Here is a 1,115,000-nt window from a genome sequence, read left to right as displayed (position 1 = left end):
CACACTTTGTCGGTCTCTCTCGCTCTCTTTTAGCCATCTAACTTGAGCTATCGTCTTCATTCAGTACAGCCTTTGGAAACCCAGTCGGCGATAGTGGACTGTTGGCAGTCCGAGTAGTCCAGACAGAGGATGTAGTATTTCTACAACTGACTTCAGAGATCGCTGCATACGACTTAATACGTAATGACTTAAACGACTTAATACATAATGTCTTCATCACACACTTTGTCGGTCTCTCTCGCTCTCTTTTAGCCATCTAACTTGAGCTATCGTCTTCATTCAGTACAGCCTTTGGAAACCAGTCGGCGGTAGTGGACTGTTGGCAGTCCGAGTAGTCCAGACAGAGGATGTAGTATTTCTATATAGTACTTCTACAACTGACTTCAGAGATCGTTGCATACGACTTAATACGTAATGACTTAAACGACTTAATACATAATGTCTTCATCACACACTTTGTCGGTCCAGCTGGCGCCCTGTTGCCGGTTGGGATTGCTCCTCCATGGCCTCTTGCTGGTCTCTTCGGGGGGTTGCTTCGGGGGCGGGTCTTGGGGAGTCGGCCCTGGCTTTGCCCACACCCACGGGGCCGGAGGATCTCTGGCGGTGGGGGCTTGACCTGGCTGCGCGGGGCGGGGTTTGCTGGGTGGTAGAAGGCAGTCTCTCTCCTTTTGTCATTCTCAGTGACAATTACACATTCACACACTCGCATTCACATACACAACACACCTCCATATGGGCACTCACAGCACATGGGTGCTTCTCTATACAATCTACTCTCTTATCCCTGATGTTTATATAGTATTGGTATGCTATTATTACAGTAATAATGATGTCAAGCAATGAGATTTTAATTACTGTAACTGTATGGTTGCAATTGTGTTTACTATCATGGGTCATGTCCCCATTGTTACTATTGCTACTGGTAAGTTGGACTGTTTCATTTCACTGATATCATCTCCAGTGTGACCCTTAGCCATCATTGACATTTAACTGTTCTGTTTGTCACTGTTGTTGTTTTGGGAATTCTTGTTGCTGCTGTTTTTGTCCCTCCCTCTACTCCCCCCCCCCCCCCCCGACCCCACCTTTCTCTTCTCTCTTCTTCTTTTCTGTTCTTCTTCTTGCTCCGGTCCGGTCGTCCCAAATGGCATAACAAAGACATCAAATAACGGCAAATAAAATTTCATGGTACAGGGAAGTTGTAGCCAACACCTTTCCTGACACAGAGCAAATCTGTCTAGCATGTAAGGGCATTTAGATCAACAATACTATCTGCCCCATTGGCTGGACGGGACAAAAAAAAAAAAAAAAAAAAAAAAAAAAAGAGATCGCTGCATACGACTTAATACATAATGACTTAAACGACTTAAACATAATGTCTTCATCACACACTTTGTCGGTCTCTCTCGCTCTCTTTTAGCCATTTAACTTGAGCTAACGTCTTCATTCAGTACAGCCTTTGGAAACCAGTCGGCGATCGTGGACTGTTGGCAGTCCAAGTAGTCCAGACAGAGGATGTAGTATTTCTATATAGTACTTCTACAACTGACTTCAGAGATCGCTGCATACGACTTAATACATAATGACTTAAACGACTTAAACATAATGTCTTCATCACACACTTTGTCGGTCTCTCTCGCTCTCTTTTAGCCATCTAACTTGAGCTATCGTCTTCATTCAGTACAGCCTTTGGAAACCAGTCAGCGATAGTGGACTGTTGGCGGTCCGAGTAGTTCAGACAGAGGATGTAGTATTTCTACATAGTACTTCTACAACTGACTTCAGAGATCGTTGCATACGACTTAATACGTAATGACTTAAACGACTTAATACATAATGTCTTCATCACACACTTTGTCGGTCTCTCTCGCTCTCCTTTAGCCATCTAACTTGAGCTATCATCTTCATTCAGTACAGCCTTTGGAAACCAGTCAGTGATAGTGGACTGTTGGCGGTCCGAGTAGTTCAGACAGAGGATGTAGTATTTCTACATAGTACTTCTACAACTGACTTCAGAGATCGTTGCATACGACTTAATACGTAATGACTTAAACGACTTAATACATAATGTCTTCATCACACACTTTGTCGGTCTCTCTCGCTCTCCTTTAGCCATCTAACTTGAGCTATCATCTTCATTCAGTACAGCCTTTGGAAACCAGTCAGTGATAGTGGACTGTTGGCGGTCCGAGTAGTTCAGACAGAGGATGTAGTATTTCTACATAGTACTTCTACAACTGACTTCAGAGATCGTTGCATACGACTTAATACGTAATGACTTAAACGACTTAATACATAATGTCTTCATCACACACTTTGTCGGTCTCCCTCGCTCTCTTTTAGCCATCTAACTTGAGCTATCGTCTTCATTCAGTACAGCCTTTGGAAACCAGTCAGTGATAGTGGACTGTTGGCGGTCCGAGTAGTCCAGATAGAGGCTGTAGTATTTCTACATAGTATTTCTACAACTGACTTCAGAGATCGCTGCATACGACTTCCAAAACTGACAACTTCCACCTCACTTGTCCACGTCACAACTGCAGTCTAAGCATCATGGGAAATGTACTTTTTAGCCATGGGGTTCAAAATATGAGAACAAAGTAGTGGCATATACACCAGAATTATGGTAATATACAGTATTTAAAGACAAAGCTTTGTGTTGCTAGTTTTTAGTATCAACACTTCCCTTTTTTCTTAATACATTATTACCTCTTGGCTCTACTTTGTCCCTTTTTCTGTGTTTATTTTTGGTTTCATTGTTACAATTGTTACACATTGTTGAAAAGGTGTGATGTTGCAACTGGATCTTATCCACATACAGTACTACAAAAGTCACTTTTATTGCAAATATTGACCCAAGATCAGAGGAGAAGGCGTTCGTGGAGGTTGGCTGTACGTCCTCTGTGTTGGGGTTTTCAGGAATGTTTGCAGATCTGCATTTCAAACAACCTCCTCTTGAGAAATCTGACTTTATGAACCGGAATAAGTGAGTTGAACGATGAGAAATGTCATTTAGTCAGAATTGTGGACTGGTGGCATCTGTCTTTTTAGCTCCTTGACCGGTTGGATTTCTCGTTGGCTCTGGGAAGGACAGATCTGTCCAAAGCAAACTGAAGACATGATTATCCCTCTCCCGTTTCAAGTTCCCCATTAATCTCCTTCTTGTCCTCATTAGACTCGTTACATTCTCAGACAGAACGTTCTTTTGATGCCGGGAGAAGGAAGACATTGTTTCCACAGCCTGGCGCTGCCCTGTATCTCCAGCGACGCCTCTGAGCAGGTTAACAGCTCGAAGAGACGAACTCCTTTTACCTATTGCTCTTTTTCGACTTATCATCGTGAAGCAGAAAAGGAAAAAAAGGGCCTATCAGAAGGTGCAGCCTTCCTTCTGTGTCCTTGCCCTCCTTTGACTTAGTGTGGCATGGACAATGGATGAGTCTGCTTCAGCGTGTGGGTGGAAGACCTTGTCCACCAAATAAGAAAAGTACCATCCATGGTCATTGTCATTGGTCCATTGTCATTGGTCTTTCAGATGGATTTTCTCAAGGTAGAGGCCTACAAAGTCTAAAAATGATGACCCCCCCCCCCCCCCTCCCCATACGTATTACCAGCTTCGTTCATTCATTGACGCATCGCTATGGCGGCACGTGTGACTGCGATTTAAATATGCATCACGCTTCACGACCACATCATTTTTCGATAATATCCCACGACGTTTGCACGTAATCCGATGTGACAGCACAATTGGATGCTACAAAATCATAAAATTACCATTTAACCCCTCGGATTAGACCGGGGCACTTTCAATTCCAATTATTATTGGGATTGGCATCTAATTCTGTGGAAATGTTTGAATCCATCCCGATAGAACTGCACCACATGTGGTTTGAATCCGGAGGTGAATTGTTGTCCATTCCGCCGTGGCATGACGTTGTATTGGTTTTTTTTTTTTGAAATACTAAATATATTTATGATCACGAGTGCGGCAACGTGTTTAAAGGGAGCCGACAGTGACTTCCTAAGATCCTTTTTCAGTTTTCTTTGTCTTTGATCGGTTTTCACACTCGTGCATTGTCCATGAGGTATGATTTTTGCTTCTGAATAACTTCATATAAAAAGTACATGTCTCGGTTTGCATCGGTTCTCCAGCGATATCTTTAATGAAAATGTGGACGGACTATTGCTTGTTTATTCAGCCATCTTGGATCGTCCAGCCAATAGAAAATCTCATATTACTTAACTGACGCCAGATGAGCCCAGCTGGAGGCTGACGTCATCGCAACGCCTCATGCCGATCGGGAAACTTGTATCGGTACATGTTTCTACATTGCTGGGGTATACTTCTGGAGTGTTCCATTGGTGATTAAGTTAGTGTTCTACGCACGATGACATAATTAATAGTACTTAATTGATAGAATACTAGGGTCTCCTGTAAGGCATATTCATTTGGCGAACTCACAACAATGTTTGCCACATCAACAATAAGTTCCATCCTAGTGGAGAAAAACAGGGAAGCTAGTGTAGCCAAACGGGTCAAATATGGCATCAATAAGGGTGCCAATATGCGGGCACATAAAAACCACAATCATTGGGATTACAAACAAGAGCATTCGTGACGAGAAGTCATGTAAGATCAGTGCAAAAATAGTGAGTACAGTCAAAGATGTATTTCGGAAAACCCAATAACTAAGATATTGCCATACAGGGCAAAGAAGTCGAGGAAACAACCAAAAAAACATCTTAGGGAACGTCTATTTGAAAGAAAGCAGCTGGGCGTCCATCTTTGTATACGCTATGCGTGCTTGGATTAACTTGCAAATGAAAGGCAAATATTGAACAAAGTCACTCAATCTCCGTGTTTTAAACAACGTACACGGAGAAAAGCGGTATATTTTGAAAGGCGGACATGTTACACCTGATCAATGCACACCCTGACGGACACGCTGCTGTTGTTATTAAAGGCTGGATTACATCGGAGAACAAAGTACGGGACACAAAGGAAACAGCTTGGTGAAAGGACTATTGCCAAGGTCAAGAATACATTTCACGCTGAACATAATCAGCATTCAATAGCACGAGTACTTTATTAGCTAAACCTTCGGATAAGGTTAATTTTGAATCATTTCGGCTTTGGTAGCCTGGTGAGAAGACTCCATATCTTCACGGATTCATGGAGCTGCAGCCTGAAGATTGCTTTACTTGGCCTAGCATTCATCCAGCACAAAACTGTAAAATAATATCTTTTTATGCTGGTAAGGATAGCAGATGGATATGTGGAATAGTATCACGGAAACCAAAGACCTCGGCCAAAGTTGAAATAGTCAAGTAGTAGCAGAAGTAAGGATTCTGATGGTCGGCACCTCGGCGGCCTCGTCTTCTTCTAGAGACACGGAATGTCATCAATCTGGCAGGAAAAGACCAATATCCTGGTCAAGCTACGTCCCTATGGCCAGGAGCTTTGGGAAGGTGCCCAAAAAAACTCCGATCATATGGGTTCCCTTTGTAGGGGGGCCTGGAATTGCCTTTACCCATAGGATAGGAGCGAAGACCGTCCAGGAAAGATTCATAGTCTTTGATTGGTTTTCGGAAGTCCAGCCCGGAGTAAACTTGGGGGCAGCCCTAAGACTTAAAACTGGCCTGGGAACACCATTCCACCATGCATTAGAGCATTCGTGCCCATCAAGATGGACTCTGAATACTTTGTATCGGATGCATACCAAAATCACCTTTCATGAGAAGTAATCAAGATTTTTGCCGATTCTTGTGTGTGTTTCTGGGGGAATTAGGTAATGGTAATGGTAATGGTTTTATTTCATTTGAACATGCATCAGATTCCAATTGAGTGCATCCCATAATCAGTTCCCAGTTCCACATGTCCAAAAGGAGTAGGAAGAAGCAAAGCTTATTAAATCCTACCCCTCCATCTGGTACTTTTACAATCACTAACTGTTACATTTGTTCACTTCCTGCTTTCCTAATATAATTTAAGTTTTTTTTTTAACTTTATTTTATAAATTTTTGTTTTTATAAATTTTTATAAAAAAAATAATTAATTTTTATTTTTTAATTTTTTGGATTTAAATTTTTTATTTTATTTTATTTTTTGTCACATACCGAAGTACTCGGTGATATGAGCATCCAATGCCATAATGTGTACCATAGTAAGTGTCAATATAGTGATATATATAGCACATCATGACTGGTTCAAGACTCTTCATCCTTGTATTTAGCAAACATCAACTGCTTGTATTGTTTCTTGAATTGGCTCATCGTTGTGCATTGTTTGATTTCCTTACTCAATCCATTCCATAGTTTGATTCCAAATACTGAAATGCTATGGCTAGCATAACGTAGTCCTAGCATAGAAGTGTTTCAAATGTACTTCTTCCCTGAGATCATATTTCTCCTCTCTTGTAGAGAAGTATTGGATGACATTTTTAGCTAATTGCTTATTTTTAGCCTTATGCATTATTTTAGCTGTTTGAAGATGAACTATATCAGCAAGTTGAAGTATTTGTGATTTTAGAAATAAGGAGTTAGTATGTTCTCTGTAGGCGGCATTATGAATTATCCTTACTGACCTTTTTTGCAGTACATTTAGCCAGTGAAGATTGCTTTTATAGTTATTATCCCATATTTCCACACAATAAGTAAGATATGGTAGAACCAGAGAGCAATAAAGAGTGTGGAGTGATTTCTGATTGAGAACAAAATTTTGCTTTGTTCAATACTGAAATATTTCTGGCCACCTTATGTTGTATATTTGTAATATGAGGTTTCCAGATCATATTTTCATGTATTGTGATCCCCAGAAATGTATTTTCGTTTACCCTTTCAATGTCTACACCATCTATTTGTATTTGCTGGTGTCCTTTCTGCTGTTAGCAAACAGCATGATTTTAGTTTTATTTAGGTTCAAGGACAATCTATTATCATCAAAGCATATTTTTAGTGTGACTAGGACTTGAATAGTGGCAACAAGATCAACAATACATTTTTTGGAACTGCATTTGCACCAAAGAGTGATATGTTTTATTCCCTCCACAAAGTCTAACGGAAGTGTTGTTTTTGCTACTACAGTAAACCTCGGATATATCGGACTCGGATATATCGGAAATTCGCTCACAACGGACAGATAAAAAAGAACCGATTTTTCTGTAATGCATTTCCAATAAAAATTCATTGCATATATCGGATTTTTTATAACGGATTTCGCCTATTTCGGACAAAATCTCCAGTCCCGTTCCAATGCATTTCCATGAAATTTCCCTGGCATATATCGGATGGCCGCATCGTGGCGCTCCGATTCGCCGAATCGTGACAGGCCGCTATACGACGTCATTTGCAGCGTTGCCTGCGTGTCCAGGTACATTGGAAACATAGTCAAGGAAGTGCCTTTTTATAACGGATAAAATCCCATTTACGCATATACCGGATATAAATCCCATATATGCGTAAAACGGACATTTTCCGATACACGCATATAACGGATTTCGCTTATATCGGACAAAACCAGTGGGAACAATTGAATCCGATATATCCAAGGTTTACTGTACTTGATGTCTGGTTCAAGTACTTGCTAGCAAAGCTTCCACAGAAAAGCTGTGGCTCCGGCTCTTAAATGTACATGTTGCATCATACAAAAGCCCTGTACTGCGCCATTGTAATATATGAAGGCCAAATTGCGTCACGACTGGCTGATGTAAGCCGGCGAGCACAAAGGAAACGACTCCATCCATTTGAGCCGACTGCAGCGCTGCCCTCTTGGCTAACATCATTACTTCCGTCGTTCTTTTATCCTCTCTATATGGCCCAGTCGAGACCAGCAGGATCAAACCCAAATACGCAAGGACCGCACGGTGCAGTCTGCAGAAAGCATCCATTAATCCAAAGAAACGGGACAATTCAAATCCAGGAACATGGTGGGTGGTGGAGTTCTGAAGCTTTGGATACAGATGTCTCTACCACTGATATCCATGCCAAATTCCGGGATCCATCTGGGAAACAAAAGCTGGCACCATCTCCTGATCTGAATTCAGTGTCATGGAAAAAAAAAAAAGTGGGACATCTAATTCATGTGAATCCCAACCAAACCCGCTGAACTTCAATGCCAGATTTTCCATGTCAGAGAATTATTGAGGGAGCGTCTGCATTTTTTTCCCTCCAATTTCTTTCTCCTTTTCCAGACTTGCCAACAGGAGTGAAAGTCACAATCAGTTTGGAATTAGAGGATGTTTGTTCGCTCCTTCTTCCTGGGAGTTCTCTGTGGAGTTTGTGTACTTTTGGCGGCCCCCCAGGGAGCGACGTTAGCTCACCAACTACAAACACGAAGACTTTCCTTTAGATGAAATAGGACAGAGCATAAAAAGCTGCATGTCCGACTTGAAAGGCAGTAAATTCCAGACTCGCCACGTTTAGAGAAAGAAACAGACTTGTTCTTATATAAGACACACCGGTGACCAAGCTGCATGCCCGTGTCATAAAATGTGGCGTGCGTGCGTCCGTGAGGACCAGTCGATCAAAAGCTACAAAAAACCTCAACAGCCCACTGGAAATTGCAGGCGGTCATTACTCCATGTTACTCAATATAATACCAAAAAAACACTAAATTCATCACACAGCAACTTTACACTCAAGAGGTACCTAGTAAATATACATGACATGTACAATACAATACAAGTTTTAACTAACAAACAGCAGCTATTGCAGGTCATTGGAGGACAAGCGGCATAGATGGATGGGGCTGCCCAGAGGGAGGCTGACGTCATTGCAGCGCCTTATGCCTATGAAAAAGTGTTTAAAAAAAAATCTCTCTCTGAATGTTTTAAACTCCTGTTTCTATTCCAGCGTCGACGATGCTGTCCGAGCGTCGGCGTGGATTTAGCTCAACTCGTGTTTTTGTTGTTAAAATTGCAACATCGCCTGGCCTCCGTTGCGTCTCAATTGCTTCAAGACAATCAATTTCGCTTCACGAATGACTGGAATTGACCCCCCCCCCCCCCCCACCATCTACTGTACATGTGTGTGGGATTTAGTGTCTGGCGTGTGTGTACCATGAATTAGTTGGAGGTTCAGATAGATGGAGTTGGTAAAACCCAGCTTTGGCACCGGCATGCAAGAGAGCGCGTGCACGAGCCCGGCCCCCGTTCTGCAGCGGGACGGCTTGCAGATAACCCGGTGACGTCACAACCTGAGTCAGGTCTGCTATCGCTCCCCGACAGCAGGGCCGTGCGTCATTCCTTTCACGCCTTTCAAGTCGGTGGGTGAGGGAGGGGTTCCGCGGGACAGGACGGGTACGGATTATTTAGTGGAGGCGAGCGGGGCCAGGGTGACTTTAAAGTGGGGGTGTTTTTAATAAGAAAAGGGAGGAGAAGGGAGAGTGAGATATCATGGAGTGTAAACTTTCCTATGAGGTATGAAATACCAAATTGCATGAAGCGGAAGGAAAAACCAAATGAAGGGAGGTTAGACTCCGCAACACAATCCACGTTCAATCCCTAAAGATGCCTTATTAAACTCATCTGAACTATAAAATTAACAGGTACTCTCCACTGAAGATAATGTAAAGTCATCAATGCACAGATGAAATGGGCGTGGCCTTTAGCGTGGTCGCCAGGCCAGTGCTCGAAGCCAGCAGTCCAGTGACGACTTAACGCATATACGCTTAACATATATAGTATAATACAGTAAACCTCGGATATATCGGATTCAATTGTTCCCACTGGTTTTGTCCGATATAAGCGAAATCCGTTATATGCGTATACCGGAAAATGTCCGTTTTACGCATATATGGGATTTATATCCGGTATATGCGTAAATGGGATTTTATCCGTTATAAAAAGGCACTTCCTTGACTATGTTTCCAATGTACCTGGACGCGCAGGCAACGCTGCAAACGCTGCAAATGACGTCGTATAGCGGCCTGTCACGATTCGGCGAATCGGAGCGCCACGATGCGGCCATCCGATATAAGCGAGGGAAATTTCATGGAAATGCATTGGAACGGGACTGGAGATTTTCTTCCGAAATAGGCGAAATCCGTTATAAAAAATCCGATATATGCAATGAATTTTTATTGGAAATGCATTACAGAAAAATCGCTTCTTTTTTATCTGTCCGTTGTGAGCGAATTTCCGATATATCCGAGTCCGATATATCCGAGGTTTACTGTATAAGGTTTGCATCTGGTGCTTTCAAGGACCACGGAACAAAGTGTGAAATCTCAGTGATGAACTCATTCAAAACCAAAAAAGATGTGTTGATGCAACCGCACACTAAAAGATGTCCCTTTTAGGGCACTTTTAAAACATGAAAATGTGTCAAAGTGAAAAGCATAATAATATAAATTAATAATATAATAAAAATTATATAATATAATGAAAAATATACAATATAATAAACAAATAAGGAACAAGAACTGGGATATAACGTTCCCACTTTTGGACAGATAGTGTATTATTATTACTATCATCATTATTCTTCTCCTGATTATTACTACTACTAAGTAGGCTAGTATTAGCCTGCTTTCCCCTTTTATATAAAATTTGTAATTTTTTCTGTAAAAATAAAATCAATTAAAAAAAATAAAAAATATCAAATTATTCAGGGGGGCTTGAGAACATTTTAGGGTGGCTAAAACCCGCATAGAGAAAGGATGTCTGCAGCCTGCTTTTGCCCTATTATACAAAATTTGTCAGATTTTTTTTGTTAAAAAAAAATCAATAACAAATATCTAATTATTTAGGGGGGGCTTAAGAACATTTACATAATTTTATAATACAAGAGTATTTTTCTCATTTGGCTGTTAATACTGAGCATGGCGAAGGGAGCCAAACAAAGAGACTGAAGAGCCACATGCGGGGTTGCTGACCCCTGATATAGCCATTTATACAGTAAACCTCGGATATATCGGACTCGGATATATCGGAAATTCGCTCACAACGGACAGATAAAAAAGAACCCATTTTTCTGTAATGCATTTCCAATAAAAATTCATTGCATATATCGGATTTTGTATAACAGATTTCGCCTATTTCGGACAAAATCTCCAGTCCCGTTCCAATGCATTTCCATGAAATTTCCCTGGCATATATCGGATGGCCGCATCGTTATGCTAATCTTGTTGATGTCACTGGCTATTGTCTTTCTCCTGGCTCCAGATTTAGGACAAATATAAAAGTGAGTGACGTCAATAATACTAGCACAGCAGTGAATGAGATCTTAACCTCACTATTGGAAATAACGTAGGCCTGACGGGCGTAACAGGGCCTAGCTTAATTAACAATTTGTTATGCTCAGACTCCAATAAAGTTCAATTCTCATTACCTTACGTCTCTTTTCATTGCCCAGTCCAGGTACATTGGAAACATAGTCAAAGAAGTGCCTTTTAATAACGGATAAAATCCCATTTACGCATATACCGGATATAAATCCCATATATGCGTGAAACGGACATTTTCCGGTATACGCATATAACGGATTTCGCTTATATCGGACAAAACCAGTGGGAACAATTGAATCCGATATATCCGAGGTTTACTGTACAAGTAATGTAATTCAGGTTACCAGGCAGTAGCGATGAGACAAAACACTGAGACATTACCTTACATGACATTACCTTAACACTGCATGAAATCAGCTGTGGCATGTCCCACATGAAAGGTTTTCCTCCGATCATGTGTGGAAGTGGTACATTTTTAGCTTAGGTTTAGAAGACATACTGTACATTCAAGGCTAACTGATTAGCTTGCTAGCTTGCAGCACTTCCTGCAACATGAGTAGAGCAATGTGTTGTCGACAAAGAATAATGAGATGTTTTATATCTATATATTAGCATTTGAACCAAACTACCAAATGAATAAACGGTATTTTTGCAAAATAGTCCTTATTTGAAGACGGCAAGTATTGCCAATGGTTTCTTACTGTTGCTTTTTCCGGTATACGCATATAACGGATTTCGCTTATATCGGACAAAACCAGTGGGAACATTTGAATCCGATATATCCGAGGTTTACTGTACTATATATTAAATATCAGGGGTCAGCAACCCACGGCTGTACATATAAGGTGTTCTGTGTCTATCCACAGAACGCCTTGAAAAATCAGTCAGAATGGTCTTAAATGTGTTTGGTTACTGAAGGGGTTGCCTTTGGAAAAACGGCTGATTGAATAAAGTAATGAACAAACAATGATGAACAGTTGTGCGAGGATGCTGTACATTTCACATTTATAAATGACGATGAATGAGATGTGTTCTCTGTGGAAAATGAAAGGACAAGAAGCAATGAAGTCTGTAAAATTAAATAATTAAAAATAAAAAATCACAAGATTTTTAACTATAATGATGAAAATGGTAATATTAATGATGATTATAATAAAATAAAGATTATAACAATAATGATAATAATAATAATAATAATATTACAATGAAAATAATAACAGGGGAAACAAGACAGTGGCATGAACATGAATATATCCTGCAAAAAGGGGTAGGAATTTATAAGCTTTTGCTTCAGCCTACTCCTTTTGGGCTTGGGATCAGATAGTTGAATACAAATGTAAATAATGGAAAGTTATATTTTCATTGATGTAAGAAATGCACTGTAATAATTCACATATTTGCCCCAAAAAAAAAAAATATGGCGGAATTTTTAAAGGAATATTTTTTATAATAAATTTTGATGGCTTGCAGGCCCATAAATGCTGATTTCCAGAGGAGTGGCGGGTGGCACAATGACAGCTGACTGTGTAACAATGATACAAGACAATATGATCTGAATCTGGGGCAAGGTTCGACACCCCACTGAAGTGCGGCTCCTCTAACGACGGCCATTGTTGTTTGCTAATCACATTCAGGCCCGTCTCTTTTGAAGAACACTTCTTCTCCCAAAGGATTTCTCCCCCTCCATGTTGCCCCAAATCAGCGCACCACCACAAACATGCTTTTCATTACCGAGAGGGAAAGGAGGCTGTGAGAGTGCGGCGAAAGCAAATAGGAGAAATATGTGAAATCGGAGTCCGGCGAAAGAAAAAGTGGCAATTACTCATGATATTGGTGACATATCATTTCCGCGGCAATGTTTGTGTTTGTGCAAGTCAGATATGTGTGATGTCAGAGGGAGATCAGGATGAAACCGCAGGCTGTAGGAGTGTAAACTTGACCCGAAAAGAGCAGAACAGGATGTAGTACTTGATATAGTTAAAAGAAGCTCGGATGCGAAAAGGAGCGGGTAGATGGCATGAGCTCATGATGCATTACGGCCGAGTGCGGCGCTTGTGTAAACCACAAAAGCTCAGCATTTCCAAATTAGTAGAAGTCAAAATATGAGCCAAATTGCCAAGCGGACACCATAATTACGATGAAGTGTCGAAGCAGCAATCCTTGAAGCACGGTCGCGGCCACAGACGTTTCTAGGAGATGTTTGGGAGAGGCTGACACAAACAGCAGCGACGTTGCATGAAAGGCTGACTGAAGGTTGGCTAGCTGAAGGGTTAGCCCATCTGTGCCTTGGCCGCTTGGTTTCCAATATAATAAAACACAACCACACAAACGTTGTGATCGGGCAACCTGAACTGGGCAGCTGCTGATTGATTCATTACAAATTTGCGGGGCCGTGAATTGCCAATGCATGGGGGCCCACCGTAGTTGGGTCAAAAACTCCCAAAAACCAAATAAGGAATAAAAACCGGGATATAACATTCCCACTTTTGGACAGATTTAGTAGAGATACTCTTATACTATTGTTTTAGGCCACCATTAAATGTACAAAAGTACACACAATGTACACTGCAAAACTGCTGCTCAAGCTCTGCAACCATTCTGTCCAGTGGACAGTCATCAATTAAATAAGAATCATCATTGTATTATTAATTAGTCTATTATTGTTACTATCATTATTATTCTTCTTCTGATTATTACTACTACTAAGTAGGCTAGTATTTGCCTGCTTTTGCCCTATTATATAAAATTTGTCATTTTTTTCTGTAAAAAAAAAATCTATAATTTTTTTTTTTTTAATATCAAATTATTAAGGGGGGGGCTTAAGAACATTTTAGGGGGGGTAAAACCCGAGAAGAGAAAGAATGTTTGCAGCCTGCTTTTGCCCTATTATATAAAATTTGTCCGAGATTTTTTTTGTAAAAAAAAAAAAAAATCAAATTTAGGGGGGCATAAGAACATTTTAGGGGGGGGGGCTAAAACCCGCATAGTGAAAGCATGTCTTCAGCCTACTTTTGCCTTATTCTATAAAATTTGTCAGAGATTTTTTTTTTGTTAAAAATAAATAAATAAATAAATAAAAAATAAAAAAAATCAAATTATTTAGGGGGCCTTAAGAACATTTTAGGGGGGCTAAAACCCGCATAGAGAAAGAATGTCTTCAGCCTGCTTTTGCCTTATTCTATAAAATTTGTCAGAGATTTTTTTTATCGATAAAAAATAATAAAAAATCAAAAAAAAATATCAAATTATTTAGGGGGGCATAAGAACATTTTAGGGGGGGGGGCTAAAACCCGCATAGAGAAAGCATGTCTTCAGCCTGCTTTTGCCTTATTCTATAAAATTTGTCCGAGATTTTATTTTTCTTTAATTGATAAAAAAAAAATAGAAAATCAATAAAAAATATCAAATCATTTAGGGGGGCTTAAGAACATTTTAGGGGGGCTAAAACCCGCAAAGAGAAAGGATGTTTGCAGCCTGCTTTTGCCCTAATATATAAAATTTGTAAATAATACATAAAAATAAAATTAACATAAAAAATAAATTTAAAATAAATATAAAATTTCAAATTATTTAGGGGGGCTTAAGAACATTTTAGGGGGCTAAAACCCGCAAAAAATCAATAAAAAATAATAATAAATCAATAAATAATATAAAATTATTTGGGGGGGATCAAGAGATGTCATTCAAACATGAGGAGGTTCCTCGTTCAAAAAGAATAAATAAATTGATTAATCATTGGTAAAGGGGTCAAGTGGTTAGCGCGGCCTCACAGCTAGGAGACCTGAGTTCGATTCCACCCTGGGCCATCTCTGTGTGGAGTTTGCATGTTCTCCCCGTGCATGCGTGGGTTTTCTCCGGGTACTCCGGTTTCCTCCCACATTCCAAAAACATGCTAGGTTAATTAGCCACTCCAAATTGTCCATAGGTATGAATGTGAGTGTGAATGGTTGTTTGTCTATATGTGCCCTGGGATTGGCTGGCCACCAGTCCAGGGTGGACCCCGCCTCTTGTCTGAAGACAGCTGAGATAGGCTCCAGCACCTGCCACAAAGATAAGCGATGAGATCGACCGATGTTTTTTTTATCCGGGCTGATACTGATGCCGATGCCGATACTGATCAGTTGGTAAACTGAATCGATAAAGAACTTGATCATTTCGATGTGGAAAAAAAAAGGTTGCGGCGTTCCCAATATGGCATTTTCATGCTGAGATCCCGAGTAGAAACAAACAGTTGAATCTTTATTTTGCTAGGTTTCATGTTGACATCGCCATAGGACACAATATTGTGTATAATATATAAAAATAGGGGCCAACTTTGGACAAAAGTCCGGTATGGAATGAGTTAATTGTTACCATGTGAATGGTAACCATTGATTGGTAACCAATGATTGGTGAACGTGGCCTTCGAAAAAAGCAAATGGCGTACGCCTTTAAGGCCGTGTACACTAGTGCATGTTGAATGGATCCTGACACTCCATTAAGGCCGTTTTCATTCAGAGAATTAAGGGGGGGGGGGGGGGGGTTGTTACTTCCCTACTCCCTTTAAAATATTCATCTCCGTATCTCTTTCCTTGCCTTTTCTTACAAATTAATTCATGCATGAGGAAAGGGGGGGGGGGTGCTATTTTTACACCTGAAAGGGATGTTTTAGCTGAAACACAAAGGCTGGAACACTGCGTGTTGTGAAGGCGCAGCGAAGCGCATTAGAATGACGTGAATGTTGCACGGGGAGTTTATTTGTTGGCTGAAGAATCAAACTATTGATGAATTTAAAAAAAAAAAATGTTTATTTGAGGAGGGGTGTTTACGAGATGAAAAGGTGACGTGTGTATTGCGAAGGCAGAAATTTCGAAAAGGACGCCGTCCGGACGTCAAGGGTCCCAGCAAATGTAGACAGGAGAAGGAAAACTAGAAGCGGAGCGTTTGTCTGCTTTTCGGAACATCTGGGAGCCATCAGGGAGCCAGGAGGGAAAACGCTGGACTCAGCTGAAAGCCACAGCTCTCCTTGTTGTATTGCCTGCTGCATGTCCAGCTTACACCCCCCCCCCCCCCAAAGACACAAACAGGAGGAGGGCTGCAGATCCTTTTACACACCAACACAGACTAGCCAGCGATGGAGGCATTAACGCCGCCATATTGATGTCTATGTGGGAATAAGACGGGCACAACGGACGACTTCCAAGGCGACGCCGGGTCACCGTATCCACTTTTTCATCATCTTCCGTGGATTTCTCCGTTTCTCTCTCGATTTGTCACTCATCAGGAGGTCATTACTCATGGTGTCATAAAGAAAGAAAGATAAAATCATCACACAGCAACTTAACACCCCTAAAGTAGTTATAAATATACAAGACAGGGACCAATACATCGGGCGCCAAGGCCCCAAAGCTCACGTGCGCCCTCTTTTTTTTTTGTGAAAAACCGGGCAGCTCTTTATGTAACAGGAGCCAATCTTGTGCCAATCTAGCTTGCCAACCCTTTGGAAATCCCAGGAGGTCATTACTCATGGTGTCATCTTAAAAAGAAAAATAAAATCATCTCGCAGCAACTTAACACCCCTAAAGTAGTTATAAATATACAAGACAGGGACCAATACAAGTTAAAAATAAACAAAGGCTACTTTAACTTCTATTCATAATGCATTAATTGACCAACAGCTGCTGCCGTCGGGGGCCAAGACCCCAGAGCGCGGCGCTCAGGTGCACCCTCTTTTTTTTTCAAAACCAGGCAGTTCTTTATTTAACAGGAGCCAATCTAGCTTGCCAACCCTTTGGAAATCCCAGGAGGTCATTACTCATGGTGTCATCTTAAAAAGAAAAATAAAATCATCACACAGCAACTTAACACCCCTAAAGTAGTTATAAATATACAAGACAGGGACCAATACAAGTTAAAAATAAACAAAGGCTACTTTAACTTCTATTCATAATGCATTAATTGACCAACAGCTGCTGCCGTCGGGCGCCAAGACCCCAGAGCGCGGCGCTCAGGTGCACCCTCTTTTTTTTTTCAAAACCAGGCAGTTCTTTATTTAACAGGAGCCAATCTAGCTTGCCAACCCTTTAGAAATCTCAGGAGGTCATTACTCATGGTGTCATCTTAAAAAGAAAGATAAAATCATCACACAGCAACTTAACACCCCTAAAGTAGTTATAAATATACAAGACAGGGACCAATACCAGCTTAAAATGAACAAAGTCTACTTTAACTTCTATTCATAATGCATTAATTGACCAACAGCTGCTGCCGTCGGGCGTCAAAATCTCCCGTGCTCACGTGTGCCCTCTTTTATTTTTGAAAAATCGGGCAGGTCTTTATTTAACAGGAGCCAACCTTGAGCCAATCTAGCTTGGCAACTCTTTGGAAATCCCAGGAGGTAATTACTCATGGTGTCATCTTAAAAAGAAAAATAAAATCATCACACAGCAACTTAACACCCCTAAAGTAGTTATAAATATACAAGACAGGGACCAATACAAGTTTTAAATAAACAAAGGCTACTTTAACGTCTACCCATAATGCATTAATTGACCAACAGCTGCTGCCGTCGGGCGCCGAGACCCCAGAGCTCACGTGCGCCCTCTTTTTTTTGTTTTTTCAAAACCAGGCAGCTCTTTATGTAACAGGAGCTAATCTAGCTTGCCAACCCTTTGGTAATCCCAGGAGGTCATTACTCATGGTGTCATCTTAAAAAGAAAAATAAAATCATCACACAGCAACTTAACACCCCTAAAGTAGTTATAAATATACAAGACAGGGACCAATACAAGTTTAAAATAAACAAAGGCTACTTTAACTTCTATTCATAATGCATTGTCGGGCGCCCTGTGATTGGCTGGCCACCAGTCCAGGGTCTACCCCGCCTCTCGCCCCAAGTCAGCTGGGATAGGCTCCAGCATACTGTGAGAACAAGTGGCAAAGAAAATGAATAAATGAAAAACCTGTTGATGTCGACTTCAGCGGGCATGTCTTAAAATATCATAAACGTGGGCGCGGTAAACAGGTTCCACTGTACCGATGTTGTGTAGCGGGCGACCCACAGTGGAAGTCCTCCACCTGCCATCTGTGACACTTTGAGTGTGAAATATCTGAAAGCGATGCGTCAGCACCAACGCCAGAAGACAGCCGCCACTTTAGCGCCATAGATGGTCATGGAAGATTTGACCTCTGCCGGCTTTCTCTCGAAAACACAAACAGACACGGCGTTTCCCGTGTGGTCACAGCAGTCGGAGCACATGGTGGCGGTCGTCCATGTCGGCACTAAAATGGCACGGCTCATGTGATGGCATTAGCGGAAATGTCAGTCACCGAGTCCCAGTGGTTGCGTAAAGGCCAGTGGTCCCTTTCTCAATGGGCGCCGAACGCATGCAGCGTCCCTGTTAGCATGGCTACATTTCAGTGTAAAACGCACAGATGGACGCACGTGCATGAGCGGGATGGGTTTAGAACCTTCAGTCTCTTTGCTGGTTACATTTGATTTTAGTGAGGGAAGTCGTAAAGTTAAAAAATAATACCAAAAATTGTGTTTTTAAATGAAACTTTTGCTTAGTAGAGAAAAAAATCCAACCCTACATATGTGAAAAAGTCATAAAAGTCCGTTAATACATAACTAGACTGCAATTAATTGAACTCTATCAGTCTGGAAAATACTGTAAAGCCACTTCTAAAGCTTTGGGACTCCAGCCAACCACAGTGAGAGCCGGAAAAGTGTTGAACCTTCCCAAGATTAGCGAGCGTTACAATAAAATGTAGATACAATTATTATAGCGTTAATTATCACCCTTATATCCATTTGCATAGACCAGGGGTGGGCAAACTACGGCCCGGGGGCCACATGCGGCCCACTAAGTGTTTGAATCCGGCCCGCCAGTTGCTTTCTATGGTCACGGTTTTATTTCATTTGACCATGCATCAGATTACCATTGAACGCATCACATAATCAGTTCACAGTTCCACATGTCCAAAAGGAGTAGGAAGAAGCAAAGCTTATTAAATCCTACCCCTCTATCTGGTACTTTTACAATCACTAACTGTTACATTTGTTCACTTCCTGCTTTCCATAATACAGTTTAAGGTTTTTTTTTTTTTTTTTTTAATAATGTACCTCGTACCGAAGTACGAGGTGATGTGACCCTACAATGACATAATAATTTGATCACTTCCTGCTTTCCTAATATGGTTTAAGGTTGTTTTTTTTTTGTTTTTTTGTTTGTCACGTACCGAAGTACTCGGTGATATGACCATACCATGGCATAATGGGTACCATAGTAACTGTCAATATAGTGATATATTGTATTTATTAGTGATTATTTAGCAAACATCAACTGCTTCTAAATATTTCAAATTTTAACAATTTTAACAACAGCTGGCAACATAAGTCAAGTCGGATGTTTGATTCAGAAAAAACAAAACTGTGAAATTAAATTTGGTAATTTGCTGTGGTCTGATAGTGACAGCTGATAGTATGATTTACAGATAAAATTAGACTAATAATTCAATGCGGACTGTCAGAATTATAAGCGGAAAATAGTGTGTATTAAATATATATTCTGCCCCCCCCTCCGGGACAATTTTGTTAAATCAAAGTGGCCCGCGAGTCAAAAAGTTTGCCCACCCCTGGCATAGACAATAGAAAGTGTTTGAATGCGCTGAAGAAGAAACGTTCCCGTGACCCTGATCAGAGACCCCAAGCGACGTCCTGGAGGTGCCTGAATGCACCAACAGCGACTCTGCAGATGTTCATGTTAATACTGCAAGAATGTGCCAAGATAAGAACTCATCAGTCACTGGGTATGTGGTTTCACTCTCCTCGCTGCGAGTAACTTTGAATATTGTTGTCCGTCTCTTCTGTATTGAAGTGTTTTTACAAGTGTCACAGGAGTTTGAACCTGAGAGCCGGCCAACCGACCAAAATGACCCCAACAGCGCAGCAAAGACTCAACCAAGGGGTCACAAAAGACCCCACAACAACATCCAAAGAAAGGCACCGGCCAAACACGGTCTGCATGGCAGAGTTCCAAGACCAAAACCACCACTGAACAAAAATAATAATTGTCGCCATTTTGTCAGAAAACATCTTGTGGTCTCACCAGACAAAAGTTTTTGGACCGTGTGTGTGTCCCATTCCATCTGGCATAAACGCAACAGTAAAATACGGTGGTGGTAGTGTGATGGTCTGGGGCTGTTTTGCTGCTTCGGGACCTGGAAGACTTGCTGCTATCAATGAAAGCATGAATTCTGCTGTCTAGAATATCCGCCCATCTGTTGGTGATGTCCAGCTGAAAAAAAATTAAATTTCATATTTTTTCTGCTGTTTTTTATTATGATATTATTTTGGCATACTTTTTTTTCGCAACATACATTTTTATTTGTAGTTGTGTCAGTTTTTCCTAATCAGAAACATGTAATATTTCAACTTCACGCTACTAAATTGGTTATTTTTTCTCATCATATCCCCATTATTGTTATAAAATTATGACTTTCTTTTTAGATTTCAACTTTTTGCTGTTTTTATTATTATTATTATTTTTTTTTTTTTAGAATGTACGCTGTGGCAGTGCCGCTGTGTTTAGATCAGGGGTGGGCAAACTACGGCCCGGGGGCCACATGCGGCCCACCAAACATTTGAATCCGGCCCGCCGGTTGCTTTTAAGTATTTCAACTTTTAACATACCAGCTGGCAACATGACTTTCAAGTCGGATGTCTTATTCAGTAAAAAAAAATAAAAAAAAATCGTAGTTTGATGTGGTCTGATGTTTAAAGTGCTCCTGAAAAAAAGGAAACAAGAACATATAGCTGATAGTATGACAATTAAAATTAGACAAATAATTCAAGGCGTAAAATTATTAAAAATTATTCAAATGTATTAAAAAATATTACAAATTATTAAAATTATTAAAAATATTAAAAATATTAAAATTATTAAAATTATTAAAATTATTAAAATTATTAAAATTATTAAAATTATTAAAATTATTAAAATTATTAAAATTATTAAAATTATTAAAATTATTAAAATTATTAAAATTATAAGCGTAAAATCATGTGTGTTAAATATATGTTCTGGCCCCCCGCACAATTTTGTTAACTCAATGCGGCCCATGAGTCAAAAAGTTTGCCCACCCCTGGTTTAGATCGTTGATAGATGATCTAGTTTGAGTGGAGTAATAAAAATATAACATTAACAGATGACGCTAGTAGAACTTAGGTTAGCTTAGCTTAGCTAAACGGCGGCGTACATGTTTGACAACCTGACGCCGACAACTTGGCATCATTATTCACGTCAGGCGCACAAAATATATTTCTTCAGGGGCCATTTTACCAACGCCACTTTCTATCAAATCTCCAACATGTCCAATTTCTCTGGGTAATTCCGCTCTGATGAAATACATTGATATGTAAATTGTTGTTTTTGCAGCAGCTGAATGGCAATTAAAAAGAAAATGAAATGAAGTGAAAAAGTCACCTAAGCAGTGTTATTTTCTAGAAAAAATACCACCACCTGTACTTTATTTCCAACACTTTCATGTACATAAATGATGTAAATGTACCCCGCAGTGTACTGTGGTTCCTTCCGCAATGGAGACCAATCTCCTCTCCTTTCCGTACAGCTTTGTTGGAAGCTAACCACGGGTTATGTTCCATACGATGGATGCTCCATCCTTTGGGACGTCAAGAATAACGTTTTCATAAAAGGTAATGAAATAAAAGTACTGATTATGAATTATCGTGGTGCGGTTTTAGATCAATTTCTGTTGGTTGTCATGAACACGGACCTTAACTGAGGCCTGCGCTTCTTTGGATGTTGTTGTGGGACCTTTCGTGACCTTTTGGATGAGGCGTGGCTGCGCCCTTGGGGTCATTTTGGTTGGCCAGCCACTCCTGGGAAGGTTTATCACTGTTCCATGTTTTCACCATTTGTGGACAATGGCTCTCACTGTGGTCAGCTGGAGACCCAAAGCTTTGAAAATGACTTTCGAACCTTTTAAGCGCCGATAGATCTCAATCTGTCATTTTTGTGTCCCTTAATAATAAAAAAGCTTAATTAAAAAACTGGATTTTATTGTCGATATTTTAAACTGGCTAATTCATTGACAAGCAAGTTAAAAGTTACAAAACATACTTTTAGACTTGGACAATGGTTAAGATAAGCGTCAATAGTGAATGAATAATGAACTTCAGAATAATTAAATTCTATAAAATTTGTCAGAGATTAAAAAAAATCAATACAAATTTTTAAAAATATCAAATTATTTAGGGGGAACATTTTAGGGGGGCTAAAACCCGCCAAGAGAAAGGATGTCTGCAGCCTGCTTTTGCCCTATTATATAACATTTGTCAGAGATTTTTTTTGTAAAAAAAAAAAAAAAAGATACGAAAAAAAAATCAATAAAAAATGTTAAAAAATCTAATTATTTAGGGGAACTTAAGAACATTTTAGGGGGGGGGGGGGGGGGGCTAAAACCCCGAAAGAAAAAGGATATCTGCAGCCTGCTTTTGCCCTATTATATAAAGTTTGCCAGATATTTTTTTTGTAAAAAAAAAAAAAATCAATAAAAAATAATAAAAAATATCAAATTATTAAGGGGGGCTTAAGAACATTTTAGGGGGGGCTAAAACCCCTAAAGAAAAAGGATGTCTGCAGCCTGCTTTTGCCCTATTATATAAAGTTTGCTAGAGATTTTTTTTGTAAAAAAAAAAAAAAAATCAATAAAAATAATAAAAAATCAATTAAAAAAAAACAAATTATTAAGGGGGGCTTAAGAACATTTTAGGGGGGGGGCTAAAACCCCTAAAGAAAAAGGATGTCTGCAGCCTGTTTTTGCCCTATTATATAACATTTGTCAAAGATTTTTTTGTAAAAAAAAAAAAAAAATCAATCAAAAATAATAAAAAATCAATTAAAAAAATCTAATTATTAAGGGGGGCTTAAGAACATTTTAGGGGGGCTAAAAACCGCATAGAGAAAGGATGTCTGCAGCCTGCTTTTGCCCTATAAATCACCTTTGATTTCTTTCTGCGTGGTCTTAACTTTCATTTTCGTGATATTGAAGCTCTTACTTGGACACATTCTGACAGTCGGGAATTAAAAAAACATTTTGCCAGCTTTCTAAAAAGCCCAAAGCCATGCCTCGACACCAAAATGGTTTAATGACAGCTCACATTTACGTTGGGAATTTCTATTTTAGGTGTTATAATAAAAAAAAAATCCCGGAATACGGAATGAAGAAGTTCAGAGATTGCTGAGGTCAATCCTGGTATCATCACATGCTTAAATTCTGATACGTTTTTTTTAATAATTCCGATTCCCACACTAAACCCCCACACTCTTTACAATCTGGGCCCACGAAACCTCGCACCTGACCCCCCCGGACCCCGGCCTGGGAAGTCGGAGGAAGAAACCCGGACATCGTCCTCATCAGCGAGATGAGGAGAGCCAAACTTGAGCCGTGTCCGTCCCCATCAGGCTGGCTGACAGTCACAAACGCATCTCTTATTCACTCCACTCATCAATTATACACAGGCCAAAGGAGCCCTGAGAGGCAGGAGGCTACAAAAGGTCCCTCTGCACGCGCCTCCTCATCATCGCCGTTCTCCTGCGCTCCCTCTGAGAGCAGGAGGCAGCTTGTCATGCCGCTTTTATCCGACGCTGATATGCGCACACGTCGAGCATTTCATGCGGAGGTGAAGGTTACATAACCTGGTCGGCAACGACACGACGCCTGGAACCCTGGAACGCCATCCATCTGGGGACTGGACACTGTCGAGACACGCCATGTTCTATTTAAATGTCACTCCGTTGCTTTCATGCTGCTAATACAAACATTACCGACGCCGTCAAGTCATACGAGAACACGTTCGAGTCCAAGACCGTTGTTCCTTGACAGACTTGGAGTTTTTGTCGCATGTAGCTGTCGTTGAAGTGTTTAAAAGAGAAGGCAGCAACCAAAGATTTGTGGTGACGTGTCCGTGTGTGTTAGCGATGCGGCGACAACAAGCGGTCGCCAGTACCTTAGGTAATCTTAGCAGCGCAGGCAGCCAAACGCAAACCCATGACTCAGCTGCCTCCGACGAGCTCGGGCCAAAAACTTCATTTGCACGATATCTGACTGGGACCGACTGAGCAGTCTGGCAAAAGTATTTCTTTTACTTATTTACAGTATTTTGGAACTTCAAAATATTTCACTGCCATATTTATTCCACTTACGTGTACAGAAAGATCGGTTTTGGCATAATTTGTTTTTCCAAGAAAATGTTGGCACATTCGGTTATCATACGATATTTCACAGAAACTGTCGTGTTTTATGGGCGCTACACACGAGAGGTGACGTCGCCTAGTCCAGCTACGAGATTTAGGCAATTATCGCAAGGAATTCGGGAATGTTACATTTTGGCGATCCCAGCACGGGAAGACCAAGGACTGAGGACCAATCAGCGGGTGTTTCATTGAGCGACCAATGAGCGGATGGATTCGTTGCTCTCTGGCAGGTCAACATGGAGGGGATTATCGCAAGAAATTTGGGAATGTTACATTTTTAAAATGGTAAATGTTTTTTTTTTAATCTAAAGCGCTTTACAATACATGCCTCTCAGTCACCCATTCATGCACTGATCAGTGTCTTGCTCAAGGACACTTTGACATGGTCAATGGAGGAGCCAAGGATCGAACCACGAACCTACTGGTTATTGGACGACCATGTCATCATGTGTACAAATGCTGGCGATCCCAGCGCGGGAAGACCGAGGACTGAGGACCAATGAGCGGGTGTTTCATTGAGCGACCAAACCGATGAACGGATGGATGCTATTCGTTGCTCTCTGGCAGGTCAACATGGAAGGGATTATCGCAAGAAATTTGGGAATGTTACATTTTTAAAATGGTAAATAGGGCTTTTTTTTTAATCCAAAGCGCTTTACAATACATGCCTCTCAGTCACCCATTCACACACTGATTTAGTGTCTTGCTCAAGGACACTTCAACATGGTCGATGGAGGAGCCGGGGATCGGCTGGCGATCCCAGCACGGGAAGACCGAGGACCAAGGACCAATCAGCGGGTGTTTCATTGAGCGACCAAACCAATGAACGGATGGATGCTATTCGTTGCTCTCCGGCAGGTCAACATGGAAGGGAAAATATGACTTGCGGTGTCAGATTTCCCAGAGCGAGTTGACATTCCTCGAGAAATAAGACAGATATAAACATAAAAAGCAGCGGCATGGGAGTGTGTTGGCGCCAGAGTAAACATATCAGGTACGTTTACATGGATTACGTGGATATTTATGGAAGTTCATCTCCCATAGTAGCAAGAACCCTAGCTGCCTTTTCTCCTAGTACAGTAAACCTCGGATATATCGGAAATTCGCTCACAACGGACAGATAAAAAAGAACCGATTTTTCTGTAATGCATTTCCAATAAAAATTCATTGCATATATCGGATTTTTTATAACGGATTTCGCCTATTTCGGACAAAATCTCCAGTCCCGTTCCAATGCATTTCCATGAAATTTCCCTGGCATATATATCGGATGGCCGCATCGTGGCGCTCCGATTCGCCGAATCGTGACAGGCCGCTATATGACGTCATTTGCAGCGTTTGCAGCGTTGCCTGCGCGTCCAGGTACATTGGAAACATAGTCAAGGAAGTGCCTTTTTATAACGGATAAAATCCCATTTACGCATATACCGGATATAAATCCGATATATGCGTAAAACGGACATTTTCCGGTATACGCATATAACGGATTTCGCTTATATCGGACAAAACCAGTGGGAACAATTGAATCCGATATATCCGAGGTTTACTGTATCAACTATTTTGATACTAGGGGTGCCGATATGAGGAATTATGATGTCTAAGGTGAGCAAATCAAGCGCTCCTTCTTGGTGACGCACAGTTGGCATTGAACTCATTCACGGCCAAAGACATATTTGGGTTTTTTTCGACCCAATGCCCGATCCCAAAGATGTATTTATAAATATAAATAAAGAGAACATTTTCTGGTATCATCTCTTATGTTAACGGGTCGGTTTTGACCCGTGTATTAAATCAGCTATAAAATACACTAAAAATAATAAGTTACCATCAGATTTGCTTCTCATGTCTTGGTTACCTTCTTAGGCTTCCTCATCCATGAAAATGTTGCTTTTAATACTTTTGGTGTGGGCATGTAGGCCTTTTTTTGTCACTATACCCCTCCATTTCTATTTACAAAAATGGTCAAATAACCTCAAAAGAATCATATTCATAAATTGAAGGTTCTTTTGTTAGCTGGCTATTACTGAGGGCTATAGAACATATCTCTTAAATCAATTAGTTTGATTTATTTTCTCATTTTAGCATTAATCACTAAAGGTGACCTTCCCACCTTTTTTTTCACCTTCAAAAAACAAAAAAAAAACACTCTGTTTTTACGCAACTCTATTTTTATTTCTTTTTTCTCTACTGTAAAGAGTACTCTGAAATGCGCTATACAAATAAAATGTATTATTATTATTATTATTAAAACTAACAAAGAAACTGCATGACCGACAGGAGGATTCACTCACTCCATTCATTCTGCTATAGAACCAACACGCCCCAAAGTGAACTCTCTTCTCATCCAGTCTGTTTTTACGCAACTCAATTTTTATTTTTTTTCTCTACTGTGTCTTTGAGTACTCTGAAAAGTGCTATACAAATAAAATGTATTATTATTATATATTTTTTAATTATTATTACAAAAAAACTGCATGACCGACAGGAGGGTTCACTCACTCATTCATTCTGCTATAGAACCAACACGCCCCAAAGTGAACTCTCTTCTCATCCAGTCTGTTTTTACGCAACTCTATTTTTATTTTTTTTCTCTACTGTGTCTTTGAGTACTCTGAAAAGCGCTATACAAATAAAATTTATTATGATTATATATTTTTTTATTGTTATTACAAAGAAACTGCATGACCGACAGGAGGGTTCACTCACTCATTCATTCTGCTATAGAACCAACACGCCCCAAAGTGAACTCTCTTCTCATACAGTCTGTTTTTACGCAACTCTATTTTTATTTTTCTCTCTACTGTGTCTTTGAGTACTCTGAAAAGCGCTATACAAATAAAATTTATTATGATTATATATTTTTTTATTGTTATTACAAAGAAACTGCATGACCGACAGGAGGGTTCACTCACTCCATTCATTCTGCTATAGAACCAACACGCCCCAAAGTGAACTCTCTTCTCATCCTGCCTTTTTGGTAAAGAGAGGAGAAAAACAAAAATGTATGCATGTGAATCGAGGCTGGCAAAATGATGAAGTTCGATTTAATTTATCGTGCGGTCACTTGATTTATTGATCACCGTGACAGCTGTTAGTTCAATCAAATCGGGACAGGCCTCCTCAAGTTGCCTTTCTACTGCGTATCGCTGGTGTCTACGAAATGCTGGCATTAAAACGTAATTTCACAGCACATCAGACGGCGGTGAGGTTATACGTTTATCTATTCTTTGTGATTGACAGTTATGGTTTAGCTCAGGTCCGTATGAAAGACACAACAAATGGTGTGAACAAGGCTGAGCATCGCTGCCTGAAAACGTTCCAAGACGATAACAACGACACGAGGGACAAAGCGATGAGCATGTCGAAACTCTCACAAATCGCTGAAGTGTATAAAATAGGAGGCCGTAAGCGACGGACGGACAGCGGGCCAATCGCATTTGAAGGATACGTTTATCTAATCATCTGAGAGACGAGCGGTCCGGTTCAGCCAGCAGAGCAACTCTAGACAAACTCCACTTGTACCTCAGTTACATGGAGATAAAACTGATCGATACAAGTCAATACGTAGGAATTGACTCCATGTCGTTTTTGCTGCATACCGTAGTAGAAACACACTGAAGTACATTTGAGTTTGCCTGAAGCTACACAAGTGTTGAAACAGACGCAGCAGCAGCACGTTATTCACACTTGGTGACCTCCATCCTTAGAGTACAACGCTACATTGTATTTGTTTGATGTGACTCAAAGTAAACAAGAAGCTGATGTTGGCCGTGGTTAATATAATATAATATAATATAATATAATATAATATAATATAATAATAGAAAATTCCTGCGGAAATTTTGATGGGCTTGCCACCTGTGCTGTGAACCTCGGGCCCGGTGCGCCAACGGCTACCGTGCTAGCACCTAGCAAGACAGCCTCAAGTACCGAAAAGGTTGATGCAGTCCCATAGTGTCCCGACATCATGCCATGTGTCTGTTTGCCTTTCGACATGAGTAAATTAGCTTAAATACTAACATGCTAACAGTCATCATGCTAGCACCTACCAAGAGGGCCTCAAGTTTAGAAAGTGCCAAGGTTGTCCTATAACCTTCCTACATCATGCCATGTGTGTATTTGCCTTTAGACATGAGTAAATTAGCTTAAATGCTAACATGCCAACAGTCATCATGCTAGCACCTAGCAAGAGGGCCTCAAGTTTAGAAAGTGCCGAGGTTGTCCTATAACCTTCCTACATCATGCCATGTGTGTATTTGCCTTTAGACATGAGTAAATTAGCTTAAATGCTAACATGCCAACAGTCATCATGCTAGCACCTAGCAAGAGGGCCTCAAGTTTAGAAAGTGCCAAGGTTGTCCTATAACCTTCCTACATCATGCCATGTGTGTATTTGCCTTTAGACATGAGTAAATTAGCTTAAATGCTAACATGCTAACAGTCACCATGCTAGCACCTAGCAAGAGGGCCTCAAGTTTAGAAAGTGCCGAGGTTGTCCTATAACCTTCCTACATCATGCCATGTGTGTATTTGCCTTTAGACATGAGTAAATTAGCTTAAATGCTAACATGCTAACAGTCATCATGCTAGCACCTAGCAAGAGGGCCTCAAGTTTAGAAAGTGCCAAGGTTGTCCTATAACCTTCCTACATCATGCCATGTGTGTATTTGCCTTTAGACATGAGTAAATTAGCTTAAATGCTAACATGCTAACAGTCATCATGCTAGCACCTAGCAAGAGGGCCTCAAGTTTAGAAAGTGCCAAGGTTGTCCTATAACCTCCCTACATCATGCCATGTGTGTATTTGCCTTTAGACATGAGTAAGTTAGCTTAAATGCTAACATGCTAGCAATTAGCATTTAGCCACAGGGAGAGTTGAGAAGTTTATCGAAAAAATGAGCCGTTAATCACGTTTCTACGTGGCCATATGGCTGTGCTACAAGGCTGTGAAAAGTCTGTAAATTCTCGTTTTCCCTGGAATGTGGCTGTTCTAAAAATAGAACAGGTGTATCTAATCTAGTGGCCCATTTTTGAACGTTTTGGTGAATAGCGTCGCCATGCTTACACAAAACGTTCCAAAAAATAAATACCGCTGTAGTCCTGAGCGTCAGGATTCCGGCGGTGTAACGTGTGTGGGGGTCCTTCTTGCGGTTTTGGCCGCCATTACGCGCACAAAAATGGGAAGATTAAGATATAATAATAGCTAAACATCACAAGGAATAACAATATGGGCTGGCTCAGTAATGCAAGCCCCATAGACTGCTGCTTAGCATATAATATGCCTTCACCAATTACCATGACTGACGGTCTGACAATCAGGTTGTGTACTACGGCTTCGCCACTCCACTTATACGTGATAATACAGTACGTTAAGTGCTTTACGCAAACCTTGCAATGTAACCTTCCTCGGTGTTCCCAGCGGCAGAGAGTGGCCTATGGATTTTTTCTGTTCCTTCCGAGTTAAACAGCTGCTTGCTACTTGTTGGTGTTCATTCTACGTTTGATCAAATCAACTGAAATATTTGTCAGATCAACCCACGTAGATGCAAGTTCAGTGAGGATTTTGTGCAGAAAAATAAAAATTAAGATATTTGAGAACAGTGGAATGTTTTATCAGAGCTTTTATTGTAGAAAATCGGAACCAAAGCACTGAAAAAGTTTGTATATTTTTCTGTTTTTTAATTTTTTTGCTGGAAAACCTGATCTGGCCAAGCCTTGCCCAGACCCTAGCTCAGGGGTGCTCATTAAGTCGATCGCGAGCTACCAGTCGATCACGGAGGTGGTACTGGTCGATCGCTGGTCGATCGCGGCGTGACATTAAAAAAATATCATCCCAGCATCAATGCCGTCACTTGATTGATATACAGGGCAGCCATTCAGATGACAACTGAATGTTGCCCTTCGGGCGACCAATCAAATCAAACAACGTCTCTAAGTGCAGCAGAACTTACGATGTCAGCCTATCATCCATCCCCGTTACTTGATTGACATACAGGACAACCAATCAGATGACAACTGAATTTTGACCTTTAGGTCACCGCTCATGCGTAAACAACGATGCAAAGTGCTAAGCTAGTCGGCGAATTGCGAGATTTTAAAGCCCTCGCTAAAGTTTATGGTCACTAAAATGAGTGAAGGAGCTGGACCAAGTAAAAAGGCAAAAACTGGACCAAGTAAAAAGGCAAAAAACATATCACTTCCATACGGATATGGAATATTATACGGATATTATGATACGGATATTATCCATGACTGATAAACATTTGGAAGTGTGCTTGAGGCTGGCTATCAGCAGCTACTGTCCGGACTATGCATCCCTGGCTGGTTCAATTCAGTGCAAGTCATCAAAGTAAACTCAGGTAATTACAAAAAATGTTAATAGTTAATTATGTGTGTTTTGCAATATTGGCTCATTTGGTTATGTAAGGTACATCAACATACATTGTACGTACAAATAATCCTCAATACATTTGAAAATAAATAGATGTTTTGCATTTTTGTAGTGGGTAGATCATTTTGACTCGGTCATTTTAAAAGTAGCTCGCATGCTGAAAAAGTGTGAGCACCCCTGCCCTAGCTCCTGTGGCCCCCAGGTAAATTGAGTTTGAGACCCCTGCTATAGACAGGCACTCAGGTGAGAATGAATACGTGTGAGAAAAATCTGTGAGCAATGACCGGTTTTCCAAAGTTTAGCAGGACTTTAGAAGTCCGAATGGAGTCAAACAAACGCAAACACAGCTCGACTTGTTTGGTTTCACGAGGTTTCACCATCAACTCCATAAGCCGACGTTTCGATAAAGTCCAATTGAGAGCAGCAAGTGGACGAGCGCAACGCCACAGCAGACCTTTCCGTGAACTCCGCTTTCAGCCGAGGCCGACAGAGGCTGAGCCTGCTGGCCTAGTCATTAGCTTCTCGGCCGCGTGGTCCCAAAGCTTGTTTCAGCGAGTGGATGCCAAATAAGGCAGCCGAGCCTGCCAATGTAAACACGAGGAACTCATTGGAACCACAACACAAAGTGTTGCTTCTTTTTTGGAACTTCTGCACTCCCATTTTCATCTGTAAAAACAACCTGATGTATATTTGTCAACTTGTGTCACGTCCCTTTGTTTTATTAGAAACACAAACACCCGCTGAAACGGTACAACAGTTAGAAAACAAAAGTAGCTTAAAAAGGCTTTGAAGTGCTGCCATGGCTGACAAGGAGGATTTACACAATGTACAAGCAGGGAAGGGGGGGGCAGTTTGGAGTGGGGGTGCTTACCAGTCGGCCATCCAGACGACCGCATGGCTCAGGGTTCCAAAAAAAAACCTAGTACGCTTCCACCAAACTTACCCAGATTACGATAAGGTAGAAAAAAATAGTACATCATTAATGAGGAAGGAACCTACCATAAACCGATCCCGACCACTACTCACTAGCTCAGGGGTGGGCAAACTACGGCCCGGGGGCCACATCCGGCCCGCCAAGTGTTTGAATACGGCCCGCCCAATCTTTCCAAAGTATTTCATTTAAACTCAACATACAACCTGGCGTCATGGCCTGAGCCAACCTTTTGATGGTTGTATCAATTCCGTTGTTTGACATGGTCTGTTGTTTACAAAGTGCTCCTGAAAAAAGAGACACAAGCGCATAATAATAATAAAAATTAAAATAATAATAATTATATTATTATTATAAATATTATGATTATTATATTTATTATATTAATGCTAATTATTATATTAATTATATATAATAATATTGTTATATTTGCATATTTTACATAATAATAATATAATAATTATTATTTTAATTTTATTTTAATTATTATAATATTTTATTATTTTTAAAATATTTAAATATAAATATAAAATAATAAATAATAATAGCAGATTGCATGACAATTTTACAGATACAATAATACCAAGTGGACTGTTACGTGCAAATTTTGTTATATCAATGCGGCCCGCAAGTCAAAAAGTTTGCCCACCCCTGCACTAGCGCATTCATTAGTTTTTTTAGTAACTACTCTAAATGTATGTGACTTAGCGCCTCCGTAACTACTCTAAATTCAAACGAAAACTTTATTCGTCCCCAAGGAGGCTATTCGTTTGTAGCTTAGCATCTATACATCCATCCGTAATCACGACAGATCAACAACAACAATAGAATAAAGATCAAATGAAGTCAGGAAAATCAATCAATTTTCGTTAGATCAAATATTCACAACAATCGTCTCTAAAAAAAAAAAAAAAGAGTTCCGTCTGAGTTTAGCAGCTTTAATAGCGGAATTCTTCAGGCATTAATTCCTCATTAGTTCCTCATTAGTTCCTCAGTAACTACTGTAGTTTTGGCTACCTTATTGGAAAGTGAGACAAAAAAGGGAGAATTTCCTCTGGAAAAGAACCAAGTTGCATGGTGGGTATTCACGGACGGAACCTACGTAGATTACAAAGAATCATTTGACCCGGGTAAATAAGTTCCTGGTAATAAAAGCTCCTGGAAATGTTAGCGGGCTTATGAAGGCTGGACGCTCGTTTCCCATCAGCGTCGTTATTGCTTCCGTAACATGTGGACATCCTTCTATACACGGGTTCAAAACGGCATATTGTATTTTTAAATCGGGGGGGGGGGGGGGGGACTTTGTGACTTTTTCGCGGGCCGCATTGATTTAACAAAATTGACGGGGGAGCCAGTCACACCTGGTATTATTGTATTTGTAAAAATGTAATGCAATCTGCTATTATTAGTTATTATTTTATATTTAAATATTTTTTAAATATTATATATATATATATATATATATATATATATATATATATATATATATATATATATATATATATATATATATATATATATATATATATATATATATATATTCATGTATTTATTTTTATTTGTATGTTATTTATATTTTATATTTATTTTAAATAAATATATTTTATATTTATTTATTTATATTTTTATTTTTTTATTATTTTTATTTGTAAGTTAAATAAATATTTTATATTTTTTTTTTTATTTTTTTTATTTTTTTATTATTATTAATTATTATTATTATTATGTGCTTGTGTCCTTTTTTTCAGGAGCACTTTGTAAACAACAGACCACGTCAAATAACAAAATTGATAAAACCATCAAAAGGTTGGCTCAAGCCATGATACTACTTTGGAAAGAACACTTTGGAAACACTTGGCGGCCCGGATGTGGCCCCCAGGGCATAGCTTGCCCACCCCTGGTTTAAATAGTAATACTGTATGGACTGGTTTCACACACACACACACACACACACACACACACAAAAGTGTCCCGTAGCTTATCACAGTAATTTTATTGAAAATGCTCACATCCATCCACAATACCTTTGTTGTTATAAAAAATAAGTTACAAATTTGCATATATGATTGACACAAAACAGTACAAAGTATCGTTTAGACAAGGTCGCACCAAAGTGTTTTTTTCAGTAGAAAGTATCAGGAGATTTTTCTCTTTTGTTTTGTGGTAAAAAAAAAAATCCAAGTTCAAGTTTTTTTGATGAAGAGAAAATAAAAAGTGTTCACGTTGTTTCCTGTGTGAAATATTCCCATAAAGTTGGTATCGTCACCACTTTGCTTGTCAGCAGAGACAATGACGAGTGTCCCATCCCAGTGAGAAAAAATTATAATAAAAAAAAAAAAAAGTCCAGAGACGAGTCCTTACAAGCTGAGTGTGAGAGAGAACGCAAGAGATGCTTTTAGTGACGTCAAAGTGAAAACCGTTACGGACATTAGATCACTTTCTAGGAAATTATGGACTCAAACATGCGTTTCAAAGGCACTCATTAGCCAACTGTTGAAGTCATTGTGTATATAAAGTATATATATATTGTTATTTATTTTGCCGTGTATACCTTTTGGGGCAAAGAACTTTCTTGACATGGTTTTGTGGCGCGACAAGGAAATCATTTTACACGCTCTCTCAGACGCGAGCGTGCAAAATGATACAGTAGATCCCCGCTTTTCTGGTCAACATTTGCTCTAGAGCCCTCATCAAAAGGTATACCTCAGAAATATACAAACATGTGCCAATATGAATGTAAAATGAAAAAGAGAAAACCACTTAATTGGAGGATAAGCAGCATACGAAATGGGGGGGGGGGTGGCAATGTTGCCTCTGTCCACCAGATGGAGCCAAATGACCCCGAGTGAAGAGGGAGGCTGATGTCATTGCAGCGCCCCAATGAATGTGTTGCCTTATGGGGAAAAACATACAAATATCGGGTGTCTCGCCACAACAGTGGTGTGTTCAAGGACCGCCAAAGAAAGTGTGAAATCTCAACGCTAAAGACATAAACATTTGTTATGTATTGTTTATATCATGGTAAATTATTACGACTTGGGGTGAGTGGGTGGCGTGGCAATGTTGCCTCTGTCCACCAGATGGAGCCAAATGACCCCGAGTGAAGAGGGAGGCTGATGTCATTGCAGCGCCCCAATGAATGTGTTGCCTTATGGGGAAAAACATACAAATATCGGGTGTCTCGCCACAACAGTGGTGTGTTCAAGGACCGCCAAAGAAAGTGTGAAATCTCAACGCTAAAGACATAAACATTTGTTATGTATTGTTTATATCATGGTAAATTATTACGACTTGGGGTGAGTGGGTGGCGTGGCAATGTTGCCTCTGTCCACCAGATGGAGCCAAATGACCCCGAGTGAAGAGGGAGGCTGATGTCATTGCAGCGCCCCAATGAATGTGTTGCCTTATGGGGAAAAACATACAAATATCGGGTGTCTCGCCACAACAGTGGTGTGTTCAAGGACCGCCAAAGAAAGTGTGAAATCTCAACGCTAAAGACATAAACATTTGTTATGTATTGTTTATATCATGGTAAATTATTACGACTTGGGGTGAGTGGGTGGCGTGGCAATGTTGCCTCTGTCCACCAGATGGAGCCAAATGACCCCGAGTGAAGAGGGAGGCTGATGTCATTGCAGCGCCCCAATGAATGTGTTGCCTTATGGGGAAAAACATACAAATATCGGGTGTCTCGCCACAACAATGGTGTGTTCAAGGACCGCCAAAGAAAGTGTGAAATCTCAACGCTAAAGACATAAACATTTGTTATGTATTGTTTATATCATGGTAAATTATTACGACTTGGGGTGAGTGGGTGGTCTGGCAATGTTGCCTCTGTCCACCAGATGGAGCCAAATGACCCCGAGTGAAGAGGGAGGCTGATGTCATTGCAGCGCCCCAATGAATGTGTTGCCTTATGGGGAAAAACATACAAATATCGGGTGTCTCGCCACAACAATGGTGTGTTCAAGGACCGCCAAAGAAAGTGTGAAATCTCAACGCTAAAGACATAAACATTTGTTATGTATTGTTTATATCATGGTAAATTATTACGACTTGGGGTGAGTTTTCTGTGTAAAAAGGCATATTTTTCAGATTTTAAAAAGCAACAAAAAGAACATTGATAAATACAAAAAAGGTATAGATACCCCCCCACCCCTCCCAACTCCCAAAACTGGGACATTTGTGAGGTGGCAAATGCTGAACTGCGAGGATCTACTGTAACAGGAATAATTATGTAAGAGTTCATGTCATCAACTTCATGAGTTTTCCATGATAAACATTTTTTTTATGTACCAGTTTGTGAATGTGGTGATTGTAATGGTTTCATATATTACCTTACCTATGCCTTACCTGACCCTTCCGTATGCCTAAAAAACTTCTAACTAATGATAAAGTATCACAGAGTGGATGCAGCTTACCTCTGCTTCTTTCTCTCCCGTGGAAGTGCTCTGGAATGACAATTGTTTTGAAGAAGTTTAACATAGGATCGTACAGTAAATAATATAAATAAATGTGTGTTGTCGTCAATAATCCACTAATTTGACCCAAAATATTATGGAGGACCAAAACTGCCAAAATAATAAATAAATAAATAAATAAATAAATAAATAAATAAATAAAAGTGAAAATAAAAACAAAAATTAAAAAATTAAATACACAAAAATAAATATAAATGGAAATAAAAACAAAAATAAAAAAATATATACATAATTTTACAACTTTTACAACAATGCCATTGAAGAAGTTAAAGGTGACTTCAAATTTATTTCAGCCAAAAGGCGCTAAATCCGAAAAAAAAAAATTATTTAAAAAAATATATAAAATACATGGTGTGTGCAGGATTTTTATAGCATGCATTTTTATGACCTATATTGATAGCTCTTTCATTTGCAATATAGACTTGATGACCAAATAGATTGATATGTGCGTAGTTAAAAATCATTGATTTTCTCGAAATCAGTCAAAATGGATTTAGCGCCTTTTGGTTGCAAGCTCTTCATTTAGTGGAAGGCTGTTATCTTGAAGACACAGGCTGCGCATTTACACACGATATCATATTTTGACATATCTATATATATAATTGTCATCCTCAATTGAACAAAGTAAAAATAATTCATGAAAGCAAGTCAGCCTTTTGATGAGTGGCGATGCCGTCGCTGCCACACGAGCCTTAGCGCCCTCTGGTGTTCCAAACTGCACACGCGGCCCAAACCCTGCACGCTAACTCCCTGACTCCAAAATACGTCCAGGCTTCTTATCACATGGGAAACACGTGTTTATCCTCTTTCTATAATGTATAACGTCTCACCTGTATATGTATGGGTCCAGCAGCGGGGCGGTGTCCCGCGGCAACTGAGATAAGTGAACCAACTTCGTCTTCAGCTGAGATCGCTCTGTTTCACTCACCCACTCGTCAGGCAGACTGTAAAAAAAAAAAACACATCCAGAGAACATGTGGTCACGGGAATGAGCCGCATTGAGGAGGTCAAGAAAAGGAGGGATGATAACTGGGCCAACATGAGTTCGAGATGGCAGGGCTCTGCATTAAATACAAAAATGACTTCACCCATGGGGAATCCTTAAGGTGAGAACTACATGCTGATAATTCATCAGATAATAGTACTGATGCGTATTGTTGTATTTGGAGGAATATCTGAAACGTATTTTTAACATGGCATGCCATACTACCTTACACATGGTAGTCGTAGTACGCGGTGATATAATTGTTTTGAAGAAGTTTAACATAGGATCGTACAGTAAATAATATAAATAAATGTGTGTTGTCGTCAATAATCCACTAATTTGACCCAAAATATTATGGAGGACCAAAACTGCCAAAATAATAAATAAATAAATAAATATATAAAATATAAAAGCAAAAATAAATACAAAAATAAAAAACAAGATTCAAAAATTAAAAATAAATACAAAAATAAACAGCCACAGCAAGAGGAAGTCACCACACCACTCTCAATGGCGGTAAATATGGCTGCAATCTCCAGCTCGGACACAGACTTCCTGGTGGACCCCGCCATTATTGTCCCGGTAAATGTATACTTTTCTCCCTGTATACTTCCTCTTGCTGTGGCCGTTTGCAGGCATACCTAGTCGATTTTCGCACTCACATGTCGATCAACCAATAGGCGAACAGTTCAACCCAAGACACACTTAGGACCGCCCCCTCATTTGAATAGTTTTTCCTTCTGCATTTCAAGATGACATTGTCTGCAGCATGAAATAAATACATATGAGAGCAGAGTGCTTTTATTTATTTATTGATATGTAATTCTATTTATATATTTATTTTTGTATTTATTTCTACATTTATTTTTGTATTTATTTTTAAATCTTGTTTTTTATTTTTGTATTTATTTATGTATATATTTTTTTATTTTTGTTTTTATTTCCATTTATATTAATTTTTTTGTATTTAATTTTTTGTTATTTTTTTCATTTTTGTTTTTATTTCCACTTTTATTTATTTATTTATTTATTATTTTGGCAGTTTTGGTCCTCCATAGTTGGCAGGGACGCCATGATAGATGTTTTCCTAGTCAAACCATCGCCGATTGGTTGATCGGCAACAAGAACGGGTGAAACGCGGACTAAATCTAAACGATTCTGATTGGTCCATTTCAAGATTTGCAAGGATTGGTTTGCAAATGACCACCGGAATTCCGTGTTTTACCAACAAGAACCGCTTTTAAAAAAACTCAACAAAGTGTACTTGCCCGACGGGAATATCACTGATTGGATTTACTTGCCCCAATTTTGTTTTAACTTGCCCCGGGCCATCGGTACATCGTTATTGTGGAGCCCTGGATGGACAAAGAGACCCTTTGCTAGCAAGGCCAAATGACTGCAGACTTTGCATACACCGGAGAGAACAAAACCTCTGTGTCGTTCTACTTACAGTATGTGCATGCATTTAGCCGCGCTATCTAAATGATGCATTATGGGAGCAATTCCACATATGAGCCAAGTGTCATCTTCAAGACTGAGATACAGGGCGGTGTCAAACACGCACACACACACACACACACATATATATATATATATATATGATGTGCTGCAGTGCTCGGCTGCACCTTACTGTACCCACGTCAGCATGATCCCCTTAAAAGGAGGGAGGGTGCGAGCACTCGCGTGGCAAGTCAGGTTGCAGAAGATGGAAACAAAGAGCTTAGCGAGTCGACCGTGCCTCACCCCCCCCCCCCCCCCCCCCCTCGTCTCCACCCCCAGCATTCCCCTCGTCACTATGTGCGTCATCGCTGGAGCCCCCTGAGACAGACAGACAGACGCACACACACACACATTGGCTGACACCCTGCCAAATGGCTTATTCACATGCTTAATCAGTGCGTTTGCTGAGATGGCGTGAAGGTAGTTCACATGCAGTGCATTCGAGCCGCTGCAGGAAAAAAAATTGTAAAAAAAAAAAAAAAATGTATTAAGGCTTTGACCAAGGTCAGGAAAAGGACAGGAGACGTAAAGCACATATAAAATATGACCAATTATTTTATGGCTTCTTCATTTCTACAAGCCAGTCAAGCAACATCAAAGCATAAAAAAAATATCTGCATTTACTATGACGCAAAGAAAGTAGATATCAATAACCCAATCTATGACCATGCATCATAATCTGACTCAAACCTAAGAAACTCCATCTGGTGTCTTTTTTCGCACTTTGTTATGGATGTGGAAGGAAAAGGCCGCTATAAAACGTGTGCAATACGGAAAAAAAATTACAATATTACAAAATGAAATTCCTCCTCAACATTCAACATTCCATCATGACTGTAAGTCGGTTTTAATATTTGCGATTGTAATAAAAAACTACCTGAATCAATGTTGAAATATCCTAGTCAAGCGTTGAAGGAGGATCCAAACTAGCAACCATCAAGTGGTTGAGCCACGCTGCCACACTGAATGAGCTGAATGTTTTTTTTTTATGTCGTCCATCCGTTTTCTATGCCTTTAAATGCCTCATTAGGAAGGGTATGCTGGAGCCTATCCCAGCTGACTTGGGGGAAGAGGCGGGGTACGCCCTGGACTGGTTGCCAGACAAACAACCATTCATACCTATGGAACAATTTAGTCGGCAATTAAGCTAAAATAGGATAGAATTCACGGGAAGATGCCCAAGCGGAGACTCCAACCCAGGACTTCCCCATCTCCCGATGGTGTGACCAACACGCTAACCACTCATCCACCGTGCAGCATGTGCTGCAATGTCATTTTTTTTTAGGGGAGACATGATGACAAAGAGCATTAATGTTGGGTTTAGTATCCTTGTGCAAAGTATACTTCACAATGTTTACTGCCAAGTTTTAAACATGCAGTACACAGTGTTTTGAATGATTTTGTTCAATTCTGGAGTCGCCCTAAAAGTGCCACTTTAACCAACACAATCACTCCATCCTGTACACACTTGACACTAAACCAAATCAAGACAAAAGGGATGTCATTTCTTTTCCAGGGGAGAATCTCATTTGTCTTTATTGGCGAGGCAGAAACGCATATTGTGAGTGAGGTCTCTTGGTGGGGGGGGGTGGGGTCTGCCATAGGGAAGCCCGTACTTCCAATCCGGACTGATGGCTGCCGCCAAGGCTCGTTGACAGGAGCAATAAGTTCAACACAAAGCCGCAGTGTAAATGAAATCGCAAGCACATTAAAAAGGCTTTATTTGGAACTGGGCAGAATCCAAATGTCATTTGAAAAGACATCTCACTGCAAAGCGGAGAGAAGCAGGTCAGAGTCGAGTGCGGAACGGCATTTCGCACCAAACAATCATCTATGAAAAATATTTATGGTATTAAAAAGTATAAGCCGCTACCTTATTCTTCAACTTTGAACCCTGCGGTTTATAGAGTGGTGCAGCTCATTTATGGCTACGTCCCAACACGGTGGATCATTTTTTTTGGCAGAAGCTTCACGAGCTATCGGTGCACTGTCACCCTCCTGCTGGACGTCATTATATATATATATATATAACAACATAACAGTCTGACTCACAGTGTCATCGTCGCACAGCAACTTAACGCTCAATACGTATACCTCAGAAGCATACAAACATGTACCAATACGAGTCTTAAATTATGTTTTTCCCATCCTGCTGCAATGAAGTCAGCCTCTCTTTGGGTCTTCTGGCTCGCTCTGATGGACAACCACCATTTTTTTTTTCAGATTCTTGTCTTCCAATGAAATGCACCATGGGAAAACTTACAATTTTGTCCCTCCACTCCACCCTATTTTAAACTTGTTTTGGTACATGTTTGTATATACGATATTTCTGATGTATGCCTGTTGAGTGTTAAGGTGATGTATGATGAGTTTTTTTGTTTGCACATGTTCTGTTATATGTTATGTAATGTTCACGATGAAAGCTTCTACAATGTCATTTCATGTGTTGTTCGGTGTGTAGGGTATGTGTGGGGGTGGGGTGCAATGTTTTACAGTGCTCAGTAGGATGTCAGCGCTCACAGTGGTTGATAGCCTTCAGTTACTCGTTAATCCAAACACAGTTAATGAGTGCCAGTCACAATGTGAAAGGCTAACAACATGGCCGCTCACATTAGCTTGCTAAAAATGGCTTCGGTGGCTCTTGAGTCTGGCCTCGGCAGTGAAGGTCGTGACACTTGGTCGCCTATTATATCGGCCATTCTTCTACCCACAGCTTACTACTACTACTACATCATCCCCTACGGATGCGTGTACCTTTCCGGTATTTCTTCCCTTCCAGTCATTGTGATCTTTCTGCTTGCTTCTACATTTTTCTCCGGTTCACATCCTTCTGCTCCATGGCAAAAGCTTTCATGGGAGCGCAGTATAAAAGCAGCAACCCAAACTGAGCATCGCAGTAGTCTGTGAAGCTTACTTGCAAGGACATGATCCCCGTTCGGAAGTGGCCCAATCGGCCCAATCGGTCAATGAGCTGGCACCAAGGTTCCCCTCCATTGAGCTGTGGATGCTGTGTGAAACTAAGCTGGGAACACCAATGTTCATGACCTGCTAGGAATTTTAAGAGTACGGTCTTACCATTCCAAATCAAACAGTACATTTGCAGCCATACTTATACTTATACGTATTACCATGGGTATTTGGCAAAGATTCTAATACTTCCAGTTCCACAAAATGTAGTGGTGTATGGAGGACCAAAACTGCCAAAATAATAAATAAATAAAAGTGGAAATAAAAACAAAAATCAAAAAATTAAATACTAAAAAATTAATATAAATAGAAATAAAAACAAAAATAAAATATATACATAAATAAATAGATAAAAGCAAAAATACAAAAATAAAAAACAAGATTAAAAAATTAAAAATAAATAGAAAAATAAATGTAGAAATAAATACAAAAATAAATATATAAATAGAATTACATATCAATAAATAAATAAAAGCACTCTGCTCTCATATGTATTTATTTCATGCTGCAGACAATGTCAGCTTGAAATGCAGAAGGAAAAACTATTCAAATGAGGGGGCGGTCCTAAGTGTGTCTTAGGTTGAACTGTTCGCCTATTGGTTGATCGACATGTGAGTGCGAAAATCGACTAGGTATGCCTGCAAACGGCCACAGCAAGAGGAAGTATACAGGGAGAAAAGTATACATTTACCGGGACAATAATGGCGGGGTCCACCAGGAAGTCGGTGTCCGAGCTGGAGATTGCAGCCATATTTACCGCCATTGAGAGTGGTGTGGTGACTTCCTCTTGCTGTGGCTGTTTGCAGGCATACCTAGTCGATTTTCGCACTCACGTGTCGATCAACCAATAGGCGAACAGTTCAACCCAAGACACACTTAGGACCGCCCCCTCATTTGAATAGTTTTTCCTTCTGCATTTCAAGCTGACATTGTCATTTTTGTATTTATTTCTACATTTATTTTTGTATTTATTTTAATTTTTGAATCTTGTTTTTTATTTTTGTATTTATTTTTGCTTTTATATTTTATATATTTATTTATTTATTATTTTGGCAGTTTTGGTCCTCCATAGTGGTGTGTTCCATTGCCATCGAATATGGCAAAGGATGCTTTTATTTTGAAGGAGTGAAGTTTTAAGGTTACGACGAGCTGGGTGCGAGAATAAATGTGCCTCTCGTCCTTATTTCACTCGGAACTTGCGCGACATCAGCAGGCATGGTAAAATGCTTGTTTACCGGCACAAAATAAAAAAAAAAACAGCAGGGTGGAAAAAACACTCATACGGCCTCAGTCACACACACACACACACACACACACACACACACACACACACACACAACCCTAGCAATAGCATGCTCTGCCAAACTAGCTAGCTTCCATTCACACTCCAAAATAGAGAGAAAAGGGAGTTTCAAAGGCTTTTTGCCAACTTCCCCCCCTTTATTACAGCCCGCTGTAGCCACGTTTAGTTCGGGAAGGGGGGGGGCGTTTGTGATGTCCGCCGTGAAAATGCTTCCCCACGCAAACGTTCCTTCTCATCACAATGACAGCGTTACATTCACATGATGTACATTTCCTCTAGATTCTGCGTTTCACAGTAGAAACTGTTTTTATTGGCCGATTCCGTGATTCCGCTAACCCGGGAATCATAGGGCCCTAGACGGGGTTGAGTTCCGTACTCGCACGCAAGCTCTCTTTTTAATAGTTCCTACATGCACAATGCATTTCTAGGCGCATATGCGAGTGGAAAGCCGGCACTGTCCAGCCGTGAAAGCTCGATTTTTTACCGTCCACCTTTCACGTCTTACAGAGCGCCATATCGGTTTCTTCTTCTTCTCGTATCTCCATCCTCGCCATCCGGTTTCTGTCTTATTTCCCTGTAACTCTCACACATTTCTCCGTGCTCCCGCTCCACACCCACCACTCGTTACTCTCCTTCGTTTCTGTCTGTATTTAGAGTGGAAACGTTTAGCGCCAGGAATGCACAAATTCCATTGGCAGAGCACAAACTGGTCATTTCCTGATGCGAAAGCTGCGCCAGACAAGATAAAATTGCCCCAGCAAAATCGTGGTCTTCATCCCAATATTGTTATTATCAGCGTATTGTAACGCTGTCACTGTAAATATTACGATATATATCAGGGGTCGGGAACCTTTTTGGCTAAGAGAGCCATGAAGGCCAGATATTTTAAAATGTGTATCTGTGAGAGCCATATACATTTTTTTTAAACATTGAATGCAATAAAATGTGTGCATGTTTATGTAAGACCAACAGTTTTAGATATAATGGGCTCTAATTACGTAGACCAGGCACACTACCCCACGCCAAGGGGGTGTGGCCAGCACACTTTCGTGAGCAGCGCAGTGTCTAATAATAAATCTAATACTTGCTGCCATTAATGCAACTTCTGCTGCTGCATGGTTTTGAACCGTATTCAGTACACGTATTTCCATCTTTTGGCCATCTTCGTCAGAAGGCTTGGTTCTGCAGCTTTAGCTAGGTGACTATTTGACTAAAAGAGGAAAGTTTACATTTACATGTTGACATCTCAATGACCGAGGTAGACTACCGCATTACCCAGTAATAATCGAGTTTTGGTGTTTGACCTGGAAAATATCATCAGGAAAGATAGATATGGTCGGCCGTATTGCAGCAGAATATAGATGGACGAATTAAAATGCATAAGAAAGTTGTTGATTTTGAATATTATTTTTAACAGTCATTTCTGTGATGGTTTACTTTAAAATGTTAGCAAAAATACATTTTTATTGTGGTAAGAAACGCTTGAGAGCCAGATACAGTCATCAAAAGAGCCCTACCTGGCTCCCGAGCCATAGGTTCCCTACCTCTGATATATATTATTAGAGTACTCACATGTCTTCAGGCGTCCAGCGTAAAAGGACTTTCACCTTTCCCGATTCTTCTGTCCTCTTGGCGAGCACCTACACAGATACAAACGGACACAAAAAACCATCAACACTTTACAGGTCATTTGCTACGGCAAAGGTATCGTTTTGGTTTGGCTAATAATCGGTCATCTGCATCATCAATAACAAACGTGAACGAGACACTTTAGAGTTGATGGGACATTTCAAAGCAAACTGTGATCCAAAATGACGCCTGCAGAAGTCCCACTGGTTCATTGAGACCCATCTTCAAAGGCATGCCCCCCTCATGGTCCTCACATGAATAACGAGGCTTCATATGCAAACATCTCACCGAGTGATACGCGGCCTGATCATTAACGCTAATAAGCAATGTGAGAGCGCTTAATAATGCACGCACAAGCAATGTAGCCTGGTCCGTGTCGCGCTGCAAGGCATTTGAAGAAATTCTATTCAATGACTGAATTATGAATTATCATTTTTTTTCCATGTGAATTTGAATGCCAATTAAAACATTAAAGCTCTAATTGAAATGAATGAAAATAAGCCAGCGCAACAGATGGGGGTCACATAGTCGTCAGGATTCCTGGCCTCCATTGCTTCCTGGTTCTTGTGGAGAAATACGAACATGTAGACGGGGTGATACATGAATATATCATATCATATGATACAGAATATCACAAAAGGGAGACATTTTTATAATAGTATGTCTTCCCAAGGAACAATACTTCATCCACAGACTCGAACAAATAGCCACAAACACCAACGAAGAAGCAGCCGGTGAGCACCAAGTTTCGTTTCTGTAGTATTGCCCCTTCAGGAGATACCCTAAGATGGTTGCTGACATGTGAGATACTGGTACTGTAACTAAGAAATCACATTTACATGCGTATTCACAGCCTTTGCCGTGAAGCTCAAAATTGAGCTCAGGTGCATCTTTTTTTCCACTGATCATCCTTGAGATCTTTCTACAGCTTAATTGGAGTCCACCTGCAGTAAATTCAGTTGATTGGACATGATTTGGAAAGGCACACACCTGTCTATATAAGGTCCCACAGTTGACTGTGCATGTCAGAGCACAAACACCAAGCATGAAGTCAAAAGAACTGTCTGTAGACCTGCGAGACAGGATTGTCTTGAGGCACAAATCTGGGGAAGGATACAGAAAAATGTCTGCTGCTTTGAAGGTCCCAATGAGCACAGTGGCCTCCATTATTCGTAAATGGAAGACGTTTGGAACCACCAGGACTCTTCCTAGAGCTGGCCGGCCTTCTAAACTGAGCGATCGGGGAAGAAGGGCCTTAGTCAGGGAGGTGACCAAGGCCCCGATGGTCACTCTGTCAGAGCTCCAGCGTTCCTCTGTGGAGAGAGGGAGAGCCTTCCAGAAGGACAACCATCTCTGCAGCAATCCACCAATCAGGCCTGTATGGTAGAGTGGCCAGACGAAAGCCACTCCTTAGTAAAAGGAACATGGCAGCCCGTCTGGAATTTGCCAAAAAGCACCCGAATGACTCTCGGACCATGAGAAAGAAAATTCTCTGGTCTGATGAGACAAAGATTGAACTCTTTGGTGTGAATGCCAGGCGCCATGTTTGGAGGAAACCAGGCACTGCTCATCACCAGGCCAATACCATCCCTACAGTGAAGCATGGTGGTGGCAGCATCATGCTGTGGGGATGTTCTTCAGCAGCAGGAACTGGCAGACTAGTCAGGATAGAAGGAAAAATGAATGCAGCAATATATAGAGATATCCTGGATGAAAACCTGCTCCAGAGCGCTCTTGACCTCAGGCTGGGGCGAAGGTTCATTTTTCAGCAGGACAACGACCCGAAGCACACAGCCAAGATCTCAAAAGATTGGCTTCAGAACCACTCCGTGAATGTCCTGGAGTGGCCCAGCCAGAGTCCAGACTTGAATCCGATGGAACATCTCTGGAGAGATGTGAAAATGGCTGTGCACAGACGTCTCCCATCCAACCTGATGGAGTTTGAGACTTATTGCAAAGAAGAATGGGCAAAACTGCCTAAAGATAGGTGTGCTAAACTTGTGGGATCATATTCAAAAAGACTTGAGGCTGGAATTGCTGCCAAAGGTGGATCAACAAAGTATTAAGCAAAGGCTGTGAATACTTATGGAAATGTTTTTTGTTTTCTATTTTTAATAAATTCAAAACATGTCAAAAAAAACCTTTTTTCACATTGTCATAATGGAGTATTTTGTGTAGAATTTTGAGGTAAGAGATGAATTTAATACAGTTTGGAATGAGGCTGTAACATGACAAAATGTAGAAAAAGTGAAGCGCTGTGAATACTTTCCGAATGCACTGTACATCACTGGAATCATAAGATGCATGATCATACATGTCATCCAGACTTCTTTGCATAACATCATTCCATCCATCCTGCTGTCTCAGTTTACAGTAAAACTAGCACGGAATTCACACAAATATTGTCGGTAGGAAGAGCGAGAGCTGGGAAAAATAACCTGGAGTATCAAAAATAGCCACAGATATATAACCCTCACGCGTCAATGGGCTCTTTCATGTTGGGAAAAAGTCTATTTTTGGGACGCTGAATGAGCTCACAACAGTTCTTACGCACTCGCATATCTGAAATTATTTTTGTTACTCCAGAGACCGGCCGGGGCAGGGATGGAAAACTGCTTGGAGGAGAACATGGAGGACAAACAACGCAAAAGGCGTGATTTTGAACTTGTCACTTTTCACCCCCGGAATGATTTTCTTGACTTTTCCCAAACATCTGGACAGAGAGTATTTCAGCTGCAGTGTTAAGGTTTACATTATTGGGGGTGGGGCATTTAACATAGTCTACCTTGTCGGGGACAGGAAGTGATGCTGCGGGTTCAGAGTTGAGTTTTAGCTTGTCCCGTGTAATTATGATTATGATTACTCTTATTATGATTGGTGACGTGACCGCCCCAGAGAAGGAGGAAAAGGGAGGCGGGGAGGTAGCGAAAGGGGGGGGGCCGCGCTGTGAAAAGAACACCAGAGTGGCTCCAAAGCAGGCATGAAAAGTGCAGAAGCGAAGCCAGGGGAGGGCAGGCCTGTTCTAACTGGGTGCCTGTCTTGTGTCAGGGGGGGGGTGAAGCGCGGAATGACGCAGATTGGCGCAATAACAAAAAATATCCCATCATAAACATGGCCGACTCGCTCCAGCGTGTCAGCGGGGGCTCACTGGCCAAACTCCACCGAAACCCCCCCCCCCGCGGCTCTGCTCCGTCCCTGGCCTGGAGGAGTCCACTGGGGCCCGTGGTGCTCCTTCTCACCCACAAGTCTCTAGGGCGAGGAAGGAGAACATATACTCATCTAGATCTTCCGATTCCATGACCCGGACGTTCACCTCAACCCCGTTTCCCTGTCCTTTTTCTAAAAGCGTCCATCTTTGTATTTGTTACTCTCCCACCGCTGGCTGGCGGTTGGTCTTCTTCCGTTCAAGCTTGTGACCGAAAGTCTCCATCGCCTCTCATGCCGTGTTGTGTGTTTACTTGCACATACGGATTAGCACCGCAGTCCGCTACCAATACATCCGAGCCGCCGTGAATGGATTTGTGCATCGTAACTCCAAATTCCCATATGCCACGCATACGTCATGTATTTACTCAAGTATTGGCTGCGGCAGTGGACCTCCAGAAGCGTGCAGCTCATGGCGGCCATAGCGCGAAGACAACTCTCCCGTTATTTGATAACAATTAGCCTTCCCGGTGCAAAACGTAAAACAGGGTGTCCAAAATGTACGGCCCGGGGGCCAATTACTGACCATAGCTTGTTGTTTTTATGGGCTTGTGTCAGGCTAAAGAAATAAAACCAAATTGAAAATGGAAGTGGAACGGTCACACTAATTTGCACATGCATCACGGCCAACGATACGAATTCAATGACCTCATCTAAAATTCCTAATTCCATTGATCAGTCAGTATTTTAAATCACAACTACACTATACATTACGTCACACTTTCATATCTGCCGATGGTGCACAATGCAGTAAAACCATTGTTATGTGTACTTGTACATACAACCATACAACAAAACAAAAAATAAACAAAAAAAAATGCAGCTTTTCCGCTTCATATCTCCAGCTCCATTAGATGCGATGCTACATTACAAGATCAAAAGCACCTCAAGGAGATGGTTGCCACTTTTCCCTTGGAGGGTAAACATGGATTTTACATCTCATGAACACGCTAATTGTTTCTGCAAGGTTAGCCAGCAGTGGCATGCAACAGCAACATAGCACAATTAAAATGTATAATGAGATCAATTAACTGATTGAGGGGGAAAATAAACAATATGCTAAATAGCATTCATTCAAGGCGACGATTCAGCCTCAATTCGTCATGGAATTGCGGTCACTGGAATGTGACTACATGCTGCACTGACCGGGTCGTTGTAGTATTGAAGAGGGCGCAAGGTCACCGGGAAAGGTCGTGTGAAGGTCGGTGACCCCTGGTCTAGTGGAACAACAAGGAATAGCGCAGATGTTCATTCATTCATTCATTTTCTAACGCTTATCTTCACGAGGGTCATGGGGGTGCTGGAGCCTATCCCAGCTGTCTTCTACACCCCGGACTGGTGGCCAGCCAATCACAGGGCACATATAGACAAACAACCATTCACACTCACATTCATACCTATGGACAATTTGGAGTGGCTAATTAACCTAGCATGTTTTTGGGGGAAAGCGGAGTACCCGGAGAAAACCCACGCATGCACGGGGAGAACATGCAAACTCCACACAGAGATGGCCGAGGGTGGGATTGAACCCTGGTCTCCTAGCTGTGAGGTCTGCGCGCTCACCACTCGACCGCCGTGCAGACCCGGCACAAATATAAGCATCAAAATGTTACAGTTATACAGTAAAACTTGCCTATTTCACGGGTGTCAAACTCAAGGCCTGGGGGCCAGATGCGGCTTGAGAAGAATGTGTGTCAATGCAATTTTGACCCCAAAGAACATTTCTAAAACTAAGCCTTCAATAAAAATATATTGGACACTCCTGGCCCATTTGGAGATCACTTATAAATGAAATTGTGATGAAAACTGTATTTCCTATGCTTATATTTACAAGACTAATGAATAATCCATTGCACACTGCGCTAAGAATGGTAGGGGTAGCATACACATATACTATACTATACGCACAATACAATTGTCTTTCTTGTGAGGTTTGATTCAGAGAACAAAACCACCAAGCCTTCAGGCAAAAAAAAAAAAAGGTTCACTTAAAGTGCAGAGTTTAAAAATAAAAACAGCAGCCTGAATGAATGTTTCCAAAAGTGAAACTCTAACACCCCCTGGTGGCCAAAAATAAAAGGAGTGAATAGATGGAAACGCAGCATATTAAAGTCCTTTCCTTTTCGCTCCCAAATGTTCAAAGGTAGATATTTATAAAGTGTGGCTTCATCCTTCCTGTTTTAGCTAATCGGTTTGGAGTTTTTAACAAGATGAGGAAACGCCGACTGAAGGCGAGAGACTCACCGTGCTGTTAAAGACCACGCTGTGGCCGTTGCCCAAGCTTTCGATTTGAGTAGCGAGGTTGAAACAGATGGCTCGGTGACGGATGGCGTCCATGGTTTGGGCATCAAAGAAGTCATGGGGCCTCGCTGGTGGGGTGGACAGACAGTGGGGGTCAAGCATCGAACCAAAACGAGCATCGTTCTCGGTCGGTTGGTGACATGATGATGATGACGGCTGCTCAAAATGTTGCCGGACACGGGTAAATTGTTTCTATGGTTTAACGTTGATCTCCCATGTTTCTACTCGTTTGGCTGGGTCATGTGATCTGAACATGGTGGACCAGGACTCGATGATGAGTGACGCCATGTTTGTGTAGTGCGTATTTTGGTTTACGTACGTAGGGAGCACCTGCTTTTGTTTTTGAGTTTCCTCCTCTTGTTGAGGCCCGCCTTGGAGGGGGACTCCTCCTTGAGTTTGGCCTGGCTGGCCATTTTAGAAGAGCTCTGTTGGCTGAAGTGACTGGGAACGTGGCGAGCCAGCCCTCCTTGGGAAGCGAAACTTGCGTTGCAGCCACCAACCACACACTGCGGCACAGAGCAAGACAAGGTTGTGGGTATTTACTGCAGCCTGGCAGACAAAACACAGGTAAACACGTGCCGCCTTGTGCTTCAAAACGTCAGTCGTGATGATGAATGAATGATGTTTAGGGGGCGTGGCTGAAGCACGTATGGACTCAAATGGATGCAACCCCCAATTTTAATCCCCCCCCATTTATTGCGGTTACTTATTCCAGACGCAACCTTCTTCAATGAACTTCCATGAAGTTGTATTACTTACTTATGTATCACTTAATAATAATAATACTTTCATAATAAAAGCATAGTAAACCATTTTATGACCTTCTAAATACATTTTAACACTATTAGAGCCACCTAGAAAGGGAATAGCACCCCTATAGTCAAAGTTAGACTCGTATTATTTCTTACTTGTTTATAAATTGAGTACTTTCATAATAAAAAGCATAGTAAACCTGTTTACAACCTTCTAAATACATTTTAACACTATTAGAGTCACCTAGAAAGGGAATAGCACCCCTATAGTCAAAGTTAGACTCATATTATTTCTTACTTGTTTATAAATTGAGTACTTTCATAATAAAAAGCATAGTAAACCTGTTTACAACCTTCTAAATACATTTTAACACTATTAGAGTCACCTAGAAAGGGAATAACAGCCCTATAGTCAAAGTTTTACTCATAAATAAATGGAATTCTTTCATAATTAAGAGCATAGAAAACCTGTTTACAACCGTCGAAATACATTTTAACACTATTAGAGCCACCTAGAAAGGGAATAGCACCCCTATAGTCAAAGTTAGACTCATATTATTTCTTACTTGTTTATAAATTGAGTACTTTCATAATAAAAAGCATAGTAAACCTGTTTACAACCATCTAAATACATTTTAACACTATTAGAGTCACCTAGAAAGGGAATAGCACCCCTATAGTCAAAGTTAGACTCATATTATTTCTTACTTGTTTATAAATTGAGTACTTTCATAATAAAAAGCATAGTAAACCTGTTTACAACCGTCTAAATACATTTTAACACTATTAGAGTCACCTAGAAAGGGAATAGCACCCCTATAGTCAAAGTTTTACTCATAAATAAATGGAATTCTTTCATAATTAAGAGCATAGAAAACCTGTTTACAACCGTCTAAATACATTTTAACACTATTAGAGCCACCTAGAAAGGGAATAGCACCCCTATAGTCAAAGTTAGACTCATATTATTTCTTACTTGTTTATAAATTGAGTACTTTCATAATAAAAGCATAGTAAACCTGTTTACAACCGTCTAAATACATTTTAACACTATTAGAGTCACCTAGAAAGGGAATAGCACCCCTATAGTCAAAGTTTTACTCATAAATAAATGGAATTCTTTCATAATTAAGAGCATAGAAAACCTGTTTACAACCGTCTAAATACATTTTAACACTATTAGAGCCACCTAGAAAGGGAATAGCACCCCTATAGTCAAAGTTAGACTCGTATTATTTCTTACTTGTTTATAAATTGAGTACTTTCATAATAAAAGCACAGTAAACCTGTTTACAACCTTCTAAATACATTTTAACACTATTAGAGTCACCTAGAAAGGGAATAGCACCCCTATAGTCAAAGTTTTACTCATAAATAAATGGAATTCTTTCATAATTAAGAGCATAGAAAACCTGTTTACAACCGTCTAAATACATTTTAACACTATTAGAGTCACCTAGAAAGGGAATAACAGCCCTATAGTCAAAGTTTTACTCATAAATAAATGGAATTCTTTCATAATTAAGAGCATAGAAAACCTGTTTACGACCTTCTAAATACATTTTAACACCATTAGAGCCACCTAGAAAGGGAATAGCACCCCTATAGTCAAAGTTAGACTCGTATTATTTCTTACTTGTTTATAAATTGAGTACTTTCATAATAAAAAGCCTAGTAAACCTGTTTACAACCGTCTAAATACATTTTAACACTTAGAGTCACCTAGAAAGGGAATAACAGCCCTATAGTCAAAGTTTTACTCATAAATAAATGGAATTGTTTCATAATTAAGAGCATAGTAAACCTGTTTACAACCGTCTAAATACATTTTAACACTATTTGAGCCACCTAGAAAGGGAATAGCACCCCTATAGTCAAAGTTAGACTCGTATAATTTTTATTACTTTTTCATGAATGGAATACCTTCATAATTCGAGCATAGAAAACCTGTTTGCGACCTCCTAAATACATGTGTTTTTTACGTTTTCCAGTCTTTAATGATCAGCAGTAGAAGATAGCTAAGTTTCAGGAAAATATCAGTTCCCGACTAAAACGGAGAAAACCAGCTTTTTGTGGAAAAAGATCCATTTCAAGCATAACTTTGACTTGGACGCAAATATCTTGTTATAATTATCTAAACAATAAAAATAAAAACAACACATAAAAGGGTTATTTTACATGTAAATAACAAATATTACAGTATGAAGTATTTAGAGTGTACTACTAGCAGTAGTAGTAGTAGTAGGCTAGTATTAGTATTATTACTGGCTTGCTTATTAGCATGCTTTTGCCCTATTATATAAAATGTGTCAGATTTATTTTGTAAAAAAACAAACAAAAAAATCAATAAAAAATATCAAATTATTTAGGGGGTTTTAAGAACATTTAGGGGGTCTGAAGCCCCCCTAAGATAGTCCCAATGACGCCACTGGAAAACAGGTTTACCACCTTCTAAATCAGCAATTTTAGACATAAATAGTCGGCTCATGATTGTTTGTCGCTGTAAATGTGTTCAAGCAGGGGAGCCGAGTGGCGGGCGGACAGGAAGTGACGTTGACGGTTCAGGGTTGAGTTTTAGCTTTGCGCGGGTTAAAGGTGCAACAACCGCCTGCGTTGGGGATTATTGTGCCTGTTGTGAGATCATTCAGTAAATATGTAAATAACAAATATTACAGTATGAAGTATTTAGAGTGTACTACTAGCAGTAGTAGGCTAGTATTAGCCTACTTATTGGCTTGCCCTGTGCTTTTGCCCTATTATATAAAATGTGTCAAAAAATTAAAACAACACATAAAAGGGTTGTTTGACATGTAAATAACAAATATTACAGTATGAAGTATTTAGAGTGTACTACTAGCAGTAGTAGTAGTAGGCTAGTATTAGCCTACTTATTGGCTTGCCCTATGCTTTTGCCCTATTATATAAAATGTGTCAAAAAATTAAAACAACACGTAAAAGGGTTGTTTGACATGTAAATAATAAATATTACAGTATGAAGTATTTAGAGTGTACTACTAGCAGTAGTAGGCTAGTATTAGCCTACTTATTGGCTTGCCCTATGCTTTTGCCCTATTATATAAATATAATGTGTCAAAAAATTAAAACACATAAAAGGGTTGTTTGACATGTAAATAACAAATATTACAGTATGAAGTATTTAGAGTGTACTACTAGCAGTAGTAGTAGTAGGCTAGTATTAGCCTACTTATTGGCTTGCCCTGTGCTTTTGCCCTATTATATAAATATAATGTGTCAAAAAATTAAAACAACACATAAAAGGGTTGTTTGACATGGAAATAATAAATATTACAGTATGAAGTATTTAGAGTGTACTACTAGCAGTAGTAGTAGTAGGCTAGTGTTAGCCTACTTATTGGCTTGCCCTATGCTTTTGCCCTATTATATAAAACGTGTCAAAAAATTAAAACAACACGTAAAAGGGTTGTTTGACATGGAAATAATAAATATTACAGTATGAAGTATTTAGAGTGTTTACATTTGGAACTAAACTGTGTGTGTGCGCATGTGTTTTTGTTCCCACTTTTGTTCCACTTCCTGCTTGTGTGTTTCTACCTGCCAATGATCCACGCATGCCATCTTTTAGCCAACTCACTTGCGCCCCCTTGTGGCCATGACATCCATTACTGGGCAGTTGCATGTCTCTGACTAAAAATGATAAAATAGGTAAAAATACGCTTTAGGGATGGGGTGTTTGTGTTTATAAAAAGCTATGGCTAGGTGATTGGTATTGAATGAGAACATTAAAATATTCTTGAAACACATGGAAAGAGTGGAGCCGGTAAGTCGGAACCGAGGCGCGGAGAAGAAGGAGCGTACGGGAGCGGAATAATGTTGAGTGTTGAAGGATCACCTTAAAGGGTTTATCCCCACTGTGGGTCAGCATGTGTCTCTGGAGCCAACTCTGACTGGTTGAGGGAGTATTGTAGACCTTGCAACCTTTCCAAAGACACACAAACACCTGAAAGACGGAGACAAGGGTTGGCGGACATCTTGTTGGATGGCGGATTCATTCAAATCAAATCAAATCAAAAGTGAAAGTTCATGATGACTGGCTGAAACATCTCCATTCGTGTAGCGGATTCCCAACATGATTCCCTGTGGGTTAAAATGACTTTGACAGAACACACGGGTGGTTTGAAGTTGCACGTGCAATGTTGAAATCTACTGACCTCGCCTCGTTGTCCATCCACGTGGACGCCCCGGATATGCTCGGCGAGATCAGGACTGGAGTTGAAGTACTGCAGACAAAGGTCCCAGCAACAAGAGTAAGCCACCGTCTTAGCAGCAGAGGAACCGGCGCTGCTCTGACCGTTCATCATGGCCGGGGTGGAGCGGCCGCTGGACACCGTGCTCTCCATCTCCATCAGGGTGCTGCTGATGCTGCCGAGGGAGCCAGAGATGCGGGGGAAAACCGAGGATCAGGCGTCAGTTTACTGCTATTTTAAATAAGTCTAAAATGTCTCACAATAGTGGATTTATCCCTCATTTATCATGCTTCCCGAACCGTGATAAGTGAATTTCCTCAAAGAACGATTCCTCCTTAAAATAGTTATTATAGTTGGAGCACAGAAAACATCAGGGGGGTCACTAGGTTCTGAGGACAAGGGGGGGCTTAGCCCCCTGGAGATGCACAGGATACGAATGAATGTAGTAGACAAAAAAATACAAAAATAAAAAAAAATACAAAAAACAAATAAGAACCTATTATTACTATCATTCTTCTTCTTCTGATTACTACTACTACTACTAGTAATAGTAGTAGGCTAGTATTAGCCTGCTTATTGGCTTGCATATTAGCATGTTTTTGCCGTATTGTATAAAATGTGTCAGATATTTTTTTGTAAAAAAAAACAAAAAAAAAAACAATAATTGTTTTTACGTTTTCCATTCTTTAATGATCAGCAGTGGAACATAGCTAAGTTTCAGGAAAATATCAGTTCCTGACTAAAACTGAGAAAACCAGCTTTTTGTGGAAAAAGATCCATTTCAAGCAGAACTTTCACTTGGACGCAAATATCTTGTTATAATTATCTAAACAATAAAAATAAAAACAACACATAAAAGGGTTGTTTGACATGTAAATAACAAATATTACAGTATGAAGTATTTAGAGTGTACTACTAGCAGTAGTAGTAGTAGTAGGCTAGTATTAGTATTATTACTGACTTGCTTATTAGCATGCTTTTGCCCTATTATATAAAATGTGTCAGATTTTTTTTGTAAAAAAACAAACAAAAAAATCAATAAAAAATATCAAATTATTTAGGGGGTTTTAAGAACATTTAGGGGGTCTGAAGCCCCCCTAAGATAGTCCCAATGACGCCACTGGAAAACAAGTTTACCACCTTCTAAATCAGCAATTTTAGACATAAATAGTCGGCTCATGATTGTTTGTTGCTGTAAATGTGTTCAAGCAGGGGAGCCGAGTGGCGGGCGGACAGGAAGTGACGTTGACGGTTCAGGGTTGAGTTTTAGCTTTGCGCGGGTTAAAGGTGCAACAACCGCCTGCGTTGGGGATTATTGTGCCTGTTGTGAGATCATTCAGTAAAAGCTGTTTGTTGGGGTGAATGAACCTTCGCCCCAGCCTGAGGTCAAGAGCGCTCTGGAGCAGGTTTTCATCCAGGATATCTCTATATATTGCTGCATTCATTTTTCCTTCTATCCTGACTAGTCTGCCAGTTCCTGCTGCTGAAGAACATCCCCACAGCATGATGCTGCCACCACCATGCTTCACTGTAGGGATGGTATTGGCCTGGTGATGAGCAGTGCCTGGTTTCCTCCAAACATGGCGCCTGGCATTCACACCAAAGAGTTCAATCTTTGTCTCATCAGACCAGAGAATTTGGTTTCTCATGGTCTGAGAGTCATTCGGGTGCTTTTTGGCAAATTCCAGACGGGCTGCCATGTTCCTTTTACTAAGGAGTGGCTTTCGTCTGGCCACTCTACCATACAGGCCTGATTGGTGGATTGCTGCAGAGATGGTTGTCCTTCTGGAAGGCTCTCCTCTCTCCACAGAGGAACGCTGGAGCTCTGACAGAGTGACCATCGGGGCCTTGGTCACCTCCCTGACTAAGGCCCTTCTTCCCCGATCGCTCAGTTTAGAAGGCCGGCCAGCTCTAGGAAGAGTCCTGGTGGTTCCAAACGTCTTCCATTTATGAATAATGGAGGCCACGGTGCTCATTTGGGACCTTCAAAGCAGCAGAATTTTTTCTGTATCCTTCCCCAGATGTGTGCCTCAAGACAATCCTGTCTCGCAGGTCTACAGACAGTTCTTTAGACTTCATGCTTGGTGTTTGTGCTCTGACATGCACAGTCAACTGTGGGACCTTATATAGACAGGTGTGTGCCTTTCCAAATCATGTCCAATCAACTGAATTTACTGCAGGTGGACTCCAATTAAGCTGTAGAAAGATCTCAAGGATGATCAGTGGAAAAAAAGATGCACCAGAGCTCAATTTTGAGCTTCACGGCAAAGGCTGGGAATATGCATGTAAATGTGATTTCTTAGTTTTCTATTTTTAATAAATTCAAAAAAAGTCAAAAAAATACTTTTTCACATTGTCATAATGGAGTATTTTGTGTAGAATTTTGTGGTAAGAGATTAATTTAATACAATTTGGAATGAGGCTGTAACATGACAAAATGTGGAAAAAGTGATGCACTGTAGAATACTACACAGTCTCTGAATGAATGCCTTGTATTTGGATGCTACTATGACACAATACAAACACACTTAAGGGTTCCATTGACGGTGTCGGTAAATAAACTGCATACATTTGTTTCCAGTTAGAGTGGGCGTATTTGAGCGGACGATTTGCGGACACCCCCGGTTCCAAACTTCTTACCTGTCTTCGGAGTCCATACGGCTGAGCGGTTCGCCGTCCGACGAGGAGATCTCCAGGCTGGGTCGCCTCTTCTCCCCCAGCTCCCCATCGCCGCTGTTCACTTTGTCGTCTTCGCAACTCGCTTTGCTCTTGTCGCAGTTCATACCCGAATATCGGCTCTCCTCGCCGGGCTCTTCTTTAGCTCCTTTCGGCTTGTCAGTGTTATCTTCCCCGGAGTTCTGCTGCGGGTCTGACGGAGGCATCTCAGTATCCTGGGCAGCGGGTGTCACCTCCAGAGCCGGCGCCTTGCTAGCGGCCTGCTCCGCCGCCTCACCGGCCTCCGCCATTTTCGGCTCCGCTGAGACGTCCGTTTCCTCCGTTTCCGCGTGTATTCGGCCGTCGAGCTCGGTGTCGTTCTCGACCGAAGCACCGCTCGCGACACCCACCGAAGGGCTGGCCTCGGTGGCGGGTGCCGCCATTTCAGTGGCAGACATACCGCGCCGACACTTTCGCTATGCAAATTAGACAGTCAAGGGCGTCAGTGAAAGGGGCGGAGTGTCACACAAGATGCCCTGTGATTGGACAGCGGCGGCACTGGGCGGAACGTTGACTTGCCATTTAAACGCACCACGTGTTACTGTCACTTCCCACTATTTCATGACACTTCCTGTTGAATATACACAATATACATATATCACTTTACCTCACACTTTGTTGCCTTTTGTTCTCTACAAGCCTTTATAGTTATTATGTGATGTTTTTCTCTTATGTTTGGGCCTTTAACGGTATGAATTTAAAAATTTATGTCATCCCAAATAGATTATAACTGGAAAAGTTTGATAAGAAATTTAAAAACTGCCATAAATACTATTGCAGCGAATGCGTATTAAAATGATAATTAAATCATTGAAATTTTTCTGGGTACCGGGTTAGTATTGTACGTATGACCAGCTTGTTGTTAGCTAAGTGACCAGCAGAGGGCGCAATTTCATTATATTTAAGTCGTTATGCTTGTTTTAATTGGTTTATTACTTACTCTTTGAGATGCCTGAATGACTTCTTCAGTTGTCAAATTAATTCAAGATAACGAGGCATAAAGACCAAAAACATTTATTTATCGTGATATAAAACAGATGGGATTATAACATTGGTAAATTAAATTTAGTATGTAACCACAGGTTGGATACATGCTCCCATCCTGCCGTAGCAAGAACGTTATATACATAGTCAGCCTCTTAATTACACTTTGTACACAGACAAAAATGCAAGCCGGATTCAGCAACTCTTCCATTATTGCTTTGAACATGTGCTTACATCGTTCTCCGGCCTAGGGCCTACAAAACTATTATAAAATAGAGCCAAACGTACACGTTGCATCTCTCAATTTAAATATATCTCTGAACACAAAACAAAGCCAAGAGTGGCTCAAGCCGTAACATTCAACGCGAGTGTCATCATTTGAAATGATTCCCAACATCTTCATCTGCAGGAGCAACAAATGTGTCCACATGAAATGGTTAAATGTTAAAATAAAGACATCAATCAACTAAAAGCTCAAACAGGCTGTTAAATGATATAAATAATTTAAAATGAAAGTAATGAAAGGTGAAAAAATAAGAATAAAACCAGTGTGGTGGGGGGGGGCGGGTCAATGAGAAGGACACGCTGTCGGTGGTAGCAACGTCAACGGTGCTTCAAATGTCACAGTGATCACACACAAGTCGGGTTACGACCTTGGGAGACAAGATGGTCATGTCCTTGGGTCTGTCCCCGCTCTTATTTCCTTCATGTGTAGGTTTTGACTGAAGCCAGAGCTTGCGCTGAGGAGAGAAAGATTCCAAATGAGGGCAAATGACACAAAGCGTAGACGCAGGAGGATGTAGAGCCATCATGGTCCAGCGTTCATGGTCTGGTCTTAAAGAGAAAGGCATCACATGCAACAAACACGTCGATGATGATGATGATGAAAGCCCTTACTGGTGCTACTACACACACATGAAGTGAGACCCGTCAGCGAGCAGAGGGGGGGTGTTAGGAGGCGGCGAGAGGGGTGGGGAGGATGACGACGACGACGGGCTTTTCACTGCAAACAAAACAGAGCAGCAAGTTGAACACAACAACGCCGCACCCCTCATAAAAAGGCACAGCAAAAACAACACACACATCATGTTGGTGGATGGATGGATGGATGGATGGATGGATGGAAGGATGGACGTCTTCGGGTGAGATGTTACGATTGGAAGCACTGAAGGACGTCATTGGACGTGAGGCATCGTGGACGTGGACATTACTCAATATAACAGTTTGACTCACGGTGTCATTTAAAAAAAAACATTAAACTCATCACACAGCAACCTAACAATCAAAAGGTACAGAACAAATATAATTATGTTCTGTAATTATATAATATAATATAATATAATAATTAGTAGCTACTTAATCATCTACCCATAATCCGTTATAATCAAGAGCCCAGAGGGAGGCTGACGTCATTGCAGCACCCAATGAATACGTTCAGACACGACAGACTATGGGAAAACTTTTAAAAAAAATTTTGTCATTACAAAATCATACTGGTTCATGTTTCTATGTTTTTCAGGCACACCTTTTGAGTGTTAAGTTGCCGTGTGATGAATCGAGTGTTGTTAGTAAAGTGTTCTTAGTAAGCTGATAGTTCCGTGAACACTTCAGGCACGCCGACGTGGGCTTCCTTTCCCCACTTTGACTACAGCAACGCGCGCGTCTAACCAGTGACTGATGGTGCGGTTACAGCGAGAGCATCTGTTTAGTTTCTAATCGGCATCCCTCGCTGATTCGAAATCTCTTGTTCTCGCATCTGCTGCCATGACCGCTCATCAGCCGTGGATCGGACGCCAGCTCTGAGCACGGCGAGCGGTTAGTCATGGCGGCGCAGACGCTTTCAAGTGGGCAGCTGTGACGTCATGGAGAAAAGGAGCCACGGTCGTGCTCCGAGGGCGGCGAGTGCTCGTTCAAGTCCAGAGCAGCTATTCTGCATCAATGACTAACTCTATGCAAAGTTTAAAATGTACAGTAAACCTCGGATATATCGGATTCAATTGTTCCCACTGGTTTTGTCCGATATAAGCGAAATCCGTTATATGCGTATACCGGAAAATGTCCGTTTTACGCATATATGGGATTTATATCCGGTATATGCGTAAATGGGATTTTATCCGTTATAAAAAGGCACTTCCTTGACTATGTTTCCAATGTACCTGGACGCGCAGGCAACGCTGCAAACGCTGCAAATGACGTCGTATAGCGGCCTGTCACGATTCGGTGAATCGGAGCGCCACGATGCGGCCATCCGATATATGCCAGGGAAATTTCATGGAAATGCATTGGAACGGGACTGGAGATTTTGTCCGAAATAGGCGAAATCCGTTATAAAAAAATCCGATATATGCAATGAATTTTTATTGGAAATGCATTACAGAAAAATCGGTTCTTTTTTATCTGTCCGTTGTGAGCAAATTTCCGATATATCCGAGTCCGATATATCCGAGGACACAGCAGTTCACACGGATTTTAGAAGTCCTAATTGAAATACACCCACCGGACACTTTATTAGGTACATCTGCACATTCACAATAATTAAAACCCAATTGAACAATTCCTTTATTCCTGTAGCGTCTTTGATGTTGACCTTTTTTATTTGTAAAAAAATAAAAATAGGCGGACATCAGTACAGGTGGTCTACAGGTTGCGGGTTACGATGAGCATCTTGTTTACGAAGCGAAATGAGGTTTTGAATGAATTTACGGGAGCGCGGCTGCGACACGGAACGTAGTAAACGTCTTTTTAAACTAAACTGTAACGCTAAAAGTCAACTTTTAATGCACTTTCACGCCACTAAAGTGTACGGTGAGTGTACTATTCTACTATATCCTACTGCTAGCTTGTTAATGCAACAGGATAGAGAAGTAAGCGAAGGAATCTCGGCGTTGTTCTAAAATATCCAGGACGTACCGTATATATAAAATACTGCGTCTCGATTCTTTCTTACCTGCAACCAGCTTGCTGCGTTTGGAGGCTTCTGCTGCGAGCTCGTAGGAGATGTTAATGATCTTCTCTTTCTCCTGGAGGCTGACGTCCTCTTCCGTCTCCACGGGGCTTAAAGCTACGTTGGGGATCACATTCTGCATGCTGCGGGATGGGGGGGGTACACAGAGTTGAATGGATTCAAAACTGAGCTTTTTCAGTGACATCTAGGGGTGTGTATTGGCAAGAATCTAGCGATACGATACGATATATCACAATATTATCACGATACTGTAACAAGGCAATATTTTTTTTGTTAAAGATTATTTCCTGGAAAAACTGAATGACACCAGCAATATGCACTTACTAAACACATTTGTATTCCATTAGAACAGAATGTTATGCTGTATCACAACCTTTCCTCTGTAAAAACTTAAAGTGTATAGTTTATTTGGATAAATAAAGCTTTAACATCCAGCTTTAAATTTAAAAAAAACATAAAAAACAAATAGATTAAATGATGTCTCAAGATCTTGCTCAAATGTTCACATTTTATTATCTGTGGAAAAAAAACGCAGAGTATACAGTCCCTGACTTATCCACCATTAAAAGAGTATTTTTGTGGAACAAAGTAACTAACATCAGTAAAAAGTCATTTTAGGATGCTTGAAATAATATTATAATAATATTATTATTATTAACAATATTAATAATTAATAATATTATTATTTATAATAATAATAATTAATTATTAATATTATTATTATATAAAATATAATAATATATAATATTATTTAACAAAATAAAAAAACAAAATACGTGCAATATCACAGTACTACTTTTGTTTTATACAAAAGGACCTTGGCATTGCTTGCTAGCGGCAGGTCCTCATGGTGTCTCGCTAAGTGGACTCTCAAAACCCACCTCTTTAAATCTGGTTTTAATGTCTAACTTTTGATACCTGACTGCTGTGCCCCGCCCCTCCCCGCTTTTACTCATGTTTTAACTGTGTATTAACCAATCAATGTTGTATTTGAATGTATATTTACTCTGTTTACTTGCTTTTATTCTACGCCATTCTTCTGTAAAGTGTCTTTGAGTATTCTGAAAAGCGCTACACAAATAAAATGTATTATTGTTATTATTATTATTATTATTATTATGTGTGAGAATGTTTCACTCGTGAAGCTCGTTTAACGTCCTTGCCTAATTGATGCTGCCACCTAACGATCGGAGGTTTAAATTAAAATCAGAAATGAACCTTTGCCGTGCCTAAAAATATGGATATCGATACAGTATCGTGGAACAAAGTATTGCGATATATCGCCGAAACAATTATTTTCTTACACCCCTAGTGATATCGGCCGATACCGACGGGTCATCGATGGATGGGAGCGCCCCAGTTCATACGTAGGACGTGAGTGCAATGACGTGGTTACCTGTTTTTGGCGATGAGAGCTTTGATGCGGTCGACTTTTCTCTGCTTGTCAGCTTCCTGCTCGGGGCTCAGCGCCTCCTCGGGGTCGGACTCCACATAACGTTCGGGTATCAGCACTTTGTCAGGCACAGACAGCTGAAACCGGAGAGAGAGAGCGCGGTGTTCATTTTGCCCGTCAAGAACCTCTCACGCACGCCGCCGTGAAGGTTGAACGCCCGGTGTGGGAATGACTCAGCCGTACTTCTCGGTCCACATTAAAGGAGTTGGAGGCTTCTTTGAGGCGTGCGATCTCCTCAGCGGGTGTCTCCTGCTCCCTCACCACCTCCTGCTGCCTGAGCGAGGCCTCCAACTCCAGAATGTCGGTGCTCATCACCTCATCTCGGCGCCTCTGTTGGGACTGCGGTAAGATATTCACAAAGAGAGCGTCAAAAACAGATTGTTTCCACGTCGATGTGGGCATCCGTTTTCCACACCTGCATATTGCGGAAGTGGTTTTCTTTCGTGAAGGAATTGCTACGAGACAGCGCATTCTCCTCGCTGCTACCACGGACCCGGAGATCTTTCTTCTTCTCCTTCAGGGCACCCTGCTGGTGGCGGCGAATCCTCTCCAGCTGCTCCTCCACGCTCATCCTGGGCCGCCCGCTCTCCAGAGCGCAGAGCTGATGCTCCACGGCGCTGTGTGGACGCTCCTGGGGGGGGCCACGCGGGACAACCGTAAGGATCACACATTGGTGACAGCGCACGGAAATCCATCACATGATAAGCGCTTCATGCGTCGTCAACGTTGACTCGTGCACGCCAGAACGAGAGCTCGGGAGGCAACCTGAATGAAAGGCTGCTGCGCCGTGGCACGCTTCCCTTGGCACTCAGACGCGGGCATTTAATGCCCGAGCATGCGAGGCTGACGTTGACTCCACGCACGGCGCCACGCTAGAGGGAGCTGCTAAATCTGGACTCAGTCCAGCACTGGAGGACGCTACAGCTACTGTCCAGATTGTTGGAGGGCCCGGTACCCACGGGGCCCGAACTGAACTCTGAGAGCCTCTTAGCGCTGCAGGCTACGCAGTTAAGTGGAACAAAGGAAGTACATGCGTGCAACAGACACTTCATGGACGTTCATTCATTGGTGTTAAACATAGACGAGTGCAAACCGAGTGAAAAGGCCACGCCCTGCAGTGGGGCCCACTAATAACACACTTGCTGTGTTTGATAGCGTGCGTGGGTGGGAGCTGTATGAACCGAGCTTCTTATTCATTTTTTTATAATGAGCCGTTTCGGGGAGGACTGGTCACACCCGGGACATGTGGTGAGTGGAGTCCTTGCCGCGCACGAGCTTGAAACCTTTGGCTTGGAGGACCACAACAAACAGTTAGGAGGGCTATTACAAAACTGCAAGTGGTCGGCGGAGTCCCCACGGGAGGAAAATGTACTACAGTAAACCTCGGATATATCGGATTCAATTGTTCCCACTGGTTTTGTCCGATATAAGCGAAATCCGTTATATGCGTATAGCGGAAAATGTCCGTTTTACGCATATATGGGATTTATATCCGGTATATGCGTAAATGGGATTTTATCCGTTATAAAAAGGCACTTCCTTGACTATGTTTCCAATGTACCTGGACGCGCAGGCAACGCTGCAAACGCTGCAAATGACGTCGTATAGCGGCCTGTCACGATTCGGCGAATCGGAGCGCCACGATGCGGCCATCCGATATATGCCAGGGAAATTTCATGGAAATGCATTGGAACGGGACTGGAGATTTTGTCCGAAATAGGCGAAATCCGTTATAAAAAATCCGATATATGCAATGAATTTTTATTGGAAATGCATTACAGAAAAATTGGTTCTTTTTTATCTGTCCGTTGTGAGCGAATTTCCGATATATCCGAGTCCGATATATCCGAGGTTTACTGTATATATTTCTTTTTGTGCTGTGTGGGTATAAAATAAAAATCGACCGATATATCCGGGCCGATATTTGTGTTTTTTCCTTGTATCGGTATCAGCCGACACGTGCATGGGTTCGCTGATGTATTTTTCCACCGCATGATTTACAGTCAGGCATCCGGGGCAACACAACACAAAGCTGCCCCCACTGTTGAATCACATCAAGGGGCGCGTTTTCACAAGTAATAGAGTTAGCTTGCTTTTAACACTTTGCTAAGCCCATCACATTTCACTGGGTGATCGCTGGGCATAACAGTTTAAGTCACGGTGGGACAACAAGAAAGCCCAAAGAAAGCCCAAAAACATCACATACCAACGCAACAGACGTGCGCGTCACGCTGCGGAGGAGCAGTCATCACATGGATGCTAGATAAATTTAAACTACGACAGAAATGTTTTGCACATGGTTGAATATTTATTTCCTTTTAAAGTTGATAATGCCGTTTAAATGTGTTTTTAAGAAAGCTGAATCCTACTGTGTTCAGTGTTTACATTTCAATAAATATTTGTTTAAACATGAGACCTGGAATATTTGTTATCATGGTCAGCTTTTCATGTAAATTGAGCGATCAAAAGCAGTATCGGCCACAAATATCGGCCCGAGCTAAATCTGCCATCGGCTGAGAGTGATGGAAAAAAATCGGTATCGGCATCGGCCCCAAAAAAAACATATCGGTCGAGTATAAAATACAGTAAACCTCGGATATATCGGACTCGGATATATCGGAAATTTGCTCACAACGGACAGATAAAAAAGAACCAATTTTTCTGTAATGCATTTCCAATAAAAATTCATTGCATATATCGGATTTTTTATAACGGATTTCGCCTATTTCGGACAAAATCTCCAGTCCCGTTCCAATGCATTTCCATGAAATTTCCCTGGCATATATCGGATGGCCGCATCGTGGCGCTCCGATTCGCCGAATGGTGACAGGCCGCTATACGACGTCATTTGCAGCGTTTTCAGCGTTGCCTGCGCGTCCAGGTACATTGGAAACATAGTCAAGGAAGTGCCTTTTTATAACGGATAAAATCCCATTTACGCATATACCGGATATAAATCCCATATATGCGTAAAACGGACATTTTCCGGTATACGCATATAACGGATTTCGCTTATATCGGACAAAACCAGTGGGAACAATTGAATCCGATATATCCGAGGTTTACTGTAGTATAAAATACGGTAAGAAACAGGAAACTCTGCAGACTAATATCACCGTGTGTCTAACTTTAGTGACTTACCGTTCTGGAGTCAGGCTTTTTACTCTTCCTTAAGGTAACATAGGAGGCGATGGAGGATGATTCAGGCACTGGGGATCTGGTTCTGGGTGGAACTATGCCTACCGGGTAGGATATACCTGGTGGAGAAAGTCCAAACATCCACATTCAGAACTCCAGCAATGATGCACGAAAATGCATGAAAATTGTCTGATCGCTAATGCTAATGCTACATCTAATTTCCACTGCTGCCTGCTGTGTAACCTCCTGTTGAGGAAGTGCGAATGTGGGTTTCCCGGCATGCCTTGCGGGTTATACATTTGCATAAAATAGTACAGTACACTTCCATTGTGTGTTGCATTGTTCCTTTTGGTTGCACATCATGAGGGAAGTTAGCAGTTGAGTTGATAAGCTTTTGTGCAGACGGGTTTTCCACCCACAAATAAAAACAGATTTGATCAAAAACATGCAAATATGTAGCAGATTAAATTAAATTATTCACAGATAATTATTTAATCTTCAGTGTCCAAGTACTGCTTAGACCAGGGGTGGGCAAACATTTTGACTCGCGGGCCGCATTGATATAACAAAATTTCCGGGGGGGGCAGACTATATATTTTACACGTAACAGTCCACCTGGTATTATTGTATCTGTAAAATTGTCATGCAATCTGCTATTATTATTTATTATTTTATATTTATATTTAAATATTTTAAAAATAATAAAATATTATAATAATTAAAATAAAATTAAAATAATAATTATTATATTATTATATTATCATTTTTATAATTTAATATATTATTATTATCATATTATAAAATATGCAAATATAACAATATTATTATACATAATTAATATAATAATTAGCATTAATAAATATAATAATCATAATATTTATAATAATAATATAATTATTATTATTTTAATTTTTATTATTATTATGTGCTTGTGTCTCTTTTTTCAGGCCATGATGCCAGGTTGTATGTTGAGTTTAAATTAAATACTTTTGAAAGATTGGGCGGGCCGTATTCAAACACTTGGCGGGCCGGATGTGGCCCCCGGGCCGTAGTTTGCCCACCCCTGGCTTAGACCAAAAAGCCATGACCACCTGGTTTAGAAGCTAATCGCCGAGAAAGAGAGACAGAAGTGTGTGGTCTCTAACCTTTGTTAGCAGGGTGGTCGGCAGGTTGTTCGGATCTGTCCTCTCCGTTGCTCTCGTCCACTTCGGCCACTGTGGTGAGCTCCGGTTCGCTCTTGTACAGTCGGTAGTCGGGCCCCTGCCAATCAATCATAAACAGCTGCTTTACTTTTTAAAGTAAAGGGGGAAATATCGCTTTTCCTCCCAGAGAATGACTTCAGAGAGAACTAAAATCATGGACGATGATCCGGCATGATCTGGCAACCCGGCATGGTTTACAAGCTGACGGCATCACAACAAAAAAGCTTGCAACATCCTGACAAGCATGTCTACCAGGTCAAAGCATCCTGGTGGTGAAGGTTTAACCAAATGATGACTGGAAAAACAAAAATATGGAAAAATGAGATCAAATAATAGGGATGCAATCCAACTAAAAGATAACGTGGCCGTCAAAATAAAAGTAAAAAATATCTCCACAACAGGAAGTGACGCAGCTGCAGGCAAGGTCATCAGGTGGACAAGCTTACGCCGTGTGTGCCATTCCTCTGATTAGCCTTCCTCTCCTCGGTTCTTTGGAGGGATGCTGAGCGAACTCCAGCATGGGGGGGCAAAGTGGGGGGGTGGGGCTCGTAGGCCTGGGGTAAAGGCGGCCGTGGGGGTACCACGTCGTCGTCCTGGGGATAAAACAAGGCGTGACAGGAAAGGACGCAAAGTGACACAGCGGTCTGGCCAAGCTCCAACTGGTCCACGGTGAGACCTCCACAATGGGCTGGGAGATTGTGAAGATCGTAAACAGGTTTTCTAATGCCTTAACGACGAAAATATTACAATATACTCAATATTATAAATACTCAATCGATCCCAGACATTTTCGACTGTTGTGACTGATTTATCAAGGCATGGATATATAAACATGGAACCGACCAAAAAACACACATGAGACTCTTTCACTAGAAAAAAAATATTGTTTCTACCTTTTTCTGTTCTTTAGTAATCAGCAGTAGAATATGTGTAAGTTTCAGGAAAAGATCAGCTCCCAACTAAAACATTTTGACACTCTTATCAAATGCACGTCTGCCATATTATAAATACTCAATCGATCCCAGCCATTTTCGACTGTTTTGACTGACTGACTGATTTATCAAGGCATGGATATATAAACATGGAACCTACCAAAAAACAAAGATTAGACTCTTGTCTTTCACTAGAAAAAAAAAAAAATTCTGTTTTTTCTGTTCTTTAGTAATCAGCAGTAGAATATGGGTCTCAGGAAAATATCAGCTCCCAACTAAAACATTTTGACACTCTTATCAAATGCACTTCTGCCACCTTGTGGTTGTTTTTATGGTTTGAACCTGCTCTAAATGTGACATCATTAGGGTGCAGTTGCGTCATCACCTCTTTGTGCGTATAAATAAACTTTTAGGATCGGGCGTTCGGGTTTATAAAAACTTATAAATAGGTCTTTGATATTGAATGAGTTAATATTGAATCCTACTCTGTGGAAACTCGGTTACCTGGAAACAATTAACCACAACAAATGAGGGAAAACTGTACAATTACTATTAATAATAGTATATAATTATCATGATTAATAATGAGCATTTGTATAATTACAGAAGTAGGCGAGGTTTCGAGTTTTTGAATGAGAGGATTTGTGCAAACAGTTGAGTGGTACCGTATAAGATATTCTAAACCTTATCAATATTTAAACTTTTTGCCTTTTTTGTGTAACACAGGGGTGTCAAACATGCGGCCCGCGGGCCAAATGTGGCCCACAGGACACTAGTTTGAGGCCCCCGCCTTGATATGAAAGTTTAATGTTAGTGATTCATGTTCATGTTAAAGGTTAAATAACTGTTAATAGTTATCCTCCCTATCCGTGTGGAAGTGGTAAGTTTTTGGCTATTTAATTTTAAAGGAAATAACTTGAAGGCTACCGTTTAGGTCGCTAGCTCTCTAGTTTGCGAGTTAGCATGTGTCTCAAGACCCTGCAGTTGCGCAATATGTTGTAAATAAAAAGAGTATAAATGTGACTATAGTCGTGTTTTGTCATGTCTACAGGGCTCTAATAATGCTTTGTAATTTTAATCTGAAAAAAAATAATTTGTCTACCCACCAACTATATGTGGTTTCTTAAGTTTTTTCATTTTATTCATTTTATATTGTTTTATTCATTTTTGTGTTTTTAATAAATGCGTTTTTTTTTGTTTTGTTTTTTTTGAAAACCTGATGCGGCCCAGTCTCACCCAGACCCTAGCTCCAGTGGCCCCCAAGTAAATTGAGTTTGAGACCCCTGGTGTAGCATATTCCCTAGGAGCCACAAACGGCCCCCGGACCACACTTTGGACACCCCTGCCGTACAGTGCTCCTGTCGTGGCGGCGCTTCACCTCAGTTCTCTGCTTGCCGAAGTTGGGCCCGTACAAGCCCATGCTGGCATCCGCCTGTCTCTGCTCTTTGTGCTTATTGAGGGCCTCCATCACATCCTGGATCCTCCACAGCTCCTTCTGAATGTGGACGTGCTGCTGGCTGGGGGGGTCCGTCTGTGAGAAGCAAAAGCAGGTGACAAGAGGTTTGAAATGATGCTGGAAGGCCAAGAGATGAGACATTGATGATATTCTCACCTGTGTACTTCTCAGCGCTTCAAGCTGCTCCAGCAAGTCGCTCTTCGCCACGTTCATCGCTCCTTCTAGTTGATCATAGTCCATCCACGACCGCTCCAACTCCTGATGTGGGAAAAACACTTGAACTTTTTCCAGACGGGGAAAAAAAAAAAGCAACTTTGAAAGATTTAGGATTGTATTTATGGGCTTACAGCTGTGACCCGGGATAGCTCTCTGCAGGTGCTGAGCAAGCCGCTCTGCAGTAAGTCTCTCTGCTGGATGACGCTCTGCATGGAAGCCGGGTCGTCTGAGCCCAGCTCCAGCTCCTGGCTGGCCGACAGCAGCGCCGTCTCCAGCGTGTGCTGCAGGGACGCGCGACTTGTCAGTTCCACCATCAGTGCAGAAGCAGATTCATTAATAAACCGTGCTGGTTCGTTGTTCATACAAACACTTTTTTTCAAAACTATATGCTTTTTTGTGGTTGAATATGGCTTATTATTACTAAAACAATATACATATTTAAGCAAAAATTAGATATATTTGTTTGATAAGTCTCTCAGGGAATTTCTGGTGGAGAAGCCGCCAGTCTTTTTTTTTTTTTTTACTTTGAAGTAATACCTCATATTAACTCATATTAACTCACTAGCAAGATCTCATAGTGTATAGACTGGTCATATATTTCATCTCATATTTCATATTATCTTGCAAACTGTATTTGTATATAATTTGTAAAATTGTTCATTTGTTAATACTTGGGTTGTATATATTTTATTTTAATTTAAAAATTTTATTTATTTTTTTGTATTTTATTTATTTTTTATATTGTGTATTTTGTACTGCTTAACTGATTCTGTAATCTTTTATTTTAATTTATTAATTTTATTTTATTTGTATTAAAATATTGGCAGCAATGCGTAACACCCCTATAGGGGTGTTAGATCATGTCTGGAGGGCTCTAACACATTTGGAAGGTGGTAAAAGGTTTTCTCTAGACTAATAAAATGCACTTTTTATGGTTTAAACCTGCACCAAACATGAGCTATTCTATTGTGTAGTTGCGTCAACACCTCTTTTTGCCTCTTACGCAAAAAAACCCCATCAATGAGATATAAATACATCTTTAGGATTTGGTGTTAGCGTTAAAAAAAAATGTCTTAATACTTATTCTTGATTCTAGCTCCAGTGGCCCCCAAGTAAATTGAGTTTGAGACCCCTGGTGTAGCATATTCCCTAGGAGCCACAAATGGCCCCCAGACCACACTTTGGACACCCCTGCCGTACAGTGCTCCTGTCGTGGCAGTGCAGAAGCAGATTCATTAATAAACCGTGCTGGTTCGTTGTTCATACAGCCATATAGGGCCCCTATAGGGGTGTTAGATCATGTCTGGAGGGCTCTAACACATTTGGAAGGTGGTAAAAGGTTTTCTATAGACTAATAAAATGCACTTTTTATGGCTTAAACATGCACCAAACATGAGCTATTCTATTGTGTAGTTGCGTCAACACCTCTTTTTGCCTCTTACGCAAAAAAAACCCATCAATGAGATATAAATACATCTTTAGGATTTGGTGTTAGCGTTAAAAAAAAAATGTCTTAATACTTATTCCTGATTCTAGCTCCAGTGGCCCCCAAGTAAATTGAGTTTGAGACCCCTGGTGTAGCATATTCCCTAGGAGCCACAAATGGCCCCCAGACCACACTTTGGACACCCGTGCCGTACAGTGCTCCTGTCGTGGCAGTGCAGAAGCAGATTCATTAATAAACCGTGCTGGTTCGTTGTTCATACAGCCATATAGGGCCCCTATAGGGGTGTTAGATCATGTCTGGAGGGCTCTAACACATTTGGAAGGTGGTAAAAGGTTTTCTATAGACTAATAAAATGCACTTTTTATGGTTTAAACCTGCACCGAACATGAGCTATTCTATTGTGTAGTTGCGTCAACACCTCTTTTTGCCTCTTACGCAAAAAAAAACATCAATGAGATATAAATACATCTTTAGGATTTGGTGTTAGCGTTAAAAAAAAATGTCTTAATACTTATTCTTGATTCTAGCTCCAGTGGCCCCCAAGTAAATTGAGTTTGAGACCCCTGGTGTAGCATATTCCCTAGGAGCCACAAATGGCCCCCAGACCACACTTTGGACACCCCTGCCGTACAGTGCTCCTGTCGTGGCAGTGCAGAAGCAGATTCATTAATAAACCGTGCTGGTTCGTTGTTCATACAGCCATATAGGGCCCCTATAGGGGTGTTCATGTGAGATCATGTCTGGAGGGCTCTAACACATTTGGAAGGTGGTAAAAGGTTTTCTATAGACTAATAAAATGCACTTTTTATGGTTTAAACCTGCACCGAACATGAGCTATTCTATTGTGTAGTTGCGTCAACACCTCTTTTTGCCTCCTACGCAAAAAAAACCCATCAATGAGATATAAATACATCTTTAGGATTTGGTGTTAGCGGTAAAAAATGTCTTAATACTTTGGTAGGGAATGAGTAAATAATGGAACGTTTACATTTATGGAAAAATAATCCAAGTCTTCAATGGACAGCAACATGAAACAAAACTTCAGTTGTTTTTCTCTCTCTCTCGCTCTCTCGCTCACGCAGACCAAATGGATTAGGCCTTGATGGAATATCTTTAATATCGGACTGACAAAACTTGCTTTTAAGAGTCCCCCCATAGAAAAAGCAACAGCGAGTCATTTAGTGGTGAGTCACCTTCTCTCTGTACAGCTGCTGGAGTTTGTCCTCATGCGTCCTCACCACTTTATCCTGCTCACACAACTGGCTCAGCTTGGCCTGAGGAGGAAACACATGGTGGTCAACACAGCGTATATCTTAAAGGATGGGGGGGGGAGAACGGAGCTTACGTCAATATCACCCTCTTCCGGCATGTAGCGGCGCTCTCTGGGGTCTTCAGGACTGAGCTGTCAATAAAGATCAGATCATCAGACAGAAACACCAAAACGTTATTATGAAGAGACAAAATACTGCGTGGATTTTGCGACACGGCGGTGATGAAGGGCGATAGCACACACCGACAGCGGCAGATCAGTCAAAACCACTTTGTTGGACAATTATGATGTCGGATCACCCACGCCTTCTCTGTCTCTCGGCACAACACGGTGGCTTATGGGAAATGGCAGGTGGCAGCCTGTTGACAATGATGCCGACTAAAAGGGAAAGCTATTCACCCGAGGGATTGTCTGGGTTCGAAAGCAACATTTGCTTTGGTTAGAGTCCGTTTTGGTTTAAGTCCGTTTAATGATGTTAACCAAGGCACCACTGTACATATTTTAATTAAGAATGTCCAATGACATGTCCAATGTTTTTTTGCTGATAATGATTCAGAATAAATAAATAACTAATAATAATAATAATAATACATTTTGGTCTTTGAAAATAATGCACCCGCACCTGAGTAGTAGCACTGATTACTACCAAACACATAACCCTCCACAAATTTTTGGTCATTCATATTTAGGAATGGGTGCCGACTATCTACAATAGAGTGGGGAGGAAGCGCAAAGTGAGAAGGCAAAAACCTACCACTTCATACAGCCATATAGGGCCCCTATAGGGGTGTTAGATCATGTCTAGAGGGCTCTAACACATTTGGAAAATGGTAAAAGGTTTTCTATAGACTAATAAAATGCACTTTTTATGGCTTAAACCTGCACCAAACATGAGCTCTTCTATTGTGTAGTTGCGTCACCACCTCTTTTTGCCTCTTGCAAAAAAAAAAAAAACCATCAATGAGGTATAAATACATCTTTAGGATTTGGCGTTAGGGTTGAAAAAATGTCTTAATACTTCTTTGGTAGGGAATGAATCAATAATGCATTGCTTTCAAACGTTTACGGCTCGTTTACGTTTATGGAAAAATAAGTCCAAGTCTTTTCAATGGACAACAATATGAAACAGACAAAACTTCAGTCGTTTCTCTCTCACTCTCTGATTACTACCAAACGGGTGCTGACTATCTACAATAGAGTGGGGAGGAAGCGCAAAGTGAGAAGGCCAAAACCTACCACTTCATACAGCCATATAGGGCCACTATAGGGGTGTTAGGTCATGTCTAGAGGGCTCTAACACATTTGGAAGGTGGTAAAAGGTTTTTATAGACTAATAAAATGCACTTTTTATGGCTTAAACCTGCACCAAACATGAGCTCTTCTATTGTGTAGTTGCGTCACCACCTCTTTTTGCCTCTCGCGCAAAAAAAACATCAATTAACATATTAACTAACATTAACATATGAAAAAAACGTGACGGCGTGAGAGAGTGATGTCTGAACCGTGACTGTACTGATGAGCCAACATCCAAAAATGGCCTCCACGCTGACATTTGCAAAATGTGAGATGTTTTTCCCCGGTTGGGTCACATGGCAGACAAATACTCCCCACAGAGCATGCAGACGCTCACGTTCACGTTCACGTTTAGCGGCGTGTGACAGCGCGACGAGTGACAAACGGCCAGCAGCTGAACAGGTGACGATGCAGCCGTTGTGAGCGGTTGGGTTGGTTGGGGGCGCTCTTTAGAAAGGGCGGCCATATGTTCCGATCTCCGTGGATAAGTCCACCAACCAGACGCCTTCGATGATGACTTGAAAATCATCCATGATGTCATGATTTATCATGAATTCAAACAAGTCGGACATGCACGAGTGGATACCTTACTCTGCGGTATCCCTCATCTTCACACCGTGATGGGGCTTTTATTCTGAAGAGACATTTCTAAAGTGAACTGTGCCCCAAAAACCATCCCGAGAGGTATTCCGAGCACACGTTCTACTTTGTCAATTTCCAAGTCATGTTCATACGGGCATGACTTTTCATTGCAACACAACAGTCAAAGCAATGAATGGCACAGTTGGCACTGGTGACACAAGCGACAGATACAACCAGTCTTCAGAATGCCATGGAGGACGGAGCATTGCAAAGTTAACACAACAGTCAGCCTCAAGTTGGCCTTACTTGCTGGTAAAGTTGAGGCCTGGGGGCCGAGTTCTCAATCAAAGTGTGAGTCATGATGATTAAAGGGTCATTGTCCTTCATCTAGTCCAGTGTGGAGAGGAGCCATAGTCAGTTCATAGCAGTGCTGCACCACAAAGACGACGCTAACAAGGTTTTTTGCGGCTTGCTGTGGACTGCATGTTTGCCATGAAAAAAGGTACACACACACACACATGTTCATCTGCAGAAAATAGGTGTGGCTATACCAGGGGTGGGCAAACTACAGCCCGGGGGCCACATCCGGCCCGCCAAGTGTTTCAATATGGCCCGCCTGTTTTTTCCAAATATTTCATTTGAACTCAACGTACAACCTGGCATCGTGGCTTGGGCCAATTTTTTGATGGTTGAGGTAGCTGCTTTATCAATTTCGTTATTTGATGTGGTCTGTTACAAAATGCTCCTGTAAAAAGGGACACAAGCACATAATAATAATAATAATAATAATAATAATAATAATAATAATAATAATAATAATAATAATAATAATAATAATAATAATAATAATAATAATAATAATAATAATAATAATAATAATAATAATAATGTCAATAATGATAATAATACTACTATTATATGAATATTGTTGTTAATAATATTAATATAATAATGGTAGTAATATTACAAAATACTCCTGGAAAAAGGAGCACAAGCACAATAATAGTAATACAAATAATGATAATAATACTACTATTATATTAATATTGTTGTTAATAATATTAATATAATAATGGTAGTAATATTATTATAACAAAATAATAATAATAATATAACATTACTATAACTAATAATAATAATAATTCTAATAACAATAACAATAATAATAATAATAATAATAATACATTGAGAAACACACTTTACATCAAATAAATGATTTCAAAGTGCACATATAGCAGATTGCCTGACACTTTTACATGTAAAATATGTGTAAAAATATAGGCGTAAAAATGTTACGTGTACAATACTACATAATCCCCCCCCCGTCAATTTTGTTAAATTAATGCGGCCCGCGGATCAAAAAGTTTGCCCACCCCTAGGCTATACCGAGACCCGCTTTTTTTCCCCCCAAGAGTTCAGTTAAAAGCAGATATGGCTAGCTCGAAAAAATACTCTCCAATAACCAATAATTCATAAAATGCATGCGTGACGTGGTTGCACAAATGAAAATAAAGACTAAGCAAATAAACGATGAGGTCACCATAATGAAATAGGTGAGTGCTGGGGTCAGGATTAGGGTCTAAGTACAGTGGAACCCGCTTCAGTCGACCCCCCCACCCCCTCAGAGTGACTGACTCGCCACAATAAAAGCCGTCGCTGACAACCGTACTTATTTGGGACTTTGGTTTCAGCACCGTGGTGCGTTCATGAACGGAGTGAGCCCTTTTTGTAAGTCATACAGTGTCTTTGTGTCGGTGAGTGGAGGCGGGGCCGGCCTGCGTGCACACAGAGTGCAGAAAAGCAATGTAATATGTGTTTTCATTGATGAGTTGGATGAATCGGGTTCCACTGTGTTCCAATAATGTAAAAAAGGGGAGGGGGGGGGGGGGTCACGTGACCATGCATCGCCCCACCTGTGCGTCCAAATACAAGAGAGTCCTTTGGAGATGATGAGACAGAATATCATTCTAGCATCAGCGGCAAGAAGAAGAAGAAGAATGACAGGAAGTGAGGCACATTGTGTGTTTCTTTCATCTTTCACACATCTTTCACGACAAGCAAAGAGAGATGGGGGGGGGGGTTGATAAGAGGGGGTGACGGGGGGACACTTGGACTTGAGAAATGACTCCATATGACAGCTGGGCTTGGCTTGCGTCGCGGCAGTTTAACGTGGGCTGCACAATTAGTCTGAAGTGATGGCACCCCCCCCCCCCCCCCCCCGCCACCCACCCCACACTCAGCTGACCTACATGAGCCAAATCGGAGTTCTGACATCTTAAAGATGTCCTGATCCTGATTTAATTATATCACGTGTTGCTTGCAGCCAAAACCACGTTAAGCTTCCCGATGGCTTTAGGTTTCATTCCCCTGCCAACATCTGCCTGGACTCCTTACAGAAGCTAAATAACTTCATCAACTGCCCGCCCTGCTAAGATGGGCCTGATGTTGATTTGGGGTCGCTCATGGCTCCTATGAGGAAACTAAACCGTGTCCTGCATCAGACAGGGATGCATATGGAAACTATATCATACATGAACGACAGTCACCAGACCGAAAAACTAAGTATCGGATTCTACTTTTTTACACTTTATTTTATAGTTTGGCTTGTTCAGCTGTATATCAAAATAGCGTATATGGTAATGGTAATGGTTTTATTTCATTTGAACGTGCATCAGATTCCAATTGAGTGCATCCCATAATCAGTTCCCAGTTCCACATGTCCAAAAGGAGTAGGAAGAAGCAAAGCTTATTAAATGCTACCCCTCCATCTGGTACTTTTACAATCACTAACTGTTACATTTGTTCACTTCCTGCTTTCCTAATATAAATTTAGTTATTTTTGTATTATTTTTTAAATAAATTTTAATTTAATAATAATAATTTATATTAATTATATAATATTATATAATATAATAATATAACATATATAATATAATATTATAAGAATGATTTTAATTAATTAAAATTATTTTTAAAATTAAAATTATTTTTAAAATTAGTTAAGAAGCACTGCGCTAGTCAAACATTGCCGCTATCAAATTGTCCTCCAGTTGTAAATTACAGTATTTTTGGTATTTTGTACCAGGTATTTCTGCCAGTTTTGCTGTCATAATCATAACAATTTGTCATGAATTGTATTACATCCACATGTATAGTACATACATATATATACAGTACTATATACAAGTAGTGATTTGTCAGGATGCGTGTGAATGACACCCAAGCCTTTCATCAGGACGTACAGCGGAGGTGGGAGATGGATGGCAGAGACACCACACAATAACAAACATGCCTGCAGAGGAATCCTTTGTGGGGGGGCTGACCTTTGGGTTGTCGCCATCCATGTTTAGTTGCGTAAGCTGTGCTAGAGTGTGCTCCCGGACACTGTTTAACTCTGCCTGCTGCCGCCGCAGCTTTATCAGAAGCAAAGTCAGTTCCTCAGGCTGCAAAGGAGGGAGGGGGGGTGTGGGACGCACAGCCATTACCAAGCAGGGGCAGCGTAGTGGGAGGGGGGGGGGGAGAAGGAGAGAACACAGCAGGATAGGAGATGCACCATAGCCGCCAGGTACTGAATTTCATGCAGATCCTGACTGTGGGAGTAGCCGGGGCGGCGGCGGCGGCGGCATGCATGCTACCCCACTTCCACTCAAGACAGAGAGGCGGTTCGGCATTGCCGACGGGGACTTTCTGAGCTGGCTTAGCGAGCTGTGAGCGACAGCGTCTTCAAATCTCTACAGACGAGCGGCAAGTAAATCGGCACTCTTAATCCCAACGCTTGAAAGAAGAAAGAAGCCAACTGAAGATGCGACTCTTCCCTAACATTCTGTCACGAGGTCGTCTTAAGACTAAAATTGTGTCGACGCAACGTGAAAAGAACCCCAACGAATGGTTCTAGGACCTTGGGCTTGACGCTACTATTTATGATTATCACAACAGTGGGGTGTTATTTACTACGTAAAGAAGATGGAAAGCAACACAAACTAATTAAGACTTACAGTCTTGCCTTGGAGAGACTGGGCGGTGATAGTCTGGACCGGAATTCCTACGGGCATCGACCTTCTATCGGGTGGATAGGCATACTGAAAGAGACAGGAAATAATAGAGGAAAAAGCCTTGCATTCATTTCCTGTACGGAGCGTTGGTTCACTATAAGAACAGCAAAGCCGACAGAAAACCGGAGAGAGCAAAGTGAGTCGGTTGCCAAGGTTTAAAACATTCTTTTATCAACTCAAAGAGAAAAACATTTACTGTGTGACGTTTTTTTAATGACCGAGAATTTAAAAAGATAACTAAAAAAAAAATCTAGGTTAATAGAAACCCACAGAGAAAAAGATGCAAATATAACAACCTTGGCAGAGGTAACAAAGGGACTTGAACACGTCATCCGGTTCTCCACTAACCTTGTGCATTTGTTGCCTCTGCCGTCTGTCAATGCTCATGTCTCTTTGGTAGACGGGAGACGCCATCTCCGAGCGGGCGCTGCTCATGTTGTAGGATCGAGCGTGAGGGTAGCCGCCATACGTGGACAGGGATCCGTGGGAGGGTGAGGGCGGGATGGAGAAGCTCGGCGCTGCGTGCTCCGAGAGGTTGATCATGGTTTTGGGGCTGGACATGTGCCCGTAGGTCCCCGGTGCGGGCCTGGTGTAGGCCTGGCGTTGCTGCCACTCGTAGAGCTGCCACATGGTATCGTTGCGCATGAAGCGGCGTTTCTCGGCCATCGGGGGACCCAGGGCTTGCTCGTACAGCGATGGCGAGATGCTGCAGATGCTGTCCCGCTGTGCCATGCTGTTTCTGGGCATGCTGCGGTAACCGTCGCCGTAACGAGGCACGTAGGGCATCCGGTGGTTTGGCATGTTCCTCGGGAGTGTCTGGTACGATGTGATGCTGTGGAAGAGGAATGGCGGTTTTACTGCGGTTGGATTTCATAAATACAGTGAAGTGGGGCCTTTTCCCGGCTGGGCATGCCCGGAACACCTCACCAGGGAGGCGTCCGGGTCCATGTCCCAAAGAACCAGATTTGGCCGCCGAAGACCAGGTCCAGGCCCGACCACCGCCTGCGAGCACCTCCCCTGGGCCTGGTTCCAGGGTGAGGCCCCGGTATCCTACATCCGGGCGGGGTGCCTTGGGAGACCCTAACAGGGGCATATAGCCCCAGACAACATAGCTCCTCGGATCACTCGGGCACTCCAACCCCTCCACCAGGATAAGGTGGTTATTCACAGAGATTATATTGTTTATTTTTCTATATTGTAGTATTATATTGTATGTAGTATTTTGTACTGCTTAACTGATTCTGTACTCTTGCTGCTGTGCAATGCAAATTTCCCCACTGAGGGACCAATAAAGGCATATCTTATCTTATCTTATCTTATCTTATCTTATCGACAAACGGAAATTGCCACCGACTTATGGTGAATGACATATTAAATATTTGAATCAAAAATTGTTGTGAATGTTTATGAAAGTACGCATAAAAGAATAATACACAATATCAACGCAAAACAATCAAACAAACCTCCGGGTGTCGTCATCCTGGGTGCGTCCCCTTTGGGTGCGAACCCACTGCTCCAGCTGCTGCATGGAGTTGGTCCTGCTCAGCGTCCGGTCTGGCTCGTAGTTCGGACTTCGCTGATGGGGGACGCCGTCACCATCAGAGGGACCCGCTTCAGAAGCTCCGTTGAGCCGCGGGCTGTGGTGTAAGCCGTCTGTCTCCGCGGGGCTTCGTGGTGTCGCAGCTTTGACCGTGACGGCCGCTGCCTGGGCAGGCTGCAGTTTGATACTGTTGATCTTGGTGAGGGGGCGATCGGGGTCCGCGCCATCCGTCTGGAAGCCGTAGCGCTCGGCATCGCGCTGCTTCCTGTCCTCCGCTGTCGAGTGCTCGCGGTCCACCTCGCGGTTGCGCTCGTTGTTCTCGATTTCGGGCTGTGTCAAGGGCGGCTTGTGATTGGCCACATGATTGACCTCCCGAGGTCCACACTGCTCCACTCTTAGCTTGTCCAACCTGACAAAAGCAAAAAAACAAGCAAATTACCTGTAAATCCTAATTCCTTCTCAACAGATGGAAGTCATCTGTTATCAGTCAGGTTTCGAAACAAAGAGGACTGCACAATGTTTCCTCCAGCTGCCAGAGACGACCAGGCGTGTAAAAGGGAACGTGAGATCTCCAAGAAAGAAAAAAAAAAAAAAAACACACACAGCCTCTGCCAGAGCACGTTTCAGCCTCGAGTAATCCATTCGCTGCTCTCTACAAATCTGTACTTCTTTAGGAGGTCTCCAATGGTAATTGACACCAGTACTCACCAGGACTCAAGGTCACAGCTTCAAAGATCAGCAAATTCCTCTTGGCAGAGGGGCTTATTGGGTCAGCGGCGAGAGGGGCATTTGGTGAGGCATTCCTTCAGAGTTTGCGCTTCAACGGCGTCTCCTCCAACCACCCCCAACCACCGACCTCCAAGAACATTCAGCCCATCAAAAACCTCCATTGAAATTCCGCGCTCAGGATGGAAGGAGTGTGTGTTGTTAGTCCGGGTGGACCTTGCAGCGGCATCACACCTTTAAAACCCCCGTTTGGGCTCTACTGCTCGGCTTGAGACAAAGCGCTTGAACGTTACGCCTCCGCTTTGCCCGTGTTTAAAGAGCCGTACAGACGCAGGCTGCTAAGTAACATTAGCCAAAGTATCGCCACTGCTGATCTGTCCATCATCTGTACCAAGTGTTTATATCACGAGTGGGGAAATGTTTTGACTTGCAGGCCAAACTGCTTTAACAAAATTTATGGGGGGGGGCATATGTTACACGTAACAAGCCATGATGCCATGTATGTTAAGTTTAAATTAAATATTTTGGAAAGAACGGGCGGGCCGTTTTTAAACACTTGGCGGGCCGGATGTGGCCCCCGGGCCGTAGTTTGCCCACCCCTGGTTTATATGCTTGTGGCGCTTCTTTGCACGTTGCTCCCTATATATACATATATACATATACATACATGCACACACACAACACCTCATTACTACACATGTCTGAAAAGGAGCAGGAAGAAGCAAAGCTTATTAAATCCTACCCCTTCTGATTTTTTCCCCACACATATAATCACAGAATCTTACACAAGACAAAAAAACAAACGAAGAGTGGGAACATCGGACACCCCAGCAAAACCCCAGGACATTGCCGAAGCACACCGCCAACCCCGCCGGCCAACCCACCTGGCCCCGACCCCCCCCCCAGCCCCTGATCTTCTTCAGCAAACCCAAATGCATGTACAAGCGTTGCCAGTAAAGCCAACCAGCTTAGAATGGGAATAGAATATCACATGACTGGTTTACAACGTTGGCAATGACTGCATGAGTACATGTGGCCGTCGGGGTAGGAACATGTTCCATTCCTAGACTGTCATATAAGTCGAGGTACACCAAAATTCTACTTTAATTACTCACTCAAAACTTTTACCTTCTTAAATTATTGTCCCATGCTAGTCTGGAAGGATTATCTCCTTGTAACAGCGCACTAAATCCATGACCCCTTTAGCATTCGATCTTTATCCTTAATGATGGTTGACCAAAGGAGTAGTGAATATTAGTGGTGAATATGAATATGAATACCATAAAAAATTACAAAAAAAAAACACACTAGTGGATTGTATCGGCCTGCATCTAAAATCTCCAATCTTGTCCCTCCGATCCAAGCCTTCCATTCCATAGTCGATCCAGCAGCATCACTTCTACCACAACCAGGAAGCAACGGGATCACAACATGAGCGTGAGCTGGCGTGGCCGTATGCCAGTATTTTTAGTTAAGTCCAAAAATTTTGGTCAAAAACTTGCCATGCACAAGTTTCCTGCGGCGGCACAGAACCGAGGACCCCCACGTGTATACGTCTTTTACAAACCTTGTGACGGGCTCCGAGTGCACGAGGGCGGCGTCTGTCATCACTTTCATCCAAGACTCCATCTCTTTGGCTGTGTCAGTGCAAAAGTAGTATGTTCGCATGTTGGGGTGTGTCGCCTGTCATGACAATGTACACGGATCTGAAAGAGGAAAAAAAAAATGCATCGTGTTCACCGGGATTTTGAATTGCAACTAATTCAAATAAATAATTTCTTCTATCATAATGCAAACATTGAGAGGAACGGCACTGAGAATATATAAGAGCTGCAAATCAACCTACACTTACCTTGCAGTGAATCATATGGCGGACACGTTGCAACACGGTTGGCCTGGTGCCTCGCGGCCAACATTGTTCAGACACGACAGAGAAAAAGAAGAGTTATTGAACAACCTCAATATACTAATTTTGTCTTTGTGAATGAAGTACCACGACCCCCAAATTACTAACAACGTAGAAGGAAGAATGTGCAGACAAGAGGAGGTCATGCCCTCCTCTTGCATTCCCCTCGCGGCCTCGACTGCCCCTCTGGAAGCATGTGACAAGGTTGGAAAAGAAGCGGGGCGTGTGGTTGGAGATCTTCTACTGACTCCTTGGTGTCTCTGTTTGGTTGGCTTGGCAAGGGAACTTGTTGACTGTCAGGGAACGCAAACTGCACACACACCACGGTGACGGCGTAAAATACTATGACTACCGCCCTGTAAGTCAGGGCTTTCCCTCTAATCACATGACTGATTAATACCTTCTGTATGCGGTGCATACTCGCACATGTGCAAAGTTTTGGTCGAATTTTAATCTCCCTCCCTAAAAAAAAATATTTTTTACACAAAATCACATCTCATTTAACCAGTCAGTAATATTTATAAATCACATATTTATAAATCATAATATCGATTTGGCTGGCATTCCATTTTTTTCTAATAAAAAACATTTTTTTTTATGTTTTCTAAATGTCTTTTGCAAAGTTTTGAGGAAATCCATTGAGATTTAGGGGTGCCACCTCACACATAACGTTTTGTAAAATTTCGGAAAATGTGCAATTTCTAGTCTAATTGCCAAAAAGTTGACCTGGAAATGTTGAGTACAATGAACTTGTATACAGGATCATTTTCTATAGGGTCATCAAAGGGGGCCCAGACCAAAGACCAAGCTGAGACTGCTAGTCTGAAAGGAACTAGTTGTTGAGGGCAGCATCTTAGGAGAGCTGGTGGGTTGTGCTGCACAGTGCCTAAAATAATAAATTTAAATTGAATTAAAATAAATAAAAGTGTGTATCACATTATGTACGACTACAGTACTACTCTCAATAAATATGAGGCATCAGTAATACTGTCTACTCTATATTACCGTTGTTGATGTTATGCTTGCTCAGCTATTAGCTAACTGTCATTAGCAAACTGTAGCTAGCTAATGTTAGCTACAGTAGAGGCAATGAGTACTAAACAGTGCCTAAAATAATACATGGACAAGAGTATATCACATTATGTACGACTACAGTACTACTCTCAATAAATATGAGGCATCAGTAATACTGTCTACTCTATATTACTGTTGTTCATGTTATGCTTGCTCAGCTATTAGCTAACTGTCATTAGCAAACTGTAGCTAGCTAATGTTAGCTACAGTAGAGGCAATGAGCACTAAACAGTGCCTAAAATAATACATGGACAAGTGTATATCACATTATGTACGACTACAGTACTACTCTCAATAAATATGAGGCATCAGTAATACTGTCTACTCTATATTACTGTTGTTGATGTTATGCTTGCTCAGCTATTAGCTAACTGTCATTAGCAAACTGTAGCTAGCTAATGTTAGCTACAGTAGAGGCAATGAGCACTAAACAGTGCCTAAAATAATACATGGACAAGTGTATATCACATTATGTACGACTACAGTACTACTCTCAATAAATATGAGGCATCAGTAATACTGTTTACTCTATATTACTGTTGTTGATGTTATGCCTGCTCAGCTATTAGCTAACTGTCATTAGCAAACTGTAGCCACAAATGTTAGCTACAGTAGAGACAATGAGCGCTAAATACCTATAAATCATTCAAATTACAAAGAAAAAAACACAGATTTGCTGGTAATATGTAATAGGAGTATAAATACCAACAAAAACATAAAGATCACATGAGAGTTCTTGAGCTGCAGTCTTTGCTGACCTCAAATCTCCATGGCGACCATTGAACTGTTCACCACTTTATTCCACAAAAACAGATTTATGGTGGCACCCCTAAATATGTGTTGTTTCGACATATATATTTTTTTAGTTTACTTTTAGTACCCAGCCATATTAAAATTCAATAATTGTGTTTTTTGATGCACCCTAATGTACAGCATACATGTACCATTGTTTACAAATCCTCCATTTTTACCTTAATGTGTTCATGCTTCATGTTTTTTTGTTTTGTTTTTTTTGGGGGGGAGGGGGGCAAAATGGTGTTCCGCTGAAGTACTCGCCCCCGAAACGTTTTCTGGTAAAAGTACTGACCTTGAAAGCGTACTTTCTGTTGATGTGGTCGTCCACAGACAGCATGGATATATGAAAGCTTGGTAGGAGGATGCTGCCAAGTATCCCCTCTTCTTTTTCATCTGCAATAGACAAACGGTGTATCATCATAGCATCGTGGTTGTGTGTGTTTAAAGGATTCAGACAAAAAAAAAAGTAAACTCCAAAGGGCGTGGTCGGATGTAGTTCCACAGTGCAGTTAGCGGAAAAGAAGAGTGTTGATTCCAAATCCTGCACAGCTCTAATCCTCATTAAGTTTGCAGATGAGGCTCCACATTGACAATAAAGCACTCTCCGCAGGGGGTGGGTTGCATTGAGATTTAAGTTTTAAGCCAAGAACTCAACCTCCCATCTTGATACTTGGAATCTGCTGCACACAGCAGAAAGTGGGCAAGAAAACTAAACATATTTTGAATTTTACTGGACATAAGCTAAGACCGTGGGAGATCCTGAGTGCACTTTAATTGTCTGATGAACACCGGAGAGCCGTTGTTTTGGCCGTGATGGACAGGCGAGATTGTAACCACTCTATCCAATCCATGCTGATGGATACAGTTTCTCAACATGCCCATCTGAGTAAATCCTTTCGGTTCACAGCTTCTGCCCGTGGCTTTTGTCGGTCAGTGGGCGGAAAGACGGCAACAGGATTGTCAGACAGCAGAAACAACACAGACCCAATGTCATCCTGATCAGCGGAATGAGAGGCCGGGCATTAATTGAGCAGAATCAGCATCACTGGAATCGGGCTTTTACTGCGTCTGCTGCCTAAACTGACATCGTTGCTGGGACAGCGTGGCTGATCATAACGCAACCATTTCTTTGTCTCGATGTTTTCTACTGACTGATCATCAGAAATGTATCTTTTTTAAAAAATAAAAATATGTGATGCTTATTTTTAAACGCCAATTATTTTTGATAATGGGCTGCTGACATCACATTTTCTACGATTGGGCTATTCTACTAACAATTTCTTTGATTAAATCAGATAAAATATATTTTTGCTTGGTTAAAGAGCGATTCTAAATACTAGTGGTGTCACAAGACACAAGAGTTTAACTTATTTTAAGTAAAAAAACTGCAATCTACTACTACAATTTCTACTATTACACTCTGCTGCACGCTGTGTGTACACAAGCGGCCCCGCCTCTACCCGCCGAGACAAAGAGCTTGTATGACAAAATCGCTTACTCCGTTCATAGCGCTGAAAGAAATGCACAGAGTGAACTCGCTTCTTGTTAGTTTGGAAGCGGGAGATTTTTGGTAATGGATGTACTCAAATTACTCAAAGGAATCATTCATTCATTCATTCATTTTCTACCGCTTTTCCTCACGAGGGTCGCGGGGGTGCTGGAGCCTATCCCAGCTGTCTTCGGGCGTAAGGCGGGGTACACCCTGGACTGGTCGCCAGCCAATCACAGGGCACATATAAACAACCATTCACACTCACATTCATACCTATGGACAATTTGGAGTCGCCAATTAACCTAGCATGTTTTTGGAATGTGGGAGGAAACCGGAGTACCCGGAGAAAACCCACGCATGCACGGGGAGAACATGCAAACTCCCCACAGAGATGCCCGAGGGTGGAATTGAACCCTGGTCTCCTAGCTGTGAGGTCTGCGCGCTAACCCCTAGACCACCGTGCCTCAAAGGAATCATTTCATCCCTAATTCTTAGTATAAGAAATAAACCAAATTTGTAAAGAAATAATTACTTATGAATTATATTACTGTACATATTGTGGAAATAACAAGGACATTTTAGGGAAATTAGGTTTTTGTATTCATGAGAGTGAAACCATAAAGTGTGTGGAGCCAATTAGATTCCAGGATCCTTGTTGAACTTCAGGGTGAAATCCATTTTCTGGCATAGGTTCTCCTTTAAAAGCATGCTTGTACTATCCGAGCCGTGCTTCTTTCACCACCACTTCCGCTGCCTCCTGACATCCTGTACCTGTAGGCTACTCACTGGAGGGACCCGAGTCCATCTGAATGGAAGTAGCCGAGGGCATGGCTTAAGGCTCTGGAAAGTTGAGATGACTCACCTCTGTAGTAGAAGAGGCACAGGTCTGACAGCACAAACCAACGCTTCTTCCACAACTTCATCCCTGTGCTGTCCTGCAAGGACGCCACGAGCACAGTTAGTTTGCAAAGGACAAGAAATGACTATCCATACGGCCAAGTGGGGAACTCGGCAAGCCTGCACAAGGTTTCGTATTTTAAAAAGCCGAACCTACTAAATTTAAAGAGAAAAATAGATGTGTACATACAGTATATATGAGCCGCACTGGACTATAAACCGCATAGGGTCCATGTCATCAGTCTGACTCACGCTGTTATCTTATAAAAAGGCTAAAATCATCACACAGCAACTTAACACTCAAAACGTATACCTCAGAAATATACAAGCGAAGTACCAATAAGAGTTTAAAGGCAAAACTCAATAATAGCCCAAATAGTTCTCATGCTACGAGGTAACCTAGGGACTGTTAATGAAGGTAGGCTTGAATGGATGCAATATATATATATTTATTTTTACACGTTTTACATGTTTTATATGTTTTTAGGCTCTTTTATAGCTTTTATGTATGGTCTTCAATCATGCACTGACTGGCATGCACTTTAATTTTGTTTTATCATAACAATGACAATAAAGATAAAGCTAAGAAACACAGAAACCATTGGCCAATGAACTGCTTCGCTGTGAATAATGCATTATGGGAATATGTTGAAACAGTTGCTATTTTCTATTTAAACATTTTTTTTAAATTGTTATTTGTATTTGTCTTGTATATTTCTGAGGTATATCTTTTGAGTGTTAAGCCGCTGTGTGATGATTTTACTCTTCTTTGTAAGATGACGCTGTGAGTCTGACCTTTGCGTTGCGTTGACGAGGTTGCCGTGAGTTCAGTAGCTCGTAGCTCATGATTGGTTCCTACTGTTTCTTCTACTGTAACTCGCAAGCGGCACAGCTTTCATACAATGAGTAGTGGTACAAAAAAATGTATACACTTATACACCGGGAATTACGGTAATTAGCAATATGTTTCATGAGACGTTGATCAGACTTCACTTGAGAATGAAGAACCGATAGGCTTTTCACGGATCAAGTGAAGTCTTGCAGTGTTTCCATAAGCAAGACTTCAATGGCTTCTAGGTTTCAAAGAGGCAGGGAAATAAGTGGAAATCCAGCTTTTATTCCTGCTAGCAGAATTGTATGTCCTTTCTTGATCTCCATCACCCCGACTGAGCTCCCAAAGAAGCAGCAGCTGGCAGCTCCACCAAAGGAAGCCATCAGGCATTGAAAGGAGGCCGCAATCAAAAGTAAATGAGTCTGCCACTTAGGAAGCCTGAGAGTCCTGTCTGGCAAACGGCCGCCCCGAGCATCCCCTTTTCACCCGGCTGCTGCGAGCGGGAGCCTTGATGAGGGCTTGCTATTCAGGCGCTGCTTGTGCTGCCTGAGTAGCAACACCGGACAAAGAAATCACATCCTGTATGGCATCAAATACGCTTCTGAGGACTATTCACGGAAATCTAGCGGGGACAACTCTTCGTGTGTCTGAATCTTTTCATGACGTCCACATGCATATACTGACCAATACAAATTTCCCGTTAATGATATGCTATGATATTGTTATGATGATCATATAAAACCTTATAGATGGAAGCATAGAAATATACCCTACCTGCTTATAAAGCCAGTTCCTCTTTATAACTGGAGCACTGGGATTCCTCCTAATGGAGTTGGACCTTTTCCCAAAATTATGAAGTTTTTTAGGAGGTCTTGATGCCTAGAAATAGAGAAGTTACTGTTAGGGAGGCTCTGATCAGCATCCATTGATCAGCATCAGCCAATTTCCATGGAAAAGCACGTGATCAACATATGCAGACGCGTTTGTATTCCATTTCAACGGCGATGGTAAAAGCCGATCACCCGTGGCTTGCATTATTGCAGCCTGTGTGTGTATATTGAAAAAAAAAATGTCCACCATTTTTTTAATGGAAAAAAAATGTCCACCATTTTTTTAATGGAAAAAAAATGGCCACCATTTTTTTAATGAAAAAAAAAATGGCCACCATTTTTTTAATGAAAAAAAAAATGGCCACCATTTTTTTAATGAAAAAAAAATGGCCACCAATTTTTAAATGAAAAAAAAAATGGCCACCATTTTTTTAATGAAAAAAAAATGGTGGCTTATACACTGGGAATTACGCTAATTGGATATACAGTATTTCCTGCAAGGAAAATGGTTGAAATATCCGTACAACCTGGTTTTAGACGGACCCTTGGAAACAGATTAATTCATAAAAGTGAAGTTTGGCTGTGCAGTCGTCCCTCCTTTATCACTGCTTTATCTCCGTTTCATGTCTTGAGGCCTCCAATAATGTTAAAAAAAAACGTATTTAGAAGGTTGTAAGCAGGTTTTCTGTGCCATAGCTACAAAAACATTAATTAATATTGACTCAGATCATGCAGAAATTAACTTATTGCGGTTGGTCCTGGAACCAATGACCCGCGATAAATGAGGGACGACTGTAAAAGGACTTATACATTGCGTGTTACCCACCCTTGCTGCCGGGCTGGCTTGGTTTGCATTGCAGTCCGAGCCGCCCGTGTTGTTGGAGGCCTCGCTCATGGTGCTTCCTGGCTGTTCCTTCTTCTCATTCACCGGCACTTTGGCTGCGGATCTAAATATGCAAAGCAAGCCAAACAAGAGCACATGAAGTCCGACTTTGTAATCGGTCGGGTAAAAGGGAAACTGTAAAAGTCAATCTGAATAAAAGGTGGAGAAGAGAAGCGATCCACATCTAGTAACCCCTGAATTTGACCTCGGCGTGGAGCTTGCGGTAATTTTAGAATGTTGGCCTGACACGCTGAAACTGAAACACAGCCACGATGCCTGCCATGTCGATCACGTAACCCATAACACATTCACAAAAAGCTGGCAGTGAGTAGCGCAGCATGTAAATCAAGTTGTGTCTGGCCTTTGGGGGTGTCCTACATTCTTCAGGAGGGGAACAATGTTGTAATCTGGCGGAAACATGACACCGCGCCGCAGCAGGAGCACTGCAACACCGACTCAAGTGTCGTACACGTGTTTTTGGCGGCTGAATGAGTGCACTGCTAACTTTATTTGACTCAAACCAATTTGCTAGTTCGATGCTGGCGAGTGGGCGGCGCGGTGGTCTAGGGGCTAGCGCGCAGACCTCACAGCTAGGAGACCAGGGTTCAATCCCACCCTCGGGCATCTCTGTGTGGAGTTTGCATGTTCTCCCCGTGCATGCGTGGGTTTTCTCCGGGTACTCCGGTTTCCTCCCACATTCCAAAAACATGCTAGGTTAATTAGCCACTCCAAATTGTCCATAGGTATGAATGTGAGTGTGAATGGTTGTTTGTCTATATGTGCCCTGTGATTGGCTGGCGACCAGTCTAGGGTGTACCACGCCTTATGCCCGAAGACAGCTGGGATAGGCTCCAGCCCCCCCCCCCCCCCCCCCCCCCCCACGACCCTCGTGAGGAAAAAGCGGTAGAAAATGAATGAATGGTGGCGAGTCAAACGCATTCAAACAGTGCTAAGGATCGACCGATACATCGGTCAGCTGATATATCCGGGCCGATATTTGCGTTTTTTCCTTGTATCAGTATCGGCTGACACGCGCGTGGGTTCGCCGATGTATTTTTCCACCGCATGATTTACAGTCAGGCACCCGCTTTGTGTTGCCCCAGTGGCAGAAGACCCCACAACACATGTATTCACGAGAAGTCTTTAGCATGCATGAACTTTAATGAACTTTAATGATAATATGGTTGCGCGTCACACTGCGGACGAGCAGTCATCACATGGATGCTAGATAAAATTTAAACTACGACAGAAATGTTTTGCGCATGGTTGAATATTTATTCCTTTTAAAGTTGATAATGCCGTTTAAATGTGTTTTTAAGAAAGCTGAATCCTACTGTGTTGTGTTTACATTTCAATAATAAATATTTATCATGGTCATTTTTTCATGTAAATTGAGGGATTAAAAGCAGTATCGGCTACAAATATCGGCCCAAGCAAAATCGACCATCGGTGATGGAAAAAAATCGGTATCTGCATCGGTCCCCCCAAAAAACCATATCAGTCGATCCCTAAACAGTACCATTCCATCCATCCGTCATTCCCATGAGTCCAAGGTGCTATCCACACGGAAACGTTTTCAAGGCAAAACGGTTTCCAGAGTGTGAAAATCTGAAAACGGCGGCTTGTCGTTTCTGTGTAGACGAGCAAAATTGATGAAAAACGACCCAACCCCACTCGCTCACACTGAATCCGTTTACCCAAAACGTTTCTGTGCCGACAGAACCTGAGGCAATCGCTGTGGGAAAAAGACACTGAAATTCCATGCTGTCACAGTCAAGGTGCACAAACAAAGTATTGGATTAGAAGGAATAACATCGGCTGAGTTGGAAAATGCAGGCACCACTGACACAAGGATTCATCTCATGCAGCACACAACGTACCGGACGTGGACTTCAAAAACAATCACAAAGTTTGCTTACCTGCACTTTGGGAAGAAGTTGCTATTGTTAGTTTGTTAGCTAACAAGACACAGCAGCATTGTTTCCATATCATGTAACAATTTAAGAGTATTCTTTATTTTATTATTTATTACTATTGTACATATACTATCTGTTGATTCATTGATCATACTGTTTATAATTTATATAATCTATATAACCATACTCTACTCTAGTCACTTCACTGCAATACTGTACATATTACTACTATTATATACTGTCATATCCATACTGTTTATAATCTGTATAATCTACAATAGCCATATTATAGTCATTTCCATACCCTAGTCACTCCATTGCAATACTGTATATATTACTGTTATTATATATTGTCATACCCATACTGTTTATAATCTGTATAATCTACAATAGCCATATTATAGTCATTTATATCCCTGTACATATCCTCACTGTATTATAGTCATAGCCTGTATAGTTTTATTTACATAGATCTGTCCATACTAATGTACTTGTAAAAATAACTGCATTTTGTTGCCCTGTACAAGTGACATGAGCAATAACAATAAAGTTGAATCTAATCTAATCTAATCTAATCTATTTATTTCGGCTTTGCCGTCTCCGGGCACGGAATAAATGTTTGATTTCCAGTCTGAGTTGAAGTCCTGTGACGGACAAGCAGCTGACGAATGCTCCTTTGGACACAATTCCCCATCCCTAAATAGCCTCCTAGCAAAAGTGATGAGTGGCCACGAAGATTAGCCTCCTCCAGCTAATGAACTCTGCATATTTGCTGCACTTGCAGGGAAGAGTCAAATCCTAAGTGAACCATAACCGTTGTTGTGCCGTGTTATCGTTTAAAAGAAAACATGGTGGGAAGGCCGGCGAGGAGATAAAGATAATGCTCCGTGTGATGCTCATTTACAAAACAGAACATTCCTTTGCCCCTGAGATTGTGTGTGTGATACATTGTGGGTAATTATAATCAGTGAACAGTCGAGGTGTACTGTGCTAAAAGGCGTGAGAAGAAACAAGGCATCCGTCACAAACGGTATGTTTAGCCACGGCACATTTTTTTACATTGGAAAACATCACTAAGTCGAGAGGAGGAACGAGCTAGGTCAGGGGTGGGCAAACTTTTTGACTCGCGGGTCGCATTGATATGACAAAATTTACAGGGGGAAGTGGGGGGGGGGGGGGGGCAGACTATATATTTTACACGTAACAGTCCACCTGGTATTATTGTATCTGTAAAATTGTCATGCAATCTGCTATTATTATTTATTATTTTATATTTATATTTAAATATTTTAAAAATAATAAAATATTATAATAATTACAATAAAATTAAAATAATAATAATATAATAATAATATAATAATATATTATAATAATAATATAATAATATTATAATAATTACAATAAAATTAAAATAATAATTATTATATTAATATTATGTAAAATATGCAAATATATCAATAATATTATATATAATTAATATAATAATTAGCATTAATATAATAATTATAATAATCATAATAGTTCTAATAATTATTATAATAATCTAATAATAATAATAATTATTATTATTATTATTATGTGCTTGTGTCTCTTTTTTCAGGAGCACTTTGTAAACAACAGACCATGTCAAACAACGAAATTGATACAACCATCAAAAGGTTGGCTCAGGCCATGATGCCAGGTTGTATGTTGAGTTTAAATTAAATACTTTGGAAAGATTGGGCGGGCCGTATTCAAACACTTGGCGGGCCGGATGTGGCCCCCGGGCCGTAGTTTGCCCACCCCTGAGCTAGGTGTTGCCACACGGACCGATATTACATTGCTCTGCCAGTCTTTACACCACAGACACTCCACAGTAGCCATGTTTATATGAGGAGTTTTTCTCTTTCCGAATGACTTTTCCGGAAACGATGGTATCCATGGAAAGGAATATTCCAATCTCTTGTCTACATGCGTCGCGATAATCAACCAGAATAGTTAATAGGGCATTTGTAGTAAAACTTCCCAGAGTTGTTCTTTGTTGGAATAACTCCGTATTGTCAGTTTTTCGTTCAATTCGTTCGTCCAATCTTGAAATTTAGTTTGGATCAAAAACAAAACTTTCCGTCGAAGTCCAGTGCCGATTGCTGGCCTCCATTTTTAAAACTGAAGAACGTCTGGATCTGCGTGTTACGTCATATCTGAGATATAAGCGATATGATAAATTTAACCAAGAAAGGATCAAATTCAAAATTCAACTCGGTACATGTTTTATATAGATATATATTTTCTTTTGACTTATGGACTTATGAATGGCGTATAGAAGGGTTTTAGATTGTGTTCCACAGATGGCGCTAATGCACACGAAAGCTGCTTGCCAACCGCCAATAAACAACAGAAGAAGAAGAAAAACGCACCCTGACAACTTTCCGTTTGAGCGGCTACAAGATACCTCAATCGGATTAGGGAATTCATCCGATTATATATTCATTCGGATTGGCACTATTCTTTCGGAATGAGGCGTATACAAAGTTTAATTCTTTCGGTTTGAGCAAATAAACCAAATGCAATTGGAATATTTGGGTCCACGTATACGTGGATTTTGACATATTTGCAAATGGTGATTAATAAATGTTAATATTATATGGTAAGATGTTAAGATAAATGTTAAGCGTGGGATGGACTGTACAAGGTAATAACTCAATGTCTCGCATTATGAACGGGCATATCTAAGTCCGCGGGAATTGGAGGGCATTGAACCTGAGCGAATATTTTTCATCCTAAAAGGCTTCAAACTGTAACTTGCCTTATCGGAGTCTGGTGACAGCACTTCCGTTAAAACAGGGGTCTCAAACACGCGGCCCGCGTGCCAAATGTGGCACGCAGGACACCAGTTTGAGGCCCCCGCCTTGATATGAAAGTTTAATGTTAGTGCGGCCCGCGCAAGTTTGATATGGATGCTGTATGGTATCATGTACCCAGAAAAAATGATTACGTTTGATTCATGTTCATGTTAAAGGTTAAATAACTGTTAATAGTTATCCTCCCTATACGTGTGGAAGTGGTAAGTTTTTGGCTATTTAAGTTGAAAGGAAATAACTCGAAGGCTACCGTTTAGGTCGCTAGCTCTCTAGTTGGCGAGTTAGCATGTGTCTCAAGACCCTGCAGTTGCGCAATATGTTGTAAATAAAAAGAGTATAAATGTGACTATAGTCGTGTTTTGTCATGTCTACAGGGCTCTAATAATGCTTTGTTCATTTTAATCTGAAAAAAAATAATTTGTCTACCCACCAACTATATGTGGTTTATTAAGTTTTTATTATTTGCCGTTTTATTATTATTATTATATTTATTTATTACTGATTGATTGATTTTCTTTATTCTTGATTTGTTTATTTATTTTTCATCTTATTTTGTGCAGAAAAATAAAAATGAAGATATTTGAGAACAGTGGAATGTTTTATCAGAGCTTTTATTGTAGAAAATCGGAACCAAAGCACTGAAAAAGTTTGTATATTTTTCTGTTTTTAATAAATGCGTTTTTTTTTTTTTTTGGAAAACCTGATGCGGCCCAGCCTTGCCCAGACCCTAGCTCCAGTGGCCCCCAGGTAAATTGAGTTTGAGACCCCTGCTTTAAAGTTAGAGGATACATCATGTGTTCATTGACGAGGATTCACGAGGCTTGTTTTTTTTTATAGTTCATGGCCACGCCATGTCTAGCCCTGCATTGATCGGTCTGAGCGTGTGTGTGTGTGTGTGTGTGTGTGTGTGTGTAATGGGGTCAGAAGAGAGCCTGGGTGCCCTGCGCCGTGTTTTGGAGCACGCCATAGAGACTGGCTGAGAGTGCGTTTTCAAATGACCACACAGCATTTCTAAAGAAAGAACTAACACCTTTGTTTGGCAGGGTAGACCGTACCTTTCTTTTTTTGTTTTTTTTTCCTGTGTGCTGAACAAAAGACTGTCGAGCAAAGGCAAGATAATAACTAGATCAGGATGGACTGCGGAGTAAAGCGATGAAGCACATTTTGCGGCTGTTGAAAGAGCTGAGAGGGTCTTACGATGTGAACGGGGCTCTGTTCCGTTCACGTAAGCAACACGGTGAGCTTAGCTTAAGATGAACAATATCGGTTTGTTTGTTCAGCACCGCGCCAAGATGTGTAGGGCCCTATAAATTCCGCGTTCACGGAATCGCGGAATTGGACAATAAAAACAGAAATTATTTTGAATGCGGAATATCGCGGAAATGCTGTTTTCATGAGAAAGAGGAACATAAACCTGGGGAATCGTTCCCGGAGGTCGGTAATCAATGTGACACAATACCTGCCTACCGCCCTTTTTCAAACATGGCACTCCCCCCGTCTGCGAAGAAGTTGCGCAATACCACGCTAACGCCGAAATACAGAGCCGAGCAGTACCCAGGTGACTTCTATGTATCTGGTGACATGTTTTTTTGTACTTTCTGTCAACACTCAGTTGACTGGAAGCGAAAAAAACAACGCAGAAACGCATAGCGCTAACGCTAGCAGGGAGCCCCGACAGACATGCGTTACTGCCTCATTCAAGTCAGCGGACTTAAGAAAAGACTTCGTCGAGGATTTTGCCTTGTTTTGATGCACTTTATGTACTGTGGAAAAGATTGTTTTAATATGTTCTATGTTAAAAAATTGACTGTGTTTTGTATAAATCAAGTATATTTTCGCTTGAAGAGAAAAGGCTGGTTGAGCGCTTTATTATTTTTTAATATGTCATTTGTTTTCACTTCATGTTTTATTTGAAGTACCTAGTGCAATGTTGTGTTACATGATGCAGTAGTAAAGTATTGAGGAAAAGTGCAATATTGTGTCGCCTCAATGAATGTAAGTTCATTTCTAATTAATTAGTGTGCATTTTATTCATAAACATTATTAAAACGCACTCTTTTGTGGTAAAATGAGTAAAAGGTAAAACAAAAATGGAATTCCAAAAAATTAAAACGGAAAAAACGGAATTTGGGAAAAAATAAAACGGAATTTGGGAAAAAAATAAAACGGAATTTATAGGGCCCTAGATGTGTAATCCGACTGGCGTGCTATCAAGCAACCTCTGCGGAGTCAAAGAACGAGTAGATTTGGTGTTCCCGTGCAAATCAGTACCAATGCAACCGCGGTGACGTGCGCGATGTCGATAAGCGAGATTTACGCAGCGATACGCTCTTTCGGCGAGACGATGCAGTCGGACCCTCGGCTGGGTGATATTTGTGTTGCGAACACGGCAGACAGGACATTGGAATGCAAAGGCATAGCAGGTTATCGCAGGCAGGACGGCATTCAGATCACCCACAGTGTGCGGTTAGTGTGCAGCAGCAAGGCGTGACACCTTCAGATGCTTGACACGCATTCGACACAAATGTTCACAATCACAGTTTTTTTTTTTACCTGCGATACGCCGAATGCAATAATTTTCCACAATTCACACTACAAAACAGAGGAAAGAAAGGCTAGTTGAGAAAGATGACATGTTAGACAACGTCAAGTGCTGGTAGGGACTGGTAGGGACTCGTGGTGTGTCGGTCATGAACGAACGGGTCAAAAGAACCAGCTCTTTTTTGTAAACGGAATGAATGAATGAATGAGGTCACCGCCCCTAAAATACCCGTTCAGTTGCAAATGCTTATTTTTTTTAATTGGGTGGAGAGTCAATTCGTTTAACCCGTTCGTTCATGACCGACGCACCACGAGTCAACACGTATTGTTGCGCTATTGAGTCGGAACGTGAACTCGAGTGAACGGACTGACTCGACACAGCTGACCGGGTCTATGCACGACCAAATGACCGAAATGAATGAAATGAACAGATTTTTTTTACTGAATGAATCGGAATGATCCGGTAGGGACCTTTGGTACGACAGATGATGAAAATATTTTGAATTTTAAAATTTAAATTTAAAAAAAAAAATCAAATTTATTTTTATGTTTAATTTTAAAAAATCATTAAAGGTGTACACAATACATTTTATATTTTGCTTTTTTTTTTTTCTGAACCAACGTACATACCGAACTGTGATTATGGAGAACCCTAACAACGTGATGGAGAATTTCAAAGCGTGTGGTGGGCTTCTCCTGACGTCAGAATACTTGAATACTTAGAAAGGATCTAAGAAAAGAAACCTTCTTGTGTGCCGTTTCTTGGAAAATAAAAATAGATGTCTTTTTCAAACCTGCTGAGTTAACTACCTTAAGTATGGTGGGGGAGTAAACAATATCTGGGATGAGCAGAAAACGTCAAAGTATGCTTTGCCAGAAAATACCATGGATGGATGGATGGATGGATGGATGAATAAATGTCATCTACTGACTTTCCAATGACAGCCTTCCAGGACGGGGGGGTTCGCGTATTTTGTCACCGCTTGAAGGTCAGGCTTTGGTAAACATGTTCACCACATGAGAGGTCTCCAAATATTTGCCGTCAGCATGCTCATGATCATGTGCATGACTAAAAATAGGTTGAAACATGTTACATGTACGGTGACAGAAAGATGCCAGAAAGACGTGGGCGCACGGCCGCTCCGGACCAGAGCAGAAAACAGAAGCGGAAGTGAAAGATATGGAGTGAATCCCGGCGTATTTGCAATTCAGCATTTGCGACCATTCGTAATATCTATAATTATTTTTTTACTCGATTCACCAAAACAACAAGTTTCAAGTTCATGGACTAAGAAAATACGTCTTACACATTAAAAAATGAATGATTGTTGGTGAGAAGTGACATGAGCCACTAGAGCAGAGGTAGGGAACCTATGGCTCGGGAGCCAAGTAGGGCTCTTTTGATGACTGTATATGGCTCTCGAGCGTTTCTTACCACAATAAAAATGTATTTTTGCTAAAATTTTAAAGTAAACATCACGGAAATTACTTAAAAATAATATTAAAAATCAACAACTTTCTTATGCATTTTAATCCGTCCATCTATTTTCTACTGCAATACGGCCAACCATATCTATCTTTCCTGATGATATTTTCCAGGTCAAACACCAAAACTGGATTATTACTGGGTAATGCGGTAGTCTACCTCGGTCATTGAGATGTCAACATGTAAATATAAACTTTCCTCCTTTAGTCAAATAGTCACCTAGCTAAAGCTGCAGAACCAAGCCTTCTGACGAAGATGGCCAAAAGAATGAAATACATGTACGGAGTACGGTGCAAAACCATGCAGCAGCAGAAGTTGTATTAATGGCAACAAGTATTAGATTTATTATTAGACACTGCGCTGCTCACAAAAGTGTGCTGGCCACACCCCATTGGCGTGGGGTAGTGTGCCTGGTAGGGTGGCCCTCTGTAAGGGGGTGAAATTTCAAACGAATAATGTCTACGCTCCAAACCCGGATTCTTGTTCCTTTTGACCCAGAAACGTGCTGTGCAAAGTTTCGTTGAAATCGGAATATATTTAACCGGTGCTCAACGACTCTGAAATTTTACTCAGCGAACGCTAGTCACAAGCACTCCGGGTCCCCCTCTATAAAGTTAAAAATAAGATAAGTTACGATGGAATTGGTCTACGTCAGGGGTCGGCAACCTTTACTATGAAAAGAGCCATTTCACCCACTTGCCCACTAAAGAAAAATAGCCTGGAGCCGCAAAACGTTGTATGTTTAAAACAACATTGGAGGGAAAAAAAAGACGAGTTGGAGTACTCTTGCTAGTACTGGAGATAAACTTTTGTTTTTAAATGAGCTCTAATTTATTTTTTAGAATCGTCAAATAACTCATTAATAATAATTAATAACTCAAATAACTCAAAGTATTACTCATTTCCCTTCATGTTAACCTGTCAGAGAGAACTGGATAGCATCCTGTCTGCTCATTCAGTCACCAGTCAGAACTCAGTCAGGATGCATTCATGGTCTCACACAAAGTTGGATTTTTGTAAACTCATAACAAAGACGTGCATTTTAACCACACGGGTGCTAAAAAATATTCAAGCATTGCAAAGGGAGCCGCAACAAAGAGGCTGGAGAGCCACATGCGGCTCTGGAGCCGCGGGTTGCTGACCCCTGGTCTACGTAATTAGAGCCCATTATATCTAAAACTGTTGGTCTTATATAAAAATGCACACATTTTATTGCATTCAATGTTTAAAAAAATGTATATGGCTCTCACAGATACACATTTTAAAATATCTAGCCTTCATGGCTCTCTTAGCCAAAAAGGTTCCCGACCCCTGCACTAGAGTGAGAAGGAACAATGGTCCAAAGGAGCCATTTTTATGTCTGGCAGCTTTATCCAGTACATACGGTGTGTATTTTTCAATAGAAAGAGTTCATGTTATTTTCTGGCTGCTTGCTAATAAAGATGCTGCCAAATCTGAGTGCAGTCAGTCATTTTCCACATGGCCTCTTTATCCTTGCGGCAGGTAAAATCTCACTATTGTCTGCTTGTTCAGGGCCAATTTTCCCCTTTTACTACTTTTCCTGAACGACAGCCAAAAACTGGCTATTAGCCATGACATTTCCTCTTTTTTCTTGAAAGGAGTTAAATGCTAAATTGTTGTTGATGCCATTTTCTCACCAAAAGTTAAAGCGTACCCGAGTCATATTAGGCTGATGTTCACTGGATGCTGCCAATTTAGATGTCATCTTGCACCGCCGTGCGTTGCCTCCTTCTGTGCGAGGCGTCGGAGAAGTGAGAGTAACACAGCGAGGGGAGGAATGTGTTAAGTGGACGACGTGCGATGCCTCTCGCGCCACAAGCAGCCTGACAAGCGTGTAAAAATGGGTCTTTTTTTCACCTCGGCTAAATGAATATTCGGGGGCCATTCGGGGATTTTAACACAGCAGCACAAATTATAGCGGGAAAATATTTGCCAGAGCCATGAGCGGAGATAATGGATCCTAAGGTCGTACTACTCACCTACTATGCTGAACGCTGAAGACATCTTCATAATACAATGTGACAGCTGAGTTTCTGTGGGGTGACAATTGGGCACCAAAAATGGTCGATATGGAAATGGAACCTAAAGCTACCTTTAAGAGTGAGTGCTCCTTTTCTACTGCACACTGTCGACTCGGCTCTTTTAGAGATTAGTTGAACTTTTTCACGGTTTGGCAGGCCCTGTGACTTGTCCTCGTCGGAACAACAGGCTTCGATTGCAGCAATAAATGATCTCACGACAGGGACAATGATAACATCATAATAAAAACAATAGTCATAACATGGGCGACTGCTGCAGCCGTAACCCATGACAAGCTAAAACTCCATTCTGAACCCCTGTTGTGACTTTCTTACTATGCAAAAGGCTGCAAAGTCTGGCCCCGGTCAAGAGGAACTGAGAGCGGATCATGACATTCCCATAAAGTGATGTAAACACGAAACAATGAGCGTTTTATCATCGTCCGCTATCACGACACTTGGCAGAACAGAAGGACGGAATCTGGAGGACAGAGCTGCAATTAGAGGCCCCCGGATGGAAAGGCATCGGACGTTCCGACAGCAAGTGGTGCTCAAAATGCTACCCAGTGACATTGTGGAGAAAAGGAAAAGAAAGAAAAGCCTTACTGTTCGTTGATGACAAAGATGCAGTTGTCTTGAGAGGGTGAGCCTGAGACGGGATGCTTGCAAGTCACCTTTCGCTCATTGTGACTATGGAAGAGAGAACACGAGAAAGGTAAGGTCTACAGGATCTATAGGAGGCTAAAGAAGCTTTCAAGGTCAATTCATCAACTCTCAACCTTTTACGGCGACGGTACGTTGTGGGGGGGGGGGGCACCAGACATCAACTCAAGACATGAGATGAGATTTTAACATTCATTTTCATGAGATGTCTTTTGAAATGTTGATTTTCTGAGAAATTGATATTGAAATAAACCACTGTTGATATTTACCATTTTCTTAAATATCATAAAAACATTGAAGATTTATTTTTAAAGACAAATCTTTGTGTTTGTTTCAGTTATTAGCATCGACATTCTTGCTTTTTCTAATTAAATGACGCCTTTTTGCTACTTTTGTTTTTGTTGATTTTATTTCTGCAATGAGCCGATGGCCCCCGCACCACACTTTGGACACAAACGCTTGTTTCAGTGCTGAGAGGCAATGGTGGATACTTCAGCTTTGTTGATGGCTTGTAAATATAGCATCATTGTCGCTACATTGTCACATTGTTGTATCTCTTTCTATGTCGGAGATATACTTCAAATATGAAGTAAAATTTATCAAATGTAAAATTCTACTTGGACAAGACGAGTAGCAAGCAGCTGTTTAACGGCGATGGAAAAAAACACTGTGAACACCAAAGTAGTTGGATTGCAAGGTGTACATGGAAAAAAACACTCCACATGACGTGAACACCAAAGTAGTTGGACTGCAAGGTGTACATGGAAACAAACCTCCACATGACAGCGTGAACACCAAAGTAGTTGGATTGCAAGGTGTACATTGGAAAAACTTCCACATGACGCTGTGAACACCAAAGTAGTTGGATTGCAAGGTGTACATGGAAACAAACCTCCACATGACGCCGTGGACACCAAAGTAGTTGGATTGCAAGGTGTACATGGAAACAAACCTCCATGTGACGCTGTGAACACCAAAGTAGTCGGATTGCAAGGTGTACATGGAAACCAACCTCCACATGACGCCGTGAACACCAAAGTAGTTGGATTGCAAGGTGTACATGGGAAAAACTTCAACATGACGCTGTGAACACCAAAGTAGTCGGATTGCAAGGTGTACATGGAAACCAACCTCCACATGACGCCGTGAACACCAAAGTAGTTGGATTGCAAGGTGTACATGGGAAAAACTTCCACATGACGCTGTGAACACCAAAGTAGTTGGATTGCAAGGTGTACATGGAAACCAACCTCCACATGACGCCGTGAACACCAAAGTAGTTGGATTGCAAGGTGTACATGGGAAAAACTTAAACATGACGCTGCGAACACCAAAGTAGTTGGATTGCAAGGTGTACATGGAAACAAATCTCCACATGACACGGTGACCACCAAGGTAGTTGGATTGCAAGGTGTACATGGAAATAAACCTCCACATGACAGCGTAAACACCAAGGTAGTTGGATTGCAAGGTGTACATGGAAACAAACCTCCATGTGACGCTGTGAACACCAAAGTAGTTGGATTGCAAGGTGTACATGGGAAAAACTTCCACATGACGCTGTGAACACCAAAGTAGTTGGATTGCAGGGTGTACATGGGAAAAACTTCCACATGATGCTGTGAACACCAAAGTAGTTGGATTGCAAGGTGTACATGGAAACAAACCTCCATGTGACGCTGTGAACACCAAAGTAGTTGGATTGCAAGGTGTACATGGGAAAAACTTCCACATGACGCTGTGAACACCAAAGTAGTTGGATTGCAAGGTGTACATGGAAACAAACCTCCACATGACGTGAACACCAAAGTAGTTGGATTGCAAGGTGTACATGGAAACAAACCTCCACATGACGCCGTGGACACCAAAGTAGTCGGATTGCAAGGTGTACATGGAAACAAACCTCCATGTGACGCCGTGAACACCAAGGTAGTTGGATTGCAAGGTGTACATGGAAACAAACCTCCACATGACGCTGTGAACACCAAAGTAGTTGGATTGCAAGGTGTACATGGGAAAAACTTCTGAATTGAAATAATACAAATAAAATTATTCTTAAAATAGTAAACTTTATCCCAAACCGAAACAATACTATGTTGTTTATGTTTTTGTGAAGATGTGAAAGCTTTTTTTTTTGTTATGTCCCAAGAGTCCAACGACAGCATTCAAGCTATTCCTATTGCAACATAAGTAGAATTCCAGGATGTCAGCCACACATTCTCACTGCTTGGCGGCAGCTTTGCAGTAAAGTGCTGAGGATTGTGTGCCATGCCGACGCTCGGGGAGGAATAACTGGCTTCATCACGCTCGACTGTTGCTTGTAAATCCCCAACGTTGGCCTCTGAACCAAAACACCGCATGATTGAGTCAATATCAATATCTCGTCATATATTACAAATTATATACTGTACTTTCAGTGTACTGCATTTAGCGGTAGTTTAGTGACTCGGAAGGCTGTTAGAATGAAGTACAGTTGTCGCATTGAAAGCATTCAAGGTCCCACAATTGTGAAAACAGGCAAATTCTTTCCATAGAAAACATCTGATTCTCCATAAGCGAGCCGTGCGTCAAAACCAGGCATTTCAATCAATGACTGATGACGCGGGGATCTACTCTGAGGTCCAAATTCAATGCAGGAGGAATGGACGACATACGTACAGACGTCTCTGCAGCAGCAGCCTCTGCCTCGTGCTTTGCTTTTACGTTTCAACTCGCTCCGGCTGCACCATAAACAGAGGAGAGTCAAACGGCAGTCCAAAAATAACACCGCCTTTAAACACAACCTTCTTGTGTGCTGAAAAGAGCAAATACCGAGAGTGAAATAGGGGGTTGAGTTTCAGTTGAGCATGGAGAGTAATAGTCTCCACAGCTGAGGCCCGTAATTACAGGAGACGGTGCTGGCCATGGAGTTCCATGTGCGGTCGAGGGACAGACCAATGGCACCATTATTGACTGGTATGCCTTCACACGTACGCCTCACATGGACCATAGAATGCAGGGCTCGACAATAACGTTGTACCGATGGCCCGGGGCAAGTTAAAACAAAATTGGGGCAAGTAAATCCAATCATTAATATTCCCGTCGGGCAAGTGCACTTTAGCATGCCGTACTGCCAAGAGTTTTTTTTAAAGCGGTTCTTGTTGGGTGTTGGTAAAACACGGACTGCGTAATTCCGCTGGTAATTTGCAAACCAATCCTTGCAAATCTTGAAATGGACCAATCAGAATCCTTTATTTAGACCGCGGTCCGTAGTCCACAATCCGCGTTTTACCCACACCCGTTCTTGTTCGCGATCAACCAATCAGCGATCGTTTTACTAGGAAAACATCTATCACAGGGCTCTACATTAAAAACCAAAATGACTTGCCCATGGGGAATCCTTAAGGTGAGAACTACTTGCCCGAACTTGCCCCATGTAAAATGAAAAGACTGCCATAATGATATCATATATCAATATATGCTGATAATTCATCAGATAATAGTACTGATGCATTGTATTTGGAGGAATGTCTGAAAACGATGACGATGTTGGCAGGGACGCCATGATAGATGTCTTCCTAGTAAAACCATCGCTGATTGGTTGATCGCGAACAAGAACGGGTGTGGGTAAAACGCGGATTGTGGATTACGGACCGCGGTCTAAATAAAGGATTCTGATTGGTCCATTTCAAGATTTGCAAGGATTGGTTTGCAAATTACCACCGGAATTACGCAGTCCGTGTTTTACCAACACCCAACAAGAACCGTTTTAAAAAAAACTCTTGGCAGTACGGCATGCTAAAGTGCACTTGCCCGACGGGAATATTAATGATTGGATTTACTTGCCCCAATTTTGTTTTAAGTTGCCCCGGGCCATCGGTACAACGTCATTGTCGAGCACTGTATCATGTCGTCCCTGCCAACATGGTCTAATTCTTCACCAACTTGTGAAGGAAAAGAGCAAAAAGTGATGAAGCAGTGTCTCCTAAACAAGTATTTTATTAGCGGTTAGCAAATGAAATGATGGCACAGGTGAGTGAATCACATTGCTGTGACAATTTGAAGTGGTCACAATGAAACACCACCCATTAGATCCAATACCAAGTGCTGATTTTGCACAAGCTACAAAATCTAGCGCTTCCGTTTCTCGGTGGATTTTTATCACAAATTTTTGCTTCACAAATTATTGTTTGATCATTGAGCATTTTTTCTGGATTAAAAACACTTTACTAGTACACAAATGTGTCAAATGTTTCATTGTGGTGCACAACTTATAAATATCACTGCGTACTACGACTACCATGTGTAAGGTAGTATGGCATGTTATGTTAACATACATCTCCACAAATTTTCAGACATTCCTCCAAATACAATGCATCAGTACTATTATCTGATGAATTATCAGCATATATTGATATATGATATCATTATGGCAGTCTTTTCATTTTACATGGGGCAAGTTCGGGCAAGTAGTTCTCACCTTAAGGATTCCCCACGGGCAAGTCATTTTTGTTTTTAACGTAGAGCCCTGGAATGTCTGGCCAGGTTATTTACATGCTCATCGCGTTGCTTGGCAAACGATCGTATGTATCAGCTGTTTGCCTGCATATGTAAATGACCTCCGTTGTGCATATCAAAGATAAAATGTGTCCAAATATTTTCTGATGTTACCGTCCTTGTCAACGCATCTTAAAATGTTTCATCATTCGCCGTTTCTTGGGTTACCAAAGTCGTAATACGACAACTTCCTCCATTTCTCAAACAGGCAGAATAAACACTGATGGATTGATTGCCGATTTACACAAAGGTTCTCCACGGTTCTTCCATTCAAGTTAAACATGGAAGTCTTTGCGGATGTGCTTCCTGACACACGAGCAAGGGTCGGCGTTTTTAAGAGGGGTTGTGCTATACGGACGGAAGCTATTTAAGAAGGTCCTGAACATTCCTCCCAAGCAGCTGGTGAAGCTCAGTGGAAAACACGGAGCTTCTGATGTAACATGATGGTTGAGTGCGGGCCAGCAAAGGCAGGTCAGGAAAAGAAGTGTGTCTTAAAGGGAGAAAGTGGTCCTGTTAGACCACTTTACACTTGACCCAGCAGCGGCATCCCCACGGCAGTGAATGGAAGGCTGTGAGGGAACTTAAAGCCTCCTTTATCAAGGAGCAGAAAAGGTGGAATCCAAATACCGTATGTTGGTGGAAGCGCTAAAATGGAATGTTTACCGTTTCATTCAACCTAATTAGGGATGTCACAAAAATGTAGAAGTCGAACCGCCATCATGGATGGCACCAAAGACAGTTTACCAAGGTACCAATATCATAACCAGAACCTCAAGTTATCGTGACATAGGAAAGATCTTCAAATCAAATAGCGAGGCAATGGGCTAGCTCGGTAGACAGATCATAGCTTATCAATTAGGGATGCACGAGTAAACCACTACTGTATCATTCACCTAAGGAGTGGGCGTGGTTTAAAAAAGAATATTTGGGTTTTTTTTTTTTTTGAAATTATGAGATATTTATTGTTTATTATTCAGCTCCAATATATCTGTACCGTGTATGTGTGTAAGGGATCTGTAAGACTATTAATTACCGTATTTTCCGGACTATAAGTCACACTTTTTTCATAGGTTGGCTGTTCCTGCGACTTATACTCCAGAGCGACTTATAAATGAAAAAAGTGTTTATGTTCCATAAACACTGGACACCTTTTCTGTTCATGTTTATTTTTTGTGTATCTGAATAAGCATTGTGTTAGCATATCTTACACCTATTCAGCCTGTTCTCTATTCTTTTATTAATGTTAGAACTTGCCTTCCAAGATGACATAATGTCTGTTTTGGTCAAGTAGTTTGGAAAATAAATTACCCGCAAAAAATGTGACTTATACTACAGTGCGACCTGTAGCGGCCTGTCATGATTCGGCGAATCGGAGCGCCACGATGCGGCCATCCGATATATGCGAGGGAAATTTAATGGAAATGCATTGGAACGGGACTGGAGATTTTGTCCGAAATAGGCGAAATCCGTTATAAAAAATCCGATATATGCAATGAATTTTTATTGGAAATGCATTACAGAAAAATCGGTTCTTTTTTATCTGTCCGTTGTGAGCAAATTTCCGATATATCCGAGTCCGATATATCCGAGGTTTACTGTACAAACAAAGTTTTCCAACTAACTATAACATCAAATATATACTTGCAAATGAGATTCATATAATACAGTATAAGAAATATTGTTCTATTATTTATGTATTTGAAAATGAATACTCTGATGAAGCAGTTTCCCTATTTTGGGAACTGTGCAATCTTGTTTAAATATTACAAATTGAGTTTTGATGATCATAATCAGGCATTTGTAAGAATAATCTTATTTATTGACTCGAAAAGCAAACAAATTAGAGCGTGATGAGGATGTGGAAACAGACAAACAGTTTTTGACCCTAAGAGGTTCCATTGTATCTTAGCACATACCCTCCTCGAGGCAGGCGAGGACTAATGTGAGTGGATCATCTGATATAGGCGAAGGGGCCTCTGGAATATTCATCCATTACTGGCACGAGATATTATTACAAAAAAACTAACTCATAATGCTGAACGCTGAAGTCTAAAAGTAAATCACTCTCGGAAAATCTGTTTTGAAAACATCCCGGGACTAAAGTTAGCTCCTTCAGCATTTAAAGCGATCACATATGTTGTGAGGGATGTGGTCTGTGGTCCCCACAGTCAGCACTGGGCTACGGTTACTTCATATCATGTGGGTGGAGCACATGGTACCGTTTCTGTACTTCACGACTCGCTCTGTTCCGTAGCATTTTTCAGCGCGAGATGTTGGTTTATGAGGAGGGTCTCCAGATTTCCTCCCTACTGGCTCTTGGGTGGGGAACTAGCAGTAAGAAGATGAGCTGACCACGTCGCAGTGAGGAGGGCGGGTCCTCAACATAATAATTAGGAGTGAACTGTCTCGGGGGTCGACCCCTCCCCGGCTTGGCTTTTATGATTCTGGGTGGGTCTTTGATCCGTTACTCCTCCTCAAGCACAGGTCACACGCGCTCCAAAGGCTCTTGACATTAGAAGTGGCCTGACAACAGAATCGTGTTATTTTAACAGCAGGAGTGTCGGGGCACAGCCTTGGAAACGTCTCTGTGGCAAAACCAAACCAAAGCTGGAACCTGGCCTTTTGTGGGAGGGATTTGAACTGCTCGCATGTGCAACATTGGCCATTAAAACACAAGATTGTCTGTATTGTACACAATACAGTAGGGTGCATCAAAAAACACAATTATTGAATTTTGATATGGCTAGGTACTAAAAGTGTTCCAATATATGTAGAAACAACACATGGAAAATATTTTTCCAATACATGATTATTTAGGGGTGCCACCATACATCTGTTTTTGTGGAATAAAGTGGTGAACAGTTCAATGGTCGCCATGAAATTTAAATACAGTAAACCTCGGATATATCGGATTCAATTGTTCCCACTGGTTTTGTCCGATATAAGCGAAATCCGTTATATGTGTATACCGGAAAATGTCCGTTTTACGCATATATCGGATTTATATCCGGTATATGCGTAAATGGGATTTTATCCGTTATAAAAAGGCACTTCCTTGACTATGTTTCCAATGTACCTGGACGCGCAGGCAACGCTGCAAACGCTGCAAATGACGTCGTATAGCGGCCTGTCACCATTCGGCGAATCGGAGCGCCACGATGCGGCCATCCGATATATGCCAGGGAAATTTCATGGAAATGCATTGGAACGGGACTGGAGATTTTGTCCGAAATAGGCGAAATCCGTTATAAAAAATCCGATATATGCAATGAATTTTTATTGGAAATGCATTACAGAAAAATCGGTTCTTTTTTATCTGTCCGTTGTGAGCGAATTTCCGATATGTCCGAGTCCGATATATCCGAGGTTTACTGTATGTTACCCTTGTGTTTACAATAAAATACAAATAAAATAAAAAAGTGTTTAAACTTTATATGTATGTCAAATATCCATCACTGCTACATAAAATTCAGGGTAAGGCCGTGTGAACATGTCCCATTTACTGCCATTCATTTTGTCAATAGCACAAATGAATGGAGAATCATGAAAGTTGAATTCTGAGAAATACCCAATCTGCCCAAACAGAAAACTAATATATTTACTTTAATAAACCTATAAAAAATGATGTTGTATAGAAGTTCATTGTACTCAACATTTCCAGGTCAACTTTTTGGCAATTATACTAGAAAATGCAAATTTTCCGAAATTTTACAAAAGTTTATGTGTGAGGTGCCACCCCTAAATCTCGATGGATTTCCTCAAAACTTCGCAGAAAACATTTTTATGTTCATTAGAAAAAAATGAAATGCCAGCCAAATTGATATTATGAAATTAAAATTTCCCATTCAAATTTAATGCACCCTACAATAATACAGTGAAGGCAAAATGCTTTTATTGTTGGGCATCACGGATCGATTACGTCTAATAGCTGCTGTTTGAGGTTATAGGGTTACGGCATGAGAGCTGAAACCAGAAACGCGGGTCCAGCCAATCAGGCCGTCCCGTGTGCGTCCCCAAGGATCTGACGGAATGACAGCTACTGCATTGACTGCTTTCTTTAATCGCTACTTCTCACCGTGGGATCGCATCCTTTGTGTCGCTGCTCAGATTTTATGATCCTATTAAATAAGACTAAGGGATATTAAACCAGGCTCCTCGGACCGTCACACCGGACAATTCACACTTTACTCTGTTTTCACACGTGGCCATTTGGAGACGTTTGAATCATCTAATCAGACTTGGTGTGGACATAACGCACATCCTGAATCAGACAGCGGACCCCCAAGGCTATTGTAAAATTAATCTGTATTATCACCCGTTTTTAATGATTACAGACTTATAGTGAACTTGTTTTTTTTTTTTTGTGCAAAAACAAATAAATGTAAATCTGTATAAATCCGACCCCATTAAAGTTGAAGTGGTAGGAGCAGCCATACTAGAAGCTGAAAAGACCTGAAGTGCAAAGGAACTCCTCAATCCCGCATGGACATTGACAAGCGGCATGAATAGCCCTCCTCCTCACAAAGGCTGGGCTGAATAAGCAGAATAGGCAGTTTGGAAGGGGGCATGTGGGGGGGCAAGAGAAGAAAGGGCCAACAAGACAAAACACGGGCTTTGCAGCCCCCGGTAGAGAGCCCACCTAAAATGCAGCGAGTGCTGCCACTGCAAAGCCATGAGCGGTCCCAGAACGTAAAAAGGTGGGAACCCCCCCAAACACGCCATTTGAGCTTTGACTTTGACCTTTGGATATTTCCACTTAACCACACAAAACAGCTGCTCAGTCAAGTTACAAATCACATTTTTTTTTTTTTTGTCCAAATAATTCAATTAGACCCCCCCGGCTCCCCGCCCCCGAGGCAGCCGTGACTGTGATAAAGCAGTGTCAAGGTGACACAGCTGAACAGCCGATTTGAGAGGATTTGAGCACCATGGTGACAAGCTGCTTCTGAGAGAAAAAACACTATTCGCAAAGATGGCGGATACAGTACAGACAACTATGTGCCATCCTATTTTTCTCCGTCGTGTACTCTAGATGCTGTCCTTTCCCGAAATAGAAGTCCAACCGTCTAATCAAGGTCAACTCCTTAAAGAAATAGATGGCGATGAGATAGGACAGTCTCACTTGACAACGATTCATCCAGAAGTGTGGAAATGGACTTGAACTCAACATTGTCTTTGAGTGAAAATGTTCTACAGTAAACCTCGGATATATCGGAAATTCGCTCACAACGGACAGATAAAAAAGAACCGATTTTTCTGTAATGCATTTCCAATAAAAATTCATTGCATATATCGGATTTTTTATAACGGATTTCGCCTATTTCGGACAAAATCTCCAGTCCCGTTCCAATGCATTTCCATGAAATTTCCCTGGCATATATCGGATGGCCGCATCGTGGCGCTCCGATTCGCCGAATCGTGACAGGCCGCTATACGACGTCATTTGCAGCGTTTGCAGCGTTGCCTGCGCGTCCAGGTACATTGGAAACATAGTCAAGGAAGTGCCTTTTTATAACGGATAAAATCCCATTTACGCATATACCGGATATAAATCCGATATATGCGTAAAACGGACATTTTCCGGTATACGCATAGAACGGATTTCGCTTATATCGGACAAAACCAGTGGGAACAATTGAATCCGATATATCCGAGGTTTACTGTATGAAGTCGCCCCTCAGGGTTCGGATATCGGTCCCTCACGCCAACGTGGTTTTTCAAAAATGAATTCATATATGATGGCGGACTATGGCCCATTAGTATGAGTGAAAGACCAGTCATGTTTAGTATTCTGGCCAGTACAGACACAGTACATGAATGACAACCTTACATGACCTTGACACGGACTATACGACATGTACCTCTTTTTTAAGTTTACATGGACCCAAATATTCCAATTCCATTCGGGTTATTTGCTCCAACGGAAAGAATCTAACCTTTGTATACACCTCATTCCGAAAGAAAAGTGCCAATCCGAATGAATACAAAATCGGATTCACAGGGTTGGAATATTCCTTTCCCCAGTCCGATATATCCGAGGTATCTTGTACCCGCTCAATCGGAAAGTTGTCAAGGTGTGTTCTTTCAGCGCACGCTCAGCTGTCACGTAACACGCAGGCGTCTCTCGGGTTTTGAAAATGGCGGCGTGCAGTCATCACTGGACTACAGCGGAAAATTCGTTTTTGATACAAACTTTAAAAGAACTGGACCATCGAAAAACTCACAACTGCGAAAAAGCGTAGCAACTGTCCCGACAACCGTGGTCATCACACTCTCGTCCGCCATCTTCGATGAATCACGTGATGTTGTTTACGTTTTACTGCGCATGCCCTATTGACTATTCCGTTTATTCCGATTATAGCGGTGCATGTAGACAGGAGATTGGAATATTCCTTTCCATGTATACACTGTCATTCGGAAAGATTCCATTCGGAAAGAGGAAAATCTCCTAAACGTGGCTATTGTAGAAATTTCATTAAACAACCCCCCCCTCCCCCAAAACAATGGGGGACAAATGGTGTTCAAGTATAAGTAGTCAGTCAGTACGGACGCAGAACATGAATGACACTTTACATGACCTTGACACGACCTATACGACATGTACCTCTTTTTTAAGTTTACAATAAATCAACTGGAGGCTAACTAGTTAGCTCGCTGATCCCCGCATTAGCAATGCGGTGTAAAAGAGTAACAGAAGTGTGACTATAGGGGTGTTATTCATGTCTGCAGGGCTCTAATAACGCTTACAAATCGTGGCGGTGTCTGGAACCGATTGACCGTGATGAACAAGGGACAAGCGTATTCAAAAGTAGAGGTGCAACAACTGATAAATCAACGATTCGTTAATTTTTCACCGACACCAGCTTTGACGCTACAAACTTTACTCGACTCCAGATCCTCGTCCAGTTTTTTTAGCCTCCTTGTGGCTCCATAAAATATGTTTTGAGCACCCAAATGAGGGAAAAGACCCATTTTTAAAAAACGGTTAATGTTCTGTAAGGCCTTGAATGCATCCTGGATGAGCCTTCCTTCGTTTGTTTAATCGCTGCAACATGACAGAGACCTATTTAACAGGCAATATTTATATTTATGTCCCAAAATGCAAATACTACATGACTAAATGAGCAGTGAGTCACGTACAGGTCAGAGAAGGACTCCCATTCGACAAAAGAGATGATTGGATGAAATTGACCTGTCACTGTTTACCATCTCAGAGGTCCATCGTGACTCAAAGCCTGAAATCGAATGCGACGCCGCCTTCCATCCGCACGATGTGTTGTGCCCCGAAGAGCTGGCCGAGCAATTAGCGGCGCAACCCCACCGTACATCTGTACGGCTGCTAATCTGCTGGTTAATGAGCTCGCAGCCACAAATAGCATTTATCTAGCCATCGAAACAGAACAGAGACATTGGCTTGAGATGATGCTAGGGTCCCAGGCCCCCCTCTTAGCTCCTACACTATTAGCCCCATTGAACACCCGTTGGTGTGTATCATCACAACAGCGTACCACAATAAATAATAGTTTGACATTGCATGATATTAAAGTAATAACTAGGGCGTTCATTTTGACAAACCTCTACTCTGACACACATGGAAACTAATTGCTAGCTGTATTATCCTACTTGGAGCCACGTTTATATGAGCTCAGCTTTGGCACAACAGGCTGATAACATCCAGTATGTCAACACCAGGATCGAGAAAAACCGGTTCAATTGATTTTTGGAAGGAATTCATGCATAAAGCCAACACTATCCACAAAAGTAAACACAAAATACCTTGTAGAGATGTTGCCGAGTGCTTCGAAACTCCCTTTTTCCATTTTTTACTGACTCGGGACTCACGGGTACTGGACTCTGTTAACTCGTTCAAAGGCACCAACGAACGTGTCATTAATGATCAGTCACGTGACTCGTTTGAACAGAGTACCCGTTTCACTTGAGCGAGTGACTCGGATGAACTCGAGTCAGTAAAGGAATCGAGTTTCCCACCTCTATCATACCTTTCCCAGGAGACTCGATGATAACATGGTGATGCGCGCTTTGCGGTTGATTCATTCCAGTTGAACTCTCACGCAGCCAAAAAAAAAAAAAAAGCTTTCAAAGATCGTTCACAAACCGAAATAACTGACTCCAAACGGTCCGATATTAGAATCAAAGGAGGAAAAAACAGTAGCAAATAATGAGACAGAGGGAATGAGACAGCTTCACTCCAAACTATGATACAAAAAAATCAACTGAGCTGCTGTACATGTTGAATCTTGCATCGCAAGAAATGAACGTTGGGCACAAGTAGAAACTACATAGTGTGAAATCGCTGCATTGTTGACCAATATTGAAGATAGTTAAGCACGTCAGAAATGCAGTCATATGTAGCAAACAAACCATACCCGAGTGACTACAATAAAATACAAAACAATATACTGAAGCACAGTGCGTTATCACAAGCAGAGTTTTTTTGTACTTACACTAAAAAGCCTCCTTAGCGTCCAAAGCAGTAAAAAAAAGCCGCAGCAAATACCAAAGTAGAGACGCGAGGAGATCCTTTATCCGTTGTAAAAGCTCTTCGATGAGATGAGCGCGTTATTGTTGTTATTATTATTATTATTATTGTTATTGTTGTTATTTAGCATGCGTGCTCGCCTGCAGCTGTGCTATCGGGTCGTCCTCGTGCTGCTGACTGACGAGCAGCAGCGCGCGCCAGGACTGCAGGCACACTGAAACCCGAGAGGCGGTGACGTCACAGCCCGGAAGTGAAGCAAGGTGCATTAGCGTTACAAAGCAGGCGTGTACGGGCCCATGCCTGGGATGCTGCATGCTACACACTCACACATGCAAGGCGGCCATAGAATGTTGTGTTGCAATGAAAGTAGGGTTTGGTATCGTTTCTACAGTATATTATCACATATTGATGCCACTTTGGAAAGGGAAAACATGCACATTTTGTCTGCATTAAGGTTTTATTTTTATGTTGAACAGAGTAGTACTCCCAATAGACTTCGACACCACTATGTAAATCTGTGCAATACTTTGTTTTTATACTCGGTATAGTTACTCCAGACTCCATTCACTGTGCAATATCTGATCAAGGCTCTAAATACAATAATGTCCCATAATGACCCATAATGTATAGACTGGTCATATATTTCATCTCGTTTCATATTATCTGCATACTGTTTTTGTATATAACTCTGGGTAAAACTGTTAATACTTGGGTTGTTTATATTGTTTATTTTTTTATATTGTGTATTTTTGTACTGCTTAACTGATCCTGTATTCTTGCTGCTGCGCAATGCAAATTTCCCCACTTAGGGACGAATAAATCTTATCTTATCTTATCTTATCTTATTCTCCCCTCTGTAATCAAATCCACAACAGCGGACTACATTTAATTAGCACCAATATCACATTAGCCACGTTTACATGGACCCATATACAGTAAACCTCGGATATATCGGACTCGGATATATCGGAAATTCGCTCACAACGGACAGATAAAAAAGAACCAATTTTTCTGTAATGAATTTCCAATAAAAATTCATTGCATATATCGGATTTTTTATAACGGATTTCGCCTATTTCGGACAAAATCTCCAGTCCCGTTCCAATGCATTTCCATTAAATTTCCCTGGCATATATCGGATGGCCGCATCGTGGCGCTCCGATTCGCCGAATCGTGACAGGCCGCTATACGACGTCATTTGCAGCGTTTGCAGCGTTGCCTGCGCGTCCAGGTACATTGGAAACATAGTCAAGGAAGTGCCTTTTTATAACGGATAAAATCCCATTTACGCATATACCGGATACAAATCCGATATATGCGTAAAACGGACATTTTCCGGTATACGCATATAACGGATTTCGCTTATATCGGACAAAACCAGTGGGAACAATTGAATCCGATATATCCGAGGTTTACTGTATTCCAATTCAATTCAGGCTATTTGCTCAAACGGAAAGAATGTAACCTTTGTATATGTACACCTCATTCCGAAAGAAAAGTGCCAATCCGAATGAATATATAATGGGATTCACAGGGGTGGAATATTCCTTTCCCCAATCCGATATATCCGAGGTATCTTGTACCCGCTCAATCGGAAAGTTGTCAGGGTGTGTTCTTTCAGCTGTCACGTAACACGCAGGCGTCTCTCAGGTTTTGAAAATGGCGGCGAGCAGTCATCACTGGACTACAGCGGAAAGTTCGTTTTTGATTCAAACTTTAAAAGAACTGGACGTAATTTGCAAGACTGGACGGCCGAAAAACTCGCAACTGCGAAAAAGCGTAGCAACTGTCCCGACAACCGTGGTCATCACACTCTGGTCCGCCATCTTCGATGAATCACGTGATGTTGTTTACGTTTTACTGCGCATGCCCCATTGACTATTCCGTTTGATTATAGCGGTGCATGTAGACAGGAGATTGGAATATTCCTTTCCATGTATACGCTGTTTTCTGGTACGTCATTCGGAAAGAGGAAAATCTCCTCACGTAAACGTGGCTATTGTAGAAATGTCATGAAAACAACCCCCTCCCCAAAAAACAGCAACAATGGGGAACAAATGGTGTACAAGTATAAGTAGTCACAGAACATGAATGACACCTTCCATGACCTTGACACGACCTATACGACATGTACTTCTTTTTTAAGTTTAGAATAAATCAACTGGAGGCTAACTACTTAGCTCGCTGATCCCCGCATTAGCAATGCGGCGTAAAAGAGTAACAGAAGTGTGACTATAGGGGTGTTATTCATGTCTGCAGGGCTCTAATAACGCTTACAAATCGTGGCGGTGTCTGGAACCGATTAACCGTGATGAACAAGGGACAAGTGTATTCAAAAGTAGAGGTGCAACAACTGATAAATCAACGATTCGTTAATTTTTCAGCGAAACCAGCTTTGACGTTACAAACTTTACTCGACTCCAGATCCGCGTGGATCAGGAGATTGGAATATTCCTTTCCATGTATACACTGTTTTCTGGTACGTCATTCGGAAAGAGGAAAATCTCCTCATGTAAACGTGGCTATTGTAGAAATGTCATGAAAACAAACCCCCTCCCCAAAAAACAGCAAAAATGGGGAACAAATGGTGTACAAGTATAACACAGAGGTGATTCTAAATACAAACAAACCATCTTTTTACAAAATAAACAATAGCCAAAAGGCCCTTGTGTCCTTTTCCTCACAACATTTTGCTGGAAAAATTTTGGGAACCCTCGCTCTCTGCTGTTGCCGGGTTTGAAATACTTTGGAGACTTTATTTCGCCAGCAGGATGTGTTGTTTCTGGCGTTTAGCGTCTCGTACATAGCGGCAACTCCTTTGGCTCATTCTTCAGCAAGCTCTGACAAAGGGGGCCTGTTGAAAAAATAAATATGGCTGCCCTGGCTGTTAATGGCTCATCCCGAAACTATTTGACTCCCCTTTGATAAAGCGGCTGAAAATGTGTTGCAAGAAGTGCAAGAAACTATGTAGCGTCATTATCTCACATGAGATCCGGCATAGAAAGACACAACATGGGACTCTGTAAAAAAAAAAAAAAAAAAAGTGGAAGCACTTTACAAAGATAACAATGCTGACTGCTTTTGCTTTGACGCTGTTCGGCATTGGCAACCCTGCAAATTGGCTGATTTCTGGTCCAAAAACTTGTCAGGATGTCAGGCCTTGAACGCACCATAAATGACTCTGGTATATTAATTCATAAATCATGCTGTTTTGTGGTTGAATACAGCCTATTAGTCATCTATTATTCATCTAAATTGGTGAAATGAACTCAAATACAAATAAGAGACATTCAGAAAACTAATTCCAAGACATTGTGGTGATATGTACAGTAAACCTCGGATATATCGGACTCGGATATATCGGAAATTCGCTCACAACGGACAGATAAAAAAGAACCGATTTTTCTGTATTGCATTTCCAATAAAAATTCATTGCATATATCAGATTTTTTATAACGGATTTCGCCTATTTCGGACAAAATCTCCAGTCCCGTTTCAATGCATTTCCATGAAATTTCCCTGGCATATATCGGATGGCCGCATCGTGGCGCTCCGATTCGCCGAATCGTGACAGGCCGCTATACGACGTCATTTGCAGCGTTTGCAGCGTTGCCTGCGCGTCCAGGTACATTGGAAACATAGTCAAGGAAGTGCCTTTTTATAACGGATAAAATCCCATTTACGCATATACCGGATATAAATCCCATATATGCGTAAAACGGACATTTTCCGGTATACGCATATAACGGATTTCGCTTATATCGGACAAAACCAGTGGGAACAATTGAATCCGATATATCCGAGGTTTACTGTATTCCAATTCAATTCAGGCTATTTGCTCAAACGGAAAGAATCTAACCTTTGTATATGTACACCTCATTCCGAAAGAAAAGTGCCAATCCGAATGAATATATAATGGGATTCACAGGGGTGGAATATTCCTTTCCCCAATCCGATATATCCGAGGTATCTTGTACCCGCTCAATCGGAAAGTTGTCAGGGTGTGTTCTTTCAGCTGTCACGTAACACGCAGGCGTCTCTCAGGTTTTGAAAATGGCGGCGAGCAGTCATCACTGGACTACAGCGGAAAGTTCGTTTTTGATTCAAACTTTAAAAGAACTGGACGGCCGAAAAACTCGCAACTGCGAAAAAGCGTAGCAACTGTCCCGACAACCGTGGTCATCACACTCTGGTCCGCCATCTTCGATGAATCACGTGATGTTGTTTACGTTTTACTGCGCATGCCCTATTGACTATTCCGTTTGATTATAGCGGTGCATGTAGACAGGAGATTGGAATATTCCTTTTCATGTATACGCTGTTTTCTGGTACGTCATTCGGAAAGAGGAAAATCTCCTCATGTAAACGTGGCTATTGTAGAAATGTCATGAAAACAACCCCCTCCCCAAAAAACAGCAAAAATGGGGAACAAATGGTGTACAAGTATAACACAGAGGTGATTCTAAATACAAACAAACCATCTTTTTACAAAATAAACAATAGCCAAAAGGCCCTTGTGTCCTTCTCCTCACAACATTTTGCTGGAAAAATTTTGGGAACCCTCGCTCTCTGCTGTTGCCGGGTTTGAAATACTTTGGAGACTTTATTTCGCCAGCAGGATGTGTTGTTTCTGGCGTTTAGCGTCTCGTACATAGCGGCAACTCCTTTGGCTCATTCTTCAACAAGCTCCGACAAAGGGGGCCTGTTGAAAAAATAAATATGGCTGCCCTGGCTGTTAATGGCTCATCCCGAAACTATTTGACTCCCCTTTGATAAAGCGGCTGAAAATGTGTTGCAAGAAGTGCAAGAAACTATGTAGCGTCATTATCTCACATGAGATCCGGCATAGAAAGACACAACATGGGACTCTGTAAAAAAAAAAAAAAAAAGTGGAAGCACTTTACAAAGATAACAATGCTGACTGCTTTTGCTTTGACGCTGTTTGGCATTGGCAACCCTACAAATTGGCTGATTTCTGGTCCAAAAACTTGTCAGGATGTCAGGCCTTGAACGCACCATAAATGACTCTGGTATATTAATTCATAAATCATGCTGTTTTGTGGTTGAATACAGCCTATTAGTCATCTATTATTCATCTAAATTGGTGAAATGAACTCAAATACAAATAAGAGACATTCAGAAAACTAATTCCAAGACATTGTGGTGATATGTACAGTAAACCTCGGATATATCGGACTCGGATATATCGGAAATTCGCTCACAACGGACAGATAAAAAAGAACCGATTTTTCTGTAATGCATTTCCAATAAAAATTCATTGCATATATCGGATTTTTTTATAACGGATTTCGCCTATTTCGGACAAAATCTCCAGTCCCGTTCCAATGCATTTCCATTAAATTTCCCTCACATATATCGGATGGCCGCATCGTGGCGCTCCGATTCCGGAAGTGCCTTTTTATAACGGATAAAATCCCATTTACGCATATACCGGATATAAATCCCATATATGCGTAAAACTGACATTTTCCAGTATACGCATATAACGGATTTCGCTTATATCGGACAAAACCAGTGGGAACAATTGAATCCGATATATCCGAGGTTTACTGTAGTACTCACCACTGGTCACTAGGTGTCAGTGATGTTGCTGTAATGTTAAGTGGGACACACAAGCACCAGACTTAATTGCCGGAACAAAAAGTTCTTTATTTTATGTTTCGATCCCTAACACAGGTGACTATAGGGGTGTTATGTACTGACTGGAGGTCTCTAATAATGTGAAAAAAACGTTTTTAGGCAGTCCTAAACAGGTTTTCTATGGCAGTGATATCCAACCAGGGGTGCGCGAGCAAATTGTGGGGACATGTGGAAATCTTTAATTTCCAAGAAGGTAAGTAAATATTCTTCATTGTTTCATATTAAGACACATGAAAGGATTGGCCATGGTTCTTGGTAGGGACACTGGAGACCGCTTTGGGCACAGTAAGCCACCGAGCTAACCGGTTAGCCTCCACTTTATTTATTCTAAACTAATAACAAGATATATCAATCAATCACAGGCGGGTTCGGATCCAAACTCGTTGTTGTTGTCGGCTTTCCTTTCAACATGAACGGAGATGCACTAACTAGGAAATGGGAAAAATACCAAACAGGTTCCGGGTGGGGCCTCCAGCTTTTGAAGACATGAAAGCCCAGACAATGACCTGGCCCCGTACCCAAACGGCGCTCCTGCTCAGCAACCTGCAATTTGCAGTCAACGGAGCTAGTCAAGCCCCTCCCACTGACACACCATAACTACTCGGACCAGCTTTGTTCCATAAATAATGCACCATCTATCCATTACAGAACCAGTCCACCGGCTATCAATGCTCCTCCGGGGAATGCTGGAACCCGGAGACATGGGATTCAGCTCCCGTCTGGGACACCGAATGGACACCAGCAAGAAAAACAAGGGAATGTAATGAATACCTGGAGGATATATTATACGCTATCAAGTGTATGGATCCATGGAAGAAGAATGTGTGGCCACGGAGCTTGTGTTCCAAAGCGGAGAAGAAAAGGTGTCAGAGGGAGAGTCAAAGCAAGCTGCTCAGCCATCTGTGGAAGTGTTGTCTTGCCTCAAGAGAGAATATCTTTCCGGGCAGGATAACCGGAGTCCTTGTTTTGCTATCATTGCTCAAATCCAACACCAGTCAACTGCTTTTTGGGCCCGTTGGGTTTACACTAAATACTAAAAACCTTGGATCGTTAATCAGAATAATTGCAGCGGTACGCCAAATGAAATCTAATGTCTCGATACAATTTAATGAATAGGGGTGCTCATTAAGTCGATCGCGAGCTACCGGTCGATCGCGGAGGTGGTACTGGTCGATCGCTGGTCGATCGCGGCGTGACATTAAAAAAAATATCATCCCAGCATCAATGCCGTCACTTGATTGATATACAGGGCAGCCATTCAGATGACAACTGAATGTTGCCCTTCGGGCGACCAATCAAATCAAACGACGTCTCTAAGTGCAGCAGAACTTACGATGTCAGCCTATCATCCATCCCCGTTACTTGATTGACATACAGGACAACCAGTCAGATGACAACTGAATTTTGACCTTTAGGTCACCGCTCATGCGTAAACAACGATGCAAAGTGCTAAGCTAGTCGGCGAATTGCGAGATTTTAAAGCCCTCGCTAAAGTTTATGGTCACTAAAATGAGTGAAGGAGCTGGACCAAGTAAAAAGGCAAAAACTGGACCAAGTAAAAAGGCAAAAACTGGACCAAGTAAAAAGGCAAAAAACATATCACTTCCATACGGATATGGAATATTATACGGATATTATGATACGGATATTATCCATGACTGATAAACATTTGGAAGTGTGCTTGAGGCTGGCTATCAGCAGCTACTGTCCGGACTATGCATCCCTGGCTGGTTCAATTCAGTGCAAGTCATCAAAGTAAACTCAGGTAATTACAAAAAATGTTAATAGTTAATTATGTGTGTTTTGCAATATTGGCTCATTTGGTTATGTAAGGTACATCAACATACATTGTACGTACAAATAATCCTCAATACATTTGAAAATAAATAGATGTTTTGCATTTTTGTAGTGGGTAGATCATTTTGACTCGGTCATTTTAAAAGTAGCTCGCATGCTGAAAAAGTGTGAGCACCCCTGATTTAATGAATACGGAGAATGATTGCGATTAGATACCATCAGTGGGAGTACTGCCTTACAGATATTTTTAAGGAGGGCCGGACCCGACCAAGGTTACACAAACCCTGCCTGTTCCATCTCCGATCCAAAGTTAACAGCACCCTACCACTTGGCTACACATCGTTGGTCTTTATGACGGCCATGTCAAAACATGTGCTTTGGCTCCAAGACTCCAAAGGCACCAGAAGGCTAAGAATGTTTCATCCTGAAACAAGAAATGTTTGGTGTATTTGTAGGATTAGATACACAAGGAACGCTACACCAGAATCTGGCTCGTGTTCCCACCACAGGGCGTGTAGGTGAGACGGCGGTGGCTGCATTCGCTACAAAAGCGGTGTGACGTCATACCTGTCGCACAATGTAACAAAGACGAGGATCGCAACACGAAAAATAACACAACAATGGAGGTCACACAATAGGGTTTTTGTCTCTGGTGAGTCTTCCATTCCCGTATTCCACTCAGGAGTCATACTTGGGTTTTCAACTGGCACCACTGTCCGTGTTCACTGCCTTTCGACCCAAACGCTGACATTAACAACAACTGTAGAATATTCATTCATTCATTTTCTACCGCTTTTCCTCACGAGGGTCGCGGGGGATGCTGGAGCCTATCCCAGCAGTCTTCGGGCGAGAGAAGCGGGGTACACCCTGGACTGGTGGCCAGCCAATCCCAGGGCACATATAGACAAACAACCATTCACACTCACAATGGACAATTTGGAGTGGCTAATTAACCTAGCATGTTTTTGGAATGTGGGAGGAAACCGGAGTACCCGAGGTTGGAATGGCCGAGATTGGAATTGAACTCGGATCTCCTAGCTGTGAGGCCTGTGTGTTAACCACTCGGTCGCCGTGCAGCCTTGAGTAATTGATACACTAATTGAAATGTCTATTTTTCATTCATTCATTTTCTACCGCTTGTTTGCCGCGGGGGTGCTGGAGCCTATCCCAGCTGTCTTCGGCTGATAGGCGGTGGCCAGCCAATCACAGGGCACATATAGACAAACAACCATTCACACTCACATTCATACCTATGGACAATTTGGAGTGGCTAATTAACCTAGCATGTTTTTGGAATGTGGGAGGAAACCGGAGTACCCGGAGAAAACCCACGCATGCACGGGGAGAACATGCAAACTCCACACAGAGATGGCCGAGAGTGGAATTGAACCCCGGTCTCCTAGCTGTGAGGTCTGCGCGCTAACCACTCGCCCGCCGTGCAGCCCAACTGTAGAATATGTCAACAAATAATGATATAGTTTAAAAAGTACCAATCCAAAAATGCATCAGCTATGCGAGGCCAGCAGCAAGTCCAGGTCTGTCTGGCTGAGTCATCAGGAACTGGTTTTAGATCCAAAGGCTGAATCCGAGCCCAGTTGAAGGGAATTAACCTAAAACCATGCCAGGTTCTGCGATACCTAGAAAGAAAGCCCGAGAACCAAAACCCTGGTTGTATGTAGGGGCAAAGATTCCCCAAATCCCAACCTCGGCCATCTCTGTGTGGAGTTTGCGTGTTCTCCCCGTGCATGCGTGGGTTTTCTCCGGGTACTCCGGTTTCCTCCCACATTCCAAAAACATGCTAGGTTAATTAGCCACTCCAAATTGTCCATAGGTATGAATGTGAGTGTGAATGGTTGTTTGTCTATATGTGCCCTGTGATTGGCTGGCCACCGGTCCAGGGTGTAAAGACAGCTGGGATAGGCTCCAGCACCCCCCGCGACCATCACCATTTCTACCAAAAAGCGGTAGAAAATAAATGAATGAATGAATGAATGAATGCATCAGATTCCAATTGAGTGCATCCCATAATCAGTTCCCAGTTCCACATGTCCAAAAGGAGTAGGAAGAAGCAAAGCTTATTAAATCCTACCCCATCAGTAACTGTTACATTTGTTCACTTCCTGCTTTCCTAATATAGTTTAAGTTTTTTTTTTTTTTTTTTTTTTTTTATGTTTTATTTAGGGGCTGCACGGCGGTTGAGTGGTTAGCGCGAAGTGGTTAGTGGTTAGCGCGCAGACCTCACAGCTAGGGACCAGGGTTCAATTCCACCCTCGGCCATCTCTGTGTGTAGTTTGCATGTTCTCCCCGAACATTTGTTCACTTCCTGCTTTCCTAATATAATTTAAGTATTTTTGATTTTTTATTTTTTTTATGTTTTTTATGTTTTATTTAGGGGCTGCACGGCGGTCGAGTGGTTAGCGCGCAGTGGTTAGTGGTTAGCGCGCAGACCTCACAGCTAGGGACCAGGGTTCAATTCCACCCTTGGCCATCTCTGTGTGTAGTTTGCATGTTCTCCCCGAACATTTGTTCACTTCTTGCTTTCCTAATATAATTCAAGTATTTTTTAAATAATTTTTTTGAATGTTATTTGTTTATTTTTTATTAATTTTAATTGATTTTTATTTTGTAATAAATGTTTTTTTATTATTTATTTTTTTAGTAATTGTTTTAATTAATTTTATTTATATTTTTTTATTAATTTGTATTTCATTCATTCATTTTCTACCGCTTTTAATAATGCACTTCGTACCACAGTACTCGGTGATATGAGCATCCAATGACATAATGTCTACCATAGTAAGTGTCAATATAGTGATATATATAGCACATCATGACTGGTTCAAGACTTCCTGTGTTTCTGTTATGGATCCATCTGAAAGAATAACATTTGAAAGAACGGTTAGTGTTGAGGAAATATTGTATGAAGTACGTTGGTTGTGTCCATGGTTTTTGGTCCATGGTTTTTGGTATCAACCTTGACTATCATTGCACCGTAACGCCATAAAGGGAGACTGGGCAGCATATGTAAAAAGCAAAACACACTAAAAATACGGTCTTGGATCCGATTATTAATAAGCAGTAGGATGTTTTTTTTTCATCTGCGTTGGAGCCTCCATGCGGTCGTCGGTGACAGAAGCACAGGAGAAGCTTTCAGACTCATTAACTACCCACACGGAGTCAGGGAGAGGGGACTCGCTAAGTGTTCACATGTTCATCTCCTCTCAGAGGATCTTTCCTACCAACCCACTCGCTCCGGTCGCTGGCTCTTACCTCGTCCACCTACACTCCCACGCTCTCTTCTTTGCAAGTGAGGAGCAGGTTGTTACCTTGCTGGTGTCGGGAAGAACAGCGGCGCCGCGCGTGGCTGCCGGTTTGAATTCATGACAATCAGCGTGCGCCAGATCGCTGCACGAGCTGCTGTTGCTACTCAGCGATGGCTCCAGCACAAATTGGTCTGTTATTAGCTCGACTTCAGGAAGCCGACGCAAACCGACGTGGGCTAATCTGACCACCCTCTGCCTGTGTTGATGTGTGCTAGGAAAATTAGCCCAGTGATTACATGTTAGACCAATCAGAAGGAAAAAAGACAGTGAAAGAGCTTTCAGAATGAATCTTCAGTTAAGATACATTCATTTTACAGTAAGTAATAAATAATAAACCTTCCCTGTACAATAACACAAATGGTTCGACTCTACATAAATGGTAATGGTAATGGTAATGGTAATGGTAATGGTTTTATTTCATTTGAACATGCATCAGATTCCAATTGAGTGCATCCCACAATCAGTTCCCAGTTCCACATGTCCAAGAGGAGTAGGAAGAAGCAAAGCTTATTAAATCCTACCCCATCAGTAACTGTTACATTTGTTCACTTCCTGCTTTCTTAATATAGTTTAAGTTTTTTTGAATTTTTTTTTTATTTTTATGTTTTTTATGTTTTATTTAGGGGCTGCACGGCGGTCGAGTGGTTAGCGCGAAGCGGTTAGTGGTTAGCGCGCAGACCTCACAGCTAGGGACCAGGGTTCAATTCCACCCTCGGCCATCTCTGTGTGTAGTTTGCATGTTCTCCCCGAACATTTGTTCACTTCCTGCTTTCCTAATATAGTTTAAGTTTTTATGAATTTTTTTTTAATGTTTTTTATGTTTTATTTAGGGGCTGCACAGCGGTTGAGTGGTTAGCGCAAAGTGGTTAGTGGTTAGTGCGCAGACCTCACAGCTAGGGACCAGGGTTCAATTCCACCCTCGGTCATCTCTGTGTGTAGTTTGCATGTTCTCCCCGAACATTTGTTCACTTCCTGCTTTCCTAATATAATTTAAGTATTTTTGAATTTTTTTTATTTTTATGTTTTTTATGTTTTATTTAGGGGCTGCACGGCGGTTGAGTGGTTAGCGCGCAGTGGTTAGTGGTTAGCGCGCAGACCTCACAGCTAGGGACCAGGGTTCAATTCCACCCTCGGCCATCTCTGCGTGTAGTTTGCATGTTCTCCCTGAACATTTGTTCACTTCCTGCTTTCCTAATATAATTTAAGTATTTTTGATTTTTTTTATTTTTATGTTTTTTATGTTTTATTTAGGGGCTGCACGGCGGTTGAGTGGTTAGCGCAAAGTGGTTAGTGGTTAGCGCGCAGACCTCACAGCTAGGGACCAGGGTTCAATTCCACCCTCGGCCATCTCTGCGTGTCGTTTGCATGTTCTCCCCGAACATTTGTTCACTTCCTGCTTTCCTAATATAGTTTAAGTTTTTATGAATTTTTTTAAAAATGTTTTTTATGTTTTATTTAGGGGCTGCACAGCGGTTGAGTGGTTAGCGCAAAGTGGTTAGTGGTTAGCGCGCAGACCTCACAGCTAGGGACCAGGGTTCAATTCCACCCTCGGCCATCTCTGCGTGTAGTTGCATGTTCTCCCCGAACATTTGTTCACTTCCTGCTTTCCGAATATAATTTAAGTATTTTTGATTTTTTTTTATTTTTATGTTTTTTATGTTTTATTTAGGTGCTGCACGGCGGTTGAGTGGTTAGCGCGAAGTGGTTAGTCGTTAGCGCGCAGACCTCACAGCTAGGGACCAGAGTTCAATTCCACCCTCGGCCATCTCTGTGTGTAGTTTGCATGTTCTCCCCGAACATTTGTTCACTTCCTGCTTTCCTAATATAATTTAAGTATTTTTTTTTTTAAATTTGAATGTTATTTGTTTATTTTTTAATAATTTTCATTGATTTTTATTTTGTAATAAATGTTTTTTTATTATTTATTTTTTTTGTATTTTTTTTTATTAATTTTATTTATATATTTTTTATTAATTAGTTCACTAATTTATTAATTTATTAATTTGTTCACTTCCTGCTTTCCTAATATAATTTAAGTATTTTTTTATTTTTATTGATTTTATTTTTTATATTTTTTTATTATTATTTATTTTTTTGATTAATTTTTATTTTTTATTATTTTTATTTTTCATTAATTTTATTTTATTTATTTTTTTATTAATTTGTATTAATTTTGTATCATTTATTTATTCATTTTGTACCGTTTTTTCCTCACGAGGGTCGCGGGGGTGCTGGAGCCTATCCCAGCTGTCTTCGGGCAAGAGGCGGGGTACACCCCGGAGTGGTGGCCAGCCAATCACAGTAATTTGTATTTGTATTTGTATTTTTGGACTACACAGGAAGCCAGTGGCTCCTTGCAAATAACCTGAGCAACTCAACTCTACTTTCCATTTTTTGCTGCGGTGCCACGCATGTGGAAAGCCCACACACCACACCACAAAGAATCAACTCGGTTTTCCATGTGCATCCATCCGTGAGGATGAAACAATAGGCAGGGAAGTCGGCACGAGCAGACAAGCTAATTAGAAGATGAAAAGTAATGCAGCTAATTTAGCACGAGCGAACAAAACAGAGCAATCAATGAGGGAATCGGACTATATTGTGCCCTAGCTGCTCAGACATGTGAGAGAGCTGAACGCTCGACACCCTGCTGACAATAATTACACACTGGAGAAAAAAATCATGTAGAAATGACTCATTTGAAATCAATGGGCTGTATCTAGGACTGCTATCGTACCGTACGAGAGCACAAAGCAGAGCTGGAAGCACCGGGAATGTGCAATCCTGGAGCCGAGCAAAAGGTACTGTATTCCCAAAAGAGGAAAAAGTGAAGACAGACCCGAGGGCAGCAGATTAGTGACGTGCGAGTTATCATCAATCACAAGAGGTCGTTCAAGGGGGACAGAATGCACGACGGGCTCGCATCGCGGCGTCCCGTTTAAGCCTTGGCATCGCCGATTGTCACCACTTCCAAAGTTCACATGCCAAACGCCGCCACCGATTCACTTTAGCGTGAGCCTTCACCCCCCGCAGAAGCAATACAAGCTTAGCCGACCCCCCCCGGCTGTGCCCTCGTCAGGCTTTACTCGCATCTTTTTGCATTAAAGTTGCAACGATTGCAAGAGCTGTAAACTGAATATGTGCAAAGTCGAGGCTTTTTTTTTTTTTCGTTGAAAAGAAAGCTGACGGCACACAGCTGTCAACGTCGTGTTTACATTTCCTGTCGTCGCCGACTCCCTAACGGAGATGCAAACATTTAGTGATGAATAATGGATCTTTCACCATTCAAGTGCTCATTACACGTTCATCTTGTTATTTTTCATGCGCATAAATAATCGTATTTGTTTGGTGTGTACTCTAATGTTGACATATTTGGGTGATTCTCCAGCGAGGTGCATAATGCACAAACTATAAACACTAATAAACACGGGAAACAGTGTCAAATATTTTCGGGTGTGTTATATTTAGAACACAATCCGATGTCAATAATGAGTAAAATGGATACAGCATTATAATATATTTTATATCCCGGTTATTCTGACCTTAAATAGTCCCAAACAGAATAAATCTATTGGTGACTACAAAGGGAAATACTCATTCTCATGACCGACTCCCTCAACTTTCACATCCACCTACAAGTGCAGACACTTCCTCTTGTTCAGGGGTGTCACAAGCGAACCAAATGAATCATCAAGTCTCGTTTTGGCTTGTATTTGCATCTGGTTGCTTTGATAAGGCCAAGCCAACGAGAAAACTGATGTTTACAGTAATGGAGGGAAGAAGTAAAATATTTATTTTCATGCTATTATTCATTTTTCAGGTTGAGACTGATTACAAAAGCAGAGATGGGCGTTCAGGTTTTGGTATCATGTTTTTCCATTATAAAGAAATGACACTTAAACATTACTGACCTATAAACCCACCCCCCCACCCATCCTCAATTTCCACGTCTCTGTTCAACTCAAACCTCCATGGTGTAACATTTCAAACACCCCCGCACTGAAAAAACCTGGAGTTTTACGACAGTGGATTATTTCTTTATATATCATTGTCTTAATCCACAAGAACAGCAACAAACATCTGCACTTGCAAGCAAAGGAATGGAGGAATGGAATCTTACAGCTCCAGAACCGATTAGCAGGTGCACACGTGACCTGTGACCAGAGGAAAGAAAGGGGCGACCTGGAGAATCACCAGTATTTTGGGGACGTAATATTTTTTTATATTTTACATTTTTTTAAATGTTAAAATTTTTATAATGTTTACATTTTGTATTTTTTTACATTTTGTATTTTTTTACATTTTTTTACATTTTTACATTTTTACATTTTTACATTTTTACATTTTTACATTTTTACATTTTCTTTACTTTTTCTTTACTTTTTCTTTACGTTTTTTTTACATTTTCTTAAAAAAAATACATTTCTTTTACATTTTTTACATTTCTTTACATTTCTTTACATTTTTTTTACATATTTAATTTTTTTTGCATTTTTTTACATTTTTAAATTTTTTTGCATTTTTAACATTTTATTTTTTTACATTTTTAATATTTTTTACATTTTTAAAAAATATATATTTTTTTACATTTAAAAAAAACTTTTTTAAAATTTTTTGTACATTTTTTTTACATTTTTTACATTTTTTTTACATTTTTTTTACGATTCTTTACTTTTTTTTGCATTTTTTACATTTTTACATTTTTTTTGTATTTTTAACATTTTAATTTTTTTACATTTTTAATATTTTTTACATTTTTTTAAAATATATATTTTTTTACATTAAAAAATACTTTTTTTTACATTTAAAAAAAATAAAATTTTTATATTTTATTTAAAATTGTATTTTTTTGTCACATACCTCACCCGGCCTTAACGGAGGACTCTGCACATCAACTATGGTCTGTAAAAACAAATGTGATGTTGGTAGCCAACAAAACAGTAAGATTTCTCCTGAAATCTGGAACTTCTCATCTCCAGGTGTATGACGATGGATGATTCATGGTCCAAGCCTGCACTGTAGACTTTGAGGGGATTTGCTGTGCAAACAAAGATGTCTTCATGGAAACCAAGTCCTAGGCTACCACTCACTGTAGTCGACTGTAAGCATTAAGCACTTTATTTGTGGATGGGGGGGTGGGGGGGGGGGGGGTATTATGTGTGGTCAGACCGCTGTGGTAACTATTTATCTATATCGAATGTATATTATTATGACAAAGCTATTTGTTAATTGTTTATGTTTTCTGGACCACTAAATGTCTTTGAATGAGTCAAACAGCAATGGCGGTTTAAGCAGCGTGACATTTTGATGCACCAGTAGCCTTTGGCAATGCCGAGCGTGCTGAGTCGGCTTGCCAGAGGACCCCGGTCCTGCTTTGGCCTACTTCTCTGAAGCACACTGTCATGGAAAGTGTGTGTTTGTGTGTTTGACAGTACAAAGTGGCTTCAATGACATGTCACAATTTATGGTAATGGTAATGGTAATGGTTTTATTTCATTTGAACATGCATCAGATTCCAATTGAGTGCATCACATAATCAGTTCCCAGTTCCACATGTCCAAAAGGAGTAGGAAGAAGCAAAGCTTATTAAATCCTACCCCTCCATCTGGTACTTTTATAATCACTAACTGTTACATTTGTTCACTTCCTGCTTTCCTAATATAAATTAAGTTATTTTTGTATTATTTTTTTAATTAATTTTAATTTAATAATAATAATTTAATAATTTATATATATATTATATATAATAATAATTTTAATTAATTAAAATTATTTTTAAAATTGAAATTATTTTTAAAAATTAGTTGAGAAGCACTGCGCTAGTCAAACATCGCCGCTAACAAATTGTCCTCCAATTGTAAACTAAGTCAGTAACTGTTATGTTTGTTCACTTCCTGCTTTCCTAATATAATTTTAGTTTTTTTTAGTTTTTTTGATATTTTTAATTTTTAATTTTTAATTTTTAATTTTTAATTTTTAATTTTTGAGTTTCGATTTAAAATTTTCAATTTTCAATTTTCAATTTAAATTTAAATTTAAATTTAAATTTAAATTTAAATTTAAATTTAAATTTAAATTTAAATTTAAATTTAAATTTAAATTTAAATTTAAATTTTAAATTTTAAATTTTAAATTTTAAATTTTAAATTTTCAAGTTCTAAGTTCAAGACTCTTCATCCTTGTATTTAGCAAACATCAACTGCTTGTATTGTTTCTTGAATTGGCTCATCGTTGTGCATTGTTTGATTTCCTTACTCAATCCATTCCATAGTTTGATTCCACATACTGAAATGCTATGGCTAGCATAACGTAGTCCTAGCATAGAAGTATTTCTTCTTTAGTTCTTCAAATTCAAATCAGCGTTTTAAACAAACCCATACATCCTCTAGTGATGGACATCAATGGTGCCTATCAGCAATCCTTGTATCAGCCAAACAATCATACCCAAACACAAAGTGACTGATCTTTATCCAACACCACAATGAAAAGCAACGTAGAATCTGTTAAGCTCTACTTCCTCGAGACCCTCCGGCCTTGTTAGCGGCTTGCATGAGCAGCAAGACAGCCAGGTCAGGGTTGCACACATTTGACTCAAGTGATGACCAACAGAAATTAGTCAGCCATGAGGAAGACGCAGCAAGATAGGCCAAGAGAGAAAACAGCCAAGCATGAGAAAATGAAAGTAAATGACATCAGAGGACGAAGCATCCGGGGATATCCAATAGCGCTAAGGTCCTCCATTGTTGTTTTCAGTGATACATGTTCCAAGTCAAATATGTTTTGTCAAAATGGAGGTAGTTTTATGGTTCCTTGTTTAATACCATATGGCCAATAGCACTTATTTATTACAGTAAACCTCGGATATATCGGACTCGGATATATCGGAAATTCGCTCACAAAGGACAGATAAAAAAGAACCGATTTTTCTGTAATGCATTTCCAATAAAAATTCATTGCATATATCGGATTTTTTATGACCTTTTTTGCAGTACATTTAGCCAGTGAAGATTGCTTTTATAGTTATTAGCCCATATTTCCACACAATAAGTAAGATATGGTATGTTCACTTCCTGCTTTCCTAATATTAGGGTTTTTTTAATGTTTTTTTTTTTATTTTATTTTTGTGACGTACCAAAGTACTCGGTGATATGAGCATCCAATGACATAATGGGTACCATAGTAAGTGTCAATATAGTGGTATATATATAGTAAACCTCGGATATATCGGACTCGGATATATCGGAAATTTGCTCACAACGGACAGATAAAAAAGAACCGATTTTTCTGTAATGCATTTCCAATAAAAATTCATTGCATATATCGGATTTTTTTATAACGGATTTCGCCTATTTCGGACAAAATCTCCAGTCCCGTTCCAATGCATTTCCATGAAATTTCCCTGGCATATATCGGATGGCCGCATCGTGGCGCTCCGATTCGCCGAATCGTGACATGCCGTTATACGACGTCATTTGCAGCGTTTGCAGCGTTGCCTGCGCGTCCAGGTACATTGGAAACATAGTCAAGGAAGTGCCTTTTTATAACGGATAAAATCCCATTTACGCATATACCGGATATAAATCCCATATATGCGTAAAACGGACATTTTCCGGTATACGCATATAACGGATTTCACTTATATCGGACAAAACCAGTGGGAACAATTGAATCCGATATATCCGAGGTTTACTGTATCTACACCAGGGGTCTCAAAGTCGCGGCCCGCGGGCCAAACGCAGCCCGTGAGACGCCAGTTTGAGGCCCCCACCTTGATACCAAAGTTTAACGTTGAAATGACAGCTTAAAGCTGTGTGCACACCGGACACAATTAACATGATTTTGCCCCGCCCATACTGTTACCCCACCCTGTTTTGCTTTGGATTAGCAATGAAGCTAAAGGCTTATGACGCTGGGTACAAATAAATGCAGGAAATGATTTGGAATAAAAACGTAAAATACACGTCAAGATAAAGCATCTCATCAAACAGTTAGATGGAACTGAGTACGATGCTAACTTGCTAATTGGGTCAAATTATTAAGTTTCATTAATGTTCATGTTAAAGGTTAAATAACTGTTAATACTGTACATTTGAATCTGAAAAAAATAATTTCTCTACCAACTGTATGTTGTTTCTTACGTTTTTCTTATTTGCTGTTTTATTATTATTGTACTTATTTATGACTGAATGATTGATTTGTTGAATTTATTCTTAATTTGTTTATTTTTAATCTTATTTTGTGTATAGAAAAATAAAAATTAAGAACAGTGGAATGTTTTATCAGATATTTTGGTGTGGAAAACCGAAACCAAAGTACTGAAAAAGTGTAGGGTATAGCAGAAGCAAAAGCATTGAAGATAGTTTTTTTTATTGATTTTTTTCCAGTTTTTAATAAATGCGTTATGGTTTTTTTTTTTGAAAACTGATGCGGCCCGGCTTCACCCAGAACCTAGCTCCGGTGGCCCCCAAGTAAATTGAGTTTAAGACCACTGATCTACACTAAATAATTGTAAAAATGTATAATCAATCCATGTACTTCAGTCCCGGATGATCAGTATCGGAATCGGATTGGTGCCCCCCTACCGTGTACGACACCCCTGCTTCTCATGAGAATAAGAGACGGAAGGGTTAAAGAAGAACCAGAAGTTGGCAGTGACACTAATTTGCAATGACGGTTTGGTTTTCGCACGTTGACACGGGACTACAGAGGCCAGTTAATCCATATCTGAAACGGGGGCAATCAATGCCACGCTACGACAAGCGCTGGGCGGTGACAGAGGAATACGCAGCTGACAAATTGAGGGCAGCTTTCGGAGCAGGCTAGCCAGTAGCTCAATCAATGTGATGCCACTAACTTTCACTTTCTCTCCGTTTGGCTTCCGTTTGGCTTTTATATTCCGCATTCACGTTAAGGCTGAGGTGGGAAAACATTGAGTGCTAATGCAAAGCGTCCCTTTGACAGGCCGTCATTTCCACATTAGCTTAAATTAACCTTTTTATGTTTGTGCTTCATCATTAAGAAAGCTTTGTGTGCTGGTTATTGTGTCGAGCTGCTCTATAGGAGTCAACAACTCAATATGACAGACAGACAGACAGACTTCCTTTTTTGTCATTGCACAAGAACACAGCAGTGAAATTGCCAACGAAATGTTGTTGCCAGGCTCCTGTATATTACCAGAGACAAAAGAAGATAAATAATAATAATAATAATAATAATAATAATAATAATAATAATAATAATAATAATAATAATAATAATGTGGAGAATAAATAGATTGCATCAAATATGAACAACAATGTACAGCGTAAACAGTAAATTATTTAATAATAATTATTATTATTATTATTATAATTCATATAATATAAAAAATATATATAATATTATTATAATTATTATTTAATAATTTAATAATTTTGAATAAATAATATATATAATAACATATATTATAATAATCTAATATAATAATCAAATAATAATAATAATGTGGAGAATAAATAGATTACATCAAATATGAACAACAATGTACAGAGTAAACAGTAAATTATTATTATTATTATTATTATTATAATTTATATAATTATAAAAATAAAAAAATATATAAATATTATTATAATTATTATTTAATAATTAAAATAATTTTGAATAAATAATACATATAATAATATATATTATAATAATCTAATATAATAATCAAATAATAATATTATAATAATATTCATTCATTCATTTTCTACCGCTTATCCTCACAAGGGTCGTAGGGGGTGCTGGAGCCTATCCCAGCTGTCTTGGGGCGAGAGGCGGGGTACACCCTGGACTGGTGGCCAGCCAATCCCAGGGCACATATAGACAAACAACCATTCACACTCACATTCATACCTATGGACAATTTGGAGTGGCTAATTAACCTAGCATGTTTTTGGAATGTGGGAGGAAACCGGAGTACCCGGAGAAAACCCACGCATGCACGGGGAGAACATGCAAACTCCACACAGAGATAGCCGCGGGTGGAATTGAACCCTGGTCTCCTAGCTGTGAGGCCTGATTTAATTTTTTTTAATGACACAAACCAAAAAGTGCCTGTTTTACCCGTCTACCCACAAACACTGAGTTTGTGTTATAGAGTTATCTAGCACCCAACCCCCCCACCCCCCCCACCATGATCACATGATACGCATGCATACACATAATAAATCTGCAAAGCCAAATAAACAAATAGTGCCGTTTCCCTCATAAGTTGCTAGTCGAAGTGCAAGATGCATCTGCTGTCAGCGAGCAGCAGTAAAGTGGAAAGATGTCTTCCTTGTTGGACACCCACTCAGCTGTGAAGACATCAAGGTGAAATCAGCCCAGCCATCCTCCCCCCGCTGCTGGATGCAAGGCCTTTTATCATCCCAATGAAAAATGCACTGAGGTAGAGCTTATCGGCCCTAATGATGGACCGTGCGCAAAAAGGGCCGAAGGGTGGGGAGAATGATTACAGGGAGTGGCGTCACAAAGATATGAGACGGTCCATAAACTCAATCGTTCATTTTAAGGCATGACAAATATTTCATGGACTCTTTCATCCGCTGGTAGGGGATTGAATGTTGGACCAAAACTCAACACTGCCCTCCAATGGCAAATGGGAGACATTACAAATACTACATGAAACACCAGTAGTTTACTCTTGGTTGCTTGGCTGCACAAGTGGTTGGCACGCATGCCCCACAGTTGGGAGACCCGGGTTCAATTCCACCCTCGGCTATCTCTTTGTGGAGTTTGCATGTTCTCCCCGTGAATGCGTGGGTTTTCTCCGGGTACGGTTTCCTCGAACATTCCCAAAAAAATTCTGAGAGGGTGCTGGAGCCTACCTAGAGAAAACCCACGCATGCACAGGGAGAACATGCAAACTCCACACAGAGATGGCCGAGGGTGGAATTGAACCTGGGTCATTCCAAAAACATGCTAGGTTAATTAGCCACTCCAAATTGTCCATAGGTATGAATGTGAGTGTGAATGGTTGTTTGTCTATATGTGCCCTGTGATTGGCTGGCCACCAGTCCAGGGTGTACCCCGCCTCTCACCCGAAGACAGCTGGGATAGGCTCCAGCACCCCCGCGACCCTCGTGAGGATAAGCGGTAAAAAATGAATTAATGAATGTTACTTAAAGGGGACCTTTATGCTCTTTATATTATTATATTATATTATTATATATTATTATAATATTATTATTATCATCAGATTATTATATTTGATGATTATTATATATATTATGATATATATTATTATATTATTATATATTATTATAATATTATTATTATTATCAGATTATTATATTTGATGATTATTATATATATTATGATATATATTATTTATTCAAAATTATTTAAATAATTTGTCCAATTTACTGTTTACACTGTACATCATTGTTCATATTTGATGCCATCTATTCATTCTCCACATTATTATTATTAATATTAATATTATTATTATTATTATTATTATTATTATTATTATTATTATTATTATTATTATTATTATTATTATAGCATTACTATTATTATTATTGTTATTATTGTTGTTATTATTGTCCAAGTGGTCATGTCTGACTGACTTATATAATAACCATAAATCTCATATTATGCTGCTCATTACAATAAAGTGCATACAGTTCTCCCTTGCAACTTTGTGCTTGGAATTCATTTTTTCTGGCTTTTTCATGGTAAAACTCCGCCTATTATTCATCAAACAATATGCACATTTGGCGACCAGTCCAGGGTGTACCCCAAAGACAGCTGGGATAGGCTCCAGCATATTGAAAATGATGAAAATGACAATGAAAAATGATGAACGACCTCTCCACAAGGTAAGTGTGAGTGTTACTATTTTCCAGAAGACGAGTCGGACTTGGACTAACGTCCCCACTACAAATAACCCCAGGAATGTTTTATCCAAACAAAACAGTGGAATGTTGCTCCCAAAGCATCTGCCTTGTTTTCTACATGAATATTACAAATTAAGAATGAATATGCTGCCAGCGGGTTAAGACTGACTGAGCGGCCCCAGAGCTCCTGGCAGTCTTAATCTGTCTTGGAAAAAAAATTAAAAAAAAACAGCCTAATTTCTTGTGAGAAGACATGACTTCTCAAAAGGACGAGCATGAAGACATTTGGTCGGATCAGATCCGCTCACGTGTGCTTTATTTATCCATCTACTTCATCTACTTTTGACTGTTTTGCAGTGTAAAAGGTGAGCTGTGAAAAAGGGACATTAGACCAGGGGTGGGCAAACTACGGCCCGGGGGCCACATCCGGCCCGCCAAGTGTTTGAATACGGCCCGCCCAATCTTTCCAAAGTATTTCATTTAAACTCAACATACAACCTGGCATCATGGCCTGAGCCAACTTTTGATGGTTTTATCAATTTCGTTTTTTGACATGGTCTGTTGTTTACAAAGTGCTCCTGAAAAAAGGGACACAAGCACATAATAATAATAATAATAATAATAATAATAATAATAATAATAATAATAATTATTATTATTATTATTATTATTATTATTATTATTATTATTATTAGTAGTAGTAGTAGTAGTAGTAGTAGTAGTATTATTATTAGTATTATTATAATTATTATTATTATTATTATTATTATAATAATCATCATCATTATTATTCTTATTATAATTATTATAATAATTATTATAAAATAAATAATATTATTATTAATATAATAATAATAATAATAATAATAATAATAATAATAATAATAATAATAATAATAATAATAATAATAATAATAATAATAATAATAATAATAATAATAATAATAATAATAATAATAATTATTATTATTATTATTATTATTATTATTATTATTATTATTATCATCATCATTATTATTCTTATTATTCTTATTATTATTATTATTAATATAATAATAATAATAATAATAATAATTATTATTATTATTATTATTATTATTATTATTATTATTATTATTATTATTATTATTATTATTGTAATTATTATTAGATTATTAGATTAGTATAAAATTATTAGAACTATTATGATTATTATAATTATTACATTAATGCTAATTATTATATTAATTATATATAATATTATTGTTATATTTGCATATTTTACATAATAATAATATAATTATTATTATTTTAATTTTATTGTAATTATTATAATATTTTATTATTTTTAAAATATTTAAATATAAATATAAAATAATAAATAATAATAGCAGATTGCATGACAATTTTACAGATACAATAATACCAGGTGGACTGTTACGTGTAAAATATATAGTCTGCCCCCCCCCCCCCCCCCGTAAATTTTGTCATATCAATGCGGCCCGCGAGTCAAAAAGTTTGCCCACCCCTGCATTAGACAGAAAGCTCGGTGAAGCAGGGCATTTAAAGACACATGACCCACCCTGGAAATGACTTTATAACCTTAGATAAGGTTATCATTGCACACGCGTCTTAGCCATTGGCTAATCAGCTTGTGTACGTATTCCCATTGTCTCTCTGAATGACCAATGAGTCTCCCTCCTCCGTAAATAAACAATAAAAACAAACAAGCTAGCTGAGCGTAAGATCTTACACTTCTTGTTCCACATTTTATGTAGCGGTACCAAAAAATTGTTTGTTGTTGTCTTGATTTCTTATTACTTTGCATGATTGGCACACTTCAATGTTTCAAATCATCAAGTAAATTTAACACTCCTCTTGTGTTCGGGTCGGGTCGACCCGTTTTACATTTTAGTGCATAAAAAGAATCACATAATATTTGTTTATTGCATTAAGGCTTTTTGACTTTGTCAGGAAACTCTATTTCAACAAAATAAAAACAAAAAAATAATTTTTACTACATTTTAAAATGGTCTGTTTGAAATGATGACCACTGTATTGTTAGGGTGGGTTTGGACCCGGTTATAATAATATGACTATAAAGCAATATTTTTGAGCCAAAACTGAAATCATAAGTGTCCAATTAGCCAACACAATGACAACCAGCTCCTCTTCTCATCATGGAAGCTTCAGGGGATTCTCATTTTCATCACCGCTTTTCCAGTACACCAGCAGAAAAACAAGGTCCACACATGTGAGGTGAATTCACTCATTTGATGATTTCACTGATTTCACTTTTACAATTTGGATCATGGAAAGAATGGCAAGAAGTACAGTGAACCAAGATCTGGACCTGGTCTGCTTTTTCATTTCACTTTATACTAAAGTTGTGTTGCTGAAAACAATCACTTTTTATACCTTTTCTTCACATGAATATATATGGGTCAAAATTCACCCCAACACCATACATGTTTCTTTAGTCATTCATACTAAAATGAGAAAATAAATACAACTAATTGATTTAAGAGATATGTTCTATAGCCCTCAATTTATTTATATGATTCTTTTGAGGTTGATTTGACCATTTTTGTAAATAGAAATGGAGGGGTATAGTGACAAAAAAAGGCCTCCATGCCCACACCAAAAGTATTAAAAGCAACATTTTCATGGATGAGGAAGCCTAAGAAGGTAACCAAGACATGAGAAGCGAATTTGATGGTAACTTATTATTTTTAGTGTATTTTATAGCTGATTTAATACACGGGTCAAAACCGACCCGTTAACATAAGAGATGATACCAGAAAGCTAACATAAAAGGAAGTTTAAATTAAAAAAAAAATAAAATAAAATTAATCACTGACAAGACTATTGAACACAAAATGTGTGAAACAGTCACCCCCCCCCCCCACCCCCCCCTTCAAAACATTGAGATTTATCAGTCTGGAAAAGGTAATAAAGTCATTTATAAAGCTTTGGGACTCCAGCCAACCACAGTGAGAGCCATTACCAACAAATGGTGAAAACATGGAACAGAGGTGAATCCTTCCGATGGGTCACAAGACCTTCGGGAAAATATAGTCAGTGTTCTGACCAGACTTTTTCGGCGGCATTTCAACCGCCCAACTGCTGCGACCATTATTATGAATATAGGGTCATGGATTCAGTGCGCTATTACAAGGACATCTGGGAGGAGAACATGAGGTTATTATTCCAGATTAGCTTTTGTGACGACATTTCAAGAAGGTACCAAGGCCTGCAGGACACCCACAGCAGTAAAAGGAAGTTCTTATTCTTTCTTTATTACCGTTTCATTTCATTCTTACCTTTTTATGACCTTACTTTATATGTACTTCATGTGTTCATTATAGCGGTCCTGTCGTCACACACTTGAAGTTGTATTTATTAGAAGCACCAGCAGAGGTCTTACTATCTTACCACTGAGTGGGATTCCTCATTTGAGGAGGAGGAGGAGGAGGGTTGCCTGCTCATTGATTTGTGACAAGACGTCTTTTCTCCTTGCAGAAGCACTTTGGAAATTGACACGACGGAGACGCTTTACGGCCGAGAGCTGATCAGCTATCAGACTGATGGATTGATAAGAGCAATGAAGGTCCTGTCAGATGCCTCCTGACTGCCTCCATCGCTCTTCCTCACGGCCACGCATGATGTAATAAGAGCAGGCTGGTTTTATTTCAGTGTTGCCAGATGTATCTATGTTGATTTTAAACTTAAGGACTGATGTGATGGATGGACTCAACTTGTTAGACTGAAGGCTTGTAATGTTGTGTAATAGTGTGCCCCCCCCCCCCCCCCCCCCCCGAAGGGACTATTAGTCCATGCAGTCAGAAGTGTTTGCTCACAAAAAAAAAGTCAATATAAAGTTTAAATCTTGCAAAATATATAAAACTAGACATTTCACATACAAAGTGCAAGCCTCACTTATTTCTAAAAAATATTTTATATATCTTTTCAGTCAGCAGTATAAATTTACTGTCTACTCAAAATAAGTACACCTCAAAGTGAAAATATCCAAACTGGACCCAAAGTGAGAATATTGTTTTATTATAGCATTATTTATTTTTATTATTACTTAACCTTCCTCTTGTGTTAGCTTTCTGGTATCATCTCTTATGTTAACAGGTCGGTTTTGACCCGTGTATTAAATCGGCTATAAAATACACTAAAAATAATAAGTTACCATCAGATTTGCTTCTCATGTCTTGGTTACCTTCTTAGGCTTCCTCATCCATGAAAATGTTGCTTTTAATACTTTTGGTGTGGGCATGGAGGCCTTTTTTTGTCACTATACCCCTCCATTTCTATTTCTAAAAATAGTAAAATGAACCTCAAAAGAATCATATTCATAAATTGAAGGTTGTTTTGTTAACTGGCTATTACTGAGGGATATAGAACATATCTCTTAAATCAATTAGTTGTATTTATTTTCTCATTTTAGTATGAATGACTAAAGAAACATGTATGGTGTTGGGGTGAATTTTGACCCATATATATTCATGTCAAGAAAAGGTAGAAAAAGTGATTGTTTTCAGCAACACAACTTTAGTATAAAGTGAAATGAAAAAGCAGACCAGGTCCAGATCTTGGTTCACGGTACTTCTTGCCATTCTTTCCATGATCCAAATTGTAAAAGTGAAATCAGTGAAATCATCAAATGAGTGAATTCACCTCACATGTGTGGACCTTGTTTTTCTGCTGGTATACTGGAAAAGCGGTGATGAAAATGAGAATCCCCTGAAGCTTCCATGATGAGAAGAGGAGCTGGTTGTCATTGTGTTGGCTAATTGGACACTTATGATTTCAGTTTTGGCTCAAAAATATTGCTTTATAGTCATATTATTATAACCGGGTCCAAACCCACCCTAACAATACAGTGGTCATCATTTCAAACAGACCATTTTAAAATGTAGTAAAAATTATTTTTTTGTTTTTATTTTGTCGAAATAGAGTCTCCTGACAAAGTCAAAAAGCCTTAATGCAATAAACAAATATTATGTGATTCTTTTTATGCATTAAAATGTAAAACGGAAGAAGAGGGTTAATGCTCTTCGGCATTAGGTTCACTCTAAGTTGCCTCTTCAATGTCGTCCCATGAAAAATGATCATTAAATATTTGCAGAAATATGAGTGGTGGACTCACTTTCATCAGGTTCTAAAGCTCAGATCTCAAACGCAATACACGTTTTCAGTCCGGAATCACGTTTCAGCCAAGTCACCAATCTGACAAGTGAACTTCCGAGAGGTAAGTTTCAATATTAATAAATTGTTAGAGCATAGAAAAAACGTTTATGACTTTCTAAACATAACCTTTACTATTATTAGAGCCCTGTAGACATGAAATAACACCCGGTGGTTAGCCTCCAATTTATTTACTGTATTCAAAGAGTTTAAAAAGGAGTGGGGATGAGAGACAAATAAGCCAAAAATGTACCACTTCCACATGGAATGTGAGGAGAAGGTTGAACATGTCGAACATGACATGGTTGACAATAATGTAAAAACATTACTGACGCCTAGTGGCCATAATACTACAAAGACCTTTGTCATTTTTTTAGGCAAAAAAAGACATGAAAATGTGCTTAAAAAATGACACATTTTTGATTTATAATAATTCAACCGGTCAGCTGGTTAGCTCAACTGGTAGCACCGCTACCAGTTCATGGTGCAGGAGGTCGAGGTTCAATACCCGGTCAGGCACAGTGATTTTGCGGCACGGTGGTCTAGGGCAGGGGTCAGCAACCCGCGGCTCCAGAGCCGCATGTGGCTCTCCAGCCTCTTTGTTGCGGCTCCCTTTGCAATGCTTGAATATTTTTTAGCACCCGTGTGGTGAAAATGCACGTCTTTGTTATGAGTTTACAAAAATCCAACTTTGTGTGAGACCATGAATGCATCCTGACTGAGTTCTGACTGGTGACTGAATGAGCAGACAGGATGCTATCCAGTTCTCTCTGACAGGTTAACATGAAGGGAAATGAGTAATACTTTGAGTTATTTGAGTTATTAATTATTATTAATGAGTTATTTGACGATTCTAATAAATAAATTAGAGCTCATTTAAAAACAAAAGTTTATCTCCAGTACTAGCAAGAGTACTCCAACTCGTCTTTTTTTTTCCTCCAATGTTGTTTTAAACATACAACGTTTTGCGGCTCCAGGCTATTTTTCTTTAGTGGGCAAGTGGGTGAAATGGCTCTTTTCATAGTAAAGGTTGCCGACCCCTGGTCTAGGGGTTAGCGCGCAGACCTCACAGCTAGGAGACCAGGGTTCAATCCCACCCTCGGCCATCTCTGTGTGGAGTTTGCATGTTCTCCCCGTGCATGCGTGGGTTTTCTCCGGGTACTCCGGTTTCCTCCCACATTCCAAAAACATGCTAGGTTAATTAGCCACTCCAAATTGTCCATAGGTATGAATGTGAGTGTGAATGGTTGTTTGTCTATATGTCAATCACAGGGATTGGCTGGCGACCAGTCTAGGGTGTACCACGCCTTACGCCCGAAGACAGCTGGGATAGGCTCCAGCACCCCCCGCGACCCTCGTGAGGAAAAAGCGGTAGAAAATGATCAGCCCGTGTGATGTGTGCGTCTTCGTTGTTAATGGCGATGTGTGCCAGCGTTCCCGCATTCTCTCAGTAACGGTGGCGACGCCATTGTGAGAAAGCAAAGTACAATATCAATCAAAGGCCATATACATGATTCAGTGAGAAGAGTTCAAATATTTGTTCAGGCAGGGACGTGGACATCTGAGAACATCAGAGTGTGGGAGAAGACTCGCAGCAGTGAAGTAGCCCACAGCTGGGCAGTCAAAACAAACAAGTACTACTCATTACTCAAGTATTACTCGTCTCTGGATGCCTTTGTGTCACCCACAAACACAATTAAAGTACTATACATGCCGGAGTGCAGTGATTCCCGACCTATTGGTCTTGGCTCAGTGGGAAAAACACTACTTTAGTGTGTATTCGTGTGTACTGTCAAAGACAGTATGTCTGTTCATGTAGTACTGCTGAATAGCCAAAATCATCCAGTAATTGAAACACATTTAAAGTATAAAATGTATAGGTACTCAATACTAATAAATAGTAATGTAAGACTTGTTTTCTTTCTTTTACAATCAGTAACTGTTACATTTGTTCACTTCCTGCTTTCCATAATACAGTTTAAGGTTTTTTGAGATCATATTTCTCCTCTCTTGTAGAGAAGTATTGGATGACATTTTTAGCTAATTGGTTATTTTTAGCCTTATGCATTATTTTAGCTGTTTGAAGATGAACTATATCAGCAAGTTGAAGTATTTGGGATTTTAGAAATAAGGAGTTAGTATGTTCTCTGTAGGCGGCATTCTGAATTATCCTTACTGGCCTTTTTTGCAGTACATTTAGCCAGTGAAGATTGCTTTTATAGTTATTAGCCCATATTTCCACACAATAAGTAAGATATGGTATGTTCACTTCCTGCTTTCCTAATATAGTTTACGTTTTTTTTTTTAATTTTATTTTTGTCACGTACCAAAGTAGGAGGTGATATGAACATCCAATGCCATAATGGGTATCATAGTAAGTAAGTATAGTATATAGTGATATATATATAGTAAACCTCGGATATATCGGACTCGGATATATCGGAAATTCGCTCACAACGGACAGATAAAAAAAGAACCGATTTTTCTGTAATGCATTTCCAATAAAAATTCATTGCATATATCGGATTTTTTATAACGGATTTCGCCTATTTCGGACAAAATCTCCAGTCCCGTTCCAATGCATTTCCATGAAATTTCCCTGGCATATATCGGATGGCCGCATCGTGGCGCTCCGATTCGCCGAATCTTGACAGGCCGCTATACGACGTCATTTGCAGCGTTTGCAGCGTTGCCTGCGCGTCCAGGTACATTGGAAACATAGTCAAGGAAGTGCCTTTTTATAACGGATAAAATCCCATTTACGCATATACCGGATATAAATCCCATATATGCGTAAAACGGACATTTTCCGGTATACGCATATAACGGATTTCGCTTATATCGGACAAAACCAGTGGGAACAATTGAATCCGATATATCCGAGGTTTACTGTAGCACATCATGACTGGTTCAAGACTCTTCATCCTTGTATTTAGCAAACACTCATTTTCTATTCCAATATGAAGGGAACTATGGCGCTCTCCGAGTGCTTCTGTAGTTAAACATTATTTTTTACCATAAAGCCATGAATTGGTGGCGCCATTAATGCTGAATCACAAATATGTAAGGACGCACTTTATCTGTTTTGAGGCTCAAATTGAAGAAGCCGCAATGACCTAGGAACAATGCACAACGTGCACAACGTGCACTCAAGTCATAGTAAGAGTAAGAGTACTTCTTACAAGCGAATGCACACAGAGTTGACCTCTTGCAGCTGTTCGACTCTGCCTTAAGGTTTTTTTTCTTCTTTATAGAATCTCTTCATACGTGTCATTATTTTGACTTGAATAGCTTCAAGAAATGACCCATAACAAGATAGACATATGTCATGAGAATTAGCGGCGAGCCCAGCATCTTTAGACCCTTTTCTAGAACCTACAACATCCGGTTTGCAGAGATCTGTTATAAATGAGTCGATGCAGAGCAAAATATTAGGGAAACTTTTGCACAGAAACGGACATTTATTACCTCTTAATGCATCCCAGTGAGCCTTCAAACTGCCTGTTTAGATCAGAGATTTGGACCACTTTCCTGAAGGCCTCCAGACGAATGTAATGTCAATAAGCGAATTTGTAACAATTTGTTTCAGGAAGCAGCAGACGGCTCCAAAATGGCTCTGTGCACATTTTAGCACAGCGTTCCAACAGCTCACAGCTGTGGAGCGTTTGGGCAGAGCGATAGCTTCCAAAAGCTGCCTAATCAACACGGACCATCTGGGAAACAACGAGACCGCGCACTGTCCACTGGACGGAGGCAAACAGTGAAGAGAAACAAGGAAGGGATGAAAGAGGAAGTGAAAACATGCTGGCTCGTGGAGGCAAAATAGGACAGCAGTTTACCTTGACAAAAAGGCCAACCTTAAAAAATGGATTTCCCGTCAAGGTGCTTTCTACCAATGAACTGAAATAGCATCTCGGTATGGAGGTGTTTAAAATATAGTCGTCCCTCGTTTATCGCGACCACGATTCGTGAATTTCCATGAAGCAGGATTTAATATTAATGAAATACTTTCATAGTAACAACACAGAAAACCTGTTTATGACTGTCTAAATACATTTTTACCATGGTTAGAGCCCTCTAGACATGAAATAACACCCCTACAGTCAACTTTACATTCCCTGTTATTCTTTGTTTACGCCACATTGTGCAGGCTTGCACAAACATGATGAATGTGTTTCAAAGTAGGAAAGAACGACAAAAAAAGAAGCCAAAAATCAACCACTTCCACATGGAATGGGAGGAGAACTTTTTTTATCGACTCTATTATGTCAGACATGCCAAGGCTGACTCCATGCACTTAAATGCCACATAACTTGTCTTTCAATATTTGACTGATAATACGCCATGGTCAACCTCGAAACATTAATTAATTTTGGAAAAACGACTGAATTAGCTAGCTGCTAATAATTATATTCTGTGGCAAAAATACAATAGGAACTTAGTGCTGTATTTACACCAAACAGAAAATGTGGCAACTCTTTGCCGTACTTTTTTTTTGCATGAAGCGAAAAACATGCTAACCAGGGCGTACGCTAACCAAGGTTCCACTGAACCAGAACACTCTCACACCTTAGGATCAAACGTTGCATGCATTGATCACCGCTTTGTTTTCCACCCTCCAAATATGAGAAAGCACTTAAATGAAAACATCATCATCATTGCTTGGCACTTTGTAGCAAAAGCGCTTTTTAGGATTTGGCACGGATCGGCATAAATTGTGCCAAGTAGATGCGATTCTTCCTGAATAAATACTAAACGGGAATGCCAGTGGAGTAACAGCGCGAGCAACATGACAGCAGCTGTGCTGTCGATTCAACCCGGCACAACATCAGCAACTACCAGGATTACTCAATGCTCTCTCAGCGTTAAATACAAGATAGCGCAAATCTAAGAGGCTTTGGGAGCAAAGAACTACTGTAGGCTAAATGCTTCCCTCCCGTTGGAAGATGGATGCATGGATGGATGCATGGATGGATGCATGGATGGATGCATGGATGAGGTGAAAAAAAACCCAGGAGAAATACAGTATGGTAATCTATCTGGGCGGCACGGCGGTCTGGTGGTTAGTGCGCAGACCTCACAGCTAGGAGACCAGGGTTCAATTCCACCCTCGGCCATCTCTGTGTGGAGTTTGCATGTTCTCCCCGTGCATGCGTGGGTTTTCTCCGGGTACTCCGGTTTCCTCCCACATTCCAAAAACATGCTAGGTTAATTAGCCACTCCAAATTGTCCATAGGAATGAATGCGAGTGTGAATGGTTGTTTGTCTATATGTGCCCTGTGATTGGCTGGCCACCAGTCCAGGGTGGACCCCGCCTCTCGCCCGAAGACAGCTGGGATAGGCTCCAGCACCCCCCCGCGACCCTCGTGAGGAAAAAGCGGTAGAAAATGAATGAATGAATGAATAATCTATCTCTGCAGCATGGCAGAGAGTTAACACAATGGTGCGTTCAAGGACCATCAAACAAAATAGAATGGTTACCGCTCGTAATAAACAACATAAATGCACTATGGGGGAAAAATTTGGAACTGTATATTGTTTTTTTTAAATAAAATATTGGCTCATATGAGTTTACATAAAACTTTATGTAGTCATTACTATTATTATTGATTATTAGTGGGCAGTTTAAACGTTAATATTTGGACACCTGAATTGAAAAAACTTGACTGGCATGTGTTGTTATCGCTATTTCCTGTAGAGGCTAATGCTTCGTGTAACTCGGTGTTTCCGAATAGATGAGTCGGTTTGCAATTTCCACACGTTAAACTCCCAAGCTCCATCCCACTGAAGGTTAACTGTGGAAATATTCTTGCCCGGAGCTGCAATCATGTTTTGAGAAGACGGAGGACTCCATCACTGTGTAAAATTCAAATAAACATTTTTTTTTCTTTATTTTGGAAAGTGGTGCGCTCCCATCAAATGAGCCGCATAGCGCTCTAAAAATGCTCGGTCAATATTTGATTTGATTGGAGCAGCTTGCTAAACGTTGAAAGCAATTAGCTGCGTGATTACACCATCCTCAGTCACATGATTCCCATGCATGGGACGGAATTCCCAAAGTTACGCAATCCAGTCAAGGAGTCCCAATGCAGTCGTTAACACATCCTGGGTGTACGTTTGTGGACTTTAATATCAACGACGTACTGATTCTCCTTTTTGGACTGATACAGGTTTTTAAATCAAAATAACTAATAATGCTATCAGGTACAGTTTTTAAATGAAATGCACATTTTTTCATGGTTTGGTACTGCAATTTATACTCCGGATATACTCCTTAGATATGTTTTTTTTCCACACTGACAGCCATGAGAGGCTGCTGTCGGATTTATGTGCCAGTATCTGCTACTCCTATCATACAAAATTGTGAACTGGAACCACTATCTCACTCACAATGGGAACATGTTCCAATGTTACTAAACCAGTGTGAGTTGCTTTAGCCTTGACTGCTAGTTGAGGTGTGGACAGTGGGGGTAGGGGGTCTCAAACAGGGCTCCAACATGTCCAACATTGAGAAGTTGATCTGCAACGAGTACGTACACTACCGCTCAAAAGTTTGGGATCACTTGGAATTTTGTTTGGGTCGATCTGAGCTATGACTTTTTCTCGGAAGTCCTGCCATGAAGTCTGAAGTCCTGAAGTCGTCGCTTCACTGTTGATACTGACACTGGTGATTGACGGCTACTATTTAGTGTAGCTGCCAGGTCTTTGTCTTCAACTACACACTCTCAGATATTTGTGCATCGTTTTTATGTCCTTGTTAGACCCAGTTTGTGCTACGCTCTGAAGGGAGTCGTTAACAGCATGGTAAGAGATTTTAGTTTCAGTTTAGATTTTTTAGATGGGTTTTCTAATAATCTATTAGCCTTATAAAATGATGAACTTGGATTAGCAGCCATACCAGGAGATTGATGCAAAGGACTGACAGTTTTTGATAGTAAGCCTCTATGCAAAAATGTACATCCTTCTTTGAAAATCATCTAGATAGACGGATGGATGGATGGATGGATGGAAGGACGGACGGACGGATAGACTTTCTTTATTGTCATTGCACAATATCACAGCAGTGAAATTGCCAACGAAATATCGTTGCCTGGCTCCCACATAATAAATAATAATAATAATAATAATAATAATAATAATAATAATAATAATAATAATAATAATAATAATAATAATAATAATAATAATAATAATAATAATAATAATGTGGAGAATAAATAGATGACAAATTTGTACAAATAATTTAAGTAATTTTGAATAAATAATAATAATTTAAAGTTTTGTTTGTGCAGCCATGTTGTTTGATCCAGGGACATTTCCACTGAGGAAAAGACAGAAAGCAGAACTGGAGGTAGCAGACATGCGGATGCTGAGGTTCACATTGGGAGTGACCAGGATGGATAGGATCAGGAACAAATACATCAGAGGGATGTTACTGAGTAGAGATAGTGAATATATTGGTAGAAGGGTAGGTAGGAGACGTAGAGGAAGACCAAAGAGGTTTATGGATGTAGCGAAGAAGGACATGATGGTAGTTGGCGTGAAGGAGACAGATGCAGAAGACAAGGTTGGATGGAGGTAATCGCTTTGCTGTGGCGACCCCTGAAGGGAAAAGCCCAAAGAGAAAGAAGAAGAAGAAAATCTGCAACTTCTATGACTCCTGCACTACTGAAAATTACCAACGTAAACATCAACTTAGAAAGACGGAACGCAAATGCATAGCTAGTCACGTTTTTAGCTTGTTTTCGCCATCTGGTTGTTATGACTATAACTTGCCTTTCAAGATGAAATATCTGTTCTTGGTGTCTGAGCTTAGGAAATTAATTTCCCCTAAAAACAGCCAATTATAGCTCAGTACGACTTCTATCTGTTTTTTCTTCGTTATTGTGCATTTTTGGCTAGCATGACTTATAGCCTGGAAAATATGATTGCCTCATTTTCTGATGTGCGTACACCTTGGACAATTTTCAATAAAGTAAGTATAAATAATAAATTCCCAAGTCTATACAACAGTAGTGACACATCTTTTAACCATAGTTCTGTTCTTAGATATTTCAATCAAACTATGCAGTATTTATTATTCCACAGACAATTCCACGTACAAATCCAATTTGCTATTAAACATTCCAATTATAACAGTTTTCAAAATGGCAATACAGCCCAAGTCAAATGAATATATTAAAAAAAAATTATATTAATCAAAAAAAAAATAATAGCAATAAGAAATTAGCGAAGATAAACACATTTTCAGAAAGCGGTTCACAGCAGCGTCAAGCAACAAAGTCAGTTTTGCGTTGTACTTAAGACGCCACAACGTGACATGTCGTGCCGTTCAATTCCTTGCGAGTACTGAACCGATACCACAGTATCCAACGGTTCAATGCAGATTTATGTTTTGTTTTACCTCCCGATTAAATATGTTTTTCTACTGTTTTACTACATTCTAATGAAGCTATTTATCGCCTAATTAAGAAGAATCACGACTAAGAGTTTTCGTTCAGGTTTTTCATTTGTAATTTCATCAACGGGATACTGTTGCAGACCAACTGATCCATTTCAGAATGATTGCACCGCGCGAACGATCCAAGAGCCAAAGACAGATTTTGGAAATTATCCAAAGTTCAATTTGACATGCTCTTTCTTTCTCAGTTCTGCTTGCTGAATTATGCAAGAGTACAAGCGAACAGCCTGGAAGCAGCGACTGCACAGTGCATTATAACAATATTTCATATTTTATGTGGCGCTTCATGTTGATGCCGCAGCAAATTGCCCACAAAGGACACTGGCGAGAAGTCATTGACTGGGACATAAAAAATGGAATATACCGTAATTCAATTAGACTGGCCTCGAGCTTTGTGACTCCAGCTTTTCATTTTCATCTACGTGACCGACGGCAATTAGATCCATTCTTGCAACGAGGCGCTGTAAACATCCAACGTCAACGGGCAAGAGGCTACGGCTTCAGAACGGGAGGTGCAGATATCGATGGACGTCAGGAAATCCCTAAAGTATCATAAATACATCAACTCTGTGACGGATCCAGACGGAGAATCGTTGTGTAGTCGCGTCGTTCGATGGAATTCATCGAAAGGAAACTCCAAGTGAATCCCAAGGACAGTGAAGCTTTAAAGATTGTGCCGTCTTTTGGACAAAAGGTCGACAGAAGCTCGTGTTAAGACGATCTCGAAAACTTGCCTTCCAAGAGGACGTAATGTCAGTTTTGGTCAAGTAGTTCGTAAAATAAATTACCCGCAAAAAATGCGACTTATACTCCAGTGCGACTTATGTATGTTTTTTTCTACCTAATTATGCATTTTTGGCCTTGTGCGACTTATACTCCGGAGCGACTTATACTCCAGAAAATACGGTATATATCATATTTTCTGGACTATAAGTTGCACTTTTTTTCATAGGTTGGCTGTTCCTGCGACTTATACTCCAGAGCGACTTGTAGTACAGAAAATATGGTATATACTGTATTTTCCGGACGAAAAGTTGCACTATTTTTCATAGGTTGGCTGTTCCTGCGACTTATACTCCAGAGCGACTTATAAATGAAAAAAAGTGTTTATGTTCCATAAACACTGGACACCTTTTCTGTTCATGTTTATTTTTTGTGTATCTGAATAAGCATTGTGTTAGCATATCTTACACCTATTCAGCCTGTTCTCTATTCTTTTATTAATGTTAGAACTTGCTTTCAAGAGGACGTAATGTCCGTTTTTGTCAAGTAGTTTGGAAAATAAATTACCCGCAAAAAATGCGACTTATACTCCAGTGCGACTTATGTATGTTTGTTTCTACCTAATTATGCATTTTTGGCCTTGTGCGACTTATACTCCGGAGCGACTTATACTCCAGAAAATACGGTATATATCATATTTTCTGGACTATAAGTCGCACTTTTTTTCATAGGTTGGCTGTTCCTGCGACTTATACTCCAGAGCGACTTGTAGTACAGAAAATATGGTATATACTGTATTTTCCGGACGAAAAGTCGCACTATTTTTCATAGGTTGGCTGTTCCTGCGACTTATACTCCAGAGCGACTTATAAATGAAAAAAGTGTTTATGTTCCATAAACACTGGACACCTTTTCTGTTCATGTTTATTTTTTGTGTAGATGAATAAGCATTGTGTTAGCATATCTTACACCTATTCATCCTGTTCTCTATTCTTTTATTAATGTTAGAACTTGCCTTCCAAGATGGCGTAATGTCTGTTTTGGTCAAGTACTTTGGAAAATAAATTACCCGCAAAAAATGCGATTTATACTCCAGTGCGACTTATGTATGTTTTTTATACCTAATTATGCATTTTTGGCCTTGTGCGACTTATACTCCGGAGCGACTTATACTCCAGAAAATACGGTATATACCATATTTTCTGGACTATAAGTTGCACTTTTTTTCATAGGTTGGCTGTTCCTGCGACTTATACTCCAGAGCGACTTGTAGTACAGAAAATATGGTATATACTGTATTTTCCGGACGAAAAGTCGCACTATTTTTCATAGGTTGGCTGTTCCTGCGACTTATACTCCAGAGCGACTTATAAATGAAAAAAGTGTTTATGTTCCATAAACACTGGACACCTTTTCTGTTCATGTTTATTTTTTGTGTATCTGAATAAGCATTGTGTTAGCATATCTTACACCTATTCAGCCTGTTCTCTATTCTTTTGTTAATGTTAGAACTTGCTTTCAAGAGGACGTAATGTCCGTTTTTGTCAAGTAGTTTGGAAAATAGAAAAAAAAAAAAAAAAAAAAAAAAAAAAAAGAAAACCCGCAAAAAATGCGACTTATACTCCAGTGCGACTTATGTATGTTTTTTCTACCTAATTATGCATTTTTGGCCTTGTGAGACTTATAGTCCAGAAAATACGGTATATATCATATTTTCTGGACTATAAGTCGCACTTTTTTTCATAGGTTGGCTGTTCCTGCGACTTATACTCCAGAGCGACTTATACTCCAGAAAATACAGTAATTGGTTTCACTTTTTAAGTGCCGTAACGGCTAAATAGCTGGACAAATTCCTCTTTGTCCTGATTTATCCCAGTGAAAACAGAGCCAGAAGGCAGCGGCTTAACAAGGTGTCAGTGCTAATGGGTTAGCAGCTATTGACCCGTTCCTCTGTACTCAATGAGCTATAGCTGATTGTAAAATAAAGACACATAAGACACCGCGGTGTCTACGACCCACGTTTGGCATTGTGCCTTTGGACCGTGAAATACAGTACATTAGTTATGACTCTTTTACAGTCGTTATGTAAGTAACAGAGTAGGTCGGTTGGGTCGTGAATTAGTGATATGTTATGAGAGGGACGCGACAGGTTTGTATGCCTTTGCTGAACGGGAGGACCAACTTGCTGAAAGAAAAAAAGGAAGTACAAAATCAATACTTCTACTTTATATGCTGAACTTGGTGCAAACAATCACCGATCCCAATTACTAGTTAGAAAAATAATCATGAACGTCTGGCTTCTGCAGAGGCAAAGATACTGGACTACACGGCTACACACAGGAGACCACCCGTACTCATTAAAAAAGTCAAGTCAAATATAAAAGTCAAACATATATAAGACTCAATCCTTTAGATCACAACAGGGCTCTACATTAAAAACAAAAATGACTTGCCCGTGGGGAATCCTTAAGGCAGGGGGTCTCAAACACGCGGCCCGCGGGCCAAATGTGGCCCGCAGGACGCTAGTTTGAGGCCCCCGCCTTGATATGAAAGTTTAATGTTAGTGCGGCCCGCGCAAGTGGTATCATGTACCCAGAAAAAATTATTATGTTCATGTTAAAGGTTAAATAACTGTTCATAGTTATCCTCCCTATCCGTGTGGAAGTGGTAAGTTTTTGGCTATTTGAGTTTAAAGGAAATAACTTGGAGGCTACCGTTTAGGTCGCTAGCTCTCTAGTTTGCGAGGTAGCATGTGTCTCAAGAACCTGCAGTTGCGCAATATGTTGTAAATAACACCTTCAAGAGGAATAAGACAGTCAGAGACCGGGAGGGATTTTAGTCTTGTTCAGTCGACTGAGTTTTGGCCCCCTGTGCGTTTTGAAGTTATTCCATGCTGACGTCAAACACAACGATGGTTCAAATTTCGGGCTTTTTGTGTTTATCGTGGAAGACGTGGCTTGAACCGGTACCACAGCTACTTCATGTTTACACCATAGTATGGCAGCAAGTAGTAATCAGATAGCACTGAGCTCCGCAACTGAAAAGAGCCTCTTCACAGCAGGCCGATAAAAACAGCCTGAGATATCTCATTCCAAACTCACATTCCATAATTCCATCCAATTCCGATGGATAGTCGGCACTATCTCACCAATGCCCTGCGTCCGTCCTCCCCTTCAGAGGACAGTCGACGTCAGCACAATCTGCTCCTCCATGCTCACACTGTGTAACCCGATGATGACAAGCAGAAGCATCAGAAGGGCTACGATCCTTTTACAGCTTCCAGAGACGTGTTGGGTCAAAGTGATGAATCAATCATGTACTCCTCTTTCTTTACCGGCTAAAAGATGAATATCTCATCCTATTTGTATTTGTTCATTAATGTTCAAACTCCACAAACATAACAAGTGGCGGAGACTACAAGGTCCTTATACTAACTACTTGTCTGTATTAGGGCCAAAAAGGGAAAAAATATTCATTCATTTATTAATTTTCTACCACGTATTCTCATGAAAATTAATTATTTTTAAATAATTTTGTTGACATCCAAATTGAGCAGAATAATTACTGAAATATTTAAAATTACACAATCGTATTTAAAATAATACAAATAAATACCACAACAAATTCATTCATTCATTCATTTTCTACCACTTATTCTCATGAAGGGTGGCGGTGGGTGCTGGAGCCTATCCCAGCTGTCTTTGGGCAATCACAGGGCACATATAGACAAACAACCATTCACACTCACATTCATACCTATGGACAATTTGGAGTCGCCAATTGGAAAAAAATATTAATTCATTTATTAATTTTTTATTGCGTATTCTCATGAAAATTAATTATTTTAAAATAATTTTGTTGACATCCAAGTTGAGCAGAATAATTACTGAAATATTTAAATTTACACAATTGTATTTAAAATAATACAAATAAATACCACAACAAATTCATTCATTCATTTTCTACCGCTTATCCTCACGAGGGTGGCAGTGGGTGCTGGAGCCTATCCCAGCTGTCTTGGGGCGAGAGGCGGGGTACACCCTGGACTGGTGGCCGGCCAATCACAGGGCACATATAGACAAACAACCATTCACACTCACATTCATACCTATGGACAATTTGGAGTGGCTAATTAACCTAGCATGTTTTTGGAATGTGGGAGGAAACCGGAGTTGCTAGCCACTCTCTCGCGCGTTAGCCACTCTCTCGCGCGCTAGCCACTCTCTCGCGCGCTAGCCACTCTCTCGCGCGCTAGCCACTCTCTCGCGCGCTAGCCACTCTCTCGCGCGCGCTAGCCACTCTCTCGCGCGCTAGCCACTCTCTCGCGCGCTAGCCACTCTCTCGCGCGCTAGCCTCTATGGAAAATTTGGAGTAGCCAATTAACCTAGCATGCTTTTGGAATGTGAAACCGGAGTACCCGGAGAAAACCCACGCATGCACGGGGAGAACATGGTACCCCATAAAACCGGTACCCGGCCCATGCCTGGAGACACGAACACAAGCGAAGAAGATACACGTCCATCCTTAAACCGAAGCGTCGCTGTGAGTTGTCACGTTTCAAAGACACTTGGCGCCATGTGAACGGTTCCGCTGCATTTTCCGGCAAAGCGAGCGTTCCGAGCGTTAGAAAGCAAAATGTTTCTGCTGCAGGTCAGAGGATGTGTCAATCAATTCAATTAGCCGTGACTGAGTTTTAGGAGTATTTTAATTGCAACTGACTTCAGCAAATACGTGGGGCACTCTAGGCTCGCTGTACAACACACACACACACACACAGACACACACATTGGTTGCTATAAACTATGCTACTCACCTGTCATATAATCAATAACACAATCAAAGACGATACAAAGCATTTCAGAATCAATCACCAATCGAACCGTTTTGACAATTCCTGATTATTGATGACTGAGGAAGTAGAAAGTAGCAGGGATTTTGACTGAGCGATAAAAGTGATAAAACACTGGGCTCCCTTTCAGCGTCATCGCCTGACAGCCCCCCCCATGGCGCTGCTAGAATACGGCAGCAAGTCAAAGCAGGAGAGGGAACTCAGGGAGGCGAACCGACACCCTTTCATCCCCTGATATGCTAAGTCATCGTCCTGATTCATTTTACTTCAAATGTTACAACAATAATATTGTTTTGGTATCAAATTGTGGGGCAATTCAGGGTCGCCAAAATCCTGAACATGAATATTTCGACACAATCATGCAACTGCTGTTTGAATTGTGCAGAATAATACTATAGAAAGTACTTTAACGGTGGTATTTTTATACTAATAGTGTCAAATCCTGATTTTTTATTGCTCAGCATTGCTGCTGGTTTTGCGGGACTATTTGTTGTGGAGGGGCTGCACGGTGTTCGAGTGGTTAGCGCGCAAACCTCACAGCTAGGAGACCCCCGTTCGATTCCACCCTCGGGTATCTCTGTGTGGGGTTTGCATGTTCTCCCCGTGCATGTTGTGGATTTTATTTGTATTATTTTAAATATGATTGTGTAATTATTATATTATAACAATTATAATAAAATCATAAAATCATAAAATCATAAAATCATAAAATCATAAAATCATAAAATCATAAAATCATAAAATCATAAAATCATAAAATATGTCAACAAAATTATTTAAAAATAAAAAGGAGTTGTTTTCTCCAACCCTCTGTATGTGGTCGAGTGGTTAGCGTGCAGACCTCACAGCTGGAAGACTCCAGTTCGATTCCACCCTCCACCCATCTCTGTGTGGAGATTGCATGTTCTCCCCGTGCATGTTGTGGAATTTATTTGTATTATTTTAAATACGATTGTGTAATTATTATAATATAATAATTAAAATAAAAAATAAAAAATAAAAAATAAAAAATAAAAAATAAAAAATAAAAAATAAAAAATAAAAAATAAAAAATAAAAAATAAAAAATAAAAAATAAAAAATAATAATATAATATTTCAGTAATTATTCTGCTCAACTTGGATGTCAACAAAATTATTTAAAAATAAAAATGAGTTGTTTTCCATTTTTGAAGTATGGCCCAGTACCCGAGTCGACCAGCCCTCTTCACTATACGCCTCAGTCGTTTCCAAACAATCAATTTATCTATTCATTGATGAATTCCTTCACCCTAATGTAATACTCGAAACTAGACCGTCTCAAGCGCTGATGTTTGATGGGTTGAAAACAGCAGTTGATGATTTAACGTCATTCCAAGTTTTAATACGGGCTGAACGAGGGAGAGTCCGTATTAAAACTTAAAAGAGGAAGAAGAGATAGAAAAGCCGAGCTCTTACATAACATGCGATGCATAGAACGCACAGCATTAGCATGCTGTTTTCTAAAAAGATGAGTGGAACATTCGGATGGAAACCCGATTATAAGAAGCTACTCAGACATATATCCGAGTCTTTAAGCACAGCACAACTGGAGTGTTGGATTGGCTGATCCCATCCATAAAATCATATCATAAAAAGAGCCTAAGCACTATGCACACGTCCGCCGTGTGCTTGCACAATGTTGTTCCATGTGTAATGATTAACTTTTCACAGGCCGCCCCATTACGATATGAGGACTAAAGGTTTCACATTCACTCAAATGCATTGTGGTGGTTAGCTGCCATGGATGCAATGGCTACGGATTCTATGATATGCTGTGATGTGATCATTCTGTCATGCACGTGGGGGAAATGTCACTCACTTAATGAAGCATCGTGCACCCTCAAACGTATATCCTTCTTCCCATCCGGTGGGCAGATCTGCGAAAGAAAGCCGGTTCCATATTTCAGTCATGGATCAAGCACATAGAGGTCGAATGAAATTTGAACACAAATGGACTTTCCGGACATTCCAGTCATGTTCTATGTGGACTCGGAGCCAGTTTAGGAAAACTCTATGGCCTCCTTCACTTTAACAAGAGGCCGTCAAGTGGTCGATTGTTTTTCATGACGCCCCAATTAAGACACCTGCTGACACCCCCCCTGTGTATACGGTATGTGTACCCTTTCATGAAATACAATTCAAATAACAGGCTTCACTACACATCCTAAAAAAAAGCCTGAAAATCTGCCAAGTGAGCGTTATGAGAGCTCTAAAGTCCACAATTTGTTTCAAAAGCACTGATTTGGCACCAAAATTGGATTATATGGATTATATGGTATATTAGGGCCAAAAAGAGAAAAAATATTCATTCATTTATGATTTTTTTACAGCGTATTCTCATGAAAATTAATTATTTTTACACCAAAAAGGGAAAAAAATATTAATTCATTCATTCATTTTCTGTCTCGCGCGTTAGCCGCCACTCTCTCTCGCGCGTTAGCCGCCACTCTCTCTCGCGCGTTAGCCGCCACTCTCTCTCGCGCGCGCGTTAGCCGCCACTCTCTCTCGCGCGCGCGTTAGCCGCCACTCTCTCTCGCGCGCGCGTTAGCCGCCACTCCCTCTCGCGCGCGCGTTAGCCGCCACTCTCTCTCGCGCGCGCGCTAGCCACTCTCGCGCGCGCGCTAGCCACTCTCGCGCGCGCGCTAGCCACTCTCGCGCGCGCGCTAGCCACTCTCGCGCGCGCGCTAGCCACTCTCGCACGCGCGCGCTAGCCACTCTCGCACGCGCGCGCTAGCCACTCTCGCGCGTTAGCCACTCTCTCGCGCGCGTTAGCCACTCTCTCGCGCGCGTTAGCCACTCTCTCGCGCGCGCTAGCCACTCTCTCGCGCGCGCTAGCCACTCTCTCGCGCGCGCTAGCCACTCTCTCGCGCGCGCTAGCCACTCTCGCGCGTTAGCCACTCTCTCGCGCGCGTTAGCCACTCTCTCGCGCGCGTTAGCCACTCTCTCGCGCGCGCTAGCCACTCTCTCGCGCGCGCTAGCCACTCTCTCGCGCGCGCTAGCCACTCTCTCGCGCGCGCTAGCCACTCTCTCTCGCGCGCTAGCCACTCTCTCTCGCGCGCTAGCCACGCTCTCTCGCGCGCTAGCCACGCTCTCTCGCGCGCTAGCCGTTCTCTCTCGCGCGCTAGCCGTTCTCTCGCGCGCGCTAGCCGTTCTCTCGCGCGCGCTAGCCGTTCTCTCGCGCGCGCTAGCCGTTCTCTCGCGCGCGCTAGCCGTTCTCTCGCGCGCGCTAGCCACTGCCACGTGCTAGCCTCTCGTGTGCACTAGCCACTGCCGCGTGCTAGCCTCTCGCGTGTGCTAGCCACTGCCGTGCGCTAGCCACTCGCCCACAGTGCAGCCTGGAAAAAAATACCCCCCATAAAAAGTATTATTACCTTTATCTTGCTGCCATGTTATCAATCAAAGTTTGCCTGAATCAGCAGGAAAGTTTTCATTCTCATCCATTTTGGACTTTATTTGTTCCCCAATGTGGCCCTAATACTCATAATACGTCATAATATGCAAACCAAAATATTGTTGTGGACTTGATGAGTCACTGACATGATGATGATGATGATGAAGAAGAAGTCTACAGCAGCAGATATTTATTATCAGATATTATTATTATTATATATATTATTAAGTAAATACTGCAGCCCTGCAGTTGCAATGGAAGCTGCCGTGTAGTCCTAAACATTTATTAGCAAACACTACATGAGTTAGCAATCACTAATTATGTGTTAGCTAACCGAGGCCACGCAACTAAAAAGAAGATTTAGACTTGGACTTAAAATGTGTTGGCGTCAGGGTAAAAATGTGCGTCACCGGCCATGAGGAAGTGTCAGGGGCAGGTTAGAGGTGGGCTTACGGGGGCTCCGGCTCGGTCCCAGCCCACAGCCCGGGTGGAAGTCAAGGTTCGGTGAAGAAGAACAACACACGGGAATGGCCTCACCTGGAGTTTTCCGGTGTCCGGTTATGACCGCCTCTCCGCTGCGTGGATGCAGCCAGGTTGTACTCTTGGCTTCTTCGCTGTGGACACAAAACGCATTCGCGATCACGCGGCCACTTTGCTGCAAAGACGGCGTTTTCTTTCGTTTTTTTTTTGCCACTCACTTGACGAAGAAGAGCCGTCCGTCACGAGTGATCCCGTAACTCCAGGAAGAAGGCAGACCGCAAACCCACCGTGGCTGGAGGTCCGCCGCCATGTCTGCCAACGGAGGGTGACGCGCGCAGGCTGGCAGGCGGTCGGCGCGTACACGGGAACCTTGGCAACGGCAGCCAGCCTCGCTTCGCTTGTCGACTCCCGGCTGCTGTCATTTATTGGGGAACTTAGCGTACCGGTCCGAAGTGTCTTCCCCTCTGATGTTGCCGTTTGGAGGCGTATTCCAAACAAAGACGGCCCGGCGCGTAAACCACCAAAGGGGGCAGGGCCGGATTAAAGAGCCGTGACGCCCGGAGGGGTGGGGGGTGTGGTGGGACCCCTTAATTGTCAAAAGGTAAAGGCAAGTGGTACCGGTGCGGCTCCTTATCATTCTAGTGACGACTTTTTGTAACATTTAAAATGCAGAAAATGAAGATTACATTTTTTGTTCATGATCGTTCATTGATCCGTTTAATGTTGTGCAGGGGCGTTACTCGGTTCTGGGGTGGAAATCCACAATATATGAATGAATGAATGTAGTACACGTTCAAAAAAAATAAATAAATGAATAAAAATAACAAATAACGAACAAGAACCGGGATATAACGTTCCCACATTTGGACCGATTTAGTAGTATAAATGTACACAAGTACACACAATCTACACTGCAAAACCGCTGCTCAAGATCTGCAACCATTCTGTTCGGTGGACAGTGATCAATTGTATAATAATTATTATTATATTGTATATTATCCTATTATTATTACTATCATTATTATTATTATTATGATTATTACTACGTCGGCTAGTATTAGCCTGCTTATTGGTTTGCTTATTAGCCTGCTTTTGCCCTATTATATGAAATTTGTCAGAGATTTTTTTTAGTAATTTTTTTTATTATTAAAAATGTATTTTTTTTATTAAAAATTATTTTTATTAAAAAAAAAATTTAGAAAAAAAAAATTTTACTAAAAAAAATTTAGTAAAATACTACAAAAAAAATTTTTTACTAAAAAAATTTTTTACTAAAAAAATTTTTTTACTAAAAAATTTTTTTACTAAAAAATTTTTTTACTAAAAAATTTTTTTCGTAGTATTTTACTAAAAAAATTTTTTAGTAAAAACATTTTTTTAGTAAAAAATGTTTTAGTAAAAAAAATTTTATTTTAAATTTTAATTTTTTTGTAAAAAGATTTTTTGTAAAAAAAATCTATAATTTTTATCTATAATTTTTTTAAATTTATTAAATTAATTTAATTAATTATTTAGGCTGAAGCCCCCCCCCCCTAAAATAGGCCTAATGATGCCACTGGTTATGTGAAATGGCAAGAAAAGGTTCACGTAGAATCGAGTATCATCATAAAATATGAGCATATCAGCACTTTCATTTGAAGAATATAATCATGCATCATTATGGCAAAATAAGCGTAAATTATCAGCTAATATAATAATATCATTTCCATTCCAGGAATCTAATATTACCGAGATTGTTAAGAAATTCATTGGAGAATAAAAAAGCTAAAACAAAATGAAGTGAAGCCAGGCTTTCTTGTCAAGCTGAAACCTCACCGACAGCGCCTCTGCTGGTTGCAGCAAAGTACTGCACTTCTTTAGCTTCACTGAACGAATAAACAACTCATTCCACATCCGCCCCAGCACTATTTTTTGTGGGACCCAGAGGAAATGAAAACTCCAAATGAGATCCATTCTTTGTCCGTCCTTTGATCCTTGTCAAGACTGAAAATGAGATTTTGTCCATTTAGTCATATTTCTTAAATGATGTCTCCAAGGAATGGCCCTCCTTTTGGCCAGATCCCATTTGAAGATGATGAAAAGCTCTCTCTTTGTCCTAAGTTATGGAGATACTGAGATCAAACCCGGATGGCGTTGATTAGCGATCTATTTCAATTCTCTAAAAATGTAATGACTGTTTTTTGTAGGACTCTTGGTGTCGTCCTAGCACATGGATGTGTGGCCAACATCCACAACTGTGGATTACCGTAATGTAACAAGAACAGAAGCCCTCTGATGGAAATATAACCCGGAGGTTATTGCTCTCCTCGCCGGTCTGAGCTGTGAAAGTGCAGCGTCAGCGTTTGACGCCAAACAAAGACAAGTCATCCAACACCCTCGTGCCTCTCCTGTTGGTTGACATTGTTTTCTATTGTGTGCTGGACGCACGGCGTCACTCACTGTTGGAAGAGCGGAGCGCCGTGTTGACTGACTGCCGGGAAACGGACACAGCGACCAAATGCTAGGTCATCTACTTTGGAGAATAACTTCGTCAGAAGAGAAAACCTTGTTGTCCGTCCATCAGATGGTTCTAAATATTTGATGCCATTCAAAACATGCAGGAAATATTTTCACAGCAGGGGTCTCAAACATGCGGCCCGCGGGCCAAATGTGGCCCGCAGGACACTAGTTTGAGGCCCCCGCCTTGATATGAAAGTTTGTTAGTGCGGCCCGTGCAAGTTTGATATGGATGCTGTATGGTATCATGTACCCAGAAAAAATTATTACGTTTGATTCATGTTCATGTTAAAGGTTAAATAACTGTTAATAGTTATCCTCCCTATCCGTGTGGAAGTGGTAAGTTTTTGGCTATTTAAGTTTAAAGTTTAAATAACTCGAAGGCTACCGTTTAGGTCGCTAGCTCTCTAGTTTGCGAGTTAGCATGTGTCTCAAGACCCTGCAGTTGCGCAATATGTTGTAAATAAAAAGAGTATAAATGTGACTATAGTCGTGTTTTGTCATGTCTACAGGGCTCTAATAATGCTTTGTTCATTTTAATATGAAAAAAATCATTTGTCTACCCACCAACTATATGTGCTTTCTTAAGTTTTTATTATTTGCCATTTTATTATTATTATTATATTTATTTATTACTGATTGATTTTCTTTATTCTTGATTTGTTTATTTATTTTTCATTTTATTTTGTGCAGAAAAATAAAATTAAGATATTTGAGAACAGTGGAATGTTTTATCAGAGCTTTTAATGTAGAAAAGTTTGTATATTTTTCAGTTTTTAATAAATGTGTTGTTTTTTTTTAAAAACCTGATGCGGCCCAGCCTTACCCAGACCCTAGCTTTGTCTAAAAAAAATTTGTAAAAAATTTTTGTCAAAATTTTTTCTAAAAAATTTTGTCAAAAAATTTTTTAGAAAAAATTTTAGACAAAAAATTTTGTCAAAAAATTTTGTCAAAAAATTTTGTCAAAAAATTTTGTCAAAAATTTTTTTTGTCAAAAAATTTTTTTGTCAAAAAATTTTGTTTTTGTCAAAAAAATTTTTTGTCAAAAAATTTTTTTGTCAAAAAATTTTTTTGTCAAAAAATTTTGTCAAAAAAGTTTTTGTCAAAAAATTTGTCTACCCACCAACTATATGTGATTTCTTAATTTTTAATTATTTACCGTTTTATTATTATTATATTTATTTATTACTGATTGATTGATTTTCTTTATTATTGATTTGTTTATTTATTTTTCATCTTATTTTGTGTAGAAAAATAAAACTTAAGATATTTGAGAACAGTGGAATGTTTTATCAGAGCTTTTCTTGTAGAAAATCGGAACCAAAGCAAAGTTTATTCATTTTTCTGTTTTTAATAAATGCGTTGTTGTTGTTTTTTTGGAAAACCTGATGTGGCCCTGCCTCACCCAGACCCTAGCTCCAGTGGCCCCCAGGTAAATTGAGTTTGAGACCCCTGTTTTACAGCATTTCTAAGGATGCTGATCAAATGTGTGACTTTTTTTTGAAGGACATTTTCAGGTTTAAGCTAAAAACGAGAGCCGAATGTTCAATGACGGACTTGATGTTTCACCACCATGTTGGCCCATACGCCTGGAAATAACTGGATTAGATCCTGATACCTGTATGCGTGCCTGCATACCCGTGGGATCCAGCTAATGTCCGTAAGATGAGTCTTCCGCATTCTCAGTTGGCAATTTCAAGTATCAGCATTTGGCCTATTTGCTGCTAACGACATCCAGCAAATAGAAACGTTTCCCCATGAGATCGGATGCTAACGCTTACTGATAATACGCGTTGATTCTTTTCCCAACATCAACATGCAATTCCTCTTTTGAAAGCAGCCGAGACGTTTCTCACTTGCCGACATGAATGATATATGCCGTACTTGGGATCTTTCCATGGTTACGCAGGCAACCCAATACTATTTAGACTAAGTGGGAACATAATGAGAGTAGGGGAAGGCGGAAGTGGACTCCTAGCATGTGTGGGCAACGATGGAGCCATTATTTCATTACGCTCCTGCACATTTGGCCCTGTTGTTGCCTTTTAGCAGATGTAAAAATGTCATATCTTTGGGAAGGGACATCAATCTACCGACATTGTGTCTTTTGCTTTGTTTTTGTTATGCCTTTTGTTATTGTTTGTCACACTAAAATGTTTCCGATCATCAAACACATTTAAATATTAATTGATGAAAGGCTACTGAACACAAAAATTTTTCATTATTAAGGGAGAAAAAAACAGCTAAACCAGGGGTCTCAAACACGCGGCCCACGGGCCAAATGTGGCACGCAGGACACTACTTTGAGGCCCCCGCCTTGATATGAAAGTTTAATGTAAGTTTGATATGGATGCTGTATGGTATCATGTACCCAGAAAAAATTATTACGTTTGATTCATGTTCATGTTAAAGGTTAAATAACTGTTAATAGTTATCCTCCCTATCCGTGTGGAAGTGGTAAGTTTTTGGCTATTTAAGTTTAAAGTTTAAATAACTCGAAGGCTACCGTTGAGGTCGCTAGCTCTCTAGTTTGCGAGTTAGCATGTGTCTCAAGACCCTGCAGTTGCGCAATATGTTGTAAATAAAAAGAGTATAAATGTGACTATAGTCGTGTTTTGTCATGTCTACAGGGCTCTAATAATGATTTGTTAATTTTAATCAGAAAAAAATCTAAAAAATGTTTCCAAAAAAATTCTGTCTAAAATTTTTTCTAAAAAATTTTGTCAAAAGATTTTTTAGAAAAAATTTTAGACAAAAAATTTTGTCAAAAAATTTTGTCAAAAAATTTTTTGTCAAAAAATTTGTCTAACCACCAACTATATGTGCTTTCTTAAGTTTTTATTATTTGCCGTTTTATTATTATTATTATATTTATTTATTACTGATTGATTGATTTTTTTTATTCTTGATTTGTTTATTTATTTTTCATCTTATTTTGTGTAGAAAAATAAAAATTAAGATATTTGAGAACAGTGGAATGTTTTATCAGAGCTTTTATTGTAGAAAATCGGAACCAAAGCACTGAAAAAGTTTGTATATTTTTCTGTTTTTAATAAATGCGTTTTTTTTTTTTTTTTTTAAACCTGATGCGGCCCCGTCTCACCCAGACCCTAGCTCCAGTGGCCCCCAAGTAAATTGAGTTTGAGACCCCTGATCTAAACCTACAAAGAAAAGCCATTTCTAAAGTGTTGGGACTCCAGCAAACCACAGTGAGAGCCATTATCCACAAATGGTGAAAACAGGGAACAGTGGTGAACCTCCCTAAAAGTGGCCAACCAACCAAAATGACCCCAATGGCCCAGCCACAACTAATCCGATCATAAAAGAGGGGTCACAAAAGACCCCGCAACATCTAAAGAAGGCCTCATTTGCCTCAGTTAAGGTCAGAGTTCATGACTTCTGTGTATTTCGTATGAAATACACTGAACAAGTGCAGTTTTCCTTTACCATCTCTCAAGTTTCTAAGTATGTAACACTTTACAAAAAGGTACACAAAATAGCAGTACTTAATGGGGAGCCAACCTACCTAACCCTCATTGGTTCTTCATTAGTTCCTCAGTAACTACTGTATTTTTGTGTACTTTACTGTAAAAGTGAGATCCTAATGTCACAAACATGATAAGTATTTTGGTATTCCCTGTCAGTATAGTATAGATTTCCTATCCTCTGAAAAGATATAATACACAACATTTCCAATATTGCAATATTCAGGAGGTCTCCACATGAAGTCCTCCCTTGTGGACGCCCGCATCCTGTGTCTGATGGGAAAGCAAAGCCGTGTGGACCACCAGGTCAGGACCATCTTCCATAAGAGCAGCAGGGTCATGTGACCAACAGGGGAAAAGGAATCAAACTATCGACGTCAAGTCGTCAACTCGTTGAAGAGAAGACAACACGAGAACTAAAATGTGGATGTTTTTCTGTTGTTCCCAGAACTACCCAGAACACTTTGACTTTGCAGTATACGGTATTTATACACATATTTATGTATGAACATCTGCTGTTGGGCCTATTTTGGGCGTGTTTTTAATTCAAGGTCACACACGCAAACTACACACCAACACAATCTGTTGCCTCACTTTGGAAGCAACAGATATCCTTGCTTGTTTTATTCTTGGGTTGTATTGTATTGGGTTGTATTGTATTGGGTTGTATTGTATTGGGTTGTATTGTATTGGGTTGTATTGTATTGGATTGTATTCCAGTTCCACTGTGTTTACTCCTGTGGTTGCCCAATGATCTTCTAGTGTAATTATTGAAGTAGTTACTTTCCAAAATAGTAATGGAATTGGGTTGGAATGGGTTTGAAACTGAGTGGGGGGAAGAAGGACAAAATAAGAAACCTAAAGTGTACCACTTCCACACTGAATGGGAGGAGCGTTTTTTTTTCCCCCCAAGGTGTCATGTCGGACATCTGTAGCCACAGCTGCCCTGAGGTAGTGGGGGTGTTAGAATGGGTTTGAAACCGAGTGGGGGAAAAAGGACAAAATATGAAACTCAAAATGTACCACTTCCACACTGAATGTGAGGAGTTTTTTTCTCACTGTGTCATGTCGGACATTTGTAGCCACAGCTGCCCTGAGGTAATCTGAGGTGGTGGTGTGGGGGAGGGGGGTTTGAAATGGGTTTGAAACCGAGTGGGGAAGAAGGAAAAAATAAGAAACCTAAAATGTACCACTTCTACACTGAATGGGAGGAGAGTTTTTTTCCCCCCACTGTGTCATGTCGGACATCTGTAGCCACAGCTGCCCTGAGGTAGTCTGAGGTAGTGGGAGGGGGCTTGAAATGGGTTTGAAACCAAGTGGGGAATAAGGACAAAATAAGAAACCTAAAATGTACCACTTCCACACTGAATGGGAGGAGAGTTTTTTTTCCCCACTGCATCATGTCGGACATATGTAGCCACAGCTGCCCTGAAGTAGTGGAGGGGGAGTTGAAATGGGTTTGAAACCGAGTTGGGGAAGAAGGACAAAATAAGAAACCTAAAATGTACCACTTCCACATTGAATGGGAGGAGACTTTTTTTCCCACTGTGTCATGTCAGACATCTGTAGCCACAGTTACCCTGAGGTAGTCTGACGGAAATGTGGTACGAATTCCTACTTTTCGGCGGTGAGGAAGAAGGACAAAATAAGAAACCTGAAATGTACCACTTCCACACTGAATGGGTGGAGACATTTGTAGCCACAGCTACCCTGAAGTAGTGGAGGGGGGGTTGAAATGGGTTTGACACCGAGTGGGGAAGAAGGACAAAATAAGAAACCTCCAATGTACCACTTCCACACTGCATGGGAGGATAGCTTTTTTCCCCCCACTGTGTCATGTCGGACATCTGTAGCCACAGCTGGTAGTCTGATGGAAACGTGGTGCAAATTCCTACTTTTCGTATGATCTGGTTTTCAATGAGTTTCGCCCCAGTTTTCATGTACCGTCTTGGTTATCGTACGGCCAGAAAGAAGTCAGTTTGTACGCCAGTACGAAGTCAGTCTTTGGAAATGAATGGCCAAACAAAACATCCTAAATGGTGTTTTTCTTTGTTTTTAATTTAGTACGACTACTAAATATTTCTTATATACCGTCAGTTTTCATAATATTCGGTTTTTTTGTCTGACTGTTGGGACAGATTGACAGATTGTCAACGTGAACCAGCAAATTTGTCAAAATAAACAAATGAGAACTGAAAATATCAATCTCAACACGCTAGCATAGGTGAAATATCAATAGTCGAGATATTTGGCTCAATCCACTGGACCCTATCCCTGTAAATGTAAGGAATATAGAAAGCTCATAAGATGAACCAGCACACTAACCTAAAACTTATTCTGGGAATATACCACACAATTTGGAGGGGAAAAACATGAAACTCTGCAAAGAAAACATCTTGTTGTTTATTAATAGCTTTCTATTGCGTTCTATTTTCAGCTTGAGAAAGCGAAAGTGAAACAAAGTAAGTGGCTGCTTGCCTGGTAGAGGCCCGGTAGAGGCCTAGTGACACGTTCAGTTGGAAGACAATCAATGGGTCTGCTGGCAAAGACACAGCTGAGTCCTGTGGAGAACCTGTTCCTGGGCCACTGAACGTATCCATGGGCGGCCACCACCAGTACACGAGGCCATCTGCCTCCTACGCCGGCCGGGCCACCGAGGTAGAGGTAGAGGTAGAGGTAGAGGTCTCGGCGCGGCTGTTCTGTGAATCAATACTATTGATTACTGGCTTATCTTCAGGCACGCCAGCTGATGAGAGGGAATAATGAGGGGAAGCCAGGGAAGGACGTCACTGTGATGGGAACATGAAACATTTGGATGATGTCCGGAAGATCACCGCTCTTTGGGTTGCGTTCCAGGACTGCCAGCGAATTCAACGAAAATCTGCGAGTAACTGGAATGGCCCTCCCTGGAATGGCCGTCCCTGGTGGCCAGAAATATTTCAGTATTGAACAAAGCAAAAATTTGTTCTCAATCAGAAATCACTCCACACTCTTTATTGCTCTCTGGTTCTACCATATCTTACTTATTGTGTGGAAATATGGGATAATAACTATAAAAGCAATCTTCACTGGCTAAATGTACTGCAAAAAAGGCCAGTAAGGATAATTCATAATGCCGCCTACAGAGAACATACTAACTCCTTATTTCTAAAATCACAAATACTTCAACTTGCTGATCTATCCATGTATCTATCTAGATCAGGGGTGCTCATTAAGTCGATCGCGATCTACCGGTCGATCGCGGAGGTGGTACTGGTCGATCGCTGGTCGATCGCGGCGTGACATTAAAAAAATATCATCCCAGCATCAATGCCGTCACTTGATTGACATACAGGGCAGCCATTCAGATGACAACTGAATGTTGCCCTTCGGGCGACCAATCAAATCAAACAACGTCTCTAAGTGCAGCAGAACTTACGATGTCAGCCTATCATCCATCCCCGTTACTTGATTGACATACAGGACAACCAATCAGATGACAACTGAATTTTGACCTTTAGGTCACCGCTCATGCGTAAAAAGTGCTAAGCTAGTCGGCGAATTGCAAGATTTTAAAGCCCTCGCTAAAGTTTATGGTCACTAAAATGAGTGAAGGAACTGGACCAAGTAAAAAGGCAAAAACTGGACCAAGTAAAAAGGCAAAAAACATATCACTTCCATACGGATATGGAATATTATACGGATATTATGATACGGATATTATCCATGACTGATAAACATTTGGAAGTGTGCTTGAGGCTGGCTATCAGCAGCTACTGTCCGGACTATGCATCCCTGGCTGGTTCAATTCAGTGCAAGTCATCAAAGTAAACTCAGGTAATTACAAAAAATGTTAATAGTTAATTATGTGTGTTTTGCAATATTGGCTCATTTGGTTATGTAAGGTACATCAACATACATTGTACGTACAAATAATCCTCAATACATTTGAAAATAAATAGATGTTTTGCATTTTTGTAGTGGGTAGATCATTTTGACTCGCTCATTTTAAAAGTAGCTCGCATGCTGAAAAAGTGTGAGCACCCCTGGTCTAGATGATTTTGAAAGAAGGATGTACATTTTTGCATAGAGGCCTACTATCAAAAACTGTCAGTCCTCTGCATCAATCTCCTGGTATGGCTGCTAATCCAAGTTCATCATTTTATAAAGCTAATATATTATTAGAAAACCCATCAAAAAAAAATCTAAACTAAAACTAAAATCTCTTACCATGCTGTTAACGACTCCCTTCAGAGCGTAGCACAAACTGGGTCTAACAAGGACATAAAAACGATACACAAATATCTGAGAGTGTGTAGTTGAAGACAAAGACCTGGCAGCTACACTAAATAGTAGCCGTCAATCACCAGTGTCAGTATCAACAGTGAAGCGACGACTTCAGGACTTCAGACTTCATGGCAGGACTTCCGAGAAAAAGTCATAGCTCAGATCGACCCAAACAAAATTCCAAGTGATCCCAAACTTTTGAGCGGTAGCGTACGTACTCGTTGCGGATCAACTTCTCAATGTTGGACATGTTGGAGCCCTGTTTGAGACCCCCTACCCCCACTGTCCACACCTCAACTAGCAGTCAAGGCTAAAGCAACTCACACTGGTTTAGTAACATTGGAACATGTTCCCATTGTGAGTGAGATAGTGGTTCCGGTTCATGACCCCCTTGTCCTGTGTGGACGAGACGTTTTTCAGGGTACAGGTACACCCTGGACCGGGGTACATATAGACAAACAACCATTCACACTCATATTCATATTCTATGGACAATTTGGAGTCGCTAACGAAGTCAACATTTTTTGGGAAGAAAGTGGAGAACCCACGCCCCCCATGGGGGGGACATGCACACAGAGTGGCTGCATATCTAAATTCTTGGCTTTTTTAGTATTCTTGTTATTCCACTCCAGAGACATTGCCTTAGCTGCAGGCAAATGGCCATCTGTATAGAAATATATATATATATTAAAATAAAAAACATAATCCAGCAGCATGCATTCACGTCTTTCAAGCATCACAGTCATCATCTTCTGACACGCTGCTGTTGGTGCGGGAGCCCCGCTATTGGGGGAAAAACTGAAGCAAATACAGAGTCCTTTGTTACTCGGTCCAGATTGGATGGAGGAGACAATGAGGGCGCTCAAACCGCCATCTCTAAGAGCCAACGATAAACAGAAGTGCTAAGGCCTTCGTGACGTCACAGCTCCTCTGCATCCTCCCGTACTTTGTAAAAAAAAATGGCTTATCATGAATAAAAGAGATTATGATAATTAGGATGATAATCCCACAACAAAACAACCACTAGTTATTATTTCTTCAAGAAATTCCTGATGAGCCATTGTCATTTTTCTTCATTATTTTTTCCTAAAAAAAAACAACTCATCAAATCTACTTGCAATTAGCTGGATGGGATAAGCTGTCCGTCACAGTGTTTAGCCAATGAAAAGCAAGGATAAAAAAAGATTTTTGTGAAAAGATACTGAAAGACTTGAACACCACCAGCTTTGAACAGTTTTCACATTTGAGTCAGTTCACTCCGACTCAACTGTCGGTCATGAACGAACGGCCCACGAGTGTCGGTCAATCTCTCGGTGTCGGCGGGACGATAGGATAATTCTCCCGCCAATAAAAAAAAAAACGGACATTTTAGGGGCGGTGACCTTGTTCATTCCGTTCATAAAAAAAAAGAACTAGTTCTTTTCACCCGTTCGTTCATGACAGACACACCACTAGTGGGCGTGTGTTATCGTTTCTTTACAATGTGTAACCTTCCTCCATGCTGTCTCACTTCCTACTTCCTTTGCCCCGCCCCCATTTTCCATATATGGGAATTTTGCGTAATCATTTTCAGTTCTTGCATATCAATCATGCTAGTAAATGCTAACTGTTCTTAAATGACATATTGCCTGGACTCGGGTAAACTTTGAAACCGAATGTGAAACACAAGCGTCTATAAAAAGATAATATGAATTAGAGTTTGTCGTATTTTACTTTGATTGGCGGGTTCAACCTCATTACTGTGAATAATAAATTAAAGACACCCATAGGCTGAAATGTGGATGTCTTTGTGTGAAAAACGTTTTTTATTCATTTCAACTCTTCCATCAGTCCAGTGTAAAAGTCCGCCGTACTTCGGCGTCCATCCCTTTTGCCCCCCCCCCCATGCTGTCCCTTTTAAAGGGTTTTTAGTCACCCTTTATCTAACTGCTTTCTGCTGAGCTCAGCAATTGCAGCGCATGAACCATCCGACCAACAAAGCAGCCATTAATCGTCTGCTGTGAAATTAAATTTTTGTCCAAAGGTTTTTTTTTTTTGGTTTCGGCACCCTTATTGTGTATGGGACTGTTTTTTTTTCTTTTTTTAACAATCGGTAATCACTTCCCAGGTTCCTAAGCCCAGCTTTGTCATTCCTTGACATACTCTAGTACCCTGATGGAGATGTTTCACCCTTTTTACATCTTCGTCCTTTACCTTGACATCCATGCTAACGAGTACTTGAACCAGCCCGTCCACAATTAAATACTTTTACATGAGCTTTGTGCCCGTCTCCGCAGCTTGACAACCCGCGACCATGACTCGTACTTAAGGATCCGAACACATTTGTGACTCAGCATTCACAGCCATGAATGAATACAGCATATATGTAATGGTAATGGTAATGGTAATGGTAATGGTAATGGTTTTATTTCATTTGAACATGCATCAGATTCCAATTGAGTGCATCCCATAATCAGTTCCCAGTTCCACATGTCCAAAAGGAGTAGGAAGAAGCAAAGCTTATTAAATCCTACCCCTCTATCTGGTACTTTTACAATCACTAACTGTTACATTTGTTCACTTCCTGCTTTCCATAATACAGTTTAAGGTTTTTTTTTTATATATTTTTTCATTTGTATGTTTTTTATGTTTTATTTAGGGGCTGCACGGCGGTCGAGTGGTTAGCGCGCAGACCTCGCAGCTAGGAGACCAGGGTTCAATTCCACCCTCGGCCGTCTCAGTTTGCATGTTCTCCCCGTGGGTTTTCTCCGGATTCCTCCCACATTCCAAAAACATGCTAGGTTAATTAGCCACTCCAAATTGTCCATAGGTATGAATGTGAGTGTGAATGGTTGTTTGTCTATATGTGCCCTGTGATTGGCTGGCCACCAGTCCAGGGTGTACCCCGCCTCTTCTCGCCTGAAGACAGCTGGGATAGGCTCCAGCACCCTCGCGATCCTTGTGAGGATAAGCGGTAGAAATTTCACAATCCAGTTTGGATTAATCTGATTAATATTAACTGCTTGTGAAATTGATTAAAAAAAATGTTGTGAAATGGAAACAATTGTTTGTGAAATTACACAATTTTTTTTTTCTTTGGAAATCAAAGAAATGATCAAGTGATCCCAAACTTTTAAGCGCTAGTGTAAAGCATAGCACTGCCACCAACGCTGTGATGTCACTTCCTCAAACACACTTCCTGTCCAACATCAGGCATCGCCGCCGTCCGTCGGATCCACGTCTGACTCACGGCTCCGATGAGCCGTGGAAGCCCCAAACGAGCTGGCTTATTGCCGATCCCAAATGCATGTGAACGACACCACTGACGGCAAACACTCCAACCTTAACTGTGTCTGTAGGTCAAAACGTGACGTGGTCCGATTCCCCGGCGGGAATGAGCGATAAAGCGTTGACAAGAACCGGCAGACGACGGTGCGCTGATGCAGAGCCCGGCTTCGTGTTCACTGGCTGGGAATTATCACATCAAACGTGCACCGCCGACGCTTGTGACAGGCTTGGCGTTGAGCCATTTCAGCCTGCTGGAACGCCAGGACTCTGAGCGGCGTTGTGAATCCGGGATTTTCCACCACACCAAATAACATTCCCGTTGACGGACAACCAGGCAGGAAGTTTTTGTCCTGTGAAAACAGTCAGACGCTCATCATCTGCTGTTTTTTTTTTTTTTTTACATTTATTCAATGTGGACTGGACTCAGTGGAAATAGTTCTGCAAAAAAGTCAGTCACACTGCGGCAAAGTCTGAAGCGCACCCTGCAGCCCTGCGCATCCTGCTCTCAGCGAGCACTCCAACAGCTCTTACAGAATCACTTTTTAATCAGGCCATCATGAATATTCACTATTCATTCATTCATTTTCTACCGCTTATCTTCACAGGGGGCGCTGGAGCCTATCAAAGCTGGTGGCCAGCCAATCCCAGGGCACATATAGACAAACAACCATTCACACTCACATTCATACCTATGGACAGTTTGGTGTCCACAATTAACCTAGCATGTTTTTGGAATGTGGGAGGAAATCGGAGTACCCGGAGAAAACCCACGCATGCATTCTTACAAAGAACACTAAACTCATCACACACCAACTTAACACTCAAGAGGTATAATTAAACCAGTTCAACCGAATCATTCATTTATTCATTTTCTACCACTTATCCTCACGAGGGTCACGGGGGTGCTGGAGCCTATCCCAGCTGTCTTTGGGCGAGAGGCGGGGTCCACCCTGGACTGGTGCCCAGCCAATCACAGGGCACATATAGACAAAAAACCATTCACACTCACATTCATACCTATGGACAATTTGGAGTGGCTAATTAACCTAGCATGTTTTTGGAATGTGGGAGGAAACCGGAGTACCTGGAGAAAACCCACGCATGCACGGGGAGAACATGCAAACTCCACACAGAGAAATGGCCGAGGATGGAATTAAACCCTCGGAGAAAACCCACGCATGCATTCTTACAAAGAACACTAAACTCATCACACACCAACTTAACACTGAAGAAGTATAATTAAACCAGCTCAACCCAATCATTCATTTATTCATTTTCTACCACTTATCCTCACGAGGGTCACGGGGGGATTTTAAAAAGTCTGAATGGACTTGGTTGCACGGCGGTCGAGTGGTTAGCGCAGACATCCGTTTGCATGGAGTTTGAAAAGACGTTTTTTTGTATGACAGACCAGTTGGTTTATATTAAAACATAATAATACACAATATTGATATGCATTTGCGGCATTCACAGCTAGGAGACCCAAGTTCAATTCCATACTTGGGCATCTCTGTGTAGAGTTCTGCAGTTCTTCCCATGCATGCTAGGTTAATTAGCCACTCCAAATTGTCCATAGGTATGAATGTGAGTGTGAATGGTTGTTTGTCTATATGTGCCCTGTGATTGGCCGGCCACCAGTCCAGGGTGTACCACGCCTCTCGCCCGAAGACATCTGGGATAGGCTCCAGCACCCCCGTGAGGATAAGCGGTAGAAAATGAATGAAGGAATGAAATCTTGCCAGCTTGTCATTGACATTCTCCTCTGATTTCAGCTCAACATTTGCAATAAAAACAATGTCACCGTGCATACCTTACAACCACAGTAATAACAGTGTCAGCCGAAGCGGAGTATCGCCAACTTGGAATGACATCTCGTGCGGGCGTACCTAATGAAGTGACCGTGGAGGGAGCCGTTTCAAATGAGGTTGTGCTGAATGCAGCCGTTTAACATAAACTGTTCCTTTGGTCCGCCTACAGTGTGGGAATGGGCTGTCGCTATGGTAACCATTGAGCGGTCTTTCCCCTTCGGCTCGCAGCTTAAAAAAGTCAGCTCATGATGTCGACTTTCAAAATAAAACATCCCGATGTTAGGGACGGTGACGTTGCCTTTGATGGCGTAGAACAGCAATCCTGGAGACATTGGCTTGGGGGGGGGGGGGGGGGGGGGGGGCACTGAAAGATGATGTCATCGAGTGGGAGATATATACAAGGCACACGGTTGGCGTACATGCGCTAAACCAGGGGTCTCAAACACGCGGCCCGCGGGCCAAATGTGGCCCGCAGGACACCAGTTTGAGGCCCCCGCCTTGATATGAAAGTTTAATGTTAGTTTGATATGGATGCTGTATGGTATCATGTACCCAGAAAAAATTATTACGTTTGATTCATGTTCATGTTAAAGGTTAAATAACTGTTAATAGTTATCCTCCCTATCCGTGTGGAAGTGGTAAGTTTTTGGCTATTTAAGTTGAAAGGAAATAACTCGGAGGCTACCGTTTAGGTCGCTAGCTCTCTAGTTTGCGAGTTAGCATGTGTCTCAAGACCCTGCAGTTGCGCAATATGTTGTAAATAAAAAGAGTATAAATGTGACTATAGTCGTGTTTTGTCATGTCTACAGGGCTCTAATAATGCTTTGTTCATTTTAATATGAAAAAATCATTTGTCTACCCACCAACTATATGTGCTTTCTTAAGTTTTTATTATTATTATTATTATATTTATTTATTACCGATTGATTTTCTTTATTCTTGATTTATTTATTTTTCATCTTATTTTGTGCAGAAAAATAAAAATTAAGATATTTGAAAACAGTGGAATGTTTTATCAGAGCTTTTATTGTAGAAAATTGGAACCAAAGGGAAGTTTTTTAATTTTTTTTGTTTTTAATAAATGTGTTTTTTTTTTGTAAAACCTGATGCGGCCCAGTCTCACCCAGACCCGAGCTCCAGTGGCCCCCAAGTAAATTGAGTTTGAGACCCCTGGGATAGACTATGGGAACATATGGGAAATGTCCTGGGGATTTAAGGGTAATTCAGGGAAAATGACCCATCAAGATCAAGCCACCCATTTGATTGAATCCCCAAGTCATGCCAGGTGCCAGGTGCATAAGAAAGATACTTTCCAGGACCACGGTCAGTGACAAAAAACATGAGTAATCCATGTCCATGAAAATGTCTATTTTTTTACTTTTTTTTTTTTACTGTCTATCTTTCTCTCATCAATTGCCATTGTTTACTCCTGACATCATCCAGGCTGAAAACCTTAAAATGGCTGACAATCTGTCCAAAAGCAGAGAAAAAAGGTGAGGCATTCGGAGACATCGGTAAAAGTATACATGGGTGAGTATAGTCATCTCGACTCCGCCCATCTGTTTCAGTGATACGTGTAGGTGACTCGCACCCGGCCCACCGGTCCCCGGGCCCCGACGTCAAGGTGCGATGCACCTATTTTTGAACACCGGGATCCGCTTTTGGCATGCAGTTTGTTGTTTGTTCTTTCTAATATTATCAGATCTTCCAATAATAAAAAAAAAATCTTTTCATGAAAAACCTGCGGGGTCAAATATAAGATATCTAATATATATAATATAATATCTAATTGTACAGTAGTTCTCATCGTTAATAATGAATTCATTGTAGTTTTACAGCATTGTGAGGGTCCAAAAACGGCCCTGGGCCGCACCCTGTCCACTTATCAGACTCACTATTTTTACGTAATTCTCCCCCCCATGAATAATTATATCCAAAGACACCTCAGTTTACATCACATCCATGACTTATTAGAAAAAAAAAAGATCTAAAGATATTCCTTTTAGAAAAAAAAACGAAAGCTGTCTTTCTGCGAGGCACCTAGCGCCCCCCTAAGACCGCAAAGACGCCTTTGACACGATGTCGACAACTTTAAAATGATATCATCCTTAAACTTAAAAGATGATGTCATATAAATGAGATAAATTAGAGCTTGAGCAACGAGGGGGAGCTGACTGGCTTTTTTTTTTTTTGGATCAATAGAAAAGCACACGGATCTGTGCCATAGCATAAAATACGCTTAGCTTGCACGTGGAATGAGGTAAGAAACCAAGTAACCACCCGTGTCACTCGTTCATGCCAATCATGGAGATAAAAACGTTTTTTTCTACCCATTCTTAGTTTTTGCTGCCACTGAAGGAACAAAGATGTCCATAACGTCTGAGCTTGTTCGTTCAAGCCAAGGGACTGCTGCAGGTACGAATCCCATTCGCCATTACTGACACTGCTTAAAAGAAACACGGACAACTGCAGAGTTGGCTATCGTTTACATATCATCACACCGCTACTAAATGGTAGTTATGGTTATGAAGGATACGTTACAGGCGGCCAAGTCAAGAGGCTCGAATAGCAACAGAGGAACCTTGGTTAGCGTCATGAATCCGTTTCAGAAGGTCTCAAACTGAAACCGACATTCTCATGAGAAATGATAAAAATCCAATGAATCCATTCTAAATGTTCAAATTCAAAATGACATTTTTGAATTTGAACGCCTGTTGCCGAGTGGAAGTTTGTGTTCAGAACTCGCATTTATACAACCACCGCAATGAAGTCATAAACGTACGATAAAAACTCATAATATTAGGAGAATAAAGTCCTTTAATTAAGAAAAAAATTGTCACTTTGTGAAGGTGAGAAGGGCTAGCCATGCTAATGTTTGTCCTCAACTGCTCTGCTTTGCTGCCACGTTATAAATAAAAATATAAATATAAATACAAAATATAAATAAAAGCCTGCCTGAAGCAGGAAAAAAGTTTTCTATTTTCCTTCTGACATGAAACATTTTTCTTGTAAATATGGCTTTTTTTTCTAGTAAATTTTTGACTTTTTTTCCACGTAAATGTGCAAGTTTTTTCTCGTAAATTCTTCCAATCCAATCCAATCCACTTTATTTATATAGCACATTTTATAAACAGAGTTTCCAAAGTGCTGCACAGACGAGTAAAAATAAAAAGTAATAATCCAAAACTAAAAGAGCATTTAAGAAATAAAATAATAAAATAGATATTAAAATATTAAAAACAAGAAACAAAGCAATAAAAGTATAAAAAATAGAACCAATTACAATAAAAACAAAGAACTAAAAGAGGACCATACGACTCACTCTGAGTTAAAAGCCAGAGAATAAAAGTGGGTTTTAAGACGAGACTTAAAGCTTTTGATATTGGGGGCCTTTTTTACTTGGGAGGGCAGAGAGTTCCATAGTTTGGGGCCGACCACAGAAAAGGCTCGGTCCCCCCTGGTCTTAAGTCTCGTCTTGGGCACCACAAGTTGGAGCTGGCCCTCGGACCTCAGTCTCGTCTTGAACAACCAATGAAGGGAGGCCAGAATTGGGGTGATGTGCTCCCCCGTTTTGGTTCCTGTTAAAAGCCGTGCCGCTGAGTTCTGGACTAACTGTAAGCGGGAGAGAGACTTTTGGCTAATTCCAGAGTAAAGTGCATTACAGTAGTCCAGACGTGATGAAATAAAAGCGTGCATGACTTGCTTAAACTGTTGCAAAGATAAAAAAGATTTAATTTTAGATAAAAGCCGAAGATGATAAAAACAGGATTTTATAACTGCATTAATTTGTTTGTTGAGTTTAAAATCACCGTCTATTATGACGCCAAGGCTGGTGGCTGAGGGACGAATGTTGTTTTGGAGGGGACCGAAGTCTATAGGGGGGCCTTTATAGTTGAGGAGGATAGCTTCGGTCTTCTCCTCGTTAAGCATTAAAAAGTTGTGAGCCAACCAGGCCTTGACATCCCTTAAACACTCAAGAAGGGGTGTCAGGGGGGCATGATTATTTTTTGCGAGTGGCAAGTACAGCTGGCAGTCGTCCGCATACAAGTGATAGGAGATGCCATGCTTTTTAAGTACTGCGCCAAGTGGGACCAGGTAGAGGGCAAATAAAATGGGCCCAAGAATTGATCCTTGCGGAACTCCACAGTCAAGCGGAGCAGTGGAGGAGTAAGATCCCCCAAGTCCCACGGCAAGGCATCTCCCTGACAGGTACGACCTAAACCACTCAAGAGACACCCACACCCACACAGTTCTCCAGGCGAGATAAAAGAATGGTATGGTCCACTGGTCGAACAGTGCACAATTCTTGACTTTTCTCATAAATTCAAAACTTTTTTCCTCATAAATGTACGCCTTTTCGTCTCCTAAATGAACAGGTGAGAAGGGCTAGCCATGCTAATGTTTGTCCTCAACTGCTCTGCTTTGCTGCCACGTCATCAATAAAAATGTGAGGAAAAAGCAGTAGAAAATGAATGAATGAATAAATAAAAAATATAAATAAAAAATATAAATAAATGCCTGCCTGAAGCAAGAAAAAAGTTTTCTATTTTCCTTCTGACATGAAACATTTTTCTTGTAAATATGACTTTTTTTCCTAGTAAATTTTTGACTTTTTTTACACGTAAATGTGCAAGTTTTTTCTCGTGAATTCTTGACTTTTTCTCATAAATTCAAAACTTTTTTCCTCATAAATGTACGCCTTTTCGTCTCCTAAATTAACAGGTGAGAAGGGCTAGCCATGCTAATGTTTGTCCTCAACTGCTCCGCTTTGCTGCCACGTTATAAATAAAAATGTGAGGAAAAAGCGGTAGAAAATGAATGAATGAATAAATAAAATATATAAATAAAAGCCTGCCTGAAGCAGGAAAAAAGTTTTCTATTTTCCTTCTGACATGGCACATTTTTCTTGTAAATATGGCTAATGCTAATAATATAAAAATAATAATATAAAAAATAATAATTAAAAAAATAATATAATAATAATATAAAAATATATAAAAAACATAAATAAAAATATAAATTTTTATTTATAAAAATATTTAACGAAAATATTTTCGTCTCCTAAATTAACATGTTTTTTTTTTCGTTCCTGAATTTGAGTTGAGATTTGAGTTGACTCGTAAAAATGGTGTTTTGCAGATCACAATGAAGAAAAGCAAGGCCCCGTCCACCAGGAGAGGAGAAATCCAGAACCTCTTTCAAAGTTATGCCTCAGGCCGTCCGGTGCTACCAGCCTGCTCCCTACTCAGGTTCCTCCACAAGGAGCAGTCGGAGGTGACTGCCAACGAGGCCACAGCGGAAAGTTTGATCCGGAGATATGAAATTGAGGAGACAGGTGAGAAAAGAGCACCTGTGGGACATTTTTAGATGTTGTTATTAGTGACGGCCTGGAGAGAGGACTGCTTTTGATGTCCGGCACATCTATTTGCTGTCAACCACAACATGTTCTCATCATAATATCGTAATATGGAACATACATTAGTGTTGGGCCATGCTTCTCATTTTGGTGTGGGTCCGATACCGATTCAATACAGGTCCGTTATATCAGTACGGAAAAGGTTATAAAGCCATTTCTAAAGCTTTGGGACTCCAGCCAACCACAGTGAGAGCCATTATCCACAAATGGTAAAAACATGGAAAAGAGTTTTAACATTCCTAGGACGTCATCCGATGGGTCACAAAAGAAAACATCTTGATGATCCCCTAGACCGGGGGGGGGGGGGGGGGGGCATACTATATATTCTACACGTAACAGTCCACCTGGAATTATTGTATCTGTACTTGTATCTGTACTTGTACCATGGTGTACCAAGGTTGTACCATGATGCCAGGTTGTATGTTAAGTTTCAATGAAATACTTTGGGCCGTATTCAAACACTTGGCGGGCCGCATGTGGCCCCCGGGCCGTAGTTTGCCCACCACTGCCCTAGACCTTCGGAAAAAAATACTCTGTGTTGGACAAAAGTAGGACTTTTTGGATTTTGTGTGTTCCATTAAATCTGGCTTAAAGCTTTGGGACTCCAGCCAACCACAGTGAGAGCCATTGTTGACAAATTACCAAAACTTGGAACAGTGGTGAACCTTTCTAAGATTAGCCAAGCAACCCAAATGACCCCAAGAGCGCAGTGACGACTCATGTGAGAGGTCACAAAAGACCCCACAACAACATCCAAAAGAAGTGCAGGCCTTATTTGCCTGAGTTAAGGTCGATGTTCATGACTCCACTATAAAGACACGGGGCAAAAACGTTCCAAAGACCAAAAAACTTTAAGGCTGGTCTCAGTTACCGTCAATGATGACATAGCCTCCACTGGAGGGAGAGGAACCGGCGAAGAACATCTAATTGTGACCTCGTTCGTACTTTCAGCCGCGGAAAGTCAGTGCATGACGTTTGAAGGCTTCCTCCGCTACATGGAGTCCAAAGACTGCTGTCTGTTCGACCAGGCCCACACATCGGTGTACCAAGACATGGACCGGCCGCTCACCAGTTACTTCATCTCCTCCTCCCACAACACCTACCTGACAGGAGATCAACTCGTCGGCAAAAGCCACCTGGATGCTTACATCGGGTAAAGCTAGTTTTCACTCAGGCCTTCAGATCTACTAGAACTAGAAAGTTTCTCGTGTCTTTCTTGGCTCTTTGTTTATAAAACCATGTTTGGCCTGTGATTGACCGGTGACCTTCATCATCCTTGCTACGCCCCTGCACAATTGTGGTCCAGGGCTCTGAGGAAAGGCTGTCGGTGCCTGGAAATTGACTGCTGGGACGGACCGGGTATGGAGCCTATCGTCTACCATGGTTACACGCTGACCACCAAGATATTCTTCAAGGACGTCATCGCCACCGTGGAGCAGTACGCCTTTGAGGTATCGCACTCAGTAGGGCGCTTGACCGATGTGTCATCTTGACATTGCTTGCCACTCGACTCCTTGAGCGGTACTTTTAGCAGCACACGGGAACGTTCCTGGGATTTTGTTTGAATAGTAAATAGCCGCATTCCGTTCACAAAACTGAACGGGTATTTTAGGGGCGGTGACCTCGTTCATTCCGTTCACAAAACTGAACGGGTATTTTAGGGGCGGTGACCTCGTTCATTCCATTCACAAAACTGAACGGGTATTTTAGGGGCGGTGACCTCGTTCATTCCGTTCACAAAACCGAACGGGTATTTTAAGGGGCGGTGACCTCGTTCATTCCATTTAAAAAACTGAACGGGTATTTTAAGGGCGGTGACCTCGTTCATTCCGTTCACAAAACTGAACGGGTATTTTAGGGGCGGTGACCTCGTTCATTCCGTTCACAAAACTGAACGGGTATTTTAGGGGCGGTGACCTCGTTCATTCCGTTCACAAAACTGAACGGGTATTTTAGGGGCGGTGACCTCGTTCATTCCGTTCACAAAACTGAACGGGTATTTTAGGGGCGGTGACCTCGTTCATTCCGTTCAAAAACTGAACGGGTATTATAGGGGCGGTGACCTAATTCATTCCGTTCACAAAACCGAACGGGTATTTTAGGGGCGGTGACCTCGTTCATTCGGTTCACAAAAATGAACGGGTATTTTAGAGGCGGTGACCTCGTTCATTCCGTTCACAAAACCAACGGGTATTTTAGGGGCGGTGACCTCGTTCATTCGGTTCACAAAAATGAACGGGTATTTTAGAGGCGGTGACCTCGTTCATTCCGTTCACAAAACCGAACGGGTATTTTAGGGGCGGTGACCTCGTTCATTCCATTCAAAAAACTGAATGGGTATTTTAGGGGCGGTGACCTTGTTTTCTGTTCACAAAACTGAACGGGTATTTTAGGGGCGGTGACCTCGTTCATTCCTTTCCCAAAACCGAACGGGTATTTTAGGGGCGGTGACCTCGTTCATTCCGTTCACAAAACTGAACGGGTATTTTAGGGGCGGTGACCTCGTTCATTCCGTTCACAAAACCGAACGGGTATTTTAGGGGCGGTGACCTCGTTCATTCCGTTCACAAAACTGAACGGGTATTTTAAGGGCGGTGACCTCGTTCATTCCGTTAAAAAAACTGAACGGGTATTTTAGGGGCGGTGACCTCGTTCATTCCGTTCACAAAACTGAACGGGTATTTTAGGGGCGGTGACCTCGTTCATTCCGTTCAAAAACTGAACGGGTATTATAGGGGCGGTGACCTAATTCATTCCGTTCACAAAACCGAACGGGTATTTTAGGGGCGGTGACCTCGTTCATTCGGTTCACAAAAATGAACGGGTATTTTAGAGGCGGTGACCTCGTTCATTCCGTTCACAAAACCAACGGGTATTTTAGGGGCGGTGACCTCGTTCATTCGGTTCACAAAAATGAACGGGTATTTTAGAGGCGGTGACCTCGTTCATTCCGTTCACAAAACCGAACGGGTATTTTAGGGGCGGTGACCTCGTTCATTCCATTCACAAAACTGAACGGGTATTTTAGGGGCGGTGACCTCGTTCATTCCGTTCACAAAACTCAACGGGTATTTTAGGGGCGGTGACCTCGTTCATTCCGTTCACAAAACCGAACGGGTATTTTAGGGGCGGTGACCTCGTTCATTCCGTTCACAAAACTGAACGGGTATTTTAGAGGCGGTGACCTCGTTCATTCCGTTCACAAAACCAACGGGTATTTTAGGGGCGGTGACCTCGTTCATTCGGTTCACAAAAATGAACGGGTATTTTAGAGGCGGTGACCTCGTTCATTCCGTTCACAAAACCGAACGGGTATTTTAGGGGCGGTGACCTCGTTCATTCCATTCACAAAACTGAACGGGTATTTTAGGGGCGGTGACCTCGTTCATTCCGTTCACAAAACTCAACGGGTATTTTAGGGGCGGTGACCTCGTTCATTCCGTTCACAAAACCGAACGGGTATTTTAGGGGCGGTGACCTCGTTCATTCCGTTCACAAAACTGAACGGGTATTTTAAGGGCGGTGACCTCGTTCATTCCGTTCACAAAACTGAACGGGTATTTTAGGGGCGGTGACCTCGTTCATTCCGTTCACAAAACTGAACGGGTATTTTAGGGGCGGTGACCTCGTTCATTCCGTTCACAAAACTGAACGGGTATTTTAAGGGCGGTGACCTCGTTCATTCCGTTAAAAAAACTGAACGGGTATTTTAGGGGCGGTGACCTCGTTCATTCCGTTCACAAAACTGAACGGGTATTTTAGGGGCGGTGACCTCGTTCATTCCGTTCACAAAACTGAACGGGTATTTTAGGGGCGGTGACCTCGTTCATTCCGTTCACAAAACCGAACGGGTATTTTAGAGGCGGTGACCTCGTTCATTCCGTTCACAAAACCGAACGGGTATTTTAGGGGCGGTGACCTCGTTCATTCCGTTCAAAAAACTGAACGGGTATTTTAGGGGCGGTGACCTCGTTCATTCTGTTCACAAAACTGAACGGGTATTTTAGGGGCGGTGACCTTGTTTTCTATTCACAAAACTGAACGGGTATTTTAGGGGCGGTGACCTCGTTCATTCCTTTCCCAAAACCGAACGGGTATTTTAGGGGCGGTGACCTCGTTCATTCCGTTCACAAAACTGAACGGGTATTTTAGGGGCGGTGACCTCGTTCATTCCGTTCACAAAACTGAACGGGTATTTTAGGGGCGGTGACCTCGTTCATTCCATTCACAAAACTGAACGGGTATTTTAGGGGCGGTGACCTCGTTCATTCCGTTCACAAAACTGAACGGGTATTAGGGGCGGTGACCTCGTTCATTCCGTTCACAAAACTGAACGGGTATTTTAGGGGCGGTGACCTCGTTCATTCCTTTCCCAAAACCGAACGGGTATTTTAGGGGCGGTGACCTCGTTCATTCCGTTCACAAAACTGAACGGGTATTTTATTTTGAGGGGCGGTGACCTCGTTCATTCCGTTCACAAAACTGAACGGGTATTTTGAGGGGCGGTGACCTCGTTCATTCCGTTCACAAAACCGAACGGGTATTTTAAGGGCGGTGACCTCGTTCATTCCGTTCACAAAACCGAACGGGTATTTTAAGGGCGGTGACCTCGTTCATTCCGTTCACAAAACTGAACGGGTATTTTAGGGGCGGTGACCTCGTTCATTCCATTCACAAAACCGAACGGGTATTTTAGGGGCGCTGACCTCGTTCATTCCGTTCACAAAACTGAACGGGTATTTTAGGGGCGGTGACCTTGTTTTCCGTTCACAAAACCGAACGGGTATTTTAGGGGCGGTGACCTCGTTCATTCCGTTCACAAAACCCAGGACGCCGTTTCCGTCTGGATGAGAAGCTGAAACAGTAAAATACTTTGACCTGAAAACCTTTCGGTGTGGTATTTAGGTTTCGTGCAGCATGACACCGACGGTACTATGATTGATTCCTGGCAGGTGTCCATTTATCCGGTGATCCTGTCACTGGAGAACCATTGTTCTAAGGAGCAGCAGGAGGTCATGGCCCTCTACCTCACCTCCATACTGGGGGACAAGCTACTTAATGTCTCCTTGGATAACCCCACCACTGGAGACCTTCCAAGTCCAAATGTAAGTGCATCTTATGCGAACCAGTCCTGGACCTTCTCGGGCTCGATCCCGCCTTACTGATTGAAGAGTTGAGCAGCTCTCGGCGCTCGACTCGTTGTCCTGTGCAGATCTTAAAGCATCAGGGACTGAGGTTTACACAACGTAGTATCACACGAGCTGACGTCCATTGCATAAGATCTTTGTTCTTCACCTTTCCGAGGCGTTTGGACAGTTCTACCCTTCTGCTTAACTTTCAACTCTTGAACAGTTTTGGGAAGACCCTTTTCACAAATGATGACGCGCTCTCGCCTCCATTTGCTAAGCTGTTTTATGTCAAAACGATTCATGTTCGAGCAATGTTTAATTCCGCTCCAGTTCCAGACTTCCAAGCCACTTGAACTTCCTCCAACTTCTCCCGTGAAAGCAGAATCATCCGATGACTTGAAGTCGCCTGGCGGATGCTTGCAGACCCTCTGTAGTACAAAGCCAAAGAGGAGGATGAAGAACGGATGCTTTTGGTGTTCCTTCATATGGAATTTATGGCAATGAAGCATTTTGAGTGTGGGCTTGACTGGTGATTCTTGAGGAAATGTTTCGGGTCTACAGCAGAAATAAAGCATTTGACCTCCGTGTTCCTATCCTCCTGAACGACATTGTATTTGTTGATGACACAATTTGACACTCTGTGTGTCATACAGGACCTGAAGTATAAGATCCTCATCAAAAACAAAAAGCTAAAGCCTCGTGCCAAGATGGAGGCAGGAACAGAAGGAAACGAGACTGGCGATGAGGTCGAGGAGGATGGCGAAGAAGAGGAGGACGACGACGACGATCAACAAAGCAAAGCAAAGTTCTGGTCTCCCAGAAAGACTGGCTCCAAGAAGAAAGTTAGTCAGTTTTCAGACTTGGTATGATGTCATAATTGTGATGATGTGACGACTGTTGTCTCGTCTCTGTCCTCCTCGACGCCGTGAGCAGAAGAAGAAGGTGGTGGTGGCGGACGCTCTCTCCGACCTTGTCATATACACGGTGTCTGTCAAGTTCATCAGCTTCACTCATTCCAAAGACAGCCAGAAGTCCTGTGAGAACACATCATTGGCCGAGAAAAAGGCCCGGAAGTTGGCCAAAGCGACAGGTACTACAAAGTACACCCTCTGTGGGGGCCGACAGGGGCAAACATGAAGCAGTCTAAATTTTTTTATCATTTCATATTCCTGGTATTCCTCAAAAAACACATTTTTGATATCATGACATTCACATTTTTAACTTACCTTTTATACATTTTAAGAAATTTTTGTTTTTGTGTTACTACCCCAACCTTCCATAAGTGGGTCAAAAATGACCCGGTCAGGTTGTTTTCTTGAAATATCTTTGTAATGAAATTTTTTAGTCATTTCATATTCCAGGTATTCCTCAAAAAACACGTTTTTGATATCATGCCATTCACATTTTTAACTTACCTTTTATACATTTTAAGAATTTTTTGTTTTTGTATCACTAACCCAACCTTCCATAATTGGGCCAAAAATGACCCGGTCAAGTTGTTTTCTTGAAATATACTTGTAATGATTTTTTAAAAATCATCTCATACTCCAGGTATTCCTCAAAAAACAAATTTTTGATATCATGACATTCACATTTTTAACTTACCTTTTATACATTTTAAGAAATTTTAGTTTTTGTGTTACTACCCCAACCTTCCATAAGTGGGTCAAAAATGACCCGGTCAGGTTGTTTTCTTGAAATATCTTCATAATGAAAATTTTTCATCATTTCATATTCCAGGTATTCCTCAAAAAACACATTTTTGATATCATGCCATTCACATTTTTAACTTACCTTTTATACATTTTAAGAATTTTTTGTTTTTGTGTTACTACCCCAACCTTCCATAAGTGGGTCAAAAATGACCCGGTCAGGTTGTTTTCTTGATATATCTTCGTAATGAAAATTTTTTATCATTTAATATTCCAGGTATTCCTCAAAAACACATTCTTGATATCATGCCATTCACATTTTTAACTTACCTTTTATACATTTTAAGATGTTTTTGTTTTTGTGTTACTACCCCAACCTTCCATAAGTGGGTCAAAAATGACCCGGTCAGGTTGTTTTCTTGATATATCTTCGTAATGAAAATTTTTTATCATTTCATATTCCAGGTATTCCTCAAAAACACATTTTTGATATCATGCCATTCACATTTTTAACTTACCTTTTATACATTTTAAGATTTTTTTGTTTTTGTGTTACTACCCCAACCTTCCATAAGTGGGTCAAAAATGACCCGGTCAGGTTGTTTTCTTGAAATATCCTCATAATGAAAATTTTTTATAATTTCATATTCCAGGTATTCCTCAAAAACACATTTTTGATATCATGCCATTCACATTTTTAACTTACCTTTTATACATTTTAAGAATTTTTTGTTTTTGTGTTACTACCCCAACCTTCCATAAGTGGGTCAAAAATGACCCGGTCAGGTTGTTTTCTTGAAATATCTTTGTAATGAAAATTTTTTATCATTTCATATTCCAGGTATTCCTCAAAAAACACATTTTTGATATCATGACATTCACATTTTTAACTTACCTTTTATACATTTTAAGAAATTTTAGTTTTTGTGTTACTACCCCAACCTTCCATAAGTGGGTCAAAAATGACCCGGTCAGGTTGTTTTCTTGAAATATCTTTGTAATGAAAATTTTTTATCATTTCATATTCCAGGTATTCCTCAAAAAACACATTTTTGATATCATGCCATTCACATTTTTAACTTACCTTTTATACATTTTAAGAATTTTTTGTTTTGTGTTACTACCCCAACCTTCCATAAGTGGGTCAAAAATGACCCGGTCAGGTTGTTTTCTTGATATATCTTCGTAATGAAATTTTTTTATCATTTCATATTCCAGGTATTCCTCAAAAACACATTTTTGATATCATGACATTCACATTTTTAACTTACCTTTTATACATTTTAAGAAATTTTAGTTTTTGTGTTACTACCCCAACCTTCCATAAGTGGGTCAAAAATGACCCGGTCAGGTTGTTTTCTTGAAATATCTTTGTAATGAAAATTTTTTATCATTTCATATTCCATGTATTCCTCAAAAAACACATTTTTGATATCATGCCATTCACATTTTTAACTTACCTTTTATACATTTTAAGAATTTTTTGTTTTGTGTTACTACCCCAACCTTCCATAAGTGGGTCAAAAATGACCCGGTCAGGTTGTTTTCTTGATATATCTTCGTAATGAAATTTTTTTATCATTTCATATTCCAGGTATTCCTCAAAAACACATTTTTGATATTATGACATTCACATTTTTAACTTACTTTTTATACATTTTTGTTTTAGTCTTACTACCCCAACCTTCCATAAGTGGGTCAAAAATGACCCGGTCAGGTTGTTTTCTTGAAATATCTTTGTAATGAAAATTTTTTATCATTTCATATTCCAGGTATTCCTCAAAAAACACATTTTTGATATCATGACATTCACATTTTTAACTTACCTGTTATACATTTTAAGATTTTTTTGTTTTTGTGTTACTACCCCAACCTTCTATAAGTGGGTTAAAAATGACCTGTATGCATTTTCTGAATATAATACCAAATATCATACAAGTGATTATTCCTAACCAAAATGGCAAAATTGGCATAGAAACGCATTGATTCTAGTATGGGTGATTTTTGCCCCACTTATGGAAGGGTCCAGTCACTCGTGCATCTAAGGGTTAAAAGCTGCTAAATAGATGATGAGCACAAGTGTGAATGTTTGTCTCAGCATTGCATTTGTGCACACTGACTATTCACATAGTGAGTACATGTGGATTTTCACCTTTTCTGTAGGCAAGGATTTTGTTCAACACAATCAGAAGTTCCTCAGCAGGATTTATCCAGCAGGCTCCAGGACGTCGTCCTCTAACTATAACCCTCAGGAGTTTTGGAACGTCGGCTCCCAGCTCGGTGGGTCCAAGGGACTGACTGTAAGCACAACATGGACAGGAAAATGACATTCACATCCATCAGGTGTACATCTCACGGAAATTATGTACAGTACTCCCTCCTTGGTCATAGTTTAATTTACACCAAGCATGTTTACAACCGTCTGAATACAGATTTTAACATTAGAACTCTCTAGTCATGAGTGCGATGTTATATATTCCATATTCATGGACGTTACGTACCGTGACTGTCTGCAAACTCGAGTAACGTATCAATAGTTACTTTTGGCAGATCCCAAACCCTCTAGCATGATTGACATTCTCCAATTTCAGATCAACATTTGCAATAAAAGTAGTTAAAGGAGTAGCTAAAGCTCCAGAATTTAAATGATGAAATCTATAGATTCTCATGATATGATTATAGAACAGGGGTCGGCAACCTTTACTATCAAAAGAGCCATTTTACTCCCTCGCTCACTGAAGAAAAATAGAATGGAGCCTCGAAACAGAATTTAACAGCAGAATATAGGGGCTGCATAGCGGTCGAGTGGGTAGCACGCAGACCTCACAGTGAGGAGACCCGAGTTCAATCCCACCCTCGGCCATCTCTGTGTGGAGTTTGCATGTTCTCCACGTGCAAGAAATGTGTAGCAACATGCTCACATCCAGAGCAAATTGCGAGTCTCCCAAGATTTTGATTGACTGCCAGATTTGGAGGGAATTTTGGGGTATCAAAGTAGTTCAGAGTTGATCAAGTACTCTTGCTAGTATATGGCCTCACAGAAAGTCAGATTTATTTCAAAAGTCATTACAAAGATGCATATTTTCCTCATTCAGGTGTTAAAACAAATATTTGAGCATTGCAAAGGGAGCCACAACAAAGAGGCTGAAGAGCCACATGCGGCTCTGGAGCCGTAGGTTGCTGACCCCTGTTATAGAAGCATAAACATGTAAAACTTGTGGGCTCTTTTCTTTTATGGTGGTGTGGAAATGTGTTTGCCACCTTCCTGAGTTAGTTTTTTTGCATGTTTATACTACTGTATATTACAGTCAATGACAACAATTGAACATGCAGTTTTTAAATGCAGAATACAGTTTTTCATTTTTTTTTTAAATAAGGGAGGAAAAAAAACTTGCATGGCCCCGTATGAAAAAGTGAAAGTACAACTGAACATAACTTAAAACATAACTGAGATTAATTGACATCGACCGGATCGGCTTTGGGACTCCAGCCAACCACAGTGAGAGCCATCATCCACAAATGGTGCAAACAGAGCGCAGTGGTGAACCTTCCCAGCACTGGCTGGCCAACCAAAATGACCCCAAAAAAAGCACAGCGACGACTCATCCAAGAAGTCACAAAAGACCCCACAACAACAGACAAAAAAGTTCACGACTCCATAGGAAAGACACTGGGCAAACCAACTGGTCTGACCAAACAAACGTTGTGGACTTTTTGTAAAGTGAATGTCCCATTACATCTGGCATTTCTGAAAAAACATAACAGTAAAATATGGTGGTGGTAGTGTGATGGTCTGCGGCTGTTTTGCTGCTTCAGGACCTGGAAGAATGGAAGTATGAATTCCGCTGAAGGAGAATATCCGACCATCTATTGATGACCTCAAGCTAAGCCCAACAATGATCCAAAACACACCAGCAAGTCCACCTCTAAATGGCAGAAGAAAAACCAAATAAAGACTTTGTAGCGGCCTAGTCCAAGTCCTGAGCTGAATCCTATTGAGATGCTGCGGCATGACCTTAAAAAAAGCTTCATGCTGAAAAAGCCTCCAATGTGGCTGAATGACAACAATTCCTCCACAGGAAGCTGGAAGAGACTCATTGCAAGATATCACAAACGCTTGATTGCAGTTGTTGAACTTGGTAGCTTTGGATATTTTTCTCCTTTACTAAAATTGTGTTCAATTGTGTTGTCATTGACTGATACAGTAAACCTCGGATATATCGGACTCGGATATATCGGAAATTCGCTCACAACGGACAGATAAAAAAGAACCGATTTTTCTGTAATGCATTCATTCATTCATTTTCTACCGCTTTTCCTCACGAGGGTCGCGGGGGTGCTGGAGCCTATCCCAGCTGTCTTCGGGCGTAAGGCGGGGTACACCCTGGACTGGTCGCCAGCCAATCACAGGGCACATATGGACAAACAACCATTCACACTCACATTCATACCTATGGACAATTTGGAGTCGCCAATTAACCTAGCATGTTTTTGGAATGTGAGAGGAAACCGGAGTACCCGGAGAAAACCCACGCATGCACGGGGAGAACATGCAAACTCCACACAGAGATGCCCGAGGGCGGGACCGAACCCTGGTCTCCTAGCTGTGAGGTCTGCGCTAACCCCTAGACCACCGTGCCGCCCCTTCTGTAATGCATTTCCAATAAAAATTCATTGCATATATCAGATTTTTTAATAACGGATTTCGCCTATTTCGGACAAAATCTCCAGTCCCGTTCCAATGCATTTCCATGAAATTTCCCTGGCATATATCGGATGGCCGCATCGTGGCGCTCCGATTCGCCGAATCGTGACAGGCCGCTATACGACGTCATTTGCAGCGTTTGCAGCGTTGCCTGCGCGTCCAGGTACATTGGAAACATAGTCAAGGAAGTGCCTTTTTATAACGGATAAAATCCGATTTACACATATACCGGATATAAATCCGATATATGCGTAAAACGGACATTTTCCAGTATACGCATATAACGGATTTCGCTTATATCGGACAAAACCAGTGGGAACAATTGAATCCGATATATCCGAGGTTTACTGTATTTGCATTTGTTTGGTGGTCTGAAACATTTAAGTGTGACAAAAATAAGAAATCAGGAAGATGGCATCACCGTGTGCTGGGATCACATTTTAGGAATGATGCGAGGATCCCTTGTCCGTGTTTACTTCCCAGCAAGTATGCACTTCTGAACCTGAAGCAATGAACTCGTCAACTCTTTCAAAAAAGTTCCATATGAAATGCTTGTTAATAAAGTTAAATTTCAAGTGTTCTGATTCGAAGCCTGAAGACAGACAGACTCTTATGTCATGTGAAAAAAGATGGCTTGGGAACATCAAAAGGGAATATCGTAAATTGGCGGTGAAAAGAACATTTCCTTGCACTCCGCAGCCTGACTACCTAATCTGTGTTTTACCTGGAGACTAACTAAAAATGGTTTCAAAAATTGATTTCAGCCGTCCTGGAATGCCTTTCTGTTCTTTTCGCTGTACTTCAGCCGGGTCGGATTCAAACTTCTGCTCTTTGTTCCGAAGCAGCCATCATTTCTTTGAGTAAACTTTGCACCGTTATGTGGATGTGCACGATACGACACAGCGGCAAGCGGGCTGCTTGATCAATGCCGCTGAAATCAGCAGAACATCTTCTGCATCAGCGAGTCCTTATGATGACGTGATTGAAAGTTGGCAATACGATAACATCTGTCGTGTTCTCGTTGCCATCCGCAATGTGTGTTCACCACACACACACACACGTTTGAAGAACGTTTGAATGCCTCCCTGATGCAACACACACCAGTGTTGCAGATGCATTACAAGACATTGTGTCATGTAGTTTCCCTGCTGAACAACAAACCACAGAATTCCAAAACTCAAGACAGTCCTATTTTTTAATTGTTTTCATTCTTCTATTTTGCAGTGGCACTGAATTTCCAGTCCCCGGGATTACCGATGGACCTTAATGATGGCCGTTTCCAAGACAACGGGGGCTGTGGTTATGTCCTAAAGCCTGCGGTTCTCATGTCCAGTGAGAAGAGCTTTGATCCGGGCGGGAGCCAACGCGGTGTGCAACCAACACACCTGCTGCTCAAGGTACAAGCGGACGCACCGACGGGATGAGGGAATTGGATCAGTCCAAAGCAGGGGTGTCCAAGCTTTTTCCACTGATGGGAGAAACTTGATACATTTTCTGCCATTAAAATGCTATAACCAATTCAATATTAACATTTATTTAAAATGAATTAAAAATTGGCTGCACGGTGGTCGAGTGGTTAGCACGGAGGCCTCACAGCTAGGAGACCCGAGTTCAATTCCACCCTCGGCCATCTCTGTGTTTGCATGTTCTCCCCGTGCATGCGTGGGTTTTCTCCGGGTACTCCGGTTTCCTCCCACATTCCAAAAACATGCTAGGTTAATTAGCCACTCCAAATTGTCCATAGGTATGAATGTGAGTGTGAATGGTTGTTTGTCTATATGTGCCCTGTGATTGGCTGGCCACCAGTCCAGGGTGTACCCCGCCTCTTCCCCCAAGTCAACTGGGATAGGCTCCAGCACCCATCGCAATGTATAGAAAATGTATGAATGAATGATATATATGTAATATAGGTGTGTCCAAAGTGCGGCCCGTGGCGGTTTACTGGCACATGGCACCATCGAAAAATACAATAAAGTAATTTTACAAGAATAAAGTCAAAGATTAATTTTTTTTAAAAAAAGTGAATCTGTTCCGGTGGCGCAGACAGGAAGTGACGTCTGGTGCTTGTGTGTCTCACCAAACATTACTGACACCTAGTGACCAGTGTAGAACACTACGTATCATCCCTATGTATGCGTCTTTGGAATGCTTTATATTTGTAGTACCTCATTTAGTTATTTTTATGTATGTGTATTCTGTACACGTACAAATGGTACGTATCAACTGTAGTGGAAAAAAAAAAAAAAAACAGCTTAAGCGATCCTTTCAGTGTGGACAAAAGCACACCAGAGATCATCAAAGAGTAAATCTCCTTGGCTGCGTGTATGAAATATAAATGTGATGTCTTCTGTGTTGGGGGGGGGGGGGGGTTGCATCACCTTTATTCACATTGTCAGCGTTGGTGATTTGATCATTTCAAGGAGAAAGCTTGCAGTCTGGACTCAACGCTGCGGGAATCCTGAACAGCATTCAGTGATGCAATTATTGAAGTCAATTATTCATCTGATCAGGAAAACAATACTAAACCCCCCCCCCCAACCCCACCTCACCCGACCGCGTGCGCTCTACAAGCTTCCTCGCTTATCTTTAGGATAATACTGTCAACTTAAAGTCTGTTTTTGGTAACCATTGACAATAACGTACACAAAATGACAGCAGTTCTTGAGGGATGAACCTCCCTAACCTTCCTAGCAACTACTCCAGGGGTGCTCATTAAGTCGATCGCGGAGGTGGTACTGGTCGATCGCTGGTCGATCGCTGGTCGATCGCGGCGTGACATTAAAAAAATATCATCCCAGCATCAATGCCGTCACTTGATTGATATACAGGGCAGCCATTCAGATGACAACTGAATGTTGCCCTTCGGGCGACCAATCAAATCAAACAACGTCTCTAAGTGCAGCAGAACTTACGATGTCAGCCTATCATCCATCCCCGTTACTTGATTGACATACAGGACAACCAATCAGATGACAACTGAATTTTGACCTTTAGGTCACCACTCATGCGTAAACAACGATGCAAAGTGCTAAGCTAGTCGGCGAATTGCGAGATTTTAAAGCCCTCGCTAAAGTTTATGGTCACTAAAATGAGTGAAGGAGCTGGACCAAGTAAAAAGGCAAAAACTGGACCAAGTAAAAAGGCAAAAAACATATCACTTCCATACGGATATGGAATATTATACGGATATTATGATACGGATATTATCCATGACTGATAAACATTTGGAAGTGTGCTTGAGGCTGGCTATCAGCAGCTACTGTCCGGACTATGCATCCCTGGCTGGTTCAATTCAGTGCAAGTCATCAAAGTAAACTCAGGTAATTACAAAAAATGTTAATAGTTAATTATGTGTGTTTTGCAATATTGGCTCATTTGGTTATGTAAGGTACATCAACATACATTGTACGTACAAATAATCCTCAATACATTTGAAAATAAATAGATGTTTTGCATTTTTGTAGTGGGTAGATCATTTTGACTCGGTCATTTTAAAAGTAGCTCGCATGCTGAAAAAGTGTGAGCACCCCTGAACTACTCATTAGTTCCTCAAAAAATAATGCAATTTTCAAATCTAAAAAAAAAAGTTTTTGGGACTGAAATCTGCAGATTTGTGTCCCACACGCCACAATATCATATCTCGTTTGCCAATACGCAGGTGATCAGTGGTTCCAACCTACCGGTTCCCAGGAGTGGCAAGGCTCTGGACCCTTTCGTCAGGGTGGAGATCTGCGGGATTGCGTCGGACTGCAACAGTAAAACCACACACACGGTCAGAAACAACTGTGAGTACTTCACACACGTTTAGGACTCATCATTTTAGAAGTCTAGACCAAAAAGTCATAAAGTCTAAACAAAACAATTTAACAAGAATGAACTCACAAGGGGACCTATTATGCTTTTTCCATTTTTCTGACATATAAATGTAATTAAAATGTTGTATTCTCATGTCAAAGTTTCAGATAATGAGGTTCGCGTATTCGGAAGTGAGCCCTAAAAGAAGTTTGGTATGGTTCAAAACGCTTGGTTTCAAAAGGCGTGGTAAAACTGTTCCTTTGTGATGTCACACAGGGGCGGACTTTTATATGTAAACTCGCTGCCCTCTTCCAAGCTCTGCTCCGCTGTTTACTTGATGGCAACGCCCCGAAATGCCACATTTATTTACAATTCCTGAAGAGGCAAACATCAGGAACAAGTGGTTGGAGTTTGTGACTCGCTACCAGAAAAAGAAATGCATTTTTATCTGTCAACGGAATTTCACGCTGGACTGTTTTGCGAACATGAGCCACTATGCAGCTGGACTAGCCCACAAACTTGCTGAAGCCCGAGCCTTTCCAACGTTACTTGGTCGTGTGGAAGAGTCAGAGGGGCAAGCAGTGTTTATTGTGCAGTGTTTATTTAGTGTAAGTCATGGAGCAAAAGCGCTTGTCTGTGTAGCATTATAGCATAGAGCAGGGGTGCTCACACTTTTTCAGCATGCGAGCTACTTTTAAAATGACCGAGTCAAAATGATCTACCCACTACAAAAATGCAAAACATCTATTTATTTTCAAATGTATTGAGGATTATTTGTACGTACAATGTATGTTGATGTACCTTACATAACCAAATGAGCCAATATTGCAAAACACACATAATTAACTATTAACATTTTTTGTAATTACCTGAGTTTACTTTGATGACTTGCACTGAATTGAACCAGCCAGGGATGCATAGTCCGGACAGTAGCTGCTGATAGCCAGCCTCAAGCACACTTCCAAATGTTTATCAGTCATGGATAATATCCGTATCATAATATCCGTATAATATTCCATATCCGTATGGAAGTGATATGTTTTTTGCCTTTTTACTTGGTCCAGTTTTTGCCTTTTTACTTGGTCCAGCTCCTTCACTCATTTTAGTGACCATAAACTTTAGCGAGGGCTTTAAAATCTCGCAATTCGCCGACTAGCTTAGCACTTTGCATCGTTGTTTACGCATGAGCGGTGACCTAAAGGTCAAAATTCAGTTGTCATCTGATTGGTTGTCCTGTATGTCAATCAAGTAACGGGGATGGATGATAGGCTGACATCGTAAGTTCTGCTGCACTTAGAGACGTTGTTTGATTTGATTGGTCGCCCGAAGGGCAACATTCAGTTGTCATCTGAATGGCTGCCCTGTATGTCAATCAAGTGACGGCATTGATGCTGGGATGATATTTTTTTAATGTCACGCCGCGATCGACCAGCGATCGACCAGTACCACCTCCGCGATCGAGCGGTAGCTCGCGATCGACTTAATGAGCACCCCTGGCATAGAGGAAGCAGAATTGCTAATAGCCTTTTCCCTGGTTTTTAACTCACTGGTAGTCCCGCAAAACACATTACATGTTACCAATGCTGTACAAAACTTAATGCTAAAATGCTACAGCTACTTACCATTGAGAGACGTCTTGAAGTAACCTCTTCTCTTGAGAATCTTCGGACTGTACAGTGTCCACTTCCGGATCGGATTCGGGATCCAACTCATATGCCTGTTGGTTAAAAGCGGACATGTTAAAAAAAATAAATCGCAGTTTATTTAAACTCAACTCCTACAAAGTTGGCGGCACAAACAGGAAGTCTTTACTGTGTATGCACTCGGCAGTGTGACCAACCACAGCAGAGTGGGCGTGCCTGGAGGCGGGCTGTGAGTGGAATACATTAAAAGACTGTTTTTGCGGGAACCACAAAATCCAAAAGGAATACAGCTGAATAGGTGCTGATTCTGGAAGAACTAGAAAGAGAATAAGCAAAATAGGTCCCCTTTAAGAAATGTAATGTCATTTTATTAGCATAAAGTTTAAATATTTAAGAAAAATATGTTTTAAAATCGGCTGGCGACCAATCCAGGGCGTACCCCGCCTCTCGCCTGAAGACAGCTGGGATAGGCTCCAGCACCCCCGCGACCCTCGTGAGGAAAAATCGGTAGAAAATGAATGAATGAATGAATGAACGAATGTTTTAAAATCGGCTGGCGACCAGTCCAGGGTGTACCCCGCCTCTCGCCTGAAGACAGCTGGGATAGGCTCCAGCACCCCCGCGACCCTCGTGAGGAAAAATCGGTAAAAAATGAATGAATGAATGAATGAACAAATGTTTTAAAATCGGCTGGCGACCAGTCCAGGGTGTACCCTGCCTCTCGCTCGAAGACAGCTGGGATAGGCTCCAGCACCCCCCACGACCCTCGTGAGGAAAAAGCGGTAGAAAATGAATGAATGAATGAACGAATGTTTTAAAATCGGCTGGCCACCAGTCCAGGGTGTACCCCACCTCTCGCCCGAAGACAGCTGGGATAGGCTCCAGCACCCCCCACGACCCTCGTGAGGAAAAAGCGGTAGAAAATGAATGAATGAATGAATGAATGAATGAATGAATGAATGAACGAATGTTTTAAAATCGGCTGGTGACCAGTCCAGGGTGTACCCCGCCTCTCGCCCGAAGACAGCTGGGATAGGCTCCAGCCCTCCCCGCGACCCTTGTGAGGGAAAAGCGGTAGAAAATTAATGAATGAATGAACGAATGTTTTAAAATCGGCTGGCGACCAGTCCAGGGTGTACCCCGCCTCTCGCCTGAAGACAGCTGGGATAGGCTCCAGCACCCCCACGACCCTTGTGAGGAAAAAGCGGTAGAAAATGAATGAATGAATGAATGAACGAATGTTTTAAAATCGGCTGGCGAACAGTCCAGGTTGTACCCCGCCTCTCGCCTGAAGACAGCTGGGATAGGCTCCAGCACCCCCCACGACCCTCGTGAGGAAAAAGCGGTAGAAAATGAATGAATGAATGAATGAATGAACGAATGTTTTAAAATCGGCTGGCGAACAGTTCAGGTTGTACCCCGCCTCTCGCCTGAAGACAGCTGGGATAGGCTCCAGCACCCCCCACGACCCTCATGAGGAAAAAGCGGTAGAAAATGAATGAATGAACGAATGTTTTAAAATCGGCTGGCGAACAGTCCAGGGTGTACCCCGCCTCTCGCCCGAAGACAGCTGGGATAGGCTCCAGCACCCCCACGACCCTTGTGAGGAAAAAGCGGTAGAAAATGAATGAATGAATGAATGAATGAACGAATGTTTTAAAATCGGCTGGTGACCAGTCCAGGGTGTACCCCGCCTCTCGCCCGAAGACAGCTGGGATAGGCTCCAGCACTCCCCACGACCCTTGTGAGGAAAAAGCGGCAGAAAATGAATGAATGAATGAATGAATGAACAAATGTTTTAAAATTGGCTGGCGACTAGTCCAGGGCGTACCCCGCCTCTTGCTTGAAGACAGCTGGGATAGGCTCCAGCACCCCCCACGACCCTCGTGAGGAAAAATCGGTAGAAAATGAATGAATGAATGAATGAACGAATGTTTTAAAATCGGCTGGCGACCAGTGCAGGGTGTACCCCGCCTCTCGCCCGAAGACAGCTGGGATAGGCTCCAGCACCCCCACAACCCCCGTGAGGAAAAATCGGTAGAAAATGAATGAATGAATGTTTTAAAATCGGCTGGCCACCAGTCCAGGGTGTACCCCGCCTCTCGCCCGAAGACAGCTGGGATAGGCTCCAGCACCCCGTGAGGATGTTGAAATTAAAAGATGCATACATCATTTGTGATGGAATCCCACTGACTAGTTCATAAAGTCATTAAAGACGCCGATGACCATTCCAGCTCTGAGTCCTTACTGGGACGCCGACATGAACTTCCGCATCAGCATTCCCGACCTGTGCCTGATCCGCTTCTGTGTCCGCGACCAGACCGGTTTTCTGTCCAGTGTCTTCGTCGGCCAGTACACGCTGCCCTTCCACAGCCTCAAGAAAGGTGAGCCTCAGACGCCAGCGTTGGGGAAGCCTGGAACACGTAAATAAGCGTGACAGATACGCATTCCCAACATCTACTTTATACAATGAATGTGAAGCTCAATCCCAATCCAGGCATTGGGAAGTCTCAGAGGTACTTTATATGTACCCTTGGTATCAATACAATGGGTATTTGGATCAATCCTCCCACCCCGCGGATTAGTTTTAGTAGTTTGATGGGTAAATAGTCCTCTTTATACAATGTTGATTTTTCACACATCCATTTTTTTTACCTCCAGGCTATCGGTGGGTACCTCTCCGGTCCCGAGACGGATGCAGCATGGATCCAGCCTCTCTTTTTGTTTTTGTGTGGTATTCCTAAAAACAGCTCCATAGGGCACACAATACACAAACAATACACAAACACAATAACACACACATTTTGCCAACAGAGCCGCAGCACAACAACAAAAAGATGCAAATAAATCAAAGCAATTGCATTTGCTGAGATATAAATACCAGTTTTATTAGTTGAGAAAACAAACGGGCCAGCTATTTCTGCCTGTGTGCTGCATTGGGGGGACGGGGGGGACGGGGGGGGGGGGGGGGGGGGGGCAGAACACTCCAACAGGGCTGGAAAGCACAGAAAAGCAGCTCGTCTAGAACTGAAAAATCCCCCCCCAGTGAGACTCTACTTTCCTGTGACAAAATGAATATTTGATGCAAGTTCAGTTAATGCCAGCAAAGTCGTTTCCCGCTCTGAACAATAAATGCAATTTTTTTTTTTTTTTTTTTAACATGGGCTGAGACCTACCAAGTGATGCCAGGGTACAGTAACACTCCACTAAAGCACCACTATGAAAGAGCGGCGCTCGGTATTTTTTTTTCCTGCTTCCCTCCCACGTGAGAAACCCTGAAGGGAATAATATAAATAGCATTCACGGAGGTATACATTATTGAACTCAATCCAGTCTATTTCTGTCCTGGTTCATCACTAAATCGGGTAAATGAGAGACAGGAGGATGCTATCAAGATGGACCTGCCTGGGCATTGACAAGGTGTGGGTGGATGAGGGGTGTCACCCAGTCAATCGGGGAGAAGCCACTGATGGAGCACAGTGGAGTCGCTAACATCTTGCATGCATGAGTACTACCGGTGGATACAAAGTATTGGGACACCGAGCTACTCTGAGTTTCTGCAGGATTGTACTGTATGTGTGTGTTGTCATTTCCACGAGTGAAATCAAATGCCTTCAGAATGAGAGCCAGTCAGAAAAACATTTCCAACATTGTCATTTGAACAGCGGCGCCGTGACTCCTGACTTACCTGAGGCCGTCTTTCCGCTTTGTAATTCCATCCTCGGCGTATTTTTCAAACCTGATTGTGCTTTGAAAGCAAAGAGTTTCTCATTGTGGTTGCACCCCCTTCTGGCAGCAGGGCTTTAGCGCATCTGAGGTTAGATGGCGCAGTTTCCGAGTGTAAACCAGGTCTCCTTGTTGAGCAGCTCGTCCTCCAGTTTGATGTTTGTTGCAGCCACAAAAGTCTTTTTGCTCTTCACGCTCACCTCCAGCACCATGCCGTACAGCAGGGGCACATTAGTGTACTCCAACTGCAAACAGCACACACAGTTTTGGAAATGTTGACACAATCGGGGGTGAAATGTTTACATCGAGTCACAAAGGCTTAGACGTGTAGACATACAGTTTGTACTCTATGTGCTATACAAATGAAGCTTGGGTATACTTTAGAGTAGCCATTGTATTGCTTGTCACTCCCAATATTATGATTTTTTTTTTGTAGTAAATTTTACTTTTTTTCTTGTAAATTTCAGGGAAAAGTCGTAAATTTAGGAGACAAAAGTAATATATTTTCTCGTAAATTTCCTACTTTTTTTCTTGGAAGTTTTACAACTTTATTCTAGTAAATTTACTATTGTTGAGACTCTTGATATTTAAAAAAAAAAAAAAAAAGATTAAAGACACACCTTTTTAATCAGGCTTTTAACTAATATTTTTAAACTTTTCTTATGTTTTTATCTTTTTAGTCCTAGTATTTCCTCAAGGGGGGGGTCCTCCACACTGGGAGCTGTGTCGGGTCTGCTGAGAGGGTGCCATCCTTGGGTCCCTTTGACCCAAGGGGGTTCCTCACTTTAATGTGGGGGTCCGCCCGTCTGTCGGAGTCGGGGGGCACGGCCTGCGACTCCTCCCAGTGTGGACGGCCCCAAAGGTGGCGTCTCCCTACTGTGTGTGATTGTGTGTGATTGTGTGTGTCTAGTATGGAGGGTGGGAGGGAGGTGCTTTCTTAGTATTTGTTTTTCCTTTTAATTAATTGTGGTAATTGTTTTTAATTCCGTAAAGCACTTTGTGTTGCATGTCTTTGCAGGAAAAGTGCTATACAAATAAAGTTGATTTGATTTGTCTTGTACATTTCTGAAAAAAGTTGCAAATTTACAAGACAATAGTAGTATATTTACTTTATTCTCCTAATATGAAATAGTGAGAAGTTTACTTTATTCTCCTACATTTACGACTTTATTCTCCTCATAAATTTATGATAATTTTTTAGTCGCACCACCCAACAGGTTTTCTTCCGAGATTGCTCTGTCTCCATTCTCTTCCCCTTCTCTGATGAAGAAAAGCACCACACAGGAAGCGCCACCACGTTGTGACAGTGGAGATGATGCGTTCACTGTTTTGTGCAGTGGGAGTTTTCCTTCACACACTTCGGCCCAAAAATGCAATTCTGGTCTCATCTGACTAGAACACCTTTCTTCCACGTTCGCTGTCGAGACACCTACGTGGCCGTCCCCCATCCTGATGGTTGCCGGTTGCATCCTCGGTCGGTGAATCAACATTCCCGCTCAGTTACGACCTTCCACCTCATAATTGTATACTGCTTTGTGTCTGCCCCAAAAGTGTCTTGGAAGGAATAAGAGTCGTACCAGTTCATTGAAGGTGGGGTTGTCATTATTTCGCACCACTTTAGTCTTCCTCTTGGATTGCCCATGGGGGTCTGGTCTCAGGCATGTGACCACGTACGCATCAGGATTAGAGCCGTTTGCAGTCTTCTGTAATAATAAGAAGGTCTTAGTAGGGAAACTTTAATGCATTCACACACACAGTTTGGTTCCAAATGTGGAAATTGTGTGTGTGAATAAAATATTTAGATGTCAACAACCATTTTTGTATTTTTTATGGTTGTGGTTCATGTGTTTAGATATTTCAGCTGTCATCTCTTAACAAAAAACGCATTTTCTCGTCTTTCTAGTCGTGAAATTTTCCTGAAACTCACCCATGTTCTACTGCTGATTACTAAAGAATGGAAAGTAACATTTAACTGATGAAAAACAAGAGTCTAATCTTTCTTTTGGTAGGTTCCGTGTTTTCAGTGCCTTAAAAAAATCTGTCAAAATTTGTCTAAAATGATTGGATTGGAGTTAAAAGTCATGCCACATTAAGTCAATGCACTTTTTTCAAAATGTGTTTCCCATTCATTCTTCGCTGCGTCTTTTTTAGCTGTTTTTATACCTTTATAACACACATAAGAAAGACATGAGGATCGTGGATGATATTGACTTACGATGTTCTTGAGATGTTTCACCAAGACCGAGAGCTTACGCCCCGTGTAGGAAATGTACAGCTGGATTTCAGGACAGTCCTCTGTAATAGAGACAACACAGAAACGCATGTTTTTGAACGTACACTGGAACCCGTTTCAGACCGACTCAAGCGGTTGACAAAACGTTGCTTACACATTTACTTGTGACTTTCAGCAGAGACAGAAGGAAAACGAGTGATAAAGGAATTCTGAAGTTGGCAGTTTGTTGACATTATCGTTGATATCTGAGCAAGAAGCGCGCTCCACGGAGCAGCAAGCTTGCTCAGCATGTCTACGGCCTGGAATTATTTCCTAGCGTTGCCTTCAGACTGTACACAGACAATGTGTAATGACTGACGAGCACCAATTACACGAGGAGGGGAGGATCGAAATCACTTTATGCAAGTAGCGAGCTGGATGAGTCCGGCTTATCGTTTCACTTCCAAAATGTGCACATTACTTACTACATAAAAATGTGCAGTTTTTCCATTTTTAATGACTATTTTCATCAAAGAGAAATTAACACAAACGGTCACAAGGGCTCGGTCCCGCATCTTGAACCTCAAACCTTTTTGTCTTATGTTGTGGTATACCTAATTAGATATTTGAGCTGTCCCAAAAGCAAAAAAAAAAAAAAAGTCATGCTTGAAAAGTATCTTTTAGTTGGGAACTGAACTTTCCCTGAAACTTACCTATGTTCTACTGCTGATTACTAAAGAACGGGAAAAAGTAGAAACAGTTTTTTCCTGATGAAAGATGAGCGTCTAATCTTAATAATGGTAGCTTCCATGTTTATACAGCCGTAGAACACAATATTCTGTGTGCCTTGAAAGATCAGTAAATCAGATCAGTGACTGAAGGGCTTGAATTGAGGATGGAATGAGTTAAAGAAAGCGTTAACCTCGGTAAGTTTCACCAGTGATATAGTTTGTATAGCCAATGCTATTTAAAAAAAAATAAATGTATGTGCTCGCAATTCCTATCGGTACCGATTTCCCTTGTGGATGATCTGTATCGGTATCGGCAGTATAACACCCTGATCGGAGCATCCATCCATTGATTGGTGTGTGTTGTGTTTAAAAGTGTAAAATGACCTGTTGCCACATTTTCTTGAATCTCCCTCATGGGTCCGTCCAAGAACAAGCTGCACACAAATTCATTCTGAAAGAAAAGAGTTTTGCTTGTGACACCACGAAGGAGAACACCGAGAGAGACAATCCCAACACAACATACTCCCTTGCAGGGGCCTTCAAAAAGCTGTTTCAGGTATTTATTCAACTGAGACACCTTCCTGTTTGGCGTGAATGACATCATGTACCAGCTAGGGAACCTACAAGGAGGAATAAAAACGGTAAGTGTCGTGGCCGGTGAGGCAGGTGGGCGTTTTGGTCTTGACTCACTGAGGCAGAGTAGATTCTATAAAGTGTTTCTGAAGCTGCTTGTGAATCATTTCCAAGTCATCAAATGTCATTTCACTATAGACAAAGCCATCATCAATGGTCACTCTCAGATAATAGATCTGCCAATCAAACATAGACAACAGTACTTATCGTAAAATAGAGACAGGAAGTAAAAAAAAATTAAAACCCTCTGCAGCCTCACCACCACTTTGCCCTTGATGCTGTGGTCATGGATGACAGCATCTTGAATGTTGGTGCTGGGAGCAGGAACGCCATTGCTGATGTGTGCCCCTTGTTTCTTCCCTTGGGCCATGCTGTGTGTTAGGAAGTTTAATTTGGCCGCAACAGAACCCATGCTCTCCTTGATCTTCCTATGCGACAGATCACCACATGAACACAATTTCATATTCAGTAGCATTGGGTTATTGCTATGGTGAATCGTTATATATTATTGGTATAGTACGGGTTTGCCATTCAGCATCAGCATCCACTTTGCAGTACAGTAATGCGTCACCACTTTGTGTTTCAAATAGTGTGGTTTGACTCATAGTAAAATGTGTATTACCACATTTTTGGGTGATGTGTGTTTTGTGTGTATTTATTTACTTTGTAAAGTAGGATGTGGCCTCCAGGTCTGTGTTGTGAGGTCTGAGGTTGTTCTGGACGTACTGCAGGTCGTTTGAGTCCTTCATTTCCGGCATTCCTGCACTGATCATCTGGGGACAAGACATGGACAATAGCCACGTATACGTGGACCCAAATATTCCAGTTGCATTCGGTATATTTGCTCAAAAAGAATGTAACCTTTGTATACACCTCATTCCGAAAGAAAAGTGCCAATCCGAATGAATATATAATGGGATTCCCGGGGGTGGAATATTCCTTTCCCCAATCCGATTGAGATATCTTGTACCCACTCAAACAGAAAGTTGTCAGGGTGCGTTCTTCTTCGTGGTTTTTCTGTTTTTCAGATAAGACGTAACAAGCGGCTCCAGACGTTCTTCAGTTTTAAAAATGGAGGCGAGGAATCGGCACAGGACTGCTACGGAAAGTTTGTTTTTGATCCAGACTAAATTTCAAAACTGGACGAAGGAAAAACTGGCAATACGGAGTTATTCCAACAAGTGAAAAAAAAAAAACTCGGGGAAGCCGGTATCACGTGATGTTACTATGGTACCCATTATGTCATTGCTTGGTCATATCACCTCGTACTTCGGTACGAGGTACATTATTTAAAAAAAAAAAAAAAACAACAAAAAAACAAACAAACTGTATTATGGAAAGCAGGAAGTGAACAAATGTAACAGTTAGTGATTGTAAAAGTACCAGATGGAGGGGTAGGATTTAATAAGCTTTGCTTCTTCCTACTCCTTTTGGACATGTGGAACTGGGAACTGATTATGGGATGCACTCAATTGGAATCTGATGCATGTTCAAATGAAATTAAACCATTACCATGTTGATGTTTACGTTTTACCGCACATGCCCCCATTGACTATTCTGTTTGATTATAGCGGCGCATGTAGACAAGAGATTGGAATATTCCTTTCCATGTATACCATTGTTTTCGGAAAGGTCATTTGGAAAGATTCCATTCGGAAAGAGGTTTGTTGAGACGGCCTTACCAGCTCCAGCAGGCTGAGTACGAGGGCAGATCGCCCTCTGATGATGTTATAAGCCTCGCAACAGAGTTCCACAAAGCGATGCAAGCGCTGAGGCTTCTGCCCGCCACCCGTGATAAAGTGCTGCATCTCCGATGTGAAGATGAACGGTGATCGGTCTCTATCGAAAAAAAGAGAGACAAAGCATGACTGCGATTCAGTATTTGAGTCCTGAAATGACATGAAAGTGTCATAGACTTGCCTTTTGAAGTTTGCGATCTTCTGCGCATTGCCCATGATCTTGCCAAAGTCTATGTGGAACATGTGCCCGCTGTGCTTCAGCATGATGTTGTCGTTGTGGCGGTCGCAGATCCCCAGGATGAAGGTGGCCACGCACCAACCTGCACATGAGTGAATGAAGTTCATCACAGCCTGAAAAACATCACAAGCAAACAACGGCGCAGGTTAATGATCGGTCCCGGTGCTCGACGTGAAGTGGGACTGATCGATCGGGGAGCTGTCACCACCTTGTCATAGTCCTCCTTTGTTTTGTTCCACATGTGGAACCACTTCTCCAGGGTGTCTTGTCGAAGGGTCCCGCCCAGACCCCACTCCTGCTGAATCTTGCCCAAGGTCACCGCCTCAGGAACCACTTCTATAAGGCCTGCCAGTCCAAATAGAAATACACAGCATGCACAGTGATTGTGTTTCCTCATATTAGCAAGAGGAGGTCTTACTCTCTGGTTCTACCATATCTTACTTATTGTGTGGAAATATGTGGTAATAACTATAAAAGCAATCTTCACTCGATAAATGTACTGCAAAAAAGGTCAGTAAGGATAATTCATAATGCCGCCTACAGAGAACATACTAACTCCTTATTTTTAAAATGACAAATACTTCAACTTGCTGATATAGTTCATCTTCAAACAGCTAAAATAATGCATAAGGCTAAAAATAAGCAATTAGCTAAAAATGTCATCCAATACTTCTCTACAAGAGAGGAGAAATATGATCTCAGGGAAGAAGTACATTTGAAACACTTCTATGCTAGGACTACGTTATGCTAGCCATAGCATTTCAGTATGTGGAATCAAACTATGGAATGGATTGAGTAAGGAAATCAAACAATGCACAACGATGAGCCAATTCAAGAAACAATACAAGCAGTTGACGTTTGCTAAATACAAGGATGAAGAGTCTTGAACCAGTATATTGACACTATAACCACTATATTGACACTTACTATGGTACCCATTATGGCATTGGATGCTCATATCACCTAATATTTGGGTACGTGACAAAAAATAAATAAAAATTCTATAATAAATAAATAATAAAAAAAGAAAAAAAACTTTAACATGACGGTGTATACTTGGTATTGGTACATGTTTGTATATTCTGAGGTATACTTTTGGGGTGTTAAGCTGATGTGTGATGAACTTAGTGTAGTCATCAGTAAGCTAACACAGTGAGTCAGACTTTTGTTGTTGTTGGTATGTATGGTACAGTATGGTCATATCACCTCGTACTTCGGTATGTGACAAAAAATGTAAAAAAAATAAAAAAACTTAAACTATATTAGGAAAGCAGGAAGTGAACAAATGTAACAGTTACTGATTGTAAAAGTACCAGATGGAGGGGTAGGATTTAATAAGCTGTGCTTCTTCCTACTCCTTTTGGACATGTGGAACTGGGAACTGATTATGTGATGCATTCAATTGTAATCCGATGCATGTTCAAATGAAATAAAACCATTACCATTACCATTACCATTACCCCACGGCAGAGAGTACCAGTCATCTACAATGAATCCCTTTTATTAGCTGAAAACAGCAATTGTTTGCACATTTCCACATTTCTTTCCCCGGACATAAGGAGAACAAGCGATAAGTACTTTTAAACATTTTAAACAGGACACAGTTTTACCGTCCCTAGCATACATGTACAACTACCGTACTACTGAAACCCACAATATTTACACGTTTTTGTTGTTATGCGTTTTCCTCTCCAGCGTTCAGATTTTGCACTTTATTTGGTTCTTGAACGAGTCATAGTTGTGTGCTCCGGTTATATCGTGACTCCAGTTGCATCTGTATGTACATTATTGTTCATTAGTGGTGAGTACCTACAGTGTATATATGTACTTCTAGTACTTTTGGATATTCACTGGAACCGCAGAGAAAAGTGAGATCTACCGTCTACCTTGCGTTTGGCCGGTGGACAAACATCTATAGGTGACCATTCGCAAGTCCAGTCCCTCTTGGAGCCACACTCTGTCCATCATGCGGACCATCTGAAGTACCAGCATGTCCTGGCGTATGCTATCTCCTGTCTGGGAAGCACATTTGATGGGATCAAATGTCCAAAAAACTTCATTTGGCAAGAAGATGTGGAACTGCCCATCAATTTAGTTCTCCTTGCAGAGGCCACAGAGGATGAGCCGCTCTGCGGAACTCAAATGCTGCTTTGTTACCAACCTTGCAGATCACGTTGATGTTCGTAGCCAGCGGGTCAGTACAGATAAAGGACAACCCCAGAGGAGAAGTATTGGAGTTGTAGAACTTACACGCCTGGAAGCATAAAACACGTTGGAAATACTCCTTCAGAGCATGTTAGCTTTTCATTTTGTATCACGTTTACCTCCAGGTCCACTCCTTTTATACGGACGGCAACATCTAAAGGTAGAGAACAGCTTCTCCCATCACTGAAGAACTTATCAATCTTCCCCTTTTCTTTGTTTAAAATGGCCTGCAGTAAAATTAACACACACAACAAAATATCAGCCTTGCCGCTCGGGCCCAGCCGGCCAATGAGTGAATGTTACCGATACCTTCCGTCTCGTCTTCTCCGACGTGCGAATCTTCTCCGCCATCTGCACAATCACCGCCACCAGGCGGGTTTCCTGATCCAGCTCCTCCCGCAACGCCCGGCCACAACAGTAGCGCAGGGCCGCCTGCACCATACCGAACCAGCTCTGGTAGTGCTCGTCTGTGCGAGCGTCCTCCAGCAGCCTGCCAGTCAGAAAAATGGGCCTTAATGCCATGGGAGAAGCAGTGTTACTGGCTACATATAGTACGTCCTCCTGATAATTGTCTTGCCCGCTTTTTCCTCACGAGGGTCGCGGGGGGTGCTGGAGCCTATCCCAGCTGTCTTTGGGCGAGAGGCGGGGTACACCCTGGACTGGTAGTAATGTTACTGTAATGTTTGGTGAGACGCACAAGCACCTGACGTCACTTCCTGTCTATGCCACCGGAACAGATTAATGGTAATGGTTTTATTTCATTTGAACATGCATCAGATTCCAATTGAGTGCATCCCATAATCAGTTCCCAGTTCCACATGTCCAAAAGGAGTAGGAAGAAGCAAAGCTTATTAAATCCTACCCCTCCATCTGGTACTTTTACAATCAGTAACTGTGACATTTGTTCACTTCCTGCTTTCCATAATACACTTTAAGGGTTTTTTTTGTTGTTGTTTTGTACTCGGTGATATGAGTATCCAATGACATAAAGTCTTATTTTTTTTTATTAATCTTTGACTTTATTCTTGTAAAATTACTTTATTGTGTTTTTAGATGGTGCCATGTGCCAGGAAACCGCCACGGGCCGCACTTTGGACACACCTACGTATATTACATATATATCATTCTTTCATACATTTTCTACTGCTTATCCTGACAAGGGTTGCGATGGGTGCTGGAGCCTATCCCAGCTGTCTTCGGGCGAGAGGCGGGGTACACCCTGGACTGGTGGCCAGCCAATCACAGGGCACATATAGACAAACAACCATTCACACTCACATTCATACCTATGGACAATTTGGAGTGGCTAATTAACCTAGCATGTTTTTGGAATGTGGGAGGAAACCGGAGTACCCGGAGAAAACCCACGCATGCACGGGGAGAACATGCAAACTCCACACAGAGAGATGGCCGAGGGTGGAATTGAACCCTGGTCTCCTAGCTGTGAGGTCTACGCGCTAACCACTCGACTCAGCCGTTTTATGAATATGTTTTCTGTAAAAAGTTCATGTTATATTTTCTGTGTAGCAGCGATTTTTGTAGATTTTGTAGTATGCTCACAATGAAATTGTAAAAAAAAAAAAATGTTAAAGAATGTTAAGTCTTTCTTTGTCTGACTCTTCAGGATCTGCCTCACCCTCTGTACATATTTGAGTGCAGCTGCCCTCTGATCTGCCTCCCAGGGCTGCCATTTGCCTGTGGAATCTCCAGGTATTTGTACCACACTTCAGAGTGTTCCATCGATAATCTAGCGCAGGTGATAATTCTGATCTCATGGCTGTGTATCCTTGCGAGTTGACTCAGGGAGACGATGTCTCGCCGGTTCATGGCATTCCATTCGACTTCATCCAAGTAGAGGAGGATGGCGAATCATTGTTCCGCTTTGGCACCGACCTGGCACTGATCTTCGTTCGAAGCCTATGCAGAACAATATGCCACATTTGCGGCTCACCTGCGCAACTGGCTTTCAATTGGCTCTCCCTTTGTCTCCTGTTGCTGTTGTACAGGTTCAGGCACACCCGACCACGATAAGGGATTTTCCATGAAGTAGGATTCGTTATTTATTAATGGTATATTTTCATAGTTAGAGCACAAACACCTACTAACATGTTTTTTTTAACATTGTTAGAGCCCTCCAGACATGAAATAGCATCCCTATAGTTGGATACCTTTACACTTCTATTGGCAAATACATTCGGCGCAATAGTATGTCAGTAATTTAAGGCATTAAGAAGACCTGTGCTTGTGTGTCGCTGTGAATGCGATCCGGTGCTCGCCGTGTGTTACGGCCAAAACAGTTGGCTTTAACGCTTCAAAATAAGCCCCTCTACCTGCCCACACGCACACGTAAAACTTTATTATTTATTCTAAATTATTTAAATTATTTGTACAAATTACTGTTTACGGCGTACATTGTTGTTCATATTTGATGTAATCTATTTATTATCCACATTATTATTATTATTATTATTATTATTATTATTATTATTATTATTATTATTATTATTATTATTATTTATTATTTATTCATTCATTCATTTTCTACCACTTTTCCTCACGAGGGTCGCTGGAGCCTATCCCAGCTGTCTTCGGGCGTAAGGCGGGGTACACCCTAGACTGGTCGCCAGCCAATCACAGGGCACATATAGACAAACAACCATTCACACTCACATTCATACCTATGGACAATTTGGAGTCGCCAATTAACCTAGCATGTTTTTGGAATGTGGGAGGAAACCGGAGTACCCGGAGAAAACCCACGCATGCACGGGGAGAACATGCAAACTCCACACAGAGATGGCCGAGGGTGGGATTGAACCCTGGTCTCCTAGCTGTGAGGTCTGCGCGCTAACCCCTAGACCACCGTGCCGCCCTTATTATTTATTATTTATTATTTATTATTTATTATTTATTATTTATTATTTATTATTTATTATTTATTATTTATTATTTATTATTTATTATTTATTATTTATTATTTATTATTTATTATTTTTTATATTTAGTTGGCAATTTCACTGCTGTGTTATTGTGCAATGACAATAAAGAAAGTCTACGTCTTCATGGCAAATGCATACAATTTGCTTAAATATGGATTTTTTTTGCTACCAATAGGCCGTATTCAACCATGAAGCAGCATGATTACGGCTCCTACTGTGACATTCAAAAGTGAGGTTTTGACTGTCGCTCACCAGTAGAGCTGCTGTGCAATTCTGATGCTCTTCAGTGATCTCTCCAACAGCAGCATGACGAGAGGTCCATCCAGCTCCCACTCACCCTTCATAGCCTGTACCAAGACACGATGAGCATTCAATGGAAGGTTTACAGTAAAAGATCCTCATGGTGGAAGTCACCGTGCTCACCTGGACTAACTGCGGCAGGAAATGCTCCAGTTCATCATCTGGTATTTGTTGAAAATACTCAACGGCGGTCCTTCGTACTGTCTGGTCAGGGAAACTGCAAAGGACATTTTTTGAAGGTTGTAAAAAAAAAAAAAGTGAAGAACTTGGGATCATCTTACCTGTCCGTGAGAAGAAAGAGGGCCTCCTCAGGAAGATGGATGGCCCAGTTCTCCAAGATGGTATAGATCTCTGTCAGGTCTTCAGGCTGCCACCGGGGGGCTGCACCAAGCAGCAGGTGGAGGAAAGTACTTCCTTTGTCGCCATGGTGACGTTTGCTCCACAGGAAGCTCTTCTCATATTCTGACAGACTGGAGACACACGCAGAAGGTGAGAACATACGCTTGAGAATATTCTTCCACCCAAATATTGCAGTATTTTAGCTTCTTCATAGTCCTGAAAGACCCTGAAGTGATCACTCTGTGTCTGTACGTATATTTTTGGTCCTGTGAGAATTGTTGCTTTCACTTTTCCTTTACTCACAAGCAAACACAAATCTTCTTTGAAACGTGTAACATTTTCTTTTCCAATTCTTCACAAGGTGAAGAGAATAAGATGGACCCGGGGAGCTCGATCGGCCTCCGATACGTCCACTTCACCTGATCTGAAAAGTCAAGCTGCATGGAAACAAAAAGATAAACAATATCATTGTTTAGTTGTTTTTTAACCAGCAGGGGGCAGTGTTGTCTGACTCTACTGACCTGCAGGATGACGCCGTGTCCTCGTCTGTGTCCGTCAAACAAGGCGGGAGATGGAGGCGAGTGAAGCAGGGCGGATGTGGACAAACTAAGCAGGACGGTCCCTCTTACCAAGGTTCTAGACACATACACAGTTTAGAGCAGGGGTCTCAAACTCAATTTACTTGGGGGCCACTGGAGCTCGGGTCTGGGTGAGACAGGGCCGCATCAGGTTTTCCAAAAAAAAAAAACGCATTTATTAAAAACAAAAAAAATTTTAAAACTTCGCTTTGGTTCCAATTTTCTACAATAAAAGCTCTGAGAAAACATTCCACTGTTCTCAAATAACTTACTTTTTATTTTTCTACACAAAATAAGATGAAAAATAAATAAACAAATCAAGAATAAAGAAAATCAATCAATCAGTAATAATTAAATAAATATAATAATAATAATAAAACGGCAAATAATAAAAACTTAAGAAACCACATATAGTTATAAATGATTTTTTTCAGATTAAAATGAACAAAGCATTATTAGAGCCCATTTATACTCTTTTTTTATTTACAACATATTGCGCAACTGCAGGGTCTTGAGACACATGCTAACTCGGCAAACTAGAGAGCTAGCGACCTAAACGGTAGCCTTCAAGTTATTTCCTTTCAACTTAAATAGCCAAAAACTTACCACTTCCACACGGATAGGGAGGATAACTATTAACAGTTATTTAACCTTTAACATGAACATGAATCAAACGTAATAATTTTTTTCTGGGTACATGATACCATACAGCATCCATATCAAACTTGCGCGGGCCGCACTGACATTAAACTTTCGTATCAAGGCGGGGGCCTCAAACTAGTGTCCTGCGGGCCACATGTGGCCCGCGGGCCGCGTGTTTGAGACCCCTGGTTTAGAGCATGTATGCCAACCGTGTGCCTTGTATTGCATCGTACATACCAAATTATTCACCTGTTTGCTTTGGGACACATGAATGGCTTACCTGTTGCTGTAAAGAGGAAGAACAGTCCAAGCCAACAGCTCAGGGCTCTTCCCTCGCTTTGAGCCCATGAGCTGAAATGTCAGCATGCACTCGTAGGGCAACTGATTCACCGTCACAGGAAACACCATCCTAAAAGTTGTATAAAAGAAAAATGTCCATTATCTATATTGCTATTGGGTAAAGAACAAGTTCCATTCCGAATGTATGTTGATTCATGAACTCCTAGGTCAATCACACTGTACGCAGAACATACAAAATATATCAAATACAGGTTAAATACAAGAATGCAATGAAAGTTATAGAAAGAGAACAACTGCTTAATTTTATCCCTGTGGTTGTCTTGCAGGCCTTTCTACCGTCTTAAAATATTGTCCCAGATTGTCATCCGGAAAGACTTGAAATAATTAGTTCAGTAACGAGCTCAATTAGTTCATTTTTGTTGACCATCAATTTTCCATTCGTCCATTGTGTACTGCCTCCTAACAGCCAATCACGCTACACCATTAGTGCATATGAAAAGAAAAGAATAACTCACAAGCGGTTACACTGGATTTTCCTGTCAAAGCATAATGCGGTGCTAATATTTTCCGAAAAAACCGCCGAGCAGATCTGTCTCTCTCCGTACGTCAGCTCACAGGACATGGAGAAGCTGTCGTAACTTGGAAAAAGAAAGAAGAAGTGTAAGAATGTGGTTGTTTTTACAGTGCGTTTACAATGACTCCCATACATGGTCATCCAGGTGGGTTGTAGTTTGTAGAGAGCGGTCATGTTGAACTGGAGGATTGCTTTGTTGTTCTCCACGTCACGAGTCGGCGTGTTGTCGGTGACCACCTCGGGTCTGAAGTTGGACGGGATGTTGTCAAAAAAGATCTGCATGACGGCTATCAGCGCCTTGTGCAGTGCCTTCAATGCTACAAGACACACAGTGATCTCCGTTACAAGCATAGTGGACCCCCACACATTCAGCAATTTTTGGACAAAAAATTGTGTTTTTTTTTTCTACAAAAATTCTGCAGAAAACACACATCTTATTCACCATGTCAGTTACGAGCGATAAGTCAAAGATACAATTTAATGGGCATATAAATTGTGTAAAAACACCCGAAAAATTGGTGCCGTTTATATATAAAAATATATATAATCCTGTACTGTCATTTATTTCAGTAACAATGGACAGCTATGTCATAAAACACACAGAAATGTTGAATGTGAACACCTACATCTAGTAAATCGTATCAGCGCCTTGTGCAGTGCCTTCAATGCTACGAGACACACAGTGACCTCCGTTACAAGCATAGTGGACCCCCACACATTCAGCAATTTTTTGACAAAAAATTGTGTTTTTTTTTTCTCCAAAAATTCTGCAGAAAACACACATCTTATTCACCATGTCAGTTACGAGCGATAAGTCAAAGATACAATTTAATGGGCATATAAATTGTGTAAAAACACCCGTAAAATTGGTGCCGTTTATATATAAAAATATATATAATCCTGTACTGTCATTTCTTTCAGTAACAATGGACAGCTATATCATAAAACACACAGAAATGTTGAATGTGACCACCTACATCTAGTAAATCGTATCAGCGCCTTGTGCAGTGCCTTCAATGCTACGAGACACACAGTGATCTCCGTTACAAGCATAGCGGACCCCCACACATTCAGCAATTTTTGGACAAAAAATTGTGTTTTTTTTTTCTACAAAAATTCTGCAGAAAACACACATCTTATTCACCATGTCAGTTACGAGCGATAAGTCAAAGATACAATTTAATGGGCATATAAATTGTGTAAAAACACCCGAAAAATTGGTGCCGTTTATATATAAAAATATATATAATCCTGTACTGTCATTTCTTTCAGTAACAATGGACAGCTATGTCATAAAACACACAGAAATGTTGAATGTGAACACCTACATATAGTAAATCATATGTATGAATCGACAATCAACTCACCACTCTCACACTCAGACATTTCCTCGTGATTCTGCAAAACAAGATACGTGGAATGAGGAGCGCCGGTTCCCTAATTTGAAAGTCTCCCAACATCCTACCAGGGGGATGGCGTTGACTCTGTTGAGCCTGCCGATGGCGTCCTCCAGCTCGCGACTCGAGAGGCCACACAGGAGTTCAGTAATGGTGCGAACTTTGGTTACCAGCACGTTCACGTTCACGTTCTCCGCCTGCTGTATTCGCGGTGAGAACACGTGCGGACAAGTCGGTATGGAATGACAATTTGGAAAAGTGGTGATCTTTACTGACTCTGTTTCTCATCAGCATGGCCGCCTCTCTGCTGTAGCTCGTTAGCACATTTTGCAGACTCAACCTGAGAAAGAAACAATAACAATGTTAAACACACACACCCACACGGGTGTTTCCTGCAAACACACCCAGCGAGTTGTCGCCATGACAGTCTTACTAGACACCAAACAAACCCTCGTGGGTGTGACTGCTCTTCGTCTTACTTGCACGTGTTGAAGATGCAAATGGGCCTCGCAGGTTCGTACAGATGACCCGTGGGTTTGTCTTCGCCATCCTGTAGTGTGGAATGTTAGAAAAGGCTTGATCGAGTGATATTACTCAAACAGAAAACAATCAGCAGGTATGAGAAAAACTGACCCATTCACTTTATGAGTACACTTTTAGCCACAATATTTGGGATTTTATCTTTACTTTGCACTGAACAGGAAGTCAGACTTTAAAGCTGTGCCACTAGACCAGGGGTGGGCAAACTTTTTGACTTGCCAGAATATAATATTTTACATGTAACAGTCAATTTTTACACGTATATTTCACACACGTTTTTTATGTAAAAGTGTCATGCAATCTGCTATATGTGCACTTTGAAATTATTTATTTGATATAAAGTGTGTTATAAATTAAATGTATAATAATAATAATGATTATTATTGTTATTTAATAATTATTTTTATTTAGTACTATTATTAATTAATATCATTAATATTAATAATATTTTTTAATTTAATATTATTATTAATTAATATTATTAATGGCAATAATTAATAATTTTATTGATTGTATTATTAATATAATTATTATTTATTTAATATTATTGGAAAATATATATTTTTTATATTTATTATTATTATTATGTGCTTGTATCCCTTTTTTTAGGAGCATTTTGTAAACAACAGACCACATCAAATAACGAAATTGATAAACAAGCTACTTCAACCATCAAAAGGTTGGCTCAAGCCACGATGCCAGGTTGTATGCTGAGTTTAAATGAAATACTTTGGAAAGAACAGACGGGCCGTATTCAAGCACTTGGCGGGCCGGATGTGGCCCCCGGGCCGTAGTTTGCCCACCCCTGCACTAGACAGTAGTTGCCGTTTCATGCTGTTGAAGTTTTATGGCGAAATGACGCTTTTGGATCTCAAAAATCATATCGACAAAAGCAGCCCACCATGTACGTTGAAGCCGATTTAGCATTGCTAGCGTGCTATATTAGCATAGTAGAGTTTGTAGCCGTTTTCACTCAAGGTCTGACCACAGCGCACTGTACCATGCTAGGTGTTAGCATGCTAACATTAATAGAGTAGCACTTTTAGTCATTTTTATAGGTAGATACTTATGCTAGGTGTTATGTTCACATGAGCATACTGTCATTTTGTTTGCAATTTTCATAAATATGAACTTAAAGGGCACCTATTATGCTCATTTTTCAGGCCCTTATCTGAAACTTTGGCATGGTTTAACACAATACAACAACATTCTAACTGTATTTATAGGTCAGAAAAGTGGAAAAAGCACAACAGGTCTCCTTTAAAGAGACACTTATTACCATCATGCTAGGTATAAGAATGCTAATGTTAGCATTTTAACATAATTATAATACCATTTTTAATATTTTCAGAGGTAGGCAATTATACAAACACTATACAAGCGCTATTATGCTATTAGCATGCCGACCTTAGCATTGTTAGCATTCTTTAAGGCATTCAAAACCTTCCATGGTATGATTTCAACAAATCTAGATATGCAGATAGAATAAATGTAGGATTAATATTTATGCTAAGACCACAGAAACACAACATATGCTGGTGGCTAGTCTCCAGACCAGCTACCAACGTACTGTTTTTTTTTCAGCGGGGTCTGTGCATGTTAACATAATTATAATATCATTTTTAATATTTTCAGAGGTAGGCAATTATACAAACACTATACAAGCGCTAATGTTCGGTGTTAGCATGCCGACCTTAGCATTGTTAGCATTCTTTAAGGCATTCAAAACCTTCCATGGTATGATTTCATGGTCAACGAATCTAGATATGCAGATAGAATAAATGTAGCACTAATATTTATGCTAAGACCACAGAAACACAACATATGCTGGTGGCTAGTCTCCAGACCAGCTACCAACGTATGCTGTTTTTTTCAGCGGGGTTAGTGCATGTTAACATAATTATAATATCATTTTTAATATTTTCAGAGGTAGGCAATTATACAAACACTACACAAGCGCTATTATGCTCGGTGTTAGCATGCCGACCTTAGCATTGTTAGCATTCTTTAAGGCATTCAAAACCTTCCATGGTATGATTTCAACTAATCTAGATATGCAGATAGAATAAATGTAGCACTAATATTTATGCTAAGACCACAGAAACACAACATATGCTGGTGGCTAGTCTCCAGACCAGCTACCAACGTACTGTTTTTTTCAACGGGGTCTGTGCATGTTAACATAATTATAATATCATTTTTAATATTTTCAGAGGTAGGCAATTATACAAACACTATACAAGCGCTAATGTTCGGTGTTAGCATGCCGATGTTAGCATTGTTAGCATTCTTTAAAGGCATTCAAAACCTTCCATGGTATGATTTCAACAAATCTAGATATGCAGATGGAATAAATGTAGCATTAATATTTATGCTAAGACCACAGAAACACAACATATGCTGGTGGCTAGTCTCCAGACCAGCTACCAACGTACTGTTTTTTTTCAGCAGGGTCAGTACATATAATTATTTTAAGATAGTGACAGTTTGAACCTGGAATGGATTTACTTTTTTTTTAATGAGCAAACCTTTTCCTGTCTGTTCCCTAAATGTCAAAAAAGCCAGGATGTGATTTGTACACAGAACAAAGTCAAAAGGCTGTTTTTTGTTGTTGTTTTTTTTTACAACTACAACAACCCTGTTACGTTGTAGCTGGGCTTCCCCAAACAAAATGGCCTTTCCTTCTTGTCAATGATTACTGCTAGTGACTCACATCCCTCGCCAGGCTGTGTTTGAGGTTACTGGTGTGGAGCAGTCGAAGGGGAAGGTCCAGGTTGAACTTGCAGTGGCTTTGGACGATCTCATGCATGCCCAGCAGCTTCTCACTATGGAGATGCGTGGAGTTCATGTGTAAATACGACAGACAGAGATGAACGTACACCATGAGGTGATGAACTCACTTGTGGAGATACTCCTCAGAGTTGCACGTCTTGAGAACATAATGGCCATTTGTTTTGGGAATGAGGTCCAGCAGCTGAACGATTTTAGCAATGAAGCTTTGCACCGACCTATTCACTAGGAAAATGAAACTTTTAATACGAGGTGGACAGGGAAGTATAGATGAAGGGACGGTTACCGATACCTGGAGTGGGGATGGCAATCTGATTATTACTTTCATCTTCAATTGCCACATTGATTGTGAGCTGGACGTGCAGCCGCAGCGCAGGGTGGATGTCAAAAACTCTCGCCCAAACCATGCCGACGTTGTGAACGCTTTGTGTGTTTTGGTAGCGTGACATCAGACTGCCAGTGGGAATATAATGAAAAAAAAAAAAATAAGACTCAAAGCTCATACATGCAACAATATCATGTTTTATGCATGGTGGTGGTCAAGTGGAGCCCCACTATTCATGGGGTTTGTTCTCTCAGACAACCTTAAAACCTACGCTTCTTCAGCCTGCAATGATCTACCTACGACTACACTTGTACATTAAATGGCTTATTTTCTGTTACGTCGACTATATTGGGCAAGATGAGTGTAAAGTTGACTATAGACGTGTTATTTCATGTCCAGAGGTCTAATAATGTTAAAAAAAAAAAAAACATTTAGAGGGTCGTAAACACGTTTCATATGCTCTAACTACGGAAATAGTCTATTTATAAATAAAGAATGCTACTTCACAAAAATCCTTTGGGTGTAGTACCAATTAACTGCAATAAAGCAGGTTTAATTATTTCACAACAGACAATAATCCCAAACAGTGGCTACTGTTGTAGCCGTAACACGGGTCTTGTGTGTCTACTGTCTACTATACGTATGGTAATGGTAACGGTAATGTTTTTATTTTATTTAAACATGCATCAGATTACAATTGAGTGCATCCCATAATCAGTTCCTAGTTCCACATGTCCAAAAGGAGTAGGAAGAAGCAAAGCTTATTAAATCCTAACTGTAAGTGTAACATTTGTTCACTTCCTGCTTTCCATAATACAGTTTAAGGTGTTTTTTTTTGTTGTTTTTTTTTTAATAATGCACCCCGTACCAAAGTACGAGGTGATATGACCATACAATGACATAATGGGTACCATAGTAACTAGATTGTAACTATATAGTACAGTAAACCTCGGATATATCGGATTCAATTGTTCCCACTGGTTGTGTCCGATATAAGCGAAATCCGTTATATGCGTATACCGGAAAATGTCCGTTTTACGCATATATCGGATTTATATCCGGTATATGCGAAAATCGGATTTTATCCGTTATAAAAAGGCACTTCCTTGACTATGTTTCCAATGTACCTGGACGCGCAGGCAACGCTGCAAACGCTGCAAATGACGTCGTATAGCGGCCTGTCACCATTCGGCGAATCGGAGCGCCACGATGCGGCCATCCGATATATGCGAGGGAAATTTCATGGAAATGCATTGGAACGGGACGGGAGATTTTGTCCGAAATAGGCGAAATCCGTTATAAAAAATCCGATATATGCAATGAATTTTTATTGGAAATGCATTACAGAAAAATTGGTTCTTTTTTATCTGTCCGTTGTGAGCGAATTTCCGATATATCCGAGGTTTACTGTATATATATATATATATATATATATATATACTACTATAGTACTATATAATAACTATATAGGCTAACACGAGTGTAAAGGTGACTATAGGGGTGTTATTTCATGTCTACAGGCCTCTAATTTTGTTTAAAAAAACATTTAGAGGGCTGTAAAAAAAGGATTTTTGTGCTCTTTTTTTTTTTTTTTTTTTTTTTTTTTTGTGGATTTTTGTGCTCTAACTATGGAATTAGTCAATTTATGACTAAGGAATGCTACTTCACAAAAACTCTGTTCAACCGCGATGAACAAGGGAGTACTGTACTTGCTTTTTAGCGGAGAGAAAAAGGTTGTCGTCATTACTTACTTGGATGTTGCCTGACAAAATGCAGCCATGGTTCTGGTGCTGCCCTGCGGAGTATCTATCAGTTTGATGGTCCATGGGTACTGAAGTGGAAGAAGAGATTTCAGGACTTATTCTGACGTTTGATCACCAAATTGTACTCACCACGTCATCAGCGTTTGTGTTGGAGCGGGTGAGTTTTTGGACAGGATTACTCAGGTCACAGGAGAACGTGATCTTGTGGTGCCCGAGTGGGGTATGCTTCCTGGGGATTACCGGAGGGGGCGCCCGCCTGCTAAGCACACTTGAGTTTGGGACCTCTGGGGGTGGGCGACGGGCTCGTGGAGGCTTATTTGTTCCATCACCAACAGCATCTTTGGGACTACCATCAGTCTTGGGGTGGTTTGCAGCGACAGACTGGGATTGGGGACGAGGCATGTACTTCTCATATAGGGCTGAATTTTCCTTGTCTGGAATATCCTCAACATCAATATAATCATACAGGTGCAATTGATTTGTATTCTCAGTCACACAATCCTGTCTTTGGAGAGCTTGACGTGGTCGTGCGGGTGGTGGTCCACGTCGTGATGCTGGGGGGTCCATTGCATTGTACTGAAAATATGTCTGGAATGATACTTCAATTTGTCACTTCATGTAAGGGAACACTGCGAGATAAAAAAAAAAAGACACAAAAGTATCACGTCAGTGCGAAATGTAGGACAGAAGCCAGCGCCTTGTTCAATCGTTAACAGCATTTCAAATCTTAACAGGAAATGTCGCAGCGCGCCAAATGTCTGACCAAAAAGAAATTTTGAAAATAAAACGCTAACATCCAATCCGAGATCGTGTTTCTGTAAGCACATCTATTTGAGTACTGGCACTTGAAAGGAAATGCATTAATTATTAATGTATCGGATTCTTTCACTTATGTGCTCAGCTTGTTCTATAAATAAGCAATCGAATCAGAAACACAACGCATGTGCTGCTCTTAATTTGAAGGTTCAAAGCAAACATCCGCTCCGACCACGGAAATGCAATGCTCTTAAAAGTAAATTCTTTAGCGTTCTCGCTAAAGATTCGTCTTTTTTTACTTTTTTTTTTTCTCCGTGTCCACTCGGGAGCTCAGTAAAAAAGCGACAATCGCATGAATTGTACGATAGTAACACTAACAAAGATTCCAACTTCAATCTCACAATTATTGTCGGCTACAGACTAGCAACATACTCTAACAACAACTAACAGCATAATCCAACGTATGAAAACACTCCAAGATTACAATAAGTAGACATTTGGTGTTCTTAACCTACCATTAAAGCTGTGGTTGGTGTCAGGCCCTTGTTGAGATTAACCACATCATTCACCGCTGAGTGAGTTTTTACCTGAAGACTTCTTGAAAGGTGTTTGTTTTATTCTTCTTAGCCCCGCCCACTTCCCCGGCTGGTACACAACAATGACAGCACGCCCTCTGCTGGAGGACGCCATTATTACCAGTCAAAGAAATAGTTCAGAAATCACAAAGTTGTGTGAATACTCAAGACTTGTCTGACGTATTTAATATTTTGTATTTTGTTTTTTTTGTAACTGTCTATTTACCCATCCAGCTATCCATTTTCTATACTGGCTGTCCTCACTCAGAGAGGGAAGTCTGCGCTTCCCTGTTTAGGCTGCAGCCCCTTGTGGATGCATGGATGGATACTTCCATGTTGAATACAGGAAGTGAACAAATGTGTCATCAATTGGTGCGAACCCAAGAGGCAGTCAGATTAAATAAGCTCAGCTTCTTCCTATTTAACACAAAGCATTCCAATGAAGCTTTGACTGTGAGTGTGATCACTTCCTTGTTGTCAGAGAGCAAAGCAGTCGTCCGCTCCCCCATCAGGAATGTTCTTGAGCAGGTTGAAGCTACAGACAAAAAAAGGAGGACCAACGGACGGTTACTATCACTTTCACAATAAGCAACGTCATTTTAAGTCAGCATCGGTACATTAAAGTGTCATGGAGACGATTGCTGAATGTGTCAAAGGTTCCAGGTGGGGCCCAAACAGGGGGGAGCACATGAAAATGCATCCTAATCAAAACTACTCACATTTGTTACCCACGCCGCTCTCATCCCTTTGGTCGTTGTGACCCAACATGGCACAGGCAAATAAAAAAAAAAAACTTTAAAAAAAAAAAGACAAATGGCCCCCGGGCCACAATTTGGACACCCTGGTGTGGCTTGTGTGTCATGGTGTATAAGTGGACTTGAAACACACCTGTTGCTGCTTGCAAATCAGTGCTTGTGTAACTTGCCGGAGCACCGCAGCGCATCTTCAAGAGGCTGTCGCAACTAAGATGGCCGCACAAAGAAACGGCAGGTGAACAACACAAACGCACGCGGCGTCAACCTGATGTTTCCTGTGACTCAAACATGTGATCGTTGCAGCCTCACGCCGAGCCGGCTGACTTCCATCATGGTGACGGCAGCGCTGCTCTGCCCGGCCTTGAGCCTGGACAGCCTGCGGTGTTACTTCTGCCCCCTGCAGCCCAAGGAGCAGTCGTGCCCCAACGTCACCACCCACTGTACACCCGCCCAGCGCTGTACCACTTCCACGGCTTACTACGGCGCCTACCACGCGCTGTCCTCTCAGGGTTGCGTGGACGCCGAGCTGTGCGGCGCCCGTCAAACGGTGACCTACAAGGGAGTGGAGTTCCGAGTGAGACACCGTTGCTGCTGCAGGGACAAGTGCAACATGGCGCCCGGGTCTAAGGCCATCCTGAAGCTGCTTTTGGGGATGACGGCAGAACAGGCCGAGTACTCCAACATCACGCATGCTCTCAGGGAACAGCTTTGGGGCTCGTGTTCAAACGACCCTAGCACTTCCACATCATCCCCCGCATCATAGGCGTGTTTCCTGCTGGCCGCAGTCACTCACCTGTGTCTCATCACATCGTTGTTATGTGTTTGTTTGTTTTTTAGAGGGTGGGTTCGTCAGCCCTCCTGGAACCTTGCAAACAAATTGATATGTAGATATCGCCATCAGGTGTGTGAGTGTGAAGGCGTGGCCTACACAAGCCTTGCAGTCGACTGTGCAGTCACACCTGATAAAGACAAGCTCTACAAAGCTTTGCTTTCTCAACTTAAAGGTCCCATCTAAGACGAGGGCATGTAAGTTTTTTGTCTTTTTAAAGATGCTCGTTGCCTGGTGGACATTAGGGAAGTTCAATGGAGTATTGGGAATCAGGAAGCTGTGTGCTGGTACATTGTATTGAAGGAATGTTTACTTTGTGAAAATAAATCCCTCGACACACTTGGAAGAACAAAAAAACGACTTATGCTAACTTGTATGCTTCACTTATAAGTCCCAGAAGGCATTGCAATTACTGACTGCAGTACCTGCGTCCTATTGGCTGTTATTTCTTAGCATGTACGTCGTTGCAATCAAGTTTAAGCCGTCATTTTATGGACCTTATTAGTGATTTAGAATGAACATTTGAAATAAGTTATCATACTTGTGCAGATGTTTTAAAGCAGGGGTCTCAAACATGCAGCTCGCGGGCCACTAGTTTGAGGCCCTCGCCTTGATATGAAAGTTTAATGTTAGTGCTGCCCCGCGCAAGTTTGATATGGATGCTGTATGGTATCATGTACCCAGAAAAAATGATTACGTTTGATTCATGTTCATGTTAAAGGTTAAATAACTGTTAATAGTTATCCTCCCTATCCGTGGGGAAGTGGTAAGTTTTTGGTTATTTAAGTTGAAAGGAAATAACTTGAAGGCTACCGTTTAGGTCGCTAGCTCTCTAGTTTGCGAGTTAGCATGTGTCTCAAGACCCTGCAGTTGCGCAATATGTTGTAAATAAAAAGAGTATAAATGTGACTATAGTCGTGTTTTGTCATGTCTACAGGGCTCTAATAATGCTTTGTTTTTTTTAATCTGAAAAAAATAATTTGTCTACCCACCAACTATATGTGGTTTCTTAAGTTTTTATTATTTGCTCTTTTATTATTATATTTATTTATTTATTACTGATCTTATTTTGTGTAAAAAAAAAAAAAAAATTAAGATATTTGAGAACAGTGGAATGTTTTATCAGAGGTTTTCTTGTAGAAAATTGGAACCAAAGCAAAGTTTTTTTTTTTATTTTTTTGTTTTTAATAAATGCGTTTTTTGGTTTTTTTTTTAACCGTGATGCGGCCCTGTCTCACCCAGACCCGAGCTCCAGTGGCCCCCAAGTAAATTGAGTTTGAGACCCCTGCTCTAAACTGTGTAGATATTTACAGCTTGCTACATGACCTCTGCTGCTTTCCATTCCGGTTATGCAACTTCAGTGAAATTGTAAACACGTAGTAATTGACGGGAAGAACCTTAAATGTGAGAGTCTCACTTGTGTCTCGATGTAGGTCGACCATGACGCAGCTCCTGCAAGCCACAGTCTTCTTCCTCTACATCATGCCCCCTCTGCTTTGCGGCAACCTGCGCTGCTTTTTCACGCCCCTTCTGGAGAAAGAGCACAAATACGAACCCGTTGCGACCGAGTGCCCCCCGGATGAGGTGTGCTTCAAAGCAGATGGTCGCTATGGCAACTATAGCGCCCTCAAAGCCATGGGTTGCATGCCAAAAAAAGTTTGCAGCCAGACTCGGGAGATGTCCTACAAAGGAGTTTTCTACACGATGAGCTACGCTTGCTGCAGTCGGCCATATTGTAACACCTGTGTGGGCCTCAAGGCCGCCGCTTTCTCCGTCACGCTTACATTTGTGGCTGTTGTCATGATTGGCTGCTGGTGAACATGAGCATCACCAAGTGTTCATGGTGGAAAGATCACTATATGGTCTGAAGGCACTCGGCTATGAATATGGATATTTTAACCATTTTTTTTTTTAAACGCGTTTTTTAATGTCTGCATTTCCATGAAATGGAAGTTTTTAATAAAATATTGTCACATTTTTGTGTCACACGTCGATTAGCATCCTGTTTTAATTCATTAAAAATGCTAAATATATAATTTTCAAGAGCTGATTCGTTCATGAGAAAGGAGATTTTACCTATTGTCTCGAGACGAGTCTTTGTTTTTTCATAACATTTTTGCCAGTGTTCATTGAGGTTTGAATCATTTTAAAAAATTATATATTTTTTGTTAGTAATTCATTTTAAACAATACACATCATTTGGGAGTCGAAAGAAACTGTTAGTTTTAGTGAGCCGAGACAAAAAAAACCGTATCGCTATAAGGAGGCGAACTTTCCATCACCAGCATACAGAGTAGACTCGGTTGCCTGTGACGCAAATGTGTTATTTTAACGAAGGTGCTTTTATTTTGTGCTTCTCAGGCTGAACCAAGGAAGATTTTTCATTAAAGTGAGGTTAAAAAAGGCTCGGCACCGACAGGTATGTCAATGTTTTGACTGAAATTCACCTTGGTAAACATTTTCTTCTTCGTAGGTACGACAGGCTGGACTCAACAATGGCGTAATGCTGCCTTCCTCAGTTTAATGTGTCTTACTGCAACTCCTTTCTGTCTGTTGATCCCATCGAAATTGTAGAATTCTATTAGCTTTACGTTTTTGCTGTTCCCAATTTAGTACTTTTAATAGATTCTATATGGGTTCTTATTGAGTTTTAGCAAGCTATGTGTACATTAAAACAATTTTGGCGGTGCTTTTAACAAAAACTCTATTTCCCAAAATGCTTAGCGACCCAAACAGGATATCCGGTTTATTCGCGTCACTTCGGCACACGTGGGACACAGCGAAGAGGATAGCCCGTTGGAGTAGTTTTTCTCCCGAAAAAAAAACAATCTAACGTTGTTTTAGGTTTTTTTTGACGCTGTTTGAAACCAGAAACCGTCATCATGTACCTGCAGTATCACCTGGATGAAAACGGAGATAGAGTGTACACTCTGAAGGTAACTCATGTTTACATGTTTTATTAAGCTAGCAGCTAGCTTGATGATAAGAGCCTAGAATACAACTGTCTTGTCGGTGTAATGTGGATTATAAGTGGTTACTAAGGGAACAATTCTGCTTTTAGTCACAATATGGTTCCGTGATTTTGTCTCCAATCTTTGGTAAACATGCTGCATAGCTTCAGATCAACTCAAACGTGTAATCACAACAAAAACACCCCTAAACAAAGATCCGTGGTTTCCAAAGTGCATGCCACGGGCCATTTACAGCCCGGAGCTTGACTGTTATTGACATTATAAAAGATTAATTTAAAAAACAAATCCTAGAAATGCCCCCATAATTGCTTTTCACACCACTGCATTAAGTTAATTAAAAATGCCTCAGGCCTGTTTTTGCTGCTTTTGACGAAGTACGTTTTGCTCTTTCCCCCTCTGCAGAAAGTGGCACCGAATGGGCAGCCCACCAGCTCAGCCCACCCGGCACGCTTCTCCCCGGATGACAAGTTCTCACGACACAGGGTGACAGTGAAGAAACGCTTCGGACTTTTGCTCACCCAGCAACCCATGCCTATTCTGTGACCCCCAAGACAGGACCGGCGAGCAAACGGACCGAGGATGTCAGAATGCGTGGACTTTGGGCAGATGTCAAGCCTTTTTTTTTTTTTTATCCATCCATCACGTGTGAACATTTTTCTTTTCCTATTCTCAAAATTGGTTGTGATGAGTTGCAGGTGTGTTTGTAATGATAAAACCGTGGCCCTTCTTCAGTGTCAGGGTCAACGTTGAATAAAATCTGCAACAGTCAGTGTTATGTTTTCATGAGTCAGCAACTTTCCAGCCTAGAATGATTAAGATTCCAAACACGAGGAAACCTTGCCAGCTGTTTCTCTATTACATTTAGGCATGGGTCAAAGACCATTTAAAATGTGAAAAAATATGAAAGTAAAGACCACAATTGAAGAGAGTTGTATGTTGACCAGTTCTCTGATATTCATTTGAAGAATGAAAACTGCAGCTTTTGATGAAATGTCCTTTGGTAACAGGGATGGACTTTAACATTCCTGCAATTGCTGGCAAATGAAAGTACCCATTGTTAGAGCTCAGAACATTTCAAAACAATTAATTTTGGAATAGGCTTTTTGGGTGTTCCTGATTATAGAAACATTTCAAAAATAATGGAAATGACATACTTCCAAGTACTCAACTTTTCAATAGCGTAACAATACATAGTTCAGAGGAAGAGAGACAACTGGTAAACAGTCATTCATTTTCTACCGCTTTTCCTCACAAGGGTCGCGGGGGGTGCTGGAGCCTATCCCAGCTGTCTTCGGGCGAGAGGCGGGGTCCACCCTGGACTGGTCGCCAGCCAATCATATAGACAAACAACCATTCACACTCACATTCATGGAGTTGCCAATTAACCTAGCATTTTTTTTGGAATGTGGGAGGAAACCGGAGTACCCGGAGTACCCGGAGAAAACCCACGCATGCACGGGGAGAACATGCAAACTCCACACAGACATGCCCGAGGGTGGAATTGAACCCTGAACCTCCTAGCTGTGAGGTCTGCACGCTAACCACTAGACCGCCGTGCCGCCCACTGGTAAATATAAATATGTAAATATTCCTGTGTTTCAATAAAATACAATGCAAATAGACACATTTCAGACATAGTTGCAAGTGGTGATTAATCATGATTAATTCATGTAAAAAATAGATTAATCTGATTCAAATTTGTAATATATATAATTTAAGATACTAGAGCCACAGGTTTGATGCAAACATGCAAACAGCTCCGGTTCCTTGGTAGCGGTGTCAATACGCAAAAGTACCGGAATTGAATCAGTACCGCGCACGCGCAAGGACAACATACATTTTTATGACGGCGCTTTGCTGCGGAAAACCGTTGCGGACCAAAAATCTGCGAGTTTGTGCCGACTGTTTTATTCAATAACTCACCTTTCTAGTTTGTCAAGCTAACGATATTCATTAATAAGTGTTGAATGTTTGCATAAAGAAACATAGTAGAAGCAATCTGTCCAATCTGAGGTGTGGGCAGTTCTTTATTTCCCTTTTGTAAGGCTGCTGGGTCTCCCCATCGTGGATATACATACAGTATATGTACAGGAGTTGGCTATACTGGAGTTACACTGAGGGCAGAGGGTCCATGTTACACAGACTTCAAATAACAACACTTACAGAGCCTCACCTCCATGTATCAGTAATCAGCGGGCGGGTGGAGTGGAGGAAAAGGGGGAACAGCACAAGAGAAGAGCGGTGATGATGCAGTATGAGAACCTGACTCCACTGCCTAATAACTTAACACTTGAAAAATAACATACAGTTCACGCACAGTGCATCTTAAATAGGTCACGTGAAGGCCATATACCATAAATATCTGTATTTTTCCGGAGCCAACATATATAAAATTCGGTTTTTAAATGAACAAAAAGACATTTTTAAGTCTGTTTCTTTTTTTTTTTTTTTTTAAACAATTTCTTTGCCCATTCAGAAAATTTTTCCACGCTGCCCGCACTGGTAAGATAATTGGAGGTAAGGAAGCAGAACCCAGCGCCCCCCCCACTCTTTTAATATCATATGAATTAGTAGAAAACAAACAAATAAACAAACACCACAGTCAATTCTGCACAAAAGAACCCACAGACACACAAGAACACCAAGAACACAGTATTATATTTTTGGACTTTTTTTTTTTTCTGCGTTATTCCTCTTTATGGTCAGCATCCTGGTCCTGGTCTTGGTCTTGCTCCTGGCTTCCAGGCTGGCGGCTTGGAGCGATGCTCCCCTTGGCGGCTCAGTGGGAGTCGGTCAGTTCATCAGTGATATTTTATCTCTCAATTTCACAGTGTGGTTGGAAAAACGAGGGGACGGAGGTGCGGTGCGGTGCGGATGTGGGGTGGGCAGGAGACGGAGCCAGGTGGGAAGAGGAACCACGTGGAGCAACACTTTTAGAAAACAACTACAAACCCTGACCGTCCATGGTAGAAAAGGAAAAGACAATGGCCGCGTCGCTCCTGTCTGCTGACTTTCATTCCCGCCAAAGCGCTGTGGGGGTGCGATGGGGTGGATTTGGCCATGGGAGGGGTGAAGGTGGCTGGGAGGTCGAAAAGGGGGCAAATCCCATCCGCGGTGGTTCAGGCACGTTGCACCAATGCCCGCCGCTTGCGGCTGTAGTAGTGGCGCAAGCCCGTTTGTCTGGCAAAGTTCATCATGTAGTTTTGTTTTCGGGTGCTGCAGAGATCACAAACACAGTGAAAGGGGAAGGGGGGGGGGGGTGTTGATGTTAGTAAAGAAGAACACCGTCGACGGTCCAATGCCGGCACTGCTCTACAGACGTGGGTTTGCTTATGCTGTGCAGCTAAACGTGTTGTTGCTACGACTACATGGAGACACGGGACGACACATGGCACACTCGCACACCGTGGAGTGACGTCAGAAAAAAAAAAAAAGCGCATGGTTGTTAGCAGAAAAAGGCGTGGAAACTATAAGACAAGAGTCAAAAGCTGCTTAGCCTGTTCATTGCCTCTTCCAATCCAGCAGGGCGGCGCCAGTGAGCCGGGTATGCAGCCAGGGGGGTGCGCTCTGCAAAGTGGAGGGTGGGGGCGGGGCGGCTGGGCGGGGTGGGAGGTTGATGGGTCATGATGGGAGGATGGAGCGCAGACGAACGTCCACAAAGAGCCGTGAAAGTGGGGAGGTCCGTCTCATGCGTCTCATGGAAAGACATTTTATCCGTATTTTATCCGTTTCATCCACACGGGAACAACGTTCTGGGTGTCTTCCAACGGTATATTTTCAAAACGGCGACCATGTTGACGGCCAAACCAAAGGATGACGTCACCTACCTACCTAGTGGAAAAAAAGTTTCTCCTCTTGCTCCATGTGGAAGTGGTACAATTTTGTCCGTCTTCCATCTTTCAAACCATTTTATAATAAGTACACTGGAGAGGCTAACTAGTTAGCGTGGTAGCGTACTGTCGCAATGTGCTGTAAATATACGATAATAAATGCCTGTTGGGGTGTTATTTCATGTCTACAGGGCTCTAATAATGTTAAAACCTGTATTTAGAAAGTCAGGTTTTCTATGCTCTAACTGTGAAACTTTATTAATATTAATTCTACTTCGTGGAAATTCACTTATTGCTACCGAGTCTGGAACCAATTAAGCAGGTTCCAGACTGTATTTCCTGGCTTAGATGTGAGCTCAAATTTTGAAATATTTATCCTTTTATTCACCTCCGGTTGCAGAGAGTCTTCTTCGGGAGATTTGAGGAGCAGGAGGAAGTGATGTCACTTCCAGAACCCTTCCTCTCAAAACTACTAATGAAATACAAGCTTTTCATGTTCTGGCGCATTTTATGTTGATTTTATGTCATATATTTATTTACATGTCAGTCAAACAACACTAGGGGATAGATGCTGGCACATAGATTTAGAGTAGTTACCGAGGATCTAAGGCACATTGATTTAGAGTAGTTACTGGGGAACTGAGCATATATTTAGAGTGGTTACTGGGGAACTAAGGCACACTTTGAGTAGTTACAGAGGAATTAATGCACATGGATTAAGAGTGGTTACTGAGGAACTAAGGAGCATATATTTAGAGTAGTTATGAAGGAACTAAGGCACGTAGATTTAGAATGGTTACCGAGGAACATAGATTTAGAGTAGTTACTGGGGAACTAAGGCACATAGATTTAGAATGGTTACTGAGCAACTAAGGGGCATAGATTTAGAGTAGTCAGCGAGGAACTAAGGCATATAGATTTAGAGTTGTTACGAGGAGCCAAGGCACATAGATTTAGAATTGTTACTGAGGAACTAACCAAGGCACGTAGATTTAGAGTAGTTACTTAGGAACTAAGGAACATAGATTTAGAGTGATTACCGATATTTAGAGTAGTTACTGAGGAACTAAGGCATATAGATTTAGAGTAGTTAGCCAGGAACTAAGGCACATAGATTTAGAGTAGTTAGTGAGGAACTAGAACTAAGGCACATAGATTTAGAGTAGTTACTGAGGAACTAAGGCACATAGATTTAGAGTAGTTACTGAAGAACTAAGGCACATAGATTTAGAGTGGTTAGCGAGGAACTAGAACTAAGGCACATGGATTTAGAGTAGTTAGCGAGGAACTAGAACTAAGGCACATAGATTTAGAGTAGTCAGCGAGGAACTAGAACTAAGGCACATAGATTTAGAGTGGTTAGCGAGGAACTAGAACTAAGGCACATAGATTTAGAGTAGTCAGCGAGGAACTAGAACTAAGGCACATAGATTTAGAGTAGTCAGCGAGGAACTAGAACTAAGGCACATAGATTTAGAGTGGTTAGCGAGGAACTAGAACTAAGGCACATAGATTTAGAGTAGTTAGCGAGGAACTAGAACTAAGGCACATAGATTTAGAGTGGTTAGCGAGGAACTAGAACTAAGGCACATAGATTTAGAGTAGTCAGCGAGGAACTAGAACTAAGGCACATAGATTTAGAGTAGTTAGCGAGGAACTAGAACTAAGGCACATAGATTTAGAGTAGTCAGCGAGGAACTACAACTAAGGCACATAGATTTAGAGTGGTTAGCGAGGAACTAGAACTAAGGCACATGGATTTAGAGTAGTTAGCGAGGAACTAGAACTAAGGCACATAGATTTAGAGTAGTCAGCGAGGAACTAGAACTAAGGCACATAGATTTAGAGTGGTTAGCGAGGAACTAGAACTAAGGCACATAGATTTAGAGTAGTCAGCGAGGAACTAGAACTAAGGCACATAGATTTAGAGTGGTTAGCGAGGAACTAGAACTAAGGCACATAGATTTAGAGTAGTCAGCGAGGAACTAGAACTAAGGCACATAGATTTAGAGTGGTTAGCGAGGAACTAGAACTAAGGCACATAGATTTAGAGTAGTCAGCGAGGAACTAGAACTAAGGCACATAGATCTAGAGTAGTCAGCGAGGAACTAGAACTAAGGCACATAGATTTAGAGTGGTTAGCGAGGAACTAGAACTAAGGCACATAGATCTAGAGTAGTTAGCGAGGAACTAGAACTAAGGCACATATATTTAGGGTAGTTACTAGGAACTAAGGCACATAGATGTAGCATTGTTACCAAGGAACTAAGCCACACTTTTCGAGTAGTTACGAATGAACTAAGGCACAATTTTAGAGTAGTTACTGATGAATTAAGGCACATACATTTAGAGTAGTTACTGAGGACCGATTAGTAGTGGTTAGAGTCCGGTAGGTTCATTCCTCATTAACTACTGTAATTTTGCGTGTTACCTGAGTATCAAAGTGCTTGGGCCCTCGGAGGAAAATGTTTGGACACCCCTGTTGCGGGTACTTCAAGTACGGTACGAAAAGTAAATGAGACTCCCTCTCCCACGCGTGAGGCCATGCAGGAGTGGAATGGAGCAGCCCGGTCACGTGAAACTCTCCAGCCAACGTTTGATGCCTCTAAGCTGAGGTGAAGCAAAGTTCCAGGCATTGATCGCCCAAAGCTGAAGCCAACGCGTTGGTTGGCTATTGAATCCAGCAGCTCTTTAATTAGCAACAGACACATGTAAACAGGTAAAGGTGTAGTGATAGACGTACTGTATACACAATGTAAACACAATACTAATACACTAGTACTACATTGTGTCCACTTCAAACTCCTGATAGAGTCCCTCATTTTGTGTTCTTTAATGAAGCTTTTGGGGTTTGGTGTTTTTCCGTTGGAGTTACGGAGCCTCCACCTGGACTGTGTGGGACTGGAGATTTGAGAGTGAGGGCATGGAGATGAGCGGTGATGGTGAGGGTCGTGTGTTTGTGTGTTTGTGTGTGAGAGGAGGAGGGCTGGCAAAGAGGGGAATAATAGGGGTTGTGAGGGACGGGGGTGTGAGGGACGGGGGTGCGGGGGGGGGGGGGGGGGGGGGGGCATTGCGGCATTCAGGAAGAGGCGGTGAACTTACCTGACGCTACAGCCATGCCAGAGGGAGCAGAATACAGAAGAGAGAAGAGGTTAGAGCACCGGAGGGGTGAGGCAGGTGGAGGGGAGTGCTGTCTCCAAGAAAGGTGTGTGGGGGTAGGAGCTGTGGACTGGGGGACGTATGGGGGGGGGGGGGGCAGAGGACCCCCGCAGTAGGAAGCGGAAGGTAGAAAGATAAGAGAGAAGGAAGAAAAAGTCACAGTGGATGGAAAGACGTTGGCTCAGAGAAAGAGGAGACAGCAGTAATCCATCCATCCATCGTGGAGAAGAATGAACGAGGGAAGGATGAAAGGAAGGAAATGAGGATGAGGAGGTGGGATACAAACACATGAAGCAGCAAAAGGGAGCAAATCAACCAAATGGAACGGGAGAAAAGTGGCCAACAGAGAGAAATAAAACACCGTGAGGATCATCATGTCACACTTCGGAGCCGTCGAGAGTTGAAATCATGCAGAGGGTTTTTGCGAGGGAGGCGGGGGGTGAGAGGTCACGGCCACATAGACCAGGGGGGGGGGCAGCTCGGGTTTGGCACTTAAAAGCACGTTTCCCACGAAGCAGTACAGTTCAGTTCAGCATCTCTTGCTGTTAGTGTTTGGTTCCGTGGAGGGTCTAAGAAGTGTTTTTCAACCTTTTTTGAGCCACGGCAAATTTTTTTTTTGTGGCACACCACTAACCAAAAATGTTCCAAAATGTCACCACGACCTCACACGTGCATCAATAAGTCTATCGGAGGAACAAGCTAGGTGTTGCCACACGGACCAATATTACATTGCTATGCTAGTCTTTACACCACAGACACTCCACAGTAGCCATGTTTTTACATCAACACTTTTTCTCTTTCCCTATCACCTTTCTCGGGAAACAATGGTATCCATGGAAAGGAATATTCCAATCTCTTGTCTACATGCACCGCTATAATCAACCAGAATAGATATCAATAGGGCATGCCCAGTAAAACGTAAACATCAACATCACGTGATACCGGAAAGTTTTTCTTCCACTTGTTGGAATAACTCCGTATTGCCAGTTTTTCGTCTGTCCAGTCTTGGAATTTTAGTTTGAATCCAAAACAAACTTTGCTTAGTCCAGTGCCGATTGCTGGCCTCCATTTTTAAAAGTGAAGAACGTCTGGATCTGCGTGTTACGTCATATCTGAGCATGCGCTGAAAGAACGCACCCGGGATCAATTTAAACAGGAAAAGATCAAATTCAATCTTGCTAATATTTTATAATTAAACTCAGGACATGTTTTATATAGATACAGTAAACCTCGGATATATCGGACTCAGATATATCGGAAATTCGCTCACAACGGACAGATAAAAAAGAAGCGATTTTTCTGTAATGCATTTCCAATAAAAATTCATTGCATATATCGGATTTTTTATAACGGATTTCGCCTATTTCGGACAAAATCTCCAGTCCCGTTCCAATGCATTTCCATGAAATTTCCCTGGCATATATCGGATGGCCGCATCGTGGCGCTCCGATTCGCCGAATCGTGACAGGCCGCTATACGACGTCATTTGCAGCGTTTGCAGCGTTGCCTGCGCGTCCAGGTACATTGGAAACATAGTCAAGGAAGTGCCTTTTTATAACGGATAAAATCCCATTTACGCATATACCGGATATAAATCCGATATATGCGTAAAACGGACATTTTCCGGTATACGCATATAACGGATTTCGCTTATATCGGACAAAACCAGTGGGAACAATTGAATCCGATATATCCGAGGTTTACTGTACTATATAGTTACAATCTAGTTACTATGGTACCCATTATGTCATTGTATGGTCATATCACCTCGTACTTTGGTACGGGGTGCATTATTAAAAAAACAAACAAACAAAAAAAAACCTTAAACTGTATTATGGAAAGCAGGAAGTGAACAAATGTTACAGTTACAGTTAGGATTTAATAAGCTTTGCTTCTTCCTACTCCTTTTGGAGTGTGGAACTAGGAACTGATTATGGGATGCACTCAATTGTAATCTGATGCATGTTTAAATAAAATAAAACCATTACTGAGGTTTGAGGTACTGAGGTTTACTGAGGTAAACTGAGGTTTATTGTATATATTTTCTTTTTTAATAAAACTGCACTTGTGAATGGCGTATAGAAGGGTTTAGATTGTGTTCCACAGATGGCGCTAATGCACACGAAAGCTGCTTGCCAACCGCCAATAAACAACAGAAGAAGAAGAACGCAGTCTGACAACTTTCCGTTTGAGCGGGTACAAGATACCTCAATCGGATTGGTTAAAGGAATATTCCATCCCTGTTCGATTCTTTCCGTATGAGCAAATAAACCAAAGTGAATTGGAATATTTGTGTCCATGTATACTATTGACATAATGGCTATTGACATCATATTTGCAAATGATGATTAATTAATGTTAATTATAAAAAGTGATATTGGATAATTCCTCACGGCACACCTGACGGTTTCTGAAGGTACACTAGTGTGCCCGCGGTACAGCGGTTGAAAATCACTGGTCTAAGCAACGAATCTACTCACGGAAACAAGAATGCACCGACCGCTCCGTAAGAAACCGTCATGGCGGTCTGGTATTGCCTCTGTTGCAATGACGGCTTCCTGCGGACCAGTCAGTGGTTACGGTGTAACAACACAGCGGTTACTTCACGGTACTGTACTGCACTGTTTGGAGGAAGCGGGGGGGGGGGCTGAAGTGTGTACGCTAAACATTCAGGGTACGCCTTTTAGTGCATGGGGGGGTTCAGGTCTGATTGCGCAATCCGCACCCGTCACATCCCCGGCAACATGCGGGAATTGCATTCCAACTGCTTCATGGTAACAATACATTTCATTTGCGAGCTAATTAGCCACGATACCTTCAGTGTCCTGCAGAATTGTTGGTAGAATTATAAAAGATTTAACCACAAAAAAGGTGACTCGGGAGGTAAACAAGCATTCATTAGTCGATTCAATCATTTCCGAGAATTTTCCACAAGGCACTGAAAATATGAGGATTTGCCAGCCATCCACAAAGAGAACCCTTGAAAGCATCGCTACTGTAATCTTCCTGCTTGCCTGACACCAGAAGTGACGACGTTCTCTGCACGTGTATGTACTGTGTATGTGGATGCGTATTCCCGTGTGTGTGTGTGTAGACTGGAGTAGAGGAGAAGGTGCTGTTTACACGGGTGATGCAGGATCAGACAAGGGCGGATCTGGGCTCTGGTGGGAGGCCGGGCTGGCCGGGTGTATGGTACTCACAGAACTACTTCCACATGGTCCAACGCCCACTGGTCGCGTCCCACGCCGTCATGGCGTGGCTGCCACCATCGCAGCATCACGCCTTTAACCCTCGCCTCTCTGGAGAAAGTAGGGTATTATATTACATATTACAGTTTATTACAGTTTATTACAGTTTATTACAGTAATAAGCAGTGAGATTTTAATTACTGCAAATGCGCATAACAAAAACATCAAATAACGGCAAATCAAATTTCATGGTACATTGAAGTTGTAGCTTACAAATTTCCTGACACAAAGAAAAATCTGTTTAGCATGTAAGGGCATTTAGACCAGGGGTCTCAAACATGCGGCTCGCGGGCCAAATGTGGCCCGCAGGACACCAGTTTGAGGCCCCCACCTTGATATGAAAGTTTAATGTTTGATATGGATGCTGTATGGTATCATGTACCCAGAAAAAAATTATTACGTTTGATTCATGTTCATGTTAAAGGTTAAATAACTGTTAATAGTTATCCTCCCTATCCGTGTGGAAGTGGTAAGTTTTTGGCTATTTAAGTTTCAAGGAAATAACTCGAAGGCTACCGTTCAGGTCGCTAGCTCTCTAGTTTGCGAGTTAGCATGTGTCTCAAGACCCTGCAGTTGCGCAATATGTTGTAAATAAAAAGAGTATAAATGTGACTATAGTCGTGTTTTGTCATGTCTACAGGGCTCTAATAATGCTTTGTTCATTTTTTTTTATTATTTGCCGTTTTATTATTATTATTATTATATTTATTTATTACTAATTGATTTTCTTTATTCTTGATTTGTTTATTTATTTTTCATCTTATTTTGTGCAGAAAAATAAAAAATTAAGATATTTGAGAACAGTGGAATGTTTTATCAGAGCTTTTATTGTAGAAAATTGGAACCAAAGCACTGAAAAAGTTTGTATATTTTTCTGTTTTTAATAAATGCGTTTTTTTTTTTTTTGACTTTTTGATGCGGCCCAGCCTTGCCCAGACCCTAGCTCCAGTGGCCCCCAGGTAAATTGAGTTTGAGACCCCTGATTTAGACCAACAATACTATCTGCCTCAATGGCTGGACGGGACAAAAAAAAAAAAAAAAAAAAAGGTAAGGTAAGAAAGGTAAGGTAAGAAATGTAACTTTGGAGTACATAAATGTATCCAAGTTTAGGTCCCTTGAGTAAATACAATGCATGGTGTGAAGGTCACTTACAGCGGAATATTATAGGAGACCCTCTGAGCTTTTATGAAGTCTTTGGGCTGATGCTGGGCGATGACGTGCCAGCTGACTCCGTTGGTGACACTGTACTGCAGCAGCACAGCTCGGTCCACCGTGTCGGCAAGATCCAGAGCTATGTTACAACTATCCGTCTGTGCCACGCTGCCAATCTGCAGCACAAACATGATCTTACTGCAGGGAGACACACAAGCGACAAAGTTAAAAGGGAGAAATCGACCTCAAGAGTCGACAGCAAGGTCTGCATCGCCGAGGCACAGAACACGAGTGGTCATGATGTCAGTGAAGACATTTTGCTTGTACCTGTACCTGGCTCGAGTGAGGTCCAGCGGCTTGGTGACAGCCTGCCTCATCTTACAGCCATTGAAATACAACGAGTCTCCGTGGGCATGCGGTGACAACTGTCCGCAGCCACTGCCCACTCCTCCGCCCTGGATTAGTTGCCAGCTCTCCTGAGAGACACTCCCAGACTCAAAGTTGTCCTTGATGAAGCTGGGCAGGTCACTGCTGGAGAGGGAGCAGTCATCGCCTGTTCGGGAGGGAGATGCAGATTGACGGAAATGAGTTTAGGATGCACAATTCTAATCATTTTCTGCTCCACAAAAAAAACAGATTTTCACCACAGGGCTGCAATGTATCTGTGGTGTTGGGTACGGTATCCAATTTGCATAATTGCCCATGACACAAAACTAGTGGTTTGTGGCCCACCGTGGTATCCTTCATCACAGATGCAGACCACCCCGCTAGTGCAGTAGCCGTGTCCGCTGCAGAGCCCCGGGCAGGCCTCTCCAATGTAAACATTGTCCACCCCCCAGCTCTGTCGCTCGCCCGTCCCCTCCATTTGAATCCAGCGGAACTGAGTCGCCCTGGGAATGAAAAAAAAAAACCCAAAATGAAAACAAAAACAAAAAAAAAGCAAATTATCAAATAATCATAACAGTAGTTGTACCCGCTACTACTAATCCTTGACTATAGCCGATTATTAGTGAAAGCCATTGAACGACAAGTCATATGTAATCACATATGTAGATGACATATTACTTCACATAGTAGTACATTGACCCAGTCCGACATGACAGTGGAAAAAAAAAAAAAAGTTATCCTCCTATTTTGTGTGGAAGTGGTACTTTTTTGGCTTCTTACTTTGTCCTCATCCCTCCATTTAAAAACTTTTGGAAAAAAAAATTGGAAAAAAATACATAAACAATAATACAATAATGCTCTAATGACAAAAACATTGCAATTTTTAATACTGAATCCTATTATTATAATGCTAGTATTAATACCGCTTCCACATCAACATTCCATGTGATGTGTATCATCCTTCCCAGTAACCATTAAAATTAAAACATGGTACTTACCCCGAGGAGACGTGGTCGGGCAGCTGGACGGTGACCCTGGTCCACGTTGAGCTGTTGACCGGACTGAAGATGGTGGACTCATGGAACTGGAAGGGAGAGCAACCCACGTTGTTGATGGAGGAGGGGAGGCACTCGGACTGTACCAACTGCCACGAGTCAGACCTGAAAGGGGGGTGAGTGAATGATAAATGCACCATGACCATAATGCAGTCCTCCCTCGCCGCTTTGCATTTCACATTTTGTAGCTTCGCCCTATCATAGTTGTTCAAAAATATATGAATTCATAAATCATGGCTGAATTCTCTGCATTATTATTATTATTATTTATTATTATACAGGAGGCAGGTCCATCCATCCATCCATCCATCCATCCATCCATCCATCCATCCATCCATCCATCCATCCATCCATCCATCTCTCTATCCATCTATCTATCTATACATCTAATTATCCATCTATCTCTCTATCCATCTATCCATTTATCCATCTAATTATCCATCTATCCATCTATCCATTTATCCATCTAATTATCCATCTATCCATCTAATTATCCATCTATCCATCTAATTATCCATCTGTCCATCTATCCATCCATCCATCTATCTATCCATCTAATTATCCATCCATCTATCCATCTATCCATCTATCCATCTATCCATCTATCCATCCATCCAGCCATCCATCTAATTATCCATCTATCTAACCATCTATCCATTTAATTATCCATCCATCTATCCATCTAATTATCCATCCATCCATCCATCCATCCATCCATCCATCCATGTATCTAATTATCCATCTATCTATCTAATTATCCATCCATCTATCTATCCATCTATCTAATATCCATCCATCTATCTATCCATCTATCTAATTATCCATCCATCTATCTAATTATCCATCCATCTATCTATCCATCTATCTAATATCCATCCATCTATCTATCCATCTATCTAATTATCCATCCATCTATCTAATTATCCATCCATCCATCCATCCATCCATCCATCTAATTATCTATCCATCCATCCATCCATCCATCCATCCATCCATGTATCTAATTATCCATCCATCCATCCATCCATCCATCCATCCATCCATCCATCCATGTATCTAATTATCCATCCATCCATCCATCCATCCATCCATCTAATTATCTATCCATCCATCCATCTAATTATCTATCCATCCATTCATCCAGGTATCTAATTATCCATCCATCCATTCATCCATGTATCTAATTATCCATCCATCCATCCATGTATCTAATTATCCATCCATCCATCCATCCATCTATGGCCTAGGAGGCATAATTGCCATGTAAATATTTTACTCTTTTGAACGCATATTGTTTTGACAAGCCTAACTCTACTCCAACAAGTAACCGGAACTACGTTTCTCATCATCAAAATCCGACCAGAACTGGGCTGACGGGACCGAGTGGGTGGTGGGCGAGGGGGGGGGGGGGGGGGGGGGTCTGTTGATACTACATGTCATACAACTACATGTCCAAAAATCCCAACAATCCCTCCCATGCTGAATGGTAAGCATCGGTGTCTACCTTGCATCCTTCCTGTACTGCAGCAGGACGGAATGATGGTCCTCACACGAGTCCGCCTCACAGCCAACAACTATCTACAACGACAGGAGACCAGGAATAAAGTTCTCATACAAAACCCCAAGAAGATCTCCTAAATGAAGCTGGATCGCTCTTTTGCTCCATCACACCTTGAACTGGAGAATATATCCTGGCTGTACGATGAGTTCTCGAGTGGCCAGGATGTTGTGTGTCCTGTCTTGGTTCTTGTTGGGCCAGTAAAGGTGGAACGAGGGGTTTCCACAGAAGCCAGCGGTTCTCACAGCATTCGGGTAGAAACTCCAGCTTTCCTCATGAGAAACACCCTCTGGCAAATAAATAAAAAAAAATGTTTTTTTTTTTTATTAGTCTTTGATTAAAACAAAAACATTTCTCGTACTAACTTACCGTCATCAAAGGTGTCAAGCAGGGTTGATGGATTAATGTCTGACCCCCCAACTAAGATGTTGTCTAAAGCCCACTGAGCTCTTTCCAGGCTGGGGGAGGCCAAGCCGGAGGAAATGGTGAATGGCTGCCACCAGCGTAAGCGAGTGGCGTTGGTTAGCGCCCCCTCTGGCAGGACAATGTAATCTCTCCTCACAGAAACGTACTTGAGATAGTCCATCTCGTGCAGCAGGATCCACGACACGCCTTATAGGAACACAGGAATTCATTTACAACATGGAAGACCAAAAGACGGAAATGAAATGTTGTTGGCACACCTCCATCGGTGGAATAGTCCAGCAGCACGCCCTCTTTTCGACATGTCGGACGGTGGCACATGGACATGTTGTTTTCACTACCAATCCTGGCCCAGTACTCCACGAACCTAAAGCCACAGATGAAGATGAAGATGTAATTACCATAATTTCAACTGTATAAGTTACTCTCCCGAGAGGAAAAACCATTTACTGTAATGGCAGGAGGTCGTCACTCAAAGTGACAGTCTGACTTAAACTTCAACTCATCACACAGCAACTTAACACTCAGAAATGACCTCGGAAAAATACATCATATTTACCAATAAGAGTTTAAAACAGCTATTTTAACATCTATCCATAATGCATTACTGCCAGAAGAGCACTTAATTGGAGGACGAGGACCAAGAGCCCAGAGGGAGGCTGACGTCATTACAGCGCAGCAATGAATGCATTGTTCAGATGCAATGCATGTTGGGAAAATTCAAAGAGTTGTTTTTTTTTTTCATTTCAAACTCATATTGGTTCATGTTGTACATATTTGTCAGGTACACATTTTGAGTGTTAAGTTGCTGTGTGATGAATTTTGTGTGAGTAAAGCGTCACACATAACGACCTCTTGTGATTTCCTATGGGTTGACAAGCTCGTTGTGAGTGCACTAGCTTAGCAACTAGATAGCTTGTGAATTAGCAGTAGTTCTGAAGTAAAGGAGATAACACAAGATTAGAAATTAGCCTTAAATTAGCCACATCCCCGTATAAGCTTAAGAAAAAAGTAGCGGCTTATACGGCAAAATTGACAAGTACAAGTTTCAAAGACTTCAGTACTAACTTGGCTCCACGGAGGTCCATATCAGCCGTAACAGCTTGTCTGGAATCGGCTCCTCCAAAATACAGAGCGGTACCTTCTACCAACACGCCGCAGTCCGTGCAGGGTCGGCCGCCCTCTAGAACCTGCCACTGTGGGCCGGCTGCTCCTTCCCAGTCAAAACGTTCCTTCAAAGATGCCTACGGAAAAAAAGGATAATGAAGAGCTTTTTAAATGGATACTTTTGTTGTACTTTATAGGTCAACAGTGGTACACAGTAGATACCTTCACATTTTTACTAGTTACTAAAAAGTAACCGAGTTACCCCACTACAAAAGTAACTAGTTACTACTTACAAAAAGTAACTGAGTTACTAGTTACTACTTACAAAAAAGTAACTGAGTTACTAGTTACAAAAAAGTAACCGAGTTACCCCACTACAAAAGTAACTAGTTACTACTTACAAAAAGTAACTGAGTTACTAGTTACTACTTACAAAAAAGTAACTGAGTTACTAGTTACTACTTACAAAAAAGTAACTGAGTTACTAGTTACTAAAAATTAACCGAGTTACCCCACTACAAAAGTAACTAGTTACTACTTACAAAAAGTAACTGAGTTACTAGTTACTACTTACAAAAAGTAACTGAGTTACAAGTTACTACTTACAAAAAAGTAACTGAGTTACTAGTTACTACTTACAAAAAGTAACTGAGTTACTCCACTACAAAGGTAACTAGTTACTACTTACAAAAAGTAACTGAGTTACTAGTTACTACTTACAAAAAAGTAACTGAGTTACTAGTTACTAAAAAGTAACCGAGTTACCCCACTACAAAAGTAACTAGTTACTACTTACAAAAAGTAACTGAGTTACTAGTTACTACTTACAAAAAAGTAACTGAGTTACTAGTTACAAAAAAGTAACCGAGTTACCCCACTACAAAAGTAACTAGTTACTACTTACAAAAAGTAACTGAGTTACTAGTTACTACTTACAAAAAAGTAACTGAGTTACTAGTTACAAAAAAGTAACCGAGTTACCCCACTACAAAAGTAACTAGTTACTACTTACAAAAAGTAACTGAGTTACTAGTTACTACTTACAAAAAGTAACTGAGTTACTAGTTACTACTTACAAAAAAGTAACTGAGTTACTAGTTACTAAAAAGTAACCGAGTTACCCCACTACAAAAGTAACTAGTTACTACTTACAAAAAGTAACTGAGTTACTAGTTACTACTTACAAAAAGTAACTGAGTTACTAGTTACTACTTACAAAAAAGTAACTGAGTTACTAGTTACTACTTACAAAAACGCAACTGAGTTACTAGTTACTACTTCCAAAAAAGCAACTGAGTTTCTAGTTACTACTTACAAAAAAGTAACTGAGTTACTCCACTACAAAGGTAACTAGTTACAAAAAAAGTAAAAGGTTAATTGGCCACTCCAAATTGTCCATAGGTATGAATGTGAGTGTGAATGGTTGTTTGTCTATATGTGCCCTGGGATTGGCTGGCCAACTTAATTTTAATACCTTCACATTTTTAGCCAAACATTTTGTCGCGGGTTTTTAATTAGTAAAAAGTAATTTTGAAATGTACAGTGCTCGCCGCTACTCACCATGCCCTCCCTAATACAATGGGAGCCTATCAGCTTATGTTACTGAGTGTAAAGCTAGCAGACATGCTATGGAAAATGGATGGACGGATATTCCATTCATTCCTGTACCTTCAGAGCAGCACTGGCATAGCAGTTTTGCCCAGTGAACCCCGGGTCACAGAGGCAGCGTCGATCCAAACAGTCCCCGTGCCCCCCGCAATGGCTCTCACATGCCGGTCCGATGTAAAAGTTCTCCACGCCCCACTGGATGTCGGAGTGCTGCTGGTAGAACCTGAAGCGCACCGAGCTAAAGGAACAGGAAAAAGACGGTGAATCCCTCGGGTGATGTAAAGAGTTTAGTTAAACAACACGAATTGGCCTTTTTTAAGATTTATACGACAAAAGTTTCAATAATTGATATCGTAACAATAAATAGATCCATAAATAATGCAGCGTATGCATGCCGGAGCGTTAAATATTAACAGTAGTGTATGTTTCACAGCGGGGTGACTTACGTGCCAGCCAGGCCGTCAGGCAGGGGGTACACCGCCCGCTTCCAGGATGCCGCGGGGAAGAAGACCGACGGCCGCGAGACCTGACCACCGCAGCGGGGATCAGCGGGCAGACACTGAGGAACCAGGTACTTCCATGTCACGCCAAAGTCCGCAGAGTACTGGACGTGGACCTGCCTGTCAGCGGCACGATCGGGCACAACGCAGCCGACTGCAATCTAAAGGACGCAAAGCGTTGGTGCAACACTCGCAACGTCAATGAACGGTGCGGTGCCGAGTGAGTCACCTTGAACTGCATGACCCAGCCCTTTTCTGGGATGATGTCATGCGTGACGGCATAGACCTCTCTACCGTCGGCATTGCCACAAACCATCACTCCATCGGGGGAGCTGCAGAAACGTTGCACCGAACAGTCCTCCGAGAACAGCCAATGATCGCTCACTATCAAAAATCAAATCAAAAAACAATATTTTATGTTTAGTTAAGAAGGTTGGAACAAATAAAAACTGGGACAGTCTATAGTCTGCAATACCGATTGGCGTTTCCTCCGCATCACTAACGTCGCTCATTCGTCCTGAGGTTTCATCAGCTGGTGATCTCTCGTGGTTGGGCAATGCGACGCCACCGAATGTGTCCGAAATCTGTGCACGGGTGTCGGAACCCGCGATGAGGACATTATCCAGAGCCCAGTCGCTGTGGTCGACGCCATCGTGCTGAGGTTGCCACCAGCGCACACGCACTCCTTCTTGACGTGCAGCAGGGGGCAGCAATACATTTACAAACCTGGATGGACACATGGCGGTTACACAGCTAGGAGACCAGGGTTCAATTCCACCCTCGGCCATCTCTGTGTGGAGTTTGCATGTTCTCCCCGTGCATGCGTGGGTTTTCTCCGGGTACTCCGGTTTCCTCCCACATTCCAAAAACATGCTAGGTTAATTAGCGACTCCAAATTGTCCATAGGTATGAATACCTATGGGAAACCCTATGGGATAGGCTCCAGCACCCCCGCGACCCTCGTGAGGATAAGCGGTAGAAAATGAATGAATGAACGAATTAGTTACAGTTACCAGTTACTAGTTACAAAAAAGTAACCGAGTTACCCCACTACAAAAGTAACTAGTTACTACTTACAAAAAAGTAACTTGAGTTACTAGTTACTACTTACAAAAAAGTAACTGAGTTACTAGTTACTACTTACAAAAAAGTAACTGAGTTACTCCACTACAAAAGTAACTAGTTACTACTTACAAAAAAGTAACTGAGTTACTAGTTACTACTTACAAAAAAGTAACCAAGTTACTAGTTACTACTTACAAAAAAATAACTGAGTTACTAGTTACTACTTACAAAAAAATAACTGAGTTACTAGTTACTGCTTACAAAAAAGAAACTGAGTTACTAGTTACTACTTACAAAAAAGTAACTGAGTAACTAGTTACTACTTACAAAAAAGTAACTGAGTTACTAGTTACTACTTACAAAAAAGTAACTGACTTACTAGTTACTAGATACAAAAAAGTAACTGAGTTACTAGTTACTACTTACAAAAAGTAACTGAGTTACTAGTTACTAGTTACAAAAAAGTAACCAAGTTACCCCACTACAAAAGTAACTAGTTACTACTTACAAAAAAGTAACTGAGTTACTAGTTACTACTTACAAAAAAGTAACCGAGTTACTAGTTACTACTTACAAAAAAATAACTGAGTTACTAGTTACTGCTTAAAAAAAAGTAACTGAGTAACTAGTTACTACTTACAAAAAGTAACTGAGTTACTAGTTACTACTTACAAAAAAGTAACTGAGTTACTAGTTACTATTTACAAAAAAGTAACTGAGTTACTAGTTACTATTTACAAAAAGTAACTGAGTTACTAGTTACTACTTACAAAAAGTAACTGAGTTACTAGTTACTAGTTACAAAAAAGTAACCAAGTTACCCCACTACAAAAGTAACTAGTTACTACTTACAAAAAAGTAACTGAGTTACTAGTTACTACTTACAAAAAAATAACTGAGTTACTAGTTACTACTTACAAAAAAGAAACTGAGTTACTAGTTACTACTTACAAAAAAGTAACTGAGTAACTAGTTACTACTTACAAAAAGTAACTGAGTTACTAGTTACTACTTACAAAAAAGTAACTGAGTTACTAGTTACTATTTACAAAAAAGTAACTGAGTTACTAGTTACTATTTACAAAAAGTAACTGAGTTACTAGTTACTACTTACAAAAAAGTAACTGAGTTACTCCACTACAAAAGTAACTAGTTACTACTTACAAAACATTTGGTGGTCATGGAAAATATATTCCCTGTACAAATAATAACAATTTTTGTGTTTGATGTGTTTTCCACACAAATTGACGCCATGTAAGAGGAAGTGAATGCTACGACTTCCACATGACAACCACTTGGGAACGAGCCCAAAGATCCAGTTTTAGGACATTGAAAGGGTTAAAACATAAACAGCCACCACAGAGGAACGGATGGCGAAACATGGCGTCCAATTTAAAATGTCCTCCTCACCCGGGCTTTGTGTACAGATCGTAGAAGATCTCAGTCAGCAGATGCCAGTGGATCCCTCCGTTCAAGCTGTACTCCAGGAGCACACCCTGGTTCCGGTTGCTGGGTGGGATCATGCAGCCGTACATGAAGTAGAACTGGATGAACTCCGCATTGGTCAGGTTCAGGTCCACGGTCACCAGCTGACGGCTGCAACTCTGCACAGAGAACAAGAACGAGCCTTTAAACCTTCATAAAGAGTCAGAAAACGCGGGAACCGGGAATGGAGGGGGCGGGGGGGTTACTTACACCGCTAAAGTGCAGAGCAGATCCGGAGGCCACGGCACCACACACAGTGCTGAGTTTCCCGCCGGTCAGTGTGTGCCAGTGGCTGAGGGAGGGTGTCCGACTGAAGCTATCCTTCAGCTGGGAGGGCAGTGGAGCTACTGGCTCATCGCAATACTCGCCCCCCCACTCTGGGTCACACCTGAGAAAGATATGTTTGCTGACGGCTGCCATCACGGTAGAAAGTCGGAGTACTTGCCTGTAGGGTTACTTAGGGTTACTTACACACAGGAACTCTGTTGGCACCGACCATGACCAGAGCACATATCTGGACAACCATCTCCAATGTAGAGGTTATCTAGAGCCCAGGTCTGCTGCTTGTCAAAGGGAGCCTGCTGGAACCATCGGAACCTTGTGGCAGGAGATCTACAAACAAACAATTCGTCATTTTGGATCCACTTTTGCAATAAAAGGGGCTGCACGGTGGACGAGTGGCTAGGGAGACCAGGAGACCAGGGTTCAATTCCACTCTCGGCCATCTCTGTGTGGAGTTTGCATGTTCTCCCCGTGCATGCGTGGGTTTTCTCCGCGTACTCCGGTTTCCTCCCACATTCCAAAAACATGCTAGGTTAATTAGCCACTCCAAATTGTCCATAGGTATGAATGTGAGTGTGAATGGTTGTTTGTCTATATGTGCCCTGGGATTGGCTGGCCACCAGTCCAGGGTGTACCCCGCCTCTCACTCGAAGACAGCTGGGATAGGCTCCAGCACCCCCGTGACCCTCGTGAGCGGTAAAAATGAATTAATTTGCAAGTAGCTGTAGGAGTTGTTATATTAAATTCACCTCTCCAACCCCCCCCCCCTTCTCTCTTCAATTGCCATTGTTCACGAGCATGGTGGCTCGTGGTTAGCATTCCAGATCTGATTCTGGAATCTGGAAGATTGCGACTTCTTCCCACATTCCAAAAACATGCACGTTAGGTTCATTGGCAAATCTAAACGGTCCATGGTGCGTTCAATGACTGCAATGACAGTGACACAAAGTGTCAAATTTATTCAATTTATTCATTTTCCACCGCTTTTTCCTCACGAGGGTCGCGGGGGGTGCCGGAGCCTATCCCAGCTGTCTTCGGGCGAGAGGCGGGGTACACCCTGGACTGGTGGCTAATCAGCCAATCACAGGGCACATATAGGCAAACAACCATTCACACTCACATTCATACCTATGGACAATTTGGAGTCGCTAATTAACCTAGCATGTTTTTGGAATGTGGGAGGAAACCGGAGTACCCGGAGAAAACCCACGCATGCACGGGGAGAACATGCAAACTCCACACAGAGAGATGGCCGAGGGTGGAATTGAACTCGAGTCTCCCAGCTGTGAGGTCTGTGCGCTAACCACTCGACCACCGTGCAGCCAAAGTGTCAAATTTCAAAGTCGGTGCATTTATGGAGAATTGGGAAAAAATGGCCTAAAAACATTTTTTTAAATGATTTTTTTAACCACATTTAAGCCATCATTAATTCAAATGAGTACTTTTGGACGAAAAACTGTAATTGATCTGTGGCGGGATCAATTGCAGATTCCTAAATGACTCCCAAAAGTGCTGACCTTGCATATGATGGGATGGGGAGAGTCACGCGGCCCCACTTATTGTACGTGTCGGAAATGAGAAGCCTCTGCAAGGTGTAGGAGGAGCAGTCGGGGCTTGTGGGTAAACAATCTCGAACAACCGGTTGCCATGTCAGTCCTAAATCCAGAGAGTACTCCAGCTCCACGGCTGGGAAAAGACGAGAAAAACAAGCGCCATGTATCCTCACGTTCTCACGCCAATTCCAAGAACATGTCTTCCGCTTACAGTAACAGGAGTTAGTGACGGAGCAGGAGGCGGAGAAGTCAAACTGGATGAAGGCGTCTGGACCCAAGCTGATGTCGGTGGTAACGGCATAGCGAGTGTTGGACTTCTCGATGAAAGCAAAAGCGGGTCCGTCGGAACCGCAGACTGGCATCCGCGTTCCTCCTGGGTGTAGGAGCCAGGAACGTCCATCGATTGAGGAGAAATCATCTTCCAGAGGCCCCCAGCCACTGGCACTACCACCAACCACCACCTGGAGAGAAAATACCGGTTAGAGGTAGCGAGCTGAAGGTCCTCTAAACGGGAACCGCTGCACCAGGGTAACAAGTGGATTGGTGCATGTCTCCTGCTTCACAGTACCTGGTCAATCACCCAGGGACTGTAGAAATGCCCGTTTTCAGAAGGCTGCCACCAGCGCAGGCGAGTGGAAGTGGTGCGAGCACGCAACGGGATCTCCAGGGCCACCAGGCGAGCCTGGTTACTGCTGTTGCTGAAGAGAAATTCCTGGAGGATATTCCATGTTAGCCCCCCATTCAGAGAGTACTGCAGCAAAACCGGCTGGGAGCGAGGGTCCGGTGCTGCCTTACCGCAGCCCAGGCGTAGGAAGAACTGCACAAACCTGCAGGTTAGCAGCAACGTGTGCAATCAGTTTCCAGGCAACATCTTGGCGACACGGTGCAGGAAGTCATGGTGTTCATCTACTAAGCGTACCTGGCATTGGACAAGTCCATGTCGCTTGTGACCAACATACGCAGCCCGTCCTCGCTGAAGAACAGGTGGTTTCCACTGGACATGATGCCACATTTTCTGGACGGTTTACCACCACTCAACTGTTTAAACAGCTCAACATCCACCGCGCCTCCTGTTCAAAACACAAACAGTGCAGTGGAACCTGTTGGAGTCGGTCTCATCGAATAACCCATAATCCAATAATCCGACAAATCCATCATCGCTACCACTTGTCGTTATGTCTTTGACGCGGGCGGGCCTTTTTCGATTTGACTGTAAGTAGTAAACATTCATTCATTCATTCATTTTCTACCGCTTTTCCTCACGAGGGTCGCGGGGGGTGCTGGGGTGCAAAGAACACTAAACTCATCACACACCAACTTAACACTCAAGAGGTATAATTAAACCAGCTCAAGCGAATCATTCATTTATTCATTTTCTACTACTTATCCTCACGAGGGTCACGGGGGTGCTGGAGCCTATCCCAGCTGTCTTTGGGCGAGAGGCAGGGTACACCCTGGACTGGTGGCCAGCCAATCACAGGGCACATATAGACAAACAACCATTCACACTCACATTCATACCTATGGACAATTTGGAGTGGCTAATTAACCTAGCATGTTTTTGGAACGTGGGAGGAAACCGGAGTACCCGGAAGAAAACCCACGCATGCACGGGGAGAACATGCAAACTCCACACAGAGAGATGGCCGAGGGTGGAATTGAACCCTTGGAGAAAACCCACGCATGCATTCTTACAAAAAAACACTAAACTCATCACACACCAACTTAACACTCAAGAGGTATAATTAAACCAGCTCAACCGAATAATTAATTTATTCATTTTCTACCACTTATCCTCACAAGGGTCGCGGGGGTGCTGGAGCCTATCCCAGCTGGCTGGGGTACACCCTGGACTGGTGGCCAGCCAATCACAGGGCACATATAGACAAACAACCATTCACACTCACATTCATACCTATGGACAATTTGGAGTGGCTAATTAACCTAGCATGTTTTTGGAATGTGGGAGGAAACCGGAGTACCCACGCAGAAAACCCACGCATGCACGGGGAGAACATGCAAACTCCACACAGAGAGATGGCCAAGGGTGGAATTGAACCCTGGTCTCCTAGCTGTGAGGCCTGTGCGCTAACTGTTCACCCACCGTGCAGCCCCTACAGTTAGATTACTGTCTTCCAATATGAAGAATGATTTATGCTCACTATAAACCTTGCAATCCTATTTCCCCAGGTGTCCCAGCATCAGCAGTAGATGGCCGAGGGTGGAATTGAACCCTGGTCTCCTAGCTGTGAGGTCTGCGTGCTAACCACTCTACCGCCGTGCCGCCCCGTAGTAAACATCATATATTATAACGGTGTACCTTCAAAGTCCTCCTTAAGGAAGTCAGGGTTGGGGGTGTCAGGCACAGAACAGTCACTTCCAGAGTAGCCCGGGTCACACAAGCAGTGGGTGCCGCCGACACAGGCCCCATGGCCACTGCACATGTCTTGACACTGAGGACCGATATAGATGTTGTCTAGAGCCCACGTGGGGGGAGCAGATCCACTTGAGAAGAAACCCTGATACCAACGGAACCTCACAGATCTGTCGGGTCAAAAAATGTTCGGGTAACAAAAACGGAAGAGCGTGACGGAAGCGATAAGAGGAGGCGTGTCATGCTCACCCGCAGAGACGCAACTTCCCGAAGTGAATGACCTCTCTCCTCCAGCCGTGGGTGGTGCCCGGGAAGTAGACGCTGGCAGGGTGGAGCTCGGTGGAGCAAAGGGACGACGGTTGTGGGCCGCCAGCACACAGCGGTACCAGAAGGTGCCACGTAGAACCAAAGTCCCGGGAGAACTCAAGGCGCACCGGGTAGGCCGAGGAGCTTTCAGCCGTGCAGCCCACGTTTATCTGGAGAGAGAAGAAGAAAGACGTGATGTACGACCGAGGCTTGTGATTGTTACTTTGGGAAAGAAGACATCACGGATGTGTTTGCGTACCTCAAACTGGATGATTGTGTTCTCGTTGACGTCGATGTCCCTGGTGGTGATGGAGTGCTCCCCCAGCTCGCTGGAGACAAACACCATGGATGAGTCATCCTCTTCTCTGCAACAGAACAGAAAGACAAACGAGTCGAGGTTACAGACGTCCTTTCTGGAGATGCTACCATCACCCTTGGGTCCACCAGTTACAAATACGCAAAGCAAGACTTTGGGAAGATTCAACGTGAAAACGCTTTTCTTACAAGCCGCTTTTCTGGTAGGGGCAGTAGAGGCCCGTGTTGCCCCCCGGGTAGAAGAGCCAGTTGGACTCATTGGGGCCTTCTTCAAAGCTGTCCACCACCACTGGGGGATTGTGTAAGGAGCTGCCATCGATGATGAGGTCGTCAATGACCCACACCTCTTCCTTCTTACCTGATGGACACAGACATGCCTCCATTACCAGACATCACCTCATAAGTCATGGTGGGTGGATGGATGGATGGATGGATGGGTGGATGGGTGGATGGGTGGGTGGATGATGGATGGATGGATGGATGGATGGATGGATGGATGGGTGGGTGGATGGATGGGTGGATGGATGGATGGGTGAGTGGGTGGATGGATGGGTGAGTGGGTGGATGGATGGATGGACGGATGGGTGGGTGGGTGGATGGATGAATGGGTGGATGGGTGGATGGATGGGTGAGTGGGTGAGTGGGTGGATGGATGGATGGATGGGTGGATGCATGGATGGATGGATGAATGGATGGATGGATGGGTGGGTGGGTGGATGGATGGGTGGATGGGTGGGTTGAGTGGATGGTTGAATAGATGGGTGGGTGGATGGATGGATGGGTGGATGGATGGGTGAATGGGTGGATGGATGGATGGATGGATGGATGAATGGATGGGTGAGTGGGTGGATGGATGGATAGATGGATGGGTGGGTGGATGGGTGAGTGGATGGACGGATGGGTGGATGGATGGTTGGATGGGTGGGTTGAGTGGATGGATGGATGGATGGGTGGGTTGAGTGGGTGGATGGATGGGTGGGTGGATGGATGGGTGAGTGGGTGCATGGATGGATGGGTGGATGGTTGAATAGATGGGTGGGTGGATGGATGGGTGGATGGATGGATGGGTGAATGGGTGGATGGATGGGTGAGTGGGTGGATGGATGATTGGTTGGTGGATGGGTTGATGGGTGGGTGGATGGGTGGATGAATGGGTGGATGGATGGATGGATGGGTGGGTGGACGGTTAGGTGGATGGGTAGATGGATTGATGGATGGATGGATGGGTGGATGGATGGATGAGTAGATGGATGGATGGGTAGAAGTTTATCATTTTGTTTTGGATAACATTCATCTCATCCTGTCCCACTCTTATGTGTTACATTGTTACGTTGTTACATTACGTTGTTACGTTGTTACGTTGTTACGTCGTGTATCACATTGATGACCCACCACTGTTGTACGGTTGCCACAGTCTGAATCGGGTGGCGTTGGTTTGCGCGCTGGCAGGAAGAGCCAGGTGGAGGAAGAGCGTATCGGTGGACGCTGGGAAGTAAAACTCATCCAAAAGTAGCCAGCTGATGCCCCCATTCACAGAGTACTGCAGCAGCACGGAGTGAGACCGCTCAGGCACACCTAGAAAATCCAGCAGCACCATGAAAGTCAACCATAGTCCGTGCACCCGTAGACCGAAGAATCCCGAACCTTTAGTGATGAACTTGAAGGAAAACTGAATGTAGAGCGTGTTTGCACAGTCCAGATCCCTTGACACTATCATACGCAGACCGTCCTGCAATGAGGTAGAATTTGCAGAATTTTAAATTTTTTTTATATAAACACGGACCCTTGAAAGACTTTACAAACCCCTTTAAAGATGAGTGCAGCCCCCGATTTAAGAGGCTCGCCGTTCATCGTGCCCCTCTCGGCGCCATAAACCTCAGGCCAGGTCTCCTGCTGCAGATGCTCGTTGAAGTCCTCCCTCAACACGGACGGGAGGGGGGCCGAGGGCACACAGTGGGCACCCTCGTAACCTTTATCACACCTTGGGTGGGAATGCAATAACATCAGTGTGCTACGTATAGTTCACAATAAAGTCGAATTTTAAAAATACCAATGTTCCGTGGTTATGGTGGGTTGGTTCCTTATTAGCTAGCTCATGTTACTATCTCATTCAACAGTCCCGTTTGACTTACACACAGCGTCCGTTGTCACACAGTCCGTGACCTGAGCACATCCACGGGCACCCGGGCGCGAGTAACACGTTATCGAGAGCCCAACCTTCCGCCCCGGGTGTGAAATGGGTCTGGATCCAACGGAATCGAGTTCTTGGCGAGCTGAAGTATCAACCCAATGAATGCAATATCAATATCAAGGACTAACTTGGGGGTTACTTCAAATAGTGCGTACTTAGCGGCGCTGGGCAAGTACACGGTGATCCTTCTCCAGTGCTTGTACTGCGTGGACGTGTAGATGGAGCTCTGAGTATACGCAGCGCAACCGATGGCCGGGGGAACGCACTCCGGCGTGATGAGGGACCAGTGACGGCCACAGTCGATGGAGTACTCCAGTCGCACGCCGTGCGAGAAGGAAGTGGACTTGCTGCAGCCCATGCTCAGTTCAAACTGCAGGAAAGACGAGCCGGAGACCTCAAAGTCCCAGCTCTCGGCATACCTCGGCTTCTCTGAAATAATGCATGGAAAAATGTCAGACTTAAGGTTGCTTTTGGCGTGATACAATACAGGAGGGGGGGGGGGTACTCTCATGCTGTGCACTCCCAAAGAACAATCCCACTAGAAAGCATTATTTACAGGAAGTAGATGTGCTCGCAGCGTGGTGCTCTCATAAAAACAGGCAGGATGTTCAATCAAGTTTGGCCTCATGTATTCACGGCGCCACACTAAATGGGCCTTTTGTGAGTTATGTTGTTCCAGAACTATTTCTCTACTCCGGTCCGCTCAGCTCCGCACGGGAAAAAAAATATAATAGAAATTCCCCTTCGTGTGGTAAGTTTGAGTGACTCACTATCGATGGCTTCAGAGTTGAAGGTCAGCACGGTGTCCAAGGACAAACAGTCCACAGTCACCTCCCCGCCCTGAATGCGGTACCAGTTGTGCCTCAGAGGCGTTGTGCCGTCAAACTTGTCATGAAAACCAGTTCTGGAGCTGTCGTTCATACCAATTAGGACGTCATCCAGAGCCCACTGGGCCGAGTGTTTCCCTGAAAACGGGAATACAAACCACAATTAATAGAAAAAAAAAACTTTTATTATGTTTCGATATTATGATATCTATTATACTGACCTTGCTGCGGCTGCCACCATCGAAAAACGGTGTAAGGGGATTTGGCATGAGGTGGCAGCTCGATGGTTACCACTTGAGGCTCCAGGAAGGAGCTGAAGTCCAACTCCCGCAGGAACTGCCAACGGACGCCATTGTTGGTGGAGAACTGCACAAGGACACCTAGAACAACACATGATGCCAGAACACAATCACAATATAATAATTCACATCATAAAAAGCATGCAAAAGCCTGAGGCCACCACGCTCGTTGTTGACATCGTAAAAACAGAATCCCAGTCATTCGTTACATTTTTGGTCACAAATATGTCAAGTTTCTCTCCAAAAATAGGCTGCTTTTTCCTCAGAATACATATTTCATGCACTATAAGTCAGCAAAAATGTCATTGAATATGTGATAAAATATATCGCTACTGCTAGGAAGCCTACAATTTTGTATATGTTTACGTCTTTATGCGTCACTGATCATGCACACTTTGTCACTGGAATGTCCTTGAATGTGCCGTGCTGTGTGTGACTTGCTAGCGACTCCACGTCATCAGTCCGCCGTGTTGAGTACCGACACCTTTTATACTTTAAACGTGTTTAATAAGTAATGGTAATGGTTTTATTTCATTTGATCATGCATCAGATTCCAATTGAGTGCATCCCATAATCAGTTCCCAGTTCCACATGTCCAAAAGGAGTAGGAAGAAGCAAAGCTTATTAAATCCTACCCCTCCATCTGGTACTTGTTCACTTCCTGCTTTCCTAATATAATTTAAGTTTTTTTAACTTTATTTTATTAATTTTTATTTTTTTAATTTTTTGTACATTTTTTGTACATTTTTTTTTACATTCTTTAACATTTTAAAATGTAAAAAAAAAATTTTTAAATGTTAAAAAAATTTAAATGTTAAAACATTTTAAAATGTTTGAACATTTAAAATTTTTGTAACATTTTAAAATGTTAAAATTAAAATTTGTAAAAAAATGTAAAAAAAATGTAAAAAATGTAAAAAAATGTAAAAAAAATGTAAAAAAAATTGTAAAAAATTGTAAAAAATTGTAAAAAAAAAAAAAGTAAAAAATTGTAAAAAAAAAAAAAAGTAAAAAATTGTAAAAAAAATTGTAAAAAATGGTAAAAAAAATTGTAAAAAAATGTAAAAATTTGTAAAAAAATGTAAAAATTTGTATAATTTTGTAAAGACTTGTAAAAATTTGTAAAATTTTGTAAAGACTTGTAAAATTTTTTTAAAAAAATTAAAATCTTTTCAATTTTTCAAATTTTAAAATTTTTAATTTTTTTTTAAATTAAAAAAAAAATTTCAATTTTAAACTATGGCTTTTTAACATAGTCCTAGCATAGAAGTGTTTCAAATGTACTTCTTCCCTGAGACCATATTTCTCCTCTCTTGTAGAGAAGTACTGGATGACATTTTTAGCTAATTGCTTATTTTTAGCCTTATGCATTATTTTAGCTGTTTGAAGATGAACTATATCAGCAAGTTGAAGTATTTGTCATTTTAGAAATAAGGAGTTAGTATGTTCTCTGTAGGCGGCATTATGAATTATCCTTACTGACCTTTTTTGCATAACATTTAGCCAGTGAAGATTGCTTTTATAGTTATTAGCTAGTTATTAGTTAGTTATTAAAATCGAAGGAGATTTTCATGGGAATATCAATTCCAGGGATTCCAGGATACAAAAAGTTACCTTCATTGCGGGAACGGGGCCTGGTGCAAGTGGGTCCCAAACTTTTGCTGCCTATTCGAATGTAGAACTGCACCAACCTGTAGACCCAGGAAAGAGAAAGATGCATCTGAGAACTGAAGGTCCTGACTTGCTATCGAACGAATGAAAGCGAAATCCACCCACCGAGTGTTGGTGGTGTCGAGGGGAACCGTGCGAGCCTCCCTCCATCCGGGGCTACTGAAGTAAAACGCCTTGCCTTCGCCAATGATGCCACAACCACCTCCTATTTGTCCTCCGCTGAGACTTTGCCACAGAGGACTCAACTTGCCCTCAAAGCCCTCGGTCAGCTCCGTGGGACTGGCTACAGACGGGACGCAGCTATCCTGCTCCACTACGAGAGCGAAAAGGAGCGTTATTACACACTAGCTTTGTCACGCCTGAGTATCATCACCGGGTCACCGGTACCTGTGTATCCCATATCACAGAAGCAGACCCCGGAGATGCAGTCCCCATGGCCGCCGCAGTGGTTGGGACAAGGCTCAGAGATGTACACCCCGTCCAAGGCGAAAGGGGGGGCATCTCTGTAAATGCTGCTCTCCTGGAACCAGCGGAACCGAGTTTTGCTGAGGGAATGAGAAAAGAGGAGGTGAGACAAAAACATCGACGCTCAAATGGACAAAAATATTGGGACATTGCTAAAGTGTTCTGTGGGCTGTCAGAAAGCTTTTGTGTTATGATGTATAGAATAATATGATATTGTTATACAGGCGATCTTTGGGGTTACAGACCAGTTCCATTCCTAGACTATGACCATGAGAGGTCATAGAAAAGGTCATAGGAAAATATGAATCAATTTTGCAAATATTATTTTTTAAATTATTTTTATTGTAAAATATATTTTGCACGATTTAAACAAATATTTATAGGCCTAAGTCATATCCTATTGAGTGTTATTGACCTGTCACAATATTTTAGGAACCTGATACAGTTTATGATTGGAACGTACTCTCTGGTCATCATGCCAGTTATGAATGCAGTTATGAAAAGTATGAGAATTAATTCTGTCTCGTGTGTATACCACAGATTAAACGTTTGGGCTTCCTTTATCCCCCTGCTTTCATTTCAATCCTGAATCTTAATAATAATAATAATAATATATTATATTATATAATAATAATAATAGTAATAATTATAATTATATTATAATAAAATAATTATTATATGTTATATTATATATATTATATGTATAATATATATTATAATTATTATTAATAATTATTATAATAATTAATATAATATAATAATTATTATTATATTATATATATTATAATATATAATATATATTATTAATATAATATCATATATTATCATACTATAATATAATAATAATATAATAATATATTATCATTATATGTTATTATAATATGTAATAATAATTCTAATAAAATAATAATAATGTTATATTATATTACATATTATATAATAATAATAATAATAATAACAACAACAACAACAATAATAACAACAACAACAACAATAATAATAATCATAATAATAATCATTATCATTATTAATAATAATAAATTATTAAGAATACAATTATTAAAAAAATATTATCATTAATAACAATAATTATAATAATAATTATTATTAAAACACAATTGTTATGAAATTATTATTATTATTATTAATAATAATCATCATTATAATTATAATAACAATAATAATAATAATAATAATAATAATAATAATAATAATAATAATAATAATAATAATAATAATAATAATAATAATAATTATTATTATTATTATTATTATTATTATTATTATTATTATTATTATTATTATTATTATTATTATTATTATTCCTTGCTTTGTGATATTCCCACGATCAAATTGTCCAACTAATTTATTTTAATTGAAGGATCGCCAAGGATACTAAATAAAGCCCATATTGAGGGATTAAGAGGTGTCCCAATACTTTGGTCCATAGAAGGTTGAAAGTAATGAATGGCCTCTTGCAGATCCAACTGCATGACTGTTAGCATAGCTACCTAGCGGCCACATTGCGTGGAATGACCACGGTGACTCTGGTCCACTCGTCATAATCGCCGGTGTTGTACACGGTGGGTTCTCGAAGCTCACGGCCACTCCCCTCACAGTTCCCGGCCCCCGGGCTTCCAGGGTAACACCCCTCTCTCACCAACGCCCAGGTACGACCGGCATCGTGAGAGTACTGCAACAGCACCGGTGCCGAGGCGCTGAACTCGGACTCGCAACCGATGTTCAACTAGTCGAGAAAATCAAGATGACAAGCACGTCCAAGCGCACTCAATTCATAAACGATAGTTTGGTCGCTCTTCGCCACGTACCTTAAACTGGAGGGTGTACCCGGGGCGCAGAGCAAGATCCCTGGTGACGGCCACCCTGTCCCCGTCAGAGCGCCCAAACACCATGGAGGAAGCCGTCTGAGCACAGAAGCTGTTGTTGGTGTCCCTCTCCATGCCTTCGTTGCCGAGCATCAGCCACACGCTCATCTGGTTCAGCGGGTAATCGAACGCCGGCTTCTCGTAGAAGTTCTGAGGCAAAGGTTTTACAGGTTATTCACTACGAGCATGCACTGGAAATAATAATAATAATAATAATAATAATAATAATAATAATAATAATAATAATAATAATAATAATAATAATAATACATTTTATTTGTATAGCGCTTATCAAAATACTCAAAGACACAGAAAAATGGAGTTGAATAAAAACAAGTAAACAGAGTAAAAGATGCTGGAGCCTATCCCAGCTGTCTTCGAGCGAGAGGCGGGGTCCACCCTGGACTGATGGCCAGCCAATCCCAGGGCACATATAGACAAACAACCATTCACACTCACATTCATACCTATGGACAATTTGGAGTGGCTAATTAACCTAGCATGTTTTTGGAATGTGGGAGGAAACCGGAGTACCCGGAGAAAACCCACGCATGCACGGGGAGAACATGCAAACTCCACACAGAGAGATGGCCGAGGGTGGAATTGAACCCTCGGAGAAAACCCATACATGCATTCTTACAAAGAACACTAAACTCATCACACACCAACTTAACACTCAAGAAGTATAATTAAACCAGCTCAACCGAATCATTCATTTATTCATTTTCTACCACTTATCCTCACGAGGGTGGTGCGGGGTGCTGGAGCCTATCCCAGCTGTCTTTGAGCGAGAGGCGGGGTACACCCTGGACTGGTCGCCAGCCAATCCCAGGGCACATATAGACAAACAACCATTCACACTCACATTCATACCTATGGACAATTTGGAGTGGCTAATTAACCTAGCATGTTTTTGGAATGTGGGAGGAAACCGGAGTACCCGGAGAAAACCCACACATGCACGGGGAGAACATGCAAACTCCACACAGAGATGGCCGAGGGTGGGATTGAACTCGGGTCTCCTAGCTGTGAGGTCTGCGCGCTAACCACTCGACCACCGTAAGTAGAACTTTTAAGAAAATTTTAAGTTAACTATACTTATACCAGTGGCACGGCGGTCGAGTGGTTAGCAAGACCTAGCATGTTTTTGGAATGTGGGAGGAAACCGGACATGGCCGAGGGTGGAATCGAACTCGGGTCTCCTAGCTGTGAGGCCTGCGTACTAACCACTCGTTCACCATGTAGCCAATTACCATACAGTCATACATAACTACCAGTAAGACATCTGAATAAATACATTCATTGTTCCCTTTGGTTAGCATGCAGACCTCACAGCTAGGAGACCAGGGTTCAATTCCACCCTCGGCCATCTCTGTGTGGAGTTTGCATGTTCTCCCCGTGCATGCGTGGGTTTTCTCCGGGTACTCCGGTTTCTTCCCACATTCCAAAAAACATGCTAGGTTAATTAGCCACTCCAAATTGTCCATAGGTATGAATGTGAGTGTGAATGGTTGTTTGTCTATATGTGCCCTGTGATTGGCTGGCCACCGGTCCAGGGTGTACCCCGCCTCTCGCCTGAAGACAGCTGGGATAGGCTCCAGCGCCCTTCGCAACCCTCGTGAGGAAAAGCGGTAGAAAATGAATGAATGAATGATATATATGTAATATAGGTGTGTCCAAAGTGCGGCCCGTGGCGGTTTACTGGTACATGGCACCATTTAAAAATACAATAAAGTAATTTTACAAGAATAAAGTCAAAGATTAATAAAAAATAAGACTTGTGTATGTTGTAAATCTGTTCCGGTGGCACAGACAGGAAGTGACGTCAGGTGCTTGTGTATCTCACTAACGTCTATTATCTGTTATCTTACCTATCTTACTTACTTATTATCGGATTTAAGTGCCTTAAGATGTATGTAAACTATGTTTTTAAGTTAATCTTACTGAATATAACCATAGTTCAATTTAATAAAAACATTCATTCATTCATTTTCTATGGACAATTTGGAGTCGCCAATTAACGCCAATTAACCTAGCATGTTAATTAATGTTTTTTTGGGAATGTGGGAGGAAACCGGAGTACCCGGATAAAAACCCACGCATGCACGGGGAGAACACGCAAACTCCACACAGAGATGGCCGAGGGTGGAATTGAACCCAGGTCTCCTAGCTGTGAGACCTGCATGCTAACCACTTGACCACCGTGCAGCCTTAATCAAAACATATTAGTTCAAAGTACTCAAAATGTTAAATGAACTCTAACTAAGTTATTAGGACTTTTTAAAGAACTTTGAGTATGAATAACTTCATTTATTTAAGTACTTTGAAGATTCGGGTTTAGAGTCTGGCTTAGACCGGAAGCGATACACCACCTGCGGCAAAGTCGGGTCCGCCATGGGGATGATGTGTTTCTCCCGCTCGGATAGAATAATGACATCATCAATGGCCCACTGGTCGTAGCCCTCCCCAGAATGAAGAGGTTGCCACCAGCGGAATCTCGTGCAGGGCGTCTTTGAGGCCAAAGGAAGCTCATAGTGGACGAAGCTGAAGAGAAACACATGAAATATGATATAAATAACAAAACAATAACAAAACAGCATCGGCGCGGCATCTCTCACCGAGGTTTGGTGAAGTCGGTGAAGTACATCTCGGCGATGAGACCCCAGCTGATGCCGCCATCATTGCTGTACTGCAGCAGAACTCCTTCCTCCCTGCTGTCAGCCTGGTTACAGTCGGCCCAGTCTCCGCCCACGCGCAGGTAAAACTGCACAAACTCCGCCCACTCGGTGTCCAGGTCCCAACTCACCAGCTGCCGCAGCCCAGCCTGGCGGTAATAAATACAGTATGTACAGTATTCACGATAGTCTTAAAGGATTATTGCATAATAATCTCCATAATAATCTCATGTTCTACCTTGCTGAAGTACAGGGATGAACCGGATGACACCACCCCGCAGCCCACGTCAGGGCTGACCACCTCCCCGCCGATCACTTCCTGCCACGTGGCCAGCAGTGCATCCTGGGACTCAAAGTCTGATAGCACACTGGACGAAAGGGGGGAAACGGGCAGGCAGTCCGGTCCGGAGAATCCGTCATCGCACCTGCTGACAGACGCTTTGGTTTACTGTCCTGAGATCAGTCAAGTGTTGATTTTTACCCATCCGAGGCTGACCTGCAGTGTCCATGGTCACACCATCCGTGTCCGTGGCACATGCTAGGACATTGCTGGCCGATGTAAATGTCATCCAGGGCCCATTCGTCCTGCTCGCCGTAGTAATTCTGGATCCAGCGGAACCTTGTGGCGCTGGACCTGAATGCCGACGGTACACAGAGACATCCATTTCATGGTTGATATGTGATGTGTTGTCGTAATGTATGTATAAGTAAATATGGCCGCTAGCTTTAGCTCAACACTTGTTTGTCATGGTTGATGGGTTCCAGACCATGATAAATATATTTGTACAAACTACGATTCCTTATTTGTAAATCTAATATTTTCATACTTTGAACAGAGAAAACACATTTCCAACCTTCCGGACTATAAGTCGCACTTTTTTTCATTGGTTGGCTGTTCCTGCGACTTATACCCCACAGCGACTTATGTATATTTTTTTTCTACCTAATTATGCATTTTTGGCCTTGTGTGACTTATACTCTGGAGCGACTTATGTATGTTTTTTTTTTCTACCTAATTATGCACTTTTGGCCTTTTGGGACTTATACTCCGGAGCGACTTATGTATGTTTTTTTTCGACCTAATTATGCATTTTTGGCCTTGTGCGACTTATACTCTGGAGCGACTTATATACGTTTTTTTCTACCTAATTATGCATTTTTGGCCTTGTGCGACTTATACTCTGGAGCGACTTATATGCGTTTTTTTCTAGCTAATTATGCATTTTTGGCCTTGTGTGACTTATACTCTAGAGGGACTTATATATGTTTTTTTTTTACCTAATTATGCATTTTTGGCCTTGTGCGACTTATACTCCGGAGCGACTTATATATGTTTTTTGTTATACCTAATTATGCATTTTTGGCCTTGTGCAACTTATACTCTGGAGCCATTTATATATGTTTTTTTTTCTACCTAATTATGCATTTTTGGCCTTGTGCGACTTATACTCCGGTGCGACTTATGTATGTTTTTTTTCTACCTAATTATGCATTTTTGGCCTTGTGCGACTTATACTCTGGAGCGACTTATATACGTTTTTTTCTACCTAATTATGCATTTTTGGCCCTGTGCAACTTATACTCTGGAGCAACTTATATACGTTTTTTCTACCTAATTATGCACTTTTGGCCTTGTGCGACTTATACTCTGGAGCGACTTATGTAGTTTTTTTCTACCTAATTATGCATTTTTGGCCTTGTGCGACTTATACTCTGGAGCGACTTATGTAGTTTTTTTCTACCTAATTATGCATTTTTGGCCTTGTGTGACTTGTACTCTGGAGCGACTTATATACGTTTTTTTCTACCTAATTATGCATTTTTGGCCTTTTGGGACTTATACTCCGGAGCGACTTATGTATGTTTTTTTTCTACCTAATTATGCACTTTTGGCCTTGTGCGACTTATACTCTGGAGCGACTTATGTAGGTTTTTTTCTCCCTAATTATGCATTTTTGGCCTTGTGCACCTTATACTCCGGAGCGACTTATATACGTTTTTTTGTACCTAATTATGCAATTTTGGCCTTGTGCGACTTATACTCTGGAGCGACGTATATACATTTTTTCTACCTAATTATGCATTTTTGGCCTTGTGTGACTTATACTCTGGAGGGACTTATATACGTTTTTTTCTACCTACTTATGCATTTTTGGCCTTGTGCGACTTATACTCTGGAGCGACTTATATACGTTTTTTTCTACCTAATTATGCATTTTTGGCCTTTTGGGACTTATACTCTGGAGCGACTTATATACGTTTTTTTCGACCTAATTATGCATTTTTGGCCTTGTGCAACTTATACTCCGGAGCGACTTATATACGTTTTTTTCTACCTAATTATGCATTTTTGGCCTTGTGCGACTTGTACTCCGGAGCGACTTATGTATGTTTTTTTCTACCTAATTATGCATTTTTGGCCTTGTGCGACTTATACTCTGGAGCGACTTATATACGTTTTTTTCTACCTAATTATGCACTTTTGGCCTTGTGTGACTTATACTCCGGATCCACTTATGTATGGTTTTTTTTTCGACCTAATTATGCATTTTTGGCCTTGTGCGACTTATACTCTGGAGCGACTTATATACGTTTTTTTGTACCTAATTATGCATTTTTGGCCTTGTGCGACTTATACTCTGGATCGACCGATATATGTTTTTTTCTACCTAATTACGCATTTTTGGCATTGTGCAACTTATACTGTGGAGCGACTTATATACGTTTTTTTCTACCTAATTACGCATTTTTGGCATTGTGCAACTTATACTGTGGAGCGACTTATATACGTTTTTTTCTACCTAATTATGCATTTTTGGCCTTGTGTGACTTACACTCTAGAGGGACTTATATATGTTTTTTCTACCTAATTATGCACTTTTGGCCTTGTGCGACTTATACTCTGGAGCGACTTATATACGTTTTTTTCTACCTAATTATGCACTTTTGGCCTTGTGCGACTTATACTCCGGCGCGACTTATATACGTTTTTTTCTACCTAATTATGCATTTTTGGCCTTGTGCGACTTATACTCCGGAGCGACTTATATACGTTTTTTTTCTACCTAATTATGCATTTTTGGCCTTGTGCGACTTATACTCTGGAGCGACTTATATACGTTTTTTTCGACCTAATTATGCATTTTTGGCCTTGTGCAACTTATACTCCGGAGCGACTTATATACGTTTTTTTCTACCTAATTATGCATTTTTGGCCTTGTGTGACTTATACTCTGGAGCGACTTATATACGTTTTTTTCTACCTAATTATGCATTTTTGGCCTTGTGCGACTTATACTCTGGAGCGACGTATATACATTTTTTCTACCTAATTATGCAGTTTTGGCCTTGTGCGACTTATACTCCGGAGCGACTTATATACGTTTTTTCTACCTAATTATGCACTTTTGGCCTTGTGCGACTTATACTCTGGAGCGACTTATGTAGTTTTTTTCTACCTAATTATGCATTTTTGGCCTTGTGTGACTTGTACTCTGGAGCGACTTATATACGTTTTTTTCTACCTAATTATGCATTTTTGGCCCTGTGCAACTTATACTCTGGAGCAACTTATATACGTTTTTTCTACCTAATTATGCACTTTTGGCCTTGTGCGACTTATACTCTGGAGCGACTTATGTAGTTTTTTTCTACCTAATTATGCATTTTTGGCCTTGTGCGACTTATACTCTGGAGCGACTTATGTAGTTTTTTTCTACCTAATTATGCATTTTTGGCCTTGTGTGACTTGTACTCTGGAGCGACTTATATACGTTTTTTTCTACCTAATTATGCATTTTTGGCCTTGTGTGACTTATACTCCGGATCCACTTATGTATGTTTTTTTTTCGACCTAATTATGCATTTTTGGCCTTGTGCGACTTATACTCTGGAGCGACTTATATACGTTTTTTTGTACCTAATTATGCATTTTTGGCCTTGTGCACCTTATACTCCGGAGCGACTTATATACGTTTTTTTGTACCTAATTATGCAATTTTGGCCTTGTGCGACTTATACTCTGGAGCGACGTATATACATTTTTTCTACCTAATTATGCATTTTTGGCCTTGTGTGACTTATACTCTGGAGGGACTTATATACGTTTTTTTCTACCTACTTATGCATTTTTGGCCTTGTGCGACTTATACTCTGGAGGGACTTATATACGTTTTTTTCTACCTACTTATGCATTTTTGGCCTTGTGCGACTTATACTCTGGAGCGACTTATATACGTTTTTTTCGACCTAATTTTGCATTTTTGGCCTTGTGCGACTTATACTCTGGAGCGACTTATGTATGTTTTTTTCTACCTCATTATGGAAGCTCTTCTAATGACTTCCATCACTACACGTGTGCAAAGTTGCGTTGGAGTTGTGTTACCATGTCTTCTGAGGCAGAGACAGAGTGATGCGTCTCCATCGTCTGAACTCAGATGGGTGGTAGACACTTGGAGCTGTGAACTCAGAGCAGCTTGGCATGCCAGGAAGACAGGCCTAGGTCGAGGACATACACTGAAGTATTTTAAACTGGATCTAAGGAGCATGGACAGGTGTGTACAGTATACCGGATCAGGAAATATACGCAGGTCCGTACCTCTTTGACCAGGTGCCAAGTGAGGCCGTGATTGGTGGAGAACTCCAGGCGGACCTGAGTGTCGATGTGAGGGGACGAGTCTCGTCCACAGCCCATCACCAGCGAGAACTGGAGGCTGTAGGAGGCTCCGATCTGCATGGACTGAGTCTCCACGTAACGAATACTGGAACCAGGACTGGGCTCACCGGAGAAACTGAAATGAAACGAAGACAAGAAGATGATATTATGTTTCCTTTTGAGGTTAAACTATCGGACATTTTTTACCTGAGGGTCCAGTCGTGCTGGCAGTAGGGCTGGACATGACCGAGGTAGAAGCCAAGACTCTGAGTGACGTCCAGCACGTTGCTAAAGTCCAGACTTATGGTGTTGAACAGTACGGAGGTCATGCTGATTTCATCCAGGGCCCACACGTCATGGCCACGCCCTGAATGGTACGGCTGCCACCATCGAAACTGCACGCCAAACTTTCGAGCGCCGGACGGCAGCTCGACAGACACAATCCTGTTCGGCAGAGAAAAGTATTGCAGTTTCAAAATACTGTCTACTTGGCGGGACTACAGGAAGAACTACATCACGGTCAGGATCAAGGATCATGGATCCGAAGGAGGTTCTAAGTGAGTTTCAAAATGCTAAAGTAAGAAATAGGAGTAAAAACCAAACATATTTATACGCAATGTATTGCAAACAAGTATTAAAGTGAAATAGTAGTACATCAGGGCGTGTACTGTACATGTTTGATGCCAGTACTTCCAGGAGGATCATGGGAATGTTTCTCCAGGTGCTGAAGATCAATGGCATCCGATGTCCATTTATCAAAACCTCCAATGGCAATGGCAATCTCCACAGAGCCAATTAGCCGTTTGACGCCCCTGCACAACATGAATCTCCATTGTTCTGTTGAACAAAACCCAACTTTTTATACCGTTTTTAACCTTGTTTTTAGCTCTGAATGAATGTATGGATGTTGTATTTTCATGCATCTCTATTTTTTATTTCTTTTTTCTTCACTCTAAAGTGTCTTTGACAATTTATCTTTCACAATTGTTCACAATTATTAATATTATTATTATTATTTTTAATATTATGGCACCCTCCTGCTTTGAGCACTCTGAAAAGCGCTATACAAATAAAATTTAATATTAATATTAATGTATTTATGTATTAATGTAATATTCATTTTCATCATTTCAATTTTAATTAATAATATTATTTTTATTATTTTTATTATTTTTTATTATTAATATTATTTTTATATTAATTAATTTTATATTATATTTATATTATAATATTATTATAATATTTTATATTAATATTAATTATTAATATTAATAATCATAATATTAATAATTATTATTTATTTTTTAAATATTATGGCATACCTCCTGCACTGTGCCGTGTGGAAAACATCTCAGGTGGGATCTCCTTGTCATGTTGGAAGCCATCAGGACCATCAAGGTTTAAAAAAACTTTATTTATTATTTTTTTCAATATTATGGCACCCCTAATATTAATATAAATTATTATTATTATTGATAATATTAATAAAAAAACTGGTCCTCTTATGCAAATTCCTAAGAAAGAGTTGACAAGGCCGATGAAGACCTCTTTTCCTTCTGAGCCAAAGATGGTCTCCCTCCCTCCCTCCCTCACTCACTCACTCACTCACTCACTCACTCACTCACTCACTCACTCACTCACTCACTCACTCACTCACTCACTCACTCACTCACTCACTCACTCACTCACTCACTCACTCACTCACTCACTCACTCACTCACTCCCTCCCTCCCTCACTCACTCACTCACTCACTCACTCACTCACTCACTCACTCACTCACTCACTCACTCACTCACTCACTCACTCCCTCCCTCCCTCACTCACTCCCTCCCTCCCTCCCTCCCTCCCTCCCTCCCACCAACCTGGGCTCATGGAAGCCTTGGTAAGCATAATGCTGCAGCAGAGTCCAGGTTATTCCGTTGTCTGTAGAATAATGCAGCAAGACGCCTTCTCCCGGTTGGTCTGGAGCAGGACAGGAGCTCAGGGTGCTTCGGCTGCCCAGTCGGAGGGTGAACTGGAGGTACCTGCACACACCAGAGCAGGCAGGAATCCGTTTTTGATGAATGAGCTAAGCGAAGGAGGCCATGTTGACTACAATTTCAATTAGTGGAAAACCAACCCCGAGGACATTCCCTGTGTCCATAGCTAGGAATATTGTTGGTCAAACCCCAATTCCAAACTTTGTAGATGACCATGACCTGAGTCCTTAATCTTGGTAGACGTCTGGAGACGTCTCCTGGATGTCAATCATAGTTCTTCTGAAAGATTACCTGGCCTGGGAGCTGTCCAGCGGCGCGGTGACTAAGTGTCTCCTGCTGTCCCTGTTGAAGACCAGCGCCTTGCCGCTGGCCAGAACCCCACAGCCGAAGCTGACCTCGGCTCCGCGGAGTGATGAGAAGCTGTGGTAGGACGAAAGTCGCGGGCTGGAGAAACCCTCCGATAGGAACGCCGGGAAAGTCTGGGAAGCGAGCTCACAGGCCGGACCGCTGAAGCCTGGATCGCATCTAAGCAAAGAGAAATGATTATTATGATAATAAAACGGAATCATAATGCATAACCAGCGTATCCTTTCATTACTTGCAGCCAGTCCGGGAACAATGTCCTCTTCCGGAGCAGAAACGGAGGCAAGCAGGCCCGATGTAAACTGACAAACACACACGGACACAAGTTGGAATCAAGTATTTTATGTAAGTATTATATATCTGCTCCTCACCATTATCAATGGCCCACATGTTGCCCACTCCACCACCGGACTGTTTCCAGCGAAAGCGTGTGTTTTCCGTCAGGGCCGCATTGGGAAGCGGAATGGAGATCCTGGTCCATCTGCGGAGATGTTCCAAAATATGTTCTTACAACCGTACGTTGACCGCGTTAGCTTGACGGGTACGCAGTCGTACCCGCTGTAATTGTCGGAAGAGTAGATGGTACTATGAGGTAAGTGAGGACCAGCACACAACTCCGGCAGACACTCGGTGTGAAGCAGAGACCAGGTACGGCCATGATTGGTGGAAAATTCCAGACCGACACTGAAAAAAAAAACAGAAACAAAATCCCAGCTCGTATTTAGTAGTTGAACGTTAGCTAGATTAGCATTTGGCATTCTGTTCTTCTGTTATTGTCATTGCAATTGTTGTTGTTGCTGTTTTTGTCTCTCTTTGTGTTGTTCTCTTCTCCTCCCCATCTGTTTTCTTTTTACTTCTTTTCTATCCACTCCTGCTCCAAATTTGCATAACAAAAGCATCAAATAAAGCCAAAAAATACTTCATATAAGGTGTACTTACTAATCCAGAGCAAATTTTGTCTGGTTCACCATAAGCCAGGGGTCTCAAACATGCGGCCCGCGGGCCAAATGCGGCCCGCAGGACGCTAGTTTGAGGGCCCCCGCCTTGATATGAAAGTTTAATGTTTGATACGGATGCTGTATGGTATCATGTACCCAGAAAAAAAATTATTACGTTTGATTCATGTTCATGTTAAAGGTTAAATAACTGTTAATAGTTATCCTCCCTATCCGTGTGGAAGTGGTAAGTTTTTGGCTATTTAAGTTGAAAGGAAATAACTCGGAGGCTACCGTTGAGGTCGCTAGCTCTCGAGTTTGCGAGTTAGCATGTGTCTCGAGACCCTGCAGTTGCGCAATATGTTGTAAATAAAAAGAGTATAAATGTGACTATAGTCGTGTTTTGTCATGTCTACAGGGCTCTAATAATGCTTTGTTCATTTTAATATGAAAAAAAATAATTTGTCTACCCACCAACTATATGTGCTTTCTTAAGTTTTTATTATTTGCCGTTTTTTTTTATTATTATTATATTTATTTATTTATTACTGATTGATTGATTTTCTTGATTTGTTCATTTATTTTTCATCTTAAGATATTTAAGATATTTGAGAACAGTGGAATGTTTTATCAGAGCTTTTATTGTAGAAAATCGGAACCAAATCAAAGTTTATTAATTTTTCTGTTTTTAATAAATGCGTTTTTTTGTTTTTTTTTTGAAAATCTGATGCGGCCCAGTCTCACCCAGACCCTAGCTCCAGTGGCCCCCAAGTAAATTGAGTTTGAGACCCCTTGCCATAAGCCTTTAGCATGTTTAGCAGGTTACTTTCTATATTGTACAAGTTGTGTATCATTTTGTATTAGCGGCCATTTTGCAATGATTCCAATTTGGGTTGTAAAAAAAGGAGCTGATCCAAAGGTGTCCCACCTGTTGGCAGGCTGGTAGGAGCCACAGCCGAGGTTGATGGAGAACTGGACCACGTGTGTGTGCGTGCCGGGCAGCACGGGGAGAAGCTGCATGAAGTCCACTGCCCACACGTGGCGGTCAGCGCCGCCATGAGAGCGCTGCTCCATGCAAAACTGGGTGACCGCCGTTTGGAGCTCGGTGGGCAGTGCCACGGAAACTACCCCAGGGGTCTAGAGGGAAGACAGAGGACAATGATGTGGATTAGAGTTGCTTTATTCAATGGAATTGATCCCTGATTTACACTACCAGCAAATGTCAAATAATAGACACGCTTATAAAAATTCACTCCTGCTAGCTTGATGTTGACCTCTGATTTCAGATCAACATTTGCAACAAAAGTGATAATTTTCTAATTAGATGAAGCTACGGAATCCTCCTCTTCTTCTCAATTGCCATTGTTCAATATCAATATAAGCCAGCTTACATATTAATGAATGAAACCCACAATAAACAGATGGAATCAAATTCATAGCACACAACTGTGGTGCATTTAAAGACCGCCGGACAAAGTGCTTGACAAAAAAAAAAAAAAAAAAAAACACCAGCAGTGAAGCATAAAAACATAAACATGTATGCTGTACATTTCACCTATAACTTTAATTTATTATTATTTATTCTAAATTATTTAAATTATCCATACTGGATGATCACAAATTTATCAATTAGCATCGATTTGTACCAAGCTAAAACTCCACTCTGAACCCCTGACATCACTTCCTGTCCAGCTCCCATCGTACAGGAAACACATTTAACAGCAACATGTAACTGTATTAGCTTATTTATGTATGTCAAGGTGACTATAGGGGTGTTATGTCATGTCAAGAGGGCTCTAATAATGTTAATTCATTCATTCATTCATTTTCTACCGCTTTTTCCTCACGAGGGTCGCGGGGGTGCTGGAGCCTATCCCAGCTGTCTTGGGGCGAGAGGCGCAGGGGTACACCCTGGACTGGTGGCCAGCCAATCACAGGGCACATATAGACAAACAACCATTCACACTCACATTCATACCTATGGACAATTTGGAGTGGCTAATTAACCTAGCATGATTTTAGATATAAAATTGAACTTGGGTCCACTAGCTGTGAGGCATGCGTGCTAACCACTCAACCACCGTGCAGCCCTCACATTTTTACAAATCTTTACAAATCATTAATTCATTCATTCATTTTCTACTGCTTTTCCGCACGGGTCGCGGGGGTGCTGGAGCCTATCCCAGCTGTCTCCTACACCCTGGACTGGTGGCCAGCCAATCACAGGGCACATATAGACAAACAACCATTCACACTCACATTCATACCTATGGACAATTTGGAGTGGCTAATTAACCTAGCATGTTTTTTGGAATGTGGGAGGAAACCGGAGTACCCGGAGAAAATGTTCGGAGAGAACATGCAAACTCCACACAGAGATGGGGAATCGAACCCTGGTCCTCCTAGCTGTGAGGTCTGAGTGCTAACCACTCAACCACCGTGCCGCCCTCTAATATTCATTCATTCATTCATTTTCTACCGCTGTTTCCTCACGAGGGTCGCGGGGGGTGCTGGAGCCTTTCCCAGCTGTCTTCGGGCGAGAGGCGGGGTACACCCTGGACTGGTGGCCAGCCAATCACAGGGCACATATAGACAAACAACCATTCACACTCACATTCATACCTAATGGACAATTTGGAGTGGCTAATTAACCTAGCATGATTTTGGAATGTGGGAGGAAACCGGAGTACCCGGAGAAAATGTTCGGAGAAAACATGCAAACTCCACACAGAGATGGGGAATCGAACCCTGGTCCTCCTAGCTGTGAGGTCTGCGCGCTAACCACTCGACCACCGTGCCGCCCTCTAATAATGTTAATGTCTAATAAGCTAAGCTACACAATTGATGGATAAGGAACAAGTTGCGGGTTCTCACCCTGTAGGAAGAATACGGAAGGGTGTCCAGCACCACACGTTCCCGCTTGCCCTCCGACCTTCCGAACAGAATCACGTCATGGTCATGTGACTCCCCTGGGTCGCATTCACCACCACCTGCAGAGACGAAGTACAAAGTACTTTCGGTCACACAGAAGATGCAAGACTAGCGTCGGAATCACCCAAAGACAAAGCGTGCTCGATTTCCGTACCCATGGAAAAGTGGAAGCGCAGGTTCCCATACGATGTGGTGTCGATGTACGGCGTGCACACTCTCCTGCGACCTTCCCTCTCGAACACGAGCGCCGAGCCGGACTCGATCTCGCCACAGCGGCTCCCGTAGACGGCTCCCTGAATGTCCCAGCTGGAGGAGGCAAAACCGCAGAAACTTTATCTTCCGTGTAAACAAACGCTACCGACGGCGTTGGGCATGCATCACCTGGAAGACCATGCACATGTCGACATATTTGTGCACAGTGGAGAGAGGATCCTCATTAGCATTGACAGAAGCTAACTCAGTATGTCAGCCCGCTCCCGGGTCTCCTTATGCCCACCCCCCTTTTTTTTTACATTTTCCACAACAGGAGAATAATTCCACCTGCATAGAAGCGAGCCCATGACACCTGACGGGTGTGCATCCTGGTGTGAAGCGCAAGCGGTGGGAAAGCCACACTAGTGTCACGGATGTAAAGGTAATTGCTGTCTCCTCGTACGCGTCCATTTTTAGCTATGGGATAATGATGGGAGCGCGTGGCGCTGCGCTGCGCCGTGTATGCATAAGGTGTCTCACTGCGAGCAGATGGAGCGCTGCCTGCGAAGCGGTCGGAGACGTGGCATTCACCTGTGGAAGTCGCTAAGCTTGGGGCAGCATGTCATGTGAACAATGTTTAAGAATAGATGCGGTCTTTCCATCGGTTCCTTCTCACGAATGTGTGTTCATCAAACATAACACAGATTTTAACCCTTCGATGCACGAGTGACTGGACCCTACACTCAAAAATCACCCATACTAGAATCAATGCCGTTTTATGCCGATTTTGCTATTTTGGTTAGGAATAATCACTTGTATGATATTTAGTATTATATTTAGGACCACACAAGAATGATTTCATGTTAGAAACATCTTCATTTTTCACTTTTTTTACATCTTTGAAAAAGAAAATGACCCCGTACAACAATAGAAAATGGGAGGATCCATTGTGTGTTACATAAAGTTAAGTTAAAAATGTGAATGGCATGATATCAAAAACATGTTTTTTGAGGAATACCTGGAATATAAAATGATTTAAAAAATTTTCATTACAAAGATATTTCAAGAAAACAACCTGACCGGGTCATTTTTGACCCACTTATGGAAGGTTGGGGTAGTAACATAAAACCAAAAATTTCTTAAAATGTATATAAGGTAAGTTAAAAATGTGAATGGCATGATATCAAAAAGATATTTTTTGAGGAATACCAAGATAATGAAATGATAAAAAATTTTCATTACGAAGATATTTCAAGAAAACAACCTGACCGGGTCATTTTTGACCCACTTATGGAAGGTTGGGGTAGTAACACTAAACAAAAATTTCTTAAAATGTATAAAAGATAAGTTAAAAATGTGAATGGCATGATATCAAAAACATGTTTTTGAATGATACCTGGAATATGAAATGATAAAAAATTTTCATTACGAAGATATTTCAAGAAAACAACCTGACCGGGTCATTTTTGACCCACTTATGGAAGGTTGGGGTAGTAACACAAAACCAAAAATCTCTTAAAATGTATAAAAGGCAAGTTAAAAATGTGAATGGCATGATATCAAAAACATGTTTTTGAGGAATACCTGGAATATGAAATTATTTTTAAAAAGTGTCATTATGAAGATATTTCAAGAAAACAACCTGACCGGGTCATTTTTGACCCACTTATGGAAGGTTGGGGTAGTAACACAAAACCAAAAAATTCTTAAAATGTATAAAAGGTAAGTTAAAAATGTGAATGGCATGATATCAAAAACATGTTTTTTGAGGAATACCTAGAATATGAAATGATAAAAAATTTTCATTAAGAGGATATTTCAAGAAAACAACCTGACCGGGTCATTTTTGACCCACTTATGGAAGGTTGGGGTAGTAACACTAAACAAAAATTTCTTAAAATGTATAAAAGATAAGTTAAAAATGTGAATGGCATGATATCAAAAACATGTTTTTTGAGGAATAACTGGAATATGAAATTATGAAAATTTTTCATTAGAAAGATATTTCAAGAAAACAACCTGACCGGGTCATTTTTGACCCACTTATGGAAGGTTGGGGTAGTAACACAAAACCAAAAATTTCTTGAAATGTATAAAAAGCAAGTTAAAAATGTGAATGGCATGATATCAAAAACATGTTTTTTGAGGAATACCTGGAATATGAAATGATAAAAATTTTTCATTACGAAGATATTTCAAGAAAACAACCTGACCGGGTCATTTTTGACCCACTTATGCATCTAAGGGTTAAGAAGAGTTTGGAACGATTCTTCCTTTATCACAGAGAACTAAAACATCCCATCAGGGATTAAACTGAACAGGTTTATCTGTGTAATATGGCTTTGACGCACACAAAGGCTTCTAAGTTCTAAGAACTTTTCGGAATCCCATAAGCTTTTATGTGTGTTGGACCTCCACACCAGCGGAGTTGAACATTCTCGGCCATGATGCTGCTATTGTTTCATTTCATTCATGCATTTGACCTTGGGGCAAAGTCATGCGGAAAACTGTGGAAAAAAAAACATCGATCATATATCCAGGTCTTGACTTACTTTGATGGTGGACTCTCAAAATCCTCCTCCCAATAGCTTCTTCCCTCCTCTCGGTGCAGATCAATGTCTCGACTGGAGGCGAAGCTGTGGCCGGCTCCTTCGCCGCCGTGGAAATACAAAGCGTTGCCCTCAGACTGGCAAGCGTGCTGTGCAACACGGAAAGATGGCGTTAGAAGATGACACGGCAGAAGCAACAGAGACAGTAAAAAAATAAGTAAGCTCAACTCATTGGAAATTGTTATCACTCAATATAACGGCTTACAAAGAACACTAAACTCATCACACAGCAACTTAACACCCAAAAGCAATATAAAAATATGGGGGAAAAAAACAACTATTATAGTGGTAGGTTACCGAGACATAATTCACCCCCGGAACGATTGATAGGGGAGGAGTTGCCACCCGGAGGGGTAGGCGCAAGGGGTGGTGGTTTCCCACTTCCTGTTGTGGTTGAGAGACGGGGCTCTCGTGTCTCACGTAGCAAAGAGTGCAAGTTAATGTTTGCAAGAAAAATAAAGTTTTCTCCCAAATTGGACACTCCGCCTCAGACTCCAGTTCTTCGGCGCTTCACGATGAACATTTTCCCATAATGCATCACATCTGAACAAAGCATTTAATTGGAGGGCAAGCAGCATAGAAACTAGATAGATCAGGGGTGCTCACACTTTTTCAGCATGCGAGCTACTTTTAAAATGACCGAGTCAAAATGATCTACCCACTACAAAAATGCAAAACATCTATTTATTTTCAAATGTATTGAGGATTATTTGTACGTACAATGTATGTTGATGTACCTTACATAACCAAATGAGCCAATATTGCAAAACACACATAATTAACTATTAACATTTTTTGTAATTACCTGAGTTTACTTTGATGACTTGCACTGAATTGAACCAGCCAGGGATGCATAGTCCGGACAGTAGCTGCTGATAGCCAGCCTCAAGCACACTTCCAAATGTTTATCAGTCATGGATAATATCCGTATCATAATATCCGTATAATATTCCATATCCGTATGGAAGTGATATGTTTTTTGCCTTTTTACTTGGTCCAGTTTTTGCCTTTTTACTTGGTCCAGCTCCTTCACTCATTTTAGTGACCATAAACTCAAAATTCAGTTGTCATCTGACTGGTTGTCCTGTATGTCAATCAAGTAACGGGGATGGATGATAGGCTGACATCGTAAGTTCTGCTGCACTTAGAGACGTTGTTTGATTTGATTGGTCGCCCGAAGGGCAACATTCTGTTGTCATCTGAATGGCTGCCCTGTATGTCAATCAAGTGACGGCATTGATGCTGCGATGATATTTTTTTAATGTCACGCCGCGATCGACCAGCGATCGACCAGTACCACCTCCGCGATCGACCGGTAGCTCGCGATCGACTTAATGAGCACCCCTGAGATAGATGGATGGATGGCCCTGCAATGCTGCCTTGGTCCACCAGAGGGAACCAGAGAAGCCTGAAGGGAGGCCGACATCGCCAATGAATGGAAAATGTTCAAATATGTATTTTTAATTTCAAACCGGCATTGGTATCTGTGTGTATATTTATACTTTTTTTACTCATACTTTTGTGTGTTAATTTGCTGTGTGATGAGTTTAGTGTTCTTTGTGAGATGTTGACCTCGTCACTTCAGTGCACTGAAGCTCCAGAGCCAAAGAGCCAAAGTTTCCTCATTGACTTGTGAGCAGCACAGTATTTAAACGATTAGTCGTAGTTCTCAAGTACAGGAGATATCACAAGATCAGAGCTGATCCATAAATTATCCGGAACGCTGTATAAGCTGCAGGTTTCAAAGTTTAAGAAAAAACTAAAAGGCTTATAAAGAGAAGATTCCGGCACAAAAGAAAGCATTAAAGAAGAAAGATCCTTCATGTCGCCGTACCTTCACAGTAGCACCAGGAAAGAAGAGCCAGTTGGCGGTGTCTGGAGGATCCAGGTTGTCCTCCATGAGAGGAGCTTTATGCGCAGCATTGACCAGCAGAACATTGTCCAGACCCCAGCAGGACTCGTACCCGTCTGGACCTTGAGGAGCCTCCTGAGACCAGCGGAGGCGTACGTTCTCCGCCCTGGAGTGTACTGGCATGGGGAGCAGGTGAACGAAGGTGCTGCTGTTGGTCGGAGCTCTGGAGGACCACAATAGGTTTTGAGTTATGTTTAAGGAGCTGCTATGGACTTTAAGGACAATGGGGATGGATTGAAATGAAGACCTGATCTTCTCCAGTGTGATCCAGTCCGAGTTGTTAGCGTTCCCACTGAGGCTGTATGACACAGTGATGCTGGGGTCTGAGTAGCTGAATCGACAGGAGCCTGAACCTGAGGAACAGAAGCAGACAAATTTACAGAATTGGACTAACCTTGGTTAGTGTCATTAGGTGTCTCTTCCGAAGGTCTGAAACATACTCTTATGATGAAATGTTTCCCATAAATTATGTAAATACAATTAATTTGTTGCAGAATGCCAAAAATGTAAACAAATAAAATATCTAATATCTAAAATATCTATCTAAAATATGGGCTAATAACTATAAAAGCAATCTTCACTGGCTAAATGTACTGCAAAAAAGGCCAGTAAGGATAATTCATAATGCCGCCTACAGAGAACATACTAACTCCTTATTATATAAATAAAATAAAATAAAATAAAATAAAATAAAATAAAATAAAATAAAATAAAATAAAATAAAATAAAATAAAATAAAACAAAGTGAAATAAGTTACAAAATTTAAAAAAAAAAAAAAAAAAAAAAACAAGGTCCAAGGCCCAAAACAAAAAATGTAATATTTTTTTCTTTATTTAAAAAAAAAATAAAAAAAATAAAAACAAAAATAAAAACAAAAAAAAACTTAAACTGTATTATGGAAAGCAGGAAGTGAACAAATGTAACAGTTACTGATTGTAAAAGTACCAGATGGAGGGGTAGGATTTAATAAGCTCTGCTTCTTCCTACTCCTTTTGGACATGTGGAACTGGGAACTGATTATGGGATGCACTCAATTGTAATCTGATGCATGTTCAAATGAAATAAAACCATTACCATTACCATTACCATTACCATAAAATGCTCTATCGCAGAGTAGTAACTCATTCACTCCCAAAGACTTACTCATATGTCTTTTACGTTTTCTTATGCGAGAGTGATGATGCAACTCCACAGTTTTAAGCGTAAAAAAAAACAAACACAAGGGGGCAGAAGTGCATTTTATAAGAACTCTTCCTGCATTCCCCTCCATTGAAATGGATGCTGCACAGCAACCGGGAAGTCCAACGACATCTGGCAGAGTTGCACTAAGTAAGCTGTTGCACGCGTGCACGCACGGTGGCTTGTCGGCGTCCCGCTGCATCCCCCAAATGTGTGTACTCGAGCCTGCGTAAATGTCTGAGCATCTTTAAGTGGTAAAATTCTTCCTTTCAAACATTGATGCGTCTTGGAAATGTGTTTGTCTGTGTGCTTTGGGATATGATGGGGTGAAAGGTCACTAATGGAGGATGCAGGAGCTACTGACGACCCCTGATGTTGTGGAGCATCTACGACTTTCCAATGGCATTGCTTCATCCACATCTCCATTGGGAAATATCGTACTATTTATGCCTGAAATGTGGTACTATTTATGCCTGATCATATGAAAGGAAGAGAATAAGGGAAAAATAATATGAAAAAAGGAATACATGATAGATGGCATGTCTGAGCTGCATGGTTTTCTGCCACAGTCCCATGAGAACTTCTGAATGCTTATAAAGTTCATAAAAAATACAACGTATCTAAAAACTCTGCCTTCTAGGTGCTTTGTGTAAAAGATTAATAAGATACCAGAGACAGCATGAGGAAAGCAAAAAAACAACATGAAGCCAAAGATGATTATATTTGAGACCAATGAATGAGACCAATGAATGCAAAGTCAGTCACGTTCAGTCAGAAGGACTCACGGTCCAGATACTGTAAGATGGTACTTGGATGGTCTTGGATGTGCATGTGATACTCACCCAGGGCAAACTGAAGAACAGACGCTGTGCTGGTGTTCAGGGACACGGTGGTCTGCAGGACATAACCACAGGATAGATTATATTCCATATAATCCAAAGACTGGATTTCCTGTGACGCCATTATTCATTCGCTCCTCAGTCACACAACTGGTGGTGGTAAACTATATCTGTAGACACAGCTGCTCTGAGGTCGTCGGAAACATGTCCGCCAATCGACGCCTACAGCCTCTTCAAATACTACCAAATATTCATTTGCATTTATAAACCGGTGTGGGCGGCACTGGAGGTAAGATGGGGGGGGGGGGGGGGGGGGGGGGGTCTTGGCCAAGGATAGGATAGATTAGAAGGATAGATTTTGGCCAATACAATTCAAATTCTAATAATATAAATACTAATACTACTACTATTAATAACAAATAACAAAAAACTACAATTCATTTCGAAAGATTTAAAAAATGTGAAGGCTGCACGCTGGATGAGTGGTTAGCACGCAGGCCTCACAGCTAGGGGACCCGAGTTCGATTCCACCCTTGACTAAATCTAAAATCATGCTAGGTTAATTAGCCACTCCAAATTGTCCATAGGTATGAATGTGAGTGTGAATGGTTGTTTGTCTATTTGTGCCCTGGGATTGGCTGGCCACCAGTCCAGGGTGTAGGAGACAGCTGGGATAGGCTCCAACACCCCCGCGACCCGTGCGGAAAAGCAGTAGAAAATGAATGAATGATTTGTAAAGATTTAAAAAAAAATGTGAGGGCTGCACGGTGGTTAAGTGGTTAGCACACATGCCTCACAGCTAGGGGACCCGGGTTCAATTCCACCCTTGGCTAAATCTAAAATCATGCTAGGTTAACTGGCGACTCCAAATTGTCCATAGGTATGAATGTGAGTGTGAATGGTTGTTTGTCTTTATGTGCCCTGTGATTGGCTGGCCACCAGTCCAGGGTGTAGGAGACAGCTGGGATAGGCTCCAGCACCCCCGCGACCCTTGTGAGGATAAGCGGTAGAAAATGAATGAATGAAAAAAACTAATTAAAAAAATGTGAGGGCTGCACGGTGGATGAGTGGTTAGCACGCAGGCCTCACAGCTAGGGGACCCGAGTTCAATTCCACCCTTGGCTAAATCTAAAATCATGCTAGGTTAACTGGCGACTCCAAATTGTCCATAGGTATGAATGTGAGTGTGAATGGTTGTTTGTCTATATGTGCCCTGTGATTGGCTGGCCACCAGTCCAGGGTGTACCCCGCCTCTCGCCCCAAAGACAGCTGGGATAGGCTCCAGCACCCCCTGCGACCCTTGTGAGGAAAAGCGGTAGAAATTGGTTTAATGAATGAATGGTTTGTAAAGATTAAAAAAAAAATGTGAGGGCTGCACGGTGGTTGAGTGGTTAGCACGCAGGCCTCACAGCTCGGGGACCCGAGTTCGATTCCACACTTGGCTAAATCTTAAATCATGCTAGGTTAATTAGCGACTCCAAATTGTCCATAGGTATGAATGTGAGTGTGAATGGTTGTTTGTCTATATGTGCCCTGTAATTGGCTGGCCACCAGTCCAGGGTGTACCCCGCCTCTCGCCCCGAAGACAGCTGGGATAGGCTCCAGCACCCCCGCGACCCTCGTGAGGAAAATCGGTAGAAAATGAATGAATGATTTGTAAAGATTTCAAAAAAAAATGTGAGGGCTGCACGGTGGTTAAGTGGTTAGCACACATGCCTCACAGCTAGGGGACCCGAGTTCAATTCCACCCTTGGCTAAATCTAAAAACATGCTAGGTTAATTAGCCACTCCAAATTGTCCATAGGTATTTATGTGAGTGTGAATGGTTGTTTGTCTATATGTGCCCTGTGATTGGCTGGCCACCAGTCCAGGGTGTACCCCGCCTCTCGCCCCAAAGACAGCTGGGATAGGCTCCAGCACCCCTGCGACCATCGTGAGGAAAAGTGGTAGAAAATGAATGAATGATTTGTAAAGATTTAAAAAAAAAATGTGAGGGCTGCACGGTGAATAAGTGGTTAGCACACATCCCTCACAGCTAGGGGACCCGAGTTCAATTCCACCCTTGGCTAAATCTAAAATCATGCTAGGTTAATTGGCGACTCCAAATTTTCCATAGGTATGAATGTGAGTGTGAATGGTTGTTTGTCTATATGTGCCCTGTGATTGGCTGGCCACCAGTCCAGGGTGTAGAAGACAGCTGGGATAGGCTCCAGCACCCCCGCGACCCTCGTGAGGAAAATCGGTAGAAAATGAATGAATGATTTGTAAAGATTTTTAAAAAATGTGAGGGCTGCACGGTGGTTGAGTGGTTAGCACGCAGGCCTCACAGCTCGGGGACCCGAGTTCGATTCCACACTTGGCTAAATCTAAAATCATGCTAGGTTAATTAGCGACTCCAAATTGTCCATAGGTATGAATGTGAGTGTGAATGGTTGTTTGTCTATATGTGCCCTGTGATTGGCTGGCCACCAGTCCAGGGTGTAGAAGACAGCTGGGATAGGCTCCAGCACCCCCGGATAAGTGGTAGAAAATGAATGAATGAATGAATAAAAAATTTTGGTTTAGAAACCCCCCAAAAATGATATTATGTTGGTTTTTCATCGATATTTGCAGTACAGAGTAAGAAAAAAAGTACAGGTTTGGTCCCGGAATCGTACTTACAAGCTCTCGCTCTCCAAAAGGCTCACAGAAAGTGATCGCCCGGCCGTGCATCAGAACCCCGCATTGCTCCCCCATCTCACAGTTAGTACACTCCGACCTGCACAAGAGCGCCAATATGGCCGTCACGTGAATGACGACAACATGGTAGGAATTGCAGGAGGCGTCACGGGTACCAAACGGTGGGGTCCAGCTCTCCCTGCAAGTTGGAGTCAAAGTCGTCCCGCAGCACGGCGTGGTGAGCATGGACGTCCACTACGAACACACACAACATAGCATCAACGCCATTTTGTCGATAAGCCAAAACAAGTCATGTGATGAAGGCGGACTTACAAAGACTCGGCCTCAGCGGGGACTCCGTCGGAGCTGAAAAATAAATATGATGATGAATATATAAAGTACATATATTTTACACATATTGTTATATCTTAACCCAACCGGTAGAGGCAGACGGCCGCCCCACAGAGCCTGACCAGACATCATTTTACCGTTTACATGGCTGGAATTTCTGTTATTCTACATAGTGCCGTGGTTCTCCCAAATCCGATGGCTGCCGGTTTGATCCTCAGTCCTCAAGGAATATTTGAAGGACATTTTCATCAATCCGTCTCCAGTTTTTAAGATTACTCTAACTTGAAAACGGCCTAAACGTCACCATTATGTTTATGACACAAGAAGATCCATTGTATGGTCATATCACCTCGTAGTTTGGTACATGACCAAAAAAAAAAAAAAAATGAAATGATAAAAAATAAATACATTAATAAATAAATAAATTTAAATTATATTAGAAAGCAGGAAGTGAACAAATGTAACAGTTACTGATTGTAAAAGTACCAGATGGATTGGGTCTCTTGCTTGAGGCAGCAGGGTTCAAAGATTCAAAACAAAACATAAAATAAAATAAAATTTAATTTAAAAAAATTTAAATTTTTTTTACAAATTTAAAAATTTGGTTTAAAAAATTTGGTTTATATAAAAATATTTTAAAAAAATTAAAAAAAAAACAAAAAAAACTTAAACTATATTATGAAAGCAGGAAGTGAACAAATGTAACAGTTACTGATTGTAAAAGTACCAGATGGAGGGGTAGGATTTAATAAGCTTTGCTTCTTCCTACTCCTTTTGGACATGTGGAACTGGGAACTGATTATGGGATGCACTCAATTGGAATCTGATGCATGTTCAAATGAAATAAAACCATTACCATTACCATTACCATTACCATTACCATTACCATTACTTTTATGGACAGAATGCAGCCAAGGCGTTGGGGGGTTTTGGTTTGGTGGCTGCCAGATTGGGTCTCTCGCTTGAGGCAGCTGGGTTCAAAGGTCCAAAACAAAACATAAAATTAAATAAACATTTTTTTTAAAAATAAACAAATAAAAAAAAATGCAATTTTTTTTTAATTTTTTAAATTGTAATTTTTTTTAATTTCAATTTTAAAACAAAATTTAAATAAAAAAATTTGAACTATATTAGGAAAGCAGGAAGTGAACAAATGTAACAGTTACTGATTGTAAAAGTACCAGATGGAGGGGTAGGATTTAATAAGCTTTGCTTCTTCCTACTCCTTTTGGACATGTGGAACTGGGAACTGATTATGGGATGCACTCAATTGGAATCTGATGCATGTTCAAATGAAATTAAACCATTACCATTACCATTACCATTACCATTACCATTACCATTACCATTACTTTTATGGACAGAATGCAGCCAAGGCGTTGGGGGGTTTTGGTTTGGTGGCTGCCAGATCGGGTCTCTCGCTTAAGGCAGCTGGGTTCAAAGTCCAAAACAAAACATAAAATAAAATTAAAAAAAAATTGAAAAAAAATAAAAAAAATTAAAAGATTTTTTAAAAATGTAAAAAATGTTAAAAAAAAATATAAAATACAAAATATTTAAAAAAAATTTAAATAAAAACAAAAAAAAATTCAACTATATTAGGAAAACAGGAAGTGAACAAATGTAACAGTTCCTGATTGTAAAAGTACCAGATGGAGGGGTAGGATTTAATAAGCTTTGCTTCTTCCTACTCCTTTTGGACATGTGGAACTGGGAACTGATTATGGGATGCACTCAATTGGAATCTGATCCATCTGATGATATAAATAAATAAAAACATTACCATTACATTCCTGGTTGAGTTATACATGACAATAACTGCAAATAGCAAAGCAAGACAGTGAATATTTGCAAAGTTTAACAGATCTACTCAAACATTCATAAGATGTATTTATGATGTATGTATTTAATATGTTGTTAAACCAACCCTAACAACCCCGCACACATACAAATATGGCCTGTGTGTACAAGTACTCTCCAACTATATACAGTCCACATTTCTTAAATCACGTGGAGGCAAAACAAACTTTGTCAGTGTCCCGGCCAGCCGCAGCTGCGGTTTCCTGGCTGCTGATGTTAATTCCTTTCAGCCACAAAGGGCCGGGCGGCCATGATTAACGGTTCACTGCCAATTAACCGCCATACTCCCCGAAGGCGACGGCGTGCTGTAACGCTATAATCCACAACCGGGGCCAAGCCGACACACTGAACCATCCCTCTCCTCGGGGATGAACGACTTAATGAATCAAACATGACTATTTCAAAAATACAGTCTGGGATGTCTTTAAAGTAGTTACACTTGATTTACTGTGTAAGTATGGCTCGGAAAACGCCACGGTGTGTACAATTGGGGATATATTTTTGGTAGTCGAGTAATGAGTACCATGCACTTTTCTCTGCAGGGTGTTATTTGCAGGATTATTTTTATTTGTTTGCTCAATAGGTTGCATTAAGGAATCATCTTATATTAGGGGAATATGTTTAATTTTTAGGCGTATTCAACTGCAAAGTAGCACAATTTATGAATATATTTTTGGAAAACCTTGCTAGCGTGATGCTGTGACATTCTAATTGCAAAGTGCTGAGGGATTACTGTAATATTTTGGAAGTGTGAGGTGAGCATGCTCCTCTTGAAACCCCAGGAGCTTCTTTACTCTGATCCACAAGAAGCCATCAAGACCGAAGAGGAGCAGGATAATCTGTGACATTATTCTCCATCTCGGATGAGTCTCAGCCCTGATAAGAAACACTGAGATAAAACTCAGGGCTTTAAAAGTCAGTCACTTGACTCTACACCTATTTCAAACCAGGGATGTTCATCATTTAAAAAGGAATAATGATCACAATCAACACAGCTCAAAGTAATATTGGAGGATTATAAAAAAAGGTACTAAATAAAGTAAGTGCTGTCCAAAGAACATTATTTGTTTATCTGAAAATGTTTATTCTCATGTCTTGTTTACATAATGTCTTCTAAACACGATTCCATGATAGCAACAAGGCTGCAAATAGTAATGAAATCAAAATGTCGTGTTGCTGCTGGATGTTCATAGCATCCGAGTCATGTCTTGTTTACATTGTGTCTTCTAAACACTATTCCATAATAGCAACAAGGCTGCAAATAGTCATGAAACCAAAATGTTGTGTTGCTGCTGGATGTTCATAGCATCAGAGTCATGTCTTGTTTACATAACGTCTTCTAAACACTATTCCATGATAGTGACAAGGCTGCAAATAGTAATGAAATCAAAATGTCGTGTTGCTGCTGGATGTTCATAGCATCCGAGTCATGTCTTGTTTACATTGTGTCTTCTAAACACTATTCCATGATAGCGACAAGGCTGCAAATAGTAATGAAATCAAAATGTTGTGTTGCTGCTGGATGTTCATAGCATCAGAGTCATGTCTTGTTTATATAACGTCTTCTAAACACTATTCCATGATAGCGACAAGGCTGCAAATACTAATGAAACCAAAATGTCGTGTTGCTGCTGGATGTTCATAGCATCCGAGTCATGTCTTGTTTACATAATGTCTTCTAAACACTATTCCACGATAGCGACAAGGCTGCAAATATTAATGAAACCAAAATGTTGTGTTGCTGCTGGATGTTCATAGCATCCAAGTCATGTCTTGTTTACATAGTGTCTTCTAAACACTATTCCATGATAGCGACAAGGCTGCAAAATCGTCATGAAACCAAAATGTTGTGTTGCTGCTGGATGTTCATAGCATCCGAGTCATGTCTTGTTTACATAATATCTTCTAAACACTATTCCATGATAGCGACAAGGCTGCAAATAGCAATGAAACCAAAATGTTGTGTTGCTGCTGGATGTTCATAGCATCGAGTCATGTGTTCATAGCATCCGAGTCATATCTTGTTTACATAATGTCTTCTAAACACTATTCCATAATAGCGACAAGGCTGCAAATAGTAATGAAACCAAAATGTTGTGTTGCTGCTGGATGTTCATAGCATCCGAGTCATATCTTGTTTACATAATGTCTTCTAAACACTATTCCATGATAGCGACAAGGCTGCAAATAGTAATGAAATCAAAATGTTGTGTTGCTGCTGGATGTTCATAGCATCCGAGTCATGTCTCGTTTACATAATGTCTTCTAAACACTATTCCATGATAGCGACAAGGCTGCAAATAGCAATGAAACCAAATGTTGTGTTGCTGCTGGATGTTCATAGCATCTGAGTCATGTCTTGTTTACATAATGTCTTCTAAACACTATTCCACGATAGCGACAAGGCTGCAAATATTAATGAAACCAAAATGTTGTGTTGCTGCTGGATGTTCATAGCATCCGAGTCATGTCTTGTTTACATAATATCTTCTAAACACTATTCCATGATAGCGACAAGGCTGCAAATAGTAATGAAACCAAAATGTTGTGTTGCTGCTGGATGTTCATAGCATCGAGTCATGTGTTCATAGCATCCGAGTCATATCTTGTTTACATAATGTCTTCTAAACACTATTCCATGATAGCGACAAGGCTGCAAATAGTAGTGAAACCAAAATGTTGTATTGCTGCTGGATGTTCATAGCATCCGAGTCATGTCTTGTTTACATAGTGTCTTCTAAACACTATTCCATGATAGCGACAAGGCTGCAAATCGTCATGAAACCAAAATGTTGTGTTGCTGCTGGATGTTCATAGCATCGAGTCATGTGTTCATAGCATCCGAGTCATATCTTGTTTACATTGTGTCTTCTAAACACTATTCCATGATAGCGACAAGGCTGCAAATAGTAATGAAACCAAAATGTTGTGTTGCTGCTGGATGTTCATAGCGTCCGAGTCATGTGTTCATAGCATCCGAGTCATGTCTTGTTTACATAATGTCTTTTAAACACTATTCCATAATAGCAACAAGGCTGCAAATAGTCATGAAACCAAAATGTTGTGTTGCTGCTGGATGTTCATAGCATCCGAGTCATGTCTTGTTTACATAATATCTTCTAAACACTATTCCATGATAGTGACAAGGCTGCAAATAGTAATGAAACCAAAATGATGTGTTGCTGCTGGATGTTCATAGCATCCGAGTCATGTCTTGTTTACATTGTGTCTTCTAAACACTATTCCATGATAGCGACAAGGCTGCAAATAGTCATGAAATCAAAATGTTGTGTTGCTGCTGGATGTTCATAGCATCAGAGTCATGTCTTGTTTATATAACGTCTTCTAAACACTATTCCATGATAGCGACAAGGCTGCAAATAGTAATGAAATCAAAATGTTGTGTTGCTGCTGGATGTTCATCGCGTCCGAGTCATGTGTTCATAGCATCCGAGTCATGTCTTGTTTACATAATGTCTTCTAAACACTATTCCATGATAGCGACAAGGCTGCAAATAGTAATGAAACCAAAATGTTGTGTTGCTGCTGGATGTTCATAGCATCCGAGTCATGTCTTGTTTACATAATGTCTTCTAAACACTATTCCATGATAGCGACAAGGCTGCAAATAGTCATGAAACCAAAATGTTGTGTTGCTGCTGGATGTTCATAGCATCCGAGTCATGTCTTGTTTACATAATGTCTTCTAAACATTATTCCATAATAGCGACAAGGCTGCAAATAGTAATGAAACCAATATGTTGTGTTTCTGCTGGATGTTCATAGCATCCGAGTCATATCTTGTTTACATAATGTCTTCTAAACACTATTCCATGATAGCGACAAGGCTGCAAATAGTAATGAAATCAAAATGTTGTGTTGCTGCTGGATGTTCATCGCATCCGAGTCATGTGTTCATAGCATCCGAGTCATGTCTTGTTTTACATAATGTCTTCTAAACACTATTCCATGATAGCGACAAGGCTGCAAATAATAATGAAACCAAAATGTTGTGTTGCTGCTGGATGTTCATAGCATTTTGCTAATTTACCATTCGCTTTCACATATCTAAGCAATTGATCCGTTACGTCAGGGACCCATTCAATACACCGGTGCTGAAGCGACGTGGAAAGCTGAACTCGGAGTTTGAGCTTCATGGTGGCAGCCGGCGCCCCCCGACCGAGGTGGATCAAAGGCCTTTTCCCTCCCACGCACCCCGTGTCCGCCACTGCAACCTCTCGTTCTAAACACCAGGAGTGCTGCATTCTTCCTGCACCTTGTTTACATTCTTCCGAATTTGGTCTAACAAGTTTATATGAGCATGCAAAGACTCGACTCGGTGCTAATCCACCCCGAGCGTAATAAAGCGTAACAACCCTTCGAAATCGCCTTTGGTCTTTTCAGGGAGGCCAGCTGGCTAACGAAAGACTTTCCTTTCTTTTTTTTTTCCGAGTGGGTAATCCTTACTTTCTTCCAAAAAAGGGGCCTCATTTACAGTTTTCTTTCTCCACGCTTCATCGAGCTCCGCGCTATCGCTGTGCGCTTCACACTTCCTGCCCAGACACTGGCGCTCATTTCACTGGGATTAATCCCCTCTCACTTCCTTAAAGACTTCAATTACTGCCTCCTCTATTAGCGGCTCATCTCTGTTAATGCCTGGATCTGCCCAGCCGGGGCTTAAACGCCGGCGTGCACACGCACATGCATGTACAATACTTGCACGCAGAGCGGGAACAGCCAAATAAATACAAATGGAGCACCCGGGGATTCGAGCGGAGTCTTCCTGATGACAGGCTTTTGCTCGAACGGACGTACACTTTGGCAGCGTCAGACGTGTTTGCACAAAGGGCGCAGGGCACAAGTTAAATCCGCCGGCACTCTGTCCGTCTTCTCGCCGCTCTAATCTCCCCTCGCTCTGCCTTTTCTCGCCACTCCGTAAATGCCATCCGTCGTCCTCGTTACCCTCCGGTTTGGTCTTTTTAAACTTTGTCTGACTCACATCCTGGATCTGGATGAGGCCGGCCACGTTTGAAGTTGCCCTAAGTGGCGTTTGCAATTACGCTCTCCCCGGGACTCAGGATGCTGTTGTTTTAGCGTCGAGATGAACGCAGAGATGAGACGGGCTCTCCAAGGTCAGATTGCAACCACTCCACCCCAATCTGGAAAAAGTGGGTCCTGTGTGTGGGCTTCAATTGGCACCATTACAGTCATCATACGCTGTAGCTGAGTGGAAGGCAGAAACCTTCTAGCCCAGGGGTGGGCAAACTGCGGCCCACTAAGCTGAATCCGGCCCGCCAGCTGCTTTCTAACTTTTAACATACGTACATGCTGGCAACATGACTTGCAAGTCGGATGTCTTATTCAGTCAAAAAATAAATTATAATAAAAATTAAAAAAATTTTTTAAAAAAAACTTAAAAAATTAAAAAAATTAAAAAAATTGTACATTTTTTTAAAAATGTAAAATTCAAGTTTGTAGTTTGATGTGATGTTTAAAGCGTTTGAATCTGGCCCGCCAGTTGCTTTCTAACTTTTAACATACATACAACATGACTTGCAAGTCGGATGTCTTATTCAGTAAAAAAAAAAAAAAAACAATAAAAAAAAAAATTAAAATGTAAAATTCAAGTTTGTAGTTTGATGTGGTTTGATGTTTAAAGTGCTCTGGAAAAAAAAGGGATATATGGAACATATTTAAAACATATAGCTAATAATCTGACACGTTTACAGATAAAATTATACAAATAAGTAAATAAATAATAAATATATAAAAATATAATATAATTGATATATAATGTAATTAATAATATAATTATAATATATATAATAAATTATATATATAATATGTAGATTAAATATAATATATAATATAATAAATAAAATTAAACAAATAATTCAAGGTGGACTGTTAGAATTATAAGCAAATACAAATATATACAAATATATATATACATATATACAAATAAATAAATAAAATAAATAAATACTAAATATATAAAATATAATATAATATATTAAATATAATATATATAATAATAAAATTAATATATATATATAATATAATTAATTGTTATAATATATAATAAATAAATAAAATTAGACAAATAATTCAAGGTGGACTCTTAGAATTATAAGTGTAAAATAGTGTGTGTTATAAAAAATATATATTCTGGCCCCCCAGACAGTTTTGTTAACTCGACGGCCCACGAGTCCAAAAGTTTGCCCACCCCTGTTCTAGCCTCACTTCCTCTCAGAGGCGTTTTACCTCCAAGACTTTGTTTACAAATAAGGACACAATGTGCTTTGTAGCATGCAGTAGCACCTGGAGACTTTTTCATGTTTTGTTGTCAGTTTGTTGTATTCTCCTGAGTACTGAGTACTCTCCAAGTATTCGCCAAAGTTTTAGTTCATGAGGTTTGCGTATTTGGAAGTGAGCCCTGAAAAGTTTGGGATGGCTCTGAACGCTCGCTTTCAGGGAATGTTTTCTAACATTGGCTCTCTGTGACATCACAGAGTGCCGGGCTTCCATATATGGGCGCTGTAGGCCAGATGCGCCCTCTGCCCTCCCCCGAGCTCTGCTGCTGTGTTTATTATCTTTCTGCGCGGGGTGAAAAATGAGCATAATCGGTCCCCTTTAAGAAAAATAAAAATACCTGAATTTATTTCACAAATAAAGGCAATTTTTATGCAAAATAATAAATAAAATAATATAAACAAATTGTAGACATTTTCGACAAAATTTGACAAAAATGTCAAAATGAACTAAAATACAAAGAAGTCATTAAGAAGATGCATTGAAATTGTTGACATTTACATTATATATTGACATATTATATCATATTATCCGGACTATAAGTCGCATTTTTTTCATAAAAAGGAGCATAATGAGTCCCCTTTAAGATAAAAAATGCCTAAATTTATTGCATAAATATATGCAATTTTGATGCAAAATAATATAAGCAAATTGTAGACATTTTAGACAAAATTTGACAAAAATGTCTAAATGAACTAAAATACAAAGAAGTCATTAAGAAGATGCATTGAAATTGTTGACATTTACATTATATATTGACATATTATATCGTATTTTCCGGAGTATAAGTTGCACTTTTTTTCATAAAAATGAGCATATTGAGTCCCCTTTAAGATAAAAAATGCCTAACTTTATTGCACAAATAAATAGAATTTTGATGCAAAATAATATAAAAAATAATATAAGCAAATTGTAGACATTTTAGACAAAATTTCCATTTTGACAAAAATGTCTAAATGAACTAAAATACAAAGAAGTCATTAAGAAGATGCATTGAAATTGTTGACATTTACATTAAACATTGACATATTATATCGTAATTTCCGGAGTATAAGTCGCACTTTTTTTCATAAAAATGAGCATATTGAGTCCCATTTAAGATCAAAAATGCCTAAATTTATTGCGCAAATAAACGCAATTTTGATGCAAAATAATATATAAAATAATATAAGCAAATTGTAGACATTTTAGACAAAATTTGACAAAAATGTCTAAATGAACTAAAATACAAAGAAGTCATGAAGAAGATGCATTGAAATTGTTAACATTTACATTGTATATTGACATATTATATCGTATTTTCCGGACTTTTTTCACACTTTTTTTCATAGCTCGGCAGTTCCTTTTCTGTTCATGTTTATTTTTTGTGTATCTGAATAACTTTTATTGTTGTAACTTGCCTTCCAAGAGGACGTAATGTCTGTTTTGGTCAAGTAGTTTGTAAAATAAATTACCCGCAAAACTCCAGTGTGTTTTTTTTTCTACCTGATTATGCATTTTTGGCCTCCGGAGCGACTTATACTCCAGAAAATATGGTATATTAATTATTGACATATATAGGACTTAGCAATGAGTGTCTTGTCAGGACAAAAATCGGCAATTGGAGTCAATCAGGTGATAAATAAGGTTTTGCATCTAAATGTGGAAGGACTTCTTGATGGTGAGCACCCAACAATGGCAAACAAATTGGCAGCCAGACAAGCGTTATGACAGAGAACAGCGTGGGTGGGTGGGTGGTAGGGAAGGTCCCCCCCCCATCACTCCTCTTTTGCACCGTGATCAAGTGTCCCTCAAGGTGCAGTGGCCTCTTTGAGTTATACGTCCCTCTAATAATCCATCTGGCTGGCGGTATACGGGGCCAGGCCCATAAAAAGCAGATTTATTCTCCGACTGGAAATGAGGACCTGACGACGGCGGGCAGAAAGCAGGGACGGCCGCCCCTGCTGTCACGGGGAAGAGCTGATGGACGGCCTGCTGGGGTCCATACCCGTATCCACTCTAGCCTTCAGCCTTTGTAGAACACAACTCAGGACTCTCTCATTTAGCTCTTTTTTTTGTCTGAACTTCGTGTTTGTTGAAGACGATTCACCCTTAATCCACCTTAAATATGCTCACTAAATGTACTGCAAAAAAGGCCAGTAAGGATAATTCATAATGCTAATAATGCTAATGCTAATAATGCTAATAAAATAAAATAAAATAAAATAAAATAAAATAAAATAAAATAAAATAAGGAAATCAGGATGTGAACAAATGCAATGAACGAATGCAACCAAGGCGTTGGGGGGTTTTGGTTTGGTGGCTGCCAGATTGGGTCTCTTGCTTGAGGCAGCTGGGTTCAAAGGTCCAAAACATAAAATAAAATCAAATTAAATGAAAAACATTTAATTTTAATTTAAAAAAATAAAAAAAAATCCAAATTAAAACAAAAAAAAACTTAAACTATATTATGAAAGCAGGAAGTGAACAAATGTAACAGTTAGTGAAGTACCAGATGGAGGGGTAGGATTTAATAAGCTTTGCTTCTTCCTACTCCTTTTGGACATGTGGAACTGGGAACTGATTATGGGATGCACTCAATTGGAATCTGATGCATGTTCAAATGAAATAAAACCATTACCATTACCATTACCATTACCATGACCATATAATCCAAAAGGCTTCTTCAGTTCTACATTTGGTGCACATGTGAGTCTATTGGTGGGTGGTTGGTGGGTATTTCCCCTGGGGGTGGCCACAATGGGGTTGTTTTTAAAACAGATTGCTAGTGGCCATTCACGTGGAATGAGACAATCTTTGGAGGAAAGACCAGCAGACCAGACGTGGTGATGATGCAAACCTCTTCCTATGAGTACTACTCCGACATCTATGTTGTTTTTTTTTTGAACGGCTACAGCTGCTGGCTTGAAGTACCAACATCTGAAATGTGTGTTTGTTGCTGGGTGGATTAGCGAGTGGGAAGGGATGGAGTGGAAGTTGAATGAATGGATGGATGGTGCTCTCCACGGCGGACTGGAGCGTAGCGGGAAGAGCAGGGACGAGAGTGTCTGGGGACCAGGTATCAACAACACCACTAGACTGGATTCTTTTATTATAGTACACCAACGACTGGATTCGAGTGTCGGATCAACTAACCGCAATAAACGCATCGCATTTTAAACACAAACTGCACATAAGTGTGAAAAGTTGCAAATGTAGGCTAGGACCCCTTTTAAGCCTCATTAACCTGCCTAATTACTTCTCAACGCAGACTTATTTAACACCCTGCCCGCTATGGCGCCCCCTCCAACCTTTTATTTCACTTTTCCTGCCAACCCCTCCCTCAGCCGAGGATCCTAACCTTGCTTTAGGGAGCTTTTATTGCTCTTCAAAGCATCTAGTCTTAAGCATATGAACTTCTGAAGAGGCTTGAGCTGGCCTTATATATTTTTATTCCACTTTGAATGCTAATGCCGCGATTGAGAATGAACCAACTGAGAGGTCAGGGGGTGCAATTAGAGGCCCAGTAGTCGTCCATCACGGTACAGTTTACATTCATGTCCTTCCATGCGGCTAAGTACTGGGCTCAAAGATAAGTATTTTAATGTGCATTGTTTCCAGGGACAACACTGTCTTTTATCCTTAAAACGATCAGCAGGCTAACTCTATGTCCTGTTTATATATGTTTGTATTTTTTTCCACTACGTTGGATGAAGTGTGAGATATGTTATTAGATATGATACTCATTTACTTTGTCACCTATGACAAGAAGCTAAATGTTTTCCTAGCATATATTGACATTAGCATCTTTATATCAAAGTGAGCCCAGGCATCCTTGAGTTGTTTAAGTCTAGCCTGCGTCATGCTGCTTTTGGCGCTGCTGCCGACTTCATTTCGAGACCTCGAGGGGTAAATCTTGTCCACTTTTTTTCAATTGGCGGGACGCTGCAGGGCCTTGGTGCCGAAGTGACTGATGTTCGATGGCGACGTTCCATTTAAAGCTGCAAGCAGCCTCTGACATTTCCAGTCTTACTCGTTTTGAGTATGTGGTATATTTTATGAAGGATCATTAATTACTCACATATTAAATGACATATTCAATTTCTAGGGCGGCACGGAGTCGAGTGGTTAGTGCACAGACCTCACAGCTAGAAGACCAGGGTTCAATTCCACCCTCGGCCATCTCTGTGTGGAGTTTGCATGTTCTCCCCGTGCATGCGTGGGTTTTCTCCGGGTACTCCGGTTTCCTCCCACATTCCAAAAACATGCTAGGTTAATTAGCCACTCCAAATTGTCCATAGGTATGAATGTGAGTGTGAATGGTTGTTTGTCTATATGTGCCCTGTGATTGGCTGGCCACCAGTCCAGGGTGGACCCTGCCTCTCGCCTGAAGACAGCTGGGATAGGCTCCAGCACCTCCCACGGCCCTCGTGAGGATAAGTAGTAGAGAATGAATAAATGAATGATTCGGTTGAGCTGGTTTAATTATACCTCTTGAGTGTTAAGTTGGTGCGTGATGAGTTTAGTGTTCTTTGTAAGAACACTAACACATTCCAAAAACATGCTAGGTTAATTGGCCACTCCAAATTGTCCATGGGTATGAATGTGAGTGTGAATGGTTGTTTGTCTATATGTGCCCTGTGATTGGCTGGCCACCAGTCCAGGGTGTACCCCGCCTCTTGCCCGAAGACAGCTGGGATAGGCTCCAGCAACCCCCGCGGCCCTCGTGAGGATAAGTGGTAGAGAATGAATTAATGAATGATTCGGTTGAGCTGGTTTAATTATTCCTCTTGAGTGTTAAGTTGTTGCGTGATGAATTTAGTGTTCTTTGTAAGAACAATAACACATTCCAAAAACATGCTAGGTTAATTAGCCACTCCAAATTGTCCGTAGGTATGAATGTGAGTGTGAATGGTTGTTTGTCTATATGTGCCCTGTGATTGGCTGGCCACCAGTCCAGGGTGTACCCCGCCTCTCGCCCAAAGACAGCTGGGATAGGCTCCAGCAACCCCCTGTGACCCTCGTGAGGATAAGTAGTAGAGAATTAATAAATGAATGATTCGGTTGAGCTGGTTTAATTATAGTACCTCTTGAGTGTTAAGTTGGTGCGTGATGAGTTTAGTGTTCTTTGTAAGAACACTAACACATTCCAAAAATATGCTAGGTTAATTGGCCACTCCAAATTGTCCATGGGTATGAATGTGAGTGTGAATGGTTGTTTGTCTATATGTGCCCTGTGATTGGCTGGCCACCAGTCCAGGGTGTACCCCGCCTCTCGCCCGAAGGCAGCTGGGATGGGCTCCAGCAACCCCCGCGGCCCTTGTGAGGATAAGTGGTAGAGAATGAATAAATGAATGATTCGGTTGAGCTGGTTTAATTATAGTACCTCTTGAGTGTTAAGTTGGTGCGTGATGAGTTTAGTGTTCTTTGTAAGAACAATAACACATTCCAAAAACATGCTAGGTTAATTAGCCACTCCAAATTGTCCATAGGTATGAATGTGAGTGTGAATGGTTGTTTGTCTATATGTGCCCTGTGATTGGCTGGCCACCAGTCCAGGGTGTACCCCGCCTCTTGCCCGAAGACAGCTGGGATAGGCTCCAGCAACCCCCGCGGCCCTCGTGAGGATAAGTGGTAGAGAATGAATTAATGAATGATTCGGTTGAGCTGGTTTAATTATTCCTCTTGAGTGTTAAGTTGTTGCGTGATGAATTTAGTGTTCTTTGTAAGAACAATAACACATTCCAAAAACATGCTAGGTTAATTAGCCACTCCAAATTGCCCATAGGTATGAATGTGAGTGTGAATGGTTGTTTGTCTATATGTGCCCTGAGATTGGCTGGCCACCAGTCCAGGGTGTACCCTGCCTCTCGCCCAAAGAAGACAGCTGGGATAGGCTTCAGCACCCCCGCGACCCTCGTGAGGATAAGTGGTAGAAAATGAATAAATGAATGATTCGGTTGAGCTGGTTTAATTATACCTTTTGAGTGTTCGGTTGTTGCGTGATGAATTTAGTGTTCTTTGTAAGAACACCAACACATTCCAAAAACATGCTAGGTTAATTGGCCACAGGTATGAATGTGAGTGTGAAAATGAATGAATGAATGAATTTAGAGTTGTTCCATGTTACATTGATCCACTCCACTCAACACCAGTCATCACTTTACGCACATGGAAGGGCCCACTCGGAAATGACACTGTCCCGTTCATGATTTCTTTTTGCATTTTGAGTCAAATATGATGTGTGGGGAGGAGTCCACAAATAAGGAAGAGGCCTCTTTGCTGTAAACAAGCGATTATGTGCACTCAGCACGCCGAGTGGACCCGCACTGTCTGTCAGTTGCTACTTAGGGCTGTCACAGAAAGTGGATATAAGCAGTGTCTGCCATAAAGCATAAATCTCTGACAGCGAGCCGGAGAGGCGGGTTAAAAAAGATGACTTGAGTATAAGCTGAAATTAAGCTGGCAATACCGGGCCTTTAAATATCTCCGGCTGCAGCCAGGACTTTGGGATGCGATGCCGGTGGAATGAAGAAGTAGCAGAAGGGAAAAGCAATGGAGGCTAAGGGTTGCTGTGGAATGTCCCATTATTTGAGGGACTATTTCATTTTTTCTTTTTCTGACTGAAGACAAAGACTTCTGTTTTTTTATTGCTATATTTTATATTTTAAATTATTTTATTATTGTCGACATGGATCTCTTCTATACGTATGAGGTGTGTTATGAAACGTCACCACAGTTTCATTTCATTTCTGAAGCCACTTCCACTTTTGGATTGCAAGGTTTATAGTGAGCATAAATCATTCTTCATATTGGAAGACGGTAATCTAACTGTAGGGGCTGCACAGTGATGGAACGGTTAGCGCACAGGCCTCACAGCGAGGAGACCCGAGTTCGATTCCACCCTCAACCATCTCTGTGTGGAGTTTGCGTGTTCTCCCCGTGCATGCGTGGGTTTTCTCCGGGTACTCCGGTTTCCTCCCACATTCCAAAAACATGCTAGGTTAATTAGCCACTCCAAATTGTCCATAGCTATGAATGTGAGTGTGAATGGTTGTTTGTCTATATGTGCCCTGTGATTGGCTGGCCACCAGTCCAGGGTGGACCCCGCCTCTCGCCCAAAGAAGACAGCTTGGATAGGCTCCAGCACCCCCCGCGACCCTCGTGAGGATAAGCGGTACCTACTGTATCAGTACTACATATTTGTATGAAAGTAATGTATATAGTGTATGAGTACCAAATATATGTAAAACTAAACTACAACTTCATATATAAATTAAGCTACTTACTGTGTCACTACTCATTAAATATATTTAGCACTAAACTACATACTGTGCCAGTACTAATACATTGGAATAAAAGCAAACCACATACTGTGTTAGTACTACATAAATTAATACAGTATAGTAGTAGTAGTAGTATACATCTGCATGAAACTATAGCCTCTCAATACTACATATCTGAATAAAAATCACTAGGTATCGACTGTATCAGTACTACATATATGTAAAACTACAACTTCATATCTAAATTAAGCTTCATACTGTTTTACTACTCATTAAATATAGTATTGTAAGTGTATTGTATTGTAAGTATTGTAGTGAGAAACAATAATGTAACATAGTATGCATGTCTGAAATAAATTAAGAAGAAGAAGATATATACATATACATACATACACATTGAAAATGAATGAACTGTATCTAACTGTATCATAATATCATTGAACCTTTTGTTTACTTGGGTTTTGGGGGTATTTGTACTCACCTCCTTGTTCGCAGAGCTGCTGGGCCAGAGCATCCTTGAAGAGGATCTGTCCTCGATGTGTTGCCGTGGCTCTAAAAGAATTGTAAACACATGACAGTGACTTAGGATAAAACGTACACAGGCGAGGGTTGTACACAAACAATTTGATTGTTTTTGCATGGATAAATCAACACAATAAAAACACCTATGTACATATAAACATACACATGTTTGAAAGGGAATGGGAAGAAGTCAAGACTTATCTAGTCCCACCCCCCCTAACCACCCAGATTCCAACCTCATCCCAACAAAACATACAGTAAACCTCGGATATATCGGACTCGGATATATTGGAAATTCGCTCACAACGGACAGATAAAAAAAGAACCGATTTTTCTGTAATGCATTTCCAATAAAAATTCATTGCATATATCGGATTTTTTATAACGGATTTCGCCTATTTCGGACAAAATCTCCAGTCCCGTTCCAATGCATTTCCATTAAATTTCCCTCGCATATATCGGATGGCCGCATCGTGGCGCTCCGATTCGCCGAATCGTGACAGGCCGCTATAAATCCGATATATGCGTAAAACGGACATTTTCCGGTATACGCATATAACGGATTTCGCTTATATCGGACAAAACCAGTGGGAACAATTGAATCCGATATATCCGAGGTTTACTGTATTATCCATTTCACTTATGTTGGCCAGACTTTTTTTTTTATTAAAAAAAATTTTTTTTATTAAAATTTTTTTTTTTTTAATAAATTTTTTTTTTTTTTTAATTAAAAAAAAATTTTTTTTTTACTTCTTTATTTCAAACATCAACCAAAACACAACAAACCAAACATATCCGAGGTTTACTGTATTATCCATTTCACTCATGTTGGCCAGACGTTTTTTTTTTTATTAAAAAAAAAATTATTAAAAAAATTTTTTTTTATTAAAATTTTTTTTTTTTTATTAAATTTTTTTTTTTTATTAAAAAAAAAATTTTTTTTACTTCTTTATTTCAAACATCAACCAAAACACAACAAACCAAACATAAATCAACACAATAAAAACACCTATGTACATATAAACATACACATGTTGGAAAGGGAATGGGAAGAAGTCAAGACTTATCTAGCCCCGCCCCTCTAACCACCCATATTCCAACCTCATCCCAACAAAACATATATTATTCCTTGTCTACCAGAATGAAAAGCCCACATCCAAGCACCCTCACCCAGCTTGAGGCACCCAAGAGCAACCAGTTCATGACTAGTCATCGTATCGTACGTTCTCATTGCGGCATCATTTTATTCCGTCACATGAGAACCACTTACAAATTTCCCCACTGAGGGACGAATAAAGGCATATCTTAATCTTAGTCTTAATCTTAATCTTAATCTTAAGTAACTTTTTCAGAAATTTCAGAGATTTGCCACTAAATTTCTCACATTTCATGGTCCCACGCTCCACGGATTCCGTATGGAATTTGGCGACACGTACACCTGACTTTCTATGACCTTCTATTTGTCTCCACTCATAAAGAGCTGTGTTCCCCAACACATCAGGAGGTTGCCTACAGCCACAGGAACACAAGACTAGCGCAAAGGAAATTGTGTACATGCGTTTAGATTTCATGAGCATTTCAGAGAAGCAAAGAAGATAGAGGGGGCATCTTGTGGAGTTCCCGAACACATCAGGAGGTTGCCTACAGCCACAGGAACACAAGACTAGCGCAAAGGAAATTGCGTACATGCATTTAGATTTCATGAGCATTTCAGAGAAGCAAAGAAGATAGAGGGGACATCTTGTGGAGTTCCCGAACACATCAGGAGGTTGCCTACAGCCACAGCGACACAAGACTAGCGCAAAGGAAATTGTGTACATGCATTTAGATTTCATGAGCATTTCAGAGAAGCAAAGAAGATAGAGGGGACATCTTGTGGAGTTCCTGAACACATCAGGAGGTTGCCTACAGCCACAGGAACACAAGACTAGCGCAAAGGAAATTGTGTACATGCATTTAGATTTCATGAGCATTTCAGAGAAGCAAAGAAGATAGAGGGGACATCTTGTGGAGTTCCCGAACACATCAGGAGGTTGCCTACAGCCACAGCGACACAAGACTAGCGCAAAGGAAATTGTGTACATGCATTTAGATTTCATGAGCATTTCAGAGAAGCAAAGAAGATACTAGGGGGGGCATCTTGTGGAGTTCCCGAACACATCAGGAGGTTGCCTACAGCCACAGGAACACAAGACTAGCGCAAAGGAAATTGTGTACATGCATTTAGATTTCATGAGCATTTCAGAGAAGCAAAGAAGATAGAGGGGACATCTTGTGGAGTTCCCGAACACATCAGGAGGTTGCCTACAGCCGCAGGAACACAAGACTAGCGCAAAGGAAATTGTGTACATGCATTTAGATTTCATGAGCATTTCAGAGAAGCAAAGAAGATACTAGAGGGGACATCTTGTGGAGTTCCCGAACACATCAGGAGGTTGCCTACAGCCACAGGAACACAAGACTAGCGCAAAGGAAATTGTGTACATGCATTTAGATTTCATGAGCATTTCAGAGAAGCAAAGAAGATAGAGGGGACATCTTGTGGAGTTCCCGAACACATCAGGAGGTTGCCTACAGCCACAGGAACACAAGACTAGCGCAAAGGGGACATCTTGTGGAGTTCCCGAACACATCAGGAGGTTGCCTACAGCCACAGGAACACAAGACTAGCGCAAAGGAAATTGTGTACATGCATTTAGATTTCATGAGCATTTCAGAGAAGCAAAGAAGATAGAGGGGACATCTTGTGGAGTTCCCGAACACATCAGGAGGTTGCCTACAGCCGCAGGAACACAAGACTAGCGCAAAGGAAATTGTGTACATGCATTTAGATTTCATGAGCATTTCAGAGAAGCAAAGAAGATAGAGGGGACATCTTGTGGAGTTCCCGAACACATCAGGAGGTTGCCTACAGCCACAGGAACACAAGACTAGCGCAAAGGAAATTGTGTACATGCATTTAGATTTCATGAGCATTTCAGAGAAGCAAAGAAGATAGAGGGGACATCTTGTGGAGTTCCCGAACACATCAGGAGGTTGCCTACAGCCACAGGAACACAAGACTAGCGCAAAGGAAATTGTGTACATGCATTTAGATTTCATGAGCATTTCAGAGAAGCAAAGAAGATAGAGGGGACATCTTGTGGAGTTCCCGAACACATCAGGAGGTTGCCTACAGCCACAGGAACACAAGACTAGCGCAAAGGAAATTGTGTACATGCATTTAGATTTCATGAGCATTTCAGAGAAGCAAAGAAGACAGAGGGGACATCTTGTGGAGTTCCCGAACACATCAGGAGGTTGCCTACAGCCACAGATGTTCATGCATTTTGCTTCCTCTTACTGTACAGAAAATGACCTTGACAGAGATAATGGCGTAGTGTAAAATGGAATTAATGTGTTTTTTATAGGAAGACTGATTGTTAGCCGTCGGTCCTAACAACCAGATTGTTACAGCGTGACTGCGGCATCTGCCCTGCTGTCACAGTCGAGCGGGCCTCCCTGCGTGTCCCTCATTAGCCACACACTCACACAAAACATTTATTGAACATTGAAATGTTAATTGGAGTTTGGTTGGGGAGAAAAAAGCAATTAGGGGCCTAAATGTTTCCTGGTGGTCCTTAAACGAGGGATCATTCATCTTGTGCAAATAAAGTGTCATCCTCTGCCTTCTCGTTAGACGAAAGGAGAATCTCAGAGATGACACGCCAGACGTGATAGAAGCGAAGCGGATATATACGGAATATACCGAAAAAGGGCATCGCCACATAAAGGAAGTGGTTGACAAAACCGATGACCTTGTCTTTCAAAGCTATCCACGCCTGTCAAATGTACGTAGATACCGAATATAAAAGCTGGGAATGAACGCACACACACGTGTGCGCGCTTCAAGCCGAATACGAGTTTGAACATGTATGCAGACGGACAGCCTGTCACTCAAAGAGCTCCCAAAAGGCTCCAGAGTGGGTAATTACCAAGCATGTCGTCCATGTTAGATTACATGTTGCTGTCGGCCATAAGCATCCCCCATTAGCCGCTTTGACAGCTCCCTCCACGCACACACACAAACGCACCACACACACAAACGCACCACACCAGCCATTAAGTGGGCCTCCTGACGGCCGACAGCTGATTTACCCTCAAGCGTGGCACGCGGTTAAACATGGCTACTGAACAAGAACATTCAATGAATAATGATCACGCGTGCATATCTGTTTGGGTCGTCGCATTAAAAGGAACAATTGGAACTCAAATAGACTTCCGATTGGGAAACACAAACATGGTATTCCCACCCATAAGATGACTATTTGAACCAAATCTCAAACTGTACAAATATTAAAGTAAGGTAAAGTAAAGTATGGAAACGATGAGCCAATTCAAGAAACAATACAAGCAGTTGATGTTTGCTAAATACAAGGATGAAGAGTCTTGAACCAGTCATGATGTGCTATATATATCACTATATTGACACGCACTATGGTACCCATTATGGCATTGGATGCTCATATCACCGAGTACTTCGGTACGAGGTGCATTATTAAAAAAAAAAAAAAAAAAAAAAAAAACTGTATTATGGAAAGCAGGAAGTGAACAAATGTAACAGTTAGTGATTGTAAAAGTACCAGATGGAGGGGTAGGATTTAATAAGCTTTGCTTCTTCCTACTCCTTTTGGACATGTGGAACTGGGAACTGATTATGGGATATGGCGTGGGGGGTTTTGGTTTGGTGGCTGCCAGATTGGGTCTCTTGCTTGAGGCAGCTGGGTTCAAAGGCCCAAAACAAAAAATAAAATCAAATTACATTAAAAAAAAATAAATAAATAAAAAAAAAAAATTTAAATAGATTTTTTTTAATTAATTTTTCTTTTATTTTAAAAAAAATTAAAAAAAAATAAAAAAATAAAAAATAAAAACAAAAAAACTTAAACTGTATTATGGAAAGCAGGAAGTGAACAAATATAACAGTTACTGATTGTAAAAGTACCAGATGGAGGGGTAGGATTTAATAAGCTTTGCTTCTTCCTACTCCTTTTGGACATGTGGAACTGGGAACTGATTATGGGATGCACTCAATTGGAATCTGATGCATGTTCAAATGAAATAAAACCATTACCATTACCAATTATTATTTTATTAGTTTGCATAATAATTTGACTTGCAGGCTAACTTTTATCAAATGCTTAGTGAGTACAAATTTTGAGGGTTTTATTTCCCCTTTCAACTTTTTCAACACTGCAAAGACGTTTTTTTTTGCTACATACAGACCAGTTGGCTTATATATATATAATAATACAATAATAATACACAATAATACTAATATACATTTGACTTGACTGCATTGGATTGTTCTCACTTTAAGTAACACAGCTCATATATTAAGAGAATATTAATGAAATACTATACAGCACAGTTAGGGCTGTCAATCAATTAATAGAAATTAATCGAGATTAATCAGTTTCTGTCTGTGGTTAACTCAGAATTAATCACATTTAATCGCAGATAGAAATAGGTTTTATCCATAATAAGTAGGTGATAATTCAAACACAGCGACAGTAGATAAATAATTAACGTATTAATCATTAACGTATTAACTTTGGCAGCCCTAACAATACAATACTTTAGTATTGCAGTATGACTTAAATTCATGTTTTTACAGCGTTCAGCGTGACTATGCCGGGACATTCCTGAGAAGGTGCTGCCACTAAATGAATGGAGACGAGCTCTCAGAGAACATGCAAATTTAATGAAGCTCGACAGAGGAGGGATTTGGGAGTTATTTGGCACATTAGGCGCTCGTTAACACGGGTCATAGAGAGCCACGGCTCCAAAGAGGCTCCCCGTGAGAGCAATAATTGTAAAGATGAGAAAGGTGGCAGTAAATAGTACAAACATTGGCGACATTCTCTGTTGCGTATCCTCGCCTTGCTGGAAGGAGGATGGGGAAAAAAAAAAGTGTCAGCAACAGCAATGATTGATCCTGTCACTCCAGAACCGGCAAACCCAAAGTGGATCATTTCACAGCAAATTCAAGTGGAGCAGACTCCACTCCTCTGTGGCGTGCTTCAATAATGCTGCGTTTAAAATCCCCGTGGCCATGCTGTATTTCATCGGGAATTCATAGTTCCCAGCAGGTGGCACTGCGACCCCCTGATGTGTGATGTCGCTTTTGCATGGAACACTCGGTATAGCAGTATTCTTCACGGCGAGGCGCATGTACAAACCAACCGGTCTCGGGTCTACGGTCCATGACTGACTTTTACGGGAGTTACATGCAAATTGTGAAAATCTGTGAATAATTGATACGCCCTTAAAAATGCGTATTTTTAACAGATGGACCAATCCGACCGCGTCAAACCTTCCTGTTACCCGATTCATTGACACTCCCATCCGATTTCGGATCAGCAAAGTGGCTGTTGGAACGAATCCTCTCTCTTCAATTGCCATTGTTTGCTCACGACGGAAGCTGAAAAACTAAATACAGAATCCCGGTTTGAAATGCTTGAGACACCGAAACACGTTTATATCATTTTTGGAGTGAAAAATATCATTGAAAGACATATTTCCTGTGTCCTCCAAAGTTGACATATTTAATGGTAATGGTAATGGTAATGGTTTTATTTCATTTGAACATGCATCAGATTCCAATTGAGTGCATCCCATAATAAGTTCCCAGTTCCACATGTCCAAAAGGAGTAGGAAGAAGCACAGCTTATTAAATCCTACCCCTCCATCTGGTACTTTTACAATCACTAACTGTTACATTTGTTCACTTCCTGCTTTCCTAATATAATTTATTTTATTTTTTTTTACTTTATTTTATTTATTATCAAATTTAAAATTTAAAATTTAAAATTTAAAATTTAAAATTTAAAATTTAAAATTTAAAATTTAAAATTTAAAATTTAAAATTTAAAATTTAAAATTTAAAATTTAAAATTTAAAATTTAAAATTTAAAATTTAAAATTTTACTTTATTTGATTTACTTTTTATTTGATTTACTTTACTTTATTTGATTTATTATCATATTTAAAATGTAAAATGTAAAATGTAAAATCTTTATTTTTTATTTTTACATTATTATCAAATGTACTTCTTCCCTGAGATCATATTTCTCCTCTCTTGTAGAGAAGTATTGGATGACATTTTTAGCTAATTGCTTATTTTTAGCCTTATGCATTATTTTAGCTGTTTGAAGATGAACTATATCAGCAAGTTGAAGTATTTGTCATTTTACAAATAAGGAGTTAGTATGTTCTCTGTAGGCGGCATTATCAATTATCCTTACTGGCCTTTTTTGCAGTACATTTAGCCAGTGAAGATTGCTTTTATAGTTATTATCCCATATTTCCACACAATAAGTAAGATATGGTAGAACCAGAGAGCAATAAAGAGTGTGGAGTGATTTCTGATTGAGAACAAATTTTGCTTTGTTCAATACTGAAATATTTCTGGCCACTTTATGTTGTATATTTGTAATATGAGGTTTCATATGAGCTCATATTTTCATCTATTGTGATCCCCAGAAATGTATTTTCGTTCACCCTTTCAATGTCTACACCGTCTATTTGTATTTGCTGGTGTCCTTTCTGCTGTTAGCAAACAGCATGATTTTAGTTTTATTTAGGTTCAAGGACAATTACACTTTTCATCACTGAAACCAGTCTCTGGTTGTGCAAATTTGCCGCACCATGAATGTTGAATCCATCGTTCATCATGGTTAATTACTTCCGTACCTGACCGTCACATTTCCATGAACCTTCGAAACCTTCTGTGATTGACTGAAGGAAGCTGGGATAGACTCCTGCTGACCCCCCAACCCCTAATAAGGACAAACAGTATTGGAAATAGATTGATTGATGTCAGATTCGAACCTACTTGCCGCTTTCATTGCTCGATAATCTCCACGTTACCTTCAACCATGACAGATGTTTGGTGAGGATTTGTCACACGGCCAGGAAGCTCATTAACCAGTGATTTTTTTTTTGTTAATATGGATGAGAATATTGATTGGAATACCTATGAGATCGATGGTAAAGACTATCTACAACAGCAATTAGGTCCAGGATGGGTCCATCTGTCAGTACGATGTCGGAATAAAATCACTAGTTGTCTTTTATCGGCCCCCATGAGGTGCATGGGGGTGATGGATTGAAGAGCATATCATTAAATCAAAAGGTCAAACCACTTGAATTGATCATTTAAAACCATATTAGGAAACCGTATATGAAGTCATGACATCATTATATAAGGCGTGCAGAGTTGTGATGGAATACAGGGTGCGACCTTGTGACCTTGGCAACAGCCAGAGCCGTGCACCCACAAGTCAACACATTTACATCAACACTTGGGTAATATATATTGGGTAATCAGGGTGTTATTTCATGTCTACACGGCTGTAATAATAATATTTCTACACTTTTACTACAAAAATATTGCACTTAATAAGGAAATTCACTTATCACGGGCAGGTCTGGAAGGAATGAACCATGATAAACGAGGGATTACTGAATATTAAGTGTTTTGTTTTTTGTTTTTTTTTGGCCCCTAATTGGATTTTTCCAGACATACCCTTAATAGAGGCGTCGCCGTATTTAACTAAAATCAGTTTTAAAAAGCTAGAGGCCGTAGAGCAGGGGTGCTCATTAAGTCGATCGCGAGCTACCGGTCGATCGCGGAGGTGGTACTGGTCGATCGCTGGTCGATCGCGGCGTGACATTACAAAAATATCATCCCAGCATCAATGCCGTCACTTGATTGACATACAGGGCAGCCATTCAGATGACAACTGAATGTTGCCCTTCGGGCGACCAATCGAATCAAACAACGTCTCTAAGTGCAGCAGAACTTACGATGTCAGCCTATCATCCATCCCCGTTACTTGATTGACATACAGGACAACCAGTCAGATGACAACTGAATTTTGACCTTTAGGTCATCGCTCATGCGTAAACAACGATGCAAAGTGCTAAGCTAGTCGAGATTTTAAAGCCCTCGCTAAAGTTTATGGTCACTAAAATGAGTGAAGGAGCTGGACCAAGTAAAAAGGCAAAAACTGGACCAAGTAAAAAGGCAAAAAACATATCACTTCCATACGGATATGGAATATTATACGGATATTATGATACGGATATTATCCATGACTGATAAACATTTGGAAGTGTGCTTGAGGCTGGCTATCAGCAGCTACTGTCCGGACTATGCATCCCTGGCTGGTTCAATTCAGTGCAAGTCATCAAAGTAAACTCAGGTAATTACAAAAAATGTTAATAGTTAATTATGTGTGTTTTGCAATATTGGCTCATTTGGTTATGTAAGGTACATCAACATACATTGTACGTACAAATAATCCTCAATACATTTGAAAATAAATAGATGTTTTGCATTTTTGTAGTGGGTAGATCATTTTGACTCGGTCATTTTAAAAGTAGCTCGCATGCTGAAAAAGTGTGAGCACCCCTGCCGTAGAGGTCAAAGTACTTTGACTTGAAATGGTGTTGTGTATTGATCTAATAAATGCTCCCTGTTCCTCTCTCGGTTCCTCCAAGGCCTCGTCTTCCCTTCCGCAGGAAATTTACAGCCTGGTGGAAAATGAGTTCTTCTGGATGTCCACGTTACTGCAGTCCATCATGCTCCTCACAATGATGTGTTACCGCCAAGCCTCCCACGATATCGGCCATAAAACCGCTCCGCGGCCACATTTTAATGCAATGACGGAGCGGTGTTTGGGCCTTTGAAGGACATAGGGTGTCTGTGGCTTTAATTCACGCACTCACGGACACGGCGCGGACACTCCATCAAAAGTTGAAACGCCACAGGCAAGGGCAGGACATGATCAAGTGTAATTTGTGTTCCACCCAGAGGACCGTTTTTTAACATTTGAGCCAGTTCTCATCCCGGGTTGTCACACGCCGATGCTTTGTCATGGCCGCCGTGTCTGAACAGATGCGCAAAGCGTCGTCTCGCAAACACATGATGAGCGCGCAGACCTCACAGCTAGGAGACCCCAGTTCAATCCCACCCTCGGCCATCTCTGTGTGGAGTTTGCATGAGAAAAACATGCTCGGTTAATTAGCCACTCCAAATTGTCCATAGGTATGAATGTGAGTGTGAATGGTTGTTGGAATGGAAGTAGAATTGCAAGGTTTATAGTGAGCATAAATCATTCTTTATATTGGAAGACAGTAATCTAACTGTAGGGGCTGCACGGTGCATGAACGGTTAGCGCACAGGCCTCACAGCTAGGACACCAGGGTTCAATTCCACCCTCAGCCATCTCTCTGTGTGGAGTTTGCATGTTCTCCCCGTGCATGCGTGGGTTTTCTCCGGGTACTCCGGTTTCCTCCCACATTCCAAAAACATGCTAGGTTAATTAGCTCCACTCCAAATTGTCCATAGGTATGAATGTGAGTGTGAATGGTTGTTTGTCTATATGTGCCCTGGGATTGGCTGGCCACCAGTCCAGGGTGTACCCTGCCTCTCACAAGAAGACAGATGGGATAGGCTCCAGCACCCCCATGGATGGCTGCCTTTGTTTACCAGAGGGATCCAGATCCCATTGGGAGGCTGATGTCATTGCAGCACCCCAATGAATTCTTTGGACACCACTGGCCTAACCGATTACTTGAGTATAAAATTTATGAAAATAGAAAAATAAAGGCAAAATAAGATCTACAAGTTGCCGTAGGTTCAACAACATCATTTATTATATGAATGGTTGTTTGTCTATATGTGCCCTGTGATTGGCTGGCCACCAGTCCAGGGTGGACCCCGCCTCTCGCCCGAAGAAAATTAATGAATGAATGAAAGTTTTCCCATAATTTGTCTGAGCAACACCTTTCATTGGAGGACAAGTGGCATAAAAAATGCATGGATGGCTGCCTTTGTTTACCAGAGGGATCCAGAGCCCATTGGGAGGCTGATGTCATTGCAGCACCCCAATGAATTCTTTGGACGCCACTGGCCTAACCGATTACTTGAGTATAAAATTGATGAAAATTGAAAAATAGTCCAGGGTGTACCCCGCCTCTTGCCCGAAGACAGCTGGGATAGGCTCCAGCACCCCCTGCAACCCTCATGAGGATAAGCGGTAGAAAATGAATGAATGAATGCCTTTTTAATGATGTTATAAAAGCAATGTGTGTCCCTTAAGTCTGTTCTTTGTTCCACTTTTGAGAGAAGAGGACACTCGGAAATCAGAAAAAAAAAAAAAAATTAGGCTTCGCTACACATCTTAAAATAAAATCTTTTTTTTTAAAGTTTTGGGCGTGTTGTTTACCTGATGAATGCTTCCCAAAAGACGCATGGGGAGCTACGGACCGGAATTCTGTGTGTTGGCAAGAGTGTGTCTGACTTTGATAAGGTCAGCCGAGGGGGAGACGGGGGGAACGGGGGGGCTCTTTTGTCACACAGTCGTGGCCCGCCGCCACCGGCACTGACACACTGCTGCTTTCCAATTGACAGCTGCCCGAACAACAAACACACCAAATAGCTGGAAGTGCCCCATCCTCGTAAGCGGACACATGCTCAACCGTAAATGAGTTTGCTGGCAAAGACAAAATCCTGTAAATCTGTTTGGCTTTGTGGATGTTGTCTAAATAGCAGCTCCGCTTCACCAAATTCCCCCTCTGAATCATTTGGTGACAGTGGGCCCATGAAAGTTTCTGTCAGATAGTCTGTGGTCTCCGCTCGGGAATTCATTAGGGTTTTTGTTTTTTTTTCCAGAGTCGTGTCCTGCCAAAATACTTCTTTCTGTTCAGGTTTTGGTGAAACAGTATTGGCTTGTTTTCCAAGAGGATGACAGCTAATTAAGTATATATTCATCAACTGATAAATAGGATACCGCTTTGAAGTACAATCCTTGTCATTGTTTTGCATAATATTTGGCTTTAATGCCAAAAATCAACTACCTAAAATACTATACTAAACTAGAATAGTAGGAAATTACCCCCTTCCTGGTGTCTTATTTTGCACACTTGAATGATTCAGGGGCTGCACAGTGGACGAGTGGTTAGCGTGCAGGCCTCACAGCTAGGAGACCCATGTTCAATTCCACCCTCGGCTATTTCTGTGTGGAGTTTGCATGTTCTCCCCGTGCATGCGTGGGTTTTCTCCGGGTACTCCGGTTTCCTCCCACATTCCAAAAACTCCAAATTGTCCATAGGTATGAATGTGAGTGTGAATGGTTGTAATGCCTATATGTGCCAATATGATTGGCTGGCCTTTCATTGGAGGACAAGTGGCATAGAAAATGCATGGATGGCTGCCTTTGTTTACCAGAGGGATCCAGAGCCCATTGGGAGGCTGATGTCATTGCAGCAATGGTTGAATGGTTGTTGGAATGGAAGTAGGATTGCAAGGTTTATAGTGAGCATAAATCATTCTTTATATTGGAAGACAGTAATCTAACTGTAGGGGCTGCACGGCGGTTGAACGGTTAGCGCACAGGCCTCACAGATAGGAGACCCATGTTCAATTCCACCCTCGGCTATTTCTGTGTGGAGTTTGCATGTTCTCCCCGTGCATGCGTGGGTTTTCTCCGGGTACTCCGGTTTCCTCCCACATTCCAAAAACATGCTAGGTTAATTAGCCACTCCAAATTGTCCATAGGTATGAATGTGAGTGTGAATGGTTGTTGGAATGGAAGTAGGATTGCAAGGTTTATAGTGAGCATAAATCATTCTTTATATTGGAAGACAGTAATCTAACTGTAGGGGCTGCACGGCGGTTGAACGGTTAGCGCACAGGCCTCACAGATAGGAGACCCATGTTCAATTCCACCCTCGGCTATTTCTGTGTGGAGTTTGCATGTTCTCCCCGTGCATGCGTGGGTTTTCTCCGGGTACTCCGGTTTCCTCCCACATTCCAAAAACATGCTAGGTTAATTAGCCACTCCAAATTGTCCATAGGTATGAATGTGAGTGTGAATGGTTGTTGGAATGGAAGTAGGATTGCAAGGTTTATAGTGAGCATAAATCATTCTTTATATTGGAAGACAGTAATCTAACTGTAGGGGCTGCACGGCGGTTGAACGGTTAGCGCACAGGCCTCACAGATAGGAGACCCGGGTTCAATTCCACCCTCGGCTATTTCTGTGTGGAGTTTGCATGTTCTCCCCGTGCATGCGTGGGTTTTCTCCGCGTACTCCGGTTTCCTCCCACATTCCAAAAACATGCTAGGTTAATTAGCCACTCCAAATTGTCCATAGGTATGAATGTGAGTGTGAATGGTTGTTGGAATGGAAGTAGGATTGCAAGGTTTATAGTGAGCATAAATCATTCTTTATATTGGAAGACAGTAATCTAACTGTAGGGGCTGCACGGCGGTTGAACGGTTAGCGCACAGGCCTCACAGATAGGAGACCCGGGTTCAATTCCACCCTCGGCTATTTCTGTGTGGAGTTTGCATGTTCTCCCCGTGCATGCGTGGGTTTTCTCCGCGTACTCCGGTTTCCTCCCACATTCCAAAAACATGCTAGGTTAATTAGCCACTCCAAATTGTCCATAGGTATGAATGTGAGTGTGAATGGTTGTTGGAATGGAAGTAGGATTGCAAGGTTTATAGTGAGCATAAATCATTCTTTATATTGGAAGACAGTAATCTAACTGTAGGGGCTGCACGGCGGTTGAACGGTTAGCGCACAGGCCTCACAGATAGGAGACCCGGGTTCAATTCCACCCTCGGCTATTTCTGTGTGGAGTTTGCATGTTCTCCCCGTGCATGCGTGGGTTTTCTCCGGGTACTCCGGTTTCCTCCCACATTCCAAAAAACATGCTAGGTTAATTAGCGACTCCAAATTGTCCATAGGTATGAATGTGAGTGTGAATGGTTGTTTGCCTATATGTGCCCTATGATTGGCTGGCCTTTCATTGGAGGACAAGTGGCATAGAAAATGCATGGATGGCTGCCTGTGTTTACCAGAGGGATCCAGAGCCCATTGGGAGGCTGATGTCATTGCAGCACCCCGATGAATTCTTTGGACACCACTGGCCTAACCGATTATTTGAGTATAAAATTTATGAAAATAGAAAAATAAAGGTAAAATGCGATCTACAAGCTGACGTAGATTCAACAGCATGTTTTATTATCTGAATGGTTGTTTGTCTATATGTGTACCCCCTGCGACCCTCGTGAGGATAAGCGGTAGAAAATGAATGAATGAATGATTCAGATCATGGATGTTGGATGTTGTTGTGGGGTCTTTTGTGACCTCTTGGATAGTTATCACTGCGGTCTTGGGGTCATTTTGGTTTGTCGGACACTCCTGGGAAGGTTCACCACTGTTTTGTGTTTTGGCCATTTGTGGATAATGGCTCTCACTCTGGTTGGCTAGAGTCCCAAAGCTTTAGAAATGGCTTTATAACTAGCTTAAAGTTACCTTTGCATGTAAAAATATAATTGTAAAAGTACAAAAATTCATTTTGTCAGATAATTTCACATGGGAAAAACTGACCCGGAGTTCTGCTGTATATTCCGCTTATAAAGTATTGTGATGGTGGAGAAAACGAACGGATGACACACACAAAAACCACAAACACAAAGGCGACTTACAAGAAGTTGACACAGCCGGTGCCAGGAGGCGGAGCGATCCAGACAAAGCTGAAACTGGTGGAGGGCTGGTGGCTGACGTGGGAGGCCACCACACTGCACACAAACTGGGTTCCAGTGAACTGGCGGTCCGGAATCACACCTGGAAGAGAGATGTCATTCAACGTAGGGTTCACTTTATTGTGCCTTTTCGTAACAAACTTGACCTTTTTACACGACGTGGAATGCAATATAGAAGAGTCACAAAAATAAATTAAAACGGACCGTTTTGGAAATCCAAGGAAATAGGTGAATAGGTGCAGATTCTGGAAGCTCTAGAAAGCTTTCAATGCGATATGGGAGCGCACAACTCAATAGAAAGAGACGAAAATGAGCATAATAGGTCCACATTAAATCCCAAACAAGTTGACTTCAATCCTACAGGGATTGACTTGAAATTTCTCACACAGCTACGTACATGAGTTCTCGGAAAGAAGCACCGTAACGTAAGGGCGTTTCGCCGAATCAGCACAATATTTGGTAGTATAGACTTTTAGGAGAGTGACAAGCACATGGTTGTAAAATTTAAGGACATTGACTGTCAGGCCAGGGTTCGATTCCACACTCAGGGCCATCTCTGTGTGGAGTTTGCATGTTCTCACCGTGCATGCATGGGTTTTCTCCGGGTACTCCGGGTACTTTCCTCCCACATTCCAAAAACATGCTAACATGCTAGGTTAATTGGCGACTCCAAATTGTCCGCAGCGCACAGGCCTCACAGCTATTGAGACCAGGGTTCAATTCCTTGCATGTTTTCCCCGTGCATGCGTGGGTTTTCTCCGGGTACTCCGGTTTCCTCCCACATTCCAAAAACATGCTAGGTTAATTAGCCACTCCAAATTGTCCATAGATATGAATGTGAGTGTGAATGGTTGTTTGTCAAATTGTGTCCTGTGATTGGCTGGCCACCAGTCCAGGGTGTACCCCGCCACTCGCCCGAAGACAGCTGGGATAGGCTCCAGCACCCCCGCGACCCTGAATGAATGAATGAATGACTGTCAGGCCGCCCGGAAATGATCACCCGGAAAGTTAGTTTCTACTGCAGTAGAACGTAGGTAAGTTTCAGGAAAATATCAGTTCCCCACTAAAAAAAATCTCAAATCTTAATCTTCATTCATTCATTTTCTACCGCTTTTCCTCACGAGGGTCGCGGGGGGTGCTGGAGCCTATCCCAGTTGTCTTCGGGCGAGAGGCGGGGTACACCCTGGACTGGTGGCCAGCCAATCACAGGGCACATATAGACAAACAACCATTCACACTCACATTCATACCTATGGACAATTTGGAGTGGCTAATTAACCTAGCATGTTTTTGGAATGTGGGAGGAAACCGGAGTACCCGGAGAAAACCCACGCATGCACGGGGAGAACATGCAAACTCCACACAGAGATGGCCCAGGGTGGGATCGAACCCTGGTCTCCTAGCTATGAGGTCTGAGCGCTAACCACTCGTCCGCCGTGCAGCCCCAAATCTTAATCTTAATCATTTTAATTATTAGCTACCACTAATTATAAAGTCTGAACAACCTCATCTTCCTTTTTGTGATTTTGCTTATCCCTTTACTTTAGTGATTATTTAATTGAAATTTAAATGCAATTAAAAAAAATTTAAAAAAAAAAATAAAATTTAAATTAATTAATTTTTAATTAATTTTAATTATTAATAATTAATTATTAATTAATAATAATTAATAATTAAAAAAATTATTTTTAATTATTTTTTTTAAAATTTTTTAATTTTAATTTAATTAATTTTTTTTAAATGCAATATGACATTGTATTTCTCCTTTTTCCTTTTCTTTGTCCTTTCAGAATGAATGCAGTTGTTGCCTCCCTCCCGGGCAACTGACATGAAGTCGCCCTTATTAATGAGGGTCCGCATCGGGCTATGATTGCACCACGAGAATTACATCATGTCACACAATCTTCATATCGCAGAGGGCGAAGGCGCGACACCGGCTGATTCATCGATGGCTGTGCAGACATTCAGAGCGCTTTAATAATTTACCGTAACTAAATGGCTTTCTAGTGTCAACTGGAAGGCATCTGCTCCATGCGGCAACTACGCTGCGCGGTAAATAATTCATTCAAGTCTCACACACACACACACACACACGCATTCAATTCCGGGCATTCATCATAAAGCAGCTACGATACTTTACATTTGCGAACAGCGTGCACACACAGCAAGTCTAAATGTTTCTAAATCCTGCGAGTAGCACCTACGCGCACACACAACAACGCCGCCCTTCGCTCGTAACTCAACATAATCATTCTACGGAATGACGAATAACACCGAAGCCGTAATATCCTCTGTATCACTGGGCAAATAATGATGCAAAAACACTGCGTGCAACTCACAAATTACTTTGAGAAATAATTCCACCCCTCGCCGCCTGTAATAACGTTGACCCCGCAGTCTCCCGACATAAATAATGCCACGTTGGCAGCGCTATAAATGTTCTAATCCCGTCCAGCCAGCTGGGTGTGTGTTTGTGTATGATTTATATTCGTTTGTTCTTTTGCTCTCCAAAAGGTTAACCAAGTTAACTTTTCTGTGGACAATAAAAGCAAACTCCGAGTCCAACATACTGACCGTGATGACTGAATTTATGAAGAGTAGGATTTTCCTAGTAAGAATCTAGAAATGTACCCATGTACCGCCCTCTAAATACGGTTTTTAACATGAATAATCCATCTAGACATGAGCCAATTGAGACTTGTGGGGGGGCTGAGTGAGGCGGTGGACAGGAAGTGACATCAGGTGTTGATTTCACAGAGCCCATAACGACGAATGCTGCTTCCGTCAACAACAACACGACCGAATCGGTTCTTTTGAACGGCTCATCACCATGAACGATGGGAATGGGAACAATGGATACGATGGGTAATTCAAAACAGTGATGTTACTGTCAAACTAGGGGTGCTGGAGCCTATCCCAGCTGTCTTTGGACGAGAGGCGGGGTACACCCTGGACTGGTGGCCAGCCAATCACAGGGCACATATAGTAGACAAACAACCATTCACACTCACATTCATACCTATGGACAATTTGGAGTGGCTAATTAACCTAGCATGTTTTTGGAATGTGGGAGGAAACCGGAGTACCCGGAGAAAACCCACGCATGCACGGGGAGAACATGCAAACTCCACACAGAGATGGCCGAAGGTGGAATTGAACCCTGGTCTCCGAGCTGTGAGGTCTGCGTGCTAACCACTCATCCACCGTGCAGCCAGGTTATAATCATTCATTCATTCATTCATTTTCTACCGCTTTTTCCTCACGAGGGTCGCGGGGGGTGCTGGAGCCTATCCCAGCTGTCGTTGGACGAGAGGCGGGGTACACCCTGGACTGGTGGCCAGCCAATCACAGGGCACATATAGACAAACAACCATTCACACTCACATTCATACCTATGGACAATTTGGAGTGGCTAATTAACTTAGCATGTTTTTGGAATGTGGGAGGAAACCGGAGTACCCGGAGAAAACACGCAAACTCCACACAGAGATGGCCGAAGGTGGAATTGAACCCTGGTCTCCGAGCTGTGAGGTCTGCGTGCTAACCACTCATCCAGGTTATAATCAGTATTTCAAAATTCAAACTCATATTGGTGGGATGTCTAAATTAATTCCTCCCATGATAAAACTAATTAATGCCAGGCTGGCTTCTTAAAACTTACGGCTCACCAAAATCCGGCTCCCCTCAAAGAGCCAAAAATCTCTAATCACTAATCATGGTAGACCATGTCAGCTACCTTTTGATCTGAATACGGACCATCTATATGGTAATGGTAATGGTAATGGTAATGGTAATGGTTTAATTTCATTTGAACATGCATCAGATTCCAATTGAGTGCATCCCATAATCAGTTCCCAGTTCCACATGTCCAAAAGGAGTAGGAAGAAGCAAAGCTTATTAAATCCTACCCCTCCATCTGGTACTTTTACAATCAATAACTGTTACATTTGTTCACTTCCTGCTTTCCATAATACAGTTTAAGGTTTTTTTTTAATAACAATAATAACAATATCACTATAGTTTGGTTAATATGCATGGAAATATTGGGGGAAGGGTTTCAAGGCGAAATAGGTGACCTCCCATGACGTGCATGGATTGCACAGACATGTATTCTTGTCTCAAAGGGATGATGGGAAAAATTCCCAACAAAGTTTTCCTTTAAGGCGATCCTAACCGGGCAATGAGTTGAGAGTCTGGTGCATATAAAGCTAAAAAAAAAAAATGGCTGCAGAGAAGCAGGTGAAGATGAAAAGGCAGAGAAGATGCAATCCAATTCCCATTGGGATGTAAAATACAAGTAATCAAACATCCCCTTTCATGTTGAGAAGAGAAAGGATGACTCCTGCTCAAAGAAATCCAAACAGCAAATGTTCCAGTTGGATCTGTGCAGTCGGACCAGCAGAGAACCGGACATAGGCGGTGTCATCATTGTGAAATATAGACATAGACATAGATCAGTGGTCTCAAACATGCGGCCCGCGGTCCAAATGTGGCCCGCAGGACACTACTTTGAGGCCCCCGCCTTGATATGAAAGTTTAATGTTAGTTTGATATGGATGCTGTATGGTATCATGTACCCAGAAAAAATGATTACGTTTGATTCATGTTCATGTTAAAGGTTAAATAACTGTTAATAGTTATCCTCCCTGTCCGTGTGGAAGTGGTAAGTTTTTGGCTTTTTTAAGTTTAAAGGAAATAACTTGAAGGCTAGCGTTTAGGTCACTAGCTCTCTAGTTTGCGAGTTAGCATGTGTCTCAAGACCCTGCAGTTGCGCAATATGTCGTAAATAAAAATATTTGTCTACGCACCAACTATATGTGGTTTCTTAAGTTTTTATTATTTGCCGTTTTATTATTATTATTATTATTATTCTATTTATTTATTTATTACTGATTGATTGCTTTTCTTTATTCTTGATTTGTTTATTTATTTTTCATCTTATTTTGTGAAGTTGCCTGGCTCCCGTGTAATAATAAATAATAAAAAATAATAATAAATAATAAATAATAAATAATAAATAATAAATAATAAATAATAAATAATAAATAATAAATAATAAATAATAAATAATAAATAATAAATAATAAATAATAAATATGGAGAATAAATAGATTACATCAAATATGTGAAGTTGCCTGGCTCCCGTGAAATAATAAATAATAAATAATAAATAATAAATAATAAATAATAAATAATAAATAATAAATAATAAATAATAAATAATAAATAATAAATAATAAATAATAAATAATAAATAATAAATAATAAATAATAAATAATGTGGAGAATAAATAGATTACATCACATATGTGAAGTTGCCTGGCTCCCGTGTAATAAAAAATAAAAAATAAAAAATAAAAAATAAAAAATAAAAAATAAAAAATAAAAAATAAAAAATAAAAAATAAAAAATAAAAAATAAAAAATAAAAAATAAAAAATAAAAAATAAAAAATAAAAAATTATAAATAATAAATAATAAATAATAATGTGGAGAATAAATAGATTACAATGTACAGCGTAAACAGAAATGTGTACAAATATTTTAAATAATTTAGAGTAAATAACAAAAATGTATAGTTTTTGTTATTATATTATATGTCCATATTGTAAAATCTCAGAAGCATTTTTTTTTAATTCTGTGGATACAATGCCAGATAATTGGGACCACATCTAATTGAAGTACTAAGAGCTGAAAAAGAGTATTAGTATTATTATTATAGGCTGCTTGCCTAATGCATGGGAATCTGTCAACGCCCAGACAGAATGCTTCTGTCAACATGTTGAACAAAACATGTACGGTGACATAAATGATACATCATACAAGGCTTTGGCAGCTCCAGTAGGGCCGCCCCTTAACCCCCCGCCCCCCCTCTGCACCCAAGCCACCCAATAGGCTTTTGTGCTATTCAATGAGCCCATATGATATTTGTATGCTTTGTGTGTTGTGCGGCATTCAGACGTTTCCTTTGCACCCTCAGCTGCACGGTCTCATGGCCGTGTACCCGATTCTGTGCTTCCATTGGCCGGGACGGGCATCCATCTCCCTTTCTACCGTGGAGATAAGCTCAGCGGCATTGTGCCGATGGCGGGGGTCGGGCACATTGTTGCCAGGAAGAAGCTGTGCATTAATGTGGGTGGTGAAAGATGCCAGTGGTCAGTGAGTGGGGGGAATTGTGGGAACATTTTAGTCGGTTGGGGGGGCAACAGAAAGGGGCACACGAGGGTTAACACCGCTGAACATATACATACATCTATGTATGTTTCAGTGTTATAGTCCAATGTTTTCTATTTCATTTCAAAGAAATACAACATCAGACATGATCTCAGGGAAGAAGTACATTTGAAACACTTCTATGCTAGGATACGTTAAAAAGCTAGTCAAAAAAACTATTATTTAAAAAAAAAAAACTTATGGAAATAACAATTTATTATGGAATAAAATAAAATAAAATAAAATAAAATAAAATAAAATAAAATAAAATAAAATAAAATAAAATAAAATAAAATAAAATAAAATAAAATAAAAACAAAAACTTAAATTATGTTAGGAAAGCAGGAAGTGAACAAAATATATTTAAAAACAAAAAAAATTAATTAAATTTAAAAAATAAAAATAAAAAAATTTAAAAAATTTAAAAAAGAATAAAAAATAAAAACAAAAAAAACTGTATTATGGAAAGCAGGAAGTGAACAAATGTAACAGTTACTGATTGTACAAGTACCAGATGGAGGGGTAGGATTTAATAAGCTTTGCTTCTTCCTACTCCTTTTGGACATGTGGAACTGGGAACTGATTATGGGATGCACTCAATTGGAATCTGATGCATGTTCAAATGAAATAAAACCATTACCATTACCATAAAATGTTTCATAAACCATAACAACAACCCGGGACTCCTGTCTAAAATGTTTATTTTCTCTGATTATGTCAACTATATTTGGTTATACAAGTGTAAAAGTTACTATAGGGGTGTTATTTAATGTGTAGAGATCTCTATTGACTGTTTTCTGGACTACACTTTTCCCTAGCTTCATTGCCTCACAGTATTCTTTGTAATTCCCACAAACATAACATAAACAGTCCATAATGGATGGTGGTCAACACAGTCACACATTCCCAAGAACATACATACGTCCACACCGGAAAGCAAAGACTATATTGCCTCCCCGTGGTGTCTAACAAGCATAAATGATAAATGTAATAAAAAAGTCAAGCCTGATCATTATTCAGCCCCTTGCGCTAACATGCCGTCATTGGAATGAATGCTGCTCAAAATGAAACAAAGTGTTGTTTTGGAGTCGCACACCCTGGTTGATGGATGAGACCTTCACCTGACTGTGCAGCCATCCATCTCCGAGGCACACCCGGACACACACGCTAATGTGATGTATGCCATGCAGATTTGCGTATGTTTACTTTGTAGTCATAATAAGAACACCAGGAACTGGGACTTCATGAGTTTGTCAACAGACCAACAGGTTCCACTGAAAACGCTGTTGATTGTTTTTCCGTTATTTCCTATGGGATAAATTAATGGAAAAAATGATCATAATCAACTTAATTGTCAAATATGCTATACATGGGCTGCACGGTGGACGAGTGGTTAGCTCGCATACCTCACAGCTCGGAGACCCTAGTTCAATCCCACCCTCTCTGTGTGGAGTTTGCATGCTTCTCCGGGCACTCCGGTTCCCACCCACATTCCAAAAACATGCACCTGGGAACACCTGGGGAAGTAGGATTGCAAGGTTTATAGTGAGCATAAATCATTCTTTATATTCTAAGACAGTAATCTAACTGTAGGGGCTGCACGGTGCATGAACGGTTAGCGCACAGGCCTCACAGCTATTGAGACCAGGGTTCAATTCCTTGCATGTTTTCCCCGTGCATGCGTGGGTTTTCTCCGGGTACTACGGTTTCCTCCCACATTCCAAAAACATGCTAGGTTAATTAGCGACTCCAAATTGTCCATAGGTATGAATGTGAGTGTGAATGGTTGTTTGTCTATATGTGCCCTGGGATTGGCTGGCCACCAGTCCAGGGTGGACCCCGCCTCTCGCCCCAAGACAGCTGGGATAGGCTCCTCTCGGAACCCCGGTGCAGCAAATAATAAATAATAAAATTACAACTACTAAAGTAAATAATGAACAATGAACAGGTATGAAAGTGGTGCAAATTAGCATGGGTGAAGTGAGATTAAAATGATTTAGATTAAAATTTGAGAGTTCCCAATCCCTTTTTTTTAGTTGGGAACTGATATTTTCCTGAAACTTACCTATGTTCTATTGCTGAATACTAAAAAAAAATAAAAAAAGTAGATACTAACATTTTTTCCTGATGGAAGACAAGAGTCTAATCCAGGGGTGGGCAAACTACGGCCCGGGGGCCACATCCGGCCCGCCAAGTGTTTGAATACGGCCCGTCCGTTCTTTCCAAAGTATTTCATTTAAACTCAACATACGAACTGGCATCATGGCCTGAGCCAACCTTTTGATGGTTTTATCAATTTTGTTATTTGATGTGGTCTGTTGTTTACAAAGTGCTCCTGAAAAAAGGGACACAAGCATAATGATGATGATAATAATAATAATAATAATAAAAAATTTTAAAATATTTAAATATTTTATATTTAAATATTTAAATATTTTATATTTAAATATTTTATATTTAAATATAAAATATTTAAATATAAAATATTTAAATATAAAATATTTAAATATAAATATAAAATAATAAATAATAATAGCAGATTGCATGACACTTTTACAGATACAATAATACCAGGTGGACTGTTACGTGTAAAATATATAGTCTGCCCCCCCCCCCTTTTTTGTTAAATCAATGCGGCCCACGAGTCAAAAAGTTTGCCCACCCCTGGTCTAATCTAACTTTTGGGTGGGTCCATGTTCTTATAACCATACAACACAATATTCTGTGTGCCTCGAAAGATCAGTGGAAATCGTGTAAAATGGGCGGTACCGAACGGGTTGTTTGGAGAAATGGCTGGGTTTGAGTTCATGAAATAAGATTAAGAAAAGTGAGTGAAAATTTCCTTTTTTCATTCATCCATCCATTTTCTGTGCTGCTTAATCCCATAGGTTACATACGTTAGCATGCTTACTTCTTCTTAATATGCTAACGTAATATATCTAACTTATTTAAAGTGCCACATTCTGAGCTCAAATCTTCATTTTACTATGAAAACTCTTGCAAAATGTGAATGACCATTTTTGAATGACCAAGCTGGATCAGTCCGAGCAGAAGATAAGTCCATGTTATGAGCCATCAGGGTGAAATACGACCGAGAGGCCACGGCGGAGTCAATGAAGCCCTGTGGGGGAGCTTTCCACAGCGGGCGGCGGCAAAGTCCCCAAGTTCCCATTACCCTTGGCCTCGTAGTCCTTGAGCGGCAACATCTTGTCCACCCCGAGACCTCCAACATCCATCTCCATCCATCCATCAGTGGCAGCCATGAGCCTGGATGCGTGGATGTGTGTCACTGTGGCTCGGCGGGCACGCGTCACGGCAGCTTCACCGGCGGGCGCCCGGGCTAATTTGATTTTTAATGCGACGCGACTCGTCAAGATTAATTAATCTGATTTGACTTGTGCTAATTTCTGGCACCCACGTCGCTTGCATGGCATGGTAAAATAAACACGCCGGCGGTGCGGCGTCCTGACGCACATGCCGAGAATGAAGCCGTCCTGCGGCGACAGGTGAAGCGGAAGCATGTCGGCGCCGGCATGCGTTGACATGCGTTTGATCGCGAACACGGGCGGGACCGGCAAGGGGAGCGCTGGGAGGCAGTGAACCAATCACGACAACAGCCCGGCTCTCGGAAGGAGGGCCAACAACGCGAAAGGTTAACAACTATTTTTACTGGCAAAAATATGGGTCACATCGGACAAGTTGTACTCTGATTCTTCTTTCAGGCTTTTAAAAAAGGTGGACAGACACGTCCGAGGGGGGGGGGGGGGGCTGCCCAAGCATCGCACATCCTCCTCGTCTTGCAGAGTCAGGGGCACTTCAACTGTTCCAAACGCTCCCTGCAAGGCAACTTTAAATATGAATAGAGCTCAGAGGCTGGAGAAGGCTTTGTAAAATCACTTTCCCCGGCGTTTGCACACCCGGCCCACAGCTGCCCACTCACTTTGCAAGGTGCATGTGGAGGTATTGGAACATGACGCCACAAAGAGTACACTTCAAAGTCAGCTCGCCTTTTGTGCTGGACTGATGCAAACCCACTAGCGTGCACAGAAATATGCCAAACTGAGGGGTTTTTTTTTTTTTGGTTTCTTTTTTGAGTCAAATGCCATCTATATTTCTAACTCTCATGCTTTCTGGCACGGAACCAATCTCTCAGCATGGCAGCGACCGCACATTGGAGAAACAGCCTACGCCTGCTGCTTTCCGACAGGAAAAAAGTGAAAGAGCATAATAAAGAAAATGGACACCAGCTTTGAAAGCCAAAGTCAAGCTTCTCCTTTTTTTGCATGCAATATATGTACAGCCGTATCAAAAATTTGTACATTTTCTCATGTAAGGATAATTCATAATGCCTTAACTCCTTAACTCCTTATTTCTAAAATCACAAAATACTTCAACTTGCTGATATAGTTCATCTTCTGGAAGTAATTAATCAACATTCATGGTGCGGCAAATTTGCACAACTAGAGACTGGTTTCAGCGATGAAAAGTGTAATTGTCCTTGAACCTAAATAAAACTAAAATCATGCAGTTTGCTAACAGCAGAAAGGACACCAGCAAATACAAATAGACGGTGTAAACAATGAAAAAGTGAACGAAAAATAAATTTCTGGGGATCACAATAGATGAAAATATGAGCTGGAAACCTCATATTACAAATATACAACATAAGGTGGCCAGAAATATTTCAATATTGAACAAAGCAAAATTTTGTTCTCAATCAGAAATCACTCCACACTCTTTATTGCTCTCTGGTTCTACCATATCTTACTTATTGTGTGGAAATATGGGATAATAACTATAAAAGCAATCTTCACTGGCTAAATGTACTGCAAAAAAGGCCAGTAAGGATAATTCATAATGCCGCCTACAGAGAACATACTAACTCAGGGGTGGGCAAACTACGGCCCGGGGGCCACATGCGGCCCGCCAAACGTTTGAATCCGGCCCGCCAATTGCTTTTTAGTATTTCAACTTTTAACATACCAGCTGGCAACATGACTTTCAAGTCGGATGTCTTATTCAGTAAAAAAAAAAAAAAAATCGTAGTTTGATGTATCTGATGTTTAAAGTGCTCCTGAAAAAAGGAGAAATGAAAACATATAGCTGATATTATATAAAATTAGACAAATAATTCAGGGCGTAAAATTATGAGCGTAAAAATTCTTAAAATTCTTAAAATTCTTAAAATTCTTACAATTCTTAAAATTCTTAAAATTCTTAAAATTATTAAAATTATTAAAATTATTAAAATTATTAAAATTATTAAAATTATTAAAATTATTAAAATTATATGCGTAAAATCATGTGTGTTAAATATATGTTCTGGCCCCCCGCACAATTTTGTTAACTCAATGCGGCCCGCGAGTCAAAAAGTTTGCCCACCCCTATACTAACTCCTTATTTGTAAAATGACAAATATTTCAACTTGCTGATATAGTTCATCTTCAAACAGCTAAAATAATGCATAAGGCTAAAAATAAGCAATTAGCTAAAAATGTCATCCAGTACTTCTCTACAAGAGAGGAGAAATATGATCTCAGGGAAGAAGTACATTTGAAACACTTCTATGCTAGGACTACGTTATGCTAGCCATAGCATTTCAGTATGTGGAATCAAACTATGGAATGGATTGAGTAAGGAAATCAAACAATGCACAACGATGAGCCAATTCAAGAAACAATACAAGCAGTTGATGTTTGCTAAATACAAGGATGAAGAGTCTTGAACCAGTCATGATGTGCTATATATATATCACTATATTGACACGCACTATGGTACACATTATGGCATTGGATGCTCATATCACCGAGTACTTTGGTACGTGACAAATAAAAATTAAATTAAATTAAATTTTATATAAATATATTATATAAATATATTTTATATATAAAATATATATATCCTGCTTTCCTAATATAATTTAATTTAATTTAATCCTAGATAAAAAAAATAAAATAAAATTTTATAAAAAATACAATTCATAAAAATAAAATAAAATTGTATTTTTATAAATTGTATTTTTATAAAATTTTATTTATGTTTTTTTTTCGGGTTGGGTGGTACGGACCTTAGCATGCATTATGATATTTTTGGGATGCATCACCATATACGTACATCCATATCGAGGGCACCATACATGTCTATTATACACTCTCTAATGGTAATGGTAATGGTAATGGTAATGGTAATGGTTTTATTTCATTTGAACATGCATACATTTGTTCACGTCCTGCTTTTCTAAGATAATTTTTTTAATGAAATGAAATGAAATGAATTAAAATGAAATGAAATAAAATAAAAAAATAAAATTAAAATAAATAAATAAATAAAATAAAATAAAATTGCATTTTTATAAAATATTATTTTATTTTATTTCATTTCATTTCATTTTAATTAAAAATAATTTAATTAAAAATTTAAAAATAAAATAATATTTTATAAAAATACAATTTTTGTTTTATTTTATTGAAATGAATTAAAATATGAATGAATTAAAATGAAATGAAATGAAAAAAAATAAAATAAAATTGTATTTTTATAAAATATTATTTTATTTTAAAATTGTATTTTTATAAAATATTATTTTATTTTATTTCATTTCATTTCATTTTAATTCATTTCAATAAAATAAAACAAAAATTGTATTTTATAAAATATTATTTTATTTTTATTTCATTTCATTTTTATTGTATTATATATAAATTGTATTTTTATAAATTGTATTTTTTATAAAATTTAATTTAGTTTAATTTCATTTCATTTCATTTCATTAAAAAAATTATATTAGAAAAGCAGGACGTGAACAAATGTATGCATGTTCAAATGAAATAAAACCATTACCATTACCATTAGAGAGTGTATAATAGACATGTATGGTGCCCTCCATATGGATGTACGTATATGGTGATGCATCCCAAAAATATCATAATGCATGCTAAGGTCCGTACCACCCAACCCTATTAAAAAAAAAACATACTACATTTATTGATGTCTTTGCACTGATGCTCATTGGACGTGAATATTTAGCTAGATGTTTACCCTTTAGTGTGCTGTAGTTCAGGAGTAGAAGAGTTACTTCATATGCATGGACCGGGGGCCCCTGCGGGGGGGCCTCACTTCCAAAGAGAGGTTGTGTTTTTCCCAAGAGAACTACACTAGTCCATCGCAAGTGAAGCAGTGGAAGCTGAAGGTGCATCTCCACCATCAAGTGGGCTATGGTCATCACTCATGCACTGGTCTGGTTCCCGGTCTTGAATTAATCATGGAAGCCGTTCTGGAAATTCTTTGAAGGTTCGCTTTTAACTTTTGTGCTGGAACACGGACGGACTTGACGCATCATCACCCGAGCGTCCTTGGGAGTCGGAGGAGGCAAATATTTAGCCACCTGTTATCAGCTTCTTGTCACGGTGGAGGAGATGGAGAGCGAGGGCACAGCGAGATATACAACAACAATGCCGATCCCGCTTCCGAGTTTGCGGCTCCAGGAGCACAAATAACATTCCCACTGACAACTCGTTTCATCTTCTGCGCTAATGAATCCATCACGAGGAGCTTCAGGTGTCGCAGCCTTGAGCGGGGGGGGGGGAGTAATGGCTTGGATAAGTCATCATCATCATTATCAATTATGATTATTATTAACATCCTCAGCTTCAAGTCCAAGTTAAGCATCAACAGTTGGAGAACTTTGTCGGTGTTCAAGGTTGTTCCGACGAAGGATGTGTCAGAGATGTGCATCCTAAACGCGAGAACGTGTCGTGGAATGAATAGGTAAGCGGGAGAATGCGGGCGCTGTCCCGGTACCGAGTGAGCAAGTGCGTACGTGAGCGTCTCCTCCACGGGGAGCGTAAAGCGGCGTAGTCAGGGAGCTGTCAGCAGAGAAACCAGGAAGCGGGTTGATCACAGGGAGGCGGCGTGTTTGAAGTCTCCCAGGGACTGACAGCTTCTCTCCCCACGGGAACGCCTTCCCTCGCCCAGATCCTTCCCCCCGCTTTCGTGCTCCGCTTCCCCGCATAGATGAGGTGCATTGCGGGGGGTTGGTTGGTATGTCGGGTATAGTATGTACGTGGAAGCACGCTTGTGGTCTAATGGGATTTTGAGATGCGTGTGAGGGAGAAGCTCCAAAACAAGCATCCCGGTGTGAGTGTATTTGTGTAAATACCGACATGACGAGCTGCCATATTTGATAATCTGACATTCCGTGTGACGTTCAATCTAAATGTGCAGCGAGACAGCCGACCTTCAGATTGAAGATGGATGACTGCGCAATTGAAAGCAATTTAAATACATAATTGTGTAATACAAAATAAAGGCCATCTTTCACTGTTTATTTTCAAAGATGATTATTATTATTTTGGCAAAAGCAGGCCCCGCCTCCGCGGGGTCAAGGTGCAGCAGAATTTCATCTCTAATGGGTTGTGTGTTAGCAGGAGGCCATCCGTCATGACGACAGACTGCGGGCTTGGATGTCCCCGTCACTAAGCTGTCTCTTTGTCAGCCAGCCAAAAAAAAAAAAACGAGCACCAAAAGCCACCAACGCGGCAAAAAGCGTACAAATATGCAAATGAACAAGAAAATAAACATCACCCTGCAAAAACGAGCCATCCATCAATGACCGCTTTCTAAGCAGCTCAGCATCTGCAACACCAATCAGGCGCTCCCGACACCGGGTGTGATGATGGCACGCCACCCCCGTCATCTCGCCACCCCCTCTCCGATATCACCGACACGCTCGCCGCCACTTGTCATGCACACTTTGTCCAAATTTCCGCTCCGTTTCTGTGCTCATCGCTTTAAATTCATCGCTTTGTTGGCTTTTCCGCTCATTAATTTCCCAATCCAGTCGGAATTCCAGACTTTCCTTCCATTACGTCTCCATGTGATTGGACGAATCAGTGCACCACTGATAACTGGTGTACAAATCAGGACAGATTAATAATAAAAAAAAAAGGTTATTTGTTCTTGTTTTTAACAGAAACCCCCCAGTTTAAGTTCCTTTCAGGGGAGCCAAAATCTTGGAATGGAAACAAAGACCTCGGAATGGAATAAAAGTCAAAAGAGGGGGGAAAAACATGAAGCAGTTGGAATTCTGGAGTCACTGAGTCAGGCCAGACTCGTGTTGCTTTTCAGACGGGCGTCTCCGCTTACAGGCTCTCGAACTTCACGAGACGATCAACCCGAACCGACCTCTTTACCCACTAACCCACATAACAAGTGGATGCTGGCGATGAACCCCCCCCCCCCCAAAAAAAAAAATCACACTGGCTCGCCGCGGTGGGAAGGGAAATTTAATAGGCGACATGTTTATGATGTAAAATTGACTTTTTACCGATGTTGTATCGTTATCATGTGTGTTCTTAAAGCCTGTTTATGAGCACCCCCCTTACTTAAAATGAAAACCGGACTATGTTGATCAGCAATGATGCCCGTGAGGTGGTTTGAGTTTTTTTTTTTTTACATTTTTCCAATTTAAAAAAACATGCCATGTCTCAAAAAAAGGTTGAAAATCACTGCCATAGGGTACATTAAAAAGGAGTCTAGTGCCTGTCTTACTGAACAACGCCACCTAGTGGCCAATACAGTACTGCATTCACAATTACAATGTTACTGCCTTGGATTTCATTCATTTTATTAGACAATTTTGCTACTTTTGTGTTTGAAAATAATTAATAAAAATAAAAACTCCCAAATAATCCACCTTTCTCAAGCACCTCATTCGAGCATAACGTTTTTTTTTTTATTTTTTATTGTCAGAAGCCGCAGTCGCCACAGTGGTGCACGAACACAGACGCGTAAAGGTCTGTGGTCAGCCACCCGGCGGCTTGTGGTGGGCGTCCTGACTACGAGCTGCGAGCGAGACGTTGTTCATATGTATTACCCCAACCAACAGCCCCCGTTGGCTTACTCGTACTTGAAGCTAATTTGACAACGAGGGGGTGTCGGGTTCCGACGACGCCGTGAAAAGTCAGTCCCCCCTGAATTCTCACACTTTTATTACCAATGCGGCGTGAAGACGATTGTTGTTCAGAAAGCATGAAAGCCAATCAAATGTTCCACCCATGCTGTGGCGTCTGTTTATGCGTTTGTCTCCACTAGCTCATGCCCCCCCCCCATAAAAAAAAAAACGACTTCCTTGCATGCTCACTGGTTTTATGACAAGAGAATTCATGCTTCTATTTCTCACGGCAAGTCTTCCAGGTCCTGAAGCGGCAATAACCCCAAACCATCACACTACCTCCGCCATATTTTACTGTTGCTGTGATGTTCTTTTTTTTTTATTTTTCATTCATTTTTCAATTTTTCATTCATTTTTCCATTATTTCCTATGGGATAAATTAATGGAAAAATTGGAACAAATCTGAGATTGACCAATGTCAAAATGATCAATCAACTTATTGTCAAATATGCATGGGCTGCACGGAGGTCGAGTGGTTAGCGCGCAGACCTCACAGCTAGGAGACCAGGGGTTCAATTCCACCCTCGGCCATCTCTGTGTGGAGTTTGCATGTTCTCCCCGTGCATGCGTGGGTTTTCTCCGGGTACTCCGGGTTTCCTCCCACATTCCAAAAACATGCTAGGTTAATTAGCCACTCCAAATTGTCCATAGGTATGAATGTGAGTGTGAATGGTTGTTTGACTATATGTGCCCTGTGATTGGCTGGCCACCAGTCCAGGGTGTACCCCGCCTCTCGCCCAAAGACAGCTGGGATAGGCTCCAGCACCCGTCGCGACCCTCTTGAGGAAAAGCGGTAGAAAATGAATGAATGAATGAAAATAAAAAAAAATAAAATAAAATAAAATAAAATAAAATAAAATAAAATAAAATAAAATAAAATAAAATAAAATTAGATTAGATTAAATTAAATTAAATTAAATTAAATTAAATTAAATTAAATTAAATTAAATTAAATTAAATTAAATTAAATTAAATTAAATTAAATTAAATTAAAGGGTGTAAACCGCCTCTCGAACAAAGACAGCTGGGATAGGGTCCAGCACACCCCCGCGACCCTCGTGAGGAAAAGCGGTAGAAAATGAATGAATGAAATTTCATGTGTCTCCATAAATAAAAATTTATTTCAGATTTCATGTGTCTCCATAAATAAAAATAAAGCCATGTGACATCATTTGTGGACAAAGAGGATACCGAAGCTGAGATGAAGCCACACTTGGTGACCAGGCTTCCTGGCAACACATTAAAAGCATGTGCAGGCGTAAATCCACGTTTCCTAAAAAAGACTATCACAACATTTATACTTTAGCCCTTAAGGTGGAAGGGAATTTGGCCGCGTACAATATGGCTGAGCGTCTCATCAAGCGTATTAAAGAGAAAAAGAAAACTGCTGACACGGCGCCAGAGATGCAAGCTTTGAAGAGCAAGATACGGAGGAGTCCTGTCATGATTTGCATCTGCTGTTGTGACCTGAGCGGGTCACGCAACTCGACGAGGGACTTTCACAACCCTGGTGTTGTAGCGTTTAGCGTTGGAGACGGGGTGTGGCTCTAATCCTTCTTAATGGAGCCGGATACATGAACACACGCAGACTTCAATGAAGAAATACACTCGGCGCTCCAGCTGTGTACAGCTGTTGGGGAGGCCAGCATGTGGCTGACAGATGTATCGCAACAGGAAGACGCCATGGCACCGTGTGTTTTAGCTTTTTTTCCACCATCCGTTTCTATAGACTACGATTTGCATGTACAGTGTACAGTGTACAGTCAATGTGCAACATTTATGCTCACCAGACACAACATTAGGTACACCTGCATGACTTGAGATCCGAGACCCCTTCCTGATGTCTTCTTGTCATTCAAGTAATCGGTGAGGCCAGTGGTGTCCAAAAAATTCATTGGGGTGCTGCAATGACATCAGCCTCCCAATGGGCTCTGGATCCCTATGGTAAACAAAGGCAGCCATCCATGCATTTTCTATGCCACTTGTCCTCCAATGAAAGGGCAAACTTTCATTCATTCATTCATTCATTCATTCATTTTCTACTGCGTTTTCTCACAAGAGTGGAATTGAACTCGGATCTCCTAGCTGTGAGGCCTGCGTGTTAAGCACATGCAGCCTTGAGTAACTGATACACTCATCAATAATACATTTTAAATAGTACTGCTACTACTACTAATAAATTACACCTACAAACACCTATACCAGGGGTGGGCAAACTACGGCCCGGGGGCTACATGCGGCCCACCAAGCGTTTGAATCCGGCCCGCGAGTTGCTTTCTAAGTATTTCAACTTTAACATACAAACTGGCAACATGACTTGCTAGTTGGATGTCTTATTGAGTAAAAAAAAAAAAAAAAAAAAAAAAAAAAAAAAAAAAGTTTTTTGTAAAAAAAAAAAAAAAAAAAAAAACCTAATTTAATTTTACCGTTTTTTGTAAAAAAAAAAAAAAAAAAAAAAATCTGATGTTTAAAGTGCTCCCGAAAAAAGGGACATGAGAACATACAGCTGATAGTATAACACTTTTACAGATAAAATTAGACAAATAATTCAGGAAAATTATAAGCATAAAAAAGTGTGTCTGTGTTAAATATATGTTCTGCCCCCCCCCCCGGACAATTTTGATAACTCAATGAGGCCCACAAGTCAAAATATTTGCCCACTCCTCACCTATACCGTCTCAAACGTTCTTAGGTTTTTTTTGTTTATTTTATTCCAAATGTAATTATCAGCATCATGTTGTTGGAACACTTAGTTAACCGTCAATGACTGGATCTAATTTCCCTCTTTTGTGCCACTTTGTATTCTCCAAAGTCCTGTTTTCATTTCCTATTCACACGTGAACTTTTCACCTCCCTTGGATGACATTCAAATTCTGGCAACAGTCACTTCATTTCCACTCTTCATCCATCACCGCCCGCCACAACGGGAGTGGGGAAGTGGTCATATTCTGGGAACGGATGTGGATGACTGAGCTGGGACGGGCGCACCGTGCAACTTCATCGTACTCAATTCAGAGGGAGGGGCTAGGCATCGTTGCCGAGGACGCCTATCCGAGGGTTACATCTCACAAAGACTTACCGAAGCCAAAGGCAGCCGGTGCGGGGATGGGAGCCGACTGGACGGGCGTGGAGGTGTAGAGGCCGGTCACCAGCAGACCATCAAAGGACACACTGGTAGAGATGGTTACTAGGGAGAGGAGAACATTTGTTATTGTTACGTTTATCATAGCACATATGGACAACAAACATTTGTTATTGTTACGTTTATCATAGCACATATGGACAACAAACATTTGTTATTGTTACGTTTATCATAGTACATACGTACAACGAACATTTGTTATTGTTACGTTTATCATAGTAATTATGGACAACAAACATTTGTTATTGTTACGTTTATCATAGTAATTATGGACAACAAACATTTGTTATTGTTACGTTTATCATAGCACATATGGACAACGAACATTTGTTATTGTTACGTTTATCATAGCACATATGGACAACGAACATTTGTTATTGTTACGTTTATCATAGCACATATGGACAACAAACATTTGTTATTGTTACGTTTATCATAGCACATACGGACAACGAACATTTGTTATTGTTACGTTTATCATAGCACATACGGACAACGTCATTTTAATGACAAACCACTTAATGAAGCATCTTTGTATTTTGGTTGACCGTGACACAGGTAATGCCGTTTTAGGATAAGATACACAAAATTACTCATTAATCCTCATTCGTTCCACAGTAACTACTCTAAATGTATGTGCCCGAGTTCCTCAGTAACTACTCTACTCATTAGTTATTCATTCGTTCTTCAATCACTGAGCTTTAGTCATTAGTTCCGTGTTACTTAATACGTTAGTAGTAGTTACGTTATTACTTTAATTTTATGTGGCTTAGGTCCTCAGTAACTACTCATAGGTTCCCCAGTAAGTACTTTCAATTTGTGCTTTATTTCCTCAGTAACCACTGACTATTTCCACAGTAACTACTGTAAATGTGTGTGCCTTAGTCATTAGTTCCTCAATAACTACTCTACAATGAACTGAGTAGTTACTGAGTAAGCTACAAGTAACTACTCTAAAATATGTGCCTTAGTTATTCCTTCCTCGTTTGTTCTTCATTTGTTCCTCAGTAAATACTCTATTAATTGGTTCCTCAGTAACTACTCTACTCATTGGTTCCTCAGTAACTACTCTATTCATTAGTCCCTCAGTAACAAGTCATTAGTTCCCCAGTAACTACTCAATTTGTGCCTTAGTTCCTCAGTAACCACTCAATAGTTCCTCAGTAACTATTCTTTTCATTGGTTCCTCAGTAACTACTCTGTTCATTGGTTCCTCAGTAACTACTCTACTCATTTGTTCCTCAGTCACCACACAATAGTTCCTTGGTAACTACTCCATTCATTGTTTCCTCAGTAACTACTGTCTTAATTAGTTCCTCATTGTTTCCTCAGTAACTACTCTCTTCATTAGTCCCTCATTAACTACTCTAACTTTATGTGCCTTAGTTCTTTAGTAACTACTCTCTTCATTAGTTGCTCATTAGTTCCTCAGTAACTACTCTATTCATTAGTTCCTCAGTAACTAGTCATTAGTTCCCCAGTAACTACTCAATTTGTGCCTTAGTTCCTCAGTAACCACTCAATAGTTCCTCAGTAACTACTCTGTTCATTGGTTCCTCAGTAACTACTCTGTTTATTGGTTCCTCAGTAACTACTCTGTTCATTGGTTCCTCAGTAACTACTCTGTTCATTGGTTCCTCAGTAACTACTCTGTTCATTGGTTCCTCTGTAACTACTCTGTTCATTGGTTCCTCTGTAACTACTCTGTTCATTGGTTCCTCAGTAACTACTCTACTCATTTGTTCCTCAGTCCCCACTCAATAGTTCCTTAGTAACTACTCTCTTCATTAGTTCTTCATTAGTTCCTCAGTAACTACTCTAACTTTATGCGCCTTAGCTCTTTTGTAACTACCCTCTTCATTAGTTCTTCATTAGTTCCTCAGTAACTACTCCATTCACTAGTTCCTCAGTAACTACTGTGCTTTTATGCATCTTACTGTAAAGTGAGACCTTTAATTCAACATGTGAGCTGCTAGTGTGGAAACCCTGAAGGACCACAGGCTGGGGACATCCTGCAGCTAATGAGCAAATAGCCTTCAGGTCACATCAAATGAAATAGCATGGCAAGTGTGAAAGCACCTAAACACACTAGTCTAGTCTAACCATTCTAGTCCTGATGTTCAAGCAGCAGCGCATGTGAACGATTTCCCAGGGATTCAGTTCTACAGCTACGTATGTTCACACATAATCCCAGCATCATAGAGTCCTGTTCCTGGTTCATTGATTCATACCCCTGTTGTGGGACGAGTAGCATGCTAGTTAAAATCACATTCGATGTAACGTATGTCAGACCCCAATCAGCTCCCCCTGTTTCACAGACCAGCAGCCCAAACTGCAGTCCAGGTACCTTCAGGACTCAGCCAGACTGCAGCACATTAGTTCTCTTTGTTGAATTCCTTTGCTTAGTTCCTCATTAGTTCCTCAGTAACTACTCTAACTTTATGCGCCTTAGTTCTTTAGTAACTACTCTATTCATTAGTTCCTCAGTAACTAGTCATTAGTTTCCCAGTAACTACTCAATTTGTGCCTTAGTTCCGCAGTAACCACTCAATAGTTCCTCAGTAACTAGTCTGTTCATTGGTTTCTCAGTAACTACTCTGTTTATTGGTTACTCAGTAACTACTCTACTCATTGGTTCCTCAGTAACTACTCTGTCCATTGGTTCCTCAGTAACTACTCTGTCCATTGGTTCCTCAGTCACCACTCAATAGTTCCTTGGTAACTACTCTATTCATTGTTTCCTCAGTAACTACTGTCTTCATTAGTTCCTCATTGTTTCCTCAGTAACTACCCTCTTCATTAGTTCCTCATTAGTTCCTCAGTAACTACTCTAACTTTATGCGCCTTAGTTCTTTAGTAACTACTATCTTCATTAGTTCCTCATTCCTCAGTAACTACTCTATTCATTAGTTCCTCGGTAACTAGTCATTAGTTTCCCAGTAACTACTCAATTTGTGCCTTAGTTCCGCAGTAACCACTCAATAGTTCCTAAGTAACTAGTCTGTTCATTGGTTCCTCAGTAACTACTCTGTTGATTGGTTCCTCAGTAACTACTCTGTTCATTGGTTCCTCAGTAACTACTCTGTCCATTGGTTCCTCAGTCACCACTCAATAGTTCCTTGGTAACTACTCTATTCATTGTTTCCTCAGTAACTACTGTCTTCATTAGTTCCTCAGTAACTACTCTAACTTTATGCACCTTAGTTCTTTAGTAACTACTATCTTCATTAGTTCCTCATTCCTCAGTAACTACTCTATTCATTAGTTCCTCGGTAACTAGTCATTAGTTTCCCAGTAACTACTCAATTTGTGCCTTAGTTCCGCAGTAACCACTCAATAGTTCCTAAGTAACTAGTCTGTTCATTGGTTTCTCAGTAACTACTCTGTTTATTGGTTCCTCAGTAACTACTCTGTTGATTGGTTCCTCAGTAACTACTCTGTCCATTGGTTCCTCAGTCACCACTCAATAGTTCCTTGGTAACTACTCTATTCATTGTTTCCTCAGTAACTACTGTCTTCATTAGTTCCTCATTGTTTCCTCAGTAACTACCCTCTTCGTTAGTTCCTCATTAGTTCCTCAGTAACTACTCTAACTTTATGCGCCTTAGTTCTTTAGTAACTACTATCTTCATTAGTTCCTCATTCCTCAGTAACTACTCTATTCATTAGTTCCTCGGTAACTAGTCATTAGTTTCCCAGTAACTACTCAATTTGTGCCTTAGTTCCGCAGTAACCACTCAATAGTTCCTAAGTAACTAGTCTGTTCATTGGTTTCTCAGTAACTACTCTGTTCCTTGGTTCCTCAGTAACTACTCTGTTTATTGGTTCCTCAGTAACTACTCTGTTCATTGGTTCATCATTAACTACTCTGTTCATTGGTTCCTCAGTAACTACTCTATTCATTAGTTCCTCGGTAACTAGTCATTACTTCCCCAGTAACTACTCAATTTGTGCCTTAGTTCCGCAGTAACCACTCAATAGTTCCTAAGTAACTAGTCTGTTCATTGGTTTCTCAGTAACTACTCTGTTCATTGGTTCCTCAGTAACTACTCTGTCCATTGGTTCCTCAGTAACTACTCTGTCCATTGGTTCCTCAGTAACTACTCTGTTCATTGGTTCCTCAGTAACTACTCTGTTCATTGGTTCCTCAGTAACTACTCTGTCCATTGGTTCCTCAGTAACTACTCTGTTCATTGGTTCCTCAGTAACTACTCTGTTCATTGGTTCCTCAGTAACTACTCTGTCCATTGGTTCCTCAGTAACTACTCTGTCCATTGGTTCCTCAGTCACCACTCAATAGTTCCTCGGTAACTACTCTATTCATTGGTTCCTCAGTAACTACTCTCTTCATTCTCTTCAGCCAGACTTCCGCACATTAGTTCTCTTTGTTGAATTCCTTTGCTCCTGCAATGTCATCCTACTTGGCAGCCAGCTATCACCATCCCACCAACACGCCCCTCGTTGGAAGACAAGTCAGGGTGAGGTTGAACTAGGCGGTCCTGCACGGTGGAAACACAAAATCCCCTTTTTCCTTTCATTTCGGTCAATATTTCACTTGGGTCTCTTATAGTTAAAGTACCAAATCCCTGGACTGTCGAGTACGTTGATGAAGGCTGAAAACAACAAGCTCATTGGCTGCGACTCCGACAGGCAAGCTCACCATTCCAGGGCACCACAAACAGCATCCAGGCAGAAATCAGGGTTTATTTTCCTGTGGTTGAGATCTACTGCTTAGCGTAACCCGCAGCAAGTTCACTATTGATCCACCATGTAAACAAAGACCCTGAGTGACGGGACCAAAGCGCTGCTGGACAGTTTCCAGCCAGACAGACTCAAACACGGGGGAGCAGTCTGTGGCCGCCAGAAAAAACCCACTCCCAAAAGTTGCATTTTACACAAGCAGGAATAAAAAAACAAAACTTGCTGTTAGCAATAATGGAGGCATTCGAACTGTATTTCCGGGCCTGGAAACCCCCTTTGCATTCGGGTTGGCGTGTTTTTAGTATTGAATGGCAACATTTGGTCTCAGGGCTCGGTGTGTTTATAAGTGGGATCCCGGACAGAGCGCACTGTGTGGCCCCCCCGTCTCCCACCCTGCCTGTCGGCCTGTCTGGGTGCCGCCATTAACACGTCCTCGCACCAGACGCCCAATGTTTGCGTATGTCTGACGGTGTGTGCGTGCACTCCTTCGGTGAGTATTTCATGTACTACACCCGACATGTAAACACCTTTTTCTCATTGCCAAATTGAAATCAGAGTCATCATAGGGTTGCCAGGTATGTCATCCAGCTCATCGAGTCCCGATCCACCGTCTTGCACTTTATTATTTATTTTCTACATTTTCTAATTATAATTTAGTTATTGTGTGAATGAAAAATCTTATCTCAATGAGTTATTTATTTTTCTTATCTTATTTACGCTATTTCAGGGGTCTCAAACACGCGGCCCGCGGGCCAAATGTGGCCCGCAGGACACTACTTTGAGGCCCCCGCCTTGATATGAAAGTTTAATGTTAGTTTGATATGGATGCTGTATGGTATCATGTACCCAGAAAAAATTATTACATTTGATTCATGTTCATGTTAAAGGTTAAATAACTGTTAATAGTTATCCTCCCGCTCCGTGTGGAAGTGGTAAGTTTTTGGCTATTTAAGTTTAAAGTTTAAATAACTTGAAGGCTACCGTTTAGGTCGCTAGCTCTCTAGTTTGCGAGTTAGCATGTGTCTCGAGACCCTGCAGTTGCGCAATATGTTGTGAATAAAAAGAGTATAAATGTGACTATAGTCGTGTTTTGTCATGTCTACAGGGCTCTAATAATGCTTTGTTCATTTTAATATGAAAAAAATCATTTGTCTACCCACCAACTATATGTGCTTTCTTAAGTTTTTATTATTATTATTTATTATTATTATTATTTTATTTATTTATTACTGATTGATTGATTTTCTTTATTCTTGATTTGTTTATTTATTTTTCATCTTATTTTGTGAAGTTACCTGGCTCCCGTGTAATAAAAATAAAAAATAAAAAATAAAAAATAAAAAATAAAAAATAAAAAATAAAAAATAAAAAATAAAAAATAAAAAATAAAAAATAAAAAATAAAAAATAAAAAATAAAAATTTAAAAATTAAAAATTACAAATAATGTGGAGAATAAATAGATTACATCAAATATGAACAATGTACAGCTTAAACAGTAATGTGTACAAATATTTTAAATAATTTAGAATAAATAACAAAAATGTTATTTTATTTTAATCTGAAAAAAAAATTGTCTACCCACCAACTAAACATGGTTTCTTAGGTTTTTATTATTTGCCGTTTTATTATTATTATTATTATTATTATTATTATATTTATTCATTACTGATTGATTGATTTTCTTTATTCTCTTATTTGTTTATTTATTTTTCATTTTTCACTTTATTTTCATTCTTTTGTCCTTCAGAAACCTAACAATGGCCGTTACATTATCTTAAGTCGGCGTCAACAGGTCGCTTATGACAACATAACATTTGAGACCCAAAGGGGGTAATTATAGTATATATTACCGAAACTCAAAAACATGACTTTAGTTAAAACAAAGCATGTTGAGGAGCCTCCTAGAATAGAATCCTATCAGGTCTTCGCTTATATAAGGCATCTTTCCGTATCCCACTGCCAAAGCTGTGTGTCCTGGTTTTTAGGTCATCAAATATGCTTTGGGTGCATTTCTCCAAGTTTGGCAGCCTATGGTCTAGACCAGGGGTGGGCAAACTTTTTGACTGGCGGGCCGCATTGATTTAACAAAATTGACGGGGGGGCAGACTCAATATTTTACACGAAACAGTCCAGCTGGAATTATTGTATATGTAAAAGTGTCATGCAATCTGCTTTATGGGCACTTTGAGATCATTTATTTGATGTAAAGTACGTCATAAATTTATAATAATACATTTATTATTTTTTTTATTATATTATTTGTTATTATTATTATTTGTATTATTATTATTATTATTATTATTATATGCTTGTGTCCCTTTTTTCAGGAGCACTTTGTAAATAACAGACCACATCAAATAACGAAATTATTAAATCTGTAAAAGTGTCATGCAATCTGCTATATGTGCAATTTAAGATTATTTATTTGATGTAAAGTGCGTTATAAATTTATAATAATAAGAATAAATTTATTTTTATTTGATATTATTTATTATTATTTGATATTATTATTATTTTATTATTATTATTATGTAAAGTGCATTATAAATTTATAATAAGAAGAATAAATTTAGTATTATTTTATATTATTTGTTATTATTATTTTATATTATTATTACTATTATTATTATTATTATGTGCTTGTGTCCCTTTTTTCAGGAGCACTTTGTAAACAACAGACCGCATCAAATAACGAAATTATTGTATCTGTAAAAGTGTTATGCAATCTGCTATATGTGCACTTTCAGATCATTTATTTGATGTAAAGTGCGTTATAAATTTATAATAATAAGAATATTTTTTTTATTATTTATTATTATTTTATATTATTATTTGTTATTATTATTATCATTATGTGCTCGTGTCCCTTTTTTCAGGAGCACTTTGTAAACAACAGACCGCATCAAATAACGAAATTGATAAAACAGCCAAACCATGAAAATGTCGTCTCAGGCCATGATGCCAGCTTGTATGTTGACTTTAAATGAAACACTTTGGAAAGAACGGGCGGGCCGTATTCAAACACTTGGCGGGCCGGATGTGGCCCCCGGGCCGTGGTTTGCCCACCCCTGGTCTAGATGACTGGTATACTAAGTTTTGCTTGGCAACCGCAACATCGTGTTACCCCAACCTCGAACGCCACCGTATCCACTGAATGCAAGGAAAATGGTCTTCTCGTTCAAATAAGCGATGACAATGTTTGTACGTGTTAGCATTATTGTGGCGATTTCGCTTCCCGGCGCACATTACCATCACACATTGGAAGCGTTCACCTTACTCGCATTGATCCAAGGCCATCGTACGGTGGATTTAATGGAGTGGCGGACAGGATTTAATGCACGTCATCAGCCCTGGCTTCACCAACACACAATAGCCTCATGTGCACATTTCCATTGACCCGCATCATCAAGGTTACACACACACTCCATTACTTTGTGTGTTATGAGCGCGCACAAAAGAGTTTTTTCGGATCCACGGCTTTTACCGTTTTTTTTTTTTTCCAACCTCTCTCCATCGGTCTATTCCCCATTTGAGGATTCGTGGTAAAAGAAATAGCTCCCTTTCACGTTCTCTTTCGCACTTTCCTCTCGATGCTCTGTTTGATGTGCAGGCGTAAGGGTAGCAACGCTGGGAGCACAAGGTTAGCATCGGAAAAAAGGGAATGCAAAAAATAAGGGGGGGGGGGTAGTGATGGGCGTAGCGGTGATGCCCGTGGAGAGCAGCGCCGCCTGATCAATACAAATACAAGATGTGAATTATTTACACGTACGCTTAACGTCTCATCTCACACTTGGAATGCGGTCAATCTATCAATTAATTCCAATTACCTGTGTGGGGTGGGGGGGGGGGGGGGGGTGGCGGACGATTCATTCCCTCATACACATGCCTTTGATGCCGGATTTTAATATTCCTGACCATACGCTTTGTACAGTACTGTTAGGAATAAGGAGCAGTAGAAGCAGGAATATGGGGGGATTTCACCAGAGATCCATTAGGATCGGTCAGTAATCGGAAAATCCAGAGTCAGCGCATTCACGACTGTGAATGTGTGCTAGAATTTTGAAATACAGTAAACCTCGGATATATCGGAAATTCGCTCACAACGGACAGATAAAAAAGAAGCGATTTTTCTGTAATGCATTTCCAATAAAAATTCATTGCATATATCGGATTTTTTTATAACGGATTTCGCCTATTTCGGACAAAATCTCCACTACCGTTCCAATGCATTTCCATGAAATTTCCATGGCATATATCGGATGGCCGCATCGTGGCGCTCCGATTCGCCGAATCGTGACAGGCCGCTATACGGCGTCATTTGCAGCGTTTGCAGCGTTGCCTGCGCGTCCAGGTACATTGGAAACATAGTCAAGGAAGTGCCTTTTTATAACGGATAAAATCCCATTTACGCATATACCGGATATAAATCCCATATATGCGTAAAACGGACATTTTCCGGTATACGCATATAACGGATTTCGCTTATATCGGACAAAACCAGTGGGAACAATTTAATCCGATACATGCGAGGTTTACTGTATTAACCATTTTTGAGGAAGTAACGATTCATCGAGAAGCCTCCCGCACGGAAACGCTCATGGAAAAAAATACATTTTTGTTTTTTTTCTGTTGCCCGCTCACATTTCCAAGAGACAACACTAGCAGCATCAGATTATTCCATATTGTGTTTCGGTATATTTCTTGGACAACTGAGATCAGGGGTGACGAACTCAATAACACAAAGGGCCAAAACTCAAAGCCTACTTTCCGTTAGTCATGTACACTACCGATAAAAAGTTTGGGATCACTTGCAAATTTTTTTGTTTTCCAAAGAAAACCACAAACATTTTTTTCCATATAACAAACATTTTTTATCAATTTCACAAAGACCTACTATCAACAACTGTCAGTCCTCCGCATCAATCTCCTGGTATGGCTGCTAATCCAAGTTCATCATTTTTATAAGGCTAATAGATTATTAGAAAACCCATCTAAAAAATATATCTTAACTGTTAACTACTCCCATCAGAGAGCGGCACAAACTGGGTCTAACGAGGACATAAAAACGATGCACAAATATCTGAGAGTGTGTAGTTGAAGACAAACATCAAACACCAGTGTATCAACAGTGAAGCGGCGACTTCAGGACTTCAGACTTCATGGCCGGATTGCCAAGAAAAAGCCCAAACTTTTGAGCGGTAGCGTACTTAAGTGAAACTATGTTGACTTTTGGTCCGAATCTGCTACTCTTAGTAAGAATGGTTGTGAATTTCCAATATTGTTTCCATTTTTCAAAAGAAAACGCCAAGGGAGTACTTTATACCGGAAGAGTCGCTTTGTTTGATAAGGTCCAGAAGGCAGGCCAACTCCATGCTAGGTTTCCAACGGTTCTGCGGAAATCGACTTTGACACATATGGTTTAGATCAGGGGTGGGCAAACATTGATATGACAAAATTTACGGGGAGGGGGGGGGGGGGGGGGCAGACTATATATTTTACACGTAACAGTCCACCTGGTATTATTGTATCTGTAAAATTGTCATGCAATCTGCTATTATTATTTATTATTTTATATTTATATTTAAATATTTAAAAAATAATAAAATATTATAATAATTACAATAAAATTAAAATAATAATTATTATATTATTATTATGTAAAATATGCAAATACAACAATAATATTATATATAATTAATATAATAATTAGCATTAATATAATAATTATAATAATCATAATAGTTCTAATAATAATAATAATAATAATAATAATAATAATAATAATAATAATAATAATAATTATAATTATAATAATTATTATTATTATTATTATGTGCTTGTGTCCCTTTTTTCAGGAGCACTTTGTAAACAACAGACCATGTCAAACAACGAAATTGATAAAACCATCAAAAGGTTGGCTAATTAATATAATAATTAGCATTAATATAATAATTATAATAATCATAATAGTTCTAATAATAATTATAATAATCTAATAATCTAATAATCTAATAATAATAATAATTATTATAATAATAATAATAATAATAATTATTATTATTATTATTATTATTATTATTATTATTATTATTATTATTATTATTATTATTATTATTATTATTATGTGCTTGTGTCTCTTTTTTCAGGAGCACTTTGTGGGCCGGATTTGCCCACCCCTGCCAGGGGTGGGCAAACTACGGCCCGGGGGCCAAATCCGGCCCGCCAAGTGTTTGAATACGGCCCGCCCAATCTTTCCAAAGTATTTGATTTAAACTCAACATACAACCTGGCATCATGGCCTGAGCCAACCTTTTGATGGTTGTATCAATTTGGTTGTTTGACATGGTCTGTTGTTTACAAAGTGCTCCTGAAAAAAGGGACACAAGCACATAATAATAATAAAAATTAAAATAATAATGATTATATTATTATTATAACTATTATGATTATTATATTTATTATATTAATGCTAATTATTATATTATTTATATATAATAATATTGTTATACTTGCATATTTTATAATAATAATATTATATTATTATAATAATAATAATAATAATATAATAATTATTATTTTAATTTTATTTTAATTATTATAATATTTTATTATTTTTATATATATTAAAAAAAATAAAATAAAATAAAAATAAAATATTTAAATATAAAATAATAAATAATAATAGCAGATTGCATGACAATTTTACAGATACAATAATACCAGGTGGACTGTTACGTGTAAAATATATAGTCTGCCCCCCCCCCCCTCGGAAATTTTGTTATATCAATGCGGCCCACAAGTCAAAAAGTTTGCCCACCCCTGTTCTAGAGGTTTAATGACAACGGTTGTTGGTGCCTTTGGAAAAGTCCGAGGTGAGATGTTCACTCGATGACTGACTTGTGCAGCACCGACTTTAGAAACCCGGCGCGTAACTCGTCAAGGCAGCACAGGCGTGAAATGCATCAATGCATATACATTATTAAATTATACACCATAAATGTCATTTAATTTTCCACAGTCACACACATTTTCTGATATATGACAAAAACCCAAATGCCTCGATTCCTTCAACATGGCGCCATTACACAGCATGACCTTGTTGATAAGAACATTAGGCTACTCAAATGCCGTATGATAAACCAAATTCTTCATGACCAAAAAAATGTAAAACATGTATTCATTACGCCCTTCAAATGTCTGAATGCTTTTTAGTCGGAGATGATGGATGCCGAACTCATACCCGTACTGAAATACTGCAATATACAAGTAAACCCAATCCCAATGATCAATCATACTTTATCAGTGAAATATGGGCTCATGTTAGCCAGCTGGGATATTATTCCCTGGCACACACCTTATTTCCATCTTTGGCCTTAAGCAAGCATTTAATATTGATGAAGCGATGTGGTACGCCTCATTACAGACACGTACAACCACGCCGCTCTTCAACTATTGATGGGCTTTGGACGTTCTTCACCGCTACGTGGAGTATCTGCCGGGAGTGATGTTAGCGCATGAACCACCCCCGCCAGAGCATATAAACATGACGGAACAAAACGCATACTCAAACATTCATGAAATCCCTGGACGACGCAAAACACAATAAGCCACACGAAAAACACATCACTAAAATGATATGAATTATAATATGCGATATTTTCATCTCCGTGATGTGTGTGTGAAGTAATGCATCAGTAATGACTTTTTACTGCAAATCATTTTTACAAGATGCAATTACAGTTAAGTCACTGACTGCCAGCCGAGAAATACTCTTTCATTCATTCATTCATTTTCTACCGCTTATCCTCACCAGGGTGGCGGGGGTGCTGGAGCCTATCCCAGCTGTCTTTCAACACCCACAAAATATTTACTTTTAGGACAATATAAACATTGGAACTATGGAAAGAAATTTTAGACCAGGGGTCTCAAACATGCGGCCCGCGGGCCAAATGTGGCCCGCAGGACACGAGTTTGAGGCCCCCGCCTTGATATGAAAGTTTAATGTTAGTTTGATATGGATGCTGTATGGTATCATGTACCCAGAAAAAATTATTACGTTTGATTCATGTTCATGTTAAAGGTTAAATAACTGTTAATAGTTATCCTCCCTATCCGTGTGGAAGTGGTAAGTTTTTGGCTATTTAAGTTTAAAGGAAATAACTTGAAGCTCAAGAGCGTAGATGGACCACCACAGACACTACACCAGGGGTCTCAAACACGTGGCCCGCGGGCCAAATGTGGCCCGCAGGACACGAGTTTGAGGCCCCCGCCTTGATATGAAAGTTTAATGTTAGTTTGATATGGATGCTGTATGGTATCATGTACCCAGAAAAAATTATTACGTTTGATTCATGTTCATGTTAAAGGTTAAATAACTGTTAATAGTTATCCTCCCTATCCGTGTGGAAGTGGTAAGTTTTTGGCTTTTTTAAGTTTAAAGGAAATAACTTGAAGCTCAAGAGCGTAGATGGACCACCACAGACACTACACCAGGGGTCTCAAACACGTGGCCCGCGGGCCAAATGTGGCCCGCAGGACACGAGTTTGAGGCCCCCGCCTTGATATGAAAGTTTAATGTTAGTTTGATATGGATGCTGTATGGTATCATGTACCCAGAAAAAATTATTACGTTTGATTCATGTTCATGTTAAAGGTTAAATAACTGTTAATAGTTATCCTCCCTCTCCGTGTGGAAGTGGTAAGTTTTTGGCTTTTTTAAGTTTAAAGGAAATAACTTGAAGCTCAAGAGCGTAGATGGACCACCACAGACACTACACCAGGGGTCTCAAACACGTGGCCCGCGGGCCAAATGTGGCCCGCAGGACACTAGTTTGAGGCCCCGCCTTGATATGAAAGTTTAATGTCAGTGCGGCCCGCGCAAGTTTGATATGGATGCTGTATGGTATCATGTACCCAGAAAAAATTATTACGTTTGATTCATGTTCATGTTAAAGGTTAAATAACTGTTAATAGTTATCCTCCCTCTCCGTGTGGAAGTGGTAAGTTTTTGGCTATTTAAGTTTAAAGGAAATAACTCGGAGGCTACCGTGTAGGTCGCTAGCTCTCTAGTTGGCGAGTTAGCATGTGTCCCATAAAACCTGATGTGGCCCAGCCTTGCCCAGACCCTAGCTCCAGTGCCCCCCCAGGTAAATTGAGTTTGACACCCCAGCTTTACACTCTTATTTCCGGCTACTATGTTGCGTAATACAAGTGTAAAGGCCACCATAGGGGTGTTAGTTCATGTCTCCAGAGCTCTAATATTGTTCAAATCATATTAAGAAATATTATAAACAAGTTAGCGTTTAATTCTCAGCACAGCTACGATGCGTTTAAGGGCTGCCGAACAAAATGCGAAATCCTAACGCGTGACTAAAAACATCATCAGTGAAATATAAAGATATAAAAGATGTAAAAGTAGTGGCAGCGGTACATGTGTGTTGTACATTTTACCTGGAAAAAGGTAAAAAAGGATCTTTTTCAGAGAAGAAAATATGATTTTATGACCATAAAAGTGCAAATATTGTATGTGGGGATCACATGAGCTTCATAAAGGAGTGTTCCACCTTACATTGGGTGAAAGAAAGAGCTGGAAAAGGTTGGCTTTTAAGAGAGTGGAGCATGAAAGAGCCCAGATTCATCTAGACTTTTTCTTATAATGCAAACAAAAATGATATTATGATACATAAATCTGTAAGTAAGCCATATGAATGACTTACTGTATGCCGGGCAAGCAGTGATTTGAGGCGGCGTTAAATGGGGCCCGGTGGCACGTTAAAACAACAACAATAATATCTCCTGATGGCGTTGCAAAGCTGGCCTGCCACCGCGCTTGGCAAGGTTTGCTGGCATGGAATTGATTCTTGGGGAAACAGCATGGAGGAGGATTAGAGCCGCATTGGAAAAGTGAGTCTGGGCGCTAGAAGAACTGATTTACTGGTTTCCACCTTGCCCGCTTCCATTGAAGTCCCCCCCCCCACCGGCGCAGTTGGCGGGGCATGAATGGTTTATTTTTTTAATGCTCTTGTGTACAAAACACACCCGTCGGCGTCACCGCAGAAGCTATGCTAAAGGTTCTGCGAGCCACATAACGCCGTAACCCAAATAGAAAACAACCCAAGAAAAGAGGAGGAGCCAAGAGAACACCCTTTTAGTTTCCAAATGAATGGAGCTTTCCTTGGCAGCATCCGTGAAGATAGCTGACCATCTGACCCATATCCCACTGGCGGACATGCACGTGCCCGGAGAGGACCCGGAAATGAAGGGAAGCTACGATACCATCTGTTTGCACGGCAATGCCAGGGTCAGGGCGGCGCTTCGCTCTGAGGGTTCCTGACATGCTTCAAACTGTCCGTCAGCTGTCCGCGGAACCTTTAAGCAAGTGTTTTTCAACCTTTTTTGAGCCACGGAACGTTTTTTTTTTTTTTTACATTGTAAAAATCTTGTGGTAACCCTAACCCTAACCCTAACCCTAACCAAAAATGTTCCAAAATGTCACCACGACCTCACACGTTTTACATCATCACTTTTTCTCTTTCCCAATGACCTTTCGGGAAACAATGGTATCCATGGAAAGGAATATTCCAATCTCTTGTCTACATGCGCCGTGAAAATCAAACAGAATAGTTTACTGGGCATGCCCAGTAAAACGTAAACATCAACATCACGTGAAACCGACTTCCCGGAGTTTTTCTTTCACTTGTTGGAATAACTCCGTATTGCCAGTTTTTCCGTCTGTCCAGTCTTGGAATTTAGTTTAAAAAAAAAAAAACAGTCCAGTGCCGATTGCTGGCCTCCATTTTTAAAAGTGAAGAACGTCTGGATCTGCGTGTTACGTCATATCTGAGCATGCGCTGAAAGAACGCACCCGGGATCAATTTAAACAGGAAAAGATCAAATTCAATCTTGATAATATTTTATCATTAAACTCAGGACATGTTTTATATAGATTTATATTTTATTTTTTAATAAAACTGGACTTGTGAATAAAGTATAGAAGGGTTTAGATCAGGTTTTCAAAACAAAAAAAAAAACGCATTTATTAAAAACAGAAAAATATGCAAACTTTTTCAGTGCTTTGGTTCCGATTTTCTACAATAAAAGCTCTGATAAAACATTCCACTGTTCTCAAATATCTTCATTTTTATTTTTCTGCACAAAATAAGATGAAAAATAAATAAACAAATCAAGAATAAAGAAAATCAATCAATTAGTAATAAATAACTATAATAATAATAATAAAAACTTAAGAAAGCACATATAGTTGGCGGGTAGACAAATGATTTTTTTCAGATTAAAATGAACAAAGCATTATTAGAGCCCTGTAGACATGACAAAACACGACTATAGTCACATTTATACTCTTTTTATTTACAACATATTGCGCAACTGCAGGGTCTCGAGACACATGCTAACTCGCAAACTCGAGAGCTCGCGACCTAAACGGTAGCCTTCGAGTTATTTCCTTTCAACTTAAATGACTAAAAACTTACCACTTCCACACGGATAGGGAGGATAACTATTAACAGTTATTTAACCTTTAACATGAACATGAATCAAACGTAATAATTTTTTCTGGGTACATGATACCATACAGCATCCATATCATACTAACATTAAACTTTCATATCAAGGCGGGGGCCTCAAACTGGTGTCCTGCGGGCCACATTTGGCCCGCGGGCCGCATGTTTGAGACCCCTGGTTCGGATTCTGTTCCACAGATGGCGCTAATGCTAATGCTAATGCTAATGCGAAGAAGAACGCACCCTGACAACTTTCCGTTTGAGCGGGTACAAGATACCTGAATCGGATTGGTTAAAGGAATATTCCATCCCTGTTCAATTCTTCCCGTTTGAGCAAATAAACCAAATGCTATTGGAATATTTGGCTCCATATATTCATGGCTATTGACATAATATTTGCAAATGATGATTAATCAGGGGCTTGTGTGGGAAGTGTCTCTCTGCACATGTATGTGCCATGACGTGTTCCAGTCGGGTCTTAGAAGCATCATTCCATTGCGTAACCTACTGGCACCGCCGTGGCCTGCTGGCACCGCCATCTGCTGCGAGGCAACCAACGATGGAACACCGAGCTTCTACAGACAACACCTCTAAGATCCCTTTACCGGAACGTCGAGGAACTCTGTCGGGGGAACGTTACCGTGGAGTTGACGTGTCTCTGTTCAGTTTGTACCACTTTTAAGCCGTCCTGGCTTCCCCCTCGGAGGGAAACAGGCGTGCAGTTCAGTTCAGTCGCAAGCATCCTGTTCTTCACACATAATCTGTGCCACGATCACACTTCATTGTGCTGCCCTCATACGATGCAAATGCATGCGTCTGTCTGCGTTTAAAGAGGCTGCTCGTCACATTGGCCGGCGTGAGTAAGCACAGGTGTTTACATCCATCTGCATAAAAACGACCGGCTTGGCTACGGTTGCGTTATCTGCGCTGAAATCCTCATAGAATGACATGGAACGAATGGGTGCCTTACCAGAGACAAAATACGCATAATCGATATGTTCCGTTTCCAGTTTAATTCCCAAGTTGTGTAGCTGGGTCATCACCTGCTGCTCAACTGAGCTCAATTCAGAATCGCTCGGTTCGCCGGTCCCTCTCTCCTCAGGTACAAGAGCCCGAGCATACGAGCGCGGACGAATTTTGATACCTGTGATTATGATGTCATTTAATCTTGTATATTGCTCCAGATCGTCCACTCGTTGTTCTAGCTCCAAGACCCTTTGCTCCCTTTCGGCGTCTCTAGCACTCAGTCTTTTCATCTCTTCCTCCATAGCTCCGAACCTCCGTAGTAGCTGCTCCTGCTGTGTTAGCACCATGCTAACATTGGCACTCAGGGAGTCCAGTGCGCTCCTGATCTCCTCAAACTCCTCCGGAGCAGGTCCCTTTTTCGGTGGCATTTTCACTCTCTTTTGTTTTTAATTAGTTGTAAAAAAAATGTGGTCAAAGTCAAAGTCAAAGCTGACAAATCCAAATCTACTAGATTTTTATGCATTAAAATGTAAAACGGGTCGGTGCCGACCCAAACACAAGAGGAGAATTAAACAATATTAATAACGGGAATGTTGATATCCTTGATCGGAGAAAGAAACCAGCAAAAAGCAAATAAACCGGACGGACAACCCGAAATCCTCATAGAATGACATGGAAGGAATGGGTGCCTTACCAGAGACAAAATATGCATAATCTGCAAATTATTCAGCAAAAATTGCTTTATAGTCATATTATTATAATCAGGTCGAAACGCACCCTAACAATACAGTGGTCATAATTTCAACCGGACCATTTTAAAATTTAGTAAAAATTATTTTTTTTGGTTTTATTTTGTTGAAATTTTGAAAGTTTCCTGACAAAGTCAAAAAGCCTTAATGCAATAAATAAATATTATGTGATTCTTTTTATGCATTAAAATGTAAAACGGGTTGGTGCCGACCCAAACACAAGAGGAGAATTAAACAATATTAATATCCTTGATCAGAGCAAGAAACCAGCAAAAAGCAAATAAACCGGACGGACAACCCGAAATCCTCATAGAATGACATGGAAGGAATGGGTGCCTTACCAGAGACAAAATATGCATAATCTGCAAATTATTCAGCAAAAATTGCGGTCGCTGTAACTGTTTGTGTTGGATTGGGATTCAGGAATGCCATGATTCCTTCCCTCTGTCGCTTTGCGACTGCCAGGACCGGAGCATGAGCTGTCCTTATGATCAACACCATGTGTTCTGTAGCCCGAGACGCAGGCTCAGATATCCATTTTGCACAAACATGTTACCTTTCCTCAATGATAAGAGTCGTGCCAATTGCCAAACAAAGCAGAATTGCTGCAAACAAAGACAGCGAAACGAAGCACGGGTTTGATTGCCAACAAATGTGGAGGAATGCAGGGAAAAACAAAATCACTAAATGTCACTAAATCACAAGTTTGGACAAATTCTGTGGAAATCAGGTGAAAAACATTCAGACTGAAGGACCGAGATACCTCGCTTGGGGTACGCCACCATCTCTAGTATGTTTTGGTTAGCGTAAAAAATTGCCTTGGTCTATGTACAGACTAAGTCTTGGTTTATTGTTTATTGTACGTCTTCTTGTGATACTAACTCATTGAACATGGAAGCTACCAATTTGACAAACATTACACTCCCGTATTTCATCAGGAATAACTAGTTTGTTGCTACCTTTTCTGTTCTTTTTATTAAGCAGCATAGGTAAGTTTCAGGAAAATATTAGTTCCCAACAAAAAAAGGAAGAAAAACAGCTTTTTGTGAAGCATAACTTCAGACAGATATTTTTGTTGTCAGCTCAAGTAGTATTTAATTTTTTTTATTATTATTATGATTTTATTATATTTTTTTACTATATATATGTTTTTTTATATTTTAATTATTATATTATTAATTTTATATTATTGTTGTTATATTTAAAATATATATATAACACTGTGAACTATTTACAATTTGGAACTGAACACATTTGCCCCCCTCTTTTTTTTATTAAGCAGCATAGGTAAGTTTCAGGAAAATATCAGCTCCCAACAAAAAGGGGACAAAACCAGCTTTTTGTGAGACATAACTTCAGACAGATATTTTTGGTGTCAGCTTAAGTAGTATTTAAAATTGTATATTATTATTATAATTGTATTATATTTTTTATTTTATATAATTTTTATATTATAATTATTTATTATTAATTATTATATTATAATTATTTTATTATTAATTATTATATTATATTATTATTGTTATATTTAAAATATATACATAACACTGTGAACTATTTACAATTTGGAACTGAACACATTTGCCCCCCCCCCTTTTTTTTTATTAAGCAGCATAGGTAAGTTTCAGGAAAATATCAGCTCCCAACAAAAAAGGGACAAAACCAGCTTTTTGTGAGACATAACTTCAGACAGATATTTTTGGTGTCAGCTCAAGTAGTATTTAAAATTGTATATTATTATTATAATTTTATTATATTTTTATTTTATATAATTTTTATATTATAATTATTATATTATTAATTAGTATATTATATTATTATTATTATTATTATATTTAAAATATATACATAACACTGTGAACTATTTACAATTTGGAACTGAATTGCCCCCCCCCCCCTTTTTTTATTAAGCAGCATAGGTAAGTTTCAGGAAAATATCAGTTCCCAACAAAAAAGAGAGAAAACCAGCTTTTTGTGAAGCATAACTTCAGACAGATATTTTTGGTGTCAGCTCAAGTAGTATTTAAAATTTTAGATTATTATTATTAATTTATTATATTTTTATTATATATATTTTTATATTATAATTATTATATTATTATTATATTATTATTATATTATATTATTATTGTTATATTTAAAATATATATATAACACCGTGAACTATTTACAATTTGGAACTGAACACACTTGCCCCCCTCCCCTTTTTATTAAGCAGCATAGGTAAGTTTCAGGAAAATATCAGCTCCCAACAAAAAAGGGTTTCTCCCTCCAAGGTGTGGCTACTATAATAATTACTATAATAATATTCTCAGGTGTTCTCAGATGAGATGATGACTGAATGAGAAGTCCCATCGGATAACCTTGAAGCCAAATGAGAGTTTGGCTTTTAGCAGAAGCTGGAGACGTCCTGCTTGCTGGAAAGGAAGCCTCTCTCTCTTTCGCATCTCTGCTCCCCGCTCGCTTTTGGCGTGAAGGTTCCACATCATGGCCAACTCGGTGAAATATCCACGTTCATAGCTTTTGGGTAGAAAATATTTGGGTGGAAAAGGAAAGCGAGAACAACGAGGAGTCGGTGATTTCTAATCAACTTATTGGTGGAACTAAAGACAAGATGATCTTTACTGATGGGGGATGGAGTTAACAGCCTTTGTTCTTTAGAAGTGATGTCATCAAACACATTAAGCCAACAGTCACACCATAGAAATCCCCACTCTTCACCCCCCCCCCCACTTTTTTTTTTTTTTTGCATTGTATGACGACAGTTTGTCTAAACTATTAGTAGCACTGACCTACATTTACAAATTCCATTCTAGTATGTGTCTTATTTGACACGTGGCCCGCAGGCCAAATGTGGCCCGCAGGACACTAGTTTGAGGCCCCCGCCTTGATATGAAAGTTTAATGTTAGTTTGATATGGATGCTGTATGGTATCATGTACCCAGAAGAAATTATTACGTTTGATTCATGTTCATGTTAAAGGTTAAATAACTGTTAATAGTTGTCCTCCCTATCCGTGTGGAAGTGGTAAGTTTTTGGTTATATAAGTTTAAAGGAAATAACTTGAAGGCTACCGTTTAGGTCGCTAGCTCTCTAGTTTGCGAGTTAGCATGTGTCTCAAGACCCTGCAGTTGCGCAATATGTTGTAAATAAAAAGTATAAATGTGACTATAGTCGTGTTTTGTCATGTCTACAGGGCTCTAATAATGCTTTGTTCATTTTAATATGAAAAAAATCATTTGTCTACCCACCAACTATATGTGCTTTCTTAAGTTTTTATTATTTGCTGTTTTATTGTTATTATTATATTTATTTATTACTAATTGATTGATTTTCTTTATTCTTGATTTATTTATTTTTCATCTTATTTTGTGTAGAAAAATAAAAATTAAGATATTTGAGAACAGTGGAATGTTTTATCAGAGCTTTTATTGTAGAAAATCGGAACCAAAGCAAAGTTTATTCATTTTTCTGTTTTTAATAAATGCGTTTTTTGGTTGTTGTTTTTTGAAAACCTGATGCGACCCAGTCTCGCCCAGACTCTAGCTCCAGTGGCCCCCCAAGTAAATTGAGTTTGAGACCCCTGCTTTATAGTGATATTATTATAATCAGGTCGAAACCCACCCTAACAATACAGTGGTCATAATTTCAACCAGACCATTTTAAAATTTAGTAAAAATTATTTTTTTGGGTTTTATTTTGTTGAAATTTTGAAAGTTTCCTGACAAAGTCAAAAAGCCTTGATGCAATAAACAAATGTTATGTGATTCTTTTCATGCATTAAAATGTAAAACGGGTCGGTGCCGACCCGAACACAATCCTACTGAGATGCTGTGGAATGACCTTCAAAAGGCCTTGATGCTGGAAAAGCCTCCAACGTGGATGAACGACGATTCCTCCACAGCGCTGCAAGTTCTCACAAACCTTTGATTGCACTTGTTGCTGCTGCTGGGTGACCCAAGCAGGAATAAGAAAAAAATCATAATCATAAAAAGTTGTTGCAAAACAAGAAATCAGTAACGGGGCAAACACTTTCACAGCACATTATTAACGAAATTGAGGAGTGGGGGCGTATTAAGAGAATTGGGTATTTTCAGATGCTTGTACACCCCAACCCCCCTCACCCATGCTGTCACCGAGACAGGAAGATGCGTGAGCTCGGCATGCACGGAGTTGGGTAATCTGCCTCTGCCAGCCTACCAAATTGATCCACTGGAGTGGGCTAGGCCGTTTAGAAAGGGGGGCATTGCTGGGGAAAAAAAAAAAGGGGGGGGCTCACGCTAAGGCTCACGCTAATCCGCCTGTGCCACGAGTCCCCAGCACCCTTGGAGTTGCACCACACCGCCTCCTCTGTAGCGGGGTCCGCCGAGGCGCTACAAGGCCCGCTGAATGCTATCAGCACAGACGACACGTTGCTCCCCCAAGCAGGGATTACTGAGCTGTCAATGGAGGTACCAGGGGGAGGTTTCACAGTCGGAGAAGCAGAAGCGAAAAGGAGGTGTGCGATCCGCCAACGGGAGCTCCATTCTGTGTGAGGAAGAGGCCACAGGCAAAGCCGATACGCCAATCAACGGCGTCTGGGAAACCACCCTGCGTGAACAACACGGAGGGCGAGGAGGGCGAGGAGGAGATTGTTTTAAAAAGACCCATCACGTTTCAAATGCAGCTGTGAAAAAAGGAGTCCAAAAGGAAAATAAAAAGGTGGGGGCCATTGTTAGAAGGTAGTATGGTAGTAAGTAGTGTTTGTCTACTGGACAAAGCATCACAAATGGCTTCTATTAAAGCACTTGAAACGCACCAATTAAAATCAGAACTAAGTTAAGAAGCTAGGACTGAGTTAAAAAGCCATAGCATTTCAGTATGTGGAATCAAACTATGGAATGGATTGAGTAAGGGAATCAAACAATGCACAACGATGAGCCAATTCAAGAAACAATACAAGCAGTTGATGTTTGCTAAATACAAGGATGAAGAGTCTTGAACCAGTCATGATGTGCTATATATATATCACTATATTGACACGCACTATGGTACCCATTATGGCATTGGATGCTCATATCACCTCCTAAATGTAAAAAATGTAAAAAAAATTTAAAATGTTAAAATTGTTAAAAATTTTAAAATTTTTAAAAATTTTAAAAAATGTTAATTGTTAAAAATTGTTAAAAATGTTAAAAAATTAAAAAAATAAATTTTTCAAAATTTTCGAAATTTTCAAAATTTTCGAAATTTTCAAAATTTTCAAAATTTTCAAAATTTTCAAAATTTTCAAAATTTCAAAATTTTCGAAATTAAAATGAAGTTTAAAAAAACTTAAATTATATTAGGAAAGCAGGAAGTGAACAAATGTAACAGTTACTGATTGTAAAAGTACCAGATGGAGGGGTAGGGTTTAAATAAGCTTTGCTTCTTCCTACTCCTTTTGGACATGTGGAACTGGGAACTGATTATGGGATGCACTCAATTGGAATCTGATGCATGTTCAAATGAAATAAAACCATTACCATTACCATTACAACCGATACAAGATTCTTACAATATTTTCAATGCAAATAAGAGAGTAGTGCTGACACATTATGGATGGATTTACATTTATAGGCATGGCTTTGGGCTCTTTTTTTTTCCACGAAAATACTATATACTGTAAAACACAAGCCATACATAGCTTGAGTCCTTACCTAATCCCATTTCAAATTTGACAAGGATAGTAAAAAAGTGTTCCAGGCTGTGGGAAGTGGATTTATGCCACGGATTCCTTATTCCATCCATCCGTTTTGTATGCCGCTTGTCCTCACTAGGGTCACAGGGTATGCTGGAGCCCGACTTTGGGGCCTGGTACCACCCCTGGACTGGTTGCCAGCCAATAACAGGGATTGATCATTTATAAACTGAATATATGTGACCTTCTAAATGTTTTTTTTACTATTATTAGAGCCCTTTAAACATGAAATAGCACCCCTATAGTCACCTTTACCCTTGTATTTCCCAATATAGGAGACACAATTTTAGAAAATAAGACACATAACGGACTCACACGTTAGCATTGACAGCGTACTTCCTGCAGTGGCTATTGTCTCATCAATGTAACATTACTGACACCTGGTAACCAGGGTAGAACGCTACTGTGCAGGCAGTGATCATTCACACAGGAGCCGCTGTCGGCCACAACTCACCCTTGTCACTCATACGCTCCACCAAATACATTGCCCCGCCTCTTAAAGTCACAGGTATTAAATTTCATATCAAGTCAAGGCCTTATATTTTCATGAATTTAGCCATTTTGTCTTTGAAAATACTTAATTAAACTAAGAATATGTACAATTTATGCATATTTTTTACGAATAATAGGTTAAAGTCAACCACAAAACAGCAATAATGTATTCACAATTTTTTTTTTTTAAACGCCAAAAAATAAACATATTCCATGCTTACAGTTACTATGGTACACATAATGTCATTGTATGGTCATATCACCTCGTACTTTGGTACGAGGTATATTATTTAAAAAAAAACTTAAAAACTGTATTAAAATTTTAAAAATGTTAAAAAAAAATTAAATTTAAAAAAATAAAAAAAAGAAAATTAATAAAATAAAGTTAAAAAAAACTTAAATTGTATTAGGAAAGCAGGAAGTGAACAAATGTAACTGTTAGTGATTGTAAAAGTACCAGATGGAGGGGTAGGATTTAATAAGCTTTGCTTCTTCCTACTCCTTTTGGACATGTGGAACTGGGAACTGATTATGGGATGCACTCAATTGGAATCTGATGCATGTTCAAATGAAATAAAACCATTACCATTACCATTACAGTGACCTTTTTTAGGCTTTTTTAGGTCACCCCATTGACGACCAACTTAACACAAATAATTATACTCACTAAAAAAAAGCTTGATATTGATATTCAGCCAATTTATCACGTCAATAACAGCATGCTAGAAAATGTGCTGTGCTCACAAATGGAGGGAAAAGTAATATTTAGGACGGATTGCTGCTGAAGCATCGCCAGGACTGACATTTTTGTGGGTGCTTCTGCTGCCCAAAACCATAATCCTTCAGAAACCACAAAGAGAGACAAGGAAAAAAAACAAGTGCATGCTAGGACTGTGGCAGCCTCGCAACGATCTGCACACCCCAGTTTGTAAGTCAACAGACACCCACGCTCTTTAACATCCTCAAACTACTTACACCCACTCATCTGCCCACTTAGGAAACTTACTGAAAACACAATTTGCATTTGCTTGTAAAGAGCTTGTATGCTTTTGCTGAGGGAAGGCGGATAGGGGGGTGGGGGGGTTGCATTGAGAAAACTGACAATAAAAAATGTAAGAGCTCTGTGCCGCTTGCCTAAATAAGACCGGAGGAGGAACATACATCATAATGCCCAAGTACAGCGGTGCCACACCGGCGACGTAACAGTCTTTCCGTGTTACAATGTTACAACCATTTAGCACATGACAAAAGGAAACCAGAACACTCCATTTCCTGCTATGAATGATCTATAGCAGGGGTCTAAAACTCAATTTATCTAGGGGGCCACTGGAGCTAGGGTCTGGGCAAGGCTGGGCGCCATCAGGTTTAAAAAAAAAAAAGAAAAAAACGCATTTATTAAAAACAGAAAAATTAAAAATTATTATTAATTAAAAATTAAAAACAAACTTTTTCAGTGCTTTGGTTCCGATTTTCTACAATAAAAGCTCTGATAAAACATTCCACTGTTCTCAAATATCTTCATTTTTATTTTTCTGCACAAAATAAGATGAAAAATAAATAAATTAAGAATAAAGAAAATCAATTAGTAATAAATAAATATAATAATAATAATAAAACGGCAAATAATAAAAACTTAAGAAAGCACATATAGTTGGTGGGTAGACAAATGATTTTTTTCATATTAAAATGAACAAAGCATTATTAGAGCCCTGTAGACATGACAAAACACGACTATAGTCGCATTTATACTTTTTATTTACAACATATTGCGCAACTGCAGGGTCTTGAGACACATGCTAACTCGCAAACTAGAGCGCTAGCGACCTAAACGGTAGCCTTCGAGTTATTTCCTTTAAACTTAAATAGCCATAAACTTACCACTTCCACACGGATAGGGAGGATAACTATTAACAGTTATTTAACCTTTAACATGAACATGAATCAAACTTGCGCGGGACGCACTACCATTTAACTTTCATATCAAGGCGGGGGCCACAAAGTAGTGTCCTGCGGGCCACATTTGGCCCGCGGGCCGCGCGTTTGAGACCCCTGATCTAAATAATGCTAAAAGCCTGATCATTGGGACATATCTGTTCAGTTGGCGGAACATCTGACCTGCCGCCTCGCCATGATGGATCACCCACCATGAGCTGAGATCCGTACGCACGGCCAAGCGTGCACGTGTGACAAAAGGGGAGATTCCCAAAAGCATATCCATTCTCATTTGTCGCCCATCTGCTCCTCGGCACAAAAGAAAGTGACATATCTCAGCAAATACAATGCTCTTTAAATGCTCCATCATTCATTGTCCGCCATGACGGAACACCCAAACACACCCGGGCCATCCAAAGAGAAAGTACAGCACTTGACACACTTCACTCGACTCCGCAAAGTGACCTATTGAGACAAAGCAGCGGGAGACTGAGTGGCTGAAGAGCTGGGAAGTTAATGAATTCAAAGGCTTTGGTAGACTTTCAAGTGCAGGCACTCCGCCGCATGTTGCTTTTCCTTTGCTGGCGGGATAGCCCCCATGACACCATTAGGTAGCATCCCCTCTTCCACAATTCCCACTCTAGCCCCCAAAAGTGCCTGACCCGATGCAAACGAGGCCAGCCTCGGGTTGGATGTGCAAAATAGGGATGTCCCACATCCACATTTGTTGGCGACGATTTGTTTCATACAAATCCTTTTTTACATTTTAATAACATAAATAACGTGAATTGGCGGGATTGAATATGCTGATAAAAAAAAATTTATGGAGTGTGGACTAGAGTTAAGAACACAACCGGATCAGCCCAATCTCGTGGGGGGAGCAGATATTAACCGATCATCAAAATACAGAAGATCGGCCTCTGATCCCGCAAGAAAAGGGAAAGAAAGCGAGCCTAATGGAGTACAAATTACTGACAGTTACTATGGTACCCATTATGTCATTGTATGGTCATATTATCTTGTACTTCGGTACATTATTTAAAAAAAAACAAAAACCTAAACTGTATTTCACCACCATTTCCTCATGTAGTTTTCAGTGGTTAGATCACACATTGCTGTTAGGAAATTAAACAAAAGAGATGTGAAATAAAATAAAATAAAATAAAATAAAATAAAATAAAATAAAATAAAATAAAATAAAATAAAATAAAATAAAATAAAATAAAATAAAATAAAATAAAATAAAATAAAATAAAATAAAATAAAATAAAATAAAATAAAATAAAATTAAATTAAATTAAATTAAAAATAAAATACAAAAAATTAATAACATTCATTCATTCTCATTCTCATCACCCGGAGAAAACCCACGGGGAGAACATTCAAACTGAGATGGCCGAGGGTGGAATTGAACCGTGGTCTCCTAGCTGTGAGGTCTACGCGCTAACCACTCGACCGCCATGCCGCCCCATATTAATAAAATACATTTATTTTTTTTAAATTATGTTAGGAAAGCAGGAAGTGAACAAATGTAACAGTTAGTGATTGTAAAAGTACCAGATGGAGGGGTAGGATTTAATAAGCTTTGCTTCTTCCTACTCCTTTTGGACATGTGGAACTGGGAACTGATTATGGGATGCACTCAATTGGAATCTGATGCATGTTCAAATGATTACCAAATAATACAGTGAATTTATTTATTCAAGGGCGAGTGTAACCATGACATCCAACAAAGGCCTTCTTAAGACGGATGCCATTTTGGCACGTCATCTCAAGAGAAGACGACAGTTACTGCACGACACGTCTCTCAAGGGTTGGCTTAGCTGATACAAACCCGGTCAGATAAGATCTGCTTTTCCGAAGAAAGGCCTTGTAGGGGCGACCTTTACTTCAACATGTCTGCAAAAAATGCAATAAAATTGGGAAAGTGAAAAGATACTACAGCCTGCACTATAATCTGACAAATATATAGGAAAAGCTGATGGGAATTTGATAAGATATCGGAAAATCCGAGTCTGTTCCATGTTGCCCTTTCAGACATCCAACCCAAATCAGAAGATACGTCCATGCCAGATATGTTCTCATTCAGCAGAAATTGTATTTTTGTTGTATTTTCAAGGCGTCGCCAGGATAAGCTTGGACTGTATTCTGCGGTCACCCGGTCTGTTCGTAATTTGGACAAACAATGGAGTCTGTTGGCTTTCCCAAAACGGATTCTCACATGTTTGCAGGCAGCCACAGTGTTGAAATTGTCCTGTCCAAACACCGATCTCCTTGGTGGTCCGGGAGTGGACTTCAGGGTACAGTGGAACCCTGTTTTTTTTATCATTGAGCCATTCCAAAAGGTCAGACGATAACCAAAATGTGTAGGTTAGCTTCAATCCGTTCGGAAAACCAATTTGCAATACTTCATGTATTGCAAAGATATGAAAAATGAAAAGGATACATGAACATTCAAGGTCACTTTTACCTTCATTGAGAAGCCGATTCTTGACATGACCCAAAGGCCACATGACCACCACCAACAACACCAACACCTTCTTTCCAGTTTTGCCATGAGTTATTTCTCGAAGTCACCACAACAACCCAAGATGGAGCCGAAGAACCTTGCAAGTACCAGCATTTTCATCAAGAAAGTGACTAAACACTTCAAGAGTTCAAGAAATAACTCATGACAAAACAAGAAGGTGTCGATCTTGTTGCCAGATTGTGTCTTTGGGAACAGTCACATCTTCAGCGAAGGTAAAAGAAACCGTAAATGTAAAAATGTGTTAACATTGTTCATAGTCAGAACTTTGGTTGCCATTTTGTAAGCAAACTGAGGATGCTAACTCGGTAATTAGGTGATAAATTACATTAAAATCCTAGCTGGACTCATGGAGTCTATTAATAACGCGACAAGACATGCAGCAGATGGTAAACGATTCAGAAAATGTACACAATCAGAGGCAAAAGTTTGGTATACATTTTTGACATGAACTGAAAAAACGAATTTGCTATCTGGGACGGATGTTAACCAAGGCGCCGCTAAAAATCATGTTAATAAATGGTGGCTGTTTTGTGGTCGACTATGGCCTACTATCAGTCAATCAAACTGAAAGACAAGCAGCATCCTCGTTGGAATGTTACACCGATGAGACATGATACGTAGATTACGTGACCTTTCACCCCGCATGGAGACGGACTACCGAGTCTGACGAGCCGAAACTTTGTTTCATTGTAGAGGTTCGTTAGTGGTGTTTAAGAAAGTCATCAACAGGTTTTCGGTCCTCTAACTATACAAAAAAAGTTTATTCAATTCGGAAATTCCGTTATTGCGGTCGGATCAGGAACCAATTAACTTCGATAAACGAGGGCTGACTGTAATCCATTCCAGACACCCTGAAATGTGAGCGAAAATCGTTGTGCAGTTTGATTTCCTTACTCAATCCATTCCATAGTTTGATTCCACATACTGAAATGCTATGCTAATGCTAACGTAGTCCTAGCATAGAAGTTTTTCAAATGTACTTCTGCCCTGAGATCATATTTCTCCTCTCTTGTAGAGAAGTATTGGATGACATTTTTAGCTAATTGCTTATTTTTTTAGCCTTATGCATTATTTTAGCTGTTTGAAGATGAACTATATCAGCAAGTTGAAGTATTTGTCATTTTACAAATAAGGAGTTAGTATGTTCTCTGTAGGCGGCATTATGAATTATCCTTACTGGCCTTTTTTGCAGTACATTTAGCCAGTGGAGATTGCTTTTATATTAGTTATTAGCCCATATTTCCACACAATAAGTAAGATATGGTAGAACCAGAGAGCAATAAATAGTGTGTAGTGATTTCTAAGTGATTTCTAAGGAATAACTACGGTTTTACATGCAGAAAAAGTCAACAATCCCTTCTTTATTGTGGATAATTGATACCTCACTTGACTGTGATAAGTGAATTTTAACGAAATAGCATTCCTTCTTTGTAATTAACCTGGCTAAATATCTGACACTTGTAACTTTCTTTGGTATCATGTTGGATTGTTTGCCATCTGATCAACATTTGCAATAAAAAAAAAACAAGATAATGCTCCAATCCCGTATGGAAAAGGAATAGAAATAAATCTGTCAGTCATTATTGTGTATTGTGGGTTGTGTACAAAACGAAAAGTGTCATCCTATTAGTGACGTGTCACAGCTTTCTAAAGGCTCCCGAGAAGAAAAACAACTCCGGCTTTCCACGACAATTGAAACACGTCATCTCAAACAACAAACAGTTTCATCAATATGACAAAAATGAACTCCACACAGGCCGCTCCCCCCCCCCCCATGTATTATATCCACGACTTGCGGAACATCTCGCCACCATCCCTCGCTCATCGTTTCCATTGTGCGTGTTGCCGCGTGACTCAGTGCAGTGATAATGGTTCTGGATGTGCGGATGCCAAAATGGAAATAGAACTATTTGCATTGTGACTCGTGTCTGGTTAGCAAACGACATGACGACTGATGTCGTTTTCTTTCAGCAGTTGACTTTTCTGCTCTCAAAATCGTGCGTCAAAAGGCAAAAAAAGTGACGGAAAAGTTTTCGATTTGCAACCAGAAAATGCTCCACGGCGACATCTTGGACTGGCGATGAATTTGTGTGTCGTCCGTCAAAGTAACTAACCGACATCTATGCTTTCACAGCGTCTCTTAAACAGGCCAGGTGGTTATTTCAAGGACAGGTCACATCCCAGCGTGACCTCAGAGTGCTTCCCTGATGAAGATAAGGCCGGACGTGGACACGGAGTGTTTGTGTGAGTGACGCCTGGCTTTGTCAAATATTCACCCTAAATCCTAAACTATACTGTAAGGTCAGAGAATGAGGACATTTGTTGTTTTCGACATGAGCGGACGATTCATTCATTCATTCATTTTCTATCGTTTATCCTCACAAGGGTCGCAGGGGTGCTGGAGCCTATCCCAGCTGTCTTGTATGGTCGGCAGCCAATCACAGGGCACATATAGACAAACAACCATTCACACTCACATTCATACCTATGGACAATTTGGAGTGGCTAATTAACCTAGCATGTTTTTGGAATGTGGGAGGAAACCGGAGTACCCGGAGAAAGAGATGGCCGAGGGTGGAATTGAACTCGGGTCTCCAAGCTGTGAGGTCTGCGTGCTAACCACTCGACCGCCGTGCAGCCGCAGACGATAACAATGGCCGTTTCTTTATATTGTTAATTTTCACTTCCATGGTGATGGCTTTCCTTTTCTTTGGCGCACTGCTGCTTGGGAGATTAATGAAAAAGTTAAATTTGGGGGTTTAATTTGGGATTTGGGGGTTAATGACAATGCCGGCGGCACGGCGGTCGAAAGGTTAGCGCGCCAGTCCCAGGTGGACCCCGCCTCTCGCCCAAAGACAGTTGGGATAGGCTCCAGCACCCCCCACGACCCTTGTGAGGATAAGTGGGAGAAAATGAATAAATGAATGATTCGGTTGAGCTGGTTTAATTATACCTCTTGAGTGTTAAGTTGGTGTGTGATGAATTTAGTGTTCTTTGTAAGAATGCATGCGTGGGTTTTCTCCGGGTACTCCGGTTTCCTCCCACATTCCAAAAACATGCTAGGTTAATTAGCCACTCCAAATTGTCCATAGGTATGAATGTGAGTGTGAATGGTTGTTTGTCTATATGTGCCCTGTGATTGGCTGGCCACCAGTCCAGGGTGTACCCCGCCTCTTGCCTGAAGACAGCTGGGATAGGCTCCAGCACCCCCCACAACCCTGGTGAGGATAAGTGGTAGAAAATGAATAAATGAATGATTCGGTTGAGCTGGTTTGATTATACCTCTTGAGTGTTAAGTTGGTGTGTGATGAGTTTAGTGTTCTTTGTAAGAATGAATGTGTGGGTTTTCTCCGAGGGTTCAATTCCACCCTCGGCCATCTCTGTGTGGGGTTTGCATGTTCTCCCCGTGCATGCGTGGGTTTTCTCCGGGTACTCCGGTTTCCTCCCACATTCCAAAAACATGCTAGGTTAATTGGCCACTCCAAATTGTCCATAGGAATGAATGTGAGTGTGAATGGTTGTTTGTCTATATGTGCCCTGCGATTGGCTCGCCACCAGTCCAGGGTGTACCCCGCCTCTCGGTGGAAGACAGCTGGGATAGGCTCCAGCACCCCCGCCACCCTCGTGACGATAAGTGGTAGAAAATGAATAAGTGAATGATTCGGTTGAGCTGGTTTGATTATACCTCTTGAGTGTTAAGTTGGTGTGTGATGAATTTAGTGTTCTTTGTAAGAATGCATGCGTGGGTTTTCTCCAAGGGTTCAATTCCACCCTCGGCCATCTCTCTGTGTGGAGTTTGCATGTTCTCCCCGTGCATGCGTGGGTTTTCTCCGGGTACTCCGGTTTCCTCCCACATTCCAAAAACATGCTAGGTTAATCGGCCACTCCAAATTGTCCATAGGTATGAATGTGAGTGTGAATGGTTGTTTGTCTGTTGTTTGTGCCCTGTGATTGGCTGGCCACCAGTCCACGGTGTACCCCGCCTCTCGCCTGAAGACAGCTGGGATAGGCTGCAGCACCCCCGCAACCCTCGTGAGGATAAGTGGTAGAAAATGAATAAATGAATGATTCGGTTGAGCTGGTTTAATTATACCTCTTGAGTGTTAAGTTGGTGTGTGATGAGTTTAGTGTTCTTTGTAAGAATGCATGCGTGGGTTTTCTCCGGGTACTCCGGTTTCCTCCCACATTCCAAAAACATGCTAGGTTAATTAGCCACTCCAAATTGTCCATAGGTATGAATGTGAGTGTGAATGGTTGTTTGTCTATATGTGCCCTGTGATTGGCTGGCCCGCCTCTCGCCCGAAGACAGCTGGGATAGGCTCCAGCCTCCCCGGGACCCTTGTGAGGAAAAAGCGGTAGAAAATGAATGAATAACAACGCCACCATGTGGTGTATGTCAGAAAAATGGAAGACGCAAAACATTTCGTAAAGAAGGCACTACCTGGGTGCTGAATACGCAAGCAAACATCTTTTCGTTTCTTCTCGTTAGTTTCCAGCTGCTGTGCTTTATTCTCGCCCCCCCCCCGTTCCCCTTACAGCACAAGCAGTAACCTTTCTTGGCCATTGCATTGTGATAACCTAACACGGTAATCTACAGCATGCACACAGCGCCCGGCCCACACATCCCGGCTTATCACTCAAAAGCAACAGAGGAGTAGGCAGAGAGGTCAGGTCACAAACTCAATTACAGTAAAGCAACATCGGCCACACGGAATCTTGGCTCTGAAAGCTCGGATGTTTTCGAGAGACTCTCACCTCTCGTCTCGTGTATAAAAGGTTCACCGATTCCTTTTTTTTTTTTTTTTTTGAAATTCCAACTTCTTCAGTGTTCTGTTCCAGAAAACCATCACCGACCGCACGGCCAGCGCCTCTAATGCATGCCTGCCACCCACCATTTCCTCATGTAGCTTTCAGTGGTTGGATCACACGTTGCTGTTAGGGTTAGATTAAACAAAAGAGATGTGACATAAATAATAAAATAAAATAAAATAAAATAAAATAAAATAAAATAAAATAAAATAAAATAAAATAAAATAAAATAAAATAAAATAAAATAAAATTCATTCATTTTGTACCGCTTTTTCCTCACATCGCGGGGGTGCTGGAGCCTATCCCAGCTGTCTTCCACCGAGAGGCGGGGTACACCCTGGACTGGTGGCCAGCCAATCCCAGGGCACATATAGACAAACAACCATTCACACTCACATTCATACCTATGGACAATTTGGAGTGGCCAAACTCCAAACAGAGAGGGTGGAATTGAACCCTGGTCTCTTAGCTGTGAGGTCTGCGCGCTAACCACTCGAACACTGTGACTCCCAAATTAATGAAATAAATTTAAAAAAATTTTTTTTATCATGTTAGGAAAGCAGGAAGTGAACAAATGTAGCATTTACTGATTGTAACAGTACCAGATGGAGGGGTAGGATTTAATAAGCTTTGCTTCTTCCTACTCCTTTTGGACATGTGGAACTGGGAACTGATTATGGGATGCACTCAATTGGAATCTGATGCATGTTCAAATGAAATAAAACCATTCCCATTCCCATTAAACCACATGATCCGGTATCATAAAAGTATCATGAGCAAAAGCAAATAACATCCAATGAATGGCATCATTCGTTGCTAATTTGCTGAATCGAACATGAAATATCAACAGTGTGCTTCAACGTGGCCACCACGTCAGCGGGATGGATCGCTCATGTGTTGTTAGTTCTTGGGTTCAGTCTCGGGATGAAGCCCTCAAACCACAATATTCCTTCCACACTGACACTTGGCTGCGGGAACGTGCAAAGATATGAGCCATGAAGAAAATTTATGACTCAACTAATATATAACTTGTGCACTTGCCATTCAGTCCTCCGAGTCAAAAGCTCGGAAATCTAACAATGAGCCGCCATCGTGAGCCAAAACACGGAACGGAAGAGAAAAATGAGCAGCTTGGAACCCTGTCATTTTTTTCCGTGTAAGCCCCGGCGCCGCTATCTTATCTGCTTCAATCCTCTCATCGTCATTCAAATCTCCCCCCCCCTCACTCCATCCCATTCCAGCCGTGGCCTTATTTAAATCTCTCTTCCTCTTCCCGGTCCAGCACGTTTCTAATGCTAATTATTTAAACCTCTCTGTGCGCACCATCTCTCCCATCCAGCCGCCGGTTATTCAAATCCACTCCCCCGAAAGCCTCGGCACCCCGACTAAAAAGGTCTTGATGCGAATCATAGATATGTCTTCGGTGTCTTCTTCTTCTTTCCAGGCTAAAAACCAGTCCAAGTTGTGTTGGAGGTTTGTTTGTTCACATAACAATACAATTCAAAACAATGAAACTGAAGCATAAGAGAGTGTATATTATTTTAGGAAATCATTACTAGGAATCACATGACTCCTTGAGAAGAGGATAGCAGCATGGGAACGTGACCTCCGTACGACTGCGCTGGCCCATGAGGGTCACTGTCCCCAGTGCTAAGTAAGTCAAGGACTGAGACTTAGTTTACAGGACCAGGTGGCAGTCGGTCCGCGTGGGAAAAAGCAACATTGAACTAAACCGAAATGCCGAATTTTCCTTTCCGTTTTTGTCCATTCCCAACTCAGGGTTTTTGCACTCTCGTGCTCTCTGGTTCGGTTGGCTGATCCTGCACCGCAGCCTACGAATCGCAGGCTAGTAAGACGCAACCGAGCGTGACTGGACCCGACTGTCAAAGTTGCACAAAAGGTTCCAAACCCCCGCCACCTGATACAAACATGCACGCCTCAAAGTGCGGCTTTGCTCTTCCATTTGAACATCAATCCAAAAAACCAAAAATTTTAGACTTCATAGAAGCTCACCTTGGTATTCCTGTCCCGGGGTGTACGCGGTGGGGTTCCCCGTAATCTGGAGCGTGAGCAGCACTTCTCCGCCACCTTCAGCGACCCCAACTCCGTCCAGCTCCCCGTGGTGGGTGCACAGGAAGAAAAAGGGGTTAAAACGGGGGTAGAAGCTCGCCGGGGGCGCCCCGAAGTCCATGCTGCTCCCCAAAACCAGGGCCAGCAGGGCACAGCCGAAGGCGCCCCTGAGAAAGGCCCATGCCGCGGCCATCTGCCCTCACGGGAGCGAGGGGAGGCGTCCGGAGGTTGCGGAGGTGAGGACAGTGATGGAGGGGAGGGGCACAGGTCCCAGGGAGAAGATTCTGGAGTCCAGAGAGGAGTAAAAAGTCCAAAAGTGTGCGGGACAGCGAGTGTAAGTACGTGAGGTGGGATACTGGGTCAAAGTGTGTGGGGGGGAACTGTGGAGCTCCGTTCTCCTGGCTTCCTCTCCCTGTCCTACCTTCACTCAGGGAGTTCAGAGCTTCGGCTGCGCTGTCCTGCTCCGGCGCTTAAATACCTCACCCCCTCCCTGTGGCTCCCTCTCTCCTCCCACCCTCCCTCTCCGTGCTCGCCTCGCTCCAACACCAGCTCCTCGCGTGCTGTTAGCGCTCCATGAGACGGCCTCTACTCTCCTCCTCCCTCTTCAGTGTCTATCAGTCCTGAAGCTCTCTTCCTGGTTCTGCGTTCTGTGCAGCGCCCCCTGCCCCACAATGAAGCACTGCCTTTGGACTCTTGTGACGCTCTCGAGACCTTGGTGTCTTCAACTATTACCATCCCTCATTCTCTTCCCGCTTCCCTTTGTCTTTCTGCCGGTCCACCAGACCGTCTCCTCCTCTCCCACCCACCATCACACCTCCTTCCCTCCCACTAGCATGTCCCCCCACCGCTCCCTCGCTCCATCTTTCAGTCTCACTTCCTCGCAACCTCTCCGTCTCTCCTCCCATCTTCACTTTGTTTTTCCCCTCTCTGTTGCTTTTCCGTCGGAATCTCGTTTTCCACAGGATTCTCCAACTCCCCCCCCCCCACCACCACCACTCCCGGTGAGAGAGCAGAGTGCCGCCTCTCTCCTCCAGATTAAGCCACCCCTTGAGCACAGATGCCAGTCATAATGTTGCTTTCTAACCCCCCCCCCCCACCCCCCACCGGGTCTGGCTGACGGATGAGCGTTTCATAAGCACGGAGAACACAAGCAACACGGCTAACATTCCTTTTTTTTTTTTTTTTTAATCCTGACACCAGCGTTTGACAATGAAACTGCTACTTCATAGGCCGTCCGATATTGCAGCGTTCCGCATCCTGACCGAATGCCGGTCGCTTTTCCGAGCAGATCGGAAGGGACGGCTGAATCGGTCTCTGTGTTTCCTGCTCCAGCAGGAGGTTTTTTTTTTAATGAAATAAGTTCAAAACCATAAAACCTGGAGGTCAAATATGGGAGCTACCAAGGAAAAACGGGAAGTTTGTGTTTTATCGAGTGCAAATAAATCATAGAGTTTAATCATGATTAATTTAACTTTAATCTGATTAAAATGTGGCTGTTTTAGTCGTGTCCAAACAGGACTGAACTACAGCAGCCAACAGATGCTAACCCCCCCCCGGACAAACACGGGCTAAACTGCTGTGCAATCCCAAACTGTAACATTGCGTACTTCTGCATCTTCTCATCTGAAGTGACGTCAGCCACCCTCCAGACGAGCTGCTTCTCCAAACAGCAACACGACCCACACAGGGAACTGACTGTGTTTCTTTGAATACAACACAAAATAAGCCACCATGGGGGCCAAAAAAAGCTGGGAGTGCCATCATTATAAAGAAATACTACCAAATCCAAAAAGTATCTCGTAGTAAAAGTACACAGTTTCTGTTTCCGGGCCTTGCCGACATGAAATGTTGCCAGCAAGTCTGACGAAGCGCATTTTAGGAGTTCTACAGACGTGACCTCCCAGTGGTTCTGCAAGATGGACCAGCGTGCTTCGACTTAAGCGTGAGGTCAAAGGTTATCTGAGTCCCAGCCAGCCCTGCAGTTCCTCATCACCACTTTTAATTAAGTCTTAACGCACCGCCGAGACTTCAGGAGCTGGAAGTTTTTAAGCGATTGTCTTCCATTTGGGATGCTGCCAGGCTACAATGGCGGGACGGACTTCAGAGATCCAGAGTTGGACTGTTTTTAACGTTTCATCATCAAGATTCAGGAAGAGCTTGAAATGACTAAAAATCCTGATTGGGATTCCTCTGGGAATCCAAAAGGGCGGACCTCTGGGATCCGGTTTTGGTAGGTGTAGGACTGAGTGTCTGCTTTTTGTTGATGTGGTCCTGCCGGCTTCATCGGACCATGAGCTTCAACTCTCGCTGCATCGGAGTGTGAAGCGGCCTGGATGAGAGTCAGCACCTTCAAACCCAAGTCCATGGTTCTTGGCTGGAAAAGGGTGAGGTGCCATCTCCGAGTCCTGGATGAGATCCTGCCCCAAGTGGAGGACTTTAAGCACTTCTGGTCTTGTTCATGAGTGAGGGAAGGATGGTGTAGTGCAGGGGTCTCAAACTCAATTTACCTGGGGGCCACTGGAGCTAGGGTCTGGGCAAGGCTGGGCCGCATCAGGTTTTTAAAAAAAAAAACAAAAAAAACGCATTTATTAAAAACAGAAAAATATACAAACTTTTTCAGTGCTTTGGTTCCGATTTTTTACAATAAAAATATTCCACTGTTCTCAAATAATTAATTAATATTTTTTTTTTATTTTATTTTTTTGCACAAAATAACATGAAAAATAAATAAACAAATCAAGAATAAAGAAAATCAATCAGTAATAAATAAATATAATAATAATAATAAAACGGCAAATAATAAAAACTTAAGAAACCACATATAGTTGGTGGGTAGACAAATGATTTTTTTCAGATTAAAATGAACAAAGCATTATTAGAGCCCTGTAGACATGACAAAACACGACTATAGTCACATTTATACTCTTTTTATTTACAACATATTGCGCAACTGCGGGGTCTTGAGACACATGCTAACTCGCAAACTAGAGAGCTAGCGACCTAAACGGTAGCCTCCAAGTTATTTCCTTTCAACTTAAATAGCCAAAAACTTCCCACTTCCACACGGATAGGGAGGATAACTATTAACAGTTATTTAACCTTTAACATGAACATGAATCAAACGTAATAATTTTTTCTGGGTACATGATACCATACAGCATCCATATCAAACTAACATTAAACTTTCATATCAAGGCGGGGGCCTCAAACTAGTGTCCTGCGGGCCACATTTGGCCCGCGGGCCGCATGTTTGAGACCCCTGATGTAGTGTCTGTGGTGGTCCATCTATGCTCTTGAGCTATGAGCTTTGAGTGGTGACCAAAAGGCCTGGGAACCAGGACAAGTTGGAGAGACCATGTCTCTCAACTGGCATAGGAACATTTTGGGATCCACCAGGAGGAGCTGGATAAAGTGGCCGGGGAGAGGGAAGTCTGGGCTTCCCAGTTTAGGTTGCTGCCTCATGAACCAACCTCGGTAGAGCGATGGATGAATATATGAAAACCACTACAAAACACCAATACACCATTCATTAGTCCAAAAATACGCAGATTTTTAGCAAATTTTTGCCCAGATTAAACATTTTCAAGCATAAAAATGGCAAAAAAACCAACAAAATCCAACCATAAGCCATTAAGACCACGCATGCTAAGATGCTGGGATTATATGTTGTATTCTACACGGGTCACCAGTGGCGGTAATGTTACTGTAATGTTCGGTTATCCCACAAACGGCACAATAATCCCTAAAGCGGACAACTGTTGTGGAACACATTACATACAAACATGCAGCAACATACATATTGGATATTTTTTTCTCGTATTACGTCTGCTTTACTGGGCAATACGAGTGTAAAGGTGACTATAGGGTTATTAGTTCATGTTTAGAGGGCTCTAATAATGTTAACCTTCCTCTTGTGTTAGCTTTCTGGTATCATCTCTTATGTTAACGGGTCGGTTTTGACCCGTGTATTAAATCAGCTATAAAATACACTAAAAATAATAAGTTGCCATCAGATTTGCTTCTCATGTCTTGGTTACCTTCTTAGGCTTCCTCATCCATGAAAATGTTGCTTTTAATACTTTTGGTGTGGGCATGTAGGCCTTTTTTTTGTCACTATACCCCTCCATTTCTATTTCTAAAAATGGTCAAATAAAGAATCATATTCATAAATTGAAGGTTGTTTTGTTAACTGGCTATTACTGAGGGCTATAGAACATATCTCTTAAATCAATTAGTTGTATTTATTTTCTCATTTTAGTATTAATCACTAAAGAAACATCTATGGCAGGGGTCTCAAACACGCGGGCCAAATGTGGCCCGCAGGACAAGTTTGATATGGATGCTGTATGGTATCATGTACCCAGAAAAAATTATTACGTTTGATTCATGTTCAAGGTTAAATAACTGTTAATAGTTATCCTCCCTATCCGTGTGGAAGTGGTAAGTTTTTGGCTATTTAAGTTGAAAGGAAATAACTCGAAGCCTACCGTTTAGGTCGCTAGCTCTCTAGTTTGCGAGTTAGCATGTGTCTCAAGACCCTGCAGTTGCGCAATATGTTGTAAATAAAAAGAGTATGAATGTGACTATAGTCGTGTTTTGTCATGTCTACATGTCTCTAATAATGCTTTGTTCATTTTAATATGAAAAAAATCATTTGTCTACCCACCAACTATATGTGGTTTCTTAAGTTTTTATTATTTGCCGTTTTATTATTATTATTATTATATTTATTTATTACTGATTGATTGATTTTCTTTATTCTTGATTTATTTTTCATCTTATTTTGTGTAGAAAAATAAAAATTAAGATATTTGAGAACAGTGGAATGTTTTATCAGAGCTTTTCTTGTAGAAAATTGGAACCAAAACACTGAAAAAGTTTGTATATTTTTCTGTTTTTAATAAATGCGTTTTTTTTGTTGTTTTTTTTTTGGAAAACCTGATGCGGCCCAGCCTTGCCCAGACCCTAGCTCCAGTGGCCCCCAGGTAAATTGAGTTTGAGACCCCTGATCTATGGTGTTGGGGTCAATTTTTTAGTAGTTATGCCACAAATTATGCTACAAATTTCCCCACTGAGGGACGAATAAAGGCATATCTTAAAACACTGTGTTGCTGCTGGATGTTCATCGTATCTGAATGATGCTGTAAGTTTGTTTTCTTTTTCAGCCTTTTTCTCCTTGTAGGTGCTGTCCTTTGACACCACGGCCATGATGGCGGCCTTGCGTACGCATCCACACCAACGCTTAAACGCACATACATTGTGTGCAACTGGGGGCGATCATTCTCCATTATGAAAACTAGGTCAGGGAGGAATGGGGCAGTAATGACTTTTATCATTATTAATTTCCACCTCCAGGTTGCGCCAGGGCTTTTTTTTTTTTTTTTTTTGTCCGCTTCAATCTTCGTTTCAGACCCCCTGCCTGCATCCATACACAGCAGCCCCACCATCACCGTCTTTATACAGGCTGTGTGCCAAACAAGGCAGGACAGAGGGCGGGGGCACCAAAGTGGAAAGAGCTGAAAGGGACGCAAAGAGTGCGACAATGACAGAGGGAGAGGGGGAGACGTGCATATGAAGGGGGGGGGGGGGGGTGGATGTGTCGCTTCATCACTCACTGGACCCTAATTTCCACTAACAGGTTGTTTACCCGATATGGCAAATCATAACAAAAGCTGGTGTTGGAGGAGGGGAGGGGGCAAGGAGAAAGGGAGGCCCTGCGGGAGCACTTCAGCTCTAATGGCTTGCACACTCCAATTAGTCCCGAGAAAAGCTACTTGACCACCCCCGCCAAAAAAAAAAAAGACATAAGGAGAAGGGTCCTACTTGTGAATAAAATCAGGTAGGAATCAATGGCCTTCTGAACCATCATCATCATCATCATCATCATCACTGGGTGACACGCAGCAGTCAAAATGCACTCCTTTGTATTACAGCAGGGGTCTCAAACTCAATTTACCTGGGAGCCACTGGAGCTAGGGTCTGGGCAAGGCTGGGCCGAAACGCATTTATTAAAAACAGAAAAATATACAAACTTTTTCAGTGTTGTGGTTCCAATTTTCTACATTAAAAGCTCTGATGAAACATTTCACTGTTCTCAAATATCTTAATTTGAGAATTCATATCTTAATTTTTATTTTTCTGCACAAAATAAGATGAAAAATAAATAAACAAATCAAGAATAAAGAAAATCAATCACAGTAATAAATAAATATAATAATAATAATAAAACGGCAAATAAAAACTTAAGAAACCACATATAGTTGGTGTAAAATAAAAACTAATTAAATTAAATTAAATTATATATATTATATTAATTATATATAATTATTATGAATGATAAAATAAAATAAAATAAAATAAAATAAAATAAAATAAAATAAAATAAAATAAAATAAAATAAAATAAAATAAAATAAAATTAAATAAAATTAAAATAAATTAAATTAAATTAAATTAAAATAAATTAAAATAAATTAAAATAAAATAAAAATTAAATAGTGTGAACCGCCTCTCGAACAAAGACAGCTGGGATAGGCTCCCGCACCCCCCGCGACCCTCGTGAGGAAAAAGCGGTAGAAAATGAATGAATGAATGAATGATAAAATAAAATAAAATAAAATAAAAGGGTGTAAACCGCCTCTCGAACAAAGACAGCTGGGATAGGGTACAGCACACCCCGGCGACCCTCGTGAGGATAAGCGGTAGAAAATGAATGAATGAATGAAAATAAAATAAAATAAAATAAAATAAAATAAAATAAAATAAAATAAAATAAAATAAAATAAAATAAAATAAAATAAAATAAAATAAAATAAAATAAAATAAAATAAAAATTAAAGGGTGTAAACCGCCTCTCGAACAAAGACAGCTGGGATAGGGTACAGCACACCCCCGCGACCCTCGTGAGGATAAGCGGTAGAAAATGAATGAATGAATGAAAATAAAATAAAATTAAATAAAATAAAATTAAATAAAATTAAATAAAATTAAATAAAATTAAATAAAATTAAATAAAATTAAATTAAATAAAATTAAATAAAATTAAATAAAATTAAATAACATTAAATAACATTAAATAAAATTAAATTAAAGGGTGTAAACCGCCTCTCGAACAAAGACAGCTGGGATAGGGTCCAGCACACCCCCGCGACCCTCGTGAGGAAAAGCGGTAGAAAATGAATGAATGAAAAAAAACAAACTATATTATGAAAGCAGGAAGTGAACAAATGTAACAGTTACTGATTGTAAAAGTACCAGATGGAGGGGTAGGATTTAATAAGCTTTGCTTCTTCCTACTCCTTTTGGACATGTGGAACTGGGAACTGATTATGGGATGCACTCAATTGGAATCTGATGCATGTTCAAATGAAATAAAACCATTACCATTACCATTACCATTACCATTACCATGAATTATCTGCCCTGTTTCTTGTGCTTCTCTAGGCTGACTGGGCCGTCCGGGTCCGCAGGCCTGACAGCAGATGCGTTTCAACGGTGACGACACATGGCCTGGCACCGTTTAAGTGTGATACATTTTTCAACAGCCGTGAGTCACCGTTATGAGCTCGGAGCATGGCAAAGTGCGGCGCTCAGGGCTGCTAGCGTGCACAGACGGCTGGCCCGGGTACTTCTTTCGCATTTGTTAGACACCGACGCCGCTTGCCAAACTCCCGGCTTTGAGTTCGCTGTCACTAAAGCGCCCCCTCTCATGTTGCAGTCATGGTAACAAGAGCTGTGAAAGAACAAGCTGAGCAATATGAAGGGGGGGGGGGATGACAGACACAAGGCCACATTGTCACACACAGACAGAGCGAGCGCTTGGTGGCTTTAGAGCGAGGCCAAGTTTCACGACCAACCAATCACAAAGCATCATAACAAACGCAAATTAGCACAAAACATTTTTGTTTTTTTGTCTAATTTTGCCGGCCTCGATTTTTTTTCGCCGGTCACCACCCGGGTGAGTTGCTGTTTGTATATTCTCTGTAGGTTGGCATTATGAATTATCCTTACTGACCTTTTTTGCAGTACATTTAGCCAGTGAAGATTGCTTTTATAGTTATTACCCCATGGTATTACAGGTGCTGTTCAAAATAAGTGTAAATACAGTAAACCTCGGATATATCGGACTCGGATATATCGGAAATTCGCTCACAACGGACAGATAAAAAAGAACCGATTTTTCTGTAATGCATTTCCAATAAAAATTCATTGCATATATCGGATTTTTTATAACGGATTTCGCCTATTTCGGACAAAATCTCCAGTCCCGTTCCAATGCATTTCCATGAAATTTCCCTGGCATATATCGGATGGCCGCATCGTGGCGCTCCGATTCGCCGAATCGTGACAGGCCGCTATACGACGTCATTTGCAGCGTTTGCAGCGTTGCCTGCGCGTCCAGGTACATTGGAAACATAGTCAAGGAAGTGCCTTTTTATAACGGATAAAATCCCATTTACGCATATACCGGATATAAATCCGATATATGCGTAAAACGGACATTTTCCGGTATACGCATATAACGGATTTCGCTTATATCGGACAAAACCAGTGGGAACAATTGAATCCGATATATCCGAGGTTTACTGTATATGTACATCAAAAACAATAACCTATACGGTAACAAAATGTAGTATTACACATATTGTACCCGAGTTTCACTTGAATGAATGAATCCTATTGAAGTCCAGTATTACACATTTGAAGCCGACCATTGAACGCCACACACGGACTATGCAGGTTATGCACTAATTTCCATGCCATCTGTTGCACATATGAATGAAATGCAACCCAGAAGATCCATCATCACTACAGGAGGAGCTGAGAAAGTGAAAGAATTGAAATGAACATGTACCTGCAGGTACTGAGATGGGGGGTGGGAATGAGGGGGTTCACTGATACCAGAGGACGTAGGGGAAAAAAAAAGCCTGGAGCTGGAAGGCCAACTAAATATATACTGTAAATAAGTGAAAATCTCGTTTTGAACCCGGGGGCGCCACACGGAGCCTCCACCCCCACCTCCCCTCCCCCGTGCATCCATGTTTGATTGTACACGAGCACAAAGACAGGCTTCCCCGGCATCCGTCTCTTCATCATCCGCTTCCATCCCGGCCATGGTGGACCTCCGGGGGACGTGGACGAGGAGCAGCATTATCGCTAGGATGAATCCTGGCAATCCCGGACCGCATCGCAATCTGACACATGACAGTCAACTTAAAAAAAAAAAAGGGGGGGGGGGGGGGCTGGGATTCTCACGGGTATTAATATATAAATGCAGTATTTCCATGGACATCAATGAGCGGCATTGGGTACTTTGTGTAAGCCGGATTGCTACATGGGATCTTGGATTTTGGGGCATGAAAAGAAAAATAAAGATAATGAAAAGCCAACACACACATGTGTGTGCGGGGGGGGGGGGGGGGGGGGGGCATGTGATAAAGATGATAATGTGCCCTTCATCTTGGTGTGTTGACACCAAGAGAGGTGAAGGCTGGACTTTGGCCTTAATTATATGGGTCAGCACACAAGGCTCTGCTGGTCCTCTGATCTGGGGGGGTTGGGGGGGGCAACAAGTCATACAAATGCGCAGACACACACAGACATCGCTTGGATTTAAATAGTGGATCAATAACACCCCCCTGCCCCCCCGCCCAATGCTGTACAATCTAGGTTCCCAAAAGGGTGGTATGCAGATTGACGAAGGGGGTACGTACGTGACTAAAAATTAAAAATGGCTCGACTACATTACGTTGAGATTTACGTCATGCGCTCAAACGCCTCACATGGTGGCAAACCCAGTCCGGAAATCGGGAACAGTACCTCTAGATAGGCAGACCGGGGTGGTGGTACTCTTTTTCCACAAAAGGACGACCAGAAGGTTCCATCCAAAGTCTACTCGAAAAAGGGGACAACCCTGGTTTTAGTCCTGGTTGTGGAACACTGGACCAGCTCGATACCCCTTCAAGGGTCCAGAAGGGTACACAGGAGTTGGCCCAACCGAACCGATCTACATGTGTTTTGGGGACTCAGAAATGGGTGCTCCAGGAGTACGGTACTGGTGCACGCTAGGGACTGTTGGTTCCTTGGAGAACCCGGAGGAGGAACCAGGTGGACATTGCCAGCAGTGAGTCCAGCCTGTTTCTGACGACCCCCCTTTGTCACCCATACTCTTCATCATTTTCATGGACAAGATTTCTTGGTGTAAGGAAGTCCGGTTCGGGGGCCTTAGGATCTGGTCTCTGCTAAAACCAGACAATGTGGTCCTGATGGCTTCATCCGGCTGTGATCTTCAGCGTTTCATGGGACAGTTCGTAGCTCAACATGGAAAGAACCCAATAGCTGGGATGAGTGACAGGCACCTCGGCTGTTTTTTTTTTTAATAATTTGTGCCGACGACATATTCAAAAATGGTAATGGTAATGGTTTAATTTCATTTGAACATGCATCAGATTCCAATTGAGTGCATCCCATAATCAGTTCCCAGTTCCACATGTCCAAAAGGAGTAGGAAGAAGCAAAGCTTATTAAATCCTACCCCTCCATCTGGCACTTTTACAATCACTAACTGTTACATTTGTTCACTTCCTGCTTTCCTAATATAATTTAAGTTTTTTTAAACTTTATTTTAATTTAGAAAATTTAGAAAAATTAATTTTTTTTTAATTTTTTAACATTTTTAACAATTTTTAATTTTAACATTTTTTTACATTTTTAACAATTTTTAACAATTTTTAACAATTTTTTACAATTTTAACATTTTTTTACATTTTTAACATTTAGGAGGTGATATGAGCATCCAATGCCATAAAGTTTTTTTATAAAGCTTTATTTTATAAATGTTTCTTATTATTTATTTTTTATTTTTATTTTTCTTTAATTGTAAAAATGTTTAAAATTTCAACAAAAAAAAAAGTAATTTTTTTAAAAAACATTTAATTTTTAGATTTTTTAACATTTTTTTAACATTTTTTTATTTTATATTTTTGTCCCGTACCGAAGTACTCTGTGATATGAGCATCCAATGCCATAAAGTTTTTTTATAAAGCTTTATTTTATAAATGTTTCTTATTATTTATTTTTTATTTTTATTTTTCTTTAATTGTAAAAATGTTTAAAATTTCTAAAAAAAAAAGTAATTTTTTTTAAAATATTTAATTTTTAGATTTTTTAACATTTTTTTAACATTTTTTTATTTTATATTTTTGTCCCGTACCGAAGTACTCTGTGATATGAGCATCCAATGCCATAAAGTTTTTTTATAAAGCTTTATTTTATAAATGTTTCTTATTATTTATTTATTTTTTTTATTTTTATTTAATTGTAAAAATGTTTAAAATTTCTAAAAAAAAAAAGTAATTTTTTTTAAAATATTTAATTTTTAGATTTTTTAACATTTTTTTAACATTTTTTTATTTTATATTTTTGTCCCGTACCGAAGTACTCTGTGATATGAGCATCCAATGCCATAAAGTTTTTTTTATAAAGCTTTATTTTATAAATGTTTCTTATTATTTATTTTTCATTCATTTCACAAACATTTTTTTTTCCATTTCACAAACAATGAAAATGAATGAGATGATTTTCAAAGAAGGATGTCCATTTTTGCATAGAGGTCTACTATCAACAACTGTCAGTCCTCTACATCAATCTCCTGGTATGGCTGCTAATCCAAGTTCATCATTTTATAAGGCTAATAGATTATTAGAAAACCCATCTAAAAAATGTCTTACCATGCTGTTAACTACTCCCTTCAGAGAGCAGCACAAACTCGGTCTAACAAGGACATAAAAACGATGCTGTGCAAGAAGACAAATATCTGAGAGTGTGTAGTTGAAGACAAAAACGCCTCACGGGTCGTCACCTGGCAGCTGCACTAAATAGTAGCCGTCAATCACCAGTGTCAGTATCAACAGTGAAGCGGCGATTTCAGGACTTCAGACGTCATGGCAGGATTGCCAAGAAAAAGTCATATCTCAGACCGGCCAAAAACATTTCCAAGTGATCCCAAACTTTTCAGCGGTAGTGTATATATCTTCAAAACACAATATACACGTGTACAATTATCTTGTGTTTCAGCACATCGTTTTATCAAAATGCTATGCTGAAATTCGGGATGCAGTGATCAGTGTTTGACATGGCTACTAAGTTTTAGTCATCAAAAAGTAGCCATGTTTAGCTCACCATTGTCTCTTAGCTCTTAGCTGGTTGGCCCCGGCCATCCCAAGGCGTGCCAAAGATTGATAACAAAACTGATGGTAGAAGCCCAGAAACCTTCAAGTCGCCTTCTGAGTTACTGTAGGAACAGGCCGGTCAACCACAACCTGGATCTGTGCCTTTCTCAAGGAGCCTCTGAAGGACTTGTGAACCATCATGGACCTGTAGACATGCACGTATGTCTGGTGGATCAAAATGTTGTCTAAATAGACAAACCAAAGCTACACCCAAGTTGAAATGTTGCAAGCTAGGCATTGTTATCCATACGCCATCACCGAGTTGCAAATGGTAGGACTTGGTCATTAGCTGACAGTCATTAGCATCTTGTTTAATTGAACTCATTTCCAGGCTGGGATCATCTGCCGAGGTGACCTTGATTCTGCATCTGTATAATGGCTATGCCGGTGCAGCAGAGTGCGCCGCTCCCTTTTTATGACATTATGAGCACAAATTGCTGTTTGGCCATAAAAGTCTGCATTTGGTTTGTCATCATTACACAGCCTTTGCCCAGAGAGGTGATGAGTTTCCGTACACTCCGTATACGGATGCCAGGACAGCAACATTCATCAGGAAAGCTTCCCGGGAAACTAAAATCCAAGTTGTCATCTTTTTCATTCTTCTAATTGCTCGCTGTATATCAAGATCTCCTCACATCAGATGGTGAAGGGGGCGACTGGAAGGCTGAGGCACTCGGGCAAGACAATAGCAAATGCATGTTGGAGGAGGAAGAAGAGGAAGAGGATACTTGTTGCCGTGATGGACTGAGGTATGGCGTTATACGATATTATATTATATTTCACATCATCAATATCAATATCATTAATATAAACTTCTGTCTTTGCCTTTATTACTCATTCGTAATTATTTTATGTCAACCTTCTTAAATAATCAATAAACAATATTGTCTTTTTGCTGCTAAAATTATTTTTCCTCATCATATTACATTGGTGCTGCACGGTGGTCGAGTGGTTAGCACACAGACCTCACAGCTAGGAGACCCAAGTTCAATTCCACTCCTGGACATCACAAATTTATTAGTGAAAATAAATTTCTGGGGATCACAATAGATGAAAAATATGAGCTGGCAACCTCATATTACAAATATACAACATAAGGTGGACAGAAATATTTCAGTATTGAACAAAGCAAAATTTGTTCTCAATCAGAAATTCTACCATATCTTACTTATTGTGTGGAAATATGGGCTAATAACTATAAAAGCAATCTTCACTGGCTAAATGTACTGCAAAAAAGGCCAGTAAGGATAATTCATAATGCCGCCTGCAGAGAACATACTAACTCCTTATTTCTAAAATCATAAATACTTCAAATACTTGTAATCTGATGCATGTTCAAATGAAATAAAACCATTACCAAAATGTTTTCTTTGAAAAACAAAGAAATTTGCAAGTGATCCCAACCTTTTGAGCGGTAGTATATATATATACAGTAAACCTCGGATATATCGGATTCAATTGTTCCCACTGGTTTTGTCCGATATAAGCGAAATCCGTTATATGCGTATACCGGAAAATGTCCGTTTTACGCATATATCGGATTTATATCCGGTATATGCGTAAATGGGATTTTATCCGTTATAAAAAGGCACTTCCTTGACTATGTTTCCAATGTACCTGGACGCGCAGGCAACGCTGCAAACGCTGCAAATGACGTCGTATAGCGGCCTGTCACCATTCGGCGAATCGGAGCGCCACGATGCGGCCATCCGATATATGCCAGGGAAATTTCATGGAAATGCATTGGAACGGGACTGGAGATTTTGTCCGAAATAGGCGAAATCCGTTATAAAAAATCCGATATATGCAATGAATTTTTATTGGAAATGCATTACAGAAAAATTGGTTCTTTTTTATCTGTCCGTTGTGAGCCAATTTCCGATATATCCGAGTCCGATATATCCGAGGTTTACTGTGTATGTATATATTAGACTAGACTAAAATGTAAGAAATGATGGTTGCTAAAACGATCACATTTGGAACTGGCTAAAACTAGAAACACTTTTGTCCAATCTACTAAGACTCAAAATAAAAATGGCTGCCAAAATCAACACCGGGGAGGCCCTGGCTGGAGGGTTCGGAACTTCCGTGACCCAAAACAAATCACGTGGGCGCTCTTCACCGTATTGACTTCCCCTTGACCTTGAGACCAGCGAGCATGTCGCGTCTCCTGACTGCTTCAAAACACCATCGTACCAAAGCTGCAAAAAATGTTGTCCAATAAGTAATAAGAAAATAAGAAAATGTTGGAAAGTCACAGGTATTGATGACTGAAATTCTGGTATCATGACCAGCCAAGTGTGATTGAAATATCTGTAATAGTGGTGCAAATATCATGTGATGTTATTAAGCACGTCCCAGACAAATAAACCATAACCAGTAATCCAACACGAATAATGAGCTCTTCTATTATGACAGCGCGTTCCGATATTAGAGCGCCACAAATCAACATTCCGGCGATATAAATTTCTCAGTAAGAGATGAAATCCATTGGTCCGGAGGTGGAAACTTTCCATGCAGTTAAGTATCGACTCCGATCATGAATTTCAAGTAGGGGGTCTCATCACCAGCAGAAGATGACACATTATGGTCATGAGCTTGTGCGCGCGTTCCGCAAGCCAGCACGGGCCCTTCTGCTCGCCATTATTTTCCCGCCAAGCTATTAACGAGCCATCATGCCGCCTCGTTCCGTGTACGACATCTGACCCGGAGCGGTCTCGGCGGTGACTGGCGGTCAAGCGGTGGAGAGGAGAGAGAGAGAGTGAAGCCAGATTAGATAGTGCAGTTGGCGGACACCTTGTACGAGACCCCCGAAAAATTTAATAAATAAATAAAGCTCACGCAAGGCAAATTGTATAAATACAATAAATACAAGGGTGAATGCCTAATAACAGAATTACACTATAATAACTGAATTGGGGTTTAATAATTTAGAAAGTTTATTTAGAACGTTTATGCCAGGGGTGGGCAAACTTTTTGACTCGTGGGCCACATTTATTTAACAAAATTGACGGGGGGGCCAGACTATATATTTTACATGTAACAGTCCACCTGGAATTATTGTATCATTTATTTGATGTAAAGTGCATTATAAGTTAAATTTAAAAATTATAAATTTAATTATTATTATTATTATTAATAATAATAATTATGATTATTAATGATTATTATTATTATTATGCCAGGTTGTATGTTGAGTTTAAATTAAATACTTTGGAAAAGTACGGGCGGGCCATATTCAAACACTTGGCGAGCAAAATGTGGCCCCCGGGCCGTAGTTTGCCCACCCCTGGTTTATGCTAATTAGAATTCCAATTATATTCCAAGGAGGTTCTGTTTCTGCCGGTGTTCAAAATAACTTGAAATGACACCAGGGGTTCAGATTAGACACGAGTGTGTCTGGTGCTTGTGTGTCTACAGTAACATTACTGACATTTATACATTTTTTTGTAGCCTGAAAATGCTAAAAAAATTATTTAAATACATAACATTTCAAACAGGCCGTATTCAACCACGAAACAGCATGATTTATGATTGGATGTATTTCTGACAAATATGATATAATAATATAATCATAAAATGATATGCCTGTATTTGGTAGTTGAAATAATAGCATTCATTCGGAGTGAGTGCTCTTCCCGTGCCCTCAGCGTTTCCTTCCTTGGTTGGTTATTGAGGCCAAAGCAGGCTGCTGCTCGACGCGCCGGCAGCGGCCTCTCGGGGGGGGGGCCGTAAACGCAACACCAGGCCGGGGGCCGAGCTCCTGCGGTGTCACTGCGACAGCCCACAGTGACGTTGGCACACTTCTTATGCCACATTTGCAACTGGATTCTGACAAAGGACAAAAATGGTTTCCAAGCGGTCCGCCGGGGTCCCAGCCCCACGCCATGGATGAAGAGGCAGAATAAATCATGCTGGTATGACCGGGAATGTGTGGAGCCAGGAAGCCTGAAGGAACAACAGAGTGTCTTGTGAGCCTCTTTCATACGAACAGACTGCCAACCTCATGGCTGGGGGAGCTCAGCCCTTCCAAAGGCAGGCTGTTGTGAGAGAAACACTGAATTATGCATCCAAGAAGGGAGGGGGAGAGGCTGCTTGTCCGATACCCCCCCCCCTTACCTCCTTTACCATTCACTGACAGATGAAGTTTCGCAGGAGGTCAATGTTGCACTCACAGGATTGATAGACAGTGTGAGGCGTGGCTTTTCTTCTCATGTTTTCTGCACCATTTCACAGAATTGTGAGGGGGGGGGTGAATCTCTTCACCCTCTCATCCGACGAGGGGCCGAGTGAGGAACATCCTGTCGCCTCTGGCGATGACATGTACTCAATGACACATTAATGACACGTTTGGGCGCCTCAAATCAGCCAAGGGGGGGGTTATAAAGGTCTGCTGCATCGATTCAAAGAGATGAGGACCATCTTCTGCTACGCCTCCAATAAGCAATGAGGTCAGAAGGTCACTTAAAAAAAAAAATCAATTCCTTATTAAAACATCTGGTTGGGAAAGGAAAGGAATGGCATCTAAATGAAGACTGAAGATATTCACCCTTGTCGGAGATGATGAGGAATTATGGCTTCTTTCCTTCCTGTTCTTATGGAGGAATATCAGAGGTTCAGTCCTTCTCTCATTAAATGATCCTGCTCCGTTCCTCCGTTCCTCCTCCTCATTTGAACTTCTTGCACCTTGTTCTCTTGACAGTTCATTGACAGGCTGTTGCTTCTATTTCTGGTTCTTGCCGTGGGCTATACATTGCGCATATTGTACATGTACAGATGAAGCCCACGTATGCAACACCTGCTTGCTTCATAAACTGTAAAACATTACCTTGAGTCTCATTTCTTATTTCTGGCCTACATTGAATTTTTTTCATTCACTGAAATAAAAAAAAAAGATGGTGATCGGTCCTGCGTTGTGCCGTAACGGTCCAGGCGACATCAGATGTCATTCCATGACACATTTATGCCCCTCAGACTGGCTAATGGGGTATCAACATAAGCGGTTGTCAACTAAATTGAAACTGAAAATGGCTTGCACATGCAGAGAAATAAAAAAAAAAAAACGGTGATAAAAAGGATTGGTTTGCTTTGGATTCATTTTGTTCGTTACTGTGGTAGAACCCAAGATAACTGCCTCATGCTCTTATTTTGAAGCTTACTGTGCACTACAGGAAGTCACTGAGTACAGATTTCAATGCACTCGATCTGGTTCCAGATAAGCAACATTCCATATTTAGAAATGACCCGTTTATTAAACATGAGCTATGAGTACACCCGCACTGAGATTGTCAACCCATTGCAAACCGCTGGAGGTCATGATATACAACAGTAGAACAACATAACAGTCTGACTCACGGTGTCGTATTTCAAAAACACTTTACTAAACACAAAAGTCATCACACAGCGACTTAACACTCGAAAAGTACACCTCAGAAATATACAAATATGTTCCAATATGAATTAAAAATCCACAATGAGGCTCTGCAATGACGTCAGCCTCCTTCTGGGCTATGGGCTCTTCTTCTGGCAGTAATGCATTGTGAGAATATGTTAGAATGGCTGCTGTTGGTTATTTTAAACTCTTATTGCTACAAGTAATGTACATTTCTGAAGTACCTTTTGAGTGTTAAGTTGTCGTGTGGTGAGTTTAATGTTGTTTGTAAAATGACACCAATAGTCAGACCTCTGCTGTTTCCAATGGGCTGTTTTTTCATGCCTTATGATGGGCTAATGTCCAATAAAGAGCTGCTTGGTCCTCGTGTTAGCATGTCATTTTATGATATGCGATAGACAATAAATTTGACTACCTGTTGGTCCTCCTTCATAAACACATCATCACGGGACTGACTGAATCAGTGGGTATTGCGCATTAAAATAAGGGAACCTTTCAATTGCATTAAATTGGTCAAATATGCATTGCTAACAACAGTATAACAACATAACAGTCTGACTCACGGTGTCGTATTTCAAGAACACTTTACTAAACACAAAATTCATCACACAGCAACTCAACACTCAAAAATTACACCTCAGAAATATACAAATATGTGCCAATATGAATTTAAAATCCGCAACGAGGCTCTGCAGTGACGTCAGCCTCCTTCTGGCCCAGTTTTGCCGCACCATCCATCGATGTTGCTTGTCCTCCAATTAACTATTAGCTCTTCTGGCAGTAATGCATTGTGAGTAGATGTTAGAATGGCTGCTGTTGGTTATTTCAAACTCTTATTGCTACATGTAATGTACATTTCCGAAGTACCTTTTGAGTGTTAAGTTGTTGTGTGGTGAGTTTAATGTTGTGTGTAAAATGACACCAATAGTCAGACCTCTGCCGTTTTTTCATGGCTTATGATGGGCTAATGTCCAATAAAGAGCTGCTTGGTCCTCGTGTTAGCATGTCATTTTAATAATAGATTTGATTACCTGTTGGTCCTCGTTCATAAACACATCATCACGGGACTGACTGAATCAGTGGGCGTTGCGCATTAACAAGGGAACCTTTCAATTGTATTAAATTGGTCAAATATGCATTGCTAACATTAAATGCGCAGTAAACATGTAAACAAGCAGAGTGAGACCTCTTCCCTTGGAAGCAGCATGGACACTTTGATAAGTATAATAAGCATGGTAAGCATAATGAGGCTAAAAGCGTATGCTGCAACAGCGGCCAACACCCATGTAGTCAGAATGGTACGATCCAATTTCCACACCATACAGTATATATATATATATATATATATATATATATATATATATATATATGAGTATATATGGCCAATTATACAATTTATGTTGACTTTTCATCTGACTCAGATCTCTCATCTTCTGACTTGCTAAATTTTTACCAGTTCATATTGTTGAAAATGACTCACGCTCCATTTGTCATGGGCGGTATTAAATATTCACGAGATGTGCCCTTCTTTATTCTGGGGCTGGAAAAAAAACAAGACTGAATAATGAATGAGAGAAATGTTTGTTAAGAAAAGAGAAGCAGCGTGCTGCGACCGAGCTACAAAAAAGGTGACGTTACGGACACTGGAGAGGAAGAGTTACAGGTTAGTCAGACTCCGGAATGAAGGCTTTTGTCACAAAAAATGCCACTACCACTGGTCCCCTTTGAGGTTCCATATCACCACTCCAAACAGCTTAGAAGGCGATATTTGGCAAACCAAATATGGAGTCAGATGATCAGATGACATCATCAGCGCAGCTGAGATGAAAGATTCATGCATTGGTAGGATTTTATAGAAGTTGCACATACTGCATGGACACAGCGAAGCTTCTCATGCCTTCATGAGGTAACCAAGGCTTCTCTAAGGGTGCCACCTAGTGGGAGCGATGGGAGAAAACCAATACTGATGCTCAAATGCCTCATTGCCAGTTATTTTACTGAATGCTTTGCAGGGGAATATTCATTTCCATGCATTGACAACTTATGGACTCATGGTTCATTTATTTTCCCTAATCCTGGACAGGGTCACAGGAAATCTGGAGCCTAAACCCTGGACCCTGGACTGGTCGCCAGTCAATCCCAGTGCTTGGATCTACACAAAACTAAAATGTTCTTTGACCGTGCAACACCATACAAGTGTGTGTGTCCTCTATGTATGCAATAAATCAGCCTCAACATTTGAAATAAAATAGGCAAAATGTTATGAAAAAAATATTTACTAACAATAGGAGCAGGTAAATGTGACATATAAACATATAAATATAAAAAAATGAACAAAAAAAATAATAACAGCACTCGCTGTGGTAAAGCCACACATACACGACCACCAAGTCAGGCTGATAAAGGCCTGATGAGGAAGCGGCAGCAAAACCAACCCAGTAGAGATGCCCACAAGGCATGCTGGGTAACTCCCCTAGACACTAGAAGACAGTAAGATATCAAATTGTATGACAATGTGTACATTATCTTCGAACACACCATCAACTAGAAATCAATAAGTTCATGTTTGGTTGTTGAAAAAAGGTTGAAAAGCTCCCTTTTACCGGTTACACACAAACACACCACGGCCAATGATGCAAATTACATGAGGACATCATCGACTTCCTCACTGCAAGCCAGCAGCAGTTAACCTGCAGCAGTTAACCTGATTAATAATAATAATAATAAATAATAGCATTCATATACCCCACGCGCCCACAGGTACACTATACATTCGCTGGAGAACAAGCATTTTACTTCCTGGTAAAATGTATAGTTATAGCCAAGTCATGGATCACTGGCAGAGCTCCAGGCTTTATTTCAAGACGTGCAGTGAAGCCTGCGCAGTGAAGAACAAAGAAGAGGCTGGCATGACATTTTCTACGGATAAAATCACAGCCTGCTGTGGGACACACCTTAACCACACACACGGCATCTGTAAAGCTGATGCTTGGGGCGGCATCAGCTAACTTGTGGCACTTTAGCTAGCCACAAGCAATTATCAACACATGCACATAGACTCATTTATGAGCCTGAGAAAAAAAAAAACAGCAGCAAAGCACACTTATCTCAACACATGCAGGCCTTCCTTCTTTGGCATTCGCTCACACACACGCACACACACACACAAACACACACAAACACACGCACACACGCCTATCTTTCATCCCCAAATTCACGGAGGCAAATCTCTGTCATCCTCGGCCAACCATTCTTTGCCCTCCTCCTCAGTCCCAACACTGCCTCCGAGTCTCCAGCCTGGCAGAGACTGCCCAGTGGAGCTCTGCAGCTTTGTCCACTTCCCTTTTCCAAAATTAGAAGTTGAAATGTGGAATGATCACTTTTTCCCTCACATTTTCCTCACTTTCCTCGACAAACTAAAACGGACAACAACATGAATTCTTCCGTCAATGCCCAATATTGATCCATTGTGGACTGACTACACTTTTACTAAAATTATTGCGCAACTATTATGCTGCAAGGCCTCTAGACAGCCGCTAGCTAGCAAGCTAGCTCACTCACTCACTCACCGCGTAGCCTCAAATGTATTCTTTCGAAACACGAGAGAGGGTTTCAAACAAAGTGGGGAAGAAGAACACAGTAAGAAGCCACAAACTTACCACTTCCACACCGGAAGGGAGGAGAACCTTTTTTCACTCTGAATCTATGGCTGGCTACATGGAGTTCAAGGTCAGGTAATGTAATAAGGACATATGTCTAATTCATGTAGCTCATTTGGCCAAGATATCACTTAAATAGGAATAGGTTTTGGCTAATAAATTTTGGCTACAAAACCGTCATTGTTAGTTTATGAAAAAAACATGATATGGCAAGGGAGCAATAATCGAATCCCAATAATGCAATTAAAAACCGGATGTAGGTCGTCTCAGACCGTCATGCATACCCAACTTTCACAGCAAAATGTATTTAATGTGAACATTTACAATATGAGATGACGAAAATAAGCAAATGCACACTTAAAATGTGAAGTGTAAATCACTAATTGAGACACAGATATGGAATTGGGGATCCCTCACAGCTTCCACACTTGCGGGGAAAACTCACTGCTCATTCAGAGAGAACCATTCATAAATTAAAAAGAGGTGTTTCTGCATAAAATATACATACAGTACAGTAAATCGTTCAACGTGGGTGAGTCATGGTTTGGCCTTACTGTAATGTTAGTCTACACCGCCCTCTGCCGGGCAGATGTAATACTACAGTTTAGTCAAAGAGCTACCGAGAATAACCATGTTTACCATGTGTATAAATTGTTCACAAATAGGGTTGTCGGATTTTTAGTCACCTTTATTCGTTTTTATTCACCTATTCTTTGCGTTTAATCCATTTTACAACCAACACAATCAACACATTAAAGGCAAAACACCAACATCACGTATAGGCCCCTGTACTTCATTGGGACTACGAGATATATCTCACCAAACAATTGCTGACTTACCTACTTTGCGAGTTCGACAAAACCCAGGATGTCACGACGAAAAGTCCATTCAGTGACCACGAATTGTATTGATTGCACTTCATTAACTATACATTTAACTAAATGTCGTGAAATTAACAAGCGTCAAGGTTCTCAATAGCATCGTAGCTTCCGGCTTGTTTGGTGCCAATCAATATTCAGGTGCGAGGAAAGCCCTGTGATAGGTTGATAAGGCGGAAATGGGCGAGGTCAGATCATTTTTGGTTTGCTCTGATTGGATAAATAGCAGCATTGGTATGTGTTGGAACTTTCAGTTTACTAGAATCCATCTTTTATTAAAAAGGAGTAAAGATTGTTGCTAATCACGTTATTGGAGCAACCACCCCTCACCTCCACAGAGTATTAATACTGTTCATAATAATACGTTTAATAGTATTAATGTTATTAGTCACGTTTGTTTCCTGATGCTGTATTAACGCTATTTGTGTATTTCACTACGGCTAATACGAGTTTAATGCAAATTCCACGGGATAATCTGTAAGCAATTCATTGCAGAAGAATGTTTTTTTCATGCTATATATTCATTTTCATTGAAGTCCAAAGCAGTTCCACAAAGCCAAGCATTGCCAAACTATAGCAATACAAATACATGCAATGTTGCTATGATATAAGATTACACTAAGACAATGTATCCAATCAATATGGATACATATTGTCTGTACCAAATATGAAAATATGATATATGTGTACTTTGGTAGTACCTGGGAGTTGTGGGTGTGCTCATATATTGTTGCCGTGCAGATGATCAATGCTGCTGCTGCTGTTCCTGCAGCGTTCCTGTTGCGTTCTTTGAAATAAACGTGGGAAATGGCAGATAAAAAGACTCCCAATCCATCTGTGCTTCAACTCTCCCTGCAAATCCCAACCTTAATCCACGGGAGGCCGGCATTACGGCATTACGGCACACCAGCAATCAAGCGAGCAAAATTAGGACAATGTAGCTGACTCGGGGCTTTCGGTTTCAGATGTCTGTAATTCCCAATAAATGAGTGGCTTGATATGAGCGTTAAATCCCATACAATTCAAGATAAAAGTCCACGCTTCTATCAGTTTCATGAAAAATCCACGGTGCTAAATGATGTGTAAGCCCACCTCTCACCCGGAGTCAGCTGGGATAGGCTCCAGCATGAGGATAAGCAGCATGGATGGATGGATGAGTGGATGAATGGATGGATGAATGGATGGATGAGTGGATGGATGGGTGGACGGATGGGTCGGTGGGTGGATGGATGAATGGATGGATGGGTGGATGGGTGGATGGGTGGATGAGTGGATGGATGAGTGGATGGATGGGTGGATGGATGGATGGATGGATGGATGGATGGATGGATGGATGGATGAGTGGAAGGGTACATGGATGGATGGGTGAATGGATGGGTGAATGGATGGATGAGTGGATGGATGGATGGGTGGATGGATGGATGGATGAGTGGAAGGGTACATGGATGGATGGGTGAATGGATGGATGAGTGGATGGATGGATGGATGGATGCTTGGATGAGTGGAAGGGTACATGGATGGATGGGTGAATGGATGGATGAGTGGATGGATGGATGGATGGATGCTTGGATGAGTGGATGGGTACATGGGCGGATGGGTGGATGGATGCATGGATGGATGGTGTATCTGGCTGCTGTCAGGTAATAAAAGCCATCCATTCAACGGGCAAAATGGATGGATGGATGGATGGATAGATGGATAAATGGATGGGTCGGTAGGTGGATGGATGGATGGATGGTTGGATGGGTGAGTGGGTGGGTGGATGGATGGATGGATGGGTGGATGGGTGGGTGGGTGAGTGGATGGGTGGGTGAGTGAATGGGTACATGGATGGAAGGGTGAATGGATGGATGGATTGATTGATGGGTGGATGGATGGATGGAGGGATGGATGGATGGATGGATGGATGGATGGGTGGATGGGTGGGTGAGTGGATGGGTACATGGATGGAAGGGTGAATGATGGATGGATGGAGGGATGGATGGATGGATGGATGGAGGGATGGATGGATGTGTGGCTGTGTGGATGGATGGAGGGATGGATGGATGGATGGATGGTGTATCTGGCTGCTGTCAGGTAATAAAGCCATCCATTCAATGGGCAAAATGGATGGGTGAATGGGTCGGTGGATGGATGGATGGATGGGTGGATGAGTGAATGAGTACATGGGTAGATGGATGGATGGATGGATGGATGGATGGATGGGCAGATGGATGGATGGATGATGTATCTGCTGGTGTGAGGTAGTAAAAGCCATCCATTCAATGGCAAACACTACCTCACTGACCCAAATACAAAACAACCCTGAATATAAGACGACATTTGTCAACGACCCGTTCATGACTGGCGCATCATTCCAAGAGTTGTTTGACTTTTGTGTTGTTGTATTTTGCAGTGTGGAAGTGAACGCACCATTCTGGCAAAGTCAGTTGTCGACTTTATTTAACTTCAATCATATTGAAAAGACAACTTCATGGTGACAAAACACAATAAATATAAAACATTTGATGAACATCTCAGTTAAAAACGGATTTTGGACATTTTGGTTCTGCCTTGTGTGTCCTCAGATTGCATCCATCAGTGCGGAGAGAGCGAATCCTTGTTCATAAAGTGCGCGTTCCTGTGTGCACAGACCCACACAGACCCACACCGCCCATGCCCCTCCCTCCCCGGCTGCCAGCATCACCGGCTGACCGGCCCGCGATGCTGTCGTCAACGTTCGGTTGAAGGACCCGCATCGGCCTGCCCGCTGATCCGCCTCCCTTTTTTGTCTGTTTACCCACAGTCGGCGTCCATCGCTGTCGCCTTCCTTTCTATCTGCTGCACGCCCAGCCTGACGGCGTTTATTGCGTCGGGAGCGCTCCAAGGACACGGGCGCCTTGCGCATCTGACGGCCTGGCGCAGGGAGGGAGTGTGCGACTTCTGCAAACGCACATCCAGCCTCCATCTCGACGGGGTCCGGCGCCCGTTTGGACGATGCCACGGCATGAGATGATCACGCCAGACAGATGCCGCTGCGCCGCACTTTCACGGCCGTGATTCATCTCCTCTGCTCCTCCCCGACACAACAGCTTTAGCGCCTCTTCTGTTTTTTTTTTTTTTTTTTTTAGGTCTGCGTTGCATACAATGATCCCTGCCAGTGCCGCATCAATGCTACCGTCTGCAGAAGCCGCCAAACTGTACCAGACCAATTACGTCCGCAACTCCCGCGTCATCGGACTCCTGTGGGCCATCTTCACCATCCTGTTCGGAATCGTGAACGTGACCATCTTCTCGCAGCCCTACTGGATCGGCGATGGCGTGGACACGCCGCAGGCGGGCTACTTCGGCCTGTTTCACTACTGCATCGGAGACGGCGTCTCCAGAGAGCTGGCTTGCCAGGGCAGCTTCACCGAGTTCGCCGCCATCCCCTCCAGAGCCTTCAAGGCGGCCTCCTTCTTCATCGGGATGTCCATGATGCTGGTGGTCACCTGCATCGGCTGCTTCTCGCTCTTCTTCCTCCTCAGCACCTCCACCGTGTATAAGATCTGTGGATGGATGCAGGCTGCGGCAGGTATGCCAAACACGACATTGATTCATCCTGTATTGATTTAGACCAGGGGTCTCAAACTCACTTTACTTGGGGGCCACTGGAGCTAGGGTCTGGGCGAGACTGGGCCGCATCAGGTTTTCCCAAAAAAAACCACAAAAAAAAAAACGCATTTATTAAAAACAGAAAAATGAATAAATTATCTTACTTTTTATTTTTCTACACAAAATAAGATGAAAAATAAATAAACAAATCAAGAATAAAGAAAATCAATCAATCAGTAAACAAAACACGACTATAGTCACATTTATACTCTTTTTATTTACAACATATTGCGCAACTGCAGGGTCTTGAGACACATGCTAACTCGCAAACTAGAGAGCTAGCGACCCAAACGGTAGCCTTCGAGTTGTTTCCTTTCAACTTAAATAGCCAAAAACTTACCACTTCCACACGGATAGGGAGGATAACTATTAACAGTTATTTAACCTTTAACATGAACATGAATCAAACGTAATATTTTTTTCTGGGTACATGATACCATACAGCATCCATATCAAACTTGCGCGGGCCGCACTAACATTAAACTTTCATATCAAGGCGGGGGCCTCAAACTAGTGTCCTGCGGGCCACATTTGGCACGGGGGCCGCGTGTTTGAGACCCCTCTAGACTCCAGGTTTCAAGGGTACACACGCAGGACCCTGCAGGAGGTGTCATTGTCGGTTGACAGAACTTGCACGTCTATCCACCTATGTAGAGATTATTTTAGACCATTGGAGTTTGGGTTGGGAAAGCTGCGGCCCGCTGGCCACATTGAGCCAGCCAAGCATCTTAATCCGGCCCACCGGCGTCTCCAAATGCAAAGCAAACAACACATGTGGCCATAACAAGAAATATCTAAAAATATACACAAAAATGTATTGCTGCCGCAAAGCATGCTGGGTAGCGTGTGGTGCTCTTTCTCCCAACATTTTGTCGCATTTTTTTAGATTGCAAAATATGTTGAGGTGGTGGTCAGAGAAGATATCCAAAGTTTTATTGTTCATATTGTGGGCTGCACGGTGCTCGAGTGGTTAGCGTACATGCCACACAGCTAGGAGACCAGAGTTCAATTCCACCCTCGGGCATCTCTGTGTGGAGTTTGCATGTTCTCCTCGTGCATGAGTGGGTTTTCTCCGGGTACTCCGGTTTCCTCCCACATTCCAAAAACATGCTAGGTTAATTAGCCACTCCAAATTGTCCATAGGTATGAATGTGAGTGTGAATGGTTGTTTGTCTATATGTGCCCTGTGATTGGCTGGCTACCAGTCCAGGGTGCTGGACAGCTGGGATAGGCTCCTGCGCACTCATGAGGATAAGCGGTAGAAAATGAATGAATGAGTTCATATTGTTGTTACTACCCAGCATGCCTTGCGGGTTTGTGTGTTACGTTTAGCGCTTGGTGGTTGATTTATGTGATTCTTTAACCCGTGAGTCAAAAAGCCAGCCCAGTAGTTTTTCATCCAATGCCATCCAAGGTCAAACGCTGGTCCACGTCTGGAAAATAATGGAAATAACGGTTCCAGGGTTACACTCTTGCCTTCATAAGCCTTCATAAATCATCATCAATCATAAATGTAATAAAGTATGTAAACACAAGGTGGTTCCAGATAAGCCATTTTCCCTATACGCTAGCATAAATTACTGCTACATTTTTGTACAATGCCTTTTCTTTTGTTCTGTTATAAAGATACACAAAGAGATAAAAAGAGACCGCTGATTTAGGCATGTAATGGGACACATTGACTATTCAGTTAATATTTTTACTTGATTCCAGCTGTTTTTATTCCATTTCTGCTGGTTTTTTTTTAACATTTTCAAAATATTTCAACTTTCCTCCTGTAAAATGTTTTTATGTAATGATTTTATACTCACGATATTATGACTTTAGCTAATTGTTTTGTTTGTCATAATATTACCACTTTAATATTTTCTCTTTATGCTCATTAAACTTTTAGAATGTACCTGTGGTACAGCTGCGGGCCAAAATATGTATATTTAAGCAAATTAATAGTATTTTTTGCCAGAATAGAGCATTTTCAAGGACATTGCGATAAAATGTAGTATTCTACTCTGGGCACTAGGTGTCGCTAACTAGACTTGAACAACATTCACAATAATTCCTAACACATGCTACTGTTGCGGGCGGAGCTAAAACTCAACTCTGAACCAGCGACATCACTTCCTGTCTACCTTACACCAGGTCCCCTACCACCAGAACACATTTACAGCAACGCTAATTGTTTTATTTTTGTCTTAAATGTCTTATTTTGTTTACTCTATTTGCTATTATGAGAATGAAAGCGACTATAGGGGTGTTATCTCGTGTACGTTGTCAACAGGTTCTCTTGGTTGATGGCTTCTTGTCGTCAAATGTCGTCGACTTTGAGTTTTTAGCGTGCGCACGCGTGCTCAAACAGCCGGTGTCTGGCTCGCGACCGACTCAAATGAGGTTGTATTATGTGGAGCGGGTCCAACTCCGTGTGAATTCATGCAATCAGGCACTTTTAATGAGCAGACCGCTGGGCTTTGTGCGGCTGCGGCACTGAGATGAAAGGGAAGACCCAAAGAAGCGAGCCGGGCCACGGCAAGCTGCGGAAGCCTAATGAGCCGGCCCGACTGCTTCGCGCTGTCGAGCTGCATGACTTTATAGATGAAGCTTCAACTTGTGATGCCTTCGCTTACCTGCGTGGCGGAGGGCAAATGTACATCTCTTATTTGCTGCACGCGTGGGTTTTTTTTTTTTTGGCGACTCCAAATTGTCTATAGTTATGAATGTGAGTGTGAATGGTTGTTTGTCTATATGTGCCCTGTGATTGGCTGGCCACCAGTCCAGGGTGTACCCCGCCTCTCGCCAGAAGGCAGCTGGGATAGGCTCCAGCAGCCCCTGCGACCCTTATGAGGATAAGCGGTAGAAAATGAATGAATGAACATAAAAAATAAACACATATTTACAGATTGCATGGTTACAATAGACTTCAAAAGTACTACTAATGGTAATGGTAATGGTAATGGTAATGGTAATGGTAATGGTTTTATTTATTTGAACATGCATCAGATTCCAATTGAGTGCATCCCATAATCAGTTCCCAGTTCCACATGTCCAAAAGGAGTAGGAAGAAGCAAAGCTTATTAAATCCTACCCCTCCATCTGGTACAATCTGGTACAATCAGTAACTGTTACATTTGTTCACTTCCTGCTTTCATAATATAAAAAAATAATATACGTTTTTTTTTAAACTTTATTTTATTTAAAAAAAATATTTTTTTTAAATTTAAAACAATAATATTTTTTTAACATTTAAAAAAATTAATAAAAAAATATTTTAACATTTTTTTAATTTTAAATTTTTTTTTGTCACATACATAGTAGAAGGTGATATGAGCATCCAATGCCACAGTAGCTTTTTTTTTGCCGGGTACCGATCATGAGCTATCAATGCACTCACAACGAGCATGTCAACTAAACACTAAATTCATCACACAGGAACTTAACGCTCAAAGGACAAATATACAAACTTGTACAAGTTTTCCCATTATGCATTGCGTCTGAAGAACACATTCATTGGTGTCTCTTCATTGCTTCCCTTCCTGCCTTGCTAACTAATAGGGGTCGTGCATGGCACGCTGATAATAGTATATCGGTATATCATGTATATCAGCAGTTCCAACATGGCTATCAGCGCTCACATCACTCCACTCAGTCTTTGTTGGAAGCATCCTTGTGTTTTTCCTTCCATGTCTAGTCGCATTACCGCGTATTTCTTGTGTTTTTTCTACTTGGATTCAGACACAAACACCGCCAGGCCTTGCTGACTGAGATGCCAAACAAACATCAAGGTCACACGGTACGCGCTAGCCAATGCATTTGCCGGCCTTGCAGCACCTTTGTGCAAATCTGAGCCGAGATATCGGCCATCACGGCGTGATTTCATACAGTCGGCGAGTGCTTTCATGCGAGCCCATCAGGCTGGGAAGCTCAGGTAAAAATGTTGAATATTTGATTTAAGAGCAGACCACCTGGAAACATCTGAGCTCGGCAGGAATGTGCGGCAAAAAGCAAAGTTGAGTGTGCCGGCGTCCATTTGACGAACGACTAGGATGTTTTTTTCTATTTTTATCCACGCATCAAACCCTCTTACCTTATAACCTCTTGTTCGCAGAATATCCTTTTGCACAATTTCAATGACCCCCTTTTCCTTCCTCACACTCCATCTCGGTTTTCCGAGAAGTAATGGTGCTGTCTTTATTTCTTTATACGCTTCTAAAGGTGGTTTTACAATGCACCCATCAGTACTGTCCCAGGCATGGATTAGTGACGTTAGTAAACCTTGGTTAACGTCCTTAAACTTCCTTGTTAGCAATCTGCAATCTTGCTAGTACAGTAAACCTCGGATATATCGGAAATTCGCTCACAACGGACAGATAAAAAAGAACCAATTTTTCTGTAATTTCCACCATTTTCTTATAACTTATTGGACAATATTTTTTGCAGCTTTGGTACGATGGTGTTTCGAGTGCAGTCAGGAGACGCGACATGCTCGCTGGTCTCAAGGTCAAGGGGAAGTCAATACGGTGAAGAGCGCCCATGTGATTTGTTTTGGGTCACGGAAGTTCCGAACCCTCCAGCCAGGGCCTCCCCGGTGTTGATTTTGGCAGCCATTTTTATTTTGAGTCTTAGTAGATTGGACAAAAGTGTTTCTAGTTTTAGCCAGTTCCAAATATGATCGTTTTAGCAACCATCATTTCTTACATTTTAGTCTAGTCCAGGGGTCAGCAACCCCTGGCTCCAGAGCCGCATGTGGCTCTTCAGCCACTTTGTTGTGGCTCCCTTCACAACGCTCAAGTATTTTTTTAAAATACCCTAATGGGAAAAAATATGCATTTTTTAATGAGTTTTTTTTTTTAAATCTGACTTTCTGTGAGACCCTGAATGAATTGAAGTGAATGAGTTCTGACTCGTGATTGGATGAGCTCAAAGAGCTCACATGTGACGAGAAGCAACAATTTGGTGTAAAAATTTGGCGTTAAAACTGATTCAAACTTTCAAAAGTTTATAAGATATTGTTTTTAAATGATGTTTTGCGGCTCCTATCTGTTTTCCTTTAGTAAGCGTGTGGGTAAAATGGCTCTTTTGATAATAAAGGTTGCCGACCCCTGGTCTAGTCTAATATATATATATATATATACAGTAAACCTCGGATATATCGGACTCGGATATATCGGACAACGGACAGATAAAAAAGAACCAATTTTTCTGTAATGCATTTCCAATAAAAATTCATTGCATATATCGGATTTTTTATAACGGATTTCGCCTATTTCGGACAAAATCTCCAGTCCCGTTCCAATGCATTTCCATGAAATTTCCCTGGCATATATCGGATGGCCGCATCGTGGCGCTCCGATTCGCCGAATCGTGACAGGCCGCTATACGACGTCATTTGCAGCGTTTGCAGCGTTGCCTGCGCGTCCAGGTACATTGGAAACATAGTCAAGGAAGTGCCTTTTTATAACGGATAAAATCCCATTTACGCATATACCGGATATAAATCCCATATATGCGTAAAACGGACATTTTCCGGTATACGCATATAACGGATTTCGCTTATATCGGACAAAACCAGTGGGAACAATTGAATCCGATATATCCGAGGTTTACTGTAGTACATTTAGTGAGTGAAGATTGCTTTTATAGCTATTAGCCTATAGCTATAGCTATAGCTGGTAGATGACAAACTAGATCACCTTCTTTTGCTTTCTGGGAGCACAAGGGAAAACAAAAATCGTGAGTAAAGGATACACACCAAACTCTTCTGCTAGCAGATTTCAGCTCAACATTTGCAATAAGAGTCACTATCACCTCCAAAACTCTCCTCCATCTCTTTCCGATTGCCGTTGTTCACCCGGCTTTGCTTCTCACAGCAACTGTGGTGCATTCAAATGCTCATACCGTATATGTTTTACCACGTATTTTTACATTTATGCTGACTTGGGGTGAATAAGATATGGGCCTGTCGCTCCACTGTATGTCCTGAGTTACAGGTATGCTATACATGCTATACATGCTATACATGCTATACATGCTATAAAACCAGCCAATAACCTCCATGTCCTCCCATTTTGCCTGAGGTTTTGCTAATTAGTGGTCTTATTGTGGCGAGGAAATGACGTTGCCGCACACCCTGTATACCGGCGTGGCGAATGAGTCCCGAGTTAGCATGGCGCTACAGCTATAACACTGAATGGGTCCCAGGTGCCGCCGTGAAGCATCAAGTAATTCGGTGGCACTCTAGCAGAAGGCCTATAAAGAGGCACCATTAATTAAAACGGACATTTTCCGGTATACGCATATAACGGATTTCGCTTATATCGGACAAAACCAGTGGGAACAATTGAATCCGATATATCCGAGGTTTACTGTAAGATGCTAACCAAGGTTCCACTGCATTTGTGCGATCGCTAACCTTGAATCCTACGTTGTGTTCACTTCAAGAACACTCATGAGGTTATGCGCCGCTCTGCAGGGTATTCATTTTCAAAATCTCTCATATACTTGTTTTGATACTTAATCCTGCTGAGCTGGGCGTGGCGTGGCGTGGCGTGGCGTTGATGCTGTGCACGCACATGGTTTACATGCTGATGATGACTTACACTGCAGCAAGAATTTCCCCCTCAACCATATTATTGTGTAACACTTGATCCAAAGGCCTGAATATGCACAAAAATGCTCCACTTGGTCGTGGTGCGTTTAGGGTTTGGAGAGTCTGTCGGGCTATTTCCCCGTGGCAGGGTGCACCGACAGACAGTAAAGCGTTAAGAGTCCCAATGCACCACAGTGTAATGGTAACAGACAGTTTGTGCATTACATAAATCTGCCCCCACTGGGTGTCTTGACTTGTGCTGTTTTGAGAACACAACGCTCTCTTTTTCTGCGTGGAAGCTGCAGCAGCGCTGAGACTGACTGCACGCATCAAACACTTTCTAACGTGACGAGAACTGACAGACCCTAAACTATCTCTCAGACCGTGGTGGGATATCTCCAAGGTGCCAAGGTGACACCGACCTTCTGCCACAGCCGAGGAGGAAACACAAACATTGCTATGTTTATGTTCCAGGGAAATGTCAGTCACTTCAAATGTATTCAACTCTTTAACTTTGCATAGAAACACTCATATGGACGGGCCCAAAAAAAAAAAAAAAGCTTTCTTTTTCGCATTCTCTCTGCCATGCATTCTCTATTCTTTTTTTAAATTTTCATCTCATTAATAAAAAAAAAAAGGAATGCATGCAAACCAAGGCAAACTGTGGTGTAAATTTCCAATTTTGACCAAAAAACATGTTAACCAAGAGAAAAAAAATTTAATAAAAAAAAAAAAGAAACACTCATATGGACATTACAGATGTGCGCCACCTCCTGGTGTAAAATAGGAACCACAACAAGGCATTATATTACTCTCTATGGCGCTTAAAGCGTTAATGTTCTAAAGGAAAACCTAATAAATATACTATTATGTACTAACATGAGTTTATGAAAAAATATATATTTTTAAGTTTTCCCATAATGCATTTCGTCTGAGCAACATAGAGTGGCATAGAAAATGCATGAATGGCTGCCTTTGTTTACCAGAGGGATCCAGACCTCATTGGGAGGCTGATGTCATTGCAGCACCCCAATGAATTCTTTGGACACCACTGGCCTAACCAATTACTTGAGTATAAAATATATAAAAATAGAAAAATAAAGGTACAATGAGATCTACAAGCTGCCGTAGGTTCAACAACATCATTTATTATCGCTTGAACGTCTCAAGTAAATATGCTAGCAATGGCTAGTTTGCTTATGCCGATGCAAGTCAGTCAATCCAAAGGCCGTATGACCGTGTCATAAAATGGTGGCCCAAAATATATATTTTCAAGTTTTCCCATAATGCATTTCATCTGAGCATTTCGTCATTGGAGGACAAGTGGCATAGAAAATGCATGAATGGCTGCCTTTGTTTACCAGAGGGATCCAGACCCCATTGGGAGGCTGATGTCATTGCAGCACCCCAATAAATTCGTCATTGGAAGACAAGTGGCATAGAAAATGCATGAATGGCTGCCTTTGTTTACCAGAGGGATCCAGACCCCATTGGGAGGCTGATGTCATTGCAGCACGCCAATGAATTCTTTGGACACCAATTACTTGAGTATAAAATTTATGAAAATTGAAAAATAAAGGTACAATGAGATCTACAAGCTGCCGTAGGTTCAACAACATAATTTGTTATCACTTGAACGTCTCAAGTAAATATGCTAGCAATGGCTAGTTCGCTTATGCCGATTCAAGTCATCCAATCCAAAGGATAAAAAAATGGTGGTCATAAAATGGTGGCCCAAGGCTGTACCCAAGGCCGCGTTGATGCTTTCATGAATACCTCGGAAGTAATCAAAGTCATTTTCCAGCGGTTATCCGCGGTGGAGGTTTGCGGCGTTTTTCTGGACTTGTTATGTAAGCTTTGTCTTTGGGCGAGAGGCGGGGTACACCCTGGACTGGTGGCCAGCCAATCACAGGGCACATATAGACAAACAACCATTCACACTCACATTCATACCTATGGACAATTTGGAGTGGCTAATTAACCTAGCATGTTTTTGGAATGTGGGAGGAAACCGGAGTACCCGGAGAAAACCCACGCATGCACGGGGAGAACATGCAAACTCCACACAGAGAGATGGCCGAGGGTGGAATTGAACCCTCTGAGAAAACCCACGCATGCATTCTTACAAAGAACTCTAAACTCATCACACACCAACTTAACACTCAAGAAGTATAATTAAACCAGATCAACCGAATATGCTAGCAATGGCTAGTTCGCTTATGCCGATGCAAGTCATCCAGTCCAAAGGATAAAAAAATGGTGGTCATAAAATGGTGGCCCAAGGCTGTACCCAAGGCCGCGTTGATGCTTTCATGAATACCTCGGAAGTAATCAAAGTCATTTTCCAGCGGTGGAGGTTTGCGGCGTTTTTCTGGACTTGTTATGTAAGCTTTGGCTCCCTCCTGCTCTAAGCTGGATGTCCATCACCCATCCATCCATGCATCCATCCATCCATGCCCATCACTATTGCTTGACCCAATCAACGAGCATGTGATAATGAGCTTCATCGTCTTAGGAAAAAAACAATTGACGAAGATCTTTTTCATGGATTTCATAGGGAAAAGCATCTTTAAGTCTGACATCTCTTCATGGACAGATGCCAGCACATTGCGCCCAGCTTGCTTTATGAACTGAATGTTTCCGCCAGATAAATAGCCTACATTCTTTCAATGGTGAAATAACAGGCTATTTAACAATTGCGTGTGTCTGTGTAGGCGGTGCGGAGACATTACTCAATCATTTTTTCATTCTCTTTCTGCTCTCTTCTTACGTATCGCTTGTCCTTCCCTTTTCCTCGTTGTCTTGGTGATGCATCTTTAGTGTTTTTTTTTCCTCTGGCCTGTGGTACAGGAGTTGCAGTTATAGTTACCGCATAGGAAACCAGTTTTTTCAAATAACACTACGTAGAGCCCTGTAATAATGAAACGGCAACAAGCTAGCGAGATAAAACTTAAAGGGTTTCAAATGGAGTTTGGAAGTAAGAAGTCAAAAAGTGACCACTTCCGCACAGAATGGGAGGATAACCTTGGGGTACACCCTGGACTGGTGGCCAGCCAATCACAGGGCACATATAGACAAACAACCATTCAGATAATAAATGATGTTGTTGAATCTACGGCAGTTTGTCGATCTCATTTTACCTTTATTTTTCTATTTTCATAAATTTTATACTCAAGTAATCGATTAGCCCAGTGGTGTCCAAAGAATTCATTGGGGTGCTGCAATGACATCAGCCTCCCAATGGGCTATGGAGCCCTCTGGTAAACAACAACCCACGCATGCATTCTTACTAAGAACACTAAACTCATCACACACCAACTTAACACTCAAGAAGTATAATTAAACCAGCTCAACCGAATCATTCATTTATTCATTTTCTACCACTTATCCTCACGAGGGTGGCGCGGGGTGCTGGAGCCTATCCCAGCTGTCTTGGGGCGAGAGGCGGGGTACACCCTGGACTGGTGGCCAGCCAATCACAGGGCACATATAGACAAACAACCATTCACACTCACATTCATACGTATGGACAATTTGGGGTCGCTAATTAACCTAGCATGTTTTTGGAATGTGGGAGGAAACCGGAGTACCCGGAGAAAACCCACGCATGCACGGGGAGAACATGCAAACTCCATACAGAGATAGCCGAGGGTGGAATTGAACCCTCGGAGAAAACACACGCATGCATTCTTACTAAGAACACTAAACTCATCACACACCAACTTAACACTCAAGAAGTATTATTAAACCAGCTCAACCGAATCATTCATTCATTCATTTTCTACCGCTTATCCTCACGAGGGTGGCGGGGGTGCTGGAGCCTTTCCCAGCTGTCTTCGGGCGAGAGGCGGGGTACACCCTGGACTGGTCACCAGCCAATCACAGGGCACATATAGACAAACAACCATTCACACTCACATTCATACCTATGGACAATTTGGAGTCACCAATTAACCTAGCACGTTTTTGGAATGTGGGAAAAAACCAGAGTACCCGGAGAAAACCCACGCATGCACGGGGAGAACATGCAAACTCCATACAGAGATAGCCGAGGGTGGAATTGAACCCTGGTCTCCTAGTTGTGGGGTCTGCGCTAACCACTTGACCGCCGTGCCACCCTCAATCCTTCATTCATTCCTGAAAAAACACAATATATGAAAGGTTTGGACTCCCCTATGAAAGCGTGGATGACCTTTGTGGTCTCAATGGTGTGTTTCCTGTGGGAACTGCGTGGCCATTATCCAGGGGACTGGACTTCTTTCTCCTTGCCAGAAACCCATGTGGTCTGTAGCCAGTGCCCCTGCTGCAATATCTCCAAGAAGAACTGTTTACATTTTATGTACCAGCAGCCGACAGAACATATGTTCGCCTATTCTGGAACTCTGGAAGTCTTTCCAACCCATGAACCCGAAAACTACCAGCAATGACACACCCAATCCCTCTGCGTAAGACATTTTTATTGTATTTTTGGTATGCAGGATTCATGTGAAGGCAATAAAAGCATACCACGGTCCTACGCCATCTGTTTGGCAACACCTTGGCTCATATTTGGCCGCCGATAGGACGCCTAATTGTCGAGTGTGAAGCACGGCCCACACTTCATTAGTGCTTGGCCTGGCCGCGGTAAGATAGGATTCAGCTCATTTTGGGCACTCATTATTTCACTCAATTCAGTCTGTGACTGAAACTTTCAGCTTTGTGATCAACGTTCCCTTGAACGTGTGCAATCACGGATTGATCTGTTCTCTCGCCTGGCATCGGGGAGAAGGCTCTGCAGCATCCGCTGTAGGACGACCAGGTTCAGAGACAGCTACTTCCCCCTGGCCATCAGACTGCTCAATGCCAAATAAGCCCCTCTACCTTACTTACATTATTATTATTTATTTAAATTATTTAAATTATTTGGGCAATTTACTGTTCACACTGCACTTTACATTATGTTGTTCATATTTGGTGTCTATTCTATCTATTTATTCTCCACATTATTATTATTATTATTATTATTTGTTTTTACTTATCTTCTTTTGTGTCTGTTGTTATATGGGAGCCAGGCAACGACATTTCGTTGGCAATTTCACTGCTGTGTTTTTGTGCAATGACAATAAAGGGAGTCTATCTATCTATCTATCTATCTATCTTGTGCTCTCAGCACACACAAAAAATGACCTATTTTTGGAAATAATGGAAATAAATTTGACCAAAAAAAGCCACAAATCTGCTGAATGGCGGCCAAGCAGACATCATGAATGAATGAATGAATGAATGAACGAACACCAAATGACACTCAGAGTTCACAAGTCAATTGGATTTTTCGTTCCTTTGTGAAAAGGAGCCAACGTGCTTCAGTCAAATCTGCAGTTCAGTTCAGTTCCATCTGCCGGTCGGCTCTCAGAGTCTCCTGCAGGCGAACGCTGCTTGAGAATAATCTGCCCTACCTACAGTCTCTCTTACATAAGCTGCCGTTAGCCTGCAAGAATCTCTCAGCCCAGTTTTCCACTTGCATGATTCCGGTGTTTGGGAATCAGACAGGGAAGTGTATGTGTGTGCTAACTAGATCAATGAATACGAGCTTAAAATAGCCGAGGCATATAATGGCCAGTGCTCAGGATGTTTGCATGGTGCCAGCGGCTGCGTACGGGTCACACGGCCTGAGCGCCGTCTCTCCTTTCCCGCCTCCATCCATCCCCCCGTAATGTGTTTCTCTCGTCGCCTGTCTTTACCATTTCCTGAGAGAAGCTGTAAGGGTGGCAGGAGGCCACCACTGAAGATCTCGCTGCTACGACTGTTACCATTCACTCATTCACTCATTGTCATCGCCGGAGTCTATCCCAGCTAATTTTTTATAATACGTTCTCATAACGACATTGGTTTTCTTATGTTCCTTCATTGTAGTTTTCCAACGCTGCATAGATATCAAGTGTGTTGAAGCGCTACGACTTTGGAGGTAGTTATGTAAGAGGATGCGGCGCTTCTGGAATGAGCCTATACTGCCGCTGTGTTTGCGGATTCGTTGACTCCGGGCTAAAAAAGTCCATGAAGGACACTTGTGCTTTGCTTTTCTTGCCACTTGCTATTTGTGGAAACACACCAGCTGTGTGCATGGTGGAAACACCCTCCATTCTGCTTTCTCCCCTGATGCTATCACTCTTGGAATAGACACAGGGGGAAATATGCGGTGCTACATGTGGACAAGGCCTAAATCATTGCTGTATGTGTGTGATAAAGCCAAAAAGACTCCTTGTTATACCATGTTCTGTTCTGGTTTATTTCAGGCTGACGTGTGCGGGCGTGTATCGGAATTACTACGCTGGTCAGGTACCTGAACGCGTCACGGTAGCTGCTAGCTTCGGGAGCTGATGTCACGGTAACTGTTTAGCTCCGGGCGTTGATGTGTCCACACGGACTTCGTGGTTGATGCTATGTATAGCTGTGTGCGTCTATAAATGTGAGTAACGTTCACTTATTTAACGTTAAACACCGCCGATTTATATCTCTGTTGTATGGTGTTTTGTGCCGTTATGTTGCTAACTGCCTGCTCGTTAGCCTCGTTAGCATCGCTACTGTGTTGCGGTTCAGTTGTGAACATATTGTTATGCCCCTGGTTGTGATAAAGATGACACACTCGCGTCGCCAATGCAAGTCAGTCGCTTTATTGATAGCGGACAACTATTAATTGTTCACTCACACCCGGGCTGCTGTGGGCTACAACCCACGAACACCCTTCGCTACCCGGCTAGCGCTCTCTCTCATCTCTCGCTCACCTCGCGCCACACCCAGCCTCACTCTCTCACTTGTGACGTGGCACCGTCACCTTCCAAGCCCCGCCCTATTAAAGGCCCAAACACACAAAGTCACAGATATTACAATATTGCTAACTAGTATTGTTTTGTGTGCTTGTTCCCACGCAGAAACCACACCCACACCCACGCACGTACACTCACATGCCCACATGCGCACCCACTTACCTGTGATGTGACACGTGATCCAAATAAAAAATGTCTGTTTTGGTTAAGTAGTTTGTAAAATAAATTACCCGCAAAAAATGCGTCTTATACTCCGGTGCGACTTATGTATATTTTTTCTACGTAATAATGCATTTTTGGCCTTGTGCGACTTATACTCCAGAGCGACTTATAGTCCAGAAAATACGGTAAATAAGACTGTATGATTGAAGGTGTATGCTGTCAGATATTTTAGATCATGGGTCTCACACTCAATTTACCTGGGGGCCACTGGAGCTAGGGTCTGGGCAAGGCTGGGCCGCATCAGGTTTTCCAAAAAAAAAAAAAAAATTTTTATTAAAAACAGAAAAATATACAAACTTTTTCAGTGCTTTGGTTCCGATTTTCTACAATAAAAGCTCTGATAAAACATTCCGCTGTTCTCAAATATCTTAATTTTTATTTTTCTACACAAAATAAGATGAAAAATAAATAAACAAATCAATCAGGAATAAATAAATATAATAATAATAAAACGGCAAATAATAAAAACTTAAGAAAGCACATATAGTTGGTAGGTAGACAAATGATTTTTTTCATATTAAAATGAACAAAGCATTATTAGAGTCCTGTAGACATGACAAAACACGACTATAGTCACATTTATACTCTTTTTATTTACAACATATTGCGCAACTGCAGGGTTTTGAGACACATGCTACTCGCAAACTAGAGAGCTAGTGACCTAAACGGTAGCCTTCAAGTTATTTCCTTTAAACTTAAATAGCCAAAAACTTACCACTTCCACACGGATAGGGAGGATAACTATTAACAGTTATTTAACCTTTAACATGAACATGAATCAAACGTAATAATTTTTTCTGGGTACATGATACCATACAGCATCCATATCAAACTTGTGGCCGCACTAACATTAAACTTTCATATCAAGGCGGGGGCCTCAAACTAGTGTCCTGCGGGCCACATTTGGCCCGCGGGCCGCCTGTTTGAGACCCCTGATATAAAGACTCTGCTGTGTCAGCGAATCAGTAAGAGCAGCTATCATGTGCATGCTCCGCACAGGAGAGCCCCCCCACCTGGGCCTCAGCGGTCAGAATGCATGCACGTCAAGACTGAATCACGCAGGATTGTGGAGAACGTGTGACAGGCCGTCATACAGCAGAGTGAGTGACACGAGGCCAACCGCACAGCCTGTCATGTCAGAATTCAATCGGACACGAATGAAATACCGAGCCATCTCGGAATGACTTGAGGCATTCGCATTTCCATTCCCTAAAATACAACGCCAGTGAAAAGTTCCGCTTGACTCCAAAGACACCCGTGGCCGCTTCTTGTCTAATCCAGCAGAGTTAGATCACTCCCTTTCTTCGTCGGGAGGGGGGGAACGGCGTCTTCATGCCTCTTGGTGAGCTCGCAGGGTGCTCGCTGTCCACCTGAATCACAGCCGCCGTCTGAATGTTTACTGTGTGAAGTCGTGGCTCCGCGGGAATTTGCCATGACAGTTAGCGCCGCGGGGGAGCTGGAGGATGGACGCTGTGCTCTTTTAAATTCGGCTGCTGCCATGCATTGCCGTGGTTACTTCTTTCACTGAAACATCTTGTAATACAGTGGAACACGGGTCGTTTCAGCCCTTGATGTCGACGGTCCGTACAGACCGTCGACCAGATCCTCGAGTCCTGGCGTTTCAGAGCACTAGCCGTCGAGCCAAAAACTCGGACTCCCAAGTCCACTGCATAGGCAGGGCTCTACATTAAAAACCGAAATGACTTGCCCATGGGGAATCCTTAAGGTGAGAACTACTTGCCCGAACTTGCCCCATGTAAAATGAAAAGACTGCCATAATGATATGTAATTTTTTGTGGCATCACATGAGAATCTGAAATAAAGATGAAATGAGAGTACTACCATACTACCTTACACGTGGTAGTCGTAGTAAGCGGTGATATTTATAAGTTGTGCACCACAATGAAACATTATTGAATAGACACATTTGTGTACTAGTAAAGTGTTTTTAATCCAGAAAAAAAAAGCTCAACGGTCAAAACAATAATTTGTGAAGCAAAGGTGAGAAAAATACACCGAGAAATGGAAGCGCTAGATTTTGTAGCTTGTGCAAAAAATCAGCACTTGGTATTGGATCTAATGCAGGGGTGGGCAAACTTTTTGACTTGCGGGCCGCATTGATATAACAAACTTTCCGAGGGGGGGGCAGACTATATATTTTACACGTAACAGTCCACCTGGTATTATTGTATCTGTAAAATTGTCATGCAATCTGCTATTATTATTTATTATTTTATATTTAAATATTTTAAAAATAATAAAATATTATAATAATTAAAATAAAATTAAAATAATAATAATTATATTATTATTATGTAAAATATGCAAATATAACAATATTATTATATATAATTAATATAATAATTAGCATTCATATAATAAATAATCATAATAGTTATAACAATAATATAATAATTATTATTTTAATTTTTATTATTATTGTGTGCTTGTGTCTCTTTTTTCAGGAGCACTTTGTAAACAACAGACCATGTCAAACAACGAAATTGATACAACCATCAAAAGGTTGGCTCAGGCCATGATGCCAGGTTGTATGTTGAGTTTAAATTAAATACTTTGGAAAGATTGGGCGGGCCGTATTCAAACACTTGGCGGGCCGGATTTGGCCCCCGGGCCGTAGTTTGCCCACCCCTGATCTAATGGGTGGTGTTTCATTGTGACCACTTCAAATTGTCACAGCAATGTGATTCACTCACCTGTGCCATCATTTGATTTGCTAACCGCTAATAAAATACTTGTTTAGGAGGCACTGCTTCATCACTTTTTGGTGTTTTCCTTCAGAATTAGACGACGTTGGCAGCGCCGCCATGACGGATGTTTTCGTAGTCAAACGATCACTGATTGTTTGATCGCGAACAACGGGTGTGGGTAAAACGCGGACTGTGGATTACGGCCCGCGGTCTAAATAAAGGATTCTGATTGGTCCATTTCAAGATTTGCAAGGATTGATTTGCAAATTAGCATCGGAATTACGCAGTCCGTGTTTTACCAACACCCAACAAGAACCGCTTTAAAAAAAACTCTTGGCAGTACGGCATGCTAAAGTACACTTGCCCGACGGGAATATTAATGATTGGATTTACTTGCCCGAATTTTGTTTTAACTTGCCCCGGGCCATCGGTACAACGTTATTGTCGAGCCCTGATAGGTTTCCTGGAGTGAGGTTTACATGAGTTGTGTTGTCTGACTAATATTTCCATTTATTTGACGATGGGAAACATTCAAGTGTGACATCAGGAAGAGGGAGCAATCACCATTTCTCACCGCTGTATTGACAACCTATTCCACTCCTCCGCATATTCATTGGCTTGACCTTGCTTTCATACTGCGGCAGGAGGCTGTGGGGAGCCTTTTGCATCCACAATCAACCACAACATTAGCTTTGTAGACTAGTGTGTGTGTGTGTGTTCATGCAAATAGCGGGCAGTTGTACATGAAGAGCAATTTATTGTAAAATAGGCCAAAGAGAGAATGGATGCGGCGCAATTACAGATGACATTTCCATTTAAAAGGCTCGTCCATGAAGGAGGTAAGCAGGAAGTGAAGTAATTGATATGTAACCATCAATGACGACGTCCAACCTCAAACACAGCAACGGGGAGAAAGAGTCACGGGAATAATGAAGTGGAAAGTTGACTTGTTGTTATTCATGTGGAAAAAGTGTGCAGTCATCTTCAGATGTTCGTCGACGTAGCACCACCGCAGAGTGAGAAATCATCTGAATCAAAGCGGGGAGCTCTCTCACCCCCCCCAGGCTAAACTATCCAAATAAAGGAGGTGGTTAGTTGAATTCGGCAGAGGTTCTTGATCTTTTTATTGTGCTGCTCTTCTTTGAGAAGATTCGAGATGTTTGTCTGGAGCGTGGAAAGCTCACATCAAGTTCACATCTGCTCAACACGTTCCGCTCCATCGCGTTCTTCTGTTAAGTCAGCGTTTTGAATATTTTACTGTAATTCCACAAAAGTCCTCGATAGTTGCGTACATAAACCGAGTAGTATCTCCCGCTAAAGTAGTATCTCCCTCTGCAGGGGTGTGTCTGGTCCTGGGATGTATGATCTACCCCGACGGCTGGGACAGCGACGAGGTACGCCGCATGTGCGGGGAGCAGACGGACAAATACAGCCTGGGCGCCTGCTCCATGCGCTGGGCCTACATACTGGCCATCATGGGCATCCTGGACGCCCTCATTCTCTCCTTCCTGGCCTTTGTCCTCGGGAATCGACAAGACGGCCTCATGACGGAGGAGCTGCTGGCGGAGAGCAAGGGTAAGCATGATGATGACGATGATGATGACACAAACATTCAAGGATTTATAGCAGCTTTATAAGATGATGACAGCACCAATGAGCGCAACCATTGCGCCCTCTGCTGGTGTATGCGAGTAATACAAGCAGCAAATGTGAACGCGCTTTTGGCGACGTGTGAAAGCTGGAGTCTATTAATAGCATGACCTTGAGAGGGTGCAGATGCATTTTCATCTTGTCTCTCTGCTTGTGTTTTTCAGAGGGAGGCAATGCTTAAAAAAAAAAACATTTGGGTAAGTTAGAAAAGATGCTGTTTATATTTGGATACACAGTGGCGTCCACTCTGCCCCTCATTTATCATGTCCAGACCCCAACGTCATGGGTACCGAAAACCTGTTTCTGACCTTCTAAATACTTTTTGTAACATGATTAGATGCTAGACATGAACTAACACCCATGTTACGTACCTTTATTACTACAATATAGCCAGTATATTGTAGTACACGGGTGGCCAAAGTGCACATGCAAATATATGTATTATCTTCTCTTCCATAATGAATAATACAAGTGTAAAGTTGACTGTAGGGGTGTTATTTCAGGTCTAGAGAGCTCTAATGTTTAAAAATGTATTTTTGTAAATAGATGTTGCTATTGTGTGCAAATACAGTAAACCTCGGATATATCGGATTCAATTGTTCCCACTGGTTTTGTCCGATATAAGCGAAATCCGTTATATGCGTATACCGGAAAATGTCCGTTTTACGCATATATGGGATTTATATCCGGTATATGCATAAATCGGATTTTATCCGTTATAAAAAGGCACTTCCTTGACTATGTTTCCAATGTACCTGGACGCGCAGGCAACGCTGCAAATGCTGCAAATGACGTCGTATAGCGATAGCCTGTCACGATTCGGCGAATCGGAGCGCCACGATGCGGCCATCCGATATATGCCAGGGAAATTTCATGGAAATGCATTGGAACGGGACTGGAGATTTTGTCCCAAATAAGCGAAATCCGTTATAAAAAATCCGATATATGCAATGAATTTTTATTGGAAATGCATTACAGAAAAATTTGTTCTTTTTTATCTGTCCGTTGTGAGCGAATTTCCGATATATCCGAGGTTTACTGTATATTCTATTTATAATGAAGGAATATTACTTGGCTGAAATGTACCTCTCACGTATGGATGATAAATAGATGTATTTTTTGCATGTAAAATGACAATATTGCCCATAAAACAAAAGTTTTTGGGGTGTCTGGAGAAATTTGTTTCAGTCGTCATCTGACCTTTCAGAAGAAATGAATAAGGAGGTAGCAGTGGACTGATTTCCCCCGTGCATACGTGCTGCGTGACGGCATGGAGCCCCGCCTCTGGACCAAATGACTTGTGCTTTTAATTGTTAACAGTGCGTATTTGTCATATTTCCAGGCTTATGTGCTCAATCTCTTCACCATCAGCTGACAGGAGAAGAAAGGAGAACCCCAACCAGCCCTACCAAAAAAAAAAAAGAAGAAGAAACTCCCAGTTTTTGTCATCTTGTTTGCTTGCAGCCCCTTACATCATCTCCAGAGCTTAGAGCCGTGGTCGTGCACACACTGTCTAGTCTACAGGGCAGACCCCCCCCCCCCTTTGCATAGGTAGACCATGGCAGGGGCATAGACTGTTATCCGAGTATGGACTGAGCACCAGTTGGGGTGCAACAACATGTACAGCGGTGTTGTGAGCACACGGCATATACATCTCCATACAGTCGGCACATGCATATACAGTATACTCTATTCAACTTCTGATATGTTAATTCTGCGTGTTCCACTGTGTCACATTTTATTCACACGAGCTCAGAATTGTTGTACAGTAAATCTGTTGTGTTCATCACTATGTAAGGCTGGACAATGACATGGACATGTCTTCTTTTCACCATTTGTATGTCCCTCTCTGTTCACATTTCACATATCACATATCTAGATTTAAGGATGTATATAAAACTATATGAAGATGATTCTAGGACAGGGGTGTCCAAATATTTTCTACCCACTCAAAAATACCACGGCGTGTTCGGCACACACAAAAAATTTCGAAAATATTTCGATTTCGAAAATAAAGTCATAAATTGACGAGAATAAAGTCGTGAAATCGCGTGTCAAGATAGAAAATATAGCGTAGGCCTTCAGAAAAGAAGGAAACATCCCCCGGTATTTATAACGCGGCAGCAGCAAAACAGCCGTGGAGCACAAACAGATTAGCATAGCTAGCTAGACCTTGTCACTTCCGCCTTCGTTACCCCGCCCTTTCCGCATGCCCAAGGCCAAAGGTCACAATAGCTGTCTCAGGCAATGCCTGAAACTTTTTTTCTCGTAAATTGACGACTTTATTCTCAAAAATGTATTTAATAATAAAACGATTCTTTGTAAAATAATGTTCTTGTAAAATAATGATTTATTCTTGTTACAATACAACTTTTGACTTGGTTCTGGCATTTTTCCCTTTTTGCTGTTTCTTTGTAGTGTTCATGTAAAGTTATATTTCATTGTGCCACTTAAAAATAAGCTGTGGGCTGCCATTTGGACACCCCTGTTGTAGGACTTCAAGTAGGAAGTCAATCTTTGCACAGCGCTCCAGTTTGCTCTTTTACGGTATGGACACTGTGACGGGGGTATGGGGGGGGGGCTACCTGTCACCGGTCTACAGGTAATGGCGTGAATGTGCCATTTGGTCTGAGTGCGCTAGCTTGCTAGTGATGCTATATGCCACTGGCACACACACACACACACACACACACAATTGTCCTGCTGTGTATCTTAAATGTGTCTTCTTGTGTTTCTCTTTGACTTCCCTTCTGAGCTAAGTTGTGAGTGCATACAGGGTACCAGGATGTAGTGTCATCTAATATGTCGACATGAAATGGACTTAGCTTCACTTGTTTTGTGTAAATAGATATATAGATGATAGTAATATAGATACAATTACCGTACATGGGGAAAAAAAAGGAGTTAAGTTACAAGAACTTGAAGAAATTCATTTAATAATATATCAACACTTAATAAAGATTTTCACTGTATGAATGTTTTATTGTTTTCACTTTGTGTTCCATTTACAAGTCTGGCGCCACCATAGAATGGCGAAAAATAAAACTCGAGTAGAGTCGTTCCTTGCCACTCGGGGAAACAAGGAGGTCGGTGACCAAAGGAGGATGTGCAGGGGGACACCTGGAGCAGAGCTCCCCGGGAGAGCTGGAGGTGTCAGTGACAAACATGCTCCAAGGGTGGTGAAGTGTGCCATTGACCCCGTTGAGAATTCCAGTGTTGCCACGTGATTTGCGCGAGGCGCAGACGGAGGAGGCCGTGACTAACTCCTTGACGTTTATGGTCATCGAAGGCCACCAAAATCTCTGAGCGACCGGGAACTGGGTGCACCTAACTCCAAGGTCACAGGCCACTTTGGTGTTGAGGAGACGTGAGAAGAATGCTCATCTCTTGCTGCAATCCAACCACTTCAACTAAACAAAATTAGCTTTGTAGGACGGATTTAAAAAAAAATAGATAATGAGCTTATGCAAGATTAACATTTGACTCACAAATAACAATAGTCTTATCCGAGTCACATGTCCAGACCACCATGAAACAAGAATGTCTGGGTTGTTTACATTTAGATTTAGATTTAGATTTAGAGTTGAAAAAGATTGGATTGATTGGCCAATCTCTTGCCTTGTGATGGACTGGATTGCTAAATCCAGGTGGCACCCCACTTCTCAATCAAAGTCAGGTGGGATAGACTCCAGCATACCTAAGACCCCAATGAGGATAAGCAACATAGAAGATGGATGGATGTCTACAAGCAATCAATCAATCAATGGAGTCGCCACCACTATTAGAAATAATGCTGATTTTCCTCATTGACTTGAATCCAATTTCATGGTTCACATTAAAGCTTATGTTACTAAATCATAATATTAAATAAACAATGTTCTAGTAATTTTCCTGACATTATTTCTCCATTTGTATTATTTTCAAACACAGACACTGTGCCTTTAAGAGAGGCCACATTAGAGACAGGAAGCGGGATTCAAACATTTAGCCCCGCCTTCTTCGGTTGTCTTCGCGGAAGTAAGTGTACCGCCATAACACAGCCATTAACATGGGTGCATCGCTGGATACTCCGACCAAGTGTCCTCTCTGCAGCGAGCTGACGCGGGAGCCCGTCACCCTTAAGTGTAACCACCGCTTCTGCCAGCGATGTATTGCCGATTTGTGGAGTGTTTGCCCCTCTGGGCCTTTCCACTGTCCGGAATGGAGGTGCAAAACAAGCTACAAGACGCTGCCCTTTGACAGCAGTTTGTTATGGCCGCCAAACACAAGTCGACGGGCTTGGACGCCCAACAGTCCTGGTAAATGACTTCAATATTTCCAGTAAAATTACATCTGAAATGTTAGACGTTAATTCACTCGACTGACTCCGTAAAAGAATTATACGTTTTCATAAAAATGAATTGTGCTGCTGTTTCTCTTTGAATGTTCAACACATACATCCCATAATAACCCAATGAGCTGAGGGACTGTTATGATGCAATGCCCACAATTGGGTATCGTTTGTAGTAACCGATACCGAAGCCAAATTGCCACCTCTGACATAGTGAAACGGTTACAAAAAAGGAATATTTTCCCCCCGAACAATGCATTTTTTTGTCTTTACGTAATTTTGTAACATACAAGTTAAACACGATACTAATTTAAACACGTAATAACAATTATATAATATTGTTTTCAAGCCGATACCGATGGATCCCTGCTTCTCAAGACAGACACTACAGTATAATTTATCATATTTACGTTTAGAACTTAACTTCCCAAAAGGCTCTGTTTTCATTTAGTCCACACACGGCCCGCCTTCGGACGCCCCCACTCCGCTGTGATTGGTCCGTTTGTACAGATGTACCGGGGCACGCCCAAATAAGGAAGTCCGGCGCACTGTGTCAAAAACAAGTGAGTTTTAACACGACAGTACAACATTCTAACTACATTTTTAAGTCAAAAGTGTAAAAGCATCTTAGGTCCCCTTTTTAAATATCTTTATTGAACATGATGGAAGTGTAGAATGTGTATTTAAACTAAATAATTTCTAAATAAATAATAAATTAAATGCAGTTCTTAATGCAGTCTAAATTGGAAAAAGTGGGTTAGAGCAGTACTTCCTGCACCATGGCACAGTGAGGGGGAACTGCCACTGTAACTATCCAACATGAAAGCAACTTAAAAGTAAAGTAAAGAACCACGGTACACAGTTGACATGTGGTGTTGTGTTTTTTCTTCATGCGTGTGGTTGGAGTGGAGTGGCAACTAGCTTTGAGGTGGCATTACCGTACCTTCCGTGTTGGATTGCGTCGAATTTGATCCAGTCTTCGGAATTACTTGTTTTTAAAATTTCTGCATTTTTTTTTCATTGTTTTGATTAATTGTATTTTATAAAATGTGTCAGTAACAAAACACCCGCAGATTTCACAGATGACAGATGCCTCACACTCTGGCTTTTGTTTTTCAGGCACATCTGCCTCCCCGCTGACGAGGCCCACCCTGGCCAGCCGACTGCTAGGCAAGAGAAAGGCCAGCAAACCGGTTCCAGAGCAACCTGACACAAAGCGACCAGCTCCTTGTAACAGATCAGATGACACCCAGACTACAATAAATTCTGTGTCAGACACAGCAGGAGATGTCGGCGCCGTGGAGGCAACCAGGAACGGGGTGAACTCTGAATCGCAACAATCTGGGTGTGACGACATGGGTGACGATGTCACTCGACGTTCGAGTGAGGTGTCGCAAGGCAGCTCCTGTCAACACGGCGCAGCGGAATGGGTTGATACCGAGGACTCGGGTGATTGCTGCACTGAAGTGGAATCATGTGATGCCCCCCCTCTCGCGAATCCCCAAGTGACAGAAAACCACACCTTGCCGAACAAACCCGCCTCAGCTGCCAACAGTTCATTTCCCGCCGCCTCATCTTCTGTGACATCGGTGCCTCCTGTCAGCAAGTCAGCGCCTCACGTGTCCCCCAGGAAGGCGGCTGCAACCTCAGGGTCGCCGAGCAAGATTGGCATACCCTCCAAGATGGAGGGCAGAAACAACACCCCCGTGCAGTGCCATTACTGCCCTAAAAGCGTGCTCCGGGTGGCCGTGAAGACCTGTCTGGTGTGCGGGGCTTCCATGTGCGCGGACCATCTGCGCCCCCACATGGAGTCCCCCGTGTTTCAAAGCCACTCCCTGGTTCCACCCACGGCGGACATCTCGCTTTGGAGGTGCCAGGAGCACCAGGAGATGAACCGCATCTACTGTCGGCAGTGCGCCGCCTGCGTGTGCACCGTGTGCACCGTCATCGGCTCCCACCGCCACCACGTCTGCATCAGCATCAGGGATGCGGAGCAGGAGCTCAGGGTAAAGATTGCTCTCTGACTAGCCACAACATTAGGTACATCATTTTGGTGGGACTTTGCATTGTTGTGCAACCTGGGTCGGGGTGTTTTTCGGTTATGGTGGGTGAAATACAGTAGCGATGTTTTTAACATGGTGTCACGGTGTGTTTCTGCAGGGCCATCTGATAGAGGAGATCAAACAGCTGCAGGCGGCCGAACAGCAAGTCAAAGACAGAGTGACTGAATTCACTCAGATGAAGGAGAAGGTCAAAGTAAGAAACCAAAGCTGCTTTTTTTTTTGCATAACATCAACACAAGCAGTTTTATATAACGCAGACATGGGACGGCGAATATGATGTTCATGGTGTCGCCTCATTCTTAAGAGTATGGGTCACGTTGGGATTTAAACCTAAGGTGTTTGACCAGCGTGGGCGCCATTCATCCGTCGCTGTGGCAATTTTCCGGCAGGCCCTTTTGAGTGATTCGCGGGCAGGAGTGCGGCAGCAGTACAGCGCCATCATCGAGGCCCTGCAGCAGGAGGAGCAATCGGCTCTCCGGTGTGTGGAGAAGGAGGAGAGCAGAGTGGTGGGGGGTCTGGAGGAGAAACTGGGCCACCTTCAGAACTCCCTAAAGTCCATCCAGCAAGGTCTCCACACCTTGGAGGCGCTGGCCGATGACGGCAAGGGGGAAAAACTCATAAAGGACCAGGCCTTCATTTTGGTGAGTGTGGAGTGTGGAATCTTACACACGTGACCGGATCATGACGACACGTGATCATGTGACATTTTTTTTTTTTTACCTTACAGGAATACAGCAAGGTTGAACAATTGTAAGTCATTCAATTTCTCAATCACTTATTTAAAAAGCAGTGTGCACTAGTGGTGTAGTGGTACTAAAGAAACCAGGAAGGGGGCAAATACTTCTTCACACCGCCTTGTTGGTGTAAATTGCCTCTCACTGGGCTCATCATCTTCTCATATTTAATGTTGGGGGGGTGCCATTTTTTGTTTTTCCTTTTAATTGTGGTAATTGTTTTTAATTGTGTAAAGCACTTTGTGTTGCATGTCTTTGCAGGAAAAGTGCTCTACAAATAAAGTTGATTTGATTTGAATGTTAGTCACGGTGCTCTGATGATAGCTCGACGGTAAATATCTCTAAATTCCACTTCTCATCCAGTGGGACGTACAGTAAACCTCGGATATATCGGATTCAATTGTTCCCACTGGTTTTGTCCGATATAAGCGAAATCCGTTTTACTCATATATCGGATTTATATCCGGTATATGCGTAAATCGGATTTTATCCGTTATAAAAAGTGCACATGCAAATATATGTATTATCTTCTCTTCCATAATGAGTAATACAAGTGTAAAGTTGACTGTAGGGGTGTTATTTCAGGTCAAGAGAGCTCTAATGTTTAAAAATGTATTTTTGTAAATGGATGTTCTGTATGTGCAAATACAGTAAACCTCGGATATATCGGATTCAATTGTTCCCACTGGTTTTGTCCGATATAAGCGAAATCCGTTATATGCGTATACCGGAAAATGTCCGTTTTACGCATATATGGGATTTATATCCGGTATATGCGTAAATGGGATTTTATCCGTTATAAAAAGGCACTTCCTTGACTATGTTTCCAATGTACCTGGACGCGCAGGCAACGCTGCAAACGCTGCAAATGACGTCGTATAGCGGCCTGTCACGATTCGGCGAATCGGAGCGCCACGATGCGGCCATCCGATATATGCCAGGGAAATTTCATGGAAATGCATTGGAACGGGACTGGAGATTTTGTCCGAAATAGGCGAAATCCGTTATAAAAAATCCGATATATGCAATGAATTTTTATTGGAAATGCATTACAGAAAAATCGGTTCTTTTTTATCTGTCCGTTGTGAGCGAATTTCCGATATATCCGAGTCCGATATATGCGAGGTTTACTGTATCTCTAAATTCCACTTCTCATCCAGTGGGACGTATATACGTATGTAGTATGTTCTTCTAGTCCTGTCTGTTCCCGGAAGCGTCATGTTGCATTTGTTACCCCCCTCGTTGATCTAGCGATGCGGCAAGTTGCGTGGATCAGCTGGACACTCCAGAGGACGTGGATGAAGCTCGACTGCGGTGTCTTCAGACGTGGACCGAGAATCGTCTGGACAAGGTGGTGATCGCTGACCCGAGCAAGGACAAGGATCTCTACAAGCTGCTCTGTGAGACGCCGTCGCCGTTCAACCGCCAACCTATTCTTCCACATCCTTCTCCATGTGTCTTCTTTTCATGCGCAGACGGCACCGTGCCCACGTTGGACGCAGACACGGCCCACGCCAAGCTGAAGCTGTCTGATCGCAACAGGAGGGTGACCTACACCGACGCCCAGCAGGGCTACGCCGAGCAAGAATCCCGTTTCAGCGCCTTCCCACAAGTGCTGGCGTGCCACGCCCTGGAGGGGGGTCGCTGGTACTGGGAGGTGGACGTGTCCGTGGACGAAGGCCGCTGGAAGGTGGGACTGTGCGAGGGTGGCATGGAGCGGAAAGGTCAAAGGGACAGCTCTTGTTTGGGCTTCAACCTGTCGTCATGGTGCCTGGCGTGCGACAGGAGGAAGCTCCAAGCGCTGCACAACAAGGCGCCGACTCCCGTGAGCGCCGAGAGGCTGCAGCGGGTAGGCGTGTTCCTCGACTGCGAGGAGGGGATTCTGACGTTCTTCAACGCGACACCAGGGGGCGGTCTTGCTCCAATACATTCCTACAAGCACAGCTTCACTGGGCCTCTGTACCCAGCATTCTCTGTGTCCAAAACACAGCTGGCCATCTGTCATCTATTTTAACCGTCATCCGGCGTACGCTGGCGTTTTCCATAATCATCGCCTAAGTGACAGCTACACTGGCATTTTATCGTTTCGTTCATTGGACACGGTCGTCTGTGCTGGGATCTTCCTTGCGCTAATTTTAGATTTACACCACAATGTCAGAATTTTACCCATCTTTTTATATCTTTCTACATGTTTATCCATTCAAACACATACAGTTTTTTATTATCAGTATCAGACTATCATCATGATAACGATGTTATGAATAATCATTCATGTCAGGCTTGTCTTTCTATATAAGTAAATCCCAACTTCTTATGCTGGGGAATTCTTTTTTATTTGGATTGTGTTTGTCCTCCGCAGGTTAACGGTGTGCTGACTGAACTCTTACTCTCCCGCACAAGCACGTGACATTTGCTGACAACAAATAAAGCAAAATGAGCCCGGCAGCCGGACTTTGTTTGAGGTACCAACTCGAGCAGGCCTGCATGCTCACACTTTGTTAGCCTGCCGGCTACTTATATAGATATATAGATAGATATATAGTGCCTCTTACTGTAAACATAGAGAACATATGTCATTAGTTTATTTGTGAATAACTTTGTACATGTATATCAGGGGCTAGCCACCTCACATATATTTTATATAAACTTTAACTGGTACATTTTCAAATTACTCAGTACTAATGATTATTATTTCACATTAAGTTTCAAACTGTAATCAAAATAATTGATATAATTCAATTCAATATGGCGATAAAGTAGTTGTGTACACAACCTGAGTAATATGTCAGTCAAAAAGGATATGGAGCGTTCACAACATCCCTCAGCGTCACTTCCTGTTTAATTTAATAATGTCGAATGTTTGTTGATGGGTCAAAGAAAAGCTAAGTTTTGAAGTGAGAGTTCTTGGTTTTTTAAATATTTATTCTGCTAACTTTTTATACCTATTGTGTCTTTTGGATGCCACCAAAGTGTCACTTGCTAGCTGCGGTTATTGCCACCTGCTTTTCAAGTCACTTATCTTCCAAATATGGCACCTTAAACGTTCCTTTCGGTGGCTAGTGAAAGGCTAGGAATGTCGAGGCACGGATTGCTTTTGCTCCGTTTGCATCATTCTGGAAAAAAATCTCTGAGAAAACTGATTTTATTGTCGCCATTAGATAAATTGACTTGGGGTCATTTTGGCTGGTCAGGCCACTCCTGGTCAATGGATCTCACTGTGGTTTGCTGGAGTCCCAAAGCTCTAGAAATTGACTTGCAACCTTTTTCACACTTTTACCACAATTTTCATAAAATAAAAAAAAATTGGAATGTGGGAGGAAAATGACATATGGTACCCATTATGGCATATCTGACAAAAAAATTAAATAAAATTAAAAAAATAAAAATAATTGATATAATTCAATATGGCGATAAAGAAAATAAATCAATAAAATAAAAAATAAAACAAATAAAAAATAATACATAAAATTAACTTATATTAGAAAGGCAGGAAGTGAACAATGTAACAGTCACGCTGGTTACGGACATTGACTATATCGCCAACTCGCTTATGTTCACCCTTCGTGATCAATCACGGTTAACGTCGTTTCCCCGGGAGCCATTGTGCATTTCAGGCGCATGCTTACATTAAAATGCTTTCAATTGACCCAACAACAAAATGACTCATGAATGCAGTCAGGAAGGTGAGACACGAAGTAATTGGATGTATGCTAATTGGGTTCTGTGCTCATTAGAGGCGATGCAATCATTAGCAACAGGACAATATTCTCCTCACAGTTGGTTGGGAATATCTCTTGGACCCTCATCACCATGGTTTGTTAGCGTTTTTATTCATAGTCACTGGGTTTCAGACTACAGAAAACCTGTTTAGGAAATTTTGTATCCGCTTTTAACATTAGAGTTCTATAGACATAAAATAACACCCCTATAGTCACCTTTACATGCTTATTTCTAAACCTAGTAGACAGAATCAGAGGAAATAAGACGTGTGTTAGGGAGCTGAGTCAGGGCCCGGCGGGTAAGTGACCCTGACAGTGTCAGGGTTTAGAGTCGGGTTTCAATTTTGCTGTAGCCAAATAGTGGATAGGATTTTGTATAAAACTTTATCAAGGTCATAATTTTCTTGGACAAAAGTTCTAGCCGAGTCAAGGGGGTTCTATGGATCTGGTCTCTGGTATTTGCAGAAGATGTGGTCCTGATGGTCTCATGGGGCTGTGACCTTCAGTGTTTACTGGGGCGGTTTGCATCTGAGTGTGAAGCCTCTGCACCTCCAAATCCAAGGGTAATTAGGGGTGTGAGACGGACAGGCGGATTGACGCTGTATCGTACCCTCATGGTACCCGAGGATCTATGTTCCCACCCTTACCTATGGTCATGAGCTTTGGGTCTTAGGGTGACTGGACTCACCCTGAGACAGGGGTCTCAAACTCAATTTACTTGGGGGCCACTGGAGCTCGGGTCTGGGTGAGACTGGGCCGCATCAGGTTTTACAAAAAAAACAAAAAAACGCATTCATTAAAAACAAAAAAAGAATTCTACAAGAAAAGCTCTGATAAAACATTCCACTGTTCTCAAATATCTTAATTTTTATTTTTCTACACAAAATAAGATGAAAAATAAATAAACAAATCAAGAATAAAGAAAATCAATCAATCAGTAAACAAAACACGACTATAGTCACATTTATACTCTTTTTATTTACAACATATTGCGCAACTGCAGGGTCTTGAGACACATGCTAACTCGCAAACTAGAGAGCTAGCGACCCAAACGGTAGCCTTCGAGTTGTTTCCTTTCAACTTAAATAGCCAAAAACTTACCACTTCCACACGGATAGGGAGGATAACTATTAACAGTTATTTAACCTTTAACATGAACATGAATCAAACGTAATAATTTTTTCTGGGTACATGATACCATACAGCATCCATATCAAACTTGCGCGGGCCGCACTAACATTAAACTTTCATATCAAGGCGGGGGCCTCAAAGTAGTGTCCTGCGGGCCACATTAGGCCCGCGAGCCGCCTGTTTGAGACCCCTGCCCTAAGAGATCTGTTGAAAGGGCTCAGTAGAGTCAGAGCCAGTTGAGGTGGCTCAGGCATCGAGTCCAGACGCTTCCCTGGTGAGGTGTTCTGAGCATGCCCAGACGCTTCTATACAAACGTCTACATCAGCAAACAGGAAGTGGCGAATGTTTTTATGTCATAGGGTTTCGGGATTGGCATCTTAAGCCAAGTGTATCTCTGCGTATGGAATCATCCATCACAAAGAGATTTCCATCCCTAGCGTGGGTACCACCCCCCGCATGGGGTCGTCTTGCCTTGTGGCCATGTCTTGTGTTGGCATGGCAACAGCCAGTGTGCTCAGGTGAGCCCGAGTCACCTGCCAACCTTGGCACAGCCAATGGACACGTGAGACGGAGTCTTATTTTTGATTGGCATGGTTGTTCCTTTAATCCTCGGACAAATACGCTTATTTTGGATTCAGTTCTCTTTCCAAATCTTCTCTGATGCTGTCGTCGTCTTCACCAATTCTCAAACCAGCGTTTCCCGTGCATCCATTTATTGTGGCTACCTGTTATTAATACGCTTGAGCCGCCGCTAATAGTGTTGGCGTGACCTGTTAGATGGTGCCGCCTCCAGTTCCCACGCGGATGCATTAAAGCTGATAGACGGGATTTATTTACCTAGTAATCAAATACAAGCGGACCAGGGTGTTATGCACCACGTTAGCACCGCGGTGAGAAGCAAGGTGTGGAAGCGTGCAGAACAATTCCACCGTTTTGACTATAGCATGACTTGGGGTCATTTTGGTGGGTCGGACACTCCTGGTCAATGGATCTCACTGTGGTTTGCTGGAGTCCCAAAGCTTTAGAAATTGACTTGCAACCTTTTTAACACTGACTTTTACCACAATTTTCATAAAATAAAAAAAAAATTGGAATGTGGGAGGAAAATGAAATATGGTACCCATTATGGCATATCACCTCGTACTTTGGTATGTGACAAAAAAATTTTATTAAATAAAATTAAAAAAAATCAAAATAATTGATATAATTCAATATGGCGAATAGTTGTGTACACAACCTGAGTAATGTCAGTCAAAAAGAATATGGAGCATTCACAACATCCCTCAGTGTCACTTCCTGTGTAATTTAATAATGTTGACTGTTTGTTGATGGGTGGAAGGAAAGCTAAGTTTTGAAGTGAGATTTTTTGTTTGTTTTTTTTAATATATATATATTCACTTTTTATTACGCTACTGACTTTCTATACCTATTGTGTCTTTTGGATGCCACCAAAGTGTCACTTGCTAGCTGCGGCTATTGCCACCTGCCTTTCAAGTCACTTCTCTTCCAAATATGGCACCTTAAACGTTCCTTTCGGTGGCTAGTGAAAGGCTAGGAATGTCGAGACACGGATTGCTTTTGCTCCGTTTGCATCATTCTGGAAAAATCTCTGAGAAAACTGACTTCATTGTCACCATTAGATAAATTGACTTGGGGTCATTTTGGTGGGTCGGGCCACTCCTGGTCAATGGATCTCACTGTGGTTTGCTGGAGTCCCAAAGCTCTAGAAATTGACTTGCAACCTTTTTAACACTGACTTTTACCAAAATTTTCATAAAATGAAAAAAAATTGGAATGTGAGAGGAAAATGATATCACCTCGTACTTCTGTATGTGACAAAAAAAATTATTAAATAAAATAAAAAAAAATAAAAATAAACAAATAAAATTAAATTATATTAGGAAAGCAGGAAGTGAACAAATTACAAACAGTTACTGATTGTAAAAGTACCAGATGGAGGGGTAGGATTTAATAAGCTTTGCTTCTTCCTACTCCTTTCGGTCATGTGGAACTGGGAACTGATTATGGGATGCACTCAATTGGAATCTGATGCATGTTCACATGAAATAAAACCATTACCATTACCATTACCATTACCATTACCATTACCAAACCACAGTAATCCACGCATGCAAACCCACGCATGCACACAGAGATGCCCGAGCAGGGAATCATAACCAGGTCTCTTGTCTGCGTGGCCCGCACGCTAACCCCTCTGTCACCATGCAGCCTCCCGCCCCCACTCGTTCATCACCGATCAAAGTGTTTGCCTTCCGACAAGGCAAACACGCTGCTTTCGTGTGCGTTTGTCCTCGTTTTCTACCACATGGCACACTGTCGGAATGTCTTGCGACATTTGACATGTTCCACACCGTCAGACAAAGACTCGTCTTCACAGAACATCTTAACTGAGGGGGCGTCTTTCTCAAGGACACGCTCGGTTTTCTGTGCCTCACTCTGAGAAGATGAGTCAAGCGTTTTGGGTGCTCTCCTTTCCCAGCATATGTTGCACTGCGAGTCCTCAATGTGCTCCCCCTGTGCAGTATAGCTGTACCTCCTATTGCTTCATGGTGTCCTCGGCATCGTCGGATTTTACTCAAATAGTGGTTAGCGCGCAGACCTCACAGCTAGGAGACAAGGGTTCAATTCCACCCTCGGTTATCTCTGTATGGAGTTTGCATGTTCTCCCCGTGCATGCGTGGGTTTTTTTCCGGGTACTCCGGTTTCCTCCCACATTCCAAAAAACATGCTAGGTTAATTAGCCACTCCAAATTGTCCATAGGTATGAATGTGAGTGTGAATGGTTGTTTGTCTATATGTGCCCTGTGATTGGCCGGCCACCAGTCCAGGGTGTACCCCGAATCTCGCCCAAAAACAGCTGGGATAGGCTCCAGCACCCCCCGCGACCCTCGTGAGGATAAGCGGTAGAAAATGAATAAATTAATGATTCGGTTGAGCTGGTTTAATTATACCTATTGAGTGTTAAGTTGGTGTGTGATGAGTTTAGTGTTCTTTGTAAGAATGCATGGGTGGATTTTCTCCGAGGGTTCAATTCCACCCTCGGCCATCTCTCTGTGTGGAGTTTGCATGTTCTCCCCGTGCATGCGTGGGTTCTCTCCGGGTACTCCGGTTTCCTCCCACATTCCAAAAACATGCTAGGTTAATTAGCCACTCCAAATTGTCCATAGGTATGAATGTGAGTGTGAATGGTTGTTTGTCTATATGTGCTCTGTGATTGGCTGGCCACCAGTCCAGGGTGTAGAAGACAGCTGGGATAGACTCCAGCACCCTCGCGACCCTTGTGAGGAAAAAGCGGTAGAAAATGAATGAATTAATTATTTTTCTCATAATATTGTTAGGTTATTCTCATAAAATTGCAACTTTTTTTTCTACTCCTTGCATTACAGATTATTCCCTAAATATATATATATTTTTTGGTTAATTTTCATTTTTGATGTTTTTTATTTTTATTTTTATTTAAAACTATTTCAATTTTAAACAGAAATCCTATGGAACTAAAATCTCAGTCATTTCTGTAGCCAATTAACCACAATAAACAAGGCCTTACTGTACACAATAATGCAGAAACTGTGTGCTCAAAGTAACAATTCGGACAAGAGAGCAGCTGAGAGTAGCTCGCTAAATAACACACCAGCCTTTGTGGTGCATTATGGGAGTAAAACACATCCATAATGCAGCAAGCGCATTTGTAAGAACGCATCACTCTTTGCAGTCATTCTTCCAAGTCTTGCCTCACTCCAATTCATTCTGCTTCATGATGTTTATCTCCTTATCTCCGCTCTCTAGCATAAGGAGCCATGGAGGAGAGCCCGGGACCCCCTGCTGATACATCAGCACCAAATGAGAAAATACATTCCATCAGTTGTGCCCAAAGCAATCAGATTGCTGCTATGTAATCACCTTCCTCCTGGGTCTACCTTTGGACGGATGAAGGCTGGCTGGTAGGCAAACTAATTGCAGTGCTGATGTTTGGGGTGCAGGGGGTGCACATGGATGCTGCCTTCACCACCACCACCAAATCCACCGACATGATTATTCTTACCTTTGGTAGGAAAGACACAAAGTAGACATGCAGTGGTGTGAAATAGTGTAGTGTAGTGCCCCCCTTTCCTGACTTCAGTTTCTTAGCAAAATAGCCTCTAACCATTACACTACCACCACCATATTTTACTGTTGCTATGATATTCTTTTTCTTAAGTGTGCTGTTGCTTTCGGCAGGTCGAGTGGTTAGCGCACAGACCTCACAGCTAGGAGACCATCCCCATGAACTCCCCATCCTTGTTGCAAGCCTGTTGCTTTCTTGTCTTCTAATGGGGATTTTTTTTTTAGATATCCTTCACATCCTTAACCTCATTGGGGACTTCTAGTGGAGATTACAGGCTATGCTTTAACTAATTATCCATCCATCCATTGAACCATCTATCTATCCAATTATCCATCCATCCACCCAATTATCCATCCATCCACCGATTACCCATCCATCTATCCATCCATCCATCCAATTATCCATCCATCAATCATCGATCTATCCATCCATCGATCTATCCATCATCCATCCATCCATCGATTATCCATCCATCTAATTATCCATCCATCTAGCTATCTATCTAATCATCCATCTATCCATCCGTCTATCTATCCAATTTTCCATCCATCCAATTATCCATCCATCAATCCATCGATCTATCCATCCATCCATCGATTATCCATCCATCTATCTAATTATCCATCTAGCTATCTATCTAATCATCCATCTAATCATCCATCTATCCATCTAATTATCTATCCATCCAATTATCCATCCATCCATCCATCGATTATCCATCTATCTATCCAATTATCCATCCATCCAATTATCCATCCATCCAATTATCCATCCATCCAATTATCCATCCATCCAATTATCCATCCATTCATCCATCGATCCATCGATTATCCATCCATCCATCTATCTATCCAATTATCCATCCATCCATCCATCGATTATCCATCCATCTAACTATCCATCCATCTAGCTATCTATCCAATCATCCATCTAATCATCCATCTATCCATCTAATTATCCATCCATCCAATTATCCATCCATCCATCCATCCATCGATTATCCATCTATCTATCCAATTATCCATCCATCCATCGATTATCCATCCATCTAGCTATCTATCTAATCATCCATCTATCCATCTAATTATCCATTCATCCAATTATCCATCCATCCATCCATCGATTATCCATCCATCGATTATCCATCCATCAATTTATCCATCCAATTATCCATCTATCTATCCAATTATCCATCCACCCAATTATCCATCCATCCATCCATCGATTACCCATCCATCTATCCATCCATCCATCTATCTATCCAATTATCCATCCATCCAATTATCCATCCATCAATCATCGATCTATCCATCCATCCATCCATCGATCTATCGATCTATCCATCATCCATCCATCCATCGATTATCCATCCATCTAATTATCCATCCATCTAGCTATCTATCTAATCATCCATCTATCCATCCGTCTATCCATCCAATTTTCCATCCATCCAATTATCCATCCATCAATCCATCGATCTATCCATCCATCCATCGATTATCCATCCATCTATCTAATTATCCATCTAGCTATCTAATCATCCATCTAATCATCCATCTATCCATCTAATTATCTATCCATCCAATTATCCATCCATCCATCCATCGATTATCCATCTATCTATCCAATTATCCATCCATCCAATTATCCATCCATTCATCCATCCATCCATCGATTATCCATCCATCTAATTATCCATCCATCTAGCTATCTATCCAATCATCCATCTAATCATCCATCTATCCATCTAATTATCCATCCATCCAATTATCCATCCATCCATCCATCCATCGATTATCCATCTATCTATCCAATTATCCATCCATCGATTATCCATCCATCTAGCTATCTATCTAATCATCCATCTATCCATCTAATTATCCATCCATCCAATTATCCATCCATCCATCCATCGATTATCCATCCATCAATTTATCCATCCAATTATCCATCCATCTATCTATCCAATTATCCATCCATCCATCGATTATCCATCCATCAATTTATCCATCCAATTATCCATCCATCTATCTATCCAATTATCCATCGATCCATCTATCTATCTATCCATCTATCCATCCATCTATCCATCCATCCATCCATCCATCCATCCATCCATCCATCCATCTATCCATCTATCCATCGATTATCCATCCATCTATCTATCTAATGATCCATTCATCCATCTATCTATCTAAAGTAATGCTCTAGCTGAGAAAAATGTACATTTGAACCCCCACGATGCCCAGATACGTCTGAGCTCCTCACCCCCCACGGAGGAAACTCATTTCAACCGCTTGCGTCTACCTTCTCTTTCTTCCGGTCACGACCCAAAGCTCATTAGGGAATTAGAGAAGCCACTCGTACAACAATAACCCTCAAACAATAGCGAATGGCGAAACACCTTGAAAGGATGCAAGATAAGACAGGAGAATATGACATCATCACAGTGACAAAGAGCCTGCAGATCGTATAATAATATGAAAAACTGAAAAACAATTACACATCCTTTGAATGTGAGGGAATCCTCCGAGGATTTGGCACATTTGGTTCCCGCATGGGATAAATAGTTTGCTTCTATAAGCAGCTCATGTTATGAAAACAATGGCGTGCCTTCTTTGCGGCATAATAACATTTCCTCTTTCTGTAACGCAGGCGTGAGGAGCCCCCGTATGCTTCTTCACAAGCCTGACCACGTCTCACTGGTATCACATTATTTAATACGGCTTACAATAATAATAATAATCATGGATTCCATTTTTACTGCACTTTTGAAGGCACCCAAAACAGCCATTATCCATTCTCACACTGGTTAGCTAAGAAGTACTATCAAACGTTACAACGCCATTACAGATACAGTGTTTACAATTGTAAATACTTCATGGTGGTATATTTGAAAATTATATGCTATTTGGAGGTAAAACAAGCCTTTTTGTATTGTTTATGTTGGTATAGTTTACATATTTGAGCGGTCACAAAAAGACGGTTTTCTCTTTTTTTTTCTAGTCCATCCATCCGTTTTCTTACTTTAAAAAAGTCATTAGTTATAGTTACTAGTTACTTCTCAAAATAAGTAACTGAGTTACTAACTGAGTTAATCCACTACAAAAGCAACTAGTTACCAGTAAAAGTAGTGTCTGTACTTCCATTTGGCAAACGCTGTTTAGACGCCCCAACAGTGGACACCCGCCCACCCAAGTTCCCTGATTGGCCGAAGACGCAATTTTACGAAACCTTAGCCAATCCTCATTGTCGATGTGCTCTAAACACCCGCCCACTCAAGTTCTCTGATTGGCTGAAGACGCAATCTTACTAAAACGTTAGCCAATCCCCATTGCTTATGTGCTCTAAAACACCCGCCCACTTAAGTTCCCTGATTGGGCGAAGACGCAATTTTACGAAACCTTAGCCAATCCCCATTGCTTATGTGCTCTAAACACCCGCCCACTCAACTTCTCTGATTGGCCGAAGACGCAATCTTACTAAAATCTTAGCCAATCATCATTGCTTATGTGGTTATCCCCCTTCCTTGTCACTCTCACTGCGCTGCAGATTAGTTATGAAGTCGGTGATATATTTTTAGGCGGCTTCAGTAACGGGGTGTCGAAAATGGTAACGGCGTTATGCTGACAGTAAAAGTAATTAGTTAGATTACCCGTTACTGAAAAAAGTAAAATAACGGCGTTATTTTAAAATTCCCATCAATGGTAGTAGTTCATGTCTAGGGGGCGGCAATAATGCTAAAAACTACATTTAGAGGGTCCTAAACAGGTTTTCTATGCTCATAGTATGAAAATATTCCATTTATACATAAGGACTCCTACTTTGCAGAAATTCACTTAGCACGTTAGGATGTGGGACCAGTTAACCAGAATAAATGAAGAAGTCACTGATCACAAGGTACCTTTTTCTAGTCAGGAGCTGATATTTTCCTGAAACTTGCCTACCTACAGGATGTTCTACTGCTGATTAAAGGGGGAAATTAAAGGTCTTTTTCTGATGAAAGACAGGAGCCTAATGTTTTTTTTTTTGCATTTTATATAAATATATTTTATGTATGAAATGTAATTTAATTTAAATAAAATTTTATATAAATATATTTTATTTAATTTTATTTTATTTTATTTTATTTTATTTTATTTTATTAAAAAATAAATTATATTAGAAAAGCAGGAAGTGAACAAATGTAACAGTTACTGCTAGGTTCCGTGTTTATGTAGCCACAGAACAATATTCTGTGTGCAGTGAAAAACGTCTACTTTTGAAAAATGGTTGGGATTGTTAAACATCCTGCCAAAAAGCCAAAGAAAAATCTAAATACAGAAAGAAATCAGTCCTTGGAAGTGTGGTACAGTCCAGATCTTGCATTGTGTGTGCTGGCGGTAGTGTTGTGTGAATATATATTATTATATGTCAAGCTGATGATGAGACTGTGGTTTCAATGTACCATAATCCTCCATTTATGAAGGTTAACTGGTCCCACACCCGGACATGCTAAGTGAATTTCTGCAAAGTAGGAGTCCTTATGTATAAATGTAATATTTTCATAGTTAGAAAACCTGTTTAGGACCTTCTAAATGTAGTTTTTAACATTATTGGCGCCCCCTAGACATGAACTACTACCAGTGATGGGAATTTTAAAATAACGCCGTTATTTTACTTTTTTCAGTAACAGGTAATCTAACTAATTACTTTTACTGTCAGCATAACGCCGTTACCATTTTTTTTACACCCCCGTTACTGCACGTTACTGAAATCGCCTAAAAATATATCACTTTCATAACTAATCAGCAGCGCAGTGAGAGTGTTGCAAAGTGAGAAGGGAGGTGGTGAGATAACCACATAAACAATGAGGATTGGCTCAGGTTTTCGTAAAATTGCGTCTTCAGCCAATCAGAGAACTTAAGTGGGCGGGTGTTTAGACCACATACACAATGGGGATTGGCTAAGATTTCGTAAATTTGTGTCTTCGGCCAATCAGAGAACTTAGATGGGCGGGTGTTTAGAGCATATAAGCAGTATGATTGCGTTTTCAGCCAATCGTAGAACTTGAGTGGGCGGGTGTTTAGAGCACATAAGCAATGAGGATTGGCTAAGGTCTAGTAAGATTGCGTTTTCGGCCAATCATAGAACTTGGGTGGGCGGGTGTTTAGAGCAAGTCCAAACAACGTTTGCCAAATGGAAGTACAGACACTACTTTAACCTCGTTGATGTCAAAGGTAAAATGTACTTTATGTCCCCGAAAAATAACTTTGACCACGTCTTTTTTTTGGGGGGGGGGGGGGATAGTTACTTTTATTGGTAACTAGTTACTTTTGTAGTGGAGTAACTTTTTTGAGAAGTAACTAGCTAACTAACTAGTACTCCGCGTTCCTCTCACATTCCAAAAACATACACGTTAGCTTCCTTGGTGACTCCAAATTTTCCATAATTGTTTGTTGTTTTTTTTTTTGTGCGCCCTGCCAGTCCAGAGTGTACCCCACCTCTCGCCTGGAGTCGGCTGGGATAGGCTCCATCATACCCCCGTGACTCTGATGAGGATAAGCTTAACTGTAAATTATTATGTCAGATAATTAGTGTGTAAACGTGACAATAGGGGTGTTATTTCATGAAAAAGCATATTTGGAGGTTTTAAACACGTATTCTAAGCGCTAACTACAAAAATATTCCACTTATGAATGAGGAATCCTTTGGCCAGGACTTGAAGCAATTATTCATTATTATTATTATTCAATTATTTATCATTCCATTATGAAGAAGCAAGAGATTGTGTTGTGTGAAGCTGAACTTCTTCAAAGCTGGGGGTGGAAGAGGGGAGCTGTCTATTTGACAAGTTGGAGAGTGGGTGAAGACAACATCTCACACGTCTCCCATGCAGGGCGGATGAAGCCCCTTACTTTGGGAGGCATCAGTTCTTTCCTTCGTGGCGTCCTTTGCCTGTTTGAACGTGGCCGTGCTTCTTTTTCTGCCGGGCTTATTGATTTAGGAGACATGGCTGTCGCAGCTGGTAAATTAGTATCCATAAAAATAGAAAATAATCCAGTTAGGACAGAAATAAGACTCATAATCATATATGTTGCTGTTAACGTCTTCCGGTGAGAGACAAACAGGAAGTGGCTTCAGGGGTTCAGAGTTGACTTTTATATCGATGCGGGTTACGGCTGCAACGCTAGTCGCTAGGTTGTGAAATGGCTCCGGCGATCAAGTCTGGTGCTTGTGTGTCTCAACATTACTGACACCTAGTGACCAGTTAAGAATACTGCATATCACGGCAGCGTCTTCGGGCTTGTCAAACCTTCTGTTTCCTGTATTTTAACTTGTTGAGGTTTATTTAATGCCTGCTTTTTATTCCCTCGGCCAACCTGTATGCACCTTTTGCCACCTACACCTTTTTTCAGTCATCCCGCCTCCGCCGACGGAGCCTCTTCCTCTGACACTTCTGTCTCCAACTTGTTTTATTCACACCTCCAGTACCTGAGTGTCTGTGATGCTGTTATCCAGACGATGAAAGGCAAAATTACTGCAATGAGGAAAGAACAGAAGGACGTCCATCTGTTCCGTAGTGACACAAAGCGCTGGCGGCTGTCTCTGTGTTCATTGACTTGTATCTTGTTGATGTCTGTGTCACACGGTGACAAACGCTTTAGTAAAAATCATTTTTCATTGCTCAAAAATGCAGTATCATCCTTTCAAAACGACATAGGCTGTCAAAATGGATGGTGTTTATTATTATCTAAAATAAAAATTAAAAATTCCTTTGCATAATATGACTTTATTGAAGAAATTTCTACGTGGGTTACTATTTTATACAGTACGGTAGTTTGAAATCTGTAGTGCTCCTTTAAAAGAGCTGTTGTGCTTACGGTAAGCGAGGGCTATAGTGGCTGTGCTGGTGGCGGCGGCTGTGCGGCGTTGAGTGAAAGCTCGGAGCGCGGCGGCGATGTGTCTGCTCACAGTCTGCTGGGCTCACTCCCTGTTCTAACGTCTGCCACCCTTTTCCCGAGACGAAACTCAAGCTTCTCCGCTGCTTCGCAGCTGTAGGTACTTTTTTTTCTTAATAGTTTCCTCCTTCAGCGTGTGTGTACTTCGCGAACGGTGATTTTGTGCGGTGTTTTTGTGTCCGTGAATGCCGCACAGTCAGTGCTAGCTAAAGCGAGGTCAATTCACTTTAGCTTGTGAGATTCCTCCGTTGGCTAATTTGTGTAAAAAATATACTGGTATATTGATTAAGGGTTGTTTAATGTTGGGTTATGGTTCATATTTAACATTGTGCTACTTTTGGAGGCGAATGAAGTTCAGCCTTGTTGAAATTGAATTAACCAGTTTCACTCGTAAAATCTGTCAAATGCGAATAACGTCGACAAAGTATGACTTTTAATGGTTGTTTCTTGTGAGCTTGATGGCTGTGACGTTAAAAAAAAGAAAAGTAACGGCAACACTGTGACACCCCGCCCCGCTGCTGTTGAAATGAATGAAAACCTCAGCTTGTAATATGTAATATATTGTTTTCATGACCTAACTTCAAATTGTTCCTGCTTGATGGCAGCCACTTCATAGCAATATCACTGAAAACTCCACGTAGAATGAGTTAAGAATGTTGACGGAACTTGGTGGATTTGAGGGAGTTGGTAGATTTGAGCGTAAAGAGTTTTCTTGGTGTTCTTTCTTGCACAGCTATGGAGGTGCAGTGAAGCATCAGCAGGAGATGTGCATAATGCGGCCATGCACTTCAGGTGTGTCATGACTTGTCCTCCGAGCTGTTAAGTAATGCTGCAGCACCTTCTAACAACACCCCCGTCATGCTGTGGCTTGACTGTGTGCAATCCAGAAGCCATCCGACCAAAGAAAGGAAGCCCAGACCTGAACAACAGATCATTCTCTCTCAGTGCACTCGTGTTTATTGACGGCTGTGCCGTGTGACGCTGGAGACATTTCAACACACAACAAAACCTAAAGTCAAGATGACAATAACATGCGGGAGGAGCCGTGTGTTTGGCCTTTTGGATGAGACAAGTGGAATGAATGAGTGGAGCTCGAGTCCCATGGCGGCTGTCAATTGGGAATCAACAAATTATCCGTGCGCCGTGGGCGGGCAGGGGAACCTAATTGGCCGGGGGTGTTGGATAAATGAAAACGGTTATCCCTCTGCAGCTTTGTCGGTGTAACATAGCAAAGTTAGCCCAAGTTACCATGGTAACAGCTTATTTAAAAGCCGTTCCAGTCAACACGGCTCGCTAAGACACTAAACTCTCTTGGCTGTATACCCCCATATACTGTTTTGTTTTGCTCCTCTCTACCAAACGGGCTGGATGACATGAGGGTTCACTCTGTGCATCTGTCCCGGCAACTCAGCGCATTGGTTCCAAGTGAACCCTCCTGTCAGTCATTCAGTCTCTGGGGGGGGGCATCTCCAATGTTGGTAATGGACTCGGGTTCCACGATGAGGTCCTCAAGGAGCGTCAAGTTTGCTTGTCATGATCATGGAATTGTGTTCAGAAGACATTACGTAAACAAAATCTGACTTAATCTACTATGCCAACTTTGACACAGTGGTCTTTATTTGTTGTTTATTGTGTACCGGCGGCATAACATTCTTTTTCAGTATCACTGAGAAACTATGAACATCCAGCAGCAACACAATGTTTTGGCATGGTTACTATTGTAATGGAAAATATACAGAAGTGATTGTTTATGCTGCTTTAGCTGAGAGGTGTCACACCAACGACAGCACTTCTGGAAATGTACACTTCCGTAACAAGTGTGATAAAGTGCTGGAGCCTATCCCAGTTGTCTTCGTTCGAGAGGCAGGGTACACCCAGGACTTGTGGCCAGCCAATCACAGGGCACATATAGACAAACAACCATTCACACTCACATTCATACCTATGGACAATTTGGAGTGGCCAATTAACCTAGCATGTTTTTGGAGGGTGGAATTGAATTATCATTATCAGTGAAGCCTAAGGATTAAAGATCAGTGTTGAAATTTGGGCTTTTAGATTGTAGATGTTAGCCATATTATCAAATATTTATAAACGATTAGAGATTTATGGCAAATGGGATGTTAGTCCGAGCATATTTACACTAAGCTTTTTATTTAGCATGGGCATCCCAAGAGGAAGTCACTGAGGCCTAAATAATGAGCAAAGAGCTAGCACTAACATATGTAGATGTCGGGTTATGTGTCAGAAGGCACTGAGGCAGGCGGAACATAGTACGGCTTTAAGTCGTCCCTCGGGCCCTTTGAGTACTCTTACATTGGTGGCCAAAGCAGATGGTGACCTCTTTTAGCGTGGCTTGCCAATTCAGTTGATATTATTATGACACAGCATGCTGTAAAACTGTAAAACTAAAAAATAAATATATTTTTTTTTTTGCCAAAAAATAAATAAATATATATATATTTTATTTTTGCCCCCCCCCCCCAAAAAAAAAAAAAAAAATATATATATATATATATATATATATATATATATATATATATATATATATTTATATATATAAAATATATATATATATATATATATATATTTTTTTTTTTGGGGGGGGGCAAAAATAAAATATATATATATTTATTTATTTTTTGGCAAAAAAATATATATATTTATTTTTTTTGGGTAAAAGAAGGTTGGGTCGCCTAGGTGAGGGTGTCTGAAGATCAAAGACCCGAAACACCCAATGACCCTAGGTCTTTCACTGAGGATGTGTCCAAGCCGCACCCTTGAGGTGTTTCATCAATCTATTTATTTTTTGGGGAAAAAAAATAACTTTTGGTAAAAAAAAATATATTTTGTAAAAAAAAAAAATATATATATATTTTTAAATATATATATATATATTTTTGGGGTGAAAAAAACACAATTGCCTTCCTGTGTGTATGCATTAAGAAGCAAAAAAAAAAAAAGTTTTTTTTTGGGGGGGGGGGATAACCCAACTAACAAAGTTAATTAATTAGTGCGTTGTTCAGTTAACATCCAAAATGTTTTGTTTAACATTTTTGCACTGTCTGGAACAGATTCCTTGGATTTACATTATTTTCCTATGGGAAAATTTGCTTTGGTTAGAATCCGTTTTGGTTTGAGTAGAAAAGATGAACGACGTTAACCAAGGCATCAGTGTATCTTTCTTCTAGAAAAACTGGTGCTGCTTCATGTTAAGAGTACAAATAGTATCCGACCTCCAGCACTATTTTAAAGCTACTTGGACAAAAAGAAAGGAGAGGTGGCTTCCAACATGTCAATTTCTTTATTTACAATGTCCACTCAAACGGTGTGCACCATGTCTTTATGCCATTGGGTGGACATTAGTAGGCCGCTCATGATAATCAATACACGATAAATAAATCATTTTACCGGCCTTTATATATTGATGTCTGCATGCCTCTTTTGTTTTCCTCATCTTTCTCTCTCAACCAAACAGGCTGCATGACAAGAGGGTTGACTCTGTGAATGAACGGAGTGAGACAACGCTCCTGCTTTAGAATGTATTTTAGCTCTACATTAATGTTTCATGAGAAAATGCATTCCTACACAGGCCGCATTATGGCAGATGTAATTTATCACAGCCGTACAGAAGCAGGCTATATTTCTATGCTTGCTTCTGTTGGGAGAAATCCATCAGGTTCTTTAAGGGCTCTTGGGTTTCTTTGTTTCCCTACTGACTGCGTTGAAAGTGTAACTGCGGCTTTAATATTGACCCTCAAGCAGATGTGAATGTTTATTTCCCAGGGCCGAGATTAGCAAAGTGCATGCCATATGTTCCTTGCTCTGACGTTGTCACTTTTATTGCACTTGTTTTAGGCTGCCAGGGAAAGACCAAAGAGCATTCCAATTTGGAGAGGTGGCAAACCCCATGCGGTGGACAATATTCTGTGTACGTTTGGCAAAATTCCTCCTCAGGCAGGTCCAGCTGTCTGCAAATCTCATTTGGCCTTCATTCTAATCCCTCCAGGTCTTTTTGCTACGTTGGACAACATGTCCGTTTTAACTCTCTTGTGTCTTCTTGCAGCTTTGCGGTAAATTTGTGGACTTTGTGGACCTCGCAGGAAATTTGTCAGAACGAGATAGCTGCCGCATTTTGCCACTTCATACGCCGTAGTATCTTCAATCAGTAAGTTCATCTTTGCTTTATGAAAAAAATGGCCGTCGAGTGGTTGGCACGCAGACCTCACACAGCGAGGAGACCCGAGTTCAATCCCATCTCTGTGTGGAGTTTGCATGTTCTCCCCGTGCATGCGTGTTTTTTTTTTTTTCGGGTACTCCGGTTTCCTCACACATTCCAAAAACATGCTAGGTTAATTAGCCACTCCAAATTGTCCATAGGTATGAATGTGAGTGTGAATGGTTGTTTGTCTATATGTGCCCTGTGATTGGCTGGCGACCAGTCCAGGGTGTACCCCGCCTCTCGCCTGAAGACAGCTGGGATAGGCTCCAGCACAAGTGGTAGAAAATGAATAAATGAATGGTTCGGTTGAGCTGGTTTAATTATACCTCTTGAGTGTTAAGTTGGTGTGTGATGAGTTTAGTGTTCTTTGTAAGAATGCATGCGACCCTCGTATTTTCTGAAGCTGTGGTGGTGGGCTGCATGGACTTTTTTTTTTTTATTGTGAAGAATTTCTTATTTATCTCTGAACTTATTTATTTACATTTTTGAACAATAAGCAAGAACATTGCAAAGCTGCTTAGGGCTCAGGGATTTTTGGATACGTACTGTATGTTACATGTATTCATTCCAAATGTTCAGACTTCCGCATTGACCAAAACCGCATAGCTCATGAAATATTCATGTTGTGTTCTCGACGTTCCTCACGGAACCTTTTGCTGAAAACCGTTGCTGCTTTATGGCCTCATTTATCACTGAGCTATCTGGGCTCCTCTGGAGTTGGCTTTACTTAACTAGTTCCTCTGGTGTTAGCACAGAAACATTCAGAAAGGGGATTCCGTATCCGTGTATACATATAGATCACACCTAAACCGGAGATGCTAAGTATTGATAAGGTCGTAGAGAGCGTATAATGGCGTCGAGTAATGCATGTGTCCATTTGTAGAACATGGAAATAATGTAGCAACTGTTGACTTCCCTCACGTTAAGCCTGTTCTGGTTATGAATGTAGCTCGGGTTTATGAATGCAGTGAAAAAGCATGTGCTGCATACATTCATGCTGTGTTTGCCGTGTGCAGTACAAATGTCACACGCATACACTTTGCACAAATGCAACCTTTTAGCAGGCATTCGTTGTTTTCATATTTGCTTTTTTTTTTTTTTTTTTTAAACAATGCACATTTTCATGACAAGTTTTTGTCACCAAGGGAGTCTCTTTTTAAGCAACTGAGTTTGCAATAAAGCTCACTATTTGAAGGATGAAGAATATATAAAATGCAAATGTATGCAAATATATGCTAGGAGTCTAGGGTGGTGGTGTTGTGTGAACGTGCGCACACACACACACACACACACACACACTTAAACACACCCTCTAATACACAGTTGTTTTGCTGCCATGACGCGTCACCTTTCGGAAACGGTAACCTATTAGGTTTAACCGAGAGGTCATGCACTCATTGGATGCTGGCTGTGCACAAGATGGCTCCTATATCGCTTTGACTGAATGCTCTCATCTCTCGTATGAAAGACGGTGGAACCGCTGTTAGCCTCTGCCCCGGTTAGCGTGTTTTTTTTTTTCATTCACATCAAATTGACGCCAAAGAGATCATGTTCCTGTCGGCCACCACATTAACGAGGCGGCTTGTTTCGTCCTCGCTCCCACAATTCCGAGTCACCATGTTTACAAGTAGTCTCTGCTGAAGATTTCTTTCCATAAGAACATGCGCAGAACCCATGGATCTTCCTATATACCAGGGGTCTCAAACACGTGGCCCGCGGGCCAAATGTGGCCCGCAGGATGCTAGTTTAGGCCCCCGCCTTGATATGAAAGTTTAATTTTAGTGTGGCCCGTGCAAGTTTGATATGGATGCTGTATGGTATCATGTACCCAGAAAAAATTATTACGTTTGATTCATGTTCATGTTAAAGGTTAAATAACTGTTAATAGTTATCCTCCCTATCCGTGTGGAAGTGGTAAGTTTTTGGCGATTTAAGTTTAAAGGAAATAACTTGAAGGCTACCGTTTAGGTCGCTAGCTCTCTAGTTTGTGAGTTAGCATGTGTCTCAAGACCCTGCAGTTGCGCAATATGTTGTAAATAAAAAGAGTATAAATGTGACTATAGTCGTGTTTTGTCATGTCTACAGGGCTCTAATAATGCTTTGTTCATTTTAATCTGAAAAAAATCATTTGTCTACCCACCAACTATATGTGCTTTCTTAAGTTTTTATTATTTGCTGTTTTATTATTATTATATTTATGTATTTATTACTGATTGATTTTCTTTATTCTTGATTTGTTGATTTTGTTTATATTTCATCTTATTTTGTGTAGAAAAATAAAAATTAAGATATTTGAGAACAGTGGAATGTTTTATCAGAGCTTTTATTGTAGAAAATTGGAACCAAAACAAGTTTTTTCATTTTTCTGTTTTTAATAAATTTTTTGTTTTTTTTTGGAAAACCTGATGCGGCCCAGCCTCGCCCAGACCCTAGCCCCGGTGGCCCCCAAGTAAATTGAGTTTGAGACCCCTGCTATATACCGACCCAATATTTGCGCTAGAAAAGGAGTAACCCAAGAGTAAAAGTCGGGTTTACATGTGCACAAATGGGTTCTCGCTAATATTCTGGTTCTGATCAGGTGATTTGACTGCATCATTGTGAAAATGAACATGCTCTGTGCTTCCTCCACTTCATTGATATTGATCTCAGTCATCTCAAACCGTGTTGCCGCATGAAGTACCACACCTAAATGGTGCAACATGATCTTTTCCAATGAAGATAGCGGTATTGATGACAAATAATGGAATTATGCTGGCACGAACACACTGTACATGCATAACCTGCTGCTACAATAATAACACAGCCTCAGGCCAGGTTATGCTAATTATTCTAGAAGACAAGCATAAAGTCATAGGAATAATACAATATTTAAGTCTAGTATGAAAAACAAAGTCTGAATTGGGGAAATTAGGTTGCGGAAAAGTTATATTGTGAAAATAAAGTAAATTTATGGTAATAATGTCGTAATTATACAAAGGGAATTGGAAAAAAATTAGTCATTTTTGCTATATATATCACTATATAGACCAGGGGTGGGCAAACTTTTTGACTCGCGGGCCGCATTGATATAACAAAATTTCCGGGGGGGGGGGGGGGGCAGACTATATATTTTACACGTAACAGTCCACCTGGTATTATTGTATCTGTAAAATTGTCATGCAATCTGCTATTATTATTTATTATTATTATTATTATTATTATTATAGTATTATTATTATTAATAACATTATTATTATTATATTTATATTTAAATATTTTAAAAATAATAAAATATTATAATAATTAAAATAAAATTTAAATAATAATTATTATATTATTATTATGTAAAATATGCAAATATAACAATATTATTATATATAATTAATATAATAATTAGCATTAATATAATAAATATAATAATCATAATAGTTATAATAATAATATAGTAATTATTATTTTAATTTTTATTATTATTATGTGCTTGTGTCTCTTTTTTCAGGAGCACTTTGTAAACAACAGACCATGTCAAACAACGAAATTGATACAACCATCAAAAGGTTGGCTCAGGCCATGATGCCAGGTTGTATGTTGAGTTTAAATTAAATACTTTGGAAAGATTGGGCGGGCCGTATTCAAACACTTGGCGGGCCGGATGTGGCCCCCGGGCCGTAGTTTGCCCACCCCTGATATAGACAGTTACTATGGTACACATTGTCATTGTATGGTCATATCACCTTGTACTTCGGTACAGGACAAAAAAAAAACCTTAAACTGTATTATGGAAAGCAGGAAGTGAACAAATGTAACAGTTACTGATTGTAAAAGTACCAGATGGAGGGGTAGGATTTAATAAGCTTTGCTTCTTCCTACTCCTTTTGGACATGTGGAACTGGGAACTTATTATGGGATGCACTCAATTGGAATCTGATGCATATTCAAATGAAATTAAACCATTACCATTTTAGGAGAATAAAGTCAAAATATGAAGGGAGTATCGGAATATTAAGAGAGAAAATAAAGGTGTCATTTTGGGGGAAAGTTTAGATTATGGGAATTAAAGTCATAATATTACGAGAAGAGAATTTTTGAAGATTATTTCAGAAGAAAGTTGAAATATTTGGACCAAAAAACAAATTGGAAATACTAATTATATGCCTTTTCACCTACAGTGTGTATATAACACGAGGTACAACTCCAACCTAATGAATAGTTAGGCATAATTCTCGACAAAATATTGGGCACTCACACTTGTTAATTTTTTTTCCGTGAAATAGATCACTCTTGGTGGCATTTTGTCCACTTGGTAAAATCTGATTTAGTGGCAGCTTTGCCATATCTGGAGATGCGGGAATAATTGAAAGCATGGCAAAAGTCATAAGCTGTGGGCCCCTGGAACGGAACCCTCAAGTCTGGATGCATTGAAATACTTCTGTAGGAATAGAATATCATACCCTGCCCTTCTTGTAACCGTGGGGGATCTCATTGGCTTTAGACCCGTTTCAGTCCACAATAGGCTGTCTGATCTTTTTCTCAAGGGTTGGGGGGGCGTTTTCTGAGAGCGGCTGATCAAAGCTTTCTAAATGCTCACTGAGGTTCAAGACTGTATTTAAGCCATTTTTAGTGCAAGGCCAGTTATGCACATGAATATTAACCATGTTCATTGAATTGTAATGATATAGTGTCCATATTATAATGCAAATGTGATAAAAAAAAATATACTGTATATCCATAACAACTGGGGAGTCACCCAAACTAGGTTAGCTGAGCGAGGGTTCAGAGTTGAGTTTTAGCTCGGCACGGGTTCTGCTGCGAGATCATTCAAACCTGCAATAAAAGCAATCATGTCTGGTGCTTGTGTGTCTCGGCCAACAGTACAGTAACATTACTGACACCTAGTGACCGGTGTGGAATACTACATTTTGTCGCAGTGTCTTTGAATGTATCTTCTTTCACCTGTATCAACATTCAAATGCTTAATTCACCGTCCCTCATTGAGCTGCAGTGGTGGGCAAACTACGGCCCGGGGGCCACATCCGGCCCGCCAAGTGTTTAAATATGGCCTGCCCGTTCTTTCCAAAGTATTTCATTGAAACTTAACATACAACCTGGCATCATGGCTCGAGCCAACCTTTTGATGGTTTAGGTAGTTTTTTTTAATCAATTTTGTTGTCTGCTGTTTACAAAATAAAATAAAATACAGTAAACCTCGGATATATCGGACTCGGATATATCGGAAATTCGCTCGCAACGGACAAATTTTTCTGTAATGCATTTCCAATAAAAATTCATTGCATATATCGGATTTTTTATAACGGATTTCGCCTATTTCGGACAAAATCTCCAGTCCCGTTCCAATGCATTTCCATTAAATTTCCCTGGCATATATCGGATGGCCGCATCGTGGCGCTCCAATTCGCCGACTCGTGACAGGCCGCTATACGACGTCATTTGCAGCGTTTGCAGCGTTGCCTGCGCGTCCAGGTACATTGGAAACATAGTCAAGGAAGTGCCTTTTTATAACGGATAAAATCCCATTTACGCATATACCGGATATAAATCCCATATATGCGTAAAACATTTCCGGTATACGCATATAACGGATTTCGCTTATATCGGACAAAACCAGTGGGAACAATTGAATCCGATATATCCGAGGTTTACTGTATGTGGAAAATTTATATAGTCTGTCCCCGTCCGTCAATTTTGTTAAATCAGTGCGACCCACGAGTCAAAAAGTTTGCCCACTAGCACTAGCGAGTTATCTTGTACCTTTTTGGAATGCATTCAATCAGAACCCCGTAACTCCGTCAAAGGAGGACGACGCCATCTTTACATGTTAATCACGTCGCATGATGCGTGGACTCTCTCAAGGGAAACGTGGACGCGCTGTGATCGCTCAAATAAAACTGATATACTACCTCCATTATTACACTCAGCCTTTGCACAAGTAGTTGGTGGTGACGCACACCGCGGCGCACAAAGCCAAATGTCACATGTTTGCTCCGGCCACACGCTCCTCCTGCAGACTCCTCAGGCACAAGATGGAAGTCCTCCCGCGTTTGTGACGCAGAGCATTCATTCGTCTTGCTTTAGCAAATGGCGGAGCTAAGTGAATCAGACCAAGAAATGAAAGCTGTTCTCATTAAGGGTTGGCGTGGTTGCGGGTTGGGGAAACTAAAATGAACACAAATGGCAAGCATCCCGCAAATTTCTTGTGCGTAAGTGTATGATGGATGTCGACAAAATGAAAGTTTTTTTCATTCTGCTATCATCCGCCAGTAAACGACTATAACAGACGTGGTACGCCCCTTCAGCGAGGTTTCTGAATGCAAAACAACCCAAGAGAAATATTCACAACAATAACAACATTGAGCGATTGTGTTATGACACACTAAACGGGTTGTTTGACTGAAACACCCATGCAGACTCCCAAGGTGCGAGACCAGTGAGCAAGGATTTAGTTCGCCTTGAAATTAGGTACATTCATAGCATACGGCGGCGTGACACGTAAATGTTTCAGATCATCAAACCGATGTAAATATTCATCCGTGACAACACAGCTCAACACTTCTTAAATGGGACTTTTTATTTTGAACGATTTGGACGATTTGGACTGATTCTTGGGATGTATCGACATTGCACCGGATTCTCGCACCTTGTCTCACATGCGTGCATAAAAAAAAAGTACACAAGTACAAGTACACGTCTTTAGTGGGAAAGTGGCTGACATACAATGGTCTTCTCAAGGATCTATTATACCGTTTTTGACCTTTAACCATAAGTAATCCGCGTCTTCGATTTAGCTTTGGAAGTAGGTTTGCTCATCATCCGGCAGTGCTGCCTAGCAACCAGGTCACTCCGCAGGAAGCCCGTCGCATAGTTTCAGATGTTGTTGGGTAATGTCCATTGACAAATCACCCTCGGTACGAGTTTTCGCCCAAGAATATTCTCTTGATGTTTGTCGTCACCTGAAAACTCTGTGAGAAAAGACATCGCTGGTTACGGGCTCGAGGCCACAGGATGTGGGCAGCCAGAAATTCGTTTAATTTGCTTTATCGTACACCCAAGGACATTAGCTGAAAGGAATTGAAAAAAAATAAGCAGAATCTTCTCAAGATGAATAGAACTTCCTCAAACATGTCTGATGTCAATAGAGTACTATCACTCGGCTACACAAAGAGACAGGGGATGTTTTCGGTGATTATAAGGAAGATGTCAGCCATGTGTCAATAGGTTAACAGGAGACGAGAAGGGAGGGAGATTTGGAGATGAAATCGAGTACTTCCAGAGCATGGACTTAAGCCTAAAGGCATGCAGATGAAGATAGTTCGCCTTCAAAACACAGAATGCTAAGTACAGTAAACCTCGGATATATCGGACTCGGATATATCGGAAATTCACTCACAACGGACAGATAACAAAGAACCGATTTTTCTGTAATGCATTTCCAATAAAAATTCATTGCATATATCGGATTTTTTATAACGGATTTCGCCTATTTCGGACAAAATCTCCAGTCCCGTTCCAATGCATTTCCATGAAATTTCCCTCGCATATATCGGATGGCCGCATCGTCGCGCTCCGATTCGCCGAATCGTGACAGGCCGCTATACGACGTCATTTGCAGCGTTTGCAGCGTTGCCTGCGCGTCCAGGTACATTGGAAACATAGTCAAGGAAGTGCCTTTTTATAACGGATAAAATCCCATTTACGCATATACCGGATATAAATCCCATATATGCGTAAAACGGACATTTTCCGGTACACGCATATAACGGATTTCGCTTATATCGGACAAAACCAGTGGGAACAATTGAATCCGATATATCCGAGGTTTACTGTAGTTTGGCTTATCCTTCAATTCTTGTTGTTGCAGCCTTGTCGCTATCATGGAATAGTGTTTACAATGCAATCTGTAAACAAGACACCACTTACTCTGTTGTTGTTCTTGTGTTTTTTTTCCCCGCTGTGTACCACATCAGGAATAGCATCCATTTTCAAAGCTGGTGCTTCCTTTCGAGGCGTTCCTTCACAGCAGTCATCAGTGAAATCAAGACCGCAGAGAACAGAACCGTCTCTCGTTCGCGATGTCTTAGTGTGCTGATGCGGATCTAAATCATTAACGGCGATTGTTGCACACGGCAAACGCCACCGCGGTATTGATGTCTGCGCTCTGGCTCCCGTGTGTTATATCAAAGGGGGTTGCTATGTTCTCTGCCGTGCATATCAGGAGGCTGACGGTATGCCGTGTTTGGTGTTATTTTGGGGAAAAACGGCAAGGTGATGTCTGCTTTCCTATTTGTTGTTCACACCCACACGCCGCTTCATCCGTATGAGACATTCTTTACCTCCGCCACATCTCATGTCGCTTCCCGTGGCCTCCTGGGGAGTTTCACACATTTCCCACTCGTCTTACTATGTTTAGCGGATTTTCATTTCAACAGCAGGTTCCGGCATCACGGCCTGTGAAAGAAGAGCGGAAGCCATACGGAGTGCATCTAACAGGTGGATGTACCTTCTGCTATTATTATTATTATTATTATTACTATTCTTGGCCAGCGTACCGTAGGTCTTTAGTTTGCCCTTCTGACCAGCTGGGCCGACTTTGCTGCCAGCAAAAGTCACCTTCTAACACATTCCAGCTTGTGCCACTATTCTGTTTGCGTCATTATCATGGTGTGAATAATTCATCACTAAGCCAAAGGCCAAGCTGATCTGTTGGCGGAATCTGCGGAATGAGAAGGTACCTGCGTTGACGCTCCAAAGTGTTTATTGTTACATTTTAAAGTGCTCATGACACCACAAAAACAACACATAACACAGGCGATATGCCTTTGGCTGTTATTTGTCATGGTGGGAATAAGAAAATGAACATGTTAGTGTCTCCAGCACTTTCATTTAAGACCTTGAAGATGTCATAATGTTGTGTGTGATCCTGCTCCATATGCCTTAGTATTAATTTACTTACCACCAACTTTCCATGATGAGGAACGTCGTTGCTGCGGTCACTTGAGTAAAGAATTTGGCTTGTCAAATCAATACGCCCTCAAAGGAGTAAGACGGGTGGTTGGGGTCAAAACTTTTTGACTCGTGGGCCGTGTTGCGTTAACAAAATTGTGGAGGGGGCTAGAAAATATATTTACACACACACACTATTTTATGCTTATAATTCTAACAGGGGCGGCACGGCGGTCGAGTGGTTAGCGACCTCACAGCTAGGAGACCAGGGTTCAATTCCACCCTCGGCTATCTCTCTGTGTGGAGTTTGCATGTTCTCCCCGTGCATGCGTGGGTTTTCTCCAGGTACTCCGGTTTCCTCCCACATTCCAAAAACATGCTAGGTTAATTAGCCACTCGAAATTGTCCATAGGTATGAATGTGAGTGTGAATGGTTGTTTGTCTATATGTGCCCTGTGATTGGCTGGCCACCAGACCAGGGTGTACCCCGCCTCTCGCCCGAAGACAGCTGGGATAGGCTCCAGCACCCCCGCGACCCTCGTGAGGATAAGCGGTAGACAATGAATAGATCCGAATTCGGATTTGGCTGGTTTAATAATACCTCTTGAGTGTTAAGTTGGTGTGTGATGAGTTTAGTGTTCTTTGTAAGAATGCATGCGTGGGTTTTCTCCGAGGGTTCAATTCCATCCTCAGCCATCTCTCTGTATGGAGTTTGCATGTTCTCCCCGTGCATGCGTGGGTTTTCTCCGGGTACTCCGGTTTCCTCCCACATTCCAAAAACATGCTAGGTTAATCGGCCACTCCAAATTGTCCATAGGTATGAATGTGAGTGTGAATGGTTGTTTGTCTATATGTGCCCTGTGATTGGTTGGCCACCAGACCAGGGTGTACCCCGCCTCTCGCCCCAAGACAGCTGGGATAGGCTCCAGCACCCCCGCGACCCTCGTGAGGATAAGCGGTAGAAAATGAATAGATCCGAATTCGGATTCGGCTGGTTTAATAATACCTCTTGAGTGTTAAGTTGGTGTGTGATGAGTTTAGTGTTCTTTGTAAGAATGCATGCGTGGGTTTTCTCCGAGGGTTCAATTCCATCCTCGGCCATCTCTCTGTATGGAGTTTGCATGTTCTCACCGTGCATGCGTGGGTTTTCTCCGGGTACTCCGGTTTCCTCCCACATTCCAAAAACATGCTAGGTTAATTAGCGACTCCAAATTGTCCATAGGTATGAATGTGAGTGTGAATGGTTGTTTGTCTATATGTGCCCTGTAATTGGCTGGCCACCAGTCCAGGGTGTAGAAGACAGCTGGGATAGGCTCCAGCACCCCCGCGACCCTCTTGAGGAAAAGCGGTAGAAAATTAATGAACGAATTCTAGCAGTCCGCCTTGAATAATTAGTCTATTTTTTTATTTTAATTTGTAAAAGTGTCATACTATCAGCTACATGTTCTCATTTTCCTCATACTACGAAATTTTATTTTTTATTTTTACTGAATAGACATCATGTTAAAACTTGAAATACTGCGAAAGTAACTGGCGGGCCGGATTCAAGCGCTTGGTGGGCCGCCTGTGGCTCCCGGGCCGTAGTTTGCCCACCCCTGGAGTAAGACATTTGCATTTGCCCATAAATAGGTCGGACCCTCTGCATTACTTTTTCCTCTTCCGTCGTGTCATTGTGTGTTATCGCTCATTTACAAATGGAATATTTTTATAGTTAGGGATGTTTCATTCTCCGGAGAATGACCTGATCGGAATCGTGATCGGTTCAACCCTTCAGGTGTTTTGCATTTTTCCTACTTTGTATGACTTTTTTTTACTGAAGAATCATTTTATTACTGAAGAGTGTTGGTGTCTGTTGGACTTTGCTTTGTTTCCGCATCCTTCTTCATTATTAAAACATGTCATGGCTCCTGTTGACTGAATACTAATTGAATGGTCTTGAAGTATCCCCTGTGGTATCGGGAATAATGTCAGCCGAATGATGGTTGACTCTCAGCTGAAACCTCCTCATCATCGTAGCCTCTTGCAATCATGACAGGTGTTTTCCATGATGAGAAGGTGATTGGACCATTGTCAGTTGCTAGGCAACTACATCGGCACTGCGTCGGCAAGTCAAGAAGCTATGTTAGACAGATTCAACGGACAGATCCAGGCTGGGGTTGCGGTACGGGAGCATACCGGAACAATGTGTGGTTTACTGAAGGAATGTCGCGTCATCAGGGATTTATGGAGCTGAAGCAGAGATTGTTGAATATATTACACGTCCATTAGGCGAATGCTGCACAACAATCCCTAAGAGAATGTTTTGAATGTGACTTCTCCATGAAAACATTCTACTTTCGACATTCCAAAACATGCATGCTAGGTTATTTGGCCACTCCAAATAGTCCATAGGTATGAATGTGAGTGTGAATGGTTGTTTGTCTATATGTGAATTTCTTGTTTGCTAATCAAAGCAATGTCTTCTCGTCAGCAATCTCTCCTCCTGTCCTTCTAGTACAGTAAACCTCGGATATATCGGACTCGGATATATCGGAAATTCGCTCACAACGGACAGATAAAAAAAGAACCGATTTTTCTGTAATGCATTTCCAATAAAAATTCATTGCATATATCGGATTTTTTATAACGGATTTCGCCTATTTCGGACAAAATTTCCAGTCCCGTTCCAATGCATTTCCATTAAATTTCCCTCGCTTATATCGGATGGCCGCATCGTGGCGCTCCGATTCGCCGAATCGTGACAGGCCGCTATACGACGTCATTTGCAGCGTTTGCAGCGTTGCCTGCGCGTCCAGGTACATTGGAAACATAGTCAAGGAAGTGCCTTTTTATAACGGATAAAATCCCATTTACGCATATACCGGATATAAATCCCATATATGCGTAAAACGGACATTTTCCGGTATACGCATATAACGGATTTCGCTTATATCGGACAAAACCAGTGGGAACAATTGAATCCGATATATCCGAGGTTCTTCGGAAGGATCTTGCATCCTTCCGGCTCTTTCTCCATCTCTGAGATTCTATAAACCTACCTTTCATTTCTGCATGAGCTTTTTTTCTGGAGTTCAACACCTTAGGTCCCGTGCAAATAGTGTCATGAACGAAGCTAGGATGAAGCTAGCCTGCTGTTGTGTGGCGTCACAAATCAAATCAATGTGGGAACAAATCATGTCGCGTGGTGCCAATGCGCTGTTGTCGTGCACTAGCTGTATCGCGTGGTCACTTGGTGCCAATGTGCACCATTTTCCAGACCATAATTTGCACTTTTCTTCATGGTTTGGCTGGTCCTGTGACTTGTACTCCGGAGCGACTTGTATATGATGTTTTTTCACGCTGACAGCCATGAGGTGGCGCTGTAGTGCCAGTATCCGCTACGCTTATCACTCCTGTACCACTGGAATCGTTCAACTGAGAAAGAAACACCAAAATATGAATCATATTCTGCAGGTTACAAGCTAGTTATCTGAATAACTAATGTTACCAGACATTGTTTATTATTATAAATTAGCTTTCAAGATCAAATGTGTTGGATTTTATCAAATACATTTCCCCCCAAAATATGCGACACATGTTTTTTTGTCCTTATTCTCTGTGCGATTTATACCCCGCAAAATACAGTATATTACTTTGACTAATTTAATCTACAAACCTAACACAATGAAATCACAATAGCAATAATAAATGTGCTTCGACTTGATTTGATTAACAAAATTGTGTTTCATGGTGATTCCCATTAGCGCTGAAAGCTTTTTACTGGAGTTGTTCAATAATTGCTCCTATTTAACTTCCCGAGAGATTTGCCCCAATTGAGTTGTATTCAATTCTAGGTAGACCATTCCATTCTGTGTGTGTTTGCAGGGGGAGGGCAGGGGAGGGGTTTGCGCACACATTTGTGTGTGTGTGCCCTTTGACCCTCACCGATTCATCAGTGGTGGAGGCTGTGATTATTATCCAATGATGATGTCTCTTGATTTGACTATTGGTTGGCTGTTTGAGTCCGTAGGCAATGGTCATTAACACAAATCAGTTGGTCCTGCTGTGACAGTTGTCTGCATCAATGCTGCGTTCTGTACAAGCTAACCTCATGAACATCTTATTGTGGAACAGCAGCCTCGGATACCAACCACAGTACGGTCCCTTACTTCAACTAATCTGATCAGGGCTGTCTGAAGTGTGGCCGAGGAGCCATCTTTGTTCATTTAGTAGCCCTCAAGGGAAAAGTTTTGGACACCCATCTTTTCTTTAGTACATTGAAGATAATTTTTGTTTTTTTTTCCTCAGGTGTGTGAACCATGGCTTCTAAACCACATCCTCCTCTGATGAAGAAGCACAGTCAGACCGATTTGATAAGCCGCCTGAAAAGCCGGAAGATTCTTGGTGTTGGCGGAGAAGACGACGATGGGGAAGTTCACCGTTCGAAGGTCAGATTCCTTTTTCAGCCAACACTTTTGAGAAACGGGAAATGGTAGTTGGTCCAACGATGGAGGAGACGTGCGGCCTCTGAGGAAAACTATCTAATTGGCCGATGACTCGTTCTTATTACGCTTCAATGAATCCAAGCTCACACAATCCCATGAGCCCCCGCAGCTCCTGTGAGTAATGGCTGCCTATTCTTGCATGTACATGTAGAGCAGGGGTCTCAAGCTCAATTTACTTGGGGGGCCACTGGAGCTAGGGTCTGGGCGAGACTTCGCCGCATCAGGTTTTCCAAAAAAAAAACACATTTATTAAAAACAGAAAAATGAATAAACTTTGCTTTGGTTTCAATTTTCTACAAGAACAGCTCTGATAAAACATTCCACTGTTCTCAAATATCTTAATTTTTATTTTTCTACACAAAATAAGATGAAAAATAAATAAACAAATCAAGAATAAAGAAAATCAATCAATCAGTAATAAATAAATATAATAATAATAATAAAACGGCAAATAATAAAAACTTAAGAAAGCACATATAGTTGGTGGGTAGACAAATGATTTTTTTCATATTAAAATGAACAAAGCATTATTAGAGCCCTGTAGACATGACAAAACACGACTATAGTCACATTTATACTCTTTTTATTTACAACATATTGCGCAACTGCAGGGTCTTGAGACACATGCTAACTCGCAAACTGGAGAGCTAGCGACCTAAACGGTAGCCTTCAAGTTATTTCCTTTCAACTTAAATAGCCAAAAACTTACCACTTCCACACGGATAGGGAGGATAACTATTAACAGTTATTTAACCTTTAACATGAACATGAATCAAACGTAATAATTTTTTCTGGGTACATGATACCATACAGCATCCGTATCAAACTTGCGCGGGCCGCACTAACATTAAACTTTCATATCAAGGCGGGGGCATCAAACTAGTGTCCTGCGGGCCACATTTGGCCTGCGGGCCGCGTGTTTGAGACCCCTGATGTAGAGCATTTCGATAATCCTTCATGTGTACAGCACATGCACATATGGACAGTGATGCATCTCCAGAAACACACATTGACATATGATCTGATACCAGTGCCCAGAACGCTGCTACAAATTGTCATGTTCTTCCTGTCTTGGTGGGCAGAGGAGAATAAAACAGTCACGTGACGATGCTAGCATATTATCTGCTACGCACATCCCTTTTCACAGCGTATCAGATATCGTATCAAAACCTAGCAGAGCGCAGGAGCTGCCAATGCTTGAATGTCCACGCTGTTTAAGTGTCAGGTTATTGGCGTGAGAAGCGTGTGGTGATCTCCTGTCGCTCACACAGGATGTGTTTTCATTTTATTGAGATGTTCACTCGGGTTTTGGAAGGAATCAAATGGCGCCGTAGAAAGGAAAGCAGTTCATCCTGGAGTCTGTGTGGCTTTGTAAACAAAGGAAGGAAGCGCTCAGCGACTGGCTGCCTCTTCCTGCTGAGATAGGAATACCTATCATCAAGTGAGAGGTGTTCTATTTACGCCACAATATGTGCCGGCAGATGTTGGTCAGGGTTCAATGCCTGCTTCTTAACACGCCGCTCAGTACGCTCCGTCAATGGTCTGACGGCATGAGACAAAGCCTTCATACGTGACTCTATCAACAGTCTAAACCAGGGGTCTCAAACTCAATTTACCTGGGGGCCACTGGAGCTAGGGTCTGGGTGAGGCTGGGCCGCATCAAAAAGTCTTAGGAATGCATTTTTTTTTTTTTTTTTTTGGAAAAAAAAATTATTAAAAACAGAAAAATATACAGTGCTTTGGTTCCGATTTTCTACAATAAAAGCTCTGATAAAACATTCCACTGTTCTCAAATATCTTAATTTTTATTTTTCTGCACAAAATAAGATGAAAAATAAATAAACAAATCAAGAATAAAGAAAATAAATCATTGATAAATAAATATAATAATAATAATTAAATGGCAAATAATAAAAACTTAATAAACCACATATAGTTGGTCGGTAGGCAAATGATTTTTTTCAGATTAAAATGAACAAAGCATTATTAGAGCCCTGTAGACATGACAAAACACGACTATAGTCACATTTATACTCTTTTTATTTACAACATATTGCGCAACTGCAGGGTCTTGAGACACATGCTAACTCGCAAACTAGAGAGCTAGCGACCTAAACGGACGCCTTCGAGTTATTTCCTTTCAACTTAAATAGCCAAAAACTTACCACTTCCACACGGATAGGGAGGATAACTATTAACAGTTATTTAACCTTTAACATGAACATGAATCAAACGTAGTAATTTTTTCTGGGTACATGATACCATACAGCATCCATATCAAACTAGCGCGGGCCGCACTGACATTAAACTTTCATATCAAAGCGGGGGCCTCAAACTAGCGCCCTGCGGGCCACATTTGGCCCGCGGGCCGCGTGTTTGAGACCCCTGGTCTAAACCCATCCCATGCCCCCACGTTCAGCCTGGTGTCGGCTGGATGTCACCTGGACATTTTTCATGCTCTAACCTGCCCGTATGCGAGTGATTTCACGGGGAAATAGCATTGACGTGGGAGCTGTGATAACGATAACGCTGTGTATTTCTTCATTTCCTGTTTTCTCACCTCGTCGCTATCCCCCAAATTTATCAATTTATGCTCAGCTCTCTTTGAGTATTTTTCATGGCTGTTGTCGCTATTGTCACGTGATCAGTTTGAACAATCGAGGAGACAGCCGAGGTAGCTCGGGCATCAAGTGTGTTACTAGTTCAACTACATTTCTGGCTTGAGTGATGCTAACGCGTGTGTTTTCCACATCAACTATCTCGTCAGTAGTGAAGATATTTCACTGATAGAATAGCGCCGTAGCCTACACAGAAGCTACATTTCTCCAGGCATTTCTACATTATTTTTTTTTTATGCAGAGGCGCTTCTGCTGCGGTGGCAGCGGTAACCATGGCGATGACAGATGCTCCTTCACATGACATGACGTAGCCGGGTGGCTGAGTAGTATGGAAGGACTTCATGTTGTGAATCTTGACAAGCTTTGGGGAAACACCTGAATGTACTTCCTTTAATTTTTGCTTTTAATTCACTCATTTGTAATCAGGCTGTTACCATTTCAACACTAACTCAGCTTTTTTAACAAAATCAATTGAGTGGAATCTTGCACAGTCTTGCTAGTTTGTGCTTAAACACAACAGGAATGAACTACAGTAAACCTCGGATATATCGGACTCGGATATATCGGAAATTCGCTCACAACGGACAGATAAAAAAGAACCGATTTTTCTGTAATGCATTTCCAATAAAAATTCATTGCATATATCGGATTTTTTATAACGGATTTCACCTATTTCGGACAAAATCTCCAGTCCCGTTCCAATGCATTTCCATGAAATTTCCCTGGCATATATATCGGATGGCCGCATCGTGGCGCTCCGATTCGCCGAATCGTGACAGGCCGCTATACGACGTCATTTGCAGCGTTTGCAGCGTTGCCTGCGCGTCCAGGTACATTGGAAACATAGTCAAGGAAGTGCCTTTTTATAACGGATAAAATCCCATTTACGCATATACCGGATATAAATCCCATATATGCGTAAAACGGACATTTTCCGGTATACGCATATAACGGATTTCGCTTATATCGGACAAAACCAGTGGGAACAATTGAATCCGACATATCCGAGGTTTACTGTAGTGCGTCATGGCGCCATAAATAGTCAAGTACACAGCTTGCAACAATGCAAAGTATATCACAGTAAAAGTATCGCAGTGTATTTCTAATACAGACACGCCAAATTAAACTGACGACATTTAATAAAAAAAAGTCAATGATTCAATAAATAAATAAACAAACAGGCAAACATTTCAACCTCCCCCAATGGTAGACCCAAAGTTACGCCCCTTGCCAAGGGGGCAGACCTAGGACACGCTGGAGGGATTACGTATGTCTCATAGCTGGTCTGGGAACGCCTTGGGGAACCGGAAGAGGCGCCCAGGGACCAGGAATTCTGGACTTCCTTACTGAGACTGCTGCCCCCGCGACCTGGGCAAGCAAAGGAGAATGGAATGGAATGGAACAGTCCAAATAACAGTGATAATCTGCAGAGAAAATGTGTCATTTTAAGCGAAAAACCCAATATGGAGAAAAATTATGGAATTTTAGGAGCATAATATCGGAACTAATGTCATTTTTGTAAAGTAACAAACAAAACAACAAATTAAAATTGTCATTTTGGGAAAAATTAGGTTGTGTAAAAAGTAATGTTATGAAAATGAAGTCAAAATATTATTATTATTGTGATAAAGTCATCATCGCAAGTTCAGAGCTTGCAAAAGCTGAGATGCAGTTTTTTCTCGAAATAGAAACATATAACTCGTCACACGTGTCGCTTGGCTGTAGCCCTGGTAGATCAAGTTGGGACACCCTTGGCTTACGAGTCCTCAGACCTCTCTATCGTGACTAATAACCAATCTAGCAGTTCTTTCTTATCTTGGAGACTCATGTATTGCTCTTCTCAACGGGCAGCAGGCGCTGCTGTGAGGCCCTTCCCCATCTCATAGCACTCAGACAAAGCGACAAAATTTTTTTTTTTTTGTCTGTCCTATAACCACATTTCTCTTTACTGCAGCACCCGGCACCCTCACACGCCCCATTACCACCACATATAGATTACAGTCCTGTGGGAAACACTGTCAATTTTCTTTTTAAGATCCGAACAGAAGCTGTGGGGAAAGTTGTCGTTATATCAGATATTTCAGGGCCAGCCTTGTGGAGCAGAAAAAGACTGTAATTGATAGCGACTTCCTTATAAGCCCCCCACCCCACTGGAAAATGATTCATCTTTTCCGCCTTGGTGATTTTCACGCATCACTGTGTCTTTTATTGCACTGATGCTCATCTGACCACAGGGAGAAGGGAAATCACTGCTGATGGAATTGAAGGTTTTGGACCAAATATTTGTGTAACAAAGAAAAAAAATGCTCTAAAAGCAGCTTTGTTTTTTTTTTTTTAGAAAGACACACGCCCCAAAAAAATAATTAATAATTAATACAGCTTCACGATACTACAGGTTTTCGTGAAAAAGTGTTTGTTCAGATGGCCGGAGAATTCATGCTTCTATTTACCGTATTTTCCGGACTATAAGTGGCACTTTTTTTCATAGGTTGGCTGTTCCTGCAACTTATACTCCAGAGCGACTTATAAATGAAAAAAGTGTTTATGTTCCATACTTCCAAGATGACATAATGTCTGTTTTGGTCAAGTAGTTTGGAAAATAAATTACCCGCAAAAAATGCGACTTATACTCCAGTACGACTTATGTATGTTTGTTTCTACCTAATTATGTATTTTTGGCCTTGTGCGACTTATACTCCGGAGCGACTTATAGTTCAGAAAATACAGTATATACCATATTTTCTGGACTATAAGTTGCACTTTTTTTCCATAGGTTGGCTGTTCCTGCGACTTATACTCCAGAGCGACTTATAAATGAAAAAAGTGTTTATGTTCCATAAACACTGGACACCTTTTTTGTTCATGTTTATTTTTTGTGTAGCTGAATAAGCATTGTGTTAGCATATCTTACACCTATTCAGCCTGTTCTCTATTCTTTTATTCATGTTAGAACTTGCCTTCCAAGATGACGTAATGTCTGTTTTGGTCAAGTAGTTTGGAAAATAAATTACCTTCAAAAAATGCGACTTATACTCCAGTGCGACTTATGTATGTTTTTTTTATACCTAATTATGTATTTTTGGCCTTGTGCGACTTATACTCCGGAGCGACTTATAGTCCAGAAAATACGTAAAATAAATTACCTGCAAAAATGAAAAAAATTGTAAAATAAATTACCTGCAAAAATGCCTACCTAATTATGCATTTTTGGCCTTATGCGACTTATAGTCCAGAAAATACGCTATTACGGCAGACCATCACACTACCACCACCGTATTTGACTTTTGCTATGATGTTCTTTCCTCCCAAAATGGCCACCGTTTGTCTGGTCAGACCACAGAGTATTTTCCCAAATGTCTTTGGGGATCATCAAGATGTTAAACTGGATTTTTTTTTTTTTTTATTGAAAACTAATATTTGAATGAATTTGATGGTCTGAAACATTTAAGTATGGCAATAAGACTTTTTCACAACACGATGTAAATGTGCTTATTTGTTCCATCGTTCTTGGTTTTCTATTTTCGTGAATAATATGTAGCTACCCATAACACCCCCTTATCGTTCCTATTTGTTCGACTCATTTCTTCTGTGTTGATGTGCAGATCAGCCAGATGCTGGGGAACGAGATGAAGTTCGCAGTCCGAGAGCCAGTCGGTCTGAGGTGAGATTTCAGCCGTGCTCGGCGTCGTTCTCAGTAAAGCTGAAATTGTGTCAAGTCAGATCAGAGCAATCAGGTCTGATGGAAAGCAATGCTGTTTTTTTTTTGTTTTTTTAAGGCTGTGGTTGCTGATCTCCGCTGTGGGTTTCACTGCCGTCGCCTTAATGGTAAGTGCCGTGGAAATGAATCCATCACCAGGCTCGGCTTTCTTTCTTTCTCGTCTTTCACATTGCAAAGGCATTGTGTCACTCGGGGATGAATTGATGAATTGATGATTTTTTTTTTGTATGCACATTTGCCGTTTGGAGAAACAGTTCACTCTCTGTCTGCCTTAGCGTGTCCATATTCAATATGTCCACTGTTCATGGCGTCCACACTCCACTTGTCACAGTGCCTGTACTTTGGAGGGATAACTACTGTTGCTGTGTTGTAATTGTCCCGTTTTTTTTAAACACAGGCCCTGGTGTTTCCTAACCAGCTATATGAAGTCGTTTTTGAGGAGGAGCTCTCCACAACCAGTCTCTCTGTTCGGCTTTATGGAGGAGCGCTGTTGAGTGAGTGTCGCTCCAAAGATGCGGGAGAAAGAAATAAAAGCTCTCTAACTCCATGAATACAATGGATCCTTGTACATTTGGGATTCACTATTCAATGAGGAGAACATACTTACTCATAGTACTGTTACTACAAATCTCCGCCATGTGATGCGAATGAAATGAAACCAAAGAAGTTTAACAAGGGGTGCGGGTGCGTTGGACCTCAGCTTAATGATAAGGTAAACCAGGGGTGGGCAAATATTTGGACTCGAGGGCCGCATTGAGTTAACAAAATTGTCTGGGGGGCCAGAACATATATTTAACACACACACACTATTTTATGCTTATCATTTTCCTTGAATTATTTGTCTAATTTTATCTGTAAAAGTGTTATCCTATATCAGTTGTATGTCCCTTTTTTAGGAGCACTTTAAACATCACACCACATCAAACTATGTCATTTAATTTTACAGTTTTGTTGTTTATTTTTTTACTAAATCAGACATCCGACTTGCTAGTCATGTTGCCAGTTTGTATGTTAAAAGTTGAAGTTACTTAGAAAGCAACTGGCGGGCCGGATTCAAACGCTTGGTGGGCCGCATGTGGCCCCCGGGCCGTAGTTTGCCCACCCCTGAGGTAAACGATGGAACTTAGAACAGTAATTGCTGAAAAATATAGTTATTTATGTAAAAAAAAAAAACACGGAAAAGCTTAATACCTTTGTAACTATACTAAATTGTTAGAGGTACCCAGGCTAACATGCATAAATATAGAGGTAGGGATTATCATTATTATTATCATTAATTATTATTAATTATTACTTTACAAAAAATAGTAATAATGGACAGCAAGACATCATTGCTTCAAAAATTGGTTTGAGCACAGACCTAAAACCTTGCTTCCTAATGCACAAGACTAGACACACACAAACTAATAAACACGTCTAAAAACCTCAGGTAGGGTTTAACAAGAAGAAACTGATGTTTGGGTTGGTCACCTGTCCAGACACGGTCTCAAGTTCTTGTTTTTTTAATGCATAAGATTAGACACATGCAATACAGAAAATAAGTAAATGTCACAAAAAAAAGTGGGCTAATAAATTGACACACAAAGACTGCAGATTTCAGAAAATAACAGAAGAAATCTCTACACTCTACAACAGGGGTGGGCAAACTTTTGGACTCGTGGGCCGCATTGAGTTAACAAATCTGTCTGGGGGGCCAGAATATATATTTTTTTAAAACACACACGATTTTACACTTATAATTCTAACAGTCCACCTTGAATTATTTGTCTAGTTTTATTTATTTATTATATATATATTATAATGATTAATTATATTATATATATTAATTTTATTATTATATATATTATATTTAATATATTATATTATATTTCATATATTTATTATTTATTTATTTTATTTATGTATTTGTATATATGTATATATATTTGTATATATTTGTATTTGCTTATAATTCTAACAGTCCACCTTGAATTATTTGTCTATATATATTTCTCTATATATATTATATATTATATTTAATCTACATATTATATATATATAATTCATTATATATATTATAATTATATTATTAATTACATTATATATCAATTATATTATATTTTTATATATTTATTATTTATTTACTTTGTATAATTTTATCTGTAAACGTGTCAGATTATTAGCTATATGTTTTAAATATGTTCCATATATCCCTTTTTTCCAGAGCACTTTAAACATCAAACTTGAATTTTACATTTTAATTTTTTTTTTTTTTTTTTTACTGAAAAAGACATCTGACTTGCAAGTCATGTTGCCAGCATGTATGTTAAAAGTTAGAAAGCAACTGACGGGCCGGATTCAAACGCTTAGTGGGCCGCATGTGGCCCCCGGGCCGTAGTTTGCCCACCCCTGCTCTACAAATAAAAAAAATCACAAATTTTTTAACTATAATGATGAAAATGGTAATATTAATGATGATTATAATGATGGTAATAATGATAAAGATTATAACAACAATGATAATAAAAATAATAATAATATTACAATGAAAATAATAACAGGGGAAACAAGACAGTGCACACTGGTCCAGAATCCCGAAAAAGTCGATCAAAACTGATCTCTCCGATTTTCGAAAAAAGGGGTATTTTTCCTTTTTTTAGTTCATGAGGAACTGGGGTGTGCTTTTACTTTGGTCCCCGAGCCCCCTGATTAGGAGCAGTGCGCGTTCAAAAGTAAGGTTTTCAGTTTCCTCTTTGTACCGCTTCCCAGCAAGTGAAATGTTGGGCACTTGTGCTCACTAGTGAACGTGCGTGTTTCCAAGTTTTTGTGGTACCTCCAGTCACCCAAGGATGGCAACTGCCCAACCAGGTGGTCGTTTCTCCTTTTGAGCCAATACTGGGAGAATTCCCTTTGGTTTGAATCACATGTTGTCGAGCAGTCATTTAGTGTTTGTTCAATGGGTCATATAATACAGAAGAAGGGCCAAGCACAGACTCAAATCAACATCATGTGATACCTACGACATCACTCTTTACTTGGTTGGAAAAGGTTTTGCCACTTTTTGCAACTTTAGGAGTAAACTGGATTTTCCCGTTTCAGATCCACTCCATGAGATGACGTCCCCCACCCGTCGGGGGCTTCTGGAGGCGATGCTGGGAGCCGGTTTCCTGATGTCGGACGCGGCATTGAAAGCTGGTGTCGAGTTCCTGTGTCTCTCGGTTCCTCCTGGACGTGTGCCTGACCGATCCGTCATCTGGGACGTCGTTCTTTATCGTCGTTCCAGCTGGAACAGATTCGCGAAGCCAGACTTCATGTTTGTTGAGCATCTTCGCGAATGACCGTCGAATTCCTGGAGCATCCCAGCGTTGAAGTATCATCTTCCGTTGATAAAGAACGACGTCCCGGATGACGGATCGGTCAGGCACACGTCCAGGAGGAACCGAGAGGCACAGGAACTCGACACCAGCTTTCAATGCCGCGTCCGACATCAGGAAACCGGCTCCCAGCATCGCCTCCAGAAGCCCCCGACGGGTGGGGGACGTCATCTCATGGAGTGGATCTGAAACGGGAAAATCCAGTTTACTCCTAAAGTTGCAAAAAGTGGCAAAACCTTTTCCAACCAAGTAAAGAGTGATGTCGTAGGTATCACATGATGTTGATTTGAGTCTGTGCTTGGCCCTTCTTCTGTATTATATGACCCATTGAACAAACACTAAATGACTGCTCGACAACATGTGATTCAAACCAAAGGGAATTCTCCCAGTATTGGCTCAAAAGGAGAAACGACCACCTGGTTGGGCAGTTGCCATCCTTGGGTGACTGGAGGTACCACAAAAACTTGGAAACACGCACGTTCACTAGTGAGCACAAGTGCCCAACATTTCACTTGCTGGGAAGCGGTACAAAGAGGAAACTGAAAACCTTACTTTTGAACGCGCACTGCTCCTAATCAGGGGGCTCGGGGACCAAAGTAAAAGCACACCCCAGTTCCTCATGAACTAAAAAAAGGAAAAATACCCCTTTTTTCGAAAATCGGAGAGATCAGTTTTGATCGACTTTTTCGTGATTCTGGACCAGTGTGCAGTGGCATGAACATGATTATATCCTGTAAAAAGGGGTCGGCATTTATAAGCTTTTGCTTCAGCCTACTCCTTTTGGGCTTGGGATCAGATAGCTGAATACAAATGTAAATAATGGAAAGTTATATTTTCATTGATGTAAGAAATGCACTGTAATGATTCACATATTTGCCCAAATAAAGGGAAAAAAAAAAAAAAAAAGATTGTTGCGATGGGGAAAAAAGGAGGCAGGAAGGATTTGTTTACTGCAAAAACATATTTTTTCCCCTTCTGTTTGTATTATGTTTCATATTTTTTTTACTTGTTTTTTTTTAAAGTAAGCTTTTGTGGCAATGTCTCGATTTGTGTGTGATGGCGAGTGACATGCAGTGAAATTACCCAGAAAAATGTCAGGGGACAAAATGACAAATGACAAGTGAAAAACGTTGACATGAATGATGAAATAGTGAGTAGAACTTAACAGAAGTTGACATTTCTTATCAATGCAGCTACAATCGAATGTGCTCATTTCAATGCTACAGTTGACTCACGAGAGTCGTTCCTGCAGGTTTGGCGCTCATCATGTGGAACGGTCTCTACACGGCAGAGAAGATCGTCATCCAGTGGACTCTCCTGAGCCAAGCTTGCTACTTCACGGTCCAATTTCTTGGTAAATATGCAACATTTTTTCTTTGCAGCATCTGCTTATCTTAGTGAAATGTGGAGGCCAAGCCCTTTTGAATGCAGAATGCATAACCAAAGCGGTGTTTATTTATTAATATGAATGTGCAGAAACTGCCCTCTTGTGGTCATTGCTTAGACTTGCAGCCTGCATTGTGTTTTGTATTCAGTGGAGGGGGTTGACGGTAGGCAGCTTTTCAACAATCCTCGTTAATATGTGTTTTTTTTCCTTATTAAACACTTTCCACCATAAATAATGTAAACACGGCCCAAACATGCTTCAGGCATGATAAGACAGTATACCCTTGGTTATCTGTTTTATTGATTCCACACCGGCTGCACGGCAAGCAAGTGGTTAGCGCGCAGGCCTCACAGCTAGGAGACCCAAGTTCAATTCCACCCTCGGCCATCTCTGTGTGGAGTTTGCATGTTCTCCCCGTGCATGCGTGGGTTTTCTCCCGGTACTCCGGTTTCCTCCCACATTCCAAAAACATGCTAGGTTAATTAGCCACTCCAAATTGTCCATAGGTATGAATAAGATAAGATAAGATATGCCTTTATTCGTCCCTCAGTGGGGAAATTTGCATTGCACAGCAGCAAGAGTACAGAATCAGTTAAGCTGTACAAAATACACAATATAAAAAAAAAAAACAATATAAACAACCCAAGTATTAACGAATCAACAATTTTAGTAATAGTTTGCAGATAATATGAAATGAGATTAAATATATGACCAGTCTATACACTACGACAGGGGTCTCAAACTCAATTTACCTGGGCGCCACTGGAGCTCGGGTCTGGGTGAGACTGGGCCGCATCAGGTTTTCAAAAAAAAACAAAAAAAAAACGCATTTATTAAAAACTGAAAAATTAATAAACTTTGCTTTTCTTTGATTTTCTACAAGAAAAGCTCTGATAAAACATTCCACTGTTCTCAAATATCTTAATTTTTATTTTTCTACAGAAAATAAGATGAAAAATAAATAAACAAATAAAGAAAATCAATCAATCAGTAATAAATAAATATAATAATAATAATAATAAAACGGCAAACAATTAAAAATTAGACAAAAATAGACAAATGATTTTTTTCATATTAAAATGAACAAAGCATTATTAGAGCCCTGTAGACATGACAAAACACGACTATAGTCACATTTATACTCTTTTTATTTACAACATATTGCGCAACTGCAGGGTCTTGAGACACATGCTAACTCGCAAACTAGAGAGCTAGCGACCTCAACGGTAGCCTTCGAGTTATTTCCTTTAAACTTAAATCGCCAAAAACGTACCACTTCCACACGGATAGGGAGGATAACTATTAACAGTTATTTAACCTTTAACATGAACATGAATCAAACGTAATCATTTTTTCTGGGTACATGATACCATACAGCATCCATATCAAACTTGCGCGGGGCCGCACTAACATTAAACTTCATATCAAGGCGGGGGCCTCAAACTAGTGTCCTGCGGGCCACATAAGAAGTTATGAACTGTATATTTCTACGCACACATTGCACCCCCATAACCACACAATGCCTAAAGTTGTGTACTTTAGTACCAGGTGGCAGCGCTACTTTGGTTTTCAGTATGTTTTGGGCCCCCCCCCCCCCCCCCCCCTCTTCCTCACGGTGTGTCTCTCTCTGCTTTCAGTGACCTCCATCACCTTGATAGAGATGGGCATGCTACCCAATGCCGCCACGCTGCTGCTCCTCAGCCGGGTCCTCTTCTTGGCCATCACCCTGGCGTACTACTACCACCTGGGTCGCAAACCAAAGAAGATCTGAGCTTAGCTTCGCCGTGCTTCCCGGGGGGGGGGGGGGGGCATCTGAAGGTGCGGCTTATCATTTGAACGGGAGCTCGGAGCATTATTTTGCCAGCGATTGCACGTTCCGCACTCACACGTGCGTGGGACCTAGCTTATTAAAACCCCGCAACAAGTCAAGTCAACAACCGAGCACACGATGGACTCTCCGTGGGGGAAGCTTCAGACCTCCTGGTAAAAAAATGACGAGGTCAAACAATCCCTCCTTTTTGAGTGATGTTGTTTGTGTTGTATTGCATCGTCGTGTCCCCATGTTTGATGACGACGGGGTATGTATCTTCAGATCCGTGTCCTACAATTAGACGTCCAAAATGACAGTTTACGCTTCTTTGATACGAGCTACACCTTCCACGGGAACCAGGACCAACATTCCAACTTCAAATGTTCTTATTCCGAGAATTAGTCCTGAGCACCAGTGAAGACGAAGCGGCTAAAACCTTATTAAAAAAAAAAACAAAAAACATTTTCAACCCAAAGATATCACGTAAAGGAGGCCCAGCGATCAACGTGATTCATTCTCAGTACCTCCTTCCACTTCCTGGTAGCACCACAGTCTGAGGAGTCAAACCTAAAAGGAGGTTTGTCTCCTGCTAACGTGAACCAGGGTTTCTGGATGCTAGCCGACGTGGACGTTGAGTGTAAATTAAAGGACTGGAGATACGGGTTCGCTAGGCTAACTTATAGATTTACACGGTCAAGGGACCTTCTCAGCCCACACAACACACTTCTGGCCTTCAAAGTAAGAGTAAGCCACATCCTGTTTACCTGTGCTCATTTGATGATGGACTTGTCGGGAATTCCGAGTCAAGTTGATCGAAGGTTCATATCATGGAGAAGTTCAGAGCTTCCATTCACGCCAGCTTCCGTGATCCTGCCTCTTAAACGCATCGTAATGGAGAATCGTCAGGAAGTGGAATCCGCACGAGGAATCGGAAACGGAATGTTTTGGCATTGACAAGATGGCCGACCCCAGCCGTGAGCGTGTTCACCTTTCAAGGTCGCTAATGTGGTGTATGAACTCAAAGCGTACAGTAACTGCTTTTTCGCATGACGCTGGGTCAGCGTGGTACTTTTAGCCGTAACGAGAGCACACGTAACTATATGCTAATCCCTCGATATTCCTCACTTTTGGAATTTCACCGCTTCACTCCATAATGACTTTTCCAAAAATACATTCAATCATAAATCAGTGGTTAAATACGGTCTATTATTGCTCCAATAAAATATGCACTGAATGATGTCATACACCAACTTAAGGCATTCAGATGATGCATTCAAGGACGCTTTGATATGTAGTATTCTACACCGGTCACTCGGTCTCACTAATGTTACTGTGATATTGGCTGAGACACACAAGCACCAGACATTTATTGCCGGCTCGAATGATCTCACAACAGACACACGCTAAGCTAACCCCCCCACGCCAAGCTAACACTCAACTCTGAACAGCCCGGATGTCACTTCCTGTCCGCCCGCCACCAACAACACAGACACAAACACAAACACAAGCATGAGTCTTATTATGTCTTGGCTCTTACGTCGGCCGTAGTGTGTAAACGTGACTATAGGGTTGTTATTTAATGTCTAGAGGGCTCTAAATCATGTTAGACAGCATATTTAGGAAGTTGAAGAGGTTTTCTGTAGTACTCTTAACTATGAAAATATTACCTTTATCGGTGAGGAATCCTACTTTGTGGAAATGTACTGATGTAACTGCTATAAAGGAAGGATTACTGTAGTAATGGTGTGTAAATATCCACTCAGTGATGTAGCACAGTTTTTGTACAATACTGTATTCGTAGTCTTGCCTTGAAACGTTTAAAAAAACATTTAAAACGTTTTTGGAGTACACACGGTGTTTCGTATTCAAGCGTTTTCATTCGGGTGTGATTTTGCACCTCTGTTGTAGTTCGATTCCATGCATGGAATCATGCAGTGCAGAAAGAGCAGAGCGTGTAGCAGCCAGGAAGGAACAGGAAAGTAAACGTCCAGTACAAGTCTACCTCCCAGTTCCAGTACTTGGCATCCCACATGTGCTGCCAGCGTACTCCGACGGTGGAACTCAGAGTCCCGCCCCACATGGGAGTAGGTCTTGAGGTCTGAGTGATTGCTGGGTCACTTGGGTGAGCCTTCGCTTCACTTCACGAGGATGAGGTCTCATACGCTTCTCCGTAAGGTAGTCATTATCTTTTAGCGGTCTTTCATTACGTACACTTCTCCACAGTCACACACCGATACTTCTACTGCTGAAGTCCTTCTATTTCCCACTACGCCGGAGAGGCCTCAAACTATCCACCTTGTCCTTGCTCAAAGGTCTGTGATGCTGATTTTAGTTTTTTGGACTTTTGGCTTCTCTGAATGAGAACAAATAAAAAGTTGTAGCATTGTGTTTTTATGTAAATACTATTTGTGCTACTATCTTGTACCTCCAAATGTATCGGCATTGTTATTTCCATGCTGTAGTTTGAAATAAAGAATCTTTGTTTATTTTCAACACTTCTGTCATTTACTCTCCACCCCACCCATTAACTGTCACAATACGCTCCACCCTCGCTTGAGGTCTCCTGACTCCTGATGGCCTATACATGCTAACCACTCATCCACCGTGCGGCCCACTAACTCAGACACCAGTTGTGTATTTTGTATATTTTAATATCATTATTGACTTTATGTCTGCGATTCACCCACAATGGATTCGTGACACATTTTTGGGTCCTGATCCACCAGTTGAGAACCACTGCACTAAACTAACAAGATTGTATTACCTTGAAATAATTTACTATAAAAGTGTTATTCTGTAAAAGCATCGTTGTGACAATATTTACAGCCACGCGGGGGTGTGAGTGAGTGAACGCTTCAACGGAAAAACACACACACACACACACACTCGATAGCAAAACTTATTTTACCGACTCGATTACATACGAGTCTCGGTTATTTGAATCACTTCGCGGTACCCGTCACAGAGCCCATTCGCAACAAATTGTGAACCGGGTACTGAATTCACTCGAGTTCCGGAGTGTATGCTTTTTACCGACTCGATTATATACGAGTCTCGGTTATTTGAATCACTTCACGGTACCCGTCACAGAGCCCATTCGCAACAAATTGTGAACCGGGTACTGAATTCACTCGAGTTCCGGAGTGTATGCTTTTTACCGACTCGATTACATACGAGTCTCGGTTATTTGAATCACTTCACGGTACCCGTCACAGAGCCCATTCGCAACAAATTGTGAACCGGGTACTGAAATCACTCGAGTTCCGGAGTGTATGCTTTTTACCGACTCGATTACATACGAGTCTCGGTTATTTTTATCACTTCACGGTACCCGTCACAGAGCCCATTCATAACAAAGTGTGAATCGGGTACTGAAATCACTCGAGTTCCGGAGTGTATGCTTTTTACCGACTCGATTACATACGAGTCTCGGTTATTTGAATCACTTCGCGGTACCCGTCACAGAGCTCACTCGCAACAAATTGTGAACCGGGTACTGAATTCACTCGAGTTCCGGAGTGTATGCGCGGAGAAACACTCCTGAGGTTTGATCGACTCGTTCATGACTCGCACATCTCAGTCTCCCACTGTAGTCTGTTCTCACAGTCACTAAACTACCATCAACGTTCTTCGCTCAGTTGTTTTCATCGTCGAAGGAAGCCAAGTAAGTCTACCTTGTTTTATTCCTTTACTTTACTTTTAGTCGCTGTGCTTGGCGCCTGGTTTAGCCTAAACTTTCTTGTGTGATCTACTTTCAACAATCTAAAAAGCTCATGTTCATAATGTTCGCCCCCCCCCCCCCAATTGAAGCTGAATGTTTTGTGTGTGGAGAATAAGGAGTCTTTAAGGACGCTTCGTGAATTTTGGCTCTTTGACCTCACAAGGATTTGTTAGTTTGCTAGTTAGTTAGTTTGTTCATAAAAAATAAACAGCAGCGATGTTTTTTTTTGGTCGTGTTTGTACACGAATGCAAGCTGACTAAAGTCATAGACATGTTTGCTATATCGCGATTGGAAAATGAATTCATGGGAAATCGATGTTTCCGAGGGAACACATTTACAGTGACACTGCACGAGCTGGAGTTTTATTTACATTTTTAATTGGGTTAGTTTCCCTTATTTTGCCTGATATATAGTGTGAAGCCTTTTAACGATGGAAGCAAAACCCCGACATCAACAAGGAGCTGCTAACATATTTTATTATTTATGTTCAATATGTATTATTTTCTCCGATTATATATATATATATGTATATATATAATGATACACCTATCTGGGTGTTTTTTCATGTCTTGAGATTTCTAATCATGTTACAAAAAACATATTTAGGAAGCCATAAAGATGTTTTCTATGCCGTAACTACGAAAATATTCAATTTATTAACATTGAATCCTACTTCACTTATTGTGGTTGGTTCTGAAACCAAATTCAGAATCAGTACATTTGTGGTAATTGTTATTCTCATTGTGTATGATGTCTGATTTATTATTTTTTTTACACCACTACAGTCAAAACTAGCACAGAGAGAGCGCAGACTTCCGCCAAGTGCCATAGTTTGGGATTTAAACCATAAATATTAGTCCTACGTGTACATATTTACATGCCTTGACCATAAAAACATACAATGGAATAGTTTTGAATGCTAATGATACGAACATGCTAATGTGAGCATGCTATCACTGAGCACAATTGGGCTAATTTTTTTCATGAATGCTAAAAATGATAGTATAATTATGTTAGCATGCTAACAGCTAACATCTGCTTAAGGTCATATTTGTGAAAATTCCAAAAAATATGACTATGCTGTGAGTGTGAATGGTTGTTTGTCTATATGTGCCCTGTGATTGGCTGGCGACCAGTCCAGGGTGTACCCCGCCTCTCGCCCGCAGACAGCTGGGATAGGCTCCAGCACCCTCCGTGAACCTGGTGAGGAAAAAGCGGTAGAAAATGAATGAATGAATATGAATGACTATGCTGATGTTAGCATGTTAGCATTGCTAATGTTCACATACATAAAGAACCATAATTCACGGAAATTCACACATCGCCATTGGGTCTGGAACCAATTAACGCGACAAACGAAGGATTACGGTATACCGAAACAATGATTAGGTTATTATTTACCTTCTGCCCCATAATGTTTACTATACATAGCGGCCATATTTGGAGAGAGGAAGCTGTTATTTGTACTAAATAAAAAGTGAATGAAGTGAGTTGGCACAGTTGGCAGCAGCACACCTGAACATCTGTCACAGCAGCCCCACCGTTGTGAGGAAACCACGTCTCTGTTATTACAGCGACTGATGGCGGCACGATGGAGGTGATTGACAAAATGTGTCTGTGACAACATTTGAAAGACGCAAATAGCGAAACCCCGCCCGTCTTTCCTTTCCGGCAACATCTGTTACAACACAGCGACTCAGGTTGCACTCATGTGGTTGCACCACAAGCAAGCAGAGCGTTTAGTCAACTTGTGGAAGTGCAGTGTGTTCAATTATTTTCTATCCGGTCCTCCCAATGGACAGATTTGTTTCCGTGAACTTTGACCTCCAATTCTTCAGAACTACAACTAATCATTCTTATACTGCGCCGCTTGAGTTTTGGTCCATATCACCCGGCCCGAGTACTTGTGGTGTAAAAATCTTACGTACTTTTTGTGTTAAGTTGCTGCGTGATGATTCTAGCACCCCTGCTTAAATGACGCTGTGCATCAGACTGTTATGTTGGCTAATGAGTCACTTTTTGATTGACAGTGAAATGAGCGAATCGGCGATTTTCAAGTATAAACCTCCACCGGATCATTTTCTAAGTTTATCATTCCGTTGTTCTGAACTAGCATTACATTTATACATCTAGAACAGGGGTCTCAAACTCAATTTACTTGGAGGCCACTGGAGCTAGGGTCTGGGCGAGACTGGGCCGCATCAGGTTTTCCAAAAAAAAAAAAAAAATCGCATTTATTAAAAACAGAAAAATGAATAAACTTTGCTTTGGTTTCGATTTTCTACAAGAAAAGCTCTGATAAAACATTCCACTGTTCTCAAATATCTTACTTTTTTTTTCTACACAAAATAAGATGACAAATAATTAAACAAATCAAGAATAAAGAAATCAGTCAGTAATAAATAAATATAATAATAATAATAAAACGTCAAATAATAAAAACTTAATAAACCACATGTAGTTGGTGGGTAGACAAATGATTTTTTTCATATTAAAATGAACAAAGCATTATTAGAGCCCTGTAGACATGACAAAACACGACTATAGTCACATTTATACTCTTTTTATTTACAACATATTGCGCAACTGCAGGGTCTTGAGACACATGCTAACTCGCAAACTAGAGAGCTAGCGACCTAAACGGTAGCCTTTGAGTTATTTCCTTTAAACTTAAAAAAGCCAAAAACTTACCACTTCCACACGGATAGGGAGGATAACTATTAACAGTTATTTAACCTTTAACATGAACATGAATCAAATGTAATAATTTTTTCTGGGTACATGATACCATACAGCATCCATATCAAACTAACATTAAACTTCATATCAAGGCGGGGGCCTCAAACTAGTGTCCTGCGGGCCACATTTGGCCCGCGGGCCGCGTGTTTGAGACCCCTGATCTAGACTAATGCTACAATTTACACGTAAGAAATAAACACATTAATGATGAAGGCTTGGGAAAACGGGCTTCCTGTCCTTGATTGGGACGTCCGGCAGTCGCCACTGGTAAAGTACGTGGTAAAGAGTTTACCAGGACCGAGGGATTAGTGTACCACGACAACAATGTAGCCTTTGGCAGGAACTTGCCTGCACAGGGCTCACCTTTTGGTGTGAGTCATGCGAACAGCAGTGAAGATAACAAGCCACATCCTGTGGGCATAGGTATAAAGTGTGTGGCTCCAGATGTCCAAGCAGGGTTCTCTTACGGTCTTAACACAACGGTGCAGGAAGGCCACGGCCTGGCAGATGCTAAACTGGGTCAGATATTGATATAATGGTGCTGAATGGAGGGCGGGTGGAGGTCTGTTGCCCTCGGGGCCCGCCTTTGATCCACTCTGTGACAGCCATCTGCCACTCAGCTCTACAATATTTTTTGCTGCCCACAGTTTTTTTTTTGCAAGACTGTTGCTCAGTGACGGTGTAGTTTGATTCCCTGAAGTCATTTCCTTGCTGCAGGTGGTTTTGCTCCCATCGGGGTTGGAAGGTGCAGTGTGACGTGGCGTTGGGGACTGTCTCTGTGCCAGTCATAACTAAACCTTCTTAATCTCCACCCGCAAACAATCTACTTTAGGGATTATATTTTTTTGCCTGGCAAAATCTGTTGTGGTGTGCGGTGTGGGGGCTCGACACAACGTTGTTGTCTTTTTGTGTGTGCATACTTAACTGCTCTTTTGGCATGTCAAATGTAGGCTGCACCCATCAATCGGTTTCATCCTGTCAGTTTTATTGAAATGCACGTGATTGGCATATGCCATAAAAAAACCTTTCAAGGCCGGTCGCCTGTGGTTTGTACCATTAGTAGTGTAGTAGTGTAGTGTCTTGGGTAGCGTCACCCACCCCCTTTCCTTCACACCGAAACAAGCACGTTTGCTGTGAGGAACATCTCCTCCCATTCCATGTGGAAGTGGTACTTTATTCTTTTTCCCTCCTGTTTTTTTTAAAGTTTAGAATCAATAAATTTTATGATAACAACGTCTTGTAGCTTTCTATGCTTAAAGAGTGCGGCCGTCTCTATTGTCCTTGCACACAATATCCGATGTCAACAGTGTAAGTACTTGGCCTTTTCTAGTTACCGCCAAGCTGTAGCGACTAAGAGTTTTCGGAGGGTTTGGATCAGAGTAGGAAGAAGCAAAGCTTATTTAATCCTACCCCTAATCGGTTTCATGTATTGCAATACACGAGTTGCTATTAAGGGTACTCTGAGTCTTCTTTAATGAACCACATTGGCTCATTATATTCCGAGCGTGCCCCGTGAAGGAAAAAGCCCGACTGTGGTAAATATTTACTTGGCACTTCTGGAGCACTGCCTTTTTGTCATAGTGCCAGAGAGCTCTGGGAGCGTGCGACTGATGTGTGTGTGTGTGTGTGTGTGTGTGTGTGTGTGTGGTGTTGGTCTGGCCTACAGCTGTTTCTCAGAAGGAAAACATTGCTCACGGAGAAGCTGCTGACATGCAGTCATACGTGTGGGCCTGTGCCGTCATGCTTACGTGGCTGTGAAGCAGACATGACTATGTATTGTCTACAGCTACGCTTCCATTCTTTATGATGCTCATCGCTCTAGTTTGAGTTTGAGGCCCCCGCCTTGAGTTTAATGTTAGTTTGATATGGATGCTGTATGGTATCATGTACCCAGAAAAAAATTATTACGTTTGATTCATGTTCATGTTAAAGGTTAAATAACTGTTAATAGTTATCCTCCCTATCCGTGTGGAAGTGGTAAGTTTTTGGCTATTTAAGTTGAAAGGAAATAACTCGAAGGCTACCGTTTAGGTCGCTAGCTCTCTAGTTTGCGAGTTAGCATGTGTCTCGAGACCCTGCAGTTGCGCAATATGTTGTAAATAAAAAAAAAGTATAAATGTGACTGTTTTGTCATGTCTACAGGGCTCTAATAATGCTTTGTTCATTTTAATATGAAAAAAATCATTTGTCTACCCACCAACTATATGTGCTTTCTTAAGTTTTTATTATTTGCTGTTTTATTATTATTACTATATTTATTTATTACTGATTGATTGATTTTCTTTATTCTTGATTTGTTTATTTTGTTTTATTTTTCATCTTATTTTGTGTAGAAAAATAAAAATGAAGATATTTGAGAACAGTGGAATGTTTTATCAGAGCTTTTCTTGTAGAAAATCGGAACCAAAGCAAAGTTTATTCATTTTTCTTACATTTTTTTTTACATTGAGTTTGAGACCCCTGATCTAATACCACGACACAGACCAGTTCCTAACTTATAAAGCTTGGTTGAAATGCGTCTCCTAAAAAAAAAAGAGCCATGTGTTTAATGGGGACTGTGCAGATTTTCCTTCCTGCGGTTTGACCTTCTCCAGGCTAGCTGCGTTTGTGTAATTGTGTCTCTGTCTTTGTCTCCATCTGGGTTTTATGTTTCATCCCCAAACTGGCTGACACGGGAACCACTGCGCTGTGTTCTACTTTCAGAATCGCAACCATGTCGAAAGGATGCATCACCGTCACCAAGTACTTCCTGTTCCTCTTCAACCTCATCTTCTTTGTGAGTAACGCTGACTTCATGCCGTCTACTCATGCTTAGTAACTCCGGCATCAATGGAGTTAACCTTCACCGGTGTTGTCCGCACAAAATGAGCTTTGCATGCACTTTAAGGCCTGAAACAAAGAAAGAAAGAAAGAAAGAAAGAAAGAAAGAAAAGAACGTGAGAACGTATTGCACAAACCACAAAATGGCATCTTGGCTGAAGGTGAAACTCCTGGAATCTAACACCTGTATTCATGGAGACACTTACTTCCACAAAACCACAATACATGCTTGTTTTCCTTTGACATGGCCGAACCAGGGACGGGTAAACTGCAGGCCGCGGGCCACATCAGGCCCGCCAAGCATCTCCATCAGGCCCACCTTTGTATCACTCCATCCATCCCTCGTCCCTCACTCCATCTACTCATTCCCCATCCATCCCTCCCTCCATCCACCCATCCATCCATCCATTGTTTTGTTAGTTTCTCATAACATAAAATATGTCTGTGTGTGTTTGAAAGACTGGTTGAAAATGGCAAGAATTTACATTTTTATGTTCAGGAGGTTCTAAGTAGAGCTTCAAAATCCAAGAAGGAGAAGAAATGGCAGTGGGACAAAAAAAAACCAAAACTTAAACTATATTAGGAAAGCAGGAAGTGAACAAATGTAACAGTTAGTGATTGTAAAAGTACCAGATGGAGGGGTAGGATTTAATAAGCTTTGCTTCTTCCTACTCCTTTTGGACATGTGGAACTGGGAACTGATTATGGGATGCACTCAATTGGAATCTGATGCATGTTCAAATGAAATTAAACCATTACCATTACCATTACCATTACCATTACCATTACCATTACTTTTATGGACAGAATGCAGCCAAGGCATTGGGGTTTTTTGGTTTGGTGGCTGCCAGCTCGAGGCAGCTGGGTTCAAAGGTCCAAAACAAAAAATAAAATAAAATAAAAAAACATTAAAAAAAAAAAACATTAAAAAAATTTAAAAAACATTAAAAAAAATCCAAATAAAAACAAAAAAAAAACTTAAACTATATTGGGAAAGCAGGAAGTGAACAAATGTAACAGTTAGTGATTGTAAAAGTACCAGATGGAGGGGTAGGATTTAATAAGCTTTGCTTCTTCCTACTCCTTTTGGACATGTGGAACTGGGAACTGATTATGGGATGCACTCAATTGGAATCTGATGCATGATCAAATAAATAAAACCATTACCATTACCATTACCATTACCATTACCATTACCATAACATTAGGACATTAAAAGAATTTCTTTCAGTAGTCAGTTGCAAAAAGACACTCCCGTGTGGACAGGCACCTACATGTAAAAACGTTTACGTTTAGCAAAATCAGCCTTTGAGTGGTGACTTAAGCGATGGTTAAATAGGTGTCAATCACGGAAGCTGCATTGTGGAATATCCCGTTTACTGTCTGCTGTAGCGAGCTTACAGACGTTGTCCAAAGCCCACCTTCTCACGGGGCACAACATGAAGTCCAGGCCTTCATACAACAAGTCTCTCAGAGGACGTCTGGACTTCACCAATGAGTTTTTATCCCCGGCAGAAACCTTTTGATGTGCCTCGTAGGAAGTCGGCGTCGGACACTTAGGACCAGCGGAAGCCAGGAACCGGTGTGTTAACGATGGCCACCGGGGGCTCAATAATCCGACCAAATGTGCACGTCTTACCCAGGCCTCTCATTAGTGTTGATGTGTGAGGACGCCGCCTCCACGAGCGCTCGTCTGTTGCTTATTCTCCAGCACAGCTCTTAATAAGCACCTTCCTATTTACATTGCCTCGTTTCATGGCCTCGTTAGTGGGGAGACGGTTTCATCCACAATATCCTCAATGTTCCACTCAAAGGAGCGGTACAGCGTAAAGTAATCCCTTGCTGCTTCACTCTAGCACCAGTTGGCAAAACTATATTAAATACTGTCGTTCAATGTTGAATACTATTAGTAAAATTGAAAAAAAAAATTTTTTTTTGTGCAAGAGGCAAAAAGAGGTGATGATGCAGCTGCACGTTAAAGGGGATGTGTAATGTAGTTACTACTGTAGTACTAATGTACTACTTAGAATGTTGTATTCTCACGCCAAAGTTTCAGATAAGTGAGCCCTGAAAAACGTTTGTGATGGCTTGAGTGTTAAGTTGGTGTGTGATGAGTTTAGTGTTCTTTGTAAGAATGCATGCGTGGGTTTTCTCCGAGGGTTCGGTAGAAAATGAATAAATGAATGATTCGGTTGAGCTGGTTTGATTATACCTCTTGAGTGTTAAGTTGGTGTGTGATGAGTTTAGTGTTCTTTGTAAGAATGCATGCGTGGGTTTTCTCCGAGGGTTCAATCCCACACTCGGCCATCTCTGTGTGGAGTTTGCATGTTCTCCCCGTGCATGCGTGGGTTTTCTCCGGGTACTCCGGTTTCCTCCCACATTCCAAAAACATGCTAGGTTAATTAGCCACTCCAAATTGTCCATAGGTATGAATGTGAGTGTGAATGGTTGTTTGTCTATATGTGCCCTGTGATTGGCTGGCCACCAGTCCAGGGTGTACCCAGACAGCTGGGATAGGCTCCAGCACCCCCCCCGCGACCCTCGTGAGGGTAAGCGGTAGAAAATGAATAAATGAATGATTCGGTTGAGCTGGTTTAATTATACCTCTTGAGTGTTAAGTTGGTGTGTGATGAGTTTAGTGTTCTTCGTAAGAATGCATGCGTGGGTTTTCTCCGAGGGTTCAATCCCACACTCGGCCATCTCTGTGTGGAGTTTGCATGTTCTCCCCGTGCATGCGTGGGTTTTCTCCGGGTACTCCGGTTTCCTCCCACATTCCAAAAACATGCTAGGTTAATTAGCCACTCCAAATTGTCCATAGGTATGAATGTGAGTGTGAATGGTTGTTTGTCTATATGTGCCCTGTGATTGGCTGGCCACCAGTCCAGGGTGTACCCCGCCTCTCGCCCAAAGACAGCTGGGATAGGCTCCAGCACCCCCGCGACCCTCGTGAGGATAAGCGGTAGAAAATGAATAAATGAATGATTCGGTTGAGCTGGTTTAATTATACCTCTTGAGTGTTAAGTTGGTGTGTGATGAGTTTAGTGTTCTTCGTAAGAATGCATGCGTGGGTTTTCTCCGAGGGTTCAATCCCACACTCGGCCATCTCTGTGTGGAGTTTGCATGTTCTCCCCGTGCATGCGTGGGTTTTCTCCGGGTACTCCGGTTTCCTCCCACATTCCAAAAAACATGCTAGGTTAATTAGCCACTCCAAATTGTCCATAGGTATGAATGTGAGTGTGGATGGTTGTTTGTCTATATGTGCCCTGTGATTGGCTGGCCACCAGTCCAGGGTGGACCCCGCTTCTCGCCCGAAAACAGCTGGGATAGGCTCCAGCACCCCCCCGCGACCCTCGTGAGGGTAAGCGGTAGAAAATGAATAAATGAATGATTCGGTTGAGCTGGTTTAATTATACCTCTTGAGTGTTAAGTTGGTGTGTGATGAGTTTAGTGTTCTTCGTAAGAATGCATGCGTGGGTTTTCTCCGAGGGTTCAATTCCACCCTCGGCCATCTCTGTGTGGAGTTTGCATGTTCTCCCCGTGCATGCGTGGGTTTTCTCCGGGTACTCCGGTTTCCTCCCACATTCCAAAAACATGCTAGGTTAATTAGCCACTCCAAATTGTCCATAGGTATGAATGTGAGTGTGAATGGTTGTTTGTCTATATGTGCCCTGTGATTGGCTGGCCACCAGTCCAGGGTGTACCCAGACAGCTGGGATAGGCTCCAGCACCCCCCCCCCGCGACCCTCGTGAGGGTAAGCGGTAGAAAATGAATAAATGAATGATTCGGTTGAGCTGGTTTAATTATACCTCTTGAGTGTTAAGTTGGTGTGTGATGAGTTTAGTGTTCTTCGTAAGAATGCATGCGTGGGTTTTCTCCGAGGGTTCAATCCCACACTCGGCCATCTCTGTGTGGAGTTTGCATGTTCTCCCCGTGCATGCGTGGGTTTTCTCCGGGTACTCCGGTTTCCTCCCACATTCCAAAAAACATGCTAGGTTAATTAGCCACTCCAAATTGTCCATAGGTATGAATGTGAGTGTGGATGGTTGTTTGTCTATATGTGCCCTGTGATTGGCTGGCCACCAGTCCAGGGTGGACCCCGCTTCTCGCCCGAAAACAGCTGGGATAGGCTCCAGCACCCCCCCGCGACCCTCGTGAGGGTAAGCGGTAGAAAATGAATAAATGAATGATTCGGTTGAGCTGGTTTAATTATACCTCTTGAGTGTTAAGTTGGTGTGTGATGAGTTTAGTGTTCTTCGTAAGAATGCATGCGTGGGTTTTCTCCGAGGGTTCAATTCCACCCTCGGCCATCTCTGTGTGGAGTTTGCATGTTCTCCCCGTGCATGCGTGGGTTTTCTCCGGGTACTCCGGTTTCCTCCCACATTCCAAAAACATGCTAGGTTAATTAGCCACTCCAAATTGTCCATAGGTATGAATGTGAGTGTGAATGGTTGTTTGTCTATATGTGCCCTGTGATTGGCTGGCCACCAGTCCAGGGTGTACCCAGACAGCTGGGATAGGCTCCAGCACCCCCCCCCCGCGACCCTCGTGAGGGTAAGCGGTAGAAAATGAATAAATGAATGATTCGGTTGAGCTGGTTTAATTATACCTCTTGAGTGTTAAGTTGGTGTGTGATGAGTTTAGTGTTCTTCGTAAGAATGCATGCGTGGGTTTTCTCCGAGGGTTCAATCCCACACTCGGCCATCTCTGTGTGGAGTTTGCATGTTCTCCCCGTGCATGCGTGGGTTTTCTCCGGGTACTCCGGTTTCCTCCCACATTCCAAAAACATGCTAGGTTAATTGGCGACTCCAAATTGTCCATAGGTATGAATGTGAGTGTGAATGGTTGTTTGTCTATATGTGCCCTGTGATTGGCTGGCCACCAGTCCAGGGTGTACCCCGCCTCTCGCCCCAAGACAGCTGGGATAGGCTCCAGCACCCCCCCGCGACCCTCGTGAGGGTAAGCGGTAGAAAATGAATAAATGAATGATTCGGTTGAGCTGGTTTAATTATACCTCTTGAGTGTTAAGTTGGTGTGTGATGAGTTTAGTGTTCTTTGTAAGAATGCATGCGTGGGTTTTCTCCGAGGGTTCAATCCCACACTCGGCCATCTCTGTGTGGAGTGTGCATGCCTCCAATGCGTAACCTCTCCTGCTGCCTTTTCCACTTCCTGGTTGCTGCAGAGCACGTACTTACTCGTACTTACTTAAACTCTTAGTCCTGTCCCCGCACTCTTTCCTTTTTCGTCAGGAAGAATTGGATGGATCCCAGACGGATGTGGCTGCAAGAAGAGGAGCAAAAGCCGGTCATGTGATTTCACTTGAGGCTGACTCTTGTTTGCTTTCCTTCGCAGGTCTTTGGAGCGTTGATCATGGGCTTTGGACTCTGGGTTCTCTTTGATAATCAGAGTTTCATTGCTGTTTTACGTAAGTGCTTTCACACACACACACACACACACATGGCCGCCTTCCAGCTGCCACGTCCTGCAGTGATAACGCTGTGTAAACATGGAGCGATTTGGGCGCCTGGGGGGGGGGGTTCTGTATGAGATGTGTGTATTGCCTCGCAGAGGAAGCACGTAGGAACGCTCGACTCAACAAAAGTAATAAAAAACCCTCACAAATGCAACTTGATAACTTCCTCAGCCCTTGACAAAGTCGCAGTGTCGAGAAGAACCCAGATGTAGAGCAGCTTTGTCGGAAACTGCAGATTTGTACCATCAACCCCGCTGCTCTGCACACAATCCGGCACTGCCGCAGATGTTGTCACGGTTCTATTTGTGCCTCCGCAGCTGTCCAACCAGAGAAGCTGTCAGCTCAGTGATAGACAACAATTCTCCCGGAACGGGAGAAGGACGCCAAACTCCTGCTTTGCCCGGCAGGAAGCTATCTAGATGGGAACTATCTAGTACAGGGGTGGGCAAACTTTTTTTTTTTTTTTTTTTTTTTTTTTTTTTTTTTTTTTTTTTTTTTTTTTTTTTTGTCCCGTCCAGCCATTGGGGCAGATAGTATTGTTGATCTAAATGCCCTTACATGCTAGACAGATTTGCTCTGTGTCAGGAAAGGTGTTGGCTACAACTTCCCTGTACCATGAAATTTTATTTGCCGTTATTTGATGTCTTTGTTATGCCATTTGGGACGACCGGACCGGAGCAAGAAGAAGAACAGAAAAGAAGAAGAGAGAAGAGAAAGGTGGGGTCGGGGGGGGGGGGGGGGGCAGTAGAGGGAGAGACAAAAACAGCAGCAACAAGAATTCCCAAAACAACAACAGTGACAAACAGAACAGTTAAATGTCAATGATGGCTAAGGGTCACACTGGAGATGATATCAGTGGAATGAAACAGTCCAACTTACCAATAGCAATAGTAACAATGAGGACATGACCCATGATAGTAAACACAATTGCAACCATACAGTTACAGTAATTAAAATCTCATTGCTTGACATCATTATTACTGTTATAATAGCATACCAATACTATATAAACATCAGGGATAAGAGAGTAGATTGTATAGAGAAGCACCCATGTGCTGTGAGTGCCCATATGGAGGTGTGTTGTGTATGTGAATGCGAGTGTGTGAATGTGTAATTGTCACTGAGAATGACAAAAGGAGAGAGACTGCCTTCTACCACCCAGCAAACCCCGCCCCGCGCAGCCAGGTCAAGCCCCCACCGCCAGAGATCCTCCGGCCCCGTGGGTGTGGGCAAAGCCAGGGCCGACTCCCCAAGACCCGCCCCCGAAGCAACTCCCCGAAGAGACCAGCAAGAGGCCATGGAGGAGCAATCCCAACCGGCAACAGGGCGCCAGCAGGCCGGAGGAGAGCCGCACCCCCGAGACCAGCGGGAGACCATACCCTACTAGGGCAGAAGGGCATCGAAGGCCACACACCCGTGGGCACAGGGGCGCCCCTGCCGGCCGGAAGGGAGCCCGTCCACGGCCGGAGGCACCGCCTCCCGCCCCCCACACACCCCCAGGAAGCAGAACCCGGCCCGCCCCAGGTAACCCCAGGCCCGACCACCGACATAGGACCGCCCCAGCCAGGACAGAAGAGGCCCGGGCACACTGCCCCATGGAGGACCGGGCGGTTGAGATGGAACACCCTACGCCAGACCCCCGCAGAGCCCCCCCCCCGTATATCCACATGGCCATATACCCACATACACATCCACACATATACATATATATATACATATATATAATTATAATAAAACTAATCATTAATTATCTAAGTATTTAAAACAATAAATACATAAAATAAACTCAGACACATGCACACCCCATCCACTCAATACACACACATGCTGTGGACGTCCCCGGGTGGAGCGTCCGGGGCAACACAGGGTGGGGGACCCAGGGGTCCCAGACCCACAACCAGGCCCCGAGCCCAGGGAGGTACGGACCGCCAAGGCATAGCACCCCCAGACTCCCCTCGACCACGGCATCAGGGCTACTGCAGTGTGGCAGACAAAGGAGCGGGCGAGGGGAGGAGGCCCGCACATGAGCAAGCGGAGGGGGCGAGCAGGCGAGTGGTGAGGCGCTCCACTGCGCCGGCCGACATCCACCGGGTAGCTCACCCCCGTGAGGGAGAGCCATAGCTCCAAGTCACGGGGAGGCCACGCACCAGAGCCGAGGAGTTAAGACCAGTGCAAGGCCCCCGAAGGACCCCACCATCCACCGGGAGGGCCAGCCCCCCCCGCCCCCAGAACCAGCAGCGCTCCGCCCACGTACCGGAGAACCATCCCCGACGAGCCCTAAGGCAAGACTGGGGATGGGCAAAGACAGGGACAGCGATGCGGCAGAGCATAGGACCAGTGGCAGCAGACACCCAAACGCCCGAAAGAGCACCGCCCCCCCAGCAGGTCCCACCCCGAGGAGCATGCTCCCCATCCCCACACGCCACCCAGGCCCCCGTACCCACGAGCAGGATCAGGTCCCCTCCCAACACACAGCCCGGTCCCCGCAGCAGCCACCACAGCGCAACAACCCCAAGCCACCACCGTAGACTTCAGGCCACCAGCAGCGCGGACCCCACTGCCTGGAGGCCGGTGAACGCCCCCCCAAGGGCACGTTGGCGCCCGCGACCCAGGACAGATCCAGGGAGGTAGCGCCAACCATGACACCAGGGCAAGCCCCGGCGTCAGCTGGTTCCAGCGGGACCCCCAGGAAGGCCAGGCAGACCAGACCAAAATATCCTGCAGCCCAGGGCACCCCGAGCGAGCCGCCAAGCCCCAGCAGCCAGCGGGCCAATCGCGGGGGTAGGCAGTAGGCTCTCCGGTCCAGCCCGCTACACCTGTGTGTGTGAAGATGGTATTGTGTAGATAGTGCAATTAAAAATAGGCCTGTCCCATAGGGCTGACCTATGTGTGTGGTGTATGTGTATGTGTGTGTGTATGTGGAAGGAAGCTGAGCAATGGTGGGTCCCCTGCCTGCCCAGACCCCCCCCAGAACTGAGTGTCTAAGGTGCGGTTAAAATTGAAGGGTGACCAGCCAGAGGAATGCCGAGGACAAAAGGGCATCCGCAAGGAAACCCTTCGCCCCCGGCAAAACCAGTTGCAGGCCACCCCCCAAAGTCCTACATGTATGTGAGGTGGTGCAGTGCAGCAGGGAGGATCGGGGCCCCACACACGCCCACCCCGCACTACCGGCCAACCGAGCCGGGCAAGCCAGCCGCCCGGAGCAAGCCCTGGGCCACAGGACCAACCACGGGCCCCACCCAGCCCATCGTGGCGGCCAGTCCGGCCTGCCAGCTCCCCCCCGGAGGGCCCCACCAGAGATTGAGCCAGCTATGCCACCCCCGGACCACCAGGAGCCGCGGACAAACCATACGCCCCGAGGCTGCTCCTACAACCACCAGAACAGCAGGAACCGCGCCCCGGCAACACATCCGTCACCATGGCAGCCCAGGGAGTGACACCACAGAGACCGCAGGAGAACCGGGACCCGCATGGGGAAGAGCCCAACCCCACCCCCCGGGCTCGTGAGCCAAGAGTGCCAGGGCGGGACAGAGACACACACACCAGGCAGCAGAGCCCACCAGGCAGACGATACCCCAACAGCCGCAAAAAGTGAATGCCCCCCCCAGTCCCACCCTCCACCACAGCGCCGACCCGTCTCCACCATATCTCCCATCCACCCACGGACCCGCCAAGTAGGACACCCCGCCCGTGAGCCACCGGCCAGCCCCACCCCCCAACCCTTGGTCGAGGCCCCCCCACGACCCAGAGCCCACCACCCCGCCCCCCAAGCAAGCCCCCCGCTAATCCCGGCCCACGCCGCGCAGAGCACCACCCCCACCGCTATCCGCCCCGCTACCCACGCACCCACAGCCAGCCCCCCACCCGCCCGCCCCACATCCACCACAACCCAGCCATCCCTCCACCGAAGGGAGGGAAGCAGGTAATGCCCCACCCCAGCACCGCACCTCCCCACCCAGAGCCCAAGCTGCACAAACGAGACCCCCCCTCCCGTATGAGCTTACCAGGCGCCCCACCCGGGGCCATACACCTACCATACACAAAAATTAAAATTGAGAATAAAAATAATTAAAAAAATAAATAAATAAATAAATAAAAATAAAGTAAAGTAAAGTAATTGATAATAATAATAATAATAGTAACCATAATAATAATAGTAGTAATAATAATAATAATAATAATAATAACAATAATAATAATAATAACAATAATAGTAATAACAATAATAGTAATAATAATAATATTTATTGATAGTTATGTATGTATAATAATGATACTACTATTGATACTTGATATATAATAATTTATATAAAATATATTTTCCAATAATTTAGATCTTTTAACTATTTTAGATATGATAATAATAAATATATACATGCATACCTACACACACACATATATAGCCATGTACATACCTAAGAGGGAAGGCTCTGCAAGGGCAGCGGGGTATAACCACCCGTGCCCACACCAAGGGCAGGGCCAAAGCCTCCCATGCCCACACCCCACGGTCCCACACAGTAGCCAGGCCAGAGCACCCAGGGCAAACCCGGCCCACCCCCAGGGGCGAGGGAGGCCGCAGAGGAACCAGCGCCACCGGACGCACACAGGCCCCCCCCCAGCAGCAGCAGGCGCCCACCACCCACAGGATGCGGCTCCCCGTCTACCCACCACCCCGAGGGACGGCCTGCACCACCCCCGGGACGACCACCACCACCCCACCCACGCCCCATCCCCAGATCCGGACAGCCCCCCACCAACCCCCACCTGAACCTCCAGGGGGTCAGCCCAGCAGGAAGGGACAGAGATACACGGCACCCACCCGCTCACCCCCCAGACGCCAGGGCAACCCGGCGACCAAGACCATGCCCCAAGCCAGAGGAACGAGACCGCCAGGGGCAGAGACAGGCACACTCAGCCCTTCGAGAATTACAAAAAGAGATTAATTTAAGAGATTAATTATTGGAGCCCATATAGATTGAAATTCTGACAGTTGTTCTTTGGATTCAGCAGACATTCTCTCAATTGCTATATGATCTAACAGAAGATTTTTGTAAAAGGCTATGTTCAGTTTTTTTTTGGATTTCCAATTGATAAGAATGGTTTTCTTGGCAATGCTTAACGCTGTGATGAGGAGTTGTGTGTGATTTGTTTCTACGTTGACTGTAGAAAGATCACCCAACAAGCATAATACAGGTGAGGAAGGAATAGAGGTCCCAAGTGCCAAAGAAAGGTCCTCGCACACTGCTTGCCAGAAATTACTAATGGGGGCACATGCCCACATGGAGTGTAAATAATCATCTACTACATGATCTGGGCAGTATACACAGATGTTGGAGTCGGTTAGACCCATTTTAAACATTCTCTGCCCTGTGTAGTGTACTCTATGAATGGTTTTGAACTGAACCAACTGTAGGTTGGGATTTTTTATTAAACGGAACGAATTAAGGCATATTTGCTTCCAGAACTCAGGGTCACAGCTTGTAGATAAATCTAGGTTCCATTTGGAGACTGGGACCCCAACGGTGTTGTCACACTTTGACAAAAGAATGTACAACTTGGATAATGTTTGGGGAGCGGATATGTTTAAGAATTGGTCAATGGTGGGATAGCTTTCCCAAGATATGTTACGAAACCTAGCTCTAATTATGGATTTAATTTGTGAGTATTCAAGAAATGTATTCTGGCTTAACCCATACTGTGTAACAAGGTAAGTGAATGACACAAACTTTCCCCCCCTTATGATATTTTCCAAGCAACTTATTCCTTTGTCATGCCATGTTGTAAAATCCAAGGTTTTTTTTTTAAGCAATATATCAGGGTTATTCCAGATCGGAGTGTACTGGCAAGGATTGAGCGAGGACCTGGTTATTTTTAAAAATTCCCACCAAGCTGTCAGAGTGGTTTTAATATTTATGCTTTTAAAACAATCGTGTTTCCTAAGGATTTGACTTATGAAAGGTAAGTTAAAGATGGGGATTTCTTGGCTAAATGATTGTTCAATGTCTAGCCATAACTGATCCAAGGGGTTAGGTTTTATCCATTTTAAGATATACTGTAGCCTATTTGCCAGGAAGTAATTGGAGAAATTTGGCAGTTCTAAGCCCCCACATTCTTTAGATTTTTGTAATGTTTTTAGGCTTATTCGTGCTGGCTTATTTTTCCAAAGAAATTTATTTATATATGAGTCTAATGACTTAAACCAAGTTATAGATGGTTTGGTTGGGATCATAGAGAACAGATAATTGATCCTTGGTAATATCATCATTTTCACAGTGGACACTCTGCCCATAAGAGAGATCGGCAAAGTTCTCCAACGTTCAAGATCATCCTCAATCGATTTCAACAGTGGGGTATAATTCAAGCTGATCAGGTCTGACAGATTGGAGGAAATGTTGATGCCCAAATACCTGATATTCCCTGAACGCAGTGGTATAGAGGGGGTGCTCTGGAAAACGAAATTAATGGGCAATACTATGGATTTAGACCAGTTAATAGAGTAGTCCGAGAAGGTGCTAAAGTTATTGATGAGTGTGATAGCTTGGTGAAGTGAGAAGTGTGAGTTTTTTAGGAAGAGTAACACATCATCAGCATAAAGGCTTATCTTATGATGAACATTTGTTGTCTGGATCCCTTTAATATTTCCATGTTGTCGAATAGCAGCTGCAAGAGGTTCAATAAAGATAGCAAACAATGAGGGGGAGAGTGGACAACCTTGCCTAGTACCTCTTTGTAAAGTGAATTCTGGAGAGATCAGATTATTGGTTCGAACGGAGGCCTTTGGGATGCTATATAATATTTGGATCCACGTTCTAAATGACTCGCCAAAGCCAAATTTCTGTAGGGTTGCAAAGAGAAATTTCCAGTTAACTCTGTCGAATGCCTTTTCAGCGTCTAGTGAGACGATTGTGGTTTCCAAATTATGGATGATAGAATGATCAATCAGATTGGTTAAGCGGCGTACATTGCTAACTGAGTGTCTCCCCTTGATAAATCCTGATTGATCGGGATGTATTATATGAGGGGTAACTTTTTCCAGTCTTCTAGCTAATACTTTGCATATTATTTTAAGATCCGCATTAATAAGTGAAATTGGACGATAACTGGAAGGTAATGTTGGGTCCTTTTCTGATTTTAGCAAAAGACTGATTGTAGCAGAATTCATATATGGGGGTAGGCGTGCATTTTCTTTTATTTCCTGAACCATTTTAAAAAAAACTGGGGCTAGCAGTGACCAGAATGTTTTATAAAATTCGGCAGGAAACCCGTCCGGTCCTGGTGCCTTGTTATTTGGCATTTCCTGTAGAGCATCATAAAGATCTGTTAGTGAAATGGGTAAGTCCAGGGTTGTCACCTGATTTTTTTCTAATTTTGGTAATTCTATGGTACTTAGAAATGTTTCAATGTCTGGATCAGAAGGGTTAATCTGAGGTGTGTATAGTCTTTTATAAAAGTCCCTAAAGACTGAATTAATTTCCTCCGGAAGGTGAGTGATGTTACCTTCTGAGTTTCTAATGGAGGAGATAGAGTTTTTTTCTTTATTGAGTTTTAGTTGGTTAGCTAAGAATTTTCCAGATTTATTGGCATGTTCAAACTTCTCCAAACGTAGTCTTTGTAATTGGAACTGAATTTTCTTATCAGTAATTTCTTTTAAATCTAATTTCAATTTTCTAAGATTATTCAGAGTATTCTCATCCTGTGAATTTGCATAAGCGGTTTCAAGGAGTTTAATTTTTTCCTCCAATTCCAATTCCAATATTCTTTCTTTCTTTTTCTTATATGATGAGTAGGAGATAATTTTCCCGCGCATTACTACTTTTGCTGTCTCCCAGAGAACACAAGCCGAGGTTCCCGGTTGGTCATTAAAATCTAAAAACATTGTCCACTCTCTCTCAAAGTCGTTTAAAAAGTCTGGGTCTTTAAGCAATGATGTATTAAATCTCCAGCATTTAGTAGGTGTACTTGTGGTTTGGTTAGTGAGAAAGAGAGAGACTGGTGCGTGATCACTAATAATGATAGGGTGTATGTGAATATTTGATATGTCAGATAAGATTGAGCTACTTGTTAAGAAGTAGTCAATTCGGGAGTACGTGTGGTGCACTGGTGAGAAATACGTATATTCTCTGTGAGTAGGGTGATAAGAGCGCCAAGCATCACAAAGACCAAAATCAGACATATATTTTTTCAGTGTTGTTGTTGCTTGAGACTCACGATGTCCCCCAGCTGGGCTAGACCTATCTAAATCTGGATTAAATACCAAGTTGAAGTCCCCTCCCAAGATCAAGCTTGAATCCAGGTGTGCAGAGAGAGAAGAAAAAAAGGTGTGAAAGAAAGAGGGGTCATCAACATTAGGGCCATATATGTTGGCAATGCAAAATTTAACATTGTCCACCGATATGTTGATTATTATATATCTACCTTCTATGTCTATAGTATTGTTGAGCAGTGTAAAATTGACCCTCCGGCTAATTAAAATGGCTACGCCCCTCTGTTTGGAGTTGTAGTTTGCTAGGTATATGTGTGGAAACTGTGGTGAGTGAAATGTATGGGCAGCTGCATTGGAGATGTGAGTCTCTTGCAATAAGACAATGTCTGCTTGGATATTCTTTAGATGGTTAAACATTTTTTGTCTTTTTTCTCGAGACCCGACTCCCCTGACATTCCAAGTGACAAATTGCAGTGAGGACATCCTAGACTAGCTTATGATGATATGTGTGTGTATATATGTGCAAGTGTGAAGTATATGTGCCTGTAGGTAGTGTAAGCATATACTATTACATATATGCTTAAAGTGCACATGGGCATATTATAATGTAGTCCTCCTGATCTGACTAGTGAAGGTGTAATGTTGGAGTATGCATGTGTGAGATATGCGTGTGTGTAAGTGGCAGTGTTGTAGGTTTATGTGTCAGATGTACAGTACGAGCCACCTGTGTACATGGATGTGTGTCTTTATGTACAATGTTTGTATTTGCGGGTTTGTGATTATGTGAGTGTGTGTGAACTGTATAGACATGCTGGTACAGAAAACAGACAAGTGACAAACAGGAATATAAGTGAGTGAAAGAGGGGAAAGACAGTGAGAAAGTGTGCAAGACAGGGAGGAAAGGAATGAGGTGACATGCAAGGGAGAAAAATGGGGAGTAATTTGAAGGCAGAGTGCAGGCGTTAACGAGGATGAGCGCGTTATAATATACGAACCTTTATCATGTAACTATGAAAAAGTAGGACGTTACCTTACCTTACCAAGCATATTCAGTTACCATGTTAGAGTGATTAATACAGCCACGGTGTAATTTCACGATCGCGGTATAGCTGTCCATTAACAAAGAGTTTGTCCACTGTGATGACAGCTCGGCACCCCTCGTTGATGAACTTTTTTCGGATAGGGAACAGGCGACGGCGTCTGTCGAGGATCTCCCTTGGAAACTGGTCGTTCACGCTGAAGTCCGTCCCCTTCAGCTCTCGGCCTCGGCCTTTCACCTGCTCCTTCTGCTTGAAGTGTTCAAATTTTGCCACGATGGGTCTCGGTCTTGTATTTTCTGGCTTCTTGGCTCCCAGGCGGTGGACGCGATGGAAGGTGATGTCCCCGATGACGTCAGCCGGGAGCTTGAGCCGTTGCGCCATGAAGGCCCTTACGGATTCTTCCGGGTCTTCCTCGGATTTCTCCGGAATTCCTGCAAAGACGAGGTTGTCCCTCATGCTTCGAGCCTGAAGGTCCAAGATCGTTTCCTTCATGGACTTGTTTTCCTGGCGGAGTTGTGAAACTCCGTCGGTGAGGGACTTCACCGATTCACGGAGGGTTGCGTTCTCCGTCACCAAGGAGATTATTTGATTTTGGCTGAAGTCCAGAGACTCACGGATGGCCTGAAATTCTTTATGGAGTACCTCGACAAGAGCCAGGCGGCCGTCCAAGCAAATCAGCCTCTTGTCGATGGAATCGAGGATGTCCTTGATGTCTGTGCCTGGTGGCGACGTTTCCCCAGGGGAGTCCTCAGGACGGCTACGCTTGGAGTTCGGCGTCTTGGGTGACTTGCCCGACTTGCCCATGACGATACTATCGAAGCAACCGTCGATGTACTCCTCCAGATCTTCCAGGTTTGTTTTTTGTGAACTGTAACTTTTCCAGCAGTTAAATATGTTGGTTTATATCTAAGGATACTTTGCGGATGTTTGAATAGTTAAGATTGTTTGGGAGCGCTGTATTCCGCTTGTCTGACCTGCGCGCGTCACGTACCCTCTCGCGAGATTACAGCATCACGCCTCCTCCTGGGCAAACTTTTTGACTGGCGGGCCGCATTGATTTAACTAAATTGACGGGGGGGGGGGGGCAGACTCGATATTTTACACGTAACAGTCCAGCTGGAATGATTGTATCTGTAAAAGTGTTATGCAATCTGCTTTATGGGCACTTTGAGATCATTTATTTGATGTAAAGTGCGTTATAAATGTATCATAATAAATGTATTATTATTTATATTATTATTACGTTATAAATTTCTAATAATTAGAATAAATGTATTATTATTTGATATTATTTGATATTATTTGATATTATTTTTATTATTATGATGATGTAAAGTGCGTTATAAATTTATAAGAAGAAGAATACATTTAGTATTATTTTATATTATTTGTTATTATTATTTTATATTATTATTATGATGATGTAAAGTGCGTTATAAATTTATAAGAAGAAGAATACATTTAGTATTATTTTATATTATTTGTTATTATTATTTTATATTATTATTATTATTTGTTATTATTATTATTATGTGCCTGTGTCCCTTTTTTCAGGAGCACTTAGTAAACAACAGACCGCATCAAATAACGAAATTATTGTATCTGTAAAAGTGTTATGCAATCTGCTATATGTGCACTTTGAGATCATTTATTTGATGTAAAGTGCATTATAAATTTATTATTTAATATTATTATTATTATTATTATTATGTGCTTGTGTCCCTTTTTTCACTTTGTAAACAACAGACCGCATCAAATAACGAAATTGATAAAACAGCCAAACCATGAAAATGTCGTCTCAAGCCATGATGCCAGCTTGTATGTTGACTTTAAATGAAATACTTTGGAAAGAACGGGCGGGCCGTATTCAAACACTTGGCGGGCCGGATGTGGCCCCCGGGCCGTAGTTTGCCCACCCCTGATCTAGTACTAATCTCTAGTAATACTTTGGCAGTATTCAGTATTCCAGATGTACGTTTGCTCACCGGAGAAATGATTCCTTCTTTCCGAAATGGTCAATCTAGTCATTGTTATGGTTGGAAATTTAAACACAGTCATCAGTTCTTCATCGTGGTGAAGTTCTACCAGACCAGATCCGACCATAAGTGAGCTTCATTTATCATGAAGTATATTTGGGGAAAAAAAAATTGAAAAAATACGAGCAAAGACATGATGTGGCGGCTTTTTATGTGTCCCCTGGGGAACCTTAGTGACCGGTGTAGTACCAAGCAATTAGTGACATCTAGTGGTCAAAGTCCATTACTGCAGTCACAATTACAATGCTTCTTCTGACTTGTGTTTGTATTGTAGCTCATTTGTGCATTTTTATATAAGCCAAGAAGTACCGTTTGATGAAATATGGATTTATATGCACCTACTAATAAGATTTAGACAATAAAAATAAAAAAATGCAAAGCCTTGTTTGATCAAACATGGCGCTTATCATTCATTCATTCATTCATTCATTCATTTTCTACCGCTTTTCCTCACGAGGGTCGCGGGGGGTGCTGGAGCCTATCCCAGCTGTCTTCGGGCGTAAGGCGGGGTACACCCTGGACTGGTGGCCAGCCAATCACAGGGCACATATAGACAAACAACCATTCACACTCACATTCATACCTATGGACAATTTGGAGTCGCTAATTAACCTAGCATGTTTTTGGAATGTGGGAAGTACCCAGAGAAAACCCACGCAAGCACGGGGAGAACATGCAAACTCCACACAGAGATGGCCGAGGGTGGGAAAAGATAAAATAAGAAGCCAAAAAGTTACCACTTCCACACAAAATAGGAGGAGACCTTATTCATTCATTCATTTTCTACCGCTTATCCTCATGAGGGTCGCGGGGGCTGCTGGAGCCTATCCCAGCTGTCTTGGGGCGAGAGGCGGGGTACACCCTGGACTGGTGGCCAGCCAATCACAGGGCACATATAGACAAACAACCATTCACACTCACATTCATACCTATGGACAATTTGGAGTGGCTAATTAACCTAGCATGTTTTTGGAATGTGGGAGGAAACCGGAGTAAAACCCACGCATGCACGGGGAGAACATGCAAACTCCACACAGAGAGATGGCCGAGGGTGGAATTGAACCCTGGTCTCCTAGCTGTGAGGTCTGCGCGCTAACCCCTAGACCACCGTGCCGCCCCGGCGCTTATCATATCTTTTGGAAAATATGAGTTTAGCATCGGTTCACCTCTCCAGCTCTGTACTGGTTGATGACGTCCAAATAAAATGTTTCTCCTGGCCCTGTAAAGCATTTCATCTGAACAAATACTTGCCCGAGCCGCAGTTGTTGGGAAGCGTTTTCCACGGTCAGCAAAAATATATTCTGCAGTTCGGGTATTAAATATTGGCACTCTTCTCATTCTGCAGAAGAATCATCCGACACAGTGAAAGTGGCTTCCTACATCCTCATCGGCGTGGGCTCTCTGACCATGGCCATGGGCTTCTTTGGCTGCATCGGCGCCATCTACGAAATCCGTTGTCTCCTTGGTTTGGTGAGCAGTTGAATTGCTTGTTTGTCTATACGTGCGTGCCCAGCGATTGGCTAGCCAACAGTCTTTGGCACGTTTGTCCACAACAGCGGACATCACTTGCAGACGTCCGGTTTATATCAGCCATTCCCGTCTCAAAATGTCAAGGTTAGTTTAGCCACAATGCACCAAAAACTCTAAGCCAGGGGTCTCAAACTCAATTTACCTGGGGGCCACTGGAGCTAGGGTCTGGGCAAGGCTGGGCCGCATCAGGTTTTCCAAAAAAAAAAAAAAAACGCATTTATTAAAAACAGAAAAATATACAAACTTTTTCAGTGCTTTGGTTCCGATTTTCTACAAGAAAAGCTCTGATAAAACATTCCACTGTTCTTAAATATCTTCATTTTTATTTTTCTGCACAAAATAAGATGAAAAATAAATAAACAAATCAAGAATAAAGAAAATCAACCAGTCATAAATAAATATAATAATAATAATAAAACGACAAATAATACAAAATTAACAAACCACATATAGTTGGTGGGTAGACAAATGATTTTTTTCATATTAAAATGAACAAAGCATTATTAGAGCCCTGTAGACATGACAAAACACGACTATAGTCACATTTATACTCTTTTTATTTACAACATATTGCGCAACTGCAGGGTCTTGAGACACATGCTAACTCGCAAACTAGAGAGCTAGCGACCTAAACGGTAGCCTTCGAGTTATTTCCTTTCAACTTAAATAGCCAAAAACTTACCACTTCCACACAGATAGGGAGGATAACTATTAACAGTTATTTAACCTTTCACATGAACATGAATCAAACGTAATAATTTTTTCTGGGTACATGATACCATACAGCGTCCATATCAAACTTGCGCGGGGCCGCACTAACATTAAACTTTCATATCAAGGCGGGGGCCTCAAACTGGTGTCCTGCGGGCCACATTTGGCCCGTGGGCCGCGTGTTTGAGACAACTGCAGGGTCTTGAGACACATGCTAACTCGCAAACTAGAGAGCTAGCAACCTAAACGGTAGCCTCCGAGTTATTTCCTTTAAACTTAAATAGCCAAAAACTTACCACTTCCACACGGAGAGGGAGGATAACTATTAACAGTTATTTAACCTTTCACATGAACATGAATCAAACGTAATATTTTTTTCTGGGTACATGATACCATACAGCGTCCATATCAAACTTGCGCGGGCCGCACTAACATTAAACTTTCATATCAAGGCGGGGGCCTCAAACTAGTGTCCTGCGGGCCACATTTGGCCCGTGGGCCGCGTGTTTGAGACAACTGCAGGGTCTTGAGACACATGCTAACTCGCAAACTAGAGAGCTAGCGACCTAAACGGTAGCCTTCGAGTTATTTCCTTTCAACTTAAAAAAGCCAAAAACTTACCACTTCCACACGGATAGGGAGGATAACTATTAACAGTTATTTAACCTTTAACATGAACATGAATCAAACGTAATAATTTTTTCTGGGTACATGATACCATACAGCATCCATATCAAACTTGCGCGGGCCGCACTAACATTAAACTTTCATATCAAGGCGGGGGCCTCAATTTAGTGTCCTGCGGGCCACATTTGGCCCGTGGGCCGCCTGTTTGAGACAACTGCAGGGTCTTGAGACACATGCTAACTCGCAAACTAGAGAGCTAGCGACCTAAACGGTAGCCTTCAAGTTATTTCCTTTCAACTTAAAAAAGCCAAAAACTTACCACTTCCACACGGATAGGGAGGATAACTATTAACAGTTATTTAACCTTTAACATGAACATGAATCAAACGTGATAATTTTTTCTGGGTACATGATACCATACAGCATCCATATCAAACTTGCGCGGGGCCGCACTAACATTAAACTTTCATATCAAGGCGGGGGCCTCAAACTGGTGTCCTGCGGGCCACATTTGGCCCGTGGGCCGCGTGTTTGAAACAACTGCAGGGTCTTGAGACACATGCTAACTCGCAAACTAGAGAGCTAGCAACCTAAACGGTAGCCTCCGAGTTATTTCCTTTGAACTTAAATAGCCAAAAACTTACCACTTCCACACGGAGAGGGAGGATAACTATTAACAGTTATTTAACCTTTAACATGAACATGAATCAATTGTAATAATTTTTTCTGGGTACATGATACCATACAGCATCCATATCAAACTTGCGCGGGCCCGCACTAACATTAAACTTTCATATCAAGGCGGGGGCCTCAAACTGGTGTCCTGCGGGCCACATTTGGCCCGTGGGCCGCGTGTTTGAGACAACTGCAGGGTCTTGAGACACATGCTAACTCGCAAACTAGAGAGCTAGCGACCTAAACGGTAGCCTTCGAGTTATTTCCTTTCAACTTAAAAAAGCCAAAAACTTACCACTTCCACACGGATAGGGAGGACAACTATTAACAGTTATTTAACCTTTAACATGAACATGAATCAAACGTAATAATTTTTTCTGGGTACATGATACCATACAGCGTCCATATCAAACTTGCGCGGGCCGCACTAACATTACACTTTCATATCAAGGCGGGGGCCTCAAACTGGTGTCCTGCGGGCCACATTTGGCCCGCGGGCCGCGTGTTTGAGACCCCATATATGAGACAGAAAGCGGAAAGCGCGCAACCAAAAGTACCACTTATTCCCGTTCGTGTCTTGCTGTGTCATCCAAGCCACCCAAATATCACTCCTGTTTCCAAAAAGCTCCAATGTGAAGGTCGTATAAAAGCCATTGAAGGACAAACATCTTATCATTGCCTCACGCTAGCGTCAAACGGCAAAGCTCAGTCGCGGTCTGGTCAGTCGGTCTGAGCAAGTCATGATTTTCTTAAATAGCCAAAGTGAAACAAAACATAGAATCATGCTCACTAGCCCCCCCCCCCCCCCCCCACTACTACCCACCCATCACTACTAGAATAGAAGCCACACATTTGCACCTCCTACAGTCGGACAAGCCTGGTTAAGAAGGCATGACAGATTCTTGCTGACACCGGAGCCAAGCGGGGTTGGCGGGGGGGGGGCTTGCAGCATGCGTGTGTTGACTGAAGTAAGTGTACCAGAGTGCGTAAGGGGGGGGGTTAATTGTAGTGCTTCTGACCTACTTTTCCCCTCCCAGTGACAGTGTCCAGCTGCCACGGGACCTCCCAGCAAACACACAAACACACCAGGAGATCTGAGAGAGAAGGTTTTAAGATGCGCCTCTCGATGGGGTTGCGCAATTCCAAATGAAATGTGAACATGCCTGACGAGAGTGTCATCTTTCTGCGACGGAAATCTTTGTAACGTGAAATGTGAGACAGTCCTGTTTGTGACATTCCTCCTTGATCCCCCCACAGTACTTCACCTGCCTCCTGCTCATCCTCATCGCCCAGGTCACCGCCGGGGTGCTCATCTACTTCCAGAGAGATCGGGTAAGAAAAACACTTCTTCTTTAATTCATTCATTCATTTTCTACCGCTTTTTCCTCACGAGGGTCGCGGGGGTGCTGGAGCCTATCCCAGCTGTCTTCGGGCGTAAGGCGGGGTACACCCTAGACCAGGGGTCGGCAACCTTTACTATGAAAAGAGCCATTTCACCCACTTGCCCACTAAAGAAAAATAGCCTGGAGCCGCAAAACGTTGTATGTTTAAAACAACATTGGAGGGGAAAAAAAAGACGAGTTGGAGTACTCTTGCTAGTACTGGAGATAAACTTTTGTTTTTAAATGAGCTCTAATTTATTTTTTAGAATCGTCAAATAACTCATTAATAATAATTAATAACTCAAATAACTCAAAGTATTACTCATTTCCCTTCATGTTAACCTGTCAGAGAGAACTGGATAGCATCCTGTCTGCTCATTCAGTCACCAGTCAGAACTCAGTCAGGATGCATTCATGGTCTCACACAAAGTTGGATTTTTGTAAACTCATAACAAAGACGTGCATTTTCACCAGACGGGTGCTAAAAAATATTCAAGCATTGCAAAGGGAGCCGCAACAAAGAGGCTGGAGAGCCACATGCGGCTCTGGAGCCGCGGGTTGCTGACCCCTGCCCTGGACTGGTCGCCAGCCAATCACAGGGCACATATAGACAAACAACCATTCACACTCACATTCATACCTATGGACAATTTGGAGTGGCTAATTAACCTAGCATGTTTTTGGAATGTGGGAGGAAACCGGAGTACCCGGAGAAAACCCACGCATGCACGGGGAGAACATGCAAACTCCACACAGAGAGATAGCCGAGGGTGGAATTGAACCCTGGTCTCCTAGCTGTGAGATCTGCGCGCTAACCTTCTTCTTTCAGGTATATTTCTAATGCCATCAACTGGTTTGTGCTTCGTCATGTCACAGCTGTGAGCACCCCCCCCCCCTGCTTCCTATAAGCAAGACGGTGGGAAATCACAGAATGCAGTTTTTCCACTCATGTCAAGTTGGAGGCTTTTAAGGGGCCACAGGATGTGGGTGGCCTGGGTGGCAAATATAGCAGTGTTACTTTTTTTTTAGTCCAAGGGTTTCCAAAGTGCGGCCTCGGGGCCACCTGCAGCCCACAGCTGTTTTTTTGTTGGATTTTTTTATTAGCACATTTTAAGAAAATAAATTGAATAAGGGCTGCACGGTAGGAGACCAGGGTTCAATTCCACCCTCGACCATCTCTGTGTGGAGTGTGCATGTTCTCCCCGTGCATGCGTGGGTTTTCTCCGGGTACTCCGGTTTCCTCCCACATTCCAAAAACATGCTAGGTTAATTAGCGACTCCAAATTGTCCATAGGTATGAATGTGAGTGTGAATGGTTGTTTGTCTATATGTGCCCTGTGATTGGCTGGCCACCAGTCCAGGGTGTACCCCGCCTCTCGCCCCAAGACAGCTGGGATAGGCTCCAGCAGCCCCCGCGACCCTCATGAGGATAAGCGGTAGAAAATGAATGAATGAATAAGGTCTCCTCCTATTTTGTGTGGAAGTGGTAACTTTTTGGCTTCTTATTTTATCTTTTCCCACCCTCGGCCATCTCTGTGTGGAGTTTGCATGTTCTCCCCGTGCTTGCGTGGGTTTTCTCTGGGTACTTCCCACATTCCAAAAACATGCTAGGTTAATTAGCCACTCCAAATTGTCCATAGGTATGAATGTGAGTGTGAATGGTTGTTTGTCTATATGTGCCCTGTGATTGGCTGGCCACCAGTCCGGGGTGTACCCCGCCTCTCGCCCCGAAGACAGCTGGGATAGGCTCCAGCACCCCCCGTGACCCTCGTAGAAAATGAATGAATGGTCTGCGCAGCACCTTGATGGTGGACGAGTGGTTACCACTACCGCTCAGCTAGGAGACTCGGGTTTGATTCCCTCCTCGGGCATCTCGATGTGGAGTTCCCATAGTACTTCCGTACTCCGGTTTTCTCACATTCCAAAAACATGCTAGCTTAATTAGCGACTCCAAATTGTCCATAGGTATGAATGTGAGTGTGAATGGTTGTTTGTCTATATGTGCCCTGTGATTGGCTGGCCACCAGTCCAGGGTGTACCCCGCCTCTCGCCCCAAGACAGCTGGGATAGGCTCCAGCAGCCCCCGCGACCCTCATGAGGATAAGCGGTAGACAATGAATGAATGAATAAGGTCTCCTCCTATTTTGTGTGGAAGTGGTAACTTTTTGGCTTCTTATTTTATCTTTTCCCACCCTCGATTTTGTACTAAAGTTGTGTCTGACTTTGTGGGATCATGACAGTTACCGAATCCGTCAACTTTGTCACCATCAAGTTGACATGGAAATCTCATGTTGAGTGCGTGAAAAGCTTTTTTTCTTGCTGCTCTGCAACATGTGTGTTTATTCATCACTTGAGGCTGGACGTGCTCCTTGTATTTAAGGCTTACCACAGGGCAGGGCGGTGCCCCCCTTTTTTCCCGGAATAGGAGGTGAGGTTGCGCCTCCAAAAGACGCTGCTGCAGCCCTGTGATCTCGCACACCAAAAACACACACGCCCCGGCATTTGTGCAGCTTCCCCGGCCCGGCGTGGCACCCCAACAGGGCACCTGAGGGCGTTGCCTGGTGGAAGATTTGGACCAGATGTTGACCTGCTTGTCAGTCATTCCCACAGGGCTGTAATCTATCTGTGGCTAATTAGTAGCACTCCGGGAGACCTCGGGCTCGGTGTTTGTGTGTGGACGGGTAAAATTGAACTTTTCAGTTTTGCGCGTGCGCTTTGTTTTTGTTTACTTTATTTCTGCAGTAAATCATTTTCCACAAATGGCCCCGGCACCACATGTGTACAGCTTTGGTTTAGCCAGAGAGGTGAGACGTTACCAGGTGACGGAGGACTGTGTAGCATCCACATGTCACTCAACTGACCCCGGTGCTTGGGAACACCGAGGTAGGTTGAATTGCAAGGTTTATAGTGTGCATAAAGCAGTAAAGGTTGCTACTAGTAATGCCTTGCACGCTGCAATTTATCACAGTCGGGTCTGGAACTGGACGTGAATGCGACAACCAAGGGATTACTGGAGTGCCAAATGTATTTGTGGCGGACCAATTGCATCACTGGTGGGCCGCCGTCAATACATGGAAAATACTGGCTGTATTATTTCAGAGTTAGAGTCCGATTAGGTGTCAATCATGGCAACACATACCTGTATTTAAAACGAATAACGTGCTGGATGTGTGCACGTATTGTCCTTAATGAATTTGTTTCCTCTTCTAGTTGAAAACCGAGATGTCCAACATCATAAAGGGCATGATCATCCACTACACCGGCCAGAACAGAACCACTGAGCACACGTGGGACTACATTCAGAGGATGGTGAGTTGACGCCGCACGAACCATCTGCACTGTGTACGCTAGTACACAATATGTACACAATAGTATGCACACTGGCTCCCCAGAAAGTCAGGCGTTTGGGTTAAAAATAGGGCTGTTGAGCAAAAAATGGAGAAAGAAAATAATATTTTGATCAGTGCGTTTAGCTTCAACGCCCTGGCAGATGGTTCTCGTAACAAGACCTTGATCTGACCTTATATCGACTGTTGCTATCACATCGTCACGGATTATGTCACCTGGCAGAGGGAAGCAAGAGGTTACCGGTTACTGCCGGTATTTTTTTATGTATTTGCATACAAGTATCCCAACAATCTCTCGGCTGATTCCTTGCTTTGAACTGCAAGCTAAAATTTGGGTTATCTACTGTATATAAGTGCCGGACAATTGTATTGTGGGAACACTGGGATACATTGTGTCGAGTAAAATGGTAATGGTAATGGTAATGGTAATGGTAATGGTTTAATTTCATTTGAACATGCATCAGATTCCAATTGAGTGCATCCCATAATCAGTTCCCAGTTCCACATGTCCAAAAGGAGTAGGAAGAAGCAAAGCTTAAACTATATTAGGAAAGCAGGAAGTGAACAAATGTAACAGTTCCTGATTGTAAAAGTACCAGATGGAGGGGGTAGGATTTAATAAGCTTTGCTTCTTCCTACTCCTTTTGGACATGTGGAACTGGGAACTGATTATGGGATGCACTCAATTGGAATCAGATCAGAATCAGATCAGAATCAGAAAAGGTTTATTGCCATGTATGATCAAACACATACTAGGAATTTGTTTTGGTGTAGTAGGTGCATACACATCTATTAAAAAAGAATGAGAATACAAAATATGAAATACAAAATATGAAAATACAAAATATACAGAATAACAGTATAAATATATGTACACAGTCTGTTTTTGTTTGTTATTCCGGAAGTGCAGTCTGATTGTTTTTTTCCTAAGAGTCCAATGCATGTTCAAATGAAATTAAACCATTACCATTACCATTACCATTACCATTACTTTTATGGACAGAATGCAGCCAAGGCGTTGTGGGGTTTTGGTTTGGTGGCTGCCAGATTGGGTCTCTTGCTCGAGGCAGATGGGTTCAAAGGTCCAAAACAAAAAATAAAATAAAATTAAATTAAATAAAAAAAAAACATTTAAAAAATTTAAAAAAACATTAAAAAAAATAAAAACAAAAAAAACTTAAACTATATTAGGAAAGCAGGAAGTGAACAAATGTAACAGTTACTGATTGTAAAAGTACCAGATGGAGGGGTAGGATTTATTAAATCCTAATTATTTTATTTTATTTTATTTATTTATTTTTTTATTATTTTTATGTTTTGTTATTTTATTTTATTTATTTATTTATTTAAGTTTTTTTATGTTTTGTTATTTTATTTTTTATTTTATTTTTGTCACGTACCAAAGTACTCGGTGATATGAGCATCCAATGCCATAATGTGTACCATAGTGCGTGTCAATATAGTGATATATATAGCACATCATGACTGGTTCAAGACTCTTCATCCTTGTATTTAGCAAACATCAACTGCTTGTATTGTTTCTTGAATTGGCTCATCGTTGTGCATTGTTTGATTCCCTTACTCAATCCATTCCATAGTTTGATTCCACATACTGAAATGCTATGGCTAGCATAACGTAGTCCTAGCATAGAAGTGTTTCAAATGTACTTCTTCAATGTAAATCAATGTTTATGTATTGGTCATTTCTCTATATAGCATACGGCAGGGGTCGGCAACCTTTCCTATGAAAAGAGCCATTTCACCCACTTGCCCACTAAAGAAAAATAGCCTGGAGCCGCAAAACGTTGTATGTTTAAAACAACATTGGAGGGGAAAAAAAAGACGAGTTGGAGTACTCTTGCTAGTACTGGAGATAAACTTTTGTTTTTAAATGAGCTCTAATTTATTTTTTAGAATCGTCAAATAACTCATTAATAATAATTAATAACTCAAATAACTCAAAGTATTACTCATTTCCCTTCATGTTAACCTGTCAGAGAGAACTGGATAGCATCCTGTCTGCTCATTCAGTCACCAGTCAGAACTCAGTCAGGATGCATTCATGGTCTCACACAAAGTTGGATTTTTGTAAACTCATAACAAAGACGTGCATTTTCACCACACGGGTGCTAAAAAATATTCAAGCATTGCAAAGGGAGCCGCAACAAAGAGGCTGGAGAGCCACATGCGGCTCTGGAGCCGCGGGTTGCTGACCCCTGGCATACGGCATAAGCAGATTACGTAAGCTACATTCGACGTGTTTATGATGTGGAGCATCCTGGTTCCATGAGACGTTCCACCTAATGCAATGGTCTCTGGTGCTACGGTGACTGGAATACCAGTATTGTTTCTTCTCACTCCCCATCCCAGATGAAGTGCTGTGGGTGGACGGGGCCTGGCAACTGGTCCGACAACACTTGGATCAGGAACAGCTCTCTGAACCTCTATTCGTGTTCCTGTCGCAACGAGTCGCTGCCCGGCACGGAAATCAAGACGGAGGGCCTGTGCGAGCACCTGTCCGCAGAACTTCCTGTCTACGACACGGTACGCGATTAAGGTGCTCTACATGTGTAGAGTACCTTAAAATGGAATAAAATATGATCAGTAGAACTTCAAATAGATATTAGAAGAATGAAATATTGTGTACTTTGGTCATGTGAGGTGAGCACAAGGTGCGTCCTGCATGTTCCTCCATGGGTGTTCAAAACCAGGAAAACGCTGCTGTGCCATTGTCTCCATCTTGTTCCACAACGTCTCTCGCTTGGCCGTGTTGTGTTATTCTTCCCCTCCGCCACTCGGCCCAAACTCAATCGTTGTGTTTTGAAAAAGGCTCCGCTCACGTCCGGCTTGGATCCCATTCATCTCTCCTTTGTGTGTGCTACCCTTTTTTTTTTTTGCCTTTGTGAAATCATTCTTTTTGTCCTCCGCTTCCTCCGTTCTCCTTCAGGGTTGCATAACCAGCGTGGAGAAATGGCTCTTGGACAACTGTGGAGTTATTCTAGGCATCTGTGTTGGAGTAGCGGTGGTGGAGGTACGTCGCACCCCCTTATCATCATCATAAATCAATAATCAATAAATACATTCCCACATATACGCCACAACTTTGAACCCTGCGACTTATTCAGCGGTGTGGCTAAGTGGATATCAGTCCAATTCACAACAAGCTTGTCGACCCACTGGAATACACAGGAGATCGTTATATTTAACAGTCTAGCACAGGGGTCTCAAACTCAAATTACTTGGGGGCCACTGGAGCTAGGGTCTGGGTGAGACTGGTTTTCAGGTTTTCCAAAAAAAATAAAAAAAACACATTTATTAAAAACAGATATACAAAATTTTTCAGTGATTTGGTTCCGATTTTCTACAATAAAAGCTCTGATAAAATATACCACTGTTCTCAAATATCTCACTTTTTATTTTTCTACACAAAATAAGATGAAAAATAAATAAACAAATCAAGAATAAAGAAAATCAATCAATCAGTAATAAATAAATATAATAATAATAATAATAAAACGGCAAATAATAAAAACTTAAGAAAGCACATATAGTTGGTGGGTAGACAAATGATTTTTTTCATATTAAAATGAACAAAGCATTATTAGAGCCCTGTAGACATGACAAAACACGACTATAGTCACATTTATACTCTTTTTATTTACAACATATTGCGCAACTGCAGGGTCTTGAGACACATGCTAACTCGCAAACTAGAGAGCTAGCGACCTAAACGGTAGCCTTCGAGTTATTTCCTTTAAACTTAAAAAGCCAAAAACTTACCACTTCCACACGGATAGGGAGGATAACTATTAACAGTTATTTAACCTTTAACATGAACATGAATCAAACGTAATAATTTTTTCTGGGTACATGATACCATACAGCATCCATATCAAACTAACATTAAACTTTCATATCAAGGCGGGGGCCTCAAACTAGTGTCCTGCGGGCCCCACTTGGCCTTGTATACTTCTATGCTGTATAACAACATTGCATAAGATTGTCTCCTTATTATTGAGAAAAAGAACTTGAGCGGGATTGGGCTAAAAACATGTACTGATACAAGTTTAAAAAGTGAAAAAAAAATGCAAAAATCATAATGCATTTTGTTTGAGCAAACAATTTAATTGAAGGACAAGTGGCACAAAAAATGGTGGATGGAGCTGAACTGCCGTCTCTGTCCACCAGAGGGAGCCACAGGACCTGGAGTCCATAGGGAGGCTGAGGTCATTGCAGCTCCCCAAACAATGCCTTGCTCAGATGCAATACCATAAGGGTGTATACCGTTTTTAAACTCATATTGGTACATATTTGTATATATATATGTGAGGCATAAGTTGCTGTGTGGTGAGTTTAGTGTTCGAAGTAAGATGGCACTGTGGGTCAGACTGTTGTGTTAGACCAGGGGTCTCAAACACGCGGCCCGCGAAGGTTAAATAACAGTTAAAAGTTATCCTCCCTATCAGTGTGGAAGTGGTAAGTTTTTGGCTATTTAAGTTTAAAGGAAATAACTCGAGCAACTGACTGACTTCCTTCAAACCACCAAGATCTCATCGGACTGTTTTGGCTCCCCCCCCTTTCTGCAGCTTCTCGGGATGATCCTCTCCATGTGTCTGTGCAGGAGTGTTCTTCAGGAGGATTACACCAAAGTACCCAAGTACTGATGACAAGTACACAACACCACATGCACTCCTTCCCACCGGCCTGTATTAGCACCACACTGACAAAAACCACCACAAAACCTTTGAGAATAAAGTCTTACATGTACGATATATATACGCTGTACAAGAATTTTTGCCCGAGGACCCCACTTTCATAGCTGTCTCAGGCAATGCCCGAGTATTCAAATAATCTGAGATTTCGAGAACGGAGTAAATTATTGAGGAAAAAACACGTAATATTATAGACGGATACTTTTATTCCCCTAAATGTACCACTTTATTCTCAACGTCTTTTTCAACGTGGCTCTAAAACGTTCACATTCTTACACGTGCACACACACACACACACACACACACACATGGAGTTTGACACGCTCGTTGGACATAATTGACAAGTTTCCGTCTTCCGTGATGTCAGTGAAGCGCTCAGCAGAGAAGAGAGAGCACTTAAGTCAGATTTTCATAGTGACGCCGAGGCCTTTCCTTGCCTGGGGGGGGTAGGGGTAGTGAGTGAGTGAGTGAGCGGGCGGGGGCGGGGGCGGGGCTGCTGCGGTGTAGAGGGTCCGACACTCACTCCGACACGGCAGCTCATCATCGTTTGTTTATGATTTCAATATTTCAATATTCATCCCATCGTCTCGGTTTTTGATTCCTGCCCAGTTTAGTCATTCTACGTGTCCGTTACTCCATTTCAACACATTCGTTACGCAGGAAACCGGACGCTTTGTTCTTTTGCTCTTAACTTAATGGGAGATGAAGGCTTTTTTTGTATAATGTTCAAGAAAAAGTACTGCAAAGTATGTGGATTTGTAAGCTGTTGTTTTTTTTTTTTTTAAACGCATATTTTTCATCTTTCAGAAAAAGCAGTATTAAACATGAATCCACTTGTCTTTGTCTGCTTTGCTTTTTTTTTTTTTTTTTTTGAAATAATCCACTGATTAGACGAGGTACTTTCTCAGGGGAAGTGAAGCGGGGTTGCGTTTACGCGGTAGTACCGTCGATGACCAGCAGGTGGCAGCATACAGTCGCCGTAAAAAAAACCTTCATTAAAAGCGTTTATCAATTGAGCAAATTAGAATGGAGTAGTTTATGAATTATGAAGAATTGTAATAAAATTGATCAGTTGAGAAATTAATTAATCATGATTAATCACCATTAGCAACGATGTGTGAAAGATGGTCTTTTTACTGTATTTGTGGAACAAAAAGAGAAATGACAGGACACACATAAAAAGGACGCATTAAAAAAATGTCGTATTTTTCACATTTTCACACCCATTTATGGTCTTAAGTGTCTGTAGCGTTACATAGTTTTCGAGATAACGTAATAACTGTAGCCAGCTGACACAAATATTTGTATTTGTTTTTTAACCCATCATTTTTCTCCCACTATGTCACCATGGAGGCTCTGTAGTTTACAAACTTTGTCGAAAAAATGTCGCTGAAATTGCCAATAACTGTCATTAAACATTTAGCTATAAATGAGGCGTGTCCTAACTTTGGACTGGGCGTGTCCTAACTGTTGGCTAGGCGTGTCTTGTTCCGCTGTACAATGGCGCCCTCTGCTGTACAAACTTAGCACATACACGATCTCATTCACTCAGATCCTTTTTACATTGTGGATATTGGATGTTACATCTTTCCATTGACTTTAGATGCCTTCACTAAAAGGCTTAAAGCCGATGATGATGATGATAATGGAACCATTGGCAAGTTATCATTGTATCATTGTTTAATAACAAGTGTCCCTGAAAATGACGCCGGCGTTTGTGTTCAAAATAAATTGAAAAGTTCTGAATAGAATCTATGAAATTAGCTCTATGAACACTAACGATGCTAACATTAAAACAGCAGCATTTATAATGCTACATGTTACCATGATTATGTTAGTATGTTAGCATTTCTTGCTAGAAATGCTAACATACTAAAATATTATCATAGTCCCATTTTTAAGTGTTTTCATGGATTTTTTCTTGCTAGAAATTCTTGCTAGAAATGCTAACATACTAAAATATTATCATAGTCGGCGTAGATGCCGACGTTTGTGTTCAAAATAAGTTGCAACATTCTGAATAGAATCGATGAAATTAGCTCTATGAACACAAGCAATGCTAACATTAAAACAGTAGCATTTATCACGCTACATGTTACCATGATCATGTTAGTGTGTTAGCATTTCTTTGTAGAAATGCTAACATACTAAAATATTATCATAGTCGGCGTAGACGCCGACGTTTGTGTTCAAAATAAGTTGCAAAATTCTGAATAGAATCCATTTGTCATGCTACATGTTAGCATGATCATGTTTTAGTATGTTAGCATTTCTTGCTAGAAATGCTAACATACTAAAGTATTATCATAGTTGGTGTAGACGCCGACGTTTGTGTTCAAAATAAGTTGCAAAATTCTGAATAGAATCGATGAAATTAGCTCTATGAACACTAACAATGCTAACATTAAAACAGCAGCATTTATCATGCTACATGTTAGCATGATCATGTTTTAGTATGTTAGCATTTCTAGCAAGAAATGCTAACATACTAAAATATTATCATAGTCAGCGTAGACGCCGACGTTTGTGTTCAAAATAAGTTGCAAAATTCTGAATAGAATCCATTTGTCATGCTACATGTTAGCATGATCATGTTTTAGTATGTTAGCATTTCTTGCTAGAAATGTTAACATACTAAAGTATTATCATAGTTGGTGTAGACGCCGACGTTTGTGTTCAAAATAAGTTGCAAAATTCTGAATAGAATCGATGAAATTAGCTCTATGAACACTAACAATGCTAACATTAAAACAGCAGCATTTATCATGCTACATGTTAGCATGATCATGTTTTAGTATGTTAGCATTTCTAGCAAGAAATGCTAACATACTAAAATATTATCATAGTCAGCGTAGACGCCGACGTTTGTGTTCAAAATAAGTTGCAAAATTCTGAATAGAATCCATTTGTCATGCTACATGTTAGCATGATCATGTTTTAGTATGTTAGCATTTCTTGCTAGAAATGTTAACATACTAAAGTATTATCATAGTTGGTGTAGACGCCGACGTTTGTGTTCAAAATAAGTTGCAAAATTCTGAATAGAATCGATGAAATTAGCTCTATGAACACTAACAATGCTAACATTAAAACAGCAGCATTTATCATGCTACATGTTAGCATGATCATGTTTTAGTATGTTAGCATTTCTAGCAAGAAATGCTAACATACTAAAATATTATCATAGTCGGCGTAGACGCCGACGTTTGTGTTCAAAATAAGTTGCAAAATTCTGAATAGAATCGCTGAAATTAGCTCTATGAACACTAACAATGCTAACATTAAAACAGCAGCATTTATCATGCTACATGTTAGCATGATCATGCTAGCATGTTAGCATTTCTTGCTAGAAATGCTAACATACTAAAATATTATCATAGTCGGCGTAGATGCCGACGTTTGTGTTCAAAATAAGTTGCAACATTCTGAATAGAATCGATGAAATTAGCTCTATGAACACAAGCAATGCTAACATTAAAACAGCAGCATTTATCACGCTACATGTTACCATGATCATGTTAGTATGTTAGCATTTCTTTGTAGAAATGCTAACATACTAAAATATTATCACAGTCGGCGTAGACGCCGACGTTTGTGTTCAAAATAAGTTGCAACATTCTGAATAGAATCGATGAAATTAGCTTTATGAACACTAACAATGCTAACATTAAAACAGTAGCATTTATCACGCTACATGTTACCATGATCATGTTAGTGTGTTAGCATTTCTTTGTAGAAATGCTAACATACTAAAATATTATCATAGTCAGCGTAGACGCCGACGTTTGTGTTCAAAATAAGTTGCAAAATTCTGAATAGAATCCATTTGTCATGCTACATGTTAGCATGATCATGTTTTAGTATGTTAGCATTTCTAGCAAGAAATGCTAACATACTAAAGTATTATCATAGTTGGTGTAGACGCCGACGTTTGTGTTCAAAATAAGTTGCAAAATTCTGAATAGAATCGATGAAATTAGCTCTATGAACACTAACAATGCTAACATTAAAACAGCAGCATTTATCATGCTACATGTTAGCATGATCATGTTTTAGTATGTTAGCATTTCTAGCAAGAAATGCTAACATACTAAAATATTATCATAGTCGGCGTAGACGCCGACGTTTGTGTTCAAAATAAGTTGCAAAATTCTGAATAGAATCGATGAAATTAGCACTATGAACACAAACAATGCTAACATTAAAACAGTAGGATTTATCACGCTACATGTTACCATGATCATGTTAGCATTTCTTGCTAGAAACGCTAACATACTAAAATATTATCATAGTCGGCGTAGACGTTGACGTTTGTATTCAAAATAAGTTGCAAAATTCTGAATAGAATCGATGAAATTAGCTCTATGAACACTAACAATGCTAACATTAAAACAGCAGCATTTATCATGCTACATGTTAGCATGATCATGCTAGCATGTTAGCATTTCTTGCTAGAAATGCTAACATACTAAAATATTATCATAGTTGGCGTAGACGCCGACGTTTGTGTTCAAAATAAGTTGCAAAATTCTGAATAGAATCCATTTGTCATGCTACATGTTAGCATGATCATGTTTTAGTATGTTAGCATTTCTTGCTAGAAATGCTAACATACTAAAGTATTATCATAGTTGGTGTAGACGCCGACGTTTGTGTTCAAAATAAGTTGCAAAATTCTGAATAGAATCGATGAAATTAGCTCTATGAACACAAGCAATGCTAACATTAAAACAGTAGCATTTATCACGCTACATGTTACCATGATCATGTTAGTATGTTAGCATTTCTTTGTAGAAATGCTAACATACTAAAATATTATCACAGTCGACGTAGACGCCGACGTTTGTGTTCAAAATAAGTTGCAACATTCTGAATAGAATCGATGAAATTAGCTTTATGAACACAAGCAATGCTAACATTAAAACAGTAGCATTTATCACGCTACATGTTACCATGATCATGTTAGTGTGTTAGCATTTCTTTGTAGAAATGCTAACATACTAAAATATTATCATAGTCAGCGTAGACGCCGACGTTTGTGTTCAAAATAAGTTGCAAAATTCTGAATAGAATCCATTTGTCATGCTACATGTTAGCATGATCATGTTTTAGTATGTTAGCATTTCTTGCTAGAAATGCTAACATACTAAAGTATTATCATAGTTGGTGTAGACGCCGACGTTTGTGTTCAAAATAAGTTGCAAAATTCTGAATAGAATCGATGAAATTAGCTCTATGAACACTAACAATGCTAACATTAAAACAGCAGCATTTATCATGCTACATGTTAGCATGATCATGTTTTAGTATGTTAGCATTTCTAGCAAGAAATGCTAACATACTAAAATATTATCATAGTCAGCGTAGACGCCGACGTTTGTGTTCAAAATAAGTTGCAAAATTCTGAATAGAATCGATGAAATTAGCACTATGAACACAAACAATGCTAACATTAAAACAGTAGTATTTATCACGCTACATGTTACCATGATCATGTTAGCATTTCTTGCTAGAAATGCTAACATACTAAAATATTATCATAGTCGTCGTAGACGCCGACGTTTGTGTTCAAAATAAGTTGCAAAAGTCTGAATAGAATCGATGAAATTAGCTCTATGAACACTAACAATGCTAACATTAAAACAGCAGTATTTATCATGCTACATGTTAGCATGATCATGTTAGTATGTTAGCATTTCTTGCTAGAAATGAAAAGGACGTTCGCATTTCTAGCAAGAATTTCTTGCTAGAAATTTCTTGCTTGGACGTTAGCATTTCTAGCAAGCATTTCTTGCTAGAAATGCTAACATACTAAAATATTATCATAGTCCCATGTTTAAGTGTTTTTCATGGATTGACACCTCTAAAAACTATGCCAACAAGCATTTTTTTGCGAGTGTTATCATGCATAGCATTTTCAGGTTGACACTACGTATACAAACACTATGCTGGGAGTTAGCATTGTTAGCATTCTTGAAGTTGTTCCAATACAAGATTAATATTGAAGGTGTTATAGCGTTACTATGCTGCCTGGAGACATCCGCCATAAATATGATCCCCGCACAAGCTAGCCGGTTATTAAATCACTCATTTAGCGTATGTAAAATATCTATTTTTTCTATCTTTCTGCGTATTATTCTGCATTTTGTACTCTCACAGTGCACAGTAATAGCAACGTCGGGTTCTTATATTAGAAATGAGAGGCGAAAAGTCAGCAAGTTAGCAATGAAGTTGCTTCAAAAGTGCTAAGGGTGCTTTACTGCTTTTGCGCCACAAGAGGTCGCTGTTTCCCCTCAATACAATACAATACAGCCCACCTGACCTACAGGGAGTCCAGTACAGGATACAGTACTGTACTTCTCGTCGAATCGTTCACCAAAATTAATTTAATTAATATTAATTAGGTCATCCCTTCCAATAATCTGGGATGGGAATAATCTGAAGACCCCTGCTCCAAACGAATCAAGCAAACGTGCGTTTATGCTCCAAATATTCGTAATATTATAATAATATAATTACACAAAAAGAATGAATGCAGTGTAAATGTTATTTGTATAAATAAAGTATTTATTAGAGTGTCACTCCTACGTTTGACATGTATAAATATAAAGTTGAAGAAAAGGAAAGCATTAAATACATCTTATTTACACCTTGGATCTGTACAAAGACAAATGGTCCTCTGCTGTGCTGCGTTCAGGCCATCAGTCCAATGGGAGGCCTCAGGAATAGTTTTTTTTTTGACAGATTTGGGCTTTTGGTGTGGCCACGGAGAACGTGAAGCTGCTGAAGAGGAATGTACGTGGATGACTGACACTTCATCGTCACTACAATCGTCATCACGCGTGGCCAAACAGCAAATAGACAGGAAGAACACGTGATTGGCTGAAAACAAGGAAGCGTTGCAGTGCGTCGACCATTTTGCATTTTTAGCAGCGACTTAAATACACTTAAATATGTCTGCCACAAACGAGAAGAAAATAAAACACGCCATCCAGACCGCGACGGACTTTTCCCCCCTTCTATAGGACTTGGTAGATGAGGTCGGGGTCCTGGAGGCCGGTCGGGGACGGGACTTGTGCGGGCCCCGGGACGGAGGCCTCCCCGCCGGCGCGGAGGTCAGCTGACGGCGACCCGGGCGCCGCAAGGCCTCCGCCGGCGTCCGTGGAGATGCGCTCCACGATGCTGGACAGACAGTCCAGGCTGGAGACCACCGAGGGTCGCTCGGCCTTCGCGGAACCTGTACGTAAGCATCGGTCATTAATTTCCTTATTTACAAAAAACAACATATGCTTAAAATCTTTATTTACAAAGACAAAATATGCTTCATTCTCTTACCGGTGGGGGTGTCGGTAAAGAAGGCGCCTCCCCTCCTGTTGGAAGGGCAGCTGGGCCCGCTGAAGTCCGTCTATGATGATAATATAATAATCATTAGCATTGGCATCCGATAATCATTAGCATTGATTTCATTCACTGGACCCCGTGCTTATTTTTATCCACGTGAGTAAATCCATTGATTGATTGATTGAAGGTAGGGGCGGTGCATATTAATGACCATATAGTCCATATGTAAATATGGCACATATAGCCATATCTCTTATCTCACAATTCAAATGGTAATCATCATCACTAAGAAGAGCTAAAAATTATTTTTTATTATTATTATTATTATTGTTAATAATAATAATACAATTTTTAGCTCTTCTTAGTGATGATGATTACCATTTGAATTATTACTGTTAATAATAATAATAATACAATTATGTTACATTATTATTATTAACAATAATAATAATCAGAGGATAGAGTCATTTATTATTATTATTATTAATAATAATAATAATATTAGCAGCAACAGCAATGGTAGGAGTTGTCTATGGCCCATTTAAAATGGTAATAATGATCATTAAGAAGAGCTAATGATATACTAATATAAGCGTGAATGTAACATTATTATTATTATTATTATTATTATTGTTATTATTATTAGCTAGTATATTTTATATGGCCCATTTAAAATGGTAATAATAACCATCATTTAAAAAAAGCTAAAGTGGGATACTAAAATGAGTGCATTTAACAATATTATCATTTGCATTATTATTATTATTATTATTTTTATAGTATTTTATAATTTTCTTTATTATTAATATTAGTATTATGATCAGCTACGGTACAATTTAAAATGGTAATAATAATTATCATCATTAAGAAGTGCTAAAACAGTGCATTTAACATTACTATTATTATTACTATTATTATTATTATTATTATTATTATTATTATTATTATTAGCAGCTATGGTAGATTTTTCCATCTTAAATAAGATGATAAATGCTGGTTGAAATATGTAAATGAAGTTTTGGTGAGGATTGCATTACATGTAACATAATGACATTATAATGAAGTTAATGTTCTTATAATAATAATAATAATGTATTAGTATATTAGGTACTATGTATGTTATTGTAATACATATTACACTATTATAGAAGGAATGTTCCAAAATAATTAAAAATCGTTTTGGTTCCCGTTTCAGGAAAATAATAATAACATCCCAATAACAGCCTCTCACCATGCCGTCCGAGCAGTTGGACCGGGGGCTGGAGGCGTCCGAGTCCCCGCTGTAGTGCTCGATGACCGGGTAGTATCCGTCGTCGTGACCCCCCCGGAGCAGAGCCTGCAAGGACTCGATGTAGCTGATGGCGTTGCGGAGGATCTCCACCTTGGGTAGCCTCTGGTTGGGGTTGGCCGACGTGCACCTCTTCAGGGTCTCGAAGGCATCGTTGACCTTGCTCAGTCGTCGGCGCTCCCGCAGCGTGGCGGCCTTCCTGCGGTCCGCGTTGGTGGTCTTCCTCTTGCAGGCCTTGCAGGCCCACAGCAGGCAGCGGCCCGCCTGGTGGTGCCCGCTGGGGGCTCGGACGTGCTCGTCCTCGTCCGCTTGGCGGTGCTGGTGGTGGGACGAGGGCGACGTCGAGGACGGGGACGACGAGGTGGAGGACGAGTCGTCGGGCTTGAGGAGCCCCACGTGGACCAGACGGGGGTCCAGGTCCTCGAAGAAGTGCATGTCGCTGGTGTTGAAGCAGGGGTCGTCGTAGAAGTCGTCGGCCGCCGCCATTGGGAACGAGATGTCCGACAACTCCATGCTGGTTCCGACCCTGACCCGAACCGGCCCCGAACGGAAACGAGATCCAGACCAAATCGGAGGCGGAAAACGGTACTGGTGTGTGTCCGTGTGTGTTAATGTGTGCTCATGCGTGTTCGTGCGTGTGATGTGTGACGTAGACTCCACTCGCTGACACCTCTGGACCTTCACGCGCTGACCTGGACCCTCTTATACCTGAGAGGTCAGACGGGGGCGGGCTTTAGAATATGACGTCGTTCGAGGCTCGGCCAATCGTGTGACAGCGGGAGGGGTTTACAACTTCATGCCAATTAGGCTCCAATTACCCCCCCATAACTTTCCTGTGACTGTGCCCCCCCCCCCCAACCACGCGTGTTGTTATTCTACTAAATATGTTTCCAGATGGAAAAGGAACTTATGACGATGATATATGAACTCATTCAAATATATTTAACATTGTCATTCTTTCATTGAAATATTTTTAAAGTAATTATTAATAATTATTAATAATTAGTAATAGTTATTTGTCTCGGCCAACACTGTCTATTTGATCTTATTCACCTTTAATATCAAACATGTAGCATTTTAATATTTACATTTACATTTCGAAACACGATCATTAAACACTTGGACATTGAATGCACCATCCCGGTAATCCTAGTCCTTCCAAAGCAGTAAACAGGTTCCCAAAAACATTCCTGGCAGGTTCTAGAAGCCTCTGACACAGTGGCGCCTTCTTTTTTTCCCCCGCCTGTGACGTCATCGTCTTTGGACCGTAGGGCCCCGATGGGATGCACTTGCCGCTTCCATCCGCTGGGGGTCACTGCAGAGCACGTCCACTGCAATCCGTAATAAACCTCGATGGCTTCTCCCTGTGAATGATTCGCTCGCACGTGACAAACACTTCCGGAATAAGAACAGCTCTAAATATTATCTATAAATGGAATAAAATGTGCAAATATCAGGTAGCCATCAAATAAAATATATCAATAAAATGATTGTAAATAGAATAGATGTGGAAGTAAAACCATAAGCTATAAATAGAATACAATATATAAATAAAATGTTAGAAATTGAATTCAATGTGTCAAAAAGCGGTAAAAAAAAATATGTAACTCCAATAAAAAGTTTAAATCAAATGATAAAAAGGTAAATTATAGATAAAATAACATGGACTAAAATGAATATGTGACAAAGTGAAGCCGTATCAGTATTATACAATTATTATTATTATTTATTTTTTTTATTAGCTAGATTTTTATATGGCCCATTTAAAATGGTAAAAATAATCATCATTAAAAAAGCTAAAGTGGGGTACTAAAATATGAGTGCATTTAACAATTTTTTATTTGCATTATTATTTTTTTTTATAGTATTTTATAATTTTCTTTATTATTAATATGAGTATTATGATCAGCTACGGTACCATTTAAAATGGTAATAATAATCATCATTAAGAAGTGCTAAAATGGTATACAAATACAACAGTGCATTTAACATTATTATTATTATTATTATTATTATTATTATTATTATTATTATTATTATTATTATTATTATTATTATTATTATCTGTCATTTTTTCTGTCCAATATCTATGTTGTGTCAGGGTGAAGATGGAGATGATGGTACTCTCGGGCGTGTTTACATGGTTTGTAGGGCTTGCTATGATATGCTGTGATGTCATTCTGCAGTTCATTCCTTTAGTCGTTGAGTAGTGCGTTCATCTAATAAACGCTAATCCCACGCTACGTGATAGCTAGCGTGAAGTGCCCCCCCCCCCTCCCCCCCGCCCCCCCACAGACGATAACGAGGTGTCCTAAAGCGCCGCTGATTGGGTTTGGACCCCAACCCTCAAAGCCTTTTTTACGCCACTCGTAAAGCGTGACAGGTCGTCTCGCTGCACGCCCGTGTCAGCGCCGCCACGCCGACGCCATCTGGAAACGCCATCAGCGCCCGCCGCCTCCCCTCGGCCATCGCCGCTATCAATCTCCGCAATTTTCCGCAACACGGAGGTGTAAAAGTACACCCATGTTCACCGCCCCCCCCCCCCCGGTCCTCAGGGCCTCCTGAAGACCTCTGCTTGGACGAGACTGCAGACCAAACTGTGGTGATTGATTTCCAGTAGCCGGTTAGCTACGTTAGCTATGTTAGCTACGGTTTCATACGTGACTGTTAACAGCAATCACAGTCACGAGCTCAGCCCTCAGCCTTATTCTCATGAAAGATCGACTCAGAAGTCAATCCCAATTCTTTGACAAATTTCCACAAACGCAACACAGTCACACTTAGCACTATCATGCATGCTAACATTAGCATAGTAGCATATTTAGCCATTTTCACTAGCGTTAACAATGACAGACACTTAGCACTATAGTATGTTAGTATCATGTAGTATCATGTAGTATCATGTAGTATCATGTAGTATCATGTAGTATCATGTAGTATCATGTAGTATCATTAGTATCGTGTAGTATCATGTATTATCATGTTAGCATCTTATCATGCTAATGTTGACATTAGCATGTCAGTATCATTAGTATCATTAGTATCATTAGTATCATTAGTATCATTAGTATCATTAGTATCATTAGTATCATTAGTATCATTAGTATCATTAGTATCATGTATTATCATGTAGTATTATGTATTATCATGTTAGCATCATGTAGTATCATGTATTATCATGTTAGCATCTTATCATGCTAATGTTAATATTAGCTTGTTAGTATCATTAGTATCATGTTGTATCATGTATTATCATGTTAGCATCTCATCATGCTAATGTTAACATTAGCTTGTTAGTATCATTAGTATCATGTAGTGTCATGTATTATCATGTTAGCATCATGTAGTATCATGTATTATCGTGTTAGCATCATGTAGTATCATGAATTATCATGTTAGCATCTTATCATGCTAATGTAAATATTAGCATGTTAGTATCATTAGTATCATATAGTGTCATGTATTATCATGTTAGCATCATGTAGTATCATGTATTATCGTGTTAGCATCATGTAGTATCATGAATTATCATGTTAGCATCTTATCATGCTAATGTAAATATTAGCATGTTAGTATCATTAGTATCATGTTAGCATCTTATCATGCTAATGTTAGCATTAGCATGTTAGTATCATTAGTATCATGTAGTATCATGTATTATAATGTTAGCCTCATGCAGTATCATGTATTATCATGTTAGCCTCATGTAGTATCATGTATTATCATTGTAGTATCATATATTATCATGTTAGCATCTTATCATGCTAATGTTAATATTGGCATGTTAGTATCATTAGTATCATGTTGTATCATGTATTATCATGTTAGCATCTTATCATGCTAATGTTAACATTAGCATGTTAGTGTCATTAGTATCATATAGTATCATGTATTATCATACTAGCATCTTATCATGCTAATGCTAACACTAGAATGCAGCATGCTTACAATAAATAAAAAGTCAAGAATGAGCTAAAAATAGAAAGTCATGTGATCTGTAAACGGTTGAGTGATATTTCATTCCAAATGTCTTTTGTGGAATGATGACGGAAGAGTGCCCTTTGACCTTTTATCTTAATATTTCATATTTACTCACTGTACCTAATGTTATGGCACCACAATCATCATCATCATCATCACATCCCTTTCATGTTCTTCATCCTAGTTGATGAGTGACAGGGCAGCCTGGACACTGGGGTCAGGGGTCAACTGGTCCAGACACCACCCCACCCCCACCCACCCACCCCCGCCTCCTTCAGAGTCACAGTAACCCTGGATTGGACCCCTCAGGAAGCTCACCTGGACCCTCCGTGTGTGCATCAGGTGAGCCAACGTGGCACTATATCATATCCATACATTATTATTATTATTGTTATTATTATTATCTTTTAAAGCAGTGATTTTCAACCACTGTAGTGTACCTTGAGAAACCGTCAGGTGTGCCGTGAGGAATTATCCAATATCACTTTTTATAATTAACATTTATTAATCATCATTTGCAAATATGATGTCAATAGCCATTATGTCAATAGTATACATGGACCCAAATATTCCAATTCACTTTGGTTTATTTGCTCAAACGGAAAGAATTGAACAGGGATGGAATATTCCTTTAACCAATCCGATTGAGGTATCTTGTACCCGCTCAAACGGAAAGTTGTCAGACTGCGTTCTTCTTCTTCTTCTGTTGTTTATTGGCGGTTGGCAAGCAGCTTTCGTGTGCATTAGCGCCATCTGTGGAACACAATCTAAACCCTTCTATACTTTATTCACAAGTCCAGTTTTATTAAAAAAGAAAATATATATCTATATAAAACATGTCCTGAGTTTAATTATAAAATATTATCAAGATTGAATTTGATCTTTTCCTGTTTAAATTGATCCCGGGTGCGTTCTTTCAGCGCATGCTCAGATATGACGTAACACGCAGATCCACACGTTCTTCACTTTTAAAAATGGAGGCCAGCAATCGGCACTGGACTAAGCAAAGTTTGTTTTGGATTCAAATTAAAATTCCAAGACTGGACAGACGGAAAAACTGGCAATACGGAGTTATTCCAACAAGTGAAAGAAAAACTCAAGGAAGTCGGTATCACGTGATGTTGATGTTTACGTTTTACTGGGCATGCCCTATTGATATCTATTCTGGTTTGATTTTCACGGCGCATGTAGACAAGAGATTGGAATATTCCTTTCCGTGGATACCATTGTTTCCCGAGAAAGGTGATTGGGAAAGAGAAAAAGTGTTGATGTAAAAACATGGCTACTGTGGAGTGTCTGTGGTGTAAAGACTAGCATAGCAATGTAATATCGGTCCGTGTGGCAACACCTACCTTGTTCCTCCCGTAGACTTATTGATGCACGTGTGAGGTCGTGGTGACATTTTGGAACATTTTTGGTTAGCGGTGTGCCGCAACATTTTTACAATGTAAAAAAAAAAAGGTTGAAAAACACTGCTTTAAAGATGTCTCACACATGATCAGTGTTTTTGTTGCTATTCTTTGAAGTGACTGACGCACGCACTAGCATAGCATCATGCTATTTATTTGCGTTATCTTTTCAAGTATTTGTTAGCATTCTCTTGTGTGGGCCAAAACATGACATTGTCTCATTTAGTCCAAAAGCAGTAAATCAGCTACTGTGTGTGTGTGTGTGTGTGTGTGTGTGTGTGTGTTGTCATGTTGTATGGTTACAGCAGGCAGCAGGTGTGAAGGCAGACACCTCTACCATTTATGAACTACTGTTTGTCTCCTTGGTGTGTGTGTGTGTGTGTGTGTGTGTGTGTGTGTGTGTGTGTGTGTGTGTGTGTGTGAGTGAGTACATCCAGCCTGGTAAAGGAAGAAAAACATTGCTGGGTGGCAACCATGTGACCTGGAGGCAACGGGCATCCTGTACACACTTGGCAGATAAAAGTCAATAACGGTGGGAGCTCATCACTAAACTCATCACACACCAACTTAACACTCAAGATGTATAATTAAACCAGCTCAACCGAATCATTCATTTATTTATTTTCTACCACTTATCCTAACGAGGGTGGCGGGAGGGGGTGCTGGAGCCTATCCCAGCTGCTGTCTTGGGGCGAGAGGCGGTGTACACCCTGGACTGGTGGCCAGCCAATCACAGCGCACATATAGACAAACAACCATTCACACTCACATTCATACCTATGGACAATTTGGAGTGGCTAATTAACCTAGCATGTTTTTGGAATGTGGGAGGAAACCGGAGTACCCGGAGAAAACCCGGAGAACATGCAAACTCCACACAGAGAGATGGCCGAGGGTGGAATTGAACCCTGGGAGAAAACCCACGCATGCATTCTTACAAAGAACACTAAACTCATCACACACCAACTTAACACTCAAGATGTATAATTAAACCAGCTCAACCGAATCATTCATTTATTCATTTTCTACCACTTATCCTAACGAGGGTGGCGGGAGGGGGTGCTGGAGCCTATCCCAGCTGCTGTCTTGGGGCGAGAGGCGGGGTACACCCTGGACTGGTGGCCAGCCAATCCCAGGGCACATATAGACAAACAACCATTCACACTCACATTCATACCTATGGACAATTTGGAGTGGCTAATTAACCTAGCATGTTTTTGGAATGCGGGAGGAAACCGGAGTACCCGGAGAAAACCCGGAGAACATGCAAACTCCACACAGAGAGATGGCCGAGGGTGGAATTGAACCCTGGGAGAAAACCCACGCATGCATTCCTACAAAGAACACTAAACTCATTACACACCAACTTAACACTCAAGATGTATAATTAAACCAGCTCAACGGAATCATTCATTTATTCATTTTCTACCACTTATCCTCACAAGGGTTGCATTGGGTGCTGGAGCCTATCCCAGCTGTCTTCGGGCGAGAGGCGGGGTACACCCTGGACTGGTGGCCAGCCAATCACAGGGCACATATAGACAAACAACCATTCACACTCACATTCATACCTATGGACAATTTGGAGTGGCTAATTAACCTAGCATGTTTTTGGAATGTGGGAGGAAACCGGAGTACCCGGAGAAAACCCGGAGAACTTGCAAACTCCACACAGAGATGGAATTGAACTCGGGTCTCCTAGCACACATGGTCTTGATACCACACAGCAAAGGTACAATACAAGAACCTACAGAACTGGGGTGTTTGAAAGCCAGTGGTGTTTTGGGGGGGGGGCGGTGCGCGGTCACGGCGGTCTTTTTTTTTGGGGGGGGGGGCAGCTGTTGTGTTGAGAATGTTGAGTCATCATCTTTCAAGCGTTGTCGTTAGGGACCTTAATGGAGGTCTTTGCTAGATCCCATCGCTGATGATTCTCGAAAAGGCAGCGTGGGCGCCTTCATTACCCACAATGCCACTGAAATATACACCAGCAGTATTTTGTGTGTTTTTTGTGAAGTACTTGACGTCTTGTTAGACATGTGTGTGTGTGACGCTTTCGCCACATTACATGTGCGTTAAGGTTGTGATGAGCACATCAGACTCATGACACTCGGGTTACACCCCCCCCCCCCCCGCCCCCTCCGCGCACGTTTTGGGTGGGTGTGGGCGTCTACTCTTGTGTGGTCTGTGACCTTTCAACCTGCAGGTGACGAGCCTCTTCTTGCCAGAATCAACACACTACTAAGCGGGAGTGTTGTCGCCATAGCGATGCGTCGGACATTATTGAACATCCGGCAGCATCACGTCAGGCAAATTCTGTGAGACTTTGACAAATAATGCGAGATTTTTAGAGAATTTTGGTGATCCTAAAGCGGGGTGTTTGATGTGTGTCTGATGACGCTGAGCTTTCGGTAAAATCGATTCCTGAATTATTTGGTGTAATTGAACGCATCACAGGAGCAGAAAAAGTTCAAAAAAACAAGAAATGACATTTTATCAGAACCAGGACCACCTCGACATGTCTCACTGGGTGGTATGTTTAAGGCCCAAACGTGTGTCCGGTATTGTCTCATAAGGTCCCCCCACAGGCGGACCTCATGAGAGACTGGTGTTTACTTTCAGCATTTGATTCCCAGCATGCTCGCCCCTGAGCTCCAGAGGGGCGTCCCCGGCAGCTGAGCAGCACCGGGAGCGACTCGAGAGCGTCCTCCACATGTCGTCTCCTAACGATGTTGTTCTCCGTCCTGGTGGTCCGCCGCGCTCTCTTGCTACGTTTTCATCACAAATGGCGACGTATGTAGGTGTCGACTATCGGCCGCTTGACGATCACTTCCTTTACCAAATGTCTTTCAGGCGGTTACGTCATAAAGTGTCACCACACACGCGGAAGTAAGAAGAAGCCGAGCGGCGAATGCTAAAAGTCCGGAGCGTCGCTAGTATCATTAGTATCATTAGTATAATTAGTATCATTAGTATCATTAGTATCATGTTGTATCATGTATTATCATGTTATCATCTCATCATGCTAATGTTAACATTAGCATGTTAGTATCATTAGTATCATGTAGTGTCATGTATTATTGTGTTAGCATCATGTAGTATCATGAATTATCATGTTAGCATCTTATCATGCTAATGTAAATATTAGCATGTTAGTATCATTAGTATCATGTATTATCATGTTAGCATCTTATCATGCTAATGTTAGCATTAGCATGTTAGTATCATTAGTATCATGTTGTATCATGTATTATCATGTTAGCCTCATGCAGTATCATGTATTATCATTGTAGTATCATCTATTATCATGATAGCATCTTATCATGCTAATGTTAATATTGGCATGTTAGTATCATTAGTATCATGTTGTATCATGTATTATCATTTTATCATCTCATCATGCTAATGTTAACATTAGCATGTTAGTATCATTAGTATCATGTAGTGTCATGTATTATCATGTTAGCATCATGTAGTATCATGTATTATTGTGTTAGCATCATGTAGTATCATGAATTATCATGTTAGCATCTTATCATGCTAATGTAAATATTAGCATGTTAGTATCATTAGTATCATGTATTATCATGTTAGCATCTTATCATGCTAATGTTAGCATTAGCATGTTAGTATCATTAGTATCATGTTGTATCATGTATTATCATGTTAGCCTCATGCAGTATCATGTATTATCATTGTAGTATCATCTATTATCATGATAGCATCTTATCATGCTAATGTTAATATTGGCATGTTAGTATCATTAGTATCATGTTGTATCATGTATTATCATGTTATCATCTCATCATGCTAATGTTAACATTAGCATGTTAGTATCATTAGTATCATGTAGTGTCATGTATTATCATGTTAGCATCATGTAGTATCATGTATTATTGTGTTAGCATCATGTAGTATCATGAATTATCATGTTAGCATCTTATCATGCTAATGTAAATATTAGCATGTTAGTATCATTAGTATCATGTATTATCATGTTAGCATCTTATCATGCTAATGTTAGCATTAGCATGTTAGTATCATTAGTATCATGTTGTATCATGTATTATCATGTTAGCCTCATGCAGTATCATGTATTATCATTGTAGTATCATCTATTATCATGATAGCATCTTATCATGCTAATGTTAATATTGGCATGTTAGTATCATTAGTATCATGTTGTATCATGTATTATCATGTTATCATCTCATCATGCTAATGTTAACATTGGCATGTTAGTATCATTAGTATCATGTAGTGTCATGTATTATCATGTTAGCATCATGTAGTATCATGTATTATTGTGTTAGCATCATGTAGTATCATGAATTATCATGTTAGCATCTTATCATGCTAATGTAAATATTAGCATGTTAGTATCATTAGTATCATGTATTATCATGTTAGCATCTTATCATGCTAATGTTAGCATTAGCATGTTAGTATCATTAGTATCATGTTGTATCATGTATTATCATGTTAGCCTCATGCAGTATCATGTATTATCATTGTAGTATCATCTATTATCATGATAGCATCTTATCATGCTAATGTTAATATTGGCATGTTAGTATCATTAGTATCATGTTGTATCATGTATTATCATGTTATCATCTCATCATGCTAATGTTAACATTGGCATGTTAGTATCATTAGTATCATGTAGTGTCATGTATTATCATGTTAGCATCATGTAGTATCATGTATTATTGTGTTAGCATCATGTAGTATCATGAATTATCATGTTAGCATCTTATCATGCTAATGTAAATATTAGCATGTTAGTATCATTAGTATCATGTATTATCATGTTAGCATCTTATCATGCTAATGTTAGCATTAGCATGTTAGTATCATTAGTATCATGTTGTATCATGTATTATCATGTTAGCCTCATGCAGTATCATGTATTATCATTGTAGTATCATCTATTATCATGATAGCATCTTATCATGCTAATGTTAATATTGGCATGTTAGTATCATTAGTATCATGTTGTATCATGTATTATCATGTTAGCATCTTATCATGCTAATGTTAACATTAGCATGTTAGTGTCATTAGTATCATTAGTATCATATAGTATCATGTATTATCATGTTAGCATCTTATCATGCTAATGTTAACATTAGAATGCAGCATGCTTACAATAAATAAAAAGTCAAGAATGAGCTAAAAATAGAAAGTCATGTGATCTGTAAACGGTTGAGTGATATTTCATTCCAAATGTCTTTTGTGGAATGATGACGGAAGAGTGCCCTTTGACCTTTTATGTTAATATTTCATATTTATTCACTTGTTCGCTTGACGATCACTTCCTTTACCAAATGTCTTTCAGGCGGTTACGTAATAAAGTGTCACCACACACGCATAAGTAAGAAGAAGCCGAGCGGCGAATGCTAAAAGTCCGGAACGTTGCTAGTCATGTGATATCCCTGGAGGTTTTGTGCTGCCATTAGCCGCTTGGCGCACGCTACGCTCCGCGTTATGGATTTAGTCGCTGTCAGCACTTGACGCAGCATTTGAGCGTTTCATGAACACATGTCACTCTCAATGCTCGACAGTGTGTGTGTGTGTGTGTGTGTGTGTGTGTGTGGCCAGCTGTCACGTCCATGTGTTTTCCTTCACGCTTCCTCCATTCCTCATTGAGAGCATCAGGAAGGCCTAACTTCCCACAACGCGCCTCCCTGCGCCCCCAGAGTTCTCATTGAAGCTTTTTCACATAGGCTTGATCTGACCCGGATCAAGTGTCCCGTGCGGCTCGCTGGGGCCCTGCCAGGCGCTCTTGACCGCTGAGTCCGCTGGTTTGATTCCCAGCGGGGCGTGGAGCGTGTGCACTTATAGCGTCCGTGCACAGGTCCTCCTGGATGGTCACATGATATTCAATACCTGCTCCCATTCGACCAATGAAATGTTTGTAGGTGACTTACTTTTATGTGAAGGTGGAACTAGACGTGGCGCTAATGCTAATGCTAATGATAATGCTAATAAGAACTGCTGATGACCTCACAGACGAACCATTCGGATATTTTGTAAAGATGCTAAGAAGAAGAAAACTGCATCAGCTTTGTGATATACCCCCCCCCCTCCATTTTTTTACATGATTCCCATACTATTTTCACTTTTTTCACGTATCATTATTTTTGCTTGATCCCAATTTATTATTTATTCAAAATTTTAATATTTAATAAATTTTCTCGTAATAATCTTTATTTATTTTTATTTTTTTTATTATAATTAATTTTATTCTCATAAAATTGCAACATTTTAAACTTTAAATTTAAACTTTCTTCTTGTAAACATCTTTATAATAATAATATTATTATAATAATATATAATAATAATAATATTAAATATTATAATATTAAAATCATAATATTTTCACTTTATTCTCATATCGTTACAACTGCATTTTGCAAATATGACAATTTTATTTGGTGTTTTGTTTGTTACTCATTATATTACAAGCAATATTATATATAATATATATATTATTGAATATTTATAGTTATTTTATTATAGTTATTTTTCATCATAATAATACAAGTTTATTCTTGTAAATTTGCAAATGTTTTTTGGTAGAATACGAGTCCCATATTATTTTCACTTTTTTCATGTATTGTTATTTTTGCTTGATGCCAATTTATTATTTATTCAGAATTTTAATATTTAATAATTTTCCCTCATAATAATTTTTATTTATTTAAAAAAAAAATTGTGATTCATTTTATTCTCATAAAAGGGCAACATTTTAAGCTTTAAATTTAAACTTTCTTCTTGTAAACATCTTTATAATAATAATATTATAATAATAATATTAAATATTATAATAATAAAAGCACAATATTTTCATTTTATTCTCATATCGTTACAACCTCATTTTGCAAATATGACAATTTTATTTGGTGTTTGTTACTCATCATATTACAACCAATATTATATATAATATATATTCTTTAATATTTATAGTTATTTTATTATAGTTATTTTTCATCATAATAATACAAGATTATTTTTGTAAATTTGCAAACGTTTTTTGGTAGAATATGACTTTTTCCTCGTAATATTTTGACTTTATTCTCCCACGTGTTTAGGAAATGTGGGCGCATGCGGCGTTAGCTTTGGCAGCCATGACAGTTTGCCTCATGGCTCGCAGCTCATAAGACGGCGTCACATCACGTATGTGAATGTTAGCGGCGATGACATCACGTTGATCCGTGTTAAAACGTGTTCTCATGTCCGCTCTTTGACACGCTCCATCGTGACGCGGCGTAAAGTTCCACCTGCTGCCCTGGGCGAGCACCAGCGAATAGTTGTGATGTTCCGTAATGCTGCTTCTCTGAGAGCTTTTCTTCTCCGTGGATTTAGACAAACCGCAGCGTCTAATCCCATTTTCCACTCTCACACGCTGGCAAGGAGCACAGGCGCCATGCTCCCCTCCGCACCCCACCCGGGCGGCACTCAGCCAGGACGTGTGGGGGGTCCCACAACACATGGAACGGCCCGTGTGTGTGTGTTGAAAGAGAGGACCAAGCTGTTTTTTTTTTTTTTTTTGGTCTGCTCTCCTTCATCATCAACTCGGAGATGATAGACGTGATCTTTTCAGATTTGTGATGTCACAAGGATCTGCAAAAACGTCTCAACCTGAGAACCCAAACAACTTGACTCCAGTCCCTCAGACTTGAAACTTAATAGAACCCACTCAGATGTATCTCTTATCTGGACTAAGATCCTGACTGCTCTGGTCCGTCCACACCAGGACCACGGTCCTCAATCCTCGACGACTTATGTCTCATTTTAGATGCTAGCGCTTATCTTATTTTTAGCTTGTATTTCATCCAATCTTATCTCATCCCGTCTCATGTTTCATTTCATCACATCACACGTTTGACATAGAACAGATATACTGCACTAATACACAACAAGGATGTAGAACACAACATATGTTTATATGATGTTTAAAAAAACATGCAAAATTGTGTTAGGGTTAGGTTTAGGGTTAGGGTTAGGGTTTAGGGTTAGGGTTAGGGTTAGGGTTAGGGTTAGGGTTAGGGTTTAGGGTTAGGGTTAGGGTTACGGTTAGGGTTAGGGTTAGGGTTAGGGTTAGGGTTAGGGTTAAGGTTAGGGTTAGGTTTAGGGTTAGGGTTAAAAAAATTATTTTCAAAACCACATCAACCCACATGCTCCTAAGAACAGATCTTCATTAATTAATTAATTAATGATAAAATAATAAATAATAATAATATATAATAATATATAATAATATATATAATAATAATAATTAATAAAATAATTCATTCATTCATTCATTCATTTTCTTCTGCTTATCCTCACGAGGGTTGTGGGGGTGCTGGAGCCTATCCCAGTCCCTGTTTTCGGGCGAGAGGCGGTGTACACCCTGTACTGGTGGCCAGCCAATCACAGGGCACATACAGACAAACAACCATTCACACTCACATTCATACCTATGGACAATTTGGAGTGGCTAATTAACCTAGCATGTTTTTGGAATGTGGGAGGAAACCGGAGTACCCGGAGAAAACCCACGCATGCACGGGGAGAACATGCAAACTCCACACAGAGATGGTGGAATTGAACCCGGGTCTCCTACCTGTGAGGTTTGCGCGCTAACCCCTCGACCGCCCCTTCATTTTTTTAAATTTAATTTTCAAATTATTTGCTACTGAAGATGACAGAATGTATGCGCAATGGACAGGTATGCGCCAGGGAGGCCATGAATTGCAATGTTTACTTCAGTAAACACACAGCATGGTGTACAACGCCAAATACAACTTACCTCATCTCTTATTAATTATTCTCATCTCATTCTGTATTTGATCGTATCTCATCTCATGCCCAGGGCACCAGGGGCCCAGGGGCCCAGGGGCCCAGGACGGGCAGGTGGGGGTGGTGTCCATTGGGGGGGGGTGATGAAGTTTCCAGATGCCTGGAAGCCGTTTGGACTGCTGACACTGCAGCTCTGCTTCCTTCTGCTTATTTTTAGTCCGCTGTCACCTGCTGGACGCCTCACGCTGGCAAAGCAGCGTCGACTCGGACTTTCTAGTGACGAACGACGCCGGTCTGTGATTGGTCCGTCGGGCTGCCAGTTGTCCTCTGAGCTGAATGAGCGTGTGACACGTTTGATTCATAACGGCTCAAATCCACGCACACGCACATGGCGGGCCGTGATGGCGGTTGCTTCATGCGGGTCTCATAAACAGGAAGTAGAGAGCGGTCAAACTCCTTAACGACTGTTACTAAGTAAAAACACTTACCTCTAGTTTGGGTATTGAAAATTCACCTACTTTGTTTATATTCATGCTTTTGTTATTATACACCTGCAGTATATTTATACACCCTACTTACATACAATGTCTGTATATTTATACACCCTACTTACATACAATGTCTGTATATTTATACACCCTACTTACATACAATGTCTGTATATTTATACACCCTACTTACATACAATATCTGTATATTTATACACCCTACTTACATACAACATCTGTATATTTATACACCCTACTTACATACAATGTCTGTATATTTATACACCCTACTTACATACAATGTCTGTATATTTATACACCCTACTTACATACAATGTCTGTATATTTATACACCCTACTTACATACAACGTCTGTATATTTATACACCCTACTTATATACAACATCTGTATATTTATACACCCTACTTACATACAATGTCTGTATATTTATACACCCTACTTACATACAATGTCTGTATATTTATACACCCTACTTACATACAATATCTGTATATTTATACACCCTACTTACATACAATGTCTGTATATTTATACACCCTACTTACATACAATGTCTGTATATTTATACACCCTACTTACATACAACGTCTGTATATTTATACACCCTACTTACATACAATGTCTATATATATTTATACACTGTACTTACATACAACGTCTGTATATTTATACACCCTACTTACATACAACGTCTGTATATTTATACACCCTACTTACATACAACATCTGTATATTTATACACCCTACTTACATACAATGTCTGTATATTTATACACCCTACTTACATACAATGTCTGTATATTTATACACCCTACTTACATACAACGTCTGTATATTTATACACCCTACTTACATACAACGTCTGTATATTTATACACCCTACTTACATACAACGTCTGTATACGTATTTATACACCCTACTTACATACAACGTCTGTATATTTATACACCCTACTTACATACAACGTCTGTATATTTATACACCCTACTTACATACAATGTCTGTATATTTATACACCCTACTTACATACAATGTCTGTATATTTATACACCCTACTTACATACAACGTCTGTATATTTATACACCGTACTTACATAGAATGTCTGTATATTTATACACCCTACTTACATACAATGGCTGTATATTTATACACCCTACTTATATACAACATCTGTATATTTATACACCCTACTTACATACAATATCTGTATATTTATACACCCTACTTACATACAACATCTGTATATTTATACACCCTACTTACATACAATGTCTGTATATTTATACACCCTACTTACATACAATGTCTGTATATTTATACACCCTACTTACATACAACGTCTGTATATTTATACACCGTACTTACATAGAATGTCTGTATATTTATACACCCTACTTACATACAATGTCTGTATATTTATACACCATACTTACATACAATGTCTGTATATTTATACACCCTACTTACATACAATATCTGTATATTTATACACCCTACTTACATACAATGTCTATATATATTTATACACTGTACTTACATACATACAATGTCTATATATATTTATACACTGTACTTACATACAATGTCTGTATATTTATACACCCTACTTACATACAACGTCTGTATATTTATACACCCTACTTACATACAACATCTGTATATTTATACACCCTACTTACATACAATGTCTGTATATTTATACACCCTACTTACATACAATGTCTGTATATTTATACACCCTACTTACATACAATGGCTGTATATTTATACACCCTACTTACATACAATGGCTGTATATTTATACACCCTACTTATATACAACATCTGTATATTTATACACCCTACTTACATACAATGGCTGTATATTTATACACCCTACTTATATACAACATCTGTATATTTATACACCCTACTTACATACAATATCTGTATATTTATACACCCTACTTACATACAATGTCTGTATATTTATACACCCTACTTACATACAATGTCTGTATATTTATACACCCTACTTACATACAATGTCTGTATATTTATACACCATACTTACATACAATGTCTGTATATTTATACACCCTACTTACATACAATGTCTGTATATTTATACACCATACTTACATACAATGGCTGTATATTTACACACCGTACTTACATACAATGGCTGTATATTTACACACCCTACTTACATACAATGTCTGTATATTTATACACCCTACTTACATACAATGTCTGTATATTTATACACCCTACTTACATACAATGTCTGTATATTTATACACCCTACTTATATACAACGTCTGTATATTTATACACCCTACTTATATACAACATCTGTATATTTATACACCCTACTTACATACAACGTCTGTATATTTATACACCCTACTTACATACAACATCTGTATATTTATACACCCTACTTACATACAATGTTTGGTTATTTATACACCCTACTTACATACAATGTTTGGTTATTTATACACCCTACTTACATACAATGTCTGTATATTTATACACCATACTTACATACAATGTCTGTATATTTATACACCATACTTACATACAATGGCTGTATATTTACACACCATACTTACATACAATGGCTGTATATTTACACACCCTACTTACATACAATGTCTGTATATTTATACACCCTACTTACATACAATGTCTGTATATTTATACACCCTACTTACATACAATGTCTGTATATTTATACACCCTACTTACATACAACGTCTGTATATTTATACACCCTACTTACATACAACGTCTGTATATTTATACACCCTACTTACATACAACGTCTGTATACGTATTTATACACCCTACTTACATACAACGTCTGTATATTTATACACCCTACTTACATACAACGTCTGTATATTTATACACCCTACTTACATACAATGTCTGTATATTTATACACCCTACTTACATACAACGTCTGTATATTTATACACCCTACTTACATACAATGTCTGTATATTTATACACCGTACTTACATACAATGCCTGTATATTTATAGAAAATACAAGTCATAACATGTAGGTTGTGGTGTATTTCTATACACTATATTATTACTACTGTACTTAGATATATGTAATATCTGTTACTATAACACTACTAGTTGTAATAATAGTACCATGTATGTTACTTGTAATTAAAAAAAGGCCAAAAAAAAATTGCCAAATTGAATCAGCAAAGATTGCGATGCTAGCAAAGAAGAGGCGGTCGTTGCCAAGACAACATGAAGACCATTTTGAAATTGCAGTAAAAAGTACTTGTCAAAAACACATCTACCCTAATGTGTCCAAGTCGCCGTACGGTAAAATGAGAAAGGTTAGCAGTATCTGAGAATATATAGGTAATAAACGAGATAGGGTGCGATTATGTTCACGTTTGGGCTTCCTCACGACCTTTGGCCTGTTGACTTGGGGTGGTTGTCTCAGCGTGACAGGTGTTCGCCCATCTGGGGAACGCATGAACGGCGACGACACACTCGTTCCTCCGTCAGGAAACATGCATTTTTTAATACTTGCTGTTTGGATGCATCACTGAAAAATATTCAATTCAATCATTGCTGTTTTGTGATTGGATAAGACCCGTTAGTACAAGAACATATTTGAGCTAATTTGGCATCCCAGCCTTTTTTCAAAATTGGGCCTTTTAGACGATTTGGACAGTTTGTGTTCTACATGGAAGCTACCAAAAAAGAAGCAGAAAAAGAAGTTTGTTCCATGTTTCAGTTTCATGAAAATATCGGTTCCCAACAAAAAACAGCTTCTTGTGAAATGATACATTTCAAGCATAACTAACAGCTGAAATATCTAAACCAGGATAGCGCAACATAAACAACATCAAAAGGGGGTTGTTTATGTTTACATCCAAATAACGACGTATGTACAAATGCAACACCAACTATTTACATCAGGGCTCTCAAACTCAATTTACTTGGGGGCCACTGGAGCTAGGGTCTGGGCCAGGCTGGGCCGCATCAGGTTTTCCAAAAAAAAAACAAAAAAACACATTTATTAAAAACGGAAAAATGAATAAACTTTGCTTTGGTTCCGATTTTCTACAATAAAAGCTCTGATAAAACATTCCACTGTTCTCAAATATTTTATTTTTTATTTTTCTACGCAAAATAAGATAAAAAATAAATAAACAAATCAAGAATAAAGAAAATCAATCAACCAGTAATAAATAAATACATATAATAATAATAATAATAATAAAACGGCAAATAATAAAAACTTAAGAAAGCACATATAGTTGGTGGGTAGACAAATGATTTTTTTCAGATTAAAATGAACAAAGCATTATTAGAGCCCTGTAGACATGACAAAACACGACTATAGTCACATTTATACTCTTTTTATTTACAACATATTGCGCAACTGCAGGGTCTTGAGACACATGCTAACTCGCAAACTAGAGAGCTAGCGACCTAAACGGTAGCCTTCGAGTTATTTCCTTTCAACTTAAATAGCCAAAAACTTACCACTTCCACACGGATAGGGAGGATAACTATTAACAGTTATTTAACCTTTAACATGAACATGAATCAAACGTAATAATTTTTTCTGGGTACATGATACCATACAGCATCCATATCAAACTTGCGTGGGCCACACTAACATGTGTCCTGCGGGCCACATATGGCCCGCGGGCCGCGTGTTTGAGACCCCTGATTCACATTCTAGTCTTGTTGGGCCGTAAACGGTTTGTCTGAAATTCCAGTATGTTATACTTGTTATGAAAGTTTCCCCAGGCTGTCATGCCGAAAAGGAGTAGGAAGAAGTAGAGCGCTTGTTGAATGCCACCCCATATCCAAGGCCCCCAGGGCCTCTCTGGCGGCGACTGACAACTATTGAGCAATCGAGACAATTAAGTGAAGACTAATTCCTGGAGAGAGCGTCAGCATGGTCCGCCGTCGTGACTCCGCCCACGGCGCTATTTTAGGGAGGAGACCCGTTCCGAGGATTAGCGAGCCGCCATCGCTGGCATTCCCCGGCAGAGGCAGGAGAATCTTCATCACATACTTTAGGTGGGCGATGGAGACTCTGCTTTCGGTCAAGCCATCACTTCCTGTGATTGGCACCAGCGTAGTACTATTACTATATCTGTACTGTATTTGTATATACTGTATATACAAATACACATAAATGTGGTGGTCAGCGTGAGGGCGCCCCAAACCTCGCCAGAAGTCTCCCAGACTTGAAGTGGGTGCTGCTGCGGTTACCATGACGACAAACCTTCACGCTCGCTTGCTGCTTGAGTGATGATGTTGTCGTCCGTCCAAGATGGGGTCTTCAAAGGTGACCTCCGGGGAAAAGGTCAGGGGACCACCTGATTGAGAGGTTGTGACCTGTGTCTGGACACTTCAGGGACTGCTGGGAATTCAGACGCACATGATGTTATGGCTGTTATGGCAACAACATCTTTGATTATTCAAAGATTGTTTTGTTTTTTTTAGATCATTCGAGAGGGTCAAGGGTCAGGACTAGGAGAAGCTAAGGCTAGTTGCTGGTCTTGACCTTGACCCTTGACCCCCAGACTGGCCGGTGCTGGGGTGTTGGGCACGTAAAAGGCATATTATTTACATATAATTTGATTCATCAGTATATTCGTCAGTTAAGACAATTAACCTGTTAGCCGCTGGCTTTTCTTATGCCTCAGCGGGACTGGAAGAATGGTGTTTACTGCTGCCAACTGCACACACACACACACACACACACACACACACACACACACACATAAGAGCCCCCCCCCCCACCCCTGCCTGTCCCTCATTGGTCCATCGTGTCGTCACGGAGACAACAGCTGTCTCCAGGATGAAGAAGCTACTTTGAGGGTGCCAGTCAGTCTGCAGGCCTGCAATCGGAGAGTCCCAGGGGTGCCACACACACACGCACACACACACACACGCACACACACACACACACACACACACCATGTCAGTACAGCAAAGTTAGCGCCCCCTAGGGAGATCAGGCTTTGGCTTGTGTATACAACTTTGACTTGTCCTTCATGTTTGAGGACAAGTTAAGAGTAAAACTATCTATGGCATGTGTGTGTGTGTGTGTGTGTGTATGTATGCGTCATACAAAAACTATATACACAATGTCTGTATATTTATACACCCTACTTACATACAATGTCTGTATATTTATACACTGTACTTACATACAATGTCTGTATATTTATACACCCTACTTACATACAATGTCTGTATATTTATACACCCTACTTACATACAATGTCTGTATATTTATACACTGTACTTACATACAATGTCTGTATATTTATACACACTACTTACATATACACCGTACTTACATACAATGTCTGTATATTTATACACCCTTCTTACATATACACCGTACTTACATATAATGTCTGTATATTTATACACCCTACTTACATACAATGTCTGGTTATTTATACACCCTACTTACATATACATCGTACTTACATACAATTTCTGTATATTTATACACCCTACTTACATATACACCGTACTTACATACAAAGTCTGTATATTTATACACCCTACTTACATACAATGTCTGTATGTTTATACACCCTACTTACATACAATGTCTGTATATTTATACATCGTACTTACATACAATGTGTGTATATTTATACACCGTACTTACATACAATCTCTGTATATTTATACACCCTACTTACATACAATGTCTATATATTTATACACCGTACTTACATACAATGTCTGTATATTTATACACACTACTTACATATACACTGTACTTACATACAATGTCTGTATATTTATACACCCTTCTTACATATACACCGTACTTACATATAATGTCTGTATATTTATACACCCTACTTACATACAATGTCTGGTTATTTATACACCCTACTTACATATACATCGTACTTACATACAATTTCTGTATATTTATACACCCTACTTACATACAATGTCTGTATATTTATACACCCTACTTACATATACACCGTACTTACATACAAAGTCTGTATATTTATACACCCTACTTACATACAATGTCTGTATGTTTATACACCCTACTTACATACAATGTCTGTATATTTATACACCGTACTTACATACAATGTCTGTATATTTATACACCGTACTTACATACAATCTCTGTATATTTATACACCCTACTTACATACAATGTCTATATATTTATACACCGTACTTACATACAATGCCTGTATATTTATACACCATACTTACATACAATGTCTGTATATTTATACACCCTACTTACATATACACCGTACTTACATACAATGTATATTTATACACCCTACTTACATATACACGTACTTACATACAATGCATATTTATACACCCTACTTACATATACACCGTACTTACATACAATGTATATTTATACACCCTACTTACATATACACGTACTTACATACAATGCATATTTATACACCCTACTTACATATACACCGTACTTACATACAATGTATATTTATACACCCTACTTACATACAATGTCTGTATATTTATACACCCTGCTTACATACAATGTCTGTATATTTATACACCGTACTTACATACAATGTATGTATATTTATACACCCTACTTACATACAATGTCTGTATATTTATACACCCTACTTACATACAATGTCTGTATATTTATACACCCTACTTACATACAATGCCTGTATATTTATACACCCTACTTACATACAATGTCTGTATATTTATACACCCTACTTACATACAACATCTGTATATTTATACACCCTACTTACATACAATGCCTGTATATTTATACACCCTACTTACATACAATGTCTGTATATTTATACACCCTACTTACATACAATGCCTGTATATTTATAGACAATACAAGTCATAACATGCAGGTTGTGGTGTAATTCTATATATTATGTTACTACTACTGTACTATAATATATCTAAGTACATATTAGATATAATACATCTAAGTACATACTCTAGGTGGGCGATGGAGACTCTGCTTTCAGTCATGCCATCACTTCCTGTGATTGGACCCAGCGTAGTCTTTTTGAAAAATACACACTGCTGTGCTAGCATGTCATTGATGCAGTACGTATGGATTGATGTAAATCTAGTTATGACTTTATTTATTACCATAATGTTGGGACTTTATTCTTGTCACACTGTAATTTTTCCCACAAACTAATTGTCCAAAAATGATACTTTTATTTGTTGGTTTGTTCCACGTTGAAAAAACAATAACATCCTTTTTGTTTAGTATGCAACAAAAATGAAGCAAATTTTACTCAAACATTAGTCGCATCATAATACGACCTTTACTCATGGGATGACAACTTTTTTGTTTTCATATTCTGACATTATTTTTTATTTATTCTTCAATCTATTTTCTTTTCTGAACATTAGGATTAGGAACATTAATTCCCATATTTTCTAACATTTGCCCCTACCTCATTTTCCCCAAATAAGAGTACAACATTTAAACAATAACTAATATTTAAACTTTAATTCAAGGCTAATAAATGACTTTCTTTTTCCTCCTAATATGAGGAATATTATTATTATTATATATTATTATATATCCCAAATGGAGGCTGATTTTCCTCATCAGAGGAAGAAAGCTTTGTCATCTAAATATAGACATCACACACTGACTTATGGCCTGTGTGTGCGTGTGTGTGTGTGTGTGTCTGTGTGTGTGTGTGTTGTTTTGGTGGACTGCAACTGTGGCTACAAACCAGCGCTGTAACGGCCACCTGCCACTGACACAGCAAACGTGCACACAGACGACACGTCAGCAGCCCGCCGGAGCCCAAGCGAGGAATGCCGGGACGCGGGCCGTCACGGCGGAGAGACGCCATCTTGGAACGGGCCGCAGAGAGTGCCCGCGTGGGCACCATCACAACCAGGACGTATAAACACACACACACACACACACACACAGCAGTGTCACTGTAAGTGCACGGCTGCTTGATGATTGACAGGTGGGGCAGGTGGGACGTGTGTGTGCGTCCCACCTGTCGACGGGGGCACTCACAAGCGTGCCTCACATCACTAACCCCCCTCGACCTCCGACCCCGTGACCAACTTCCTATTCCTGTGGGCACAGTAACCCCCCCCCCCACACCTCCCAGTCCCCCAACACCCCCCCCCCCTGGCGTCACAGCCGGCCACCGTGAACGTAGCCGAGCGCTGCCGCTACTGTTGTTTATGACACACGTGAACTTTCACCTCTGCGCCCACCCCCGTGTGTGTGTGTGTGTGTGTTTTTGGTCAGCGCCCCCGAAAAAGATGTGTGAAATTGTGCGTGACACGAAAATCAAATAACAACGTTTGAGAGGCGTGTGTGGCGGCACGTATTAGCTGTTAGCATGCACAACACAGAGTCAGTGTGCGTGTGTTAGCGTAATGAACATGTTTGTTAGCGCCGTGACTAAAAAGCTACTTTATTAGCATGTTTACTAGCAGGGCTCATGTTTGTTAGCATAATGAGTTGCTAACATGTTTATTAGCATGATGACTAAAAAGCTAGTTGATTGGCATGTTTATTAGCAGGGCTCATGTTTGTTAGCATAATGACTTGCTAACACGTTTATTAGCATAATAAGTAAAAAGCTAGTTGATTATCATGTTTACTAGCAGGGCTCATGTTTGTTAGCATAATGACTTGCAAACATGTTTATTAGCATGATAAGTAAAACGCTAGTTGATTAACATGTTTACTAGCAGGGCTCATGTTTGTTAGCATAATGACTTGCTAACATGTTTATTAGCATGATAAGTAAAAAGATAGTTGATTAGCATGTTTATTAGCAGAGCTCATGTTTGTTAGCATAATGACTTGCTAACACGTTTATTAGCATAATAAGTAAAAAGCTAGTTGATTATCATGTTTACTAGCAGGGCTCATGTTTGTTAGCATAATGACCTGCAAACACGTTTATTAGCATGATAAGTAAAACGCTAGTTGATTAACATGTTTACTAGCAGGGCTCATGTTTGTTAGCATAATGACTTGCAAACACGTTTATTAGCATGATAAGTAAAAAGCTAGTTGATTAGCATGTTTAATAGCAGAGCTCATGTTTGTTAGCATAATGACTTGCTAACACGTTTATTAGCATGATGACTAAAAAGCTAGTTGATTAGCATGTTTACTATCAGGGCTCATGTTTGTTAGCATAATGACTTGCTAACACATTTATTAGCACGATGACTAAAAGCTACTTTATTAGCATGTTAACTAGCAGGGCTCATGTTTGTTAGTATAATAACTTGCTAACACGTTTTAGCATGATGACTAAAAGCTACTTTATTAGCATGTTAACTAGCAGGGCTCATGTTTGTTAGTATAATGAGTTGCTAACACGTTTATTAGAATGATGACTAAAAACTACTTTATTAGCATGTTTACTAGCAGGGCTCATGTTTGTTAGCATAATGACTTGCTAACATGTTTATTAGCATGATGACTAAAAAGCTAGTTGATTAGCATGTTTACTAGTAGGGCTCATGTTTGTTAGCATAATGACTTGCTAACACGTTTATTAGCATGATAACTAAAAAGCTAGTTGATTAGCATGTTTACTAGCAGGGCTCATGTTTGTTAGCATAATGACTTGCTAACACGTTTATTAGCATGATGACTAAAAAGCTAGTTGATTAGCATGTTTACTAGCAGGGCTCATGTTTGTTAGCATAATGACTTGCTAACACGTTTATTAGCATGATAAGTGAAAAGCTAGTTGATTAGCATGTTTACTAGCAGGAATAATGTTTGTTAGCATAATGACTTGCAAACATGTTTATTAGCATGATAAGTGAAAAGCTAGTTGATTAGCATGTTTACTAGCAGGGCTCATGTTTGTTAGCATAATGACTTGCTAACATGTTTATTAGCATGATGACTAAAAGCTAGTCGATTAGCATGTTTACTAGCAGGGCTCATGTTTGTTAGCATAATGACTTGCTAACACGTTTATTAGCATGATGACTAAAAAGCTAGTCGATTAGCATGTTTACTAGCAGGTCTCATGTTTGCTAGTTTTTTTGCCTTATCATAATAATATTCCGTTGTTGTTGGGGTTTTTTTAAGTCTCTTTCCTAATATATTTCATTACAGCAGCAATGTGCTGCAAATGGCCCCTGGGCCGCACTTTGGATTCCCCGGTACTAGATAGTGACGGGCATGGACAAGCACAGCTTATTAGCATTAAAGCTACACACACACAGTATAACTACACGTTTGAATACATTTCTAACCTGAATGAGTGAACATGGACCCTCTAACTTGACCATCATCTTGACACCGTCCCCGACCTTCGACCTCAGCTTTCCCCTCCTCCTCCGGAGACAGCTTCTTCCCATCGAGGGTCCAATTAGAGGCGGCGAGGAGGACAAAGGGTGTCGCAGGGCCGCTGCGGGACGTGTCAACAGGTTTGTGTTGATCAGAGGATGACGAGCGTCTTAAAGGATTGATGAAGAATGTCAATGCGGCACGGGGGTCAGCCAGGACAAAGTGGCAGGGGACGGGTGGGGGGTTAAGTTACCCAGACGGGGGAAACACACCAATGTCAAGTGTAAAGTCTGAGTGGGCAGTGAATGCAACACGCTGGTGTGGAAAGCCGACTTACAGCTGCCTTTTCCTTGTTCTTGTTAAGTTCGGATTTTACGGAATAGTCACATGGATGTCAATGTTTATTATTAGCATGACGACTGAAAAGCTAGTGTTAGCTTAATGATAAGCAGAGCTACTATGTTGATTAGCATGGTGAGTAAAAGGGTAATTTATTAGCATGTTTACAAGCATGGCTAGTGTTAGTTTAATAATAAGCAGAGCTACTATGTTGATTAGCATGGTGAGTAAAAGGGTAATTTATTAGCATGTTTACAAGCATGGCTAGTGTTAGTTTAATAATAAGCAGAGCTACTATGTTGATTAGCATGGTGAGTAAAAGGGTAATTTATTAGCATGTTTACAAGCATGGCTAGTGTTAGTTTAATAATAAGCAGAGCTACTATGTTGATTAGCATGGTGAGTAAAAGGGTAATTTATTAGCATGTTTACAAGCATGGCTAATGTTAGCATAATAACTAGCATGACTAGCTTGATGACGAAAAAGTTTATTAGCACGTTTACTGGCATGGCTAATGTTAGTTAGTGTAAAAACTAGCACAACTAACATTTTTATTAGCTTTATGGCAAAAAATACGCATTTGTTAGCATGTTTACTAGCATGGCTAATGTTTTCAGTTCCTGTTAGTTTTGTACGCCATCTTTGTCGGTTCATGCAACTTGTCGTCACGTCATTGTCTTTGCTATAATCTGCATTTAATAACCGCTCTCAGCTAGCGCATTAGCGGCAAGATGGCTGCCGGCACGCTCGGTAAGCAGCTTGTTCGCATCGCTCGAAACATCTGCGCTTTGTCAAACAAGCTGATTCGTCCATCGTCGTCCTGGCTCTGGTCTGGCTGCGTGCGGGGGGAAACCGGGCCCGGGTCCACAGCTGGTGCTGACCACTTGACTTTGAAACCCGAGACGGCCGCCGGCTTGTTTGCGTACCGTTTGCAGCGCTTGGCAAGGGAACACGGAGGAGGTCAGGTTGGGTTTCTGGCTCGGCTTTTGTCCCCCTGAGGAACACGCTTCCTGTTTTGATATGCGCCCTCTAGAGTTTGGACCGCCTAGTTTTTAGGGCCCGAGCGTCCCTCTTCATCATCCTTATTGTTGTCATTGGAATAGTTAGCATGTTGGCATTCATCCCCTCGTCATTTGTTGTGTGTTAAGCTAATTGTGCTAGCTGCTAGCATGTAAATAATGAGCGTTATCATTTCTAGCATGTTAACAGCATCTATATAATGAGTGCATTATCATTTTTAGCATGCTAACAGTTAGCATGTTAGCCTTTTACGTATTTTCAAGGGTTGATTCCTTTACATTGATACTTGTTTATTGATCCACTCTGCCATTTGTTGCGTGCTAAGCTAATTATGCTAGGTGCTAGCTTGTTAGTAGTTAGTGTATTTGCATTGCCATATGATGTGTAAGCTAATTGTGGTAGGTGCCAGTTACCGTGTTATCATTTTTAGCATGCAGTTAGCATGTTAGCCTTTTATCTGTTTTTACAGGTATGAATGTGATCCCTTCTGCCATTTGTTGTGTGTTAAGCTGAATGTGCTAAGTGCTAGCATGCTGATATTACTATAGTTAGCATGCTAACTGTTTTCCATTTTGACAGTTTTTACTGGTGTAAACAAACAGATACTTGTGTCGTGATTCCTTCTGCCATTTGTTGTGTGTTAAGCTTAATGTGCTAAGTGCTAGCATGCTAATATTACTACAGTTAGCATGTTAACTGTTGTCCATTTTGACAGTTTTTACAGGTGTAAACAAACAGATACTTGTGTCGTGATTCCTTCTGCCATTTGTTGTGTGTTAAGCTGAATGTGCTAAGTGCTAGCATGCTGACATTACTACAGTTAGCATGTTAACTGTTGTCCATTTTGACAGTTTTTACAGGTGTAAACAAACAGATACTTGTGTCGTGATTCCTTCTGCCATTTGTTGTGTGTTAAGCTTAATGTGCTAAGTGCTAGCATGCTAATATTACTACAGTTAGCATGTTAACTGTTGTCCATTTTGACAGTTTTTACAGGTGTAAACAAACAGATACTTGTGTTGTGATTCCTTCTGCCATTTGTTGTGTGTTAAGCTGAATGTGTTAAGTGCTAGCATGCTGATATTACTATAGTTAGCATGTTAACTGTTTTCCATTTTGACAGTTTTTACAGGTGTAAACAAACAGATACTTGTGTCGTGATTCCTTCTGCCATTTGTTGTGTGTTAAGCTTAATGTGCTAAGTGCTAGCATGCTAATATTACTACAGTTAGCATGTTAACTGTTGTCCATTTTGACAGTTTTTACAGGTGTAAACAAACAGATACTTGTGTCGTGATTCCTTCTGCCATTTGTTGCGTGTTAAGCTGAATGTGCTAAGTGCTAGCATGCTGATATTACTACAGTTAGCATGCTAACTGTTTTCCATTTTGACAGTTTTTACAGGTGTAAACAAACAGATACTTGTGTCGTGATTCCTTCTGCCATTTGTTGTGTGTTAAGTTGAATGTGCTAATGCTAGCATGCTGATATTACTATAGTTAGCATGCTAACTGTTTTCCATTTTGACAGTTTTTACAGGTGTAAACAAACAGGTACTTGTGTCGTGATTCCTTCTGCCATTTGTTGTGTGTTAAGCTGAATGTGCTAATGCTAGCATGCTGATATTACTACAGTTAGCATGCTAACTGTTTTCCATTTTGACAGTTTTTACAGGTGTAAACAAACTGATACTTGTGTCGTGATTACTTCTGGCATTTGTTGTGGTCGGTGCTAGCATGCTAATTGTTAGCATTTGTTAGCATTATATAGCTGTCCAGATGTGCAGACCAGAACGTTTTTGACTGTCAGAAGATCCAAAGTCCTGGTGTGTTTCCTCAGTGCCAAGAGAGGTGACCCCCCCAGCTTTGGTACCCGCCTCCCTCATTATCCCGTGCAGATGTTGAGCGTCGGACCGTGGCGGGATCGAGTGTCACAAATCTAATTGATATCAAAACTCTGGCCGGGCAGTTCTAAGCCCGTCTGAGCTCTCAGGTTGCGGGCCAGCGTGAGACGTTTACTGTCCTCGCTGGGCGACGGTTGTGTGCCGGGGGCATGCGGCGTACGCACGGCGGTGGAGGAAAGTGATCCGAGAGTGCAGCTGAGAGAGGACTTAAGAGGAGGATGTGACGCTAATGACTTTAAGGCGACATAATCCCGGCCATCTGGACCCGCCCATTGTTTGATATTTATGCTAATGGCGTTGTTATCGTTCATGAGGCGGCGGGGAGCACGGGATCATGGGAAGAGGCTCCCGCTTTTTGTTTTCTTTTCATTTGCCCGTCCACTCAAAGGCCGGATCGCTTTCACGACAGACACTTGCTAACCATGCTAACCTATGCTAAAGTAACCATAGCAACCCTATGCTAAAGTAACCATAGCAACCCTATGCTAAAGTAACCATAGCAACTCTATTGCAATATTGCATCATCCATTCCATGGAGACTTCTTGGTTGACCCTAACATTGGCATGCTAGGTGGCTACATGTTAGCATTGCTAATAGAACATGCTCTTGTTGGAGGTGGGGGGGGCATGCGTACAGCATCATAGTAAACATTTGGATGGAAATGACTAATCGTTTTTACAGTCATTAGCTGTGATTGTTTTTACCGTGAACTACATTAAGTTAGCCTTATATGCTATCATTGCCGATACTTTGCTCTTGACCTTTGAACTCTGGCCAAATGTATGACTCTTTTCCAATCTCATGAATGTCTTAAATGTCAGATTATGTCGACTGTATTGGGTAATATGAGTGTCAAAGTGACTATAGGGGTGTTATTTCAGGTCTAGAGGGCTCTAATAATCAAAATAATGTATTTAGAAGCTCGTAAAAAGATTTTCTATTCTGTAACTAAATAAATAAGGAATTCATAAATAAGGAATCCAATCCTACTTTGTGAAAATTCACTTACCACTATTGTGCAACAGTGATAAATGAGGGATTACAATATTTAAAACTATATTTTCATTTTTAAATGCCACTATTGCTCTTAAATGTCTTAAATGTCAGATTATGTCTACTGTATTGGGTAATATGAGTGTCAAAGTGACTATAGGGGTGTTATTTCAGGTCTAGAGGGCTCTAATAATCAAAATAATGTATTTAGAAGCTCGTAAACAGGTTTTCTATTTTCTAACTAAATAAATAAGGAATTTATAAATAAGGAATCCAATCCTAGTTTGTGAAAATTCACTTACCACTATTGTGCAACAGTGATAAACGAGGGATTACAATATTTAAAACTATATTTTCATTTTTAAATGCCACTATTGCTCTTAAATGTCTTAAATGTCAGATTATGTCTACTGTATTGGGTAATATGAGTGTCAAAGTGACTATAGGGGTGTTATTTCAGGTCTAGAGGGCTCTAATAATCAAAATAATGTATTTAGAAGCTTGTAAACAGGTTTTCTATTCTCTAATTAAATAAATAAGGAATTTATAAATAAGGAATCCAATCCTACTTTGTGAAAATTCACTTACCACTATTGTGCAACAGTGATAAACGAGGGATTACAGTATTTAAAACTGTATTTACATTTTTAAATGCCACTATTGCTCTTAAATATCTTACATGTCGTATTATATCTACTGTATTGGGTAATATGAGTGTCAAAGTGACTATAGGGGTGTTATTTCAGGTCTAGAGGGCTCTAATAATCAAAATAATGTATTTAAGAAGCTCGTAAACAGATTTTATATTCTCTAACTAAAGAAATAAGGAATTTATAAATAAGGAATCCAATCCTAGTTTGTGAAAATTCACTTACCACTATTGTGCAACAGTGATAAACGAGGGATTACAGTATTTAAAACTATATTTTCATTTTTAAATGCCACTATTGCTCTTAAATGTCTTAAATGTCGGATTATGTCTACTGTATTGGGTAATATGAGTGTCAAAGTGACTATAGGGGTGTTATTTCAGGTCTAGAGGGCTCTAATAATCAAAATAATGTATTTAGAAGCTCGTAAACAGATTTTCTATTCTCTAATTAAATAAATAAGGAATTTATAAATAAGGAATCCAATCCTACTTTGTGAAAATTCACTTACCACTATTGTGCAACAGTGATAAACGAGGGATTACAGTATTTAAAACTGTATTTACATTTTTAAATGCCACTATTGCTCTTAAATGTCTTAAATGTCAGATTATGTCTACTGTATTGGGTAATATGAGTGTCAAAGTGACTATAGGGGTGTTATTTCAGGTCTAGAGGGCTCTAATAATCAAAATAATGTATTTAGAAGCTCGTAAACAGGTTTTCTATTTTCTAACTAAATAAATAAGGAATTTATAAATAAGGAATCCAATCCTAGTTTGTGAAAATTCACTTACCACTATTGTGCAACAGTGATAAACGAGGGATTACAGTATTTAAAACTGTATTTACATTTTTAAATGCCACTATTGCTCTTAAATGTCTTAAATGTCAGATTATGTCTACTGTATTGGGTAATATGAGTGTCAAAGTGACTATAGGGGTGTTATTTCAGGTCTAGAGGGCTCTAATAATCAAAATAATGTATTTAGAAGCTCGTAAACAGGTTTTCTATTTTCTAACTAAATAAATAAGGAATTTATAAATAAGGAATCCAATCCTAGTTTGTGAAAATTCACTTACCACTATTGTGCAACAGTGATAAACGAGGGATTACAGTATTTAAAACTGTATTTACATTTTTAAATGCCACTATTGCTCTTAAATATCTTACATGTCGTATTATATCTACTGTATTGGGTAATATGAGTGTCAAAGTGACTATAGGGGTGTTATTTCAGGTCTAGAGGGCTCTAATAATCAAAATAATGTATTTAAGAAGCTCGCAAACAGATTTTATATTCTCCAACTAAAGAAATAAGGAATTTATAAATAAGGAATCCAATCCTAGTTTGTGAAAATTCACTTACCACTATTGTGCAACAGTGATAAACGAGGGATTACAGTATTTAAAACTATATTTTCATTTTTAAATGCCACCATTGTTCTTAAATGTCTTACATGTCACATTATGTCTACTGTATTGGGTAATATGAGTGTAAAAGTGACTATAGGGGTGTTATTTCAGGTCTAGAGGGCTCTGATAATCAAAATAATGTATTGAGAAGATCGTAGAGGCTATTCATCTTTTCATCTATTCATCTTCATGACGAGGTTCTTGGACTAGAAATAAGTTGTTGGCAGCGCCGCGTGCGGTGAAGTTGCATCCTTTGGACTCTGAGCTAACCGTTCCGCTTCTGCCGGCGGCCCAAGAGGACGCAGTTAGCGAGGAAAAAATAAGCGTGTGAATTTGGTAGGTAATCTGGGATGTTCCCGGCGGCCTCGCTTATGCTTCCCGTCATTCCAACCCTTTGCCCACTTGCGTGATGGATGACTTTATGGCGCTATTTTGGGTGCGGCGGTATGTGACCTTTCCAGGGGTATTTCTTGTCAGGACCTTTAATGCATCCACAAGCTCGTTAGGAGGTTCCAGAACATTCCAGATCTTTCCTTCTGGTGGTTCTCGTTTCTCGTTGCAGCTTTCCTCTTTTAGCAGCTCGCCTCAGTCGGGAGTTCTGCTGGTTCCGATGTCGGTCTGGGTCTTGTCTTCTTCTGTCACACTGGTCAGTAAAGCTGTGTCGACTGCGCTATTATTTCAAAAATACACCACACGGTGGCGCTGTCATTAAAGATTGACATGTCAGATTGACTTGAAACTTCTCACACAATTCATTTGGGTGGTGGGTGAAGTTACCCAGACGGGGGAAACACACCAATGTCAAGTGTAAAGTCTGAGTGGGCAGTGAATGCAACACGCTGGTGTGGAAAGCCAGTTAAGTTGTTAAGTTCGGATTTAGTTACGGAATAGTCACATGGATGTTGATGTTTATTATTAGCATGACTGAAAATGCTAGTGTTAGTTTAATGATAAGCAGAGCTACTATGTTGATTAGCATGGTGAGTAAAAGGGTAATTTATTAGCATGGCTAATGTTAGTTAACATAATAACTAGCATGGCTAGCTTGATGATGAAAAAGTCAAGTTTATTAGCATGTTTACTGGCATGGCTAATGTTAGTTAGTGTAAAAACTAGCACGACTAACATTTTTATTAGCTTTATGGCAAAAAAGACGAGTTTTTTAGCATATTTACTGGCATGGCTAATGTTAATTAGTGTAAAAACTAGCATGACTAACATTTTTTATTAGCTTTATGGCAAAAAAAACACACCAATGTCAAGTGTAAAGTCTGAGTGGGCAGTGAATGCAACACGCTGGTGTGGAAAGCCGACTTTCAGCTGCCTTTTCCTCGTTCTTGTTAAGTTCGGATTTTACGGAATAGTCACATGGATGTCAATGTTTATTATTAGCATGACGACTGAAAAGCTAGTGTTAGTTTAATGATAAGCAGAGCTACTATGTTGATTAGCATGGTGAGTAAAAGGGTAATTTATTAGCATCGCTAATGTTAGTTAACATAATAACTAGCATGGCTAGCTTGATGACGAAAAAGACAAGTTTATTAGCATGTTTACTGGCATCGCTAATGTTAGTTAGTGTAAAAACTAGCACGACTAACATTTTTATTAGCTTTATGGCAAAAAAGACGAGTTTTTTAGCATATTTACTGGCATGGCTAATGTTAATTAGTGTAAAAACTAGCATGACTAACATTTTTTATTAGCTTTATGGCAAAAAAAACACACCAATGTCAAGTGTAAAGTCTGAGTGGGCAGTGAATGCAACACACTGGTGTGGAAAGCCGACTTTCAGCTGCCTTTTCCTCGTTCTTGTTAAGTTCGGATTTTACGGAATAGTCACATGGATGTCAATGTTTATTATTAGCATGACGACTGAAAAGCTAGTGTTAGTTTAATAATAAACAGAGCTACTATGTTGATTAGCATGGTGAGTAAAAGGGTTATTTATTAGCATATTTACTAGCGTGGCTTATGTTAGTTAGCATAATAACTAGCATGGCTAGCTTGATGACGAAAAAGACAAGTTTATTAGCATGTTTACTGGCATCGCTAATGTTAGTTAGTGTAAAAACTAGCACGACTAACATTTTTATTAGCTTTATGGCAAAAAAGACGAGTTTTTTAGCATATTTACTGGCATGGCTAATGTTAATTAGTGTAAAAACTAGCATGACTAACATTTTTTATTAGCTTTATGGCAAAAAAAAACACACCAACGTCAAGTGTAAAGTCTGAGTGGGCAGTGAATGCAACACGCTGGTGTGGAAAGCCGACTTTCAGCTGCCTTTTCCTCGTTCTTGTTAAGTTCGGATTTTACGGAATAGTCACATCGATGTCAATGTTTATTATTAGCATGACGACTGAAAAGCTCGTGTTAGTTTAATAATAAGCAGAGCTACTATGTTGATTAGCATGGTGAGTAAAAGGGTAATTTATTAGCATGTTTACAAGCATGGCTAATGTTAGCATAATAACTAGCATGACTAGCTTGATGACGAAAAAGTTTATTAGCATGTTTACTGGCATGGCTAATGTTTGTTAGTGTAAAAACTAGCACGACTAACATTTTTATTAGCTTTATGGCAAAAAATACGCATTTGTTAGCATTTTTATTAGCATGGCTAATGTTTTCAGTTCCTGTTGGTTTTGTACGCCATCTTTGTCGGTTCATGCGGCTTGTCGTCACGTCATTGTCTTTGCTATAATCTGCATTTAATAACCGCTCTCAGCTAGCGCATTAGCGGCAAGATGGCTGCCGCGGTACGCTCAGTAAGCAGCTTGTTAGCATCGCTCGAAACATCTGCGCTTTGTCATACGCACAAATCATTTGCACAGTTCCACGCATGTTGGTACACAACTCTAGTGTGTTAAATTCCATCGAGATTGGTTGAAAAACATGGCCGCCATTAAGCAAAACCTAAAGCCACTCAGCTTCTGTGTAATGATAATAAGACAATGAATACTACATACTTACTTACATACTAGAACTACTACTAATACTAGATACTGTTCAGCACATCTCCCCCCTGTGGCCACAAAGAGCACTGCAGGCTGATGCTGGGTGAAGATGTCTCACTCTGTTGACCATTCCCGGTGTCGCTCATGGAAAGTGATGGCTCACAATCCGGATCTTTCCGGCTGTCTGAACTGCTTCTGATCCAAATCCAGTGTGATCACAACCAAAGTGTAATGTCGGATCTGTAATGCTGGACTTTAGGAAGATCAAATCACCTCCATGGACTCGCCACCATACATCTACAAGTGTGTGTGTGTGTGTGTGTGTGTGTGTGTGTGTGTGTGTGTGTGTGTGTGGATTCCATTTGTTTTTTCATTTGCTCAATCCGAGAGACATTTGTTCATGCAGCTGAACTTGGGCAGGACAAGTTCTCTATTCTTCCAGCAGTGGACAGCTGCTGCAGGAATTACTCTAAAGCCGCTGCTTCAGGGGGATTAGTCCGTGTGTGTGTGTGTGTGTGTGTGTGTGTGTGTGTGTGTGTGTGTGTGTCCCGCAGGACGTGTTCAAGCATGTCTCGCTCCTGGTCCAGGACTAGTAGCAAGACTACATTTGGGGACATATTGTGAATTTCATTCATTCATTCATTCATTTTCTACCGCTTATCCTCACGAGTGTCGCGGGGGGTGCTGGAGCCTATCCCAGCTGTCTTCAGGTGAGCTGCGAAGTACACCCTGGACTGGTACTGGGACACTCGCATTCATACCTATGGACAATTTGGAGTCGCCAATTAACCTAGCATGAAACCCACGCAGAACATGCAAACTCCACACAGAGATGGCCGAGGGTGGAATTGAACCCCGGTCTCCTAGCTGTGAGGTCTGCACGCAAACCAACTCGACCGCCGTGCAGCCCTATTGTGAATTTAAGCCAACGAAATACAAAATATGTGGCTGCTAATTCAGTGTAAAAAAAAATTAAAGCCATTTTGCAAGCGAGCACGAGCTAACTCCATTAACTGGCATTAGTTAGGGGCAAGTGAGGCCTTGCCCCACCACTGATAGCAATGGAAGAGTCATTGCGGCGAGACCGAAGGTTTTACAGTAGTTTCCTTTAAAAGTACTAAATTTTTTTAAACCAACTTCTGCCTAGCAACAAGCTGTTGCACAAATATGTGCTGTTGCACAACACTGGCATTAGTTAGGGGCAAGTGAGACCTTGCCCCACCACATCCAACTGATAGCAATGGAAGAGTCAGTGCAGAGAGACCAAAGGTTTCATAGTAGTTTTCTTTAAAAGTAGTAAAAAAAAATTTTTTAAACCAACTTCTGCCTAGCAACAAGCTGTTGCACAAATATGTGCTGTTGCACAACACTGGCATTAGTTAGGGGCAAGTGAGACCTTGCCCCACCACATCCAACTGATAGCAATGGAAGAGTCAGTGCGGAGAGACCAAAGATTTTACAGTATTTCTCTTTAAAAGTACAAAAAAATTTTTTAAACCAACTTCTGCCTAGCAACAAGCTGTTGCACAAATATGTGCTGTTGCACAAAACTGGCATTAGTTAGGGGCAAGTGAGACCTTGCCCCACCACATCCAACTGATAGCAATGGAAGAGTCAGTGCGGAGAGACCAAAGGTTTTACAGTAGTTTTCTTTAAAAGTACTATTTTTTTTTATTCTGCCTAGCAACAAGCCGTTGCACAAATATGTCACCCGAACAAATAACTTTTTTAATCCATCTTGAATTCTTAAAAGAAATTTTAAACCAACTTCTGCCTAGCAACAAGCTGTTGCACAAATATGTGCACAAAACTGGCATTAGTTAGGGGCAAGTGAGACCCTGCCCCACCACATCCAACTGATAGCAATGGAAGGGTCATTGCGGAGAGACCAAAGGTTTTACAGTAGTTTTCTTTAAAAGTACTATTTTTTTTTATTCTGCCTAGCAACAAGCCGTTGCACAAATATGTCACCCGAACAAATAACTTTTTTAATCCATCTTGAATTCTTAAAAGAAATTTTAAACCAACTTCTGCCTAGCAACAAGCTGTTGCACAAATATGTGCACAAAACTGGCATTAGTTAGGGGCAAGTGAGACCCTGCCCCACCACATCCAACTGATAGCAATGGAAGGGTCATTGCGGAGAGACCGAAGGTTTTACAGTAGTTTTCTTTAAAAGTACTATTTTTTTTTTATTCTGCCTAGCAACAAGCCGTTGCACAAATATGTCACCCGAACAAATAACTTTTTTAATCCATCTTGAATTCTTAAAAGAAATTTTAAACCAACTTCTGCCTAGCAACAAGCTGTTGCACAAATATGTGCACAAAACTGGCATTAGTTAGGGGCAAGTGAGACCCTGCCCCACCACATCCAACTGATAGCAATGGAAGAGTCATTGCGGCGAGACCGAAGGTTTTACAGTAGTTTCCTTTAAAAGTACTACATTTTTTTAAACCAACTTCTGCCTAGCAACAAGCTGTTGCACAAATATGTGCTGTTGCACAACACTGGCATTAGTTAGGGGCAAGTGAGACCTTGCCCCACCACATCCAACTGATAGCAATGGAAGAGTCAGTGCGGAGAGACCAAAGATTTTACAGTATTTCTCTTTAAAAGTACAAAAAAAAATTTTAAACCAACTTCTGCCTAGCAACAAGTTGTTGCACAAATATGTGCTGTTGCACAAAACTGGCATTAGTTAGGGGCAAGTGAGACCTTGCCCCACCACATCCAACTGATAGCAATGGAAGAGTCAGTGCGGAGAGACCAAAGATTTTACAGTATTTCTCTTTAAAAGTACAAAAAAATTTTTTAAACCAACTTCTGCCTAGCAACAAGCTGTTGCACAAATATGTGCTGTTGCACAACACTGGCATTAGTTAGGGGCAAGTGAGACCTTGCCCCACCACATCCAACTGATAGCAATGGAAGAGTCAGTGCAGAGAGACCAAAGGTTTTACAGTAGTTTTCTTTAAAAGTACTAAAAAAAAATTTTTAAACCAACTTCTGCCTAGCAACAAGCTGTTGCACAAATATGTGCACAAACTGGCATTAGTTAGGGGCAAGTGAGACCTTGCCCCACCACATCCAACTGATAGCAATGGAAGAGTCAGTGCGGAGAGACCAAAGATTTTACAGTATTTCTCTTTAAAAGTACAAAAAAAAATTTTAAACCAACTTCTGCCTAGCAACAAGCTGTTGCACAAATATGTGCTGTTGCACAAAACTGGCATTAGTTAGGGGCAAGTGAGACCTTGCCCCACCACATCCAACTGATAGCAATGGAAGAGTCAGTGCGGAGAGACCAAAGATTTTACAGTATTTCTCTTTAAAAGTACAAAAAAATTTTTTAAACCAACTTCTGCCTAGCAACAAGCTGTTGCACAAATATGTGCTGTTGCACAACACTGGCATTAGTTAGGGGCAAGTGAGACCTTGCCCCACCACATCCAACTGATAGCAATGGAAGAGTCAGTGCAGAGAGACCAAAGGTTTTACAGTAGTTTTCTTTAAAAGTACTAAAAAAAAATTTTTAAACCAACTTCTGCCTAGCAACAAGCTGTTGCACAAATATGTGCACAAACTGGCATTAGTTAGGGGCAAGTGAGACCTTGCCCCACCACATCCAACTGATAGCAATGGAAGAGTCAGTGCGGAGAGACCAAAGGTTTTACAGTAGTTTTCTTTAAAAGTACTATTTTTTATTTATTCTGCCTAGCAACAAGCCGTTGCACAAATATGTCACCCGAACAAATAACTTTTTTAATCCATCTTGAATTCTTAAAAGAAATTTTAAACCAACTTCTGCCTAGCAACAAGCTGTTGCACAAATATGTGCACAAAACTGGCATTAGTTAGGGGCAAGTGAGACCCTGCCCCACCACATCCAACTGATAGCAATGGAAGGGTCATTGCGGAGAGACCAAAGGTTTTACAGTAGTTTTCTTTAAAAGTACTATTTTTTTTATTCTGCCTAGCAACAAGCCGTTGCACAAATATGTCACCCGAACAAATAACTTTTTTAATCCATCTTGAATTCTTAAAAGAAATTTTAAACCAACTTCTGCCTAGCAACAAGCTGTTGCACAAATATGTGCTGTTGCACAAAACTGGCATTAGTTAGGGGCAAGTGAGACCCTGCCCCACCACATCCAACTGATAGCAATGGAAGAGTCAGTGCGGAGAGACCAAAGGTTTTACAGTAGTTTTCTTTAAAAGTACTATTTTTTTTTATTCTGCCTAGCAACAAGCCGTTGCACAAATATGTCACCCGAACAAATAACTTTTTTAATCCATCTTGAATTCTGCCTAGCAACAAGCGGTTACACAAATGTGTCACATGACCGATGAACATTGTTTTTCATCAGGACTTGAATTCTGCCTAGCAACGTGTCACATGACCAGGGAAAGGAAGAGGCCACATTGGCATCACAGTGTCTTTTGTTTTGAATTAGCATAGCAAATCCGTGTGTGAGCGTAGAGAATGCCTCCATGTGGACAGGAAGTGCTTCTGTCCTGAATAAATCAAAGACACCCCAGCCTGCCGTAAGACGCTGAGAAGGATTTGAGGAGCGCAGTGCGGACCCGGCGCCAACTTGGACCTCCGCCGCTGATACGTATGATACCACTGACACCTACGATGCCAACGATAGACAGTTGATACCAGAGGTCCTCTTGACCTTTGATCTTTCATGGTGACATTTTGTCTCCTATTTTCAAGATGTGGCGTTGTCGGCACGTGCGAGCCGCCACGTGCACGGCGGCGCTTGTGTGTGCGTGAACACGGTTGAGGCTCCAGAGGTCTCTTCTCCGACACTTTGAGGTTGGTGAGGAAGACCAGAAAGACGCTGCCAGGGAAAGTGGAGGGCAGCTGCGTGACTAATAACTCGCTTCTGATTCTGGTTCTGATTCAGTCCACAGGAATCTCTGCTCTCCGCTGACGTCAGTGGGCTCACTTATCTTGGCCTTTCTCCTCCGGTCTGTGTATTGCGGTCCGATAGATTCGGTTACATTTTGGACTCAACTTCACAAATGGGATATCGGAGCCTCCCGTTGGTTGAAGGAATTAGTGCATTAGTGCAGTTATTTTAGATCGACTGATGCCTCTCGTTGGGCAGGCGCGATCCCACACTTACATGATTAATTGGATAAATGCGAACATTTGATCCAGATCTGATCCAGATTGAACGTTAGTCCCGTGTGTAAATACATAATGTATAAATAAATAAATATAATCCCAAATAAAGTATAAAAACATAATCACAAATGTACATGATGTGAACACAGGAGAACTCATTTTACAGTTGATCATGAAAAGGTTTGATCCAGATCTGATCCAGACTGAGCTTTCGTCCTATTTGTAAATGCAACATGTACAAAGCAAAATCTTCCACAATGTCAAATCCATCCACTATTTTATCCAAATGAGAATTAAAAAGTTTGATCCAGATCTGATCCAGATTGAACTTTAGTCCTCAGTGTAAATGCAACATGCACTAATATGTAAATTATTTATACAATGCCAGATCAGTACATTACATTTTAAAAACATCTCAGGAAAAGATTTGATCCAGAGCTGATCCAGATTGAACTTTAATCTTGTGTGTAAATACAGCATGTATAAATAAATATAATCCCAAATAAAGTATAAAGCATAATCACAAATGTACATGATGTGAACACAGGAGAACTCATTTTACAATTGATCATGAAAAGGTTTGATCCAGATCTGATCCAGACTGAGCTTTCGTCCTATTTGTAAATGCAACATGTACAAAGCAAACATGATTTCACACTCCCACGTGTCAAATCCATCCACTATTTTTTTCTAAATAAGAATTAAAAAGTTTGATCCAGATCTGATCCAGATTGAACTTTAGTCCTCGGTGTAAATGCAACGTGCACAAACATGTTAAAAATTATTTATACAATGCCAGATCAGTACACTACATTTTAAAATCATTTCAGGAAAAGATTTGATCCAGATCTGATCCAGATTGAACTTTATTCCTGTGTATAAATGCAACATGTAAAAATAAACATGATCACAAACCTACATGATGTCAACTCGGTAGACTAATTGAAAACAAATGAAAATTTGAAAGTTTGATCCAGATCTAATCCAGATTGAATTTAGTCCTCAGTGTAAATGCAATGTGCACAAACATGTTAAAAATGATTACACGCTAACACAATGATGTCACATCAGCAGATTACATTTTTTAAAGATCAGGAAAAGATTTGATCCAGATCTGATCCAGATTGAACTTTAGTCCTGTGTGCAAATACAACGTGTACAACCAAATTAAACATGACCACACACACTTGATGTCAAATCCGGAGAATACGTTTTTTAAACATGATCGTGAAAAAGTTTGATCCAGATCTGATCCAGACTTAAATTTACCCCTGTGTAAATGCAACATGTACAAACATATTAACCATGATTGCACACTTTTATGATGATGTCAAACAAGAATATTACATTTAAAGAGATCAAGAAAAAGTTTGATCCAGATCTGATCCAGATTGAACTTTAGTTGTCCATGTACAAACACTTAAAAAAGTCATATGTTGAGGTCAGGTGACTAAGTGACTAAGTCTAAAAGACCAGAGAAGAAGAAACCTTGGTTGTGCAATTTTGTGAGCTGTTGTTTTTACACAGCGCCACGCCGGCCCTTTAACAAGGCAGGTTTACATTTACGTGGTGCGGCAAATGGCGGCGTGGCGTGACGCCACGAGCACGACTTTACGCGCGGCCACACACGGAGGCGGAGCGTGCTTTGATGGAGGACCTCCATCTTTACTGCGGAGACCTCTCCAGCGGGGGTCTTTACGGCCAAGCTGGATCAGTGTCCATGGCGACATGGCATGTTTAAGACCGACAACAGTTCTGGTAAACACGGCAGAAGTCCAACATTCCTGGAAAAGCTAAGCATGCAAAATCTGTGACAAACAAATAGAAAATGACGGACGGTTACTTTCATTTCAATAACGCTAAATCAATTGGAAGTGTTTGTGTTCCAACGGTGATCTCAAATTTGTTGTTATGTTTTGGAGTAATCCCTCTTTGCGTTTCCAAAAATCTATGAAAATAATCTCTAAGTAAAATTTGTACTATTATTAGAGCCCTCTAGACATACAGTAACACCCCTATAGTCACCTTAACACTCCTATTACCCAATACAGTTGAAAGAATAAGAGAAAATAGTACACAGTAAACCTGTTTATGACCTTCTAAGTACAATTTGTTACCATTATTAGAGCCCTCTAGACATGAAGTAACACCCCTATAGTCACCTTTACACTCCTATTACCCAATATAGCAGACAGAATAAGAGAAAATAATACACATTGAACCACTTAATGACCCTCTAAGTACAATTTTAACCGTTATTAGAGCCCTCTAGACATACAATAACACCCCTATAGTCACCTTTACACTCCTATTATACAATATAGTAGACATAATAAAAGAAAATAATACACAGTAAACCTGTTTATGACCTTCTAAGTACAATTTTTTACCATTATTAGAGCCCTCTATACATGAAGTAACACCCCTATAGTTACTTTTACACTCCTATTACACAATATAGTAGACAGAATAAGAGAAAATAATACACATTGAACCACTTAATGACCCTCTAAGTACAATTTTAACCGTTATTAGAGCCCTCTAGACATACAATAACACCCCTATAGTCACCTTTACACTCCTATTATACAATATAGTAGACAGAATAAAAGAAAATAATACACAGTAAACCTGTTTATGACCTTCTAAGTACAATTTTTTACCATTATTAGAGCCCTCTATACATGAAGTAACACCCCTATAGTTACCTTTACACTCCTATTACACAATATAGTAGACAGAATAAGAGAAAATAATACACATTGAACCACTTAATGATCCTCTAAGTACAATTTTAACCATTATTAGAGCCCTCTAGACCTACAATAACACCCCTACAGTCACCTTTACACTCCTATTATACAATATAGTAGACAGAATAAGAGAAAATAATACTCATTGAACAAATTAATGACCCTCTAAGTACAATTTTAACCGTTATTAGAGCCCTCTAGACATACAATAACACCCCTATAGTCACCTTTACACTCCTATTACCCAATATAGTAGACAGAATAAGAGAAAATAATACACATTGAACCACTTAATGACCCTCTAAGTACAATGTTAACCATTATTAGAGCCCTCTAGACCTACAATAACACCCCTATAGTCACCTTTACACTCCTATTATACAATATAGTAGACAGAATAAGAGAAAATAATACTCATTGAACAAATTAATGACCCTCTAAGTACAATTTTAACCGTTATTAGAGCCCTCTAGACATACAATAACACCCCTATAGTCACCTTTACACTCCTATTACCCAATATAGTAGACAGAATAAGAGAAAATAATACACATTGAACCACTTAATGACCCTCTAAGTACAATTTTAACCATTATTAGAGCCCTCTAGACCTACAATAACACCCCTATAGTCACCTTTACACTCCTATTATACAATATAGTAGACAGAATAAGAGAAAATAATACACATTGAACCACTTAATGCCCCTCTAAGTACAATTTTAACCATTATTAGAGCCCTCTAGACATGAAATAACACCCCTATAGTTACCTTTACACTCCTATTATACAATATAGCAGACATAATAAGAGGAAATAAGACATATTAAACCTCATTATGACTCTCCAAGTGCCATTTAGAGATAAATATGATCAAATAATGAAAGCCTGTCAGTGTTGCTAGTGACACCTAGTGGCCAGTGTAGACTGCAGTTCATCAACAGTGTTGTCTTGCCTTAAACTAGATTTGTATTTGACTTCATTTATGTAATATGTGCTTAAATATGTATTGTTTTGGACTAGTAATAGGCCATAGTCAACCAGCGATATTTACTAATGAACCTATTTTGGGAAAGCCATAATAGAGGGAGGGGGTTAGGGACGACTGGCAACCAAAGTACATCCGTTCCGGATATGACAGGAATATGACAGGAATATGTTTACTTCTCACATTTTCCTACATGAGTGACAAATAAGTTGGGCTCAGTTTGACTCCAGTGCTATTTTTATACAAAACCTTAGCTTACATGTATATGTGTGTGTGTGTGTGTGTGTGTGTGTGTGTGTGTGTGTGTGTGTGTGTGTGCTCAGGTTGCAAGCCGACATTACATGACAGTATTTTACTTGTATTTATTAGCATGTCAGCTCACTTTAGCACATGTAAGTTAGAATAGGTCATAGTGGAAGCGTATCATTCTGAGTGACCAGTTTGGATCCTGATCAACGGACTCTATCTTGACGTTTGATTGACAGCTGTCGGCTGTGGAGACCCACGCCGCAAGTTGGGCAGCGTTTGATGGTGACGGGACATCAGAGAGGGTGAGCAGCTGGCGAGCTTGTAGCCGGGGGTGAGGCCGGGCTTCTGCCCGCTAATACCCGCCTCCCCCTTTTCCAGATGCCCCTCGATGACAGTGGCCGCTGTGGGGCGTTTGGCGCTGACGAGGGCCGTCGCTTCCCCTCACGGCCGGAGCGTGCCATGCAACAGCTGCAGGGTCGGGCCCCACCAAAAACAACCAATCGACCCCCACCCCGGTGCCATGCGGGCCTGTCTCGCCATCAATGTGACCATTGTGGAGCTAAGCCCCTGCAGCAGAGCCATGATCACGCATGTGCTGGCGTGCTGGATGCCGGCAGCTGGCTGCGTGTGGACACTCAGCCAATCAATCAAACCATGGACCGGCCTTCCAGCGCAAGTGTCGGAAATGTTACAGCTGGGATGTCCAACCTTAGAGATGCTCCCATCATCGGTGAGTGAAATCAGCCGATACTGATCAGTGGCTGATCCTAACTAAAACTCATTTCAGACATGCATGTAGTACACAATAATCACACTTGTGAGCTCATACTTTGTGATTGACAGTGACCTGTGATCCCTAAAACTGAAACTGACCCTAAGACTCTACAAAATGTCACCTTATCAGCGCCTTGACATGTACTTTGAATACAGTGAATTGATATCATTACTGATGAGTAGGCATTTGTTTAAAAAAATAACATGAGTACAAAATAAGCTTATTAGTGACACCAGCAGATTCATGCTCATTAAATCAGGTTCTGCAACGTGAATGTGCACTTTACTGTGTGTCCGCCAGATGGCAACACAGCAGCGCATTCTGGGACACTGGTAGTATTAGTGCTTATACTGAATGTGGATACTAATTACAAACCTATTTCGCGATCCAAATTAAAGTAAGTTACTCTCAGGTACTTGACTACTTGATGTGACTTGCTGTGCCCTTTTTATCTGTATTTATCTGACTATTTCAGCATTTCTCTGAATATTTGTAATTATTTATATTGTATATTTGTAACTTTTGCAGTCGGGCAATTCACCAACTTTGTTTGACCCTCAAAGGCTGCCGTCGTCCGTCGATAACTATGGACTTCCTGAAGTAGCCGTTTAAGCTAATAGCAAACCGTAACAAACGACACGTCTCAGACAAGATACAGGCAAACATGGTACATTTTCTTTGAACTCGTTATGTGTTATTAAAATATAATTTAAACGCAATTAAACGAGTTACATCAACGTACTGTACTATTAATGTGCTGCATTTTACTGTGTGTCCGCCAGATGGCAACACAGCAGCGCATTCTGGGACACTGGTAGTATTAGTGCTAATACTGTATGTGGATACTAATTACAAACCTATTTCGCGATCCAAATTAAAGTAAATTACTCTCAGATACTTGACTACTTGAAGTGACTTGCTGTGGCCTTTGTAATGATAGTAAGCAAGTACAGTATACTGTGTTTATCGGAATATTTCAGCATTTCTCTGAATAGTTGTATTTATTTATATTGTAGATTTGTAACCTTTGCAGTCGGGCAACTCCCAACTTTGTTTGACCCTCAAAAGCTGCCGTCGTCCGTCACTAACTATGGACTTCCTGAAGTAGCCGTTTAAGCTAATAACAAACCATAACAAACGACACGTTCAGACAAGATACTGGCAAACATGGTAAATTTTCTTTGAACTCATATACATTCACCGCTGATTAGTGTTATTAAAATATAATTTCAACGCGATTATAAGCGAGTTACATCAACGCACTGTACTATTAATGTGCTGCATTTTACTGTGTGTTCGCTGGGTGGCAACTAATATTAGCATTAGTTGTTAGCACTAATATGTGGATACTATCACTAATTGTCCGGTTTAGACATTAATAGCCTATCCCGCGTTCCACATTTAAAGTTAATTAGTCTCAAGTACTTAACTAATTGAAGTGACTTGGATTTGGCCAACAAAGAGAAGAACCTCTCTGTTGTAATTATATGTCCACCAGAGGTCGCTGTTGCCTTTGCAATGCCAACGAGTACATACTGTACATAGTATTTAGTAGGAATACCTGCATTTGTTCTCAGAATGCATTATTATTTCAGCATTCGTTTATAGTGTCTTCATAGAATAGTAGCTTTTCAGCCCCATCACTCCTGAAATAAAAAGATTAACTATTCATGATTTTAAAAACTACTCAATAAATGTGCAATTATATAGACTTAGAAGATTAGGAAAGACATGAAGAAGTTTGGAAGTGAGTTCATGCTGGTTACCATGGTTACTAAGAAACTATCAGAGAATGGGGACATGTTTCAAATAAAAATGTGTCAGGCAATAGTTGGTTGTTGTGTGCTCAGGTGTGTGTTGAGGCTTTTTTTGTCCATCCAATGCTTGTGATTGGTTGGTGAAGTGTGTGTTTGTGTGTGAGTGTGTGTGTGTGTAATCCTCTTAGATAAAACAGAGCTGTGGTCCAATGAGGCGTCCCCATCCTGTCCCTGTTCGTCTCTCCCAGGAGAAGAGGGGTTTTTAATCCAAGTGGATTACGATTGCAAATTGGGCGAGCGGCTGCAAAATCTCCATCAGGCCGCCAGCACCGTTGTCCTCTTGCTAGCGTGGACCCTGAGGTGGACAACTGGCTGCCGATGTCATGAGGAAGAAGATGGACAAAGCATCAGGAATGTCTCCGGTGGACTTGAAGAAGTCTTGAAAAGCTGTCGGTGCAGACACTTGATGAGGACACGAGGAAGCCGTGTCCTCCTCCCTAACCTGACCGCCTTCCCAGAGCGAGCGTCTCCCGACCGGAAGCGGGATGGAGCAGAGGATCAAGCTTCATGGGATTGTGGGATTCCTCTTCCTGTGGGTGACGGTTCAAGCACAGATGAAGATCCCACCTGAGACGTGAGTGCTCTTCCTAACTTCCTGACCCGTGTCTTCCAAAGTCCAAACTGTTTTCCCATTTCCAAATAGTTCAACTTTCTTTTGAAATCATCTTTAAAAATGGTCTTTTCATAATAGTTCAACTTTATTCCTAGAATATTGTAACTTTCCCTCAGCGAGTTTTACATTATTTTGGTTGTTTCTCATAATATGATGACCTTTAAAACTTGACCTTTTCTCGTAGAAACTTTTTTTTTCATATTTTCACTTTATTCTTGTAAAATGTTTCCACTTCAGTTTTTCCAACTATTTAAAGTTTTTCTTCCCATAATGATTTCTTTATCCCCATAATATTTTTACTTTATTCCAGTCACATTTTAACTTTTTCTGCAACCAAATTTTTGAGTTTTTTGGTTTCTTTTTTTTTTTTTGCCGCCTCCATATTGTGATTTTTCACCATAAATATTAGTCATCTTATCTACATTCTATATCTATATTTAGATTCCTTGACCATGACAAAATCCCATGGAAGGCTTTAAATGAGTTAGAGTGCTAGCAAGTTAATGTTAGCATGCTAACACCTAGCATGTCAATAGTGCTAAGTGCCTACCTAAAAATGCTGAAAGTGTATGATTATTTTAGCATGGTAATACATATCATGATAGCGCTAAGTGCTTAAGTTCATATTCATGAAAATCTCATTATTATGCCAGTATGCTCATGTTGGATGCTAGCAATGCAAACATTAAGAAATTAAAACCTAACATAATAGTGTCCACCTTTAAAAATTAATAAAAATTCTACTATGCTAATGTTAGCATGTTTGCAATGCTAACATGCTAATGTTAGCATGCCAACTTCTAGCATGATAGCGCTACATGTATATACTGTATGTCTGTCCATGAAAATGGCTAAAAATGCTATTACTGTATGTTTATATTAGCATGCTAGCAATGTTAACACGCTAATGTCCACTGGGTCAATGCAATGTACTAGGAAGGCTAATGTCCCGAACAAGTGCTCTGACCATTTTTTTGTGGAGTTATATGCACACATGCCAAAATTATTGGTCCTATCTTGGAATGTTAAAGAATCCTAAAAAAAAAATGTCTGGATCCAGATCCAGATCACCACCAAAATTTTATAGGTTCTTCACCATCCCATTTCTCACAGTTCCTGAAAATTTCATCCAAATCCTTTTCAAGTTATTTTGAACATAAACAGACAAATGCTGGCAAAAACATAACATCTGCTCTGCACTTATTATAATAATAATAATAATAAGTAAATAGCAGTTTTTGAAGTGCGGCGTTCACTTCCTCTCATTGGATGGCCCAAGTCTCCACCCCCTGCTGGTGGGTCACTGGCCAGGATTTGGATCAGTTGGACTGTTCCACATATTTAGCCGGCCTCGTGTCAATCTGGCATCTTGTCCACCGGGGCCGCTAATCTGGTTAATCTGCGTTAGCACTCCCATCAAAACCAGCTCTGGGCCCGGGACGCTGGCACCACAATTCTTCTAGAATGTTCGTAGGTGGCACGGAGGAGCGTTTTGAGTGTCATGTAGTATGATGATGACCCCCGCCCACCTTGTCCCCTCTCGTGTTAGCATGCTAATAACCTCATTTGCAGTGAAGTGTTAGCATGATTCCCCAACCCACCCCCTTGGCCATCCATCTGTGGGCCGCTGGAGACCAGCCAGGCCTCATCAGCTCACCTTCCACTGTGTGACCCACTTTCACCGATCCCGCTCGGCGCCGCTGACATGCTAACACACTTTAGGTTACACGTTAGCTGACATTCTAGAGCAGGTGAAAAGGAGTCCGAAAGTCCTAAAAGTCCAAAGGCCACAGATTTGTGTTGAATTAGCCAAAGCAAGAAGAGATTATTTTCTTCTCATATTTATTCCCATATTTGAACTTCTTTTGTCCCTCAAAATATGATGACTCCTTCTGGAAGGAAGGAATGACGCTAACCAAGACGCCACTCTGTCCTATGTTAGTGCGCTAGCTTGTCAGAAGGTTGGCGTCAATGCTGACTTTCAATCCATTCATTCATTCATCAAGAAGGTTGTGAATGTTTGTGTGCCGTTGCAGCGTGCAGCAGTGGGCGTCCGTTTTCTCCACGCAGCTGCGAGATCTTTCCATCAAGTACTCGGGATCTCTGCTCCTGCAGAAGGTAAATCAGATACGTTTGATGGATGACATTTATGACGCCTCTGCCTGTTATTCATCTCCCATGTCCTCGCCGGTGTGCTAATCCACTCTGAGAGCTTCTTAACAGAGTCAAAGTGACGCAGCTGAATCTGGTGGACGCCATGATTGGCTCGTGTCCCTCTCTCATATGCATTTTTTTATGGAATTCTGCCCATCATCCTTAAGTGAGACATGAAAGGAACGCTACTATTAGCCTCAAAAGCAAAAAGACAGCGTCCACTGCTGTGTGCTGTTACATTGTTAGACAAAGTGTAAACTGTCTAGATCAGGGGTGCTCATTAAGTCGATCGCGAGCTACCGGTCGATCGCGGAGGTGGTACTGGTCGATCGCTGGTCGATCGCGGCGTGACATTAAAAAAATATCATCCCAGCATCAATGCCGTCACTTGATTGACATACAGGGCAGCCATTCAGATGACAACTGAATGTTGCCCTTCGGGCGACCAATCAAATCAAACAACGTCTCTAAGTGCAGCAGAACTTACGATGTCAGCCTATCATCCATCCCCGTTACTTGATTGACATACAGGACAACCAGTCAGATGACAACTGAATTTTGACCTTTAGGTCACCGCTCATGCGTAAACAACGATGCAAAGTGCTAAGCTAGTCTGCGAATTGCGAGATTTTAAAGCCCTCGTTAAAGTTTATGGTCACTAAAATGAGTGAAGGAGCTGGACCAAGTAAAAAGGCAAAAACTGGACCAAGTAAAAAGGCAAAAAACATATGACTTCCATACGGATATGGAATATTATACGGATATTATGATACGGATATTATCCATGACTGATAAACATTTGGAAGTGTGCTTGAGGCTGGCTATCAGCAGCTACTGTCCGGACTATGCATCCCTGGCTGGTTCAATTCAGTGCAAGTCATCAAAGTAAACTCAGGTAATTACAAAAAATGTTAATAGTTAATTATGTGTGTTTTGCAATATTGGCTCATTTGGTTATGTAAGGTACATCAACATACATTGTACGTACAAATAATCCTCAATACATTTGAAAATAAATAGATGTTTTGCATTTTTGTAGTGGGTAGATCATTTTGACTCGCTCATTTTAAAAGTAGCTCGCATGCTGAAAAAGTGTGAACACCCCTGGTCTAGATGTTTTTTTGAGGTTTTGTACACATGAGATAGGTGTGTCCCATTACACGCATGATGATCTTTTTTTCATCATGTTTTTATATCTTCAGTGTCCATGTCTCACATGAGGATGGTGGATGATAGCCAACATTCAACATGAAGTGCACTTTTCCTTGAATAACATCTCGTTTGCGTTTGTTAGCCGGCCTGCAACTAGCATACACCGACCTTTTCACTGTGTTTGTGCCTCGCCAGAAACTCAAGGACGTGGAGTCCATCATCCAGATAGTGGACCTGGACGGGGGAGACCTGGTGAAGGACTACGCGGATGAAATAGAACGCATGCTGGGCAGCAAAATGAAATCAGTGAAGGTGAGCGGCAATGAAAAGCATCCATATAAAGGATGTGTTTGTGTCGTCATCGTCGTTTTTCTGTTTCAGAGGTTAGCAGAGTCCGCGGAAGACGCCGACCTGTACCACGAGTTCAATGCCTCCCTAGAGGTGGGTGATTGACAGGTGGCATGTGATCAAAAACGCATCTTCATTAATTCGTGGCTGAATATGTCCAAGTATTAGCACACAAATATGCCAGCCTAAAAATGGTTGTACTGATAGTGTAGTATCCCACACTGGCCACTAGGTGTCAGTCATGCAACCGCATGTGATTGGATGCTGAAGTGAGTGTTCATTTTGTGGTGTCTCGTCAGTTTGACTACTACAACTCCATGCTCATCAACACGGCGGACGAGGACGGCAACTTCGTGGACCTGGGCGGCGAGTTCCCCCTGGAGGAGAACGAGCACTTCAACAAGATGGCTGTCAACACGCAGATGAGCAACATCCAGGTGCCCACCAACGTCTACAACAAAGGTGAGCGGGGCCCCCCCCCAGACGCACAGAAAGACAGGAGCCGACAGCATCGCTTTAACGCTCCGCTCGTGTCCCGCCCGCACGTTAGATCCCAACATCCTCAACGCCATCTACAACTCGGAGGCGCTCAATGACGTTTTCATCGGAAACTTCCAGAAGGACCCCACGCTGACCTGGCAGTACTTCGGCAGCTCCACTGGCTTCTTCAGGATCTACCCTGGTAGGCTGGCACGCTTTCACAGCCACCAGGGGGCAGCATGGGGCCAGAAACACATTGGAAACTAAAGTCATCTTTCAGGCATCAAATGGACTCCAGACACAAACGGGGTGGCGGCTTTTGACTGCAGAAACCGAAATTGGTGAGTTTTCATTCCTGTTCACCCTTAAGAGACTCTGTGTTGTGTTTTCATTGACCCGCGCCGCTCCATCTAGCATCCATCCGTCCGTCCATCCATCATCCATTTTATATGCTGCATATCATCACAAGGGTATGCTGGAGCCTATCCCAGCTGTCTTTGTGCAAGAGGCAAGGTACACCCTGGACTGGTCTGGGAAACAGTCATTTACTTCTCCAATCCAATCCAATCCACTTTATTGATATAGCACGTTTTATTAACAGAGTTTCCAAAGTGCTGCACAGACTAGTAAAATAAAAAGTAAAAATAAAATACAATAAATAAAGGTACAAATTGAATTTAATCAAAAACTAAAATAACATAAAATAGTAAAATTGATATTAAAATATTAAAAACAAGAAGCAAAGCAATAAAAGTATCAAAAATAAAACCAATTAAAATAAAAAGAAAGAACTAAAAGAGGACCATACGACTAACTCCGAGTTAAAATCCAGAGAATAAAAGTGGATTTAAAGACGAGACTTAAAGCTTTCGATGTTGGGGGGCCTTTTTTACTTGGGAGGGGGAGAGAGTTCCATAGCTTGGGGGCCAACCACAGAAAAGGCTCGGTCTCCCCTGGTCTTAAGTCTCGTCTTGGGCACCACAAGTTGGAGCTGGCCCTCGGACCTCAGAGAGTAAATTTGCATGAGGTCCGAGATGTATTTGGGGGCCAGCCCATTCAACGCCTTAAAAACAAACAATAAAATCTTAAAATCTTCTGAAAAGAAAAGAAATGTGAAATAGTTATACAATAAAAATAAATATAAGAAAGTAAAAAACGTTCATGAGGAAAAAATAATATTTGTAGCATCAAGAAAAAAGTCCATATCTGTATGTATGAACGTACCACATTTGCAGGGACACGAATGCTGAATGGCAAATACGTGGGAGTCCGCTTTTTATTCATCACCGCACAATCGCTGTATGACTGCACTACGTATGAGGACAGTTGGCGGCAAAATATGCGCATGCGTGTGTGCATCAGGTACATCCAGGCGGCCACATCTCCCAAGGACATCATCATCATGGTGGACATCAGCGGCAGCATGAAGGGTTTGAAGATGACCATCGCCAAGCACACCATCAACACCATCCTGGACACGCTGGGAGAGAACGACTTTGTCAACGTCATCGCGGTGAGACACGCGTACACGCACTCACGTGCGTACAGTACTGATGTCATGATGGTCGCCATGTTTGTGTGTGTGTACAGTACACAGACTACGTGCGCTACGTGGAGCCATGCTTCAAAGGAACTCTGGTCCAGGCTGACTTGGACAATAGAGAGGTACACAAACATACACACACATCTGATGCAATATACATAATTAGTGAATATTTTGAAAAAGAAAAAAGTCCACAGCATTATCAATATAGTCATTTTATAGTCATACTATCAATATAGGGATGCTCCCATTACGGTTTTACGCTGCCCATGCCAATCATCCATGAGTGAAATGGGTCGATACCGATAGCGATACTGATAGCGATACTGATAGCGATACTGATAGCGATCCAATAGCCTGAGTTTAAGTTTAAAATGTTGGCCAGGGACGGCGGTCTGGTGGTTAGTGCGCAGACCTCACAGCTAGGAGACCAGGGTTCAATTCCCACCCTTGGCCATCTCTGTGTGGAGTTTGCATGTTCTCCCCGTGCATGCGTGGGTTTTCTCCGGGTACTCCGGTTTTCCTCCCACATTCCAAAAACATGCTAGGTTAATTGGCCACTCCAAATTGTCCATAGGTATGAATGTGAGTGTGAATGGTTGTTTGTCTATATGTGCCCTGGGATTGGCTGGCGACCAGTCCAGGGTGTACCCCGCCTCTCGCCCGAAGACAGCTGGGATAGGCTCCAGCACCCCCCGCGACCCTCGTGAGGAAAAAGTGGTAGAAAATGAATGAATGAATGAATGTTGGCCAGGGAGGCCGTATAAGGGGGTTCCCGAACAATAGGTATTTATGCGTTGCCATGACAACTCCCCTTGTCTGTCAGCACTTCAAGATGCTGGTGGAAGAGCTGCACGTGAAAGGAGAAGCAAAGATCAAGAACGCAATGAAGGAGTCTTTCAAGATTCTCAGTGAGGTGGGTGTCTCATCTTAGAGCAGGGCTATCCAAAGTGCGGGACGGGGGCCGTTTTTGGCGCCATAAATGAGGGATCGCTGTATAACTCAAAGTTGAGAGGCAAGTTTTTTCTTGAAATATATCAAACGTCTTGGACAGCTCTGGCTTAGAGGTGATCGTCTCTTGGTGAAGCAGTGACCTTCAGTAAGTGTGTGTGTGTGTGTGTGTGTGTGTGTGCAGGCGCGGGCCAACGGTCTGGGAAGCATGTGCAATCAGGCCATCATGTTGATCACAGACGGCGCCATGGAGGACTTTGAGTCTGTCTTTGAGGAGTTCAACTGGCCCGAGCGCAGGGTGGCTACCCCGGCTGTCTGTCCTTGTTCTCCATCAACGTGTCAGATATTGTCCTCACCAGCAGCACGTGTTCTCCTAGGTCCGAGTCTTCACGTATTTGATCGGCAGAGAGATGACCTTCGCCCAGAACACCAAGTGGATCGCCTGCAACAACAAAGGCTACTACACGCACGTGTCCACGCTGGCTGACGTGCAGGAGAACGTCATGGAATACCTGCACGTGCTCAGTCGGCCCATGGTCATCAACCACGATCACGACATCATCTGGACCGAAGCCTACATGGACACTGTGGTGAGCGATCTTAAAGGGACGGTACACCCATTTTTCCTACCTCCTCCATCTTCATCCTCTTCTTCTTCCGCTTCATCTTCATCCCGCCATCGCTCCATCGCTCCACCAGCTTCCCAAAACCAAAGAGGTAAAAGCATTTATCATCCCACATTCCACATTTAAATGGCGCCTGCGTGCTTCCTTGATGTGAAGCATCCTATTTGTTTTGAAGAGGATGTTCTTGTGTGTGTGTCAGCTCTTCAACACCAAAGCTCAGAGTCTCCTGTTGATGACCTCGGTGGCCATGCCTGTCTTCAGCAAGAAGAAGGAGACGGTGAGTGGCATGAAAGCAGCGGTGCTAGCTTGCTGGATGTTCATAGCATCCGAGTCATGTCTTGTTTATATAATGTCTTCTAAACACTATTCCATGATAACGACAAGGCTGCAAATAGTAATGAAACCAAAATGTTGTGTTGCTGCTGGATGTTCATAGCATCCGAGTCATGTCTTGTTTACATAATGTCTTCTAAACACTATTCCATGATAGCGACAAAGCTGCAAATAGTAATGAAACCAAAAAGTTGTGTTGCTGCTGGATGTTCATAGTGTCCGAGTCATGTCTTCTTTACATAATGTCTTCTAAACACTATTCCATGATAGCGACAAGGCTGCAAACAGTAATGAAACCAAAATGTTGTGTTGCTGCTGGATGTTCATAGCATCCGAGTCATGTCTTGTTTACATAATGTCTTCTTAACACTATTCCATGATAGCGACAAAGCTGCAAATAGTAATGAAACCAAAATGTTGTATTGCTGCTGGATGTTCATCGCACCTGAGTCATGTCTTGTTTTACATAATGTCTTCTAAACACTATTCCATGATAGCGACAAGGCTGCAAATAGTAATGAAACCAAAATGTTGTGTTGCTGCTGGATGTTCATAGCATCCGAGTCATGTCTTGTTTACATAATGTCTTCTTAACACTATTCCATGATAGCGACAAAGCTGCAAATAGTAATGAAACCAAAAAGTTGTGTTGCTGCTGGATGTTCATAGTGTCCGAGTCATGTCTTCTTTACATAATGTCTTCTAAACACTATTCCATGATAGCGACAAGGCTGCAAACAGTAATGAAACCAAAATGTTGTGTTGCTGCTGGATGTTCATAGCATCCGAGTCATGTCTTGTTTACATAATGTCTTCTAAACACTATTCCATGATAGCGACAAGGCTGCAAACAGTAATGAAACCAAAATGTTGTGTTGCTGCTGGATGTTCATAGCATCCGAGTCATGTCTTGTTTACATAAAGTCTTCTAAACACTATTCCATGATAGCGACAAGGCTGCAAACAGTAATGAAACCAAAATGTTGTGTTGCTGCTGGATGTTCATAGCATCCGAGTCATGTCTTGTTTACATAATGTCTTCTAAACACTATTCCATAATAGCGACAAGGCTGCAAATAGTAATGAAACCAAAATGTTGTGTTGCTGCTGGATGTTCATAGCATCCGAGTCATGTCTTGTTTACATAATGTCTTCTAAACACTATTCCATGATAGCGACAAGGCTGCAAATAGTAATGAAACCAAAATGTTGTGTTGCTGCTGGATGTTCATAGCATCCGAGTCATGTCTTGTTTACATAATGTCTTCTTAACACTATTCCATGATAGCGACAAGGCTGCAAACAGTAATGAAACCAAAAAGTTGTGTTGCTGCTGGATGTTCATAGTGTCCGAGTCATGTCTTGTTTTACATAATGTCTTCTAAATACTATTCCATGATAGCGACAAGGCTGCAAATAGTAATGAAACCAAAATGTTGTGTTGCTGCTGGATGTTCATAGATAGACTCCCTTTATTGTCATTGCACAAAAACACAGTAGTGAAATTGCCAACGAAATGTCGTTGGATGCATTTCGTTGGCAATTTCACTACTGTGTTTTTGTGCAATGACAATAAAGGGAGTCTATCTTGATCTTGTAGCGTGGTTAGCACCGGGGGGGAGCTAGCTGCTAAGAGGAACTACAAGCATCACAGCAGACTTGCTACCAGTTCTAGAATGTTTCAAGAACTTCACGGAAAGTCAGCTATCACGGAACCAATTAACCGCCATAACTCTGCACTTGGACAGGAAGTGAAAACAGGACATCTCCTGGGAAAATAGGATCTTTGGTCAGCCTATTTTCACATGACAGCTAGGTGTCAGCTAGCAAAAAGGAGAACATTGTTAAGCATGGTATCAGTTGAAGGCCCAACAAGGAACATGGAACATCTAAATGTGTACTTCTCCCTGTCCCTCCAGCTGTCCCATGGGATCCTCCTGGGCGTGGTTGGCTCTGATATCCCCCTCATGGAGGTGATGAAGCTGGCGCCCAGATACATGGTCAGTGTCTCGTCCTTGTCTTTGTGCCCCGTGTCGCGTCCACATACAAGATCATCATCACGCTGTCCTTCAGCTGGGAGCTCACGGCTACGCCTTCCTCATCACCAACAACGGCTACATCCTGGCGCACCCTGACCTTCGACCTCTGGTGAGTTCCCGTAGAAAGCGGTCAGTCGCGGGCTGGCAGCTGAAGTCCGCGTCTCGCCCCCTGCAGTACAAGGACGGGAAGAAGCTGAAGCCCAAGCCCAACTACAACAGCGTGGATCTGTCGGAGGTGGAGTGGGAGGACACGGAGGAGATGGTAACTTCCCAAACGGCAACAGTCCTGTTCCCGCATTCCCCACTCACCTTGTGTCCCGTGTCCCGTTCAGCTCAGGACCGCCATGGTGAGGGGCGAGACGGGAAATCTGGGTCTGGACATCAGAGCATCTGTGGACAACGGGGTGAGATGTTTAGAGGAAGCTAACACGTCTTGTGGTGTGATGTCACTAAATACGGGAAATGAACAACTTCAAATTCAACTCAAATTCAAACGTTAAAGAGACAATAGTTTGACTGATTCCCCCCACCCCCAACAGAAAAGACCCCTGTTCCTCACCAACGAATATTTCTACACAAACATTGACGACACACCTTTCAGGTGAGATGCTTCATATTCTTTTTCAAGATCTTTATTGCTTGTATAGAACTCGAAGGTACTTGAAACATGGATGTATTTGAGCCATGTGGGCACCAGAGGGCAGCAAAGTACCGAGCTATCATGCGTCTTTGCAGCTTTGGCATGGTGCTGACCCGAGGTCACGGGAAACTTATGTTCGTGGGCAACGTGTCTGTGGAAGAAGGTAGGGTTACCCATCGGGCTGTCGTCATGTCCATCGTAATTACTTCCTGTACAAAACATCACCAGTCACTTTTCTTACCCGCCACATGGTTGGGTGTCTAATCTGCGCGTTTCCTTTTTATCTGCAGGGCTGCATGACCTCACCTCCCCAGACCTCAGCATCGCCGCTGAGTGGTACGATTGTCTTTTTTTGTAACAGTCCCATTTATGGTGTTTTTCAGAAACTGAAGTAAAGGAGGAATTACATTCTGATGTACGTGCTGGCGGCGTGCAAAAACGGGGGAAATCACAAGAGACATACACGTGACCCACATGGGTTTTCAAACATGAAGACAAGACGCAACGCACTTAGGAAGTAAATTGGGGATGCAAATGATTTTCTGCGTTTTCACGCCAACTCTTCACTTTTCCAACGTAATAGATGGCGTATGCATCACATACTCTACGACAGGGGTTTCAAACTCAATTTACCTGGGGGCCACTGGAGCTAGGGTTTGGGCAAGGCTGGGCCGCATCAGGTTTTCAAAAAAAAAAACAACGCATTTATTAAAAACAGAAAAATATACAAACTTTTTCAGTGCTTTGGTTCCGATTTTCTACAATCTATCTATCTTAATTTTTATTTTTCTGCACAAAATAAGATGAAAAATAAATAAACAAATCGAGAATAAAGAAAATCAATCAATCAGTAATAAATAAATATAATAATAATAAAACGGCAAATAATAAAAACTTAAGAAACCACATATAGTTGGTGGGTAGACAAATGATTTTTTTCATATTAAAATGAACAAAGCATTATTAGAGCCCTGTAGACATGACAAAACACGACTATAGTCACATTTATACTCTTTTTGTTTACAACATATTGCGCAACTGCAGGGTCTTGAGACACATGCTAACTCGCAAACTAGAGAGCTAGCGACCTAAACGGTAGCCTTCGAGTTATTTCCTTTAAACTTAAATAGCCAAAAAACTTACCACTTCCACAAGGATAGGGAGGATAACTATTAACAGTTATATAACCTTTAACATGAACATGAATCAAACGTAATAATTTTTTCTGGGTACATGATACCATACAGCATCCATATCAAACTTGCGCGGGCCGCACTAACATTAAACTTTCATATCAAAGCGGGGGCCTCAAACTAATGTCCTGCGGGCCACATTTGGCCCGCGGGCCGCGTGTTTGAGACCCTTGCTCTACGACAACCTAACATTAAGGAGCAGTAGAGGATGATTTGCCGAAGAAAAACTCCACGGCTGCAACATTTGTAGGTGATTGACCCGTAGTCGGCTGTGCTCCATTTTAAGATGCGTAGAGAAGCCTGTTTACAAAGTGGTGGCCATAGACACGGGACAGATATCTCTAACATATTGTTCATTCATTCATCCAAACTTTTCTTCTTTTCCTTTTTCAGGACTTACTGCGAGACGGACATTGACCCCGCCCACCGCAAGTACTCTCAGCTGCAAGCCGCCATTCGCTACCTGCTGGGGAAGGAGCCAGACCTGGAGTGTAAGGCGGTCAACATGTCATCAAAGTGGTGTTTTTTTTCACCGACCCCGCCTCTTTGTTGCCTAGGTGATGAGTTTCTGCTGCAGCAAACCTTGTTTGATGCCGTGGTGACGGCGCCCATGGAGGCCTACTGGAACGCCCTGATGCTGAATGCCAGGTGGGACCCAGTGGACATGAGGTCCCGGTCTTGTGTTATTTCTTTCATGACAAAATATGTCGGACAGGGTGGAGCCAGGCATCGAGACGGCTTTCCTGGGCACTCGCTCCGGCCTGATGAGGATCGCAAGATACGCCGGCGTGGAGACGCGAGTGGCAAAGTAGCGACACTTGCTATTGTGTTGTGGTCACGTGACGTCTCACACACACACATGTGTGTCTTTTCCACTGCGTAGAAAGTTCCTGACCGCTGCTGACAAGGACAACCTGTTCACCATCGATCACTTCCCGCTGTGGTACCGACTTGCCGTGGAAAGCCCCCCTGGAAGCTTCTTCTACTACCCCATCAATGACAAAGGTCCTTCTGGTCTCGCCATCGCGGCATGTGTTGTTTTGGCGTCGCTTTTAAAGCACAGTTGTTGTTGTCCGTAGGAGTGAAGTACGTGGTGGCCACCACTGCCGTCACTGTGTCATCACAAGGGAAGACCGCCATCGCCGGAGGTATGTTGAACTTTTAACTTTAAACTACACTCACTTTAGACAAACTCACTTTATTAACACAGTCATTATGAGTGAAGAGTACTTTAGGTGTGTTTCCCACAGGGCACGGGCAGTCATTGAAGTACACATGTTGGAGTAGTTCAGAGTCTATTATATATTGGTAACATTATATTATGGGAATAAAGTCAGAATTACAAGAAGACAATTTACATTAAAAAAGTGGAAATACAGTAAACCTCGGATATATCGGACTCGGATATATCGGAAATTCGCTCACAACGGACAGATAAAAAAGAAGCGATTTTTCTGTAATGCATTTCCAATAAAAATTCATTGCATATATCGGATTTTTTATAACGGATTTCGCCTATTTCGGACAAAATCTCCAGTCCCGTTCCAATGCATTTCCATGAAATTTCCCTGGCATATATCGGATGGCCGCATCGTGGCGCTCCGATTCGCCGAATCGTGACAGGCCGCTATACGACGTCATTTGCAGCGTTTGCAGCGTTGCCTGCGCGTCCAGGTACATTGGAAACATAGTCAAGGAAGTGCCTTTTTATAACGGATAAAATCCCATTTACGCATATACCGGATATAAATCCGATATATGCGTAAAACGGACATTTTCCGGTATACGCATATAAAGGATTTCGCTTATATCGGACAAAACCAGTGGGAACAATTGAATCCGATATATCCGAGGTTTACTGTAGTTGGAAATAAAAAACAAAGAACAGCTGAGAATAAAGTAAGAATACTAAGAGAAAAAATTTGTATTGTAACGCGATATAAAGTCTTAATTTTACGAGAATAAAGTTGTAATATTACGAGGAAAAATAATGTAATTTTCGTAGCATAGAGTTGAAATATTAAAGAAAAAAATTCAACGGTCATAATAAGAAAAACAATTAAATAAAGTTGTAGTTTTTATAAAATTAGGTTCTAATATTATGGGAATAAGGTCATAATTACAAGAAAGAAGAAAGTTAGTTGGAATTTTTTTTTTTTTTTTAAATGCACAAATAAATAAATAAAAATAATAATTTTACAAGAATAAGAGGAAAAGTTGTATTCTAACAAAAAAGAATGTTGCAATTTTGCGAGAATAAACCTAGAGAACAAGTGCAATTTTTGGAAAATTAGGTTTGGGAAAAAGTTACAATACAATATTACAAAAAGAACATTTATGAAGCTTATTGAAGAAGAAAATGTAAATATTCATTATTTTCAAGGCACCGAAAACACTTCGCAATGAAGTGGAGCCATTTTTCCTTCATTCCTCAATCACACATCAACAGTACATCGGTAGTCACAGCTGCCGTGGGGTAGTCTGACGGAAACATGGCTGCCTATATGGCCTCTCCGACCACCGCTTCACAATGAAGTGAAGCCATTTTTCATTCACTCCTCAGTCACACACCGGTGGACATCAGTAGTCACAGCTGCCGTGGGGTAGTCTAACGGAAACATGGCTGCCAATTCGCTCGTCTCACCAACAAACATTCATAATCCAGTGTGGGTATCACTGGAGGTGAGATGTGTGAAGTGCCTTGCCCAGGGACACAACAACAGCGACAGGGTGACGGGAGCGAGGATGGTATGGGTGACGGCAGCGAGGATGGAACCCCGTATCTCTTAGCCAAAAGTCAGAAGCTGCTGATTCGGTACCCATGGACCACACAGGCTTCTTTCGGCGGTGCCTCCTCTGGCACCTCGGTTGGAGATTGCACATCTTCAGGGTCATCCATTCTGCACTCGGCCATCAGAGGCTGCCCTCGGTTCTTCAGCTCCCGCTGGAAGCGAGCCATCAGCGATGCGTAGATGCATCCGTACGTTGCCGCCACCACCATCATGACGCACACCGTGCTGCACACCACCCCCGCCACAATCTGCGTCACGTGTGCTCGGCGGACGCTAACCGGACGGTAGCGCTGGCGCACGCACTCGTCGTTGCTGCTGACACGGCCTGGTGGACAGAGAGGTCGGATGCTGCCGCCGAACGTAGCTTCCCTGGCGCCACTCCGCAGGCAGTTGTTGAACATCTCCGCTGGTACGTTGCGGAGGTTCCTGCCCATCAGGTTTCTTGGAAAGCTGCACGTCATCGTGTCCACCAAACCATCTAGGAGGAAGAAACAAAAAGAGGACATTTGAGATGATCCTCAGGCTTCTAGACACTGACTGCTCACCTCTGTAGATCATCCACTCCATCCAATGCTTGAAGTCCCATAACTTGCAGTCACATTCCCAAGGATTCCCAGCCAGCAGGAGCTGATGAAGCCCCACCAGTGGCTCAAAGGTGCCCCTCTCCAGGACTGCCAGCCGATTCCTGGCCAGCGACAACCATGAGAGTCTCTGGAGTCCATTCAGTAGGTCTACGGGTAGCCAGAGGAGGCCGTTGTAGGACAGGTCAAGACCGTGCAGCCACTCTAGCCCCTTGAAGACCTCCTTGCTCAAGCCCACGCCTCCACGGCTTCTGTTAAGCTTTTGCTCCAGCTCTTTGCTGCAGTTAGCGTTGCACGAGGTAGCGACGTGTGTTCCCAGGTGGTTGCCGGACAGATTGAGCCACCGCAGGCCACTCAGGCATGAGAAGACTCCCGCCTGAAGGGTGGAAAAGTGATTTTGGGAAAGATCCAGCACCTTCAGGCTGGTGAGGTTGGTGAAGTCTGAAGCAGCCAGGAAAGAGACGTTGTTCTGGGCCAGGCGCAGGGTATCGGTGTCCTGGTCCAGCAGCGGCAGTAGGGGTGTCAAAGAGGTCAGACCCAGGGCGGAGCAGTCGGTGGTGTTCCCATCACAGATGCAGACGCTGGGACAGCAGCAGACTGAACCAAGCAGCCCCAGCAGAACCAGCAGCAGGATGGACGTGACTGCAAAAACCCGTCATCCTTACCATCATCATCCACATGGTTTCTGAGAGAAGACTCACCGCAAATTTCATGGAGGTTTTGTCTGTCCTGGTCCTGGTGCCTCATGTCAGCCACATGGATTATGCCTCGGACCACAACACGATCCTAAAATGAGACCCGAGTCAGACTTTACAGCAGGCAGTGAGGCTGCGCGGGCGTACGGTGTGAAACCTCACTCCCTCAACCTGAAAAGCGGTTGGGGCTTTTAGCTTGATGGCTAGCGCTCTGAACTCTCATTCCACCGGTCTTCATCACCGACATAGACTCCAGATCAACATGTTAGCAACAGTATTTACATTTTGCACTGCGGAAACTTAAAGGGCATCTATTATGCTCATTTTTCCACCCTTTGTATTGATTAGCGGCGGCACGGTGGTCTAGGGGTTAGCGCGCAGACCTCACAGCTAGGAGACCCAAGTTCAATCCCACCCTCGGGCATCTCTGTGTGGAGTTTGCATGTTCTCCCCGTGCATGCGTGGGTTTTCTCCGGGTACTCCGGTTTCCTCCCACATTCCAAAATCATGCTAGGTTAATTAGCCACTCCAAATTGTCCATAGGTATGAATGTGAGTGTGAATGGTTGTTTGTCTATATGTGCCCTGTGATTGGCTGGCGACCAGTCCAGGGTGTACCCCGCCTTACGCCCGAAGACAGCTGGGATAGGCTCCAGCACCCCCCGCGACCCTCGTGAGGAAAAGCGGTAGAAAATGAATGAATGAATGTATTGAGTAGTGGGCTCCTATAGAGGAGTTACACACAATAACCCGCACAGAATACTTTTTCGAATTTTGCAGAATCTGCACATATTCCAGCTGTATTTCCTCGAATTTTTGAATCTTTGAATCTGTTTTAACCAATTCCACCACGCCCACCACCGGGTACGCCCACTACGCTGTGTTTGGTCACACGTCCAAGTGCTTCATCATTGCGAACAAACCCCACTTTTGACATATTTGGTATCAAAATTTATCATAAATTATTAAAGTATTTGGAGAGCTAATTGAAAAATGTTTAGGAGGTACTAGCAGCTCGTGATCTACTGGTTGGAGACCCCTGATTTACCGTGTATGAAGTCAGAGCGGTAACATAGCGCCATTGGTGGGTTGGAGCTCAGAAGCCGGACGAGGTGGCTTTCCCGGCACCAACAGTTTGACGGATATTTCACATCCATGTTCACCAAAACAGTCCCGTGTGAAATGCGTAACAGCTTAAGCATCTCAGGCCTGGCCGATGTGCTCCATGCTAATGCTAGCAGCTTGCCCCTTCCAGCCTCGAGCAGATCCAGAAATAGTTTGACTGCAGTAATCCCTGGAAAGCTTTATTCCCTCTGCACTCTGCCCTCTGTAGTGGCGTGAGATGATCTGCTCGAGGTCCTCAAACATGTGAAGGGAGATTGCGGGACAGTCTTTGCTGGTGCGGAGGAAAAAATCATCCTCTCTTTCCATCCTCACTCACATTTTCTTCATGACAAGCTCACAAACGTGTAGTCCATTAGTTTAGGCTTGGAGGACGCTTTTTAGAGCCCAGACACACCATCCGAGGGACGATGGCAGCCTGGAGCTCTTTGCTTTGTTGACGCTCCATCTTGCTCTGTTAGCTTGCCACAAAGAGGGCGCCAGCCGCCTCCGGGCCGCCATACACGACGAGGACGTGGACGACGAGGACAACGTCCGACAGAATGTGGAAGGTCACAGATCAGAGTTTTAGCTGGTCCTCCGCCGACATCTTAGCCCATTCACTAAGTTCACGTCACTGTTAGCATCTCGCTTCTGTTAGCAAAGTTTCTAACGTGACGTGGAGCTCCTGGCAGGAGTTTTTTTGTTTTTTTTGTGTGTGGAGGAAACAGCTGTGAGGCTCAAATGCACCATCAACCAGATTAGACGCATCAGTGACCGCCATCAGATTAAACCTGACAGACGTCTGTCCTGCACTCCAGATGCTGCTGGGACAACGAAGACCCACCCCCCAACCTGGCATCCCTAATGAGGTCATCACTTGTCATTGAGGGGCCCTGTGGCTCCTCTAAATGCCTTAAATACGACTTTCGGTTATCAAGGCCTTATACAAAGCATTTTGGAAAGGGAGGTACAGTAATGCCTTGACGCTAAAATTTTGTCACTCATCTGTCACGCATTTTCAGAAAAATAGTATTAATAAGTCATTGCTCTTTCATGATTGAATATGGCCAATGTCTTATTATGTCTTATTTTACTACATTGGGGATTTATATTTAATGTCTAGATGGCCCTAATCATGTTAGGAAGCATATTTAAAAGGTCATAAACATATTTTCTATGTCGACTATATTGGGTAATAGTAGTGTAAAGGTGGCTATAGGGGTGTTATTTCATGTCTAAAGGGCTCTATAGATGTTAATACACATATTTAGAAGGTCATAAACATCTTTTCTATGTCTTCTATGTCGACTATATTGGGTAATAGTAGTGTAAAGGTGGCTATAGGGGTGTTATTTCATGTCTAAAGGGCTCTATAGATGTTAATACACATATTTAGAAGGTCATAAACATCTTTTCTATGTCTTCTATGTCGACTATATTGGGTAATAGTAGTGTAAAGGTGGTTATAGGGGTGTTATTTCATGTCTAGAGGGCTCTATAAATATTAATACACATATTTAGAAGGTCATAAACATCTTTTCTATGTCTTCTATGTCGACTATATTGGGTAATAGTAGTGTAAAGGTGGCTGTAGGGGTGTTATTTCATGTCTAAAGGGCTCTATAGATGTTAATACACATATTTAGAAGGTCATAAACATCTTTTCTATGTCTTCTATGTCGACTATATTGGGTAATAGTAGTGTAAAGGTGGCTATAGGGGTGTTATTTCATGTCTAGAGGGCTCTATAAATATTAATACACATATTTAGAAGGTCATAAACATCTTTTCTATGTCTTCTATGTCGACTATATTGGGTAATAGTAGTGTAAAGGTGGTTATAGGGGTGTTATTTCATGTCTAGAGGGCTCTATAAATATTAATACACATATTTAGAAGGTCATGAACATCTTTTCTATGTCTTCTATGTCGACTATATTGGGTAATAGTAGTGTAAAGGTGGCTGTAGGGGTGTTATTTCATGTCTAAAGGGCTCTATAGATGTTAATACACATATTTAGAAGGTCATAAACATCTTTTCTATGTCTTCTATGTCGACTATATTGGGTAATAGTAGTGTAAAGGTGGCTATAGGGGTGTTATTTCATGTCTAAAGGGCTCTATAGATGTTAATACACATATTTAGAAGGTCATAAACATCTTTTCTATGTCTTCTATGTCGACTATATTGGGTAATAGTAGTGTAAAGGTGGCTATAGGGGTGTTATTTCATGTCTAAAGGGCTCTATAGATGTTAATACACATATTTAGAAGGTCATAAACATCTTTTCTATGTCTTCTATGTCGACTATATTGGGTAATAGTAGTGTAAAGGTGGCTATAGGGGTGTTATTTCATGTCTAGAGGGCTCTATAAATGTTAATACACATATTTAGAAGGTCATGAACATCTTTTCTATGTCTTCTATGTCGACTATATTGGGTAATAGTAGTGTAAAGGTGGCTGTAGGGGTGTTATTTCATGTCTAAAGGGCTCTATAGATGTTAATACACATATTTAGAAGGTCATAAACATCTTTTCTATGTCTTCTATGTCGACTATATTGGGTAATAGTAGTGTAAAGGTGGCTATAGGGGTGTTATTTCATGTCTAGAGGGCTCTATAAATGTTAATACACATATTTAGAAGGTCATGAACATCTTTTCTATGTCTTCTATGTCGACTATATTGGGTAATAGTAGTGTAAAGGTGGCTGTAGGGGTGTTATTTCATGTCTAAAGGGCTCTATAGATGTTAATACACATATTTAGAAGGTCATAAACATCATTTCTATGTCTTCTATGTCGACTATATTGGGTAATAGTAGTGTAAAGGTGGCTATAGGGGTGTTATTTCATGTCTAGAGGGCTCTATAAATGTTAATACACATATTTAGAAGGTCATGAACATCTTTTCTATGTCTTCTATGTCGACTATATTGGGTAATAGTAGTGTAAAGGTGGCTATAGGGGTGTTATTTCATGTCTAGAGGGCTCTATAAATATTAATACACATATTTAGAAGGTCATGAACATCTTTTCTATGTCTTCTATGTCGACTATATTGGGTAATAGTAGTGTAAAGGTGGCTGTAGGGGTGTTATTTCATGTCTAAAGGGCTCTATAGATGTTAATACACATATTTAGAAGGTCATAAACATCTTTTCTATGTCTTCTATGTCGACTATATTGGGTAATAGTAGTGTAAAGGTGGCTATAGGGGTGTTATTCCATGTCTAGAGGGCTCTATAAATGTTAATACACATATTTAGAACGTCGTGAGCATGTTTTCTATGCTTTAACTTTGAAAATATTTGATTCATAAATAAGGAATCGAACTTAATTGAATAAAATCGAACAAAATTTCACTTACCACGGTCGGGTCCAGAACCGAAATGAGGGATTATGTATTGACTTTAATAGGGACCAAGATCTGGGAGCGAGTTGAGAGGATAAATACTTGATCCAGCACCGGCCCCTCAGATTAGAGCTGTCCTATCTAGTCTAGAACTCCTGAAAGTTGAAACAAACACTTCAAACTTCAAACAGAGGTCACATGCGTCATTTTCACTAGTTAGCATTAATCGCACTTCCTGTGTGGGGTCAGGCGTGCAGAAGGATACGCACACTCACTCACCCTGTGCTGAGTTTGCTTCGGCCTCCAAAGCGACCAAAGCAAATCTGCTTCACATCCTTCTGTGAGCTCCTCAAGGGGCGTGAAGTGGTCCTAACGAGTCTGGATCCACTTGCAACATCTGGACCACAATTTATTCCCGAGGATGCTCCTCCTCCTCGTTCTCATCATCATCATCATCATCACTGCTCTCTCAGCTGCCTGCATCTGTCTCTCTCTCTCTCTCTCTCTCTCACACACACACAGAGACAAGCTGCTGCTGAGGGCGAGCGAGCATCATGTGATAAGTAGAGAGAGACGCCACATGGTGTGCGTGTGCGTGCGTGTGCGTGAGAGGGTGACGGAAATAGCATCACTTCTCAATGAAAGGCCACAGAGCTTAATGTACACAGGGGGCGGGGCTTGTTGTGTGACTTGCACGTGCGCTTCCACCACATGGTGCCGTGTTGCCATGGGGACATGCTATAGGACGGTGATGTGTCGTAGTGGGTACGTGAATAAAAATGAAAAACAATCGGCGCCTAACACTCAAAATTACGAGCGCACCTGAACGCCTCACATTTATAACTTATCTATTTATCAGTGGTCAAGTCAAACTTTATCCTAATGTCACCATGCAAAATATACATTTTTCACCCACAATGACTAAAACATGGATGAACCAATGAATTATCTTCAATATTTCAATTTCATTAACATCATAAGGTTTATGTTTTGGAAGTGTGCAAGACTAGGGGTCACATGGCTTCAGGTCGAATGTCTGAAGGGGTACGTCAAAAGTTTGGGAACCACTACTTTAGGACCTATCATCACAAATGTCATTGTTTTGTTATTCTGATGCCACTCTCTGCTATTTTTAGCCGTGGGCCTGCAGATGTCCTTGGACTTGCTGGAGAAAAGATTCTGGGCCATCACCAAGCAGGTGAGCTAAGTCACTCGCTAACAACATCACGGTGCACTCATGACTTTTGTCGCTCCGGTTGGTCTTCCATGACAATGTCAAGTCATTGACATTTAGTGAGTTTTAGTGCACCGATAGAGGTCTTTGAATGCAGCACGTGTGTGATTCTGTGACACACACTTTGAATAAAAATTGTTTAATGACCAACGCAATCGAGTCAGTCAGTGTGCTTACCTCCAGCCAGTAGTAGTAGTAGTCACTGAGGAACTAAGGCACATACCTTTAGAGTAGTTACTGAGGAACTAATGACTAAGGTACATGCATTTAGAGTAGTTACAGTGGAACTAATGAAGCACTAATGAGAAAGTAGTATAATAGTTACTGAGGAACTAAGGTACATGCATTTAGAGTAGTTACTGAGGAACTAATGATAAGAATAGTTACTGAGGAACTACAGCACATATATTTAGTTAAGTAGTTAATGAGGAACTAATGCCTAAGGTGCATACATTTAGAGTAGTTACTGTGGAACTAATGAAGAATTAACGAGAAGAGTAGTTACTGAGGAACTAAGGACTAAGATGCATACATTTAGAGTAGTTACAGTGGAACTAATGAAGAATTAATGAGAAGAGTAGTTACTGAGGGACTGAGGCACATGCATTTAGAGTAGTTACTGATGAACTAATTTGGAGAGTAGTTATTAAGGAACTAAAGCACATGCATTCAGAGTAGTTACTGGGGAATTAAGGCACATGCATTTAGAGTAGTTACTGAGGAACTAAGGCACATGCATTTAGAGTAGTTACTGCGAAACTAATGAGAAGAGTAGTTACTTAGAAACAAAGGCACATGTGTTTAGAGTAGTTACTGATGAACTAATGAGGAGAGTAGTTATTAAGGAACTAAAGCACTTGTATTCAGAGTAGTTACTGAGGAACTAAGGCACATGCATTTAGAGTAGTTACTGCGGAACTAATGATAAGAGTAGTTACTTAGAAACAAAGGCACATGCGTTTAGAGTAGTTACTGATGAACTAATGAGGAGAGTAGTTATTAAGGAACTAAAGCACATGTATTCAGAGTAGTTACTGAGGAACTAAGGCACATGCATTTAGAGTAGTTACTGCGGAACTAATGATAAGAGTAGTTACTTAGAAACAAAGGCACATGCGTTTAGAGTAGTTACTGATGAACTAATGAGGAGTGTAGTTATTAAGGAACTAAAGCACATGTATTCAGAGTAGTTACTGAGGAACTAAGGCACATGCATTTAGAGTAGTTACTGAGGAACTAAGGCACATGCATTTAGAGTAGTTACTGAGGAACTAAGGCACATGCATTTAGAGTAGTTACTGAGGAACTAAGGCACATGCATTTAGAGTAGTTACTGAGGAACTAATGATAAGAGTAGTTACTTAGAAACAAAGGCCCATGTGTTTAGAGTAGTTGCTGGGGAACTAATGATGAGCGTAGTTATTAAGGAACTAAAGCACATGTATTCAGAGTAGTTACTGGGGAACTAAGGCACGTGTATTTAGAGTAGTTACGGAGGAACTAAGGCAATGCATTTAGAGTAGTTACTGCGGAACTAATGAGAAGAGTAGTTACTGAGAAACAAAGGCCCATGTGTTTAGAGTAGTTGCTGAGGAACTAATGAGGAGAGTAGTTATTAAGGAACTAAAGCAAATGTATTTTGAGTAGTTACTGGGGAACTAAGGCACATGCATTTAGAGTAGTTACTGAGGAACTAATAAGCAGCAACATTAACATTAATTTTGACTTTAATCTCATAATGATGACATTTTATCTTATAATTTAGTCGTATTATCGATAATTCTGATTTGCCATTGTATTATAGTACATTGAACATGTACATTTAATTATAGTATTATCTATAATTCTGATTTGCCATTGTATTATAGTACATTGAACATGTACATTGAATTATAGTATTATCTATAATTCTGATTTACCATTGTATTATAGTACATTGAACATGTACATTGAATGATAGTATTATCTATAATTCTGATTTACCATTGTATTATCAAATCAAATCAAATCAACTTTATTTGTAGAGCACTTTTCCTGCAAGGAGATGCGACACAAAGTGCTTTCCAGAATTAAAACAATTACCACAATTAAAAAGGAAAACAATGAAGTACATTATAAGTACATTATAGTACATTGAACATGTACATTGAATTATAGTATTATCTATAATTCTGATTTACCATTGTATTATAGTACATTGATCATGTACATTGAATGATAGTATTATTTGTAATTCTGATTTACCATTGTATTATAGTACATTGAACATGTACATTGAATTATAGTATTATCTATAATTCTGATTTACCATTGTATTATAGTACATTGATCATGTACATTGAATGATAGTATTATTTGTAATTCTGATTTACCATTGGGATAGTAATTTGTTTCAGTGGCGGGAACTGGCTTCCATTCATATAAAATGTCTGCTACATGCTCAAAAAGATGATCTTGCTAGCATGAATGAAGTCATGCGAAATGCTAACATGCTAATCTGGCATATGGTGACGTGATCATCATGATGTTTGATGTTTGTCATGATGGAGAAATAAAGCCTAAGCTGTTCTCCATCATTTCTTTTCCATCTTTCAGGACAGCAACACAGACGTAAGTGTACTTTTTCACACCTTCAACGCTCGTACCATGGCCACTTCATTAGGTACACATCCCATCACCTTCTCATGAAGGTTTGCCACATGGCCTGTTGTACCCAATAAAGTGACCACGGGGCGTTTGTATGTGAGCCCCGCTAACCTGTGAGCTCTCCTGGTTCCTCAGTGTTCCAACATCGAAGGATTGTGTCCTCTCAGCTGCGAAAGCCCTGTGAGTACCTGTCACACGCCCCCAGGTCACATGACAACATCACAACAACTAACCACCGCCTTCCTGTGCAGGAACTCAGCTGCTTCCTGGTGGACAACAATGGCTTCACCCTGCTATCCAAGGACAGGAAGGAGGTGACGTTCCATCTTTGTGCCAAGCTAATGATTGTTTAGACCCAAACGCAACATCTGCCTGCGGTCGGGATTTACTCTCCTAATCTTTTTTAGCGGCTCATCACATGACTCCGGGCGGGGCTTAACCCCCACCCACCAAATTCCAATTTTCAACAGCTGCCATGCACTTTGCTAAAATGAAGAAAGGCAGGGATGAACACACCTGGAATTATGGGGGGGGGGGGGGGGGCTGCTACTGTTATGCTAACCGCAACACAACCACGATGTTCTTCTCCAGGTCGGCCGCTTCTTCGGCGAGGTGGACGGTTCCGTCATGGCAACGCTCATCAAAATGGGAATGTTCAGAAAGTAAGTCCGGCCTCGTTTGAGTCCGCCGCACACGCTGGGTTGATGGAACGTTCTTGTCCTGCCCCCAGAGTGTCCCTGTTCGATTACCAGGCCATGTGCAAGAACAGCCACCACCACGCCAGCGGCGCTCGTCCTCTGCTCAGCGTGGGTATCGTCACCGATCATGGGACTGGAACACGCCATTCACGTTATTCACGTTATTCACGTTATTCACGTTATTCACGTTATTCACGTTATTCACGTTATTCACGTTATTCACGCCAGTCACGTTATTCACGTTATTCACGTTATTCACGCCAGTCACGTTATTCACATTATTCACGTTATTCACGTTATTCACGTTATTCACGTTATTCACGTTATTCATGTTATTCATGTTATTCACATTATTCACGTTATTCATGTTATTCACGTTATTCATGTTATTCACGTTATTCACGTTATTCACGCCAGTCACGTTATTCACGTTATTCGTGTTATTCACGTTATTCGCGCCATTCACGTTATTCACGTTATTCATGTTATTCACGTTATTCACGTTATTCACGCCAGTCACATTATTCACGTTATTCACGTTATTCACGTTATTCACGTTATTCACGTTATTCATGTTATTCACGCTATTCACGTTATTCACGTTATTCACGCCAGTCACGTTATTCACGTTATTCACGTTATTCACGTTATTCACGTTATTCATGTTATTCACGCTATTCACGTTATTCACGTTATTCACGCCAGTCACGTTATTCACGTTATTCATGTTATTCACGTTATTCATGTTATTCACGTTATTCGCGCCATTCACGTTATTCACGATATTCACGTTATTCACGTTATTCACGTTATTCACGTTATTCATGTTATTCACGTTATTCACGTTATTCACTATTCACGTTATTCACGTTATTCACGTTATTCATGTTATTCACGTTATTCGCGCCATTCACGTTATTCACGATATTCACGTTATTCACGTTGTTCACGTTATTCACGATATTCACGTTATTCATGTTATTCACGTTATTCACGTTATTCACGTTATTCACGCGTCTTCTCATCCTCCAGCCGCTCTATGTCGCCGTGGCTTTGCTCCGATGGATCTTCTCCAACGCTCTCATGTGAGCACCAACTTTTGGCATGGATCAGTCCAACATTAGGCTTTTTGTGTGCAGTACTCCATCCTTTATCCATGTACAGTACTCCATCCTTTATCCATGTACAGTACTCCATCCTTTATCCATGTACAGTACTCCATCCCTTATCCATGTACAGTACTCCATCCTTTATCCATGTACAGTACTCCATCCTTTATCCATGTACAGTACTCCATCCTTTATCCATGTACAGTACTCCCTTTTTTATCCATGTACAGTACTCCATCCTTTATCCATGTACAGTACTTCATCCTTTATCCATGTACAGTACTCCCTTCTTTATCCATGTACAGTACTCCATCCTTTATCCATGTACAGTACTCCATCCTTTATCCATGTACAGTACTCACTGAATATTGTGTTCTAGGGTTAGGGTGTTAGGGTTAGGTTGTTAGGGTTAGGTTGTTAGGGTGTTAGGGTTCGGGTGTTAGGGTTCGGGTGTTAGGTTGTTTGGGTGTTAGGTTGTTAGGGTTAGGGTGTTAGGGTGTTAGGGTGTTAGGTTGTTAGGGTGTTAGGGTTAGGGGGTTAGGGTTAGGGGGTTAGGGTGTTAGGGTTAGGGTGTTAGGGTTAGGGTGTTAGGGTTAGGTTGTTAGGGTGTTAGGGTTAGGGTGTTTAGGGTTAGGGTGTAGGGAGTGGTGTTAGGTTTCGGGTGTTGGGTTAGGGTGTTAGGGTGTTAGGGTGTTAGGGTGTGTAGGTGGTTAGGGTGTTAGGTGTTAGGGTGTGTTAGGTGTTAGGGTGTTAGGGTTAGGGAGGTTAGGGTTAGGGGGTTAGGGTTGTTAGGGTTAGGTGTGTTAGGGTGTTAGGGTTAGGGTGTTAGGGTTAGGTGTTGGGTTGTTAGGGTTAGGGTTGTTAGGGTTGGTTGTTAGGGTTGGGTGTTAGGTGTAGGGTTAGGGTGTTCGGGTGTTAGGTAGCGGGTAGGTTGTTAGGGTGGTTAGGGTGTAGGGTGTTAGGTTGTTAGGGTGTTAGGGTGTTAGGTTGTTAGGGTGTTAGGGGTTAGGGTGTTAGGGTTAGGGGTGTTAGGGTTAGGTGTTAGGGTGTTTAGGGTTAGGTTGTTAGGGTGTTAGGGTTAGGGTGTTCGTGGTGTTAGGGTTCGGGTGTGGTTAGGGTGTTAGGGTGTTGGGTTAGTAGGGGTATAGGGTGGTTGTGGGTGGGGTTAGGTGTAGGTTAGGTTGTTAGGGTTAGGGTGTAGGGTGTTAGGGGAGGTTGTTAGGGTTAGGATGGTGTAAATCCTTCCATGATTGTTGTAGTTCTTTTGTATGATTCCGTCTAAAAAGAAGGTTCTTGTGTTCCGTGGATGAAAGAAAAATGTCTTTTGTGTTTTTAGGTTCCTGCTGGACTTCAACTTTTGTGCTTTGTGGCACTCGGACTACTTTGTGGACGGTAAGACGTGCTGTTTCTGGACCGCCCACTGGGGGGCAGCCTCGCCCTCATCCATCCATCCATTCACACATTCATACATCATTCATCCATCCATCATTCATCCATCCATCCATCATTCATCCATCATCCATCCATCATTCATCCATCCATCCATCATCCATCCATCAATTAATCTATTCATACATCCATCATCCATCCATCATTCATCCATTCATTCATCCATCATTCATCCATCATCCATCCATCATTCATCCATCCATCATTCATCCATCCATCAATTAATCTATTCATACATCCATCATTAATGGATCCATCATCATTTGTCCATCCATCCATCCATCCATTCATTTATGCATCCTCCATCCATCTTCATCCATCCATTTATCTATCCATCCATCATCCATCAATTCATCCATCCATCATCATCTGTCCATCTATCATCATCTGTCCATCCATCATCTATCCATCTATCATCCATTCATCTATCCATCCATCATCATCCATCTATCATCCATTCATCTATCCCATCCATCATCATCCCTCATTCATCTATCCATCCATTCATCCATCCATCATCATTCATCCATCCAACATTCATCCACCCATCATCATCCATCCATTCATCAATGCATCCATCAATCATCCATCCATCCATCATCATCCATCCATCATGGCCAATCATTCATTCATGTCCTCATGTCTTTGCATCATCATCATCGCCATCATCATGATCATCATCATCATCATCATCATCATCATCATCGTCACGGTTCAGCCAAGGCTGGCTATCACACGAGTGAGTTGACGTCTTCCTCTGACATTTCTGTCTGTTGTTATGATGATGATGATGGTCACTGATGATGATGTGTTTGATGTCTCCACCCTGGCAGCACACAAGCAGAAGAAGGTGGAGGCCATGGTCCCGTGCGAGACGGCCTACCCGGCGTTCATGGCCGACTCATCCGTCAGGGAGGCCAACAGCATCATCAAGTGTGGACGCTGCCAGAAGTACGCACAAACACACACACACACACACACACACACACACACCTGCCCCCCATCTCTGTGTTGTGTTCAGGTACCACAAAGGTACACAAGGTGTCCAAACCTTTTCCCAGCGAGCGCCACATCATGAAAAATGAAAGGATGCAACTTTGCCTCTTTCATCTTTTGTAACAAACTAATATTCTGACTTTATTCCATCATTTCCCAGCAAAAAGTACATTTTTCAAACCTTTCAACTTTCTTTCTTTCTGGCACAAATATTTTTTCCTTTATATTTGCACTATTATTTTCCAAGTACAGTAAACCTCGGATATATCGGACTCGGATATATCGGAAATTCGCTCACAACGGACAGATAAAAAAGAACCGATTTTTCTGTAATGCATTTCCAATAAAAATTCATTGCATATATCGGATTTTTTATAACGGATTTCGCCTATTTCGGACAAAATCTCCAGTCCCGTTCCAATGCATTTCCATGAAATTTCCCTGGCATATATCGGATGGCCGCATCGTGGCGCTCCGATTCGCCGAATCGTGACAGGCCGCTATACGACGTCATTTGCAGCGTTTGCAGCGTTGCCTGCGCGTCCAGGTACATTGGAAACATAGTCAAGGAAGTGCCTTTTTATAACGGATAAAATCCCATTTACGCATATACCGGATATAAATCCCATATATGCGTAAAACGGACATTTTCCGGTATACGCATATAACGGATTTCGCTTATATCGGACAAAACCAGTGGGAACAATTGAATCCGATATATCCGAGGTTTACTGTATTACAAGTTTATTTTTATCAAAGTGCAATTTATAATATTTGGATTTTAGTTTGGTACAACTTTTTGCTTTTTTTCCCATTTCTGCTGTTTTTTTTCCCAACCATTTCTACTTCCTTCTTGTCGATGTTCTTCTGGTAATTATGACCTCTTTGAATCATCATATTATATATATCATATAATACATAATAATAATATATGTTCAATGTAGAACACATTAGAACAACCTCATTCTCAAAAAATGCCAATTTCATTCTTTTTTCTCATAATAAACTTTATAGACTTTAATAGACTTTAGACATAATAGACTTTAAAGAATCATATATTTCTTTCTTCAATGTTTCAACTAATAAGACCATCATGTTCCTCTTATGCTAATTTACTTTTTTCTCCTTTCTTATGCAATTAGACGTTTTTTCTTGTAAAATTGCAACTTTTTCCTCTAAATTATAAAATTACAATTTCTAGCAACTATTTTAAAGCAGCAACTTTTCCACTTTTCTGACCGATAAATGTCGTTAGAATGTTGCATTCCCATATTAAACAATGACAGAGTTCCCCATAATGAGGTTTGCGCATTTGGAAGTGAGCCCTGAAAGAAGTTTGGGTTGGCTCAAAACACTGTGTTTCCAAAGGCGAGGTAAAATTGTTACTTTGTGATGTCACAGAGGGGCGGACTTCCTTATATGGTTCATAGTGAGGATAGCACTTTGGGGCGTGTGACCAATCACAGCAGAGCGGGCGTGTGTGGAATAAATCCAAACCGTTTTAGCGGGAAGTACAAATGAAAGGAAATCCAGCAGGAATAGGTGCAGATTCTGAAAAATCTAAAAAGTTTGAACACCCTGCATAGAGTCAATTATTCATCTTTTACCATCCATATCAGTAAGTGACTTAAGTGGATTCCATCCATAGTTGACATGTGTGTGTGCGTGTAGGATGTTTGTGGTGCAGCAGGTCCCGGACTCGAACTTGGTGTTTGTGGTGACGGAAGCAAACTGTGACTGTTCTCGTCAGTACGGCCCCATCCCGCTGCAGCCCAAAGAGATCAAATATATCCTTTTGTGAGCGCGCCCTAGTGGCCACCGGCGCACGCACGCAAAATCACGACAATGCCGACAGTGCCTACTTTTCCTGAACGTCCCTGAACATAACACCACCGTCAAGTGTAACCGGATGAAGTCGCAAAAGGTGCGGCGGCGTCCTGAGTCGTGCCACGCCTACCACCCTAAGGTCAGCCCCCTTTAAGGCGGCGGATAACTTCAACATCAACTTACATTTTTTTTTAACTTTTTTTTTGTTTCGTTTAACAGGAAAACGCCAAGGACTGCGGTGGCGCCGCCGCCATTTCCCCGTCAATCACCCTTTTCTCCGCTTCTCTGCTGGTCTCTGTGCCGCTCCTCCTTCTGACGTAACCACGACAACCAATCAGGAGTTAAAATTGAGAGATGTCTTCCCACAAACTGAACAACGAGCTGACCTCAGACCAGCTTGTGTGGTTACTGTAGTCAAGACGCCCTCTAGTGGACGGGAATGTAAATGGCTGTACATACGTTATAATAACTATGATAACTACAACAATTAAAATGTTTTGCTGGACTTTTATTCTGAAATTCCAACACAAGAACTTTGATGATGTTTTTTTTTTTACGTCAAGTTTGTTCACGTTGACCTCAGAGCAGCAGGTTGCCTTGTTTGAAATTTCAGGCACTAAAAACAAAATTTAAAAAAAAAAAGAAAAAAAAAAGAGGTGTTCTTCTGTTGAGGCCGGCCTGAGACGGGAGGTCTCACTCTGACACAATTGATGTCACTTAGCTTCAAAATGAATAAATAGGAAAAAAAAAAGTGTCATTTTGATAATAGAATTGTGCTGGGTGGTCTCCTGCTGGCTGGCTGAGGTACTGCAGTCTTTGTCTGGTCCTCGATGGAGGTTCCCTACACCGCATGCTGTCTGTCCTGGGAGGGTCCAGGGTCCTTCTCCGTCTCCTGCTCCTTCTCCTTCTCCTTCTCACCCCTCTCCCGGTTCCAGTCTCTGAGGCCTTCAGGCAGGCTTGTGTCCTCCTCGAAGCTCCCCGTGCCCTCCACGAACTCCTCATACGTGGACTTCTCCTCAAAGGGCCGCGGCCCCAGCAGCTCCAACATGTCCGCCTTGTCCAGGACTTCCTTCTCCAGCAGACGCTTGCCCACCTGAGTAGACCCAAGCTCACGTTAGAAGACGTCAGCGTGCCGTCCGCCCGCCCCCCCCCCCGCCCCCCACACGGTTTGTTAGAACCTACCAGCTCCACCAGGTCTTTCTTGTCCTGGATGAGCCGCAGCGTGCGCTCGTAGGCGCGGTCCACCAGCGCTCGGACCTCCTCGTCGATGAGCTCGGCCGTGGCTTCGCTGTACGGTTTCTCCAGGACCATGTCGCCCTGCCGGGGGAGGTCGAAGGACACCTGGCCCACCTTGTCGCTCATCCCGAACTGAACCACCTGCCGCCGGGACAGTTTTTTTTTTGAAAAAGTTTTCTTAAAATAAAAAAAATCCTGTGAGGCGACGCCGCGTACCTGAGCGTAGGCGGACTGCGTGACCTTCTTGAGGTCATCCTGAGCGCCCGTGGTGATGCGTCCGAAGAAGACGTGCTCGGCCACGCGGCCCCCCAGCATCATGCACATCCTGTCAAAGAGCTGCTCGCGGCTGTACAGGTACTGCTCCCTGGGGAGGTACTGGGCGTAACCCAGACCTTTGCCCCGTGGAATGATGGACACCTACACACACACGGGTCAGAACCCTGACCTCGGAACCTTGTCTACGCGTTCTAACAGACGCCCACCTTGAGTAGAGGGTCGGCGTGCTGCAAGAACCAGCCCACGATGGCGTGGCCGGCCTCGTGGTAGGCCACCGTCTTCTTCTCTGTGGGCTGCAGCACCTGAGTCTTCTTCTCCAGACCTGCGGCGGGAAGTCCGGCGTCACAGTCCGACCCCCCAAAAGGAACCCCCCCCCCCCCCCCCCCCGCGTAGAAGCGACTCGGCGACTCACCTCCGATGACGCGGTCGATGGCCTGTTCGAAGTGTTTGTGGTCGACGTGCGGGTTCAGGTGTCGGGCGGCGATGAGCGCCGCCTCGTTGCACACGTTAGCGATGTCCGCCCCTGCGTAGCGCACAAAGATGCGCTAAAATCCAACAGTGCTAACATACGAGAGTTGGCATTTCCCACGCTCGTCCCGACCGGCGAACTCAGCAACGCTGACGCTTTCATCGCGGCCGCGGTTTGACTCCGGAACAGATCATTTCTATTTCCGACATACTTTGGCTACGCACCCGTGAATCCCGGCGTGGCGGCGGCCATCTTCCTGGCCAGGGTGTCCTTGTCTATGCCGGGGTCCAGCTTGATGGGCCGCAGGTGGACTTTAAAGATGGACGCCCGGCCTTTGATGTCCGGAGGACCTGGGTGGAGGGGGGGGCAAAGACACAAAAATATCATTTAACAACTAAACTAAAGAGTGGTTAGCACGCAGGCCTCACAGCTAGGAGACCCGAGTTCGATTCCACCGAGTTTGCATGTTCTCCCCGTACATGCGTGGGTTTTTTTCCGGGTACTCCGGTTTCCTCCCACATTCCAAAAACATGCTAGGTTAATTAGCCACTCCAAATTGTCCATAGGTATGAATGTGAGTGTGAATGGTTGTTTGACCCTCGTGAGGATAAGCGGTAGAAAATGAATGAATGAATGAAAAATAGACATTTCAATGAGGTTGGTTTCAATGTGGTTAACACACAGGCCTCACAGCTTGAAGATCCGAGTTCGATTCCACCCTCGGCCATCTCTTTCTCCGGGTACTCCGGTTTCCTCCCACATTCCAAAAACATGCTAGGTTAAAATTGTCCATAGGTATGAATGTGAGTGTGAATGGTTGTTTGTCTATATGTGCCCTGTGATTGGCTGGCCACCAGTCCAGGGTGTACCCCGCCTCTCGCCCAAAGACAGCTGGGATAGGCTCCAGCATCTCCTGGTGAGGATAAGTGGTAGAAAATGAATAAATGAATGATTCGGTTGAGCTGGTTTAATTATACCTCTTGAGTGTTAAGTTGGTGTGTGATGAGTTTAGTGTTCTTTGTAAGAATGCATGCGTGGGCTTTCTCCGAGGGTTCAATTCCACCCTCTGCCATCTCTGTGTGGAGTTTGCATGTTCTCCCTGTGCATGCGTGGGTTTTCTCCGGGTACTCCGGTTTCCTCCCACATTAAAAAAAAACATGCTAGGTTAATTAGCCACTCCAAATTGTCCATAGGTATGAATGTGAGTGTGAATGGTTGTTTGTATATGTGCCCTGGGATTGGCTCATCGTGTCTAGCTAGCTATTCTATGCACCGCTTCACTTCCTTAGCACCGCCATCACGCTTGGAGAGGTTAGCATGTTGGCTAAGTTAGCGTGAGGGTCAGAGAGATGGAATAACGCCATCAGAGGAAGAGACGGTCTTACCGATGTAGATCTGTCTGTCAAAGCGTCCCGGTCTCATCAGGGCGGGATCCAGGATGTCGGGTCTGTTGGTTCCGGCGAGTACCACCACGTTGGTGGCCGTGTTGAAACCTGCCAATCACAAAAACGGCAACGATCAGAAATGAATGTTGAGGAGAAAGCAAGTTCTTCCGGAGCCCACCGTCCATCTCCACCAGGAGCTGGTTGAGCGTGTTCTCCTGCTCGCTCTGACCGCCAAAGTTCCCGCCTCCTCGCTTGCGGCCCACGGCGTCGATCTCGTCGATGAAGAGAATGCAGGGCGCGTTCTTCCTGGCCATGGCGAACATGTCCCTCACCTGTGGAGGACAGGATCCGACCAGGACCAATCTCTCATCAGAACTTTGACGCTCGGCTGCTCACCCTGGCCGGGCCGACGCCCACAAACATCTCCAAGAACTCGGAGCCGTTGACGGTGATGAAGGGAACGTTGGCTTCGCCGGCTGTGGCTTTAGCCAGGAGAGTCTTCCCGGTACCGGGAGGTCCCGAGAGCACGGCCCCCTGGGGAACGCATGAAGACATGAAACGGGATGGACCTCAGGTGCGTCTTCACCGTGTGCTTCTCGGCCACCTTCGGGATCTTGGCTCCGAGGTCCTGGTACTGCTGCGGGTTCTTCAGGAAGTTGACAAACTCCAGGATCTCCAGTTTGGCCTCCTCGCAGCCTGCCACGTCCTTGAACTTGACCTCGATGTTGTCCTTCATCATCTTCGCCGTCGACTCGCTCATGCTGAAGGGCCCGCCCCTGCCGCCGCCCGGCCCGGCCCCCATGGGCCCACGCCGCAAGTTGAAGAGCAGGAACCCGATGAGGAGCAGAGTGGGAATCATGCTCATGAGGAAGGAGCTGCAGGCACACACAAAGTTGGGTTGAGGTGGCGATACGTCCCGTGTCCCGCCTCCCACGCCGCCATGCGCCACTGACCCGTCGCTCTCCGAGCTGTAGATCACGGCGGGGCGGTGGGTGGACTCCATGCCGAGCTCCAAGTGGGCCGTCTCCAGGTTCCTCTCAAAAGTGTCCACGCTGCCGATGTTAAACCAAATGTAGCTCTGCCCACAGACCCACAGCATCATCATCATCATCATCATAACGCTTTGGACACGCCTACTCTAACAGGAAGTAGTAAACGCCTCGCACGCTTTGCACTCACCGCTTCAGCCTCGACACCCGGCGCCAGGACGACGCGCACGTACTGCTTGTTGACCACCTCCAGACGTTCCACCTGGACCACAAGAGTCCGCAGTTAAAAGACAAAACGTCCACGCCCGGCGACGGACAGCGAAGCGCCTTACGATGCCTCGCCCCAGGTAGCGGTGCACAAAGTCCTTCCAGCTGATCTCTCGGCCGGCATCTCGGAAGTACAGGTAGAGCATCGTGGAGGAGACGCCGGCCACGGCCAGCGCCACGTAGCGGAAGTCCTTCTCGTCCCACGGGAAGTCGCCCTGCACGCCAGACGCCGCCACGTCAGCGATATAAAACATCACGTCTCGTTTGAGGTCATTTGGTGAAGCTAACCTTCTGCATGCGACTCCACCAATCTTTCCCGCCGCCTCTTTTCCCGCCGCCGGCACGTCCTCCTCCTCCTCCTCCTCCTCCTTTCCCATCTGGAACTGAGGAGTCAATCAAAAACCACCATGTTGACTGGTGATCCACAGATCCTGAACCCGGTCTCACACTGAACCCAAAGCTGGAAATCCCTGTTGTAGGCTCACACTCGCAATCGAAAGTCAGTTTGGGTTTTTTCCAGACGCCGGCGCACTCTCCTTGGTCAAGCTGTGGCCCGGGAACCCACTGCTGCGTCTACCGGGAGTCAGTGTGAGTGGCGTTTTGCGGCAAGCCGCACTGGATCAGGCCCGGAGCCACAACAGATTCAATGTGAGTCCGGGTTAAGATGGAGAAGTGCCCAAAGTGCGGCCTGGGGGCTGTTTTTGGTTTGTTTACATTAGCACACGGCACATTCTAAAAATAGAATTTAACACAAAAAAAGCAAACTTTTTAAAATATAAAAATCGAGTGGTCGAGTGGTTAGCGCGCAGACCTCACAGCTAGGAGACCAGGGTTCAATTCCCACCCTCAGCCATCTCTGTGTGGAGTTTGCATGTTCTCCCCGTGCATGCGTGGGTTTTCTCCGGGTACTCCGGTTTCCTCCCACATTCCAAAAACATGCTAGGTTAATTAGCCACTCCAAATTGTCCATAGGTATGAATGTGAGTGTGAATGGTTGTTTGTCTATATGTGCCCTGTGATTGGCTGGCCACCAGTCCAGGGTGTACCCCGCCTCTCGCCCAAAGACAGCTGGGATAGGCTCCAGCACCCAGCGACCCCTGTGAAGAAAATGAATGAATGAATGTGTTTTAGAGCCCTCTAGGTATGGCATAACACCCCTATAGTCACTTTTACGCCCCTGTTACCGCAATCTAGAGGGGTATAAATACTGTATGCTGTAACTTGGCAGGCGGCACGGCGGTCGAGTGGTTCGACCTCACAGCTAGGAGACCAGGGTTCAATTCCACCCTCAGCCATCTCTGTGTGGAGTTTGCATGTTCTCCCCGTGCATGCGTGGGTTTTCTCCGGGTACTCCGGTTTCCTCCCACATTCCAAAAACATGCTAGGTTAATTAGCCACTCCAAATTGTCCATAGGTATGAATGTGAGTGTGAATGGTTGTTTGTCTATATGTGCCCTGGGATTGGCTGGCCACCAGTCCAGGGTGTACCCCGCCTCTCGCCCGAAGACAGCTGGGATAGGCTCCAGCACCCCCGCGACCCTCGTGAGAAAAAAGCGGTAGAAAATGAATGAATGAATGAATGAATGAAGTTCTCCTCCTATTTTGTGTGGAAGTGGTAACTTTTTGGCTTCTTATTTTGTCTTTCCCCCACCCTCGGCCATCTCTGTGTGGAGTTTGCATGTTCTCCCTGTGCATGCGTGGGTTTTCTCCGGGTAGAATACAGTAAACCTCGGATATATCGGATTCAATTGTTCCCACTGGTTTTGTCCGATATAAGCGAAATCCGTTATATGCGTATACCGGAAAATGTCCGTTTTACGCATATATGGGATTTATATCCGGTATATGCGTAAATGGGATTTTATCCGTTATAAAAAGGCACTTCCTTGACTATGTTTCCAATGTACCTGGACGCGCAGGCAACGCTGCAAACGCTGCAAATGACGTCGTATAGCGGCCTGTCACGATTCGGCGAATCGGAGCGCCACGATGCGGCCATCCGATATATGCCAGGGAGATTTCATGGAAATGCATTGGAACGGGACTGGAGATTTTGTCCGAAATAGGCGAAATCCGTTATAAAAAATCCGATATATGCAATGAATTTTTATTGGAAATGCATTACAGAAAAATCGGTTCTTTTTTATCTGTCCGTTGTGAGCGAATTTCCGATATATCCGAGTCCGATATATCCGAGGTTTACTGTATAATAAATATAAATAAATACAATAAATATCCATCTATCAATTTTCCTCCGCTTATCCGGGTCCGGGTCGCGGGGGCGGGAGTCTTAGTAGGGAAGCCCAGACTTCCCGGTCCCCGGCCACCTCCTCCAGCTCCACCGGGAGGACACCAAGGCGTTCCCAGGCCAGCTGTGAGACATAATCCCTCCAGCGTGTCAGGTCTGCGTTTTCCCGGCTGGGCATGCCCAGAACACCTCACTCGCAATAAATATAATGTGTGTTTTTTCGTCTTTTTCCCTCATTACGAGTTCGCCACAGCGGATCCAATAGAAAAAAAATGTTGTCATTTTACAAAAACATTGTAGCAGTATGAGGAAAAAATAGAATTTCTGTAGCATGAAGCTAATTAAAAAAAAAGCTTGGGAAGTCCACTCTTATGGCGAGTGAGTGGAAGCCAGGGGTTAGCAGGGTTAGCTTAGTTTAGCAGAGCACGGACTGGATGAATGTTTCCACCGTGTCGTCTTTTTAGCGCTTTCATGCAAGGCAGCCTTTTACAACGCTTGGCGACACCGACAGCTTCTGACCTCAAAAGACGAGAGGCAACGGCACCTTGACGATGATATGCTTTTGTGGGACGATCATCGTCCAGCAAAATGTGTCTTCACGTCAGGGCTAACTGCAGGTTTGACCATTAATGCCTAACAGGGCTACTATTGCAACACAGTATTCATTTAGCGTCATGCGGTTGTGGGCGCCCACAGCGGGGGTGCTCACCTTTGGGCTCGCTGGAGTAGAAACGTCGCTGAGCGGTCTGAAAGCTGCGATTGGACAGGAAGTTGGCCCGAGTCCGACAGAGGCTCTGGAAAGGGAAGAAAAGCAACGTCAGAACCTCTCGAGATAAAATTATTATTAATTCCTAATGGAAATAACGTCACTTTATTCCCAGAATATTTTATTTTATTGCCATTCTTGTAAAAAACATTTTTGGTAAGAATACAAATTATTTCTGCGGCAATTTTATAACTATTTCGATCCTCTCAAGATTAAATAATTATTAATTCCTAATGCAAATAACGTCACTTTATTCCCAGAATATTTTATTTTATTGCCATTCTTGTAAAAAACATTTTTGGTAAGAATACAAATTATTTCTGCGGCAATTTTATAACTATTTCAACTTTTTTATTGTGTATTTTCTTTCTTCTTATTCTCCTTTATTCTCCTAACATTTTTTCTCTCAATATTTTGACTCTACTCTTGTAAAAATTACTGCTGATTTTTCTATTTATTAACATTTTTACTTTGTATTGACTGTCCATATCCAATCTTTATGAAACAGTATGGTGTCTTAATAAAGATGATTACAGTGTGCCAGTGTGAAGACGACATTTAACAACATACATAATGACATTACAAGGTACAAGGTACATTATTTTAAAAAAAAAACAAAAAAAATGTATTATGAAAGCAGGAAGTGAACAAATGTAACAGTTAGTGATTGTAAAAGTACCAGATGGAGGGGTAGGATTTAATAAGCTTTGCTTCTTCCTACTCCTCTTGGACATGTGGAACTCGGAACTGATTATGGGATGCACTCAATTGTAATCTGATGCATGTTCAAATGAAATAAAACCATTACCATTACCATTACCATTACCATTACAGTATTGCCGAGTCACCGTTACGATGAATTGCTTGTTACGTCAGCGGTTTCCTTTGCGTTAGCATCGTGCTACCTGATTTGTGTTTACCAACTATTTTGTACAATTAACGCAGCATAGGCAAGAATAATCACAACGCTTCTTTATATATGCCGAATACGACATATTATCTTACGGAAGTACCTTTCTATCTTCAAAACTTAGTAGCATTAGTAGCATTTCCCAGTGAGGTCATTCAGGCTAAAAAGTGTGAGTTTCGCCATGGAGTTTTGTTCGTTTGTCAGCTGGATTCGTGTTTATTCTCAAATGCAACATGACAACAATTTGCCGAAATCTACTCTTTGTTAATAGTTAATAGTTAATACAGGTGACATACATAAACAAGTAAAAGTGAATTACCGAGATAGCAACGCCTCTGTATCCGCCAATGGAGCCTCGTTCTGCCGCTACAGTGTAAAGTCGCGTCGTGACAAATGCAGCCCGGCAGAATGGCCGACTGACCGCCGACAGAAGCCTAAAGACCTGCCACATTCTCTCCAGTAATGCCCGTCCAACCACTCAGGAGAACAAGAATGATTTATCTTAAGTTAATACAGCCACTTCGGCTATCTTTAACTCCATGACTGCAGTGTTATTGAAGCAAGGAACGACACGAAATGTCACGAGAAGATGATGTAAAGACCTAAAGAGGCTGCCTTTTTCAATGCCTGACGATAAATGGAGAAACAAGAGACTCGTGTGCTGAGTTCAAAACACTTTAATGACTCATATTTGAACAATAGTTAGATTAATAGACACATTATCGTTTTCACAGGCATTAGTGAATATTTTCGACATCACCATAGTTTCGTTAAAAATCAGGCGCCACAAAGGCAAGAAGAGACTTCATTGTCTGATTGGTGGAGACGAAGAACCGCCCGCCTCCAATGTTTCAAAACAAACTGAGGCTGAGTCTGAATCCCGGGTCTGCATCCTACTAGAATTGGAGCCTACCCGGTGGAGGAAGACCAAACTTTGGGAGGCTCCTTCTCCACCCGCGTACAAGCCTATTGAATTCAGAAAGTCTTACCTTCGTCAGACTTCCTGGTTGTGTCACGTGGTCTCATGTTTACATTCACGTCATGTCAGAATGACGTTAGCCTTCAATCGCGACAGTCAGTAAGAGAGTTGTAACATAACTAAAGTGAAGGCGAACAAACAAAACTGACATTATAAAAGCAGCGTTATTTAGTTTTTTCAATGAAAATTTTACAGGAGAGAGACGAAATGTTATGTTGTATATAATAATATATAACAGTGGTAATATTCCCCCATAGGGGTCAAGGTCATGGATGGGTGAAGTGAGGTACTGGGAGCGGGTCTAGAATCAAATGTGAAAACCTGCTGGCTCTCAGTTCACGCAGAATCACGTCTGATGTGTGCACTTGGCCTCCATCGCCTTGACGAGCAGAACGTACCACATTCTGGTATATACCAGCTGAACTAGCAGGTACACAAAGAATGTAAAGATGGTGCAAAACTGGAAACAAGATACAAAATAAGAGCCTAGCACAGGAAATAAAAGGAAAAACCACAGAACAGGTCCCACAAGTCACACGGGGTGTGACTGACACATTTTAATGGTGTGTACTTGTAAGTTATACATAATCTATAACATTATGTTTATTCCTGAACAATGAACATTTTAACTTTAACTGTAACAGGTTCCACTGCAGTTATCCACTTTATTCACCACTCTTTCACCTCGTGGATGTCACGTCTCCATATTGGCAGAGTGTTTAAATCTAGTCTCACCAGACAAGTCAGGCGCTTGTGAGCGGGTGTGCCACACCAAGACCTGCAGGTAAGAAGAAAATATATACTCAGCAACAAAAATATCAATGCAACCTTTTTGTTTTTGCTCCCATTTTTCACGAGATTGACTTAAAGTCTGAAATTCATTCCAGATACACATTATCATTTCTCTCAAATATTGTTCACAAATCTGTGTGTGATAGTACTTCTGCTTTGCCGAGATCAAGATACTCATCAGACACCACACTGAAAAAAATTTGGAGTGCCATTTACTTGAGAAAAGCTAGGTAACAATTTGCACGTACAATTCCCAAGTAAATTTTACTTGGGAAATATTCAAGTAAAATTTACTTCTCAGCAAGGATTATTTTTTTTAATTAAAAATACTCTAACATTACTTGAGATTTACTGTCACAGACACAAAAGTTACTCTCTTTGCTAGTAAATTTAAAGAAAGTCGTAAAATCAATATATTAGTTATGTAAATATTACTTGGTGTCAGTGATTAAATTTACATATAAATGTGAGGATACAAAGTTACACACAATCATCAAGTAAGGCATTAAATAAAGAGTGAGATTTTAGAGTAAAAGAAGTTAAATAATAAATCCTTGTAAAATTTAAATGAATATTTGAGGTAATAATTACAGGGCCAAAAAATCATTTTTTTCAGTGCATGTGTACCTTAGACTGTACACAATAAATGGCCACCCTGAAATGTGCTTTTTTTTTGCTTTATTTGCTGTGAATTACATTGTAGAATATTTTGAGGGTGCTTCAACATCCGTGCATTACCTTGGTGCAGTTATCTGCTTTGGGCTCCAGGTCGTCGAGGGTAACCAGATCCAGGAGTAGGCTGCCCTCCTGGAGTCCCGGTTGCAGCTTGAAATCAGCCTTTGGTTTGGACAGGAGGAGTTGCAGGTTGACCGCAAAGCCAGCCATGTCGATGCCAAAGGCTCGCTCTGGGGCGTACGCAACCTCCCAGCCGTACACCTTTCCCTTGGCGTTGACTTTGATGGACTCGTACCGAAGACTCCCCGCAAATGCGACGGGCCACACTGAGACCTTTTGGGTCCATCGCATCTGGTAGTTGGAGACGACGTGTAGTCACTCACTGACTTGACATTGGTACTGATTAGTACAGTGGAACCGGTTTATGTCGGCACCCAAGTCATCAAGTCCTGCTCCAACGTGTTCTTTTTATTAATAAGAGTAATTCTAATCAGTGGCGGTCCTACCTATGAACCACATGGGGGCACCGCAGAGGGGGAAAGTAACATTCATTCATTTTCTACCGCTTTTCCTCACGAGGGTCGCGGGGGGTGCTGGAGCCTATCCCAGCTGTCTTCGGGCGTAAGGCGGGGTACACCCTGGACTGGTCGCCAGCCAATCACAGGGCACATATAGACAAACAACCATTCACACTCACATTCATACCTATGGACAATTTGGAGTGGCTAATTAACCTAGCATGTTTTTGGAATGTGGGAGGAAACCGGAGTACCCGGAGAAAACCCACGCATGCACGGGGAGAACATGCTAACTCCACACAGAGATGGCCGAGGGTGGAATCGAACCCTGGTCCTCCTAGCTGTGAGGTCTGCGCACTAACCACCAGACCGCCGTGCCGCCCTGCAGACATGTCAAATGGGTCAAATTAATCCTGTGCTGTTGGAAAGGATTTTTTACATACAGTAAACCTCGGATATATCGGATTCAATTGTTCCCACTGGTTTTGTCCGATATAAGCGAAATCCGTTATATGCGTATACCGGAAAATGTCCGTTTTACGCATATATCGGATTTATATCCGGTATATGCGTAAATCGGATTGTATCCGTTCTAAAAAGGCACTTCCTTGACTATGTTTCCAATGTACCTGGACTGGGCAATGAAAAGAGACGTAAGGTAATGAGAATTGAACTTTATTGGACTCTGAGCATAACAAATTGTTAATTAAGCTAGGCCCTGTTACGCCCGTCAGGCCTACGTTATTTCCGATAGTGAGGTTAAGATCTCATTCACTGCTGTGCTAGTATTATTGACGTCACTCACTTTTATATTTGTCCTAAATCTGGAGCCAGGAGAAAGACAATAGCCAGTGACATCAACAAGATTAGCATAACGATGCGGCCATCCGATATATGCCAGGGAAATTTCATGGAAATGCATTGGAACGGGACTGGAGATTTTGTCCGAAATAGGCGAAATCCGTTCTAAAAAATCCGATATATGCAATGAATTTTTATTGGAAATGCATCACAGAAAAATCGGTTCTTTTTTATCTGTCCGTTGTGAGCGAATTTCCGATATATCCGAGTCCGATATAGCCGAGGTTTAGTGTATTTACCTCTTTTTCAATGTACAAGTTGAGTGAAGATGGATGATGGATGGGTGGATGGAGGGGCGGAGGGATGGGTACATGGAGGGATGGTTCGGTGGATGAATGCATGGATTGGGATGGTTGGGTGGATGGATGGTGGATGGATGGTGGTTGGTGGTTGGTGGATGGATGGATGGATGGATGGGTGCATGGATGGATGGATGGGTGGATGGATGGTGGTTGGTGGATGGATGGATGGTGGTTGGTGGATGGATGGATGGATGGATGGGTGCATGGATGGATGGATGGATGGATGGATGGATGGATGGATGGATGGATGGATGGATGGGTGCATGGATGGGTGCATGGATGGATGGATGGATGGATGGATGGATGGATGGATGGATGGGTGCATGGATGGATGGATGGATGGGTGGATGGATGGGTGGATGGATGGTGGTTGGTGGATGGATGGATGGTGGATGGATGGATGGATGGATGGATGGATGGGTGCATGGATGGATGGATGGATGGATGGATGGATGGATGGATGGATGGATGGATGGGTGGATGGATGGGTGGGTGCATGGATGGATGGATGGATGGGTGCATGGATGGATGGATGGATGGATGGATGGGTGGATGGATGGTGGTTGGTGGATGGATGGATGGTGGTTGGTGGATGGATGGATGGATGGATGGATGGATGGGTGGATGGATGGGTGGATGGATGGGTGGATGGATGGATGGATGGATGGGTGGATGGGTGGATGGATGGATGAAGGGCAGGCAGTAACTAACAGTTTATCAGTGTCCTATCTGTGTTTATTCGGTATAAGTCGTGGATCAAAAATGCGTGTCTATGTAGCATTATAGAGTGTGCATACAGGAGGAATAGCCATTTTTGCTAATAGCCAACTTTAAATGCGTGTCATGTTATGTGTGTGCGCTCTCTCCGAGCACGCACACATACACACACACACAGGGGAGCAGTCATCACATCAATGCTAGATAAAACTTAAACTACGACAGAAATGTTTTGCACATGGTTAAATATTTATTCCTTTTAAAATTGATAATGGCGTTTAAATGTGTTTTTAAGAAAGCTGAATCCTACTGTGTTCAGTGTTTACATTTCAATAAATATTTGTTTAAACATGAGACCTGGAATATTTGTTACCATGGTCATTTTTTCATGTAAATTGAGGGAGCAAAAGCAGTATCGGCCCAAGCGAAATCGGCCATCGGCTAAGGGTGATGGAAAAAAATCGGTATCAGCATCGGCCCCCAAAAAAACCATATCGGTGGATCCCTAGTACAAACCTAATCGGGTTCCACTGTATTAAATGTCTTATTAAAGAACAATAATCCTCACCTCATCAAACAGTTCCAGACTGTAAGTGTTGTCGTCATCTGCAAAGTACACAACACCAGGATTTGGTTTCCTCACATTGAAGGTACTCCTTAGCCACTGCAAGCCCAGGTTTCTTTGTGATATCCCCCTGATGGATTGACGATTGACATCTCGACGCGACATCACGTTGAGGTGAGTGTGGTTGAGTCCACTTTCCTGGAGGAGACGACTGACCAGCGGCGTCTTTGTTTGCGAGTCCTCCACCACGATCCAGTGAAGGTTAGCCACGTGGAGAAAAGTGTTGGTGAGACGAGTCAGTTCGGCTTTCTGCATTGGACGCTGGTAGGTCGGCGTGATGACATAGATGGGGGGCAGGCTGGCAGAATGGCCGTGGTCTCTGGTCTGGTCTCCTATGAGATTGGCACACACGGTACAGTCCTGATCAAATATTTGTTTTCTACTACGACATTCAGGTCACACTCCGACATGTACGCAGCAGTAACTAACTGAATTTCTTACCCGGTGTTGACGATGGCCAAAAAGTGACAAATATCCACATCAATGGGATGACCAGAATGACAGCAATCCGTCCCTTCTGCAGCATCTCTATGCAGACCTCAGCGAAGACCAAAATACGACGACAGAACCACGAAGCCAAGCGATGCCAACGACGCTATCAACGGTTTTTGACTGCCCACCGCTTCCCCTTTTGCGAGGTGTTAAATCGTTTGCTAGAATCTCACTGAGGGCGAGCGAAAAATCAAACTCCATGGTTTAACCGGATTAACCAGTTGATGTTTCCGAGTATGAGTACGTGTAGAAATGCTGAAGCGCATTTGATATCATCATTCCTATCTCCAAAACAGTAACGTATTTACGTATGGAACTTATCCATACACATTGAGACAATGGCAAATAGAACCATTTATTCATTTTATACCGCTTATCCTCACGAGGGTCGCAGGGGGTGCTGGAACCTATCCCAGCTGTCTTCTTTGGGTGAGAGGAGTGGTACACCCTGGACTGGTGGCCAGCCAATCACAGGGCACATATAGACAAACAACCATTCACACTCACATTCATACCTATGGACAATTTGGAGTGGCTAATTAACCTAGCATGTTTTTGGAATGTGGGAGGAAACCGGAGTACCCGGAGAAAACCCCCGCATGCACGGGGAGAACATGCAAACTCCACACAGAGATGGCCGAGGGTGGGATTGAACTCGGGTCTCCTAGCTGTGAGGCTAACCACTAGACCGCCGTGCAGCCCGCACAAGAAAATGAGGAGAAAAAATATAAATATAAATATAAATATAAATATAAATATAAATATAAATATAAATATAAATATAAATATAAATATAAATATAAATATAAATATAAATATAAATATATAATATATAATATATAATATATAATATATAATATATAATATATAATATAAATATATAATAAATAGAAAATAAGAAATAAAATATAATATATAATATATAGAAAATAGAAAATAAGAAATAATATATAATATATAATATATAATATATAATATATAATATATAATATATAATATATAATATATAATATATAATATATAATATATAATATATAATATATAATATATAATATATAATATATAATATATAATATATAATATATAATATATAATATATAATATATAGAAAATATAATATATAATATAAATAAATAGAAAAATAAGACATTAAAAAAACTGTTTACCACTTTCTAAATACACTTGTTAACATGATAAGAGCCCTCTAGACATGAAATAACACCCCTATAGTCACCTTGACACTCTTATGACCCAACATAGGTGACTTAGTAAAAGAAAATAAGACATAATTAAGACTGGTACTCGTGTGTTGCTTTAAATGTGGTTGACAACATGTGTCACACTTACACAATCAATGTGTTACCTGTTGTGCAGGTGCTCGTGTCGCACAACTTCCTGATCTTCCCCTTCACTTGGCACATCTCCCAGTCTGGAGAGCAGCAGGTCCACACAGGAACATTCCAGATGGGTGTTCCAGCGCTCCCGGCAGAGGGCGTACATGTCCTCTCTGGCGACAGGAGCACAAGCGCTTTGGTCTCAAACACGCGGCCCGCGGGCCAAATGTGGCCCGCAGGACACTAGTTTGAGGCCCCCGCCTTGATATGAAAGTTTAATGTTAGTGCGGCCCCGCGCAAGTTTGATATGGATGCTGTATGGTATCATGTACCCAGAAAAAATTATTACGTTTGATTCATGTTCATGTTAAAGGTTAAATAACTGTTAATAGTTATCCTCCCTATCCGTGTGGAAGTGGTAAGTTTTTGGCTATTTAAGTTTAAAGGAAATAACTCGAAGGCTACCGTTTAGGTCGCTAGCTCTCTAGTTTGCGAGTTAGCATGTGTCTCAAGACCCTGCAGTTGCGCAATATGTTGTAAATAAAAAGAGTATAAATGTGACTATAGTCGTGTTTTGTCATGTCTACAGGGCTCTAATAATGCTTTGTTCATTTTAATATGAAAAAAATCATTTGTCTACCCACCAACTATATGTGCTTTCTTAACTTTTTATTATTTGTCGTTTTATTATTATTATTATTATATTTATTTATTACTGATTGATTGATTTTCTTTATTCTTGATTTGTTTATTTATTTTTCATCTTATTTTGTGTAGAAAAATAAAAAGTAAGATATTTGAGAACAGTGGAATGTTTTATCAGAGCTTTTATTGTAGAAAATTGGAACCAAAGCGAAGTTTATTCAATTTTCTGTTTTTATTTATTTTTTTTTTTTTAATTTTTTAATTTTTTTTCAATTTTCAGTTTTTAATAAATGCGTTTTTTTGGGGGGGGAAAACCTGATGCGGCCCAGCCTCGCCCAGACCCTAGCTCCAGTGGCCCCCAAGTAAATTGAGTTTGTACTCCGGTTTCCTCCCACTAGCACTGTATTGGTAATGGTAATGGTAATGGTAATGGTAATGGTAATGGTAATGGTAATGGTAATGGTAATGGTAATGGTAATGGTAATGGTAATGGTTTTATTTCATTTGAACATGCATCAGATTCCAATTGAGTGCATCCCATAATCAGTTCCCAGTTCCACATGTCCAAAAGGAGTAGGAAGAAGCAAAGCTTATTAAATCCTACCCCTCCATCTGGTACTTTTACAATCACTAACTGTTACATTTGTTCACTTCCTGTATTCATGATTGGAATGTTGGATGTTGGAGTTTTTCCAGTTCCGTTTGTTTCCTTGTCCTTGTGTGATGAGTAGGATAGCGTTAGCAGTTTTCCATAGAAGAGATGGAGAGATTTCCGGAGAGTCGTTCATCTCCAGGAAGGATGCCCACTCTCCTCGTATCTCCGTAGCTTGGTCGATATGCAGGTCACGTTACGGAAATAGCGTCTTGTTGGTACAATTTGGCGTTTTTTTTTTCCCAGTGCGTCCCATTCTTAGCCGCCTCTTTTCATCTGTTTTTATATCTTCATAACAGCAAAGAGAAGGATGTGCGTTCATGTCTCACATAAGGATTGTGGATGCCGGAAAAAAAATTCCTAAACATGAACGTTTTCCTTCGGCTGTAACGGGTTCCGCTGCAGTTATCCACGTTATTCACCGTCCTTCCGCATCATGGATGTCACGTCTCCATATTGGCAGAGTGTTTGAAACTAGCCTCACCGGACAAGTCGGGCGCTTTTGAGCGGGTGTGCCACACCAAGACCTGCACGTGAGAAGACAACGTAGAAAACCAGGAAAAAGGGTCAGACTAGGGTTGGGCGATTTGGACCTTAAAATATATCACAATGTATCACGATATTCATTCATTCATTCATTTTCTACCGCTTTTTCCTCACGAGGGTCGCAGGGGGTGCTGGAGCCTATCCCAGCTGTCTTCGGGCGGGACTGGTCGCCAGCCAATCACAGGGCACATATAGGCAAACAACCATTCACACTCACATTCATACCTATGGACAATTTGGAGTGGCTAATTAACCTAGCATGTTTTTTCGGAATGTGGGAGGAAACCGGAGTACCCGGAGAAAACCCACGCATGCACGGGGAGAACATGCAAACTCCACACAGAGATGGCCGAGGGTGGAATTGAACCCTGGTCTCCTAGCTGTGAGGTCTGCGCGCTAACCACTAGACCGCCGTGCCGCCCTGTATCACGATATGAATATATAAAACAATATAAAATTTTAATTCAGTATTAAAAATATATAAAAAGTATATGTTATATACTGTACCATATATATAACATGGAAGTGTCCATATAAATGGACGTGTACTGACAGATGCTGGGAAGATGCAAAGAGTACTTTAAGAGGCCGATGAATGAGGAAAACGAGAGAGAACAAAGAGTAGAAGATGTGTCTGCTGTGGACCAGGAAGTACCAAAGATTGGTCAAGATGAAGTGAGAAGAACATTGAAAAGAATGAAGAATGGGAAGGTACTTGGTCCTGATGGTATACCAGTGGAGGTATGGAAGTACAGTAAACCTCGGATATATCGGATTCAATTGTTCCCACTGGTTTTGTCCGATACAAGCGAAATCCGTTATATGCGTATACCGGAAAATGTCCGTTTTACGCATATATGGGATTTATATCCGGTATATGCGTAAATGGGATTTTATCCGTTATAAAAAGGCACTTCCTTGACTATGTTTCCAATGTACCTGGACGCGCAGGCAACGCTGCAAACGCTGCAAATGACGTCGTACTATAGTGGCCTGTCACGATTCGGCGAATCGGAGCGCCACGATGCGGCCATCCGATATATGCGAGGGAAATTTCATGGAAATGCATTGGAACGGGACTGGAGATTTTGTCCGAAATAGGCGAAATCCGTTATAAAAAATCCGATATATGCAATGAATTTTTATTGGAAATGCATTACAGAAAAACCGGTTCTTTTTTATCTGTCCGTTGTGAGCGAATTTCCGATATATCCGAGTCCGATATATCCGAGGTTTACTGTATTATATACTGTACCATATCTATAACATGGAAGTGGAAATGGAAATGTACTGACAGATGCTGGGAAGATGCAAAGAGTACATTAAGAGGTCAATAAATGAGGAAAACGAGAGAGAACAAAGAGTAGAAGATGTGTCTGCTGTGGACCAGGAAGTACCAAAGATTGGTCAAGATGAAGTGAGAAGAACATGGGAATGGGAAGGTACTTGGTCCTGATGGTATACCAGTGGAGGTATGGAAGTATCTAGGATTGGTAGCAGTAGACCGGCTTGTTCGATAGGATCTTAGTTGGTGAGAAGATGCCTCAGGAATGGAGGAGAAGTACGTATGTTGGCGGCCATTTTTAAGAACAAGGGTGATGTGCAGAGCTGTGGCAACTACAGAGGTATAAAGCTAATGAGATCAGAGTAGTACAGATGCAGTATTTCCTTTAAGAATGTTAATAGAGAAGTACAGACAAAGTCAGGAGGGACCTGCATTGTGTCTTTGTAGATCCGGTCTAGACACAGTCCCGCTGAGGAAAAGACAGGAAGCAGAACTGGAAGTAGCAGAGATGAGGATGCTGAGGTTCTCATTGGGAGTGACCAGGATGGATAGGATCATGACTAAGTACATCATGTTAGAGTCCTTGAAGATGGTTGGGACATGTCCAGAGGTGAGATAGTGAATATATTGGTAGAAGGATGCTGCCAGGTATTTAGTATTATATCAACATCCGTGCATTACCTTGGTGCAGTTATCTGCTTTGGGCTCCAGGTCGTCGAGGGTAACCAGATCCAGGAGTAGGCTGCCCTCCTGGAGTCCCGGTTGCAGCTTGAAATCAGCCTTTGGTTTGGACAGGAGGAGTTGCAGGTTGACCGCAAAGCCAGCCATGTCGATGCCAAAGGCTCGCTCTGGGGCGTACGCAACCTCCCAGCCGTACACCTTTCCCTTGGCGTTGACTTTGATGGACTCGTACCGAAGACTCCCCGCAAATGCGACGGGCCACACTGAGACCTTTCGGGTCCATCGCATCTGGTAGTTGGAGACAACGTGTAGTCACTCACTGACTTGACATTGGTACTGATTAGTACAGTGGAACCGGTTTATGTCGGCACCCAAGTCATCAAGACCTGCTCCAACGTGTTCTCGTTTGAAGCCAAGTGTGATGTGAGCCAAGTGGGTTTTAGTGTGCCGGGACTGGACGGTCCACATAAACGGGTTGGTACAAACCTAATCGGGTTCCACTGTATTAAATGTCTTATTAAAGAACAATAATCCTCACCTCATCAAACAGTTCCAGACTGTAAGTGTTGTCGTCATCGGCAAAGTACACAACACCAGGATTTGGGTTCCTCACATTGAAGGTACTCCTTAGCCACTGCAAGCCCAGGTTTCTTTGTGATAGCCCCCTGATGGATCGACGGTCGATGTTTCGAGGCGACATCACGTTGAGGTGAGTGTGGTTGAGTCCACTTTCCTGGAGGAGACGACTGACCAGGGACGTCTTTGTTTGCGAGTCCTCCACCACGATCCAGTGAAGGTTAGCCACGTGGAGAAAAGTGTTGGTGAGACGAGTCAGTTCGGCTTTCTGCATTGGACGCTGGTAGGTCGGCGTGATGACATAGATGGGGGGCAGGCTGGCAGAATGGCCGTGGTCTCTGGTCTGGTTTCCTATGAGATTGGCACACATGGTACAGTCCTGATCCAAACTGTCATGGAAACGTTACAGTTGACAAGGTGTGTTCGCTCCACAGATGAAGAATTGTTCTATAAAGGACTAAGAATGCTGCATCACCAGTCAGGTGTGTCAGCTCCACTTTGACGTGGATATGTATTTATTTGTTTTTCAATTTTCAATGGATTAAGTACAAATATTTTGCTAGATTACACTCAAATTACATGTACACAAAAGTAAACAAAGTCATTCTCAGCCGCACTTTCTTACCCCGAATCAATGCTGGCACCCAGACGTGGCTGCTGGGCCAAACCTGGTGGACAAAAATCCACCCCAACGGGATGACCAAAACGACGGCAACGTATCCCCTCCGCAGCATCTTCATGCAGACTTCGGTGATGACCGGCGGAGTAAGAAATAACGCATACGAACTCAGAACTAAAGAAAGCAAAGTCATATGAAATGAACGATAAACGGCGCGGACTGCTTCCCCATTCTGAGGCTTTGAATCATTTGACACGATGTCTTTGGGAAAGAGTGTGCTAATTGCCTAACCAGCCCAACCAGTTGATGGTGGATAGTTCATGTACATGTGGAAATGCCGAAGCACGTCTGGTATCTTTATGTCTTATTATTTAAAGACACACTATCGGTGCTACGTCTATGATTAATGTCAGTTTTGAGCAGGAACACGTACATGTATTGATTTATTTATACATCATATTCAGACTCCATGTCCTCATCCCCCCCCACCTGGGATGCAGGCAAAGGTGAACGTTGAAGACTCAATGGACGAGAATTTATGAGAAATTGTATGATGTGGAAAAAAATGTATATAATAAAATGTAAATAATAAATTAGAATTGTCAATAATGAGTTAACTGAGGTAACTAATTAATTCCATTAATAATGTTTCATTTTTTCCCGGAATTAAGCCATAATCATCATCAAAGAAGTGAATATTCTTATCAGCATTTACTGGAAGTAAAATCCCAGAAATTACTCTCCAAACATGGGAATTCAACCTAAAAACAGACCAAATGCAAATCTTAGACTTTGCTAGTGATTAAACATGATTAATTAATCTGGTTAGAAATTTTAGTCATTTAGCCATACTTATTATACACTCTTTTTGAGTTAGAGCAAGGGTGGGCAAACTACGGCCCGGGGGCCACATCCGGCCCGCCAAGTGTTTGAGTACGGCCCGCCCAATCTTTCAAAAGTATTTAATTTAAACTCAACATACAACCTGGCATCATGGCCTGAGCCAACCTTTTGATGGTTGTATCAATTTGGTTGTTTGACATGGTCTGTTGTTTACAAAGTGCTCCTGAAAAAAAGAGACACAAGCGCATAATAATAATAAAAATTAAAATAATAATTATTATATTATTATTATAACTATTATGATTATTATATTTATTATATTAATGCTAATTATTATATTAATTATATATAATAATATTGTTATATTTGCATATTTGACATAATAATAATATAATAATTATTATTTTAATTGTTATAATATTTTATTATTTTTTTAATATTTAAATATAAAATAATAAATAATAATAGCAGATTGCATGACAATTTTACAGATACAATAATACCAGGTGGACTGTTACGTGTAAAATATATAGTCTGCCCCCAAAAACAACTCCTATGCACTTAACCCTTCGATGCACGAGTGACTGGACCCTCCACTCTTCCATAAGTGGGTCAAAAATCACCCATACTAGAATCAATGCCTTTTTATGCCAATTTTGCCATTTTGGTTAGGAATAATCACTTGTATGATATTTAGTATTATATTTAGGACCACAGAAGAATGATTTCATGTTAGAAACATCTTCATTTTTCACTTTTTTTTACATCTTTGAAAAAGAAAATGACCCCGTACAACAATAGAAAATGGGAGGATCCATTGTGTGTTACATAAAGGGAAGTTAAAAATGTGAATGGCATGATATCAAAAATGTGTTTTTTGAGGAATACCTGGAATATGAAATGATGAAAAATTTTCATTATGAAGATATTTCAAAAAAACAACCTGACCGGGTCATTTTTGACCCACTTATGGAAGGTTGGGGTAGTAAGACTAAAACAAAAAAATCTTAATGATATCAAAAACATGTTTTTTGAGGAATACCTGGAATATTCATTCATTTTCTGCCGCTTTTTTCCTCACAAGGGTCGCGGGGGGTGCTGGCGTCTATCTACCTGGAATATGATATGATAAAAAAATTTTCATTAAGAAGATATTTCAAGAAAACAACCTGACCGGGTCATTTTTGACCCACTTATGGAAGGTTGGGGTAGTAACACAAAACCAAAAATGTCTTAAAATGTATAAAAGGTAAGTTAAAAATATGAATGGCATGATATAAAAAAAACATGTTTTTTGAGGAATACCTGGAATATGAAATTACAAAAAAAATTCATTACTAAGATATTTCAAGAAAACAACCTGACCAGGTCATTTTTGACCCACTTATGCATCTAAGGGTTAAAAAATCCTTCCACTAATTATTTATTACTGGAGAACAAATGGAGCGTGGTGGAGGCTGTTTACCTTGATGTCCGAAATGTATTTAAAACAGCAAAAAAATGATATTTTGAATAATGAATTATATAAATATAATAATGTTTCACCCACACAGTTAAAATCATATCAAACTTTACAGACTTAGACTTACTTTATTGTCATTGCACAATAAACACTGAAATTTTGGGTTGCACGTGCCAAATGGGCATACCGGATGTAAGACGCAGCACCGATTGTGTTTCCGTGTGGGTGAATGACCTCCATGAGCAGAGCTCCTTGTCCTTTGGCGCCACCAGCAGGTCAAGCAGCGATATTACACGACGTTCCCTGTTGGCTTCTACCAAGAACTTTATTGACAAAAGAGAGCACATGTTGGCTTGAGGGGTGAAACTTTATTTACAAAAACACTGAGAACCAAACAGCGGAGGGCGAGGAGGTGTCAGGTTATTAGGTTTTATTCCTATTGCTCAGAAGCTAAAGACTGATGATGATGATGATGATGCAACCTCAGCATGACGTCAACAGCGTCTTCTCAGCTATAAAAGCTTAGCCGGCGTGGCACTTCCTGCGGTCAGAGGATTTACTTCCTGCGGCGGGCGGCTCCCTTCTTGCTGCTGTGAAACGTCACAAAGATGACGCATGTTAGCATTACAAATAATTAGCATGTGTTTTTATAGGGTTGCCAATCGATTTTAATTTTATTTAATTGCAATTAATCGCAATTTTGTCCAGTTAACTGAAAATTAATCACGTTAAGATAGAAATAGGTTTTACAAAAACGTATCAAAAACATGCTAGGTTAATTGTCGACTCCAAATAGGAGTCCATAGGTATGAATGTGAGCCCTGTGATTGGCTGGCGACCAGTCCAGGGTGTACCCCGCCTCTCCGCCCCGAAGACAGCTGGGATAGGCTCCAGCACGCCCGCGACCCTCGTGAGGATAAGCGGTAGAAAATGAATGAATGAATATTAGCTCTTAAACTTTCCCACAAGCGTTCAGCAAAATGTGAGGGAGTGAGACCTCTCGCGTTATAATTTCTTCCCCTATCTAGTTCGATGCTAAATTGCTATTGCTAGCACTAACACTCGACTTCAGCCAAGATTATCACATTATCTGTCAATAGCAGCTGTAACTCTAATTTTAGCTGACAGTTCAATGCAGAGCGATGTAAAAATGTAAAAAAACACTCGTTAGTCGGGACACTCTTACGCCAAGGTAGCACTAAATATGACGATAAAAACAATACCTGCACTGCTGCGGTCTCTGGCAGGCCATGTAATCCGTAATAAGTCAAACACAGCGACAGTTGACTCAAATAACTTTGGTCTCACTACAAGTGCCATCTGCCAGGGCTTTGAAGCTAACTTTACCAATCAAAATACTATTTTTTAATCAATTTCTTATCAATATTTGTTCCGGTTTGTGGCTACAGAGTTGCCATGCTTCAATCAAACTACGGCGTGGGCTGAGGGTCAAACAAAAGAAGCACTGTTAATCGCATGTTGAAAAAATGTACCCCCGTTAAAGGAAACTTCTGTTAAGCCGTCTTTAACCGCATTATGAACTTTGACAGCCCTGCTATTTGCATTTATTAACAAAATGTCATTTTGGGGAAATAACACCAAAATACGCATGAATGTGTTTGGTGTCATTCCCCCTCATGACCAGCGGTGGCACTGTTTAGCAGGTGAACTATTTTCTGTCAACTTACAACTTGCTGAGCTCCTCCACTCGCTTGCGCAGGGTGGTGACCTGCGGGGGGGGGCAAAAATATGCATCAGTCGGGTTGTTTGTGTCGTTGATGACGACGGACGACGGAGGCTGGACTTCCGGGCTCACCTCGTATTTCTGCTTCTTCAGTCTCTCCGTGTGGTCGAACTTCTCAGACTCCAACTGACACATCCACTCGTACAACTCGTTGATCTTGTCCCTGAAAGCATTGGCATACACAGCTCATGATCTCTCCACGCACATCCGCCCGCAGACGTGGAACTGGTCCCCACGGGCGTGTCCTACCTCAGCTTGTCCTCGTTCAGATGGTCAATGTTGAGCTGCTTGCGCCTGGCAGCCAAAATCTTCTTCTTCTTCTCTCGCTCTGTCTCCTTCTTGCCTCCTCTCTTCTGGTCAGCCTGGAAGGAAACAGTATGGCTACTCCACTTTTGCTCTAGTACTCCGACAGTACTACTCGTGTAGTATGTTCGTCAAGTATTTCAACACTACCATTAGTCAATGTACCACCAGAGTTATACACTACTGCTAGCAGAAGAAATGGACTGGGATTGATGTTGGCCAAGGCGGTGTTGCCATGACAACGCATAAGATGCGATACACTTACATGCACTTGCTTACTTACAATACTTACCATTGGTAAGTATTGTATTACCATTGGTAAGTATTGTATTACAAGGGGTGCACTTGTGTATCTACACAAGTGGATGGACAATTAGTGTACTTACGCACTTGTAAAGTGCTGCCTTCTCACAATTAGTGCACTTACGCACTTACAAAGTGCTGCCTTCTCACAATTAGTGCACTTACGCACTTACAAAGTGCTGCCTTCTCACAATTAGTGCACTTACGCACTTACAAAGTGCTGCCTTCTCACAATTGGTGCACTTACGCACTTACAAAGTGCTGCCTTCTCACAATTGGTGCACTCACACACTTACAAAGTGCTGCCTTGTCACAATTAGTGCACTTACAAAGTGCTGCCTTGTCACAATTAGTGCACTTACAAAGTGCTGCCTTCTCACAATTAGTGCACTTACCTACTTACAAAGTGCTGCCTTCTCACAATTAGTGCACTTTCGCGCTTACAAAGTGCTGCCTTCTCACAATTGGTGCACTTGCCTACTTACAAAGTTCTGCCTTCTCATAATTAGTGTACTTACCCACTTACAAAGTGCTGCCTTCTCACAATTAGTGTACCTACGCACTTACAAAGTGCTGCCTTGTCACAATTAGTGCACTTGCCTACTTACAAAGTGCTGCCTTCTCACAATTAGTGCACTTACCTACTTACAAAGTGCTGCCTTCTCACAATTAGTGCACTTTCGCGCTTACAAAGTGCTGCCTTCTCACAATTGGTGCACTTGCCTACTTACAAAGTTCTGCCTTCTCATAATTAGTGTACTTACCCACTTACAAAGTGCTGCCTTCTCACAATTAGTGTACCTACGCACTTACAAAGTGCTGCCTTCTCACAATTAGTGCACTTGCCTACTTACAAAGTGCTGCCTTCTCACAATTAGTGCACTTACGTGCTTACAAAGTGCTGCCTTCTCACAATCGGTGCACTTGCCTACTTACAAAGTGCTGCCTTCTCATAATTAGTGTACTTACACACTTACAAAGTGCTGCCTTCTCACAATTAGTGCACTTACGTGCTTACAAAGTGCTGCCTTCTCACAATCGGTGCACTTGCCTACTTACAAAGTGCTGCCTTCTCATAATTAGTGTACTTACACACTTACAAAGTGCTGCATTCTCAAAGTTAGTGCACTTGCCTACTTACAAAGTGCTGCCTTCTCATAATTAGTGTACTTACACACTTACAAAGTGCTGCATTCTCAAAGTTAGTGCACTTGCCTACTTACAAAGTGCTGCCTCCTCACAATTAGTGCACTTACGCACTTACAAAGTGCTGCTTTCTCTCATTTAGTGCACTTGCCTACTTACAAAGTGCTGCCTTCTCATAATTAGTGTACTTACACACTTACAAAGTGCCGCATTCTCAAAGTTAGTGCACTTGCCTACTTACAAAGTGCTGCCTTCTCATAATTAGTGTACTTACACACTTACAAAGTGCTGCCTTCTCATAATTAGTGTACTTACATACTTACAAAGTGCTGCCTTCTCACAGTTAGTGCACTTGCCTACTTACAAAGCACTGCCTCCTCACAACTAGTGCACTTACCTACTTACAAAGTGCTGCCTTCTCACAGTTAGTGCACTTGCCTACTTACAAAGCACTGCCTCCTCACAACTAGTGCACTTACCTACTTACAAAGTGCTGCCTTCTCACAATTAGTGTGCTTACGCACTTAAAAAGTGCTGCCTTCTCACAGTTAGTGCACTTGCCCACTTACAAAGTGTTGCCTTCTAACAATTAGTGCACTCACACACTTACAAAGTGCTGCCTTCTCACAGTTAGTGCACTTGCCAACTTACAAAGTGCTGCCTCCTCATAAATAGTGCACTTGCCTACTTACAAAGTGCTGCCTTCTCACAAAGTACTTGTGTACTTGAATGTATTTGGGTGTACTTATGTGTATTTGGGTACTTAGGACTGCTTAAGTTGTATATGTAAAACTTGTATGTACACCAAACGGTGCACATGCGTACTTAGATTGGTGCACTCGTGTACTTCCAGTGGATGCGATTGCGTGCTTGCACTTCCACATTGGAGTGCATGAGTGTGTTGGGGCTGCTAAGTGCATGAAAGTAGTGGCCATCTTGGCTACGTATATGGAACAAAAGTGTCGGGACAAAGCGGGCGCCGCGGTGGCGGCACGTACTCTCTGCAGGTGGCTGCTGTAGTTGGAGCCCATGTTGGACAGAGCAGACTTCTTCTTGGCTTCCTCCTCGGCCTTCTTCTTAGCGTCACTTGTACTTCCACACTTACAAAGTGCTGCCTTCTCACAATTGGTGCGCTTGCCTACTTACAAAGTGCTGCCTTCTCACAATTTGTGCACTTACGCACTTACAAAGTGCTGCCTTCTCACAATTAGTGCACTTACGCACTTAAAAAGTGCTGCCTTCTCACAGTTAGTACACTTGCCCACTTACAAGGTGCTGCCTTCTCACAATTAGTGCACTCACACACTTACAAAGTGCTGCCTTCTCACAATTGGTGCACTTGCCTACTTACAAAGTGCTGCCTTCTCATAATTAGTGTACTTACACACTTACAAAGTGCTGCCTTCTCACAATTAGTGCACTTACGTGCTTACAAAGTGCTGCCTTCTCACAATTAGTGCACTTACACACTTACAAAGTGCTGCCTTCTCACAGTTAGTGCACTTGCCTACTTACAAAGTGCTGCCTTTTCATAATTAGTGCACTTGCCTACTTACAAAGTGCTGCCTTCTCATAATTAGTGTACTTACCTACTTACAAAGTGCTGCCTTCTCACAATTAGTGCACTTACGCACTTACAAAGTGCTGCCTTCTCACAATTAGTGCACTTGCGCACTTACAAAGTGCTGCCTTCTCACAATTAGTGCACTTACGCGCGTACAAAGTGCTGCCTTCTCACAATAAGTGCACTTAGACACTTACAAAGTGCTGCCTTCTCACAATTAGTGCACTTACGCACTTACAAAGTGCTGCCCTCTCACAATTAGTGCACTTCGACACTCAGAAATAGCTGCCTTCTCACAATTAGTGCACTTAGACACTTACAAAGTGCTGCGTGCACATGCGTACTTAGATTGGTGCACTCGTGTACTTCCAGTGGATGCGGTTGCGTGCTTGCACTTCCACATTGGAGTGCATGAGTGTGTTGGGGCTGCTAAGTGCATGAAAGTAGTGGCCATCTTGGCTACGTATATGGAACAAAAGTGTCGGGACAAAGCGGGCGCCGCGGTGGCGGCACGTACTCTCTGCAGGTGGCTGCTGTAGTTGGAGCCCATGTTGGACAGAGCAGACTTCTTCTTGGCTTCCTCCTCGGCCTTCTTCTTAGCGTCACTTGTACTTCCACACTTACAAAGTGCTGCCTTCTCACAATTGGTGCGCTTGCCTACTTACAAAGTGCTGCCTTCTCACAATTTGTGCACTTACGCACTTACAAAGTGCTGCCTTCTCACAATTAGTGCACTTACGCACTTAAAAAGTGCTGCCTTCTCACAGTTAGTACACTTGCCCACTTACAAGGTGCTGCCTTCTCACAATTAGTGCACTCACACACTTACAAAGTGCTGCCTTCTCACAATTGGTGCACTTGCCTACTTACAAAGTGCTGCCTTCTCATAATTAGTGTACTTACACACTTACAAAGTGCTGCCTTCTCACAATTAGTGCACTTGCCTACTTACAAAGTGCTGCCTTCTCATAATTAGTGTACTTACCAACTTACAAAGTGCTGCCTTCTCACAATTAGTGCACTTACGCACTTACAAAGTGCTGCCTTCTCACAATTAGTGCACTTGCGCACTTACAAAGTGCTGCCTTCTCACAATTAGTGCACTTACGCGCGTACAAAGTGCTGCCTTCTCACAATAAGTGCACTTAGACACTTACAAAGTGCTGCCTTCTCACAATTAGTGCACTTACGCACTTACAAAGTGCTGCCCTCTCACAATTAGTGCACTTCGACACTCAGAAATAGCTGCCTTCTCACAATTAGTGCACTTAGACACTTACAAAGTGCTGCGTGCACATGCGTACTTAGATTGGTGCACTCGTGTACTTCCAGTGGATGCGGTTGCGTGCTTGCACTTCCACATTGGAGTGCATGAGTGTGTTGGGGCTGCTAAGTGCATGAAAGTAGTGGCCATCTTGGCTACGTATATGGAACAAAAGTGTCGGGACAAAGCGGGCGCCGCGGTGGCGGCACGTACTCTCTGCAGGTGGCTGCTGTAGTTGGAGCCCATGTTGGACAGAGCAGACTTCTTCTTGGCTTCCTCCTCGGCCTTCTTCTTAGCGTCAGCCTCCTCCTTGATCCTCCTCTCCTCCTGCAAACACACAAGCATGATGAGGAACGTCTCGGCGGCGTCTCCGCCTTCTCCTCACGCACCTCACGTCTGGCCTGGCGCTCCTTGTCTTTCTCAGCTCGCACCCTCTGTTGCTCCGCCCTCTCAGCACGACGCTTCTCCTGCAGGAAGTGGACGGAAAAAGTGTCAAGATGGCCGCCTTCGCACCAAGACATCTATCTGGTTTTAGTCTCTCGTCCAAAATAGAGTATCTATGAGATGCTGTCATGTGACCAGATGAGAAGACTCACAATCCTCTCCTTGAGAGCGATAAGCTCCTCCTCCTCCTTCTTCCTGCACTCAAAGTGAGCGTCGATCAGCGCCTGCAGCTCCACCAGGTCTTTGTTCTGACGCTTCTTCTGGATGTCCTGAAAGCGGACGCGAGGACAACATGAAGCCCGCCGCCACAGGAAGTGTGGACAATCGCTTTGGCGAGCGAACTCACGTCAAAGTCCACTTTCTCGCCATCGGGGATCTTTGGAGCGCTGGGCCTGAAAAAGAGAAGAAGAACTTGAATGTCCTTCACATCACACCGGGGGCACCCAGGCGTACGTGATTTGAGGAGGAACTCACTTGAACTTTGGCTTCTCCTCTGCAGGATACGGCGATGACGGAGGCGGAGGCGGAGGCGGAGGCGGTGGCGAGGGGACAAGTACAATTAATGGGGTTAGACAAAGCAAACAAAGAGGCGTCACAAAGTCCATTCATCAAGTTAGAGTTAGATATCAAGATGGAAGAAAAGTGTGGAGTCACTGTCACGGTCACATGACCCCCTGGGAATGGCAGCGTCATGCGGCCATGCAGCAGAAGAGAGGACGGGTGGGGTCGCACGTGTTAGCATCTCATATTCTTTCACCCTTTTTCCACATGAGACTCTTCTTTTTTGAGCAAACATTTTGCTTGCCCCCCCCCCCCAAAAAAAAAAAAAAACAACAAGATTTCAAATATTTGGATGGAGTTTTGGAAGAAAAGAACGTACCTTCCTCGTCAACGGCCTCTGCATGCAGCAAGCGTCGGAAAACAAAAGCAGAACAGACAACAGAGTGTTAGCCAGCGCTCGCTACTTTAGCACAGTGCTAACTAGAGAAAACACACTCGCCGGCTCGTGTGACTCTCCGCGTTGTTAGCATGACCTGTTAGCTTAGCATCGCCACCATCGTGGCTGACAAACACGACGTGGAGAACATGTGGCGCGTTATGAGCCGCTAAAATGGAAACGCAACCTGATTGGCTTACACGGGACGCTAAAGAGCAGTGTCAGCATTCCGAGAAGACAGACGCCACGTCTTCAATCTGATGATCACATGACGACACCGGCGCACACAAACAATCACGGACGCTAAACGACTTGCGTACTTACGTTTGCTGCACTTCTGTACTTACACCTGCTTACACCTGCTTTGCGTACTTACACCTGCTTAGACTTGAGTACTTACACCTGCTTACACCTGCTTACACTTGTGTACTTACACCTGCTTAGACTTGCATACTTACACCTGCTTACACCTGCTTACACTTGTGTACTTACACCTGCTTAGACTTGCGTACTTACACCTGCTTAGACTTGCGTACTTAAACCTGCTTACACTTGCGTACTTACACCTGCTTAGACTTGCGTACTTACACCTGCTTAGACTTGCGTACTTAAACCTGCTTACACTTGCGTACTTACACCTGCTTAGACTTGCATACTTACACCTGCTTACACTTTCCTGCTTACACCTGCTTACACTTGCGTACTTACACCTGCTTACGCCTGCTCACACTTGCGTACTTACACCTGCTTACGCCTGCTCACACTTGCGTACTTACACCTGCTTACACTTTCCTACTTACACCTGCTTATACTTGCGTACTTACACCTGCTTACACCTGCTTTGCGTACTTACACCTGCTTACACTTGCGTACTTACACCTGCTTATACCTGCTTTGCGTACTTACACCTGCTTACACCTGCTTTGCGTACTTACACCTGCTTAGACTTGCGTACTTACACCTGCTTATACCTGCTTTGCGTACTTACACCTGCTTACACCTGCTTTGCGTACTTACACCTGCTTCCACTTGCGTACTTACACCTGCTTATACCTGCTTTGCGTACTTATACCTGCTTACACCTGCTTACACCTGCTTTGCGTACTGACACCTGCTTCCACTTGCGTACTTACACCTGCTTAGACTTGCGTACTTACACCTGCTTATACCTGCTTTGTGTACTTACACCTGCTTACACTCGCGTACTTACACTTGCTTATGCCTGCTTACACTTGCGTACCTACAATTGCTTAGACTTGCGTACTTACACCTGCTTACACCTGTTTTGCGTACTTACACCTGCTTAGACTTGCGCACTAACACCTGCTTACACTTGCGCACTAACACCTGCTTAGACTTGCCTACTTACACCTGCTTACACTTGCGCACTAACAACTGCTTACACCTGCTTAGACTTGCGTACTTACACCTGCTTACACTTGCGTACTTACACCTGCTTAGACTTGCGTACTTACACCTGCTTAGACTTGCCTACTTACACCTGCTTACGCTTGTGTACTTACGCTTGCTGCATTTGTGTACTTACACTTGCTGCACTTTGATTACTTACAATTGGTTTATACTTACAATATGTGCACTTGCGTACTTAGTTCTGGTGCACTTGTATACTTACAATTTATGTATTTATGTACTTACGAATTGGTGTGTACTTATAAAGTGTACAATAGTGTACTTACAATTGGTACTTGTGTACTTAACAGGCACACTTGCATACTCACAAACGGTGCACTAGCATACTTGAATAGCTACACTTTGTGTATGTGTGTACTTGCAATTGGTGCATTTGCGCACTTACCAGTTGTGCACTTGTGTACTTAGAACCGGTGGTGTGCGTACATGCGGACTGGCATACATACTTTGAGTGCTGTTTGAGTGCGCTGAGTGCCACTGCTAAGTACACTAAAAAGCAGTACACCGCCAGTACGTAGCGGAGAAGACAGGAAGTGGTTGTAGTTGTGATGCTTACGTAAGCAGAAGGCGCTAGCTAGCGTGATGGAAGGGTACAAAATTGCTTTTGTGGGAAAGTGGGTGTGGCAAAGGGTGGTTGCAACTGAGCATGAAAAAGGAGAGAAGATTTCATTTGTTTGGCCTTTAGCGTAGTGTATTCCTTTTGAGCTAAGCGTGTTTCGATGATGATGACCACAGATGTCCAGAGGTGAAAGGAAGGTAAGTTAGCATTAGCTTTAGCATCAGCAAAGAGTGATGGATGGGCTGACCGGCCGGTGCAGGAAAGGATGATAGAATACCCCGGTCCCCTCCCCGGTCCGTGCCACGTACCTTCAGGCTCAGTCTCAAACTCAGGCTCAGGCTCAGGCTCAGGCTCAGGCTCAGACTCAGGTTCTGGTTCTGCCTCAGGGGCCACCTCTACATCCTCTACTAGCTCCTCTTCCTCTTCCGCTACTACTCCATGCAGCCAGGGAAGGAAGGGGGTCAGGTTAATGGCGAACGGGGGGGGGGCAGGTGGGGAGTTTAGCAGAGACAAGATGGAGGCCGTGATTGACGGCAGGCTGTTACGTTGGAAGACTTCGTGCGGCTGAGCGAGTTAAGAGTCGCATGCCAGAAAAAAACGTTAGTGTGAAGGTTCTTACCATCGTACTCTTCACGTGGATCCGAGAAAGAAAAGGAGCAGAAGAACATCATCATAAGATCCCGCGTGTACCCGCCCCTGTCCGTATAACACGCGGGTACGCCGGGATCCGTGCGTGGCGGTCATGCCCGAGCCTACGCCGCCGTGGGGGTCTGCGGCGCCCCCGTTGGCGGCGCAGGCGGCCATGCTGGAAAGCGCCCCTTGTCACGCGGCGCTCCGTTTTAAACCAGATGTGCACGTGAGAAGGTTCTAGAATGGATGATGACTACAACGAGGCCGATGGTGATGATGGCGTGTGACGAAGCGCGGCGTACTTACCCTCCACCTGATCGCTGCGGACACAAACAGACAAAAAAAAGGTCAAAAGGCGGGACGCAAAAGGCGGGGCTAAAGGATGAGGCCGACGGCGTTCTTACACTTCCTCGGTGTCAGACATGTTGAAAGTGGACTTGGCAACCTGCGAGACACACGAGACCACAGGGGTTTATTTCAAGCCGGGTCACGCCCCCCCAAGACACGCCCCCGGCCCGGATGCCCCCTTCCAGAAGATTCCACTTTGCAAAAAATGGCAAGAGTTTAATTTTAGCGGCAACGCGAGACGTCGTCGTGAAAAAACCCTGCCCGGACTTTGACGTCAGCGACGCAGCTGAAAGGTCGCCCGCCACGACCTTCCTCACCCCCTCACCCGTCCTATCGAGTTCCAGCGAACGATCCTGATTCATCACGATTTCACTCCATCACGCAAACACGGCGTTCTTGTTCCTATCACATCCTGTACGCCTGCCCTCCGCCATTTCATCAATAGCGTCCACATGTACCAGCTAATATACATCAATAAATCCATATCACATTATGTTATTATATTTTATAATTAAATAATAATAATTATCATAATAATAATAATAATAATTAATTCAAATAATTAAATGAAATAATTCAATTTAATATAAAATTATTTTGTGTAAAATAATATAATACAATATAAGGTCAAATAATGCAATTTAATATAAAATTATTTAGTGTAAAATAATATAATATAATATAAGGCCAAATAATGCAATTTAATATAAAATTATTAATAATTAGTGTAAAATGGAAATTGAGTCGGACAATAAAATGTCAAATAATATAATACAATAATTTCAAATAAATTAAAATAATTCCATATGTAAAATCTTATGAAATAATGTAATGTAAAATCATATAAGGTCAAATAATTTTATTTAAAAAAAAATAAAAAACATATAATACAACATGAGGAAATAATATAATAATGAAATAAAATTTAATAAAAAATATATAAAAATATAATATATAAAGTCAAATAATTTCATATGTAAAACCTTATAAAATAATGTATTCATAAAATCATATAAGGTCAAATAATGTAAAATAAAAAATAAAAATCATATAATACAATATGAGGAAATAATATAATAATTTAAAAAATTAAATAAAAATATAAAATATATATAAAAATATAATATAATGTAAAAGAATGTATAGAAAAGGATATAGTATAACACAATATGAGGTAAAATAATATAATAATGAAATAAAAATATAAAATAATATAATATAATGTAAAATAATGTATAGAAAATGATATATTATAACACAATATGAGGTTAAATAATATAATAATGAAATAAAAATATAAAAGAATATAACATCATGGAAAAGAATGTCTAGAAAAATGACATATTATATAGTACAATATAAGGTCAAAGAATATAATACATAAAATAATATAATATAATACAATATAATGTCAAAGAATATAATATAATATATAAAAAATATAATATAATGTCAAATAATATAATATATTACAACATAAAGTAAAGAATATATAATATAAGGTGAAATAATATGATGTGAAAGCCGATGATGTAATAATAAAATAGCCTAGCCAAGGTTTATTGATGAGGTAGTACTCGTAATGCTCATTGATTGAAGTGATCAGTAATCAATAAGATATCGCGTGAAGATGATCACATGACAGAGGCGTGGCACAAGCATGATGAAGTCATGAATGGAAGACTAATCAAGTTATCACGACGACGTCGTCGACGTCGTAGTGCGAGGGATTAACAACCCGGCAACGGCTCATCCAATCAGATGCCAGAATGGCCGCCACATTAGCGTTATTATCGCGCCACGCTGCCGCCGTCTATTTCCGGGCCACAGCTGCTCGCCTCCCTGATCCGGTTTCAACCGTGTGGCGTTCCTTGGGCCCCTCATGTGGGCCCGCCAGGCGTCTTCCGCTGACTCGGACATTTCAAAGGGCGGAGGTCAGTCATTCACGAGCACAATTTGTTGATCCGGTCTGAGCCGGGCTGTTCCCACGCGTCTGCAGAATGCCCCCCCCCCCCTTCCCGGCTAAAGTGTTGATCCGGAAGCTATGTGGCGCCGTGCCACGCCCATTTGCAGCTTCACAAATAGAAGGCTATGAACTGGAGCGGACCTGCTGATGTTGTCACGATCCCATTAGAATAATCTGCTGGTGATCCAACAACAACAACAAGGACAAGGACCAGGACCAGGACAAGACCGAAGACCACCACCTCCCAGCAGAACATCCACATTGACTGGACCGACTCCACCATGTCATAATCATCTCTGGGGATCACCTTTGCTAGAATTCAGCTTCATATCGCATCCACACTGAAGTAGAACCAGAACCAGAAGCCACTAGGACCCCCCCCCCCCCCACACCCATTTCACCCCCCCTTCACGTCCTTACCTGAGAAAAGCTGAAAGAAGCGAGCTCCCCGCTGGCCCAGACTGGCTGTCAGGTTCTGCAAACTTACCGGGCTGATTATGTCCTTCTGTTATACTGACACTCGATCCGCTCGGCCTCCTCATTGGTTGAGGAGTCGCTCCGGAGGCGTCTTCGGACCCCCTTCCCACCCCTCCATTCTGGACCGCCGCTCAATAAGGAGATGCAAGTGTCGGGCGCCCAGGGGGGAGGAGGAAGGGGGCTACGGGGAAGCTCAAGTTTGGACAAGGCCCAGCCGGGACGGGCCGGGTTGCTATTCTGGGTCCGGCTACATTAGGCAAGCACATTTCAGGCAGGAGAAGAAGAACCAGAATCAGGAGGTCCGACAGGTGCTCCACTTCCTGCTTCTGTGTCCTCAACACAGTACATCCATCAATGCATATACTTTATGATATACTGCATATGTTTTGAGACACTTTCCAATGCAAGTGAATGGCAATGTGTCTCTAAACTTTTGACTGGTCCGGTCTATCATCATAAGTCATAATTCCTATGCAATAAAAATACATGTATTTATACTTTTGACTGCTTATGTCGTCATAAGTGTGGAGACACTTTCCAATGCAATTGAATGGCAATGTGTCTCTAAACTTTTGACTGGTCTGCTCTATCATCATAAGTCATAATTCCTATGCAATAAAAAATACATGTATTTATACTTTTGACTGCTTATGTCGTCATGTGTACATATATATATATATATATATATATATATATATATATATGTATGTGTGTGATTCCCAAGCAAATGGAATACCTCACATGTTCCACCAGGGGGTGCTGCAGTAACATGGAAGGAACTGACCTGTGGTTCTGCCTCCAGGATCACGTGTCTCACACCCCCCCAAATAGACCTCCAGAGGACCACCTGTGGGCTTTGACATGAAGTAACCCAAAAACATAAAGAAATGATCCTGATATTTATTGCTGATGATTGAATAACCCAATAGAACAAGCAGGTCAGCAAAATATAATAATATATATATAGCAAAATATAGTATAAATATAGTATAAAATGATGCTATCCACACTTGACATAATGATAATAGTCAATAATAGTCAATAGGAATAATAAAAAGAAAGAAAGCAAAAAAATAAACAAAAACAAAGACGTTTTTAGATTGACTGTCATCGCCATCTAGTGGTCTGGCGTGTTATTACACCCCTTTTACTTAAGCACAGTTGCCATCTGCTTGTGAACCCTTGCAAGATTGTTGAGGTCTACATTCTACACCAGGGGTCTCAAACTCAATTTACCTGCGGGCCACTGGAGCTAGGGTCTGGGCAAGGCTGGGCCGCATCAGGTTTTCCAAAAAAAAACAAAAAAAACGGAAAAATATACAAACTTTTTCAGTGCTTCGGTTCCGATTTGCTACAATAAAAGCTCTGATAAAACATTCCACTGTTCTCAAATATCTTCATTTTTATGTTTCTGCACAAAATAAGATGAAAAATAAATAAACAAATCAAGAATAAATCAGTAATAAATAATAAATAAATAAATATATTAATAATAATAAAACGGTAAATAATAAAAACTTAAGAAAGCACATATAGTTGGTGTGTAGACAAATGATTTTTTTCATATTAAAATGAACAAAGCATTATTAGAGCCCTGTAGACATGACAAAACACGACTATAGTCACATTTATACTCTTTTTATTTACAACATATTGCGCAACTGCAGGGTCTTGAGACACATGCTAACTCGCAAACTAGAGAGCTAGCGACCTAAACGGTAGCCTTCAAGTTATTTCCTTTCAACTTAAATAGCCAAAAACTTACCACTTCCACACGGATAGGGAGGATAACTAATAACAGTTATTTAACCTTTAACATGAACATGAATCAAACGTAATAATTTTTTCTGGGTACATGATACCATACAGCATCTGTATCAAACTTGCGCGGGCCTCCAACTAGTGTCCTGCGGGACAAATTTGGCCCGCGGGTCGTGTGTTTGAGACCGACTGAGTGGGGACCTTGTTGCGTTCAAGCCGGACCCCTGGGGGGCCCTAGGAGCTCACTTTTCGAGCACTGATGAGCTGAAACCTAAAGTCCTGAGCCCAGTGAGCCGGGTCTCGGTGTCCCGCTTGGCGCTGCTGTCACCGAGACAGGTCTATTTTTGGACCATCATGGCGCCCGGTCCTTCCATTTGGAGGAAGGGGGGGTCTAGTGGGGCGAGTCATGAAGCTGCCGCTGTGACACTCCGGGCTGGGACGAGCAGGCAGCAGCCGACGGCCGCCCCCCGAGCAGCACTCGCACAGGTAAAGAGCACAATGACACCCTTTCTTTACATGCTGGGGTCACGGGGGGGGGGGGGGCGGCTAGGGAGGGCGCCCACCTTTGCTCCGAGCAGGAGCTTCATACACCTGATTTGTCAACTTCCTGTTGACTTTTTGTGCAACCTTCTGCCCTTTTCTGTCAAGGGGAACCTGCCTGCTGCACTCGAGCTACACGTCTCAACCCGGTAAGTCCACCTGCGGGGTCTTTGTGGGGGCTTTTTGGGTTTGGATCGGTCATTGTGGACCGTGGCGGCTTTTATTACACGTCTATAATTATTCTTTCCTCTTTTGACACTGGTCCACATAGCAGACCCTGCAGGCCCTTAAAAGGAGGAGGCCTGGGGGAGGGAGGGCTGGGGTGGCTCTCATGTTTAAGGTGGCCTCGGAGGAGGAGGAGGGGGGGGGGGGGGGACAGGTCGCGGGGCCTACATTTCACGTCGCGCACCCATCAATATGTTTGCCTTGTTGTTGTTCTAAAGACTGTTGTTCGTTGACGTTTGAAACTCCGCCATGATTGGCCTGCTTCCGTTTGACGGCCTGTCAGGTGTCACCGGGCGGCGGCGCCATCGCCACTCCAACACCTCGGCACTGAACGGAGTATAAATACATGCACGGTAATCCCTCGTTTAAGGCGCTTCATCGGTTCAGTGATAAATGAATTTCTGCCACGTTATATTTATAAATGGAATACTTTTCAACATTATTAGAGCCCTCTCGGCATGACATAACAACCCTATAGTCACATTTTCTTCCCCTATTAGGCATGCTGGTGAGCCTATCCCCGATATCCCGATATTGTCGCTCTTTTGTAAACATCACCGACTTTGGGATGCATGCGCACGTATGGCTGTGTTTGCTGCCATTTACAAGTGTCCCTGAATGCAGCGGCAAATTGTGACCCAGGAGTTGTGTGAGTTTTGTTCCTGCTTGTTGAGTATGAAGTGTCCATGATCTGAATGATCGGAATCTTTCCATGGTGTCCCAACTCTAAAAGACCCCCCACGGGGGTCACACTGTGAGGCGTTCAGGTGCACTCGTAATTTTGAGCGTTAGGTGCCGATGTTTTTCCATTTTTAGTTAAAAATGACAACTAAATAGAAAGATGGCAGCAGCGGTAGTATAAAAAAAAATCTTTCCATGGTGTCCCAACTCGAAAAAAAAAACACTCCTCCCTTGTCAATAGTATATAAAATATAAAAATCCATACATCCAGAAATTAAGCCTGGTTTTGGGGTGAATCTGGATGAAGTGGAACCATTCAGACGTACTTATTTGTTGTTATATGACGCACATATGAGCAAGGAACAACTCGCCTCACACTGCGAGGCGTTCAGGCGCACTCGTAATTTTGAGTGTCAGGCACTAATGGTTTTCCATTTTTAGTTCAAGTTAAAAATGACAACTAAATAGAAAGATGGCAGCAGCGGTAGTATAAAAAAAAATCTTTCCATGGTGTCCCAACTCGAAAAAAAAAACACTCCTCCCTTGTCAATAGTATATAAAATATAAAAATCCATACATCCAGAAATTAAGCCTAATTTTCGGGTGAATCTGGATAAAGTGGAACCATTCAGACGTACTTATTTGTTGTTATATGACGCACATATGAGCAAGGAACAACTCGCCTCACACTGCGAGGCGTTCAGGCGCACTCGTAATTTTGAGTGTCAGGCACTAATGGTTTTCCATTTTTAGTTCAAGTTAAAAATGACAACTAAATAGAAAGATGGCAGCAGCGGTAGTATCAAAAAAAATCTTTCCATGGTGTCCCAACTCTAAAAAAAACACTCCTCCCTTGTCAATAGTATATAAAATATAAAAATCCATACATCCAGAAATTAAGCCTGGTTTTGGGGTGAATCTGGATGAAGTGGAACCATTCAGACTTACTTATTTGTTGTTATATGACGCACACGGAGCAAGGAACAACTCGCCTCACACTGTGAGGCGTTCAGGCGCACTCGTAATTTTGAGTGTCAGGCACTAATGGTTTTCCATTTTTAGTTCAAGTTAAAAATGACAACTAAATGGAAAAATGGTAGTATCAAAAAGATCTTTATTGACTTGAAAAAGGAACGTACAAATTCATAAAGCATAATCAAAAATACGTTTCAAGTGAAAAAAGAAGCCCCAGTGATTGAAAAGGGGGAGGAGTCCAAATGAATATACGCGCGTCGTGAAGAAGGGGCTGCAATGTGATTGACATGTTGGTTGAGCGTAATGAGTGTTGTAATGCTGGTTGTTCAGGTTGAAGGTTTGAGTCCAAGCCGGGGAAATTCCACTTAGTAGTCACTTTGATATAAATCTGGAAGAGACAAGAAGGAATTTGATATTATCCGTTCGGGAATAATTTAGGTTATACCAAAATATGTTGCTAATATGATGTTTGGAGGCGGAGCCTAAGGTCTTATGATTTATATTTAGTCTGATATTTTCTTCTTTGGTCTCCAGGAGGCTGAGGCGCTCATGGCGGTCGCTTTCGGAGCTGTCATTCCGCCCGGACTGCTTTCCCAGCCGTACCCGCCCCCCCTGTTGCCCAAACCCGGGAAAGACAACGTCCGCCTCCAGAAGCTCCTTAAGAGAAGCGCCAAAAAGAAGGCGTCCCCCCAGGTGTCGCAGTCCACCGCACCGTTCCGCTCCAGCCTCTCCCCCGTTAACGAAGCAAGCCCCGACCTTGAGCACAGTGACCACTCCACCCCGCCCAAGACTCCGGAGTCCGGCTTCTACGGGGTCCAGCAGGCCGCCCGCTTCACCGCCAGGCCGCTTTATCAGCATGTGGCGTCTCCGTATCCGCAACGTGCCGCGTACGCTCGAGCGGGCAGGTTCTCGCCTCAGCCATTCGCCTACCCGCCATATTCGCAACATGGCGCGGTGGCGTCTCTGTACTCCAGAGAGCAGCCAGCACCGCCGGTGCCGTCCCAGATGGCACCGCCGTTCCGGCCGTTGATGCCCACGATCTCTCAACCAACTCAAATGAGGGCGCCCCCCTCTGAGGTGAAAACTTTCAGTCTACTCAGTGAAGATCCTGCGAGTCTAAGACCTACTCTGGCTCCACCCATCAAACCAAAACCTGTGAGCCCAAATCCGACTTTGCACCCAGCACCGCCGACTCAGGCTTTGATTCGGCCGCTCACGGTGTTAACGCCATTCGTCAAGCCGAAAAGTCCTCGTCCGACATTCAAAGCCACCGAACGCTCAAGATCACCCAAACCCATGTTTGACGTCCCTCAAATTCGCTTGTACACGGCCAGCACGTCCTACTACGAGACGTCCAGGACCCCGCCGGTCTACGACACCACCGCCCTCACGGCCATTGGCAGCACCGTCACTGAGAGTCCACAAGTTCCAACATCTGAGGCCAGGAGAGGAGTGGTGCAGGCGACCCAACATCTTTTGGTTTCAGTCTCTAAACCACAACGGAAAAGCCCAACTTTGGAGATGAAAACAGAAACATCTAAAGTGGAATCGAACGTCTTTGCCGCTCCAATTGTTGAGATTAAGCGAGCCACACCGACATCCGAAACGAGAGTCAAGACACCAACTCTTGAGTTTCAGTCGCCAAAAGTCCTCACCGGGCGCCCGAGAACCCCTGCAAGCCGGACTGCGACCCCCGTCTTTGAGGTTTCAAGACCTAATCCTCTTCTGTTTGCAGTGTCACCGGTTCTCATGGAGTCAGAAAGGACCGCAACCACCAGAAGGTCACCTGGTCTCCAGAAACCGCCTGAAGCGTTGCTCAATGGGGATCTTCAGAAGGACGCTTTGGCCAACAGGTCGCCACAGATGATCACCAAGTCCAAATCGGAACCAGACCTGACAAATAGAACTATTCTGGATGAGCAAAGCCCTCAAAGACCAAAAACTCCAACATCTGAGTTAAATCCTGCCGTGGCATCTTTGGGCTATCAGAGACCTAAAACTCCAACCTATGAAGCCAACCACCTTCTCAGCTTGTCCGCTTCTTTCAAAAGACCAAGGACTCCGACATACGGGATGTCCGCTCCTCGTGAATCAGCTGGAACCTTCCCGAGGTCTAAAACGCCGACTCCCAAAACCAAGTCTGGCTATCGTGGACTGACACCCGCCGAGTACGCCGCTCACGGAGGAATCAAAACGCACAGTCCGGCATTCGGTATCACCGTTTCTCAGACGCCAACGCATCATGAACCTTCGGCCACCAAGAAAGACTCGGCAGAAATCAAAACACCAACCGAAGAACCGTCAGCGAAAGAAGAGCCTCCCAAAGATGACGTCCATGTGGGAGAACCGAAATCCTCAACCATCCCAACAATTCCCATCATTGTCGTTTCCCAAACACCCGAAAACTCAGCAGCAACATGCAACAAACAGGTGGAAGCGATTGTTCCTCCGAAGGTTCCGGAGAAACGTATGGAGATTCAGGAGGCACCAAAGGCCAAACCGTCACCCTCTGACCAGAGTTCTCCTGTCCAGCAGAAAGTAGACCTGCCAAAACCAGCAAAGGCCAAAGCAACTACAACTGATAAGGATCCTCTGAAGGCCGTCAGGACACTTCTGGGCAAAGATAAAGTCCTGACCTCCAAACATCAAGAAGAGGAATCTGGAGACACCACAAAGGTTGAGAAGGCCAAAGTGAGCACCGCACCCCCTGCTGAGGCCACCAAAAGTAAAGATCAGGACAAAAAAAGTGAAACATCTGTCGGACCTAAAGCAGAAAAGACACGTGACGAAGCGCCCAAGAACCTCCAGAAGCCAAAGTCACTAAAACCGAAACTGAGCGGTTGGTCCAGACTCAAAAAGCACATGGTGGTGGAGCAGGAGGAGCCTTCCTTTCCACAATCTGGCTCTCAAACGGAGACCACGGGCCAGGACCAGAACCAGAACCAAGGGGTGAGTGCTGCCGGCGAAGGCCAAGGCGGCGCTCCCAAAGCTACCAAGATGTGGGACGCCGTCCTCTTCCAGATGTTCTCCAGCAAGGATAACATCATGCAGCAGATTGAGCTGAACAAGCGTGACGAGAACAAGACGGAGGAGAAGACCGACGAGGTGAAGGACGTCCCTTCGTTTGCGTACAGGTTGCCCGTCTTGCTTTTCAGTCCCAGGTTTGATGCCAAAAAGCTCAAAGAGGCGGCATCACGGCCGCTCACCAAAATCTCCAGCGTCTTTGAGATGGGTCTGATTGGACGCAAGGCCAAAGACGAGGAACCAAAAGACTTTAACAGAACCGCCAAAGGCTTCAGCACCGCTTAGAGATCCGCACCAACCAGGAAGTGCTTTGAAAATAAGCGTGATCGTGCGGACTCTGCATCGTGAACCTGAAACCTGAACCTGATGCTTCTGGTTCTGGTGGTTTGGACTTGACACCAGGTTTGTCTTACAGATGTCACATGCTATTAAAGCTTTGATGGTTGAAGTCCGGAAAGAGGAGCTCATGTCTTCTTTGGACGTGGTTAGCGTGGTCGTGGTCCTGATTGCACTTTGATTCCCGATGGTGCTACTCTCTCTCTCTCGGTGCCTGTTTGATGACTTAGTATTTGACTTCCAGCGTGCCGTGGAGCAGCTTTTAATTGATGTTCTGAAGACGCTTTAAGGAGCTTGTATTTATTTATCTGCGACTTGAATGGTGTGACTAGAAGGTGGACGACGACGGAGCTAAGATGAGGAAGCTGAAGCTAAGATTGAGTTGCTGGGTTGCACATGACGTCAGGGCCAGTTGAAGTCGTCACGGGCAAACAAGGGTCAACATTTTAGGGGCCTCGGACTCTGGTCTGTGCTATTTGCAGATTTGCGGATGAGGATCAGTATTTCCAAATCTGAGATGATGGTTCTCCGCCGGAAGAGGGTGGATTGGATCCTTCGGGTTGGGAGAAAGGTCTTGTCCCAGGTGGAGGAGATCAAGGATCTTGTTCACGAGGGAGGCACGGCTGGAACGTGAGGTCGACAGGTGGATGGGTGCAAGGTCTACACTAATGTGGTCGCTAGGCAACACGTCACGATAATTAATATGTCGATTTAGATGGATGGATGGATGGATAGATGGATGGATGGATAATTAGATAGATAGATGGATGGATGGATAATTAGACAGATGGATGGATGGATGGATAATTAGATAGACAGATGGATGGATGGATAATTAGATAGATGGATGGATAATTAGATAGATGGATGGATAATTAGATGGATGGATGGATGGATGGATAATTAGATGGATGGATGGATGGATGGATGGATAATTAGATGGATGGATGGATGGATGGATGGATGGATGGATAATTAGATGGATGGATGGATGGATGGATGGATGGATGGATGGATGGATAGATAGATGGATAGATGGATAGATGGACAGATGGATAATTAGATAGATAGATGGATGGATGGATAATTAGACAGATGGATGGATGGATGGATGGATGGATGGATGGATGGATGGATGGATGGATGGATAGATAGATGGATAGATGGATAGATGGACAGATGGATAATTAGATAGATAGATGGATGGATGGATAATTAGACAGATGGATGGATGGATGGATGGATGGATGGATGGATGGATAGATAGATGGATAGATGGATAGATGGACAGATGGATAATTAGATAGACAGATGGATGGATGGATAATTAGATAGACAGATGGATGGATGGATAATTAGATAGACAGATGGATGGATGGATAATTAGATAGACAGATGGATGGATGGATAATTAGATAGACAGATGGATGGATGGATAATTAGATAGATGGATGGATAATTAGATGGATGGATGGATAGATGGATGGATGGATGGATGGATGGATAGATAGATGGATAGATGGATAGATGGACAGATGGATAATTAGATAGATAGATGGATGGATGGATAATTAGACAGATGGATGGATGGATGGATGGATGGATGGATGGATAGATAGATGGATAGATGGATAGATGGACAGATGGATAATTAGATAGACAGATGGATGGATGGATAATTAGATAGACAGATGGATGGATGGATAATTAGATAGATGGATGGATAATTAGATGGATGGATGGATGGATGGATAATTAGATGGATGGATGGATGGATGGATAATTAGATAGACAGATGGATGGATGGATAATTAGATAGATGGATGGATAATTAGATGGATGGATGGATAGATGGATGGATGGATGGATGATGATGGGTGGATGAATGTTGGATGGATGAATGATGATGTATGATAGACAGATAGACTGGTAGACGGATGGATGGATGGAAAATTTGATAGATAGATAGATGGATGGATGGGTGGATGATGATGGGTGGATGAATGTTGGATGGGTGAATGATGATGGATGATAGACAGATAGACGGATGGATAGATAATTAGATGGATGGATGGATGGATAATTAGATAGATAGATAGATAGATAGATAGATAGATAGATAGATAGATAGATAGATAGATAGATAGATAGATAGATAGATAGATAGATAGATAGATAGATAGATAGATAGATAGATAGATAGATAGATAGATAGATAGATAGATAGATAGATAGATAGATAGATAGATAGATAGATAGATAGATAGATAGATGGATGGATGATGATGGATGATAGACAGATGGACGGATGGATGGATGGATAGACAGATGGATGATGATGGGTGGATCAATGTTGGATGGATGAATGATGATAGATAGATGATGGATGGATGGATAGATGGATGGATGGATGTGAGTGTGAATGGTTGTTTGTCTATATGTGCCCTGGGATCAGCCAATGTGGCAGAGATAGGGTGAGGAGTTGAGTTAGCTCAAGCATGGAGTCCAGCTACCTCCTGGACTTAGGTAGACCTAGGACATGCTGGAGGGATTATGTCTTGAATGTCTTTATATGAGTCCCGATGGAACTGAAAGAGGTGGCCGGAGACCGGGAAATCTATCCTGGGTATTCCGCACCCTCTGAGACGCTGGGGAAAGTCGCTAGGTTTGTCACAAGAATGAGGCCAAGAAGGTGCGGAAAGTTGCCAGATTTAGCAACAAAATGGCCAAGTTGGGAAGCTGGGAAAAATCATTTAAGCCGGGAAAATTATTCAGGTCTCAACAAAAGACTTCATCGCAGTCCATCACATTCAACTACTTTTGGAAGACATCTGCTGAATAATACTCCAATACCCGCGCGTCGCCATGCTAACCTGTGAAAACCTCAACTAGGTCACGTGCTTGCAACCCAGCAATGGAGGTCGAAGGTGAAATAGTGAAAGTTTGAGTCGAGCTGGCAGTTGTTGATTTTTTTAAATTATGTGTGTATTTTTTTTTTTTAACCCTTGTATTATGTTGCGGGTCAATTTGACCCGTTTCAGTTAAGGTTAACAAGGTTAACTAGCATGATTTGTTAACAAATCATGCTAGCATCATGGTAGTTAACCCTTGTATTATGTTACGGGTCAATTTGACCTGTTTCAGTTTTTGTGTTAATGACCCTAGATGAGGAAAAGTCACAAAATTTCATGAAGAAAAAGAAAGGATAACCAGTACTTTGGTCAACACAAAAACTGAAACGGGTCTAATTGACCCGTAACATAATACAAGGGTTAAGTTAAATCAAGCTTCCCTTTCAAAATAAATGTCCGCCAAAGTTCTCCACCTGTTTCCAATGTATTTGTCAAAGTTGAAGAAGAAGATGTTTACTATTTAAACAAGCGTGTACGCTGACGGACGACATCATTAACATGGTTCTCACCCGACTCCGCATTGGTGCCATCTCCTCCGTGGCCCCCCACGAGGATCTTCTCGTACTTGCCGTGTCCGGTCACCACAAACTTGTACTTTGTATTTGCTGCAGAGCCCTGAAGAAACAGTGATTGGATTCAATTGTGTTCTACTGGAGTTCCCTACTGTATCTGGTTACTACTTTTAGCGTGGCTTACCTTCACGTGTTGCCCGGGCTTCCCTGATGATTCTCCAATGATCTCCCACATGTTCTTCTTTTGCATCACATCTCCACACCTCAAATCCTGACAGGACACTTTGATTGAGCTTATCTTACATCTTACATTCGCGAGTGAAAAGCAAAAGGATGCAACTTTGTCACATTAAAGGGGATTTAATTATGCTCATTTTCAGCCATTGGTATTGAGTTGTGGACTCCTATAGAGCAGCTACACACAATAACCAGCACACAAAGCTGTATCGTTCTTCCAGAATCTGCACTGTTTTTTTCATTCGGCTTTTTCCTGACGGAGTCGCCACAGTTGATCTTTTTTTTTTTTTTGGATCCGCATACTGATTTTTGGCTTGAGACCTTTATATTCCGGATGCCCTTCCTGACAAATACCGATGGTGCTTACTAATGCAGATTTGAACCTGGGGCATCCGCTTCTTCTTTGAATTTCGTGGTGGCTGTGGTTGGTCATATTCCCGCGGGCATAGAAACACTTCCAGTTTGTGCCGCTAACTCTGATAAACGGTATAGGAGTTCATAAGTCCACCCCTCTGTGACATCACAAAGGGGCATTTTTTACCACGCCTTCTGAAACCGAGCATTTTGAGGCATCCCAAACTTCTTTCAGTTTCTCGCTTCCAAATGCGCAAACCTTATGATCTGAAACTTTGGCATGGTTTAATGCCAGAATGCAACATTCTAACTACATTTATAGGTCAGAAAAGTGGAAAAAGCATAATAGCTCCCCTATTAGCAACATATCTAAGAAGTTATATATCGTATACTGTATATTACAACAAAATGCAAACTAAATTTTCTAAAAATTACAACTTTAATCCTTATTTTGTTTGGTTTTCAAAGCTCTTTTTTTTCTTGAATATTTCAAATACATGTCATGAAATTATGACTTTTTCATGTTAGATTGCACCTAATATTTTCATCAAAAATTACTACAGATTTTCCAATTATTGCTGTTTTTTAAATTTTTGTGTTAATTATATTTTTAGAATGTGCCACAGGCCAAAAAAAAAAAAAAAAAAAACAGCCACAGGCCGCAAATGGCTCCGGGGGCCGCACTTTGGACACCCCTGGTGTATGTTATTCTTGCTTCTTCCACTGGAGGGCCACATAAAGCAACTGTGGCATCTGCCCTCATGAGGTCATACTCACTGCTGGTCGGCTCTGTGCGGGTCGGCTACTGTCTGATTGACCTTTGACCCACTGAGTGATCATGTTGGCCACGCCCACCTTTATCCCTTCAGTGTCCTGATGGGTAAAAACGGAAAAAACATTTGAAAAGTTTGGAAGACATGTCTTTCGCTGTAGAGAAAATCCTAGGCTTCGCTACACGTTGTAAAATGAAGCTTTGCCAGCTGTCCTATAAACGTGGGAGCTCCACCTCTGATTATTATTATTTTTTTTTTATGTGTACGTGTTAGCATCATTCCTGACACTTGTGGTCCAAGATAAGACCATGAAGCTGCTTCTTCTGGCCGTTATGAAGGTCGGGTCTCTCTAACCTTGCTGGCTGTCGCCTTAGTCGGACTGCTGGTCCAGGCCTCGCCGCCCTCAAAGAGGTTCTTCTTGGAGGTGACGGCCTCCAGCGAGTTGGGCATGTCAACCATCGGTGCCTTCGCCCCTCGAGGTTCCTGAGAGTTCTGGACAAAGAACCCACAGAGTTGCACTGACTTGCACCACGGGTGGCTGCAACGCGCGTGCGCTCACCTCCACGGCGTGGGCGTACTTCTCCATCTTGTCGTCAATCTTGCTGACGAGGACGAGCGCTTGCGTCTTCTTAAAACTGTTACTGAGTCCGAAACGAGAGACGCGGTCAGAACTCTGTCGTCATGGCGACAAATTCTAACATCTGCTGTGAATCCACAGAAGTCCACGACGTGTTCCAGTTGACTCGTTAAAACAGAGGTGTCCAAGCACCGGCCCACATGGTGGGAAATGGACGTCATATTACATATATTTCATCTTAGCTTTGTCATGTTGGTGAAAAAGTATATTTTTCATATCAACTTAATTTTGCTTAAAATTGCTCCTTTTTTAACCTTTTTTGCTGATATTTTCCTCAAATATTTCATATTTTTAAAGCAAATATGTTGACTTTATTTAAAGTTGTTTTTTTAAATTACATTTTTACAATGTGATGCGGGTCAAGAAAAAACATCCACCAACTGAAAAACGGCCCCTGGGCCACACTTTGGACACCTGTGCTTTAAAAGGATTTGTTCCTTTTTATTGACGGGCTGATTGATGATATTGGTTGTGGTAAATAGAAAGCGTGAAATAGTCACCTTTTCTTCAGTGAGCGGCTCAGGGATTCTGTCCTCTCTGAGATCTGTAACGGTCAAAAAGTAAGCGGTTATTTTTCACAGGAAGTGTGAAAAATATCCTCACTGTGTAATAAATTATTTGCATATTATTATAATTTTTTTTGTCAAAAAAAGATTTAAAAAAATGTTCCATGAAAAAGAATATACTCTCACTGCAATAGCGCCCGTCATGGTGAGGCTGTATGCTCACTCTGATTGGCTGACGACTTCAGGACACAACACATTCATTCATTTTCTACCGCTTATCCTCACAAGGGTCGCGGGGGTGCTGGAGCCTATCCCAGCTGTCTTCGACGAAAGGCGGGGTACACCCTGGACTGGTGGCCAGCCAATCACAGGGCACATATAGACAAACAACCATTCACACTCACATTCATACCTATGGACAATTTGGAGTGGCTAATTAACCTTTTACTTTTTGTAACTAGTTACCTTTGTAGTGGAGTAACTCAGTTACTTTTTTGTAGCTAGTAACTAGTTACTTTTGTAGTGGGGTGACTTGGTTACTTTTTTGTAACTAGTTACTTTTGTTGTGGAGTAACTCAGTTGCTTTTTTGTAACTAGTAACTGGTAACTATAACTAATTCGTTCATTCATTCATTTTCTACCGCTTATCCTCACCAGGGTCGCGGGGGTGCTGGAGCCTATCCCAGCTGTCTTCGGGCGAAAGGCGGGGTACACCCTGGACTGGTGGCCAGCCAATCACAGGGCACATATAGACAAACAACCATTCACACTCACATTCATACCTATGGACAATTTGGAGTCGCTAATTAACCTTTTACTTTTTTGTAACTAGTTACCTTTGTAGTGGAGTAACTCAGTTACTTTTTTGTAACTAGTTACTTTTGTAGTGGAGTAACTCAGTTACTTTTTTGTAACTAGTAACTAGTTACTTTTGTAGTGGGGTAACTTAGTTACTTTTTTGTAAGTAGTTACTTTTGTAGTGGAGTAACTCAGTTACTTTTTTGTAATAGTAACTAGTTAGTTTTGTAGTGGAGTAACTCAGTTACTTTTTTGTAACTAGTAACTAGTTACTTTTGTAGTGGGGTAAATTGGTTACTTTTTTGTAACTAGTTACTTTTGTAGTGGAGTAACTCAGTTACTTTTTTGTAACTAGTAACTGGTAACTATAACTAATTCTTTCATTCATTCATTTTCTACCGCTTATCCTCACCAGGGTGCTGGAGCCTATCCCAGCTGTCTTGGGGCAAAAGGCGGGGTACACCCTGGACTGGTGGCCAGCCAATCACAGGGCACATATAGACAAACAACCATTCACACTCACATTCATACCTATGGACAATTTGGAGTGGCCAATTAACCTAGCATGTTTTTGGAATGTGGGAGGTAACCGAGGTACACGGAGAACATGCAAACTCCACACAGAGATGGCCGAGTAATTGGAATTGAACCCGGGTCTCCGAGCTGTGAGGTCTGCATGCTAACCACTCGTCCGCCGTGCAACCCGCAGAGGCCTTTAGAAAAATCGAAATTTCCATTTTGCCTAATTTCAATGTTGGCTCCTTTGATTTGTTTAACTAAATGAACATGTACTAAATATTCCCACAGATAAATACTACGTAGTATTGGCCAGTGTATAAGGCATTGCTGATGACAGTCACGTGAGTTTAAATGTAGTCTTCCTACAGTACAGTACAGTACAGTATATTGCATTGCATTGCATTGCATTGCAGTACAGTACAGTGTATTGCATTGCATTACATTACATTGCATTGCATTGCATTGCATTGCATTGCATTGCATTGCATTGCATTGCATTGCAGTACAGTACAGTACAGTGAGTGCATGTTCCAAGTCATTTCAATGTGGACAAACAAGTGCAAAAATAAAAAAACCCATGCAGAGCCATGCACACTCCAAACATGACATCCCGAGAGGTCCTCAGGATGCGTCCTCACATCCCTGAGGACCTCAGGAGGACCAGGACGTGTGCACAGGATGACAGAAACCCAAACTCTCTGCACACGACAGTGACGCAGGCGATGACAGCATGCGTCATGTGACTTACGAGCAGCGTCCGCAGCGCTCGGCTGTGAAGGCGACACAAAACGTCCGCTGTTCAGTTACCAAAAAGTCTCCAGGAAGTACGGGCCGTTAGCTAGCGCTGCCCTTTACAACAATGTAGTATTGAGCTAACTATTTGGATGGCTTTCAAAAGTTTCGGGCTTTCATCGCCATGGCAACACGACAACAAGGTTTACTTTGTGGGTGGGCGTCTTGGGGCCGAAGGGGCTGAAGGCCTCGTCGGCGTCATGCTCGCTCATGCTCTTCGTCCTCTCTGCCGTGTCCATCCTCCTCCTCTCCGTGTCCTCCCTCATGCGCCGGCGCTCCTCCTGTCAATCAAGGAGCAAAGTTAGAGCGTCGCCATCACGGCGGCGAGCAGTGGTCACCTCTTCTTTGGAGATGCGCCGCTGCTGCTCCTTCTCCTCCTCCCTGTGTTGCTCCGCCTCCTCGCGGACGTGGCGCCTCTGCTCCCGCCTCCTCTTCAGCTCTTCCTGCTCCCGCTCAGCCTCTGCTTGCCGACGCCTCAGCTGCTGCTCCGCCTCCTGGATCTCCTTCTCCTGGAGGCCTCGGCGGATCTTCTCCAGGTGGCGCTCGGCCTCTGATTCGCCGTGCTCGCTCGACCTACAACACACATGTCAAGATGTGTACTTGTGTGTGTGTGTGTGTACTTGTGTGTGTGTGTGACAGGCTAACACAAGACAAGCGACCTGCTAGGCTTCTTTGATTGGTTCTTTGGGGACGATGTCACTTCCTGCTGGTCTGCGTCCGTACTGGAGTGTTTGGGATCTTGGACGAGGAAAACCTCAGACGTGGACGCCACTTGGACTTGCTGTCTTCCTTCTGCCTGCACACAAGAAGCGCTACCTTTCCTCAATTTTATCCTAAAAGGATGCAATGAAATAACGTTCATGATGGTGTCATTTCCTGTCTCTCTCACCTGCACGTCTTCATCATCATCATCATCATCCTGCATCAGGCGACGGGAGGCCGTGATGGAGGTGTTTTCAAGGGATGCTTTGTTTGCAGAGTTGCGTTCCTCCTCATCCTCTTTGTCCTCTCCGCCTATGTGGACGACCTCCTGGAGGCGCTGTTGCCTCCGCCTCTCTCGCCGCTGCGTCCAGTCGCTGAAGCCCTCGTCCTCCTCCAGCGATGGAGAGCTGCTGGGCTTGAAGTCGTACCTGGAGGAGCAGGAAGCTCTTAAAAGCAGGGGTTTCAAACACGCGGCCTGCGGGCCAAATGTGGCCCGCAGGACACCAGTTTGAGGCCCCCGCCTTGATATGAAAGTTTAATGTTAGTGCGGCCCCGCGCAAGTTTGATATGGATGCTGTATGGTATCATGTACCCAGAAAAAATTATTACGTTTGATTCATGTTCATGTTAAAGGTTAAATAACTGTTAATAGTTATCCTCCCTATCCGTGTGGAAGTGGTAAGTTTTTGGCTATTTAAGTTTAAAGGAAATAACTCGGAGGCTACCGTTTAGGTCGCTAGCTCTCTCGTTTGCGAGTTAGCATGTGTCTCAAGACCCTGCAGTTGCGCAATATGTTGTAAATAAAAAGAGTATAAATGTGACTATAGTCGTGTTTTGTCATGTCTACAGGGCTCTAATAATGCTTTGTTCATTTTAATATGAAAAAAATCATTTGTCTACCCACCAACTATATGTGGTTTCTTAAGTTTTTATTATTATTATTTATTATTATTATTAATAATATTGTTTATTATTATTATTATTAAAGATTTGCCTCAATGGACCTTTCCTTCATGAAATGTTAGCATCATGTAGTATCATGAATTATCATGTTAGCATCTTATCATGCTAATGTAAATATTAGCATGTTAGTATCATTAGTATCATGTTAGCATCTTATCATGCTAATGTTAGCATTAGCATGTTAGTATCATTAGTATCATGTAGTATCATGTATTATAATGTTAGCTAAAAGATAGATAAAGATAAAAAAAGATAAAATACCTAAGAAAAAGGTCAGAAAAGATAAAATACCTAAAAGATTAAAACATTTCATCAAAATTGTAAACTCAATGTAAATTCATTTATTATATAATAATTGTAGCGCGCAGACTTCACAGCTAGGAGACCAGGGTTCAATTCCACCCAATTCCATTAGGCAAAATGGAAATTTACATTTTTCTAATGGCCTCTGTGGGTTGCACGGCGGTCAAGTGGTTAGTGCGCAGACCTCACAGCTAGGAGACCTGGGTTCAATTCCACTCTCAGCCATCTCTGTGTGGTTAGTTTGCATGTTCTCCCCGTGCATCCGTGGGTTTTCTCCGGGTACTCCGGTTTCCTCCCACATTCCAAAAACATGCTAGGTTAATTAGCCACTCCAAATTGTCCATAGGTATGAATGTGAGTGTGAATGGTTGTTTGTCTATATGTGCCCTGTGATTGGCTGGCCACCAGACCCAGACAGCTGGGATAGGCTCCAGCACCCCCTGCGACCCTTGTGAGGAAAAGCGGTAGAAAATGAATGAATGGATATAATAATTGTCGTTTTGCTTTTTTCCCCATCGTTTAATTAATTGATTTCTCAATTATCGTGATAGGCCTAGCTTAGCGGCTAAAGTGATGCTGTATGAACAGTACGATTAGCTTAGCGGCTAATGTGATTTCTGTATGTAAGAAATAGAGAACACAAAACTGTAAACAAGTTATATGTCAATAAAGTTTAGAAAAAGGCTGAATGGGGACTACATCAAAAGAGATGTTCCACTCCAGTCCTGTAAGGGGCAGTATTGTGCAATATTGTATTTACTGTTTATTCCTGAGTCCAGGCCTCTCTAAGGTGTTGTTTGGAATTTATTCAGCATTGTGATTATGAGTGTGGTTGTAGGTCCTATTCCTTCTGGTTCTTCCTCTCAAGATGGCTTCATGACTCCCCCTTTTCAACGTCAATCAAAAGATCCGCTGTGGCGACCCCGAAACCAGAAAAAGCCGAAAGAAACAAACAAAACCCTGAATAAGAACTGAGATTATCTGCCTCAAAGACACAAACGGCTGAAAAACGTCCTCCTTTGTGGAGGAGGCGGGGCTCAGGGTGAGCAGGTACAAGGTGGGCCTGCAAGCTGGGACACGGAGGACGCCATGTTGTCAACATTCTTTGGCGCTGGTGTCAGCGGCACAAACAGATGTGTGTGTGTCGCGTCTCATCCGACATGTTTGATGACTTCCCGTGATCACCCGCAGATGGCCGACGGCACAAGACGACGGCGAGCTTACTCACATGTCGTTCTCCTCCGCTGGCGCCGAGTCGCTGTTCCTGCGACAGGAGGCCTCACGAACTCGCCGCCGCCGCTCCCTCTCCACTTCCTCCGCATCCTCGATGCTCCTCTGCGCCGTCAGCCTGCGGTGAAAGGGTATGAGGTCAGTTGGCGTGGCCCGAGGAAGGTTCTCATTGGCCGCATTGTTTTGACGATGAGCACCGCTTCCTGGCCATCCCGACGCTTTGTCCTTTTCACTTCCTGTCAGCAAAAAGGACAGAGGTGCGGAGCGCCACAGATAACCCACAGGCCTCCCGGGGGTCAGGGAGGGGGCGGGGGGCCTCACAGACATGATTTATCAACTTTGCTTAAAGGGGAACTGCACTTTGTTTTTGGATTTCACCAATTGAAGCAGGGCTGCACGGTGGAAGAGTGGTTAGCGAACAGACCACACAGCTAGGAGACCAGCGTTCAATTCCACCCTCGGCCATCTCTCTGTGTGGAGTTTGCATGTTCTCCCCGTGCATGCGTGGGTTTTCTCCGGGTACTCCGGTTTCCTCCCACATTCCAAAAACATGCTAGGTTAATTAGCCACTCCAAATTGTCCATAGGTATGAATGTGAGTGTGAATGGTTGTTTGTCTATATGTGCCCTGTGATTGGCTGGCCACCAGTCCAGGGTGTACCCTGCCTCTCACCCAAAAGACAGCTGGGATAGGCTCCAGCACCCCCCGCGACCATCGTAAGGAAAAAGCGGTAGAAAATAAATGAATGAACAATTCAAGCATAGCATGGTACCAAGCTAATTAGCTAGCCTCCAATTTATCTAAACTTAAGAAAGGATTTTAAACAGAATGGGGAGGAAGGACAAAGTAAGAAAAAAAAAATAAACCACTTCCACATGGAATGGGAGGAGAACTTTCTCGGCAGTCTGCATCAATGGCTGACTCCATGCAGTTAAGATAATGTCATGTAAGGTAATGTCTTTTCAATGTAACATTACTGACACCTACAGGCCAGTGTAACCCCTAACCCAGGGGTCCAAATGTGGCCCGCAGGACACTAGTTTGAGATCCCCGCCTTGATATGAAAGTTTAATGTCAGTGCGGTCCGCGCAAGTTTGATATGGATGCTGTATGGTATCATGTACCCAGAAAAAATTATTACGTTTGATTCATGTTCATGTTAAAGGTTAAATAACTGTTAATAGTTATCCTCCCTATCCGTGTGGAAGTGGTAAGTTTTTGGCTATTTAAGTTGAAAGGAAATAACTCGAAGGCTACCGTTTAGGTCGCTAGCTCTCTAGTTTGCGAGTTAGCATGTGTCTCAAGACCCTGCAGTTGCGCAATATGTTGTAAATAAAAAGAGTATAAATGTGACTATAGTCGTGTTTTGTCATGTCTACAGGGCTCTAATAATGCTTTGTTCATTTTAATCTGAAAAAAATCATTTGTCTACCCACCAACTATATGTGCTTTCTTAAGTTTTTATTATTTGCCGTTTTATTATTATATTTATTTATTTATTACTGATTGATTGATTTTCTTTATTCATGATTTGTTTATTAATTTTTCATCTTATTTTGTGTAGAAAAATAAAAAGTAAGATATTTGATAACAGTGGAATGTTTTATCAGAGCTTTTCTTGTAGAAAATTGGAACCAAGGCAAAGTTTTTTAAATTTTTTTGTTTTTAATAAATGCGTTTTTTTTTTGGAAAAACCTGATGCGGCCCCCTCCCTATCCGTGTGGAAGTGGTAAGTTTTTGGCTATTTAAGTTTAAGCTATCAGAGCTTTTATTGTAGAAAATCGGAACCAAAGCACTGAAAAAGTTTGTATATTTTTCTGTTTTTAATAAATGCGTTTTTGTTTTTTTTTTTTAAAACCTGATGCGGCCCAGCCTTGCCCAGACCCTAGCTCCAGTGGCCCCCAGGTAAATTGAGTTTGAGACCCCTGCCCTAACCACTGCATGACTTGTCTTTCAATGTTTTTTGACTAATAAGACACAAAACAGCTATCAAAGGCTATAGCCAAGAGCTTCCATTGTATTGTATTTTGTTGCTTTTGAGTCTGTTAGCTCAGGTGACTCCAGTCAAGTCATGTGCTTAGCCAGGTGATGATGATGATGATGATGATGACTCACGACTGCTTCAAACATGACATCTTGTTGTGATGACAACATCGATACTTTCTTCAGATGTCTTTCCTTTGTGTCTGTACCATGAAAGCACCAAGACGGCAAGCGCCAACACGACTCTGCAGGTGTCCTGAATGAGGAAGGGGGGGGCGGTCCTACACTTCCTTTGTACACAGGAAATAAAGAATAAACTTAAACTTAAACATCACTCTACACAAGCGGGTGCCTCATCAATTCAAATTTAGGGACGTAACTGCAAATTCCCATGCAAAGGATACAAATTCAAAATGTACTGCAAGTAGGAAAAACGTGTACAAGTTAGCAGGTCTGCTGTAACGTCTACACAACCTTTTGTTAACGCTACTCAGAAATCCTCCAAATCATAGAAGCACTCTTAAGGATGCTCAATTTCCACAATATGACCTGCATATTAGCTACTGCAACATTGTTATTATTCTTGGTATTAGCATTGTTACGCCTAAGAACTACGTTACCAGTGTAGTGACACCTCACCTCACCACACTACACCAAACTGCCTAGCGCTAAGTGTAATGTTCATTTCTATAATGGGAGTTCACTAATGCTTAAAATGAAGTAAAAATACTGTAAGTACGACATCACGAATGTACCCGTTACTACATGCTCACAGCGTGGATGGAAAACCATAAAACCTTATTGGAGCTATTTGGGGGTCTTTTAAGAGCAGTATGTCTAGGCAGAGGGCGGCATGGCGCCCTAGACCTCACAGCTAGGAGGACCAGGGTTCGGTTCCAACCTCGACCATCTCTGTGTGGAGTTTGCATGTTCTCCCCGTGCATGCGTGGGTTTTCTTCCGGGTACTCCGGTTTCCTCCAACATTCCAAAAACATGCTAGGTTAATTAGCAATTCCAAATTGTCCATAGGTATGAATGTGAGTGTGAATGGTTGTTTGTCTATATGTGCCCTGTGATTGGCTGGCGACCAGTCTCGACCCGAAGACAGCTGGGATAGGCTCCAGCACCCCCTTGCGACCCTCGTGAGGGAAAAGCGACAGAAAATTAATGAATGAATGTCTAAGCCAGGGGTCTCAAACACGCGGCCCGACACTAGTTTGAGGCCCCCGCCTTGATATGAAAGTTTAATGTTAGTGCGGCCCGCGCAAGTTTGATATGGATGCTGTATGGTATCATGTACCCAGAAAAAATTATTACGTTTGATTCATGTTCATGTTAAAGGTTAAATAACTGTTAATAGTTATCCTCCCTATCCGTGTGGAAGTGGTAAGTTTTTGGATATTAAAGTTTAAAGGAAATAACTTGAAGGCTACCGTTTAGGTCGCTAGCGCTCTAGTTTGCGAGTTAGCATGTGTCTCAAGACCCTGCAGTTGCGCAATATGTTGTAAATAAAAAGAGTATAAATGTGACTATAGTCGTGTTTTGTCATGTCTACAGGGCTCTAATAATGCTTTGTTCATTTTAATATGAAAAAAATCATTTGTCTACCCACCAACTATATGTGCTTTCTTAAGTTTTTATTATTATTATTATATATATTTATTACTGGTTGATTGATTTTCTTTATTCTTGATTTTTTTTGTGCAGAAAAATAAAAATTAAGATATTTGAGAACAGTGGAATGTTTTATCAGAGCTTTTATTGTAGGAAATCGGAACCAAAGCACTGAAAAATTTTGTATATTTTTCTGTTTTTAATAAATGCGTTTTTTTTGGTTTTTTTTTTGGAAAACCTGATGCGGCCCAGCCTTGCCCAGACCCTAGCTCCAGTGGCCCCCAGGTAAATTGAGTTTGAGACCCCTGGTCGAGGCAGAATAGGTGTGTCCTATTAAGCGCATTAATTAGCCGCCTCTTTTATCTGTTTTTATATCTTTAGAATGCACTGAAAAGGATTGTGGATGATGGCCAAACCCCCCGCACACACAAAAAACGGCACTCCAGCAGATATCTGCAGCTGTGTGTGGGATGGGAAAGCCCACTCTTCCGTCACCCGTAATCAGGGCACTCACCCGGAAGAAAACCAATACTCCAAAGAAAGAACTAAAAACTGCATGTTGAGAATCCCTACTCCATAGGACAGAAACACGGACAGGAACACGGCCAGGCCGGAGCTCCTCCGTATGGCAAAACAGGAAGTGTGCTGTTTACTTTCCCTGCATCAACCTGGCAGGGAAGGGGGGGGGGGAGGGGTGGTCTCTCGACCCCCTGTTACTCAACCAGATTAAAAACATTCCTCGGTATCTTATCTCGCTGACTCCCAGTGTGAGGGATTCCTCCTGGATGACATCATCCCCCTGAATGTCCGTCTAACGCTAAAAGAAAAAGTTTGATAAAGTATCTCATCAAAGTACAATCGGCCTTCCATCGGCGTAGCCTGGCCGTGTCGTCACGGTAACAACACCAGACCTAAAATTATGTCTTTTTTTTCACACACACACACACACATACACACCTAGGGGCGATGCAATGATGTCACCACACACTTGGTCCCGCCCCCAGCTGTCAATCAGACTGTGACTCCTTCTGACCTAACAAGGTTGTTCACCAGAAGCAGCGACTGTTCCTGTTCCTGTTCCTGTTCCAGATGACTCAACCCTCCGTGACATCATGCCGACTCAGCATCAACTCTCATTCAGACAAAGCAGTCGTCATTACTGCAGTACTACTATCACTTTGTCCTTACGTGTACTAGCTTGTGTACACGATGTACTGAGCAAATTTGTCTTTGACCAAGTATACCTTCTTATTTGTCCTAATCAAATATGAAGACGTTACTACAGTAAAACTCGGATATATCGGATTCAATTGTTCCCACTGGTTTTGTCCGATATAAGCGAAATCCGTTATATGCGTATACCGGAAAATGTCCGTTTTACGCATATATGGGATTTATATCCGGTATATGCGTAAATGGGATTTTATCCGTTATAAAAAGGCACTTCCTTGACTATGTTTCCAATGTACCTGGACGCGCAGGCAACGCTGCAAACGCTGCAAATGACGTCGTATAGCGGCCTGTCACGATTCGGCGAATCGGAGCGCCACGATGCGGCCATCCGATATATGCCAGGGAAATTTCATGGAAATGCATTGGAACGGGACTGGAGATTTTGTCCCAAATAGGCGAAATCCGTTCTAAAAAATCCGATATATGCAATGAATTTTTATTGGAAATGCATTACAGAAAAATCGGTTCTTTTTTATCTGTCCGTTGTGAGCGAATTTCCGATATATCCGAGTCCGATATATCCGAGGTTTACTGTATATATATATATACACCCTACTAAAACGGACATTTTCCGGTATACGCATATAACGGATTTCGCTTATATCGGACAAAACCAGTGGGAACAATTGAATCCGATATATCCGAGGTTTACTGTATATGTATATATATATATATATATATGTATATATATCTCATCTCGTTTCATATTATCTACATACTGTATTGTTTATAACTCTAAGAAAAACTGTTGATTTTGTTACTACTTGGGTTGTTTATATTGTTTATTTTTCTATATTGTGTATTTTGTACTGCTTAACTGAGGGACGAATAAAGGCATATCTTAATCTTAATCTTAATCTTAAGGAGCATGATAAATGTCTCCTCTTCGCCAATGTTTGGGGAAGCTACAGGACGTGATGTTACAGGCAGGAGTAAAAAAAGAAGCGCTTGATATGCTCACCCGCACAGTACGGGTAATTTGCGTCATCGTTGCACCCCTAGTTTATACCTTTCACTGTGAATACTGCTATCAGTCCAAAATATGTACATTTAAGTACAGTACAATATTTCATGTCAACTACTCCTATACTAGATTGGTCCAAAGGACATGCGCCACAGGTTGAAGACCACCTCCTTACAGCAGAAATTCCAAACTCAATCATAATTTGTAGCCCGCTACTTAGCATCAAAGCTCATCCTTGGGTTCTACTGAAAATACTGTCAATTTAGCAGCTTTTTATACAAGTGCCGCAAAGCATGCTGGGAAGCTGGACGCACCACCAACCTCTCTCCTTCTTCTCCACGGTATCAAACCTGCCTCACATTTCATTTCTCACACTTGTAAACATGTTGTTGTGTGAGATGGAGCCAAATCCTGATTAAACCCTCCATGACCCAAAACCCGCCCAGTAATCCCAGTGCCCCCACACCGGAGTACAGCGAGGGGGCTTAGGGAGTGTGGAAGTAAGGCCACAGAGAGCAGGAATAAAGAGATAAAGTGTCCTTGAACGCCTCGCGACAAAAGAGAGGGATACAAAGTTTACCTCATGAGGTTCTGAAGACCTTGTTTGCTGGAGTTCCTCCTCGTCAGAGCGTTGGACATCTTCTTCTTCTTCTTCTTCTTGTGTTCCTCGATGCCTGGATGCTGTGGTGGCGATGCGGCTGCGCTCCAAAGGTTGCGTTGCGCTGCTGTTGCTGGATCTTTTGTTGCCCGTCGCACACGTTCCTCTCTCCTCTTCTTGTTGGGAATGTCAGGAGCCCCTCCGAAAAACTCCCTCCCACACAGGAGAGGGAGGGAGGGACGGAGGTTTGGGAAACATCACCCTCCCCCTTCTGTCCTACATGTGGTTTTCATTCAGCATCCTCCACGGTCATGTGGTCTCCGTCTGTGGGGGGAATGAAAGACGATTCCGTCACAGATTGAAAACCCCCTTCCCGGACCCCCCCCTCTTTAATCTGCCTGCGACTGAAAGCTGACAGGAGGAGGGTGAAAGTGTAGTTTGTGTTTGTTGTGTATGAGGGACAATGTACAGTGAGCCCCGCCTCTCCCCCAAAGACAGCTGGGATAGGCTCCAGCATACCCGCAACCCTTGTGGGGATAAGCCAAGGAGGCTTTTTGGTTCCAAAGTTTAATAATTTATACTATAATAAATATATGACAAATAAGTAACTTATTCATAAAAAATTAACTGAAATATTAATATAAATGGGCGGCACGGTGGTCTAGGGGTTAGCGCGCAGACCTCACAGCTAGGAGACCAGGGTTCAATTCCACCCTCGGGCATCTCTGTGTGGAGTTTGCATGTTCTCCCCGTGCATGCGTGGGTTTTCTCCGGGTACTCCGGTTTCCTCCCACATTCCAAAAACATGCTAGGTTAATTAGCAACATGTTAATTATGAATGTGAGTGTGAATGGTTGTTTGTCTATATGTGCCCTGTGATTGGCTGGCGACCAGTCCAGGGTGTACCCCGCCTTACGCCCGAAGACAGCTGGGATAGGCTCCAGCACCCCCGCGACCCTCGTGATGAAAAGCGGTAGAAAACGAATGAATGAATGAATTAATATAAATATTAATATAAATTAATCTGTAATAATTAATTAATAATTAATTAATAATCATTTATTAGGACGAAAATGTGCATGTTAAATGAAATGTAGCTACCAAAAGTGAAATGAAGTGAAATACAAAAATATAAGGCATTCAGAAGATGCATTGAAAGACATGATATGTGCTATTCTACACTGGCCACTAGGTGTCAGTAATGTACAGGAACAGGAGGTCAAAAGGGGGGCATAAAACAAAGAACTCTCCCAATCTCTTATTATGTCTACTATATTGGCTAATATGATTGTAAAGTTGACTGTGGAGGTGTTATACCATGTCTGCAAGGCTCTAAAAATCTAACTACCACAGTATGACATTTCTAAATGAGGAAGAAATATTAACATTTTTAAAAAACTACGCCATAACACAAATCAAGCTAAAACTCCCCGACATCACTTCCTGTCCACACCCTATTTTGCACCCCTACTAGCACTGGAACATTTATAGATTGACTCAGATTGATGATGTCACCTTCATTTTTAAAAAGTGTCGGTATCCATATTGGCGATACTGGCCTTGTATTTACTTGGTATTGGATCGATATCAAATCTAGCAATGTTGCACACCAGTATTTTTATTTCACAGGTTGTTTGCTATGTCTTATTATGTTTAATTTGTTGGGTAAAAGGAGTGAAAGGTTACTATAGGGGTGTTATTTTATGTATAGTACTCTAATAATGTAAAAAACATCATCACCACCAGCGTGGTCCAGTATGTACCGGTTGCCATGACAGCATCGCTCACCATTCAGGCCGGGAAAGTCCGACTAGACCAGGGGTGGGCAAACTTTTTGACTCGCGGGCCGCATTGATTTAATAAAATTGACCGGGGGGGGGCAGACTGTATAGTATTTTACACGTGACAGTCCATTTGTACACGTATATTTTTACACATATTTTACACGTAAAAGTGTCATGTAGTCTGCTATATGTGCACTTTGAGATCATTTATTTGATGTAAAGTGCTTTATAAATTTATTGTGATTATTGTTATCATTATTATTATATTAATAATGATAAATATAAATTATATTAATAATTTGTATTCATAATTTTATTAATATTTTTATTTTATTTTATTTTATTTTATTTTAATTTCAATTTTAATTTTTAATTTTAATTTTTTATTTTAATTTTTTATTTTAATTTTTATTTTTTTAATTTTTTTATTTTTATTTTTATTTTTGTACCCTGCCTCTCGCCCCAAGACAGCTGGGATAGGCTCCGGCACCCCCGCGACCCTCATGAGGATAAGCGGTAGAAAATTAATGAATTAGTATTATTATTATCATTACTATTATTATTATTACAACCAGTCCAGGTGTACCCCGCCTCTCGCCCCGAGACAGCTGGGATAGGCTCCGGCACCCCCGCGACCCTCGTGAGGATAAGCGGTAAAAAATGAATGAATTATTATTAATTAATTATTAAGAATTATTATTAGTCGTATTATTACTATTATTATTATTATTATTTTTGGAAAGAACAGGCGGGCCATATTCAAATACTTGGCGGGCCGGATGTGGCCCCCGGGCCGTAGTTTGCCCACCCCTGGACTAGACTAAAGTTGTGGGAAGTCCCGACTCGTAAAGAGCGACCTGGAGGTGACCTGGAGGTGACCTCACTGCACACGGGTACCGGAACAAAGCTGTCGGAAAAAGAGTGTCGGAAAAACACTCGAAGACAAAGTTCCGATCCAAACACATCTTAAAAAGTCAGCTTTCCTCCTGGAACACTAACAAGCTGGGACGTTCCTCTGTGTGGCCACTGTGACCCACCCACTCAGAACCTCTCACCACCTGGTCTGTTGTACCATCACACACGTAGGACCTTCAACACATCGGCTCACATTACAACCTGAGACCATGTGCTTAAGTGTCAACAATGAGACCACACACGCACACCTCTTCATGTTCCTCCATGCTGCTTTCTCCAGGACAACAGTCGTGTTTCTCACCTTCTTTGCCAAAATGATGCCACTTGGAGTCAACTTTGGAGTCAATGCACTGACAACATCATGTGGCAAAGTAGTGGACCTGTAAAATCATCCCAATAATTCATTTCGTCCTTTTTTGAAAAACATGCAGGTACCTTCTGAGTCCAGTCAGTCCTCCTTCACCCGTGTTGGAACTCGGCCTCCTTAAAAAGCTCACATTCCTGCTGCGTGAGGTCACCTACTACAGCGTCCCACAGAACCTGGCGGTGATGTGAAAAGAGATCGAATGACACAGGGTAGACTTCCGGAACCAAAGTACAGCTTGGAACGTTCTGCTGAAGTGGACCTGAAGGCATTCTTCACCACTACAATGCAGAGTCAAAACAAATAACCAGACCCCAGCTGAAAGAGACAAAAGCACAGTTCTGACTTCCTGGCGGGTCAAGGTCCATCAAGGTCAATCAAGGTTCATCAAGGTCCATGAGCCCAAAGGGGGTCAGTGTGTCCATATCGATAAAAGTGGTTTGACGAAGCAAAACCAAAACATCTCAAACTTGCTGGGACTTGCGCACTTCAGTCATTTCAGGTCGTGTTTGTCTGCTGAAGCTTTGTTTGGTTGCTCAGGTCACGTTCAAGGTCATGATCATGACCTTTGAAAAAACACTTATTTCTGCTCTAAGCTACTAAAAAGATGTATGTTTTTCCACATAATATTTCCAGTTTCTTCTTGTAAAATTGCAACTTTTCATCTTAATATTTTGACTTTATTCTCACACTTTTTTCATTCATTCTGTTTTTAATTTTTCAACTTTTAACTGTTTTCTTATGTAGTGTTTTCTGGCAATTATGATTTTATTCCCATATTTTCACTTTATTCTCATAAAATGTGTTTTTTCCGCAAGCAAATTGAAATTGAAATTGAACAAATTGTTTCTCATATGACATGTGATATTATTTAATATTTCAACTTTATGCAACTACGGTATTATTTTTGCTCATAACCTTACAAGTTTATTCTCTTTAAATTGCAACGTTTTTTCCTTGCTAGAACCCGACTTTTTTGCCGTAATATTTTGACTTTATTCTCCTAAAATGACAGCTGTTTTTTTTCCCACTTCTGCTGTTTTTACAACAATTTTAACTTTTTTCTTATAATTTTTTTTTCATGTGATTGACTTCATTCCCATATTTTCACTTTATTCGCTGAACTTTTGTTGTTTTTTTTCATCCATCCATCCATTACTTTCATATTCATACCCTCACCCGCCGCAAATGGCCCCCCAGCTGCAGTTTGGACACCCCTGACATAGAAGATTGTGGTGGTTGTGCAGGAGGAGGAGGAGCTGGGAATTAAACCAGGAGTGCTGATGGCTCACAGGAAGAACAGGACAAACACGCCCTCTACTGGCCAAACACGTGCTGGTGTCTGCAGGTTGAGGCTCACTCGTCGGCCGCATGGGGGCGCTGTTACACCGTTCACTTATGATATGATGACTTAATGATATACAGCTTACATTAAGCATGGGATTTGTAAGCAAATAAAGATTTACACTTACCGACAGCACCGAGTCGTTCCAGAAGCTTCCATCCCAAAATACGCAAGGCATCGCCAGCCTCCATGTATGTGCTGCTCGGGTCACACCGCGTAAACATATTTGACCTTTTTCTAAATGTGGGGACATTTCAACCCTGTGGGGCGCGGTCAGCTCTTCTCCAATCTTCTCCTCCAGTACCTGCTCTACCGGGCTGAGGACTTTGGTTCTGAGCCTCTACACCCACAAGTCCTAACCAAGGACAAAACCATGTCAGAACCCATACGTTTCAAGGAACCTTTGAGCACACTTGATGTTCTAGAGAGGTTCTACTTGACCAGCAACAACACAAACAATGGCCCCCTCTGAGGTTCTTGGGGGTGTAAAAGTATGAATCAGCAGGTCCCAATATAACCTGGAGGTGTCTCTTCACGACCCCCTCCCTCATCCTCCAAGGAAGTTAAAGTTAGCTTACCGAAGAAACCTTAGAAGCACCAGACGCTCCGACCCCCACCAGCAGGCCCCGCCACCTTGTAAGGAGTGTCATACGATGGGGGGGTAGAATGTCCGTGTTTATCTGGCTATTATATGCGAGTTTTGTTTGGGTCAGTGGTTCTGTTGGGTTGATGGTGGAGAATCTTGGTCCTGGTTGCGAGCTGGTTAGCAAGAAGAGCTAAAGCAGTTTGTTTACGTATGAGTGTGTAGTTCACAATCCTGCCTGTAGTGGCGCTACTGAGGCTTTCGTATTTTTAACATGACTTTTTAAGCTGTTGTGAACTCTGGACTCAAATAAAGACGCTGTTTATGGTACTTGTTATTGTTATTCATATTCATTTTTGTTATTATGTGTATGTGTATGAGTATTTCCATCACTTTCAGGTTAATGCTGGACTCACTCATCAAGCGTACCGTCATCTAATAATGCTAACGCTAGCGCTAGCTCTACAATGCATTGCTGTGAGTTGACATTAAAAGCCTTAAACACTAAATGTCGTAGCAGGTTTCTCTAAGTCAAATTTTGAAAGTCAAGTGTTAAGTTGATAAGAGCAGACATTCTTTTTTGAAGAACATAAAGAAGAACATAAAATACACTGCCGACATGTTTATAGACTAAAACAGGAAACAAACGCAGACACGAACCGAACGAGCCAATGAGACACAGCTAGATAGGGCACGTGTGGGAAAAGGACAGAGTTGATTGGAGGAGACGCGACGGAGGGGCGGGACAAAGTTGGACCAATCTGTGAGTTCGATGCTATCTATGTCATTGCTGCTGAAATACGGTTTAAAAGTAAACAAAGGCAAAGAGAACAATATGTTTTGGTTGATTTATTTCTTCCAACATTTATAACCAGTCTGAACATTTGTAATCAATTATATTTATTGAAAGTGAATATAAATATCTAACAAAAATACCTTTTTAATTAAAGCAAAGAAAATATAAATTAATAATTTATCTTGACAGGAAAGATAATTAAAAGTAATTATTTTATTAGCTTTAATTTAATTAAAGCTGTGATTTTTATTATACATTTATATCAATTTACAACACATGTGATCACAAATGGTCGGACTCGGTGTAAACATATGAATGTACTGTCAGTGTCCAATAACATCTTTCTCACTAGCAGTAATATCATAATTTTCACAAATAACATGATTTTTCTTCAAATGACGATTATAATGATGTGAAGAAAAGAGTCAGAGCAAACATTGATGGGTTTATTGTGTCGTGGGAGCATTTTGTGAGTTGTGTGTCGCAAAAAACAAGAGAAAAAACATAAAACATGTAGACATCTTAGGAAGTCTCAAACATCTTCTTCCTGTCTGCTTTGTCCTCGATGTTCTTACGCCAGTCACCCACCGCCTCTGTGGGCTAACAACAAAGATTATGATTATTATTATGGTCATTATTATTATTATTATTCATAGAGTCCGGATGCTCACCTCCTCTTTGACTTCCTTCTTAACCTGCTTGAGGTTGGACCTGAGGTCCATGGTGACCTTGTGCTTGGAGCCCAGCAGGGCCTGCAGCATGGTGTCAGCTGACATGCGCACCTTCTTCAGGGCGGGCTTCTTGACGCCTCGGAGGTCCACCACCTTGATGTTGAGCTCCTCGATCTAAGGAAGACAACCGTTACACCTTTCTGCTCATCTTTTGCTTCTCGCAGCTCATTTCTTCACCTCCTTCTTGGCCTTCTGCACTTTGGCCTCGGCGTCGTAGCGCTCCTCGTCGATCTTGTCGATGGCGGCGTGGAGTTTCCTGCACAGCTCCTGGACACACGCGCATACAAACATGACGAGCTGCAAACAGACTCGTGGTCTCGGCGGTCTCACCATGAGAGTGGCTTGGTCTCCGCTCAGGTCAGGACTGGGACAGTTTTCGGCCATGTAGGCTTCCTTCTGTTCCACGATGTCCTTCTTCTCCTGCTCTAGCCAGTTGAGCGCAATGGACAGGATCACGCTCTGTGGGTGGGAATGTGGAGGGCGTGGTCACCGAGTGGGCCTTCGTTACCTTCGTTTCGTTACCAGAGGCTTTTCATTCATGCCACATCTAATTATCCAATCATATACATGGATGGTTATTGTTTTTCATACCCTTTATTAAAACCATAATTTTACATAATAATTTTTAATTTTTACATTACAATTTGGATACAATTTGAAATGTAATTCAATTTCAAATGTATACCATTTAGATTTGGTTATTTCATTTCATATAATTCATATAAATTCATATAAATCTACTTTCTATACCGCTTATCCTTACTAGGGTTGCGGAGGTGCTGGAGCCTATCCCAGCTGACTTGAGGCCAGAGGCGGGGTCCACCCTGGACTAGTGGCCAGCCAATCACAGGGCACATATAGACAAACAACCATTCACACTCACATTCATACCTATGGACAATTTGGAGTTGCCAATTAACCTAGCATGTTTTTGGAATGTGGGAGGAAACCGGAAAACCCGGAGATGCCAACCCAGGTCTTCCACACTTCCTGACTGTGTGGCCTACATGACACAGTAGACCACCGTAAGGTCATTTAATGTCATTTAATTTTATGTAAAAAAAAAAAAAAAGATTATTAATTATATTAAAGATATTAATTTTTTTTCTGTTTTAAATTAATTCAATTTGATACAATTAATCTAAAATATATATTATATAATTTGTAATATTTTAAATAATTTTTATAATTTTAAATAATTTCAAATAAATATTATTTTAATATAATACATTAACGAACTTTTACACAACATTTTATTTATGTAACAATTGAAATTGATACAATTAAAATATTGTTATTATGGATAATTGAATGTGGTTTAAAAGCATTTTGTTCTTTGAAATGAATACAATGTAAATAGTACGTATGGATGAATTGAATGTATATAAAGATTGGTTATAATTCATGGATTCATTTAATTTCAAAACTAATTATTATCCCACCCATTCATTACATACATTTATTACTATATATTATATGTAGATACACAAACTTACATGTATGAGTATATACTATACTATATATATGCATACATCCATATGGAGTACATACATGTATTAATATATGATGGCTATAAATGATATGATTGGCGGCTGTCATTGAAATATATGTAAATGTCACGTGACCAAGGCTTACCTTGAGGTGATGCCTGCGGCTGGAGGTCATCTTTTTCCTGCCAAAAGAAACAAAGTTTGGTCCAGCGGCATCACGTCGGGACACGTGTCAAAGGCCGTGGGCCGCCGTGGGGACGGCGTGGACACCATACTCACTCAGACATGTCGGCGTGCGTCGGGGCAGCTGCGGGGGGGGGGAGAAGAACACGATGAGACCACCGTGACGTGCTGTGCGGATGATTGACGGGACGAGGACGAGGACGACAAGTGATACGTAATGCTAGACGCACACGCGGCTAAAATGGGACGTGGGGTCGGGTGACACGCGTGGAATGGTTGCTTTTGAACCAACTTTGGACAACATTTTTTGGTGAATCTCACATTAAAGCCTGCTGGTCAGTCGGCGTCATTACAGCCAATCAGGACGCGAATGAAAGCGCTGATTAGCAAAGTTGATGACTACCAGCGACTCGGAGGGAATCGAACCAAGCCAACACTCACCAGCGGGTTGTTATGGCATAAAAACGAAGTGTGGTGTGAGGAGCGTTGGAATAACTCACCTGTGCGCTGAAGAAGAAGAAGAAGAAGAAGAAGAAGGAGGAGGAGGAAGGGACGACAGCTAGCAGGAGAAGCTGCCAAAGCGCACAGAAGACATCACGTCGCCAATATATGGAGTCCATACGTCCTCTTTATGGAAGTGGATTCCCGGGAACACCAATGGGCCGGCGAGCTCCTGAAATACACCCGGACCCGCCCGGCCCTGCTCAGCATCCCCCCCCCCCCCCCTAAACATGAACCCCCCCTCTCTCAGCGAGATCACATGATAACTTCAAGCGACAGCACGTGACAAGGTATGGATGCTGTTACCACGGCGACCTCACATCACCTTCACTGTCTTTAATGATCTCCATCCCTAACACCCGAGGGAGGTGTGCTTACGGTAGTCTACCAGCAGGGGGCGCCCTGAAGCTCACTGGAGTTCATTCATTCATTCATTCTTTTTCTACCGCTTTTTCCTCACAAGGGTTGCATGGGGTGCTGGAGCCTATCCCAGCTGTCTTCTTCGGGCGAGAGGCGGGGTACACCCTGGACTGGTGGCCAGCCGATCCCAGGGCACATATAGACAAACAACCATTCACACTCACATTCATACCTATGGACAATTTGGAGTGGCTAATTTACCTAGCATGTTTTTTTTGGAATGTGGGAGGAAACCGGAGTACCCGGAGAAAACCCACGCATGCACGGGGAGAACATGCAAACTCCACACAGAATTGAACTCGGGTCTCCTAGCTGCGCGCTAACCGCTCGACCACCGTGCAGCCTCTCTCTCTCTATATATATATATATATATACACATTATATATATATATATACTCTTTCCACATTGAAGTTTGATAAACATGCAAAATAATAAGAATACTGTGAGTGCATATATATATATAAAGATATACATTTTCTATGGATTTATCCTTTGATAATATTAAAATTGTATCTGTTTTAAATTAATTCAATTTAATACAATTAATCTAAAATTAATATTTTTTTTATATTATTTGTAATAATTTAAATAATTTTATTGAATTTAAAATAAATACGATTTAGATTTAATACATTAATTTAGTTAATTTGATTTAATGTAACTGAAATTGAAATGGATACAAAAAAAATATATATATATATATATATATATTATTTTGCATGTTTAAGATCATAAAACAAATGGAAATATTAGCCCACGGCAACACAACTCAACAGAAAATGCACTTTTGCTAACTTTTTTTTATGAAGGGAGAAAAAGACCCAGACCCCCCCATCCTCCCTCACCCCACGCCCCCCATAACTGAGATGAATTAAGCTCCATCAGTGAGGAAAGTGTGAGAAAGCTAAAGCTGTGGGACTCTAGCCAACCACAGTGAGAGCCATTAGCCAATCTTCCAAAACATGGAAGAGTGGTGAACCCCACCAGGAGTTGCCGGCCAACCAAAATTACCCCAAGAGCGCACATAAGACGGCCGAGGGTGGAATTGAACCCTGGTCTCCATGCTAACCACTCGACCACCGTGCAGCCCAGTGTACTTATGTTATCATACTTCCTTTTCAGATGAATGAAAGGGAATAAAAGCAGGATATGCCTTTATTTTCTAAACAATGAGGTGAAATATGTATCGACATCACACTCACATTCACACACAAAAGCGTCCTCTTCTTCCTCCTCCTCCTCTTCCTCCTCGTCCTCCATCTTTTAGGAAGTCTCAAACATCTTCTTCCTGTCTGCCTTGTCCTCGATGTTCTTCCGCCAGTCGCCCACCGCCTCTGTTGGCTAAAAAAAAACAACCTGTTAGCTTGCTGGCCTGTTTAATCTACGCTACTAAATCCTTATAATAGGACCATTACTGCTTCTATGTTATAGTACTTCCTCTTAGTACTTAGTACAAGTATTATTCACATACTGTAAATATATATATACATTGGTATGATGGTAAAACAACAAATCAATGCACCTGCCTACTTTTGTTTTCAAATCAACAACCATTGATTAATAAACGTCTATATATAAATATATATGGGCATGCCCAGGTACTAGGTAGTGTGACCAATCACAGCGCTGTGTACTAAATAAAGAATACGAGTATGAAGATGTGGAAGAATCAAGTATTGATTTGTGTACATAGCCCGAGCCGTCACCTGAGTGACCGGCACAGCCGACCACTTCCTGTTTACGTCTCACCTCCTCTTTGACTTCCTTCTTGACCTGCTTGAGGTTGGACCTGAGGTCGATGGTGGTCTTGTGCTTGCCCCCCAGCAGGGCTTGCAGCATGGCGTCGGCCGACATGCGCACCTTCTTCAGGGCGGGCTTCTTGACGCCCGCCAGCTCCACCACCTTCAGTTTCAGATCCTGGATCTGAGGAGGAGACGTGTGACTCGTGATGGTTTTCGGCGGGAAAAAAAATGAATTTCGGTGGCGACGCTCACCTCAATGTCAGATTTCTGAACTTTCACCTCAATGTCGTATCTGGCGTCGTCGATCTTGTCGATAGCGGCTTGGAGCTTCTTGCACACTTCCTGTTGGGAGAAGCGCTCATAGACTACTGGTCTTTGGTCCAAGTCTGCCCTCAAATTACCCCATGACAGTGGAGAGCGCCAGACCAGGTCGTCCAGACTTGGTGTTAGCAGATATGCTAACAAGTTACTGGATATATACTGTATACTGTATAGGGCGGCACGGTGGTCAAGTGGTTAGACCTCACAGCTAGGAGACCAGGGTTCAATTCCACCCTCGGTTATCTCTGTGTGGAGTTTGCATGTTCCAAAAACATGCTAGGTTAATTAGCCACTCCAAATTGTCCATAGGTATGAATGTGAGTGTGAATGGTTGTTTGACTCTATGTGCCCTGTGATTGGCTGGCCACCAGTCTAGGGTGTACCCCGCCTCTCACCCGAAAACAGCTGGGATAGGCTCCAGCACCCCTTGTGAGGAAAAGCAAAATGAATGAATGTATACTGTATATACTGTATACTGGATATATACTGTATACTGTAGTATACTGAGAAAGTATATTAGTCATATTACTCCCCCTCTTTTTGCCCACCAGTCTTCTTGTCGTCATTTATGGAAAGTCTATTTTCTTCCCATAATATTGGAACTTTCTCCCCAACCCCATTTTACAAAAAATATCATGTTATTTGTTTTTTTACACAAAATATTACTGCATTTTTGACTGATATTTCAATCCTAATCCTACTTTTATCTCGTAAAATAACTATTGTTTTTGCGCAAAATACTGTTTAATTTCATTCATTTTCTACCGCTTATCCTCACAAGGGTTGCAGGGGGTGCTGGAGCCTATCCCAGCTGTCTTGTCTCTGGTGGCCAGCCAATCACAGGGCACATATAGACAAACAACCATTCACACTCACATTCATACCTATGGACAATTTGGAGTGGCTAATTAACCTAGCATGTTTTTGGAATGTGGGAGGAAACCGGAGTACCCGGAGGGTGGAGTCGAACTCGGGTCTCCTAGCTGTGAGGCTAACCACTCGACCACCATGCAGCCCTACTTTTTAATTTCATTCATTCATTCATTTTCTACCGCTTTTCCTCACGAGGGTCGCGGGGGGTGCTGGAGCCTATCCCAGCTGTCTTTGGGTGAGAGGCGGGGTACACCCTGGACTGGTGGCCAGCCAATCACAGGGCACATATAGACAAACAACCATTCACACTCACATTCATACCTATGGACAATTTGGAGTGGCTAATTAACCTAGCATGTTTTTGGAAGGTGGGAGGAAACTGGAGTACCCGGAGAGTGGAGTCGAACTCGGGTCTCCTAGCTGTGAGGCTAACCACTCGATCACCGTGCAGCCCTACTTTTTCATTTCATTCATTTTCTACTGCTTTTCCTCACGAGGGTCGCAGGGGGTGCTGGAGCCTATCCCAGCTGTCAATCACAGGGCACATATATAGACAAACAACCATTCACACTCACATTCATACCTATGGACAATTTGGAGTGGCTAATTAACCTAGCATGTTTTTGGAATGTGGGATGAAACCGGAGTACCCGGAGGGTGGAGTCGAACTCGGGTCTCCTAGCTGTGAGGCTAACCACTCGACCACCGTGCAGCCCTACTTTTTAATTTAACATTTTAATTTTAAGCGACTAAAAAATGACATTTTTCCCTCATAATATTCCAAGTTGCGGCACGGCGGTCTGGTGGTTAGCGCGCAGACCTCACAGCTAGGAGACCAGGGTTCGGTCCCCGCCCTCGGCCATCTCTGTGTGGAGTTTGCATGTTCTCCCCGTGCATGCGTGGGTTTTCTCCGGGTACTCCGGTTTCCTCCCACATTCCAAAAACACGCTAGGTTAATTAGCCACTCCAAATTGTCCATAGGTATGAATGTGAGTGTGAATGGTTGTTTGTCTATATGTGCCCTGGGATTGGCCGGCCACCAGTCCAGGGTGTACCCCGCCTCTCGCCCGAAGACAGCTGGGATAGGCTCCAGCACCCCCCGCGACCCTCGTGAGGAAAAAGCGGTAGAAAATGAATGAATGAATGAATATTCCAAGTTCATTTCTCTCTTATTTGGAATATTATATTTGGATCTGTTTTTCCATTTCTGTTATTTTTGTTTCCAAATATTTCAACCTCTTTTTTTTTTTTTTTTTTTACAAATAAGCTGACTTTATTTCCATCATATTCAAACTTTTTCCTAAAGTATATATAGACTTTACTTATTTTTCTATTTGTTCAGTGATATTTTTAGAATGTGCAGTCCAAAAATGGCCCTCCGACCACACTTTGGACACCTCTGGCGTACTATATGATATATATGGAATATACTGTATATAAGTCATTTCTAGAAGGATAATGCTAGCATGAAACGAGCTCTCACCACCATGCTGGCCATGTCACCGCTGAGGTTGGGGGGCGGGCAGTTCTCGGCCATGTGGGCCTGCTTGGCCACCTCGATGTCCTTGGCTTCCTGTTCGATCCAGTTGGCGGCGATCTGAAGCATCAAACTCTGCGGGGGTTGTTGATTGATTGATTGATTGATTGATTGTTTTTTTTGAAGTTGAACTAAATCCGACCGTGCTCGTTTGGCGCTCCTGCTCACCTTCAGATGATGCCGGCGGCTGGACGTCAGTTTCTTTGCCCTGACAGGAAGTGGTGGTTAGCGTGGTTAGCGTGGTTAGCATTAGCGTGATGTTTTATTTTTATCCAAATGACGGCTCGGAATAATTCACTATACTCCACGAACACCATCAGCAACCAAATTAGCCAAAAACAATGCTGTGGCTGTAGGCAACCTTCTGATGTCAAAACATTTGCAACATTTGCTGAAAAAAAAAAATAAATACAGAATGTTTACTCACTCAGACATGTCGCCCGCTAGCGTCCTTCTGCGTCTGCTCAAAGACAAGAAAGAACGCCATCAACAAGGCGTCTTCAACAGGAAGCGCCACCCCCCACCCCCCCACCCCCCCACCCCCGTTTTTACGAGCGCCGGCACCTTCTGCCCCCCCACAAAAGCGTCTAATTTTGTAGCGCTTAGGGCGTGCAAAGACGTCCCAATAGCGGCGCAGGTCAAGCCGTTAACACCCGGCCTTTGTGGCGAGGGGGCGTGGCCAGCGACAGATGCTGTGCAACCTGATCACAATCTGGAGAATTGGGAACTAGAAAACTTTTGGCTCGGAGAAAAGGTCACTTTCTCTCTCTCACAAACACATAAAATGGAGTTATTAAAGTTATTAAAAATACGAGAAGATCAATAAAAGCGTAAATGTTGACGATCATTAGCATAAAGAAGCAAAGACTTTGCCATTGATGGAAAACAGGAAGTCTCCACAAGGTCACCTGACATGAAAGTTCACACTCGTAGCAGCTACAGAAAGGAACATCTCACCTGTGAAAGCGGAGTCTGGAGCGTGGAAGCGTCTCCCGGAGAAGAGGAAGATGATGGAGGACGTATGCGTATGCGTGTGTGTGGAGGGGGAGGGGCCGATGAAAGCGTGTTTATAGTCGCCGTAGCGCACACTCAGCACGCACGTCACGCACACGCCACACCTCAACGCTCCATATGGTCACACTTGGGACCAATCGGCGCCACGGGCAACCCCAAGACAGGACAGGAAGTCGCCATCAGGCGGTCGTCAGGGAGACCACCTGATTCTTCGACTTGAAGCCCTGACCTAACCTGATTAGACTCCGCCCACTATGGCGTTTTGATGAAATGATGTCATTAACCTTGACAATAAGAGGATTATAAATAGATTGTAGTCCATTAGCTTAAACGCCAAGGACTACACTTCCCATCATGCTTAGACTGGCGTACCACCTGTACATATGTGTACATGTGTACATACATATACTATATACATACATGTACTACATGGCATAGTGTTTGCATATTTCTATTACATATTTTGTATTTCTATTACATGAAGTATTTTTGATTTGTACAAAAAAACTGTATTTTTATTTGTACTACATTGCAGTTTTATTGTATTTTTACAACATTACAAAGTACTTTGTATTTTTATTGAATAGCATAGTATTTTCATATTATTTTCGTACTATTATAGGACATAGTAGTTTGTATTTGTACTTCATAACTTATTATTGATGTATTTCTACTACATAAAGTATTTTTGATTTGTACTACAAAACGGTATTTTTTATTTGTACTACATTGCAGTTTTATTGTATTTTTACAACATTACAAAGTAGTTTGTATTTTTATTGAATAGCATAGTATTTTCGTATTATTTTCGTACTATTACAGGACATAGTAGTTTGTATTTGTACTTCATAACTTATTATTGATGTATTTCTACTACATAAAGTATTTTTGATTTGTACTACAAAACGGTATTTTTTATTTGTACTACATTGCAGTATTATTGTATTTGTACAACCAGACATAGGATTTTTGTACTTTTAGTACATTACACAGTAGTGTGTCTTTTTATTGAATATCATAGTATTTTTGTATTTGTACTACAACATAGTAATTTGTATTTTTACTATATAGCATAGTACTTTCATATTTCTACTATGTAACATAGTACTTTCTACAATATAACACTTTTGTGTTTCTACAACATAAAGTATTTTTGTACTGTACTACATAATATGTTTGTGTTTGTAGTACATGACGTAGGGTGTTTGTATTACAGGACATAGTAGTTTGTATTTGTACTTCATAACATATTATTGATTTATTTCCACTACATAAAGTATTTTTGATTTGCACTTCAAAACAGTATTTTTTATTTGTACTACATTGCAGTATTATTGTATTTCTACCACCAGACATAGGATTTTTATATTTTTAGTACATTACACAGTAGTTTGTATTTTTATTGAATAGCATAGTATTTTTGTATTTTTAGTACATTAAATGTATGTTTGCACTGTACTACATAATATGTTTGTTTGTAGTACATGACATAGGGAGTTTGTATTACAGGACATAGTAGTTTGTATTTGTACTTCATAACATATTATTGATGTATTTCTACTACATAAAGTATTTTTGATTTGTACTACAAAACTGTATTTTTTATTTGTACTACATTGCAGTATTATTGTATTTGTACGACCAGACATAGGATTTTTGTACTTTTAGTACATTACACAGTAGTGTGTCTTTTTATTGAATATCATAGTATTTTTGTATTTGTACTACAACATAGTAATTTGTATTTTTACTATATAGCATAGTACTTTCATATTTCTACTATGTAACATAGTACTTTCTACAATATAACACTTTTGTGTTTCTACAACATAAAGTATTTTTGTACTGTACTACATAATATGTTTGTGTTTGTAGTACATGACGTAGGGTGTTTGTATTACAGGACATAGTAGTTTGTATTTGTACTTCATAACATATTATTGATGTATTTCTACTACATAAAGTATTTTTGATTTGTACTACAAAACGGTATTTTTTATTTGTACTACATTGCAGTATTATTGTATTTGTACGACCAGACATAGGATTTTTGTACTTTTAGTACATTACACAGTAGTGTGTCTTTTTATTGAATATCATAGTATTTTTGTATTTGTACTACAACATAGTAATTTGTATTTTTACTATATAGCATAGTACTTTCATATTTCTACTATGTAACATAGTACTTTCTACAATATAACGCTTTTGTGTTTCTACAACATAAAGTATTTTTGTACTGTACTACATAATATGTTTGTGTTTGTAGTACATGACATAGGGTGTTTGTATTACAGGACATAGTAGTTTGTATTTGTACTTCATAACTTATTATTGATGTATTTCTACTACATAAAGTATTTTTGATTTGCACTTCAAAATGGTATTTTTTATTTGTACTACATTGCAGTATTATTGTATTTGTACCACCAGACATAGGGTTTTTGTACGTTTAGTACATTACACAGTAGTTTGTATTTTTATTGAATAGCATAGTATTTTTGTATTTGCATTACATGACATAGTAATTTGTATTTTTACTACATAGCATAGTACTTTCATATTTCTACTATGTAACATAGTACTTTCTACAATATAACACTTTTGTGTTTCTACAACATAAAGTATGTTTGTACTGTACTACATAATATGTTTGTGTTTGTAGTACATGACATAGGAGGTTTGTATTGGTATTATCGGACATAGTAGTTTGTATTTGTACTACATAACATATTATTTATGTATTTCCACTATGTAAAATAGTACTTTCATATTTCTACTATATAATATTTTTGTACATGACGTAACATGACATTGTATTTTTGTATTGGTATTACAGGACATGCTAGTTTGTATTTCTACTCTGTAAAGTACTTTGTATTGTACTACATGGGAGTTTTTTTGTATTTCTACTACTATGACATAGTATGTTTGCATGTGTATTACATGTGTATGTTTGTGTTTGTAGTACATGACATAGGATGTTTGTATTTGTACTACATAACACATTATTTATGTATTTCTACCATGTAAAATAGTACTTTCATATTTCTACTATATAATATTTTTGTACATGATATGACATGACATAGTATGTTTGTATTAGTACTGTGTACAGTATTTTGTATTGTACTACATGGGAGGTTTTTTTTGCATTTTTGCAACACATGTTTTCATGTGTATTACATGACATAGTAGCTCATATTTCAAATACAGAACATAGTATTTTTGTATTTGTACGACATGTCCTATGAAGTTTTTTTGTATTTGTAGAACCTGACATAGTATTTATGTATTTGTACCACCTGACATAGTATTTTTGTATTTTGACTAAATAACAGTACTTTTGCATTTGTACCACATAACATAGTATATTTATATTGCAGTACAAATACAGTGGTTCCTGTGTTTTTTTTTTTAATGAAAGGAATATAGGACCCCCCCAAAGTAGGACAAAAACTGCAATTTATGGAGAATAATTGAAGTAAGAATGTGAAATATTACTAGCATCCTTTGGCCCCATGGCGGGTTATTTAGCTGTCACTCCATAAGAAAGCGTAGAGCGTGATTGGGCATTTCACGGACTGGAAAAAAAAAAAAGTACCAAATATTGTACCATATACTATGAAGAATCAGGTACTCGTGAATGGTTGTTTGTCTATATGTGCCTTGTGATTGACAGCTGGGATAGGCTCCAGCACCCCCGCGACCCTCATGAGGAAAAGCGGTAGAAAATGAATGAATGAGGTACTCACCAGCTGATGAGAAGGAGGAAGCAGTAATCAGATTAGTGGAGGCTCTCTGCTGACACCTGCTGGTTTATTGTGAGCATTACAGTAGACTGAAACCCACGGCAGGCCCCGATGGTCGGTGAACCACGTGATCTTTCAAAGGCAAAAATCACCCAAGTCCAAAGAACACAAACACCAAACGTCTTCAGGAGGCTTCAAACATCTTCTTCCTGTCAGCTTTGTCCTCCACGTTCTTACGCCAGTCGCCCACCGCCTCCGTCGCCTACAGGAAACACACACGCAGGCGAGGTGGGTCATATGAGGTCACGGTCTGACATCACTTCCTGTTTACGTCTCACCTCCTCTTTGACTTCCTTCTTGACTTGCTTGAGGTTGGCTCTGAGGTCCATGTTGACTTTGTGTTTGCCGCCCAGCAGCGCCTGCAGCATGGCGTCGGCCGACATTCGCACCTTCTTCAGGGCGGGCTTCTTGACGCCGGCGAGCTCCACCACCTTCAGCTTCAGCTCCTCGATCTGAGGAGAGAAAAAGGAAGTTGAAGCCGGAACGTCATAAGATGAAGGTCACGGGCGGCGTGTCCGCTAACCTCCTTGTCCGCCTTGACCACCTTGGCCTCGGTGTCGTACCGCTCCTCGTCGATCTTGTCGATGATCTGCTGCAGCTTCTTGCAGACGTCCTGCACACAGTAAACATCATCAGCGACGTCGGCGTCAAACAGGAAGTGACCAGCGCAAATATCTTGTATACCATCAGGGAAGCCTGGTCGCCGCCCAGGTCGGGGGCGGGGCAGTTCTCCGCCACGTGAGCCTCCTTGGCGATGGCGATCTCGGCGGCTTCTTGCTCCAGCCAGCTGGCGGCGATCTGCAGCATCAAACTCTGCAAGAACACGAAAGGAACTTTGGCGACCGATCATCCATCAATCATTTTTTCTTCGTCGTCGTCGTGGTACCTTCAGGTGATGCCTGCGGCTCGATGTCATTTTCTTTCCCCTTTAAAAAAAAAAAAAAAAATCAAATGATTAACAAAACAACAAAACCGTTTAAACGTAACGACTTTTTATTGACTTACTCAGACATGCTGACGTCTTCTTAGGCTCTGTCAATAATCAATCACATTGATTAGCTTGGGCATCACCGCCATTCATAACACTGATAGAGTTCAATACTCGTATCAACCAGCGGAGGCGCTGTACTCAACTATTTTACTGTCTTTTCAATTAAAAAAAAAAACAACACAAAAATACTAAAAAAAAAAAAAAAGCGTGTCCTCTACTGACCCCATGTGGTGGAATTGAGTGCAATACTCGCTGAAACCAGTAGAGGCGCTGTGGTCTATTCTAGTTTGGTTCATTTTATGTACAAAATAACATTTATTTCATTCATTCATTTTCTAACGCTTTTTCCTCACAAGGGGAGGTATGCTGGAGCCTATCCCAGCTGTCTTTGGGCGAGAGGCGGGGTACACCCTGGTCTGGTGGCCAGCCAATCACAGGGCACATATAGACAAACAACCATTCACACTCACATTCATTCATACCTATGGACAATTTGGAGTGGCTAATTAACCTAGCATGTTTTTGGAACATGCAAACTCCACACAGAGATGGCCGAGGGTGGAATTGAACCCTGGTCTCCTAGCTGTGAGGTCTGCGCGCTAACCACACGACCGCCGTGCAGCCCATTGTATTTTCAATTAACAACAAAATAAAAAAAACACTAAAATACTAAAAAAGCGTGTCCTCTACTGACCCCATGTGGTGGAATTGAGTGCAATACTCGCTGCAACCAGTAGAGGCGCTGTGGTCTATTCTAGTTTGGTTCATTTTATGTACAAAATAACATTTATTTCATTCATTCATTTTCTAACGCTTTTTCCTCACGAGGGTCGCGGGGGGAGTGCTGGAGCCTATCCCAGCTGTCTTTGGGCGAGAGGCGGGGTACACCCTGGTCTGGTGGCCAGCCAATCACAGGGCACATATAGACAAACAACCATTCACACTCACATTCATTCATACCTATGGACAATTTGGAGTGGCTAATTAACCTAGCATGTTTTTGGAACATGCAAACTCCACACAGTGATGGCCGAGGGTGGAATTGAACCCTGGTCTCCTAGCTGTGAGGTCTGCGTGCTAACCACACGACCGCCATTGTATTTTCAATTAAAAACAAAATTAAAAAACACAAAAATACTAAAAAAAAAGCGTGTCCTCTACTTACCCCATGTGGTGGAATTGAGTACAATACTTGCTGCAACCAGTAGAGGCGCTGTGGTCTATTCTAGTTTGGTATCTTTTTATGTACAAAATAACATTTATTTAGTAAATGAAATTAATTTTACACATCAATTTTTCATATTTTTTTCAAAAGCGTATTTTTTTGCTCACACTTCAAATATTTCCGATCGTCAAATCTGAATACAAAACACAACCATAACACAAAGTACAGCCCCAGACCGTCACACTACCACCACCATATTTGATGTTTTTGTCAAAAAGGGCAAAATACAATACTGCAACTATGACATCATCAGTGTACGTGTTAATGCAACACACAGCTACGTTGTTAGGGGTTTTTATTTTTAGAGGGCTTCATAATTGTTGTGGGGTCTTTTGTCACAGCTGCGCTCTTGGGGTCATTTTGGTTGGCCGGCCACTCCTGGGGGGGGGGGGGAAGGTTCACCACTCTTCCATGTTTTGGTCATTTGTGGCTAATGGCTCTCACTGTGGTTGGCTAGAGTCCCGCAGCATTAGAAATGGCTTTCTCACAATTTTCTCACTGATAGAGCTTAATTCATCTCAGTTATGTTTTAATGGGGGGGGGGGGGGGGGGGGCAATCACTAGTACTTTTAGTTCTGGATCTTTTTCTCCTTTCATAATAATAATAATAATAATAATATAATTTCATAATTTTTGTGTTGCCATGGGTTAATATTTCCATTGGTTTTATGCTCTGAAACATGCAAAATAATAAGAATACTGTGTAATAACAATATATATATATATATATATATATATATAAACACAGACAGTATTATTATTTTGCATGTTTATCAAACTTCAATGTTTCACATTATATATATATATATATATATATATATATATATATTATATATATATATTATATATATATAAAAATATATATATTCTTATTACACAGTATTCTTATTATTTTGCATGTTTATCAAACTTCAATGTTTCATATATATATATATATATTATATATATAAGAATATATATATTCTTATTACATAGTATTCTTATTATTTTGCATGTTTATCAAACTTCAATGTGGAAAGGGCATATATATTATTGCCCACTGCCTTATATTATTATCACGGCTGCACGGTGGTCGAGTGGTTAGCGCGCAGACCTCACAGCTAGGAGACCCGAGTTCAATCCCACCCTCGGAGTTTGCATGTTCTCCCCGTGCATGCGTGGGTTTTCTCCGGGTACTCCGGTTTCCTCCCACATTCCAAAAAACATGCTAGGTTAATTAGCCACTCCAAATTGTCCATAGGTATGAATGTGAGTGTGAATGGTTGTTTGTCTATATGTGCTCTGTGATTGGCTGGCCACTAAGCCACGGCGTCACCACCACGTGTGTAAATGTCCCCCACCCAAGACCGCAACAGAAGCATAAATGTGATTATTCATATCAAACGAAATCATGTCTCACCTCCAAAGTGACAATGAGAAGCAGCCAAGCGTGAAGGACAGCATCCAAATAGTGAAGTCTCTGGTGGGGGGGTGGGGGGGGTATATATGTACGTGGACCACCTTGGACAGATTTGTCCGTGCTTCCCGAACTTCCCTCTTTATGGCCATGATGGCACTCACGCCTGAAATACTTGCATCCTTTGACCCCCCCCATCAATGGGGTCACAGGGTCATGGGTGGGTGGGGGTGGGGGGGGGAGACAATGAAGACATGAGCATCCAACATTAAAGGATTATTTTAGGAGGCGGTCTGTTGAAGTCATGTGACCTGAAGCAGAGAACAACAGTAAATAATAGAAGCATAGCTGGCTTCAACGTAGCAAGAACTCATGTGGAAATCTATTCCTACCTTTAGTTTCCACGGCATCTCAGTGGACAATCATTCCACAGAACATACGTGACCTTTCTAAACATCCAAATGATTCATGGCTGAAATGTAGAAAATTAAAAAGCATCTTCTCATCTCATCTGCCCTGATGCAACGGAATGGAGCTTTAGTGGTTGTGATGATGCCATCACGGTGACAACCATGCCTACATGAGAACAGATGACAAAACATGCATGAATAGAACATGACATGAGAAAAAATAATATGCAATGAAAAAAATTACTACAAAAAGGCATGAGAAAATGAAAAACAATAAAAATAAAACATGAAATGAATTGTCTTTAAATAAATGAAAAATAAATAAACTATTTGAAGATGAAAATATAGAATAAAAATTCTATGAAAATAAACAATAAACGATTAAATTAATTACAAACTATAATTTGTTTTCAAAATAAAAAAAGAGATAATGGAATTAAAAAAAAAAAAACACAATTAATTATAATAATAATATAATATATATATATATTTTTTGAAGACATAAAATAAACAAAAATGAACATAACATAAAAACAAATAAAAAGGCACAAACTAATTTAAAAACAAATGAATACATATTTTTACAAATAAAAACATAACATGAAGAGAAATAAAACAAAAAATGTAAAATAAAATAATTTCCAAAACATGACATACAGTACAACAATAACTCAAAACACGAAAAACATGAAATAAACAAAATAAATTAAAACACGAGCATACAATTAATAAAAAATATATAATAATGTCATTTTATATAAAATGAAAAATAAACAAAAATAAACCCATGGAATAAAAAATGAATTTAATAAACAAATAACTAATTATTATTTTTAAATTAAACCATACCATGACAAATCAAACAATCAAACAAAAAAAAAACAATATAAAAAGGAAGAATAAAAAAGGAGTCCTCTACTGACCTCATGTGGTGAAACATGGCAATGACGACCTTCCACTGCAACATGCAGCAATTAAAACGTTGCTGCAAATGATTGGAACAAACAATATCTCTGTGTTGCATGATGGTGGAGGAAATGAGGTTGATCTTTGAAGTGATTACAAGACAAAAAGACGGAAGGAGGAGAATGGGAAGCAAAGCACGGTGACAGGGGACAGGAAGTCAGGACACGTGTGGATAAAGTGAAAGTGAGACAAGATTTAATGAAAGATTCCACAAAAAATGAAAAGTGTGATGAGCAAATTCTTTTAGGAAGTCTCAAACATCTTCTTCCTGTCCGCTTTGTCTTCGATGTTCTTCCGCCAGTCGCCCACCGCCTCTGCTGGCTGCACAACACAAACACACACATTATCACACACACTTCCTGTCTCAGGACCGGACATAAATACTAAATCATCGTTTATTATTGTATTAATCAATATGATTGATTGAATCATGTGTGTGTGTGTTACCTCCTCTTTGACCTCCTTCTTGACCTGCTTGAGGTTGGCCCTGAGTTCCATGTTGACGGTGTGTTTGGAGCCCAGCAGAGCTTTCAACATGGCGTCGGCAGACATGCGCACCTTCTTCAGAGCGGGCTTCTTGACTCCCGCCAGGTCGATGACTTTGATCTTCAGGTCTTCAATCTACGGAGCGGGGGAAAAAAAAAAAAGCGTCGGGTGGTTGAACATGTCTTTCGGATATAAGCGCGAGTGTGTGACTTCTCACCTCTTTGTCAGCTTTGCTGACCTTGGCCTCCATGTCGTAGCGCTCCTCGTCCACCTTATCGATGAGGGCGTTGAGCTTCTTGCACGTGTCCTGGCATCAGCAACACACTTTCAGACACCAAGTCAACAAGAACGGTATAAGAGAAGAAGCATCTAGAAGCATCACCATGAGGGTGGCCTGGTCTCCGCTCATGCTGGGTTTGACACAGTGCTCGGCCAGGTAGGCCTGCTTGGTCACCACCAGGTCTTTCTTCTCCTGCTCGATCCAGGCGAAGGCGATGTGCAGGATCAAACTCTGCATGCCAGGAACAAAATAATTCATTCATTCTGTACCAACAGCTGCTTTATTAATTAGTAAACATCAACAGTTCCAAAATGTACTAATCCATAAATCATTGCTTCTTTGGGTATGTAAAAGTGACTATAGGGGTGTTATTTCATGTCTAGAGGGCTCTAATTACGTTAAAACAAGCATTTAGAAGGTGGTAAGAGGTTTTCTATATCGTATTGCCTCCTATTATGTCTACTATATTAGGTAATGGGAGGTAATGGGTATGTAAAAGTGACTATAGGGGTGCTATTTTGTGTCTAGAGGGCTCTAATTAAGTTAAAAAGAGTATTTAGAAGGTGGTAAGAGGTTTTCTATATTGTATTGCCTCCTATTATGTCTACTATATTAGGTAATAGGAGGTAATGGGTATGTAAAAGTGACTATAGGGGTGCTATTTTGTGTCTAGAGGGCTCTACTTAAGTTAAAAAGAGTATTTAGAAGGTGGTAAGAGGTTTTCTATGTCTTATTGTCTCCTATTATGTCTACTATATTGGGTAATAGGAGGTAATGGGTATGTAAAAGTGACTATAGGGGTGTTATTTCATGTCTAGAGGGCTCTAATTATATTAAAAAGAGCATTTAGAAGGTGGTAAGAGGTTTTCTATGTCTTATTGTCTCCTATTATGTCTACTATATTGGGTAATAGGAGGTAATGGGTATGTAAAAGTGACTATAGGGGTGTTATTTCATGTCTAGAGGGCTCTAATTACTGTAAAACAAGCATTTAGAAGGTGGTAAAAGGTTTTCTATTTCTTATTGTCTCCTATTATGTCTACTATATTAGGTAATAGGTATGTAAAAGTGTCTATAGGGGTGTTATTTCATGCCTAAAGGGCTCTAATTATGTTAAAACAAGCATTTAGAAGGTGGTAAGAGGTTTTCTATGTGTTACTGTTTCCTATTATATCTACTACATTAGGTAATAGGACATAATGGGTATGTAAAAGTGACTATAGGGGTGTTATTTCCTGTCTAGAGGGCTCTAATTATGTTAAAAAGAGTATTTAGAAGATGGTAACAGGTTTTCTATGTCTTACTGTCTCCTATTATGTCTACTATATTAGGTAATAGGATGTAATGGGTATGTAAAAGTGTCTTTAGGGGTGTTATTTCGTGTCTGGAGGGCTCTCGTTACGTTAAAACAAGCATTGACAAGATGGTAAGAGGTTTTCTATGTCTTATTGTCTCCTATTATGTCGACTATATTGGTAATAGGAGGTCATGGGTATTAAAGGTGTCTATAGGGGTGTTATTTCATGTCTAGAGGGCTCTAATTATATTAAAAGAGCATTTAGAAGGTGGTAAGAGGTTTTCTATGTCGTGTTGTCTCCTATTATGGCTACTATACTAGGTAATGGGTATGTAAAAGTGTCTGTAGGGGTGTTATTCCGTGTCTAGAGGGCGCTAATGATGTTTAACGGAGTATTTAGAAGGTGGTAAGAGGTTTTCTATGTCTTACTGTCTCCTATTATGTCTACTATATTAGGTAATAGGAGGTAATGGGTATGTAAAAGTGACTATAGGGGTGTTATTTCATGTCTAGAGGGCCCTAATTACGTTAAAACAAGCATTTAGAAGGTGGTAAAAGGTTTTCTATGTCTTATTCTCTTCTACTATGTCTACTATATTAGGTAATAGGTATGTAAAAGTGTCTATAGGGGCGTTATTTCATGTCTAGAGGGCTCTAATTATGGTAAAAAGAATATTTAGAAGGTGGTAAGAGGTTTTCTATGTCTTATTGTCTCCTATTATGTCTACTATATTGTGTAATATGGGATAATGTATGTAAAAGTGACTATAGGGGTGTTATTTGATGTCTGGGGGGCTCTACTGATGTTTAAATGAGCATTTAGATGTGGTAAGAGGTCATATTTTCTCCTATTATGTCTTATATACATATATATATATATATATTATATATATATATATTATATACTATATTTGGTACTTTTTCTATATAAAAAGAGTTGTGGGCCCCACCCATAGCTTAGCAGGTTGGACAAATATGATTTTCTTGATTCTCATCTAATCCTATGCGATGTGTATTTGACTATTCCGACCAGAAGATGGCGTCTCTGAGCTTTAAATGAATTTTCCAGCTTTGACGATCTCATTTCCTCAGCATCTCTTAGCTTTCTAAATGAAGCAATAATTCATTCGCATCACAACTATTACAAACTAAAATATTTAGTACTTTGGTTGAAAGACGTGTTAAAGTCATTCTGCCTGTTTTCATTCACTGTGAAAAAAAGTTGGCCAAAACAGCAAAAACCGATGCTAATTAGCCGTTAGCATGATGCTAGCTAGCTAGCGGAGTGTTACCTTGAGGTGATGCCTGCGGCTGGATGACATCTTTTTGCTAAAAGGAATAAAATATGGTAAAGTCCTTTGGAGCCATCAGCATCCAAGACAAGGAGGAAAGACACTTACTCAGACATGTTGGCGTCTTCCTGTCACCCTGCTAGGAGCAGAAGAAGAACCAAATGAGCAAGATGATGGAAGATGATCTATTCGCTAAGTTTGGACTTTATAACAGCTGGGGGTCAAATGTCGCCTGCTCTAATCTCCTCCACGGATGCCAGGAAGGAATATCTCCCACCAATCAACACTTTCCAAACTCCTGCACGGGAGGAGAAGACTTTTCCTAAAAATACCACCGTGGCTTCTCAGCGGAGAAGACAGACGGAGCAAAACTATTAACCTCTCATAAATCATCACAACAAAGATTTGGATTGGCTTCTCACTAAATATTTCAATGCTTCATTTCCAACATGAGGCACCGTGAGAAGATACCACGAGACATGAAAAGACACCATGAGGAGATACCTTGTGAAAACATGAGGCCATGAAAAGACACCATGAGAAAACATGAGGCCATGAGAAGACAACATGAGACACCATGAGAAAACATGAGACCATGAGAAGACAACATGAGAAAACAACATGAGACTCCATGAGAAAACATGAGACCATGAGAAGACAACATGAGTCACCATGAGAAAACATGAGACCATGAGAAGACAACATGAGACGCCATGAGACTATGAGAAGACAACATGAGACACCACAAGAAAACATGAGACCATGAGAAGACAACATGAGAAAACATGAGACCATGAGAAGACAACATGAGAAAACATGAGACCATGAGAAGACAACAAGAGAAAACATGAGACCATGAGAAGACAACATGAGACTCCATGAGAAAACATGAGACTATGAGAAGACAACATGAGACACCACAAGAAAACATGAGACCATGAGAAGATACCATGAGACGCCATGAGAAAACATGAGACCATGAGAAGACAACATGATACACCATGAGAAGATACCATGAGACACTGTTAGATGACAATATGTGACACAATGATGAGACAACATGAGACCATGAAAAGACAACATGAGACACCATGAGAAGACCAAATGAGACACTACGAGAAAACATGATACACCATGAGAAGATACCATGAGACACTGTTAGAAGACAATATGTGACACAATGATGAGACAACATGAGAAAACAACATGAGACACTATGATAAGACCCTTTAAGACAACATGAAAATACACGAGACACCATGAGAAGACAGCATTGGACGACAACATGAGACATCAAGAGAAGACGGCGTGGAAGGCCATGAGAAAACAACATGAGACACTATGAAAAGACACACTGAGACAACATGAAACGACATGAGACACCATGAGAAGACAACATGAGACATCGAGAGAAGACGGAGTGGAAGGCCATGAGAAAACAACATGAGACACTATGAAAAGACACACTGAGACAACATGAAAATACATGAGACACCATGAGAAGACAACATGAGACATCAATAAAAGACAACGTGGAAGGCCATGAGAAAACAACATGAGACACTATGAGAAGACACCTTGAGACAACATGAAAAGACGGCAAGAGAAGACACGATGACACAAATGGAGAAGACACTATGAAACATCATGAGACACCATGAGAACAACATGGGGCGCCATCATGCTTCATGAAGATAAGACAACATGAGGCACCATGAGAAGACACCATGCATGAGACATCGGGGGACAGCATGAGAAACCACGAGACAACACGACACACCATCAGACCCCCATGAGATAGCATGAGACAAGCAGCAGATGAACGGAATGAAGATGAAAAGAAAAGAAGCATCCATCAATCCACAAGGTGAGGACCAGGATGGTCTTCGCGGCTCTCGGGCATACATGAGGCGGAGGAGCGAGCTCACCTGAAAGGACGAAGAGGAGGAGAAGGAGGAGAAGAGGACGGTGGTGAGGATCTCCGAGGCGTGTCTATATATCGCATAGAAAATATGATAGCTGCTGTTTATGGGAAAGTGCTCCTCAGATATCAACTCAGCTTCTAAATCAACACCGACCGGGAGGAGCCATGACGCCCCGTTATGGGCAAGGCCACGCCCCCAACAACACCATATAAGGAAGACTGAGCCAAGGATGAGATGGATGGAAATTCATGTTTTCATTTTGTGTTTATGTTGCACAAATAATCATTTCTAAACTATCAGAGTTTATAGTGTTCACCTCTTGTAGCGCGCCGCTATAAGAAGCTTCCTAACGATGGGCGGCCATTTTGAATTGTATCGTAAAGACAAGGAAGTAGAACATTTGTGAATTATAAAAACAATTCTTGAATATTCGCCTGAACGGTCGCTAACATCGGATGGTATTGGCTGTAAAAGTGCTGGACAGCGTTATGATATAAACGCTGAGGACGATTAAAAGCGTCACATTGCCGTCTCTATTAATATATACCCCCCCCCCCCCCCCCCCGCCCCCCTCCCCCACCGCAACCGTCTGGGCCGGTTAGCGTTCCAAGCTGAACACTTGAGAAATAAAAACACGGGGCCCCCGCTTCCAGCAGCGGAATGGATATCCTTTCCTTTGCCTTAATTGCTGCTTCTTGCTGCTGTGGCATGGAACGTTCCGGATCTGTGGCTGTTATTTTTAGCCCCCCCCCACCCCCCCTCCAGGAGGTCTGATTGTGTGCATAGTCGCTAACGGCTAACACTTTGACACGCTTCGAGATCATTCTTATAACGTCTCTGACCACAAACGCTTAAAATCAATAGGACTCAGTGGGGCTCACACGGCGCTAGCACGGCGCTAGTACGCTAGGAGGGGTCAAGGGTCACAGGCACATGCTTATTAGCGACATTGCCGGAATGTCGCTAGGCGTATCGCCTTTCGCAAACACTAACATTTGTTCATTTGGAATGTTGGGACTTCAACACAGCGGCGCCTCTGGTGGCCGTCTGAGGAAGTGCGGATAATTGTCCCATTAAAAAAAAAAAAGTGATAGCTACATCTTTGCTCACTTCCTGTTTCCAGCTCTCCCAGGAAGTGTCACATTGATGTCACTGACAACTTTGTGAAAGAGGAGTCTTAAATGTTAAGTGTGCGCTGCGGCGTTTACGGGAGTCAACTGATGGCTATTTGTCACGCAATGGCGGTGTCATGTGACACCTCCGTTTATAGACGTGCTAGAATGCGGCCGCTTCAAAATCAAACGTTCTTTCTAAAGAAACATAATAAATACACAAAACAATTTACACAATAATAATAATAATAATATTAGTCAATGTAAGAGAAATAACTCACCTGCTGATTGGTTCTTTTCCATCAGGTATTAAACATCACCTGCAAAGAAAACATTTACAATAAATATATTCATATAGAATACTGTATCCAACACTAATATTGGTTGTTGGTTTTGTAACGTACCTTCTCCTCCACTGTTGGTGTCTCCGTTAAGTTCATGAAAACATTCCCGTCCCCCCACGCTCAGCTAGCCGCTAAGCTAGCAAAACATCTTAAATACGTTACATGTTCAAATGCTAACTCTGAAAACTTAAAAAAAAAAAGAAATACAAAAAGATAAAATCTTTTAGTACTTGACTGATGTGTTTAGCCGAGCTAGCCTGTTAGCATACGTGACAGCTAAAGCTAAATGTTCATTTTTACCAGTCTTGTGTTAATAAATTTGTTTAAAATCCACAAATTTAGCATGATGCTAACGTCACAGAATGCAACATTAGTACACAAAAGCAAAAGAGACAAATCAACTGAGCACAAGATGAAGAAAGAACGTTGGAGAACAAAGAGCTTTTAGGTTGACTTTCAAGGCAAACGGTTTATTCCTCATGAAGGCAAACAGGTTACATGTGTCGGACTTGGTGAAAATGTACATTAGTGTGGAGCCAAAAGTTACTCTCTAACAAGTTTTAGCACTTTAGCCTTTTGACACGTGAGGCTAGCTAGCTAGCGTGATAAAACTGAGGGCAACTCTTTCACAGAACCATCTAGAAGTCCCCCTCTGCTAAAACTGTTGCGCTTGGACACCAGAGGAATTGAATCCTCGTGGGCGGGGCGGGGGGGGGGGGGGGGGGGCCGGGTTGTCACACTTTAACTGTCAAACATCTTCTTCCTGTCCGACTTGTCCTCGATGTTCTTACGCCAGTCGCCGACATCGCGCAGCTGCTTGTCCTGCAAACAAAACAGATGGACGTCAGCGTTTATCTGCGGATCAGGTCCGGTTCCTCGGTTCTCACCTCCTCTTTGACCTCCTTCTTGACCTGCTTGAGGTTGGCCCTCAGGTCCATGTTGACAGTGTGCTTGGAGCCCAGAAGGGCTTTCAACATGGCGTCTGCAGACATGCGCACCTTCTTCAGGCGAGGGCGCTTGAACTTACCCCTCAGGTCCACGATCTTGATGTTCAGATCTCGCACCTTAAAAGGGGAAGGAGAAGAGCTATGCAGACGTCAGGCGGATCTTGGTATAAAGCTAAAGAAGAAGCTGTCGCTTCGTTGAGCACCGTGCTGAGGTTGAACTCCAGAAGACACCATGAGGAAATGAATAGTCACCATGTGAAGACCACATCAGACACCATGAGGTCAACATAACACACCATGAGACAATCAAGTCTCCATGAGAAGACACGAGACACCATGAGACAATCAAGTCACCAGAAGACAACATAGAAGACCATGAGAAAACACCACACCAGAAGACAAGCGACACCATGAAAACGCAGCACGAGAAGACACTATGAGACATCATGAGAGGAGGTCAAGAGCCACAAAGCTCAAGAAGAAGCAGTCACCTCGCTGAGCACCATGTTGAGCTTGAACTCGATGCTGTAGCGCTCCTCCTCGCTGAGGTCAATCTGCTCGTGAAGCTTCTTGCACAGCTCCTGAGGAACAATCAAGAAAACACAAAAAGCTCCAGAACCTTCGGGACCACGACGTGCTCTCACCCTCAGCTCATCGCCATTGTAGGGCAGCTCCAGAGGAGGACACTTCTCTGCCAGGAACTTCTCCCGCTCACCGGCCTTCTCCGTGGCCTCGGCGTCCAGCAGGTTGTTGGCCACCACCAGCATGCAACTCTGACGGAACCAAGGTCACGTGTTCAATCGGTTCTCGCACGCGTCGCCTGCGTCACGCTTACCTTGAGAGTGTGCTTGCGTCTGGCCGACAGTCGCTTCCTAAACACAAACCACAAAACTTTAGCAAAACACAAAATATAGAAGAACTGTTTGAAGAACTCAAATGGAGTATATTTGAGGAGTTGCTGGTTCGACTCCCCATCACACTGTAATGGTTCAACTTATTTATACGTTTTTCATGACAGTAACGGTCCACTTATTCCTTCGGGCAGGGGTCTCAAACACGCGGCCCGCGGGCCAAATGTGGCCCGCAGGACACTAGTTTGAGGCCCCCGCCTTGATATGAAAGTTTAATGTTAGTTTGATATGTATGCTGTATGGTATCATGTACCCAGAAAAAATTATTACGTTTGATTCATGTTCATGTTAAAGGTTAAATAACTGTTAATAGTTATCCTCCCTATCCGTGTGGAAGTGGTAAGTTTTTGGCTATTTAAGTTTAAAGGAAATAACTTGAAGGCTAGCGTTTAGGTCGCTAGCTCTCTAGTTTGCGAGTTAGCATGTGTCTCAAGACCCTGCAGTTGCGCAATATGTTGTAAATAAAAAGAGTATAAATGTGACTATAGTCGTGTTTTGTCATGTCTACAGGGCTCTAATAATGCTTTGTTCATTTTAATATGAAAAAAATCATTTGTCTAACCACCAACTATATATATAAACAAGATATTTGAGAACAGTGGAATGTTTTATCAGAGCTTTTCTTGTAGAAAATTGGAACCAAAGCAAGTTTTTTAAATTTTTTTGTTTTTAATAAATGCGTTTTTTTTTAAAACCTGATGCGGCCCAGTCTCACCCAGACCCGAGCTCCAGTGGCCCCCAAGTAAATTAAGATTGAGACCCCTGCTATAGGGTGACAGCTCCCAGGCGGTCGTCGCCCAACCTGACTGTTGCTGGTTCAATCCTCAGCAACGGGTGAACATATTTATACACTTCAAGAACCAGTCTCCATTCTTACTTTTCCAACATTTCAAATTCTGTCATTTTCAATCTGCTCTTAATCAATGGACAAATAAATGGTGCCCCCTACTGGTGAGAAATAATTTTCCATGACTAACGTTACACTTATTCTACAAGGTGATGGTTCTCAGGTAGAGGATTGCTGGTCCCATCCTCGGTCCAAGTGTGATGCATTTTCCATGTTTACGTTCCAACATTTTGAATTTTCTGTGTCCTCTAACTACTGCCACATTTTCCAACTGCTTCTAAACATGAACATCAAAATGTTCATGTTGGTACGATGGAAAGAAATAATAATAATAATAATAATAATAATAATACACAAAAAAGGCGTAATACTGCCTTTGCCCAAGGTCACATACAGTAAGTACCCCCTTTTCATACAGTAGCCTTCTCAGGCAATGCCTGTTAAGACAGTATTTAAATAACCTGGGACTTCCAGAATAAAAATCGTAAATTTACAAGAATAAAGTGGAAAATGTACAAGACAAAAACGATATTACAGATATTGCCCGAGACAGCCAAAAATGAATTTCAATATCGCCCCCTATTGGTGGATACTCGTTCAGCAATTAAACCATTACATGTAACATTCCGCTTATTATGTACACAGCGGCACGGTTCCAACCCCCAGCTTTGAGCTTTGGGTAGTGACAGAAAGGACTAGATGGCCAAAACAAGTTTTCTCTGTTTCCTTTGAGATAAGGTGAGAAAGTGTCATCAGGGAGCGACTCAGAGAGGAACCGCTGCTGAGGAGCCAGATGAGGTGGCTAGCATCTGGTTAGGATGCCTCCTGGACGCCTCCCTGGGGAGGTGTTCAGGGCACATCCAACCAGAAGGCCTCCCAACTGGTCTGAAAATTCCCCGGGAGGAGCTGGACCAAGTGGCCAAGCATAGGGAAGTCTGGGCTTCCCTGCTTGGGCTGCTGCCCCCCATCCTGACCTCGGATAAGCGGTAGAAGATGTATTGATGGATGAATGGCTCGGGTGGGTGGTAGCGTGGTCTTCTCGGTGAATGGATTTCAACCCATTTTGAAGTTATTTCAATGTTAATTCGACAACCCAGCTTCCGCCGTCACACTAAATTCTGACTGAAAATCCTCTAGTTTGTAATAAAACAAGAAAAGGCGCAAAGAAAACTCACTCAGTGGCCATGATGGCGTCTTGATTGAGAAGTTGTCTGAAATAAAAAAAGAACAAAGTATTTATACACGTCCATATGAGTATTCACACACAGTAAGTCAGTGTAGGATTGATATGAATCCAATGAACTATAACCACAACTCTTACTTAGCATAGCACTGCGCAGCATGTCCTCCATTTTGAAAGCTACTTTTAGCTTAGGAGCTAATCCGCCTTCATTTGGTTTTCTAAAGTCCTCCACTGACTTATGGCGCGGTGTTCGGTTATTCCAGGACGCCGAGACGGTTGAGGACTTTGTAAGGCGGGTGGATTTCATGAGGACTATTTTTAGAACATAGAAAAGATCCCAACAAGCTATCAAATGTTTCATTACATTCAAGGCATAGCTAAGTATGCTAGCTTTTGTTCGCTATGTAGAAGCTAGCAGGAAGAACCTCAATGAGTTAGCTTGATAAACTCCTGAAATAAAAGTTATCTGATCCAAACAATTTACACATTTAGTCCACAAAAACATCCCCAAACAACGTTGTTATCATCATATAAGCTACCAATGCTAATATCAGCAACTTGTGAAGCCGCAGTTCAAATGTCACAATTTATTTATTAACTTGGAACATTTGAAGCTAGCTCTTCATCTTGAAAATGATCATTGATATGAGCGATGAGCTGGGCCGGATTTAGTGTCTATTTTGAGGGGGGGGCACGCAGCTGTTGCCAACATCTCCAATGTGATGGAGGGGGGAAAAAGTGACAGCGGCCTCGTCTTAAAAGAAAAGATGACGAGCTCGCCATGGCTGGCTCGGGAACAAACGGCTGTCATCGCCTGTGAGCGGGAGTGAGGAGGTGTATTTTAGGACAGCGCGAGGACATGATGCTGTGGGACATCTGTGAGAGGGATTGTCTCTGGCAGGCTAGAGGTCAGCAACCCAACACTTAGCAGGTGAGAACATTTTACAAATAGAACTACAGCTCACTGAGGCACCTGTCGCCATCTTGGACGCACCCCCCCAATGAAAAACTTTTGTTTTTAAAGCAGGGACACGTTTGGACCGGCTTCAAGTCCTGCTGCGGTGGCCCCTGTCACCGTGGCAACCAGCACCGAGTGCCTGGGATGATAGTTGTTATTTGATATTTGTGTTAAATGCTGTCATCACTGCCGCTTTTATTAAATCTATTATTAGTCGGGTCATAGATTAAATTAATCTAAGACAAGATTAATCCACACAAGGACACAGAAAACAAAACATAAAGACTGACCTGTAGTCGTCAGGAGTGGAGAATCGTCACCGGCGAGCGTCCGCGAGCTTTAAATGCAAAGCGGGAATGCTGCAGCTCCTCTTTATGGAAGCGGATTAGCATTGAAACCAATAGCGAGGCCACACACACACACACACACACACACACACACACACACACATACACTGACACCCCTCTGTATAAATAACAAGCCCCCCCTTTGAGATTGTCATTTTCATCATCTTGTCAGCCTGATGACGATGATGGAATGTCAGGAAGAAGATGGAAGCTTGTTTGGACCGGCACCACGGCGACAACTTCCTAAATAATAAATGTTTGTACTCACCTGTGATGGCCGCACCTTCATGCCGTTTGAAAAAGCAATGGAGTTCTTGCAGTGTTGACGTCGGCATTTTCGTGTTTAATTTGTTTGAAACAATGACATGACATGAGTGGGCGTGGCTACACAAGACCACGCATGTCAGCTGTCCAATATATCGGATGATGAAATGCCAGCTGGGGGGGGGGGGGGGGGGGGGGGATATCCAGACGTTCTTCAAGCCTCGGTCTCAAACATCTTCTTCCTGCCGTCCATTCCTGATTTGTCCTCGATGTTTTTGCGCCAGTCGCCGACGTCCCGCAGCTCCTTGTCCTTCAAAGACCACATGACGCTTGGGTTAGCGTCGCTAGTGTCACATGATCATGGTGAACAACACTTTGGACACACGCTCACTTGCAGCTCTACTCATTTTGTTTTTTGGTCAAAAAGATACTTTTTCCTTCCAAAAATAGGTCATAAATTAAAAATTTCCAGATTCACCAAGATTTATATTTTTGCCAATTTTTGCCACTTAGGGCTGATTTAGTCCACATATTTTTGATGCAGCGAAAAAAAAAATGTTTTAGGACCTTAAAACTAATTTACGCCAAAAGTAATAAATTGGGGCGGCACGGCGGTCAAGTGGTTAGCGCGCAGACCTCACAGCTAAGAGACCAGGGTTCAATTCCACCCTCGGCCATCTCTGTGTGGAGTTTGCATGTTCTCCCCGTGCATGCGTGGGTTTTCTCCGGGTACTCCGGTTTCCTCCCACATTCCCAAAACATGCTAGGTTAATTAGCCACTTGGTATGAATGTGAGTGTGAATGGTTGTTTGTCTATATGTGCCCTGTGATTGGCTGGCCACCAGTCCAGGGTGTACCCCGCCTCTCGCCCCAAGACAGCTGGGATAGGCTCCAGCACCCTCGTGAGGAAAAGCGGTAGAAAATAAATGAATGAATGAGTGAGTAATAAATTAGGGCTGTCAACCAATTTAAAATATTTAATTGCTATTAATCACATTTTGTCCATAGTTAACTCAGATTGGATTGCAGATAGAAATATACCGCACCTCGCCCGGACGTGGGACACCAGGGCTTCCTCACCCTGCAGCCAGACATGGAGAAGGGCTCGCAGGCAAAGTACCTGCTGGTCGGGCCTTCACCCCTGGGGCCTGGCTAAAACCTGATGGGATCTCCCCCCCCACATAGACTTCAAATGCTCTAGAAGACACGTGACAAGTGACGCTCACCTCCTCTTTGACCTCCTTCTTGACCTGTTTGAGGTTGGCCCTCAGGTCCAAGTTGACAGTGTGCTTGGAGCCCAGCAGAGCTTTCAACATGGCGTCCGCAGACATGCGAACCTTCTTCAGCGTGGGCTTCTTGAACTTGCCCATCAGGTCCTGAACTTTGATCTTCAGGTCTTCGATCTGGACACAAGTACGACACCAATGTGACGCTATCACATTGCACCTCCGTCACGATGCCATGTCGACAAAAGTATTGGGACAGCTACAGAATGTGAAGAGTCTGTGCAGTCTGAGCAGTGCATGCCCACTCGGCTGTGATTATCACACGCCCAAAGCGCTTCCTAACTGTGAGCCATCCCAAACTTCCCAAACATCACTTCCAAATGAGCAAACTTCTTTATCTGAAACTTTGGCATCGTTTAATACAAGAATACTACATTCTAATGACATTTTAGTTCAGAAACGTGGAAAAAAACGTAAAAGGTCCCCTTTAAGAATTGTGTGTCCCATTACTTTTGACCAAATAGGGTGCATTTCTTTGATGGCCACTGTGGTAGCACTGCAAACAGCCACCAGGGGGCTCACTTTGAAATAACATGTGTGAATGCTAGCAGATTCAATTAAGTGAAGCGTTGCTACATGCCCCCTAGTGGTTGTGAGCAGTACAGTCATTACAGTAGACTGCTTCTTAACTGTTGTGATGTTGCTCTTATGTCCACCATGTGACCTCTGATCCGCTTTAAAAAGAAAAAAAACGTACCTCCTTGTTGGATTTGTTGACCTTGACCTCCAGGTCATAGCGCTCCTCATCGATAACGTCAATCTTCTGGTGGATCTCCCGGCAAAACTCCTGTTCCGCCAAGATGACACACATGAACGTCACTGAGACACACACACACACACATACATACACACACCTGCAGCTCATGCATGCCAGTGGGCAGATCCAGAGGGGGGCAGCTCTGAGCCATGTACCTCCCCCGCTCCTCATCACGCTCCCGCGCCTCCTCCTCCAGGATACCTTTGGCGATGGCTAGCATCACACTCTGAATACACACACACAAACGCAGCAAAAATAAGCACAACAGTGTGTTGCATAGCAATAGCAATCAGCATAGCAATCAGCCTCAATATTGAATAGTTGTGTACTCCCATCAAACAAACAGTCCTATAGTGGACAGTAGCGTAGTACAGTGCAATGTAGCTTAGTACAGCATTGTGTAGTGAGTGTATACAGTACCTTCAGGTGATGTTTGCGACTGGATGACATTTTCTTCCTGAAAGCGTTGACAGGATATAAAATATGAGTATTAATTATGATTAATGATAATGATCTCCATGGAAACATTGATTTCAATGCACCATAAAAAGTATTTCTACATCATATTTACTCTACTTTATTCTACTTATTGCAAAAACTATTTACATATATTCATTTTAAAAAAAGAAAATGGAATTAATGAATGTACTCACTCTGACATCTTGGTAGCTGTTTGGCTTCAAGCTGTGCAGAACAATCCTTAATAAATGAGAAAACTTGTATATATATATATATTTTTTTTTATGGCTATGTATATTTCATAGAAGAATGTTAAAGTTAGCTATACACTTCAAAAACTAAGCATTTGTACTGTTTTTTAAGCTTGTCACATAAATCAATTTACTCATTTGAAATATTTAAAATAGACGTCATCCAGAGGAAGTCATGTGACACAAGTATGTCGCAACTACACCACACCACTACTATGCGGGTATGTATAACCCGCAAGGCATGCAGGGTGTTAGGAAGAAGTGGGTTTCCCAGCATGCCCTGCGACATGTGACATAACAAAGGAACGTTTTGACCACGCCTTTTCAAACCGAGCATTTTGAGCCATCCCAAACTTCTTTTGGGGCTCACTTCCAAATGGCTAAACCTCATTAACTGAAACTTTAGCATCCTTTAACACGAGACTACAACATTCTAACTACATTTATAGGTCACAAAAGTGGAAAAAGCACAATATGTCTCCTTTAAGTATTTGAATAGTCCATTGGTTTATGTCCTATATTTTAACATTTCAAACATTTACCACTCGGCTAATACCTTGCGTCATGACCAAGGAAAAAGGAAAAAAACTTTACTATTTAAAAACACTTACACCATCCATCAGGGTGATGATAATGCCGTTAAAAAAACAACAATCTTTCCAGCAAGAAGAAATAAATTTTAACGCTTATAGACCGGAGTTTTCAGCAAGTTTACCAAGCTAACACTAGCTAACACTAGCAAAGCAACTCGAAGGCTCTTAATAAACATGGAAGGCTCGAAACTACAATTTCGCTATGACAAAGGAAGCGCAATCAACAGGCGTATGGAGTTTTTTTAAATAAGGAATAAAAGGTTTGTTTACCTTAGACGTGCCGGAGAAGCGTGGAAACAAGTTGGGGAAAAACTCCATACTTGCTTTTTATTTCATTTCCAATCCCGGAAGCAAACGTCACCTCCCTCTTTATGGAAATGGACTTTCTAATGGACCAATCAGCATGCAGCGTCTAATGGGGTCTTTTTATTCCCAAAAGTATGGAAGATTCTTTCGGGAACAGCTGGGGGGGGGGCACTAATAGCTGCAGTGAGAAGGCAGAACATCCCAGATGATGATGATGATGAAATGCCATCAAGTTAAATCATCAGCGCAAATTACAAGGTTAAAGCAAGTAGGCTGTTGCCATGGTGACACGGCAACTCAAGCAGGAAGTACAATCAATGTGTTGTTAAAAATAGACATAACTACAAATAATTTAAAAAAATAATAAAACAAGTCCGTCATCATCAAGCACTTAAAGTGTTTATCCTTGGGGGCACAAAGGGAGGGGGCGGTGACAGACAAACTGCAGCATATGGAGGGGATAACACGCTAAGGAGTGTAACTTACACAAACCGGTTTTCACGTACGGAAAATGATTACAAAACGAAACATCTTGAGAAGAACAAGTCATTGTCCGTTTTTAATGAGTAAAAGGACGGGGGCGCCATATTGAGGACCAGCGAGGATTCACCTGAGAACATTGAGGAAGGAAGGAGAACTTCACTTTCACCTGCAGTGCACCGACATCACGAACCACAAAACAGAAACATTTTCACTTTATACACGCCAAAAATGAAAACCACTCAGTATATTTCCAAGCGAGAGCAAATGTGCAAAAAAAGTCACGTCACTGCACAAATCAAGACAAATATGCCATGTTCGTTACTTGTTGTTAGCATAGCCGACGCTAACCACTTCACTCGACGTTGAAGGAAGTTAGCATACATGCTTAGTACTTCAAATTTGACAAATGAGCGGTTTCATCGCGAGACTAAGAAACCTAAATGTTCACATTTTCACACTTTTACCCTCGACTTTCCAATTGGATGGGTGTAGTCATGATACACTTTTCTTCAATTTGTTGCATTTGGACCATTTAGGCTAGGGGTGTCCACGGCGGGAGCCACCGCTAACTATTTCATACATTGCATTGTATATCATTATGAAATGATATCCATATCGACCATCTGTCATGTCACTACTACAACGGTAATCCCTCATTTATGGCAGTTAATTGGTTCCCCGGATTTATAATTTAAATATTTCGGTCGTGAGAGCATCGACACAATTAGAGCCCTCCAGACATGAAATAGCACCCCTATAGTCACCTTTACACTCCTATTACCCGATATACAGTAAGACATATAAAACAAAAAGAAGGCTTGTGGTCGTGTGTAGTGTTAAGAATGTGTTCAGGTGCGAGGGAAGCGGACAGGAAGTGATGTTGCGGGGGGTTTCAGAGTTGAGTTTTAGCTTGGTGTGGGTTACAGGCGCTAAAGAAACATGTGTCGGGGATTATTTGTCTATTAGTCATTCAAAGCTACGATAAAAGCCTGTTGTTCCGCCCATCAAGTCTGGTGCCTGTGTGTCTCATACACAAAATAAACGGTTCGGTTTGATACTCTTGATAAAAAGACAAACAACCATTCACACTCACATTCATACCTATGGACAATTTGGAGTTGTTAATTAACCTAGCATGTTTTTGGAATGTGGGAGGAAACCGGAGTACCCGGAGAAAACCCACGCATGCACGGGGAGAACATGCAAACTCCACACAGAGGTAGCCGAGGGTGGAATCGAACTCGGGTCTCCTAGCTGTGAGGCCAGTGTGCTAGCCACTCGGCCGTATATTAGCATATTTTTTGGACTAATATGTCGTATTCAACCTTAAAAGGATGATTCATCAATATATTTCTGAAAATCCGTGACCAAGTGAAAGAGTGGCGAGGGATTACCGTAATAACTGTCAAGATGCGGTCTGAAAATGGACAACGGGCCGCACATTGGACACCCCTGGTTTACAAGCCCTGTGCTTCCTTCTGTAGCAGTAAAGTTCCAACAACGAGCATCAACAATATTACATTTGACACAAATAAAAGTTTGCATGTTGTGCAAAATGGAGATTGAGAGTCCAGAGGTCCAAATGGTGATGTTCAGAACCAAGCAAGTGTTCCTCACAGAGGACAGCACAGGGTGGTCTTCCTCACTCCTGTGTTCAAAGTCTTTTTTGTGGACGGACCCCACAAGGACCAAGCCAAGGTGGTTGTTGTTGTTGACTGGATCGGAACATCTACACAAACATCTAACCAGGATAAAAAATCTATTTCTTAGAGAGGAAACCTCACAAAGATAAGAAACCACCTGGTCCCAGGAGAAGCATACACCGATCTCCTGAGAGGTTCTGATGGCGCTGACCCAGAGAAAAACGTCCCGAGTGATGTTTTCATGGGTCACCTCAGAACTTTTACCACCCTCCAGGGGAGGCGGGAGAAGAGCAGGAATGCTGCCGAGCAGGATGGGAAAAGTGGGTCAGGTCCAGGCCACTTTCCTGGAGATGGCCTGTTTGAAGCTCTGAGGGTCGACATCTCCGGGTCGTAGCGCCCTCTCCAGGTTGACCAGAAGGTTCTGGTGGCACTCTCGGATGTTGAGGGGGTACTTGGCGCGCAGCAGCTCGTAGGCGGCGATGAGCCTCATGTTGCGTTTCAGCATCAGGTACTGGATGACGCAAGTGGGCGCCAGGGAGAAGCCGTCGCGGCAGTGGACCAGGACGCGCTTCCTCTTCTGGGCTGAGGCATCGATGCAGTCGTTGATGTCCTCGAAGCAGCGCTGCTTCACGTCGCCGATGTCCACCTTCAGGCGGGACCAGCTGTGGCGGGCGCCGCGGGAGCACGTGCACGGGATGAGGCTGAGGCTCGGCCCCGCCTCCCCCGGCGCCCCGCTCATGTCGATGATGCTGTCGATGCTGTTGCGGCAAAGCACGCGCCCGTTGTACGCTGCGTTCAGGTTCCCCACGAAGATGTAGTCTGTCACCTTGGAGATGAGCGGCTCAAAGTACTGCACCTGCTGCGGGCCACCGACTGTGGGCTCCGGCGTGTCGGGGCTGCGGGCTCCCGCCGGGCCCGTCGCCGCCCTCCTGCTGTAGTTGCGGAGCTTCTTGGAGCCGGAACGCGACGGAGGGTTGGAGTCTGACTCGGAGCTGCTGTTCCATGGCGGCGAGAAGAGAGAGAAGCGGCTGGAGGACTTGTTCTTGCTGAGGAGCTCGACTGGACCGCTGGAGGCGCAGAACAGAGAGGCGCGCTCGAGGGAGCCCGTGCTGCTGGCGGCGCCGGCACTGTGCGCCTGCTCCATCTGAGGACGACATCACATGACCTTTTAAACACAGGTCGCCTGAAATGGCACCTCAAATTCATTCAAGTATTTCCATGACATTGGGCTCTCCACCAGTCCAGGGTGTACCCCGCCTCTCGCCCAAAGTCAGCTGGGATAGGCTCCAGCACGCCTGCGACCATAGTGAGGATAAGCGGCATAGAAGATGGATGATAGGCCCCCGACCTGCGCTTTGAGGTTGTTCTTCCATTCCTGCGTCTCCAGAGCCCGGAAGCGCCCACTGCTGTCCGACGACACCGACATGCAGAGAGGCCGGTGCACCCTGGGGGGCAGCTGGGGGGTGAGGGCCACGGGGCCTGGCCGCCGCACTTCTGCGAGTTCTCGTCTACTCATCATCAGATCTGGGCAGGAGCCTGAGAGACCAACACGGAGCAAAAGAAGCTCACCGCTGAACGTGTAAACACAGAGTTTTTTTAAAGCGGTTCTTGTTGGGTGTTGGTAAAACACGGACTGCGTAATTCCGGTGGTAATTTGCTAACCAATCCTTGCAAATCATGAAATGGACCAATCAGAATCGTTTATTTAGACCATGGTCCGCATTTTACCCACACCCGTTCTTGTTCGCGATGAACCAATCAGCGATGGTTTGACTAGGAAAACATCTATCATGGCGTCCCTGCCAACATGGTCTAATTCTTCAACAACTCGTGAAGGAAAAGAGCAAAAAGTGATGAACCAGTTCCTCCTAAACAAGTATTTTATTAGCGGCAGCCAATCAAATGATGGCACAGGTGAGTGAATCACTTTGCTGTGACAATTTGAAGTGGTCACAATGAAACACCACCCATTAGATCCAATACCAAGTGCTGATGTTTTGCACAAGCTACAAAATCTAGCGCTTCCGTTTCTCTATGGATTTTTATCACCTTTGCTTCACAAATTATTGTTTGACCGTTGAGCATTTTTTTTCTGGATTAAAAACACTCTACTACAGTAAACCTTGGATATATCGGACTCGGATATATCGGAAATTCGCTCACAACGGACAGATAAAAAAGAACCGATTTTTCTGTAATGCATTTCCAATAAAAATTCATTGCATATATCGGATTTTTTATAACGGATTTCGCCTATTTCGGACAAAATCTCCAGTCCCGTTCCAATGCATTTCCATGAAATTTCCCTGGCATATATCGGATGGCCGCATCGTGGCGCTCCGATTCGCCGAATCATGACAGGCCGCTATACGACGTCATTTGCAGCGTTTGCAGCGTTGCCTGCGCGTCCAGGTACATTGGAAACATAGTCAAGGAAGTGCCTTTTTATAACGGATAAAATCCCATTTACGCATATACCAGATATAAATCCGATATATGTGTAAAACGGACATTTTCCGGTCTACGCATATAACGGATTTCGCTTATATCGGACAAAACCAGTGGGAACAATTGAATCCGATATATCCCAGGTTTACTGTAGTACACAAATGTGTCAATTCAATAATGTTTCATTGTGATGCACAACTTATAAATATCACCGCTTACTACGACAACCATGTGTAAGGTAGTATGGCATGCCATGTTAACATACATCACAATTTTTCAGACATTCCTCCAAATACAATGCGTCAGTACTATTATCTGATGAATTATCAGCATATACAGTAAACCTCGGATATATCGGACTCGGATATGTCGGAAATTCGCTCACAACGGACAGATAAAAAAGAACCGATTTTTCTGTGATGCATTTCCAATAAAAATTCATTGCATATATCGGATTTTTTATAACGGATTTTGCCTATTTCGGACAAAATCTCCAGTCCCGTTCCAATGCATTTCCATTAAATTTCCCTGGCATATATCGGATGGCCGCATCGTTATGCTAATCTTGTTGATGTCACTGGCTATTGTCTTTCTCCTGGCTCCAGATTTAGGACAAATATAAAAGTGAGTGACGTCAATAATACTAGCACAGCAGTGAATGAGATCTTAACCTCACTATCGGAAATAACGTAGGCCTGACGGGCGTAACAGGGCCTAGCTTAATTAACAATTTGTTATGCTCAGAGTCCAATAAAGTTAAATTCTCATTACCTTACGTCTCTTTTCATTGCCCAGTCCAGGTACATTGGAAACATAGTCAAGGAAGTGCCTTTTTATAACGGATAAAATCCCATTTACGCATATACCGGATATAAATCCGAAATATGCGTAAAACGGACATTTTCCGGTATACGCATATAACGGATTTTGCTTATATCGGACAAAACCAGTGGGAACAATTGAATCCGATATATCCGAGGTTTACTGTATTGATATGTGATATCATTAAGGCAGTCTTTTCATTTTAATTGGGGCTAGTTCGGGCAAGTAGTTCTCACCTTAAGGATTCCCAATAGGCAAGTAATTTTTGTTTTTAATGTATATGATAAACGTAAACAGACACACACACAAAATTAACTGTCTAACTGTGTCAATAAGAGTCATACAGACTCATACAGAGTCATACAATGCAGAGATATACAGTTGGAAAGGCATGGGTGATTCCATGTTCCTTCATCACAGGTAACCTACCTGCACATTCGAGACGGCTGATGGAGTGAATGTGCAGCGTGTTGGAGTTCCTGAAGAGTTTGTGCAAAGAGCTCACCAGCCCTGCAAGAACGTAGCAAATCATGGCTGTGTCTTGTTTTGGCCCGATCACATCACATCACAGCAAGCAGCAGCAGCACACTCACCTCGCCGTCCATGTTGCACTTTTTCATCCGGCAGTTTATGTGCGCTCAGCTTTTGGCTCCACTCCTCCCGGGCGTCCATGTTCGGCCTCCTGCGCACACAAGCAGCCGGCTGAGGGGGCGCGTCATCATGAACAAGCCGAGCAAGGCTTCACCTCCATGGGACGGACTCGAGTGCATGCGCCGCTTAGTCGGGGCCGAGGAGATAGCTCACTGTGCGCGAATCATATCCTTTCATGGGGTTGACAGCCAGAATGTAGCATAATACCGAATACCGCTCACATTCGGAATGAACGGTGCTACCGAGGATGCTATTATGTTAGTGAATGACAGCCATTGCAGGTAATCATTCATCCACCACTAGCTAGCATCGGTCGCTCTTGTGTGACCCCTGAAGCTTCTTCAACACCGACGGCGGCATGTTGAAATAAACAAAAACACACTTTGACCTCGGCGACATGATGTAAAATGTATTTAAATTCATTTTATGGCGTGACAGCTAGCCGGCTAGCAAACTGCTTCGCCAGGCGAGCAGAGGATGCTAACCCGGAAGCGAGTCTTGTGTTTGTTCGTTGTCGGTAATATCGCGGGAAGAATTGCTATATCAATCTCAGTGCTGCCTCTAGAGGCTGGAGTGAGATTACAGTTTGGAGCTTTTGCCAACATTAAAGTCGTGAATGAAAACAATAAATCGTTTTTTTAACTTAATATCATACAAATACATAATTGTATTTTTATTTAGAATTTATTTTATATAGAATTTAATTACATACCACACCTCAGCTGTATGTGTAGACAGTAACATTTAATTAATAACCCAGTTTAAGTAGGTTAGTCACAAATAACCAATAGAGAGCCAATGTTTGAGGTCACATGGAAGTAGAGCATTTTAGTATTATAATATTTAGGACTCACTGTGTGTTTGTGCAGCAGCAGCAGCAGCTTGGCAGAGCGTCCTCAGATTGACTGAAGCATCTCTGTCACTAAGTGTGTCTTTCCTTCGATGCTGCATTCATCCTTCATTGGACGAGTGGTAACCTGGTAACCCGATGTCCCTCCTTCTCATCATCATCATCATCATCATCATCGTCATCGTCATCAAGTGTGTCTTTGTGGGAAAGCAAGGCCACCTCCGCCCTGATGAAGACAACTCGACATGTACACGAGCCCTTCTCCTGTTCTCCTGTTTTATTTCCTGTTGGGAGTTGAGTTGAGTGTTTAAATGTCAACAAAAAATATTGGTTGGACTGAAAAAGAAAAAAAAGAAACAGCAAAAGTGATACACTTTTTGTCTTTTTTAAAAATGCATTTAGAATGTGGATGTGGTAAAGAGGTTTTCTTTGTCTTATTTTGTCTTATTATGTCCACTTATATTGGATAACGGGAGTGTAAATAGGAATATGGGAGTGTTATTTCATGTCTGATGTTGAAAAGTGCATTCAGAATGTTGTAAAGAGGTTTTCAATGTCTTATTTTCTTTTATTATGTCCACTTATATTGGATACTGGGAGTGTAAATAGGAATATGGGAGTGTTATTTTATGTCTTATGTTAAAAAGTGCATTCAGAATGTGGTAAAGAGGTTTTCTATGTCTTATTTTCTTTTATTATGTCCACTTATATTGGATAACGGGAGTGTAAATATGAATATGGGAGTGTTATTTCATGTCTGATGTTAAAAAGTGCATTCAGAATGTGGTAAAGAGGTTTTCTATGTCTTATTTTCTCTTATTATGTCCACTTATATTAGATAACGGGAGTGTAAATATGAATATGGGAGTGTTATTTCATGTCTGATGTTGAAAAGTGCATTCAGAATGTGGTAAAGAGGTTTTCTATGTCTTATTTTCTTTTATTATGTCCACTATATTGGATAACGGGAGTGTAAATATGAATATGGGAGTGTTATTTCATGTCTCAAGGGCTGTACTGAAAGTGCATTCAGAATGTGGTAAAGAGGCTTTCTATGTCTTATTTTCTCTTATTATGTCCACTTATATTGGATACTGGGAGTGTAAATATGAATATGGGAGTGTTGTTTTATGTCTTATGTTAAAAAGTGCATTCAGAATGTGGTAAAGAGGTTTTCTCTGTCTTATTTTCTTTTATTATGTCCACTATATTGGATAACGGGAGTGTAAATATGAATATGGGAGTGTTATTTCATGTCTGATGTTAAAAAGTGCATTCAGAATGTGGTAAAGAGGTTTTCTATGTCTTATTTTCTCTTATTATGTCCACTTATATTGGATACTGGGAGTGTAAATATGAATATGGGAGTGTTATTTTATGTCTTATGTTAAAAAGTGCATTCAGAATGTGGTAAAGAGGTTTTCTATGTCTTATTTTCTTTTATTATGTCCACTTATATTGGATACTGGGAGTGTAAATATGAATATGGGAGTGTTATTTTATGTCTTATGTTAAAAAGTGCATTCAGAATGTGGTAAAGAGGTTTTCTATGTCTTATTTTCTTTTATTATGTCCACTTATATTGGATACTGGGAGTGTAAATATGAATATGGGAGTGTTATTTTATGTCTTATGTTAAAAAGTGCATTCAGAATGTGGTAAAGAGGTTTTCTCTGTCTTATTTTCTGTTATTATGTCCACTATATTGGATAGCGGGAGTGTAAATAGGAATATGGGAGTGTTATTTCATGTCTGATGTTAAAAAGTGCATTCAGAATGTGGTAAAGAGGTTTTCTATGTCTTATTTTCTTTTATTATGTCCACTTATATTGGATAACGGGAGTGTAAATATGAATATGGGAGTGTTATTTCATGTCTGATGTTTAAAAGTGCATTCAGAATGTTGTAAAGAGGTTTTCTATGTCTTATTTTGTCTTATTATGTCCACTTATATTGGATAACGGGAGTGTAAATATGAATATGGGAGTGTTATTTCATGTCTGATGTTTAAAAGTGCATTCAGAATGTGGTAAAGAGGTTTTCTATGTCTTATTTTGTCTTATTATGTCCACTTATATTGGATAACGGGAGTGTAAATATGAATATGGGAGTGTTATTTCATGTCTGATGTTTAAAAGTGCATTCAGAATGTGGTAAAGAGGTTTTCTATGTCTTATTTTGTCTTATTATGTCCACTTATATTGGATAACGGGAGTGTAGTAAATAGGAATATGGGAGTGTTATTTCATGTCTGATGTTAAAAAGTACATTCAGAATGTGGTAAAGAGGTTTTCTATGTCTTATTTTCTCTTATTATGTCTACTATATTGTGGAGTGTAAAGTTGACTCATTAAAGAGCTGTTCCCAATTTCAGTTCCTTCAATCTTCAATATTATAAATCTATGGCTTTTCTCCGGCACTGCAGGTTTCAAGACTGCGGTGATTCCATCATTACTGTAAAAAAAACATGTAATTACAGACGAGGAACTTTACCAATACGTCACCAGAAACTGCGAGGTGTGTTCATTTCCAAGAATACGCTCCTTAGGATGGCTGGAATAGAATAGATACCAATGGTGTTGTGATTGAACCATCTGTGGCTCCCCCTGTCGGCCACGAGCTCATTGCTGACTGATGTGATCAGGCTCCTCTCAGGAGGCCTGAAACAGCATGAAGCCCCACCAGCTCAGCTTGATTGCTTTTCTGCATTCACCTGGGGAAGCAACTGCGCCCTGCTGAAAAAAACAACAACAAACAAATCAATCAACTTTCATCATTAGTGTCAGCATTGGTGGTATAGTGGTTAGCATAGCTGCCTTCCAAGCAGTTGACCTGGGTTCGATTCCCAGCCAATGCAGCAGGTGGATATCATGTTTGAGTTCTAAATCAAAGACCAACAGAATCTTGCATTGACCTGAAATGTCTGGTCTTTTGGTCCAACAAGGTCCTCCACAGCATTGGTGCAGCAGTTGGATGTCCTCCCTGGTTTTTAAGACAAAGACCAATGGAATCTCACATTGACCTGTAATGCCTGATATTTTGGTCTAACAACAAAGTCCACCACAGCAAAGGTGGTACAGTACCAAACATGGCTGCCGACCAAGTGGTTGACCTGGGAATGGAGGTCCATCAACTTTTTCTTCATGATTGTTATCCACACATTCTAATCACCTGTTGACCTGTCACGTCCGTATTTTGATGGAAAATTGCACTCGGTGTGGCATTGGTGGTATAGTGGCTAGCATAGCTGCCTTCCAAGCAGTTGACCTGGGTTCGATTCCCAGCCAATGCAGTGGTTCGATGCCCTTCCTACATTTTTTGACCAATGGATATTTTGGTCTAACAACAAGGTCCATCCCAGCAAAGGTGGTACAGTGCCAAACATGGCTGCCGACCATCAACTTTTTTTCATGATTGTTATCCACACATTCTAATCGCCTGTTGACCTGTCACATCCGTATTTTGATGGAAAACTGGGACAGTCGTAGCATTGGTGGTATAGTGGTTAGCATAGCTGCCTTCCAAGCAGTTGACCTGGGTTCGATTCCCAGCCAATGCAGTAGTTAAGTGACTTCCCCGGTTATTTTAAATACAAATACCAATGGGATCTCACATTGACACAATATTGTGGTGGAACAAAGTGGTCCGTCACAGCATTGGTGGTATAGTGGCTAGCATAGCTACCTTCCAAGCTGTTGACCTGGGTTCAATATCCTCCTTGGGTTTTAAGACAAAGGCCAAGGGAATCTTGCATTGACCAGTAATGCCTGACTTTTTGGTCAAACAAGGTCCATCACAGCAAAGGTGGTACAGTGCCGAACATGGCTGCCGACCAAGCAGTTGACCTGGGTTCGATTCCCAGCCAATGCAGTGGTTCGACGTCCTCACTACATTTTAAGACAAAGACCAATGGATATTTTGGTCCAACAACAAGGTCCATCCCAGCAAAGGTGGTACAGTGCCAAACATGGCTGCCGACCAAGTGGTTGACCTGGGAATGGAGGTCCATCAACTTTTTTTCATGATTGTTATCCACACATTCTCATCGCCTGTTGACCTGTCACGTCCGTATTTTGGTGGAAAAGTGGAATGGTCGTAGCATTGGTGGTATAGTGGTTAGCATAGCTGCCTTCCAAGCAGTTGACCTGGGTTCGATTCCCAGCCAATGCAGTAGTTAAGTGTCCTCACTGTTTTTTAAGACAAAGGCCAATGCAGAACACAACTGTCGACCCAGCAGTTGGCCTGTGAATGGCGGTTGATAGTTATTTTTCATGATTGTCATACAGGTTGTTTGTCTATATGTGCCCTCCGACCAGTCCAGTGTGGACCCCGTCTCTCGCCCAAAGACAGCTGGGATAGGCTCCAGCACCCCTGCAACCCTCGTGAGGATTAGCAGTAGAAAATGAATGAATGATTGTTATCCACACATTCTAATCGCTTATTGACTTGTCACATCCATTTTTTTGGTGGATCAGCTGGAAAAGTTGTAGCATTGGTGGTATAGTGGTTAGCATAGCTGCCTTCCAAGCAGTGGACCTGGGTTCGATTCCCAGCCAATGCAGCAGTAAGATATCCTCCCTGGTTTTTAAGACAAAGACCAATGGATATTTTGTTGGAACAACAAGGTCCATCACAGCAAAGGTGGTACAGTGCCAAACATGGCTGCCGACCAAGCGGTTGACCTGGGAATGGAGGTCCATCAACTTTTTTTTCATGATTGTTATCCACACATTCTAATCGCCTGTTGACCTGTCACATCCGTGTTTTGGTGGAAAAGTGGAATGGTCGTAGCATTGGTGGTATAGTGGTTAGCATAGCTGCCTTCCAAGCAGTTGACCTGGGTTCGATTCCCAGCCAATGCAGTGGTTCGATGTCCTCACTACATTTTTAGACAAAGACCAATGGATATTTTGGTCGAAAAACAAGATTGTTATCCACACATTCTAATTGCTGAAAACTGGCCGGTGGTAGCATTGGTGGTATAGTGGCTAGCATAGCTGCCTTCCAAGCAGTTGACCTGGGTTCGATCCCCAGCCAATGCAGTGGTTCGATGCCCTTCCTACATTTTTTGACCAATGGATATTTTGGTCCAACAACAAGGTCCATCACAGCAAAGGTGGTACAGTGCCAAACATGGCTGCCAACCAAGTGGTTGACCTGGGAATGGAGGTCCATCAACTTTTTTTCATGATTGTTATCCACACATTGTAATCGCCTGTTGACCTGTCACATCCGTATTTTGATGGAACAACTAGACTTCACGTAGCATTGGTGGTATAGTGGTTAGCATAGCTGCCTTCCAAGCAGTTGGCCTGGGTTCGATTCCCAGCCAATGCAATGTTTAGATGTTTTTTTAGACAAAGGCCAATGGAATCTCGCATTGACACGATATTTTGGTCGAACAACACAGCTTAGCACAGCGTTGGTGGTATAGTGGCTAACATAGCTGCCTTCCAAGCAGTTGACCTGGGTTCGATTCCCAGCCAATGCATTAGTTACATATCCTCCCTGGTTTTTACGACAAACACCAATGGAATCTCGCATTGACCTGATATTTTGGTGGAACAACAAGGTCCATCACAGCAAAGGTGGTACAGTGCCAAACATGGCTGCCGACCAAGCGGTTGGCCTTTGAATGGAGGTTGATATTTTTTTCATGATTGTTATCCACACATTCTAATCACCTGTTGACCTGCCACATCCGTATTTTGATGGAGAAAAGGAATGATAGTGGTATAGTGGTTAGCATAGCTGCCTTCCAAGCAGTTGACCTGGGTTCGATTCCCAGCCAATGCAGTGGTTCGATGTCCTCACTACATTTTTAGACAAAGACCAATGGATATTTTGGTCGAACAACAAGATTGTTATCCACACATTCTAATTGCTGAAAACTGGCCGGTGGTAGCATTGGTGGTATAGTGGTTAGCATAGCTGCCTTCCAAGCAGTTGACCTGGGTTCGATTCCCAGCTAATGCAGTGGTTCGATGCCCTTCCTACATTTTTTGACCAATGGATATTTTGGTCTAACAACAAGGTCCATCCCAGCAAAGGTGGTACAGTGCCAAACATGGCTGCCGACCAAGCTGCCGACCATCAACTTTTTTTCATGATTGTTATCCACACATTCTAATCGCCTGTTGACCTGTCACGTCCGTATTTTGATGGAAAACTGGGACAGTCGTAGCATTGGTGGTATAGTGGTTAGCATAGCTGCCTTCCAAGCAGTTGACCTGGGTTCGATTCCCAGCCAATGCAGTAGTTAAGTGACTTCCCCGGTTATTTTAAATACAAATACCAATGGGATCTCACATTGACACAATATTGTGGTGGAACAAAGTGGTCCGTCACAGCATTGGTGGTATAGTGGCTAGCATAGCTGCCTTCCAAGCTGTTGACCTGGGTTCAATATCCTCCTTGGGTTTTAAGACAAAGGCCAAGGGAATCTTGCATTGACCAGTAATGCCTGCCTTTTTGGTCAAACAAGGTCCATCACAGCAAAGGCGGTACAGTGCCAAACATGGCTGCCGACCAAGCATTGACCTGATATTTTGGTGGAGCAACATGGCCCATTCAATTCCCAGCCAATGCAGCAGTAAGATATCCTCCCTGGTTTTTAAGACAAAGACCAATGGATATTTTGGTCCAAAGACAAGGTCCACCACAGCAAAGGTGGTACAGTGCCAAACATGGCTGCCGACCAAGCGGTTGACCTGGGAATGGAGGTCCATCAACTTTTTTTTTCATGATTGTTATCCACACATTCTAATCGCCTGTTGACCTGTCACATCCGTATTTTGATGGAAAACTGGGACAGTCGTAGCATTGGTGGTATAGTGGTTAGCATAGCTGCCTTCCAAGCAGTTGACCTGGGTTCGATTCCCACCCAATGCAGTAGTTAAGTGACTTCCCCGGTTATTTTAAATACAAACCCCCCACTCCTAGCATAGCATAGCTGCCTGGGTTTGATTCCCAGCCAATGCAGTGGATTGATGTCCTCTCTTTTTAGACAAAGACCAATGGATATTTTGGTCTAACAACAAGGTCCATCACAGCAAAGGTGGTACAGTGCCAAACATGGCAGCCGACCAAGCGGTTGACCTGGGAATGGAGGTCCATCAACTTTTTTTCATGATTGTTATCCACACATTCTAATCGCCTGTTGACCTGTCACATCCGTATTTTGGTGGAAAACAGAAGTAGTTGTAGCATTGGTGGTATAGTGGTTAGCATAGCTGCCTTCCAAGCAGTTGACCTGGGTTCGATTCCCAGCCAATGCAGTGGTTGGATGTCCTCCGTGGTTTTTAAGACAAAGACCAATTGAATCTCACATTGACCTGTAATGCCTGATACTTTGGTAGAACAACTAGGTCATTTACAGCACAGGTGGTACAGTGCCAACCAAGCAGTTGACCTGGGTTCGGTGAGCTTGCCTCCCTGTTTTTTTATTGTTTGATTGTAATACAGGTTGTTTGTCTATATGTGCCCTCCGACCAGTCCAGTGTGGACCCCGTCTCTCGCCCAAAGACAGCTGGGATAGGCTCCAGAAAGAAAATGAATGAATGATTGTTATCCACACATTCTAATCGCTTATTGACTTGTCACAGCCATTTTTTGGTGGATCAGCTGGAAAGGTCCTAGCATTGGTGGTATAGTGGTTAGCATAGCTGCCTTCCAAGCAGTTGACCTGGGTTCGATTCCCAGCCAATGCAGTGGTTAGATGTCCTACCTCCCTTTTTACATGGCCCATCACAGCATTGGTGGTATAGTGTATAGCAGAGCTGCCTTCCAAGTAGTTGAACTTGGTTCGATATCCTATCACTTTTTTTCATGATTGAGCGTACGTATTTCATGACGTATTTTGATGGAAAACCTGTCAACCCTGTTGACCTGTCACGTCTGTATTTTGATGGAAAACTAGACCAGTCATAGCATTGGTGGTATAGTGGTTAGCATAGCTGCCTTCCAAGCAGTTGACCTGGGAATGGACCTCCATCTAATTCTTTTCATGATTGTTATACACACGTTCTAATCGCTAATTGACTTGTCACATTCGTTTTTTTGGTGGATCGGCTAGGAAGGTTGTAGCATTGGTGGTATAGTGGCTAGCATAGCTGCCTTCCAAGCAGTTGACCTGGGTTCGATTCCCAGCCAATGCAGCAGTAAGATATCCTCCCTGGTTGTTAAGACAAAGACCAATGGATATTTTAGGTCAACCAAGTGGTTGACCTGGGAATGGAGGTCCATCAACTTTTTTTCATGATTGTTATCCACACATTCTAATCACCTGTTGACCTGTCACATCCGTATTTTGATGGAAAACTGGATTAGTTGTAGCATTGGTGGTATAGTGGTTAGCATTGCTGCCTTCCAAGCATTTGACCTGGGTTCGATTCCCAGCCAATGCAGTACTTAGATGTCCTCCCTGGTCTTTAAGACAAAGACTAATGGAATCTCGCATTGACCTGATATTTTGGTCGAACAACAAGGTCCATCACACCAACCAAGTGGTTGACCTGGGAATGGAGGTCCATCAAATCTTTTTTCATGATTGTTATCCACACATTCTCATTGACTTGTCACATCTGTTTTTTTGGTGGATCAGCTGGAAAGGTCGTAGCATTGGTGGTATAGTGGCTAGCATAGCTGCCTTCCAAGCAGTTGACCTGGGTTCGATTCCCAGCCAATGCAGTGGATCGATGTCCTCTCTTTTTAGACAAAGACCAATGGATATTTTGGTCCAACAACAAGGTCCATCACAGCAAAGGTGGTACAGTACCAAACATGGCTGCCGACCAAGTGGTTGACCTGGGAATGGAGGTCCATCAACTTTTTTTTCATGATTGTTATCCACACATTCTAATCGCCTGTTGACCTGTCACATCCGTATTTTGGTGGAAAACAGAAGTAGTTGTAGCATTGGTGGTATAGTGGTTAGCATAGCTGCCTTCCAAGCAGTTGACCTGGGTTCGATTCCTAGCCAATGCAGTAGTTAAATGTCCTCACTGTTTTTTAAGACAAAGGCCAATGCAGAACACAACTGTCGACCCAGCAGTTGGCCTGTGAATGGCGGTTGATAATTTTTTTTCATGATTGTCATACAGGTTGTTTGTCTATATGTGCCCTCCGACCAGTCCAGTGTGGACCCTGTCTCCCGTCCAAAGACAGCTGGGATAGGCTCCAGCACCCCCGCGACCCTCGTGAGGATTAGCAGTAGAAAATGAATGAATGATTGTTATCCACACATTCTAATCGCTTATTGACTTGTCACATCCATTTTTTTGGTGGATCAGCTGGAAAGGTTGTAGCATTGGTGGTATAGTGGTTAGCATAGCTGCCTTCCAAGCAGTTGACCTGGGTTCGATTCCCAGCCAATGCAGTGGTTCGATGCCCTTCCTACATTTTTTGACCAATGGATATTTTGGTCTAACAACAAGGTCCATCCCAGCAAAGGTGGTACAGTGCCAAACATGGCTGCCGACCAAGCTGCCGACCATCAACTTTTTTTCATGATTGTTATCCACACATTCTAATCACCTGTTGACCTGTCACGTCCATATTTTGATGGAAAACTGGGACAGTCGTAGCATTGGTGGTATAGTGGTTAGCATAGCTGCCTTCCAAGCAGTTGACCTGGGTTCGATTCCCAGCCAATGCAGTAGTTAAGTGTCCTCCCTGGTTTTTAAGGCAAAGACCAATTGAATCTCACATTGACCTGTAATGCCTGATACTTTGGTAGAACAACTAGGTCATTTACAGCACAGGCGGTACAGTGCCAACCAAGCAGTTGACCTGGGAATGGACCTCCATCTAATTCTTGTCATGATTGTTATACCATACTTCCAAGTAGTTGACCTTGGTTCGATATCCTCCCTGGTTTTTAAGACAAAGACCAATGGATATTTTGGTCTAACAACAAGGTCCATCACAGCAAAGGTGGTACAGTGCCAAACATGGCTGCTGACCAAGCGGTTGACCTGGGAATGGAGGTCCATCAACTTTTTTTTTCATAACCTGTCACATCCGTATTTTGGTCGTGGTATAGTGGTTAGCATAGCAAGCAATTTTTTTCCATGACTGAAAAAAAACACATTCTAATCGCATGTTGACCTGTCACATCCGTATTTTGATGGAAAACTGGACTGGTTGTAGCATTGGTGGTATAGTGGTTAGCATAGCTGCCTTCCAAGCAGTTGACCTGGGTTCGATTCCCAGCCAATGCAGTGTTTAGATATCCACCCTGTTTTTTTTAGAGAAAGACCAATGGAATCTTGCATGGTCAAACAACAAGGTCCATCCCAGCAAAGGTGGTACAGTACCAAACATGGCTGCCGAACAGGCGGTTGACCTCGAAATGGAGGTCTATCAACTTATTTTTCATGATTGTCATGATGATTCTAATCGTCTGTTGACCTGTCACGTTCGTATTTTGATGGAAAACTGGGCTAGTTGTAGCATTGGTCGTATAGTGGTTAGCATAGCTGCCTTCCAAGCAGTTGACCTGGGTTCGATTCCCAGCCAATGCAGTAGATAAGTGTCCTCGCTGCTTTTTAAGACAAAGGCCAATGCAGAACACAACTGTCGACCCAGCAGTTGGCCTGTGAATGGCGGTTGATCATTTTTTTTCATGATTGTCATACAGGTTGTTTGTCTATATGTGCCCTCCGACCAGTCCAGTGTGGACCCTGTCTCCCGTCCAAAGACATTGGCCTGTAATGCCTGATACTTTGGTGGAACAACAAGGTCCATCCCAGCAAAGGTGGTACAGTGCCAAACATGGCTGCCGACCAAGCGGTTGACCTGGGAATGGAGGTCCATCAACTTTTTTTCATGATTGTTATCCACACATTCTAATCGCCTGTTGACCTGTCACATCCGTATTTTGGTGGAAAACAGAAGTAGTTGTAGCATTGGTGGTATAGTGGTTAGCATAGCTACTTTCCAAGCAGTTGACCTGGGTTCGATTCCCAGCCAATGCAGTAGTTAAGTGACTTCCCCGGTTATTTTAAATACAAATACCAATGGGATCTCACATTGACACAATATTGTGGTGGAACAAAGTGGTCCGTCACAGCATTGGTGGTATAGTGGCTAGCATAGCTGCCTTCCAAGCTGTTGACCTGGGTTCAATATCCTCCTTGGGTTTTAAGACAAAGGCCAAGGGAATCTTGCATTGACCAGTAATGCCTGCCTTTTTGGTCAAACAAGGTCCATCACAGCAAAGGCGGTACAGTGCCAAACATGGCTGCCGACCAAGCATTGACCTGATATTTTGGTCGAGCAACATGGCCCATTCAATTCCCAGCCAATGCAGCAGTAAGATATCCTCCCTGGTTTTTAAGACAAACACCAATGGATATTTTGGTCCAAAGACAAGGTCCATCCCAGCAAAGGTGGTACAGTGCCAAACATGGCTGCCGACCAAGCGGTTGACCTGGGAATGGAGGTCCATCAACTTTTTTTTCATGATTGTTATCCACACATTCTAATCGCCTGTTGACCTGTCACGTTCGTATTTTGATGGACCCCGTCTCTCGCCCAAAGACAGCTGGGATAGGCTCCAGCACCCCTGCGACTCTCGTGAGGATTAGCAGTAGAAAATGAATGAATGATTGTTATCCACACATTCTAATCGCTTATTGACTTGTCACATCCATTTTTTGGTGGATCAGCTGGAAAGGTTGTAGCATTGGTGGTATAGTGGCTAGCATAGCTGCCTTCCAAGCAGTTGACCTGGGTTCGATTCCCAGCCAATGCAGCAGTTGGATATCCTCCCTGGCTTTTAAGACAAAGTCCAATGGAATCTCGCATGGTCATGTCATGCCCGATACCATGTACCTCGGACAACAAGGTACATCACAGCATTGAACTATTTTTCCATGATTGTTCTGCATACATTCTAATCGCTTGTGGACCTGACACATCAGTTTTTCTGGTCGAACAGCAGACATGGTCGTAGCCTTGCTGGTGTAGTGCCTAACAGAGATGCCTACCAAGCAGTTACCTGGGAATCAAGGTACATCATAATTATTTTCATTATTGTTATGCACACATTCTTGTAATTCTATGGACCTGTCACTATGAAACTATGACAAAACTTAAGTTTGTTCATAAAATATGTCAACTTTGATCAAACAGTTGTCAAAACTATTAAATAAACCAAAAGTGACAAAAACTTATTTTGGCCAAAGTACAATATGTATTTTGGTCACTGACACTTGTAAAGTTAATAAACGCAAACATCACTTCCTGGTGTTTCCTGTGGGATCTGACCTCTGAGCCCAGCATCTTATCTCAGTATCAAGTTCGACACATCCCATCCCCTGAGAGCTTGGCAGCTTGTGCTCTACAAGGTTCCTGCTTTTCTTTGGATTCTGTATATTTTTTTTTTAGGCTTAAAATCTAAAAATATATTTGAGTGTGATTATCAACGCTGTGTTTTGGAAGCTTCTAAATTTGACGTGTCAGGACTGAGAGCTTTGGGATCCAGGTTCTATGTAAACAGTTACGGAAGATGGACAGTTTCCTGGAACTGCTTCACAAGGAAAACAAGCCTGATTCAATTTCAACATTTTGGATTTGACCTTCATGTAGAAGAAAAGTACAGTAATTGGCAAATTCATTTTTATTGTAAATTCATTTTACTTTAAACATGAGCACTCATAAATTGATAAGTAATCATCCTCCATATCATATATTTTATTCCAGTTCCATGCTGGTATTTTTGTTTGAATGGGCTGAATTTGAGCTTCCCTTTTTTTGGCTAATGGTCGAATTCTAAGTGTTTTAAATTTTTTTATCACGTACCCTCTATGACAGTGGACGTACCCCTGGGGGTGCACGTACTCCACTTTGGGAACCTAGGCTGTATATTTTCACAAGTTTCCTGATACATACCGTATTTTCTGGACTGTAAGTCGCACTTTCTTTTATAGGTTGGCTGTTCCTGCGACTTATACTCCAGAGCGACTTATGTATGTTTTTTTTCTACCTAATTATGCATTTTTGGCCTTGTGTGACTTATACTCCGGAGCGACTTATATACGTTTTTTTCTAACTAATTATGCATTTTTGGCCTTGTGCGAGTTATACTCCGGAGCAACTTATATACGTTTTTTTTCTACCTAATTATGCATTTTTTGGCCTTGTACGACTTATACACTGGAGCGACTTATATATGTTTTTTTTCTACCTAATTATGCATTTTTGGCCTTGTGCGACTTACACTCCGGAGCAACTTATATATGTTTTTTTCTCCTTGTGCGACTTATACTCCGCAGCGACTTATATACGTTTTTTCTACCTAATTATGCATTTTTGGCCTTGTGCGACTTATACTCCGGAGCAACTTATGTATGTTTTTTTTCTACCTAATTATGCATTTTTGGCCTTGTGCGACTTGTGCTCCAGAGCGACTTATATACGTTTTTTCTACCTAATTATGCATTTTTGGCCTTGTGCGACTTATACACATTTTTTTTTCTACCTAATTATGCATTTTTGGCCTTGTGCGACTTATACTCCGGAGCGACTTATATACGTTTTTTCTACCTAATTATGCATTTTTGGCCTTGTGCGACTTATACTCGGAGCGACTTATATAAGTTTTTTTCTACCTAATTATGCATTTTTGGCCTTGTGCGACTTATACTCCGGAGCAACTTATGTATGTTTTTTTTCTACCTAATTATGCATTTTTGGCCTTGTGCGACTTATACTCCGGAGCGACTTATATACGTTTTTTTTCTACCTAATTATGCATTTTTTGGCCTTGTGCGACTTGTGCTCCAGAGCGACTTATATACGTTTTTTCTACCTAATTATGCATTTTTGGCCTTGTGCGACTTATACTCCGGAGCGACTTATATACGTTTTTTCTACCTAATTATGCATTTTTGGCCTTGTGCGACTTATACTCGGAGCGACTTATATATGTTTTTTTCTACCTAATTATGCATTTTTGGCCTTGTGCGACTTATACTCCGGAATGACTTATATACGTTTTTTTCTAACTAATTATGCATTTTTGGCCTTGTGCGACTTATACTCCGGAATGACTTATATACGTTTTTTTCTAACTAATTATGCATTTTTGGCCTTGTGCGACTTATACTCCGGAGCGACTTATATATGTTTTTTTCTAACTAATTATGCATTTTTGGCCTTGTGCGACTTATACTCCGGAGCGACTTATATATGTTTTTTTCTAACTAATTATGCATTTTTGGCCTTGTACGACTTATACACTGGAGCGACTTATATATGTTTTTTTCTACCTAATTATGCATTTTTGGCCTTGTGTGACTTATACTCCGGAGCGACTTATATATGTTTTTTTCTACCTAATTATGCATTTTTGGCCTTGTGCGACTTACACTCCGGTGCGACTTATATATGTTTTTTTCTCCTTGTGCGACTTATACTCCGGAGAGACTTATATACGTTTTTTTCTACCTAATTATGCATTTTTGGCCTTGTGTGACTTGTGCTCCAGAGCGACTTATATACGTTTTTTCTACCTAATTATGCATTTTTGGCCTTGTGCGACTTATACTCCGGAGCGACTTATATACGTTTTTTCTACCTAATTATGCATTTTTGGCCTTGTGCGACTTATACTCGGAGCGACTTATATATGTTTTTTTCTACCTAATTATGCATTTTTGGCCTTGTGCGGCTTATACTCCGGAATGACTTATATGCGTTTTTTTCTAACTAATTATGCATTTTTGGCCTTGTGCGACTTACACTCCGGTGCGACTTATATATGTTTTTTTCTCCTTGTGCGACTTATACTCCGGAGCGACTTATATACGTTTTTTTCTACCTAATTATGCATTTTTGGCCTTGTGCGACTTATACTCCGGAGCGACTTATATACGTTTTTTCTACCTAATTATGCATTTTTGGCCTTGTGCGACTTATACACATTTTTTTTTCTACCTAATTATGCATTTTTGGCCTTGTGCGACTTATACTCCGGAGCGACTTATATACGTTTTTTCTACCTAATTATGCATTTTTGGCCTTGTGCGACTTATACTCGGAGCGACTTATATATGTTTTTTTCTACCTAATTATGCATTTTTGGCCTTGTGTGACTTATACTCCGGAGCGACTTATATATGTTTTTTTCTACCTAATTATGCATTTTTGGCCTTGTGCGACTTACACTCCGGTGCGACTTATATATGTTTTTTTCTCCTTGTGCGACTTATACTCCGGAGCGACTTATATACGTTTTTTTCTACCTAATTATGCATTTTTGGCCTTGTGCGACTTATACTCCGGAGCGACTTATATACGTTTTTTCTACCTAATTATGCATTTTTGGCCTTGTGCGACTTATACTCCGGAGCGACTTACATATGTTTTTTTCTACCTAATTATGCATTTTTGGCCTTGTGCGACTTATACTCCGGAGCGACTTAAACACATTTTTTTCTCCTTGTGCGACTTATACTCCGGAGCGACTTATATACGTTGTTTTCTACCTAATTATGCATTTTTGGCCTTGTGCGACTTATACTCCGGAGCGACTTATATACGTTTCTTTTTTTTACCTAATTATGCCTTTTTGGCCTTGTGCGATTTATACTCCGAAGTGACTTATAGTCCAGAAAATACGGCATTTTGTTTTTGTTCATGCTTCTCCTATTGTTTTATTCCCGTTATAACCATGATCAACAAGTTGAAGTATCGGTATCAGCAGCATTCGCCGATATCATATCAATGCATCAAAGTTTGCAGTACCGCCCACCCCTGGACTGGATACCGAGGGGGGGGGGGGGGGGGGGGCTGACAGAAAGTGAGGGAGTTTTTGCCTTGTGTTCATTTGAGTTTTATCGTGTCTAAGTTTAGATGTTGGCTCAAATTCAGCTTCTCATGTAGCAAGCAAGGCTTCTCTTCTGGGTCAGCACACCAACACGGCGAGGGAAACAACACTGAGCTTTAAAGGCACATCACCAAAGCCGCAGAGAGGCACGAGCTTCTTTCCGTTCCAGATACTCCCATAGCGTAGCGCAGCCTAGCGTGGCACATTTCGACTAGAAGACAAGCCAAGAGAGTAGAAGTACAAACAGGAATATTCCCCCCCCATCGCTCGCTTCAGCTGCCCGTCAACAATGAGAGAGGAGGTGGACGGTCCCGACCTTTCAACATCTTCAGAGCAGCAGATTCCACATTTTCTCCAAGACGTCGTCTTCCACGGCAAGTTTGAGGTGAGTGACAGGCACAACAAATCGGAACTATTTAAAGTACATCCGAGGAACGTGACAGCAAAGCTCACGTACTCTACCGCTGCGTGATGATACTTTGATTCATGTATACTCACCATGTAGTACTCATACGCTATTTACTCGACTTTTAAACAGATATGCAGTAATGATACAGTATGTAGTTTGCTTTTATTCAGCTGTACGTAGTACTGACACAGCATTTACTTTACTTTTATACACAAGTGTAGTACTTAGACAGTAGGCAGATTACTTTTATTCAAGTACAGAGTACTTGTAGGTGAGTTTTATACAGATATGCCATACTGATACAGTATGCAGTTTATGTTCATTGAGATGTATAGTACTGAGATGCTATAGTTTCATGCAGATGTATACTACTACTATACTGTATTAATTTATGTAGTACTAACAAAGTATGTGGTTTGCTTTTAGTCCAATGTATTAGTACTGGCACAGTATGTAGCTACACGATGTAGCGTAATTTAGATATGAAGTTGTAGTTTAGTTTTACATATATTTAGTACTCATACACGATATACATTACTTTCATACAAATATGTAGTACTAATACAGTAAGGTACCTAGTGATTTTTATTCAGCTATGTAGTATTGAGAGGCTATAGTTTCATGCAGATGTATACTACTACTAATAATAATACTACTATACTGTATTAATTTATGTAGTACTAACACAGTATGTGGTTTGCTTTTATTCCAATGTATTAGTACTGGCACAGTATGTAGTATAGTGCTAAATATATGTAAATAGGTAGTGAAACAGTAAGTAGCTTAATTTAGATATGAAGTTGTAGTTTAGTTTTACATATATGTAGTACTGATACACTCGATACATTACTTTCATTTTTTACTTTCACTTTCTTTTTACTGATTTTGGAGTCGCCTTGCTATCAAAATATTCAATTTATAAAGAAGGACTCTGACTTTAAGGACATTTCGGTCTGGTCTGGAACCAGTTAATTTAGGGCAGGGGTCTCAAACACGCGGCCCGCGGGCCAAATGTGGCCCGCAGGACACTAGTTTGAGGCCCCCGCCTTGATATGAAAATTTAATGTTAGTGCGGCCGGCGCAGAAAAAATGATTACGCTTGATTAATGTTCATGTTAAAGGTTAAATAACTGTTAATCCTCCCTATCCGTGTGGAAGTGGTAAGTTTTTTGCTATTTAAGTTTAAAGGAAATAACTTTTTATTTACAACATATTGCGCAACTGCAGGGTCTTCAGACACATGTTAACTCGCAAACTAGAGAGCTAGCGACCTAAACGGTAAAGTTATTTCCTTTCAACTTAAATAGCCCAAAACTTACCACTTCCACACGGATAGGGAGGATAACTATTAACAGTTATTTAACCTTTAACATGAACATGAATCAAACGTAATCATTTTTTCTGGGTACATGATACCATACAGCATACATATCAAACTAACATTAAACTTTCATATCAAGGCGGGGGCCTCAAACTAGTGTCCTGCGGGCCACATTTGGCCCGCATGTTTGAGACCCCTGCCTTAAGCACTCGAGAAGGGTTCTCAGGGGGTCATGGTCATTCAGATATGTACGTAGCACTGATACAGTATATATTTTAGTTTTATTCAGATTTATGTCGTACTGATATAATGTGTAGTTTCCCCGGTGTAGTACAACTACAGTACTTCCCGTTCCCCTTTGATGGATTGCCCAAACTGAGTTATTACTGCTGACTGGGATTCCAAAGAAAAACAAAGAGTTCATTCAAGAAATGAAGCGGATAATTCCCAATGCACTTAACCACATTTTATTTATAACTCTTCCCTGGTGGTCCCGGAGCAAAGAGGTCATAAAACAAAGAAAAAAAAATGTGGCCTGTATGTAGTACAACCCTTTCTTATACACATGTTAGTGATAGTGATCTTGGGGAAGACACTCAGAACCAATAGACTCTAGCGCCCATAAAAAACATCTATACTACTTGTGGTAGGTACTGCATGTGCTAAATCAGGGGTGCTCATTAAGTCGATCGCGATCTACCGGTCGATCGCGGAGGTGGTACTGGTCGATCGCTGGTCGATCGCGGCGTGACATTAAAAAAATATCATCCCAGCATCAATGCCGTCACTTGATTGACATACAGGGCAGCCATTCAGATGACAACTGAATGTTGCCCTTCGGGCGACCAATCAAATCAAACAACGTCTCTAAGTGCAGCAGAACTTACGATGTCAGCCTATCATCCATCCCCGTTACTTGATTGACATACAGGACAACCAGTCAGATGACAACTGAATTTTGACTTTTAGGTCACCGCTCATGCGTAAACAACGATGCAAAGTGCTAAGCTAGTCGGCGAATTGCGTCAGATTTTAAAGCCCTCGCTAAAGTTTATGGTCACTAAAATGAGTGAAGGAGCTGGACCAAGTAAAAAGGCAAAAACTGGACCAAGTAAAAAGGCAAAAAACATATCACTTCCATACGGATATGGAATATTATACGGATATTATGATACGGATATTATCCATGACTGATAAACATTTGGAAGTGTGCTTGAGGCTGGCTATCAGCAGCTACTGTCCGGACTATGCATCCCTGGCTGGTTCAATTCAGTGCAAGTCATCAAAGTAAACTCAGGTAATTACAAAAAATGTTAATAGTTAATTATGTGTGTTTTGCAATATTGGCTCATTTGGTTATGTAAGGTACATCAACATACATTGTACGTACAAATAATCCTCAATACATTTGAAAATAAATAGATGTTTTGCATTTTTGTAGTGGGTAGATCATTTTGACTCGCTCATTTTAAAAGTAGCTCGCATGCTGAAAAAGTGTGAGCACCCCTGTACTAAATCAACCCTGCAACCAAGTCAAGGTGCACCAATACCAACGTGGCCACCCCCAGTTCCCAAATGAACGCGGCCAAAATGCCGAAAAAAGCCAAAAAGCGAAATTAAACTTCACTCATGAAATATTTCTCCACATCCTAAATCCAAATTTCTGTTGTTTTGTGTATTTTGTCAGCTGCTAAAGGCTCAAACTCCAACGGAAAACACCCACGGTCAGAGTGGCCTCTACTTCCAAGATGGCCAGCGCCACGTGGACTATGTCCTCGCCTACGCTGTGAAGAAGTCGTCTGGCGGACGTTCCATTCGCCACACGACACATTTGTTCACCGAAAATGTCGTTGCCCGCAGCCTGCGACGCAGCCATCACCCTCAGAAATCTGCCGCCAAAAACCCATCGCCTTCGCCGACTCCTGCGCTATCCCACGCGGAGCTTCACTGCCCAGGAGAGACCTTCAACGCCCAGGAGGATCAGAAAGCTTTCAGGAGGGAGGAGTTTGAGGGGAAACTCAGCGATATGGGCCTCCAGTTGGAGATCGATGAAGATGTGAGGTTTATTCATTCATTCATTCATTCATTCATTCATTCATTTTCTGCCGAGGGTGGCGGGGGGTGCTGGAGCCTATCCCAGCTGTCTTGGGGCGAGAGGCGGGGTACACCCTGGACTGGTGGCCAGCCAATCACAGGGAACATATAGACAAACAACCATTCACACTCACATTCATACCTATGGACAATTTGGAGTGGCTAATTAACCTAGCATGTTTTTGGAAAGGAAAACCTGCAATGGAGAGAACATGCAAACTCCACACAGAGATGGCCGAGAGTGGAATTGAACTCGGGTCTCCTAGCTGTGAGGCCGAGGCGCTAACCACTTGTCCACCACGCAGCCCCAAATCAAATTTTTCATTCATTCATTTACTTTCTACCGCTTATCCTCAATAGGGTTACAGGGGTGCTGGAGCCTATCCCAGCTGTCTTCCCGAGGCTGTCTTCGGGTTGCCAGCCAATCACAGGGCACATATAGACAAACAACCATTCACACTCACATTCATACCTATGGACAATTTGGAGTGGCTAATTAACTTAGCATGTTTTTGGAATGTGGGAGGAAACCGGAGTACCCGGAGAAAACCCACGCATGCATGGGGAGAACATGCAAACTCCACACAGAGATGGCCGAGAGTGGAATTGAACTTGGGTCTCCTAGCTGTGAGGCCTAGGCGCTAACCACTTGTCCACCACGCAGCCCCAAATCAAATTTTTCATTCATTCATTCATTTTCTACCGCTTATCCTCAATAGGGTTACAGGGGTGCTGGAGCCTATCCCAGCTGAATGGTACCTATGGACAATTTGGAGTGGCTAATTAACCTAGCATGTTTTTGGAATGTGGGAGGAAATCCCGGAGTACCCGGAGAAAACCCACGCATGCACGGGGAGAACATTAGACATGGGCTACGGTGGAATTGAACTGGGGTCTCCTAGCTGTGAGGCCTGCATGCTAACCGACGTGAGTTTTATCTATAGCTAAAAATGTACTTACACTAATACAGGTATTTTTTTTTTAAAGACATACTTCTCAAACCGCTGATTACATATGGGTTTACAAAATGTCTGCCTACGGAAGTAGTGGGCTTACAAACTGGCTCGTACAAGAGCCACCGACACAACACAACACGACACAACACAACACAACACAACACAACTTGTGTATGAAACGATCGACTGTAAGATCACACAAAGGGTGAAAAGAGAATGACACTCTCCTGGGAAACATGTGGGAATTTTCTGCATCCAAACAGGAAGCGGTGTGTGAAGTTGTAAAAGTTCCCACACTGGATCAACATCAGGGGAGGACTTACCATTAGGCAAACACGGGCAATTGCCTCGGGCCCTGAGATTTCCAGGGGCCCCCAAATGTCTCATAAAACCTAATTATAGATTTTTTTTTTAAATTACACATGTAGTTTACAAATGTGTTTTACCTTTAATTCACGTGCTTAATTAAAACTACGTCAAAATGGACGCTTATTGCAGACTGATTGAGGAGGAATCATTGGCCAGTTTTGGAGAAAAATAAAGCGGGGTCACCACAGTGGAGTGGACAAGAGGAGAAGGCAAGAGGAAAACCGAAGGTGTAAATGACGTCGTATAGCGGCCTGTCACGATTCGGCGAATCGGAGCGCCACGATGCGGCCATCCGATATATGCCAGGGAAATTTCATGGAAATGCATTGGAACGGGACTGGAGATTTTGTCCGAAATAGGCGAAATCCGTTATAAAAAATCCGATATATGCAATGAATTTTTATTGGAAATGCATTACAGAAAAATCGGTTCTTTTTTATCTGTCCGTTGTGAGCCAATTTCCGATATATCCGAGTCCGATATATCCAAGGTTTACTGTAGTTATCGTTACTAGTTACTTCTCCAAAAAATTAACTGAGTTGCTCCACTACAAAAGTAACTAGTTACCAGTAAAAGTAACTATCCCCCTGCACGTGGACAAAGTTTTTTTTTCCCGGGGACATAATGTACATTCGACGTGTACATTTTTACCTTTTTGGTCATATCACCTCGTATTTTGGTATGTGACAAAAATGTTTTTATAAAATAAATAAATAAAAATTAAAAAAATAAAAATTAATAAAATAAATTAAAATAAATAAAAAACTTAAATTATGTTAGGAAAGCAGGAAGTGAACAAATGTAACAGTTAGTGATTGTAAAAGTACCAGATGGAGGGGTAGGATTTAATAAGCTTTGCTTCTTCCTACTCCTTTTGGACATGTGGAACTGGGAACTGATTATGGGATGCACTCAATTGGAATCTGATGCATGTTCAAATATATACAATAAAATAAAAACAATAAATAATAAAATAACAATAATAAAATGACAATAATAAAAATAATAATAAAATGACAATAAAAAACAAACATATACAGTAAACCTCGGATATATCGGATTCAATTGTTCCCACTGGTTTTGTCCGATATAAGCGAAATCCGTTATATGCGTATACCGGAAAATGTCCGTTTTACGCTTATGTACCGTCCAGGTAATGTACCTGGACGCGCAGGCAACGCTGCAAACGCTGCAAATGACGTCGTACTATAGCGGCCTGTCACGATTCGGCGAATCGGAGCGCCACGATGCGGCCATCCGATATATGCCAGGGAAATTTCATGGAAATGCATTGGAACGGGACTGGAGATTTTGTCCGAAATAGGCGAAATCCGTTATAAAAAATCCGATATATGCAATGAATTTTTATTGGAAATGCATTACAGAAAAATCGCTTCTTTTTTATCTGTCCGTTGTGAGCGAATTTCCGATATATCCGAGTCCGATATATCCGAGGTTTACTGTATAACTAATGACTTTTTTAAAGTAACGTGCCCAACATTGCTTGTGGTGTTCTGATTGACAAGTACAGTAATTCACCACCTTGTAAGTGAGTGTTGTGTAGTTATTCAGTGTAGTTTTAGTGTCCATACTAAAATACCACAACACATAAGATATCAGCTAGGGTTTGTAGGCAGTTCGCAGCATTTCAGCATTCACGTTAATTTATGAGAGATTTGCAATTTGTGTTTTATTAAAACGTCTCGTTTTCACAATCGTTTTTTTGCAATTTATTTAATTTCCGTCAATAGAACACTCATTAAAATACATAGAAAGTTGCTAGTTGAACTTCAGAAAATTGTTAAATACATTATTGCAAGGCAACATTTGGTCATCTTTAAAAAAATATATATATTTATATATAGTTATATTGCAGTATCTACCCTAGTATAAGACAGTATTTTTCCCAGAAAAATTAATTTCTGTCATATAGGATTAATGGTTAATGAATATGTTTGTAGTTAGAGCATAGAAAACCTGTTTTTAACATTATTTAACATTTAACATAGTCACCTTTACACTCCTATCATTCATTGTTTACATCACATTGCACAACTCTGCTCCAGGGACTCGAGACAGCTGCTCGCTAGCAAGCCAGCCAGCTAGCATACTAACAAGCTAACCGGTTAGCCTCAAATTTTTTTCTTCGGGAAAAAAAAGCTGCATATTTGTGTGACAGGCGGGTGTTTAGAGCCAAAGAGGTTCAGGCGGATGGACTTCCTGAGTGTGAGGGCTTTTGTAAACTGGAAGAGTACGGGAATAACATACAGTATGAAGTGCTGACGCTCCTTTAGGGGTCAAAGTGAAGTTCAAGTTCAACCACCTTTAGGAACTAGGAGAGTCCTACACGGGTTTGTTTAACGTATGCCAGACGGTGCTGGGCTTTTAGTTCGATGCCTAGCGCTCGATGCAGGGGCAGACCAGACGGGTTACACTTCACAATTGCGTCATATCTTCTGTCCTATGGATGGAACACAGACCAGCGCTGCTTCCGTTTAAGTTCTTCATGTCTTTTTATAATTAAACTACAGATTGAGTCGAAGTAATGTCGTTCATGTTTGTGTTTTGTTCATTGTAGACCAAAATTCCAGGGGTGGGCTTTGTGAAGATCCATGCTCCGTGGAATGTTCTCTGTCGAGAAGCGGAGTTCATGAAGCTAAAGATGCCCACCAAAAGGGTAAGAATTATGGACGCCTTCTGCTAGGTCCCACATCTGTGCTAATAGCTACTTGTTTATTATAGTCGTCCCTGGTTCCAGACCCAATTGTCTTAGCTAGAGTGTAGAAAAGCTGTTTATGACCTTCGAAATGCAGTTTATTTTACCATTATTAGAGCTCTCTAGACATGAAATAACACCCACAGAGTCACCTTTACACTCTATTATTCTTTGTTTACACCACATTTCGAAGCTCTTACGCACAGGCTACAGGATCTCTGCAAGGATACAAGAGCTAGCCATCACTTTAATAGCAATAGCAATAGCAAGCTACCAAGCTAACAAGGGTTTAAAACTGAGTGGGGGAAAATGACAAAGTTAGAAGCCGAAAACGTTAAGAAAACTCGCTGAAAACTTCATTTCACGCGTATTTTATAGTTGTTTACTGAAAGATGACAGTGTTATGACAAAAAAGTGAGGACTGTGAGTACACGCTAATCCGCTAATTGTGGCTAAAAGAACTACAGTTCCCATGATGCTTATATGTTTGCAAGTTTTATGCAATTCTTAAAAAGACGCAGTCAAAGATGTTGATACGGTGTCACACTGTAAGTAATTCAGCGAGACACACAAGCACCAGAAGTGTTCAGCGAGACACACAAGCACCAGACTTTTTGAATTGCTGGAACAACAGTCTTTTCTTTCAGGTTTGAATGATCTCACAACAACAGGCACAATAATCCCTGACACGGTCTAATGTTGCCGCCGTAACTCACGCCAAGCTGAAGCTCAACTCTGAAGTCCCAAAGTCACTTCCTGTTTGTCCCCCCCGTCCTTGTCCCCAACATACTTACAGCAAGAATGTGTTTTATTTAGTTCTTAATTGGCTTATTACTGTATGGCTACTATATTGGGTAATATAAAGTAAATATAGGGGTGTTATTTCATGTCTGGGGGCTCTAGTAATGTTAAAATTATATTTATATTTAAAAGGTTTGATGAAGTGTATAGAAGTTCGATGAAAAAAGCACCTCCAGCGATGCTGGGATCACAGAATGTTGGTACAGTAAACCTGGGATATATCGGATTCAATTGTTCCCACTGGTTTTGTCCGATATAAGCGAAATCCGTTATATGCGTAGACCGGAAAATGTCCGTTTTACGCATATATGGGATTTATATCCGGTATATGCGTAAATGGGATTTTATCCGTTATAAAAAGGCACTTCCTTGACTATGTTTCCAATGTACCTGGACGCGCAGGCAACGCTGCAAACGCTGCAAATGACGTCGTATAGCGGCCTGTCACGATTCGGCGAATCGGAGCGCCACGATGCGGCCATCCGATATACGTATGCCAGGGAAATTTCATGGAAATGCATTGGAACGGGACTGGAGATTTTGTCCGAAATAGGCGAAATCCGTTATAAAAAATCCGATATATGCAATGAATTTTTATTGGAAATGCATTACAGAAAAATCGCTTCTTTTTTATCTGTCCGTTGTGAGCCAATTTCCGATATATCCGAGTCCGATATATCCGAGGTTTTTTTTTTTTTTTTTTTCCCTTTATTTGGGCAAATATGTGAATCATTACAGTGCATTTCTTACATCAATCAAAATATAACTTTCCATTATTTACATTTGTATTCAACTATCTGATCCCAAGCCCAAAAGGAGTAGGCTGAAGCAAAAGCTTATAAATGCCTACCCCTTTTTACAGGATATAATGCTGTTCATGCCACTGTCTTGTTTCCCCTGTTATTATTATCATTGTAATATTATTATTATTATTATCATTATTATCATTATTGTTATAATCTTTATCATTATTACCATCATTACAATCATCATTAATATTACCATTTTCATCATTATAGTTAAAAATTTTCATTCATTCATTCATTCATTTTCTACCGCTTATTCCTCATGAGGGTCGCGGGGGGTGCTGGAGCCTATCCCAGCTGTCTTCGGGCGAGAGGCGGGGTACACCCTGGACTGGTGGCCAGCCAATCACAGGGCACATATAGACAAACAACCATTCACACTCACATTCATACCTATGGACAATTTGGAGTGGCTAATTAACCTAGCATGTTTTTGGAATGTGGGAGGAAACCGGAGTACCCGGAGAAAACCCACGCATGCACGGGGAGAACATGCAAACTCCACACAGAGATGGCCGAGAGCGGGGACCGAACCCTGGTCTCCTAGCTGTGAGGTCTGCGCACTAACCACCAGACCGCCGTGCCGCCAGTTAAAAATTTTGTAATTTTAAATTTTTAATGATTTCATTTTACAGACATCATTCGTTTACTGCAGTATTGCAAGGTTTATAGTGTGTCTTTAGATGTAAAAATCCCATGTTACAACGTATGTTAACCAAGTCGAGCGAGGTTTGAATGGCCTATTGTGAGTACGCCCCCAAGAAAAGAGAAAATTGATCAATTTCATCCGTAAAGTGAAAGTATGACACCAGTACGTACGAGTTCACAAAGCGTGTTCTTGTCTCCAGGTGTATGAAGTGAAGAAGTCAAGCGGTGTTATAGAGAAGATCAGCTTACTAGTCAGTAAAGTTGTGGAGCCTCTTCATCCGCATGTTGAGGGACGCCAACCAAGGAACATCAAACACCTGTCCCACACCTTCTCCAGGGAGAAGCAGCACCTGTAAGTACACGTGTTGCATTTATGTACGTTGTTGAGTTGGCTCTCTGACCGTTTTCGAGTAGCCTCGTCCTGTCCTACCATGACATTCACAAATTAAATAAAAAAAAAAAAAATACAATTTAACAAGAAAACACAAAAAAAATTGCAAAACAAGCATAGAACTTGAGAATACAGTATTATTATAATAAAGCCATAATATTAACTCATTCAAACATGTACGTTTGTATAAACCTGAATGCCAGATTCATACAACATATTTATACATCTTTTACGTTTTCTTTCACGCAACGCAAAATGAAGTGATGATGCAACTCTCCACTAATGGATTTCACTTTGAGAGCAATTTGAAGCCATAAAAATGGCCACAATGTGTACATAATATCATACATGACTGGAAGGAGTAAGTGAGAGCATGGAGGAGTGTAGCGTGCAGAAACTTACGCATTATAAGGACATTTTAATGTAAAAAATGTGAAAATTTGAAAAATAATTCATAGTCACAAAAGCAAAAAAAAAATTGCGTGAAAGTGAAAGTTATGCTTGAAATGTATCTTTTCGCAGACAATTGAAATATTTGTAAAGCAAAAATAAAAAAACCTGTTACAGTAAAGTCTCGTTATATCGATATCGGTTATATCGATAGTACTGCTTATTACGATACTATTTTCATTTCCCGGCAAATTTCTAGTCTTTTATGATATAATTAGTTCCGGTTAGTACGATAATCCGGTTATTACGATAATTACGGTTACTACGATGCCCTTTTCATCTCCCGCCGGCCAATTTGGTCTACTTATATCGATACAAAAGCAGCTTAAAGCTGAATCAATATTTGCTTCAGGATTTCAATACCACCATTAGCGAAATCTGTAAACGGCGTATTGTTTGATTTTCGGCTAACACCGTTTCAGCTTTTCCACCGACGGACGGTAATTAGAGGATTACAGGTAATTAATATGAGGTGAGTATTGAACAATCTTTTGAAGTAAAGGAGTAAATATTTGTATAATTTAGAGGGAAGATTCAGTGAATAGACTTAGTGTTTTCAGACGTGTTCAATATTCTTGGCACTAGCTTTACTGATAAATTATGAAAGTAAATTTACGGTATTGCTTCATCAAAGAAGCAATCTCTTGTTGTTTGAAATAAATCAATACACGTGTATCTTAAAGATGAATATGATAAGTAAATGTACAATACTAGTAAACATCAAAAGGGATGAAAGCAGGTATAAATTGGAGTTGTGAAGCGAGATTTTTTTAAAGTATTGCAGAATAAGTAATGTAAACGTTGCAGTTTTTGTTTTCCATACATGTATTTAATTGTGTTGTATTCAGGTATCTTTTTACCGCTTGCAGTAATCACTGTTTTTCTCGCGTGTATAGAACCATGTCGAGTGCATTATTGAATATTTACTCAGAGTCACTATTGCAAGAGTGCGTTATGAAAATAATAAATGTTGACTTTTAATGCAGTTCGGCGCAGGATCGGATATATCGATAGTCCGGTTATATCGATATTTTTTTCCGACTCCCGAGAATATCGATATAACGAGACTTTACTGTATGTTCTAAATCAGGGGTGCTCATTAAGTCGATCGCGAGCTACCGGTCGATCGCGGAGGTGGTACTGGTCGATCGCCGGTCGATCGCGGCGTGACATTAAAAAAATATCATCCCAGCATCAATGCCGTCACTTGATTGACATACAGGGCAGCCATTCAGATGACAACTGAATGTTGCCCTTCGGGCGACCAATCAAATCAAACAACGTCTCTAAGTGCAGCAGAACTTACGATGTCAGCCTATCATCCATCCCCGTTACTTGATTGACATACAGGACAACCAGTCAGATGACAACTGAATTTTGACCTTTAGGTCACCGCTCATGCGTAAACAACGATGCAAAGTGCTAAGCTAGTCGGCGAATTGCGTTAGATTTTAAGCCCTCGCTAAAGTTTATGGTCACTAAAATGAGTGAAGGAGCTGGACCAAGTAAAAAGGCAAAAACTGGACCAAGTAAAAAGGCAAAAAACATATGACTTCCATACGGATATGGAATATTATACGGATATTATGATACGGATATTATCCATGACTGATAAACATTTGGAAGTGTGCTTGAGGCTGGCTATCAGCAGCTACTGTCCGGACTATGCATCCCTGGCTGGTTCAATTCAGTGCAAGTCATCAAAGTAAACTCAGGTAATTACAAAAAATGTTAATAGTTAATTATGTGTGTTTTGCAATATTGGCTCATTTGGTTATGTAAGGTACATCAACATACATTGTACGTACAAATAATCCTCAATACATTTGAAAATAAATAGATGTTTTGCATTTTTGTAGTGGGTAGATCATTTTGACTCGCTCATTTTAAAAGTAGCTCGCATGCTGAAAAAGTGTGAGCACCCCTGTTCTAAATACCATTATCACATTATTAGAGCCCTGTAGTATTAAATAACAGCCCTATAGTAACCTTTACACTCCTATTATTCATTGTTTACAATACGTTGCACAACTCTTGTGCTGCGGGGACTCAAGACGACTGTGAGCTAGCTAGCTAACTAAGATAAGATAAGATAAGATATGCCTTTATTTGTCCCTCAGTGGGGAAATTTGCATTGCACAGTAGCAAGAGAACAGAATCGGTTAAGCATTCATGACTATGGACAATTTGGAGTTGACTCCTTCTGACCCATCATTGAGTATCTCCTTCTTTTTCCAGATAGCTGCCAAGAGGAGCAGGAGAACTATCTGTGTTGTTCTTGAACAATTCAGCATTGCTTTTATGTTGAGTTGGGGATTTGACATTCTTAGAGACCATAGTTGATGATTCGTCACCGATATCACCGATATCACTGATATCCCCGATATCACTGATATCCCCGATATCACTGATATCCCCGATATCACTGATATCCCCGATATCACTGATATCACCGATATCACCGATATCACTGATATCACCGATATCACTGATATCCCCGATATCACTGATATCACCGATATCCCCGATATCACCGATATCACTGATATCCCCGATATCACTGATATCACCGATATCACTGATATCCCCGATATCACTGATATCCCCGATATCACTGATATCCCCGATATCACCGATATCCCCGATATCACTGATATCACTATTACCCTGTTTGTTGGATGTGAGCCCAGCAGAGCGCAAAGATACGGGGATTGAATTGGTTGCTAGAGAGATGCCCGTTCACTTTCGAGCACCGCCAAGGTGCCCTTAAACAAGGTATCAAACCCGAGTTGCATGGGCCGCGACACGTGTGTGCAGCCCCTTCACTATCACAAATTTCCCCTTGTGCATGGATGTGTGTGTGTAGTGTATTTTTTTTTAATTATGAATTTATGGACAGGATGCACTGACATTATTTTAGCATAGATTTAAAATGACAGCAAATTCAAAGCAATTCAAGGATTTACATTTTGCACCGTTGGATCGAAAAGGAAACCTAAGAGTGCACATAACGGGACACAATTATTTCGACTGTAAAGCCGAAAAAACACCCTCCGAAAAAAAATAACAATGTTCTATTTACATAAGTAGCCTGTATTTACACCTAGCTACAACGACATTGTTATTGTAGCAGCTAACACAGGGGTCTCAAACTCAATTTACCTGGGGGCCACTGGAGCTAGGGTCTGGGCAAGGCTGGGCCGCATCAGGTTTTCCAAAAAAAAAAACAAAAAAAAAACGCATTTATTAAAAACAGAAAAATATACAAACTTTTTCAGTGCTTTGGTTCCGATTTAATTTAATAATAATTAATAAATAATTTAATAAATAAATAATTTAAATAATAAATTTAATAATAATAATTAATATCTTAATTGAAAAATAAATAAACAAATCAAGAATAAAGAAAATCAATCAATCAGTAACAAATAAATATAATAATAATAATAATAATAATAAAACAGCAAATAATAAAAACTTAAGAAACCACATATAGTTGGTGGGTAGACAAATTATTTTTTCATATTAAAATGAACAAAGCATTATTAGAGCCCTGTAGACATGACAAAACACGACTATAGTCACATTTATACTCTTTTTATTTACAACATATTGCGCAACTGCAGGGTCTTGAGACACATGCTAACTCGCAAACTAGAGCGCTAGCGACCTCAACGGTAGCCTTCAAGTTATTTCCTTTCAACTGAAATAGCCAAAAACTTACCACTTCCACACGGATAGGGAGGATAACTATTAACAGTTATTTAACCTTTAACATGAACATGAATCAAATGTAATAATTTTTTCTGGGTACATGATACCATACAGCATCCATATCAAACTTGCGCGGGGCAGCACTAACATTAAACTTTCATATCAAGGCGGGGGCCTCAAACTAGTGGCCGCATGTTTGAGAACCCTGAGCTAACATGAAGAAGTATTTTTCTGGCGTAGTGTCGCAGCGCCTGGCCCCACTACCGAGAGGCAACGTGTCAGTCCAACAACGCAATAGCCCACTTTTCCTGTTTTGTTTATACACGGCTATATGGACTGTGGTTTGATACCATGTGCTATGTGCTCCATGTATCCGAATCATTATCATGGCGACTTACTCGCCATGATGTCTATTTAGTCCAACTGATCTAGGCGTCTTTTCCAGGTTTATTTTGGGTAGGTGGGAAAAAAAAACATCTGTATCCGCACAAGATTTCTTAGCATTACCAATTCTTTGTTCGTGGTGATGCAATCCCTTGTAGCAACGTCCTCCTCGCCGCATAAACAAAGCCTTTCCATCGATGGTAACGCCATCTGCCGTTCCATTTCTGTATGGTAAGCTCTACATCAGGGGTCGGGAACCTTTTTGGCTAAGAGAGCCATGAAGGCCAGATATTTTAAAATGTGTATCTGTGAGAGCCATATACATTTTTTTAAACATTGAATGCAATAAAATGTGTGCATTTTTATGTAAGACCAACAGTTTTAGATATAATGGGCTCTAATTACGTAGACCAGGCACACTACCCCACGCCAAGGGGGTGTGGCCAGCACACTTTCGTGAGCAGCACAGTGTCTAATAATAAATCAAATACTTGCTGCCATTAATGCAACTTCTGCTGCTGCATGGTTTTGAACCGTATTCAGTATATTTCATTCTTTTGGCCATCTTTGCCAGAAGGCTTGGTTCTGCAGCTTTAGCTAGGTCACTATTTGACTAAAGGAGGAAAGTTTATATTTACATCTTAATGACAGAGGTACACTACCGCATTACCCAGTAATAATCAAGTTTTGGTGTTTGACCTGGAAAATATCATCAGGAAAGATAGATATGATTGGCCGTATTGCAGTAGAAAATAGATGGACGAATTAAAATGCATAAGAAAGTTGTTGATTTTTAATATTTTTAACTTTCTGTGATGTTTACTTTAAAATGTTAGCAACCATACATTTTTTTGTGGTAAATGCTTGAGAACCAGATACAGTCATCAAAAGAGCCCTACCTGGCTCCCGAGCCATAGGTTCCCTACCTCTGCTCTACATTAATGACTTACAGTCGTTAATCGTTTGTAATACCGTACCGTTGTTGGAGGTTTGACGGCTTTATCATCGAAATCGGGTGTGTCCCTCGACGTGCATTATTAGCTCACTCATGCTAACTGTTTTTCTTTCTTTAGAACGCAAGATGTGTACTCAAGTGTAGTTTCCCCTTTAAAGTGATTCTAAGTTTAGCTTCAAAATCAAATAAGGAAAAATGGAAGTGAGGCAAAAAAAAAAAAAATTCAGAAAGCCAACAAGCATTAAAGTGAAACAGGCTGTTGATCAAAAGTTTGAGCGCAGAATTTAAAAGCGAAAATCTAAAAGCACAAATGTGGATTGAAAGTGATTTTGTGGCCAAGTGTTCACACTGTCGTGATATCTTGACGGCAAAGACAAAAAAAGCTTTCTCTCTTTGAACGAGGTGGGATTGTTGAGCTGCATAAGGAAGGCCTTGCTCGGCACGCCATTGCTGCTGAGGTCGGCGGCACGAAAAACATCAAGAAAAGTGGTAGACGTGAAAAAAAAATGACGCCAGGATGCTGTTTTTATCTGAACAATGATGATTTTACGATATTTTGTGGAGGGTAAAATATTTATTTTGTTGTTTGTGCTTCTGTGTGTCGCCAGGTTTGACCTTTCAGACAAGGATTCCTTCTTTGACAGTAAAACCAGGAGTTCAATAGTAAGTTAAACAAAGTACTTTATGCCGTTGGGAATGAGTTTGCATATTATTTGAATATGATGTTGTATCCCAGTGTTTTTCAACCTTTATTGAGCCACGGCACGTTTTTTTTTTACATTGTAAAAATCTTGTTGCACACCGCTAACCAAAAATGTTCCAAAATGTCACCACGACCTCACACGTGCATCAATAAGTCTACGGGAGGAACAAGGTAGGTGTTGCCACACGGACCAATATTACATTGCTATGCTAGTCTTTACACCACAGACACTCCACAGTAGCCATGTTTTTACATCAACACTTTTTCTCTTTCCCAATCACCTTTCTCGGGAAACAATGGTATCCATGGAAAGGAATATTCCAATCTCTTGTCTACATGCGTTGTGAAAATCAACCAGAATAGATATCAATAGGGCATGCCCAGTAAAACGTAAACATCAACATCACATGATACCGACTTCCTTGAGTTTTTCTTTCACTTGTTGGAATAACTCCGTATTGCCAGTTTTTCCGTCTGTCCAGTCTTGGAATTTTAATTTGAATCCAAAACAAACTTTGCTTAGTCCAGTGCCGATTGCTGGCCTCCATTTTTAAAAGTGAAGAACGTGTGGATCTGCGTGTTACGTCATATCTGAGCATGCGCTGAAAGAACGCACCCGGGATCAATTTAAACAGGAAAAGATCAAATTCAATATTGCTAATATTTTATAATTAAACTCAGGACATGTTTTATATAGATATATATTTTCTTTTTTTTAATAAAACTGCACTTGTGAATAAAGTATAGAAGGGTTTAGATTGTGTTCCACAGATGGCGCTAATGCACACGAAAGCTGCTTGCCAACCGCCAATAAACAACAGAAGAAGAAAAACACCACGAAGAAGAACGCATCCTGACAGCTTTCCGTTTGAGCCTCAATCGGATTGGTTAAAGGAATATTCCATCCCTGTTCAATTCTTTCCGTTTGAGCAAATAAACCAAAGTGAATTGGAATATTTGGGTCCATGTATACTATTGACATAATGGCTATTGACATCATATTTGCAAATGATGATTAATCAATGCTAATTATAAACAAGTGAGTTAAAAAAAAAAACCTAATTATGTTTAGAACTACACAAGTCTCCAAAGTGGGCGACATTCCCGACGCAACACAACGTGAGCCGTAGCGCGTGTTAATGTGTGTTCTATATATAACAGCAGTATAGGGCAATCGAGCTGCGTGTCGGATGGACGGCATGTCCTTCGGCTCCTGCTCAAGCTTGGCCAAGTTACCCGTAAACATGCCGCAAGACCTCATGGCGGCGTAGCAAGCAAATAGCACAGCCGCAAAGGTGCATTCAGGGACAGCGGGTCATGACTAGGGATCGACCGATATGTTTTTTTTTTTTGCATCACCCTTAGCCCATGGCCGATTTTGCTTGGGCAGATATTTGTGGCCGATCCCTCAATTCACATGAAAAAAATGACCATGATAATAAATATTCCAGGTCTCATGTTTAAACAAATATTTATTGAAATGTAAACACTGAACGAAAAAACGCAAATATCGGCCCGATATACGTATCTGCCGGCCAATGTATCGGTGGATCCTTAGTCATGACGCAATTTTACACAGCTCCGTGAGACCCTGCAGTTGAGAAAAATGGGTAGAACGGTAAACTGGGGTTCAAACGTAGCGCCCTCACTCTATCAGGTTTCTTTGACAAAATTAATGAATTTATTAATGATTGCTATTTTGTAGTTGAATATGGCTTATTTTTATTTTTAAGCAAATTGGACGTCTTCTTGGTCTAAATGAAGCATAGTCGTTTGTTGAAATGGCAAAATCAACCAAAATAAAAATGTAAAGCATTCAGAAGACGTGATATGAAGTGTTTACGTTTATGCACCTGCTAGCAGCAGGTTAGCGGCGCGGAGAGTGCCCAACAGCAGCTCCTGTGAGCTCCATGTTCACTGAAGGTGTTCTCTGATGACGCCATTGAAGTCCATGCTTTGATATGAATCTGAAATCTGATTGGTTAAAGAAACAGCACCATTGCTAGTAGCGTTTATGTGACACTCTGAAGGCCCCGACGGAGATTTGATTGACATGGCAACACGTAGTACTGTGAGAGCTGAAATCTGATTGGACAACAGACTGGACACAAATTGTAAAAATTCATACCATTTCCTGGAAAAACTACGAGAATTTTTACTCAGACTTTTACTCGAGTATTTGAAAGAGGCAAAAGTGGAACAAAAACTCAAGTACTGAGTTTTTGTACTACATACATGCAGTGTACCACTACCTGCAGCTGGAAGTCTCTGGAAATGTTAGCAAAGACTAATAATTGTCTTTTGTTTTAGGTTTATGAAATACTAAAAAGGACTAAATGCAAGGCCAAGTACAGCATGGGTAAGTCTTAATGTTCAAGCATATATTCTGTGTAATGTTATGTAATAAAATTTGGGATGTCCGAAATTTTCCGACTCTCAATTTCCAATACCGATATATGTATCATGACATAGTATCTCCTATGGTTGAATGAACACATGCTATATGTGTTGTATACAGTAATTTTTTAGTATCGGGTTTCATGCTCGGAAAAAAACAGATACTGATATGAACCAGGCGGCACGGTGGTCTAGGGGTTAGCGCACAGACCTCACAGCTAGGAGACCAGGGTTCAATCCCACCCTCGGCCATCTCTGTGTGGAGTTTGCATGTTCTCCCCGTGCATGCGTGGGTTTTCTCCGGGTACTCCGGTTTCCTCCCACATTCCAAAAACATGCTAGGTTAATTAGCTAACTCCAAATTGTCCATAGGTATGAATGTGAGTGTGAATGGTTGTTTGTCTATAGGTACCATTCAGCTGGGATAGGCTCCAGCACCCCTGCAACCCTATTGAGGATAAGCGGTAGAAAATGAATGAATGAATGAAAAATTTGATTTGGGGCTGCGTGGTGGTCAAGTGGTTAGCGCCTGGGCCTCACAGCTAGGAGACCCAAGTTCAATTCCTCTCTCGGCCATCTCTATGTGGAGTTTGCATGTTCTCTTTTTCCCATAGGTTTTCTATGGGTACGCCGACTTCCTTTCCAAAAACATGCTAGGTTAATTAGCCACTCCAAATTGTCCATAGGTATGAATGTGAGTGTGAATGGTTGTTTGTCTATATGTGCCCTGTGATTGGCTGGCGACCAGTCCAGGGTGCACCCCGCCTTACGCCCGAAGACAGCTGGGATAGGCTCCAGCACCCCCCGCGACCCTCGTGAGGAAAAGCGGTAGAAAATGAATGAATGATATAAACCAATTTTTATGCGGATATTGCGCCGATAATTATCCGACATCCCTAATTATGATATAAAAACCTTCTCAGCTGGAGCCTATCCCAGCTGACCGGTCATGAGTCGGACACACAGCACGTAGATCACAGACAACAAACATTCACACTCACATTGTCACCTGAAGTAGAATCACCTGTTCATCAGGTGATCAAAAGCATTCACATAATATGAGTGATGTATCTGTATAAAATGGTTGTTTTTTTTCCTGGTAGGTATCACCAGTCTCCTGGGTAGTGGTGTCTATACAGCTGCTTACCCGCTTCATGACGTGAGTATTTAGTATTAGTAGACATGATAACATGATACAAATACACCTTGTTATTACTATACACCAGGGGTCTCAAACACGCGGCCCGCGCGCCAAATGTGGCCCGCAGGACACTAGTTTGAGGCCCCCGCCTTGATATGAAAGTTTAATGTTAGTTTGATATGGATGCTGTATGGTATCATGTACCCAGAAAAAATGATTACGTTTGATTCATGTTCATGTTAAAGGTTAAATAACTGTTAATAGTTATCCTCCCTATCCGTGTGGAAGTGGTAAGTTTTTGGCTATTTAAGTTGAAAGGAAATAACTCGAAGGCTACCGTTTAGGTCGCGAGCTCTCTAGTTTGCGAGTTAGCATGTGTCTCAAGACCCTGCAGTTGCGCAATATGTTGTAAATAAAAAGAGTATAAATGTGACTATAGTCGTGTTTTGTCATGTCTACAGGGCTCTAATAATGCTTTGTTCATTTTAATATGAAAAAAATCATTTGTCTACCCACCAACTATATGTGTTTTCTTAAGTTTTTATTATTTGCCGTTTTATTATTATTATTATTATTATATTTATTTATTATCTGTGTGGAGTTTGCATGTTCTCCCCGTGCATGCGTGGGTTTTCTCCGGGTACTCCGGTTTCCTCCCACATTCCAAAAACATGCTAGGTTAATTAGCCACTCCAAATTGTCCATAGGTATGAATGTGAGTGTGAATGGTTGTTTGTCTATATGTGCCCTGTGATTGGCTGGCCACCAGTCCAGGGTGTACCCCGCCTCTCGCCCGAAGACAGCTGGGATAGGCTCCAGCACCCCCGGCGACCCTCATGAGGAAAAAGCAGTAGAAAATGAATGAATGAATGAATATTTAAATGACATTTTTAGAATGTGCTGCACACCAAAAAAAAAAAACAGTCACATGGCGAAATTAGCCCATAGCCGCACTTTGGAGACCCCTGCCATATCGCAGTACTTTGACATTTTTCAAGATCATTGATCATCACAATTAATTTTAGATCGATTTAAACCTTTTCATGCTTTAAAATGTGTCATTTTGGTAAAAAAACAAAACAAACAAAAAAACACCAGATTTGCTTACAAATACATACTTTTTTTTGCTAATAATATGTCATATTTTAACCATGAAATAGGATGATTTATTAATTTATACATTTTTGAGTGTGTTTTAGTTCCTGTATGCTAAACAAATCTTGGAATAAACAAATGTTCATCTTTCCGTCCGTAGGGCGATATCGATGAAGAGAGCGCAGAGCCTAACGACAGAAAAGTAAGAATTCTTTGTAAGCTTTTATGCTTTTTTCCACACCCCCCCCCCCGCCCCCCCCATAAAGGATTAGAGCAGGGGTGGGCAAACTTTTTGACTCGCGGGCCGCATTGATATGACAAAATTTACGGGGGGGGGGGGGCAGACTATATATTTTACACGTAACAGTCCACCTGGTATTATTGTATCTGTAAAATTGTCATGCAATCTGCTATTATTATTTATTATTTTATATTTATATTTAAATATTTTAAAAATAATAAAATATTATAATAATTACAATAAAATTAAAATAATAATTATTATATTATTATGTAAAATATGCAAATATAACAATAATATTATATATAATTAATATAATAATTAGCATTAATATAATAATTAGAATAATCATAATAGTTCTAATAATAATTATAATAATCTAATAATTATTATTATTATTATTATTAATATAATATAAATATATTTATATAAATATATTATAATATATTTATATATATTATAAATTATAAATATATTACATACATATATTTATAAATATATAAATATAATTATTATTATTATTATTATTATAATAATTATTATTATAATAATAATTATTATTATAAAAGAATTGGGCGGGCCGTATTCAAACACTTGGCGGGCCGGATGTGGCCCCCGGGCCGTAGTTTGCCCACCCCTGGATTAGAGTGACAATAAAAAACAAACATATACAGTAAACCTCGGATATATCGGATTCAATTGTTCCCACTGGTTTTGTCCGATATAAGCGAAATCCGTTATATGCGTATACCGGAAAATGTCCGTTTTACGCATATATGGGATTTATATCCGGTATATGCGTAAATGGGATTTTATCCGTTATAAAAAGGCACTTCCTTGACTATGTTTCCAATGTACCTGGACGCGCAGGCAACGCTGCAAACGCTGCAAATGACGTCGTATAGCGGCCTGTCACCATTCGGCGAATCGGAGCGCCACGATGCGGCCATCCGATATATGCCAGGGAAATTTCATGGAAATGCATTGGAACGGGACTGGAGATTTTGTCCGAAATAGGCGAAATCCGTTATAAAAAATCCGATATATGCAATGAATTTTTATTGGAAATGCATTACAGAAAAATCGCTTCTTTTTTATCTGTCCGTTGTGAGCGAATTTCCGATATATCCGAGTCTGATATTTACTGAGGTTTACTGTAGTACATAGAATGGTATGCATGCTAAAGAAGGAGATTTCATTCCGAGGAATATTGATGTATTTTCTTCAGCTTTTGTACGAGGAGTGGGCAAATTACGGCGTCTTCTACAAATACCAGCCCATCGGACTTGTACGGTAATTATCATTATTTCATTGTTATCGTTATTGCTGGCTGTCTATCTAGCTATCAGTGACGTGCGGTGGGTATACGTTGCCCAAATGCTATTTTGTAAAGATCAATTTGCCTTTTTATAGTAAAAACATAAAAACATGCCGCGTCACATGGTGGCATGTTTCATTTTGTGTTACTCAGGAAGTACTTTGGGGAGAAGATCGGACTGTACTTCGCTTGGCTGGGACTCTACACTCAGATGCTGATTCCTGCTTCCCTGGTGGGCGTCATCGTGTTTCTTTATGGATGCGCAACGGTTGATGACAACATACCAAGGTAATATTTGAGCGGAGAACATGTGTGCATGCGTGGGTTTTCTCCGGGTACTCCGGTTTCCTCCCACATTCCAAAAACATGCTAGGTTAATTAGCCACTCCAAATTGTCCATAGGTATGAATGTGAGTGTGAATGGTTGTTTGTCTATATGTGTCCTGTGATTGGCTGGCCACCAGTCCAGGGTGTACCCCGCCTCTCGCCTGAAGACAGCTGGGATAGGCTCCAGCACCTTCATGAGGATAAGCGGTAGAAAATGAATGAGTTAATGTAGCCATTTTTATGTTTGAAAATGCATAGTTTAGACCAGGGGTGGGCAAACTACGGCCCGGGGGCCACATCCGGCCCGCCAAGTGTTTGAATACGGCCCGCCCAATCTTTCCAAAGTATTTCATTTAAACTCAACATACAACCTGGCATCATGGCCTGAGCCAACCTTTTGATGGTTGTATCAATTTCATTGTTTGACATGGTCTGTTGTTTACAAAGTGCTCCTGAAAAAAGGGACACAAGCACATAATAATAATAATAATAATTATTATTATTATTAGATTATTATAATTATTATTAGAACTATTATGATTATTATAATTATATTAATATTAATTATTATATTAATTATATATATTATTATTGTTATATTTGCATATTTTACTGAATAATAATATACTAATTATTATTATAATTTTATTTTAATTATTATAATATTTCATTATTTTTAAAATATTTAAATATAAATATAAAATAATAAATAATAATAGCAGATTGCATGACAATTTTACAGATACAATAATACCAGGTGGACTGTTACGTGTAAAATATATAGTCTGCCCCCCCCCCCCCCCCCCCCCCCTGGTTTGGACTAATAATAACTCCAACTTGCTTACATATGCACATTTTTTACTAATAATAGTCCCTAACTCAATCATTTATGAATACATTTTCAGGGTGAGGGCGCAATGTTCGAACTGCGATGTCGACTCTTGAAAATAGTTTGAAGAAGGACTTTAGAGGAGACATCAAGGCCTTTTTCTTCCTCCTCTATCTGCTTCTCATCACCCGCAGGATATTATGACACATGCTGCCGTTTCCTGTTAATGTCGAGTCGAGACACATGTGACTAGTAGTGGTTTTTAATGTCAGACTTTCACTCTGGAGGATATCACCGTGTTGCACTTTTTCTCCATTGTTTAAACACATTTTGTGAAAGGATGCCTCGTATTCTCAGAACTCTACACACAAATCCAAAAATCACTCACACATTTCTGAAAACCCCTCGAAAACTTCTTTGTTCTTGTCAAAATGGTGTTTTGTCTCCAAATGATGCACACAAGCCACAATATGAACAAACATTTATATGAACACTGATGTGCTCAGTGTAAAACACTGGGATTACATCATAGTCATCATGACTCGGGCCTTTTTGTGTTCAGTGTGACACTTCTTGCAAAATATTTTTTGGTTTTTTTTTTGTATTTTTTTGACTCGCCTCTATTTCGCTTTGTATCTAAAGTTCATTCATTCATTCATTTTCTACCGCTTTTCCTCACGAGGGGGTGCTGGAGCCTATCCCAGCTGTCTTCGGGCGAGAGGCGGGGTACACCCTGGACTGGTGGCCAGCCAATCACAGGGCACATATAGACAAACAACCATTCACACTCACATTCATACCTATGGACAATTTGGAGTGGCTAATTAACCTAGCATGTTTTTGGAATGTGGGAGGAAACCGGAGTACCCGGAGAAAACCCACGCATGCACGGGGAGAACATGCAAACTCCACACAGAGATGGCCGAGGGTGGGAATTGAACCCTGGTCTCCTAGCTGTGAGGTCTGCGCGCTAACCACTAGACCGCCGTGCCACCCTGTATCTAAAGTTACTTTGCAAATTTGTCTTGTCACATAGTACACGGTGCATTTGACAAGACAGCGCAGTGCAGGCTGCTGTCACGTCAGTCACTTATGCATCAGGGCTAGCATGACCTCTTTTTTTGCTTGAAATGTTTTATTCCGGCGGCACGGTGGTCTAGGGGTTAGCGCGCAGACCCTCGGGCATCTCTGTGTGGAGTTTGCATGTTCTCCCCGTGCATGCGTGGGTTTTCTCCGGGTACTCCGGTTTCCTCCCACATTCCAAAAACATGCTAGCTTAATTAGCGACTCCAAATTGTCCATAGGTATGAATGTGAGTGTGAATGGTTGTTTGTCTATATGTGCCCTGTGATTGGCTGGCGACCAGTCCAGGGTGTACCCCGCCTTACGCCCGAAGACAGCTGGGATAGGCTCCAGCACCCCCCGCGACCCTCGTGAGGAAAAGCGGTAGAAAATGAATGAATGAATGAAAAATAGACATTTCAATGAGTATCAATTACTCAAGGCTGCACGGTGGACAAGTGGTTAACACGCAGGTCTCACAGCTAGGAGATTCGCGTTCAATTCCACCCTCGGCCATCTATTTCTCCGGGTACTCCGGTTTCCTCCCACATTCCAAAAACATGCTAGGTTAATTAGCCACTCCAAATTGTCCATAGGTATGAATGTGAGTGTGAATGGTTGTTTGTCTATATGTGCCCTGTGATTGGCTGGCGACCAGTCCAGGGTGTAGCCCACCTCTCGCCCGAAGACAGCTGGGATAGGCTCCAGCACCCCCGCGACCCTCGTGAGGAAAAGCGGTAGAAAATGAATGAATGTTTTATTCCATGAAGTCATCATAAGACAATATAAGAATTTTGTTAATTTCAAGTTGTCAGTACACAGACAGTGGTAACATTGTGTGACAGGTGTTTAGCCATGTGATCAGTCAGTGTGAATAATAGGAATATTCATTTGACTGTTTTGCGTGGCAAAACAAGACGTTTACTTCATGAAAATTGTGCCAAAACTCAGAGAATTTTGTGTAGTGTTTTGAAAAAAAGTGTGTTGTAGATCTGCAGTCTGAGTGCAGACTTGGTTCATGGAGTTGGTGCATTGGTTATATGTTGTGGTCATCGGGTCTCAGGCATCACAAATTGTGTGTAAACAATCGAGAAAAACTGTAAAACCCTTTGCCACATCCGTACGACAGGTCCAAAAGGAAACATTGTGTTTGCATGGATACATATTTTTTAGGCATACAAATAAAGTCTAATTTTCACTTTATTGTCGGACAGCATGGAGATATGCCACCCGAGGAACAACATCACCATGTGCCCCATGTGTGATAAAGTCTGCAGCTACTGGAGGCTGAGTTCTGCCTGTGGAACTGCAAGAGCCAGTCACTTGTTCGACAACCCAGCTACTGTTTTCTTCTCCATATTCATGGCTCTTTGGGGTAGGTGAACATATGGATGGACACTATGCCGGGAACTTGGTTGTGGTGGTGCTCCATGTACGCTAGTTCATAGTTAGGGGCATAAAAAACCTGTTTATGTCCTTCTGTATACTGAATTTAATATCATTAGAGCCCTCTAGAGCAGTGTTTTTTTACATTGTAAAAATCTTGTTGCACACCGCTAACCAAAAATGTTCCAAAATGTCACCACGACCTCACACGTGCATCAATAAGTCTACGGGAGGAACAAGGTAGGTGTTGCCACACGGACCAATATTACATTGCTCTGCCAGTCTTTACACCACAGACACTCCACAGTAGCCATGTTTTTACATCAACACTTTTTCTCTTTCCCAATCACCTTTCTCAGGAAACAATGGTATCCACGGAAAGGAATATTCCCATCTCTTGTCTACATGCGGCGTGAAAATCAACCAGAATAGATATCAATAGGGCATGCCCAGTAAAACGTAAACATCAACATCACATGATACCGACTTCCTGGAGTTTTTCTTCCACTTGTTGGAATAACTCCGTATTGCCAGTTTTCCGTCTGTCCAGTCTTGGAATTTTAATTTGAATCCAAAACAAACTTTGCTTAGTCCAGTGCCGATTGCTGGCCTCCATTTTTAAAAGTGAAGAACGTCTGGATCTGCGTGTTACGTCATATCTGAGCATGCGCTGAAAGAACGCACCCGGGATCAATTTAAACAGGAAAAGATCAAATTCAATCTTGATAATATTTTATCATTAAACTCAGGACATGTTTTATATAGATATATATTTTCTTTTTTTAATAAAACTGGACTTGTGAATAAAGTATAGAAGGGTTTAGATTGTGTTCCACAGATGGCGCTAATGCACACGAAAGCTGCTTGCCAACCGCCAATAAACAACAGAAGAAGAAGAAGAACGCAGTCTTCAGACAACTTTCCGTTTTAAACTTTTAAAATGAGCGAGTCAAAATGATCTACCCACTACAAAAATGCAAAACATCTATTTATTTTCAAATGTATTGAGGATTATTTGTACGTACAATGTATGTTGATGTACCTTACATAACCAAATGAGCCAATATTGCAAAACACACATAATTAACTATTAACATTTTTTGTAATTACCTGAGTTTACTTTGATGACTTGCACTGAATTGAACCAGCCTGGGATGCATAGTCCGGACAGTAGCTGCTGATAGCCAGCCTCAAGCACACTTCCAAATGTTTATCAGTCATGGATAATATCCGTATCATAATATCCGTATAATATTCCATATCCGTATGGAAGTGATATGTTTTTTGCCTTTTTACTTGGTCCAGTTTTTGCCTTTTTACTTGGTCCAGCTCCTTCACTCATTTTAGTGACCATAAACTTTAGCGAGGGCTTTAAAATCTGACGCAATTCGCCGACTAGCTTAGCACTTTGCATCGTTGTTTACGCATGAGCGGTGACCTAAAGGTCAAAATTCAGTTGTCATCTGACTGGTTGTCCTGTATGTCAATCAAGTAACGGGGATGGATGATAGGCTGACATCGTAAGTTCTGCTGCACTTAGAGACGTTGTTTGATTTGATTGGTCGCCCGAAGGGCAACATTCAGTTGTCATCTGAATGGCTGCCCTGTATGTCAATCAAGTGACGGCATTGATGCTGGGATGATATTTTTTTAATGTCACGCCGCGATCGACCAGCGATCGACCAGTACCACCTCCGCGATCGACCGGTAGATCGCGATCGACTTAATGAGCACCCCTGGGTTAAAGGAATATTCCATCCCTGTTCAATTCTTTCCGTTTGAACAAATAAACCAAAGTGAATTGGAATATTTGGGTCCATGTATACTATTGACATCATATTTGCAAATGATGATGAATCAATGTTAATTATAAAAAGTGATATTGGATAATTCCTCACGGGACACCTGACGGTTTCTCAAGGAAAATCACTGCTCTAGACATACAATAACACCCCTACAGTCACCTTTCTGAACAAGACAACCACATTTTTTACAAAACAAACATTTCTGATACCGGTTGTCTTGCTTTTTGTTGTCTGTTTTGTCCTTCATTAAAAGCGGCCATGTTCATGGAACATTGGAAGAGGAGACAAATGAGACTGAATTATGAATGGGACCTGACCGGGTTTGAAGACGATGAGGTAAGGGATTATTGTGTATTCGTTTATGCTAGGTCATATAGCCAGCAGTACAGTACAAACGGTACAAACAGCAAAGGGGGATGTGAACCAGGTTCAGCTGTAATTATTTGTTTATTATTTGTTTTATTTCAATGAACACGTTCATGGCGGGAAATAATTATTTTCTTCATGGATTAGCAGCGGTTCGTAATGTTTCGTAAAGTTCAATCGATTGCCGAAGAGGAATCCTATTCCGTTTTCCGTGGGTGAAAGGTATTCTGAGTGTTTTATGTCTCTGTGGTTGGTAAGCACATTGCAGTACTTTGTCTAAGATAGATTGGAACATATTCCATTCCAACACGCCTCCAAAAAATTGATGTCTGTTTCAATCATCAATTTGGCCTTCAATGAATATGACATTCATTACCATGATAAGTGGTCAGAAACTTCATCTAATACTAATTAAAGTCAAAGGACAATATCATGTGACCATAGTTAAGGTTACCCAGGTTGCCTTCACTGACTTAAGATCTCTCCACTCCATCCCCCTCCTTCTCTCTTGTCGTTTATTTTTCACAGGAAGCGCTCAAGGTTTGGATAAAATCGCTATAAGTATACGTTTCCTCCATTTATCCTGTCTCTCTTCTATTCCGAATTTCTTTTTCAATATAAAACTGAATAAAATAATCTGAATAAATGTATGTGATATATTAGTTTTTTATTATTTTTTCTTCATTTAGCTTTTTTTTATACTTGAAAATGTTGAAATTCGCTTACACGTGCATTTGTTTTGAATAATAACAGACCGTATTCAATCACAAAACAGCGTGATTTATGAGTTAATATGTTTCATATAATTATGAGTTAATATATTTTTGGAAAACGATGAAAAAAAATGTGCTACTTCGTAGTTTGAATATCGCGTTCCAAAAGTGTGGTAACCAAATACTAGGCGGCACGGCGGTCTGGTGGTTAGTGCGCAGACCTCACAGCTAGGAGACCAGGGTTCGGTCCCCGCCCTCGGCCATCTCTGTGTGGAGTTTGCATGTTCTCCCCGTGCATGCGTGGGTTTTCTCCGGGTACTCCGGTTTCCTCCCACATTCCAAAAACATGCTAGGTTAATTAGCCACTCCAAATTGTCCATAGGTATGAATGTGAGTGTGAATGGTTGTTTGTCTATATGTGCCCTGTGATTGGCTGGCCACCAGTCCACGGTGTAGAAGACAGCTGGGATAGGCTCCAGCACCCCCCCCCCGACCCCCGTGAGCATAAGCGGTAGAAAATGAATGAATGAATGAAAAATTGACATTTCAATGAGTATCAATTACTCAAGGCCGCACGGTGCGCAAGTGGTTAACACACAGGCCTCACAGCTAGGGGATCCGAGTTCAATTCCACCCTCGGCCATCTCTTTCTCCGGGTACTCCGGTTTCCTCCCACATTCCAAAAACATGCTAGGTTAATTAGCCACTCCAAATTGTCCATATGTATGAATGTGAGTGTGAATGGTTGTTTGTCTATATGTGCCCTGTGATCGGCTGGCGACCAGTCCAGGGTGTACCCCGCCTCTCGCCCGAAGACAGCTGGGATAGGCTCCAGCACCCCCCGCGACCCTCGTGAGGAAAAAGCGGTAGAAAATGAATGACTGAATAACCAAATACTACTCCCTCATTGACATTTTGGCCTCGAAATTTTGTCCAAAAAATGTGCCCAAAAGGTTGTGAAGTTTTCAAAAATCTCATACTAATGTATATACAAGGATTCATTTGATTAGACTTCATCTTTTTTTTTACCCTTCTTAGTTACCTGTTCTATCCCCTAACACCTTTCACAACCATTATTATCATTTATTAATTGTTTTCCTTTTCCTGTCTATAAACCAACACAGGACCACCCCAGGGCGGAATATGAATTCCAAGTCATGCAGAAATCTCTGAGCAGACATCACAAGACACCGTACAAGGTAATAATAATATTATAATAACGTGACATTACGGTAATCCAGCTCAGATAAACTGAGGCTTTGATACAAAGTAGAGTGGGGGTTCGACGGTAGCGTTTTTCTTTCAGTTGTTTTTCCTGTTTTGTTGTGTTGTTTGTCACATTTGATATGTGCAGTACCTTCTTTAAGATATATAAGTTTTAATTTGGTTTCTGCAAGACATTTTTACGTAAGGAATCATATATCAAAAGATAGTGGCAAAACAACAATTAGTCTGATTACTGATTACTGAACATGATTACTTTGAGGTACACGGAAAAAGTACACAAACTTACCAGGCGCTGCACAAAACTGAAAATATTCATTTCTTACCAACCTCAGTTACAGTAACATATCAATCAATCATGAAAATTACAACAAAATACTAATTTTTCTTAGTACTTTGTAGTGTAGACCAGGGGTCTCAAACTCAATTTACCTGGGGGTCACTGGAGCTAGGGTCTGGGTGAGACTGGGTCGCATCAGGTTTTCCAAAAAAAAACAAAAAAACGCATTTATTAAAAACAGAAAAATGAATAAACTTTGCTTTGGTTCCGATTTTCTACAATAAAAGCTCTGATAAAACATTCCACTGTTCTCAAATATCTTAATTTTTTTATTTTTCTACACAAAATAAGATGAAAAATAAATAAACAAATCGAGAATAAAGAAAATCAATCAATCAGTAATAAATAAATATAATAATAATAATAATAAAACGGCAAATAATAAAAACTTAAGAAAGCACATATAGTTGGTGGGTAGACAAATGATTTTTTTCATATTAAAATGAACAAAGCATTATTAGAGCCCTGTAGACATGACAAAACACGACTATAGTCACATTTATACTCTTTTTATTTACAACATATTGCGCAACTGCAGGGTCTTGAGACACATGCTAACTCGCAAACTAGAGAGCTAGCGACCTAAACGGTAGCCTTCGAGTTATTTCCTTTAAACTTAAATAGCCAAAAACGTACCACTTCCACACGGATAGGGAGGATAACTATTAACAGTTATTTAACCTTTAACATGAACATGAATCAAACGTAATAATTGTTTCTGGGTTCATGATACCATACAGCATCCATATCAAACTTGCGCGGGCCGCACCACATTTGGCCCGCGGGCCGCGTGTTTGAGACCCCTGGTGTAGCCAAATAAAATCTGTAGGTAAATGAAAATTACTGCATGAAATACACTTTTGTTTCATATTCTTTATCTACTTTTTAGATGGAAAAACTGACATGTCAAGATCGCCTCCCTGCCTACATGACTAATATTGTCACAATGTTGTTAATGGTAATGTTCCTATATAGTTACTACATTCCCAAATGCTGATACGCAGTGTACTCTATAGTATGATACGTTGGTAACTCTGCCACTCTCCATTGTTAGATCGGTGTAACATTTGCCATTGTGTTTGGTGTCATTCTCTACCGGATCTCCACAAAAGCTGCTCTACATATGAGCTCCAATCCAATGACACGAAACCACGTACAGCTTACTGTCAAAACCACGGCAGCCATTATCAACCTTGTGGTCATCCTCATACTGGACGAAGTGTATGGTGCGGTGGCGCGATGGCTCACGGTTTTAGGTAAGTGCGGTAAGGTATCGGAACCGTTTTAAAAGGTGTGCTTAGTTCGTAACTCATTAGACATAACTCATTGGAATGTAGTAATGGAGCTAATTAGATCAAATTAATTGGTTCCAATTGGGAACCATGGCATCAGATTATCAGACCGAAGACCACCAAACAGTAGAAGACCTTGTCGGCCGCCATCATTCACCATTTACAGCAGGGGTCTCAAACTCAATTTACCTGGGGGCCACATCAGGTTTTCCAGAAAAAAAAAAAACGCATTTATTAAAAACAGAAAAATATACAAACTTTTTCAGTGCTTTGGTTCCGATTTTCAACAATAAAAGCTCTGATAAAACATTCCACTGTTCTCAAATATCTTTTTTTTTTATTTTTCTACACAAAATAAGATGAAAAATAAATAAACAAATCAAGAATAAAGAAAATCATCAATCAGTAATAAATAAATAAATATAATAATAATAATAATAATAAAAGGGCAAATAATAAAAACTTAAGAAACCACATATAGTTGGTGGGTAGACAAATGATTTTTTTCAGATTAAAATGAACAAAGCATTATTAGAGCCCTGTAGACATGACAAAACACGACTATAGTCGCATTTATACTCTTTTTATTTACAACATATTGCGCAACTGCAGGGTCTTGAGACACATGCTAACTCGCAAACTAGAGAGCTAGCGACCTAAACGGTAGCCTTCAAGTTATTTCCTTTGAACTTAAATAGCAAAAAAAAAACTTACCACTTCCACACGGATAGGGAGGATAACTATTAACAGTTATTTAACCTTTAACATGAACATGAATCAAACGTAATAATTTTTTCTGGGTACATGATACCATACAGCATCCATATCAAACTTGCGCGTTAAACTTTCATATCAAGGCGGGGGCCTCAAACTAGTGTCCTGCGGGCCACATTTGGCCACGTGTTTGACCCCTGATGTAGTTGAACAGGCGCCGGATAGCATGTGGTAGCAGACACCCAACCTCCTACCTTTACAACGTACTAAGGATCGACCGATACACGGGCCGGCCGATATATCGGGCCGATATTTTCGTTTTTTCCTTGAATCGGTATCGGCCGATACGGGCACGGATTCGCCGATATATTTTCCTCCACATGATTTACAATCAGGCATCCGCCCCGGCGGCAGAGGACCCCGCAACACACGCAGTCATCACATCAATGCTAGATAAAACTTAAACTATGACAGAAATGTTTTGCGCGTGGTTAAATATTTATTCATTTAAAGTTGATAATGGCGTTTAAATGTGTTTTTAAGAAAGCTGAATCCTGTTCAGTGTTTACATTTCAATAAATATTTATTTAAACATGAGAACTGTAATATTTATCATGGTGATTTTTTCATGTAAATTGAGGGATCAAAAGCAGTATCGGCCACAAATATCGGCCCAAGCAAAATCAACCATGGGCTAAGGGTGGTGGAAAAAAATCGGTATCAAAATCGGCCCCAAAGAAAACATATCGGTCGATCCCTACAAAGCACCCCCCACAGAACACCATGATGGACATGGTCTACAAACCCCTGCAACACCAGTCACCTTTGGTCATTTGTACTATTTTTAGATTTGACCAGTTTTCTGTATGATGGGGGGCCCGACTTCTCACGGGTGTTTATTCCTGCTGTTCATCCTTTTTGCTCCCAATAAATGACTCAGGAATAAAGAAACCTGGAAGTCCGCAGCAATGAACGCAAAGTGGAAGAAATCTATGAAAATCGTACTGTGCTTTCTTTTTAGAGGTTCCAAAAACGGACAAGAATTTTGAGGAGAGACTCATCTTCAAGACATTCATTCTGAAGTTTGTTAATGCTTTCACTCCAATCATCTACATCGCTTTCTTCAGGGGAAGGTTCGTCAATGCTAGTTTGCTTATTAGACTTTGCTATATAAAACATTATGGTGAAAATATATTCATCAAGCCCGAGTCACACACACACATACACACACAACCGCACGAGCGTGCTAAACTAAATTAATCCTATCTCCCAACTATGCTCTGTAAAAAGGAGATTCAGACCACTTTTACTGCCGTTTATCACCATTTCAGCCATTTTCTTGGCTGCACGGCGGTCGAGTGGTTAGCGCACAAATGTCACAGCTCTGAAACCCGAGTTCAATTCCACCCTCGGCCATCTCTGTGTGGAGTTTGCATGTTCTCCCCGTGAATGCGTGGGTTTTCTCCGGGTACTCCGGTTTCCTCCCACATTCCAAAAACATGCTAGGTTAATTAGCTAACTCCAAATTGTCCATAGGTATGAATGTGAGTGTGAATGGTTGTTTGTCTATATGTGCCCTGGGATTGGCTGGCCACCAGTCCAGGGTGTACCCCGCCTCGTGAATGAAGTCAATGAATGAAGCGCTGTATAAAAACGAATCCATGAATCATTTTGTCATCTTTTTGCCAACAGACTTGTAGGCCGACCAGGCAGCTACTTATACGTGTTTGAATCCTACCGAATGGAAGAGGTAAGGCTGCGTAGACATGAGAATCCTAACTGATTGTGATAAACAGGACGGGCCAAAAGTAGGTTCTTGGTTTACGGTGTTCATAGTGGTTGTACTGTATCCTGTGAAGTGGTTGGAATACATTAAAAACAGACTGTATTGGAAATCCAAGGGAATACAGCTGGAATGGGTGCAGATACTGGAAGATCCAGAAAGCTTTCCGAGCAGGTTATTGTGTGTAGCTGCTCTACAGTGGCCACAACTCCATACAAAAGGTCCTCTTTAACCATAATTCAGTACATAGAAATGCATAGTCAGTAAAGTGCGATGTTGTGTCGGTGGATGAAACGCCCGAAAGACGTTCCGTTGCTGACACACGCTGCCTACCGACGTTTAGCCCACTCTTGTATTAGCATACAATACTTAACCTTGGACCACTTCCTGTTGTTTCAAAGTCCTGTTTTTTCCAGTGTACTCATGGAGGCTGTCTGATGGAATTGTGTATTCAGCTGAGTATCACCATGTTGGGAAAGCAGCTCATTCAGAACAACCTTTTTGAGATCGGAGTACCGTAAGTAATGGCTACATAACAAAATACAATCTACTGGATAACCAATGACACAAGTTCCAATGGAAGAACGTTCATAAAAGGAACGGTACAGGAACCTGAGGTCCAATGTTTGTTAAGTCTTGGAGTGTACTCAAAATCTTTTGCTCTTAAAAATTGCATGAACTTTAGAAATTTGAATCATCCTAATGTGTAGATTTAGAGTAGTTACTGATGAACTAATAAAGAACTAACGAGCGAGGAACTAATGCAGGGGTCTCAAACTCAATTTACTTGGGGGCCACTGGAGCTCGGGTCTGGGTGAGACTGGGCCGCATCAGGTTTCCCCCCCCCCAAAAAACGCATTTATAAAAAACAAAACATTTTAAAAAACTTTGCTGTGGTTCCAATTTTCTACAAGAAAAGCTCTGATAAAACATTCCACTGTTCTCAAATATCTTAATTTTTATTACGCTGCACAAAATAAGATGAAAAATAAATAAACAAATCAAGAATAAAGAAAATCAATAAATCGGTAATAAATAAATAATTATAATAATAATAAAACGGCAAATAATATTAATATTTTTTTCATATTAAAATGAACAAAGCATTATTAGAGCCCTGTAGACATGACAAAACACGACTATAGTCACATTTATACTCTTTTTATTTACAACATATTGCGCAACTGCAGGGTCTTGAGACACATGCTAACTCGCAAACTAGAGAGCTAGCGACCTAAACGGTAGCCTCCAAGTTATTTCCTTTCAACTTAAAATAGCCAAAAACTTACCACTTCCACACGGATAGGGAGGATAACTATTAACAGTTATTTAACCTTTAACATGAACATGAATCAAACGTAATAATTTTTTCTGGGTACATGATACCATACAGCATCCGTATCAAACTTGCGCGGGCCGCACTAACATTAAACTTTCATATCAAGGCGGGGGCCTCAAACTAGTGTCCTGGGCCGCGTGTTTGAGACCCCTGAACTAACGAGTGTTGGTTAGGGTTAGGTAGGTTGGGTTCTCATTCACTACTGTCATTTTTTTTGTACCTCATTGTAAAGTCTTCGCCACTGTTCTGTTACATTTCATAAGGAATATCTCTTTTTGTGTTCTTTTCAGCAAGCTAAAGAAGTTCATTCGCTACATCCAATCCAAACAAGGGACTTTTCAAGAGGAAGAAAGACAGAAGAAGCTGCAGAGATATGAAACCGACCATTTCCTGGAGCCATTTTCGGGGTTAACGCCTGAATATATGGAAATGAGTGAGTAGCGATGGAGGTATTGGCACCTCATACCACTTTTAAGCAAGAACGTGATTACATGACACAGAGGTTACATGAAATCATTCATCACTCAGAACAAAATGGAGTACTTTTTCACATGTGGACACGTAGATTTGGATAGTTTGTTTTCCTTAATTCAGTATATGAACAACGTTTTTTTAGCTTGTGTCCTCTACTTACTTACTTACAGCACCACGATCCAACAATAGTCAGGAGGTTTGCCACCAGCTGCTTATAATTATCTTCCCTGTCGTTTTCAAGAAATGTTGATGCAAAAGTATAAACAAGCATATACTCTTTTGACCCAATATTGTATCTTGGAAACTATTCCCAATCCACACTTTGGACTTCATTAAGGACCTAAACCAGGGGTCGGGAACCTTTTTGGCTAAGAGAGCCATGAAGGCCAGATATTTTAAAATGTGTATCTGTGAGAGCCATATACATTTTTTTAAACATTGAATGCAATAAAATGTGTGCATTTTTATGGCTTTCAGCCATACCTGGCTTTCAGGTATGGCGCCGCGGACGGCTGCCTCGGTGTGTTGGTGCGCATTGTTTTGCTTTGTTTTATGTTATAAAACTGTTTTTTGCGCCGGTACCGGGAGCTCTTTCACCAGGGAAGAGCTCATGAACATCAGGGGAGCAACACCAGAGGATTTATTTCCTAAATTTCTGCTTCCAACAGCGGAAATTTTGGATATATTGGTCAAAGGTGCGCTCACCCTTGCACACGCAGCGAAACGCCGGAGGAGAGGAAAACGGGCCGGCGCGCTCGTGCGCCTTCGTCAGCGGGGATTACGCACGTCGCTACCCGGGATATTTCTCTCTAACGTGCGTTCACTTCCCAACAAACTAGATGAACTACAACTGCTGTTGGGAAAAAACAGGGACTTCTCTTCATCTGCGGTTTTGTGCTTTATTGAGACGTGGCTCTGTGGATTAATACCGGACTCTGCGCTGCAGCTGGCTGGCTTCCAACTCCATCGCGCGGACAGAGACACGGAACTTTCCGGCAAAACCAAAGGTGGAGGAATCTGTTTCTATATCAACAGTGGTTGGTGCAACGATGTGACAGTGATCCAGCAGCACTGTTCTCCTGACCTGGAATCTTTCACCATTAACTGCAAGCCTTTTTATTCACCCCGTGAGTTCGCTTCATTCATTCTGGTTGGCGTCTACATCCCGCCGCAGGCCAACGTGCAGGACGCACAGCGCATGCTCGCCGACCAGATACTGTGTGTGGAGCGGACCTACCCGGACTCCTTAGTTATTGTCCTTGGTGACTTTAACAAAGGCAACCTCACCCACGAACTCCCTAAATACAAACAGTTTATCAAATGCCCGACCAGAGAGGAGAATATTCTGGATCATTGTTACACTACAGTCAGGGATGCTTATCACGCCGTCCCCCGTGCTGCTCTGGGACTCTCTGACCACATCATGGTCCACCTGATTCCTGCGTACAGGCAGAAACTAAAGCTCTGCAAACCTGTAGTGAGGACATCAAGGAAGTGGACCAGTGAGGCTGTGGAGGATCTCCAGGCGTGTTTGGACTCCACTGACTGGGATGTGTTCAGGACTGCTACCAACAGTCTGGATGAGTACACAGAGGCTGTGACGTCCTACATCAGCTTCTGTGAGGACTGCTGCGTTCCATCACGCACCAGGGTGAGTTACAACAACGACAAACCCTGGTTCACAGCCAAACTCAGACATCTAAGGTTGGCAAAGGAGGAGGCCTTCAGGAGTGGGGACATAAACAAATACAAAGAGTCGAAGTACAAGTTTAGCAAGGCGGTGAAAGAGGCTAAACGACTGTACTCTGAGAAGCTCCAACACCAATTCTCAGCTAACGACTCTGCGTCTGTCTGGAAAGGGCTCAGGCAGATCACCAACTACAAGCCTAAAGCCCCCCACTCCATCAACGACCGACGCCTAGCCAACGACCTGAACGAGTTCTACTGCCGCTTTGAAAGACAAAAGGACAGTCCAGCAACCATCCCCCTCGACACCTTCCAACAGCTCCAGCTCCAGCCATCTCCACCAAGACCTACCTTAATGGCCCTCCCTTCCCCCTCCTCACCCACCTCAGTGACGACTCTTTCCATCCACGAGAGAGACGTAAACAAACTCTTCAGGAGACAGAACCCCCGGAAAGCAGCTGGACCGGACTCTGTGTCTCCGTCCGCCTTGAAGCACTGCGCTGACCAGCTGTCTCCAGTGTTCACAGAGATTTTCAACACCTCACTGGAGACATGCCACGTGCCTGCCTGCTTCAAGACCGCAACCATCATCCCTGTTCCCAAAAAGCCAAGGACCACAGGACTTAATGACTTCAGACCCGTCGCCCTGACCTCCGTGGTCATGAAGTCCTTTGAGCGCCTTGTGCTCTCTCACCTCAAAGTCATCACCGACCCTCTCCTAGACCCCCTGCAGTTTGCCTACAGAGCCAACAGGTCTGTAGACGATGCAGTCAACTTGGCCCTCCACTACATCCTCCAGCACCTGGACTCCGCAGGAACCTACGCTAGGATCCTGTTCGTGGACTTCAGCTCTGCATTCAACACCATCCTCCCATCTCTGCTCCAGGAGAAGCTCTCCCAGCTGAGCGTGCCTGATTCCACCTGCAGGTGGATTACAGACTTCCTGTCTGACAGGAAACAGTGTGTGAAGCTGGGGAAACACTTCTCCGATACAAGAACCATCAGCACCGGATCCCCCCAGGGCTGCGTTCTTTCTCCTCTGCTCTTCTCCCTGTACACGAACAGTTGTACCTCCAGTCACCAGTCTGTCAAGCTCCTGAAGTTTGCGGACGACACCACCCTCATCGGACTCATCTCTGACGGTGACGAGTCCGCCTACAGGTGGGAGGTTGACCATCTGGCGACTTGGTGCAACCTGAACAACCTGGAGCTCAACGCTCTAAAAACAGTGGAGATGGTTGTGGACAACAGAAAGAAATCAGCCTCTCCTGTCCCCATCACCCTCTGTGACTCCACAATTGACATTGTGGAGTCCTCCCGCTTCCTGGGTACCATCATCTCCCAGGACCTCAAGTGGGAGCCGAACATCAGCTCCCTCATCAAGAAGGCTCAGCAGAGGATGTACTTCCTACGGCAGCTGAAGAAATTCAGCCTGCCAAAGACAATGATGGTGCACTTCTACACCTCCATCATTGAGTCCATCCTCACCTCCTCCATCACCATCTGGTACGCTGCTGCCACTGCTAAGGACAAAGGCAGGCTGCAGCGTGTCATTCGGTCTGCAGAGAAGGTGATTGGCTGCAATCTCCCGTCCCTCCAGGATCTGTACGCCTCCAGGACCCTGAGGCGTGCAGAAAGGATTGTGGCCGATCCCTCTCACCCCGGACATAGACTCTTCGAGACGCTCCCCTCTGGCAGGAGGCTGCGGTCCATCAGGACCAAAACCTCACGCCACAAGAACAGTTTCTTCCCGTCTGCTGTCAGCCTCATCAACAAGGCCCGGAACCCCACCTGACACTCCTCACACCCCACCTCTGCCTCATCCTGCCACTTTGACACTTTCATTGTATACGTTACATTAACGCTCAGTTTGGACTCTTAGGAAAACAATCAGACTGCACTTCCGGAATAACAAACAAAAACAGACTGTGTACATATATTTATACTGTTATTCTGTATATTTTGTATTTTCATATTTTGTATTTCATATTTTGTATTCTCATTCTTTTTTAATAGATGTGTATGCACCTACTACACCAAAACAAATTCCTAGTATGTGTTTGATCATACATGGCAATAAACCTTTTCTGATTCTGATTCTGATTCTGATTCTGATGTAAGACCAACAGTTTTAGACATAATGGGCTCTAATTACGTAGACCAGGCACACTACCCCACGCCAAGGGGGTGTGGCCAGCATACTTTCGTGAGCAGCGCAGTGTCTAATAATAATCAAATACTTGCTGCCATTAATGCAACTTCTGCTGCTGCATAGTTTTGCACCGTACTCAGTATATTTCATTCTTTTGGCCATCTTCACCAGAAGGCTTGGTTCTGCAGCTTTAGCTAGGTGACTATTTGACTAAAGGAGGAAAGTTTATATTTACATGTTGACATCTCAATGACCGAGGTAGACTACCGCATTACCCAGTAATAATCCAGTTTTGGTGTTTGACCTGGAAAATATCATCAAGAAAGATGGATATGATCGGCCGTATTGCAGTAGAAAATAGATGGACGAATTAAAATGCATAAGAAAGTTGTTGATTTTGAATATTATTTTTAACAGTGATTTCTGTGATGGTTTACTTTAAAATGTTAGCAAACATACATTTTTATTGTGGTAAGAAACGCTTGAGAGCCAGATACAGTCATCAAAAGAGCCCTACCTGGCTCCCGAGCCATAGGTTCCCTACCTCTGACCTAAACCAAGAAAAAACTTTTGATCTGGAAGCATTTTGCTTGTGACTAGTGTTTTTTTTAATAACTTTTCTTTTTAGCTGTTGTTGTTTTACTTGTACTTCACCAAATTTCTACACAATAATGATTATTCACATAATATTTTGACTTTATTCTCCTAACATTGTAACTTTTTCTGCTACCCAATTTCCCACACCCCTGATCTAGAATAATAATTTTTCGTTTTGGATGGATATACCATCATTCTGTGTTTGTTTTTCCCAGTTATCCAGTTCGGTTTCGTCACATTATTCGTGGCATCCTTCCCCCTGGCTCCATTATTCGCTCTGCTCAACAACATCATTGAAATCCGACTTGATGCCAAGAAGTTTGTGACAGAGTTGCGGAGGCCAGTAACAGCCAGAGCCAAAGACATCGGTTGGTAGTCAGTAACATACAGTATCATATCTATACGATTGCTTCTCGTACAGTAGATGTACAGTATATACAGTACAGCTATTTATTGAGCCATTGACTTTTCTATTTGTAGGTATTTGGTACAACATCCTAAGAGGCGTTGCCAAAGTGGCGGTCATTATCAATGTAAGTAATAAGACAATATTAATACCAAATAACAAATTGCTGTGTCACGTACCTTCCTTCATTACAATACAGTGAAATCCTGTTTAACTCTGTTTTAGGGATTAAATCCCATATTGTGCCCTATTTTTTCTATTTCATGAAACATGACATTGATGGAGAAGTTCCTTTGCATCACCCAATACTTTTCCATCTAACACTCTATATCAGGGGTGGGCAAACTTTTTGACTCGCGGGCCGCATTGATTTAACAAAATTTCCGGGGGGGGGGGGGGGGGGGGGGGGGGGCAGACTATATATTTTACACGTAACAGTCCACCTGGTATTATTGTATCTGTAAAATTGTCATGCAATTATTGCTATTATTATTTATTATTTTATATTTATATTTAAATATTTTAAAAATAATAAAATATTATAATAATTAAAATAAAATTAAAATAATAATTATTATATTATTATTCTGTAAAATATGCAAATATAACAATATTATTATATATAATTAATATAATAATTAGCATTAATATAATAAATATAATAATCATAATAGTTCTAATAATAATATAATAATTATTATTTTAATTTTTATTATTATTATGTGCTTGTGTCCCTTTTTTCAGGAGCACTTTGTAAACAACAGACCATGTCAAACAACGAAATTGATACAACCATCAAAAGGTTGGCTCAGGCCATGATGCCAGGTTGTATGTTGAGTTTAAATGAAATACTTTGGAAAGATTGGGCGGGCCGTATTCAAACACTTGGCGGGCCGGATGTGGCCCCCGGGCCGTAGTTTGCCCACCCCTGCTCTATATTCATCCCCAAAATAGATTGATTTGACTCTTCCTTGTACACAGAAACATCATCAGCCACACTCCCAGCCCATTTAACTGCTTGTCATTGTGGAAGCATTTCTGTAATCATCTGACATTTTATTGTAACTTTACGCTTGTATGTAGCATTCATCACTGTCATATTGAGATATGCAATATTCATTATTCATAGGGGTGTAACGATACGCCATCATCGTGGTTTGGTGCGTTTTACATTGGCTGGTTTTTGGGGTACGGTAAGGAAAGAAAATGCAAAAAAAATAAACGTAAAAAACAGTTAATTCACCAACACAATATGACAGGAAGGAACATGGGAAGTTCTGTGTGGAGTTTGCATGTTCTCCACATGCATGCGTGGGTTTCTCCTTAATTAGCCACTCCAAATTGTCCATAGGTATGAATGTGAGTGTGAATGGTTGTTTGTCTATATGTGGCCCTGTGATTGGCTGGCCACCAGTCCAGGGTGGACCCCGCCTCTCGCCCAAAAGACAGCTGGGATAGGCTCCAGCACCCCCGTGACCCTCGTGAGGATAAGTGGTAGAAAATGAATGAATAAATGAAAAATGGACATTTCAATGAGTATCAATTACTCAAGGCTGCACTGTGGTCAAGTGGTTAACACGCAGGTTAACCACGCTAATTAACCGGAGTACCCGGAGAAATAGATGGCCGAGGGTGGAATTGAACTTGAATCTCCTAGCTGTGAGACCTGCGTGTTAACCACTTGACCACCGTGCAGCCTTGAGTAATTGATACTCATTGAAATGTCTATTTTTCATTTATTCATTCATTTTCTACCACTTATCCTCACGAGGGTCGCGGGGGGTGCTGGAGCCTATCCCAGCTGTCTTTTGGCCGAGAGGCGGGGTACACCCTGGACTGGTGGCCAGCCAATCACAGGGCACATATAGACAAACAACCATTCACACTCACATTCATACCTATGGACAATTTGGAGTGGCTAATTAACCTAGCATGTTTTTGGAATGTGGGAGGAAACCGGAGTACCCGGAGAAAACCCACGCATGCACGGGGAGAACATGCAAACTCCACACAGAGATGGCCGAAGGTGGAATTGAACTCCGGTCTCATAGCTGTGAGGTCTGCGTGCTAACCACTCCACCTACGTGCAGCCCGTGTCCCATTATATATATTGGCGTAAGAGCAACAACCGCATTTCAGGTGAAGAACACCATACCAGCAGTAAAATATGGTGGTGGTAGTGTGATGGTCTGGAGCTGTTTTGACGCTTCAGAACCTGAAAGACTTGCCGTGATAAACGGAACCATGAATTCTACTGTCTCCCAAAAAATCCTGAAGGAGAATGTCCGTTCATCTGTTGGTAACCTCAAACCGAAACCAACTTGGACCGTGATCCAAAACACACCAGCTGAAGAAAAACCAAACGAAGACTTTGGAGTGGCTTAGTCAAAGTGACCTGACCTGAATCCTACTGAGATGTTCCGGCATGACCTTTAACAGTAACTGCAAGTTATCACAAACACTTGATTGCAGTTGTTGCTGCTGAGAAATATAACGGTTTCGAAGATTTCGAAGGGTGTGAATGGTCCCGTTCCCAATCTGGACTGAACTTTATCTTATCCACTTTGTCCGTTTGCGTATTTTTCCTGTACCGTTACATCCCTAATTATTTATCAGTCACAGCCTGAGTCACACTTTTGTCCCTCATCTTTGACTCCCACCTCTAACACCACCTACCCACCTACCATTCCTAGGCATTTGTCATCTCCTTCACCTCAGACTTCATTCCTCGGATGGTCTACCAGTACATGTACAGCCCTGACGGCACCATGCATGGATTTGTCAACCACACTCTCTCCTATTTTAATGTCAGCCACTTCCAGGATGGGAAAGAGCCCATGGATCCCGTGCAACTTGGCTTTGCCGTTGAGATATGCAGGTGGGCATTGGACCTCTGTTACACATGAACCATGATCGAGATCGAGGTTTTCGCTGTGTTTGGGGTCACATGACTTTCATCTTTCCACTCAAGGTTACAATCAAGCGATAGGTGGCTTTCTCTCATAAAGTTACACTGGTGGCTTATGTAGTAAACTACCATTAAAGACATGGAAGGCGCTTTTATCATCCATTAGTATCAGTAGCCACGTATACATGGACCCAGATATTCCGATTGCATTCGGTTTATTTGCTCAAACGGAAAGAATTTACACCTCATTCCGAAAGAAAATTGCCAATCCGAATGAATATATAATCGGATTCACGGGGGTGGAATATTCCTTTCTGCCAATCCGATTGAGGTATTTTGTACTCGCTCAAACGGAAAGTTGTCAGACTGCTTTCTTCTTCGTGGTGTTTTTCTTCTTCTGTTGTTTATTGGCGGTTGGCAAGCAGCTTTCGTGTGCATTACCGTGCAAATATCTATTTATAATTATAAATATCTATGTAAAACACGTCCCGGGTTTAATTATAAAATAATAGCACAACTGAATTTGATCTTTTCCTTAAATTTTCCTTAAATTGATCCCGGGTGCGTTCTTTCAGCGCATGCTCAGATATGACGTAACACGCAGATCCAGACGTTCTTCACTTTTAAAAATGGAGGCCAGCAATCGGCACTGGACTAAGCAAAGTTTTTGATTCAAACTAAAATTCCAAGACTGGAGAGACGAAAAACTGGCAATACGGAGTTATTCCAACAAGTGGAAGAAAAACTCGGGGAAGCCGGTATCACGTGATGTTGATGTTTACGTTTTACTGGGCATGCCCAATTGACTATTCTGGTTGATTTTCACGGCGCATGTAGACAAGAGATTGGAATATTCCTTTCTATGGATACCATTGTTTCCCGAAAGGTGATTGGGAAAGAGAAAAAGTGGTCATGTAAAAATGTGGCTACTGTTTGACTATTCTGGTTGATTATATTATTATTCTGTTTTGATTATATTATAGCGCATGTAGACATGAGATTGGAATATTCCTTTCCGTGTATAACATTGTTTTTGGAAAGGTCATTCGGAAAGAGAAAAACGTGGCTAATGACAGTAATTTATGCACATTCAATCAATAAGTCGATACTCCCAGACCGGGAAGTTTTAGTACACAAGGTCCTAGAATGGGTGCAAATATAACTTCCTATAACTGTGACGTCGATACGTAATATGTCTGTTTTTATAGGTACAAAGACTACAGAGAACCCCCTTGGTCGACAACTCCATACGAGATCTCCAAGGAATTTTGGGCAGTACTCGCTATTCGGCTTGCCTTTGTAATAGTTTTTCAGGTAATGCGTGCATGTGTGTACTAAATGTGTATGCATACAGTGTGTACATACATAGTATACTTCATCGGCATTTTTGATACAGAAATTTTTTTTCTACGTACACAAAAGTTACGTATTTTGTTAATTAGGAAGTATTTTCAAGAATAAAAAAATGCTGAATTAACTATAAGAGATGCATTCAAAGACAATGAGATGTAGTATTCTACACCGATCACCAGGGGTCAGCAATGCACAAGCACCAGACTTTATAGCACAAACAGTTTCAAATGGTGATAGATAGATCATGATTAATTAATTGGAAAAATGTGATTAGCTGGATTAAAAATCATTTGTAGTATTCCTACGAAATACCGTATTTTCTGGACTATAAGTCGCTCCGGAGTATAAGTCGCACAAGGCCAAAAATGCATCATTAGGTAGAAAAAAACATACATAAGTCGCACTGGAGTATAAGTCGCATTTTTTGCGGGTTTATTTACCGTATTTTCTGGACTATAAGTCGCTCCAGAGTATAAGTCGCATTTTTTGTGGCTTTATTTACCGTATTTTCTGGACTATAAGTCGCTCCGGAGTAAAAGTCGCACAAGGCCAAAAATGCATCATTAGGTACAAAAAAACATACGTAAGTCACACTGGAGTATAAGTCGCATTTTTTGCGGGTTTATTTACCGTATTTTCTGGACTATAAGTCGCTCCGGAGTATAAGTCGCACAATGCCAAAAATGCATAATTAGGTATAAAAAAAAACATACATAAGTCGCACTGGAGTATAAGTCGCATTTTTTGCGGGTAATTTATTTTCCAAACTACTTGACCAAAACAGACATTACGTCATCTTGGAAGGCAAGTTCTAACATGAATAAAAGAATAGAGAACAGGCTGAATAGGTGTAAGATATGCTAACACAATGCTTATTCGGATACACAAAAAATAAACATGAACAGAAAAGGTGTCCAGTGTTTATGGAACATAAACACTTTTTTCATTTATAAGTCGCTCTGGAGTATAAGTCGCAGGAACAGCCAACCTATGAAAAAAAGTGCGACTTATAGTCCGGAAAATACGGAAAATAAAATGTTAACGTTTGATTCTTTTGATTCTTTTGTTCTAGAGGGAGTACAGACGAAATCATTAGAAAGGTCAGAGAAGAAATGGTCACACTAAAAAGATGGTTTGATGATAATAGATTGTCCTTGAACCTAAGTAAAAGTAAAATCATGCACAAGTTTGCACTAAAACCTGGAAAAAAAAAACAAATTTTCATAATTTATGTGCAGGTTAATCGAATCGTGATAACCGGTAAGCAATTTTGAACCTTCTGAATGACCAGTCATGATGTGCTATATATATCACTATATTGACGGTTACTATGGTACCCATTATGGCATTGGATGCTCATATCACAGAGTACTTCGATACATGACAAAAAAAATACTAACAAATAATAAATTAATAAAAAAATTTATTAAATTATTATTATATAATATATGAATTATTAAATAATTATTATTAAATTAAAATAAATTTTTTAAAAAATAAAAAATTACTTAAATTATATTATGAAAGCAGGAAGTGAACAAATGTAACAGTTACTGATTGTAAAAGTACCAGATGGAGGGGTAGGATTTAATAAGCTTTGCTTCTTCCTACTCCTTTTGGACATGTGGAACTGGGAACTGATTATGGGATGCACTCAATTGGAATCTGATGCATGTTCAAATGAAATAAAACCATTACCATTACCATTACCATTACCATTACCATTACCATTACCATTACCAACTATAACAAAAATGTGTGTCACCGTCGATGAAAACTCGTGTGTGTATTCCCTACCAGAATGTCGTCATGCTGATGAATGACCTCGTGGACTGGCTGATCCCGGACATCCCCAAAGACATCAGCCTGCAGATCCACAAGGAGAAGATTTTATTGGTAGATCTCTTTATGAGGGAAGAGCAGGTAAAGAGCATCCACTTGGAGAGCAGGGCCTCCGCAGCGAACAAGCGCAGCACGATTAACAACACGCCGGCCCGGCCGCGCTCCGATTCGCAGGCCCACGGCTATCAGGATGAGCCATGAAACGAAGGGGCTTGAATAGAAGCCAACCTTCACTTTTTCCAAACATTCCAACGACTGATAAGGCAGCTGGCCGATGTGTGTGATCGTCATGGTAACTGGCAGGCGTCCTATTTAACTGCAATGTTGACGATGTAATGTCTGCATTTGCTGCATGCATGCATATGTATTACTCGCCGTGTATGCAAACATCTGTCAATGGAATTTGAGCGACGTTATCAACAAATATGGCTGAAGACCAGTGACGTGCGGTGATGTTCATGGCTGGTGAGGCGCGGACTCCTTTGGCGAGTTTTATTTTTTACATTAATACAGGTTGCTCATTAAGAGCATAACAGCCAAAAAAAAGTCTGATCACCTTCTAGTGAGCCTGGACATATAATATTTCATCTTCAGGAGGTTTGCCACCAGCTGCTTATAATTATCTGCTTTGTCGTTTCCAAGAAACGTTGATGAAAAAGTCAATTTCTGTTACCGTTCATGAAATTTCTCTACATGCATGCATTTTATCCACTTTCCAAGAGAGATAAAAACTAAATATTTTATGTAAAAACTATGGACATATTAATATGAATGTATTGGAATGTGCAGACAGGCTTTCGGATAGAACTGCTTGCTTGTAGATGTACTGTACTTTCTGATAAACTACAGTTTTTGCATTATTTTGACATTATTATCATTTTGGAAACTATAGCCAATTTGCACGTCTGATTTTTTCTTAATTAGTGACCTATACCAAATGAAAAATGTTCCGGAAAATTTGCAAATGACATCATTTTGACTTAAGAGAATGTTAAAAAATGATTGAAATCATCAAATAAATACATTTATGGTATAGTTCAATGGTTGGTGTCAATTCCCTGACCAAACTTCACTGGTCTTTAATTGCGGTTCTCAAACTTTTTGACATTGAGGCCATATTTCATCAGTGCAGAGTGGCCCGGGGCCCATTAAATATTAATAATTGATCTCATTAATTTGTTTTCAATCATAAATCAAATCCACTCACAGTTTAGCTAACAAGCTAAAACCTGAATAAGCCTGAATCTTAACTTTTGCTAATAATTCATGGAACAAATCAAGCAAGAAACAATGTAAAGGCTTAAGTCAGGCTTATTAATTAAAAAAAGAACAATATTTAGATTTAACTTTTAGCAGAAAAGTAGTCAGAATAAAAATCAATGAAATTAATCAATCAATAAAAAAACGGTAGGCTCACGGCTCTGCCTTAGCTTCCTCCATTTCCAAAACCGTACGTGATGAAGTCAGGATTGTACTTACGTAAAAGTAAATAATAAAAATAATAAAAATAAAATAAAAATAGTCTTTTGGCGAGGACTGGCACCACTTTTGTCTTCATTTTTCCGTTTTCTTTGCTAGTTGTAGTTGAATGTCTTCGTCTGATTTTCTCTGAGCTTGTTAAAACAACATACTGACACATTACCGCCACCATTTGGTCGGAAGCTGCACTGCAACTGAGCGTCTAATGGATAACATACGTATATTAGCATAGCGGCTAGCCTGCCTCTGGTGTCTTCAGTTTATAACGTACTGCGCAAGTGCCACGCCCCTCACGGCCCACTGGTGCAACACTCAAAGTGACCTATAGGTGTCGCTTGAGACCCAAGTTTGGGCAGCGGTTAAGAATCACTGCTTTAAATGATTCTGAGTCGGAGGCAAAACTGTTTTAATTTATTATGACTCTTCGATAAAAACTGTTTTAAATTCAGTATGAAGATATTTGTGAACCACTACTTGAGTCTTACACCATGCTTCTCAAAACAAAATAAATCTAAATTTAAAAGTGTTTTCACGATCTAAAAGGTCTACAAAGATATTATATGTTGGTTGGAAAGAAACATGTAGATTTTGGAACTCTGGATTTCATTTTCTTCTAATGATAAAAAATTGAAATTGGAATCAAAATTCCCTTTAAGAAGATGCATAAAGTAGACAAAATAACTCACACATCAGGACACAAGATGATATCATTATGCATGTTCAGAAGTGACATTTCTGGAGTGTGTTTGGTTGTGTCCTTAAACGCAGCGTCTAAGATGAATGAGTGACATGCCACAAAATTTAAATTGTATGATTTCTTCCATTAAATTATATTAATTTATTCCCAGCGGTCTATTTTTTCATTCCGTAGCATGTTTCTTGGCTTTAGTGCTTCTAACAGTGGACGTGTGGAAGATTAAAAAAAAACAATCTTTATCTTTTTCCTATCTTCATCTTTATATGTGTTACCATTTCAATTTGCCCTTCAAAATCAGGAGTGCTGGCCCCTGTCATATGCACATTGTTAGCAACAAAGCTGATTTTCTTTAGTCAATCAGACTTCTTATTCGGCTCTCAAGGCCAGCTTGCAGGCCCCCAGTCCTGATTGGTTGACCAGTTCAACAAGACACGTTAAGCCCACAACGGCTTCAATTAAAATTACATTTAAATAAATTAAAAAATATATATAAATTAATAAATAAATAAAATTAAATAAAACTAATTAAATTAAATCAAAAATAAATAAATTTAAAATTAGATATATTTATATATAAATTATATATATATAATTATATATAAATGAAAATAAAATTCATTAATTCATTTTCTAATTTTTTAAATTAAATTAAATCAAAAATAATAAATACATTTAAAATTATATATATTTATATATAAATTATATATATAATTATATATAAAAATAAAAATTCATTAATTCATTTTCTACTGCTTACCTTCACATGGGTCGCGGGGGTGTTGGATGGATGAATAAAAATACAAAAAATAAAATAAAATAAAAATACAAACAGAAATTAAATTACAAACAAAAACAAAAATAAAAATCAGCATATGACACAACACCTACCAATAATTTGTTGAAGCATTATCTTCAAATTTGACATTGCAAGTATGAACTAGACCACATCTGATGTTGGACAAATTGTCATTTAATAAGTCAAAACAAGGCAATATTGTCTGGTTTTACAATCACATGCCAAGGATCCACCACAACAAGAATGAATGACATACTAATTTCATACCAGGAAAAAAATACAATGACAAAAATGCCCGTGCCTGAGTTTGTCCACTGCGACAAGTTCCAAAGCGTCTAAGACGCTCATATGCAAATCAAATATGAATTCCGTGGTGAGTGTTTCTCTAACTACGAAGAAGCCATTCATGCAGCAAAGACAGCCGAGGTTCTTCCGGCGCCTCAAGAATAGAACGCATTGCTTTTATGCCTCTTTTGTTTTGCTCTGGGAGAAAAGAGAAAAAAGAAAATCCAACGTGTGATTTCAACAGAGAGAGCATGAAGACCCAACGGCGCCTTTCCTTCCTTACCTTTGCTTCTCGCTTGTGCTGGATTCTCTGGCAAATTGATGAGGTGCGGGGGATTGGCCGGGGACGGAGGAGAGCTTAATGTTTGTGTGCGAGTTGTACAGGAGGCCTTCACTGCTCAGCTCTGATGGCTTCTTCCTCAGTTGGCTAGAGGAAGAGTACAAGTCTTCTTCGGTGTTCTGGGAGACACAAGAAGGGAGATTATCACAGCAATATTCAGATTTACATCTAGGTGCTATGTAGGTGCTTTATAAATTTTTATAATAATTTATTATTATTATTTTTTATTATTAAAAAAATTTGAATAAATAAAAAATACATTAAAAGTATGGAAAAATATGAATTTATTAGCACTGTGTTTTCTAAAAGATAACATTAACTCATTTAATCACATTCATTTCTCACAAGCCGCTCCTTTCATTACCAGCCATGTTCATTCATTGTGTACTGGTGTAATTCGCTCATTCTCCATTAGATGTCACTATTGCTACATATACCGTAGCTTCATTTTCTCCTTTGTGATTGGATTTGCGTGACAGCGCCATCTAGCAGATTCCCAGTGTAAAGCAGCAAGCGCCATTTTGACAGCAGCAAAACAAGCATTTTCTTCGCCGAAGCTTGTATGGATTCATGGAAAAATGGGTTTAGGTCTTCGACTGACCTAAATCAATATGCAACAAACATAAGCTTGGTCTGTTGTTCTAATGCAGGGGTCTCAAACACGCGGCCCGCGGGCCAAAAGTGGCCCGCAGGACACTAGTTTGCGGCCCCCGCCTTGATATGAAAGTTTAATGTCAGTGCGGCCCGCGCAAGTTTGATATGGATGCTGTATGGTATCATGTACCCAGAAAAAATTATTACGTTTGATTCATGTTCATGTTAAAGGTTAAATAACTGTTAATAGTTATCCTCCCTATCCGTGTGGAAGTGGTAAGTTTTTGGCTATTTAAGTTTAAAGGAAATAACTTGAAGGCTACCGTTTAGGTCGCTAGCTTGCTAGTTTGCAAGTTAGCATGTGTCTCAAGACCCTGCAGTTGCGCAATATGTTGTAAATAAAAAGAGTATAAATGTGACTATAGTCGTGTTTTGTCATGTCTACAGGGCTCTAATAATGCTTTGTTCATTTTAATATGAAAAAAATCATTTGTCTACCCACCAACTATATGTGCTTTCTTAACTTTTTATTATTTGCTGTTTTATTATTATTATTATATTTATTAATTACTGAATGATTGATTTTCTTTATTCTTGATTTGTTTATTTATTTTTCATCTTATTTTGTGTAGAAAAATAAAAATTAAGATATTTGAGAACAGTGGAATGTTTTATCAGAGCTTTTATTGTAGAAAATCGGAACCAAAGCACTGAAAAAGTTTGTATATTTTTCTGTTTTTAATAAATGCGTTTTGTTTTTATTTTGGAAAACCTGATGCGGCCCAGCCTTGCCCAGACCCTAGCTCCAGTGGCCCCCAGGTAAATTGAGTTTGAGACCCCTGGTCTAATGTGTCCTCACCTCCGGCTGCTGTACTTTGATGTCAACTAGCAGGGATGCTAATTCTAAGTCTTCATTGTAGCCATTCTTCAGCGGCACCGAGCGATAGCCTGACGAAAGGAAACATTCAAACAGCACAAATACAAGTTTCTTTCCCTGTCAAAATAAAAGGTTTTGGTATATGAAACGCTGCTGTTATATAAGAAATAACATCATAATCATGAAATAATTTCCTTTAATGTCTTTAATCCATGTCTTTAAGACAGAAATATGATCTCAGGGAAGAAGTACATTTGAAACACTTCTATGCTAGGACTACGTTATGCTAGCCATAGCATTTCAGTATGTGGAATCAAACTATGGAATGGATTGAGTAAGGAAATCAAACAATGCACAACGATGAGCCAATTCAAGAAACAATACAAGCATATCACCTTGTACTTCGGTACGTTAAATTCGATTCGTTTAACGATTCGATTCGATTAGATTCCACTTGATTCCATTCCATTCGATTTTATTGTAGAAAATCGGAACCAAAGCACTGAAATTAATTTAATTAAATTAATTTAATTAAATTTAATTAAATTTAATTACATTTAATTACATTTAATTACATTTAATTATTACATTTAATTATAAATTAAATTTAATTAAATTTTATTGCATTTAATTACATTAATTACATTTAATTACACTTAATTACATTTAATTACACCTAATTACATTTAATTACACTTAATTACATTTAATTACATTATTAAATTAAATTAAATTAAGAAAGCAGGAAGTGAACAAATGTAACAGTTAGTGATTGTAAAAGTACCAGATGGAGGGGTAGGATTTAATAAGCTTTGCTTCTTCCTACTCCTTTTGGACATGTGGAACTGGGAACTGATTATGGGATGCACTCAATTGGAATCTGATGCATGTTCAAATGAAATAAAGCCATTACCATTAATTTTCACTCTATAAACGTACGGGATTGGTAGTAATTTGTACTGTCTGTCAAACATTGGCAGCATTTCTTCCACCGCTAGCTGGCTCACTGGTTTTGATGGGTGCATTATTATCACCAACATGGGGGGCTGTGGCATTTGGCCTTGCAAGCATCCTTTTCCCCTCCTTATTTCTACGTGACCTATTGCCCTTGTGTGTGTACGCTAGCGCCCCCCCCCCCCCCCCGTATGAGTGACAAGAGGTCTCACTCTGTTCGCCGTTGTTGTATGAAGCGTCTAAGTGCTGAACCGATGCACACAGTGAACCAGAGAGATGAAGGAAAACGGCAAAACGGCAAAATGATCAAGTTTGTTTTAATTTAGCATGTAATTAATTAGTGAATTAATTAATTATGAGAAATACATTAGATTGACTGTTGCATCTTTATTGTACACATCAATTTATTGATTTTTTTATTTATTGGAGAATTACCTGCCAGTACATTGCAATTTAATTTGAATATCAAATCATTTAATGATAATAATAATAACAATTAAGAGATAATTTAAAAAGAAATAAATGCTCTTACTTAAAACAGCAACATGTTTCTCACCTGAACAGATGCCTTTGACAGGAAATGTGGCCTGAGCGAGGAAGTTCGGGTCTGAGAACATGTCTTCTTCATTGACCACAAAGCGCAGGAAAGTGAGCTCGGGTTCAAACACTTTGAAGCAGACGGGCTGCGCTGTGGCTTTCCACACGGGGTTCAGACCGTTATCCCCTAGAGCCAGTAGACAGTAGAACGTTTTTATTTACTGACCGTTTTTATTATGATTTACTGTTTCAGTGTCAAATGTGGTTTTCTTACGATAGACCGTAGTCTTCCACCTGGCTTCAGTGTGACCGCAGAGTTCGATCTCCACAAAAGGACTGGAGATGGAGCGGCCCAGTTTGGGGAGGTGTCTGGCAGCAATCACCTGTAGAAGACACATTCAAGTACAAAAAGTATTCTAACAAGTCTAGTGTGCACTTCTCTACCCGAGCCCCTCTACCTACGCAAAATTTTAAATTATTATTATTTATTCTAAATTAGTTACATTATTTGTGCAATTTAAGGTTTACACTGTTTATATTTGATGTCATCTGTTTATTCTCCACATTATTATTATTATTATTATTATTATTATTATTATACAGGAGCCAGGCAACAAATTTCGTTGGCAATTTCACTGCTGTGTTATTATGCAATGACAATAAAGGAAGTCTATCTATCTATCTATCTATCTATCTATCTATCTATCTATCTGAAACACTTCTATGCTAGGACTACGTTATGCTAGCCATAGCATTTCAGTATGTGGAATCAAACTATGGAATGGATTGAGTAAGGACCTCAAACCAGTCATGATGTGCTATATATATCACTATATTGACACTTACTATGGTACACATTATGGCATTGGATGATCATATCACAGAGTACTTCGGTACGGGACAAAAATAAAAAATAAAAAATAAAAAATAAAAAATAAAAAATAAAAAATAAAAAATAAAAAATAAAAAATAAAAAAATAAAAAATAAAAATAATTAAATTAAATTAAATTAAAATAAAATAAAAATAAATTAAAATAAATTAAAATAAATTAAAATAAATTAAAATAAAATTAAATTAAACAAAAATAAATAAATAAATAAAATTAAATAGGAAAGCAGGAAGTGAACAAATGTAACAGTTAGTGATTGTAAAAGTACCAGATGGAGGGGTAGGATTTAATAAGCTTTGCTTCTTCCTACTCCTTTTGGACATGTGGAACTGGGAACTGATTATGGGATGCATTCAATTGTAATCTGATGCATGTTCAAATGAAATAAAACCATTACCATATCTATCTGTCTGTCTATCAATCTATCTATGCTAGGTTAATCTAATTAACCTAGCATGTTTTTGGAATGTGGGAGGAAACCGGAGTACCTGGAGAAAACCCACGCATGCACGGGGAGAACATGCAAACTCCACACAGAGAGGGTGGAATTGAACTCGGGTCGCCTAGCTGTGAGGCCGCGTGCTAACCACGCAACCACCGTGCAGCCTCTGTTGACGTTTTGTTTAAAAAATATATAAAAATAAAGTATAAAAAAAAATAAACACGGCATAGCCACCTTGGTTTCAGGGGGGGTCCATCCATGACCATCATGACACCACCCAAACGACCATCGGTCATTTGACACCACAAAGTAACAGTAACAGTAACTATATAGTATCTCTAAAGCATGTACGTATTGTGCGTACCAAGACGTACCCTAATCACAATATTGTACTTGACGTCTTTCTTCTCCTGGAGGGGGTCGTAGTTTTCTGAACGCAGGAGTTCTGGTTGTAGAACGTAGCCGCTGCGTCCATTCATACTGAAGAGGGCGTGGTTCAGCTGGGTGGATTTATCTGCAGGAACACGTCACAATCATTTCATCATCATTTCATCATCATTTCATCATCATTTCATCATCATTTCATCATCATTTCATCATCATTCATTCATTTTCTACTGCTCCGTGATGATACTTTGATTCATATATACTCACCATGTAGTACTCATACGCTATTTACTTGACTTTTAAACAGATATGCAGTATTGATACAGTATGTAGTTTGCTTTTATTCTGCTGTACGTAGTACTGACACAGCATTTACTTTACTTTTATACACAAGTGTAGTACTTAGACAGTAGGCAGTTCACTTTTATTCAAGTACACAGTACTAAGCTATGTAGGTGAGTTCTATACAGATATGGCATACTGATACAGTATGCAGTTTACTTTTATTCAGATGTGTAGTACTGAGATGCTACGACTACTACTATACTGTATTAATTTATGTAGTACTAACACAGTATGTGGTTTGCTTTTATTCCAATGTATTAGTACTGGCACAGTATGTACTTTAATGCTAAATATATGTAAATAAGTAGTGAAACAGGATGTAGCTTAATTTAGATATGAAGTTGTAGTTTAGTTTTACATATATGTAGTACTGATACACTAGATACATTACTTTCATACAAATATGTAGTACTGATACAGTAGGTACCTAGTGATTTTTATTCAGATATGTAGTATTGAGAGGCTATAGTTTCATGCAGATGTATACTACTACTACCACTACTACTATACTTTATTCATTTATGTAGTACTAACACAGTATGCGGTTTGCTTTTATTCCAATGTATTAGTACTGGCACAGTATGTAGTTTAGTGCTAAATATATTTAATGAGTAGTGAAACAGTAAGTAGCTTAATTTAGATATGAAGTTGTAGTTCAGTTTTACATATATGTAGTACTCATACACGATATACATTACTTTCATACAAATATGTAGTACTGATACAGTAGGTACCTAGTGATTTTTATTCAGATATGTAGTATTGAGAGGCTATAGTTTCATGCAGATGTATACTACTACTACGACTACTACTATACTGTATTCATTTATGTAGTACTAACACAGTATGTGGTTTGCTTTTATTCCAATGTATTAGTACTGGCACAGTATGTACTTTAATGCTAAATATATGTAAATAAGTAGTGAAACAGGATGTAGCGTAATTTAGATATGAAGTTGTAGTTTAGTTTTACATATACGTATGTAGTACTGATAAACTATATACATTACTTTCATACAAATATGTAGTACTGATACAGTCGATACCTAGTCATTTTTATTCAGATATGTAGTATTGAGAGGCTATAGTTTCATGCAGATGTATACCACTACTACCACTACTACTATACTGTATTCATTTATGTAGTACTAACACAGTATGTGGTTTGCTTTTATTCCAATGTATTAGTACTGGCACAGTATGTATTTTAGTGCTAAATATATTTAATGAGTAGTGAAACAGTAAGTAGCTTAATTTAGATATGAAGTTGTAGTTCAGTTTTACATATATGTAGTACTCATACACGATATACATTACTTTCATACAAATATGTAGTACTGATACAGTAGGTACCTAGTGATTTTTATTCAGATATGTAGTATTGAGAGGCTATAGTTTCATGCAGATGTATACTACTACTACTATTACTACTACTATACTTTATTAATCTATGTAGTACTAAGACAGTATGTGGTTTGCTTTTATTCCAATGTATTAGTACTGGCACAGTATGTACTTCAGTACTAAATATATTTAATGAGTAGTGAAACAGTAAGTAGCTTAATTTAGATATGAAGTTGTAGTTTAGTTTTACATATATGTAGTACTCATACACTAGATACATTACTTTCATACATATATGTAGTACTGATACAGTAGATGCCTAGTGATTTTTATTCAGATATGTAGTATTGAGAGGCTATAGTTTCATGCAGATGTATACTACTACTACTATACTGTATTCATTGATGTAGTACTAACACAGTATGCGGTTTGCTTTTATTCCAATGTATTAGTACTGGCACAGTATGTAGTTTAGTGCTAAATATATTTAATGAGTAGTGAAACAGTAAGTAGCTTAATTTAGATATGAAGTTGTAGTTTAGTTTTACATATATGTAGTACTCATACACTATATACATTACTTTCATACAAATATGTAGTACTGATAGCTTGTATTTTATCCAATCTTATTTCATCCCGTCTCATGTTTCATTTCATCACATCACACCTTTGACATATAACAGATAGACTGCGCTAATACACAACAAGGATGTAGAACACAACATATGTTTATATGATGTTAAAAAAATATGCAAAATTGTGTTAGGGTTAGGGTTAGGGTTATGTTTAGGGTTTGGGTCAAAAAAAATATTTTCAAAACCACATCAACCCACATGCTCCAGATGCTAGCCAAATGTCTTGCCCTCTTTTTTCTTAATCTTCATTCATTCATCCATTCATTCATTTTCTTCCGCTTATCCTCGCGAGGGTCGTGGGAGTGCTGGCGCCTATCCCAGTCCCTGTCTTCTTTGGGCGAGAGGCGGGGTACACCCTGGACTGGTGGCCAGCCAATCCCAGGGCACATATAGACAAACAACCATTCACACTCACATTCATACCTATGGACAATTTGGAGTGGCTAATTAACCTAGCATGTTTTTGGAATGTGAGGAAACCGGAGTACGGAAGTATGGGAACTCCACATAGAGATGCCCGAGGGGGGAATCAAACCCGAGTTTCCTAGCTGAGTGGTAGTGGTAACCACTCGTCCACTATCCCGGCGCTGCGCGGACCATTCATTCATTTTCTACGAGGGTCACAGGGGGTGCTGGAGCCTCCTGATGATTTTTGCAAGGTTCGTTCATGTAACAGGCGTGTAAAGGTGACTGTAGGGGTGTTATTTCATGTATAGAGGACTCTAATAATGTTAAAAACATACATTTTTTTTCTGCTCCAACTACAAAAAAATTCATTAATTTTCTACCGCTAATCCTCACAAGGGTCGCGGGGGGTGCTGGGGCCTCCTGCTAATTTTTACATGGTTAGTTCATGTAACAGGCGTGTAAAGGTGACTATAGGGGTGTTATTTCATGTATAGAGGACTCCAATGATGTTTAAAAAATAAGTATTGGACCTCCTGATGATTTTTGCAAAGTTAGTTCATGTAACAGGAGTGTAAAGGTGATTATAGGGGTGTTATTTTGTGTATAGAGGACTCTAATAATGTTTAAAAACATGCTCTAACTACAAAAAAATTAATTCATTTTCTACCGCTAATCCTCACGAGGGTCGCAGGGGGCGCTGGAGCCTATCCCAGCTGTCTTGGGGCGAGAAGCGGGGTACACCCTGGACTGGTGGCCAGCCAATCCCAGGGCACATATAGACAAACAACCATTCACACTCACATTCATACCTATGGACAATTTGGAGCGGCTAATTAACCTAGCATGTTTTTGGAATGTGGGAGGAAACCGGAGAACCCGGAAAAAAACCCAAGCATGCACGGGGAGAACATGCAAACTCCACACAGAGATAACCGAGGGTGGGATTGAACTCGGGTTTCCTAGCCGTGAGGTCGGCGCGCTAACCACTCGACCGGAACCCGGTCAAGATACCAAAGCCATCCAAATGGATCCTAACCCAAATGATTACCTGCTGTCTGGAAGTTGAGGGCCACCATGTGACAGCCAACAGCCCATAGAGGGTAGGGGTCATAGTTGGAGGACTCCACGCGTTGGCCTTTCGGGTAGATGCGACTCAAAGCCTTTTGGTTGTACTGCAGAAAGTCCATGGAAAGATGCTTTCCTGGTATCTTATTCTCCACAAACGAGCGCACCTCTTTGTAGTGGTAGCTATCTGGAAGGAAGGACAGAGTTTCATGGGTTTCATGCCCAACGTGACCAAGGTCCAACGTTTCATCTGCATGTGCTCTACCAAAGCGGTCTTTCTCCTTGCTGCGTGGCTGACAGTAGACCACCAGGTCTGACATCTCCATCGCAACATCCGCTTTCTTCTCCACTTCCTCCTGTTGTCTGATCTGAGATTAGACAAAAAAAAAAGTGACTTCCTGTATACACGGTGATGTGAACAGACCACAGTCAATCAGAAAGACATACTGTATAGTTGGGGAAATAAGCATTGGACCTCCTGATGATTTTTGCAAGGTTAGTTCATGTAACAGGCGTGTAAAGGTGACTATAGGGGTGTTATTTCATGTATAGAGGACTCTAATAATGTTTAAAAAAATAAGCATTGGACCTCCTGATGATTTTTGCAAGGTTAGTTCATGTAATAGGAGTGTAAAGGTGACTATAGGGGTGTTATTTCATGTATAGAGGACTCTAATAATGTTTAAAAAATAAGCATTGGACCTCCTGCTGATTTTTGCAAGGTTAGTTCATGTAATAGGAGTGTAAAGGTGACTATAGGGGTGTTATTTCATATATAGAGGACTCTAATAATGTTTAAAAAATAAGCATTGGACCTCCTGATAATTTTTGCAAGGTTAGTTCATGTAACAGGAGTGTAAAGGTGACTGTAGGGGTGTTATTTCATGTATAGAGGACTCTAATATTGTTAAAAAGACATACAGTTTTTTCTGCTCTAACGACAAAAAAATTAATTCATTTTCTACCGCTAATCCTCACAAGGGTCGCAGGGGGTGCTGGAGCCTCCTGCTGATTTTTGCAAGGTTAGTTCATGTAACAGGAGTGTAAAGGTGACTATAGGGGTGTTATTTCATGTTTAGAGGACTCTAATAATGTTTAAAAAAATTAGCATTGGACCTCCTGCTGATTTTTGCAAGGTTAGTTCATGTAACAGGCGTGTAAAGGTGACTATAGGGGTGTTATTTCTTGTATAGAGGACTCTAATAATGTTAAAAAACATACAGGTTTTTTCTGCTCTAACTACAAAAAATTAATTCATTTTCTACCGCTAATCCTTACAAGGGTCACAGGGGGTGCTGGAGCCTCCTGCTGATTTTTGCAAGGCTAGTTCATGTAATAGGCTTGTAAAGGTGACTATAGGGGTGTTATTTCATGTTTAGAGGACTCTAATAATGTTTAAAAAAATAAGCATTGGACCTCCTGCTGATTTTTGCAAGGTTCGTTCATGTAACAGGCGTGTAAAGGTGACTATAGGGGTGTTATTTCATGTATAGAGGACTCTAATAATGTTAAAAACATACAGGTTTTTTCTGCTCTAACTACAAAAAAATTAATTCATTTTCTACCGCTAATCCTCATAAGGGTCGCAGGGGGTGCTGGAGCCTATCCCAGCTGTCTTCAGGCGAGAGGCGGGGTACACCCTGGACTGGTGGCCAGCCAATCCCAGGGCACATATAGACAAACAACCATTCACACTCACATTCATATCTACCTAACATGCAAACTCACTCTCACACAGAGAGGGTGGAATTGAACTTGGGTCTCCTAGCCGTGAGGCCTGTGCGCTAACCACTTCTACAACGTGCAGCCCCCCCCCAAAAAAAATTCAATTTATCACGGTTTGGAACTAATTACCCACTGAGTTTATTGAGTTTTTCCTCCACTAGAGACACGGTCAAGTGAAATATTCAATCCCCAAACACTCACCTCTTGTTCTCGACTGAACTGCTTGCCCATCGCCCTCTGAGTGATGCCCCAAGCCACCTTGTACCATTCAAAGAGCTCCTCCAGAGATTCCGCTGCCAAGTCGTAATGCAGACTATCTTGCTCCATGTTCTGAACAGTCAAAACATGCAGCTTTCCGTTTTTACCATTTTTCACTGAACAGAGAGAGGATTGAAGCATTAATATTGTTTTTATTCATTTACACCAAGGGTGTCCAACCTTTCCTCCAGCAAGGGACACATAGAAAATGAATGGATGGCACGTTGATATTTTGTACTAGATGTATTAAGAAGATATATTTTTCAAGAAAAGCTTTGTGGTACAGGTAAAATAGTAATATTTTCACCCATAAAAATTTTTCTTATAACATTTTTATTTTAAGATTTTTTTACTTTATTCTTGTGAAGAACGGCTAGTCTTTCAATTTCTGCTGCTTTTATTTTTTTTAATTTTCTAACTATTTCAAGCTACCTCCTGTATATTTTGTGATTGACTTTATTCCCATAATATTTTGACTTTATGATCATAATATTATAACTTATTTCCCCAACCTAATTTTCCAAAAATGTCACATGTATTTTTTGTTTTGTTTGTTTCTCATAGTGTTATGACTTCAACATTGTATTTTTTTCTTTAATATTTCAATAACTAAAATGACATATTTTTCCTCACAATATGACTTTATTCTCCTGAAATGATGACAGTTCTTTTCTTTTCTTTCTTTTCTTTTCTTCCCTGTCTGTATACTGATTTTTAAAGTCACACAGAATATTCCGTTCTTTGGTATATGTACATGGTAAAAAAAAAAATATTTCTACCTTTTTCCATTATTTAATAGTCAGCAGTAGAACATAAAGTGGGTGAGTTAAAGTAAAATATCAGTTCTCAACAAAAAAAAGGGAGGAAATAAGGCGTTTTGTGTAATGATACCTTTCAAGCATAACTTTCACTGACACAAATTTAGCAAAAATATCGATGCCACAACATAAACATCACAAAAATGGTTGTTTTACATGGAAAAAAATATATATTTTTACAAAATATAACACTGTAACAATTTTGCAACTGAACTGTACGTATGTGTGTATGCACATGCACATGCGATAAAAAATTTCACTTCCTGGTTGCTGAAAGGGCTCTTTTACAAGACAAAGATGCATACTGAGCACTTCCAAAATGCTTTTTCATCTTAAGACCGCGACAAACATGCTCTCTCTTGTATTGTGGAGTTGCATCATCACCTCTTTGTGCCTCTAAAAGACGTATAAATACATCTATGATGTTGGGATGGGTTAAAAAAAACGTCTTTGGTTGCGAATGAGTTAATATTTTGAATTCCGCAGGTCAATAGCTGCGGGACGGGACACAAATGGCCCACAGGCAGCACGTTGGACACCCCTGATTTCCATTTCCATTGGCAGACATGAAATGTTGTCAAATGAAACGATACTCACAGTTTTGTATGCTGCACTTGGAGATATCCACGGCACCCTTGCATAGTTCACCCAGTGGATTGTCTTCCATTCCCTGCATTCATTCAAGTCACAAACACATGATCTTTTATTTATTTTTCAAGGGCCTGCAAAACCAGAAAGTGGGCCTGACATGCCGTGGCAGACTGGTAGCAATTTACACAATCTAGACCAGGGGTGGGCAAACTACGGCCCGGGGGCCACATCCGGCCCGCCAAGTGTTTGAATACGGCCCGCCCGTTCTTTCCAAAGTATTTCATTTAAAGTCAACATACAAGCTGGCATCATGGCTTGAGACGACATTTTCATGGTTTGGCTGTTTTATCAATTTCGTTATTTGATGCGGTCTGTTGTTTACAAAGTGAAAAAAGGGACACAAGCACATAATAATAATAATAATAATAATAATAATAATATTAAATAATAAATTTATTCTTATTATTATACATTTATAACGCACTTTACATCAAATAAATGATCTCAAAGTGCACATATAGCAGATTGCATGACACTTTTACAGATAGAATAATTTTGTTATTTGATGTGGTCTGTTATTTACAAAGTGCTCCTGATAAAAGGGACACAGGCACATAATAACAATAATAATAATAACAAATAATAATAATATAAAATAATAATAACAAATAATATAAAATAATACTAAATTTATTCTTCTTATTATACATTTATAAAGCACTTTACATCATAATAATAATAAAAAAATAATATAAAATAATAATAACAAATAATATCAAATAATAATACATTTATTCTAATTATTATAAATTTATAACGTACTTTACATCAAATAAATGATCTCAAAGTGCACATATAGCAGATTGCATAACACTTTTACAGATAGAATAATTTCGTTATTTGATGTGGTCTGTTATTTACAAAGTGCTCCTGATAAAAGGGACACAGGCACATAATAATAACAATAATAATAACAAATAATATCAATATAAATAATAATACATTTATTATTATAAATTTATAACGCACTTTACATCAAATAAATGATCTCAAAGTGCCCATAAAGCAGACTGCATGACACTTTTACAGATACAATCATTCCAGGTGGACTGTTACATGTAAAATATCGAGTCTGGCCCCCCCCCGTCAATTTTGCTAAATCAATGCGGCCCGCCAGTCAAAAAGTTTGCCCACCCCTGATCTAGACGCAGATCAAATCCTAAAATCTGAATTATTTTCCTCACCTGTTGTCTAACGTCAGGTTTGGTGTTGTTGGACACGTCCTCAACATAGTTGGACGGGAAAAAGAGCTGCACCTTTCCACCGTGGTCTCCTTTCCACCTGGGATGAGTTTAGGAATATGAGCGCTTTTCCTATACATTTTTCAAATGAATTCCAATTGCTGAGATGCTCGCACGTACTCACCACCCGTTGTTGTCTTTGAAGACATTATGTATCAAAGCCCCTTTGCTGAAGGTCAGCTCATCCGGCCTCATGGCTTGGTAGCTATAAACAGCACGGACTGTACTCTTTGGCTGAGGTACACACACAATACAATTATTCATGTCTACAGTACAATACATATATTATTAAGTATAAAACAATACTTAAAAGTATAGTGAATTATAGAGCTGGGTGTCATGGCCAATTTCCTACATCGTTTCCATTATCATTCACAAGGTTTAAAATCGCTTACCGGTTATCACAATTCGATTAACCTGCACATAAATTATGATTTTTTTTTTTTTTCAGGTTTTAGTGCAAACTTGTACAATGGAAAGTTAGTAATGGTAATGGTTTTATTTCATTTGAACATGCATCAGATTACATTATTGAGTGCATCCCATAATCAGTTCACAGTTCCACATGTCCAAAAGGAGTAGGAAGAAGCAAAGCTTATTAAATCCTACCCCTCCATCTGGTACTTTTACAATCACTAACTGTTACATTTGTTCACTTCCTGCTTTCCTAATATAATTACATTTTTTAATTTTAATTTAAATTTTTTTAATAAAAATATAGATTTTTAAAACATTTAATTTTAGATGCGCGAGTGACCGGACCCTACACTGTTCCATAAGTGGGTCAAAAATCACCCATACTAGAATCAATGCCTTTTTATGCCAATTTTGCTTATTTTGGTTAGGAATAATCACTTGTATGATATTTAGTATTATATTTAGGACCACACAAGAATGATTTCATCCAGCATCTGTAAACAAAAGAGTAATGCCCAACAATACATATTGTAATGTTAGCCAGCTAGTGTCAGCTCGTTATAAATTAGGCTAATTTGTTGATAATACTAACAGTCAAGACACATACACAATATTATATGAAGAAAATACTTGTTGTATTAGCACTTTATGTGTAAAATAATCTTCCTGAGGGGTGACACGTGTGGTCTACAGTTAATATATTCCTGACAGCCAAAGTTGATAAGAATCAAAGGTTCCTATTGGATTCCATAGAAAATGAATGCGGGTCATTTTTGACCCACTTATGGAAGGTTGGCCTCTCCGTGAATCACCACCTTATCGTGGTGGAGGGGTTTGAGTGCCCGAGTGATCCGAGGAGCTATGTTGTCTGGGGCTATATGCCCCTGGTAGGGTCTCCCAAGGCAAACAGGTCCGAGGTGACGGGTCAGACCAAGAGTGATTCAGAAGACCCATATGAGCAAGAACGAGAGGAGAAAGCGTACCTCGCCCGGATGTGGGATACCGGGGCCTCACCCTGGAGCCAGGCCCGGGGGAGGGGCTCGCAGGCGAGCGCCTGGTGGTCGGGCCTTCACCCGTGGAGCCCGGCCGGGCCCAGCCCGAAGAAGCCACACGGGATCTCCCCCTCGTAGACCCACCATCTACGGGGGCAAGCATAAGGGTCCGGTGCAATGTGTGTTGGGAGGCGGTCAAGGGCGGGTGCGTAGGCGACCTGGTCTTCGGCGGCCAAATCTGGTTCTTGGGACATGGAATGTCACTTCGCTGGTGGGGAAGGAACCTGAACTGGTGCGAGAGGTTGAGACATTCCGACTAGACATAGTCGGACTCACCTCGACCCACAGTTTGGGTTCCGGAACCAAACTCCTCGAGAGGGGCTGGACCTTGTTCTACTCTGGAGTTGCTGCAGGGGAGAGGCGGCGAGCTGGTGTGGGCTTATTAATAGCCCCCCGGCTTGGTGCCTCTGTGTTGGAGTCAGCCCCGGTGAACGAGAGGGTCATTTCCCTACGCCTTCGGGCTGGGGAAAGGGTCCTGACTGTCATTTGTGCGTACGCACCAAATGGCAGTTCGGAGTACCCGGCCTTCCTGGAGTCCGTCAGAGGGGTGCTGGAGAGCACCCCAGCTGGTGACTCCGTCGTTCTACTGGGAGACTTCAACGCCCATGTGGGCAATGACAGTGTGACCTGGAGGGGCGTGATTGGGAGGAACGGCCTCCCTGATCTGAACCCGTGCGGTGTGATGTTATTGGACTTCTGTGCGAACCACAGTTTGTCCATAACTAACACCATGTTCGAACATAGGGATGTCCATAAGTGCACTTGGCACCAGGACACCCTAGGCCGCAGGTCTATGATCGACTTTGTAGTCGTATCATCAGACCTGCGTCCGCATGTTCTGGACACACGGGTGAAGAGAGGGGCTGAGCTGTCAACTGATCACCACCTGGTGATGAGTTGGATTAGATGGCGGGGGAGAATGCTGGACAGACCTGGTAGACCCAAACGAGTAGTGAGGGTGTGCTGGGAACGTCTGGCAGAGTCTCCCGTTCGTCGAGTCTTCAACTCTCACCTCCGGCAGAGCTTCACCTGCATCCCGGGGGAGGACCGGGATATTGAGTCCGAATGGGCCATATTCCGTGCCTCCATTGCTGAGGCAGCTGACCGGAGCTGCGGCCGCAAGGCGGTCGGTGCCAGTCGCGGTGGCAGGCCCCGAACCCGATGGTGGACACCAGAGGTCAGGGCTGCCGTCAAGCTGAAGAAGGAGTCCTATCGAGCCTTGATGGCTTGTGGGACTCCGGAAGCAGCTGACAGGTACCGTCAGGCCAAACGGTTTGCGGCTTCGGCGGTGGTCGAGGCAAAAACTCGGGTGTGGGAGGAATTCGGTGAGGCCATGGAGCACGACTTTCGGTCGGCCTCGAAGAGGTTCTGGCAAACCATCCGGCGCCTCAGAAAAGGGAAGCAGTGCCCAGTCCACACTGTTTACAGTGGAGACGGGGGCCTGCTGACCTCGACTGGGGATGTAGTCGGACGGTGGAAGGAATACTTTGAGGCCCTTCTCAATCCCACTGACATACCTTCCATAGAGGAAGCAGAGTCTGAGGACACATACGTGGACAGTACCATCACTGTGGCTGAGGTATCTGGGGTCGTTAAGACGCTCCTCAGTGGCAAAGCTCCGGGGGTGGACGAGTTCCGCCCAGAATTCCTCAAGGCTCTGGATGTTGAGGGACTGTCTTGGCTGACACGTCTCTTCAACATTGCATGGAAGTCGGGAACAGTACCTTTGGATTGGCAGACCGGGGTGGTGGTCCCCCTTTTCAAGAAGGGTGACCAGAGGGTGTGTTCCAACTACAGGGGGATCACACTCCTCAGCCTCCCTGGGAAAGTCTATTCCAGGGTGCTGGAGAGAAGGGTACGACCGTTGGCCGAACCTCTGATACAAGAGGTCCAATGCGGTTTTCGTCCTGGTCGTGGAACACTGGACCAGCTCTACACCCTCACGAGGGTGCTTGAGGGTGCATGGGAGTTTGCCCAACCAGTCTACATGTGCTTTGTAGACCTGGAAAAGGCATTCGACCGTGTCCCTCGTAGCGTCCTTTGGGGGGTGCTCCGGGAGTACGGGATTGGTGGCGCGCTACTACGTGCTATCCGGTCCTTGTACAAACGGGGCAGGAGTCTGGTTCGCATTGCCAGTAGTAAGTCGAGCCTGTTTCCGGTAAACGTTGGTCTCCGCCAAGGCTGCCCTTTGTCACCGATTCTGTTCACAATTTTCATGGACAGAATTTCTAGGCGCAGCCAAGGTGTTGAGGGAGTCCAGTTCGGGGGCCTTAGAATCTCATCTCTGCTATTTGCAGATGATGTGGTTCTTATGGCTTCTTCGGGCTGCGACCTTCAGCGTTTACTGGGACGGTTTGCATCTGAGTGTGAAGCGGCTGGGATGAGACTCAGTACCTCCAAATCAGAGGCCATGGTTCTCAGTCGGGAAAGGGTGGAGTGCTCTCTCCGGGTTGGGAATGAGGTCCTTCCCCAGGTGGAGGAGTTTAAGTATCTCGGGGTCTTGTTCACGAGTGAGGGAAAGTGGGAGCGTGAGGTCGACAGACGGATCGGTGCAGCCTCGGCAGTAATGCGGTCGCTGTACCGGACCGTCGTGGTGAAAAGAGAGCTGAGCCGGAGGGCAAAGCTCTCAATTTTCCGGTCGATCTTTGTTCCCACCCTCACCTATGGTCATGAGCTTTGGGTCATGACCGAAAGAATGAGATCGCGGATACAGGCGGCTGAAATGAGTTTCCTCCGTAGGGTAGCTGGACTCACCCTAAGAGATAGGGTGAGGAGCTCAGCCATCCGGGAGGGGCTCAGAGTAGAGCCGCTTCTCCTTCACATCGAGAGGAGTCAGTTGAGGTGGCTCGGGCATCTAGTCCGGATGCCTCCCGGACGCCTCCCTGGGGAGGTGTTCCGGGCATGCCCAGCCGGGAAAAGGCCCCGGGGCAGACCTAGGACACGCTGGAGGGACTATGTCTCACAGCTGGCCTGGGAACGCCTTGGTGTCCTCCCGGTGGAGCTGGAGGAGGTGGCCGGGGACCGGGAAGTCTGGGCTTCCCTTCTAAGACTGCTGCCCCCGCGACCCGGACCCGGATAAGCGGAGGAAAATGGATGGATGGATGGATGGAAGGTTGGGGTAGTAACACAAAAACTAAAATGTCTTAAAATGTATAAAAGTTAAGTTAAAAATGTGAATGGCATGATATCAAAAACATGTTTTTCGAGGAATACCAGGAATATGAAATGATAAAAAAATTTCATTACGAAGATATTTCAAGAAAACAACCTGACCGGGTCATTTTTGACCCACTTATGGAAGGTTGGGGTAGTAACACAAAAACAAAAATTTCTTAAAATGTATAAAAGGTAAGTTAAAAATGTGAATGGCATGATATCAAAAACATGTTTTTTGAGGAATACCAGGAATATGAAATGATAAAAAAATTTTCATTACGAAGATATTTCAAGAAAACAACCTGACCGGGTCATTTTTGACCCACTTATGCATCTAAGGGTTAAATCCTACCCCTCCATCTGGTACTTTTACAATCAGTAACTGTTACATTTGTTCACTTCCTGCTTTCCTAATAGAATTTTTTTTAAAAAATTCAGTTTTTAAGTTTTATTTGACAAGGTGATATGAGCATCCAATGCCATAATGGGTACCATAGTAAGTGTCAAATATACAAATATACGGCATTCAAAGGCGTTGAATTTCTTGTTTTCTCATATTATGTCTACTCTTTTGGGTAATGTGAGTGTAAAGGTGACTATAGGGGTGTTATTTCATGTCCAGAGGACTCTAAAAGTGTTTATAAAAGGTCATAAAAAGGTTTTCTATGCTCTAAGTACACTAATATTCCATTTCTAAATAAGGAATCACACTTACCAGAAATTCCCTTGTCACAGACGGTCCAATTAATCATGATAAATCAGGGATTATTATTATCAGTATTTCAGCGGTCCACATATATTATTTAAATATTGAGTCGACATTGATCCACAGTGGTTTTAATGGTTTGTTTTTTTTCACCCAGCCCCAGTGAAGTATAGTTGTGTACACTCTACATACCAGTGACGACTCAATTTCATTGGGTTCCACGTATGTCTTCATCTCGTACAGAGAGGCAGAGTCGTTAATCTGTGAAACGGATTCCAAAATAAGGTGCATTCTGTGCAAATCATTAATACAAATTTTATTTATTAGACAACACTGAAGTAATGACTTTTGGATTTATATATATTTTTTTGTGTGTGCATTATTCCATGTGATTTGACTAATATTAATTTCAATAATGCATGAACATACCAGTCACGGCCAAACATTTATTGGCATGCCAGTGATACCAATGTTTTTGGCCAAAACATCTTTGGTCAAAAGCATTGGAATCTTTGGCATATATTATATATTTTTGGTTATGAATATATATATTTCTGCTAAGATATACATTATCTTGAGGCTAGGGGCCCCTTGTCTCCAAAACAAGGCCTCCACATACTTACCAACTGATTCAAATAGCTTTGGTGTCTAGGCATGTGAGTCTGCCCACACAGGAGGAGGCTTAGCTAACATTTTAGCATGAATAATCAGACATTTTATCTCAAAGCCGCCTTTTCAGGAAACACCAAAACACAGAAACTAAATGTTATAATAAATGTAAGTAAATGTTAGTCATTATTATTATTATTATGAATAATTATCATAATTATTCGATTTTTCTTCATTCGTCACTCACTGTGCTGAAGCGTTCCACCAGGTCTGGTGTGACTGGGTATCGTAGCTTGGTCTTGCGATATAGCGGTTTCTTCTTAAAGTAGTTGACTAGCTCCACCAGGCTCTCAAACTCGGTTGTGGTCCCCAGCACGTACACACCACCTTCCTTCTGGATCCGACAATGTTTCACCTTACCGTCACCTCTGGGAGACGGAGAAATGCATTTGAATATAAAAAAAGGGAATTACGCAAATCATATAGTAAAAATCGGAAGAACCTGAAAGTGATAGCGAAGGAGTCTGGCTCTCCCTCTCTCTGTCGGAGGAGGAACGCTCCATCTCTGGGAATCCGAAGCAGATAATCCTCGGCCTGACCTCTGCTCAAGTTACTGTAGAACCACCTTGAGGACGTAAAACATTGCAATTTGGAACACATCATGAAGTTCTTCATGTTCATATAATCTTACAAAAGGTAATACAGTAAAACCTTGGTTAGCGTCATTAACCCGTTCCAGAAGGTCCGACTCTAACCAAGTACCGACGTACTCAAACCAAAAAATCATGTAAATCCAATTAAGAAAGCCAACATGTTGACACAAAACACGTTTTAAAGGGTTTACTATTAGAGTTGCAATTGGAAATGCATAAAAATGTATTTAAATGATGAGTGACGGAGGTAATTGAACTTTTAAGTCGTTTTACCTTTGTGAAAGAAGCGACTGTTGACAAAGACAGTGATCCACTCTGACACTACAGTCATATTTTGTTATGACTTCTTCCTTGAATTCAATAGTGTTTCTTACCTTCTTTAACCGAGGTAAAAAAAAAAAACAACACACAGTTGTGGTGCAACTGTGTTAGTTAGCAAAAAAACTACAGAGTCAACTGCTGAGGACATCATAGTCAGGTGACAAAGCTGACTCATGGTTCCTGTTTCTGTGTATTAGCATACTGCTAACAAGGACGCTTTGTGATAAAAATACATTAAGAACACATCTGGATTCACGCTAAAGGTAGAATGTATGCAAACCGAGGCAACATTTTCAGTGTTAACCGATAAAACATGTTAACTGAGGTAGGTGCATGCTAACCGAGGTTACACTGTATTTTTGGGGGGCTGGAACGGGTTACTTGGATTTACTAATGATTGTTTTCTTAGTTGATTAATCCGATGCTTGACAAAAAAAAAGTAGCAATTTTACCTCAATAAGAGGTAAAAAAAAATTATTAAGCTGTAATATTATGAGAAAGTCGAAGATGATGTGCGTGATAATAGCTCTACTTTCATGGATGACTACGGATAAGAAAAATTATTCACATTTGAGAAGCTGATATTTACATTAGGGATGACCGATATTGGCCTTTTTGCAGAAAACCGATATGCCGATATTGTCCAACTCTCAATTTCCGATACCGATATCAGCCGATACCGATATGTGTAACATAACATATCTCCTGTGGTGGTATGAACACATGTGTTTCTGTGTATTAGCAAACTGCTAACAAGGACGCTTTGTGATAAAAATACATTAAGAACACATCTGGATTCACGCTAAAGGTAGAATGTATGCAAACCGAGGCAACATTTTCAGTGTTAACTGATAAAATATGTTAACTGAGGCAGGTGCATGCTAACCAAGGTTACACTGTATTTTTGGGGGGGCTGGAACAAGTTACTTGGATTTACATTATTTTAGATGGGAAAAAATGCTTCGGCTTTTGTATGGTTCAGTTTTCATCTGAATTTTTGGAATAAATTCATTAGAAAAGACAAAGTTTTTGATAGTATGTCTGCAACTAATGATTATTTTCTTAGTCGATTAAACCAATGCTTGAAAAAAAAGTAGCAATTTTACCACAATAAGAAAGAAAAGAAAAATAATGTCATTTTAGTGGCATAGAGTTGAAATAGATATATATATTTTTTTTAATTAAGCCATAATATTATGAGAAAGTCGAAGATGATGTGCGTGATGATAGCTCTACTTTCATGGATGACTACGGAAAAGAAAAATTATTCACATTTGAGAAGCTGAAATCAGGATATGTACATAAGGGATGACCGATACCGATATCAGCCGATACCGATATGTGTAACATAACATATCTCCTGTGGTAGTATGAACACATATGTGTTTCTGTGTATTAGCATACTGCTAACAAGGACGCTTTGTGATAAAAATACATTAAGAACACATCTGGATTCACGCTAAAGGTAAAATGTATGCAAACCGAGGCAACATTTTCAGTGTTAACCGATAGAACATGTTAACCGAGGTGCATGCTAACCAAGGTTACACTGTATTTTTGGGGGGCTGGAACGGGTTACTTGGATTTACATTATTTTAGATGGGAAAAAATGCTTCGGTTTTTGTATGTTTCAGTTTTTATCAGAATTTTTGGAATAAATTCATTAGAAAAGACAAAGTTTTTGATAGTATGTCTGCAACTAATGATTATTTTCTTAGTCGATTAATCTGATGCTTGAAAAAAAAAGTAGCAATTTTACCTCAATAAGAAAGAAAAGAAAAATAATGTAATTTTAATGGCATAGAGTTGAAATATATATATATATATTTTTTTATTATTATTATTTTTTAATTAAGCCGTAATATTATGAGAAAGTCGAAGATGATGTGTGTGATAATAGCTCTACTTTCATGGATGACTACGGAAAAGAAAAATGATTCACATTTGAGAAGCTGAAATCAGGATATTTACATTAGGGATGACCGATATTGGCCTTTTTAAAAAACAAAAAAAAAACATGTTAACCGAGGTGCATGCTAACCAAGGTTACACTGTATTTTTGGGGGGGCTGGAACGGGTTACTTGGATTTACATTATTTTAGATGGGAAAAAATGCTTCGGTTTTCATCTGAACTTTCGGAATGAATTCATAATAAATAAAGTTTTTGATCGTATGTCTGCAACTAATGATTGTTTTCTTAGTCGATTAATCCGATGCTTGGGAGAAAATTTGGCAATTTTACGTCAAGAAAGAAAAACAAATAGTCATTTTAGTGGTATAGAGTTGAAAAAAAAAATATATATATATTTTTATATAAAAAAATATATATTTTTTTTAATATATTTTTTTGCTCTATAGATATATAATATTAAGCCGTAATATTATGAGAAAGTCGAAGATGATGTGCGTGATAATAGCTCTACTTTCATGGATGACTACGGAAAAGAAAAATGATTCATATTTGAGAATCTGAAATCAGGATATTTACATTAGGGATTTTTGCAGAAAATCTGCAAATCTGCATTTTTGCAGAAAACTGATATGCCGATATTGTCCAATTCTCAATTTCCGATATCAGCCGATACCGATATATGTAACATAACATATCTCCTTTGGTGGTATGAACACATATGTGTTGTGTATAGCATTTTTTTTAAAATATGGGGTTTCGTGATCGTGAACAAATCCGATAGTGATATCAACCAATATCGTATTTTGAATGATGATATCAGACATCCCTAATTTATATATATTTTTTACAACAGTGAATACCAAAATAGTTGTGGATTAATTGGATAATGGATTAATGATAGATGAATTGTTTATCTGTGTATGACAGCGACCAACCCTTGTTGTAGATGCGGATTGGGGTGAGGTACGGGGTCGGTGAGCCGCAGCTCGAAGTCATGGCAGCGTAGAGGGTTCTCTCTGTAGTGCTGTATCAAGGAATACACGCTGGGAAAGTGGAGGTTTGTCGTCAGGTAGTAAGACGTGTTTTGTCCCTCCGACAAAGAACGAATACGGCAGTGCTGGACTCTCCCACTGCGCCTGAAACGCACAAATAAGCTCAACTTTTGAACTTGTTACAAAGCACAGATACAACTGATGACACAGATTGTGACAGACGTAAATGGATTGACACGACAAAGCCAGCGTAATCGGTACAATCAATATGGCTGACGTGAGTCCTACCAGAAGGAAAGAGTGAAGTCTGCGGCGACCCGATCACTCTGTCGCACCAAAAAGGTGCCTTCTCTTCCTCTCATCTCCGTGCAGTAATCGTGAATCAGTCGCTCCGCCATCTGCCTGCCCTCCCTGATGTGACCGTGAAACCACGTCTCTGAACAATGCAGGTCGTGGAACTGCGAAACACATAATGGTTGATTAAAAGCGGGACTTTGGAGTCCCAATTAAAGCATGTTTTTATAGATCAATAATTATAGTTTTACATGTAGTAATGGAGTTACATTTAAGGTCACTTTTACTTACACGGATACCACCTTCCTGTTTTGCCATGAGTTATTTCCTGCTCCTCTGTGACATCACAAAGGGGCAGTTTTACCACGCTTTTTGAAACCAAGATATTTGAGCCATCCCAAACTTCTTCCAGGGCTCACTTCCACAGGAATACTACATTCTAACCACATTTATAGGTCGGAAAAGTGGGAAAATTATAATAGGTCCCCTTGAACATTTTTTCAACTGCTGATGACATCATAAACAGGTGATATAGACCTGAGCTAAGGGTGTTTTGTGATTTTAAAAAAATACATTAAGAACACAGATTGGCTGACAAATGTTCTACTTTAACCGAAGAACAAGCTAACCGAGGCGGACGCTATCCAAAGTTTTGTCCTAGACTTGGTTTGCTCGCAAAACGTGGATTATGTGTCGATGTTGCACCTTTTGAAGTTTTTAATTTTCTTAACAATCACGACAAAAAGCTGTTGAAAGACAAGATACCGCGTCAGGAAGCCATGGAGCTTCCTTTGCTGGAGTTGGTGAAGACTTGTGTCTAAATATAAAAAATTAAAATTAAAATTAAAATTAAAATTAAAATTAAAATTAAAATTAAAATTAAAATTAAAATTAAAATTAAAATTAAAATTAAAATTAAAATTAAAATTAAAATTAAAATTAAAATTAAAATTAAAATTAAAATTAAAATTAAAATTATTTTTTTAATTAAAAAAATATTTTTTAATTAAAAAAATAATTTGTATTAAAAAAATTAAAATTAATTTTTTAAATTAAAAAAATATTTTTTATTTAAAAAAATAAAATTAAAATTAAAATTATTTTTTTATTTAAAAAAATTAAAATTAAAATTAATTTTTTTACATTAAAAAATATTTTTTATTTAAAAAAATTAAAATTAAAATTAAAAAAATTCACTATATTAGGAAAGCAGGAAGTGAATAAATGTAACAGTTACTGATTGTTCCAGGTGAAGAGGTAGGATTTAATAAGCTTTGCTTCTTCCTACTCCTTTTGGACATGTGGAACTGGGAACTGATTATGGGATGCATTCAATTGGAATCTGATGCATGTTCAAATGAAATAAAACCATTACCATTACCATAAATGGAACTCCTTTAGGAAAACACAACAAAAATACTTGTTTTTGGAGAGTCATTGTCAAATTTGAAAATGGATTTGGTAAGGACTAAAGGGATGTCTCTGAAAAAAAAATATAAGCCAACCTAAAAAGAAACTCCCATGTGTCAGTGACTGTAGCACGTAGACATATTCAGACTGTTGGGGTTGATTTAATTCACCTTCCTCAGGTCTTCCTTTTCCTCCTCGTACTCCTCTGCGTAGTACAGCATGTCATCAGAGATCACGCAGTAGTGGTTGTTCCACCGCTGAAACGGAAATACACAAATTCCATATCAAAACATCACAGATACACATCTAGCTAAATACTTATTCAAAGTATGTCTCCATACTAAAGACCAAATGGTCTTAGGCTCAAGAATTCTTGGAGTAAAAAGTCGGCAGGCCATTTCATTCCTCTTAAAGTACCTGGTTGACAGGGTCCCACATCTCCAAGTCTCCCTGTTTCTGCCAAGTCCTGAAGTCTTTGCTGGCAACCCCGCCATCGACACTGAGCTTCTTGTGCTGGATGTGGACATCAACATTTCAAAACAATTATTTCAACACCTTGTACTCACACACACGCAGAGTGTTTGCAGGTTCATGGAGAGAGCAAGGTAATAACTGAACCTAAAGTTCAACCCTGCCCACAAAGCACCTTGAGGATGATTTTGCCCTTCAGCTGTGTGGGTGAAGGTAGCTGCTCAGCCATGTGCTCCACTGGCTCAAGTAGAAGTTTGTCTCCAAACACGTCCCTGAAGATACGAGCCATCTGACGCTGCTGCTCCAACGGGCAATGCTCTTCTATGGAGAGTACGACTGGGAACCTGGTGGAGAGCTCCAGGGTTAACCAAACAAAACAGTACTACTGTTGTTGCTTAAGTTTGGAAGAAAAAAAACATCTAGCACCTTATGGAACATGATTAGGTAATATGGAAGGATTAAAACATAAAATTACACCCTTGGGTGTTTCCCAGTTCTGTGTCTAACCCTGGTAGCACTCGGGTCGAGTAGGATTCAACGAGGGGGGGGTACTTTCATGCTCTGCAGAACATGAATCTTCTTACTCTGTTTTGGACATGTGGAACAGTGAATTGGTAATGGTAATGGTAATGGTAATGGTAATGGTAATGGTAATGGTAATGGTGATGGTGATGGTAATGGTGATGGTAATGGTTTTATTTCATTTGAACATGCATCAGATTCCAATTGAGTGCATCCCATAATCAGTTCCCAGTTCCACATGTCCAAAAGGAGTAGGAAGAAGCAAAGCTTATTAAATCCTACCCATCCATCTGGTACTTTTACAATCAGTAACTGTTACATTTGTTCACTTCCTGTTTTCATAATATAATTTAAGTTATTTTTTATTACTATTTTTTAATTCATTTTAATTTAATAATAATAATGTATATATTATATTATATATAATAATAATTTAATAATAATTTTAATTAATTATTTGTTAGTATTTTTTTTTGTCACATACCGAAGCACAAGGTGATATGAGCATCCAATGCCATAATGGGTACCATAGTAACCGTCAATATAGTGATATATATATAGCACATCACATTCAGAAGGTTCAAAATCGCTGACCGGTTATCACGATTCAATTAACCTGCACATAAATTATGACAAATGTTATTATGAAATATTTCTGGCCACCTTATGTTGTATATTTGTAATATGAGGTTTCCAGCTCATATTTTCATCTATTGTGATCCCCAGAAATTAATTTTTGTTGGTATGTCATGTAACTGATAATAAATTCTTTAGCCTCTCTTGCCTTGAATAAATGATTTATTATTTTTATTTTATTTTATTTTATTTTATTTTATTTTATTTTTATAGTGAGTTATTTGTGCTACTTACTCAGACGTCACAAAAGCGTGCTGATTGATGGCTTTTACCACATCTTCAAACTTGATCTTGGTGGTTCTAGTCCAACCGTGATAGATGATGGGTTCTCCCGGTCCTTCCCAGCAATCCACTGCAAACCGCAGCAGAAAAAAAAACAACACATTCAGAATAAAAAGTAAAGTAATTTTGGTGAAAACAGTATAAAAGTACATGCACAATCAAAATAAGAAACACGTACTGACATTCAACACAGCGACATCCCAGGCGTAGGCAGCGCACATACGCCTCCGTGGAAGACTCGCTACGGAGCTGGTCACCTGTCAGGTAACTAAAAAACACAAATTTAACATAAAATAAAAAAAAAAGTAAGTGAAAATTGCTTACATTTGTGTTTTATAGAGATGTCATACTGACGTGTTGTGTGATGAATTGATCCAGTAATGAGACAAAGGGTTGTTCATGTCTTGGTTGTTAACATCTGACAGCTTATCATCCCACAGGGAGTTCTCCTTGGAAAACAGGAAGCTGAGGAACTAGCGATGACACGGATACAAAGCACAGAGAAAGTTCATCAAAATTCAGAGATTTAAAATATCTTTTTTTGCACGTGAAAACATCTATCCATACCTCACTGACGGTGAACTCAGGGTCATTGGTTTTTCTCATGGTGTCGTCAATGAAAGTGGTCATCAACTCTTTCACCTGGTTCAGATCGCTTGCCCAAGACTCCTGGAGGACGGGAAAGTAACAGTGAAAATTCAAATACAGGAAGTCCTCATTTGACAACATGTCATATTACGTTTTGTGGTTACAACACACTCCCATGAATGACTTTCATGGGAGTCATAACATCTTCACCGAAACACCGGAACACATAGTGAGGTCGGATTTTTTCAAGGAGGCATTTTTGTGATGAAAATATTTGAACGCAAATCGTTTCGAGAAGCCAAACGGGTTACTTAAGTGGCTCCACCAACTACCCAAAGCTACGTTCCTCGTCACTGAAATGCAGGCCAAACTCGGCCGTTGAAGTCATGAAGTCAGTCATGGTATGTATTTACGGTACAAGTATTTATTCTTTACGGTACAACATCCAAAACCCTCAACAAACTACAATATATTCAGAACTCAGACGCTCGCCTCCTCACCTCCACCCAAGCTCCGAACCTGGGGTGACAGAGCCTTCCCCCACCCTCTGGAACTCTTTGCCCCATTCACTCCATGATTGCCCCGACCTTCCCTCCTTCAAAAAACAACTAAAAACCCACCTGTTTAAATCCGTTTTTAATGTCCCCGCTTTTAGCCTTGTTTTAGCTCTGAATGAATGTCTGGATATTGTGTTTTAATGCATCTTTTACTCTGTTTTTACTCAACTCTACTTTTATTTCTTTTTCTCTACTGTAAAGCGTCTTTGAGTACTCTGAAAAGCGCTATATAAATACAATTTATTATTTTATTTTATATCCTGGACATGCTGGAGTGAAAAAACAAGTTGTCATCCCATTCAGTGTGGAAGTGGTTAATTAAATTAAATTAAATTAAATTAAATTAAATTAAATTAAATTAAATTAAATTAAATTAAATTAAATTAAATTTAAAAGCAAAAATGCTAACTGGTTGGCTTGCCAGCGGCCGTCTGAAGTCTCTGCTGCATTTAAGAATTGTGCAATGTGACGCAAACAAAGAATAACACGAGTGTATAGGTGACTATAGGCATGTTATTTAAATTCTGCAGGTCTCTAATAATGTTAAAAAAAAAGAAAAATTTAGAAAGTCATAATCATTTCTAGGATGTAGTTAGGAAAATATTCCATTTAGCAAAATTGCATTCTATATCACGGAAATTTGTCGGGAACCAATTTACTGCTGTAAACGAGGGATGATATTCATATAAATGACAAGTGAAAGAGATAAATGAATATTTAAGGTTACTTTTACTTTCACTAAAGACATGATTTAACATGATTCTTGATGTGAGTGTTCTCAAAGACACAATGTTGCAGCGAGACACCATACGGAAGCCACCTTCTTGTTTTGCCATTGTTTTTTTTTTTTTTATTAAAATTGTTTTCTGACCTAAATAACCCAAAATAGAGCCACATAAAGTTTCAAGTGGCAGCATTCTGACTAAAGAAAAAGGTGAAAAACACAATTGAATTGAATGGAATTCAAAGAATAACTCATGGCAAGACAGGAAGGTGGTGTCTCTGTTGTGTCTTGCTGCCACATTGTGTCTTTGGCAACACTCAAGTGAAGAATTACGTCTTCAGTGATGGTAAAAGTAAGCTAAAATGGTCATTCGTAATTTATATGCATTTAGAATTGTTTTATGAATGTAAAACCATTAAAAAATAATTTTATTATTTATTTATTTATTTATTTATTTATTATTTTTTAATTAATTTTTTTTAATTAAAAATAATTTTATTTATTTTTTAATTTAATTTCATTAATTTATTATTTTTAATACATTTTTTGTGTGAACATTTTTGGTATTGAGAGTCAACCGCTGATGACATCATAGACGTAGCTGACTTCTGGTGGTTCCGGTTGCCATTTTGTTAGCAAGCTAAGGACTTTTAGTGATAAAAATACATGAACAAAGTTGGACCCATGCAGTGTGCTAACAATACGACAGGACTTAGTGGAAAAAGTATGTGGAAAAATTTTGGCTTAGATTTTCGAAAACGGACGCTAACCAAGGTTCCGCTATATTGTTAACAGTCCCAAAACCAAAACTTTTTTTATTTTTAGGATTAACATGGTTTACCTTCTGCTGGTAGATGAGAAATCGTTGGAAGTCATGCAGCAGGACGACCGAAGCGTCGGGCTTGTCTGTATTACTGAATAACAGCAAAGAGTGCAGACAAAATAAGACACAATAAGACACAATATAAGTGAGGCAGCGACTTTCAAAATGCAGTCTCACAAGAAAAAGACCAAAAAGAAAAGCAGCTCACCCTAAAATAAACAAGCAATCCTTTTTGAATTCTTCAAGAATCTAAGTGAGGAAGAATGAAAGCATCATCATACAACAAGTTCATGACGTCATTCTTCCCAAACTCCTGCTTACCTCATTTTGATCGAACATTATGAGGTTGTACAATTTATGAAACTGCTCAAAGTCCAAACGGTCGTGTTTTACTCCCACTTCCTGTGAAATAACAAAACAAAACAATTGCAACACATTTGTTTTATTTTTGTGCTTTACATTTTGTTCTCTTACTGTATCTCAAAATGAGCCGTAATGGCGTACCGTTCCAATCCTATTTCATAAATCAAATATTCATTAAAATATATGAAGTCATACATCAGCTGCACGGTGGATGAGTGATTAGCGGGCAGGCCACACAGCTAGGAGACCTGAGTTTGATTCCACCCTCAGGCAACTGTGTGGAGTTTGCATGTTCTCCCCGTGCATGCGTGGGTTTTCTCCGGGTACTCCGGTTTCCTCCCACATTCCAAAAACATGCTAGGTTAATTAGCCACTCCAAATTGTCCATAGGTATGAATGTGAGTGTGAATGGTTGTTTGTGTGTGTGATGTGCCCTGTGATTGGCTGGCCACCAGTCTAGGGTGTGCCCCGCCTCTCGCCCGAAGACAGCTGGGATAGGCTCCAGCACCCCCTGCGACCCTTTTGAGGATTAGCGGTAGAAAATGAATTAATTTTTTTGTAGTTAGAGCAGAAAAAACTATGTTTTTAACATTATTAGAGTCCTCTATACATGAAATAACACCCCTATAGTCACCTTTACACTCCTGTTACATGAACTAACTTTGCAAAAATCATCAGGAGGTCCAATACTTATTTTTTAAACATTATTGGAGTCCTCTATACATGAAATAACACCCCTATAGTCACCTTTACACGCCTGTTACATGAACTAACCTTGCAAAAATCAGCAGGAGGCTCCAGCACCCCCTGCGACCCTTGTGAGGATTAGCGGTAGAAAATGAATTAATTTTTTTTGTAGTTAGAACAGAAAAAACCTGTATGTTTTTAACATTATTAGAGTCCTCTATACATGAAATAACACCCCTACAGTCACCTTTACACGCCTGTTACATGAACTAACCTTGCAAAAATCATCAGGAGGCACCAGCACCCCCTGTGACCCTCGTAGAAAATGAATGAATGATCTGCGCAGCGCCTGGATGGTGGACGAGTGGTTACCACTACCACTCAGCTAGGAAACTCGGGTTTGATTCCCCCCTCGGGCATCTCTATGTGGAGTTCCCATACTTCCGTACTCCGGTTTCCTCACATTCCAAAAACATGCTAGGTTAATTAGCGACTCCAAATTGTCCATAGGTATGAATGTGAGTGTGAATGGTTGTTTGTCTATATGTGCCCTGTGATTGGCTGGCCACCAGTCCAGGGTGTACCCCGCCTCTCGCCCCAAGACAGCTGGGATAGGCTCCAGCACCCCCTGCGACCCTCGTAGAAAATGAATGAATGGTCTGCGCAGCGCCTGGATGGTGGACGAGTGTCGAGTGGTAGTGGTAACCACTCAACTAGGAGACTCGGGTTCGATTCCCCCCTCGGGCATCTCTATGTGGAGTTCCCATACTTCCGTACTCCGGTTTCCTCACATTCCAAAATCATGCTAGGTTAATTAGCGACTCCAAATTGTCCATAGGTATGAATGTGAGTGTGAATGGTTGTTTGTCTATATGTGCCCTGTGATTGGCTGGCCACCAGTCCAGGGTGTACCGCGCCTCTCGACCGAAGACAGCTGGGATAGGCTCCAGCACCCCCTGCGACCCTTGTGAGGATAAGCGGTAAAAAATGAATGAATGAATACAGATTTTAGTCATTCAGAAGACGCAGTCAAAGATGATGTAATGATATGTAGTATCCTACACTGACCACTAGGTGTCTGTCATGTCACTGTAATGTTGGATGAGACACACAAGCACCAGACTTGATCCATAATAATAATCCCTAACACCGACTACTGTTGCAGGCAAAAACTCAACTCTGAATCCCAGACGTCACTTCCTGTCTGCCTACCCTACTCAGCGAATGCACGTCAGTGAATGCAACATTTATCGGATTAAATACCAAAAAAAAAAAAAAATGGAAGCACACCATAAATTTGTCTTTCAGAGAGCGAGCGCTCGGCGGTTTGTAGTTGAGCAACGGGAGAAGAGTCTTCAGCTCCTTGGTGGATATGCTGAAAAAAATCACATTGAAAGAACATGCGTTCATAAAGGAGACGTAGCCAGACTGAACGAGTCGCCGTGAAAGAAAATGAAGAAAATGATGTCGTACCTGTTTGTCTTTGTTTGATTGACAGAATACATTTTCTTCCTCAGCCAGCTTGAACAAAGAAAACCTTGCTCCATGAGGCTGTAAAGTGTAATTAGAGCACGTTTGCGTGTATGATTACCTCTCGATAACAACCGGGGTGGGAGTGGCCAGCGTCTCCTCAACTAGCATCTCAAGTCCAAGCAGCCATTTATGTGCATCCTCCACAGAATCAGCTAGGAAATAAGCACAATAAAAATTGTATATGAATGCTTAAAAAAAGCTGAAGCATAGCTGACATGCTGTACGGAAAATATGGAGTCATATAATTTATATAGATGCTGGAATGGGTTGGCTAAATGTTGGATTTCATTTCAATGGGAATTTTTACGCCGGAAAACAAGGAAATGTAATATTCATTCATTCATTCATTTTCTACCGCTTTTTCCTCACGAGGGTCGCGGGGGGTGCTGGAGCCTATCCCAGCTGTCTTCGGGCGAGAGGCGGGGTACACCCTGGACTGGTGGCCAGCCAATCCCAGGGCACATATAGACAAACAACCATTCACACTCACATTCATACCTATGGACAATTTGGAGTGGCTAATTAACCTAGCATGTTTTTGGAATGTGGGAGGAAACCGGAGTACCCGGAGAAAACCCACGCATGCACGGGGAGAACATGCAAACTCCACACAGAGATGGCCGAGGGCGGGGACCGAACCCTGGTCTCCTAGCTGTGAGGTCTGCGCACTAACCACCAGACCGCCCAGGAAATGTAATAATTATGCAATTTTTTTTGACCATTTATATTGAGTTGTGGACTCCTATAGAGCAGCTACTCACAATAACCTGCACAGAAAACTGTCTAGATCTTCCAGAATCTGCACCAATTCCAGCTGTTTCTCCTTAGACTTGTGCTTCCTTCCTGTCAAAACGGACCGCCTCCGGGTACGCCCACTTTAAAGTTATTGGTCACACTACCAAACTACTAGTACTAGCAAACAACACTATAATTTATTGGCTACAGCATTTGATAATAATAAATAAAGTCTTTGGAGTGCTCAGAGGAGGAGGACTCGTTGTCGGACACACTTTGTCAGAAGCACCGCTAGTGCCCGCTAGTAGCTCAGAAGCCGGACGTGAGGGCGCCGGGTTTACTAACTGCAGACAATCTTGGCATAACATCGGAAGTGGAAATGTGGTCATTCCATGTTTTTTGCAGGACTACCGCGTTCCAGTGGTTCTCTCCACCTCCGTGGATGCACGCCGTGTCCGACATTAATGCACCTTTCCTGGTGCAAGCGTGCTGCTTCTGGCTTCGGCAACAATTTGGCGGATATTTCATTTCAAGTTCATGCTCACAAAAAACAGTCCCCGTGTGAAATGTCGTTGACGGATGAAAATGTTTTTTTCTTGCTCCAGAAGCTGAGCTTGGCAGAGTGCGCCACGCCCATATATGGAAGCCTGCTCCTCTGTGACATCACAAAGAAACAGTTTTGCAACGCCCCCTGAAATCGAGCGTTTTGAGCCATCCCAAATTTCTTTCAGGGCTCAATTCCAAATGCGCAAACCTCATTATCTGAAACTTTGGCATGGTTTAACACCGGAATACAACATTTTAACTACATTTATTGGTCAGAAAAGTGCAAAAAGCATTATAGGTCCCCTTTAAAGAAATGACAACATAATCAATCGTTCGTTTTTTGTTAGCATGCTAACTCTTAGCATGCTCCTACCTAAGAAGATAGTGCTATGCACTATGAGCAATGACCATTATTTTTTCTTTTGAACTATTGTGGTTAGTAGACCCCAAAAACCTAAACCTGTGATCGGCTAACTGAATGCTCAAAATGGTGGATAGGTGGGAATGTGAGTCGAATAGTTTGTCTTTATGTCTCCTGTAATGTCTCCTCATAAGAGAAGGCGATGCATCTGACATATAAAGCCGCAAAACCGTTGAAGACGTACTCACCTCCCAGACTCAAGGTGCTGAGTACAAACTGTGAGCCGTAGAAGATGGTAAAACATGTATTGTCATCGTGTTTGTCCTTGCCATCTTTGAAGCGCTCAAAGTCTTTGGAATTCCGGCCGGGGCGAACCTCTCTGATCTCGAATAGAGCCACTGAAACACAGACAAGACATATTTCCATCAAAAGCTTCAGAACACAGCCTTTAACCCTTCGATGCACGAGTGACTGGACCCTACACTCTTCCATAAGTGGGTCAAAAATCACCCATACTAGAATCAATGCCTTTTTATGACAATTTTGCCACTTTGGTTAGGAATAATCACTTGTATGATATTTAGTATTATATTTAGGACCACACAAGAATGATTTCATGTTAGAAACATCTTCATTTTTCACTTTTTTTACATCTTTGAAAAAGAAAATGACCCCGTACAACAATAGAAAATGGGAGGATCCATTGTGTGTTACATAAAGGGAAGTTAAAAATGTGGATGGCATGATATCAAAAACATGTTTTTTGAGGAATACCTGGAATATGAAATGATAAAAAATTTTCATTACGAAGATATTTCAAGAAAACAACCTGACCGGGTCATTTTTGACCCACTTATGGAAGGTTGGGGTAGTAACACAAAACCAAAAATGTCTTAAAATGTATAAAAGGTAAGTTAAAAATGTGAATGGCATGATATCAAAAACATGTTTTTTAGGAATACCAGGAATATGAAATGATAAAAAAATTTAATTGTGAAGATATTTCAAGAAAACAACCCAACCGGGTCATTTTTGACCCACTTATGGAAGGTTGGGGTAGTAACACAAAACCAAAAATGTCTTAAAATGTATAAAAGGTAAGTTAAAAATGTGAATAGCATGATATCAAAAACATATTTTTTGAGGAATACCTGGAATATAAAATGTTTAAAAATTTTTCATTACGAAGATATTTCAAGAAAACAACCTGACCGGGTCATTTTTGACCCACTTATGGAAGGTTGGGGTAGTAACACAAAAACAAAAATTTCTTAAAATGTATAAAAGGTAAGTTAAAAATGTGAATAGCATGATATCAAAAACATGTTTTTTGAGGAATACCTGGAATATGAAATGATAAAAATTTTTCATTACGAAGATATTTCAAGAAAACAACCTGACCGGGTCATTTTTGACCCACTTATGGAAGGTTGGGGTAGTAAGACTAAAACAAAAATGTCTTAAAATGTATAAAAGGTAAGTTAAAAATGTGAATGGCATGATATCAAAAACATGTTTTTTTAGGAATACCAGGAATATGAAATGATAAAAAAATTTAATTGTGAAGATATTTCAAGAAAACAACCCAACCGGGTCATTTTTGACCCACTTATGGAAGGTTGGGGTAGTAACACAAAACCAAAAATGTCTTAAAATGTATAAAAGGTAAGTTAAAAATGTGAATAGCATGATATCAAAAACATATTTTTTGAGGAATACCTGGAATATAAAATGTTTAAAAATTTTTCATTACGAAGATATTTCAAGAAAACAACCTGACCGGGTCATTTTTGACCCACTTATGGAAGGTTGGGGTAGTAACACAAAAACAAAAATTTCTTAAAATGTATAAAAGGTAAGTTAAAAATGTGAATAGCATGATATCAAAAACATGTTTTTTGAGGAATACCTGGAATATGAAATGATAAAAATTTTTCATTACGAAGATATTTCAAGAAAACAACCTGACCGGGTCATTTTTGACCCACTTATGGAAGGTTGGGGTAGTAAGACTAAAACAAAAATGTCTTAAAATGTATAAAAGGTAAGTTAAAAATGTGAATGGCATGATATCAAAAACATGTTTTTTGAGGAATACCAGGAATATGAAATGATAAAAAAAAAAATCATTATGAAGATATTTCAAGAAAACAACCTGACCGGGTCATTTTTGACCAACTTATGCATCTAAGAGTTACAAGGGATTGGACAGTCATCATCATGGGAGGGTAGACCCCCCCCCAAAAAATGTCACCGTCCCTAAGCCAGAGGATGTTATTGGCTGTCCGTCATGACACTGACTCATATTCAGTTTTTACTATTATTTCCAGTCTTAGCAACAATGTTATGTATTATTGTCACCTGATGTCACCAGCGGTGTTTTGGGGCCATTTCCTGCCCCTGGTGGAAAAAAGTTCTGACACCCCTGAACTAGACGACATCCTCATGCCAAATACTCACAGACACCATCGGTCTTTTCTGCGGTGCGCGTCCAGGCCACCTGACGTGTTTCCATAATGACCTGCACGGTGAGCCTCTCCGCCTTCTGCCTGAAGACCGTCATGACCATGCCCATCTCCATTTCCCGTTTGATCATGCTCTTCCTGTACTCGGTCATCTCTCCCTGCTGCCCCCAGTGCGCCATCGCTGCAGTTTGGTGGGACACGACAGACACCGACGTCAACTTCAAATGTACCACTGTCATGCACGTTACGGTATGTACCATGTTGTTCAAATCATCCAACGCATGGAAGAAACAACACAAAGCACTTGGGAAGACTCAAAAACATCAAACAGGATAAATATTAAATATCATACATCTTAGATCGGGCACTGGTCCTTTTTCCTACGACTAAAGCGCTCAAATAAGTCTGTTTATGTGTACTACATATCGTAGTATTAGCTTAATCATTACTACTAAGCAGCGTTAAAACCACAACAGCAACGTAGTAACTATTGTCTATAGTTCAGAGATGTCCAAACTGCGGCCTGGGGGGACATTTGTGACACGTGGCTCATTTTTGATCCGCTCTGTATTTCAAGAAAAAACTGCATTTCAGCTTTGTGATACAAATAATAGCATTTTAGCAATAAAAATGCTATTATTTGTACTCAAATTACTATAACTTTATTGTCATAAAATTGCTACCTTATTTCTTCATCTCATTCCAAATTTTTAATCTTAATTTCAGCTTTATTCTTGGGAAATTACAGATGTTCTTTCCATTTCTGCTCTTACCTTTTAAAATTATTTTACAAACAATTTAACTTTCTTCTTGTAAATTCTTCTCTCGGAATATTATGACTTCATTTCCATAATATTTTGACTTTATTCCTGTAATATTATAACTTTTTCTCGAACCAAATGTTCCAAAAATTACAACTTTCTTCATTGTTTTATTTGTTTCTCTTTTTTTGTATATTTCAATAACTAAAATGACATTATTGTTCCTCATATTACTTAAGTCTCCTAAACTTGTGATTTTTTTCATATTGGATTTAAATTTTTTCTCTTAATATTTTGACTTTATACTTGCAGATTTTTTTTAATCTTAGTTTTCTTGTTATATTATTATATTATTATATATTATGATTGTCTGGACACCTCTGTCCATTAGAATATTAGAAACAAAAAAAAGAATATATATATATGCAATATATGGAAAAGCAAATTGGAAAATCAATATGACAATGTTGAAAAAAATTAAAAAATATTAATACAATTAAAAATATAAGTTGAAATGTTTGTAAAATTGACAGGTAACAGTAAACATTGGAGTCGTTGGTATCATTGGTATCGACATTTGGATCGATCGCCTCCCCCCAAGTACAACACTCCTGTCGTTGTGCCAGTGACGTCACAGGGCAATTTCACAATGCGTCGCTTTAATACAATAAAGATTCCACACCGGCATATTTTTGTGTTGTGTAATTGTGTCAAGTCACCGTGTTTGCTGTGGCTAAAAAGATGGAAAGGCTCAGTGTATCTATTTAAGAGCTTTTTATGGTTTAATTATCGGTAGTAAAGCGATTCCCCTCGCTGCATCCTACATGACTCTCCAACTCTCTGACCAAAACCAAATTAAAGCGAAACGCTTACCTTGTACGCTGAGCAGATCCTAGAAATGATTATTTTTGTCTTTATTTAGTCATTGTGTTTAAATCAAGCGCAGGCGAATGCAGAGATGTTAGTTCCTCTATCTGGCTGGACGAGGAAGTAAAGTCAACTTGCATTATAAGCATACGCCTGCAAGTTTCAATAAAAAAAAAAAGTCCGGAAGCAAAGATATCTATGCAAAATAAGCAACATCAGCCACTCTGGAGCACAATGTTACATTTTGTGCCATGATACGTTTTGTTTTTAATGAGTTTACAGTGTCATATAGTCAAATACATCATATTTAACTATTATCTCGCAAACCAATAGAGTAGCTGCTGCAAACAGAAATCGAGATAAATAACGGTCAACTCAAAAACACTCGAAATGTCCTAAAATGGAACCTATAGAGCTTTGAGCTTGTCTTTAAATGGAATATCTTTCGTCAGTGGACTTAATAAGTATACTATAGATGTACAAAGTTTGACAGCGTGCTAGCTACCTGTAATATTTACCGGAAATGAGCTAGCAATATTTACATACTTCTCCCGCTGCAAATTAGTCCCTCCTCTTCCGGTACATAGCCAAGATGGCGACGATTGAGAGCAGTTAAGTCATTAATAAAACGAAAAATATGGCATTATTATGAATTAATAACAGCTAAATATGGTTAAATGAAGTGGAATAAATATATAGCATCGAGAAGACACTCAAAAGATGCTGTGAATGAATATGTATTCTAATTTGGCCACGAGGTGTCAGTAGTGTTACTGTCATGTTGATTGAGACATACTATACCTGTAATGGAAGCACCAGACTTGATCGCTGGAACAACAGGCTTTTATTGCAGGTTTGAATCATCTCACAACACGCACAACAACACGCCACGCCAAGCTAAAAGCCCTTTGTGTGCAATATAAAACTTTTTTTTTTACTACTTTCAATCTGTGAAGACGATGATGCTGTGCGTTCCTGTTTTACGATGGATTTTCCCCCTGAAACATCAACTATCTTTCACAGTTGACTGATATAAAAACTCCCAAACACTCAACAATAAAATACATATGCAACACTTTTATTTTTGTTCTTTTTTCATGGGCTCAACTGAAAGTTGTAAATGTTTTACATGTCGGAGGTGGCATATTTGTTAACAAATGTGTCTAAATCTGTGTTATTGACAGGTGCGCATTTGGCTGGCCGCAATAAAAGGCCAGTTTGAGGTCTGTTGGTGTTGATTTTGTGTAAATACATACCGGATAATTGAACATCCACTGGAAGAAGAAGAAGAAGTGCAAACTAAACACAGATGACACAGTGCGTGTTTTTGCTGACCCTCACTGCTCCTGGTCGTCCTTCGCCTTTCTGAGACCTTGACTGTGAAGAGTCTTCCCCGTCATCTCCATCATGGCCTGGACTTCTGGATCCATATCCAAGACACTCCTTTTGGACTCATCTTCCTCACCCTGGAAGGGCAAAATATACATACATCAAATTCCATTGATATTGCTTTTCCAGGTTGCATAATTTTGTATCTGACAAAGTAACATCCTGTAGATATCGTGGAAGTACGTGGGAAGGAGGACCCAAAGGCAGAGTTGGCAGGCACTACACGCAATAAGGTTCGGTACACAGGAAGTCAGTCCAATAAGACAGGGGTCTCAAACTCAATTTACCTGGGGGCCACTGGAGCAAAGGTCTGGGTGAGGCTGGGCCGCATCAGGTTTAAAAAAAAAATATTTTCTTTCTTTATTTTTATTTGTAGTTATATTATACATTTATATATTTTTTATTCATTCATTTATTAAAAACTGAAAAAATAATAAAAAACTGTCTTCAATAAAAAGATGAAAAAATAAATACTTCAAAATAAAGAAAATAAATAAATAAATTAGTCATAAATAAATAAATAAAATAATAAAACAGCAAATAAGAAAAACATAAGAAACCACATATTGTTGGTGGGTAGAGAAATTATTTTTTTCCATAATCAAATTAACTAACTAAATTACTAACTACTAATTACAGGTTTAAAAAATGTTTTTTTTTATTTATTTTTATATTTTTATTTATATTATACATTTATATATTTTTTATTCATTCATTTATGAAAAACTGAAAAAATAATAAAAAAACTGTCTTCAATACAAAGATGAAAAAATAAATAAATCAAAATAAAGAAAATAAATAAATAAATCACTAATAAATAAATAAATAAAATAATAAAACAGCAAATAAGAAAAACATAAGAAACCACATATAATTGGTGGGTAGAGAAATATTTTTTTTCCAGAATCAAATTAACTAACTAAATTAATAACTACTAATTACAGGTTTAAATTTTTTTTATTTATTTATTTATTTTTATTTTTATTTATATTATACATTTATATATTTTTTATTCATTCATTTATGAAAAACTGAAAAAGTAATAAAAAAAACTGTCTTCAATACAAAGATGAAAAAATAAATAAATCAAAATAAAGAAAATAAATAAATAAATCACTAATAAATAAATAAATAAAATAATAAAACAGCAAATAAGAAAAACATAAGAAACCACATATAACTGGTGGGTAGAGAAATATTTTTTTTCCAGAATCAAATTAACTAACTAAATTAATAACTACTAATTACAGGTTTAGATTTTATTTATTTATTTTTATTTTTATTTTTATTATATATTTATATATTTTTATTCATTCATTTATTAAAAACTGAAAAAACAATAAAAAACTGTCTTCAATAAAAAGATGAAAAAATAAATAAATCAAAATAAAGAAAATAAATAAATAAATTAGTAATAAATAAATAAATAAAATAATAAAACAGCAAATAAGAAAAACATAAGAAACCACATATAGTTGGTGGGTAGAGAAATTATTTTTTTCCAGAATCAAATTAACTAACTAAATTACTAACTACTAATTACTAACTAAATTACTATTATTTAACCTTTAACATGAACATTAATGAAACTTAACCATTTTACCCAATTAGCAAAATTAGCATCGTGACATCTGGGCGCAGCGTCAATTGTGTCTGGTGTGCACACAGCTTTAAGCTGTCATTCCTGGGTACATGATACCATGCAGCATCCACATCAAACTCGCACGGTTAAGCTTTCATATCAAGGTGGGGGCCTCAAACTCGCATCCCGTGGGCCGCATTTTGCCCGCGGGCCGCCAGTTTGAGACCCCTGCAATAAGACAAGTTATCAAAAAAAATGGCAGGCAGAAGAAGGGGTCGAAAACCAGACAAGGCAATATAACAAGGAACGCTAGAACGAGACAACAAACTTGCAGCTAACAGGAGGAACCAGAGGAACCAAATAGGGAGAAGGAAATCAGATGATGACGGACACCTGAGCATAATCAGGCAGGAGGCGGGATCTCCAAGGTGAAGGCGAGGCAGGAAATGACAGGCATGACAGTAGACAGGAAGGGAAAGCTTTCGGCTAAGGAATAATAAGGCCCGCTATTCCATCTTCCTACCTTCTCCTGCTGTCCCACTGCCCATACTTCCATCGAGTCCATCACAAAGTCCTCATCTCCCGAGAGTTGAGGACTGCCAAAGGTTGTACACTTTGGCCGTGCACGGCTGTGACCGCGTCCAAAATCACTGTCCAACCACAAGCCGAAGTAATTATGCTGGCCGCCCATTCCCTGGAAAAACCAAGTGAAAGGAAAAAGTTCAAAAAGAAGTTAAACTTTTTTTTGTTTGGTTTGTTTCTCTTAATATTCAGACATTTTTTGTGGGGGAGGGATTTCAACTCCATGCTACTAAAATGACATTATTCTCTCTCATAACATTAATCACATTATTCTCATAACATTGCAACATTTCTTGTTGTTAGAATACCACGTTTTCTATTTGTAGTTTCACTTTGTTTTCCCCCAACTTCTGCTGTACTTTTATTTCAACTTTCTTCTCATAATTGTGATTTTTTTCCATAATATTTCAAACTTTTCCGCAAACAATTTATCCTAAAATAACAACAGTGTTGGTTTTATTTATTTCTCATGACCTCGTACTTCGGTACAAGGTACATTATTTAAAAAAAAAAAAAAAAAAAAAAAAACTTAAACGGTATTATGGAAAGCAGGAAGTGAACAAATGTAACAGTTACTGATTGTACTGATTGGGATAGGCTCCAGCACCCCCGCAACACTGGTAGAAAATAAATGAATGGTCTGCGAAGCGCCTGGATGGTGGACGAGTTGTTACCATTACCACTCAGCTGGGAGACTCGGGTTCGATTCCCCCCTCGGGCATCTCTATGTGGAGTTCCCATACTTCCATACTCCGGTTTCCTCCCACATTCCAAAAACATGCTAGGTTAATTAGCGACTCCAAATTGTCCATAGGTATGAATGTGAGTGTGAATGGTTGTTTGTCTATATGTGCCCTGTGATTGGCTGGCCACCAGTCCAGGGTGTACATCGCCTCTGGTCCGAAGACAGCTGGGATAGGCTCCAGCACCCCCGCAAGGATAAGCGGTACAAAATGAATTAATGATTTGTAAGATTAAAAAAAAATGTGAGGGCTGCACGGTAGTGAGTGGTTAGCACGCAGGCCTCACAGCTAGGAGAGCCGAGTTCAATTCCACCCTTGGCTAAATCTAAAATCATGCTAGGTTAATTGGCGACTCCAAATTGTCCATAGGTATGAATGTGAGTGTGAATGGTTGTTTGTTTATATGTGCCCTGTGATTGGCTGGCCACCAGTCCTCCGCCTCTGGCCCGAAGACAGCTGGGATAGGCTCCAGCACCCCAGCGACCCTCATGAGGATAAACGGTAGAAAATGAATTTTATTTTGATTTGAAAAAAAAACATATTTTGTGTTGCTTATGCTGTATTGTTTACATATTTTGGTTGAACAAACATGGCTAAATTTGTGTCCAAAGCTTTTTTTGTTGGGAGCTGATATTTTCCTGAAACTTACATATTATGTTCAATTGCTGATAATGAAAGAACGGAAAAAATTTGAAACAATTTTTTTTGTTTCTGATGAAAAATAAGAGTCCATGTTCAGATCGTCTAACATGGCCGGTACTGAACGAGTTACATTTGTCTAGGATTTTCTAGATTATGTCTAGGATTGAATGAGTTATTAATGTAGCTTTATTCTTGTCAAATTACTGCCATTTTGCTGTTGTCGTTTTTTTTGTTTTTGTTATGAAATGATATTTTTAGAATGTGCCGGACACCCTTACGACATTATAGTTCAATGGCAACACCGTGCTGGTTGGTGCTGGCCTAACCTGAGCTGAGGACTAAGGAGCAAGACTTAGGTGAGATGCAGACATCTCATCATCAGATGTGTATATTGTTATTAGTATATTGTTATTATATCATATCTGCTCGTCTCACCAGTCCGTTGGGCATGGTCTGCTGGTTCTGGTTGAGGTACATGAAGTGTTGGTTGTAACCTGTCCATGCATAAACTCTCATTGTGGGGAACACAGAGAACAGGAAGCATCTGGAGTCACCTGCACACATGCAATACATATGAAATGCTGACCAACATATTCAAATAAATATTGACAAATATTCCTTATGATATCACTTCCACGTGTCTTTTTTTAACTTCTCAAAGTATTTTACTATTATTTTCTATTCACTTTTTTTAATTGATTTCTTGTGGGGCTGCACGGTGGTCATGTGGTTAGTGCGCAGACCTCACAGTTAGGAGTCCCGGGTTCAATTCCACCCTCTGCCATCTCTGTGTGGAGTTTGTATGTTCCTTTTTGCATGCGTGGGTTTTTACTCCGGTTTCCTCCCACATTCCAAAAACATTCATTCATTCATTTTTCTACCACTTTTCCTCACAAGGGTCGCGGGGGTGCTGGAGCCTATCCCAGCTGTCTTCGGGCGAGAGGCGGGGTACACCCTGGACTGGTGGCCAGCCAATCACAGGGCACATATAGACAAACAACCATTCACACTCACATTCATACCTATGGACAATTTGGAGTGGCTAATTAACCTAGCATGATTTTGGAATGTGGGAGGAAACCGGAGTACCCGGAGAAAACCCACGCATGCACGGGGAGAACATGCAAACTCCACACAGAGATGGCCGAGGGTGGAATTGAACCCTGGTCTCCTAGCTGTGAGGTCTGCGCGCTAACCACTCGACCCCCATTCCAAAAACACGCTAGGTTAATTAGCGTCTCCAAATTGTCCATAGGTATGAATGTGAGTGTGAATGGTTGTTTGTCTATATGTGCCCTGTGATTGGCTGGCCACCAGTCCAGGGTGTACCCCAGCCAGCTGGGATAGGCTCCAGCACCCCCGTCACCCTAGTGAGGATAAGTGGTAGAAAATGAATGAATAATATGATTTGGGGCGCCTGCATGGTGGTCAAGTGGTTAGCACGCAGGCCTCACAGCAAGGAGACCTGAGTTCAATTCCACTCTCGGACATCTCTGTGTGGAGTTTGCATGTTTTCCCCGTTTTTTTCCGGGTACTCCGGCTTCCTTTCCAAAAACATGCTAGGTTAATTAGCGACTCCAAATTGAAAATAGAAAATGAATGAATGAATGAAAAATATGATTTGGGGCGGCTGCATGGTGGACAAGTGGTTAGCACGCAGGCCTCACAGCAAGGAGAACTGAGTTCAATTCCACTCTCGGACATCTCTGTGTGGAGTTTGCATGTTTTCCCCGGTTTTCTCCGGCTTCCTTTCCAAAAACATGCTAGGTTAATTGTCGACTCCAAATTGTCCATAGGTATGAATGTGAGTGTGAATGGTTGTTTGTCTATATGTGCCCTGTGATTGGCTGGCCACCAGTCCAGGGTGTACCCCAGCCAGTTGGGATAGGCTCCAGCACCCTCGTGAGGATAAGCGGTAGAAAATGAATGAATGTTTTTTTGTGTTTCTCCTGGACATTGGCTTTCTTCATACCAGTCACGTCATGCGGACTCTTTCTCACCCTGGAACTGAGGTCTGACCCCCCAGCTGAGGGAGGCAAAACCCCCAAAAACGTGTCCCCTCGTGTCTTTGATGAGCAGCAAAGTGGGCCCGCACTGCGTCAGGCCGGCCACCATCCTGGTGAAGCTCTCGCCGTGCAGCAGCGTGGAGAACACCAGCCTCCAAGGCGCGCTGTGTCCGTCAGGCAGCTGTCAAGGCAGTCAGGCAGCATTGTTTGGTTTCCACCCAATTCCCACATGACCATATAGCCGGTATCATCAGGTCCACTCACCTGTGGCGCCAGAAACATGAGCGTGGGAATGTCCAGCAGACACTTCAGCCCTTTCCACGGCGTGTCTTTACAAGGAGGTAGCAGGTTGGTGCGAGTCGATTGTGTACTTAGCGACACGTTCATCCCTTCAGCTACCAGCGTCAGCAGGTATGAAGATACTTGGGGTACTCTGAAGATCCAGTCTTCCAAACAGGCAACATCACAGCCGCCTTGGTCTTTGGAGATGGGGACAGAACATTTCATGTTGTTGCAATATTGCATCATTAAGTATTAATCCATCCATTCATCCATCCATTAGAGCCCTCTACACAAAAAATAACACCCCTACAATTACCTTTACACTCCTATTGCCAGCCAATCACAGCCACTGAATAATTCATATATTTTTGACAAATCCTGATAGCGTGAAGCCACAAAATCCATCCATCCATCCATCCATTAGAGCCCTCTACACAAAAAATAACACCCCTACAATTACCTTTACACTCCTATTCTCCACATTATTATACGGGATGGATGGATGGATCCATCAAAAATGAAGCCACAAAATCCATCCATCCATCCATCCATCCATCCATCCATCCATTAGAGCCCTCTACACAAAAAATAACACCCCTACAATTACCTTTCCACTCCTATTGCCAGCCAATCACAGCCACGGAATAATTCATATATTTTTTATAAATCCTGGTAGCGTGAAGCCACAAAATCCATCCATCCATCCATCCATTAGAGCCCTCTACACAAAAAATAACACCCCTACAATTACGTTTTCACCCCTATTGCCAGTCAATCACAGCCACGGAATAATTCATATATTTTTTGACAAATTCTGATAGCGTGAATCCACAAAATCCATGCATCCATCCATTAGAGCCCTCTACACAAAAAATAACACCCCTACAATTACCTTTACACTCCTATTGCCAGTCAATCACAGCCACGGAATAATTCATATATTTTTTGACAAATTCTGATAGCGTGAATCCACAAAATCCATCCATCCATCCATCCATCCATCCATTAGAGCCCTCTACACAAAAAATAACACCCCTACAATTAACTTTCCACTCCTATTGCCAGCCAATCACAGCCACGGAATAATTCATATATTTTTGACAAATCCTGATAAAATTGTACGCCCAAATCTGCAACATAAAGCAGCACAAACATTTGTTTACCTGTGGGTTTGAGTTCTGAACAAAGGTGCTCCGCCAAAAGCTTGACACCAAGAGAGCCATGTGGCATATTTTCAGGGTTCCACCCCTGAAGGCGTCCTTTAGTGACAACAATCTGAACTACAGCAGAGATGAGGTCCTGCAAGAACTAGCAAAGCAAAGACACGTGAGAAGAACGGTGGTTTTCGCCCTGGACGGTGATGACTTATTGATGATTTATGACTTGACTTATGATGACTATTCTCACCTGCATGACTTGCTCAGTAGTGACACTCGTGGGGCTTTCTGAGGCTCCCTGCGACATGGCCATAACAAGAGGAGCTCGTTCTTCCGCGGTGCCCTGCAGGGTGTCGGCGAGGAAGACGACCAATTGCTCTCGAGTCACTCCTGAAGCCGCGCCGACGCTTACTTTGCCGGATGCGGTTGGTCCGACGTCGATCCTGCACATGCACTGGTATAATCTCACCACCATGGACTTTGGGGCCATCTTGGACATGGACGACTAAATAAAGGATAAAATCAATCACAAATGCTGCCACAATAAAAGTGATTATTAAGACAAAAAAAATGTAATTGAAGACAATTGAAAAACAATTATGAGAATGACATCATAATATTCTGGGGACAAATATTTTCATTTTAGAAGCATAAAAAATATATACAAAAACAACATTATTTATTAAAAGTCTGAATATTTTGAAAAACAAACAAAACAACAAATAAAGTTGTCATTTTTTGGAAAATTAGGCTTATGTTACTAGAATAAAATCATTCAAACATTTCAGGTGGGGAATAAAGTCTTGGTCAGCAGAAATTGGTCAAAAATGCTGTAATTTTACAAGAAATAATAATAATAAATAAATAAGTTTAAATAATATAAATATATAAATAATAATAAATAAATAATAAAGTCAAAATATTAAGAGACAAAAATTGCACTCTAATGGGAAAGAAAGTGGCAATTTTACGATAATAATATATATAATATATATACTCTGATACTGTATACTTTTATATATAACTCTATATATATTTCAGGAAAATGCTGCATCTCAGCTGTGGGATATAAGTGGATAAAAAAACATTATTACTATCAGCTTCACTCTTTGATCCTTTTTTCTTATTTTTTTTAATTTTTCAAATATTTCAACTTTCTTCTTAAATTATTTTGTTTTGTTTTCAACTCTGCACTGCTAAAATAGTATTATTTTTATTTTCCTACAATATATTATATTATTATAATTATATAATAATAATAATAATACATGATAATAATTATTTAATTGTATTATGTAATTAGATAATTATTTAATAATAATAATATATTATTATTATTTTAATTTTCCAAATATTTCAACTTTCTTCTTAAATTATTTTGTTTTGTTTTCAACTCTGCACTGCTAAAATAGTATTATTTTTATTTCCCTATAATATATTATAATATTATTATAATTATTATAATTATATAATAATAATAAACAATAATAATTATTTAATTATTATTATGTAATTATATAATTATTTAATAATAATAATATATTATTATTAGATAATTATATTATATAATATATATTATATATATAATAAACAATAATAATTATTTAATAATTATTATGTAATTATATAATTATTTCATAATAATAATAATATATTATTATAATAATATTATAATATATTATAGGGAAATAAAAAATTATGCTATTTTAGCAGTGCAGAGTTCAAAACAAAACTAAATAATTTAAGAAGAAAATCGAAATATTTGGAAAATTTAAAAAAATAGGAAAAAAGGGTGAAGAGTGAAAAAAGCTGATACTAATAATGTTTTTTTTATCCACTTATATCCCACAGCTGAGATGCAGTGTTTTCCTGAAATATATATAGAGTTATATATACAAGTATATAGTATCAGAGTATATATATAAGTATATATAAGAGTTTGGACACCGCTGGATTGACAGTGGAAGTTCGTGCTAAGGTAGCCAAAACATTATCAGTGAAGTATAAAGTATATATATAAAGTATATATGTGTGTATCGTATCCATACCTGCAACATATCAAACGTGAGAGTGTTTCCTGCGCGTGCCGCAACGTTTCGTCGCAGCCCGTCAAACACGCCTTCAACCACCGGCCGATCTTCAGGACGGAAGCGGGACAGACGCTTCTGCACCAGCGCACTCTCAGTGTTGCCCATGGTGCCCTCCCGTCCCGTTAGACCACACAAAATGGAGGCATTACGTGGGGAAACTGTTGGGTAGAAGAAATGCATTAAATATATATATTAAGTTTGATATATTGTTGTTTTTGTGTTAGCTATATGGTTTTATTGTTAATTTAAAATATGCCAATATATGCCTATAAAAAATCAGCCACAGGCACGCGGCCCGCACTTTGGACACCCCTGTATAATGATGTAATTTTCCCAAAAGTTACTACTATATTCTTAGTTTTGTTCTTAGTTTTAAAGTATTTTGTGTTTTTTGGGGTTATGGATCCGACCAGTCCAGAGTGTAGCCCCGCCTCTCGATGGAAGACAGCTGGGGTAGGCTCTAGCATCACCCTGGTGAGCACAAACGGTATCAAAAATGGATGGATGGATTTTCCCTGTCAGCCACCATCTTTTATGCTCAATACACTTAACATACTTAAAAACTATCATATGGTATTTTAGATATCAAATGTCTTCATATTTTACCTGTGTGTAACACAATTTGTCACAAATATTCGACAGAGCGAGTACGGCGAAGCCCTAGCATAGCAAAACGTTTAGTTTTGTACAACCGCAGATATATGTAAATGTCATGAATGTAACATAGAAGAGATAATAACGTTTTTAAAATCATGCTAGTACAAACCTTTAAGTAAACATCAGCTGAGACCTTCCGGCTCATTCGAACGATTTGTGTAACTTCCTGGTACGGCTGAACGTGACACAAGTGAAGTCCAATCAAATCGGCCAAATAACAATAGGGTCTTTTTGATTGGTTCATAAACGTCAAGAGGCGGGATAAAGTGGATTTGGCTTCTTCTTTTGAGATATAAAAAAAGTGAAACAAAAATCTGTGTTATTTAAACATTGAAGGCGTTCATATACAATTTTATATAATGTATGTGAACATAAAATAAAACTAAATGTCTCTCCATTTAGTGGATTTATATCACTATTACAAAATACGGTAGGGTGCTTGAGCCATTTGCATCGTGTGTCCACTAGATGCCGCTGTGTACCACCATTAGTGTCAATGCTATTCATGTTTGGTTGAAGAAGAGGCACTGCTACAGCAGAAACAGGAAGATGACTTTGTCCTTTGAGAGAGCCGTCTTTCTTCGTTGTACTCGTTGTACCAGTATATAGAATACATATAGTATTCAATATAGTATAGAAATAGTGTACAGAAATGTCTCAATGAAGTAAAAATACAAATTATAAGGCATTCAAAAGAATATAATATATAACAGACTATTCTGCCTATTCTATAATATATAACAGACACACAAGCACCAGACCTGATGGCGGAACAATAGGCTTTTATTGCAGGTTTAAATGATCTCACAACAAGCCCGATGATTCCTACTGTTGCGGCCATAACCCAATCAGAACTCAACAATCTCCACGACGTCACTTCCTGTCCCACATTTAAAGCCACACACACATGCGTCCACGAGTCGTATGTCTTAAATGTTTTATTTTTTGTTATGTGTACTATATTGTTAATAGGAGTGTAAAGGTGGCTGTAGGGGTGTTATATCATGTCTACTGGGCTCTAATAAGTTAAAATTTTGGTCGTAAACATGTTCTCTATGCTGTAGCAAAATATTCCATTTATGAATATTGAATCTTACTTTGCAGAAATTCACTTATCACTGTCGGGTATGGAACTTATTAATATTAATAAACCTCAACTATTCCCACTCTAAAAAATAGGCCATTTTATACTTTGTTTAATTAAATTGTGAGGCATATTTAGATCTTAAATCGTGACTGAACAACAACATTTGAAGACAGAATCATGCATCTAATCATTAATGAGTCACCTTTATTGCAAAGGTTGATCCAAAATCAAAGAAAATATCGACGTCAAGCTAGCAGGGAAAGTTTGTCGGGGCAAGAGTGAGTCGTGTGTCGAGAAGAGAGATTTTTATGGGTGAAATAAAAATTATTCGCAGTTTTCCGTCGCATCATCATTTAGCCATTTTGGCTAAATTTCCAGTGTGTGTGTGTGTGTGTGTGTGTGTGCGTCACTCACTGTCAAATATGTTTTGTCAAGAGTGAAATGTCATTTATTGATTTGACGTATATGTACAATAGAATTGACAATCGACAGTCAGAGCACAACACGATCTCTCCATCTTGGGAAAGAGAACTTCCTCTCCGCCCATAATCTCGCTATATACGTTGTACTTCATTTGTGAGTAGCCGCCGGTCAGTGGGAGTAAAATGTACTACAACCGAACCCACAAAACATAAACTCTACGAATATGCATACACGATATGGCGTTGATGGTCTCCATCATCCCCGCGGCTCCTGATGCTGACGTAACGGTAATCGCCCTGAAGGTGGAGGGGCTAGGTGAACGTAGCACGTTTTTGAAGAAATGCTAATGAAGTACAAACGCTACTTAGTAGTCCGATACGTGTCTTTTTGAGTTTTTGCGTGCGCACGTGCCGCGCCTCACTCCTGTCCGAATCCCTCCGTCTCCTCGATAGCAAACATGAGCTTCTCTCGCAGCTGCTCCAAGCTTCTGTAAGGCGGCAGATCCAAGCGATTAAAGCTTTGGGGGAAAAGGAAGAAGTCAAGGTCATTGACTGACTGGAGGGGTCAAACATGCTAAAAAAAAAAAAATCCAATGTACGGTAGCCACGTATCAGGAAGTAGCAAGAAAAAGAAAAATACCCCTCTATATTGTGGTAACAGGGGCGTAAAAGTGACTATAGGGGTGTTATGTCATACCTAGAGGGCTCTAAAACACATTCATTCATTTTCTACCGCTTGTCCTCACAAGGGTCGCGGGGGTGCTGGAGCCTATCCCAGCTGTCTTCAGGCGAGAGGCGGGGTACACCCTGGACTGGTGGCCAGCCAATCACAGGGCACATATAGACAAACAACCATTCACACTCACATTCATACCTATGGACAATTCGAAGTCGCTAATTAACCTAGCATGTTTTTTTTTTGGAATGTAGTACCCGGAGAAAACCCACGCATGCACGGGGAGAACATGCAAACTCCACACAGAGATAGCCGAGAGTGGAATTGAACCCTGGTCTCCTAGCTGTGAGGTCTGCGCGCTAACCCTACCCCTGTAGATTGTAGTAACAGGGGCGTAAAAGTGACTATAGGGGTGTTATGTCATACCTAGAGGGCTCTAAAACACATTCATTCATTCATTTTCTTCACAGGGGTCGCTGGGTGCTGGAGCCTATCCCAGCTGTCTTGGGGCGAGAGGCGGGGTACACCCTGGACTGGTGGCCAGCCAATCACAGGGCACATATAGACAAACAACCATTCACACTCACATTCATACCTATGGACAATTTGGAGTGGCTAATTAACCTAGCATGTTTTTGGAATGTGGGAGGAAACCGGAGTACCCGGAGAAAACCCACGCATGCACGGGGAGAACATGCAAACTCCACACAGAGATGGCCGAGAGTGGAATTGAACCCTGGTCTCCTAGCTGTGAGGTCTGCGCGCTAACCACTCGCCCACCGTGCGAGGACTGCCAAGTTACAGCATACAGTATTTATTGTGGTAACAGGGGCGTAAAAGTGACTATAGGGGTGTTATGTCATACCTAGAGGGCTCTAAAACACACTCATTCATTTTCTACCCCTTATCCTCACGAGGGTCGCGAGGGGTGCTGGAGCCTATCCCAGCTGTCTTCGGGCAAGAGGCGGGGTACACCCTGGACTGGTGGCCAGCCAATCACAGGGCACATATAGACAAACAACCATTCACACTCACATTCATACCTATGGACAATTTGGAGTCGCTAATTAACTTAGCATGTTTTCTCCGGAGTACCCGGAGAAAACCCACAGGGAGAACATGCAAACATCCACATCCACACAGATGGCCTGAGGGTGGAATTGAACCTTGGTCTCCTAGCTGTGAGGTCTGTGCGCTAACCACTCGACCGCCGTGCCAAGTTACAGCATACAGTATTTATGCCACTCTAGAGTGTGATAACAGGGGTGTAAAAGTGACTGTAGGGGTGTTATGTCATACATAGAGGGCTCTAAAACACATATTATACCCCTATATGAAGGGTCTAAGGCCTTTGTTATTTATTCTTCAATGTATTGTTTATTCTTCTAATTTCTAAATTTTGTACTGTCATACTGTCTTGCACTGAAAATGGAGCTGCTGCAATTTCAGTCTACTATATGTAAAATGACAATAAAGATTCTGATTGTGATATTAAAAGGTCATAAATTCTATGCTCTGTGTAAATATTCCATTGAAAAGAAAGAATCCTACTCCTACTAGAGTACAATATAGAGTATATTATAGACTGTTTACCATGTGTGACTTCTTGGAAGCCAAGTTTCTTTCCCCACTTTGTCTATGCAGAACTTCTGGGGACCGTTACTTCCTGCAAGGAAAAACACAACAATGACATTATTAATGCATGCGCAAAATTTTTAAAAATGTCCTGGATTGAATGAGTTAACAAAAGTGGAACCTCGGTTCGTGTGTTTCTCGGATAAAGGTGAGATTTCACGCCAAAATTTTGCCTGTGTTTGTTTCCAATTTCCAGTTAGCGTACAATATGGCGCACATCTTGTCGTGTTATTAAGACCTCCTCTTGTGTTAGGGTCGGCATCGACCCGTTTTACATTTTAATGCATAAAAAGAATCACATAACATTTGTTTTATTGCATCAAGGAAACTCTATTTCAACAAAATAAAACCAAAAAAATAATTTTTACTATATTCTAAAATGGTCTGGTTGAAATGATGACCACTGTATTGTTAGAGTGGGTTTCGACCCGGTTATAATAATAATAATAACTATAAAGCAATATTTTGAGCCAAAACTGAAATAATAAGTGTACAATTAGCAATCATGTAAGCTTCAGGGGATTCTCATTTTGTTGCTGAAAATAATAACTTTTTATACATTTCTTTAGTGATTAATACTAAAATGAGAAAATAAATCAAACTAATTGATTTAAGAGATATGTTCTATATCCCTCAGTAATAGCCAGGTAATAAAAGAACCTTCAATTTATGAATATGATTCTTTTGAAGTTCATTTGACCATTTTTGGAAATTAAAATGGAGGGGTATAGTGACAAAAAAGGCCTACATGTCCACACCAAAAGTATTAAAAACCAACATTTTAATTTATTATTTATTATTTATTATTTATTATTTTTTATTCATTATTTTTTATTCATTATTTATTATTCATTATATTTTTTATTTTTATTCATTATTTTTTATTCATTACTTACTATTCATTATTTATTATTCATTATTTTTTATTCATTATTTATTATTCATTATTTTTTATTCATTATTTTTTTTTTATTCATTATTTTTTTTTATTCATTATTTTTTATTTATTATTCATTATTTATTAATCATTATTCATTATTTATTATTCATTATTTATTATTCATTATTTTTTTTTATTCATTATTTATTATTCATTATTTATTATTCATTATTTATTATTCATTATTTTTATTCATTATTTTTATTCATTATTTTTTATTCATTATTTATTATTCATTATTTTTTTTTTTATTCATTATTTTTCATTTATTATTCATTATTTATTAATCATTATTCATTATTTATTATTTTATTTTATAGCTGATTTAATACACGGGTCAAAAACATAAGAGATGATTAAGATTAAGATTAAGATATGCCTTTATTCGTCCCTCAGTATTATTCATTATTTATTATTCATTATTTTTTTTTTTATTCATTATTTATTATTCATTATTTTTTTATTTTTATTCATTATTTTTTTATTTTTATTCATTATTTATTATTCATTATTTATTATTCATTATTTATTATTCATTATTTTTATTCATTATTTATTATTCATTATTATTTTTTTTATTCATTATTTTTCATTTATTATTCATTATTTATTAATCATTATTCATTATTTTATTTTATAGCTGATTTAATACACGGGTCAAAAACATAAGAGATGATTAAGATTAAGATTAAGATATGCCTTTATTCGTCCCTCAGTGGGTAAATTTGTAAATTTGTAGCCGAAAGCTACCACAAGATAAAGGTTAATACTAAAACTGCATGAGTCCAAGTCTACTGTTTATGTATTTTAATCAGATAAAATGAACCTTATATGTTCATTCATCCCTTTGGGTCATCATTTATTATGCATATAAAACTATAAAAACAGGAACGGATTCATTGGATGAATACGCGAGGAGTTTTTACCGATGAGTTCAGCGAAGCCTCCCACAGGCAGACGACAGGTTCCGGTCACAAACTGAAGAAGACGGATTCTCTTCTCGTTGTCCATCTCCTTGACCACCTGGAGGACCACAAGGCAATATAGGTAGAGGCGTGCATTGGTCACGTGACTGGACCGTGTTTATCGTGCGCTCGAGGACCACAAGGCAATATAAGTAGACGTGTGCGTTGGTCACGTGACTGGACCGTGTTTATCGTGCGCTCGAGGACCACACCTGCCAGAACCAGTGGATCTGCTTGGTGTTCTTGGTGTAATGTCGGTAGATGGTGTTCTTCTGCCAGTCAGCCAAGTCGATCTCCTGCATGCCGCACAGCATCAGCTGACAAAGGAAAAGCATATTCATAAGAAAGCAACTTTTATATTTTGTAAAGCAACACAAAATTACAACTTTATTAATGTTTCCCATAAGACTTTAAAATTATGTATTTTTTCCTTAATATTCCAACTATACATGACTAAAATGACATTTTTTTCCTCATAATATAATATAATATAAGTTTAGCCTCATAAAATTCTGATTTTTTTCTTAATATTTGACTTAATTTTCTTAAAAAGTAAATTTCTGCTGTTGCTTAAAAAAATATTTTACAAATATTTTAAATTTCTCCAAGTAAAATTTATGACTTTATTAGTATAATAATATTACATTTAGTTTACCAATTTTAAATAACCTAAGAAAACGATAAGTCAATATAAATTAGAATATTTATTTAGTAATATTTCAACTACTAAAAGGGTGGGTAGGTAGGTAGGTAGGAAGGTAGGTAGGTAGGTTGGTAGGAAGGTAGGGAGTAAGGAAGGTAGGGAGGAAGGAAGGAAGGTAGGTAGGTAGGTACGAAGGTTGGTGGGTAGGTGGGTAGGTAGGTAGGTGGTAAAGTAGGTGGGTAGGTAGGAAGGTGGGTGGGTAGGTAGGTAGGTAGGTGGGTAGGTAGGTAGGTGGTAAAGTAGGTGGGTAGGTAGGAAGGTGGGTGGGTAGGTAGGTAGGTAGGTGGGTAGGTAGGTAGGTGGTAAAGTAGGTGGGTAGGTAGGTGGGTAGGTAGGTAGGTAGGAAGGTGGGTGGGTAGGTAGGTAGGTAGGTGGGTAGGTAGGTGGGTAGGTGGGTAGGTAGGTGGGTGGGTGGGTGGGTAGGTAGGAAGGTAGGTGGGTAGGTAGGTGGGTGGTAAAGTAGGTGGGTAGGTAGGAAGGTGGGTGGGTAGGTAGGTAGGTAGGTGGGTAGGTAGGTGGGTGGGTGGGTGGGTAGGTAGGAAGGTAGGTGGGTAGGTAGGTAGGTAGGAAGGTGGGTGGGTAGGTAGGTAGGTAGGTGGGTAGGTAGGTGGGTGGGTGGGTGGGTAGGTAGGAAGGTAGGTGGGTAGGTAGGTGGGTGGTAAAGTAGGTGGGTAGGTAGGAAGGTGGGTGGGTAGGTAGGTAGGTAGGTAGGTGGGTAGGTAGGTAGGTGGTAAAGTAGGTGGGTAGGTAGGAAGGTGGGTGGGTAGGTAGGTAGGTAGGTGGGTAGGTAGGTGGGTGGTAAAGTAGGTGGGTAGGTAGGAAGGTGGGTGGGTAGGTAGGTAGGTAGGTAGGTAGGTAGGTAGGTAGGTAGGTAGGTAGGTAGGTAGGTAGGTGGGTAGGTAGGTAGGTGGTAAAGTAGGTGGGTAGGTAGGAAGGTGGGTGGGTAGGTAGGTAGGTAGGTAGGTGGGTAGGTAGGTGGGTGGGTGGGTGGGTGGGTGGGTGGGTAGGTAGGAAGGTAGGTGGGTAGGTAGGTAGGTGGTAAAGTAGGTGGGTAGGTAGGAAGGTGGGTGGGTAGGTAGGTAGGTAGGTAGGTGGGTAGGTAGGTAGGTGGTAAAGTAGGTGGGTAGGTAGGAAGGTGGGTGGGTAGGTAGGTAGGTAGGTGGGTAGGTAGGTGGGTGGTAAAGTAGGTGGGTAGGTAGGAAGGTGGGTGGGTAGGTAGGTAGGTGGTAAAGTAGGTGGGTAGGTAGGAAGGTGGGTGGGTAGGTAGGTAGGTGGTAAAGTAGGTGGGTAGGTAGGAAGGTGGGTGGGTAGGTAGGTAGGTAGGTAGGTGGGTGGGTAGGTAGGTAGGTGGTAAAGTAGGTGGGTAGGTAGGTAGGTAGGTAGGTGGGTGGGTAGGTAGGTAGGTGGTAAAGTAGGTGGGTAGGTAGGAAGGTGGGTGGGTAGGTAGGTAGGTGGTAAAGTAGGTGGGTAGGTAGGTAGGTAGGTAGGTAGGTGGGTGGGTAGGTAGGTAGGTGGTAAAGTAGGTGGGTAGGTAGGAAGGTGGGTGGGTAGGTAGGTGGGTGGGTGGGTGGGTAGGTAGGGAGGTAGGAAGGTAGGTGGGTAGGTAGGAAGGTAGGTGGGTAGGTAGGTAGGTGGTAAAGTAGGTGGGTAGGTAGGTAGGTGGGTGGGTAGGTAGGTAGGTGGTAAAGTAGGTGGGTAGGTAGGTAGGTAGGTAGGTGGGTGGGTAGGTAGGTAGGTGGTAAAGTAGGTGGGTAGGTAGGAAGGTGGGTGGGTAGGTAGGTAGGTGGTAAAGTAGGTGGGTAGGTAGGTAGGTAGGTAGGTGGGTGGGTAGGTAGGTAGGTGGTAAAGTAGGTGGGTAGGTAGGAAGGTGGGTGGGTAGGTAGGTAGGTAGGTGGGTAGGTAGGTGGGTGGGTGGGTGGGTAGGTAGGGAGGTAGGAAGGTAGGTGGGTAGGTAGGAAGGTAGGTGGGTAGGTAGGTAGGTGGTAAAGTAGGTGGGTAGGTAGGAAGGTGGGTGGGTGGGTAGGTAGGGAGGTAGGAAGGTAGGTGGGTAGGTAGGTAGGTGGGTAGGTAGGTAGGTAGGTAGGTGGGTAGGTAGGTGGGAAGGTAGGTAGGTGGGAAGGTAGATGGGTGGGTAGGTAGGTAGGTGAGTAGGTAGGTAGGTGGGTAGGTAGGTAGGTAGGTAGGTGGGTAGGTAGGTGGGAAGGTAGGTGGGTGGGTGGGTAGGTAGGTAGGTAGGTGGGTAGGTAGGTGGGAAGGTAGGTGGGTGGGTGGGTAGGTAGGTAGGTAGGTAGGTAGGTAGGTAGGTGGGTAGGTAGGTAGGTGGGTAGGTAGGTAGGTAGGTAGGTGGGTAGGTAGGTAGGTAGGTGGGTAGGTAGGTGGGTAGGTAGGTAGGTAGGTAGGTAGGTAGGTAGGTAGGTAGGTAGGTAGGTAGGTAGGTAGGTAGGTAGGTAGGTGGGTAGGTAGGTGGGAAGGTAGGTAGGTGGGAAGGTAGATGGGTGGGTAGGTAGGTGAGTAGGTAGGTAGGTGGGTAGGTAGGTAGGTAGGTGGGTAGGAAGGTAGGTGGGTGGGTGGGTAGGTAGGTAGGTAGGTAGGTGGGTAGGTAGGTGGGAAGGTAGGTGGGTGGGTGGGTAGGTAGGTAGGTAGGTAGGTAGGTAGGTGGGTAGGTAGGTAGGTAGGTAGGTAGGTGGGTAGGTGGGTAGGTAGGTAGGTAGGTAGGTAGGTAGGTGGGTAGGTAGGTAGGTAGGTAGGTAGGTAGGTAGGTAGGTAGGTAGGTGGGTAGGTAGGTAGGTAGGTAGGTAGGTAGGTAGGTAGGTAGGTGGGAAGGTAGGTGGGTGGGTAGGTAGGTAGGTAGGTAGGTAGGTAGGTAGGTATGTATGTACTGTAGCGTTGATAAAACCAACTTCTATCTAGCAAATAAGTCCGAGCATCCTCCCCGTCCTTCACCTCCAGCTCCTTCTCATCAAAGTAGCGCAGCCACTCCAGAGGAACCACCTCGTTGAAGCCATCCAGGAAGGCTTTGGTTTGTTCCTCCACCCCACGTGTGAACCTCCAGTCTGTCAGCAAGCTGACAGGAAGAAAAACATCACATTTTTTCCCCCTCTTTCTCCACCATTCACAGAATTCTGCTTGCCTCCTTTTTTGCCCCCCCCCCCTTCCCTCTCAAAACTGAACTAAAGTAGAAATTGTTCTACCTGATGTACTCCTCCTTGTTTTCCTCGGTGACAAGTATGTTCTCTCCGTCGTCCTTCAGCTGGTGGGTGGACACCTTCCCGAGGATCTCCATGTCCTGTGCAAAGTACAGCTCCACTCCGCATTCCTCCAAGCTGTTCTCTCTGGACACGTGAAGAAGAAGAAGAAGAAGAAGAAGAAGAACTCACGATTACAAAAACAGTTGATGTAAATCCTTCAGACGAACGAAAGGAATCCATATCGGTGATGCTGGCGCCGTGATACTCGGTATTACTCGTATCCCAGAATGTGCACCCAATACTTACTTGACCCACATGATGGAGTTGTAAAACTCGGGGTCTATGGATTCCAGGTCTTTGAGCGTGGGTTTTTTGTCCAGCATCCGCTTGTAGAACGGAAGTGTGAAGCCCGTGTCGATGAACTTCCCGTGGTAAAGGGCCTGCGGGGAGTGTGGTTGCGTTACTTCATTGGCACCAGCTCGACCTAACAGTGGTGACTAGTCGGCGCTCATTGATGGCGGTTAACCGGTTCCAGAACCCCGACCATGACCACGATGTACTCTACTTACTTTTATTATTTTTCCTTATTTACAAATGGAATATTTTCATCGTTGGAACATGGAATAACTGTTTACCCCTTATAAGTACAGTTTATATCATTATTAGAGCCCTCTTCACATGAAATAACACCCCTATAGTCACTTTTATTCTCATATTAGTCCATCCAACCCCCAAAACGGGATCTGTGTCCCAACTCACCATAGCGATGAAGCGTCCTATGAAGCGGAAGTACATGAGATGGTCAGGGTTAATGGAGGAGGCCGGGTTGATCTGCAGACAGTAGTTGTTCTTGCCGGCATACTCAAAGAGACAGTACATAGGGTTCAAAACCTCATGGGACAGCAGGAAGAACCACTCCCTGAAGAGCAACAGCACAAAAGACACGGTTTTCACAGACATGGTGGACTCGAGCTGAAGGTGTGAGCTTCTTTCGGGGGGTAATAAAATACGACATGAACACACCTACTCTGTTGCGATTGGTCAGGGGTCTGCACAGGACAGTGTTTTTCAACCTTTTTTGAGCCACGGCATGTTTTTTTTTTTTTTTTACATTGTAAAAATCTTAATAATATTTATTAATTATTATTATTAATTTATTTTTTATTATTATTATTTTTATTTTTATTAGAATTATTATTATTATTAGTTATACTAATGTTATTATATAATTATTATTATTATTTTGTTATAATAATAATATTACTACCATTATTATATTGATATAATAATGGTAGTAATATTATTATTATAATAAGAAATAATTATATTATTTATATATATTATATATTATATTATTATTATTTTGTTATAATAATAATATTACTACCATTATTATATTGATATAATAATGGTAGTAATATTATTATTACTACCATTATTATTGAGGTATTGAGGTATAATATTATATTATAATAATAATATTACTACCATTATTATATATAATAATGGTAGTAATATTATTATTATAATAAGAAATAATTATAATATTTATATATATTATATATTATATTATTATTATTTTGTTATAATAATAATATTACTACCATTACTATATTAAAATAATAATGGTAGTAATATTATTATTATAACAAAATAATAATAATAATAATATAATAACATTACTATAACTAATAATAATAATAATTCTAATACAAATAACAATAATAATAATAATACATTGAGAAACACACTTTACATCAAATAAATGATTTCAAAGTGCACATATAGCAGATTGCATGACACTTTTACATGTAAAATATGTGTAAAAATATAGGTGTAAAAATGGACTGTTATGTGTAAAATACTACATAATCCCCCCCGTCAATTTTGTTAAATGAATGCGGCCCGCGAGTCAAAAAGTTTGCCCACCCCTGGTTTAGATTCTGTTCCACCGATGGCGCTAATGCACACGAAAGCTGCTTGCCAACCGCCAATAAACAACAGAAGAAGAAGAAGAACGCAGTCTTCAGACAACTTTCCGTTTGAGCGGGTACAAGATACCTCAATCGGATTGGTTAAAAGGAATATTCCATCCCTGCTCAATTCTTTCCGTTTGAGCAAATAAACCAAAGTGAATTGGAATATTTGGGTCCATGTATACTATTGACATCATATTTGCAAATGATGATTAATAAATGTTAATTATAAAAAGTGATATTGGATAATTCCTCACGGTTTCTCAAGGTACACTAGTGTGCCGCGGCACAGTGGTTGAAAATCACTGCCATAGGGGCTCTGCCCCTCAAGTGGTTACACGCTAATACTTACCAACACTAAAGAAACATGTAATATCGTATATAATTGCAAGAAAGGAGCAATGACCATGACTTAGATCATTAGCTCCCAAATGCTAATTGTCTGTATTGTTGCACCCTTAGTAAACACAAACATAGAACATTTAGGAATACACCAAAAAAAAAAAAAAGACAAAGAGTGAAAGAGTGGAAGGATGTAAGACAGCGTATGGTCCCACCACAAACACCAGAACACCAAAAAAAAAAAAAAAAACACCAAAACGTCCTCCCTGCCCGTGATGTGAGAAGAGGTAGAGAGGTAGGGATGGACTGACGAGCAGACGCAGACACCTCCCAACATCCCGTCCGTGGTTCTACCCTGTGGTAGAACAGCATGATGTCACCTACCATAGGGTAAAACCACTGACGTGACACCGGAGACAGAGACAATGCAAAACCAAACAGAAAAATCAAACACCACCAACAGAAGAATACAGCACGGAGAAAGAGGGAGACCATTTGGACTTGTTATGGGACGGGGCGGGGTGGGGCAGGGTGGGGGTTAAACAGTCACAGGCAATACATACTGTATTTTGACTTCACAAATACACATTCTGGCAACTTTTTCAAAAACAAAATGAGACCATTTAAAGCGCACCGCTAACGCTCACCTGGCGATGCCGCCGTAGTCGAGTCCCTCTTCTCCCCTCATGATGATGTAGAGTCTCCGGCGAAGGTCATATGGCTTCACATTCATGATCTAGTGGGAGCGCACAAGGCATTTTTTTGGAGATGAGTATTGAAAAACGAAAAAAAAAAAAAAAAAAAAACAAGACTGAGTCATTGAATGCATCATTTAAATTTAAAAATTAAATTTAAATTTATTACATGACTAGAGGGGTAAAATAAGGTAAAATAATAATAAAATAATGAGAAATAATCTGAATCCCAGTAAATAGTAAAGACTCCAGAAAAGAAAATACAAATAAATACTATTAAATTGACTTCCATTGGTGGGTTATTATACACCAACATAATAAGCGTGTCAGATGGTAAAAACATAATTATTTGGCTTTAATCAAAAATGAAATAACTCGTTAAATATGTGTAATTTATTGTAGTATGTGAAATAGTGAAATTCAGGTACAATATGTGCAATACTACCTTTTGTTTACTGCAATTCCACATTTTTGTTACTGTAAAAGTTAATGTTTTTGATGTACATATATTTACATTTATTATGAACAATTAACACCCCACTTTTAATATTTATATTCTTATTTCTTATTTTATTTTTAATTTTTTTTCTTACTTTTTTATTTTTTTATTTAACACGGTGCATTTTAATTTTAAAATGTATTTTAAACGTTTTTTTTATTTTAATTTTAAAATGTATTTTAAAAGTTTTTTAAATTTTTAATTTTAAAATGCACCGTGTTAAATAAAAAAATAAAAAATAAAAAAGTAAGAAAAAAAAATAAAAATAAAAATAAGAAATAAGAATATAAATATAAAAAGTGGGGTGTTAATTGTTCAAAAATAAATATAAATATATGTACATCAAAAACAATAACCTATACAGTAACCAATTAACCAACAGTTATTTTAATTTTAAAATGTATTTTAAACGTTTTTTAAAATTTGAATTTTAAAATGCACCGTGGAGTTGCACTCAAATGTGGTTGTATGCAACACAATGACAATAAAGGCCATCGTGACTGTGATGGTGATTCCAGTGTGGAAGACATGAAGACCTGCTGGAAGGAGTCCTCAAACAGCGTCTGCCTGGACACGGAGATCTTCACGTGGCTTGGCAAAGCATTGGACTGACAAAAGAAATCAAATAAAAGACACCGTTATCGTTGGAAGATGCCAGCCAGTTACACCCACCAATGATGGGACAAAGTATATACTTATTGTTGTCATGGGAGGCTGTGAGTGGATCGGTCCAAATATCAACAGTATCGATGTCAAGCGGGATACCAGTATTGATATTTCTCAATGTTCTTCTTTATTTTCACAAACTTGCTTTGTACATGGGCTGCACGGAGGCCGAGTGGTTAGCGCGCAGACCTCACAGCTAGGAGACCGGGGTTCAATTCCACCCTCGGCCATCTCTGTGTGGAGTTTGCATGTTCTCCCCGTGCATGCGTGGGTTTTCTCCGGGTACTCCGGTTTCCTCCCACATTCCAAAAACATGCTAGGTTAATTAGCCACTCCAAATTGTCCATAGGTATGAATGTGAGTGTGAATGGTTGTTTGTCTATATGTGCCCTGGGATTGGCTGGCCACCCGAAGACAGCCTCGTGAGGATAAGCGGTAGAAAATGAATGTACATATTGTTTACATCCATTGTACCACGTCTTTGATGTCTCTGGGTGGGTAGGTGGATAGGAGGATAGGTGGGTAGGTGGGTGAGTAGGTAGGAAGGTAGGTGGGTAGGTAGGAAGGTAGGTGGGTAGGTAGGAAGATAGGTGGGTAGGTGGGTGAGTAGGTAGGAAGGTAGGTGGGTAGGTAGGAAGATAGGTGGGTAGGTAGGAAGATAGGTGGGTAGGTAGGTGGGTAGGTAGGAAGATAGGTGGGTAGGTAGGTGGGTAGGTAGGAAGGTAGGTGGGTAGGTAGGTGGGTAGGTAGGAAGGTAGGTGGGTAGGTAGGAAGATAGGTGGGTAGGTAGGAAGGAAGGTAGGTAGGTAGGTGGGTAGGTAGGAAGATAGGTGGGTAGGTGGGTGAGTAGGTAGGAAGGTAGGTGGGTAGGTGGGTGAGTAGGTAGGAAGGTAGGTGGGTAGGTAGGAAGATAGGTGGGTAGGTAGGAAGGAAGGTAGGTAGGTAGGTGGGTAGGTAGGAAGATAGGTGGGTAGGTGGGTGAGTAGGTAGGAAGGTAGGTGGGTAGGTAGGAAGATAGGTGGGTAGGTAGGAAGGAAGGTAGGTAGGTAGGTGGGTAGGTAGGAAGGTAGGTAGGTGGGTGGGTAGGTAGGAAGGTAGGTGGGTGGGTAGGTAGGAAGGTAGGTAGGTGGGTGGGTAGGTAGGAAGGTAGGTGGGTGGGTAGGTAGGAAGGTAGGCGGGTAGGTAGGAAGGTAGGTAGGTAGGTAGGTAGGTAGGAAGGTAGGAGGGTAGGTGGGTAGGTAGGAAGGTAGGTGGGTAGGTAGGAAGGTAGGTGGGTAGGTAGGAAGGTAGGTAGGTAGGTAGGTAGGAAGGTAGGAGGGTAGGTGGGTAGGTAGGTAGGTAGGAAGGTAGGTGGGTAGGTAGGAAGGTAGGTAGGTAGGTAGGTAGGTAGGTAGGTAGGAAGGTAGGAGGGTAGGTGGGTAGGTATGTGTGGGTAAGTGGGTAGGTAGGAAGGTAGGAGGGTAGGTAGGAGGGTAGGTAGGAAGGTAGGAAGGTAGGTGGGTAGGAGGGTAGGTAGGTGTGGGTAAGTGGGTAGGTGGGTAGGTAGGAAGCTAGGTGGGTAGGTGGGAAGGTAGGTGGGTAGGTAGGAAGGTAGGTGGGTAGGTGGGTAGGTTGGTAGGTGGGTATTGAATTGAATTGTAAACTGTCCCTGAGACTCATAGACTCTCTTTTTTTCTACCCTGTAAAAAGGTCGCCCCCAACAAGTCCAAACAAGTAATGATGTACACACTTACATGGCACAGGAAACGGAACTGGTGGTATTTCCACCTGAAGCTGCGATCATAGGCGCCAGGTGATCCACCCTGCCGGGACCTGCACAAACACAAGACATGACAGCAAAAAACTGTTAAAAAAATAATTTAATTCATCAATGTCAAGATGTCGTCATTGACAGACAAACTCCAGAACACATGTGACTCTGAAAAACCGAAACGGAAACTGTCAAGTTTGTCGAGTTGCTTTAAACATGGAATTCCCACCTGCCCTCCCGATTGGAGCGGAATCCAATAACGTGTAAGCCTAAAAAAAAAAAAGACACAGGAAGTTGTGCAGCTGTGTTAGTATAAACTCCACCCACCCACTGCACTGCCTGGATATGTGCCTTGTCAGCATCGGGGGGGGGGGCTGAGAATGAAGCGGTGCCAGGAATAAAGGTGTATATTGCTCTGGGTTCATAATTTGGCAGAGTTCAGTCGAGTATATATATTCCCAAACTGTGAAGTTGCCCACTGACCGGCAATCTATTGGAGCAAGGATTGAAGATAATTCAAACGTGAGTGTGACATATCACCGAGAGGACCACGCCCATATGCATTACTGTCCAATGTAGTTCCAGCTTTTTGGTTCTGTTCCAGATCTCGACTGAACAATGGCGGAACGCTGTCCACCCGTCCATGCATTGGACCAGGCTATGCCTTGCACCAGCCTCGTCCATCTCCTACCGCCCGATCCCGAGGCGAAAATGATTCGGTTGAGCTGGTTTAATTATACCTCTCGAGTGTTAAGTTGGTGTGTGATGAGTTTAGTGTTCTTTGTAATAATGCATGCGTGGGGTTTTCTCCGAGGGTTCAATTCCACCCTCGGCCATCTCTCTGTGTGGAGTTTGCATGTTCTCCCCCGTGCATGCGTGGGTTTTCTCCGGGAACTCCGGTTTCCTCCCACATTCCAAAAACATGCTAGGTTAATTAGCTATGCCTTGCACCAGCCTCGTCCATCTCCTACCGCCCGATCCCGAGGCGTTCCCAGGACAGTTGAGAGACATAGACTCTCAAATGTGTCCTAGGTCTTCCCCGAGGCTTCCTACCGGTCGGCTGGATACACCCTCAGGGAGGTGTCCGGGTGGCATCCTAATGGAGCAGCAGTTCTACTCCGACTTTATCCCGAATGACAATGCTAAGGGTAACTTTAAGCCTAATGTGCTAATGTATGTTTTTAATGTGAGCGGAAAAACAAAAGTATTCGTAAATAAATTGATAGAAAATGGCCAGTTGGTACAGTCCATCCATAAATAACACCGACGGGTTACATTGCAGAGAGCAGTTCATGTGTGTTTGGCTTGAATGACATGCGTGCAGGAAGCGCTTCAAAGGATATTTACCCAGACTCAAACCCAGGTCGGGGGTCTTTAAAGGTGGTAGTGCGCGAGTTGTGGTCCACAAAATATCGGACACCCTCGGCGGTGTACTTCATCTCCCAGCCCGGGGGCAAGGGGTGCTCCTTGATCATCCTGCAACAGGGAGATTGCGTGTGAGCACGGTGCCAGCTCCAAAAGGGGGGGGGGGGAGCAACACGTCGCCGAGCCCGCCTTGTCGTTTTAACAAGACGGACGTCAATTCATGAATGTCATATATCATATAGATTTCATATATTTCATATATCATACATAGATCCACATCTCTGTGTGGAGTTTGCATGTTCTCCCCGTGCATGCGTGGGTTTTCTCCGGGTACTCCGGTTTCCTCCCACATTCCAAAAACATGCTAGGTTAATTAGCAACTCCAAATTGTCCATAGGTATGAATGTGAGTGTGAATGGTTGTTTGTCTATATGTGCCCTGTGATTGGCTGGCCACCAGTCCAGGGTGGACCCCGCCTCTCGCCCCGAAGACAGCTGGGATAGGCTCCAGCACCCCCCACAACCCTTGTAAGGATAAGTGGTAGAAAATGAATAAATGAATGATTCGGTTGAGCTGGTTTAATTATACCTTTCGAGTGTTAAGTTGGTGTGTGATGAGTTTAGTGTTCTTTGTAAGAATGCATGCGTGGGTTTTCTCCGAGGGTTCAATTCCACCCTCGGCCATCTCTGTGTGGAGTTTGCATGTTCTCCCCGTGCATGCGTGGGTTTTCTCCGATTACTCCGGTTTCCTCCCACATTCCAAAAACATGCTAGGTTAATTAGCCACTCCAAATTGTCCATAGGTATGAATGTGAGTGTGAATGGTTGTTTGTCTATATGTGCCCTGTGATTGGCTGGCCACCAGTCCAGGGTGTACCCCGCCTCTCGCCCAAAGACAGCTGGGATAGGCTCCAGCACCCAAATGTATAGGTGAAACTGTTTTTTCCCATCATAATATTACTATAACTTCCTTTATAGTTGCATCCTTTCATTTTTCATGAGGATATTATTTTTTTTTTTTTTTTAACAGCCAGAGCCAAGAGCAGGAAATTATTAGGTGTTTAACGGTATATGGAATCAAAATTCAAGCCTCTTCTGCTGGGACCAAGACAAGCGATAATACAAAAGCAGTGTGCCGCCATTGTTCGGTAAAGACGAGGAACGGAACTGCAAGCTGGAACTACTACTAAATCTTTGTTTTTATTGTTTATGGATTGTCTATTTTAGTTTCCAAGTGTGTAAAAAGCCCTCAAAAAGTCCATCAAGTTGCCAAAAATAATAATTGGATTGACCTTAGTGGAGGGGAAGTGATCTCCTCCCTCTGTGAGGCACGGAGACAACGCTGGGCAGACTCGCATGCCTGGACACCCAAGACTAGTTTGAATGAGGTGATAAGCATGTGGCACATTTGTTATATAAATACAAGTATGTTAGCGTATAATTATCACTAATACCGGACAAAATCAGGATTTTTAAGTCCAATAACAAATAATATTGTAATATTGCAATAGTTGAATGGGTTCATATGAGAAGACTATCTCAGTGGTCCGCACCCTACGCTTTTTCTGTATGCGCGTTCTCAGTGGAAAAAGTTCAGACTGGCCCGACTTAGCGGTTTATAGAGGCTTACCCTTGGGTGCGTGGGTCGTCCCACTGTGTGGTTCGCGTGTTGTGGTTGACAAAGTACATTCTGCCATTATCCTGCCGCTTCTCTGCAAACACAAACAACAAAAAAGGTCAAAGAAGAAAAAAAAAAAAAAAAAAAAAAAAACACTGCCATGCTACAGAGGAGCGTCACATCAGTGTGGCATTTCACGGTGACTTGATCCAAATATCCCGAGGGGGGGGGCGAGACTGGGTTTGTGTGTAACAGGGATTGGGGGGGGGGGTTGTACTGCAGTCTATGGGAGAGACCAAAACTACTCTAAGCGGGGGATTCAATTTCATTATCGCTTATAAAAGGTTACGCTTTTGAACAAAGAGCAGAATTGTGAACATATCGGCGTGATGGAGCAGGGGTCGGCGAGAAAGTGGCAAATGTGCCCCCCCCCCCCCCCATCCTACTCCCGCCATCACGCTGACATCTTTTTCTCATTAGCAGGAGTGTGTGGAGCATTCACCAACCATAGTGCTCAAATTGCAAAACCTCACCAGCGGTCTCCACCGCCACTCACTTGACCCCCCCCACGCCAGTCAGTCCACCTCCCCCAATTGTGTTAGTTCTAGTTCCAGAAAGTGTACGCCGAAAAAGGAAGTGTCAAAACTGTCTCGGTTTTCATTCTTTTTAAATGTAAGACATGGATAGTTGGCATGATGTCTTTATCATATTATATTACATAATATAACAATAATATAATATCATATCATATTATATTATATTGTTAAAACTGGATTTGCTAATATTATTATTTTGCAGTAATTTATTTGTCCAGTAAAGTTATTTTTACGCCATTAAAAGTTTTCAACAAAATGCTATTTTTAGTAGAGCAGTTTAGCATTTTTTCCTTTTAAATTACTTATGAAGACAGCTGGGATAGGTTCCGGCATGTCTGGCCCTGGTGAGGATAAGCAGCATAGAAAATGAACGAATGATTATCGTATTTTCCGGACTATAAGTCACACTTTTTTTCATAGGTTGTCTGTTCCTAATTAATTAATTACCTAATTATGCATTTTTGGCCTTGTGCGACTTATACTCCGGAGCGACTTATAGTCCAGAAAATACGATATATACTGTATTTTCCGGACTATAAGTGGCACTTTTTTTCATAGGTTGGCTGTTCCTGCGACTTATACTCCAGAGCGACTTATAAATGAAAAAAGTGTTTATGTTCCATAAACACTGGACACCTTTTCTGTGTTATGTTTATTTTTTGTGTATCTGAATAAGCATTGTGTTAGCATATCTTACACCTATTCAGCCTGTTCTCTATTCTTTTATTCATGTTAGAACTTGCCTTCCAAGATGACGTAATGTCTGTTTTGGTCAAGTAGTTTGGAAAATAAATTACCTGCAAAAAATGCGACTTATACTCCAGTGCGACTTATGTTTTTTTCTACCTAATTATGCATTTTCGGCATTGTGCGACTTATACTCCGGAGCGACTTATAGTCCAGAAAATACGATATATACTGTATTTTCCGGACTATAAGTCGCACTTTTTTTCCTAGGTTGGCGGTTCCTGCGACTTATACTCCAGAGCGACTTATAAATGAAAAAAGTGTTTATGTTCCATAAACACTGGACACCTTTTCTGTTCATGTTTATTTTTTGTGTATCTGAATAAGCATTGTGTTAGCATATCTTACACCTATTCAGCCTGTTCTCTATTCTTTTATTCATGTTAGAACTTGCCTTCCAAGAGGACGTAATGTCTGTTTTGTTCAAGTAGTAAAATAAATTACCCGCAAAAAATGCGACTTATACTCCAGTACGACTTATGTAGGTTTTTTTAGACCTAATTATGCATTTTTGGCCTTGTGCGACTTATACTCCGGGGTGACTTGTAGTCCAGAAAATACGATATATACCGTATTTTCTGGACTATAAGTTGCACTTTTTTTCATAGGTTGGCTGTTCCTGTGACTTATACTCCAGAGCGACTTATAAATGATATATTCAGCCTGTTCTCTATTCTTTTATTAATGTTAGAACTTGCCTTCCAAGATGACGTAATGTCTGTTTTGGTCAAGTAGTTTGGAAAATAAATTACCCGCAAAAAATGCGACTTATACTCCAGTACGACTTATGTATTTTTTTTCTACCTAATTATGCATTTTTGGCATTTTTTTGCAACTTATACTTTGGAGCAACTTATAGTCCAGAAAATACTGTATATAATTATGAAGTATTACATAATTTTGTGTTATAATATATATAATTATATAAAAAAAATAATAAATTTAGTAATAATGTTAATTATATGAAATTAAATAACTGAAATATTTAACTATTCTATTAACTTTTAATATGAAAAAAAGTAATTTCTGAATTTGTGTCTGTTTATAGATGGTATTTTGTAATATGAAAATTTGACGTCAATACAGGGGAGGCATACTTTAAATGTACCGAAATCATACGGCGTCTTTTAGATTCAAGGTTCAATATCACTTTCGCCGGAACGTATTTACTAATGTTGTGAGAAGTGTTGTTGTGCCCACCGATCGCTCGGCCCTCCCCCGGTTGCTCAACCCCTCCACCCGACGTCCCTCTCCCTCAACCCCATCGGCCGCCCCAGCGAGCCTGGGTTCCGTTCAAGGTGAGGGAGTTCATCCCAAGTGCTTGCTCACGCGGGGTTCAGTTGGTTCTTCTTAATGTACCAGGAGGGTTGTTCTGGTCCTTCTCCATGTGTCAAGTGCCCCCCCAATAATCGATGCCATATAAATCAATTGGAATAAATCAATCGGAGAGTTCACGATTCACGAGTTCACGAGAGACTACGATGACACAAAATATGGACACCATTTTTAACGTAGAAAACGAGCAACCCAGCAAAAAAACTAGTTTATTGCGGTTAATTGGTTCCAGACCCGACCGTAGTAGGTGAATTTTATTTAGAAATCGAATATTTTTATAGTCCTAGCATTAAAAAAAAACTGCTTACAATCTTGTAAATATACTTTTCCGTCCGTAGCCATGGAATAACACCCATTAGTCACTTTTCCGATCCTATTACCACTCCAGTTCCTATTAGCCAATAAGCCAATGTTAGGGTTATTGTGCTTGTAGTGAGATCATTCAAACCTGCAACAAAAGCCTGTTGTTTTGGTGATCAAGTCAGGTGTTTGCATGTCTCACCCAGAGATTACGATATTAGCGACCACATATCATAACATGCAAATGTTTTCACTAATAATAGGCCCTATCGGACCATAAAACAGTATCATTTATTAATTTATTTCGTAAAAACGACAATCGAGTGACATTGAGAGAGTGAAATTGGAAGCACGAAGGCGTCTCGGTTATATTAAACTGCGACGGAATTTAAATCCCAAACAAGTAAATGACGGTGAAGGAGGAACTTACCCCATCCGGGAGGCAGCGGGCCCAGGGGGTCGTTTTCCACCGGCGCACCGGACGGCTGAGGGAGAAACACAAAGATGAAGCTATGGAACCAATTGCATCCCATAATAAGATGAGTCAATTAAATAGGCACGCTGCGGCATCTCCTGTCCGTCCATGTTTTTTTTTTTTCAGTGAAGAAGAAGAAGAAGAAGAAGGAGCCGCAAACAATTACAAAAGGTGTCAAACTCACTCAATAAGCCGTTCCGGTATTCCCGGAGTTCCCTCACTGCACATCGGAGTGCCAACTGATGGGACGTCCACGGCTAAATCGGGTGTGGGAATGCTTAAGAGTGCGACCAGGCCTCTTCCCCGGTGCCGTGGTCCGGGCCGACTGAGGGAGCTGGTCCACGAGCGGCAAGTGTCCCTTCCAAAATCTACACGCTCGCTCGGTAGGAGGATAAAAACAACACCGCTGTTCCAATGAGCTCTCTCGAGCGGGTATAAACCCCACCCCCCCGCGCGGCACCCTGCTCCACGCCACGCTCCCTCCACCTTGGCCCCGCCGCCCCTCCTTAACCCACATCTTCTAGCGCTGCTGTGAAAGTAGTCAGGGAAGTGCGATGTCTGAGCGAACTGAGGGAACATTCATGCTTGTTCTAGACTGGATGGGCCTCGCCCCACCCACTCCGCCTCCTCAACACACCCCGAGGCTTCACAAAGGGCACCTTTATTCAGCTCCAGTCTGGACCACTATGGGGTTTACTCAGCCTGCAATCATATACATACACACACACACACACACACTGAAAAAGAGTATGTGTGTGCCAAGAAGTGGAAAGTTTGTGCACGGCAAACATTTACTGGTGAGTGGAATACTGCTGAAAGGTGGCTTGTAAGGTATTAGTAGGCACTGATGGCATGAAAAAACCTCCTCCTGTCTTTCAACCTAAATATTTACTCATCTTTCCCCTACCGTTGTACTTTTACTTTATTTCCTGTAAGACAAAAAATCATTCATTTTCTACTGCTTATCCTCACAAGGGTTGTGGGGGGTGCTGGAGCCTATCCCAGCTGTCTTCAAGCGAGAGGCGGGGTACACCCTGGATTGGTGGCCAGCCAATCACAGGGCACATATAGACAAACAACCATTCACACTCACATTCATACCTATGGACAATTTGGAGTGGCTAATTAACCTAGCATGTTTTTGGAAAGGAAGCCGGAGTACCTGGAGAAAACCGGGGAGAACATGCACACTCCACACAGAGATGGACGAGAGTGGAATTGAACTCGGGTCTCCTAGCTGTGAGGCCTGCGTGCTAACCACTTGTCCGCCGTGCAGCCGCCCTAAATCATATTATTCATTCATTCGTTTTTCTACTGCTTATCCTCACGAGGGTCGCAGGGGGTGCTGGAGCCTATCCCAGCTGTCTTCGGGCGAGAGGCGGGGTACACCCTGGACTGGTGGCCAGCCAATCACAGGGCACATATAGACAAACAACCATTCACACTCACATTTATACCTATGGACAATTTGGAGTGGCTAATTAACCTAGCATGTTTTCGGAAAGGAAGCCGGAGTACCCGGAGAAAACCCGGAGAGATGGCCGAGAGTAGAATTGAACTCAGGTCTCCTAGCTGTGAGGCCTGCGTGCTAACCACTTCACCGCCATGCAGCTGGCCAAAATCATATTTTTCATTCATTCATTCATTTTCTACCGCTTATTTTCACGAGGGTCGCAGGGGGTGCTGGAGCCTATCCCAGCTGTCTTCAGGCGAGAGGCGGGGTACACCCTGGACTGGTGGCCAGCCAATCCCAGGGCACATATAGACAAACAACCATTCACACTCACATTCATACCTATGGACAATTTGGAGTGGCTAATTAACCTAGCATGTTTTTGGAATGTGGGAGGAAACCGGAGTACCCGGATGAAAACCCACGCACTCCGGGTACTCCGGTTTCCTCCCACATTCCAAAAACATGCTAGGTTAATTAGCCACTCCAAATTGTCCATAGGTATGAATGTGAGTGTGAATGGTTGTTTGTCTATATGTGCCCTGTGATTGGCTGGCCACCAGTCCAGGGTGTACCCCACCTCTCGCCCGAAGACAGCTGGGATAGGCTCCAGCACCCCCTCGTGAGGAAAAGCGGTAGAAAATGAATGAATGAATGCTATTGCTATACAGTGTGCATGCATGTGAGGACTTGAGTCAGCGTATCGATTATTATATTATCGTATAGCATCCGTTTTTGTCAATACCCGCAACAGCAATGCGGCACACAGTGAACACGGGTCTGGCGTTCCCGTTCCAAAGTGAAGCAAATACGAGTGAAAGCTGTTTTTTTGCGCCACAAAAGCGCAGATTATTTCCCCGAGAAGCGGGTGTTATTTACCCAACGTCAACATTATACCACGTTTCCTGAACAGAAACGGCTCCCATTTAAAAAGGTCATGGAAATTTTGAGGGTGTCGGGAAAAGACATAACAGTGGGCACATGTGTGTGTGTGTGTGTTTGCTCGCATTGAGAAAGAGAGAGAGAGAGTGAGCGAGAGAGAGAGAGAGAAAGAGAGAGAGCAATCTATGTCTCAACGCCCCACCCTTATGGATGCAAGTGACTAAAAAAGGTCAGAGGAGAACGTAACGATATTAAAGACATGATGACTTCATCCTGGCGCTCGCCATTCCTCGCCTCAACAACATTTCCGACGGAGTCAGACTGCGAGTAGAAACAGGAATAAAAGACAGAATAAAAAGGAAAAAGAAAGAATAAAGTTTTCAGGAATGTGACTGTGAAATAATAAGTCATATTATAGATATAAAAACACTGGTGCCAGTGCACAACGTGTACGTCATACCAATGCAAATGTTAGCCAACATGACATTCAGTCGTTTATTTAAACCACAGCGGAATCCGTGTTTGTCGACGCCTCTCGGCGTGGCGTGGCGTGGCGTGGCTGACTCACGTCACTGTAAATGAAATCAAAACCGAAAGCGGCCATTGTTTGCACATGTGCTTGAGACTTTTTTTTTTTGTTTGTTGACATGGTCTGAGAGGCAAACACCTCATTAGGTATGCGCTGATGAATATTTCAGTCCAATTTGTGTGGTGCCTCTAAGTTCATTTTCATGACAGAGAAGGACTTCATAACACTCCGAAGTATAAGCAAATTGTGGGAAGAAAAAAAAAATTCAATATTTGTGTCATTCCCAGAACTTTTGCTTTTAGGAAACAGGATTAAAGAAAGCAAAACACAGAACAAAAGTATTTAAATCAGGGGTCTCAAACACGCGGCCCGCGGGCCAAATGTGGCCCGCAGGACACTAGTTTGAGGCCCCCCGCCTTGATATGAAAGTTTAACGCGCAAGTTTGATATGGATGCTGTATGGTATCATGTACCCAGAAAAAATTATTACGTTTGATTCATGTTCATGTTAAAGGTTAAATAACTGTTAATAGTTATCCTCCCTATCCGTGTGGAAGTGGTAAGTTTTTGGCTATTTAAGTTGAAAGGAAATAACTCGAAGGCTACCGTTTAGGTTGCTAGCTCTCTAGTTTGCGAGTTAGCATGTGTCTCAAGACCCTGCAGTTGCGCAATATGTTGTAAATAAAAAAAGAGTATAAATGTGACTATAGTCGTGTTTTGTCATGTCTACAGGGCTCTAATAATGCTTTGTTCATTTTAATCTGAAAAAATCATTTGTCTACCCACCAACTATATGTGTTTTTATTATTTGCCGTTTTATTATTATTATTATATTTATTTATTACAGATTGATTTTCTTTATTCTTGATTTGTTTATTTATTTTTCATCTTATTTTGTGTAGAAAAATACAAATTAAGATATTTGAGAACAGTGGAATGTTTTATCAGAGCTTTTATTGTAGAAAATCAGAACCAAAGCAAAGTTTATTCATTTTTCTGTTTTTAATAAATGTGTGTTTTTTTTTAAACCTGATGCGGCCCAGTCTCACCCAGACCCTAGCTCCAGTGGCCCCCAAGTAAATTGAGTTTGAGACCCCTGATTTAAATGGAATATAGGTGAACCAAGAGAGAGGAGGAGTAGGAGGAGGAAGACAGGAAACGGCAGTTAATGAGCCAGGGGGGGGCTTTCGCGAGGGTTCCTGAACAAACGCAATTACTGTGCAAACACACACACACACACACACACACACACACTGAGGGCAAGGACAATAGGCCAGTTGTGATAAAGACTAAAAATAGCATCTGACCCAAAAGTCCTGTGAAAACATCTGCCTGAAAAAAAAAAAACCTTTTGTGATTTTTTTATGCTTTGAAGTTGTGAGTCTTATTGTAAGAAGGTGATCTCACCACTGAAGTATGAGTGTGTGTTGGCACACATCTGGGCTAGAAATAAGTATTATCAGCATCAACAGCTTTTCTCACACACTTGGAGAAGGAGGAGGAGACCAAAGTAGGTAGAACCCAAATTAACCCCGACACTGTTTGATCTGTAAAATGTTGGAAGTTTAGAATTCAAACTATGAGCAGTGTTGAACGGGCTCCAGTTCAGTGGTAAATACTCTGATAGATCATACGGTACACAGCAGATGTTTTTTTTAAGCAATGATGTGGACTACCTGGTAAAGGAAGCGCTGGCTGAACTGATGCATGGCGCCCTGCAGCTGGCTGCGTTGGCTCTGCCACTGTTGATAGTTCCTCACAGACTCGGCGGTGGGCCTCTGCCACGTGGTGGTTCTGGTGTTGTGGTCGACGTAGTAGAACCTGCCTCGTTGGTCCAAACGCTTTTCCCAGCTGAGGAGGAGAAGAGGTCCAGTTATTTGTTTTGCGAGTTTGGATGTTTGACTTCAACAATGCTGCTCAAGTGCAGGGAAAATACGTAAAAATACGTAAAATGATGATTGATTTATTTGCTTGTTTATTTCTAACTTATGACGAAAAAGTAGCTAACTAGCTTGGTAGTTGCTAGCTACCAAGTTGGCATACTGTAGAATGACATACAGCCACACCTCTTACTTATACATTGAATATTTTGGTAGTAAGAGCATAGAAAAGCCTGGTTACCATCTTCTAAATATGCTTTTTGAAATAATTAGAGACATTGTGGGGCGGCACGGTGGACGAGTGGTTAGCGCGCAGACCCCACAGCTAGGAGACACGAGTTCAATTCCACCCTCGGTTATCTCTGTGTGGAGTTTGCATGTTCTCCCCGTGCATGCGTGGGTTTTCTTCCGGGTACTCCGGTTTCCTCCCACATTCCAAAAACATGCTAGCTAACATGCTAACATGCCACTCCAAATTGTCAAATAGGTATGAATGTGAGTGTGAATGGTTGTTTGTCTATATGTGCTCTATGATTGGCCGGCCACCAGTCCAGGGTGTACCCCGCCTCTCCGGTTTCCTCCCACATTCCAAAAACATGCTAGCTAACATGCTAACATGCCACTCCAAATTGTCAAATAGGTATGAATGTGAGTGTGAATGGTTGTTTGTCTATATGTGCCCAAGGATTGGCTGGCCACCAGTCCAGGGTGTACCCCGCCTCTCCGGTTTCCTGCCACATTCCAAAAACATGCTAGCTAACATGCTAACATGCCACTCCAAATTGTCAAATAGGTATGAATGTGAGTGTGAATGGTTGTTTGTCTATATGTGCCCTGGGATTGGTTGGCGACCAGTCCAGAGTGTACCCCGCCTCTCCGGTTTCCTCCCACATTCCAAAAACATGCTAGCTAACATGCTAACATGCTACTCCAAATTGTCCATAGGTATGAATGTGAGTGTGAATGGTTGTTTGTTTATATGTGCCCTGGGATTGGCTGGCCACCAGTCCAGGGTGTACCCCGCCTCTCCGGTTTCCTCCCACATTCCAAAAACATGCTAGCTAACATGCTAACATGCCACTCCAAATTGTCAAATAGGTATGAATGTGAGTGTGAATGGTTGTTTGTCTATATGTGCCCTGGGATTGGTTGGCGACCAGTCCAGAGTGTACCCCGCCTCTCCGGTTTCCTCCCACATTCCAAAAACATGCTAGCTAACATGCTAACATGCTACTCCAAATTGTCCATAGGTATGAATGTGAGTGTGAATGGTTGTTTGTTTATATGTGCCCTGGGATTGGCTGGCCACCAGTCCAGGGTGTACCCCGCCTCTCCGGTTTCCTCCCACATTCCAAAAACATGCTAGCTAACATGCTAACATGCCACTCCAAATTGTCAAATAGGTATGAATGTGAGTGTGAATGGTTGTTTGTTTATATGTGCCCTGGGATTGGCTGGCCACCAGTCCAGGGTGTACCCCGCCTCTCCGTTTTCCTCCCACATTCCAAAAACATGCTAGCTAACATGCTAACATGCCACTCCAAATTGTCAAATAGGTATGAATGTGAGTGTGAATGGTTGTTTGTCTATATGTGCCCTGGGATTGGTTGGCGACCAGTCCAGAGTGTACCCCGCCTCTCCGGTTTCCTCCCACATTCCAAAAACATGCTAGCTAACATGCTACTCCAAATTGTCAAATAGGTATGAATGTGAGTGTGAATGGTTGTTTGTTTATATGTGCCCTGGGATTGGCTGGCCACCAGTCCAGGGTGTACCCCGCCTCTCCGGTTTCCTCCCACATTCCAAAAACATGCTAGCTAACATGCTAACATGCTACTCCAAATTGTCAAATAGGTATGAATGTGAGTGTGAATGGTTGTTTGTCTATATGTGCCCTGTGATTGGCTGGCCACCAGTCCAGGGTGTACCCCGCCTCTCCGGTTTCCTCCCACATTCCAAAAACATGCTAGCTAACATGCTAACATGCCACTCCAAATTGTCAAATAGGTATGAATGTGAGTGTGAATGGTTGTTTGTCTATATGTGCCCTGGGATTGGTTGGCGACCAGTCCAGAGTGTACCCCGCCTCTCCGGTTTCCTCCCACATTCCAAAAACATGCTAGCTAACATGCTACTCCAAATTGTCAAATAGGTATGAATGTGAGTGTGAATGGTTGTTTGTTTATATGTGCCCTGGGATTGGCTGGCCACCAGTCCAGGGTGTACCCCGCCTCTCCGGTTTCCTGCCACATTCCAAAAACATGCTAGCTAACATGCTAACATGCCACTCCAAATTGTCAAATAGGTATGAATGTGAGTGTGAATGGTTGTTTGTCTATATGTGCCCTGGGATTGGTTGGCCACCAGTCCAGGGTGTACCCCGCCTCTCCGGTTTCCTCCCACATTCCAAAAACATGCTAGCTAACATGCTAACATGCCACTCCAAATTGTCAAATAGGTATGAATGTGAGTGTGAATGGTTGTTTGTCTATATGTGCCCAAGGATTGGCTGGCCACCAGTCCAGGGTGTACCCCGCCTCTCCGGTTTCCTGCCACATTCCAAAAACATGCTAGCTAACATGCTAACATGCCACTCCAAATTGTCAAATAGGTATGAATGTGAGTGTGAATGGTTGTTTGTCTATATGTGCCCTGGGATTGGTTGGCCACCAGTCCAGGGTGTACCCCGCCTCTCCGGTTTCCTCCCACATTCCAAAAACATGCTAGCTAACATGCTAACATGCCACTCCAAATTGTCAAATAGGTATGAATGTGAGTGTGAATGGTTGTTTGTCTATATGTGCCCAAGGATTGGCTGGCCACCAGTCCAGGGTGTACCCCGCCTCTCCGGTTTCCTGCCACATTCCAAAAACATGCTAGCTAACATGCTAACATGCCACTCCAAATTGTCAAATAGGTATGAATGTGAGTGTGAATGGTTGTTTGTCTATATGTGCCCTGGGATTGGTTGGCGACCAGTCCAGAGTGTACCCCGCCTCTCCGGTTTCCTCCCACATTCCAAAAACATGCTAGCTAACATGCTAACATGCTACTCCAAATTGTCCATAGGTATGAATGTGAGTGTGAATGGTTGTTTGTTTATATGTGCCCTGGGATTGGCTGGCCACCAGTCCAGGGTGTACCCCGCCTCTCCGGTTTCCTCCCACATTCCAAAAACATGCTAGCTAACATGCTAACATGCCACTCCAAATTGTCAAATAGGTATGAATGTGAGTGTGAATGGTTGTTTGTCTATATGTGCCCTGGGATTGGTTGGCGACCAGTCCAGAGTGTACCCCGCCTCTCCGGTTTCCTCCCACATTCCAAAAACATGCTAGCTAACATGCTAACATGCTACTCCAAATTGTCCATAGGTATGAATGTGAGTGTGAATGGTTGTTTGTTTATATGTGCCCTGGGATTGGCTGGCCACCAGTCCAGGGTGTACCCCGCCTCTCCGGTTTCCTCCCACATTCCAAAAACATGCTAGCTAACATGCTAACATGCCACTCCAAATTGTCAAATAGGTATGAATGTGAGTGTGAATGGTTGTTTGTTTATATGTGCCCTGGGATTGGCTGGCCACCAGTCCAGGGTGTACCCCGCCTCTCCGTTTTCCTCCCACATTCCAAAAACATGCTAGCTAACATGCTACTCCAAATTGTCAAATAGGTATGAATGTGAGTGTGAATGGTTGTTTGTCTATATGTGCCCTGTGATTGGCTGGCCACCAGTCCAGGGTGTACCCCGCCTCTCGCCCAAAGACAGCTGGGATAGGCTCCAGCACCCCCGCGACCCTCGTGATTCATGAAACTAACTAACTTGGCAATGTGCTATGGGATGTAGATTTCACAGGCTCTGGAAACTGAAGATTCAAATTGGGGATGTGATTATTCCACATTGTAGCAGCTGGAAATTATTGCTCTTATTATAAAAAAATATATACACATATAAGTCAAATGTCAAAAGTGACCAAAGCTGGGCTAAATGCTACATCAACAGTCTATTGATGCTGAAAGACAAAGCCCGCCTTCCCCAGACTGACTTTCACAGTGATGATAGCCATTCGTGATCAAGCACGTCGACGTCAGCAGCTGCCAATGCCGTTACTTAGAAATCTATTTATATCTCACTCTCATCCTGGGAAGTGGTCTGGACTGGGACTTAAATCTTAAAGTGGCCCGCAAAGAGTCAAAACAAAGGAGTAAAAATGGGAAAGCGCTACTGTTCTGATCTGATGTTTCCAATCCAATCCAATCCAATCCACTTTATTTATATCGCACATTTTATAAACAGACTTTCCAAAGTGCTGCATAGACCAGTAAAATAGTCCAAAACTAAAAGATCATTTAAGAAATAAAATAGTAAAATAGATATTAAAATATTAAAAACAAGAAGCAAAGCGATAAAAGTATAAAAAATAAAACCAATTAAAATAAAAAGAAAGAAGTAAAAGACACAGGACTATGCAACTCACTCCGAGTTAAAATCCAGAGAATAAAAGTGGATTTTAAGACGAGACTTAAAGCTTTCGATGTTGGGGGGGCTTTTTTACTTAGGAGGGGAGAGACTTCCACAGCTTGGAGGCCAACCACAGAAAAGACTCGGTCTCCCCTGGTCTTAAGTCTCGTCTTGGGCACCACGATAAAAGTATAAAAAATAAAACCAATTAAAATAAAAAGAAAGAAGTAAAATACACAGGACTATTCAACTCACTCCGAGTTAAAATCCAGAGAATAAAAGTGGATTTTAAGACGAGACTTAAAGCTTTTGATGTTGGGGGGCCTTTTTTTTTTACTTAGGAGGGGAGAGAGTTCCATAGCTTGGGGCCGACTCGGTCTCCCCTGGTCTTAAGTCTCGTCTTGGGCACCACAAGTTGGAGCTGGCCCTCGGACCTCAGTGACCGCGCTGCAGAGTAAATTTGGATGAGGTCCGAGATGTATTTGGGGGGGGCAGCCCATTCAACGCCTTAAAAAACAAACAATAAAATCTTAAAATCAATCCTAAAGCCAACAGGCAACCGATGCAGGGGGGGCCAGAATTGGGGTCATGTGCTCCCACTTTTTGCTTCCTGTTAAAAACTGTGCCGCAGAGTTCTGGACTAACTGAGACTTTTAGCTAATTCCAGACTAAAGTGCATTACTGTAGTCCGCACGTGATGAAATAAAAGCGTGTATGACTTGCTCAAAGTGTCGCAAAGATTAAAAAGATTTAATTTTAGATAAAAGCCAAAGATGATAAAAACAGGATTTTATAACTGCATTAATTTGTTTATTGAGTTTAAAATAAAATCACTGTAGGCTGCACGGCGGACGAGTGGTTAGCGCGCAGGCCTCACAGTTCGATTCCACCCTCAGCTATCTCTGTGTGGAGTTTGCATGTTCTCCCCGTGCATGCGTGGGTTTTCTCCGGGTACTCCGGTTTCCTCCCACATTCCAAAAACATGCTAGGTTAATTAGCCACTCCAAATTGTCCATAGGTATGAATGTGAGTGTGAATGGTTGTTTGTCTATATGTGCCCTGGGATTGGCTGGCCACCAGTCCAGGGTGTACCCTTGCCCCTTTGCGGTAGAAAATGAATGAATGAATAAAATCAATGTCTATTATGACGCCGGGCGGCACGGTGCTCTAGGGGTTAGCGCGCAGACCTCACAGCTAGGAGACCAGGGTTCAATCCCACCCTCGGGCATCTCTGTGTGGAGTTTGCATGTTCTCCCCGTGCGTGCGTGGGTTTTTTTCCGGGTACTCCGGTTTCCTCCCACATTCCAAAAACATGCTAGGTTAATTAGCCACTCCAAATTGTCCATAGGTATGAATGTGAGTGTGAATGGTTGTTTGTCTATATGTGCCCTGTGATTGATTGACTTGATGACATACCCTGGTGGCAGCGGCCTCTCCCATGTTGTGGTCTTGGTGTTGTGGTCCACGTAGTAAACTCTGCCGTGAGGAAGTACTCTCTGCTCCCAGCTGGAGAGAACACAAAGAACGATCAGATGTGGAAGCAAAGCTGTGGCCATGACTTACGAGCCAAAATACGTAAAAAGGTTATTGAGATGACCTGCGCTTAATATTTCTATGCACAAAAGCATAATCGATCTCACCCAGCTGGGAGGGACTCCGAGTGGTTTTCTGCGCTGCTGTTGCCGGCCTGCTCTGGGCTGAAAGTGGCGGCCGGGCCGAGCTCTGCTGGGGTGACTGAACCCTGGCCGTCCTGCTGGTCTAGACTGGGGGTGTTGCCGCCGGTCGCCTGGGCTCGCCCTGGTTGAGAGGACGCAGGCGGCGTGTGACGGACCGGGTTGGTTTCCAGACCGTTGGACATCAACTCAACTTTATCTGAGACGGCACAATTTTGTTGTTGTTACGCCGACGCCAACCTCATTGGACAGCGTCCATCAGCAACTTGAATACAGACTACGTACTGCAGTCACTGTATATGGCAGTTAGTTTGCAATATCTCTTTGTTACATTGGTAGAATAAAAATGTTGATCAGGGGTCTCAAACATGCGGCCCACTAGTTTGAGGCCCCCGCCTTGATATGAAAGTTTAATGTTAGTGCGGCCCGCGTCAAGTTTGATATGGATGCTGTATGGTATCATGTACCCAGAAAAAATTATTACGTTTGATTCATGTTCATGTTAAAGGTTAAATAACTGTTAATAGTTATCCTCCCTATCCGTGTGGAAGTGGTAAGTTTTTGGCTATTTAAGTTGAAAGGAAGTAACTCGAAGGCTACCGTTTAGGTCGCTAGCTCTCTAGTTTGCGAGTTAGCATGTGTCTCAAGACCCTGCAGTTGCGCAATATGTTGTAAATAAAAAGAGTATAAATGTGACTATAGTCGTGTTTTGTCATGTCTACAGGGCTCTAATAATGCTTTGTTCATTTTAATATGAAAAAAATCATTTGTCTACCCACCAACTATATGTGCTTTCTTAAGTTTTTATTATTTGCCCTTTTATTATTATTATTATATTTATTTATTACTGATTCATTGATTTTCTTTATTCTTGATTTGTTTATTTATCTTATTTTGTGTAGAAAAATAAAAAGTAAGATATTTGAGAACAGTGGAATGTTTTATCAGAGCTTTTATTGTAGAAAATCAAAACCAAAGCAAAGTTTATTAATTTTTCTGTTTTTAATAAATGCGTTTTTTGTTTTTTTTTGAAAACCTGATGCGGCCCAGTCTCACCCAGACACTAGCTCCAGTGGCCCCCAAGTAAATTGAATTTGAGACCCCTGATGTAGATAGAATTATTATAGCGTTAGTTATCACCCTTATATCCATTTGCTTAGACAATAGACAGAGTGTTTGAATGTGCTGAAGAGGGTTCCCGTGACCCTGATCAGAGACTCCCTAGGCACCCCCAGGTCCTGGAGGTGCCTGGATGCGCCAACATCAACCCTGCAGATGTTCATGTTAATCCCGCAAGACTGTGTCAAGATAAGAACTCATAAAATAATAAAAGTAATTACTCTCACATATACATAGACACATACACAAACAAATACAGCTCGTGCAACTGCCTTCTCCCCCCCTTAGAGTTGCACGACCATGTAGTAGGGACCCCCAAAAGAGAATAAAAAGAGAGGAGCGTGAACTGCATATTCAGAATTCAGTCACTGCGTATGTAGTTTCACTCTCCTGGCTGCGAGTAACTTTGAATATTGTTGTCTGTATTTCTGTATTTAAGTGTTTTTACAAGAGTCACAGGGGTTTGAACCTGACATACACGTGGCGTGATGCGTACCTGTACTGTTTCCGGGGCTTGTGGATGGCCGATGATGACCAGAGGAGCCCGGGTCGGAAGGTTGCTCCTGATTCATTTCGTCGTGAGTTAAAGACACCCCTCTGGAACAGCGTGGGGAGCTGCCCTGAGAGCCGCTCACTTGGTACCTGTTACGTCAAGAAAAAGTTGAACAAGCGGCTCCCATGAGAAAGGAATGAATGTGTGAAAGAAAGAAAAGAAAAGAAAAGAAAAGAAAAGAACGAAAGAACGAACGAAAGAAAAGAAAAGAACGAAAGAACGAACAAAAGAAAAGAAAAGAAAGAAAAAGAACGAAAGAAAAAGAACGAAAGAAAAGAACGAAAGAACGAACGAAAGAAAAGAAAAGAACGAAAGAACGAACAAAAGAAAAGAAAAGAACGAAAGAACGAACAAAAGAAAAGAAAAGAACGAAAGAACGAACAAAAGAAAAGAAAAGAACGAAAGAACGAACAAAAGAAAAGAAAAAGAACGAAAGAAAAAGAACGAAAGAAAAAGAACGAAAGAAAAAGAACGAAAGAAAAAGAACGAAAGAAAAGAAAGAAAAGAAAGAAAAGAAAGAAAAGAAAGAAAAGAAAGAAAAGAAAGAAAAGAAAGAAAAGAAAGAAAAAGAACGAAAAGAAAAGAAAGAAAAAGAACGAAAAGAAAAGAAAGAAAAAGAACGAAAGAAAAAGAACGAAAGAAAAGAACGAAAAGAAAGAAAAGAACGAAGAAAGAAAAGAAAGAAAAGAAAGAAAAGAAAGAAAAGAAAGAAAAGAAAGAAAAAGAACGAAAGAAAAGAAAGAAAAAGAACGAAAGAAAAGAAAGAAAAAGAACGAAAGAAAAGAAAGAAAAAGAACGAAAGAAAAGAAAGAAAAAGGACGAAAGAAAAGAAAGAAAAAGAAAGAACGAACGAAAGAACGAACGAAAGAATGAACGAAAGAAAAGAACGAACGAAAGAACGAAAGAAAAGAACGAACGAACGAACGAAAGAAAAGAACGAACGAAAGAAAAGAACGAACGAACGAAAGAAAAGAACGAACGAACGAACGAAAAAAAGAAAGAAAGCGCTTCTCCGCTTTGAGCAAAATTAAAAGCGTAGAGTTAAAACTGCACATAGGTGCGCTAAAATGCGTCCAAAGGGGCGAGTATGTTGAGCATTGATCTGCAGCAAGGACACCGTGGCAAAACGCCATTGAAGCTGTCGCTTCAGCACATGGAAGCTCACAGCGAGGAGGTAAGACCTTGAAGAGATAAGCCGGCAAAAAAAAAAAAAAAAAACGTCACTTTATTATTTCACAGTGATTCAATTCTACAGCTACTTTACTCACTACGTTCTAAGTAAACAACATAATCCCAGCTTTACTGAGTTTTGTTTGATGATTGGTTCATTAAACCATATCACCTTGTACGTTGGTACGGGACAAAAAATTATAACATTTAAAAATTAAAAAATAAAAATCCTTAAACTGTATTATGGAAAGCAGGAAGTGAACAAATTACTATGGTACACATTATGGCATTGGATGCTCATATCACCTCTTACTTCGGTAAATAAAATAAAATAAAATAAAAAAACTAAAACTATATTAGGAAAGCAGGAAGTGAACAAGAACTGGAGTTGGTGAAGACTTGTGTCTAAATATAAAAAAATTAAAATTAAAATTAAAATTAAAATTAAAATTAAAATTAAAATTAAAATTAAAATTAAAATTAAAATTAAAATTAAAATTAAAATTAAAATTAAAATTAAAATTAAAATTAAAATTAAAATTAAAAAATGTAACTATATTAGGAAAGCAGGAAGTGAACAAATGTAACAGTTAGTGATTGTAAAAGTACCAGATGGAGGGGTAGGATTTAATAAGCTTTGCTTCTTCCTACTCCTTTTGGACATGTGGAACTGGGAACTGATTATGGGATGCACTCAATTGGAATCTGATGCATGTTCAAATGAAATAAAACCATTACCATTACCATTACCATTACCATTACCATTAATGGTTAGTCCAGCCTTCATGGTAAATGTGATGATAAAATCACATTACCCCAATGAGCAGCCGTCACTGCAGTACATGTATATGTATATGTATATGTATATGTATATGTATATGTATATGTATATGTATAAGAAAGTTTCCTAACCGGGTGTGAGATCCAGCAGCACTGGGCGTCTCCTCACTTTGTGTCCTCCTCAGGTTGGGTCTATCAGACTGCAGTATTTCTGCAACAAGAACAGAACATACTAAGTTATATAGAGTTGGACTTTGGTTTGATCCAAAATGTAAACCTACCCATGACCTATTATGCTCATTTTTTCAACCATTTGTTTGACTCCTATAGAGCAGCTACACAAAATAACCAGCACAGAAAACTTTCTAGATCGTTCAGAATCAATATTTCCTTGGATTTCCAAAATGGTCTGTTTTTAATTGAATCCGTAACTTTACAGAGAGGCGGAGCCTGGGGGAGGGCAATGATCGTACAGCAAACAACCATAAGGAAGCCCGCTCCTGTGTGACATCACAAAGGAACAGTTTTGCAACGCCCTCTGAAACCGAGCATTTTGAGCCATCCCACACCTTTTTCAGGGCTCACTTCCAAATGCGCAAACTTTATTATCAGCAACTTTGGCATCGTGTAACACGAAAATACAACATTCTAAATACTTTTATAGGTCAGAAAAGTGGAAAAAGCACAACAGGTTCCCTTTCAAGCAGGGGTCTCAAACTCAATTTACTTGGGGGCCACTGGAGCTAGGGTCGAGGTGAGACTGGGCCGCATCAGGTTTCCCCCCCCAAAAAAACGCATTTATTAAAAACAGAAAAATGAATAAACTTTGCTTTGGTTCCAATTTTCTACAATAAAAGCTCTGATAAAACATTCCACTGTTCTCAAATATCTTACTTTTTATTTTTCTACACAAAATAAGATGAAAAATAAATAAACAAATCAAGAATAAAGAAAATTAATCAATCAGTAATAAATAAATAATATAATAATAATAATAAAAGGGCAAATAATAAAAAGTTAAGAAAGCACATATAGTTGGTGGGTAGACAAATGATTTTTTTCATATTAAAATGAACAAAGCATTATTAGAGCCCTGTAGACATGACAAAACACGACTATAGTCACATTTATACTCTTTTTATTTACAACATATTGCGCAACTGCAGGGTCTTGAGACACATGCTAACTCGCAAACTAGAGAGCTAGCGACCTAAACGGTAGCCTTCGAGTTATTTCCTTTCAACTTAAATAGCCAAAAACTTACCACTTCCACACGGATAGGGAGGATAACTATTAACAGTTATTTAACCTTTAACATGAACATGAATCAAACGTAATAATTTTTTCTGGGTACATGATACCATACAGCATCCATATCAAACTTGCGCGGGCCGCACTAACATTAAACTTTCATATCAAGGCGGGGGCCTCAAACTAGTGTCCTGCGGGCCACATTTGGCCCGCGGGCCGCGTGTTTGAGACCCCTGCTTTAAAGCTTTATTGTATTGAAGCTAGTGATATGTATTTGTGAGGAAGTCAAGAGGAAGTGGGAAGTGTCTCCTTGTCATTGTCAACATTGTCCTTGTCAACAAAAAAAATATATCACTGAAAATGGGCGATTGAAAAACATTTTCGGTTAAGTTTATAGTGACAGACAGCGACGGAATATCAACCAAACATTTTTTTTAAGTAGTCTTTGATGAAAAAGAATGGAGCAACTACTCCATACTACAATTAGATTTTTTTTTAGGGGGAGGGGGTTGTAATATGCTCTTAAACTTGAATTACCCTATTTCACTTTAATGCTTGTTTGCAATAAATTGCTTACGCAAAATTGCTTTTGTCTCACTCCCATTTCTTCCTTGTGCATATTTTTCGGAAGCGCTACTTAGGAATTCTCGCAATTTTTCCAACTGGTCTTAACATTTTGATCAGGAGTTCATTTTGAGAAGTATCTCAAAGTGCATGTTGTTCGGATGCTTGCCTCTGACTAACAAGATTCTGGGTTTAAATCTACGGGCTTTAAACATATGAACGATTTCGCACTAATAACGCCTACCATCTCACCCCCCCCCCCCCCCCCCCCCCCACACACACACACACACTAGTAAGTGCTTGCAGACACTTGCAGCTCTGTTTTGGAGCTATGAAAGGGCTTCTTGTGTGAACCGATGAACATATAAATAAACCATTGTGTCATCGTTTGCTCACTTCGTTCAACAATTCCTGCCTCTTTATGGTACACGTATGACCGGTGGTCCAATATGAACACGGCGGTTAACGTGTGTGTGTGTGTGCGTACGTAAAAGAAGCTACAGACATCGAGTATCTAAAACAGGGGTCTCAAACTCAATTTACGTGGGGGCCACTGGAGCTAGGGTCTGGGTGAGACTGGGCCGCATCAGGTTTTCCAAAAAAAAAAAACAAAAAAAAAAAACGATGGATCCATCTCTATCGATCGATCGCGCAGATCCATCGTTAGCGCGGAACAATGACACTCAGAGATGAATAATCAGCAACGGTTTGAGGAATAACTGACCCATGTACCTCTTGATGCATGTGAGGTATTATTTGTATGGACAATGTAGTACAGCAGGGGTCTCAAACACGCGGCCCGCGGGCCAAATGTGGCCCGCAGGACACTAGTTTGAGGCCCCCCGCCTTGATACGAAAGTTTAATGTTAGCGCGGCCCGCGCAAGTTTGATATGGATGCTGTATGGTATCATGTACCCAGAAAAAATTATTACGTTTGATTCATGTTCATGTTAAAGGTTAAATAACTGTTAATAGTTATCCTCCCTATCCGTGTGGAAGTGGTAAGTTTTTGGCTATTTAAGTTGAAAGGAAATAACTTGAAGGCTACCGTTTAGGTCGCTAGCTCTCTAGTTTGCGAGTTAGCATGTGTCTCAAGACCCTGCAGCTGCGCAATATGTTGTAAATAAAAAGAGTATAAATGTGACTATAGTCGTGTTTTGTCATGTCTACAGGGCTCTAATAATGCTTTGTTCATTTTAATATGAAAAAAATCATTTGTCTACCCGCCAACTATATGTGGTTTCTTAAGTTTTCATCTTATTTTGTGTAGAAAAATAAAAATGAAGATATTTGAGAACAGTGGAATGTTTTATCAGAGCTTTTATTGTAGAAAATTGGAACCAAGTTTTTTTAATTTTTTTGTTTTTAATAAATGCGTTTTTTTGGGTTTGTTTTTTTTTGGAAAACCTGATGCGGCCCAGTCTCACCCAGACCCGAGCTCCAGTGGCCCCCAAGTAAATTGAGTTTGAGACCCCTGTAGTAGAGTCTAAGCGCCACAGACATGGCTTGGCTATTTTCTGTTCTGTCTAATTGTTTGAGGTTTATTTCTTACCCTCTGTGGTCTTGCAAAAAAAATCCTCATGCCGGTTTTTGTGATGCGGCTTCAAATACAAGATGAGGATGGTTGTATTAAACTTCCACGGTTCGGTGCCGTCATGGGGAAATTTGTGCATGACGAGTTTTGCGCTCAGCTTCAACGGATCGCCGAGGTCTTTGGGTATAGTAGAACGTTCCCCACACGGTACACATTAAAGTGAGGGGCAGGAAGTGTGCCTCGAGTCAGGTGTCTGCTCGCTAAAAGGAATACAGTGCAGCCCAGTGTTTGGTCTCATGGCGAGCAAGGAGAAGCCAGAGCCCGGGGAGCCGCTTCCAGGGATACCCAGTCAAGTAGCAAAGACTGATGATTGAAACCAGATCAGACCAACACAACAACAAACAGTTAACGGGAAGTCCTAGACCTTGGCTGGGTGGCTGAACGTTCTCTCCATCATTAACATTACGATGACTTGTATTCACTCCAAACTTGCTGATATGGTTCATCTTCAAACAGCTAAAATAATTCATAAGGCTAAAAATATTACCTAATTAGCTAAAAATGTCATCCAATACTTCTCTACAAGAGAGGAGAAATATGATCTCAGGGAAGAAGTACATTTGAAACACTTCTATGCTAGGACTACGTTATGCTAGCCATAGCATTTCAGTATGTGGAATCAAACTAAATAAAAATATTTAATTTAATTTAATTTAATTAACTGTCTAAATTTAATTTAATTTACCGTCTAAATTTAATTTAATTAATAATCAGTAACTGTTACATTTGTTCACTTCCTGCTTTCCATAATACATTTTTTTAGTTTAATTTAATTTAATGAAATTTAATGACATTTTATTTTATTTTATTTATGTTTTATTTGGATCTTTGAACCCAGCAGCCTCAAGCCAGAGACCCAATCCGGCAGCCACCAAACCAAAACCCCCCAACGCCTTGGCTGCATTCTGTCCATAAAAGTAATGGTAATGGTTTTATTTCAATTGAACATGCATCAGATTACAATTGAGTGCATCACATAATTAGTAATTGAATTGAATTTTAATTTAATTTAATTTAATTTAATTTAATTTAATTTAATTTAATTTAATTTAATTTAATTTAATTTAATTTAATTTAATTTAATTTAATTTAATTTAATTTAATTTAATTTAATTTAATTTAATTTAATTTAATTTAATTTAATTTAATTTAATTTAATTTAATTTAATTTAATTTAATTTAATTTAATTTAATTTAATTTAATTTAATTTAATTTAATTTAATTTAATTTAATTTAATTTAATTTAATTTAATTTATTTAATTTAAAAAGGAAAGCAGGAAGTGAACAAATGTGGACTGGACTGCACTCGGCACCAGTAACAGGCTTCATTTGTGCCAAGGATGGTCCGGTCGGTGTCTTTATGGACAGCCGATGGATCCTCCGGCTCAGGGATGGTGGGTGACATTTTCTTGGACGTTTCTGTTCCATAACCCTCAGGATCATCGAAGAAATTTCAAATGACCGTCTTAATGTGTTCAGCCTCAGCAGCAGCTTTCATTGACTTTAATTTTAAGATTAAGATATGCCTTTATTCGTCCCTCAGTGGGGAAATTTGTATATAAAAGACTCTGCTCTTAAACTTTTGATCAGCTGATAAAACGCAATAAATACGACCTTCTCAAAGTCAAACAGTGCAAAATGTTCATTCTTGCACTTATTGCAAAAATGTTGGTTGGGAGTGTACATAGCTGTACTCTCTCGTTTCACGCTTGAAAAAAAAATGATGTAAACATGATGAAACCCCCCCACTCTCCCCCATACACACACACACACACACACGTTTGCTTCCAAGCCGTCACACACAGACATGAGTCAATTTGCACAGTAGATGTTTATGTGTGTCTCCACCCCTGTAATGAGTCTACTACACCTTTTGGAAAAAGTCGCGGGCTTCTTTTCAAATACATCTCAATGGATTGTTTGTCATGCTTGGATGAACCAATACTGAATAGTATTTTTGAGTGTCATATATACTTTTTTTTTTTTTCCTTCCACAGCCACACGCATAAGCTCAGCGGTCGAGCTGACCATCACGCTTTCGTAGACGAAGTTTGTTTTTAACAGCAGAAACGACCAAGCCGTACATGCTTGCAATGATATTTCAACGCTGCATATCGTATGACAGAACTAAGAAAAACAAAAATGTTTGATCCAAACGATCCATCACGATGCTTGTCGAGATAACGCCATTCCACTTTCCGGGGTCGTTTTGTGTTTGTGTGTCTTTCTCGATGTAAAGCAGCAACTCCTCTCGTCTCGCAGCTCGGTTTGCGTGTGTGTGTGTTGATACAAGCGTGGTAGTTACCGTTGCAACACGCAAATACACCCCCCCGCCCCGGTATTGGAGTCTAGCGGTCTTAAAAGTTACACACTTTAATATTTATTCTTCTTTATTCGAAAATGTAGCGGTAGTTGTCGCAAAGCACAGACATAAGTTTTTATTACTCGCACTCACAAGCATCAGAGGGGCTTTTTTTTTTTTTTCCCTCTTCTAATTTGTTGCAGAGAATTGCGTAATTGACTTCTAACGGCAGGACAATGGCCTCCTGTGATCCTGAGCAGTGCGCACGGTGGAAGAGTGGGGGGGGGTTCCCTTTCCTGGTTTGCAGTGGCAGGGATGAAAGCGCTTGTGTGTGTGTGTGTGTGTGTGTTTTGGGGGCAGGAGGGGGAAGGTTTGTGAACAGAAATGTTCTCACTTAAAGTAGAGGTACTGTGTTCTTTTGTGCATTTGAACATTTTATGGCCTCATATATTCACGCAGCCGTGTGTGCGTGTGCAAACGCACACGCCGCCACGTATGTTTTTCCCCTTCATGAATGTGAGCGTGTGCAAAGTACATGTAAGCTGCCTTTATGCATGGCTCATAGTGACCTGCATTCAGCCGCTCGCTCTGTGGCTGCCTCTGTTCCGACTGTGAACGCAGCTCTGTTAGCTTGGAGGTTTTGCTCATTTCCCGCAGCAGCAGGCTTCGTAAACACATATTGGATTGGCGCTTGGGGAAACACAGCGGGAAGATTTCACCTCTGAATACTGAATACCTTGTAGACCTTTAGAGGGACACGTATAAGCTGGACACACACAAAATGTACTTTCCATGAGTCCGCATGTGCGCCGAAGTACAGCGGCGCCGGACGCTGTTAAGCATGTTATCACGAGTCTGTCATGCTGGCATGCGTGTTCGCATTCATACGGGATATGTCAAATTTGCATCTTTCAGTATTAGGCAGACATATTTGAACAATCACAGATATGTTGTTCCATAAAAAGCATTGCAAAATGTAAGTTTAACTCTACATGGTAATGGTAATGGTAATGGTAATGGTAATGGTTTTATTTCATTTGAACATGCATCAGATTCCAATTGAGTGCATCCCATAATCAGTTCCCAGTTCCACATGTCCAAAAGGAGTAGGAAGAAGCAAAGCTTATTAAATCCTACCCCTCCATCTGGTACTTTTACAATCAGTAACTGTTACATTTGTTCACTTCCTGCTTTCCTAATATAATTTAATAAATAATAATAAATAAATACATATATAAATATAAATAAATAAATAAATAATAAGTTATTTTTATTATTTTTAAAATTAATTTTAATTTAATAATAATAATTTAATAATTTATATATTATATTATATATAATAATAAATGTAATTTATTTATTAATATAATTTAATTTAATTTAATATTTTATTTAATATAATATAATTTAATTTATTATTTTTTGTCCCATACCAAAGTACTCGGTGATATGAGCATCCAATGCCATAATGTGTACCATAGTGCGTGTCAATATAGTGATATATATAGCACATCATGACTGGTTCAAGACTCTTCATCCTTGGATTTAGCAAACATCAACTGCTTGTATTGTTTCTTGAATTGGCTCATCGTTGTGCATTGTTTGATTTCCTTACTCAATCCATTCCATAGTTTGATTCCACATACTGAAATGCTATGGCTAGCATAACGTAGTCCTAGCATAGAAGTGTTTCAAATGTACTTCTTCCCTGACATCATATTTCTCCTCTCTTGTAGAGAAGTATTGGATGACATTTTTAGCTAATTGGTTGTTTTTAGCCTTATGCATTATTTTAGCTGTTTGAAGATGAACTACAGTAAACCTCGGATATATCGGATTCAATTGTTCCCACTGGTTTTGTCCGATATAAGCAAAATCCGTTATATGCGTATACCGGAAAATGTCCGTTTTACGCATATATGGGATTTATATCCGGTATATGCGTAAGTGGGATTGTATCCGTTATAAAAAGGCACTTCCTTGACTATGTTTCCAATGTACCTGGACTGGGCAATGAAAAGAGACGTAAGGTAATGAGAATTTAACTTTATTGGACTCTGAGCATAACAGAGTCCGTCAGGCCTACGTTATTTCCAATAGTGAGGTTAAGATCTCATTCACTGCTGTGCTAGTATTATTGACGTCACTCACTTTTATATTTGTCCTAAATCTGGAGCCAGGAGAAAGACAATAGCCAGTGACATCAACAAGATTAGCATAACGATGCGGCCATCCGATATATGCCAGGGAAATTTCATGGAAATGCATTGGAACGGGACTGGAGATTTTGTCCGAAATAGGCGAAATCCGTTATAAAAAATCCGATATATGCAATGAATTTTTATTGGAAATGCATTACAGAAAAATCGGTTCTTTTTTATCTGTCCGTTGTGAGCGAATTTCCGATATATCCGATATATCCGAGTCCGATTACATGTATTACTCTGTATTTTTATTACTACTGGGGTGTTGGGGAGAGAGATGATGTTTGTAAGTTGCTGATGCACGCGGCGACTAAATGAGGTCCGGTGATGTGTTGAAGTGACCTTTCAGATCGGACTCGATGCTCCACTTTGACTCAACCTGTGGGGAATCTGGATTTTGGGTAGAAAACTGTCTATTTTTAGTCAGTACGTGTGAATAAGCAAGACATTGTTTTGACTGGATATAAAGTACATGTCAGTACTTATCTCTGTGAAAACGTCCGTGCGCGTGCTGGTGAATGTGGTGTTTGTTCGTGCGTGTAAAAGGGCGGGACTCACTGTCGGCTGCCGCGCTGCCATTGGGCAGCGATCCCAGATCAACAACCAGGCCGTCCAGACAGACGTTGAGCTCGCCTCCCGCTACAACCAAGCCTTTGTTCTCCGTCTGCAGCGCCAGGCTCAGCTGGACGTTCTCCACTGAGTGAGATAAGAGACAAAACGATGATGTGCTGAGGACGGAAGAGAATGGGCGATCAACTACAACGAAAGAAATTAAGTTCGGTTGCCGGAAACTTAAAAGGCTGCAACTTTGCCATTTTTATATTTTGTAAAATAACATGTGGATATGCTAAGACATTATAAATATATTTTAAAGAATAAAACTGCATCTGTGTGTGATATAGGTAGAAAAGAATATTATCATTACAACTTTAATTTTTTTTTCAGATTTTTCTGCCATTGTTTGACATTCTAAACCAGGGGTGGGCACACTTTTTGACTCGCGGGCCGCATTGATATAACAAAATTTCCGGGGGAGGGGCAGACTATATATTTTACACAGTCCACCTGGTATTATTGTATCTGTAAAATTGTCATGCAATCTGCTATTATTATTTATTATTTTATATTTATATTTAAATATTTAAAAAATAATAAAATATTATAATAATTACAATAAAATTAAAATAATAATTATTATATTATTATTATGTAAAATATGCAAATATAACAATATTATTATATATAATTAATATAATAATTAGCATTAATATAATACATATAATAATCATAATAGTTATAATAATAATATAATTATTATTATAATAATTTTTATTATTATTATGTGCTTGTGTCCCTTTTTTCAGGAGCACTTTGTAAACAACAGACCATGTCAAAAAACGAAATTGATACAAGCATCAAAAGGTTGGCTCAGGCCATGATGCCAGGTTGTATGTTGAGTTTAAATTAAATACTTTTGAAAGATTGGGCGGGCCGTATTCAAACACTTGGCGGGCCGGATGTGGCCCCCGGGCCGTAGTTTGCCCACCCCTGTTCTAAACCTCCATAAAAACAAGTTGTGTAATATTATGACTTCCATTATATAATTTTTCCCCCAAAAAAATTCCCAAAACAACTTGGTTTATTACAACTTGTTTTCTTTAATATCTCAACCTTTCATAACACACCTCATACATAGAAGAGATCTGTGTTGAGTAAGTTTTTAAAAAAGGGCCCATTTAAACGTTTCTTGCATCATGCATTTATTCAGTAATTAAAGTAATTAAACCTATTATACGAGCTATAAATGTAGTTAGAATGTTGTATTCTCGTGCGAAACCACGCCAAAGTTTCATATGAGGTGTACTCATTTGGAAGCGAGCCCTGGAAGAATTTTGTGATGGTTCTGAACGCTCGCTTTCAGAGAGTTCTTTGGAACACCGTCTCACTGTGACATCACGGTGAGCTTCCTTATACGGGCCTGCCCTCCTAAAGGCTCTGCTGCACTGGTTTGTCTTGGGAGTGTGACCAATCCGTGCAAGGCACATTGGTCCTATTCATTTGTAGTGCCCTTGCTTTTCAGTGTTAACATTGGGCCTCTACTGGTCTTTGTCGCCATCTGGTGGCCTTATGGCGTAACTACAGTTTTCTGTTGAGTTTTGTTTTGTTTTTTTTTAATCACATTCTACTTGCCAAAGACACCTCATTTCAAATATCCCATGCATGATATGAATTCATTTTCTACCGCTTATCCTCACGAGGGTCGCGGGGGGGGGGGGGGGGGGGGGGGCTGGAGCCTATCCCAGCTGTCTTCGGGCGTGAGGCGGGGTACACCCTAATATTATTATTTATTATTAATTTCAATTGAACATGCATCAGATTACAATTGAGTGCATCACATAATCAGTAATTTAATTTAATTTAATTTAATTTAATTTAATTTAATTTAATTTAATTTAATTTAATTTAATTTAATTTAATTTAATTTAATTTAATTTAATTTAATTTAATTCAATTCATTCATTTTCAACCGCTTTTCCTCACAAGGGTCGCGTGGGTGCTGGAGCCTATCCCAGCTGTTTTCGGGCGTGAGGCAGGGTACACCCTAATATTATTATTTATTTCAATTGAACATGCATCAGATTACAATTGAGTGCATCACATAATCAGTAATGTAATGTAATGTAATGTAATGTAATTTAATTTAATTTATTCATTCATTTTCAACCGCTTTTCCTCACGAGGGTCGCGGGGGTGCTGGAGTCTATCCCAGCTGTCTTCGGGGCGAGGCGGGGTACACCCTGGACTGGTCACCAGCCAATCACAGGGCACATATAGACAAACAACCATTCATATTCATGTCCACAAATAGGTCAACTTCCGAACGTGGTGGATATTATGTCAATATTTTGATGTTTGATCGGTTGGGAAATGAATTTCATTATCGATTCATTGGGTCGCCCGATTTCAGTAAATGAAGCATACTGCGTCATGTCTGCATTTATTGTATTTTCCGTGTTCATGACTAAAATTTTGTGTGTGTGTGTGTGTGTGTGTTGAGTGCGTCCTTACTCTTGCCATCATGCATGTGCAACGTGTCCAGCAAGTCTATGGTGGCGCTCCCCAGCAACTCTTTCCTCAGCGTGTGGCAGCTCCACAGCTTCAAATCCAGGCGACTCTGAGGCGTCACGTTCCTGGAAAATGTCGAAACAAGGCAATTTTATGGATCAACAACAACAACAACAACAAATCCTCTCATTGTTTAACATGCGTCATGTAAATCCTAGGTTCTTCAAAGTGGGGTACGCCAACTCTCATGTGTTTCATCTTGGAAGATTTCATTAATGCCGGCTAATCCCTCCCTGTGCCGCGTGTGCATGCCTGGTGGGGGGAGTGAGGGTTCTCCCAAAAAGGAGGCTTTTTCGCTGGTTGTATGTATTTTTGTACTTAATACTTTAACGTTCCCTTTCAATTTGGTATCAAATGAATATGCAAACGTAAACAATAATCATCATGATTGGACAAAATCAGTAAAGCTCAAAGTCAAGTACAACAAAGGTCCTCACAGAGTGAGGTCTTCGTTCCACTGCAGCTCCAGGTGTCCTGTGCGTTTGCCCGTCTTTTTGGTTTCACTGGACAGGCCGTCTGCCGTCACCTCCACGAAGGAGCTGACCCGAGAGTGACGGCTCGGCAGCTTGGGAGACTGCGGCTTTGCCGACACCACTGTGAAGACATCAGACAGGAAATAATAGTACAGTTTATACGATATTGATAATTCATTCATGTACTTTGACAACGTAACGTTCGTGTTGCGTGATAAAGACGCGTCGCTACTACTACTAAGACGTGTTTATACTTTGGTTTCCAAGTCAACCACTTGCTCCCACGTACTTATACGTCTTTTACAGGGGGGTTGATGATGCAACTCTGCAATCGACGAGAATATGTTTGATGCAGTTTTAAGCTCCCGTTTAAATATATGCTGCACAGGAACCAGGAAGTGAAAACATCTTGGCACGATGGAGGTTAGGCATTGAAGGGACATTTTAAAGCTTGCACACACACAGCTCGGGAGCAAACGTGAAAGTAGTAAAATAAGTAGCTCATGGTGCAATATTTGTTTTGGTATTGTTGTTTCGACATTTTGGCTAAATATGTCAAAGTGAAAGTTATGCTTGAAATGTATGTATGATTTTCTCACTAATTTTGTTGAGAACTGATATTTTTTTGCTGGAACTTAATGACAGCCACCACTGCACAGTTAAAAAAAAATAAAAATAAAAATAAAAATAAAAATAAAAATAAAAATAAAAATAAAAATAAAAATAAAAATAAAAATAAAAATAAAAATAAAAATAAAAATAAAAATAAAAATAAAAATAAAAATAAAAATAAAAATAAAAATAAAAATAAAAATAAAAATAAAAATAATCCACAAATGTAGTTCAGCCATTTGGATTTTTTTTTTTTAAACAACAGCAACAAAGGGAAAAAAGAGCAGAGAGTCAAATTGATTAATAGGATTAATAGGCTTTTACACCTATAATGACAAATACATTTTTTCATATATATATATATATATATACGTGTATATATATATATATATATATGTGTGTGTGTGTGTATGTATGTATATATAGACATAAATATGTATGTGTGTCTATATATGTGTGTATATATATATATATATATATGTGTGTGTGTGTGTGTATATATATATAGACATAAATATGTATGTGAGTTTATATATATGTGTGTGTATATATATATATATATATATATGTGTGTGTGTGTATATATGGGTATATATATATAAACCATCCATCTTCTATGCCGCTTATCCTCACTAGGGTCGTGGGGGTATGCTGGAGCCTATCCCAGCTGACTTTGGGCGACCAGCCAGGTACACCCTTGTCCATACGGGCAGGGCACATATCACCAAACAACCATTCACACTCACATTGGGCATTTTCGGAATGTGACAGGAAACCGGAGTACCTGGAGAAAACCTACACATGAATATGAACATGCCAACTCCGCACAGATTCCCAAAGCGCCGATTGGAACCCGATCCACCCAACCGTGTTTTCCAAGTTCAATAAAAAGCAAAGCGTAACCACGTACCAGCGTACCTGGACAGCTACAAGTACACGTATGCCACGGTACTGTGAAGGATCAAGAGGTTGTGTTACCTTTTAGGATCAACTGAGACTTTTCAATGGAGTGAACGCCAGCAGGTCTGGTCACGCTGGCGGCTGCCATGACGTCACAGCGCTGAAACGCACATACACATAGTTCTGTTGCGTCATAAAAGAAGGGAAGTCCACAAATATGAGACATCTTTCAATAAAGCGTATGACATGTGTCAACCAAAACCTTGACGCAAGGTCAGAGAGCATGCCGGCTTCTCCAGTGAAGCCATCCAACAAAGATCACAATGTTTAACCTCACCAAGGTGACTGCTGACTTGCAATTGCACCTCCACCTGAAAACCATTAAGCTTTCGCAACAAAAGCATTTGGATCGGAATGGCGTACCTGATGAACGACTGAAGTGCATCTACATTCGCGGTAAATAGGAATCACTTTATCCGTAGGTCACCTAAGCATCCCATCCTAATCCCAAAAGTGCTTCCAGTGCTCCGTCATTTAACACCCACCGACGCGTTCTAATAACAACACGGAAGACAGTGGAAGGCGTTTCAACCGAGCACAGTAAATTTCACGAAAAGACAGCCTTCGCATTTCCGGTCTGTTTTGCCAACTCACGGTGATGAATGGGAGTTAAAATGAATATAGGTACAATTCGAAACACAACGCAAGCTGGTGTAAGTGGGACTCAATACAAAGTAATACACGGGTAGTTTCTCTCAAAATAAACAATGGAACCGTTATTTTGACGTGAGCGTTGTGCGCACCTTTATTTTGAAACGACCACGCCAATAACTTCTGGTGCGTATGTTAACAGAAAAATTGACCTACAAGAGGCTAACTGGTAGCGAGCTAGCTTTGTGGGGGTTTCGTGACAAAAAGACGTGCATAAAACCTGTTCTGATCGACCGTAAAGAAGCAAAGCGTCCTTAGTAGTTCATACAGAGTAACGTGAGTGTGTTGACACGCTAAAAATGGCTCAAATGTTGACTTCCTTATTACCTTTCTCAGCTGTGCTCCTCTGCCGAAGCGGGTGAACTTCCATTTCCGGCCAAGTGACAATACCACGTGACGTATCTTTTTTTTTTTTTAAACTTCCATTTCCGGCATATTGACAATATTACGTGAGGTATCATATTTTTAAATTTATATTTCTGGTACAGTGAAGATGTCACATGACATTCATATATATTAATTTAAAAAAAAAACAATACTGAATGAGATGCTGTAGCTTCTGCATATAAGAGCTCGGGCAGTTCGCCACCAGATGGCGCCGTTTTTCTTTATTTGAAAGTAAAATAAAAAAATATATATTTATGCTAATATATAATTAGTATTTTTTGTAAAAAAAATACAAGTAATAGTTTTGAAAAGAGACGGTGATTTGTTTGTACTGAAATGCTTTCTGGTGTAACGGAAAGCTACATTAGTTTACAATTCCTAACGTGGCAAACATCAGACACAAGTGGTTGGAGTACTTGATTCCCTAACAGCAAAAGAAATGCATTTTAATCCGTCAACGCCATTTCACACTGGACTGTTTTGCGAACACGGACCAGTATGCACCTGGACTAGCCCACAAACTAGCCACAAAGTCCGACACCTTTCCAACGTTACTTGGTCACCAGAAGTAACAATTTATCAGTGTCTGAACTGAACTGTGTTTATTTTGTATAAGTAATGGACTAAAAGCTGTGTAGCATTATAGAGTGCGCATACAAGGAGCGGGGTTGCTAATAGGCGTTTCTCACTCTATCCGAGTTTTTTAAACACTGATACACCCGCGCGCAGACCCCACAGCTAGGAGACCAGGGTTCAATCCCACCCTCGGCCATCTCTGTGTGGAGTTTGCATGTTCTCCCCGTGCATGCGTGGGTTTTCTCCGGGTACTCCGGTTTCCTCCCACATTCCAAAAACATGCTAGGTTAATTAGCCACTCCAAATTGTCCATAGGTATGAATGTGAGTGTGAATGGTTGTTTGTCTATATGTGCCCTGTGATTGGCTGGCCACCAGTCCAGGGTGAGGCTCCAGAACTCCCCGCAACCCTCGTGAGGATAAGTGGTAGAAAATGAATAAATGAATGATTCGGTTGAGCTGGTTTAATTATACCTCTTGAGTGTTAAGTTGGTGTGTGATGAGTTTAGTGTTCTTTGTAAGAATGCATGCGTGGGTTTTCTCCGAGGGTTCAATTCCACCCTCGGCCATCTCTCTGTGTGGAGTTTGCATGTTCTCCCCGTGCATGCGTGGGTTTTCTCCGGGTACTCCGGTTTCCTCCCACATTCCAAAAACATGCTAGGTTAATTAGCCACTCCAAATTGTCCATAGGTATGAATGTGAGTGTGAATGGTTGTTTGTCTATATGTGCCCTGGGATTGGCTGGCGACCAGTCTAGGGTGTACCCCGCCTTACGCCCGAAGACAGCTGGGATAGGCTCCAGCACCCCCTGCGACCCTCGTGAGGAAAAGCGGTAGAAAATGAATGAATGGAGGCGGGCCGTGTGTGGAATAGATTAAAACAAACCGTTTTTTTTTTCGGGAAGCGAGAAATCCAAAGAAATACTGCTGAATAGGTGAAGATTCTGGAAGAACTAGAAAGCTTTATGTGCTGGTTATTGTGTGTAGCTGCTCTATAGGAGTCCACAACTCAATACAAAGGGATGGAAATGAGCATAATAGGTCCTGTTTACACAGCATACGTTTTTTTTATGGGATGGGTAGGATACAAAACTGCCCCTTGAAAGGAAAATAATGGAAATAAGGGAAGTACCACAAGTGAAGAACAACCTTCTTTACGGAAGTGAAGAACAACCTTCGAACCGCCTTTTCACATGTGCTCCATGGGGGCGAGGTGTTGTGCAATCATTAACTCCTGAGTTGAAACAACAGAAGCGCGGAAGAGTATCCGCCGGGCACGGTTAGCTAGACGGTTGCTACACGAATACACAAAGTGACTTTTGGAAAGAGGAAGGAAGGATCGACTCAGCAAGAAAAAGGAAGACACGGTTTTGATGCGTGCAGCGTTGGCACATCAGCAGGGTCACGTAAATGGACTACAGCACGGAAGGAACGCAAGCGGCCAGGAGTATCGAACTGAACGATGGCTCAAAAATGCCACTTTTGGGTCTGGGGACATGGAAGGTAAAGTTGACTAACACTCATAAAGTATTCAGTTTTGTCTCTGATTGGTTATTGGCTGAAAATAGAATATGGGGCCATATAACTATTTTTTAATTTTTATTCAAAAAATATAATTACACAACAAAATTAAAAATAAACATGGAAACATCCACAGTGATTTTAAAAAAATAAAGTCAAAATGTTAAGAGAAAAAACTTTTAAATTAAATTTAATTAATTAATTAATTAAATTATTTATTTTAATTTAAATTTAAAAAAATTTAATGAGAAAAATAACATAATTTCTCAAGAATAAAGTAATATTATGAGGAAAAATAATGGTTGTTTTACAAGCTGAAATATGAAAAATATACTATATTTTTAAAAGTTGTAGTATCATGAGAAATGTTCATTCATTCATTCATTTTCTACCGCTTTTTCCTCACGAGGGTCGCGGGGGGTGCTGGAGCCTATCCCAGCTGTCTTCGGGCGAGAGGCGGGGTACACCCTGGACTGGTCGCCAGCCAATCACAGGGCACATATAGACAAACAACCATTCACACTCGCATTCATACCTATGGACAATTTGGAGTGGCCAATTAACCTAGCATGTTTTTGGAATGTGGGAGGAAACCGGAGTACCCGGAGAAAACCCACGCATGCACGGGGAGAACATGCAAACTCCACACAGAGATGGCCGAGGGCGGGGACCGAACCCTGGTCTCCTAGCTGTGAGGTCTGCGCACTAACCACCAGACCGCCGTGCCGCCCATGAGAAATGTTTATTAGAAAAATATAATTACACAACAAAATGAAAAATAAACATGGAAACATCCACAGTGATTTTACAAAAATAAAGTCAAAATGTTAAGAGAAAAAACTTTTCAATTAAATTTAATTAATTTAATTATTTATTTTAATTTAAATTTTAAAAAATTAATGAGAAAAATAACATAATTTCTCAAGAATAAAGTAATATTATGAGGAAAAATAATGGTTGTTTTACAAGCTGAAATATGAAAAATATATATTTTTAAAAGTTGTAGTATCATGAGAAATGTTTATTAGAAAAATATAATTACACAACAAAATAAAAAATAAACATGGAAACATCTACAGTAATTTTACAAAAATAAAGTCAAAATGTTAAGAGAAAAAACTTTTAAATTTAAATTAATTTAATTAATTAAATTATTTATTTTAATTTAAATTTTAAAAATTTAATGAGAAAAATAACATAATTTCTCAAGAATAAAGTAATATTATGAGGAAAAATAATGGTTGTTTTACAAGCTGAAATATGAAAAATATATATTTTTAAAAGTTGTAATATCGTGAGAAATGGCATCTAATATTACGGGAATAAAGTAAACGTTTTATGTGAATAAAGTCATAATATTGTGAGAAACTTTACAAGAAGAGAGTTGAAATATTGTTGGGAAAAAAAAATCAAAATTTTATGAGCATAAACTTGCAATATTATGTAATCAATAACGTAATTTTACCATATGAATAAATGTAATATTATGGGAAACAAACAAAACCAAGACTGAAGTTGCAATTTTTTTGAAAATTTGTGAAAAGGTTCTAATATTATGGGAATAAAATTAATGTTTTATGCAAGAAGAGAGTTGAAATGTTGTTGAAAAAAATAATAAAATTTTATGAGAATAAACTCGCAATATTATGTCATCAATAATTTAATTTTATCTTATGAATGAATGTAATATTATGAGAAACAAACAAAACCAAGACTGAAGTTGCAATTTTTTGAAAATTTGTGAAAATGTTCTAATTTTACGAGAATAAAGTTAATGTTTTATGCAAGAAGAGAGTTGAAATATTGTTGAAAAAAAAATAAAAATTTTATGAGAATAAACTCGCAATATTATGTCATCAATAATTTAATTTTATCTTATGAATGAATGTAATATTATGAGAAACAAACAAAACCAAGACTGAAGTTGCAATTTTTTTGAAAATTTGTGAAAAGGTTCTAATTTTACGGGAATAAAATTAATATTTTATGCAAGAAGAGAGTTGAAATATTGTTGAAAAAAAATCATAAAATTTTATGAGAATAAACTTGCAATATTATGTAATCAATAATGTCATTTTACCATATGAATGAATGTAATATGAGAGTACTGAGAGTTTAAATATTTGTGAAATTCAACTGCGGAAATTATCTGAGAATAAGGTCAAAATATTACGAGAAAAAATTGTTGAATTTGGCATTAAAAAAAAATGAATTGTTGAAAAAAAAATATCAAAATTTTACGAGAATAAACTTGCAATATGATGTAATCAAAACCATATTCAAAACCAATTATTATAATAATAATTATTACAAATAATAAGATATAAAAAGAATAAATTCAGAATTTTTGGAAATCAGGTTGGGGTATATAATATATATATAATATTATTAATATTATTTATAATATTATGAGAATAAAATGGCAAAAAAAACATCACCATGACATTTAGCTCAGTTTGCTGTCACTCACACTTTGACGGAAATGTCTGATTAAGATGGCGTTCATCTTGTTACAGCCCTGCCATCTTCCTCGCACGTCCGTCCAGGGCGCCGTGGAGGCCGCCATCGCGGCCGGCTACCGCCACGTTGACACTGCGTCCTGCTACGGCAATGAAGCGGACATTGGCAAGGCGCTCCGCTCCATGATGCGGCAGGGCGTCATCAGTCGCCAGGACATGTTCATCGTCAGTAAGGTGAGGTGAAAAACAGCAGGAGGAACATGAATGGAAAAGAAGTACAAATACCGGACGAGTCTTGAAGAAGAGCAGACCAGAAGTGAGAACGGACAACATTCCGATAGAAGTGTCTTGGAAGAAGGGAAATTCTTCAAAGTGTCCATTTTAAAGAATATTTATACAATAAATTTAGGCATTTTTGCTTAAAAATAATATTGATATTTTGAAAATATTTCAGTTTCATTTTTTTTCTGTCAAGAAATAAACAAGAAATATCTTAAGACATCATGTGATTGAATATCTTATGAAAAATAAGCTAAAGTATCATTTAAAACAGGGGTCTCGAACATGCGGCCCGCGGGCCAAATGTGGTCCGCAGGACACTAGTTTGAGGCCCCCGCCTTGATATGAAAGTTTAATGTTAGTGCGGCCCACGCAAGTTTGAAAAAATTATTACGTTTGATTAATGTTCATGTTAAAGGTTAAATAACTGTTAATAGTTATCCTCCCTATCCGTGTGGAAGTGGTAAGTTTTTTTTTTTTTTTTTTTAAGTTGAAAGGAAATAACTTGAAGGCTACCGTTTAGGTCGCTAGCTCTCTAGTTTGCGAGTTAGCATGTGTCTCAAGACCCTGCAGTTGCGCAATATGTTGTAAATAAAAAGAGTATAAATGTGACTATAGTCGTGTTTTGTCATGTCTACAGGGCTCTAATAATGCTTTGTTCATTTTAATGTGAAAAAATAATTTGTCTACCCACCAACTATATGTGCTTTCTTAAGTTTTTATTATTTGCCCTTTTATTATTATTATTATATTTATTTATTACTGATTGATTTTCTTTATTCTTGATTTGTTTATTTATTTTTCATGTTATTTTGTGCAGAAAAATAAAAATTAAGATATTTGAGAACAGTGGAATGTTTTATCAGAGCTTTTATTGTAGAATATCAGAACCAAAGAACTGAAAAAGTTTGTATATTTTTCTGTTTTTAATAAATGCGTTTTTTTTTTTTTTTTGGGAAAACCTGATGCGGTCCAGTCTCGCCCAGACCCTAGCTCCAGTGGCCCCCAAGTAAATTTGAGTTTGAGACCCCTGATTTAAAACAACAAAATTGTCTTTATTGTTCTGTCTTCAGTTGCGGCGTACGCATTATGGACTTGAAGACATCCAACTGTGTCTCAATAAATCCTTGCAAGATCTCCAGTTGGACTACCTGGATCTATACCTCCTACACTCCCCCGCTGGAATAAAGGTCGGTGTCATGGCGTCTGGAATTTTTATGAATTTTGGTTTGGGGTATCATTGAAAAGCAAATAGAAATAAATCCTCCTGTGATTGACTGCTGACCAATCCATATGTATTTAGCATATGATTACTATCAACTGATATAAATAATCATTAAAAAAATGTATGTTATCGAGCAAATTTGCACATCAATTTGCACAAGTCATATTTATAACATAAATATGTAACATACAGTGGGCAAACGTTTTTTTTTTTAATTCTTACTTTATTATTCAAATTTTTAAAATTTTGTTATAATGCTATTACTGTCCTGTACAGGTATACTAAGGAGGGCAGGGATGTCCAAAGTGTGGCCCGGGGCCCATTTAAGACCGCCAGCAATTCTTCTGTTGGCCCACAGCACATTCTAAAAACGTCATTTAAAGGGGAAAATTAAAAATAACAGCAAAAATTCAAAATCAGGAGTCATTTTATGAGAATAAAGTCAAAATATCATGAGAAAAAAAGTTGTAATTATACGAGAAAAAATCATAATTTTACAAGAATAATATAATTATACATAATAATAAAAAGTTGTATTTTTTTAAATTGGTTTTTGGATTGGTTTTGGAAAAAGCTATATTATGGGAAAATTTGAAATAGTTACGGTGTGAATGGTTGGTGTACCTTGCCTCTCGCCCAAAGACAGCTGGGATAGGCTCCAGCACCCCCAGCGATAAGCGGTAGAAATTGAATGAATGAATGAATTAGTTACAAAAAACAACAATAACACCAAAAACGGGAATAACAGCTGTAACTAAAGTAAAAAAAATACATAAAAAGTTGCAATTTATAACAATAAATCTGTAATATTATGAGGAACAATAATGAAAAATAATGTCATTTAGTATTATGACAAAATTGGGGAAACAGTTATGTCATATTATGCAGAAAAGTTTGAAAAACAGTAAACATATTTCAGCTAAATTCAATGTTCTTAAATGTGCTTCCATAGAAAACGTGTGAGGACCATGAAGCTTCTTCTATAGACTATGTGGACGTATGGACGGTAAGAACACTTTGTGTACTGTTACTTTAAATTTAGTGGGTGTGGCTTACGTACCGATGCACGCTATAGTCTATAGTTACGCTATAGTTACGGTAAACCATGTCATAAATTTGCCGTGTTTCGGGTTTATATTATCCTTCCCTGTGCTCATCACTTACTTCTCCACAGTTCAATAGAACTAGAAATGGAAATCAAGACTTTGTAGGACTTTGGGAGATTTGCCACCAGCTGCTTATAAATATCTGATTCAATATAGATTCAAATAAATTTGTGAAATTTCTCGACATGCATGCATTCTGTCCACTTCCAAGAGAGATTTCTACAAATAAAAAACAAACTTTAGACATATTAGAATGAGTGTATTGCCAGGGGCGTCACTAGCTTCTGAGGACAGAGGGGGCTTCTCCCCCTGGAGATGCACAGGATATAAATGAATGTAGGAGACTTTCAAAAAAATCCAAAAAACAAATAAGGAACAAGAAGCGGGATATAACTTTCCCACTTTTGGACAATTTAGTAGAGATACTCAATAGTTTTAGGCCACCATTAAATTTACACAATTTACACAATCTACACTGCAAAAACCAGTGGACAGTGATCAATTATATAATAATCATTATTATATTATTAATTAGCCAATTATTATTACTATCATCATTATTATTCTCCTGATTATTACTACCGCTAGTATTAGCCTGCTTATTGGCTTGCTTTTTAGCCTTATTTATGATTTATGATTTATAATTTATGATTTATGATGTATGATGTATGATTTATGATTTCTTGTTTATTATTATTATTTATGTTAAATTTTAAATTTTAAATTTTAAATTTTAAATTTTAAATTTTAAATTTTAAATTTTAAATTTTAAAAATTTTAAAAATTTTAAAAATTTTAAATTTTAAAAATTTTAAATTTTAAATTTTAAATTTATGTTAAATTTTACATTTTAAAAAATTTTAAATCTAAAAATAAATTAAATTAAAAAAAAATTTAAATTTAAAAAAAATTAAATTTTACAAAAATTTAAATTTAAAAAAAATTAAATTTTAAAAAATTTAAAAATTAAAAAAAATTAAATTTAAAATTTAAAATTTAAAATTTAAAATTTAAAATTTAAAATTTAAAATTTTTAAATTTTTTAAAATTTAATTTTTTTTTAATTTAAATTTTTTTTAAATTTAATTTTTTTTTAAATTAAAATTTTTTAAAATTTAAAATTTAACATAAATAATAATATTAAACAAGAAATCGTAAATTTTAAATTTTTCAGATATTTTTTGTAAACAAAAAAAATCAATAACATTTAAAACAATCAAAAATATCAAATTATTTAGGCGTGCTGAAATAGGCCTAATGACGCCACTGTATTGCAATTTGCATGCAGTCTTTCAGATAAAACTGATTACTTGTAGACACACTCTACGTTCTGATAAACTAATATTTTTACCTTATTTTGCATACATTTCCTATTTTGACCCCATACTTTATTTTGGAAACTATAGCCAATCTGATGCCACAAATGTATGCGTTTCGGTTGTAAGTAAAACATCAATTCCCCACCATATTGTTTTGCCCCTGCTTGGAGAAAGACCCGTATATAGTTGTGTTGAAAAGATGCTTTTCTGTGTGCAGGGCATGGAATCACTGCTCGCTTCAGGAAAAGTAAAGAACATCGGAGTGTGCAACTTTAACATCATGCAGCTGGAGAGACTTCTTGCTCTTTGTAAAATTCCTCCTGCTGTCAATCAGGTATGGCAATCACAATTATATAGAGGCATTATTATTACTCTATTATTATTATTATTATTACCACAGGAATAAGGATGTCATATGTGATCTATTTATTCGTCAACTTTTTCTTCACTTTTCATCTGCCAAAAAGTTGTTTTGACACATATTATTATGTCGTCGCTACGGCTTTTTATGGGTTATTTAACCCTTCGATGCACGAGTGACTGGACCCTACACTCTTCCATAAGGGGGTCAAAAATCACCCATACTAGAATCAATGCCTTTTTATGACAATTTTGCCATTTTGGTTAGGAATAATCACTTGTATGATATTTAGTATTATATTTAGGACCACACAAGAATGATTTCATGTTAGAAACATCTTCATTTTTCACTTTTTTTACATCTTTGAAAAAGAAAATGACCCCGTACAACAATAGAAAATGGGAGGATCCATTGTGTGTTACATAAAGGGAAGTTAAAAATGTGAATGGCATGATATTAAAAATATGATTTTTGAGGAATACCTGGAATATAAAATGATAAAAAAATTTTCATTACAAAGATATTTCAAGAAAACAACCTGACCGGGTCATTTTTGACCCACTTATGGAAGGTTGGGGTAGTAACACAAAACCAAAAATGTCTTAAAATGTATAAAAGGTAAGTTAAAAATGTGAATGGCATGATATCAAAAACATGTTTTTTGAGGAATACCAGGAATATAAAATGATAAAAAATTTTCATTACGAAGATATTTCAAGAAAACAACCTGACCGGGTCATTTTTGACCCACTTATGGAAGGTTGGGGTAGTAACACAAAAACTAAAATTTCTTAAAATGTATAAAAGGTAAGTTAAAAATGTGAATGGCATGATATCAAAAACATGTTTTTGAGGAATACCAGGAATATGAAATGATAAAAATTTTCATAACTAAGATATTTCAAGAAAACAACCCGACCGGGTCATTTTTGACCCACTTCTGCATCTAAGGGTCACCATAGTTGCCAGCTAGCGTCGATTGGGAACGTATCAGTCGATACTTCATTGGCGAACTGTTTGGTGTCTATTCAGGTGGAGCTACATCCATACCTGACACAGCCAGAGCTGACAAAATTCTGTAAATCCCGGAATGTTGCCCTGATAGCCTTCAGCCCCTTCGGCTCCCCTGCAAGACCACCGCAACTGTAAGTTTTACAATATCATTCATACACGTTCTCAGTTATTTTCAGGGTGGAAATAGTATTCATAACCTGATAATATTGATTTATTTATCTGAACCACTGCATGAGCTGGAACAAAGACACAACCTGACATGACATCGACAAGAAACTCAACTCAAAGTCGACTATTTAGCTTGTTAGCTTCCTTTGTGTGGAGAAATATTTGGGACTTTTTAAATAAATAAAAAAATTGATTTGAAAGAAAGGTGGTGGCACGTTTTAAAAATAGCATTTAACAAGAAAACTGGAGAAGAAAAACAGCAAAAATTCAAAAAATTGCAGTAATAGCAATAAAGTCAAAATATTAAGAGAAAAAAAAATAATTTTACAAGAATAATTTTGTAATATTATGAGGAAAATAGCATCCTTTTTGTAGAATAAATTTATAAATAAATAGTCAAGACAAAAAAATATGTTTTTTAAAGTTGTAAACAAACAAAAAAACTTTAAGTTAATTAAGTTGAGGAATAAGCTACATATTATGGGAATTATGTACAAAGTACAAAAATAATTACATGGATAAAACAAAAAAATGTGCAATCTGACAAAAAAGTTGTAATTTTACAATAATAACTTGGTAGAATTATGAGGAAAAAATAACACAATTTTAGCAGAATAAGTTATAGTTTATATAGTTTAAATGAAAAAAACAAACAATAAAGTTGTAATTTTTGGAAAATTAGTTTGAGGAAAAGGTTCTATATGGGAAGAAACCAATAATTATAAGATGAACATTTACAAAAAGTAACGACATGAATAAAAACAGCAGCAATGAAAAAAACAGTTGTAATTTTAAGAGAATAAAACCAAAATATTTTAAGAGAAAGATGAGAATGAAGTCGCCAATTTTTCAGAAGAAAAATAATGTAATTTTAGTATTGAGTAGAATTTTTTCTTTTTTTAAAAGCTGTAATATTATGAGAAGCAAACAAAATAAAATAAAGTTTTAATTTTAGGACAGAAAAACTTACGGGAACGATATCAAAATATTAAGGAAATAATGTCATAATTTTACCAAAAAAAAATTAAGAAGTTGCAATATTTCATTCATTCATTCATTCATTTTCTACCGCTTTTTCCTCACGAGGGTCGCGGGGGTGCTGGAGCCTATCCCAGCTGTCTTCGGGCGAGAGGCGGGGTACACCCTGGACTGGAGGCCAGCCAATCACAGGGCACATATAGACAAACAACCATTCACACTCACATTCATACCTATGGACAATTTGGAGTGGCTAATTAACCTAGCATGTTTTTGGAATGTGGGAGGAAACCGGAGTACCCGGAAAAAACCCACGCATGCACAGGGAGAACATGCAAACTCCACACAGAGATGCCCGAGGGCGGGGACCGAACCCTGGTCTCCTAGCTGTGAGGTCTGCGCACTAACCACCAGACCGCCGTGCCGCAGTTGCAATATTTGAAAAATATTTTAAAAACAACAGCAAAAAAAACAGGAGCAGACAGTGAAGTTGATAATAGGCTTTATCACAATATCACAATGCTTTTTCTTGAAATATATACCATATTTTCTGGACTATAAGTGGCACTTTTTTTCCTAGGTTGGCGGTTCCTGCGACTTATACTCCAGAGCGACTTATAAATGAAAAAAGTGTTTATGTTCCATAAACACTGGACACCTTTTCTGTTTACGTTTTTTTCTACCTAATTATGCATTTTTGGCCTTGTGCGACTTATACTCCGGAGCGACTTATATACATTTTTTTACTACCTAATTATGCATTTTTGGCCTTGTGCGACTTATACTCCAGAGCGACTTATATACGCTTTTTACTATCTAATTATGCATTTTTGGCCTTGTGCGACTTATACTCCGGAGTGACTTATATACGTTTTTTTCTACCTAATTATGCATTTTTGGCCTTGTGTGACTTATATTCCAGAGCGACTTATATACGTTTTTTTTCTACCTAATTATGCATTTTTGGCCTTGTGTGACTTATATTCCGGAGCGACTTATATACGTTTTTTTCTACTGAAATTATGCATTTTTGGCCTTGTGCGACTTATACTCCAGAGCGACTTATATACGTTTTTTTCTACCTAATCATGCATTTTGGGCCTTGTGCGACTTATACTCCAGAGCGACTTATATACGCTTTTTACTATCTAATTATGCATTTTTGGCCTTGTGCGACTTATACTCCGGAGTGACTTATATACGTTTTTTTCTACCTAATTATGCATTTTTGGCCTTGTGCGACTTATACTCCGGAGTGACTTATATACGTTTTTTTCTACCTAATTATGCATTTTTGGCCTTGTGTGACTTATATTCCAGAGCGACTTATATACGTTTTTTTTCTACCTAATTATGCATTTTTGGCCTTGTGCGACTTATACTCCGGAGTGACTTATATACGTTTTTTTCTACCTAATTATGCATTTTTGGCCTTGTGTGACTTATATTCCAGAGCGACTTATATACGTTTTTTTTCTACCTAATTATGCATTTTTGGCCTTGTGTGACTTATATTCCGGAGCGACTTATATACGTTTTTTTCTACTGAAATTATGCATTTTTGGCCTTGTGCGACTTATACTCCGGAGTGACTTATATACGTTTTTTTCTACCTAATTATGCATTTTTGGCCTTGTGTGACTTATATTCCAGAGCGACTTATATACGGTTTTTTTCTACCTAATTATGCATTTTTGGCCTTGTGCGACTTATACTCCAGAGCGACTTATATACGGTTTTTTCTACCTAATCATGCATTTTGGGCCTTGTGCGACTTATACTCTGGAGCGACTTATAGTCCAGAAAATACTGTATACTGTAATATACTTGCATCCTTTCATTTTTCACTATGCGACCCTCGCTGGAAAAAGTTTGGACACCCCTGCGTTTTCTTTACTTTGCTTTGTTGTTGGACTGTTTGCGTTTTTTCTTCTAACCAGATTAAGAGAAGGTGCTGACCCAAATAAGCTCCTGCAAGACCCAGTGGTTGCAGAAATCGGCAAAAAGCACAAACGCAGCCCTGCACAGGTGAGCTTGGGGCCGCACTATACCATACAGTGCATCTGGAAAGAATTTAGAGTTTCAAAATAAATGTACAGTTTGAATTTCACGTTTTTTCAAATTAAATTTCTAAATTATTACTCTGTCGTGGATGACTAAAAAAGCTTAGTCAAATATAGTATGAACAAAAATACAAATATAAGGCGAGTTCCGTGTGTGTAGAGTTGACTAGCTGAGTGTTAGCATGGTTGACAGTGTGGAGAGTGCGAGTTGTGACCGACAGCAGCTCCTGTGTGAATGTTCGCTGCATGTGCGTTTTCCGTTTGTTAATAACGCCACTGAAGTGCATCGTGAGTCCCTTCCTAACCTCAAATAGCGACATAGAGTAGTATTATGCATTTTTGGCCTTGTGCGACTTATACTCCAGAGCGACTTATATACGTTTTTTTTCTACCTAATTATGCATTTTTGGCCTTGTGCGACTTATACTCCAGAGCGACTTATATACATTTTTTTACTACCTAATTATGCATTTTTGGCCTTGTGCGACTTATACTCCAGAGCGACTTATATACATTTTTTTACTACCTAATTATGCATTTTTGGCCTGGAGCAACTTATACTCCAGAGCGACTTATATACGTTTTTTTTTCTACCTAATTATGCATTTTTGGCCTTGTGCGACTTATACTCCAGAGCGACTTATATACGTTTTTTACTACCTAATTATGCATTTTTGGCCTTGTGTGACTTATACTCCGGAGCGACTTATATACGTTTTTTTCTACCTAATAATGCATTTTTGGCCTTGTGCGACTTATACTCCAGAGCGACTTATATACGTTTTTTACTACCTAATTATGCATTTTTGGCCTTGTGTGACTTATACTCCGGAGTGACTTATATAAGTTTTTTTTCTACCTAATAATGCATTTTTGGCCTTGTGTGACTTATACTCCGGAGTGACTTATATAAGTTTTTTTTCTACCTAATAATGCATTTTTGGCCTTGTGCGACTTATACTCCAGAGCGACTTATATACGTTTTTTTTCTACCTAATTATGCATTTTTTTTAGTATTCCACACTGGTCACTGGGTGTCACTGACGTTACATTGATGAGACAATAGCCACCAGGAAGTACGCTGTCAAAGCCAATGTGTGAGTTTATGTTGTTGTCTTGTTTAAAATGTCATGTTTTCTATTATTATTATTATGCCGACGACATTGGGTAACAGGAGTGTCAATTTGACTATAGGGGTGTTATGTCATGTCTAGAGAGCTCTAATAATGTTAAGAAGCGTACTAAACAGGTTTTTTATGCTCTAACCACAAAAGTATTCAATTTATAAAAACAAAATCCGACTTGTCGGAAATCTTATTAACAGTGATAAATGAGGGATTACTGTATTTCATGCTGGAATAATACTGTAACGCAACAAAATGTGGACAACATGAATACTTCCAGTATGCACTGTATGTACCTTTAAGGACAAATGATAAAGTATAAATGTAAACATGTTGGGTTTTTTTTTTCAGGTATTGCTGAGGTACCACGTACAGCAAGGAATTGCCGTCATTCCCAGGAGTGACAAGTCTCATCATATTCTTGAAAACACAAAGGTAGAGCTCATGTGGATCTACGTATTTATATATATATATATATATATATATATATATATATATATATATATATATATATATATATATTTAACCCTTCGATGCACGAGTGACTGGACCCTACACTCTTCCATAAGGGGGTCAAAAATCACCCATACTAGAATCAATGCCTTTTTATGACAATTTTGCCATTTTGGTTAGGAATAATCACTTGTATGATATTTAGTATTATATTTAGGACCACACAAGAATGATTTCATGTTAGAAACATCTTCATTTTTCACTTTTTTTTACATCTTTGAAAAAGAAAATGACCCCGTACAACAATAGAAAATGGGAGGATCCATTGTGTGTTACATAAAGGGAAGTTAAAAATGTGGATGGCATGATATCAAAAATGTGTTTTTTGAGGAATACCTGGAATATGAAATGATAACAATTTTTCATTACGAAGATATTTCAAGAAAACAACCTGACCGGGTCATTTTTGACCCACTTATGGAAGGTTGGGGTAGTAACACAAAAACTAAATTTTCTTTAAATGTATAAAAGGTAAGTTAAAAATGTGAATGGCATAATATCAAAAACATGTTTTTTGAGGAATACCTGGAATATGAAATGATAAAAAAAGTTTCATTACAAAGATATTTCAAGAAAACAACCTGACCGGGTCATTTTTGACCCACTTATGGAAGGTTGGGGTATCCAACACATTTGTGTTCATTCCACCATAGGAGATATGTCATGTTACACATATCGATATTTGATAATATCGGCACATGTATGAGCATAGATGCGTTCTTATTGAAAGTTTGCCATGCTGTTGTTCTGCACAGATCTTTGACTTCTGTCTAAGCGAAGAAGACATGACGGCACTGAGGGGATTGGAACGAGGCTGGAGGGCCCTCCATCTTGATGAGTAAATCCACGCCATCTTTTGTATCATTTATGAAAATGGATGATTTGGCACGTTGCTTATCTTTCTTTTTCTACACAATAAATAAATAAATAGCATTAAATTCCATAATATTACTTGCACGAGTCATGTGACACGAGGAGAAGTCATACAAGAGATGTCACTCACAAGTCAGGTCCTGATGTTTTTGGGCAAAGTCCTTGCTGATCTTTCAGCTTGGTTGGATGATTGGTTTCCTTCTGGAGACGACGATATCAACGGGGGCTTAATGGTGCACACACAAGCAGAGGCCCCCGCGATGCGTTTGGGTAAATCGGGCCCTCTGCACCACGCATCTTTATGAGGATCGTACACTTGAGTGGTCCTGGAAAAGGTCATGGCTTCCCAGCTGTAGCCACCGAGTACGTAAATCCTCCCAGCCCAAACCGCAAGACCCGCCTCGCTATTTGGCGACAGGAGCGGCGCCACCTGAGTCCACTGGCGGCTGCGCGGGTTGTAGGACTCCGCGTGAAGGATGTCAAAGCGTTCGTCGGTAGCCTCGTGGTCATCGCTGCCCCCGATGGCGTAGACGAGGTCGTTGAGGGAGGCCATGGCGTGCCAGCCCCGAGCCAAAGACATGGGCGGGCATTCCACCCACGCGTCAACTTCCCGGGATGGATCGTAACACAAGACATCTTTGCGGTATGGTCCGATCTGATAATCGTGTCCGCCGGAGATGTAGACCACGCCGTGGTGGACGGCGCCGGCGTGGCCGTACGTCAACCTATCAAGACATTTTGTCGGACTGTCAAATTAAAAGACATGAAACAAAAAATAGTAAACGATGAATAATTAACCAGACCGCTTGGGTCGAATGCAAACATTGCAAAAAAAGGTGCAGAATCTGGAGGATCTCGAAAGCTTTCTGTGTGCAGAGTCCACACCTCGATACACAGCGCTAAAAAATTAGCATAATAGGTTGTCTTTAAGCTTTTTGTATTGCTTAATGACTTGTACTAATTCATAAATCACAATAAGCAAGACCTCACAGCTAGGAGACGCGAGTTCAATTCCACCCTCGGCCATCTCTGTGTGGAGTTTGCATGTTCTCCCCGTGCATGCGTGGGTTTCCTCCCACATTCCAAAAACATGCTAGGTTAAATAATAAATAACAAAGGCTACATTGTAGACCCTTCATATATGGGTATAATATGGATTTTAGAGCCCTCTATGTATGACATAACACCCCTATAGTCACTTGTACGCCCCTGTTACCGCAATCTAGAGGGGTATAAATACTGTATGCTGAAACTTGGCACTTGAGTGGTTAGCGCGTAGACCTCACAGCTAGGAGACCGGAGTTCAACTCCACCCTCGGGCATCTCTGTGTGGAGTTTGCATGTTCTCCCCGTGCATGCGTGGGTTTTCTCCGGGTACTCCGGTTTCCTCCCACATTCCAAAAACATGCTAGGTTAATTAGCCACTCCAAATTGTCCATAGGTATGAATGTGAGTGTGAATGGTTGTTTGTCTATATGTGCCCTGTGATTGGCTGGCCACCAGTCCAGGGTGTACCCCGCCTCTCGTGAAATGTGAATGGCATGATATCAAAAACATGTTTTTTGAGGAATACCAGGAATATGAAATGATAAAAAATGTTCATTACGAAGATATTTCAAGAAAACAACCTGACCGGGTCATTTTTGACCCACTTATGGAAGGTTGGGGTAGTAACACAAAAACTAAAATTTCTTAAAATGTATAAAAGGTACGTTAAAAATGTGAATGGCATGATATCAAAAACATGTTTTTTGAGGAATACCTGGAATATAAAATTATAAAAAAATATAATTATGAAGATATTTCAAGAAAACAACCTGACCGGGTCATTTTTGACCCACTTATGGAAGGTTGGGGTAGTAACACAAAAACTAAAATTTCTTAAAATGTATAAAAAGTAAGTTAAAAATGTGAATGGCATGATATCAAAAACATGTTTTTTGAGGAATACCTGGAATATGAAATGATAAAAATGTTTCATTACGAAGATATTTCAAGAAAACAACCTGACCGGGTCATTTTTGACCCACTTATGGAAGGTTGGGGTAGTAACACAAAAACAAAAATTTCTTAAAATGTATAAAAGGTAATTTAAAAATGTGAATGGCATGATATCAAAAACATGTTTTTTGAGGAACACCAGGAATATAAAATTATAAAAAATTTAATTATGAAGATATTTCAAGAAAACAACCCGACCGGGTCATTTTTGACCCACTTCTGCATGTAAGGGTTACGTACCTTGGTAGTCCCGCCACATAGGACCAGCAGTTTCCCGCGGGGTCGTATCGCTCCACGGAGGACAACGTTCCCAAGCCGTTCCTTCCACCCACGGCGATCAAGCAGTCCCCCACTGCTGCCAGGTAGAAATCCACGCGGGGGGTATTCATTGGAGCGCCCTGGAAGACATAGAAATAATGAATACACTGGTAGTTGCTGGTAAAAGTACTACAGTATTTCTAAAGGTCTATTAGTGGTATCGTACGTTGGTCCACTGGTTGTGGCGGGGATCGTATCTGTACAGGCGGTTACATGCGGCGTCTCCAACGTTGTCCCTGGACGAACTGCCACCGGCGGCAAAGATAAAGCCTCCGAGCACGGCCAGGCAGTGGTGGCTTTGCTGGGCAGGAAGCTGGGTTTCTATCTCCCAGTTTTCCCCGTTTAGCCGGCAGACATTAGCGCTGAGCTCCTCCCCTCGCTCGGACACCTGAGGAATACAGTATCATGGAGACATGTGAGTCTCATTTGCTAAGGAAATGTTGTTGTGATAAGTTTTCCATCCATCTGTTTTCTTCCGCTTCCGGCAGCCCTAACCTACGGTATCCACCATCAGGTTGGAGGTCTGCCACAGCGCCAATGGAGGCACGGAAATTGGCCCATTCATATAATCGGATTCACAGGGGTGGAATATTCCTTTCCCCAATCCGATTGAGGTATCTTGTACCCGCTCAATCAGAAAGTTGTCAGACTGCTTTCTTCTTCGTTGTGTCATTCATTCATTCATTCGAACAAACGAACGAATACTAAAACATTCATTTGAACGAACGAACGAATACTAAAACATTCATTCGAACGAACAAACACTAAAACATTCATTCGAACGAACAAACACTAAAACATTCATTCGAACGAACAAACACTAAAACATTCATTCGAACGAACGAATGAATACTAAAACATTCATTCGAACGAACCAATGAACACTAAAACATTCATTCGAACGAACGAATGAACACTAAAACATTCATTCGAACGAACGAATGAACACTAAAACATTCATTCGAACGAACCAATGAACACTAAAACATTCATTCGAACGAACCAATGAACACTAAAACATTCATTCGAACGAACCAATGAACACTAAAACATTCATTCGAACGAACGAATGAACACTAAAACATTCATTCGAACGAACGAATGAACACTAAAACATTCATTCGAACGAACCAATGAACACTAAAACATTCATTCGAACGAACCAATGAACACTAAAACATTCATTCGAACGAACCAATGAACACTAAAACATTCATTCGAACGAACGAATGAACACTAAAACATTCATTCGAACGAACGAATGAATACTAAAACATTCATTCGAACGAACGAATGAATACTAAAACATTCATTCGAACGAACGAATGAATACTAAAACATTCATTCGAACGAACAAATGAATACTAAAACATTCATTTGAACGAATGAACGAACGAACGAACGAATGAATGAATGAATGAAGTACCTCTCCACCAGTCAGCAGAAGGCCTTCCACTCCTCCCCTCAGTATGGTTTGTTCCGTTTGCAGAAGAGGTTGTCTGCTTTGGTTCTCGACCCTGTGGTACGCCAACGCTTCCTCCACCATGGCCTGGCAAAGAGCATCCTCCGGTAAAAGTGCTCGCAGTTCCGGCAGCACCCGGCTCACCAGGTCCCCGACTGGCATCAGTGGGAAGCGGATACGGGATAAGAGTTGCTGGGCGTGGGTTTTCCGTTCGGGAGTTTGAGCCAGCCAAAAGAGAGCCGTGTCAAACAGCTCCCGCTCACCGTCGTGATGGACCTGCCGGCGATGATAGGAGCCAGGGGGTTACTTAGACCGCCTTGTCATTGTCACCATATAGGAAAGGCGCTTACCTGGTTACTGGAGAGGTACGTGACGAGCTTGTGCAAAGGGATGTCACGAAGAAAGTCAGGGGTGATGGAGAGGCTGGCCAAGCGTGCGAGGATGAAGTCGTCGACGAAGGTGTCGAGGCGCTGGAGGCTGTAGAGCTGCGCCAGCTCCTGCAGATACAAGTAGTTGTCCTCGCTCACCTCCCGCTCCAGGTATTGGCAGCAGAAATCCACCACCTGCCACACCTGAAGGAATATCGGTTTTTTAGAAAAAAAAAGGCCTAGTTGAAATATAAAAATATATATATTTTTCCATATTGTAAAAAATATTGTATAAAAAATTGTATTTGTAACTTCAATGAAGGATGAGATAAAAAGGTCACAAAAGACACCACGATAACATCCAAACGCCTCACTTTCCTCAGTTAAGGTCGGTGTTCATGACAAAATTAACACCGTACAAAATTAGCAGTAAAATATGGTGGTGGTAGTGTGATGGTCTGGGGGTGTTTTTGCTGCCTTATGACCTTGAAGGCTCATCCGTCCATCGTCTGACAGCAGATTCTGACCTGCAAGAGGTGAGCAGCTTCCAGCACGGAATCAACGTTCCCACCATCCAATGGAAGCTCTCCACTGTACAGGAAATCCAATACTGCCTTCAAACCAACATAGGACAAACCCAACAGCTCCACCTGTAGGCAGCATGAAAAAAATGCAAGTTACTACATTCATTCATTTATTCATTTTCTACTGCTTATCCTCACGAGGGTCGCGAGGGGGTGCTGGAGCCTATCCCAGCTGTCTTCGGGGGAGAGGCGGGGTACACCCTGGACTGGTGGCCAGCCAATCACAGGGCACATATAGACAAACGACCATTCACACTCACATTCATACCTATGGACAATTTGGAGTCGCTAATTAACCTAGCATATTTTTGGAATGTGGGAGGAAACCGGAGTACGGAAATATGGAAACTCCACATAGAGATGCCCGAGTGGGGAATCAAACCCGAGTCTCCTAGATGAGTGGTAGTGGTAACCACTCGTCCACCATCCAGGCGCTGCGCAGACCATTCATTTATTTTCTACCAGTGTCGTGGGAGTGCTGGAGCCTATCCCAGCTGTCTTCAGGCAAGAGGCGGGGTACACCCTGGACTGGTGGCCAGCCAATCACAGGGCACATATAGACAAACAACCATTCACACTCACATTCATACCTATGGACAATTTGGAGTGGCTAATTAACCTAGCATGTTTTTGGAATGTGGGAGGAAACCGGAGTACCCGGAGAAAACCCACGCATGCACGAGGAGAACATGCAAACTCCACACAGAGATGCCCGAGTGGGGAATCGAACCCGAGTCTCCTAGCTGAGTGGTAGTGGTAACCACTCGTCCAACATCCAGGCACTGCGCAGACCATTCATTTATTTTCTACCAGTATCACAGGGGTGCTGGAGTGGCTAATTAACCTAGCATGTTTTTGGAATGTGGGAGGAAACCGGAATACCCGGAAAAAAACCCACGCATGCACGGGGAGAACATGCAAACTCCACACAGAGATGGCCGAGGGTGGAATTGAACTCGCGTCTCCTAGCTGTGAGGCCCGCTAAGTTACTATATAACACCCATTATTAAAAGATTTCAGTCTGGGCGTTGAAATTTTGCACTTTTTTTGGGCGGTGCTTGAACGCACCATAGTTGTATGCTGTGACACACACACACCTTTGGTTGCCGCTCCTCTCTCATTCCCAGCGTAAACATGGCATGAAAGTAAGGGCTGGAGATGGCCAGCACGGCTCTGTGAGCGTGGAAGCTCTGCTCATCGGCCACCAGCACCACATCACAGAAGCGGCTGTGTTGTCGCTGCTCATTGAGGCCCTGCAACAATTCCACCGCATGATCGGCCCAAAAGAACACCTGGCGGCACAGAACACAACAATGGAAAAAAAAAAATGATATGTGCGCACGACGATACGGTGACTCTTCCGCAGTCACTACAGTTACATGCACTATATAAACAGTAGCAACCTTTTTATCACACATCTGTCACGAACTTACCTTGGACGACTCACTGATTTGGTGGGGCCGACATACACGGCTTCCATTCTCCATGATGTCTTATTATCTAACCAAAAAAAAAAAGACCAGAAATCACACAACAAATTCTAAACGTGCATAGGAGTTCATCCCAAATTGGTGGAATTCCTCAACAAAATACATAAAACCGCGATAAAACAAAATTATACAATTACAGTCGTCAACCACATCGTGGTTGTTTGTATGTGCCCTGCCATTGGCTGGCTACCAGTCAGCTGGGATAGGTTCCAGCATACCCCTGCAATGCTAGTGAGGAAAAGCGGCATAGAAAATGCATGGATGGATTGTGTAAATGTGACTATAGGGGTGTTATTTTATGTCTATAGGTCTCTACTAGTGTTAAAAACCTATTTAGAGAGGTTTTATTCAAAATTCATTCATTCATTTTCCTCACAAGGAAAAAGCTGGAGCCTATCCCAGCTGTCTTCAGGCAAGAGGTACACCCTGGACTGGTGGCCAGCCAATCCCAGGGCACATATAGACAAACAACCATTCACACTCCCATTCATACCTATGGACAATTTGCAGTCGCCAATTAACCTAGCATGTTTTTGGAATGTGGGAGGAAACCGGAGTACCCGGAGGAAACCCACGCATGCACGGAGAGAACATGCAAACTCCACACAGAGATGGCTGAGGGTGGAATTGAACCCTGGTCTCCTAGCTGTGAGGTCAGTATCGTTCATTTAATTTGTTTCAGACCTGTGATAGGTCATTTTTGTATTCTACAAAGCATTGTACAACACACAACACATTGAGTGAGTCTTTTCATGCAGAATCATCAGGCTGGTATCGACCCGACATTGGCTGGGGTACTATCGATGTATGGATCGACCCACCCACCCCCTCTAATATTTTAGTTTCCCATCACGAATAGATTCACTCAGACAGTTCGGAAATTGAATGTACAACTTGTAACATTGTACATTACATATATGTGTTGACGTCAGAGATACAATATAAGAAGCAGACAAATTCGTAGCATTGACGTTAGCATGCTATACGACATATAGCTAAACAGCACATGCCACTGCTTACTATACAGGATGCCGTTGAGAGGGAAAATGTCCAACCGTTGCTTCTCATGGATGACAAAGTCTAAGAAAACGTCTTCAAGTAAGTCAGCAAGAGTTGTAGTTTACATTCTGTGGTCCGCAGAGTTGCAGCGTTGATGCAGAGTGCTGCTCCGGTACGGACCACTTGAAAGCATTTGCCTATTAACCGGATTTCCGGTCAGTTTTCAAAATAAAATAAATGACAGGAATGTTTTGAACTGTTAATCAACTAGCTATTTTACTCGAGAGAGCAAAATAAGTATATTTGACTGTTGCAAGGAATAAAAATATATATAAATATGTTTTTAGTAGCAAATGAGGTACTGAGGTTAAGGTACTCCAGAATGATAGGGTTTTAAACCCTGTGGTGATATCAATGTAGCACAGGATGATATCAAGGTAATACTGGATGATAATGCTCCTTTGTGCCACTTTTGAGGAAGGGAAAAAAATTACTGAGAAAATGAAAAATACACTTATAAATTGGATCAGAATGCAAGAATGAACAATGTAGTCCTCGCCCTGTAGAATAAACAAATGTTACAGCGATGTGTAAAGTGTAAAACGACTTTCCGCAATAATAATAATAATAATAAATTGAGAAATAAATAGATTTTATAATTTACAAATTGTGTAGATATAATGCTTCTCAGCATTTACACAATACTACACGTTGTAAGTCGTTAGTCATATGCCATTATTTTGATAATCCCGCACAGAGATTGCAACGACACCGACTATTCACAGAAGGCGGAAGTGTCTCCACTCGTGTTTAGCTGAAGCTTGATTGAGTCACAGGCACATCACCAACGCCCATTAACGGAACCCATATAGGAAATGCGCCAAGCCTCCGTGAGAAGTCTATACTTATTCCGTTTTCGACCCGTTCATCTTCGGTGCTGCGGTTATCTGTGCGATATTTGTACTTTATCTGATGTATGACATCGACTGTACAAGTTAGCCGCTCCGTTCACTGCATGACAAGCTAGCTCCGGGTTCGGAATACGTTCACTTCAACTGTCTGAACTCCCTCGTTATCCGGAAAAAAATGGCAACCCAGATTGATAAAGAGGGTTGCCGGGAGGCTTACAACCAAGTCAGAGACGACAATACGGACATCAACTGGTGAGTGTGTACTCTTTATGTTACAGACTTATCATATTTTGACATTGTGTCATACTGAAAGCCTACACTGGGGATGTACCATTTCGAATGCGCATCAATCAATTTCTTCCGCGAAACAATCTAGTTCCCGTTATGAAGACGTCCCTCAGAGCTCGTAACTGTGTTATTAGTTTATATATGGAATAGCTGTATACACCATATATGTAGATAATATGTATCAAGATTTATTTTGTCATACATACATGTCAATTTATTAAAATAGCGTATTTTTTGGAAACAAAGACCTGATTTGTCTCGCTGCCTGGCTTGTGAAGCCGGAATTCTTGTGCATGTCCATACAAGAATATTGGCTGAAATACAAAAATACACGCAGGTTTGTGTTGCCCTGCCCCTTTCTGAGTGCAGGCCTGGCGGAGTAGAAGTAATTTCCTTTGTCCTGAATTCAGATGGGATAACATGATGGTTGTGACAATTAACACACTGCTGCCACACAAGTGCCACCTTGCATGGGCGTCTGGGACATTTTGTTTGTCTGTGGCCTCACACAATGCGGCTGTTGTGGGTGAACACATTGTGAGAATACATCACAAATGGAATGGCTTCAATGCTCATTGTCTCTTCTCCACTTCTCCACTTCTCCATCTTGCAGGGCTGTATTTAAATACCAAGGCTCCAGGATTGTGCCTGCAGAGCAAGGGACTGACTATGAGGAGTTAAAAAAGATGTGCACAGGTGAGCGGATGGAGTTGAACGCCACTCTATGAGTGCAAGCATGAAAGTTTTGCATGTTGTCATTTTTTTTTTTTTTTTGCGTTGCTGCTATCCCCCGAAAGCCTGCGAAGCAAACGGCTTGACTTAGCGACACGCTAATCTTTTAAGACTTCACTCTGTCAACCATTGGCCTGGAGGAGGCCCGAACATGCACACCAGTTAGCTGTGTTGCGTTGCATAAAATCAGCCACAATAGTCCTTTGCCCCATTTGTTTTTTTTTTAACATGATCATTTGTACGACCAAGGAATGGGGAAGTCCACTTCAGTCACATTCAAATTGCACTCAAAATGTTACTCAGAGATAAGAGAGGAAGTTTGTGTTGTTGCAAAAAAACATGGCGATGACTTGCTTCCTCTGCAGTTAACAACATAGCGTAATAATTCATTATTATTATATCAGTATTTGTTATCTAGATGACACCAGTTCACAACAGAAGTCATGTAAGATAGCAGAACATCTGTAATATGAACTAGCAGCAATACAAGCATGTATTTGTTATTTAAAAAGCTATTGAAATTATCCATTCATCATATAATTGCAGTAATTGCTGGGGAATTTGGGCTGCATGTGTCGCTGTGTTTGCTAAAAGTGTCCCTGAATGCAGCGGCAAATTGTGTCTGAGGAGTTACGCGACGCACATGAACGCATTTTAGAAAAAAAATGTTTGCTAATTTTGCTTGGAGAGTATGAAGTATCAGGCTGCACGGCGGTCGAGTGGTTAGCGCGCAGACCTCACAGCTAGTTCAATCCCACCCTCGGCCATCTCTGTGTGGAGTTTGCATGTTTGCATGTTCCCCCCGTGCATGAGTGGGTTTTCTACTCCGGTTTCCTCCAACATTCCAAAAACATGCTAGGTTAATTAGCCACTCCAAATTGTCCGTAGGTATGAATGTGAGTGTGAATGGTTGTTTGGCAAAATATGTGCCCTGTGATTGGCTGGCCACCAGTCCAGGGTGTACGCCACCTCTTGCCCGAAGACAGCTGGGATAGGTTCCAGCAACCCCCGCAACAGAAAATGAATGAATGAATGAATAATTACACTTTTAAATTAATTCAAATTAATCACCTTCTAAATCTATGAGAGATTTTTTTTTTTCTGCTGTATTTTATGAACAGAAAGTCATTTATTGAAATTCAAGCCGCAAATGGCCCCAGGACTGCACTTTGGATGCTACTCTACTTATTTATATATATATTTTTATTTTATTCAGGTATTCACACATACAAAAAAGACAGTCAAAAATTTTTCGGATTAAATTATTTATCCATCCATCCATCCATCCACATTTGGACAAGGAAGGTGGGGAAAAAAACGCTCGCAGCTGGGATAGGCTCCAGCACCCCCTGCGACCCTCATGAGGATAAGCGGTAGAAAATGAATGAATGAAAAAAGTATGAAGTATCCATTATCTGACTGGAATCTTTGGTGTCCCAAATCTAATAAAAGAAAGACTAACCCCTTCTTAATAGTATCTGAAATACAAAACCAACAATACAGCTTCGTTTTCGGGTGAATCTCCACTCTCAAGTGGCTGTGCGGGGATTGATTTGAACGCCGATATTAATGAAATCTTCGAGACGAAACGCTCGTAATGCACAAAGTAATCATTCAAGCGCACGTATTTGTTGATTTGATGCACGCAGAGCAGGGAACAACTTGCCACTCTGACTCTGCTGTGGTCTCCTCACACTGTGAGGCATTCAGGTGCACTCGTAATTTTGAGTGTTAGGTGCTAATTTTTAAAAAAATTCATATTCACATACCCCTTATGGCAAATGACGTACCCCAATTGGGGAACCACTGCTCTAACCCAATCAATGGCTGTTTCCCATAAGAAATAACGTAAATCAAATTAATCTGTTCCATAAAACCAAAAATGTCAACACAAAATATGTTTTTGTAGTTATACAATTTTAGTTTTACATGCCTAAAACAGGGCGGCTAGGGTGCTAGGTTAATTGGCCACTCCAAATTGTCCATAGGTATGAATGTGAGTGTGAATGGCTGTTTGTCTATATGTGCCCTGTGATTGGCTGGCCACCAGTCCAGCGTGTACCCCGCCTCTCGCCTGAAGAAGACAGCTGGGATAGGCTCCAGCACCCCCGCGACCCTTGTGAGGAAAAAGCGGTAGAAAATGAATGAATGAATGCCTAAAACAATTTAAAGTCATTGAAGATGTCATTAATGCCAAAGACACGAACACCACCTTCCTGTTTTGCCATGAGTTAGTTCTTGAATTTAGTATTTAGAATTGAGTTTCTCACCTCAGGTTCGCTGCTTTTCTTTTGATCACGGTTGCACAATAATCCAAAAAGAAAGTAGCACCCGCCAGCATTTTGGCAAAGACGGTGCGCAACATTTATTGAATCCAAGAAATAGCCCGTGGCAAAACAGGAAGGTGGTGCCTGTGTTGATCTCGCCGCCACATTGTTTGGCAACGATCGCATCTTCAATGAAAGGTTTGAGGGATTGTTTGAGGGACGTTCAAGTACGTAAGCTCGTGTAAGCGTTGTGCGGATGCGCTACGTGACTCTGCTGTTATTATTCAATAAAAATAGGAGAAACCCAATCATATGGCCACCCTAATTTGACTCTCTTGGAGGTATGCCTTGTGTTTTTGCTGTGTCATCTTTGCAGTTGTTTTTTTGTAGTGTGTGTAGTGAGGGGGCCTGGGTTTGTTTGCGGAGTCAGCATCGCTGTATAAAGAAGACAACCTCGGAGTCCAGCAAAGGAAGGAAGTGCCGGGGTTGTCGGGAACCTTTGTGCTTGGCATATGAGTGTGCAGGAATCATAGTTACGTATAAGCCGACGGTGCAAATCTCCATAGAGCCTTTCTATTTTGACATAGATGACGACTTTCACACCACTCTGTCCGTCCAGGATCTCCATATTGTTGTCCTCAAAGGAATGTCGCTTCTCTTTGAGATGTAAATGAACTGTGGAGACTGAGCCCTCCTATGTTGATCCATGTGATTGTGTCCTTGTTGCTTGGTCCCCCCAATGTAGAGATCAATGCATTCCTCACCACTCCGCACTGCAGACTGAGGTTTTTTTGTGTTTAATTCTATTTTTTAAATATGCTGTTGGCCGCAAATGGCCCCAGGACCGCACTTTGGACGCTATTCTACTTTAAAGGTTTTAAATTTTTTTATTTTATTCAGGTATTCACACATACAAAAGAAGCTCAGACTGATTAAATTATTTAATCAGATTAATTACACTTTAAAATTAATTCAAATTAATCACCGTCTAAATCTATGTGAAAAAAATGCTCATTTGCTACTCTACTTTAAAGGATTTTTATTAAAGGATTTTTATTTTTTTTATTTTATTCAGGTTTTCACACATACAAAAAAACAGACTGATTAAAATATTTAATCAGATTAATTACACTTTAAAATTAATTCAAATTAATCACCTAAATGCTCATTTTTGCTGTATTTTATGAACAGAAAGTGACAGGACGGCATTGTATACACCCCAATTTCTCCAGTCATTTAATGAAATTCAAGCCGCAAAAGGCCCCAGGACTGCACTTTGGACGCTACTCTACTTTAAAGGTTTTAAAAAAAAATTATTTTATTCAGGTATTCACACATACAAAAAAAGCTCAGACTGATTAAATTATTTAATCAGATTAATTACACTTTAAAATTCATTCAAATTAATCAACGTCTAAATCTATGTGAGAAAAATGCTCATTTTTGTTATATTTTATAAACAGAAAGTGACAGGACGGCATTGGATACACCCCAATTTCTCCAGCCATTTATTGAAATTGAAGCCGCAAATGGCCCCAGGACCGCACTTTGGATGCTACTCTACTTATTTTTATATTTTTTTTATTTTATTCAGGTTACTCTACTTTAAAGGTTTTATATTTTTTTTTAATTTTATTCAGGTAATCACACAAAAAAAACCCAGACTGATTGAATTATTTAATCAGATTAATTACACTTCAGACCTCACAGCGAGGAGACCAGGGTTCAATTCCACCCTCGGCTATCTCTGTGTGGAGTTTGCATGTTCTCCCCGTGCATGCGTGGGTTTTCTCCGGGTACTCCGGTTTCCTCCCACATTCCAAAAACATGCTAGGTTAATTAGCGACTCCAAATTGTCCATAGGTATGAATGTGAGTGTGAATGGTTGTTTGTCTATATGTGCCCTGTGATTGGCTGGCCACCAGTCCAGGGTATACCCCGCCTCTCGCCCGAAGACAGCTGGGATAGGCTCCAGCAACCCCCGCGACCCTTGTGAGGAAAAAGCGGTAGAAAATGAATGAATGAATGAATAATTACACATTAAAATTAATTCAAATTAATCACCTTCTAAATCTATGTGAGAAAAATGCAAATTTTTGCTGTATTTTATGAACAGGAAGTGACAGGACGGCATTGTATACACCCCAATTTCTCCAGTCATTTATTCAAATTCAAGCTGCAAATGGCCCCAGGACCGCACTTTGGACGCTACTCTACTTATTTTTATATTTTTTTTATTTTATTCAGGTATTCACACATACAAAAAAACCCAGACTGAATACATTATTTAATCAGATTAATTACACTTTAAAATTAATTCAAATTAATCACCTTCTAAATCTATGTGAAAAAAATGCTCATTTTTGTTGTATTTTATGAACAGGAAGTGACAGGACGGCATTGTATACACCCCAATTTCTCCAGTCATTTATTCAAATTCAAGCCGCAAATGGCCCCAGGACCGCACTTTGGATGCTACTCTACTTATTTTTATATATTTTTTATTTTATTCAGGTATTCACACATACAAAAAAACAGAATTTTTCGGATTACATTATTTATCCATCCATCCATCCACATTTGGACGAGGAAGGCGAAGATGGTGGGAAAAAAACCCACACAAGCACAAATTCCCACCCAGAACCGAAGCGCTACTGCATGCTCTCAACTTTGAGTCAAGATTCCGCTCCCCAAGACTCGCTCACTTCTCACTATCCCCCCCCTCAGATGACGCTCGTCTGTTTTGCTTCCTGCGGATCATGACGGGCGACGCCATGAGCAAGCGAGCCAAGTTCACCCTCGTCACCTGGATTGGGGAGAGCATCAGCGGGCTGCAGCGGGCCAAGATCAGCACTGACAAAGCGTTGGTGAAAGAGATTGTGCAGGTCAGTATCTGTCGAGTATCTGGCGCTTGATGTTCCAACTAAATAAAGGTTATTATGAGAGAACATTAGTACGGTCTCGTTATGGTATGGAAGCTAACGGTACATCATAATTATGCCATAAAACATCCAAATTACGAGATCCGTCCATCAACTTCAACCGGTTATGGCTTTCCGCAGAACTTCGCCAAGGAGTTCATGATCAGTGATGCAAAGGAAGTGGACGAGGACTACCTTCGCACGGAGCTGAAGAAGGCAGGCGGAGCCAACTACGATGCCCAGGCCGAGTAGACAAGTGTCATTTTTTTTTTTTTTTTTTTTTTTTAAGGAGGTTTACGGGAGGAAACGATGTGATTGGAGGTGTTGGCTGAGAAAATAACACAAAGAATAGACTGAACATCCTTTTTAAAACCAAGCCCCAAATAAAAAGCCTCACGGGGGGGGGGAGACAAAGATGGGGACCTGCTAACTCGTTGAGTCACACTTTTAAGAATTCTTCTCATAGTTTTATTTTATTTTTTTTCCCAGTGCTGATACTTCTTTAAAGTACTTCATTAGCTAGGGAAGCCACCACAACTTAGATGTGCGACCTGTTTGTTAGATTCCAAAAAGCCTTATTAGACGACGTCGAGCCAAGACGGTGGAACCCGGGCTCAAGACAAATCCATCGCAAAGTCGCGAATACGAAATGTGCAAGTAATGGCTAGTTTCGCTTATATCCGCAAGGGACGTCGGCTTAAACGGGTTCCACTGTACCCAGTTATGGTTTAAATATAATAATAATATAACATACCTTCATTTGGGGAATGAAGGAATGAATCACGATTGAATGTTTTGTTTATACAACGTTAGATACGAATGTCAAAGATACCAGTCTTAGCTAGCAGCAGTTTGTGGAAGAAAAGTCCAACGTGAAAGAACGGGTGGGGGGGGGCACACATTTTAGCGTGAAGCACAACGCCGAGGCTTGCATTACTCATTCCAGCCTATTTCGACCGTGAACGTGGAGACAAAGTGCACTCGACATTGGGTGCTCGACTGAACAATGTTTGATTTTTACAATTCTACAAAATATTTTTAACCTTAAAATTGCCGTTTAATGATTCCATTAGCGTATTCACACCAGACGGCGTCATATGGCAGGAAATTCTTAATTTTTCCATGGATGGTAAATAAAAACAGGATGAGTGTCCAATGTTTACACAGAAAGACACGCTATAAACCTTGCAATCCTGCCTGCACTCAGTGTTTTCCCAGCGTCCGACTCTTTTTTTTTAATTGTTATTTTTTATTTTTTTTTTTTAAATAATTTTCCACAATCGTCAAACTTAGTAAATATTTATCGGTTCAAAACACCGTCACGGCATAAAACACGGGAAATGCACGATTTTCTGCTTTGGCACTCGAAGCATCATTAGCCACGTTTACATGACATTTTCCTCTTTCCGAATGGAATCTTTCCGAATGACGTACCAGAAAACGGTGTATACATGGAAAGGAATATTCCAATCTCCTGTCTACATGCGCCGCTGTAATCAAACGGAATATTCAATGCGCAGTAAAACGTAAACAACATCACGTGATTTATCAAAGATGGCGGACCAGACGGTGATTACCACGGTTGTTGGGACAGTTGCTACGCTTTTTCCGATTCAGCGGGTACAAGGTACCTCAATCGGATTCGGGAAAGGAATATTCCACCCATGTGAATCCAATTATATATTCATTGGGATTGGCACTTTTCTTTCGGAATTTCGGAGACTTTTTCCGTTTGAGCAAATAACCCAAATGGAATTGGAATATTTGGGTCCATGTATACGTGGCTATAGTATAGTACAGTATAGAAAAAAGTGACAGTGTATAAATGGACGATACTGCAAATTTAGACAAATACAACGCCAGTACTCACACGTTTTACTTGGAATTCTGACATTATTAAAAGATTTAGCCTGGAATTTGTTGATCATGATTACAATCAAAAATAAAACACGGGACAAAGATATCAATCTTCTTTCAGTCAATCAATTGGGATCAATCATCCCACCCCTACATTTAAAGGGGGGGGGGATTGTGTATGTAAATATTCTACATGAACGCACAAAGAGGACAATTACAGTAGCCGTTGGGATGATTTCGGAAGTTTTCCCCCGGTGTCTACTCTGTCGGAACACATTTGACTGCCTTCGAGCTTGTTGACAGCACACTGTGATTGGGGGGGGGGGGGGGGGGGGGGCGCCTCACGTGGGTGGGAGGGCATCCATCCACTTGAAAACGTTTGATCACGGTAAAGCTGTGATGAGGCGGCCTTCAGTCGTAGCATCTCTCTTTCTTTTCTTTCTTCCACTTTCTCTGACTTTGTTTCTAAGGACGTTGACACTTTTGAATTTTGGTAGATGACATTTCAAAATTGAAGGGGGGGGGGGGGGGGAGTGAACGGGCAAAACAAAACAAAACAAAACAAAAAAAAAGTCATTTGAAAATAAAATTGATGTTTTTTTTTCCGAAACCTGTTTCTTGAGTGAATGAGTGAAGAATTTCTCGTTTTTTCATATCCACCTGTGGCATGAAACGGAACAGAATGATTATTCACATTTTCACCCTTAAATAACTGTTAATAGTTATCCTCCCTATCCGTGTGGAAGTGGTAAGTTTTTGGCTATTTAAGTTGAAAGGAAATAACTTGAAGGCTACCGTTTAGGTCGCTAGCTCTCTAGTTTGCGAGTTAGCATGTGTCTCAAGACACCACCCCCACCCCTCATGCCTGGGCCTGGGACAAGATACCTGTTTGCCCCCCCCCCCTGTCAACGGCCCTGTTCTACACTGATCAATAGGTGTCACTAATGTAACTATTGTTATGATCAGACATCAGCCAAAACAGGAAGTACAGTACAGGACAGGAAGTCTCTCAATGCTAACGTGTGAGTCTATATGGTATATTTGTGTATTGTATATTTTATACTATATTATAATGTTCTATAATATGTCTTTTTTTCTCTTATGTCTACTATATTATGTTATAGGGGTGTAAAGGTGACTATAGGGGTGTTATATCATGTCTAGAGGGCTCTAATAATGTAAAAAAAAGTGTATTAACAAGGTCATAAACAGATTTTTTTATGCTCTAACTAACAAAATATTCCATTAAAAAAAATTGATTTCCCCGGTCCATGATGTACCCCGCCTCTTGCCTGAAGTCAGCTGGGATAGGCTCCAGCATACCGCCGCAACCCTAATGTTATAGAAAATGGAGTTATATTTATAACCAACAATGTTAGAAAATTATTTTTAAAATGTATACTATTGGGCTACACGGCGGACGAGTGGTTAGCGCGCAGACCTCACAGCTAGGAGACCTGGGTTCAATTCCACCCTCGGGCATCTCAGTGTGGAGTTTGCATGTTCTCCCCGTGCATGCGTGGGTTTTCTCCGGGTACTCCGGCTTCCTCCCACATTCCAAAAACATGCTAGGTTAATTAGCCACTCCAAATTGTCCATAGGTATGAATGTGAGTGTGAATGGTTGTTTGTCTATATGTGCCCTGTGATTGGCTGGCCACCAGTCCAGGGTGAAATAATCCAAACGCGGAGCTCAGACAGGAAACTGGAGGTGACTGGCAGCCATCAAGTACATGAGCGTCCGTGTGGACCAGCGACACTTTTGCGAGGAAGCCATTTGTTGACGTTGCAGAGTTAGCACATGTGCAATGTGTCTGCAGGGAAAGGTCATGTGTCACAGCCTTGCAGTCAGTGTGGCCATTTTAATGATGTTCCCCATGGCCGCTGTTCATCAAGCCACGGGTCAGCTACGGCGTGATGTCCAATTAGGCACTGATCTGGAAGCCAAGACTAAATGAATTGGATCCGCAGTGTTCAGCTTGAGGAGTAGAAATCGACACAAATATACTTACATTATATTTACGTGTATATTGTACACAATTTTATAGTGTACGTATATTGTTGTGTATATTATGATAATATAGTGTATATTATTGGTTATTGGCTTATTTTGTCCATACTTTTTCCAGCGAAGGCCACACAGGGAAAAATGCCACTATATACGATATTTTGTAATATTCTAAGACGTTATATATATTTCAAGAAAAAAATGCCTTGTGATATGGGTGAAAAAGCTAATTATTAGCATTGTTAGGGTTTGTTTTTTTTTTTTTTTACAATTTTTAGTTTTTTAGTATTTTTTTTGTATTTTAGTTTTACAAATATTTCAACTTTCTTCTACATTTTTTTCTTAGTGTTATGACTTTATAATATTATAACTTCTTCCTTGACTTAATATTCCAAAAGGAGAACATTATTTTCTTATAATAATATGATTCTATATGCAACTAAAATTACATTCTTGTTTGCTCTTTTTTCCTCTTTAGAATATCACTAGAATTTGACTTTATTCTTGTAAAATTGCATCTGTTTTTTTACATAATTTTCCAAAAATTACAACTTTATCTATTGTTCTGTTTTTAATAACTCTTTAATATTGTAAACTAATACTACTAAAATTGAGTTCTTTTTCCTCATAATATTATGATGTTATTCTAGTTTTGTTTTTGACTTCATTCTTGTCAAATTACTGATGATTTTTCATTTTCTTCTCCTGTTGTTGTTTTCTTGTTAAATTCTATTATAATCCAAAATGAAAGGCCTGTAAATCACCCGCCCATTCTTATGCTGAATTGGTGCTTCCACTCCAATGCATTAGGGGGCGGTAATGCACCTCTTACGCTGAGTCCCACCCGCCATAAAACAAAGAAGAAGAATCACTTCCGGGTGTACTTCCGCTAAAGTTGTTCGCCTCGACCGAAAATAAGACACTAAAAATGTCTTCGTAACATTGCATTTGGTTGAATTACACGTGTAGAATATTTAAATTCAAGGGAACCCCGGCTCACAAACAGCGGTGGCGTTCAACATGGCGACGGCCGACGACATCGCTCAATTGTGCTACGAGACTTTCAAGGCGCTTCCCCGCAGAGGAAAGCCCGAGCCGGGCAGAGAGTGGACCCTGCTGGCCGCTGTTGTCAAAATCACCCAATGTGCTGATTCTGACACAGGTAATAGCTATTGTTCATTTGTATGTTCTTTCATTGTGTATGCATTTGGTCTTATTATTATTTAGTGGAAATTTAGTAACAGTAATATTTGCTATTTTTATTATTTGCTATGGTTTGCATATCAGAGGTGTCCACAGTATGGAAGGCAACACATGTAGACAGACACAAGTTATATATATATATATATATATATATATATATTTCAAGAAAAGTAATATTATTCATTTCATTTTATACCGCTTATCTTCATGAGGGTCCCAGCTGTCTTCGGGCGAGAGGCGGGGTACACCCTAGACTGGTCGCCAGCCAATCACAGGGCACATATAGACAAACAACCATTCACACTCACATTCATACCTATGGACAATTTGGAGTGGCTAATTAACCTAGCATGTTTTAGGAATGTGGGAGGAAACCGGAGTACCCGGAGAAAACCCACGCATGCACAGGGAGAACATGCAAACTCCACTCAGAGATGGTCGGAATTGAACCCTGGTCTCCTAGCTGTGAGGTCAGCGCGCTAACCACTCGACCCCCGTGCCGCCCCACCTTATGCTACTATTTTACTTTATTATTTTACTATATATATTACTATTTTAATTTATGATACTTTTAAATTTAACTTTTGCCTCATATTAATGTGTTAAATTTTTGCAGATTTTTCCATTATTTTATTTTTATTTTTTTTAGTTTCCTTGTTAAATGATTCTGAATCTTAGATTCTTAGAAATGATTCTTAGAATGTGCAATAGGCCAATAAAAAAAAAAAAACAGCTGCGCACCACAAAAGGCCTCCCGTGACGCACATTGGACACCCCTGATAAAGAGGTTGAAGAGGTGAGTGCAGGCAGGAGAAGAGCATCAGGGGTCCTTTGCGGCCGAAGAGTACCATCAAAAGTGATGGGAAAGATTTACAGGATGGTCTGGAGACCAGTGATGTTTGGTCTGGAGACCAACAATCAGGTGGTAGAGCAGAAGATGCTTTGATGTTTTGTCGTTGAACAGGATTAGAAGGACGCAAGCTCAGACTGAGGTGGTTTGTCACACGTGGTTTGTCGGCCATCTTGCCAATGAGATCACAGTTGTGGGAGCAGCTTCTTACATTTTTATAATCATCTATCACCTGCATCTTTTAGTTGAAAGAGAAGTGGTTTCCCTGGGAACTGGGACCAAGTGCATCGGACAATCAGCCATGAGTCCCAAAGGTGCGTGGCTTATTTGATTCCATTCATTGACTTATTTAGTATAAATCAGGGGTGCTCACACTTTTTCAGCATGCGAGCTACTTTTAAAATGAGCGAGTCAAAATGATCTACCCACTACAAAAATGCAAAACATCTATTTATTTTCAAATGTATTGAGGATTATTTGTACGTACAATGTATGTTGATGTACCTTACATAACCAAATGAGCCAATATTGCAAAACACACATAATTAACTATTAACATTTTTTGTAATTACCTGAGTTTACTTTGATGACTTGCACTGAATTGAACCAGCCAGGGATGCATAGTCCGGACAGTAGCTGCTGATAGCCAGCCTCAAGCACACTTCCAAATGTTTATCAGTCATGGATAATATCCGTATCATAATATCCGTATAATATTCCATATCCGTATGGAAGTCATATGTTTTTTGCCTTTTTACTTGGTCCAGTTTTTGCCTTTTTACTTGGTCCAGCTCCTTCACTCATTTTAGTGACCATAAACTTTAGCGAGGGCTTTAAAATCTCGCAATTCGCCGACTAGCTTAGCACTTTGCATCGTTGTTTACGCATGAGCGGTGACCTAAAGGTCAAAATTCAGTTGTCATCTGACTGGTTGTCCTGTATGTCAATCAAGTAACGGGGATGGATGATAGGCTGACATCGTAAGTTCTGCTGCACTTAGAGACGTTGTTTGATTTGATTGGTCGCCCGAAGGGCAACATTCAGTTGTCATCTGAATGGCTGCCCTGTATGTCAATCAAGTGACGGCATTGATGCTGGGATGATATTTTTTTAATGTCACGCCGCGATCGACCAGCGATCGACCAGTACCACCTCCGCGATCGACCGGTAGCTCGCGATCGACTTAATGAGCACCCCTGGTATAAACGGTAAGAATCATGCTCGGAAAAATTGCCATACTCTGATATGTGAATCTCCGTTCAGGTGATGTGCTGAATGACAGCCATGCGGAAGTCATCGCGAGAAGAGGGTGCATCAGGTGTGCAGGACACGGGTGTCAATCAGCACGCATCATTTCCAAAGATCTTCCAGTCCATATTTTATATTGGCAGGTATCTAACCCAGCAGCTGCACACAGCGGTGAGCGGGAGGGAAAGCGACGTGTTTTGTCGGGCGGCCGGTCCGGGGAAATGGAGGCTGCAGCCTGGAGTTTCCTTCATCTTCTTCACCAGTCACACACCGTGTAAGTTGAAGACTTTGTGGCAGATGTTTCGACATGACATGAACGGCGGTGGGTTGGTTCACTTTGACACGTTGTGTACATTTAACCCTTCGATGCCCGAGTGACTGGACCCTACACTCTTCCATAAGTGGGTCAAAAATCACCCATACTAGAATCAATGCCTTTTTATGACAATTTTGCCATTTTGGTTAGGAATAATCACTTGTATGATATTTAGTATTATATTTAGGACCATACAAGAATGATTTCATGTTAGAAACATCTTCATTTTTCACTTTTTTTACATCTTTGAAAAAGAAAATGACCCCGTACAACAATAGAAAATGGGAGGATCCATTGTGTGTTACATAAAGGGAAGTTAAAAATGTGAATGGCATGATATCAAAAACATGTTTTTTGAGGAATACCTGGAATATGAAATGATACAAATTTTCAATACAAAGATATTTCAAGAAAACAACCTGACCGGGTCATTTTTGACCCACTTATGGAAGGTTGGGGTAGTAACACAAAAACAAAAATTTCTTAAAATGTATAAAAGATAAATTAAAAATGTGAATGGCATGATATCAAAAATATGTTTTTTGAGGAATACCTGGAATATGAAATGGTACAAATTTTTCATTACGAAGATATTTCAAGAAAACAACCCAACCGGGTCATTTTTGACCCACTTATGGAAGGTTGGGGTAGTAAGACTAAAACAAAAATTTCTTAAAATGTATAAAAGGTAAGTTAAAAATGTGAATGGCATGATATCAAAAACATGTTTTTTGAGGAATACCAGGAATATAAAATGATTTTAAAAAAAAATAATTACGAAGATATTTCAAGAAAACAACCTGACCGGGTCATTTTTGACCCACTTATGGAAGGTTGGGGTAGTAACACAAAAACAAAAATTTCTTAAAATGTATAAAAGGTAAGTTAAAAATGTGAATGTTATGATAGCAAAAACATGTTTTTTTGAGGAATACCAGGAATATGAAATGATAAAAAAAATTCATTACGAAGATATTTCAAGAAAACAACCTGACCGGGTCATTTTTGACCCACTTATGGAAGGTTGGGGTAGTAACACAAAAATTTCTTAAAATGTATAAAAGATAAATTAAAAATGTAAATGGCATGATATCAAAAACATGTTTTTTGAGGAATACCTGGAATATGAAATGATAAAAAAATTTCATTACAAAGATATTTCAAGAAAACAACCCGACCGGGTCATTTTTGACCCACTTATGCATCTAAGGGTTCCAGGTATTAAAAGCAATCCAATGTCTGTCATTCATAAGCTGATGTATACTAGGCGGCGACGCCTCCATCATCCCCATGACTGACAGGCAGCCTCAACCGTGTCCAACCATGAAGAGTGATCCAGGGATGGCTGGGGGAAGCGTCAAAAGAAAACCAAAATCAGGTACAGCGTTGAAAAACTCCAAGCGGCTCTGTCGAGAAGAACGGCAAGCCGACGAGGAAAAACCAAATGACTCTCAGGACTCTGAAGAATCCTCACATGACGGTGAGCCTTCGCCATCCCCAACCGAGACCCAACCGGATATTCACAGAACGGGCGCCAAGTCGGTGCAAGGCGGCCCGGCTGATCCTCTCCTACCCAGGACAGGCTACCACACGGCAGGATTGTTGCGTGTCAAACCCGGCCGAGGCGAGCTCACGCTGTCTCTCTCGTGCAGCGACAAGCTGGCCCGTTGGGGCGTGCTGGGCTTCCAGGGTGCCCTGCTGTCCCATTACCTGGAGGAGGCGCTGTACTTTAGCACGGTGGTGGTCGGGATGTGCCCCTACAGCCCAGAATCCATGCAAAGAGCTTTGTACACAAGGTGAGGCACACATTGACGGTATTTATAAAATGTAACATATATATCAATCATAATTCATAATATACTTTTTAGATGTTCCCATGTATTGGATCTCTGCGCTGGTTTCTCAGTGCGTCCACCAGTTTTTCTTCAGTCCAAACTGGAGTTCCCCTTCAGCCAAGCCCAGACTGAGCTCCGGCACACGGCTGGACAAGGACGCATTACCCCCTGTGGAGCAGGTAGTGGATTTTTTTTTATTTTTTGTCAGCATTTAATTTGCTCTTTCAGCAGTTCTGTGTTCATTATACAGTAAACCTCGGATATATCGGACTCGGATATATCGGAAATTCGCTCACAACGGACAGATAAAAAAGAACCAATTTTTCTGTAATGCATTTCCAATAAAAATTCATTGCATATATCGGATTTTTTATAACGGATTTCGCCTATTTCGGACAAAATCTCCAGTCCCGTTCCAATGCATTTCCATGAAATTTCCCTGGCATATATCGGATGGCCGCATCGTGGCGCTCCGATTCGCCGAATGGTGACAGGCCGCTATACGACGTCATTTGCAGCGTTTGCAGCGTTGCCTGCGCGTCCAGGTACATTGGAAACATAGTCAAGGAAGTGCCTTTTTATAACGGATAAAATCCCATTTATGCATATACCGGATATAAATCCCATATATGCGTAAAACGGACATTTTCCGGTATACGCATATAACGGATTTCGCTTATATCGGACAAAACCAGTGGGAACAATTGAATCCGATATATCCGAGGTTTGCTGTAGTACCGTATTTTCCGGACTATTACGTGCGGGAGTTCCCCAGGGGTCAATACTGGTACCACAACTGTTCAACTTGTACATCAATGATATCTCCAAAGTCACAAAAGACTTAAAGCTGGTATTATTTGGGGATGATACCACTGCTTTTTGTTCCGGGGGGAGTACAGACGAAATCATTCAGAGGTCAGAGAAGAAATGGTCACACTAAAAAGATGGTTATGTGGTCGTATCACCTTGTACTTCGGTATGTGACAAAAAAATTAAAAATAAATAAAAAATAAAACTCAAACTATATTATGAACGCAGGAAGTGAACAAATGTAACAGTTACTGATTGTAAAAGTACCGGATATTTAATTTAATTTAATTATGAAAGCAGGAAGTGAACAAATGTAACAGTTACTGATTGTAAAAGTACCGGATATTTAATTTAATTTAATTTAATTTAATTTAATTTAATTTAATTTAATTTAATTTAATTTAATTTAATTTAATTTAATTTAATTTAATTTAATTTAATTTAATTTAATTTAATTTAATTTAATTATGAAAGCAGGAAGTGAACAAATGCAACAGTTACTGATTGTAAAAGTACCAGATGGAGGGGTAGGATTTAATAAGCTTTGCTTCTTCCTACTCCTTTTGGACATGTGGAACTGGGAACTGATTATGGGATGCACTCAATTGGAATCTGATGCATGTTCAAATGAAATAAAAACATTACTATAAGTCGCACCTTTTTTCATAGGTTGGCTGTTCCTGCGACTTATACTCCAGAGCGACTTATAAATGAAAAAAGTGTTTATGTTCCATAAAGACTGGACACCTTTTCTGTTCATGTTTATTTTTTGTGTATCTGAATAAGCATTGTGTTAGCATATCTTACACCTATTCAGCCTGTTCTCTATTCTTTTATTCATGTTAGAACTTGCCTTCCAAGAGGACGTAATGTCTGTTTTGGTCAAGTAGTAAAATAAATTACCCGCAAAAAATGCGACTTATACTCCAGTGCGACTTATGTATGTTTTTTTCTACCTAATTATGCATTTTTGGCCTTGTGCGACTTATACTCCGGAGCGACTTATAGTCCAGAAAATACGGTATTAAAGAATAGAGGGTGGTGGGGGTGAAGGCCCTTAAGCCCCATCTCCACCAACATTTCCAGGAACTTTTACGATTAAAAATGCACATTTTTTGACATTTTTGAAGGCTTTTGGTAATTTAATTACACCTTTTGAAAGTGCCACATTACACTCCGAAATATGGAATACAATTACACACTGGGTAAGCCACGCAGGCTGGCTCCTCCCCCCTGAAAACCTTTTTTCCCATTAATTATTCCCATAATACTTTGACTTTATTGTCATTCTTCATTGTGAAACCTAATTTTGCAAACATTGGTATTGTTAATTAAAAAAAAATTAAAAGTGTCTTATTATTACCACTTGCTACTATGTTCGAGAGGTGATATTATTCTTATTCTTACAACTTTTTCTCATTAGATTTAAACTTTTTTTCTTAATATTTTCACTTTACTTTAGTAATATTACTGCTGATTCGATACGCTGCTTTTGTCACTGATATCGGTCGATACTTTATACAGTACTCTTATTATCCATCTCCTTTTTTTATTTGATTTTATCAATAGACGTAAAATAAGAACCACAAAATGTCTTTGATTGTTTGTTTCAAATGGGTTGACTTTTTTTTTTTTTTTGAAGCTATCAGCTGGTGTAATGTACCTGACCAGCCACTAGATGTCACTGCTAGCGGCTACAAACAGGGAGTCACCAAGAAGGACCTGGGCACCGCTAAAGCTCGGTAAACATACATTTTAATAAATTTTCCCAGATTTTGGACTGTTTGATTAATGCATTATTTCAAGTCGGTCTTCTTTTATTTTATTATATTTATTTATTTATTATTATTTTTGTTCCAGGTCGGCTTTGTGCAAAGTGGAGCTTTTCCATTCCTTCCTGTCTCTGGTGTCAGCCACCAAAGCTTCAATGCTTCCTGATTCTCTCAGGTAACAAACTCCAGTAGTTATTAGCCGATCACTGACTACTCGTAGTACTACCTCTATTACACTGTTTGTACACATCGTGGTCCGCAAGTCCCTGTTGGTGGATGTGTGTGTTGGATGCTTAGAAAGAACTCTCTGGAAAGCGAGAACAGTGGTCCTTGTGTTTGTCTCCTGGCCAGCAGGTAACCTGATCCCACCGCATTGATTCCTCGTATCAAGTCATCCACTCACTCAACCCACACAAGCAGCTCCGAAATTTCACAGCAGCTGCAGGACAAATTAATTATCATGAAATATTTTATTATTTCTAATGTCATAGAAATGAGGTTGACAACAATGTTTGCCTTGATGCTCCTGCAGGAGGACAGACCTGCACATGTACTTGGACTACAAGGAAGCATCTGAAGCCTACCAGCAAGCTTGGCAGCAGCTTCGCAACCAGGCCTTCCCTCTTTGGCCGCGCAGTGACAGAAACCTCTTGCTCTTCCAGTGAAACACAACGCCTATCAATGTATCCTTTGAGACGTGACAGGAAACAAACTCTTGAAGATGGAGAAGATAACTTTTTTGGTGTTAAGCTTGGCCTACATCTACCTGGGGGGGGCGACTATACAAAACAGGATAGTTTGAGGTCTGTGACTCGACCTCGGATAAACACTAAAGCAGGGGTCTCAAACTCAATTTACTTGGGGGCCACTGGAGCTAGGGTCTGGGTGAGACTGGACCACATCAGGTTTTCAAAAAAAAAAAAAAAAAACGCGTTTATTAAACATTCCACTGTTATATATCTTAATTTTTATTTTTCTGCACAAAATAAGATGAAAAATAAACAAATCAAGAATAAAGAAAATCAATCAATCAGTAATAAATAAATATAATAATAATAATAATAAAACAGCAAATAATAAAAACTTAAGAAAGCACATATAGTTGGTGGGTAGACAAATGATTTTTTTCATATTAAAATGAACAAAGCATTATTAGAGCCCTGTAGACATGACAAAACACGACTATAGTCACATTTATACTCTTTTTATTTACAACATATTGCGCAACTGCAGGGTCTTGAGACACATGCTAACTCGCAAACTAGAGAGCTAGCGACCTAAACGGTAGCCTCCAAATTATTTCCTTTAAACTTAAAAAAAAGCCAAAAACTTACCACTTCCACACGGATAGGGAGGATAACTATTAACAGTTATTTAACCTTTAACATGAACATGAATCAAACGTAATAATTTTTTCTGGGTACATGATACCATACAGCATCCGTATCAAACTTGCGCGGGTCGCACTAACATTAAACTTTCATATCAAGGCGGGGGCCTCAAACTAGTGTCCTGCGGGCCACGTGTTTGAGACCCCTGCACTAAATGATTCTATTTAAGCATTTCCCCTGTGTAATGACAATGGGTATAAATGTTGCAGGGACAGATGAGCTTATTACTGGTGATCCCAAACAGGAAATAGTCCAGTTAGTCCAATACTGAAAATAATCCAGTGCTCATACACACACACATTTTTACCTAAAATATGCACAAATGGAGGAAAACCACGTCAACCAAGAAAAATCCTTTATTAGCAGCCATTCTTCTATGTCTCTGCACAAAGTCGCCAGTGGCTAGTTCCGCTTATGTTGACACGAGGCAGGCCAGTCTGACCACAGTATTCTAGCTATCGGAGCGAAACATGAACATATTAGCTTTGTGTTATTGGTGGCAAAGCAAGTTAGTGTAATATCGTATATAGCATCAATTCACTGTCAGAAAAAAATAAATAAACTGAGGGTCAAAAATGGCCCCTGCGCCACCTTTTGGACAACCACAATCACTCATGTTACCGCCTGTATTTGAATTATGTCCTCCAAGCTACTTTATTTATTTAAAATACCTACAGTGTCTAACATACATTTAATGAGCACACCAATTATAAATATTGTGATACTTTGATATATCACCCCGCACCCCCAAAAACATGAAAACATAGCCAAACAGCAAAGCAACATTACTTGAGTATTATTGTGTGAACCAGTCATGCACGTAGTTAGTAACCTTTATTATACACAGCATCCCTAAAGTCATATCATAAGCTGTACACAATTTAGTTCAAAATGTTAATATTGTTTTATTCCGTGTGTACACACGTTAGGCACACCTTGCAGTGTGTACACCTTAGTTTCAACAGTAGTACTAGTTTGTGTATATTAGCAAGTATGCAAGCACCTTCACATTAAAGTAGACTTTTGGACAAAGAAGAATGAACACTGGTGACTACGGTATGATTGCAATGAACGGGTCAATAAATAAATGTGGTATCATCATGTGTCATCTTATTAGACTGTATGGTTGCAGAGATACATATCGATGTAAACAATAACACTGAAGCCACTTGTGTTGCACATAGGAACACGATAATAACGCATTAAAAAGAATGATAACACTGAAGTACGTGACTGTTTGTTGTTGTGGGACCCATTCAGTATCATATAGTTACTGTTACTTTTATCGTTTTACTTCTCGTTGTTTGCTAGTAAAGTTACTGTTACTTTTATCGTTTTACTTCTCGTTGTTTGCTAGTAAAGTTACTGTTACTTTTATCGTTTTACTTCTCGTTGTTTGCTAGTAAAGTTACTGTTACTTTTATCGTTTTACTTCTCGTTGTTTGCTAGTGTCAGTGACACGTTCGACGATGCCACGAGCCGAACAATCGCCAAACGGCGCCAACCAAAACAGGAAGTTAGTCAGATTTGAAGCATTTCCGGGTTATATGCTACCTGACTTCAGTTTTTTTAGTGATATCAGGAAGTTAGTCAGGGTTGAAGCATTTCCGGGTTATGTGCTACCTGACTTCAGTTTTTTAGTGACAGCGGGAAGTTAGTCAGGTTTGAAGCATTTCCGGGTCATTTGCTACCTGACTTCAGTTTTTTTTTGTGTGATAGTTTTTTATAAATGATACTGGATCCCAGCAGAGTTCTACAGTAAGTCTCTTTGAATAAAATACTCCATAAATGTCAAGTTTATACAGGGTTAATCTGCAGTTTTCTTCTCTCGGTTGAAACGCTCGAGACTCCTATCCTGACCACGCCTGCTCTTTTGTGATTGGTCAGGGGTCGAAGGTCATCTAGTTCTTAAATCGTAAAAGTACAATATATTGCAGTTTATTTTAATACTTTTACTTTTATCGTTACTAAAGACATTTTCTGGCAAGGTATCTTTTAATCAGTATGGCTTTCGGCTGCATGACTATAGGTATTGGTAGATTTGTACAAATATCGATACCGTGGGTAATATTAGGATTGGGTAGATACTAGCATGATGGGAACGGTATTTTTTAATTATCTATGTTTATATTTACAATTTTTTGGTTTTCTGGTTTATATATAGCTTACAAATGATGACGTTAGTCTGACTGCGACGACGATAAACAAATCACAGTCGATCATATCCGCAATACTGGCGCTGTATTTACTTGATATGAAAACACAGTACAAAGTACACAGAAATCTCAAGTTGTTTTCCTCGTACTAGTATGTAGTATGGCTTTTAGCTATTTCATACAAGACTGGACTTCCTTTTTATGACACTGCGTCTAACGTCTTGCATATGTACTTCAGTGTTCACAAATACAGATGCAGTATGATTGGTGCGAACACATGTACCTGCAACAAGGAAAATAATAAATAGGTGGCATGCATGTCGGATGCGCTGACTGCTGTGGTCGTTTTACAGTACGGCAGTGTTTTGTGTTGTTTCCTTTCAGTTGCATTCCATGATTTATGATATTTTTCTATTGCATTTATATCTATTCAAGTGCCATCAAATGGTCATGAAGCGACTGCGTCAGATGCAGGAATGTCTGAAACACTGTGCATCCGTGTACTTAATGCGGGTGTGTTTATGTGTGAAAGGCTAATAAGCCTTTGTCGTACAAAAAAATCTTGGAACCAAATGTGTTTTCTCCGCTGTAGGCCACGTACAGGAAGCCGTCCTCATCCTTCTCCTTGTCGTAGAGCTGGCCCATAGTCAGGCTGCAACACATACAAAATGTCAGCAAGTGCGTCATTTGAGACATAGCTACATGCTCAAGGGCAGTTGAAACTTTAAAGGCGTTCGTAAGACATACTGTACTCACATACTCAAGGCCTGGGTACTCCTATATAACGTAGTATATGTGTAATTATAGTGTCCACTGTGTACTTATTGACAAAATACTCCATTTGAGACACAACCGTGGACAAATGAGTTCGTTTCGCTGATGCGCTTTGTCAAGATGTAAATCAGGGGTTTCCAAAGTGTGTCCCCGGGGCCATTTTTGGACGCACATTGTAAAAATATATTTTGATGACAAAATGAAAGCTGTAATCTAACAAATGTTAGGAGAATAATGTAATTTTATGAGAAAAAATATGTAATTTTAGTAGTATAACATTGAACTGTAAAAGAAAAAATATGGTTTTAAAGTTGTAATTTGGGGAAAATTGGCTTGCATAAAAGTTATAATGTTACGGTGGATGAGTGGTTAGCATGTCTGGAATGGATGGATGATCTTGTAAATGAATATGACTTAAAATAATGTCATTTTTTCCCTCTTAATGTTACCAGTTATTCTTGTAAAATTGCAACTTTTTTTCTTGTTAGAATGCAACTTTTTTAGTAATATTTTGACTTTATTCTCGTAAAATTTCTGCTGTTGCTTTTCTTTTCAAAATCATTTTGCAAATATTACAACTTTCTTTCATCTCATAACATTATGAATAGGGATGTTATAAATATCGCTATCGGAAATTGAGAGTTGGACAATATTGGCATATCAGTTTTTGACAAAAAAAAGACAATATCTGACATCCCGAATTATGACTTTTTTCCTGTAATATTATATATAATGTTTTCCCCAAATTAATTTTCATTTATGATATTATTACTTTTTTATGCATATATATTTTAAAATATTTAAACTACTAAATTATAATTATATTTATGGGAAAATAGAAATAATAGAAAATGTAGAAAAAAACAGCAGAAATTGAAAAAAATGTAAAAAAAATTGTATTAAGAGAAAAAAGTCTTAAAAAGAAAAAAAGGCACAATTTTACAGTTAATTTAAATATAATTTAAATTCTTAATATGAGAGTAATATAATAATAGGAATAAAGTCCAAATATTATAGTCATGTAATAGTGCTAATATTTGAAGAACATTACGAAGACTACTGACAAAGAAAGTTGAAATATTTGGAAAATGTAAAAAAAAACAACAAAGTTGCATCTTTTGATTATTCACTATGTGGCGCTCTAGAAAAAGTTTGTACCCCCCTGATGTAAATCCTGACTATTCTTCAGCATGGCCTCCACTCGTAACTTTTGACTAAGCAAAGTTCTGAGCTGTCAACTTGTCGTCAAACGCAGCTCTCAAAGGCATCAGGAAGGGGGGTGAGGTTTGGAAGTAGGTTAGCTAGATTCTTCAGATATCCAACTCTGAACAACATTCGGACACCGACACAAAACAAGAATGAGGGTCTGGTTTCTGTCCATTCATGGAGACCATCCATTCCAAATGTTTGTTGTTCAGCAGATGAACCGATAACATTGTTACATGTTGAACTCTACTTCCACAGTGTGGTGGCTCGCTTACCTGGACTGCGGGACTGTTTTGTCAACAAAGAGGAAAATGGCTTTCTCAGAAGGTAACTGGATGCGTTTCCTGATGATCCACATGAACTGGGCCACGGTGATGTCGGAGGGCACCAGGTACTTCCTCTTATCAATGTCCACTATCTGAGAGCCGCACACTTTCTCCACGATCACCTGAAAACACACAAGTCATACAGTCGATCTCCAATGAAATCCAACAAGAAGTCGGCCATTTTGGAATCGACTCCGACCCGGATGAGTTCTAAATAATTGCACTCTTCTGCAACCAGTTGCACGGATCTCCAAGAAACGTAATGGAGACGTCAGGGCATGAAATTGGGAGTGAGCTTTTGGAAAAATTCCAGAAGTCGTACTTTTAAGGAGCTAATGCTTAGACTGTCAATCAAACTCACCGGCACTCTGTCTGGGTATTTGTTGCGGATTTTTGCTGCCTCCACACATCGGTGCTCTGAGGAAGAGAATTAAAGTATGAGACTAAAGAGTGTATAGTTAGCAAAAACACAGATATGATATAATAATGATATAATAAGGCCTTAAACGTGATGGCAGCATCTATTTGGAGAAATCATAATAGCAACACGATCCAATGGCAATTAGGAAGATTATCATGTACTTCAAATGACAGGTGCAAAAAACAATAAATCATATTTTAGCCATCATGCACGCATTTTATAACCTATGCAGAATGAATAAGCAAAATCTCCTCCATGACATCATAACATGTCTTCAAAGCAATCCTTTACCGAGGGAATGGTCCTCTTTGAACATCCATTTCATCTTTGCTCGATCCCTGCACTGAGGCGTGACGCTAACGTCGAATCGGAGGTCTTTGAAAGCAGCAGGGAACGTCGTCTTAATGTTCAAACATTGCAGTGGCACAGCCTTGGAAAACAAAACGTCAACAAAATAATTCCAGCCCGTTTCGCTAAACGTCAGGCTTTGTCGATCTCAGGTGACGTCACTGTCTGGCGGAAGATGCTGCTGCCTTCAGGTGCTGTCCAAAATAATCATAGTGTATGTCCATTATGTCTACGGGTTCCGTGCATTCACGCGAGAGTACAAACAGACATGGACAATAAGGTATACACACACACTCACACCTTAATACGTGAATATACAATCATCTACACTAACTCGCTTATACACAGAGTCGTGTTAAGTTGTGGTTGTACTGATTGTACCTGAATGTAGCATGAGTCTGCCGGCAGTCATGGAAACAGTGTGACGCTAAAGTGTACCGTTCGCCTTTCCATAATCCGTTTGGGAACTTCTACTCAAGTATTTTGTTAGTGTAGTTAAAGTTACTTAATTTTAACATCGTACGAATGTGTTTTGGGATATCGGCGAGCGTGTTCTGAGTGCTAATTCCGTTTAGTTAGCCACTGCAACTGCACCAGTCCGGTAGGTGGCGGTATTGCACTTAATCGTATAGAAAAAGAAGAACGAGTAAACAGCTTTAATCAGCTAGCTAACCGGCTAATTTGTTGATGAGACAACGCGCGCGTTTTTTTTTAAAACGTGCACGTACGTCATATATCGCCAGCTATGCCTTTCTATGAAGTTTACTCCCATCCTGCTTTAATTCGGTACAAAACCAGCCTTTGCACCAGCGCCACCGTGTTCCTTGTCGCGGTCCTGTGCCTCACTTACATCCCACCGTTGCTGGTGGTGTACAGGAGCCAAGGTACAGAAAAGTCACGTCAAATAAAAGGAACAAGTCACAATCGTGTGAGTTAAACGCCCGGTATCGCTCTTTCTGCAGGTTTCTGGATTAAAAGGAGCACCTATGAGGAGCAGCCGGTAGTGCGCTTCCAGTATGAGACTCTCCTGGTAGCCTCCACCAGCACAAGCGGAGACTATGTAGCCTGGAGCACCGCCCCTCATCTCAACAACATGCTGGGGGACAACCTGAGAATCCCTCTTGTCTCTGTGAGGTTTGCTCATGCAAGGCAGTGTTCATCTCCTTCAGACTCATGTGCTTTTTCTGTGTGCTTGAACTGAACAGGTGAGAGAAGAGGACCACAACCAGGACGGGAAGCTGGATCTCCTGGTTTTTCAGTTGCAGTTACCCTTGAAAGATGAGGAAAGTGTTTACAGTGTGCAACTGCTTCTGACCTTCAGCTACCAGCTCTTTGTGAGTATGCTGCTCAGTAAGACTGTACCCGTGGGGTACGGTGGGGTAAGATACCTTTATTATTAATTAATGAGGTTGATTGGGTGCCCGTGGAACAGATGCCAGCATGTGTGGCTGTGCAATAGTAAAACTCGCTCCACTTCTAAAATACAATTTAGCAAGAAAAGTAAAAATCCATAATAAATATTGAGAGGAAAAGATTAATAATATTAGTAGCGGCTTGGCAGTAATGAAAAAATATTATTTTTATGTCGGAATATCAGTAACAACCATAACAATATAAAGCTTTTTGGAAAATTAAGTTGGGAAAGAAGTTATAATACCATGGGAATAAATCATAATTAATATAATTAATAATAAGAAACAATAAGAAAATAATAATAATATAAGAAATATATTATATAATAATAAGAAAATTTACAAGAGGAAAGTACTGGAAGCAGAAATGAAACCTGTGGAAATTTTACAAGAATAAAGTCAAAATATTAAAATAACTAGTTTCATTTTAATGCAAAAAAAGGTCACAATTTTATGAGGGAAATGTCAATTTAGTAGCATAGAATAAATATTAAAAAAACTTAGACGTAATACGTAAAGACGTAAAAAAAGACGTAATATGAGAAAAAAACAACAAAAACGAAAGTTTAAATTTTTTTTTTTTACGAGAAGACAACTTAGAAAAAAGTTGAAATAGTCGTAACATTTAAAACCACAGCTGGAATTTTAGGAGAATAAAGTCAGAGTATTAAAAAAAACTAATATTCTAACAGGAAAAAAAACTCAGAATTTTACAAAAACAATTTAGTTAAAATAATGGCAATTTTTAACTCTATGCTACTAAAATGACAATATTTTATATTGTTTTTATATTTTAAGTTATGTTTGTCAATTTGCAACTTCTGTTGTTAAAATACAGCTTTTTTCTCGTAATATTTTGACTTTATTATAAGACTAAAGTTGAAATTGTTGGGGGAAAAAACATCAGAAATGTAAATAACATCTGTACTATGATGAGAATAACGTGAAAATACTAAGTTGTTAGATATTTGCTGATGTAGTCCTGTTTGTTTTTGTTGTTGTTATTGTCATTGCAATTGTTGCTGTTGTTCTTGTCTCTCCCACCTCAGTTTTTTTCTTCTTTTCTATCCCCTCCTGCTCCGGTTCCACTTTTTTTTCCCTGGCTGAGCAAATCTGTTTATTTAGATCAATAATGCTATCTGCCCTGATGGCTGGACAGGACAAAAAGAAAGTTATTGAATGAGAAAATGATGCCAATTGTATGAGAATAAACGTGTAATATTATGAGCCTGAATAATGTCACTTTAATAGCATTACACTTCCATCACAAAGCAGAACTAGGTGAAAAAATGTCTACATCTCTCATCTCAAGCTTCTACGCTCCACTGTATATTTTTTTTACAACCCATAAATAACTAAAACCATTTTTCTCCCCAGACAAAGTCAACAGTGGTGATGCAGAGCCTGGCTTACGTGCAGCACTCCTCTTCGGTCCCCGGAGCCAAGCTCTTCGTCAGCGGAGACCTGAGGCTGCAGCAGAGGACGCCGTTGCCTCACCGCGGACTATTCAACATTTACAACGTAAGGAACGTAGGAATAACGGCTTCATCTTTGTGCAAACCTGTTTTTTTTTACAAGGTGCAAATACGCTGACCACCCACATCAGTGTTGACTGCTTGCACAACATTTAATGCTCGCCTGAGCAACAGTTGGCCTCCACACTTCAGGATCTTAGCGTCCTGTTGGTGTTTAAGTTTCATGCATATTCCATTTCAGCACATGTACACATGGACCAACCAGAAGATGAATATGATCCCACAATAGATTAGCATTAATCAAATCAACTTTATTTGTAGAGCACTTTTCCTGCAAAGACATGCAACACAAAGTGCTTTACAGAATTAAAACAATTTCCACAATTAAAAGGAAAAAACAAAGAAACAAAAGAAAGCCCCTCCTTCCCACCCTCCATACTAGACCCACACACACACACAATCACCCACAGTAGGGAGACATGGCATGGTACTGAGGATCAAGGAAACGCCACCTTTGGGGCCATCCACACTGGGAGGAGCTGCAGGCCGTGCCATCGGAGGACCAGCACCCGGGCCCCCCGACTCCGACAGACGGGCGGACCCCCACATTAAAGGGAGGAACCCCCAGCCGGCCGGGTCGAAGGGACCCAGGATGGCACCCCCTCAGCATACCCGAACAGCCCCCAGTGTGGAAGACCCCCCTGAGGAAACACTGGAGTTAAAAGCTAAAGACTAAGAACATAAAATAGGACTAAAAGATAAAACATAACACCAGAGTTAAAAGCTGAAGACCAAGAGCAGAAAATAGGACTAAAAAGATAAAAACATAACACTGGAGTTAAAAGCTAAAGACTAAGAACATAAAATAGGACTAAAAGATAAAACATAACACCAGAGTTAAAAGCTGAAGACCAAGAGCAGAAAATAGGACTAAAAAGATAAAAACATAACACTGGAGTTAAAAGCTAAAGACTAAGAGCAAAAAAATATGACTAAAAAGATAAAAACATAACACTAGAGTTAAAAGCTGAAGACTAAGAGCAGAAAATAGGACTAAAAAGATAAAAACATAACACTGGAGTTAAAAGCTGAAGACCAAGAGCAAAAAAATAGGACTAAAAAGATAAAAACATAACACTGGAGTTAAAAGCTAAAGACTAAGAGCAAAAAAATATGACTAAAAAGATAAAAACATAACACTAGAGTTAAAAGCTGAAGACTAAGAGCATAAAATAGGACTAAAAAGATAAAAACATAACACCGGAGTTAAAAGCTGAAGACCAAGAGCAAAAAAATATGACTAAAAAGATAAAAACAAAACACTGGAGTTAAAAGCTAAAGACTAAGAGCAAAAAAATATGACTAAAAAGATAAAAACATAACACTGGAGTTAAAAGCTGAAGACTAAGAGCATAAAATAGGACTAAAAAGATAAAAACATAACACTGGAGTTAAAAGCTAAAGACCAAGCATAAAATAGGACTAAAAAGATAAAAACATAACACTGGAGTTAAAAGCTGAAGACCAAGAGCAAAAAATATGACTAAAAAGATAAAAAAACATAAGAAAAGTTTAGTAGCATTTGGAGGTGAAAACAAAATCAGAGAACTCCTTTTATTTTTGGAAGTATCATCATGCAATATCAGTATAATTTCTTCTTATTTATGTTTTTTTTTTGTGTGTGTGTCCAAATCAAGGTGTCTGTGATTGACACCTCCAGCCCTTTTGCAAGTGCATACGACCTTGACGGCATCGTGAGGCGCTACCAGGAACGAAACTGTAAGTTGAAGAAAGCTGGACATGACTGCTGTTTTATGAAAAATATATTGTGTTATGCAAAATATGAATCCTGGAGTATTTGCAAACACGGATTGAGTAAATAGAGACATGTGCAAACACTCAAGTTTCAAGCAGAAACAGCTTAATCCCGGGCTCCGGAAAGCATTCCGTAAGATGGAAATCCCTGTTGGAGGCTCATATTAGCGTCAGTCTGACAGCATAACCGCACACACTGGTGACCTGATGTCGACACGTTTGCTAATTGTTCCCTCTGCTTCACCTTTCCTTCAAAGTGACCACGGTACTTTCCTGCCCCACGCCAGTGTGGACCACGGGACGGGCTGCTGGTTCTCCTTTCCTACTGAACGTGGAGATCCGCTACCCCACAGAGGTAATTAGATATCCTTTCAAGAATACGCTTCATTGGCATTCTGCTTCTTAGTCAACCCATGAAGGGAAACAAAGCAAGGTATGGAAATAATGTGGGTACAGGAGGTCCTCGGTCTACGTACTAGTTTCCTTTTGAGACAGCATAAGGCAAGTTTTAGGGCAAGTCGGAAGCAGGGGAGTCCAAAGTTTTTCCAAAGTTTATTCTTGTAAAATGTTTACCTTTTTCTTGTTGGAATACGTCTTTTTTGTCGTATTGACTATTTGTAAAATTTATGCTGTTCGATTTAAAAAAAAAACACATTTTTTTAAACGTTTTTTTTTTTTACATTTTTTTTTACTTTTTTTTATATTTTTGTTTTTTTTTTTACAATTGTTTTTCTTCTCATAGTATTATGACTTTATTCCCTTAATACCTCACTCTAATTTTCCCCAAATTACATTGTTCTTTTTTGTCGTATTGTTGAAATGCGTTTTTTTTTTTTTATTGTAGCATTTCAAGGCTAGGCTAATAAAACAACATTCTCATATTACCGGTTTATTCTAAATTAAAATTGTGCTTTTTTTTTTAATAGTTTGACTTTGTGCCTTTCTGCTATTTATTTTTTCACACAATTTTCTTATTTCTTTTTTTTAACTTTTTGTACATTTTGTTCTTGTATTATTATTACTTTATTCGCATAAGGTTTTGACCTATTCTATATATTAACGTTTATAATTTTTTTCAAAAGTGTTTTCCTTATATTTAATAAATAAATACATAATTTTTCTTTTTCTATTTCAACTAGTAAATGCTACTAAAATTTCATTTTTTCCCTGATATTACTTTATGTGACTTTTTTCCTCATTAGATTGAAACTTTTTTCTCTTAATATTTAACTTTATTCTTGTAAAATGTTAAAGACATTTTAACATTTTTGTTGTTGTTTTAGTTTTCTAGGTAAATTATATTTTTAGAATGTGCTGCGGGCCAAAAAAAAAAATCATTGGCTACAAATGGCCCCAGGACTGCAGTTTGGACACCCCTGACCAAAAGGAACACTAAAGTGACTGAGGCTGTACACACGAATGACATAAAATCCAATGAATATAAGTCAGGTATTTTCGTATGTTGTGACCCTCCCATGTTCACGTTTTCCTTGACGCGTTCCCAGCACCTATCGTCCCGGCTTTTGGGAAACCATTAAGTTTGCCTGGATCCAATATGTCAGCGTTCTTCTGGTTTTTCGCTGGCTTTTTGAACGCATCCAGAAGTTTGTCTTCCAGAAACAGGTGCTAACCACCGTCCCGGTCACGCCTGGAAAACCTCACCAGCATTGACGTCGCTTCAACGCGGGATTAGGAGGTTTTGCTCTTTGGGTTTTAGGCACAGAATCAAGTGGACCCTGTCAACGCTGTCACTTTCAGCACTGTGACCAAAGTTAAATGATAAAGACACCCCCAATAAACTTGCAATATTATGAGGAAAAATAACATCTTTTTACAAGCATAAAGTTGAAATATGCTGAGAAACAAAAATCAGGTACCGATATTTATAGGTGCCAATAATTAAAAAAAAAAGTTTAAATATTTATTTTTCTAAGTCATATGTTGAAAAACAAAAATTAGGTTGCAGAAATTAGAAAAGCAGACTATTTTACAAGAATAAAATCAAAATATTGAGAGAAAAAAAGTTACTTTTTACAGAGGATTTTAAAAATATTTTTTAGTTGGAGCCTATAGGAGCCTTGGCTACAAAAATGTCCTTATTTTTTCCTCATAATATTATGATTCATTGTTGTTAAATTGCTACTTTTTTAAATACTAAAATATTTTTTTAAGCTGAAATATTTAGATAAACAAAACAATGGGCTGCACGGCGGATGAGTGGTTAGCGCGCCGACCTCACAACTAGGAGACCCGAGTTCAATTCCACCCTCGGTTATCTCTATGTGGAGTTTGCATGTTCTCCCCGTGCATGCGTGGGTTTTCTCCGGGTACTCCGGTTTCCTCCCACATTCCAAAAACATGCTAGGTTAATTAGCCACTCCAAATTGTCCATAGGTATGAATGTGAGTGTGAATGGTTGTTTGTCTATATGTGCCCTGTGATTGGCTGGACCCCGCCTCTCGCCCGAAGACAGCTGGGATAGGCTCCAGCACCCCCCGCGACCCTCATGAGGATAAGCGGTAGAAAATGAATGTATGAATAATTTGGAGCAGCCGAACCGGAGCAGGAGGGGATAGAAAAGAAGAAAAAAAAAACTGAATAGGGAGTGCGGGGACAATACAAAGAGAGAGAAGAACAATTGCAATGACAATAACAACAACAAAAAGAACATCAGCAAATATCTCCAGCACCCCCGCGACCCTTGTGAGGAAAAGCGGTAGAAAATGAATGAATGAATGAATGAATGAACAAAACAATGAATAAAGTTGCCATTTTGGGCAAAAACAGGTTTTTAGAAAAGTTATGTTACACATCAAAGTCATAAAATCTAAAAACCAGGAACCTGAAATAGTTGGAAAATGAAAATCCCATTAAAAGCCCACTCTTATGTGCGGTCTGTAATGTTTTAATGAAATATTTTTGATATTTTATGACACAAAACGTGCAAGTCTACTCTTATAGAGTGTTAATAGATTGAATGGTTTGATTTTGTTTTTTTTTTTAAAGAATTTAAGTGAATGGAGTACATGTCAATTGTTGTATATAGACATTGTTTTTTTTAATCTACTGGATTAAATAAAGGTTTATTCAGTAGATCATTGTAACTCTTGTGGATGTTCTTCTCTGTGAAATGTATTTATTGAATATTTCTACTTTTGTGGTCATACCCTGCCTTATCAATGACATACTTAATTTATTATTGTATTTTTTTCCCCTTCCATGACTCCCTGCACCATTGGGCGTTTGTATTTGTATGCCATGTTGTGTATGAAGGGTGTGTTCAAATTTGGAAAAGACACGAAAGCTGACTTAAGCGGTGCTGGAGTTGTTCCACCGAATTAGATCATGAAGCCCAGTCAACCACTTCCATGTGGGCAAAGTACTTTGGAAAGCAGCAGGCATCTATAAAATTATCCTGGAATGAACGTTTTAAAAGCAAAGAACATGTCCACATTAAGTCCGCATTAGCGGGTGAACGTCAGCTGAAGTTTCAGACAAATCAATTTGAGAAAAATCTACAAAAACACATTAAAACAAAAGCTTAAATGGGTGAATAGAAAACAAACACTAAATAAAAGCTAACGTAACTCTGCTAATGAACGGTGATAACTCGTTTAGCTAACTTCCGCGTTGTCACGAGACGACCGTAAGATGCATTCAAGGACACTCCGAGCATCACAACAACGTCCTTACGCGTTTATGCGTGGTCTAAATAAACAAGACAGACATTAGTGTTTATTTCCATCACTCGACAACGTCACACTGTGACTGTGGGCGTGTAAACAAAAGCTTAAATGGGTGAATAGAAAACAAACACTAAATAAAAGCTAACGTAACTCTGCTAATGAACGGTGATAACTCGTTTAGCTAACTTCCGCGTTGTCACGAGACGACCGTAAGATGCATTCAAGGACACTCCGAGCATCACAACAACATCCTTACGCGTTTATGAGCGGTCTAAATAAACAAGACAGACATTAGTGTTTATTTCCATCACTCGACAACGTCACACTGTGACTGTGGGCGTGTAATTTGCTCCCGATGAGATTTTTGGCGTAAGGAGAACCGGGAAGCCATTCAGAAAGGTGACCCTTCATGTGATACTGTTGAGTATTGTTTACCTAAAAAGAGACACTCCCTGTATTATCTCCTTCTGTGCTCATGTTTCTACTTCAAAAACCCCATATGGGGCACAGTCTGCCCGGACCCCAACACCGCCCTCTGGCAGCAAAGACCAGATGAGTCTGGCTTATACAGGAAGCAGGTGCATCCTGTTTAGTGGTTAGCATTTTCTCATTCTGGCTTTTATTCTGAGAGAACGTCTGCCTTTATTTGATTTTTTCCCTTGTTTGGGCCTAAGAACAAAAAGTGCGACTCAATCAGTAGCGCCCCTTTTAATTATCTCCAGCTAATTACGTAATTTGGTGGAGACATCTCTAAAGAACCAATATTCCAAAACAGGAAGTCAGACATTTTATCTGAAGGGGCCACCTTGGGCATAAACCAGGGGGTCAAACTTGGACAAACTAGTCTTATAGGGACACGGATTGATTGAAATGTCGGTAAAATGAACGGTGATGTTTCGTATTCCACACTGGCCACTAGGTGTCAGAAATGTTGCATTCACGAACCAATAGCCACTGCATGAAACACACTCTCCAGAAACACCAATAAACTTTCCCATTGTTCATGTGTGAGTCCACAGTACATTATGTATTACTGATGTCTTTTATTATGTCTACTATATTACTTAATATCGGCGTGAAGATGACTATAGGGTTGTTATTTCATGTCTAGAGGGCTCGAATGATATTTAAAACAGTGAATTACTGCCATTACTTGCCACAGTACTGCCTGGGGGGCATTCTCAGCCCACGGTTGTTATTTTACTTTTATGAGAAGTATGTTTTTTTTTTTTTTTTAGTAATATGAGAAACAAAACAACAAATAAAGTTTTAAACAAAGATTTTTTCCCCATAAGAAAATATTAAAAAGGGAAGGTGCTGGGGGAAAAAATGTAAAATATGGTCGTTTTACCGGATGGAATGGAAGGATTGACAGCTCATTTGTAGTTTTTCATATATTTTTTTAATACTCACTTTTCGTCTCCTACTGTTTCCATGATTGCAATTAAACGTCACAGCCAATTATGCAAATGACACAATGATGCCACGCTTGGAGCGACTTTTAGGATAGCCAATGGTGGCGTTCCTTACTGAGCTGCTAGCAACACGACCCCAGGCTATTTTTATTTTATTTTATTTTATTTTATTTTATTTTATTTTATTTTATTTTATTTTATTTTATTTTATTTTATTTTATTTTATTTTATTTTATTTTATTTTATTTTATTTTATTTTATTTTATTTTATTTTATTTTATTTTATTTTATTTTATTTTATTTTATTTTATTTTATTTTCATGAAATTGCAAATTTTTTCTTGTTAGTATATGATATTTTTCTCATAACATTTTAATTATAATTATATTATTATTATTATTATTATTTTATTTCCATAGTGAAACATTTCCCCAACCTAAATTTCCAAATGTTACAATTTCATTTGTATTTTTTAAAAAAAAATTCTTTTAATTAAAAACATTTACTATTTCAACTCTATGCGATTAAAAATACATTATTTCTTTCCACATAATTTAGTGTTTATTCACATAAAATTGCAACTTTTTTCTTGTTAGAATATGACATTTTTCTCATAACATTTTGACTTTATTCTCATCAAATTACTGGGGTTTTTCGTTGTGTAATTTTTATTCCATCTAATTATAATTTTATTTCCATAGTGAAACATTTCCCCAACCTAAATTTCCAAAAATTACAACTTTATTTGTATTTTTTATTTATTTCTTTTAATCAAAAACATTTAATATTTCAACTCTATGCGATTGAAAATACATTATTTTATAACTTTTTTCTCGTTAGAATATGACATTTTTCAAATAATATTTTGACTTTATTCTCTTAAAATTACAGCTGTTTTTCATATATATTTTTTATACTCACTTTTCGTCTCCTACTGTTTCCATGATTGCAATTAAACGTCACAGCCAATTATGCAAATGACACAATGACGTCACGCGCTTGGAGCGACTTTTAGGATTAGCCAATGGCGGCTTTCCTTACTGAGCCGCTAGCAACACGACCCCTGGCCACGTCTCAAACGACACTTCGGACACAGCCGGACCCACATAAGGCGGTCCGGAGGTTGGCTGCGGACCGGGCAGAACCGAAGACCGGCTCCGTCTCCACTTCCAACGTGAAGGTAGGATCCAAACTGGTGTGGCTGTGTGGGACGAAGGCATTCCTACCTGAGCTTGTTCAGCTAGTTTCCATGGCACCGGGGCGATAGGCTCCTTCGCCCGCTAGAAGTTCACAACGAAGGACGTGTTCCCAAAAGTTTGGAAACACACCCAAGGGGTAGCGCTGTACTTGGGAGATGTTTTTATTTCAACTCGCAACGCCGTTCTTACGGCGTAAAGGTATGAACACACGCTCCTGAATGCATCCCGCAGGGTACGCTTGTTTAGTACACCGGAGAACAAGCCTTCTTTCTGGGAGCACACAAGGGAACATTGTCCACACAACTTTTGCCTTTTACACATAATAACATCAATTCTGCCTTTTCTTTAACTTGCAATCTGACCACAAAAAGTCATACTTGTACAATAATAATAATTCTGTACATTATTAGGAAATTCATAATTGTAGGTGTTTTAAAAAAAAAACGTGTAATAATACATTACAGCAAAATCGCATCATACTCTTTATTGCTCTCTGCTTCTACCATATCTTACTTATTGTGTGCAAAATATGGGCTAATAACTATAAAAGCAATCTTCACTCACTAAATGTACTGCAAAAAAAAAAAAGGCCAGTAAGGATAATTCATAATGCCGCCTACAGAGAACATACTAACTCCTTATTTCTAAAATGACAAATACTTCAACTTGCTGATATAGTTCATCTTCAAACAGCTCAAATAATGCATAAGGATAAAAATATTACCTAATTAGCTAAAAATGTCATCCAATACTTCTCTACAAGAGAGGAGAAATATGATCTCAGGGAAGAAGTACATTTGAAACACTTCTATGCTAGGACTACGTTATGCTAGCCATAGCATTTCAGTATGTGGAATCAAACTATGGAATGGATTGAGTAAGGAAATCAAACAATGCTACTATCATACTTTGGTACGGGACAAAAAATTAAATTAAATTAAATTGTGCTCATATCGCCTCCTACTTCGGTATGTGACTAAATTAAACTAAAGTAAACTAAAGTAAACTAAACTAAACTAAAATTAAATAAAATTAAATAAAATTAAAATTGAATAAAATTGAATAAAATTGAATAAAATTGAATAAAATTGAATAAAATTGAATAAAATTAAATAAATATATAAACAAAACCTTAAACTATATTATGAAAGCAGGAAGTGAACAAATGTAACAGTTAGTGATTGTAAAAGTACCAGATGGAGGGGTAGGATTTAATAAGCTTTGCTTCTTCCTACTCCTTTTGGACATGTGGAACTGGGAACTGATTATGGGATGCACTCAATTGGAATCTGATGCATGTTCAAATGAAATAAAACCATTACCATTACCATTACCATTAGCATTACCATATATTCACTTTATTGGGTTCTCACGTTTCCATTCTGAACAACACATATATCAATCTAAAAAGGTAATCAATCGATATTTATTGTCTTCCAGGTATGTAGTAGTCATGGGAGTTGTTGGTAGTTGACATGTGAAATCCATTCATTAATTTCATCGGGTATTCGATGTCACTTCCTTTTTAATCGACATTCATGGGGACAAAATGCAAAGTACGTTAAGTACATTTTGATGGTAGTTTACTGAGGAATTTGCATAATGTCGCTCCTCTTTGAGTGCAAAGTGCAGGTTTGGATTGCAATATTTGAAGTCAATAATTCATCCTAGCAAGATGCTGTATACTAGCTTCTGTTCATCAGGATTTGGTATTGCATTTTGGACTTTTTTTTTCTACTCTTTGGTCATTTATTTAGTATAGCAGTCAGCATTATTCCTCATTTATAGCGGATTCCCTTACAAAAAAAAGCAAGGGAATGTAGGAAACTGTCCAGTATAAATTCTTTTTTTATTTCTAAGTCACACTGGTTGAATTTTTGGCTAAAAAGCAACGGAAAAAATGTCAAGCAACCGAGTCGATTCCGATGTTAAATGTACTAATATCGTCCTTGAATCATCATTTTCATAAAATTGCAACTTTGTTCTTGTTAGAATATTATATTTTTCTCATAACATTTTCAACTTTCGCTATGTAATTTTTTTTCATTGAATTATAATTTTATTTCCATAGTGCAACATTTCCCCAACCTAAATTTCCAAAAGTTACATCTTTATTTGTATTTTTTATTTATTTCTTTTAATTAAAAACATTGAATATTTCAACTCTATGCGATTAAAAATACATTATTTTTTCCCACTTAATTTAGTGTTTATTCACATAAAATTGCAACTTTTTTTCTTGTTAGAATATGACATTTTTCTCATAACATTTTGACTTTATTCTCATAATATTACTGGGGTTTTCTGCTGGGGCTCCCCCCCCCAACAATTTCAACTTTCGCCATGTAATTTTTTTTCATTTAATTATAATTTTATTTCCATAGTGAAACATTTCCCAAACCTAAATTTCCAAAAGTTACAACTTTATTTGTATTTTTTATTTATTTCTTTTAATTAAAAACATTTAATATTTCAACAATATTTTCAACGATTAAAAATACATTATTTTTTCCACATAATTTAGTGTTTATTCACATAAAATTGCAACTTTTTTCTTGTTAGAATTTGACATTTTTCGAATAATATTTTGACTTTATTCTCTTAAAATTACAGCTGTTTTTCATATATATTTTTTTATACAATTTCAACTTTTGCCATGTAATTTCTTTCCCATCTAATTCTAATTTTATTTCCATAATGAAACATTTCCCCAATCTAAATTTCCAAAAGTTACAACTTTATTTGTATTTTTTATTTATTTCTTTTAATAAAAAACATTTAATTTTAATTTATTTTCATAAAATTGCAACTTTTTTCTTGTTAGAATATAACATTTTTCTCATAACATGAAGTTGTAATTTTTTTTTTTTAATTAGGTTGCAGAAAAAGTTATAATATTACAAGAATAAAGTCAAAATATTCTGGGAATAAAGTCATAACACTATGAAAACAAAGTTGACTGTCTAAGATATGATGAGTCGGCAACACGTTTACGTCAACACGGTGCTGCTTCGTCATGCACCAGACAATTCGGTGGGTGGGTGGGGGGGGGGGGGGGGTAATGTCTTGTCATCCCAGTGACCGTGTTTACACCGACCCACCGTAGCCTTGAGTGAACTTGACGCATGGAGCAGCTGTTGAAGAAAACAGCCTGTTTGGTTGGGTTGTTTATTTATCCTTTCAAAGCAGCCCCCTTTTCCACTCCCACTCGTGGCATGGCGGCATCACGCAGCTGTGCAAAATCCTACAACAATGTTGCTTTATACTAGACCAGGGGTGGGCAAACTTTTTGACTCGCGGGCCGCATTGATATGACAAAATTTACGGGGGGGGGCAGACTATATATTATTGTATCTGTAAAATTGTCATGCAATCTGCTATTATTATTTATTTTATATTTATATTTAAATATTTTAAAAATAATAAAATAATAATAATAAAATTATAATTATATTTTATTATAATTATAATAAAATATTATAATATAATATAATTAAAATAAAATTAAAATAATAATTATTATATTATTATTATGTAAAATATGCAAATATAACAATAATATTATATATAATTAATATAATAATTAGCATTAATATAATAATTATAATCATCATAATAGTTCTAATAATAATTATAATAATCTAATAATCATAATAATAATAATAATAATTATTATTATTATGTGCTTGTGTCCCTTTTTTCAGGAGCACTTTGTAAACAACAAACCATGTCAAAAAAGTGAAAGATTGAAAGATTGGGCGGGCCGTATTCAAACACTTGGCGGGCCAGATGTGGCCCCCGGGCCGTAGTTTGCCCACCCCTGTACTAGACGAATACTCACAGTGGAAAATGAAAGGATTACGCTTTGATATTTAGTAAAGCAACACACATCATTGAAAACCCTTTCCCTTTTTATGTGCATTATAACTCAAGAAAACTACTTAATACGAGCTAGCTAACAATGTACATCATTGGTTAAAACCTTTTTTGACTATGAAAAAAACTCAAACATGACATGGTTTGATATCCATACTGTGATCATGTATTAACACGTACACTAATGATAACAAAAACATGTAATAGTTGCAGTATCTTGACGTATTTTGATGCTTTAAAACGATATCGAACCTTCTTTCCTGTGCTACTTTAGTGCACAGATACAGCGACAACACTTACAATGTCGGCTCTCATTGGGGATGGCCGTGTCTTCCAGCACATGTCATGTGCTCCAGTTCTCAGGTAAAAAAAAAATGCTGACGGCAAATGAGCATCTCGTTGAGTCTTTGTAGCGAAATCTGTAGCGAAATGTTTTACGTAACGATTGGGTATGATGGGTAAAATTCCTTAAGTGAAGTTATGAAAAAAACTTTGTGATATGCTAGTAAAATGACATTATTTTGGCACATAATATTACAAGTTTATTATGGGAAAATTGCATGGTTCCCATGAATGAATTGTCATTTTCCAGTCCAATAATAAGTTGAAGGTGTAGTCCCAATGACCCACCCCCACAGTTGGGTGGATGCAAACCGATGCACATGGGTGAGAAATGATCCGAGAATGAAGGATTTCCTGCTCCGTCCTTAAGTGAAACAAAGAATCAGTCACTAAACGCCTCGGTTAAATATTTGCTCAGATCTTCTTTATTTGCGTAGTGAAACGGAGCTTCGTGATCTGTCGCCATCCACAAATGAACGCCAGCTGCTGTGAGCGTCATGGCGTTTGAGTCGTTCAAGCATCAGGGAGGAAGCGAGTTTTATTCCAGGGATGTCGACATCTTCCAGACGTGTACGCCCATGTTTTGGAACAACGGTGCATGGATATTTTAGGGATGTACCATTTGGCGCAGACATGAATGCTTATTTTTTGGCATATTTTTAGGAGGACAGTAAATTGACCATATTTTTGGAAAACAACACATGTAGGTACGCTAAGAAGTTACATATTTTAAAAAAAAAGCTGCATCATGTAAATTTTCTTCTCAAAATTATCATTTTATTTCCATAATATTTTGACTTTTTTTTCTAATGATATAACTTTTCCCCAACCAAAAAAAAACTTTATTTAGTTTTTTGTAAGTATTCCAATCCAACTTAAAATAAAAAAAAATAATATTACAACTGTAAAATGAGATATTATTTTTTTCATGTAATATTACAATTTTATTCTCATAAAATTGTTACTTTTTTCTTGTTTAGAATATGACATTTATCTCATCACATTTTGACTTTATTTTCATAAAATTACTGGAGTTTATTTGCTGGGGCCCCCCCCCCCCCCAACAATTTCAACTTTCATCATGTAATTTTTTTTCATCTAATTATAATTTTATTTCCATAATGAATGACTTCATTCTTATGATATTGAAACTTTTCCCCAACCTAAATTTTTATTTTTTATTTGTTTATTTTAATTAAAAACATTTAATATTTTAACTCTATGCAACTAAAAGTAAAAAAAAAAATTCCACATAATTTTTACAAGTTTATTCACATAAATTTGCAACTTTTTGTTCAAATGTGACATTTTTCTGATAATATTTTGACTTTATTCTCTTAAAATTACGGCTGTTTTTCTATTTTTGCTGGTTTTTTTTCCCCCAAACAATTTAAACTTTCATCATAAAAATCTTATTCTTCTTATTAGGAGTTCATTTCCATAATATTTTGACTTTATGCTTATGAAAGTGTCACCATGTGATGTTCTGTGGGCGACAGCATTTCCAATTGTGTTAAGAAAGGTGGTGGTTATTTCTGTGGGAATGATGCCAAAAGAATGTATGTGTGTGTGTGTGTGTGTGTGAGTCCCGACCTTTAGAAAGGGGAGAGGGGGGAGTCAAAGGGGGAGGATATCGTCATCTGCCGTGTGCATTTTTCATGTCTGTGCTTGTTCAATAAGCAGCACAGATTCTGGAGAAGCAGCTTCCACAGTCTCCTCCAGCTTGAAAGAAAATCACTTCAATGTCTTGTTACCTTTATACCTTTTTATGAATATAATGCTGAAAACAAAAATAGTATTTTCAGAGAGTATATCTCACCATTTCTTTGCTTTCCTTAATAAGAACCAAACTCACTTAAGTTCTTACATAAATGACTTAAATGGCTTTGTACTGCAAAAACAATGCCTTTAGGCTATGCATGCTGTGGGGTTCATTGTATTCTTCAGGTAACATACCTGTAGTGGCACCAGCCATTACTATTAATAAGAAATTCACCAGCCATTACTATTAATAAGAAATTGAAGAGTGGAGGGTGATCACAAACCTGAAATATGTTTATTTTCTTGAAATATATATATACAACTTCTTAACATATACATGTGTTCATTTTGAAAAATACCAAAGTGGCAAAGTTGTCTTGGATTTTTCATGATGTGGCCCCCCCCTGCTGCAAAGCAATACACTGATTTTGGTAATGGTAATGGTAATGGTAATGGTTTTATTTCATTTGAACATGCATCAGATTCCAATTGAGTGCATCCCATAATCAGTTCCCAGTTCCACATGTCCGAAAGGAGTAGGAAGAAGCAAAGCTTATTAAATCCTACCCCTCCATCTGGTACTTTTACAATCACTAACTGTTACATTTGTTCACTTCCTGCTTTCCATAATACAGTTTAAGGTTTTTTTTGTTTTTTTTCATTTGTATGTTTTTTATGTTTTATTTAGGGGCTGCACGGCGGTCGAGTGGTTAGCACGCAGACCTCGCAGCTAGGAGACCAGGGTTCAATTCCACCCTCGGCCATCTCAGTTTGCATGTTCTCCCCGTGGGTTTTCTCCGGGTACTCCGGTTTCCTCCCACATTCCAAAAACATGCTAGGTTAATTAGCCACTCCAAATTGTCCATAGGTATGAATGTGAGTGTGAATGGTTGTTTGTCTATATGTGCGCTGTGATTGGCTGGCCACCAGTCCAGGGTGTACATTTAATTTAATTTAATTTAATTTAATTTAATTTAATTTAATTTAATTTAATTTACCATAATGTGTACCATAGTGCGTGTCAATATAGTGATATATATAGCACATCATGACTGGTTCAAGACTCTTCATCCTTGGATTTAGCAAACATCAACTGCTTGTATTGTTTCTTGAATTGGCTCATCGTTGTGCATTGTTTGATTCCCTTACTCAATCCATTCCATAGTTTGATTCCACATACTGAAATGCTATGGCTAGCATAACGTAGTCCTAGCATAGAAGTGTTTCAAATGTACTTCTTCCCTGAGATCATATTTCTCCTCTCTTGTAGAGAAGTATTGGATGACATTTTTAGCTAATTAGGTAATATTTTTAGCCTTATGCATTATTTTAGCTGTTTGAAGATGAACTATATCAGCAAGTTGAAGTATTTGTCATTTTAGAAATAAGGAGTTAGTATGTTCTTTGGAGGCGGCATTATGAATTATCCTTACTGGCCTTTTTTGCAGTACATTTAGCCAGTGAAGATTACTTTTATAGTTATTATCCCATATTTCCACACAATAAGTAAGATATGGTAGAACCAGAGAGCAATAAAGAGTGTGGAGTGATTTCTGATTGAGAATAAAATTTTGCTTTGTTCAATATTAAAATATTTCTGGCCACCTTATGTTGTATATTGATAATAATAATATAATAATAATAATATGATGTTTCCAGCTCATATTTTCATCTATTGTTATCCCCAGAAATGTATTTTTGTTCACCCTTTCAATGTCTACACCGTCTATTTGTATTTGCTGGTGTGTGTCCTTTCATGATTTTAGTTTTATTTAGGTTCAAGGACAATCTATTATCATCAAAGCATCTTTTTAGTGGGACCATTTCTTCTCTGACCTTTCTAATGATTTCGTCTGTACTCCCTCCGAAACAAAAAGTAGTGGTATGATCCGTAAATAATACCAGCTTTAAGTCTTTGGTAACTTTGGAGATATCATTGATGTACAAGTAGAACAGTTTTGGTCCCAGTATTGACCCCTGGGGAACTCCGCACGTAATATATGAACTTGAAACATAGAATTAGGATTCCATCTTTTCCTTTCCTTTCCGTCAATTTGTATTTGCTGGTGTGTGTCCTTTCATGATTTTAGTTTTATTTAGGTTCAAGGACAATCTATTATCATCAAAGCATCTTTTTAGTGGGACCATTTTTTCTCTGACCTTTCTAATGATTTCGTCTGTACTCCCTCCGAAACAAAAAGTAGTGGTATGATCCGTAAATAATACCAGCTTTAAGTCTTTGGTAACTTTGGAGATACCATTGATGTACAAGTTGAACAGTTTTGGTCCCAGTATTGACCCCTGGGGAACTTTTCCTGTGTTGATTTTGGACTCTGTTTTGCAGCCGTGCGTCTCCAAAAAGCGAAGACCACCATCAACCATCACCATCTTCAATCCATCTCCAATCCATCATGCCTCACAGAGTGAAACTCAGCACTGTGGTGTTTCTGGTGATACTTCAGGGAGCGGCCGTGGTCCTCTTCTGCGGTTGGTACATCCCGCTCAGCGGCCCCTGCGGCTCGGCACCCTCGGACGGGAAAGTCCACGTGCTGCTGCTGTCCTCGTGGAGATCGGGTTCCTCCTTTGTGGGTCAGGTGTTCAGTCAGCACCCGTCTGTCTTCTACCTCATGGAGCCCGCTTGGCACGTCTGGACCAAACTAAGGAACACCGGCGCTCATGCGCTGCGAATGGCTGTCAGGGATCTAACGCGTAGCGTGTTCCAGTGCGACTTGTCCGTGATGGAGGCCTACCTACCGGAGCGCCACAACGTATCGTCTTTGTTCATGTGGAGCCACAGTCGAGCGCTGTGCTCGCCGCCGGCCTGCCCCCTCACCGCACGCGGCCATTTCAGCAATCAAACGCAATGCCTCCACGCGTGTGATGCGAGCGGCCTGCAGGGGGCGCAGGCAGCCTGCGCCTCTTACAGTCACGTCGTGTTGAAAGAGGTGCGGTTCTTTGAACTGGAATCCTTATATCCTCTCTTTCAGGATCCGAGCCTCGACTTGCGTATCATTCATCTGGTTCGAGATCCACGAGCCGTGTTGCGGTCTCGGGAGGAGTCGGCTAGAGCGTTTGTTAGCGACAACAACGTTGTCTTGGAGCACAGAACCGTACCGGCGGCCGAGGTGCAGTATCAAGTCATGCAGGAGATCTGCCGCAGCCACGTGCGCGTCGCCGAACGGGCGCTGCGGAAACCACCGCCGTTTCTGAAAGGCCGCTATAAACTGGTACGTTACGAGGACGTGGCGAGAAATCCACTCGAGGAGATCGCCGCCATGTACGAGTTTGTCGGATTGGACATGAGCGGTCAGCTGAGGGAATGGATTCATCAGCTGACTCACGGAAAAGGTAAAGGTTCGGGGAAAGAGGCCTTTAAGATCACGTCAAGGAACGCGGCCGATGTGTCCCAGGCTTGGCGCACCACGCTCACGCACAGTAAGGTCAAGCGCGTCCAGGAAGTGTGCCAGGGCGCCATGTCGATGCTGGGATACAGGACGGTTCGCAACGACAAAGAGCAGAAGAGACTTGACGCGGATTTGCTGGTACCGCGGGAACCGTACCGCTTCAGCTGGTTGCCAGCCAAAACCGACTACTCGGCTAAAAGTTAAGAGCGCGCCGGTACGACGCCATTGGGGACTCAAGTTACAAAACACAGGCGCCCGTGATGGTTCATCCTGACACTTCTGTTTCATAACCTCCGCCTTTCGTAAATCAGTAGAAGGACCCGTCAAAACACACGCTAATTAATAAAAATCTCATTTTCATTCATGACAATTCTAACCATTCCAGCAGAATTCCCATTTCCCCATCACACTCATTCATTCATTTTTGGTGGCCAGCCAATCCCAGGGCACATATAGACAAACAACCATTCACACTCACATTCATACCTATGGACAATTTGGAGTGGCTAATTAACCTAGCATGTTTTTGGAATGTGGGAGGAAACCGGAGTACCCGGAGAAAACCCACGCATGCACGGGGAGAACATGCAAACTTCACACAGAGATGGCCGAGGGTGGAATTGAACCCTGGTCTCCTAGCTGTGAGGTCTGCGCGCCAACCACTCAATCGCCGTGTCGCCCAAAAATTTAGCAAACTCCAAAAATTCCCACTGTTTTCCAAGCACAAATTACCTTTTGATGTTAAGAATTCTTAGCGCCATTACAAAAAAAAACATTACAACATCAGGACATTTAGTTTTTCCACAGAATTCCACATTTTTCCAGCCCTTTTCCAACAGTCAGGCAAACAATTTTATCCCCATGTTTTTGGAATGTGGGAGGAAACCGGAGTACCCGGATGCACGGGGAGAACATGCAAACTTCACACAGAGATGGCCGAGGGTGGAATTGAACCCTGCTCCTCCTAGCTGTGAGGTCTGCACTAACCACTCAACCGCCGTGTCGCCCAAAAATTTAGCAAACTCCAAAAATTCCCACTGTTTTCCAAGCACAAATTACCTTTTGATGTTAAGAATTATTAGTGCCATGACAAAAAAAACCAAAAAACCAGGAGTGTTTGAATTCCCAGTGTCAATATAACCGCCGTGCCGCCCTCATCACACTCAAACTATTCCAAAAATTTAGCAAACGCCAAAAATTCCCACTGTTTTCCAAGCACAAATTACCTTTTGATGTTAAGAATTCTTAGCGCCGTTACAAAAAAAACATTACAACATCAGGACATTTAGTTTTTCCACAGAATTCCACATTTTTCCAGCCCTTTTCCAACATCAAAACAGTCAGGCAAAACAATTTTATCCCCACATTTTCCCTTCCAGCATTCCAGTTCAGCTCCTCAGCATCCAAACACGGATTCAATCCAAAGTGCCTTCCGTAGGTGATAAGTAGACGCATGACGATTGTCTGCGGACGAGAAATAAAACGGTAAAGTTGGAGTGTTTGAATTCCCAGTGTCAATATAACCGCCGTGCCGCCCTCATCACACTCAAACTATTCCAAAAATTGAGCAAACTCCAAAAATTCCCACTGTTTTCCAAGCACAAATTACCTTTTGATGTTAAGAATTCTTAGCGCCGTTACAAAAAAAAACATTACAACATCAGGACATTTAGTTTTCCACAGAATTCCACATTTTTCCAGCTCTTTTCCAACATCAAAACAAAAAAATGTATCCCCACATTTTCCCTTCCAGTATTCCAGTTCAGCTCTTCAGCATCCAAACACGGATTCAATCCAAAAGTGCCTTCCGAGGGTGATAAGTAGACGCATGACGATTGTCTGCGGACGAGAAATAAAACGGTAAAGTTGGAGTGTTTGAATTCCCAGTGTCAATATAACCGCCGTGCCGCCCTCATCACACTCAAACTATTCCAAAAATTTAGCAAACGCCAAAAATTCCCACTGTTTTCCAAGCACAAATTACCTTTTGATGTTAAGAATTCTTAGCGCCATTACAAAAAAAAACATTACAACATCAGGACATTTAGTTTTTCCACAGAATTCCACATTTTTCCAGCCCTTTTCCAACATCAAAACAGTCAGGCTAACAATTTTATCCCCATGTTTTTGGAATGTGGGAGGAAACCGGAGTACCCGGATGCACGGGGAGAACATGCAAACTTCACACAGAGATGGCCGAGGGTGGAATTGAACCCTGGTCCTCCTAGCTGTGAGGTCTGCGCGCCAACCACTCATCCGCCGTGCCGCCCAAAAATTTAGCAAACTCCAAAAATTCCCACCGTTTTCCAAGCACAAATTACCTTTTGATGTTAAGAATTCTTAGCGCCATTACAAAAAAAAACAAAAAACCAGGAGTGTTTGAATTCCCAGTGTCAATATAACCGCCGTGCCGCCCTCATCACACTCAAACTATTCCAAAAATTTAGCAAACTCCAAAAATTCCCACTGTTTTCCAGACACAAATTACCTTTTGATGTTAAGAATTCTTAGCGCCGTTACAAAAAAAACCATTACAACATCAGGACATTTTGTTTTTCCATAGAATTCCATATTTTTCCAGCCCTTTTCCAACATCAAAACAGTCCCCACATTTTCCCTTCCAGCATTCCAGTTCAGCTCTTCAGCATCCAAACACGGATTCAATCCAAAGTGCCTTCCGCATGACGATTGTCTGCGGACGAGAAATAAAACGGTAAAGTTGGAGTGTTTGAATTCCCAGTGTCAATATAACCGCCGTGCCGCCCTCATCACACTCAAATTATTCCAAAAATTTGGCAAACTCCAAAAATTCCCGCTGTTTTCCAAGCACAAATTACCTTTTGATGTTAAGAATTCTTAGCGCCGTTACAAAAAAAACATTACAACATCAGGACATTTAGTTTTTCCACAGAATTCCACATTTTTCCAGCCCTTTTCCAACATCAAAACAGTCCCCACATTTTCCCTTCCAGTATTCCAGTTCAGCTCTTCAGCATCCAAACACGGATTCAATCCCAAGTGCCTTCCGCAGGTGATAAGTAGACGCATGACGATTGTCTGCGGACGAGAAATAAAACGGTAAAGTTGGAGTGTTTGAATTCCCAGTGTCAATATAACCGCCGTGCCGCCCTCATCACACTCAAACTATTCCAAAAATTTGGCAAACTCCAAAAATTCCCGCTGTTTTCCAAGCACAAATTACCTTTTGATGTTAAGAATTCTTAGCGCCGTTACAAAAAAACCCCATTACAATATCAGGACATTTAGTTTTTCTACAGAATTCCATATTTTTCCAGCCCTTTTCCAACATCAAAACAGTCCCCACATTTTCCCTTCCAGTATTCCAGTTCAGCTCTTCAGCATCCAAACACGGATTCAATCCAAAGTGCCTTCCGCAGGTGATAAGTAGACGCATGACGATTGTCTGCGGACGATAATAAAAAATAAAACGGTAAAGTTGGAGTGTTTGAATTCCCAGTGTCAATATTTGTCTTGTGATGGGCAGCATAGCGGAACAGATCACAACCTTTCTGGTGTAAACGCTAATGAGTGGCGGTTTAGGTGTCTGAAGTTCAAACATGTCCTGAAAAGTCTCCAAAATATAATAACTGGATGTTTACTATTGTGGAATATTAATATATTATGTAATATTATTACATGTGTAAATGTGACCTGTACAATGTGATTGCTGGGTTTGGCCTCATCTGCCAGGGATGTTTTCCTATTTATTATGGAATTAATGGCTGGAATAAACATTCACAAATATTCAATTTCACCCTAGTTTCTCCCCCAACTTTGAGCAGGTTAGCTGGTATTGCTAACAGTAACAGTGGAGTGTTTTGTATTAGAGCACCATTTGCAGGGTGACGACGGCAATTGCAGCCAACAACGAGGAAGAAGTGGATTTGTTTGGAAGCACGACATCAGCAGCACTCGGAGGTTCTTCAAATCGGTCTGCTTTTTAACTGAAAAATTTCAAATTTAACTCACAAGAAGCCATTTTAAATATTCAAAATTGTGTCCTATGCAGAAATATTTAGTATGGGAATTCTAAAATAGTCTCAACCCCGGGACCTGTACATTTTCTAATGGTTATTAAGTCGTGGCCCATTTTATTTTTTAAACTCAACCAATTTTTAAAACTCATTTTTAATATATATATATATATATATTTACACTTAAGTGTTTTTATATTTATTTTGTTAAAGTAATTTTACACTTAAAGTTATTTGTATTTTTGTTTTTACACTTATTTATCTCATTTAATTTTTTTACACTTTAATTTTTATTTGAAGTCCTTATTTATATTTTTTACATTTTAATTTATTTTTAGTTTAGTCATTTAAATGTTTATATTTATTACTATAAATATATTTTCTACAATATTATATTATTATATCATATTTTTATTTATTATATTTATTTCATTTTAATATTTTATTCTATATTTATTACTTATTTTATGCTCATGTATTTAAATACGCAAAGCTGAAGCCCCGACGTCACTTCCTGTCCGCGGTTTTTTCACATCCCCTGGGGAACACATTTACAGCGACACACGAGCACGAGTCTTATTAAATGTCTCAAATGGCGGATTTACTTATTGATTTATTGTCTACTATATTGGATAATAGTTACGTCAATGCGACAACAGGGGTGTTAAATTCATGTCCAGGAGGCTCTGCTAACAGGTTTTCTATGCTAACTACGAACATATTTCATTTATAAACAATGAATCCTACTTAGCGAAAATGCACTCATTACGACAAGGCCTTCGGCTAACTAGCAATTGAGATACTAGTATTCTAATAATCATATACAGCTGTATATGACGTTTTACGTTCAGATTTCGAACCGGGAACGAAGCGTCAACTTTGACGAAACACTTAAAACAGTTCGACGCAAATGCGCGGGATTCAGTGAAGCTATTGTGATAGCAACCGAACATGTCTGTTGAATTTTACTTTGACGATCACAACAAACAAACGGTACAGGATGTTTTACTTTGAAGATGACGAACCGGAAGTGAAGCTTCCTGTAGCTGGCTTGAAGAGCGCTGCGGTAACAAGGTGCAGCTGCGACACTTTTTTGGAGCGGATAGCGGAAATGGCCCCGGTGCTGGCGGAGTGAGACATGGGCTCGACGCCTCGGACGTCATGGCCCGATCCACCAACAGACGCGACCAAGACGGACAATCCCGGGTGAGCGCCGCCAACGACGGCGGAGACGGCCGGGACTTGGCGGAGCCTCGGGAACTGTCTCTGGAGGAGGTGCTGAAGTCTTACGAGCAGCCCATCAACGAGGAGCAGGCGTGGGCGGCGTGCTACCAGTGCTGTAGCCGGCTGAGGAACACCCACCCGCCGGCCAACGCTTGGGTCAGGGACCCGTCCGCCATACTCCTCCACAGGGACGGCACCGTGTCTCTAGCCCGGCCGACACCGGACGAAGGTAACGCTGTCCTCACCCTTGCTGTGATTGCTGCATTTACACGAGTGCCGTCCGCCATAAATAACATTTTTAAAACAACTTCCTGGAATAATTCACATACTTTATTGCACAAAATATTCTAAAACAGGGGTGTCCAAACTTTCTAGCCACATAATGAAAAATGAAAGGGGACACTTATATTTTGTAAAACAAAAACATACTTTGTGATAGAGATAATTTATTGGTATCGACTTCCCACTTTGCTGTTTTTTTCCACCCCATTTTTGCTGTAGTTAAAAAAAAATCTGATATTAATACTACCCTTGGCATATAGATATTGTTGATATTTGGATTCTGAAGTGTGTGTTTATTAAAGACAGCTACTGTATGTTGATGGTGGTATTATTAAAATTTGGCTTGGCAGACACAAAGGACAGCTAAGAAAGATCCAAGTTTTATTGCCATAATATTATGACTTTATTCTGGTAACGTTTTTCCGCAACCTAATTTTTTCCAAAAATTACTATGTTTGTTTATCATAATATTGCATCTTTTAAACAAATGTATTATTTAGTATAATATTTTGACTCTATTCTAGTGAAATTACTGCTGCTTTTCATTTTTGAAAGATCCAAGTTTGATTGCCATAATATTATGACTTTATTCTGGTAACGTTGTAACGTTTTTCCGCAACCTAATTTTTCCAAAAATTATTTTGTGTTTTGTTTCTCATAATATTGCATCTTTTAAACAAATGTATTATTTAAATGTAATATTTTGACTCTATTCTAGTGAAATGCTTTTTGTTTTGTTTTTCATAATTTTGCATCTTTTAAACAAATGTATTATTTAATATAATATTTTGACTCTATTCTAGTGAAATTACTGCTGCTTTTCATTTTTGAAAGATCCAAGTTTTATTGCCATAATATTATGACTTTATTCTGGTAACGTTGTAACGTTTTTCCGCAGCCTAATTTTTCCAAAAATTACTTTTTGTTTTATTTCTCATAATATTGCATCTTTTAAACAAATGTATTATTTAAATGTAATATTTTGACTCTGTTCTAGTGAAATTACTGCTGCTTTTCGTTTTTTGGTTTTCTTGTTAATTTTTCGGGTCGGTAATATTCACCGGCGGGTCACAAATGGTCCCCAGGCCACACTTTGGTCATCACTACTGTAGCTAAAAGTATTTCCTCAACCTTGATTGCAGTATTAAAGCTCGGTTCTGTTTGGACTGGAGCGACTCAGCAGATTTGTTCCTCTGTTCCTCCGTCTGTACTGTATATTTCCCGGTAAATGATTAATAATTCAAATTGTTTTATTGGATGGTTTTGGAGACGTGAGTGAATGTTGCAAATTGGAGTATTGGAGTTGGGGTTGAAAACCGCAGTATTCCTTTGACTAGACGGCTTTTCTTTGGATACAGGGTTTTAATTTGAATAATGTATTAGTGAATATGTGTGTGTGGGGGGGGTGTGAGGTTTTGGATCCGTCATCTGGTGATGACATACTTTACGTGAACGCTACACCGAGGTCACGCCCAATCACAGCTCCTATTTGTCTGCTGTGAGAGCTGCTGATCAATGAGTTTCAGGCCTCTCGGGTGTCGTCCAGTTTGGACTCGCTCACACACACACACACACACACACACACACGCACAGTTACTTTTGCTAAAACGGACCATGGACCTTGCTAGCTTGGATTTAGTAAGTCAATCACAGAACAACATGTTTATGTTGATGCTACTTGGATGCTAATGAAACTGTTTTTTTTACAGAGGTGTCCAAAGTTTTGTCAGTGTGTATATATAAGAAAAAATATACATAGTCGTGTGGTATTTTTGAGAGTATCAACTTCAGTCTTTTTTTTCCTATTTTTGCTGTTTTTTAAAAAAAAAACTTTTTTCCTAATATTCTGTCTTTTTGTAATATTACACCCTAATTATACCACTGCATGACAATATTTTGATTTCATTCTTATAGACTATTTTAAACCATTCCCCAATTATTTAAACTTTTTTTTGCTGGTAAATTTTTATTTTATAATAATGGCTTCATTCCCAAAATATTTTATTTTATATAATATTAATTATAATATATAATTATAATATAATATATATTAAATCAATTATAATATATATTATAAATTAAATATAATATAAAAAATATAGTATATAAATTATAATTTACATTATTATATTTATATAAATTAATATTTTTGATTTTATTCCCATAATATTTGAACTTTTCCCAGAATCAAATAACGACTTAATTTGTTGTTTTGTTTCTCATAATATTCCGACTTAAACATTTTTTCCTCATTATATTATGACGTTTTTTTTTAAAAAAAATTTATATTTTGAATTTATTCTCGTTGCATTAGAACTTTTTCTACAACCTAATTTTCAAAAAAATGACCTTAAAAGCCTTATTTCTCGAGTTTCTCATAAAAAATAATGTATTTTTCTTCAATTTTTCTTCACCATTCTGCTACAAAAATGACATTTTTCTCATCATATTACAACTGTATATTTAAAAAAAATCTCATTAGATTCCAACTTTTTTCTCTTAATATTTTGATATACTTTATTCATGTAAAAATACTGCTGAAATTCTATCTTTAGAATATAAATTGTATTCATCTTGTGTCCCATCAAAGGAGGACCAGCCGGCATGCAGAAATAAGGTGGAAAAACATGTTAGCATGAAAATGGCTAAATTCCGATGTGCAAATCATTTTTGTCAGTCTGCTAATTGTGCATCTTGGTTCTTGCAGATGAAGCTGACTGGCTTCCAATTCCATCGCATACAGAGCGGCAGGTGAGGACAGCAGGTGGACGCTAACGTATCATTCTCCTGCCTCCGTTTCCATCCTTTCAATCTCTCCATCCAGCTGGTCCAGTCGCTTGGTGTCGCCATCTATCGCGCCCTGGACTGGGGCCTGGACGACAGTGAGGAGCGGGAGTTGAGTCCCCAGCTGGAACGTCTCATAGAATGCATGGCGGGAGGAGGCGGCGTCGGGAACGAGGTGGACAGCATCCCGGGAAGTACGACGTATGATGAGGGTTACAGCGGCCAGGAAGAGGAAGATGAAGATGAGGGAGGGATCAGGCTGGTGTCGACCTTTCGCCAAGTGATGGCGATGTGCGCTTCTCGGTTGGCCGACCCCAGCTTGGCGCCGGACCACTACCAGGCGGTTTGCAGGGCTCTGTTTGTGGAGACCCTGGAACTGCAGACGTTCCTCATCAAGATCAGAGACGCCAAAGAGGTAGGCGGATTCTCATTTGTTTATCAGTTTGGTTGTTAAAGACTTGACTTTTACTGACTCACAGGTACTTCGCTAAGATTTGAGTGTCAATGGCTCACGGGTACTTGAGAACGTTGGACATTTCACTGACTTGGCGGTTGATGAAGACGAGAGTTTGATTGACTCACGGGGATTTGACAAAGATTTGCGTTCACTGACTCGTTGGTTGATGAAGACTTGACTTTGACTGACTCGCGGGTGCTGGATGAAGACGCGAGATTGGTTGACAATGACTCCAGTTTCACTGACTCATGGGCGCTCTTAAAGATGCAAGTTTCACTGACTCATCAGCCGATGAAGACTCAAATTTCACCGACTCACGAGTACTTGAGAACGACGGACGTTTCACTGACTCGTTGGTTGGTGAAGACTTGACTTTTACTGACTTGCGGGTGCTTCATAAAGATGCAAGTTTCATCGACTCATTAGTTGATGAAGACTCGAGTTTCACTGACTCAGGGGAACTTGACAAAGGTGTGTGTTCACCGACTCATCGGTTGATGAAGACTCGACTTTAGACTTGACTTTTACTGACTTGTGTGTGCATGATATAGATGCAAGTTTCATCGACTCATTAGTTGATGAAGACTCGACTTTCACTGACTCAGGGGAACTTGACAAAGATGTGTGTTCACTGACTCATTGGTTGATGACGACTCGACTTTCACTGACTCACGTGAACTTGACAAAGATTTGCGTACACTGACTCATTGGTTGATGAAGACTCGACTTTCACTGACTCAGGGGAACTTGACAAAGATGTGTGTTCACTGACTCGTTGGTTGATGAAGACTTGACTTTTACTGACTTGTGTGTGCTTGATAAATATGCAAGTTTCATCGACTCATTAGTTGATGAAGACCCGACTTTCACTGACTCGGGGGAACTTGACAAACATGTGTGTTCACTGACTCATTGGTTGATGAAGACTCGACTTTCACTGACTCGCGTGAACTTGACAAAGATTTGCGTACACTGACTCATTGGTTGATGAAGACTCGACTTTCACTGACTCAGGGGAACTTGACAAAGATGTGTGTTCACTGACTCGTTGGTTGATGAAGACTTGACTTTTACTGACTTGTGTGTGCTTGATAAATATGCAAGTTTCATCGACTCATTAGTTGATGAAGACCCGACTTTCACTGACTCGGGGGAACTTGACAAACATGTGTGTTCACTGACTCATTGGTTGATGAAGACTCGACTTTCACTGACTTTGGAACTTCACAAAGATGTGTGTTCACTGACTCGTTGGTTGATGAAGACTTGACTTTTACTGACTTGTGTGTGCTTGATAAAGACACAAGTTTCATCGACTCATTAGTTGATGAAGACTCGACTTTCACTGACTCAGGGGAACTTGACAAACATGTGTGTTCACTGACTCATTGGTTGATGACGACTCGACTTTCACTGACTCACGTGAACTTGACAAAGATTTGTGTACCCTGACTCATTGGTTGATGAAGACTCGACTTTCACTGACTTTGGAACTTGACAAAGATGTGTGTTCACTGACTCGTTGGTTGATGAAGACTTGACTTTTACTGACTTGTGTGTGCTTGATAAATATGCAAGTTTCATCGACTCATTAGTTGATGAAGACCCGACTTTCACTGACTCGGGGGAACTTGACAAACATGTGTGTTCACTGACTCATTGGTTGATGAAGACTCGACTTTCACTGACTTTGGAACTTCACAAAGATGTGTGTTCACTGACTCGTTGGTTGATGAAGACTTGACTTTTACTGACTTGTGTGTGCTTGATAAAGACACAAGTTTCATCGACTCATTAGTTGATGAAGACTCGACTTTCACTGACTCAGGGGAACTTGACAAACATGTGTGTTCACTGACTCATTGGTTGATGACGACTCGACTTTCACTGACTCACGTGAACTTGACAAAGATTTGTGTACCCTGACTCATTGGTTGATGAAGACTCGACTTTCACTGACTTTGGAACTTGACAAAGATGTGTGTTCACTGACTCGTTGGTTGATGAAGACTTGACTTTTACTGACTTGTGTGTGCTTGATAAATATGCAAGTTTCATCGACTCATTAGTTGATGAAGACCCGACTTTCACTGACTCGGGGGAACTTGACAAACGTGTGTTCACTGACTAATTGGTTGATGAAGACTCGACTTTCACTGACTCAGGGGAACTTGACAAACGTGTGTTCACTGACTCATTGGTTGATGAAGACTCGACTTTCACTGACTCGCTGGAACTTGACAAAGATTTGTGTACCCTGACTCATTGGTTGATGAAGACTCGGCTTTCGCTGACTTTGGAACTTGACAAAAATGTGCATACCCTGACTCATTGGTCAATGAAGACTTGACTTTTACTGACTTGCGTGTGCTTGATATAGATGCGGGTTTCATCGACTCATTAGTTGATGAAGACTCAAATTTCACTGACTCAGGGGAACTTGACAAAGATTTGCGTTCACTGACTCATTGGTTGATGACGACTCGACTTTTACTGACTTGCGGGTGCTTCAAAAAGATGCACGTTTCATCGACTCATTATATGACAAAGGCACGATTTTCACTGACTCATCGGTTGACAGACTCGCTGACTCAGACGTACTCTATGAAGACTCGACTTTCATTGACTGACGGGTGCTTGATGAGTCCTCGAGTTTCGCTGGCTTGTGGTTGCTCGGCGAAGACTCGACTCTTGACTCACTTGACTTAGGTCATCAGGTCATCAAAAAAAGACTTGAGTTTCACTGACTCGGGTATCGACAGACCCCAGTTGAACTGACTCACGGGTGCTTGACAAAGACTGCAGTTTTACCGAGTCACACCTCCAAAGACTCAAATTTCACCAACTGGTGAATTTATTGGTCTTTTTCTTGGCGTAGATGCTGAAGAAGATCACAAGGGAGGAATCCGTGCAAGAAAGGACCGCGACGGAGCTCGACAGCCTGAAACACAGAGACTGGGTGAGTCCAGACAGGTTGACGGGGCGAGTCGAACGGTGGTACTCACCGCGTTTGTTTGCGTTGTTTTCCCCCCCCCCCATCGCAGGCCCGTCTGTGGGTGCAGCTGATGAAGGAGCTCAGGCAGGGAGTGAAGCTGAAGAAGGTTCAGGAGCAGCCGTTCAACTCGCTGCCCACCGAGTTCAGCCTGACCCCCTTTGAGATGCTGATGCAGGACATACGAGCACGCAAGTTCCAGCTACGCAAAGTCATGGTTAGAGGCACCATGTTGACGTTAAAGGGGCGGGGGGGGTCCACACCTTTATACAGCGAGAGCCACATTGTGAAAAATGAAAGGATGCATATTTGCCACTTTGATATTTTGTACAGCAACAAATATATTTACTGTTGCTATGCTGATAAAATTTCAATGTCAGTTGATGACCAAAAATGTCTCCTTCAAAATAATATTTCATTGAAGTTACGTAACTCCATTTTTTTTCTCCCCCTCATTTCAGTTGGATGGTGACATTCCGACTCGAGTTAAGAGAAACGCTCATGAACTCATACTGGATTTCATCAGATCAAGACCCCCATTAAGACCAGTAAGTTTGCCACTGCATGACAAATAAGACACGCCTACGGCAACTGAAACCCAATCGCAAGCTCCACCCACGTATGCCGACTCGCCACTTGGAACCGGCTGATTCAGGTGGACACAAACCAGCCCCCCGCCCCCCTTTGCACATTTTACCTAGCCGCTGTGGTCATGTCCTTTATGTCTTAACTAGAACGTCTCAAACATTGAATAATAAAAAATTACAGAAACAACAACAAAAATTAAAAATCAGCGGTAGTTTTACTTGAATTAAGTTATTAAGAGAGAAATGTTGTAATCTAACAAAAAAGTGGAAATTTTATGCAAATAAGAGCAAAATTATATAATTTAGTTGAAATGCTAAAGAAAAAAAATATATATTTTTTTTTAATTATGAGAAGCAACAAATAGAGTTGTCATTTTGGGAAAATTAAAATGCAGAAAAAGTTAGAATGCGGGGTTAGCATCCGTAATTTTTTTAAATAAATAAATAAATAATAATATATTAATAATAAATAAATGCATACATAAATATACAAACAAAATTAAAATAATAAAACAAAAATAAAAAAATAAAATTAATAAAAACCTTTCAAAGCAGACCACCATGCTGTCATAACATGAATTATCATGTCATGACAACACAAACATGACATGAATGTCCATGTGTGCTTTGTCACCGTGGCAACACCAGACAGGGAATACAATTTGTCTCGTATCGGCGCGAGAACCGACGCTAGTCTGCAAAACCTCCATTGGTTTCCTCACATAGCCTACTCCTACATAGGCTACATCTGTCTTTACATGCTTTGCCTAGCCGAGCCATATGTGTCGACAGTAGAATTATCCGCCTATCTTCTTGTATTCGGACTCCAAATGTGACTTTTTACCACAGTGTTGTTGTTTTTAAAACAAACAAGCGATGAGGTTAGTTTCAGGCTCGTTTTCGTCGCACGGGGAAGAGGATATGACGTCCATCGGGTACGTGAGTGTCTGTTGTTGTCGTTATACTAATACTAACACATTAGCAACGTGCAATGGCGGCCCTGGCCAATAACGCTTATCATAAATCAATTGAAAAACGTACAGTTAATCCTAGGTCATTGGGATCGGTAGCCTAAAAGTAAAAGTGGAGAATTTACAAGAAATTAACCCTTTCAGACCCAAAGGCTTCGCTCGTGCATATGACATATTTGCATCTCTGAGTCATGATTGAAAGATGCAAACGTGAGTACTTTTCCCCCCATTAAAATGGTGTGCACGTGGGAAAACAACATATAAACATGACATATCAAAAATAAAAACCTGTCCACTTTGTTTTTATGTGAGGTTTTTTTTGCCCTGGAGAAAAAATGCGGGTTTGAAGGAGTTAAAAAAAAACCCCCAGCATAAATATTTTTAAAAGCTGTAATTTTATGAGAATAATGTCAAAATATTAAGAGTAAAACGTCTTCAGGAAAAAAAAAGTGAAGGCCGCACCTGTGCAGTTTGTATCTCATAATTTCACATTTTTAATCTCATAATTCTTACTTTTTATCTCATAATTTGACTTTTTCATGTCATAATTATGACTTACCGTTAGATGACTTTTTTTTTTCAGTGGTGGAAACTGGCTTCCATACATAATAGAAACAAACAAAACCAAATTAAGTAATTTAGTGGTAAAAGGGAATATAATGGGAATAAAATCATAATTTTACAAAAGAAGCAATTATAAATCTTTGACGGAATAAAAACAGCAAAAATGGGGGGGGGGGGTGAAGTTGATGCTAATAGTAGGCTTTTTTTTACCTGTATGACAAATTTGAGATGCATGTTTTTTTTTTAGTGATGTCCGATGTAATTATCGGCCCGATCAACATAAAAAAAATCGGTATCAGATTTACCGATATTTAAAAAATGCTCCGTACAACACACGTCTGTTCATTCCACTGCAGGAGATGTGTCATGTTACACTGGAAATTTGGACAATATCTGCATATTTGTTTTTGGCCAAATAGCCAATATCGGACATCCCTAATTTTTTTCTTGAAATAAATATCACTTTTTTGCATATGTTTGACACTGTGCCTTTTTGATGGGTTAGAACGAGTGTTCTTGTCATGTCTTTGACCGTTATGAAATAAAAGTCATGTCTGGTCATTATCCTCATTCACCAGGTAGCGGAACGCAGTCTACCCCCCGCCCCCCCACAGCAACAGTCCCTCCACGAACAAGTCCTGGCTGAGATCAAGCAGGAGAGAAAGCTGAGGCCTGTCGATCTTCCCAGGTCTCGACGTAAGGAAGAATTTCGTCATTATTTTTGAAACGGTTTTGTACTGAATAAAGTTCCACTCATTGCTTTCTTTGCCTTTTCTCATCCCGCAGCATTTGGTTCCATGCCATGCTTGGCTCAGACCTGTCCGTGTAATTCCAAATCTACTTCCTGCATCGACTTATCCATCTCGGAGCCTGGGTCGGGGTCCCAGGCGCCGTCTCGTCCTCGAATCCTTCTCAAAGCCCCGACTTTGGCTGAGATGGAGGAGATGAACATATCTGAGGTAAGGTGGGGAAGATGCTCCGAGGCTTGGCTGCTGTTGGTTCGAAGCCTGAACGCATCCACCTTTTTCAATGTGATATCAGATCATTATAATAGTTATAATTTATATATATATATTGAGGGGAAAAAATGCATTTTTTTTCAATTTTATTTTATTTTAAATAAATCTTTTATTACGATTTTTATTTTATTTTTATTTTGGTGATAAAACATTATTATTAATAATTATTTATTGATTATATATCAACCCATGTGGTGTTGCTGCGACGCCTGCTGCAGGAGGAAGAGTCCCCCGACAACTCGGAGCTGAGGAGGGCAGAGAGCTCCCCGACGCCGCTCAAACGAGAACGCTCCTTTTCCGAACATGACCTGGCGTTGCTTCGCGGCGAGATTCCCCCCTCGCTCTCCGAATCGGTCCATTTCGGCGACATGGTCAGGCCACGATCAAGAACCCTGACAGGAAGTGGGCCGCCTCCTAAACACAGAGGTGAGTAGCTGGATGTATACGGTGTTGCAGGCCTTAGTATGCTTATACTATACTTTGATGCTAAGACGTTATTTATCTTTCAAGAAAACACTTTTTTTTGTCAGTTGGACTTTTTTCTATGAATATTTTGACTTTATACTTATTAAGTTACAGCTGGTCTTTCTGGTAATTATAAAGTCCCATAAAAGTTGGACTTTCTTTTTTTGTAATAAGTTACTTTGCAACCACATTTTCCATTTCACATACCACTTAAAACTACTCTTTCTTTAATATTTAAACTGTATATCAACTTTTTATATCAGTTTATCAGTTTAACTTTTTTTGTCATTAGAATACAGCTGTTTTCTTGGAATATTTGTCTATTTTCCTAAAAATACAGCTGTTTTTATCTATATAATTATGACTTGAATCCCAAAACATTTTCCAAACTTTTTCCACAACCTAAATTTCCAAAATTTGCATTTTTTTGTCACAAATGTCTCTCTAAAATGTCAACTTTATGCAAGTAAAATGACATTATTTGTCCTCATATTAAACTCTGATTAGAAGTTAACTTTTTCCTCTTAATATTTTGACAATTTTTACTTCATATTTTTGACCTAAAACTGTGACCTTATTACCATAATATTCTTTTCTCCGCTACTTAATTTTCCAAAATGTGCATTTTTTCCTCACATTATGACTAGGGATATCCGGTAAATATCAGTGCCGATAATTATCGTCCTGATATCAGCATGAAAATGTAATATCGGAATCAGATTTCTTTCCCGATCATGAAAACCGATATTAAAAAAATGCTGTATACAACAGACATGTTCATTCCACCACATGAGATATGTCTTATTACACATATCGGTATCTGTTGATATCTGTATCGGAAATGTTTCTTAGTATTTTGACTTTGTGTAATTTTTTTTTTAATTTTTCCTACAAATTTCTGTAAACTGCCTTCTCATAAAATTGTGACCTTATTACATATTATTTTTTTCTTCATCCTAATTTTCAAAAAAAAAATTGTTTCTTACAACTTAAAAAAAGTTTTAATATTTAAACTCTATGCTACTAAAATGATTTACATTTTTATGCATTTCATAATTAATTAGTTTTTTTTCGTTTTCCAGTCTCCCAGGCCGCACTTTGCATATCCTGCTTTACACCTAGATGTTTTTCTGCATTGGTATGCAATGTTAACCTTTTATTCTCAATCTATTCTTCTTTTCCTCCTCTTCTCCCCGCTAACCTTACCTAGCGTTCTTCCCACTTGACGACTGGGCATCGACCTCACCGGCACGCTTGTCTCTGAGCTCCGTCGACGAGGCCACGGAAGCACACGAGAAGATGTTCAGCTCCAAATTGGATGATGAGCATCAGTGGATGGTGAGCAACATGCAGGAACTGCTTGTGTACTAAATGATGTGTGTACTATCAAACAGTTTTCTGGCTTGATATAGGCGGTTATAGTCCAAATGTTACTGTTTTTTGCCTAAATGAAGCATTTCCAAGCATAAAAATGGCTAAATGAAGTAAAATACAGATATATGTAGCCTTCAAGCACTGTGTGATTATATGTGGTAAGTGTCAGTAATCTTACTGAAATGTTGCGTGAGACACACAAGCACCAGACAGGATCTCGGGAACAATAGGCTATTATTGCAAGTTTGAATGAACTCACAACAGGCAACCCTGACGTCATTTCCTGTCCAGCCCTCCCCAACTCAGCACCGGAACACATTTACAGCAACACAACCTATCACACTTTATTAGTAAAGCCTCTATCATGTCCGGAGGGCTCCAATAATATTTAAAAAGTGTATTTAAAAGGTGGTCAACAAGGTTTCTATGCTCTAACTACATTAGAATATTCCATTTATTTCTAAGTGATCACACTTTACTTATCACGATCGGGACTGTAGCCATTTAAGCATGATTTCTTGCCTTTTTCTGTTCACCAAGGAGGAGTTCAGCCACCCGGTGGAGAGCCTTGCCTTAACAGTGGATGAGGTCATCAACGTGCGCCGAGTGTTGGTCAAAGCCGAAATGGAGAAGTTTCTCCAGAGCAAGGAGCTCTACAACAACCTGAAAAAAGGCAAGGTAATCAAGGTGGAACCATGTTTCTTTCCTCGTCGTCCTCCGTTCTTCCACCGAAACCCGGAAGTCCGTCTCGCGGCGCCATTGAGAAGCCCTAACGTCTTAAATACACGTTATCTCCCTAAATTAGGCTCAGGTAAATACACAGTTATTGTGTCACTCCTAGCTATCGGATGCACTCAATCTGAAACACAGAAAAGGGCGGGAACAAATTGGTCGTCTTCCCAACACAACGGGAGTTTATTCTTCTTCTTCACTGCTGCGCGTGGCCTTCCAAACTAACCAAGCCGCAGCGCCCTCTGTGGCGTAACTGTGCAACAGCACCGAATAGCAAAAGTGCCTTACTGTGTATTTTGGAACGAACAATAACAGAAAGATGAAATGAAAACAACATAGAAGTCATTGAAACTACAAAGAGGATATACCATTATGACAATATGTACAAAACAACATGTTTAATGGATTAACTCCTGTTTTGTTTTGTTTTTTCCTTTTTGGTGCCTTTTTGGAACACTAGCTTCTTCATAAGCAAAATCATTATTTTGTTTGCGTCATTCTTCGAACGATAACTATAATACAGCATACAGGTTTGTAGTCAAAACACGCATTTAGTCTTCAAAAATGCAGAAAAAAACAATTTCCCCAAAATGCTCTAAGATGTTTTTTTTAATTCCCTTCATTTGTCACTGCTATGTAAAGTGGTACAATAAATCTATTGACACTTAATTAGTAAAAAAAAATGCATATATCTGCAAATTTGACATTCAAAAGAATCAAAGATGTGATAATATGTAGTATTCTACGTTGGTCACTAGGTGGCAGTAGATACACAAGCACCAAACTTGACAGGAAATTCGCTTTGAATGGTCTCACAACAGGTAAAATAAATAATCCCTAGCACCGGCGACTGTTAATTTTACTGAAAAATAAGTCAGACGTGAGTTATTGACATAATTATATTTATGACATAATTATATGACATAATGTGACCCACTCAGAGTGGATCCATGATCCACTTTTTGGGTCCCAAACCTTCAGTGAGAAGCACTGCCCTAATCCGGCACAGTGTGGACACAACTTTTTTTTTCAACCTGCCAAAAAAAAACCTTATAGGGGTGTTATTTCATGCATTGAGGGCTCTAATGTATTAAAAAAATGCGTATTTAGAAGGCTGTAAACACGTTTTTTATGCTCCTAACTCAAAAATAATCCTACTTGGTGGAAATTCACTTATCACTGTTGAGCCTGGAACAAACTAACCGTGATAAAAGAGGGATTACAGTAGTATTTACTTGATGAGGTAAGAATTTTATAACTGTGTGTGTTGCTTAGGTTTGCTGTTGCTGCAGAATGAGGTTCCCACTTTTCTCCTGGCCGTCTTCCTGCTTGCTGTGCAAAAGGTAAGTGGCAGGGTACAACAACAAAAAAATCTATAAAGTATTTGATGCCTTGTTGATTTGAAATAAATAAAAGGCAGAAATATGGTGAATATGAGTCCCAACAACAGCACCCATGGAGGTGGAAACCTTCTGCTCTGGGGACGTTTCTCCCACCCAAATCCCTTTTTTTGTGTTTGTCTGACTTAGGCAAATGAGATGACATTCATGTGTTTGTGCTTTCAGGCCTGCGTGTGGTGCTTGCAGCGCAAAGGTAACTCTTGACTCTCCACCCGCAACAAAATGCAGTGTACTCACTGGACACTGTGGTGTAGCAATATTTGGGTGCAATATACCTGTATTACACAACCCTAATGTGGTAGTGTGGTGTCCAAGAGCAATTTGCTCATTTATGCTGTGTTTATTGACAGGGGAGCCTTGAACATGCAAAAAATAAGCAAGGACCTCTTATCCAATCCAAAACTATATATCACCACATTATCTTTTAATACATCTTCTTTGTATTTTAGTTCATGTTGCCATTTTATACTTCAAAATGCTTAATTTAGACAGAAAATATGTACAGTTTGCTTATATATAACTATTTGTTAACTAACAATAGGCCATTTTCAACCACAAAACAGTATGATTTTCAGTATATATATAATAAAAAAATGTTATTTGATTTTTTTATTTGATTTTTAAAATAAAAATCGAATTAAAAAATCTAAATTTTTTTAGATTAAAAAAAATTATTAGATTTTTTTAGATTTTTAAAATAAAAATCTAATAAAATCAAATAATGTTTTTAAATAAAAAAATCGAATTAATAAAAAAGTAATTAAAAATAAAAAAATTATTAAAATTAATAAAAAATCTAATAATTTTGTTTTATTTATTTTATTTTTATTTAGATTTATTTGAAAAACTGTGAGAGTGAAACCGCAAGTTTCAAAGCTTGATGGATGCTGCATATAGTCTTAAGGTGAGTGTTGGGTGGCTTTGGCGACACCTAGCGGCCACTATAATTGACTGAGTGGGACTTAAAAAGCATACAGGACGCTTTTTGCATATAACCTCTATTTTGACTGATGCAAGTTATACTCCAGAAAATACAGTGTCCAACACACCTCAACATCGAAAGTGTAATTATTGTATTTTGCAGTACTTGTCAGTACTTGTCAGTTTTGTTCTTTCTGTGCTGCAGATGAAGATTCCCTCCAAAAAGATGGCGCATATTCCCGTGTACACAGTGGGTTTTCACAGCACTCCAAAGAACCATGAACACAAAAGCAAAGTTTATAAGTGAGTGAGTCTGGCACACACTTTTTGCACCAATACTGTCCAATGTTAAAGAAAAAAACTACATTTTAGTAGCATGAAATTGACATATTCAAGAATTTTTTTTTTACTTTTTAAAAAGTCATCACCTAATGAGAAACAACAAATAAAATTCTCATATTTGTACAATAAGGTTGGGGGGAAAAAGTTCCAATATTGGGAATAAAGTCAGAATTCTGAGAAGAAACTTTACAAAAACAAAGTTGAAATAGTTTTTAAAAAGCAAACAGAAACATTTACAAGAATAAAGTCAAAATTTTAAGACATTTTATGAATATAACATAATATTTTTAGGAAAATTTTCATTTTAGTTGCATAAAGTTGAAATATTAAAAATATGTTGTCTTTTTTACAGCTTGTAATATGAGAAACAAAGTTGTTTGGGACATTATGGTAATAATATGAAAATATTATTACAGTAATAATATTATATAATAGTATATAATAATATTATTATGTAATATACAGGTAAGGGCCAGAAAATTAGAATATTTTCATAAACTTGATTTATTTCAGTCATTGTGTTCAAAAGGTATAACTTTTACATTATATTTAATCATTGCACACAGACTGATGCATTTCAAATGTTTATTTCTTTAATTTTGATGATTATAGGTGGCAACAAATGAAAATCCGAAATTCCGTGGGTCAGAAAATTAGAATATTGTGAAAGGGTTCAATTTTGAAGACACCTGGTGTCCTGCAAAGGGCTTTAAATGGTCTCTCAGTCCAGTTCTGAAGCTTACACAAACATGGGGAAGACTTCAGATTTGACAGCTGTCCAAAAGGCAACCATTGACACATTGCACAAGGAGGGCAAGACTCAAAAGGTTATTGCTGAAAAGGTTGGCTGTTCTCAAACCTCTGTGTCCAAACACATTAATGGAGAGGCAAAGGGAAGGAAAAACTGTGGTAGGAAAAAGTGTACAAGCGATAGGAATCACCGCGCCCTGGTGAAGATTGTGAAAAAAAACCCATTCAAAAATGTGGGGGAGATTCACAAGGACTGGACTGCTGCAGGAGTCAGTGCTTCAAGATCCACCACCAAGAGACGCATGAAAGACATGGGTTTCAACTGCCGCATACCTCGTGTCAAGCCTCTTTTGAACAAGAAACAGCGCGAAAAGCGTCTCACCTGGGCTAAGGAAAAAAAGAGCTGGACTGCTGCTGAGTGGTCCAAAGTTATGTTTTCTGATGAAAGCAAATTTTGCATTTCCTTTGGAAATCGAGGTCCCAGAGTCTGGAGGAAGAGAGGAGAGGCACAGGATCCACGTTGCTTGAAGTCTAGTGTGAAGTTTCCACCATCAGTGATGGTTTGGGGTGCCATGTCATCTGCTGGTGTCGGTCCACTCTGTTTCCTGAGATCCAAGGTCAACGCAGCCGTCTACCAGCAAGTTTTAGAGCACTTCATGCTTCCTGCTGCTGACCTGCTTTATGGAGATGGGGATTTTACGTTCCAACAGGACTTGGCGCCTGCACACAGCGCCAAATCTACCAGTGCCTGGTTTAAGGACCATGATATTTCTGTTCTCAATTGGCCAGCCAACTCGCCTGACCTTAGCCCCATCGAAAATCTGTGGGGTATTGTTAAGAGGAAGATGCAGAATGCCAGACCCAAAAATGCAGAAGAGCTGAAGGCCACTATCAAAGCAACCTGGGCTCTCATAACACCTGAGCAGTGCCAGAAACTGATCGACTCCATGCCACGCCGCATTAATGCAGTCATTGAGGCAAAAGGAGCTCCAACCAAGTATTGAGTACTGTACATTCTCATATTTTTCACGTTCATACTTTTCAGTTGGCCAACATTTCTAAAAATCCTTTTTTTGTATTGGCCTTAGGTAATATTCTAATTTTCTGACCCACGGAATTTCGGATTTTCATTTGTTGCCACCTATAATCATCAAAATTAAAGAAATAAACATTTGAAATGCATCAGTCTGTGTGCAATGATTAAATATAATGTAAAAGTTATACCTTTTGAACACAATCACTGAAATAAATCAAGTTTATGAAAATATTCTAATTTTCTGGCCCTTACCTGTATATAAGTAGTTGGAAAATTAAAAAAAAAAAAACAGCAGAAATGGGGCAGGTTGCAAAGTTACGAGAATAAATTTAAAATATTAAGAGAAAAAAGTTGTATCAGAACGAGAAAAGTCACAATTTTCCACGAATAAAAAAAATCAGAATATTATGAGCAGAAATATAACTTTAGTAGTTGAAATATTTCATACGATTTTTTTTTAAGTCGTAATATGCCAACCAAAACAAAATAAAGTTATTTTCGGAAAATGAGGTGGAGGAAAAGTTGCAATATGATGGTAATAATGTAAAAATATTGTGGAATAAAGTCTTAAAAATGCTTAATATAATTCATATTAAGAAATATATTCATATTAAGACATGTGGAACTCAATTGGTATTAGATTATGGAAAATATGGGTATTTTTGGGTAGCCATTGTGTCCTGACTGAGCTAAAGAATTAGCTATTGGAATGAGTTTGTGGATAAATGTGGAAGTGGTTAAATAGGAATAATTCAAATGATGTTTGTGTAAAGATTTCAGCGTTCCCACAATGAATGTCGGATGAAGATGGGTTGTACCTGACTTGACGTGATGAAACTTGTCGTCCCCCTCCAGATCCCTGTGCCATCTGTCTCGCCGCTCCGTGGAGGAGGAGTTCCCCCACCTGTACGCAAACGGATGCACGCTGCGTGACGTCTGTGCCGAATGCACCAAATTTGTGTCCGATGTGGTTTCATCCAGCCGTCGAAGCCTGGACATTCTCAACAACACTCCTAAAAGGGAAGCCAAGAGTGCTGCTCTTCAGGGAACGCCGATCCCACCATGAGACCTTCCTTCACAGCCCCCCCGCCCCCTTCACCTTCGCTTTAGGCAATCTGTCACCCACAGCTACGTCACCTACGTCAGCTACGTCACCTCCGCACCAGCAGCCAAATGACTCCTTGCCGAGCACTGTGCTGTATCGCTCTTCCGTAGACGCACTTCCTGGAGTTCACTCATTCCATACAAGATCAGATGAATGCCTGGTTATGACTGGTTAGGTGTAGTGGAGTGGCTGCAGTAAAGCCAAGTGTGAGAGCCATGCAGCATGGATAACTTAGCTGGCTAACTAGCATTGTAGCGCCCTGCATTTGCCTTATTATACCGAGAATGTCAGATATACTGGAAACTAATTGTAGCAATGTTTTTCACAATGGATGTGGGTTGTTGTGCTAGCGCTAACCTTTAACCGCTAACCAATCTTAACCCCTAATCCTCGATTCTAGCCCCTAACTGTAACCCGTAACTCGCTTAACCTGACTAAGTCATTACCTCAAACGTGACCCCAATACCTAGATCCTAGCCCCTAACCGTAACCCTAACTAACTAAACCTGACTAAGTCATTACCTCAAACACTAACCCCCGATCCTAGATCCTAGCCCCTAACCGTAACCCTAACTAACTTAACCCGACTAAGCCATTACCTCAAACCTGACCGCAATACCCAGATCCTAGCCCCTAACCGTAACCCTAACTTAACCCGACTAAGTCATTACCTCAAACCTGACCGCAATACCTAGATCCTAGCCCCTAACTGTAACCCTAACTCACTAAACCCGACTAAGTCATTACCTCAAACACTAACCCCCGATCCTAGATCGTAGCCCCTAACCGTAACCCCAACTCACTTAACCCGACTAAGTCATTACCTCAAACCTGACCCCCATACCTAGATACTAGCCCCTAACTGTAACCCTAACTCACTTAACCCGACTAAGTCATTACCTCAAACACTAACCCCCGATCCTAGATCCTAGCCCCTAACCGTAACCCGAACTAACTTAACCCAACTAAGTCATTACCTCAAACACTAACCCCCGATCCTAGATCGTAGCCCCTAACCGTAACCCCAACTCACTTAACCCGACTAAGTCATTACCTCAAACCTGACCCCCATACCTAGATACTAGCCCCTAACTGTAACCCTAACTCACCTAACCCGACTAATTCATTACTTCAAACACTAACCCCCGATCCTAGATCGTAGCCCCTAACCGTAACCCGAACTAACTTAACCCAACTAAGTCATTACCTCAAACACTAACCCCCGATCCTAGCCCCTTACCGTAACCCTAACCCACTTAACCCGACTAACCCCTAAGCCATTAACTCAAACCTAACCTCCATACCGAGATCCTAGCCCCTAACCGTAACCCTAACTCACTTAACCCGACTAAGTCATTACCTCAAACCTAACCCCCATACGAAGATCCTAGCCCCTAACCCAAACTCGCTTAACCTGACTTAACCCCAAGCCATTGCTTCAAACCTAACCCCCAATCTGAGATCCTAGCCCTAACTCGCTTAACCTGATTAACCCCTACGCCATTACCATAAACCTAACCCCCAACCCTAGATCCTAGCCCCGAACCGTAACCCTAACCTCAATGTCAATGCTCCTACCCCAAACCTCGAACCTCTTATCCTGAACCATAACCACAACCCACTTAACCTTAACCCCTAACCATAATCCTACCAACCTTAACCTGACTAACCACTAAGACATTACCCCCAACCTAACCCTGCTAACCCCCAGTCCTAGATCCTAACCCCTAAACGTAACGCTACCTTAACTAATCCCTACTGTTCCACTCCGGCTGGGGATCCACCAGGTCTAACCATAAGGTGGAAGATGTCCCAAGACTCCACCAGAGCAACTCGTTAGGAATTGATTTTAGACAAAGAAGAAAAGGTCCATCTTCTCAAAGTCCAAGGTGTGGCAGGTTGGGAGGACAGAGAGAGATGGGAGGTGCTCTTCCTGTTCCCGGCGTCACCCTCTGCCTCTTATGGAGAACTAGGACGACTAACATTAACCTGACCTGACAACCCCCCAGAAGATTCCCAGCCGGAATGAAAGGGACAACTAAAGGATGAAAGGGATGGATGGTCATGATGTGGAAACAAAAGCAGAGGAACCACAACTTTGTCACTTCCATGCTAATGAAACATTAACTGCAATAAAGTACCAATACACGTAGCATCTGTGCGTGCTCACGCCGGGTTTTGCACCATCATCACCGCACAAATCCATTCATACGTCATCATAAACGTTCCGGGGGGTGTGACGACAAAAATAACACAAATCAAATACTGCTGTTGCAGCAAAATATTGCTATTTTTACTGCTACTATTTTTGCTACTTTTGCTAATTTGCTGCTACTGCTATTGTTTTTTTTTTTTTAAAGCCTTTGATTTTCACTGTTTTGTGAGCAACACCTACAGTCAATACTACATTCTAGTTCCTCTTGAAAAGGGTTTGTCCTCTGGCACCATTTAAGACCATTTAAGACCAGGACCATAGCTTGTTAATGTCGTTAGCATTTTAGCATAAAAATGCTATTATTGCATAACGGTTCACATAGAGGGGTCTCAAAAAGCAGCTCTGTTTGTACAGATAAATATCAGGAGCCCACATATTCATTTATTAAATATAATAAAACAAGAACAAAATATTTTTGGGGCGTGGACAATATTTTAGGGAGGATTTAATCCCCCTAAAATCGGCGTAATAACGTTTGCTAGAACGCGAAACGGAAGTAGACCGCGGACACACTAAACATTGTGCCTTTACTTTGAAAGGCTGTGGCGGATGTGGAATGGTTGAGTTGAGTCCAACTTTAAGGTGGAAGCGGAATAGCTTTAGTTGCAAAACTTAACAATAAGCGATAGTGCTAAGCTATCGGAGCGACTTGTCTTGCCCCCCCCCCTTTTCTCGATGGAGGTAACCGCCTCTCCTTACCGTGTGTGAGTGGGTGTGTCGATGCGGCCCAGTGGGACTCGAGCTAGCGGCGGCTGGTATGCGTTGTGAAAAGAGGGAAAAGTTGATGAGGAGTTTAGTGTGAAAGCGGCCGCCTCGGTGCTGGCTTACCGAGCAGGGATGGCAGTTTGGACCCGAGCGGACAAACACGGCGAACTGGACCTTCTACTCCGCGACCGCTGGATCCGAGTGGCCGCCGAACTCACACGAGAAACGCTGACTTTAACCGCCGAAGCCGAGACCCCCGGGCAGGGGGGTCACCACCGGGACCACGGCGGCTCTCCAGCGGGCCAGAGAAATGGGATGTCGAACGGAAACGAACCTGGAGCGAATCTAGAACAGTTCCAGAACCACGGGGGAAGGGGGCACTGCGGCAGCCCGGGTCGCGTGGGTGTCTACGGTCTAAGCAGCCCGGGGAAGCACCCGAATAACGGCGCAAACTCTGATTTTGGAAGTCCCGGATCCAGCTACGGCAGTCCCGGGTCGAGTTTTGCTTCCAGACAAGTCGAAGCCCCCGCGAGTGCGGACGTCTGCACGGAGGCTGTGCGGAAGGTCCGAGTTGTCAAACAAGAGTCCGGCGGGCTGGGAATCAGCATCAAAGGGGGACGTGAGAACCGAATGCCCATCCTCATCTCCAAGATCTTTCCGGGGCTCTCCGCCGACCAGAGTCGCGCTCTCAGGGTCGGCGACGCCATCCTGTCGGTGAACGGGAACGACCTCCGGGAGGCGACTCACGACCTGGCGGTGCAGGCGCTCAAGAAGGCCGGAAAAGAGGTGACGCTGGAGGGTAAGTTGGCCACGTTAGCGCGGGGATTTGGGCCGAGATTAGTTGTCTTCCCGCATGTTTGCTTTCGGGACGTGGAGGAAGTCATTTTATGCGACACTTTAAACACGAACCTTACAAAAGTAAACACAAGACTATCTTAATGTTATATCATGTATGAAAAATATGAACTTTGTAGCGTGATAAATTAGTGGTCTCCAAATTGTGTCTCGGGGAAGTTTGCAGCCTGCGGTTCTTTATTGACCAGCAAATACTTTAAAAACACAAATACACAAAAGGTTAGGGATTTTGGGTAATAATAAAATGAACTAGAACAGGTGAGCTTCACTTTCATTTTCATCTCCAACTGTTGCATGTTTCACTATCTTTTACAAGGTAAACAACAGTAAAATTCACAACAGGTGACTTCATTTTTCACTTTCCCTTAAAAAGGGGACACTTTAAAGGGGAACTGCACTTTATTTTAAAAATTTTGCCCATCGTTCAAAAACTTTATGTGAAACATAAACACATTTCTTTCCATTTTGTGTGCATTATAACACAAAAAAACAAGTTAATATGAGCAGGTTTACAATGCACATCATTGGGATGCACTTATTTCCATTATGAAACCCTCTAAAAAAAAGACCTCTAACGACATTGCATGGTTTGATATCCATGCTGTGATAAACATACGTACATAAACATGTACACTGATGATAACATGTAGTATTTGCAGTATATATTGCTGTATTTTGATGATTTAAAACACTACCCAAGCTTTTCTTTGCGCATTGATATACATAATTATGCTAATTCCATCAACTACAACAACAACAGGGACAACACTTACGATGTCCACTTTCATTTGGATGGCTGTGTCTTCCAGCACAGGACGTGTGCTCCAGTCCTCGGGTAAAGAAATGAAAAAAAAATGACAAACAAGCATCTTATTGAGTCTTATTGAGCAAAATTGAGAGCTAGGTATCCACTCTTCCGTGTGAATGACGCTGAGACGAGCGGTTAGCGAGATGTTGTGTTAGCATCAATGCTTTAAATCAGGGGTCTCAAACTCAATTTACCTGGGGGCCACTGGAGCTAGGGTCTGGGCAAGGCTGGGCCGCATCAGGTTTTCCAAAAAAAACAAACAAAAAAACGCATTTATTAAAAACAGAAAAATGAATAAACTTTGCTTTGGTTCCGATTTTCCACAATAAAAGCTCTGATAAAACATTCCACTGTTCTCAAATATCTTACTTTTTATTTTTCTGCACAAAATAAGATGAAAAATAGAAGAAAATCAATCAGTAATAAATATAATAATAATAATAATAAAACAGCAAATAATAAAAACTTAAGAAAGCACATATAGTTGGTGGGTAGACAAATGATTTTTTTCATATTAAAATGAACAAAGCATTATTAGAGCCCTGTAGACATGACAAAACACGACTATAGTCACATTTATACTCTTTTTATTTACAACATATTGCGCAACTGCAGGGTCTTGAGACACATGCTAACTCGCAAACTAGAGAGCTAGCGACCTAAACGGTAGCCTTCAAGTTATTTCCTTTCAACTTAAATAGCCAAAAACTTACCACTTCCACACGGATAGGGAGGATAACTATTAACAGTTATTTAACCTTTAACATGAACATGAATCAAACATAATAATTTTTTCTGGGTACATGATACCATACAGCATCCATATCAAACTTGCATGGGCCGCACTAACATTAAACTTTCATATCAAGGCGGGGGCCTCAAACTAGTGTCCTGCGTGCGGGCCGCGTGTTTGAGACCCCTGATTTAAATAATCAAAATATGTCAGGATACTGCAACTATTCCATGTTATCATCAGTGTGCGTGGTAATGCATGATCACAGCATCGATATCAGAGGGCTTCATAGTCAAAATGGGTGTATCCTAATGACGTTCATTGTTAGATAGCTCATATTAACTTGTGTTATGATGCACAAAGAAGACAAAGAAATATGTGTTCATGTTTCACATAAGGATTGTCAATGATGGGCAAAATTCCCAAAAAAGTGCACTTCCCCTTTAAGCTCAGTGGCCACCGAGTGATAGGTACAGGTGTCATTTTGGTAGGAGCGTGGCACCAAATTCTGGGGCCCCCCATCATACATCGGACGAGTCTTATTTTGGCATCCAGTGCGTAATAACAACAACAATGGTGCTGAGTGAAGAAAAGGTACTGATCACGGTTGGACCGAGTGGATTCCTGTGGGGATGAGGTTAGATCCGAAGCTGCGCTGATGTCACGGCTCAATGATTGGGAAAGTGGAAAAGTGAAGTAAAAGGCAAGAGTGCTTGGGGTACGGAAAAAGAAGTAGAGGCCAGGAACCGCTAAATGTTGCCTTTAACAATGGAAGAATACTGAACAGTTCATTCATGCCTGAAACCTTCCTACTCCGTTTTTGTAAGGGAAAACAACACTTGTCTGATTTGCAATGCTATGTTGAAATACGAAAGTACACACAAGTACCCCCCCCACCTCCATATCCCTTTAAACACCTCCTTGGACTTACTGTTTTATGATGAATTGTGGTGGTTTAATTAGCAACTCCAAATTGTCCATACATATGTATGAATGTGAGTGTGAATGGTTGTTTGTCTATATGTGCCCTGGGATTGGCTGGCCACCAGTCCAGGGTGTACCCCGCCTCTCGCCTGAAGTCAGCTGGGATAGGCTCCAGCATACCCGCGACCCTAAATGACGATGATGATGATGTGTAACATGACATATCTCCTGTGGGGGAAGGAACAAATATGTGTTGTATAATATATAATATGAAATATTTTTCATGATCGGGAAAAAAATCCGATACTGATATCCGATAATTATCCATGCTGACATTCCTAATTATGACTTAAGCCAAAAATTTTAATTTAAAAGCAAAAATTACGCTCTATGCTATTAAAATGACATGTTTTCTTGTAATGCTATGAGGTTGTCATAAAATTCGGACTTTTTTCATGTCAGATTATAACTTTTTATATTTTTTAATATTTTGACTTTATTCTTGTAAAATTGTATTTTTTTCAGTTTTTTTTCAGTAATTTTTCAACTATATCAACTTTCTCCTTTTACATTTTTTACAACTTTTCCCAGACCTAATTTTTCAAAAAATCTTCTTCATTAATTGTTTTTGGTTTCTCATAATATTATGATTTATAACTTATAACTAATTTTTTCAAAAAAATCCCAGTCTTATTCTTCATTAATTGTTTTTGGTTTCTCATAATATTATGACTTATAACTTTTTATATTTTTTAATATTTTGACTTTATTCTTGTAAAAAAAAATTCCACTTTTTTTAATATTTTGACTTTATTGTTGTTAAAAAACATTTTCCAGTTTTTTTTTTAACTATTTCAACTTTCTTCTTTTACATTTTTTACAGCTTTTCCCCGACCTAATTTTTCAAAAAATCCCAGTTTTATTCTTCATTAATTGGTTTTGGTTTCTCATAATATTATGACTTGAACTTTTTATATTTTTTAATATTTCGACTTTAATCTTGTAAAAAAAAATTCCCATTTTTTTAAATTTTTTTTTAACTATTTCAACTTTCTTCTTTTACATTTTTTACAGCTTTTCCCCGACCTAATTTTTCAAAAAATCCCAGGTTTATTCTTCATTCATTGTTTTTGGTTTCTCATAATATTACGACTTATAACTTTTTATATTTTTTAATATTTTGACTTTATTCTTGTAAAAAAAAATTCCATTTTTTTTTAAATTTTTTAACTATTTCAACTGTCTTCTTTTACATTTTTTACAGCTTTTCCCCGACCTAATTTCTCAAAAAATCCCAGTTTTATTCTTCATTAATTGTTTTTGGTTTCTCATAATATTATGACTTCTAACTTTTTATATTTTTTAATATTTCGACTTTATTCTTGTAAAAAAAAAATTCCCAGGTTTTTTTAAATTTTTTTCACTATTTCACCTTTCTTCTTTTACATTTTATACAACTTTTCCCCGACCTAATTTTTCAAAAAATCCCAGTTTTATTCTTCATTAATTGTTTTTGGTTTCTCATAATATTATGACTTATAACTTTTTATATTTTTTAATATTTTGACTTTATTCTTGTATTTTTTTCAGTTTTTTTTTATTTTTCAACTATATTAACTTTCTTCTTTTACATTTTTTACAGCTTTTCCCTGACCTAATTTAAAAAAGAAATCCCAGTTTTATTCTTCTTTAATTGTTTTTGGTTTCTCATAATATTATGACTTATAACTTTTTATATTTTTTAATATTTTGACTTTATTCTTGTGGAAAAAAAAAGTCATTTTTTTTTAGATTTTTTAACTATTTCAAGTTTCTTCTTTTACATTTTTTACAACTTTTCCCCGACCTAATTTTTCAAAAAATCCCAGTTTTATTCTTCATTAATTGTTTTTGGTTTCTCATAATATTATGACTTATAACTTTTATATGCTGGGATAGGCTCCAGCACCCCCGCGACCCTCGTGAGGAAAAAGCGGTAGAAAATGAATGAATGAATGAATATTTTGATTTTATTCTTGTAAAAAAAAATCCCATTTTTTCAATTTTTTTTTTAACAATTTCAACTTTCTTTTACATTTTTTACAACTTTTCCCCGACCAAATGTTTCAAAAAATCCCAGTTTTATTCTTCATTAATTGTTTTTGGTTTCTCATAATATTATGACTTATAACTTTTTATATTTTTTAATATTTTGACTTTATTCCGAACTAATTTTTCTTTTTTTTTTTTACTTTATTTTTGAAAAATAATGCTGATTTTTCAAATTATTTTTTTCACAATGTGTTGCAGTATTTATTTTTTGGTGATGAATTGTGTAGTTTCTTATGACCAACCTACCAGGAGTGTTCCTTAGTCATTTTATGACTAGATTATGATTTAGTGCCGGGCCCGAGCCTACCTGTTGCAATTATGAATCGTGTATGATTTCTTGTTCAATATCTCCAAGGTGAAGCCCTGAGGCTGTGCGGCCGTAGCAGTCCGGTCCGGAACGTTGTGTTCGGAGGAATGTGTCAGCTGTCTGTCACTGTTTGTCGCTTTGACAGGCAGTCATGCTGTGTTGTTTGAGGACGGGCCTCGTGTCCCGTGGCCCTATCCCTGCAGGCCTGGCTGTTCCGAAAGAGGAACCGTGCTGGGTTTGAAGAAGGCCTGAGTTGCCATGTACACAACACACTTGCCCCCCCCCCCCCCCCCCCCCCCCCCCCCCCCTCAGATATTCTCACAATTAGCTTAGGTGCCCTACATTCCTGACCTCTGAGGGCGTCCGTGTATTTAGGGCAAGGGTCAGCACAGGTGGCTCACGCGTTAGTTGAGTCTCCCTGCTGCGCTACGCTAGCTACGTGCTGGGAAAGGGAAGACTCATCCGAGGAAGGATGGAGGGATGGAGAGGTTTTCCTCAAAGCATCAGGCTGGCCCGGGTAGGAGCAGCACATAATTAAGGCCTTGACGTTCCTGGTTGTCATGGGTAACGCCTACATTTGGAGTAGATGCGGGACGCTCTATTGTTTATATTTGTACATCTAGATCTCAGCTTTGGGATATAGGTATAAAAAAAAATAGAATATTTCTTTATTGTTATTGTAACAAGTACAACAAAATTAAAACTTCACTAAGTTAATTTACATTTTGCTAATAATTCAACCTTCTGTGTACATTTTCTTCTTGGAAATCGTGACCCTAATTTTAATTTTCCCTAACCTAATTTTTCCAAAAATAACAGATTTTGTTTTGTTTGTTTTTCTCATAATATTACGTTTTTTTTTCAGTTCTAATGTATTATTTTTTCCACAATTTTTTTGTCATAATAGGACTTTATTCCTGTAAAATTGTGCCTTTTTTCCTCATTAGAATACAGCTTTTTTTAACCTAATATTTTGACTTTATTCTTGTAAAATTACAGCTGTTTTTTCCATTAAAAAATGTAAAAATATTTTTTTTTGTATTTATATAAATTATTTTTCTTATTGTACATTTTCTTCTTGTAATTATGGCTTTACTCCTAGAATATTATAACTTTTTCCTTCAACAAATATTTCAAAAATGGCACATTTTTTGTATGTTTTTTTTTTATTATAGTCTAACTTTATTTATATTCTTGAATATTAAAATTTTATGCTGCTAAAATAATTCTATAATTCCATTATTCTCGTAAAAGGAAATGTTCTTGTTATGGTTGTTTGTCAGCTAAAAATAGATATTTACTGTTTCTCCGGAACGCAGGCATTCCTTACTTTTAGGACAAAAGCCCACCCATCCAGTAGCAAAACCCCCCCAATATCATCACCAGGCTGTTGGAACGGCAAAGGGTTAAATACGCATATAATTCAGGTCCAAAAAGGTCCTCCTGGATCCATATCATGGTTTTTATCTGGAATACTAGAAGAGTTTTGAAGTTTGTCTTTTTGAGGTTAATGCGGTAAAACGTTCCCGTTCCATCCCAACAACTCCAGCAAGATGTCTGATTGGTTGGCCTCATGGAGGAAACAATGGTGTCTTTGTGAGAAAGGGATGAACAATCAGCACCATGACCATAGAAGCTACCACACGGTCGTGTTTTTGGGGGGGGGTGTATAGGCTCTTAGGGATAATCCAACTGAAGATGTTGACCAAGTTTGACAAATTGGATATTTGATCCAAATTGGACCAATCCCTGTGAAATCCCATCTTCTCCGCACACTTTGGACGATTGATGTCATTTTCAGCAGTGGAATTTGTCCCTTAGCAACACGTGTCCATATGCTAAGATGTTCTATGTATATATTTCTAGAAAACACGGAATCTCAGGACACGGGAAAAAGCACTTTATTATTTTATTTCTTTAAATATTTCCTCTTATATAATCTTTGGATATTTTCTTCTGGTGGTATTATGACTTTATTCCAGCATATTAATTATTAACTTTTCTGTTTTTCTTTTCTTTTCTAATATTTTTATAATATTTCAACCGCTATGCTGCTAAAATGAGAGGATTTATTTGTTTGTTTTATTTTTTTGTCATTAGAATCTGACTTTATCTTAACATTTTGACTTTATTGTAGTAAAATTACAGCTGCTGTTTTTTTTTTTTTTTTTTTTTTAGATATTTTGTTAATTTTTTCTGTCTGAAAAAGCACTTTATTATTTTATTTTTTAAATATTTACACTTTCCTGTTATGTTATCTCCGGATATTTTCTTCTGGTGACTTCATAATAATTATTAACTTTTCTGTTTTTTTTCTGTCTCATAATATGACAACTTAAAAATTTTTTTTTTAATATTTCCACCGCGATGCTGCTAAAATGAGAGGATTTTTTTTTAGATTGTTTTCTTTTTTTGTCATTTAGAATCTGACTTTATCTTAACATTTTGACTTTATTGGTGTAAAATTACATTATTTTTTTTTTAGATATTTTGTTCATTTTTTCTGTCTGTGTTATTATGATATTGTTTTCTTCTCACAATTATCTCTTTATTCCTACAACATTTTGATTTTTGTAAAATTGCGTTTTTTCTCTTAATTTTTTTTTTACCGTATTCTTGTAAATGACGGCTTTTTTTCCATGTCTAGATACATTTCCAACTGTTTATTATAAATGTATTTTATTATTATATAATTTTCTTCTTGTCATTTTTCCTCATAATTATGACTTTGTTCTTGTAACTTTCCAACTTTTTTTTGGTAACCTAATTTTCTCAAAAATGACTGTTCTTCAATGTTTTGTTTTTCAGAATATTATGACTTTTTTTTCTTTTAATATTTGAAGTTTACGCTACTAAAATGAAAATTTTTTTTGTCCTCATTACAACTTTTTTTTTGCTTCAATATGACTTTATTCTTGTAAAATTACTTCCAATTTCAAAATATTGCTGATTTTTTCATGATACTATTACATAATGTACTGCAGGCCATATACAGTATGTTTTTTGAACAGAATCAGCTTCAAAACATTGCAACTTTTAAAAACGTTGCAGAGCATTCAGACATTTGAGGCCGCAACAGTACCCCCCTAGCCTGATGCAGAAGGCCCTTGTGTCTAATTGAGTGGAGGCAAACGATGCAAGAGGTGCCTTTTGTGGGAGTAATTGGACGAATAGAAACGCCACATACCAGACACACGGAGACAAAGCTAAAATGGGGACAGCGGCTCTTCTCTCTCTTTTGTTCGTCAGCCAATCACAGCTGACCAACCAACCATTCAATGAGATGAGGGATCCGCGAGACGGATGGCGGCGCCGTCATCCTTGACATCATCCTGACACGCACACACAGACGGTGATGTCAGGCATCGTGTCTTTGGAGTAACATCGTTCTATGATCCAGATCGTTATTGACGCACCTCGGCAACATTAGAGTAGTGTTCTACACTGGCCACTAGGTGTCAGTAACGTTCCATTGATGAGACAATAGCCACCAGGAAGTACGCTGTCAATGATTTTTTCTTATTATGTCTACTCTATCGGGTAATAGGAGTGTAAAGGTGACTCTGTTACTTCATGTCTAGATGACTCTAATGCATACATTCATGTTGTATTGTACATTGGCCACTAGGTGTCAGTAATATTCCATTGATGAGACAATAGCAACCAGGAAGTACGCTGTCAATGCTAACTTATGAGTCTTATTTTTTTCTTATTATGTCTATTCTATCGGGTAATAGGAGTGTAAAGGTGACTCTGTTACTTCATGTCTAGATGGCTCTAATGCAGGGGTGGGCAAACTACGGCCCGGGGGCCACATCCGGCCCGCCAAGTGTTTCAATATGGCCCGCCTGTTTTTTCCAAATATTTCATTTGAACTCAACATACAACCTGGCATCGTGGCTTGGGCCAATTTTTTGATGGTTGAGGTAGCTGCTTTATCAATTTCGTTATTTGATGTGGTCTGTTGTTTACAAAATGCTCCTGTAAAAAGGGACACAAGCACATAATAATAATAATAATAATAATAATAATAATAATAATAATGTCAATAATGATAATAATACTACTATTATATTAATATTGTTGTTAATAATATTAATATAATAATGGTAGTAATATTACAAAATACTCCTGGAAAAAGGAGCACAAGCACAATAATAGTAATACAAATAATGATAATAATATTAATTATATTAATTAATTATATTAATATAATATTATATATTATATTAATATTGTTGTTAATAATATTAATATAATAATGGTAGTAATATTATTAATATAACAAAATAATAATAATAATAATATTGTCAATAATGATAATAATACTACTATTATATTAATATTGTTGTTAATAATATTAATATAATAATGGTAGTAATATTACAAAATAGTCCTGGAAAAAGGAGCACAAGCACAATAATAGTAATACAAATAATGATAATAATACTACTATTATATTAATATTGTTGTTAATAATATTAATATAATAATGGTAGTAATATTATTAATATAACAAAATAATAATAATAATAATATTGTCAATAATGATAATAATACTACTATTATATTAATATTGTTGTTAATAATATTAATATAATAATGGTAGTAATATTACAAAATAGTCCTGGAAAAAGGAGCACAAGCACAATAATAGTAATACAAATAATGATAATAATACGACTATTATATTAATATTGTTGTTAATAATATTAATATAATAATTGTAGTAATATTATTAATATAACAAAATAATAATAATAATAATAATAATAATAATAATAATAATAATATAATAACATTACTATAACTAATAATAATAATTCTAATAAAAATAACAATAATAATAATAATAATAATAATACATTGAGAAACACACTTTACATCAAATAAATGATTTCAAAGTGCACATATAGCAGATTGCATGACACTTTTACATGTAAAATATGTGTAAAAATATAGGTGTAAAAATGGACTGTTACGTGTAAAATACTACATAATCCCCCCCGTCAATTTTGTTAAATTAATGCGGCCCGCGAGTCAAAAAGTTTGCCCACCCCTGCTCTAATGCATACATTCATGTAGTATTCTACACTGGTCACTAGGTGTCAGTACTGGGTGAGACACACAAGCAGCAGACCTGACCAGACCTGATCTGTCAGAACAGCAGCCATTTATTGCAGCTTTGAATGATCTCACAACAGGCACCATTATCCCTACTACTGTTGTGGTAAAAACCCCGACCTCACTTCCTGTCCGACGCCCATTCAGCTCCCCTGGCACCGGAACACATTTACAGCAACACACATGAAAACAAGTCTTATTTACTCTTATGTCTACTACAACATTTTTTGTAATAGGAGTGTAAAGGTGACTATAGGGGTGTTACTTCATGTCTTGAGGTCTCTAATAATGTTAAAAAGTGTATTTGGAAGCTCATACACAGGTTTTCTATGCCCCAACTACGAGGATGTTCCGTTTATACTTACTAGAAGACCTACTTTGCAGAAATGGACTTGCTATGATGTTTACCATATTGAGTAGTAGGAGTGTAAATGTGACTGTAGGGGTGTTAGTTTATGCCTAGAGCGCTCTATTGACATTAAAACTTGTATTTAGAAGGTCGCAAACAAGTTTTCTATGTCTTATATGTCTTATTGTCTCATATTATGTCTGCTATATCGGGTAATAGGTGTGTGAAGGTGACTATAGGGGTGTTAGTTTATGCCTAGAGTGCTCTATTGACATTAAAACTTGTATTTAGAAGGTCGCAAACAAGTTTTCTATGTCTTATATGTCTTGTTGTCTCATTATGTCTGCTATATAGGGTAACAGGTGTGTAAAGGTGACTATAGGGGTGTTAGTGTATGTCTAGAGGGCTCTAATAACGTTAAAACTAGAAAAGTCGCAAACAAGTTTTCTATGTCTTATATATCTTATTGTCTCTTATGATGTCTACTATATTGGATAATAGGTGTGTAAAGGTGACTATAGGGGTGTTATGTAATGTCTAGAGGGCTCTAATAACGGTAAAAAGCTTATTAAGAAGGCCATAGACAGATTTTCTATGTCTTTTATGTCTTATTATCTCTTATGATGTCTACTATATTGGATAATAGGTGTGTAAAGGTGACTATAGGGGTGTTATGTAATGTCTAGAGGGCTCTAATAACGGTAAAAATCTTATTAAGAAGGCCATAGACAGATTTTCTCTGATCTAACTACCAAAATATGACATTTACGAACAAGGAATCTTATCACGGTCGGGTCAAGTGAAAGAAAATTGTTAATTTCACATCTACAAAGTCGTTTTTTTTAATTTTTCAAATGACACCTGTTTAAAGTACCACAGTTTTACTGCCCCACAAGAGCAAATCCATGCCCGCCCCTGCTGCCAACACGAGAAGTAGACATTTGTAATCTTTGACAGGGCAGATTGACCAATGTGATTAAAAAAAAAAAAAATCCATAATCTGCTTGAGCCTTTGAGTAAATTGACACGCATATTCAATTATACACTGATAACTTGGTTTTTGGGGTCATTGCATGTTCTAGAGGAATGTCGTAGATAATAATCTGGTGATTTTACACACGGACAACAAGACTCCTCCAAAGCGCTATTAAGAGTTTTTCCAGCACGGCCATACAGTGAAAAATGAAAGGATGCTGCATCTCAACTTTGTCATATACTGTGGATGAAAAAGCCTATTATTATTATTATTATTATTATTATTATTATCAATGGCTCTTTTTTCCAATTTTCCAGTTTTTTTGGTACAAGCAGTTGATGTTAAATACTAAATACAAGTCATGATGTGCTATATATATCACTATATTGACACTTACTATGGTACACATTATGGCATTGGATGCTCATATCGCCTCGTACTTTGGTACGTGACAAAAATAAAAGAAAAAAACTATATTAGGAAAGCAGGAAGTGAACAAATATAACAGTTACTGATTGTAAAAATACCAGATGGAGGGGTAGGATTTAATAAGCTTTGCTTCTTCCTACCGTTACCATTTCTACTTCTTATCCGTACGAGGGTCGCAGGGGGTGCCGGAGCCTATCCCAGCTGTCTTCGGACGAGAGACAGGGTCCATTCTGGACTGGTGGCCAGCCAATCACAGGGCACATATAGACAAACAACCATTCACACTCATATTCATACCTATGGACAATTTGGAGTGGCTAATTAACCTAGCATGTTTTTGGAATGTGGGATGGTCATATCACCTTGTACTTCGGTACGTGACAAAAATACAAATTAAAAAAAAAAATTAAAAAATTAAAAAAAAATTATATTATGAAAGCAGGAAGTGAACAAATGTAACAGTTAGTGATTGTAAAAGTACCAGATGGAGGGGTAGGATTTAATAAGCTTTGCTTCTTCCTACTCCTTTTGGACATGTGGAACTGGGAACTGATTATGGGATGCACTCAATTGGAATCTGATGCATGTTCAAATGAAATAAAACCATTACCAAATAATGTAATAATATATAATTAATAATAATTTTCCTCATATTTTCTTTTTGTAATATTTGTACTTTATTGCCATAATAATATATACACATAATAATATCTACATCTGGTCAGCAGCTTTGTTGACCCATTTGTCATGCGTCTGGCAACCCGGTTTGCACCACATCGTCATTCATCCTGTTTTACAGATCGTTCATCCGGCCGGCTGCTCGATCAGCTGATTACTCGGACCATCCCGTGACTTTTCCGTGTTGGAACATAAACAGCTTTATGAATAGCATAACCAAAATTGTGCCGAGTCAGAATCTCCCCCCGCCCCCCCCCCCCCCTCGTCGAGTTATCCAACTCTGTCCATCATCCTTTGTGGTTTCTCGTCTTGGCTTTGGGGTACACGGTGAAGCAGATGTTGGGGCCTCTGGGGGCGGGGGTGGGGGTTGGCTTTTCTTTTAACATTGGAACATTGGGACACGGACAGCTTTAACCAAACAGACGGCCATATTGTCTGGAAAAAAAACTTTTAGCGATTTATTTGTGGCCGTGGGTTGTGGAATTGCGGCCTTGGCCGATTCCAAAATTGAATGTACTGTTAAAAAGTCTTGCAGAAATGGAACGCTGTCATGGGGAGGATTTGTGGGGGGCAATGTTTCATCATTCACAGCAGCCCCCCCCCCCTCCCCCTTCAGAATAAGTGTCATAAAAATGTCTGACATTAATGCAGAGAATGGAATTGCATCGGCGACTATGTCTTCCTTAACCACCAGCATGCAAATGTTTTATTATTTTTTAGCCTAAATGAAGCATTTTCAATCATAAAAATGGCAAGATGGAGTAAAATATGTCTTATTGTCTCTTATGATGTCTACTATATTGGGTAATAGGAGTGTAAATGTGACTATAGGGGTGTTAGTGTATGTCTAGAGGGCTCTAATAACATTAGAAGTTGTATTTAGATGGTTGCAAACAAGTTTCCTATGTCTTATATATTTTATTATCTCTTATGATGTTTACTATATTGGGTAATATGAGTGTAAGTGTGACTATAGGGGTGTTAGTTTATGTCTAGAGTGCTCTAATGACATTAGAAACTTGTATTTAGAAGGTTGTAAACAAGTTTTCTATGTCTTATATGTCTTATTGTCTCTTACGATGTCTACTATATTGGGTAATAGAAGTGTAAAGGTGACTATAGGGGTGTTATGTAATGTCTAGAGGGCTTTAATAACGGTAAAAACTTATTAAGAAGGTCATAGACAGATTTTCTATGTCTTTTATGTCTTATTATCTCTTGTGATGTCTACTATATTGAGTAGCAGGAGTGTAAATGTGACTATAGGGGTGTTAGTTTATGTCTAGAGCGCTCTAATGACATTAGAAACTTGTATTTAGAAGGTCGCAAACAAGTTTTCTATGTCTTATATATCTTATTGTCTCTTATGATGTCTACTATGTTGGGTAATAGAAGTATAAAGGTGACTATAGGGGTGTTATGTAATGTCTAGAGGGCTCTAATAACGGTAAAAAGCTTATTAAGAAGGCCATAGACAGATTTTCTATGTCTTTTATGTCTGATTGTCTCTTATGATGTCTACTATATTGGGTAATAGAAGTATAAAGGTGACTATAGGGGTGTTATGTAATGTCTAGAGGGCTCTAATAACGGTAAAAAGTTTATTAAGAAGGCCATAGACAGATTTTCTATGACTTTTATGTCTTATCTCTTATGATGTGTACTATATTGAGTAGTATGAGTGTAAATGTGATTATAGGGGTGTTAGTTTATGTCTAGACCGCTCTAATGACATTAGAAACTTGTATTTAGAAGGTCGCAAACAAGTTTTCTGTGTCTTATTGTCTCATATTATGTCTGCTATATCGGGTAATAGGTGTGTAAAGGTGACTATAGGGGTGTTAGTTTATGCCTAGAGCGCTCTATTGACATTAAAACTTGTATTTAGAAGGTCGCAAACAAGTTTTCTATGTTTTATATGTCTTTATTGTCTCATTATGTCTGCTATATCGGGTAATAGGTGTGTAAAGGTGACTATAGGGGTGTTAGTTTATGTCTAGAGGGCTCTAATAACGTTAAAACTAGTATTTAGAAAAGTCGCAAACAAGTTTTCTATGTTTTATATATCTTATTGTCTCTTATGATGTCTACTATATTGGATAATAGGTGTGTAAAGGTGACTATAGGGGTGTTATGTAATGTCTAGAGGGCTCTAATAGCGGTAAAAAGCTTATTAAGAAGGCCATAGACAGATTTTCTATGTCTTTTATGTCTTATTATCTCTTATGATGTCTACTATATTGGATAATAGGTGTGTAAAGGTGACTATAGGGGTGTTATGTAATGTCTAGAGGGCTCTAATAGCGGTAAAAAGCTTATTAAGAAGGCCATAGACAGATTTTCTATGTCTTTTATGTCTTATTATCTCTTATGATGTCTACTATATTGGATAATAGGTGTGTAAAGGTGACTATAGGGGTGTTATGTAATGTCTAGAGGGCTCTAATAGCGGTAAAAAGCTTATTAAGAAGGCCATAGACAGATTTTCTATGTCTTTTATGTCTTATTATCTCTTATGATGTCTACTATATTGGATAATAGGTGTGTAAAGGTGACTATAGGGGTGTTATGTAATGTCTAGAGGGCTCTAATAGCGGTAAAAAGCTTATTAAGAAGGCCATAGACAGATTTTCTCTGATCTAACTACCAAAATATGACATTTACGAACAAGGAATCCTCCTTTGTTGAAATTTGCACGGTCGGCTCTGGAACCAGTTAACCGCTATAAAGGAATCGGACACCGGTCGTGGGTGTTTCCCACTGTGTCCATGTTTGCCGGGAAACACATGCTTGCGAGAGTGAAGAAAAATAACATAACGGTACGAAGAGGAACGGCAGAAAGGGTCCGTCTGTCATGTGACACAACGAGATACACAACTGGTGCATTCACAAATGGTAACTGGCTTCCTCCAAAATGCTTTTATATGTAGAAGTGGTAAATACATGTGCTATGGTGTATAATATACATATTATTAGTAATACCAAAACTGTCTTTCTATGCTGTATGTGCGAATACACGCACATACACACAGGCCTCGGCGCGATCTTAATATCTCGTCCTGATTCAAGAATGACCTCATCCCTCAAGAGCCCGGTCTCGGGTTTCAGACCAGCACACAAACCTAGTTGTCTCACACTTAGAGGCGCACCATTTTGTCTGCACTTTTACACCTTCCCCTCTTTCCGGCTTCTTTATAGTGCTAGTTTCCTTTTCTCACCGGGGTTCCACACGTTCTAAACGCACCTTTGCAACACATGGAGATATCCTATAGTTATATAGTTATGAATATTTCAAGAAAAAATACATTCATCCTGTCATATAGGTGAAAAAAACAACAATTTTGCTGTTATTTTGTTTTAATTTTCCAAATAATTAACATTTCTTCTTAAATATATTTTGTACATTTTCTGCTGGAAATATTAGGACTTGATTCCCATAATTTGACTTTATTCTTGTAAAGCTATTACAAGTTTTCCAAAAATTAAACATTTATTTTATTTTGTTTATTTTTCATAAACCATGCTACTAAAATTATATTATTTTTCCTCATAAATATTCATATTCTGAGTTTGTTCTTTTTTTTATCCAAATATTTAAGCTTTATTCTCAGAATATTTTTCCTGTAGTTATGACTTTATTTCCATATTTTGACCTTATTTTGTTCCTGTAGTTATGACTTTATTTTCCATATTTTTACCTTATTTCTTTCCTGTAGTTATGATTTTATTTTCCATATTTTGACCGTATTTTTTTCCTGTAGTTATGACTTTATTTCCATATTTTGACCTTATTTTTTTCCTGTAGTTATGACTTTATTTCCATATTTTGACCTTATTTTTTTCCCTGTAGTTATGGCTTTATTTCCATATTTTGACCTTATTTTTTCCTGTAGTTATGACTTTATTTCCATATTTTGACCTTATTTTTTACCTGCAGTTATGACTTTATTTCCATATTTCTTTTTCTGTAGTTATGACTTTATTTCCATATTTTGACCTTATTTTTTCCTGTAGTTATGACTTTATTTCCATATTTTGACCTTATTTTTTACCTGTAGTTATGACTTTATTTCCATATTTCTTTTTCTGTAGTTATGACTTTATTTCCATATTTTTACCTTATTTTTTTCCTGTAGTTATGACTTTATTTCCATATTTTGACCTTATTCACTTGCCATTCTAACCTTTTCCACAACCTACTGCAATTTTTTGCAAATTAAAACTTTATTTAAAACTTTGTTTTGTTAAATTAAAATAAATATAATATTTTTTTCTTTAATGTTTCAACTTTTTGCTACTAAAATGACATTACGTTATTCCTGTAAAATACCTTGTTCTCATTCGTTTTTAGCTCTTTTTTTTTGCTGTTTTTAGTGCCATACATGCTACGTGTACATGCTACGTGTACATGCTACGTGCACGTGTCCAAATGCTTCCATCCAGTCCTCATATGCATGTCATGTCGTGTGGTATGGATCTGCCCCCCACAGTGAAATACATCCGTGAGGTTTCTCCGCTGTTCAAAAAGCCATCCCTGGTGGCGGACCTTCCGTGGGACGGCGCCCGGCCACAGTCCCCCAGCTACAGCGGCAGCGAAGACTCCGGTTCTCCGAAACACAGCAGTTCCTCCTCCAAAGACAGGAAGGTCATCAGCCTGAAGATGTGCTTCATCAGCAGGAACCTGACCATGCCAGACCTGGAGAACAGGTTTGACGTTCATGTCCTACGTTCTACCTTCTTTGGCTGCTGCTTGCTGGCGTCATCATTTGGGAATGACAAACATTTTTATAACCCTTAATACGCATAACTCTTAATACAAACGACGGCTTATACCACTGGTGTCCAAAATATGGTCCGGGGGCCATTTGAGGCTGACGGCTGTTTTTTTTTACTTGCTGTGGCACATTTAAAAAAATTATAGTTAAACAAGAAAACCAAAAAAAAACCACAGCTGCTTTTGCTAAATTAGCAAGAAGAAGTCTTCATTGTACCAGAATAACATGGAAATGTTATGAGGAAAAATAACGTCATTTTAGAAACATGATTTTGAAATATTAAAGAAAACTGTTAATTTTTTAAAATGTTTTTATTAAAATTATAATTTCTGGAAAATTAGCTTGTTATCATGTTATGAAAATAAAGTCATTTTAGAAGCATAATTTTGAAATATTAAAGAAAATCCGTCATTTTTTTTAAATTAAAGTTATGATTTTTGGAAAATTAGCTTGTTATCATGTTATGAGAATAAAGTCATTTTAGAAGCATAATTTTGAAAATATTAAAGAAAAGCCGTAATTAATTTTTTTTTATTAAAGTTATAATTTTTGGAAAATTAGCTTGTTATCATGTTGCGAGAATAAAGTCATTTTAGGAGCATAATTTTGAAATATTAAAGAAAAGCCATTCATATTTTTTTAATTAAAGTTATAATTTTTGGAAAATTACCTTGTTATCATGTTATGAGAATAAAATCATTTTAGAAGCATAATTTGGAATATTAAAGAAAAGCCGTTATTAAATTTTTTTTTTTTATTAAAGTTATAATTTTTGGAAAATTAGCTTGTTATCATGTTACGAGAATAAAGTCATTTTAGAAGCATAATTTTGAAATATTAAAGAAAAAACGTTCATTTTTAATTTTCTTTTATTAAAGTTATAATTTTTGGAAAATTAGCTTGTTATCATTTTACGAGAATGAAGTCATTTTAGAAGCATAATTTTGAAAATATTAAAGAAAAGCCGTAATTAAACATTTTTTTTATTTAAGTTATAATTTTTGGAAAATTAGCTTGTTATCATGTTACGAGAATAAAGTCATTTTAGGAGCATAATTTTGAAATATTAAAGAAAAGCCATTAATTATTATTATTTTTTAATTAAAGTTATAATTTTTGGAAAATTACCTGGTTATGTTATGAGAATAAAATCATTTTAGAAGCATAATTTGGAATTTTAAAGAAAAGCTGTTATTTAAATTTTTTTTTATTAAGGTTATAATTTTTGGAAAATTAGCTTGTTATCATGTTAAGAGAATAAAGTCATTTTAGAAGTATAATTTTGAAATATTAAAGAAAAGCCGTTAATAAAATTTTTATTTAAGTTATAATTTTTGGAAAATTAGCTTGTTATCATGTTACGAGAATAAAGTCATAATTCCGAGAAGAAAATGTACGTCAAGAAAGTTATATAATAATAAAATATTTAATACAATTAACACAAAAAATAATAATTGGAAAATGAAAAAAAAAACGAGAATGAAATCAAAATATTCAGAGAAAAATTTGATGAAAGTTAGATTATAATGGGAATAAAGTCATAATATTACAAGAAGAAAATAAATTACATAAGAAGAAAGTTCCTTCAAGTACTTTCATTTTTTACTTTGGACTCCCCCGGTTAGACTGAGCCAATTCATGTGGCCAATTGACGATCGACGTTTCTCCGCTTTCACTTTCCTTCCTCTCTGAAAAGTCTTCCCGAAATCTGGCGAGTGACCCGAAACGCAGCCGAGTGACCGTTTCCGTTTTTCAGATTATTGGAGCTGTATTCGCCAGACGGTCAGCACACGGTCGTGCTTCGCTGTAAAGATTGTCCCACGGCCAACTCCTGGTTCACCGCCATCCACACCAACATCGCCGCCCTGCTGCCCCAGACCCTGACCCACATCAACGCCTACCTGGGGGTCTCCGCCCCAAACGCCACACAGCCTCACCTCAAACACATCGGGTGGCTGGCTGAGCAGGTATTTTTCAATCACGCATTTCATCCTTCCTACAATGCACTCGTGACTTTGTTGTGTTAGCTCACTGCATACGAAATCCATCCTGGTGGATGCTGGTCTTGCTGGGGTCCGCCAGTGAAACTACAAATTGGCAGAAATCACAGGAAAATCATCACACAGCAACTTAACACTCAAAAGTTACAATTAAAATACATCCATTCATTCATTTTCTACCGCTTGTCCTCACGAGGGTCGCAAGGGGTGCTGGAGCCTATCCCAGCTGTCTTCGGGACTGGACTGGTGGCCAGCCAATCCCAGGGCACATATAGACAAACAACCATTCACACTCACATTCATACCTTTTTTGGAGTCGCTAATTAACCTAGCATGTTTTTGGAATGTGGGAGGAAACCGGAGTACCCAGAGAAAACCCGGGGAGAACATGCATTCCACTCGGTGGAATTGAACTCGGGTCTCCTAGCTGTGAGGCCTGCGTGCTAACCACTCGTCCGCCGTGCAGCTAAGAAATATACAAGATAGGTAAATTAATAATAAAACAAAATGTACATAGAAATATTATATATATTAATTTTAAGTGTCTTTTTAATGCATTTTCGCAGGACACGTAAAATTATATGGCAGGCTGAACCCGGCGTGTTTGACACCCAGATTAAGCTTTGTGAACACACTCACTCGGCGTGTGCACAAAGTGTAAAACTGAAACAGTACTGGGTTGTAGAAGCACACACAGGACGAAAAGAAAGACCACTTCCACACAGGAGGGAGGGAAACACTTCCTCGGCAAGGTGTCGCTGGAAGATCTTGTCTGGCGTCAACGCAATGCAGAAATAGAAGTTTCTGTCTATTTACACCGCTTCCTGTGGAGTCCACCGACCCACCACGGTTGCTAAGCTGCGCGTGGAGCCGACCCCTGCGTGACTCCTCCCCCACGCCACCGCCGATTAGGAAACACGCAGCCCTAGCTTGTGTTCCGGTGCAGAGTAACGACGCGGCGCTAATTGTCCTCAGGTCCACTTGGAAGGGGGGCGGCAGCAGTACAGGCCGGTGGTCCTGGCGCTCACAGAAAAGGACATTTTGCTGTTCGAGTCCGTGCCGTGGAATCGAGAGTCCTGGTCCATGCCGCTGCTCACGCACCCGCTGCTCGCCACAAGGTACGAACGACAACGCGCTAACCCAAACGTGCACCGTACAGGCTTGGAGCACACCATTTCCTGTTGGGTATGACTCCTTTTGAGGAAGTACAGGACACCTCTGATTTCGGATCAACATTTACAACTCCCCATCTCACCTTGATTAGCATCGTTTGCTAGTGACGAAGGAAGCTAACAAGCCATATAGTGAAAAATTAATATATTTAATGGATAATATTTTCTAAAGCAGGGGTCTCAAACTCAATTTACTTGGGGGCCACTGGAGCTAGGGTCTGGGTGGGACTGGGCCGCATCAGGTTTTCCAAAAAAAAAAAAAAACACATTTATTAAAAACTTAAAAAAAATTTTTTTTAAATTAAAAAAATTTAAATTTAAAAAAACTCCAATTTTCTACAATAAAAGCTCTGATAAAACATTCCACTGTTCTCAAATATCTTACTTTTTATTTTTCTACACAAAATAAGATGAAAAATAAATAAAAAATCAAGAATAAAGAAAATCAATCAGTAATAAATAAATATAATAATAATAATAAAACAGCAAATAATAAAAAGTTAAGAAAGCACATATAGTTGGTGGGTAGACAAATGATTTTTTTCATATTAAAATGAACAAAGCATTATTAGAGCCCTGTAGACAAGACAAAACACGACTATAGTCACATTTATACTCTTTTTATTTACAACATATTGCGCAACTGCAGGGTCTTGAGACACATGCTAACCCGCAAACTAGGGAGCTAGCGACCTAAACGGTAGCCTCCAAGTTATTTCCTTTCAACTTAAATAGCCAAAAACTTACCACTTCCACACGGATAGGGAGGATAACTATTAACAGTTATTTAACCTTTAACATGAACATGAATCAAACGTAATCATTTTTTCTGGGTACATGATACCATACAGCATCCATATCAAACTTAAACATTAAACTTTCATATCAAGGCGGGGGCCTCAAACTAGTGGCCGCATGTTTGAGACCCCTGTTCTAAAGCAACATTTGTAGATATGTTAAGAGGTTATATATATTTCAACTAAAAACTGCATCTCTGCTTTTGTGATTTAGATGAAAAAGCCTATTATTATTATCAACTTCACTCTTTTTTTTTTTAAATTATTAATTTGGCTATGTTTGTTTTTTTATTTTCCAAATATTTCAACTAATCTTTCTACATATTCATCTTGTAATATTGTGACTTTATTCCCAAAATATGATGACACTGTCCTCAACCTAATTATCCAACAATTACGACTTTATTTTATTGTTTGTTTTTCATATTATCACTTTTTTGTGACTTTTTTTTCTTATTAGAATTACTTTTTTACGTAATTAAAAAAGCTGTTTTTTTCATTTCTGCCCTTTTTTTAAAAAAAAAAACTTTTTGTGATTTACTGATAATATTATGACTTTTTTCCCTCTACTTAATTTTCAAAAAATGACAACTTTATTTTGTTTGTTTTTCATAATATTTTGACTTTGAAAAATATTTTTTCATATCATGCTCATTTTTTGACCCGCTATATTGAGTTGTGTGCAGCTACACACGATAAACAGCACAGAAAACTTTCTAGATCTTCCAGAATCTGCACTCGAAACCACTTGGATGGGTCTCGGACCCTTCATACTCGGTCCCGAGTGTGGTAGCCTTGACGTTATGTTCGACATAATCAGACATCTTAAAAAAAGCCACGTCGGTTTTGTTCATTTCTATCCAGATTGGTCCATTCCGGCAGCGCCCGCGGGTCTCCTTCCCAGGGTTCAGACCTGGTGTTTGCCACCCGGACCGGCACGGGGCGGGGCATCGAATCTCACATTTTCCGGGTGGAGACTCACTGGGATCTGTCGTCATGGACCAGAGCCCTGGTGCAAGGCGCTCACGCCGCCGCCGAACTCATCAAAGAAGTCTCCATCGGTGAGTGTGGATGCGTTTATATCGGGAGGGGGAGGGGGGTGACGGGGGGGTAGTGACACTGGAGCTTCCATGATTGGCCTGGCTTTTCCACTCAGGCTGCACGCTGAACAGACAAGACGTTCGACTGACGCTGCACTACGAGAAGGGCTTCACGGTGACCAGAGAGTCGGCCGACGCAGCCGGCGGTGCGGCGCTGTTCCGGTACCCGTATGAAAAACTCAAAATGTCTGCCGACGACGGAATACGCAATCTTTACCTTGACTTTGGAGGCCCTGAGGGAGAAATGGTAAGATATGATGCAGATTTATTTAATTCCACGTAATATTAGGTTTTTGTTTTTTTTTTCATTTTTAATTTTTATTTCTTGACCAAAACAAATTCCTAGTATGTGTTTGATCATACCTGGCAATAAACCATTTATGATTCTGATTCTGAAAATAACAACATCTTCGAAGCATAAAGTGGAAAAACTAAGGAAATATATTTTTTTTTTAAGTCGCACAGTGGTCAAGTGGTTAGCACGCAGGCCTCACAGCTAGGAGACCCGAGTTCAATGTTCTCCCCGTGCATGCGTGGGTTTTCTTCCGGGTACTCCGGTTTCCTCCCACATTCCAAAAACATGCTAGGTTAATTAGCCACTCCAAATTGTCCATAGGTATGAATGTGAGTGTGAATGGTTGTTTGTCTATATGTGCCCTGTGATTGGCTGGGATAGGCTCCAGCATCCCCCGTGACCCTCGTGAGGATAAGCGGTAGAAAATGAATGAATGAAAAATAGACATTTCATACCAATTACTCAAGGCTGCACGGTGGCCAAGTGGTTAACACGTTGGCCAAGTGGTTAACACGTTGGCCAAGTGGTTAACACGTTGGCCAAGTGGTTAACACGCCGGCCAAGTGGTTAACACGCCGGCCTCGCAGCTAGGAGATCCGAGTTCAATTCCACCCTCGGCCATCTTTTTCTCCGGGTACTCCGGTTTCCTCCCACGTTCCAAAAACATGCTAGGTTAATTAGCGACTCCAAATTGTCCATAGGTATGAATGTGAGTGTGAATGGTTGTTTGTCTATATGTGCCCTGTGATTGGCTGGCCACCAGACAAAACAGCTGGGATAGGCTCCAGCACCCCCGCGACCCTTGTGAGGATAATTGGTAGAAAATGAATGAATGAATGAAAAATAGACATTTCAATGAGTGTATCAATTACTCAAGGCTGCACAGTGGACAAGTGGTTAACACGTCGGCCCCGCAGCGAGGAGATCCGAGTTCGATTCCACTCTCAGCCATCTCTTTCTCCGGGTACTCCGGTTTCCTCCCACATTCCAAAAACACGCTAGGTTAATTAGCCACTCCAAATTGTCCATAGGTATGAATGTGAGTGTGAATGGTTGTTTGTCTATATGTGCCCTGTGATTGGCTGGCCACCAGTCCAGGGTGTACCCCGCCTCTCGCCCAAAGAAGACAGCTGGGATAGGCTCCAGCACCACTGCAACCCTCCATCTGGTACTTTTACAGTCAGTAACTGTTACATTTGTTCACTTCCTGCTTTCATAATATAGTTAATTTTTTTTTTTTTTGTCCCGTACCGAAGTACTCTGTGATATGAGCATCCAATGCCATAATGTGTACCATAGTGCGTGTCAATATAGTGATATATATAGCACATCATGACTGGTTCAAGACTCTTCATCCAGAAATTGAATAAATGAATGAATAATTTTATGAAAAAATTCAAAAAATAAAGAAAGAAAGAAAACAATCCATGGCATGGCATGGCATCATTCCTTGCGGAAACGTTGGAGTCCTAATTGCAAATATAACATGTCAGAAAGTCGGGGTGGCCCGCCATCTTGCATCATGAAGCCAAATGTTCAAAATGATGTAGAGATAACAACACGGCAAGTTGAAGCAACATCCATCACGTTTTATTTGGCACGGTGGATGAGTGGGTATCATGTTGGCCACACAGTCAAAAAAACCTGGGTTCAAATCTACGTCGTGCATCTCTGTGTGGACTTTACATGTTCATGAGTTTTTTTCCCGAGTACTCCGGTTTCCTCCCACATTCCAAAAACATTCATATTGGGTGCACCAGGGTCCGGGGTGTACCCAAAGTCAGCTAGGATAGGCTCCAGCATACCCCCATGACCCTATAAGCGGTATGGTAATGGTAATGATTATGAGTGCATCCTATAATCAGCTCCCAGTTCCACATGTCCGAAAGGACCCGTAATTTTTTGAAAATGAGATTGTATTAGAAAAAGCACTATGGCAACAAAGTCGTCATTACCAGAAGAAAATCGACGTTGACACCGACGACCTTCATGTGTTGTCTTTTTCTTCCCAGGTGTTTGACCTCCACTCGGGTCCCAAGCCAGTTGTGTTTGTCCTCCACTCTTTCCTCTCGGCCAAGCTCACCCGCATGGGCCTGCTCACATGAAGAAGAACGCCGGGATGTCTTCGCCGAGCACGTTTGACCCCCCCCCCCCCCCCCAAAACCGAGGCATCCTCTCCATTGATTGTTTGCAAAATGTGCCTTTACTCGGATGGTCTCCTTTGCTTCCCACGCTTGCTTTATCGCGACGTTGACGCTCAAAGTTCTCAGGTCATTTTAAAAAAAAAAAGCTTTCAACATTCCATTGGATGATCTGGGTACAAATTGAGGACAGGAAGGAGTAATTTAGACAATCAATAAGCAACGGGAGCCCGAGTTATGTTCCTTGAAATCCTACACAGCGTCGGGCGGTTCCAAATGTTACAATTACCGTTGTTGCGTGACAATCGCAGCCTTTACCACCTTCTCTCCCTGTTCATGGTGAATTGCAACCACTCCGGTTAGCCCCCCCCCCACACCTTTCCGCTATGCAGCCAAAAGTGGCGAGTGTTAAAAATGACAATGTTACTGACGCCGCTATTGTGTTACAGTAACGTCATCGAATGACGTTTCAGACGTTACAACTAGCGCTGACGTTAACAATCGTTTACTTCGTCGCTTCATCGGTTGTTTCCAGTCATCCGGTAATGGGTCGGGCTCCAGACCGGGGGTGTCCAAACTTTGTCCGAGGGCCACACGGTGAAAAAGGAAAAGATGCCATGAAATTATAAACATATAAATATATATCAGGAAAAAACTGCAGTTTTTGCCGGAGGAAAAAAAAGCCTATTATTAGTATCACTCATAATATTACAGGTTTATTTTTGTAAAATTATGACTTTTTTTTCTTAGTGTTTTGGCTTTGTTCTCGGAAAATATATTCTCATAATATTTGGACTTTATTCCCAACTTTATTTTGTTTCTCACAATATTACATTTTTAATATGATATATTTAAAAAAAAAAAAAAAACATTTTAGCTACTAAAGTTATATAATTTTTTTCTCATAATATTACAGGTTTATCCTCATAAAATTGTGACATTTTACTTAAGAATATGACTTTTTTTCCTGATAATATTTTAACTTTATTCTTGTAAAAATTATAGCTGTTTTTTTCTGGTAGTGTTTTTAAATTTCCCAACGATTCCAACTTTCTTTTTGAAAATTTTCTTTCAAGTAATAATATGACTTTATATGACAACATAGGTAAATTCATAATAAAACAAAATGTATATATATAAATATTTTCAAAAGTGTCAAAATAATATGACTTTATTCCCATAATAATTATAACTTTTTACCCGAACCTAATTTTTCAAAAATGACAACTTTACTTATTTAAAAAACCTCTACTATTAAAATGTTTTTTTTTTCTCATAATATAAATTAATTCTCATAAAATTGCAGCTGTTTTTTTCATTTTTGCCGTTTTTTCCCCCCAACTATTTCAACTTTTTTGTAAATTTTCTTCACGCAATTTTGACTTTATTCAAATCATATTTTGACTGTATTCTCATAACATCCTTTTCCTGCAACCTCATTTTTTAAAATTGTTTTGGTTGTGACTCATATTGTTACGGCTTTAAAACATCGTTTTTCTTTAATATTTCAACTTTATGCAAAAATGACACTATTTTCCCCCTCATAATATTACATAATTCCTGTAAAATTATCAAAAATATTTGTGCAGTTTTTCCAATTTTTTTTGCTGTTTTTTTTTCTTTCTTGTTAAATTATATTTTTAGAATGTGCCGCAGGCCGCACTTTGGACACCCCCGCCCCAGATGAGCCAAATCCATATGAAGCGAACATAAGAGTTAGTGTCAACATATCAAAGGGAAACTTGTTTGCCTAAAACACGCAGATAATACGTGTGCTTCCATGGATGACTAAGGAACCCAAACAATATTCTCACATGAGAGGCTGAAAAAGAGTCGTTCAAAAGACTCGAATCGGAGCCGCACAAGTTGAAGGTGTTACGGACCCAAGTATTTTTGTTTTTTGTTTACGTTTTTTTTGTAGGTTTTGATTTATATATTCATTAATAAACCGTGCTATTTTGTGGTTGAATACAGCCTATTGTTAGTAAAAAAAATAAAAATAAATTTTTAAAGCACATGTAAACAAAACTTACGCATTATAACATTGGGTGAGACACACAAGCACCAGAATTGATGGTCGAAACAACAGGCTTTTATTGCAGGCACGATAATCTTATTGTTGCAGTAAACCACACCAAGCTAAAACGCCGCTCTGAACTCCTGACGTCACTTCCTGTCCACCCCCCCCCCCCCCGAACCCCCACAGCACCGAAACACATTTACAGCAACAAGTCTTATTTATGTCTTCTTTTCTCTTTTTATGTCTTCTATATTGGGTCATAGGAGTGTAAATTTGACTATAGGGCTGTTATTTCATGTCTAGAGGGCTCTAATGTTAAAAAGCACAAAAGTTTTCTATGCTCTAATTACCAGAATATTCCATTTAGTGAGTTGTTTTTTTTTTAATTTCCCCAACACTGCTGCTAGTGCACTGCAATGTAGGCACTTATGCACTTAGAAGTAAGTGCGCCAGTCGTACCGCAGCCTAAGTGTAAGTTTAGGACCAATCAGCAATTAGTCGCCAAAACGGCGGCCCCCGTAAAGACGTTTGGCTCAATGGCGGCCATGTTTGTCAACCAATCTTGCTGGTATTTGACACACATGTGCTTTGCTCGTGCCCTAAAGGTGCGTACCAACATTTTTTCGAGTACAAATATTTTTGTACCGTTGTCTCTTTTGCGACTTTTGAGTGCCTGCGTTTGAAATGTAGCCTCCGTATTTAGCTGTATCATTTGCATTGCAGTCGTTTTGCTAAGTGCTTGGTGCTCTTAACCCTTCATGGCTCTTTTTATGCGTGAATGTACAATATGAGCAATATTACTCATTTCTTAAAAAAAAACAAAAAAAAAAAAACAAACACTGACCTGTCCTGTCTATGCAAAGCTATGCTTCCCAGGGCTGGAGCAGCTGAACCAAAGGTTATCAGTAGACTGAATGTGTACTATGCAGTGTATTTTTTTTTACACTTTAGTGAGCAGTATGCAATGTACATGCAACGTAATCACACATGTAAATATCAACCAATAAAACAATGTGACTGTTCTTTTCCCTTTGCTTAGTTGCACTTATTTTATGTTGACCTACTTAAGCATTGTTTGTTTCTTCAATTTCTTGTCAATTTCAACTGAAAGTACCTTTGTTTTGAGACAATATAATGACAACAAAAACATTTAATTGTTTGCTAGTACAATGCGATCGCTATTGACGTGTTTTTTCTTACCTTATATTGGTTGTCTTTGGTGCGTCAGTGAAAAGCAACAATAGCGACATCTGGTGGAAGAGTGAAGTCAAAGCAAGCTCGGATATTATGAGGTTATTATATACGCAAATTGGCGCCAAAAAAAAACAATCGAAGCAATGACAGCCAACCAATCCGTTTCGAACCGTCATGACGCACTATGACGTAACGCTTCAACATAGTCACGTGACATCACGTGATATACAAGCGCCGAAGCTGTGTAATTCAGAAGGTCTGACACAAATATCGAGGAGGCTTCAGGTTCCTTTTACCATCTCTGTTCATAAAATACATGTATAAATATGTCTAGCTCAAAATGAGCATCTAAATGTACGGCTATTATTTTTTCTGTATACTTGTTCGTTAGCACTTACGTTAGCTCTTACGTTCATTAGCTCTGACCCAAGGATGTTCAATAAAACCCAATTTGATCATCACTTCTGGGCTTTATTTCACCGGAGACACTACAGTAAAACTATGTTTGCAAATGCCGTTAATGGTCTGTTTTGGTTTGTGTTTTTTTTAATTCTTTTACTTTGAAGGTTTAAACCGGAATCAGCTCTTCTGCGCTACTTGTTTGTTTTCCGGTCGAGGCGGCGCTGTCAACCTTGCTAGCTAACAACACGGGATTAGCCTTGTTTTGTCATGTCAATATCAAGACATATGTTCACAACACGGCGCAGTTTATCTTTATTTCGTCACACAGCCACAGCTGGGCGGCGTTGAAGAAATATATCTGGGCGGGGAGAAGAAGTGTGAGATGAAATGACAACGTCAACATTGCAGGTAGGCTGATTTTAGTCAAGCTATCTTAGTGTTAGCTTAACTTTAGCAGACCAAATGCTAACAGCTGACGCTGCAGTAAGCTAACATCAGCTAAGCATAAAATAATTGCTTATTTAATTCTTTTGACTTCCCATTAAGTGTGTGGCGTCTTTTTTCTGGAAGATGTTAAAAACACTGCAGTGCACCCGATATATCGTCGGTAAAAGGGCTGAGCTATCTGTGCGCACATCAAAGTGCCTCCGTTTATTCTAGGGGTGTAACGGTACCCATCGTCACGGTTCGGTACGTATTTCTCGTACGGTTACAGCCACCGTAGGTGAGGAAAATGCAAAACTGCCTTTACTAAATACCTGTAATGATTTTTTTTAATATGAAACATAAAAAATACTTGGCATGAATGAGATGAAACGGCATATTTTCATTGAGAAAAAACACAAATGGGCGGGTTTTCATAGAGAAAACATTTGGGGGACCAAAAATAAGTGAATTTGCATGGATATGTTGAATAATAAATATGCAAATATCCTTTGTATACTGCTTCCGTCATAGCCACTCTGACTTCTCTTTAACACAGACTGAATTTGATGCCCTAAACATCTACTGTACCTCTGTCCTGAATATATATATATATATATATATAATTTGGTAGGTTATAATACTGAAAACAAGTTGCATTGAAGTGTTCATCCTCCATCCCTCACATGTCAGAAAGCGATCGATCTCGTGACCAAAGCCACAGAAGAAGACAAGGCGAAGAATTATGACGAGGCATTGCGTCTTTACCAACATGCCGTGGAGTATTTTCTACATGCTATTAAATGTGAGTACTACAGTCTGAATATGCTTCCGCGTCAAGCCCATGCTGATGTTCTTCACCTGGTTTGCGTTTTATGTCAGATGAGGCCCACAGCGACAAGGCCAAGGAAAGCATTCGAGCAAAGTGCATGCAGTATTTGGACAGAGCGGAGAAACTGAAGGACTACCTGAAGAACAAGGACAAACAAAGCAAAAAACCTGTGAAGGAGTCGCAGAACAATGACAAGTAAAGTCATATCAGCATTCCGACTCACGAGTCCGATCCTGTAGCTGCTTTCATGTATGCTTGCTGCCTTGTGTTTCGTGCAGGAGCGACAGCGACAGTGAGGGTGAAAACCCCGAGAAGAAGAAGCTACAAGAGCAACTTATGGGTGAGTGACAAAGATATCAAGTTTGCCGGTGCTTTTCTTAAACCAAGCTGTGGTTTGGTTTAGCTTCCTTGTGAGGTACCTGTATTGTTCACTATGCTAACTGTCCGCTGTGTGCAGGTGCCATTGTAATGGAGAAGCCCAATGTCAGGTGGAATGATGTGGCTGGACTCGAGGGAGCCAAGGAAGCTCTAAAGGAAGCCGTCATCCTTCCCATCAAATTTCCTCACCTCTTTACCGGTATGGCATCAATACACAGACATTCCAAACACACCAGCATAATAATGTGATTTTCAAGAGAAATCAACAATCCTAAAGACGCTACTTTGTGCTATCTCGTGAGGTGCTAGCATGCTAACTGTTTGCATGTTAACATTTTAATATTAAATTGATAGCAAAATGCAAATATATGCACGGCATGATGTAGGAACACTATAGAACGGCCTTGGCACTTGCACTACTTTTTGCTAGGTGCTAACATGCTAACTGTCAGCATTTTAGCTATTTTAATGATGTCACAAATTACATAGCAAATAGATATGGCACGACGTAGGGGTGCGAGACAATTAGCACTTTGGCTGCTTTGCATGTTTGCTAACTGTTAGTATGCTAGCATTTGAGTCATTTTAACGTCAAAATGTACTTTGCACGTGGTATTTTGTAGTTATACTATAAAATTGCCTTTGCACGTTCGACACATAGTCGTAGTTTGCTAAGTTTTAACATCCTAACTGTTAGCATGTTAGCTATTTTATTGATGTCAAAATGCAAATAGACATGGCATGGCGCAGGGACGCGAGAGAAACTGCTGCCTTGGCGCTTTGGCTGCTTAGCACGTTTGCTAACTGTTAGTATGCTAGCATTTGAGCTGTTTTACTTACGTCAAAAGGTACTTATTACGTGGCATGTTGTAGTTATACTGTAAAAATGCCTTTGCACGTTCGGCACGTAGTGCTAGTTTGCTAAGTTCTAACATCCTAACTGTTAGCATGTTAGTATTTTAGCTATTTTATTGATGTCAAAATGCAAATAGACATAGCATGACGCGAGGACGCGAGATAAACTGCTGCCTTGGCACTTTGGCTGCTTAGCACGTTTGCTAACTGTTACTATGCTAACATTTGAGCTATTTTACTTACGTCAAAAGGTACTTTGCATGTGACATGTTGTAGTTATACTATGAAAATGCCCAACACGTTCGGCACGTAGTGCTAGTTTGCTAAGTTCTAACATCCTAACTGTTAGCATGTTAGTATTTTAGCTATTTTATTGATGTCAAAATGCAAATAGACATGGCATGACGTAGGGACGCGAGAGAAACTGCTGCCTTGGCACTTTGGCTGCTTAGCACGTTTGCTAACTGTTAGTATGCTAGCATTTGTGCTATTTTACTCATGTCAGACGGGTACTTTACACATGGCAGGATGCAGGCACAGTACACTATAAAAATGCTATGTGCTAGCATAGTAAATGTTAGCGTGTTTTTTTGCCAATATTTTTTACATTAAGAACCGCCAATTTTTCCGCTTTATAAATTCTTTTGCTGTCCTCGACTTTCCCTTTTACGTCTCGAAATGTTTAAATAACATGTTGTTACAACATTTGCTGAAGATAAGAGACATACGTGATATAACTGCGGCAGTCAATGCACTCCTTGTGTAGTAGCACTGTCATCTGCACACACAGTATGTACCTCAAGGTGTGTGCACTGTCAGGTAAGCGGACGCCATGGCGGGGCATCCTGCTGTTTGGGCCACCAGGGACGGGGAAGTCCTACTTGGCCAAGGCTGTGGCGACCGAGGCCAACAACTCCACCTTCTTCTCCGTCTCCTCATCGGATCTTATGTCAAAGTGGCTGGGTGAGAGCGAAAAGTAAGTGTACTACTTTACTTTGTCATTGTAAACACAATATACAGTCTACAGCAGGGGTCTCAAACATGCGGGAAAGTTTAATGTTAGTGCGGCCCGCGCAAGTTTGATATGGATGCTGTATGGTATCATGTACCCAGAAAAAAATATTACGTTTGATTAATGTTCATGTTAAAGGTTAAATAACTGTTAATAGTTATCCTCCCTATCCGTGTGGAAGTGGTAAGTTTTTGGCTATTTAAGTTTAAAGGAAATAACTTGAAGGCTATCGTTTAGGTCGCTAGCTGTCTAGTTTGCGAGTTAGCATGTGTCTCAAGACCCTGCAGTTGCGCAATATGTTGTAAATAAAAAGAGTATAAATGTGACTATAGTCGTGTTTTGTCATGTCTACAGGGCTCTAATAATGCTTTGTTCATTTTAATATGAAAAAAATCATTTGTCTACCCACCAACTATATGTGCTTTCTTAACTTTTTATTATTTGCTGTTTTATTATTATTATTATTATTATTATATTTATTTATTACTGATTGATTTATTTTCTTTATTCTTGATTTGTTTGTTTATTTTTCATCTTATTTTGTGTAGAAAAATAAAAATTAAGATATTTGAGAACAGTGGAATGTTTTATCAGAGCTTTTATTGTAGAAAATCGGAACCAAAGCACTGAAAAAGTTAGTATATTTTTCTCTTTTCAATAAATGCGTTTTTTTTTGTTTTTTTTTTGAAAACCTGATGTGGCCCAGTCTCACCCAGACCCTAGCTCCAGTGGCCCCCAAGTAAATTGAGTTTGAGACCCCTGGTCTACAGTCTTCATGCTTTATTTAATAAATGAGAGCATTTCTTTGAAAAAGTGCTTTTTTAAACACAGAAAATGTACACAATACTGAGGTACAGATGTAGTACCGCTGCACCCCTATTATAGATCTCTTCGATATGGAAGGTGTCCTCAGACCACCACCTCTATGCCCCAGTTTTTGTATGGTTCGGCTTTTTTAAAATTATTTTTTTAATGTCACTAGTCGAGGGTGTATTTCGTGTTATTTCAAATCCCTGAAGTAACATCTCTGCTCTAGTCGTGTATCTTTTTTCCCCTCAGGCTTGTCAAGAATCTGTTTGACCTGGCTCGCCAGCACAAACCTTCCATCATATTCATTGACGAGGTGGACTCACTGTGTGGCTCCCGGAACGAAAATGAAAGCGAAGCAGCTCGGCGAATCAAGACGGAGTTTCTCGTCCAAATGCAAGGTGAACGGAAGCCTTTTGGATTCAACGTCCAGTTTCATTTTTGGCTCCTAATTGATTTATTTTTCTGTCAAAGTCATGTCAGGTTAATGAATGAACACATGAAATCACATAAAACATCACATCACATAAAATGCGTGTTATTTGTTCACAGAACAGTAAACAAAAAATATGTATCTGTTTCCTTCCTTCCTCCTTTCAAGCACTGTGCCTTGCGCTGATGTGACGCTCAAGCACACTACGTATTTCCGGGTTTTGGAGTAATAAGAAAAGCATACATGTTTTTGGTGTCTGCTGTTTTCTAGGTGTGGGAAACAACAACGATGGTATTTTGGTTCTGGGGGCCACCAACATTCCCTGGGTGCTTGACTCTGCCATTCGGAGAAGGTCAGCGCTCGCTATTGTTGCACTTATCACTTAATGTTGCACTAGCGGGGATACTCCTAAAACAAAAAAAAATTGTTACCTTGTAAAAAAAAAAAAAAAGTAAAAATTCTTGGTTATTGTCAAGGTAGAAATGTGCATCTTTAAAAAAAAAAAAAAAGAGCAAATATTGTTGGTTATTGTCAAGGTAGAAATGTGCATCTTTAAAAAAAACAAAAAAAGAGCAAAAATTGTTGGTTATTGTCAAGGTAGAAATGTGCATCTTTAAAAAAAAACAAAAAAAGAGCAAAAATTGTTGGTTATTGTCAAGGTAGAAATGTGCATCTTTTAAAAAAAAAAAGAGCAAATATTGTTGGTTATTGTCAATGTAGAAATATGCATCTTTAAAAAAAACAAAAAAAGAGCAAAAATTGTTGGTTATTGTCAAGGTAGAAATGTGCATCTTTAAAAAAAAAGAAAAAGAGCAAAAATTGTTGGTTATTGTCAAGGTAGAAATGTGCATCTTTAAAAAAAAACAAAAAAAGAGCAAAAATTGTTGGTTATTGTCAATGTAGAAATGTGCATCTTTAAAAAAAAAACAAAAAAGAGCAAAAATTGTTGGTTATTGTCAAGGTAGAAATGTGCATCTTTAAAAAAAAAGAGCAAATATTGTTGGTTATTGTCAATGTAGAAATGTGCATCTTTAAAAGAAAACAAAAAAAGAGCTAAAATTGTTGGTTATTGTCAAGGTAGAAATGTGCATCTTTAAAAAAAACAAAAAAAGAGCAAAAATTGTTGGTTATTGTCAAGGTAGAAATGTGCATCTTTAAAAAAAAACAAAAAAAGAGCAAAAATTGTTGGTTATTGTCAAGGTAGAAATGTGCATCTTTAAAAAAAAAACAAAAAAAGAGCAAAAATTGTTGGTTATTGTCAAGGTAGAAATGTGCATCTTTAAAAAAAACAAAAAAGAGCAAAAATTGTTGGTTATTGTCAATGTAGAAATGTGCATATTTAAAAGAAAACAAAAAAAGAGCAAAAATTGTTGGTTATTGTCAAGGTAGAAATGTGCATCTTTAAAAAAAAAAAAAAAAAGAGCAAAAATTGTTGGTTATTGTCAATGTAGAAATGTGCATCTTTAAAAAAAACAAAAAAAGAGCACAAATTGTTGGTTATTGTCAAGGTAGAAATGTGCATCTTAAAAAACAAAAAACAAAAAAAGCAAAAATTGTTGGTTATTGTCAAGGTAGAAATGTGCATCTTTAAAAAAAAAACAAAAAAAGAGCAAAAATTGTTGGTTATTGTCAAGGTAGAAATGTGCATCTTTAAAAAAAAGAGCAAAAATTGTTGGTTATTGTCAAGGTAGAAATGTGCATCTTTAAAAAAAACAAAAAAAGAGCAAAAATTGTTGGTTATTGTCAATGTAGAAATGTGCATCTTTAAAAGAAAACAAAAAAAGAGCAAAAATTGTTGGTTATTGTCAATGTAGAAATGTGCATCTTTAAAAAAAAACAAAAAAAGAGCACAAATTGTTGGTTATTGTCAAGGTAGAAATGTGCATCTTAAAAAACAAAAAACAAAAAAAGCAAAAATTGTTGGTTATTGTCAATGTAGAAATGTGCATCTTTAAAAAAAAAACAAAAAAAGAGCAAAAATTGTTGGTTATTGTCAAGGTAGAAATGTGCATCTTTAAAAAAAAAAGAGCAAAAATTGTTGGTTATTGTCAAGGTAGAAATGTGCATCTTTAAAAAAAACAAAAAAAGAGCAAAAATTGTTGGTTATTGTCAATGTAGAAATGTGCATCTTTAAAAGAAAACAAAAAAAGAGCAAAAATTGTTGGTTATTGTCAATGTAGAAATGTGCATCTTAAAAAAAAACAAAAAAAGAGCACAAATTGTTGGTCATTGTCAAGGTAGAAATGTGCATCTTTAAAAAAAAAAAACAAAAAAAGAGCAAAGATTGTTGGTTATTGTCAAGGTAGAAATGTGCATCTTAAAAAAACAAAACAAAAAAAGAGCAAAAATTGTTGGTTATTGTCAAGGTAGAAATGTGCATCTTTAAAAAAAAAAAAGAGCAAAAATTGTTGGTTATTGTCAAGGTAGAAATGTGCATCTTTTTTAAAAAAAAGAGCAAAAATTGTTGGTTATTGTCAAGGTAGAAATGTGCATCTCTTTCTTTTTTACCTGCAAATGAAGCTGCTTGCCACACAAGGCTGAAAATTGTACTGTCCACTGTTCAACTGGTTGTCTCTGCTGTTGATCAGATTTGAGAAGCGCATCTACATCCCGCTGCCGGAGGAGCCGGCCCGGGCACAGATGTTCCGCTTGCATCTGGGCAACACGCCTCACAGCCTGAGCGACGCCGACCTGCGGCAACTCGCCCACAAAACAGACGGCTACTCCGGCGCTGACATCAGCATCATCGTGCGGGATGCCCTCATGCAGCCCGTTCGGAAGGTCCAGTCGGCAACACACTTTAAAAAGGTGAACTTCCATGGAGCTCCTCCATCGAGGTAGCTGCTATGAACAGCAAGCAAAAACGTACACGAGGGCTGGGCAAACCTTTTGACTTGCAAGGCACATTTGTTTGGAAACTTTGGACGAGGGAGCTGATTGGTTCCAGACCCGACGATCATAAGTGAATTTCCATGAAGTTGGATTCCATAAAATAACACCCCTATAGTTACCTTTACACTCCTAATCCTAGATAAAAGCATGTCAGACATAAATAAGACTTGTTTTGCTGATGAGTATTGCTTTAAGTGTATTCCAGTGCTAAGTGAGCTGAGTGGGAATTGGACAGGAAGTGACGTCGTGGGTTCCGAGTTGAGGATTATCTTGGCGTGGGTTATGGCTGCAATAGTACCGCATGTTAGTGATTATAATTATGTGTACTTTATAGGGAAATAGGAGTGTAAAGATGATTATAGGTTGTTATTTCATGTCTAGATTACATGTTAGAAAGCACATTTAGAAGGTCATAAACAGGTTTTCTATATGATTAGCTACCAAAATATTCCAAAATTAACGTATCACGGTTGGGCCTGGAACCAATGAACCATAATAAACAAGGGATTATTGTGTAGTTTTGACAGAATATCCATCCATCCATCCATCCATCCATTTTTTATGCCGCTTACCCTCATTCGTGTTTTGACAGATTAAGACAGCCACACAAAGTGAGCATCAAGCTACCAAGCATGCTTTGTGGCAGGGTGCCATGTTGACACGTGTGTTAGAAACAAAATACTGCTAAAACCAATCATCTCCTGTGTGTGACCATTTCCTGTGTGACTCCAGGTTCGTGGGCCGTCCCGCAGCAACAACCAGGTCATGGTGGACGACCTCTTGACCCCTTGTTCCCCTGGCGACCCCACTGCCATAGAGATGACTTGGATGGATTTGCCTAGCGATAAGCTACTGGAGCCAATAGTCTGCATGGTAAGATATGCTCACCTTCTATCGCTTTAGCAGCCGTGGAAGCCAAAACACAAGAAGTGGCGGGTGAGGGCATCTGGGGGCCCCTAAGCAAGCCTTGGCTTGTAGCTTTAGTGTTAAGCTAATAGAACAGGGGTGGGCAAACTTTTTGACTCACAGGCCGCATTGATATGACAAAATTTACGGGGTGGGGGGTGGGGGGGGCAGACTATATATTTTACACATAACAGTCCACCTGGTATTATTGTATCTGTAAAATTGTCATGCAATCTGCTATTATTATTTATTATTTTATATTTAAATATTTTAAAAATAATAAAATATTATAATAATTACAATAACATTAAAATAATAATTATTATATTATTATTATGTAAAATATGCAAATATAACAATAATATTATAGATAATTAATATAATAATTAGCATTAATATAATAATTATAATAATCGAATAATAATAATAATTATTATTATTATTATTATTAAGTGCTTGTGTCCCTTTTTTCAGGAGCACTTTGTAAACAACAGACCATGTCAAAAAACGAAATTGATAAAACCATCAAAAGGTTGGCTCAGGCCATGATGCCAGGTTGAGTTTAAATGAAATACTTATATGAATACTGGAAAGATTGGGCGGGCCGTATTCAAACACTTGGCGGGCCGGATGTGGCCCCCGGGCCGTAGTTTGCCCACCCATGTAATAGAACAACACAAAAACAGAGGATTTTTCATTATATTATATTAATATTATATAATAATATAATACAACATATGAATAATATAATTATATTATGAAATTATAATTATATATTAAAATTATATAATTATAAAAATAATCTAAAATAATAATAATAAAAAATTACAATTAAAATAATTTTTAAAAATTACAATAATACAATAAAAATAATACAACTTGTGCTACCAATTGATTAAAATATATAATTTGTGATTCATCGCATTTGTCCATAGTTAACAAGTAATTAATCACAGTTAATTGCAGATAGATGTTTTAGTTAAATTTGTCAAAACTGCAATATCTATATCCCCCACTAGATGGTGGGATTGTGTTGTCAACAACTTAAGTATTAGTATCATCCATGGCAGGGGTGTCTTTTTGTTTGGTTATTCTCTCATAAAATGATGACGTTTGAAAAATAACATATTTTGTCTTTAATATTTCAAAGATCAAGACCTTTTTTCCCCTCATATCATGACTATTTATTAAAATTGCAACTTTTTTCTCTTCATATTTAGACTCTACTCTCATAACATAACTTTTTTTGCAACCTAATTTTTCCCAAAATGCTAAATATTTGAAAAATAATTGTATATATTTGTGAAATATCTCTACATTATTCTCATAAAATGACATATTTTTGTTGTTGTTGTTTTTTTTAATGTATTTTTAGAATGTGCCGCAAGCCGCAAATGGCCCCTGTGGAGTACTTGAGACACTCCTGCTCTATGAGCTTTCAAATGATCTGTAGAAAGTTGATCAGAAATTAATTAGTTAAGTATTAAGTAATCATTAAAAGTATTCCCATATTTGTATCAATAAATTGTAGGTTCAATACACGTTACACATTTTTAAACACAAAAAAATCAAAATGTCCTCTATATTTTAGTTGTTGGTTTGATTTTAAGCTCATTCAAATCAAATCAAATCAACTTTATTTGTATAGCACTTTTCCTGCAAGGAGATGCAACACAAAGTGCTTTCCAGAATTAAAACAATTTCCACAATTAAAAAGGAAAACAATGAAGCAAAAAGAAAGCCCCTCCTTCCCACCCTCCATACTAGACCCACACACACAATCACCCACAGTAGGGAGACATGGCATGGTACTGAGGAACAAGGAAACGCCTCCATTGGGGCCGTCCACACTGGGAGGAGCTGCAGGCCGTGCCATCGGAGGACCAGCACCCGGGCCCCCCGACTCCGTTAGACGGGCGGACCCCCACATTAAAGGGAGGAACCCCCAGCCGGCCGTGTCGAAGGGACCCAAGGATGGCACCCCCTCAGCATACCCGAACAGCCCCCAGTGTGGAGGACCCCCCTGAGGAAACACTGGAGTTAGAAGCTAAAGACTAAGAGCAAAAAATAGGACTAAAAGATAAAACATAACACTGGAGTTAAAAGCTGAAGATTAAGAGCATAAAATAGGACTCAAAAGATAAAAACAAAACACTGGAGTTAAAAGCTGAAGAATAAGAACATAAAATCGGACTAAAAGGATGAAAACATAATAAAAGCTTAACAATATTAGTTAAAAGCCTGATTAAAAAGGTGCGTCTTTAATCTTCTTTTAAAAATATCAATCATTGTGTTACTGTAGTTTGTCAAAATGGAAAGTAAGGGTTAAGTATGTAAATATGCTCTCCTGGGTGGGCGCCCACCTTATATAATAGCTGGGGAACAAGTGTTGAAATGTGTGAGAACGTCCAGAAGATGCACAGCCGACCTGCACCGCATGGCATTGTTAACCGTACGGTATGTGGATGGGAACAAAAGACGACTAGAATGACTTTCTTATCCCCCCCCCCACTTCCAGTCAGACATGCTGCGTTCTCTGTCCACCACCCGTCCAACGGTCAACACTGAAGACCTGCTCAAGGTCAAGAAATTCACTGAGGACTTTGGGATGGAAGGCTGAGTGCAAGGTGACCGTTTTCTCCCTTTCGCTCCAGACCTTCGATAACACCTTTGCCCCCCCCCCTCCTCCCCCCCACACACATGGTACCATCACCTCTTTTGGGTTTCATGGTGGATCGCAAATTAGATGAGTGAAAAAAAGAAGACAATGTATTTCTCCTATTTTAATTCTCCACTCTGCTAGTTTTGACTTTGTGCAGAGATCCGACTGAATGCTACGATAGAAAAAAACGTTGTTGTGACTCCACCCCTACCCTACCTTCGACCACGAACTGCAAAAACACTAAGAACAACTGGGGGTGACGCGGTGTGATCGCGCAGAGGATGTTCCACACGGAGACCTTTCTCTCGACTGAAGGATGACAGTGGGTGGTCATGGTACACGTTGCTTTGCTTTCAAGGAACAAGAACCACAAGCATCTCCCGCCGGCCTCGCAAGTACACCGTTAAGTGTTTTTTTATTATAAGAGTCATTGCTGCCTCCACCGCCATGTTGTTTGCCTAGGGGTGGGCCATACTGCACGACACTATCCATCCGATACCAAGTACTGACACACCAAAAACATTTCACTTCAGGCTCATTGAATGATTTGGGTGATTTTACCTTCAATTTATTGAATTTATTGATTATAGTCAGAATAAAACATTTTTTAGGAAAACAAAGCAAATGCAGTCATCCCTCCCATTGCCATGGAATCCAATTTCTCGGCTTTACTACTTTTAAAAAAAATAAATAAATAAATAAAACATGTGGTTGAATAGGACCCATTATTAGTCCAAAATATGCAGATTTATTAAAATCTTACATAGTTTTGGCTTAAATGAAGCATTTTCAAGAATAAAAGTGGTTAAACTCAACTCAAATACAAAATAAAAGCATTCGGAAGGTGAATTCAAAGAGGTTGTGTATGTAGTGTTCAACAAAATGTTTAGCCAGACACACAATCCTCACACTATCCCGAGGGAACACATTTATGCGACACGCATGAGGATCACTTCTATTTATGCCTGAAGTGTCTTATTTTCTCTTATTATGTCTACTTTTTGGGTAATAGGAGTGTAAAGGTTACTATAGGGGTGTTAGTTCATGTCCAGAGGGCTCTAATGTTATAAAACTTTTTTTTTTAATCCTACTTGGCGGAAATTAATTTATCGGAGTCGAGTCTAAACGAGGGATTACTGTATTTGTTTTTGTGAGCAATTGAACAACATGTAAATGCAACAAAAGACACCGATTGCCTTTTTATTACTTACAATTGTTTGAGTAAAATTAAGTCAATAAGGCAAAAAAATTGAAAACAATTGAAAAATATCGATTTCGTCACGATAGCGTTCATTAATACTGTCGCCATACTTGCTATCGGTGCTACCCGATACTTGATCAGCCCACCCCTAGTGTGTTCTGTAAGCTAGGAAAAAAATGACAAAAAAAGTACTTTGAATTGCTTGAGGTCATTTTAAAGTGTTCAAGTCTGTCCTGTTTTATCGACATTTTGTCTTCAAAATTGACTGCTATCACACACATGCATTCATGTCGAAATGACGACGACATTCAGTCAGTCCCTCCCCTTCCCGATACGTAGCCGAGCTGGCGACTGTTACGGGTGCTAAGTGTCCCGTCACTTCGCCTTTCGAGTGTTTTTCAGCGCGCCATCCCTGCAACTTCCGAGTGCGAACGCACTTCTGCACCCAAACGCCAATTCCGACACGGCGCATTTCAGCCGTTTGTACCCATGCCTCCACGTAGGACACGTTCACTTCCTACATACAGTACAGTATACAGTACCAGTACCAAATACAGTACCTGATCAGTGATGGACTGCGAAATATTTATTCATTCTGTAGCACGTCTCACTAACGAGGCGCTGCAAAGACGTGAAACTTTTAAGTTCTCCTCGCCGGTAAACCAGAAGCTGGATATTTATGAGGTGTCACCACTGCACCGGGATTACCAGGACGTGTAATAGCATGGCTGTGTTTACACACTTATCCAATTGTCCGTGTGTAAACAGACGCTGGTCATGTCAACTACTAATTGAAGGTGCATTAATAAAAACTAACATTTCAGTGCTTTTGGACACTTTTATTATATCATTCATACGATCCGGGACAAATATTAATCATCAAGCTGAGGTCATTAACCACCGGGGTTTGACGTGGGATGGAAAATTACCAATAACTTTCCATCAGAATTTATCTTTTTTTTTTTTTTTTTTTGTGTTTTTTTTTTTTTTTTTTTTGTCCCGTCCAGCCAATGGGGCAGATAGTATTGTTGATCTAAATGCCCTTACATGCTAGACAGATTTGCTCTGTGTCAGGAAAGGTGTTGGCTACAACTTCCCTGTACCATGAAATTTTATTTGCCGTTATTTGATGTCTTTGTTATGCCATTTGGGACGACCGGACCGGAGCAAGAAGAAGAACAGAAAAGAAGAAGAGAGAAGAGAAAGGTGGGGTCGGGGGGGGGGGGGGGGGGGGGGAGTAGAGGGAGAGACAAAAACAGCAGCAACAAGAATTCCCAAAACAACAACAGTGACAAACAGAACAGTTAAATGTCAATGATGGCTAAGGGTCACACTGAAGATGATATCAGTGAAATGAAACAGTCCAACTTACCAGTAGCAATAGTAACAATGGGAACATGACCCATGATAGTAAACACAATTGCAACCATACAGTTACAGTAATTAAAATCTCATTGCTTGACATCATTATTACTGTAATAATAGCATACCAATACTATATAAACATCAGGGATAAGAGAGTAGATTGTATAGAGAAGCACCCATGTGCTGTGAGTGCCCATATGGAGGTGTGTTGTGTATGTGAATGCGAGTGTGTGAATGTGTAATTGTCACTGAGAATGACAAAAGGAGAGAGACTGCCTTCTACCACCCAGCAAACCCCGCCCCGCGCAGCCAGGTCAAGCCCCCACCGCCAGAGATCCTCCGGCCCCGTGGGTGTGGGCAAAGCCAGGGCCGACTCCCCAAGACCCGCCCCCGAAGCAACCCCCCGAAGAGACCAGCAAGAGGCCATGGAGGAGCAATCCCAACCGGCAACAGGGCGCCAGCAGGCCGGAGGAGAGCCGCACCCCCGAGACCAGCGGGAGACCATACCCTACTAGGGCAGAAGGGCATCGAAGGCCACACACCCGTGGGCACAGGGGCGCCCCCGCCGGCCGGAAGGGAGCCCGTCCACGGCCGGAGGCACCGCCTCCCGCCCCCCACACACCCCCAGGAAGCAGAACCCGGCCCGCCCCAGGTAACCCCAGGCCCGACCACCGACATAGGACCGCCCCGGCCAGGACAGAAGAGGCCCGGGCACACTGCCCCATGGAGGACCGGGCGGTTGAGATGGAACACCCTACGCCAGACCCCCGCAGAGCCCCCCCCCCGTATATCTACATGGCCATATACCCACATACACATCCACACATATACATATATATATACATATATATATAATTATAATAAAACTAATCATTAATTATCTAAGTATTTAAAACAATAAATACATAAAATAAACTCAGACACATGCACACCCCATCCACTCAATACACACACATGCTGTGGACGTCCCCGGGTGGGGCGTCCGGGGCATCACAGGGTGGGGGACCCAGGGGTCCCAGACCCACAACCAGGCCCCGAGCCCAGGGAGGTACGGACCGCCAAGGCATAGCACCCCCAGACTCCCCTCGACCACGGCATCAGGGCTACTGCAATGTGGCAGACAAAGGAGCGGGCGAGGGGAGGAGGCCCGCACATGAGCAAGCGGAGGGGGCGAGCAGGCGAGTGGTGAGGCGCTCCACTGCGCCGGCCGACATCCACCGGGCAGCTCACCCCCGTGAGGGAGAGCCATAGCTCCAAGTCACGGGGAGGCCACGCACCAGAGCCGAGGAGTTAAGACCAGCGCAAGGCCCCCGAAGGACCCCACCATCCACCGGGAGGGCCAGCCCCCCCCCGCCCCCAGAACCAGCAGCGCTCCGCCCACGTACCGGAGAACCATCCCCGACGAGCCCTAAGGCAAGACTGGGGATGGGCAAAGACAGGGACAGCGATGCGGCAGAGCATAGGACCAGTGGGAGCAGACACCCAAACGCCCGAAAGAGCACCGCCCCCCCAGCAGGCCCCACCCCGAGGAGCATGCTCCCCATCCCCACACGCCACCCCGGCCCCCGTACCCACGAGCAGGATCAGGTCCCCCCCCCAACACACAGCCCGGTCCCCGCAGCAGCCACCACAGCGCAACAACCCCAAGCCACCACCGTAGACTTCAGGCCACCAGCAGCGCAGACCCCACTGCCTGGAGGCCGGTGAACGCCCCCCCAAGGGCACGTTGGCGCCCGCGACCCAAGACAGATCCAGGGAGGTAGCGCCAACCATGACACCAGGGCAAGCCCCGGCGTCAGCTGGTTCCGGCGGGACCCCCAGGAAGGCCAGGCAGACCAGACCAAAATATCCTGCAGCCCAGGGCACCCCGAGCGAGCCGCCAAGCCCCAGCAGCCAGCGGGCCAATCGCGGGGGTAGGTAGTAGGCTCTCCGGTCCAGCCCGCTACACCTGTGTGTGTGAAGATGGTATTGTGTAGATAGTGCAATTAAAAATAGGCCTGTCCCATAGGGCTGACCTATGTGTGTGGTGTATGTGTATGTGTGTGTGTGTGTGTGGAAGGAAGCTGAGCAATGGTGGGTCCCCTGCCTGCCCAGACCCCCCCCCAGAACTGAGTGTCTAAGGTGCGGTTAAAATTGAAGGGTGACCAGCCAGAGGAATGCCGAGGACAAAAGGGCATCCGCAAGGAAACCCTTCGCCCCCGGCAAAACCCGTTGCAGGCCACCCCCCAAAGTCCTACATGTATGTGAGGTGGTGCAGTGCAGCAGGGAGGATCGGGGCCCCACACACGCCCACCCCGCACTACCGGCCAACCGAGCCGGGCAAGCCAGCCGCCCGGAGCAAGCCCTGGGCCACAGGACCAACCACGGTCCCCACCCAGCCCATCGTGGCGGCCAGTCCGGCCTGCCAGCTCCCCCCCGGAGGGCCCCACCAGAGATTGAGCCAGCTATGCCACCCCCGGACCACCAGGAGCCGCGGACAAACCACACGCCCCGAGGCTGCTCCTGCAACCACCAGAACAGCAGGAACCGCGCCCCGGCAGCACATCCGTCACCATGGCAGCCCAGGGAGTGACACCACAGAGACCGCAGGAGAACCGGGACCCGCATGGGGAAGAGCCCAACCCCACCCCCCGGGCCCGTGAGCCAAGAGTGCCAGGGCGGGACAGAGAAACACACACCAGGCAGCAGAGCCCACCAGGCAGACGATACCCCAACAGCCGCAAAAAGTGAATGCCCCCCCCAGTCCCACCCTCCACCACAGCGCCGACCCGTCTCCACCACATCTCCCATCCACCCACGGACCCGCCAAGTAGGACACCCCGGAGGCGGGAAGACCGCCACCAGACCGGAGACAGAAGGGGCCAACCAGACACCGGCAAATAGCAGGGGCCGCCCGTGAGCCACCGGCCAGCCCCACCCCCCAACCCTTGGTCGAGGCCCCCCCACGACCCAGAGCCCACCACCCCGCCCCCCAAGCAAGCCCCCCGCTAATCCCGGCCCACGCCGCGCAGAGCACCACCCCCACCGCTATCCGCCCCGCTACCCACGCACCCACAGCCAGCCCCCCACCCGCCCGCCCCACATCCACCACATCCCAGCCATCCCTCCACCGAAGGGAGGGAAGCAGGTAATGCCCCACCCCAGCACCGCACCTCCCCACCCAGAGCCCAAGCTGCACAAACGAGACCCCCCCTCCCGTATGAGCTTACCAGGCGCCCCACCCGGGGCCATACACCTACCATACACAAAAATTAAAATTGAGAATAAAAATAATAAAAATAAAAAATAAATACATAAATAAATAAATAAAAATAAAGTAAAGTAATTGATAATAATAATAATAATAATAGTAACCATAATAATAATAGTAGTAATAATAATAATAATAACAATAATAATAATAATAACAATAATAGTAATAACAATAATAGTAATAATAATAATATTTATTGATAGTTATGTATGTATAATAATGATACTACTATTGATACTTAATATATAATAATTTATATAAAATATATTTTCTAATAATTTAGATCTTTTAACTATTTTAGATATGATAATAATAAATATATACATGCATACCTACACACACACATATATAGCCATGTACATACCTAAGAGGGAAGGCTCTGCAAGGGCAGCGGGGTATAACCACCCGTGCCCACACCAAGGGCAGGGCCAAAGCCTCCCATGCCCACACCCGACGGTCCCACACAGTAGCCAGGCCAGAGCACCCAGGGCAAACCCGGCCCACCCCCAGGGGCGAGGGAGGCCGCGGAGGAACCAGCGCCACCGGACGCACACAGGCCCCCCCCAGCAGCAGCAGGCGCCCACCACCCACAGCATGCGGCTCCCCGTCTACCCACCACCCCGAGGGACGGCCTGCACCACCCCCGGGACGACCACCACCACCCCACCCACGCCCCATCCCCAGATCCGGACAGCCCCCCACCAACCCCCACCTGAACCTCCAGGGGGTCAGCCCAGCAGGAAGGGACAGAGATACACGGTACCCACCCGCTCACCCCCCAGACGCCAGGGCAACCCGGCGACCAAGACCATGCCCCAAGCCAGAGGAACGAGACCGCCAGGGGCAGAGACAGGCACACTCAGCCCTTCGAGAATTACCAAAAGAGATTAATTTAAGAGATTAATTATTGGAGCCCATATAGATTGAAATTCTGACAGTTGTTCTTTGGATTCAGCAGACATTCTCTCAATTGCTATATGATCTAACAGAAGATTTTTGTAAGAGGCTATGTTCAGTTTTTTTTTGGATTTCCAATTGATAAGAATGGTTTTCTTGGCAATGCTTAACGCTGTGATGAGGAGTTGTGTGTGATTTGTTTCTACGTTGACTGTAGAAAGATCACCCAACAAGCATAATACAGGTGAGGAAGGAATAGAGGTCCCAAGTGCCAAAGAAAGGTCCTCGCACACTGCTTGCCAGAAATTACTAATGGGGGGACATGCCCACATGGAGTGTAAATAATCATCTACTACATGATCTGGGCAGTATACACAGATGTTGGAGTCGGTTAGACCCATTTTAAACATTCTCTGCCCTGTGTAGTGTACTCTATGAATGGTTTTGAACTGAACCAACTGTAGGTTGGGATTTTTTATTAAACGGAACGAATTAAGGCATATTTGCTTCCAGAACTCAGGGTCACAGCTTGTAGATAAATCTAGGTTCCATTTGGAGACTGGAACCCCAACGGTGTTGTCACACTTTGACAAGAGAATGTACAACTTGGATAATGTTTGGGGAGCGGATATGTTTAAGAATTGGTCAATGGTGGGATAGCTTTCCCAAGATATGTTACGAAACCTAGCTCTAATTATGGATTTAATTTGTGAGTATTCAAGAAATGTATTCTGGCTTAACCCATACTGTGTAACAAGGTAAGTGAATGACACAAACTTTCCCCCCCTTATGATATTTTCCAAGCAACTTATTCCTTTGTCATGCCATGTTGTAAAATCCAAGGTTTTTTTTTTAAGCAATATATCAGGGTTATTCCAGATCGGAGTGTACTGGCAAGGATTGAGCGAGGACCTGGTTATTTTTAAAAATTCCCACCAAGCTGTCAGAGTGGTTTTAATATTTATGCTTTTAAAACAATCGTGTTTCCTAAGGATTTGACTTATGAAAGGTAAGTTAAAGATGGGGATTTCTTGGCTAAATGAAATCAGAATTTATCTGAAGCGTTTCGGAAAACCATTTGGGCGTCACTAACTAATAAGTAACTCCTAAGTAGCCAAGGGCGGCTGCAACAAATGGTTGTATTCGTAGTCAATTGATCTGAAGCTTGTTTGGATTAATCGAGCAATCGTGCGGCCTGTTAATTGGCCTCGGCATCTTCTTAAAATATAATTAGAAAGAAAAACTGCAAAAAATAAAAAAAAATAAAAAATCAGCAGTAATTTTTATATACAGAATACAGTAAAAATATAAACAGTAAAAAGTTGTAATCTAAAGAAAATAACAGAATATTATGAGGAAAAAGGGTGCGGCCTGTTAATTGGCCCCGGCATCTTCTAAAAATATAATTAGAAAGAAAAACTGCAAAATTAAAAAAAAAAAAATCTGCAGTAATTTTTATATACAGAGTACAGTAAAAATATAAACAGTAAAAAGTTGGAATCTAAAGAAAATAATAGTCATTTTTTGCTCCCATAGACTATGGGAATAAAGTCATAATTATGAGAAATTAATTTACAAAAATATAAATTATATTTATAATTTTATAATATATATTTTATTTATTTCCAAATATTTAAATATTTGGAAATAAATAAAATTAAAAAACATCAAAATTTATAACAGTCAAAATATTAAGAGAAAATGACTTATTCAATATTAAAATTGTAATATTGAAGCATTAAAAGTCATATCCTAACGAGTGAAAAAAAAAGTTGCAATTTTACCAGAATCAACTTGCAATGTATGATAAACAATGTCATTTTAGGGTTATATATATTTTTTTTAAAATGGCATTTTAAAAAAAGTTATTTTAAGTGAAGTCCAAATATTATGGGAATAAAGTCGTAATTATGAGAAGATGAGAAAATGTAGAAAGTTGGAATTAAATTAGTTAAAGGTCACAATTTTAGGAGAATTCCAGAGGTTTAGAACCAAAATTCCTCATATATAAAAAAGAAAATAATAATAATAATAAATGTCTGCTCGGGGGAGACACATTCATGTACAGACTTAGTCTGTCAGGAAGGCAAGCACAGGTCAGGAATGTCATGCAGGAAGTGGTCTAGATTTAGACTTCCTGTTCGTTCCATAGCTCTCCTGGGCGGGGGCGCTGCAGGGCCTCGTGGCGTTTAAGGTGTAGACAAAAACACGGATAGGGCAGCACTTTCCTAAACACAAATACTGCTTTCATGTTTTCCCAGTTCAAGTTTTTAGGACGTGCAAAGTCAGACGTGTCAACTTCACCAGATGATTTTTATTCAGTGGGGAGGATGGCTGCAGTCTTGCAGGCTCGGCATCGATCCTTTGTGGTGAAGAGGGAGGCAAAGCTCTCCATTTACACGTCTACGTTCCTACCCTCAGCTTTGGGTTGTACACAAGCAGCCGAAATGAGACTATGTCTCTCCACTGGCCTGGGAATGCTGGTTTCAAAGATGATGTAATGAGTAGGATGCTCAGAAGAACGTTGGGGGAATGGAAAGGTACATTTTTATTGTTGCTAAATATGCTAATATGCTAAATAGTACGTCTTTGCTGCTGCGGCACATTCTAGGAATAGTTTAATAAGGAAAGTAAAAAAAAAATGACATAGAAATATATGCGGTAATTTTTTAAAAATAAAGTCAAAATATTAGGAGAAAAATGTTTCAATCGAACAACAAAAAAATTATTTTACCTGAATGTTATGAAGAAAAATAATCTAATTTTACAAGTAAAAATATTACATTTTTATTTTTTTTTAATTATACTATTATGAGAAAAACAGAATGAAATAGTAATTTATGGAAAATTAGGTTGCGGAAAACCCACAATAACGTTATTAATATTATTGGATGTACAGAAAAAAAATGTGAAATATTTGTACAATTATATCCAGCTGAAATGGCAAAAAAACAGCTGTAATATTATCATAAAGTTATGAATATATTATAATGTATACATGACCTATTATAATATATTATAAATAAAATTAATATAAATAATTAACATAAATAAATTAATATATATATGTTATTATAATATAATTAATATATCATAAAGTCAAAATATTAAGAGGAAAAAGTCACAATTTTACAAAAAATAAACTTACTATTGTGAGGAAAAATAGTGTCTTTTCCATAAAAGAAATCTATTTTTTTATAAGAAACAAATAATAAAGTTGTAATATTTGGAAAAAATAGGTTGGGGGGGAGGTAATATGGAATAAAGTTAAAATATTACATAAAGAGTCATAATTCAGAGGAAAAAAATGACAAGAGGAAAGTTGAAATAGTTGACATTTTAAAAAAATAGCTGTAATTTCACTAAAATAAAATGAATATTATATGATAAAGTTGTAATGAAATGAGAAAAATGGCCGCTATATTATAAGAATAAAATGGTAATATAATGTCCCAACATTTTAGTAGCATTCCACCAATATCACAAAGCTAAGATACAAATGCAAATTTTGTTAATAAATGCAACTTCTTAGCATATCTACATGTGTTGCTTTATAAAAAAAATTAAAGTGGGAAAGCACATGCTTTTATTTTTCACGATCTGGACCTGGCTGGAAAAATATTTGGACAGCCCTGAGTGCAAGTTTCATTTGAGCAAAGCTCCCCATAGAGTCCTGCTCTCCACCGTACGCCATTCTTCTCTTCCCTCCTCTTAGTGCCCGCCCTTTCCTGCCAGCCTCTCCGTGGAGGATGTGCGGTGGAGTGTGAGAGGAAAGCTGTCAGTAGAATGGATATGTGCTTGCTTTCTTCTCGTCCTGCTCTCTTGTCTTCACTCTTCTGTTTGCGTCGCATCCCGGGCCAACTCTGGGAAAAGAAGACTCAAGACAGGCGGCCGGAATGTCATCAGAGGATCACAGGAACGGTGATGGCAAGGCAGAAGGTAATATTTAACCAGCAACACTTCTCACTGACCAACACCCTTCTGAGTTGATGTGTTGGTTATATATGGTAAACATGGGATGCACGGTGGCCTCACAACTAGGGCACCCGAGTTCAATTCCACCCTGGGACATCTCTGTGTGGAGTTTGCATGTTCTCCCCGTGTATGCGTGGGTTTTTTTTCCGGGTACTCCGGTTTCCTCCCACATTCCAAAAACACGCTAGGTTAATTAGCCACTCCAAATTGTCCATAGGTATGAATGTGAGTGTGAATGGTTGTTTGTCTATATGTGCCCTGTGATTGGCCGGCCACCAGTCCAGGGTGTACCCCGCCTCTCGCCCGAAGACAGCTGGGATAGGCTCCAGCATCCCCCGCGACCCTTGTGAGGATAAGCGGTAGAAAATGAATGAATGAATGTGTTTTAGAGCCCTCTAGGTATGGCATAACACCCCTATAGTCACTTTTACGCCCCTGTTACCGCAATCTAGAGGGGCATAAATACTGTATGCTGTAACTTAGCAGGCGGCACGGCGGACGAGTGGTTAGCGTGCAGACCTCACAGCTAGGAGCCCAGGGTTCAATTCCACTCTCGGCCATTTCTGTGTGGAGTTTGCATGTTCTCCCCGTGCATGCGTGGGTTTTTACTCCGGTTTCCTCCCACATTCCAAAAACATGCTAGGTTAATTAGCGACTTGTTAATTATGAATGTGAGTGTGAATGGTTGTTTGTCTATATGTGCCCTGTGATTGGCTGGCCACCAGTCCAGGGTGTACCCCACCTCTCGCCCGAAGACAGCTGGGATAGGCTCCAGCACCCCCGCTCTTGTGAGGATAAGCGGTAGAAAATGAATGAATGAATGAATCAACCAGTCACGTATTTATTGCAAATGTTGAACCAAAATCAGTATATTTAAATAACAAAATTTTAGATTTTAATGAATGTATCAGTTACTCAAGGCTGCACGGCAACCGAGTGGTTAACACGCAGGCCCCACAGCTAGGAGATCCGAGTTCAATTCCACCCTGGGACATCTCTGTGTGGAGTTTGCATGTTCTCCCCGTGCATGCGTGGGTTTTTTTTCCGGGTACTCCGGTTTCCTCCCACATTCCAAAAACATGCTAGGTTAATTAGCCACTCCAAATTGTCCATAGGTATGAATGTGAGTGTGAATGGTTGTTTGTCTATATGTGCCCTGTGATTGGCTGGCCACCAGTCCAGGGTGTACCCCGCCTATCGCCTTTGGACAAAATGACCCGCCACTGCTGTGTGCCATGTTTATTTTTCAAGATTAATCAGGAGTGAAAGGACATCAAGTGTGGACTTTACTTGCCGTCCGTGCAGCACACAGCTGCAGATATCTGCTGGAGATGAGCATTGCCATAGAGACATATTGTATTGTCAACTATAACTTTAAATATGATATTATTCCCCCACCCCAACAACAGCACACGATGAGCCAAAACTAGAATTGAAGTCAATATTTGACTCCGTGCATTCAAGCGTCAATCATGTGTCATCCGTCAGCCATCTCCCGCACTGAGTACTATTGTTCCACACGCATACTTTTAGCTTTTTGTGTAGTATCACACAGAATCGCACAAAGACGAGCCTGCTACGCGGCAGCATGAGCTGAAAGCACATTGGTGTCTGTTGAATCACGGAGCCGTTTATTCAATTTAGAACGCCAAGGACGTCTTGCTGACTCAGCGCTCAATTTGTCCTGCTAATAGCTAGCTAAATGCTGCTGATTATTTGAAGGTAAATCGGATGAGGGTTAGAGTTTAGAGTTAGGTTTAGGGTTTTTATGGAAGTCCTATAACGCTCTTACTGTTGACGTCGGATTGACGACTGTAAAAAAAAAAAAAAAAAAAATTGTTGAAACACTTCAGTTCAATTTATTTTTCTCCCTTGGGAGAAATTTGGTTACCCACAGAGACATACAGTACATGACAGACACAGTAAAACCATATACAACACGCATAAACGAGAAAATTAAAGAAACAGAGCATAAAAACACCAGAGGGATCAATGTGCAAAAGGGGGATCCTCTGAGTTGTGCCATGACCAACTGGTAAGTTAAAGTGCACAGTATTTAAAACAGGGGTCTCAAACACGCGGCCCGCGGGCCAAATGTGGCCCGCATGACACTAGTTTGAGGCCCCCGCCTTGATATGAAAGTTTAATGTTAGTGCGGCCCGCGCAAGTTTGATATGGATGCTGTATGGTATCATGTACCCAGAAAAAATTATTACGTTTGATTCATGTTCATGTTAAAGGTTAAATAACTGTTAATAGTTATCCTCCCTATCCGTGTGGAAGTGGTAAGTTTTTGGCTATTTCAGTTTAAAGGAAATAACTTGAAGGCTACCGTTTAGGTGGCTAGCTCTCTAGTTTGCGAGTTAGCATGTGTCTCAAGACCCCGCAGTTGCGCAATATGTTGTAAATAAAAAGAGTATAAATGTGACTATAGTCGTGTTTTGTCATGTCTACAGGGCTCTAATAATGCTTTGTTCATTTTAATATGAAAAAAATCATTTGTCTACCCACCAACTATATGTGCTTTCTTAACTTTTTATTATTTGCTGTTTTATTATTATTATTATTATTAGATTTATTTATTACTGATACACATGCTACTGAGACACATGCTAACTCGCAAACTAGAGAGCTAGCGACCTAAACGGTAGCCTCCAAGTTATTTCCTTTAAACTTAAAAAAGCCAAAAACTTACCACTTCCACACGGATAGGGAGGATAACTATTAACAGTTATTTAACCTTTAACATGAACATGAATCAAACGTAATCATTTTTTCTGGGTACATGATACCATACAGCATCCATATCAAACTTGCACGGGCCTCAAACTAGTGTCCTGTGGGCCACATTTGGCCCGCGGGCCGCATGTTTGAGACCCCTGGTCTATGTGAATGCCCAAGTACTTATATGATGTCACCTGTTTTATATTGTCACCATGTATGGTCACATGGCTTTGATCCCCAGTTGATTTGGGGTCAAACATCGTTTCCACACTTGAGGCATCCATGCGGTGGTACATTCCACTCATGCTGTCTGCGATGAAAAATGAAATATGTTTGAGCTAATATCTCTTAAAGTCGAGTTCTTTTGCACAGACGACGCAATGCTAACAACGGAGGTGTGGCCAGAGGCAGAGCGGGCCGAGTCTCTGGCCCGCGGTGCGGCCTTGAAGTGGGCTTCAGGGGTTTTCTGTCGACCGGAATATTTGGAGCAACTGGGCCAGTACAGGAAGAGAGAGAGTCAGAGGACCACCTCCATACACACCAGACTCAAGGTGACGGCATTATAACGCTTCAAATTGATTCAAATATGTAATTGTGATTAATCACATTTGTCCATAGTTAACAAGTAATTAATCACAGTTAATTGCAGATAGTCAAAACTGCTATATCTATATCCCCCAATAGATGGTGGGATTGTGTTGTCAACAACTTAAATATTAGTATCATCCATGGCAGGGGTGTCTTTTTGTTTGGTTATTCTCTCATAAAATGATGACGTTTGAAAAATAACATATTTTGTCTTTAATATTTCAAAGATCATCTACTAAACTGACATTTTTTTCCTCATATTATGACTATTTATTAAAATTGCAACTTTTTTCTCTTCATATTTGGACTTTACTCTTATAACATAACTTTTTTTGCAACCTAATTTTTCCCAAAATGCTAAATATTTGAAAAATATATATATATATATTTGTGAAATATCTCTACATTATTCTCATAACATAGCATTATTTTTTTTTGTCTCGTTTAAAAAATATATATTTTTAGAATGTTTTCATGACCTCTCTTCACTAATCATTTTGAAATATCTCTACATAATTCTCATAAAATGGCATTTTTATTTATTTATCTTTTGTCTCGTTTAAAAAATATATATTTTTAGAATGTTTTAATGACCTCTCTTCACTAATCATTATGAAATATCTCTACATTATTCTCATAAAATGAGATTTTTTTTATATTTATTTTTTTGTCTCGTTTAAAAAATATATTTTTTAGAATATTTTAATGACCTCTTCACTAATCATTTTGAAATATCTCATAAATCTATCTCATATAATATCTAATAGCTCATATTCTCATAAAATGGCATTTTTTTAAATTTATTTTAAAATTTTGTCTCGTTTAAAAAATATATATTTTTAGCATTTTTAATGACCTCTCTTCACTAATCATTTTGAAATATCTCTACATTATTCTTATAAAATGGCATTTTTTCATTTATTTTTTTGTCTCGTTTAAAAAATATATATTTTTAGAATGTCTTCATGACCTCTCTTCATTAATCATTTTGAAATATCTCTACATTATTCTCATAAAATGGCATTTTTTTTTGTCTTGTTTAAAAAATATATTTTTTAGAATGTTTTAATGACCTCTCTTCACTAATCATTTTGAAATATCTCTACATTATTCTCATAAAATTGCATTTTTTTAATTAATTTTTTATTTTTTTGTCTCATTTAAAAAATCTATATTTTTATAATGTTTTCATGACCTCTCTTCACTACTCTTCTTCTGCAGTCCATGGTCCAGTCCTATTTGGAGGAGGTGGGCTGGTGCATGGAGCAGCTCCACGAGGCCCAGGATGAGTTGAGGGAAGTATCCCAGGCTTTAAAGAAGGCCAGACTGGAGTACAACCGAAACCAAGATGGGGTGAAAAATCTGGAGAGGCTGAGAGAAGTGTCAGTGAACCACGGTCAGCTCCTTGCTGCTGTCAGCAACCTGCCCAGACTTTACTCAGGTACGATTTCTGACCTGCGATTTGCAGCTTTTAGTTGTCCCCCCCGTGGTGTAATGGTGCAGCCCGGATGGTTCCATTCCTTCACTTTCTGTTAGTGCCGTTTCTGAATCATAGATGACGAGCTTCTTGTTTTCTCTGTAAAGTGCGCAGCATGGTTGTGGAAACCGAGGGTCTGGTGGAGTCCCAGCGCCTGCTGGAGGCCCACGCCCGTCTCATGGACCTGGAACGCTGGCAGGATGACATCCTCTGGCAGATCAATGGAACGGCCGGGATGGCAGGAAGAGAGCTCAGCTCTGATGACCAGGAGTTGGTGACCAAATACTTCTCTGATGTCAGCAAGCTGGGCGAGACTTTAGGTGAGGAAATAATAATAATAACAATAATAACAATAATAATAATAATAACAATAATAACAATAATAACAATAATAACAATAATAACAATAATAATAACAATAATAACAATAATAACAATAACAATAACAATAATAATAATAATAATAATAATAATAATAATAATAATAATAATAATAATAATAATAATAATAATAATAATAATAATAATAATAATAATAATAATAATAATACAATTTATTTGTATAGCGCTTTTCAAAATACTCACTTTACAGAACAATGGAGTTGAATAAAAGCAAGTAAACAAAGTAAAAGATACATTAAAATACAACATTAAAGCACGCAGGCCTCACAGCTAGGAGACCCGAGTTCGATTCCACCCTCGGCTATCTCTGTGTGGAGTTTGCATGTTCTCCCCGTGCATGCGTGGGTTTTCTCCGGGTACTCCGGTTTCCTCCCACATTCCAAAAACATGCTAGGTTAATTAGCCACTCCAAATTGTCCATAGGTATGAATGTGAGTGTGAATGGTTGTTTGTCTATATGTGCCCTGTGATTGGCTGGCCACCGGTCCAGGGTGTACCCCGCCTCCCGCCCAAAGAAGACAGCTGGGATAGGCTCCAGCACCCCCCCGTGACCCTCGTGAGGATAAGTGGTAGAAAATGAATAAATGAATGATTCGGTTGAGCTGGTTTAATTGTACCTCTTGAGTGTTAAGTTGGTGTGTGATGAGTTTAGTGTTCTTTGTAAGAATGCATGCGTGGGTTTTCTCCGAGGGTTCAATTCCACCCTCGGCCATCTCTCTGTGGAGTTTGCATGTTCTCCCCGTGCATGCGTGGGTTTTCTCCGGGTACTCCGGTTTCCTCCCACATTCCAAAAACATGCTAGGTTAATTAGCCACTCCAAATTGTCCATAGGTATGAATGTGAGTGTGAATGGTTGTTTGTCTATATGTGCCCTGTGATTGGCTGGCCACCGGTCCAGGGTGTACCCCGCCTCCCGCCCAAAGAAGACAGCTGGGATAGGCTCCAGCACCCCCACGACCCTCATGAGGATTTATTTTTTTCAGATTAAAATGTACAGTATTAACAGTTATTTAACCTTTAACATGAACATGAATGAAACGTAATCATTTGACCCAATTAGCAAGTTAGCATCGTACTCAGTTCCATCTAACTTTAACAACATGTCTGATGAGATGCTTTATCTTGACGTGTATTTTCCGTTTTTATTCCAAATCATTTCCTGCATTTATTTGTACCCGGCGTCATAAGCCTTTAGCTTCATTGCTAATCCAAAGCAAAACAGGGCGGGGGTAACAGGGTAGGGTAACAGTATGGGCAGGGGGGCAAAATCATGTTAATTGTGTCGGGTGTGCACACAGCTTTAAGCTGTCATTTCAACACTAAACTTTGGTATCAAGGTGGGGGCCTCAAACTAGCGTCTCGCGGGCCGCAAGTTTGAGACCCCTGATTTAAGGGTTAGAGATGGCCGAGGTTGTAATCATAATCTATCAATGACATATAACATAATATATCATAACAGCATGAATCCTAGACTGCTGTGTGTATACAAGACAGCCATGATCTCCCGTCTGCGAGAACCGCTTATGTTGCAAAAATAGCATTCCCGGGGATTCGGGGTCAGAGGTCAATTATATCTGTTTTGGTCATCTTATATTTTCCCGCCTGTGTTGCAAGTTGTTGAGGAATTCTTTTGCGTCTGTCGCTGCAGGGAAGGAGCTGTGGGCGGTGGTGAGCAGCGCCCTGGCTGTGGCTCGCCAAAACCCTACGCCGTTTGTATCAGCGGTGAGAATTGTAGAACGCGAAGAGGCCACGGACGCGGCTCTGCTGGAGCGAGTTTTGTCCAGACCCCTGCCCCCAGGACGACCCCGTTGCTGGAGAGCACGCTTCTTCCAGGTGCGGATTCGAACATGTTTTTGTGTTTCGCTTTAGACGGCTTCTGCGTCATGGCTGCTTTTCATTTGTTCATGTGTTACGTAGGTGCTAGAAGAAGCCGTGTCCTCACGCTTTCGTAGTGTCTCCTACTTTCACACGCGGGGTCCGGGTTTGGCCGGACACCTTTCTTCGCTGCAGCACGCTATCATGACGGATCTGGCTACGGTACGCCACCTGCTGGAGCACTGTGTCCCTCCGCATTACCGCCTAACCAGAGCCTACTTGAGGGCCAGCCACCATTGTTTACATGCTCACCTGACACAGGTGAGGGCAAGTGACAGCAGTTCCTGTTTGACGGATTTAAAGATAATTTGATTTTCCAGCTCATCACACGTCTGTCTGTTGTTTTTGTGGTGTAGATCAGCAGCTGGGACCTGGAGAGTGGTGAGATCTTTGCTGTGCTCAACTGGGTACTACACGTCTACAACAGGTAACGTCTGTGACCTCCATGGACAGGAGCACAGTTCTTAATCAGTTTTTATGGGCCTGCAAGCAAAGTGAAATGTTAATCGCCATCTTATTGCTTAGAAATGACGCCGCAGTTGTCTGTGCACGTGCTCACGTTTTAAATAAATCACAATTTTTATGGGCCTGCAAGCAAAGTGCATAAGCAGAAATGTCAATCGCCATCTTATTGCTTAGAAATGACGCCGCAGTTGTCTGTGACACACATGTACACGCCGTGGACAGGGGCACGTGCTCACGTTTTAAAGAAATCACAGTTTTTATGGGCCTGCAAGCAAAGTGCATAAGCAGAAATGTCAATCGCCATCTTCTTGCTTAGAAATGACGCCGCAGTTGTCTGTGCACGTGCTCACGTTTTTAATAAATCACAATTTTTATGGGCCTGCAAGCAAAGTGCATAAGCAGAAATGTTAATCGCCATCTTATTGCTTAGAAATGACGCCGCAGTTGTCTGTGATGAGTCTGTGACACACATATACGCGCGTGTACACGCCATGGACAGGGGCACGTGCTCACGTTTTAAATAAATCACAGTTTTTATGGGCCTGCAAGCAAAGTGCATAAGCAGAAATGTCAATCGCCATCTTATTGCTTAGAAATGACGCCGCAGTTGTCTGTGACACACATATACGTGCGTGTACACGCCGTGGACAGGGGCACATGCTCACGTTTTAAAGAAATCACAGTTTTTATGGGCCTGCAAGCAAAGTGCATAAGCAGAAATGTCAATCGCCATCTTCTTGCTTAGAAATGACGCCACAGTTGTCTGTGCACGTGCTCACGTTTTTAATAAATCACAGTTTTTATGGGCCTGCAAGCAAAGTGCAAAAGCAGAAATGTCGATCGCCATCTTCTTGCTTAGAAATGACACCGCAGTTGTCTGTGACACACATGTACGCGCGTGTACACGCCGTGGACAGGGGCACGTGCTCACGTTTTAAAGAAATCACAGTTTTTATGGGCCTGCAAGCAAAGTGCATAAGCAGAAATGTCAATCGCCATCTTCTTGCTTAGAAATGACGCCGCAGTTGTCTGTGACACACATATACGCGCGTGTACATGCCGTGGACAGGGGCACATGCTCACGTTTTAAAGAAATCACAGTTTTTATGGGCCTGCAAGCAAAGTGCATAAGCAGAAATGTAAATCGCCATCTTCTTGCTTAGAAATAACGCCGCAGTTGTCTGTGCACGTGCTCACGTTTTAAATAAATCACAATTTTTATGGGCCTGCAAGCAAAGTGCATAAGCAGAAATGTCAATCGCCATCTTCTTACTTAGAAATGACGCCGCAGTTCATCCTGTCAAAGAGAAACACTGAGAGTCTCTTTTTGGCAGCCCTGAGATGATGGGTCAACCAGATCTTCTGCACGAGTTGAAGGATGGAGACATGGGACCTCTGATCTCCGCTGAGGGACTGGAGCAACTTCAGAACAAATACGTGCAGAGTGTCCGGGTGGGTATACAACTTAAAGGAAAAAAATGCACTTTTGGGGGGAATTTTGCAATTCACTTGTAAAAACGTCAGTTTACTTCTTGTACGATAGAAAAGCGTATCCGAGTGGATGCAGAAGGCTCTACAGGTGGAGCTGCAAGACTGGCAAAGGGACCAGGAGCCTGATACGGACCATGAGGGTTTCTACCAAACCAGCCTCCCAACCATCATCATTCAGGTGAGAATCTGGATCATACTTATAGGTTATCACATTTGTCTGGTATCAGGTCCAGTATCATGCCCCGACTCGGGCTGATACTGGTACGCTGGGGCATGATACTGGGCCTGATACCAGACAAACCATGTGATGATCTTATTATCACATACTCATTCATTCATTCATTTTCTACCGCTTATCCTCACGAGGGTCATGGGGGGTGCTGGAGCCTGGTGCCATCCTTGGGTCCCTTCGACCCAGCCGGCTGGGGGTACCTCCCTTTAATGTGGGGGTCCGCCCGTTTGTCAGAGTCGGGGGGGCCCGGGTGCTGGTCCCCCGATGGCACAGCCTGTGGCTCCTCCCAGTGTGGACGCCCCAAAGGTGGCGCTTCCTTGTCCGTGTGTCTAGTATGGAGGGTGGGAGGGAGGGGCTTTCTTAGTATTTGTTTTTCCTTTTAATTGTGGTAATTGTTTTTAATTCTGTAAAGCACTTTGTGTTGCATTACTTTGCAGGAAAAGTGCTATACAAATAAAGTTGATTTGATTTATTTCAACAATTTATTAACAGTCTTATCTTATATGTCTAAGTTTTGTTTTTTTGGTTACTGGAGGAGCATTAGGAATACACACGCTAGTATGCTGTTCTCTGATTGGTTGTTTCACGGGACTGATACCAGAGCAGCGCGCTCTGATTGGACAGCTATGGCGGCTGATACTGGACATGGTATAAACTATACTTTATATGGGCTTTGACAGGCGTGTGTGTGTGTGTGTGTGTGTGTGTGTGTGTGTGTTTGTGTGATTTCTGTGTGGGAACAAGCACACAAAACAATACTAGTTACCAATGCGTTCACATCTGAACCGCAACACAGTAGCGATGCTAACGAGGCTAACTAACAGGCAGCTAGCAACCAGCCAGGTGGCTGGACATAATGGCACAAAACACTACAATAGGGAACTACATCGACGGCGTCTAACATTACATGAGTGATAATAAACGTTACTCACGTTTATAGACGCACACGGCTATATATATATATATATAGCCTCCACTACGAAGTCCGTGTGGGCACATCAACAGTTAACGCTAAACAGTTCGAGTGACATCAACTCCCGAAGCTAGCGGCTACCGCGGCGCGTTCAGGTACCCGACCAGCGTAGTACTTCCGAGTTACGCCCGCACACATGTCAGCGTAATTAAACCAGAACAGAACAGCGTATATTTTGTACATGTATCATTCATGGGAGGTGTAAGTAGTATGTGATAAATACATTTATGACTTATGTTGTAGTGTGGCAGTGGCATCGAATCATGTTGCTATTCCTGGAATCTGTGATAGATGCTGGAGGAAAACGCCCGTGTGGCTTTAATCATTGGACAATCCCTCAGAGACCAGACCATACAAATGGGCTTGTATGAGATGGAGAACCTCCTCAACAGGTTTGTGTGTCAGCTCGTCCGCCCATGCAATCATTTTTATCCAATGAACTGCTCACTAATGTCTGCTGTTCGCTCACCTCCGCATTCTTTTGCGTCTTCAGGTTTCGAGAAGCTCTGGTGGAATTTGGAAAGAAGCATTGCAGCGATCCGAGCAACAGTAAAAACAATTTCTACCTCCACTACCTCCTGGCCTCCATCAGCAATTGCATCATCCTCAAGTAAGAGTCAATCAACCTTGATTTAAAAAAAAAAAACAACTTAGCACTGCTTTCATATTTGATGCAGAAAGTCCACAGAAAGCCTGCAGCAGCAGCAGTCCTCCCAAGAAATGGGTCAGTTCTCTCGGACTCCTTCCAACCCGCTGGCGGCTCTGGACCGGGCGGTGAGGCGAGCTTGTCGAATGGTGATGGATCAGCTCCTGCTGGACCTGAAACCTTTCCTCACAGGCCTGGTGACGCGACCCTGGTTGGTCCAGGGAGATCCCACTCCTAAACTCTGCCGCATCCTGGAGCGTCATCTGGACCTGTACAGCCACGTCCAAGCACCCTGCAGACAGGTTGCGTGTTCAATGCCCTAATATGTCTCTCAGAAGAAGTACTGCACTCTATGAGTTACTGGTATTTTCAGAAAACACTGGCATACAGTAAAGCAGGGGTCTCAAACACGCGGCCCGCGGGCCAAATGTGGCCCGCAGGACACTACTTTGAGGTCCCCGCCTTGATATGAAAGTTTAATGTTAGTGCGGCCCGCGCAAGTTTGATATGGATGCTGTATGGTATCATGTACCCAGAAAAAATTATTACGTTTGATTCATGTTCATGTTAAAGGTTAAATAACTGTTAATAGTTATCCTCCCTATCCGTGTGGAAGTGGTACGTTTTTGGCTATTTAAGTTTAAAGGAAATAACTTGAAGGCTACCGTTTAGGTGGCTAGCTCTCTAGTTTGCGAGTTAGCATGTGTCTCAAGACCCTGCAGTTGCGCAATATGTTGTAAATAAAAAGAGTATAAATGTGACTATAGTCGTGTTTTGTCATGTCTACAGGGCTCTAATAATGCTTTGTTCATTTTAATATGAAAAAAATCATTTGTCTACCCACCAACTATATGTGCTTTCTTAACTTTTTATTATTATTATTATATTTATTTATTACTGATTGATTGATTTTCTTTATTCTTGATTTGTTTATTTATTTTTCATCTTATTTTGTGTAGAAAAATAAAAATTAAGATATTTGAGAACAGTGGAATGTTTTATCAGAGCTTTTATTGTAGAAAATCGAAACCAAACCATTTTTCTGTTTTTAATAAATGCGATTTTTTTTGTTTTTTTTTGGAAAACCTGATGCGGCCCAATCTCACCCAGACCCTAGCTCCAGTGGCCCCCAAGTAAATTGAGTTTGAGACCCCTGCAGTAAAGTGTCTACTATGTCACACCAGCTTGCCGTGTGTCTTCCAGCGTCTTGAGGAGGAGGCCCAGTGGTTGATGGTGGTGGAATACGTCAAAGCACTGATGCAGAAGAGGCTGCTGTGTCGCAGTGCTGAGGAGCGGAGGAAGTTCGCTCAGCAGATGGTGAAGGACGACCAACAGTTCAGACACATTTTCCATGGCCTGGTCAGTAAAAAAAAAAAAAGTGTTAAACATGATTCAGCAAATCCTCTTCTTTATTCTGTGGCGTCATTGTGGGGTGGACACAAGAAGACCTTCTGGCCCCAGAACGTAACACCCACGAAAAAGCTGGGGTTTAAGATTACGTTCAGGGGTGTCCATTCACCACAAGGCAAGAACATCAGGGTACAGTGTCTATTGCAATGATATCATAGTAAAGTAATGGTAATGGTTTTATTTCATTAGAACATGCATCAGATTCCAATTGAGTGCATCCCATAATCAGTTCCCAGTTCCACATGTCCAAAAGGAGTAGGAAGAAGCAAAGCTTATTAAATCCTACCCCTCCATCTGGTACTTTTACAATCAGTAACTGTTACATTTGTTCACTTCCTGCTTTCATAATACAGTTGAAGGGTTTTTTTAATTTTTAATTTTTAATTTTTAATTTTTAATTTTTAATTTTTAATTTTTAATTTTTAATTTTTAATTTTTAATTTTTAATTTTTAATTTTTAATTTTTAATTTTTAATTTTTAATTTTTAATTTTTAATTTTTAATTTTTAATTTTTAATTTTTAATTTTTAATTCATTTTCTACCGCTTTTCCGCACCAGGGTCGCGGGGGTGCTGGAGCCTATCCCAGCTGTCTTTGGGCAAATTTTTTATTTTTTTATTTTTTATTTTTTTATTTTTTATTTTTTATTTTTTATTTTTTATTTTTTATTTTTTATTTTTTATTTTTTATTTTTTATTTTTTATTTTTTATTTTTTATTTTTTATTTTTTATTTTTTATTTTTTATTTTTTATTTTTTATTTTTTATTTTTTATTTTTTATTTTTTATTTTTTATTTTTTTAATTTTTAATTTTTAATTTTTAATTCTTTATTTTTGTCCCGTACCGAATGAGCATCCAATGACATACAGCTGGGATAGGCTCCAGCAACCTCCGCGACCCTCGTGAGGAAAAGCGGTAGAAACTGAATGAATTTTTAATTTTTAATTTTTAATTTTTAATTTTTAATTTTTAATTTTTAATTTTTAATTTTTAATTTTTAATTTTTAATTTTTAATTTTTAATTTTTAATTTTTAATTTTTAATTTTACATTTTACATTTTTAATTTTACATTTTACATTTTACATTTTACATTTTACATTTTACATTTTTAATTTTTAATTTTTAATTTTTAATTTTTAATTTTTAATTTTTTATTTTTTATTTTTAATTTTTAATTTTTAATTTTTAATTTTTAATTTTTAATTTTTAATTTTTAATTTTTAATTTTTAATTTTTAATTTTTAATTTTTTATTTTTTATTTTTTATTTTTTATTTTTTTTATTTTTTATTTTTTTTTGTCCCGTACCGAATGAGCATCCAATGACATACAGCTGGGATAGGCTCCAGCAACCTCCGCAACCCTTGTGAGGAAAAGCGGTAGAAAATGAATGAATTATTTTAGCTGTTTGAAGATGAACTATATCAGTGAGTTTAAGTATTTGTTTAAGAGTTTATGGTTTTCAACTCTTTCTCTCCGTCAGATGAAGATGGCGTTTATTTCAACCCAAATTGAATAAAGACGGTATTCGGCTACAATATGGAGGATGTTGAGTTATGTATTGCAAATGTTTCATGTCAGACTTGAGTCGGGAGTCTGACGTTTGATGGTATATCTTTAAAGGAAAGTGACAGCTTCGTACCCGAAGTGAACCCTTTGGCTCTTCTCCCAGTCTTGGCTGACTTCATCCGCCTCAAAGACCCCAGCATGCTCCCTCTAGTGGCGGCAGGACTTGCAGCACAATACCCCGACATCAGGTCAGCACAACCTGAAAAATACAGATCCAGTCCTGATACTTTTGACTTCAAATTGTTATGTCTCCAGTGAGGAGCATGTGTCTGTGCTGCTGGACATACGCGGCGACATCTCCAGGGACATCAGAGGCTCAGTGCTGGACCTGCTGGAGCAGAGTGCCCCCCCTCTGCCAGCTGGATATCGCCCCATCTTCACAGACATACTGGTGCCTCCTTCGGCCATGGCCTTCTGCTTGCCCACTGCCAAGTGTGCATGAAATCCAGTCCTAAAGATGGAACAAAATATTGACTTAGATATTAATATGTCTCAGGGGTTTGTGCATATTATACATTTTTTTCTATAAATGGATAAAAATAAAAATACAAAATGGTGAGCAGAAAAATTTAATGTTGATTTTAATTCCACAAAGGTGGTATTTTTCTGTAAATATATATAAGTTATTTGATTGGTTTTTATCTTTTTTTTAATACAAAAATTGAAATGACAAATAAAAAAAAACATTTCAGATTTGTGTTTCTATGAACGCCATTTTGTTCACAAATTGCCCCAGCACAGTGTTTTTGTGTCTACAAACATACAATTTGAGTTTAGTTGTCACTTAGATTTATAATTAGTATTTAGAAAAGTTCTTAATGAATCAAGTTAATTTGTCATTCTTTACTCACTTTTTTGTTTCCTATGCTGCTATGCTTTTTTTTTCCTCCGGCAATTTACATCTTATTCAAATGATATGTAAATTAAAAGATGACGTCACATAGCTACTTCTAGGACAGCCAATAGCTACATGTCTTACTGACAAGTCGGCAACCATGCCCATTTCCGTTACTATCCGTGACGCCATCACAAAGATGGCGGCCTCCACTCCAGTAATGCTGGATCTGTAAAGTCTGACTTTGAAGTGTGGATTTAACAGCGGGTTTTCTTTGATTTTTTACCCTCGCATTGTCGGGATAATTGTTGCCGAAATGAAGAACTTTTGTGGACGAGCCAACCCGACCTCTGGAGCTTTGGACTGGGTGGAGGAGAGCGAGGAGTACGACTATCACCAGGAGATAGCCCGGTAGCTAGCATCACGGCATGTAGCAACACAGACAAGTTCCAACGTTAGGAACAAACAAGGAGAATTAGAACCAGAATACTACATAAATGTTGTCCTTACGGCCCAAAAAATGAAACGAGTGTTTGACCTCGAGCAAGGCACATTTTAACGTAACTATCATAAATCCAAATGCCAAAATAGCAATATACCATATCAGCATTGGTTCGATACAATTTACACTTCTCTTATATGTCTTGTTTTTTTTATTGTTTTGTTATTCATATAGTTACATTGGTGGTATGTACCGTATTTTCCGGACTATAAGTCACACTTTTTTTCATAGGTTGGCGGTTCCTGCGACTTATACTCCAGAGCGACTTATAAATGAAAAAAGTGTTTATGTTCCATAAACACTGGACACCTTTTCTGTTCATGTTTATTTTTTGTGTATCTGAATAAGCATTGTGTTAGCATATCTTACACCTATTCAGCCTGTTTTCTATTATTTTATTAACGTTAGAACTTGCCTTCCAAGAGGAAGTAATGTCTGTTTTGGTCAAGTAGTTTGGAAAATAAATTACCCGAAAAAATGCGACTTATACTCCAGTACGACTTATGTATGTTTTTTTTTTGTACCTAATTATGCATTTTTGGCATTGTGCGACTTATACTCCGGGGTGACTTATAGTCCAGAAAATACGGTATATATCACATCATGTCTGGTTCAAGACTCTTCATCCTTGTATTTAGCAATTGTTTTTAGCAATTAAATTGTTTTTAATTTTAATTTTTTTCGTCCCGTACCGAAGTACGAGGTGATATGACCATCAAATGACATAATGGGTACCATAGTAAGTGTCAATATTGTGTCAATTTAAAGTGTCAATTTAGCAATTAAATTGTATTGAATTTTATTTTTATTTTTATTTTTTTTCATCCCGTACCAAAGTAGGCGGTGATATGAGCATCCAATGCCATAATGGGTACCATAGTGCGTGTCAATATAGTGATATATATAGCACATCATGACTGGTTCAAGACTCTTCATCCTTGGATTTAGCAAACATTAGAACTTGCCTTCCAAGATGACGTAATGTCTGTTTTGGTCAAGTAGTTTGGAAAATAAATTACCCACGAAAAATGCGACTTATACTCCAGTGTGACTTATGCATGTTTTTTTATACCTAATTATGCATTTTTGGCCTTGTGCGACTTATACTTCGGAGCGACTTATAGTCCAGAAAATCCGGTATATGTATAAAAGTAAAAGTAAAGAGCAGTATCGTCTCCCCGTTGAATACGGTACATTTCCAATAGTTGCAATATGTTTGTTTTCAGGTCAAGTTATGCTGATATGCTGCATGATCATGACAGGGTAAGTCATGTTTTTTTACATGCTGAAAAACTACATTATATTTAACATTTGATGTACAAATTTACATATATTCTGTACATTTTCATTGAAAATGTATTGTTTTCTGAGACATTGTGGGACCTTCCCACAGGACTGTAATCTACCTGTGGTGGGGAGGGTTATGTCATTGTCAAATACATTAAGTTTTTTTTAATTATAACTTTTTTAGTAAAATGCATATGGTGTGTCTGCAGAATGAAAAGTACTACAAAGGTATCCGGGCAGCCGTGGCTCGAGTCCGGGCTCGGGGCGAGAAAGTCATCGTCCTGGATATCGGAACAGGAACCGGTTTATTGTCCATGATGGCTGTTACTGCTGGAGCTGACTTCTGCTATGCTGTGGAGGTTAATTTCTCTATTATTTTATCGCAAAGATATATTTTTTTAAATTAATTTTGCAAGGCATTGTCATGTAGTAAGTGTCAGTGCTGTGGTTGCCAGATGTTTGTGTACAGTTTGGATAAGAGTGTATTTTTGCTTTCCCCTCAAATTCAATCAACGCGCACATTACACTCATTCGTGTACCTTTCTGTGGCCTGCAGGTGTTCAAGCCCATGGCCGACGCCGCCCGCCGCATTGTGGCAAAAAACGGCTTCGCCGACAAGATTAAGATTATTGACAAACACTCCACTGACGTCACTGTCGGACCAGGTTGGAAATACGCTCTTTGCAGTTGTGTGTGAATCTCTTAAAATTTAGCTTTAATAGTTTTTTCACACACATCATTGAAAAAAAATCATACTTTCTAATTATTATTTTTAGCAAAAGTCTTATTTTTTTCATATCACGTCTACGATATTGGGTAATAAGAGTGTAGTTGTGACTATAGGGGTGTTATTTCATGCCTAGAAGGCTCTAATGATGTTCACAACAGCATTTCTGTAACTACCAAAATATTGTGGAACTTCACTTGCCACAGTTGGGTTTGGAACCATCACCCTTTTACGTAGCTGATTAGATACGTGTTGTGTGTGTGTGTGTGTGTGTGTGTGTGTGTGTGTGTGTGTGTGTGTGTGTGTGTGTGTGATCCATTTCAGGTGAAGATATGGAAGTGAAGGCCAATGTTCTGGTCACGGAACTCTTTGATACGGAGCTAATTGGTGAGGGGGCTCTGCCCAGCTACGAACACGCCCACCAAAGTCTTGTTCAGGTTTGTATTTGTTTCCCATCGCTAACCTGAAGGATCATGGGAAATATGCTTTTGTGCAGTATAATATTATAGTAATATGTGTTAAGTTATGCTTCATTATTCACTGGGTTCCGCCATATTTTAAAGCGGGGGTCTCAAACAGGCGGCCCGCGGGCCAAATGTGGCCCGCAGGACACTAGTTTGAGGCCCCACTAGTTTAACGTTAGTGCGGCCCGTGCAAGTTTGATACGGATGCTGTATGGTATCATGTACCCAGAAAAAAATATTACGTTTGATTCATGTTCATGTTAAAGGTTAAATAACTGTTAATAGTTATCCTCCCTATCCATGTGGAAGTGGTAAGTTTTTGGCTATTTACGTTTAAAAGGAAATAACTTGAAGGCGACCGTTTAGGTCGCTAGCTCTCTAGTTTGCGAGTTAGCATGTGTCTCAAGACCCTGCAGTTGCGCAATATGTTGTAAATAAAAAGAGTATAAATGTGACTATAGTCGTGTTTTGTCATGTCTACAGGGCTCTAATAATGCTTTGTTCATTTTAATCTGAAAAAAATCATTTGTCTACCCACCAACTATATGTGTTTTCTTAAGTTTTTATTATTTGCTGTTTTATTAATATTATTATTATTATATTTATTTATTACTGATTGATTTTCTTTATTCTTGATTTGTTTATTTATTTTTCATCTTATTTTGTGTAGAAAAAAAAAATTAAGATATTTGAGAACAGTGGAATGTTTTATCAGAGCTTTTATTGTAGAAAATCGGAACCAAAGCACTGATAAAGTTTGTATATTTTTCTGTTTTTAATAAAATTTTTTTTTTTTTTTCGGAAAACCTGATGTGGCCCAGTCTCACCCAGACCCTAGCTCCAGTGGCCCCCCAAGTAAATTGAGTTTTGAGACCCCTGTTTTAAAGTCAGCCTCCATCTTTCCTGCAGGAGGGTTGTGAGGCCGTCCCCCACCGGGCGACTGTCTACGCCCAGCTAGTGGAGTCCCCTCTCCTGTGGAGTTGGGCCCAGCTGCAGCCGCTGGAGGTGGACGGCACCCGCTTGTCGCCCCCGCCCGCTGTGGGCCGCTGCGGTGGCTCCCATTCAGTGTGCGACATCCAGCTCGGCCAGGTCTCACCTGGCAGCTTCACTCCGCTGGGTCCGCTCTGCACCATGTTCAGGTCTTTAATGAATCCTCTTGCACCCAACAAAGTCCCTTTGTTTCCGACTGTGTCATTTTCTCTCCCCCCTCACGTCAGCGTGGACTTCAGTAAGCCAATCAGCAGCGCCCCCCGGTCCTACTCCTCTCGCTTTGTGGCTCGGGCAAACGGTCAGGCTCAAGTGGTCCTCTCCTGGTGGGAGCTGGACATGGATCCCGGTGGAACAGTGGTGTGCTCCATGGCGCCCAGCTGGACATATCCACATCCAAAAATGGCTCCGGTTTGTGAACAAAGCCTGTGTAAGAGTGTGCCGTTGTCAGTGTGTGTTCATAACTGTGGTGTGTGTGTCTGTGTGCGTTAGTGGCGAGACCACTGGATGCAGAGCGTGTATTTCCTGCCCGCTGAAAGTAAAGTGACTGAAGGACAGGAAGTGACGCTAACTGTCTGCCACGATGACTACAGTCTGTGGTACAGACTCCGCTCCCCCAGGTACGTCGTTTTCATTTCCTCTTATTTGTGCCCATAGTGGAACCTTGGTTAGCGCCATTGTTCCCTTCCTGAAGGTCCCACTCTAAAACCAAAGTAAAATTAATAAAAAGTATATAAAATAAAAATGACTTAAATAAAAGCTTAAAAATTAAAAAAAAAATGAAAAGTGACTTAAAATGGTAAAAAAGAAAAATAAATAAAAAATGACTTAAAACTGCAAAAAAAATTACTTAAGTGGGTCACGACTTAAAATGTGGGCTTTAATGTTAAACAATTGGTATTAAATGAGCTTAATTAAACAACCTGTCATAAAAAGGACTGAACTCTTAATTTGTCCCCAATATATCAAAAGCTAAAAATTGTATTATTGATTGTACAAATAACCAAACATTTTTTTCACACAGTAAACAAATACATGTGACTTTTTTTTTCTGGGGAAACAATACAAAAAGGCTAAAAATTATGTATTTAATGACATGGTGTGGCGGGTTTTGGTTATTGGTGATGATTATTATTTTAGTTTTATTTATATTAAAATTATTTATATACTTATGCATGTTTTCAATTCATATATTTTTTTATTTATATATTATTATATATTTATTTACATATATTTATATATATTATAATTTATATATTTTATTATTGTAGGGTTTTTTTATTGTTGTCGGCGAATTAAAATGTTTTTGTTTTATGTTTTTATGTTCTGTGGGCCAATAAAAAAAACAAGCCTTTCGCTGCAAATGGCCCCGGGCCACACTTTGGACACCCTGGTAATACAGAAACAATGAAAAAATGATTATGATGGTAATTATGAATGCAGTTATTGTTGGTCAGCCTAAACATTTTTTTCCTTTCCATAGTCTCCCTAAAATGTATTTTAATGTTTTAATGATGCAGGCTATTTTATTTCCTTGCCAATAAAAAATTAGCGGCAGACCACAAATGGCCCCTGGGCTGCACTTTGGACACACCTGAACTTTACTGTTCTTACGTTGCTGTTGTTGTTAATGACGATGTTAACAATTTGCGGTTCTGTTTCAATGCTCATGTTAAGAAAATGTTTTATTTTTGAGCAACTTGATTGACGGGACACTTGCTAATCGCTAAGTAAGACATCTTCCTGCCTCACGTTAAGATTCCCTTTTTCCCGCATATTCTTCCTGCCAGCCAACAGCATCCGCAGGGCGACTTGCTTCTCTCGCGGCCGTGTTGTGTGTGCCAGGCCCACCTGGTTTGGACTCGACCACGCTTTGGCGAACTTAACGACAAACTTCGCACGGAGAGCTACGTCGGCGCGCTGCGCAGCGTGAGTGGAAGCCATCTGGCACCATGCGTTGTTGACGTGCGTTTTGACCGCCTCTGCTGCTGCTGCCAGGTTCTGAAGGAGGACAGCGTTTGTCTCGGAGTGAGCGATGGAAGTCTCCTTCCTGTGTTTGCGCACGTGCTCGGAGCCAAAAAGGTGCGCTGCTGTGATGTCGTTGTGATGCCAATCCGTCCGTGTTGGACGCCTCTCTTGACTCGCTCTTCTCTGTGTCAATGGTCTCAGGTCTTCGCTTTGGAAAACTCCAGGATGTCCAAGCAGGTTATTGAGCAGGTAACGGCAGGTTCTGGCCCCCACTGATCACTTTTAATGCACACAAGAGTCCCCTCTTACAAGGGGACAAGGGAGGAACTACAAGGGGACACGGGAGGAACTGGTTGAGGATGTCAAGGGAATTGGGAGCACTGTGAGCAAGAGAAGCACGAGTAAGACACTTTGCGGTTATGGATTGAGATCTTGAAATGCCCGCAAAGTTCGTCTGAATGTTTGACACTCACAAGGCTGGGAAGAATGTGATGTGGTCACATGACACCAAAATGGAGTCATTTTGGTAATGGTTTTATTTCATTTGAACATGCATCAGATTCCAATTGAGTGCATCCCATAATCAGTTCCCAGTTCCACATGTCCAAAAGGAGTAGGAAGAAGCAAAGCTTATTAAATCCTACCCCTCCATCTGGTACTTTTACAATCACTAACTGTTACATTTGTTCACTTCCTGCTTTCATAATATAGTTTAATTTTTTAATTTTTTAATTTTTTAATTTTTTAATTTTTTAATTTTTTAATTTTTTAATTTTTTAATTTTTTAATTTTTTAATTTTTTAATTTTAAATTTTTTAATTTTAATTTTAATTTTTTATTTTAATTTTTTTTTCATTTGAAAAACACTTATATGCTTGGACTGTGTTAAAAACAATCCATTCCATAGCTTGATTATTAAATCCTACCCCTCCATCTGGTACTTTTACAATCAGTAACTGTGACATTTGTTCACTTCCTGCTTTCATAATATAGTTTAATTTTAATTTTAATTTTTTTTTTTCATTTGAAACACTTATATATGCTAGTACTACGTTAAAAACAATCCATTCCATAGTTTGATTCCACATACTGAAATGCTATGGCTAGCATAACGTAGTCCTAGCATAGAAGTGTTTCAAATGTACTTCTTCCCTGAGATCATATTTCTCCTCTCTTGTAGAGAAGTATTGGATGACATTTTTAGCTAATTGCTTATTTTTAGCCTTATGCATTATTTTAGCTGTTTGAAGATGAACTATATCAGCAAGTTGAAGTACAGTAAACCTCGGATATATCGGATTCAATTGTTCCCACTGGTTTTGTCCGATATAAGCGAAATCCGTTATATGCGTATACCGGAAAATGTCCATTTTACAGGCAACGCTGCAACGCTGCAAATGACGTCGTATAGCGGCCTGTCACGATTCGGCGAATCGGAGCGCCACGATGCGGCCATCCGATATATGCCAGGGAAATTTCATGGAAATGCATTGGAACGGGACTGGAGATTTTGTCCGAAATAGGCGAAATCCGTTATAAAAAATCCGATATATGCAATGAATTTTTATTGGAAATGCATTACAGAAAAATCGGTTCTTTTGTATCTGTCCGTTGTGAGCGAATTTCCGATATATCCGAGTCCGATATATCCGAGGTTTACTGTATTTGTGATTTTAGAAATAATAATTTTCTCTTTAGAATTACAGAAATCTCCTTTTATTGCTTATTTGGTTGCAGACCCGGTCGTGATAAGTGAATTACCGTCTAGTAGGAATATTTTGGTGTTTGGAGCATAGAAAACCTGTTTACCACCTTCTAAATACGCTTTTCAACATTATTAGAGCCCTCTAGACATGAAGTAACACCCCTATAATCATCTTTGTACATAAAATTTGCTTAATTATGCATGTCTTTGACTAATAATAGGTTCAGTAATGAATATATTCCAATTCTCCAGGTGCTGGAATCCAACTCAATGAAAGGAGGAGTTGAGCTGCTGGAAATCAGACCTGAGCAATTGACCAGTAATGATTTAGGAGGCGAGCAGGTACAGTGGATTTAAATGTCCGGCATACGTTTATGAATGTTTAAATGGATGCCATGTTTACTTCCCCAAGTTTGAATGCACTTTGTGTCGCCTACCGAAGAATCTGATCAAATCACGTTGAACATCCTGTCTCGTGCGTCAGATATCCGTGCTGATGGGGGAACCGCACTTCAGCACCAGCCTTCTACCATGGCACGCTCTCTTCTTCTGGTACTGCCGCACCGCCTTGGCCGGATTGCTGCGACCCGACGCCACCATCTTGCCATGTTCTGCTAGTTTGCACGTGGTGGCTGTGGAGTTCCAGGTCTGACATCTGAAACTTTTACTGTACATGTATGATGGTATGAAAGGAAAGACTATTGTAGATGTATTATTATATATCCAAGCTGATATACGTCTAAATAGGACATATTTAGCCCAGATTTCCGTCTCTGAGGCGTTCCCAGGCCAGTCTATCCAACTTGTCTTGGTTCTTCTTTGAGACACCTTCACCAGATACCCGAACCACTTCACCTGGTTCTTCTCAATACGGAGCAGCAGCCTCTCTGGGACGACGGTGCCTCTCACCTTGTCTCTAAGGGAGAGCCCAGCCACCCGCTTGCACCCGCCATCTTGTCCTTTCGGTCACTACCCAAAGCTCATGACCATAAGTAAGGGTAGGAATGTAGATGGACCGAATCAACAGACCCCCCCATGAAGAGAAAGAACAATGGATGAATGTACATTTTTTCCCCATGTAAATGACAAATGGTAATGGTTTTATTTCATTTGAACATGCATCAGATTCCAATTGAGTGCATCACATAATCAGTTCCCAGTTCCACATGTCCAAAAGGAGTAGGAAGAAGCAAAGCTTATTAAATCCTACCCCGCCATCTGGTACTTTTACAATCACTAACTGTTACATTTGTTCACTTCCTGCTTTCCATAATACAGTTTTTTTTTTTTTTAGAATGTACTTGTACCTCGTATAATTTTTTTTTAAATAAAATAAAATAAAATGTTATAAAAATAAAATACAATTTTATAAAAAAATATTTTATTAAAAAAAATAAAATAAAATTTTATAAAAATAAAAATGTATAAATATTTTCTTTTATTTTAAAATACAATTGTATATATAAAATATATTTATATAAAATTTATTTTTAAATATATTTTAATTTTCCTCATATAATTAATTTTTTTTTAAAGTTTTTTTAATTTTAAATTTTTTAGTTTTATTTGACAAGGTGATATGAGCATCCAATGCCATAATGGGTACAATACCTGCTTTTCTAATATAATTTAATTTGATAACATTTTATAAAATTTTATTTTATTAAAAAAAATTAAATAAAATAATATAATAATGAAATAATAATATAATAATAATAATTTTATACAATATTCATTAATTTTTATATTTTTATAAAATAAAATAACATTTTGGAAATTTGTATTTTATTTAATTTTTTATAAACTTTTATAAAATGTTATAAAAAATGTATTTCATTTTATTTTAAAATAAAATACAATTTTATATATAAAATATATTTAATTTAATTTGTCACGTACCAAAGTACTCAGTGATATGAGCATCCAATGCCATAATGTGTACCATAGTGCGTGTCAATATAGTGATATATATAGCACATCATGACTGGTTCAAGACTCTTCATCCTTGGATTTAGCAAACATCAACTGCTTGTATTGTTTCTTGAATTGGCTCATCGTTGTGCATTGTTTGATTCCCTTACTCAATCCATTCCATAGTTTGATTCCACATACTGAAATGCTATGGCTAGCATAACGTAGTCCTAGCATAGAAGTGTTTCAAATGTACTTCTTCCCTGAGATCATATTTCTCCTCTCTTGTAGAGAAGTATTGGATGACATTTTTAGCTAATTAGGTAATATTTTTAGCCTTATGCATTATTTTAGCTGTTTGAAGATGAACTATATCAGCAAGTTGAAGTATTTGTCATTTTACAAATAAGGAGTTAGTATGTTCTCTGTAGGCGGCATTATGAATTATCCTTACTGGCCTTTTTTGCAGTACATTTAGCCAGTGAAGATTGCTTTTATAGTTATTAGCCCATATTTCCACACAATATTTCACATTCAGTTTAATTACAGAAATCCCTCCTTTTATTGGTGATTTGGTCGCGACAAGTAAATTACGACCTAGTAGGAATATTTTGATGTTTGGAGCATAGAAAACCTGTTTACCACCTTCTAAATACGCTTTTCAACATTATGAGAGCCCTCTAGACATGAAGTAACACCCCTATAACCATCTTTGCACTCCGATTACCCAATATATTTAACATAATAACAGAACATTTTAATTTTAATTACTTTTTTTTCATTTGATACACTTATATGCTAGTACTACGTTAAAAACAATCCATTCCATAGTTTGATTCCACATACTGAAATGCTATGGCTAGCATAACGTAGTCCTAGCATAGAAGTGTTTCAAATGTACTTCTTCCCTGAGATCATATTTCTCCTCTCTTGTAGAGAAGTATTGGATGACATTTTTAGCTAATTAGGTAATATTTTTAGCCTTATGCATTATTTTAGCTGTTTGAAGATGAACTATATCAGCAAGTTGGAAGTATTTATGATTTTAGAAATAATAATTTTCTCTTTAGAATTACAGAAATCCCTCCTTTTATTGCTTATTTGGTTGCAGACCCGGTCGTGATAAGTGAATTACCATCTAGTAGGAATATTTTGGTGTTCGGAGCATAGAAAACCTGTTTACCACCTTCTAAATACGCTTTTCAACATTATTAGAGCCCTCTATAGATGAAGTAACACCCCTATAATCATCTTTGCACTCCGATTACCAAATATAGTTAACATAATAACAGAAAATAATATATACAATATAAAATTTGCTTAATTATGCATGTCTTTGACTAATAATAGGTTCAGTAATGAATATATTCCAATTCTCCAGGTGCTGGAATCCAACTCAATGAAGTCCTAGCATAGAAGTGTTTCAAATGTACTTCTAACCCAGAGATCATAGAGAAGTATTGGATGGCATTTTTAGCTAATTGCTTATTTGTTATATGGTTAATGATAACTGTATTAATTGATGATGTGTCATGTGATAGGATTTGTGGAGGATACGTGCCCCGTGTGGGACCTGTGAGGGCTTCGATGTCACACCCATGGATGAAATGGTCCAGGTCATTTTTTTTTTGTTGTCTTTTTTTCAATTGAAAGTTTAAAACAAAAGACCACCCGCCCCCGACCCCGCCCCCTAGTTGGGCGTGTTGTTCGTAAGGTGGAATAAAATACTCTTCTGTCCTTTTTCAGAAGTCTCTGGATTTCCGGGAGTCCCGGGAGGCCGAGCCCCACCCTCTGTGGGAGTATCCGTGTCGCGCCCTCACCCGGTCTGCGGCTATCATGACCTTTGACTTCACACAGTGCGTCCCTCAACAGCCTATCGTCCGCCGAGGTTCTCTGCCCTTCATAAGGTATTCTTATCGTCATGCTAGCTTGATGTTCTCCGACTTTGGCTCAACATTTGCAATAAAAGTGACTATTAGATTCAGTTCCAGATCCTTTCCCCTCTTGAAAATGACCCCCCACACAAATTCATAGCTAGCAAGTTAGCTTCTTTTGTGCGTTTCAGGAGCGGACGTTGCCACGGCGTGGCTCTATGGTTGGAATACCACCTCACCCGGGACATCACCGTCAGCACGGGTCTAACAGGACCAGTCGACGAGCAGGTATGAGACACGACCGTCGTCGTCCTCCTCGACCGCGAATGTCGGGCTTTGTTGACGACGCCGAGCTCCCCCGCAGGGCTGCTGTGAGTGGAGCCGCCACAGGAAACAAGGCGTGTATTTCTTCAGGTCAGGATGGCAGAGCCCAGGTGACGGCAGAGCCGCCGTGTCGTACGACGTGACCTTTCAGCCCGCTTCGGGCGACATCAAGATGGACTTCAGCATGGACCAGACGCAGACTATAGGAGCGACTTTGTAACCTTTTAACGTTTTACCGTAGAAATTCTCTCGTTTGAACAGGATTACTTTTTGGTGGCCTTGATGATGACACCGTAGAGAAAGTAAGAAAGGAACTTTTTAACTTCTTTGACCTTCACTAAAGGTTTGATGTCCAACTGTTGAATGTTTCAGTACTTTTTACACAAGGAGCTGAATGGCAAATTTCCCAGCAGGTGTTTGATCCATGAACGGAGCAATAAATGTCCTGCTTCAATTAGATCCGCTTTTGAAACGTTCCTCTTAGTAATGAATCAACATCACCTCTAAGGCCCTGTTCAGACCACAAAATTTGGTCTATGACAGGGGTCTCAAACTCAATTTACTTGGGGGCCACTGGAGCTAGGGTCTGGGTGAGGCTGGGCCGCATCAGGTTTAAAAATTTTTTTTTTAATTAAAAACAGAAAAATGAATAAACTTTGCTTTAGTTCCGATTTTCTACAAGAAAAGCTCTGATAAAACATTCCACTGTTCTCAAATATCTTCATTTTTATTTTTCTACACAAAATAAGATGAAAAATAAACAAATCAAGAATAAAGAAAATAAATTAGTCATAAATAAATAAATATAATAATAATAAAATGGCAAATAATAAAAAGTTAAGAAAGCACATAGTTGGTGGGTAGACAAATGATTTTTTTCATATTAAAATGAACAAAGCATTATTAGAGCCCTGTAGACATGACAAAACACGACTATAGTCACATTTATACTCTTTTTATTTACAACATATTGCGCAACTGCAGGGTCTTGAGACACATGCTAACTCGCAAACTAGAGAGCTAGCGACCTAAACGGTAGCCTCCAAGTTATTTCCTTTAAACTTAAATAGCCAAAAACTTACCACTTCCACACGGATAGGGAGGATAACTATTAACAGTTATTTAACCTTTAACATGAACATGAATCAAACGTAATAATTTTTTCTGGGTACATGATACCATACAGCATCCATATCAAACTTGCATGGGCCGCACTAACTTTCATATCAAGGCGGGGGCCTCAAACTAGTGTCCTGCGGGCCACATTTGGCCCGCGGGCCGCGTGTTTGAGACCCCTGGTCTATGAGAAAGTGTCTCATCTGAATGAGAACGGATCACTGGGTGAAAGCGATGTCATACATAAGGCGCACCTACGCTGTGGTGCGAGACTATTTGACGATAATTCAATATAGGTCAAATAATATGTTTTATGTATTTCACTCCTACTGGCTTAACTGCCATCCATAGTTAAACACATCTTGATGTCTTTTAGAGGTAAAAATGACGCTGTAGAAACATCTCATTTTAAAGTCTTTTTACTAAACAAGTCTTAGGAATACAATCATAGAAGGATACGTGTGTGAGAATGAAACACGTTTGTCTTAAACGCAAATGAAAGTTGGAATATCCTGCACGTGTTCTTTAGACATCATCTAAATATTTTCGCTTTTTTAGCATTTTATGGATCTTCTCAACCAATCCAGCACAGAAGCGGAATCATCCATTTTCAATTTGAGGAATCTTCAAGCGTCTGTCAGCGTGCTGTTTTCCAACACAATCTTCTCTCCTGGTTTGAATGCTGGCATCCCCAGGTATGGACAGCTGGCACATCGGAATGCATCGCCAAGGTAACACTGTTAGACACACACACACACACACACACACACACACACGACTTCAAGTGTCAAGGTTTTGTACTCTGAAGTGGAATTCAATATTATTACTACAGATGGTATGATCTGTTACCGAGAATGGTAATGGTTTTATTTCATTTGAACATGCATCAGATTACATAATAATACACTTGTTCACTTCCTGCTTTCCATAATACAGTTTAAGGTTTTTTTTTTGTTTTTTTTAATAATGTACCTCGTACCGAAGGAAGTGATATGTGATATGAGCATCCAATGCCATAATGGGTACCATAGTAACCGTCAATATAGTGATATATATAGCACATCATGACTGGTCATTCAGAAGGTTCAAAATCACAATATCACGATTCGATTAACCTGCACATAAATTATGAATTTATTTTTTTTTCCAGGTTTTACTGCAAACTTTTACAGTGGAAAGTTTGTAATGGTCATTTATTTGAACATGCATCAGATTCCAATTGAGTGCATCCCATAATCAGTTCCCAGTTCCACATGTCCAAAAGGAGTAGGAAGAAGCAAAGCTTATTAAATCCTACCCCTCCATCTGGTACTTTTACAATCACTAACTGTTACATTTGTTCACTTCCTGCTTTCATAATATAATTTAAAAAAATTGTTTTTTTTCTTTTAATTTTTTCAGTTTTATTTGACAAGGTGATATGAGCATCCAATGCCATAATGGGTACCATACCTGCTTTTCTAATATAATTTAATTTTAAATTTTATAATTTTTTTGAAAATTTTATTTTAAAAAATAAAATAAAATACAATTTTATAAAATATTTATTAATTTTTATATTTTTATAAAATAAAATTCTGGAAATTTTTTATTTTATTTAAATTTAATAAAATAATTTTTTTTTATAAAATTTAATTTAATTTTTAAAAATAAAAAAATAAAATTGTATAAAATGTTATAAAAAATGTATTTCATTTTATTTTAAAATAAAATACAATTTTATATATAAAATATATTTAATTTAATTTAATTTGTCCCGTACCAAAGTACTCTGTGATATGAGCATCCAATGCCATAATGTGTACCATAGTGCGTGTCAATATAGTGATATATATAGCACATCATGACTGGTTCAAGACTCTTCATCCTTGGATTTAGCAAACATCAACTGCTTGTATTGTTTCTTGAATTGGCTCATCGTTGTGCATTGTTTGATTCCCTTACTCAATCCATTCCATAGTTTGATTCCACATACTGAAATGCTATGGCTAGCATAACGTAGTCCTAGCATAGAAGTGTTTCAAATGTACTTCTTCCCTGACATCATATTTCTCCTCTCTTGTAGAGAAGTATTGGATGACATTTTTAGCTAATTGGGTAATATTTTTAGCCTTATGCATTATTTTAGCTGTTTGAAGATGAACTATATCAGCAAGTTGAAGTATTTGTCATTTTAGAAATAAGGAGTTAGTATGTTCTCTGTAGGCGGCATTATGAATTATCCTTACTGACCTTTTTTTTACAGTACATTTAGCGAGTGAAGATTGCTTTTATAGTTATTAGCCCATATTTACATATAAGAGAATGTTAGGAGAATGCGGTGGCTAGCTATCATAGTTGCCGCAGGCTGACTCAATTAGCATATGTTGGGAATGGAATATTTTCCATTTTTCTTCTGAATGTGAATGCAACATGTATGTACTCATCTACAACAGAGAGAACACCATCGCAAGATCTTTCACTTGGAACATACTATACACATTTTTATAACCTCACACATATAGTTTGATTATCGAGAGATCGATTGGACACGGCTAAAACTTTGTCGTCCATTAGTGTACTCACACTTCCACAGGCAGACTTTGGCAAATTGGTTTTCGGTTGTCCTTTATTCTCCTGTTCCAGCTCCTCAGCGAGACCGCACGTGCTGCCGCAAAGAGACACCATTGAAGTTCCTGACGTAGACCAGACTGTAGCACAAACGTCAAAACTCACCAGTTCTTGCAGGCTTTCTTCTTCTTGCCTGCTCCTTCCCCGCAGGTGGGCGCTTTCAGAGACGCCGGGTCTGGCTTCTTGAAATCCTCCTCGTCGAGCAGGTCGTCAGAGTCCACCAGATCCTGGCCCGGACAGGAAGCAGGAGCTCAGTACAGACGGCTCAAATGTTAGCAAGAGCAGCAACGAAACTCACCACGTCGCCGTCATTCATGTCGTTGGCCGACAGCGTCCACATTTTCACCGCGTTCGGATCCAGAGCTGGTTTCTCCGCTGAAATGATGAACATCGCCAATTCAAGGCCTGGTGACCAGTTTGCCGGTTTTACTGGTCCCAACACAATACCTGGCTGAGTGTTTCTTTTCCCAAAAGACAGCTTTATGGAACTGGTTGATCCGACCTCAAAGTTGGGTTTGCTTGCGGACATGCGTACTCGTGACAGCGTGTTTCCGTGGTAACCGGTAGCCGCCTGCAGTGCGTTCAAAGCCTCCGCACTTAGTTGTGTTTTACTAACCTGAAGGGAGGAACACTTTTTTTTAATTCTAAATGTTCTTCTCTAATTGATTACTTCTCCATACATGATCACGTCTATCATGTCTCCCACCTCTGTCGCTGACATCAATCCTGATAACTTCAGAGCGGACGTCAGCTTCTCAACGGTCCTCACAGTCTGCGCATCCACGCCTGCAACACAAAGCACATTTCATACAGGTATGCGGAGCATGTGAATAGAAAAAAATGGCTGCTTGAGGTGACAATAACTGCATCCTACCTGTGACAGGTTCATCCAGAATTAACCTCCCACCCGGTTTGAGGACCCTGGCCATCTCTGCCAGAGACTCGGAGCTGTGTATGGACGAGCCGTCGGCCAGCAGACACGAGAGCACGCAGTCGAACGTGGACGCTTCATGGGACGCTGCATGGCGAGGAGAACACAAACCACGGATTTTCGTTGGGTTAGGAGGTAAAAGTTATATTATTATGGAAGTAGAGTCATAATATGACAAAACTTACGGGAAGAAAAAAAAGAGCATTCACTTCATTTTGTTGCTACAGAATATATACCGTATTTTCCGGATTATAAATCGCACTTTTTTTTTAAATAGGTTGGCAGTTCCTGCGACTTATACTCCAGAGCGACTTATAAATGAAAAAAGACACCTTTTCTGTTCATGTTTATTTTTTGTGTATCTGAATACACAAAAAATACACCAGTACGAATTATGTATGTTTTTTTCTACCTAATTATGTATTTTTGGCCTTGTGCGACTTATACTCCGGAGCGACTTGTAGTCCAGAAAATACGATATACAGTAAACCTCGGATATATCGGATTCAATTGTTCCCACTGGTTTTGTCCGATATAAGCGAAATCCGTTATATGCGTATACCGGAAAATGTCCGTTTTACGCATATATGGGATTTATATCCGGTATATGCGTGAATGGGATTTTATCCGTTATAAAAAGGCACTTCCTTGACTATGTTTCCAATGTACCTGGACACGCAGGCAACGCTGCAAACGCTGCAAATGACGTCGTATAGCGGCCTGTCACCATTCGGCGAATCGGAGCGCCACGATGCGGCCATCCGATATATGCCAGGGAAATTTCATGGAAATGCATTGGAACAGGACTGGAGATTTTGTCCGAAATAGGCGAAATCCGTTCTAAAAAATCCGATATATGCAATGAATTTTTATTGGAAATGCATTACAGAAAAATTGGTTCTTTTTTATCTGTCCGTTGTGAGCGAATTTCCGATATATCCGAGTCCGATATTGGATGACATTTTTAGCTAATTAGGTAATATTTTTAGCCTTATGCGTTATTTTAGCTGTTTGAAGATGAACTATATCAGCAAGTTGAAGTATTAGTGATTTTAGAAATAAGGAGTTAGTATGTTCTCTGTAGGCGGCATTATGAATTATCCTTACTGACCTTTTTTTGCAGTACATTTAGCATTTTACATTATGCTTTCTACTCACACAGCAGCAGTCTTTCCATGTTTTCCACAGAAACTCTGCCATCTGCCCCAACAATGGCACCAACATCCTCTGCAAACTCTTTCAAACTGGCAGGCGATGATGGCTGAGCCCAAACCATCAGCACCTTATCCCCAGTTTTGATACCAAGGTCTGCCATGAGGACCTGGAAGGAAACGCATACCGACGTCAGTGGGCCACAAACCTTTTCCACAGGAAAAACCGGAGGATGGCGGAGGCTTTTAAACATGCTAAATGTTTTTAAAATGTTATGCAATTTTATTTATGGTAGCCAATAGCAATATTCCTTACTGACAACTTACTGCTGATAACGACGCGATAACATTAAGCAACGGAAATTACCCAGTATCACTCAAATCTTACATCAGCCAATCTCCTGCCGTCTTTTATACGCCGAATAAATACAAAAATATATATTTATATCCCTATGTCATATCACAGAAAATGAATTAATGCGACGTACACGCTTACATTGCGGATTCTGACGAAAGCCGACCACCTGACACACAAAGTATTGCGCAGCTCGCGTCTACTTCTATATACTAAATTGGTTACTTAATCCTTGTGGGTGTGTAGAAATTAGCACACATATTAGCACTGATATAAAACTGTAAAATAGTCAATAGGCAACGTACCCTTGGTTTGGACGACGGTCTGAAGGTACAAAGATACACAAAATAGAATAGTCCGGTCGTATTTCCTGTTTGTTTTAAAAAATAAGAGACTGACTTCCGTTTGTTTAAAAAAATAAGAGACTGATTTCCGTTTTATTGATGTGTAAAAATGGTGCTGTAAATGAATGCGTAAAATACACGCTTACATATTTATCCATTTTGCTTTTCACATATGTAACCATATATAATATAATTAAAATTTAACAAGTGTAAGTTATTTTACGCTTGAATTATGACCACCTGACTACTTTTGTGTAGCCAACTTTTGTGTCGCCTCTCTGAGTCGCGCTAAAGTGACGTCAGAAAGTCGAAAGGAAAATAACCAACATGGCGGCGCTGCTGAGGGCTGTACGTGCTGGAAGGGCACTCCGGGGGCTGGGCAGCAGTAAATATGGACCACCACCAGCAGCAGCATCATTTGATCGTATGTGATGGAAACTAATAATGTTTTATTTCGCTGCGCGATCACTCCGAGTATTCGCCAATAACGTCTCTTATCAAGAGAAGGTGATCGTGAAGGACGGAATTGTGTATCGCCTCCGCTTTTGTAAAGCTGGCGTTTTTATTTGACATCTTGGTATTTTTGTGGATTGCGAGCTCACAAAGGTGACGAAAGTCTGCTCACTGGTTATGTAAGATGTTGGCGGATCCAATATCGCCTCTTAAGTGCTCCGAGATATTTCAGTATCTGTGTTTAAAAGGTGTCAATTGGTTGTAAATGTTAGCTAATTTAAATTTAGCCACACAAACCCATCAAAACAAGGAGAGAAATGCTGCAAGTTAGCCCAGCTACCAGGGAAGCCAGACTGGAGGGATATCAGTCAGTATTGTTATCACCAGTTGCAATCAGTAGTTTTATTATGCCATATATTATCATTATATTAATGGAAATATATATGTATAATGTTGACAATAATATCATTTATCATCTATAATTTGTAGGGCCATTATCGGCCGCCAAAATTTTTTGCGATGGGCATATGCTGCCACGCCAAAACTTTGAACAACCACCGTCACCGTGTTTTGTCCGACTCTCACTCTGCTCCCCCAGCACTGGACGACATTTACAGCAGCACATACTAGCACAAGTCTTATTTTGGCTTATAATTTATGCTTTATTGGGTAATACGACCGTAAAGGTGACTATAGGGGTGTTATTTCCTCTTTAGGAGCTCTAATAATGATTGAAAAGCGTATCTAGAAGGTCATAACCAGGTTTTCTGTGTGCCTACTATGAAAATATTCCATTTCTAAAGAACAAATCCTACATTTACTTATCACGGTCGGATCTGGAAGTAATTAACTGCACTAAACGAGGGATTACCGTACTGAAAAATCGGGTAATGAATACATGTTGTACTCATAGTAAGACTGGATTGTGAATCGACTACTTTTCCTCCTTCCAGTTATCGCAGCACCAGCAGCAAAACCTGAGTGTGTCAGTGTCAAACGAGGCTTCCGCTGTGCAGCGCTGATGCTTCAGGATGAATCCAAATCCAACAAACACGTCGGTCAGGACCCAACAGCCGGGACGACCCAAAGAGAGTCGACAAGTAACACACATGCCGACGAGTCTACCCGAGCGAACAGCAGGTCAGTCTGTTACTTTTAAGTGCAGAACACAACACTGAAGGATTTCTGGGTACTCAAGTTCAAACTGCGACTGTCTTGTTTGTTTCTTATTTACTTTTAGTTTCCAGGATGAGAGTGAAGAGCAAGGTGAGGAGTACGAAACGGAGGAGCAGCTTCAAGGGCGAATCCTGGCCGCTGCTTTGGAGTTTGTCCCGCAGCATGGTTGGACCGCGGAGGCCATTGCGGCCGGTGCTGAGGTGAGATGAGGGGGGAGATAAGCGGCCATGATTTGGGGGAGGACTTTTAGTCTTTTATGGTAATGCTAATGCTAATGGTTTTAATTTGAACATGCATCAGATTACAATTGAATGCATCACATAATCAGTTCCCAGTTCCACATGTCCAAAAGGAGTAGGAAGAAGCAAAGCTTATTAAATCCTACCCCTGCATGTGGTACTTTTACAATCAGTAACTGTTACATTTGTTCACTTCCTGCCTTTCTACTATAATTACAATATTTTTTTGTGGTATTTTTATTTATTTTTTGTCATGTACCGAAGTATGAGGTGATATGAATACAATAACATAATGGGCACCATAGTAACTGTCAATATAGTGATACATACCATATTTTCCGGACTATAAGTCACACTATTTTTCATAGGTTGGCTGTTCCTGCGACTTATACTCCAGAGCGACTTATAAATGAAAAAAGTGTTTATGTTCCATAAACGCTGGACACCTTTTCTGTTCATGTTTATTTTTTGTGTATCTGAATAAGCATTGTGTTAGCATATCTTACACCTATTCAGCCTGTTCTCTATTCTTTTATTCATGTTAGAACTTGCCTTCCAAGATGACGTAATGTCTGTTTTGGTCAAGTAGTTTGGAAAATAAATTACCCGCAAAAAATGCGACTTATACTCCAGTGCGACTTATGTATGATTTTTCTACCTAATTATGCTAAGGACTTATAGTCCAGAAAATACGGTATATATCACATCATAACTGGTTCAAGACTCTTCATCCTTGTATCTAGCAATTTTTTTGGCAATTAAATTGTTTTTAATTTTTGATTTTTAATTTTTAATTTTTAATTTTTTATTTTTTATTTTTTATTTTTTATTTTTTATTTTTTATTTTTTATTTTTTATTTTTTATTTTTTATTTTTTATTTTTTATTTTTTATTTTTTATTTTTTATTTTTTAATTTTTAATTTTTAATTTTTAATTTTTAATTTAAAAAAAATTATTTACTACTAATTTTAATTTTAAAAATTAAAATTTTTGACGGCACGGTGGACTAGGGGTTAGCGCGCAGACCTCACAGCTAGGAGACCAGGGTTCAATTCCACCCTCGGGCATCTCTGTGTGGAGTTTGCATGTTCTCCCCGTGCATGCGTGGGTTTTCTCCGGGTACTCCGGTTTCCTCCCACATTCCAAAAACATGCTAGGTTAATTAGCCACTCCAAATTGTCCATAGGTATGAATGTGAGTGTGAATGGTTGTTTGTCTATATGTGTCCTGTGATTGGCTGGCCACCAGTCCAGGGTGTACCCCGCCTTACGCCCGAAGACAGCTGGGATAGGCTCCAGCACCCCCGTGACCCTTGTGAGGAAAAAGCGGTAGAAAATGAATGAATGAATGAATGAAAATTAAATTTTTAATTTTAAAATTATTTTGTTTTTATTTTAAAATTAAAAATTAAATTTTTTTAAATTAAAATGTTTTGTAATTAAAAATTAAAAATTAATTAATTGGCTCTCCGGGTAAAAATATCCCATATGTGTGTGTTGGCGCCAGACGCTGGGCCTGTCGTCGGCGTCCGCCGGCATGTTTAACAACGGAGCTGGAGACTTGGTGCTGCATTTCGTTGCTCAGTGCAATTCCCAACTGGCCGAGATCCTCGCCGAACAGCACAAGCAGGTCCAGCTGGGACAAGCAGAGTATGCACACACCATTTATACATGTGGGAAACCAAAATGGCTACTTTCATTCTAACAGTTGATTTTTTTTTTTTGGTAACTCCATACTCTTGCAGACCAAAGAAGACTGCTGACTTTCTAAGAGATGCAGTGGAGACCAGACTTCGGATGCACGTCCCCTACATAGAAACATGGCCGCAGGTAAACTGTGCATGATGGTGAGTGACAGCATGGAAGACACATCAGCCTGGTGTTGGTTTTCCCTGTCAGATTTTTAAGACTCCTACTAGATTCTTGACTCCCGTGTTTGTCTCCTCAGGCGATGAGCATCCTGCTACTGCCTCATAACATCCCTGAGGCTCTGAAACACCTTTCCACCCTGGTGGACGACATCTGGTACTACGCTGGAGACAGATCCACAGACGTGAGCCGGTCTAATCGTTTGCTCCTTTCCTGCTCCCGCTTTAGCAGTCCTTCGCAGCATTGTGTACTTGTTTCTGACTGTCAGTTGCTAGCTATTAACCGAGGGTGCGTTCACATTTGTCGTCTGGTACTCGTCTGCTGGGTGGGCCGCAGGCACAACAACGTCCGCAATGTGGCCAACACCATAAAACACAACGCATGCAACAGAATAATGCTGCACATTAAAGTGAGGTCATTCAAAGATGCATTAATAGCCTACTGTTCCGGCGATCAAGTCTGGTGCTTGTGTATTTCACCCAACGTTACTGTAACATTAGTGGCTAGTGTACAATACTATAACGTAATGGTAATGGTTTTATTTCATTAGAACATGCATCAGATTCCAATTGAGTGCATCCCATAATCAGTTCCCAGTTCCACATGTCCAAAAGGAGTAGGAAGAAGCAAAGCTTATTAAATCCTACCCCTCCATCTGGTACTTTTACAATCAGTAACTGTTACATTTGTTCACTTCCTGCTTTCCATAATACAGTTTAAGGTTTTTTTTTTTTTTAATAATGTACTCGTACCTCATACCTCATATAATTTAATTTTTTTTAATAAAATAAAATAAAATAAAATGTGGCGGCACGGCGGTCTAGTGGTTAGCACGTAGACCTCACAGCTAGGAGGACCAGGGTTCGATTCCACCCTCGGCCATCTCTGTGTGGAGTTTGCATGTTCTCCCCGTGAATGCGTGGGTTTTCTCCGGGTACTCCGGTTTCCTCCCACATTCCAAAAACATGCTAGGTTAATTAGCCACTCCAAATTGTCCATAGGTATGAATGTGAGTGTGAATGGTTGTTTGTCTATATGTGCCCTGTGATTGGCTGTCCACCAGTCCAGGGTGTACCCCGCCTCTCGCCCGAAGACAGCTGGGATAGGCTCCAGCACCCCCGCGACCCTCGTGAGGAAAAAGCGGTAGAAAATGAATGAATGAATGAAAATAAAATGTTATAAAAAATAAAATAAAATTTTATAAAAAAAAATATTTTATTGTATTTAAATAAAATAAAATTTTATAAAAATAAAATAAAAAAAATATAAATATTGTATTTTATTTTAAAATTAAATTAAATTAAATTTTATATATAAAATATATTTATATCAAATTTAATTTAATTTAACACATCATGACTGACTCAAGACTTTTCATCCTTGTATTTAGCAAACATTTTTAGCTAATTGGTTATTCTTAGCCTTATGCATTATTTTAGCTGTTTGAAGATGAACTATATCAGCAAGTTGAAGTATTTATGATTTAAGAAACGTCCTCCAATGCAAAATATTTCATTAGCCAGACAGCCATTGTGCTATTTTGCTCTGTAAAAAATCAATTTCTCTTCTTCCAGATGAACTGGTACAGAAAAAGAGCAGCACTGACCGGCATCTACAACACCACGGAGCTGGTGATGCTGCAGGATTCTTCCCCAGACTTCCAGGACACTTGGATCTTTCTCGACAACCGCATTCAGGATGCAGTCAACATGGCCACCTCCGCCAAACAGGTGTCGTGCTGCCAAATATGGAGGCTTTGATTGATCTCCAAGCTAACATTGAATGTAAACGTTGTAAATCGTGTGTTGTCGTTTGTCCATCAGTTGCAGTCGACGGGTGAAGCGGTCGTGCAGGGCCTCATGGGTGCTGCTTTAACTGTAAGTCTTCTCTACCATTCGTACGTCGCATGTTTACGGGCAAGTTTGATCCTTTGAATTATGCAGGGAAATTAAATGAATATTCACTTTTTATCCCATTTTTTTTGTTTGTGCCTGCAGCTGAAGAATCTCTCCGGAATGAACCAGCGGCGATGAGGCCAAGCACCTTCACAAGACTGATCCCAGACCTAAAACCAGACCATGCTCTCTGGCCGAACCATTACAATATTCACTTATGGTCAGATCCTTTCAGCTCTTCAATAAAGTAAATATTATATATTTAGCAATTGAGTGATTATTATTATTATTCTATTCGGAACCCATTTAAGTCAAAAACCCGTCCATGTGGACCAACTCATCATGCATTTTATTTAAAATGCCTCCTTTATTAACCTGATCGACAATGAATAAAATAGCTTCTAGTTGTGCGCACATTGCAAGGCGAGACCACCTGCAAGGCATTTCCTGTCGCATCGGGTGGTGGACATGTCCTTGCTACCTGTAGCCACTACTAGCAATAGCTAGAAGCTCCCTTGGGGATTTAAAGAGAATGGATTGAAGCATTGGCTTGGATTTATATCAGTAGCATTTCACAGAAAAAAAAATAAAAATTATAAATATATTATATTTTATATATATATATATATATATATATATATATATATATATATATATATATATATATATATATAAATAAAAAATAAAATAAAAAAATATATATATATAAAATATAATATATTTATAATTTTTATTTTTTTTTCTATATATATATATATATATATATAATAAAATTTGCAGTCATTTTAAGAATATAGTCACAATTATGAATGTTTTACAACGATAACATAGGAGGGAAAACGTAATTTTTAGTGGCATTAATTTGAAATATTAAAGATTTTTTTAAAGTCCGAATGAGAACATTTTTAATAGTCAAAATATTAAGAAACAAAAAAGTCCCAATTTAATGAGAATAAAGTCGGATTATTAAAACAATTCTATAATTTGTAATAATAATAATTTAAAAATAATTCCACATTTTTTAAGTTGTAATATTATAAAATAAAACTGTATTTTTTTTAATAGGGTTTGCGGAAAAGTTATAATATTAAACTAAAGTCAACATTTTCTGTGAAGAAAATCAAAATAATTGTAAAAATTATTATTCAAGAAGAAAGTTTTAAAAAAATTATAAAATTTGCAGTCATTTTAAGAATATAGTCACAATTATGAATGTTTTACAACAGTAACAGGAGGGAAAAAACATCATTTTAGTGGCATTAATTTGAAATATTAAAGATTTTTTTAAAGTCCTAATGAGAATTTTTTTTGATAAAGTCAAAATATTAAGAAACAAGTCATATTTTAAAGAACAAAAATAAAGAATAAAGTCGGATTATTAAAACAATTCTATAATTAGTAATAATAATAATAATTTAAAAATAATTCCACATTTTTAAGTTGTAATATTACAAAATAAAACTGTCTGAAAATCAAAATTTTCTGTGAAGGTCAAGGTCTTTCAGGGTCTATGGTCCACTATGGGGCCCCTGACACCCAGAATCTTCAGGAACTGCTGTGTGGAGGAGCCAGCATAGACTCTACAGCCAAGTTCTCATAGACAAGGAAAAGGGAGCAAGAATGAAGGTGTGTTTATATTTTTACACCTATTTCACGTCATATTTTACAAAAAAAAAAATACATCACAAATGTATATATTCTAACCGTGTTACTTTACCAGCTTTTATTTTGAAGGTACTATGACTTCACTGGCCGTATAGCACCGATGTCGCCCGAGTGTTACCGAGCGGACCGACCATGGATATTTTAATCAAAGTTAAAATACGGGAAAATGTTAAAATGTGAGTGCGCCGGTAAAGAAAACGGGCTTGGACGGGATCCATTCATAGCATAGCTTTCGCCCGGATTCTTGACGGGACAGTGCTAGGTGCAATAAAAACAACGGCCTGAAGAGGGCAGTACATCCAACATAGTTGCATTGTCTATACAAGGCGAAGAAGAAAATGCGCCTCATTCGTTTCCTTGTGTGCATGGTTTAGTTACGTTAATATTCGTTCTAGCTATCCCTTGACAAAGATGCCGTATGCTAACCAGCCCACCGTAAAAATCACCGAACTTTCAGATGAAAATGTCAAGTTTGTTATCGAGAACACAGATTTGGCGTAAGTGTTGCCTTAGCTTTGTTTACCGCTAGCGGTTAGCATAGCTCTTGTACATCTAGTGACCAGACAATGCCATTAGCTATAATGTTCACGAAAACGATGCGCAACCTTTGAATTATTTTTAAAATTCCTTAATTGCTTCACGAAGCCGAGAGCTATTTAAATTATGTTACATTAAAATATTTGGTGTAAGTGTTGCCTTAGCTTTGTTTACCGCTAGCAGTTAGCATAGCTCTTGTACATCTAGTGACCAGACAATGCTATTAGCCATAATGTTCACGAAAACGATGCACAACCTTTGAATTATATTTAAAATTCCTTAATTGCTTCACGAAGTCGAGAGCTATTTAAATTCTGTTAAATTAAAAATGCTAGCGATTTAAGCTATTTAAATTCTGTTAGATTAAAAAATGCTAGTGATTTAAGCTATGTGTTAGCTTGTGTAACCTATTGTGTTTTCTTTTTTTAAGTGACTCGAGGATTACTACCAGTCAACACGGTCTTAAATGTTCTTTTTATCTCTCATTAGGGTTGCTAACTCCATTAGACGAGTCTTCATGTCAGAAGTACCCACTATAGGTAAAATCACCTGTGGAAGTGCTGTGCCGTTGCTTAGCAATCATGCTCACAACTAATGCTCTAATATTTATAAGCAGCAATCGACTGGATCCAGATAGACGCCAACTCATCAGTTTTGCACGACGAGTTCATCGCTCACAGAGTCGGTATGTGCGTTAGACGACTTCATGTTGTGTCTCTGTGCCATCACCTGACATCTCTTGGCATCTTCCCAGGTCTCATCCCGCTCACCAGCGATGACATTGTTGAAAAGATGCAGTACTCCCGGGTAAGCGGCCTCATTTGGTCATATAAAAATAATTATAATTAAAGTATCATAATAGGGTTAAAGTAAATGTAGTAGGTCAATAAAGCAGAATGTTTTTGGCTTGTTCTTGCTGTTTTTTCTACTTATTTCAACATTCTTCTTGAATTGTAATTTATTTTTATAATATTTAGATTTTCTTCACAGAAAATTTTTACTTTAGTTTTATATGATAACTTTTCCCCAACCTTAATTTAAAAGAAATACAGTTTTATTTTGTAATATTACAACTTAAAAATTATAATTTTTAAATTATTTTAAAATAATTATTAGTAATTATTACTAATTATAGAATTGTTTTAATAATCCGATTTTATTCTCTTTATTTTTGTTCTTTAAAATATGACTTTTTTCTTAATATTTTGACTTTATCAAAAATAAATTTCTCTCTACTTATTTCAACTTTCTTCCTAAATAATAATTTTTTAAAATATTTTGATTTTCTTCACAGAAAATTTTGACTTTAGTTGTATATTATTAACCTTATTTTAAAAAAATACAGTTTTATTTTATAATATTACAACTTAAAAATGTGGAATTATTTTTAAATTTTTATTAATTATTACAAATTATAGAATTGTTTTAATAATCAGATTTTATTCTCATTAAATTGGGACTTTTTTGTTCTTTAGAATATGACTTGTTTCTTAATATTTTGACTATTAAAAATGTTCTCACTAGGACTTTTAAAAAAATCTTTAATATTTCAAATTGCCACTAAAAATGACATTTTCCCTCTTATGTTACTGTTGTAAAACATTCATAATTGTAATTCATAATTAAATCTTAAAATTACTGCAAATTTTATAATTTTTATTGAAGTTTTTCTGTGAAATTCTAATTATATTAATCCAAGCCAATGCTTCAATCCACTCTCTTTCCTATTATTATTATTATTATTAATTATTACTAATTATGGAATTGTTTTAATAATCTACTTTATTCTCATGAAATTGGGACTTTTTTTGTTCTTTAGAATATGACTTGTTTCTTAATATTTTGACTTTATTATATTTATAAAGTAAAGAAAATAAATACAATTTAATAAGTGAATACTACTAATACTAATACTAACGGATTCCGCACCAGGAATGTACCTGCAACGAATTCTGTCAAGAGTGCTCTGTGGAGCTGACGCTGGACGTTCGCTGTACCGATGAGAAGACGCGCAACGTCACCTCGCGTGATCTGCTGTCCAACAACCACAGAGTCATCCCCGTGGGTCTCCAACACGTCCTTCTTGCTTTTCCCAAGTACATCACGGCACCGACCCTTCTCCCGTCTCTGCCTTGCAGGTGACTTCCAGGAGTCGAGACAACGATCCCAATGACGACGCTGAACGAAACGGTGAGAAACGTGTTGAAATCTGGTCACCACCTGAGGATCGAACCAGCAAGGGAGATGACCAGATTGGTCATTGGTCAGACCTGAGCTGTGCCGCCACGCCAGACTTTTTTTGTAGTTAGCATTTAGCCGACATTTGAAATATTGGGATATATTAGTATGTTGAAACATTAGATGAGGATTGAGGATCGAACCAACAACCATCAGATTGGGTGATCACTATAGAATAAGCAGAATGTTTTTGGCTCGCTCTTGCTGTGTTTTCTACTTATTTCAACAATAATTTTAAAAAATAATATTTTGAAAATTTTTCCTAATTTTTTTCCTAATTTCCTAATTCCTAATTTTTCCTAAACCCAATTTTTCAAAAATTACAGTTTTATTTTGTTATATTACAAAATAAGGTGGAATTATTTTATTTTACTGTAACTGTTACATTTGTTCACTTCCTGCTTTTCTAATATAATTTATTTTTTTAAATAAAATAAAATAAAGTTTTATAAAAATAAAATAAAATTTCATAAATAAATAAATACTTGTTTTTTTTATAAAAAAAATACAAATAAAATAAAATTTGATAAAAGTTTTATTTTATTATAAAATAAAATAAAATTGTATATATAAAATATATTTATATACTATTTTATTATTATTATTATTGATTGTTATTAATTATGGAATTGTTTTAATAATCTGACTTTATTCTCATGAAATTGTCTCTTTTTTGTTCTTTAGAATATGAATTGTTTCTTAATATTTTGACTATTAAAAAAAAATCTCATTAGGACTTCAATTTTTTTTTAATATTTCAAATTAATGCCACTAAAAATGACGTAGTTTTCCCTCCTATGTTACTGTTGTAAAACATTCATAATTGTGACAATATTCTTAATATGACTGCAAATTTTATAATTTTTATTGAAGTTTTTTTCTGTGAAATTCTTCTGATATTAATCCAAGCCAACGCTTCAATCCACTCTCTTTCCTTTCCAGAGATTTTGCTCGTGAAGCTCCGCAAAGGTCAGGAACTGCGACTGAGAGCCTACGCCAAGAAAGGCTTCGGTAAGGAGCACGCCAAGTGGAACCCGACTGCTGGAGTGGCGTTCGAGTACGACCCCGACAATGCGCTGCGGCACACGGTCTACCCTCGGCCGGAGGAATGGTACGGTTCTACTTTCACATCAAGAAGGAAAACATCTAAAAATAAAAATATCATTTGTTGCCGTGCCGGTTTTAGGCCCAAGAGTGAATATTCAGAAATCGAGGAGGATGAAGTCCAGGCTCCCTACGATCCCAATGGAAAACCCGAAAGGTAAGAAATAAGTTTCCAATTGGAGGAACTGGTTTGGATGGGTTTTTTTTTTAGTATGTCACATCTCTAATGGCTTCCACTGTCTCCTCCTCCCTGAAGGTTCTTCTACAACGTTGAGTCTTGCGGCTCCCTGCGACCCGAGACCATCGTCATGTCCGCGTTGGCCATCCTCAAAAAGAAGCTGAGCGACCTCCAGACGCAGCTCAACCACGAGATCCAGAGCGACGTGCTCACAATCAACTGAAGGTACCTCGCCACTCCCAACGGGATCACTTGGGATCACCTAGTATCCGAAAAACATCCGGACGTTTACATTTTCCACCTGACAGAAATGGTAAAGACACCCAACCTGCAACACACAAACTATTTTTTATTCATATTTACATTTCATCATTTAAATAAATACGCCATCTTATAAAAAAAAAACCTTTTGTCTCAATTCAACGTCACTTTTTTGGTGAAACTGTGACCTAATACTGTAGTATCCTTAGAACCTAATACTGTAGTACCCTTGGAACCTAATACTGTATGTACATTAGGTCAACCTAATACTGTAGTACCCTTGGAACCTAATACTGTATGTACATTAGGTCAACCTAATACTGTAGTACCCTTGGAACCTAATACTGTATGTACATTAGGTCAACCTAATACTGTAGTACCCTTGGAACCTAATACTGTATGTACATTAGGTCAACCTAATACTGTAGTACCCTTGGAACCTAATACTGTATGTACATTAGGTCAACCTAATACTGTATGTACATTAGGTCAACCTAATACTGTATGTACCCTTGGGAATCTAGTAGTTTATGTACCCTTGGGGAGCCTAATACTGTATGTACATTAGGTCAACCTAATACTGTATGTACCCTTGGGGAACCTAATACTGTATGTACCCGTAGGGGGACCAAATACTGTATGTACATTAGGTTGACCAAATACTGTATGTACAGTAAGTCGACCTAATACTGTATGTACATTAGGTCAACCTAATACCGTATGTACCCGTAGGAGGACCTAATACTGTATGTACATTAGGTCAACCAAATACTGTATGTACATTAGGGTAACCTAATACTGTATGTACATTAGGTCAACCTAATACTGTATGTACATTAGGTCGACCTAATACTGTATGTACATTAGGTCAACCTAATACCGTATGTACCCGTAGGAGGACCAAATACTGTATGTACATTAGGTCAACCTAATACTGTATGTACATTAGGTCAACCTAATACTGTATGTACATTAGGGTAACCTAATACTGTATGTACATTAGGTCAACCTAATACTGTATGTACATTAGGTCGACCTAATACTGTATGTACATTAGGTCAACCTAATACCGTATGTACCCGTAGGAGGACCAAATACTGTATGTACATTAGGTCAACCTAATACTGTATGTACATTAGGTCAACCTAATACTGTATGTACATTAGGTCAACCTAATACTGTATATACAGTAGGTCGACCTAATACTGTATATACAGTAGGTTGACCTAATACTGTATGTACATTAGGTCAACCTAATACTGTATGTACCCTTGGGAACCTAATACTGTATGTACATTAGGTCAACCTAATACTGTATGTACAGTAGGTTGACCTAATACTGTATGTACCCTTGGGAACCTAATACTGCATGTATATTAGGTCAACCTAATACTGTATGTACCCTTGGGGAACCTAATACTGTATGTACCCGTAGGGGGACCAAATACAGTATGTACATTAGGTTGACCGAATACTCTATGTACAGCAGGTTGACCTAATACTGTGTGTACCCTTGGGGAACCTAATACTGTATGTACATTAGGTCAACCTAATACTGTATGTACATTAGGTCAACCTAATACTGTATGTACATTAGGTCAACCTAATACCGTATGTACCCGTAGGACCTAATACTGTATGTACATTAGGTCAACCTAATACTGTATGTACATTAGGTTGACCTAATACTGTATGCACATTAGGGTAACCTAATACTGTATGTACATTAGGGTAACCTAATACTGTATGTACATTAGGGTAACCTAATACTGTATGTACATTAGGGTAACCTAATACTGTATGTACATTAGGTTAACCTAATACTGTATGTACCCGTAGGGGGACCTATTACTGCACTTTTTATTTGTTCCTTTTTTAAATCAGTCTGCTAAAAGAAATGTACCAAATACCAAATGCACCCCCCACAAGTGGTGTTTACATCAAGTACACAAAGGAGAAAGGGAGCGCTTGATTTGCTCACCCTACAGCACAGTACATTTAATTAAGCCTCTTTGAGCATTTTTTTTCTTCGGCTTTATTGATATGTCATAATTCATAATTCCTCATATGTATTGTGCACATTACTTAAAACAACAAACACTTTGCATTGTGGGAATTATAGTTTTATTCATGTAAAAAAAAATTATGGAGACATTTTCTAGGCCAAAGTGATAAAAAGATCAGTAAGACATGTTTAATAAAAATATTCATAATTACTTGCACTGATTGTGACGTTCAATGATACACACTCACTGACTGCGTCTCAAATGGAATACTTCCGTCAGTACACTTCAGTATACTGTGTATTTAGCGACTGAAAGTACTATCATGCATTTCGCCGCTTCTTTTTCTCTCCTTTTTTTGCTGAATTGCAACCACTCGTTGATCTCTCCCCATTCACGACGTTGCAATATGGTGACAAATGTCAATCAATGCGCACTCGGCATTGTGAAGGCAACATTCTAGTGCACTCGAAAGCGTCTTAAGTACTCGAGCCCGCCAAATGAGACGCAGCCATTGGAACGGTCCGGAAGCTAGTACGCACCGTTAGCGATACTAAAGTAATAAAAGAGTAAAGTTATATGAAAGAAGTACAACAATTAGATAAATATACCAAGAGGTTGTTGTATAAGGTGCATACACGTACATTATTTACATGGAAGCTTTAGCCATTCCAAAGATAACAACCATTTTCCAAAGTCTAATTTTACACCTTGGAAAGTCTAACATTGATTCCTGCTCGGTACGTTGGGAACGTTCCCATAACGTGGAATGCTGCCGCTGCTGCTGCATCATTGGTCCAGATCGTTACTGTCACGGCTACCCGGCCGGTAGTGGTGCTGGCAGAACTCCCTGATCCGACTGCACGCTTCCACCATCATCTGCTCCGGGACGGTCACCACGATGCGGAAGAAGTTGGGATACTCAAACGCCTGAGCGGAGAACAGAGACCGCAGGCGTCAACACGGACCGGATTGAGGCCGAGGAGGTCGAAGACGATGTTGAAGATCTTACCGTGGCGGGCAGACAGAAAACGGACTGCTCTGTCACCAGCTGTTCAGTGAAGTCCACGTCGTTGTGGAAATCCGGGAAGCTATCCATGTCGATCCCAACCTGAGTAAAAAACACAAATGGGTTGTACGGTTGCGTTCGAACATATTCGATTCCCGCTGTTGTATTTATATAACGTATACAGTTGAACCTTTGTTGGGGGTGCTGGAGCCTATCCCAACTGTCTTTGAGAGGCGGGGCACACCCTGGACTGGTGGCCAGCCAATCACAGGGCACATATAGACAAACAACCATTCACACTCACATTCATACCTATGGACAATTTGGAGTGGCTAATTAACCTAGCATGTTTTTGGAATGTGGGAGGAAACCGGAGTACCCGGAGAAAACCCACGCATGCACGGGGAGAACATGCTAACTCCACACACAGATGGCCGAGAGTGGAATTGAACCCTCGGAGAAAACCCACGCATGCATTCTTACAAAGAACACTAAACTCATCACACACCAACTTAACACTCAAGAGGTATAATTAAACCAGCTCAACCGAATCATTCATTCATTCATTTTCTACCGCTTATCTTCACAAGGGTCGCGGGGGGTGCTGGAGCCTATCCCAGCTGTCTTCGGGCGAGAGGCGGGGTACACCCTGGACTGGTGGCCAGCCAATCCCAGGGCACATATAGACAAACAACCATTCACACTCACATTCATACCTATGGACAATTTGGAGTGGCTAATTAACCTAGCATGTTTTTGGAATGTGGGAGGAAACCGGAGTACCCGGAGAAAACCCACGCATGCACGGGGAGAACATGCAAACTCCACACAGAGATGGCCGAGGGTGGAATTGAACCCCGGTGTCCTAGCTGTGAGGTCTACGCGCTAACCACTCGACCGCCGTGCAGCCTTGTTTTTCAGTTAAGGTTGAAAATTTCTTCCAGAATTTTGCCTCAGTTTATGTACATTTTCCGGTTAGAGTCCAACTATGTTCTTGATGTATTTTTATTCCAAAATGTTCTTAGCTTAGGAGAACCGTGTTCAATTCCACCCCCAGCATTTTCCATGTGTGGAGTTTGCATGTTCTCCCCGTGCATGCGTGGGTTTTCTCCGGGTACTCCGGTTTCCTCCCACATTCCAAAAACATGCTAGGTTAATTAGCTACTCCAAATTGTCCATAGGTATGAATGTGAGTGTGAATGGTTGTTTGTCTATATGTGCCCTGTGCTTGGCTGGCCACCAGTCCAGGGTGTACCCCAGCCAGCTGGGAGAGGCTCCAGCAACCCTCGTGAGGATAAGTGGTAGAAAATGAATGAATGAATGATTCGGGTGAGCCGGTTTAATTATACCTCTTGAGTGTTAAGTTGGTGTGTGATGAGTTTAGTGTTCTTTGTAAGAATGCATGCGTGGGTTTTCTCCGAGAGTTCAATTCCACCCTCGGCCATCTCTGTGTGGAGTTTGCATGTTCTCCCCGTGCATGCGTGGGTTTTCTCCGGGTACTCCGGTTTCCTCCCACATTCCAAAAACATGCTAGGTTAATTAGCCACTCCAAATTGTCCATAGGTATGAATGTGAGTGTGAATGGTTGTTTGTCTATATGTGCCCTGTGATTGGCTGGCCACCAGTCCAGGGTGTACCCTGCCTGAAAATGAATGAATGAACTGAAAATCACGCTAACCAAGGTTCCATTGTACTTCGCTTCATTTAGCCATTATGAAGGTCCAAATCCCGTCCCTATGACAACAATACCGGACTTCCGTGTCGGGTATTATGTCGGTCTTGCTAGGATATTCCACTGATGTAGCTGTTTGTACTGGACTATACAGTAGACAGTCATTAGTGTGACGAGATGGAAGAACTGGTTACTGACCATTAAGTACATGGCTCCTGACGGCATGATGGGGGTCAAACCCGGCACTGTGGACAACTCGTTAAAGCAAATCTCAGCGTTGGACTGTGGAGAAGAAGAGCGTACATCACATCGCTTATGTCACCTCGTATATCGACTACACAAAGTGCTACACGTTAGCACACCTTGAGGAATCGAACTGTGTCCTCGTAGAAGCTTTGGCGTGTGTTGTTGAGGATTCCTTCCAGGGCCCCCTGGACAATGGTACACGCTCCGAGAATACGTTGGCTCAGTTTGACCAGGCCTTGTCGGATCTGGAGATGACGTTAGACAAGGATGGAGTACTTCTAGTCGTCTTTGGTAGTCGGATGCGAACCAACCTCAGAACCAAAGATGTTGTTCCTGTCGTGGATCAGGACCCATCCCAACCGCCAACCGGGGACAAGCCAGCGTTTAGCCAAACCGCCGCAAGAAATAATGGGAACGTCACAGCTGAGGGACGGCAGAGACGGGCTTTCACAACCTGGGAAAACCTGACAGGAAGACGCAAAATTTGAATTAAATAAAAGTAAAAGACTCAAAAGTAAAAATCATAAAAACATAAAAGTCTTTCAGTGCAAGGAGGCCAAACAGGTTTTCAGTCCAGATGGTCCTAATGGAACATTTTGGATGTTCCAGTCTTCTTGAGTGCTTAACCCTTCGATGCCCGAGTGACTGGACCCTACACTCTTCCATAAGGGGGTCAAAAATCACCCATACTAGAATCAATGCCTTTTTATGACAATTTTGCCATTTTGGTTAGGAATAATCACTTGTATGATATTTAGTATTATATTTAGGACCACACAAGAATGATTTCATGTTAGAAACATCTTCATTTTTCACTTTTTTTACATCTTTGAAAAAGAAAATGACCCCGTACAACAATAGAAAATGGGAGGATCCATTGTGTGTTACATAAAGGGAAGTTAAAAATGGGAATGGCATGATATCAAAAACATGTTTTTTGAGGAATACCTGGAATATGAAATGATACAAATTTTTCATTACAAAGATATTTCAAGAAAACAACCTGACCGGGTCATTTTTGACCCACTTATGGAAGGTTGGGGTAGTAACACAAAACCAAAAAATGTCTTAAAATGTATAAAAGGTAAGTTAAAAATGTGAATAGCATGATATCAAAAACATGTTTTTTGAGGAATACCTGGAATATGAAATGATAAAAATTTTTCATTACAAAGATATTTCAAGAAAACAACCTGACCGGGTCATTTTTGACCCACTTATGGAAGGTTGGGGTAGTAACACAAAACCAAAAATTTCTTAAAATGTATAAAAGGTAAGTTAAAAATGTGAATGGCATGATATCAAAAACGTGTTTTTTGAGGAATACCTGGAATATAAAATGATTTTAAAAATTTCATTATGAAGATATTTCAAGAAAACAACCTGACCGGGTCATTTTTGACCCACTTATGGAAGGTTGGGGTAGTAACACAAAAACAAAAATTTCTTAAAATGTATAAAAGGTAAGTTAAAAATGTGAATGGCATGATATCAAAAACATGTTTTTTGAGGAATAACTAGGAATATGAAATGATTTTTAAAAGTTTAATTACAAAGATATTTCAAGAAAACAACCCAACCGGGTCATTTTTGACCCACTTATGGAAGGTTGGGGTAGTAACACAAAAACTAAAATGTCTTAAAATGTATAAAAGACAAGTTAAAAATATGAATGGCATGATATCAAAAATATGTTTTTTGAGGAATACCAGGAATATGAAATGATAACAAATTTTCATTGCATTTTCAGTCCCAGTTTGTGATTCTAGTGTAGGGTTCAGTCACTCTAAGGGTTAAGCAATGTGGACTCAAGTCATCATCAAAGACGTCCACCTTGATTTGGACTTTGACATCAATGACTTGAGATTTGATATAAAATATATCATATTGCGAGATATATATATATATATATATATATATATATATATATATATATATATATATATATATATATATTTGTGTATCTCTACATCCCAAGTTAATTGTGCCATACTTTTATTTTGCACTGAACAGGAGAAAAACATAGTGTCCCATTATCATTCTATTGTATAAATGAGTTTTGGTTGAAGTACAGTAAACCTCGGATATATCGGAAATTCGCTCACAACGGACAGATAAAAAAGAACCAATTTTTCTGTAATGCATTTCCAATAAAAATTCATTGCATATATCGGATTTTTTATAACGGATTTCGCCTATTTCGGACAAAATCTCCAGTCCCGTTCCAATGCATTTCCATGAAATTTCCCTGGCATATATCGGATGGCCGCATCGTGGCACTCCGATTCGCCGAATGGTGACAGGCCGCTATACGACGTCATTTGCAGCGTTTGCAGCGTTGCCTGCGTGTCCAGGTACATTGGAAACATAGTCAAGGAAGTGCCTTTTTATAACGGATAAAATCCCATTTACGCATATACCGGATATAAATCCCATATATGCGTAAAACGGACATTTTCCGGTATACGCATATAACGGATTTCGCTTATATCGGACAAAACCAGTGGGAACAATTGAATCCGATATATCCGAGGTTTACTGTAATTGCTTAGATGTTTCAGTATGGGGCCCTCAGTGGGAAAACGTGACCCCCCCCCCCCCCCAGGACTACTGAGTGAAAACGTGACTTATGGAGGTTGCAGTGAGACATCTGAAGCATACAGAAAGCTGGTTTTCATTAAAGTTCTCCAGAACGATGTGCTGCAGGCACAGGGAAGTCCTGTCGTTTTGGCTCCACCGACAATAATTCAATGTTCCATATTATTATATTACTCCAGAATTCCGTTTTTACAACATCTTAGCTTGCAGTCATGCCGACTGTAGTAGTCCTCTCGCTGAAATAAATTGTCTTAAAAATTTAGTACAAACCATGTAAAGCAGATATGCCCCAAAAGGAGGGGCATGAACGTTACCGTTTACGAGCTGGTGAGGTTTCGCCTTAGTCGTAAAACAAAAAAAAAAAGCGAGTGTTTCATTCAGGCTGATTGCAAACACATGCAGCCTGAAAAGTGCACAGTCATTCTGCAGCAGGAGAATAGAATAGGGAACGATTAGAGGGTTGGCAGCGTGGCTTTTGGAAATGCACCCGACAACCCCGACCTTCCCACTCCTGCTAATTCCCGCTGGACGCCGTGACACAGAACAAAGAGTTGTGCAACGGGTGGGAAATGAAACGGATGAAGTCTTGCTCGGCCTTGCCAAGACCAAAAAGGCCTGATTCATGAACGAGGAAAAGGAAGACAGCCTTTGGGGAGTTTTGAACGTGAAGGACAGTACTGCACCTGGTAGCTGTACTTGTACTAATACTCTTCAATAAACGCAAGATGAAAGTACTGGAAGCGCAAGGCAGAGTCCTCATTGGTTCCTGTTCCGTCTCTGCGGCGGATTCAGGCAAAGTAATCAGTTCCTGTTGCGTATCTGCGGCCTTGTTCTGTTTCTACGGCAGATCAAGGTTTAGTCCTCATCGGTTTCTGTTGTATCTGAGACAGATCAAGGTGGAGTCATCATCAGTTTCTGTTCTGTCTCTGAGACAGATCAAGGTTTAGTCATCATCAGTTCCTGTTGGGTCTCTGAGACAGATCAAGGTGGAGTCATCATCGGTTTCTGTTCTGTCTCTGCAACAGATCAAGGTGGAGTCCTCATCGGTTTCTGTTCTGTCTCTGCAACAGATCAAGGTGGAGTCCTCATCGGTTTCTGTTCTGTCTCTGAGACAGATCAAGGTGGAGTCCTCATCGGTTTCTGTTCTGTCTCTGCAACAGATCAAGGTGGAGTCCTCATCGGTTTCTGTTCTGTCTCTGCAACAGATCAAGGTGGAGTCCTCATCGGTTTCTGTTCTGTCTCTGCAACAGATCAAGGTGGAGTCCTCATCGGTTTCTGTTCTGTCTCTGAGACAGATCAAGGTGGAGTCCTCATCGGTTTCTGTTCTGTCTCTGAGACAGATCAAGGTTTAGTCATCATCGGTTCTTCTTCTGTCTTTGAGGCGGATCAAGGTTTAGTCATCATCGGTTCCTGTTCTGTCTCTGAGATAGATCAAGGTGGAGTCCTCACTGGTTTCTGTTCTGTCTCTGAGCCAGATCAAGGTGGAGTCCTTATCGGTTTCTGTTCTGTCTCTGCGGCAGATTCAGGCAAAATCATCAGTTCCTGTTGCGTATCTGCGGCCTTGTTCTGTCTCTACGGCAGTCCAAGGTTTAGTCATCATCGGTTCCTGTTCTGTCTCTGCGGCAGATTCAGGAAAAGTCATCGGTTCCTGTTGCGTATCTGCGGCCTTGTTCTGTCTCTGAGACAGATCAAGGTGGGGTCATCATTGGTTTCTGTTGTCTATGCGGCAGATTCAGGCAAAATCATCAGTTCCTGTTGCGTATCTGCAGCCTTGTTCTGTCTCTGCGGCAGTCCAAGGTTTAGTCCTCATCGGTTCCTATTCTGTCTATGCGGCAGTTCAAGGTGGAGTCATCATCGGTTTCTGTTTTGTCTCTGAGACAGATCACGGTTTAGCCATCATCGGTTCTTCTTCTGTCTCTGAGACAGATCAAGGTTTAGCCATCATCGGTTCTTCTTCTGTCTCTGAGACAGATCAAGGTTTAGTCATCATCGGTTCTTCTTCTGACTCTGAGACAGTTCAAGGTGGAGTCCTCATCGGTGCGTATCTGCGGCCTTGTTCCGTCTCTGCGGCAGCTGAAGGTGGAGTCCTCATCGGTTTCTGTTCTGTCTCTGAGACAGATTCAGGCGAAGTCATAAGTTCCTGTTGCGTCTCTGCGACAGATCAAGGTGAAGTCATCATCAGTTCATGTTCCATCTCTGTGGCAGCTCAAGGCAACATCATCAGGTCCTGTTGCGTCTCTGCGGCCTTGCTCTGTTTCTACGGCAGCTCAAGGCACAGTTATTATTGGTTCCTGTTCCGTTTCTTCGGTAGAACAATGCGGAGTCGTCATCGGTACCTGTTAATGTCTTCGGCAGTCATCATTGGTTCCTGTTCTGTCCCTGAAGCCCAGTTCTCTCTCTGTGGCAGCTCCAGGCAAAGTCATCATCGGTTCCTGTTCTGTCCCTGAAGCCTTGTTCTGTCTCTGTCGCACCTCAAGGCAAAATAATCACTTCCTGTTTAGTCTCGTGAGGTAACGTGGTCAGTTCCTGTTCTTGTTTTGGCCCTCTGGTACCTCAAGGCAACATCATCAGTTCCTGTTCTGACTCTGAAGCTGTTCAGAACAACATCATTGGTTCCTGTCTTAGCTTGTCGGCTGCTCAAAGCCACACCAGTCACACCTCGGTCTCAGTTCTGCACAAAACGTGCGGGCACCGTTTGATTCCTACGCCGCGGCTGCACCTGTCACCTGTCACCTGTGGCTGGCATCTGACACTTCTGGTCTGGTCTTCTACCAGCTTTTTGCTGACCGAGCACCAAGACGACCATCCAGGCCATTGTTCTTCTGTCTTACTCTCTTGCTACATTTTCTGTAGGAGTCTGTCCACTCTTGATTCCGTGTCATGTTTTGAAGATACTTTGCCTCTGGACTGAATCAGTTTTTGATCATCGATATTTAAACTTGGTTATTTTTATGAGTAATGAAAACGAAAATAAAGTAAGGACGGGTTGTTGACGGTTCTACGATGCTACTGCTGCCCATTTTATTTGCCGAAAGAGAAACCGTTTCACAGCACTCGGACGATCCTGCATGACCTTACTGATCGGTGCGTCTGAGTCTTTGACTTATCCTAGTCCCGTCCTAATCCTCCGTGTGCTGATGTGTGGTTGTCCCGGACAAATGCCCCCAAACCAAAGGCAATCTCTGCCGTCACCCTGGTGGAAAATGTGCCTCGCTGCGGTAAACGAGGACCTGTGGAGGCCAGCCAACCTGACGTGACACTTTACTCACCATGTTGCTGTAGATCTCATCTGCCAGGATCGGCACGTGGTTTCTGGAGGCCACTGTGGAGGAGGATCCGTGAAACACAGGTCCAGAAAGACTTTGTTGAGTTTCAGGTGAGTTCTGCTGACCTGTCAGGATCTTCTGTACGTGGTCCTTGCTGAAGACAGAGCCGCACGGGTTGGATGGATTTGTGACGATCAGGCAGGATGTCCTGTCGTCCATCAAGCTCTCCAAGTGTTGCAGGTCCACCTCCCAGGATTTCTCTGGCTGACAGTTAAGAACAATGAACGTACGTACGTATGTCTTATATGTCTTATTTTCTCTTATTATGTCCTACTTTGCAGAAATTCACTTATCACTGTTGGAACCAACTGACCGCCATAAACGAGGGATTACTTTTCCACGTTTTGTCATTGAAGACTACGTTTTTAACTACTTGTCTTATATGTCTTATTTATATGTCTTATTTTCTTATTATTATGTCTACTATATTGGGTCATAGGAGTGGAAAGGATTAATATTCCATGTATAAACAAGGAATCCTACTTTGCAGAAATTCACTTATCACTGTTGGAACCAACTGACCACCATAAACGAGGGATTACTTTTCCACGTTTTGTCTTTGAAGACTACGTTTTTAACTACGTGTCTTATATGTCTTATTTATATGTCTTATTTTCTTATTATGTCTACTATATTGGGTCATAGGAGTGTAAAGGATTAATATTCCATGTATAAATAAGGAATCCTACTTTGCAGAAATTCACTTATCACTGTTGGAACCAACTGACCACCATAAACGAGGGATTACTTTTACACGTTTTGTCTTTGAAGACTACGTTTTTAACTACGTGTCTTATATGTCTTATTTATATGTCTTATTTTCTCTTATTATGTCTACTATATTGGGTCATAGGAGTGTAAAGGATTAATATTCCATGTATAAAATAAGGAATCCTACTTTGCAGAAATTCACTTATCACTGTTGGAACCAACTGACCACCATAAACGAGGGATTACTTTTCCACGTTTTGTCGTTGGAGACTACGTTTTTAACTACGTGTCTTATATGTCTTATTTTCTCTTATTATGTCTACTATATTGGGTCATAGGAGTGTGTATAAATAAGGAATCCTACTTTGCAGAAATTCACTTATCACTGTTGGAACCAACTGACCACCATAAACGAGGGATTACTTTTCTACGTTTTGTCTTTGAAGACTACGTTTTTAACTACGTGTCTTATGTCTTATTTTCTCTTATTATGTCTACTATATTGGGTCATAGGAGTGTGTATAAATAAGGAATCCTACTTTGCAGAAATTCACTTATCACTGTTGGAACCAACTGACCACCATAAACGAGGGATTACTTTTCCACGTTTTGTCGTTGAAGACTACGTTTTTAACAACGCCTTTCAACGTAAATGTCGCCGTGTGATGCGACGGGGGGGGGGGTTAAGACTAGCGAATGAGCAAGATGACAAAGTGTAGCCTACCAGCAGGTTGTACAGCCTGACCTCGATGCCCAGGGACACAGCCAAGGTCTTATATAAGGAGAAGCCTGGACGCGGCACCATGATGTTGTCTCCGGGGTTACACAGGACACTGATAGCGAGGTCGATGGCCTGACTACAGCCGCTGGTCAAAATGACATCCTGGGGGGTGGAGAGGGGGGGCATTATTCACATGATTAACTTCAGAAAAAAAACTCAAAGTTCCAAATAATAAAACGTACTAATTGATTTGCACTGTCGTCAAATATGCAATATAATCCGGGAAAGGGAATACTGTACCTCTGCCTCCAGGGGGGCCTCGGGGCAGCTATAAAAGTTGGCCACAGCTTGTCTACTCCTTAAGTATCCTGCCAGCAAACAACAATGCAGATCCTAAAACACTGCAGGGCTAGGATTTGGTGGTTGGGTGAAGGTTAACCCTTAGATGCATAAGTGGGTCAAAAATGACCCGGTCGGGTTGTTTTCTTGAAATATCTTTGTAATGAAATTTTTTTATCATTTCATATTCCAGGTATTCCTCAAAAAACATATTTTTGATATCATGCCATTCACATTTTTAACTTACCTTTTATACATTTTAAGAAATTTTAGTTTTTGTGTTACTACCCCAACCTTCCATAAGTGGGTCAAAAATGACCCGGTCGGGTTGTTTTCTTGAAATATCTTCATAATGAAATTTTTTCATAATTTCATATTCCTGGTATTCCTCAAAAAACATGTTTTTGATATCATGCCATTCACATTTTTAACTTACCTTTTATACATTTTAAGAAATTTTAGTTTTTGTGTTACTACCCCAACCTTCCATAAGTGGGTCAAAAATGACCCGGTCAGGTTGTTTTCTTGAAATATCTTTGTAATGAAATTTTTTTTGTCATTTCATATTCCAGGTATTCCTCAAAAAACATGTTTTTGATATCATGCCATTCACATTTTTAACTTCCCTTTATGTAACACACAATGGATCCTCCCATTTTCTATTGTTGTACGGGGTCATTTTCTTTTTCAAAGATGTAAAAAAAGTGAAAAATGAAGATGTTTCTAACATGAAATCATTCTTGTGTGGTCCTAAATATAATACTAAATATCATACAAGTGATTATTCCTAACCAAAGTGGCAAAATTGTCATAAAAAGGCATTGATTCTAGTATGGGTGATTTTTGACCCACTTATGGAAGAGTGTAGGGTCCAGTCACTCGTGCATCGAAGGGTTAAAGGCAACAACATGAATATTTGTTCAAATGTTGCTTTTGGCCGGGATGCAAACTGACCCACAGAAGGAGCGTAGCCGTTGTATTGTTGCGCATCGATGGCGTCTTTCATGGCTTTCAGTACTTCGTCGTCCGTGGGAAGGTTTCCAAAGACGGTTGGATCCCCTGAGGAGGTAACAGACTCTTTTGGAGGGTATTTGCACATGAATCGTTCAAATGATTCATCATTCAGATCAATGGCCCGACTACTTTTGTTTGTAAAATGACAAATACTTCAACTTGCTGATATAGTTCATCTTCAAACATAAGGCTAAAAATAACCAATTAGCTAATTAGCAATTAGCTGAACCAGTCATGATGTGCTATATATATCACTATATTGACTCTTACTATGGTACACATTATGGCATTGGATGCTCATATCACCTCCTACATAAAATAAAATAAAATAAAATAAAATAAAATAAAATAAAATAAAATAAAATAAAATAAAATAAAATAAAATAAAATGAAATGAAATGAAATGAAATGAAATAAAAAATTGAAATGTTTTTTATTTCAATTAAAATTAAATTAAATTAAATTAAATTAAATTAAATTAAATTTAATAGATTAAATTAAAATTAAATTAAAATTAAATTAAATTTAATTAAATTTAATTTAAATTTAATAGATTAAATTTAAATTAATTTAATTTAATTTAATTATTTCAACTTTTGTTATATAAATTTAATTTAATTTAATTTAATTTAAACTATATTATGGAAAGCAGGAAGTGAACAATACAATAAAATATATTACTATCTTGACACTTACTATGGTACCCATGATGTCATTGGATGCTCATATCACCTCGTACTTCGGTAATTAAATTAAATTAAATTAAATTAAATTAAATTAAATTAAATTAAATTAAATTAAATTAAATTAAATTAAATTAATAAAACCTTAAACTGTATTATGAAAGCAGGAAGTGAACAAATGTAAGAGTTACTGATTGTAAAAGTACCAGATGGAGGGGTAGGATTTAATAAGCTGTGCTTCTTCCTACTCCTTTTGGACATGTGGAACTGGGAACTGATTATGGGATGCACTCAATTGGAATCTGATGCATGTTCAAATGAAATAAAACCATTAGCATTACCATTACCATTACCATTACCATTACCATTACCATTACCATTTGCCAGCAAGGCACGCCATCTCACCTATAGAAAGGGCGATCATGGCTTTATCGGGATGCGGGGAGAGTTTCATCCCGTCCACAATGGCTCGTATGGGATTGAAGGTGTTGTCGGCCATGATCGACGGCTTCACTTCCCATCGTTCTCTACGGCTCTTGGATTTGAGTGGATGAAGACTCCCGTGGACGCTGACGTGGTGGACGGACTTCTTGTTGACTCCGCTTCCATTCAATCGTTTGCCGTTGTGGACTACGTTTCCATTCATCTGAACCACGTAAGACTTGCAGTCATTCCTGGCACTGGTGTGGACCATCAAGGAAGGGAACGTGAATACGCTTATTTTCATCATTTATGATTAAGTATGATGGTACAGACTTTAGCTTTGAAGGAAATATTTCACCTTTCTTCTTAAATAATCCTTCTTAATAATATTATAATTTTACTTTATTCCCAAATTATTAGAACTTATTCCCCAACTTAATTTTCCAATTTTGTTTGTTTCTTTCTCTTCGTATTACAAGTTTGTTTTCCCAAAACTGAGTCTTTTTTTCTTCTTAGAATGCAAAAAAAAGCTAGAATATTTTGACTTTATTCACAGAATATTCTCACTTTTCCCTGAACTTCATTTTCCAAAAATGACAACCTTAGTTAGTTTTATCTTAATTTTATTATCTTATGAATACAAAAAAATAATAAAATAAAACATCTTTCACTCTATGCTAATAAAATGAGAATATTTTTCCATATGATATTATGATTTTTTTCTCATTAGAATACAATTTATTTTCTTTTTCTCAGATTTTTATTTTATTTTATATATTTTATCATTTTTGCCACTGTTGTTCCAATTTGTTCTCGTAATGATGACTTTATTCCCATCATATTTTGACTTTATTCACAGAATATTCTCACTTTTCCCTGAACTTCATTTTCCAAAAATGACAACCTTAGTTAGTTTTATCTTGATTTTATCATCTTGTGAATACAAATAAAAATATTAAAATAATACATGCTTCAACTCTATGCTACTAAAATGAGAATATTTTTCCTTATGATATTATGATTTTTTCTCATTAGAATACAACTTTTTATCTTCTTCATAGATTTTTTTAAATTGTATATATTTTATCATTTTTGCCAGTGTTGTTCCAATTTTTCAATTATTTCAACTTTTGTTTTTTTTCTCGTAACGATGACTTTATTCCCATCATATTTTGACTTTATTGTCATAACATTATAAGTTTTCCCCAAAGTAATTTTTTAAAAGTGGGGGTTCTTGTTAGAGTGCAAAAAAAAAGTAAAAATAAAATTAATAAAATAATACATGTTTCAACTCTATGCTACTAAAATGAGAATATTTTTCCTTATGATATTATGATTTTTTCTCAATAGAATACAACTTTTTATCTTTAAAATGAGAATATTTTTCCTTATGATATTATGATTTTTTTCTAAATAGAATACAACTTTTTATCTTTAAAATGAGAATATTTTTCCTTATGATATTATGATTTTTTCTCATTAGAATACAACTTTTTTTTCTTTCTCATAGATTTTTTTTAAATTTTATATATTTTATCATTTTTGCCAGTGTTGTTCCAATTTTTCAATTATTTCAACTTTTGTTTTTTTCTCGTAACGATGACTTTATTCCCATCATATTTTGACTTTATTGTCATAACATTATAAGTTTTCCCCAAAGTATTTTTTTTTTTTAAAAAGTGGCGGTTCTTGTTAAATGATATTTTTAAAATGTGCATTGCCGCGGGCAGCAAATAGCTCCTGGGCGGCAGTTTGGACACCCCTGGAATCCAATGTAAGTCAATATTAGCAGTCAACATAGCTGATGAAGCAAATGATGTATATCTAAGAATATATCTCGTGCATCGTACAAAAAAAAACTATATAAGTATATTCTAATAGAGTAGAGCAGTAAAAAGTACTTTTAAAGATAGTAGAAATAATATGAAAAACTATTCTTACCTCATGATGACTTGACTGTGAAGTATTGAACAGCAGCGAAAGAAGAGAATGACGGTAAGTAAATGATGAATACAGGGCGTGGGGGGTGGGGGGGTCTGATTGGTGCATTATATAGCAAGACTCCAAAAGATGGGTGTTGAGCCCGGCCCAAATTTCCATTGGTGGAGGCCAGGAGGGTTGCACCACGACACCCCTACACCCCTCTTACATCATAACCAGAACCATACCGACTCACACGAGGTTGGATTGTGTGTGTGGGGGGGGGGAGGTGTGTGTGTGTGGGGGGGGGGTAGATTCCACAGACACCACCGCGCGGCGTCACGTCCGTCCGCCAGCAGCACGAGGACGTTACCATCTTTACCTTTCATTTGCCTTCATGATGAACGACTGTGTTGTGTGCTCGACACGCCCTGCCCGGACAAACATCACTTTCTTCTTCCTGCTCATTATGCTCATATCAATATAAGCACATTTTTGGTTCAATATTTCAAACATATAAGTCATATTTTATAATTGTTATTGAAATAATAACATAACACACACCCCGCTCAGGTAAACATTATTATGTTATTTTTTTTTTCTTCCTTAGGAAGTAGCATAAGTAGCATAAAGTTGAAATATGAAAGAAAATATATATTATAAATATAAGTTGTAACATATGTAACAAACAAAACATAACTTTTTAAAAAATAAAGTAATAAAATAAAGTCAAAATATGATGGGAAGAAAGTAAAAAAAATAAAAAAAAATTTTTTTTTACAAGAATAAAGTAAAACTATTAAGACAAAAAAATTCATCTTCTAATGACAAATAAAATTCAATTTTACAAGAATAAACTCATAATATATAAGGGGCAAAAATATTAATTTATGGAAAATTAAATTAGGGAAAAATATAAAAAAAGATGGTAGAAATAGTATGAAAACATAAAAGAAATTATAAAATATTGTGGCAATAAAGTCATGAAAAAAAATTTTTTTTTACAAGAATAAAGTCAAACTATTAAGACAAAAAATTCATCTTCTAATGACAAATAAAATTCAATTTTACAAGAATAAACTCATAATATATAAGGGGCAAAAATATTAATTTCTGGAAAATTAAATTGGGGAAAAATATAAAAAAGATGGTAGAAATAGTATGAAAATATTTTTAAAAATTATAAAATATTGTGGGAATAAAGTCATGAAAACTATTTTTTTTATTATTATTTCAGTTGAAAAAAAAACAGCAAAAATGGGGAAAAAAAGAGCAAAAAGTGACAAAACTGAAATGCATTTTTTAAAATTGAAATCTATATGACACCTTATCATATATCATGATATCTACATGTGTACATGTGTGTGTTGTATCGACCACCATGTGCTGAAACGGTTCTGAATTGGAACGGGTAAAAAGTTATTATTTCATTATTATGTTATTTTTTTTCCTTCCTTAGGAAGTAGCATAAGTAGCATAAAGTTGAAATATGAAAGAAAAAATATATTATAAATATAAGTTGTAACATATGTAACAAACAAACATAACTTTTTTTAAATTAGGTGGCAGAATTTTTTTTTCTGAAAATACAGTTAAAATATGATGGGAAGAAAGCAAAAAAAGTAAAAAAAAAAATTTTTTTTTTACAAGAATAAAGTCAAACTATTAAGACAAAAAATTCATCCTCTAATGACAAATAAAATTCAATTTTACAAGAATAAACTCATAATATATAAGGGGCAAAAATATTAATTTCTGGAAAATTAAATTGGGGAAAAATATAAAAAAGATGGTAGAAATAGTATGAAAATATTTTTAAAAATTATAAAATATTGTGGGAATAAAGTCATGAAAACTATTTTTTTTATTATTATTTCAGTTGAAAAAAAAAACAGCAAAAATGGGGAAAAAAAGAGCAAAAAGTGACAAAACTGAAATGCATTTTTTAAAATTGAAATCTATATGACACCTTATCATATATCATGATATCTACATGTGTACATGTGTGTGTTGTATCGACCACCATGTGCTGAAACGGTTCTGAATTGGAACGGGTAAAAAGTTATTATTTCATTATTATGTTATTTTTTTTCCTTCCTTAGGAAGTAGCATAAGTAGCATAAAGTTGAAATATGAAAGAAAAAATATATTATAAATATAAGTTGTAACATATGTAACAAACAAACATAACTTTTTTTAAATTAGGTGGCAGAATTTTTTTTTCTGAAAATACAGTTAAAATATGATGGGAAGAAAGCAAAAAAAGTAAAAAAAAATTTTTTTTTTTACAAGAATAAAGTCAAACTATTAAGACAAAAAATTCATCCTCTAATGACAAATAAAATTCAATTTTACAAGAATAAACTCATAATATATAAAGGGCAAAAATATTAATTTCTGGAAATTTTAATTGGGGAAAAATATAAAAAAAGATGGTAGAAATAGTATGAAAATATTTTAAAAAATTATAAAATATTGTGGGAATAAAGTCATGAAAAAAAATTTTTTGTAGATTATTTCAGTTGAAAAAAAAACAGCAAAAATGGGAAAAAGAGAGCAAAAAGTGACAAAACTGAAATGCATTTTTAAAAATTGAAATCTATATGACAACTTATCATATATCATGATATCTACATGTGTACATGTGCGTGTTGTATCTACCACCATGTGCTGAAACGGTTCTGAATTGGAACGGGTAAAAAGTTGTAAGTGAACCAGTTTTACCGCTACCGGTTTTGTACCTCCTCAGACAATAATGGCGGAGCATTGAATATTCATGTGTTGAACTAAGGCAAAGCAATTGCCTGGAACTGCTTGGCAAACTATGGAAGTGGGGTCAAGTTGTATTTTGAAAATAGGCGGGTAGAAATGTGATTTACGATACTCCAAAACGGAATAAACTGAATAAAAATTCATATACAATAAACGATGCAGTTGTCAGCAGCCATTCGGGATGCTGAAGCTGGACTGAAATGCAGTGGAAATATGCTAAAAACGTAGAACGAAAAGTGAGAATAAATTGGCAGTTTGAGCTCGGATCGGGAATTGAATTCTGGGTAGGGAATAAACCTGCTCCCACTAATTTTGCCACAATCGGGATAAAAAAAATATGAAAGGCCATCACGTTTTTCAGCACTATTTTTTAAAATAGTTGTTGATATTCTGTGTTTAATGTTCTGTGTTTACTTTTTTTGTCATTCTATGTACACAGGTACTCACATGTGTGTATTTAAATACAATGTGTGTATTTACTTATCTGTTCTCTAGTCATCTGACATCATGGCTGTAGTTTGTGTTGTCTGCAGTTGTACTCTGTCCACTTTGTCTACTGGCTTTAGCGCTAGGTATGAAGGAGCCTACTCCAGTAGGCTTTGAGTGACAGGTGGCAGGGTTGTTTTTTTACAGTATGGACTATAATTGATCCAGGAGAATGTGCATAATCGTAGTTTAGCCATTGCCCTGATAAGTGGTGCTGATAAGAGGACAGTGACTTACGTCTGATGTAACCTACTGTATACAACATATGAATGCATAAGCGCTTCAAGTGGGAATTGAACCAGCAACCTTCGGGTTGGGAAGCATGTACTTTATCAAGCAAGCAAATACCATCACAAAGTGATTCAGTAATAGAAGATTGTGAGTGACTTTTTAGTGAATTTAATTTAAATTCACAGAAATGTTTGAATATTTTTAAAAAGTTGGAATAGGTAGCAAACTTTGGTTAAGATTGCCGGAAAAATAAGAATAAGATAAAATAAGAATAAGATTTTCTGAATAAGAAAATGTAGGAAGAAGAAGAAGAGCAATTAATAGATGAACACGTACGTTTTAACGTCTAAAAACGGCTAAAAGGCCATGCTAACTCCTAGCACATTAGCGCTAAGCGTCAAAAGTAACGTCATAACTGTGAAAATGACTAAACTTGGAACTTTTTATGGTTAACGGTCCGCATGGCTAGCAATGCTAACATGCTAACATGGTTTCAAAACTATGTTTATACTGCTAACATGTTCATGGTTAACATGCTAGCACCTAGCATGATATAAAGTACATATGTAAGTTGCAGCATATAAATTGGCTGAAAGGCTAGCCTGCTAACAGTTTCCATGCTAACTCCTAGCATGATAGTATCAAAAGTAAAAAAAAAATGCTAGCGTTTTATGGTTAACGGCCCACATGGCTAGCAATGCTAACATGCTAAAGGTTTCAAAACTATGTTTATACTTGTGAAAATGACTAAACTGCTAACATGTTCATGGTTAACATGCTAGCACCTAGCATGATATAAAGTACATATGTAAGTTGCAACATATAAATAGGCAGAAAGGCTAGCCTGCTAACAGTTTCCATGCTAACTCCTAGCATGATAGTATCAAAAGTATAAAAAAAAATGCTAACGTTTTATGGTTAACGGTTCACATGGCTAGTAATGCTAACATCCTAAATGTTTATACCCATGAAAATGACTAAACTGCTAACATGTAACGGTTAGCTGTTAATAAAATGCGAGCCTGTTAGCAGTTCACATGCTAGCAATGCTAACATCCTAAATGTTAGCATGCCAACGGTCCACATGGCTAGCAATGCTAACATGCTAAAGGTTTCAAAACTATGTTTATACTTGTGAAAATGACTAAACTGCTAACATGTTCATGGTTAACATGCTAGCACCTAGCATGATATAAAGTACATATGTAAGTTGCAACATATAAATAGGCAGAAAGGCTAGCCTGCTAACAGTTTCCATGCTAACTCCTAGCATGATAGTATCAAAAGTAAAAAAAAATGCTAACGTGTTATGGTTAACGGTCCACATGGCTAGTAATGCTAACATCCTAAATGTTTATACCCATGAAAATGACTAAACTGCTAACATGTAACGGTTAGCTGTTAATAAAATGCGAGCCTGTTAGCAGTTCACATGCTAGTAACGCTAACATCCTAAATGTTAGCATGCCAACACCTACCATGGTAACGCTAAGTGTTGTTTATACCCATGAAAAATGACTAAACTGCTAACATGTGACGGTTAGCCGTTAATAAAACGTAACATGTGACGGTTAGCTGTCAATAAAATGCGAGACTGTTAGCAGTAGGCATGCTAGTAATGCTAACATCTTAAATGTTAGCATGCCAACACCTACCATGGTAACACTGAGTGTTGTTTATCCCCATAAAAGTGACTAAACTGCTAACATGTGACGGTTAGCTGTTAATAAAATGCTAGCCTGTTAGCAGTTGACATGCTAGTAACGCCAACATCCTAAATGTTAGCATGCCAACACCTTCCATGGTAACACTAAGTGTTGTTTATACCCATGAAAAACGACTAAACTGCTAACATGTTACGGTTAGCTGTTAATAAAATGCGAGCCTGTTAGCAGTTCACATGCTAGTCACGCTAACATCCTAAATGTTAGCATGCCAACACCTACCACGGTAACACTAAGTGTTGTTTATACCCATGAAAAATGACTAAACTGCTAACGTGTGACGGTTAGCTGTTTGTATGCTATCTGTTAGCATGCTAGCATTTAGCATGACAGCATGGTATGAAGTGTGTAAGTTCATATATATATACATAAATACACGTGCCGACTGCTAACTGCTAACTGCTAACATACCAACTGTACTGTCAATGTAGATGACGGACTTTGACGTTTATTTTTAATTGATTTTAATACTAAAATGATTATTTACTAATTTTCTTCTTGTACTTGTTTGTAGTAGCCACACCTGTCTTTGTGTTTGACTTGCGTTAGATCCAAGGAAAGGAGTCCAACAACGCACTATTCCAACAAATGACAAATGGGAAAACAATAGCTGTGTCAGGAAAGTAGGAATGGGTGACTTCCGAGGCTTCATTCCCAGGTATTACTGTACATATTACTGTACATGTTACTGTACATATTACTGTACATATTAATGATGGCAAGGACGTGTGTGTGTGTCAACCACACGCAGTGTTTACAAGCCCCCAGACTGTTCAGTCACTTTGGGTTAAATCAACTCAAGTTGACAAACACGCCCACGCTCATCTATGCCGACATCAGAAAAAAGGATGTTTTGCAACTTTTAAGTACTTTGTATTGACTGGAAAAGAAAAGGTTCCAATAAAAAGTCATTTTCTATATTAAAAAAAAATCAGTAGAAATGCAGAAAAAAAAATGTACACATTTACATGCTAACAAAGCTAACAAAGCAAAGGTTAGCAAGCTAGAACCAAGCTTGATATGAAATTTTGCTGTACAAAAATTTATAAAATGCTAGCCTGCTAACAATTGCCATGCTAACACCTAGTTTTGAAACTATGTTTAGAAAATGACCGCTAACATGTTAATGGTTAACATGCTAGCACCTAGCATGATTAACGTTTTATGTAAGTTGCAACGTATAAATTGGCTGAAAGGCTAGCCAGCTAACAGTTTCTACGCTAACTCCTAGCATGGTAGCATCAAAAGTAAGTTGTAACATATGAATTGGCTGAAAGGCTAGCTCGCTAACAGTTTCTATGCTAACTCTGAGCATGGTAGCATCAAAAGTAATAAATACAGAATGAATGTTGAACTGTGAACTGTGTTAAAAATGTACACATTTACATGCTAACATGTAAGCTAACATAGTAAAGGTTAGCAGGCTAGAACCGAGCTTGATATGAAGTTTTGCTGTATAAAAATTGATAAAATGCTAGCCTGCTAACAATTGCCATGCTAACACCTAGTTTCAAAACCATGTTTAGAAAATGACTGCTAACATTTTAATGGTTAACATGCTAGCACCTAGCATGATTAAAGTTTTATGTAAGTTTTATGTAAGTTGTAACGTATAAATTGGCTGAAAGGCGAGCCTGCTAACTGTTTCCATGCTAACTCCTAGCATGGTAGCATCAAAAGTAAAAAATGATAACATTTTACAGTTAACGGCCCACATGGCTAGCAATGCTAACAATGTTAATGTGAACTATGTTAAAAATGTACACATTTACATGCTAACAAAGCTAACATAGTAAAGGTTAGCAGGCTAGAACCAAGCTTGATATGAAGTTTTGTTGTACAAAAATTGATAAAATGCTAGCCTGCTAACAATTGCCATGCTAACACCTAGTTTTGAAACTATGTTTATATTATGAAAAATGACTGCTAACATGTTAATGGTTAACATGTTAGCACTTAGCATGATATAAAGTACATGTGTACGTTGTAAAGTATAAATTGGCTGAAAGGCTAGCTTGCTAACAGTTTCTATGCTAACTCCTAGCATGGTAGCATCAAAAGTAAAAAAATGATAACATTTTACGGTTAACGGTCCACATGGCTAGCAATGCTAACATGTTAATGGTTAAAATGCTAGCACCTAGCATGATATAAAGTACATATGTAAGTTGCAACGTATAAATTGGCTGAAAGGCTAGCTTGCTAACAGTTTCTATGCTAACTCCTAGCATGGTAGCATCAAAAGTAAAAAATGATAACATTTTACGGCCAGCAATGCTAACACGCTAATGGCGAGAAAGCTCTTAACCATTTTTTTTTACACTTGGCTTGCTAGAAATGTTAACTGTTAGAAAGCAACAGCACAAAGTTGACATAAGCAAAAAGTGAAAACCTTATCATTAAATTTAATCTCTAAATGACATTCAAAAATTAAAACATAATAAAACAAATAAAAATAAAATTTTAATCAAATAAATAAAAATATTTAATATTAATGTACCAGCGGTAAGGTGTATTAATTACCATAATTTTTCATAACCAATGAGTTCAACGAGCCAACACTTATTAAATTAATAAGAACAAGGGCAAATACGTCTCTGATAAAAATGTCCTCATCTGGCCTACGAGAGGGAAGCGGCACTTCGAGTTCACCCGGTAAACAAGTGTGCAAACACAGGAAAGTGTTTACAACCCATGACCCTCGGTAAGTGGAAAGTTACGTCCTTTGCAGTACTTTCAACAACGAATGTGCAAACAGTTGAGCATCATGTGGACAGCGGCTGGACATACGTAAGCTGACCTCCTCTCCGCTTATTGGCTCAATCCGTGAATAAACACCAGCGTCCAAAGGCGAGCGGATCTGGCTCCATGTGACTGGTCTTCCAGTACATGGGTCAATGTCTGACACAATGACCACAACATCATCTCGACTATTTACGCAATCCGTCAAAATACCACTCTTAAAATTACTCTACTCTACACTACTCTTATTTTATCCTTATTCATATAAATAGCAAAAATACCAGTACAAATTACATTAATTACTGTTAGCTCATGTTTTATGTGTCAATTCACCCATTGAACATGAACAGGTAATTTATTTGGCTCCCTCTAGTGGTGAAACATGCTATGACATGGTCCATCACTGAAATGCTATTTTGTAAATGTAGATATGCTAATACATTATATATATATTTCGAGAGAAAATGCATTTCAGCTTTGATATATAGGTCTATTATATAGGTATATTATTAAAAGTGTAAATGTTTCAACTTTCTTCTTGATTTTTGCAAATCGTCATTATGCTATCACTTTATTGTCATAACATTGTTACTTTTCCCTTACTGTTTAATATTTCAACTCTAAAACGCCATTATTGCTTGTCAAATGCTGGTCGTCAAAATAAAAGTTCTGTCACGATCCTGAACGTAAGAGAAAAGCGTTAAACAATGTGGTGTACTTTTATTGTGAAAGTCAGAATCTCCAGCGTTGTTGACCCGGAAGTGTGCGCAACTGAGGTTGGATTCTGTTTGAAGTAGAAAAACAGCATATTTTAAAAATATTACTGGTGTCGAGAAACGTAGTACTCGTAAGTAACCTTACTCGTAAGTAGAAAAACAGCACGAGTAAGGAGTTTTAAAAATATTCCTAGTGTCGGAAAATGTCGCCACAAACATGTCTCACCCGTGAAACATCGCTGGAAATGAATAAAACGTGTATGTAAGGTTTGTGTTTCGTCGTGTAAAGATTTGTCCCAACGTGACATTTTGAGCTGACAATCCTGGTTGGACAGGTCAGCGATGATACAATCTATTTAAGTGTAAATAACTGGTGTTACGATGTCTAAAATGCTATTGTTGCTTGTCAAATTCTTGTCGTCAAAATAAAAGTTGTCATGATCCTGAACGTAAGAGAAAAGCGTTAAACACCGTGGTGTACTTTTATTGTGAAAGTCAGAATCTCCAGCGTTGTTGACCCGGAAGTGTCCACAACTGAGGTAGAATTCTGTTTTAAGTAGAAAAACAGCACGAGTAAGGAGTTTTAAAAATATTCCTAGTGTCGGAAAATGTCGCCACAAACATGGCTCACCCGTGAAACATCGCTGGAAAGGAAAAAAACGTGTATGTAAGGTTTGTGTTTCGTCGTGTAAAGATTTGTCCCAACGTGACATTTTGAGCTGACAATCCTGGTTGGACAGGTCAGCGATGATACAATCTATTTAAGTGTAAATAACTGGTGTTACGATGTCTAAAATGCCATTATTGCTTGTCAAATATTTGTCGTCAAAATAAAAGTTGTCATGATCCTGAACGTAAGAGAAAAGCGTTAAACACCGTGGTGTACTTTTATTGTGAAAGTCCAGCTCTCTAGCGTTGTTGAACCGGAAGTGTCCGCAACTGAGGTTGGATTCTGTTTTAAGTAGAAAAACAGCACGAGTAAGGAGTTTTAAAAATATTCCTAGTGTCGGAAAATGTCGCCACAAACATGGCTCACCCGTGAAACATCGCTGGAAAGGAAAAAAAACGTGTATGTAAGGTTTGTATTTCGTCGTGTAAAGATTTGTCCCAACATGACATTGAGCTGACAATCCTACAATGTGTGTGGGGGGAAATATGTCTAAAATGTCATTATTGCTTGTCAAATGCTTGTCGTCAAAATAAAAGTTGTCATGATCCTGAACGTAAGAGAAAAGCGTTAAACACCGTGGCATACTTTTATTGTGAAAGTCAGGATCTCCGGCGTTGTTGACCCGGAAGTGTGCAAAACTGAGGTTGGATTCTGTTTTAAGTAGAAAAACAGCCCGAGTAACGAATTAAAAAATATTCCTGGTGTCGGGTCACCCGTGAAACATCGCTCGAAAGGAATAAAACGTGTATGTAAGGTTTGTGTTTCGTCGTGTAAAGAATTGCCCCAACGTGACATTGAGCTCCACGATGTCCAGATCACCTTCTTCACTGCTTCAGCTGTCCCGCCTGGGTGTGAGACTTTATGCGGCCCCTTCCGTTCCTCACACCTTACCCGGCTCTAAGGTGGCCGCTGCCAACTCTTACAGCACCGACGTCAAGGTGCGCTCCTACTTCCAGTACATGAAACGCAAGGTGATGCCCCCTCCCGCGCCTCCATACCATCACGTGTGTCAGGTCGGTGATCCGGTGCTGCGTTCCACGGCAGCAGAAGTTGACCCTTCCTCTATTAAAGGACCGGAAGTTCAGAAAGTAATCACCACTCTTGTCAAAGTGATGCGTAAACTTGAGTGTGTTGGACTCAGCGCCCCGCAGATCGGGGTTCCACTTCGGATCCTGGCCTTGGAGTACCCTCAAAAGATGTTGGATGAGAGTTTGCCCGCGTCAAGAAAAGGGCGTGGTCTCTCTGTCCAGCCACTAAGAATATTTGTCAACCCCCAGCTGAGAGTGCTGGACAGGACACAAGTGCTCTTCCAGGAGGCCTGTGAAAGCATCTCGGGCTTTTCTGCCACAGTTCCCCGCTACCTGTCTGTGGAAGTATCAGGTACTTTTTATTTATTTTTTTTACATCTTAGAGGAGTCACCCACGCAGACTGACGACAGTCTCCCCAAATGTCCTCCCCAGGCTTGGACGAGACGGGAGAAGCTGTAACTTGGCAGGCCAGCGGTTGGCCGGCTCGGATCCTGCAGCACGAGATGGACCACTTGGATGGCGTTCTCTACATCGACCGCATGGACTGCAAGACTTTCATCAATGTCAGCTGGCAGGCACACAATGAATAGAACACACGGTCTTGGATTTGGGGCAGTCCGACGCCTCGAGACAATAAAATACTGACTACTGTCTACAGGTGGTGCTTGCAGTACTCCTGTCATCCTGAAGGGGTTAAAAAAACGCATTAATTTAGTCATTTTCTACCGCTTAGCCTCACGAGGGTCGTGGGGGTGATGGAGCCTATCCCAGCTGGCGAGAGGCGGAGTACACCCTGGACTGGTGGCCGGCCAATCACAGGGCACATATAGACAAACAACCATTCACACTCACATTCATACCTATGGACAATTTGGAGTGGCTAATTAACCTAGCATGTTTTTGGAATGTGGGAGGAAACCGGAGTACCCGGAGAAAACCCACGCATGCACGGGGAGAACATGCAAACTCCACACAGAGATGGCCGAGGTTGGAATCGAACTCGGGTCCTAAACCACCCGTCCACCATGCAGCCTGGAGTCTTGTTATTTATCTAAAAATTGGCATATTCCACACACACTGTTGTTGCAAATAAAGGTTAATCATGATTAATTTTTTATTTGAAAATCCATGCAGAGATGGCCGAGGGTGGAATTGAACCCCGGTCTCCTAGCTGTGAGGTCTAACCACGCTAACCACTAGACCGCCGTGCCGCCCCTCCTGTAAAATTACTGATTAAAAAATTTTTCCTGTTCAGTTTTGATATAAATTCTATTTTTAGAATGTGCTGCAGACCAAATAAGATCCGCACTTTGGACACCCCCGCTATAAGGCAACGTTTGAACGTCGGATGTTCTTGAAGGCACCATGAGGAAGGAGTGCAAAGACGTCAGACGGGAGACACCTGGTCGAGTGGTTCGCCGCAGGTGCAACTGCAGGGGCTTCTGTACCAGCAGTTTTTACAGTACTCGTTGGCACAGTACCGGCACAGGACCATGGGCTTCCTGGCGCACGGCCGCCCGCAGGAGCAGCGGGCCAGGGTTTTGAGCGTGTGCTGAATTTGGCACAAGTCGACGGCGTCGCAGGACGCCGAGTGAAAAACGCGGCAGGTGAGACACGCCAGCTGGGGGTCGGGGCGGGTGAGGTCGCAGCAGTCGTGGTAGGCGATTGGCTGATTGGTCGGGTGAATGGGGTTCAGCGGTTTGGGCTTATCGCTCAGGGACAAAGCCGCCATTGCCGACATCTCCGCGATGCTGCTGAGGGTCGGCGATACGTTGGACGCCGTTGTTGCTTCGTTCATCTTAGTGGGGAGCCGCACTTGGTGGCCTTCGTGACAGCAACGCTCGAGCGTGGCGCAGGAAGTGTCGTGGAAAGCGTCGCAGTCAATGCACTGATTCAGGTAGAGGCCGGGGGAGCGGAGGCAACCGCAGACTTTACCGCTTTCCGTCGCCACCCAATCAGCTTGGAGACTACGAGGTTGGAGGTCCTCGTCGACGGACTCCTCGCCGATTGAGGAGCGGCCAAACGGTTCCGACTCGGACACGCTGGTGAGCTGGCAGTTGAGTGTGGAGACGCAAATGCGTTCTCTGGGGGCCGGGAAGGACAGGGGTCCGTTGTGGTGGTCGCCCCGCGCCAGCTTGTGGGGGCCGTCGTCGCCGTGGACGACCGACAAGCTCTGTCCCCCGTTAACCTGCTTGTCTGTGTACAGATCCACATCCGATTCCCCGTCAGACTCCATCAGCGGCTGTTTGACTCGCATGGTCCTCTTCGTGTTGTCCAGCGCCACCTGGCATCGGGATATACATTTTTATCAGAACAAGTCAGGTCACACTCAACCAAACAAAATGCAATAAAATTGTAATTGGGGAAAATTACTAAGGGGGAAAACGTTATGCGTAAAATAATGGGAATAAAGTCATAAAGTGAAAACTAAAAGTTAAAAGAAAAAGTCCAAATGGTAGGAAAATTATAAAAAAAAACTACAGAAATGAAAAAAAACCCCATGTAATTTTATGAAAAATACAAGAATAAACTAGTAATATTAGGAAAAATAGTGTCTTTTTAGGAGCATAATATGTAAATATTAAAAAAGTAGATTATTTAAATTAAAAAATTGTAGCAATATTTGAAAAAATTGTTGAGGAGAAAATAAGATTATGGGATTAAAGTCTAAATATTATGCAAATAAAGTCATAATGTTCCGAAAGAGAAAATTTGCAACAATTATTTACAAAGAAAGTTTAAATATTTGGGAAAAAAAAATCGAAGTTGATACTAATAATAGGCCTTTTCACCTATATGACAAAGCTGAGATGAAATAAATAAATAAAATAATATAATATAATATATAAAAAACACGCGTGCTCATCAAAACTGCAGAGATTATGAGAAACAAAATGCAATAAAATTGTATTTTGGGGAAAACGTTATACGTAAAATAATGGGAATAAAGTCAAACTATTATGGGAATAAAGTCATAATGAGAAAACTAAAAGTTAAAAGAAAAAGTCCAAATGGTAGGAAAATTAAAAAAAAAAAAAAATTTGCAACAATTATTTACAAAGAAAGTTTAGATATTTGGGGGAAAAAAATCGAAGTTGATAATAATAATAGGCCTTTTCACCTATATGACAAAGCTGAGATGAAATAAATAAATATATATATATATATATATATAATATATAAAAACATGCGTGCTCATCAAAACTGCAGAGATTATGAGAAACAAAATGCAATAAAATTGTAATTTGGGGAAAATTAGTTGGGGAAAATGTTATACGTAAAATAATGGGAATAAAGTCATAATGAGAAAACAAAAAGTTAAAAGAAAAAGTCCAAATGGTAGGAAAATAAAAAAACTACAGAAATGGAAAAAAAAAACATGTAATTTTACGGGAAAAAAAAAACAAGAATAAACCTGTAATATTAGGAAAAATAGTGTATTTTTAGGAGCATACAATGTAAATATTAAAGAAAAAAAGATAGCAAAAATAGGCCTTTTCACCTATAAGACAAAGCTCAGATGGAATAAGTAAATAAATAAATACATAAATAAAATAAAATAAAATATAAAAAACACGTGTGCTCATCAAAACTGCCGAGATTATGAGAAACAAAATGCAATAAAATTTGGGGAAAAAATATTTAAAAAAAAAAAAAAAAAAATATATATATATATATATATTTACTTATATATATATACACATATATTGTAATGTCTTAGCATAGCAACATGTGTTTTAAAGAATATCAAAGTGGCATCCTTTTGTTTCTACTATCTGGCCCTCGCTGGGAAAACATTTGGTGTAGAATCTCCGCCTTAAAGATAATAATGGCCACAAAAACATGAGAAAAATCCACATATTTCTTATGACATAAACTAAAAAGCTGAGTTTTACCCGTCCACATTCAGACACCATATTGTGCGTCATTTGCAATGATGCGAATGCCGTCATATAGCGCGATACTCGTTCCCCGGAAGAAAGGAATTGCTGCCAACCTTGAGGCTATGCCCCCGCTGTCTCTCCCTCACCACACACAGCTCCCACTGGGCGTCCCCGCCGCCCTTCTCCAGGGCTGCCAGTAGAAGTCGGCACTCGCAGCGTGCCAGGAAGAAGGCGCAGGACAGGCGGAGGAGATCGTCCAACACGTTTGGGCTGGGTCTGAGGGACTGGAGCTTCAGCTGCTCCCGCCGTGTGGAGTACTGGTAGCCCAACAAACCGAAGAGTTTCTCAATCTGGGCGGGGGACAGCACGGGTTTGATGTAGTGCGTGAACATGCCGGAGTACATCTGAGAGACCAGAGAAGCAAATGTTATTACAAGAAAATAGAAAGCAATTTAAAAAAAAATCCATCATGGACCTTGACTTCTTTGTACTCCTCCCTCCAGTGGCCAAGGTACAGGTTGAGACCAGCTTGTTCCAGAACCTCAAACGCTTTCCCAAGACCTTGCAAGCCTCCTCTTGCTTTCACGTGTTTGCCGCTACTGGCTCTCTGTGTTTTTGTTGACGCGGCGCCCATCCTGAGCGACTCTTCCATCACCTTGAGGGTCTCCAGGCCCAAGCAGTGCATCTGTTGAGCATTCTCCTCCTTCAGCAGCTCCTCCACCTGCTTCCACAGCTCCTCGTTTGCACACGCCAGGTAGGAGCCTCGCTTCAAGATCTGCTGCTCCAACGCGCGACCGTAAGCGGCCACCAAATGTTTTGCTCTGTCTTGAAAGATGCTCATCTTCGGCCTATCAACTGAGAATGAGGGATCAAACGATAAGAAAATGATAAGAAAAATGATTTAAAAAACAACAAAACATGAGGCATTAGAAGATCAGAGTCTAAAACATGGGTCTCAAACTTAATTTACTTGGGGGCCACTGGAGCTAGGGTCTGGGCAAGGCTGGGCCGCATCAGGTTTTCAAAAAAAAACAAAAAACGCATTTATTAAAAACAGAAAAATAAACAAACTTTTTCAGCGCTTTGGTTCCGATTTTCTACAATAAAAGCTCTGATAAAACATTCCACTGTTCTCAAATATCTTCATTTTTATTTTTCTGCACAAAATAAGTTGAAAAATAAATAAACAAATCAAGAATAAAGAAAATCAATCAGTAATAAATAAATATAATAATAATAATAAAACAGCAAATAATAAAAAGTTAAGAAAGCACATATAGTTGGTGGGTAGACAAATGATTTTTTTCATATTAAAATGAACAAAGCATTATTAGAGCCCTGTAGACATGACAAAACACGACTATAGTCACATTTATACTCTTTTTATTTACAACATATTGCGCAACTGCAGGGTCTTGAGACACATGCTAACTCGCAAACTAGAGAGCTAGCGACCTAAACGGTAGCCTCCAAGTTATTTCCTTTCAACTTAAATAGCCAAAAACTTACCACTTCCACACGGATAGGGAGGATAACTATTAACAGTTATTTAACCTTTAACATGAACATGAATCAAACGTAATAATTTTTTCTGGGTACATGATACCATACAGCATCCATATCAAACTTGCGCGGGCCGCACTAACATTAAACTTTCATATCAAGGCGGGGGCCGCAAACTAGTGTCCTGCGGGCCACATTTGGCCCTCGGGCCGCATGTTTGAGACCCCTGCTCTAAAGCAAACTTTTTTATGAGGGCTACATTGAGAAAAAAATGAAGGTCGTGGGGGTCACTAATATTAAAGATGCTAAAAGCAAAATATGAGCCACATAGTAAAAAGTGAAAGGATGCAACTTTGCCATATTGATGTTTTAGTGAAGAAGTTACGTACATTTCAAGAAAAAAACGGCATCTCAGCTTTGTCTCATGTAGGTGAAAAAGAACTAAGAATATGTTGTTTTTTCCCCCCTTTGTCATTAACTTTATTCCCCAAACAAAAGGCTTGACTCCGCCCTTATGATGGCAGGCTGTCAAAGAAAATGAAAGTGAAATTAGACATGGTTCAGAAAATGGAGAAATCAATACTGGTTGGTTGAAGGCGCTCAAACGCTGCGACTATTAAGGATAAAGATGGTATCTTCCAACATGTGAAAGGATGGACTGTGATAATAAAGCACTACTAGCCATGCCTGTCCATAGCTAGACACAGATTTTATCTTGTCCTGTAGCTTTAAAAACAAGCTCTACTTCTTCCTACTCCTTTTTCAGACATTTGAACTGCACACGATGTTCCTTCATGTAACCTGTTGCGCATGTCTGAAACAAACGTATCATACCATACCATTCTTGTATGTAATTTTTTTTTAATGACGATTATTTATGTTTGTAGGGCGTAACTCTTCAGTTGTATTTTTAGAATATGCCGGTGGTCAATAAAGAACAGTGGGGTCTTTTTTAGTTTGAGTAAATATGGTACGAATCGACGTTTTAAAACAAAACAAAAACTTGTTCCGCCTTGGTTGACTGCAAGCTAGCACTGCGTCCTACCAGGAAGAGCTAACCCAACCAGGCTAACTATCCTACAGCTTACTATGTTTAACGACAAAGTGTTTCTGTACAGATACACGCCGAATTAAACTGCTACTGTCGTCGATCATACCATCATATTAGATGTGTAGAATTTCTAACTTTGCGGCCAAAAGCAAACTATGATTAGAATGTCGGAAAGAATGCATGAGATTTGACGGACACTACCTCAAATTCTTGCTAGCTTCCGACTCACACCGACACAGCGGTGGTCATTCATGGACAAAACACAATCGGTTGACAAAACACACGCAAATTCAACTGTTGAACTGACTTGTACCTGTCACTCCGGACGCTCGTCAACGATTAAAACATTTATACGTCCAAGCGGTCCGACGAGAAGTTGCCCAGCCGCATTTAGCAGCTTGAAGTAAACACAGTCACGTGACACCCTGCGTTTCAAGGAGGAGGTGCGTTTGGTTTGTTCACCTGGGGCGTCTCTTGGGTGGAGCCTGGGCCTCCGCTGTCAACGGTGAATTTCAAACGGAATGCGTGGTGTCTAATGATACTGCTGTACAGTAACAAATACAATACAAATAAAGCATTTATTTGAATTAATTTGCATAAATAAAGCAATTCAATACCTGGACAGAGAGAGAGAGAGAGTAGGGTGAGCGAGCCAATTGAGCTGGCTGTAGTTATGAAGTGAAATGCTCCTTTGAGCCGCTAGATGGCGATATTTGATAGAGTATATGATTGTAGGTGACAAAACGTACATTCGCCAGCTCAGTGTAGGGGCGGGTCTTGTGTGACATTGATGGGGTGGTATTTGATTTAAAAAGCGACGGTGTAAGATGACAAGTTGAGCAGCTGAGTCATCATGTCAGACAAGGTGGTGTTGGTTCTTGGTGGAGCAGGAACTGTGGGCTCCGGGATAGTTCAAGCCCTGTTGGATAAAGGTAAGATGCAAATGCAACCCTCTTATAAAAAAAATATATATATATTAAATAAAAGCTTTTAGGTCATTTATACATGTTAATAACATTGTAATAACTCATTGTAGCACGTGCACAGAAGGATTTTGCATGCAATGTGGTAAATGAGAAAACATCATTTTGACGGTGCTGTACTAAAATTTTGATTTTTAATGATTTTTAATCATTAAATGTTCATATTTAAAGAATATTTAATTACATATATTTTAATAATAATTTATTTATATATAATGCATTAATTACATGCAACGTTTTTGTACAATGCATGTATATGTATAGTATATTTTGTATTTATTTCATAAAATGTACAATGTATGTATGATATACAATATATTTATAGTATATTTTGTATTTATTTAATAAAATGTACAATGTATGTATGATATACAATATATTTATAGTATATTTTGTATTTATTTAATAAAATGTACAATGTATGTATGATATACAATATATTTATAGTATATTTTGTATCATTTAAAAAATTACAATGTATGATATACAATATATTTATAGTATATTTTGTATTTATTTAAAAAAATGTACAATGTTTGTATGATATAATAGTATATTTTGTATGTATTTAATAAAATGTACAATGTATCTATGTAATACAATATATTTATAGTATATTTTGTATTTATTTTAATAAAAAGTACAATGTATCTGTGATATACAATATATTTATAGTATATTTGTATTTATTTTAATAAAAAGTACAATGTATCTATGATATACAATATATTTATCGTATATTTTGTATATATTTTAATAAAAAGTACAATGTATGTATGTATGATATACAATATATTTATAGTATATTTTGTATTATTTAATAAATGTACAATTTATGTATGCTATACAATATATTTATAGTATATTTTGTATTATTTAAAAAAATATACAATTTATGTATGCTATACAATATATTTATAGTATATTTTGTTTTTATTTTAATAAAAAGTACAATGTATGTATGTATGATATACAATATATTTATAGTATATTTTGTATTATTTAAAAAATGTACAATTTATGTATGCTATACAATATATTTATAGTATATTTTGTATTTATTTAAAAAAAATGTACAATATATGTATAGTATATTTTGTATTATTTAAAAGAATGTACAATGTCTCTATGATATACAATATATAGTATATATAATATATAGTAGCTGGGATAGGCTCCAGCATACCCGCAACCCTCGTGAGGAAAAAGTGGTAGAAAATGAATGAATATACTATATAGTATATTTTGTATTTATTTGAAAAGATGTACAATGCATGTATGATATACAATATATTTATAGTATATTTTGTATTTATTCATACATTTTAATTCTGTAAATGATTGATTGATATACAGTATATAATTATTGGATTCCAAATGGTTAATGAATGAAATGAAAGTTTGTTGTACAATGTACAGGTATGTATGTATGTATGTATGTATGTATGTATGTATGTATGTATGTATGTATGTATGTATGTATGTATGTATGTATGTATGTATGTATGTATGTATGTATGTATGTATGTATGTATGTATGTATGCATGTATGTATGTATGTATGTATGTATGTATGTATGTATGTATGTATGTATGCATGTATGTATGCATGTATGTATGCATGTATGTATGTATGTATGTATGTATGCATGTATGCATGCATGCATGCATGCATGTATGTATGTATGCATGTATGTATGTATGTATGTATGTATGTATGCATGTATGTATGCATGTATGTATGTATGCATGTATGTATGTATGTATGTATGTATGTATGTATGCATGCATGTATGCATGTATGTATGTATGTATGTATGTATGCATGTATGTATGCATGTATGTATGTATGTATGTATGCATGTATGCATGCATGCATGTATGTATGCATGTATGTATGTATGCATGTATGTATGTATGTATGTATGTATGCATGCATGTATGCATGTATGTATGTATGTATGCATGTATGTATGCATGTATGTATGTATGTATGTATGTATGTATGTATGTATGTATGTATGTATGTATGCATGCATGTATGCATGTATGTATGCATGTATGTATGCATGTATGTATGTATGTATGTATGCATGTATGTATGCATGTATGTATGTATGTATGTATGTATGTATGTATGTATGTATGTATGTATGTATGTATGTATGTATGTATGTATGTATGTATGCATGTATGTATGTATGTATGTATGTATGCATGTATGTATGTATGTATGTATGTATGTATGTATGTATGTATGTATGTATGTATGTATGCATGTATGTATGTATGTATGTATGCATGTATGTATGCATGTATGTATGTATGTATGTATGCATGTATGCATGCATGCATGTATGTATGCATGTATGTATGTATGCATGTATGTATGTATGTATGTATGTATGCATGCATGTATGCATGTATGTATGTATGTATGTATGCATGTATGTATGCATGTATGTATGTATGTATGTATGTATGTATGTATGTATGTATGTATGTATGCATGCATGTATGTATGTATGTATGTATGTATGTATGTATGCATGTATGTATGTATGTATGTATGTATGCATGTATGTATGTATGTATGTATGTATGTATGTATGTATGTATGTATGTATGTATGCATGTATGTATGTATGTATGTATGTATGTATGTATGTATGTATGTATGTATGTATGTATGCATGTATGTATGTATGTCGTATATCCAGACTGAAGCGGGCCTTCCATTGTTTGTGTTGTGATGCTTTGAAGTCATAAAGCTGCCATCTGCCATCGGTCACATGACCCTGATAAACACATGAAGATAACGTGGAGCGATTAGTGGACGCTGGCTGACATGACAGCAGGATTAAGTGTGTCTGTGTCAAAGGTGATGCTTTTACAACGGATTCATGAACAAGCTGATTGATGTGTGTGTGTGTGTGTGTGTGTGTGTGTGTGTTTATTGACGTAGGTTCCAAAGTTGCCGTGATCTCGCGAGACAACAATCGGCTGGAGAGACTCAGATCATCTCTCTCTCCCAACACAAAACATCATCTCGTCACAATAGTGGGGGATGTCGGTGAGTCGCACGTCTCTTTACATAATTTGGCACCCGTCTGATTTTCATATTCAACATCAAACTGAATATTTTTTTGGACACATCAATCATAAGAACACTTGAAATATGTTCTGTACAGCTTTATGCTTGACTTCAACCCAAGTTGACGTATTAGACTTTTATTAGGGCTGTTAAATGATCAACAATTTGGATCAAATTAATCACTGTTTTCTAATTAATTCATCATGATTAACCATTATTTGCAACAACAGTATGTGTGGAATATGGCAATTATTTTATATAAATAACAAGACACCAGGTTGCATGGTGGACGGGTGGTTTGCGTGTAGGACCCGAGTTCGATTCCACCCTCAGCCATGTCTGTGTGGAGTTTGCATGTTCTCCTCCGTGCATGCATGTTTTTTTTTTCCGGGTACTCCGGTTTCCTCCCACATTCCAAAAACATGCTAGGTTAATTAGCCTCTCCAAATTGTCCATAGGTATGAATGTGAGTGTGAATGGTTGTTTGTCTATATGTGCCCTGTGATTGGCTGGCCACCAGTCCAGGGTGTACCCCGCCTCTCGCTCGAAGAGAGCTGGGATAGGCTCCAGCACCCCCCGCGACTCTCGTGAGGATAAGTGGTAGAAAATGAATGAATGAACGATTCGGTTGAGCTGGTTTAATTATACCTCTTGAGTGTTAAGTTGGTGTGTGATGAGTTTAGTGTTCTTTGTAAGAATGCGTGCGTGGGTTTTCTCCGAGGGTTCAATTCCACTCTCGGCCATCTCTGTGTGGAGTTTGCATGTTCTCCCCGTGCATGCGTGGGTTTTCTCCGGGTACTCCGGTTTCCTCCCACATTCCAAAAACATGCTAGGTTAATTAGCCACTCCAAATTGTCCATAGGTATGAATGTGAGTGTGAATGGTTGTTTGTCTATATGTGCCCTGTGATTGGCTGGCCACCAGTCCAGGGTGGACAGCTGGGATAGGCTCCAGCACCGCCCGTGACCCTTGTGAGGATAAGTGGTAGAAAATGAATGAATGAATATTTTTAGTAAGGATATCTGATATTGGCTTTTTTGCAAAAAAACGATACATCGATATTGTCCAATACTCATTTTCCTATACAGATATCAGCTGATATTGATATGTATAACATATCTTCTGTGTTGTATACAGCATTTTTAAAAATATGGATTTTCATGATCAGGAAAAAACATCCGATATCAACCAATATTGTAATTTGATGCTGATATTGGGCTGATAATTATTAGACATCATTCTTAATTTTCATATATTTATATATTTTTATGCCAAGTACTCTGGTGGTGTCATCGTGTTTATGATGGACAGCATTTTAGCCCCGCCCAGAGCCATGGGTTCGATGGAAAGGATCACCAAGGTCCACCAAGGCTTCATTGTCCCCATGGAGTGTCTTTAATCAAGTCTCGGTCTTGTTGCTCTGTCAGGGTCCGAGGAAGGAGCAGAGAAGGCCAAAGAGGTCCTGCTGCAGAAGGTGGGGAAGGTTACTGATGTGGTTTCCTCTCTGGGCTTCAGCTGGTGGCAGGGGGGACCTCCACATACCCAGACTCTCAAAGACCTGCACTGGGTTTGTAAACACAGACATTAATTCGGAACTTAGTACTTAAGGGGGGGGGGCTGTGGGATTTTATTGATTTAATATTTCCTTTCTTTGCATATGTGCAGGTCATTGAGTCGTTACTATTTAGTACGTTTGTGTCATGGAAGGCCTTCTTTCCCTTGGTGAGGGACGATGCCAACTGTAGCTACACCTTCATCACAGGTGAGACTGGATTGGGTTACGTGGTGGCTACCACTTCTAAGGAATGGCTTCAGTGCCCAGAACACGTTTTGGTACACATTTGGTACAAATTAGATTCACGCGACAATGTAGCCGCCCACGTTCTTCAAGAACCAAATTCTTGAGCCAATTCAAGAAACAATACAAGCAGTTGATGTTTGCTAAATCCAAGGATGAAGAGTCTTGAACCAGTCATGATGTGCTATATATATCACTATATTGACACGCACTATGGTACACATTATGGCATTGGATGATCATATCACCTTGTCAAATAAAACTAAAAAAAAATCAAAATTAAAAAAACAAACAAAAAAAAACTTAAACTATATTATGAAAGCAGGAAGTGAACAAATGTAACAGTTACTGATTTTACAGATTGAGGTATGAATATTGAATAACTGTTACATTTGTTCACTTCCTGCTTTCTTAATATAGTTCAAGTTTTATTTATTTATTTTATTTTTGTCACTTCCGGCTTTCCTAATATAGTTTTTTTTATTATTTTTTATTTTTGTCAAATAAAATTAAAACAAAAAAACTATATTAGGAAAGCAGGAAGTGACAAAAATATAGTTTTGAACTAATTTTAACTAAATTTTAACTAATATAGTTTTTAACTAACTAACTAAAACTTAAACTAATATAGTTTAAGTTTTTTTTTATTTATTTTTATTTTTGTCAAATAAAATTAAAACAAACAAACTATATTAGGAAAGCAGGAAGTGAACAAATGTAACAGTTACTGATTTTACAGATTGAGGTATGAATATTGAATAACTGTTACATTTGTTCACTTCCTGCTTTCCTAATATAGTTTTTTTTTATTATTTTATTTTTGTCACTTCCTGCTTTCCTAATATAGTTTAAGTATTTTTATTTATTTTTATTTTTGTCAAACTATATTAGGAAAGCAGGAAGTTTCCTAATATAGTTTTTTTGTTTTAATTTTATTTGACAAAAATAAAATAAAATAAAAATACTTAAACTATATTATGAAAGCAGGAAGTGAACAAATGTAAGAGTTAGTGATTGTAAAAGTACCAGATGGAGGGGTAGGATTTAATAAGCTTTGCTTCTTCCTACTCCTTTTGGACATGTGGAACTGGGAACTGATTATGGGATGCACTCAATTGGAATCTGATGCATGTTCAAATGAAATAAAACCATTACCATTACCATTACCATTACCATTACCATTACCATTACCATTACATTCTTCAAGAACCAAATGGTCCAAAGAAGCCGGGGCAGCATTCTGCAGTTCTGAGGCTATTTGACGAGGCATAAACCTTCCAGTATGTCCTAGGTCTATCCTGGGCATGCCCAGAAAACGTGACCTTGCCTTCTGGAGACTTCAAAACGAGATGCCCGAGGTCCCTCAGTTGGTTCCTCTACTCTCAGCTCTTCCCGGATGACCGAATTCGATGAGCCCAGCCCCCCTACAGAGGAAAGTTATGGCGATCTTTCTCGCTCACGGTCACGACTCAAAGGTCATGACTAGAGATGCTCTGATCGATCGGCTACTGATCAATATCGGTTTCGAAGCCCATCACAAAAACCTATTGTGGCAATCCGGAGGTACTGAGTCTCACCAACCAATCCAGTCAAATCTGAAGGCCACAACCTGATGAGGTCATCAGGACTACATCATTCGTAAATAGCATAGACCAGATTCCAAGACCACCGAACTGGACACCCTGAACCCTGTAAATGTAGCCTGGTACAAAGCGATACCTGGTACAGCAGGTTTGGTTCTATGATGGACTACCATCACGCTCTATTCCACAGGGGGCGCAGGTGAGAAGCTTCTGATGCCCGGGACTGGTTTCCTGACTGTAGGAGCCGCCAGCGCCCTGGCCTTCTGCCAGGTTCTAAGAGAGGAGTACCCAGACCTGTCCTGTAAGCTCTACCAGGTGAGACATTCCCGGCATAAAGAGTATCTAGTGGTACTTCCAAGGTTGACCAAGATGCTTCCTGAGGAAGTAATGGACTACATCGTAACACTTTGTTTTTCGTGGTCCTGGCAGGTGATTATCAACACAGGTGTCGCTACTCCGGATCGACTGACCCCTGGGTACTTGAACCACATGGATCTGGGTGAGGCTGTAGCCAAACTGGTGGAGGGACAAAACGCATCCAACAACGTCTTCACCATCAGCTGCCCCGCAGACTTAGAAACTGTTTTTCTCTAATTTTTGGAAACTCCACATGTTCTAGCTTGTCCCACTTTCTCCGGTTCCCGAACTTGGTAGAAACTCCTGTCGATCTGTGTAGTAGAAAATTCTGTGTACAAGATGAAACCCTTAAGGTTCTGTCCCACTGCGCCGTTTAATGATTCCATATGAAAAACTAAGGCGTACGGTTTTTGGACTTTCTTTGGATTCCAGCTGGTTTACAGCGAGGGATGTCCGATATTGGCTTTTTTGTCAAAAACAAAAAAAATGCCGATATTGTCCAACTCTTAATTTCCGATACTGATATGTGTAACATGACATTGAACACAAATGTGTTGTAAAAGCCGATCCGAAAAATCCGAAAAATCCGAAAAATCTGAAAAATCCAAAAAATCCAAAAAAATCCAAAAAATCCGAAAAATCCGAAAAATCCGAAAAATCCGAAAAATTCGAAAAATCCGATACTGATATCGGTACCGATAATTATCGGACAGTTGTATTTACAGTCATTCCAAACTTCGGACATGGCATAAAAATTTACCATGACCAGTTTTGAATAGCGATAAGCAGTTCTAATAAATTACTGCGGCGGGTTTTTGGCCGTTTTTTGCCGTTTTCATTGTTACCCGGGTGGAATCGCACCGCTTTTTAGGATTTTGTGACTGTTTGGCTCGTCTTCTTCCGGCCGCAAAAGTCACCGCATGCAACATTTATACAACAATAGCATAAAAAAATTATGTTTTTACAGATGTGCCGTGTTAAATATTCCCATATTTCAGGTATGGTAGCTAGTCGTCACGTTCCCGCAAATCAGTAAGATTGTGATGACCCCAAAATAATATTTAATAATACTCCAAATAACATTTAGAAGCCACGAGGAGTGTCTAGGACATTTTCCAAATATTTAAACATTTTTCTCAAATAATATTCGTAAATTTTTTTCATATTGTGTCATGACTTTATTGTCATAATATTATGGACAGAGCCTTTAAGTGTATCATTTCAATGTTTTGTAGAGCTGTGTAAACATGACAACACAACTTATGAGCGAGATTGAGGTATGAATATCGAATAACTGTTACATTTGTTCACTTCCTGCTTTCCGAATATAGTTTCAGTTTTTTTTTATTAATTTTATTTTTGTCACTTCCTGCTTTCCTAATATAGTTTCAGTTTTTTTTTCAATTTTATTTGACAAAAAAAAAAAATGAAAATAAAAGGAGTAGGAAGAAGCAAAGCTTATTAAATCCTACCCCTCCATCTATAGTTTTTTTTGTTTTAATTTTATTTGACAAAAATAAAATTAATAAAAAAAACTTAAACTATATTAGGAAAGCAGGAAGTGAACAAATATAACAGTTACTGATTGTAAAAGTACCAGATGGAGGGGTAATTTTGTCACTTCCTGCTTTCCCAATATTTTTTTTTGTTTTAATTTTATTTGACAAAAGTAAAATAAAAAAAAAACTTAAACTATATTAGGAAAGCAGGAAGTGAACAAATGTAACAGTTACTGATGGTAAAAGTACCAGATGGAGGGGTATTTTTGTCACTTCCTGCTTTTCTAATATAGTTTTTTTTGTTTTAATTTTATTTGACAAAAATAAAATAAATAAAAAAACTTAAACTATATTACGAAAGCAGGAAGTGAACAAATGTAACAGTTACTGATTGTATAAGTACCAGATGGAGGGGTAGGATTTAATAAGCTTTGCTTCTTCCTACTCCTTTTGGACATGTGGAACTGGGAACTGATTATGGGATGCACTCAATTGGAATCTGATGCATGTTCAAATGAAATAAAACCATTACCATTTCCATAAATAAAGAATTTGTAGAAGGTCCTCCATGTTTGAATTGCAAACACTTGAGTCTCAAGAGTCCTGCTGGCCATCGAGGAATTTCAGCTCGATGGCTAGCGTTCTCAACTCTCATTGGGTCCAGATATCGCCACTTATTGGGATGAGCTGGAAGTCGGAGCTTTTGTCAGAATATTTCCCTCTTAAATAACTTTGATACATTTTCTTTTCATGATATTGTGACGTCATTCCCGTCGTATTGTAGCTTTTTCCCCCACCAATCCTTTTATTTGATTCCCATACACGTAGGCCACACAGTAGGCTGAAGAGGTTGAGCAACACGTTAGCGTGACTCTCCCTGGTTTACGGGCACCACAAGCGACCACCCCGTAGGCCCCTCTCCATTGTCATCTTCTATTTTGGGCCAAATGGCCTTTAGCGCAAGTAAACATGAGTTGGGAGGCCACCTCAAAGCAGAGTAAAAGAGGCCTCCAAACAACACTGATCCTTTGTCATGTCCATGACAGCTCGGAAAACCGAGAGGAGTTGTTGCTGGAAAAGTGGACAAGGAATGGCTTTGGCTGCGGTGGTTGTTCCTTTGGTATGCAAAATGGTCATGGTGACCTCGTACAATTTACCATGAGTAATTATCCAGGCTTTGTTCATGATCAGGATAAATGATTGGCAAATATGTTTGCCTTCGAGTCATGAAGAAATTATGTGACTGCATTGAAGACAAATAAAAATAAATGATACACAAAAGTCATCGTTTTTTTTTTCATTTAAGATGATGTCATTTTCGAAAAGAAAACCAATATCAGCATCTTTTTCTTTATGTTCTAAAAACAGGACTGGTTAGGTTTTATTATTTTTAGTCAATATTTCAATGAAATCAATATTTAATTGCATCTTTGGAACATTTTATTTTTAATTATTAAAATTTAATAGATTTAAAATAAACATTAAATTAAATTAATTTAAATATATAATAATAAAATAATTTTAATTTATTATGTAAATATTTCAAAAATTATAATTATTATAATTTAAAATTATATTATATTTTATGTATTTTATAATTTATTATTATTATTTTTGTGCAATTTCATTCGGTCCATATCAATTAAAATACAAATATTTTATTTATTTATTTGTATTACTGTATGTATTTTTTCCATAAAATTAAAACATATTTTATTTAGTATTTATGAATTTAAAATAAAATTATTTTGTGTTTATTTAATTTATTTTTAAATTAAAACTTAATAATTAAGTAAAATTGATTTACTGAAAAAAATAATTAGACTCAACTTATCCACCTAATGGAAATAACTTTTAAAAGTATAAATTATTTTGTGTTTATTCAATTTATTTTTTTAATTAAAACTTAATAATTAATTAAAATTGATTTACTGAAAAAAATAATTAGACTCAACGTATCCACCTAATGGAAATAACTTTTAAAATTATAGGAGTGGAAAATAAAAAGAAAATCTTTCCTGAGCCAAACACATTTATTGTATTATTCACAAGCTTTCATGACACAATGCCTTTAATAATGAACAAGCAGCGTTTCACTATTCTTATACAATAAATAATGTGCAAAAATCAGGACTGGCTGCCATTTTTCACATATGAAACATTTCTAGCATCAACCGGTATCAGTTACATTGACAATGTCATATTTTCACTTTGTGTTTGGTCATCAGTTACATCGCCACAGTTCAAAGGAAAGAAATCTATAAATAGGAATGCAAAAAGTGGACTTTAAGGAGGTTTGCCACCAGCCGCTTATAATTATTTGCCTTGTCGTTTCCAAGAAGCTCTGATGTAAAAGTCCATTTCTGCTACTGTTCATCGCTGCACCTTCTAAGACCTTATCTCTAGTTCTATTTTCAGTCCGTAAACTAGCAATCAGTGTAAGTACGTGATAAAGACTCACACGCTCTGTACTGTCCGCCCATTTCCTGTGTGTATTTACACACAGGAAATGACTTGCCCTCATCCGATCAATCATTTGGCGTATTGGAGTCTGCAATATGTCGGCCAAAAACACCCGCCAATACAAATACACTTAGCAACTTGATGGTTGGCTACAAACTTTTAGTACGTTTTAGTACGTTTTAGTACGTGGATGGATAATCATAAAGAGAATTTAAGAGATACCTGTTTCATATGAACTGGTCTGCAGGCGGGTGAAGTCCGTCGACATGCAGCGACTCAACGTAGGCCAAGGCGCTCTGCATGGAGGTCAGGCAGTAGCCTTCTTCGCCAATTAGATAGCTGAGGCAGAGAAACACGTGTTAGCTCAGGGGTGGGCTAACTTTTTGACTCGCAGGCCGCATTGATTTAACAAAACGGGGGGGGGGGGGGGGGGGGGGGGGGGCAGACTATATATTTTACACGTAACAGTCCACCTGGTATTATTGTATCTGTAAAAGTGTCATGCAATCTGCTATTATTATTTATTATTTTATATTTATATTTAAATATTTTATATTTAAATATTTTTATTTAAATATTTTTATTTAAATATTTTATATTTAAATATTTTTATTTAAATATTTTATATTTTTAAAAAAATTTAAAATTTATTATTATTATTATTATTATCATCATTATGCTTGTGTCCCTTTTTTCAGGAGCACTTTGTAAACAACAGACCACATCAAATAACAAAATTGATAAAACCATCAAAAGGTTGGCTCAAGCCATGATGCCAGTTCGTACGTTGAGTTTCAATGAAATACTTTGGAAAGAACGGACGGGCCGTATTCAAACACTTGGCGGGCCGGATGTGGCCCCCGGGCCGTAGTTTGCCCACCACTGTGTTAGCTGATGAAGGAATAATACAGTCCATATATAGAAATATAATATAGAAATACATGGATGATAATTGCTTAAGTCAATTTTCATCAAGTGGGATTCTTTATTAAGAAATTTTATATTTTCATTTTTTTTATTCTCTAAAAAAAATACTTTTTCTTGTTAAATTACGACTTTTTTCATTTAAAGAGGACCTATTATACCCATTTTTGGCCCTTTGTATTGGGTTGTGTACTTCTATAGAGCAGCTACACAGAATAACGCGCACAGCCACCATTATAGATCTTCCAGAACCTGCACCTATTCCAGCGCTATTTCCAAAATGGTGTCTTTTAATTTATTCCACTACTCTGCTGTGATTGGTTCCACTAACTGAATCCGTTGCGGCTCCGGTCCTGATCCAACCCGGCTTGCGAATGTTCACGGGATAACTCGCCTTGGATACAGGAAGTTCTTGTAAACAACACGTTTATTTGCCTGCACAGTCGCGGTGTCATAGATTTTTTTTGGTGACTTATTACAATGAGTAAGGCGGCACGGCGGTCGAGTGGTTAGCGCGCAGACCTCACAGCTAGGAGACCAGGGTTCAATTCCACCCTCGGGCATCTCTGTGTGGAGTTTGCATGTTCTCGCCGTGCATGCGTGGGTTTTCTCCGGGTACTCCGGTTTCCTCCCACATTCCAAAAACATGCTAGGTTAATTAGCCACTCCAAATTGTCCATAGGTATGAATGTGAGTGTGAATGGTTGTTTGTCTATATGTGCCCTGGGATTGGCTGGCCACCAGTCCAGGGTGTACCCCGCCTCTCGCCCGAAGACAGCTGGGATAGGCTCCAGCACCCCCGCGACCCTCGTGAGGAAAAAGCGGTAGAAAATGAATGAATGAATGAATATTCAGCCCAAATGATTGCAATGAAACCAAGCAAAGAATGAAACATGGCCGTATCTGTGACATTTAGCTTTGGGATGTTTTGTGTTTGTTAAAGTGACTCACCCTTCGTGAATGAACTCCTCCAAGGCAGCACATTCCGAGACCAGCTGAGGACACCGACAGCGCAAAACCACAAAGGCCAGGATAGGTAAAAGGTCGTCGGCACCGCTGTCAAACCACAGAGGAAGAAGGGAGTGGGTCCGGGAAAAGGAAATAAAGCGTACAGACACATTATGACTTATGCTCCCATGGGGGACTAAATGGATACGAGATCATGTGATTATGTTTTCAATCATATCCCTCTGTGGTCCGAGTGGTATGCGTGTTCAGGATTGAAAATGATACCATTTTTTTTTTCCTTCTTCCACGCTTTGAGATTCGTCGAGGACAAAATGCAGCTCAGGATGATGATGATAGGCTGATAGCATTCTGGCCACGTCTCGCCAGTCACCATTTGTTTATCAGGACTCACACGCAGGGCAACTGTTTGCTCGCCCGCTTGCGTGAGAAGCCAGGCTGCTGGCCCTGGACTCACCCAAAATCGTGCAACCAGATATCCGGATCCGGACTCGGCAGGTTCTCTGAGGTTTGGGGAGCTCGTGTAACAACTAAAAAAGCTGGACCCTTTCGCTTTCGCTTCGCTTACACAATCGCCCTCAATTGGATCGTCTTTAGTTCCGTACATTCCGACATCTAAAGTAGGGAATTTGGGAAGTGACACACAGTCAGGAATTTAGCCTGTATTGGTCCACGGTAGGGCTGCACGGTGGTAGAGTGGTTAGCGCACAGACCTCACAGCTAAGAGACCAGGGGTTCAATTCCACCCTAGCCCATCTCTGTGTGGAGTTTGCTGCACGGTGGTCGTGTGGTTAGCGCGCAGACCTCACAGCTAGGAGACAAGGGTTCAATTCCACCCTAGGCCATCTCTGTGTGGAGTTTGCTGCACGGTGGTCATGTGGTTAGCGCACAGACCTCACAGCTAAGAGACCAGGGGTTCAATTCCACACTAGGCCATCTCTGTGTGGAGTTTGCTGCACGGTGGTCGTGTGGTTAGCGCGCAGACCTGACAGCTAGGAGACCCGGTGTTCAATTCCACCCTAGCCCATCTCTGTGTGGAGTTTGCTGCACGGTGGTCGTGTGGTTAGCACGCAGACCTCACAGCTAGGAGACAAGGGTTCAATTCCACCCTAGGCCATCTCTGTGTGGAGTTTGCTGCACGGTGGTCGTGTGGTTAGCGCACAGACCTCACAGCTAGGTGACCCCGGTTTAATTCCACCCTCGGCCATCTCTGTGTGGAGTTTGCTGCACGGTGGTCATGTGGTTAGCGCACAGACCTCACAGCTAAGAGACCAGGGGTTCAATTCCACACTAGGCCATCTCTGTGTGGAGTTTGCTGCACGGTGATCGTGTGGTTAGCGCGCAGACCTGACAGCTAGGAGACCCGGGTTTAATTCCACCCAGGGCCATCTCTGTGTGGAGTTTGCTGCACGGTGGTCATGTGGTTAGCGCACAGACCTCACAGCTAAGAGACCAGGGGTTCAATTCCACCCTAGCCCATCTCTGTGTGGAGTTTGCTGCACGGTGGACGTGTGGTTAGTGCACAGACCTCACAGCTAAGAGACCAGGGGTTCAATTCCACACTAGGCCATCTCTGTGTGGAGTTTGCTGCACGGTGGTCGTGTGGTTAGTGCACAGAACTCACAGCTAGGAGACAAGGGTTCAATTCCACCCTAGGCCATCTCTGTGTGGAGTTTGCTGCACGGTGGTCGTGTGGTTAGTGCACAGAACTCACAGCTAGGAGACAAGGGTTCAATTCCACCCTAGGCCATCTCTGTGTGGAGTTTGCTGCACGGTGATCGTGTGGTTAGCGCGCAGACCTCACAGCTAGGAGACCCGGGATTCAATTCCACCCTAGGCCATCTCTGTGTGGAGTTTGCTGCACGGTTTCCTCGCTGTGAGGCCTGTGTGCTAACCACTTGTCCACCGTGCAGCCTTATAACCATATTATCTCCCACGAATTGATACTTGTAACAAACAAAAACGTATTATTAAATCGGCAAGACTACAAAAAATCGGATCAGAAGCCAAAAAATGTGAATCGGGACATCCCTATTTGTTTCGAGTGCCAGCACTGACATGAAACATGCATGAGCAGGAACCTTATTTATGTTTGAAATGGCTAATTTACTCCAATTATATCTTCTATATTGGGTAATCTGAGTGCAAAGTGACTATAGGGGTGTTATTCTATGGCTACAGGTCTCTAACAATGTTGAAAATCTTACTTCCAAAGTCATAAACAGGATTTCTATGCTCTAACTATGAAAATATTCCGTTTCGTAAGATTGAACCCTACTTTGCAGAAATTCACTTATCGAGGTTGAGTCTGGAACCAATTAACTGGCATAAACAAGGGATTAGTGTCGTGATCGCTTTCTCGCAAAGCTTCTTGTCGGTGGTCTCTGAGTCTATTCCAGTTTGGTGCAGTTCTACTATCGTGTCCCCGAGGTCCTGTGACAGATCTTCAACCTTGGTGGAGAGGTTGGAATGGAAGCGTTTGTCTGATAGGCGTCTTTCGGGCTCTAAAAAGGGATTATTATTATTATTATTATTATTATTATTATTATTATTATTATTATTATTATTATTATTATTATTATTATTATTATTATTATTATTATTATTATTATTATTATTATTTCCCCCTACTTTAATTGTTCATTCCTTCATGTTTACCTTCAGCTTGTAACCCACGCATGCACGGGGAGAACATGGAAACTTCACACAGAGATGGAGGGTGGAATTGAACACGGGTCTCCTAGCTGTGAGGCCTGCTAACCGCTAACCACTTGACCGCCGTGCATTCTGAATCTAACATTAAAACTTGAAAAAAAAAAAAACAATACAACCCCAACAACATAATTTTTACAAGAACACAAAGAAAATATTAACAGAAAAAAATTGTAATTTAACAAATTAGGAAAAATAACTTCATTTTAGTGGCATGAAAGTAGAAATATTAAAAAATAATAACAAAAAAATAATATAATAATAAGTCGTATTTTTGGAAAAATCTATGAGAAATTTCTTAGCATATCTTTATGTGTTATATGTGTGAATAAATAATATGTGTGGTATGACAAAGTTTGGGATCATTTTCAGGATTTTTTGACCCATCACTGTGTTCGTCTGCTATATGAGATACAGTAAACCTCGGATATATCGGATTCAATTGTTCCCACTGGTTTTGTCCGATATAAGCGAAATCCGTTATATGCGTATACCGGAAAATGTCCGTTTTACGCATATATGGGATTTATATCCGGTATATGCGTAAATGGGATTTTATCCGTTATAAAAAGGCACTTCCTTATGGAGGACCAAAACTGCCAAAATAATACATAAATAAATAAATAAATAAAAGTGGAAATAAAAACAAAAATGAAAAAAAATATGAAAAAATTAAATACAAAAAAATTTATATAAATGGAAATAAAAATAAAAAAATATATACATAAATAAATAAATAAAAGCAAAAATAAATACAAAAATAAAAAACAAGATTCAAAAATTAAAAATAAATACAAAAATAAATGTAGAAATAAATACAAAAATAAATATATAAATAGAATTACATATTATATTTATTTTTGCTTTTATATTTTATATATTTATTTATTATTTTGGCAGTTTTGGTCCTCCATACTTCCTTGACTATGTTTCCAATGTACCTGGACGCGCAGGCAACGCTGCAAACGCTGCAAATGACGTCGTATAGCGGCCTGTCACCATTCGGCGAATCGGAGCGCCACGATGCGGCCATCCGATATATGCCAGGGAAATTTCATGGAAATGCATTGGAACGGGACTGGAGATTTTGTCCGAAATAGGCGAAATCCGTTATAAAAAATCCGATATATGCAATGAATTTTTATTGGAAATGCATTACAGAAAAATTGGTTCTTTTTTATCTGTCCGTTGTGAGCGAATTTCCGATATATCCGAGTCCGATATATCCGAGGTTTACTGTACTTCACTGGAATTGCTGATCCCAACAACCAGTGATTTATTCAGGAATATCTTGACAATTATTAGGGGTGCCCAAACTTTTTCATACCACTGTATAAAAGTTGCAAAGTCATATCCTTTAGTTTTTCACGATGTGGCCCTCAGTGGAAATACCTTTGGATACATTTGATAAAGATTTAATGCTCATCAATGTGGTTCCCAGTAAATAGACTTGGTCAACTGTTCTCTGGAACGTAGAACAATAATCGGCCCTGCGTGTGGGTTTGTGGTCATTGTTCATTGGCTAAAATACAGACAGCAATATTCCCAAGGATTAACAATAGGGAAGCATTCCACTGTACTTTATGAAAGCAGGACAATGGAAAATGACTATGCGGAATTGTGTATTCTTCCATTATGATTCACTAAGTCTTTGTCTGAGCCACTCTGCTTCATTTGGAATTCCACAAACTTCCACAAACCCTTTCTCTCTCTTGTTTAAACTCCGTGTCGGGTCCTGGGTCAGCTCCAAAACCCAGACAGGACGACCCACTTTCAGGTCTGGCCAGTAAGGGCCACTCTGTAGGGGGGCAAAAGGCCTTGGATGACCCCCTGCTGTGCCACGTCTAACCGGGCAATGATGAGACCTGACAAGGAAAACTTCACGACTCAGATCTGTAAAGGATGTTTGGGTTCTTAACACACAACACGACTATTGTTTCCCGTCTGGATGGGAATCTTCCAAGATGTCCTACTTCCTGTTTTACACTTTTTTTTTCCCGCAGAAGTGATGTTTTACATACATGGCAGCTGTTTTGGGTGCCGAATCCGCTTCATGAAGGCATCTGTAGTCTTCGGCACACGCGCAGATCAGACGTAATGTCCTCACTGGAATAGACGACAAGCATAAACAGAAATCAAACACAATCTTTTGGGAACATTGGGAACGTGCACCGCCATCATAAGTGTTCATTTTCCTCCCCCTAAAAAGCTGAAGTGACATCTACCATCGGAGGGCTGCCCCAGAGCAGGAACCTAACTTTGGGATAAAAAAATGCATAGTCAAATACCAGTGGTTCTGCTGTGGCTGTGGGGACCCACCACCACCACCACCCATAATGCAATGCGGCAACCCAAATTGCATACATTTTTCAATGCAAATTTATATTTATGTGCTAAAGTCCTTCAATCGACACAACATGAGCTGCAGCGATGAGATGCCGTCTCTCTAGTACTTCTTATAGTGTGCGTTTCTCCAGCAGATATCTGCAGCTGTGTGTCAGACGGATGGTACATTAAGTCCACGCACGATATTCTTCCCCCCTCCTGCTCAAGCGTGATAAAGTCATCCATAAATATGGTACTCACCTGGTGGCAGTGTAGCAAGCTAATAGTACAGACAAAGACCATGAGGTGCATTCATGGACATCAAGTCATTACCTTTTTTCCCCTTTACATAGGGAAAGTGGGATGTGCGGCCCACTGAAAATTGCTCTCCCACCCATTTTTGGAACTATAGAAAACTTAGAGGAACTATATAACATGTCAGGGATGTCCAAACGTTCTTCCAGCGAGCGTGAAAAATAAAGAATGCAATTTTTCCATATTGCATTTTTTCATTTAATATTTCAATTATGCGCTACTAAAATGGTTTATTTATTATTACTAAAAAGTTTATTCTAATAAAACTGTCACTTTTTTTTTTTTTTACATTTGATGACTTTTTTCTCTTAATATTTTGACTTTATTCTTTCCAACTGTTTCCCCCAATTTCTGCTATTCCAGCGAGCGCCACATGGTGAAAAATAAAGAATGCAATTTTGCCACTTGGATATTTTTTAAACCAACAAATGTAGCTATGCTAAGAAGTTATGAACTGTGTATTATTATTAGTATGAACTATGGTCTTTTTTTCATTAAATAATCCAAATATGGTAAACATTCTTCTCGTCAATATGATTTTATTCTGACTAGATTTTCACTTTATTCTCGTTATATAATGACTTTTTCCCCAAACAATGACCAAAAATTACTTTACTTCATTCTATGATAATTTTTTCTTTAATATTACATTTTTTATTTTAATATTTCAATTCTGTGCTACTAAAATGGTAATTTTCCTCAAAATATTACAAGTTTATTCTAATAAAACTGTCACATTTTTTTACATTTGATGACTTTTTTTCTTAATATTTTGACTTTATTCTTTCCAACTGTTTCCCCCAATTTCTGCTATTCCAGCGAGCGCCACATGGTGAAAAATAAAGAATGCAATTTTGCCACTTGGATGTTTTTTAAACCAACAAATGTAGCTATGCTAAGAAGTTATGAACTGTGTATTATATTATTAGTATGAACTTTGGTCTTTTTTTCATAAAAAAATCCAAATATGGTAAACATTCTTCTTGTCAATATGACTTTATTCTGACTAGATTTTCACTTTATTCTCGTTATATTATGAATTTTTCCCCAACCAAAGTGTCCAAAAATTACTTTACTTCATTCTATGATAATTTTTTCTTTAATATTACATTTTTTCTTTTAATATTTCAATTATGCGCGACTAAAATGGTAATTTTCCTCAAAATATTACAAGTTTATTCTAATAAAAATGTCACTCTTTTTTTTACATTTGATGACTTTTTTCTCTTAATATTTTGACTTTATTCTTTCCAGCTGTTTTCCCAATTCCTGCTATTCCAGCGAGCGCCACATGGTGAAAAATAAAGAATGCAATTTTGCCACTTGGATATTTTTTAAACCAACAAATGTAGCTATGCTAAGAAGTTATGAACTGTGTATTATATTATTAGTATGAACTTTGGTCTTTTTTTCATAAAAAAATCCAAATATGGTAAACATTCTTCTCGTCAATATGACTTTATTCTGAATAGATTTTCACTTTATTCTCGTTATATTATGAATTTTTCCCCAACCAAAGTGTCCAAAAATTACTTTACTTCATTCTATGATAATTCTTTCTTTGATATTACATTTTTTCTTTTAATATTTCAATTCTGCGCTACTAAAATGGTAATTTTCCTCAAAATATTACAAGTTTATTCTAATAAAACTGTCACATTTTTTTTACATTTGATGACTTTTTTTCTTAATATTTTGACTTTATTCTTTCCAGCTGTTTCCCCCAATTTCTGCTATTCCAGCGAGCGCCACATGGTGAAAAATAAAGAATGCAATTTTGCCACTTGGATATTTTTTAAACCAACAAATGTAGCTATGCTAAGAAGTTATGAACTGTGTATTATTAGTATGAACTTTGGTCTTTTTTTCATTAAAAAATCCAAATATGGTAAACGTTCTTCTCGTCAATATGACTTTATTCTGAATAGATTTTCACTTTATTCTCGTTATATTATGAATTTTTCCCCAACCAAAGTGTCCAAAAATTACTTTACTTCATTCTATGATAATTTTTTCTTTAATATTACATTTTTTCTTTTAATATTTCAATTATGCGCGACTAAAATGGTAATTTTCCTCAAAATATTACAAGTTTATTCTAATAAAACTGTCACATTTTACATTTGATGACTTTTTTCTCTTAATATTTTGACTTTATTCTTTCCAGCTGTTTTCCCAATTTCTGCTATTCCAGCGAGCGCCACATGGTGAAAAATAAAGAATGCAATTTTGCCACTTGGATATTTTTTAAACCAATAAATGTAGCTATGCTAAGAAGTTATGAACTGTGTATTATATTATTAGTATGAACTTTGGTCTTTTTTTCATAAAAAAATCCAAATATGGTAAATGTTCTTCTCGTCAATATGACTTTATTCTGACTAGATTTTCACTTTATACTCATTATGGTTAATGGTAATTTTCCTCAAAATATTACAAGTTTATTCTAATAAAATTGTCACTTTTTTTACATTTGATGACTTTTTTCTCTTAATATTTTGACTTTATTCTTTCCAGCTGTTTTCCCAATTTCTGCTATTCCAGCGAGCGCCACATGGTGAAAAATAAAGAATGCAATTTTGCCACTTGGATATTTTTTAAACCAATAAATGTAGCTATGCTAAGAAGTTATGAACTGTGTATTATATTATTAGTATGAACTTTAGTCTTTTTTTCATTAAAAAATCCAAATATGGTAAACGTTCTTCTCGTCAATATGACTTTATTCTGAATAGATTTTCACTTTATTCTCGCTATATTATGACTTTTTCCCTAACCAAAGTGTCCAAAAATTCATTTTCTTTAATATTAATTTTTTTCTTTTAATATTTCAAATCTGTGCTACTAAAATGGTTCCTCAAAATATTACAAGTTTATTCTAATAAAACTGTCACTTTTTTTTTTACATTTGATGACTTTTTTCTCTTAATATTTTGACTTTATTCTTTCCAGCTGTTTTCCCCAATTTCTGCTATTTCAAATTTGTAATTATGACTTTATTCACATAATATTTTTACTTTATTCTTGTGTTATTATAAACAGCAAAGACTGAAGTTGATACTATTTTTTTTACCTCTATCCCAAAGCTGTGATGCATTTTTTTCCTTGATATTCCTAGCATATCTGCACTTGTATCCTTTTATTTTTCACTGTGTGCCGTTCACTGACATAGAAGCAAAACCTGCTGGTCCATAGCAACCCAACACCTGAGCCGTTTGTATTTGAACCAAAGAAAAGGTAAAATGCTTACCAATACATTCCAACTTTCTCTGTGGGCAGCAGTCTTTTGTGAGAAGCTTGAGCTCCTGAACGGCGCACTCATACGGGTAGGAACCTTTCAGTGTGTGAGGGTCCAGGGGGAACAGAGTCAAGGGTACGCCGAAATCAACAGGTGAAACATCTTGGAAGAGTTTCATTCGAATCTCACAGGACAGTTCCCTTTCCCTGTGGACCTTCCTGGAACACAAAGTCAGGAAAACGTTCAATACCAGTGGTGGCCAAATGTTGAAGAAGAGCATTAACGCCATCTGCTGGTCAATGGAAGCATGTGCACTCAGGGATTGAGTCTGCTCCTTGCTTAGTGTGGCCAATTTTTGACTATGCTTTTATTCACTCGTTGTAATGCTAATATATTTATCTCCATATACAACTGATGCAAAATGGTGACTCTATTCACAAAGACGAAATAATGAAATATGTTTATAGTGGCAACAAAAAATAGGCGCAAAGAATACATCAGTAATCGTATTGTAATTATAGGTTATCACATGGTTTGTCTGGTATCAGGCCCAGTATCATGCCCCCAAGTGCCAGTATCAGCCCGAGACAAACCATGTGATGATCTTATTATTACATACTATTTAATCATGAGCTTATTATCGTGTACTACAGCAAACCTCGGATATATCGGACTCGGATATATCGGAAATTCGCTCACAACGGACAGATAAAAAAGAACCAATTTTTCTGTAATGCATTTCCAATAAAAATTCATTGCATATATCGGATTTTTTATAACGGATTTCGCCTATTTCGGACAAAATCTCCAGTCCCGTTCCAATGCATTTCCATGAAATTTCCCTGGCATATATCGGATGGCCGCATCGTGGCGCTCCGATTCGCCGAATGGTGACAGGCCGCTATACGACGTCATTTGCAGCGTTTGCAGCGTTGCCTGCGCGTCCAGGTACATTGGAAACATAGTCAAGGAAGTGCCTTTTTATAACGGATAAAATCCCATTTACGCATATACCGGATATAAATCCCATATATGCGTAAAACGGACATTTTCCGTTTTTTCTTCTTCAGGTTGGATTTCCATAGTTTGGGCCAATCCTAAACGAGGAAATAAATGTTTGAAAAGCATGAAATACACTTTGGAAATTCCTTAGTTTACTGCATTCTAAATATGGTTTTAACATTATTAGAGCCCTGTAGACATGAACTAACACCCCTAAAGTCACATCGAAAATAGGATTTGTGCTCATGTTTGTTGCGATAGATAGATATAGATAGATAGATAGAGAGAGAGAGAGAAAGAGAGAGAGCGAGAGAGATAGATAGGGAGAGAAAGAGAGAAAGAGAGAAAGAGAGAAAGAGAGAAAGAGAGAAAGAGAGAAAGAGAGAAAGAGAGCGATAGATAGATAGATAGATAGATAGATAGATAGATAGATAGATAGATAGATAGATAGATAGATAGATAGATAGATAGATAGATAGATAGATAGATAGATAGATAGATAGATAGATAGATAGATAGGGAGAGAGATAGATATGGAGAGAGAGAGAGATACTATTTAATCATGATCTTATTATCACGTACTATTTAATCAAAAGAGCATTTCGTTTCCAGAAAATGTTCCGTTTATTACATGTATTATATCTAAAAAGTGTAAACACAACACAAAAATATTTCAACAATAATATTTTATCTTATATCTTATCAATGTCTGACAATTAAAGTTCCATTAATCAAGTTTGGGGGCTACGGGGGCTGATACTGGACATGGTTAAACTCTACATTTTATCAGTATCACTTGCCCTGGGCTTTGACACAGTATAATTTGGGTCTTTTCCCGTATCATTCATGGGCGCTTTCTAGGGTACAGGGACAATTAATACTGTAGTACAGGGGTGCTCACACTTTTTCAGCATGCGAGCTACTTTTAAAATGAGCGAGTCAAAATGATCTACCCACTACAAAAATGCAAAACATCTATTTATTTTCAAATGTATTGAGGATTATTTGTACGTACAATGTATGTTGATGTACCTTACATAACCAAATGAGCCAATATTGCAAAACACACATAATTAACTATGAACATTTTTTGTAATTACCTGAGTTTACTTTGATGACTTGCACTGAATTGAACCAGCCAGGGATGCATAGTCCGGACAGTAGCTGCTGATAGCCAGCCTCAAGCACACTTCCAAATGTTTATCAGTCATGGATAATATCCGTATCATAATATCCGTATAATATTCCATATCCGTATGGAAGTCATATGTTTTTTGCCTTTTTACTTGGTCCAGTTTTTGCCTTTTTACTTGGTCCAGCTCCTTCACTCATTTTAGTGACCATAAACTTTAGCGAGGGCTTAAAATCTAACGCAATTCGCCGACTAGCTTAGCACTTTGCATCGTTGTTTACGCATGAGCGGTGACCTAAAGGTCAAAATTCAGTTGTCATCTGACTGGTTGTCCTGTATGTCAATCAAGTAACGGGGATGGATGATAGGCTGACATCGTAAGTTCTGCTGCACTTAGAGACGTTGTTTGATTTGATTGGTCGCCCGAAGGGCAACATTCAGTTGTCATCTGAATGGCTGCCCTGTATGTCAATCAAGTGACGGCATTGATGCTGGGATTATATTTTTTTTAATGTCACGCCGCGATCGACCAGTACCACCTCCGCGATCGACCGGTAGCTCGCGATCGACTTAATGAGCACCCCTGGTGTAGTATGTGATAAGGTTAAATATAGTGATTCGTCACGTCAACACGTGGATAATATCTTGGACAGGTTTAATATCAAGGAATTTTAATTATTGAAAGAAAGTACCTGAAAAGCGCTACCAAGGCGCTCCATAGCGGAATGAAGAAAGTCTCCTCAATGCTAGCGAGGCACACGTCCTTATAGGTGGATGTGTTAAGACACTCAAAGGACAGCAAACACAGCGATAGAAGCTGCTCTGGAATACAAAAGGAGAATATTTGAACAATACAGTATGATGTCATAATGATATACTCGCAGGGATCGTCTTTTTAGACAACTCACCAATGGCGATATGTACGTCTTTGACAATGGCCTTCAGGTGTTGCTTCAGTGCTCTCATCTCCAGCTCTGAGAAATGCTCCTCATCCAGCCCTTGGTTAGCATTGCCTAGCTCTGAGTGGAAGTCTTTAGTGCCGCTGTTTAGCGGATCCCAGTCTATCTTGGTCAGGAACTGCTCCAAATCTTCAAAGGAGTTCTCACGCTGCACCGTCATGGTTGGGTCAGGATCCTTCACTTGCTCGTGGTCTTCTGTAACGTTGGAATCATGTGAGGGCCACGACGAGAGCGAGGAGATGGTGTGAAGCCGTGGCATGGTGGGTCAGTATAAACTAGTGGAGGTTGTTGTTATAGCACAGGGGTGGGCAAACTACGGCCCGGGGGCCACATCCGGCCCGCCAAGTATTTGAATATGGCCCGCCGGTTCTTTCCAAAATATTTCATTTAAACTCAACATACAACCTGGCATCATGGCTTG

At 40.5% G+C, this 1,115,000-nt stretch overlaps 52 protein-coding genes and 24 non-coding genes across 158 annotated transcripts in view; 49 read left to right on the top strand and 27 right to left on the bottom strand.

Moving 5' to 3' along the window:
* Positions 1-33,374: 33,374 nt before the first annotated feature.
* Positions 33,375-58,710, bottom strand: LOC131131340 (zinc finger protein aebp2-like). 2 transcript variants are annotated; one of them, XM_058075982.1, is made up of 9 exons: positions 57,788-58,710; positions 55,112-55,322; positions 54,793-54,900; positions 50,489-50,675; positions 50,113-50,237; positions 44,608-44,675; positions 37,111-37,224; positions 36,221-36,250; positions 33,375-34,163 (listed from the first exon to the last, which is right to left on the bottom strand). In XM_058075982.1, the coding sequence occupies exons 1-9, from the start codon at positions 58,258-58,260 to the stop codon at positions 34,157-34,159; spliced, it is 1,323 nt and encodes a 440-aa protein (XP_057931965.1). In that variant the 5' UTR covers positions 58,261-58,710; the 3' UTR covers positions 33,375-34,156. The 2 variants fall into 2 exon arrangements, with proteins under 2 accessions (XP_057931965.1, XP_057931967.1); XM_058075984.1 differs by lacking the exons at positions 33,375-34,163; positions 36,221-36,250; positions 37,111-37,224 and adding an exon at positions 42,280-42,350 and having other exon boundaries at positions 44,590-44,675.
* Positions 58,711-58,860: 150 nt separating this feature from the next.
* On the bottom strand, positions 58,861-160,575 carry LOC131131339 (pleckstrin homology domain-containing family A member 5-like). 16 transcript variants are annotated; one of them, XM_058075966.1, is made up of 29 exons: positions 160,310-160,571; positions 160,149-160,225; positions 158,040-158,097; positions 101,256-101,339; positions 89,771-89,891; positions 88,889-88,993; positions 87,248-87,320; positions 85,186-85,286; positions 82,686-82,801; positions 80,316-80,801; positions 79,201-79,684; positions 78,796-78,879; positions 78,124-78,243; positions 76,714-76,767; positions 75,107-75,187; positions 73,001-73,057; positions 72,849-72,929; positions 70,340-70,489; positions 70,149-70,250; positions 69,915-70,067; positions 68,051-68,197; positions 67,548-67,662; positions 66,406-66,521; positions 63,680-63,895; positions 63,448-63,603; positions 63,208-63,341; positions 61,794-61,933; positions 59,744-59,849; positions 58,861-59,586 (listed from the first exon to the last, which is right to left on the bottom strand). In XM_058075966.1, the coding sequence occupies exons 1-28, from the start codon at positions 160,399-160,401 to the stop codon at positions 59,752-59,754; spliced, it is 3,801 nt and encodes a 1,266-aa protein (XP_057931949.1). In that variant the 5' UTR covers positions 160,402-160,571; the 3' UTR covers positions 58,861-59,586; positions 59,744-59,751. The 16 variants fall into 16 exon arrangements, with proteins under 16 accessions (XP_057931949.1, XP_057931948.1, XP_057931950.1 ...); XM_058075965.1 differs by having other exon boundaries at positions 58,861-59,849; XM_058075967.1 differs by lacking the exon at positions 59,744-59,849 and having other exon boundaries at positions 160,310-160,570.
* Positions 160,576-177,605: 17,030 nt separating this feature from the next.
* LOC131131179 (1-phosphatidylinositol 4,5-bisphosphate phosphodiesterase zeta-1-like) lies at positions 177,606-200,619 on the top strand. The gene is made up of 13 exons (XM_058075635.1): positions 177,606-177,673; positions 177,754-177,828; positions 180,553-180,748; positions 181,781-181,982; positions 182,136-182,280; positions 185,782-185,934; positions 186,612-186,800; positions 186,892-187,048; positions 189,774-189,890; positions 193,540-193,712; positions 195,974-196,100; positions 199,988-200,137; positions 200,415-200,619. Exons 3-13 carry the CDS (start codon positions 180,559-180,561, stop codon positions 200,495-200,497), a joined length of 1,686 nt encoding a protein of 561 aa, XP_057931618.1. The 5' UTR covers positions 177,606-177,673; positions 177,754-177,828; positions 180,553-180,558; the 3' UTR covers positions 200,498-200,619.
* A 117-nt stretch (positions 200,620-200,736) lies between these two features.
* On the bottom strand, positions 200,737-224,187 carry pik3c2g (phosphatidylinositol-4-phosphate 3-kinase catalytic subunit type 2 gamma). Of its 5 annotated transcripts, none has more exons than XM_058075617.1 (35): positions 223,944-224,187; positions 223,282-223,590; positions 222,996-223,156; positions 221,854-222,353; positions 221,713-221,792; positions 219,929-220,089; positions 219,747-219,861; positions 219,560-219,671; positions 216,786-216,856; positions 216,583-216,646; positions 216,375-216,506; positions 216,277-216,307; positions 215,043-215,226; positions 214,851-214,973; positions 214,316-214,444; positions 213,337-213,451; positions 213,119-213,252; positions 212,758-212,946; positions 212,600-212,693; positions 212,429-212,523; positions 209,547-209,727; positions 209,357-209,464; positions 209,194-209,286; positions 208,919-209,048; positions 207,241-207,377; positions 206,976-207,145; positions 206,738-206,894; positions 205,719-205,828; positions 205,315-205,483; positions 205,113-205,231; positions 204,946-205,042; positions 204,807-204,873; positions 203,695-203,774; positions 203,057-203,182; positions 200,737-201,724 (listed from the first exon to the last, which is right to left on the bottom strand). In XM_058075617.1, the coding sequence occupies exons 4-35, from the start codon at positions 222,289-222,291 to the stop codon at positions 201,572-201,574; spliced, it is 4,164 nt and encodes a 1,387-aa protein (XP_057931600.1). In that variant the 5' UTR covers positions 222,292-222,353; positions 222,996-223,156; positions 223,282-223,590; positions 223,944-224,187; the 3' UTR covers positions 200,737-201,571. The 5 variants fall into 5 exon arrangements, 4 of the variants coding, with proteins under 4 accessions (XP_057931600.1, XP_057931601.1, XP_057931602.1 ...); XM_058075618.1 differs by lacking the exon at positions 223,944-224,187 and adding an exon at positions 223,775-223,896; XM_058075619.1 differs by lacking the exon at positions 223,944-224,187 and having other exon boundaries at positions 223,282-223,716.
* Positions 223,882-226,223, top strand: LOC131131176 (sperm acrosome membrane-associated protein 4-like). The gene is made up of 3 exons (XM_058075632.1): positions 223,882-224,045; positions 224,114-224,836; positions 226,073-226,223. Exons 1-2 carry the CDS (start codon positions 224,023-224,025, stop codon positions 224,571-224,573), a joined length of 483 nt encoding a protein of 160 aa, XP_057931615.1. The 5' UTR covers positions 223,882-224,022; the 3' UTR covers positions 224,574-224,836; positions 226,073-226,223.
* Positions 226,080-226,457, top strand: bncr (bouncer). Its single transcript, XM_058076091.1, has one exon. The coding sequence runs from the start codon at positions 226,080-226,082 to the stop codon at positions 226,455-226,457; it is 378 nt and encodes a 125-aa protein (XP_057932074.1).
* Positions 226,458-226,916: 459 nt separating this feature from the next.
* On the top strand, positions 226,917-228,380 carry nop10 (NOP10 ribonucleoprotein homolog (yeast)). Of its 2 annotated transcripts, XM_058075634.1 has the most exons (3): positions 226,917-227,058; positions 227,484-227,575; positions 228,014-228,380. In XM_058075634.1, the coding sequence occupies exons 2-3, from the start codon at positions 227,522-227,524 to the stop codon at positions 228,152-228,154; spliced, it is 195 nt and encodes a 64-aa protein (XP_057931617.1). In that variant the 5' UTR covers positions 226,917-227,058; positions 227,484-227,521; the 3' UTR covers positions 228,155-228,380. The 2 variants fall into 2 exon arrangements, with proteins under 2 accessions (XP_057931617.1, XP_057931616.1); XM_058075633.1 differs by lacking the exon at positions 226,917-227,058 and having other exon boundaries at positions 227,150-227,575.
* A 1,233-nt stretch (positions 228,381-229,613) lies between these two features.
* Positions 229,614-369,479, bottom strand: reln (reelin). 2 transcript variants are annotated; one of them, XM_058075614.1, is made up of 65 exons: positions 368,938-369,479; positions 333,444-333,551; positions 314,144-314,282; positions 299,555-299,625; positions 283,619-283,651; positions 283,462-283,540; positions 283,289-283,385; positions 280,631-280,682; positions 278,856-278,961; positions 278,531-278,771; positions 276,640-276,785; positions 274,050-274,201; positions 273,839-273,954; positions 271,893-272,101; positions 270,585-270,713; positions 270,401-270,510; positions 270,265-270,331; positions 269,958-270,191; positions 269,550-269,711; positions 267,894-268,130; positions 267,630-267,822; positions 267,417-267,529; positions 263,529-263,666; positions 263,271-263,457; positions 262,976-263,181; positions 262,730-262,901; positions 260,301-260,507; positions 259,983-260,218; positions 258,394-258,551; positions 258,112-258,319; positions 257,950-258,026; positions 256,258-256,416; positions 255,980-256,174; positions 255,365-255,638; positions 255,151-255,291; positions 254,822-254,999; positions 254,663-254,747; positions 254,411-254,593; positions 253,208-253,376; positions 252,963-253,068; positions 252,647-252,873; positions 252,344-252,567; positions 250,943-251,093; positions 250,592-250,850; positions 250,235-250,484; positions 249,988-250,156; positions 248,660-248,800; positions 248,399-248,576; positions 248,114-248,307; positions 246,114-246,364; positions 245,868-246,022; positions 245,585-245,799; positions 245,199-245,376; positions 243,492-243,667; positions 242,684-242,790; positions 242,370-242,612; positions 242,114-242,289; positions 241,947-242,020; positions 240,386-240,547; positions 239,733-239,890; positions 239,328-239,553; positions 239,001-239,198; positions 237,801-237,899; positions 234,544-234,670; positions 229,614-230,827 (listed from the first exon to the last, which is right to left on the bottom strand). In XM_058075614.1, the coding sequence occupies exons 1-64, from the start codon at positions 369,185-369,187 to the stop codon at positions 234,550-234,552; spliced, it is 10,455 nt and encodes a 3,484-aa protein (XP_057931597.1). In that variant the 5' UTR covers positions 369,188-369,479; the 3' UTR covers positions 229,614-230,827; positions 234,544-234,549. The 2 variants fall into 2 exon arrangements, with proteins under 2 accessions (XP_057931597.1, XP_057931598.1); XM_058075615.1 differs by having other exon boundaries at positions 239,334-239,553.
* A 24,303-nt stretch (positions 369,480-393,782) lies between these two features.
* On the top strand, positions 393,783-415,719 carry LOC131131174 (LHFPL tetraspan subfamily member 3 protein-like). The gene is made up of 4 exons (XM_058075621.1): positions 393,783-394,704; positions 412,436-412,672; positions 412,912-412,944; positions 414,090-415,719. Exons 1-3 carry the CDS (start codon positions 394,278-394,280, stop codon positions 412,926-412,928), a joined length of 681 nt encoding a protein of 226 aa, XP_057931604.1. The 5' UTR covers positions 393,783-394,277; the 3' UTR covers positions 412,929-412,944; positions 414,090-415,719.
* A 1,026-nt stretch (positions 415,720-416,745) lies between these two features.
* Positions 416,746-421,888, top strand: si:dkey-29p10.4 (E3 ubiquitin/ISG15 ligase TRIM25). The gene is made up of 7 exons (XM_058075620.1): positions 416,746-417,045; positions 418,197-419,083; positions 419,238-419,333; positions 419,530-419,781; positions 419,868-419,890; positions 421,126-421,274; positions 421,350-421,888. The coding sequence occupies exons 1-7, from the start codon at positions 416,796-416,798 to the stop codon at positions 421,886-421,888; spliced, it is 2,196 nt and encodes a 731-aa protein (XP_057931603.1). The 5' UTR covers positions 416,746-416,795.
* A 299-nt stretch (positions 421,889-422,187) lies between these two features.
* On the top strand, positions 422,188-468,813 carry LOC131131175 (tumor protein p53-inducible protein 11-like). Of its 9 annotated transcripts, none has more exons than XM_058075625.1 (10): positions 434,197-435,887; positions 436,525-436,583; positions 439,650-439,722; positions 439,858-439,959; positions 453,238-453,377; positions 459,655-459,713; positions 459,829-459,877; positions 460,168-460,264; positions 464,376-464,477; positions 466,148-468,813. In XM_058075625.1, the coding sequence occupies exons 5-10, from the start codon at positions 453,249-453,251 to the stop codon at positions 466,279-466,281; spliced, it is 570 nt and encodes a 189-aa protein (XP_057931608.1). In that variant the 5' UTR covers positions 434,197-435,887; positions 436,525-436,583; positions 439,650-439,722; positions 439,858-439,959; positions 453,238-453,248; the 3' UTR covers positions 466,282-468,813. The 9 variants fall into 9 exon arrangements, with proteins under 9 accessions (XP_057931613.1, XP_057931609.1, XP_057931614.1 ...); XM_058075627.1 differs by having other exon boundaries at positions 434,197-435,891; XM_058075626.1 differs by lacking the exons at positions 434,197-435,887; positions 436,525-436,583 and adding an exon at positions 433,995-434,069.
* A 1,017-nt stretch (positions 468,814-469,830) lies between these two features.
* On the top strand, positions 469,831-506,173 carry cd82b (CD82 molecule b). Its single transcript, XM_058075203.1, has 9 exons — positions 469,831-469,984; positions 475,485-475,557; positions 480,952-481,024; positions 493,697-493,821; positions 497,152-497,226; positions 500,487-500,585; positions 502,994-503,167; positions 503,571-503,654; positions 505,210-506,173. The coding sequence occupies exons 2-9, from the start codon at positions 475,495-475,497 to the stop codon at positions 505,285-505,287; spliced, it is 771 nt and encodes a 256-aa protein (XP_057931186.1). The 5' UTR covers positions 469,831-469,984; positions 475,485-475,494; the 3' UTR covers positions 505,288-506,173.
* A 5,614-nt stretch (positions 506,174-511,787) lies between these two features.
* On the bottom strand, positions 511,788-514,624 carry LOC131130721 (myoblast determination protein 1 homolog). The gene is made up of 3 exons (XM_058074589.1): positions 513,908-514,624; positions 512,671-512,740; positions 511,788-512,572 (listed from the first exon to the last, which is right to left on the bottom strand). Exons 1-3 carry the CDS (start codon positions 514,475-514,477, stop codon positions 512,355-512,357), a joined length of 858 nt encoding a protein of 285 aa, XP_057930572.1. The 5' UTR covers positions 514,478-514,624; the 3' UTR covers positions 511,788-512,354.
* Positions 512,086-592,669, top strand: LOC131130718 (voltage-dependent calcium channel subunit alpha-2/delta-4-like). Of its 11 annotated transcripts, XM_058074578.1 has the most exons (45): positions 512,089-512,574; positions 513,872-514,549; positions 518,130-518,287; positions 537,406-540,100; positions 558,611-558,676; positions 558,753-559,104; positions 561,071-561,540; positions 563,616-563,697; positions 565,081-565,197; positions 565,267-565,326; positions 565,533-565,695; positions 565,784-565,915; positions 565,994-566,054; positions 567,076-567,226; positions 567,304-567,378; positions 568,083-568,172; positions 568,392-568,505; positions 568,585-568,797; positions 568,907-568,924; positions 569,033-569,110; positions 571,086-571,166; positions 571,240-571,314; positions 571,381-571,467; positions 571,538-571,609; positions 571,745-571,806; positions 571,941-572,008; positions 572,136-572,181; positions 573,432-573,529; positions 573,596-573,686; positions 573,754-573,846; positions 573,922-574,043; positions 574,118-574,186; positions 582,703-582,764; positions 585,396-585,410; positions 585,582-585,626; positions 585,698-585,760; positions 586,038-586,108; positions 586,177-586,252; positions 587,177-587,229; positions 588,590-588,645; positions 589,421-589,441; positions 589,536-589,653; positions 591,370-591,490; positions 591,587-591,664; positions 591,745-592,666. In XM_058074578.1, exons 7-45 carry the CDS (start codon positions 561,452-561,454, stop codon positions 591,844-591,846), a joined length of 3,288 nt encoding a protein of 1,095 aa, XP_057930561.1. In that variant the 5' UTR covers positions 512,089-512,574; positions 513,872-514,549; positions 518,130-518,287; positions 537,406-540,100; positions 558,611-558,676; positions 558,753-559,104; positions 561,071-561,451; the 3' UTR covers positions 591,847-592,666. The 11 variants fall into 11 exon arrangements, with proteins under 11 accessions (XP_057930556.1, XP_057930555.1, XP_057930553.1 ...); XM_058074573.1 differs by having other exon boundaries at positions 512,086-512,574; positions 561,155-561,540; positions 573,432-573,686; positions 591,745-592,669; XM_058074572.1 differs by having other exon boundaries at positions 512,086-512,574; positions 561,095-561,540; positions 573,432-573,686; positions 591,745-592,669.
* Positions 574,234-582,084, bottom strand: LOC131130720 (leucine-rich repeat and transmembrane domain-containing protein 2-like). Of its 4 annotated transcripts, none has more exons than XM_058074588.1 (5): positions 581,846-582,084; positions 581,582-581,721; positions 577,113-577,197; positions 576,376-577,008; positions 574,234-576,308 (listed from the first exon to the last, which is right to left on the bottom strand). In XM_058074588.1, exons 3-5 carry the CDS (start codon positions 577,156-577,158, stop codon positions 575,836-575,838), a joined length of 1,152 nt encoding a protein of 383 aa, XP_057930571.1. In that variant the 5' UTR covers positions 577,159-577,197; positions 581,582-581,721; positions 581,846-582,084; the 3' UTR covers positions 574,234-575,835. The 4 variants fall into 4 exon arrangements, with proteins under 4 accessions (XP_057930571.1, XP_057930569.1, XP_057930570.1 ...); XM_058074586.1 differs by having other exon boundaries at positions 576,376-577,053; positions 578,154-581,721; positions 581,846-582,082; XM_058074587.1 differs by having other exon boundaries at positions 576,376-577,053; positions 581,836-582,081.
* Positions 592,013-600,664, bottom strand: afg3l1 (AFG3-like AAA ATPase 1). 2 transcript variants are annotated; one of them, XM_058074583.1, is made up of 16 exons: positions 600,391-600,664; positions 599,105-599,189; positions 596,436-596,530; positions 596,213-596,362; positions 596,071-596,142; positions 595,845-595,969; positions 595,496-595,766; positions 595,288-595,425; positions 595,070-595,223; positions 594,892-594,999; positions 593,731-593,856; positions 593,450-593,560; positions 593,244-593,359; positions 592,978-593,178; positions 592,708-592,902; positions 592,013-592,618 (listed from the first exon to the last, which is right to left on the bottom strand). In XM_058074583.1, the coding sequence occupies exons 1-16, from the start codon at positions 600,520-600,522 to the stop codon at positions 592,367-592,369; spliced, it is 2,331 nt and encodes a 776-aa protein (XP_057930566.1). In that variant the 5' UTR covers positions 600,523-600,664; the 3' UTR covers positions 592,013-592,366. The 2 variants fall into 2 exon arrangements, with proteins under 2 accessions (XP_057930566.1, XP_057930567.1); XM_058074584.1 differs by having other exon boundaries at positions 596,436-596,524.
* A 646-nt stretch (positions 600,665-601,310) lies between these two features.
* On the bottom strand, positions 601,311-606,199 carry LOC131131104 (galactosylgalactosylxylosylprotein 3-beta-glucuronosyltransferase 1-like). The gene is made up of 4 exons (XM_058075480.1): positions 605,982-606,199; positions 605,484-605,872; positions 602,581-602,868; positions 601,311-601,828 (listed from the first exon to the last, which is right to left on the bottom strand). Exons 1-4 carry the CDS (start codon positions 606,064-606,066, stop codon positions 601,745-601,747), a joined length of 846 nt encoding a protein of 281 aa, XP_057931463.1. The 5' UTR covers positions 606,067-606,199; the 3' UTR covers positions 601,311-601,744.
* Positions 606,200-608,510: 2,311 nt separating this feature from the next.
* LOC131131376 (galactosylgalactosylxylosylprotein 3-beta-glucuronosyltransferase 1-like) lies at positions 608,511-612,591 on the bottom strand. The gene is made up of 4 exons (XM_058076046.1): positions 612,377-612,591; positions 611,714-612,102; positions 611,176-611,463; positions 608,511-609,190 (listed from the first exon to the last, which is right to left on the bottom strand). Exons 1-4 carry the CDS (start codon positions 612,561-612,563, stop codon positions 609,107-609,109), a joined length of 948 nt encoding a protein of 315 aa, XP_057932029.1. The 5' UTR covers positions 612,564-612,591; the 3' UTR covers positions 608,511-609,106.
* Positions 612,592-615,028: 2,437 nt separating this feature from the next.
* On the bottom strand, positions 615,029-627,822 carry tnnt3a (troponin T type 3a (skeletal, fast)). 4 transcript variants are annotated; one of them, XM_058076047.1, is made up of 14 exons: positions 627,735-627,822; positions 625,405-625,445; positions 625,307-625,320; positions 624,679-624,801; positions 622,324-622,341; positions 621,918-621,936; positions 621,790-621,835; positions 621,596-621,712; positions 621,389-621,466; positions 621,213-621,326; positions 616,669-616,781; positions 616,492-616,582; positions 616,364-616,404; positions 615,029-615,265 (listed from the first exon to the last, which is right to left on the bottom strand). In XM_058076047.1, the coding sequence occupies exons 2-14, from the start codon at positions 625,422-625,424 to the stop codon at positions 615,232-615,234; spliced, it is 828 nt and encodes a 275-aa protein (XP_057932030.1). In that variant the 5' UTR covers positions 625,425-625,445; positions 627,735-627,822; the 3' UTR covers positions 615,029-615,231. The 4 variants fall into 4 exon arrangements, with proteins under 4 accessions (XP_057932030.1, XP_057932031.1, XP_057932032.1 ...); XM_058076048.1 differs by lacking the exon at positions 622,324-622,341; XM_058076049.1 differs by lacking the exon at positions 624,679-624,801 and having other exon boundaries at positions 627,735-627,762.
* A 2,113-nt stretch (positions 627,823-629,935) lies between these two features.
* On the top strand, positions 629,936-635,812 carry prr33 (proline rich 33). The gene is made up of 3 exons (XM_058075657.1): positions 629,936-630,038; positions 630,201-630,241; positions 632,508-635,812. The coding sequence occupies exon 3, from the start codon at positions 632,523-632,525 to the stop codon at positions 635,280-635,282; it is 2,760 nt and encodes a 919-aa protein (XP_057931640.1). The 5' UTR covers positions 629,936-630,038; positions 630,201-630,241; positions 632,508-632,522; the 3' UTR covers positions 635,283-635,812.
* On the bottom strand, positions 632,081-658,550 carry lsp1a (lymphocyte specific protein 1 a). Of its 3 annotated transcripts, XM_058075659.1 has the most exons (16): positions 657,950-658,550; positions 657,499-657,726; positions 656,098-656,202; positions 652,946-653,287; positions 646,570-646,689; positions 644,263-644,503; positions 644,033-644,169; positions 643,712-643,946; positions 643,523-643,654; positions 641,259-641,302; positions 640,681-640,762; positions 640,476-640,613; positions 640,126-640,221; positions 638,942-639,028; positions 638,755-638,860; positions 632,081-632,361 (listed from the first exon to the last, which is right to left on the bottom strand). In XM_058075659.1, the coding sequence occupies exons 4-16, from the start codon at positions 653,002-653,004 to the stop codon at positions 632,339-632,341; spliced, it is 1,500 nt and encodes a 499-aa protein (XP_057931642.1). In that variant the 5' UTR covers positions 653,005-653,287; positions 656,098-656,202; positions 657,499-657,726; positions 657,950-658,550; the 3' UTR covers positions 632,081-632,338. The 3 variants fall into 3 exon arrangements, with proteins under 3 accessions (XP_057931642.1, XP_057931641.1, XP_057931643.1); XM_058075658.1 differs by having other exon boundaries at positions 657,499-658,550; XM_058075660.1 differs by lacking the exon at positions 657,499-657,726.
* Positions 658,551-659,182: 632 nt separating this feature from the next.
* LOC131131565 (troponin I, fast skeletal muscle-like) lies at positions 659,183-663,336 on the bottom strand. 2 transcript variants are annotated; one of them, XM_058076382.1, is made up of 7 exons: positions 663,279-663,336; positions 661,251-661,278; positions 661,117-661,153; positions 659,812-659,940; positions 659,659-659,748; positions 659,422-659,595; positions 659,183-659,350 (listed from the first exon to the last, which is right to left on the bottom strand). In XM_058076382.1, exons 1-7 carry the CDS (start codon positions 663,334-663,336, stop codon positions 659,273-659,275), a joined length of 594 nt encoding a protein of 197 aa, XP_057932365.1. In that variant the 3' UTR covers positions 659,183-659,272. The 2 variants fall into 2 exon arrangements, with proteins under 2 accessions (XP_057932365.1, XP_057932366.1); XM_058076383.1 differs by lacking the exon at positions 663,279-663,336 and adding an exon at positions 661,655-661,835.
* Positions 663,295-671,469, bottom strand: LOC131131568 (troponin I, fast skeletal muscle-like). Its single transcript, XM_058076388.1, has 7 exons — positions 671,319-671,469; positions 666,977-667,009; positions 666,718-666,757; positions 666,496-666,624; positions 664,071-664,160; positions 663,826-663,999; positions 663,295-663,417 (listed from the first exon to the last, which is right to left on the bottom strand). Exons 2-7 carry the CDS (start codon positions 666,982-666,984, stop codon positions 663,340-663,342), a joined length of 519 nt encoding a protein of 172 aa, XP_057932371.1. The 5' UTR covers positions 666,985-667,009; positions 671,319-671,469; the 3' UTR covers positions 663,295-663,339.
* Positions 671,431-676,582, bottom strand: LOC131131569 (troponin I, fast skeletal muscle-like). 2 transcript variants are annotated; one of them, XM_058076389.1, is made up of 9 exons: positions 676,321-676,582; positions 675,380-675,563; positions 674,991-675,298; positions 672,381-672,407; positions 672,262-672,301; positions 672,060-672,188; positions 671,899-671,988; positions 671,654-671,827; positions 671,431-671,577 (listed from the first exon to the last, which is right to left on the bottom strand). In XM_058076389.1, exons 4-9 carry the CDS (start codon positions 672,386-672,388, stop codon positions 671,500-671,502), a joined length of 519 nt encoding a protein of 172 aa, XP_057932372.1. In that variant the 5' UTR covers positions 672,389-672,407; positions 674,991-675,298; positions 675,380-675,563; positions 676,321-676,582; the 3' UTR covers positions 671,431-671,499. The 2 variants fall into 2 exon arrangements, with proteins under 2 accessions (XP_057932372.1, XP_057932373.1); XM_058076390.1 differs by lacking the exon at positions 676,321-676,582 and having other exon boundaries at positions 675,380-675,630.
* Positions 676,537-681,736, bottom strand: LOC131131570 (troponin I, fast skeletal muscle-like). 2 transcript variants are annotated; one of them, XM_058076391.1, is made up of 7 exons: positions 681,647-681,736; positions 679,827-679,857; positions 679,719-679,755; positions 677,232-677,360; positions 677,067-677,156; positions 676,811-676,984; positions 676,537-676,684 (listed from the first exon to the last, which is right to left on the bottom strand). In XM_058076391.1, exons 2-7 carry the CDS (start codon positions 679,832-679,834, stop codon positions 676,607-676,609), a joined length of 516 nt encoding a protein of 171 aa, XP_057932374.1. In that variant the 5' UTR covers positions 679,835-679,857; positions 681,647-681,736; the 3' UTR covers positions 676,537-676,606. The 2 variants fall into 2 exon arrangements, with proteins under 2 accessions (XP_057932374.1, XP_057932375.1); XM_058076392.1 differs by having other exon boundaries at positions 679,827-679,854; positions 681,647-681,731.
* A 1,805-nt stretch (positions 681,737-683,541) lies between these two features.
* LOC131131567 (troponin I, fast skeletal muscle-like) lies at positions 683,542-688,375 on the bottom strand. Its single transcript, XM_058076386.1, has 7 exons — positions 688,236-688,375; positions 686,980-687,015; positions 684,882-684,918; positions 684,691-684,819; positions 684,538-684,627; positions 683,987-684,163; positions 683,542-683,921 (listed from the first exon to the last, which is right to left on the bottom strand). Exons 2-7 carry the CDS (start codon positions 686,988-686,990, stop codon positions 683,841-683,843), a joined length of 525 nt encoding a protein of 174 aa, XP_057932369.1. The 5' UTR covers positions 686,991-687,015; positions 688,236-688,375; the 3' UTR covers positions 683,542-683,840.
* Positions 688,376-688,622: 247 nt separating this feature from the next.
* Positions 688,623-692,269, bottom strand: LOC131131566 (troponin I, fast skeletal muscle-like). Of its 2 annotated transcripts, none has more exons than XM_058076384.1 (7): positions 692,173-692,269; positions 691,253-691,298; positions 691,020-691,056; positions 690,697-690,825; positions 690,540-690,629; positions 689,783-689,959; positions 688,623-688,866 (listed from the first exon to the last, which is right to left on the bottom strand). In XM_058076384.1, exons 2-7 carry the CDS (start codon positions 691,258-691,260, stop codon positions 688,771-688,773), a joined length of 537 nt encoding a protein of 178 aa, XP_057932367.1. In that variant the 5' UTR covers positions 691,261-691,298; positions 692,173-692,269; the 3' UTR covers positions 688,623-688,770. The 2 variants fall into 2 exon arrangements, with proteins under 2 accessions (XP_057932367.1, XP_057932368.1); XM_058076385.1 differs by having other exon boundaries at positions 691,253-691,283; positions 692,173-692,258.
* A 467-nt stretch (positions 692,270-692,736) lies between these two features.
* On the bottom strand, positions 692,737-764,100 carry LOC131131562 (uncharacterized). 8 transcript variants are annotated; one of them, XM_058076374.1, is made up of 10 exons: positions 763,924-764,100; positions 762,400-762,468; positions 725,307-725,407; positions 702,020-702,087; positions 701,599-701,837; positions 699,110-699,389; positions 698,198-698,286; positions 698,034-698,114; positions 695,683-695,870; positions 692,737-695,478 (listed from the first exon to the last, which is right to left on the bottom strand). In XM_058076374.1, exons 7-10 carry the CDS (start codon positions 698,274-698,276, stop codon positions 694,660-694,662), a joined length of 1,167 nt encoding a protein of 388 aa, XP_057932357.1. In that variant the 5' UTR covers positions 698,277-698,286; positions 699,110-699,389; positions 701,599-701,837; positions 702,020-702,087; positions 725,307-725,407; positions 762,400-762,468; positions 763,924-764,100; the 3' UTR covers positions 692,737-694,659. The 8 variants fall into 8 exon arrangements, with proteins under 8 accessions (XP_057932357.1, XP_057932358.1, XP_057932355.1 ...); XM_058076375.1 differs by having other exon boundaries at positions 699,110-699,331; XM_058076372.1 differs by having other exon boundaries at positions 699,110-701,840.
* Positions 701,891-701,962, top strand: trnag-ucc (transfer RNA glycine (anticodon UCC)). The gene has a single exon. It is a non-coding gene; the product is annotated as a tRNA-Gly (tRNA).
* On the top strand, positions 702,326-702,397 carry trnag-ucc (transfer RNA glycine (anticodon UCC)). Its single transcript has one exon. It is a non-coding gene; the product is annotated as a tRNA-Gly (tRNA).
* Positions 702,593-702,664, top strand: trnag-ucc (transfer RNA glycine (anticodon UCC)). Its single transcript has one exon. It is a non-coding gene; the product is annotated as a tRNA-Gly (tRNA).
* Positions 703,204-703,275, top strand: trnag-ucc (transfer RNA glycine (anticodon UCC)). The gene has a single exon. It is a non-coding gene; the product is annotated as a tRNA-Gly (tRNA).
* Positions 703,595-703,666, top strand: trnag-ucc (transfer RNA glycine (anticodon UCC)). Its single transcript has one exon. It is a non-coding gene; the product is annotated as a tRNA-Gly (tRNA).
* Positions 703,896-703,967, top strand: trnag-ucc (transfer RNA glycine (anticodon UCC)). Its single transcript has one exon. It is a non-coding gene; the product is annotated as a tRNA-Gly (tRNA).
* On the top strand, positions 704,076-704,147 carry trnag-ucc (transfer RNA glycine (anticodon UCC)). Its single transcript has one exon. It is a non-coding gene; the product is annotated as a tRNA-Gly (tRNA).
* On the top strand, positions 704,371-704,442 carry trnag-ucc (transfer RNA glycine (anticodon UCC)). The gene has a single exon. It is a non-coding gene; the product is annotated as a tRNA-Gly (tRNA).
* On the top strand, positions 704,525-704,596 carry trnag-ucc (transfer RNA glycine (anticodon UCC)). The gene has a single exon. It is a non-coding gene; the product is annotated as a tRNA-Gly (tRNA).
* On the top strand, positions 705,010-705,081 carry trnag-ucc (transfer RNA glycine (anticodon UCC)). The gene has a single exon. It is a non-coding gene; the product is annotated as a tRNA-Gly (tRNA).
* Positions 705,289-705,360, top strand: trnag-ucc (transfer RNA glycine (anticodon UCC)). The gene has a single exon. It is a non-coding gene; the product is annotated as a tRNA-Gly (tRNA).
* Positions 705,925-705,996, top strand: trnag-ucc (transfer RNA glycine (anticodon UCC)). Its single transcript has one exon. It is a non-coding gene; the product is annotated as a tRNA-Gly (tRNA).
* On the top strand, positions 706,311-706,382 carry trnag-ucc (transfer RNA glycine (anticodon UCC)). Its single transcript has one exon. It is a non-coding gene; the product is annotated as a tRNA-Gly (tRNA).
* Positions 706,743-706,814, top strand: trnag-ucc (transfer RNA glycine (anticodon UCC)). Its single transcript has one exon. It is a non-coding gene; the product is annotated as a tRNA-Gly (tRNA).
* On the top strand, positions 707,190-707,261 carry trnag-ucc (transfer RNA glycine (anticodon UCC)). The gene has a single exon. It is a non-coding gene; the product is annotated as a tRNA-Gly (tRNA).
* On the top strand, positions 707,439-707,510 carry trnag-ucc (transfer RNA glycine (anticodon UCC)). Its single transcript has one exon. It is a non-coding gene; the product is annotated as a tRNA-Gly (tRNA).
* On the top strand, positions 707,722-707,793 carry trnag-ucc (transfer RNA glycine (anticodon UCC)). Its single transcript has one exon. It is a non-coding gene; the product is annotated as a tRNA-Gly (tRNA).
* On the top strand, positions 708,019-708,090 carry trnag-ucc (transfer RNA glycine (anticodon UCC)). Its single transcript has one exon. It is a non-coding gene; the product is annotated as a tRNA-Gly (tRNA).
* Positions 708,410-708,481, top strand: trnag-ucc (transfer RNA glycine (anticodon UCC)). The gene has a single exon. It is a non-coding gene; the product is annotated as a tRNA-Gly (tRNA).
* trnag-ucc (transfer RNA glycine (anticodon UCC)) lies at positions 708,689-708,760 on the top strand. The gene has a single exon. It is a non-coding gene; the product is annotated as a tRNA-Gly (tRNA).
* On the top strand, positions 709,254-709,325 carry trnag-ucc (transfer RNA glycine (anticodon UCC)). Its single transcript has one exon. It is a non-coding gene; the product is annotated as a tRNA-Gly (tRNA).
* Positions 709,557-709,628, top strand: trnag-ucc (transfer RNA glycine (anticodon UCC)). The gene has a single exon. It is a non-coding gene; the product is annotated as a tRNA-Gly (tRNA).
* On the top strand, positions 710,010-710,081 carry trnag-ucc (transfer RNA glycine (anticodon UCC)). The gene has a single exon. It is a non-coding gene; the product is annotated as a tRNA-Gly (tRNA).
* Positions 710,789-710,860, top strand: trnag-ucc (transfer RNA glycine (anticodon UCC)). Its single transcript has one exon. It is a non-coding gene; the product is annotated as a tRNA-Gly (tRNA).
* LOC131131552 (anoctamin-1-like) lies at positions 715,014-765,040 on the top strand. 7 transcript variants are annotated; one of them, XR_009130205.1, is made up of 25 exons: positions 715,014-715,322; positions 718,355-718,723; positions 722,665-722,763; positions 725,258-725,409; positions 731,560-731,614; positions 733,965-734,013; positions 735,155-735,210; positions 736,448-736,489; positions 737,757-737,821; positions 738,000-738,134; positions 741,279-741,439; positions 743,509-743,591; positions 744,150-744,161; positions 745,459-745,533; positions 746,788-746,856; positions 746,953-747,154; positions 748,926-749,037; positions 749,597-749,654; positions 750,104-750,204; positions 751,317-751,459; positions 756,151-756,303; positions 756,416-756,468; positions 759,154-759,219; positions 760,458-760,563; positions 762,403-762,443. XR_009130205.1 is itself a non-coding variant. In XM_058076343.1 (25 exons), the coding sequence occupies exons 1-25, from the start codon at positions 715,227-715,229 to the stop codon at positions 762,643-762,645; spliced, it is 2,874 nt and encodes a 957-aa protein (XP_057932326.1). In that variant the 5' UTR covers positions 715,014-715,226; the 3' UTR covers positions 762,646-765,040. The 7 variants fall into 7 exon arrangements, 6 of the variants coding, with proteins under 6 accessions (XP_057932326.1, XP_057932329.1, XP_057932327.1 ...); XM_058076343.1 differs by having other exon boundaries at positions 759,035-759,219; positions 762,403-765,040; XM_058076346.1 differs by lacking the exon at positions 718,355-718,723 and having other exon boundaries at positions 759,035-759,219; positions 762,403-765,040.
* Positions 765,041-765,561: 521 nt separating this feature from the next.
* Positions 765,562-805,125, bottom strand: plcg2 (phospholipase C, gamma 2). 2 transcript variants are annotated; one of them, XM_058076342.1, is made up of 33 exons: positions 804,993-805,125; positions 802,025-802,210; positions 799,813-799,962; positions 797,981-798,074; positions 797,863-797,910; positions 797,680-797,764; positions 795,661-795,741; positions 795,548-795,588; positions 795,358-795,430; positions 793,215-793,316; positions 793,002-793,120; positions 792,830-792,915; positions 792,600-792,717; positions 791,383-791,551; positions 791,154-791,249; positions 790,907-790,993; positions 789,321-789,490; positions 788,976-789,176; positions 785,656-785,778; positions 785,401-785,581; positions 784,737-784,805; positions 779,338-779,447; positions 779,157-779,253; positions 777,919-777,991; positions 776,447-776,619; positions 774,786-774,888; positions 774,504-774,707; positions 770,711-770,850; positions 769,278-769,386; positions 769,023-769,190; positions 767,495-767,583; positions 765,985-766,160; positions 765,562-765,899 (listed from the first exon to the last, which is right to left on the bottom strand). In XM_058076342.1, exons 2-33 carry the CDS (start codon positions 802,206-802,208, stop codon positions 765,857-765,859), a joined length of 3,762 nt encoding a protein of 1,253 aa, XP_057932325.1. In that variant the 5' UTR covers positions 802,209-802,210; positions 804,993-805,125; the 3' UTR covers positions 765,562-765,856. The 2 variants fall into 2 exon arrangements, with proteins under 2 accessions (XP_057932325.1, XP_057932323.1); XM_058076340.1 differs by lacking the exon at positions 804,993-805,125 and adding an exon at positions 803,664-804,189 and having other exon boundaries at positions 765,563-765,899.
* Positions 804,355-814,957, bottom strand: meak7 (MTOR associated protein, eak-7 homolog). Its single transcript, XM_058076366.1, has 9 exons — positions 814,897-814,957; positions 814,089-814,288; positions 812,291-812,545; positions 812,047-812,191; positions 810,866-811,080; positions 810,596-810,782; positions 809,031-809,149; positions 807,152-807,322; positions 804,355-805,123 (listed from the first exon to the last, which is right to left on the bottom strand). Exons 2-9 carry the CDS (start codon positions 814,233-814,235, stop codon positions 804,995-804,997), a joined length of 1,368 nt encoding a protein of 455 aa, XP_057932349.1. The 5' UTR covers positions 814,236-814,288; positions 814,897-814,957; the 3' UTR covers positions 804,355-804,994.
* Positions 814,958-815,563: 606 nt separating this feature from the next.
* On the bottom strand, positions 815,564-865,386 carry wwp2 (WW domain containing E3 ubiquitin protein ligase 2). 6 transcript variants are annotated; one of them, XM_058076353.1, is made up of 24 exons: positions 865,334-865,386; positions 864,374-864,455; positions 862,748-862,904; positions 862,254-862,375; positions 859,743-859,880; positions 851,399-851,477; positions 849,260-849,405; positions 847,612-847,768; positions 847,388-847,477; positions 841,307-841,481; positions 836,722-836,776; positions 833,326-833,407; positions 831,679-831,807; positions 830,315-830,393; positions 828,452-828,523; positions 827,369-827,457; positions 825,163-825,322; positions 824,710-824,843; positions 824,407-824,547; positions 824,159-824,279; positions 820,725-820,829; positions 820,474-820,570; positions 818,566-818,638; positions 815,564-816,814 (listed from the first exon to the last, which is right to left on the bottom strand). In XM_058076353.1, the coding sequence occupies exons 2-24, from the start codon at positions 864,441-864,443 to the stop codon at positions 816,715-816,717; spliced, it is 2,571 nt and encodes an 856-aa protein (XP_057932336.1). In that variant the 5' UTR covers positions 864,444-864,455; positions 865,334-865,386; the 3' UTR covers positions 815,564-816,714. The 6 variants fall into 6 exon arrangements, with proteins under 6 accessions (XP_057932336.1, XP_057932332.1, XP_057932335.1 ...); XM_058076349.1 differs by having other exon boundaries at positions 815,565-816,814; positions 847,612-847,843; XM_058076352.1 differs by lacking the exon at positions 865,334-865,386 and adding an exon at positions 865,227-865,247 and having other exon boundaries at positions 815,565-816,814; positions 847,612-847,843.
* Positions 865,387-867,187: 1,801 nt separating this feature from the next.
* zgc:56622 (uncharacterized protein LOC326033 homolog) lies at positions 867,188-881,193 on the top strand. The gene is made up of 9 exons (XM_058076381.1): positions 867,188-867,470; positions 870,005-870,181; positions 871,300-871,416; positions 872,404-872,457; positions 874,094-874,210; positions 875,270-875,382; positions 878,338-878,425; positions 879,936-880,019; positions 880,853-881,193. The coding sequence occupies exons 1-9, from the start codon at positions 867,378-867,380 to the stop codon at positions 880,937-880,939; spliced, it is 930 nt and encodes a 309-aa protein (XP_057932364.1). The 5' UTR covers positions 867,188-867,377; the 3' UTR covers positions 880,940-881,193.
* Positions 880,114-888,382, bottom strand: klhl36 (kelch-like family member 36). Of its 3 annotated transcripts, none has more exons than XM_058076359.1 (9): positions 888,249-888,382; positions 887,137-887,203; positions 886,801-886,995; positions 885,647-885,769; positions 885,102-885,323; positions 884,716-885,027; positions 883,456-883,677; positions 883,212-883,369; positions 880,114-881,695 (listed from the first exon to the last, which is right to left on the bottom strand). In XM_058076359.1, exons 2-9 carry the CDS (start codon positions 887,188-887,190, stop codon positions 881,104-881,106), a joined length of 1,878 nt encoding a protein of 625 aa, XP_057932342.1. In that variant the 5' UTR covers positions 887,191-887,203; positions 888,249-888,382; the 3' UTR covers positions 880,114-881,103. The 3 variants fall into 3 exon arrangements, with proteins under 3 accessions (XP_057932342.1, XP_057932341.1, XP_057932344.1); XM_058076358.1 differs by having other exon boundaries at positions 888,214-888,379; XM_058076361.1 differs by having other exon boundaries at positions 888,318-888,375.
* Positions 888,383-888,993: 611 nt separating this feature from the next.
* cotl1 (coactosin-like F-actin binding protein 1) lies at positions 888,994-896,572 on the top strand. Its single transcript, XM_058076393.1, has 4 exons — positions 888,994-889,355; positions 890,005-890,087; positions 895,118-895,275; positions 895,453-896,572. The coding sequence occupies exons 1-4, from the start codon at positions 889,279-889,281 to the stop codon at positions 895,561-895,563; spliced, it is 429 nt and encodes a 142-aa protein (XP_057932376.1). The 5' UTR covers positions 888,994-889,278; the 3' UTR covers positions 895,564-896,572.
* A 3,279-nt stretch (positions 896,573-899,851) lies between these two features.
* adat1 (adenosine deaminase tRNA specific 1) lies at positions 899,852-910,849 on the top strand. 3 transcript variants are annotated; one of them, XM_058076365.1, is made up of 9 exons: positions 899,852-900,337; positions 901,474-901,542; positions 902,492-902,546; positions 902,620-902,750; positions 904,060-904,588; positions 904,661-904,806; positions 907,080-907,179; positions 907,298-907,384; positions 907,564-907,731. In XM_058076365.1, exons 1-9 carry the CDS (start codon positions 900,196-900,198, stop codon positions 907,565-907,567), a joined length of 1,263 nt encoding a protein of 420 aa, XP_057932348.1. In that variant the 5' UTR covers positions 899,852-900,195; the 3' UTR covers positions 907,568-907,731. The 3 variants fall into 3 exon arrangements, with proteins under 3 accessions (XP_057932348.1, XP_057932347.1, XP_057932346.1); XM_058076364.1 differs by having other exon boundaries at positions 907,561-907,731; XM_058076363.1 differs by lacking the exon at positions 907,564-907,731 and adding an exon at positions 907,742-910,849 and having other exon boundaries at positions 899,853-900,337.
* On the bottom strand, positions 908,942-914,012 carry gabarapl2 (GABA(A) receptor-associated protein like 2). Its single transcript, XM_058076394.1, has 4 exons — positions 913,775-914,012; positions 913,424-913,479; positions 913,012-913,184; positions 908,942-911,408 (listed from the first exon to the last, which is right to left on the bottom strand). The coding sequence occupies exons 1-4, from the start codon at positions 913,806-913,808 to the stop codon at positions 911,276-911,278; spliced, it is 396 nt and encodes a 131-aa protein (XP_057932377.1). The 5' UTR covers positions 913,809-914,012; the 3' UTR covers positions 908,942-911,275.
* tmem231 (transmembrane protein 231) lies at positions 913,795-921,633 on the top strand. Its single transcript, XM_058076380.1, has 7 exons — positions 913,795-914,715; positions 914,794-914,965; positions 915,042-915,165; positions 916,621-916,764; positions 918,416-918,497; positions 918,791-918,896; positions 920,042-921,633. The coding sequence occupies exons 1-7, from the start codon at positions 914,577-914,579 to the stop codon at positions 920,202-920,204; spliced, it is 930 nt and encodes a 309-aa protein (XP_057932363.1). The 5' UTR covers positions 913,795-914,576; the 3' UTR covers positions 920,205-921,633.
* A 3,028-nt stretch (positions 921,634-924,661) lies between these two features.
* chst6 (carbohydrate sulfotransferase 6) lies at positions 924,662-937,979 on the top strand. Its single transcript, XM_058076370.1, has 2 exons — positions 924,662-924,814; positions 933,157-937,979. Exon 2 carries the CDS (start codon positions 933,224-933,226, stop codon positions 934,418-934,420), a length of 1,197 nt encoding a protein of 398 aa, XP_057932353.1. The 5' UTR covers positions 924,662-924,814; positions 933,157-933,223; the 3' UTR covers positions 934,421-937,979.
* An 804-nt stretch (positions 937,980-938,783) lies between these two features.
* spire2 (spire-type actin nucleation factor 2) lies at positions 938,784-959,464 on the top strand. Its single transcript, XM_058076357.1, has 15 exons — positions 938,784-939,664; positions 942,425-942,468; positions 942,542-942,916; positions 945,837-945,917; positions 946,003-946,167; positions 946,412-946,498; positions 948,651-948,768; positions 948,859-949,031; positions 949,310-949,517; positions 950,767-950,894; positions 951,471-951,608; positions 952,938-953,005; positions 953,228-953,255; positions 954,189-954,286; positions 956,967-959,464. Exons 1-15 carry the CDS (start codon positions 939,373-939,375, stop codon positions 957,175-957,177), a joined length of 2,214 nt encoding a protein of 737 aa, XP_057932340.1. The 5' UTR covers positions 938,784-939,372; the 3' UTR covers positions 957,178-959,464.
* Positions 959,465-960,019: 555 nt separating this feature from the next.
* Positions 960,020-989,284, top strand: sntb2 (syntrophin, beta 2). The gene is made up of 7 exons (XM_058076362.1): positions 960,020-960,935; positions 977,901-978,117; positions 979,942-980,152; positions 981,161-981,303; positions 983,019-983,215; positions 983,311-983,501; positions 985,562-989,284. The coding sequence occupies exons 1-7, from the start codon at positions 960,269-960,271 to the stop codon at positions 985,652-985,654; spliced, it is 1,719 nt and encodes a 572-aa protein (XP_057932345.1). The 5' UTR covers positions 960,020-960,268; the 3' UTR covers positions 985,655-989,284.
* A 222-nt stretch (positions 989,285-989,506) lies between these two features.
* vps4a (vacuolar protein sorting 4 homolog A) lies at positions 989,507-1,002,533 on the top strand. Of its 2 annotated transcripts, XM_058076368.1 has the most exons (12): positions 989,507-989,714; positions 990,423-990,534; positions 990,612-990,756; positions 990,840-990,901; positions 991,019-991,138; positions 992,614-992,770; positions 993,866-994,014; positions 994,317-994,398; positions 996,635-996,854; positions 997,671-997,811; positions 1,000,363-1,000,471; positions 1,000,648-1,002,533. In XM_058076368.1, exons 1-11 carry the CDS (start codon positions 989,694-989,696, stop codon positions 1,000,462-1,000,464), a joined length of 1,311 nt encoding a protein of 436 aa, XP_057932351.1. In that variant the 5' UTR covers positions 989,507-989,693; the 3' UTR covers positions 1,000,465-1,000,471; positions 1,000,648-1,002,533. The 2 variants fall into 2 exon arrangements, with proteins under 2 accessions (XP_057932351.1, XP_057932350.1); XM_058076367.1 differs by having other exon boundaries at positions 1,000,363-1,002,533.
* Positions 1,002,534-1,002,935: 402 nt separating this feature from the next.
* On the top strand, positions 1,002,936-1,025,674 carry exoc3l1 (exocyst complex component 3-like 1). 2 transcript variants are annotated; one of them, XR_009130206.1, is made up of 15 exons: positions 1,002,936-1,011,161; positions 1,014,294-1,014,472; positions 1,015,731-1,015,950; positions 1,016,094-1,016,306; positions 1,018,037-1,018,221; positions 1,018,306-1,018,524; positions 1,018,620-1,018,690; positions 1,020,063-1,020,180; positions 1,020,272-1,020,397; positions 1,021,716-1,021,816; positions 1,021,918-1,022,034; positions 1,022,102-1,022,372; positions 1,023,274-1,023,429; positions 1,024,965-1,025,238; positions 1,025,306-1,025,321. XR_009130206.1 is itself a non-coding variant. In XM_058076356.1 (15 exons), exons 1-15 carry the CDS (start codon positions 1,011,119-1,011,121, stop codon positions 1,025,490-1,025,492), a joined length of 2,340 nt encoding a protein of 779 aa, XP_057932339.1. In that variant the 5' UTR covers positions 1,002,936-1,011,118; the 3' UTR covers positions 1,025,493-1,025,674. The 2 variants fall into 2 exon arrangements, 1 of the variants encoding a protein (XP_057932339.1); XM_058076356.1 differs by having other exon boundaries at positions 1,025,105-1,025,238; positions 1,025,306-1,025,674.
* Positions 1,025,675-1,026,038: 364 nt separating this feature from the next.
* prmt7 (protein arginine methyltransferase 7) lies at positions 1,026,039-1,038,093 on the top strand. Of its 2 annotated transcripts, none has more exons than XM_058076549.1 (17): positions 1,026,039-1,026,296; positions 1,027,614-1,027,650; positions 1,027,884-1,028,033; positions 1,028,231-1,028,339; positions 1,028,726-1,028,838; positions 1,029,775-1,030,004; positions 1,030,083-1,030,263; positions 1,030,345-1,030,472; positions 1,031,643-1,031,781; positions 1,031,851-1,031,934; positions 1,032,022-1,032,069; positions 1,033,778-1,033,867; positions 1,034,010-1,034,171; positions 1,036,978-1,037,052; positions 1,037,183-1,037,343; positions 1,037,502-1,037,598; positions 1,037,675-1,038,093. In XM_058076549.1, the coding sequence occupies exons 1-17, from the start codon at positions 1,026,202-1,026,204 to the stop codon at positions 1,037,852-1,037,854; spliced, it is 2,079 nt and encodes a 692-aa protein (XP_057932532.1). In that variant the 5' UTR covers positions 1,026,039-1,026,201; the 3' UTR covers positions 1,037,855-1,038,093. The 2 variants fall into 2 exon arrangements, with proteins under 2 accessions (XP_057932532.1, XP_057932533.1); XM_058076550.1 differs by having other exon boundaries at positions 1,026,200-1,026,311.
* An 826-nt stretch (positions 1,038,094-1,038,919) lies between these two features.
* On the bottom strand, positions 1,038,920-1,044,198 carry ciapin1 (cytokine induced apoptosis inhibitor 1). Its single transcript, XM_058076291.1, has 9 exons — positions 1,044,103-1,044,198; positions 1,043,450-1,043,612; positions 1,042,235-1,042,378; positions 1,042,067-1,042,146; positions 1,041,808-1,041,976; positions 1,041,659-1,041,735; positions 1,041,466-1,041,587; positions 1,041,316-1,041,397; positions 1,038,920-1,039,487 (listed from the first exon to the last, which is right to left on the bottom strand). The coding sequence occupies exons 2-9, from the start codon at positions 1,043,604-1,043,606 to the stop codon at positions 1,039,377-1,039,379; spliced, it is 942 nt and encodes a 313-aa protein (XP_057932274.1). The 5' UTR covers positions 1,043,607-1,043,612; positions 1,044,103-1,044,198; the 3' UTR covers positions 1,038,920-1,039,376.
* A 211-nt stretch (positions 1,044,199-1,044,409) lies between these two features.
* On the top strand, positions 1,044,410-1,050,038 carry coq9 (coenzyme Q9 homolog (S. cerevisiae)). The gene is made up of 9 exons (XM_058076290.1): positions 1,044,410-1,044,565; positions 1,045,548-1,045,734; positions 1,045,835-1,045,970; positions 1,047,517-1,047,659; positions 1,047,755-1,047,839; positions 1,047,958-1,048,062; positions 1,049,453-1,049,608; positions 1,049,702-1,049,755; positions 1,049,876-1,050,038. The coding sequence occupies exons 1-9, from the start codon at positions 1,044,469-1,044,471 to the stop codon at positions 1,049,909-1,049,911; spliced, it is 999 nt and encodes a 332-aa protein (XP_057932273.1). The 5' UTR covers positions 1,044,410-1,044,468; the 3' UTR covers positions 1,049,912-1,050,038.
* Positions 1,050,039-1,051,750: 1,712 nt separating this feature from the next.
* On the top strand, positions 1,051,751-1,056,005 carry polr2c (RNA polymerase II subunit C). The gene is made up of 9 exons (XM_058075656.1): positions 1,051,751-1,051,935; positions 1,052,465-1,052,514; positions 1,052,592-1,052,660; positions 1,052,730-1,052,782; positions 1,053,908-1,054,036; positions 1,054,114-1,054,165; positions 1,055,156-1,055,324; positions 1,055,400-1,055,474; positions 1,055,574-1,056,005. Exons 1-9 carry the CDS (start codon positions 1,051,850-1,051,852, stop codon positions 1,055,716-1,055,718), a joined length of 828 nt encoding a protein of 275 aa, XP_057931639.1. The 5' UTR covers positions 1,051,751-1,051,849; the 3' UTR covers positions 1,055,719-1,056,005.
* A 1,858-nt stretch (positions 1,056,006-1,057,863) lies between these two features.
* Positions 1,057,864-1,072,553, bottom strand: tat (tyrosine aminotransferase). Its single transcript, XM_058076089.1, has 12 exons — positions 1,072,443-1,072,553; positions 1,070,484-1,070,758; positions 1,069,336-1,069,440; positions 1,068,343-1,068,410; positions 1,068,046-1,068,204; positions 1,066,676-1,066,814; positions 1,066,554-1,066,606; positions 1,060,998-1,061,150; positions 1,060,803-1,060,931; positions 1,060,639-1,060,722; positions 1,058,772-1,058,870; positions 1,057,864-1,058,689 (listed from the first exon to the last, which is right to left on the bottom strand). Exons 1-12 carry the CDS (start codon positions 1,072,445-1,072,447, stop codon positions 1,058,549-1,058,551), a joined length of 1,410 nt encoding a protein of 469 aa, XP_057932072.1. The 5' UTR covers positions 1,072,448-1,072,553; the 3' UTR covers positions 1,057,864-1,058,548.
* Positions 1,072,554-1,081,597: 9,044 nt separating this feature from the next.
* On the top strand, positions 1,081,598-1,084,035 carry pdf (peptide deformylase, mitochondrial). The gene is made up of 2 exons (XM_058076518.1): positions 1,081,598-1,083,142; positions 1,083,224-1,084,035. The coding sequence occupies exons 1-2, from the start codon at positions 1,082,569-1,082,571 to the stop codon at positions 1,083,379-1,083,381; spliced, it is 732 nt and encodes a 243-aa protein (XP_057932501.1). The 5' UTR covers positions 1,081,598-1,082,568; the 3' UTR covers positions 1,083,382-1,084,035.
* On the bottom strand, positions 1,083,882-1,089,691 carry spata2l (spermatogenesis associated 2-like). 2 transcript variants are annotated; one of them, XM_058076515.1, is made up of 4 exons: positions 1,089,543-1,089,691; positions 1,087,151-1,087,530; positions 1,086,789-1,087,079; positions 1,083,882-1,085,075 (listed from the first exon to the last, which is right to left on the bottom strand). In XM_058076515.1, exons 2-4 carry the CDS (start codon positions 1,087,514-1,087,516, stop codon positions 1,084,179-1,084,181), a joined length of 1,554 nt encoding a protein of 517 aa, XP_057932498.1. In that variant the 5' UTR covers positions 1,087,517-1,087,530; positions 1,089,543-1,089,691; the 3' UTR covers positions 1,083,882-1,084,178. The 2 variants fall into 2 exon arrangements, with proteins under 2 accessions (XP_057932498.1, XP_057932499.1); XM_058076516.1 differs by having other exon boundaries at positions 1,089,431-1,089,582.
* A 323-nt stretch (positions 1,089,692-1,090,014) lies between these two features.
* si:dkey-238o13.4 (uncharacterized protein LOC560780 homolog) lies at positions 1,090,015-1,097,723 on the top strand. 2 transcript variants are annotated; one of them, XM_058075894.1, is made up of 6 exons: positions 1,090,015-1,090,161; positions 1,093,178-1,093,285; positions 1,094,734-1,094,873; positions 1,094,972-1,095,068; positions 1,096,878-1,097,002; positions 1,097,117-1,097,723. In XM_058075894.1, exons 1-6 carry the CDS (start codon positions 1,090,083-1,090,085, stop codon positions 1,097,279-1,097,281), a joined length of 714 nt encoding a protein of 237 aa, XP_057931877.1. In that variant the 5' UTR covers positions 1,090,015-1,090,082; the 3' UTR covers positions 1,097,282-1,097,723. The 2 variants fall into 2 exon arrangements, with proteins under 2 accessions (XP_057931877.1, XP_057931878.1); XM_058075895.1 differs by lacking the exon at positions 1,093,178-1,093,285 and having other exon boundaries at positions 1,090,054-1,090,161.
* A 2,844-nt stretch (positions 1,097,724-1,100,567) lies between these two features.
* Positions 1,100,568-1,115,000, bottom strand: part of vps9d1 (VPS9 domain containing 1) — a 31,407-nt gene continuing 16,974 nt past the window's right edge. For both annotated transcript variants that reach the window (XM_058075892.1, XM_058075893.1), the window contains exons 11-16: positions 1,114,529-1,114,774; positions 1,114,313-1,114,442; positions 1,111,499-1,111,704; positions 1,107,630-1,107,714; positions 1,102,882-1,102,986; positions 1,100,568-1,101,345 (exon numbers count right to left, since the gene is read on the bottom strand). In XM_058075892.1, coding sequence (XP_057931875.1) covers positions 1,101,234-1,101,345; positions 1,102,882-1,102,986; positions 1,107,630-1,107,714; positions 1,111,499-1,111,704; positions 1,114,313-1,114,442; positions 1,114,529-1,114,774 — 884 coding nt within the window. In that variant the 3' untranslated portion in view covers positions 1,100,568-1,101,233. The remainder of the gene's footprint in view (positions 1,101,346-1,102,881; positions 1,102,987-1,107,629; positions 1,107,715-1,111,498; positions 1,111,705-1,114,312; positions 1,114,443-1,114,528; positions 1,114,775-1,115,000) is intronic.

This window comes from Doryrhamphus excisus, chromosome 6, assembly GCF_030265055.1.
Source record: "Doryrhamphus excisus isolate RoL2022-K1 chromosome 6, RoL_Dexc_1.0, whole genome shotgun sequence".
NCBI classification, from domain to species: Eukaryota; Metazoa; Chordata; class Actinopteri; order Syngnathiformes; family Syngnathidae; genus Doryrhamphus; species Doryrhamphus excisus.
The sequence above is the reverse complement of the archived record's forward strand: the minus strand, read 5'-3'. Positions and strand labels throughout refer to the sequence as shown.

Coding starts and splice junctions, on each gene's coding strand:
- LOC131131340 (XM_058075982.1), bottom strand. CDS start 58,260: ATGTCTGCCACTGAAATGGCGGCACCCGCCACCGAGGCCAGCCCTTCG. Junction 55,323..57,787: donor CGTATGGACTCCGAAGACAG/GTAAGAAGTTTG, acceptor CTCCCTCGGCAG/CATCAGCAGCACCCTGATGG. Junction 50,238..50,488: donor CAAAAGCAGGTGCTCCCTAC/GTACGTAAACCA, acceptor CCACCCCACCAG/CGAGGCCCCATGACTTCTTT.
- LOC131131339 (XM_058075965.1), bottom strand. CDS start 160,401: ATGGCGGCGGACCTCCAGCCACGGTGGGTTTGCGGTCTGCCTTCTTCC. Junction 80,802..82,685: donor CACTCGGAGCCCGTCACAAG/GTTTGTAAAAGA, acceptor TGCTTTTGTCAG/GTTGGACAAGCTAAGAGTGG. Junction 70,490..72,848: donor AGCAGCTGTACAGAGAGAAG/GTGACTCACCAC, acceptor GCGTCCCTGCAG/CACACGCTGGAGACGGCGCT.
- LOC131131179 (XM_058075635.1), top strand. CDS start 180,559: ATGAAGAAAAGCAAGGCCCCGTCCACCAGGAGAGGAGAAATCCAGAAC. Junction 180,749..181,780: donor ATATGAAATTGAGGAGACAG/GTGAGAAAAGAG, acceptor TCGTACTTTCAG/CCGCGGAAAGTCAGTGCATG. Junction 185,935..186,611: donor GAGACCTTCCAAGTCCAAAT/GTAAGTGCATCT, acceptor TGTGTCATACAG/GACCTGAAGTATAAGATCCT.
- pik3c2g (XM_058075616.1), bottom strand. Junction 205,232..205,314: donor GCATCAAGGGCAAAGTGGTG/GTGAGGCTGCAG, acceptor TTTGATTGGCAG/ATCTATTATCTGAGAGTGAC. Junction 205,043..205,112: donor ATAGAATCTACTCTGCCTCA/GTGAGTCAAGAC, acceptor TCCTCCTTGTAG/GTTCCCTAGCTGGTACATGA.
- LOC131131176 (XM_058075632.1), top strand. CDS start 224,023: ATGGCCGCACAAAGAAACGGCAG. Junction 224,046..224,113: donor GCCGCACAAAGAAACGGCAG/GTGAACAACACA, acceptor TGATCGTTGCAG/CCTCACGCCGAGCCGGCTGA.
- bncr (XM_058076091.1), top strand. CDS start 226,080: ATGACGCAGCTCCTGCAAGCCACAGTCTTCTTCCTCTACATCATGCCC.
- nop10 (XM_058075634.1), top strand. CDS start 227,522: ATGTACCTGCAGTATCACCTGGATGAAAACGGAGATAGAGTGTACACT. Junction 227,576..228,013: donor ATAGAGTGTACACTCTGAAG/GTAACTCATGTT, acceptor CCCCCTCTGCAG/AAAGTGGCACCGAATGGGCA.
- reln (XM_058075614.1), bottom strand. CDS start 369,187: ATGGCCGCGGCATGGGCCTTTCTCAGGGGCGCCTTCGGCTGTGCCCTG. Junction 255,639..255,979: donor CAACTCTGAAGCCATCGATA/GTGAGTCACTCA, acceptor GCATTATTTCAG/AGAAGCCGAGGTATGCCGAG. Junction 251,094..252,343: donor CCTTAAGGAGGACTTTGAAG/GTACACCGTTAT, acceptor TGTTTTGAACAG/GAGGCGCGGTGGATGTTGAG.
- LOC131131174 (XM_058075621.1), top strand. CDS start 394,278: ATGATCCCTGCCAGTGCCGCATCAATGCTACCGTCTGCAGAAGCCGCC. Junction 394,705..412,435: donor ATGGATGCAGGCTGCGGCAG/GTATGCCAAACA, acceptor CTCCCTCTGCAG/GGGTGTGTCTGGTCCTGGGA.
- si:dkey-29p10.4 (XM_058075620.1), top strand. CDS start 416,796: ATGGGTGCATCGCTGGATACTCCGACCAAGTGTCCTCTCTGCAGCGAG. Junction 419,782..419,867: donor AGGACCAGGCCTTCATTTTG/GTGAGTGTGGAG, acceptor TTTACCTTACAG/GAATACAGCAAGGTTGAACA. Junction 421,275..421,349: donor GGATCTCTACAAGCTGCTCT/GTGAGACGCCGT, acceptor TTTCATGCGCAG/ACGGCACCGTGCCCACGTTG.
- LOC131131175 (XM_058075630.1), top strand. CDS start 453,249: ATGGCTTCTAAACCACATCCTCCTCTGATGAAGAAGCACAGTCAGACC. Junction 459,714..459,828: donor CGAGAGCCAGTCGGTCTGAG/GTGAGATTTCAG, acceptor TGTTTTTTTAAG/GCTGTGGTTGCTGATCTCCG. Junction 460,265..464,375: donor TTATGGAGGAGCGCTGTTGA/GTGAGTGTCGCT, acceptor TCGTTCCTGCAG/GTTTGGCGCTCATCATGTGG.
- cd82b (XM_058075203.1), top strand. CDS start 475,495: ATGTCGAAAGGATGCATCACCGTCACCAAGTACTTCCTGTTCCTCTTC. Junction 481,025..493,696: donor GAGTTTCATTGCTGTTTTAC/GTAAGTGCTTTC, acceptor CTCATTCTGCAG/AAGAATCATCCGACACAGTG. Junction 497,227..500,486: donor TCTACTTCCAGAGAGATCGG/GTAAGAAAAACA, acceptor TTCCTCTTCTAG/TTGAAAACCGAGATGTCCAA.
- LOC131130721 (XM_058074589.1), bottom strand. CDS start 514,477: ATGGAGTTGTCGGACATCTCGTTCCCAATGGCGGCGGCCGACGACTTC. Junction 512,741..513,907: donor CCAACTGCTCGGACGGCATG/GTGAGAGGCTGT, acceptor TTATCATCATAG/ACGGACTTCAGCGGGCCCAG. Junction 512,573..512,670: donor CTTTACCGACACCCCCACCG/GTAAGAGAATGA, acceptor GCTTACGTACAG/GTTCCGCGAAGGCCGAGCGA.
- LOC131130718 (XM_058074573.1), top strand. CDS start 561,452: ATGGAGCAGAGGATCAAGCTTCATGGGATTGTGGGATTCCTCTTCCTG. Junction 565,696..565,783: donor CACCAACGTCTACAACAAAG/GTGAGCGGGGCC, acceptor CCCGCACGTTAG/ATCCCAACATCCTCAACGCC. Junction 591,665..591,744: donor GCCACGCCTACCACCCTAAG/GTCAGCCCCCTT, acceptor TTCGTTTAACAG/GAAAACGCCAAGGACTGCGG.
- LOC131130720 (XM_058074586.1), bottom strand. CDS start 577,158: ATGAGGCACCAGGACCAGGACAGACAAAACCTCCATGAAATTTGCG. Junction 577,054..577,112: donor AAACCTCCATGAAATTTGCG/GTGAGTCTTCTC, acceptor GGGTTTTTGCAG/TCACGTCCATCCTGCTGCTG. Junction 576,309..576,375: donor GGAGTGGATGATCTACAGAG/GTGAGCAGTCAG, acceptor TCTTCCTCCTAG/ATGGTTTGGTGGACACGATG.
- afg3l1 (XM_058074583.1), bottom strand. CDS start 600,522: ATGTGGCAGGTCTTTAGGCTTCTGTCGGCGGTCAGTCGGCCATTCTGC. Junction 593,360..593,449: donor CATCGACCGCGTCATCGGAG/GTGAGTCGCCGA, acceptor TTCCCGCCGCAG/GTCTGGAGAAGAAGACTCAG. Junction 593,179..593,243: donor ACGCCGACCCTCTACTCAAG/GTGGGCGTCTGT, acceptor GTGTGTGTGTAG/GTGTCCATCATTCCACGGGG.
- LOC131131104 (XM_058075480.1), bottom strand. CDS start 606,066: ATGCTGCAGAAGGGACGGATTGCTGTCATTCTGGTCATCCCATTGATG. Junction 605,873..605,981: donor TTGGCCATCGTCAACACCGG/GTAAGAAATTCA, acceptor CCAATCTCATAG/GAGACCAGACCAGAGACCAC. Junction 602,869..605,483: donor GTCTGGAACTGTTTGATGAG/GTGAGGATTATT, acceptor TCCAACTACCAG/ATGCGATGGACCCAAAAGGT.
- LOC131131376 (XM_058076046.1), bottom strand. CDS start 612,563: ATGACTTTGCTTTCTTTAGTTCTGAGTTCGTATGCGTTATTTCTTACT. Junction 612,103..612,376: donor GGTGCCAGCATTGATTCGGG/GTAAGAAAGTGC, acceptor CCAATCTCATAG/GAAACCAGACCAGAGACCAC. Junction 609,191..611,175: donor AAGCAGATAACTGCACCAAG/GTAATGCACGGA, acceptor TCTCACGTGCAG/GTCTTGGTGTGGCACACCCG.
- tnnt3a (XM_058076047.1), bottom strand. CDS start 625,424: ATGTCTGACACCGAGGAAGT. Junction 621,327..621,388: donor AGCGCCAGGCCAGACGTGAG/GTGCGTGAGGAG, acceptor GTGTGTTTGCAG/GAGGAGAGGAGGATCAAGGA. Junction 616,583..616,668: donor CTGAACGAGGACAAGCTGAG/GTAGGACACGCC, acceptor CAATGCTTTCAG/GGACAAGATCAACGAGTTGT.
- prr33 (XM_058075657.1), top strand. CDS start 632,523: ATGGCGGTCGCTTTCGGAGCTGTCATTCCGCCCGGACTGCTTTCCCAG.
- lsp1a (XM_058075658.1), bottom strand. CDS start 653,004: ATGTCCAACGCTCTGACGAGGAGGAACTCCAGCAAACAAGGTCTTCAG. Junction 641,303..643,522: donor CCAAGACGCCCACCCACAAA/GTAAACCTTGTT, acceptor TGACCGTTACAG/ATCTCAGAGAGGACAGAATC. Junction 640,222..640,475: donor CTAAGGCGACAGCCAGCAAG/GTTAGAGAGACC, acceptor TTTACCCATCAG/GACACTGAAGGGATAAAGGT.
- LOC131131565 (XM_058076382.1), bottom strand. CDS start 663,336: ATGGAGGACGAGGAGGAAGAGGAGGAGGAGGAAGAAGAGGACGCTTTT. Junction 659,596..659,658: donor TGCAGAAGGCCAAGAAGGAG/GTGAAGAAATGA, acceptor TGTCTTCCTTAG/ATCGAGGAGCTCAACATCAA. Junction 659,351..659,421: donor AGAAGGAAGTCAAAGAGGAG/GTGAGCATCCGG, acceptor CTTTGTTGTTAG/CCCACAGAGGCGGTGGGTGA.
- LOC131131568 (XM_058076388.1), bottom strand. Junction 666,625..666,717: donor GCCGCCGGCATCATCTGAAG/GTGAGCAGGAGC, acceptor CAACCCCCGCAG/AGTTTGATGCTTCAGATCGC. Junction 664,161..666,495: donor GTGACATGGCCAGCATGGTG/GTGAGAGCTCGT, acceptor TTCTCCCAACAG/GAAGTGTGCAAGAAGCTCCA.
- LOC131131569 (XM_058076389.1), bottom strand. Junction 671,989..672,059: donor GCGACCAGGCTTCCCTGATG/GTATACAAGATA, acceptor TACTGTGTGCAG/GACGTCTGCAAGAAGCTGCA. Junction 671,578..671,653: donor AGAAGGAAGTCAAAGAGGAG/GTGAGACGTAAA, acceptor TGTTTCCTGTAG/GCGACGGAGGCGGTGGGCGA.
- LOC131131570 (XM_058076391.1), bottom strand. Junction 677,157..677,231: donor GAGACCAGGCCACCCTCATG/GTGATGCTTCTA, acceptor TGCTGATGCCAG/GACACGTGCAAGAAGCTCAA. Junction 676,985..677,066: donor TCAGCAAAGCTGACAAAGAG/GTGAGAAGTCAC, acceptor CCCGCTCCGTAG/ATTGAAGACCTGAAGATCAA.
- LOC131131567 (XM_058076386.1), bottom strand. Junction 684,820..684,881: donor GACGCAAGCACACTCTCAAG/GTAAGCGTGACG, acceptor TGGTTCCGTCAG/AGTTGCATGCTGGTGGTGGC. Junction 684,164..684,537: donor TCAACATGGTGCTCAGCGAG/GTGACTGCTTCT, acceptor TCCCCTTTTAAG/GTGCGAGATCTGAACATCAA.
- LOC131131566 (XM_058076384.1), bottom strand. Junction 690,826..691,019: donor GTCGCAAACATCACCTGAAG/GTACTGTATACA, acceptor GTGTGTATTCAG/AGTGTGATGCTAGCCATCGC. Junction 688,867..689,782: donor AGAAGGAGGTCAAAGAGGAG/GTGAGCGTCACT, acceptor TGGTCTTTGAAG/GACAAGGAGCTGCGGGACGT.
- LOC131131562 (XM_058076372.1), bottom strand. CDS start 698,276: ATGGACGCCCGGGAGGAGTGGAGCCAAAAGCTGAGCGCACATAAACTG. Junction 698,115..698,197: donor AGTGCAACATGGACGGCGAG/GTGAGTGTGCTG, acceptor ACGTTCTTGCAG/GGCTGGTGAGCTCTTTGCAC. Junction 695,871..698,033: donor CAGCCGTCTCGAATGTGCAG/GTAGGTTACCTG, acceptor TTGGTCTCTCAG/GCTCCTGCCCAGATCTGATG.
- LOC131131552 (XM_058076343.1), top strand. CDS start 715,227: ATGAGAGAGGAGGTGGACGGTCCCGACCTTTCAACATCTTCAGAGCAG. Junction 715,323..718,354: donor TCTTCCACGGCAAGTTTGAG/GTGAGTGACAGG, acceptor GTATTTTGTCAG/CTGCTAAAGGCTCAAACTCC. Junction 736,490..737,756: donor CAGAGCCTAACGACAGAAAA/GTAAGAATTCTT, acceptor TATTTTCTTCAG/CTTTTGTACGAGGAGTGGGC.
- plcg2 (XM_058076342.1), bottom strand. CDS start 802,208: ATGGCGCACTGGGGGCAGCAGGGAGAGATGACCGAGTACAGGAAGAGC. Junction 798,075..799,812: donor CAGCACCTTGAGTCTGGGAG/GTGAGTACGTCT, acceptor CTTATTTCCTAG/CTGATTCTGTGGAGGATGCA. Junction 769,191..769,277: donor GTGGAAGACTACGGTCTATC/GTAAGAAAACCA, acceptor TACTGGCTCTAG/GGGATAACGGTCTGAACCCC.
- meak7 (XM_058076366.1), bottom strand. CDS start 814,235: ATGGGCAACACTGAGAGTGCGCTGGTGCAGAAGCGTCTGTCCCGCTTC. Junction 812,192..812,290: donor CTACTGAGCAAGTCATGCAG/GTGAGAATAGTC, acceptor TTGCTTTGCTAG/TTCTTGCAGGACCTCATCTC. Junction 805,124..807,151: donor CAGTGGGACAGCAGGAGAAG/GTAGGAAGATGG, acceptor TTGCCCTTCCAG/GGTGAGGAAGATGAGTCCAA.
- wwp2 (XM_058076349.1), bottom strand. CDS start 864,443: ATGGCAGCCGCCAGCGTGACCAGACCTGCTGGCGTTCACTCCATTGAA. Junction 847,844..849,259: donor AAGCCCCGGAAACAGTACAG/GTACGCATCACG, acceptor GTGCCGTCTCAG/ATAAAGTTGAGTTGATGTCC. Junction 827,458..828,451: donor TTGAGGACTCCTTCCAGCAG/GTCTTCATGTCT, acceptor CGCTCCCACTAG/ATCATGAATGTGAAGCCATA.
- zgc:56622 (XM_058076381.1), top strand. CDS start 867,378: ATGGACTACAGCACGGAAGGAACGCAAGCGGCCAGGAGTATCGAACTG. Junction 872,458..874,093: donor ACTATGTGGACGTATGGACG/GTAAGAACACTT, acceptor TTCTGTGTGCAG/GGCATGGAATCACTGCTCGC. Junction 880,020..880,852: donor ATATTCTTGAAAACACAAAG/GTAGAGCTCATG, acceptor TGTTCTGCACAG/ATCTTTGACTTCTGTCTAAG.
- klhl36 (XM_058076359.1), bottom strand. CDS start 887,190: ATGGAGAATGGAAGCCGTGTATGTCGGCCCCACCAAATCAGTGAGTCG. Junction 885,770..886,800: donor GAGAGGAGCGGCAACCAAAG/GTGTGTGTGTGT, acceptor TGCTGCCTACAG/GTGGAGCTGTTGGGTTTGTC. Junction 885,028..885,101: donor CGTACCTCTCCAGTAACCAG/GTAAGCGCCTTT, acceptor CATCGCCGGCAG/GTCCATCACGACGGTGAGCG.
- cotl1 (XM_058076393.1), top strand. CDS start 889,279: ATGGCAACCCAGATTGATAAAGAGGGTTGCCGGGAGGCTTACAACCAA. Junction 889,356..890,004: donor GACAATACGGACATCAACTG/GTGAGTGTGTAC, acceptor TCCATCTTGCAG/GGCTGTATTTAAATACCAAG. Junction 895,276..895,452: donor TGGTGAAAGAGATTGTGCAG/GTCAGTATCTGT, acceptor GGCTTTCCGCAG/AACTTCGCCAAGGAGTTCAT.
- adat1 (XM_058076363.1), top strand. CDS start 900,196: ATGGCGACGGCCGACGACATCGCTCAATTGTGCTACGAGACTTTCAAG. Junction 900,338..901,473: donor ATGTGCTGATTCTGACACAG/GTAATAGCTATT, acceptor TGCATCTTTTAG/TTGAAAGAGAAGTGGTTTCC. Junction 907,180..907,297: donor CTGGGCACCGCTAAAGCTCG/GTAAACATACAT, acceptor TTTTTGTTCCAG/GTCGGCTTTGTGCAAAGTGG.
- gabarapl2 (XM_058076394.1), bottom strand. CDS start 913,808: ATGAAATGGATGTTCAAAGAGGACCATTCCCTCG. Junction 913,480..913,774: donor CAAAGAGGACCATTCCCTCG/GTAAAGGATTGC, acceptor TCTCTTCCTCAG/AGCACCGATGTGTGGAGGCA. Junction 913,185..913,423: donor AATACCCAGACAGAGTGCCG/GTGAGTTTGATT, acceptor GTGTGTTTTCAG/GTGATCGTGGAGAAAGTGTG.
- tmem231 (XM_058076380.1), top strand. CDS start 914,577: ATGCCTTTCTATGAAGTTTACTCCCATCCTGCTTTAATTCGGTACAAA. Junction 916,765..918,415: donor GACTATTCAACATTTACAAC/GTAAGGAACGTA, acceptor GTCCAAATCAAG/GTGTCTGTGATTGACACCTC. Junction 918,897..920,041: donor TACCCCACAGAGGTAATTAG/ATATCCTTTCAA, acceptor CGTTCCCAGCAC/CTATCGTCCCGGCTTTTGGG.
- chst6 (XM_058076370.1), top strand. CDS start 933,224: ATGCCTCACAGAGTGAAACTCAGCACTGTGGTGTTTCTGGTGATACTT.
- spire2 (XM_058076357.1), top strand. CDS start 939,373: ATGGCCCGATCCACCAACAGACGCGACCAAGACGGACAATCCCGGGTG. Junction 949,518..950,766: donor GCCGCCTCCTAAACACAGAG/GTGAGTAGCTGG, acceptor AACCTTACCTAG/CGTTCTTCCCACTTGACGAC. Junction 953,006..953,227: donor TCCTGCTTGCTGTGCAAAAG/GTAAGTGGCAGG, acceptor TTGTGCTTTCAG/GCCTGCGTGTGGTGCTTGCA.
- sntb2 (XM_058076362.1), top strand. CDS start 960,269: ATGGCAGTTTGGACCCGAGCGGACAAACACGGCGAACTGGACCTTCTA. Junction 960,936..977,900: donor AAAAGAGGTGACGCTGGAGG/GTAAGTTGGCCA, acceptor TGCCCCCCACAG/TGAAATACATCCGTGAGGTT. Junction 980,153..981,160: donor TCGGGTGGCTGGCTGAGCAG/GTATTTTTCAAT, acceptor AATTGTCCTCAG/GTCCACTTGGAAGGGGGGCG.
- vps4a (XM_058076368.1), top strand. CDS start 989,694: ATGACAACGTCAACATTGCAG. Junction 990,535..990,611: donor TTTTCTACATGCTATTAAAT/GTGAGTACTACA, acceptor GTTTTATGTCAG/ATGAGGCCCACAGCGACAAG. Junction 991,139..992,613: donor ATTTCCTCACCTCTTTACCG/GTATGGCATCAA, acceptor GTGCACTGTCAG/GTAAGCGGACGCCATGGCGG.
- exoc3l1 (XM_058076356.1), top strand. CDS start 1,011,119: ATGTCATCAGAGGATCACAGGAACGGTGATGGCAAGGCAGAAG. Junction 1,014,473..1,015,730: donor CCATACACACCAGACTCAAG/GTGACGGCATTA, acceptor CTTCTTCTGCAG/TCCATGGTCCAGTCCTATTT. Junction 1,018,691..1,020,062: donor GTACTACACGTCTACAACAG/GTAACGTCTGTG, acceptor TCTTTTTGGCAG/CCCTGAGATGATGGGTCAAC.
- prmt7 (XM_058076549.1), top strand. CDS start 1,026,202: ATGAAGAACTTTTGTGGACGAGCCAACCCGACCTCTGGAGCTTTGGAC. Junction 1,026,297..1,027,613: donor TATCACCAGGAGATAGCCCG/GTAGCTAGCATC, acceptor GTTTGTTTTCAG/GTCAAGTTATGCTGATATGC. Junction 1,030,473..1,031,642: donor TACAGACTCCGCTCCCCCAG/GTACGTCGTTTT, acceptor TCTTCCTGCCAG/CCAACAGCATCCGCAGGGCG.
- ciapin1 (XM_058076291.1), bottom strand. CDS start 1,043,606: ATGGCAGACCTTGGTATCAAAACTGGGGATAAGGTGCTGATGGTTTGG. Junction 1,041,736..1,041,807: donor GAAAAGAAACACTCAGCCAG/GTATTGTGTTGG, acceptor TCATCATTTCAG/CGGAGAAACCAGCTCTGGAT. Junction 1,041,588..1,041,658: donor ACATGAATGACGGCGACGTG/GTGAGTTTCGTT, acceptor TGTCCGGGCCAG/GATCTGGTGGACTCTGACGA.
- coq9 (XM_058076290.1), top strand. CDS start 1,044,469: ATGGCGGCGCTGCTGAGGGCTGTACGTGCTGGAAGGGCACTCCGGGGG. Junction 1,049,609..1,049,701: donor TGGCCACCTCCGCCAAACAG/GTGTCGTGCTGC, acceptor TTTGTCCATCAG/TTGCAGTCGACGGGTGAAGC. Junction 1,049,756..1,049,875: donor TCATGGGTGCTGCTTTAACT/GTAAGTCTTCTC, acceptor TTGTGCCTGCAG/CTGAAGAATCTCTCCGGAAT.
- polr2c (XM_058075656.1), top strand. CDS start 1,051,850: ATGCCGTATGCTAACCAGCCCACCGTAAAAATCACCGAACTTTCAGAT. Junction 1,051,936..1,052,464: donor ATCGAGAACACAGATTTGGC/GTAAGTGTTGCC, acceptor ATCTCTCATTAG/GGTTGCTAACTCCATTAGAC. Junction 1,052,515..1,052,591: donor GTCAGAAGTACCCACTATAG/GTAAAATCACCT, acceptor ATTTATAAGCAG/CAATCGACTGGATCCAGATA.
- tat (XM_058076089.1), bottom strand. Junction 1,068,205..1,068,342: donor AGGCCCCCCTGGAGGCAGAG/GTACAGTATTCC, acceptor TCCACCCCCCAG/GATGTCATTTTGACCAGCGG. Junction 1,060,932..1,060,997: donor ACAACATCTTTGGTTCTGAG/GTTGGTTCGCAT, acceptor CGTCATCTCCAG/ATCCGACAAGGCCTGGTCAA.
- pdf (XM_058076518.1), top strand. CDS start 1,082,569: ATGTCCAGATCACCTTCTTCACTGCTTCAGCTGTCCCGCCTGGGTGTG. Junction 1,083,143..1,083,223: donor CCTGTCTGTGGAAGTATCAG/GTACTTTTTATT, acceptor TGTCCTCCCCAG/GCTTGGACGAGACGGGAGAA.
- spata2l (XM_058076515.1), bottom strand. CDS start 1,087,516: ATGAGCATCTTTCAAGACAGAGCAAAACATTTGGTGGCCGCTTACGGT. Junction 1,087,080..1,087,150: donor AGGAGTACAAAGAAGTCAAG/GTCCATGATGGA, acceptor CTGGTCTCTCAG/ATGTACTCCGGCATGTTCAC. Junction 1,085,076..1,086,788: donor AGCGGGGGCATAGCCTCAAG/GTTGGCAGCAAT, acceptor TCCCGATGCCAG/GTGGCGCTGGACAACACGAA.
- si:dkey-238o13.4 (XM_058075894.1), top strand. CDS start 1,090,083: ATGTCAGACAAGGTGGTGTTGGTTCTTGGTGGAGCAGGAACTGTGGGC. Junction 1,090,162..1,093,177: donor TCAAGCCCTGTTGGATAAAG/GTAAGATGCAAA, acceptor TTATTGACGTAG/GTTCCAAAGTTGCCGTGATC. Junction 1,094,874..1,094,971: donor CTCTCAAAGACCTGCACTGG/GTTTGTAAACAC, acceptor GCATATGTGCAG/GTCATTGAGTCGTTACTATT.